At 43.3% G+C, this 1,153,433-nt stretch overlaps 1 protein-coding gene across 3 annotated transcripts; it reads right to left on the bottom strand.

Moving 5' to 3' along the window:
* Window positions 1–196,859: 196,859 nt before the first annotated feature.
* On the bottom strand, window positions 196,860–809,501 carry LOC120924528 (catenin alpha-2-like). Of its 3 annotated transcripts, none has more exons than XM_040335489.1 (7): window positions 809,249–809,501; window positions 580,328–580,434; window positions 422,318–422,513; window positions 362,375–362,541; window positions 280,313–280,432; window positions 275,207–275,473; window positions 196,860–197,114 (listed from the first exon to the last, which is right to left on the bottom strand). In XM_040335489.1, the coding sequence occupies exons 2-7, from the start codon at window positions 580,427–580,429 to the stop codon at window positions 196,866–196,868; spliced, it is 1,101 nt and encodes a 366-aa protein (XP_040191423.1). In that variant the 5' UTR covers window positions 580,430–580,434; window positions 809,249–809,501; the 3' UTR covers window positions 196,860–196,865. The 3 variants fall into 3 exon arrangements, with proteins under 3 accessions (XP_040191423.1, XP_040191424.1, XP_040191425.1); XM_040335490.1 differs by having other exon boundaries at window positions 809,253–809,501; XM_040335491.1 differs by lacking the exon at window positions 809,249–809,501 and adding an exon at window positions 608,508–608,781.
* Window positions 809,502–1,153,433: the final 343,932 nt, after the last annotated feature.

The raw sequence follows: 1,153,433 nt of genomic DNA, 5'->3' as shown, positions 1-1,153,433 counted from the left end.
TATTGAGTGTCCCCCTCAGCAATGAATAAGTGGGAGTGGTTACCCTGTAGTGCATGCTGGGGAGGGGTACTTAAGGGACAGACGCCATTGGTGCGGGGTCCGTCCGTTCACGCCTCGTGGCCTGCCTGGCCGGGGGTGCGTGCTGTGATTCCTAGCTCCTGGACCACTTTTGCCCGGGGCTGTGGCTTCGTCTGGTGGGCCCAGTTGTCTGACTGGGGCCCGTACCACAGAGGTGATCCTGTGCTGTCTGTCCTGCGGGAGGAAGCCATTTTATGAAGGAGACCAGGGGAGGACATATCCTGGTAGGGACCATGCAAGAGGCTGGTACCTTATGAGTAGGCCTGGAAGCTTCATCCATCCATGCACCATACACTGAGAGGCTTGTCAGTGTCGCCTGTTGGGTCTAAAGGTTCTAGTGAGAAAAACTAAAGAGATCCGGGTGCTGAATCCTGTGGCGAGGGTTTCCGGACCAAAATATCTTACAGAGAAAGGAAGGTCTGTGGCAGAGATTGTACTTTATTGCGTGCGTCATCCCGGCCGCTAGGACAGTGAGAGGGACCTATCCGGGTGAGCAATACCCACTCTGGCTAGAGTGGCGACGAGAACTGTTTGCTGGAAACAGGAGTGTTTCCTTACTTTGTGACTGTGCACTAGAACCTACCTACCCTTCCACCCCTTACTCCTCTTTTCTACTAAAGTTCTCCAAAATAAACCCAAAGAGAAATGAGGTACATTGTGTGTAGACATCGAAATTCTTTGGACTCTCCTTTTACCCTGGACAGCGAGAAAAGAGGGAACGTGCCACACAAAATGTAATCAGCAGCTCCTCCGGGGGTAGTGCTACATTAGTATCCAGTGTTATGAAGGGCCATCTCTTAAATCAAACTAACTTGCTTTGGCTCGATTGCTCACAAAACACCTCCAAAAGACCATTTGCACAGTAAGCAGAAGGATCAACATACCAATGGTCAAAGAATTAAAATCAGTATTTTATAAAATAACCAATAAAAAGAAAGTCAACCTATTTCGGTAGTTCAGATGCTCACCCCTTTATCAGGACCTCTGCGTCGTATATTCACAAATATGACTGGATTCAGATGAATAGGAACAAACGTTATATAATACAGCCTGAATTATAGTCACATATAGTTTTGTGCAGTGTGAAGTCCAGCCATATTTGTAATTATACAATACACAAGCCCTGATGAAGGAAGTCGAAATCCCCGAAATGCAATGGATTGCTTGTTGATTATAAATAAAATATTAATTCTTACTCAAATTGTGGGAACACAACAGGGGCTGCAGTAAACAATACACCTGATATTTTATTCTTGTACATGCATTCACAGGCCTATTTATAGTTTACACGATAAATATACTTTATATTAGTTTCATCCACTAGAGCAGAAGCTCACACTATTGATTTATCAATAGAATATTGCTTTGGACTCTTGATGTTGCACCTCTTCTGCTTTCTCTATCGTTAGAAATACAGATCTGACAGGGGTTCTAACTTTCCTCTACTCTACAGAAAATCTAAGTTAAGAAATCCTGTACCTGTCAAAAGGGAAGAGTATTGCCTCTGTTAGACTAATTATAAAAATAAATTTAATGTGCCAGCATCCCGTCCATGCTAACGCTCTCCCTGGGGTCACGCGGTGTTCCTCTCATCTAATGCCAGACTTATTGCCTTAAGACTGGCTAGTTATTCGGATACCTGTTTCCATCGCATTATTTGACTTTACCCGCCTCCATGTGCCCCAGTATACATGAGTGTATTTTAGCTCTTGTGAGCCCGTTCTAAATTATCCCCCTTCATGCGCCACGGGGGAATTACCAGACCCAGTGCTTGATCGCCTTGACCAGCTTAGACCCTCCTGAAGAAGCGGTATAACCGCGAAACCGGTCGAGGTCATTGGCTCCACCTATTAGACACAGATGGTTCTGTTATCTAATTTGATCTGTGGGGTCTGTCCCTAAATGTTTTTATATTGTATTTTGTCTTATGCAAATAAATATTGTTTTTTATATTAATCTGGTTTCCTATCAGTGCCGTGAAAGTCCCAGCCAACAACCTTGCCCCCTCTTTTGACCTATGATTATTGATGCCAATTGGCCACAAGCAGCCTGTGGTACTTTCTCATTTGTGTCTTACTTTCTACAAATCCTGTACCTGGGAATGACCCCAGAATTGTGGGACATATTAAAGATTTTGGGTTGTATAGCAAGGGATGATATTTTGGTTAGTTAGTATAGTTAGTCAGGTTGAAAAAAAAAACATACAATCCTATATACACAATTCTATAACCAAAGATCTAAAGAAATGGATGGTGCTTGAAGTAAAAAAAAAAAAAAGGAACTTTTTTTGTACTTTACATATTTTCTTGCCCTAAAATGTGTTGGCTTCAGAACTTTAACTCCCCCATTACTTATTGACATATTCCAAAAGTTAACAGCTTGATAGCTTGCCACCCACCTACAATACATCTCCTGTGGATAGGCAACACAGCCAGGCTAGGCAACTTACCTGTACGTCGCAGCCTTTCTTCCTGGTCTGGGACAATTGCTGTGATTGGACCCGATACAAGTTTCTCAGGAGATTTCAGCCAATGATATTGGCTGAAACCTGCTCATTGTCTGTGGCCAACACAGAACTTTGTCCACAGATAAAGATGTGGCGGTTTCTTCTCCCTTAAATCAAATCTGACTTCAGGGAGAAAAGGCAGCCAGATCTGTGAGTAAAGACAGCACACATTACACATTGTTAGGCACACAGTTAACCACTTAATTTCCCCTTGATGTTAACCCCTTCCCAGCCAGTGTACAGTATTATCACTGATAACTATGTTAGTGTCAGGCCGCGTACACACAATCGGTCCATCCGATGAGAACGGTCCAAAGGACCGTTGTTATCGGTTAACCGATGAACCTGACTGATGGTCCGTCGCGCCTACACGCCATCGGTTAAAAAACCGATCGTGTCAGAACGCGGTGACGTAAAACACAACGACGTGCTGAAAAAAACGAAGTTCAATGCTTCCAAGCATGCGTCGACTTGATTCTGAGCATGCGCAGGTTTTTAACCGATGCTTTTGCATACTAACGATTGGTTTTGATCGGTTAGGCGTCCATCGGTTCAATTTTAAAGCAAGTTCTCATTTTTTTGACCGAAGGTTAAAGAACCTATGGGGCCTACACACGATCGGTTTGGACTGATGAAAACTGTCCTTCAGACCATTCTCCTCTGGCGATCCTACGCGGCCTCAGTGTGCTTCCCAGTCAGTGTCTGTTAGCACCAGATTTCCTGCCACACTATCACAGTCACACTATAAGTCACTGATCACCGCCATTACAAGCATAGCTTCTATAGCTGCGTAAATTCCACTATATATATACCATAGTTTGTAGACGCTATACCTTTCACACAAACCAATTATTATACACGTATTGGGATTTTTTTTTTTTGTTACTAAAGACGTGTAGCAGAATACATTTTGGCCTAACTTTATGAAGAAATTAGATTTTATTGTAAATGTTTTAGAACAGAAAGTAGAACATATTTATTTTTTTATTTATATAATAAAAAAAAAAAAAAAAAAAACAGTGGTGATCAAACACCACCAATTAATAGTAAGCTCTATTTATGTGAAGAAAAAAAATGATATAAAATGTGTTTGTGTGCAGTGTTGCATGACCGCACAATTGCAAGTTAAAGTAGTGCAGTGCTAAATAGCAAAAAATGCCCGGTCATGAAGGGGGTAAAACCTTCCCGGAGGTCAAGTGGTTAAATCAATTTAATGTTTATTTTCCAGCGAACCTTTTTAGCTTTTGGCACCAGCATTGCTGTGGTGGGGCATGTGGCCTCACTGGTAAAGGTGTTTAGGCACAGCCACTGATTGGCTGGCTCTGTCTGTGAGTCATTCTTTCACAGTGCTTACACAACTTACCATCATGGCAGTGCTTCGGGGGCAACAATTTAACAAAGTCAGCAGGCACTGGTAAGTAGCTGCTTAGAGTATTAGTCTAGCTGATAGGGCAGTTGGGCAGGAGGAACAAAACTATTTATATCTACAAAATACTTTATGTATATTTTACTTTTCAGTATATAGATAAGAAACACAATTAACACTACAACCACAAAAGTTTATCTGGACCCAAAAACAAAAATGTAATACTGTATGTTGCAGCTTTCCAATTTGAATGCACTAGCCTCTCCAAACAATGTTGCTGTGCAAGGGTGTTTCCGTTGCTCCTCCAAAGAGCCACCATAAGACAGGAAGAGTGTTACTGGCAGGATCGCCAGATAAAAAAATACCGGTAAATGGCCAAAAAAATACATAAAATTAAAACAGGAAAGTAATGCACACGATCATTTTAGATCTGATAGCTGCATTACTTTCCTGTTTTAATTTTATGTATTTTTTTGGCCATTTATTTTTATCTGTCGATCCTGCCAGTAACACTCTTCCTGTTTTAGGGTGGCTCTTTGGAGGAGCAACATAGACACCCTTGCACAGCAACATTGTTTGTAGAGGCTAGTGCTTTAGGACAAAGTTGTTTTTTTTTTTTTACTTTTATTTTAACTTTTTTTCCAATAAGCACAAAAGTATTATCCGTACATAAAAACAGTAAAAAACATTACAAAAAATACATATTCTTCCCTCCCCCCTACCCCGTTTCCCATTTGTTTAGGATTATTACATTTTCAAAGTAAACTTTCTAGCAATTCATTGTCTCAAATGTCAATCCTGTGGTTTCTATCCATGCTTTCCATATCTTTTCAAACCTACCATGACCTCCCCTTCTCATGTAGGCCATTTTTTTCAGATTTTTTTTTAACATTATTGGCCCAGATTCAAGAAGCACTTGCGCCCGCGCAACCATAGTTGCGCGGCGCAAGTGCTTACTTGCTCCGGTGTAACGAGTGCTCCTGATTCAGGAACCTCGTTACACCGAATGCAGCCTAGGATGTGACAAACATAAGCCTCCTTATGCCTTCACATCCCAGGCTGCATTCTTGCGTTGGCCGCTAGGGGGCGCGGCCTTTGTGATCGGCGTGTAGTATGCAAATTGCATACTACCACCGATTCACAAAAGTTGCGCGGGCCCTGCGTACGCAAGGTACGGAGTTTCCGTACGCCGCCTTTAGCATAAGGTTGCTCCTGCTAATAGCAGGCGCAGCCAATGCTAAAGTATAGCCGCGCCTCCCGCTCGCGACGTTCAAATTTCACGTCGTTTACGTAAGTGAACCGTGAATGGCGCTGGACGCCATTCACGTTCACTTACAAGCAAATGACGTCCTTGCGACGTCATTTGCCGCAATGCACGTCGGGAAAGTTTCCCCGGCGGGATCATTTACATTAGGCAGCCTTGCGCCCGGCTGCTTAGCATATTGCCCGCGCAATTTACGGAGCAACTGCTCCGTGAATCGCGGGCAAAGCGCAATATTTGCGTGGGCGCAGAGAAAAAAATTTGCTCTTTGCCCACGCAAATATTGCGCGATTCTACTTGAATCTGGGCCATTGTGTTATCTACCATTCTCAGTCAGTCCATTATAGTTGGTGAACTAATATCCATCCATTTCCAAGTGATCACCTTTCTAGCTTGGTATGAGCATCTTGATATTGCTATTCATATGTCCTCAGATCCCACACTCTGCTCTATATATCCCAATACGCACATTATCGAGCCCAGGCATAACTTTGTTCCAAAAACAAAGTTTATCTTCTCCAATACCTTCTCCCAATATCTATATAATTTGGGACACCTCCAGAGCATGTGAATCATGTCTCCAACTGGACCCTGACATCTGGGACAAGATGTATCTTGACGTTCCCCAAATAATTTTTTTTTGGGTGTACAATATCCTCCATGAACAATATAAAACTGTGTGAGCTTCTGGGCTGAGGAGAGGGATAATCGTTCTATCGAGGTCACTATGCCATTCCATTGCATATCTGTTAACTTCCCCACATCTACCTCCAATTTTACGCCACTTGATAGCTGAGCATCTTTTTCCAATACCTTTAAGTGTATATTTTTGATATGCCATCCAAATTAACCATTTTAGGGAGATGGTCTTTACTAAAGTTTTCAAAGTTCCAATACTCCCTCCTTGAACTGTGTTGTCAATGCATGCCTCAACTGTTGGTACTGATAGAAGCTCTTGTTTGATAATCCAAATTCTTCAACAGTATATGGTTGCGATAATCTTAATACCCCTTTCCAATTTCAATTACCAAAATTCTCCAACCTCTCGAGATGGAGCAGCTTTCCATTATCCCAAATGGATGTAAACTCAGTAAATCCTGAGTACTTTATGGATGTGGTTGGTAAGTGTGCAGTTAGTACACACTGTGGTGAAGGACTAATCTAAATAGCACTTAAGGCACATTGACAAAAGGAACACAGTAGTTGGAGTTTTTCAGCAAAGACTATTTTTTCCATGGATTGTGTCGTTTTTTTTGTCATTTTTTGTTATTTGTTTTTCTTTTTTGAATTCTCACGATTATTGGATTGCTATTCACTTATTGCTTATATGCAAATTGCAGATGTGTATTAGCGCCTTACTTTTGACTTTTTTTCCTATTCTTCAAATATAATTTGAATCAACTGATCATTTTTTAACCGATCCAATTTTAAATACAGTTGTATTCAAAATTATTCAACCCCCACTGAAATTGATTGTTTTTCCCGGTTTGACATTGATTTTGATCATTCAGTCATCCTGCTTACAATTAAATCAAAGAGGCACGTGTAGGTCAGACAAATATAACATAGCATTTATAATGAAATAACCACAAATGTCTTTTCTGTGCTCACATCATTATCAGTTTTATTCAACCCCCAATTGACATTCAATCTTAGTACTTAGTACAACATCCTTTTACAGTTATAACAGCTTTTAAACTTGAAGCATAGCTTGACACAAGTGTCTTGCAGCGATCTACGGGTATCTTCGCCCATTCGTCATGGGCAAAAGCCTCCAGTTCAGTCACATTCTTAGGCTTGCGCACTACAACTGCTTTCTTTAAGTCCCACCAGAGGTTCTCAATCGGATTTAAGTCTGGTGACTGCGATGGCCACTCCAAAATGTTCCAGCCTTTAATCTGCAACCATGCTCTAGTGGACTTGGAGGTATGCTTGGGATCATTGTCCTGTTGAAAGGTCCAACGTCTCCCAAGCCTCAGGTTTGTGACGGACTGCATCACATTGTTATCCAATATCTCCTGGTACTGAAGAGAATTCATGGTACCTTGCACACGCTGAAGCTTCCCTGTACCTGCTGAAGCAAAACAGCCCCAAAGCATGATTGACCCCCCGCCATGCTTCACAGTAGGCAAGGTGTTCTTTTCATCATAGGCCTTGTTCTTCCTCCTCCAAACATAGCGTTGATCCATGGGCCCAAACACTTCTAATTTTGTTTCATCAGTCCACAGAACACAATCCCAAAACTTCTGTGGTTTGTCCACATGATTTTTGCATACTGCAGTCGACTCTTCTTATTCTTTGGAGACAGCAAGGGGGTGCGCCTGGGAGTTCTGGCATGGAGGCCTTCATTACGCAGTGTGCGCCGTATTGTCTGAGCAGAAACTTCAGTACCCACATCTGACAAATCTTTTGTCAGTTCCTCAGCAGTCACAAGGGGACTTTTCTCCACTCTGCGCTTCAGGTAGCGCTCAGCAGTCGAAGTCAGCATCTTCTTTCTGCCACGACCAGGTAGCGTTTCAACAGTGCACTTTGCCTTGAATTTGCGAATGATGCTTCCTATGGTGTCTCCTGGTATGTTTAACATCTTTGCAATCTTCTTATAGCCATTGCCCTTCCTGTGAAGAGTAATCACCTCTTCTCTTGTCTTCCCGGACCATTCTCTTGACTTCACCATGTTTGTAACCACACCAGTAAATGTCTAGAACAGGCATATGCAATTAGCGGACCTCCAGCTGTTGTAAAACTACAAGTCCCATCATGCCTCTGCCTCTGGGTGTCATGCTTGTGGCTGTCAGAATCTTGCAATGCCTCATGGGACTTGTAGTTCTGCAACAGCTGGAGGTCAGCTAATTGCATATCCCTGGTCTAGAAGGAGCTGAGTATCACAGTCATTTTAAAGCTGCCTGATTGGTGCTTATTAGGCTTTATTGCTGCTCCCTGACATCCACAGGTGTTTTCAATACCTGATTGAAAACACTTCAATGAACCTCTGTTCTTCAGAGTGGTAGTCTTTAAGGGGTTGAATAATTGTGTAAATGAATAATTCACAAAATAAACATTTACTACTGTATTACAAAACCAATTGATGTAATTTTAGTTGCATATGGTTCTTTAAGAAGTCCTTGTAGGATTTCATTCTGAATACAATTACAAATGTACACTAAATTCCCTAAAACCCTTTACAGCATTGGGGGGTTGAATAATTTTGAACACGACTGTAGTTCCGTCAATTAGGAACTCCTAAAATTCATAAACAAAATGAAATGAAATTAAACAAAATGAATTTTGAAATGAATCAAAATTAGTAACATAACCAATCTATCCAAAACTAAATGAATTTTGCCATTCTGCGCATGTCTAAGCCAAAAGAGTCAGTAGTACAGAAAGTGAACAAACATCCAAAATCTTCAATCGTCATCAAAACAGAAATAGACACTTCATATGGCATTAGGATGACAAACTAAGAGGATTTTTTTTTTTTTTTAATTACGGACAGATTTCGGCTTACTTCCTGTTGAAACTACAGAAAAAAAATATTGGAAATCTCCTCAACAGTAGATTCAGCTATTCCCCTATCCATCCAAAATGTAAAAAAAAAGTTTGCGCTTTAGATATGGATTGACTATATAACTGTGCATGTAGCTATCTACACATAAGATTTTTTAAAAGTTTACTTGTTTTATTTTTACCGGAGTTCTATTTTAAGCACATTTGGCAGCCTAGGCTACCCTACAGCAGCTGTGGATTTCTCTCTGGCATGTTTAAGCCACATCCGCTAACCACCAGGGCCTGAAACTCGTTAATTTTTACTGCTCACTAATAGCAGAGTGATGTCTCAGTAAGGATTAGGCTGGTTGTGACCCTCTAAGGAAAGAAATGACACAAATTATCTAATTGTCCCCCGGTAGGTGGCTCATTTTCGGTGAGCTATAAAGTGTGATGGTCGCCCCGCTCTCAGCTAAGGCTCCTAATGCACTAATAGACTGGTGAGTGCTCTCCAGGGGCTACTTAGACTATATGTGAAATTTGTGTCAAGTCAATCAGTGACCTGTGCAAATTCACTGAGGAAGTATAAAAAGTGAAGGGTTACGTTAACCAGAGCAGATAATTTCTCATCCTGAAAACATCAAACTCCCCCCCCCCCCCTTCACTTCTGTCTCACAAGGTGAAAAGAACAAGTTGGATGAAGAAACTTTGTTCCATTCTGATGAGTAGAATTTATTTACAGTGTTTTGCCAAAAATAGATTTAATGTATAAATCTGCCATACAAGTCATATACAATGTATTGCTGTTGAGAGGAAGCAATAGTTTTCAGTGAGCAGATATTTTGAGTTATACACAAAACATTTATTTTTTATGTGACCTTCACATTTTTTGTGTGGTTGCTATTTTATTTTTTATTATTATTTTTATGATTTTTTAATAGTGCAGAATTTTATACAATAATATTATAAATATTCATTTATGATGTAATAGCATTTGCAGAGCGGACACGGACCTGCCATCCACCCGCTATGCTCATTGTGGCCCGCGACCAGTTACCAAGTCGCTTAACCCCCTTAGCGGTAAACCCGAGCGTGACTCGGGGTGGATTTTTTATGCTAAGAACGGTATCCCCGAGTCACGCTCGGGGTGGATGTGCAGAGTGTGCAGCGGCGCGGCTTACCTTTCGCAGCATCCACAGACAAGTTACTCACCTTGTCCCTGGATACTGCGATGCCTCCCCGCTGTGTGAGCGAGCGGGACCTCCTCGCTCGATTCACAGTGTCCCCGCGTGCCGCCGATCTCCGTTCCCTGCGACGTTACGACGCACGGGGGCGGAGAACGGCGCCAAATTCAAAAAAGTAAACAAACACTATACACACAGTATACTGTAATCTTATAGATTACAGTACTGTATGTAAAAAAAACACACCCCCCCTGTCCCTAGTGGTCTGTCCTGTGTCATGCATGTCATTTTATATAACAAAAACTGTTCTTTCTGCCTGCAAACTGTAGATTGTCCATAGCAACCAAAAGTGTCCCTTTATGTCAAAAATGGTTTTAGATCAGCTAGAAAACAGCGATAATAAATTATAATCACTTGCAGAATTGTGCGATAGCGATTTGTGGGGAAATACGTCATAAAAAAAATAAAAGTAATGACAGCGACAATTCTGCAACTGTCTAAATGTCAGTGATTTTGAGTTGATTACATTATTGAATAATTTTTATTATAATTATATTATTATTTGTTATAATTATTTATAATTATTTATTATATTATCATTTATAATTTTGTTTTTTAAAAAAAAATCATACCCGGGATGCCTACAAGACTCTTGTTTGGTCAGATTTAAGTGAGTTATTCCTAAAAATCACAGACCTACAGTATAAAACGCCAAATTTCCTTGCAAAATAATTGTACCGCTTTTGGTACGTAATTCCAGACAGAATCATACCGCCAGGGAGGTTAAGTGGCACTTGTGCTTCAAAAGGTTGGTCACCCCTGGTTTTATTCCAATATGTAATCTACTACATATTTTTGGTAAAAAAAAAATCACAATAAGTATATATTAAGTGGTTTGCACAAAAGTTATAGCATCTACCAATTAGGGGATAGATTTAAGGACTTGTTTATGGTTTTACTGGTAATGGTTAGCGGGACTGCGACATTGCGGCAGACAAATCTGACACTTTTTGGGGACCAGTGACATTATTACATTGATCAGTGCTATAAAAATTCACTTATCAATGTTTGAATGACACTGGCAGGAAAGGGGTTAACACTAGGATGTTCTAACTGTGTGGGGGCTGGGCTGCCTGGGACAACAAAGAGTTTACTGTTCCTGATCACAAGGAACAGCAGAGCTCAGAGTTGTCCCCGGACAAAACGGGGATCTGCCTTATTTACATAGGCAGATCCCCGTTCTGCCTCTTCTCCCAACAATCACGAGTGGCCGGCGGACATCGAGTCTGCGGGACCCGCGGAATACAGTTTAACATGCACGGACCGATGTACGGATACTTCAGTTTGTGCAGGAGAGCCGACCTGCCGCCGTTCATATACAGTGGCTGGTCGGCAAGTGGTTATTGGCTGTGTGTTGAGTTATTTTGAGGGGACACAAATTTACACTGTTATACAAGCTGTACACTCACTACTTTACATTGTAGCAAAGTGTCATTTCTTCAGTGTTGTCACATGAAAGATATAATAAAATATTTACAAAAATGTGAGGGGTGAACTCACTTTTGTGAGATACTGTGTATAGGAATTTAAGATAGTGACAATATGGGACAGCATGCCGACAAAATCACATGAAAAGCAATTTTTGTGTAAACGTCAGTAATGATTCAACCTGTGTACCCAGTGAAAACGCACTAAAGTTTCCCTCTGAGCATACTGTTTTTAGAACACAATTTATATCACACCTTCCCATGTCTTTCCTTAATATTCAACCTGGGAAGTCACTCATTAAAAAGGAAGTGTGAGGATAAATATCCGCGTAGTTATCGACTGAGCAAGACCGACTCTAGAACATAAAGAACACCTTGCAATCTGGTAAGGATATGTCCCGGTCATAAATATGCATGGCATACCTCTTACTGACAATTCCTTGAAGCCCAGGAGGCACATATATAACACAGAGCTGAGAGCGATTATATGGCACTGAGGATTGGGAATTAGACGCCATACTATAACTCTGGAACCCAATGAAAATTTATATCTGGAATTTGGTGCTCAGATTACTGCAGGCAGTTTCGGGACTCCAGAGAATGTTTAAGTTGGGGAAAAGAAACTAAAATCAACAACAAACATTTATTAGAGGCGTAAAATATAGGTGTACACCATAGAAAGTGAAGGTTAAACTCGTATTACAGCAGGTGAGCCGACTTGTACAAGTTTTGTTTTTCTTTTGTTGGAGAAGTTTTGGGGAAGTTTGTCCAGAAATAGAAGTGAAACAATATGGCCATTTCATTTAAAAACACAATTCAAATTTAATAAAAATAATTTAAACAGGAAAACAAAATGATAACACAAATCGAGAGACAGCTGGGCAATTCATTGGTGGTGAGCTACTCTACGAGAAGCTTTGTCTTTACCCCAACAAAGCCAATGTGCCCCCGTACACACGATCAGGTTTTTGCCCGGCCAAACTCACATCGGAATTCCATCGGAGCAAAAAAGTCTATCTAAATTCCTCTGAAAAAAGTCTGATGGGGCATACACAAGGTCGGAATTTCCGATGGAAAAAGTCCGTCTGACTTTTTCCATCGGAAATTCCGATCGTGTGTACGGGGCATTAGTGAATTCAATGAAGCTTTGTTCATTTTTTAAAGTAGACCTTAACATAATCACTAAAGCCTCATATCATTTTTAACATGTTAATGAAACTTCAAATAGTAGTTTTTAATCTTTTTCATTTTGCAGTTTTCATTATAGAATAGCCAGTGATCCTGTCACAAAGGTTCTTCATGATTTGACAAATCAAGCTAAAATGTATTGGTGGTGAGCTACTCTACGAGACGCTTTGTCTTTACCCCAACAAAGCCAATGTGCCCCCGTACACACGATCAGGCTTTTGCCTGGCCAAACTCACATCGGAATTCCGACGGGATTCCATCAGAGCAAAAAAGTCTCTATCTAAAGTCCTCTGAAAAAAGTCTGATGGGGCATACACAAGGTCGGAATTTCCGATGGAAAAAGTCTGTCTGACTTTTTCCATCGGAAATTCCGATCATGTGTACGGGGCATTAGTGAATCCAATGAAGCTTTGTTCATTTTTTAAAGTAGACCTTAACATAATCACTAAAGCGTCATATAATTTTTTAACATGTTAATGTAATTTCAAATGTACTTTTTAATCTTTTTAACTTTGCAGTTTTCATTATAGAATAGCCAGTGATCCTGTCACAAAGGTTGTTCATGATTTGACAAATCAAGCTAAAATGTATTGGTGGTGAGCTACTTCCCCAATGTTTAGGCAGCTAAAGGACCCGGCCCCTTTTTGCGATTCAGCACTGCATCGCTTTAACTGACAATTGTGCGGTCGTGCGACGTGGCTCCCAAACAAAATTGGCGTCCTTTTTTTCCTACAAATAGCGCTTTCTTTTGGTGGTATTTGATCAACTCTGCACTTTTTATTTTTTGCGCTATAAACAAAGATAGAGCGACAATTTTGAAAAAAATGCAATATTTGTTCTATAATAAATATCCCCCAAAAATATATAAAACATTATTTTTTTCCCTCAGTTTAGGCCGATAAGTATTCTTCTACCTATTTTTGGTAAAACAAATCGCAATAAGCGTCTATCGATTGGTTTGCGCAAAATTTATAGCGTTTACAAAAAAAGGGATAGTTTTATTGCATTTTTATTAATTATTATTTTTTTACTACTAATGTCGGCGATCAGCGATTTTTTTCGTGACTGCGACATTATGGCGGACACTTCGGACAATTTTGACACATTTTTGGGACCATTGTCATTTTCACAGCAAAAAATGCATTTAAAATGCATTGTTTACTGTGAAAATGACAGTTGCAGTTTGGGAGTTAACCACAAGGGGGTGCTGATGGGGTTATGTATGACTTCATTTGTGTTTCTAACTGTAGGGGGTGTGGCTGTAGGTGTGACGTCATCGAATGTGTATCCCTATAAAAGGGATCACACGATCGATGTCAGCGCCACAGTGAAGAACGGGGAAGCTGTGTTTACATACGGCTCTCCCCGTTCTTCAGCTCCGGGGACCGATTGCGGGACTCCAGCGGCGATCGGGTCCGCAAGTCCCGCGGCCACAGGCACGGAGCTTTGGACCGGGTCAAGTGCCCGCACCCGCGGCGCTCGCGACCCCACGGCTGGGCTTAAAGAGCCACGTACAGGTACGTGGATGTGCCCAGCCGTGCCATTCTGTCGACGTATATCGGCGTGAAGGGGTCCTTAAGTGATTAAGTTGGGGAAAAGAAACTAAAATCAACAACAAACATTTATTAGAGGCGTAAAATATATGTGTACACTATAGAAAGTGAAGGTTAAACTTGCATTACTGCAGGTGAGCCGACTTCAACAAGTTTTTTTTGTTCTTTTGTTGGAGACGTTTTGGGGAAGTGTGGCCAGAAATAGAAGTGAAACAATATGGCCATTTCATTTAAAAACATAAATCAAGAGACAGCTGGGCAATTTATTGGTGGCGAGCTACTCTACGAGAAGCTTGGTCTTTACTCAACCAAGCCAATGTTCACTTTTTGGATTAAATGTTAGTGAATCCAATGAAGCTTTGTTCATTTTTTAAAGTAGACCTTAACAATCACTAAAGCCTCATATAATTTTTAACATGTTAATGTAATTTCAAATGTACTTTTTAATCTTTTTAATTTTGCAGTTTTCATTATAGAATAGCCAGTGATCCTGTCACAAAAGTTTTTCTTGATTTGACAAATCAATCTTATATTTATTGGTGGTGAGCTACTCTACGAGAAGCTGGGTCTTTACCCAACAAAGCCAATGTTCACTTTTTGGATTGAATCCAATGAAGCTTTGTTAGTTTTTTAAAGTAGATCTTAACATAATCACTAAAGCGTCATATAAAACTTTAACATGTTTAACATGTCTTTTTAATCTTTTTAACTTTGCAGTTTTCATTATAGAATAGGCAGTGATCCAGCCGCAAAGGTTCTTCTTGATTTGACAAATCAACCTTAAATTGGAAGTAAGTTTCTTGGTCGACTTTTACCTATAGGTAAGCCTATAATAAGGTGCATGCGCTTTGAAGGAACGGCAATCCTGTACTGTTCCTTCAGAGTCCTGTGCCGTGAACAGCGGGTCCATGCATGTCATTGCGGCTCGTCCGAACAAAGGGCTGGAGTCAGCCAACGCAGAAGGAAGACTAGGTGAAGATGGAAGTCCTGTCAACGGCGACAGCTCGCTGCTGGAGGGCTTCGTTTTTAGGTAAGATTAGATTCATACTAATACATTATATCTTTGCCTTGCACTTTTAAAAAAATAAACAAAAAAAGGAGGGAGAAGGATGGTGAACTCACTCACCACTTGGCAGTCAGCACCTCTCATCCAGATGTATCTGTCAGCACCTCTCATCCAGATGTATGAGGCCCCCACTTTCCTTTTATGAGGCACAGAGAGGTAGGGGCGGGAGGGAGAGGAGCCCCCCCCACCCATCTGTGTATGGGTGGGGGCAAATTGTTAGTGCTAGCTTTGGGCAGTGTGAAATAGTGTAACAGACACTGTCGGCTATACAACTGCAGCTAGCAACCCTGCTGGAAAGCCAAAGTCCAGTCTGAATAATGTGTCCGGGTTTCAGGCAGTTTGAAACCTGAACACATGATTTCAAACCCGAACTGTCCGGGTGAATACCGCACAGGTGGCAACCCTAGTACAGTCCTGAGGAAGTAAATCAGTGAAACACATTGACGCACAGGGACTAATTTACCCGTTACTAGGTAACAAATAACTTTGTACAAGGTGTAAATACATGCTTTAAATTGTGTCCATTCATGTGGAAATATATACTTTGTTTTCTATGTACAATAAAGTATAGATTTTCAATACTTTGTTGTGGTCCATCTTTAAAGTCTGATCTAAAAGTGTGTTCTTGTTTTCAAATTAGTGTGTAGGGATGTGGCAATGGAGTGATTTCATTACTTCCTGTATGTGTACACTTAATCTGGGCCAATGTAAAAATTGCCATAACTAAGCTAGAGGTCACATTGGCCCGGATTCACAAAGCACTTGCGCCAACGTATCTCGAGATACGCCGCGTAAGTGCAAATATACGCCGTCGTATCTGTGTGTCGTGCCCACAAAACTAGATACTCCTGAAAATAGGCTTCATCCGACCGAAGTAACTTGCCTACGCCGGGGTAGAGTATTTACGCTGGTATTTACGCTGGATGTATTTGGCGCTCCCATTGATTTTCTATTCAAATATGGAAATGAGGGAGATACGCCGATTCACGAACGTACGTGCGCCCGGCGCATGCTATAAGCGGTTTGCGTAAGTCGTACGTCCGGCGTAAAGTTATTCCCCATAAAGGAGGTGTAACTCAGCAGCAGACATGCAAAGGTCTGCACCAGGGAACTCAAGCCGTCGTATTTTACGTCGTTTACGTTAAACGTGAATATGGCTGGGCGTAGGTTACGTTCACGCCGTAGGCAGTGATCCGTCGTATCTTAGGCAGTTGTTCCGACGTGATTGTGAGCATGTGCACTGAGATGCGCCCACGGGACGGTGCATGCGCAGTTGGCAATACGCATTTGTCTGGCGCTCGGCCCATCATTTGCATGGGGTCACGCCTCATTAGCATGGCTCACACCCACTTACGCCTGAGAAACCCAGCGCAGATTTGGGAGGAAGTGCTTTGTGAATCCAGTACTTGCCTCTCTGCGCTGCGTCGGCGTAGCGTAAAGGAGATACGCTACGGCAGCATAAATATGCGCCAGTGGGGTAGATTCAGGTAGCAATTACGCCTGCATATCCATAGATACGCAGCGTAATTGCTAAGTAGCGCCGGCGTATCGACTTTCTGTATTCAGAAAGCTTGATACGCAGACTGTAGCCTAAGATACCACTGGCATAAGGCTCTTATGCCGTCGTATCTTAGGCTGCATTCTGACGCTGGCCGCTAGGTGGCGTTCCCGTAGTTGTCAGCGTAGAGTATGCAAATTGCATACTCACGCCGATTCACAAACGTACACGCGCCCAACGGTCGTGTTTTACGTCATTTGCGTTTGTCGCAAGGCTGCTCCTGCTATTAGGAGGCGCAGCCAATGGTAAGTATAGACGTCGTTTCCGCGTCGTGATTTTCGAAATTTACGTCGTTTGCGTAAGTGGATCGTGAATGGCGCTGGACGCCATTTACGTTAACGTTGAAGCAAATGACGTCCTTGCGACGTCATTTACCGCGATGCACGTCGGGAAATGTTCCCGATGGAGCATGCGCCTAATTTAAATGATCCACGCCCCCTACGGGATCATTTAAATTACGCGCGCTTACGCCGGCCCCTTTTACGAAACGCCACCGGAAATTACGGAGCAAATGCTTCGTGAATGAAGCGTTGCTCAAGTAATTTACGGAGGCGTAGCGTAAAAACGGCACGCTGCGCCGCCGTAGCAGTGCGCGCCCCTACCTGAATCTACCACAGGGTCTGTAAATCCGGGCCTATGTGTTTGTGTAAAGCTTTTTTTTTTTATTATTTAAAATACAGATTTCATAAACATTTGTATAAAGTACCTCTAAGCAACCGGGATAAAGACAATTCTAGAGAGAGCACTGCAAGCTCTATAGCAGATAGTCGGATATAGTTTCCATCAAGCAAATGGCATTTTCCATTGTGTTGCTTTGATTCACATTGGTTGAGGCAATGCAGGCGTACTTAGCTAGTTCTCCCTTAACACACTTTGATAAATAAAAGCAGCTGTGTTTACTTGCAGGAGTGATGTGCGCCATGAAATGAAATACAGCGCATGGTGGAGGGCCGATGGAGATGTGTGTACCACATATCATTTTTTAATAGACATTGGGAACACTAGGACATGTGTGATTTATAAGACCTTGTTTGATCAATGTGTCACCCTCCTATTGCTGGCTGTATATCTTATACTATTATCATCGTTCTCTGTACTAAAGGTAAATGTAACTTTTCACAAACAAAAGCTTTGCCTTTAAACCCAGTTTATAATCCACATAAACTACAAAATGAGTTTATGATAAGATTATGTCAATTTGTAACACTCCTATTTTCTCTCAAATTGGAGTCACAGGTCAGGCTACCTTTGCCACAGTAAACCCTGTTCCAAATAATTATGCCAATGATATTTTTCTCATTTACCTAAATAATTGATGTAAACAACAGTAAGCATAATTCTCATGTTATCAACTAATAGGTAGATTCAGGTAGGGGCGCGCAAATCTAGGTCGGCGTAGCCTAGCGTGTATACACTACGCCGCCTTAAGAAAGAGAGGCAAGTACATGATTCACAAAGTACTTGCCTCCTTACTTAGGGCGGCGTAGTGTAAATGCGGCGGGCGTAAGGGCGCCTAATTCAAATGGGTTGGGGGGGCGTGTTTAATGGTAATGAGGCTTGACCTCACGTTTTTGACGTTTTTTCGTCACTGCGCATGCGCCGGGCGACTACATTTCCCAGTGTGCATTGCGGTTACGTACGCCGCACGGGCCTATTGATTTCGACGTGGACGTAAACGACGTAAATCCCGATTCGCGGACGACTTACGCAAACGACGTTAAAAATTCGAACCTCGCGGCGGGAACGGCGGCCATACTTTAACATTTTTATTCCACCTAATAGGTGGAATAACTTTAGGCCTCCTAAGGCCTTACGGAAACGGCGTAAATCGACTGCGGCGGCCGGGCGTACGTTCGTGAATCGGTGTACAAACTCATTTACATATTCTACGCCGACCGCAATGGAAGCGCCATCTAGCGGCCATCCAAAAAATTACAATCTAAGATAGGATGGCGCAAGCCGTCCTATCTTAGATATGCTTAAGCGTATCTCTGTTTGAGCATACGCTTAAACATACGTCGGCGTAGATTCTGAGTTAGGCCGGCTTATCTACTGATAAGTCGGCCTAACTCTTACTGAATCTACCTATAATAGTAACATTTTATTGAACAAACTCCTAATGATAACTGTTCCAAATTATTATGCACAGTAAGGCAGCGTACACACGATTGGTTAAACCGATAAGAACGGTCTGATGGACCGTTTTCATTGGTCCAAACCGATCGTGTGTGGGCGCCATCGGTTATTTATCCATCGGTTAAAAAAAAGCCAACTTGTTTTAAATTTAACCGATGGATTCCTAACCGATAGTTAAAAACCGATCGTTAGTAGGCACAACCATCGGTTAAAAATCCATGCATGCTCAGAATCAAGTCGACGCATGCTTGGAAGCATCGAACTTAGTTTTTTTCAGCACGTCATTGTGTTTTACGTCACCGTGTTCTGACACGATCGTTTTTTTAACCGATGGTGTGTAGGCACGACTGACCATCAGTCAGCTTCATCGGTTAACCGATGAAAGCGGTCCATCAGACCGTTCTCATCGGATGGACCGATCGTGTGTACAGGGCTTTAGTTTCAAAACACTTTATAGGTTGTAAAGAACCGAAAATTGTCATTTGTTGTGTTTGCAGCATATTTACTGGAATCAAAAACTATTCCAATCCAACTTTGAACAACATTATAACTTTTTAAACATTTTTACAGATCACGTTACATTTTAAAGCGGGGGTTCCGCGGGTTTACGTTTTTTTTTTTAAAGGCTTCTTGTGAAGGTAATCGCTCATCTGTCCCAGTCTTGTAGCCCGCTGCATTGAAAATCGCGAGGAAAGAATATTTTATAAAATTCTAAGATGGACGTTTCCATCTTTACTGTGGGCACTGTGAAGCCCAGCTCCTTGTTCTTCCGGGATGCGGCGAATGCTGACGTCCCAGCATTCACCGCTCTATACCGCGCATGTGCAGTGTTGACCGCAAGCGTCGCCATCAACACTGCACTGTTGCCATCACAACGGCCGGCGTATGTCACGCCCCATTGTGAACACATATACCTTCTCTATCAGCTCACGCTCAGAACGTGAAATGAGCAGCTGATAGACATGACCCGCCTGACTAGTCACGTGACCCGCGAGATATCGCAGGATTTCAACAGCGCATCTCCTGGGATTCTCAGGACTCACTCCCAGGAGACATAGTGCTGATCGGGGCATTTTGGAAACCACGCCCACTCCCGCAGGGAAAAGTGAGTGACAGCTCACAAAAGGCCCTCGTTCTAAGGTAAGGAGGTTGATTAAAAAAAACAAAAAACGGATACATATCGAACAATGGCTGCTGGTTTTAAACAGCAAAACTTGTAATTTAGGGTGAACCTCCGCTTTAACATAGAACCCCTTATTTAATAGCAGCTTTACAAGTCTTGCATACATTGAACTTGTGAGTTTTTGGACAGTTTCTGCTTGAATTTGTCAGAATAGCCTCCCAGAGCTGCTGTTTGGATGTGAACTGCCTGCCACCCTTATAGATCTTTTGCTTGAGGATTCTCCAAAGGTTATCAATAGGATTGAGGTCAGGGGAGGATGGAGGCCACACCATGACTTTCTCCTTTTATTCCCATAGTAGCCATTGATGCAAAGGTATTTTTTGCAGCATGAGATGGTGCATTGTCATGCATGAAGATGATTTTATTACAGAAAGCATAGTTCTTCCTTCTGTACCAAGGAAGTGGTCAGTCAGGACCTCCATATACTTTGCAGAGGTCATCTTTACACCTTCGGGGACCCTAAAGGGGCCGACCAGCTCTCTTTCCATGATTCCGGCCCAAAACATGACTCCACCACCACCTTGTTGATGTTGCACCCTTGTTGGAACAGGGTGGCCGTCCACCAACCATCCACTACTCCATCCATCTGGACCATAAAGGGTTGCACAGCACTCATCAGTATACAGGACTGTTAGAAAATGCAGCTGTTTTTGCTTGTGAGCATTGGTTAGTGGTGGCCGAATGGACACTGAAATAGAATTAGCATAATAATTTGGAACAGGGGGCCAGATTCACAGAACAGATAGGATGGCGTATCTCCTGATACACCGTCGTATCTGTTGTTCTATCTATGCGGCCGATTCATAGAATCAGTTCCGCATAGATAGCCCTAAGATCCGACAGGTGTAATTGACTTACACCATCGGATCTAAGGATGCAGTACCTCGGCCGCCGCTGGGTGGAGTTTGCGTCGTATTCCAGCGTTGGGTATGCAAATTAGCAGTTACGGCGATCCACAAAGGTTTTTCCCGTCATTACGTCGGCGCAAGTCTTAGTTTCCCGTCGCAAAATTAGGGGTACTTTAACATGGTGTAAAACTACTCCACCATGTTAAAGTATGCCCGTCGTTCCCGGGTCGCTTTTGAACATTTTTTTTCCCAGCGTAAGTACGTTACGCACGTCGCAATTCACAAACACATTGCGCCGCCGTAATTTGGTGCAAAGCACATCGGGAAAATTGCGAACGGAGCATGCGCAGTACGTCCGGTGCGGGAGCGAGCCTAATTTAAATGGTACCCGACCCATTTGAATTGGGTGGGCTTGCGCCGGACGTGTTTACGATACACCGACGCAAGTTTACAGGCAAGTGCTTTGTGGATCGGGCACTAACACTGAAAACTTGCGGCGGTGTAACGTAAATGGGTTACGTTACACGGCCGCAATTATATGTGAATCTGGCCCAGGGTGTATATACACACAGTATACAAGGGCTGCACTAAAAGTTTATTACCATACATAGGTCATAGTAACTTTTCATCTTCTTCTTCATTGCAGGTAGATAATGGATTCCAAGCAGGAACATCTTGACATCATTAAGTTCTTGACAAGTGCAGGTTGTTCGGCATCCACAGAAAGCTACAGAATGTTCATAGAGATGACGGCATTGGCAAGAGCCATGTGCACAGATGGATGAGGAAGTTTAAATGTTGTCATCTTAGTAAACTTTCTATAGCCTTCCGTGGATGTTGGACCAACTTTACCCCTCCTTCATCAAGAACTCAATGACAGCATGTTGCTTCTGCTTGGAATCCATTATTTACCTGCAATGAAAAAGTAGAAGAGTTACTATAGAGAAAGAGTTACTCTACCAGCATGTTAAAATTGAAAGGCCTATATCAGTATTAGTTAATAAAAAGGTTATGCCCACTTTTACATTACTTTTGGTGCAACCCTTGTATGTGTGTATGAATATATATATTCTGTATATATATATATATACGTAATTTTAAAAAAATTGGCGCAAAGGTTCCTCTTAATATTCATACCAGATCTGAAGAGCCTGATATGGAATTTGGGGGGGGACCCATGCTGTTTTTTTTTTCAATTAATTTTATCTGTATTGCCGGGACCGGACAATTCATTATAACCGCGAGTAGTTTTAAATGACTTTTTCCTTTAGAAAATTTAGAAATTTAATTTTGTGCAGAGACTGTTATAAACACGGGAAACATGCACTACTTTACAGGCATACTATAGACACCCCCCCAAGTATGAAATTTAAAGGAATATTTCACTTTTATTGTTTCACTTTAAGCATTATTAAAACCACTGCTCCCGAAAAAAAACGTAGTTTTTAAAACTTTTTTTTTGCATTGATGCATGTCCCCTGGGGCCGGACCCAGGTCCCCAAACACTTTTTATGGCAATAACTTGCATATTAACTTTTAAAATTAGTACTTTTGATTTTTCATGTTCGTTTCCCATAGACTTTAACGGTGTTCGCGTGTTTAAACCCATTTTTTGCCTGTTCGCATATTCTGCTGCAAACCCAACCGGGGGCTGTTCGGCTCATCCCTAGTCAGCATGCAAATGTATACATTTTAAAGAAATGATATGCAGTAGCTGAACCTAATGTGCAATATGTTTATTCATGTGTCATCTGCTTATATGTAAGTGACAGATCCTCCCAAATAAATACATTACACGTTTAGCTCTTTTAACCAAAATACAGCACATATTATCCTTGACTTGGCTAGACATTCTTGGCATTATGTTTTGCCATGTTTAGTATCTTATCCCTGTACACCGTGCATATCAGTTTTCTTCACAGCAGCAAATTAACAGAACGCTAATTATTTCTTAAAGTGTTATTGCGACAAGAAAAGTACATTTTCTGTGAAAAGACATCATTTGTGAAAATGTAAACAGGAAGAGGAAAAAAAATAGCTGAATATTTTTTTGTTTGCTTTTCTCCTATCCATCATTGTAAATATGCAGCATTTTATTTGCTAAGTATATAAAAGGAGACCCGCAGACAAAATTAAATACAAGCATTCTATTTAGATCACATGCACAGTGATAAAGAACAGTTTAAGCTTTGCCCCATGTTCTGATTTGTAGCCGGTTTGGGTAAAAGTTCTAAAAATGTAAAGCTCTGTGCTGGTAGAGCTCAGTAACAGTCACATCTCTCAGTTCATGGACCCCCGCATAGAGGTGTATTACATAGGAGTAGGGATGAGCTTTGTATGTTCGATCGTTCGTCGAATTACGAAAGTTTTGGGCCGTTCGCGCCAAATTCGAGTTGCATTTCACGGCCCATAATTCACTGCGGCATCGCAGTGCATTGCTGGCTGATGATTGGCCAAGCATGCACTATGACCCGCATGCTTGGCCAATCACAGCTTGCAAAAAACGGAGAGCCATAATTGGCCAAAGCCAGGGTGGCTTAGGCCAATTATGGCTCAGGGGGTTTAGTACACGCCCCACACTATAAAAGGCTGCCTGCAGGTCGGCCTTGTGTAGTTTGTTGCGGTGGTTAAAAGAGAGAAGACAGAGAGAGAGAGAGAGAGTGTAATTTTTAGTAGGTAGAGCAGGCAGGCAGGCTAGTCAGTTAAAGTTACAGTGTGTAGAGGATATATATGCATCCCAGGTGTTGTATATATATTTATACACTGTATAGTTTAGCTATACCTGCACTTCCTAATTTACTGGCAGGCAGGTGATTGTGTTAGCTGCAGTATTCTCACGTGGTGTACTGCCTGTGTCCTCTGCAGTGCGCACCTAAAGCTACGTGGTGTGTACTGCCTGTATCCTCTGCAGTGTGAACCTAAAGCTATGTGGTGTGTACTGCATGTGTCCTCTGCAGTGTGCACCTAAAGCTACGTGGTGTGTACTGCCTGTGTCCTCTGCAGTGTGTACCTAAAGCTACGTGGTGTGTACTGCCTGTGTCCTCTGCTTATCCCTACATAAGAGGAGAGGGTGTGCCTGACAAGGTCTGTTACATTATAGAGTGCACAGGGTTTAACTCCGGTACCTATTGGTCTGCATAAACCCTCTGCATAATTGCTGTAACAGGAAAGTGGAGGTAAGACTAGAAAAATAAAGGTTGTTTGTACAAAGACAATCTGACCGCTTATCTCTGGGACTATAACTAGGCTTTCATTTTTTTAAACTTTGTGGGTTTTAACTTAAAACAACAAAGGCTTCTTGGTAATTATATATTTTTAAATGGAGAGCCTATGTCCCACCCATGAGACATTTCAAGCCTTTGCTAAACAAATGCAACAGTCACAACTGTGTTCAATGTGCAACAGTGAAGCTGATGGATCACCACCTGCAGGATCACAGCTATCACTATATGCAGTGCAGACTACTACAGTGATTTTCAGCATCCCCATTGGCCCTCCAGATATTAATACTTACATCGAGCCAAGCTGGCCCAATGTACGTATCCAAAACATATACAACAATTTCTGGAGATCTACATATAGGGACACTTCTTGTAAGGGGGGCAGGCTCAAGTGATATTGGTGGCTATAAACCATGCATGAAACTGGGACCCCCAAAAACAGTCACAGCAGGTTTGTCCTGCACTATTTTTCTGCAAGGCAGGAAACAAACAGTTCTGATGCAGGAGGGCTTTGTACACTAATGGCATACAATGAAAAAAACATCTGCTTGCCTGAACCACTAACTAAACTCAGGTTGATTTCTGACTAACAGGGTGCTCTTGTATCTTTTTAGTGTTCTGTCAGCAGTCAGTCTTTCCACCTAGCAGCAGGTTCCCACAACAGAGTGAGCAAGGAAGAGCCCAGAGCATTAGTCAGCTCACATATGTAAAGACTGAAACTAATAATGGGGCTGGGCTATGAGAAAAGATGTGGACCCAAGAACTGGAGGCTTTATCCAAACCAAACCTCTACAAAGCCTTAAGGACCCAGAACAGAACTTATTAGGATTCAGATAAAACAAAAAGTTGGTTTTCTTTACAGCAGGCAAACCCTGGAGCCACTCATCATGTGTAGGTGAGACACCTAGGTGACGTATACATCAATACTTCCCACCAGTGCTTCACAATATACATTGATTGTATATACATTATGAAATGAGTTCCAAACTGTAAAACAAAATCAGTTGACTTACCTTAAAGAGATCAGGTAGTTTTTAAACAAAAATAAATTAAAAAAAAGGAGAGAAAAGAGAAAAAATATATATATATTAGCCTTAATTTAATATGCAATAATATGAAACAATATATTATTAAGTAACAACTCAAGACAGCTATCAAAACAGTTATATATACAATATATATATATATATATATATATATATATATATATATATATATATATATATATATATATATATATATATACACACACACTGACAGCATTGCAGACATATTGTAAGTATATACAGATATACAATACATTTTGGGAATCATATAGACATCATCAGGCCACCAGTAAGAGCGTTTGCAGTGACCACAGAAATGAAAGAGAGGGCAAAAAGTGGTAGTGGATGACTCTTGCAGGCTCCACCTATCCTCTGCTGAGTTTACTTAAAATTTACAGAAAGCGGAGCTTGTTTATATTCTGTAGCAGAATAGATTGCTATCTGCCCTCCACTATACACTGCTAGATTATTCCACACCGTAGCTTGCACTTTGTAGCCCATTCATAAAATGCAGGCTGTGGTGTGGAGCCTGAATATCTTGTGGACTCCTCTGTTCTTAACACAGACGTGAGCCGCATGACTGGGCTCTCCTCCCAAAGCAAGCAGAGCATAATGCATATTTTTTAAGGACAACACTTTTTATTGTAAATGTGTGGTGCTCTTAAAAATAAAAACCACACAAGGCTAGCTATCACCATGTATTCCCATTTCAGAAGGTCAAACCCAAAGTGCTCTGGATACTAATGAGAAACCGATGGTCCAGCTACAAAACGCAATGTCTTAATTCTGACAAACCTGGTATCCCTGGATTTCAACATCCTTTCCTAGAGATTTTGACCACAGACTTGTGAAAGCACATTCTATACAACCTCATTATTGACAACTCGTGTACCTCCCAGCCAACGTCCCCCCAAACCCTTCTTGGGCCCTACCCCCTTCTTCTGTTCCTTTGTTCCCCCATTCTCTAGCTGTCTCTTTTTCCCTTATTCGACTCTTAAAACTGCAAACACCACACACATCGATAAATAATAGAATACAGGAGGCGCTGATAGTAAGCCTAAAAGATCCAACCAATACAGGTTAAAAATGTGTGTGAAGACCCTTTCACACTACTGCGACTTCAAAGTTGCGTGGTTTTACCGCGATTTCGCAGCCGCGATTCACAACCGCGATTTTGCAGCGATTTCAGGGAATACCTGTGTAAGTGGCATCAAAATCGGACCAAAGTAGTGCAGGGACTACTTTGAAATCGGAACAACTTGAAGTCGTACTAATATGATTGGTTGTCCTCGGAAATCATGGGAAACGACTTGTCATGCTATTCTGACATCACAAATCGTGGGACAAGTCGTACAAGTGTGAAAAGGGCCTTAAATCAACTGAAATTACAACCCTTAACCGAATGTATAAATATATATAAAATTACATGAATAGTAAATAGTTAATAAATAAATAATTATTCAAAATAATAGCAATTCATATACGATACGTATCATGTAGTATAGATAAATGAACATGTGCCAAAAACGAAACATTTAGTGACAAGAATAAATAATCAATTATTAATAAAATTTAAACGTACAATTAACAATGCAACACATATTAGCAATTAGACGTGCATGTAGTGACACCACACCAATAAGTACTAACAATGTTGTGCAAAAAAAGTCCATAAATTATCCAAGCTACCTAAAAGTCCAAGAGCCGATTTCATTTTTAAGATTCACTCCACACCATATAATGACACCCAGTGAGCCATGAAAATACTAAACACTCACCAGACCACCATTGACCGCTTTGTTAAAAATTGTCAATAATCACTTGATATCATTCCTCACATAGTGTGAGGCCATAGCACAGCAGATGTGCAAAGGCAGAGGCCACTGCGCATGCATGGGCACAATTACAAAAATACCCTTCCTGGCAGGCATGTCCACGTGATCGTGCCCATTAGCATTGGCGCCCAAATGCCATGTATAAGGATGGCGGATGCACTAGGGTCTTGCTGTCTGATCTGCAGCTTTCCCCTGTATCCTGTACCTACCTTTGATCTCATTGTGACCTGGCTTCCTGACTACTCTGGATTCTCTACACTCCCCGACTTGATTCTCCTTTATCTGCTGGATTCTCTGTTGCCAAGCCTCTGCCTGAACCTTGACCATTCTTTGCCTGATGTCTCTGATGTACCTAATCTTCCGTGTATAAACTGGTTTGTCTGACTCTGCGGCAGTCTCCTCCACTTGCTACAGCCTCTATGTACTTGCCTCCGCAGTACCCTGGCACCTGCAACCTACTTGCACCTACAGCACCCCTGCATCCTCAACATGCCTGCATCCACAGCTCCACTACTGCTTCCCGCTGCTTCACCTGCTACAGAGAACATCGCAGGCACTCCTACATCACCATACTCTCTCAACCACTGTTGCAATCTCAGTGGTCCATGAACTGGGGCTGTACAAGAGGCCTTCATCTGCTCGTCGGGCTCTACTTGAAGGTATGTGACACATAGCCAGGAACACCCAACATAGGCTGGTGGAATGCCTCTCCTCCAATTCATTACTCATATATAGCAAAGTAAGCACAAAGATGGAAAGATAATCATAGTGCAGTGGTTTATTTCATATATAGGGATTAAATCAATAAAACAAGAGATTGGCCTAATACATAAAAAGGTGCCTGATCGGCACAAATATTGCACACAATTGTATACTTTGAACTGAACTTGAACTGCTGCTCCACCGTAACCAGGAGCCAGTGCATTCCAATTACCGAAAGACATGTGGCTAGAAGTTGCTTGGTGGAAGGTCCTTCCCTACGTGTTTCGGCACATTGACATTTTCAGGAAGACATCATTGTGATTAAACACAGAGGCAGACCTTCCACCATGGCCCAGAAGGTCTGTCCCCATGCATTTGATTACGATGATGTCTTCAGGAAGACATTGTCGTGATGAAACAGAGAGGCAAACCTTCCGCCATGCAACTTCCAACTACATGACTTCAGGTAATTGGAACGCACACCGGCTCCTTATATACTGCATGGAATAAATCTACTGTACTGTGAGTAGCTTTCTCTCTTGTGTTTACTTTGCTATATGTGAGTAATCAATTGGAGGAGAAGTGTTCCACCAGTCTATGTTGGGTGTTCCTGGCTGTAAGGAATGATATCAAAAGCCCTTATTGACCACTTTAAACAACGTGGTCTGGTGAGTGTTTAGCATCTTCACAACTCACTGGGTGTCACTATATGGTGTGGAGCAAAGCTTCAACCTGAAGGTGGCTCATGTACTTTTAGGTGGCTTGTATAATTTATGGACTTTATTTTGCACAACATTTTTTAGTACTTATTGGTGTGGTTTCACTACATGCACGTCTAATTGCGAATAGTAATATATTGGTTGTAAGGGCATACCATTACTTTACATATGAATTCTTAAATCTCCACCAGTTTCAAGTTTTGATGTAAGTGTTTAGGTGTACATCAAGAGATGGAGTGTTCACCTTGTAAAACAGTGGACGTCAAAGTTATTGTTTCCATTGTTTGTGAATGTATAATGGTTCTGTAGGTATTTATATAGTTACAACTAAAAAGAAATGTAAAAAAAATGGTATGTAAATATTCTGTATCCTTCTATCCAGCCAGGGAAGCTCTTGACTCTCTTTCACATTTTCCACCCCCCCCCCCCTTTGCCTAGTCACACAGTCAATGAACTCAAGACTTTTAGCTGGCAATATATCAGTAGAATTTTGTTTAAATGTTTTTAATGAAATTCAGAAAAATTATTTGTTAGACCATTTTATAGTACCATTATGGACTCAAATTTTTTTGTATGTAAACCCTGAACATTTTTGTGTGATTGCCAATGGTTTGAATCCTACGTTCGAATTTGTGATTCAAATGGGCATTACAATAAGTATAATTTTTCCTAAATGAAAACTACATTCAATATTAGAATTTTGTTTAATTGTGTTACATTTGATCCATCCTTTTCCGATTTTCCTCATCACTGTGGTCAAAAACGATAGTCAATTAGACACCATAATCAGAAAATCTGAAAATCAAAACGAACATTCCATAACCAAACATTTTTAAAGGCTTAAACTGTCTTGGTTTATTATCAGACCAGAACCCTTAAAAAGGCAAAGGAGAGAAAAGGTCTGGGGATTTAAACAGACTTGTTAAAAAATAGAGGCAGTTGCATGAAAGCTGTCCAGGACGCCACATGAGTTTTGATTAAAACAACGGAGTAAAAAAAAAGGAAACATATTATCCAGATGGCTTTTTAACAGAAATAATACATTTGGAGATTGACATTTTAAAATATCATGTATGCTAAATGATATTACATAAATCTTTGAAACTGATGAGGGAAAATATGAGAAAATAAATACTTTATACAAAGGCTCTCAAAATCTCCATACATTATGTATAGGATGAACAGAGATGATCTGAGGAGGATGTTTTGCAAAGTGGCAAACATATTAACAAAAGGGGTTGAAGGGGCGACCTTGCAGTGAGCACTGGTAATTTGGAAAACAAATGACTTAGGGGAGAGGTGGTCTTAATAATATATAGGTATAAATATATCCCAAGTCAAAGATAAAGAAGATTTTCATGTAAAGGACTATACAATCAACAAGGCGCATCAGATAAAAATTGGCACAGTTATGCCCCGTACATGCGATCGGTTCGTCTGATGAAAACGGACCGATGGATTTTTTCATCAGATATCCGATGAAGCTGACTTTCATCAGTCTTGCATACACACCATTGGTTAAAAATCCGATCGTGTCCAACAAGGTGACGTAAAACACAACGACGTGCTGAGAAAAAGGAAGTTCAATGCTTCCGAGCATGAATCGACTTGATTCTGAGCATGCGTGGATTTTTGACCGATGGATTTCCCCACAGACAATCGTTTATTGCCCTGAAGAAGCCCTTCCTGTCGTAATGCATTGGAAATCGTTGGATGCAAAATTTCCATCAACATTTTATGTGCCAAGTTGAGACAACCATAGATTTGGTGCCATATTTCTAGTGTTGAAAATTAGTAGTGGTGTTTCAATTATTATCACAAATTAGGAAGTTTATGTCCTGTGTGGAACGATGTTCTAATATGTATCTTGTTTTTAGGTAAAGGGGATGGTACATCCCCTATTTGTTTTAAGATTTATATTGAATAAAAATTACTTATTTTTAAGTTGTTTGTGATGTTTTTCTGAAAGACCACTCGCCTTTAAAATCCACTTTTTTGAATATCACATGTTTCCAGGACATGTTAAGAGTTGTCAGTCAATGCCATACCATATAATATATATTGTCGCATATGAGTCATATCCAATATAATAAAATAACCAAACATGAACTGTATGGAGTTCTTACAAGTATAAATATTCAAAGTTGTAATAATATAAAAATCAGTCTACGTAACAATTGATAGTTTAATTGTAGGTCTGGTCGGCAGAGTCAGCCCCTAATTTTTGGCAATGTCTTGAATATTCAAGATACACAGGATCTTCCTATCATAATTCCTGCAGTTTGGGGAGTTGACAATTAGCTTTACGTGTTCTAGCTCCTCTTACATTCTTTACAATATAAAATAAAAATAACTCCATCAGGGAAAGTAGGCACATTTATATATTTTATTATTATTATTTTTAATGCAAATTTCAATTTTAAAGTACAAAAAAGGAGCCACTTGGGCATACCCTGGCTCAGCGCACAACAAAACAAGAACTAAAGGAAAACAATAAAAACAAAAATTAGTACGCTCTGACCCCCCCCCCCATGCCTATTGGATTACAGGATCTACACCAAACAACCCTTAGGCCGCGTAGAAACGGTCAGTCAAAACCGATGAAAATGGACTGAAGGACTTTTCATCGGTCCAAACCGATCGTGTGTGGGCCCCATCAGTCAGTTAACCTTCGGTCCAAAAATTTAGAACTTGCTTTAAAATTGAACCGATGGACGCCTAACCGATAGGTCAAAACCGATGGTTAGTATGCAAAAGCATCGGTTAAAAATCCACGCATGCTCAGAATCAAGTCAACGCATGCTTGGAAGCATTGAACTTCATTTTTTTCAGCACGTCGTGGTGTTTTACGTCACCGCGTTCTGACACGATTGGTTTTTAACCTTTGGTGTGTAGACACATCAGACCATCAGTCAGCTTCATCGGTTAACCGATGACAAAGGTCCTTCAGACCGTTCTCATTGGATGAACTGATCGTGTGTACGCGGCCTTAGTGTCAGGCTCAGTGATGAGAAGCACACTCTCCCAGAATCTAGGTACCCACACAGACAATCAGCTACCTGGTGGGGCAGGAAAACAAGGTTCTACTAACCGAGCAGGAATTAATTGCATAGCGTGATACTCACTAGTCATCTAGAGAGTCTGGGTTTGTGGATGGAGATTCCATCTAGATATTCCACATTTTATGGAACTTCCTAGCACAACCCCTGCATAGATAAGTGGTCTAGTTAACTACCGGTAATCGTTTATGAAAATGAATGGTTAGTACAACAGGGGATTTCCAACGAAGCACAATGGCCTTATGTGCATAGTAAAGTAGTAGTCCCAGAAGGGTTCTTACCACTCGGAGGTGAGCCAGCAGGTCTACAAGACCCAACAGACACACCTCCACCATCAGTGGAATTTGAATGGTTCATGCTGTTAAAATATTTGTGGTGACCTCAGTCCAGAAAGTTTTTATCTGTAGACCGGTCCAGAAAATGTGGATGGAATCAGCTGAGGGTGCTGCACACCGCCAACAGGAATCTGGAATAGCTGGGTAGATTTTATGTAATCGTACGGGTGTAAAATACACTCTATGTAGAATCTTGAATTGAACCAGTCTGTCCCTTTCAGAGATCAGTTGCAAGAAGGAGCACACCCACATATCTTCCCAATCTTCTGTATCCATTGTGGGAAAGCCCTAAACCCATCTTGCTTTGAGAGTCTCAAGTCCCATATGCACATTGGGTAACAGTTCTTTGTATATATTGTACAAAATGCTTGTATATATTGGACAAAAGTCTTGTTCATAGATACGTCTCTGAGTAGATCTTCCAGAGTCTAGGTATTGGCCACAGAAGGTGTGGAGACCTGAGAACTTAACAAAGAGTTATGAGCAAAAGAGTCCCCAAGAAGCAAGAGGTTGATTGTTTGCTCTGCATTATCTACCAAAAACTGAAACTCTGGATGGACTATTCCTTTAATGACAACTCAGAACAGTACTGATCCAAAGAATTTTCCTGACTACCTTTGTGACAACTTTTTATTATTTTGCCTTCTTCTGACAAAAATGTACTTTTTTTTTTTACTAATTAACTGTGTACAGTATATAACATAGGGAACATAGGGTTGCCATTCTTCAAAAATATCCCCAAGTATAACTGTCATGTCCGTTGTTTGGTAATGATGGTTGTTCTGGTTTTTGCTCTGGCAGAAGCTGTGGCTCATTTCTCTGCAATGTTTGGGAAGGTTCTGAAATATGTTTTCGTCATTTTCCTCTGTCACGATGATATATCCCCTCTCAGACAGTCTACCATGCCTCTCTCCTACTCTGCAGTGCGGTCACGTCAGCTAAAGAAAAAAAAATGATATAGGGCCGAATAAACACATAGGAGCCACGCAAAAGATGTTTTAGAACATTACACGGAGAAGTGTTTGTGCATAAGCTATTTCGGCAAGTAAAACAATTCAATAAAAAACACAGCGCCCATTACACTTCCCATTTCAATTTTAAGAACCATGGAGTGCATTGATCCTTGCATCGTTGACGAGCTACAGCTTTTAATTCAAAGGCCCAAAAGAATTCATTCAGACAGTAAGAAAATCTGCATGCCAAAATGAGCATAAAAAAAAATACGCTTTTTATTTTACGGTCGGTGTGCTAAAAAGGCTGCGGTAATGCTGGAGAAAAAAATGTCCTTTTCTAGTCAGAGAAGTCTGCATTCAGGCCAAATTTTATGAAATGGAATTTTGCAGTTTAAAATGATTCTCTGTTCTTGTTATTGTCTGCATCGCAGCTCTATTGGAGAAAACCAATTTGATTCCCAGACTTGGCCTGATCATTTACTGAAAGGGTAATAGAACTATGGAACAGCAAATCAAGGGAGTCACATAAGTAAAGGTAACCCCAACTTGATTTTTTTTTGGCTAGGTTGCCACTGTTATCCGAGGCAGCAAAATATTCAACGTCATACATATACTTTAATATATGTACCGCGCTGCTCTACACTAACAGAAATACACTGAATTATCAAAAATTTTATAAACTTAAAACATATAAGTGAAAGTCCACACAAGTCAAAGAAATGTAATAATGCATAGTGATGAATCCTCCACACACTTAGGAGGAAAGGGTGTTATGAATCACTCACCAGACTAGATCACTGCCACCAGAAAGAAACACCTAAAGGCTTACCGAAAACTGATGAATCTCCGATTAAAGAGAAGTCATAAAGTGCTTTACAGACATATCCACTGTTCATCCAGGTTTTGCACTCTGATCCACCAAGTTGATAAAATGGGGGAGATCCATCGCCAGTATTCAATCATGTGTACATGCACATGTTTAAATAGAGAGGAGACTGTGCACCCCATATAGTGTAAAACTGTATATTTTTTTATTGTTAAAAGCAATCAATATGCACTTGCATGAAAGAAGTAAAAACCACACATCCAGTAATACAGTCTAGACTAATTGGAACCCACTACCGGGAGTGTGACGACATTACGGAACGTAGCTCTGTCCCAATCCGTTTCGTCACATATGATGTCTTACGAGGCCTTACATACGTATTATTTACCTATATTGTTCCAATAAAGTAAACCTGTCCACCTGGCCAATTCAAAATAAGTTCATGGACAAAAAATAGATAAGCAGAGCTTACGTTCCATAAAAAACACATGTCAACATTTCCAGAAGATTTATAGCACATTCACACCATATGCGTTGGGTTGCACTGGGCACAGTCCCAATGCATGAATAAGACAATTAGCCTTCAGCGCTATGCAATAAAAAATGTAACATGTAGCTTTTTTTGTGTATTGCGACGAAGTACATTGCATCAAAACACTCCAGTGGAAATAGATTAAAGATTTATGGAATTTCTCTCTGAGACATTTCAATAAAGTTGAAGGAATTTATGAGGCATTGACAATGCCCCCATAATAGAGCACCCCCAGGGTTCTCAGTAAAGCACAACCACAGGTGTGAATGAACTGTAAAAAAATATAGACACAGTTACATGCAAATCCTGACTTTACATTAAAAAGCCAAAAATTACACTCCCTACTTCTCACTCCTGAGACTCTCTTTTGGTCAAAAAAAAGTTATTTATTATATTAGGGGACTAATAGAGACGATGTAAAGCCTGATTCTTGAAGGATGTGTTAGGACCGCCATATAACTTAGTGTTTGTGAACCCTTACTTTTTAAAACAACCCATTGAGTATATACACACAGTATATATATATATATATATATATATATATATATATATATATATATATATATATATATATATATATATATATATATATATATATCTACAGCATATATTTTTTTTTTTGCTGTTCTATATTTAAAAGAGACCCCACCACAGTTGGGTTTATTGAAGAATTTGAATATTCACTATATAATGATTATAACTAGTAGGTTTACTTATAAAAGTATTGTTTTTGCTTCCTTATTTAGCTTTATGTATTTTCTTGAGACTAACTTGGAAGCTTAGGCAGGTGGTATCCTATGAACTGCCTGACCTAGCTCACACAGGGGATGATTTACTAAAGGCAAATAGGCTGTTCACTTTGCAGGGGAATAGTCTTCTTAGCTTCATGAAAGTTGTGGAAATTTACTTTGCGAAGAGTACTTAAAGCGGTGCTCCACCCAAAAGGGGAAGCTCCATTTGTTTGCTTCCTCCCCTCCTCTGCTGCCACCTTTGGGGGGGTGCGGGTACCACAGCAAGGTCCCCTGAAAGTTCAGCCCCCTTGCTATTTCCCCTGATGTCGGGCCATTCACAAAGTGCAGCATACTTTGGTCATACACAGTAGGGAACTGGCTGTGAAGCCACAAAACTTTACTGCCGGTTTCCCTTACAAGGAAGGGCGGCGGCAGCACCCAAGAGCTGATTGAAAAAATCAACCGGGGTGTCAACATTGTGGGATCACTGGACAGGTAAGTGTCCTAATATTGAAAGTCAGCAGCTACAGTATTTGTAGCTGCTGGCTTTTAATTTTTTGGTGGAGGGCTGGAGCTTCTCTTTAAAGTGTTACTAAACCGCTCCGAAATATGCCACCTTCTCCATATATCTTTTTTCTTTTTTTTTTATAAGTGATCACATGACCTCTGTTCTCAGCTACATAATGGGCTTTGAGTGGGGGAGGACACTGCAGGGGGTTCTGTTCAGCAGGTGGATGAGTAACAGCAATACACTGATCTCCCCAGTGATTAGCTGTGCAGAGGGGCGTGTCAGCAGCAGTCTGACTACTGGAATACAGGCAGGCTATGCTCTGAAGTAGAATGCAGATGCAGTTTAAGAGACAATATGTTCCGTTTCATTGGATATTTTTATGACTGCCATCTCTGCTTCTGCATGTTGCTTTATTGTATGCACCAGCTAAATTCCCAGGCTTGTAATTATATTTACTACTAGAAGTATATATGCTAATCTAAGTATATAGAAACCTAGTCACAAAAATGTGAAATCCCAGTCCATCAACACAGGCCCTTAGAAAGTCATTCAGGTCTTTACTGCTGTCTTGTCCCCATTTGGGAGCTTCCCCTCACTTCCTGCAAGGGCATCTCCAATTGCCTATTAGCATTTATAGTATATGTAGTTCTCACAAGGTGGTATCATTCTTCATATCTGGTGGAGTTACTTATGGTTTATAGTATTTGGGCTATAGAGTCATCCAGAGGTTGCTAGGGATCCCTTGAACATTAAGCTACCTCTGCCTCTCCGAGATAATCTCAGACCACTGAGATAATCCTTTTAGCTGTCGAAAAGAAAATGATTTTACCCAATGACCACAAATGAAAGGGGCCTTCTTCCCAATGAACACAAATGTGAAGAACTTTCTTGTTATTGACCACAAACATAAGGGACATTCTTCCCAATGACCATAGGTGTAGGAGGTCTTCTTAACGATGTCTACAAATGTAAGGGACATTCTTCCTAATCACCATAGGTATAAGAGGCCATGTTGAGACTGTTGAGAAAGGCTGGGCTACTACATATTAATCAAAAACAGTAAGCAAAAATCCCTTTAAAGCCCTACTTCATGATAATATTATTATTTGTACTTCATGATTTAATCCCTGGGATCAAAACAAAAAAAATCCCAACAGAGAATAGTAACTTAAAATTTTTTTGGGCAGCCAAACAAATGATCACTAAGGAGAAGAGGCCCCATGGGAATATATCTGATTTAGTGAAGTGTTGGGTCTAAGGCTTCATGCTGAGAGTCAATAATGACAATCTAACTAGTATCATCAATGATTCTCAGCATGAATTCTGTAATGTGCGCACACCCTGGCTAAAAGACGCACAGGGCTTAGCTGTGATAGTGGGCTTTGTTAGTGTAATTACCCTCTAAAATCATTTATAATTAGTAGATGGCTTAACTTGAGGTCCCATTTTGTCCCTCAAGTCTCCTTATCCCTTACTTTCCAATTTCCAAACCCTTTACTTTTCCTTCTTTTCTCAAATCTGCTTAACTTTGAGTTCCTGGGCTTTTTTTTCTTCCTTCAATACAAGGTTTACCAAAAATTCTATCAATTTTTTAGCCCACACCATAATACTCAACACATTTATCTGCAATTTTAGTGACTCATTTCTATTTAAAAGAAAATATTTTACTCATAGTATTGCATTCTTACTCACAAAAGTCTGACTCTGAGTTGGATGTATAGCTTTAATTATCTATGAATATACAGTATATGAAGTATATAATTGTTAACTGATGCATGCCAATGTTGATAAACATACAGATATGCAAGCCAGGCCTTCTGATACTGATTAAAGTATTAAAAAGTGAAGACTAGCAGAGCAACAAACATTGCCAGTAGGAGATATTAGCCATGTTCTTTGTATATACCTTTGTACATCATATTACAAAGGTTCTCTTTATCTGTAAACTTCAGTCATTTTTACTTTTTTTTAGAGATATATATTTTCAAGATGTATGTGAACTATGAGGTCTGCAGGAGGCATATGCAGACTGGATAGACAGCGCAATGGGCAACTCGCTGAGCATTCATGGAAATAGTGCTGGTCTATTTCACATCAGGCTTTCTACGTGCTAGAGTCAACAAGGAGGGTGTTCAAGAATCAGCAGCAGGTGTGTCCAGGATTTCAAGCAGATTTCAAGCAGAATAACCTGCAGGTGTGTTCTGGGATAAGCAACACGTGTGTTCTACGATCATCGGTAGATGTGTTCCAGCACCATCAACAGGTATCAGCATAACCAGGTGTGGCTAATGATCACCAGTGGATGTGTCCCAGCATCATTAGTGGCTGTGTCCCAGGATAACAAGGTGTGCTCCAGGGTCACCACCCAAGTGTTTCCTGATTATCAACAGGTGTCTCTCCCAGGAAAACCAAGTGTGTTCCAGGATCACCAGTAGATGTGTTCTAGGGATATCAGCAGGTGTGTCTGAGGATAACTGGTAGGTATGCTCCAGGATTACCAGCTGAGGTATACCAGGTTCATCAGGTGTGTCCCAGGATAACCAGGTCTGTTCCAGAAGCACCTGTAGATGTGTTCCTTGATCTTCAGTAGGTGTGTCCCAGAATAACCAGGTGTGTTCCAGGATCACCAGTAGATGTGTTCCAGGATTATTAACAGGTGTGTACCCAGGAAAACCAAGTGTGTTCCTTGACTATCAGTAGAGGTGTACCAGGATCATCAGCAGGTGTGTCCTAGGATAACAAGGTATGTTTCAGAAGCACCAATAAATGTGTTCCTGGATCATCAGCAGGTGTGTCCCAGAATAACCAGGTGTGTTCCAGGATCCCCAGTAGATATGTTCCAGTATTATTAACAGCTGTGTCCTAGTAAAACCAACTGTGTTCCAGGATCACCAGCAGATGTGTTCCAGAATTACCAGCAGAGGTGTACCAGGATTATCAGCAGGTGTATCCCAGGAAAAACAGGTATGTTACTAGAAGCACCACTAAATGTGTTCTTGGATCATCAGCAGGTGTGTCCCAGGATCACCAGTATATGAGTTTTAGGATTATCAGAAGGTGTGTCTGAGCATAATTGGCATGTATGTTCCAGAATCACTAGCAGTTGTGTTCTATGATTATCAGCAGTTGTATGCCAGGATAGCCAACAAGTGTGTCCTATAATAATATAAACAAGGCCAAGGCTAAATCTAAGGAAAGATCCAAGCTTACTCATCGACCAGCATGGGCTGGTCTGTGAGTAAGCTTGGATCTTTCCTTGGATTTATCCTTAGCCTTGCTTATATCATATGTTGCCTTCCAATGCTACTTGCTGCAATGGCCAGTTATAGGTGGGGTATGGGTGGGGTAGTGGACAACTTTTTTGTGTCCTATAATAACAAGCACATGTGTTCTAAGATAACCAGCAGATATGTTTCAGGATCTCCAGCAGTTGTGCCCCAGCATCACCCCCAGGTGTGTTCCAGGAATATCAGATTACAAACAAGAATAAATGGGATGGTCTGGTACAGTACAACTAAGCCTGGAGTTTGCTTAACTGCTTGATTAACTGAGCAAGGATCTCAACATTTATTTTTCTATTTTAACTGAATTTTTCACCTTTAATGTTACAATAAAATCTGCAGAATATTGCAGAGCACATCAGATTCTACGTTTTAAATCTACCCGTTTATTAGAAGCAAGTCAGGGGGGAAAATACTATTCATGGAATTTAACAACTGTCTCAGATACAGAAAATCATACAAATTGACTTTTATCCCTGCAGGGAAAATCCATAAGCCATTATGAGAAAACAAAGCAAGTTTTTCTGCTCCCACATTTTTTCTCTTTATTTGTCATTTTCTAGCCGATAAAAAAGGAGAACACTTTTCAAAGGTCATTCACCCAGTAAGTGCAAAATACAAGAGGCCATCCCCTAAAAACATGTCTGCCCTTTAAATACTCCTTTCATTTCAAAATTTAACCATGGCAACCTTTTGGTATCCCATTTCTTGTGTGTGTTTAATAACCAATCCTAGGTTTATTTCATTTTTCAAGCAATGTTCTGTCATTACAACTCCGAACGGTGTAATGAAATTTTATTAAGTTTCAGTATAACAATAAGAAAAAAAAATAAACACCATGAAAATCAATATAATGTTTGAAATCTTGTGGCCTTTAATGTTGCAAAGTTTTCCGGCAAAATCTAATATTATTACTATTCTGTTTTCAAAATTAAGCAGCAACAGTTATGTGCCTACAAAAATAAAAGTTGTTGAGCAAGTGTCAGGTGTAGAGGGCAGCAAGTAAAGAACCTTCAACTTTTTGTTGTTTTAATGTATATAATAAAAGGTCACCGGGACAGGAAGTGAGGGGAAATCTCCCTGCTGGGGATCCAGATACCAATAAATCCAGAAAGACATCCCAATCCTTCTTAACTTACCACATATACTCGAGTATAAGCCGACCCGAATATAACCCGAGGCACCTAATTTTAACACAAAAAAATGGCAAAATGTATTGACTCGAGTATAAGCCTAGGGTGTCCATCTGCATGCCTCAATTTGCCTTACTGTGCCCATGTGCATGCCTCACTGTGTCCATGCCTCACTGTGTCCATGCCTCACTGTGTCCATGCCTCACTGTGTCCATGACTAGACTTGCGTTTAACATGGGAGTATATAGAAGGGGTGCCCGAATTTGAAAAATTGGTGCTCCCCGGCCGTAGGTCTCCCGGACAACAAACTCTGCACACTCGTAGAGGAAGAGTGGGGCTATATGTGTGCCAAGTACTGGGTCCCCAAATTCCGGGAGATCAGGCACAAAAAGGTGACTCGGGTATAAGCCGAGGGGGACATTTTCAGCACCAAAAAATGTGTTGAAAAACTTGGCTTATACTCAAGTATATACGGTAGTTTAAAATAAAAAAATAGCACTCTGGATGTATTTACAGGTTAATGGAACCTCTTAAAAAAACTCAACAATTCTAAGCAAGCAATTAAAATTTTTTTTAAGGGTAGACAATATCTTTATTCAAAACCAACTGATACAATGTACAGAAGGGCCAAGGTTATTGACAGATGAATGTCTTCATTTTTATAGGGAAATGTTGGCCCACTTCCTTGGACCTCTGAGACTTACAGTTGGCCATTGAAGGTGCTCAAAACATTACCACTTGCCAACCAGCCATTATACTGTGGCAGGTTGGCATGGCTGCATGAATCGCCAAAGGTGTACGTTGGCCACTTTAAGAGCTCTAGGGGACATGCACATGACCGGCTGCCGCTATGTCCACCGGCGGCCCGCGATCGCTTTCAGAGAGCCAGAACGGAGATTTGTTAATATATACTGTACAGACAGATCCCTGTTCTGTCAGGGAAGTAGAGAGAGATCTGCTGTTCTTAGTAATCAAGAACAATGATCTCTCTCTATTCCCTGTCAGTACACTCCCCCCACAGTTAGAAACACCTCCTTAGCTAACACTTAACTCCTTGATTGCCCCCTAGTGTTAACCCCTTCCCTGCCAGTGATATTTAGACAGTGATCAGTTGCTATTTTTTGCCCAGTTTTCATATGCGGGAGCTACTTGCGTACACGTTCGCTTCTGCACACAAGCTCGGTGGGACGGGGCTCATTAAAAATGTAATTTGAAAAAAAGAATTCCCTTTAAGAGCTATGGGTGGAAGCAATGTTTTGATGTCGCTTCTACCCTGCAATGATATGGAGCCGGGTGGGGGCCATCTTCCCCTCAGTCCGATCGCCTCTGCCACTGCCGGTGGCTCCGGTAAGTGGCGGGCGGCAATGGAGAGCGGTGGGAGGTGGGCCCTCTCCCGCCACCAACAAAAGTGATCTTGCGTACACGTTCGCTTCTGCACACAAGCTCGGTTGGACGGGGCTCATTAAAAATGTAATTTGAAAAAAAGAATTCCCTTTAAGAGCTATGGGTGGAAGCAATGTTTTGATGTCGCTTCTACCCTGCAATGATATGGAGCCGGGTGGGGGCCATCTTCCCCTCAGTCCGATCGCCTCTGCCACTGCCGGTGGCTCCGGTAAGTGGCGGGCGGCAATGGAGAGCGGTGGGAGGTGGGCCCTCTCCCGCCACCAACAAAAGTGATCTTGCGGTGAATCCACTGCTGAGACTACTTTTACCTTAAAGCGGACCACTCGCTAAAGAAGTGGATACCAGGGTTATGGCAATTAACTGCTGCCATAACAGAATTCCACTTCGTAGAACGACGGCGGGCAATACGTAAGTGGTTAATGCATTTAGATAAATAATGCTCTTCTACCATTCTATGCCCCCCCCTGTCCCCAAACACTAGGGGCCAGATCCACAGAGCAAGTACGCCGGCGTATCTACTGATACGCTGGCGTACTTTCAAATTTCCCGCGTCGTATTTCCCGCGTCGTATCTTTAGTTTGAATCCTCAAACCAAGATACAACGGCTTTTGTGTAAGAACCGACAGGTGTACGTCTTCGTACGCCTTCGGATCTTAGATGCAATACTTTGGCGCCCGCTGGGTGGAGTTTGCGTCGTTTTCGCGCCGGGTATGCAAATTAGCGATTTACGACGATCCACAAACGTACGACGATCCACAAACATACGATTTACGACGATCCACAAACGTACGCGCGGCCGTCGCATTTTCTAACGTCGTCTGTAGTCGGATTTTTCCGGCATATAGTTAAAGCTGGTATTTTGCGGCGTATAGATAGACTTGCCATGTTAAGTATTTTTTTTTGCGCAAGTCATCCGTGAATAGGGATGGACATAACTCACGTTTAAGTTAAAAAAATGACGTCATTGCGACGTCATTTCGCGCAAAGCACGGCGGGAAATTTCTGGACGACGCATGCGCAGTTCATTTGGCGCGGAGACGCGCTTCATTTAAATGAAACCCGCCCCCTGAACTCCGATTTGAATTCCGCCGCCAGAAATACACTTAACTTATTGCGCAAAATCATTGAGGATTTGAAATTCCGCCAGGTAAGGTACGGCGGCGTAGCGTATATCTGATACGCTGCGCGGATCCAATTCTCTCTGGATCTGGCCCTTAAAGTGTAAGTAAACCCCCCTATCATTTTCAGCCAAGGAAGTTACCATCTTTGCCTCTGTTTAATCTACAACAGCCATGATGCTGCACATGTGATCGGTTATGACACCAACCATTGGATGGTTTGACAGTTTGGCTGAAAGCACAACCAATGGGAGTGTTACATTTTCGGCACGTGCCGGAAATGAAATTTTTATATGGATGGGTTTACTTCCGTTACCAAGGTCCCTTGCCGCTTGATGCTTACTGGATGATTTACGCCATTCCCTAAACTAGAGGAAGGAAATGAGGGCAGCAGAGTGATAGTCTCCTACCGTCATCATTCCCATTGCTGGGAGCAGGGATTAGGAGCACAGCTTGTAGGCGTTGTGTGAATAAATAGACACACACTGCTCGGTTCAGGAATCGTTGGAACAGACAGGCATGGAGGTATTTTTAGCAGAAGACACTTGCAAGCAAGTTTGGGGGGTTAAAGGTCTGTGGTTTGGAGACCAGCTGGTGGAAAGGGAAAGGGACAATTGTAAATAAGAACAAGTCATATAATGTAAATGTGGACCTACTCTTCTAAAAAAAAACAACACACACAATAAGTGTTTAATATCATTTTTACCCTTACATTAACCCTCCCAATACCTTTAGTTATAACCAAAACTTTGACTATCTCTATAACCCTAACACTAACCCCCTCTGCAGCTTCCAGGCTTACATTAACCCTCCTGGCGGTGTTCCCGAGTCTGACTAGGGGTTAGATTTCTGTGCTGCGATCGGTAACCCCGAGTCAGACTCGGGCTTGCCTCGCTAGATCCACAGGCTTGGTTTACTTACCTTGTCCCTGGATCCAGCGATGCCACCGCACTGTGTGAGCGAGCGGGACCTCGCTCGATTCACACAGCGTCCTCCTGTGCCGCCGATCTCTGTTCCCTGTGACGTTACGATGCACGGGAGTGGAGAACGGCGCCAAATTCAAAAACGTAAAAACAAACACAATACATACAGTATACTGTAATCTTATAGATTACAGTACTGTATGTAAAAAATACACACCCCCCTTGTCCCTAGTGGTCTGCCCAGTGTCCTACATGTTCTTTTATATAATAAAAACCTTTCTTTCTGCCTGCAAACTGTAGATTGTCCATAGCAACCAAAAGTGTCCCTTTATGTCAAAAATGGTTTTAGAACAGCTAGAAAACAGCGATAATAAATTATAATCACTTGCAGAATTGTGCAATAGCGATTTGTGGGGAAATTCGTCATAAAAAAATAAAAGTAATGACAGGGACAATTCTGCAACTGAGCAAATTTCAGTGATTTTGAGTTGATTACATTATTGAATAATTTTTATTATATTATTATTTGTTATAATTATTTATAATTATTTATTATATTATAATTTATAATTTTGTTTTTACAAAAATGTCATACCCGGGATCCCTACAATACTCTTGTTTGGTCAGATTTAAGTGAGTTATTCCTAAAAATTACAGGCCTACAGTATAAAACACCAAATTTCCTTGCAAATAATGGTACCGCTTTCAAGCACCTTTTTTCTGAAAGAATCATACCGCCAGGGAGGTTAACCTTCTCTAATGTAAACTTACCTCTCCTGCAGTAGGAACCTCTCTGACCAATTAAGCTTAATTATATGAAGGCCAAATATATTGTTCGAAAAGCTGGCATATCTTTGCAAAAGGCAAACCCTACATCAAAGTGCCTTTGACACTTCTAGCATGGTGACTGTGGAATATGAGATAGGATGAAGAGTGGCTAAGAAGCTACCTTGCTGATTGAAGGACCTATGGTAATTTTCTTCTAGGGGACTATCATGGAAGATCTCCTTGTGCTTGCATGTTTTTTCCATGGGTTTTATTTTATTTCAACAATCCGAAAACAATCTGGTAGGTTAATACGATCTATTGTGTGTGTATAAGTGTGGTAGATAGAGACACTCCTACATACACAAAAGATCCTATTAACCGATCTAAGCTCCTTCTGCAAGTTCAATGCTCTCCATGAAGCTTTGTGGTAAAAAATGTCACAAATAAAAATGAAAAAAAAAAAAAAATCCTCCATTCTTCCTATTCTTATAAGATGTTTGCTTCTGCTCGAAGGTGTGCATAAAAAGATAACATTTATAAATGACATATACATTTCTTTCTCTAATATGACTCCAACAATAGAGTCTAAATTGAACTATTTGCTTGTTTCAATGACATCTAACTGTTATTGATCAGTGGAGGTCACATACAGAATGGTAATAACTACAGATTCTTCTTGGAATCCACAGGAACGGTTGTTGCTAGCCAGAGTGATAAATATTTGTCTGTAAAAGGCTTTGTAGATGACAGAAAGATTGTTTTCTAAGATCTGGAATACCAGAAAATAAAAATAAATATATAATAATAATAATAATATATATATATATATATATATATATATATATATATATATATCTATATATATACAGGTAAGGTGCATCAAACAAGGCCTATTGTGCACTTCCGGCGCCAGAGAACAATGTATCAACTATTCCCAAGTTTTAAAAGAAACCGGTGTATGTTGGTCAGAAAATATAATAAAAAGGAAATATCAGTGGATAAAAGTGATATTAATCCCGAATAGCTGCTATTTAAAATAAATGGATAAAACCCATTTAAAAGTATAAAACAAAGTATCAAATGTATAAAAAACTATGGTTCAAATGATAAAACAGCGCTTGCTAGTGTTAAAAAACAGCCCCATATAGAGCTTAGTAAGAAAAATAAATGGTGATGTGTTAGATGATCAAAAAAAGGTGTTAGTGCACCCTACACCAATTAGAGATTCACCAAAAATGTGGGTTACTCCCCCTCCCAGGGTGCAGGCTTACCACAAACAGGAAAATAATGCATGTTGCTGTTTTCCTTCTAAGTCACACCATCCACAATTTTTCCAAATAAATGTAAGGGTTAATCTCAGTGAGGGTACAAAAAAAACACAAAAATAGTGTAATATGCCTTTAACTGGTAACCCCCACAGTAGTTAGGAAAATAAACTCCCACTAATGATGCCCGTACAGGAAAACACTTGTAAATGAACTTCTAAGAAAAAAGACTGGGTTCACCGCTGTCACCGCCGTCCTTTGTGCACCAGGGGCCGCATGAGTGCTTGTAGTGCTGGTAAGACAATAAGATCCAGCTGGTTAGCTGTGGAACGCCCTCTGTCAAAGTCGGAAGTGACGAAACGCGCCAAGGCGTGGCTACATTGGCGCAACAAGGAAGTGATACTGCGTTCCACAGCTAACCAGCCGGATCTTATTGTCTTACCAGCACTACAAGCACTCGTGCGGCCCCTGGTGCACAAAGGACGGCGGTGACAGCGGTGAACCCAGTCTTTTTTCTTAGAAGTTCATTTACAAGTGTTTTCCTGTACGGGCATCATTTCTTTTCCTAACTACTGTGGGGGTTACCAGTTAAAGGCATATTACACTATTTTTGTGTTTTCTTTGTTTTCATGTACCCTCACTGAGATTAACCCTTACATTTATTTGGAAAAATTGTGGATGGTGTGACTTAGAAGGAAAACAGCAACACACATTTTTTTCCTGTTTGTGGTAAGCCTGCACCCCGGGAGGGGGAGTAACCCACATTTTTGGTGAATCTCTAATTGGTGTAGGGTGCACTAACACCTTTTTTTGATCATCTAACACATCACCATTTATTTTTCTTACTAAGCTCTATATGGGGCTGTTTTTTAACACTAGCAAGCGCTGTTTTATCATTTGAACCATTGTTTCTTATACATTTGATACTTTGTTTTATATCTATATATACGGTTGTGCTCAGGAGTTTACATTAATATTTTCTTGGCCATTTTCCAAAGAATATGAATGATAACACAAAAAACATTTCTTACCCTTATGGTTAGTGTTTGGCTGAAGCCATGTATTATCAATCAATGGTGTTTACTTTTTTTAAATCATAATAGCAACAGAAACTACCCAAATGACCCTGATCAAAAGTTTACATACCCTGATGATTTTGGCCTGATAACATGCACACAAGTTGGCACAAAGGGGTTTGAATGGCTATTAAATGTAACCATCCTCACCTGTGATCTGTTTGCTTGTAATTAGTTTGTGTATAAAAAGTCAATGAGTTTCTGGACTCCTGACAGACCCTTGAATCTTTAATCCAATGCTGCACTGACGTTTCTGGATTCTGAGTCATGGGGAGAATTGTCAAAGGATCTGTGGGAAAAGGTAGTTGAACTCTATAAAACAGGAAAGAGATATAAAAAGATATCCAAGGAATTCTAATCAAGAAGAGGAAAATGAGGGGTTCTGTTAAAAACAAACCACGGTCAGGTAGACCAACTAAAAAAGAACCTTTAGGTGAAATACAGAACTCTCTGAAAACATGTGGTGTGGCTATTTCAAGATGCACAATAAGGAGGCATAAGGAATAAGATGGGCTGCATGGTTGAGTTGCCAGAAGAAAGCCATTACTACCATTATTACCCAAATGGCACAAAGTATCCTACTTACAATACACCAAACAGCACAGAGACAAGCCTCAAATCTTCTGGAACAAAGTCATTTGAAGTCATGAGACCAAAATTTAGCTTTTTGGCTACTTTGAAACACGGAGGTGGATCACTGATGTTTGGGGGATGTGTGAGCTACAAGGGCACATGAAATTTGGTCAAAATTGATGGCAAGAAAGCCAGGAAGCTGCGCATGGGATGTACTTGGACATTCCAACATGGCAATGATCCAAAACAAGGCCAAGTCAACCTGTCATTGGCTACAGCAGAATAAAGTGAAGGTTCTGGAGTGGCCATCTCAGTCTCCTAACCTCAATATCATTGAGCCACTTTGGGGAGATATCAAACATGCAGTTTATGGAAGACAGCTCAAGAATTTACAGGAATTGGAGGCTTTTTGCCAAGACGAATGGGCAGCTTTACCATCTGAGAAGTGATTATGATTTAAAAAGAGTAAACACAATTTATTGCTAATAAATGGCTTCAGCCAAACACTAACCATGAGTGAAAGAAAGGTTTTTGTGTTATCATTCATATGCCGCAGATTTTTATATATATATATATATATATATATATATATATATATATATATATATATTGTGACAGGAAGTCAGGTAAATCTGTGGGTGTTGTTATTAGGCGTCGGCTGCAAACATAGCCAGAAATGGTCTAAGGGCGTTGGAAGACTTCAGCTGTTCAGAATGAGGCAATTAAGGCCTCTATAAGTAGTCCAGAGGATTACCACTGATTAGCTGCATACTGAGGCTTTCTGAGTTAAAGAGAGCAGTACTGAAAGTCTTCTGAGGAGGTGAGGAGAGGATTGATTTTTATGTGTGATAAAAATCAAAAGACTATTGTTTTTCTGCTGTATGACCAGCACTGTCTACCCAGCAGTAGGCTGTGCTAGACTCCATAGATAGGTTCCTGTGTGGAAGGTAGATGCCCAAAGTTCAACCGTCTTCGACTGCCTGTCTGTATAAATTCAGTGTGTGGTGAACCCATCCAAAGGGTCACACACCCCGCTACCGAGCTAACCCCTTACAATATATATATATATATATATATATATATATATATATATATATATATATACATATATATATATATATTAGTGCTGTCAAGCGATTAAAATTTCTAATCGCGATTAATCGCATTAATGTCATAGTTAACTCACGATTAATCGCGCGATTAAGGAGGTTCACCCTTTAAAACATTTTTTTGTTTGTTTTCTTATTTTTTTTTTATAATATTAAATTGTGTTTTTTTATTTTTTTACATTTTGATCACTTTTATTGCTGTCACAAGGAATGTAAACATCCCTTGTGACAGCAATAGGTGGTGACAGGTACTCTTTATCCACTTGCCGTCACCGCACCGTCATTATACGTCCACAAGGTGGCTCTCCTAGGCGAGACCACGTAAATGGACGTCCTACCTCTTAGCCGCCACTAGGGGCGCACGCGCGCGCCCCCCGCTCGCCCCCGACTCCCGTGCGTGTGCCCGGCGGGCGCGATCGCCGCCGGGCACACGCGATCGCTCGGTACAGAGCGGGGAACGGGAGCTGTGTGTGTAAACACACAGCTCTCGTTCCTGTCAGCCGGGGAAATGCTGATTTTCTGTTCATACAATGTATGAACAGAAAATCAGTGTTTCCCCTAGTGAGGCCACCCCCCCCCCCACAGTAAGAACACACCCAGGCATACTTAACCCCTTCCCCGCCCCCTAGTGTTAACCCCTTCACTGCCAGTGGCATTTTTATAGTAATCTAATGCATTTTTATAGCACTGATCGCTATAAAAATGCCAATGGTCCCAAAAATGTGTCAAAAATGTCCGAAGTGTCCGCCATAATGTCGCAATACCGAAAAAAAAATCGCTGATCGCCGCCATTACTAGTAAAAAAAATATTAATAAAAATGCCATAAAAATACCCCCTATTTTGTAAACGCTATAACTTTTGCGCAAACCAATCAATAAACGCTTATTGCGATTTTTTTTACGAAAAATATGTAGAAGAATACGTATCGGCCTAAACTGAGGAAAAAAAATGTTTTTTTATATATTTTTGGGGGATATTTATTACAGCAAAAAGTAAAAAATATTCATTTTTTTCAAAATTGTCGCTCTATTTTTGTTTATAGCGCAAAAAATAAAAAACGCAGAGGTGATCAAATACCACCAAAAGAAAGCTCTATTTGTGGGAAAAAAAGGACGCCAATTTTGTTTGGGAGCCACGTCGCACGACCGCGCAATTGTCTGTTAAAGCGACGCAGTCCCGAATCGCAAAAAGTACTCTGGTCTTTGGGCAGCAATATGGTCCGGGGGGTAAGTGGTTAAGGACGGATCGGGGGTCTAAAAGACCTCCGAGCCCTCCTTTGCACTTCAAAGTATTCAGATCGCCGAAAACGGCGATTCTGAATACTGTGTACTTTTTTAAATCCGGCGCCATTGGCAGCCGAGAAACCCGGAAGTGACGTCATGACGCCGCTTCCGTGGTTTCAATGCGGAGACTGAATCAAAGCCGTTTACGGCTTAGTGTCAGTCTCCGCCTGAACACAGAACGCGGCGGATGGAGGATCGGGTCTCCCGGTGGGACGGGAGGCCCGGTCAGATCGGCGAAAGGCGGCGGGAGGGAGGGATGTCCCCTCCCGCTCCTCCGGCATAACAACCGAGCGGCTTTTAGCCGCATCGGTTGTTATGTTTGGATAGCCGATCGCCCGCTCTAAACAACGGTACCGGGATGATGCCTGCAGCTGCAGGCATCATCCCGGTATAACCCCCGAACGCCGCCTCGTTAATCGCGCGATAAAATTTTTTACGCCGTTAACATGGGTTTGTGTTAACGCCGTTAATAACGCGTTTAACTGACAGCACTAATTTATATATATATATATATATATATATATATATATATATATATATATATATATATATATATATATATACACAGTATATATACACAGTAGAGACCCCATCATGGTTTGAAGAATTTGATTATTCACTATACAATGCTTGTAAATGGTAGGTTTACAGATAAAAGTATTTTATTTGCTTCCTTTGCTTCCTAGCTGTTAATGAGTATTGAAGCTGAAGCAAGTGTAAATGAGTCCATACAGTTTCAATAGTGCTAAAGGCATCACGTGTGCGTAGCTCTTCTAAAGTTCAAGGCCCCGCCTTCAATTGCAGGAAATTTTACCGCTATTTCTGCCACTGAGAAGGTGTTTGAAGGGTCATTACTCCCACCCGTGAGGGAGAACCAAGTTCGTCGTAGGACTTCTCACATAATGCTGTACGTTAGCACGCTCAGGGAAACCTATGGGCATCAGGGGTTAAATTCCTGAAAGCCAGCCAAGCACGAAAGTGTGTCTTTCTGCAGCAGACAGGAAATAAAAAATGAAAGAATTATTATAAATATATTTTTTAATCATTGTCTGCCAGAAGGTGTTCGTGTCGGTGCTGACCTTTGCAGTGTGCTGCAAGATTCCTCTGGAATAGGAGATTAGAACAAGCGGCTGAGACTTCCTGCCGTTCTGCTCTTTACATTCTGAATAAGGCTCCCTTCTTGTAGGAGCAGCTAGTCCAAAATTTCTCCTTTTGTAAAACTTGAATGTGCAGAATGCTCATTTTATTTACCACTGAAGTTTCATTTCAAAGCTCAAGCGAAGCATGTTAAAGAGCTTTTCTACTTTCAGGAAACAAATTGGGAAAACCTCTACACTTGCCCCTCTGGTGCTCATCAGCAGGGTGTCAACCTCTACAGTCCCCTTCCGCTGAGCAGTTCTGAGTCTAATGGCTCTTAGCAACGCTGATCTGCTTCACAAGGGCCTCGCAGACCAACTTCAGAAAGCGGCAGAAGCCGCGGTCTTGCCTCGAAAAACCCATAGGATTTTGCGGATAGCTGAAGAACTGTAAAGCGTAAAATAAATGATACCTTTGGAACAGAGCGGCTGCATGGCCAAATATCTGATTGGTGGAGGTCCCAAGCGACATAGGGGTTGATTTACTGAAGGCAAATAGACTGTGCACTTCGCAAAGTGCAGTTACTTAAAAGTTTGGTAAATGAGGCAAACCTTCAGTTTAATAAGCTCTGGAGCAACTGCACTTTGCAAAGTGCACAGTCTATTTGCCGCTACAAAATCCACCCCATAATGTCACCAATTGGCTGTGAACCAGGGGTGGCCCATCCATTATGGGCGCACAGGTGACGCCTCCCCTATGCACGTCTTGCCGCCCTCCCTATCCATGTGCCCTGCCCCTTTCAGGACTTCAGGCACATGAATTCCTATGGCGGGCTGTTTTTTGAAGCACCTGAGAAGCTCTAATAGGCTTCAAAATAGGGTGGGTTTGGGACACAGGGGATTGCATCTGGACCCCACCCTGGTGCCCACTCAGTTGTGAGCCTCCAGTTGTGATCCTCCTCCCGGCCAATCTGGAGCCCACCCAGTTGTGATCCCGGCCAATCTGGATGTGGGTCTGATACCTGTCACCCCATTGGCTGAAAGGACAGGCGATCCTATTGGAAGCCAATGAGAAGAAGGGAGGAGCCACACAGAAGACACAGGAGCCATCCATAGAAGCCCGCCACTGCCGTAGCTTGCAACCGCGAAGCCCGCCTCTGCCATCGTAGCCCGCCGTTGTCACCAGAGCTGCAGCCCATTGAAGCCTGACACTGCCTGCCGGAGCCAGCAGCCTGTCCGCCGGGTCCTAAATGGTTAAGTGTGTGTGGGTGTGGGGGTGCTGACTGAGATGCCATAGACTAAATTGTGGACTAAAATGTAAAGGTTTATCACTGCAGGTAACAGGGTGCTTTGCCGGGGGCTGCAGCTTACAACTGTATTTAAATGTGTGCAACAAAATCCGTGTTTTTAACACATTCTGTTAGACAGGTCAATGAGTTGGTCTCAGGCTGGTCGGCAAGTTGAGCTTGAAAAATCTTTGGTTTTATTTGACATATGTTTGCCCTTCCAGTGCTCCTTGTTATAGGTGGGGGCAGGAACCATTATTTGTATTGTTGATTCATATATAAGTCAGGCAACGCACAGACACATTTGCTGCCATAGTGCAAAGTGCTGGGTGTCCAGTGTGCTCCTGCACCTTTATGAAGGGTTGTGCTCCCTCCAGTCACCTGCCCTCCATGTAGGGTTGCCACTTTTTCTTCAAGCCAAACCCAAACACTTTAGCGGCACAGTTTGTTGTTTTTTTTTGTATATACTATAGGATTGTTACAGACCTGGGACACCTTTGGCCACTCCAAAGAGAATAGTAATGCGGCGTACATGGTGCCCCTCCCACCCTCCTGCCAAGCCCTGTTCTGAGCTACATTCCAGTCTGAATAATGTGTCCGGGTGAATCCCGAACAGGTGGCAACCTTACCTCCATGTATCCATAAGAATGCATGTGCTCCCACTGTGGAGACTCTGAAAAGTTAGAGGTAGGGACTGCAGGTAACAGGGTGCCTTGCCGGGAGCCTGCAGCTTATGCATGTATTTTCAAATAAGTGCAGCTAAACCCCTGTTTTTAACACATATTGTTAGGCCTCTTGCCCACTGCAGCTTGAAAAAGCTCAGTACAGTTTATTTTTTTTACTGAGCTAAAATACAGCCCATTAATTGTAATGTGCCTATGCACACAGGCGTGTAAACAAGTGCCGTGTATTCTACAATAAAAAAGAAAAATCTGCATTTTGGTCAGTAAATTACTCCTACATGCGTGAAAATGCTCGCTAATGGCCATTATTTGCAGAAAAAGAATGTGAGAACACGTTTGCGTGAAAATATGCACAATTGCACGAAAATACGTGAACGCAAATGCGCGATAAATACGAGCAAATACATAAAAAGATGCTCAAACAGGAGTAATGTGTGCAAGAGGCCTTAGACAGGTCAATTCGGTTGGTCACAGGCTGGTCGGTAGGTTGAGCTTGGAAAATGTTTGGTCTTATTTGACAGGTTTATCACATTCTACTCTGAGAATTCTCTTTTTAGAGTGAAAGTAGTTTTTATTTAATTGCTTAAAAGCAAAAATACAGTTATTTTTGTACTTGCTATGGAGGCAGACACAAAAAAGAAGGAGCCAAGATCACTGGCAGGGGAGCCCAGAAGAGGAGGTTTGGGGCTGCTCTGTGCAATACCATTGTACAGAGCAGGTGAGTATAACATGTTTATTATTAAATGTTTTATTTATTTTTTATTGTATTTACAAAGCTTTAATTTATGTATTTAGTTTATGTATTTAGTTTATGTATTCTTTTTTTTTTTTTTTTTAACGTGAAGTATAAGAATTTTTTAGAGTGATTAGTGATTATGATCATAACAAAAAAAAAAGCAAGACCCAGACTTCAAATAAAGAATTAGAGAAATTAGCTTACAATATGCCATAAACAAGCAAGAACATTTTTTTTCTCTAATCCCGGGGGAATGGAGCACTGCATGTAAAAAACTGCATTTGCCACCCCAGGTTCAATAAATTAAAATAAAAAATAAAAAAAAATGAAAAAATTACGATCCTACCAGTACATATATAGAGTAGTCTGAGTGAGCTTTGTCACTGTAGGACAAGAAGTGTGGTACTGGAAGGATCAGCAGATAAAAATAAAGGCCCAGATTCACAAAGCACTTACGCCGACGTATAACAAGTTACGCCGACGTAAGTGCAAATGTGCGCCGTCGTATCTGTGCGCCCGACCCACAAACAGATATGCGCCTAAAACCAGGCTACACCCCGCCGACGTAGCTTGCCTATGCCGGCGTAGGGTGGGCGCACATTTAGGCTGGGTGCATGTTGCCGCTCCCATTGATTAGCCATTCAAACATGCAAATGAGGAAAATACGGTGATTCACGAACCTGTGTGCGCCAGACGCAGGCTACGCGTGAGTTGTACGTTTGGCGTAAAGTTATTCCCCATAAAGGAGGTGCAACCCAGCAGCAGACATGCAAAGGTCTGCACCAGGGAACACAAGCCGGCGTATTTTACGTTGGACGTGTGTCTGGCTGGGCGTACGTTACGTTCACGCCGTACGCAGTGATCCGGCGTAGTTTAGGCAGTTGTTCCGATGTGGTTGTGAGCATGCGCAGGGGGATGCGTCCACGTCACGGCACATGCGCAGTTCGTGATACGTATCTGTCTGGCGCTCGGCCCATCATTTGCATGGGGTCACGCCTCATTTGCATGGGTCATGCCCACTTCCACCTACGCTGGCCAGCGCCCTCGAAACCTACGCCACGCTGATGCAGCGTTAGGAGCAATAGCTTGCTGAATGCATTGCTTGCCTCTGCGCTGTGTTGGCATGGCGTACATTGGTTACTCTACGGCGGCGTAATGTGCGCCTGCTCTCTGTGAATCTGGGCCAAAACCTTTAAAAACAAAACAAATGCCTCCAACAGAGTAACTGCAAAATATGATTTTTTGTCTGTGTCCCCAACAATGAGATTCCTTGAATTTCCTGTCCTTATCCCAAAAATGCTTTAACCCTTCCCTGCTCTATCCAAGATTAGGACTGTCGACTCCTTTTTCCTCTGGGTACCCCCTTAGCAAGTCTTGTGCTATGGGGGAACCTGTTTGTGTACACTAGAAAGAGAAAACCGCCGCTCCAGATGAATACACCTCAGTGGTAAATGGATGTGTCAAAACCCGGTGGGTGCAGGCAATGCACAGAGCATAAATGGAAGAAGAGGAATTATGGACAGCTCCACTCCAATGAAAAGTAAAAAAGTTGTGCCTTTTATTCTAGTAAAAAAACACTACACAAGCAAAAAAGCAGCAAACAGTGGGGTAATAGAGCTGACGCGTTTCACATTGATGAACAATGCTTAGTCATAGCTGTGTACACTCAAGATCCAGGCTGTGTGCATCCACAAACACACACAGTGCTGATAAGCTCTGCCTACGCTCCCTTCTAATAGGAAATTGACAGCAGCTGGAGCCTATGGAGCCTCAGTGTCTCCTATGAGACCAGCAAGAGGGAAGAGCGGTGCTGCCATTGGGACAGGTCTCTGATAAGTGTTTAGGGATAAAGGCAGGCTGCGGGGGGGGGGGGGGGGGGGGGGGCAAGTAGTGGGGTGCTTTATACCCTGAGGAAAGGAATGCATTTAAAAAATAATAATTCTTTAGGACCCATATTGAGGAAAGAAAAGGAGGGAGGAAAATTGCCCTTTAAATGAAGAAAGCAGCATTCCAGCTCGATGTCTAAGAATAAAAGCAGAGAAGATGTTTGAACAGACCTTGGTGTGTGTGCCAGCGCTTAAGTAATACAGACACAAGCATGATTGATAACCGCTAGGAAAACATTACTCAAAATGTGCTAATCAGGTTTAACTCAGGAAAGATAGAATACTGTCACAAATTGAATCTATCAGCTAAAATAATGAATCCTTGTCCTTGTGCATCTGCACAAGCTAAATGAAAACCTGAATATGGGGAATGAGACAGAACATCCCAGATACAAATGAGTGCTTCCATTTTCTATTATCTTCTCCGTTAATAATAATAATAAATAATAATACTAATATATTGTATTTAATAATAATAATACAAATTATCATACTTGTGTGTATGCTTATTAATATTATTATTATTATTATTATTTGTACAGTATTATGTTTATTAATAGTAATATTATTATAATTATTAATAGTATTATTAAATACAGTATAGTAATGTTTTATTTGTATTATTATTACATTATCTGTATTTGAAGTATAATAATAAGCATAATAATAATACATTGAATAAATATTATAAAATATGAAAACCTGAATATGGGGAATGAGACTTAGCATCACAGATACAAATGAGTGCTTCCATTTTCTATTATCTTCTACGTTAATAATAATAATAATAATAATAATAATAATAATAATAATACTATGCTGTATCTAATAATAATAATAATAATAATAATAATAATAATGATCATAATAACAATTGTGTGTGTGCTTATTATTATTATTACTAATATTTGTTAAAGTACAGCATTATAACGCAAATTACTGTTCATTGTCTACTGGAGAGTTATGTCTGGAAGTCTGGCAGCAGGGTGAATATGTGTGGATGATAGTAACTAGTAGCAACCATCAGCTACATAATAATCATGATAATAATAATAATAATTTGAATACAAATAATAAAATATGAAAACCTGAATATGGGGAATGAGACAGAACATCTCAGATACAAATGAGTGCTTCCATTTTCCATTATATTCCTCACAAATTAGACACGGGCAGAAGGCCCTCAAAGTGGTCTTGAAAAAAAAAAAAATTATGTAAAATTATAAAAATGTATCTATATTCTTTTTTCCATATATGTATGTATGCATGTATTTTGTATTAATATTTTTATTGTTTTAATTGATGGAACCCACCAGGAGTGAGGACTGCCTCAGGTAGCCTACGCCTGCTATAGTGGTGGATTGGATGCTGTTGAGCTCTATGGAACAGCCCACCAAATTGCAGCTGGTAAATTGGTAGAGCCTTGTGGTCTCGAGCTCCCTCATCACTTGCTCCCATATTTGCCTCCAGGACTTCTCCCGAGCCTCTCCCAACTTCTGGAATACCCTACCCCAATCTGTCAGACTATCTCAAAATCTATCTACTTTTAGGCGATCCCTGAAAACTTTTCTCTTTGGAGAAGCCTGCCCTGCCTCCACCTAACAACTCTTCTTTTATATTCTCAATCACCCCATGCCCCACAGTTATTACCCCTTCGTATCACCTGACCATTCCTCTTAGGCCCCGGACACACGAGGAGACATGTCCGATGAAAACAGTCCGCGGACCGTTTTCATCAGACATGTCTCCTGGGAGCTTTTGGTCTGATGTGTGTACACACCATCAGACCAAAACCCCCCGGACAGAGAACGCGGTGACGTAGAAGACACCGACGTTCTCAAACACGGAAGTGCAATGCTTCCACGCATGCGTCGAATCAATTCGACGCATGCGCGGGATTTCGGGACGCTGGTTACACGTCATAACCAGAGGACATGTCCGATTAGGTGTACTAACCATCGGACATGTCCGACGGACATGTTTCCAGCAGACAAGTTTCTTAGCTTGCTAAGAAACTTTTGTCCGCTGGAAACCTGTCTGCTAGGCCGTACACACGGTTGGACATGTCCGCGGAAACTGGTCCGCTGACCAGTTTCAGCGAACATGTTCGACCGTGTGTACGCCGCCTTAGATTGTAAGCTCTAACGAACAGAGCCCTCTGATTCCTCCTGTATTGAATTGTATTGTAATTGTACCGTCTGCCCTCATGTTGTAAAGTGTTGCGCAAACTGTAGGCGTAATATAAATCCTGTATAATAATAAATATGAATTTATGCCATATTTTAAATATTAATAACAATTATATTTAATATTATTATAGCACACCCCCTTAAGGGCCACAAATGAACTGGGATCCTCCATCTTGTACAGCCAGGCACACCGAATCTTCACAGGCACTTCAGAGTCAGAGAACAGTCTGACTGTTTTTGTTACTTATTGAGCTTTAATAACTTGGATAGGGATGGGAGGTTATGAGATGCCCATTTGGCTTAAACATCAAACTTCAGGGACAACTCTTCCTATATACAGTCTCTGTATACAGCTCATCTTCTTCCTCCAGCACTCACTTGCTTGCAGAACCCAGCTGGATCACTGTGAAGATCTGATAGTCACTCAGTCAGATTAGATTCATTGACCTATGACAGGCAGAAACCTGAGTGTCCTTGGTTGTATAGCAAGAATTTACCGTGTCCAGTTTGCACCACTCCTGTGGCTACCAATCCCAGCACCACCTCTTCAGGCACTGCCAACCCACCTGGCTGCAGCTCCTCTTTCACTAGCCCTCCAGGCTAACTTCTCCACCTTAGTCCTCCAGACTGACACCACCAGCCCACCCGGATGACTCTCAGGGGATCTCTTAGTAGGGCTGACCTGGTCCTGCTGTCCTCACTCTTTACCCCCGTGCCTCCAGAAGGGCTTCCTTTGTGTGTTTTGGCAGGATCCTTCCAGCACCCAAGCCCTGGCCCAAGGTCACCCCCCCTCCCCCAGACTTTCACCCAACTTCCCATCTGGCATGACCCATGCCTATTTATGAGGTGTTCATTAATAAACTATTTTCTAATAAACCATTAATAAACAATTATCTACTCTATTTATGAGGTGTCCTGCTACCTTCCAGCCTTTTACTGGGGATTGACTGAAGCCCTCAGAAATATTTCAAGCAGCTCCTCCTAACTTTGACCCACTATGTCTAGAACATTCTCCAAATGTCCCAGAAAACAGGGAGAGGCACCAGAGAGGATGCTAGAATGAGTCATCGAGCCCTGAGTCACTGAACCCTGACCCAAATTCACAGCTCAGACATGGCCAAATAAATTTGCCTACACTAACATATCTACACTAAATCTACACCAAGACCCCTTTCATACTGGGGTGTTTTTCAGGCGCGTTAGCGTTAAAAAAGCACATGTAAAGTGCCTGAAAGAAGCAGCATCTGCAATCCCAATGTGAAAGCCTGAGTACTTTCACACTGAGGCACTGCGCTGACAGGGCGTCAAAAAATGTGAAAGGGCTCTGAAAGCACTCAGGCTTTCACATTGGGATTGCAGATGAGGCTTTACAGGCTTTTTTAAATGCCGATGCATCTGAAAAACGCCCCAGTGTGAAAGTGGGTCTAACAAACCTGCACTAACATCTAGCACACACTAGAGGGTGCTACATTATTATATACCAGGGGGGTCAAACTCAATTTCATCGTGGGCCGCATCAGCATTATGATTGTCCTCAAAAGGGCCGGTTGTATCTGTAAGATTAGATGTCAAGAGCCACCCCACCATCAGAAGTTGAGTCCCCCACTCTCCCTTACATCACAGAGCATCCCCTTTTCCTTATGCTGCTGCTGGGAAGAAGCTGGATGCATTGTTTGAAGGCAGAATGTAATGCCTCGTACACACGATCATTTTTTGGCATGAAAAAAAACCAACGTTTTTAAAAACGTAATTTAAAATGATCGTGTGTGGGCTTCACATTGTTTTTCGGCTTCTGAAAAACAACAAAAAAAATTCGAACATGCTGCATTTTTTAAAGTCGTTTTAAAAAATTTCCTTTTTCGGGTTGTAAAAAATTATCGTGTGGGCAAAAACTATGTTTTAAACCCGCGCATGCCCAGAAGCAAGTTATGAGACGGGAGCGCTCGTTCAGGTAAAAATACCGTTCATGGATGGAGTAAGCACATTCATCACGCTGTAACAGACAAAAAGGCACAAATCGTACTAACAAGTAACCAGCTAAAAGCAGCCCAAAGGTGAATAGAACTTCCCCTTTAGAGTGCCGTCGTACGTGTTGTACGTCACCACGCTTTGTTTATCATTTTTCAAAAACGATGGTGTGTGGGCAACATCGTTTTTAATGATGAAGTTGGAAAAACTTCGTTTTTTGGACATGCTGAAAAACAACGTTTTTTTTCATGCCGAAAAAAGATTGTGTGTACGCGGCATAAGGGTCTAGAATAGGACCATAGGGGGGCTGGAGCTCTCCTGCAGCTGCAGGAGAGGTGTGAGGGCCACATGAAATGGCCTGGGGGCCGGATTCGGCCGCAGGCCTTGTGTTTGACACCTGTGTTATATACAATATGGTAATAATAATCATAACAACAATAATTTAAAAAAATATATATATATATGAAAACCTGAACATGGTGAATGAACAAAACATCACAGATACAAATGAGTGATTCCTCACAAATTAGATAGGCCTCAGATCACGAGCAGAAGGCCCTCTAAGTGGTCTCCAAAAAAATAAGTTGTCATTTTCTTTTTTTTATGTTAAATTATGAAAATGTATCTCTTTTTTTTTTATTTATTTATGTATGTATGCATGTATTTATGTTTGTATTGATCTTTTTTTTTTTTTTAATTGCTGGAACCCACCAGAAGTGAGGGCTACCTCAGGTAGCCTACGCCTGCTATACTGATGGGTTGGATGCCGTGGAGCTCTAGGGCAATATGGGACAGCCAACCAAATTGCAGCTGGTAAATTTGAGCATTGATTACATGATAATCTGGGAGAATTCTGATTTTACCCCAATGAAAACAGCATCACTAAACAGTGGAGTTCTGAAAGGGTTAACAGTAGAATTTCCCTTTAGGTCATCAGAAGGTGAAAAAGCTTTTTAACAATCCGTGTCAAGATAAAAAAAAAGACACCTTTACCAAAGTGCAACTCTCAGCCATGCCGGCGCAGCACTAACCAAACACCTGTACGCGTCAGGTAAATGTTAATGTATTCTGTCAAAAAGCAGATTACCGTCCCCGGCTAAATTACTCAATGTCATTATTTGCACCAGCCATCTGCAAGCCGAATCCCCTCGTGTTCAAAAATTCCAAACGCCTGCTACACTATTTTTGTTTTACGTTCCTGCATAAATCTGTTAAGCTCAATATGTTACAGCAAATTCCCAAAAGCAAAGGCAATCTGCCGGCCTATAAAACACTGGTTACTGAAAATCGAAGGTTTTAATATGGTAACAATTCACCACGTCAGCGAGCAATCTTTGGCGGCATGAAGGTCGAGCCGGGGAGGACGCTCGAGTAACGCCTTAAAGTGAGGCGCGAGGCTCGTAAGCAGGCTCTGGCCTTGAACCTCCTCGTGTAGCCGGCGACTAATGGAAAACCTGAACAGTTGGGCTGATTGGATTTTAAGTGATTCAAATTTGTAAATCAAAGAAGCAGACTCCCTTAAGATTTAGTCTATTTAGACCATAATTGTTTGGAACTGCAAATTACATTTACAGTACATTGGAGATCCCTAGAGATGCTGTTTGTCAAAGGGAAAAAAAAATGGAGTTCAGACTGTGGAACATACAAATCTACCTTAAGGGGGCTCTTCATAAAAGCATCTGATGACATTTGGCATTCAGTGTTAAAAAGTCATGAAAAAGAGGCAAATCATTTTTTTTTAAATAAATAAATATATAACAAAAAAACTAGCATAAAAAAAAAGCACCTGTGGATAATATGTAGATCCAAAGTCAAAACTTTTTATTTTTAAATAAAAAAAAAACATTGGAGAGTATGTATATTCTAAGCTAAAATGTTTTAATTTGGAATAAAAAATAAAATAAAAATAGCATTGGATAATATGTAGATCCTAAATCAAAACTTTTTAATTTTGAAAAAAAAAAAAAAAAAAAACATTGGATAGTATCTACACTATATTACCAAAAGTATTTGGACGCCTACAACATAAACTTTAACCACTTAAGCCCCGGACCTTTAGGCAGCTAAATGCCCAGGCCAGGTTTTGCGATTCGGCACTGCGTCGATTTAACAGACAATTGCACGGTCGTGCGACGTGGCTCCAAAACAAAATTGGCGTACTTTTTTCCCCACAAATGGAGCTTTGTTTTGGTTGGTATTTGATCACCTCTGCGGTTTTTATTTTTTGCGCTATAAACAAAAATAGAGCAACAATTTTGAAAAAAATGCAATATTTTTTACTTTTTGCTGTAATAAATATCCCCCAAAAACATATATATAATTTTTTTTTCCTCAGTTTATGCCGATACGTACTCTTCTATCTATTTTTGGTTAAAAAAATCGCAATAAGCGTTTATCGATTGGTTTGCGCAAAATTTATAGCGTTTACAAAATAGGGGATATTTTTATTGCATTTTTATTAATTATTTTTTTTTTACTACTAATGGCGGCGATCAGCGTTTTTTTTTGTGACTGCGACATTATGGCGGACACTTCGGACAATTTTTACATATTTTTGGGACCATTGTCATTTTCACAGCAAAAAATGCATTTAAATTGCATTCTTTATTGTGAAAATGACAGTTGCAGTTTGGGAGTTAACCACAGGTGGCGCTGTAGGAGTTAGTGTTCACCTAGTGTGTGTTTACAACAGTAGAGGGGTGTGGCTGTAGGTCTGATGTCATCGATTGTGTCTCCCCCATAAAGGGGATGACACGATCGATGCGCCGCCACAGTGAAGCACGGGGAAGCCGTGTTTACATACGGCTCTCCCCGTACTTCAGCTCCGGGGAGCGATCGCGATGGAGCGGCTATAAACGAATAGCCGCGCCGTCGTCCCGGATCGCTCCCCGAGGGAATCCGCCCTCCGCACGCAGCGGAGGGGGTCCCGATCGGACCCCCGACCCGCGCAAAGGCAAGGACGTATATATACGCCCATCTGCCTGTCCGTGCCATTTTGCGGACGTAAATAGTCGTGCGGCGGGCGTTAAGTGGTTAATGGCATCCGAGTCTTAGTCCATAGGGTTCAATATTGAATTGGCCCGCCCTTTGCAGCTATAACAGCTTCAGATCTTCTGGGAAGGATGTCCACAAGGTTTAGGAGTGTGTCTATGGGAATGTTTGATCATTCTTCCAGAAGCACATTTCTGAGGTCAGGCACTGATTTTGGACAAGAAGGCCTGGCTCACACTTTCTGTTCTAATTCATCCCAAAGGTGTTCTATCAGGTTGAGGTTGGAACGTTCCTCCACCCCAAACTCGCTTATCCATGTTTTTATGGACCGTGCTTTGTGCACCGGTCCAAACCAATTGGTGGAGGGGGGATTATGGTGTAGGGTTGTTTTTCAGGGGTTTGGTTTGGCTCCTTAATTCCTGTGAAGGGAACTCTAAAAGCTTCCGCTTTTCAGAACCCTCCCCTCTCTGGTGTCACATTTGGCATCTTTCAGGGGGGAAGGGGGTGAAGATACCTGTCTAAGACAGGTATTTTCACCCACTTCCGGGAACAACTAGTGCAGCAGACATGCCCCTACCCGCAACCTCCCGCTGTCTCCTGGGAAATACACTGTCACCAGGAGAAAGTGGAGACCAGTCATGGCGCGGCGCGCTACTCGAGCATGCGCAGTAGGGAACCGTGCAGTGAAGCTGCAATGCTTCACTTCCCGATTCCCTAACCGAGGATGGCGGCGGGTGCAGCCGAGGGACGAGCGATTGCTCGTCCTCGGCTAACGACATTGCGGGTGCGCTGGACAGGTAAGTGTCCATTTTTTAAAAGTCAGTAGCTGCAGTATTTGTAGCTGCTGGCTTTTAAAAAAAAAAAAAAATGGCAGAACCTCCACTGCGTCAGCATACCAAGACATTTTGGACAATTTCATGGTTTCAAACTTGAGGTTACAGTTTGGGAATGGCTCCTTCCTATTCCAACATGACAAAGCAAGGTCCATAAACATATGGATGAGTGAGTTTGGGGTGGAGGAACATGACTGGCCTGCACAGAGTCCTGACCTCAAACCGATAGAACACCTTGGGATGAATTAGAGTGGAGACTGCCAGCCAGGCTTTCTCGCCCAGCATCAATTCCTGACCTCACAAATGTGTTTCTGCAAGAATGGTCAAACATTCCCATAGACACACTCCTAAACCTTGTAGACAGTCTTCCAAGAAGAGTTGAAGCTGTTATATCTTCAAAGGGTGGGCCAACTCAATACTGAACCCTACGGACTAAGAATGGGATGCCATTAAAAGTTCATGTTGAAAGCTCAGTGATGTGTGAACTTGGTGCTCTATTGACTGTGGTACAGTCATTTAAAGTCATGCCTGTCTGAGCTGTCAGAAAACAGGATGCATAGAGCGAAAATTACACACTGCAGAGCCAATAAAAAAGAGCTCTAAGAGCTGATTGGAGGGAAGGGGCACATGAGCTTCCTACATCACCTTTTTTTTGTTGTCTTGGTCAGGGCCGGATTAACAATGGGGCTGATGGAGCTGCAGCTCCAGGCCCCTTTCTCAAGATAGGCCCATTTGCCCAAAAAAAAAAAAAAAAAAAAAAATTTTTTTTTTTTTTTTTTTTAAGATTTTTTTTTTCTAAGATCGAATTTGGGGGGTTGTAGCTCGATGACCAGAGGTCACAGAAACCCCACATTTGGGGGTAGGCATTGGAAGAGCTACCCCACAACTGGTTAAAATATGGGACGGCTATCATTTATGGTTCCGGAGATACGGGCCTGCTTGCACAGCCTGTCAGAAGCTACATTCAGAGCGGCCAATATAAATACAAGCTGACACACTGCAGCAGACTGATAGGATCACAGTGCTTATAATAATTATTTGTATATTACTCATGGTAATTAACCCCTTGCCACCCAGGCCAATTCTGACACTTCTCTACTACATTTAAAAATCATCATTTGTTTTTTGCTTGAAAATTACTCTATGGTGGTCTTTGCACTTTTTATGTTGCACGGTGTAGAGCTGCGCGATTCTGGCTAAAATGAGAATTGCAATTTTTTTGCTTAGAAGATAGATCACGATTCTCTCACGATTGTTGCGGCGTAACATCATCTTTCTCATTAAAAAAAAAAAAAATGGGCTAACTTCACTGTTTTGTTTTTATGGTTTTTATTATTCATTGAAATGGGCAAAAGCAGTGTGAAATAAAATATTGCAGCAATTGCCATTGTATTCCCTAGAGTCTCTGCTAAAATATATATAATGTTTGGCAGTTCCAAGTAATTTTCTAGCAAATAATATTGCTTTCTAACTTAAGAAACAAGTGTTGGACTTTAAGTGGTTACATTTAGTTACAATGTTAGTTAGTTACAATGTTTCATTTTGTTTACAAACTTCGCAGACTGCCCAGATTTGTTCTTTACACACAGAAGTGTATCCCTTTGATCCAAGAAGGAAGTGTTAGTTACAATGTTTCCTTTTAAACACTTGGCAGACTGCCCAGATATTTTCTTTTGACAGCTGAAAGTCTCTCCACTTGTTATATGAAATAATCGGCAAACTCTGCATTGGAGATCGTCAGGGGGGTTGAATCGAGATCACATTTTTTTTTAACGATTAATTGTGCAGCTCTAGCACGGTATTTGCGCAGCAATTTTTCAAACATGTTTTTTTGGAAAAAAATGTTTCATTCATTAAAAAAACACTAGTTAGTTAAGTTAGCACAATTTTTTTGGTATCCTAAGCGATGCTTTACATTTTTTTAGGTTACATGTGTAGAGTTACAGAGAAGGTCTAGTACTAGAATTATTGTTCTCGCTCTAACGATCGTGGCATATGTAACCTGTGTGTATCTGGCTCTGATACTACCAGTGCCTACCCAGCCACTGACTAGTATCTCTCCCCAGCCTGTCCCCATACACCCTCTCACCTGCTGACCTGTGAATGGAGGAATAACCCCTTTTTTTTTCTTGTGTTCTGCCAGTGAGTACAATGATCAGTGTTGCTAACTTTAGCTGGCAGCACTGATTGTTTTAAGAAAAAAAAAACAGGCTGGTTGTACTCAAGTTGATTAATAGATTGACTTGTGTAAAACCAGCTATCCCATACATAGATTGACTATGGCTAGTCTCTGCATAATTGGCGTAATTTCAATCCATGCATGACCCGCTTAACCACTACTCAGTCCCTAAATATCCTTCCACTCCTGTACATAGTGCTCACTGTCATACTCTCCACACTCCTCTCCTGTACATAGTGCCTACTGTCATACCCTCCACACTCCTCTCCTATACATAGCGCCCACTGTCATACCCTTCACACTCCTCTCCTGTACATAGTGCCTGCTGTCATACACTTCTCTCCTGTACTTAGTGCCCACTGTCGCACCCTCCACACTCCTCTTCTGTACATACTGCTCACTGTCATACCCTCCACACTCCTTACCTATACATACTGCTCACTGTCATACCCTCCACACTCCTCTCCTATACATAGAGCCCACTATCATACCGTCTACATTCCTCTCCTGTACATATTGCCCACTGTCATACCCTCCACACTCCTCTCCTGTACATACTGCCCCATCATACCCTCCACACTTCTCTCTGGTACGTACTACCCTCTGTCATACCCCCACATTCTTCGTGTACATACAGCCCATTGTCATACCCTTCACACTCCTCTCCTGTACATAGTGCCTTTTTCCGTACCCTTTGTACTCCTCTCCTGTACATAGTGCCGACTGTTAGACCCTCCACATTCCTCTCCCTCACCTGCACATACTTCCCACTTATATACCGTCCATACTCCTTCCCTATGTCGCTTACCCACAAAAACAGTTCTTTAAAATTATACTGAATATCCTCAATGTTACCAGCTCTAGAATGGACACACTTTTGTTAGTTCAACTAAAGGAAATCTCAGGGCTCATATTTGTTCTGCCCCATTATTAGTACTCATTTAATTTTGTGATTACTACTATGATGTATAGAGGAACATCGGGGATCTCAGCTACTCTAAATATAGCACTTATATAAAAAAGTGGCCCTGAAAATATTTTTTAAATGTTGGCAACTGTGCACTTAGGCACTGCCGAAGGGCCACCGTCCACCGGGTCAGTAGGGGGCCCCATGAGAGGCTCCTGGGATCCTGTGATAATAAAGCGGTAGTAAACTTTCCTGACATTACTACTTTTTAGAGGCCCTGGGGTAGGTTATGCCACAACGTACAAGTATGCACAGCATATTAGCACATTAGGGTACACTTACATTTTCAGACTGAGCCCTCCAGTGCTGCGATGAATCAGGCGGGGCCTGGGCACTTCCATCTTCACCCGGTCTTCCTTCTGGGTTCTGTGCCTTTGGTCACTTGCCTTGGCTGGGCTGCGTTCATGTCATTCCCACACATTTATTTATTATTTATTACACCCCATTCACACCTCCGCGACAAAACGCCCGACGTCGGCCGCTCGTGCCGCTGGAGGGGAGAATTCCCATTGCTGTCTATGAGATGGTTCACATCTCATAGACGCCGTACACCTGCGGCATGAAAAAAAGTCCCGGACCCTTTTTTTCAGGCGGCATTGGCGTTCGGCCATACAAAGCAATAGGAAGGATTTGTAAAAAAAAAGTTACACTATTCGCGGCAAAATACGCCGCGTACGCCTAAAAGGCCCCACCAAAATCCTCAGCACCAGGCCCATGATGTTCTTAATCTGGCCCTGGTCTTGGTGTTAGGAAAACTTGTAAAAATGATGATAGCAGAGGGCTAAAGCAGCAGACAGAAATCACACTTAGTACCCGTAATTGAGACAAGTACACACTCCAGAAGAATATGCTTTGTTCATATTTCATGTCTGAGGTTTACAACCACTTTAAAATGTGTAGTCATGCATTGAAATTTGTGTGTTTTGATGTATAAAAACTAGGGTTGTCCCGATACCGATACTAGTATCGGTATCGGGACCGATACCAAGCATTTGCCCGATGCTCCCGATGCTTCACCCGATACTTGTACTGGAGAAGTTACAAGCACTGATCACTGCTGACTGTCCCGTGTCCTCCTCCGTTTTGCTGCAGTCTGTCTCTCTCCCTCCATGTCCCCCGCCGTGTTTCTCTCTCTCTCCGTGTTCCCCCGTGTTTCTCTCTCCCGACGTGTATCCCGACGCGTATCCCGACGCGTATCCCAACGTGCATCCCGGCGTGTTTCTCTCCCCTTCCGTGCTCCTCCTCCACCCTCTGGAATTGTCAGGATGGAGAGCGGGGTAGGAGCCGGTAAATCAGGCTCCTTACTGCTCCGAATGGACAGAGTCAGTTATCACTGACTCTGTCCATTCACATAACTGAAACATCGTAATCTGTGTTTACAATGTTTCAGTTTATGAATGAAGAGAAGACACTGTCTTCTCTCCTTTCATTTTCAGCGCAGCTGATGCTGCTGAGAAAGGGACTGGGAAACATGTGTCCCTAGTCCCTTTCCCTGTATGTTAAGACCCCTGATATCTCACCAAAGCCCCCCAAGAGGGCTGAAAAAATAAATAAAAAAAATAAAGAATAAAAAAACAAAAGAATACAAAAAATTATTGTAGAAAAAAAAAAAACACTGACACGGTCCACCCTCCCCCCACCTTAAAAAAAAAGAAAGCATTATAAATAAAATAAAAAAGTTGTAAAAAATTTTAAAAAAATTGTTAAAGATAAAAAAAAATCGGCGAGTACTTGAAAAAAAGTATCGGTACTTGAACTCGGTCTTAAAAAAGTGGTATCGGGACAATCCTAAAAAAAAAAAGACAGGTGTGATAGACCCTTCCTGTGGTGTCTCCAGAAGGGAAATCTCCTCCAAAAAAATGGGGTTTTATCCAATCTCTTCTCTAACCAAAACAAAAAAAAAATTGGTTTTAAATACACTTTAAAGGGGAATTAATAGTGGGCATTCATTTGGAGTTATTATAATTGACTTATTAATTGAGTTATCTTAAAGCGGAGTTCCACCCTTAAAACAAACTTTTATTAACAGCTTGCCTTTAATGTAAAAAAAAAAAAAAATCTTAAAAAACTTTTTTTTACTCACTTGTATATGGCTGTTAATAGGCAAATTTCGTAATCAGTGGTTCAACTTCCTGTCCTAAGACACCATTGCCTCCTGGGAAATGATGACACTCATTTCCCAGGAGTCTTTGGGCATTACTGTGCCTAAAAATCACCCAGCATGCACCTCTCTAGGGAAATCCAGGAAGACACAGGAACTGGGCTTCTCATGCCCACAGCTAACATGGAAAAGGCAACATGATCGCTGAGCAGATATCAGGTAAGCGTTTATGTACCGATCATGTTTTTTTGATAATTGTAAAAGAATATTGAATGTAATGTATTGTGGATTGCAAAAAACAAACAAAAAAAAAACTATGCCCGGAATCCCGCTTTAATTGACTGTCTAATGTGAGGATGGCATTTTTTTTTTTTTTTACTATTCCAAAATTCCATAAACATATTTCATTCAAGAAATAATACTTTTAATTGAAGTGGTCACCCATGTGGCAGAATGAGCCTCCGTGCTGAATGACTGCAGAAATAAGATCACACATGGCCCAGTGCACAGAGAATCTAACATTTTCCCTCCCGATATATCTCAGTCCATTCAGTATAGACCTGGAAGATTTCCTCTTGTCCCCTTTAAAGAAAGTTTATAAATGAAACAAGTTTTGGAACTAATTTTGTTTTTTGACGTCACCACGTATGCCGTCCATCCACAGAACATTTGGAGGGCTTTAGATTATTATGTAATTTTGCTTTTTGCACGATTCAAGTTCCCTTTTCATCGCCGCAAGAGCTGACTCACAATACATTATTTACCACTTCTGTACTAAAGGCTTTAAGTTGCTTTTGGCAAAATTAATCACGGATGAAATGCCCTAAAATGTTTCAACACAGCATTTTACCTCTTTTTTTTTTACCTTTTTTTTTTTTGCTTTGTTTTCTCTTTTTTTAATTTAAATTGAATTATACATTGAGGTCATGTCTTATTAATGAGTCAGTAGTTCAAAGAAAATTGTTAAAAGTTCCCTGAATGTTGGCTGTTGCCGCCACATGAATATAATTGTCTGGGGGGTTATTTACTTGTTTAATAACGTTTTTATTAGATTTTCCAAAACCGTTTTCCATACTTACACAATAAGTAATGCATTTCTTACAGTATAAAATACTGTAATTAAACATAGACGGAGGAATTAACTAAGCTTCCTGTTGGGAGCTGGTGTGTGCCACATTAACAGAGCAAATAGATGTGTTCAGGTCTGTCTGTGCCATCCATGCCAGTTTCTATTTCAGTGTGAAGCTTAAAGGGGTTGTAAAGGTAAATCCTATGCATTAAGGTGAAAAAACATCCGATGGTATCGCCCCCCCCCCCCCCCCCCGAACAACCGTTTTACTTACCTGACCCCTCGAAAGTCCCGCGCGCGTCCATGTGATGGTCTTCGGTTCCCAGCCTGGCTGTTGATTGGCTAGGCTGGATGGATTGATAGCAGCACAGCCATTGGCTGGCGCTGCTGTCAATCACAGCGGATGACGCGGCCTGCCGGGGGGCGGGGCCGAGTGATACAGCCGGCGGCTATGCCCGTAGCTGTATCACGGGAGCGCGCTCGCAAAAGCTTTGCACCATGCGAGCTCGCTCACATGAAGGTAGAAAGCTTTTGGGAGGAGGAGCCGAGACAGCCGCCGAGGGACCCCAGAAGACAGGGTTCGGGGACACTGTGCAAAACGAGCTGCAAAGTGGAGGTAAGTATAACATGTTTGTTATATGAAAAAAAAAAAAAAAAATCTGCCTTTAGTGACCCTTTAATTAACTACTTGAAGACCAGGCCTTTTCTGGCACTTTTTGTTTACAAACTTAAATCAGTAAGTTTTGCTAGAAATTCACTCAAAACCCCCTAACATTTTGGGCCAGATTCAGAAAGCTTTTACGCCGGCGTATCTATTGATACGCCGCGTAAGTTAAAAGATGCGCCATATTCTGGAACCTAGATACGCCTGAAATCTGGCTTCAGCCGACCGACGTAAGTTGCCGTACGCCGTCGTATCTTGGGTGCATATTTACGCTGGCCGCAAGGGGCGCTTCCGTAGATTTACACGTTGAATATGTAAATAAGCTAGATACGCCGAATCACGAACGTACATGCGCCCGCTACACCATTTAGGTAAGGCTTACGTCCGGCGTAACGTTACCCCTGCTATATGAGGTGCAGGTAATGCAAAGTACAAGCGTATCTTTTTACGTCGTTTACATGGGGTCACGATTCATTTCCATACAACAAGCCCCCTACCAGCCTACTTTGAATTAGGCGGGCTTACGCTGGCCCATATACGCTACGCCGCCGTAACTTAGGGAGCAAGTGCTTTGTGAATACAGTACTTGCCCCACTAAGTTACGTCGGCGTAGCGCATATGAGATGTGCTACGCCCGACTATAGATACGCCGCGGTACGTGAATCTGGCCCTTTATCTATAGATCTATATATCTATATTTCGCAGGAAAAAAAATGTTTTTGAATAATATGACAGAAGATGTTACACCAAATAAATGTTATGTTTTAAAATTGCGTACAGTCGTAGAATGTTGACAAACTACGGTACTTAAAAATTTACATAGGCGATGCTTTAAATTACTTTAAAGGTTAGCTGTTTAGACTTACAGAGAAGGTGTAGCACTAGAATTAGTGCTCTCATGGCCATACCTCACAAGTTTGATGTGATCACCGTTTACATATGCACGTGCGACTTACATATGCGTTCGCTTCTGTACGCAAGCAAGGAGGGATTGGGGTGCTTTTAAGAAAAAAAGAATCTTATTTTTGTAATAATTTTTTCTTACACTGTTCCTTTATTTTTTTCATATTTATTCCTAAATAAATATCCCTTGTAATAGAAATAAGGATGACAGCTCCTCTTTATGTAGAGATCTGGGGTCAAAAAGACCCAATTTTTTTTTCTTTAGCTTTAAAAGCGAAAGATAAAAAAAAATGTTTTTTATATTTTGCTTAAAAAAAATGTTTACTTCCACCCTGGACCTGGAAGTGACATCATGATGTCACTCTGGTCTTCCAAGGCCATAGAGGCTATCAAAGACACCTCAAATCCAGTCTTTTATTGCCTCTGTGACCAGCCGGTTGCACAGTCGGATCGTTTTTCAGGTGTGTCAGCAGAAACGATAAGCCTGAGAAACACCAGCGAGTGGCGGGAGGGGGACATTACAGTACCTCCAGCCACTTCAAAAAATGTTCCGGCTCATGAGCCATTTAGAATGCTTTCAAGAGAAATCCAGTCACCAGCTAAAAAAGATGATTCCGGGGTTATGGCTAATGTTTTCAGCCATAAACCTGGGAAACCACTCGCAAACGGCAAAGTTGTGATTGGCAAGTGGTTAACAGAGAATGCAGCTGTTTTTCATATAGAAATGTGCCACAGATCACAGTTCGGTCAGAACTGGTGTACTGCCGGTGTTCTATCGGATAATGTCCTCTATCGAGACGTGCCCGGGACGAGTTCCGCAACACTAGCCATCATTTAAAAATCTGACCAAAACATGTACAAATCTGACCCTCACTGACATGAACACACCTCGTCGGCATGAGGCACAATATAAACACAAAAATGTCTTCCATCGGCTATTGTGCGCAGGCGCTGTCTCGCCGTCACAACAGTTGATGGTAAAATCAGATGTTATGCTGTTCCGTCTCGCGCATGTGCAGCTCGTCCCGGGCACTTCTCGATAGCGGGCACTATCCGATAGAACACTGGCTCGTATCTTGTTTTGAGGATTCAAAACAACGATACGACGCAGGAAATTTGAAAGTACGCCGGCGTATCAGTAGATATGCCGGAGTACTCTCTCTGTGGATCTGCCCCATAGTCTTTTTTTGAAACGTATTTATTTGTGGGGGAAAAAAATCATAAAAATGTCGTTTGGGTACAGTGTTGCATGACCGCGTAATTGTCATTCAAATTGCGACAGCGCTAAAAACTAAAAATTGGCCTGGGCAGGAAGGGGGTGAAAATGCCCTGTATTGAAGTGGTTAAGGTGGTTTCTCCTGAGTGAACTGGAGTTCTAATTGGATTGTTCGGGCATACCGATAAATGCAACCTTTAGTGCCTACTAATCTCTATGTGAATTATTATATTTAAGTAAATCAGAACAAGTATATAAAATTATTATTATTATCTAAACATATTTAAGGTGAATATTGGAGGTGCAGACATTCTCTTAGCTCTTTCAAACACACATGTGGTTTCTTTTAAAGTTCAACTATACATCGCTATAATGTTTAGTGTGTATTGTGCAGGTTACGAGTTGATTATTAATGTTCTCAGTAATTACCAGACTACTTCTTATTACGATCTCCTGGGGACAAGAGATGAACAATGTACTCTCTCTACAGCTCTCATTGGAAGAGGGATGAATACACTTCATTCTGCATTTAGATACATTTAAATAGCCAACGGGGGGTGAACTACAGCACAACAAAACTTGTTTTAGATTAAATGAATAAAACATTAAAACACATATACATAGAATGTAACAGGAGCTACTGACTTATTTATATATGACTTTACAATACAGTACATACTAGCATATTAGGTGACTAACTCAAATATAACAATGTATTCTATTTTGAAAAGCGAGACTTTTTGATTTTTGTTCTTAGTATAAACCGAATATTATGTGTGTATATATATATAAATATCTTTACGCTTCAAATTGTTAGAAAACAGCTAATGTATCAAGATATGCAAAAGGATAAGTTTCTGTTGCCATAGCAATCTGTTTTCTCTATTAACATTTTTTTTTTTTCATTGATAGCTCACTCTCACCCAATCGATTTATTACGAGATCACCTAATAATTACAGGGCGCTAGAAGACAACCCTAACCAGGACTTGCCAAGAGGTTGTTTTCGGACAGGTTGGTAAGGTCTGCAATCTTGCCCCTCTCAACCAGGGTTCCATAGAATCCTTAGGATTCCTCCAGAGGCTACCAGGGGTTCCTTGAGCGATGAGCAATTTCTCCCTCTCAGAAAAGTAACCAATGTCATCAATAATCTTTTTAGCTATCTGTAAAGGTCGATTCTTTCTACTGACCACAAATGTAAGGAGCATTCTTCATCACTGACCATCATTTTAATGAATGTACCGTGATATATATATATATATATATATATATAGTAATTATTAACAGAGGATTCTTGAAACAAGGGGAAGCTATTTCAAGGATTCCTCTATTGTTTTACCCTCTGATAAATCATCTGGTAATAGGAGAGGGCTGATGGGAGAAGAAGGGTAAGCACTATCTTACATGGTTACATTGTTAGTCTGGTTAAAAGTGCAGCAAGTTAAAAACACCTTCATATAACAGCGGTACAGTGGCGGCTGGTGCTCCAAATTTTTTTGGGGGGCGCAAACGAAAAGGAAAAAAATTGCAGCCTCACTGTGCCCAACAAATGTAGCCACTGTGCCATCAATTGTCACCACTGTGCCATGCCATCAAACGCAGCCACTGTGCCATCAATTGTCACCACTGTGCCATGCCATCAAATGCAGTCACTGTGTCATGCCATCAAACGCAGCCACTGTGCCATCAAACGCAGTCACTGTGCCATCAATTCGCACCACTGTGCTGTGCCATCAATTCGCACCACTGTGCCATGCCATCAAATGCAGCCACTGTGCCATGCCATCAAAAGCAGCCACTGAGCCAGTAAACGCAGCCACTGTGCCATGCCATCAAACGCAGCCACTGTGCCATGCTATCAAACGCAGCCACTGTGCCATGCCATCAAACGCAGCCACTGTGCCATGCCATCAAACGCAGCCACTGTGCCATCGATTAGCACCACTGTACCATGCCATCAAACACAGCCACTGTGCCATGCCATCAAACGCAGCCACTGTGCCATCAATTATCACTACTGTGCCATGCCATCAAACGCAGCCACGGTGCCATGCCATCAAACACAGCCACTGTGCCATCGATTGTCGCCACTGTGCCAATTGTCACCACTGTGCCCATTGATGTCACTGTGCCCTTTAATTGTCGCCACTGTGCCAAATTGTCGCCACTGTGCCCATTAATGCCGCTGTGCCAATTGTCCCCACTGTGCCAAATTGTCGCCACTGTGCCCTTTCATGCTGCTGTGCCAATTGTCCCCATTGTCGCCACTGTGCCCATTGATGTCACTCTGCCCTTCGTTGCCGCTGTGCCCTGTAAAATGTCCCTCCCCCCCTCCCCGCCCAGCACTTACCTTTACTGGAGTCAGCCATCCACGTCCCTCGATGTCTTCTCCCGCCCTCGATGACGCTTCAGCCAATCAGGTTACCAATAGCCAGAACCGGTGAACCTGATTGGCTGAGACGCCTGTCAGTCTTATCCAAGGAACGCACCACCGGTACGTCCCGAGGATAAGCATTCAGAAGCCGACTACAGCCTGAGGGCTGTACTCGGAAAGCCGCTGGCTCTGATAGGCACTTCCGTACAGCCAACCATTTGACGTTATTCAGGTGGCCGGCGCTCTAGGTCCGGCCATCTGAATTAGACCAGCGGCAGCGGCGACAAGAACATAGATTCATGCAATGCAATGAATCTATGTTATTAGTCAGTGGAAGTGCGGAGCCAGAGGGGGCGACGCTCCAGCGACCTCTATGGACGAACCGCCACTGCAGCAGTAATAAAAACATACACGAACAAAAGGAAAGACATGCTCATCAAATATACAATGAAGCCTCTGCTTTCCTGTTCTGTTGGATCCGCCTAGGGCAAGGGAGTGGCCGACAGCGGTGCCACACAAAACCAGGAACGCTGACTGGGATTTTAAACAGTTTTTAACTTGCTGCACTTAGTTGGCACTTCCCCTTCTTGCCTAGTATTTATTTTCATGACAGAGTTGGCTTACTCTTGGGATACCAGCCAATAATAGCTGAGTGCTGGGAATTGTATGGACTATATATATCTGTGTTTACCATTTTAAATAAGAGACATAAGAGCATACCTCCCAACTTTTTGAGATGGGAATGAGGGACACCTATCAGCAAACGTATGCAAGCATAGGACACACCCCTGGTCACGCCCTCTTAAAGGAGAGTTGTACAAAAAAAGATTGGTTAAACCCCCAAGTGCTTTTTTTTTACCACTACTATTCCTTTATATTGGCTTTTGGAATTTACAAATGCAGCCATTTAGAAATCGGATAAAAGGTTTAGTGCTGGAAAACAATTTTTGATAGATAAAGGGTGCATTTTATATACATCTATATAAATCAGACCAAAATGAGGGACAAAGGGACATTGCTCCAAATCAGGGACAGCCCCTCGAAATCAGGGACAGTTGGGAGCTATGCATAAGAGGTATATCTGTGTTTACCAATCTAAATAAGAGACACCTAGTGCTCTCTGATAGCAAACATTTAGGATTAAGATTAGCAGAGAGCACTAGATGTCTCTTATTTATTCCTATTTCTCGGGATACTGGTGATCATCTGTGATATAATTACTCTGATGGTAATTCCGTGTATCAATTCCTTGGGCATCTCCATAAGATCCACGCCAAGAAGACCACTGTGACCACGCTCCTGGATATTTACCCTTTATGGGTCTGACCCTTTGTTAACTCAGTGGTCTTGGCATTGGGGTGAGTGGCATAGAGTGTCTAAGGTGGAGGTTTTACATGTCTTACATGGACTCCATTGTTTACAAGGCACATTGTCACTTTATTTGGAATTCTGTGTGCTTTCCTATATGATTTTGTTCCTCAAACTCTAATTAGCACTGCACTATTTTTATGTTCTACTGATCTGGGGTGTTGTATATTTTTACCTAGAGTGTTTAGCTGCTGTTTATATGTGCTTGTGATTTTTTCGCTGGTATATTTTATTACCAAGGTACATTGTGCTCCCTGAGAAAGTTGAAAACTCCTCATTTTAGCTGAAGGCCACCTTTAACTGTTGTCAATTTTCCGCTTTGACATTGTGACAAAAATTGCTCGATTCCCTGTGCTACACAGGCTAAATTTCACATGCTTCATGAACCCCAATTAAAAAGTGTTTATATTTTGGCTCGCATGCAGCCCAACGGTTTAATTTTGCTGAGCCACTGTAAATCCGGGCCAGATGAAGTATGTCGAGGATGGCTTTGCCGTCTGATTGCTTAATGTCTCTGTGGGTCGTTCACCCTAATGAAGAACTCCTGCTGGAGCGCCACAACGCCGCGCGTCACTTAAGTGCTCTCAGATCTGTCCACTCAATTAAAAAGCTCTGGGATTAGCACAAGGGGCTGATAAAAATAGCATCAGGCAGTATTAAACACAAATAATTATTCTAATCAGTCCATCAAAAACGAAAGGGGCCCGTCTGCCGTCGCTAAGTAGCTGTCTAATCACAGAGGTATCAGCGGATCTGGTTACATAATTGAAAAAGGTGTACATGCTAAACAGGGCCACCTGAAGTGTGTACAAACCTGTCAGTTATGTACGGAGCTCCGGCATAAACTGCCATGGCAACGGGCTGGGAGAATTAGCGGAAATTATTTCAGATATTTACATGACAAAAAAAATGCTGACCGCGGGTGCATGTATTTCATAATCGTAATAGTGAAAGCACAGAAGGACACCTGTGATTGCTTTGTACAGGAAAAGTGCTTTAGAAGATATAAGCAGAGAAATAAAATAGAAAAAGAAGAAAGAGGTCTTCATATCACTAGCTGCACTAGAGAATGGAATGTATTAATGGATGGAAATACTTAAAGGTGAACTCCAAACACAAAAATGTTCAGCTGCATGTTTTTCAATAGCCCTTATGAATATCAACTCATCTTTGTGTCTTTAAAAGAATAGCTATAGCCATGCAAAAGTAGCAGTGACATCATCACTGTGCTGTACATAGCCTGAGTAGAGAGCAGAGGTGTGGGAGTGGCCCATCAGGCCCCACCCATTACAAGCTGCCTGCAGGAAACTACAGGAGAGGGCAGAGATAAGTCACCCTGCACAAGGAGAGAGAGCAGCAGTGACTGGTCTTTATTACAGGAAGTTCCGGCAGAGAGACAAAGTAAATAAGTAATTTAAAGTGGATCTTCCCCCTTAATATGATGTTGACTCCTCTCCACTAGGGTTGAGCGAACCCGAACTGTAAAGTTGGGGTTCGTACCGGACTTTTGGATTTTTGGTACCCGAACCCGGACAATTTACTGTAAGTTCGGGTTCGGCAATGTAATGGCGCACTGCAGGGCAGCCAATCACCATTTGTTTTACTCGTGTGACCTAGAAGCCATCACAGCCATGCCTACTAATGGCATGGCTGTGATTGGCCAGTGCAGCTTGTGACCCAGCATGTGACCCAGCCTCTATATAAGCTAGAGGCCCATAGAACAGCACGTCACTCTGCTTTAGATAGGGTAGGGAAGGGCTGCTGCTGCTCTGAGGAAGAGATTTAGATAGGAGTCAGACTGTCCTGCTTCAGAAATCCAATTACTCAGCAATCTACATAGCACAGCAAGTCACTCTGCATTAGATACTTTAGGGAAGGGTTCCTGGTTTTGCTTGTAGGGAGAGAAATATATAGGAGTCAGTCCTGCTTCAGAAATCTAATTACACCAGCACTGCATATGTTACTGTGAGATACTATGCATTAGATACTTTAGGGAAAGGTTCTTGCTTTTGCTTGTAGGGAGAGAAATATATAGGAGTCAGTCCTGCTTCAGAAATCAAATTACACCAGCACTGCATATGTTACTGTGAGATATTCTGCTTTATATACTTTTCTTCTATTGTGCTATTCAAAAAAACATCCATTTAGGACAAAACAAAAAAAAATTGCAGTCTTTCCACCATATCTGTACGTGTGAGATACACCCTTTAGATACTTTTCTTCTATTGTGCTATTCAAAAAACATCCATTTAGGGAAAACATTTTTTTTTTGCAGAGTTTCCTCCAGTGTTTGCAGTTTTTCCTCCATATCTGTACGTGTGAGATAAACACTTTATCTAGTGTTCTTCTATTGTTCTATTCAAAAAACACCCATTTTGGGCAAAAAAAAATATATTTTGAAGTGTTTCCTCCAGTGTTTGCAGTTTTTTCTCCATATCTGTACGTGTGAGATAAACACTTTAGCTAGTGTTCTTCTATTGTTCTATTCAAAAAACATATGTTGCAGTGTTTCCTCCAGTGTTTCCTCCATATTTTTATGTAATTTATGTTATTTTAAGTTATTTCCCTATCCACATTTGTTTGCAGAGTGCTTGCCATGCTCTTACCAACATGTTGCTGCCATTTGCAGCCCTCTAGCCCTTTCCATTGTTTTTTTTAGAAAAATTTTAGTACTGAAAAGTTCGGGTCCCCATTGACTTCAATGGGGTTCGGGGTCAAGTTCGGGTCCCGAACCCAGACTTTTTTCCTGAAGTTCGGCCGAACCCAAACATCCAGGTGTCCACTCAACTCTACTCTCCACCCCTCCTTCCATCTGCTGTGCAAACTGGGCATTTTTAACTTTATTTATATTTTGTTTAATGATAAAACCTCTGGCTCATCTCCCTGACCCTACACCCCCAACCCCAAGTACTTGACTAGGCAAACAACGTGCACTTTGGCAGTTTCCTTCTGGGATATTTACATCACGTATCTCAGGAGGCATAGTCCTTCATTGAGATAGGAGGGGGGTGCGGGCCTAGTGGCACATCATCGGGTGAGCGGCTAGCTGAACCGATGTTGTCATGCAAGAAGGTGGCAGCTCAGAACCAAACGAGAAGCAGAAGACAAGTGGATCAGAGCAGGACAACCCTGGATCCATTAGGTTAGTGAGTACCTTAAAGTGGAGTTCCGCTCAAAATGGGAAGCCCTTCTTGTTTTAGTTTTTCCATGTAAGAGTCCACCTTTTTAGCATTTAATAAAGATATTATCTTAACGGTACTGCACTATTGGAGGACTCTTCTTCCCCCTCTCTTTCTTTTATCCATATGCCCCTCCATTTGGAACGTTTGAATAACAGAAACACCTGGTGACCTACGGGTGAGGTGGGAGATCACGGCCATATTCACATCCATCATCGGAGAAGAAATGGGAGAGAAATGGGAGAGAGCAACATTTGAGGCTGATACATATGATGTTATCTATATATGCACATCACTACTAGAATAGAGGTGAGAATTCTGAGAGACTAGTCGGAGGATTCTATATTTATTTATCATTATTATTATTTTATTTCCTTGATCCTTCAACCCCATTGGAATATCTCCAAGGGAACCATCTCTGGGACACCCACCTATCCGGATAGCCATCCATCACATAGGACTGACACTGTTTTGATTTATTACTAGTGGACTTTCTTCTGTCATCCATTCCTATTGATGTTTTGATGCACGAGCATATATTCACGGTAACTTATTGCTCACCTGTATATTTCTTTTGATGGTCACTTATTGTGCACTATTTTCATTAGGGTGGTTTTATAGTGCTGTTTTCTTTAGTGCAAGATCACCTTTATCGTTATTCTTCTTGTTTGCTTCCTCCCCCCCTTCGCTGCCATATTTGGCACCTTTCAGGGGGGAGAGCTGGTACCTGTTTTTGTCAAATACCCGTCCCCACGTATGGGGGACCTTGCCGTGGCGAGGTCCCCCAGAAGTTTGGCCCCCTCTTCCTTCCACCACCATCAGACCATTCAGAAAGCACAGCGCACTTCGGGTATGCCCAGTAGGTACTGTGAAGCCGCACTGCCAGTTTCCCTTATAAGGAATGGCAGCGGTAGCACCCGAGAGCCGATTAAAAATATAGATGGGTTGACGAAATCGTGGGGGGGTGTAAAGGGAAGTGTCCTGATATTAAAAAAATGAAAATCTTCATTAAGGATTGCTGCACAGATCTGGAAGAAATACACAACAATATTCAAGTGAAAATATGGAAATTTGTCTCTGCGAGGGCCCAGAGGGCTGCACAAAAAGTGCAGAAGGGCTGCATGTAGCCCTTGGGACACAGGTTGGGCAGCAGGGTTTTAGGGGCGTTTGAGAGTGTTTGGTCCAAAATCATACAGACTTGTACTGAGGTACAAAAGCAGAACACAAGATGATCTTAAACTGACTTTAAATGATCTCAAGGGCCCCTAGTCCCTACATTGAGTTGGTCTTTATAAGTCACCGACTCAACAGCATTAAAGTAAGTGAGTGAGTGAGTGAGTGAGTGAGTGAGTGAGTGAGTGACTTGTATAGCGCAGCAATTGCGAACTTAATCGCCTCAAGGCGCTTGGAATCCAGCGTCGTACCGGTCTTTCAGAAGAGGTGGGTCTTTAGTTTTTTCCTAAATGCCAGATGGTTTTCCTCTAAGTGGATGGTGATGGGTAGAGCATTCCAGAGCCGTGGTCCTTGGACTGAGAATCTTCGTTCTCCCTTGGATTTGTAGCGGGATTTAGGAATTTGAAGAAGGTTTTGGTTGGTTGACCGGAGCACGCGCTTGGTGTAATCAAATACATTTTAATCCAGTTTCAAAGTAATCCAGACAAAACATAGATGTCCTTCATTGTTTGCATTGCCACATTCTAAAGGAAGGTGAAGACACATCAACGGCCCGAAAGTCCTCTCCACCATTATGTGCATTTTTCTCCTTCAGGCTCATAAAGTGTATGGCCAAGCACGAGCACTACCGATAGGGTAGTGCTAGGAAACAATGCACCTGAGATATAATAGAAAGGAATGTACAGCGTGTTCCCTCTGAATGTCAGACAGGGTGGTATTATTTTCTGAATTTCAGGAATGCTTTCAGAAAGTGTGCAAAAGGAAATAAAACAAAACAAAAAAAAAAACAATTCTATTGTTAGCAACACCTATTAGATTTCTGGAGAATCTGAAACACAGAGAAATGAAAGACAGGAACACATGAAAATGATTCAGAAAACAACTGCTAGGGGTAATAAAGGGGATGTCCACTATACAGCTTTCCATGGAGGGGGAGAACATCCTATAAATAAAAGCTCACCTCTGTGCTCCCATAGCATAGACTATAGGGGGCTCCATGGAGCTCCATTCATCCATTGTCATGCAGCTATTTTTTTCCACTGCACTATACTGGCTGTACACGGGTAGATTTTCAAATAAAGTTTGTACTAAAGTTCTCAGTACATTTGATGATTTAACAAATTTTGTACTTTTTGGCTCGGATTCACAAAACACTTACGCCGAGATATGCCGCGTAAGTGTAAATATGCGCCGTCGTATCTATGCGCCGGACTCTGAAACCAAGATACGCCTGAAAATAGGCTTCATCCGACCGACGTAACTTTCCTATGCCGGCGTATCGCGGGCGCATATTTACGCTGGCCGCAAGTGGAGCTCCCATTGATTTCCTATTCACATATGCTAATGAGGGAGATACATCGATTCACGAACGTAAATGCGCCCGGCGGAAAATAAACGCGGTTTACGTAGGTCGTACGCCCGGCGTAAAGTTATTCCCCACATATGAGGCGCAAGTCATGCAAACGTATGGTCCAGGGAACACAGGCGTCGTATTTTACGTTGTTTACTTAGTACGTGAATAGGGCTGGGCGTAGGTTACGTTCACGTCGTAGGCAGGGATTCGTCGTATCTTAGGGAGTAGTTTTGACGTGATTCTGAGCATGCGCACTGGGATACGTCCAAGGGACGGCGCATGTGCCGTTCGTTTTAAGTACTTCTATGGCAATTGGCCCATCATTTGCATGGGGTCACGCCTCATTAGCATAGCTCACGCCCACTTCCACCTACGACGGCTTACGCAGAGGAAACCCAGCATATCTTTAACAGCGAGTGGAAGTGAGTGCTTTGTGAATCCAGTGCTTGCCTCTGTGCGCTACGCCGGTGTAACGTAAAGAGGGACGGCGCATGTGCCGTCCAAGGGACGGCGCATGTGCCGTTCGTTTTAAGTACTTCTATGACGATTGGCCCATCATTTGCATGGGGCCACGCCTCATTAGCATAGCTCACGCCCACGTCCACCTACGACGGCGTACGCAGAGGAAACCCAGCGTATCTTTAACAGCGAGTGGGAGTAAGTGCTTTGTGAATTCAGTGCTTGCCTCTGTGCGTTACGCCGGCGTACCGTAAAAGAGATACGCTACACCGGCATAAATATGCGCCAATGTATGAGAATCCGGGCCTTTATTTTTAAAATTCGATTTTGGAATAAATGTAATTTCCAAAACAATACCCACATACAGCACATTGTTATAATTTAATTTCACGCTAAAAGTAATGTTGATTTGACCTCACTAAGGATCAGAAAATCGAAAGAACGTTCCTAAAATGAGAATTTGTTAACAAAATTCTACTATGGCCAGCTTAGGTAGCTGATGTGTGATGAAAAACAAAGCTAGTAGGAAATTACAGAATGAGCATAGGAATGACCGCATCTGCTGCTGCTCCTTCATTATCCAATTAGGAAGCTTGAGAGTATGACCAAGAGATACTGTTCTGCTGTATCTGCAGTGGAGGTCTTGTTATAATGTCTCCCAAGGATAACTGTAACCCAAGAGAGGCTACAGAGAATTATATACAGTACTCTTTGGTAGATCAATACCCATATATATATATATATATTTCAGCTGTGTACCTGAAGCTTCACAACGGGTCTGCGTCAATGCGTTTTGGACTTGCTTCAATTACATCCATTCCAGATGTTTTAGGGATCATTCAGAATTAATTGACAGACTCATTTGACCTTCAGTTAACCTCCCCTGAAAACCAAGCGTGACTCGGGGTGGTTTTTCCATGTTAGGATCGGTATCCCCGAGTCATGTGCAGAGCGTGCAGCAGGGCAGCTTACCTTTCGCAGCATCCACAGACAAGTTACTTACCTTGTCCCTGGATCCTGCGATGCATCCCCGCTGTGTGAGCGAGCGGGACCTCGCTCGATTCACAGTGTCCCCGTGTGCCGCCGATCTCCGTTCCCTGCGACGTTATGACGCACGGGGGTGGAGAACGGCGCCAAATTCAAAAAAGTAAACAAACACATTACATACAGTATACTGTAATCTTATAGATTACAGTACTGTATGTAAAAAATACACACCCCCCTTGTCCCTAGTGGTCTGCCCAGTGCCCTACATGTTCTTTTATACAATAAAAACTGTTCTTTCTGCCTGGAAACTGTAGATTGTCCATAGCAACCAAAAGTGTCCCTTTATGTCAAAAATGGTTTTTAGAGTAGCTTGAAAACAGCGATAATAAATTATAATCACTTGGAGAATTGTGTGATAGCGATTTGTGGGGAAATTCGTCATAAAAAAATAAAAGTAATGACAGCGACAATTCTGCAACTGAGCACATTTCAGTGATTTTGAGTTGATTACATTATTGAATATTTTTTATTATAATTATATTATTATTTGTTATAATTATTTATTATATTATAATTTATAATTTTGTTTTTAAAAAAATGTCATACCCGGGATGCCTACTAGACTCTTGTTTGGTCAGATTTAAGTGAGTTATTCCTAAGAATTACAGGCCTACAGTATAAAACGCCAAATTTCCTTGCAAATAATGGTACCGCTTTCAGCACCTTTTTTCTGAAATAATTGTACCACCAGGGAGGTTAATGGCTGTGTGTTGAGTTATTTTGAGAAGCAAATTTACACTTTTATACAAGCTGTACACTCACTACATTCCATTGTAGCAAAGTGTAATGTCTTCAGTGTTGTCACATGAAAAGATATAATAAAGTATTTACAAAAATGTGAGGAGTGTACTCACTTTTGTGAGATACTGTGTGTATAATATATATATTTTTTTTTAGTTTCTAGAGAAAAGAAATATGAAAAAAAATATATAGGCTCTTTTTTTTCTTTTGAGGCATCATGTCCTGTGATTTTGTCTCTTCTATTCCCAGTGGAAATATGAACATGTCACTGCTCTTCCTCTATCCCACGGGCATATTACGGTGTTTCCTCTGTCCGCCCAACACCTGTGCTACAGTATAAGAAGCCATGTGTAACCCCCACCGACAAATCTGCTGATACAACAGAGATCTCACCGGTAAATGGAGTATTATGGCTTTGAGTTCCAAGGACCTTCCTAGGAGTAATTAAATGTAAAACCCATCACCACCTGAATACTAGTAAACTGGTGGCAGAGATCACCTGTCAGCTACAACGTCTTCCAGAGAATGTAGATGTGCTCAGTTCTCACTGATATGTTGTTTTCCCAGCTCTGCTGACTGCTCTGAGACTCGCTTCCCCGGTGAATTGATAAGCTAGTGGGAGAACAGTGACTGTCAGTGACATTGTGGTCTCACAACAAGCAGTATGCACAAAAGCGCTCCTAGTCCCACCAATGTAGATAAATGTTGTTAGCCCAGGGCACAGTCCCTGCAAAACGTGGTGACAAAAGGGTTAAAGTGGAGGTTCACCCAGAAATAAAAAATTTTAACCTAAGATTCCTGCTCATTTTGTCTAGGGGAATCGGGTGTTTTTTTTAAATCAAAGCTGTACTTACCGTTTTAGAGAGCGATCTTCTCCGCCGCTTCCGGGTATGGGCTGCGGGACTTGATTGACAGGCTTCTGACAGGCTTCCGACGGTCGCATCCATCGCTGTCGGTATACTGTCAATCATAATAGGAACGCCCAGTCCCGAAGACCCATACCCAGAAGCGGCGGAGAAGATCGCTCTCTAAAATGGTAAGTACTGCTTCGATTTTAAAACAACTAGCCGATTCCCCTAGACAAAATGAGCCTCAATTTAAGGGTAAAAAAAAATTATGGGTGAACTCCCGCTTTAATGAAGCTGAACTTCACCTCTGCGTTTTTTTTTTGAGCTATAAACAAAAAAAGAGCGACAATTTGAAAAAAAAGGCTATATTTTTTACTTTTTGCTATAATAATTATCCCCAAAAATATATATACCAAAAATGTTCTCAGTTTAGGCCGATATATATTATTTTACATATTTTTGGTAAAATCACAATAAGCGTATATTGGTTTGTGCAAAAGTTATAGCGTCTACAAAATAGGGGATATTTTTATTATATATTTTTTTTTTATTAGTAATGGCGGCGATCAGCGATTTTTATTGTGACTGATTTTATTGGACACTTTTGACACTATTATGGGACCATTGTCATCTATACAGCGATCAGTGCTATAAAAATGCACTGAATACTGTGTAAATGACACTGGCAAGGAAGGTGTTAACCACCAGGGGGCAATCAAGGGGTTAAGTGTGTCCTAGGGAGTGATTCTAACTGTGGGGGGATATGTAGCATGACACTGATCACTGCTCCCGATGACAGGGAGCAGTCGATCTCTGTCATGTTGCTAGGCAGAACAGGGAAATGCCTTGTTTACATAGGAATCCCCCCATTCTGCCGCTCCGTGAAACGATCGCGGGCACCTGGCGGACATGGAGTCTGCGAGACCCATGGTCACACTCACCGAACACGCGGCTGGTGTGCCATTTTTAAGGGGACGTACAGGTTCGTCCCTTTGCGCAGGCGTGCGATTCTGCCAACGTAAATAGTCGTGCGGCGGTCGGCAAGTTGGTTAAGGTGTACCTAAAGGCAAAACCTTTTTTTTGTTTTGGATAGAGTGGAGATGGATTAGAACAGTAGTCTCCAAACTGCGGCCGAGGGCCAGAGTTGGCCCTTTGCTAGCTTCTATTTGGCCCTTGGGGCACTATTTTTTCCCACTGATATGAGGCACTATTCCTCCCACTGACACCAACAATGGGGCACCATTCCTTCCACTGACACTAACAGTGGGGCACATTTCTTCCACGGATACCAATGATGGGATACTATTTCGCCTACTAATAAGGGCACTACTCCTCCTCCTATTAACCACCAACCCTGAGGCCGTATTTATTCTCACTGATGTCTGGCCCGAGACATTTTCTACCCCCGCTGGCCACAATCTGGCCCTCCTAAAGTCTGAAGAACAATAAACTGGCCCATTGTTTGAAAAGTTTGAAGACCCCTGGATTAGAACATCTGTCAGGTATTTATTGCTGTATATAACCCCATTATGGAGATTCACCCTCTCTATTTGCCATGTTTACCTTTATCACTGTGCCTAAAAGCGAAAGAAAACCCCATATCTCATACCATGGTAGGAATTAAGGATTTTTTTTTTTTTTACAATGGGCCCACTAGTTCTAATGACCATCCATTACTCTAAAAAAAAATGCCTTTCCATTTTTTACTTTACTTAAAGCGGGAGTTCACCTGAAATTTTTTTTTTAACCTTAGATTGATGCTCATTTTGTCAAGGGGAATCGGGTAGTTTTTTTTAAATCGAAGCCGTACTTACCGTTTTAGAGAGCGATCTTCTCCGCCGCTTCCGGGTATGGTCTTCGGGACTGGGCGTTCCTATTTGATTGACAGTCTTCCGACGGTCGCATACATTGCGTCACGAGTAGCCGAAAGAAGCCGAACGTCGGTGCGGCTCTATACGGCTCCTGCGCACCGACGTTCGGCTACTTTCGGAAAATCGTGACGCGATGTATGCGACTGTCGGAAGACTGTCAATCAAATAGGAAAGCCCAGTCCCGCAGCCCATACCCGGAAGCGGCGGAGAAGATCGCTCTCTAAAACGATAAGTACTGCTTAGATTTAAAAAAAAAACTAGACAAAATGAGCATCAATCTAATGTTAAAAATTAACTTTTCGAGTGAACCTCCACTTAACTGCAGCCAAGAAAAAATTGTTGGGCTAGATTAAGGTAGGGGCGCGCATTGTTACGGCGACGCAGCGTATCGTATTTACGCTACGCCGCCGTAAGTTAGAGAGGCAAGTGCTGTATTCACAAAGCACTTGCCTCCTAAGTTACGGCGGCGTGGCGTAAATGGGGCCGGCGTAAGCGCGCGTAATTCAAATGAGGATGAGGGGGCGTGTTTTATGTTAATTCTTGGTGACCCGACGTGATTGACGTTTTTCCCGAACGGCACATGCGCCGTCTGTGGAATTTCCCAGTGTGCATTGCTCCAAAGTACGCCGCAAGGACGTCATTGGTTTCGACGTGAACGTAAATTACGTCCAGCCCTATTCGCGAACGACTTACGCAAACAGCGTAACAAATTCAAAATTCGACGCGGCAACGACGTCCATACTTAACATTGCGTACGCCTCCTAATAGCAGGAGCAACCTTACGCCAAAAAAAGCCTAACGTAAACGACGTAAAAAATTGCGCCGGGCGTACGCAAATTTGTGAATCGGCGTATCTAGGTCATTTGCATATTCTACGCCGGAAGCGCCACCTAGCGGCCAGCGTAAATATGCACCCTAAGATACGACGGTGTAAGAGACGAATGTCGGCGTATCTTACTTTCTGAATACAGAAAAAAAGATACGCCGGCGCAGCTTTGAATTTACGCGGCGTATCTATAGATACGCCGACGTAAATCATTGCTGAATCTAGCCCGTTGTCTTTTCCTACAATTTCTTTACATTTCATTGCTGGATCATTTCCGGTTATGGACTGTGGTTTGTTTGAAAGTTTTATATTAAATATAATAATGTCACCCAAAATAATCATTCTCTCCTTAGAATGTCACCTTCTTTTTCTTTTAACATTTTACTATTGATTAGTATGTGGGGCTCATGTGTATGATGCTATGTCTATACAGACTCGCCTTTATGTATAAATACATACACACATAATAATGAACATCTCAATGTTTCCATGACCCCAATTTTCCAGGGTGAAAATAAATCAAGTCAAAATCAATGCTGCTTGTTTAATGTCAGGCCTATAAATTACACCCAATAATTGCAATTCCTAATGATTTAACATATTAATAAATCTCTCTCTCTACATTTTGTTTTCCTTGTGTTTTTTTTTTTTCACCAGTCAAAAAGGGGTAAACTGTTAAGGGAATTCAAACAGAAATTTGCAGAAAATTAGATTTATTGACAACATGGCTGAACAAAACTAAATGACCTCAGTCATTCCATTACCTCATCATTTCAGTATTAAAGTAATTGTATTGTGTTCTTGTATATATTTTCTTGATTGATTATATTCGGAGAGCAGCATGAAGCCTCGTACACACGACCGAGTTTCTTGGCAAAAACCAGCAAGAAACTTGCTGGGATTTTTTTTTTTGCAGAGGAAACCGGTCGTGTGTACATTTTTCGACGAGGAAACTGTCGAGGATCCCGTCGAGCCAAAAAGAGAGCATGTCTTTTTCCTCGACGGGAATGAAGAAACTTGCCTTGTCGAGTTCCTCGACAGCCTAACAAGGAACTCGACGAGGAAAACGATGTGTTTCGCCCGTCGAGTTCCTCGGTCGTGTGTACGAGGCTTTAGGCTTTTTAAAGTGGAGGTTCACCCTAAAAACATGTATTTAACATTCCATTCAGCATAATTCCAAGATTTACACTATGCCGTTTTTTTTTTTGCTGTACATACAGTCTTATTGTTATTTTCCACCCGGCTTCCGGCTTCTCACTCCCGCGGGAGTAGGCGTTCCTATGCAGAGGCTAGATGATTGACGGCTTATATTTGGTCAGTTTCTATCCTGTCCGCCTTTAGGCGATCCTTGAATACTAATTTGTTCAGGAAAGCCTACATCATCTCCACCGAAAAACTATACTTGAGTCACCATCAGAACATCCCCTGCAGCTATCACCTTTTGTACTGCATCCCCTCCCTTTAGATTGTAAGCTCCATTAACAGGGCCCTACTATTTCTTCTGTATTCAACTGTGCTGTAATTGTACTGTCTCCATCAGTGGCGTAGCGTGGGTTGTCAGCGCCCGGGGCAAGGTAAGTAATTTGCGCCCCCCTAATCCGCTGACTTTTCGCACGCCCCGAGTCCATTCCCTTCCTACAATAGTACTGACCTGCCTGATTCCTATACTGACCACTACACTAACCTCTACACTGACCACTACACTATACACTGACCTATCTTATTCCTATACTGACCCTTACACTAACCCACCTGATCAACCACTACACTACACACTGACCTACCTGATTCCTATACTGACCACTACACACTGACTACTACACTACCCACTAACCTACCTTATTCCTATACTAACCACTACACAATACACTACCCACAGACTGCTACACAATACACACTGACCGCTACACAAACTACCCACTGACCACTACACAATACACACAGTGACTGCTACACAATACACACACAGTGACCACTACACAATACACACAGTGACCACTACACAATACACACAGTGACCGCTACACAATACACACACACTGACCGCTACACAAACTACCCACTGACGGCTACACAATACACAGACTGACCTACTACACAATACACTACTCACAGACCACTACACAATACACACTGATACTACAGCATTGGTGCATTTTACTATAGAGGCATTGGTGGACTACAAGGTACATAATTTTACTATAGGAGGCTTTGGTGGACTACAAAGCCCAGCATTTTACTATAGGAGGCATTAGTGGACTACAAGGCCCAGCATTTTACTTTAGGAGGCATTGGTGGACTACAAGGCCCAGCATTATACAATAGGAGGCATTGGTGGCCTACAAGGCCCAGCATTTTACTATAGGAGGCATTGGTGTACTACAAGGCCTTGTAGGCCACCAATGCCTCCTAAAGTAAAATGATGGGCCTTGTAGTCCACCAAAGCCATCCTAAAGTAAAATGCTGGGCACATAGACTTTCTGGCTGCTCCCTCCCTAGTCTCCCCAGACCAATACCTACTCCCCCCGGGCCAGCAGCAAAAATCACGAGGGAGACGAGTCTCTCACCTGTTTTTTTTTCTTCCTACTCTGCACCGCCGGTCACACTGCACGCCCGGGCCGCCCCGACGGAAACATGTTCACCCATGATGATCCATTCCGTGGAGGCTGAGGAGGAGGCGGAGAAGGCGGCGGAGACAGCGTACACAGCTCGCATCGTAGACCAGCCCCGCTTCCCGCGATTGAGAATAGACCAGGCCAGCCCCGCCCGCCGCACGTGATCTCTTGACCCAATCACGGGGTGCCAGGGTCTGGCCTGAGACTAAACATGACAGCCGGAGCACGGCGTCGGTCGGACGGAACTTAATACGGAACTTTCGGATGGGAATACATACTGGCGCGGGATTTTGCCCCCCCTCAGCTCAGTACCCGGGGCAGACGCACCGGCTGCCACCCCGGTAGTTACGCCACTGGTCCCCATTTATATTATAAAGTGCTGCTAAAACTGTTGGTGCTATATACACAATGAATAATAATAATAATAATTTCACAAGGTGAGCACACTTTGGACTTTGTTTCTTATAACTCCTTCTGAACATCTCTTGCTGAATCATTTGAACCATGGGACAGTATTGAAGAGATGATGCTCCACCACTTTGCCTGCAGTGACTTGAATGGAGCTTCTCCTAGCCACATAGTAGATCTCCCACACCGATAGAGGGGTGGTTTCATGCATTTGGATTTCAGGAAAGCATGTGCCAAGGTGCCAATGTAGGAGAGCAATTGAGAGACAGGGGCAGAGAATTGTCTTGTCACCTTATAAAAAGAAGTGCCTAAACAAAGATCTTAATGCCAGAACCACCAGGTACTATTTTAATGAAACCTGCAGATTTAAAAACGTGAAAAATTTACTTTTGAAATGACTATATCATATTAAAGCTTATGTAAGATTTTAGGGATTGGGTTTACACTTCTTTAGAAGAATTTAATGCAGGAGAGTTAAAAAACGATTAGATGACTGCAACTCTACATTGCATTCCTGCCTGATATAATATTTACATTATATGCTACGGCAGAGCGGCCTCACGAAGCGCCTAGATTCTGAGGCTCATATTTAACATAAGTGCTCCAAAGGCATTAGGAAGGATGTTGGGAAAGGGTGGACAAGCTATGTCCTCGGTTTTGCTTGGCGCTGATAGAGCTGTCCCTTAGCAAGGCCACGAGCTGACTTCAGAGCATAAAGAAAAGTAATTTGCCTAAGGATCTAAATCACGCTAATGGAGCCAGACTTGTGTGGGGTTAGCCATCTGGCTTAGTGGCTCATTAGTAAAGAAATGACCCCTATGCATAAAACACAGCTGGGTCATTCCAAGCTAATGAGCCTTCACGTTTTATTGTCTGCTACATCTACAAATGGCTGCCTGCTGAAGACCCTCCATTTGTATAGACTTAACGCTGAAATTTAATAAGCATGGCAAATCCGCAGTAACGGGAGAATGGGCAGCTATCATGCAGGTCACAGCATAGATCAAAATTATCACCCCCAATGTTACAACCTCAATAAAACAGAGTGTGTTTATATTCTAAAGATATGAACCTGGCCTTTTTAGTTTTGTTTTTAACATATAAATCCAGCCAAAAGTGTGGGGATGAGTTACAAGCTCTCTGTATTTTTTTGTTTGTTTTTTCCATCTATACACCTGCTGGGGAAATGCAGACTCTGTATATGTCCTGATGACCATTGTTACTGGTCAAGAATGTAGGGGGAACCCAACATTCTCACGAGAACAGGAGCAGAGGGAATATGTGGACACCTGCTCTGGTGACAACCGTTAACATTGGGATTGTGCCACATTTTGGAGTGCATTCCGAATAATTCCTTTTGTGTATTTGGGGACAGGAAGTGTAGGGGAATCTCTTAAATTGGGACACAGAACTATACACCTGACAGGTTCTAACCTTTGCTTTTGCACTTTAAATCTACTCAGGGGACATAGTGGACCTGCAGAGTGGATTTAATGTGACATTTATCTTTTACATCTGGCCACCCCAATACAAATCCATTTGGTTGCCAGTATCTTCAACTTCTGGTTGACCTAAAGGGTGATGGCTCATGGATGATTTTAGCAATGCTTCTGACTCTATTTACACACAACAGTTAATTTGTATAAAGAGGTTACAGGCCTTCTTTACAAATATATGTGTCAGATGAGTGTTGAGGATGGGTTTTCTAGCGGGTCAGGAATCCATCTTGGCTGATTATTAGCACAAGTGGCTCTGTAGTCTGGTGTGTTGCAGCTTTGAACAGAGTGTATAGAAGTGACTAAGGGTGGTTGTCTTTTGCATAGGGAGCACTGGCTCAGTATGGGAGAGGGAGTTGGCTCCTGGGTGTAAAATAGGCCAGGTCTGGTGCCATTCTGAAGTTAGAGAGTTCAGAGAGTAGCAGGTAAGCTTTCACATGGAAGTAGGTGATATTTACTTTCACTGTTTTCCCAGTCCCCTCGATGATATGGAGGGAACTCTGGTGGCCTGCCTGTTTTTCACTTAGTTGCCCATCATTATCGATATCCAAACCTGCTGCAAATCAGAATTTCCTCCACAACGAGGTAATGGGTGTTCCATTCTGCACATGTGTGGGTAACCTTGGAGAGAAAGGTTGTACAGCATGAAATCACGTACATAAGTTGTACCAAAATTACTGAACATGGCCGCAGTTCATTGATTGCTCCTATATTTGAGAATCTTAAATTGAACCCATGGTATCATCACATGTAGGAAAATGAACATTGGACGATAACGCTATAACTTCCAGGTGCCCATGTGCAAGCTACATTTATCTCAAGAGTGCCCCAAAAAAACCATGGCAATCTGTGAATATGCCTCATAAACTCAGCACTTGTCGAGCCCAGTATTGGGCAGTCGGAGGGTCTTGTTGGCCATTTTGGGACAGGGCAGCAAAAGAAGGGAGGAGCAGGGGTCAGGGGTTAGGTCGGATTTAGAGAAACGGGTGGGGGACACAGCAAACATGTGGAAAAATGTGCTCTGGTGAGATGAGACCAACATTTAACTTTTTGGCCTAAAAGCAAAATGCTATGTGTGGCGGAAAACGAACACTGTACATCATCTTGAACACATTATCCCCTCCATGAAACATGCTGGTGGCAGCATCATGTTGTGGGGATGTTTTTCTTCAGCAGGGACAGGGAAGCTGGTCAGAGTTGATGGGAAGATGGATGGAGCCAAATACAGGGCAATCTTAGAAGAAAGAGAGTCTGCAAAAGACTTGAGACTGGGGCAGAGGTTCATCTTCCAGCAGGACAACGGCCCTAAACATAGAATCAGAGATACAATGGAATGGTTTAGATCAAAGCATATTCATGTGTTTGAATGGCCCAGCCAAAGTCCAGACCTAAATATAGAAAAGAATCTGTGGCAAGACTTTAAAATTGCTCTCTCCATCCAATCTGACAGAGCGTGTGCTATTTTTCAACTGTAATTGCAGTGAAAGTATTGACTCAGGGGGGTTGAATACAAATGCACGCCACACTTTTCACACATTTATTTGTAAAACATGTTGAAAATCATATATCATTTTCTTTCTACTTCACAATTATGGGCCACTTTGTGTTTGTCTATCACATAAAATCCTAATAAAACACATTTACCTTTTTGGTTGTACCATGGCAAAATGTGAAAAAATGTCAAGGGGTATGAATCTTTTTCCAAGGCACTGTATGTATGTTACAGCGGTTGCAGGAGCCAAAGGCCGCTTACACGCGATCGGTTTGGACCGATGAAAATGGACTGAAGGACAGTTTTCATCGGTCCAAACCGATCGTGTGTGGGCCCCATCGGTCAGTTAACCTTTGGTCAAAAAAATGAGAACTTGCTTTAAAATTTAACCGATGGACGCCTAACCGTTAGTATGCAAAAGCATTGGTTAAAAACCCGCGCATGCTCAGAATCAAGTCGACGCATGCTTGGAAGCATTGAACTTAATTTTTTTCAGCATGTCGTTGTGTTATACGTCACCGCGTTCTGACACGATCGGTTATTTAACCTATGGTGTGTAGGCACATCAGACCATCAGTCAGCTTCATCGGATGGACTGATCGTGTGTACGCGGCCTTAGAGATAATGTGGAGATCAGTGAAAACACTGACTTGGGGTCTATGAAGGGTTTATCTATAAGTATGTACCAGACAACCATTTGTACAAGCTAAACATCTGAAAATTCAAGCTACACAGCAGATGAACTGTAATAATTAAGCATAATGTTCTTGAACATACCATTTGTTTTCACTAAGCATATTCATTATCATCCATGAAGCTTCTTGTGATGTATACAGTACTTGTTTCACATTTAATTCCTGACACACCCTCTGCAAAGGGCAGGCATTAGTATAGGTCATTGATGTCCAAATTTAGGATGGTCATATATGAGCAAATATCTCCACAATGGATGGGAAGGTATCCTCTTGACCTTGATAAGACATATGAGCACTAGAACCATCATGCTCCTCATCCAAAAGTAAAAGTGGGCCATGCATTGTACCTTGATCCTCTTCCCTGGTCCATAGTAGAGGTATAGATGTAACTGACTTTCAAAGAGATTGGTAGGTCACAAAGTGTGAAAACATAACATATATAAATATAACTCATATATGGGAAATGTCCAAACGAATGAACCAATCGGTGTAATGAACACATAGGGCCAGATTCACGTATATGGGCGTATTTTTGTGCAGGCGTAGCGTATCCTATTTACGCTATGCCTCCGCAACTTAGACAGGCAAGTGCTGTATTCACAAAGCACTTGCTCCGTAAGTTGCGGCGGCGTAGCGTAAATTGGCCAGCGTAAGCCAGCGTAATTCAAATGTGGAAGAGGTGGGTGTGTTTTATTAAAATTAGCCGTGACCCCATGCAAATGAAGCGCCGACCGTACGGCACATGCGCGCGCATGCTCAGTATCACGTCAAATTTAGTCCCTAAGATACGCCGGCTCAATACCTGTGATGTGAACGTAACCCTACGCACATCCCCATTCACGTACGACTTACGTAAACGACGTAAAAAGATACGCTTGTTCCGACGTCCATACTTTGCATTGGCTGCGCCTCATATAGCAGGGGTAACTTTACGTCGGACGTAAGCCTAACGTAAACGGCGTAGCGGGTGCAAGTACATTCGTGAATCGGCGTATCTACCTAATTGACATATTCAACGCGTAAATCTACAGAAGCGCCCCTTGCGGCCAGCGTAAATATGCACCCAAGATACGACGGCGTAGGAGACTTACGCCGCTCGTATCTTGGCCAAATGTATGCGTAACTGATTCTAAGAATCAGTCGCATAGATACGATGGCTCACATTCGGACTTATGACGGCGTACGTGGAGATACGCCGTTGTAAGTCCTTTGTGAATCTGGCCCATAAAGTCCAGTATAAAATAGTTGTTGCTCAGAAGTGAAGCACTGTGATATAGTGAACACGTAGAAACATCAAGGTGTTGTATCTTCAATCAAAATAATGGGGCATGTACTCTTACCAGAGATGACAACGAGTCAATCGAGCAGAGAGAGCCAAGATGGGCAGTCTTCCATGATCATGAGAACCCAGGCGTTTCCAGATGCTTCCAGGGGTCTTGTAGTTGACCGTAAGGTTAAGAAACCAAGTTGAAACCAGATTGAAGTGCCAAAAAAAACTCTCATCAAGGAAGATGTAAAGAGAAAAAAAGAAGGGCTCCACATGGTATAGATCAAAATGATATGTTTTATGGAATAAAAACCGATTGGCATTCGTAGTAATAAAAATTTGTGATCACAAAGGTAAAAAGGAGCAATGTGGAAAGCAATAAGCCAAGTCCAACGTGTTTCATCTAAGTAGACTTCAACAGGGGCGTATGTATGACATGAGAGTTTTTTTGGCCCTTCCATCCCGCTGTTTCAACGTGGTTTCTTAACCTTACGGTCACCTACAAGACCCCTGGAAGCTGCTCCTGGAAACGCCTGGGTTCCCATGAGCATTGTGGAAGACTGCTCATCTTGGCTCTCTCTTCTCGATTGACTCATTGTCATTGACATTCGAGTCCACCATCTCTGGTAAGAGTGCATATGCCATTATTTTGATTGAAGATACAACACCTTGATGCTTCTATGTGTTCACTATATGACTGTGCTTCACTTCTGAGCAACAACTATTTTATACTATGTGTTCATTACACGGATTGGTTCATTCATTTGGACATTTCCCATAATCTTCCATATACGAGTTATATTTATATATGTTATGTTTTCACACTTTGTGACCTACCTTTCATGCGTTTAGCAACATTTGATTATTTGAATATTGCTTACTCAACTTTTTAGCGCTACATTTTCCATTTACCTTGTTCACCAATCTTTGTCAGATTTGTATGTAGCAGCTTTCCACGTTTCACCATTGGGTTAGCGCAGTATTTACTTTTTACACTTTCAGAGATTAACCGACAAATTAAAAAAATCTCCCAGTGTAATAGTAAGTGCCTCCAATTGCCTGAGATACTCATTAATACCCTCTAGTGCCTCGTACACACAACGTTTTTTCCCGTGACAGCTTTTGGCTGGGAAAACTGGACGTGTGTATGTTCCATTGCAGTTTTCCCGACAAGAAAACTGCAAAAAAAAAAAAAAAAAGAACTTGCGTCGGGAAAACAGGTCATGTGTATGCTTTCCCGAGGGGAAAAAACGTGCATGCTCAGAATCAAGTATGAGACGGGAGCGCTCGTTCTGGTAAGACTAGCGCTCGGAATGGAGATGGCACATTCGTCACGCTGTAACAGATTAAAAAGCGCAAAGACTGAAAAGCGCAAATCGTCTCTCACCAAACTTTTACTAACACGAAGATCAGCAAAAGCTGCCCAAAGGGTGGTGCCATTTGAATGGAACTTCCCCTTTATAGTCCCGTTGTACGTGTTGTACGTCACCGCGTTTTAGACGTGCAGTATTTGGCCTGAATGTGTGTATGCAAGGCAGGCTTGAGAGGAGTCCCGTTGGGAAAAACTTAGTTTTCTTTCATGCCGAGAAAAATGATTGTGTGTATGAGGCATAAGACATCACAAATGCAAACTAAATCGGTTTATGATAAGCTTTGGCATTGAAGTATTTGGGGTTGGTGCAAAAGGAGGCCTTGAGGCTACTAAATGTAAAGATGGGTCATCCACAAACATAAGCAGAAACCTAGGGACCGACCAGTGGAGTTCCAAAGAGTCCAGCTACACTCTTCATACGCTTTGGTAAAGTAGCAATTGCCTGTTACTTCAAAACAGAGTATCAATGCACTTTTAGGTACAGTGTCTGATGGGGCCAGTACGGAATGCAAATGGGCCAGCTTGTGTATGCTTATACAAGTATAAGGTGAGATTGAAAAGTGTGTGTAGGAAAGGAGGCGACAATGATGTTACATTTTTCGTGGTCTTTGAAATTGAGCCATCAGGACCCTTATGCCTGTACACACGATCGGTTTGTCTGATGAAAAAACGGACCGATGGACCATTTTCATTGGACGAACTGATCGTGTGTGGGCCCCATCAGTTTTTTTCCCATCAGTGAAAAAAAATAGAACCTGTTTTAAAATGTTCGTATGGTTAAAAAAACGATAGAAGAAAAAAATCCATCGGTCAAAAATTCACGCATGCTCAGAATCAAGTCGACGCATGCTCAGAAGCATCGAACTTCATTTTTCTCTGCACGTCGTCGTGTTTTACGTCACCGTGTTGGACACGATAGGATTTTTAACCGATGGTGTGTAGGAACGACTGATGAAAGTCAGCTTCATCGGATATCTGATGAAAAAATCCATCGGTTCGTTTTCATCAGACGAACCGATCGTGTGTACAGGGCATAAGAATACTTTGAAGAGAGAAAACGGTACAAGGAGCATTAAATGCTTGCTTTTCAGATATTGGAATGCATTTATGGTCATGTACTTGTGGCAGGTTTACATTAAATGCAAAAAAACAATTCACGTATGACTTGACAGCCTCGGACAGTCCACCCTCCCCCCACATTTAAGTTTAATCCCTCTTTAGTTGGAGACATGTATCTTTCACAGGCAATGACTAAGCTACAGTAGCTTCTGCATTTTATAACCATATTTAAATTTCAATCATTTCAGCTTGTCCATTCCTAAGTCTACCAGAAGACGAAATGAGGCAGTTTGGAGGACAGTCACGTCTGCAGTAAAAATTAAAATTCCCTCTATAAAAACTGGTGTTTTCTTTTTCCCTGTAAATGCTTTAGAAGCCCGAGATACCAAAATAGTAACAATGGTTTTTGCCTCTTGCGCAGTTTAAGCTTTACGAAGGCCAGTTAAACTCTATTTTATGTGTCTTCCCTAACATCATCTTAGAATCCAGTTAACACTATATAGTGGCCATGATGGTCAGATTATACTGCTGCTGGTAATGTGATTACTGTGAATACAGCTGTTCATTGGAACGATCACTGTCAATCTATTGTGATCTTTGCATTTCATTTTCAGCCCGCAACAGGCTGCAGAAAGTCTTAACGGCAGCAACATTGGACGACCGGGCTTTCATTATATTGATACGTCTCCGGTTAATTCCACCTTATCTCCTTACCCAGCTAAGCCTTAAAACCCAATTAAAATCTAATTAATCTGATTTCTGGATCCTGAAAACTATTTGGCAAAGGCTTCAATAAGCTTGTTGTAACTACATTACCGAGCATTGCGCCTTGAGGTATTCAAGATAATGTTTAAAAATTCAATCAGAGGCAATTTGAAACATTCTCGTCCTCTTTTGGGTCATCCAATTTCTCAGGAATAAATGCCCTATTATGGAGACACGTGTGTTCCATCCACTGTGAGGAAACTCATAAAGAGCCTCGATTCCAATCTGACTTTTTGTCTGGTTTCATTGTCATCAAGAGATGGATTTTGGCTATGCGTTTATCTTTGGAAGGATAAAAAGAAAATGAGCCTGACAATTAAGGAAAAGAAAGTGTTTTATGGTCTGGAGCGGAACAATATCGGTTTCAGCAAAACAATGATCAATGTTTGAACAGCCTCGTAACTTTTAATCTGTGCCGGCAATCTACTAATGCTGGAACTTGCGAAAAGTTGAAAAGCCAAGTCACACTCAATTAATTTAAATAAAGAAGCGATGCCTCTGTCCTCCACCATTTTCAACCATTTCCTTACTAAAGCATCAATGCGTATTGGCCTAACAAAAATCCAATAGTTGATACCATTGCAACGTTAAGAAGGGTGAGGATTACAAAATATGTTTAGTTATTAGTACTATCCACTTCAGCCCTGGACCAATTGGCTGCCAAATGACTGGGCCACTTTTTGCGATTCGCACTGCGTCGGTTTAACAATTGCACAGTCGTGCGACGTGGCTTCCAAACAAAATTGACGTCCTTTTTTCCCACAAATAGAGCTCTCTTTCGGTGGTATTTGATCACCTCTGCGTTTTTGTTTTTTTTGCGCTATAAACAAAAATAGAGCGACCATTTTGAAAAAAAACAATATTTTTAACTTTTTGCTATAATAAATATCCCCCAAAAATATATAATTTTTTTTCCTCAGTTCAGGCCGATACGTATTCTTCTACATATTTTTGGTAAAAAAAAATTACAATAAGCATTAATGGATTGGTTCGCGCAAAAGTTATAGGGGCGCAGCGTATGTGAGATACGCTACGCCGCTGTAACTTACTATGCTATTCTTTGAATCCTGAAATAATTTGCGCCGTAAGTTACGGCGGCGTAGTGTATCTCTCGCGGCGTAAGGGCACGGAATTCAAATGCGGCGAGTAGGGGGCGTGTTTCATTTAAATGAAGCGCGTCCCCGCGCCGAACGAACTGCGCATGCCCCGCCCGTCAAAACTCCAAAGGGGGGAATTGCTCCAAATGACGTCGCAAGGACGTCATTGTTTTCGACGTGAACGTAAATGGTGTCCAGCCCCATTCACGGACGACTTACGCAAACAACGCCATCAGAACAAAATCTCCCAGCGGACATTTCCGATGAAAACGGTCCACGGACCGTTTTCATCGGACATGTTCTATCGTGTGTACAGGGCCTTACATAAGCTCACTGAAGTGACCAGCCTCAGCACATTAATGAACAAATCCTCTTATATAAGCTGTACCTATTTACCTGCGGCATTCTCTTCTCCACAGCCATTCAAAGTGCCCAGTTTACACAGTATTTCTGAGCTTCCAGGAGGCAGGGGGTGAGAATCTGATGTCACACTCTGCACAGCGCACACCTGTGATTGATTGAAATTGATCCCACACACACACATGGAAACAGTTACAGCTGAGGCTGTCAATCACCTGCTGCATGCTAGAGGAGGTGGTGCCAGTATCCAAGGATATCCCGGTATTGGGATAAACAGTCAGAAGTGACTCTTGCAGATAGAGGAATAAGAGAGCAGACAGAATTCATAATAAGTACTATGCCGAGGCACACACTAAACAACTTAGTACACACTATAAAAGGAGGGGGCGTGCAGCGCGGCGATCCGAGGTGCGGTGTGTCAGTCTGACACACCGCATCTCCGATCGTGGTAAAGAAGCCTCTGACTGAGGCATCTTACCACGTGATCATCTGTGACCAATCACAGCTGATCATTGCGTGAACCATGAAGTGTCGGTAAATGTCTTTTTTCTCGGTTTGCGCTCACAGGGAGAGCCGATCGGTGGCTCTCCCGGTCAAAGGGGGGATTTGCGCTATAATCAGCACATCGATTATCAGTGCAGCCCCCAACAGAAGTGCCCATAAGCTGCCAATCACTGGCCATCAGCTGCCAGCTTGTGCCCCAAAAAGAATGCCTGTCAGGCCCATCAAAGCGCCAATCAGTGCCCATAAATGTGCCAATCAGTGCCCATAAAAGTGCCAATCAGTTCCCCATCATTAATGCTGGTCAGTGCCCTTCAGATACCACTCAGTAATGCCTGTCAGTAGCTCCTCATCATTGCTGCCTATCCAGTGCCATCTATCAGTGCCCATCGGTGCCACCTATCAGTGCCCTCCAATTTTTTTTTTTATTTAGCTCTTTTTTAATTTGTTTAGCAAAAAAATAAAAACCCCAGTGGTGATTACATATGACCAAAAGAAAGCTCTATCTGTAGGAAGAAAATGATAAAAATGTAGTTTGGGTACAGTGTTGCATGACCACGCAATCGTCATTCAAAGTGCAACAGCGCTGAAAATGGTCCTGGGCAGGAAGGGGTGAAAATGCCCGGAATTTAAGTGGTTAAAGGATCCATAGAAAGGGATTTTATTTGTATGAAAAAGCATTTTTCATTCAGTCTGTGTGCATGTAGTGTAATGTAAACTCGCTGTGGCCCATGAATCCTTCTTATGGAAAATTCAGCGGAAAGGACTTAGTAGTGTGTTAGAAAGAAGTAGCCATGCAAGGGGTGCATCGTGATGAAATCTCCACTCTACAGAGAGATATCCCCCCCATACTTAACACCCCATGTCCTCAGGTACACTCAGCACTTCCCTTATTCAACTCTGCTATTATTGCTCAATTTATTTTATAACGCCCACCTAACCACCTGTCCCCTGGAATCTATTCCCTCTCCAATACTGTGTGCGGAACAGAACGCCCCCAGGTAGCCTTATTACAATGCATTTTGCAGAAATTTACAGAGCTGCAGATTGAAAATGAAAGGTAATTTTTAATAACATTCATTTACAATATGACTTGTGTCACAATTGTATATGCTATTTTTTTCATTTGTTTTTTTTTCTCCTATGAAAGTAGAGTTACCCTTTAACCACCTAAGCCCCGGACCTTTAGGCAGCTAAATGCCCAGGCCAGGTTTTGCGATTCGGCACTGCGTCGCTTTAACAGACAATTGCGCGGTCCCAAACAAAATTGGCGTCCTTTTTTCCCCACAAATTTCTTTTGGTGGTATTTGATCACCTCTGCGGTTTTTTTTTTGCGCTATAAACAAAAATAGAGCGACAATTTTGTAAAAAATTCAATATTTTGTACTTTTTGCTGTAATAAATATCCCCCAAAAACATATATAAAAAACATTTTTTTCCTCAGTTTAGGCCGATACGTATTCTTCTACCTATTTTTGTTAAAAAAAAAAATCGCACTAAGTGTTTATCAATTGGTTTGCGCAAAATTTATAGCGTTTACAAAATAGGGGATAGTTTTATTGCATTTTTATTTATTATTTTTTTTTACTACTAATGGCGGCGATCAGCGATTTTTTTCGTGACTGCGACATTATGGCGGACACTTCGGACAATTTTGACACATTTTTGGGACCATTGTCATTTTCACAGCAAAAAATGCATTTAAATTGCATTGTTTATTGTGACAGTTGCAGTTTGGGAGTTAACCACTTTACCCACTCCGGCTGGAGTGGCGACGAGACAAGTGTGATCATTGGAGGCAGGACTGCTTCTTCTATCCATAGCCTGAATCTGCAAAGTTTATTCTTTTCACCAACCTATTCTATCTACCTCGAGTTGACTGTTGGTCGTGTTGGACCAGAAATAAAAGCATTGAAAACGTCAACCAACTGTCTGGACATTCTGTCACTGCTCTCACCACCATCATCACCCCTAGACACATCACAGAGGTAACATAATTTTGCCGTCCCAAATCTAACCAGCGGCTCCTCCGGGGGTAGCGCTACATATACATGCAGGAGGCATGTATATCCTTATAGATCAGCACTATGGCAGTAGTTTAGAAAGGATGAGAGTGGCTTTACATCCACTTTAACTAAACAGATCTAAAACCTTTTACAAAATTAAAACATAAGTGATCAAAAACAATTTGTAATTTCTATTGACTTAGCATGTACCATGACTGTTGATTGGCCATGCTGATTACGCAGAGAAGCAGACATTTTACAAAATGAAAAATTCTTTAGTGTCGCAGTCTGCTCTATAGTAAGTCATTATCCCTTCTACGCAGCCATCATTTCTCTAACTTTTATTTAAACTAATCTTTTGCCCAACCAATCAGAACTGAAAAATATCTGTAACAAGGGAGATAAAATTACAATGAACGGTGTGTAGAGTTCATTGTGGGATTGGTGTACCTAAGGACATACTGCCCCAGGAAAAGTTTTGGCCCCTCAGTTGGCGGAAAAAAGAAATCACAGTCATCAAGCAAGACTTGGCAGAGGGGCTGAACACTTGTAGTGAATTTCCGTGGTGTTCCCGGTGGAAGGCAGATGTGTGCCGCGGGCAGGTTTCAGTGCTGGCACAAGCCATGCACAGAACAGACCAGATCCTATGGTTCATAATTAATAACAACAAATCTAAAAGCAATAAGAGAGTCCATTACTGCCATCACTTTTGTTTCAGAGATTTGTAGACTTTTTTGAAAAATAGGAAGTTAACATTCGAAGTATGAGAACACGGTTCATTCACCTAGCATTGGATCATATGAATAAAAAAAAAAAAAAAATGCCATTAAATCAAAAGAAGCAATAGAAATGATTTTAATGCATTGGCTTCAAAACACAGAAGCAAATCTATGAAATACGCACATCCTTTTTGGGTCAGTAATTTACTGAGCAGAAATCTTTCTTCTTGAGCCCAGTCCTCTGAGAACCTCAAACCTGGCAGATGGGGTTGATTTTTGCCAACGGATGTCCATGAATATCACCCAATCTGTTGGCTGATCTGCCAGTCCTGGTCTGGCTTTTTTTCTTTCCATTATCTATCCATTTATTATCTATTTATTTTTTCAAGAGAAATTAAAGTTCAACTCCAGGAAAATAATGTAATGAACAAGAAATCAAGAAATCTCACTATAAGAAGGAATATTTGTATTACTGTACTGGGTTCAAAACATACCTTCATATTTTAGATCATGTGACATCACCACAGGGCCTGATTAAAATCTGTTTATTAGGCCATATGTGGGGCAAAAAATCACTCAAACCAACCCAGTCCCAGAGCTGCTCCGGCCACTCCCTCTGACATGTTTTGCCCTGTCTCAGTGAGGTTGGCCACAGAGTGACAAAAACAGGGTATGCGAGGCGAAACATGTCTGGGGTGCATGTGGCCAGAGCAATGCTGGCTAAGGTCATACATGGCCATATCCACATCTGAAGCACCAGGGAAGTTTTGAGTGGCGTCTTACCCCACATATGTCCACCCTTCTGAATTGGTGCCTGATGCCTGCTTCCACTTTCTGAATACTGGTAGGAATGCCTGTAATTCTTCAGGTTTGAATGGCGCTCCAGGTCTACAAACGTGATGTGGCCACTTTTGGGAGGAGGAAGGTGGTGTCTTACATGCACTTCTAGTGATGTAGGCAGGCATGCCCTGCCACACTAAAGTTTCCAAGAGCCCTCATGCTCTTGGCAAAGCCAAATTATCCTCAAGGTGACCTAGATAGGATCATAGGGCCCATGGGTGGCTAAGGAGCCCGGCTATAAGCTTCCTTCTCATGTAGTAAATCAGGGGGATAGCAAAAATGGTTAAAGCTGATCATCTGCTTGTCACTTCATAAAAAGACGATTTATAGACAGTTGGGGCTTGATTTACTAAAAGTGGAGAGTGCAAAATATGGTGCCTGGTAGCCAATTAGCTTCTAACTTCAGCTTGTTCAATTAGGCTTTGACAAAAAAAAATGGAAGCTGATTGGTTTATTTGCAGAGCGTCACCAGATTTTGCACTCTCCAGTTTTAGAAAAATCAACCTCTTGGTGTCCAATGATGAGAGACCATTTACTTATACATAATGAGGAAGCCCCTCTGTGCCTATTGTAATCCTAATCAATGTCAGCAGAAGAAATGGGGAACCAAAGCTGCAACCTTGCCTATGGCTCCCTTCTTATTTAATGTGTCCCTGGCTCTTGGCAGTTGATAGATATCATGTAGGCAAGACTGACAGCAGCTGACTAGTTGTGATAAGGGGGGACAGAAGGGGATCTTGACTCAGGAGTGTAAGTTCTATCATTATAAACTATCCTAGCAGTAGAGACCGGTGCTGCTAGAATGCAGGTGTAATTTAGGTGTAGTGCACACTGGGCAGCCTGAGGAAATTATGGGAAATCTCTCCAATAGAAGCAAAGACAAAAATATATTTTATGTAGCACAGGGAATAGTTAAAACTTCTGATAAATGTTTTTATTGCGGCTTGTTCCTTCCTGTCCAAGTGACACCCCCCTTCCTCCATTTTTGTATGGGCATCACAGGGAGGAAGTGAGATAAAATCTGAACAGGGTCAAAAACGTAAATAGAACCTTGATAGGAACAATAATTCTTCAGATAATGATGTCAAAGAGATTTAACAAAAAGTTTTCAATGATATGTTTAACAGACAAAATAGCAGCAAATGACAGTTCATTGTGGTATTTACACTCTATTCTCTGTAAAGGGAAGGAGGGAGGGGTGGGTTGAAGGGTGGATGGATGGGCAGATGGCTAGGTAGATAGGTAGATAGATAGATAGATAGATAGATAGATAGATAGATAGATAGATAGATAGATAGATAGATAGATAGATAGATAGATAGATAGATAGACATATAGATAGATAGATAGATAGATAGATAGATAGATAGATAGATAGATAGATAGATAGATAGATAGATAGATAGATACTATGGAATGGATACATAGATGGGTAGGAGGATGGATGGATGGGTAGGTAGATGCATAGATGAATGGATGGGTGGATTTCAGGATAGATGGATGGATGGTTGGATATGTGGATGGATGAATGAATGGGTATGCAGTGGTTGGATGGATAGGTGGGTGGATAAATGGGTAGGAAGATAGGTGGATGGATGGGTAGATAGATGCATAGATGGATGGGTAGATTGCAGGATGGATAGATAGATAGATGGGTGGATGAATGGCTAATTGGGTGGATGGATGGATAGGTGGCTGGATGGATAGGTAGATGCATAGCTGGATGGATGGTTGGCTTGAAGGATAGATAGATGGATGGGTGGGTATTTGGGTGGCTGGATGGGTATGTAAACGGATGGATGTGTAGGTAGGTGGATGGATGGGTAGGTAGATGCATGGATGAATAAATCGCAGAATGGGTAGGAAGTTGGGTTGGTGGGTGAGTAGGTAGGTGTATGGATGGGTGGGTAATTGGGTGGGTGGATGGGTAGGTAGGTGGATGGGTGGGTAGGTAGATGCATGGATGAATATATTGCAGGATGGGTAGGTAGGTGGATGGATGGGTTGGTAGGTGCATGGATGAATAAATTGCAGGATGGGTAGGTGGGTAGGTGGATGGATGGGTTGGTAGGTGCACGGACGGATGGATGGATGGATAGATGAGTGGGTGGATGGAAGCAAGAGTTTCCCTTTAAAAGAATGGATGTCTTACTCCTGCATTATACATCATTGTGGCCACAGTATAATAACATTAATAATAATATAATTTAACACTGGGGTACTCGCAGCGTTTTGCTATCTTCTGTAGCATTAATAATCATTTGTACCTGAAGACAATTAATGGCACTTTCTTCATCATAACAGACTTTGCTGTGTGCTATCCTCATCTCCCCACACACGCAGCATGGCCCTCTGGGAAGCTGGAGTCCAGAGCGGTAATTAAACGCAGCAAACTGTGATTTATTGACTACTCAAGACAAAAAGCGCAGTTTACCCCGCCAGATCCATGACATGGGAGGATCGAGCTACCGCAGTCTCTCCTAGACCTTTCTATGGGGAAAAGTGTAAACCCATCATTGTTTTATTTATGAAGTGACGTGACCTTTAAAGTGCATTTCCACATTTTTTAAGCTAAATTAGGAGAACACCTACTTTCTATTTGTTGCATGCTATCATTCACATAGCATAGCTTAAAAATATTTAAACAATTGCTGCTTACCTTTTTACTTAGCTCTCCCCTTCTATGTAATGTTAAATTGGCCTTTCACTCAAAAAAAAAAAAAAAATCAGCATTCTAATCCTCCCTTCTCCATTAAAAACCTTTCTTTAATATGTTTTTATTTATTTCCTTTCTCTCTCTCTCTTTTTTTTTTTTTTTGCTGCTGGACCCACTACTGCCTCCATGCTCCCAATGAGTGGGCACTATATGTTGAAATTATAGTTGCCTGGGCAGTAGTTGGCCCAGAGAGATTTGTTCAAATTCATGGCTCTGTTCCAGTTTAGCTGGTTGCATGATTTTCCTTCTGACGGTGGGTGTCCCTGTCACCGCTGGTTAGGGTTGGAAAGGCAACAGGCTGGATGCATTGGGTATCTCTTTCCTAGAAGCAGCCCACAGGGCGTGGTTAACCCACTGTGCATTCCTGGAGAAGGTACTTAAAGCGGGAGTTCACCCGAAAAAAAAAATTAACATTAGATTCATGCTCATTTTGTCAAGGGGAATCAGGTAGTTTTTTTAAAAATGAAGCAGTACTTACCGTTTTAGAGAGCGATCTTCTCCGCAGCTTCCGGGTATGGTCTTCGGGACTGGGCGTTCCCATTTGATTGACAGTCTTCCGACAGGCTTCCGACGGTCGCATACATCGCGTCACAAGTAGCCGAAAGAAGCCGAACGTCGGTGCCTGCGCACCGACGTTCGGCTACTTTCGGAAAATATTGACGCGATAGATGCGACCATCGGAAGCCTGTCGGAAGACTGTCAATCAAATAGGAACGCCCAGTCCCGCAGCCCATACCCGGAAGCGGCGGAGAACATCGCTCTCTAAAACGGTAAGTACTGCTTCGTTTTTAAAAAAACTACCCGATTCCCCTTGACAAAATGAGCATGAATCTAATGTTAAAAATTAAAATTTCCGGGTGAACCTCCACTTTAAGGGGCCTACACCATTTTGTGGGGTTCGTCTTCCGATCCCACCCTGAGGGGTTCGTCTTCCGATCCCACCCTCAGGGTCCTCCTGGCCTCAGGGATGTGTTGGGAGCTACCGCCTTGGGCCACGTTGGCCTGAGGCCTCGCAACTGAGATGTAGGCCCAGGAGTTACTGGGGCCTACTGATCCAGGGATGATCCTGTGTCGCCTTACCTTCTGGAAGGGACCGAGCAAATGAGGACTCAATTGGAGGATATATCCGGATCTCAAAGTTTACCTCACAGTGCTGCCGGAATGGCTGAAAGATCCTGGCATTAAGAGCTGAGTTCTACCTTCACCTAGTCTGTGGCAGAGACTATCGAACAAGTTCTACAATTCACCTAGTCTGTGGCAGAGACTATCCTTTGATCGAGCTTCGCACCAGCTGCTAGACCAGTGAGAGTGGGTCTATCCAGTGGTCGCTGAGTCCACTATGGAAACGGTTGTTCCTCTGGACCTAAAAGAATATAGGTGGTTTGCAAGTCAGATGCATGAATCTCCCCCTAAACCTCCATCCCTCTTTTCTGAAGTTGTCTTTAATAAAAACCCTCTCTGCAGAGAGAGAAAAAAAGACTTGGTGTTTGGTGCAGACATTTCTTCCTTTTAACCGCTTCTTCAAGGAGAACCCCAGAGACGAGTGCACAGAACAGTAAGGTAACGGCAGGCCCAAATCTAAACCAGCAGCTCCTTTGGGGGTAGTGCTACAGATGCATACTTGCATGAATCCGACCATATTTGTTTATCTAGCGTTCCCGCCTGTCACTGCATAGACCGGGCTGTCAGTGACAGAGTCACACTACTGCAGTGGCTCACAGCCAGTTCTACAGCTGTTCTCCCTCTCCTTGGCTGCTAGTGAGAAGGGGAGGAGAAAGGGAAAACAAGGCTGTGCTGCAGGCACTGTGGAGAAAGAGAACACAAGGCTGTAATGCAGGCACTGTATGCTGGAAAAGAGCCTGCCCACTGACCCAGGGCATCAGAGGACATTGACCAGTTGCTGTGCTGCCTGGGAGAAAGAAGACTACTAGGAACCACCTGGGGCTATGAGAAATGTAGTCTCCAGAGACAGTTTATTTTATTAAACCATGGACTGGATTGACTACAATCTCAAGAGAACAAGGAGCTGAGAGAAAGAAAGAGGGAGAGAGATCCTGGACTCCAGGCAGTTGTGTGGATGACAGTGGGAAGTGAACAATAAAGTGGGCTGCTGTGTCAGAGAGCTATTTGCTGGAGGGTTCACCAACATGTTGGAAGTACAGAGAGACTCTGCTGCTGACATCACCAATTTGGTAGGAGTTTGTGATCGCTGAAATGGTCAGTTGTCCAACCAGCCTGGAATGGAACTGCTCATTGGCAGACACTGGGGTGTGGCATCGGAAATCAGTCAGCCCATCTACTCTGCACTATAGTCCCTCCCTAGTAGTGTAAAATAGTCTCTTCTGGCTTGAAGCATGGACAGGACATGTGGCTGAGACCAGTGGTGGCTCGTGTATTAGGGGCGTAAGAACACCACCCCCCCCATCCATTTGTCTGCCCCTCTAATCTACAGGGCGCTGGCACGTGGATTTTAATGGGGGGTTTGAACCATGTGATTAGAGCCAGAGGCTATAATAGGCTTCAAAAAAGGGTGGGCTCGGGGCGTAGATTCTCTATTGTCACACTGATTCTCCTCTAATTGGCCAATCAGAAAGCGGGTCTTGAGACCGGTTTCCCGATCAGCCAAAAGGAGAAGCGATCCAATTGGCCTAGAGGGAGGAGGAGGGAGGAGACACAGAAGAAGCCTGACCCGCCAGCTGCCACTGCTCCTGGACACAGGCAGGGAACCTCACATCCATGGTCCTGCCATTTGGGTCCTTCTTGGAGATCCCGGGGACAGCGGTGAGTCTGAGTCGTGTTACATTACTCCATGAGTTGAAGCCCAACCCACCAGCCACCATTGCTTCCAGCACTCCCTGACTCATATATTGGCGATTGGAGTGTCACCCTTTAAGGTAAGGAGGTGTCGCGTCAGTGACCCTTTCTGCCACATTCTCCCTGTTCTTTGTTATTGTGTAATTCCTCCTTTTGTTTCATTTTTGAGACTGTTTTCTTGGATTTGCCCAAAGACTATTCTTAGTTGTTAATTCTGAACAATATATTAACATTGAAAGAGCTGATCATATTGACCTCCGAGGACAGGCTGCCTGGTCACCTGGGCTGCCCTAAGTGCATGCTGTGTTAATTAACATGTTAATTATATAGTTGTCTGCTAAGGGCTGGGACGGTGATAATAATGGGGGATTTTAACTACCCAGAAATTGACTGGATTAATGGCACTTCTGGGACAGTTAAAGGACAAAAATTTAAAAACCTATTGCAGGACAATTTTATGGTGCAGTTTATTGAGGCCCCAACTAGGAATGATGCTCTGTTGGACCTGATAATCTCAAACCATGCAGAGCTTATTAATAATGTTCAGATAAAGGAACACCTGGGTAGCAGTGATCATAACATGATTTCATTTAATGTTAACTATAAGCAGGAAATACATACAGGAAATATTAAAACACTAAATTTTAAGAGAGCAAATTTTCCAAGGATGAGGGCTGCTCTCCAGGACTTGGACTGGGAGGGACTATTGACACAGATGAACACAGAACAGAAATGGGAATTTTTCAAAAAGACTGTGTGGAACCTCACTGCAAAGTATGTTCCCATGGGCAATAAGTTTAAAAGGCTAAAAATAAAACCTATGTGGCTCACGGGCAAAGTTAAAAAAGCTATAAACAATAAGAAAGTAGCTTTTAAAAAATATAAAAATTAAGGAACACTAGTGTTGTTTAAATGTTACAAAGAATATAACAGGATATGTAAAAAGGAAATCAAGGATGCAAAAATTCAAAATGAACGACAGATTGCAAAACATAGTAGGACAAACCCCAAAAAATTCTTTAAATATATTAATAGTAAAAAGGTGAAGTCTGAGCATGTAGGCCCCTTACAAAATAATCTAGAGTGGGTGACTGGGGACAAAGAGAAGGCAAATTTATTAAATGCTTTCTTCAGCTCTGTGTATACAATGGAGCATGGGGGAGCTCATGTCCAAAATGGGGGTGGGAGTGACACAGCCCCAAATCCACAATGGCTCAAAAGTGATATGGTCCAGAAATATTTAGACAGAATAAAGGTGGATAAAGCACCTGGACCAGATGGCATCCACCCACGGATCCTAGGTGAGTTGAGCTCTGTCATTTCAAAGCCACTGTATCTAATATTTAGGGACTCATTAATGACAGGAATAGTACCACTGGATTGGCGTAGAGCCAACGTGGTGCCTATATTTAAAAAGGGAACAAAGTCTTAACCAAGTAACTATAGACCTGTTAGTCTAACTTCTATAGTTGGGAAGATACTGGAACGTTTAATAAAAGACCACATGGATGAGTTCTTGCTGGAAAAAAAACTATTTAAGCAGCAGACAACATGGATTCATGAAAGACAGAAGTTGTCAGACAAACCTGATTTCCTTTTATGAAGAGGTAAGTAAAACCCTGGACAGAGGCGTGGCTGTGGACGTGATATATTTGGATTTTGCAAAAGCGTTCGATACAGTTCCGCACACACGGCTCATGTGTAAGGTAAGGTCTACAGGATTGGATATATCAGTTTGTAAATGGATAGAAAATTGGCTGAAAGCCAGAATTCAGAGAGTCGTGGTTAATGATTCTTACTCTGAATGGTCCAATGTTATCAGTGGTGTACCCCAAGGTTCAGTGCTGGGACCCTTACTTTTCAATATATTTATAAATGATATTGGGTCTGGGATCAAAAGTAACATTTCTGTCTTTGCAGATGACACCAAGCTATGCAGTGGAATAACGTCCTTGCAGGATGTCTCCAATTTACAAGCCGACCTCAATGCTCTGTCTAATTGGGCGACTGAGTGGCAGATGAGGTTTAATGTTGATAAATGTAAAGTTATGCACTTGGGGGCTAAGAATATGCATGCATCATACATACTAGGGGGAGTACAACTGGGGGGATCTGTAGTGGAGAAGGATCTGGGGGTTTTAGTTGATCATAAGCTCAATAATGGCATGCAATGCCAAGCTGCGGTTTCCAAAGCGAGCAAAGTCCTTTCTTGTATTAAGAGAGGTATGGACTCCAGAGACAGAGATATAATTTTGCCCCTGTACAAATCATTAGTAAGACCTCATCTGGAATATGCAGTTCAGTTTTGGGCACCAGTTCTCAAAAAGGATATCGGAGAACTGGAGAAAGTGCAGAGAAGAGCAACCAAACTGATAAGAGGCATGGAGGAGCTCAGCTATGAGGAAAGATTAGAAGAACTAAATCTATTCACTCTTGAGAAGAGGAGAATTAGGGGGGATATGATCAACATGTACAAATATATAAGAGGTCCATACAGTGTACTTGGTGTTGAGTTATTCACTTTACGGTCAACACTGAGGACAAGGGGGCACTCTTTACGTCTAGAGGAAAAGAGATTTCACCTCCAAATACGGAAAGGTTTTTTCACAGTAAGAGCTGTGAAAATGTGGAACAGACTCCCTCCAGAGGTGGTTCTGGCCAGCTCAGTAGATTGCTTTAAGAAAGGCCTGGATTCTACCCTAAATGTACATAAAATAACTGAGTACTAAGATTTGTAGGTAAAGTTGATCCAGGGTAAATCCGATTGCCTCTCGGGGGATCAGGAAGGAATTTTTTCCCCTGCTGTAGCAAATTGGATCATGCTCTGCTGGGGTTTTTTGCCTTCCTCTGGATCAACTGTGGGTATGGAGTTGGGTGTATGGGATTGTATTGTGTTTTTTATTTTGTTTGTTTATTTTTTTGTGGTTGAACTGGATGGACTTGTGTCTTTTTTCAACCTGACTAACTATGTAACTATGTAAGGTGTTGCTAGAGGGGAGTATAAATGAGTCAGCCCTACCTTGTTATCTAACCTATTGTGTTAAAAGTGTATAAAAAGTATGTATTCTGCCCAATAAACCATTCAAGATGCTACAAGCTATTTCCAGCTAGACTTGTATTCAATGCAGCTATAATAATATATCTCTCTGATGGTCATACTGGAGGAAGCAGTATTACTGACGGAAGCACTCAGCAGAGTGTGGGATAGGATCTGTCACAGAAGGCCTTCCCGTTCATCCATCTCCCATAGGGGGTGTTGCTAGTGTTCCAAACCTTCATGTCCATCTCCCGCTGTGGGGGTTGGGGCAGTGTGGCATCCCACCCAAATTTATGGAGCGTCAGCCGCCACTGGCTGGGACTCTCTCTCCTCTTCCTCCTGTTAGCGTGTCAAGGTCAGGAAGTACATGTATAATATATTTACAAACTCAGAAAGCAGAGTGCTGCAGATCCTTACATAAGCATTCAAACAATATCGTAAAAATCGGTCCGATGCTGCATCTGTCTCCCGATCTAACACTACCGATCCTTCGGTTCTCACAGCTCCATGAGCAGAGAGCTGGTGATTGTCAGTCATGGCTCTGTGTCCAACCTCCTCCCCCTGCACTCAGTGGTCTATGGAGGGGGTGGGAGCGGACGTTTCAGCCGGGTGCCGGGCCCGGACTTCGGCCCGATGTCTGCTGAAAACAGGTCAAAGGAGTGCAGAACAAACTGCACTCCTGTGATCCCCAGCAGAAGTACAGCACAAACATGCCTTGACTGTACTTCCTCTTTAAAGATGCTTTTCCACCATTCAAGACACCGGCTCGCAAACCTAAGCTAAGAATACAAGGTTGGAAATCACATTCTGAAGCTTTATGTGTACTACAGAAAAGAAGGAATAAGTGTCATTGACTGTGTGCCCAATTCACATGAAATCTCGGTGTGGAATGTCTGACAGCAGCTCTTGTGCTTCCACTTCTCTGCCTTGCATTGCAGATAAAATCACAGTGTACCAATTGACTCTCCCGGTAAATAGGCGGTATGCAACTGCAATGTATATCGCAGCTTAGCAATGCTTACATAAAAAGCCAGAGAGGACAGGCTAACAAAGCAAGAAGAGGGAACGACTGATCCGCCATGTCAATCTCTCAAGAGTGAGATTTCCTAGATGAGGCCGATAAATGGCATTTGCATGGAAATGTACTTGTCCTTTTTTTTTAAATGGAGAAGAAAGATATTGGCAGAGATTTATGAAAAAGAGCAGCAAGGTTTAGCATTTCTGGAGATTTGTTTGTGTGAATTACAGATAAGGTGTTCATCGTTGGCTAAATCTTTGGGGCGAGTGTTTCACAAGCTAAACAGGGGGAGTGGGGGTGTATATATTATTGTCAAAGTCTTACCTCCAAGAGGACCTATGTACAGGGCAGGCTCATACAGACATGGGAAAAAGAGGCACATTTTAGTATGAAAAGATTTTCCCTTACGACACTCCTTGTTATAACTTCTACATACATATACACAGAGCATCCATAACATTATGGCCACCCACCATACCTCCTCAAGGCACGAGACCTCTAAAGGTATGTAATGGTATCTGGTACCAAGCTATCAGTAGCAGATCCTAAGTTCTATAAGTTGTGAAGTGGGCCCTTCATGGACTGAACTTTTTTTTGCCAGCACTTCCCAAAGATGCTCAATAGGATTGAGATATGAAGAATTTGGAGGTCAACAACTCAAACTCATTGTTGAATTCATTAGACCATGCCACCTTCTTCCATTGCTCCGTGGTCCAGCTCTGATCCTCATATGCTTATTGTGGGCACTTTTGGCTGTGGACATGGGTCAGTATGGGCATCTTGACCGGTTTGTGACTATGCAGCCCCATACGCAATAAACTGCGATGCAGTGTGTTCTCTGATACCTTTCTGTGGGAACCAGCATCAACTTTTCAGCAATTTGAGCTACAGTAGCTCTTCTGTTAGACCTCAAAATATAAAGGAAAACGCGCTGACCAAAAATATAATACAATATGAACAGTGAAAAACAGTGAAAAAAGCTGCTTGCAAACAACAGTCAGATACACTGTAAAAAATACCAAAACATACAAAAAATTGCAGCGCCTAGTAAAACAAGTAAAGTTAATAAATTGATAAATTAGTACTGTGTCAAAAAATAAATGTCCAATAAAAACTTCATATAATCCAGTGCTCAGGAGGTATCAATAAACCAAAATCCATCATGTGATCCACCACCCAGTGTGAGTTGGATTCTTACCGGATTTGGAAGACTCTATTACGGAGTCAAATGCGCTCAGCAACATATATCAGCAGGAGTTCAGAGACCCAAATCCTTTCTGGAACGTGAATTATCTAATGCTTCCAATAGCCCTCAGTAAATGCATGACGGTGGATTTACATTGAGGATATAAACAAAGGAAAGCAACCACATAGTGTAAATCTGGGAAAAATCACCCTTTAATGTTTCATAAAGGGATAAAGGGTACTCAAATTTTGGTAAAATAAATTAAGCATAGAAAAAATCCAAGCATGGAAACAAACAAATCTGTACACACAGAAAACAACATAGCAACAACATGTATGAAGACTCCTGCTGTCCTAGAAACGCTCCGCCTTCTAGGACAGCCGCCGGCTGAATGCCTCCTCCGTACTTTGACAGTTCTTATAAAAGTAAGGGCAGGTCCACCCGGTAACGTCACCTGCATGGGGTCTGATATGGACTGGGTGGGGTGACCCCACGTCTGTTTAAAAAAAATGTTTTGCATTGATACATTTCCTCTAGGGCAGTACCCGGATCCCCATACCCCTGTTATGGCCAATTACTTGCATAAGAGCCTTCAAAATGGGGACTTTTGATTTTTCCTGTTCGGTACCCATAGACTTCAATGGGTTAGAACTTTTCCCCTGTACGGGAGTTCTGCTACAAACCAAACAGGGGGTTGTTCGGCCCATCTCTAATGAACAGATAGTGCCCCTTGTTCTAATGGCTGCCCCCCCCAATACCACTGTATACATCCTGTGACTGGACACACTTCCTCTGAGGTCAGGTCATCCTGGACACACCCCCAGCCTGTGTGTGACTGGACAGTGAAAGGAGAAGTAGCACAGCAATTAGTTCATCTCTCTGTCACTGTGCTCTCCCCTGTTATCAGCACATGAACTGAATGGTTCATTGTATTGTTTCTTCCTTTCACACTCCAACCCTGCTGTAAACATATTGAAAATTGCCGATACCAGTTCATCCTGGTAGAGATTTACATAAAAAAAAATGCTCTACGTTATACTGTATATTGCACCAATTTTTTTTTCTTCTGCGTGGGTACTTACATACTCCTGACACTCACTGATAGACAAAAAAAATTATATTCAGCCCGAGATAACCCCTTTTAGGAAACACTTCATCGTTCACCTGCTGCTCCAGCACATCGCTCAGTTTTTCTTGGTTTCAGCTCCACGTTAAATAGCTATAATCAGAGCTCTGTGGGTTGCGGAACACCAGCCATACCGGAAACTTTCAGGGCCATTGACTCTTCATTGAGGTTGTCAGAAAGCTCTTTAATAAGAGCAACGTGGTAAATACCATCTGAATTAATTGCAGCCACAAAATATTTATTGTGCATTTTTATGGTCTTCATCTAGTGAACCTGTTTGAAAAGCTTTGCATTACAGCCCAGGCACATCTGTCTGTAGACTCCAGCCATTCCCCCATCTGTCTCTTCTCTGCCGTCACATTTCTTTAAAGGGCACCTGTATTATAGGAGGCGTAAAAGTCTTTTGAAATGGGCTTAGTGGGGAATACACTGTGCTATGTAGTTTGTGTATTTTGTCATGGTAAATGTGAGCCTCTTGTTTATTTTTTATTTTTTGGTGGAGAATGCGGGCATCGATTCCGCTACTTCTTGCAGCTCTCTTGTTCATTTTAAAAATGTAGGGCTCCTTCCCACTACAAGTTGGGGGGAGGGGTGGTAAAACCCTACTGTTAAGCTATGGTTGTACTAACTCCTCCCCCACACAGAGGCAGCAGCTGGTCATGGCAGGGACTATGATGCCTATCACTTTGAATGGTCGATACCGCCAGACGATTGCAACAAATTCATGTTACAGTACATATATAGTAACCACAGCAGAAGTGACAAGCCACCCAGTGGCCCACATTCACCCCCTGTAGGTGGAACGGCAGAATCACGTTTATATACATCTGATCCGGCCGGGGCTGCTGATAGAAATCGCGGGGCTCCGAACAGACTACCTGATAGACACCTAACCCCAAAGAACATATTAAAGCTATATTTCGCTAAAAATACCAAAGAAAAACAATAAGTAAAAATGAAGATGATATAAAAAAAAGAATACAGGCTGTCCTACCAATCCTACAGCTCCTCTCAAATTAATACTTAATACTGGAGTTCACCCGAAAAAAAAAATTTAACATTAGATTCATGCTCATTTTGTCTAGGGGAATCGGCTATTTTTTTTAAAAACGAAGCAGTACTTACCGTTTTAGAGAGCGATCTTCTCCGCCGCTTCCGGGTATCGTCTTCGGGACTGGGCGTTCCTATTTGATTGACAGTCTTCCGAAAGGCTTCCGACGGTCGCATCTATAGCGTCACGAGTAGCCGAAAGAAGCCGAACGTCGGTGCGGCTCTATACGGCGCCTGTGCACCGACGTTCGGCTACTTTCGGAAAATCGTGACGCGATAGATGCGACCGTAGGAAGCCTGTCGGAAGACTGTCAATCAAATAGGAACGCCCAGTCCCGCAGCCCATACCTGGAAGCGGCGGAGAAGATCGCTCTCTAAAACGGTAAGTACTGTTTTGTTTTAAAAAACAAACTAGCCGATTCCCCTTGACAAAATGAGCATCAATCTAAGGTTAAAAATTTACATTTCCGGGTGAACCTCCACTTTAAAAAGGAGCGACCCGGAACAAACTCAGAGCCAGTAAAGTCAAGACTCCAGATCTGTATAGTGGGACAATGACCCTGAAAGTCTTAAAGCCAGAGGAACAGCATAGCACCCAGGAAGGTAGGACTTCCATATTTCCCTACGGATTTAGGCTACATGCCAATGAACCTAAAGTTTTCCTATCTGAGAAAACTTGCTGTAATCCCCATGTGCTGTCTCTCCCGTACTGTGCAATGTAAGCTTTTCCCAGCACAGAGCCCGGCCAGCACAGCCCCCGCAGCATCTGTATTCCAGATACAAGTCATTGATAAATATCCTCGCTATCTACCACTCTGCTGCTTCCATAATGAAAACGAATCTCTTCCCCGGCTACTCAGACACCCACCGGCTGCTCAGCATAACCAAGAAGGATAAGAACGACATTGTGCGAATTTGCGATACTCAAGCGGGCACGGGCAACACCGAACCAAATCTCTGAAACAGACTTATGCTAGGCGTACACATCTATTTTTTACTTTTTTTCCCCCCATTCTCTTAAGGAGTACCTTCTTCTGATCACCATACTGTCTGGCCTCGTACACACGACCGAGTTCCTTGGCAAAAACCAGCAAGAAACTTGCTGGGAGATATTTTTTTGCCGAGGAAATCGGTCGTGTGTATACTTTCGTCGAGGAAACTGTCGAGAAACTTGACGAGCCAAAAAGAGAGCAAGTTCTCCATTTCCTTAACGGGAATGGAGAAAATTGGCTTGTTGAGTTTCTCAACGGCTTCACAAGGAACTCGACGAGCAAAACGATGTGTTTCGCCCGTCTAATTTCTCGGTCGTGTGTACGAGGCCTATGTGCTTTTCATATTCAATAGCATTTTATAGAAAAAAAATAATGATGAATTAATGGAGTAAATACAGAAAAACGTTCCGTCTATGAGACATAGCTCAAAAAAATTATGGGCCAGATTCACAGTGGACTTATGACGGCGTATCTCCACGTACGCCGTCATCAGTCCGAATGTAAGCCGTCGTATCTATGCGCCTGATTCTTAGAATCAGTTACGCATTGATTTGGCCAAGATACGAGCGGCGTAAGTCTCCTACGCCGTTGTATCTTGGGTGCGTTATAACGCTGTCCGCAAGGGGCGCTTCCGTAGATTTACACATCGAATTATGTAAATTAGGAAGATATGCTGATTCACGAACGTACTTGCGCCCGCTACACCATTTACGTTATGCTTACGTCCGGGGTAAAGTTACCCCTGCTATATGAGGCGCAGCCAATGCAAAGTATGGACGTCAGCAAGCGTATCTTTTTACGTTGTTTACGTAAGTTGTACGTGAATGGGGCTGTGCGTAGGTTACGTTCACGTCACAGGCATTGGGCCTGGCGTATCTTATGCAGTAAATTCAACGTGATACTGAGCATGCGTGCGCATGCACCGTTCATTAGTCGCGTCATTTACGTGGGGTCACGATTCATTTACATACAACATGCCCCCTACCAGCCTGTTTTGAATTAGGCGGGCTTACGCCGGCCAATTTACGCTACGCCGCCGCAACTTACGGAGCAAGTGCTTTGTGAATACTGCACTTGCCTGTCCAAGTTGCGGAGGCGTAGCGTAAATAGGATATTTATTATAGAAAAAAGTAAAAAATATTGCATTTTTCTCAAAACTGTCGCTCTATTTTTGTTTATAGCGCAAAAAATAAAAACCGCAGAGGTGATCAAATACCACCAAAAGAAAGCTCCATTTGTGGGAAAAAAAGGACTTCAATTTTGTTTGGGAGCCACGTCGCACGACCGCGCAATTGTCTGTTAAAGCGACGCAGTGCCGAATCGCAAAACCTGGCCTGGGCCTTTAGCTGCATTTTGGTCCGGGGCTTAAGTGGTTAACAAAAGACAGAGTTCAAAATCCATCTCTGACACGCCCTAAATGCATGCTTTATTATTATTGCCTATGTCCTTTTACAATTTGCAACATCCATATACAGTAGCTCCTTCCCTGCTCCAAGCATCAGCACCTGCTATGTACAGACTCTGCATCCTCCTCATTCCTCAGCTCCTGCAACTTGTTGTCAAGTCATTTATGCAGTGATAAGAAAAAAGAATGTTACAATTACAACCCAATTTGGCTCAGGTGACTTATTAAATATTCTGTAACAAATAAAAATAAAACCTTCCCATTTTGTGTCTTATTATAGAAATAGCCCAATTTTATGGCAGCTGCATCCTCGTTCAGAATGCAGATGCTGAATCTTGAGGTATACAAGGCTGCCCTCTGCTGGGTGTTTTTTAAAGTTCTTTTTTTTTCCCCTCTAAATCACAGCCAAACAAATTTTATAGAATCCGCTACTGGAGATGACAAATCTGATTTGAGCGCAGATAGATGTCAGTGTCACGTTATTGAAATGTATTTGAAGAAAAATAAAGTTAGTATTTCTCACTGTGAAATGTCGCCACATGTAGAGTGTATATGCATATATATTTAATAAACAGTCTTTTTCAATATTTTTTTCGGTGACAAATCTATTTTGAAGTATTTCTAGATGAAACAACCGAATACAACCGTGTAGTCATAAAATAAACTCTGCAAGGATTATTTTTTGTAAGTGTATTAGGAAACATGTCAACCACTTTTTGTTTTTATTTATTATTTCTTACAGTAAATTATTTTAACCACTTTGCTATTTTTTTTTTTTAATTGACGCTCTTTTATTGTTTATAGCGCAAAAAATAAGAACCGCAAGTGATCAAATACCACCAAAATAAAGCTCTATTTGTGGGAAAAAAAGGACATACCGTATTTATCGGCGTATACCGTGCACTTTTTTGCCCTGAAATTCAGGGCAAAATCGTGGGTGCGCGATATACGCCGATACCCGCTTTCCCGCGCCGAGTTTGAACTACTGCGCCGGCATATACCGAGCGCAGTACACTTGTGTATAGTCGGGCAGGCTCGGCTCCTCTCGCAGTCACATCCTGTACGCAGGACGTACAGGACGCACAGGACGTGACCGCAAGAGGAGCCGAGCCTGCCCGACTATACAAGAGTGTACTGCGCTCGGTATATGCCGGCGCAGTAGTTCAAACTCAGCGCGGGAAGTGGGGATCAAGCGGGGAGGACACCGCAGATGGACGCCAAACCCGAGGAGGACGGCACCACCGAAGCCGCAGGAGGACGCCGGACCCGACGAGGCCGCCGATGGACACCGCGCAAGACACCAAAACTGTAGGTACTAAAATCTTTTTTTTTTACAGGAATGCGGGTCCACATTAGAGGTGCGCGCTATTCGCCAGAGTGCGCAATACCCCGATAAATATGGTACATATAGTTTGGATACAGCGCCCCATGACTGTGCAATTGTCAGTTAAAGCGACGCAGTGCCGCATCGCAAAAAAATGGCATGGCCATTAAGGGGACAAATCCTTCTGGTCCTTAAATAGGTTAAAGTAGTTCTGAAGGTAGAAGTTTTTTTTTTAAAGCATTCTATGCATTACGATAAAAAACCTTCTGTGTGCAGCAGCCCTCCTCAGCCCCCCCTTATACTTACATGAGCCCCATCTCCATCCAGCGATGTTGCACAAGTGCCTCAGCTGTCTGGGACTCTCTCTCCTTATGACGTCACCACCCCGACATGCCCCGAGTGGTGACATCATACGGGGGCGGGGTCACCAGATGACATCACCCGGTGACCCCGCCCCATGCCTATATAAGTCGTTGTGCACCATGCACACGGCATTAAAGCGGGAGAGAGCATCGAGTCAACATCGGAAGAAGAGCAGAGGGGCAACGCAGAAGACCAGGCAAGAGCTAGCAAAAGAGCGGCCAAAAGAGCAGAGGAACCTGGCAGAAGACATCGGACAGCGGGAGAAGAACCGGAGAGTGCGGAAAAGAGGCTGGAGAAGGGAGAAGGCGGAAGAGACCCCCGGAGCTGCCTAATAAATTACTTTAAAAACCTGTGTAGTGTTTGCTCTTCCCCACCCCCTTTCCTGACCTGCCGGGCTGCGTGCTCGGATAAGGGTCTGGTATGGATTTTAAGGGGAACCCCTCATGCCAAAAAAACGGTGTGGGGGGTTTCCCTTAAAATTCATACCAGACCGAAGGGCCTGGTATGCTTTTCTTGGAGGGGGAACCTATGCTGTTTCGAAAAATTGGCGTGGAGTTCCCCTTAATTATTCAGGGATAAAAGTCAGATCCCTGGTCATTGAAGTTGGACTTCAAGTCGCAGGGCAAAGTCGGATCCAAAGTCGTATGTCAAAATCGCGGCTGCAAAATCGCGCGACTTTGGAATCGCACAAGTGTGAAAGAGAGGCCTTAGGGAGTAAAGCAGAGCTCCAGTAAAAACATACCATACATATATAGATAGACCATTTTCCCATTTTCTAACATATTTGCAAATTTTGAACTTGTGAAAGCATAAGTCTATTTGACATAAAAAATAAAATAAAAAAAACACCAATAACACCTAATAAAAATGTCCATAAATAAGAGGTATTTAGTGATTCTAAAGCTTTTCTGTGCCATTTAAGTCACATTCCCTGCCAGCTAAACAAGAAACCTTTATTAAATGCTTTTCACTTCACCGGAAACCTTATATTCTCTCTGTCTGTTCTTGACAGGTAAGTTATTGGTCAGATAAAAAGACTTGGAGCTCATTTGCTACCTTGATTGACAAGTTCTGCACTGACTTAAATCTTCCAATGGAACTTCTCATCCTGAGAAACATATCATTTCATAGCAGTGTTCCTCAAACTTTTTTTCAGTCATGGCACCTTTTAAAAGTACTCAACATCTCAAGATAAACAGATAAATTTCTCACCGCTCCAGGTGAGCCTCGTAAGTAGTCAAGGGTTGTTGAACCACCAAGGTGCTGGCAATGCTGATAGCAGCAAATGAAAGGATGAAAACTGGACAGCCGCACTCCAAAATCACTTAAAATAAGTAGTCTTTTATTTTTCAACTGTACTTACAGTCACTGCAACCCACAAAACACAGTATGGCCGACGCGTTTCACACTTAGTTAGTGCTTAGTCATGGCTAAGCACTAACTGTAAGTGCGAAACGCGTCGGCCATACTGTGTTTTGTGGGTTGCAGTGACTGTATGTACAGTTGAAAAATAAAAGACTACTTATTTTAAGTGATTTTGGAGTGCGGCTGTCCAGTTTTCATCCTTTCATTTGCTAACATCTCAAGATACCTTAGTCTAAAATGGAACAATCATACATGAAACGTATCGATGGGAAACCTGAGCCTGGGATGATGCACATAACTGTAACGCTGAAATTAACTTCATATTAAACTCCTTCAAATCTGAGGTCCCCTCATCACATCAGAGTCCCCCTTCATATCATTGGCCCTCCAATCACATCAAACGTTTCCCCATAACATCAGAAGTCCTCCCATCACATCATAGGTCCCCTCATTACATCAGAAATCCTGTCATAAAAGCATGGGATGATGCACATAACTGTCTCACTGCAATTAACTTCAGAACCCCCCCTCCCTTCCTTCACATCAGAGGTCCCCTCACCACATCATAGGTCCCCTCGCACATCAGAGGTCCCCTCATAACATCAGCATTCCTCTTCATATCAGAGGTCTTCCCATCACATCAGAAGTTCCTCCATAACATCAGAGGCCCCTCCATAACATCAGAGTCCCACCTTCACCTTAAGCCTCGTACACATGACCGAGGAACTCGACGGGTGAAACACATCGTTTTGCTCGTCGAGTTCCTCGTTAGGCTGTCGAGGATCTCGGCGAGCCAATTTTCTCCATTCCCAGTCGAGGAAAAAGAGAACATGCTCTCTTTTTGGCTCGATGAGATCCTCGACAGTTACCTCGTCGAAAAGTGTACACAGGACCGGTTTCCTCTGCAAAAAAAAAAAAAACATCAAGTTTCTTGCTGGTTTTTGCAGAGAAACTCTGTCGTGTGTACGAGGCCTCAGAGGTTCTCCCATCACATCAGAAGTTCCCCCATAACATCAGAGATCCACTCATCAATTTAGAGTCCCCCCTTCACATCACATCCTCCCATGACTTTAGAATTTCTCTGATAACATTAGAGGTCCTTCCATCATATTATAGGTTCCCCTATGCCATTAGAGGTCCTCCCATCACATCAGAAGTTCCCCCATAACATTAGAGCTCCCCTCAACCCATCAGAGTTCTTCCTTCACATCTCAAGTCCTCCCATCACATCAGAAGTTTCCCCATAACATTAGAGCTCCCCTCAACCCATCAGAGTTCTTCCTTCACATCTCAGGTCCTCCCATCACATCAGAAGTTCCCCCATAACATTAGAGCTCCCCTCAACCCATCAGAGTTCTTCCTTCACATTTCAAGTCCTCCCATCACATCAGAAGTCCTCCCATAACATCAGTGGTACTCCCATCACATTAGAGTACCTTCTTTGCAGAGGTCCTTCCATCACATCTGAGCCCCCCTTCTTATCAGTCACCCGCCCATCACAACAGAAGTTACCCCATAACTTCAGAGGTCCTCCCGTCACATCAGAATTTCCCCCATAACATCAGAGGTTCTTCTATCATATCACAAGTTACCCCATAACATCAGAAGTCCCCTGATCACATTTGAGTACTTCCTTCACATCACAGGTCCTCCTGTCACATCAGAAGTTCCCCCATAACACTAGAGGTCCCCTAATCACATCAGAGTCCTTCATTTACATCAGAGGTCCTCCATACATATCAGAGGTTCCCCTCATTACATCATAATCCCCCTCCCTACTTTATATCAGAGGTCCCCTTAAACACATCTGAAGCCCTCCTTCACAAAAGAGGTTCCCTGTCACACCAGAGTCCCTCTTTAACATCAGAGTCACCCCTTCACATCAGAGGTATGCCATCAACTCAAAGGTCCCTCTAAAAAATGTTCACATCAGTGTTTCCCTTTTACATCAGAAACACCCCATCACATCAGAGGTTCCCTATCACTTCAGAGTCCCCTCTTCATTTCAGAGGACCCCCATCATATCAGTGGTCACCCAATCACAGAGTCCCCCTTTAACATTAGAGGCCCCCATAATATTAGACCCCCCATCTGAAGCCCCCTATACATTACAGCCCCCTAACCCTGTGCTGGGTTCTGTTCTTGGGGCACTCTGGGGCAACACAGATGGCACTCTGATTAAGAAATAATGGATACGGATGATGTATCAAAAGTGGGTAGGAATCCAGAATACGGATGACTAAACATGCTTATGTGCAGCAGATTGTTCAGACAAACTTCAAGAAATGATTAAAATTCAGGGCATATCTTTCATACCCTATGCCTGTTGACCCTCAAGTCAACTGCATTTCTCGGACTTACTCCAATGCCCACAAAATGTCATTGATTACCGTTAACTGGCACTTCCTCAATATGTCATTTTCTCCGGCTTTATTGTATATTATAAATTTACCGCTACAACTATTGGGCTGTTCATTAGATGCTCCTTCCACAGCAAACAGGCCGAGGGTGAGCAGGTTATGAACCATTCTGCTCAATGTACCTTTACTGTGCAGTACTATTATGTGGTACAGTAACTCCCCAAGGCCGTTAATCCCGCTAACAGCTGCATGTGCTGGGTGGTTGAGCTACTACTCTAAAGTAAACTTGTGAGAAGAGACCTATGGGAGCTGCCACAGCTGAATTGTATTTAACCTCTTCAGCCCCGGACCATTTGGCTGGCCAAAGACCAGAGCACTTTTTGCGATTCGGGACTGCGTCGTTTTAAGTGACAATTGCGTGGTCGTGCGACGTGGCTCCCAAACAAAATTTACATCCTTTTTTTCCCACAAATAGAGCTTTCTTTTGGTGGTATTTGATCACCTCTGCAGTTTTTTTTTTTTGCGCTATAAACAAAAATAGAGCAACAATTTTGAAAAAAAAAAGCAATATTTTTTTTACTTTTTGCTATAATAAATATCCCCCAAAAATATATACAGTTTAGGCCAATACGTATTCTTCTACATATTTTTGATAAAAAAAAAATATCACAATAAGCTTTTATTAATTGGTTTGCGCAAAAGTTATAGTGTCTACGAAATTGGGTAGTTGTATGGCATGTTTATTATTTATTTTTTTCTACTTGTTATGGCAGCGATCTACGATTTTTATCGCGAAATTATGGATTATTAGCTGCAAAGATTCTTAGCAAAACAGGTCCTCCAGCTCAGCCACAGCTGGGACCTTGATGAAAACATGTAGAATTTCAGCTGGGGCTGCCTAAGAGATTGAAACTCCTTCTCCTCGACAAGATCCAGGCTGCTTAGGACCCCAAACTATTTATGCACTCCACAGCCATCTACTGGGCACGCTCTCCCAGGGATCAGGTGAGACATCATAAATATTTAAACTCCAGATTTCCTTCCTCTCAACCCACTATATTCTGGAATTCCTCAGAGGACAAGGGGAAGCAATCAAACCTGCTGCCTGCAGAGCCCAAAGCAAACACACACTGCTCCACTGATTATAGTGGAACCAAAAAAAAAACTAAATGTACCTAGCAACCAATCTAGGGGGGTGATACATCAAAGAGAGTGAAATTGGGATTGGAGGGATTGGTATGTGTATGGCAGGAATTGGTCTGTCGAATCCAAATGAAAACATGAACAAAAAACACCTGGCGCATATAGCACGGTAAAACCCCTCATGGAATTTTTGGAACTGCAGACCAAAATGTTGGTAAAAAATATATATTTTTTGTTATAAACAGCATGATAAAATAGTACAAATCAACAATGAACATCATATAGTATTGATGCAATTGTGAATATAAGATCATGATACATAATACCCAAAATAACGCTTTCTGTATGTCTGGCACATACTGCTCATGGATACTGGTGGGCTAGCTGTGGTACATACTGGGGTAGACACCTTACATGTTTCAGACTAGTTATAGTCCTTCTTCAGAGGTTTTATGTCAAATGGGTAGTATTAGTTCTACAATATATATATATCACATTAGTAATATGATAACATAAAAATGCATATAGAGCAAAGAAAAATATATTAATATATATATATATATATATATATATATATATATATATATATATATATATATATATATATATATATATATATATATAATGGCATAAACAAATCATATGTAATACTTACATATTTATAAAAAAAAAAAAAAAAAAAACAGATATTGCATTTAACGGATGAGTACGTTATAACTTGTTTCCCAGAGAGGGCAGGGCAGACATGCACCAGATGGAACCACGAGGACCACAAGGAAATTAGCCCAATACAGAATGCGTTATTTTGGGTATTATGTATCATGATCTCATATTCACAATTGCATTAATACTATATGAAGTTCATTGTTGATTTGTCATTTTTTCTCATGTTTTTATAATAAAATATATTTTTCTGACCAACATTTTGGTCTGACTGTCAAAAAATCTATGAGCGGTTTTACTATGCTTTATACACAAGGGGCCAGATTCAGAAAGATCAGCGGATCTTTCTGCTGGCGTAACATATCTCATTTACGCTACGCCGCCGCAAGTTTTTCAGGCAAGTGCTTTATTTACAAAGCACTTGCCTGTAAAGTTGCGGCGGCGTAGCGTAAATCACCCGGCGGAATTCAAATTTGGCGGATAGGGGGTGTGTATCATTTAAATGATGCGCATCCCCGCGCCGAACGAACTGCGCATGATCACTTACACCTGTCGGATCTTAGGGATATCTATGCGTAACCTGATTCTATGAATCAGGCGCATAGATACGATGGCCGGACTCAGAGATACGACGGCGTATCAGGAGATACGCCGTCGTATCTCTTTTCTGAATCCGGCCCACTGTGTTTTTTGTTCATCAAGGAGAGTGTACATGTGTAGTGAGTTTTACTTACCCCCACTTTCCTTATCACTGTAGAATTTGATCTGGGGCTGCCTAGAGGGGTAGCATCCCTTCAGGCTGGGAACTTCTCCTCCTGGCTGCCTAGGTCCCTAAATTATTTATGCACTCCACAGCCATCTACTGGGCTTTCTCCCCCATTTAACTGCTGATTTGCTTCTTCTCAACCTACTATATTCTGGAATCCCCCAGAAGACAGGGGGAAGCAATCAAACCTGCTGCCTGCAGAGCCCAGAACAGCTCAAAGCAATCACAACCTGATCCATTGATTACAGTAAAGCCAAAAATAACTAAATGTAGCTACCTTTTCTAGCAACCTATCTAGGGGGGTGCTACATCAAGGAGAGCGTTCAATTAGATTGTATATATGTGGTAAGTTTTACCCCCCCCCTACTTTCCTTATCACTGATTTCTTTATATATTTGTTGCAAGAATAGCTCCATACATTAGCAAAGTGTAGCAAATAAGAACTACTTAAATTTGTCGAACGCTTTGGTATTAACAATAAAAATGTTGCAGGGTTTTCATGATCTTGGCGCAAGGTGTCCAACTACAGAAATGTGTTGCAAATGCCTTATTGAATTGCGCTGTTTAATATCTTTATTTCTGAAACCGATGCCATTTCCCTTCTCCAGCAAAACAGACTATAAATGTAACAAAGTCCCCATCACACCTGCGTGCTTTAATGCGGTAAATGAGACAGATCGTTATCCGTTTACAAGGAAACGAGACAGATGCGTAGCTTTGATGTGCCGGTTTGGATCACAAAACATTATCTGTTACAAATGCAATTTAATTGCTGTTTCTGTGTTTACAAGTTAATTGCAGGTTAAAAAAAAAAAAGCCTAAAAATTGTACAATGCATACACAATATACAGTAAAAGCAGCATAAGCAGTATATATATATATATATATATATATATATATATATATATATATATATATATATATATATATATATATATATATATATATATATATATATCACATCTACCCCTGTCAACACACCGGAGAACGGTCCTGGAGCCGCAAAAACCCAGCAATACTTATCATCATAAAGACAGGAGGAAGGAAGAAAACTAAAAGCTTAATTACGATAATCTATGTAAATATATTTCTGGAAAAGCTCATTTGCATGCCATTTTGCTTAACAATTATTATGGTTATTACTTTTTTTTTTTTTTTTTGCTTTTCATTTATAACATTGTTAATACAACACAATTAGGTTCTAACAGGACAAACCTATTAGAAGTTTTCTAAAACTAAGATGCCTTTCACACTGAGGCTGTTTTTAGGCGTTTTAGCGCTATAAATAGCGCCTGTAAAGCACCTGAAAACTGCATCCCATGCCGCCCGAATGTAAAAGCCCAAGTGCTTTCATACTGGGACGGTGCGCTGGTGGGATGTTAGAAAAAGTCCTGCAAGCAGCATGCTTGGGGTGGTTTGGGATCGCTGTATACAGCACTCCCAAAACGCCCTTGCCTATTGCAATGAATGGGCAGCGCTTACGAAGTGCCTGAAAAGCGCTTCCGAAGTGCTGCAACACTGTGGGGGTTATTTACGAAAAGGCAAATCCACTTTGCACTACAAGTGCACTTGAAAGTACACTTGGAAGTGCAGTCACTGAAAAATCTGAGGGGACGATCTGAAATCAGGGCAAGCTCTGCTGATTTTATCATCCAACTAGCTGAATACCCGGCGTTGCCTGGTCTTCCTATCTTAACCTTTTGGGGAGGAAAATCATAGTAATATAAATATACCCATCTTTTATATAAGGGTGTAGGTAAGGGTTAATTTAACTGTCATATATTTTTATTTGGCATATAAGTAATATGTGTACCAGGTATTATTGAAATATCTCCAGGCGTACAGAAGTTATGTGGGAACATACATTTCCCATTGATTTGCATGGGACTTTAAACAAAAACCCCCGACCCTCACAAATGGGGGTAGTTAAGGGATAAATTAACTATCCTATAGTTTAAGTGGACATATAAGTAACATGTGACCAAGTGTTATCGAAATATCTACAGCCGTTTGGAAGTTATGAAGTAACATGTATTTCCCATAGAGTTGAATGGGACTTTAAAGAAAAACCCCGACCATGGCAAATGGGGGTGGGTAAGGGTTAAACCACCTATCCTATGTTTGTTGCTGACATATAAGTAACATGTGTGCCAAGTTTCATGTTAATATGTTTAGCCGTTTGGACGTGATGCTGGAACATACATACACACACACACACGTTGAGTTTTATATATATATATAGATTATATACAAGCAAAAAAGCTGTTTTTTATATTTCTTGCATGTCCCCCTCGGATCTACAGCGACTGCACCTCCAAGTGCACTTCCAAATGCACATGCAGTGCACTTGTAGTGCAAAGTGGATTTGTGTAGGGCAAGTGCATTTGCCTTTAGTAAATAAACGCCTGTGTTTTTAACCCCTTCTTTGGGGTTAAAAGCGTCCAGCTAGTGGCCGAAAGCTCTTCTTAACCGATTCAGCCCCCAAAGGTTTTACCTCTTCCTGACCAGAGCACTTTTTAAAATTTTTACTGTGTCGCTTTAACTGACAATTGTGCGGTCATGCGACGCTGTACCCAAACAAAATTTGTGTACTTTTTTACCCACAAATAGATGTTTCTTTTGGTGGTATTTTATAACCTCTGCAGTTTTTATTTTTTGCGCTATGAACAAAAAAAAGAGCGACAATTTTGAAAAAAAAAAACAATATTTTTAACTTTTTGCTATAATGAATATCCCCAAAAGTTTTTTTTTTTAAATCAAATTTTATCTCAGTTTAGGCCAATATATATTCTTTTACATATTTTTGGTAAAAAAATAAAATTGCAATAAGCGTATATTGATTGGTTTGCGCAAAAGTTATAGTGTCTGCAAACTATGGGAAAGATTTTTGGCATTTTTTTTTTTTTACTAGTAATGGCGGTGATCTGTTATTTTTAGCGGTACTGCGACAATGCGACTGACAGATTGGAGACTTTTGACACTTTTTTTGGGACCATTGGCATTTATGCAGCGATCAGTGCTAAAAAAAATGCACTGAATACTGTGTAAATGTCACTGGCAGGGAAGGGGTTAACACTAGGGGGCGATCAAGGGGTTACATATGTGTTCCCTCACTGTGTTCTAACTGTGTGGGGATGTGAGTGACTAGGAGAGAAGCCCTATCGTTTTTTCCAATTCTTCGTAGGAAGAAACGATAGGGCTCCTCTCTTCTGACAGCTCATGGATTTATGTATTTACACACACAAATCCCCATGCTGGCGCTCGTGCACGCGATCGTGTGTGGCCGGCGACGATCGTGCCCGCTGGACACGCACATTAGGTTTCCCGCCGTGCAGTGGGCGCGTGCTTACGACGGCGTAATCGGGCCCTCTGGTGGCCGAAAAAAGGGTAGGATGTACCCTCACGGGATATCGCCCACCAGTGCCATTGTGCCGCAGTATATCTGCGTGACACTGTCGGCAACTGGTTAAACACTGGTAAAGCACCGCTAAAAACGAGCAGGGGTTTACCGCTAACGCACAGGTGGCCCCAGTGTGAAAGGGGTCATAAGCCCTGTACACACGATCGGTTCGTCTGATGAAAATGGACTGATAGACCGTTTTTATCGGACAAACCGATCGTGTGTGGGTCCCATCGGTTTTTTATCCATCGGTGAAAAAAAATAGAACCGGTTTTAAATTTTTCTTATGGTTAAAAAAACGATAGAAAAAACGATCGTCTGTGGGGAAATTCATCGGTCAAAAATCCACGCATGCTCAGAATCAAGTTGACACATGCTCGAAAGCATTGAACTTAATTTTTCTCAGCACGTCGTAGTGTTTTACGTCACCGCGTTGGACACGGTCGGATTTTTAACTGATGGTGTGTAGGCAAGACTGATGAAAGTCAGCTTCATCGGATATCCGATGAAAAAATCCATCGGATTAGATTCCATCAGATATCCGATCGCGTGTACAGGGCTTAAGAAGAATTTACAAAAGCTGTGTTTGCAAAGGTTGGTCGTATTTAAATCTGAAGATGGCGCAATCAGAAAACATTGCAATCAGCAACACACTGGGGTTGATTTACTAAAACTGGAGAGTGTAAAATCTCTGGTGAAGCTCTGCATGGTAGCCAATCAGCTTCTAACTAAAGCTTGTTCAAATAAGCTTTGAAAAAAAAAAAAACTTAGAAGCTGATTGGTTTCTATGCAGAACTGCACCAGATTTTGCACTCTCCACTTTTAGTAAATCAACCCCATTATATGGCCTCAGAGGTGTCCTTGAGCCATGGCCAGACGTCCACAAAAACCATAAGCACTGAGGGTAATCATGAAAACTATAATTGTACTTGAGATAACAAAAATGGAGGCCCACGAGAAATGAAAAGGCTTCAAAACTTTGAAAAACACCGGAGGAGATGAAACTAAAAACAAGTGCTTGAATCTGACTGCAGCTGGCATTTGTGAATACCCAGAGATTTATTGTGCTTAATTATCGAGGATGAACTGTGCATGGAACATAACCAAAATGTTACAGAAGGAATTTTTACTATTGAGTCGATTTATTAAAATAAAAAGGTTGCTTTGCAAATGTATCTGCATTGGTGCAAAAGTCAAAAAATAATTCACACAATAGTCACTAGTTTATACTTTGCATGAAAAATCCCTTAAAACGAATGAGTGATGCTGGTTGATCTGCACAGAACAGATATGTGTGCAGTTTTGTGCCTCACAAAAGGGCCCAGTGTGGCTCCGAAACATTGCTGTATGTTTATCATGTGACCACGAAAATAAAGCTTTGGACCCTTTCGAGAAATCCTTGGTGTTCTGATGGCATTTCTTCACTTTGATCACCCATGGTTTCTAGCCTATGGTCATTACATGTCAGGGTTGGGCTCAGCCCTTCCTTCTCTGAGCTGGCCGCTCAGCTGTCAGCTAATTGCCAGCTCCTATCTCTCCACGGTGACTCACCTGTTGTTGATCCTGTTCGTCAGTCCTGCCTACTTAAGCCTCCAGTTCACTTGCTCTCTGCCTTTGCCTTGGTCAACATCACAGAGACTTTCTCTTGCATTCCTGTTGAAGACTTTGCTTGTCTAACATCCCTTCTGGCTCCTGATCCCCCTTGCTGTTCTACTACGTTCATCTCTGGCTCCCTGACCTTTGGCTTGTCTGAGTATCCGATCCAGTTCCTAAACTCTGGCTATGTTTTGACTATGCTTATCTTTTATTATTATTATTAAAGGGGTTGTAAAGGTAAAAAAAAAAAAAATCCTAAATAGCTTCCTTTACCTTAGTGCTCCTTCACTTACCTCATCCTTTGATTTTGCTTTTAAATGTCCTTATTTCTTCTGAGAAATCCCCAATTCCTGTTCTTCTGTCTGTTACTCCACACAGTAATGCAAGGCTTTCTCCATGGTGTGGAGAAAGCCTCTTGAGGGGGGAGGGGGCGAGCAGGAGTGTCAGGACACTCTCTACTTTGCAGATAGAGAAAGGAGCTTTGTGTTAGTGGGCATCCTGACACTCCTGCTCGCCCCCTCCCCCCTCAAGAGGCTTTCTCCACACCAGGAAGAAAGCCTTGCATTACTGTGTGGAGTTACAGACAGAAGAACAGGAAGTGAGGATTTCTCAGAAGAAATAAGGACATTTAAAAGCAAAATCGAAGGATGAGGTAAGTGAAGGAGGACTGCACTAAGGTAAAGGAAGATATTTAGGGAAAACATTTTTTACCTTTACAACCCCTTTAAACAAGTGGGATTTAACTGTACTTCTGTCTCGTAGCTACGAGTAAGCATCACATGATGTGAAACATGTCAGCCACCTTTTTCCTTTTGTTCACTTCATTTTGACTGCATCGCTTTGGTTGTTTTTTTGGATTTTATTTGTATAATAAAGACATCGTATTAAAGAGGTGCGGCAGTCCAGGACTTTTTCTATCCAATGCACCTGTGCATAGCCAGCACCCTTTTGGTTTAGTGGGACGAAAGCAAAGCCAAGGGATTAGCAGTTTTTAGAGCGGTATAATTTCTTACTATTCCTTTATATTGGCTTTTGGAATTTACAAATGAAGCAATATAGAAATCAGATATAAGGTGAGGGGCTGAGAAATACTTTTTGATAGATACAAAGTGCATTTTATATACAGAGCAGACCAAAATGAAGGACAAATGAGGAGAAAAGATGGACAGAGGGACATTGCTCCAAATCAGGGACAGTCCCTTGAAATCAGGGACAGTTGGGAGCCATGACTACAAACAGCCAGTTTCTTAAACGCGTGGGATATATTGCGCTTGGACTTTTTTTTTTCTTTATTCTGAAACTGATACCAAATTATCTTTACTACAAAACTAATAATGTAACAAAATTCCTATCACACCTGTGTACTTTAATCTGACAAATGAGACAGATCGTTATCTGTTTAGGAAGAAACAAGACAGTTGCATCGCTTTGATGTGTCGGTTCAGATCACCAAACATTATCTGTTACTAATGCAATTTAATTGCTGTTTCTGTGTTCACTAGTTATTTGCAGGTTAAAAAAAAAAAAAAAAGGTCTGAAATTGTACAATGCATAAACAATATACAGTAAAAGCAGCATAAGCAGTATATAAATCACATCTACCCCTGTCAACACACCGGAGAACATTCATGGAACTGCAAAAATCCAGCAATACTTATCATCGTAAAGACAGGAGGAAGGAGAAAAATGAAAGCTTAATTACGATAATCTATGTAAATATATTTCTGGAAAAGCTCATTTGCATGCCATTTTGCTTGACAATTATTATGGTTATTAAGATTTTTTTCCCCTCTCATTTACAAAATTGCTAATACAACGAAACTAGGTTCTAACAGGACAAACTTATCAGAAGTTTTCTCAAACTCTGGCAAATTGACAAAATGTTTGTTTGCAAAAGTTGATCAAGTGCCATGTTTAAAGCAGAATTACGTCCAAAAAAAGACCACAATCAAAATGAACACTCCATTAAGCCCTGGTTCACACTGGGTACGATTTGGAACGATTTGAGATGCGATTTGACATGTCAAATCGCATCTCAAATCGGCGGCAATTGTCGGCAATGGCACTGTCCTAATCAGTGCGACGCCGCATCTGCGATTTCAAAAAGCATTTTGCCGCGATTTTGAATTCGCAGAAGTGTGAACCTAGGCTCAAGGATACTAGCTTTTGCTGCTTTATCTAACTTAAAGCGGAGTTATTGATTCTAACATTATTACTAATTAAATACATTAATGATTATACAACATTATGTTTTTTTTTAAATATAAATTACTTACTCAATATATTCTCCCACCTGTTGTGGCCGTTGCCATCATAATTGTGGGCATGTGAAGCCCAATTGATATCTCTTGCAATCAATGAAAAAAAAAGTTTTAAAAACGGCAGTTTTTTTCGGGAGCAGTGAATTTAATAATGCCAAAAGTGAAACAATAAAAGTGAAATATTCCTTTAAATTTCGTACCTGGGGGGGGGGGTGTAAAGTTAGCATGTGAAATAGCGCATGTTTCCCGTACTTAGAACTGTCTCTGCACAAAGTGTAATTTCTAAAAGAAAAAAACACATTTAAAACTGACTTGCGGCTATAATGAATTGTCGACTCTGGCAATTCAGAGCGAATTCATTCATAAAAAAAATAATAATAGCGTGGGGGTCCCCCCAAATTCAATTACCAGGCCCTTCAGGTCTGGAATGGATGTTAAGGGGAACCCCGCTGTCAATTTTAAAAAAAAAGACGTGGGGTTCCCCCCAAATATCCATTCCAAACCCTTCAGGTCTGGTGTGGATTTTAAGGGGAACTCCACCCCAAATTTAAAAAAAAATGGTGTGGAGTTCCCCCAAAAATCCACATCAGACCCCTTATCCGAGCACGTTAACCTGGCCGGCCGCAGAAAAGAGGGGGGACAGAGTGCGGCCCCCCCCCTCTCCCGAACCGTACCAGGCCACATGCCCTCAACATGGGGAGGATGTCCCCATGTTGATGCTGACAAGGGCTTCATCCCCACAACCCTTGCCCGGTGGTTGTGGGGGGTCTGCGGGCAGGGGGCTTATCAGAATCTGGAAGACCCCTTTAACAAAGGGGACACCCAGATCCTGCCCCCCCCCTATGTGAATTGGTAATGGGGTACATTGTACCCAGGGCCGGCCTTTGGGGTGTGCGAGCTGTGCGGCCGCACAGGGCGCCATGGGCAACAGGGGCGCCGTGCGGCCATCACAGCTTGCAGAATGTGAGTTGCAGTCAGTTACTCACATGATCATCAAAGGGGTTCGACTCCTATGAGTCACAGCAGCAGGTCTCCCTGCACGCTGCCAGGTCCCCCTGCCCTGGGACTGGGTGAAGTGCAACGCATCGGTTGCGGCACCTGAAAAGAATGGCTGCTGCCGGCCCCGACAGGCACACTCCGCATGCGCTGCCGCTGCACGGGAAAGCCAGATAACGCTTGGCTATTCTCGGGCAGACGGCGCATGCGCAGTGGCGTCTAAGCGCCGGGCGGTGCCATTTTTAAATGCAAAGCCGCACCGTCCACCGAAAGGTAAGTCAGTTTAGGTGACCAGGGGGCAAGGGGTGAAGATGGGGGGCGCCACAGGATTAGCTCGCACAGGGCGCCTGAACACCTAAGGCCGGCCCTGATTGTACCTCTACCATTTCACGATGGAATTGTAAATAGTCCAAAAAAAACACACACCGTAGAAAAAAGTCCTTTATTAATAAAAGAAAAAAAATCCAGCGGTGTTAATCCACTCGGACCCTGCTTCCTGCTCCAACATTGTGTGTATCCAGCAACGGGTGATCTCCTCTCCGGTCCAGCGATGAGAAGATCTTCCGGGATCCACAGCGCAGCATCGCCAGCCTCCTCTCTCCGCCGGACACAGCCCAGCGAAATGACGCAGCTGGAGCTTTGACATTTCTTATATAGGGGAGGCAGGGCCACCTGTCACGTGACCCCGCACCCTCTGATGCACCCTCTGCTACGTCACTGGGGAAGCCCAGTTTTCCCCCTTGCGTCAGAGGGGGCGGGGTCACATGATGGGTGGCCCCGCCTCCCCATATAAGAAATGTAAAAGCTCCAGCCGCGTCATTCCGCTGGGCTGTGTCCGGTGGAGAGAGGCAGCCTCCGATGCTGTGCTCTGGAGCTCTGTATGCCAGAAGCTCTTCTCATCGCTGGACCGGAGAGGAGATCACCCGTCGCTGGATACAGACATCGTTGGAGCAGGAAGCCGGACCAAGTGGATTACCATCGCTGGATTTTTTTTTATTAATAAAGGACTTTTTTCTACGGTGTGTGTGTTTTCCAACTATTTACACTTCCTTTGTGAAATGGTAGGGGTATAATGTACCCCATTACCAATTCACATAGGGGGGGCAGGATCTGGGGGTCCCCTTTGTTAAAGGGGTCTTCCAGATTCTGATAAGCCCCCCGCCCGCAGACCCCCACAACCACCGGGCAAGGGTTGTGGGGATGAGGCACTTTTCCCCATCAACATGGGGACATCCTCCCCATGTTGAGGGCATGTGGCCTGGTACGGTTCAGGAGAGGGGGGAGCCGCACTCTGTCCCCCCTCTTTTCTGCGGCCGGCCAGGTTAACGTGCTCGGAAAAGGGGTCTGGTGTGGATTTTTGGGGGAACTCCGCCATTTTTTTTAAAATTTGGGGTGGAGTTCCCCTTAAAATCCACACCAGACCTGAAGGGTCTGGAATGGATATTTGGGGGGAACCCCAGGTCATTTTTTTTTAATTGACGGCCGGGTTCCCCTTAATATCCATTCCAGACCCAAAGGGCCTAGTAATTGAATTTGGGGGGACCCCCACGCAATTTTTTTTTATGAATGAATTCGCTCTGAATTGCCAGAGCCGACAATTCATTATAGCCGCAAGTCAGTTTTAAATGTCTTTTTTTCTTTCAGAAATGACACTTTGTGCAGAGACAGTTCTAAGCACGGGAAACATGCGCTATTTCACATGTTAACTTTACACCCCCCCCCCCTGGTACGAAATTTAAAGGAATATTTCACTTTTATTGTTTCACTTTTAGCATTATTAAATTCACTGCTCCCGAAAAAACAGACGTTTTTAAAACTTTTTTTTGCATTGATGCATGTCCCCTGGGACAGGACCCAGGTCCCCAAACACTTTTTAGGACAATAACTTGCATATTAGCCTTTAAAATTAACACTTTAGATTTCTCCCATAGAATTTAACAGGGTGTGCCGCGGCTTTTCGAATTTGCCGCGAACGCCCCAAATTGTTCGTTGTTAGGCGAACAGGCAATGTTCGAGTCGAACATGAGTTTGACTCGAACTCGAAGCTCATCCCTACCAGGGAGTTACCCTGGGTGGGCTGGTCTCCTTCCCCTCTACAACCCCCAGGGAGATTAACATGTGGACCCATGGGTGTTTTTGTCTGGCTGATCTACTCACCTGGGATACTTGAGAAACTTTAATATATATATATATATATATATATATATATATATATATATATATATATATATATATATATATATATATACTATATTGTCAAAAGTATTGGGACACCTGCCTTTACATGCACATAAACTTTATTGGCATCCCAGTCTTAGTCCGTAGGGTTCAATATTGAGTTGGCCCACCCTTTGCAGCTATAACACTTTCAACTCTTCTGGGAAGACTGTCCACAAGGTTTAGGAGTGTGTCTATGGGAATGTTTAACTATTCTTCCAGAAGCGCATTTGTGAGGTCAGGCACTGAAGTGGATGAGAAGGCCTGGCTCTCAGTCTCCACTTCAATTCATCCTAAAGATGTTCTATTGGGTTGAGGTGCAGGCCAGTCAAGATCCTCCACCCCAATTTTGCTCATCCACGTATTTATGGACCTTGCTTTGTGCACTGGTCCAAATCATTTGCTGGAAGGGGGGTATGGTGTGGGGTTGTTTTCTAGGGATTGGGCTTGGTACCTTAGTTCCAATAAAGGGAACTCTTAAAGGTGTCAGCATACCAAGACATTTTGGACAAGTTCATGCTCCCAACTATGTGGGAACAGTTTGGGGATGGCCCCTTCCTGTTCCAACATGACTGCGCACCAGTGCACAAAGCAAGGTCCATAAAGACATGGATGAGCATGTTTTGGGGTGGAGGAACTTGACTGGCCTGACCTCAACCCGATAGAAGACCTTTTGGATGAATCAGAGCTGAGACTTCTTTTTTTTTTTTTTTTTTTTTTTTTTTTTTTTTTTTTTTTTTTTTTTTTTTTTTTTTTCCGCCTCAGAGAACTTTCAGGATATTCAATCAATTTGCGTTCATTTCGCAGTCTCCTTAGTTCGCATCATGGTTGGAAAATTTATTTATCTATTCATTTCATTTTCTTCCCCTTTTTTTTTTTTTTTTTTTTTTTTTTTAATATATATCAGTTAATATACAAAAGAAGAGGGAGGAAAAAAAAATACTTAAATACAAAGATAGGTACATTAGTTTCCCCAAGCCAAACAAACCCTCATCCCACCCTCATGTCACCCCCCGCCCTTCTCCCCACCTACCCACCCTCCCCTACCTCCGGAAGTCAGTCTCCTATTGAATCACTCTTTGCCCGATAATCTTCCTACTCTATGTCAAATCATCTGATCATCCTGTCAATATACCTTGGTGTAAGTTTAAAGTTGGCCCAGTCCTGCCATTTTCGTTTAAATCCGCCTTCTCCTTCCTCTCCCAAAAACCTGAGCTGTTCAGCATAATATATGTCATTGATTCTGCAAAACCAACTCTTCTCTGTCGGGCTCATAGGGTCCTTCCATTGTTTGGGAATCAGACTCTTTGCTGCATCTAGTACGTGAGGAAGTAAAGTTCTCATGTACTGTTTAGTTGACATTTCTGTCCCATGGAACAAGCAGACCCATGGATCAGGAGGTATTTTAATTCCGGTTATCTCCTCAATTACCAATAATATATTATTCCAGTATGTTTTGATTTTTGGGCAGGTCCACCATATATGTGACATAGTTCCCACTTCAAGACAGCCCCTCCAGCAATTTTTGGAGGTGTCGTCTTGATAACGGTGTGCTATGGCCGGGGTTATATACCATCGTGCTAAACACTTGAAATTCATTTCGATCAGTGCACAATTAAATGAGGTCGTATGGGTCCTTTCTAATATTTTCCTGACCTCTATCTCGGTTTTACCCGTTCCCAATTCCTCTTCCCATTTATTAATATAATGAGGGAGGCCGGGGTCTTTTAATCGCATCAATATTTTATAAATTGCGGAAATCGCGCCCCTTCCCCCTGGGGCGGAACACAGGCGCTCCAAAGGAAGCAAGTGTCTATCTGATCTCAGGGGGGAGGGGAGGGAATCCACGAAATGCGTCAACTGCTGGTATCGCCACCTGTTCAACTCAAACAAATCTTTTTTTTTACTTAGTTCCTGGTAGGTAAGAATTTTGCCATCTTTTAATATATCTTTTAATTGTGCATGTGGTTTTTTAATCCAATTACCAAACAGGTCCATTTTCCCTGGTATAAAAAAAAGTGTGTCATATAGAGGGATTAGTGGGGAATTATAGCCCCATCGATGTTTTTTATGTGCCCTATCCCATATAAACGTGGATGCCAATGTGATTTGGTGCATGTGCGGATTTATTTGTCTAAAATGTGGCGGTATCCAAATCTCTTTTCCTAACCGTGACTTATTTGAACAACTTTCTATTCTCACCCACCTTTTCTCTTTGTTATCTCTGACCCAATCGATCACCCGTGCCATGTGTATAGCCCTATAATATGTGTAAATATCCGGTACCCCCAGACCACCATGTTCCTTATCTCTAGTTAACACCTCCATACTTATGCGCACCTTTTTGTTTCGCCATATGAACCTATTTAGTAACTGTTTTAGTATTTTAAAATAGACACCCGGTAATGCAATTGGTAACATTTGCATTATATATAGTATCTTAGGGAGTGTAAACATTTTAAAACAGTTTATTCTCCCTAGTAGGGATCTTTGTCTCAGTGCAATTCTCTTTAGGTCTTTTTTAATATCATTTAATAATGGTATATAATTCTGCAGGTAAATTAAGTCAGGGGATGAAGTAATATTGACTCCCAAATATTTTATCTCGGTATCTTTCCAGGTAAATGGGAACTCTTGCTTATATCTCCGTATATCCTGTGCGTTCACGCTAATATTAAGGATTTCTGATTTTAGAGGATTGATTTTAAAGTTGGATACATCTCCATACAATTTGAGGGTTTTTAATAGATTCGGGAGTGTTATAGTTGGATTCGTTATATATAATAAAATATCGTCGGCGAACGCTGCGAGTTTATGTTCCCCATCATTTGTTTGAATCCCCCTGATGTCGGGGTTATTTCTAATCCCGGCCAGCAATGGTTCCAAAGATAAAATGAATAAAAGAGGGGACAGGGGGCACCCCTGTCTAGTCCCATTGAACATTTCGAATGACCCTGACAATGTCCCGTTCACCTTAACTCTTGCCGTTGGGTGTTTATACAAAGCGCTTATCCACCCCATCATTTTTGGACCGATCCCGATAAATTCCAATGTGTTCAATAGAAATCCCCAGTCTACCCTGTCGAAAGCCTTTTCGGCATCTATAGACAGGAGTAGACCTGGGGATTTACTATCTTTTATTATCTGTGTCAACAGAAGTGTTCTGATGCTGTTGTCCCTACCTTCCCTCCCGGGGACAAAACCTACTTGGTCAGTATGTACTAAATCTTTCATGATTATTTTCATTCTCCCTGCTAGGATTTTGGCGAACAATTTTACATCTGCATTTAATAGCGAGATGGGTCTAAAACTAGAACATAAGGAGGGATCTTTACCTATCTTAGGGATTACTGTAATGGCAGCTTCCAAAGCCTCTTGACGGATATCCCAATTTAAACCAATACCATTTATATAGGAGCACATCCTGGGGACAAGAATGTCACTGAACTTTTGATAGTATGCAGTTGTTAGCCCATCGGGGCCTGGGCTTTTCCCCTTTGGTAACTCCTTTAAATTATTACGAATTTCCATTTCCGTTATAGGTTCTTCTAGAAAACTAATTTTGTCCTCTGGTATTTTATTTAAACATGTGTTACTTAAGAATTTTTTTATATTAACACTTCTCCTTTTTGTTTTTTCTGAAGTATCCCCTTGCGATATCGAGTACAACTTCCCATAGTATTCTTGAAATTCTCTTGCTATTTCTGATGTTGTGTATACCTTACTCCCTTTGCCTGTTTGAATATTTTCTATATAATTACTCTTAAATTTGTTTTGAAACCTTTTTGCTAGGTATTTACCGGACAAGTCCCCCAATTGATATTTCTCTTTCTTACGTCTGAAGGATGCCGCTCTATTATCATATTCAATGAGATCTCTTAATTCCTCTCTTTTTAAGATAATGGTACGATCTGCTTCCTGCTCGCCTGTTAGTTTATGGATCTGTTCAAGATCCAAGATAGTTTTATATAGCTCATCATATTTTTTTTTAGTTTCTTTTTTTTTCGCTGATCCTATTGCGATCAGTATGCCCCTAATATAGGCCTTGTGAGCCTCCCAAACTATTGATTCCGACATATGTTCGGAACAGTTTGTCTTAAAATACCATTCCAATTCCTGTTTTATCCTTACTACAACCTCTTCGTCCTGTATTAAATCCTCATTAAGTCTCCATTTGGTATTACTTTTAGGGGTTCCCTCGTTTTTTAAGTTGATTGAAACTGGCGCATGATCCGACAGGGTCGTTATCCCAATTCCCGAACTTGTCACTACATCCAGTGAGCTATGATCCACTAAAAAAAAATCAATCCTAGAGTACGTCCCGTGCACAGCGGAGTAGAATGAATAATCTCGTATTTTCGGATGCTGAATTCTCCAAACGTCTATCAATTGGAGTTGATGTAATTTTTTTTTAAGTAATTTTCTTTGTACATCTCCAGTCCGCTGTGCACGGGACGTAGAATCGAGGTCCGGATCTAGGCAGAGATTCATGTCACCCGCCACAACTACCTTGCCTATCCTAAAGTCCATAAACATATCAATGACCCCCCTTAGAAATCTCATGGAGTTCTTATTTGGGCAGTAAATGTTTGCAATAGAATAGTCCACTTCGTTTATTTTTCCTCTAAGTAGGAGATACCGCCCCTCGGGATCCACTTTTCTCTCTGCCAGGACGAATCTAACTTCCTTAGCAAACCCTATGGCAACCCCCTTTGCTAATTTAGTCGGTGAGTCTCCATAAAACCATAGTGGATATTCCGGAGAACTTATTTTAAGGTTTGACTCCTGCGAGATATGTGTCTCTTGTATGAGTACTATGTCTGCTTTAAGATGTTTGATTTCTCTTAAAATATTACCCCTTTTTAACGTGGAATTTAATCCCCTTACATTATATGAGAGTATTTTTAAGGTTCCCATAGTTCTATCAGTTGAGTCATGTCACTCGTCATCTTACATGGATAGGATTTCCAATAGGCATCAGAGCAAAGCCACAACAGGCAGCTTATTTCTAATACTGCAGACCGGAGATACTCCCCCCCAAACCCTCTCCCGCACCCCCCCACCTCCCCCCATATACTCTGTGCTAAGACCCCGATATTCACCCTAACCCTCCCCCCCTCCCTCCCTTCCCCCACCAATAGGGGCATTACGGCCTAAAATAGGCACCTGGATCCGTGGCCAACCTGCACCACCCGGCCCACGGTTCTCGCCCCGGAGGTTGAGCTCTGTAAGTGCGACCACATCCGGAACTGCCCCCACCCCCCCCCCAGCCGGGGGTTGTGGGTGGGTGAGTAGCCCCAGGACCCCCGAAGCCCCCAGGCCCACACCAGCCAGTCCCCCCCCATCCCCCCCTAACCCCCCCCCCCCCGCATCTCCCCCCCTATTCATCCTATGTGGATTTTTTCCTGATTATCTTCCTCTTTTGTTTCCTGGGATGAGGTTCCATGTCTGATGACCTGGTATTGGTGATGTCTTCTCTTGTGGTTCATTCCATCCAGGTATCTCTATCAATGGAATGTCTAGTCTCTTACAAAACTTAGTCATCTCTTCAGGGAACCTTAAGGTCGCGGACCTGCCCTCCTTCTTCCCGATTAAACACGCTGGGTAACCCCAGGAATATTGGATACCATGTGCTTTTAAATGTTCGAGTAATGGTTTTAATAATCTCCTTCTAGAGAGGGTCTCGGTGGCAAGGTCCGGAAAAATCTGTAATTCAGTCTCATTGAATGTAACCGGCCTGATAGTTTTAAGACGCTGCCATATCTGTTCTTTATCTTGGAAATTGTGAAATCTTGCGATCACGTCTCTGGGAATTCCGGCTGCCAATTCAGTCGGTTTTCTGATCCGATGAAATCTTTCAAATTTGATTTTTTCCGTTTCCGTTTTACACAGGATGGGGCCGAAAAGTTGAGCTGAGCTGAGACTTCAAGCCAGGCCTTCTTGTCAAACGTCATTGCCTAACCTCACAAATGTGCTTCTGAAACAATGGTCACGCATTCCCATATACACACTCCTAAACCTTGTGGACAGTTTTCCCAGAAGAGTTGAAGCTGTTATAGCTGGGCCACCTCAATATTGAACTCTACGAACTAAGACTGGGCTGCCATTAAAGTTCATGTGAGTTTAAAGGCAGCCGCCCCAATACTTTTGACAATATAGTGTATATATACATTTTATATATATAAAAAATATATATATATATATATATATATACACACATACATTATACTGTATATAGCAGAGTTTACTACCGCTTAAATATCCCTCAGCACTGATACAAGCAAGTTGGCTCTTGGGAAAGGTGTCAGCCTGGTGGAGTGGACGTTCCTAGGCACGCTGTATGTGCATGAGTTTCCATAATTGATTGAAAAAATGAAATCCAATGAAGAGAATGGGCAGTGAGGAACAGTAAAGCTGTTGAGGAAAGCACTAAATGATGCTGGATGCCCTCCAATCAGAAAATGAAAATTTCTGTGGCTTCTAATGCACACTGTGAAAACCTAAACAATTTCAGTACAGGAGAGGAGCCTGTACAACTGTGCAAGACCAAAGGGAAGCCTAGAGCTAGGCCTCGTACACACGACCGAGGAACTCGTCGTAAATGAAACATCGTTTTCCTCGATGAGTTCCTTGTCAGGCTTGTGGAGAAACTTGACAAGCTTTCTTTGCGTACACACTGGCAAGACCAAATCTCCTCGTTCTCAAACCCGGTGACGTACAACACATACAACGGCAGGGGAAGTTAGATTCCACTGGCACAACCCTTGGGGCTGCTTTTGCTAATCTCATGTTACTGCATGTTTAGTAAAAGTTTGGTAAGAGACGATTTGCACTTTTCAGACTGTTACATTGTGACGAATGTGCTATCTCCATTACAAACGCTACTTTTACGGAAGGTGCGCTCCCGTCTCATACTTTATTCTGAGCATGCGCGGGTTTCTTAGCATACACACGATCGTGTTTCTCGTCAAAAACCAGCCCGACGAGGAACACGACGAGTTCCTCGACAGTTTCCTTGGTGAAAAACATACACATGACCGGTTTCCTCTGCAAAAAAGCTCTGCCACCAAGTTTCTTGATGGATTCTGTCGAGGAAAACAGTCGTGTGTACGAGGCCTCAGAGCTTTAAAATGAGATACACTTTAATATACAATACAACTCAATAATGGCAGCATTCAGTAGGCCTGTCTAGTATTATAGGTTCATTTTTCACCTCTCCTGCTTTTACTCAGGTATTATAAAGAGAAGATCTCATGCATGTAGGATGGCTGGAACTGCATTGTGAGAAATACAAGCAGTAAGTGTTGGAGAAGGTATGCATGCATTCATGACCTGATCACAGCGTTAGAACAATATTACAGTGTGCCCCATTCCTGTCCAGCAGAAAACATTACATTTCTTCTACTTTGATGTCATCAACATGTCAGAATAATGGAATTTATTATTCCCGGAATGCTTACCCGGTAAGTTTCTTGATGCCGTACTGCAGGAGTAAATTGGAGAAAAACGTATATAGAAGAGAAGGAAGATCAGCAGTCAAGTGATTCATGCTGAAACCTCTGTGCAACCAAAAGCTATACAGGTGCAGAGCCTAATTATCATAAGTTATCTGCTTAAAGCTGGTCATATATTAGCAGATTTTTGAAAAAAACATAGTCTAAAACTATGGCCTATGAACATTTGATTAGAAGTGAAACTAGCATATAACAATAACCCAAAAATAGTCAACCAAAAATAGTCTAAAACAGGGTTTCGTAAGCAGGGTTCCGTGGAACCCTGAGGTTCCTCTAGAGTAGGGGTCTCAAACCGACGACCCTCCAGCTGTTGTGAAACTACAAGTCCCATCATGCCTCTGCCTGTGGGAGTCATTCTTGTAACAGTCAGCCTTGCAATGCCTCATGGGACTTGTAGTTTTGCAACAGCTGGAGGGCCGCCAGTTTGAGACCCTTGCTCTAGAGCAGTGGTCTCCAAACTGCGGCCCTTTGCTTGCCTTTATCCGGCCCTTGGGGCTCTATACCTCCCACTGATACGAGACACTATTCTGCCATCTGACACTGACAATAGAGCACCATTTCTCCCACTGACACAACTAATAGAGCACTATTACTCCCTATGATACCAGCAATGGAGTACTATTCCTCCCCCTAATACCAGATGTTCACTAACAATGATGCCAGGAAAATTTCTACTCTCGCTGGCCAAAGTCCGGCCCTCCAAGAGTCTGAAGGACAAAAAAACGGCCCTTTGTTTAGGATGTTTGGAGACCCCTGCTCTAGAGGTTTCTATGAACTATGAGCAATTTCTGCCTCCATTGGTCTTTTTAGCCATCTGTAAGGGGGAATTATTCCCAATAACTACAAGGATAAGAAGGACTCTTCCCACTGACCTGGGCCATCTTTAATATTGATTGGACCCTGGGCAAACAATTTCTTGGGTCCCCCATTCTGAGGCATACAAAAAAAAATAGCGGGTAGACTCAAAATCTCAAAATCAGTTTACTGCAGCAGATCATGCAGTAATTGCAATCAGTTGCCAGAGGTCGCAGCTAATCAATACCACTCACAGACTGGTTGCTAGAGGTTACAGCATATCATTATTGCTCACTGATTGGTTGCTAGAAATTACAGCATGTCACTATTGTTTACTGATTGGTTGCTACAGGTTACTGCACATCATGCAATGGAACAATCCCAAATAATTGAGCAAGTAAAGCAGCACATACTACAGGAGACAGTCAGAGACTGCAGACATGCTACAGAAGATGGTTAGAGACTGCATGGGGTGGGGTTAAAGCATCAGTGGAACTCCTGGCCCACCCCTCTCTGCTGGCAGGGTAATACAGAGGTCCAGGGGCGGGACTCAGCGCCTACTATGGCCGCTCCCTCCTGAGTACACAGGCTGCATGGAGCAGGGTTAGAGCATCAGTGGAGCTCCTGGCCCTGCCTCTCTTTTCTGACAGGGGAATACAGAGGACCGGTGGTGGGGCTCTCAGCTTCTACTATGGCCGCTCCCTACCAAGTACACAGACTGTGTCAAAGCATCAGTGGTGCTCATGGCCCCGCCCCCTTTCTTCTGGCTAATACAGCTCTGCTTCCTGTGCCCCTAGTGCGCTCTGCAGTGTCATCATCAGGGCCAAAATCTGTGGACAGCGCAGGACAAACAGGGAAGCTGCTTTGGGCCCTCCAACAAAGACAAGGCCCGGGGATTTTCCCCCCCTTTGTCCCATGTTAAAGATGGCGCTGCCACTGAGCATCACACTAATGCAGGGCCCTACATGGTGCGTGGTTTCAGGAAATAAATTTGCACAATTGCCCCTTCAACACAGGCAATGTTGACAAGAAAATCAGCAATAGTCTTCTTCCGGTGGGGGTGCCGGGGGCGGGCGGGGGAAGCTATCCCCGCTGGGAGAGTGATTATCTCAAGAGACCCGGTATGCTGGTTGTACCAAAGATGATCGATCAATCAACTTCATACATTCAGCCTGCACATTATTGGGTTTGAATCTCGGCCGGTTCCTGCTGAGATTCAAACTGTGCATGACCAGCCTAATGTATCATGGAGTTGTAGATATAATAATTTTTAGCAGGGTTAACCTGAAAAAAGTTATTTCAAGGCTTCCTCTGTGTTGAAGAGGTTGAAATAGCCTAATATTTGACCAAAACAGGAACTAGCATAAAACAATAGCCCAAAAACATTCAACTAAGAATGGTCTAAGGAAGGCCTTAGATTATGTGATTTTCTTTCCTGCAACCATGGGTAAAGGTTATTCACACGATAATTTGCATGAAAATTGTTAGTACGTTCATTGGCTTGATGAATGTTGTTCAAAAGTAATTCAAAATGTTTGTTTGCTTTTAACATTAGATTTGGAACAAATGGACTTTACTAAATGAATACCACACTGTAAGATATTTGCTTGAGAATTTTTTTCCATCATGCTTCTTCCAATTTTTTAACCCTGGGGATTGAAAACTAAAGTCAATTTGATCCCACTGATGAGTACACTGCGGTCAAAACCGTACGCTGGAAATTAGAAAAAGCATGTGGTTAAAGTGAAAAACACACGACCGGGAAACTCGTCGTAAAATAAACATTGTTTTCCTCAACGAGGTTCTTGTCAGGCTTGTCGAGAATCTTGTCAAGTTTTCCTTGCATACACTCTGTCAAGACAAAATCTCGTCATTCTCAAACGCGGTGACGTACAACACGTACGACGACACTATAAAGGGGAAGTTCCATTCCACTGGCGCCACCCTTGGGGCTGCTTTTACTAATCTCATGTTACTGCGTGTTAAGTTAAAGTTTGATGAGAGACGATTCGCGCTTTTCAGTCTGTTACAGCGTGACGAATGTGCTATCTCCATTACAAACCCTACTTTTACCGAAGGTGCGCTCCCGTCTCATACTTTATTCTGAGCATGCGCGGGTTTCTAAGCATACACACAAACGTGTTTCTCGTCGTAAACCAGCCCGACGAGAAAAACTTGTTCTCTTTTTTTCTCGTTGAGATCCACGACAGTTTTCTCGACGAAAAACACACACACGACCGTTTTCCTTGGCAAAAAAAGCTCTGCCACCAAGCTTCTTGATGGATTTTGTCGAGGAACACGGTCGTGTGTACAAGGCCTTAGAACAGCTGTAGGCAACAGGGTGTAAAAAGTGAAGGGATCCTGGTTGTCATCAGATCTCCCCCATTGTCAGGTTGAAATGACTATGGCCTTGTACACACGACCATTTCTCGGCAAAAAACAGCAAGAAAACTGCTTCTTACCGAGATTCCCGTTCGTGTGTATGAGGCATTCAGATTTCTCGTCTGGAAATCAGGCAAGAATCTCGACAAAAAAAAAAGAGAACCTGCTCTCTTTTTTCTCGTTGAGATTCTCGTTGGCTTGTTTACAGACGAGAAACCCGAGAGTGTGTATACTTACCTGTTGCCGTGGAAACCCGCGCATGCTCGAAATGACTTAGACTCATGCGCGGTAGCTTCCACAGCATAGGTAGGGTGAAGCAAGATAGCGGAGACGGCATCGAGTGTGACAAGCGCATGCTCGTCATACGCGATGACGTCACCACGTTCTTTCCTTTCAAGAGAACCGCAGTGTGAAATGAAAGTCAGTACTCTCCAGGGGCAAGAGTTTCTTGCCAAAAATCTCGTCAGGGAAAACTATGGGTTTTTCCTGACGAGATTCTCAAGACGTGTGTACGAGGCCTTAGAGTATAGGATTGTTGACCTATGGGGCCAGAAAGGAAGAGGTTTTTATTGATAGTTTATGATAGACAATGTCTTTAATGGGAGCACAGACCAAAACAAAAACACATCCGAGTGTATTAATAAAAAAATAAAAAAATAAAATGCTATACGAATGTGCATAGCATCTGCATTACTGTCGCGAATAATCACAGTAATGTGTCAAATCTGTTTATCTGCTAAGATTGGCAGCTTCATCTAGAGGCCATAATTTGGGATATTTTTGATTGAGGTATTTCAGTGGTTACTTAACCACTTCAGACCCGGAAGAATTGACCCCCTTTCTGACCAGAGCACTTTCTGCAAAACGGTGCTGCGTTGCTTTAACTGACAATTGCGCGGTCGTGCGACGTTGCACCCAAACAAAATCGACGTCCTTTTTTTTCTTTTGGTGGTATTTGATCACCTCTGCTGTTTTTATTTTTTTTGCACTATAAATAAAAAATGAGCGACAATTTTTGCTATTATAAATACAATTTGTTTTACTTTTTTTTATTCAGTTTAGGCCGATATGTGTTCTTATATATTTTTGGCAAGAAAAAAATCGCAATAAGCATATTTTGATTGGTTTGTGCAAAAGTTATAGCGTCTACAAAATAAGGGAGAGTTTTATGGCATTTTTATTATTATTTTTTTTTTTACTAGTAATGGCAGAAATCAGCGATTTTTATCGTGACTGCGATATTGTGGCGGACACATCGGACACTTTGACACATTTTGGGGCCATTGTCATTTATACAGCGATCAGTGCTATAAAAATGCACTGATTACTGTGTAAATGACACTGGCAGGGAAGGGGTTAAACACTAGGGGGCGAGGAAGGGGTTAAGTGTGTCCTAGGGAGTGATTCTAACGGTGTGGGGGCTGGGCTACAAGTGACATGACAGTGATGCTCCTGATGACAGGGAGCAGTAGATCACTGTCTTGTCAATAGGCAGAACAGGGAAATGCCTTGTTTACATAGGCATCTCTCCATTCTGCCTCTCCGCGACACGATCGCGGGACACCGTCGGACATCAAATCCGCGGGTCCCGTGGGCACAGCCATGGAGCTTGCGCCACTAGGCGGCAGTCTCAACGCAACGTACAGATACGTTGCTTTGCCTGCCCGTGCCATTCTGCCAATGTAAATGTACGCTAGGGAGTCAGCAAGTGGTTAAAGCTGAACTCTAGGAAGATATAGAAGACACAAAATAACACAGCTCTGTAATCATTAATACATCATTACATTTGTTTTGTTTTTATATAATTGCAAGCAATGTAAGTATCTAAATTCAACCTGGTATTCACCTTTTGCAGCCCCTCTTCAGCAGAGCTCAGACTGAGAAAGGAAGAATGGGTATAAATAATCTGTCAGTTAATGTGCTGACAAGAAGCATGTTACTAGGAGGAGAGAGTAGAGTGACAGAAGGCTGAGCTCATCACTGCACTGCTTCTCCTTTCACAGTTCAGTCATAACTTGGGGGTGCGTCCGGGATGACCTGTGCTCAGAGGAAGTGGGTTGAATGATGCTGGCCATTAGAATCAGGACATCCAGTGACAGAAAAAGAGTACTGCAGGGAAAATCTTTGGGTTGAAACTGAATATTGACGCAAATGCTGGTTTTGTCATGTTATCTCTTAGGCCTCGTACACACGGCAAAAACCAGCAAGAAGCTTGTTGTTTGTTTTTTTTTGCCGAGGAAACCGGTCGTGTGTACACTTTTCAACGAGGAAACCGCCGATGATCTCGTCGGGCCAAAAATAAAGCATGTCTTCTTTTTCCCCGACGGCAATGGGAAAAGTTGGCTCGGCGAGATCCTCGGCGGCTTCACAAGGAACTTGACGAGCAAAACGATGTGTTTTGCCCGGCGAGTTTCTCGGCCGTGTGTACGAGGCCTAAAAGCGGAGGTCCCACTTAAAAAAAATATTAAAAGCCAGCAGCTACAAATACAGCAGCTGCTGACTTTTAATATATGGACACCTACCTGTCCATGGTGCCCGCGATGTCGGCAGCCAAAGCCGAGCGAAGCTCTCGGCTGCCCCCGCCGCCATCCTCGGTGAGGGAATTAGGAAATGAAGCATTGCGGCTTCACTTTCCGCTTCCCTACTGCGCATGTGCGAGCCACACTGTGCGTCTTCACTGGTCCCGCTGTGTTCTGGGACCTGTGTGTTTCCCAGAAGACAGCGGGGGTACAGAGTAGGCGCCGAAAGTGGCGTAGATCACCGAAGTGGGAACAAATACCTGTATTAGACAGGTATCTGCTCCCCCCTCCCCCTGAAAGGTGCCAAACGTGACACCGGAGGGGGGGAGGGTTCCAAAAAGTGAAACTTCCATTTTTGGGTGGAACTCCACTTTAATGGGCTATTCATTTTAATCTTCATATTTTTGATTGAAATTATGCTTTAAATAGTATCCTGTAAAACATTGACTCAAGGGTTCTCCATCTTGTGACGGAAGGGTTAATCGGTCATTAATGGAACTGCATGATGTCATAAGACATAACTAATTAGCAGCCTATTTTTCAGCTTGCTTCTGAACAAATTGCAGACATAAATCACACATAAAAGAACATAAAGTAAAAAGTAGCCACATATAAGACGAAGTGCCTAATGGCTGTGAGTGCTTTGCGTAATGCTTAGCCTGTAAGCACCACAAGCATAAATTGCCGTCAAGGCTTCAAGTGCAGCCCATGTGGAGCTACATTACTGGCCTCTAATAAATATTTGTATAACCTTCTCTTGCACTTTCGGGTTCACGTTGCATTAATGCCTCTATGATACCCCTTTTCATGGCACACCTTTAGATGACCTTGTGTACGCTCTTTTGATGCCTCCTTTACGTTCCACGCTCTCGTTCCTCAAGAGGTAGCGTGTGTTCACTTACTCGTACTCTTGTCTGAACAGACAGAAGACTAGGATGAAGTTTTTAGAGTACCACTAAACTAAGAAAGCCTCCGATGGCCTCATGAATACCATTTTATGTGAATGTAAAACTTTCAAGAGCTTTTAGAGGATCTATCATTGAGGGCTTTGTTGGTGTTAAAAGAAAATGTAAAGCTTTCTTAAAGAGAGCCACAAGAAGAATAAATCTGTAAATCCAGAGATAAGGCTACCTGTCTGGCTGCTTTCTGTTTTTGGTTACAGCTTTTGAAATAACATTACTTACCCACTGTCACTTATTACAGCTGCATTTACCCATTTGCTGACCTCTTCACGCACTTATACGTTGGCAGAATTGCTTGGCTGGGCAAGCAACGTATCTGTAGCTGTACACACCATCAGACCAAATTTCCTGCGGACAGGATACGGGGTGACGTGGCCGCGCCATGGCCGCGACGATGACGCGGCGACGTGCGCGACCCTGGAAGGTCAATGCTTCCACGCATGTGTCGAATCACTTCCACGCATGCGAGGGCTTTCGGCCGAGCGGACATGTCCGGTGAGTCATACAGACGACCGAACATGTCCGACGGACAGGCTTCCAGCGGACATGTTTCTTAGCATGCTAAGAAACATTTGTCCGCTGGAAACCTGTTCGCTCGGCCGGGAATCCGGTCCGGTCGGCCGTACAGACGACCGAACATGTCCGCAGAAACTGGTCCACGGACCAGTTTCAGCAAACATGTTCGGGCGTGTGTACGAGGCCTTAAAGGGCTTGTAAAGGTTCGTTTTTTATTTTCTAAATAGTTTACTTTAAGCTAGTGCATTGTTGGTTCACTTACCTTTTCCTTCAATTTCCCTTCTAAATGTTTTTTTTCTTTGTTTTCTTTGTCTGAATTTCTTACTTCCTGTTCCTCCTCAGTAAGGTGTTCAGTAAGCTGCTCTAAATGACTTTCCACCGCTCAGATGATGGTGGAAAGCTTACTGAGGAGAAACAGGAAGTGAGAAATTCAAAGAAAAACAACATTTAGAAGGGAAATCGAAGGAAAAGGTAAGTAAACCAACAATGCACTAGCTTAACCTCCCTGGTGGTATGATTATTTCAGAAAAAAGGTGCTGAAAGCGGTACCATTATTTGCAAGGAAATTTGGCGTTTTATATTGTAGGCCTGTAATTCTTAGGAATAACTCACTTAGATCTGACCAAACAAGAGACTAATAGGTATCCCGGGTATGACATTTTTTTAAAAACAAAATTATAAATTATAATATAATAAATAATTATAAATAATTATAACAAATAATAATGTAATTATAATAAAAATTATTCAATAATGTAATCAACTCAAAATCACTGAAATTTGCTCAGTTGCAGAATTGTCGCTGTCATTACTTTTATTTTTTATGACGGATTTCCCCACAAATCGCTATCGCACAATTCTGCAAGTGATTATAATTTATTATCGCTGTTTTCTAGCTGCTCTAAAACCATTTTTGACATAAAGGGACACTTTTGGTTGCTATGGACAATCTACAGTTTGCAGGCAAAAAGAACAGTTTTTATTATATAAAAGTACATGTAGGACACTGGACAGACCACTAGGGACAAGGGGGGTGTGTATTTTTTATAAGATTACAGTATACTGTATGTATAGTGTTTGTTTACCTTTTTGAATTTAGCACAGATCTCTGCCCCCGTGCGTCGTAACGTCGCAGGGAACGGAGATCGACGGCACACGGGGATACTGTGTGAATCGAGCGAGGTCCCGCTCGCTCACACAGTGCGGTGGCATCGCTGGATCCAGGAACAAGGTAAGCCAGCACGCGCTGCAGGCTCTGCATAGCTACCCCGAGCGTGACTCGGGGATACCGATTTCAGCACAAAAAATCCACCCCGAGTCACGCTCGGGAATACCGCCAGGAGGGTTAAAGGAAACAATTTAGAAAATAAAAGACGAACCTTTACAACCCCTTTAACCAACAAGCATCTCCCTGTTCTGCCTAGTGACGCTGTCACTGATCTGCTGCTCCCTTTCATCGGGAGCAGCGATCAGTCATGTGTCACTCATAGTCACGCCCCCTAACAGTTAGAATCACTGCCTAGGACACACTTAACCCCTTCCTCGCCCCCTATTGGTTGACCCCTTCCCTGCCAGTGTAATTTACACAGTAATCAGTGCATTTTTATAGCACTGATCACTGGTATAAATGACAATGTTCCCAAAATAGCGTCAAAAGTGTCTGATGTGTCTGCCATAATGTCGCAGTCACGATAAAAATCGCAGATCGCCACCATTACTAGTAAAATAAATAAATAATAAAAATGCCATAAAACTATCCCCAATTTTGTAGACGCTATAACTTTTGCGCAAACCAATCAATATAGGCTTATTGTGATTTTTTTTACCAAAAATATGTAGAAGAACACCTATCCTAAACTGAGAAAGAAATTATTTTTTTATATATTTTTGGGGATATTTATTAGCAAAAAGTAAAAAATATTGCTTTTTTTCAATTGTCGCTCTTTTTTTGTTTATATCGCAAAAAAAATCTAACCACAGAGGTGATTAAATACCACCAAAAGAAAGCTCTTTTTGTGGGAAAAAAAGGACGTCAATTTTGTTTGGGTACCACGTCGCACGACCGCGCAATTGCCTTTTAAAGCAACGCAGTGCCGAATCGCAAAAAGTGCTCTGGTCAGCAAGGGGGTAAATTCTTCTCGGGCTGAAGTGGTTAAAGTCGTGCATCAAATATGACTTAGCTGCTGATGGCACGGTACATGTGTTCCACATCAATAAAGTATAAAAAAAATTGTGCTGCACTAATAAAATATGTGTCAAACATTAATATATACCGTACCAGTGATAACACTAAACAATCACAAAAAAAGTGAATATTATAAACCAAACCATCAAAGTAAAAACAAGATGTGCATAACATGATAATTATAATCAAATATAAGTAAATGCATAGATATTATGCAACTCTTTGGACTTTAATTAGTGTGCCCTCACTTTAAGCCCCCATTCACACCTAGGCGTTTTTACGCCTGTAGTGCTACGCCGCTGCCGCCAGAGGGATGAAAACACATGTCCCTCTATGGAGATGGTTCACATCTCCACGCTGAACGCCGGACGCCTGGCGCCTGAAAAAAGGTCCCGGACCTTTTTTTCAGGCGGCTTTCGGCGTTCGGCTAGGAAATGGGAACCATCTCCATAGAGGGGGTCAATCTGGGGCACATCTAGGCGGACAATAACGGCGTTTTGTCGCCGCAAATCGCGGTACAAAATGCCGCTATTTGTACCGCGATTTGCGGCAACAAAACGCCGCAAATTTGTCTGCCTAGGTGTGAATGGAGCCTTACAAAGGAGCTGAATTCCTGGAATTTACAGCTTTAAATCTGTGTGTGTTTTTATTTAAAAGACACACACACACACATATATATATATATATATATATATATATATATATATATTACACATATACACATACATACATACATACATACATACATATATATATATATATATATATATATATATATATATATATATATATATATATATATATATATATATATATACACACACATAGGCATTTATATACTGTATATTTAAAAAAAAAAAATTATATATATATATATATATATATATATATATCTATATATATATATATATATATATATATATATATATATATATATATATATATATATATATATATATGTAAACATATCTAATTTAAAAAAATCTAATTTCTAAAATATACAGTATATAGATGCTTCTTTCTATAAAAAAATATATATATATATATATATATATATATATATATATATATATATATAGATAGATAGATAGATAGATAGATAGATAGATAGATAGATAGATAGATAGATAGATAGATAGATAGATAGATATTTTTTATATTTTTTTTTATATAAAATATAAGTGTAATTCATCATTTTATATAATCTTTAAAAAAATAACAATTTCCCCAAAGAATGCTAGCATCCTTTCAAAATGCATGCACATGAACAAAAGAAGGGGAGCTGCAACAATGCTTCACAGCAACGAAAACATTTAAAGTCACAGCTCAATGTAGCATAGTAACTTCCATCAGTGATGTGAATTGCTCTAGATGGATTCTGTGCAGTGCTGCGGAATATGATACAAATATCTATAATCAATTTAGAAATCTCTTCTTTCTTTTCTAAAAAAAAAAAAAAGCAGATATTACTAAAAAGGTCATCAGATAACTTGTTAATGAAAAATAAATTCAATAAACTCTCTTATATTTATCCATCCGTCTTTGCGCTTGTGTGTTCGAAATTAACATAAAATACTGCAAATAAAACCGTTTTTACCGATAACATTTCAGATTTTTTTTTTTTTTTTTATTCAGCAAACGATCTTCCTGCCCTTTAGTAATTTAACTAGTTGTTAAAGCGACATGTAATTTTACGATGTTACTGGTTTATACTGTGAAATAAACGGTGCATAGGCTGGTCATAAATACAGTCAACATTATAAAATTCCAATTTTGCTAGCAATAAACCGCCTAACATAACCTCTTTGAAATCCCATCTGACTTATGAAAATGTAAAGCAGATTCTGCTTTTATTACTATTCACTCTCTCGAACCCTTTCCTTATTTTCCAATTTTACAGAGGTGTAATAAACTGGTGACAGATAGCCAGTCTATAAAAAGACGGAAGATAAAAGAGAGAATATATGCAGCTAATTAAAGGAAAACTATAGTGTATTTTCAGTGAATAAATGATTTGAGTTATGGTTGTCACCTTTACCTGAAAAGTACGTTTTGGTGCAACTTTCGTGTTTTACATACTTCCCAACTTTGGTAATATTCTAGCTACAAATGTGTTAATGCGCCCTCTAGTGGTCATCTGTGTATTAGGGAAATTGATGATGTCTATACTTAAAGTGGAGGTTCACCCTATAAAAAAATTCTACCAGCACCGTGGTGCATATAACATGTCACTGACCTTTATTTTTTTTTCCCGTAGATATCGTTTACCCGTGTAATTCACCGCGGCTTCCGGGTAGGGAATCCCGCGGGAGTGGGCGTTCCTATTGACATGCCAATCAATTGGCATGCTAAACGACAGCGCACACAGCGCGTCACGACTTCCCGAAAGAAGCTCGGGTCGGCTTGGCTCTATTCGGCGCCGGTGCGCAGGCGCCGAATAAAGCCGAGCCGACCCGAGCTTCCTTCAGGAAGTCGTGACGCGCTGTGTGCGCCGTCGTTTAGCATGCCAATTGATTGGCATGTCAATAGGAACGCCCACTCCCGCAGGATTCCCTATGCGGGGAATTTCACGGGTAAACGATATCTACGGAAAATAAATAAATAAAGGTCAGTGACATTTTATATGCAGCACGGTGCTGGATATACTGTTAGAAATTTTTTATAGGGTGAACCTCCACTTTAAAGCAGAGTTACACCCAAAAGTGGAATTTCCGCTTAATCCACTCCTCGCCCCCTTACATGCCACATTTGGTATGTAATTTTCTTGGTGGGGGGGGGGGGTGGAGGCTTCAGGAGGAGTGGGACATCCTGTCCCACTTCCTCCTTCCACCCTGGGACTACTAAGGCGATACGTCATATCGCCTTTTAGTGGCCCCTCCCTGTAGGCGATCGCCTGTCCAATCAGGGAGCGCTGCGCCGTTCGCGCGCATGCGCAGTGGGTGCCCGGCAAGAAGCCGAAAGCTGTCACGGCCGGGTTCCCACAGTTGCAGTGGAGGCACCGGCGGTGAAGGGGGGGACCGGAACCAAGCTCCCAGCGGCACGTCCCTGGACCATGGAACAGGTAAGTGTAATTTTATTAAACATAAAAAAAGCCTGGAACACCCCTTTAACCACTTCAGCCCCAGGAGATTTGCCCCCTTAATGACCATGCCATTTTTTGCGATTCGGCACTGCGTCGTTTTAAAGGACAATTGCGCAGGCATGCGACTTTGAACAAAAACTAAATTGAGTTCCTTTCCCCACAGATAGAGCTTTTTTTTGGTGGCAATTGATTAATTGATGACCTCTGTGATTTTAATTTTTTGCACTATAAACAAAAAAATTAGCGACAATTAAATAAATAAAAAAAACGATTTTTTACATTTTGCTATAAAAAATATCCCCAATTTAAAAATATAATAATCATTTCTTCCTCAGTTTAGGCCAAAATGTATACTACATATTTTTGGGTAAACAAGTCAATAAGGGTATATTGATTGGTTTGCACAAAAGATATAGCATCTACAAAATAGGGGTTATATTTATGGCATTTTTATTATTGTTATTTTTTTCACTAGTAATGGTGGTGATCTGCGATTTTTATTGGGACTGCAACATTATGGGGGACATATCGGACACTTCTGACACTTTTTTGGGACCATTGACAGTGCTATAAAAATGCACCAATTACTGTATAAATGACACTGGCAGGGAAGGGGTTAACACTGGGGGAGATAAAAGGGTTAACTGCGTGTCCTAGGGAGTGATTCTAACTGTATGGGGATGGGACTACCTGGGTGAGGAGACTGATCGTTGTTCATATTTAGTATGAAAAACAGATCGCTCTCCTCTCCCCTGACAGCACGGAGATGTGTCTGTTTACATTGACAGATCTCCGTTCTGTCTCTGTGTGAAGCGATTGCGTGTGCCTGGTGGTCATTGCGACCGCCGGGTAGGATTTTCCTCTGTCTGTTGAATTGGGCCATAGCAGGGATTAATGAGATTGGGTGTCAGCAGATATTCATCCGCTGACACCCGCTATCCCATAGGGATACATGTATGTCTGTATTTCATCCGAAAACGGATGGATGAAATACGGACATACGGTCTGCAGGTGTGAAAGGGGCCTAAGAGGGAGGCTACGTTCGTTTTCCATGGCCCCACTGTATTTAGGAACATAGCCACCTTTCTTGCTCCTGCGATGGACTATGGGTTGTGGGATTTGTAGTGTGCATAGAGCAGAGTACATGACCGCATCCAATGTGCATTGCTCGCTCTAAACAAATGGAAGTGAGGGGGGAAAGTATACTGTACATATACCGTGATCTGGTATATAAAAATAAGTATCTCCACCCCTTACACTAGAGGCCAACAATACATTTCAAGTGTCCAAGGGATTTTTCTATGAGGTACGTCACAAAAACAAAGTGAATGATAAATAAAATAAAAAATATTTATGAATATAAACAATAAACCGTATTGTCTTGAATTACAGTATTTTAAATTACTAGTTTTGAAATGTTCAAAAATATTTGTATCGTAATTTCACACTGTAACCGTTGAATATCAAAATCACCAACTCAACGCATTTCGTCAATGTTTATTCACTTCCTCGGGAGTAGATGACAGTGACAGGGAAACAAAATACTAGGTTTAAATATCATAACAATATCGTACAAATATCCTTTAAAAAGGTAAATAAATATGTCAATCCCATAACTGGCCATAGCCCATACACAAATCAGCTTATTAAATCATTAAAAATGTAAGGCAATTCCAGATGGTAATAGTCAGAGGTTTTCTGTCCAAGGAGCTGTATAAGTAAAGTCTACATGTTCTTTTGGTGGATCTGGTTTTGTTTTGTTTTTCCCAGGGGGGCGGGGGGTTGTGTGTTTTCGAGGGTCTTGGTCCACCTGTACCACTTCCTGCATTTGTGGGCAATTTGTTTTCTGCATCAGCGCCATTTGTGCACCTGATGTGTGACATCAGCATGTGCTTGTGATGTCATAATGCTGGGTTAGGGGAAAGGGATAGGGGGACAAACAAGGGAAAGGGATAGGGGGAAAGGAAAGGCAAAGGATAGGGGAAAGTAAAGGCAAAGGGGTAGGGGAAAGGAAAGGCATAGGGATAGGGGAAAGGACAAGGAATGGGATAGGGGAAATGAAAGGGATAGGGGAAAGAAAAGGGAAAGGGGTAGGGGGAAGTAAAGGAAAAGGGATAGGGGGAAGGAAAGGGAAAGAGGTAGGGGGAAGGAAAGGGAAAGAGGTAGGGGAAGGAAAGGCAAAGGGATAGGGGGAGGGAAAGGGGAAAAGAAAGGCAAAGAGATAGGGGAAAGGAAAAAGGATAGGGGAAAGGAAAAGGGATAGGGGAAAGGAAAGGCAAAGGGATAGCGGAAAGGAAAAGAGAGGGGATAGGGGAAAGGAAAGGCAAAGGGTTGGGGGGAAGGCAAAGGGATAGGGAAATGAAAGGGAAAGGAAAGGCAAAGGGATAGGGGAAAGGAAAGGGATAGGGGAAAGGAAAGGGATAGGGGAAAATAAAGAGATGAGGAAAAGGAAAGGAAAAGGGAAAAGAAAGGGATAGGGGGAAAGGAAAGGAAAAGGGATAGGGAAGGGAAATAGAGAGGGCAAAAAAAAAGAGATAGGGGAAAGGAAAGGCAAAGGGATAGGGGAAAATAAAGAGGTATGAAAAAGGAAAGGAAAAGGGATAATGGGAAAGAAAGGGATAGGGGAAAGGAAAGGAAAAGGGATAGGGAAGGGAAAGAGGTAGGGCAAAAAAAAAGGGACAGGGGAAAGGAAAGGGATAGGAGAAAGGAAAAGGGATGGCAAAAGGAAATAAAAAGGGATATGGGAAAGGAAAAGAAAGGCAAAGGGATAGGGCAAGGACATGGAAATGTATAGAGGAAAGGGATGGGAAAAGGAAATAAAAAAGGATAGGAGGAAGGAAAGGAAATGGAAAGTGAAATGGATAGGGGAAAGGAAAGGGATAGGGGAAAGGAAGAAAAAGTTAATAGAAAGAGGACAACAAGGGAGAATGGAAATATGAAAGAAAGGGAAGAGGCAATAGGAGGAAGGAAAGAACGGAGGAATAAAAGAAAAAAAATGTAAGGGGGATAAAAGAAAAGAAAGAAATGGAAATAGGAAAGTAAAAAGGGAGAAAAAAACAGGATAGATGGGACAATTGATACTTAAAGGGTAACTCCACTTTCGTAGGGGACAAAAAATATAAAATAAAGAAAAAAATAATAGTTCATATGATTGCGACACTAATCATTTTGTAATTAAATGTTATTAAAAATCACCTTTCCTTTTAATCTGCAGCCAATGAAATTTTCGGAGAATACATTGCAATATGGCTACCTGGAGTTGTTCTGTACACAGAGGCAAAGAGAAGCACACAGGGATTTCTTCAGAACAACAAAAGGTAAGAATCTGCAAGTAAAGTTGTGATAAACCTTGCAAGAGGGGAATGTTTTTTTTCTCAACAAAAGTGGAGTTACGCTTTAACATTTTGGCACCTTATTTTGTGGTGTAGATATTCTATCACCAGACGTGGATAACACAGTTTTTTATTTTCAGACCCTTGAATAGCTGGAGACAGTGCTCTTTCCCTTAATAATACCATCATAGACTTCTTTTGTCTACATTCTGCATCTCATTGACCTCAGGACACAACATTCTGTATTTAAAATACATATACCAGGAACTCATGAATCAAACCTGACATGTGTTGGACGCTCAGGGAGAAAACTCAACATCCCCTTTCAGACATCTGCTTAAGAAGCCAGCAGGTACCTCTGTCTGTAACACCATATAACAGTGTCACAAGAAATATGGGTCTGGTGACAATGTTATTACAAAATTCTTCAGAATGATTCTGTTCTAAGTAACAAGCACAACTGTTATAGAAAAGTATTTTATAAGCCCAGCATTATATAAAATCATCATCAGCATATCTGAGGCCTCGTACACACGACCGAGTTTCTCGGCAAAAACCAGCAAGAAAATTGCTGGGATTTTTTTTCTTGCTAAGGAAACCGGTCGTGTGTACATTTTTCGACGAGGAAACTGTCGAGGATCCCGTCGAGCCAAAAAGAGAGCATGTCTTCTTTTTCCTCGACGGGAATGGAGAAACTTGCCTTGTCGAGTTCCTTGACAGCCTAACAAGAAACTCGACGAGGAAAACGATGTGTTTCGCCCGTCGAGTTCCTCGGTCGTGTGTACGACATTCGTAAGCTTTTTCTAGTATCAGGTTTTAACTACTTGTGCATATATGTATATTTTCTGTATATCGGCACAGTGATTGCACTATCCCTACGTGCATTGCGGTATATGACGTCGCAAGGACGTCATTTGCTTCAAAGTGAACGTGAATGGCGTCCAGCGCCATTCACGATTCACTTACGCAAACGACGTAAATATCAAATTTTGCGACGCGGGAACGACGGGTATACTTTAGCATTGGCTGCCCCTGCTATAGAAGGGGCAGCCTTACGCAAAAAACCGACGTATGCAAACGACGTAAACTGCGTACGCAGGGCTCGCGTAGGGTAGTGAATCGGCGTTAGTATGCAATTTGCATACTATACGCTGATCACTACCGGAACGCCACCTAGCGGCCTGCGTAAGAATGCAGCCTAAGATATGAGGGCATAAGAGCCTTATGCCACGCATATCTTAGGCTGCAGTCGGCGTAACGAGCTCTCTGAATCAGGAGAAGTCGTTATGCCAGGGCAAGTAAGCAATTGCGCTGCGTAACTATGGTTACGCAGGCGCAATTGCTACCTGAATCTACCCCAGTATTTTGTACTTTTTGCTTTAATAAATATCCCCTTTTCTTTTTTTAAAGAAAGCGCATTTTTTCCTCAGTTTAGGCTAATACATATTCTTCTACATATTTTTGGTAATAAAAATCGCAATAAGTGTATATTGATTGGTTTGCGCGAAGGTTATAGCGTCTACAAACTATGGGAAATACTTTTTATTATTTGTTTTTTTACTAGTAATAACGGCTATCAGCTATTTTTATCGGAACTGCGACATTATGGCGGACAGATCGGACACTTTTGACACATTTTTGGGACCATTGTCATTTATACAGCGATCAGTGCTAGAAAAATGCACTGATTACTGTGTAAATGTCACTGGCAGGGAAGGGGTTAACACTAAGGGGGCGATCCAGGAGTTAACTGTGTTCCCTCAGTTTGTGTTCTAACTGTAGTGGGATGGTACTGACTAGAGAAATAGACAGATCGTTATTCCTAGCTAGTAGGAACACACGATCTGTCTCTCCTCACAGAACAGAGATTTGTGTGTTTACACACACACGTCCCTGTTCTGACTCTCGTGCCCGCAATCGCATGTGGCCGGCGGTCATCATGACCGCCGGCCACGTGCAGCGGGCGTGCTTCGCGCGCCTGCTATCCCCACTTAAAGAGCCGGCGTACAGCTTCGACAGCTCGAGGAAACGTGCTGACCTGCTGCATGGTGGACCTGCCGCATGACGGTGGATGGTCGAAAAATGGTTAATGCATTTCCTGCATTAAAGTAAAAAATGTCCAAGTAGCCGATCCCCAACTCCCCAAATACTTTCCTGAGTCTTCAGTCGATCCAGGGCTATACCCATCTGTAGAAGCTCTCTCCCCTCTCCCCGCTGTCACGGACTTGGCGGAGGGAGCCATTGGCTGCTGTCAATAAAATCCTGTGAGCAGAAAGCAGGGGGTGGGGTCGAGCCATGCTGTGTGTGTCTATGGATCCACAAAGCCTAGCTCAAGAGCGAGACCGCACATCTGCCCCCAAAGCAAGTGTTTATTAGAGTGGGAGAAACAGAAGAGTAGGAGCGGAGAGTGCCAGAGGAGGCCCCCAGAAGAGGAGGTTTGGGGTCGCACTATTGCACAGAGCAGGTAAGTATAACATGTTTATTAAAAAAAATTATCCTTTACAACCACTTTAACTTAGCATACGTTTTGAAGAACCAACAGTGGTCATGTGTACACACCTGTATCTGGCGTAAAGAACATCCCCAGGTTCCCATATTGCATCAAATTTGACTAATTAAAGTGGAGTTCCACCCATAAATATAACATTACATCAGTAGTTTTAAAAAAATGTCATTAGTCCTTTACGAAAAAATAAATTGTTTTTAGATGCCTTCAAAGTGTTGTTGCTAGGCAGAATAGTTAATCTTCCCACTTCCTGCACCTAGGTGCTTAATGCTTCCTAACCTACACCGCACAGACTCCTGGGAATGTAGTGGGTGTAACTTTCCAGGAGTCTGTGCACTCCCCAGTCTCAAAGAATCATGTGACTTGGACAGCACAGGTGCTGAAACCTGATCTGACACTGCTTGTGCAGCACTGAGCATATTCGAGATCTGCAAGGCTGAAATCCAGGAAGTCACAGTCTGGCTTCATGATGCCCACACTTAAGATGGCCCCAGTCAATTTCTATTTTATAAAGTGTCTAAATGCTGTAACAACCTAACAAAACGGACCTTAGTTTACAGGCCAACTTATCTAGAATACATTAAGCTTGTGTATTACAGGGGTATTTATATTTAAAAAGTGAAATTGTGGCCGGAACTCCGCTTTAAATTACAACTCCTTGAAAAGGACATGCAACATGGCTTGGCTATGTTTTTCCACACAAGTGGAGTTACTCTCCACTTTATCGCAGATTGTAGTCTCTGGAACTTTATGGAACATGCCAATCACAGCGTGCAACAGACATTACAAGTTCAATGGAGGCGACACAGGTGCCATTGTTTGTGCACAACATTTTGCTTACCCCTGCCATTGGGTTTTAGCCAGCCTAACTCCCACAAATTGTACATCTTGATCCCCAGATCATAGGGCCTTGAAATTCAGCCTTGCTGGTAACACACCTCGCCTTTTGCAAGGCTCACCATACCACCGCTATATCTGGTTTCCATCTCCCCCATGCATCTGGCTGGGTCAAGCAAGTCATAGAGAATGTACCTGAGCAAACTAATGGAGTCCAAAGCAACCCGCCCACCCTCTGAAGATGAAGTCCTCTCTGCACCTGTAATCTCTGCCTGACAATTTCAATTACTTTCTGCTTTTTCCTTTAAAGCTTGGGGAGAGCTTGGTGCCAGCCAGAAAGATGTCCTAGCAATATTGTTCACCAGACACAGGCTTGTCGAGCGCTGTCTTAATAATCCCTGTGATGATAAACTGTCAGTCACCGCAAGAAACGGAAAAAAGGAAGATATTTAGAAATTGCTTTCTCTGCATCTCTTTGTAACAGCATGAGAGATGAATAGTAACATGACTGTTTATATATTTTCTACTTGTTTAAAACATTTTGGATGAGCAAACCTGAACAGTCTCATCCTCTAGCTGCTATGCCTGTCTTCACATTTTAAAGTGAACCTGTGCTTTGCCGATGTAGAACAAAATAACAGGTTCATTCAGCTGCCCTCACCAAAGCTTTATATACCCGCCTTCCTCTCTTTCTTCTGCCACATTTGGCCATCAGAAGTATAAAGAGAATGCCCTGTGTTAAGCTGGCCATACATGGGTCAAATTTATCTAGAATCAGCCAATATTCGGTCTGTGGTTGGCCCTATTGGCACCACCTAGCTTGACAGAAGTCTGGAATTCTGACAGTTGCAGGTGTTGGCTGTCAGAATACAATAGACCAAAGGGCAGATACGACTATCCACACTGTCGATGAGGGAATTGAAAGGCAGTAGCTGAACATAAGAAATCATAACATGTACTGTATAGCCAGCTTAAAGTGGAACTTAAAGTGGAGGTTCACCCGGAAATAGCATTTTTTACCCTTAGATTCCTGCTCATTTTGTCTAGGGGAATCGGCTAGTTGTTTTAAAATCGAAGCAGTACTTACCGTTGTAGAGAGCGATCTTCTCCGCCGCTTCCGGGTATGGGCTGCGGGACTGGGCATTCCTATTTTGATTGACAGTCTTCCGACAGGCTTCCGACGGTCGCATCCATCGCGTCACGATTTTCCGAAAGTAGCCGAACGTCGGTGCGCAGGCGCCGTATAGAGCCGACGTTCGGCTTCTTTCGGCTACTCGTGACGCGATGGATGAGACCGTCGGAAGCCTGTCGGAAGACTGTCAATCAAGAAGGAACGCCCACTCCCGAAGGCCCATACCCAGAAGCGGCGGTGAAGATCGCACTCTACAACGGTAAGTACTGCTCGGATTTTAAAACAACTAGCCAATTCCCCTAGACAAAATGAGCATCAATCTAAGGGTACATTTTTTTTTATGGGTGAACTCCCGAATTAACCTAAACCCCAGATGCCGCCAGAACGCAACGATTTCTAAGGCTCGGGCCCCTCTCTCAGGTACCCCTGTCACAGGGCCACCTCTCTGTTCTGCTTTATTTCCTCCTAGATGACATTTACAGATAGCCAAATGTGGAGCCCACTTTTGACAAGTTCCCACTTTTGACAGGTAGCCACTCCACCCTTCTGCTGGAATCGCCTAGGTGATTCCACTGGAAGTTCTCCCCCACATTCACGCAGTGCAGCAAGGCTCACACATGTGCACTGGGAAGCCAGATGTGAAGCCGCAAGGCGTCCAGGGACCTGAAGATTGTCAAAGAACCAGCCCGGGGGAGGACAGTGCTGGATCCCTGGACAGGTAAGTTTCCTTTTATGCTGACTTAATTTTTGAAACTTGGATGAAGAATCTCTGAGTTCTAAGTTATGGCTTTATTACAAGGACTCTTTCCCTGCCTCCCTTGTGATAGCATTGGGTGGCTGTGCATTCAATGATCAAACACCAGAACTGTTATGTGTAGCTAGGTGTTTCCTAAGGCCGGTCATAAACAGTGCAAACTTATTTCCTGCAACCATGGGTTGTTGTTAGCGATAATCTTAAAATAATCCAGCAGGCTGGTTGTACCCATCGATAGATCAACCTGGTACAATCAGCCTACCCATTAATAGTTTGGATTGTCAAGTTTCTGCCAAGATTCGAACAGTGTATTGCCAGGCCAAGTCTAGTTATGAGGTCTGACCGACACCACTCCTCTTCCCCTGCAGCAAACCTGGCAACAGCTAGGAAGGAGACGGATCCATTATAACAGCAGCTTGTCTCAGCTCAGAGCTTTCCCAGCCAAGCTGTTGCAGGAGGAATGCAGAGAGTCAGGAGGCTGACATCCCCCCCCCACCACCCATCTTCCTCTGCATTCCTCTTGTCTGGGGAAGGTTCTCTAAGACAAGCTGCCATTATGATGCATTTGTCTCCTTACTAGCTGTTGTCAGATAGAGAGAGGGAGCAGTTTGAACCTCACAACTAGACTTATGCCGTGTACACACGATCGGTTCGTCTGATGAAAACGGTACTTCGGCGGACACTTTTGACACATTTTTGGGACCATTGGCATTTTTATAGCGATCAGTGCTATAAAAATGCATCGATTACTATAAAAATGCCACTGGGAGTGAACGGGTTAACACTAGGGGGCAGGGAAGGGGATAAGTATGTTCCCTGGGTGTTTTCTAACTGTAGGGGGGGTGGACTCACTAGGGGAAATGACTGATCGCTGTTCATACATTGTATGAACAGACGGTCAGGCATTTCTCCAGTGACAGGACCGGGAGCTGTGTGTTTACACACACAGCTCCCGGTTCTCGCTCTGTAACGAGCAATCGCGGGTGCCTGGCGGTGATCGCGACCGCCGGGCACGCGTGCGGGAGTCAGGAGCGAGGGGGCGCGTGCACGTGACTCTGGCGGCGCAAACGCACCCCTAGTGGTCGCGTCGAGAGCCGACGTAGAGCTACGGCTCTCGCGCAGGAGAGCCGACCTGCCGCCGTAGAACTGCGGCGGCTGGTCGGCATCTAGTTAATCATACCACCCTAAACCTCCTAAACTCTGCAAGGAAAGCGATTTTTTGTCACTGTCTGTATCTCTGTTGGAGAGATTTTCCTGCTCTTCCTGTCTGACGGAAGGACGTAAGAAAACATTTCTTAAATGAGGACACAGTTGTTAACCCTTTTACACTCTACCCAAGGCCTGGTGTAAAGCCTGGTACACACTGAGATTTTTCCTGGTTGAACAAAAAAATAACTAATAGCTCCGGTTTGAGCCACTCTACTAACGATACGTTGTTTGAGCTGTTGTGTACTGTTGTGTCGCCCCCCGCCGGAACACTCAGATGAGTGCTCTGAGCCATTGCATAGTTCCAAACTGTCCCTGACTTGGAGGGACTGTCCCTGATTTGGAGCAATGTCCATCTGTCCATCATTCCCCCTAATTTGTCCCTCATTTTATTCTGATCTATATAGTTGTATATAAAATTCACATTTTATCCTTCAAAAGGTGTTTCCCAGTTCATCTCATTTCTATATTGCTGTATTTGTACATTTTAAAAGGCAATATAAAGGAATAGTAGTGGTAAAAAAAAGCCCTTGTGGATTTAATTAACCTTTCTTTTGGTTAATTCTCCTTTAAGGGTGTGTGTGGCAGGGGGTGTGTCCTATGCCTACATACATTTGCCAATAGGTGTCCCTCAATCCTATCTCAAAATGTTGGGATGTATGCCAGTGGCTGAGAGCGCTGCTGTGCGGGAGTCGGTCGGCTACTGGTTTTCCAGCATGCTCATCCGACAGAAGTCGACCGGCTGGCAAACACACACACACCCAAATGTCGAAAGTTTTTTATTGAACAGGCAGAGGTCGTCCGGCATTTGTGCTGTGTCTACGGGGTTTTAGCCTTTATTTCTAAATTATGGCCATGACATGGTTTTAATTTGGTTGGAGGTGTTCCCCTTCCATGCCATACTTCTGAATTCATCCTTTAATTTTTATTTTATTTTTCTTATTATTTTAAAAGTTTTTTTTATTTTAAAGTATAACATACATATACAGACTGGACATTGGTATAACAGGAGAGGTATTAGGTCTTACAAAACAGGATAAAATCCAGGGGAATTAACAATTACTTGGAGAACTGAGACAAGGAGCCTTTCGAAGACTTAATGCCGCGTACACACAATCGTTTTCGGCATGAAAAAAACGACATTTTAATTTTTTTGAATTTAAAACGATCGTGTGTGGGTTTCCCATTTTTCGGGTTCTGAAAAATAACAAAAAAAAAGTTGGAACATGTTGCGTTTTTTAACGCAGAGGCGATTCAGTTCGCATGTATTGCGCTTTACAAGTCTCTCTCTCTCTCTCTCTAAACAATGTTGTTTTTCGGGTTGTAAAAAATGATCGTGTGTGGGCTAAAACGACGTTAAAAACCTGCGCATGCTCAGAAGCAAGTTATGAGATGGGAGCGCTTGTTCTGGTAAAACTACCATTCATAATGGAGTAAGCACATTCATCACGCTGTAACAGACAGAAAAGCACGAATCGTCTTTTACTAACACAAAATCAGCTAAAGCAGCCCAAAGGGTGGCGTCATCCGAATGGAACTTCCCCTTTAGGCCCCATACACACGATAGAATCCATCCGCTGAAAAATCCCAGCGAATGGGTTTCAGCGGATAGATCCTATGGTGTGTACACTCCAGCAGATCTGTTTCTGCGGATATTTATCCCCTGGGATGAATTCCAGCAGATCAAATATTTGCTGACATGCTAAACAAATCTATCTGCTGGAATCCATCCCAACGGATGGATCCGCTGGTCTGTATAGACTCACCGGATCCATCCGTCCGAAGGGATCCCCCGCATGCGTCGTAATGATTCGACGCATGCATGGAATTCCTTATATGACGGCGTCGCGCACGTCGCCGCGTCATAATCGCGGCGACGGCGCGACACGTCATCGCCAGAGGATTTCGGAGCGGATTTCAATGCGATGGTGAGTACACTCCATCGCATGGAAATCCGCTGAAATCCTCGAGAGGATTTATCCGCGGAAACGGTCCGCTGGACCGTATTCGCGAATAAATCCTCTCGTGTGTATGGGGCCTAACAGTGCCGTCGTATGTGTTGTACGTCACCGCGCTTTGCTAGAGTATTTTTTTAAAACGGTCATGTGTGGGCAATGTTGTTTTAATGATGAATTTGGAAAAAACAACGTTTTTTTCTAGATGCTGAAAACGTAGTAGTTAACATGCCAAAAAACGATCGTGTGTACGCGGCATTAGACAATCAATTGAAGAGCCCTAGAGCTGTCATCCTTGCCCATAGCATTAACCATATACGTCTTACATGGAATGTTGAGCGACAGGAGACCAAAGGTTACAACCTGGTCTGGCGGAGGGACCACTTTAGCACCCGGAACCCCGAAGGAGATCTAGCTGTGCCCGCCCTAACAGATCTCTCTAACCCAGCAATCTCATCCCAGAAATACAAAGCCATGGACTAGCCAAAAAGCCAGCATAGTGTATGTTAATTATATGTAAATAATTAATAGGTGATAGCGCTGAATCTATGACAATACTTGGTCTGGCACAGTAGATAATACAAGCATGTACCTTCTTGGCTTTTACTACAAATTGGAATCATTTATATTTTATAGGAAGAAAGGGTCTGTGTCACCTTTCCATCAGGTCCCAGAAAGCAACAAACTAGAAGAAACTTTTTTGTATTTCTGTATACAATGGAAGGGTGAGGCCTCGTTTTCAAAATTGCTAACCTTTATTATTATTATTATGCTCATTATTGTTATATTTCATCTTACAAAAAAAATAAAAATACATTTCATTGTTATTCATCAATCTAGCAGTGAAAGCCTGTTACTCGAAATTCAATGATGCAAATTCAAGGTTGTAAAAGAACAACGTTCCAAAAGCCGTGGGGAGACAGTCATTCACTGAACAATATGCTCACAAAAGTGCATTCAGAAATAACAAAAAGCAGGTAAAAAAAGCAAAACGCCAACGTACGCATCTCCTGGCAGGTACCTATTTATTTTTTTATTTTACTTTTTTTGTGGGTTTACAGAGCGTGCTATGTAGAGATTACAGTTTCCTGTAGCACAAAAGCAACCCATACAGTTTAGGGCAGTGATGGCGAACCCGTGGCACGCGTGCCACAACTGGCACGCCAAGTCCTCTCTGTGGGCATGCCAGGAGAAAAGCACACACTGACTGGCCATCCATCCATAGAAACTGATTCGGCCACACCGCACCCCCCATCAAACTATATATCCCACAGGTCTCTAGGACAAGCGGTGATGTGTCTTAGGTGGGCATGAATGATAAGACACGACTCCCACAAGTCTCTGGGGCCAGCGGTAAAGTGTCTGGAGTGGGCGTGACAGAGGGAACACGGCTGGAATCAGGGGTGACGTGCGGGCGGGAATGAGCTGTCGGATTGGGAGACACAGAGACTGGAGACAGGTGAGATGACATTATGTGTAGATCAGTTCTGTTCATGGAGTCCTGCTTCTTAGAGGCAGAGGCTCAAGCTGCTACTGTACATCCTGCTGACTGGAGCCATGCAATACCTGTACCAACTGCTGGTAGGTACCTTCCCCTTCAACTCCTTCCTGTCTGGTTTCACCTCCTTCATCCTGACCCTGTGTCTAGGATTCAGATTAACCCCCAAAATAAAAGATTTCCTGGGAATCTCTCCAGAATGATGCTTTGCAGATTTTCTCTTTGCCAATGCACTTGATTGTCAAACTTTGTTGGATGAAATTATCGTTTTTCTTCATTGAAAAAAAAATATATATACATTTTAAACAGCAGTCCTGGGAATTGTGCCCCGTCATTATTGGTATCATTGGGAGACCTTGTACCCCATCATTGGTGTCATTGGGCCTCATTATTGGTATCATTGGGAAACTGTGTTCCCCATCATTGGTGTCATTGGGCCTCGTGATTTGTATCATTGGGAAACTTTGTGCCCCATCATTGCTGTTATTTGGCCTCATTATTAGTGTCATTGGGAAACATTTTACCCCCCTTATTGATGTAATTGTGCCTCATTATAGGTGTCATTTGGAAACCTTGTGCCCCATCATTGCTGTTATTTGGCCTCATTATTAGCGTCATTGGGAAACATTTTGCCCCCCTTATTGGTGTCATTGTGCCTCATTATTGGTGTCATTGGGAAACATTGTGCCTCATTATTGGTGTCATTGCATGTGTCAGATAGGTCAGTGTAATGGTCAGGTAAGTGAGTGCATGTGTCAGGTAGGTGAGTACATGTGTCAGGTAGGCCAGTGTAATGGTCAGGTAGGTGAGTGCTTGTGTCAGGTAGGTCAGTGTATGTTGCACAGTGCATTCTGAGTACAATGCATTCCTGAACCCTGCATTCTGAGCGAATCTGGCAGAATCGTAAGTTTTTGACCTCTTAGGGCTCATTCAGAGATGGATGATCAGTCCCATCCTTTGTACAGAGCCGCTGGTAGGTTTAATTCTGTGTTGGCACTTTGAAAGAAATAAGTTGGTTTTGCGTCGCGGTTTGGGCACTCGGCTCAAAAAGGTTCGCCATCACTGGTTTAGGGTCTTAAAGGCCCTGTGTTGTCCCATAGCAAACAATAAGTTCGTCTTTCAGTTTTCTAACATGCATTGGTTGTTGTGGGTAACATCTGCTTTCCTATCTTTCAGGTTTTTTTTTTTTAACCACTGCAGCCCAGGAAAATCTCACCACCTTAATAAACAGGCCATTTTTTGCGGTCCTGCGCCGCTGTACCCAAATAAATTTTCCCACAAATAGAACTTTATTTTTATTGTATTTGATCATCTCTGCGGTAATTATTTTTTGCCCTATAAACAAAAAAAGACCAACCATTTTGAAAAAAAAGTCTTCATTAGTTTAGGCCAATATGAATTCTTCGACATATCTTTGGTAAAAAAAAAATCTCAATAAGCGAATATTGATTGGTTTGTGCAAAATTTATAGCGCCTACACAATAGGGGATAGCGTTATGACATTTTTATTAGTATTTTTTTTTTTTTACTAGTAATGGCAGTGATCAGTGATTTTTAATGGGACTGCGACATTGTGGTGGACAGATCTGACACTTTTGACACTTTTTTGGGACCAGTGACATTTATACAAAGATTAGTGCTAAAAATAGCCACGGATTACTGTATAAATGTCACTGTCAGTGAATGGGCTAACACTAGGGGGCGATCCAGGGGTTAAGTGTTCCCTAGGGAGGTGCTTCTAACTGTGGGGGGAGGGGACTGACAGGGGAGGCGAGAGATTCCTGTTTCTGATCACTAGGAACAGCAGACCTCTCTCTCTCTACTCCCCTGTCAGAATGAGGATCCGCTTGTTTACATTGACAGAACCCCGTCCTGGCTCTCTGTGGTGCTATCGCGGGTGGCCGCTAGAAGAGGGAAGGTCTGGACAGACACACTCCAATAAAAACGCCTTTATTGTGCAAAATAACATAAGTGCAAACCACAGCAGGATACAGGATAAAAACGGACGCGTTTCACACTCTCAACAGTGCTTAGTCATAACATTGTGGCCGCCAGCCAAACGCATCGGCTCCGGCGATACGCGTACCTGCTATAGCCTTGAAAGGGACGGCTGTATCAGTACAGCGATTTGCCCAGACGAGACATTCTGCTGCAGTATAACTGCAGCAGGCTGGTCGGCGAGTAGTTAAAAACAATTTTTTATTGCGCTAAAGCTTTGAAGTGCTGGATGAAGCAAAAAAAACATACAATATAGATTTGTTGTTTGTTTCTTGTTTTCTGTTTCTTGTTTCTTGTTTTTTTCAGCCCTAGCCGCATCGTATGCTCATATAGAATCTTTTTGTGACGGTTGTTGGAACCTGGTATTGACCCCATCCTTGCTCTTGGGAGCTGATGCGCCCTACTCTGTGGTGGTTCGTTGGTAAGCGTTCTTGTTTGCCCCCCCCCTTTGGAATATTCCCCCGCCTCCAGTTACACATGTATTCTACCTATATATTTTATATATTGTTCCTCATATGTTGCACATGGCTAATTCTATGTATTCTGTTTTATTTAGCTGTAAAAATTTTTGCTTGGATTTTCCTTACCCCTGAAGAAGCGAAAATCACGAAACATGTTGGGAATATGCGATCTCCACATGCTGTAAATCATGGGCCGGATTCAAAGAGATTTGCGCATTTATTACGGAGGCGCAGGGCAACGATTTTGCCCTGCGCCCCCGCAATTTTTTTGTGCTGCCCTCGATTCACGGAGCATAAGCTCCGTAAATTGCCTGGGCGCGCCGGCAAAATGCCCGGCGCAAGAGCACGCAATTTAAATGATCCCGTAGGGGGCGGGAATCATTTAAATTAGGCGCGTTCCCGCGCCGAGCGTAGAGCGCATGCTCCGTCGGGAAAGTTTCCCGACGTGCATTGCGGCAAATGACGTCGCAAGGACGTCATTTGCTTCAAAGTGAACGTGAATGGCGTCCAGCGCCATTCACGATTCACTTCCGCAAACTACGTAAAATACAAATTTCGCGACGCGGGAACGATGGGTATACGTAACATGGGCTGCCCCTGCTAATAGCAGGGGCAGCCTTGCGCGAAAACCGCCGTACGTAAACAACGTAAATTGCGTATGCAGGGCTCGCGCAACGTTGTGAATCGGTGTTAGTATGCAATTTGCATACTATACACTGAGCACAACGGGAACGCCACCTAGCGGCCATAGCTAGAATGCAGCCTAAGATATGCGGGCATAAGAGCCTTATGCCGCGCAGATCTTAGGCTGCAGTCGGGGCCGGCGCAACCACCAGGCGGACCAAGCGGCCGCTTGGGGCGGGCAGGTCCGCAGCCTGGGATGGGGCGGAAAGATGATTTTTTTTTTTATTGTCCAGACTCCGGCAGACTCGCAAGCGGCGGGCGCGCTGCACACAGCCGCAGAGTCCGGTCCGCGGCGGCGGCGATCTATAGTGGTGGTAGGCACGGCTCAGGCTGCCTGCGTCCAATAGCAGGCTCCACCGCTGCGGCGCCGTCCTCCTAGCCTTTCCCCTAAAGAAGGCGACGGCAGCCCCAGAGCATGGCGGGAGTTGTAGTTCTCCAACAGAGCACAGGCACACAGACTTCACTTGGCCCTCTGGTGCCTGTGCTCTGCAGTGACTACAACTCCCAGATTGCACTGCAGGGCACTCAGAGAGAGGGAGAACGTCACATGTTGCTTCTCTCGGTTCACGATTGTCCCGCCTCCTGCTCTCCGCTCTGTGAAAGGTAGGAGTGGAGAGGGAAGGGAGGAAAATATATGGAAATGTGATGGATGGGGTGTGGGGGGCAGTGCTGTGTGTGTGGGGGGGGATGTGCTATATGTGGGGGGGCAGTGCTGTGTGTGTGTGTGGGGGGGCTGTGTGTGTGTGTGGGGGGGCAGTGCTGTGTGTGTGTGTGGGGGGGCAGTGCTGTGGGGAGACAGTGCTGTGTGTGTGAGGGCAGTGCTGTGTGGGGGGGGGGGCAGTGCTGTGTGTGGGGGTGGGGGGGTAACGCTGTGGGGGGGGGAGTGCTGTGTGTGTGGGGGGGGGGGGAGTGATGTGTGTGTGTGGGGGGTAGCGCTGTGGGGGACAGTGCTGTGTGTGTGTGGGGGACAGTGCTGTGTGTGTGTGGGGGGGGGGGCAGTGCTGTGGGGGGACAGTGCTGTGTGTGTGTGGGGGCAGTGCTGTGTGTGTGGGGGGCAGTGCTGTGTGTGTGGGGGGCAGTGCTGTGTGTGTGTGTGGGGGACAGTGCTGTGTGTGTGTGGGGGGCAGTGCTGTGGGGGGACAGTGCTGTGTGTGTGGGGGGCAGTGCTGTGTGTGTGGGGGGGACAGTGCTGTGTGTGTGGGGGGCAGTGCTGTGGGGGGACAGTGCTGTGTGTGTGGGGGGCAGTGCTGTGTGTGTGTGGGGGACAGTGCTGTGTGTGTGTGGGGGACAGTGCTGTGTGTGTGTGGGGGACAGTGCTGTGTGTGTGGGGGGCAGTGCTGTGTGTGTGTGGGGGACAGTGCTGTGTGTGTGGGGGGCAGTGCTGTGTGTGTGTGGGGGACAGTGCTGTGTGTGTGTGGGGGACAGTGCTGTGTGTGTGTGGGGGACAGTGCTGTGTGTGTGTGGGGGACAGTGCTGTGGGGGGACAGTGCTGTGTGTGTGTGGGGGACAGTGCTGTGTGGGGACAGTGCTGTGTGTGGGGGTGGGGGGTTAGCGCTGTGGGGGGGGCAGTGCTGTGTGTGTGTGGGGGGGTAGTGCTGTGTGTGGGGGGGTAGCGCTGTGGGGGACAGTGCTGTGTGTGTGTGTGGAGGACAGTGCTGTGTGTGTGTGTGTGGGGGGCAGTGCTGTGTGTGTGTGGGGGGCAGTGCTGTGTGTGGGGGGACAGTGCTGTGTGTGGGGGGCAGTGCTGTGTGTGGGGGGCAGTGCTGTGTGTGGGGGGCAGTGCTGTGTGTGGGGGGCAGTGCTGTGTGTGTGTGTGTGGGGGGGGGGGGTAGTGCTGTGTGGGGGGGGGGGATGTGTGATGGGGAAATACTGTGTGGGGGGGGTATGTGATGGGGGGCAATAATGTGAAGGGGGGTGCATTACTGTGTGGGGGGATATGTGAAGGGGGGCATTACTGTGTGGGGGGGATGTGTGAAGGGGGGGGCATTACTGTGTGGGGGGATATGTGAAGGGGGGTAATACTGTGTGGGGGGATATGTGAAGGGGGGTAATTATTGAAAGAAATATTTTTGCAAGGGAGGTGGGTGGCCGTTGGGGGGGGGGGGGCGCCAAAATGGAGCTTCGCTTGTGTAGGCAGAAATCCTTGCACCGGCCCTGAGTCGGCGTAACGAGGTTCCTGAATCAGGAGCACTCGTTACGCCGGGGCAAGTAAGCAATTGCGCTGTGTAACCTATGGTTACACAGGCGCAATTGCTTCTTGAATCCACCCCCATGTGTTCTAATGACCACCACTAATTATAAAATTGATTGAATTTTATTTGTATCTATATTTATTAAAAATATTTTGTATTTTCATAAGAATATTGTCTTTCTCATCATTACCGCCATACCCCGTGCACCGCAAAATATCCCCTTTTCCTTTACCGTTTTGAATCTAATACTATATAGACGGTCCAGATAATATTTTATTTTATAACACGTAGTGCTAAGTTACGTCTCCCACTTGTACACAGCCACAGTAGAAATGATTAACATAACACGGCCCTGAAATACTTACTAAACAATATGAACAGTATGTATGATCTGAGTGGTTAATGCATTTTGAAAAAAGAAAAAAACAGCAACACTAGGTCAGCACTGGGAAACCAGAACAAACAAACACAACAGGAACATTCTGTGTGGGAGAAAATATACCTTTTATTTTTTTGTCCAGGGAGAATACAAAGACGTGAAGCTCTGAACACTTACTACACAGGAAATCATGATAATCACATATTCGCTGTTACAGCCCCTTTATGTGACCTCTGACCTCCGATTCTCAAACTGAAAAGTCAAACCCTTATGCCCCGTACACACGATCTGAATTTCTGTCGGGATAAACTCTGACGGATTTTTCCTGACAGAATTCCGTTCAAGCTGTCTTGCATACACACTGTCACACCAAATTCCGATCAAGAACTTAGTGACGTACAACACTAGGATGAGCCAAGAAAAATGAAGTTCAATGCTTCCGAGCATGCGTCAAATTGATTCTGAGCATGCGTGTTTTTTTTCTCCGTCGGAGTTCCATACAGACGAAAGGAATTTCCGATAGAATTTTTTTCCGTCGTAAAAATCACAGGTAATGTTCATCAGTGACAGTGTCACTAGGCAGAATAGGGAAATGCCTTGTTTACAAAGGCATTCCCCTGTTCTGCTCTTGCCGACCGCAATCGCGGGACTCCCGGGAACATCGAGTTCTCAGGACCCACGGCCAATCTGCCTGCCCTGTCTACGTAAATAGGCGTGCGGTGGTCGGCAAGTGGTTAAAGTGTGACAGCACTGAAAGCTGAAAATTGGCCTAGGCAGGAAGGTGGTAAAAGTGTCCGCTGGGCAAGTAGTTGAAATCAGGTAATTAAACTGCCACGTCAAAATGGGTCCATATTAAATTGTATTCCAAACCTAAATTCGATACAAGGTCCAATGCATTTTAGAGAGGAAGACATTGCCCCTTCATCAGAATGTGAGTCCTCAGATTCTGAATCCAAGTCTTTATAAGCCCTGATGAAGGCTGTAATGTCTGGGCCCCGAAACACATTGGCTCTGTTATCCAAATTATGTTGTAGAATAAACCTCAGATATTGTGGGATTTTGTAGGCAGTCAAAGGTTATGATATTGATTTTATAAAATTGTATTTTTATTTATTGTATCAAATTACATTAAAAAAATCCCACATGGGAAATATAAAATAGTGCAGCAATATAGTATCCATTTTAAACAGATCTCTGTTGAACATAAAGTGGAAGTCCCCATCTATTTGCTATTCCTTTAATAAGTAGATATACAGAGAAATATAGTATAAACAACGCATGTACTGTTATAGACAAATCTTCTTCAGGGAATAATACCACTTCTGAAAAAACAGTTACAATTACCGTATTCTCCGGCGTATAAGACGACTTTCTAACCCCTTAAAATCTTCTTGAAAGTCGGGGGTCGTCTTATACATCGGTAACCTAACCTTACCTTATCCTAAAGACATGCAGAATCGCGGCCGTATGTTTTTTCAAAAGCCGCGCCTCCTACGTCTTCTGTTCCGTAATAGGCGGAACACTCAGCTTCCCAGGAGGCACTGTGTTCAGTTGCGCCTATCACGGAGGCCCTCTCGTCCTGTGTTTAGTGTCCGCCTATCACAGAGGCCCTCTCGTCCTCGGACGAGAGGGCCTCCGTGATAGGCGAACACTGAACACAGTGCCTCCTGGGAAGCTGACTGTTCCGCCTATCATGGAACAGAAGATGTAGGAGGCGCGGCTTTTGAAAAAACGTACAGTACGGCCGCGATTCTGCATGTGGATAAGGTAAGGGCACAGCGAGGGGGGACACGGAGCGGAGCGCGGACGGGGAGAACAGCACAATGGAGGGGTAATGTAATGGGGCACAGTCTGGCATGTAATGGGGCACAGTCTGGCATGTAATGGGGCACAGTCTGGCATGTAATGGGGCACAGTTTTGGCATGTAGTGGCACAGTCTGGCATGTAATGGGGCACAGTCTGGCATGTAATGGGGTACAGTCTGGCATGTAATGCAGCATAGTCTGGCATGTAATGGGGCACAGTTTTGGCATGTAGTGGCACAGTCTGGCATGTAATGGTGGCACGGTGAGGCGAGGCATGACTAGTAGGAAGGGGGTAGTCTTATACGGTGAGTATATCCCAAAACCAACATTTTGGCTGGAAAAATAGGGGGTCGTCTTATACGCCGGCAAATACGGTAACAAACAATTAGTACATAACCATGTATGGAAATGCATATACAGTCCATTCCATAAAAAATGGAGCATCATTCATGTACACTTGTAGAGACTTATTTAGCAGGAGCACTCCTCTAGATGGGCAAGAAAAAACACACATCGATATATTAAGAGCTTCCACCACAATAAACACATCCATTGGCTGCAGGTTTGGGACTTCCCAGAAAAAATGGAAAGATTTCACTGTGGGACAAGGGGAACAAGAAAAAAAAAATTGGGGCAAATCCAAAGAAAGATAATTAGTATCCCCTTGTCCCACAGTGCAATCTTTCCATCTTTTTCTGGGAAGGCCCAAACCTGCAGCCAATGGATGTGTTTATTGTGGTGGAAGCTCTTAATATATCGATGTGTGTTTTTTCTTTCCCATCTAGAGGAGTGCTCCTGCTAAATAAGTCTCTACGTTGTAAGTGTACATGAATGATGCTCCATTTTTTATATGGACTGTATACGCATTTCCATACATGGTTATGTACTAATTGTTACAGTTTTTTCAGAAGTGGTATTATTCCCTGAAGAAGATTTGACTTCTACTATATTCTGGACATGTGCACACTGAAATATTTTGTTTTCAGAATTTCGTTTTCATCCGAAAAATAAATGTATTTAGTTGCTCCCGAAATTTATTTTTTATTTTTTTTTGTTTTGTTAAAAAATGCATTCATCTGAATTAAAGGGCCACTAAAGATTTTTTTTTTTTTAGCTAAATGGCTTCCTTTACCTTACTGCAGTCCTGGCTTCATGTCCTCATTGTTCGTTTTTGCTCTGATGTTGCTGTAATCCTTCTCTGTTCTGAACAGCCTGTTTCCTGATGAAAAATGTCATGGGAGCTTTCTCTCTGTGGCACTAATCAAGGAGGTGTGATTACTCAGTTTCGTTTTACAAACCATCACTGCCCTGTATTGGCTCTTTGTCTCTATTCATCACAGAAGCATGAAACTAGATGCAAAAACGAAACTGAAACTCTAGGTACAGTATATGATTGATTTGTATCTATTTTTAATCATTTTTAAAAGGAATCAGTTAACTATTGTGGGGCAGATCCACAAAAGGATTACACCGGCTTATCTATTGATACGCCGGCGTAATTTTAAAATTCCTGCGTCGTATCTTTGTTTTGTATCTACAAAACAAGATACGACGGCATCTGGGATCGATCCGACAGGCATACGTCTTAGTACGCCGTCGGATCTTAGATGCAATATTTTGGCGGCCTCTAGGTGGCGTTTCCATCGATTTCCACGTTGAGTATGTAAATTAGCTATTTACGGCGATCCACAAACGTAAGTCCGGCGCATTTTTTACGTCGTTTTCGTTTGGCTTTTTCCGGCATATAGTTAAAAGCTGCTGTTATGCGGCGTACTCAATGTTAAGTATGGCGGTCGTTCCTGCGTACAATTTTGAAATTTTTAAGTTGTTTGCGAATAGGGATTTGCGTAGCATGACGTCACCGTCGGAAGCATTGGCTTTTTCCGGGTTAATTTCGAGCATGCGCACTGGGATACCCCCACGGACGGCGCATGCGCAGTTAAAAAAAAACGTTGTTTACGTCGGGTTACGACGTATTAACATAAAACACGCCCCCATTACATCCATTTGAATTCCGCGCCCTTACGCTTCCAAAGATACACTACGCCGCCGTAACTTACAGCGTGAATTCTTTGTGGATTCGAAAAAAAAAAGTTGCGGCGGCGTAGTGTATCTTAGATACGCTGTGCCCAGCGTATTAATGCGCCCAGGTACGTGGATCTACCCCTGTGTCTCTATAGCCTGTAAACAATCATTTCAGCAAAAAAAATTCAATTAAAAACTCCTTTCATGTCAAATCTGTCATTAAAGGCTTATGGTGTTTGTTAAATGTTCTAAGAAAATTTGACGAAGCAGCTAAACTGTACGACGCCACTATCGTACATTTCCGGTCGAATGCTCCACCCACAAGCTAGAGTAGAATTCTAATGTAGTAATAATTGTATTTATTAATTATTATTAATAGTCAACCAACATTAGAATTCTTCTATAGCCTATAGGTGGAGCATTTGACCATAAATGTCCGCTCGCGGCGATCATATGTTTTTAGCTGCTTTGTCGAATCTTCATGTCTCTATAATATCGAATCTTTCCTCTCTATGTCAAATAATCTTGGGCTAATAGAGTAAAGGTTAGGCACATTCAACCGCAGGTTCGATAGACACAGATCGCTATTGTCACCGTCATGTCGAATCTTCTTTCTATATCGAACTGTTGTCGCAACAAAATGAAAATAAAGCATTTTTTATGTCAGGTCTTTCGGATTTCGGATTCTGCGCGTTTGTTATCGTTTGTTAAAACAAACGCGAAGATCCCAGATAATTTTCATTGATTACCTACAAAAACCCATAATATCTGACGTTTATTCTACATACTATTTAAGGGATGGAGGCACTATACATGTGTGGCTATGTGAATCATTTAATTCTATCCAAATTATGTTTGGAATAAAAATTTATTTCAGACTCATCCAATTCAGTGTGGCGCTTCAATTCCCTGATTCAAATAGTTTAGTGGTAATAGGAGAAGCTGTGACCCAAAAAGCACAAATATGTGAACCGCTCAGGCTTCAAGAAGTGTACAAGTCTTCGATTACCACTGCTATGAGTCCTGGCTTGGGAGAGAGCTCGTCTCAACAGAAAGTCTCTCTGTAGCCGCGGCTAAACAATCCCATCAATTGGTGAAGTGTGACAACCTCAGCTTGGGCTTCAACCAGGTGATGCCCCAACATTTTTTGCTCTGCCCCTTGGAGCTTAACCGTGGAGATCCCCATGATTAAGCTCCAAGGGGGCGGAGCAAAACACGTTTGGGCCATGGCCTGGTTGGAGCCCAGGCTGAGGTTGCCATACTTCACTGATTGATGGGATTCTTTAAGTGTGGCTACAGGAAGACTTTATGTTACAATAGGAGAAGCTGGGACACAAAAAAGGTGGATAAGAGCACCCAAAATTCCCAGGTGGACCGCAACAGGATCAAGAATTACAACTAGTTCTTTCTGTTGAAGTATCCAAGGCATATAAAAGCTAGGGACTGACAAACAATGCTGTATCCTGGCCTAGGCCAACAGTCCCCGCCGGCTTGCACTACACTGTTAGGCAAATTTGTTTAGCGCCCCCATAAATCGGCCGCACTGCTTCCAGTATGTGGGCGGTTGGCATTCTGCAACTGTGGGGGGGGGGGTTTGGGGCGTCGCTTCTAATTTTTTACCATCCCTGCCCCATTGCAGAGATTTCCCTTCACTTCCTGTCCCATAGCCAAACAGTAAGTGAGAGGAAATCTATGCAAATTAAGGGAATCCATTGCCCCCCCGCCCCAGGCCATCAGAACTAGTGTCCCCACTTGAAAATTTCAGGGAGGGTCTTAAACTGCAAGGGGTGTGGCCTTGACCGGAAGGGGTGGGTCATATTTAAATTAGGGGTGCACGAGTTTAGTCAGGCCTAGAAAAGCACAAAACCTAAATACACCCTTGCTGACAAACTCCACTAAGCTCAACCAACGAGTAAAATATCACTTTTAGGCATACTGAAACTTTAAACCCTAATTTGACCAATGCCATCTAGCAGAATACCTAAAGAAATTTCACTTTTATCTATAGACATTTAGTAGCAAGCAATGTTAATTTTAGCATGTTTTCCCTGAAAATCAGTGCCCATAAATCTTTTTTTTATAAACCTTTCAAAGAATATTCCATAAATTACATATAGTACATCCCTCCTACTGGGTTCTTTAATAAATAATAGTTTCACTGAAGGCACAACGCATTTGATGGCCCCAGAGTAGTTAAAGGTACCGTAGACTCAGGGGGCCGTTAAATATGCATACCGTGGGGTGTTTTATGTGTTTTGATCTCTGCAGCATCCTTCCACTGATTGTCTTCCAAAGCTCCTGGGGCTATTTAAAAGAAAATTGATATATTTCATAAATGAAAAAAAAAAAGAAAAGAAGAATCTTCTGTAAAAATGAAATAAATTATAGCCGCGTACTGTGGATTCTTAATTTTCCTCAATTTTCTCCAAGGTGCTTCGGCTGAGTGTGCAAAATTGAGATATTACATAGAGATTATGTTTGCTGTTATGCGTTGGAGGTGACATACGAGGCGTTTTACTGACAAATATGAAGGTCAGGAGGTTCCGGCGCTCTGCATTGCCTAGGCAGCAGAATACAGGCACGGAAAATTCTCAGCAAGGATCAGAAAGCAATACGGAAAATTAACTTCATCACAAAAACTCTACCTGTGGATGCACTTCTCCATCGTCTCTGCACAAATTGCGGCACTACTTGAAATTTACCTCTTGATGGTTTTTGTGTCTGTTGGGACTCATAAATGCGTTGAAAATGATTTTCATTCCATAGTTCTGCATCAAGCTGCGTAAAAACACTGAAACACCCTACTATTAACAGAGACAGCCAACAGACTGCAATATGCAATGACTTTTCCTGCTTAAGATTTGCTTTAAGATGTAAAGCATATCTAAAAAAATAGATACCACCGTTATGGTTGACAGGACCGCCCACTGAAGAGATGGATATCTCGGTTGTGGCAGCAGCTGCTGCCGTTACCGAGATATCCATCTTTAAAGTGCCGACGTATAACGACGGTGGGCGGTCGGTAACTAGTTAAACAATGTCGTTTTTCGGGTTGTAAAAAATGATCGTGTGTGGGCTAAAACGACGTTAAAAACCTGCGCATGCTCAGAAGCAAGTTATGAGACGGGAGCGCTCGTTCTGGTAAAACTACCGTTCATAATGGAGTAAGCACATTCATCACGCTGTAACAGACAGAAAAGAGCAAATCGTCTTTTACTAACACGGAATCAGCTAAAAGCAGCCCCAAGGGTGGCGTCATCCGCATGGAACTTCTCCTTTATAGTGCCGTCGTACGCGTTGTACGTCACCGCGCTTTGCTAGAGCATTTTTTAAAAACTATGGTGTGTGGGCAACGTCGTTTTAATGATGAAGTTGGAAAAAATTTGTTTTTTCTACATGCCGAAAAACGTCAATTTTTTTTTGCCAAAAAATGATCGTGTGTACGCGGCATTAGGCTTCTCAAAAAATAGCAGTGTCTGCATTTTTCTTTACAAATTCAAACATTTATTGTATAAACTGAAAATTTTGAATATTTAGCTTTCCTGTGAATTACTGAACTAATATTTAGTTGTATAACCGCTGTTTTTGAGAACTGCTTCACATCTGTGTTGCATGGAGTCTACCAACTTCTGGAACCTGTGAACAGGTATTCCAGCCCAGGACGATTCAGGGGCAGATCCAGAGTCTAGTCTCGGGAGGGGCACTGCCAGAACATTTTGCTGGCAAATTGTTGGGACAGTGGCTGGTGTTGGCGCTTTATTCATCACGGCACCATGGTTGATATGGGGTCAAGATGATTAAAGCGCATTATTTCTATTATTACATTATAATATAAAATTAAATGGTTCAACTCACCATAATACGGAATCTGTGGGAGCCCCGAGTGTGTCACTTCCTACTGTCGCCTGCCACCAGATGTGGTTTGTCACTTGCCAATGGCTGTGTCCCAGAGTGGTGGCGGGAGCGGTGAGAGATGCCAGAAAGCTGCTACCCATCAGAATATGCACCCAAAGTGATGTTGCATTGGGGCCATCTTGGTACACCCGCACTTGTCCACAGTAAGCCTAGAGTTAGAAGTCAGCAATTGGACATCTTTATACACCCACCCGGTGAGTCTTGCTTTTCACAGTTATTTTTAACAGTAAACTCAGTTTACATAGTGAAATATAAGTTGGGTTTAATTTTAAAAATAATTGTGAAAAGCAAGACTCCGGGTGGGTGTATAAAGATGTCCGCTTGCCGACTTCTAACTCTAACTAGGCTTACTGTGGACGAGTGCGGGTGCACCAAGATGGCCGCGACGCAACGTCACTTTAGTTGCATATTCAGATGGGGACCGGCTTCCTGACTCAGAACACCTGCTCATTCAGTCACACACTAGCCCGCCGGCATGATTGCTCATGATTGCCCCAGCCTGCCCATTCGCTTGGTCACCCACCGGCTCACCCGCTTGCTATTGCTACTCGCCCCTGGGACGATTGCACTACATTTCATAATTCCTCCGCATTACTTGGTTTTACCTCAGAAACTGCATTTTTGATGTCATCACACATGTTTTCTGAACAAATATTTAGCTGTATAACCTCTGTCTCTAGGAACTGCTTCAAATCTTTGTTGCATTGAGTCAACCAACTTCTGGAACCTGTGAACAGGTATTTCAGCCCAGGATGATTGCACTACATTCCACAATTCCTCTGCATTTCTTGGTTTTACCTCGGGAACTGTATTTTTGATGTCAGCTAAGTTTTCTATTGGACCAAGGTCTGGGGATTGGGTTAGCCACTTAACGTCGTTAATCATGTTGCTCTAGAACCAAGATGCTGCTTGCTTACTGGTGTGTTTGGGGTCGTTGTCTTGTTGAAACAACCATTTCAAGCGCATTTCATCTTCGGCATAAGGCAACATGACCTCTTCAAGTATTTGGATGTATTCAAACTGATCGATGTTCCCCGGTATGTGATAAATAGTGGTAGTCATGACTGTTGGGTCTGTTGATTTTCTATTACTCCACTACACCTACTAGAAAATTATTTGCTATGTAAATATATAATTTATACCCATGGGTGTATACCCATGGGTCTATAACATTAGGGTGTGCACCCCAAAGCTCAAACATACACTACCGATCACACACAGTGTTCATTCACAAAGGGAAGAGACAGGTAAATTACACATTTACTGCCCCTTCCCCCACTCATCCTAATACCTCCCCTCAGCAACAGTTGGTAGAAGAGAAGGGAAGTCGGCAGCGCTATGGGGGGGGGGGGAGGCAGGGCAGTAGGGGGAATCTGTGCTGCACAGGGTTATTAGGGTGTGCCTGGGCACACGCCTATGTACAAGGCTTTTTTTCAGGGGGAACTTGGGGGAACTCAGTTCCACCACCTTTGGCTCAGACCCTTTGGTGCCTGCTCACCACAATCACTTGTAAACACAGAAGTCTGGTTTCTGTGTTTACAAGTGACAGCTCTGCACTCTGTGTGTAACCCCCCTGAACTCTGCACTCTGTATGTAATGCAATCCTGGTATTTAATGCCCCTTTAAGACCCTTCTACTGTTTGTGAAATCTGAACGGGGTCGTGGTTGAGTTCCTGCACCTATTTTCTGAGAAAAAAAGCTCTGCCTATGTATATACTGTAGGGGGTTAGCTCGGTAGCGGGGTGTGTGACCCCTTGGATGGGTTCACCACACACTGAATTTATACAGACAGGCAGTTGAAGACGGTTGAAAACAAAGATTTTGGTTTATTCTTCCATATTGCTGGAAACAAGTGCAAGCATCCAAACAGCATAAACAAAATCAAACATAAAATAAACCCTGGCCACTTGGGGCGTCTACCTTCACCACACAGGAACCTATCTAGGGAGTCTGGCTCAGCCTAGTGCTGGGTAGACAGTGCTGGTCATACAGCAGAAAAACAATAGTATTTTGATTTTTATCACACAGAAAAATCAATTTCCTCCTCACCTCCTCAGAAGACTTTCAGTACTGCTCTCTTTCACTCAGAAAGTCTCAGCATGCAGCAAATTAGTGGTAATCCTCTGGACTACTTATAGAGGCCTTAATTGCCTCATTCTGAACAGCTGAAGTCTTCCAACGCCCTTAGACCTTCTCTGGCTACGTTTGCAGCCGACGCCTAATAACAATTGGTGTATTGTCTAAACAAGGCAGAAATGTATGTCCCGTCTGTGACAACACCCACAGATTTACCCGACTTCCTGTCACAATACCAAAAACTGATCTGTTTAGTGATGTTGGACTGCTATTATTTTAAACACAACTGTAAGTCTGACACAGTTTTTTGCAGGATGAAGAATATGTATACAGAAAACTGTAATAGGGATTTGTCATTTGCCAAGGTTTCTATCTGTTATTTAAAAAGTTTAGTGTTTATAAGACACAATAGAGTACAAACACAAACTGCAACAAGTGACATCTACAATGGAAGCACAAACAGATACAAATAATGGCAGCAAAGCATGATGGGAAATTCCCAAGGCAATTAGTAATTATGTTGTAGTAGACATGTTTACATTCTGGAATCCTCAATGTTTCAATCCTGCAACATTCATTTCCAGATGAATTGAAAAAGAAACAATTATATTTTCCAGTATAAAATACTTACATGCATGATGGCAAGGCCTTTGCGTTCTCTGCCAGAGCAATGGCATTGGGCACATACAATGACTGCATACTGTGGAATTATCATTACGATTTTCTCATACAGGAAGTTTAAACACTATTGGTGACTAAAATGTCAGCACTTTAAAGTGGAAGTACACCCAATTCATGAAATTTGAGCTGGGCACATATACCTGCAGTGTTTTGTTATCTCTCTTCAAAGAGCTAAGTCCCCTACCTCTCTCCTGACCCGTTCCTCTGTTATCAGCCTGATAACTCCTGACAAATTCTGGGACACATCAGATCAAAGCAGCCTGAAATTTCTGTCAGGGGAGGTTGCTATAAATAGATCAGCAGGGAGCTGGCCCTATTACAAAACACCTCTGAGAGTCTCTGCCTATGATGAGAGGGGGTGTGTGCCTTTCCTCCAATCAGCAATGTTAGCTATCTTGGCTATAAGACTCGGTTAACCAGGAAGAGAAAATTTTCTAACACAATCTGAACTTTCTAAACAGTATATAAATGTGAAGACAGCAGATATACATGTAAAACCTATGTAGGGAGATTTGTTTCATCTCAGTGTATCATCTGAGGCTGTTCACTTCCCTGGGTGTATGGAGGGTTTACATCCACTTTAAGCCTGAAATGTGGTGTCAGAAAAATTACTAAGTGTCTGTCACTTCCATTTTATAATTGCATTATGTTCCCCAGGGGACAAGGGATATGAAGTATTGTGTCCCATCTTCCTATGCGCTACAGAAAGTTGTGAGAGGTTGGATAGGGCACCCCCTCCTCCCTCCATGGACATCTGACAACGCAGGTTGCAAGGAGATGGCTGCCTCGAGTACTTTTCTCCATCTCCAATCACTTGCCTGAAACATTTTGGTCCCCCTTCCCTTGCATTCCTCGTGACAAGCCCCTCTTTCCCTGCATTGCCTCAGGCGAATGCCAGGAGACGGAGAAAAGTGCCGTCTGTCAAAGCAACTATCTCCTTGCTATCGGCATTGTCGCATGGCATGCAGCAAATTAGTGGTAATCCTCTGGACTACTTAAAGAGGCCTTAATTGCCTCATTATGAACAGCTGAAGTTTTCCAACGCCCTTAGACCTTGCCTGGCTATTTTTGCAGCCGACGCCTAACAATTGGTGCATTGTCTAAACAAGGCAGAAATGTATGTCCCGTCTGTGACAACACCCACAGATTTACCGGACTTCCTGTCTCACTATCCATTCATCCGGTATCTATCCATCTTTAAATCTATCTATCTGTCTGTCTGTCTATCTGTCTATCTATCTATCTATCTATCTATCTATCTATCTATCTATCTATCTGTCTGTCTGTCTGTCTGTCTATCTATCTATCTATCTATCTATCTATCCATTCAGTATCCATCTATCTATCTACAGATATTTTGTTCTGGAAACTATTAGGTTAACCTCTATAATGAAGAATTTATGAAATAAGTACAGATGACATTTCCAGAGGTAGGATTAAGTGTTTAATTCAACAGCCCCCCACACACAGGCTAAAAATTCACAGAAAATCAAAACGCAACAGATGCATCGGAGATAATAATTGGCACATATTTCCATCAGAGGCTTATTAATATTAGTGTTCATCCTGGGTGCAGATCAAGCTTGTTATAGAGGATCGGGATGTATTTACAGCTTTCTCTCTCATTTTCAGTCGGGGTGTAAAGTTAATGAAACAATAATTTAAAGAGGATTTCTACCCCAAACTATCCCTGTCTGCAGGGCTGGATGTCCATTGTTGAAACCTAGAACACACAACCTTTATGCCGCGTACACACGGTTGGAATTCCAACAACAAATGTTCGATGTGAGCTTTTGGTCGGATATTCCGACCGTGTGTAGGCTCTATGAGATATTTGCTGTCGGAATTTTCGACAACAAATGTTTGAGAGCTGGTTCTCAATTTTTCCGACAACAAAAGTTCTTGTCGGAAATTCCGATCTTCTGTATGCAATTGTGACGCACAAAAATCTTACGCATCCTCGGAATCAATTCGATGCAAGCTCGGAATCATTGAACTTTATTTTTCTCGGCTTGTCGTAGTGTTGTACGTCACCGCGTTCTTGACGTTTGGAAATTCCGACAACATTTGTGTGACCGTGTGTATGCAACACAAGTTTGAGCCAACATTCCATTTTTGTTGTCGGAATGTCCGATCGTCTGTACGTGGCATTAGTGTTCAAGGCAGCACACCTCTGCTAGGATTACCAAAGTTTTAAAAATACAGTTGAACCTTGGATTACGAGCATAATTTGTTCCAGGAGAATGCTCGTAATCCAAAGTACTCGCATATCAAAGCGAGTTTTCCCATTAAAGTCAATGGAAACGAAAATAATTTGTTCCGCATTAACTTCAATGGGATGCAATACCTAATGCGGCCAGAGGTGGGGGGCGGCAGAGAGAAAATGACCAAAAAGGCCCGAGGACACTTCGGCTCTTTTCCTGCGCCCCCGTAACTCAGGCTAAATGAGGTACTGCAGGCCAATGTTCGGCTTTTCTCGGCTCCTGCACCCCCGTTCCTCAGGCCAAATGAGGTACTGCAGGCCAATGTTCGGCTTTTCTCGGCTCCTGCACCCCCGTTCCTCAGGCCAAATGAGGTACTGCAGGCCTATTTAGCTTGAATTCTGCTCGTCTTGCGAGTCAACATTCGCAAACCGAGTCAGAATTTAAAAAAAAGTTGCCCGCAAATCAAAACGCTCTCAAACCAAGTTACTCTTAAACTGAGGTTACACTGTAGTTATTTTTTTATTGTTTTACTGTTCTTAAATTGACTTTGAATAGTGTACCAATTTGATAAAAATCTTATATTAGATGACGACTGATGATGGCATAAAAACTTGGTTGAGAACTACATGGGAAAACAGTAATTACAACGATACAATGGAGAACTCCTGTATCTCCATTAGGGATCTATCCTCTCGTTGTCCTGATGACCTCAATCACTAGAACATTAAAACAAATTGAGTTTCAACCAGAACAGGAATGGAGTGAAAATCTTTTGATGTGGTTATTTATTCAGATGACTGTCTACAAGGTGCTTTCCCTCCCTTGGTAAAGGCCTCTTCCCATTCCTCTTGTGCCGACATGACAACATCATCAATAGAACTCTCCTAAATGGGAAATTCAGTTGGTGTTGGCACAAGTTTAAGCATTTATAAAATAGTAATCTGCATTTGCAACAACATAGTATTCCTCTCCCTATGCACTTCTGAACAACAATACACATATAATGGCAACACAAAGAGGAGCAATAATGCAGGGCTTACACACAGGAGTTTGCTTGAGGCATCCATCCTTAAAGGGGTTTGTAAAGGTTCATGTTTTTTCACCTTAAAGGGGTTGTAAAGATTCTTTTTTTTTTCTTTTCTTTTTAAATAACAAACATGTTCAGTGGCGGCTGGTGAAGTTTTATGATGGGGGGGCGCAATACCCCGCCCTTCCACATTTGGTCCCTCCCACTTCTCATAAGCCACACCCCTTATAGAATCCACCACTCCGTCCCCTGTATTCCACTCAATGTCAGGAGTATACAGCTCAGTGTCACAGCACAGAGTATATAGCCCCAGCATCACAAATCATGGTATATAGCGCAGCCTTACAGATCGGTGCAAACAAACTAAAATATGACACTGTTAGTAATGAAGTACTCGAAATGGGCAGGAGATTACCAGAGACTGCGGACATACTGCACAGGATTACCAGAGACTGCGGACATACTGCACAGGATTACCAGAGACTGCGGACATACTGCACAGGATTACCAGAGACTGCGGACATACTGCACAGGATTACCAGAGACTGCGGACATACTGCACAGGATTACCAGAGACTGCGGACATACTGCACAGGATTACCAGAGACTGCGGACATACTGCACAGGATTACCAGAGACTGCGGACATACTGCACATGATTACCAGAGACTGCGGACATACTGCACAAGATTACCAGAGACTGCGGACATACTGCACAAGAGTACCAGAGACTGCGGACATACTGCAGAAGATTACCAGAGACTGCGGACATACTGCGGACATACTGCAGGAGATTACCAGAGACTGCGGACATACTGCAGGAGATTACCAGAGACTGCGGACATACTGCAAAAGATTACCAGAGACTGCGGACATACAGCAGGAGATTACCAGAGACTGCGGACATACTGCAGGAGATTACCAGAGACTGCGGACATACTGCAGGAGATTACCAGAGACTGCGGACATACTGCACAGGATTACCAGAGACTGCGGACATACTGCACAAGATTACCAGAGACTGCAGACATACTGCAGGAGATTACCAGAGACTGCGGACATACTGCAGGAGATTACCAGAGACTGCGAACATACTGCAAAAGATTACCAGAGACTGCGGACATACTACACAAGATTACCAGAGACTGCGGACATACTACACAAGATTACCAGAGACTGCGGACATACTGCACAAGATTACCAGAGACTGCGGACATACTGCAGGAGATTACCAGAGACTGCGGACATACTGCACAAGATTACCAGAGACTGCAGGAATTACTTGTCCTGCGACTTGGGACTTAAATGTTGCATGACAAGTCGTACCCCATGATTTCCAATGAGAACCGTTCATATCTGTGCGACTTCAAAGTAGTCCCTGCATTACTTTGGTCCCACTTTGATGCAACTTGAGGTCCATAGACCTCCAGAATACACAGGCATTGCTTTAAGTCACATCAGAATTGCAGTAGAATTGTGCAACTTTCAGACTGCATTAGCCTGAAAGTCGCAAGATTCTGCCACAATTTTTTGTGCGATTTTGCAGCGACTTGAAGCAATGCCTATGTATTCTGGAGGTCTATGGACCTCAAGTCACATCAAAGTGGGACAAAAGTAATGCAGGAACTACTTCAAAGTTGCACAGATATGAACAGTTCTCATTGGAAATCATCGGGTCCAACTTATCCTGCAACTTTCCAGTCCCAAGTCGCAGGACAATTTGCAAGCGGGGGGTGGGGTGGTGTTGACGGCCGATATTTTCCCTGCACATTAAGTATAAAAAAAGTTTTTTTTTTAATAACTGGGGGGGGTGGTCTGGTGGGGTAGTGTTACCGCCCGCTATTTGTGCTGTAATGAATTTTTACATAGAAAAGAAATGTTGTTAATAAATGGGTAAATGAATTATAAAAAAAAGATTTTTTTAATAACCGTTATTGGAAAAATCTTTTTTTTATAATTCATTTACCCATTTATTAACAACATTTATTTTCTATGTAAAAATTCATTACAGCACAAGTAACACTACAGCGGGCGGTAACACTACCCCACCAGACCACCCCCCCCTCCCCCCCAGTTATTAAAAAAAAAACTTTTTTTATACTTAATGCTAAATTGAATCAAATATAAAAAATAAACTGTTAATAAGCTTAATATATTTAACTAATATTAAATAAAAAAAAACATTGATTGGGGGGGGGGGTTGTTGTCTGGCATTGTATATAAAAAAGAAATTGGATTAAGCAGGGGGGGTGGAGGGTGGATGCCAGCCGCCGAATATTAGATAAAAAAAATGACGAATATTAAATGCAATAAAAAGCCTTTGAATAAGCGGGGGGGGGGGGGGGCCGCCGAATAATCAATTGAAAAAAAACTTTGAATAAGCGGGGGGGGGGAAGGGGGGGCCGGCCGCCGAATACGAACATACTTTGTGGAAATCGCGGGAGGGGTTGGATGCAGCTGTGAAGCGGCCGCCGAAGTAGAGACAGGCAAGCTTACCTCGTCCACGGTCGGGCGCACTGAGCTCGAGCTGCCCCGACGTCACTTCCTGTTTTTCAAGTGACGTCGGAACGAGCACAGAGACGGGCGGGTGCACACAGACAGTGTATGCACCCGCCCGGCCATAACTATACACTCCATCGCGCCGGAAGCAAATGGCGCGATGGAGAGCGCCACAAAGGCATATTTTTTGTGCCAATGTAGCGCCGCGTCTGCAATCCCGTGATTGCACAGACGTGGCGCTACTCCTACAGGACTGTTCCCGGCGTCCGGCGCGCGGACATAGAGCCCATAAGGCCCTTTTTTGGGAAAAAAAAATTCTTAAAGGGACAGATTTAAAAAAAAAATATTTTTTTTTTTTTTTTTTTTTACTGACTGTGGGATGGGGGGCGGCGCCCGGGCGCCCCTATGGACGGGCCGCCACTGAACATGTTATACTTATCTCCACTGTGCAGCTCATTTTGGCCCCGATCCTGGTCTTCTGGAGTCCCTCAGCGGCTGTCTCAGCTCCTCCCTGCAAGAGCTAACCCCCTTCATGGGAAGTGCTCTCCAATGTGGGTTAGCTTGTGGGCGTGCTCCCGTGATCTATAGTATCACCCGGCCCCCGCCCCTGGCGCGCCGCATCATTTGATGTGATTGACAGCAGCGCGAGCCAAAGGCTGCTCTGCTATCAATCTATCCAATCTAGCCAATCAACAGCCAGACTCCGCGGAGAAGAGGAAGCTGAAGGATGTGCACAGAAGGTGAACAGGCTCAGGTAAGTAAAACGGGGGGCCGTCATTGCCAGGTATTTTTTCAACTTAAAGCGGGAGTTCACCCGAAAATTTTTTTTAACATTATATTGAGGCTAATTTTAGCAAGCAGAATAGGGTGTTCTTTTTAAAATGAATGCAGTACTTACCGTTTTAGAGATCGATGTTCTCCCGCCGCTTCCGGTTATGAGCTTCGGGACTGGGCATTCCTATTTGATTGACAGCCTTCCGACGGTTGCATACAGCGCGTCACGAGTTGCTGAAAGAAGCCTAATGTCGGTGCGACTCTATATGGCGCCTGCGCACCGACGTTCGGCTACTTTCGGGAACTCGTGACACGCTGTATGCGACCGTCGGAAGGCTGTCAATCAAATAGGAACGCCCAGTCCCGCAGCCCATACCCGGAAGCGGCGGGAGAACATCGATCTCTAAAACGGTAAGTACTACATTAATTTAAAAAAAAACACTGATTCTGCTTAGTAAAATTAGCCTCAATCTAATGTTAAAAATTGATATTTTGGGTGAACCTCCACTTTAATGCATAGAATGCATTAAGGTGGAAAAACACTAAACATTACAACTCCTTTAATGCATCCTATGCATTAAGGTGAAAAAACATCTTACAATTTGCGGCCCCCTCGTTTTATGTACTTGAGCCCCGAAAGTCCCGCATTGCGAATGCGCTCTTCCTCTGCCCGGTCTTCTCGGCTCTTCATTGGATAGATTAATAGCAGCACAGCCATTGGCTCACGCTGCTGTTAATCAAATCCAATGACGCGTGCGCCGTGGGAAGGGGCTGAGTCCTGCAATTGGCGGCTATGGACGGCGAATACAGGACTCGGGAGCGCGCCCGCAAGGTAACCCTCTTGGGAGAGCGCTTCCCAGAGGGGGTTATCTGAGGCGGGGAGGAGCCGAGACAGCCGCCGGTGGATCCTAGAAAAGGCTGTTCAGAGCCACTCTGTGCAAAACAAACTGCACAGTGGAGGTAAGTATAACATGTTTGTTATTTAAAAACAAAATATGTGAACCTTTACAACCACTTTAAGCATCTGCATTTTTCTGAGATATTCCCCCAGGATGCTTTTATAGGCCCAGCCACCTTGTGGTCTTTTTTCACACTATCCAGAGCACTAGGTGTTTGACTGGTGACCTTCCCTACACCACAGACGCCTACTCCAAAGTGTCTGTCTGAAGCTTGACCTCATCTGGAACCTGACCTTAACTTTGTACCTGAACTTTCCCTAACAGAAGAGTTCCTTTCCATATCTCTCACTCCTCACATTGCAGGCACACTCTTTGTGACCCAGAAGTAAATGTTATATACAGTATATCCCCTCTGTATCCAAAATGGCAAACAAATTCTCAAAAGAACTCTGTGTCCAATTAGCCACAGGCTGTCCCAAGATGACCTCAGGAGTCCATAGCAGAGGACATATTAGTCTAATGCCAGGCTCCCCCTGGTAAAAGCAGTAACAGTGATCATACCACTTTGTTTACTACAGCTAACCAGCTGACTGATTCACCAAGGGATCACCAATTCAGTTCAATTCAGTTCCTGTCCTGCTGCCCAACAGAGCAGAGACACCACTCCTTGGGTTCTGTGGCAGCAGCAGTTGATCACTTGCCTACATGTGTGATATGATGTCTCCTTCCACCTTTCTGCCTTTCTTAGGGTCTGCAGAGAAGAGAAAGGAGTTGTGTCGATGGTAAAATGAAGCTTGCTTCCAAGTGCATCAGGGCCGAATCTAGGGAATTGCTGGGGTGGGCTTTGCTCCCCATATTTCAGTGGTGCCCCCCCCCCCCCCCAAGGATCAGGGACATTGGTATTAGTTAGAAGGTATAAAAAGAGGGGCGGCGTGCAGCCTCGGTGGTGCAAAGTTGGCACCACACCAATGACTTCAGTTCTTTCCTAAAACTTTAAAAGGGTTGTAAAGCTTTGTGTTTTTTCACCTTAATGCATCCTTTGCATTAAGGTGAAAAAACACCTTGCACTCTCGGGCCCCCCAGCCACTCCGTTTTATTTACCTGAACCATGAAACTCTGTGGGCGCGATCCAGCGATGGTTTCCCCCAGCTTGAGGCGGCTCTTCATTGGATGATTGATAGCAGTGCAGCCATTGGCTCCCACTGCTGTCAATCAAATCAATGGCGCGGCGCGCCGGGGGGCGGGGCCGAGTGATACAGTCGGCGGCTATGGCCGCCGACTGTATCACACAGGAGCGCACCCTCAAGCTAACCCCCTTGGGAGAGCGCTTCCCAGAGGGTGGTTAGCTCTTGCGGGGAGGAGCTGAGACAGCTGCCGAGGGACCCCAGAAGACAAGGATCGGGGCCTCTCTGAGCAAAATGAACTGCACAGTGGAGGCAACTATGACATGTTTGTTAATTAGAAATAAAAAAAAAAACCTTTACAACCCCTTTAATGATTGCGGGCAAATCACACTGCAGCCCTGCTTGGTACCACCCCAGCTAATTATTTTCACCCTTGTGTAGGGGTTGATTTACTAAAGGCAAATAACCTGTACATCTTGATAGGGAGATCACCCTTAGCTTACTGGACTTGGCAAAAAACTCACTTTGCAAAGAATACCTTAATCACAAGAAAGACAGTTTGCCCCGGATTGGATGATGGACGCCAGCAGAACTTTTCTCCATTCACTAAGCTAGGGGAAAATCCCTGCAAAGTGAAAATTCTCTTGCAAAGTGAGCAACCTCCTTGCCTTTAAGAAACCAATCCCTTAAGCTCTATGAAAAAAATCCTCTACAAGGCTAGAATGTGTCAAAGTGAGGTGGTACCATGTGGGGCTGCAGTGTGCTTTGTTTGGAATCAATAAAGTTTTTACAAATAACACATTTTATTGGACTCTGGTTCCTTCTGCAAACCGCTACTTCACCACTGTGTCCTGTCCTGACGTAGCAGTTGGCAGGAGGAACCACAGAGTGTGGCGGTGATAGGTTATTGGACAGACCAAGAAATCTAGAATAGCCAAGATATTCATAGCTCTGTAAGTAAGTGAAGATTTGTTTTGTCACCCACCGCCAGTAAGGTAAGTACAGAACATCTTCTTTTACAGAGTTCTTGTTGTCTAAATGTTTTTATTATATTGAACGACTGGGTTCATTTAGGTAATTCTTGATGAACTGAATTGATTTCTTAGCTTTTCCATCACACAACCATCTACATAAGCTGTATTTTATTGATGCGACCACAATTTGAGTCACCCTGCGCCATCCAATGTACTAAAAAGACAAAGCTGACTTACATTGTTCATGTACTCGCTCAAGAGGTCTTGAAGAGCTTGACGCACGGCGTTGCACTCGGCCACGATTCTCTCCCTCCTGTCGTCCCGCGTGCACGAGGAGTCTGCCATCAGAGCCGCCCCACTGATGATACTCTCCAGCCGCTCTTCTAGAGACGGGCGGAAGCGGGCCTCACTGAAGGTCATTGGGTCAAGAATGATCTTGTTCTGTAGGGCCAAGAAAGCAGAAAATCATTAAAATCAGACTTTACAAGAAAACTACTTTGCAGCAAATTACATTTCTACATGCACTCCAGCTTTGACTGTGTGGCATTTCTCAGAGGACAACAGTGGCATACATTTGCATAATTGTCACATGCATGGCCACTTGAAGTCTGTATTAGAAGCTCATTGACACGATGACAACGCAGGAGCATGTTTGATACAAAGTTGTCATCCTGTATCAGGAAGTGCCCAATACAGTGGAACCTTGGATTACTAGCATAACATGTTCCAGGAGAATGCTCGGAATCCAAGGCACTTGCATATCAAAGCAAGTTTCCCCAAAGGAATCAATGGAAACTAAAATTTGTTCTGCATTAACTTCTATGGCATGCAATACCGCATTTGGCCAGAGGTGGGGGGGGAGCCAGAGAGCCTTGGAAATCGGCTGAACTCGGAAACCCTTGGAAAGGCTCGGGAACTGAGTATTTCCGAATGGCTCAGATCGGCTCCAATCAGCTCTGCTCTGCTCAAACACCCCCGCGCACCTCTGGCCAAATGCGGTACTGCACACTGCTGTGGCTTGAATCCTGCTTGTTTTGTGAGACAACACTCGCAAACCGAATCAGGATTTAAAAAAAAAATGCTTGTTTTGCTTAACGCTCATTAACAGTGTTACTCACAATCCAAGGTTTCACTGTACCTTCATTTCAGGATCATCAGCTATTATATTTTTTTTTTTTTAAAGTGTATTTTGTGCGTGTACTCGAGAGAGGAGCCGGACTGCAGGAGTTGGGAGTAGGCAGGCCTCCCCTAGAGGCAATCTGCCACCTTTCTCCATGCCCCGGGTGTCAATGGCGGGTATGAGGGGGTCCTCCCACACAGCCGGCCCTACCTGCTCCGCTTTGAAGCCCAACGGGGCAGAGGGACTCCCTACAAGGGAGTGAGAGGATCTAGCCCGCTCAACCAGCCCTGTTAGTTCTTCGCCTCTCTTTTTAGAGACCGCGTGGTCAAAGTGCGTGCATGTTAACTCAATTTCGAGTGTAAGTGTGGTGGTTTTGTGGGAGGGGGTGGGCATACTAAGCGCAGGCTTACCTCGCATAGCACACCCACCGGGAGCCAGGCTGAGACCACCAAACTCAATTCACATGTAGCCGAGACCGGGATCCGAACCTCTGGCTGCAGAGGTGAATGGCTTATCAGCGCAGTGCCAATCGCGTTGAGCCACCGCAGCTCCATTATTATTTTTTTAATGGGGGAAAAAAAAAGCTGAATTAAAAGTATTAAAAAGTACTTTTGAAATCACATAAACCACTTCGGCTCCGGAAGGTTTTACCCCCTTCCTGACCAGGCCATTGTTTGCGATATGGCACTGTGTTGTTTAACTGACAATTGCGCGGTCGTGCAACGCTTTACCCAAATAAAATGGATGTCCTTTTTTTCCCACAAATAGATCCTTCTTTTGGTGGTATTTGATCACCTCTGTGGTTTTTATTTTTTGGGCTATAAACAAAAAATGTTCTTTTCTTTTCTGCTATAAAACATATCCAATAAAAAAATGTAAAGAAAACTAATTTCTTCATCAATTTAGGCCAATATGTATTCTGCTACATATTTTTGGTAAAACAAATCCCAATAAGCATTTTAATATTTTTTATGTTTTTTACTAGTAATGGTGGCGATCAGCGATATTTAGCGGTGCTGCGACATTGCGGCGGACAAATGTGACACTTTTTGGGGATCAGTGACACCAATACAGTGATCAGTGATAAAAAAATATGTTGTCACTGTATAAATAACATTGGCAGGGAAGAGGTTAACATCAGAGGCGATCAAAGGGTTAAGTGTGTTTCTAGATCTAGGGAGTGCTTTTTAACTGTGGGGGGGGGGGGGGGGCTGTGACTGGGGGAAAACAGAGATCAGTGTTTCTGCTTATCTTACTGTTCTGCCTCTCCTATTGTTGATCCCCAAAATGCCTAAAAATTGCCCAAAAATTTGCGAAAAGCCAGCAGGTGGATCAAGCTTGCCTTTTTTTGTTACACAAAGCCATACATTTTTATCATACAGCATTAAAACTTTGGAGGATGTCGGGTGCAGTTGTGGCTGGTGCTCAAATTTTTTGGGGGGGCGCAAACAAATGAAATAAAAAAAACAATTGCAGCCACTGTGCCCATTAAATGCAGCCACTGTGCCCATCAAATGCAGCCACTGTGCCATCAATTGTCACCACTGTGCCATGCCATCAAACGCAGCCCCTGTGCCATGCCATCAAACGCAGCCCCTGTGCCATCAACTGTCACCACTGTGCCATGCCATCAAACGCAGCCACTGTGCCCATCAATTGTCGCCACTGTGCCAATTGTCGCCACTGTGCCCTTTGTCGCCACTGTGCCCTTTAATTGTCGCCACTATGCCAATTGTCGCCACTGTGCCAATTGTCGCCACTGTGCCAATTGTCGCCCTTTGTCGCCACTGTGCCAATTGTCGCCACTGTGCCCTGTAAAATACTGGTTACCTTTCTGGGGTTGGCCACCCTCCTTAGATTGGTCCCTCGATGTCTTCTCCCGCCCTCGATGACACTTCAGCCAATCAGGTTACCGGTAACCAGAACCGGTGAACCTGATTGGCTGAGATGCCTGTCAGTCTTATCCAAGGAACGAACCCCCGTGCGTCCCTTGGATAAGTATTTGGAAGCCGATAACAGCCTGAGGGCTGTACACGGAAAGCCTATCAGACCCGCTGGCTCTGATAGGCACCTCCACAGCCAACCAGCTGCCGTTATTCAGATGGCAGGTGCTCACCAGGGGGCCGGCCATCTGAATAGTCTGCGGCAGCGGAAATACATAGATTCATGCAGTGCATGAATCTATGTATTTTATCAGTGGCAGTGCGAAAGCGAGAGGGGGCGGCGCTCCGGCGCCCTCTATGGAAGCATCGCCACTGGTCGGGTGTCTGCATGGCACCCTTGTTTGCCCCTCCCTGCCCTTCTCCATCAGTACTTGGGCCATGTTACCTGTGTGAAAAGAGAAAGGCTGAAATACTGTTCAGTATTAGTGTGCGAAGGTATATTTGGAGTAAAGGGGTTGTAAAGGTAAAAAAAAAAAATCCTAAACAGCTTCCTTTACCTTAGTGCAGTCCTCCTTCACTTACCTCATCATTCAATTTTGCTTTTAAATGTCCTTATTTCTTCTGAGAATCCTCACCTGTTCTTCTGTCTGTAACTCCACGCAGTAATGCAAGGCTTTCTCCCTGGTGTGGGGTGTCATGCTCGCCCCCTCCCTTGGACTACAGGAGAGTCAGGACGCTCTCTACGTTGCAGATAGAGAAAGGAGCTTTGTAATAGTGGGCGTCCTGACTCTCCTGTAGTCCAAGGGAGGGGGCGAGCATGACACTCCACACCAGGGAGAAAGCCTCGCATTACTGTGTGGAGTTACAGACAGAAGAACAGGAAGTGAGGATTTCTAAGAAGAAATAAGGACATTTAAAAGCAAAATGGAAGGATGAGGTAAGTGAAGGAGGACTGCACTAAGGTAAAGGAAGCTATTTAGGAAAAAAATTGTACCTTTACAACCCCTTTAAGTCTACATTCCCTCTAATATTGGGTGTCCTATGTGTGTGGATGCTGCTGCGGTATGTAAAACTATTAGTTACATTTTTTTACATTTTACTATGGATGGGGACAGGGCCGATCTTAGGGTCACAGGCGCCTGGGTGCAGAAATATTTCTAGCGCCCCCACATGGGCGTTGTCATTTTACTAACTTCTCCCCATTACAAATGTTTCTATGGCAATGACTCAACCACAGAGATGCTCCCCCCACAAAGTCTTCATTAACCTGGGATCCTTACATGATCTCCTAACAATAAACAAAATACAGGAAGAGAAGCAAAGTACTTTATTGGGACTTGGAGGGGGGCCTCTGTGATGGACACAGAGAGGGCTTCTGTTAGAGGGTCTGTTAGATGTTCGGCGCCCCCACCTCTGCAGGCGCCTGGGTGCAATGCACCCTGTGCACCCTGCCTAGGATCGGCCCTGGATGGGGACTGAAAAAGTTTGAGAAACACTGATCTAGATACAGTAATTATTAGCATGGGTTCTCTGAGCCCAAAAAGGTTATCCCAAGGGTTTTTCCATGTTAAAAATGCTAAGAAAAAATGGCTACAAACAACTTTCACCCGAGAATCTAATATTTTATAATTGGTTTCAATGGGAAAAAAGTGTGAATCCTAGGTGAAAGTTTGGTGAATCTTGTGTGAACTCTTGCAGGATTTTGATTGAACTTACAGTGATCTTCTCTATCACCCTTAAGGGATGTTGTAGATGAATAAGAGCCATAGCCTTCTCCCCCCTTCCCCCCAACACACTAGAAGAATGAAATGGATTCGATTTGATAATTATCTGACTTTTATACCCTCGGTTTTCACTTCTAACATCTTAAAATAATCAGTTCAAAGCCTCATCCACCAATTACTGAAAATGAAAGCAAATTGCCTGCGCATCAAAACTCTCTACAAAATCCGTCTTATTTTTTACTGATTGAACGGGCAATATAAAATTGTCAGAAAAGGCTTGTTTTATGTTTGGCAAGAAATCACTTAACAGATGGTTTGCTGAATGAGGTTCTCCAGTCTGAAAGAGAACGACAAGGTGACCCCTACGCCTGTTAACGTGTATCAATTACACTTTTAGTGACTTTTATGGCGCTTTTACAGTTCTCTTAACGCTGGAACAGCCTGTGTTTTGTCACAAAAAAGCAGGATTTGACCTACGTCAATCACCAATGTAGCATCAACTCAAGTTTCCATGTACACGTTACGTAAAAATTTTTTGTTTTTTCTTTCGTTCTTCAAGAGTTTTACTTTTTTTGGGATCAAATGCGATTGGCTTGAAAACTGAACCTGTCAGTATTTTTTATTATTTAACCACTTAAGCCCCAGACCAATATGCAGCCTAAAGACCCAAGGTGTTTTTACAGTTCGGGACTGCGTCGCTTTAACAGACAATTGCGCGGTCGTGCGACGTGGCTCCCAAACAAAATTGGCGTCCTTTTTTTCCCCACAAATAGAGCTTTCTTTTGGTGGTATTTGATCACATCTGCGGTTTTTAGTTTTTGCGCTATAAACAAAAATAGAGCGACAATTTTGAAAAAAAATCAATATTTTTTACTTTTTGCTATAATAAATATCCCCCAAAAATATATATAAAAACATTTTTTTCCCTCAGTTTAGGCCGATACGTATTCTTCGATCTATTTTTAGTAAAAAAAATCGCAATAAGCGTTTATCGATTGGTTTGCGCAAAATGTATAGCGTTTACAAAATAGGGGATAGTTTTATTGCATTTTTATAAAAAAAATTTTTTTTACTACTAATGGCGGCGATCAGCGATTTTTTTCGTGACTGCGACATTATGGCGGACACTTCGGACAATTTTGACACATTTTTGGGACCATTGTCATTTTCACAGCAAAAAATGCATTTAAATTGCATTCTTTATTGTGAAAATGACAGTTGCAGTTTGGGAGTTAACCACAGGTGGCGCTGTAGGAGTTAGGGTGCACCTAATGTGTGTTTACAACTGTAGGGGGGTGTGGCTGTAGGACTGACGTCATTGATTGCGTCTCCCCTATAAAGGGGATGACACGATCGATGCGCCGCCATAGTGAAGCACGGGGAAGCCGTGTTTACATACGACTCTCCCCGTTCTTCAGCTCCGGGGAGCGATCGCGACGGAGCGGCTATAAACAAATAGCCGCGCCGTGGTCCCGGATCGCTCCCCGAGCGAACCCGACCGCCGCATGTAGCGAGGGGGGTCCCGATCGGACCCCTCACCCGCTAATAGGCAAGGACGTACATTAACGCCCATGTGCCTGTCCGTGCCATATTGTGGACGTACATTTACATGCGGAGGTCGGGAAGTGGTTAACCACTTGCCACCCGCCAATGACAGATTGATGTCGGCAAAGTGGTTTCAATATCCTGAGTGGACCTCATTTGACGTCCTCAGGATATTGAGCCGCTGAGTGCCCCCGGGGGTGCGCATCGCGGCGATCGTTGTTGCAGGGTGTCAGTCTGACACCCCGCAACACCGAACTACGTAAAGAGTCTCTCACCGAGACTTGTTACCAAGTGATCAGCCGTGTCCAATCACGGCTGATCACGATGTAAACAGGAAAAGCCGGTAATCATATAGTACAACACATACATTAGTGCCACCTATCAGTGCCCATCTGTGCCACCTATCAGTGCCCATCCATGCCGCCTATCCGTGCTCATCCGTGTCGCCTATCCGTGCCCATCCGTGCCACCTATCCGTGCCCATCCATGCCGCCTATCCGTGCCACCTATCCGTGCCCATCTGTGCCGCCTATCCGTGTCCATCCGTGCCGCCCATCAGTGCCGCATATTAGTACCCATCAATGCCACCACATCAGTGCCACCTCATCGGTGCCCATCAGTGCCACCTTATCAGTGCCCTTCAGTGAGGGAGAAAACATACTTATTTACAATGTTTTTTTTTGACAGAAACAAAAAAAAAAACATTTATTTTTCAAAATTTTCAGTAATTTTTAAAAAAAATTTGCAGAATATAAAAATCCCAGAGGTGATCAAATACCACCAAAAGAAAGCTCTATTTGTGGGTACAAAATGATAAAATTGTAGTTTGGGTACAGTGTAGCACGACCGCGCAATTGTCATTCAAACTGCAACAGCGCTGAAAGCTAAAAATTGATCTGGGCGGGAGGGTGTACAGTATAAGTGCTCTGTATGGAAGTGGTTAAAAAAGAACTAAGAACTAACAAGATGCCTGCTATTGCCTTTATAATGAAAATTCATTCTGTGTGCATTTCTCGGAACCTGTATCACTTTCTTCCTAGTGGCTTTGCTTCCTTTATATCTGTCCAACAAAACAGCCCTTATTGGTCACCAAAGCTCTCTCATTGGAAAGTGGGTAGAACCCAAACTATTACAGCTGGCTCCAACCTTATGGGTTTACATTATGATGTGCTTTTGGTTGCATGGTTATGAAATGACAACTCAAAAAAAAGCATGTCATATGACTTTTATGGGTTCTTTGAGGTATATCGATGATTTAAAAAATGACAAATTTTTTTTCTCTAAAATGCACATCAAGGCAAACTAATCAGACAACGTCTTATTTTTTTATTTAATTATGTAAACCAATCTATCACCTTTTTGATTAATTATTTCTGTGTGTTTTTCTATGATTTATAGTTCATTGTACCATCCACAGTGGTCTGTTTTGGTGTACTTTGAGAGAACTTTATTCTCTCACTTTTTTGCAAAAAAAAAAGTGAACTAACCCCATTTAAATCAATGGCTGACCTCTTATGTGTGAACGGGCCCTAAAATAAGTAATACATTTGCTTTTAAATGGTTTAAAGGGGTTGTAAAGGTACATTTTTATTTTCCAAAATAGCTTCCTTTACCTTAGTGCAGTCCTCCTTCACTTACCTCATCCTTCCATTTTGATTTTAAATGTCCTTTTTTCTTCTGAGAAATCCTCACTTCCTGTTTTTCTGTCTGTAACTCCACACAGTAATGCAAGGCTTTCTCCCTGGTGTGGAGTGTCATGCTCAAGCCCTCCCTTGGACTACCGGCGAGTCAGGACACTCTCTACGTTGCAGATAGAGAAATGAGGTGTGTGTTAGTGGGCATCCTGACTCTCCTGTAGTCCAAGGGAGGGGGCGAGCACGGCACTCTACACCAGGGAGAAAGCCTCGCATTACTGTGTGCAGTTACAGACAGAAGAACAGGAAGTGAGGATTTCTCAGAAGAAATAAGGACATTTAAAAGCAAAATGGAAGGATAAGGTAAGTGAAGGAGTACTGCACTAAGGTAAAGGAAGCTATTTAGGAAAACAATTGTACCTTTACAACCCCTTAAAGTATTTCATGTCTGTCATTGTCTCAAAGAGAGCTGTAAAAGCCTTTCTTGAACTGAATTTTAAAGTATATTTTGACCCATCATTAAAATCTCAAATAGACTTTAAAATTTTCATTTTATTTTAAAGGTAATTTTCAATATTTTGAAATCTGCAGCTTTTATTAGAGTAATATACAGTGATCTTTTCCTTTTTTAGGCACTTCCTGTTGTGAGGTGACAACGTTATGCCTGAGCCTCCAGATTGTGCTACTGTGTTGTCACCCGGTCTTCAATGGACACTTCAAGTAACTATTTCAACCCACATAACACCAGCATGGTTCACTGTTGTCATAATCACAAAACTTGCCCTAAAAAATGCCATACAGCCAACACAGAGTTCACGTAGACAGGAAGCAACAAATGATGAAAATTGTCTTTATTAAAACCATGTCAAATGTTTATAATATGCAGTGCTTTAGCAAACTAAATGTCTCTCTCTTGAAGTCCTAAAGCAAAATAGAAATCTGAAAAAAGGCATCTGAACTTTCTTTGACATGTAAATGTTTATGTGAAAGCGTAGTAAAGGGAGAAAAACCATACAGACATAGGAGAGTATAGTAATCCACTTATATTAAAAGATTTCCAAAGCACATACATGTTGACCAGGAGTCATTTTATTTTCTGGGTCCCACAAATGGAAGGAAAATGTCCATCATACATACCCTGCCAGCGACTCTGAGATCGTTCGGGAGTGGCAGTATGAAGCACCATCTCTACCGAAAAGATCTTCCATTATTACCCAACTTACTGTAGATACCACTCCATGAAACTTAAGCTTTTCTGTACTCTGGTTCCAGGTCAGGTCCCTAGGACCATCCCCATCAGGACCATGTAATAGTAGCCCAACCGCCCAGGGGGGTGCATCCTTTCATCTGGACCACACCATCAACAGGACTTTCTGTCTCCTGGCTATCTAACGAAACAGTCCAAGTCCATAATCCCAATAAAGGGTCCCATTCAGGGGGAATATAGATTGTAGATCCTCCACCTGTAACATCCTCTAGTCTGTAGCTCTTTAACCCAATCTAGCCACCTTTCACCTGTATTTATAGCTCCCTGAAAACTCAAATTCAAGAGGAAGAGCACCACAGCAACATAATAGTAACAATTTAACTCCCTTTGTCTATGTGTGTGGCATCTGTGATATGAAAACTGCTCATGGTCAGCAAAGGTCAGCATAGATATTGGCAATTAAACATCAGAAACTGTTTAGCTTCAACACCTTCGAGGGAGGTCATTCTTTAAAGAAGCGGAAGGGACCCACCTACAGAATGGAGTAATGAGGATTAGGGATTCCGGCTCCCCACCCAGCCACTGCGCTTAGAAAAAGTGGCAGAACACTTACTGAACATAGAAAGGGTCCTAAAGCTGCTTCCAAAGTAGCTTTTTTGGACCATTAACCACTTAAGCCCCGGACCTTTAGGCAGCTAAATGCCCAGGCCAGGTTTTGCGATTCGGCACTGCGTTGATTTCACAGACAATTGCGCGGTCGTGCGACCTGGCTCCCAAACAAAATTGACGTCCTTTTTTTCCCACAAATAGAGCTTTCTTTTGGTGGTATTTGATCACCTCTGCGTTTTTTATTTTTTGCGCTATAAACAAAAATAGAGCGACAATTTTGAAAAAAAAAAATCTCTAAATAGGTTCCTTTAAGTATTGTTGGTTCACTTACCTTTTCCTTCTATTTCCCTTCAAAATTTTATTTTTTCTTTGTCTGAATTTCTCATTTCCTGTTCCTCCTCAGTAAGCTTGAACACAGCGTCTCCTCGCAGGGATGTAGTCCCAAGGGAGGGGACGAGCACGCTGACTAACCCCCAGCCAGAACGGCTCAGATGATGGGGCCAAGCTTACTGAGGAGGAACAGGAAGTGAGAATTTCAGACAAAGAAAAAAAACATTTAAAAGGGAAATCAAAGGAAACGGTAAGTGAACCAACAATGTACTAGCTTAAAGGGTCACCAAAGGAAAATCATTTTTTGCCTAAAATGAATGTCTGCAAGGTAGACAGACAGAATAGTGTAATGATTCTGTTAAAAAACGAGTAAATACATATAAATTCCTTCATCTATATCACTTCCGGCATTCTAGTTTCTGTTCTCATTCACTTCCTGGTTTGCATCGCTCGTTCATGTAAGAACTACATTTCCCAGTATGCATTGCAGCACGCCCAGTAATTCACACCTCCTTGAAGTCTCTAACACGTAGAGAGCGTCCTGCCGCACAGATGTAGTTCCCATTGAGGGGGTGAGCACGTCACTGACCACCGCAGTAAAGCCTCCCATCACGGTGGTGAGTAACAATCAGACAAGCAGGATGTGAACAGAACAGAGAAGAAATAGAGCAGCTTCTGAGCAAAAACGAACAATGAGGAAGTGAAAAGAGGAATGTCTGCAGGTAAAGGATGCTTATTATGAAAAAAAAATTCCTTTACAACCCCTTTAATGGAACCTATTTAGAAAATAAAAAAATTAACCTTTACAACCTCTTTAACAGCTGCTCCATCTTAGGTCTGGCAGTCAGTGTGAGAAACCATCAGCTGCAGTGAAGAGGCACTACTACATGTACAACATAAAAAAAGGCCTATCCTTTGCATCAGGACCTGGGGCACTCAGGAAGAGATAACGTTTTGCCGGTGAGAAATTAAAGACTCTGTAAAAGGTTTGGTCTTCCCTAGGGTTCTCACCCACAGAGGATGAGGGGTTCCAGGATGCATCTATCATTGAGAGATAATGTTGATCTTTTTATGGGATTGGAAAGCCCTGGTCTGGGTCATGGAGCCTTACGGCTTTGTAGAGTCTGGGGTAGGATGAAGCCTCCAATCTTAGGTTCACATTTTATGACCAACCAGCTTACAATGACTGTGCATCTATGCACAATCCCTTTTAGTTTGAGAGTGACTGTGGCTCAAGGCGTCACATTTCCCAGGCATCTGTGTGGTTGCAAGGGAGCAGTCAGAGGTGCATGTGTGCACATGAAAATGTTAGTATTGTCTGGAAAAACAGACACAAACCTAAGCCTATGGACCAGAACAGCGGCAATGCAAAAGCAAGTCATGAGGCTGAGTTTATGTTTCGATGAATGCTGCAAACTCCTGCTTGAGAAACCCATGCGTTTTGGAAAGCTTTCTTTTCTTTCTGCCCAACACTATATATATATACACATATACACACACACACAGTACAGACCAAAAGTTTGGACACACCTTCTCATTCAAAGAGTTTTCTTTATTTTCATGACTATGAAAATTGTAGATTCACACTGAAGGCATCAACACTATGAATTAACACATGTGGAATTATACATAACAAAAAAGTGTGAAACAACTGAAAATATATTTCATATTCTAGGTTCTTCAAAGTAGCCACCTTTTGCAGCAGACACATCTCTAGAACTGGTAAGAGGAGACTGTGTGAATCAGGCCTTCATGGTAGAATATCTGCTAGGAAACCACTGCTAAAGAAAGGCAACAAGCAGAAGAGACTTGTTTGGGCTAAAGAACACAAGGAATGGACATTAGACCAGTGGAAATCTGTGCTTTGGTCTGATGAGTCCAAACTTGAGATCTTTGGTTCCAACCCCCGTGTCTTTGTGCGACGCAGAAAAGGTGAACTGATGGACTCTACATGCCTGGTTCCCACCGTGAAGCATGGAGGAGGAGGTGTGATGGTGTGGGGGTGCTTTGCTGGTGACACTGTTGGGGATTTATTCAAAATTGAAGGCATACTGAACCAGCATAGCTACCACAGCATCTTGCAGCGGCATGCTATTCCATCCGGTTTGCGTTTAGTTGGACCATCATTTATTTTTCAACAGGACAATGACCCCAAACACACCTCCAGGCTGTGTAAGGGCTATTTGACCAAGAAGGAATGTGATGGGGTGCTGCGCCAGGTGACTACCTCTTGAAGCTCATCAAGAGAATGCCAAGAGTGTGCCAAGCAGTAATCAAAGCAAAAGGTGGCTACTTTGAAGAACCTAGAATATGAAATATATTTTCAGTTGTTTCACACTTTTTTGTTATGTATAATTCTCCACATGTGTTAATTCATAGTTTTGATGCCTTCAGTGTAAATCTCCAATTTTCATAGTCATGAAAATAAAGAAAACTCTTTGAATGAGAAGGTGTGTCCAAACTGTTGGTCTGTACTGTATATATAGCATTTATATTTATATATACTATATTGTCAAAAGTATTGGGGCGACTGCCTTTACATCCACATGAGCTTTAATGTCATCCCAGTCTTGGTCCGTAGGGTTCAATATTTAGTTGGCCCCTTGCTTTGCAGCTATAACAGCTTTATCTCTTCTGGGAAGGCTGTCCACCATGTTTAGGAGTGTGTCTATGGGAATGTTTGACCATTCTTCCAGAAGTGCATTTGTGAGGTCAGGCACTGATGTGGATGAGAAGGCCTGGCTCGCAGTCTCCATTCTAATTCTTCCCAAAGGTGTTCTATCAGGTTGAGGTCAGAACTGTCAAGTCCCTCCACCCCATGACCGTCAGAAAATTTAAAGATGATTGTAGAAAGATTGCACAGCTAGATTATAATGTATGTGGCAAGACAAGCTTAATTTCCAACCACAAGGCCTGAAGTACACAAATAATTATTTTAATTTTATCCATTGATAAACAAGACAGCAGCCAGTCTCATTGCATATTTATGATTTAATTTTCTCTTTTTGCCCCCAATGCTTCTCGAATGTCATGTCAAGGTAGACAACCCCTTTAAGATATAAGGAAATGATTAACAACTCCACCATTCCAGGTTCATCCTTACTAATGATCTAGCCTTCCTTGATGCACATAGCCCATATACATTAAATAATAAATCACCTTCAGAGAAGTAGATGAGGTCTGGAGAGGTTTTATCACACTGCTAAATAAACTCAGGCTTATAAAAACCTGGCTCCATTCAATGACATGGGGCTCAAGAAGATAAATCTCTAGAAGGTGCAAATTATTCTTTTACTACCCCCTCTGGAGATCTGCAGAACATTGCCCTACCTATTATAGTTACAATGTGAATGTTGCTGAACACCACAATTAAAGGAAATCCATACTCCTTATAAAATGTATATTATGTATGCATGTGAATCAATCCATAGTCTTTGGAAAGTTTATATTAAATACGGTACATGTGAATTATTTCAGTCTTTTTAAAATGTAAATTAAAGATGCAGGTGAAATAATCCATAGTGCTTATTAAGTTTATATTAGAGATACATATAAATGAATCCATAGTCTTTATAAAGTTTATATTAGATATCCATGAGAATGAATCTGAGGTCTTTATAAACTTGTAATTATTATTACTATACAGGATTTATATAGCGCCAACAGTTTGCACATCGCTTTACAAAGTTATATAATATTTACATATGAATTATTTAGTAATCTATATAATGTTTATATTAGATATACATTTAAATGAATGCATAGTCTTTATATCATTTATATGAAATATACATGTGAATTATTCTAGACTCTTTTTATATATATATATATATATATATATATATATATATATATATATATATATATATATATATATATATATATATATATATATATATATACACACACATACATGTGAATTAATCCTAATCTTTATAAGGTTTATAATAGATATACAGGTGGATTAATTCATAGACTGTATAACGTTTATATTAGATATACATATGAATTAATCCATTGTCTTTATAACTTTTTATTAGATATACATGTGAAAAAATCCAAATTTTTTTCCCATTATATATTAGATATGAATGTGGGTTAATCCAGTCTTTAAAAAGTTTATCTTAGATATACTTTACATGTGATTTATTCAGTAATACAGTATATATATTATATATATATATATATATATATATATATATATATATATATATATATATATATATATATATATATATATATATATATATATATATAAAGTTTATATTAGATATACATTTTAATTACGGTAATCCATAGCCTTTATAAAGTGGATATTAGATATACATGTGAATTAATCAGAGGTCTTTATAATGTTCATAGAAGATATACTGTACATGCAAATTAATCAGTAGTTTTTATAAAGTTTATATTATCTATCCATGTGAATTAATCTGAGGTCTTTATAAAGTTTATATAATATATACATGTGAATTATTTTGTAATCTATATAAAGTTTATGTTAGATATACGTTTAAATTAATACAGAGTCTTTATATAATTTACGGTATATGAAATGTACATGTAAATTATTCTAGAGCTTTTTTAAAGTTTTTATAATATATGCACGCAGGGCTTTTTTTCTCAGACAATAGGTACAGGGGCCCAGATTCACAAAGGAGATACGACGGAGTATCTCAGATACTCCGTCGTATCTCTCAGAGTATCTATGCGGCTGATTCATAGAATCAGTTACGTATAGATATCCCTAAGATCCGACAGGTGTAATTGTTTTACACTGTCGGATCTTAGGATGCAGTACCGCGGCCGCCGCTGGGGGGAGTTCGCATCGTAAACCAGCGTCGGGTATGCAAATTAGGAGTTACGGCGATCCACGACGGATTTTCGTGTTCGCTACGTCGCCGCTAGTCTAGTTTCCCGTCGCAAAGTTAGTCGTCGTTTTGGGTGCCTTAACTTTAGACAGCAAACGTATTGCTGTCTAAAGTATGGCCGTCGTTCCCGCGTCGAAATTTAAAATTTCACGTCGTTTGCGTAACACGTCCGGGAATACGGAAGTACGCTACGCACGTCGCCGATCGCAAAAATGACGTTAGTTCGCGCAAAGCACAGCGGGAATTTCGAAACGGAGCATGCGCAGTAGGTCCGGCGCGGGAGCGCGCCTAATTTAAATTGTACCCGCCCATTCGATTTGGACCGCCTTGCGCCGGACGTATTTACGATACACCGCCGCAAGTTTCCAGGTAAGTGCTTTGTGGATCGGGCACTAAAACTGAAAACTTGCGGCGGTGTAACGTAAACGGCTTACGTTACACGGGCGCAATTTTACCTTAATCTGGCCCAGGAACTCCCCTTTTCCGAGTCACTTGTTTTCTCCGCCCCTACCCACCTCCGAGCAACGTCCCTTGGTTACATCCCCTACCCACCTCCCAGTACCGCCCTTTTAGACAATACAGAACCAAGTATCATTTTGTTGTGCTAAGTAATTTGTACGGAATTTGGTTTCCTCTTCAGCCAGCAACAATAGGACCCCCTAACAATGTACCACCCACAACAAAATCCCCCCCCCAGCAACAATAGACTCCCGGCAGCATCAACAGATCTGCGCACAGCCAGCATTAATAGACTCTCTGGCAGCCATCAACAATAGACTCCTTCCCCAACAGTAGATCTCCTTCAGCAACAATAGACCCCCCTGCAAAAATAGATCCCCTCCAGCTAGAATAGATCCGCCAGCAGTAGCATCAATACCCTGCAGCACACCCCAGTACCCCTTGACATTACATACAGTCATTTCAGGAGGTGCTGGAACTGCGTTCCCCTGCGTTCCCGCTGAAGAAAAGCCCTGTATACACGTGAAATAATCCTTAATCTTTATAAGGTTTATATTAGGCCAATTAATCCATTGTCTTTATAACTTTTTTATTTGATATACATACTGTATGAATAAATCCACTTTTTTTTTTATTGTATATTAGATATGTACGTGAGGTAATCTGTAGTCTTTAACCACTTCAATACTGGGCTTTAATACCCACCTCCATACCGGGCCTATTCTGGCACTTCTCTCCTACATGTACAAATCATATTTTTTTTGCTAGAAAATTACTCAGAACCCCCAAACATTATATATGTTTTTTTTTAGCAGACACCCTAGGGAATAAAATGGCCCAGGTGACGTTCATGGGAACAAAACGCGTCGGGACAGAACATTGACCCCACTGCTGGACTTATTTTAAGCGCTTGTTTTATTTCACCTAAATGTGAGTGTAAACCTTTTTTAAATAAATACTGCAAAGTAATATTTACGGAGTTACGCTATGTGCACCCTTGTTTCTTTCTCTTTACTCTGCAAATTTTGAAACCCCTGGATGTCATATCATCACTACTTGGAAGTGTCCATTAGTACCATTCAATTGGTTTCTATGAAATAGCTTCATATCAAGTATTACCCATAAGAATGCCCTAGGAGGTCTATAGATCCATCCAGCAATGGAGTTCGTTTGGATCCTTGATATTATATTAAGCCTGAGTGACCTGATAAGTATACACTTATTTGGGTCTGATCCCTCTGGTAAGCCTCTCAAAATCACTATTTGGTGGTGGATTTTCTATCAATCGCTTTTTTACTACACAAGTCACAATTAACCGATCACTTTGGATTGTGGATCGTGTGTGTTCTCTTCTGAGCGCAAGCTACCGGGGACAGGGGCGTTTTAATTTTTTTATTATTATTTATTTATTTTTTATTTTACTTTTTTATTTATTTTTTACACTTTTTTGAATTTTTTTTTTTGATCACTTTTAATCCTATCAGGCCCCGTACACACGTCCGAGGAACTCGACGTGCCAAACACATCGAGTTCCTCGTCGAGTTCAGTGTGGAAGCCGCCGAGGATCTCGGCGGGCCGACTTTCCTCATTGAACAACGAGGAAATAGAGAACATGTTCTCTTTTCGGCCCGACGAGGAACGTCGGCTTCCTCGCTGAAAAGTGTACACACGACCGAGTTTCTCGGCAGAATTCAGCTCCGACCGAGTTTCTGGCTGAATTCTGCCAAGAAACTCGTCGTGTGTACGGGGCCTCACAAGGAATGTAAACATCCCTTGTAATAGGAATAGTATGTGACAGGTACTCTTTAAGGAGAGATAAGGTCAATAAGACCCCGCATCTCTCCTCCAGGCTGGAACGCATAAGATCGTGAAAAAAAATTCACAGATCTCATTCTTACTAGCCGCAATTGCGGTTTGTTTACTTACGGGTATCCGGGCGTGACATCATCACATCGCGCTCAGGCCTCGGACGGTCATAGAGATGACTGGTGACCATCTGATCACCAGTCATCTCTATACTTCCCATCCGGCGCACGACGATCATCTCTCCGGGCCCCCGATGGCACGGGTGAGCCCGCAGAAGCACCGGATGGCGGCAGGAGGGATGTCCCCTCCCGCCGCCTATAAGAATGGTCAAGCGGCGGAACTGCCACTATGATCGTTCTTATGGTGCGCAGGATCACTGCCAGAACAAAATGATATCTGAATGATGCCTCTAGGTGCAGGCATCATTAAGATATCACCGCACAAAGTACAGGATGTCATATGACGTCCACCCAGGATAAGAGATCCCCTTTGTGGACGTCATATGACGGTGTGCGGTATTGAAGTGGTTAAAACATTTATTTTAGATTTACTGTAAATTATTCAGTAATCTATATAAAGTTTATATTAGATATACATTTAAATGAATCCATAGTCTTTATAAAGTTTATATAATATACATATGTGAAATAATCCATCAAGTTTCTAAGTTTTATATTAGAGATATAGGTAGATTAATTTACAGACTTTATAAAGTTTATATTAGATATACATTTGAATAAATCCATCATCTTGTTAACTTTAAAATTAGATATAATGCACATGTGAATAAATCCACAGTTATTTATTTTTTTATTATATATTCGATATGCATGTAGGTTAATCTGTAGTTTTTATAAAGTTTATTTAAGATATATACAGGACTTTTTTTCAGCTAGAACTTGGTGGAACTTGGTTCCACCACCTCTGGCACAGGCCCTCTGCTCTCAGCTCACCACTATCACTTGTAAACACAGAAGTCCGGCTTCTGTGTTTACAATTGACAGCTTGTCTCCCAATGGCTCCCAGAGATCTGATCCCCTGAGTGGCTCCCACTGAGTGCAGGATAAGGAAAAGGGTGATTCGGATGCCCAGGGTTGACACTGGATGATCTCCCTGCAAATGAGAGAGGCAGTGCCACCTATGTTGTGAGGTAGGTACTAGAGCTGGCTAGGTTCTTCAGCTTATTACAGCAACACCAGTAAGTCATGTGGAAGATGGTGGAAATTCTAAGGAGGGAGGAAGAAGATGGGGGACAATTGAAGAGGGGTTGCATGCAGAGGTAAGAGCTGAAGAGGGGTGAAAGTGAGAGGGGAATAGGGAATGCAGAGGTAAGCAGCTATGGAAGAAGGCTGAACTCTTCACTCTGTATGCAGCGCACCCCGGAACTCTGTACATAGCGCAACCCTGAACTCTGTTCTATGTATACAGCGTACCGCTAAATTCTGCACTATTTATACAGCACATCCCTGAACTCTGCACTATGTACATATCGCACCCCTGAACTCTGCACTATGTATACAGCGCACCCCTGAACTCTGCTCCCATCCAAACTCTGCATTCTGCACATAATGCACTCCTGGTATTTAATGACCCTTTAAGAACCTCCCGCTGTTAGTAAAATTTGACCACATCCACAATTTCATGTGGGTTGGAGGATTAGTGTGTGTGTGTGTGTGTAGAGGTGGGTGGAGGGCTTTAGGGGGTCGTGGTTGAGTACTGCACCTATATTCTGGGGGGGGGAAATGGATGTGGATCTAAGGAAGACTCTGCTGGGCTCTCCTGGATGTAAATGGAGTCTCTGCTGGCCACTCCTGGATGTAAGGGGATACTCTGAAGTAGGGTTGTCCCGATACCACTTTTTTAGGACCGAGTACAAGTACCGATACTTTTTTTCAAGTAGTCGCCGATACCGAATACCGATACTTTTTTTAAATGTGTCCCCAAATGCAGCCATGTCCCCCACATATGCAGCCATGTCCCCCACATATGCAGCCATGTCCCTCTAGCCATGTCCCTCACATATGCAGCCATGTCCCTCTAGCAATGTCCCTCACATATGCAGCCATGTCCCTCTAGCCATGTCCCTCACATATGCAGCAATGTCCCTCTAGCCATGTCCCTCACATATGCAGCAATGTCCCTCTAGCCATGTCCCTCACATATGCAGCAATGTCCCTCTAGCCATGTCCCTCACATATGCAGCCATGTCCCTCTAGCCATGTCCCTCACATATGCAGCCATGTCCCTCACATATGCAGCAATGTCCCTCACATATGCAGCAATGTCCCTCTAGCCATGTCCCTCGATGCGGAGGCGCGATGCGGAGGCGCGATGCGGCGGCAGCGGCGGGGGGGGGAAAGGGGGGGGAAGTATTCTATTTAGGTATCGGGGGTATTTGCGCGAGTATGAGTACTCCCGCAAATACTCGGTATCGGTCCCGATACCGATACTGGTATCGGTATCTGGACAACCCTACTCTGAAGGGTACTCCTGGATATAAGGGGCCAGATCCACGTAGATCGGCGTAATTTTAGGCAGGTGTACCGTATCGTAGTTACGCTACGCCGCCGCTACTTTGAGAGGCAAGTGCTGTATTCTCAAAGCACTTGCGTCTAAAGTTACGGCGGCGTAGCGTAAATGTGTCGGCGTAAGGGCGCGCAATTCAAATGGATAAGATGTGGGCGTGTTTTATGTTACTTCTACTTGACCCCACGTAAATGACGTTTTTTTTTAAAGGCGCATTCGCCGTCCGTGGGGGTATCCCAGTGCGCATGCTCGAAATCAAGTCGCAAATAGTCAATGCTTTAGACGTGAACGTAATTTAAGCAAAGCCCTATTCGCGAACGTTTTACGCAAACAACGTAAACGACGGAAAATTCGACACTGGCCCGACGTCCATACTTAACATTGCGTACGCCTCATAGACCCAGGGGTAACGTTACGCCGAAAAAAGCCTTACGGAAACGACGTAAAAAAATGCGCCGGGCGGACGTACGTTTGAGGATTAGCATATCTAGCTAATTTGCATACTCTACGCGGAAATCAACGGAAGCGCCACCTAGCGGCCAGCGTACATATACACCTTAAATCTGACGGCGTACTAAGACGTACGTCAGTCGGATCTAGCCCCCATTCAGGCGTATCTTGTTTTGTGGATACAAAACAAAGATACGCCGGAGCATCCTAGAAGTTACGCGGCGTATCAATAGATACGCCGACGTAACTTCTTTGTGGATCTGGCCCAAGGAGGGATTCAGTGATTTACATTATACAAATAATTGTAAAATATATGATTTAGCCCTCATACTAAAAAGTTTGGAGACCCCCTATTGTGCACAGCCTCTTCATCTAATAACTCCCCATTCAATCCTGTAGAAAGACTGTCCACTGTTTTTGTCAAACAATAGACATGTTTTCCATAGCAGTTGTTGGAAAGTGTTCTATGAATGAAAGAGCAGAGACTGGCCAGGAGACTTTCAATGAAGAGGGTGTGCATTTACCAGTGGACTGCACAGAGAAGTTTTTGGAGGTTAGACAGGTAAGTATAAGGCCCCAATCACAGGGTTGCGTCTGTTCCGTTAAAGCAGGGAAACTGTAGACTGACATCCTGCTGAGTCAGATCTAAACAGACATCTGTGTCTGTTCTGTTTTTTTATTACATCTTGTGATAGAGAAAAACCAGACCCATGTAGTCTCTATGGGTAGATGGATGTAACCGCGCAGCCACATATATCCACCCACATCCGGTCTTCAAAAGTGGACCTAAATGCAAAATTATTGCATTAAGTCCAACAAACCTGAAAGGACCTTGATATAAATGGATGCACATCTGCTTACCTCCTGTCACCCATAAGGATACATTGCAGTCTATTTTTGACCCCTCTAATCATGGATCAAAACCAAACTGAAGGAGTTCTTGTGTGAAAGGGGTGTAATGCCCTGTACACACGATCGGTCCATCCGATGAAAACGGTCTGATGGATTTTTCCATCGGTTAACCGATGAAGCTGACTGATGGTCAGTCATGCCTACACACCATCAGTTAAAAAACGATCGTGTCAGAACGTGGTGAGGTAAAACACAACGACATGCTAAAAAAATGAAGTTCAATGCTTCCAAGCATGCGTCGACTTGATTCTGAGCATGCGTGGATTTTTAACCGATGGATGTGCCTACAAACGATCAATTTTTTTTCTATCGGTTAGGTATCCATCAGTTAAATTTACAACAAGATTGAATTTTTTTAACCGATGGATAAATAACCGATGGGGCCCACACATCATCGGTTTGGTCTGATGAAAACGGTCCATCAGACCATTCTCATCGGTTTGACTGATCGTGTGTATGCGGCATAAGACTGTGGGAGAGATGGGCAATTAAAGTCCAAGGGTTAGAAATGTTGACAGTTTCTGTATGGGCACTGGATCACACCCCCCCCATTTTCTGTATGGGCATTACAAGGACAGGAAGTGGACATTCTCCCCTCTCTTTTCTCCAAGTCTATCCAAAACTTTGCTTTAAAAAACATCTGCAACTAGACTTTAATTCTCAGTTTTGATGGCGTGTTCAAGAATTGCAGGTTGTTGCAAAATCCCAGCTATGACTGGTTCTCTTTACCACATTAATTCACACATAGTTGAATTTTGAAAATCTCTATTAAAAATGTCAGCAACAAATGCAGAAAAAAATGTGCGTTCTCCAGCCCGCGAGCCTACAGTGGCAATTAGCCAATATGTGCTTGTTTCAGAGAGTTTTCAAGATGGAAATGTCACTAATCTGATTACAAGACATCAGTTTCAATATAAGCCCGGCTTATTCCAAGACTTGAAAAAATGGCCACTTGTATTTCCTGAGGTTGGAGAGAGGCAATTTTCCTACGAAGTCATGCCGGTTTAATTTACAATTCATGATAATTCAAGCAAATATTGGAGTTCACAAATTAGAGGCGCTGTCAGCCTGTTTAAGGGATGATTTATGGGTTTTGGAAAGTTAAAACTGAATTAGATAGTCACGCTTCAATAATTCAGGAGGATTAAGTCACCTTTTTTTTCCCTCTTTAGATTCTTGGGGAGGCTTGCTCAATTATATGCTAATGGTAGCCTATTTCAGAGTTAATGTTACAATGTAGCTGGGTTTCCACTTCAGAGATTTGTCTTTGGTTTTTAAAAAGGTGAATATTATGCCCATTCCCAAAGCAGGATATAAAGATAAAGCCCTCTGAGATATGCTGATTTCTATACCTGGGAACATTTTCAAATCAGTGGACCTGGGAACGGCGATGGGACAAAAGGCAAGGTCAGTAGTGACACATGCTGCAGCCTTGCCAAACCAAAATGTAAAGCACTGAAATTGTGCAAAATGTTTTTTTTTTTATTAGCAGTGCATACACTGTATACTGTTTCCCAGTAAAATATGGGGCTAACAGAGGCAAAAAATGCCCCTGCGTCAATGGTGTCACTGGAAGGAAAAAATGCCCCTGCATCGATGGGATCACTGGAAGGAAAAAATGCCTCTGCATCAATGGCATCACTGGAAGGAAAACATGCCCCTGTATTGATGGCATTACTGGAAGGAAAAAATGCCACGGTATTAATGGCATTACTGGAAGGAAAAAATGCCCCTGTATTGATGGCATTACTGGAAGGAAAAAATGCCCCTACATCGATGGGATCACTGGGAGGAAAAAATGCCCCTGCATCGATGGGTTCACTGGAAGGAAAAAATGGCCCTTCATTTATATCACTGGAAGGAAAAAATGCCCCTCTATCGATGGGATCACTGGAAGGAAAAAATACCCCTGCATCGATGGGATCACTGGGAGGAAAAAATGGCCCTACATCGATGGGATCACTGGGAGGAAAAAATGCCCCTACATCGATGGGATCACTGGGAGGAAAAAATGCCCCTACATCGATGGGATCACTGGGAGGAAAAAATACCCCTGCATCGATGGGATCACTGGGAGGAAAAAAATGCCACTGCATCGATGGGATCACTGGGAGGAAAAAATGCCCCTGCATCGATGGGATCACTGATAGGAAAAAATGCCCCTGCATCGATCGAATCACTGGAAGGAAAAAATGCCCCTGTATCGATGGGATCACTGGAAGGAAAAAATGCCCCTGCATCGATGGGATCACTGGAAGGAAAAAATGCCCCTGCATCGATGGGATCACTGGAAGGAAAAAATGCCCCTGCATCGATGGGATCACTGGAAGGAAAATATGCCCCTGTATTGATGGGATCACTGGGAGGAAAAAATGCCCCTGCATCGATGGGATCACTGGAAGGAAAAAATACCCCTGCATCGATGGGATCACTGGAAGGAAAAAATGCCCCTGCATCGATGGGATCACTGAAAGGAAAAAATGCCCCTGTATTGATGGGGTCACTGGAAGGAAAAAATGCCCCTGCATCGATGGGATCACTGGAAGGAAAAAATGCCCCTGTATTGATGGGATCACTGGGAGGAAAAAATGCCCCTGCATCGATGGGATCAATGGGAGGAAAAAATGTCCCTGCATCAATGGGATCACTGGAAGGGATAAATACTGCTGCATCAGTGGTGTCAACAGAAGAAAAAATAGCCACTGCATTAGTGTTCATGAGGAAAAAACGATTCTGCTGCAACGGTGTCAGCCTCTGCATCAGAGGAGGTGCGGAGAGGAACTGGGAGGTTGAGTGGCTCGGAGGAGTGCAGTGAACTAAGAGAGCCTGGGTGACTCTAGGGGAGGGAGGGAAGAGGGGCTGTGAGAGAAAAGGGGCGGCTATGAGGCGTGTTGGGGCCTTGAGGGAGAAAGGGGAGCTCTTGGTTTGATTTGCTTCCTCAGCCCTTTGCATACTCAGGCCCAGATTCTCAAAGGAGATACGACGGCGTATCTCCAGATACTCCGTCGTATCTCTGAGTCTGAGTGGTCGTATCTTGGCGCCTGATTCAAAGAATCAGATACGCCAAAATGTCACTAAGATACGACCAGCGTAAGTCTCTTACGCCGTTGTATCTTAACTGCATATTTACGCTGGCCGCTAGGTGGCGAATCCGTTGTTTGCAGCATCTAATATGCAAATGAGCAAGATACGCCGATTCACGAACGTACGCCCGGCCGACGCAGTACAGATACGCCGTTTACGTATGGACGTCGTTCCCGCGTCAAATTTTGAAAATGTTACGTCATTTGGGTAAGTCGTTCACGAATAGGGCTGGGCGTCATTTAACGCAAATGCCATACGTTACGCCGCCGCAAATGTCTGTGAATCTGGCCCATAGTGTTTGTCTATTGTTGTGGCTTAGATGAGGATCAGATCACATTTATAGCAAATTAGTTTCCCCTGGGAGGTTGTTTGGTCCCTCGGGCAGCTCTGTGGGTGAGCACCTCAAACTTCAGGCCGGAACTCTTGACTCTTTGTGGGGTGAAAGAAATTGAGCACCAGTCACTTTAGAAACGTTAAAAGGTAACCCCCCTTTTGTGGGAAAAAAGATTAGCAAATAATAAATAAAAAATGAATATACCGTATACAATTGCAACCGTCATATTTTAATTGAATCTTATTTAAAATTATCTTTCCTTTTCATTCTGCAGTGCAGGGCCTCGACGTTTGGCGCTGCACGGGGGCACCTTGGCCCTGTGTAGTATGCCTTGCTGCCGGTGCATGCGCGGCAGCCTATGACCTTGCGGGATGACGTCACGTCCAGCCGGAATGACGGACTTCCCGCGGCACACAAGAGTGTTTCTATGAAGGACGGTCCCCCTCGTTCCTCTCCTCTTCCCCCTTGGTGGCTTCACACAGTGGCTGGTAAGGTAATCTTTAACCTTGGACACCCTGTGGCCATGTTTAGGAGCATAAAAGATATCGCCTGATCTATTTACTAACCAGGGTCTCTGGTTTCTTTTTAGAAAACGGCCCCGTTTTGGAAAAAAAATCCTTTTTCTTTGGACGTATTTATAGGCAGTCCTAGTCCTTTGTGGCGATTTACGTGGAGCCCTGTTAGGTTACTGAGAGAGTTGAATACATTGGAGGGGTCCCCCCTTTTCTACTCTTTTTCTGCTTACCAGCAGTTTGTGTTACGGTTTATCCTTCCACTGCCATATACAACAGTGAGCCTTATATGCATATAGCATACATTTCTTATTTTCCTGGGGCTGGACACCCTCTTGACTCCATTGTGGTTATCAAACAACGTTTGCTTTCTAGGAATCATATTATGTATATCCCCTTTCTTTTTAGAATATCCAATTAATGCCCAGCTGGCTGACTGGCTGAGTTAACTATTGTTCTATGTAACGGTTTTATGTATAAACTTGTGTGATTAATTGACATCTTTTGATGTTGTTTCTGTCTATGTTTATGTATGCTTTTTATTAGACTTTCATGCTCCTGATGAAGCGTTTTCACGCGAAACATGTTGAGTAAAGCAAGAACCATTATCTCACATATTGGACCCAGTTCTAAGGACACAAATCCTACATGTATTTTTTGATGTTTATGTATTCTCATGTTATGAGCGTACTTCCATTACTATAAGTTTTTGGAAGTGTTATTGAAATACCCACTGGGGATCTATGCTGATGCAATACTGTATTATAAGTTTGTATACTTTTTTATATGTATTTCCTACAAATAAATATTTATAGATTTTTATATTGATTACTTGTACTGCCAAAAGTCAATTTTTTCTAGTCTAAATTAGTTTCCATTTTCATGATGTCACAATGTTTACATTCCTTGTACCAGGAATAAAAGTGATAAAAAAAAAATTGTTAAAGATAAAAATTTAAAAATAAAAAAAATTAAATAAACAATACAATTAAAATTAAAGTGTCCCCATCCCTGTGAGCTTGCATGCAGAAGCGAACGCATACGCAAGTCGCGCCCGCATATGTAAACAACGTCCAAACCACACATGTGAGGTATCACTGCGAACGTTAGAGCGAGAGAAACAATTCTAGCACTAGACCTCCTCTGTAAGTCTAAACAGGTAACCTGTAAAAAAAAAATTCAACCGTTGCCTATGGAGATTTTTAAATACGAAAAATTACGGCGCAAATATCATGTGACATAAAAAATTGCAATGACTGCAAATGTATTCCCTAGAGTCTCTGCAAAAAAATGTAATGAAATGTTTGGTGGTTTCTGAATAATTTTCAAGCAAAAAAAAAAGACTTTCACATGTAGGAGAGAAGTGTCTGATTTTGCGTGGTATGGAAGTTGTTAAGTACAATAAACTCAAGGAGAAAGGGTTTAGGGTACAAGATACCCAAAAACCAACAAGAAATATACTCTAGTAGCCGGATTCTCGTAGTGCGGCGCCTTTTTTGGCCGGCGTAGCGTATCTCATATGCGCTATGCCGACGTAACATAGAGAGGCAAGACCAGTATTCACAAAGCACTTGCTCTGTAAGTTTCGGTGGCGTAGCGTAAATTGGCCGGCGTAAGCCCGCCTAATTCAAAGTAGCAAGGAAGTGGGCATGATGTATTAAATGAAGCGTGACCCCATGTAAATGAAGGGCCGAACGAACGGCGCATTTGCGCGCATGCTCAGAATCACGTTGCATATACTCCCTAAGATACAACGGCTCAATGCCTATGACGTGAACGTAACCTACGCCCAGCCCCATTCACGTACGACTTGCGTAAACGCCGTAAAATACGACGGCTGTTCCGATGTCCATACCCAACATGACTTACACCTGCTATTGTGTGGAATAACTTTACGCAGGACGTATGCCTTACGTATGCCTTTATTTAAATGGCGTAGAATACTGCGACAGGCGTAAGTACGTTCGTGAATCGGCGTATATTGCTCATTCACATATTTGACACGTAAATCAATGGAAGCGCCCCTTGCGGCCAGCGTAAATATGCACCCAAGATACGACGGCGTAGGAGACTTACGTCGGTCGGATGAGGCCAAAATTCAGGCGTATCTTCTATTAAGAATTAGGCGCAGAGATACGACGGCGCATCCGTGCACTTACGCGGCGTATCAGAAGATACGTTGGCGTAAGTGTCTGTGAATCTGGGCCTAGGTGTCTGTTCTAGCGACAATCAATACAGAAATGAGAGCCTTTAAGCCGGACATGTATGAAATAGAGGACTGCTACTACCAGCCATATGGTAGCATTTCCATCCTTCAGTAGACTGTATGGAGACAATGCTGGAAGCATGGACCTATGGCCTGCCTAATGGGGGGGGCATAGGCATTTTTTCTTCAGCTGTTACTTATTCTTTTAATAGTATGTAATATGTTGCAGAAAACCCTCAGGACTCAGAAGCTGCTATGTAGAGGATGATGTAATAAAGTCCTTTCTCAACCCCACCAACTGTTTTTATCACATTATATATTCCACCTCTCATCTCAAATATGCTTCTGTTTTCATCTCTTAGATTAGCTTGGCTCGATCTGGGGGAAATTGAAAATAAAACTTTTCCTATAATAAATAATTTCTGCAAACTTTCTGCTTTAACCACTTCAGCCCCGGAAGAATTGGCTGCCCAATGACCGGGCCATTTTTTGCAATTCGGCACCGACGCTGCACCCAAACAAAATTGACGTCCTTTTTTCCTCATAAATAGAGCTTTATTTTAGTGCTATTTGATCACCTCTGCGATTTTTATTTGTTGCGCTATAAACAAAAAAAAAAGCAATATTTTTTATATTTTGCTATAATAAACATACCCCAAAAATATATAAAAAACACAAATTTTTTTCTCAGTTTAGGCTGAGTTTAGGCTGATAAAAAATATTCTTGCGTAAACCAATCGTATATTGATTGGTTTACGCAAAAGTTATAGCATCTACAAAATAGGGGATAGTTTTATGGCATTTTTATTATGATTTTTATTGTGACGCATCAGACACTTTTGATGCTATTTTGGGACCATTGTCATTTATACAGCGATAAGTGCTATAAAAATGCACTGATTACTGTGTAAATGACACTGGCAGGGAAGGGGTTAACCACTAGGGGGTGAGGAAGGGGTTAAGTGTGTCCTAGGGAGTGAGTACAACTGTGAGGGGGCTATGCTACAAGTGACATGACAGTGATCACTGCTCCTGATGAGAGGGAGCAGTAGATCACTGTCCAATCACTAGGCAGAATAGGGAAATGTCTTGTTTACACAGGCCTCTCTCAGTTCTGCGCGCCATAACACGATCGCGGGACACATCTAGGGGGCAGATTCAAAGCAACGTACCTGTACGTTGCTCTGCCTGCCATTGCCATTCTGCCGACGCATATCTATGTTACGCAGTCTGCAAGTGGTTAACAGTTAAGGGCCAATGCACACTTTAGCACTGTGATGCATTAACAAACATAGTATGCATTAATATAGAGGATTATTTAGCGGCAACAGTTTGCGTATGGCTTTAGAAAATAAAGGGAGACAATACTGTTACAATGCAATTCAATACAATGGGGATCAGATGGCATACAATCTAAAAAATGCATGTTAACTGTGTTAAAGTGGTGTTACAAAACACACACTGCTTAATTTACATTGACTATTCATTTTACGTACAGTGGAACCTTGGATTACGAATATAATCTGTTCCAGGAGAATGCTTGTAATCCAAAGCACTCGCATATCAAAGCGAGTTTCCCCATAGGAGTCAATGGAAACAAAGATAATTTGTTCTACATTGACTTCTATGGCATGCAATATCGCATGTGGCCAGAGGTAGGGGAGGGGGCGCCGGAGAGCCTAGGAAACTCAGGGACAGCTCGGCAGATCTCTTAAACTCGGGAACGGAGTATTTGAGTGTTTTTGAGTGATTCCGTGTGATTCTGAGTATTTACGAATGGCTTGGAACGGCTCCGAACCATTCCAAGTGTCACCGGTGCCCCCACACCTCTGGCCAAATGTGGTACGGCACACCCCATTAGCTTGAATTCTGCCTGTTTCGCGAGAAAACACTCGCAAACCGAGTCACAATAATAAAAAAAGTTGCTTGCTATTCAAAACGCTCATTAACCATGTTACTCGTAAACCAAGGTTCCACTGTATATGGGTCATGGCACTACATTCATTTTAACCCCTTTACAACCACACTACAGTCAAATGGCGGCTACGGCGTGGCTGCAATTTTCCAGCAGGCTGTCATATGAAATCCTCCTGTGCTTGCGTTTTCTTTCGCGACCCCTGCGGCGCACATTGACAGTGATCTGTGATCGATGTGTCCTTCAGACGCAGCTGATTACAGATCGGGGTAAAGAGACAAATACACCAGCTCTTTACCACGTGATCAGCTGGGATCACAATGTAAACAGGATTTGGCAGTTATCGGGAGGGAGGGGGAGGAGGGGGCAGGAGGGGAGGCTGCCCCAGGCACAGTAATTTCATATGGGTAGGGGTACCAGATGTCCCTAGTTCTAATCACTGGCGTTCCATTAGCTGACTAAGCAGACTAAGAGCACAGACTTTAGGGACATTGCGGCGGCGCAACGTAACCCGTTTACGTTACACCGCCGCAAGTTTTCAGTGTAAGTGCCTGATCCACAAAGCACTTACCTCCAAACTTGCGGCGGTGTATCGTAAACACGTCCGGCGCAAGCCCGCCCAATTCAAATGGGGCGTGTACTATTTAAATTATATATATATATATACTCGCCAGCACACCAGGAATCATAACGTCCAAAGATTTAATGCATATCTATTATGTCAAAAAGAGCAACGTTTCGAGGCCACACAGGACCTCTTCGTCAGGCAAAAAGATACAAATACAATAAAGCAAACAAATATATAAGAAGCTGTCACCAATGAAAATCTTTGAAAAATAAAACCCACCCACCCCAAACACCTCCTCCCTCTACCCACCCATCCAATCAGGAGTCTACATTAGGTATGTTATGCAAGCACCTATTAGTGATCAGTTAATCACAAACAGGCATGAGCAAAGAGTCACATGGGGTACATACCCCCAGCTGTGTTCACGGTCAAAACAGTGATCGCATAGCTGCTCAGTTGTACATTGCCAGAAAAAATGTATAAATCCCCTACCTGCAAAAGGAGCTATCCATGTACCCCTCCGCTGTGTCATCGATCATAATCCCGATCGCACAGCTGATACCACGTGTGCTGTCCTGTGGTATCCCTCAGCCAGTGTCAGTCTGCAAAATTGTGGTCAGCGTCGTTGTGCGGCCGCCGTCGCCATAGAAACAATGATGTCGGCGCGTCATACGTCTGCTCAGCCAATCAGCTTCGACCAATGTGACAGTGAGGCTTGGAAAGCAAGCCTACGTCACATGTTACAAGGGGCCAACGAAAGCGCAGTTTAACAGTTCAGGTCTATGTGACAGCGAGGCTTGAAAAGCAAGTCCCTGTCGCATGGTAGCAGGGGTCAAGGAGAGCGCAGCCTGACAATTCAGGCTAATGTGACAGCGCGACTTGTAAAACAAGCCGCTGTGATATGGTTCAATGGGAGGTACTAGAGAGGAAGCGTGCTATATTCACCCAGGATAAGATAATAAGTGAAGAAAAGAAGAAACTTTTTAAAAAAGTAAAATGACTAATAATAAGCACCAATACAGAACCAAACACCTACATAGATAGACAAAAAAAGAAGAAAAAAAGGAGAAAAAAAGGAGAAAAAGAATAAAGAAAAAAAGAAAAAAAGTAAAATTAAACAATAATAAACAACTAGAAAAAATGTAAGAAATAAAGAATATAAATAAAACTAAAAATAAAAATAGATGTAAATTAACATAAATAAACATAAATAGAAAAAAATAAAAATAAATATAAATAAATATAAATAAAAATAAAAATAAATATAAAAAATGAAAATAAATATAAAAAAATAAATAAATAAATAAAAAATAATAAAAATAAAAATAAAAATAAATAAAAATAAAAATAAAAATAAAAATAAATAAATGCAAATAAAAATAAAAATAAAAATAGAAAAATAAAGATAAATAAAAATAAATATAAAACAAAAATAAAACAAAAATAAAAATAAAAATAAATAAAACAAAACAAGGCAGAAATCAAAAAACAAAACAAAGTGAAATTACTGAAACAGAAGAAAAGAAAAAGCAAAAGAAAATACCAAAAAAACAAAAAGGTAAGAAAGCACCAGGGTGAACAGACTATTAAAAAAGTGTAAGATATGACATGTAGACACAATACAGAGGGCTAACGGTCCGGGTGAGAACACCAACAGACAAATGGTCACTCAAAAACGAGCCATATCGATGTACATCCTATATCAAACCTGCCTAAAGGTCTAAGTTGATAGGGTCATCGTCCATACATAGTCAAATGTAAAAATGTCTACAATGTCAACCATGAAAAAAGAAAACAAAATACAGTTAAAAGAAGCCCACGGGGGCTTGAAAAAAACCGATGGTATAAAAAATACCATATGGGATGTCATTTCTAATATACAATGGCAAGATAAGATCAGAGAATAACTTTAAATAAATACGATGGCGCAAGAATAATATGCGATTGAAGAAGAACACTAGATAGATAAGCCCAATCAAAGGCCATAAGGCATTGCATAGGGGAGCTTAATGGAAGTCACAGCGATCAATCAGCGATCATCTATAAAGCACGTCAGTGACAAATTCGCGTTCAACCCACCAGGTTGCACTGTCCCTAATGTGTGTATCCAATAGGCCTCGCGGCAAAGTAGTGCTCGATTCCGATCACCACCCCTATAGGGTGCTTTAACGTGTTCAATAACCATACCCCGGAGTTCGTGGATCTGGTGTTTGACTGTCACGAAATGTAAAGCCACAGGTTTGTTGAAGTCTACCTGTTCCCCCTTGGCGGTCTTAGTTAGGGCTACCCTAATGTCGCTCCTATGTTTTGGGAAACGCTTCTTAAATGGGCCTATAGTCTTTCCAACATATACCAATGTACAGGGACATTTTAGAATATAGACACAGAAGTCGGTGTTGCAGTTTAAATATTCGCGTATAGGATAGCGACCTCCCATATGTGGATGTGAAAAATATTCACCACAAATAAGGGAGTTGCATATATTACAGTTATAGCATCTAAAACATCCGGTTTTGAGGGATATCTTAGTTGCCGTCTTCGCGTACTTGTGTCGTGGGTCAGCCTGTACTAGATGGTCTCGTAGCGTTTTTCCGCGTTTGTACGCCATCATTGGTTTGGTCTTGATTGTAGGACTCAAAGATCTATCTGACTGCAATATTTTCAAATTGCGTTCCGTGGCGCATTTGATTGTGCCTGACTCTTGGTTGTACGTGTGAACTAGCATAGGGCACGAACTAGCCCTAGAACTTTTGCTACTACCAGTTAATGCCTTATCTAGAGCTTGATCCAGAATTGGTCTGGGATAACCACGTTCGAGAAATTTCTGGTACATGATATCAAGTTCTTTCTTTTTATCTTGCTCATCTGAGCAGATCCGTAAGACCCGTACAAACTGTGAGATCGGCAAATTGTGGCGTAAATGCGTTGGATGTGCACTCTGAAAGTGTAGCAGAGTGTTTCTATCGGTGGGCTTAGTATATAGGGATGTGGTCATACTACCACCAGTGATGGTGATAAGTACATCGAGGAATGGAATACATTCACCCGAAATCTCTGGGTTGAACACGATCCCTGGGAAAATGCTGTTAATATACTCCACAAATTTCACAAAGTCCGTCTCACTCCCCGTCCATATAAAAAAGATGTCGTCTATATATCTCATCCATTTTTTTACATATTGATGAAACAAAGGAGATGGATAGATATACACCTCTTCCAGATAGCCTACAAACAGGTTAGCAAAAGAGGGAGCTGCGGAGCTCCCCATAGCTGTCCCTCTAATCTGTGTATACATCGTTCCCTCAAATCTGAAATGATTGTTCACCAAAATAAATTCAAGACATTCAATAACAAAAGCCCTTGGTAACTCAAGGGAACCTCGTTTAGACAAGAAATGATCAACAGCCTGAAGACCAGCCTCATTGGGTATGCAGGTGTATAGTGAGGAAATGTCCATTGTGGCAAGCTTCCAACCGTCATCACATGTGGAGGAGGGACCAAGTTTGTCAAGGAAATCACCCGTATCACGGATGTATGCTGGTAAATCCTTGACTACCGGTTGTAGATAATAGTCTACAACCTGGGCCAATGGCTGGGTGACAGAACCAGTGCCGGAAACTATAGGCCGAAATTTAAGGGGCGTAATGCCCTTATGGATCTTAGGCAGTCCATATATAACAGGTGTACGAGGAAATTCGTTGTACAAAAAATCAGCAACCTCGTCTGTCAACCAGCCATTGGTCCGACCGATACCGATCAGTCTCGCCAAACCATTCTTGGTACTCAATAGGGGATCACTCCCCAATAATAAATAACTAGACGTGTCAGCCAACATGGAAAGCATTCCCTCCCTGTAATCACTATAGTCCATGATAACCACCCCCCCGCCTTTATCGGCGGGCTTAATTATGATGTTTCTGTCATTCTTGAGGGATTTCAATGCTGAAAAGTCCATAGGTCCCAAATTGGTCTGTGCGTTTTTAGAGGCTTTATGAACGACATCATGTTTGATCGTTCTGATGTAGCTTTCGATCGAATGAAATTGTCCTGGAGGAATAAACTTACTTTTTAGTCTAAATGGAGACGGTACTTTAGATAATGACATAGGTTGATTGTGAAAGAATTGTTTAATTTTCAAGGTACGTTCAAACTTGAACATCTCTACTTCAAAGTCAAATAGATTTAATCTGTTAGCGGGGCAAAATGACAGACCCTTGGACAACAATTTGGATTCACCCTCAGTGATTGGTCTTGAAGAGAGGTTAATCACCGGGCACGCCCGGTTCCCCGTCTCGTGTTCATGCGAGGTAAGGGGGGGACCGGATTTCTTGACGCCCCTCCTGGATCTGCGTTTCCGCCGGCAACCGGAAAAAGGTTTCCGTTACTGGCGTTTCCCGTGTGTTTGTTGCCTGCAGTGGTTCCGGCCTCACTGTCGCTCGATGGATTCTCGGTGGGTCGGTCACTCTCAGATGTTGGTGGTTGGCCAAATTTGCGTGTGCCACCACCACGTGTGCGGAGTCGCCTCCTAGCACGAGTGACACCTGATATCCAAGGGTAAACCCGTCCCTCCTGATAGTCTTGATTAACCAATCTCAACTTGTCACGTTTAGCCTGTTTCTGTTTGTCAGAATATGCTAAAATTTCATTGTCAATGGTCTGCAGTGCATTTGTTTGTGTGTCATCATCAAGAGTAGTAATTTCAAACGATGATAATTCCCTGTTGACTTGGCACAGTTGCACCTTTACTTCCTCTATCACAATCAACATGTAATTAAGTGAGTTCTGCGTGGAATTTTTGAGATTACTATTTAAATTAGGCGCGCTCCCGTGCCAGACGTTCTGCGCATGCTCCGTTCGCAATTTTCCCGACGTGCTTTGCGCGAAATTACGGCGGCGTGACGTGTTTGTGAATCGCGACGTGAGTAACGTACTTACGCCGAAAAAAAAAATCTAAATCGACGCGGGAACGACGGCCATACTTTAACATGGTGGAGTAATTTTACACCATGTTAATAGCACACTTAACTTTGCGATGGGAAAAAAAGACTTGCGCCGACGTAACGAACGCGAAAACCTTCGTGGATCGCCGTAACTGCTAATTTGCATACCCGACGCTGGAAAACGACGCGAACTCCACCCAGCGGCGGCCGAGGTACTGCATCCTAAGATCCGACGGTGTAAGTCAATTACACCTGTTGGATCTTAGGGCTATCTATGCGGAACTGATTCTATGAATCAGCCGCATAGATAGGACAAGAGATACGACGGCGTATCAGGAGATACGCCGTCGTATCTATTCTGTAAATCTGGCCCGCTACTCTTAGTCAGCACATGGCTCCATGTAGGAGGAGGGAGCAGAGAGGAGCGGTGGGCTGGTTATACACTCCCCTTCCAGCTTCAGTGAACTAGCAGAAGTTGCGTTCACAAGTGTGATTGAATGCCCACATTTTCTTGCAGCTTACTGCTTCTTATTTATACCCCTTGAAATTTTTCAAATTTTGTCATGTTACAACCAAAAACGTAAATGTATTTTATTGGGATTTTACGTGACAGACCAACACAAAGTGGCTCATAATTCTGTGTAATTTTATCTCAGTATAAATATGGCTGTTCTGTGAAGCCCTCATAGGTTAAGAAGTCATGTTTGCACTTTGCGAGAAGCCATGTGGGGGACACAGTAAACATGTAGAAGAAGGGGCTCTGGTCAGATTGAACTTTTTGGCCTAAAAGCAAATTGCTATGTGTGTTGGAAAACAAACACTGCACATCACCCTGAGCACACCATCCCCACTGTGAAACATGGTGGTGGCAGCATCATGTTGTGGGGATGCTTTTCTTCAGCAGGGACAGGAAAGCTGGTCAGAGTTGATGGGAAGATGGATGAAGCCAAATACAAAGGCAATCTTAGAAGAAAACCTGTTAGAGTCTGCAAAAGACTTGAGACTGGGGGCAGATGTTCACCTTCTAGCAGGACAACAACCCTAAACATACAGCCAGGGCTACAATGGAATGGTTTAAATCAAAGCATATTCACGTGTTAGAATGGCTCAGTCAAAGCCCAGACCTAAAGCCAATTGAGAATCTGTGGCAAGACTTCAAAAATGCTGTTTACAGACGCTCTCCATCCAACCTGACAGAGCTTGTAAAGAAGAATGGGCAAAAATGTCACTCTCTAGTTGTGCAAAGTTGATAGAGATATAACCAAAAAGACTTGCAGCTGTAATTGCAAAGTATGGTGGTTCTACAAAGTATTGACTCCGGGGGGCTGAATACAAATGCACGCCACACTTTTCACATATTTATTTGTAAAAGATGTTAAAATCCATTCATCATTTTCCTTCCACTTCACAATCATGTGCCACGTTGTGTTGGTCTATCACATAAAATCCCAATAAAATATGTTAATGTTTTTGGTTGTAACATGAAAAAATGTGGAAAATCTCAAGGGGTATGAAAACTTTTTCAAGGCACTGTACATTGGTCCAGCTTGTGCCATACCTGTGGGATTTTTTGTGGAAGCTGAAAATCACTGTAGTGGGCACCACAACTCCAGTGATCTCCAGTAGCTTCCAGGTCCCTTGCCTGTCCTCAGCCAGGTGTTGGCCTGGCCAGTGCAGACACCATGTTTCCATGCACCTGCTGAGTCCTGGTAGCACGACGGTCTCCTTTGGAGGGTTGAGACCTGAACCATAGTCAGCCCCTATAAAAAAAAAAAAGAACTGTTCACACCTGGACAATCAGGGTTCCGGTTGACCTTAAAAAAATGCTTAACCCAGGGTTGGAAGCTTCACCCTGTCTAATACTCTGCAAAGCTTCTGAACTTTCCAGGACTCTAACCAGGACAGTACCCTGACTTAAGAAAAACGCAAACCAGATTTCTCTGCAAAACTGCACACTGATTGGACTTCGCTCAGCCCTATCACAGTCTTTAAATCAATGGAACTGATGTAATAAATCTAGAGAATGCTAGAGGGAACACACAAGTAGATACCGAGCTCAGCAGCAGACTAATTGTCTGAATTCGAAACTGCACATGCGCAGTTCCTGGGTCGCCAACAAGGAAATGTTAAAGTGTTTTACTGCCAGCCTGGCAGCTTTGCTAGTTGCGGACGGCCCACCATACACAATTTCTGCCCTTTCTGAAAGCCAAAGCCCACAATGAAACTGGAAAAATTAGGTGATAGGTGAGTGCCTGGACTTTTGGCTAGATTCCTTTTACCAGCAGCAAAAATCCCAGATTCTAGTTTTGAGCTCTGAAGGAGGATGTAAGCGGGCCCTCTGGTGAATGTAAGGGGGTATTCTGCAATTATTCTCTTAGTACCTCCAGGGTGCCCCTTTACATCCTCTTCCAAAGTGCCCCCCAAGTACTACGGTACTAAGGGGGCAATCTGGAGGCACTAGGGAGGGCACTCTGAGGGATGTAAGAAACACTGTGGAGGTACCATGGGGGTACTAGGGGGGCACTCTGGAGAATGTAAGGGGGCACTCTGGAGGCCTGAAGGAGGCACTCTGGAGCAGGATAGAAGGCTGGATTCACATTAATGCATTTTTTGTGCTCTTTTGCATTTTGTAGATTTGCACTACAGTCCATTTAACATGGTTTCCTATGAAGCATGTTCTGTAGTTCAAATCTGTAAAATGCAAAAAGCACTATAAATGCATAGGTGTGAATCCAGCCTAAGGGTACACTCTGAAGGTGCTATTTTAGTACCTCTAGATTTTCCCCTTTTATTCTCCAGTGTGCCCCCTTACATCCTCCAGAATGCCCCCCAGTAATAGTAAGGTGTCAGTGGCGAACCTACCAGGGTCCCAAAAGTTGCACTTGCGACCGGGCCCTGGTGTTCCCCCACCATTGGGGGCCCCGAGACAGCAGGAAGAGTACCGCTGTCGGACCATAACAAAGGGCCCCTCAACAGAAGTGATCAGTGGGAGGAGATCAGCTACCCAGGTCAGTGGGAAGATCCCCGGGACTGATGAAAAGGGCTCCGAGAACAGTGGGAAAGGCCCCAGGATCAGTGGCAAAGGCCCTGGGTCTGATGGAAAGAGCATCTGGGATGGGGTCAGGGGAACCCTTTATAATTTATTGCACCAGGGCCCTGAAGCTTCTAGTAATGCCTCTGACCCAGACCCTGTTGGATTGGCCAAATTTCAATCAGTGTATGGCCAGCTTAAACTGGAAGGTAAAACCTAACTAAACTTAAATCTACTTCCACACCCATTTTAAACCTAATCTATTGACTCTGTAAAAGGAAAGCTGTCTATACTTACCGAATCTGAAGTTGCTCCAGTCTGCTCACATGACTGGCTTTCAGCACCAGCACCAGCAACCAACAACGGATGCCCCAAAATAAGCCTATGGGTGATGTCATCACCAAGGCTCTGCAGCCATTGTCGGCAATCTCTCCTCTACACCGAAGACGGTCCTAGGACCCGATCATGTGACCAGACCAAAAAAACGTCAGAATAGGTAAATAGACATTTTTCCTATTATAGGGTAGATAGAATACATTTAAAATAGGGGCGGGAGTAGAGTTAATCTTAGTTAGGTTTTGACTTGCCTTCCACTTTAAGACTCCATGGCCACCAGAGTCAAAATCTCGAAGGGGTGATCTCACTACTCGATTTCTGGAAAGCTCTGAGAAGCCAGTGGGTAATCCATTCTGTCTTCTATTCATAACTAAGATATGAGTACTGGGAGGACAGACCCTTTAAGCCTGCTTGGCTAAATCATCATCACCAAGGTTATATAAGGAAATCTACCTGTGGGGAACAATAGTCTCTTTCAGTCTCTCGTACTGTAATACTGAAATCTGCAATTGACGCTTCTGTCATCAAGCATTTGGGCAGACTGAGACTAGCTTCCGTCGGAGATGACAGCCAAGGGCCTGTAATCCAGTTTGCAAGTTAACAGGTTCCTCAGGTCTGATAGAATGGTGCCCCAGGTCATGTTATGGAGACGGGAACATGAAACATTGAGATTAGCGACACTCTCCCTCCTGACCTAATGCAAACACTCTGAGCGCTTCACACTGACTTACATGTTGTAAAAGGTCAGATTGCATTTATTGAAAGGTTCCATTAGAAAGCAGGTAACCTTTCCAAAGCTAATATTATCTTACACAGAGGTTAGATGAAGTTTATCTGGTCTTGTATCTTATAAACAGAGTTTGGCAGCAGAAAATCAGAGCCTCGCCACTGCAGTCAGTTATGTAGTCTTTTTATTTACCGTCATTCTCATGCTAACATAGCAAGTGGCAAGTCCTTTTTTAAAGGGGTGTTCCAGCCTTTAAGTTTATTAAAAGTCAGCAGCTACAAAAAGTGTAGCTGCTGGCTTTTAATAAACAGACACTTACCTGCTCCATGGTTCCTGCGACGTGCCGGCCGGGGCTCCGCTCCTCGCTCCCCCTCGCCGGCCGGCTGTCTTTATTCCTAGTGTGGGCACCCGGCAGTGACAGCTTTCGGCTTCACGGCCAGGCACCCACTGTGCATGCGCGAGCGGCACTGTGCATGCGCGAGCGGCACGGCACCGTCCGATTGGACAGGCGCTCGCCTACAGGGAGGGGCTGCAAGTAGGCGATTAAGCTATTCACCTTACCAGCCCCTCGGTGGAAGGAGGAAGTGGGACAGGAAGTCCCACTCCTCCTGACCCCCCCACTGCCCCCCCCGAAAAAAATTACATGCCAAATGTGGCATGTAAGGGGGGAAGGAGTGGATTAAGTGGAAGTTCCATTTTTAGGTGGAACTCCGCTTTGAGACATTTACCGGGGGGGGGGGGGTTATAATATTATAAATCTATACAATCCAATCTTCATAATACTGCAGCCTTTATTGACAGGGATTACTTGTTTGATTATTTACTTGTATTCTTTCAAATGTCAGGCTGAAAGCATATGCGATACCCATAGTAGTACCATACTGCCTTATAGCAAAGATCCTGTCAGGATTTCATGAAAAAATAAAGTTCTGCACACTGGAAGGATCATTGGTATTCACATTTATTAGTAAGGTTATCCACAAGCTTGACATTGACTAGCAGGGATTGGGCAGGAAGGGCGGCTGCCCTGGGCACTGCGGTTTCATGTGAGGTGAGAGGGCGCTGTAAATAGATTGGGGGGGGAAGCGCATTCATGTTGGGAGGGAGAATTTGGAGTGTGGCATGGGGCAAGAATTTGGGGGGTGGTGGGTGGTGCTAGGAGTGCATGTTTAGAGGGATTTGTATTGGAGGGGAGGATGGGGGAAGAAGTGTTTGAAGAGGAGATATGGTAGGGAATTGTAACTGGAGGAGTTTTTTTTTTGGGGTGGGGGATTTGTGCTACTAGGGATAATTGGGGGGGTATTTGTGCCAGGAGGGAAAGAAGGAAGGTAAAGGATTTGTGCTTGAAAGGGTGATTTTTCTCTTTGGGGGGGGGGGGTGTGCTGGGGGATTTGGGTGATGGGGGTTAATGATTTGTGCTGGGCAGAGGGGTATTTTCAGCAGGGTGGCAGATTTGTACTGGGAGGAGGGGGATTTATACTTAGGGGTAAGCCTGCTCAATTTTTTTTTTTTTAGGGGGGGGGATTTTTGTTGACACATAATGCTCATATATCATGGGGGGGGGCACAGTTTGGCATGTTTGCCTTAGGCTCTTGTCCCAGTACTGTTGACTATCCCTCTACAACTAAGCCCTATGGGTGAAACACATTAGTAGGGCAGCCCTAAAGGAGGGCTGTCAATGTCAAGCTTGTGGTTATCCTTCCCAGTGAATGTGGATAGTGATCCTTCCAGTGAGTGGTGGCTTTCTTCATAGCACTTGGGGGGTTATTTACTAAAGGCAAATCCACTTTGCACTGCAAGTGCAAACTACAAGTGCAAAGTGCACTTGGAAGTATCCCATGCCCTAACCACGCTCTTGTTTAAAGTTCTTCAAGCAATAAATCTCAAAAATACATCCCATATACCTGGGGTGCCCAAACTTTCGAAGTGCGAGGACCACTTAAGCGACTTGGTAACAAGTTGCGGGCCACAATAAATGGAGCGGGTAAATGGCAGGTCCATGTCTGCTCTGCAGAGTGGCCAAGGACACAGCCTACTATACTCCTTTTTTTTATTGGATTGGATTGGATTGGATTGGAGGTAGGACACAAGTCGGTTTACATCTGCCACTCCTTAGATGGAGGGTCCAATTGGGTCGGACTGACCATGTAAAAGGGGCCCAAGGCTGCTTTCACACTGATGCGCTGCGGTTTACCAGCACAGTGTACATTTGTCTTTCCTGCACTTTGCAATAGACTTCTGTTATATTCTGCAGGCTTGGTGCATTTTCAGAAAGCTCACCAAACTTGTAGGTAATAACAGAAGTGTATGGCTCAGTGCAGGTAACGTGCAGGCACACTGCTCTGCATCTGCGGGTCAGTTTGAAAGCAGCCCAGTAACCACTGCAGAACAGATATGCCCATATATACACTGTGAATTTAGTAATAAACTGACCTTTAATAACAGTATTCTATTCTAAACCATCCCAGAGCAGGAGGTCGCGGGCCACATCAGAGGGCTCTGTGGGCCACAAGTGGCCCCCGGGCCACTGGTTGGGCACCCCTGCCATAGATTAACCTCTCTCAACAAGGGTTTTTTGGAAACACAGGGTTACCCCAGAAATCGCTAGGAGTTCCTTGAGCAATGAGCTACTTCTCCCTCTCGGATGAGTAACTACTGACAACAATGATCTTTTTAACTAATCACACCAATATACTGTGAGCTGTAGCTATAGTAATTATTACCAGGGGTTCCCTGAACCCAGAAAGTTATTTCAAGGTTTCCTCAGTGTTAAAAAGGCTGAGAAAGTCTGCCCTAGACTGAGTTGTTGGAGCCAGTGTGCATGGACTGGTGCCTGTGGGGATGGACCTGGGTACTCTTTGGGATGAACCAGTTAATACCAGTGGCTCTGCCAGGCTAGCACTACATACATTTTAGAGCTTCTCCCTTTTAAGGCAGGCATGGGCAACTTGAATTTCGGACATTCAGCCCATGAGAGAGTGGGAAGAAAGGACTTGATTCTACAATTCATGTTAATATCATGGATGGAAGATGGCATCTTCATTGCGTTCAGGCAACCATGGCTCCCGGTAGGATGCAATCAGTGTTCAGCTGATAATTTTTCACCCAATCACCCGGCTCAATCGATGCAAGGCCCCCAAGAATAAAACTGTGTTTGGACCAAATTAGCAGTAATCAGGTGGGTGGAGCAAATGCTTGACACGGGGTCATGTTAATTGTCAAGCTTTTTCCATACATAATTATCTGGCCAACACAGAGTTCAGCCCACCCACTCTGCCTTCCAACCCGACTTTAGATTTTTTTTTGGATAGATCTTCCTATCCAATGCTCTGTTAACCTTCCACTAGTATATCTTCCAAGTATAAATTACATTTTCCACAGAAGAGGAAACAGTGTGGAAAGTTGATGATTTTGCGAATTTCGGCATGTAGTAAACTGATTCCATTACCTGCCTTCTCGTCAACCGGTTGCGTCCCAAACAACACGGAACAGACGTCTCATCAAATCTGTGAGAGAGGCGATAAAAACCGATACTCCGAACCGAGTCAACATCCTGCTGCTTGTATTTCTCTGTGACGTCTAATAAACCACACACATAAAAACCGCAACCGTACGTTTAATTTTTTACGAGATGACATAACCGCCAAGATGTTTGCTCGCTAAACAAAACGCAAAGCTAAGTAGAGCTGTCTCCACCTACCGTGATAAAAATCCAGGCAATTAGTGGAAAATCAATTAGGGCGCAGCTAGATGAGACTTTACCAATTATTTTTTAATCAAGGAGATGAGAGAAAGTTTCATAAAAGCCGGGGAAAAATAATGGCACATAGTTTTATCGCGCCATCATTAATGATCTTACAAACTGTGGTGCGTTATGTAAATTATGCATGAAAATAGTTCTCATTTAACCAATCTGCTGAGGGTACCCGCTGGATTTTTATGGGTCTTCCATTTAAATTTTACATTAAAACACATGCATATTAGTATTGCAAGAAAATTGACATTCGGCAAAACTGATAATATACAGTACATATACTGTATTACAGGAAATATTTGATTGAAGTAGTAAATCACTCCATATAACAATTACATTTTTTCTTCTGCAGTCCATATGTACTCCACTATCAAATGAAAACATGCATTCATTCACAATCCTATCAATGATAATCAAAATTAAATAGTAATAATAATAACAATAATTCTATCAATCACAATCAATAATAATAAAATCAATAATATAAATAATAATAATACAAATCTAATTTATATTCAATAATAATGGCAATCAATGATAATCATAATCAATGATAATTAATGACAATCCTAATGGCGCTTTGTAGTAATGGTGGCCATACGCGCTTTAATAAATGATCAATAATATTAATAATAATCCTATCAAAGGCAATCAATGATAATCCATCAATAATAATCAATAATAAAATATTATTAGTATTATTATTAATAATCATCATCATCATCATCATCATCATCATCATCATCATCATCATCATCATCATCATCATATTTAAGACAATGAATCAATTATCTTATTAATGATAAATAATAATAATAATAATAATAATAATAATAATAATAATAATAATAATAATAATAATAATCCTATCAATAACCGTCAGTGATAATTCATTAATAATAATCAATCAATGATAAAAAAATAATAATAATTAATAATAATAATAATAATAATCTTATGAATGACAATCAATGATAATACTATCAATGATAATCATTGATAAGCCTATCAATGATAATCCATTATTTAAATAATAATAATAATAATAATAATAATAATAATATCAATAATAATAATATCAATAATAATAATATTAATAATAATAATAATAATAATAATAATAATAATCATCATCATCATCAGCATCCTATCAATGACAATCAATGATAATCATATCAATGATAAATAATAATAATAATAATAATAATAATAATAATAATAATAATAGTAGTAATCCTACCAATGATAACCAATGGTATAAATAGTAAAAATAATAATAATAGTAATAACCAATATTCATATTCAATAATAATGGCAATCAATGATAATCATAATCAATGACAATTCTAATGACGCTTTGAAGTAATGGTAGCTAACGCTCTTTAATAATTGATCAAAAATAATAATAATGTTAATCAATGATAAATAATAATAATAATAATAATAATAATAATAATAATAATATTATTATTATTATTAATAATAATAATTCTATGAATGACCATAAATGATAGTCCATCAATAATAATCAATGATGAATAATAGAACAAATCCTATGAATGAGAATCAATGATTAATAATATTAATAATAATAATAATAATAATAATAATAATAATAATAATAATAGTAATGATAATAATATTCAATAATGATGACAATCAATGACAATCACATTGGCGCTTTGAAGCAATGGCGGCCATATGCATTTATATAAATTATCAATTTATGCTCCAATCAATCTCTTCTGATAAAAAATAATCAACCTATAATTGACAACCGATTCGATTGATAATGTCACATACCGGAAAGTAAATTTTGATTCATAAACAATCTTAACTTATGATCCCAAATCACAGATCACATTTCCACCTTCTAATGTCATAAGCTGATTAAAATATGATACAAAGTATCTCCGCGCCATTCCACTCTGACCAATGGATTCGGTTTGATTGAATCTGAACTTAAGTCTAAGGGTCCTTTCACACGGAGCGGACCGTTTTTGTGTCCGCTCCGTGTGTCCGCAAAAGCTCAGCGGGGATCCTCCGTAATCCCCACTGAGCTGTCGGCGTATAGGGCAGTCCCCGCACACAGTGCAGAGACCGCCCTGTCTCTCTTCCGCTCTCCCCTATGGGGAATTGGATGAAGACGGACCGTCTGTCCGTCTTCATCCGATCCGTTCCGCCGGACGGAAGAAAAATAGGGTTTTCTTCCGTCCGAAAAAACGGATCCTGACGGACGTGGATGGTTGCGGACGTTAGCGGATGCTCCATCCGCTAACGGACGCGATCCCATAGGGATGCATTACAAGTCCGTAAACGGACTTGTAATAAAAGGACGAACGGTCCGTCAATGTGAAAGGGGCCTAAATTGTTTAGAAAGGAATTTCTGACTATTTGATTGGATACGGATTTGATTGTTTTGGTTTAATCGCACATTGTTCAGATAACATAAAAAGATGTGTGTGGTCACTATAACACTGAACTCCAACCCTTCAGCCCCATCTCCAGACAAAACTTTTTTTTTTCACTTTTGGAAAGGGTGGTGAAGGGGTAAGATTTTGGTTGATTTTGAATGCCATCTGTGATCCTATTAGGGTGATATGTGTCTTCCCTTTATGTGCCTGTGACACCAGGATAATAGGAACTGGGGTCACCAAAATAGGATGCCATAGGCAGTAATAAAAGCATGAGAGAGCCTCAGATCTTTCCCAACTCCACTTATTTTTTATTTTTTGGTCTCCTTTGATGTATCTAGGACAGAAAGTGGCATAAACACCCAAAAAACATGCCATAGGTTCTTAACCACCTTGTCAGGTTTTTATTGCTGTCTGTGCCCCCATTTGGGAAATTCACAGTTTTTATTGTCCTGTTTGCCATCATCTTTGAAAAGTAAAAGTAAAAGGAAACTCCAAACTTTGGATTGTCACCAGTAGAGGGATAAAGGGCAAATCTTCCACTGAGGAGACTAGTTCTGGTGACAAGCAGGGATTTTCATACTTTGGCATTCAGGGGCATCAGCGTTTTGGCAGAAAAAAGTGTATTAACCCTAGACGTTTTTAGTGCTTAAGCTTTACATCATTTCAATGGCCAGAATAAATTAGCCAATTAATGCCCAATCGCTTAACATGCCTAAATGCAGTACACTCGTTTACAAGCGTCAATCATTTTTTTCTGCCAAAATGCTACTGCCAGGGGGAAAGGCGCCTAGGAGAGAGAGAGAGCAAAATGCCCAGTGTGCACAAGGGTATTTGACTTTAAATACCGGGTTATGGCAGCAGTTATCTAGCCATAGTAAATATTTGTTTTTGTTAAAGCAAAAGTAAAAAAAAAAAAAAACTTTTGCTTTTAAAAAGGTAAATGAGAGATTTGGGGTCTTTTTGACCCCTGGTCTTTCAATAAAGAGAACCTGTCATACTAATTTCTAGTGCAAATACGTTTACATTTCTTGTAATAGGAATAACGGTGTTTAACCACTTAAGCCCCGGACCATTATGCAGGTAAAGGACCAAGCCCCTTTTTGCGATTCGACACTGCGTCTCTTTAACTGACAATTGTGCGACGTGGCTCCCAAACAAAATTGGCGTACTTTTTTTCCCACAAATAGAGCTTTCTTTTGGTGATATTTGATCACCTCTGCGGTTTTTATTTTTTGTGCTATAAACAAAAATAGAGGGACAATTTTGAAAAAAATTCTATATTTTTTTACTTTTTCCTATAATAAATATCCCCCAAAAATATATAAAAACAACATTTTTTTTTCCTCAGTTTAGGCCGATATGTATTATTCTACATACTTTTGGTAAAAAAATCCCAATAAGCGTTTATTGATTGGCTTGCGCAAAAGTTATAGGGCCAGATTCACAGCAGTACTATCTACTGATACCAACGGCGGATCCAGGGGGGGGGGCAACAGGGCAATTGCCTCCCCCGAGACAATCATGTCACATTGGCTTTTTGTTTTATCTTTTTTTTTTAAAACTGCTTTGTGGTGCCTGCAGCTGCCGCTGCCAAGTCTCTCACTCTCTCTCTCTCATCACCAGGGCCGGACTGGCCCAGCCCGGTAGGCTGCCTGTCCTGAGGCTGCTTTGAGCTGTAGCTGACTGCAGCGCTCCCCCTCTCTCCTGCGTGTATGACACCGGGCATCTCTCGCTGTGTGTGAGAGCTGGGTCTGTGTTCGGCTGTGCTGCCTGTGCTAGACCTGCTCATGTGATAGTAGATGGAGATGGAACACTGATTGAATCAGTGTTTTGTCTATCACACAAGCATGTCTAGGGGGGGACCTTGCTAGAGCACACTGCCCTGCTGAACACAGACCTATAGCTCCTGTTTGTTCCATGACACATGTCGGGAGAGGAGATACTGTACCTGCTGTGTGTGATCGAGGCAATGCCATGGTGAGTGCCATGCACAGTGGGGCTTCATTCATATACAAAAGTGGGGCTGCATTCATATACAAAGTGGGGCTGCATTCATATACAAAGTGGGGCTGCATTCATATACAAAGTGGGGCTGCATTCATATACAAAGTGGGGCTGCAATTATATACAAAGTGGGGCTGCATTCATATACAAAAGTGGGACTGCGTTCATATACAAAAGTGGGACTGCATTCATATACAAAAGTCGGGCTGTATTTATATATACAGTGGGGCTGCATTCATATACAAAAGTGGGACTGCATTTATATACAAAAGTGGCACTGCATTTATATACAAAAGTGGGACTGCATTTATATACAAAAGTGGGACTGCATTTATATACAAAAGTGGGACTGCATTTATATACAAAAGTGGGACTGAATTTATATACAAAAGTGGGACTGCATTTATATACAAAAGTGGGACTGCATTTATATACAAAAGTGGGGCTGCATTAATATACAAAAGTGGGGCTGCATTAATATACAAGAGTGGGGCTGCGTTCATATATACAGTGGGGCTGCGTTCATATATACAGTGGGGCTGCATTCATATGTACAGTGAGGCTGCAATGATGGGCACTGATGAGGCTGCATTGATCTCTTGTACCATGTCTTCAGTCTCTGACCATCTCTTGTACCATGTCTCCAGTCTCTGACCATCCCTTGTACCATGACCATCCCTTGTACCGCATCTGCAGTCTCTGACCATCCCTTGTACCATGTCTGCAGTCTCTGACCATCTCTTGTACCATGTCTGCAGTCTCTGACCATCCCTTGTACCATGTCTGCAGTCTCTGACCATCCCTTGCACCATGTCTGCAGTCTCTGACCATCTCTTGTACCATGTCTGCAGTCTCTGACCATCTCTTGTACCATGTCTGCAGTCTCTGACCATCTCTTGTACCATGTCTGCAGTCTCTGACCATCTCTTGTACCATGTCTGCAGTCTCTGACCATCTCTTGTACCATGTCTGCAGTCTCTGACCATCTCTTGTACCATGTCTACAGTCTCTGACCATATCTTGTACCATGTCTGCAGTCACTGACCATCCCTTGTACCACGTCTGCAGTCTCTGACCATCTCCTGTATCATGTCTTCAGTCTCTGACCATCTCTTGTACCATGTCTGCAGTCTCTGACCATCTCTTGTACCACGTCTGCAGTCTCTGACCATCTCTTGTACCACGTCTGCAGTCTCTGACCATCTCTTGTACCATGTCTGCAGTCCCTGACAATCGTCTACAAACTATGGGATAGATTTATGGCATTTATATTTAAATATTTCTTACTAGTAATGGCGGCGATCATTGATTTTTTAGCTGTACTGCAACATTGCAGCGGACACACCGGACACCTAATTGAATTCTGTAAGCAACACCTTATTTTCTGGCAGTGCCCCTCCCGAGACTAGACTCTGGATCCGCCCTTGACTGATACGCCGGCGTATTTTCAAATTTGCCGCGTCGTATCTTGATTTGGAATCCTCAAACCAAGATACGACGGCTTTTGGCATAGATCCGACAGGCGTACGGCTTCGTACGCCTTCGGATTGTAGGTGTAATTTTCCGGCTGCCGCTGGGTGGAGTTCGCGTCATTTTCCAGCGTCGGGTATGCAAATTAGCTGTTTACGGCGATCCACGAAGGTACGTGCGGCCGTCGCATTCTCTTACGTCGTCGCTAGTCGATTTTTCCCATCGCAATCTTAAGCCTGCTATTTCATGGCTTAGATTTAGACCAGCCATGTTAAAGTATGTCAGACAAAAAATCAATTTTAGAAATTGAGTCAGTGGCTGGTACTACAAGGGTTATAACAACAGTCATACAGTCTCAATATACACAAGCTTAGTTTAGAAAGCACAGTTGAAGATACAATCTTGAATAGTATAACCCAGGTAGTGATCCGGAGGTTTAATGGAGGACTTGCTCTACATGTTACGCGCTTCGCGCTTCCTCAGGAGCAGAAAGATATTGCATATATAGGCCGTGTAGGGGGTAAGCAAGCGACAAACGTGTATTATCCCCACAGTGGCTGGATATACAGTAGTACTGGTCCAGCCTATTGTAGGGGTAGTGTCATAAACACGAAATTATAAAAGTAATGGTGTTGGGGCAGTCAATTGCTGGTAAGCAATGTAATTCAGATCCAGGGGTATACATGCGCGGTGGTTCGGTGCTAAGTAGGGTAAACTAGGCACAGAAATGGCAGATAGATAAATCCGCCACAGCAGTCTGTAGATCCTCAAGCACAAAGGCAGAGAAAATTGTAAGCAGAGCTGACAAAACAAAGTCCTAGAAATCCAGAAGCGCAGGAATCCGCAGCATGTCCCCAAAGGAAAGGAGTGACGCCAATACTCTACAGACTGCTGTGGCGGATTTATCTATCTGCCATTTCTGTGCCTAGTTTACCCTACTTAGCACCGAACCACCGCGCATGTATACCCCTGGATCTGAATTACATTGCTTACCAGCAATTGACTGCCCCAACACCATTACTTTTATAATTTCGTGTTTATGACACTACCCCTACAATAGGCTGGACCAGTACTACTGTATATCCAGCCACTGTGGGGATAATACACGTTTGTCGCTTGCTTACCCCCTACGCGGCCTATATATGCAATATCTTTCTGCTCCTGAGGAAGCGCGAAGCGCGTAACATGTAGAGCAAGTCCTCCATTAAACCTCCGGATCACTACCTGGGTTATACTATTCAAGATTGTATCTTCAACTGTGCTTTCTAAACTAAGCTTGTGTATATTGAGACTGTATGACTGTTGTTATAACCCTTGTAGTACCAGCCACTGACTCAATTTCTAAAATTGATTTTTTGTCTGATTGATTTTATGATATTCCATATTAATAAATATTTTAGTTTTTTCAATACCAATTGTACTGTGTGCCCTTAAAGCCCAATTCAATAGTTCTCGCTCAAATTCCTGTAATATCGGGGCAGTGGCACATCTCCAATAGGTGCATTCACAGTGTCACCCTGTGACTTATGCACATTAAAATAGGCCCTCCTTTTTTCATGTTAAAGTATGGCTGTCATTCCCGCGTCGAATTTCAATTATTTTTTTTTTGCGTAAGACGTCCGTGAATACGAAAGTACGTTACGCACGTCGCCGTTCAAAAAACACGTCGGGGCGCCGTAATTTTGCGCAAAGCACGGCAGGAAATTTCCTAACGGAGCATGCGCAGAACGTTCGACGCAGGAACGCGCCTAATTTAAATGGTACACGCCCCATTTGAATTAAGTGAAGCAAGTTTACAGGCAAGTGCTTTGTGAATCAAGCACTTACGCCGAAAACTTGCAGCGGCGTAAAAAAAATTAAGGGGATACGTTACGCCGCCGTAATTTTTCCTGAATCTGGCCCATAGCGTTTGCAAAATAGGGGATAGTTTTAAGGCATTTTTATTAATATATATTTTTTTTTTTTTACTAGTAATGGCGGCGATCAGCATTTTTTGTGTGACTGCAACATTATGGCGGACACATCGGACACTTGATACTTTTTTGGGACCATTGTAACTTTTCACAGCGAAAAGTGCTATAAAAATGCACTGAATTACTGTGAAAATTACAATGGCAGTGAAGGGGTTAACCACTAGGGGGCGCTAAAGGGTTAAGTGTGCCCGAAGGGAGTGATTCTTACTGTAGGGGGGCGTGGCTGTATGTGTGACGTCACTGATAGTCGTTCCCTACGACAGGGAACAGACAATCAGTGACAAGCCACAGAGAAGAACGGGGAAGGTGAGTTTACACTCGCATCTACCCGTTCTTCAGCTCCTGTGACCGATCGCGGGACACCGGCGTGAACTGTCCGGCTGCTGTTTTGTTTTCTATGTCTCTTGTATAACTAATAAAAAATAAAAAAAATGACCGCCTACAGACTATATACGTCGACAGAATGGCACGGCTGGGCATAGGCACATACAGGTACGTCGCCTTTAAGAGCCCAGCCATGGGTCGCGGGCACGCGCACGTGACCAGGTCTGAAGCTCCGTGACCGCGCTCGCGGGACCCGTGGACCGGATCGCTGTCGGTGTCCCGCGATTTGGTCACAGGAGCTGAAGAACGGGGAGAGGTGAGTGTAAACACACCTTCCCCGTTCTTCACTGTGGCAGTGACACTGATCGTCTGTTCCCTGATATAGGGAACGACGATCAGTGACGTCACGCCTACAGCCACACCCCCCTACAGTAAGAATCACTCCCTTAGGGCACACATAACCTCTTAGCGCCACCTAGTGGTTAACCACTTGACTGCCATTGTAATTTTCACAGTAACAGTGCATTTTTACAGCATTTTTCGATGTGAAAATGACAATGGTTCCAAAAATGTGTCAAAAGTGTCCGATGTGTCCGCCATAATGTCGCAATCATGAACAAAATCGCCTTTTTGTCGGCATTACTAGTAAAAAAAAAATTATTAATAAAAATGCCATAAAACTATCCCCTATTTTGTAAACGCTATAACTTTTGTGCAAACCAATCAATAAACGCTTATTGCGATTTTTTTACCAAAAATATGTAGAAGAATACGTATCGGCCTAAACTGAAGGAAAAAAAATTTTTTTATATATTTTTGGGGGATATTTATTATAGCAAAAAGTAAAAAATTGTTTTTTTTTTCAAAATTGTCGCTCTATTTTTGTTTATAGCGCAAAAAATAAAAACCGCAGAGGTGATCAAATACCACCAAATAAAGCTCTATTTGTGGGAAAAAAAGGACGCCAATTTTGTTTGGGAGCAACGTCTCACGACCGCGCAATTGTCAGTTAAAACGACGCAGTGCCGAATCGCAAAAACTGGCTAGGTCCTTTACCTGCATAATGGTCCGGGTCTTAAGTGGTTAAAGTGTATTTAAAAAAAAATGTGGTTGAAACACTGCTGCGCAAATACTGTGTGACATAAATAATTGCAACAATTGTTATTTTATTCTCTAGGGTCTCTGCTAAAAATATATATAATGTTTGGGGGTTCTAAGTAATTTTATAGCAAAAAATACAGGTTTAAACTCCTTAAAGGGGAGTTCCACCTACAATTTCACTTTTTAAATATAAATACCCCTGTAATACACAAGCTTAATGTAGTCTAGTAAAGTTAGTCTGTAAACTAAGGTCCGTTTTGTTAGGTTGTTAGAGCATTTAGTTTATAATCTAGAAATAGACCGTGGCCATCTTAAGTGTGGGCATCATGAAGCCAGACTGTATGACTTCCTGGATTTCAGCCTTGCAGATCTTGCACATGCTCAGTGCTGCACAAGCAATGTAATAGGTTTCAGTCAGGTTTCCATAGCAACGGGAGTGTCAGAGGAAGTTGCCGCCCCTTCTCTATGCAAATAGGCTATGTGCAAGGACTACTGGGATACATGATACCTATCCCAGAAACCCTTGCGAATAGCCTTGTGACTTAATAGCCTAGGCTAATAAGGAGGAGGAAGTAATGAAAGACTACAAAATAAAGGTATTTACAAGCAACAAAATAAATAAAAATTGTCCATTCTGAACACTATGAGATTAGGGCATGCAGCACAGACAAACATAAACAAATGGGTGGAACTCCACTTTAAAGCGGAGGTTCACCCTAAAAACATGTATTTAACATTCCATTCAGCATAATTACAACATTTACACTATGCCGTTTTTTTGTAGGCGTTCCTATGCAGAGGCTAGATGATTGACGCCTTGTGAAAAACTTCCCCCCAGCGCATAAGGCGCGTCACCAGTTTTCCGAAAGTAGCCGGCTCTATACGGCGCCTGCGCAGTCAGCTCTACACGGCAGGCGGCGTATAGAGCCAACTAGCAGTTCGGCTACTTTCGGAAAACTGGTGACGCGTCTTATGTTCCGGGGGGAAGTTTTTCACAAAGCGTCAATCATCTAGCCTCTGCATAGGAACGCCTACTCCTGCAGGAGTGAGAACCCAGAAGCCGGGTGGAAAATAACAATAAGACGGTATGTACAGCAAAAAAAACAAAAAACGGCATAGTGTAAATGTTGGAATTATGCTGAATGGAATGTTAAATACATGTTTTTAGGGTGAACCTCCGCTTTAACAAAAGTTCCAGAAAAGGTCTGGTAATAGAGTATTGCCTGTCGCTGTCCGTGGTGCTGAATATCAGCCGTGTGTAACTGAAGCCAAGTTACATAGTTAGTGAGGTTGAAAAAAGACACAAGTCTATCTAGTTCAACCAAAAAATAAATAAATACAGTAAAACCTTGGATTGCGAGCATAATTCGTTCCAGTAACATACTTGTAATCCAAAGCACTTGTATATCAAATCATTTTTTTACAGAGTATAAAAGAGAAGAGAGGCACCTCTAAGGCCGCGTACACACGACCGGTCCATCTGATGAGAATGGTCCGGACCGTTTCCATCGGTTCACCGCTGAAGCAGACCGATGGTCTGATGTGCGTACACACCATCAGTTCAAAAACCGATCGGGTCAGAACGCGGTGACGTAAAACACGCGACGTGCTGAAAAAAACGAAGTTCAATGCTTCCAAGCATGCGTCGACTTGATTCTGAGCATGCGCAAGTTTTGAACCGATGCTTTTGTGTACTAACCATCGGTTTGGACCGATGGTCAGCCGTCCATCGGTTCGATTTTAAAGCAAGTTCTCCAATTTTTGTCCGAAAGACAACAGACCGATGGGCCGTACACATGGTCGGTTTGGACCGATGAAACTGGACTTCAGGCCGTTTTCATCGGTTTGGACCGACCGTGTGTACGCGGCCTAAATGTAGCAATAAGTTGCTAAATGTTGTAACTTCATTAAATGTAACCATATTGCTACACTTAGAGGATCCTCTATTCTTTTTTATACTCAGTTGTGACATGACGCTACTCTTTTATCAAGACATCGCTTGTATATCAAGGCAAAATGTATTAAAACATTTTGCTTGTCTTGCACTCTCAAACCAAGTTACTCTCAAACCAAGGTTTTACTGTACAATCCCATATACACAATCCTTCACCCACAGTTGATCCAGAGGAAGGTGAAACCCCCCAGCAGAGCATGATCCAAATTGCTACAGCAGGGGAAAAAATTCCTTCCTGATCCCCCGAGAGGCAATCAGACTTTCCCCGGATCAACTTTACCTATAAATGTTAGTACTCAGTTGTATTATGTACATTTAGGAAAGAATGAGTGTATCAACCTTCCATCATTCCCGCAGCTTCCATCCAGGAAGAGGAAGTCAACGGGCCAACTGTATCTGTCACCAATTGTGCCCAAAGGTGGTCACACACCTATCCATAGGATCATTTCATTAATGCAGCTAAAATGATTGAATGGAAGAAAAATCATAAAATAACAGACTCGGCATTCAAGTGATTCAGTAAAATTTCAACTGCATTATAGGCAAGTGGCCAATAGAATTCTATCAATCGTTTTTGATGGATCGAATGAACATCCGCATAGGTGTCAGACAATCACTCATAATACAGATCAATTAAATGACCATTTTCAATGTATTGTTTCTGATTTAATTTATTCACCGATACGGTGTATGATTCAATATTTTGATTGATGATTAATCACGTATTTGAGATTGTTCATATCAAGATTGATTACAAACTCAAAAATGTATGGCCATCTTTACAGAAAAAAAAGGTGTCGGCCTGCGTCTAAACTGCGGCTCCTCTGAAAAGTAATCCCCTTTGGAACCGCTTTACAGGCAGTGAGGAGGTGATGTGATGTCTCCTCACCACCTATTTTAACCTCATAATTGCTGCATAAATGCGTATTTTGGGGCATTTGCGGAATTTGTTAATTTGCTTCAATGGGTCATGTTCAGTGGGCTTACTGCTTGCTGAGCATAGCAAGTTGGATCATTTAAAAAAAGAGGGAAGGCACACCGACCTAGTGCATTATCATAAAAGATTTTTATTTTAATAAAAACAAGTAATTTATACTCACAAACAAGAGTTTAGATACAGCTTAATCAATTGATCAGACCAGTCGTCTTGGTCCCTGCCAGCAAGATATGATGATACCAATGATTCAATGGTACCCTTTAGCGATGGAACGTTTAACGTTTCTGGGGCGCACACCTTTCCTCAGAGCCAGAGGTCTGTTATGGCTCTCTCCAAAAAGCCCTCCAGTATATATGTGTGTATAAACATGCACCTGTGCATAATTAGCAAAACTCACCCCCAAATCAGTCCCTAAAGGGGAAGCTTGAATCTGCCTCCCTGGAGTGTATTGGCAAATCCTCAGCTGTGAAGACAACAGCTGCCGCACTCACCTCGAATGTACACGGCGTCTCCTGCAGCGTCCCCTACTCCTGGACCGCATGCTGTCTCAACCCGGAAGTGCGAGCGGTAGGCATGTGCATTTTGTTTCGTTCCGAATCGAAATTCGGACAAATTTTCCATTATTCGGACATTCGGATGCATACGAATAACCGAATTGTAATATTAACGAATTAACCGAATCCGAACGAACGTTTTCAAATCGAAACCCGCATACGAAATTCGATCGAAATCGAAAACAAATTCTATTCGACTCGAATTCGAAAACAAATTCTATTCAAATCGAATTCGAAAACAATTCGATTCGAAAACAAATTTGAATGAAAATTGAAAGCACATTTGAATCAAAATCTAAAAAATATTAATTAATTTCTAAAAAAGAATACAATAAAATAGAATATAAAATAATAAAACAATAGAATGAAAATCAAAGAATAGTAAAGAACAGAATGGAATTTAATAGAATGTAATCAAATACAATAGAATATGACCTGGCTTCTTCTATCCATCTTCTATCTATCTATGTTCCATTTTCTGAAATTCGAAATTCATATAGAATGAACTCAAATTCGAATAGAAAAATATTAGATAGAGTAGAATAAAATATATATATATATATATATATATATATATATATATATATATATTATTATTCTACTCTTCTAATATTTTTCTATTCGAATTTGAGTTCATTCTATATGAATTTCGAATTTCAGAAAATGGAAGATAGATAGAAGATAGAAGAATTGTTTTCGAATTCGAATCGAATAGAATTTGTTTTCGAATCCGGTCTAAATATTATCTAATCCGGTCGAAATATTTTCGAATTCGACCGGATTTACGAACGAATTACGAAAACAAATTTAACTTAAGAAAATTAATTAAATAACGAATTAAAACGAAACAAAACAAATTTTTCCCTTTTGCACATGCCTAGCGAGCGGCTCCTGCGTTCCACTCGTAGCACTTCCAGTTTGGCCGGAACATCATTTCCGCCCATACGCGCTCGCCCTGTACAGGCGGTGCAAACTAGAGCTGCGTGACCAGGAGAAAAAGGGGGAGGGGAATGCGATCAAGATCAAGTAGAACCTAATTCGCAGACCCTCGGTGCATAGCTACACACACAAATAGAAAATACAAGATACAAATAGAAAATAAAAGTATATAATAAATATAATACATTGATAAAATATTGAATAGCCCTTTCTAGAATATATATAAAAGGAATTAATGCAAATTTTAAGTGCAAAACCCAGCACTCAAAATTCTAGATTTTTTAAAAATTACCAACATTTATATTCGAAGAAATTGGTATGATGATTCATAGTACTAATACCAGGTGCATCAACAGATGCACTCATATACATCTAACATCTCAACAGAGGGACCAATCAACTATAATTCATTGATGGAACCGGAGAGAGAGGGAGCGCCCATATTCTCACGTAGGGTTAAATAGATATACCTCTCTTCAAACAAGGACTTAGAATAATAAATGGATAAAATCGCTAAAAACACTGGAATTTGGTTAAAAAAAAAGGGGGGGGTACCTAAGTGCAGCTGTTGATGCAACCTTTATACTTCCAGGCAACACTACATGCTCCTCCATCAACCCACTATACACACAGCTCAGGCCAACCTAAAGACATAACAGGTCTCTGGAGAGGCCATATCACACCAATATTCTGCCAAAAGAACAACCCAGTATATTAAAATGTTACAAACATACTCCCACTAAAAAAGATAATTTGCAGTGCATGATAAAAGAAATACATAAATAAAAATCGCCCCACTAATATCAATCCCCTAATGTACTACATACTAAACCAACTTAATGGTACTACCCATTCCTATCTGATACGTGCCTCAGGCTCAATAATCTAAGGTTCTTACTGTCCCCACTGGGAAGTGCAATTATATCCCGCAACGGGTCACGCTATATTGTGTAACTCAATCTTCTCGTTGAGACCCTGTGGAGCCATAGTTCCCAAGGTGAAGATCCAGAAAGCTTCTCTTTTGTAGAGAATCTGATATTTTTTGCCATTATTCTATGCCAAACACTTCGAGGCCCTCCAAGCTATTGTCGTGGGCCTCTTTGAAGTGTCTGGCTACTGAACCCTTATCTTTCTCTGTTGAAATGCTACTTCGATGTTCATTCATTCTGGTCCTCATAGGTCGAGAAGTTCGGCCAACATACATAAGGCCACACGGACAGAGTAGGCCATAGATGACATGTGTGATCCCACAGTTGATAAACTGCTTGATCTTATGGCTTCTTCCATCTACTCCGGTTACCGCTTTTTTCCTGTGACACGTGTGTATACAATTCCTGCAATTGCTCACTCCACATTTGTAGCTCCCCTTCTGGTCAAAGATGGTAGTCCAGGCATTATCCAATCCTTTGTTCTTGTTCTTCTTTACTCTACTTGGGGCAATAATGCTCCTCAGATCTTTAGGTCTTCTGAAGACTAGATTTGGATGAGGCGGAAGGCAAGTCTTTAGGAATGGATCCGATTCCAGTATTTTTCAATTCCTATTAAAGATTTTCTGCATTGTGGAGACTTTATTGTTATATCTAGTACAGAATCTCACTACCGGTGCTTCTTCATTGACATACTTTATAATTTTGTCGCTCTTTGTGACGTCTTCTTCATAAAGCTGTAGGTACTTCTGGAAAGCCTCTTCTATAGGTGCTTCATCGTACCCTTTTTCCCTAAATTTCTTCCTTAGGGTCGCACTTTGTTCTACATAGTCCCCTTTGAGAGTACAAGTCCGCCTAAGCCTACAGAATTGCCCAAATGGAACGTTTTTGATCCATCTAGGGTGGTGATGGCTACGGGCATGCAAGTAAGGCCCCGTACACACCATAGAATCCATCCGCAGATAAATCCCAGCAAATGGGTTTCAGAGGATAGATCCTATGGTGTGTACACGCCAGCGGATCTGTTTCCGCGGATATATCTCCCCTGGGATGGATTCCAGCAGATCGAATATTCGCTGACATGCAGAACATATCCATCTGCTGGAGTCCATCCCAACGGATGGAGCCGCTGGTCTGTATAGACTCACCGGATCCATCCGTCCGAAGGGATCCCCCGCATGCGTCGTAATGATTCGACGCATGCGTGGAATTCCTTATATGACAGCGTCGTGCACGTCGCCGCGTCATAATCGCGGCGACGGCGCGACACGTCATCGCCAGAGGATTTCGGCGCGGATTTCAATGCGATGGTGTGTACAGGCCATCGCATAGAAATCCGCGGAAATCCTCGAGAGGATTTATCCGCGGAAACGGTCCGCTGGACCGTATTCGCGGATAAATTCTATCGTGTGTATGGGGCCTAAGAGTTTCCAGCACTATGTTTGAAGTGAGTTCTTGAGTAGATTCCACCATTATCCTCAACTTTTAGTTCCAAATCCAGGAACACTAGTGTCTTACTATCGACCACATGCGTGAAGGAAATGCCAAATGGGTTACTTGCACAATGGTCCAGAAATCCTTTCAGTTCATCATCTGTACCATTCCAGATGACAAGAATGTCATCGATATAGCGTGAGTAGAGGACTAGATTTCTTGCAAAAGGGTTATTTGTCCAGATGCATTTGAGCTCCCAATAGCCCATAAATAGGTTTGCATAGCAGGGGGCAAATCTAGCCCCCATCGCCGTGCCCCTCACTTGCCTATAAAAACAGTCCATGAATGAAAAATAGTTTTGAGTTAGAGTAAACTCTATACATTCATGTATAAACTGTGCTTGTTGTGGGCTATATAGATGTGCCTCTGCTAGGTAATACTCTATAGCTCTTAGTCCAAATTCATGCTGGATAGACGTATACAGTGACGCTACATGAAGCGATAACCATCTGTATCCGCTCTCCCATTTATATGCTGTTAGTAGACATGTGCACAGAAAATTTTTTCGTGTTTTTTTTGTTCTGTTTCGTATCGTTCCGTAGGTTTGTTTCCGTTCCTTTTTCGTAAGATGCCCGTTTTCCTGTTCGTTCCCGTTCGTTTTTCGTACGACGAGATTTTTTCGTATTCCGATCGTTTCGTATTTTCGTTACCGTTTTATTTTCGTACATGCGGGATGGTTCGTTATTCTGTTTAAAGCGGGGGTTCACCCTATCGACAGGAAAAAAAAAAAAATTTTTTCTTTTACCTTTAAATCAGGCACTGTAGCGCGAGCTACAGTATGCCTGTCCCGAATTTTTTCCCCCCATACTCACCTTGTAGTCGTCCATCGAAGATACCGGGGAATGGGCGTGCCTCTGGAGACGGAGCATGATTGACGGCCGGCTCTGGCGCGTCACGCTTCTCCGGAAATAGCCGAAATAGGCTTGGTCTTCACGACGCGTGCGCATAGCCTGTGCGCACGCGCCGTGAAGAGCCGAGACCTACTCCGGCTGTCTTCGGGGAGAGTGACGTGCCAGGGCCGGCCGTCAATCATCCTCCCTCTCCATAGGCACGCCCATTCCCCGCGGGAGCCGGAATCTACGATGGACGACTACGAGGTGAGTACGGGGTTAAAAAAATCGGGACAGGCATACTGTAGCTCGCGCTACAATGCCTGTCTCGATGGAAACATCATGTGGGTCAGGGTGAACTACCGCTTTAATTCATGTTCATTACTTGTTAGACAATAATTTTCGTGAATTTTCGTCAATGATTTGCATTCTGTATTTTGAATTCCTTTTTCTGTTCGTATTTTCAATCGTATGCTCATATGACATCTATGACAATTTGTTATAGATGTCATATGAACATGCGACTGACAATACGAATAGAAAAAGGATTTTCGTCATTTTGTACTTTCGTAAATATATCGCGGGATTCGCGGCACTTTCAACACGCGGCTCATCCATATTAACTATTGTTAAGCCCCATACACTTGGTCAGACTTTTTTAACAACAAACATAAAAACGATCGTTTTCCGTTCGTTCTCAGAAAATTTGTTCGTTTTTAAACTCCATCAGAAAACCATTTTTGGGTTCAAAAGTCTGGCCAACTGATCTCCCTTCAGATGAAAATCCACAGAAAAGTTTATTTGGCTTTACTGTACTACTCAGCACAAAAGAGAAGCTGCTTTACTAACTACACTGACTGCCCATTCAAAAAAACGAAAATGACATCTATAATAAAAGATTTCTATTCTGTATTTTGGGTCCTTTTTCTTTTGGTGTTTTCGGTCGTGTGTTCGTGTGACATCTGTGGCAAAAGATTTGCATTCTGTTGAATCCAAAATACAAACAGAAAAAAGGAATTCAAAATACAGGGTGCGGGTCTTTTGTTGTGGATGTCATATGAGCATACGACTGAGGGTGCGAACAGAGAAGGGATTCAAACAAGATACAGAGTGCAAATCTTTTGTTGTGGATGTCGTGTGAACATACAGCTGAGGATACGAGCAGAGAGGGGATTCAAACAGGATACAGAATGCAAATCTTTTGTTGTGGATGTCGTGTGAACATACGGCTGAGGATACGAACAGAGAGGGGATTCAAACAGGATACAGAATGCAAATCCTTTGTTGTGGATGTCGTGTGAACATACGGCTGAGGATACGAACAGAGAGGGGATTCAAACAGGATACAGAATGCAAATCATTTGTTATAGATGTAATTTTTGTTCTTTTGCCGTTTTCGTTTTGTCGTATTTTCGTCAGATCGTTCGTTCGTTCGTATTTGCGGTTGTTCGTTATGCAGCTCATTCGTAATCCTGTCGTTTTCGTATTTTGGTGCTTTATTTTTTTCGTATGTACACATTATTCTGCGGGTACGAAAATGAACATTTTCGTACGAAAATAACATTCGTACGAACGGGAATGCACATATCTAGCTGTTAGTATCTCCAAGGCGTGACCTGAGTCTTAACTATACAATGGTAAGTTTATGACTAGACTTTGCAGGAAATGATCGCTATAGCTCCCAAGGTTTCTGGTCAGACTATCCATTCCTGCAATGATGGGTCTTCCTGGTGGTCTTTCCATGTCTTTATGCACCTTGAGGATATGGTAGAAGTGGGGAACCACTGGGTGTTTTGAATACAGAAATTGATGTTCATTTTTGGTCAAAATCTTATTTGATAGTGCCCTATCCAACAATTTTTCAGCATTATAGGTCACCGTTGGGTCCCAAAAAAGCCTCTCATAGGTGTTGATGTCTCCAATTAGCCTAAAAGCTTCCTTCAGATGGTGCACTCTGTCTTGTACGACTAGACCTCCTCCTTTGTCAGCTTTCCTAATTATGATTTCTGAGTTTTTCTTCAAACTGTTCAAGGGGGCCTCCAGGCCTACCTCATGACCCTTATTGTACTTCTGATTTTTGTTCCCATAAATTTTCCTAAATTCCTCCATCACTATGTCATAGAAGGTGGGTATGCAGTTGCCTTTATTCCAAAATGGGTAGAAGCTAGACTTTGGTCTAAAATTTGTGTCCCTTCTTCATATGCCAATGCAATCGCTTCATCTGCAAGATCTCACCTCCATCCCCATATAATTCCTCTAGAATATCTAGCATATTATTATCCAGAGGCTCCTCCCCAGATGCTGAGGTAATTATTCCTTGGTCGTCCCTAGCTGCCCCATTGATTTCTTTCAACCTGAAGTGACATTTAATTGTCAGATTGCGCAAAAACTTGTTTAAATCGATAAATAGTTCAAACAGGTTGGGGGGACTCTCTGGGGCATAATTAAGGCCTCTTCTGAGCAGCTCAAGTTCTTTGTCTGTGAAAGTACATTTAGACAAATTGAAGATTTTGATAGTAGTGTCCTCCTACTTCTTCTGCTCCCTTCTTGGATTTCTTACCCCCCCCTCTGGCCTCTTCTCGTGGGTTTCCCAGTCTCCGAGTGCTTGGAGGGGAGGGGACCGATCTGGCTATTGTTTTTTTCTGCGCTGCGGGTTTTGTCCATCCCGCAGCTCCCTCCCCAAAAAAAGAATTATCGTCTTTTGATTTTCCAACCCTATTATAAGTAGTAGGTACAGGACGAGTAGGGGCTTCTTGTGGCTCTATCTCATTGGTGATGTCCTCCTGTGCTGGGGGGTCATCTATTCTCTGCTCTTCAGCTACCCTATTTTGCATACCACTCTTATTTATCTCTACTGACACACTCCTATGCGACTGAGGGGGAGGGAAATCTTCCTGTACACTTGATCCGCAGGTTCCATTATACACCAGACCATCTATATTCTTATTATAGTTTCTATCATTATTTTTATTTTTATACTTGAATTTAGACTTATTTTTATTCCAATATGCCTTCATATTCCCATGGGTCATGTTCAGTGGGCTTACTGCTTGCTGAGCATGGCATGTTGGATCATTTTTGCCATTCGCACATCATGCAGCATCATGACCATGTGAATGCCCCTGTTCGCTGGCATTGCAGCTTAAGTGGGGGGGGGCAGCTGGGGGGCACAAACAACCATGCATTTTTAATACCCCTCCAGCCACAAGTCCAAACAATCCCTTATGCCCTGTACACACGATCGGTTCGTCTGATGAAAACGGTCCGATGGAGCGTTTTCATCGGACGAACCAACCGTGTGTGGGCCCCATAGTTTTTTTTCCCATCCGTGAAAAAACTTAGAACCTGTTTTAAAATTATCTGATGGTTAAAAAAACGATAGACAAAAAATATCGTCTGTGTGGAAGTCAATCGGTCAAAAATCCACGCATGCTTAGAATCAAGTCGACGCATGCTCGGAAGCATTGAACTTCATTTTTCTCTGCACATCGTAGTGTTTTACGTCACCGCGTTGGACACTATCGGATTTTTAACTGATCGTATGTAGACAAGACTGATGAAAGTCAGCTTCATCGGACATCTGATGAGAAAATCCATCGGTCCGTTTTTATCGGATGAACCGATCGTGTGTACAGGGCATTAGCCTTTAGCAATTTTTAAATCTTGCAATGCAGACACCTCTTACAGTGATGACTGTCTGCAAAGGAATGTGTGGAGATCCGCTCTTGCTTCTACATGGCAAGGGGAGGGAAGTGTCCCTAATGAGACACAAACAGCAAATTAAATAAATATATATATATAGATATATATATATATATATATATATATATATATATATATATATATATATATATATATATATATATAGACATACACACACACACACACACACAGTATCTCACCAATAGGGTTTAGGTCTGGAGACATGCTTGGCCAGTCCGTCACCTTTACCCTCAGCTTCTTTAGCAAGGCAGTGGCCATCTTTGAGGTGTATTTGGGGCCGTAATCATGTTGGAATACTGCCCTGCAGCCCATGCTCTGAAGGGAGGGGATCATGCTCTGCTTCAGTGTGTCACAGTACATGTTGCCATTCATAGTTCCCTCAATGAACTGTAGATCCCCAGTGCCGGCAGCACTTATGACCATGACACTCCCACCACCATGCTTGACTGTAGGCAAGACACACTTGTCTTTGTACTCCTCACCACTCCCACACACTTTTGACACCATCTGAACCAAATAAGTTTATTTTGGTCTCATCAGACCACAGGTCATGGTTCCAGTAATCCATGTTCTTAGTCTGCTTGTCTTCAGCAAACCGTTTGCGAGCTTGCTTGTGCATCATCTTTAGAAGAGGCTTCCTTCTGGGAGGACAGCCATGCATACCAATTTGATGCAGTGTGTAGCGTATGATCTGAGCACTGACAGGCTGACCCCCCACCCCTTCAACCTCTGCAGCAATGCTGGCAGCACTCATACGTCTATTTCCCAAAGACAACCTCTGGATATGACGCTGAGCACGCGCACTCAATTTCTTTGGTCCACCATGGCGAGGCCTGTTCTGAGTGGAACCTGTCCTGTTAAACCTCTGTATGGTCTTGGCCACCGTGCTGCAGCTTAGTTTCAGGGTCTTGGCAATCTTTGTATAGCCTAGGCCATCTTCATGTAGATTAACAATTCTTTTTTTCAGATGCTCAGAGAGTTCTTTGCCATTAGGTGCCATGTTGAACTTTTAGTGACCAGTATGAGAGAGTGAGAGCGATAACACCAAATTTAACACACCTGCTCCCCATTCACACTTGAGACCTTGTAACACTAATAAGTCACATGACACCAGGGAGGGAAAATAGCTAATTGGGCCCAATTTGGACATTTTCACGTAGGGGTGTACTCACAGCGGTTTAGACATTAATGGCTGTGTGTTAAGTTATTTTGAGGGGACAGCAAATTTACACCGTTATACAAGCTGTACATTTACTACTTTACATTGTAGCAAAGTGTCATTTCTTCAGTGTTGTCACATGAAAAGATAGAATAAAATATTTACAAAAATGTGAGGGGTGTACTCACTTTTGTGAGATACTGTATATACTCTTGTAAGTAAAGGGAAGTGTAGGCTTACAGTTTAGCCTAACTGTAGTACTACAAACCTGCCAGAAGATGGCACTGACACACATCTTTTATATAATGCTTGAACTAAACAGGGAAAGGATGTTGAAGGGAGATAGAGAGAGAACGTTTTGTGCAAACTGAGAACGATAAGCAGTTGTAGGATGGATTGTCACAAAAAGATGCTCAGAAATACATCAGCCTTTTCTATGGACTGTCAGCCTATGTCTCCAAGTGTGCATGCTTTATTGGTAAACATAATTAGCAGCTCTTTCTCATAACGCAACACATCTGGTTCAGGTATAATGGAATTTTCAAGAATAAAGGCTTCATATTGCAATAAATATTCCCCAAGAAGCGATGTCTTGTAGTAGAATATTAAATAAATACATATATATATGTACCCAAACTAAGGGCCAGATTCACATACCGGCGGCGCAGCGTAACGTAACCCGTTTACGTTACACCGCCGCAAGTTTTAAGTTTTAGTGCCCGATCCACAAAGCACTTACCTGGAAAATTGTGGCAGTGTATCGTAAACACGTCCGGCGCAAGGCGGCCCAATTCAAATGGGGCGGGTACCATTTAAATTAGGCGCGCTCCCGCGCCGGACTTACTGCGCATGCTCCGGTCGCAAATTTTCCCGACGTGCTATGCGCTAAATTACGACGCGCCGACGTTTTGAGAATCGCGACGTGCTCAACGTACTTACGCCGGGAAAACAAAAAAATTAAAAAAAAATTCAAAAGCGACGCGGGAAAGACGGGCATACTTTAACATGGTGGAGCACTTTTACACCATATTAAAGGTGCCCTATCTTTGCAACGGGAATCTAAAACTTGCGACGACGTAATAAAGGAAAAAACCTTTGTGGATCGCCGTAACTCCTAATTTGCATACCCGACGCTGGTTTACGACGCAAACTCCCCCCAGCGGCGGCCGCGGTATTGCATCCTAAGATCCGACAGTGTAAACCAATTACACCTGTCAGATCTAAGGGCTATCTATGCGTAACTGATTCTATGAATCAGCCGCATAGATACTCTGAGAGATACGACGGCGTATCTCTTTTGTGAATCTGGCCCTAAATTTTTATCATTTTTTTCACACAAATAGAGCTTCAATAGCGCCCAGAGGCGATTCAGTTCGCATGAGTTGCGCTATACAAGTCATTCATTCATTTCTTTTGGTGGTATTTGATCACCTCTGGGATTTTTTTTTTCTGCAAAAAAAATAAAAAAATTACTGAAAATTTTGAAAAAAATATGTTTTTTTTGTTTCAGTTATAAAACATTGTAAATAAGTAAGTTTTCTCCTTCACGGATGGGCACTGAGGGTACTGCACTGACAGGAACTGATAAGGTGGCACTGATGGGCACCAATGAGGTGGCACTAATGTGGTGGCATTGATGGGCACTGATGAAGAGCACTAATATGCGGCACTGATAGGTGGCATGGATGGGCACTGATAGGCGGCACGGATGGGCACAGATAGGCAACACGGATGGGCACAGATAGGCGACATGGATGGGCACAGATAGGTGGCATGGATGGGCATGGATAGGAGGCATGGATGTGGAAAGGATAGGTGGTATTGATGGGCACGGATAGGTGGCATGGATGGGCACTGATAGGCGGCATGGATGGGCACTAATAGGCGGCATGGATGGGCGCCGATAGGTGGCACGGATGGGCATAGATGGGCACTGATAGGTGGCACTAACGTACTAATGGATGCCAATCAGTGCCAAACAATAATGCCTGCCAATCAGTGATGCCCATTGTGGGCACTGATTGGCATAAATTGTGGGCACTGATTGGCATCCATTATTTGTGATTGTCTAGGGTGGCATACCTGTGGTGGCATCCCTGGTGGTCTAGTGGCATCCCTGGTGGTCCAGTGTGGGCATCCTCGGGGGGGCTGTGCTGATAATCGATCAGCACAAACCCCCCCTGTCAGAGGAGCAGCCGATTGGCTCTCCTCTACACGCGTTTGACAGATTACCGGCTTTTCCTGTTTACATCCGTCGGAGACTCTTTACCTAGATCGGTGTTGCGGGGTGTCAGACTGACACCCTGCAACAACGATGGCCGCGATGCCCGCCCCCGGGGGCGCGCATCGGCTCAATATCCTGAGGACGTCATATGACGTCCACTCAGGGTATTGAAACAGAACTTTGGAAATTGGGAGAGAGGGTTAGGGCCAGGACACCCTTAGGTAGTTGCAAGATTAATTGGCAGACTCCTAGACTTCAACAGGACAGCCATGCAGGGAAAGGCATCCAACAAGATACCACATCTGCATGTGCAGGAATACTGTCGCCTATGGCAACAGTCTTTAACAGTTCCTAACAGAAAGTGTAACAGTTCCTTCACTTACACTGCAATCACTCTTTGTAGTTCTTCAGCCCACTGAGCTCCAAGTCTCTCACTAGACTAGATGATTCACTGCCACTGAATCCCTGGAGCTCCTCCAAACTTCACAGGGGTTTCTTCCTCAAGCGTCACCCCCTCTTCTCTGCTGGGTCCCTAGCTTGGCTCTCCAGATATTTCTCAAGCGTCACCCCCTCTTCTCTGCTGGGTCCCTAGCTTGGCTCTCCAGATACTTCTCAAGCGTCACCCCCTCTTCACTGCTGGGTCCCTAGCTTGGCTCTCCAGATACTTCTCAAGCGTCACCCCCTCTTCTCTGCTGGGTCCCTAGCTTGGCTCTCCAGATACTTCTCAAGCGTCACCCCCTCTTCACTGCTGGGTCCCTAGCTTGGCTCTCCAGATACTTCTCAAGTGTCACCCCCTCTTCATTGCTGGGTCCCTAGCTTGGCTCTCCAGATACTTCTCAAGCGTCACCCCCTCTTCTCTGCTGGGTCCCTAGCTTGGCTCTCCAGATACTTCTCAAGCGTCACCCCCTCTTCTCTGCTGGGTCTCTAGCTTGGCTCTCCAGATACTTCTCAAGCGTCACCCCCTCTTCTCTGCTGGGTCCCTAGCTTGGCTCTCCAGATACTTCTCAAGCGTCACCCCCTCTTCTCTGCTGGGTCCCTAGCTTGGCTCTCCAGATACTTCTCAAGCGTCACCCCCTCTTCTCTGCTGGGTCCCTAGCTTGGCTCTCCAGATACTTCTCAAGCGTCACCCCCTCTTCTCTGCTGGGTCCCTAGCTTGGCTCTCCAGATACTTCTCAAGCGTCACCCCCTCTTCTCTGCTGGGTCCCTAGCTTGGCTCTCCAGATACTTCTCAAGCGTCACCCCCTCTTCTCTGCTGGGTCCCTAGCTTGGCTCTCCAGATACTTCTCAAGCGTCACCCCCTCTTCTCTGCTGGGTCCCTAGCTTGGCTCTCCAGATACTTCTCAAGCGTCACCCCCTCTTCTCTGCTGGGTCCCTAGCTTGGCTCTCCAGATACTTCTCAAGCGTCACCCCCTCTTCTCTGCTGGGTCCCTAGCAGGGGCGGACTGACCATTGAGTCACTCGGGCACTGCCCGAGGGCCCCATGCCACTAGGGGGCCCCATCCGGGTTGCCAGGCTCAGTAAAACCAGGGACAGTATGTAAAAATCTGTGTTTTTTTTAGATCTGTCCCCGATATGTCCGAAAATGACATGCTTTTAATTTGAATATCCCAAGATTTTAGCTGCCCGCCTCTGCACTACCTCCTGGCGTGGTGGCCATCTGTAAGCCAGAGGGGCCCCATACTCTTCTATTGCCCGGGGGCCCCATGAGTTGTCAGTCCGCCCCTGGTCCCTAGCTTGGCTCTCCAGATACTTCTCAAGCGTCACCCCCTCTTCTCTGCTGGGTCCCTAGCTTGGCTCTCCAGATACTTCTCAAGCGTCACCCCCTCTTCTCTGCTGGGTCCCTAGCTTGGCTCTCCAGATACCTCTCAAGCGTCACCCCCTCTTCTCTGCTGGGTCCCTAGCTTGGCTCTCCAGATACTTCTCAAGCGTCACCCCCTCTTCTCTGCTGGGTCCCTAGCTTGGCTCTCCAGATACTTCTCAAGCTTCGCCCCAATGGCCTGCTCGGTCCCTGGCTTGACACATAAGGCTGCTCTGCAAGCATCACCTTTGCTGGCCGGGTCTCTGGCTTGACACCTGCTGAAGTTTCAAGATTCTTCACTGTGCCCGGTTGGTGAGAATACTGCTCTGGTACTTGCTTCAGTTACTCACTGTACTCCCTGGTAATAAGGTGGATGGACCCTTAGTGGAGACAGCTTCCCTTCTACCTCCGACCACGACAGATTCTCTGACCGGCAGAACTGTCACTTCTGGTTAGACTGCAAGCCGCAATCCCAACCCTGCACTGCTCTCTTGCTTTTGGATAGGCCCAATCTCCAGCCTAGCAGCCCAGGCATACAACACACATCCACCTAGACTAGGGTGACCAGACATCCCCGGTTTCCGGGGACAGTCCCCGGAGTGAGGACACTGTCCCCGAACCAAATCTGTCCCTGGTTTTGTCCCCGGATTGTATTTGAACAGGGGCTGGGGCAATTTCACAGACAGTCAATGCAGAATTAAAACACAAATTCTGAGTTACACCCCCCCGCTTCGCCGCTCCTACTAGCTTAGGGGGTGTATTTCTTTCCATTATCTGTGCCCCCTTATGATGATCATGTGCTGGTCGGAGTGGAGGGAATATTTCTTCAGGTTCGGGGGAATGCCCATTCAGCTCCGCTCGCATGTTCTTCTGCCTTGGCTCAAGTCCCGGCCAGCCAGCCGCCTGCCTGCTCATCTCCTTGCCTTCCCTGGTGGAGTGATCTTCCTCCGCTCCCCACCCAGTAGTAGCCGGGGGGCCCGGAATGTAAGACTTGACAGGCTGTGAGGCGGGCGGCGGAGGGGCGACAGGCAGAGAGCCGCTGATTGCCACCATTACTAGTAAAAAAAAAATATGTCCCCGGATTTAATTAAAAAAATGTGGTCACCTTAACCTAGACAGCCGTCCACACACAGAACACAGATCACCTTACTCCACCCAAATATATCGGTTCTCCCAGCAGGCCTAGAGATTCAAGAAAACCCCTGCCCATTGGCTGAGATACCCCATATGCCCATAATCCTACCTTGTATTGCACTTCTTGGCCCAGATTCTCAAAGGACTTACGACGGCGTATCGCCATGTACGCCGTCCTAAGTCCGAATGCGAGCCGTTGTATCTATGCGCCTGATTCTTAGAATCAGTTGCACATAAATTCGGCTTAGATATGAGCAGCGTAAGTGTCTTACGCCGTCGTATCTTAGTTGCATATTTGCGCTGGCCTCTAGGTGGCGCTTCCGTAGATTTCCGCATCGAATATGCAAATTAGCTAGATACGCCGATTCACGAACGTACGTGCGCCCGGCGTATCAAGATACGTTGTTTACGTAAGACATACGCCGTCGTAAAGTTACCCCTCATAAAGCAGGGGTAAGTCATGTTAGGTATGGACGTCGGAAACGGACGAACAGCATCGTATTTTACTTCGTTTGCGTAAATCGTCCGTGAATAGGGCTGAACGTAAGTTACGTTCACGTCGAAAGCATTGACTATTTGCGGCGTAATTTTGAGCATGCGCACTGGGATACGTTCACGGACGGCGCATGCGCGTTCGTTAAAAGCGTCAATCACATCGGGTCACAATTCATTACCATAAAACACGCCCACACCAGCCTACTTTGAATTACGCAGGCTTATGCTGGCACAGTTACACTACGCCGCCGTAACTTTGGGCGCAAGTTCATTGTGAATACGGGACCTGCCTCACTAAGTTACGGTGGCGTAGTGTATCTGAGATACGCTTCGCCCGCCTATAGATAGGCGCGTCTATGAGAATCTTGGCACTTGTATCCAGTACCACCAAGTACCCGGCCACCTAGTGGTAGAAGAGAAAAGTGCAGAAGGCCAAACTTTGGGAGAAATTAATTGATCTCCTATCAATTAGCCAAGGCAACTGTACCTGGCAGGTACATTTTTTGAGGAGCAACAGAGCCTAAACTCCAGGGTGTTGCATCTATCTATCTATCTATCTATCTATCTATCTATCTATCTATCTACTTTATTTATTTGTTCTACTACAATATATATAATGCAAAACATCAGGATGGAACGACCTTATGACTATATTTGTATATATATTTTTCTTCTGTTTTTCAATACATTTGAGTGCAGTAATCCCAGACTTTTTTCTTATATGTGGCCTGTGGGAGGGACTGATTGCATGCACCTTGAAGACAGATGAGTGCTCTTTTCCTCATCTGGATATATACAGTATATCACAAAAGTAAGTACACCCCTCACATTTTTGTACATATTTTCTTCTATCTTTTCATGTGACAACACTGAAGAAATTATACTTTGCTACAATGTAAAGTAGTGAGTGTACAGCTTGTATAACAATGTAAATTTGCTGTCCCCTCAAAATAACTCAACACACAGCCATTAATGTCTAAACCGCTGGCAACAAAAGTGAGTACACCCCTAAGTGAAAATGTCCAAATTTGGCCCAAAGTGTCAATATTTTGTGTGGCCACCATTATTTTCCAGCACTGTCTTAACCCTCTTGGGCATGTAGTTCACCAAAGCTTCACAGGTTGCCACTGGAGTCATCTTCCACTCCTCCATGATGACATCACGGAAATAGTGGATATCAGAGACCTTGCGCTCCTCCACCTTCTGTTTGAGGATGTCCCACAGATGCTTAATAGGGTTTAGGTCTGGAGACATGCTTGGCCAGTCTATCACCTTTACCCTCAGCTTCTTTAGCAAGGCAGTGGTCGTCTTGGAGGTGTGTTTGGGGTCGTTATGTTGGAATACTGCCCTGCAGCCCAGTCTCCGAAGGGAGGGGATCATGCTCTGCTTCAGTATGTCACAGTACATGTTGGCATTCATGGTTCCCTCAATGAACTGTAGCTCCCCAGTGCCGACAGCACTCATGCAGCCCCAGACCATGACACTCCCACCACCATGCTTGACTGTAGGCAAGACACACTTGTCTTTGTACTCCTCACCTGGTTGCCACCACACACACTTGACACCATCTGAACCAAATAAGTTTATTTTGGTCTCATCAGACCACAGGACATGGTTCCAGTAATCCATGTCCTTAGTCTGCTTGTCTTCAGCAAACTGTTTGCGGGCTTTCTTGTGCATCATCTTTAGAAGAGGCTTCCTTCTGGGACGACAGCCATGCAGACCAAGTTGATGCAGTGTGTAGCGTATGGTCTGAGCACTGACAGGATGACCCCCCACCCCTTCAATCCCTGCAGCAATCCTGGCAGCACTCATACGTTTATTTCCCAAAGACAACCTCTGGATATGATGCTGAGCATGTGCACTCAACTTTTTTGGTCCACCATGGCGAGGCCTGTTCTGAGTGGAACCCGTCCTGTTAAATCGCTTTATGGTCTTGGCCATCGTGCTGCAGCTCAGTTTTAGGGTCTTGGCAATTTTCTTATAGCCTAGGCCATCTTTATGTAGAGTAACAATTTTTTTTTTTCAGATCCTCAGAGAGTTCTTTTCCCTGTTGAACTTCCAGTGACCAGTATGAGAGAGTGAGAGCGAAAACACCAAATTTAACACACCTGCTCCCCATTCACACCTGAGATCTTGTAACACTAACAAGTCACATGACACCAGGAAGGGAAAATGGCTAATTGGGACCAATTTGGACATTTTCACTTAGGGGTGTACTCACTTTTGTTGCCAGCAGTTTAGACATTAATGGCTGTGTGTTGCGTTATTTTGAGGGGACGTCACATTTACACTGTTATACAAGCTGTACACTCACTACTTTACATTGTAGCAAAGTGTCATTTCTTCAGAGTCGTCACATGAAAAGATAAAAATTGTTTCTTTTTTACAAAAATGTGAGGGGTGTACTCACTTTTGTGAGATACTGTGTGTGTATATATTATATATATATATATAATTAAATACTTCAAAACTTCAATAAGTCTATGTTGTAGGTGTTTTATTAGAATTTCTGTAGACAAGTAAGTATATCACTTTCTTTATATATATTTATTTATGTTTTATATATATATATATATATATATATATATATATATATATATATATATATATATATATATATATATATATATATATATATATAAACATAAATAAATATATATAAAGAAAGCGATACACTTACTTGTCTACAGAAATTCTAATAAAACACCTACAACATAGACTTATTGAAGTTTTGATGAGCTGAGAACACAGTGTTGTAATACTCCAGTTGTACACAAGGTGGCACCATTAGACAAAAGATAACACCATATCATGTCTCAGTACTACATTGATCAGAGCTTAGTAGTTCCTACTGCTATTGCATGAAAATGCTTAGTGGGGTTAGAAATGTTCAACATAGCAATCAGTTATAGTATTGAAGTAGACACCGATACAAATTTTAAAGCTGATTTTCCTATGACTCATTGTATGACTTATAGTGATTGTAAAGCCTTTTTTTTTTCTAATAATAAGGTTATACTTACCTGTTGGTTGTACTGGTTTTGCACAGAGCATCTCCGATCCTCCTCTTTTGGGATCCCCCACCAGCGTTCTTGACTCCTCCTTTTCTCTGATTACCTCCATAGCAAACTGCTCTCTATGGGGGGCACTCATACAGGCTCGATTAAGCACCTCGCTGTGTGCATCCATAGACACACACAGAGTGGCATGACTCTGCCCCTGCTCCCTTCCTACAGGCTTTGATTGGCAGCAGTGGGATTGCTACTGAATCTCCTGTGAGAAGAGAGAGAGAGAGAGAGAGAGAGAGAGAGAGAGAGCGGAGAAGACCCGTTCTCTGAATGGTGCCTACTACAGGGATCCCACAGGTATGGCACATACATACAGTACTTACATTGATCCAAGCTGGACCAATGATACTATGATAGGTAAAAAATTGCCATACCTAAACTTCAGATTTAAAAAAAAAACAAAGACATCCAAATCGGAGGACAGGTGTACCTTCTTCTATCTTCATCATTGGAGCACTATACTGCATTCTCTGGAATATTGAAGCTTAATATAAAAAAAGAATTAAACGCACACAGATGAACACTTATCCCTTAATACTTTGCAAAAACTTAATGAATCTGGGGAATAGTGTTTACTGGAGCAAATTTATGAATCTAGAAATTAAAGGCTGATAAGAATCCTAATGTACCTCCAGTGATGTACGCTGCAAATGTGTTATGCAGAACCTCTGAAGACTACTTAGACCTTAAATGAGGATACCGGCTAAATGAGGTCATCCCTCTCCTTTTCTACATGAACAGAACACACAACACTGGCAGTTCTCCTTCTGCTTGATCTCTACGCTGCATGGATGCCACACATAACTCTTGCCAAGTCTCCTGGCTGCGCGGTCGAGCCACATTTTTATTACCACCCCCCCGACCACTTCCCCTTTAACTGCAGAGGCAGCAGCCTGGGGGTTTTCCACATATCTGCAGCAAGAATTATTGCTCCTGTTGCTTTCAGCCGCTCTGCCAGTGCCCCCCGCAGCCATGTGCAATGCATGGCATTATGTTGCTGGGGATGCCCAAAATCTGACTCCTAGGGAAAATCAGTGAGCAGAGGTGTTGCTAGGGGGGTGCGGGGGGTGCGGTCCGCACCGGGTGACACCCGCTAGAGGGGTGACACCATCCTGTTTTTTTTGGGGGTTTTTTTGCTGACATGCCCAGCCTGCCCTGTGCAATCCCAGCCTGCCCTGTACCACCCCAGCCTGATCTGTGCCACCCCAGCCTGTTTCGTGCCACCCCAGCCTGACCTGTACCACCCCAGCTTGCCCTGTATCACCAAGCCTGCCCTGTACCACCCCAGCCTGCCCTGTACCACCCCAAACAGCCCTATACCACCCAGCCTGCCCTGTACCCCCCCAAACAGCCCTGTACCACCCCAACCTGCCCTGTACCACCCCAGCCTGCCCTGTGCCACCACAGCCTGACCTGTACCACCCCAGCCTGCCCTGTACCACCCCAAACTTTCCCGTGCCACCCCAACTTGCCCTGTGCCACCCTAACTTGCCCTGTACCACCCTAATCTGCCCTATTCCACCATAACTTGCCCTATACCACCCCAACCTGTCCAATGCCACCCTAACTTGCCCTGTACCACCCCAACCTTTCTCATGCCGTCCCAACTTGCCCTAGGCCACCCTTACTTGCACTATACCACCCCAACCTGCCCTGTACCACCCTAACTTGCCCTATACCACCCCAACCTGCCCTATGCAACACTAACTTGCCCTATACCACCCCACACTACCCTATATCACCCCAACATGCCATATACCACCTTAACATGTCCTATACCACCCCACTACAACAACCTGCCACTATACAACTCTATTCTACCCTAACCTGCCACTATACTGCCCTATACTATCATTTACAGGGGCTGGTTTGGGGTGCGCCCTGTGCCCTGCCTGCTTGGTGCTGGGCAGCCTAGACAGAGGGGGGGTGACACCATGTTTTACAGCACCGAGTGACACCAACCCTAGTGATGCCACTGTCAGTGAGCCAATCAGACAAGCAGGAAATTACATTTCTGGGGGCTGTTCTGTATACTATCTGCATACAGAACACCTCCAGGTAGCCATATTGCATTTTACAAAACAAAATACAGTGCTGGAGATTAAAAGTGAAAGGACATTTTTAATGACTTCACCTACTTGCCACTTTCACCCCCTTCCTGCCCAAGTCAATTTTTTAGCTTTCAGTGTGGTCGCACTTTGAATGACAATTGTGCGTTCATGCAACACTGTACACATATGACATTTTTATCATTTCTTTGAGGCAGGTAGAGATTTATTTTGGTGGTATTTAATCAACAATGATTTTAATTTTTGTTTTTGTTAAACAAATAAAAAAAGACCAAAAAGTAAAAAAATATCAGTTTGCACTGATGGACAGTGATGAGGAGGCACCGATATGCGGCACTGATGGACATTGATAGGTGGCACTAATGAGGAGGCACTGATGAGGAGGCACTAATAGGCAGCACTGATGGGCACTTATAGGCACCACTGATTGACACTGATGGGACTGCACTGATGATCAGTGCCCTGATTATTTGTGTAAATTTCCGCTGTCACACTTGCCAGTTACTGATTCTCTCCTCTCCGGTTAGCGCCTAAAGAAATGAATGGCGATAACTGGCAAGTTTTTTTTACATGTGATCAGCTGTGTTTGTTAAAGGGACGGTGTGATTGGGCCTTAGCCATGATATGTTATTAGCTGAAGGACACCGCAATCACAGAGTGCGTGAGATGCATGCCCCAGAGGGCACATGGAGGACGTGGTTCGGGGAGGACGTCCATGGGTGCCCTCCCAGAACTTGAGAGCCGCACTGTAGCCATCTTTCAGCTATAGCATGTGTCTGAAGTGAGTAATAACATTCAATTCCATTATTACTTGTGTAGCAATTGTATATACTAGATTTTTTTTATTTTTTTTTGCTATTTTTTTTTTTTATTATTCACAATAGTGGACTTACCATTTAAGGACACTAGAGGGCAGGAGTATTTTTTTTAGATATATACTGTATATGTATATTTTAATGTAGTGGTGCCAGAACGGCTCTTGGAGTACAGTGGTAATTTTGGCAGCAAATTTTGTTTTAGTCTTTTGACTAAAATGCCATTTTAGTTTTAGTCCCATTTTAGTTTTCTGCAATTGTTTTAGTTGTATTTAGTCGACTAAATCTCCAGTACGTATTTAGTCGACTAAAATCGAATGGGTTAAGTTACATTAAGTTACATTGTAATACATTATTTAAGCATTTCTCTACAATTTCCAAACTCCTTATTTACTCCTGGAGTGAAAAAACGAATAATACATTGTTATTTATGGCATTAAAGCAGAGTTCCAACCGAAAGTGGAACTTCCGCTTGTATGCTTTCTCTCCCCCCCCCCCCCCGTGACACATTTGGCACCTTTCGGGGGGGGGGGGGAGATCAGTTTATGACAGATCCCCTTCCCCACTTCCGTGGCCCAATCTCCTGGAAGTTCGCCCCCCCTCCTCCTTCCTCCACTGCCGGGCCAGTTAGAAAGTGCCTTTCGGCTTCACTGCCTGGTTCCCTTACCAGGAATGGTGGTGTCAGCACCCGGGAGTCGATCCAAAGATCGGCTGGGGTGCCAACATAGCGGGATCCCTGGACAGGTAAGTGCCCTAATATTAAAAGTCAGCAGCTGCAGTATTTGCAACGACGCAGGCGCACTGAGGGTGCGTTTTTGTGAATGCCATTATTGGGGTTAATGCCGTATTCCCGCGCATGCACAGGGATTAGGGTGACCACATTTCCAAACTTCTATTCAGGGGCACCCTCCCTTCCCAAAAATCAGCTTGTGCTGTAACGAATCACAGCACAGTGATTGGACACAAGAGGCGGGATTTATGATTTCTCCAATCACAAGCATGGGGTGGGATTGTGCTTCTCCAGCCATTTCTGGCCAGGACAAGTACTGTCAGTGAGTAAAGCAGTGATCTGGTGGCCTTTTTTGGGGGCATCAGATTGGCCCGGGGGTGGCTGTGTCAGTTTCATTCCGGGACACTGTATTGTCCTGGAATGAATGTGCCCGGGACAGACCTGCAAAATGCGGGACTGTACCGGGCAATCCGGGACACGTGGTCACCCTAACGGGGATCTGTCGGACCCGCGCAAGTGCGCGGGAGTGACGTCATCCCGCTCTGGCCAATCACAGCGCCTGAGCGACGATAACAGGAAGAAGATGCAAGGGGACATGGCGGCGGCGGTGGAGGGGAACGAGGAGGACTTTCGGGAGCTTTGATTTCAAGTAAGTGCCACATAATGAGCTAGTATGCTATGCATACTAGCTCATTATGCCTTTCTCTTGCAGGTTCCCCCCCCCCCCCGTTTTTCGGGGGGTTGTTTACTGCCTCTTTAACTACACAGCCCCACCATCATAATGGAACATCCCCCTTCAGGCTGCAGATAACAGCCATTGATGGTCTAAACTTCCACAGAAAACCTTGTATCTACAAATGCTGGACTCCATCCAGAGAAAGCCGGCGGAGCTCCGTGGAAAGCAGTTCCCGAGGGTAAACATCCCTCCTTTACATTTTCATTTTGTTTTTGTTCCTTAACGAAAAAGGAATTGATTTTTCATCATAGTTTTTGTCAGTGGATGAAAATATGGTGTAAAAAAAAGGTTTTAGTTGACCAAATTAGCACTGTTGGTGCACTGAGACTGTTGCCTTCACGCGGACCTGGGCAGTGATCAGTTTGACTCCTCAGGGGGCTTGTTGTACTTTTTTTTTTAAATGACTCCTGGTACAACAATACAGGTAAACATACCGACATGACATCTGAGCGGTGTTGTCAGTAACGGCGTTAAATAAAACGCTGTTACCCAACGATGCCCCTTTTGAGGGTAACGAGTAATTTACCCGATTACTCTTCCCCTCACGGTAACGCCGTTCCCATTATTTGGGTGGGGTTACCGCAATTACATCTACCTGTGTCAGCTGTTGGCCATCCATTATTAAAAAAGCACGCCTCCTCCTCTGACTGTTCCGTGATAGGCGGAACACGAATTTTCCCAGCAGAGCCTCTGTTTAGTGTTCAGCCTATCACGGATGTCTTCTCATCCTCAGCCTCGGCCTCGGGCGAGAGGACATCCTTGATAGGCGGAACACTGAACAGAGGCTCTGCTAGTAAAATTACTGTTCCGCCTATCACGGATCAGCCTGAGGAGGAGGCTTTTGAATAATAAATGGCCGCCGTCTGACATCTCTGCAAACAGGAGAAAGTAGGGAGATCATCGAGGCATGTTACAGATGGCACAGTGAGGCATGTTACAGATGGCACAGTGAGGCATGTTACAGATGGCACAGTGAGGCATGTTACAGATGGCACAGTGAGGCATGTTGAAGAATATTGAAAAAAAGGTCAGTTTCTTTGCTGAGTAACTATTTACTTTTTCAATGTAGTAACTGAGTCACTAACGCAATTACTTTTTCGGAGAAGTAATTTGTAACTGTAACTAATTACTTTTTTAAAGTAAGATGAGCAACACTGCATCTGAGATACTCACATCAAACTCATTGAGGGCAGCGGCCAGCTCCCCAATGCCTGTGTGGCCCTGCTTCTCATCAGTGGGCGAGGTGGCCTGGGCAGCGTTGGAGATCCCTGCAATAGCCTCCTGCACTTGTTTGAATACATAGTCCCGGTTGGCCCTGGTGGCTGCCACATCCGCGTGGCGGAGGAAAGCTTGTGAGGCTGTGTACAGCATGGTGGCGTTCTTCTTCAGAGCTCCTCGAGCAGCTGCCATCTCATCCCTACAATGGGGGTCTTTGAGTTCCTGCAAGAGAAGAACAAGGAGGATGTTTTACTGTAAAGGAACGTCAGAATGAAGGAATGAACTAGATCTGCTATTTATTACATTTACATTTTTGGTTTTGGGTTTATCACCAATAAAGTGTGGTGCTGTATTACGTACCAAGGGCCAGATTCAGATACAATTAAGTTGCTCCACGGCAGCAGATTTACAGCGTAAGTGCCTGATTCTCAGAACTCTTACCTGTAAACTTGCGGCGGTTTAACGTAAATGTGCTCGGCGCAAGCCCGCCCAATTCAAATGGGGCGGGCACCATTTAAATTAGGCGCGTTCCCGCGCCAAATGTTATGCACATGCTCCGTTAGGAAACTTCCCGACGTGCATTGCGCGAAATCACCGCGCCACGACGTTTTTTTTTTAAATGCGACGTGCGTTACGGCGTTTCGTATTCCCGGACGTCTTATGCAAAAAAAAAAATGTCAAAATTCGACGCGGGAACGACGGCCATACTTTAACATGGCTGATCTAAAGATAAGCCATGTTAAAGCAGGTGTAACTTTGCGACGGGTAAAAATGACTAGCGACGACGTACAGGATTGCGACGAACACGCGGGTCTTCGTGGATCGCCGTAATTAGTTATCTGCATATTCTACGCCAAACGCAATGGCCTCGCCACCTAGCAGCCGGCCTAGAATTGCATCCTTAAGATCCGACAGTGTAATTCAATTACACCTGTCAGATCTTAGGGCTAGCTATGCGTAACTGATTCTATGAATCAGTCGCATAGTTAGGACGGCCGTAACACAGAGATACGACGGCGTATCAGGAGATACGCCGTCGTATCTCTTCTGTGAATCTGGCCCCAAGTTACCAGCATAGGTGACCGAATCCAGAAAACCTTCACCTGCTACCTGCATGCTCTGAGCTGCATATGCACTTCTATAGGACCAGCGCTGAGCCAGTGAAATTGAGTTGTAATTTTATATAAAATTAAAGCTGTAATAAATCCAAGACCAAAGATGTAATATATTGCCTCTTACCAATCATTAGATTTGTTTTATTTTTTGTTTTTTTCCTCTCTGTAGCCTGGTGATCTGGCCAGTAACACATCTCATGTATTAGTGCGACACAACTCTGGATTGTGAGTGATAGACTAACACAAAGTGGCACATCATTGTGAAGTGGAAGGAAAATGATAAATGGTTTTCAAAACTTTTTACAAATAAATATGTGAAAAGTGTGGTGTGCATTTGTATTCAGCCCCCCCTTACTCTGATACCCCTAACTAAAATCTAGTGGAACTAATTGCCTTCAGAAGTCACCTAATTAGTAAATAGAGTACACCTGTGTGTAATTTTATCTCAGTATAAATACAACTGTTCTGTGAAGCCCTCAGAGGTTTGTTAGGGAACCTTAGTGAACAAACAGCATCATGAAGGCCAAAGAACACAACAGACAGGTCCGGGATAAAGATGTGGAGACGTTTTAAGCAGGGTTAGGTTATAAAAAATATCCCAAGCTATACTTCCCTCTCGAAAGCTTGCCTTAAGATTATTACTAGGTGGTATTTGACCCCGTCGAGACTCTCAAGGATTTTTCCTTTAGCGTCTCCTCTTTGTTTTCGGGGTTGTCAAATGGAAGGCACGATGTTACATGTCTGGTGGGACGGCCCAAGAATTAGAGATATCTGGAATAAGATTTTTCATATGATCTTTACGTTTTTCGGCATTTAGAAAAAAACCTATGTTTTTCCAGCTTCATCATTAAAACGACGTTGCCCACACACCATCATTTAAAAAAAATGCTCTAGCAAAGCGCGGTGCCGTACAACGGCACTATAAAGGGGAAGTTCCATGCGGATGGCGCCACCCTTGGGGCTGCTTTAGCTGATTCCGTGTTAGTAAAAGACGATTCGCGCTTTTCTGTCTGTTACAGCGTGATGAATGTGCTTACTCCATTATGAACGGTAGTTTTACCAGAACGAGCGCTCCCGTCTCATAAGTTTCTTCTGAGCATGCGCGGGCTTTTAGCGTCGTTTTAGCCCACACACGATCATTTTTTACAACACGTAAAACGACATTGTTTAAAACGTCGTTAAAAAATGTACCATGTTCAACAAAAAAAAATTGTCGTTTTTCAGAACCTGAAAAATGATGTGAAGCCCACACACGTTCATTTTAAATGACATTTTTTTAAAACAACGTTTTTTTCATGCCGAAAAATGATCGTGTGTACGCGGCATCAGGGTTCTGAAGTCTCCTTCTATAGCTCTGCTAAATTTCCGATTTCCTAAGATTTCAAAATCGCAAGCCCGCGTAATTCAAAGGGGCGTTTGCCATTTAAATTAGGCGCGCTCCCGCGCCAGACCTACTGCGCATGCTCCGTTTTGAATCTCCCGCCGTGCTTTGCGCGAAGTGACGTAATTTTTTCGAACGGCGACGTGCGTAGCGTACTTTCGTATTCCCGGACGTCTTACGCAAGAACAAAAACATTTTTACATTTCAATGCGGGAACGACGGCCATACTTTACACAGCACATACGTGTGCTGTGTAAAGTTAGGGCACCTAAAACGACGACTAACTTTGCGACGGGAAACTAATCTAGCAGCGACGTAGCTAACGCGAAAAACCGTCGTGGATCGCCGTAACTACTAATTTGCATACCCGACGCTGGTTTACGATGCAAACTCCCCCCAGCGGCGGCCGAGGTACTGCATCCTAAGATCCGACAGTGTAATTCAATTACACCTGTCGGATCTTAGGGCAAACTATGCGTAACTGATTCTATGAATCAGTCACATAGTTAGGAAGACCCTAAAACAGAGATACGACGACGTATAAGGAGATATCTCTTTTGTGAATCTGGGCCTTATATTTTACATTCTTTTGGGAGTCAAGCTTACTATAGCGAAATCCTGGAAGCTTCCTAGGGTTTCTCGTCGAGCTGCCAAACACAACATTTCTTGGATTATGTCACAAGAAAAATTGGTGAGCTTCTTATTAGATACGTTCCAACAGTTTGAGGAGACTTGGGAGCCCTGGGCCACATATGTAGGCAACAGTTAACCTCGGGAGAAGATGTAATTTCTTAAACCGCTATGGGCGTTCCGGCGGAGGATCTCTTTTCTCTTGTCTCTCTTTCTTTATCTTCTTTTTCTGGTCTGTTGTTCTTTTTCTCTTGTTTTGAAGGATCATCCTTCACTTTTCTGTTGATGATTGACTAAGGATAATTTTTTGTATCTGTTGAGGGGTTTCTGCGAATCCAGGGCAGTCGTTGGTCGAGTCGACACATGTTAGTTCGGTCCTCTGGTCGCTCACACAGTCAGATCCCTTTAGGTGTGTGAGTGATATAGAGGCCTGATTGTGTGATTCCTTTTATGGTGATTCTTCTTTTTATGTATGTTTTGTCTTGTATGCAAATACCATTCACCATGATAGTTGTTCTGCTTTTGTCTGTATGATTTATGCTCTGATTGTACTGGATTTGAGATTTGCAATCCTGTCTCTCTCTTGTCTTTGCTGATTGTTTTTATCTTTTCAAAATAAAAATATTTTGAAAGTAAAAAATATCCCAAGCTTTGAACATCTCACTGAGCTCTGTTCAATCCATCATCCAAAATGGAAAGAGTATGGCACAACTGCAAACCTACCAAGACATGGCCGTCCTCCTAAACAGACAGGCCGGGCAAGAAGAGCATTTATCAGAGAAGCAGCCAAGAGGCCCATGGTAACTCTGGAGGAGCTGCAGAGATCTACAGCTCAGGTGGGAGAATCTGTCCACAGAACAACTATTAGTCGTGCTCTCCACAAATCTGCCCTTTATGGAAGAGTGGCAAGAAGAAAGCCATTGTCGAAAGAAAGAAATAAGAAGTCCTGTTTGCAGTTTGTGAGAAGCCGTGTGGGGGAAACAGAAAACATGTGGAAGAAGGTGCTCTGGTCAGATGAGACCAAAATTTTATTTTTTGGTCTAAAAGCAAAACGCTATGTATGGCGGAAAACTAACACTGCACATCACCCCGAATGGTGGTGGCATCATCATATTGTGGTGATTCGATTCTTCAGCAGGGATAGCTAAGCTGGTCAGAGTTGATGGGAAGATGGATTGAGCCAAATACAGGGCAATCTTAGAAGAAAACCTGTTAGAGTCTGCAAAAGACTTGAGACTGGGGCAGAGGTTCACCTTCCAGCAAGACAACGACCCTACACATACAGCCAGAGCTACAATGGAATGGTTTAGATCAAAGCATATCCATGTGTTATAATGGCCCAGTCAAAGTCCAGACCTAAATCCAATTGAGAATCTGTGGCAAGACTTCAAAATTGCTGTTCACCGAGGCTCTCCATCCAATCTGACTGAGCTTGAGATATTTTGCAAAGAAGAATGGGCAAAAATGTCCCTCTCTAGATGTGCAAAGCTGGTAGAGACATCCCAAAAAGACTTGCAGCTGTAATTGCAGTGAAAGGTGTTTCTACAAAGTATTGCCTCAGGGGGGCTGAATACAAATGCCCCCCACACTTTTCACATATTTATTTGTAAAAAAAATTGAAAACCATTTATCATGTTCCTTCCACTTCACATCTATGTGCCACTTTGTGTTGGTCGATCACATAAAATGCCAATAAAATACATTTACATTTTGGTTGTAACATGACAAAATGTGGAAAATTTTAGGCGGTATGAATACTTTTTCCAGGCACTGTACATTATATACTTCATACTATCCACTCTGAACACTGTGATGTACATTATATACTCTATACTGCTCCACTATGACCCATGATGAATAAAATATTCTTCCATAAGCCAAATCATGACTGGTTTTGTTCAAACCTAGCAGTGTTACAGATATTTGGCAGTTTACCTGTTGCCTCCTTGCAGCCACATAGTTGAGTTTGACCATTTCTTTGCCAAACTCTTTGAAGCGGTGAGCCAAATCTTGTTCATTGGTGGCACATTTCACAGCTTCAAGAGCTTCCTCCACCTAGGAGAAAAAAAATGATATGCAATGTTATTAGATGGCTCACCAAAGAAAAATCACTTTGATGAAACATATTATGACAAGTGACTTACTTCAATTACAGCGAAGAAACATTTTCATTTTGTCACCTTTTAGATTTGTAATGTAATAATGTATAGATGTTACCAGCTATAACGTGGGAAATTTGTGATCTGCATTGTCATGGGATGTCCCATGTAAGCCTAGTTCAGAGCCTTTGCCCGTATTCCCCCATCAGAGGTGTAACTAGAACTTTCAGGGCCCGGTGGAGGAAACCATGAAGAGCCCCCTTGACCGCAGGGTTTCTACCCATCGGCAGGGCCGGACTGGCCTACCGGGATACCGGGAAAATTCCCGGTAGGCCGCTTGCTTTTCTGCCTGTCAATCAAATACAATCAGCGGCGGCCGTAGCTGCGGCCGCCATCGCCGCCGCCGCGGCCGCCGCTCTTTTCAATTGTGCACGGGTGTCGGCTGCACTGAGTTCCCTGGGGCTGCTTTTGACTAGCTCCAGACTGTCACTGCCGTAGTTAAAAGCAGCCGCAGGCCGGCGGGTTGCGGCCGCCATGCTCCTCGCCGCACTTCCCTTCTGACCTAGCCAATCATTGAGCAGCGCCAGGATCACTGATCATGTGTCTAAGGGGAGGAGCCGAGCAGGAGAAACAAACGTCGGGACGTCACATGTTCCATCTTCCCGCGCGGCGCCAGGACAGCCCACGATGTCTCTGCAGGGTCACGAGTGAGGGGACAGGGAGAGAGCCGCAGAGGAGAAGTGTCGACTTGGAGGCTGGAGCACAAGGTATTTTTCTAATATTAGAGGGGACGGACAGGATAGGACAATTGTGGGGGGGGGGGGGGGGGTTATACAATGTACAGGGAGGGGCGATTCTGTATGAAAAGTTCTCCATCACCTGATCCCAGTACTCCCCTCCCTCATCCCAGTGTCCCCCTGTACTCCCCTCCTTCATCCCAGTGTCCCCCTGTACTCCCCTCCCTCATCCCAGTGTCCCCCCCTGTACTCCCCTCCCTCATCCCAGTGTCCCCCCTGTGCTCCCATCCCGGTGTCCCCCCCGTACTCCCCTCCCTCATCCCAGTGTCCCCCCTGTGCTCCCATCCCAGTGTTCCCCCCGTACTCCCCTCCCCTATCCCAGTGTCCCCACGTACTCCCCTCCCCTATCCCATTGTCTCCCCTGTGCTCCCATCCCAGTGACCCCCCGTACTACCCTCCCCTATCCCAGTGTCCCCCCCCGTACTCCCCTCCCTCATCCCAGTGTCCCCCCCGTACTCCCCTCCCTCATCCCAGTGTCCCCCCCGTACTCCCCTCCCCCATCCCAGTGTCCCCCCTGTGCTCCCACTCCAGTGTCCCCCCTGTGCTCCCATCCCAGTGTTCCCCCCGTACTCCCCTATCCCAGTGTCCCCCCTGTACTCCCCTCACCCATCCCAGTGTCCCCCCTGTGCTCCCATCCCAGTGTTCCCCCCCGCACTCCCCTCCCTCATCCCAGTGTCCCCCCCGTACTCCCCTCCCCCATCCCAGTGTCCCCCCTGTGCTCCCACCCCAGTGTCCCCCCTGTGCTCCCATCCCAGTGTTCCCCCCGTACTCCCCTCCTCTATCCCAGTGTCCCCCCTGTACTCCCCTCACCCATCCCAGTGTCCCCCCTGTGCTCCCATCCCAGTGTTCCCCCCCCCGCACTCCCCTCCCCTATCCCAGTGTCCCCCCCGTACTCCCCTCCCCCATCCCAGTGTCCCCCCTGTGCTCCCCTATCCCAGTGTCCCCCCCGTACTCCCCTCCCCTATCCCAGTGTCCCCCCCATACTCCCCTCCCCTATCCCAGTGTCCCCCCTGTGCTCCCATCCCAGTGTTCCCCCCGTACTCCCCTCCCCTATCCCAGTGTCCCCCCGTACTCCCCTCCCTCATCCCAGTGTCCCCCCTGTGCTCCCATCCCAGTGTTCCCCCCGTACTCCCCTATCCCAGTGTCCCCCCCTGTACTCCTCTCCCCTATCCCAGTGTCCCCCCGTACTCCCCTCCCTCATCCCAGTGTCCCCCCCGTACTCCCCTCCCCCATCCCAGTGTCCCCCCTGTGCTCCCATCCCAGTGTTCCCCCCCCGTACTCCCCTCCCCTCCCCTATCCCAGTGTCCCCCCCGTACTCCCCTCCCCCATCCCAGTGTCCCCCTGTGCTCCCATCCCAGTGTCCCATATCTGCACCCCCCTTCTCTCTCTCTCACCTACCTTTGCTGCCCTTGCAGTAAAATTGAAATCTGTATAATAATCTCAGAGAGGACGGGGGGAGGGGCATGTGACTTAGGCTACTTTCACACTGGGGCGTCGCGCCGTCGGCAGTAAAGTGTCGCTATTTTAGCAGCGCTTTACTGTCGTTTTTGCGGCGCTATTAAGCCGCTAGCAGGGCGCCTCAAGACTTTTTTGAGTGTCCTGCCAGCACAATGCTAGCGGTCCAAAAGGATAAAAAAAAACGCCCGCAAAGCGCCGCTGCAGCAGCGCTTTGCTGGCGGTTCAGCGCCGCTGCCCATTGATTTCAATGGGCAGGGGCGCTTTAGAAGCAGTGTATACACCGTTCCTACAGGGCCTCAAAGATGCTTTCGCATTGGAGTGAGAAGAGAGGCTATTTCAGGGCATTTTAAAGGCGCTATTTTGTAGCGCCTGCGAAGTACCTCAGTGTGAAAGTAGTCTAAGACCCCTTTCACACTGAGGCGCTTTGCAGGCGCTATAACGCAAAAAATAGCGTCTGCAGAGTGCCCTGAAAGAGTGGTTCCATTCACTCCAGTGTGAAAGCCCAAGTGCTTTCACACTGGAGTGGTGCGCTGCCAGGACATTAAAAAATTTCCTGCAAGCAGCATCTTTGAGGCGCAGTAGGAGCGGCTCCTAAAGCGCCCCTGCCCATTGAAATCAAAGCGGCGCTTTGCGGCCATTAAAAGCACCCCGCTAGCGGCTGAATAGTGCCGCTAAAAATAGCGGCGCTTTACTGCCGATGCCCCCACCGCCCCAGTGTGACAGAGGCCTTAAAGTCATCATCATGTGCGATTGTGTGTGATGTGCTAAGCAGACAGAGCCGCTGGTGATCCTACTCCCTCTCTCCCCCTGTACAGTGTCAGAGACACTGGCGCAGCATTGGCAGAGGACTGTATCCCTGCACTGCTGCGTGTCCCTGACCATCACAGTGCCACTGCCAGTGAGTGTGACCTGTATGTGTACCACTGTGTGCTTTCACTGTCTGATGTTCCATTCCACTCTGCCTTTCTGCCCAGTGCTGTGCCCATGATACACCGCACGATTCCTCTGCATTTATGGGTGCTGATATTGCCGCATTTATGGGTGCTGATATTGCCGCATTTATGGGTGCTGATATTGCCGCATTTATGGGTGCTGATATTGCCGCATTTATGGGTGCTGATATTGCCGCATTTATGGGTGCTGATATTACTGCATTTATGGGTGCTGATATTGCCGCATTTATGGGTGCTGATATTGCCGCATTTATGGGTGCTGATATTACTGCATTTATGGGTGCTGATATTGCCACAATTATGGGTGCTGATATTACTGCATTTATGGGTGCTGATATTGCCGCATTTATGGGTGCTGATATTGCCGCATTTATGGGTGCTGATATTGCCGCATTTATGGGTGCTGATATTGCCGCATTTATGGGTGCTGATATTGCCGCATTTATGGGTGCTGATATTGCCGCATTTATGGGTGCTGATATTGCCGCATTTATGGGTGCTGATATTGCCGCATTTATGGGTGCTGATATTACTGCATTTATGGGTGCTGATATTGCCGCATTTATGGGTGCTGATATTACTGCATTTATGGGTGCTGATATTGCCGCATTTATGGGTGCTGATATTACTGCATTTATGGGTGCTGATATTACTGCATTTATGGGTGCTGATATTACTGCATTTATGGGTGCTGATATTACTGCATTTATGGGTGCTGATATTACTGCATTTATGGGTGCTGATATTACTGCATTTATGGGTGCTGATATTGCCACAATTATGGGTGCTGATATTGCCGCATTTATGGGTGCTGATATTGCCGCAATTATGGGTGCTGATATTGCCGCATTTATGGGTGCTGGTAAGGCCATATTTATGGGTGATAAGGCCGCAATTATGGCAGCCCGGCCCCTCTCTGGCTCTCTCATGGATTTCTCTCTTTTTTTTGGGCTGGTATATTAATGCTGTGGGGCTGGTATGAAATTATTTCCAGGGCTGGTTTTCATTCCCAGTCCGGCCCTGCCCATCGGTCTCAGGGACCTTCCCCCACAATCTACATCTGAGCCTTCTGGGTCTCCAAGCTCCGTATCATTTAACATCCGACATCGAATGGTTTACCATTGTCCCTCTTCACATCTTGGCATTCAATCTAAACTCCTGAAGATTGAAAAGGTACTGTACACAAGCCCAAAACTGTAATTTTTTAAGTAATCTCATAATAAAACTCTGGTTAAAAGCATGCAATCTTTCCCCAAAGAAGCCCCCTGTATGGCAGTTCACAAGTAAAAACATGAAAAAATTGTCCACATATGCTATGGTCAGAGGTGTAACTAGAACCTTCAGGGCCAAGTGGAGAAAACCATGAAGGGCCTCCTTGACCGCAGGGTATCTACCCATCGGTCTCAGGGGCCTTCCCCCACAATCCCCCTCGAATGGCAGTTCACAAGTAAAAACATAAAAAATATCTACATACAGTATGCTATGGTCAGAGGTGTATCTAGAACCTTCAGGGCCCCAGTGGAAGAAACCAGGAAGGGCCTCCCTGACAGCCAGGACTCTATTCATTGGTCCCGGGGCCCTTTCCATCAGTCTCGGGGCTCTTCCCCCCGCAATCTTGCCCCAAAGAAGCCCCCGTATGGCAGTTTACGAGTAAAAACCTGAAAAATGGTCCACATATCATCATAGGTGTAACTAGAACCTTCAGGGCCCCAGTGAAGGAAGTCATAAAGGGCCCCCCTAACCGCCGGGGCTCTTTCCATTGATCTTGGGGCTCTTACCCCGCAATGTTGCCCCAAGGAAACCCCTGTATGGCAGTTTAGAAGTAAAAACATTAAAAATCATCTACATATGCAATGGTCAGAGGTGTAACTAGAACCTTCAGGGTCCTGGTGGAAAGAAATGATGAAGGCCCCCCCCCCCCCCACAGGCTCTATCTATCAGTCCTGGGGCTCTTTCCATCTGTCCCTTCTCCCTTTACTTCCATTGCGAGGGCCTGTTATAAGACCCGGTTCACACTGCTGTGACTGTATGGAAGCCAATCAGCTTCTAACTTCTGCCTGTATTGTGTCCAATGTGAGATGTCCATCTTGATCTCAATATAACGGTGTAAGGCATTTTTGTGGTCGGACATGTCCCTGGATGGATTGGACTCCTCAAGCCGTATTTTGTATAGTGCGATCTATGGTGATATTATTGGCGCCTGTAGTGAAGAGGTTATGTTGATCCGGGGAGTTCCCTTTAAATTGCTGGTTGACATGCCTTGCTGCCTGACCCTTTGACAAAGTTGTAAGGACGAAACACGTTAGCTGGGGCTGTACAGCAACCAGAAGTGACATCAGATGCCAACCTGGAAATGACACAATCGGGGGCCAGGTGAGATGCTATATTTACCGGTCATACTGCATGATCGATTCTGATGCTCTGTTTTTTTTTGGTTGGTTGATGGGCCCGATTTTTTTTATATTATTTGGCGGTGCGATAAGGGAGTTTGATTGGTGAAATTTTTTTTTGTTGCTACCTGTAGGGGAATTTTGTTTCTTTTAGGTGCCTGTAAGCTATTATTAATGTATGGTGGTACCAATAGCATTGTAAAAAATCAAAAAAGTTATGAGGAACTTAGATTTTGTTTTCAGCACAGGGTTAATTTTACATTTTTGGTATTTTTAAACACACAAATGTAAGAATAGCCATAACTAAACTTTAACCACTTGCCGACCGCTGTCAGTAGATATACATTAGCAGAATGGCTCCTTTGGCTCCTGTGGGCAAAGCAACATACAGGTATGTTGCGTTGAAAATCGCTCAATGTCTGCCGGTGTCCCGCCATCGTGACACGGAACAGCAGAACGGGGGGGGGGATGCCTATGTAAACAAGGCATTTCCCTGTTCTGCCTTGTGACAGGACAGTGATCTACTGCTCCCTGTTATAGGGAGCAGTGATCACTGTGATGTCACTGGTAGCCCAGCCCCCACACAGTTAGAATCACTCCTTAGGACACACTTAACCCCTTCCTCGCCCCCTAGTGCTTAACCCCTTCCTTGCCAGTAATCAGTGCATTTTTATAGCACTGATCGCTGTATAAATGACAATGGTCCCAAAATAGCATCAAAAGTGTCCGATGTGTCCGCCATAATGTCGCAGTCACAATAAAAATCGCAGATCGCCGTCATTATTATAAAAATAAAATATTAATAAAAATGCCATAAAACTAACCCCTATTTTGTAGACGCTATAACTTTTTCGCAAACCAATCAATATATACTTATTGTGATTTGTTTTACCAAAAATATGTAGAAGAATACGTATCGGCCTAAACTGAGAAAAAAACATTTGTTTTTTTATATATTTTTGGGGGATATTTATTATAGCAAAAAGTAAAAAATATAGCTTTTTTCCAAAATTGTCACTTTTTTTTGTTTATAGCCCAAAAAATAAAAACCGCAGAGGTGATCAAATACCACCAAAAGAAAGCTGTATTTGTGGGGAAAAAAGGACGTCAATTTTGTTTGGGCACCACGTCACAGGACCGCGCAATTGTCAGTTAAAGCGACGCAGTGCTGAATCGCAAAAAAAGAGATTTTTAATACAGCTTACCTGTAAAATCTTTTTCTTGGAGTACATCACGGGACACAGAGCGGCATTCATTACTATATGGGTTATATGGAGTACCTTCAGGTGTAGACACTGGCAATCTCAAACAGGAAATGCCCCTCCCTATATAACCCCCTCCCATAGGAGGAGTACCTCAGTTTTGTAGCAAGCAGTATGCCTCCCAAAATGGTCCTCAAAAAAGAGGGGTGGGAGCTCTGTGTCCCGTGATGTACTCCAAGAAAAAGATTTTACAGGTAAGCTGTATTAAAAATCTCTTTTTCTTTATCGTACATCACGGGACACAGAGCGGCATTCATTACTATATGGGATGTCCCAAAGCAATGCTTACAATGAGGGGAGGGAGAACATCTCCAAGACAAAAGGATTTAATTTAGAGATATACTCAAATCATAATAAATCCAACTTAGTTGAGAAAAATAAAATTTTTAAATTTAACTCGAACAAGAGGAGCCCCCGGAATCCGAGGGTCTCAAACTGCAGCCTGCAGCACTGCCTGCCCGAAGGCAGTATCAGTATTCCTTCTTACGTCCAACTTGTAGAATTTTGTAAACGTGTGGACAGAAGACCAGGTTGCCGCCTTGCAAACTTGAGCCATAGAGATCTGGTGGTGTGCTGCCCAGGAGGCGCCCATGGCTCTAGTAGAATGAGCCTTTAATGATACTGGAGGAGGCAACCCTTTCAAGCCGTAGGCCTGAGTGATTAATTGCTTAATCCACCTAGAAATGGTGGACTTTGCAGCTGCCTGCCCCTTCTTGGGCCCATCCGGTAGAATGAACAGCACATCTGTCTTCCAGATCTTCTTTGTAGCTTTAAGATAGGCCTTCATGGCCCTGACAATATCCAAGGTATGCAGCAACCCTTCCTTTCTGGAAGTAGGTTTAGGGAAGAAGGATGGTAATACCAAATCCTGGTTCAAATGAAAACTGGATATGACCTTCGGAAGGAAGGAAGGATGAGGGCGGAGAACGACCCTGTCCTTATGAAAAACAAGATATGGTTCCTTACAGGATAAGGCTGCCAGCTCCGAAACTCTTCTTGCGGAAACTATGGCAACCAAAAATACTAACTTCCTTGTCAGTAGAACCAAAGGAATATCAGCCAACGGCTCAAACGGTTGTTTCTGTAAACTTGACAGAACAAGATTTAAATCCCACGGACAAAGCGGGGATTTAACTGGAGGTCTAATACGTAAGACCCCTTGAAGGAAGGTCTTAACCAGCGAGTGGGTGGCCAGCGGCCGCTGAAACCACACTGACAGAGCAGAAATCTGTCCTTTGATTGTGCTTAATGCCAATCCTTTATCCACTCCTAGCTGGAGAAAACTTAATACTCTATCGATGGTAAATTTGCGAGAAAGCCATCGCTTGGACTCACACCAGCCTACATAGGCCTTCCAGACCCTGTAATAAATCACCCTAGAGACCGGTTTCCTGGCTCTGATTAGGGTAGAGATTACTTTCTGAGACAGACCTCTACCCCTGAGAATCAGGGATTCAGCTTCCAGGCCGTCAATTTTAGATGCCGTAAGGCAGGGTGGAGGATCGGACCTTGCGATAGCAGGTCTGGCCGTAGAGGAAGAGTCCAAGGGTCTCCCACTACCATCCTTAAGATTAGTGAGTACCATGCCCTTCTGGGCCATGCTGGAGCTACCAGGATGACTGGTATGTGCTCCACCCGGATCCTGCGCAGCAGGCGGGGTAGTAACTGGAGCGGGGGAAACGCATAAAGAAGTTTGAACTGATGCCAAGGGCAAACCAACGCATCGGTTCCGCAGGCCATCAGATCCCTTGAGCGGGGCATGAACCTGTCTAGTTTCTTGTTGAGTCTCGATGCCATGATATCCACGTCCGGCACTCCCCATCTTTGGCAGAGTGCTTGAAAGACTAGTGGATGCAGAGACCATTCCCCCGGCCATAGAGTCTGGCGGCTTAAGAAGTCCGCCTGAAAGTTGTCCACTCCTGGAATGAATATTGCCGATATGCAGGGCACATGAGCCTCTGCCCATAGAAGAATCAAGCTCACCTCTCTCTGAGCGGCTTGACTCCTGGTTCCCCCTTGGTGATTTATGTATGCCACGGCCGTGGCATTGTCTGATTGAATTCTCACCGGGAACCCCTGCAATTTTGACGTCCAAGCCCTGAGGGCTAGTCGAGCAGCTCTGAGCTCCAAGATGTTGATGGGCAACTGCTTCTCTGGCTTTGCCCAAGTACCTTGGCGAGTGCAACCATCCAAAATTGCTCCCCAGCCCGTCAGGCTGGCGTCTGTGGTCACTATCTTCCAAGCCACTGGGCTGAAAGACCTCCCCTTCAGTAGATTCTGAGGGTCTAACCACCAACACAGACTTTGTCGGACTCTTGATGAGAGCGGCAACGGGATATCCAAGGCCTGTGGCCTTCTGCTCCATGCTGACAGGATGGCTGCCTGTAGGATGCGAGTGTGGCTCTGGGCGTATGGTACCGCCTCGAATGTGGCCACCATCTTGCCTAGTAACCTCATACATAGGCGAATAGTCGGTTCTTTCTTGCTTAGAACCAGTAGGATTAATTCCTTGATGGCTTTTACCTTCCTTAGAGGTAGGAACACTCCTTGTTGTTCTGTGTCTAATCTCATGCCGAGATATTCCAACTGCTTTGTGGGCTGGAAAGCTGACTTTTCTCGATTTAGGACCCAGCCGAACCTCTCGAGGTATTGGACCGTGAGGGCCACTGCTCGCTCCAAGCCGGGAGACGAGTGATCTATGACTAGGAGGTCGTCCAGGTATGCTAGGATCGTGACCCCTTGGATCCTTAGTTTGGCTAGGATTGGGGCTAGGACCTTCGTGAACACCCGGGGGGCCGTAGCCAACCCGAAGGGAAGCGCCACGAATTGGAAGTGACGCGAAGCCACCATGAAGCGTAGATATCTTTGATGTGGCTGATAAATTGGAACATGAAGGTAGGCATCCTTTATGTCTATGGACGCCATGAAGTCGTCCTTCTGGAGTGTGGCAGCTGCTGACCGCACGGATTCCATCCGAAATGAGCGGATCTTTAGATATGCATTTACCATCTTTAGGTCCAAAATTGGCCTGACATCTCCATTGGATTTTGGGATGATGAATAGGTTGGAGTAGAAACCCAGCCCCTGTTCCAGGACTGGTACCTCTACTATTACTTCCTGGGAAAGTAGATGATCTAATGCCGATCTTAATGCGGCTCCCTTTTCCGGATCGTTTGGAATCCTCGACTTCTGGAAATGAGGAGGAGGAAACCTTAGGAAATCTAATTTGTAGCCTGTGGCCACGGAAGACCGTACCCACTCGTCGGGAATGCTGGCTTCCCAAATCTCTGAAAAGAGTCGCAGCCTTCCCCCCACCTTCGTGGGTGGGGGCGCCCCTTCATAAGGTTGGCTTGGGGGCTGGTTTTGCTGGTTTGCGAAACCACTGCCTTTTGCCTCTAACAGCCTGTCCTTGTGATCTGCTGTTGAAGCCGAAGTTTGCTTTTGCAGGAGGCCGTCGATACTGCTTGGCATTAGAGGGCCCCTGCCCAGGGGAATACTGTCGTTTAAACGCAGGTCCCTGAACCTTCTTCTTAGTTGGCAAGAGAGTACTCTTGCCGTTTGAAATGGTCTGAATGTATTTATCTAGGTCTTCTCCGAAGAGTCGTCCTCCATGGAAGGGGAACCCTACCAGGAGCTTCTTGCATGGGGGCTCAGCCTCCCAGCTTTTTAACCATAAGAGTCTTCTCATATGGATAAGGGATAACGATAAACGTGACGCTTGCTGGATAGAATCCTTGATTGCGTCTACCGTAAAACATATGGCCTTAGGGACATCCGAAAATTTTTCTGCCTGCTGGGCCGGAATAAGTTTAAGCATCTGCTTAAATTGATCCGATAATGCTTGAGCGACCCCAATCGCAGCCACAGCTGGCTGTACTACTGCCCCTGCAGTAGTGAAGGAGTTCTTAAGTAGTGCTTCCAAGCGCTTATCAACTGGATCCTTGAACACCTGTATGTTTTCTACAGGGCATGTTAACGATCTGTTAACACATGAGATGGCTGCGTCCACTGCAGGAGTAGCCCATCTTTTGGAAAATTTTTCTTCCATAGGATATAGGACAGAGAACCTTTTAGGTGGTAAGAAGATCTTATCTGGCTTGTTCCAATCTTGGAACAAAATTCCCTCTAATAGAGGATGGATCGGAAACACAGCATTGCTTTGAGGCGCCCTCAGTGAGCCCAAAGCTGAAACCGTCGATACCTGGAGATCTGGTACTGGCAAGTTGAATGCCCTATGGACCAAGTCCGACAATCCTTGAATCCACCAGCTCTCCCTCAGGGAGACTGCCCCAGACTCCTCTGTATCCGGGTCTTCGATCCCTGAACCTACTTGGTCCTTGTCCAAGAGGTCGTCCAATTCCCCTGAGGAAAGGACCTCCTCTTCTGAGGGTCCGCGCTCGGGCGACGGAGATCTATTCCGCTTACTGCCCTCTTTTAAAGAGGTGAGTAATACCTCCTCCGTGACCATCTTAGGGTTGGACTGACCCGCGTCAGCTCCAGCCCCAGATCCCGATGGCCCCAAGGCTCCCTGTAGGGAAAACAGCGGCATACCATGGTACAATACCGAGGTACACCTGCTACCTATTGGTATTTGGAACTATAAAAGTTAATTGTCCAAACACCTGTTTGGGGGATAAAAAAAAATGCTTCCTCTCCCCTAGATGACTTTTTTTTTTTTTTTTTTTTTTTTTTTTCGTTTTTGTTTCAAATCCAGGAAAGAAAAAACATTCTGTCCCCCTGAGTAGTATTGCAAAGAAAAACTATGAGATGGAAAAGAAACAGCCTATTTCTAGGCTTGAAAAAACAGTCCTCTGAAGACTGCAATATCCTTTCTGGCCACTGTGTGTCCTCGGCGCCCCGTGCTGCCGCTCTGGTCTTTCTCCTCAGTTCCAAAGTATTGAATGGAACAAACAATCAAGGAAGGGCCGCCCCTTCCTTTAAGCCACTGACCCGCCCTTCCCCCCCAGCCATCTCAAACAGGAAATGCCCCTCCCGACAGGGGGAGGGGGGGGGGGATTTTGGGAGGAAGGGACCTCTCTGTTCCAGCAAACTGCAGCCTGCAGCTTGGAACCATGAGGAGGTCAGCGTTTTGCCTGCTTGCAGGCTCTGAGGAGGAAGACTGAATGGAGCATCGCCTGGAGGCCTGCAGGTAAGCAAAGCTCTCTGACACACACATATATTTTTATATAACACAGGCCCCACTCAATGCTTTTCCAACACTACAAGGGAGGTCACATCTTATGGGGAATAATACATAGAGAGCCATCCTATCTTTATGATATGTGACTAGTTTGCCAGATGCAGTGCATAACTTTAGGCATGTCCCCTGTGACCCCCCAGAAAAAAACCTGCTAAGAACCAAGTTCCGCAAGTTTTCCCCTCACTTACCTGCTCCATGCCGCAGGACTTTGCCAAGCAAGAGGCCCAATCTTCCCCCATCTCCGTGGGGATGTCTAGACCTTCAGGCCCTGGGTTCCTATGAAGGATCCACTGTCCTGGGCCCATATAGCACCCTGGCAACAGAAAACTTTAGGTACGCAAAGGTTTCTAAGTTCTGGGCCCAGGGTCCAGCTCTCTAAAAAGAAAAGCATTATGGGCTATACCCCAAGGGTTTGGGGTCCGGTTACTGACCACTTTAGCGCTGAGGCTTTTTTGGACAGAACCGGTAGCTCACCTAATCCCAAGGATGCGGAGGCAAGCTAAACCATGACTAACACCTAAGACACTGGCGTAAAAACTGAGGTACTCCTCCTATGGGAGGGGGTTATATAGGGAGGGGCATTTCCTGTTTGAGATTGCCAGTGTCTACACCTGAAGGTACTCCATATAACCCATATAGTAATGAATGCCGCTCTGTGTCCCGTGATGTACGATAAAGAAAGTGCTCTGGTCAGGAAGGGGGTAAATTCTTCCGGGGCTGAAGTGGTTAAAGTAAGTACTACTACACTATCAGGCCCATTCTCTGCCTTGTTGTTTTTAGATACTGATGGGATCTCACAGATCATTTGTTAGGCCCCATTCACACCTCCGCGACAAAACGCCCGACGCCGGACGCTCGTGCCGCGGAGGTGTGAATGCAGCCTTAGTGAGAGCTTCAGGTTGGTTGTGATCCCCTTTGGATTGTTCCTTGTATTTTCCTTGTATTCTGATTGACTACCCAAGGTTTGAATGTGCATTTTCTCTCTGGATAAGTTTTATTTTCTGGATTTATAATAGGTCCAAAGGAGAATTTTCAATATTAACTGTCACCTATATATCATAGGCACCACATCCCTTAATTAGTAGAAAAATATAAAGAGATTAAAATGGGACTTTTCAGGTGCATAAACGACACAAAAAATATCAAAAATAAATGTTATTTATACATAATTGAATAAATAGATAGAATATAAAATCCATCATGCAGTACAATGTGGTTTCAGATTTGCATACAGACAAATTTCTTTACATGTTTCACCATTCGATTTGGCTTCCTCAGGAGTTTTTTTGTCAAGCACTACTGTAGATATAGATGGAAGCGTCTAAAAATACAATTTAACAGTAACTAAAGACAAACATGCCTCAAAATTTTTATATAAAACGTACGGTCGGCGTTTTGAGGAGAGGTTTTTCTTATCAAACAAGTAGAAATGACATGACAGATTATTGCTGTCTTTATGGCTCTGGATGTCCCCCTAATTTGGACACATTAATATTCCACCTGCACTCATGTAACAGGCGCCGTCGGGTCGTATTGCGTTCCATGCTGGAGCGCATGCGGCGACCGTGCGATGAAGTCATCGCCCGGCGCCGCGTGCGTTCCAGCCTGGAACACGGAAGTGCACTACGGATCAGCGCTGTTTCTCGATACACCTGCCTCACTCCTATAAAGAGAACAGCGAGCATATTGCACATTGTTCTATTATTGTCGGCCATCTTGGCTACCAAGCTACAGATACCATCTGTCCCTAAAGCTGAAGAGCATGCCATGCTGGATCCCTGCTACATTAATGCTAATCACCTAACTGGATCCATGCTGCCATCCGGACTGGCATTACTGGGGACACCCTAAACATATCTTCCTTCTTGAATCCCTACACTACGGAATCCCATTGCTGCTAAACTACAACAAGACTCATCCTCTGCAAACGGATAAGTAGCCATTGTTTAACTTAGTAGTGCCTTTAGAATCATCTACTACATATATTGCTTCTAATCAGTTGCTGTATTGAACTCTGGCTTACTAAGTACTAACATTGTCTGTTGTGTTCTCGGCTACTTGCTGGGGAGTATCTTAAAAGGGACATACACTCTCAAATTACCTGAGCTATATTTGCCTCTTTTACACAACTACCAGTTGCCTACACCTTGCTTAAATACTACGCGCTTGACATAAGTTGTTACTTGTTTATGGGCCCATGCCCTAAGATACTGAACATGTTCGCCTTAACTTTTCTATGCTAGGGTTTGAAGGCATTTCATACCTGCTCCCTTAGTGACCTAATGCATTCTTTATGTTAAAGTGACATGATGTAGAGAACCCCAAAACTCCTGTTCCCTGATTGGAGTGACGCCTGGCGTCCGATACTGATAATCACTTGCATACACAAGTGCATTGATATCTTCATGTGCATTGTAATCTTTTAACGCTAGGGGTTGGACGCATGTTGTAATACGTCCGCCCTTAGAAGCTCAGCGCATTCATATATGTGAGAGAGATGATGTAGTGAGCCCCCAAACTCCTGTTCTCTTATTGGAGTGATGCCTGGGGCCTAGTACTGAAATCTCACATAGAGACGTGGATTGAAATCCCTGCTAGCCGCAGTTTTGGTTCACTCGCGTTCACCGTAGTTTGTGACAACTCATCAAAGTGGACACATTGGCCCGGATTCACAAAGCACTTGCGCCAACGTATCTCGAGATACGCCACGTAAGTGTAACTAGGCGCCGTCGTATCTGTGCGCCGTGTCCACAATCTGAGATACGCCAGAAAATAGGCTTCCTACGACCGACGTAACTTGCCTACGCCGTCGTATCGTGGGCGCATATTTACGCTGGGCGCATTTTCCGCTCCCATTGATTTTCTATGCACATATGCAAATGAGGGCGATACGCCGATTCACCAACGTAGTTGCGCCCGGCGCATAATATACGTGGTTTGCGTAAGTAGTACGTCCGGCATAAAGTTATTCCCCATATAGGAGGCGCAACTCATGCAAAGGTATGGACCAGGGAACACAAGCCGTCGTATCTTTTGTCGTTTACGTTGTACGTGAATATGACTAGGCGTAGGTTACATTCACGTCGTAGGCAGTGATTCGACGTATCTTAGGCAGTTGTTTCAACGTGATTCTGAGCATGCGCACTGGGATGCGGTCACGGGACGGCGCATGTGCCGTTCATTTTAAGTACTCCTATGGCGCTTGGCCCATCATTTGCATGGGGTCACGCCTCATTAGCATGGCTCACGCCCACTTCCACCTACGCTGGCTTACGCCGAGGAAACCCAGCGTATCTTTAACAGTGAGTGGGAGCGAGTGCTTTGTGAATCCAGTGCTTGCCTCTGTGCACTGTGCCAGGGTAGCGTAAAAGAGATACGCTACGGCGGCATAAATATGCGCCGATGTATGTGAATCCGGGCCATTATATGGAAATTTTAAGGAAATTTTGAGGCATTTTTGTCTTTAGTTACTGCCCATGAATTTGAAGTATCTGGGGCCAGACGGTCCTCTGCCCGTTGCCAGCATCCCCAGAATGTGCATTTTCTGCACTTGTTAAAAGTATCCTCCCCTCTATGGTACACCATGTGACTCTATATTTGAGGTGTTCCTCCTGATACGGCCTTTAAATTGTATTTTTAGGCGCTTCCATCTATATCTACAGTAGTGCTTGACAACAAAATTCCTGAGGAAGCCCAATCGAATGGCGAAACATGTAAAGAAATTTGTCTGTATGCATATCTGAAACCACATTGTACTGCATGATGGATTTGAAATTCTATCTATTTATTCAATTATATACAAATAACATTTATTTTTGATATTTTTTGTGTCGTTTATGCACCTGAAAAGTCCCATTTCAATGTTGTTATATTTTTCTTATAATAGGTTCCGTCTATCCCAAACAGACAAAAGTTTGGGCTGGAGTTCCCGTTTAGTAGTTTCAGACTTTATCATCAGTATTTTTAGACACTCTTTGATTGTACTCTGACTTTTTATCTTGCACTACAAACATTTGCACTCAATGACCTGAAGTTCACGTTCTGTTCCTCACTTCACAAGAACGCCTAAATATCTGCATCACACACAAAACTGAATGTGTGATTTCCCCCTGTGAAGCGCCCAGCTCGTTTCTGTAATGTCTGTTTTTTTATCTGACAGATTTCATTTCTGTATCCTTAACTTGACTGAACGCTCTCTTCTGGGTCCATCCAGGCTTCTCTTTGTCGGAGGAAAAGACCAGTTTGTGTAGTTATTTTATATTGTTAAAACAAAGCATACTGGTGTTCAAGAGGACCTTTCACCATGGGGTGATCATGATGCTGGACAAGGTAGAGTAGGCACTGATCCTGGCAACATGCTAATATTCTGATTGGCTGCTCTGAGGTTCAACTGCTAATCACCATCATCTGTGACCAATCAACAAGGTCAAAGGTTTCTAAATAAAGGGCCAGTTTACAGTCTTCCAGACTTTAGGGGGGCAGCCTGTGGTCATCGGGAGTAGAAAATGTCCCAGCATCAGTTGGAGTAAACAATGTCTCATCTTTAGTTTCAGAGAAAGGAATGTGCCCCATCATTTGTGTCATTAAAGGGGTTATAAAGGTTTGTGTTTTTTCACCTTAATGCCTCCTATGCATTAGGGTGAAAAAACAGCTGGCAATCACGGGCCCCCAACCCCCCCCCCCCCCCCCCCCAGTTTCACTTACATGAGCCCGTTGACCTGCATGGCTCATACCCGGCATCCTATTCTCCACTGAGTCTCGGCGTTGATTGGATAGATTGATAGCAGCGCAGCCATTGACTCCCGCTGTCAATCGAATCCAATGACGCGGCCGCCAGGGGGCGGGGCCGAGTCATACACTCGGCGGCTATGGACACCAAGTGTATAACACGAAAGCGCGCCCGCAAGGTAACCCCCTCGGGAGAGAGCTCCCCAGAGGGGGTAAGCTATTGCGGGGAGGAGCCACGAGAGCCGCAGAGGGACCCCAGAACAGGAAGATCGGGCCACTCTATGCAAAACAAACTGCACAGTGGAGGTAAGTATGAGACGTTTGTTATTTAAAAAAAATATATTAACCTTTACAACCACTTTAAGTGGACTTGTACCATTTCATTAATGTCATTGGGCCCCATCATTGGTATCATCAGTAGGAATTGTGCCCCATTGTTGGAGTCATTGGTAGGAATTGTGCCACATCTTTTGTGTCATTGAGAGGGATTTTGCCCCATTGTTGGTATCATTGGGATGAATAGTGCCCCATAATTGGTGTCATTAGGAGGAATTGTCCCCTATCATTGATGCAATTGCGCACCATTGTTGGTATCATTTGAAGGAACTGTGCCTCGTTGTTGGCGTCATTTGGCAGTCATTGTGTCCCATCATTGTTGTCATTGGGAGGAATTGTGCCCCATCATTGGTGTCATTGGGAGGAATTGTGCCCCATCATTGGTGTCATTGGGAGGAATTGTGCCCCTTAGTTAGTGTCATTTGGAGAAATTGTGCCTTTTCATTGGTGTCAGTGAAGGAAATAGTGCCACAAGGCCCAGATAAAAGAAAGCAAGTTTGGAGACCACTGGTCATGATGAAAGCACCACTGTATTTTTTGAGTGTTACCATTGGTTGAAATCTTTGCCTGGTCATCTTCCATAAGAGTTAGGCTTCACAACCAAGCTAAACTGTACCTGCATCTGCTCTCCGTGGGCTTGTTCCAAAGTTTAAAAGTGACAATTTCTTTGTGTTGAGGAGGGAGCTTAGAGCCAGATAAGCAGAGAGCTTGTCTATTCACAGCACAGCTCTGAAAGTTTTTTCCTTCTTCTGACTATGAGGAGGGGGAGGTGTCTTTCCTCCAATCAGTTCACACACAGTGTAAGCCCAGACTCCCCTCCCACAGCTGAAATTTCTAACACAACGTTTACTTTCTAAAGAATATATGAAGCTGAAGACATTATTCATGTAAAACTGTTCACTTCACTGGGAATATGTGAGGGTTTACATCCAGTTTAAAGCCCAACTATGTCTAGGGGTGAATTGAAGAGGCTCCATCACTTACCTTATAGCCTGCCCCCTCCTCTTCTGCCAAAAGCTCTAGTCTGTGGGCAGAGCCTTGGCATAATTACATACAATATGGGAACATTAACCCTGTATATAGCATGTTGTGGAGGCTGCAGTGTGACAAGAAACCATCATAGCTTACAGAAAAGGGTGCAGGAGACCGGTACCAGTGCTGGAGTTAGGAGTAAGGTAAGTATTTCCTGCCTTTCTCTTCATCCTTATACGCAATGAGCATTTAACCCTTGCAACGCGAGGTTGGCTCAAGGACACTGCAAGGGTCAGTTGTTTATTTTTCCTGGAGTTGAGCATTAATTTTTTTCATTTATGAGGACTAGATTTTTTTCGAGCTTTATGCCATTTGCCTGTCACATAAGGTAACCCTGTAGATGTTACTTAAAATACAGTGGAACCTCGGATTGCTAGTGACAAGGGTTAACAAGTGTTTCGCAATACAAGCACTGTTTTTTTTTAATCTTGACTCAGTTTGCAAGTGTTGTCTCGCAAAACGAGCATGATTCAAGCCAAAGCGGTGTGCACTGCTGCATTTGGCCTGAGGTGGGGGGGTGCCGGAGCCGAGCAGAGCCGATTGGAGCTGTTGGAAAACCTTGAAAATACTCTGTTCCCAAGCCTTTGCATGGTCTTCTGAGTTCAGCCGAGATGTCCTTGGGCTTTTCTGAGTGTTTCCAAGGTTCTCCGGTGCCCACCTCTGGCCACATGCAGTATTGCATGCCATTGAAGTCAATGCGGAACAAATCATTTTGGTTTCCATTGACTTCTATGGGGAAACTTGCTTTGATATGCAAGTGCTTTGGATTACGAGCATTCTCCTGGAACGGATTATTCTCGTAATCCAAGGTTCCACTGTATATCTAAAGCCAAAACTTTTTTTTTTTTTAGCTTTAGTAAAGGTCTAAAACACCTAGCATATTATTAGAATCTAAACGATTATTAGAAATTAGAGGAAATCTCTCGAAAAGAGTGAAATCCTCTTTTAGACAATTGACATTGGAATAGGAGGTCTAGGTGGTCCGCAGTAAAAAAAAAAAATACAAATTATATATACACACGCACACATATATATATATATATATATATATATATATATATATATATATATTGTGACAGGAAGTCAGGTAAATCTGTGGGTGTTGTCACAAACGGGACATACATTTATGCCTTGCTTAGACAATACACTAATCATTATTAGGAGTCGGCTGGAAAATGTAGCCAGAAAGGCTAAGGGCCGTTAAAAGACTCCAGCTGTTCAGAATGAGGCAATTAAGACCTCTATAAGAAGTCCAAAGGATTACCACTAATTGGCTGCATCACTCCTAAGGCTGTGTGAGTAGGAGAGCAGTGCCAGAAGGTCTTCTGTGGAGGTGAGGAGAGGATTGATTTTTTCTGTGTGAAACAAAATCAAAAGACTATTGTTTTGTGCTGTATGACCAGCACTGTCTACCCAGCAGTAGGCCGTGTTAGACTTCATAGATAGGTTCCTGTGTGGAAGGTAGACGCCCAGAGTGGCTAGGAGTTATTTTATGTTTGATTTTGTTTATGCTGTTTGGATGCTTGCAATTGTTTTCCAGCAAGATGGAAAAATAAACCAAAAACGTTGTTTTCAACCGTCTTCGACTGCCAGCCTGTATAAATTCAGTGTGTGGTAAACCCATCAAAGGGGTCACACACCCCGCTACCAAGCTAACCCCTCACAATATATATATATACATTTTTTACTGCAGACCACCTAGACCTCCGATAAACATAAGATACAGTGTAGTATTCCCCATGCAGGACTGTGGCACGTGCGCAAGTTTTTAAATCTGCCATAAATCCTACAGATCATAATGTAGTGGGAATGGAGCAATGAAGATACAAAAATTGTCCGGGTGTGCTAACATAAGACAGACTGCTTCTTTTAGTACAAAGACACTAAAAGTATTAGTTATGTTTAATGTGTTCAGTATTTCGTTTTATATATATATATATATATATATATATATTATTTTTTTTTTATTACATTTTCAGAGAACATAAAATAGCAGACCAACAACATAGAGAGACGGTCCACTCAGCGTCACTGTTCACATATCAATATTGAATCAACAGGATTAATATATTTTTTTAATATCCTATCTTTTTTCCTTTAGACTCTCCCAGAAACTTTTTGCTGTGTATTATTTTTTTCGTTTCTTGCATTTCCACTGGATATGTATGCAAAATTATTTAGTTTTGTTATATAATATTCACCCACTAGATGGCAGAAGTGTCCTCCTCACTAGCATCCTCTTGTACTAGTAGACCTGCTAGCTGTATTGGCGGAGATCTGAGATCACCACTAGGCCACTTTGTGTGTAATTAGCAGTGACAGCATCTCACATACCTCTCCCTCCTCTCCCTGTTGTGCCAACTACCAGTAATCTTTAATTTAAGAAAACAAATATAATATGCAAAATAAAGAATGCATAATGACATTTTACATTTTAAAAAAAATGAGGTAACGAGCGTTCATTATGGAGATGAGAGTACAGCCTATGAAAGTCGCTTGAAGGACATAAATGGGAGCTGAAGAGAGGGGAGAACTGAAATTTTATGTTTGCTGGTTTTCAATTTTTAAAAGTATTAGGGCTCATCCTATGCACGGGAAAAACACAGGCGTGAGGGTGCCTTGTGTAGAGTCAGTATGGTGTGTTGTTACAATGTTTACTTTTTTATTTTCTGTTTAAACTTTTTTGAAGTGCCACACAATCACAAATAATTAAATTCTGCACTGCAACACACAAAATGTAGACATGATGCCCACACACAAAATGTAGACATGATGCCCACACACAAAATGTAAACATGATGCCCACACACACAATGTAGGCATGATGCCCACACACAAAATGTAGACATGATGCCCACACACAAAATGTAAACATGATGCCCACACACACAATGTAGGCATGATGCCCACACACAAAATGTAGGCATGATGCCCACACACAAAATGTAGACATGTTGCCCACACACAAAATGTAAACATGATGCCCACACACACAATGTAGGCATGATGCCCACACACAAAATGTAGACATGATGCCCACACACAAAATGTAGACATGTTGCCCACACACAAAATGTAGACATGATGCCCAAACACAAAATGTAGACATGATGCCCACACACAAAATGTAAACATGATGCCCACACACACAATGTAGGCATGATGCCCACACACAAAATGTAGACATGATGCCCACACACAAAATGTAGACATGTTGCCCACACACAAAATGTAGACATGATGCCCAAACACAAAATGTAGACATGTTGGGCCAGATTCTCAAATAGATACGACGGCGTATCTCCTGATACACCGTCGTATCTCTGAGTTAGGCCGGTCGTATCTATGCGACTGATTCATAGAATCAGTTACGCATAGATATGCCTAAGATCCGACAGGTGTAACTGTGTTACACCGTCAGGTCTTAACTGCAATTTTTTTTTTTTTAACCATAAGTTTTTTATTATCGAAAAGCATAGAGCAATGTGTGACATACAGTACAGAAGGTGGTATGCAAACTTATGTAACACATGTTGTCTTAACTGCAATTTAAAAATGGCCGCTGGGGGCGTACTCGCTGATTTACGGCGACGATATGTAAATCAGCGAGATACGCCAATTCACGAACGTACGCGGGCCCGACGCAGTCACTTTACATTGTTTACGTAAGCGTTTTCCCGGCGCATTGTTACCCCTGCTTCTATGAGGCGCAGCCAATGTTAAGTATGGCCGTCGTTCCCGCGTAAATTTTTTTTTTTTACGTCATTTGCGTACGTCGATTCACAAACCCGCTCGTCGCAAGTTCCGCTCACGCCGAAACCAATGACGTCCTAGCGACGTCATTGGGAGCAATGCACGCCGGGAAAATTCGCCGACGGCGCATGCGCAGTTAAATCGGCGCGGGGACGCGCCTGATTTAAATGTTACACTCCCCCTAGCCGCGGAATTTGAATTCCGCCGGGGGATTTAAGATACGCCGCTGCAAGTTTGGAGGTAAGTGTTTAGTGAATTACCCACTTGCCACTAAAACTTGCGGCAGCGGATCTTAAATCAGATAGATTACGCAGATCTAAAGATCCGCTGATCTATCTGAATCTGGCCCGTTGCCCACATTCAAAATGTAGACATGTTGCCCACATTCAAAATGTAGACATGTTCCCCACACACAAAATGTAGACATGTTGCCCACACACAAAATGTAGACATGTTGCTCACACACAAAATGTAGACATGATGCCCACACACAAAATGTAGACATGATGCCCACACACAAAATGTAGACATGTTGCCCACACAAAAAATGTAGACATGATGCCCACACACAAAATGTAGACATGTTGCCCACACACACACACACAATGTAGACATGATGCCCACACACACACACAATGTAGACATGATGCCCACACAAAATGTAGACATGTTGCCCACACACACACACAATGTAGACATGATGCCCACACACACACAATGTAGACATGATGCCCACACACACAATGTAGACATGTTCCCCACACACAAAATTAAGACATGTTGCCCACACAAAAAATGTTATCAGGAAAAAAGTTCAGTCCCGCTTCCAATACATGTAATTTGTCTAGGTGAATAACGTGTACTGTGCCCGCTGTGTGCCTCCTGGGATATATACATCACATATCACAGGAATCCTTAGTGTCTCATTCATAGAGGTTGAGTGGGGAGGGCATTATTGGGAGGCCTACCGGGCGAACCAGGAAGAGCCGGAGGGATTCTCGATGATGTCATACACAATAATGATGACGCGGGACCTGAGAGGCGGCTGCTAAGAGGAGGATCTTCGCAGGACAACACTGGATATGCTGCGTAGGTGAGTATTCAAACTGTGGGGAACCCGCCACAAGGTAAGCAGGGTAAAAAAAAAAAAAAAAGAGGGAATGGGAAGCTGAAGATGTGCTTTAAGACCACTGAGGCCCCATTCAGCCCCAGTAGCGTTTTTGAGTTGTCCGACGTTTTTGAACTTTGTCGTTTTTTATTTTAGCCAATAGGAAAAATGATCATCTCTTTTATCATTTGTTGCTATGTTTGTAGATTTTATTTATCTTCTACCTGGGTTAATAATCTTTTTTACAGAACAGATTAAAGCGACAAAACGCCAGTAGAAACGCTTGTTGCCGCGCTAGACGCTTGAATCAAGCGTTTCCATTCGTTTCTATGGGAATACAAATGTTCAAAAACATCCAAATCTGCCCAATTTGAGCAACAAAAAAAGGGCCCGGAACTTGTTTGAGCTTCAGGCGTTCAGCTTCAGGCGTTTTGGAGTGGACATGTGAACCATTTCCATTAAGAATAATGGATTTTTTCCCCTCTAGCGTTTTATAGCTTCAGGCTACAAAACGCTCAGGTGTGAATGGGCCCTGAGAGTCAACAAGACCCGTGCTGTGTCTCTGCTAACTGTTAAAAGAACAGGCAACCTCTATACACAGGGGCAACCAAGCCAAATGGTATAAGCCTTGCTATAGTGCACTGGGCTTCATTCACTTATATTTATTCACAGAATATGATGATCTCTGTGTGTCATTAAAGTGGATCTATAGGCTAGACATTGTTTACTGTAATGCATTTCCTGCATTAAGGTAAAAAATGTCCAAGTAGTTGTATTGCCCCTATAAACACTTACCTGAGACCTCTCTCGATGCAGCACTCAGCCTGTCTGCAGCAGTGCTCTTCCCTTTTCCTCTTCTCAGAGGACACAGAGGCAGTAGTGGAAGCAATTGGCTTCTACTGCTGTCAATCAAAAATGTGAGAAAGGGAGGTGGGGCAGAGCCATGATGTGTTTGTCTGTGGACACACACAGCCCGGCTCAGGAGTGTGTTCACACGAGTGCCCCTCACAGCAGCCAGCTTGCTATGGGGGCACTCACAGGAGAATGAGCACAAAGAGTGCGGTAAGGACAGGTCTATGCAATATCATTGCACAGAGCAGTAAAATATAACATCTTTTCAGCCAGCATCTCTCTTCTCTGCTCCTCCACGCTCACTGGAGCGCTGAGCTGTGGAGGAGCGGGAAAAGGCAGTATTAGCGTCTCAGCGGCTCACTGAGACTGCCATCAATCAATGCAGCTGGCGGATCCAGACTTGGGAAGTCTGAATAACGTGCTGCCTCAACTGACTCGACCGCACTCTGCTGAAAATTTGTCACAGGAGTGCAAAATGAATTGCACACCTGTGACCCAGAGGAGAAGCCCAGCCTAAAAAGCTTAGGCAGGACTTCTCATTTAATTAGGGAGAGGCCGTCAATAGACATCCTCCTGTGCATGAGCTGCCTGCACGCCCACTGAAGGGGCCCACGAAGCGTGCTCTGTGATCACTGAGTCATAGAGTCAATGAGACTCGGCTGATCACAGATTGGAGTAAGGGGCCGATCTTGGCTCCTTACCATGGGATCAGCTGTCAGCCAATGACAGCTTATCATGTGATGTAAACAATAGATCAGTGACCGGCTTTTTTTCTGCTCGCATTGAAAGCATGGGCAGAAGAAAAAAGTCGATCATCAGCTTGCGTCAGAGGGACAACGGTCCCGAAGAGGTGAGACATCACCCAAATATTTGTGCCCACCAGTGCCTCCTGCCAGTGCCCACCAGTGCCACAAGCCAGTGTATAGCAATGCCGCCAATTAGTGCCCACCAGAGCCACCTACCAATGCCCCCCTGTGCCACCTACCAATGCCCATCAGTGCTGCCAATCAGTTCCCATTAGTGCTGCATATCAGTTTCACCTAGTAGTGATCATCAGTGCCACCAATCAGTGCCACCTATCAATGCCCTTCCATGCCATACATGCCAGAGGTGGGGGGGCGCGGAGAGCCTTGGAAATACTCGGGGACAGCTCGGCTGAACTCAGAAAGGCTTGGGAACGGAGTATTTCCGAACGACTAAATGCTCATAATGCGAAACGCCCATTAACCGCGTTACTCGCAATCCGAGGTTTCACTGTACTATTTCTCTGTGTGTCTGTTTTTATCTCACTGAAAAAAAAAATAAGAGGACTGCTCAGAGCTGGATTAACTCTTCATGGCAAGAATGGGCACAGATGATATGATATCCTATACTGTACAAGGTGCAAGCCTTAATAAGAAAAAAAAATCGGGTTTGCATCCACTTTAATTGAAGTTTATGCAGTGTATTACGGTGCTGGTGTGAAAGAGCGTTTTGTAGCAGTTCAGTATTTCAGTTTCTTCGGAGCCCCTCCCCGTCAGGTTCAGTTAGCAAGGTATACATTAGAATTTGGTGAAATAAATAAAAATTCCTTTCTTGATACAGAAGTTTTGCTGGCATCAGAGTAGAAAGTAATAAATCACAGGCGGGCGAACATTACAACTGTCATCGCTGTAATAAAGCCGCTGTGTCTCTAGGATGGAGGGCATATGTACAACCAAGAAAAATAATACAGAGGTAACAAGGCTTGATTATCCCTTGTGGAAAGCCTCGGCTGCCCTCCGCAATCCCTCCGTCATAAAAGATTCATTCTCAGCTGCCGGAGACACGTGAATGCGCTCTGAAAGCTGCCTGGCAATACTTCATGTTTGGAAGTGCCTTGGAAATTAATATGATGCATTCTAAAATATCAATAAATATTAACGAGAGGCCAAACACTTGCCATAATGGGAATCCGAGGGAGGCGAGACCGCGGCCATGTTAATCATTCATCGCCGGTGTTTAAGTAATGACAGGTGTGCCGAATACTTACCCAATTCACTTGTTATTATAATTTTATCACCGCAGGGCTGATTTATAGAAAGAGAGAAAAAAAAAAACATCTATATTGCATGTGGCCACCAATCAGTCTCTTTTATTTACTAATCTGCACTTGAAAAATGTCAGCTTCCATTTGGTTGGCTGGAGGACAGCAAACTGTTGTTACTAATTACCCAGTGACAAATGTTGTTAATGCATCCCAGTCAGACAACATGCTGTATGTGGCAGGGCATCACTTTCTATATGGTTAAAGACAAACGTTTACAGATATAGAAGGAACTCCGCTCCCTCCGGTGGCCAATTATTGGATAGCCACCTTCTATTTGGGTTTTACATTGGTGCCGCAAGGAATGTTGGGAAACAAAGTACTGGGAGAGAAAGACTCCATTGCCCTGGTTAATTGAAAGGCTACAATACCCAGAGAGCAACTGTGCAATCCCACAATGCTTTGCACCCCACACAGCCTGCTGGGGGAAGGAATTTAAGGGGGAGGACGTCTTTGGCGCGCTCTCTGGACCGCCTCTTCAACCAAGGAGGACGCCTGTGTGAGGCGCCCCTCCGGAAGCCTAGGCCAGAGTCTCGAGGCCTATCCACGCCTGTGCGGATCGCCCATTGAGATGCAGAGAGGATGCCTGAGGGAGTGTACGGATGGTGTCCCAGCGCAACAGTGACCTATGTGAGGACTGGTGACTGTCATTGCCGGAAGGATTATGGATCGGAGTTCGCAGACGGAGTAACCCGGAAAGACAAGGCCTAGTCTGGCTGGGTCAGACGGGCACTTGCCCAAGCATACTGACTGTATTGCAGGAGGCTGGATCATTTAGACTTGCCATTGTGATTTGAGTACCCGAACAACATTCATCAATTAATTGGTTCCCTTTCTCGGATTACAAATCAACCATTGTGCACCACCGCATGCAACTAAAATACGCGTAACAGTTAAAATGATCGTATTGACGTTTTGTCAGAACATTTGGGGTTAAAAGAATATACATACAGTATAGGCTTGTATTTTTCCTATTTTTTCTATTCATACAGTAGGTGTTTGTGATATTGTGCTTTTAGCACGACAGCGTCGCGCTGATACTCGGCGACATGGTGCCGAGATCTCGCCGACACCTCGCACTCACTGGAATAGTGACAGCACATCCCAGCAAGCGCGTCATAGAAGCGACGGGAGATCCGACTTGGATTCCCGCCAATTCTACACGTGTGCGGCGTTTGTTATGAATCCTGAGGGGGAAGTCCCCGCCGGATTTTAAATAAAAATCCGGCATGGGTCCCCCCTCAGGAGCATACCGGGCCCTTAGGTCTGTTATGGGTTGTAAGGAGAGCCCCCCTACGCCGAAAAAACGGCGTAGGGGGTCCCCCTACAAGCCATACCAGACCCGTATCCAAAGCACGCTACCCGGCCAGCCAGGAAGGGAGTGGGGACGAGCGAGCGCCCCCCCCCTCCTGAGCCGTACCAGGCTGCATGCCCTCAACATGGGGGGGTTGGGTGCTCTGGGGCAGGGGGGCACACTGGCGGCCCCCCCACCTCAGAGCACCCTGTCCCCATGTTGATGAGGACAGGGCCCCTTCCCGACAACCCTGGCCGTTGGTTGTCGGGGTATGCGGGCGGGAGGCTTATCGGAATCTGGGAGCCCCCTTTAATAAGGGGGCCCCCAGATACCGGCCCCCCACCCTAAGTGAATGAGTATGGGGTACATCGTACCCCTACCCATTCACCTGCAAGAAAAGTGGTAAAAACACAAATAAACCACACAGTGTATTAAAATATTTTATTAGTCTGCTCCGGAGGCCGCCCCCTGTCTTCTTTATTAGCTCTTTTACCAGGGGGGGCTTCTTCTTTGACGTCTTCGGGTGGGTGGGGGCCGCCGTCTGGTTCTCTTCCACCGCCGGGGGGGGGTGGCTTTTAAAAAAGCCCCCACCCCCCCGGCGGGTTTCCTCCGGCGTCTTCGGCGGGGCTCTTCTTCTTCCGCTATCCCGACGGGTCTTCTCCGCTATCCGGGGGGTCTCCTTCTATATTCGCCGCTCTCCGCTGTTGACTCGTCGCACCCCGGTTCTTCGTCTCGCAGTCCGGTCCCTTCTTCCGTGCTGTACGTCTTCTCCTTCCGTGCTGTAATGAGTTCTTCTTCCGTGCTGTGACGTCATGTTCTTCACTTCTCTTCTTCTCCCGATGTTGACACGCTGGTCCTTCTCGCTGAAATGACGGGTGCGCGGCTTGCATCGGACCTATATAGGCCTCACAGTCCCATCATGCTCTGTACCTACCCATGTGATACCTACCCACATGGGTAGGTATCACATGGGTAGGTACAGAGCATGATGGGACTGTGAGGCCTATATAGGTCCGATGCACCCGCGCACCCGTCATTGCAGAGAGGAAAGGCGACGTGTCAACATCGGGAGAAGGAGAGACGTGAAGAACATGACGTCACAGCGCGGAAGAAGAACTCATCACAGCACGGAAGGAGAAGAAGACGTACAGCACGGAAGAAGGGACCGGACTGCGAGACGAAGAACCGGGGTGCGACGAGTCAACAACGGAGAGCGGCGAAGACAGAAGGAGAACCCCGGAGAGTTGAGAAGACCCCCCCGGATAGCGGAGAAGACCCGTCGGGATAGCGGAAGAAGAAGAGCCCCGCCGAAGACGCCGGAGGAAACCCGCCGGGGGGGTGGGGGCTTTTTTAAAAGCCACCCCCGGCGGTGGAAGAGAACCAGACGGCGGCCCCCACCCACCCGAAGACGTCAAAGAAGAAGCCCCCCCTGGTAAAAGAGCTTATAAAGAAGACAGGGGGCGGCCTCCGGAGCAGACTAATAAAATATTTTAATACACTGTGTGGTTTATTTGTGTTTTTACCACTTTTCTTGCAGGTGAATGGGTAGGGGTACGATGTACCCCATACTCATTCACTTAGGGTGGGGGGCCGGTATCTGGGGGCCCCCTTATTAAAGGGGGCTCCCAGATTCCGATAAGCCTCCCGCCCGCATACCCCGACAACCAACGGCCAGGGTTGTCGGGAAGGGGCCCTGTCCTCATCAACATGGGGACAGGGTGCTCTGAGGTGGGGGGGCCGCCAGTGCGCCCCCCTGCCCCAGAGCACCCAACCCCCCCATGTTGAGGGCATGCAGCCTGGTACGGCTCAGGAGGGGGGGGGCGCTCGCTCGTCCCCACTCCCTTCCTGGCTGGCCGGGTAGCGTGCTTTGGATACGGGTCTGGTATGGATTGTAGGGGGACCCCCTACGCCGTTTTTTTCGGCGTAGGGGGGGCTCTCCTTACAACCCATAACAGACCTAAGGGCCCGGTATGCTCCTGAGGGGGAACCCATGCCGGATTTTTATTTAAAATCCGGCGGGGACTTCCCCCTCAGGATTCATAACAAACGCCGCACACGTGTAGAATTGGCGGGAATCCAAGTCAGATCTCCCGTCGCTTCTATGACGGCTCTGTCTCCATCGCGGCAAGCCAGCTCGGCGCTGGCTCCCGCGATGGGGCTCGTAGGTGCTCAATCTCGCCGAGAAAGAGAGCGAGATTGACACAAAATCGGGTTCACCTACTGTATATATTATGAACAATACTAAAGCAATTTTGGGTCTTATTTTCTCTCTAAGAGGTTAAAATCAAATCAAAGATCTCTACAGCGGTTTTCTGCCTTACAAGAAGGCATTGTTTTTCTGTATCTTTATCCCAGACCATAAATTTGAAGGTTTGACATCTGTAGATAAGGGTCTGATTAGTACAGGCTGTAACAAGCTGTGTAGGGTGGTCTTTATATAATGAGACCAAAGGGGCTTATTCACAATTCCAGTGGAATCATATATATCTTAATTGTTTCTTTCTAATATCTTAACAATATATGTGTATTAGTAATTCATAGATCAACCTGTTTAACCACTTAAGACCTGGACCAAAATGCAGCTAAAGGACCCGGACAGTTTTTGCGATTCGGGACTGCGTCCTTTTAACTGACAATTGCGCGGTCCTGCGACGTGGCTCCCAAACAAAATTGGCGTCCTTTTTTCCCACAAATAGAGCTTTATTTTGGTGGTATTTGATCACCTCTGCAGTTTTTATTTTTTGCGCTATAAACAAAAATATTACTTTTTGCTATAATAAATATTCCCCAAAAATATATAAAAAACATTTTTTTTCCTCAGTTTAGGCCGATACGTATTCTTCTACATATTTTTGGTAAAAAAATCGCAAACAGCATTTATCGTTTGGTTTGCGCAAAATTTTACAAAATAGGGCATAGTTTTATTGCATTTTTATTAAAAAAAATGTTTTTACTACTAATAGCAGCGATCAGCAATTTTTTTCGTGACTGTGACATTATGGCGGACACTTCGGACAATTTTGTTTCTATTTGTTTTTATTTCAAAAAAAATTTAAAAACATACACAATTCACATTAAATTACATTTATGTTAAACTTATACAAAAAGATTCATCTTTAAATGCACTCAACATAACTTAAATATACATGACAACATTAAAGACAACATTCTCGATTTGGGTCTATCTTACACCTTTTTATCTTTCTCCCTCTCCTTTATCCTCCCTCTTCTCTTATGCTTTCCCTCCATCTTCCTCCAAAAAAAAAAAGGGGGGGGGAGGGAGGAGGAATTAAATACTACGTGTATCTTTATCCTCTTCTCCCTTTCGTGATACCTATCAAAATATCTTTATGTGTTCTATTTTATATTTATCCCCAGTGACTAAATCCATTTATTTTTATTTTTCCTTCCTTTCCCTTCCTCTTAAGGGGGAAAAGTTAATTCAAATTTCTCTCCTTCAAATCCACTCGTGCAAAAAAAAAAAAAAAAAAAAAAGGGGGGGGGGAATTAAATACTACGTGTATCTTCATCCTCTTCTCCCTTTCGTGGTACCTATCAAAATATCTTTATGTGTTTTATTTTATATTTATCCTCAGTGACTAAGTCCATTTATTTTTATTTTTCCTTCCTTTCCCTTCCTCTTAAGGGGGAAAATTTAATTAACATTTCTCCCCTTCAAATCCACTCGTGCAAAAAAAAAAAAAAAGAACCCAAAAAAGGGGGGGGAGAGGAATTAAATACTTCATGTATCTCTATCCTCTTCTCCCTTTCGTGATACCTATCAAAATTATTTGTGTTTAACTTTATATTTATTCCCAGTGACTAAATCCATTTATTTTCATTTCCTCTTCCTTTCCTCTTAAGGGGGGACATTTAACTAACATTTCTCCCCTTCAAATCCACTCGTGCAAAAAAAAAAAAAAAAAAAAAAAAGGGGGGGGGGGGGGTAAGGGAGGGAGGGAAAGACAAAAGGGAAAAAAAAAGAATAAAAAAACCCTTTAGGGAGTGACCTCCCTCTCTCTCCAGAGGTACTAAACCCACAAGCATACCTACATCCTATCTTCCCTGCTCATAAGATCTTGATAGAGCTGGGATTGCTTATAGTCCACCCAGCCTCTCCAGATCCCTGCTTCTCTCTGGTTTATTTCCCAGTGCTGATCTTCCTCCATATTTCTAATTTTTTCCACTTCCTTTAACCATTCTTGTATTGACGGGGCCTGTTTTTCCTTCCACTTTTTCGGAATCAATAATTTTGTTATATTTAGTAAAATAGGCACAATTGATGTTTTATATTTTTTCCTGGGTATGGATGTTACATGGAACAAACACTGCCAGGGCTCCAAAATAATCTCTACTTTACTAATCTCTTTTATTATTTCTAGTATTTGTTTCCAGTATTGTTGGATTTTAGGGCACTGCCACCAGATATGGACAATTTTGACACATTTTTGGGACCATTGTCATTTTCATAGCAAAAAATGCATTGTTTACTGTGAAAATGACAATTGCAGTTTGGGAGTTAACCACAGGGGGGACTGATGGGGTTATGTGTGACCTCATGTGTGTTTACAACTGTAGGGGGGTGTGGCTGTAGGTGTGACGTCATCGATTGTGTATCCCTATAAAAGGGATCACACGATCAATGACGCCGCCACAGTGAAGAACGGGGAAGCCGTGTTTACACACGGCTCTCCCCGTTCTTCAGCTCCGGGGACCGATCGCAGGACTCCAGTGGCGATCGGGTCCGCGGGTCCCGCGGTCCCGGTCGCGGAGCTTCGGACCAAGTCACGGGGCGCCCACGACCCACGGCTGGGTACTAGCACAGGACGTACCTATACGTGCATGTGTCCAGCCGTGCCATTCTGCCGACATAAATGTGCAGGAGGCGGTCCTCAAGTGGTTAATACATATATATTATTATCCTTACAAATGTGAGATCCTAAGTGTCAGAGGAGAATCTGTATTTGAGAAGTAAAGGGTTTTGCTTTGAAAAGTACTTCTAAGGATTTTACTTCCCTAGGAATTCAACAAACGATCTAAGCTAATTATATGTAAACATTCCCATTCCACAAATTTACTAGAAATGCCAGGATGTCTGACAATTGTTTGACATATAAAACAATTTATGGTGCTATACCAACACTCAAGTCAAAGGGGATCATAAATTATTATTGACCCTGGATGACCCATCATTAGGAATTATTCCTTATACACCACCGCCCCTACAGGTTAAAAGTGGCCACATCCTTGGTTGCTATGGCAGCCTACCTAACATAGCATCATATGACATCGTCAGTGATATAGTAAAGTGAGATACACACCCACTTCTTGGGTGTGTTAAAAAGGTGTTGCAGAGAGTACAAGGGGATCTTGATCTTTGGAGGAATCTTTGAGAGATCTTTGGTGAAACTCGGAGGGTCGCTGATGGGAGAGCTCTCACTCTATCTCTGAAGGCTATCTCTCCATCTTTGGAAGGAGAGATTGCACGCAAAGATGTAGGGACTTGGCTTCTCAAACAGAAAGAACTCTTAAATACTGGTAATGTATAATTTTGATTATTACCATTTAGGTAATTGGATGTTTTTACATACACATAACTAAAATCATTTAAATATATTTGGCAAAATAATTTGGGAGGTATATTGTTTTTAACTGCAGTATGAAACAATTATATTCCAAATATCAGGAGACATACACAAATTATGTTTGTCTTTAAACAGCTAAATGCCAACAGTTGTACAATGGTTTTAGGGTGATGTCTGTAAAAAATAAATTCTCTCTAAATTTAAATTAAGCTTGTCTGCATTGCAGAGCTTGTGTACAAAATGTTCTTTGATCTGTACACATATAAGTAGTAAGAAAGAGATCTGTTTGTGTTGAGAAGAGAAAACACAGTGTCAAGGTAAACACAAGCCATTTACTAGAGTCCGTGGAAATCACAGGAAGGTTATTTTACAAGTTACCAGGTTTTAAATATACCAGGATGATTTAAATAAGAGCTGTGAATTTACCTCGTCATATAATGTAAATATTATCTGAACATTTAACCATCATGAATCTCTGATTGTAGAAGTATATCAATTATTTGTTTTATCACAAATTGTACCTGATTTTAATTGTGCACTATATCTTTAGTTAATATATATCATTTAAATATTAATTTGTGTTATTTGTCCTTAAAATAGCACGGATAAAATAATTTTGGATATTGTAGGAAATTGTAATTCTCCCAAAGCACAGATTTACATATTCCCATAAATACAATTATATTATATTTTAGTGAAAACATTCTGACAGTATATGTAGGCACTATGCCGAGATACGTCAATGGTTCTGACAGTTTGGTCTGATCAACCAAACTACCCCGGTGGGGTACCTGGTTTAAAGACTGTCTATTGGGCAAAGCGAGTTGTTGATACCCATATATACTCTTTTAGACAAGTATTTGATTATATTATATTGTACAGCAATGTTATCAGTGGGAGCTAGGTGAGGCCTGGCTAAGAGGTGCTTCAGTGTGAATATCTTACTGAAGGAATCCCTTGGCTGTGCACTTACACAGGTCGGCATAATTATTATAATTCAACCTGCATTTATTTGTTACTATTTGTTTTGATTCTTGCAGGGCCCTGTAAGTAGTCTATTACCTGTTTACATTGGTTATTTACTTTTATGTTTACCCAGAAAGAAAAAGGGAGAACTAGAACTCCTAACTGGACTTTTAAGGCACTTGTGAACAAATTGTGTATGTTTACCCAAGTAAAGTCCCCTTTGGTTAAGTGTGGTCTATCTGTCATCCTGTGGGTCCAGTGCAACACAAGGTAACAATCGATTTGCATATCTATTGTGGTGTGAAAGAATATTGTGTTCCTCAGCAGTTGGGGTCTACAATTCGTACATATAACCAGTTGTGCCAAGGGAGGGTTCGAGCCAGTTTCAGGGGTTGATAGCCAGATCGTAGGCCAAAAACCAACCAGCAGCTCCTTCGGGGGTAGTGCTACATGTACATTATTAAAAAGGCTTAAAGAAAAACCCTATTAAAGCTTTATACTCCTAAAAGTATTTTATTTTATTTTAATATACTTAAATTAGAGCTGCAGAATTCTGGATAAAATGAGAATCATGTTTTTTTTTGCTTAGAATAAAGATCACAACTCTCACGATTCACGGCGTAACATCATCTTTCACATTATACCAACAAATTGGGCTAACTTTACTGTTTGCAACAACCAGCATTTTATTCTCTAGGGTCTCTGCAGGGTCCAAAGGACACAGAGGTCACAGAGAATGCCTGATGCGCGCATGTGTAAGGATGTCCTCCCAGAACAGAGAGCTGCGCTGTAGCTGTCAATCAGCTATAGCGTGGGCAGAAAGAGGCTAACGTACCTACCGCTTCAACATGTTTTTTAATGTGTTTTTGATGCATCGATGATGCTTTGAAGCTTTAATGAAGCTTGGCAAATGTATTTTGTATGTTTCTATTTATTTGAAAAGGGGCCCAGTAGAACCCCAACTCAGTAGTACCCATGTTCAGCAGATCCCCAGCACATTAGAACCCTCATTCAGCAGATCCACTGCTCAGTAGTGCCTCCAGATCTGGTCATGGCCCACTCAGTTGTACCCCCGGCTTTTATGATACCCAGCTCAATAGTAACCCCCAGCTCTGCTGATCCCCTACTCAGTAGTAACCTCCAGCTCTGCTGATCCCCTACTCAGTAGTAACCCCCAGCTCTGCTAATCCCCTACTCAGTAGTAACCCCCAGCTCTGCTGATCCCCTACTCAGTAGTAACCCCCAGCTCTGCTGTCCCTCTGCTTTTCTGAACCCTTTCTCTCTCCGGTCTCCACTCATCTCCTGATATATAGATAACATCTTGCAGATCATGTGTGCCATCTGCTAGTTGCTCTGCTCCAGTCTGGACCCCGATCACCTTCCTGCTACTTCAAGCTGCACACCAGATGTGACATCTGCACCAGACACTTCCAGAATACATACACATGAACCTGAAGTGACTGCTGATGACACCTTTTCGGTTCAGTTGTTTCCCAGTGCATCCTGGGAGATCTCATACCGTAAATACCTCCAAAACAAGCCAACGTTAAATAAATACACTCTAAAGCCACAGGAGTTGTAAGTGAGCATTGTCATAGACTTCTATGGAGGCTTTGGAGGCGATTTGAAGCACCAATAAAGTGACACAAGGTATCATTTTTTGAAGCAAAGCAAACACAACAGTGTGAAAAGGACTGTAAGGTAACCATTTTATTTAGTGATGGGTGCTTTGACTGACATTCAGAGCGCTTTAACAAAAGCCTGTACAATGTGCATTAGAAGCTGCAGTAAGTCCAACAGAACCTACCTCATTTCTGTGCTGGAGGACACCCAGAATCATCCAACTCTTTCCTGGCCCGCCCCCTTTCTTTCATTGGATTTCATTTCTTTCAATCATGGAGACTTAGCATCACATGCACATGTTACCTAGGGTAGCTTGCATACAAATGAAGCCTGCTGCCTAGGAATGCCCATTCCTCCAGACTGACACCCACCCATTGAAAGGTATATTGGTGCATTCATGGCATGTAAATGGAGCCATCACATGCAGAATGGTTGAAATATTTTTTTATAGCAATTCCTCCTCCACTCTGCATATCTACGAATGTTATACAATGGTGCAATGTTTTCAGTCTTTTGGCCATTAGTATTCCAGGTAATAATAACATAACGAAGAGGCGGGCAAAGACGCAACACTTTCAAGGATGTTATGTAAAGCCGCAAATAATAAACTTTATACCAACCCTACACATGCAGAACAAAATGTTTCCAGAAACAAATGCAGATAGTTCCTCCTCCTCCTGTATCTCTAAAGGAATTCTTCAAAGCAAACTACAAGGACTCAGGATGCACAACATATAAGAAGATATTTATATCAAACGCAGATCCCACTGTAGAAAGTTATATTTTGTTATACTTTCATGTAGTTAATTTTAAATGAAGCATTAAATTGGTCTCTCTGTGGGACAGGAGCCATACTGTGCTTCATTTAGTTTTGCAAAATGCATTTATTTGCCCAAATTTAGGGGGAGACATGTTAAAAAATAAACTGCTTTACAAATATACTCTTTATTACCAAACGTATTGGGACACCTGTCTTTAAACACACATCTTGGTATGCTGACGTCTTAGGCCTTGTACACACGATCAGTCCAAACTGATGAAAACGGACTGATGGTCTAATGTGCCTACACACCATCGGTTCAAAAACCGATCGAGTCCAATGCGGTGGCGTAAAACACAACGACGTGCTGAAAAAAACGAAGTTCAATGCTTCCAAGCATGCGTCGACTTGATTCTGAGCATGCACAGGTTTTGAACCGATGCTTTTGCGTACTAACCATCGTTTTTGACCGATTGGTCATCAGTCCATCAGTCTAAGTTCTAAAACTTTGGACTGAAGGACAAAAGTCTGATGGGCCATACACACGGTAGGTTTGGACTGATGAAACTGAACCTCAGTCCGTTTTCATCAGTTTGGACTGATCGTGTGTACAAGGCCTTAAGAGTTCCCTTCACTGGAACTAAGGAGCCAACCCCTGAAAAACAACCCCACACCATAATCCCCCCTCCACCTAATGATTTGTACCAGTGCATAAAGTAACATCAATAAAGATCCATGGATGAGCGAGTTTGGGGTGGTGGAACTTGGTGAAGACTAGGGTAAGCAGTCTTTTTGTACAATAATTCTGTATGTTGTATTTTTAACCCCTTCGCGCAGATCGAACACAAATATGCAGCCTCACTGGACTGGGCTTTTTTAATATTTGTGTATCTTCCATTGTTCTGGGAGCACGCGGCATGGTGCACTCCAAGCACAGAGTCCAGGGTGTCATGGAGATCCCCGAGCCCTGTACTAACGACCTGGTCACCTGAGCGCTGTGATTGGCTATCACAGTGATCATTAACTGTGAGCCCCCCCCCTCCTGTGTTTGTTCTTTGTGAATGGAGGAAAGAGATTCATTGTAGCGCTCTCTCTCCTTGCAGAGTAAAAAATAAATACATTAATATTAATAATAAAAAATAATAATAAAATAAGTATTTTTCTGACAGGATTTATTTATTTATTTTAATTAGTATTAGTGTCAGTGTGTGTGCACTCTATTGTTTCTGGGCTGTACTACTGGTACAAACATTAAGTAGTAAACACATACAGTGCCTTGAAAAAGTATTCATACCTCTTGACATTTTGCATATTTTGTCATGTTACAACCAAAAACATAAATGTATTTTATTGGGATTTTATGTGATAGACCAACAAAGTGGCACTTAATTGTGAAGTGGAAGGAAATGATAAATGGTTTTCATTTTTTTTTTTTACAAATAAATATCTAAAGTGCGACGTATTCATCTTCCTTTACTCCGATACCCCTAACTAAAATCTAGTGCAAACAATTGCCTTCAGAAGTCAACTTCCAGCAGGACAGCGACCCTAAACATACAGCCAGAGCTACAATGGAATGGTTTAGATCACAGCATATTTATGTGTTAAAATGGCCCAAAGTCCAGACCTAAATCCAATTGAGAATCTGTGGCAAGACTTGAAAATTGCTGTTCACAGACACTCTCCATCCAATCTGACAGAGCTTGAGCTATTTTGCAAAGAAGAATGGCAAAAATATCACTCTAGATGTGCAAAGCTGTCCTTCCACTTCACAATTATGTGCCACTTTGTGTTGGTCTATCACATACAATCCCAATAAACTACGTATACGTTTTTGGTTGTAACGTGACAAAATTTGGAAAATTTCAAGGGGAGTGAATACTTTTTCAAGGCTCTGTATGTGGTATCGCTACAATTGTCAGGAGCAGAAGAATTGAATTGGGTTGTTCTTTGGTGGTAGGTTATGGTAGTAGCAAGAAATTTACAGCTACATTTAATACAGGGCTCGACAAATCCCGGTCGCCAGGGCGACTAGAAATAGGGTCCTGGCGACTTGGCTTGGAAGGGGGGCAAAAAAAAAAAAAGCTGGCGCCATCTGGTGGTGAGCCGTTGGTATTACAAGCTATTACCACCAGATGTGGAAGCTGGCGCCATCTGGTGGCGGCCATTGGTATTACAAGTTAGGCATTACAAGTTAAACAGCAATTCTAATGTAATTTTTCACTATTTTCACTGCCATCTTCTTCCCTCTAATTAGAACCCCCAAACATTATATATATTTTTTATCCTAACACCCTAGAGAATAAAATGGCGATCGTTGCAATACTTTGTCACGGCGTATTTGCGCAGCGGTCTTACAAGCGCACTTTTTTGGGAAAAAATTACACTTTTTTTAATTAAAAAATAAGACAACAGTAAAGTTATCCCCATTTGTTTTAATATTATGAAAGATAATGTTACGCCGAGTAAATTTATACCCAACATGTCACACTGCAAAATTGTGTCCGCTCGTGGAATGCCGACAAACTTTTACCCTTTAAAATCTTCATAGGCGACGTTTAAAAAAATCTACAGGTTGCATGTTTTGAGTTACAGAGGAGGTCTAGGGCTAGAATTATTGCTCTCGCTCTACCAATCACAGCGATACCTCACATGTGTGGTTTGAATACCGTTTACATATGCGGGCGCTGCTCACGTATGTGTTCGCTTCTGCGCGCAAGCTCGTCAGGACGGGGTGCGTTTTTTGGCTCCTAACTTTTTTAGCTGGCTCCTAGATTCCAAGCAAATTTGTCAAACCCTGATTTAATATATATATATATTTACTATTTTGGGACAGTTTTCTTTTGATAATAAAAAAATATAAATCAGGAGATATTCATTATCATTTGCCACCAAATTAAAGCCTAATTTATCCTGAAAAAAAAAAAGTGGGGTGTAATCCACCTGGATGCACAAAGTAGATAAAATATGTACGGTTTTACTAATATATGTCAAAGTTGCAAAATTGTGCTTAGGCATTAAGATTTGTATTTACCCTTAGGTGCGAAAGGGGTTAATGAAGGTAGCATTTGGCCCTGATTGTTTCCAGACCTTTTCTTGTTTTCTTTTCTGTGCTTGGGCTTTTGTCAAAGAGAGTGTGTGGAAACTACATAACACATTATTTACTTTTACCCTGTTTTCTTATCTTTATTAAGTTGCTTGTCCCTCTATCACAGAGTACCACTACTCCACTGACCTAGCACTTACATCAATACATATTGAGTTGTTAGACATCTGAGTCTAGAGATCCGTGGGGGATACAACTCCCTCATGTGTCCTGCAGAAGCCCCCCAAGGGAATTATCCCTCCTAAAGTATAGGTCCTGTTGATCCCCCCCATAACACCATTACTATCACGCCAGCCAGCTTGTTGCTTAGCAACAGTGGACACCACCTTCCACTCATTCCCAGTAGAGCTGCACTGGGCTACAGCAATGTTGCTGAAACATACCGGGGTAATTATGCACTACATTTCTGTATCTATTTGTCTTATCCAGAGTAGGGATGAGCTTTATGTTCGAGTCGAACATGAGTTTGACTCGAACATTGGCTGTTCGCCCGTTCGGCGAACAGCGAACAATTTGGGGTGTTTGCGGCAAGCCGTGGAACACCCATTAAAAGTCACTGGGAGAAATCTAAAGTGTTAATTTTAAAGGTTAATATGCAAGTTATTGTCATAAAAAGTCTTTTTGGACCTGGGTCCTGCCCCAGGGGAGATGTATCAATGCAAAAAACGTTTTAAAAACTGACGTTTTTCCGGGACCGGCGATTTTAATAACTTTTTTTTTTTTTTAAGTTGCGGGGTTCCCCTTAATATCCATACCAGACATGGAGGGCCTGATATGGAATTTGGGGGGGACCCCCACGCTTTTTTTTTTTGGTTCAGGGTTTCCCTTACTATTCATACCAGACCCAAAGGGCCTGGTAATAGACTGGGGGGAACCCCTGAAATTTTTTTCAATTACTTTTCTCTGTATTCCCGGGACCGACAATTCATTCTAGCTGTGAGTAGTTTTACATAACTTTTTTTGCTTTAGAAATTACATTTTGTGCAGGGACAGTTCTAAACACGGGAAACAAACGTTACTTTACAGACCTACTATAGACACCCCCCAGGTACAAAATTTAAAGGAATATTTCACTTTTATTGTTTCACTTTAAGCATTATTAAAATCACTGCTCCTGAAAAAAAAGACAGTTTTTAAAACTTTTTTTTTGCATTGATACATCTCCTCTGGGGCAGGACCCAGGTCCCCAAACACTTTTTATGACAATAAATTGCATAATAACCTTTAAAATTAACACTTTTGATTTTTCATGTTCGTGTCCCATAGACTTTAATGGTGTTTTCGTGTTCAAACTTCACCAAAAAAACTACATGTAAGGGGCGGTTGTAAATAAAAACAAGCTGTGCAGCTTTGAATAAAGTTGGATATTAATGCCCTTGCAATAGGTGTAGGCCATCTACATACCTCCTGAAGCCTGGATGAAACAACACCCTTGTTTTGCTGGTTGCTAGGATGTTGCTAAGACACATCTAGATGTTACTGCTCACCCCCAACATCATAGGAGTGAGCGCCAAAACCCCCGCAGATGCACAGTTCACAATATTCTCCATTACAGCATCATTGTGCTCAGAGGTATTGTGACGGAAGAGACAGAGTACATGCAAGGGGGGTTGAATCTGAGAAGGAGTTCACTCCTGTGATGCTAAGGATGAACATTATTGGCTGGAAGTGTCTTAGCAATGTCCTAGCAACAAGGCAGGATGGAGGAGGGTATCTCTGGGAATTTTTTAGCCAGGCTTCAGAAGGTATCCTTCACCTATAGCAATTACATTGTTCAATGTTAGTCAAAACGACACAATTTGTTTTTATCTCAACCACCCCTTACCTGCAGAGGCAGTTTTTTTGGGAAAGGTGAGCTAACCAGTGGCTGTGCATGGGCGCCGCCCTCTCTCTCCTGGAACCGCTTTATCACCATAGATAGATTCATGCATTGCATGGTCACCCGCTGACACCCCTTATTCAGGTGTCCGGACCCTTTCCGGGCGCCGGGGACCTGAATTACAGCTGCGGGGTGTTTTTTGGAAGCAGCTGATTAGAGGCTCTAATAGGCGTCCAAAGAGGTAAACAGCGGGCGCCATGCTGGGCGCTCGCTGATCACTCAGCCTTGTGAAAATTACAGCAAAGCGAAGGAATTTGCTTTGCTAACACTGAACCGCCTCTCAGCCAATCAGATTAATGGGTTTGTTACCTTTCACCTGACTGGCGCTGTGATTGGACACCTGATAGAGAGGATGGAAGAAGAAATTGAGGAGTGTGCAGGACACCGCCGCTGACCGGCTGCGAGACCGATAAGTGCCGGGGGATGCACACTGGCAGCATTTGATGGTGCACAGTAGCGGCAATTGATGGGCAGGGTACACTAGCAGCAATTGATGGGCACACTGGCAGCAATTGATGGGCACAGTAGCCACAATTGATGGGCACGCTGGCAGCAATTTATGGGCACGCTGGCAGCAATTGATGGGCACGCTGGCGGCCATTGATGGGCACGCTGGCAGCAATTGATGGTGCACAGTAGCGGCAATTGATGGGCAGGGTACACTAGCAGCAATTGATGGGCACAGTGTCAGCAATTGATGGGCACACTGGCAGAAATTGATGGGCACATTAGCCACAATTGATGGGCACGCTGGCAGCAATTGATGGGCACACTGGCAGCATTTGATGGGCACAGTGGCTGCGTTTGATAGGCACAGTGGCTGCGTTTGATAGGCACTGTGGCTGCGCTTGATGGGCACCGTGGCGGAAATTGATGGGCACAGCAGCTGGGTTTGACGGGCACAGTGGCAGCAATTGATGTGCACAGCTGCTGCATTTGATGGGCACAGGGGCTGGGCTTGATGGGCAAAGTGGCTGCACTTGATAGGCACAGTGGGTTAGTTTGATGGCACAGTGGTGGCAATTGATGGGCACAGCAGCTGCATTTGATGGGCACAGTGGCTGTGCTTGATGGGCACAGTGGGTTAGTTTGATGGCACAGTGGCGGGAATTAATGGGCACAGTAGCTGCGATTGATGGGCACAGTGGCTGCAATTGATATTTTTTTTCTGTTTGCACCCCCCCAAAAATTTTGAACACCAGCCGCCACTAGGGCTAACCCTTTAAAGTGTGAGTCAGCTTCTGACTATCAATGCCAGGGCATTTAACGACATGACAAGAAATTGTTTGCCTCGGTTTTCCTTTGGTTTCATAATTCTCCATACTGACCCTTGTGGATAGGTAAGGGTTACACTAAGTGCCTCTTATACACAATGATTCTTAGAAGTCATTTGTTCCCAGCTGTGAAATGCCATGCGGTTATGGGAACTCCATATGCAGATGAGTAAATTACACATTCATGGGCACTTCATTAAGGTGCAAGCTTGTGCATCATCTGGAAAATTACAGCCATCTCCCCAAGGTGGATGATTTAGGAGAAGAGCGATGGAAGAAGAGAACACTCAACAAATTATCTCTCTGCCTGTTTGCTTGCCTGGTAATGGTTTGCAGGTCCTAGATCTTTACGTCTTCTCTCCAACTCGTACGTGTCTCAGAACGCCAACGCTCAGAAGTTTACTGCAAATATTGTTCTGTAAGCCCAACTGAGTTGTTGATTTTGCAACTGCCAAGCTCTAATGTATTTTTAAAAGAGCAGTTTGTTTTCTCTTAAACTGGCAGTAAAAACTATAAGAGACACATCACCAGGGATTCAATACAAGTCCACCAATGGACGGCAGTCGGGTTAGCAATTTAGCAATGGGTTGCTTGAGTCATCATTAAACTTGGATTCCATACAAATTAGGGTTAGGGTTAAAGGGGTTGTAAAGGTTAGTTTTTTATTTTCTAAATAGGTTCCTTTAAAGCGGATGTGCCACTAAAAAAATATATTAAAAGCCAGCAGCTACAAATACTGCAGCTGCTGACTTTTAATATTAGGACACTTACCTGTCCTGGAGTCCAGCGCCGTCCGCAGCAGATGACGAGCGATTGCTCGTCACCCTGCTGCTTCCCCCTCCATCCATGGTGAGGGAACCAGGAAGTGAAGCGCTCCGGCTTCACTGCCCGGTTCCCTACGGCGCATGCGCGAGTCGCGCTGCGCCTGCCGATTGGCTCCCGCTGTGTGCTGGGAGCCGAGTGTTCCCAGCATACAACGGGGGACGGACGGGAAGTAAGGAAAAAACCCGTCTTTTGCCCGTATCGTGTGGCCGGAAGTGGGTGCAGATACCTGTCTGTAGACAGGTATCTGCACCCCCCTCCCCCCTGAAAGGTGTCAAATGTGACACCGGAGGGGGGGAGGGTGCCGATCAGCGCGACTTCACTTTAGAGTGAAGATCCGCTTTAAGCTAGTGCATTGTTGGTTCACTTACCTTTTCCTTCCATTTCCCTTCTAAATGTTTTTCTTTCTTTGTCTGAATTTCTGACTTCCTGATTCTCCTCAGTAAACTTGCCACCATCATCCGAGCGGTGGTTAGTAAGCCAGAACAGCTTACTGAACAGCTTACTGAGGAGGAACAGGAAGTGAGAAATTTAGACAAAGAAAAAAAACATTTAGAAGGGAAATGGAAGGAAAAGGTAAGTAATAATGTACTACTGTAGCTTAAAGGAAGCTAGAAAATAAAAAACAAACCTTTACAACCCCTTTAATTCACAACACTTAGGTTTGCAAAAATCACTGTTTAGTAATGGCTGGATTAATTCATTAGTACATTTGGATTTGATACAAGTTAGGGTTAAAGTTAATTCACAAATCCTTGGCAGTCGGAATTGAATAATCAGTTAACATCACAACTAAAACACTCCGCATGGGAGTTAGTTTGTATGCAACATGCTTTTTACTTTTATTATTTTTTATTATTCTTATCTGTGTTGTAGTAAGTAAACTTTCACCTCTTATGTCTGGTGCACATGTTGAGTTTCCTTTCGCTCAACCCAGCGGGCTCAATGAAAAATAAAATGGGGGAGCTTGCTGTACTAACTATGCAATGTTAGTACATTGATCTCCCCACTGTGCGATCGTGTTCTGACTGACCTCACAGCAGAACACACCATTTAGCACCTCCAGTCATTAACAAGTGCTGTTCGGATGCTGATTGGCTGCTGGTTTTCCAGCACGCTTGTTCAACAGCCGCTGCTCGTGAGATTGGCTTCTGTTGGGATGTGGTGGGTGTGTAGGCTGATGCTGTGGAATTTCTCCACTGCAGGTGGCACTCTTCTACAGCTGGAGAGGAAGTTGAGAGGAACACAGTTCCTCTATGGTTTCCTGGGTCAGTGAGGAAGCACTCAATCGGATGCTTCCACCCCATGTGACTCTAGTAGCCATATTGGGTCTGACAAAGCATATTTAAGACCCTGGCTCCCAGGCTTGGCGCGCTTTTTGTGAGTGGGTAGGGTAGGGAAAGTTACCCTGTCTGTGAGGGACAGTACTAGTGGTAGAGAAAGGTCTCATGTCTTCTGGACACCTTCCCAATTGGGCACTAGATGGCCAGGCCGCCTTCTGTCTTCTCTCAACAGATGCTGCAGGTCGACTGGAATCTGCTCCTTTCATGTTTCTGAAAACTATGAGAGCACCCAGCTGGTTAGCCTTCACCCCGGGTCTGTTGCTGCATTGGTGCAATACAGGTTTTCTATTGCACCTGTCTGTGTGAATTATTGACTCCGCACCACGCTGCACCCCCACCTACAGTTGGATCACCAGAGGGTGGGAGAGAGCACACAGTGGGTATTACCAGCACAGAGGTTTTGCCATCTCTAGTCTAGAGCTGTCCCAACAGCAGCTTGTTGGTGGATCATGGCAGATGTCACTAGTAGGGGTGCCTAAGAGCAGTTTGAAGGCAGGGATGTGGTGGGTTGATCACCAGAAGGAGGGAGAGAGCACATGTGGGTAATACCAACACAGGTGGAAAGAGGACAGTCCAATGTATTTAGTAAGAGGCATGGCAAGTTTTTTGAAGGTGTAATTTTTTCCCACAATTCTTGGAAAAACTAAGAAATTAATTGTATTTATTTTTTACACAAAATTGTCATATTAACAGGTTATTTCTCACACACTGCATAGGCATACGTGCAATGACACCCTAAAACACATTTTGCTACGCGTCCTGAGTATGACGATACCACATGTGTGAGACTTTTTCACAGCCTGGCCACATACAGAGGCCCAACATTCAAGTAGCACCTCCAGGCATTCTAGGAGCATAAATTACACATCTAATATCCTGACCATCTATCAATCACAGCTTTGAAGGTCCAGGAGCACCAGGACAATGGACACGCCCACAGAAGTCACCCAGCTGGTTAGCCTCCTCCCCAGGTTTGTTGTGAACTGTTGCCGCATTACTTCAATACAGGTTTTCTATTGCACCTTTCTGTGTGAATTATTGCCTTCGCACCACGCTGCACCTCCACCTACAGTTGGATCACCAGAGGGCGGGAGAGAGCACATGGTGGGTATTAACTGCACAGAGGTTTTGCCATGTCTAGTCTAGAGCTGTCCCAAGAGCAGCTTGGAGGTTGTGTTGGTGGATCATGGCAGATGTCACCAGTGGGGGTGCCTAAGAGCAGTTTGAAGGCAGGGATGTGGTGGGTTGATCACCAGAAGGAGAAATATAGCATATCGTGGGTATCACCAACACAGGTGGTGTGGCCATCACTAGTGTAGAGGTGTCCCAAGAGCAGCTTGGAGACAAGGGTCTGGTGAGTGGTCAACAAGAGATAGGAAAATAGCCCAGGGTAGGTGTCACCAATGTGAAGGTGTCCTAGAACAACTTGGAGGCAGGGTGGCAACAAGAGAGCACATGATGGGTGGGGGCCCAAGAGCAGCTTGAAGACAAGAATGTGCTGGATGGATCACAAGGGGGAGGGAGAAAGCAGTGTGTGGGTGTCATCAGTATGAAAATGTGGCCAACACCAGTGTTGAGGTGTCCAAGAAAACTCCTAAAAGTGTCATACAGTGGAACCTTGGATTACAAGCATAATCCATTCCAGGAGAATGCTTGTAATCCAAAGTACTTGCATATCAAAGCAAGTTTCCCCATAGAAGTCAATGGAAACTAAAATAATTAGTTCCGCATTGACTTCATTGGCATGCAATACCTCATGTGACCAGAGGTGGGGGGACACCGGAGAGCCTCGGATACACCCGGAAAGAACCAAGGACAGCTCGGCTAAACTCCGAAAACCTCGGAAAGGCTTGGGAACAAATTATTTCCAAAGTTTTCCAAGCATTTCTGAACGGCTCTGCTCGGCTCTGGCTCCCCACCACCTCAGGTCAAACATGGTACTGCACAGCGATTTGGCTTGAATCCTGGTCGTTTTGCAAAACAACACTCCCAAACCGAGTCATAATTTTTAAAAATATAGTACTCGCATTGCAAAACGCTTGTTAACCGCGTTACTCGCAATCCGAGGTTCCACTGCAATGGGTTCACCACAAGAATCTGTACATTATTTTTACAAATATTTTGAAAGGTAATCCAATTCCTGTATCAGCATTACAGCTATATATAAGCTCCTTGGTTGAAGCAGCCCTTTGAACCCCCTCGAAAATAAGATATTGACAGACTGAATACATCTAAATAACATTTACTTATTTTTCTTCAATAAAGAGCAGTTTATATTTAACTCAGGTCAAAAGATTGACTTCTCTCCCTTGTATATATTTATTTAAACGCTGCAATATCAATACACAGCAGTGGTTGATTAGATCCAGTTCACTGGGAACAGTACGAATAATTACAAGCTGCTTGTGTCTTACTGGTCTGATTGCATTACTAAATACAGAGTGTGAGGGAAAACCCTAGGCCCCGCTGCCAATGTCTTTTTGGCTGGGTTAATGAAACCAAATCTGCCTTTAAATGGCCCTATTAGCAGCTATTCCCGAATCAGATACTGTAAATTGTGGCTCCCTAATAAACCCTCAAAATGAACTTGACTTGACAGCTAATGACTTTTCTGTACTTGTCAGTATGAGGATGGTAAATGTTTTGGCGTCAAAGGGAAAATGTACTTTGCTGAGGATATTTTAAGCGTGTTAAAGGGGAGCTGTGATAGCTTTTAGTGACTTCACTTTTTTTATTATTATTATTATTATTAACCACTTCAATACCAGCCACTTTTACCCCTTTCCCGTCCAGGCCAATTTTCAGCTTTCAGTGTTCTCACACTTTGAATGACAATTACTCTGTCATGCTACAATGTACCCAGTGTATATAAGCGAAAAAAGACAAAACATTTTGTAAAAAAACAAATAAAAAAAAACGTATTTTTTGTTTCTATCATACAATTTTGCAAATAAGTAATTTTTGTTGGGCCAAAATTTACACTAACTCAAATTAGTGTATATTATTTAGTCTGTGGGAAGGTTATAGAGTCTACAAGGTATGGTATAAACTACTAATCATTGAAATTGATGTACTGACGGCCTGTCTAATTTCTTGAGGCCCTGAAATGTCAGAACAGTACACATACCTCCAAATTACCCCTTTTCGGAAAGTAGACAGTCCAAGATATTTAGTAAGAGGCATGGCAAGTTTTTTGAAGTTTAAATTTTTTTCCCACAATTCTTGGAAAAATTAAGAAATGTATTTTATTTATTTTTTACACAAAATTGTCATATTAAACAGGTTATTTCTCACACACTGCATAGGAATACTTGCAATGACACCCTAAAACACATTTTGCTACTTGTCCTGAGTATGACGATACCACATGTGTGAGACTTTTTCACAGCCTGGCCACATACAGAGGCCCAACATTCAAGTAGCACCTCCAGGCATTCTAGGAGCATAACTTACACATCTAATATCCTGACTATCTATCAATTTACACACAAGTGTCATATTAACAGGTTGTTCCTCACATACTGCATAGGCATACTTGCAATGACACCCCAAAACACATTTTTCTACTCGTCCTGAGTATGATACCACATGTTTGAGACTTTTTCACAGCCTGGCCACATACAGAGGCCCAACATTCAATTAGCACCTCTAGGGATTCTAGGAGCATAAATGACATATCTAATTTCCTGAAAATCTATCGATCACACCTTTGAAGGTCCAGGAGCATCAGGACAATGGAAATGCCTACATAATCACAACATAACACAGGCACTCAGGTACTGTAATAGGTTGAAAATAGGTACTTGGTTACACTGATGGGCCGCAGATAGGTACTCCAGTATTCTGATGGACTGCAAATAGGTACTTAGGTACTCCGATGGGCTATAGACAGGTACTTGGGTACTCCGGTGTGCTGCAGATAGGTGCTTGGTTTCTCTAACAGGCTGCAGCTAGGTACTTGGGTACTCTGGGCTGGAGACGGGTACTTGGGTACTCTAATGGGCTGGAGATAGGTACTCAGGTACTCTGATGGGCTGGAGACAGATACTCGGGTACTCTGATTGGCTTACAGACAGGTAATCTGATGGACTTACAGACAGGTCCTCTTTATTTTGGGGGCAATTGAGGCACAGTACTGTACACTATAACACAATAACTCACTGTTTCCAGATCTCCTTCCTACACTGGATTAACAGCGTTTTACAGCTGTTCGTTGACATTTGTGAGCCGGTCACATGGTAAAGAGACAATTTTATTGGCTCTTTACCCTAAAAATTATTTTTTTTATATATTTATTGTAAGATTTTATACTATGTGAAACCTTTTTGTATATCTGGGGATGGCTTTACGGAAGCTTCATTTGGAAGGTCTTCAACGATGGCCCTGAAGAGATCCCATTGAAAGGCCCTGGCTGAGTGTGTAGCCACAAGCGTTAATTGAGCTGGTAAGCGAGCATTTTGTCTGGATTCAAGTAGGGGTTTTCAGGACAAGATCTCACTCTTGTTGATGGATGGTGGCTATATTGCATATGTATTGACAAGAGCTCATTTTCACTTTATCACTTTTTGGACTTTATAATTTTAACTTTTTTGGACTTTATTATTTTTTCATTTGTGGGTGCAATACAGTACTTATATAGCGTGTGTAGCGGTTGGTTGCTACTAGTTACAAACATCCACCAAATCACCCTGCTGCCAGACCTCCATATATCCCTTCTGAGACAATGAGCAGTTATTTGCGCTGCTTTGTTGCGTCTATTGCGGAATACAACTTGGTTGGGGTAAAGGGAGATATGAGCTGCCCATAGAACTTATTGAATTTCCATCACATGTATGGAGCATTGATTAGTAGAATTAGCCCTGAAAATGATGCACTTCTAACATTCACTGTCTCTTCCCCTGCATTTCTCCACTGCGGACTATTGCTCCTCCTCCTCTGCACTGGCTCCTGCAGAGTATGACTACCTTAAACTCCTCTTCTCCTGTACAAATCCTTTACTGCAAAACTGTTAGATTCCGGTTTCTTTACTTCCAGTAAGACAAAATGGGATCACTCTGAATAACCCCAGTTTGCTGGCTGTAATTGGGCACTGTAATAAAGTCTATTGAATGGTGTTTCTTGAGCAAATCTCTAAGCCAGAGGCATACAATACCTCTCCCCGGCGGCTCAGTGATTTTACTAGCTACACAGTCTCTTGGATATTACCTGAGTGCTTTACTAGGCCAGAGATACACGGTACCTCTCCCCGACAGCTTAGCAAGTTAGCAGCACATGGCAATAAATGGACTACTCCTCCCAGCCAGTCCAATCTGCAATTCCAGCATTCCCCGGCCGCAGCAATCTGCACTACTCTCCACAATCTTCCTCTTGCTCCAGTTCTCCACTGTAGTAGACTAGACACACTGACCTTCTCATGTCCCAAGTCCATGGTAGCAAACTTTATCCGGATACACATCCTAACAGCTCCTCCAACCCTCCGCGATTGGCTTGTCCCCCACGTGGGGACGCCCTGCAGCAGCTGCCTAAAACTCCATTCTCCTTTTTGAAGCCCGACAGAATCCCTTTAGCATTGGTTGACCAGACATCCCCAGTTTCAGGGGACAATCCCCTGATTGAGGACACTGTCCCCGGACCAAGTCTGTCCCTGGTTTTGTCCCCAGATTGGATTAAATAGGGGGCAGGGGCAATTTCAAAGACAGTCAGTGCAGAATTAAAATAAAAAAAATTGAATTACACACCCCCACTCCGCCGTGCCTACTAGCATAGGGGTGTTGTATTTTCACATTATCTGTGCCCCTTTTTGATGATCAGGAGGAGCGGAGAGAATATTTCTTCAGTTTCGGGCGCATGCCCATTCAGCTTCGCTCGCATGTTCTTCTGCCTTGGCTCAAATCCTGGCCAGCCACCAGCTGATCTCCTTGCCTTTCCTGGCGGAGTGATCTTCCTCCGCTCCCCATCCAGTAGTAGCCGGGGCCCGAAGAATAAGACCTGAGAGGCTGTGAGGCGGGCGGTAACGGGCAGAGAGTCGCTGATTGTTGCCATTACTAGTAAAGAAAAAATATGTCCCCGGATTTCATTTTAAAAATCTGGTCACCTTACCTTAGCAGCTGCTGAACTCAGCTTATATGTGAGGCCTGCCCAATGCCAATACCAAATGGGGATTGGTCAGAGCTCCTCACATGAGCTGCCTGCCACTCAAACCCCAGGTCCAACCTTCCTGAAAGCAGGGGAGGGGCCTTAGAGTCAAAGCACAGGTGATCACACCCATTACTGTACTAAACACTCCCAGCCCCAGATCAAAACAAACAGGCCTAGCCTAAAGCACAGGCCTGCCTAAATTTGCCTGCACTGATAGTTTAAACATAGAAAAATCCTATTCTAGCACCTACCTAAAAGGTAGAGTGCTACACACGACTCTGTAGATGTTCTGATTATTATAGTACTGTATTTATATCTCACATGAGAGTCGATGCTTAAAGCGGGGGTTCACCCTTAGAGGGCACTTTTTCCCCTTAGATTCCTGCTCGTTTTCTCTAGGGGAATCGGCTATTTGTTTTAAAATATGTGCAGTACTTACCCGTTTACGAGATGCATCCTCTCCGTCGCTTCCGGGTATGGGCTGCGGGAATGGGCGTTCCTTCTTGATTGACAGTCTTCCGAGAGGCTTCCGACGGTCGCATCCATCGCGTCACGATTTTCCGAAAGAAGCCGAACGTCGGTGCGCAGGCGCAGTATAGAGCCGCACCGACGTTCGGCTTCTTTCGGCTACGAGTGACGCGATGGATGCGACCGTCGGAAGCCTCTCGGAGACTGTCAATCAAGAAGGAACGCCTGCTCCCGAAGACCCATACCCGGAAGCGACGGAAGAAGATGCATCTCGAAAACGGGTAAGTACTGCTCATATTTTAATACAAATAGCCGATTCCCCTAGACCGAACGAGCAGGAAGCTAAGGGGAGAAAAAAAAAAATTAATAAATGGGTGAACTCCCGCTTTAAGTAATGTGTCTATATTTGGTATTTAAATAAGTATGTTTTTTTTCCTCTTTCTTATCAACATATAAGCTTGAATTGCCTTTTAGGCAATGTGTAATTTCATGTTTTGTCATTAAAAAGGCCAGCTTTAAATTAGTATCAATCCAGCACAGTTTACCCTCGCAAAAAAATAAAACACTTCAATGATCTTTCCAGAATGTATCTAATCTTTTTACAAGCTCAAAATGTCACAGGACTGCCGTAATAAATGGCAAAACACAACATGTTAAGCACACGGCTCTGCCACATTTGCATCCTATTTATGCCCTATGAAACCTCCAGAGAACGAGCGTGAACATTTCTGAATGAATCGGAAGGACCAAGACATTATTTCACCAGGCCTGACATTTTTACATCTCTAAGAATGCAAATCCCTGATATTTGATGGGGAAACAGATGCGCCGTCTAAATGGCAATCCAATTATCTATGACTGCATTGCACATTTTCCGACTGGTTCCACAGCTGAGGATTGCTCAATGGGGTTGCGCATTACATAAACAAAGTGATTTTTCGAAGCAGGAGTTTGCTTATTGCGGTCATGGTTTGCTGGTCTAGGTCAAACATTTACTTTGTATAGACCGAAGCCTAATTTATGGCGCTGGGCTTAATCGATAGGACATTTCAATTACTACATCTGCATGGCCGAGGTCAAGTGTCGACACAGCGGCCTCGGAAAGGCCATGGACAAATGTTAATGCCTCAGCAGAGCTTCAGCAAGTTAATGATCACGTAGAAAACGGCATACAAAAGCCAAGTTCTACAGCATGGCAACTATGTAGAAGATCAGTTTTACAGTTTTAGGGAATTATGGGAGATGTCTGGCATGTTGAAGCCTCACTCTTGCCAATTTTGTTTTAAGGAAGAACAGAACATTTTCTGTTAGATTTTATTTCTGTATGTAACCCAATTGGGGAGATTTACTCTTACTTACTGTTCTTCTGACACCAGAACAAGGAATGTGGATAGAGGTTGTAGGCAGGTGCAATCTATTTTCTCATGTGCAGGTGGCGCTCAACCACAGTGGTAGTGCAAAAGAAGAGGAAGTCAGAAGGCACATGGTTCCTCTATGGTTTCCTGAGTCACTGGGGCAGAAATATATTGGATGTTGACAGCCCATGTGACTCTGGCAGCCATCTTGGGTAGGCATAGTCTATTTAAGACCCTGGCTTGCGTTTAGCATGTGGTTAGTGTAGGGACAGGTCATGGGTCTGGCAGGGAGAGATTCCAGATGAGTAGGGAAAGCAATGGGACCTGACCCTCTTCCTAAAGAGCCTAATCTCTTGGGTTTGGACTAGCCGGACAGCATTCTGCCCCTTAAGACAGATGTCAGTTTGGCCGAGACCTGCTCTACTACACACTGCTGTCATCTGCGAGTGTTCCCGGTTGGGCTTCCTTTCACCGGGCTTGTTGCAAACTGCTTTTTTTTAACTGTATTACAAGTTCTTTCAATTGCATCTGTATCTGGACGGCTTTAAAGGCTTTCCTTGGCTTTTCCTCCCAGCCAATCCAGTCGCTTCTCCTCCCAGCCAATCCGATCTCGGGACCTGCTTCCTGTCCTGATTGGCCGGGAGGAAAGGCAGGAAAACAATAGCGAATGTCAATTCGCTATTATCACAAGTGGGTGGGCTCAGAGCTCAGGATCTCTGGCTCTAATTGTGCTTTGCAAAAAAAAATTGCAAAAAAAACCGTAGAACTCTACACATCCAGCACCCTGCATGGAGATTAGGAGCCGATCACATATAGATTAGGGGGCCCCTAATGGACGGGCCGCCGCTCAATCTGATACAACATATTTCATCTCTTAGAGCGCAGAAGGATCATATGAGTTCACAAATAGGTTCATTATTCAGACCAGCACAAGCTGAAGGTCCATTTTTTTAATGCTGAACAGGCAAAAAAATACTTACACTAGAGTGGATCTACACGAGAAAGAATTTATCATTTTGTTCAGCCAGTCTTCACTTTTCTCTACTGCATTTAAACTGGAAATACAGTACATTGCCGCAATAAACAAATCAAATAATAAGCGTCTGTATATGCAGACGAGTGAAAAATAACACACCCACACATTCTATGTAAAGATCTATGTACTTTTCTGTCTTTTACAGCATTCTGTATTCGAGTTTGTGGTCAGGTTTTCATTGCGCTTGCAAGGTAGGTGGGCACATGACATCACAGTTCCTGCCTGGAATAAATACCCATTACCAATAACAGATCCCCTTTGCAAAGCCCTTAGGGCCCTTTCAGACGTGCGGACCATATGTCTGCATTCTCATCCATCCGTTGCGGATGAAAACGGGACATACATTGGTCCTTATGTGATTGCGGGTGTCAGCGGATGACCATCCGCTGATACCCGTAATCGTCCGCCTCCGCAAAGATGCGATTTTTCGGACAGAAGAAAATCCTATTTTTCTTCCGTCTGCCGGATCGGATGAACACGGACATACGGTCCGTGTTCATCTGATCCCCCATAGGGGAGAGTGGAGGAAAGACAGGGCAGTCCCTGCACACTGGGTCACTGGCAGTCAAGGGGTTAACCAGGAGGGGGCACTTTAGGGGTTAAGTGTGCCCTAAGCGAGTGTTCTTACTGTGGGGGGGGGGGCGTGGCTGTGCGTGTGATGTCACTGATCGTCGTTCCCTAACACAGGGAACAGGCGATCAGTGACAGCCACACTAGGAAGAATGGGGAAGGTTTACTTACACTTACCTTTCCCTGTTCTTCCTCTCTGTGACCCAATCGCGGGACACCAGCGGGGCTCTTAAAGGTGACGTACAGGTACGTGCCTGTGCCCAGCCGTGCCCTTCTGCTGACGTATATCGGCGTGAAGGGGTCCTTAACTGGTTAAAGCTTGTATTACACAATTACATTGGTGCACCTTGGACCAATGTAATTATGCATGCATGTCCCTGTGTGGGCTGGAAATCACTGTAGTAGTCGCTTCTACAATTATTTTATATAAGCCCCCGTTCACACCGGTGCGACTTGTCATGCAATTTGACAGTTCTTTTGTCAGCAATGGAAACGTTCAATTCGGTGCAACTCCAACTTTGTGGTGCTGCACCGATTTGAAAAAACGGTTCCTGCACTATTTTTTGTGATTACAGGTGCGACTTGCATAGACATCTGTGCATGAAATTGAACCAACCTGCGGCTTTGGCATTGTGCTACTTCAAGTGAAGTAGCAAGATCTCGAAGTTGCAATCAGTGTGAACCAGGGCTTATAGTCAGAAAAGTTATTTGTATTCCATGTTAAAGGATACTGAGTTAATGCACAGCAACAGTGTTTGGACCAGATTGTGTTTTTTAAAGTGATATTAAATCTGCAGTAGTCACCTATATAGGTGTTGTTTTTAATTGCCTATTGAATTTACAAGAAGTGATTCTGGACACTTTTTTGAGGCTTAGAAATTCCCTTCAATAAAAAAAATTTGGGAGCAGAAAATCCAACATAACTATCTTTATAGCCAGCAGGTTCAATACCATGGCCTTGATTACCATGTACAACACCTTTCACAGCATTGCAATTATCTCCATAATCGGAAGGTGTATCCACCAGTGACAAAAGCTTTAGGCTCCATCACATTTCATCTATTTTTGGCCTGACAGTATTCATGGTTTGTTAGCTGCATTTGTAGATGTGACACTCAAGCTTTTGGTTTGGTCAGGAGTTTCGGTGATCCAGTACCTCAAGGCTAAGGTCAATGGCAAGTTACTATGCCATTCCTAGTGCACAGCAGTGGTCTGCAAGACTAAGGCCTCGTACACACGACCGAGGAACTCGTTGAAAAAGACACACCATTTTCCTCGACGAGTTCCTTGTTAGGCTTGTCGAGAAACTTGACAAGCTTGCTTTGCGTACACACTGTCAAGACCAAATCTCCTCCTTCTCAAACGCGATGACGTACAACACATACAACGGCAGGGGAAGTTCAATTCCACTGGCACAACCCTTGGGGCTGCTTTTGCTAATCTCATGTTACTGCGTGTTAAGTAAAAGTTTGGTAAGAGACAATTTGCACTTTTCAGTCTGTTACCGAGTGACAAATGTGTTATCTCCATTACAAATGCTACTTTTACCGAAGGTGCACTGCCGTCTCATACTTTATTCTGAGCATGCACGGGTTTCTTAGCATACACACGAACGCGTTTCTCGTCGAAAACCAGTCCGACGAGAAACACGACGAGGAAATTGAGACTTGTTCTCTTTCCTCGCTGAAAAACATACACACGACCGGTTTCCTCAGCAAAAAAGCTCTGCCACCAAGTTTCATGATGGATTCTGTCGAGGAGTTATCTTAAACTCAATGGGTCGAATACAGAACTTCTCCTGTTTCACGCCAAACGAAAGAATCAACCGGCAACAACCTGGACACCTCCACCCATTCTGGGCAAAATCATCACCCCTAGCACCAAAGTCAAAAGTCTCAGAGTCATCTTTGACACCTACATGACAATTGATGCACAAATAGGGTCAGTAGTCAGCGGATCCCACGATCTGCTGCGCCTACTACGCAGACTTATACCATTTATTCCCAAAGAGGACATAGCAGTCGTGGTGGGAACAATTGTTAACTCCAGACTTGATTATGCAAATGCCCTCTATCTCGGACTCCCAAAGTACCAAATCACTCGCCTACAGGTCGTGCAGAATACTGCCGCGCGACTGGTGACTGGGAAAAAACCTTGGGAATCAATCTCACCCTCACAAAGAAGCCTTCACTGGCTGCCAGTGAAAGACAGAATCACTTTCAAAGCACTCTGTCTGACGCATAAATGTATTTTGGGAAATGCCCCCAAATATCTATGCGAAAAACTAAAGGCTTACAACCCCAATCGCGTTCTGCGATCCTCCAACCAAAACCTACTCCAAATCCCCAAAACCAGATACAAGTCCAAAGGAGAAAGAAGATTTGCTGTCCAAGGCCCTCGACTTTGGAACACTTTACCAACCTCCATTCGGTTGGAGGAGAACCACTTGGCCTTTAGGAGAAAGATCAAAACCCACCTCTTCTGAGGTCAAGGAGAAATGGTCAAACAAACGCCAAGAGGCAATTCAGTTCGCATGTGCAGCGCTATATAAGTTTTTCACTCACTCACTTAAAACGGTCGTAACTACACTATATTGTCAAAAGTATTGGGACACCTGCCTTTACACACACATGAACTTTAATGGCATCCTAGTTTTAGTCTGTAGGGTTAAGTGAGTTGGCCCACCCATTGCAGCTATAACAACTTCAACTCTTCTGGGAAGGCTGTCCACAAGGTTTAGGAGTGTGTCTATGGGAATGTTTGACCATTCTTCCAGAAACGCGTTTGTGAGGTCAGGCACAGATGTTGGATGAGAAGGCCTGGCTCGCAGTCTCCTTCATCCTAAAGGTTTTCTGTCGGGTTGAAGTCATGTTCCTCCACCCCAAACTCGCTCATCCATGTCTTTAGGGGACCTTGCTTTGTGCACTGATGTGCAGTCATGTTTGAACAGGAAGGTGCCATCCCCAAACTGTTCCCACAAGGTTGGGAGCACAGTTACCGGTGGGGACCAGAAAGCTCCCTATAAATACTTGTGATCAGAAGCTTTCTGATCATGTGACCGGTGTGACAGCCAATCAAAGCGGTCATATAACCCGAATTTCCGTGTCAGGAAAGGTTTCACCCATTGGTGGTGCTGTCGGTTCTGTGGATCGCAGCACTGGTGTCCCCCAGTGGTGTCTCTTAACAGCCGGGAGCTGTCATGAAAGGTTTCACCTGCTGGTGGCACTGTTAGATTCTTAGGACGCAGTACCAATGTCCACTGTGTTTCCTGGCAGTATGGAGCAGACATTACCTCATGCGATCAGGCATCACCTGAGGCTAATTGCAGGAGTGTGTATAAATACCCAGCAAGCATTCACACACTTTGCCTTCGTATATTCCTTGCGCCCTGACCTGTTTACCTGAACCTGATCTTGTTTTCCTGTATACCTGTGATCCTGAGCCTGTTACCCTGTATCCCTTCCCTATTGCCTGACCCTGTCCACCTTCTCTGTCCTGCCCGACTCCTTGCCCCCATCTGCTGATCTCCTGTGTATGACCCTGGCCTGGCTTTGTTTATTCCGGTTTATCCCTTCTATTGTTCTTGATTGTTTGTCTGTTGCTGTTTTTGGGGCACTGTCTTGTTGTGGGTTTATTGTATACAGTTTGTTATTGGTGGTGTGTTTATTTATAATCACTTCCTTAATAAATTATTATTCACTTTACATGCTTTTGGTTCCCTCTTTGCAGTTCACACAGTTCTGGTCACACCTGTTCATGACAGCCCGCCTCTGCATCTAGAAGCTTCTAAAAGGCCAGGAAGCAGTGGGGGGGGGGGGGGGGGTTAAGATGGTTTTGAGCTTTAATGTAAACCTGTCTTTTCTTTGGTTTTCTTTTTTTCCCCCACAGGTTTACTTTAATTCTGGCCCAACCCACATTTGCATTACTTTCGGTACAACTCTGGTATGTATAGAATATTATGTGTGGCCCCCTGGAGATGTCTAAATGGAGGTTCCTTATACTTGGAAAGTTGGCCACCACTTTGGCCACCAAATCTTGGACCAATGGCGCTCACACATTCCCTAAATTTCAGACAGATTTTGTGAAAGTGCCTCATACATTCTAAGGGCCCTTTCACACAGGCTTTCTGAACAGGTCCGCCTGTAATTTTTTTCAGGAGGACCTGATTCGGCCTTGCAAGACTCTCCTCTATGGATGTGGTGGATGTCAGAGGGCACATGAAAACAGACAGGTGGTCCATTTCTACCCGATTTTCCCATAGAGGAGAGCGGGACTGTGCCCGTGTCTGCTCAGCACAGTGAGTGGACATGGACCTGTCATCTGCCTGCTCAGCGGGGATCAGTGAAGCGGGAAAGTGATGGCACAGTGGAGGCAAGTGATGGCACAGTGGGGGAAAGTGATGGCACAGTGGGGGAAAGTGATGGCACAGTGGGGGAAAGTGATGGCACAGTGGGGGAAAGTGATGGCACAGTGGGGGAAAGTGATGGCACAGTGGGGGAAAGTGATGGCACAGTGGAGGCAAGTGATGGCACAGTGGAGGCAAGTGATGGCACAGTGGAGGCAAGTGATGGCACAGTGGAGGCAAGTGATGGCACAGTGGGGGAAAGTGATGGCACAGTGGGGGAAAGTGATGGCACAGTGGGGGCAAGTGATGGCACAGTGGGGGCAAGTGATGGCACAGTGGGGGCAAGTGATGGCACAGTGGGGGCAAGTGATGGCACAGTGGAGGCAAGTGATGGCACAGTGGAGGCATGTGATGTAATGTAATGGCACAGTGAGGCATGTAATGGCACAGTGAGATTTGAAAAAAGCCTGTTTCTGTCAGCGGTTGTTCCTGTCAGTGGTTGTTCTGGCTACCCCTCAGCTTCCAAAAAGACTAGTAGGAAGGGGGTTGTCTTATATGGCGAGTATATCCCAAAACCAACATTTTTCCTGGAAAAATAGGGGGTCGTCTTATACACCCATATCCACTAGGCCATACAGACGACTGGATTTGTCCGCTGGAACTGATCCGCGGATCAATCCCAGCAGATAGATCCGGTCGTGTGTACGGGGCCTTATACGCCGGCAAATACGGTATTGATATTTTATTTTGAATTTGGCGCAAGGCATTGCACCACAATGTAGTAGTGGAACAGTTTAGAACAACCTGAATTTGGCACACGAATTTGGCATACGCTGTCAGAACCAAAACTGTTGCAGATCTTTTTTGAATTAGATGCAACACATTAAAAAGAGCAAATAACATCACAAAAGTGGCACTTTATTGAACCCCCCCCATTATATTTCTGGCCATACTTCCAATATTTCTGATCCATAACTCCCAACTAGACATGCGCATGACAAAAAAAAAATGGTTCTGTTTAGTTTAGTTTAGATTTATTAATCCAGTTATCTAGTTTCTTTACATTTGGTTGATTGGTTCAATTCGTATTCGGGATTCATATTTGGAATTTGATTTCTTTTTCAAGTTTTCTTTGAATTTCCAGATTTTTTTTTTTATTCGAAGCATTCGAATTGATAAAAAAAAGGAAAAAAAACATTAGATTTTCTTTTTTTTTTTAGATTCAAATGTGGTGAAGTGAACAAACAAAATTGTAAATCGACCCAGATCGCCCTGTGGTTCATGCTCAAGTCGTGTCGGAGTCGCCTCTGAAAGTCGCGCTGGAAGTCTTGTCGCCCTAGTGTGAACCGACTCTCACAGTTCAGTGCCATGAGAAAATACAACAGCCATCAAAATATACATAGAGCTGGAGGGAAGAGGGGAGGGGGATGTGAATTGAGCACTTTTTACAGAAGCTGTGTATGTCTGCAAGCAGTGCACAAGATATGTAAATAACCTGTCACTCAAGCAAGGACTTTATCTGGAAGTCTGTTTTATTTCTCTGAACAATAAAAAGAGGATTGCTCAGACCTGGATTAACTCTGTGTGGCAAGACTGGGCACAGATGATAGGAAATCTTAGGCCTCGTACACACGACCAAACATGTCTGCTGAAACTGGTCTGCGGACCAGTTTCCGCGGACATGTCCGACCATGTGTAGGGCCTACCGGACCGGATTCCTGGGCTAGCGGACAGGTTTCCAGCGGACAAAAGTTTCTTAGCATGCTAAGAAACTTGTCCGCTGGAACCATGTCCGTCGGACATGTCCGATGGTCAGTATGAATCATCGAACATGTCCGCTGGTTATGACGTATAGCCAGCAGCCCGAAATCCCACGCATGCGTCGAATTGATTCGACTCTTGCGTGGAAGCATTGAACTTCCGCGTCAGAGAACGTCGGTGTCGTATACGTCACCGCGTTCTCTGTCCGCTGGGATTTTGGTCTGATGGTGTGTACACACATCAGACCAAAACCTCCCAGCAGACATGTCTGATGAAAACGGTCCGCGGACCGTTTTCATCGGACATGTCTGGCCGTGTGTACAAGGCCTCATTCTCTACATTGTGACATAAAAAAATAAATAAAAAATGGAATCTAATCCAATGAATTTTTTCGTCGGATATCCGATGAAGCTGACTTTCATCAGTCTTGCCTACACACCATCAGAATAATTCCAACCATGCCAAAACGCGGTGACATAAAACACTACGACGAGCCAAAAAAAAAAATCAGATTTTTCTATTGTTTTTTTAGCCATAGGAAAAATGTAAAACGTGTTCTATTTTTTAACTCGGATGGAAAAAAAACGATAGGGCCCACACACGATCGGTTTGTCTGATGAAAACAATCCATTGGTCTGTTTTCATCGGAAAAAACGATCGTGTGTACACGGCTCAATGCACATGGGGTCATTAAAGCGGGGGTTCACCCCAAAAAAAAATGTTAACATTACATTCAGCCGAGTTGTCAGAATGACAATCGGCTGTTTTTTTATTTCTTTTCCGTACATACTGTATTTTCACCGCCGCTTCCGGGTATGTAATCTGCGAGACTGGGCGTTCCTATTTGATTGACATCTTTCCGACCGTCGCATACAGAGCGTCACGAGTTGCCGAAAGAAGCCAGACTGCGAGTCGGCTCTATACGGCGCCTGCGCACCGACGTTTGGGTTTGGTTTGGTTTGGGTGAACCCCCGCTTTAAGGTGTGTCTGGGCACATCCAACACAACCTGTGCGCAAGCCTATGCTAACAACGCTTTCCCATGCTGAGGAAATTATGCTTTTTACAGTCTTATCCAGATGTCAGAATCTCAAGACATAGGATACTATGGAAACACAAATCACTTACTGTTTTGTTTTTTTTTTTTCTAATAATTGAAATGCCCAAAGCAACCAAATTCCATTGTGTTTCTGCAATAACTAAGAAAATGAAAACTAAACAAGAAAGGAATTCTGACAAGTTGCTGTGGGCAACAGCAACATTTTTCTGCAAACCGATAATAACTTACAGTGTGGATTTTGACATAAACAACACAAACATGACTAGAAATTAAAAAGCAACCCCGGGAAAAATATTTGCTGCAAATTCATCTTACTGAGCCTTATGCAAACCCGTATAACTTTTGTAAAATTATCTCTATGGCCACGATATCACAAATTCAAAGCCTAGCCAGGGAGTCCATAGTGGCTAATAGATCCCCAATAACCACTTCAGCCCCGGAAGAATTTACCCCTTTCCTGACCAGAGCATTTTTTGCGATTCGGCACTGCGTCGCTTTAGCTGACAATTGCATGGTTGTGCGACGTTGTACTGTACAAAATTTATGTCCTTTTTTTCCCACAAATATAGCTTTCTTTTGGTGGTATTTGATCACCTCTTTTTATTTTTTTGCGCTGTAAACAAAAAAGGAGTGACAATTTTGAAAAAAAAAGCAATATTTTTTAACTTTTTGCTATAATAAATAACCCCAAGAAATATATAAAACAAAAATGTTTTCCTCAGTTTAGGCCGATATGTATTCTTCTACATATTCTTGGTAAAAAATTGCAATACCGGTAAGTGTATATTGGTTTGCGCAAAAGTTATAGCGTCTACAAAATAGTATACAAAAAATATCAGAGAAAATCCTAAGATGATTCCGATCCTAGCACTCTATGGTGTGAATAATTGAAGCAAAAAAGCAGCTATAAGAAGGTAAACAAAAGATGAAATAAAAGATGTCTCATTGAAAGAGCAATAAAACATTTACAGCGCTAGACAAATCAGTGATTCATCAGAACTAATGTGTTCTTAATCTGCAATGGTAGATGTTCATAAAAAACAGTCCAAGCACCAATAATAAATCCCCTCTCAAGCAATCATCAAATATCCAAGTGAAAGAAATCAGCAACTGCAGAATTAAATTTTCCGGCTCAAATAACTTCACTTCATTGATATAGGTGCTGGGCAATGGATTTAACTGAACCCAGGTGGAAGTAGACTTGCGTGCCCCTCAGAGCCGGTTCACACTGGGGCGGCACGACTTTGGGGGCGACTCGGCAAGTCGTCCTGAAGACGACTTCAGAGGCGACTTGCAAAATTACTTCTGTATAGAAGTCAATGCAAGTCGCCCCGAGTTGCCCCCAAAGTCGTACAAGAACCTTTTTCTAAGTCGGAACGACTTGCCTCGCTCCTATTAGAATGCTTCTATTGAATAGAATGGGACGCGACTTGTCAGGCGGCTGAGTCGCCTGACGAGTCAATGTAAGGTAATCTACTCACCAGACAGCAACTACATACAGCCTTGAAAGGATCCTCTCAGCAAAAGGTCACCATCAGCTCTCCTCCAGGTGTATAGTAATTCCAATCAGTGGGTGCATGCACCTTTTGTGCTTGTTTCTTATCCCCTGATGAAGTCACGTGATCTGTGACGCAACGCATAGGGACGATTCAAGCACCGGAGGTGACGCGGACGAGTTTGGCGCTCGTATTTTGTTATGCTCTGACACTTTATTGTAAATGTGAGTACAACCTTTTAACCAATAAATACGGAATACATTTTAAGAATTACTACACTATATTGGCATTCCTCTTTCATCCTCTCCTTGCTATTTGGATATATTCGTCTGGAGAACATATATCCCACAGATAGGTGTACTGTATTACACGCCCAGGCAACATACCCCCAGGTTTTGAAACAGCACCAGGTCGGACCGAGATTGTGCCTATTTACAGCAGTGAGGTAAGGGGCCATCCACTCACTATTATTAGGAGAAGGCTCACAGTGTGGACACCTTTACAGGAATCTGTCACCCAGCACTTTATATTTTTATTGTGTTTTTTTATTGTGCATGTTTTCATTGTGTATATGTTCAATTTTATTTCTCATAGATATTTCTTAATCATTGTGCACTGTACATTTATTGGATTGTCATGTATGCGTACACGTTTGTTGCACTTTTAAAGACCTGTTTTACGTTTGGCATTTGCACTTTAGCACTGTCACAGTACTTGCTGGAAGGATTCTCACCTTCACAGGTAGAGCAAATCAGGTTTTTCTTTGGATTCGTTGTACATATATCTTTTTCATATTTTCTTAGTAATTCACACACCAAAATATGTAACCAATTCCCATTTCTTAATGGGGGTTTCTGCACTTTTGCACTTAATTTTTTTGTTTTCTTAGTTTCATCAGCTCAGCACTATTTATATACACATTATTTTATTTTAGGTACGGTACACCTTTTTAAGTGTTTTGCAGCAGTTGTCACATACCTTTTTCAACATACCTATGGTAGCGCGGGAATACTCCATATAACCATATAAAAATGCAATGCTTACTGTGTAAATGACACTGGCAGGGAAGGGGTTAACCACTAGGGGGTGAGGAAGGGGTTAAGTGTGTCCTAGGAAGTGATTCTAACTGTGTGGGGGCTGGACTACCAGTGACACGACATAAATCACTGCTCCCGATGACATGGAGCAGTATATCCATGTCATGTCACTAGGCAGAACAGGAAATGCCGCGTTTACACTGGCATCTCCCCATTCTGCCTCTCCTGACCACAGTCGCTGGCCGCTGGCGAACATCAAGTTTGCATAACCTGTGGGCACATTCCCAAAGCGTGCGGCGGGCGCCCACTAGGCGGCAAATTTAAAGGGACGTACAGGTACGCCCATTTGCCTGCCTGTGCCATTCTGCTGACGTATTGCCCCCATATTTTATGGTTCTATCCCCTCATATTTAATGGTTCCTTTCCCATTTCTGCTGGTTCCTCTTCTCACCTTCCCCCGACCCCCGTCCCTTTATCTTCCCCTGGTTTTCTGGTCCTTTTTCCCTGCTCTGATTCTTTTTTCAGGTTTCACAATAAAGTGAGATTTTTCATATACCGGTCATATTATTCCAAAATTCTATTTGCCATGGAATATTATTCTAAAATTCTAAACCATCTTTAGAGTAGACATGTTCACTCCTGAAAAATGTGTTAGTTTTCCTTTACGTTTGATTATTTTTTTTTTTCGGGTCATGCTTCATGATCACAATTTGTAAATTAGAAAATTCAAAAATAAGAAAGAAAATCCAAAAATGTGAAAGAATAACTAACTAACTATAATAATAACAACTAAGAGGGGATCCCGAAAGTACTTTCCCATGGCGGACACTGAGGACAGCCGCAAGCACACGTATCTAAAAGTAGACATGTGCAATTCATTTAGTTCCAAAGTTGTTTTTTAACGAATTTTGACAAAATTCATTTAGATGCGCCATTCGTTATTTAGGATAATCGTTAACTTCGGATGAATTTGTTACGTTCACTAACAGCCCAATTTGAAAGGAAATCCCAATACCTATAATTTAATAGTTAGTAAGAGTTAAGTTATTATTGGTTCGTTGTTATTTAAGATTTTCGAATTTTCAGGTTTTTGAATTCCGAATTTTGTATTTTCGATTTTACCACAGGGGCACTGGACAGAGAGGAAGCAGCTTCCCATGGGGGCACTGGACAGAGAGGAAGCAGCTTCCCATGGGGGCACGGGACAGAGAGGAAGCAGCTTCCCATGGGGGCACGGGACAGAGAGGAAGCAGCTTCCCATGGGGGCACTGGGCAGAGAGGAAGCAGCTTCCCATGGGGGCACTGGGCAGAGAGGAAGCAGCTTCCCATGGGGGCACTGGATAGAGAGGAAGCAGCTTCCCATGGGGGCACTGGACAGAGAGGAAGCAGCTTCCCATGGGCGCACTGGACAGAGAGGAAGCAGCTTCCCATGGGGGCACTGGACAGAGAGGAAGCAGCTTCCCATGGGGGCACGGGACAGAGAGGAAGCAGCTTCCCATGGGGGCACGGGACAGAGAGGAAGCAGCTTCCCATGGGGGCACTGGATAGAGAGGAAGCAGCTTCCCATGGGGGTACGGGGCAGAGAGGAAGCAGCTTCCCATGGGGGCACTGGATAGAGAGGAAGCAGCTTCCCATGGGGGCACTGGATAGAGAGGAAGCAGCTTCCCATGGGGGCACTGGATAGAGAGGAAGCAGCTTCCCATGGAGGTACGGGACAGAGAGGAAGCAGCTTCCCATGGGGGCACTGGATAGAGAGGAAGCAGCTTCCCATGGGGGCACTGGATAGAGAGGAAGCAGCTTCCCATGGGGGTACGGGACAGAGAGGAAGCAGCTTCCCATGGGGGCACTGGACAGAAAGGAAGCAGCTTCCCATGGGGGCACTGGATGGAGAGGAAGCAGCTTCCCATGGGGGCACTGGACAGAAAGGAAGCAGCTTCCCATGGGGGCACTGGACAGAGAGGAAGCAGCTTCCGCATTATTACCGGGGACCACTGTGAGTAGCTGAAGCAAGTAACAGAGTCAGGGCCTGAAGCGCCAACTGGGGACCCAAGAAGAGGAGGTTCAGGGCTGTTCTGTGCCATTCCATAGCACAGAGCAGGTAAGTATGGTCATGATCGTTATTAAAAAAAAAAAAAAACTTTATAATCACTTTAGGGGCTCAGGAGCGAGCAAGCAGAAGTGCCCTCATGGGAAGCAGCTTCCCATGGGGGCACTGGACCGAAAGGAAGCAGCTTCTAATGGAGGCACTGGACAGAGAGGAAGCTGCTTCCCATGGAGGCACTGGACAGAGAGGAAGCAGCTTTCCATGGGGGAAATGGACAGAGAGGAAGCAGCTTCCCATTCCCATGGGGGCACTGGACAGAGAGAAAGCAGCTTCCCATTCCCATGGGGGCACTGGGCAGAGAGGAAGCAACTTTCTATGGGGGCACTGGACAGAGAGGAAGTAGCTTCCCATGGGGGCACTGGACAGAGAGGAAGCAGCTTCCCATGGGGGCACTGGACAGAGAGGAAGCATCTTCCCATGGGGGCACTGGACAGACAGGAAGCAGCTTCCATGGGGGCACTGGACAGAGAGGAAGCAGCTTCCCATGGGGTCACTGGACAGAAAGGAGGGGCCTGAAGCCTTTATAATCACTTTAGGTATGGTGATTTGTAGGTGATCTTTTAACTTGGCTTTGGTTAAGGCTCAAACCCCCCCCCCCCCAAAAAAAAACAGCACCAAGGCCGCTGTACTATTTTCAAGAGACATTAATTTTCTAGGGAGGTTTGGCGTCTTCTCGCTTTTAGTTAGTGAAGTCAGTGCAGTATATCAGGTGTCATAAGGCTATGTAAACTGTGAGATAACCACAGCCGTGCAGGGATAATGAGAAGTGGGATGAGTATTGACTGGTGGCATTGTGACATAGAACACAGCGAAATCTAATTGATTCTCCGGGAAATCTTTACCGTTGACCTGAGGAAGTTAATTCATCTCTCCTCGCTTGAGGAAACACCTGCGGCCTTCAGGCAAGGTCTAGGCAGAAAGCAGCAATGCCAGGATTATCAAACATAAGGAAATCTTAGACTAATTTACTTTTCACATACCACGCTTTCCTCTGATGTTCCTAAGGCCATGTAATATTCAGCGTATTAGTGCAAGACAGCATATGTGATCAATTCTCCTTTATTTTTATTTAAAGTGGTTCCAAAGGCTTAAAGTTTTTTACCTTCATGTATTAATCATGAAGGTAAAGAACCTCCTGTGTGCAGCACCCCTCTCCAGCCCCCCTAATATTTACCTGAGCCCCATCTGGATCCAGCAATGTGCACGAGAGCCTCTGCTCTGTGGGGACTTCACTCCCCATTGGCTGGGGTAGCTGTAAATCACAGCCAGTGAGCCAATAAGGAGATGAAGGGGTGGGGCTGAGCCACAGCTCTATGTGTGAATGGACACTCAGAGCCATAGCTCAAGAGTGAGCCTGCTTGGGTGCCGACAGAGCAAGCTGCTTGTTTTGGGGGCACTTGGCAGGAGGGAGTGGCCAGAAGCACCGGTGGGGGACCCCAGAATAGGAGGATTGGTGCAAAATCACTGCACAGAGCAGGTAAGTATAACACAATAGTTTGTTAAAAAAAAAAAAAACACACAAGACTTTAATATAACTTTAACCCCTTCAATACCGGGCTTTTATACCCACCTCCATACCGGGCCTATTCTGGCACTTCTCTCCTACATGTACAAATCATCATTCTTTTGCTAGAAAATTACTAAGAACCCCCAAACATTATATATGTTTTTTTAGCAGAATAAAATGACGGTCATTGCAACTTGTTATCTTGCATGGTATTTGCGCAATAGTTTTTCAAACGCCTTTTTTTGGAAAAAAAATGGTTTCATGAATTAAAAAATAACAAAACAGTAAAGTTAGCCCAATTTTTTGGAAAATATGAAAGACGATGTTACGCAGAGTAAATAGATACCTAACTTGCCACGCTTTAAAATTGCGCACACTCATGGAATGGCGCCAAACTTCATTACTTAAAAATCTCCATAGGCGACACTTTGAAAAATGTTAAAGGTTAACAGTTTAGAGTTACAGAGGAGGTCTAGTGCTAGAATTGTTGCACACGCTCTAACGGACGCGGCGATACCTCACATATGTGGGTTGAACGGCGATTACATACGTGGGTGGGACTTACCTGTGCGTTCGCTTCTGAGCGCAAGCTACTGGGGACAGGGGCGTTATAATTTTTTTTTTTTTTTTTTACACTTAAAAAAAAAAAAAAAAATGTTGATCACTTTAATTCCTATTACAAGGAATGTAAACATCCTTTGTAATAAGAATGGTGTGTGACAGGTCCTCTTTATGGAGAGAGGCGGGCTCAATAAGACCCCACATCTCTCCTCCAGGCTGGAAAGCATGCGATCGGGCAAAAAAATTCACCGATCTCATGTTTACTAGCCGCAACTGTGGCTTTGTTTACTTTCTGGTACGTCTGATGGTCATAGAGATGACTGGTCACCAGTCATCTCTATGCTTCCCACCCGGCGCTGGACGATTCTGTCTCCGGGCCCCTGATGGCACGGGAGAGTCCAGAGAAGATGTCCCCTCCCGCCGCCTCTAAAAACGATCAAGCGGCGAGCCGCTATGATCATTCTTAGGGTGCGCATAATCGCCGCCCGCAGGCAATGATATCTGAATGATGCCTCTAGCTGCACCAGACATTCAGATATCCCCTCACAAAGCCCAGGACGTCATATGACGTCCACCTGGGATGGGAGGTCCCCTCTGTGGACATCATATGACTATGGGCCGGTACAGAAGTGGTTAAAGTACACATTTTACAGGGAATGAATACAACGTTTTTATATATAGATTTTATCTACATTATAAGCAGAGGCTGAAAGCACATATTTTAATTTCCTAACCAATCGGAGCTCTAGGTTTGTTTTCACATGTTTCCATGGTTATCCTTTTCTACCTTGCTGAAAACATTTTGTTTACAGAGATAAATAGTTGAAGCATTACCAGTCAAATAACATAAACAGCTAATTCAAGTGGTTGGAAACGATCACTTTGTAGCGATTGTAGTGTAACAGCCCATTCAGTTTAAAATATAAGTGAAAGGCAAAAAATGTGTGTATAGATATAAAAAAAAAAATATTATAAATGCCTTTTTTCACCTTTTTTATAAGTGATCACATTCCCTCTGTTTCAGCTACATGGAGCTGGGGGAGGAGAAGCAACAGTACACCGAGCTTCCCAGTGAATGGCTGTGCAGGGAAGGCATGTCCGGACAAGCTGCTGGATGAGAAAGCCTGGCTCACAGTCTCTGCTGTAATGCATCCCAATGGTGTTCTTCCAGGTTGAGGTCAGAACTCTGTGCAGGCCAGTCAAGTTCCTCCACCCCAAACACTCTCATCCATGTCTTTATGGACCTTACTTTGTGCACTGGTGTGCAGTCATGTTGGTCCAGGAAGGGGCCAACCCAAAACTGTTCCCACAAAGTTGGGAGCATGAAATTGTCCAAAATGTCTTGGTATGCTGACACCTTAAAAAGGGGGGTTCCAACCACAATTAGCATTTTTTAAATGTATGTCCTTTCATCCTGCGTTTTTATAATATAAATCCGGTCACTTACTATTTTACAATCCGCCGCCGCTCCGCATAGTTATTAAAAAAAGATAGTTTATAAAACTATGTCCACACCGTTGTCATTTTGCTTGTGGGCATTGTGAAGCCCACAAGCACTTACTTCCTGGAAGTCTTGGATGGGGAGTGATAATTGGGTAGTGCACTGCATCCTGGGAAATGATGACACACATTTCCCAAGAGCATTAAAGGGAGATGATGTCAGAATCCTAGGTGATTCCAAATGCAGATTTCGTGGGACTGCATAGCAACAGGCATTTCCAGATGAGTAAAAAAAATAAAAAATAAAAATGTTTTTGTTATTTTTTAGGTCTAATGAGCACAATAATGAGAAAAAAAAATTGGGGAATGGAAACTCCACTTATGAGTTCCCTTCACTGGAATTAAGGGGCCAAGCCCAACCCATGAAAAACAACCCCACACCATAATCCCCCCTCCACCAAATGATTTGGACCAGTGCACAAAGCAAGGTCCAGAAAGATTTGGATGAGTGAGTTTGGGGAAGAGGAACTCGACTGGTCTGCACAGAGTCCTGACCTCAACCCGATAGAACACCTTTGGGATGAATTAGAGCTGAGACTGTGAGCCAGGCTTTCATGTCCAACATCAGTGCCTGACCTCACAAATGTGCTTCTGGAAGAATGGTCAAACATTCCCATAGACACACTTCTAAACCTTGTGTACAGCCTTCCCAGAAGAGTTGAAGCTGTTATAGCTGCAAAGGGTGGGCCAACTCAATATTGAACCCTACGGACTGAGACTGGGATGCCATTAAAGTTCATGTGCGTGTAAAGGCAGGTGTCCCAAAACTTTTGGTAATATAGTATATATATGTACCACTGACTTTAATGGATTAAACATCTACCCTAAATTTTTTGGTAAAAAAAAAAAAGTTTGTTAAAAGCTCAGAATATCAGGCTTAATAAATTGCTCACTACACAACAATAAAAGTGGATATCAGTATTGTGTCCAGAAGCCTCCCAGCCGACGATTACTCATTTTTAAAAACATAATTACTATTGACTGTTCAGTCGAGCAACAATTAAACTGGATAATATGATGCATGGCGAACCATCCAGGGAATTGATTAGGGCATTTCATGTCTTGAATATTGAGAAGTTGAGAAAATCTGCAATGAAATGTGCTTTAAAGGAGAGTTTGAATCAGGATGAAAATGACCAAAAACGACCAAAAACCATACATCATGTCAGGCTCGTCGCTCTTAGGCAATAGTTTTCTTTTTGTGTTCTGTTATTATAAAAGACACTTCAATGCATATTTTATTCTCCTTCATCGTGTGGTATTTTGGAAGCACTTTTGTAGTGTTATAGCGAATTTAAGAATGTGGTAGTGCGGTCTCCCTGAAAATCCGCTTGTTCCTCCATTAAATTTAAAGAGCTGTGTTAAAGTGGTTGTAAACCCACTTTTTTCACTTTTACCTACAGGTAAGCCTATAATAAGGCTTACCTGTAGGTATAAAGAATATCTCCTAAGCCTGTACGGTTTAGGAGATATTCCCCTCGCAATGCGCCGCTGATTGCAGCGGCTCATGCGCAGGGGGGATCCTCGGCTGAAGGGCCGGCCCGCCGACCCATGCCGGAAAGGAAATCTCCCATGCGCATGCGCGGGAGTGACATCATCGCCGCTCCAGCCAATCACAGCGCTGGAGCGACGATACCCGAAAGACACGCGAGGCTCGGCTCGGCGTGGACCAGTTAAAGTTACCTACCTCGTTCCGAGGTAAGTATTTCATAATGAGCTAATATGCGGTGCATACTAGCTCATTATGGCTTTTTCCTTGCAGGTGTAAAAAAAAAAAAAAATTATATGCGGGTTTACAACCCCTTTAAACTCCCTGGCGGTATGATTCTGTCTGGAATTACGTACCAAAAGCGGTACAATTATTTTGCAAGGAAATTTGGCATTTTATACTGTAGGCCTGTAATTTTTAGGAATAACTCACTTAAATCTGACCAAACAAGAGTCTAGTAGGCATCCCGGGTATGATTTTTTTTTTAAAAACAAAATTATAAATTACAATATAATAAATAATTCTAACAAATAATAATATAATTATAATAAAAATTATTCAATAATGTAATCAACTGAAAATGACTGAAATTTGCTCAGTTGCAGAATTGTCGCTGTCAATACTTTTATTTTTTTATGACGAATTTCCCCACAAATCGCTATCGCACAATTCTGCAAGTGATTATAATTTATTATCGCTGTTTTCTAGCTGCTCTAAAACCATTTTTGACATAAAGGGACACTTTTGGACAATCTACAGTTTGCAGGCAGAAATAACAGTTTTTATTATATAAAAGAACATGTACTTATAATATAATAAATAATTATAAATAATTATAACAAGTAATAATATAATTATAATAACAATTATTCAATAATGTAATCAACTCAAAATCACTGAAATTTGCTCAGTTGCAGAATTGTCGCTGTCATTACTTTTATTTTTTTATGACGTATTTCCCCACAAATCGCAATCGCACAATTCTGCAAGTGATTATAATTTATTATCGCTGTTTTCTAGCTGCTCTAAAACCATTTTTTACATAAAGGGACACTTTTGGTTGCTATGGACAATCTCCAGTTTGCAGGCAGAAAGAACAGTTTTTATTATATAAAAGAACATGTAGGACACTGGGCAGACCACTAGGGACAAAGGGGGTGTGTATTATTTACATACAGTACTGTAATCTATAAGATTACAGTATACTGTGTGTATTGTGTTTGTTTACTTTTTTGAATTTAGCGCTGTTCTACGCCTCCGTGCGTCGTAACGTCGCAGGGAACGGAGATCGGCGGCACACGGGGAGACTGTGAATCGAGCGAGGACCCGCACGCTCACACAGCGGGGATGCATCGCTGGATCCAGGGACAAGGTAAGTAACTTGCCTGTGGATCCAGCGAGAAGGTAAGCCACTGCACGCCGCTGCACACTCTGCACATCCACCCCGAGCGTGACTCGGGGATACCGATAACAGCATAAAAAATCCACCCGAGTCACGCTCGGGTTTACCGCCAGGGAGGTTAACTACTTGAGGACCCCTTCATGCCGATATACGTCGGGAAAAGGGCACAAGCACGTACAGGTACGCCGCCTTTAAGAGCCCAGTCGCGGGTCGCGAGCGCGCCGGCATGCTAGCGACCTAGTCCTGAGATCCGTGACCGCATCCGCGGGACCCAATCATTGCCGGTGTCCCGCGATTGGGTCACAGGAGCTGAAGAACGGGGAGAGGTGTGTGTAAACAAACCTTTCCCCGTTCTTCTCTGTGGCAGTGTCACTGATCCTCTGTTCCCTGTCATAGGGAATGACCATCAGTGACGTTACACGTCCAGCCACACCCCCCTACAGTAAGAAACACACAATAGGACACACTTAACCCCTTAGAGTCCCCTAGTGGTTAACCCCTTCACTGCCATTGTCATTTTCACAGTAATCAGTGCATTTTTATAGCATTTTTCACTGTGAAAATGACAATGGTCCCAAAAATGTGTCAAAAGTGTCCGATGTGTCCGCCATAATGTCGCAGTCATGAAAGAAAATCACTGATCGCCGCCATTAGTAGTAAAAAGAAAATTATTAATAAAAATACCATAAAACTATCCCCTATTTTGTAAATGCTATAACTTTTGCGCAAACCAATCAATAAAAGCTTATTGTGATTTTTTTTTTTACCAAACATATGTGGAAGAATACGAATCGGCCTAAACTGAGGAAAAAAAAAAGTTTTTTTTATATATATTTTTGGGGGATATTTATTATAGCAAAAAGTAAAAAATATTGATATTTTTTTTTTAATTGTCGCTCTATTTTTGTTTATAGCGCAAAAAAACAAAAACCGCAGAGATGATCAAATACCACCAAAAGAAAGCTCTATTTGTGTGAAAAAAAGGATGTCAATTTTGATTGGGGGCCACGTCGCATGACCGTGTAATTGTCAGTTAAAGCGACGCAGTGCCGAATCGCAAAAAGGGGCCAGGTCCTTTACCTGCATAATGGTCCGGGTTATAAGTGGTTAACCACTTCACCCCTGAAAGAATTTTCCCCCTTCCTGACCAGGCAATTTTTTTGCGATACGGCACTGCGTCGCTTTAACTAACCATTGTGCGGCGTTATACCTAAACAATGTCCTTTTTTTTCCCACAAATAGAGATTTCTTTCAGTGGTATTCGATCACCTCTGCGGTTTTTATTTTTTGCGCTATCAACAAAAAAAGAGCGACAATTTTGAAAAAATAAAATCAATTTTTTTACTCTCTGCTGTAAAACATTTCCCCCCAAAAAGTTTTTTAAAAAAATGTATTCATCGGTTTAGGCTACTATGTATTCTGCTACATATTTTTGGTAAAAAAAAGAAAAAAGAGTATATTGATTGGTTTGCGCAAAATAGGGAATCAATTTATGGCATTTGTATTATTTATTACTTTACTAGTAATGGCAGCGATCAGATTTTTAGCGGGACTGCGACACTGCGGCAGACAAATCTGACACCTTTGCAAGAAGCTGAAGTTAGAAGCTGATTGGATACCATGCACAGCTGCGCCAGCTTTTGCACTCTCCAGTTTTAGTAAATGAACCCCATAGTTTCCATGTACACATAGGCTTTTAGGATCCTTTAGGGGCTGCTGTGGTTACTAACTATTAAATTACTAATGATTAAATTATAGGTATTGGAATTTCGAATTGGAATAACAAATGCCACATCCAAACAAATGGAGCGTAACAATTTTATAATAAATAATAGTAATAATAATGTTTTATTATTGTTATGTTTCATTCATTTAGATGCGACTTTGGATATTTTGGATAATTTGTAACTTCGGATAAATCCGTATTCGTTACATTCACTAACAGCCAAATTTGAAAGGAAATTCCAATACCTCTCATTTAATAGTTATTAACTAGTTAGTTATTATTTTAGAATTTTGAGGATTTTCGTTCCTATTTTCGGATTTTTGTTCTTTCGAAATTTCGACTTTCCGAATCTCTAAATTTTCTAATCTTTGGATTTTTGAATTTTTCAGATTTCCGAATTTCTGGATTTCTAATTTCCAAATTTAAAATGTTTAAAGTGAATTTCATAACGATTGAATCAAAAAACAAAAAAACGAACAAACGAAAACTAAAACAAAAGTATTTTTTGTTAGTGCACATGTCTAGGCAGGAGTAGTTTTACATTTTTGATAGCTCCCCTCTTTCCCCTAAGCATTTGGTTAGGGGAGGTTTAACATCCCTTAACCTCCCACTCTTGAATGCAGGATAAGAACGTTTGACAGCTGACCGCAAAACACAGCATAATCGCTGTAAAATCATGGCGCAATTTTGCCATTATTTTGCCAAGTTTTGCATTTTTCCGCAGCTGGTGGTCATAATAGGCTATGTGTACATGAAGCCTAACTATATATGTTAAAGGGGAGTCTAACTTCCCTTTTTTATTCTATCCGAAACTAAGAAAAAAAAAAAGCTTAATCTTGAAATATACTCTAAAGCCCCGTCAGACTGACTTTTTCCATAGGAAATTCCGACCCTGTGTATGTCCCATCGGAGAAATTCCATTCCATTCCATTGTTCTATTTTACTCCGATGGAATTCTGATGTGCTTTTGGCCGGGCAAAAGCCCAATCATGTGTACAAGGCATAAGTAGTTACTGTAGTTGAGAAAATCTGTCTGTATATGTGCTTTATTTATTTGTATTTTTTATTTATTACTATTTGTTTATGAAGCGCACATATACCACCAGTGCGCTTTATCATCACTTGTTGAAATTCAGTTACTATTGTTTTCTGGATCTTCGTTATTTGCTACTGTTGCAGTGCTATAAATATGCGTGACCCCTGTTCTGCACAGAGACTGCAATAAAATCACAAGGGCCACACACAAACAGCCCTATTATTATTTTTGAGTGTATAACACTTGAACACTTGGGTCCAGATTCTCAAAAGAGATACAACGGCGCATCTTCAGATACGCCGTTGTATCTCTGCGTAGCGCCGTCGTATCTATGCGACTGATTCTTAGAATCAGTTACGCATAGATATGCATTAGATCCGACAGGCGCAAGTCTCTTACGCCGTTGGATCTTAACTGCAATTTTTTTTTTGCCCGCTAGGTGGCGCTTCCGTCGATTTCCCAGTCGAGTATGCAAATTAGCTAGATACACGAATTCCCGAACGTATGCGCGGCCAACGCAGTAAAGTTACGACGTTTACGTTAGGCTTTTCCCGGCGTAAAGTTGCCCCTGGGTCTATGAGGCGCAGCCAATGTTAAGTATGGCCGTCGTTGACGGGTCGAAAATTAAAAAATTTACGTTGTTTGCGTAAGTCGTCCGTGAATGGGACTGGACGTCATTTACGTTCACGTTGAAACCAATGACGTCCTTGCGACATCATTTGGAGCAATGCACACTGGGATATTTTAGGGACGGCGCATGCGCAGTTCGTTCAGCACGGGGACGCGCTTCATTTAAATGAAACACGCCCCCTACCCGCGGAATTTGAATTCCACCGTGGGATTTACGCTACGCCGCCGCAACTTTACAGGCAAGTGCTTTGTGAATAAAGCACTTGCCTGAAAAACTTGCTGCGGCGTAACGTAAATGAGATACGTTACGCCCGCACAGAGATACGCCGATCTCTTTGAATCTGCCCCTAAGGCACTAATGGGTAACTTTTAACTCCTGGCGGACCTGAAAAAGTGGGAAAACATGTATGGTCTTGGTGAAGGGAATTGATTTTTGTTATGAGGGATGAGTAGATAGTATAGAAGAAAATAATGGAGATCTAATAGAAATATAAGGAAATCTATAGTAATCACATGCGGAGCAATGAGAGACAGAAGACATTAAAGTGGTATTGAAGTCAAAGGATTAAGCAAGCTTTAACCCCTTGTCTACCAAGGCAATTTTGTAAGAATCAGCATTGTGTTGCTATAAAATTACTTAGAACCCCCAAACATAATATATTTTCTGGTAAAAAAATAAAGTGGATGCCATTCACTTAAGTATGTTCTGAAGGTGTATTCGGCATAATAAACCAGCAAAATGAGCGTTAGGCCTCGTACACACGACCGAGGAACTCGACGGGCGAAACACATCGTTTTCCTCGTCGAGTTCCTCGTTAGGCTTTTCGAGGAACTCGACAAGCTTGCTTTGCGTACACACACTGTCAAGACAAAATCTCCTCGTTCTCAAACGCGGTGACATACAACACATACAATGGCAGGGGAAGTTCGATTCCACTGGCTAAACTCTTGGGGCTGCTTTTGCTAATCTTTTTTTTTTTTTTAAATTATGTTTATTGAATTTTTCAAAATATTAGTGTACAAGTATTTTCAATAAAGCATTACACATCAAACTTTTGCGTTGAGAAACGCCGACTTCTTGTCTTACATAAGTTTAAATGAACAGACATATTATAAACTTTAATAAGTATATATATTTAAAGCAGAACTTAAGTAAATGGGGAGGGGAAATGATAACTGAAATGTTTACTGTTTACTGTTTACTGAAATGAGTAAATAATATTACGTATCAATAGGCATATTCTATAATTTCATTTTGTTGTGTGTTGACTAAAAACGTCCAGAAAAAAGGTCAATCTTATCCCGAACAATCCATCAGGACTCCAGTAAGGCATGACATTCAGCGGAATTCACAAAGTGTGTCCAACAGGACCATTTATCAAGATATGTTCTTGAAGAGTCTCTAGATTGATATATTAATTCTTCCATTTTGGAAATATGGTTTACCTTACGTATCCATTCCGGAATGGTAGGTGGGAGATTTTGTTTCCACTTTGCTGGGATGCAAAGCCTCGCCGCGTTGATGAGGTGTATTATAATGGTGTCTTTGTAAACGGAGTGAGAGAGGCTAGACAAGTGTAGTAAGTATTGTCCCGCCGTGAAATCGGGAGAGTAAGTAGTTATTTGTACTATCAATTTATGTACTCCCGTCCAAAATTCAGCCAATACATTGCATTCCCACCAAATGTGTATCAAACTTTCCGGCGAGACCATACATCGCCAGCAAAGGGGCGATGTGTCTGGGTTAAATTTGTGAATGACCAACGGGGTCTTGTACAATCTTGAACTTTTGCTAATCTTATGTGTTTGCGTGTTAAGTAAAAGTTTGGTAAGAGACAATTTGCACTTTTCAGTCTGTTACAACGTGAAAAATGTGTTATCTCCATTACAAATGCTACTTTTACTCCCGTCTCATACTTTATTCTGAGCAAGCGCGGGTTTCTTAGCATACACACGCTTGAGTTTCTCGTCGGAAACCGGCCCGACCAGGAACTCGACGAGCCAATTTGAGACTCCCGTCGAGGAAATAGAGAACTTGCTCTCTTTTTGGCTCGTCGAGTTTCTCAACAGTTTCCTCGACGAAAAGGTACACACGACCGGCTTCCTTAAAGCGGGGGTTCACCCTATAAACCCCCAAAAAAATTTTTTTTTCTTCTACCATAAAATCAGGCATTGTAGCGCGAGCTACAGTATGCCTGTCCCGATTTTTTTATCCCCGTACTCACCGTGTACTCGTACATCAAAGATACCAACTCCCCTCGGGGAATGGGCGTGCCTATGGAGACGGAGGATGATTGACGGCCGGCTCTGGCGCGTCACGCTTCTCCGGAAATAGCCGAAATAGGCTTGGCTCTTCACGGCGCCTGCGCATAGCCTGTGCGCAGGCGCCGTGAAGAGCCGAGACCTACTCCGGCTGTCTTCGGGGAGAGTGACTTGCCAGGGCCGGCCGTCAATCATCCTCCCTCTCCATAGGCACGGCCATTCCCCGCGGGAGCCGAAATCTATAATGTACGAGTACACAGTGAGTACGGGGGTAAAAAAATCGGGACAGGCATACTGTAGCTCGCGCTACAATGCCTGTCTCGATGGTAAAATCGTGTCACTGAGGGTGAACCACCGCTTTAACAAAAAAATATCTCCCAGCAAGTTTCTTGCTGGTTTTTGCCGAGAAACTCGGTCGTGTGTACGAGGCCTTAGAGCACATGATACCAAAAAACAGCAACATGACTGCTCCAGGCTTCTCTTCTAGTAAAGTGGGCAGTTGGCCCTTTAAGAGCAGACAAACAGAATCCAGATACTATGCAATCCATCACAAGTACCTTGGATGAACAGTGAGAGAACTTTTTGCGATGTCCACCTGTAGAAGTTTCTAACCCAGAAGAGATGAGCTCAGGTGTGTTGGGATCCTATTCTAAACCCACCTGAACAATCCCTGTACTGGGCCAATAATGAGCGACCAAGGCATTTCCTGGCCCAAAGCTTCACGCATACAAAAACAATCGAGTTGCCAGCATTCTTTTTACTCCCCTGATGATGCCTATGGAGGCCTCAGAGGAAACTACTGTAGGTTTCCCTTTTCTACTCCACCCTCTCTGCACGACAGCCACCGAACAGCGCCACCCTTGCAAGGAGGCCAAACTACACCTGCTTACAAGCACCAATAAGAGCTCAGGCTAGCTGCTAACACTTAAAGGGTCACTAAAGGAAACAAATGTTTTTGCTGAAATTACTGTTTACAGGGTATAGAGACATAATAGTTAACTGATTCCTTTTAAAAATGATTAAAAATAGATAAAAACCAATCATATAATGTACCTACAGTTTAGTTTTGTTTTTACTGTTGTTTCCTGGTTCTCTGATGTACAGAGCCAGAGAGCCAATAGAGGGCAGTGAAGGTTTTTGCAAAACGAAACTGGATTGGTGCTGAGGGGTTTTAGACACACCTCCTTGATTAGTCACCACAGTGAGAAATCTCCCAGTACTGTGGTGATCAGGAAACAGACAACCGGGAAGTGTCCAGAACAGAGAGGAATTACAGCAACATCAAAGCAAAAACGAACAATGAGGACATGAAACCAGGACTGCAGTAAGGTAAAGGAAGCTATTTAGCTAAAAAAAAAATCCTTTAGTGACCCTTTAATTCATACTAGGGACACACCAGCTGATGGCCGGGTCCCTACATGTTTTAAAGCTATATTCCATGAATTGTTAAAACAAATGTATGATATCTTTAATGGGAACTGTGAGTCATGGCAGAAATAGCTGGCAAACTCTCTGACTTATAGAAGAAAAGTACACATTGGGGTTATTTACGAAAGGCAAATCCACTTTGGGCTACAAGTGCAAACTACACTTGAAATTGCACTGCACTTTGCCTTTCGTAAATAACCCCCATTGTGTAACTGAAGCTAGCAATGATGCAGAGCAATTAGATGATGCGCTTGCAAAGCTCAAAAACACCAATAGAAAACTCCAAGAGACAGCCTGAAAAATATTCCCCTCTCTATAAAGTGTCAACATGGAAGAATCATTGCAGGAGCTAAATAGCTTTACCATCCTTGAGCAGTAGAGACATATTACATTTCTAGAAGGAAAGTCACGGAGAGAAAGAAGAATAGCAAAATTGCATGAAACTCCCGCTATTCCGCCTCCTCCAAATGTTTTAAGGGATAATCTAAACCTGCGCGATCCTTCTCCCAGAGATCAAACCCGAGGAGCCATCTAATCACCGTCCGAGCAGAAGCAACAGAGACATGAGCTCATTGCATCAAGAAGAAAGCAGCCCTTTAAAGTGGAACTGCAGGTTCTAAACTATGTGATCGTAAATAGAATAGTTAAAGCAGATGTGAGCTGTAACGGAATGGCTTTTAGTTTGCTAAACCACTGTGTATAACAAATGATCACCGTTTTTTTAATATAATACTTGTTTTCACATTCTTAATAGCACCCCTCCCCCCCATTACTGAGAACCACATAAGACTATGTAGTGTCCCTGCGGCTGCAATTTTGGAAAAAGGTGCAGGGATCTTCTCTCTGCATTTTCTGTAGGAGCAGCAGCCCATTCAATTGAATGGGCTGCTGGTCCTGTGCAAACGCAGCCACCCTGAAACTGACATAGTATGAACAGAGTCTTAAAGGGGTTGTAAAGGTTTAATTTTTTTTAAATAACATACATATCATACTTACCTCCAGTGTGTAGTTCTCTTTGCACAGAGTGGCTAAAATCCTCGATTTCTAGGGTCCCTCGATAGCTGCCTCGGCTCCTCCCCGCAATAGCTAACCCCCTCGGGAAACTCTCCCCCGAGGGGGGTTGCCTTGCAGGCGCTCTCCCATCTCATACACTCTGCGTCAATAGACACTGTGTATGTCTCGTCCCGCCCCCTGGCAGCCGCATCATTGGATTTAATTGACATCAGCGGGAGCCAATTGCTGCGCTGCTATCAATCTATTCAATCAACGCTGAGAAGCAGTGGAGAAGAGGATGCTGGGGATGAGCCGAACAGGTGAAAGGTCATTGCCAGATGTTTTTTGACCTTAATGCATAGGATGCATTAAGGTGAAAAAAACACGAACCTTTACAACCCCTTTAAGATCGAATGTTATGCTGGCCATACACTATACCGTATGCCATCGTAGTGCCATCATGTAATGCCCGAAAAATCATTCAGTGGACGTAAATCAATGCATTTTTTGTTCGTTTTTTACATATACAGTAAAACCTTGGTTTGAGAGTAACTTGGTTTGAGAGTGTTTTGCAAGACAAGCAAAATGTTGTAATACATTTTGTCTTGATATAAGAGTAGAGTCATGTCACAACTGAGTATGAAAAAAAGTAATATGGTTACATTTAATGAAGGTACAACATTTAGCAACTTATTGCTACACTTAGGCCGCGTACACACGGTCGTTCCAAACCGATGAGAATGGACCGAAGTTCAGTTTCATCGGTCCAAACCGACTGTGTGTATGGCCCATCGGTCTGTTGTCCTTCGGTCCAAAATTTTAAAACATGCTTTAAAATCGAACCGATGGACCGCTGACCGATCGGTCCAAACCGATGGTTAGTACAGAAAAGCATCGGTTCAAAACCTGCACATGCTCAGAATCAAGTCGACGCATGCTTGGAAGCATTGAACTTCGGTTTTTTCAGCACGTTGTGTGTTTTACGTCACCGCGCTCTGACCCGATCGGATTTTGGATCGATGGTGTGTACGCACATCAGACCATCAGGCCACTTCAGCGGTGAACCGATGGAAATGGCCCGTTGGACCATTCTCATCAGTTTGGATCGACCGTGTGTACGAGGCCTTAGAGGCGCCTCTCTTCTCTTTTATACCCTGTAAAAAAAATGCTTTGATATACAAGTGCTTTGGATTACAAGCACTTTTTTATGGAATGGATTATTCTCGCAAACCAAGGTTTTACTGTACCTAGTGCAGACAGTTCAGACAGGAAACACATTAACCTTTCAATTTATTGTTCATTCGGAAGAAAATTTCCAAACTTGTCCTTTATTTTTTCGGCTCAAACAGGTGCCAAAAAAAATTGTCTGGCGTTATACTTTAAATAAAACTCACAACACATCATACTTACAATTTTCAAATGGGTAAGAAGCCTCATAACATCAGCCATGTCTGCTAGTATGAGTAGCCGGGTGACAGCGGACAGCAGTGCCCGGGCGGCCCGTACCATGGTACCGCGCTTAACCGAGGAGCAAGGATCATCTGCGAATTCTGATGAGGTGATCCGCATTGTCTCTCCTGTAATAAAGGAAAAATGTTTTGTCATTTCAATGGAAAATGTCCTTATATCACCTAACAAGAGCCCGGTAAACATTCACAATGACTGACAGCTCTGAATCATGGGTAATCTGGAGATTTGCTATTTGTCGGATTCAGGGTTTCTATAAAATGACCTGCTAATTAATACCCGTAATTATGCACTCCAAAAATCTCAAAGCCAAGCTGAATGTTATCAGAACAAAAGACGATAAGGGTTTTTTTTTTTTTAAAGTGATTTGAATTTTTGATGTATTAAAATGACTTTCTACCTCCAGCTCTCATTATTTTAGAGCAGTCTTAAAGTGAACCTGTGCCCAGGCCCATTATAGTAATTATCTATGCAGATCAGGGAGGTTTGAGGCCATATGCATCTTTGTAGTCGTTTCTGCGCTATGCCTACAATATATATACACACGTGTAAATATATGAAATTCTATGGGATTTATACAAACACAATCAATTATTGTTTATTTTCTAGGTATTTATGGTCTATAATACTACCAATTACTATATATATATATATATATATATATATATATATATATATATATATATATATATATATATATATATATATATATATATATATATATATATACACATACAGTATATATATATATATATATATATATATATATATATATATATATATATATATATATATATATATATATATATATATATATATATATATATATATATTATGTAATTATGATTTTGATGTAATTATTGTTCAATTGTACCTAATAAAATATTCATATTTACATTCTTATTGATGGTTGTTCTTCCCTAGACTGTGCTTCATATAAAGTGACAATTTTTCCCTTACCATCCCTTTTCCCTTTATATATCAAGTAATTATCTAATCTTAGTAAGCAGCGGATGTGAGTAAAAATAAGCTATCACTGTAGTTATAGGTAATGTGGGGCAATTTGTCTTAAAAAATCACAACAAAAATACTTCAGTTGCTCATATTTTTCTTTCAGCAGCTCAACTCCCCCACCACTTTCTTCACAATTGTGACTCGGCTGACCCCGCTCTCCCTTCACACCGTGATGCCAGTGACTCCGTCCTTCAGCTCCCCCTGTTCCCTACTCCAAACATGACTAAATAGCTCAGATTTCCCCCACCCAGCAGTGTCTAAAAGTGACCCTCTCTCCCAGCAGTGTTTAAGCAGCTCAGCTCTCCCCGACCCTCCCTCATTACAGTGGTTTTAGGAGAAGTATTAGCTTTTAAAAAGAATAAATATACATAATTCTATGTTGCAGCATCTGTGTGACTGTGTAAGACTAAAAACTGAGTGATCGCATGACCTCTGATTGCTCAGTTCTCTGCTCTGCTCCTCTCCTCTAGCACTCACTGAAGCACTGAGTAGAGGAGGGGGTGGGCATGGCTGGCTCTGACTCTCAACCACAAACTGAAAGACAGAGTCAGCTGTCAATTAGGCAGTGAGGTGGATATACACTGACACTGTATAAATGACACTGGCAGAGAAGAGGTTAACATCAGGGGCGATCAAAGGGTTAAGTGTGTTCCCTGTTTGTGCTTTCTTACTGTGGGGGGGGGGGCTCTCACTGCATGGACACGGATTAGCAGGAACACAGGATCACAGTGTCCATGCCTGACAGAACGGCCGCTGTACTACCTCTGTGGAGAGCGATTGCGGCTGGCTGCCCCCCCCCCCCTCTGTGTCCAATCAGCTTGCGCCTTCACCCCCAATGGCTATTGCACAAAATCACGTTCAGGTACATAATTTTGTGCAATAGAGTCGACCTGTCGCAGTATATATGACGTAGGCAGGGCCGCCATCAGGGGGGTACAGGCAGTACACATGTAAGGGGCCCAGATGGCAACACCCCCCTTTTTGTATTTATTTTCTTATATAAAAAAAAAAAAAATTATATATTTTTATTTATATTTATAACCCCCCCCCCCCTTTTTTTTATAAATGTTTTTTTTGTTTATATTTTTTTATTAGTTTTTTTTAATTAAAGGCCTAGAGGTCCCCAGGCCCCCAGATGGCAACCACCCTTTTTTTATGTATTTTTTATAAATGTTTATTTTGTTATTTTTTTTTATTTACATATTTTTCTTTTCTTTTTTATTAAAGAGCCCAGAGGTTTCTTTTTTCTTTTTATTAAAGGGCCCAGAGGTTCCCAGGGCCCCGGATGGCTACCCCTTTTTTTATAATTTGTTTTATATATATATTTTTCTTTATTTCTTCTATTTTTGTAAAGGCCCCCCACCCCCGCTTCTCAATTTGCCGCAGCAGCACTGCCCCCCCTGGTTCTCTGCTCCAGGGGGCCCATGCCTGAAGCTGTGTAAGGTAAGGTGACCAGATTTTTAAAATGAAAACCGGGACATATTTTTTCTTTACTAGTAATGGCAACAATCAGCGACTTTCTGCCCGTTGCCGCCCGCCTCACAGCCTCTCAAGTCTTACTCTCCAGCCCCGGCTACTACTAGATGGGGAGCGGAGGAAGATCACTCTGCCAGGGAAGGCAAGGAGATAGGCAGGTGGCTGGCCAGGATTTGAGCCAAGGCAGAAGAACATGGGAGTGGAGCTTAATGGGCATACACCCGAAACACCCGCTCCGACCAGCACATGATTGATCATCAGAAAGGGGCACAGATAATGAGAAAAATACAACCCCCCTATGCTAGTAGGCACGGCAGTGCGGGGGGGTGTAATTCTATTTTTTTTTATTTAAATTCTGCACTGATTGTCTTTGAAATTGCCCCTGCCCCCTATTAAATCCAATCTGGGGACAAAACCAGGGACAGACTTGGTCCGGGGACAGTGTCCTTAATCAGGGGGACTGTCCCTGAAACTGGGGATGTCTGGTCACCCTAGTGTAAGGGGCCCCAAAATTCCTGATGGCGGCCCTGGAGGTAGGCAAGTGGTTGTCACTAGTGTCCTAAATTGCTAGAATGCTGTCACAAATGGAGGCCAATAGACTGCCTAGCACCCTTGGTTGCTGAGACACAGGCAGCTCCTTTTTTCTAGTGTCCTAAGTTCCTAGAAAGCAGGTGACCATTGCTGTTTATTGTCCTTAGTTGCTAGGTCACAGGCAGTTGTATCCTAGGCTGCTAGGAAGCAAGTGACCCCTGCCATTTAGTGTCCTTGGTTTCTAGAATGCAGTCATCAGTGAAGGCCAATAGGCTGCCTAGTGCCCTTGATTGCTGGAACTTAGAAAGCTACTGTCACCTAACATTCTAAGTTGATAGGAAGCATGAGATGCTTTCCATCTAGTATCCTTGATTTCTAGAATGCAGTTACCAGTGGTGGCCAATAGGCTACATTAACATTGTAATTTTGTTCACATGTAAACGTTACACAAACTTTTAATGCCTGTGAGAATGAGCCCCTATTCACGTTCTGTATTCCTTTAGTAAATCAGCCCTGAAGACTGTATTAAATCAATGCACATAGCCTATTGTTACCAAACTCTTTATATATGTTGTACTGGTGAATGCTTCTGTGCTTTAACAGCATCTAATTTGTGATCAAACTGATAAGAGACATGGAGGAGCTCAGCTATGAGGAAAGATTAGAGGAACTGAATTTATTCACTCTTGAGAAGAGGAGAATTAGGGGGGATATGATCAACATGTACAAATATATAAGGGGTCCATATAGTGAACTTGGTGTTGAGTTATTCACTTTACGGTCAACACTGAGGACAAGGAGGCACTCTTTACGTCTAGAGGAAAAGAGATTTCGCCTCCAAATACGGAAAGGTTTCTTCACAGTAAGAGCTGTGAAAATGTGGAACAGACTCCCTCCAGAGGTGGTTCTGGCCAGCTCAGTAGATTGCTTTAAGAAAGGCCTGGATACTTTCCTAAATGTACATAAAATAACTGAGTACTAAGTTTTGTAGGTACAGTTGATCCAGGGTAAATCCGATTGCCTCTTGGGGGATCAGGAGGGAATTTTTTCCCCTGCTGTAGCAAATTGGATCATGCTCTGCTGGGGTTTTTTGCCTTCCTCTGGATCAACTGTGGGTATACAGTTGGGTGTATGGGATTGTACTGTTTTTTTTATTTTGTTTATTTTTTGTGGTTGAACTGGATGAACTTGTGTCTTTGTTCAACCTGACTAACTATGTAACTATGTAATCACATTTTTAAGAAGCATTCATAGGTTGGAATCACGGTTAAAAAAAAAACAAAAAAAAAAAAAAAACAATATTTAAGTTATTACAAGTAGAGAGCTGCAGGATGATATGCGGAAACAGCTCTTTTAGAAAAAAATAAAGAAATACATTTCTGGACCATATAATTTTATCTTCAGTTCTATGAAAAGAGAACAACATGCGGTGATACATTTGGAAGTAATGATTGACAGGTTTGCTGAATAATGCTGAATAATGATATCACTGGGACCCAACGCAGTCCACTTTTAAAAATCATTTTATCTTGTTTTGCTGGTGTGTCATTGAAAATGTCATCCAATGCATACCAGATTTTTATGTTACTTTTAAACGCTGTACAATTATTACAAAAATCATTGAAAGAGGCAGAATCGCCACTGCTTTTTTATTTCTTAATTGACCTAAAAAAAGTCTGCTAGTTTGAACAGAATGCAGTAATACATAATGAAAATGTGGGCATACCATTTATATTAACTTACAAAGGTTGTTTAAATTTAACATGTTGGTATAGTAACTCTTCCCCTATAGTAACTCTTTTTTCTTTTTCATTGTAGTAAAATAAACAATGGATTCCAAGCAGAAGCAACAAGCTGTCATTGAGTTTTTGACAAAGGATTGGTGTAGGCTGTTCAACATCTACAGAAGGGGCTATAGAATGTTTATGTAGATGACACCAGTGGCGGCTGGTGCTCAAAATTTTTTGGGGGGCGCAAACGAAAATAAACAAAAAAGAAAAAAAACAATTGCAGCCACTGTGCCCATCAAATGCAGCCACTGTGTCCATCAAATGCAGCCACTGGGCCCATCAAATGCAGCCACTGGGCCATCACTTGTCACCACTGTGCCATGCCATCAAACGCAGTCACTGTGCCATGCCATCAAACACAGCCACTGTGCCATCAATTGTCACCACTGTGCCATGCCATCAAACGCAGCCACTGTGCCCATCAATTGTCTCCACTGTGCCATGCCATCAAACGCAGCCACTGTGCCATCAATTGTCACCACTGTGCCATGCCATCAAACGCTGCCACTGTGCCATGCCATCAAACGCAGTCACTGTGCCCATCAATTGTCGCCACTGTGCCAATTGTCACCACTGTGCCACTGTGCCCTTTGTCGCCACTGTGCCAATTGATGCCACTGTACCCTTTAATTGTCGCTACTGTGCCCATTGTCGCCACTGTGCCAATTTATGCCACTGTCACTGTGCCAATTGATGCCACTGCCACTGTGCCCATTGTCGCCACTGTGCCCATTGTCGCCACTGTCACTGTGCCAATTGTCGCCGCTGTCACTGTGCCAATTGTCGCCGCTGTGCCCTATAAAATGCCCCTCCCGGCACTTACCTTTGTGGGGTCGGCCATCCTCCTTCCACGTCCCTCGATGTCTTCTCCTGCCCACGATGACGCTTCAGCCAATCAGGTTACCGGTAAACCAGAACCGGTGAACCTGATTGGCTGAGACGCCTGTCAGTCTTATCCAAGGAACGCACCCCGCGTACGTCCCTTAGCTAAGTATCTGGAAGCCGAATACAGCCTGAGGGCTATACTCGGAAAGCCTATCAGAGCCGCTTGGTTTTGATAGGCACTTCCACACAGCCAACCAGCTGCCGTAATTCAGATTGCCGGCGCTCACCATCCGGCCGGCCATCTGAATAGTCGGCGGCAGTGGCAACAATACATAGATTCATGCAATGCATGAATCTATGTATTGTAATCAATGGCAGTGCGAGAGCCAGAGGGGCTGGTGCTCCGGCGCCCTTTATGGACGCACCGCCACCGGATGACACCATTGACAAGAGTCACCAATAACAAAACATTCCTCTTGTCAATGGTGTCATCTCCATACACATTCTGTAGCCTTCTATGGATGTCCTTTGTCAGAACTCAATGATGGCATGTTGCTTCTGCTTGGAATCCATTATTTACCTACAATGAAAAATGTAAAATATCTAAAGAAAACATTCCTTTTACAGGTTTCGGATTGTTACTATTGCTTGAGTGCAGATATTTCAAACAGGTTCATCTCAGGAAACGCTGTGATACATCGCAGGAACATATGTAGGAGAGAGTTTCATTCTCAGCACAGGTGATTCTTGTGGCTGTAACATTACCGCTCTGGGGTTTTCTACTCGATCAATTCACGTTTATGCAGGAAAAGTTCACCTGACATTTAGGGCTATCCGCCTGAATGAATAGCGAGGCCTCGGAGAAAACAGCAACTTCCATGAGGAAAGACGAAGGCTTACTGATACCCGCTCCCAGATGTGTATGCAGAACTGTGCTTTATAAATACATTTTGTAATTTAGCAAAAGATCTGAACAAGAAGGATCTGATGAATGCATTACGCAGGATGAAAAAAAACTTCTGCATAGAAATCAATGAGCTTTTAACCCCAGCTTGTTCAATTAAGCTTTGGTAATAAAACCTGGAAGCTCATTGGTTTCTGTGCAGAAGTGAGCCTGATTTTGCACCTTCCAGCTTTAGTAAATAAACCCCATTGTGTACTGTAAAGTGGGGTATACCTGTACTGTGTAAATGACACTGGCAGGGAAGGGGTTAAACACTAGGGGGCGATCACGGGGTTAAGTGTATCCAAGGGAGTGATTTTAACTGTGGGGGGGGGGGGGCTACCACGGACATGACAGCGATCACTGCTCCCGATGACAGGGAGCAGTAGGGGTGCAACGGATCACAGTTGATCCGTGATCTGAATGGGTCACCCCTATCGGATCAGAACATACTGATCCGCAGATTGCCGCGGCTCCAGAGCTAGGCCGAAGCCGCGGCCATAACGCTAGGAAAGGCCTAGCTCTGGAGCCGCAGGAATAACATTAGGAAAGGCCGCAGCTTCGGCCTAGCTCCGGAGCCGCGGCCATCTTGGTACACCCGGCGGCGGCCCTCCTCTGTTTACACCCACAGAGGAGGAGCCTGCACTCGTGGGACACACGCTGAGAGTGTCTGTACTACCTGAGGGGGGGTGTCTTGCCCGAAGGGGGGTGTCATGCCCGAGGGGGGGGAGAGTGTCTGTCGGTACTACCTGGAGGGGGGTCTTTGTACTGAGAGGAGGGGGGGTGTCTGCACCGAGGGGGTACTATAGTTGGTGGGGGGGGTGAGGTGAACAGTGGGGGGGAGATGTGGATATTCCAGTGGGGGGGGGAGATGTGGATATTACAGTGACTCCTGATCCGAGGAACGATCCGAACCATGAGTTTTTTGATCCGTTGCACCCCTAGGGAGCAGTAGATCCCTGTCATGTCACTAGGCAGAACAGGGAAATGCCTTATTTACATAGGCATCTCATCATTCTGCCTCTCCTCACCGCAATCAGAGTTTGCGAGACCCACATGCACACTCCCGAAGGCACTATTGAACTGTACTGTAATTGTGCTGTCCCACCTCTACATTGTAAAGCGCTGCACATACCGTTGGCGGTCTATAAACCGTGTATTATAATAATAATAATAATATAGCCTTTACAACCACTTTGACTAGTGTGTATCAGAGTTTATATAGTGGTAACAAGATTGTAAACTATTCTAGTGGGGACCCCAGCTGTCATTAACAGACAGGATTGAGAGCCAGCCAGGGCTGGTGCAAGGATTTTTGACACCCTAGTCAAAACCTCATTTAACCGCTCCACCCCTGACTCGACCCCCTTTGTACTGCCCATGTATACCCCACATTTTTAATAAAGTTCCCATCAAATGCAGCCTCACCAGTGCCCATCAATGCAGCCTCAACAGCACCCGTCAGATGCAGCCTCACCAGCGCCCATCAAATGCAGCCTCACCAGCACCCATCAAATGCAGCCTCACCAGCACCCATCAAATGCAGCCTCACCAGTGCCCATCAAATGCAGCCTCACCAGTGCCCATCAAATGCAGCCTCACCAGTGCCCATCAAATGCAGCCTCACCAGCACCCGTCAAATGCAGCCTCATCAGCGCCCATCAAACGCAGCCTACTCGTGCCCATTAATGAATGTTTGCTTGCTTCCATTCATTCAGGAGTTGGGACACAGACACAGTCCTCCACCGCCACTGCGCCTCTGACACTATGTGCGAACGGAGCGGTGGCTGCCTGCTAATGCTGAGACTTAGTTGCTTGTTGAAGAGAGAAGGAACACCAGTGGCTGGGCGCCCCTAGGCAGCAGTGCGCCCTAGGTGGCTGCCTAGTTTGCCTAGTGGTAGCACCGGCCCTGGAGCCAGCAGCCGCACAGAGTAGTGAGTATAGTCTCTCATCATGGAGAATATATTTTAATGTGTCCTCTGACCTGGGCATCATATCTGGAAATATTAAAATACACATCGCAGATTTGAAGTGGTTGAAATAACGCATTTTGCTTAGTGAATAGTAAACCTCTTGTTAATTCGTATTGTGACCTATAACTTTATAGCTTCTAGACACAATTTATTGCTTTCCTATGTTCACCACAGAGTAAACAGTTTTACTGTACATCCCACTGATTATTTTGGCTTTTTACACCCGTTTCCTTAAAATTTTATACCAGCATAGAAATAAAATATATAAATAAAACAAGCCTAGGCACCATTAAGTCCTTATTTTGAGTTCTCATTCAGTAATGCTGCAAGCTTCAGCTTTCATTCCTTCTAGAGGCTCGGTGGGAACAACGAGTTACCGAAGTGGAGATTTATACTTCTCCAGCAACACTATTCATTTCTGTCTTCTTATTACTAAAATGAGTAATAATGTACCGCTGTTCCCAGCCTAGCAGAAAATGCATTCTTTATTTTGTTTGTTTCTGTAAACAAAAAGCAAAAAAAAATCTTTATTCATGGAATGTGTATGTAAACAGGAAGGCAGAGATGTAGAAAGTGGAAAATAAAATGTACGGTGTGCTTGATCATTTTTTAATATGCTGTAAAATATTGTCTGTGAAGCTTTGTTTCCAAGACACAATAAATAATGAAAATAAAATGTATGAAATGTGATATTAAAAGAGAATGCAAAATAAAAATACAAAATTCTGTAAAAAGTATGAAGAAAAGTTCAATACTCTGTATACATGGATATTATGGAAGAACTGCCAAGATTTTCTTTTTTGTCTGGGGAATTTTGCCAAAACTCAGGTTTATTGAAGATTTCAAAGTTAAATGTCAAAGTAAATGTTTTTCTTTTCAGGTAGGATACCCATATGTCATATTGGAAAAGGATGGGTAATTGGCCAAACGATCAAAGAGAGAGAGAGCGACTGTAACTTGTGGTTTCTAAAACAGGTGCAAATTTAGATTCTATAATGCAAAACAGGATCAGAATTTCAAAGAGTGTAGCAGGGAACTGGCTATCTTACCTGCAGTATCAAAAGACACTCTGTAACATTGTCGCAATGAGACTGTTTTCCTCTAGTGCCAGCTAAGACTCTGTGTCATCACATCCTGTCAGCAGAGTGATTACCATCAGGTAGCAAAGCATAAAGGGAATTGTAGTTCAAGGACTCAAGTTTCACATTCAGATTTAACTGTATGGAACTACAAAAGACCAGCACGCTCTGAGGGCAGGAAAGTAAAGACTCCATTTTGATTTCCTGAGGAGAATTCAGACAGCACGAGGCAAAGGAAAAGATCAGACCTGAGGGAGAGAGGATGTCTCCCAGGCGATTCAATTGCATGATTTAGGCTTCCGTCGCCAGTCGGGACAACCAGCCTCAGAGAGTGGGATCCCAGGTGCACATCCAGGCACATCTGCACTGACGGTGAAGCGTTCCAGTGTGAGGTGACCAGCCAGGTCGCCAGGAGAGCCTTCTGTTCCAGGACGTTCGTTTGGACCTTGAACACAGGGCTGGGTGAGGGGGCTTTTCCCCATTTGCAGGAAACAGAGACACTACACCACCAACAAAGTTAAATGGACACTGTATACACTTGTAGTACCACAGGGCTAAAGGATAAGGCCATACATTTCCAGGGACACTGTATGCAGACACCATTGTCCTTTCACCTTGCTGAGAAAGATCCAGCTTTCTTCACTTAATAATCCGGGCAAGTTGTGTTGTTTGGCCCTGCTATTCAGGAGTTAAGTGCACTGACAAAAGTGGCTAGCTGAAGACATTACTTTGTATCTGTTCTTCAAAAGGACTGAAGCTACTAGTGCCATAGGGACAGTTTATCTAGGAAGTTGAGTCATTATATCTTGATTTAAATAAAGTGTTTAAAGTTGTGGTGTTAGGGGACAGAAGAGAGAGGCTTGACACAAAGAGGGTCATTCCTCTGCTCTTCTCCTACCTGGACTCATAGAGCCAATCTGAGTAAAAGGTAACCAATCTGATACGGATTGCCATATTGTGATTAATTTGCCATGTAAATGTGGCTCTGCTTTTGGGGTTATTCTTTGGTTTTAGATCCCCTGAAAGTAGCCTGAATATAGTATTGAGCTATATTTCTCATAACCTCAGTTATTGCTCTCCCAATGCATTCCTTGAAATTATATTGTTACTGATTGTTACTTTTCCACAGAAACATTGCAGTAAAGACAACTTCTGTGTTTTATCATAACGTGTGTGTTACTCATTGGTTGTTGCACTTACAGTATTGCCAGGTGTGCCAGAGGGGGCTGAGACGTTTACTGGGGTTGAGAGGCAGCGTAGCGGACTGAACAAACTTAAAGTGGAGGTTCACCCAAAAAAATAAATTTTTAACATTAGATTGAGGCTAATTTTACTAAGCAGAATCGGGTGTTTTTTTTAAAATCAATGCAGTACTTACCGTTTTAGAGATCGATGTTCTCCCGCCGCTTCCGGGTGTGGGCTGCGGGACTGGGCGTTCCTATTTGATTGACAGCCTTCCGACGGTCGCTTACAGCGCATCACGAGTTCCCGAAAGTAGCCGAACGTCGGTGCGCAGGTGCCGTATAGAGCCGCACCGACGTTCGGCTTCTTTCGGCAACTGGTGACACGCTGTATGCGACCGTCGGAAGCCTGTCAAATAGGAACGCCCAGTCCCGAAGATCATACCCGGAAGCCACGGAGAACATCGATCTCTAAAACGGTAAGTACTGCATTGATTTAAAAAAAAAAAACACCCTCAAACAGCCTCAATCTAATGTTAAAAAAAAAAAAAATTGGGTGAACTCCCGCTTTAAGTGGCTCCCCCAGGGGTAGTGCTACAATTGTAAAATACTACAAAGCATATTATGAAAGTTGCACAAACATGGACTCTTCACAGCAAGGACTCTGTGGCTCAAGCAGTGTAACATGTGGCTGCATAGCATAGTCTCTGTAGGACTTTACCACAACACAAAATGTAGCTGAGAATCACATAAGTAAACAGTTCAGAACACAGCTACTTTTCACAGCGCTTATCCTCAGAAACAGCATCCCCCCACCGTGAAATCCAGGGTAGATCTGGTAACACAGACAAACTTTTAGAAGGATGTCAAACATTACCAAAGAAAGTTCCCAGCTAAACTTGCTATTTAACAGAATGCATTAAAGACAGAGGTTTAGTTCTTACACATTTGCAAATACATTCAAGTGAATCCACTTCACGGCACCCCAATATTATCTGCAGTCCTAGCTTTACATTTTGAGAGCCTCCGCAATGGAAGAACATTTAGAAGTCATCCCAGGCACACAGGACATGGAGCCACCACACTGGACTGGAGTAGTCTGGATCAGAGCTCTCCACAGTACCTAAGCTGGCCCAAACAAACTATTTCCTTCACTAACATGTGTGACCACTGGGTGTGCTATATAATTTGTATGCAGTTGAGGCTACATACAGTATACAAAGAAAAGTGTAGCGCAAAATAAATGTGTAAGAGATATCCTGGAATGGATATCACAATTAGTGTTATAAGAATAATGATTGACACCACATGTGACCACCGTAGTGCAAAATGTTGGATAAACAAACTAAAGTGCCACAGTCACTGAAGAAATTGACAGAAGGTCCACCAGATGTCTCAAGGCTTACCGGAGATTGAGCCCAGATGAGCGTATACCCACTAGGTCAATCTGGCTTGTTAGAGGTCATGAAGCCACAAAAGGGATATCTTGGTGTACCCTCAGATATATAGGTCCTGAAGCCCAGCATAAAATTCAGCTCAAAAAGTACAGAAGGTTCAGTGAAGAAGCTCCAATTCATAAACAGAATATCATATCAAGGTATCCATTCGGTGCATATTAAAAGAGGAAGGAGAAAGAAGAAGGGGCGCACATAGCGTAATTCTGCAAATCATTCAATATTTAATAAAAGAAAGGAATACACTCACATTTGCAGTGATGTAAGAAGCGCTCATAAAAAATCATAAAAAAAGTGGAATCAGTGGTCCTCCCGACGCGTTTCGTTCTAGGGAAAAACATCATCTGGGGTCACCATGAATTGGAGCTTCTTCGCTGAACCTTCTGTACTTTTTGAGCTGAATTTTATGCTGGGCTTCAGGACCTATATATCTGAGGGTACACCAAGATATCCCTTTTGTGGCTTCATGACCTCTAACAAGCCAGATTGACCTAGTGGGTATACGCTCATCTGGGTTCAATCTCTCCGGTAAGCCTTGAGACATCTGGTGGTGGACCTTCTATCAATTTCTTCAGTCACTGTTTTTAGTTTATTGGACTTTTATATTTTGTTGACACTTTAGTTTGTTTATCCAACATTTTGCACTACAGTGGTCACATGTGGTGTCAATCATTATTCTTATAACACTAATTATGATATCCATTCCAGGATATCTCTTACACATTTATTTAGCGCTACACTTTTCTTTGTATATTATTTTATTTGCAATTTTCTTGATCAATTTTGCTGTGTCAGCTGCTGTCTTTTTTCACTATTTAGACAGCGCGGTATTTTTTCCATATTTTTGTTTACATACAGTATACAGCACAGTGTTCTGGGTGTAAGACAAGACCTTTCTGTCTTACACGCGGAACAAAATAGCATAGGTCTGAGGGGCACTCAGCCATTGATAAGCAGCTTTGTATTTTATTAATGGATACAAAGCTCCCTCCGATTGGCTGAGTAAGAGATTGTGACATCATCAGGCCACCTCTCTGACTCAGTCAAGTCAGTCCTGATTGGCCCAGCACTGTCTATTGACCCTGTGTAAGCTCCAACTAAAGCAAATATGAGCTCCCTTTCTTCATTCCCAGTGACTAAACAGATCAGGGGCTCTACTCCTGGAGTGGGGCTGTAAAGCCAACCTGTTTCTTTGTCCTTCATTGAGAAAGCACAGTTTTTCTTTAGAGCATGATTTTAGGGGTTAATTTAGGTTTTGGGTTTAATCTTTCATACCCAAAGCATTACCGGCCCCAAACCGACATAATGACAAAAATATGACTACCCAATGGCTATTACTCCAGCCTTGCTGTGAACTAAAGTACCGTATTTATCGGCATATACTGCGCACTTTTTTCCGCCATATACCGAGCGCAGTACACTCAAGTACACTCGGCCAGGCTTGGCTCCGCTCGCGGTCACGCCCTGTGCCGCCTCCTAGCCTTTATGCGAGAGGAGCCGAGCGTGGCCGAGCGTGCCCGAGTGTACTGCGCTCGGTATATGTCGGCGGCGGCGTTCAAACACAGAGCGGGAAGCAGGGATCGGCTCAACAACAGCACGGGAGAAGCGGGGAAGACACCACCGAGGCCGCAGATGGACGCCGGACCGGACAAGGCCGCTGATGGATGCCGGGCAAGACACCGACGAGGGGCATTCAAACTAAGTATTTTCTTTTTTTCCCGAAATTTCCCTTCCAGGTTGGGGGTGCGCGCTATATGCCGGGGCGCGTTATATGAAGATAAATATGGTACTTGGTTCAATTTTCAACAAGGACACTACCTGCATAGAGATTCCATGTTCACCCTTGCCTGCTTGGTTCCTCCACCCAACAAATTGGCTCCTGTCGTATGTGTATGTGTATGCATGTGAGATAAAAACTTTAGATTGTAAGCTCCTCGGGGGCAGGAACTGATGTAAATGTACAATACATAAAGCATTGTGCAAATTGTTGGTGCTCTATAAACACCCGTAATAAAAAAATTCAATAAGGAGACAAAGGTGTAACATGTTAGATATACATTCTGACAGAGATGCATGTAGCTGATGAATACCTTTTAAAAATAAAACTTGAACATGTATCTTTTTATTTATTCAGCTTATTAAAATCCGATGCTGCAGGTACGAAGGGCAATGGAGCAATTTAATGATGCTCTTTAGGATAGCAGCTCCCGTAGGGACGATGGTGTTGCGGTCTTTGAATTGTTACCGGCACGGGCAATGGCCCCGCTTTTGCTTACCTTTGAAAAGTCTTGGCGTTAAGCTCATAAAATACAGAGCACGCTCTCCCAAAGCACATTTTTATGTCTAACATGACGATGAATGATTTATGAGTATTTTGACTTTTTTGTTCAGTTTGATGGCACTTCATTGAAAGCCCTACAGCTAGTTAAATCCACTCTGGTATTTTATCCTATAAAAGACCTACAAAGGCAGTAACGGAAGACAGAGGCTGCACATCACAGTGTTGCCGGGATCTAAATGCAATAGGTCCCTTTACAGGACATCGCGTTAAAAGTATTGCAAATTTTAAAAAATATAATACCTGCTCCAAAGAGATCTTTCTGATTAAAGTGAGACTCAAGGCAAGAAATCAAATGACTGTGAATGGCTAATCCCGACTCCCTCTAAAGGAAATACTACAATGCTACAATACAAAAAAAAAAAACATTCAATTTAATTTAACTACTTGATGGCCGGGTCATAGTAAACACATGTCATTACCTTGATGTTAAAGGGGTTGTAAACCCTTTTGTTTTTTCACCTTAATGCATCCAGAGATTCCATAAGCCCCAGTGATGATCACAACGTTGTCTGCTGCTATGTTTATATGCTAGTAGGTTTATCATAAGTATAATTTTGCTTTACTATATCAATTACTTCTCATACATTAGGTGATAAGTTGGATTTCCATCTCCTAGTTATAAGGCAGCTAGAAACAAGTGGGTAACAATTTTTTTACACACAGGGGGGAAATGTTCAATACCTAGATTGAGGATCACCAGAGCCAGGAAGGGTGGGGTGAGGATTCCAGTTATTTCAGATATTGTTCGAAACAATTTATTTTAAAAACTGGATAAGTTTGTAACGGTCAGGGGTTAACGCCGTTTACGATATTCCATTCCACCAACCCACGACAGCTTATCGACACTCCACAATCCGGCAAACACGATCCATATGGATTTCCCCCAGAAACAAGACACACACAGCTCTGTTCTCTGGTTCAAAACGGATAGATAGTTTAATGGTAAACTCAGGCTCTTATACAGTTAGCAACCAAATATGAACAATGACTCAACTTCACCCACAATATTATACAATGCTTCCCAATGAGCCTCCAATACACATCTTGGGTAGACTTTCTGGCACCAGGTCTGACCTTTTAGACTGTGCTAGCTCACAACACATTTATCATCAATAGAACTTCACACAATACAATGTCAATTAGCATACACAATGAAAGGTCTTAGAAGCCAGACTAAGGTTAATTTACATGACAGTAGCAGACTTATTTACCACCTTAACAGTCTGTGTTCCCACATGAATGAATCACTCTATTGACCGGTTGGGTTTGGAATCAACAACCTGTAATATTTCAAGATATCCTGCAATACATTGTGAATTATCATTACTGTCCCATCTCATGTAATCCAAGATATCATGTCCCTAGTGGACATAGGATGACCCTAGATCCAAGAGTCATTGGTGAAGCTGAAACAGGAGTACCCCACACCCTTCAAGAGCCTCTGGGTCCCACGGGCCATTCCGTTACAGTGTTTACAGGCCCAAAAGATATGCATGAGGTGTCCCACCTCTCCGCATCCCCTCCAGCATAGTGGGGATTGGGAAGCAAGGTACCTGGAAATCCTATAGGGAGTAAGATACCACCTAAGGGTGATCTTTTGGGATAGTTCCCAGTGGTTGACACACTTGGAAGCCTGGAATATGGACTTGAAGGCAGATTGCCATTGGTTAGTGGTGAAGTTTTTCCCAAATTCCACTCCCATTTGTAGCTGCTGACTTTTAAACATATTTTTTTTTTTGGGCTGGACCTTCCCTTTAAAGAGACCCAGTCATCAGACCATTTATTTCAACAGTAATCTTGCCCTAAATTATATGTGCATTTAAAGTATTGCATGCATGCTATTTACCTAAAGTACCTACATTAACCTACTATTTACCTACATTTACCTACAGTAAAAAACCTGTGACTAGCATGACTGGGAATTCCCGCCCATGCAAGTAAATGTGCCAGGTGAAAATCAGCACCCCCTGCTTCCTTAGCAACCGTTGACAGCAGGAAGCTGTCACAATCATTCTTATCATATCCCCTAAATGTTCAGAGTTCAGACAAATGCTCTGCTCATCCCTAGATGGCCTCAAACATGTCTGCCTTTGTTCATCTCCATTACATGGTGGACTGGTGGATCTAGTAATTTACACAATAAGATACATGTAAGGTTCTATCTTTTAAGCTTACAGGTAGTGAGAAGGACACAACATTTCAAGATCAACAGGTATTCGCTGTACTTGCTAAAAAAGGTGCCTAGTCTAAGAAGTAAAAACGAATGCAGCCACCACATCTGAGGACTGGTTAGTTGAAACATAATATCTTTGTTTTTGGCTCTAGATACGATTTAAGTTGGGTCTAAGAACATTCCATTTAATGCAAGTGCTTCATAAAAATGATAATTATAGTCATAAGGGGGAACATAACAATTGTTACTTATTTTTCTCACAAAGACACCCTTACCTATTAAATCAGGAAAATAGCTCACTGAAACCTATTTTGCAAAGCATGCACAATGTTTATTACCCAATGTCCTCTTTGCATTATATGCACTATCCTTATAGTTATTAGTTCTGTATTCTCTGTAAGGTTTCTTCTAACATTATGCTGTTCCATTAAGGTGTCTAATCCCTATAATTGATAAGTAGGTAGGATATAACATGTTATTAGCACTTAAATGGAATCTACAGTTACATTCTCATTTCATCTCCAATTTGCCCAGCTAATACCCACAGAACACAATAATATTAACTTACGAGCCTTGCTGTCACAAAAGGTTACACTTAACAATCCGTACAGCCTCACTTTGCTATCTTAATCAAATTCTGAGCAGACCGGAGGCTGAAACGAGAATGAATCCTTTTAAACAGTGCTGCAGATAATTTGGAGAGACGTCCTTTTCCACCGTACAAAGACAACGTGACCTTGTCAGTCTAAAACTTGAGGCCTCTAAGATTGTCAATTATGATTTGGTAAGTAGAAAAGTGCTTAAAGAGCAACTTTACCTAAAATAAACCTTTGTTTTGGTCAGAGTGGGGCAGGGTTTGATTTTTGTCTTCTATTCTCTCTACCCAAACTCTAGTTTCCATCCACCCAACTCCACATTTTCTCCTCCCTCACGTCTTACACTTAAGATGTGTTCTTCCCATACTTATTTTGCTGTCCAGGACCTCACCAGGGAGATCTCCTATCATCCATGGCATCAGTAATGCCAACCGTCAGTAGTTTTACTGGCAGCCAGTAAAAAATGGTCACTTTTCTCCTGCCAGTAAATGCCAGTAAGAGGAAAAGGTTGCCAGTAAAAAATATGGCTTTGACACTCGGCTCGGAACTGCGCATGAGCAGTTTGGGTCCAGAGACGGCTGAGACCGTCCGAGTGCCTACTACAGTGTGTTCAGTCAGTGTTTGGGACTGGTGGAGGTGGTGCCTGAGAGTTTCATGTGAAGCCATGGTGCAAGGAAGCCAAGTGGAGCGGCCGGAGCTTCATGTGTGGGTCTGAGGGACGGGAGCAAAGCAAGCCAGGAGCAGGACTGTCAGTGCTGTTTGGAGTGGAGGGACCACCTGGTGTGGAGAGAGACTATCACTGTGACTCAGGAGGGGACATGTCGTGTCGGTAAGGTGTCATCTTTATCATCTGTGCTGCTGCACTCTGCTGTCAGGGTCACTGTGAGAGTCAATTTCATGTGTGTGCTGCCCATTCCAATTTCTTGCCCTCCTGAGTCCAGTCCCTGAGCTACTTACTATATTTATGATAAAATAATAAATATGTTTATTTGCATATTGTATTTAAATTGTAGCCTAAATTCTTACATTTGTACTTAAAACTGTAATTTTGTAACTTTTGGAAATGCCAGTAAAAACGTGGCTGTGCCAGTAAATTTGGGGTGTCGTGTCAGTAAATTTCAATCTGGTAGGTTGGCAACATTGCATGGCATGATTATGTTGGTGAAGTCAAGCTTTTATGTTAAGCTACTGTTGGCCCTGTCCTAAGTGAGTTTTTTTTTTTTACATATTCTAATGGAGAATCTACTGGAGGAAAGTGCTATGAGCTAAAGCTCCTACAAAAACATGAAAAAATATTTTGGGTGACTGTCTAATCTAAAAGCCGGTTCACACTGGGGCGACTCGTCAGGCGACTCAGCCGCCTGACAAGTCCGTGTCCCATTCTATTCAATAGAACCATTCTAATAGGAGTGACGCAAGTCGCTCCAATTTAGAAAAAGGTTCTTGTACGACTTTGGGGGCGACTCGGGGCGACTTGCATTGACTTCTATACAGAAGTAATTTTGCAAGTAGCCTCTGAAGTCGTCTTCAGGACGCCTTGCCGAGTCGCCCCCAAAGTCGTGTTGCCCCAGTGTGAACCGGCTCTAAGGAATTCTGGGGTCCACTTTTAATTTTTACACAGCAAATAACGTCTGTAAATACCAGTCTATTTTTTCTTTTTAAAAGGGGATCCCCAATTTCTTACCGGTTATTCCCTCATCCTATACTGTCCTCTTACACCTCTAATTCCCTCTCAATTTACAGTTCCAATTTTCATACTCCTTTCCTTAACTTACAACTTCTTTCTTTTACAGTCCCATCTTACAATTCCCATTCTTTCCTCTTACATTCCATTCCTACACTTCTGATTCAATCATCTGATTTCTCCCATCCTGCAGCTCAGATTCCCTTCCTTCTTTTCTGTTTTTCAATTTATATTTATTAGTTTTTAAAAAAAAATTACATTTATACAAAATTTTTAAATATGCATTTACTTAATCTCCTGTATATTAATGAAGGACCTTAATTATTATCTATTAACTTCCTTGTTCTTGTCCTTTTCCTTAAAAAATTCTACGATCTCACTCACATACTTCTACCATCTTCCAATCCCATTCACCCTGCCATTCTACATCCAAACAAAACTATACTGCAAAAAAAAAAAAGTGGGGGAACCTTCCCTTCCTTCTCTTCCGTACTCCCAAGTAGTGTTGCTCACGAATATTCGTATTGCGAATATTCGGCTCGAATATGGCATATTCGAGTATTCGCGATATATTTCGAATTTCGCAATGAATATTCGCAATTCCGAATATTCGCATTTTTTCAATTTTATTTTTAAAACAGATCACATCCTATCGACGTCTAAAAGCATTGCTGGTATGATTAGAGACCCTGGGCCGAGTAGCTAAGCTGAGGCGATCCTTTTATGTTGGCGAATATAAAAAAAAAAAAATTGCGAATTTTCACTAATGCGAATGCGAAAATGATTGCGAATTTTCGATAACTGTGGTAGGAGAACTCTGATTGTCTCTGATGCAAAAGGGGGGGCTTTGTGTATGTTTCTGTTATGAATATTTGTATGTTTGATATTATTTTTTTTTGTAAGAAGGAAAAAATTGCGCATACCTTAAAAAAAGGGGAGAATACAGCAGCAACTCAAAAATGTTATACAACATAAATTAATACAAGACAGAAAATGGAGTCGCTCTACAAGAATAAAAAATATGTCTAGTGACAAGACATGTGGGCAAATTATAAAATAAGCAAGCGCAAATAACTTGTGAAATACACAGTGAAACAAATATATAAAGAAATATAGTCCCAATAATAGAAAAACAATCTTTCATAAAAATGTCTTTGATATGTGAAGTGAAAAAAGTCTAAAGCATGCAGCATGAACGTGTTCAATCTTCAAGGTGTTTGATTGACAAACGGCTGTGACAGATGGATAGAGTAAAGAATCACCACCAATGCAAAACACTTTTTATTTTCTATTGTAAAATATCAAGAATATTCTGAGCCAATCAGAGTGCTCCTTCCGCATTTGCCGAATATTCGCAATTATTTTGTATTGTAAAATATCAAGAATATTCTGAGCCAATCAGAGTGCTCCTTCCGCATTTGCCGAATATTCGCAATTATTTTGTATTGTAAAATATCACGAATATTCTGAGCCAATCAGAGTGCTCCTACCGCAGTTATCGAAAATTCGCAATTATTTTCGCATTCGCAATAGCGAAAATTCGCAATCATTTCATTTCGATAAAATATCACGAATATTCGAATTTAGCGAATATATCTCGAATATTCGACTATATATTCGAGATATATCGCGAAATCGAATATGGCGTATTCTGCTCAACACTACTCCCAAGCTACACTTCTCCCTTCTGTTCTACTCACCGCCCTGCTACATTTCCAATTATCTACAGCCTCACTCCAGTTTTACCCTTCCAATTCCTTCTTCTCACACTACATTCCTACACTTTGGATTCGGATTATATAGTGAGAACTGGTATAGGGAAGAAATCAAGAAACGCAAATGGTGAAGGTCAGGGTAGGGAAGTAGAGGCAACATGAAGGGGGGGGTGTGACAGTGAGATGACTCGGGGCACAGGATCAAGTAAATGATCTACTGACAACTAAGGCTAGAAGAATATGAAGATGGCAAGGCATAAGCAAGCCATGGTTCCCATATTTTGAGAAATGTAGGTTGTTGAGGATGTTAAACAGTTTTTCATTAACCAGCATCACAATCATACAGTCTTTGATTTCTCGAAAGGGGCCAAAAGCTTCTTCCAGGCTTTGACAATCTGTTGCTATAAGAAAGGCCTGAAATTGTGTGATGATTGAGGGTTATGAGGGCCATTCCCATATCCTTAGGGGATATTATATGAAACAGGGTTTGAAGGAAGCCAAATGTTCTTGAACAAAATGTGGTTAGATTTGGACAGGATCACCAGATGTGAAGTACATCACCACATTGACCGCATCCCCTAAAACACCTGTCACTGTAGCTCAGGAGGTCATAAGCTATTCAAGCTGGTACTTCAGATGCCTCCTTCCCATACATTTTTATTGGTCTTTATTGCAGTGTGGGAGCCCAGCAGAGAGATATTCTCTTATCTGTGGTGTGATTGGGAAGAAGGCATCTAATCATTAGTGTTGAGCAGAATACGCCATATTCGATTTCGCGATATATTACGAATATATAGCCGAATATTCGAGAAATATTCGCTAAATTAGAATATTCATGATATTTTATCGAAATGAAATGTTTGCGAAATTTCGCTATTGCGAATGCGAAAATATATGCGAAATTTCGACAACTGCGGTAGGAGCACTCTGATTGGCTCAGAATATTCGTGATATTTTATCGAAATTTCGCAAAATGCGAATGCGATATTTATTGCGGAATTTCGACAACTGCGGTAGGAGCCCTCTGATTGGCTCAGAATATTCGTGATATTTTATCTAAATTTCGCAAAATGCAAATGCGATATTTATTGCGGAATTTCGACAACTACGGTAGGAGCACTCTGGCTCAGAATATTCGTAATATTTTATCGAAATTTCGCAAAATGTGAATGCGATATTTATTGCGGAATTTGATTGATCTGATTTCCTGTCAAGCTATGGACATCTATTCAATTAGAGTGAATGGCGGCCATGGCATGCATGTGTACATATAGGCCAGAACATTTCTGAAGATTATGGCCAGAGTCTGTGCAGTGGTCAAATAGGCTGTATGGTGAGGATCAGCAATCAGCAATCAAGATACTAAAGTGGGTTGGGGGGTTCTAGAAAAGGATAAGAGTATTAAGTTAAAAATGAATCCCAGTCCACATCAGAATGACAAGTGTCTCCTTTAAAGAAAAAAAAATCTAGTAGTATAGTTACATAGTCAGGTTGAAAAAAAAACACACAAGTCCATCCAGTTCAACCATAAAAAAAAAAAAAAGTAAAATAAAAAATATCGTACAATCCCATATACCCAATTCTATACCCACAGTTGATCTAGAAGACAAAAAAAAAAAAAACAGCAGAGCATGATCCAATTTGCTACAGCAGGGGAAAAAATTCCTTCCTGATATGAAAGTATAGTAGTTAGATATAAAAGCTGGGGTATTTTCTTGACACTCATTATGACTGACAAAGTAGTTTGGGAAAGCTAAAGAACATCTTCACGACAACAGAAGAGGTGAAGTTGAATGTGACTAACTACTGTAAAGTAAATTTGTAAGTTCTGTATATAATTGTATTCTAATTTGTATGTATTGCACACCGCACTCACTGTGCACACGGCACTAATAATGTTTTCATTACATGTTTACTTTCTTTTGAGTCCTGATTAGAATTAGCCTGCCTATGTTATGCCCCTTGCTACCATAAAAGTACAATTGTAATATTAATGTGATACCTACATAATCATGTGTATACAAACCTTCAATTGCATCAAAATAGAACAGTTATTTTGGAAAGATGCTGAGTGCTTATTTTGTGTCTGTTCGCTGCTGCTGCAGTAGTTGTTATTAATTCGGAACCACAAATCAATATGAGGATAGGAGTTGCCTATCTATAAAATATCCAGAACACTACTACTAGATATACCATGACCAATATAAGTGATAATCTTCACAGGTATTGTTGCCCTTTGCCAGATCCTCTTGAAACTCTACCTTTTTTCATTAACTTTGCTTAAAACAATTACTTCCATGTTAAAAATATGAATTTATTCCACATTAAACTTGCACAGTGCCCATTGATGCCAATGAGAAGGCACTACACTCTGGAAGTATCCCTGTCCCCACCAGCAAGCTGAACATAGCCAAGGCAGGCTACATGTAGCAGCAAGGGATAATTATGTAGTGGCGCCTCATACAAATACTCTGCGGACAGACACAATTGCTGCAGCTAAATGAGCTTTCATGATATTGTCGACTCTAATGATATCCTGCCTTGGTTTGTGAGGTAAATGCCACAAGGGCAGTAGTCTGTTTCAATCACTACCCATTTATAAAGCTCTTTGGCTGCTGCAATGTTGCTTCCTTACCGGTGTAAAACAAAGTGACACGCGGAAGATTTAAAGGTGCAACTTCGAGCAGAATAACTCAGCCGGCCAGCTGTTGGGCCTAATCCCATTTCCTCACGTCTCCTCGGCTGTTGCCAAGCATCATCGTGGTGAGGAGCCTACGTGATATGTTTTCAACGGTTTTGTTCTCAGCGAGGAACAAATGTCTCAAATTGTAAATAGAGCGTTCCCAGGGCCACCTCGCGCAAACCTAAATTGCATCACAGAAGCTTTTATGTAGACCAAATAGCATTTGGCCTTTCTATAAGAGAGGAACCGTAATAGTTTTTTGGACAATTTTGATTATTTTTTATAATCTTTTATAATCTATTTTGTATAAGTTTATGATCTGTGTTTTTACTATGTATAATAATATATAATATTAATAATTATATATATATATATATATATATATATATATATATATATAGTGTATCTCACAAAAGTGAGTACATACCTCCCATTTGTGTAAATATTTCATTCTATCTTTTCATGTGACAACACTGAAGAAATGACACTTTGCTACAATGTAAAGTAGTGAGTGTATAGCTTGTATAACAGTGTAAATTTGCTGTCCCCTCAAAATAACTCACACAGCCATTAATGTCTAAACCGCTGGCAACAAAGCCATTTTCCCTCCCAGTGTCATTTGACTCATTAGTGTTACAAGGTCTCAGGTGTGACTGGGGAGCAGGTGTGTTAAATTTGGTGTTATCGCTCTCATACTGGTCACTGAAAGTTCAACATGGCACCTCATGGCAAAGAACTCTCTGAGGATCTAAAAAATAGAATTGTTGCTCCAAATAAAGATGGCCTAGGCTATAAGAAGATTGCCAAGACCCTGAAACTGAGCTGCAGCACGGTGGCCAAGACCATACAGCGGTTTAACAGGACAGGTTCTACTTAGAACAGTCCTCGCCATGGTCGACCAAAGAAGTTAAGCGCACATGCTCAGCGTCATATCCAGAGGTTGTCTTTGGGAAATAGACGTATGAGTGCTGCAAACATAACTGCAGAGGTTGAAGGGGTGGGGGGTCAGCCTGTCAGTGCTCAGACCATATGCTGCACACTGCATCAAATTGGTATACATGGCTGTGGTCCCAGAAGGAAGCCTCTTATAAAGATGATGCACAAGAAAGACTGCAAGACAAGCAGACTAAGGACATGGATTATTGGAACCATGTTCTGTCGTCTAATGATACCAAGATAAACTTATTTGGCTCAGATGGTGTCAAGCTTGTGTGGTGGCAACCAGATGAGGAGTACAAAGACAAGTGTGTCTTGCCTACAGTCAAGCATGGTGGAGGGAGTGTCATGGTCTGGGGCTGCATGAGTGCTGCTGGCACTGGGGAGCTACAGTTCATTGAGGGAACCATGAATACCAACATGTACTGTGACATATTGAAGCAGAGACTGATCCCCTCTTTTTGGAGACTGGGCCACAGGGCAGTATTCCAACATGATAACAACCCCAAACAGACCTCTGAGACAACCACTGCCTTGCTAAAGAAGCTGAGGGTAAATGTGATGGACTGGCCAAGCATGTCTCCAGACCTAAACCTTTTTGAGCATCTGTGGGACATCCTCAAACCGGAAGGTGGATGAGCGCAAGGTCTCTAACATCCACTAGCTCCATAATGTCATCATGGAGGAGTGGAAGAGGACTCCAGTGGCAACCTGTGAAGTTCTGGTGAATTCCATGCCCAAGAGGGTTAAGGAAGTGCTGGAAAATAATAGTGGCCACACAAACTATTGACACTTTGGGCCCAATTTGGACATTTTCACTTAGGGGTGTACTCACTTTTGTTGCTGGCAGCTTAGACACTAATGGCTGTGTGTTGAGTTATTATGAGGGGACAGCAAATTCCACTGTTATACAAGCTGTACACTCACTACTTTACATTGTAGCAAAGTGTAATTTCTTCAGTGTTGTCACATGAACAGATATAGTAAAATATGAAAAAAATGTGAGGGGTGTACTATATAATATATATATATATTTAAATAACATTTAAGGCATGATTTAAAATATTTTGCTCCAGTACAGCGACTGAAGTTCTAAATCTAGACTAGCATTTTCAGAAGAGATCACCAATGTGGCCTCTATTTTTTTTTTCGTTTTGTTTAAGGTTTTATATTTGTTCTTTTAATTATAAAGTGTATAGCGTACATAGCACAATTACAACCACAACAACAATTCCCAGTAACTGCTATAAGACAAGGACATACTTACATTCACTTTCACATTCAATCCATCTACTGTTTCAATCAAAAGAGAAAGGTTGCAATAGGTAGATCGAGCCCTTTTATGAGCAAAGAAGGGCATTTTTCAGAACATAGATCTTTGGTATGTATCAAGAAAAAATCATTCAGTATTCCCAAAAGATACACTTTTGGTGTTTTCGGTGGAATGTGGTGGAGTTGGCCTTTTAGAGCAGTGTATATTTGTCCATGTGAGAACAAGTTCCAACCAAGTACTGTTTGACCACTGCCTAAAATTAGATGTTATTGGGGGATTGGTGGTAGCTTCCTTGTTTCGTAGGGATGAATGGACAGTTTCTCTAAACTTGATTTTGTGGCAAAATCCCAACCCTTAACTTAGGGTTTATCTTTACCTTAATCGGTTAAACAAGACATTAACCTCCTTAGCGGTATTCCCGAGTCTGACTCGGGATTGCATTGCAGGATACAGGGGGAAGTTACTTACCTTGTCCCTGGATCCTGCAATGTGTTCCCGCTGTGTGTGCGGGCTCCTCCGCTGTGTCTCCTCGCTCGATTCACAGTGCCGAGCTCCATTCCCTGCGACGTTACGATGCACGGGGACGGAGTTCGGCGCCAAATTCAGAAATTGAAACACACAATACACATACAGTATTCTGTAATCTTACAGATTACAGTACTGTATCAAATAATTACACACCCCCTTTGTCCCTAGTGGTCTGCCCAGTGTTCTGCATGCAGTTTTATATAATAAAAACTGTTCTTTCTGCCTGGAAACTTGAGATTGTCTATAGCAACCAAAAAGTGTCCCTTTACATCAAAAGTGCGTTTGGACCAGCTAGAAAACAACGATAATAAATTAGAATCACTCGCAGAATTGAGCGATAGCGATTTGTGGGGAAATTCGTCAAACAATAAAAATAATGACAGCTACAATTATGCAACTGAGAACATTTCTGTATTTTTGATTTGATTACATTATTGAATCATTTTTATTATAATTACATTATTATTTGTTGTAATTATTTATAGTTATTTATTATATTATAATTTATGTTTTTGCGTTTCAAACTTTATCATACCCGGGATGTCTACTAGACTCTTGTTTAGACAAATTTAAGTGAGTTATTCCTAAGAATTGCAGGGAACTTAAAGCGGGGGGTTCACCCAAAAAAAAAATTCGAACATTAGATTGAGCCGAGTTGTGAGAATGACATTATGCTGTTTTTTTTTATTTCCTTGCCGTACATACCGTTTTATCTATATTTTCACCGCGGCTTCCGGGTATGTAATCTGCGGGACTGGGCGTTCCTATTCACATGTTAATTGATTGACATGCTTCCCACCGGCGCATACAGCGTGTCACGAGTTACCGAAAGAAGCCGGACTGCGAGTCGGCTCTATACGGCGCCTGCACACCGACATTCGGCTTCTTTCAGCAACTCGTGACGCGCTGAATGCGCCGGTGGGAAGCATGTCAATCAATTAACATGTGAATAGGAACGCCCAGTTCCGCAGATTACATACCCGGAAGCCGCGGTGAAAATATGGATAAAACGGTATGTACGGCAAGGAAATAAAAAAAACAGCATAATGTCATTCTCACAACTCGGCTCAATGTAATGTTAGAATTTTTTTTTTGGGTGAACCCCCGCTTTAATTACCATTAAAAAATAGCCTGGACATGAAGGGGGTTAAACCTTCCGGAGGTCAAGTGGTTAAAGATCACTGTTCTGGACCAACAGACTTCATAATTGTGACAATTGTGGACCACATCTACATAATGTGTATGAGCATGGCTTCTTCGGGAGTGCATGTGACAGAATGACAACACAGGAACACCCCATAGCAGACATTGACTGAACTAAGGCCACGTACACACGGTCGGACAAAACCGATGAGAATGGACCGAGGTTTAGTTTCATCGGTCCAAACCGACCGTGTGTATAGCCCATCGGTCTGTTTTCCTTCGGTCCAAAATTTTAAAACATGCTTCAAAATCGAACCGATGGACCGCTGCCCGTCGGACCATTCTCATCGGTTTGGAACGACCGTATGTACGCGGCCTAAGAGCTTTATGGGAGGACCACCAGGTATTATTTTAATTAAATTTACAGATTTCAGAAGGATAAAAACACAGTTTCGAAAAATAATAACATTGAAATCGATATGAGATTTTAGTGATTGGGTTTGGACGGACTAAGGACATTATTGCTACAGAGACAAAGCATTATATAGTGTTGTATAGTATTGAGAGCCAGCCAGCCTACGCATGGTTCTTCCAAATGTCGCTAAGATGAAACTCTGGCAAGGTTAGCACAGGAAAGTGCCTCATATTTCCTGGTAATTTGTGTCTCACTGTGGTTCATTGCTGTGACTTCGACGTTTCTTCATCCCGGCATCAGAGAAGCAAAAAAGGTTTGCCTATTATGTGAACAAATCGTCTCAATAAAAGACCTCGGCCTGCAGCCGACTGGCGGAGGACTTCCATCTTTCACACTTTGTGATGGTTTTTTTTCGTATAACGTGCTATCTTTGTTTGTCATAATAAATCTGTCGGTTTAAATGTCACATTTATTTTACATCAATTGAGCATGGAACATTGCGTACTTTGAAAAGCTGCGTCCCAGAGGCCTGCAAATTTAGGTGCACATTACAGAAAATGCTCTCATTTGTTCCTTCATCGAGAATTACAGCAATATATTATAGAAGTGACAATGTGTGTGTGTTAAGTGGAGGGAGGAGAAAAAATGAAGCAAAACTGATGAAACCTTTATCTGCTTAGGCTTTCGGAAATTACCTTCTGTAAAGCTGAATTCTAGGTTCCCTTAGAAAAGCACAGCTTACAGGCATCAGGCAGAAAAATGTGGAGAACCTGTTTTAAAAAAAGGGCTATTGCAAAAAATATTGTACAGATGTACCTCTCCGGTGGGCCCTGATTGTTGTTGTCTTGTTAACCCCCCTGGCGGTATTCCCGAGTCTGACTCAGGGTGAGATTTTCATACCAAAAGCGGTAACCCCGAGTCAGACAAAGTTACTTACCTTGTCCCTGGATCCAGCGATGCCACCGCGCTGTGTGAGCGAGCGGGACCTCGTTCAATTCACACAGTGTCCTCCTGTGCCACCGATCTCCGTTCCCCGAGACGTACGGGAGCGGAGAAGGGCGCCAAATTAAAAAACGCATTGCATACAGTATACTGTAATCTTATAGATTACAGTACGGTATGTAAAAAATACACACCCCCTTGTCCCTAGTGGTCTGCCCAGTGCCCTACATGTTATTTTATATAATAAAAACTGTTCTTTCTGCCTGCAAACTGTATATTGTCCATAGCAACTACAGTATAAAACGCCAAATTTCCTTGCAAATAATGGTACCGCTTTCAGCACCTTTTTTCTGAAAGAATCATACTGCCAGGGAGGTTAATGAGCTATGGCCTTGGGGAGAATCTTGACATCCATTTACTACAGGACACGGTGTGTGTCTATGAAGATAACATAGAGCCCATATTAAATCTTGAGAGGTTGCAGTTGGCGCTGAAGCTGACCCATGTGAAGTTTCCAGTTGAGGCCTGATGTTACACTAGGGTTGCCACCTTTTCTTTAAGCCAAACCCAAAAACTTTAGATGCTCATAGCAATTATTTTATTTTTTTTGAGGGGAAACGCTGTGGGCTCTGGTACAAAGGCGAAACCTGATATATGTGGGGTTTCTGCTCATCAAAACTCCCACTTGCATCAGAGTTCCCAGCATTTTTCCTTAAATTAGGGTTCCCATACCCCCGCCCCCCATTACACCAGAGTCCACAGGGCATCCCTTACATCTGACTCCCTCTTACCTTAGTGTATGCACTCACTCACCTGCACGGTTTAGGAGATATCCCCTGTATCAGCATGTGCCGACGTCATCGGCACATGCGCACTGAAGCAATGGCACATTCGTGCTAGTGTACCGCGGGAGTGACGTCATTGCGGCGCCGGCCAATCACAGCGCCAGAGCCTGCGATAGCCAGAAGAAACTCCGGGAGTGATGTCGCCAGCCGGAGCTGTGTACTTGGACCGCTGCGGGGGCTTCGATCTAAGGTGAGTATTTCATAATGAGTTAGTATACTATGCATACTAGCTCATTATGCCTTTGTCTTGCAGGTTTTTGTTTTTGTAGGTTTAAAACCACTTTAAACACAGTCAATTGTCTTAGCAGTCCTCCTTCCCATCTAGGAGTAGATTAAATATCTTCAGAAATTCTTGCCCAGCCCAACCCAACCAGCACCCTGAGAATAATAGCAGGTAAAAAACCTAGGAGTCATAATCGATGACACCCTCTCGTTTGTTCCCCACTTCAGAAACATCCTGCGGAATGCCAATTACCATCTAAGGCTCCTCAGAAAAGTAAAACATCTATTCACCCAAAATAACAGATCACTACTTGCCCAGGCTTTTATCCATTCCCGGTTAGACGGGGCAAACGTATTCCTATTGGGTGCCCCGCAGAAATGGGCCCATAAGCTTCAGGTGGTTCAGAACCACACTGCTCGCTTTGTACTCGGTCTAGCGAGAAGAGACCATATTAGCCTGGCCAGGAGATCACTTCATTGGCTCCCTATCGAGCAGAGAGTGATCTTTAAAACTCTCTGTATCTTCTTCCGTGCATACTGGGGACAGGGTCCCAAGTACTTACACAGCTTGGCGGTGCACTATGAACCCTCGCGCCCATTAAGATCCAAGACCCAACATTTAGCCACAGTCATTCCATCTAAACTTTCTTCCATGGGAGGCAAACGACTCCAGAGTAGGGGTGCCATGCTGTGGAATGCCCTCTCCTTGGAACTTAAGATGACATCTAACCTGCTCCTCTTCAGAAAAAAACTAAAGACGGAACTGTTCATCCAGGCCTATGGTTAAATTTATATTCTTTTCCCTCTTACAGTCCGCCCCCTCATTGAAGGGGCCACTTGCCTCTCCAATAACTATGGTGTCCTCTACCCCTCCTCTAGTATCCCCACTGTTCCTTTTTTCTTTTATATTTTTTCTCATACACTTCACGGCTCATTCCTCTTGCTCCCCTAAGGGCTGGATACCCTTTCCTTTTACCGCCCTCTCTTCTCTTTTCTCTCTCTTCTTCACCACGGATTGATTCAAAGTTACATCTCACCAGCGGCGCTTAGACGCTCACTTCACAGTGGGCATTTGGCGCCTAATTAAGCTCAAAAATCAATCAATCAATCAATAATCCTGTATCTCGATAGTATTCCCAAGACTGAAAAACTGGCAAGACTGCCAAGGTCTGTAGCTCTGCATAAAAGCCAATATTTATCCACCCAAGGACCAGGTCTTTTCTGGTCATTTTTTGCTAGAAAATTACTTAGAACCCCCAAACTTTATATATATATATATATATATATATATATATATATATATATATATATATATATATATATATATATACACACACTTTTTTTTAAGCAGAGACCCCAGAGAATAAAATAGCGACTGTTGCAATTTTTGCTCAGTGTTTTTTCAAACTAGATTATAGAGGTGATCTGATCTCTTTTCACCTCTATGGAAAGGTATCCCTAGCTCTCAATATACCACATGATTCTGATGAACTACACAGGGGCATTATGGAAGAGAAAAAGGTCTTCCCCAAAATCTGGAAATGCAGTTATCTAAATGTTCAAACTGTACATATTAAGTTCTTGAAATCTATCCTAAAGTCTCTTCTCCAAATTGTTGCCACAATGTTGGAAATGCACAGATGTCTAAATGTCCAGACTGTACATATTAAGTTACTTCAAGTTAGAGTTCTTGAATTCTCTCTTGAAGTTCCTGAAGTCTTTCCTCCAGTAAACCTGGTCCTCATTCCCATCTAGAAGTAGATACATTTCCTTCAGAGATGCTTGTCCAGCCCGGCCCAGCTTTGTACAAAGGGGTGTTCTGGAAGAGAAATGGCCTTCCCCAAATTGATGCCTCAAGGTTGGAAATGCACAGTTGACTAAATGCAGAGACTTTACATATTACATTCTTGAAGTCTCTCCTGATGTTCCTGAAGTCTCTCCTCTGGTAAACCTGATCCTCCTTCCCATCCAGGAGTAGATTAATTACCTTTATGCCCCGTACACACCATCACTTTATGTGATGAAAAAAAACGAAATTTTCTGTGAAGTAAAAAACGACGTTTTTGAAACTTCAATTTTCAAAGACGATTTTGCCTACACACCATAGTTTTTCTCACAATGTTCTAGCAAAGCGAGGTTACGTTCACCACTCTTTTCCATTGAAGCTCGCTTCATAACTAGCTTTTGGGCATGCGCGGGTTTAAAAACGTTGTTTTAAACGACGTTTTTTGCTACACACAGTCAATTTCTGTGAAGTAAAAAACGACGTTTTGAGCATGCTTCAAATTTTTTTTTCCCCCACACACGGTCATTTAAATTGACGTTTTTAAAAATGTCGTTTTTTTTTCATCACATACAGTGATGGTGTGTACGCGGCATTAGAGATTCTTGTCAAGCCCAGCCCAGCTTTTTACACGTCTGGAAGAGAAAAGGGCCTTCCCCAAATTTTTGCCACAAGATTGGAGATGCACAGTTGTCTAAATATCTTTGCTCTAGCATTACCAATACCCTTCACTGGAAACAAACTGAAAAAGGAGTGTTTACATACATGAAAAGAACATAAGAACATGTTCCATAATATCTTTAGAAATATTAAAGGCCAAGTCCACCTTTTTCAAAAATAAATAAATACTGGCCTAGATTCAGGTAGATTTGCGCCCTCTTACGGAGGCGCAGCGTACTGTTTTTACGCTACGCCTCCGTAAATTACGTGAGCTACGCTTCATTTACAAAGCAGTAGCTCCGTAATTTGCACGGGCGCTCCGTAAAAATGGCCGGCGTAAGCGCGCATAATTTAAATGATCCCGTAGGGGGCATGGATCATTTAAATTAGGAGCGTTCCCGCGCCGAACGTAGTGCGCATGCTCCGTCGGGAAATTTCCCGACGGGCATTGCGGTAAATGACGTCGCAAGGACGTCATTTGCTTCAACGTGAACGTAAATGGCGTCCAGCGCCATTCACGATTCACTTACGCAAACGTCGTAATTTTTAAAAATCGCAACGCGGGAACGATGGGTATACTTAGCATTGGCTGCCCCTGCTAATAGCATGGGCAGCCTTACGCAAAAACCGACTAACGCAAACGACGTAAAATGCGTACGCAGGGCGCGCGTACGGTTGTGAATCGGTGTGAGTATGCAATTTGCATACTCTACGCTGACCACTACGGGAACGCCACCTAGCGGCCATCGTAAGAATGCAGCCTGCGATACGACGGCATAAGAGCCTTATGCCAGTCATATCTTAGGCTGCAGTCTGCGTATTCTGAATACAGAAAAGTCGATACGCCGGCGCAACTAAGCAATTGCGCTGCGTATCTATGGATACGCAGAAGCAATTGCTTACTGAATCCACCCCACTGTACATAAATAAATGCGCATACAGTATATTTGCACATATATGAGCTTGCAATGCATTGCAACTGTGATTAATGGATTGCGGGTGCAATGCCAGGCTCCTGCAAACTGTTCCTCCCAGCTGTTTGCACTGAGGTACAGAGTGTCAATGGACTATGAGTGTGGTGATCATTGCACTTGTGTTCCATTAAGAACTACAACAAGTCCATCTGCATCAGTGGAAGATGGTACTTGTGTTTTTGTATTATTATTATTATTGTTATTATTGGGGCAGCACTGTGGCTAATTGGTTAGCACTTCCACCTAGCAGTACTAGAATTGCCGGTTCCAATCCCAACCACAACACCACCTGCCTGAAGTTTGCATCTTCTCCCTGTGCCTGCATGGGTTTCCTCCACCACTCCAAAGACATGGTGGAAGGTTAATTGGATCCTGTCTAAATTGGCCCCTAGTATGTGTATGATTGTGAGTTAGGGACCGTAGATTGTAAGCTCCTTGAGGGCAGGGACTGATGTGAATGTATAATATACTGCAGGGTTCCAGGTCGCAATGGCAACTGGAAATTGTGTCCTGGCGCCTGGGCTACACCGCAGCAGCGATCTGGATTCCTCAACCATCCAACATCATCTTCTTAGTTTTACAGCTGGGATTGAGGTTGCAGGCTTGATCGGTCACGCTCATCAGTACCACCTCATTAATGCCCATTAGTGCAGCCTCATCAGCACACATTAGTGAAGGAGAAAAATTACTTATTTTCAAAATCTTATAACAAACAAAAAAAAAGTTTTTGTTTTTTTACAATTTCGTTCTTTGCACAATCACGTACCTGTATGTGTCTCTTTAAGCCCAGCCGTGAGGTCCGTGAGCGCGCCCGTGGGACCTGTGGACCTGATCGCCGCCGGTGTCCCGCGATCAGTCACCGGAGCTGAAGAACGGGGAGAGGTGTGTGTAAACACACCTTCCCTGTTATTCGTTGTGGCAGTGTCATTGATCATCTGTTCCCTGATATAGGGAAAGACGATCAATGATGTCACACGTCCAGCCCCGCCCCCTACAGCTAGAAACACATATGAGGTCACACTTAACCCCTACAGCGCCCCCTAGAGGTTAACTCCTAAACTGCCATTGTAATTTTCACAGTAATCAGTGCATTTGTATAGCATTTTTCGCTGTGAAAATGACAATGGTCCCAAAAATGTGTCAAAATTGTCAGATGTGTCCGCCACAATGTCGCAGTCCTGAAAAAAAACGCTGATCGCCGCCATTAGTAGTAAAAAATACAATTATTAATAAAAATACAATAAAACTATCCCCTATTTTGTAAACGCTATAAATCAATAAACACTTATTGTGTTTTTTTTTTACGAAAAACAGGTAGAAGAATATGTATCGGCCTAAACTGAGGGAAAAAAAAAACTATTTTAGATATTTTTGGGGGATATTTATTATAGCAAATAGTAAAAAATATTGCATTTTTTTCAAAATTGTCGCTCTATTTTTGTTTATAGCGCAAAAAATAAAAACCGCAGAGGTGATCAAATACCACCAAAAGAAAGCTCTATTTGTGGGGAAAAAAGGACGCCAATTTTGTTTGGGAGCTACGTCACTTGACCGCGCAATTGTCTGTTAAAGCGACGCAGTGCCGAATCGCAAAAAAGGGCAAGGTCCTTAACCTGCATATTGGTCTGGGTCTTAAGTGGTTAAACCCTTATAGCCCCTTTAAAAGTGGAGTTAACCTTTTAATAGCTCTACTTTCACTTGTTTTTTATTTACATTAACTTTCCCGTCCTTTTCTGTCCCCCTACTCACATTTTCTGCATCCTATATGTTGCTTCTTTTGTCAGTCATGGTGACAACAAATACATTATAGCAGACAGTAATTTCCTGATACCCAGGCCTGCTGATCACTTCAAACTTCACACTGGATATGGAATGTGCAGCAGCATGCATCACCTTGTAGAACAGTCCAGACTGCGTAATCTGTGGGCTGATTCAGGAATAAGAAGCTGGCTCAAAATGATATTGATACATACTGTAGATGGCACAGGTATTCAGAGTTGCAGCTTGGAGAAATTACTTACTTCCTAAAAAGTTAGCTTATTTGCTAAAAATGTGCAATTTAATTTAGATGTATATCCCTTTATGCTATCAGAATTTAATTATAAGGATTCAGTTCCACTTTAATTAAATCCAATTTTCCAATTTTCAGACAACGAAAAGATCCCACAGCTAATGGCCCTTAATTACTAGAATGAAAAAATGTCATACTAAATAGCTGGCCAACGGCAAAGTGTTCATGTCCTCCAACAAAAGCCGTTTTGGAACTTTTATGAATAATTGGTTATTATGGGTTATCTGATATGTAACCGTGACATCTTAGTTGTTTCCAAATACATGAAAATTCAACTGATGTAAATACATTCCAGAAGACATAGGAGGGGAGAAGTGCAGAAAACAGGGCCTGGGATGTATTTTATTGGCTATTAATGAAAGCTCCAATAAAGTGTATGTAAAGGTAGAACTGTTTTTCTTTTTACAGTGCATCAAAAGTCCACAACACTTACTTCTGCTTCAATGGTCAGATGCCCACAAGGTCGCTCTAATCAAGCCCAACATCTTCTTCCCAGTTTCTAATGGGCACCAGTCTTTGGGTGCATTAATTGGCTGACGTGGGAAGATGTCACTCCAGCGCATGTGCAGGGGCTCAGTCAATCTTAAGCCTCATAAACACGAACAGATTTTCTGCGGACAAAGCGTAGGACTTTTGTCTGAAGGGCGTTGGCCGTGAACTTGTATTGCATACAAACGGCAAATAATTGTCGGCCAACAAACACAAAACTGTGTTTTTTTCAGCTCTTTAGCGCCACCTTTTGGGCAACTTCTGCTAATGTTGTGTTTATGGTGAATTCAAAAGGGGTGGGGAATTGGGAAGAGGGGATACGCAAGTTAAACTACTAATCTATAGGTCATCGGTAATACTGCCTATAATTGATCATGTACCCTTGTTGGGTTTTGTTGCTGTAACCAGTATGTATATCAAGAAAACATAGGATCATAGGATTCCATTTTTCAAGAGGTTTTGCACAAACTGCACTTTTTACATGTAATTTTTGGAATAAAATTATTTTGTATTAATTCCGATTAGATCATTACTTGTTGCTATAGGTAACTGCTTTCAATTAGCCTCCTCTTAGGCTATCCCCTTTGCCTTCCCCTTTTGTTTTCTTGTGTTTATGGTGAACATAAATGATTAGATCATTACTTGTTGCTATAGGTAACTGCTTTCAATTAGCCTCCTCTTAGGCTATCCCCTTTGCCTTCCCCTTTTGTTTTCTTGTGTTTATGGTGAGCATTGCTTCTGAGCATGCGTGTTTGTACTTTGGAGTTTTGTCCGCAGGACTTGTGTACACATAAGGAAAAAACAAAAACTGCGCTAATAACCCTCCCAATAGGCACACTATAGGCAGCAGCTGGCGTGCGATACACAGATAACAATAAAATAACAAAAAAGCCGCGCCACACAATTTAAACCATTAAGAATAGCAAACTCTGAGAGTATGATATATAAAGAAGTCCATAAAAAGTACATGAATCGCTAAATAAAAGTATGTGAGGGACTGCCCTTAGGTGACAAACATAAATTCATGTGGGTTAGTTTACTGTAGAAAAAGTCCTACGGTCCACACCACCAAGTGACAAATAAACAATATAGGTGAACCATCCACCGGAATGATAAGCCGCTTACCAGAAGGCAAGCAATTCGGGCAATTGGCTAAAGCCCAGCCACGGCCTTTTATCTCCTCAGGGATCCCGGATGAGACAAGTTACCTCAGGTACATGATTATAGCCAACTCCAAATGGTTCAGTTGAAATGAAAAAGAGAGGCGCACATAGCGTGACTTCGTTTAACAAACAATTTATTTAAAAAATTAGAGATATACTCACAAGCGAACGATTTAAAAACAGCATGTAAAAGTTACAAACAAATGTCGGCCGGCATATAAGGAGCCCTCCTCCTCAGCGTGGTGACGTCACTGCGTAGCCTCACAGATGCGTTTCGTCATTCACAGGACGTTATCAATTTATCAAATAAAAAAAAAAAATTCACCTCTAAAACCATGGGTTTCGTTTGCACACATTTGCAAATACATGCGTGAGCTACAGAGTCGCTCCGAGGAATTATCTGCAGTCCTAACTCTTGTAAATGTATTAGCGCCTCCATAGTTAAAGCACGTGTATTCTAATGGCTAGATAAAGGGCAGGGGAGCCTAGAGGTAGCCCATCACTTCCTTTAAAGTGGAGTTCCACCCATAAATATAACATTACATCAGTAGTTTTAAAAAAATGTCATTAGTCCTTTAAGAAAAAGAAAAATGTTTTAGATGCCTTCAAAGTGTTGTTGCTAGGCAGAATAGTTAATCTTCCCACTTCATGCACCTAGGTGCTTAAGCTTCCTAACCTACACCGCACAGACTCCTGGGAATGTAGTGGGTGTAACTTTCCAGGAGTCTGTGCACTCCCCAGTCTCGAAGAATCATGTGACTTGGACAATACAGGTGCTGAAACCTGATCTGAAACCTATTACACTGCTTGTGCAGCACTGAGCATGTGCGAGATCTGCAAGGCTGAAATCCAGGGAGTCATACAGTCTGGCTTCATGATGCCCACACACTTAAGATGGCCCCAGTCAATTTCTATTTTATAAAGTGTCTAAATGCTGTAACAACCTAACAAAACGGACCTTAGTTTACAGACTAACTTTACTAGAATACATTAAGCTTGTGTATTACAGGGGTATTTATATTTAAAAAGTGAAATTGTGGCCGGAACTCCGCTTTAAGGAACAGGGGCACACTGGAAACCTATTGCCGCGTACATACGATCGGATTTCTGATGGAATAAAATCTGATGGAATTTTTTCGTCGGAATTTCGATGAAGCTGACTTTCATCAGTCTTGCCTATCAGACTAAATTCCAACTGTACGGCGAGCCGAAAAAAAATGAAGTTCAATGCTTCCGAGCAAGCGTCGACTTGATTCTGAGCATGTGTGGATTTTTCTCCAACGGAGTTCCACACAGACAATCGGAATTTGCTATCGATTTTTTTTTTTCCCCATCAGAAAAATTTAAAACATGTTCTATTTTTTTACACCGATGGAAACAAGTCTGATGGGGCCCACACACGTTCGACTTTTTTCAACGGAAAAAAATTATCGTGTGTACGCGGCATCACACATAGCACAATTGCAGCAAAAGCATCCAGTGTGTCCTCTCACCAATATTATATAAGTAACAAACTACTGGTCACTGCCCCCACCTATAACTGGCCTTCACAGCAGGAAGCACATGCAAGGGCAAGGCATGCAAAACAAAACCAAAGGAAAATCCTAGCTCAACTCACCAGCCAGTCTGCAACCAGACTATTGCAGAAGAGACAAAGAAGAAGGGACAAGATGCGCCAATCTAAGTGCAATAAGCCCAAATTTAATGAAGGATACAAATAAAATAAGTATACATGTGCAATGCCTACTCACAAACAGAGGTAGATAGTAGGCACAGAACCGGAATGGAGAGATGCAGATGATCGGTGATCAGATGCGTGCCTGGAGTCATTCGGTGATCTCAACTAGCGGGTGTCCAAATCGCGGGCAGCAGCAGGCTGATGATATTCGATGTCCGGGGATAGGAACACCAGAAAGGCCACGGAGATTCGGCGTGCGCTTCACCGTGGAGCGCAGCGTCCCGCCGTCGCACCGGAAGTGACGTGGGAGTCCAGGCCAGCCAATGGGATTACGCGTTTCACAACGTCAGCTGTTTCTTCAGATCCAGATTAGATGGATCTGAAGAAACAGCTGACGCTGTGAAACGCGTAATCCCATTGGCTGGCCTGGACTCCCACGTCACTTCCGGTGCGACAGCATGTTCGAATTTTTTTTTGTCGTTTTTCAGAAGCCGAAAAACAATGTGAAGCCCACATACGATGATTTTAAATGACGTTTTTAAAAACGACTTTTTTTTCATGCCGAAAAACGACCGCGTGTAGGTGGCATCAGAGGGGGATTTCCATTACTGTAGTAGGTTTTCTCTTACTTCCTGTTTTGTCTCTGGAATACAAACCGGAAAATCACCTAGACGGTTCATCAACAGCAAACAAATAACTTTAAGCAATTTACTGCTCTGTCCGTGACTAAAATTTTTTTGGCTAAACATACACTTGAAGGAAAAAATGCTCAGAAAGCCACTTTGCTTACAACAAGCAAACTTATATTTCCACAAGCAATTTATTTACAAGCACGCAAAAGGATGCATTATATCTTTTAGGTCCAGAAACTGCAAACTATAAAATGAATGGAATTTTTTTTTTTATTTTTTTTTTTTTTAAATAGAACCTTTAATAACCACCTTCACATCTATTATTGTTGATAAATTGAAAGCAGTGTTTCATAGACATGAAATTCCAGAAGGGTTTGTGTCAAGCAATGGCTTTCAGGTTGCTTCAAAAGCATTTGGAAGGTTTACTAAGAACTATGGGCCAGATTCAGGTACATCTGCGGCCGCCTAACGTATCGCATTTACGTTATGCAGCCGCAAGTTTTACGGGCAAGTGCTTGATTCACAAAGCACTTGCCTGTAAAGTTGTGGCGGCATAGCGTAAATCCCCCTGGCGCAAGCCCGCCTAATTCAAATGATCCGGGTAGGGGGCGTGGATCATTTAAATTAGGCGAACGTACTGTGCATGCGCCGTCCCTAAAATTTCCCGACGTGCATTGCGGTAAATGACGTCGCAAGGACGTCATTGGTTTCGACGTGAACGTAAATGGCGTCCAGCGCCATTCACGGACGACTTACGCAAACGACGTAAAATTTTCAAATTGCGACGCGAGAACGACGGCCATACTTAACATTGGATACGCCACCTAGGGGGCAGCTTTATCTATACGCCGCATATCTCTTACGGAAACGGCGTACATTTACTGCGACGGGCAATCGTACGTTCGTGAATCGGCGTAACGACTCATTTGCATATTCTACGCCGACCGCAATGGAAGCGCCACCTAGCGGTCAGCGTAAATATTGCAGCCTAAGATACGACGGCGCAGGCCGTCGTATCTTAGCCATGTTTAAGTGTATCTCAGTTTGAGAATACACTTAAACATACGATGGGCTTAGATTCAAAGTTACGTCTGCGTATCTGCTGATACGCCGGCGTAATTCTTTGAGAATCTGGCCCTCTGATTTTCAGCATACAACTTCCGCATCTAACTATTCACACTCGAACCGAAGGCTTTCAAAGGCCATCCATATGCTGCCAGGCTAAAAGGCAAAAATACACCTACTAATGACAAGCTCTTATGCCGTGTACACACGATCATTTTTCAGGTTGTAAAAAATAACGCTTTTTAAAAATGTCATTTAAAACGATCGTGTGTGGGCTTCAGAGCATTTTTCGTGTTCTGAAAAACTGGGAAAGAAAATTTCGAACATGCTCTATTTTTTCACGACGTTTTAAACGTTGTCGTTTTATGGGTTGTAAAAAATGGTCGTGTGTAGGCTTTAACAACGTGAAAAACCTGCGCATGCTCAGAAGCAAGTTATGAGACGGGAGAGCTCGTTCTGGTAAAACTACCGTTCGTAATGGAGCAAGCACATTCATCACGCTGTAACAGACAGAAAAGCGCGAATCTTTTTTTACTAACACAAAATCAGCTAAAGCAGCCCCAAGGGTGGCGTCATCCGCATTGGAACTTCCCCTTTATAGTGCCGTTGTACGTGTTGTACATCACCACGCTTTGCTAGAGCATTTTTTTTGTTCACGATCATGTGTAGGCAAGACCGTTTTAATGATGAAGTTGAAAAAAACGTTGTTTTTTCTAGAGCCTGAAAAACATAGTTTTTTACAACCCGAAAAATTACCGCGTGTACGCGGGCATCACATTCAGCTGCTCCTAAGCTGGTGATTGTTCTCCACCCCACCTTGTTGTCCATGACAAGCTGGTAGCCAAGGGTTAATCCTGCCCTAATAAAAAATAATATTGGAGGATTAAAGTTGACCTGTGCTATGTCCATGCATAGAAAAGTGACATGGCCACTTTAATGCCCCGTTCCCAACAGCATACTGTATACTCATAATTTCTATCATTCCCTTTATCCTTCATTATGGTCTCCATTTTTTTCAGTACAAGGGCCACACTTTATATTTAAACATTTTTAACATTTTTACAATCCCCATTAGAGCCCCCTTACATCAGGAGTGTCCATCCGATTCCCCCTTTAAATCAAGGTCCCTATTAGTGTCCCCCTTAGATTAGGATTCCCATAAGAGTTTACCTTACATCATGGCCCCTATCAGAGTCCATGTCATGATCAGGGGTCAGGCTCAAAGACCAGTTGCTACAGCAGAAGTGGTACTATCACCGACCAGCAGGATAGGTACACATGCAGTCATCATGGCAGATGGCACAGGCTCACCTGAGGTGTGGAGTCTAAGTACTAAACAGTGTTCACCAGAGCTTCTGAAGTTGGAGATGGATTTTGCTGCATGTTAATACGAGGTCGCCTTCCACAGGATTGGCCTACAAGGAGGTGAGCAAGCAAGGGTCCAGAAGTAGATATACCAGGTAGGGATCAAACAGAAGCGTAGTTAGTAAACAAACCAAAGGTCAGTAAAGAGTAGTTGTAGGTTGGGATCAGGCAGAAGCATAGTTGAGGAACAAGCTAAGGGTCAGCAACGAGTGGTAGCAAAGATAGGGATGGCAGCAGGGAAGACAGAGCGAGATATTGGCTGGAGAGAGCATAATAATCTGGCAAACAGGAAATGCATAGACATGGCATAATGTGGAAGTTCATAAGTTCATAGGAGGAGCAAAGAGTTCAAGGTCCAGCATAAGTGAAGGCACCACGCAGGGTTGTCTAGTAGACATGTGCATTTGTTTTTGTCCGAATGCATTTTCGTCCGAATTTCGGGTATTTTCGTTATAGTTTTAACAAACGAAAACGAATAGGCAGAATCCGAAAGATCTGACATAAAAAATGCTTTATTTTCGTTTTCGTTGCTACAACAGTTCGATATAGATAGGAGATTCGACATTACACTGACAATAGCGATCTGTGTATATCAAAGATTCGACGAAGCAGCGAAAAGAATACAAACGTTGAATCTGTAATTGAAGGCTTATGGTGTCTGTCAAAAGTTCTAAGAAGATTCGACAAGCAGCTAAACTGTACAACGCAGCAATCGTACATTTCCGGTCAAATGCTCGGCCCATAGGCTATAGAATAATTTGAATGTTGGTTGACTAGTAATAATTTATAAATATAATTATTACTAGTGTCATACAACATTAGAATCCTTCTATAGCTTGTAGGTGGAACATTCGACCAGAAATGTACGATTGCGGCGTTGTACAGTTTAGCTGCTCCATTGAATCTTCTTAGAACTTTCGACAGACACCATAAGCCTTCAATTACAGATTCAGCCTTAATTAATTTTGATTTTCGAACAAATGCATGTTTTAACAAAACAAAATAAATAAAAACAAATTTCCGGAGTAACTAAATAAATTCCGAAAATAAATATTTCAGTGTGCACATGTCTATTGTCCAGTGGATCAGACAGGGTGCTGTCCAGCATCTCAGTTACCTCAGCGAGATAAGTCAATGCCAGACACAGCAGAGGTCCCAGGTTCAAGTCTAGGCCCTGACAGTCCCCCTTTAGATGGGTAGGGATGTTTTTGAAGAAAGGACCATATACAGCCTCTGCTGACCTTGGGCCAGATTCACATAGAATTGCAGCCGTGTAACGTAACCCGTTTACGTTACACTCCCGCAAGTTTTCAGAGTAAGTGCCCGATCCACAAAGCACTTACCTGTAAACTTGTGGCGGTGTATCGTAAACACGTCCGGGCACCATTTAAATTAGGCGCGCTCCTGTGCCGGACGTACTGCGCATGCTCCGTCTTGAAATTCCCGCCGTGCTTTGCGCGCAGTGACGTAATTTTTTCGAACGACGACGTGCGTAGCGTTCATTCGTATTCCCGGACGTCTTACGCCAAAACAAAAAAAAATTTAAATTCGACCCGGGAACGATGGCCATACTTTAACATGGCTCGACTAAAGTTAAGCCATGTTAAAGCAGGTGTAAAATTGTGACGGGAAAAAATTACTAGCGACGACGTAACAACGGGAAAAAACTTTGTGGATCGCCGTAACTGCTAATTTGCATACCCGACGCTGGAATACAACGCGAACTCCCCCCAGCGGCGGCCGAAGTATTGCATCCTAAGATCCGACAGTGTAAGTCAATTACACCTGTCGGATCTTAGGGCTATCTACGCGGAAATGATTCTATGAATCAGCCGCATAGATATGACAGGAGATACGACGGTGTATCAGGAGATACGCCGTCGTATCTCCTCTGTGAATCTGGCCCCTTATTCCTTAACCTCTGTACATTGAGGATACACCACTGTGGGCCAGATGTAGTTTGGCGACCCCTCAAGTAGCTCAAGTAAAATCTTACACAGTGGACTGTGTAAGATTTACTTGGTACTTGGTCAAAACCCGGAGTTAGGCTTTAACAGAGCAAAAAAAGGGATACATAGGAAAAAAACTGGTTGTTGGTGGGGTGGGATCGGAGCGAACTCTCTGCGAGCCGAGCCCACCCTATATTGAAGTCTATTAGAGCCTCTGGCTCTAATAGTCGCTTCAAAAAAACAGCCCCCCCACATTCAAATCCATGCACCGGTGTCCTGAAAGGGGCCGGACGCATGGATGGGGGGCAGCATTGGACGGGGGGCGGCCCTGGTTGCTGGGAAAGATTTACTATTGTGGGAGAGATCTATTGTTGCTGGCTGAAGAAGTCTATTGATGCTGGCTGTAGGGAGATCTGTTGTTGCTGCTGGAATTCTTGTTGCGGAATGTCCATTGTTGTTAGGGGATCTACTGTTGCTGCCGGGAGAAGGGGGGTTGTTATTGACTGCAGGGGATCTGTTTTATTGCTTTTCTTGTTATCATTACCAAATTCCATAATAGAACCCCACAAAATGATACTTGGTTCTGTATTCTCTAAGAGGGCAGTAATGGGAGGTCGGTAGGTGGTGGGACCAAGGCATGGTGCTTGGAGGGGGGTAGGGGCAGAGACAAGGGGTGATTCAGAAAAGGGGGGAGTTCCTGAACATATTCTCTAAGAAAAAAAGGCTGGCTATTGTTTTGCCTGGACAACAAACTAAATCATTGAGGTTGTTCTCCATGTACAGTACAGAGTTTATATTGAGTTTTTAGTTTTGCCTGTAGGGTATCATTAAATAAAGCTGGTAGTGATCTAAGGTCAATATTTGTTTACACTTAATGCTGGCTACCATAACATGAACATAAAAAAATAATAAAAAAAATACAGTTTTCACTAAGCCGAGTCCTGCTCACTTGAGATATTGCACACGAGAAGAAGAAGAAGAGATAAACCACACAGCTTTTCCCTAACACAATGATTATTTTCCATTTTCTCGTTTTAGAGGGCGATCAAACAGCTTGCAGATCTTATTATGCTCTCAGGGTTTTATTGCGGACGATGTGTTTTGCAGATACATGTGTAAACATTTCATTGATAATAATGCAGCATAAACCTGTCTCACCCAAGTTCCGCCAATGTTTGTGACCTTGTTTTGTCGGGACGTACAATGCATGCAATCCCACTTATATATTACACTCCACGCTCTGCTATAAGTCTGGCATAAACAGAACTGAGCGAGGTTGACCGTTTTAAAACCGACAGGCGGTATAACAGCTGAACTGTAGCAGGGTAATATTTTCTAATTGGTATCATTTAATACATTAAATCACAATGATCAAGACATTTACAATCCATATTAATGTTGACCTCTAGAAAAGTACAGAACTTCCTAGCCAGTAATACATGCAAAAAAACGAAATATGATACAGGTCAAACTGTCATGTTTGGACGATGGGAAAATAAACAGTTAGACGTAAAACTTAGAAATATATATCATTCTGTTAGGCATGAGCAATAATATACTCTAGAATATTTAATCATTTCCCTTTGGGATTAATAAATATATCCCCAAAGAAGCTGCTAGAATACTCTATGGCCCGGATTCACAAAACACTTGCGCCAACGTATCTCCAGATACGCCGCGTAAGTGCAAATATGCGCCGTCGTATCTGTGCGCCGGACCCACATACTAAGATACGCCTAAAAACAGGCTTCACCCCACCGACGTAACTTGCCTATGCCGGCGTATCATGGGCGCATATTTATGCTGCACGCATTTGGCGCTCCCATTGATTTTCTATTCAAATATGCAAATGAGGGAGATACGGCGATTCACGAACGTACGTGCGCCCGACGCAAGTGCACGTAAGTTATACGTACGTCGTAAAGTTATGCCCCATAAAGGAGGTGTAACTCAGCAGCATCCATGCAAAGGGCTGCACCAGGGAAAACAAGCCGGCGTATTTTACGTAGTTTACGTTGGACGTGAATATGGCTGAGCGTAGGTTACGTTCACGCCGTAGGCAGTGATCCGACGTATCTTAGGGAGTAGTTCTGACGTGATTCTGAGCATGCGCACTGGGATGCGTCCACGGGACGGCGCATGCGCCGTTCGTTATACGCATCTGTCTGGCGCTTGGCCCATTATTTGCATGGGGTCACGCCTCATTTGCATGGCTCACGCCCACTTCCACTTACGCCGGCTTATGCCTAGGAATTCCAGCGCAGTTTTGGGAGCACTGGCTTTGTGAATTCAGTGCTTGCCTCTCTGCGCTGCGTCGGCGTAGCGTACAGGAGATACGCTATGGCGGCATAAATGTGCGCCGCTGTCTGTAAATCCGGGCCTATTTCTTCAACTCTTCAGCCAGGCACATCATATTTTCCACAGCCAGGCACACACTTAAGCCCCATACACACTATTAGATTTTCTGCAGATGTTTGTCTTCAGATTTACCAAATCCATATAATATGAGGTCAAACCTTGAGGCCTCGTACACACGACCGAGAAACTCGACGGGCGAAACACATAGTTTTCCTCGTCGAGTTCCTTGTTAGGCTTTTCGAGGAACTCGACAAGCTTGCTTTGAGTACACACTGTCAAGACAAAATCTCCTCGTTGTCCTACAACACATACAATGGCAGGGGAAGTTCGATTCCACTGGCTAAACTCTTGGGGCTGCTTTTGATAATTTCATGTGTTTGCGTGTTAAATAAAAGTTTGGTAAGAGACGATTTGCACTTTTCAGTCTGTTACAGCTTTAAAAATGTGTTATCTCCATTACAAATGCTACTTTTACTCCCGTCTCATACTTTAATCTGAGTAAGCGCAGGTTTCTTAGCATACAGACGTTCAAGTTTCTCGTCGAAAACCAGCCCGTCGGGGATTTAGACGAGCCAAAGCAGACTCCCGTCGAGAAAATAGAGAACTTGCTCTCTTTTTGGCTCGACAAGGTTCTCGATCGGGTTTCCTCGACGAAAATGTACACAAGACCCGTTTCCTAGGCAAAAAAATATCTCAGCAAGGTTCTTGCTGGTTTTTGCCGAGAAACTCGGTCGTGTGTACGAGGCCTGTGAGTTTAAATTTGTATGCAATTAGGCAGGCCCTTGCACTACATGGTTTTGGAAAATGTGAAGACAAAAATCTGCAGAAAATCTAAAAGTGTGCATTGGGGTTTAGGCTAGTTTCTTGAATAATCAGTCTAGGGGTTTTGGTTGTTCTTTGTTTTTGTTTTATTGAGAATTTAGATAGGGAAGGGAATGTAGTGGTATATTCCAGATTCAACTAATTACAGGGAGGACAACTTCCTCAAGTTTGACTGTGGAATTCCTACTTGACAGAACATGCACTCTTGAGCAGGACCTCTACGAGAAGGATAGACTATTGCTCTTCAGGACACTAGCCAGTGTTCCCTTTCTGCTGCACCCAGTAGCTGACTTTCCTAGCACAGAGAATAACAGAATAAAAAGAACTGCCTCACATAAAACATCTGTTTAGACGAAACGTACGTCAGGCAAGGCAAAGACATTGTGGGGCCCATAGAGGGTGTAGGACGAGTGTCTTTTTCCAATGCCTGTTGAAACTTTGCTGTTGTAAGTAGACTTTTATTAAACGAATTTGCTTTTACTGAATGCTTTTTCTCTTCTCATTGACATACTGTGTGACCAAGTCTGAGGTTCCTTAAAGATTCATTTATACGGTGACATTGGCATCCATTAAGCGGCTGAAAAGTTGAGGCACCTTATACCTAGTGAGTAAGGGGTGAATACTCACTGATGTGCATACAGACCTTGATAGGTCTAATGATCTGGTAAGAGGATACATTTGCCCTGTTTTTTCCTATGGGGAGTACTGGGTGTTGCACCTATTAAGAAACGGAGGAGACTTTTTAATCTTCACTGAATGGACTTTTTTTGATTTTGGACACATAATTTTTACCCTTTTTTTTTTTTTACTTATTTAATTTAACACATATTAATTTGTGATTAACCACTTCAGCCCCGGACCATATTGCTGGTCAAAGACCAGAGCACTTTTTGCGATTCTGCACTGCGTCGCTTTAACTGACAATTGCCCGGTCGTGCGGCGTGGCTCCCAAACAAAATTTACGTCCTTTTTTCCCCACAAATAGAGCTTTCTTTTGGTGGTATTTGATCACCTCTGCGGTTTTTAGTTTTTGCGCTATAAACGAAAATAAAGCGACAATTTTGAAAAAAAAATAATATTTTTTACTTTTTGCTATAATAAATATCCCCCAAATATATATATATAAAAAAAAAAAATTCATCAGTTTAGGCCGATACGTATTCTTCTACATATTTTTCGTAAAAAAAAAATCGCAATAAGCGTTTATTGATTGGTTTGCGCAAAAGTTATAGCTTTTACAAAATAGGGGGTAGTTTTATGGCCTTTTTATAAAAACATTTTTTACTAGTAATGGCGGCGATCAGCGATTTTTTTGGGGTACTGAGACATTATGGCGGACACTTCGGACACTTTTGACACATTTTTGGGACCATTGGCATTTTTATAGCGATCAGTGCTATAAAAATGCATTGGATTACTATAAAAATGCCACTGGCAGGGAAGGGGTTAACACTAGGGGGCGGGGAAGGGGTTAAATATGTTCCCTGGGTGTGTTCTAACTGTGGGGAGGTGGACATACTAGGGGAAATGACTGATAGCTGTTCATACATTGTATGAACAGACGGTCAGGCATTTTTCCCCTGACAGGACCGGGAGCTGTGTGTTTACACACACAGCTCCCGGTCCTCGCTCTGTAGCGAGCGATCGCGGGTGCCCGGCGGTGATCGGGCATGTGCGCGGGAGGCAGGTGCGAGCAGGGGGCGCGCGAAACCGCCTCCGGCAGTGCGCGTGCCCCTATTGACTGCTCGGCGACATGACGTATAGCGACGTGATCGCGCCCAGCAGAGCCGACCTGCCACTGTATAACTGCGGCGGCTGGTTGGCAAGCAGTTAATGCACTATTGAACAGTGGATATATATATTTGGTTACATTGCTGTGTACAATATTGTGAGTCATTGTGTCGGGCTCCGGGCACCTGAATTACAGCAGCGTTTTTTTTTAGAAGCGCCTCATTAGAGCCGTGGGCTCTAATAAGCATCCTGATTAGAGCCGTAGGCTTCCAAAATGGTAAAAGGCGGGCCCAATGCTGTGTGTTCGCTGTTTACTCAGCGTTGTGTTAGGAAAGCGAATAAATCACTTTCCTAACACTGCACTGCATCAATTGCAGCCACTGGGTGGCTGCAATTGATGTTTTTTTTTTTCAGTTCGTTTGCGCCCCCCAAAAAAAATTGAGCACCAGCCGCCACTGCATGCAGTCTAAAGAAACATTTTACTTTAAAGCTAGATTATAGTTTCTTTTGTATCTTCGATTAAGTTCAGCGTTAAACCCTCTAAAGGGCATTAAGGAAAAGTAAGTACATGTTTAATAATGCAGAGGCATTTAGCAAGTAAATTTACTTTTGTTAAATTGATGTGGCCAGCTACTGAAAAAGGAAGCTCATGCCATACAAAATTCAGGACTGTGATATTCTACAGATAGTGATGCTTTTTGGGTTGGAAAACATATTTTCTCTTCTACAAGCTGCAAACTATTGTAATTTGAGGGGGCTTCCCAAGCAATGCAAAGTAGGCATGTGCTTTTAAAGGGGTAGGGATTTCTCTTACATTTTTTACTCCAACCAAAGTTTCCGAATGACTGAACTCTATTCACATTTCTGTGTTGATCATGCATTGCTGAATTAAAATGTTGAATACAACAATGAGGCTCTGCCATGGCAAGAATGTGGCATTTCTGCCTTCACCCTGATGGCATCAGGGTGCACAACGTGGCCCCAGTAATAAGGATACTAGGACATTCTTATACTTTTAAAAGTCTTGTGTGATAGTAAAGGCTTTCTTTTAATAACAAACATGACCTACTCACCTGCTCTGTTGCAGTGGTTTTGCACAGAGCAGTCCTGATCCTCCTTCTCAGTCCCCTTGCTGGTGCGCTTAGCCCCTCCCTCCTGCCAAAAGCCCCCACACTAAGCAGCTTGCAATAGGAGCACACAAGCAGGCTGGTTCCCAAGCCGCTGTACTGCGTTGTCCATTCACACACAGAGCCGTGGCTTGGCCCTGCCCCCTCTCTCTCCTCATTGGCTCACTAGCCATGACTGACAGCCAATGGCTCCTGCTGCTGGCCCAGCCAATGAGGAGAAAGAGACCCCAGAAAGCCAATGCTCTTCTGCACATCGCTGGTTTGAAATAGGGTTTAGGTAAGTATTTGGGAAGCTGGGGGGACTGCTGCACAGAGAAGGTTTTTTACTTTCATGCAAAGGAAGGCATGAAGGTAAAAAACCTTGAGCCTTTAGAACCACTTTAACTTAAAGAGTTAATGAATAAATAAAAAAGACTCCTATATCAGACCTTCTATATCAGCATCTAACAGACTGCCAGAGGTTTTCTTTATTAACATCAGTCATTGTTTAGCAGAAATCAGTACTGTGCCCTAGTCAACTGCATATGATTTTCAAGGTCTACCTGTTTAGTTGCTTGTGGTCTAATCCATGGGTCTGCAAACTTTCTAAACAAAGGGCCAATTGAGAGCAGAAAATACCCCAGCATCAGTGGGAGTCTGTGGTGTAGCATGGGGGGTGCCGTGGCCCCGGGCGCATTATTTAGGGGGGCACAATTTCGAGCAAGTGTGTGTCACGGTGTCAAAACCTCCTAAATTTAATATCCTGTGTCCCCAGCCACCCGGCGCTCTGGCCGTCAGGTTTCAATGTCCGGTGCCCTGTGATTGGGGGTATAGGGGTCATGTGTGGCCTGAGGCTGGCCTGTCTGCAATCGCGGTTGCTCCTGAAGTCCCACCTTTGCACATGACCCCTATACGCCCAATCACAGTGCGCCGGACACTGAACAAACATGGCGGCCTCCTCCTATCCTCCGGACCGATGTCATGCAGGTGAGGAGGAACACGAACACAGACTGGGGAGAGAGGCAGAGAGAGAGAAGGAGGCAGAGAGAGAGACAGACAGAGGCAGAGAAAGAGAGAGACGGAGGCAGGCAGAGGCAGAGAGAGACGGAGGCAGAGAGAGAGAGAGAGGGAGACGGAGGCAGGCAGAGAGAGAGAGACAGAGGCAGCGAGAGAGAGGCAGAGAGAGACAGAGGCAGAGAGAGAGACAGGGCAGAGAGAGAGAGAGACAGGGGCTGAGAGAGAGAGAGAGAGAGAGAGAGAGAGATACTGTAGGCAGAACAGTATAGTGGTCAGTGTAGTATACAGTATAGTGGTCAGTGTAGTGTAATGGACAGTATAGTGGTCAGTGTATTTCTCAGTGTAGTGGACAGTATAGTGGTTAGTGTAGTGTAGTGGACAGTATAGTGGTCAGTGTAGTTCTCAGTGTAGTGTAGTGTACAGTATAGTGGTCAGTGTAGTGTGTAATGGTCAGTGTTGAAATCAAGTAGGTTAGTGTAGTAGTCAGTATAGGAATCAGGTAGGTCAGTACTATTGTATTTGAAGGGACTCTGGGAGTGCTAAAAGTCTGCAGGTTAGGGGGCGCAAATTACTTGCCTTGCCCCGGGTGCTGGCGTAAGTTAAGGAAGACAAGTGGAGTTCATAGGCTGTGGGGTGGACAGAGGGACCTGGCAACACCTCCCCACATGACCTCACATGCATCCTTGTTGCCCACCTAGCGTGGACCATTTGTTGCTAGAGGAGGCACTACACTGCCAAAGCCACACAAAAAGAGAAGCATGATCGCCACCATCTTGACAACGAGTGAAACAATGAGAGCAGAACACAGCCACAACCATATTGTTGATTGGCCCGGCCTGAATCCAAGGATTCCACTTAAGTAGGTAGGACAGGGACAGTCAAAGAGGCAGATGTGGCCTGGGGCTGTAAAATGACAATGTCTATAGAAATTCTCAGCCTTTAAAAAAACAATAGTAAGGTAAAGAGTATCTAAACACAAAAGTACTGGCTTTGAATTGAGTGTGAAAGTGTTGGAACCTTTGTCAGGTCTTATTTGTGGTCTGTATTTTCGCTAGCAAAATGGAGTCCCTATTCGACCTAATGATCAATTGGTCAAGTGAGGAACAAAAATCCCAAATTTTGAGTTGTCACGAGAATGGAGAGAAAATAGTTCCAATTAGGACACTAATAACATAAATAATCATTCCCCCACTATAGTAAAAAAAAAAATCTTGGGGTTTTACTTTGAATAATAATTAATTTGGCTTATATTTGAGAATTGTTCTCCTTGTGTGAATCAATTCACCCAATTTAACCTCATAGTTTGCACATTCACTCATCTCTATAGATCAGGGGTCTCCAAACTGTGGCCCTTTGCTTGCTTTTATCCGACCCTTGGGGCACTAATCCTCCCACACTATTTTGCCATCGAACACCAACAATGGAGCACCATTTTTCCCACTGACACTAATAGGGCACTATTCCTCCTTATGATAGCAACGATGGGGCACTATTCCTCTAACCTAATACCAAATGTTTACTTCTATTGATGCCAGAAAAAATTCCACTCCCGCTGGCCAAGATCTGGCCCTCCTGAAGTCTGAAGGACAGTAAACCGGCCCTTTTTTTAGAAAGTTTGGAGACCCCTGCTATAGATGATCTCTTTCCATCAAGTAGAAGTTGATAAAAATCACCCAGGTGATTAGTGTTGATCACAGTTAAAGAGAACCTGTCACTTTGCACACCCACTGAGAAATGCTCTTTATACCCATTGTCTGCCCCATTTGTCTGTCAGATCCATCAGCATAAATCCTTTAGGCCGCGTACACACGGTCGGTCCAAACCGCTGAAAACGGACTGAAGTTCAGTTTCATCGGTCCAAACCGACCGTGTGTATGGCCCATCGGTCTGTTGTCCTTCGGTCCAAAAAAGAGAACTTGCTTTAAAATCGAACCGAAGAACGCTTGACCGATAGGTCAAAACCGATGGTTAGTACACAAAAGCATCGGTTCAAAACCCGCACATGCTCAGAATCAAGTCGACGCATGCTTGGAAGCATTGAACTTCGTTTTTTTCAGCACATCGTGTGTTTTACGTCACCACGTTCTGACCTGATCGGTTTTGGAAACGATGGTGTGTACACACATCAGACCATCAGTCTGCTTCAGCGGTGAACCAATGAAAACGGTCCGTCGGACCATTCTCATCGGATGGATCGACCGTGTGTACGCGGCCTTATAGACTGCTGTCAGCAAAAGATGGTCTTAAAGACCTGCTTCCCTCCCCCCACATCCCAATGTTTGGGAATTATGATTGGGTGCTTAGGCTGAGCACTGCATTCTGGGATTAAAAAGAAAAATGTCACACATTCTCCCATACCGTATTCGGGAGCACCGGGTCTATTCAAGAGCTCTGACAGATAAATGGAGCAATGGGGGAGAAGGGGAAAGGTTTTAGAAGGTAGGGGCATCAGCTTTCAAGAGGACCTTTCCCTTTGTCTTGAATGAGCAAATTGACAGATCTTATTTAACATCTTCTCCAGGCCAGCATGTATCAGTGGGATTATTTAAAATCCTCAGAACCCTGCAGCTTTTCTACAATAGTTTATTTAAGACCCAGTCTAGCATGTCTGTAGTCTACAGTATATAAGAGCTTTTTAAAAGAAATGCTTGGTTTAATATACAGCAAGGAACCAGATAACTGATAAAAAAAAGACTCCATGAGAGAAGATGAAAGCACACCACAGCTGCTAGTGTGTGTAGAATAGCATTTTCTGCCCCGTTCATTGTCCACTGTACATTCCTCACTTTGCCAGATAGGAGGCGGCGAGGGCGATAACACTCAGACAATTCTTCAGAAAGACAGTTCCTCTCGCCATGTACTCTCAGTCATGCTCTTTTATGCCCTAGAACAGTAACTACTGCTTTGTATTGATTTACAGGGGCTATGAGACAGAAAACGAAGAGCTCTGCGAGAAGGATTTTCAGAATAAATATTTACCAAGCTCTTATTATTTTTACTTCCTGCTCTGTTGGCAAACCCTGTTCTGTTCCTGTTCTGGGGAAACCAAGAATATTGATTAAAAAACAAAAGAAGTGTTCGTAAGAATGGATTTGAGTAAACTATAGGCAAAGTTTAAGGTAACATAGATAGTAATTATATTTAACAAATCACTTGTATCTTTACATTATAGATTACCAAATATTTTTGAGTTCAACAACAGTGACATATAATTCTTCAATGTAATGCTAAAACGCGCCTTTTAATGTGGACCTGTACTCGTATAGTCATATATAGTAAACCGGGCTGAAGAAAAATATTCAAGTACATTATTTGTCCAAAGCATTGCTATAAAGTTGTCCCACCCTTTGGTTGTGGCTATTGCAACCCTCACTCTTCTGAAAATGTTTTCTCCAAGGTTTTGGAGGGTGTCTATGGGAAATTACACTCATTAAGGCCCCTTTCACACATGTACGACTTGTCCCACAATTTGGGACTGCAAAGTAGCATGACAAGTCGTTCCCCATGATTTCCAATGACAACCATTCATATTAGTACGACTTCAAGTCGTTCTGACTTCAAAGTAGTCCCTGCACTACTTTGGTCTGATTTTGAGGTCAATTACACAGGCATTCCTTGAAATTGTGGCCGCAAAATTGCGGTAAAACTGCGCAACTTTGAAGTCACACAAGTGTGAAAGGGGCCTAAGACTGGGTTCACACTTGTACGACACGACTGTCATCCTACTTTGCCCTGCTACATCTGTCCTAAATTGGTCCTACTTCCATCCGACTTGAATGAACAAGATAACATTTTGCTCCGACTTTGAGATAGTAGGACTTGTCTTTTGACCAATCAAAACAATCCCAATGTGACATAAATTATTTTTACTGCTGCTGTAATTACCATGTTGGATGTTACTACCGTGTTTCCCCGAAAGTAAGACCGGGTTTTATATTAATTTTGTCCACAAAAAACACACTAGGGCTTACTTTCGGAGTAGGGCTTATTTATTTACAGAATGTACAAATTTTACAAATATTCTGTGTCCCCCTGTCACCCCCCCCCCCCAACTGTCAGGTCAGGAGTCATTACGGTATTTTAAGAAAGACATCTTGGCACTGTATCCGGTGCAGTACCATAGAAAATACCTTTTACCGTAGGGTGTACCGGTATTCACCTGCTCTTTCGTTATCCAGGAGGAGAGAGTGAGAGAGAAGAGCTCCGTGCGCTGAGGAGGAACGGGCTGAAGACGTCAGGCGGGAGGAGAGAAGGAGAGAGAAGAGCCGAGGTCACCTGTCATCAGCTCGCTCCGTGCAGTAAGAAGGGATGGGCTGAAGATGTCAGGGGGGAGGAGAGGAGGAACGAGAAGAGCCGGCCCGCTGCTTACAGTAAAGAGGGACGGGGTGCAGATGAGGTGAGAAGAGGGCGGATCAGCAGTGGCTTTAAACATACGGGACCATATTTTTTAACACAGTAATAAACGGAAACACTGCAGCAATGTATAGGTTTGAAAAAATAGATTTTTAATGAACTTTGACTAGGGCTTACTTTCAGGGTAGGGCTTATATTGCAGCCCGCTCTGATAATCATGCTAGGGCTTTCTTTCGGGGTAGGGCTTTCTTTCGGGGAAACACGGTAGTTGGATGGTTAGAACAAGGATCCTACTTTGATCCGACTTCAATGATATTTAATGGGCTGAAGTAGGACCAAAGTCTGATCAAAGTAGTACAGGGAGCATTTTCAAAGTCGGACCGACTTGTGTTGGACCAGTTAAGACGGCTCTCATAGGGAATCATTGATTTGCACACGTCAATGCAACATGAGCTCCCAATGTCGGAGCGTTTCTCGTACCAGTGTGAACCCAGTCTAAGCCAAAAGATAATTTGCGGGGTCTAGTACGGGTGTTTGGATGAGAAGACTTGGCTTGCAATCATTGTATCAATTTATTCTAAACGTGCTCAGGAGGGTTGCGTTCAGGGCTCTCTACAGGCCACATGAGCTCCTCTACAACAAACCATGTCTTTATGGAACTGACTTTATGTACAGGAGCACAGGACATACATCGCACAGGCAAGCTCTTCTCTCTTCCTTCCACCTTCCCACCATCTTTCATTGTATTGTTCTAGTCCTAATTAAAATGTCATAATTACCATCCATCCCAGAGACAGCCTCTATTTTTAAAAATGTAGTCCAAGGATTTGTTTTCACATGGTAGTTTCAGATCTTTTATTATTTTCATCCTCTAAGGATTTTCATAAGAATAGCTCTAAGAATAGTTAATATTCTAAGAATAGTTATAATTAATAGAACTTTGGTTAGAATACGTCGCTTCGCCCTTTGGCCACTAGGGGTGCGCGCGCCTGCTGCCTCGTTGCCGGAGCCAATGCGGGTGCCTGGCGGACGGGATGACCGCCGGACACCCGCAATCGCTTGTGACAGAGAGAGAAATGGGATCTGTGTGTATAAACACACAAATCCTGGTTCTTTCTGGGGAGAGGAGACTGATCGTGTGTTCATACAATTTATAAACACCGATCTCTCTCTTCCCCTAGTTAGTCCCATCCCCCCTACAGTTGGAACACAGTGAGGGAACACAGTTAACGCAGTTAACTCCTTGAGCGCCCCCTAGTGTTAACCCCTTCCCTGCCAGTGATATTTATACAGTAATCAGTGCATTTTTATAGCACTGATCACTGTATAATTGTCACTGGTACCAAAAATGTATCAAAAGTGTCCGATGTGTCCGCCGCAATATCATAGTCCCAATAAAAATTGCAGATCACCGCCATTACTAGAAATAAAACAATAATAGTAGTAAAAGTGAGATAAATCTAAACACGATCGGTCAAACCGATGAGAACGGTCTGATGGACCGTTTTCATCGGACAGAAGCGATCGAGTGTAGGCCCCATCGGTTATTTATCCATAGGTTAAAAAAAAAGCAATCTTGTTTTAAATTTAACCGATGGATACCTAACCGAGAGAAAAAAAAAACTATCGTTTGTAGGCACATCCATCGGTTTAAATTCCACGCATGCTCAGAATCAAGTCGACGCATGCTTGGAAGCATTGAACTTAATTTTTTTCAGCACGTCGCTGTGTTTTACGTCACCGCGTTCTGACACGATCGTCTTTTCAACCGATGGTGTGTAGGCACGACTGACCATCAGTCAGCTTCATCGGTTAACCGATGAAAACGGTTCATCAGACCGTTATCATCGGATGGGCCGATCGTGTGTACAGGGCATATAACTTTTGCGCAAACCAATCAATATAAGCTTATTGCGATTTTTTACCAAAAATATATAGAAAAATACATATTAGCTTAAACTGAGCAAAAATTTGCTTTTTTTTTATATTGGGGATATTTATTATGGCAAAAAGTACAAAATATTGTGTTTTTTTTTTTAAATTGACGCTCTACTTTTGTTTATAGCACGAAAAACTAAAAATCGCAGAAGTGATCAAATACCACCAAAAGAAAACTCTATTTGTGGGAAAATAAGGACGTCAATTTTGTTTGGGTACAGTATCGCACGACACAATTGTCAGTTAAAGCGACGCAGTGTCGTATCGCTAAAAAATGGCCTGGTCATTGAGCAGCCAAATCTTCCGGGGGTGAAGTGATTAAAAACAAAGTGACAGGTCCTCTTTAAGTAAAAGAAAACATTTTAAAAACAGAATAAAAGCACACTTTTTTTTGTAAGAAATAAAGAAAAAAAAGACAATTTCTTTGCCACATCTTTGTTCTGCCTACTAGAAAGACGGATTTACTTCTCTGCATATAGATGAAGGAAAAAAATCATATTACATTATACATATTATTCTGAAAGGCTTGAATGGTGCACACCAATAATGAGCTACTGTATACCTGTGACTGATATCAAAGTAAAGAACATTCCCTTTACTGGATGGATGGAGTGAGTAGAGGCAGAGCTATAGCCTGGAGTCTTCTGATGTCTCTCCCCGCTAAATATTGTTTTTCTTAAGGATTTGCACTTCAATCATAGCCTGATACATGGATTTACATGACTATATTTGTGTATTTTCAGTACCAAGCTCTCACAGGTCTTGGGGAAAAAAATGAAATTTTGGTTGAAGAGGATCTTCCCATGTTGAAATATTTTCACAAAAAAGGCTGATGTAAGTTATAGAAGGCTTCCGCATACTTAATTTTTTTTAATGTTTTGCCTCTCGCTAAAAACATTGGCGTAGCACAAGAGGAAGAAACAGAACTGTGGTCAGATAATAACTATTCACAAAATGAGTAAAAATTATGAAAGGCTTTGTGTATGTTTTGAGAGATTAGATTAAAATAACTATTGTCTATAGATTTGAAATACTAAGCTAGTAGGCAGGTAGAGGTTACTGCTGTCCCAGCGGGAAGTTAGTGGTTAACTGCAACTCCCAGGCTTTTCTTGGTGGGTTTTTCTTGGGGCCGACCCACCAGCCCTGTGTGCTATAAAAGGGGGCCTGAATCAGGGGGATTTCCACACACAGAGAAATGCTCTTCATGATGCATTTGCCAGAGTCTGGATAGCCTGTGTCCTGCCGAAGATGGAGCTAAGCTTTAGACATGGACTTAACTAGTATTGGACTTTTGCTTGAACAGGTATGCTGGGGCGGCTACAAGCCTGATGTTAGGGACTAGAGCACAGGGCTCAAGTCCTGCGGGAATGCATGGGAACGGAGTTCCTGCACTTTTTTCACAGCAGGAACTCAGTTCCCTTTGTAGGACTAGAGCAGCCGAGAGCAGCTGAGCCGCCCGAGCCAATCCTTCACTAAGCAGCAATGCCCAGCTCGAGTCACTGTCAGGGGCAGGCAAACCTTAGTAATCCTTTAAGCTACTGGCCGCCTCCTGTATATGGATTCATCAGGTAGTGTGCGGGTATTCCGTCACTTCCTCGATGCAGCAATGTCTCCTGGGAGCTTTTGTCATTGTTCCCAGGAGACATTGCGGAGGTCTGCCGCAAGTTATCACGGGATTTAGAAAGAACTTGCTTCGCGCGGCAGACCTCCACAATGTCTCCTGGGAACAATGACAATATAATATATTCTCCATATAGAGGAGGTGGCCAGTAACATAAAGGATTACTAAGGTACAGTGGATTGAAAAAAACAAAAACGTGGTTTAGTAATTATGCATATGAGTGTATCATTTTTTTTTTTTTTTTTGGTGGGGGAGTGGATCTTGGGTGGGAGTTCCCACACTTTTTTCCCCAGGACTTGACCCCTGGACTAGAGATGTTAGGAAATGTCTGCACTTTATCTTGGACTGTCATTTGTCATTATCATCTTGTTAATTTATTCTTCAAGTAAAATGTTTGAAACTTTGCCTTTGTCTGGTCTGAAGTTACTAAAGGGGTGTAATGCAAGTAACCAGCACACATAGTCTACCGCTCCGGTCACTAAACACATTGGGGTATAAAGACAGTGGTACATAAGTTAATTTAGTGTGAAGATACAAGTAGTTATCAAGGGTAAGGAAGGTTCTTTAGCAGCCTGTCGTTAAGCGTGTAAATGTTGTAGGTGAGATTGCCTCTTGCAGCGAGGGAGATGTTGTCCTCACTCCTTTGGAAGTGATTCATCTGCCATGGTGCCTAGCGTAGCCCAAAGGAACTGATTCCGGGGTAGGCCTTTCAAGTGACCCTTGCTTGGTGCCAAATGAGGAAGGAAACATGGAGGATGTGGGAACCACCCTATCACCTTGACCCACCCCTGCTCACAAGGCTATTATTAGTACAATCCTAAGCAAGAAGGAAAAGGGGAGACATGATTGAAACCTTTATAAATATCAAGAGAGTGAATAGGGTTCATGTGGGCAGTGTATTCAATATGTAGCCAAGATACACCTTGAAATTGATTTGCATCTCATTTGGCATAACGCATTCAATTCATTAGAAAATAAATTTTTATGAGGCTGGTTCACATATCTGCGGTGGATTCGCAATGTGCAGTGCCCAAAAAACATGTGCGTTTTCAAGCCAATGCGTTGCAGCTCAGGTGCGAATTCAGGCCCATTGTCTTCTAGGGGAATGCATCTGATTTGCATATGTTCTGAACAGGCATTCTTTCCTTCTCTTCACTACACCTCCCCCTTCTCCCTCTAATTCGTACCTACAATGCAGAGGAATGCGCTGAAAAGCGGCTTCTTCTCTTTGCACAGAGAACGGAGCTGGAATTCGGCGCACAAGTGTGAATCCAGCCTCAAAGTAAAAATGGAGCCCAAGTCCATATTGTCCATTGTAGGACATCCCTCCACATAACGCACACTCATACCTTGTTTCCGGACATCTTCCACAGCGGAGATTAGCTCCTCTTTTAGATCCTGACTCTCTTTAGCGATCTGTTCCCCCTTTTCCAGAAAGTTCTGGGTGGCTTGCTCCACCGATGCTGCAAGCACATGGGCCTTTTTAGATCGACCTTTCTTTTTACCGGAGGGGCCCTTGCTACTGGTGTTTACCAGGGTTGTTACCTGTAAGAATCAAGAGAAAACATTTAGAAGATAAATATACAATAGTAGCTGGATCAAGCCTGTATATGATTTAAAGCTTTCATTGCAACTGTCCCAATTTTGGAAGGACTTTTAGGATTAGTAGGCCACATGACTGTCTAATGCCGTGTACACACGATAATTTTTCGGCATGAAAAAAAAACGATGTTTTCGGCATGAAAAAAAACGATGTTTTTTGGCATGTAGAAAAAACAAAGTTTTTCCAAGTTCATCATTAAAACGACGTTGCCCACACACCATCGTTTAAAAAAAATGCTCCAGCAAAGCACGGTGACGTACAACACGTACGACGGCACTCTAAAGGGGAAGTTCCATGCGGATGACGCCACCCTTGGGGCTGCTTTAGCTGATTCCGTGTTAGTAAAAGACGATTCGCGCTTTTCTGTCTGTTACAGCGTGATGAATGTGCTTACTCCATTACGAATGGTGGTTTTACCAGAACGAGCGCTCCCGTCTCATAACTTGCTTCTGAGCATGCGGGGGGTTTTTAACGTCGTTTTAGCCCACACACGATCATTTTTTACAACGCGAAAAACGACATTGTTTAAAACGTTGTTAAAAAATGCAGCATGTTCAAAAAAAAATGTTGTCGTTTTTCAGAACCCGAAAAATTCTGTGAAGCCCACACAAGATCATTTTAAATTACATTTTTTAAAAAACATGTTTTTTTCATGCCGAAAAATGATCGTGTGTACGCGGCATAAGGCTTGAAAAGTGCATTAGGACCTTATTGGTTACAAAATCTGTTAACCTAACACACTTTATAAAGCAAAACATACACAACCACAAGAGAAATTTGAACTATTAGCAAAAGACAGAAAAAAAAAAACCCCGCACATTCCATTGGTACTGTGTTTTCTTGGTGGATCATGATGAAAGATAAATTCTTTACTTGAAGAGAACAAAAACACATCTGTAGCCCTTGAGCAATGGTTCTCTTTTCTCGGATTCCAGATTGTTGCAAGGATTTTAATCTTCAATTACAGAAATAGATTTCTTTCACAGGCCCAAGCCAAGTTTGTTCAGTAACCCATATTTTACCTGAATCTAGCCGAACAGAGTATAGTTGTTGTAATGCTTTCCTTCGCCACCAACTGTCGTCCATGCACTGTGTGCTGCAACAACACACCTGCAATCCTCTAAAGCTGGCCACTGGGCTGAACTAAGAATGGATGCACAAATCTCCCTCTGCCAGCTATTATATATTTTGACAGCCGGCAGCCTCTTTAAGTTGGCCATACACAAGTTGAATTCCGGGCAGTTCCTGCTGAGGCTACCCAGCTCGACAAACTTCAGGAAATTTAAAGCGTTGGGTGGAAAATGGTTGGCTCAACGCTGTATTATGGCCTAGGCCAATAAGGGCAGCACTTTGCAGGGGGCAGCACGGAAAGAGTCCCTGCCGACTTGCGCTACACTGTTAGTGTAACGCAAGCTGCTTCTAATTTTGACTGTCCTATCATCCTGGACCACAAACCTTCCCCACTTAAACAGAAAGGGGTGTGGCCTTGACAGGAAGGATGGGTCATATTTACATTATGTGGTGCTCGAGTTTAGTCAGGCTTAGGGCAGCACAAAACTGAAATACACTACTGGGTTGGCTGAACAGTGACTGCAGGCAATAAGCTGCAGGCACTGTTCAGGTTGTCAGAATACCCAAAAACCTGCAGCTGATTGGTTTCAGTCATCTATTGATACGCCGTCGTAATTTTTAAATTGCAGCGTCGTATCTTTGTTTTGTATCTACAAAACAAGATACGATGGCATCTCGGAGGGATCCGATAGGCGTATGTCTTAGTACGCCGTCGGATCTTAAGGTGCAATATTTTGGCGGCCGCTAGGCGGCGTCCCCGTAGAATTCTGCGTCAAGTATGCAAATTAGCTATTTACGGCGATCCACGAACGTACGTCCGGCCGGCGCATTTTTTTACGTCGTTTTCGTTCGGCTTTTTCCGGCGTATAGTTAAAGCTGCAATATGGTGGCGTACTCAATGTTAAGTATGGCCGTTGTTCCTGCGTCCAATTTTGAATTTTTTATGTCGTTTGCGTAAGTCGTTCACGAATAGGGATTTGCGTAGAATGACGTTACCGCCGTGAGCATTGGCTTGTTCCGGGTTAATTTCGAGCATGCGCACTGAGATACCCCCATGGACGGCGCATGCGCAGTGCAAAAAAAACGTTGTTTACGTCGGGTCACGACGTATTAACATAAAACACGCCCCCCCCATTACATCCATTTGAATTCTGCGCCCTTACGCCGCCAAAGATACACTACGCCGCCGTAACTTATGGCGCAAATTCTTTGTGGATTTGAAAAAAAAAAATAAGTTGCGGCGGAGTAGATACGCTGCGCCCGGCAGATTCTTACGTGCAGGTACGTGGATCTGCCCCTTTTTCATATACTGCAGGGATACATGAAATTATTAAAATAAATTGCATATCCACCAAGTCAACCCACCGCGTTTCAACTTTTATAAAGTCTTCATCAGGGGAAAGAATATGGAAGCAATCCTACATACATAAAAAAAGCAAAAGAAAATGCATAATGAAATTTATATCAAATTTTGCCTGATTGTATATGATTTTACTATTTTCATATGACATTCAAAGAAACTATAATGCATTTACAAAGACATGACTGGATGCCCCAGTGACTTATGATTCTTATAGACATTTGTTAATAATTATAAGATTCTTAATCTTAATTATTAACAGATGTCTATACTGTAAGAATCTATAAATCATAATACCTTTCAAAACATTTTATGTATCAGCTAAAGTGTCCCTATGCTTTTATTCAATTCAGTGAATGTGAGCCTACTATGTTGCCTTCTGCTTGATAGCCATTGATCTTTTGTGGGTCTTGAGGCCTGGGTTGGGCTGAGATCCACGTGGTCTGCACCACTGAGCCATTACCTGTCCGTCTGGACATCCAGTCACGTTCATATCTTTGCAAGTGCATTATACTTGCTTTGAATGTCATATGCACATAGTAAAATCATGTACAATCTGGTAAAATTTCGTATAAATTTAATTATGCATTTTATTTTGCTTTTTGGGATTGCTTCCACTTCCTTATCCCCTGGTGAAGACTTTATATAAGTTGAAACGCGTTGGGTTGACTTGGTGGATATGCAATTTATTTTAATAATTTCATGTATCCCTGCAGTATATTTATATTGTGGGAATGGTATAAGATCAGGAAATGAAGTGTCTAGACCAGCCGATTTTAAACCTGTTCAATAAAACATTTTTTACTTTTTATTTCCTTTAGTTTTATATGTATATATACCGAGATATAAACAAGGAATTATTTTAAAGTGCTTTCACTGCGTGTTCAAGATATCTAAAATTATTAACTTACGTCATTTGGAAACAGACACTCTTTAAAACTGTAGAGCTCCTTTAAAGCAGGAAATAATTGTCTTTTGAGAGTTGCTACACATAACTTTTTTCCACCTTCACACTTCATACAAGTGTCAATAAGTATGCATTAATATTCTTTTTTTTCTTTTTACTTTCACAGTCCTAATGGATCACCAAACCGCAGGAAACAGCCAACGACCTGGATAAAGGCGCTGCTGACATTTAACTGTACCGCCTTTTGCTTCCAGGTTTAATGCCAACCTTACACTTGAATGCGCGTCCTTATTGCCTCACTGATTATACTAATAGCATCCCACCCTCCAGCTATAATCCTGCATTGCAAAACAAAAGGAGACTTCAAAGTAGCACTTTTGCAATCATACAGTTGTCAGTGCAAATAAATGGTCATTCCAAGCTGTATGGAAATTAATGTTAGGAAGGTGGAGCACGGGAACGCAATAATTCTCAGAGGATTCTAAAGTGGCAAGAGTGTGAATTAGTTTCGAGATGGGGAACATACACCAATTCAATTTATTTCTCTGCGGCGTATGTAAATGAAGCCCGTCTAGTGTCCTACACACGTCCTGAAAGAAAGCCAGTACCGGATTGGAAAAGCGCCATTTCTAATAGAAGACTTAGCACAATATTTTAAATAGGACTAGGAGGTTAGAAGGAGGAACAAACAAGAAGATATAATTAAAGTAGAACTACTTGAGAAGGAACGTCGTCTTATTATCTAGGTTTAATGAAAAATGATACTGGTGTTTCTGAAGTATAAAGCATACAGAGGGTTGTATTATTAACAGTGTGTTCAGCTCTGTGAAACTGGAAATGTCAGTGCGGACAGCGTAATGAGATTTTAAGGATGTACGGAATCCCTGGTGAGTGTGAGAGAGCATATTTGGTAAGAGTAGAAGAAACCCTTTTGTAGGAGCTGGAAAATCCACAAAATTCCTTCTTTTTCTGGGCTGTATTGTATCAGCAGTGAACATTAGCAGAGTTTCTTGGTAACTCTTTACCAAGTCTACATTTCCTGCCATCATGTACAATATCTGATCTATATACCAAAAAACTGGATCATTACACCTACTCATATTTCCAAAGTATGTGGACACTCCAAATATTTGATTTCAGGTGAAGGGTACAGTTAATGCTACAAAAACACCAGACATTTAGGGCCAGATTAACATAGAATTGGGCTATGCTGCGGCGGCGTAACGTATCCCATTTACGTTACACCACCGCAAGTTTTCAGCGTAAGTGCTTGATTCACAAAGCACTTGCCTGTAAACTTGCGGCGGTGTAATGTAAATCCGCACGGCGCAAGCCCGCCTAATTCAAATGGGGCGGGGACCATTTAAATTAGGCGCGTTCCCGCGCCGAACATACTGCGCATGCTCCGTCCCTAAAATGACCCGATGTGCATTGCGCTAAATGACGTCGCAAGGACATCATTGGTTTCAACGTTAACGTAAATGGCGTCCAGCGCCATTCACGGAAGACTTACGCAAACGACGTGAAATTTCAAATTTCGACGCGGGAACGACGGCCATACTTAACATTGGCTAGACCACCTAGAGGGCAGGTTTAGTTTTATGCCGCGTATCTCTATGGAAACTACGTAAATTTAAAGCGACGGGCAAAACGTACGTTCGTGAATCGGCGTAACTAGTCATTTGCATATTCTACGCCGACCGCAATGGAATCGCCACCTAGCGGCCAGCCTAGAATTGCAGCCTAAGATCCGACGGTGTAAGTCAATTACACCTGTCGGATCTTTGGGAGATCTATGCGTAACCTGATTCTATGAATCAGGCGCATAGTTACGACGGACGGATCTCAGAGATACGACGTCGTATCTCTTTTGTGAATCTGGCCCTTAATGCCCAACTCTGGGCACATTTTTTCCCCCATTGCAGTGGGACTGTGCCCACACTGCATGGGTTAACCGTTCATTTTTGTCTAGGGAAGGGGGTCTCTAAATTTTTCTATTTCAATATTTTTTAATAATTTAAAAAATAACAACAAGAGAAAGCACCTAGTCCACCCCACGCAGCGGCAAGGACTGGCAACATGGGTATAGACACAGTATCAACAAAAAAGGGAGGAACATCTTCCATAGCCAATGATGATAAACATAAATACCGAACAAGAAAAAGTCCAGGGAAGGAAAGATTGCCTTAGCTGTTGGTGCAAACAAGGACTTGTAAAATACCATACAACCGTCCTGGACACGTATGAAAATCAGAAGAGGGTACAGGGTCTTGACAAGAAAGGAAGAACGAAAGAAAAGAGGCAAGAAAGGAGACAAGGTGAGGTTAGAGTGGGAGGGGAGGACACAGGGGCTTGGGATCATCAGAGGTGCCACTGCCAGTCAAAGCTGGCACACACAGGTCGAGGAAGAGCAGGGAAGGCATACGATAACCGGGGTTCCCAAATATCAAAGAACTTTGCGTGAGAGTCATTAAGAATAGAGGACAATTGTTCATTGAGCATCATAGCCATCAAACGGTCTCTCACTCAATGAAAGGGGACTGTAGGTTTCTTCCAGGCCTGGACAATCGTACTCTTAGCTGAAATAAACAGATAGGATGCCAATTTTTGGCTGACGAGGAAGTAGGGCCAGGATGGGGCAGGGCAATAAGGCAAATGTAGCATCCTTTTGGATGTTTAGGTGAAAGTAGGCCGAACACTCAAGACCAAAAGCCTACTAGGCTCCCCTGCGCGAGAGCACGTAGCTATACGTCGGCTCTCGCACAGGCCACTAGGGGCCTGCTCGCCCTTGACTCCCGTGCGTGTGCCCGGCGGGTGGGATCGCCGTCAGATCTAAACTGCATTTTTTTTTGACAGATTGGTGGCCCTTTCTGTCGAATTCCGCATCGAGTATGCAAATTAGCTATATACGCGAATTCCCGAACGTACGCGCGGCCGACGCAGTAAAGTTACAACTATTACGTTAGACTTTTCCCGGCGTAATGTTGCCCCTGCTATATGGTGGCATAAGTGCAGCGCAACAATGTTAAGTATGGCCGTCGTTCCCGCGTCGAAATTTGAAAAAGTTACGTCGTTTGCGTAAGTCGTCCGTGAATGGGGCTGGACGTCATTTACGTTCACGTCGAAACCAATGACGTCCTTGCGGCGTACTTTGGAGCAATGCACTCTGGGAAATTCCACGGACGACGCATATGCCGTTTCAAAAAAGCGTCTATTTACGTCGGGTCACAGTAGTTTTGCATAAAACACGCCCCCCTGATCCAAATTTGAATTAGGCGGGCTTACGCCGGCCAAATTACGCTACGTCACCGCAACTTACGGAGCAAGTGCTTTGAGAATACAGAACTTGCCCGTGTAAGTTGCGGAGGCGTAACGTAAATCGGATACGTTACGCCGCCGCAAGGATACGCCGTTCTACAAGAATCTGGCCCATAGTGTACAACCCATGCTCGGATAAAAGTGCAACTCCAGACATTTTTTGTTGCTTTGATACATGCTTTTGCTACATCAGGAAAGAGTTCAAATATATTTACATTTTTATTTCTTTAAACCCATTGACAAGCCTTTCCTTTCTATCCCTGTGATATCAGAACAAGAAATTGGAGGAACAGTCATCAGCGGGACAGGAGGACACAGACAGCATCAAAAAACATTGCCTGAAGCTCCAACCATCCCCAATCTATTAAAAATGTGTTTTTGTTTTTGTCTTTGTCTGTCCTGACATGAATTGAGAGAACAATTTCCAAAAAGGTACACAAGAATGACAACCTGACAGAGGTGATGTGTATAATGTCGTAATTAAAGTGGTATTATTCTTAGAAGCAAGTTTTCAATGTTTAGATTTTTTTTCTTTTCTGGTACGAATATTTTTTATTCAAGTTCTAAGAGAATAACAATGAAGCATCCAATCTGCCCACGCGGGGGCTTGGAATGACAACACAAAACAAAAGAGAGCTTCACGTATTGTCAAACAAAAAGGAAACGTCTTTCTTTTTTTCTTATTTTTTCATCTGGTGATCCAGCTAGTAAGTCTGTTGTTTTTTTTTTTTTAAGAATAAGCTTTCTTGCAGTTACAGAAATGAGACAAACCATTTACCACTAGTGGGGGTGCTAACAATGATCAGTTTTTATGTTTTCATGTAAAAGCTTTATCCCAAAAAGAAAAACAATGTTTGCTGTAACTGCTTATATTGTCTAAGGTGAAGTTGTACTTCAGTTTGTTAGTGTATTTAAATCTGCTAGTATATCTAATACTCCCCTCACCCCAGACTGACAATGCTGCTGTCCGAGTGTGCCCCCTGTGCTCATTCATCAAGAGTGGGGGCACTCGAATACAGGTGGTGTGTTACTAGCCAGATCACCAGGTGAAAACAGAGGGGAAAAGCATAAAAAAAAAGAAAATAAATGAAGCCACCACATCTAATAAATGATAAACTGCAATATATTACATTGTTGGGTTAAAGTGGTTCTAAAGGCGAAAGTTTTTTACCTTCATGTACTGTATTCTATTCTATGCATGAAGGTAAACCCCCCCCCCACCCCCCCCCCTTATACCTACTTGAGCCCCATCACGATCCAGCGATCTGCACCAGAGCCTCAGCTTTCAAAGGGCTTTCCCTCCTCATTGGCTGAGACAGCAGTGGGAGTGAGCCAGTGAACCAATGAGAAGAGAGAGGGTGGGGCTAAACCACAGCTCTTTGTGTGAATAGATTAGCAGAGAAGCCTGCTTGGGTGCCCCCATAGCAAACTGCTTGCTGTAGGGGCACTTGGCAAGTGGGAGGGGCAAGAAGCACAGACGGGGGACCTGAGAAGAGGGGGATCCGGGTTGCTCTGTGTAAAACCAGATAAGTATAACATGTTTTTTTTTTTTTTAAACAAGCCTTTAATATCACTTTAAATACCACTATAAAGGTATACTTATATTATTTCTAGATTCTATGCTGTAAGCTGCTGCATTTGTATCTACAATGCAGCACCCATCCTGAAGAAGACACTATCATAGAAATGCGTTGATATTGTACGCTGTGCATATGCAACTATTGCCTATATTTATTTTATGTGGATTTCATGTACTATTATTTTAACCTGCAATAATAATAAATACTGTTTTTAAACATACTTGTATGTAGTATTGTCCATCATTTACTTTAGTTGGTATTTTGTGCACTTAATGTCCCATATTTTGTTCCGTATATTGTCATGATAGCATTTTTTTAGTTTTGATTTTTGGATGGCACCCCATGGACAGTCTATCTGTGGCCTATGACTCCCACCACATTCATTGTGATAGAGGTTGTAACTCCTCACTGATACTCAATACAAAAATTTGGCTTGTGTCATTTATTGAACTGTTCAAACAGCTATAATATTTTTTTCGATTTGTTGTATTTAATATATGATACTGAGACACATTTTTCCCTTTGGCTGGCTCTTACAAACTGGTCTTTTATAGAAATACTGTGGGGGTTGATTTACTAATGGGGAAACAGACTGTGCACTTTTTCAAGTAAAGTTGCTCCAGAGCTTAGTATATAAGGGGAAGCAAAAATTGAATACTGTAAGTAAGTGATTTTGTGCAGTGATATATTATCACGGCCAATAGCATATGTGACAAAAGTAATGTAAATAAAGTATAGTCCCAAAGAATTTCTAATCCAAGTGGTTCTTGATATTAGAGCTATTTCCAATAACTATTCTTTTCACCCGATTCAGTATGTGCTCACAGAACTCTCACCTTAACTACTTAACCCCCGGACCATATTGCTGGTCAAAGACCAGAGCACTTTTTGCGATTCAACACTGTGTCGCTTTAACTGACAATTGCATGGTCGTGCGACGTGGCTCCCAAACAAAATTGGCGTCCTTTTTTTCCACACAAATAGAGCTTTCTTTTGGTGGTATTTGATCACCTCTGCTGTTTTTAGTTTTTGCGCTATAAACAAAAATGGAGCGACAATTTTGAAAAAAATTAATATTTTTTACTTTTTGCTATAATAAATATCCCCCAAAAATATATATAAAAAAAATGTTTTTCCTCGGTTTAGGCCGATACGTATTCTTCTACATATTTTTTGTAAAAAAAAAAATCGCAATAAGCGTTTATTGATTGGTTTGCGCAAAAGTTATAGCGTTTACAAAATAAGGGGTATTTTTATGGCATTTTTATTAATATTTTTTTTTTTTACTAGTAATGGCGGCGATCAGCGATTTTTTTCCGGTACTGCGACATTATGGCGGACACTTCAGACACTTTTGACACATTTATGGAACCATTGCCATTTTTATAGCGATCAGTGCTATAAAAATGCACTGGATTACTAAAAAATTGCCCCTGGCAGTGAAGGGGTTAACACTAGGGGGCGGGGAAGGGGTTAAGTATGTTCCCTGGGTGTGTTCTAACTGTAGGGGGGTGGCCTCACTAGGGGAAATGACTGATCGCTGTTCATACATTGTATGAACAGAAGATCAGCATTACTCCCCCTGACAGGACCGGGAGCTGTGTGTTTACACACACAGCTCCCGGTCCCCACTCTGTAACGAGCGATCGCGTGTGCCCAACGGCGATCCCGCCCGGCGGGCACACGCACGGGAGTCAAGGGCGAGCAGGCCCCTAGTGGCCTGTGCGAGAGCCGACGTATAGCTACGTGCTCTCGCGCAGGGGAGCCGACGTGCCACCGTAAAACGACGGCGGCTGGTCGGCAACCAGTTAAAAACTTAAATAGCCAGCATCAAATGATATATAAGATCACCAAGTTTGAATATCTTTCTGTTTTCTAATGAACACGTCTGAATATCCAGCTTTATCAAAGAAAGTTTCTGCAGCAAACCTGTAGACATTTTAATAAGTGCTGTGCTCAGAGAAACTAAAAAAAAAAAAAAATGCACTGTGCACTGAAAAATAATAGAAAAAAATAAATCCACTTAAATATAAGTCCAAATGAAAGTGTATAAGTCCACCATCCAATAATATGTGGGAAGATGAAAGAAAACATCATCTTTGATGAAGCATGTAAGGCAGAGCAGACGTTTTTTTACGTCATTATGCACTCGGAGTACAGAAGTGGCCTGTTTGATTCCTGGGACTGGCTTAACTTATTATAGGCATTAAGGTTCATTTACTAAAGGCAATTATACTGTGAACTAGAAGTGCACCTGCAGTGCACTCCACTGTATACAGGAAAACCATAGAAACAATAAATTCACTTAAATATAAGTCCAAATGAAAGTGTATAAGTCCACCATCCAATAATATGCAGAAATATGACAGAAGACGTCATCTTTGATGAAACATGTAGGGCGGAGCAGAAGTTTGTGGCGTCATCATGCACTCAGAGTACAGAAGTGGCCCATTCGATTCCCAAGACTGGCTTAACTTATTATAGATATTGAGGTTCATTTACTAAAGGCAAATAAGTTGTGAAATCGAAGTGCACTTTAAGTGCACTGCACTCCACTGTGTACAGAAAAATCATAGAAACAATAAATACACTTTAATATAAAACCAAATGAAAGTGTATAAGTCCATCATCTAATATGAGAAAAGATGATGGAAGACTTTGATGAAACACGTAGAGCAGATGTTCATGATGTCATCATGCAAAGAAGGGGCTTGTTCGATTCCTGGTACTGGCTTTACTTATTATAGGCATTGAGTTTCATTTACTAAAAGCTAATATACTGTGAACTAGAAGTGCACTGCACTCCACTGTGTACAGAAAAAAACATAGAAACAATAAATCCACTTAAATATAAGTTCAAATGAAAGTAAATAAGTCCACCATTCAATAATATGTGGAAAGATGACAGAAGACATCATCTATGACGAAACATGTAGGGCAGAGCAGACGTTTGTGACATCATTATGCACTAAGAGTACAAAAGTGGCATGTTCGATTTCTGGGACAGGCTTTACTTATTGTAGGCATTGAGCTTTATTTACTAAAGGCAAATATACTGTGAACTATAAGTGCACTGTACTCCACTGTGTACAGAAAAATCATAGCAACAATAAATCCACTTAAACATAAGTTCAAATGAAAGTAAATACGTCCAACTAGAAGTGCACTTTAAGTGCACTGCACTCCACTGTGTACAGAAAAATCATAGAAACAATATACTTCAATAAAAAAAAAAGAATGAAAGTGTATAAGTCCATAATATGAGAAAAGATGACGGAATACGTCATCTTTGACGAAACATGTAGGGCAGAGCAGACGTTCGTGATATCATCATGCACACAGAGTACAGAAGTGGCTTGTTCCATTCCTGGGACTGGCTTTACTTATTTTCGGCATTGAGGTTTATTTACTAAAGGCAAATATACTATGCACTAGATGTGCACTGCAAATGTAGTTGCTCTAGATCTGAGGGGAAGCTCTGAAATGAGAGGAAGCTCTGCTGATTTCTATTATTAAATCATGTTCAAGCTAAAATTTAGATTGTTTATTTTACTTGCATGTTCCCTAGAATATCAGCAACTGCATGAACTAGAGCAACTGTACTTGCACTGCACTTGAAGTACACTTGTGGGTGCACTTGCAGTACACAGACTATGTATGTACCTTTAGTAAATCACCCTTTTGCATATATTTACCTTTGTGAGTATTCTGGCACTTTTTAATAAAATGTATTTCAATGGTTTTACGCTATGTGGTACACTTGGCTTTTCCTTTTATGAATACCTAAGTGATTCAGAGGGTGACCTTACCACAGACGATCGATTACATTCAAACTCATATTACCTTCTCTTATACAGAGGGTCAAAGTGCTCTGGTAGGCGTGTTTTTCTAGGCATGCGGTGGAGGAACGCTGTAGTGTGATGTGCATAAATGAGAAGAACTGCACTTCTTTTCTGCTGAGGAGGCACATATTGCACATTATTTCACATATTATTGGATGGTGGACTTATACGCTTTCAATTGGACTTATATTTGAGTGAATTTATTGTTTCTATGATTTTCCTGTACACAGTGGATTTTAGTTTATTATTTTTTTTATTCATTTCTGTTGGAGTGCTAGCAGCTGAGATTGTAGTGTACCTGGTAGCGCGATTGCACCGCTGTTATTTATACCTTTAGACATGCATGCTGTCTGCCTAGGTGATGACTTGGGTTGGATAAGCAGGGATCACGCACATCCATAGGGAGTTGGATAGCCCTGAAACTCTGAATCTCCAATAGAGCAGGATGACATCAGTACAATTGCACACGGTTTAGCTACATACATGAATAAAATAAAAACGCGACTTTTAGTCTATTTACTCTACTGGCTTTCCAGGAATTCCTTTTACAAATGAGCGTCACTTTGTTGATGTTGAGGAAATGTAACTGTTCAAAAATGCCTTTACAGCAACAAGGTCAGCATAGACAATAGACCATAACGAGTGACTCTGGAGTACTTAGAATGAATACAGCAGCTTGAATGGACTAAACAGCACTGAGGCTGAGGCCTCGTACACACGACCGAGAAACTCGATGGGCGAAACACATCGTTTTTCTCGTCGAGTTCCTTGTGAAGCCGTCGAGAAACTCGACAAGCCAATTTTCTCCATTCCCGTCAAGGAAATAGAGAACTTGCTCTCTTTTTGGCTCGTCGAGTTTCTCGACAGTTTCCTCGACGAAAATGTACACACGACCGGTTTGCTCGGCAAAAAAATATCTCCCAGCAAGTTTCTTGCTGGTTTTTGCCTAGAAACTCGGTCGTGTGTACGAGGCTTTACAAAGGCTATGTACTGTACTTAGGATTGGAATTCATCATATATGAAACAGTAATGCACATCCAAATGGATCGCCAGGAAAAATGTGAAACCTAACGGTAGATTGTAATTTTACCCTCATTATTAAGTAGTGCAGAAGAAAAGTGTTTAGATAAATGATACATATATAAAATATAAAATATGAAAAAAAAGAAAAAAACGCCACTTTGCAAAAAAAAAAAAAAAAGAATGCAGCTGCCGCCGGGACACCGAGAAGTACTTTTTCACTTCTTCTGTCATTGCAGGTTGAGGGGGGTTGTCGCTGTGCAAGCATTTTGTTTTGCTATAAACCGGGACGAGGGCGCGGCTATTTGTTTCTAGCCGCCCCCTTGCGATCGCTCCCCGGAGCTGAAGAACGCGGAGAGCCGTATGTAAACACAGCTTCCTCGTGCTTCACTGTGGCAGCTGCATTGATCGAGTGATCCCTTTTATAGGGAGACTCGATCGATGACGTCAGACCTACAGCCACACCCCCCTACAGTTGTAAACACACACTAGGTGAAGCCTAACTCCTTTAGCGCCCCCTGTGGTTAACTCCCAAACTGCAACTGTAATTTTCACAATAAAGAATGCAATTTAACCACTTCCAGACCGCTGTACGACTATATACGGCCTAACTTTAAAGATACATATCTCGGTAACGGCAGCAGCTGCTGCCACAACCGAGGTATCTATCTTTACTGTCAGCGGTTCTGGTAACGATAACGGCGGTCTCCGCGGCGGATTCACTTCATTTTAGTCTAAATATAAGATCTGAGGTCTTTTTGACCCCAGATCTCATATTTAAGAGGACCTGTCATGCTTTTTTCTATTACAAGGGATGTTTAAATTCCTTGTAATAGGAATAAAAGTGATCATTTTTTTTTTTTTTCCAGTGTAAAAAATAATAAAATAAATAAAAATAAATAAGAAAAAAAAAAAAAATTTTAAAGCGCCCCGTCCCGACGAGCTTGTGCGCAGAAGCGAACGCATACGTGAGTAGCGCCCGCATATGAAAACGGTGTTCAAACGACACAAGTGAGGTATCACCGCGATCGTTAGAGCGAGAGCAATAATTATAGCCCTAGACCTACTCTGTAACTCGAAAAATTCAACCTATAGAATTTTTTAAACGTCGCCTATCAAGATTTTTAAGGGTAAAAGTTTGACGCCATGCCACGAGCGGGCGCAATTTGTAAGCGTGACATGTTGGGTACCATTTTACTCGGCGTAACATTATCTTTCACAATATATAAAAAATTGGGCCAAATTTATTGCTGTCTTATTTTTTTATTCAAAAAAGTGATTTTTTTCCAAAAAAAGTGCGCTTGTAGGACCGCTGCGCAAATATGGTGTGACAAAAAGTATTGCAATGATCGCCATTTTATTCTCTAGGGTATTAGAAAAAAAATATATAATGTTTGTGGGTTTTAAGTAATTTTCTAGCAAAAAAAACTGTTTTAGTCTTGTAAACACCAAATCTGAAAAACACCCAAAGTAGAGAAGTGGTTAAATGCATTTTTTGCTGTGAAAATTACAATGGTCCCAAAAATGTGTCGAAATTGTCCGAAGTGTCCGCCATAATGTCGCAGTCACGATATCCGCTATTTTGTAAACGCTATAAATTTTGCGCAAACCAATCGATAAACGCTTATTGCGATTTTTTTTACCAAAAATATGTAGAAGAATACGTATCGGCCTAAACTGAGGAAAAAAAAATTGTATATATGTTTTTGGGGGATATTTATTATAGCAAAAAGTAAAAAATATTGAATTTTTTTAAAAATTGTCGCTCTATTTTTGTTTATAGCGCAAAAAATAAAAACCGCAGAGGTAATCAAATACCACCAAAAGAAAGCTCTATTTGTGGGGAAAAAAGGATGCCAATTTTGTTTGGGAGCCACGTCGCACGACCGTGCAATTGTCTGTTAAAGCGACACAGTGCCGAATCGCAAAAACTGGCTTGGGCATTTAGCTGCCTAAAGGTCCGGGGCTTAACCGGCTGGACAGCGCTGCAAATTTCATCACTAAAGTTAATTAACCCTTTAACTTTATATTTTCAAAGAATTCCACTTTAAAACAGACCTGTCGTCTTCCTAAATTGTTGCATATAATGCACAAGGTCCTATGCAAGGTTACAAAGTTACACATGTTAAAATCCCCTTCCAAGCATTAGTAATTGTTATTTAAATCATGCCTTTAATCGTGATTTTTTCGTGGTATTGCACAAGGTTTTGCACCTTCTTGCTTTGCTTCTATTTTAGTACTGGTTTTCTACGAACTGAATCAGGCAGCAAGGCTGATGTAGAGTGCAGCATGGTGGTTAACCATTTGTATTGACAAGATCATAGATGAGCCTGCTTTGATTCCACAACTGGATACACATTTCTGAGGACGTTTCCTACCAGTAGCACTGACAAGATTTGGAGAATTTGAAGAGATTTGGGTGGGAAGAGGTCATCACTCCTGTGTCCAGGTTTTGCTGGAGACCTGCAGGCTGTGAGTATACAGGTAGGCACACTCATAAGCAAGAACCTGACCTGTCTGGAGATAGGTGTGCGCTCTCATTTAGAGACAGGTGTACTCCCATTAGGAGAGTTGCTGTGCTCAAGAGACAGCACTTCATGTTGGTGAGATTCCATTTCCATTGGGCTAAGGTATCCAAGGAGGATAATCGAGTCTAAAAAACAGGGAACGCCAGAACGACTAGGCGAGTTCAGGGGACTGCAGGAAACTGGAAGTCCCAGGTGAAAGCAGAGAGCCCAGGGTGTCAGGAGATCCCCTATTGAGGGGCCAGGGAGTGGGCCTGTGCAGAAGGGTGCTGTAAGTACATCCTGAGTGAGCCAGGAATATCCAGAGAGTCAAGAGAGCTGGATAAAATGAGGGACCAGTAAAAACAGCTTGTTTTGATGGTGAAAACCTCTGCATTGGCAACTATTTGGTTTACCTATAACCTTTGTGTTTTTAATAAAAGTGGGCTGACAAGCCCTGAAACCAGAGGCGTAACTAGAACCTTCAGGGCCCGGGTGCAAGAAACCACAAAGGGCCCCCCCTGACCATGAGTGGGGGCACACCCATGGTGGCAGAATGCCAGAGCTTGGTCGCAAGTGCAACCTTTGGGACCCTAGTAATACCGACACTGGTGTCAGTATTTTTTTTTATTTTATTTGTTGGGTGAGATATCATATGTGGATATTCCCCAGTACACCAAGGATCGTCAATTTCGTCCAAACGTTTTTTTATTCAAGAAAGCTCACATCACAAAACAATGTAGTGAAACTTTTCAGAGCCACGCAGGACCCCTGACAAAGGGGTCCTACATGGCTCTGAAACGTTGTACTACATTGTTTTGTGATGTGAGCTTTTTGGAATAAAAAAACGTTTGGACGAAATTGACGATCCTTGGTGTACTGGCCAATATCTACAGGTTCCAGTATCCAGCTAGCGGTCGCTACAGCATCCAGTACCTTAAGCGTGCATTCCAGGAGTGTGCGCAATGGGAAATTTGGACTGTGGGTGTGATATCAGGGGTCTAAACAGACCTCTGATGTTTCATCTTTAAAACAGAGAAATGAGATTGAGGACACAGCCCACAATCTCCATTTCTGCAGCCACAGCTGCACAGAATGAATGGACAGAAATAGCTCCATACAGAGCTTCCTGTTCATTCACAAACTGAAGCATAGTAAACATAGTTTACCATGTCTCAGTTATAAATGAACTGGGTCAGTGATCCCTATTTATTAAGGCAAGGGAGGAGCCGGTAAATTGCACATTTACTGGTCCCTTCCCCACGCTCCATGCAGAAAACATCCCCCCGCAGCAGCCAGGAAGGAGAGGAGAGGGGGGAACCCAGGAACACTGTGGGGGAGGGGGGGGCCCAACGAGTACACAGGAGATTGGGGCAGTAGGTGGAGGATAGCACGGGGGAGGGGCTGCATATAGAGGAACCATTACCCTTCATTTTCCTTCTGCAGCCTTTCAGCTGCTGCAGAAGGAAAATTTAGGGATAGGTTCCTCTATATGCAGCCCCTCCTATCCAGGTGTACAGGGGGCCGCATTGAAACCCTGGAGCATGCAATTGTGACCCTGGCAACTCCTGTACATACGCCCCTGCTGGTGGGATGGGATGAGTGGCAGTGCTGGGGGGAATGGGATCAGTGGCAGTGCTGGGGGGAATGGGATGAGTGGCAGTGCTGGGGGGAATGGGATGAGTGGCAGTGCTGGGGGGAATGGGATGAGTGGCAGTGCTGGGGGGAATGGGATGAGTGGCAGTGCTGGGGGGAATGGGATGAGTGGCAGTGCTGGGGGGAATGGGATGAGTGGCAGTGCTGGGGGGAATGGGATCAGTGGCAGTGCTGGGGGGAATGGAATGAGTGGCAGTGCTGTGGAGGGAGGAATGAGTGGCAGTGCTGTGGAGGGAGGAATGAGTGGCAGTGCTGTGGAGGGAGGAATGAGTGGCAGTGGTGGAGAGGGGGGGGAATGAGTGGCAGTGGTGGGTGGGTGGGATGAGTGTGATTGCTTGGGGGAATGGGATAAGTGTCAGTGGTGGGGGAAGGTAGGGATGAGTATCAGTGCTGGGTGGGAGGGATGAGTGGCAGTGCTGGGGGGAATGGGATGAGTGGCAGTGCTGGGGGGGAATGGGATGAGTAGAAGTGCTGGGGGGAGGAGGAATGAGTGTCAGTGGTGAAGATAGGGAGGAATGAGTGACAGTGGTGGAGATAGGGAGGAATGAGTGACAGTGGTGGGGGGATGAATGAGTGGTGGGTGGGATTGCTGGGGGGGGGGTGAGTGGCAGCGCTAGGGAGAATGAGATGAGTGTCAGTGGTGGAGGGAGGGAGGAATGAGTGGCAGTGGTGGGTGGGTGGCATGAGTGGCAGTGCTGTGGAGGGAGGAATGAGTGGCAGAGGGGGGGGAATGAGTGGCAGTGGTGGGTGGGTGGCATGAGTGGCAGTGCTGTGGAGGGAGGAATGAGTGGCAGTGGTGGAGGGGGGGGGATGAGTGGCAGTGGTTGGTGGGTGGCATGAGTGGCAGTGCTGTGGAGGGAGGAATGAGTGGCAGTGGTGGAGGGGGGGAATGAGTGGCAGTGGTGGGTCACGGGTGGGTGGCATGAGTGGCAGTGCTGTGGAGGGAGGAATGAGTGGCAATGGAGGGGGGGTGAGTGGCAGTGGTGGGTGGGTGGGTGGCATGAGTGGCAGTGCTGTGGAGGGAGAAATGAGTGGTGGAGGGGGGGGGGATGAGTGGCAGTGGTGGGTGGGTGGCATGAGTGTGATTACTTGGGGGAATAGGATAAGTGAGTGTCAGTGGTGGGGGGAGGTAGGGATGAGTATCAGTGCTGGGTGGGAGGGATGAGTGGCAGTGGTGGGGTGGGATGGAATCAGCAGTGGTGGTGGGGACTGTTACTGACTGGGTACATTGGCAGCGCTGGGTGCCAGGATCAGAGACTTACTTGCTGGCAGTTTCCACTTGGTTTTCCCCTGCATTGCTCCGTGTCTCTAGTCTTTACACAGTGCCCGCGACCTCCTGCAGCTCCTCCCCCACCTTCTTTCAATTGGTGTCAGCAGTGTCCGCCCCGCCTCCCTACATTCTCTGTCTCTGGATAGGCAGGGGCGGGGGCGGGGCGGTCCACAGTCTCAGCGCTGCCTTCTCTCTCCCCTCAGCTGACGAAAGCCCCCCTCCCCACGTCGGAACGAACCGACAACACACACAGTGACAGGACAGTTAGGTGGGCCCCCCTAAATTGGAGGAACTACAGGGCCCAGTCGCACCTGCGACTGCTGCGACTACGATAATTCCGCCACTGCCTGAAACATAGTTCAGACTGACATGGACTAACTGGAAAAGCTACTATCAGAGCTTAATCCCCACAAATATCTCAATGGGCTACTTACTTGTATGTAACTTTTTTATTTTTTTGTTTGTTTTTTAAGTTTCTGAAGCATTCAACGGTGACGTAAATACTAGACATGTGCACACTGAAATATTTTGTTTCGGAATTTATTTTTCGTCTAAAAAATACATTTATTTAGTTACTCCCGAAATTAGTTTTTATTTATTTAGTTTCGTTAAAAAATGCATTCGTCTGAAAATCCAAATTTATTAAGGTTGAATCGGTCATTGAAGGCTTATGATGTCCGTCGAATGTTCTAAGAAGATTCGACGAAGCAACTAAATTGTACGACGCTGCAATCGTACATTTCCGGTCGATTGTTCCGTCCATGCATGAGCTGTAGTAAATTCTAATGTTGTATGACTAGTAATAATTATATTTATTAATTATTATTACTAGTCAACCAACACTAGAATTCTTCTATAGCCAATGAGCGGAGTATTTGTCCATAAATGTCCACTTGCGGCGATCGTATGTTTTTAGCTGCTTCGTCGAATCTTCATGTCTCTATAATGTTGAATCTTTTCTCTCTATGTCGAATAATCTTGGACTCAGGCCTCGTACACACGACCGGTTTCCTCGGCAGAATCCATCAAGAAACTTGGTGGGAGATTTTTTTTTTGCAGAGGAAACCGGTCGTGTGTACATTTTTCAGCGAGGAAACTGTCGAGGAACTCGACGAGCCAAAAAGAGCATGTTCTCTTTTTCCTTGACGGGAATGGAGAAAATTGGCTCATCGAGTTCCTCGACAAGCCTGACAAGAACTCGACAAGGAAAACAATGTGTTTCGCCCGCCGAGTTCCTCGGTCGTGTGTACGAGGCCTAACAGAGTTGGGTTAGGCACATTCAACCGCAGGTTCGATACACAGATCACTATTGTCACGTCATGTCGAATCTTCTATCTATATCGAACTGTTGTCACAACAAAACGAAAATATTTTTTTTTTTATGTCAAATCTTTTGAATTCTGCACATTCGTTATCGTTTGTTAAAATGAACACGAAAATCCCCAAAATTCGGATGAAAATGCATTCGGGCGAAAACGAATGCACAAGTCTAGTAAATACCGGTACTTTATGTAGGAAACCAATTGACTAAAGAATCATCTCTTTTGCCCAAACCTACACTTTAATCCACCTCCACATTCTTATCATTCTCTCAAAGTACACTTCGCTACTTCTCAAAGTTTCCTCTACAAGGTCTTCACTAGCCCATGTTTATAGTACTTCTCCTATAACAGTGGCACTTATGGTGGCATCTCAAGGATTTCCTCAAGATCAATGCAGTCTACAGCTGAGGAGAAAACTGTATGGAAACTCGAACAGCTTTATATTCTGATCTGCAATCAAATCAATTGGCTGATCATGACAACAGACCATTTAAACTACTTGCAGGTATCTTAGGGAATGATACACAAAAATCTATAGTAGAGAATATTTTAAGGGACAGAAGCGTCTGACTTCTCTTGGAGTGAAGACGTGTCTTTCTGACCTCCCTGAGATTTCTTCTTCTGTGACCTTTTTCTGTGTTTTTAACCAGTGAAAGGAGAAAAATGATGGAAAATATGATTCCTAAAAGCTGTGACACTAATAACACCATGAATGTTGCAGCGATGAAAAAAAATAAAAAAGAGATTATAAGGATATGTAGCTTGGGCAGTTACATGATACTTTGTAGGATAAACATCTTTATTTGCAGACTGAAAATTTGATGGGAGAGAAGAGAATAGTTGCAATATACATTCACCGGCCACTTTATTAGGTACACCTGTTCAATTGCTTGGTAACACAAACTACTAATCAGCCAATCACATGGCAGCAACTCAATGCATTTAGGCATCTACACATGGTGAAGACGACTTGCTGATGATCAAACTGAGCATCAGAATGGCAAAGAATTGGGATTTAAGTGACTTGAAACGTGGCATGGTTGTTGGTGCCAGACAGGCTGGTCTGAGTATTTTAAAAAAACATCTCTAGGGAGAATGGTCAGAAAAAGAGATAATATTCAGTAAGGGGCAGTTGTGTGGATGAAAATGATAAACACATGATTAAAACGGTGCTCCCTAAATAAAAAAAGGGCTGTAAAAGTAGAAGTTTTTTTTTTTTTATCCTAATGCATTCTATAAAAATCCTTCAGCGTGTAGCAGCCGCCCTCAGCCCCCCTAATATTTATCTGAGCCCCATCTCTGTCCAGCGATGTCCACGAATCCCTCGGCCGCCCGGGATTCTCCCTCCTGATCAGCTGAGACACAGCATTGGCACCATTGGCTCCCATGTCAATAAAAGTCAGTTAGCCAATCAGGGAAAAGAGGGGGCAGGGCCAAATGGCAGCTATGTGTCTGAATGGACACACGGAGCTGCAGCTCTGCTCGGGTGCCCCCATAGCAAGGTATTTAATGTGCAAACCAAGTGAAACTCAAAATAATTCCAGAGTGGCAGCCAACATTAAAGATGTGTCCCCACAAATAGATAAATAAGTAAATAATAAATGTGGCGCTAACATAATATATACAGAAAAACTGCGTAGTGCAAAATCTTCAAATAGCAAAAAACTATAAAACATTGCTACTACTCACTTTTTTCTGTATTTATTATGTACTGCATTAGCGCCACATTTATTATTTACTAAGGTATGCAGAATATCATCTCTGAATGCACAACACATCTGGCTTTGTATTAGTGTGAGGTAAACCTGTACTGTTATTATTCCTACGTTAGGATCAATATTATCTTAAAGTGGAGGTTCACCCAAAAACTAAATTTTTAACATTAGATTGATGCTCATTTTGTGAAGGGGAATCAGGTGGGTTTTTTTTAAATCGAAGCAGTACTTACCGTTTTAGAGAGCGATCTTCTCCGCCGCTTCCGGGTATGGGCTGCGGGACTGGGCGTTCCTATTTGATTGACAGGCTTCCGAGGGTCGCATACAGCGCGTCACGATTTTCCGAAAGTAGCCGAACGTCGGTGCGCAGGCGCCGTATAGAGCCGCACCGACGTTCGGCTTCTTTCGGCTACTCGTGACGCGATGTATGCGACCGTTGGAAGCCTGTCAATCAAATAGGAACGCCCAGTCCCGCAGCCCATACCCGGAAGCGGCGGAGAAGATCTCTCTCTAAAACGGTAAGTACTGCTTCGATTTTAAAAAAAACACCCGATTCCCCTTTTAAAAATTGTTTTCCTGGTGAACTCCTGCTTTAATTTATTAGCAGGTGAATGTGGCCCTCCATGCATTTACATACATTGAGTCCGGCAGTTAGAGGGATAAGACAAACAATTTAACACTGACAGAGGTGTTTACAATGGTCAGCATTTTTTTTTTCATAAAACCTTTACCAACAAGGGAGAAAAAAAACTTGCTGTAACTGCTTAAAAAGTGTTAACTGGAGTTCAGTTTCAATGTGTTATTCAAGACCATCTAAATCTGCTAGTCCACCTAACACCACCCTCTCCCCAGATTGACAATGCCAGTGGAGTGGAGACACCCTACTGTAGGACAGAAATTGTGTTAGGCCACGTACACGGTTCACCGCTGAAGCAGACTGATGGTCCGTCGCACCTACACACCATCAGTTCAAAAAACGATCGTGTCAGAACGCGGTGACGTAAAACACACGACGTGCTGAAAAAAAAAGAAGTTCAATGCTTCCAAGCATGCGTCGACTTGATTCTGAGCATGCGCGAGTTTTGAACCGATGCTTTTGTGTACTAACCATCGTTTTAACATAGTTACATAGTTACATAGTCAGGTTGAAAAAAGACACAAGTCCATCCAGTTCAACCACAAAAAATAAACAAACAAAATAAAAAACACAGTACAATCCCATACACCCAACTCCATACCCACAGTTGATCCAGAGGAAGGCAAAAAACCCCAGCAGAGCATGCTCCAATTTGCTACAGCAGGGGAAAAAATTCCTTCCTGATCCCCCGAGAGGCAATCGGATTTACCCTGGATCAACTTTACCTACAAATCTTAGTACTCAGTTATTTTATGTACATTTAGGAAAGTATCCAGGCCTTTCTTAAAGCAATCTACTGAGCTGGCCAGAACCACCTCTGGAGGGAGTCTGTTCCACATTTTCACAGCTCTTACTGTGAAAAAACCTTTCCGTATTTGGAGGTGAAATCTCTTTTCCTCTAGACGTAAAGAGTGTCCCCTTGTCCTCAGTGATGACCGTAAAGTGAATAACTCAACACCAAGTCCACTGTATGGACCTCTTATATATTTGTACATGTTGATCATATCCCCCCTAATTCTCCTCTTCTCAAGAGTGAATAATTTCAGTTCCTCTAATCTTTCCTCATAGCTGAGCTCCTCCATGCCTCTTATCAGTTTGGTTGCCCTTCTCTGCACTTTCTCTGACCGATGGTCAGCCGTCCATCGGTTCGATTTTAAAGCAAGTTCTAAAACTTTGGTCTGAAGGGCAAAAGTCTGATGGGCCGTACACACGGTCGGTTTGGACCAATGAAACTGGACTTCGGTCGGTTTTCATCTGTTTGGACCAGTCGTGTGTACGCGGCCTTACTGGTCAGATCACCAGGTGAAAGAAAAAAGAAAACAAATGTAGCCACCACATCTAGGCGTTGGTGAGTGGCAAATAGTAAGAATTATACAAATGTGCAAATCAGTGTCCAAACAAAAGAGAACATCCAAGAAAAAAAGTGTGAATAATATAAATAAATAAAAAATAAAATTAAAATGACTTATCAGAAATAAAACAATTTAAATCAAAATCAACATTTAACCCATCAGGGGTGAGAACCTTACACACGACATTTTTCGGGTTGTAAAAAATTACAGAAACTATCGTGTAGTAGGCTCCAGAGCATTTTTCACGACGTAAAAAATGGCCATTAAAAATTTAGAACATGCTCTAATTTTTCACGTCGTTTTTAAGGTAGTAAAAAATGGTCGTGTGTGGGCTTTAACAACGTGAAAAAAACGCGCATGCTCAGAAGCAAGTTATGAGACGGGGGCGCTCGTTCTGGTAAAACTAGCGTTCATAATGGAGTAAGCACATTCATCACGCTGTAACAGACTGAAAAGCACAAATCGTCTTTTACTAACACAAAATCAGCAAAAGCAGCCCCAAGGGTGGCGTCATCCGAATGGAACTTCCCCTTTATAGTGCCGTTGTACGTGTTGTACGTCACTGCGCTTTGCTAGAGCATTTTTTTTTTCATGATCGTGTGTAGGCAAGGCCGGTTTAGCTATAATCGGGTTGAAAAAAACTTTGTTTTTTCTAGACCATTAAAAATTGTAATTTTTACATCCCGAAAAACGGTCGTGTGTACGCGGCATAATCCCTACTATCCAATAAGATTCTCGCTGACTGATTTATTTTAATAAACGCTCGAGAGCACTTAGATCTTTTCTTCTATTTTTGCATACCTTGCATACCTTGCTGAGTTAAAGGGAGACTGCTCATTCTTTGGAGTCCTAAGCAGCATTTAGGGGACCTGTTTCTGAGGCATCTGATCCATGTTATTATCTGCTTGCATTCCTGGTGATTCAGGGGTCCATGCTGGAAGGTGAGAGTACCCAGATAGACCTAAGGTGGAGGGGATTGTCACAATCTGTGAATTCTTCAGCACCAGTGGAATATTTTTATGGACTTTCATCTGACACCATTTTTTTTTAAATTTATATTAGGCCTCGTACACACGACCGTTTTCCTCAACAGAATCCATCAAGAAACTTGGTGGTAGAGCTTTTTTGCAGAGGAAAACGGTCGTGTGTATGTTTTTCATCGAGGAAACTGTCGAGCAACTCGACGAGGAAAAAAGAGAACAAGAGTCTCAATTTCCTCATCGTGTTCCTCGTCGGGCTGGTTTTCGACGAGAAACGTGAGCGTGTGTATGCCAAGAAACCCACGCATGCTCAGAATAAAGTATGAGACGGGAGCGCACCTTCGGTAATAGTAGCGTTTGTAATGGAGATGACACATTTTTCACGCTGTAACAGACTGAAAAGGGCAAATCGTCTCTTACCAAACTTTTACTTAACACGCAGTAACATGAGATTAGCAAAAGCAGCCCCAAGGGTTGTGCCAGTGGAATCGAACTTCCCCTGCCATTGTATGTGTTGTACGTCACCGCGTTTGAGAACGAGGAGATTTTGTCTTGACCGTGTGTGTGCAAAGCAAGCTTGTCAAGTTTCTCGACAAGCCTAACAAGGAACTCGTCGAGGAAACCGATGTGTCTTTTCCGACGAGTTCCTCGGTCGTGTGTACGAGGCCTCATTCACACTTTTTCCTTGGGAATCAATCTCACCTTCACTGAGAACCCTTCATTGGTTACCAGTAAAAGACAGAATCACTTTTAAAGCACTCTGTCTAACGCATAGATGTATCTATGGGAATGCTCCCCATTATCTATGCGAAAAAATAAAAGCTCATAATCCCAATCGCGTTCTGCGATCCACCAATCAAAATCTCCTCCAGATACCCAAAGCCAGATACAAGTCCAAAGGAGAAAGGAGATTTGCGGTCCAAGGGCCTAGACTATGGAACGCTTTACCAACCAGCATTCGGTTGGAGGAGAACCACTTGACGTTCATGAGAAAGATCAAGACTCATCTCTTTTGATACCAAAGGAGACAAGAACAACAAGCGCCCAGAGGCGATTAAGTTTGCATGTGCTGCGCTATATAAGTTTTCATTCATTCATTCATTCATTCATTTGTTTGGACACCGATTTGCACATTTGTCTAATTTTTATTTATATATATTTTGGTTAATATTGCGCTGCACTTCTTCTGGTTTATTATTTGTCATTTGAATTTTGTGTTAATTCTGTAGTGTTCAGCTTGCATACAGGGGTTTAGTTATCAATTTTTTGCACTGATTGCACCTTTTCGTTTTATCTCGTTGGTGAGTGGCAATATATAACATTTTTGGTTTTGGTTTTATTAACACTTTAACTAAACTAGTATACACCTCAATGTCAATCAGCAAAGGTTATTATACAATGGGGCTTTTTATTTGCAATCTTTTACATTTGCTACGTTGTAAATCAGTGGGGTTGTCATAGTTTCATAATGTGTTGGGTAATACAAACAGATGGAAGTGCACTATTTCTGGAGCTCTTTTGTAAGCTAAACTCTGCAAAACTCTACGATGTGGCCTGACTATTGAACTGGCACATTAGAAAAAGCAATAGGAGGCAAAGCTTTCATTTTAATGCCACGGTGCTGTTGCTACAAGCACTTGGAATAGGAAATGTATTTAACAAATGCAGTGACCTTTAAATGTGTCTTTGGACGAACAGAACATAAACCTCAAAAAGATTTGGAACAATAAGATCCCCTCTGTATCGGATTTTGGTAATCCTTCATGTCATGTTGTAAATAAAAAAGTTTTACCCAGCTATAAATGTTTTAGTATTCCCATAGCGTTGTCCTTGATCTAATATAGAAATTAGCTCCACCTGCTTCCCACCTCTGCCTAAGAAATTTTTCTTTTATTTTTTTTCTTTTAAAGAAATTTCCATTTTGCTACAGGATTCTTTAAACATTAAATGACTTCTCTTTGTCTATTTATGTATGAATATCTCTTTCTCTGGGCAGAGGAGACTACGGACCTGTGGTTTGAAGACTAATGATGCCTATCATTTTAAGGCAGTTTGCAACATTCGTACATATCCACATTTTCTTTTAAGCGCTTTATTCAAATTTTGCAGTAGGTACACATAAAAAAAACAATTGTAGCACTACCCCTGGAGGAGCTGCTGGTTTGTTTTGGGTGGCACATTTACTTTGTGGAATTCCTGGGGTGAATGGTGCGTATAGCAGTAGTAAAGGAATGTCCGCAACAGGTGTCTTTTGCTGTGCTCTTTATTACGCAGCCGGGTAAAAACAATGAACCAGTGATGAAAGGATAGAGTTTGAAAGAAGAAGCAGAACAGCAGATTCAGGTGTAGTATTTGGAACAGTCCTGCTCCCATACGTAACACTTTCCGTACCACTCCTGCCTGAGTGGGCTTAGCATACCCGGACAGGCCTCTCTCACTGACCTGGCAGCCGGAGTATCACTCGAACCTTTTTAGGATAAAGTCTCTGCCACAGACCCTCCTGAAATGAACTTGGACTTGAGGAAAAGTCTCTGCCACAGACCCTCCTGAAATGGACATCAGGGAGACACCTCTGCCACAGGCCCTCTCTGATTGCAGATACGGAGATAATCCTCCTTGGTAGAATTACGCCTGGATCTCCTTCTTAATGTTGCCCAGGTACCGACTGACAGGTGATCTCATCCTTCAGTGTCCGGCTACCTTGATCCCTGGTGGTTTGTCTAAATCCTTTTGGATCATCAGCCTCTCATTGGTGCTCCTAAGGTGGACACCCCAACGAACAGCTATACCGCTTGGGATCCTGAAAAGTGGGAACCCAGTTGATCACTGGGTCCCCGTCGCTGCTCAAATGTTCCTGGACCAACATGGTCCCGGAACCAGGAACACCGCATGGCATGCACGCCTCGGCCAGGTAGGCCATATAGCTGTGATGTGGTCACCCTAACGGTGGGTGCCACACTCGAAAAGAAGACCCAGACTCAATGGCGTCTGTTCCATAAGTACCCTCTCCAAGCATGCCCAGCGAGGACACTCCCTCCTGATTGGCTGCTGGTAAAGGACACCCAAGCCTTAACTCCACTGCTGCCACCTGTCATCCTGGGGTGGGGTAACATACATAGTGCAGAGGTTGGTGGGTAAAATACATAGTGCAGTGGTCTGGGGTATTTAACGTGCAGCCAGGGTTCTGGGGTGGGTAAAATATATAGTGCAGGGGTCTGGGGTGGGCAACTCACACAGTACAGGGGTCCAGAGTGGGTAACCTTGAAGCTAGTAGGAGATAACTGTAGTAACAGTGTCTACTGCAGTGATTTACAGCTTCTAGAGGAACCCCACAGGTATGGCACATACACTATTACCAAAAGTATTGGGACATCTGCCTTTACACGAAACATGAACTTTGATGGCATACCGTCCTTAGTCAGTAGAGTTTAATATTGAGTTGGCCCACCCTTTGCAGCTATAACAGCTTCAACTCTTCTGGGAAGGCTGTCCACAAGGTTTAGGAGTGCGTCTATGGGAATACGTAACCATTCTTCCAGAAGTGCATTTGTGAGGTCAAGCACTGATGTGGACTAGAAAGCCTGGCTCGCAGTTTCCCTTCTAATTCATCCCAAAGGTGTTCTATCAGGTTGAGGTCAGGACTCTGTGCAGGCCAGTCAAGTTCCTCCACCCCAAACTCGCTAATCCATGTCTTTATGGACCTTGCTTTGTGCACTGGTGTGCAGTCATGTTGGAACAGCAGGGGGTCATCCCCAAACTGTTCCCACAAAGTTGGGAGCATGAAATCCTCCAAAATGTCTTGGTATGCTGACGCCTTAAGAGTTCCCTCCTCCAAAATTCTGATCATATGTAGACAATTCTGATACACAAAATTCCTATTCCTAAATTGCTATGAATCAAGTACGAGACAGAAGCGTATGGTCTGATAAAACTAGCGTTCGTAATGGAGATAGCCCATTTGTCACGCTGTTACGGACTCAAAAGCATGAGGCTGAAAAGCGTGAATCATCTTTCACCAAACTTCTACTAACACAACTGGTATTGAACTTCCCTCTAATAGTGCCGTTGTACGTCTTGTACGTGACCGCGTTCTTGGCGTTCGGAATTTCCGACAACATTTGTGCGACCGTGTGTATTCAAAAGAAGTTTGAGCCAAAAAAATGCACGGTTTTGTTGTCGGAATGACCGATTGTATGCGGCATAAGACTGAGGCCCCATACACACGGGAGAATTTATCCGCGAATACGGTCCAGCGGACCGTTTCCACGGATAAATCCTCTCAAAGATATCCGCTGATTTCGATGGGATGGAGTGTACACACTATCCCATTGAAATCCGCGCGGAAATCCTCTGGCGATGACGTGTCGCGCCGTCGCCGCGATTATGACGCGGCGACGGGCGCGACGCTGTCATATAAGGAATTCCACGCATGCGTCAAATCATTACGACGCGTGCGGGGAATCCCTTTGGACGGATGGATCCGGTAAGTCTGTACAGACGAGCGGATCCATCCGTTGGAATGGATTCCAGCAGATGGATTCGTTGTGCAGCACAACAAATATTCGATCTGCTGGAATCCATCCCAGAGGAGATTTCTCCGCGGAAAGAGATCCGCTGGCGTGTACACACCATAGAATCTATCCGCAGAAACCCATTTGCTGGGATTTATCTGCGGATGGATTCTATCGTGTGTATGGGGCCTAAGATGCCATTAAAGTTCAGGTGCGAAAAAAAGGCAGGCGTCCCAATACTTTTGGGAATATAGTGTATAATAGTTATACTGGGTTCACACTGATGCGAATTGGATGTGGGTTTTACCACATCTAATTCGCATGACAGGAGAGTCTGACCGGTTCTCAATGGAGCTGGTTTACACAGCTCCGGAGGCGGCCGCAGTCCGTACTGGAAAAGGGTTCTGTCCGTCTTTGGTTCAGTGTCAGGTGCAAATTCAGGCAGAAATTCGGACCCGATTTGCACCTGAATCGGTGTGCAGGGACGCATGAGCCCTGTGCTGTGAGCCACAGTAAGTGTGAACCCAGCCTAAAGTTCATGTGCGTGTAAAGGCAGGTGTCCCAATACTTTTGGTAAGATAGTGTACATACTTACAGTACATAAGTCCAAGCTGTAACAATTTAACATTGTATATATTGCATAGCTGGAATTTAGCTTTGAGTAAAACCAGTACAGAGTTTCTCGCCTACTTTGTTTTGGGTGGAGTTTGGCCTTAAGCAGTCTATAATGTTTATGCAGAGACAACGTAGACGAATCGTCAGTCACTTAGGGCCAGATTCTCATAGACTGGCTTAAAAATGCGGCGGCGACGGCGTAACGTATCTCATTTACGTTACACCGCCGCAAGTTTTACAGGCAAGTGCTTGATTCACAAAGCACTTGCCTGTAAAGTTGCGGCGGCGTAGCGTAAATCCCCCGGCGCAAGCCCGCCTAATTCAAATGATCCGGGTAGAGGGCGTGGATCATTTAAATTAGGCGGGTTCCCACGCCGAACGTACTGCGCATGCGCCATCCCTACAATTTCCCGACGTGCATTGCGCTAAATGACGTTGCAAGGATGTCATTGGTTTCGACGTGAACGTAAATGGCGTCCAGCCCTATTCACGGACGACTTACGCAAACAACGTAAATTTTTAAATTTCGACGCGGGAACGACGGCCATACTTAACATTGGCTGCGCCTCATATAGCAGGGGCAACTTTACGCGTCGCAAATCTTACGTTAACGTCGTAACTTCACTGCGTCGGTCGGGCGTACGTTCGGGAATTCGCGTATTTTGCTAATTTGCATACTCGATTGGGAAAACTTCGTCGGCAAAACCTAGCGGCGAAAAAAAAATTGCATTTAAGATCCGACAGCGTAAGAGCCTTACGCCTGTCGGATCTAATGGTTATCTATGCGTAACTGATTCTATGAATCAGGCGCATAGATACGACAAGCGGACTCAGAGATACAACGGCGTATCAGGCGATATGCCGGCGTATCAGGCGATACGCCGGCGTATCTCTTTTGAGAATCTGGCCCTTAAAGCGGGGGTTCACCCGAAAAAAAAATTCCGGGTATGGTCTGCTGGACTGGGCGTTCCTATTTGATTGACAGCCTTCCGACCGTCGCTTACAGCGTGTCACGAGTTGCCGAAAGAAGCCGAACGTCGGTGCGGCTCTATACGGCGCCTGCGCACCGACGTTCGGCTACTTTCGGCATCTCGTGACGCGCTGTATGCGCCGGTCGGAAGGCTGTCAATCAAATAGGAACGCCCAGTCCCGCAGACCATACCCGGAAGCGGCGAAGAACATCTATCTCTAAAACGGTAAGTACTGCATTGGTTTAAAAAAAAAACACCCGATTGTGCTTCCCACAATTAGCCTCAATCTAATGTTAAAAATGTGTTTTTCGGGTGAACCCCCGCTTTAATCGCGTTGGTGTATTAGAAGTGCACACACACACACACCTTCTTTTTCTATGGTTTGTAGGCTGCTTTCACAGCTTGGGATCTTTAATTTTACACATCAACAATTTTTACCTCCAATATGACTAACGTGTTTACACACACTGTGTAAGTAATAGTTATTGACGACAACGCTCGGTGATCAATACAATCCAGCTCACACCGTGTGCAATATGCCAGTTCAATACCCAGCAATTGAGAAGAACATGATGATTATTATGATGATTACTGAACACACAGTGACTAATATGGATATCAACACTGCAGCAATTAAAGGTCCACAGACTAAGCAAACAAGCACAGCTTCTCCGTGTTCTCACCAGCCCTGATAGATCCCGCTCCGAGGTCCTCTGCTGAACTCATCTCAACCGCGGGTGCATGCCACCTCTGGGATTCATCCTCCTCCCCAAACAAACCTGTATGGTACAAGTGCGAAGCCGCACACTAATAGCCCAACTAGCTTGAAAACCACTTTATCGATCGGGCAGAAATGAGGGCACTCCACCCATGCCTCCACTGATGTGTTTCACCCCCTACCAAGGTTTAATCATAGAGCTTACAATTAGGCCTCATTAGGAGGTGAAGCACATCAGTGGTGTGTGTAAGTGAAGTGTCCTCATTTTTTTCGATCAATAAAGTTGTTTTAAGGTTATTCAGAGGAGCGGTGTGTGGCTTCACATTTCTGCAGTATTTGCCCTTGGATAGCACAGCAAAAAGGGTGGGGAGGTTGCAGGGTATATACTCAGAAATAACGACCAGCCAACCGTATATAGTGCAAGGGCTTGAAAAAATGGATACAGATTGAATGGATAGAATAGGTAGGTCCTCAAATTACATGGTTTTGGTAATACCTAATTTAAGAAACCAATATATATACTTTAGTTCAATACATATACCGTAGGTTAAGTGATTTACCTACAAAGATTCAGTTTTACAGCTATGTGTCACCTGCTTGCCTATTGGTCACTGAGGGCAGCCTCACACCATTGCATTGTGTGACCAATAATACAGCTTACATTGACTATGAGTTCCAGTGCCCCCCCAGTATATATCCACCCTCCCTCCAATCATCTTCTATCAAAAGTCCTCTTACAGTACGTCCCAACTTGCCCCCAAGTACATACCAGCCCCTCAACCCCACCTTCTAGCTCAAGTCCTCTCCCATCCCAGAGCACCCCCAACACGTACTTGACCCCACCTCCACCCCAACTTCTGGCACAAGTCCTCTCCCATCCCAGAGCACCCCCCAGCACATACTCGACCCCGCCCCATCTTCCAGCACAAGTCCTCTTCCATCCCAGAGCACCCCCAACACGTACTCAACCCCACTCCCACCCCACCTTCTAGCACAAGTCCTCTCCCATCCCAGAGCACCGCCCAGCACATACTCGACCTCGCCCCACCTTCCAGCACAATCCTCTCCCTTTCCAGAGCACCCCCAACACGCAAACAACCCCACTCCCACCCCACCTTCTAACACAAGTCCTCTCCCATCCCAGAGCACCCCCCAGCACATACTCGACCCCACCCCACCTTCTAGCACAAGTCCTATCCCATCCCAGAGCACCCCCCAGCACATACTCGACCCCGCCCCACCTTCCAGCACAAGTCTTCTCCCATCCCAGAGCACCCCCAACATGTAATCAACCCCACTCCCACCCCACCTTCTAGCACAAGTCCTCTCCCATCCCAGAGAACCCCCCAGCACATACTCGACCGCACCCCACCTTCTAGCACAAGTCTTCTCCCATCCCAGAGCACCCCCCAGCACATACTCGACCCCGCCCCACCTTCCAGCACAAGTCCTCTCCCTTTCCAGAGCACCCCCAACACGTAATCAACCCCACTCCCACCCCACCTTCTAGCACAAGTCCTCTCCCATCCCAGAGCACCCCCCAGCACATACTCGACCGCACCCCACCTTCTAGCACAAGCCCTATCCCATCCCAGAGCACCCCCCAGCACATACTCGACCCCACCCCACCTTCCAGCACAAGTCCTCTCCCATCCCAGAGCACCCCCAACATGTACTCAACCCCACTCCCACTCCACCTTCTAGCACAAGTCCTCTCCCATCCCAGAGCACCCCCAACACATACTCCAAGGGGTAAAGAGGTAAAGCATTAAAGCATTAAAGCAGGTGGGGAAAAAGCAACACACTTTTACCTACAGGTAAGCTTATATTAAGGCTTACCTCTAGGTGCTAGAAATATCTCCTAAACAGTAGAGGCTTGCGCCATAGACAAAGGCGCTGGCGCACTTTAGAAATGGTGATCGTGCCGTTTCTAAAGAAGGTCATACCGTGACTGGCAGCTCCCGCGTGCATGCCAATCACAGAGCCGGAGTCGCGATACCCAGAAGTAACTCCGAGATGACATGTCGGCGGCAGGTGCTGTGTCGGGCACTGCAGCAGGGGCTTCAATTCCAGGTGAGTATTACATAATGAGCTACTATGCTATGCATACTGTCTTGCAGGTGTTAGTTTTTTTATGGGTTTACAACCACTTTAACCCCTTGTTTGCTGCACTGTACAAGGTTGCAACACAACGCTGTCTGTTTTAACCCCTTGTTTGCTGTACTGTACAAGGTTATAGGACACTTGCAGAGCAGCCTTATTCACTTGAATTGGTCATGCTTGGCAGGTGCTACACCCACCAACCATGACAGAGCATATATATCCTTCTGTGGCTGCGACATGTGTACACCCCTGGCTCCTGGTGCGGTGGGGTGGTAAAAGTATGTCTTAACTATGGGGTTTTACCACCCCCCCTGCAAACTGCAAATATAACATTTACTGTTCTGAGCCCCCTATGAGGCTGCTTTCACACTAATGTGCTGCAGTTTAACCACACCGCAGGTGCAGCGCAGTACATTTGTGACTTTACTTGGTTAGCTGCGCTTTGCCATAAACTTCTGTAGAGACCTGCTCCTGTTGGGCTGGCGTTGCTTTAAATTTAGAAGGGAGTCTGAGTGTTAGTTGACTCATATAATTTTGGCCTCTGTTCCAGCCAGGGCTGTGCTGGTGGTGACCGGCGTTGTTCGCCTGGGGGTGTTGTTACCACCCCAGGCCAAGGGTGGCAGCAGCTAAGTCAGGGTGATATTGGGTGTCTCCCTTCGGCAGTCAATCAGTGGGGGTTGATCGTCGCACTGTGCATGCTGAGGAGGGGGACAGACGTAGCTGGACCAAGGCCGTCGTCGCCAGTCATTGGTCTGTTGTCCCACCACCTCGTGGTCCTCCTGGCCAGGGGTGCGTGTTCCTGCAATCCTGGCTCCGGGATCACGTTGGTCCAGGGTTGTGATCTGTCTAAGTAGGCCCAGTAGTCAGACTGGGTCTGCGCTTTCAAGGTGATCCTGTGCTGTCCGTCCTGGAGGGAGGAAGCCGCTTGACGAAGGACCTATCTTGGAGAGGACCATGCAAGAGGCTTGTATCTCGGGAGAGGCCTGGAAACTTCATCGAAGGATGCACCGTATACTGAGAAGCCTGATGGTGATCGCCTGTCAGATTTGAGTTCTACAGAAGTTAAAGGGTCACTAAAGGAAATATTTTTTTTAGCTAAATAGCTTCCTTTACCTTACTGCAGTCCTGGTTTCATGTCCTCATTGCTCGTTTTTGCTCTGATGTTGCTGTGAGGCAACATCATTTAGCAGTATCAGGCCCCGTACACACGACCGAGAATTCAGCCAGAAACTCGATCGGAGCCGTATTCTGCCGAGAAACCCGGTCGTGTGTACACTTTTGGCCGAGGAAGCCAACGAGGAACTCGTCGAGCCAAATAGAGAACATGTTCTCTATTTCCTCGTTAGTCAATGGGGAAACTTGGCTAGCCGAGATCCTCGGCGGCTTCACAAGGAACTCGATGAGCAAAACGATGTGTTTTGCCTGTCGAGTTCCTCAGACTTGTGTACGGGGCCTGATACTACTTTGTTCTGGACACTTCCTGATTGTCTGGCTCCTTATGAAAAAAGTCATGGGAGACTTTAGTTTCGTTTTCCTAGCCATGACTCTCTGTGGCACTGTCCAGCACAGAGGCATAAAATAACATGCAAAGACTAAACTAGTTTCAGTTTCGTTTTTGCATCTAGGAGGCACATTATATGATTGATTTTTATCTATTTTTAATCGTTTTTAAAAGGAATCAGTTATCTATTATGTCTCTATACCCTGTAAACAGTCATTTCAGCAAAAAAATTTTTTTCCTTTAGTGATCCTTTAATCTGGAAAGATCCGGGTGCTGAATCCTGTGTTAGGGGATTCTGGATCGAAAGTGTCTCCATTTGAAGGAAGGTCTAGGCCGGTGATAGGGACCGATCTGAGTGCGCAAAACCCACTCTGGCTAGAATGGCAACGAGAACTGTGTTGCTGGAAGCAGGAGTGTTTCCTGATTGAAATTATGCACCTGAACCTACTGTATATACCTATTTACCCTTCCACCTCTTCAACCACTTCTTCTTTCTTACCAAGTTCTGCAAATAAATCTTATAAAAAGAAGTGTAAAGTGTGGACATTGAACTTTCTCAACTCTCATCTATTACCCTGGACGGCGAGAAGATAGAGGTAACATGCCGCCCAAAAATATCCAGCAGCTCCTTCGGGGGTAGTGCTACACTTGCAGGTGTGGTGCACTTTCTGAAAGCACACCAAAGCCCCTGCATTCAGAAAGTGCACCAAACCCACAGAATGTAATAGAAGTCTATGGCTAAGTGCAGGAAAGCTGCAGGTACACTGCACTGCACGCACGGTGTGGGTAAACCGTCGCACATCAGTGTGAAAGTAGGCCTATACTATGATGTCCGGTGTATTGCTGCACACTCTTTTTTCCTGCTGCTGGCACGCACCACTCTGGAGACCGCTAGCTGGTATAAGAGGTGGAGTGCAGCTGGTATCACTAGGCAGCCCTGTACTACAATAGTTGCATTGCCTGTTATACTTTGGCTTATACTTGTTATACAGTATACACCTTTACTATTTTTTCTGCATTGCCAATTTATCTTGCATTCACACAGTTCATTTCAAGTTGCCCATGTGAACAGCTTTAGGCCTCGTATACACGACCGAGTTTCTCGGCAAAAACCAGCAAGTAACTTGCTGGGAGATATTTTTTGCCGAGGAAACCGGTCGTGTGTACATTTTTGTTGAGGAAACTGTCGAGAAACTCGACAAGCCAAAAAGAGAGCATGTTCTCTATTTCCTTGACGGGAATGGAGAAACTTGCCTTGTCGAGTTTCTCGACAGCCTAACAAGGAACTCGACGAGGAAAACGATGTGTTTCGCCCGTCGAGTTCCTCGGTCGTGTGTACGAGGCTTTACAGGTCTTTTGGGGTAGGTAAAAAAAATTCACAGATGTATTTCAGCTACTGTTCCATTATACAATTTTGCTAAACATTGCTTAAACCCTGTAATTTGATAAAAAAAAAAAAAGTACAGTTTTTCTTTATTGTAGAAAACAGGTACATTGTCAGCGCACAAGAGGAAATATGATTATATTGTTTAACCAAATGTCTGGTGGATAATTATGTTCCTTGTCTCCGTACGTTTGCTCATACAAAAGGCATTTAACACTTGTCTGTGACCTTGTTGTCTTTACAAGCTAACCCGAGTCTCTGTGAACCGCCTTTGTCTAATAGCGCTCTACCCAGTTCCGTTGTCGTGGTTTTATTTAAAATGTTTTCTCCTGTTCAGCACCAGATGGCTTTTGTTTTTGGGTTGCTAAAAGTAGGTGTAATTTTATATGAAAAAAAAAAGAAGAACGAACGCCTTAATGAAATACAAAACCTGACAATGCATTTCCTCAAACATCTGCTTGGCTCTCCAAATCCGACATTACTAGTCAAATTAATTCCCCTGTAAAACCAATTAGTGAGAGTAGAATGGTTTGAAATACTGCTAAATGATATTACATTAATTTATCCCAAAGAACTATGCAGTGTTTAGAATGTGGTATTCTCAGAAAATCGAGCGTTCTAAGCTCCTGCCCATGTAAAGCAATACGTTCAATCATGCCTGGCGCTACAGGGTCAGATTTACGAAGGCCCGGCCGTATGATTTCCAATTCTGTGCGTCTAGGAAATTGTAGATTTGTTTCAGATACTGTATATATGTATATGTGACGGTGATCAGTTTATTTTATTTAAAGCATTGTTTCTATGTATAATTAGTATAGTAAACATATACCATATGCACATGTAAGCAGCCATATTTACCCATGACCTATGCAGGTTTGATGCACTGAGATGGCACTTAACCACTTTAACCCCCGGGAGGATTTGCCCCCTTAAAGGAGAAGTCCAGCCTGAGCTTTTTAGGCTGGGCTTCTCCTAAGGGTCACAGGCGTGCAATTCGTTTTGCACTCCTTTGACCCGTTTTTAGCGGAGAGCGGTCTGAAGTCCGCTCTCCGCTGATGTCACTGCCATCAGTCAGGGCAGTGCGTCATCACGACTTCCAAGTCGGGATCTGCCAGCTGCTCTGAGACGCTGAGACAGCCTCTCCCCGCCCCTCCACGGCTCAATGCTCCAATGATAGTGGAGAAGCAGGGAGGAAAGAGGCTGACTGACAGTCAGCCTTCTTCCTCTCTGGGATCTGTAAGAACCGAGCCATCAGCGATGTTCGGTGGCTCAGTTCTCAGTGAAGAGACGGCGGGGAACAGATGGAGCATCGGTCTGATGCTCCATCCACCGAGGTAAGTATGAATATAAAATAAAAATGTAACCCATACTTCTCTTTTAATGACCAGCCTTTTTTGTGATAAGCCACTGCATTGCTTTAACTGACAATTGCGCGGTCATGCGACAGTGTACACAAACAAAATTTACGTCCTTTTTTTCACACAAATTGAGCTTTCTTTTGCCGATATGTGATCACCTCTGCGGGGTTTTTTTTGCGCAATAAACAAAACAATTTCGAAAATGTACTTTCTGCTATAATATATATGCATGAATAAAAATGTATTCATCAGTTTATACCAATATATATTCTTCTAGATATTAGTCTTTTAGATATCAGTCCTCTCCCTGCAGATATCAGTCCTCCCCCTTACAGCTATCAGTCCTCTCCCTCCAGCTATCAGTCCTCTCCCTGCAGATATCAGTCCTCTCCCTGCAGATATCAGTCCTCTCCCTGCAGATATCAGTCCTCTCCCTGCAGATATCAGTCCTCTCCCTGCAGATATCAGTCCTCTCCCTGCAGATATCAGTCCTCTCCCTGCAGATATCAGTCCTCTCCCTGCAGATATCAGTCCTCTCCCTGCAGATATCAGTCCTCTCCCTGCAGATATCAGTCCTCTCCCTGCAGATATCAGTCCTCTCCCTGCAGATATCAGTCCTCTCCCTGCAGATATCAGTCCTCTCCCTGCAGATATCAGTCCTCTCCCCCCAGATATCAGTCCTCTCCCCCCAGATATCAGTCCTCTCCCCCCAGATATCAGTCCTCTCCCCCCCATATATCAGTCCTCTCCCCCCCATATATCAGTCCTCTCCCCCCCATATATCAGTCCTCTCCTCCAGATATCAGTCCTCTCCTCCAGATATCAGTCCTCTCCTCCAGATATCAGTCCTCTCCTCCAGATATCAGTCCTCTCCTCTAGATATCAGTCCTCTCCCCCAGATATTAGTCCTCTCCTCCAGATATTAGTCCTCTCCTCCAGATATTAGTCCTCTCCCCCAGATATTAGTCCTCTCCTCCAGATATCAGTCCTCTCCTCCAGCCATCAGTCCTCTCCTCCAGCCATCAGTCCTCTCCTCTAGCCATCAGTCCTCTCCTCTAGCCATCAGTCCTCTCCTCCAGATATCAGTCCTCTCCTCCAGATATCAGTCCTCTCCTCTAGATATCAGTCCTCTCCTCTAGATATCAGTCCTCTCCTCTAGATATCAGTTTTTATTGTTTTTACCTCATCTGGAACAAGGTACGTGATCTTGTAAAGGAAAACCACTTAGCCGCTGTATAACATTTTTATGCAGTCGGCAAGTTTCTAAAAAAAAACAAAACAAAAGAACAAAAAGCAAAAATGACAACAAAATGTTTTTAATAATCATTTTAAGTCTATAATGCCTTATTTTTCCAGTTTATCCCAGCACACATTGGTAATGTAACCATTATGAGCACACAGTGCTAGTTTCAGCACAAGATATCCTATTGTTAAAAAAAGAACACCGGAAAAAAGATTTCCCATAAATTCACATTGCTTATGCACCAAAACGACTTAAATTTTCAGTATTTTCATGATTCCAATCGCAAGGAAAAACAGCAGAACTGGAGATTGCTCACTTATCTGCACATCAAAAGCAGGTCCCGACATTTCATTTCTCAGTTAATTGCATACCGTGGTACAGAGACATTATTACCTGGTGCTATAGGGTTAGAAATGGAAAAGATGGCTTACAGATCTAGAAGTAAGAGTAAGAAAATAAATCTGGTATGATGCTAAATATCCCAATCAAATCAATTAATGACCCCCTTGTGTTGAGGGCATTTTGTTTTAATTCAGCACTTTACCTTGGTGAGTCCAGGTCATGTTCATTTTGTTTGACTCTTAAAACACCTAAGTATATATTATATACGTCATAATAAGCCTGGCCTGATCTGGATATGTTTCCTAATTGCCACAGCTCCACTTACTGCCGTTTCAAAAAAGCATTCTCCTAACTTAGCGTCCTGAAATGTTATTTAAAAAAATTACAGACCGCTTTCCAGCGTGGGTGTCTACAAGTACATGCAAGAGCTATGGATAAAGAAGCAGTCAGATGTGATGCGATTTCTCCTGCGTATCCGATGCTGGCAATATCGCCAACTGTCTTCTCTCCATCATGCACCACGTCCTACTCGCCCAGACAAAGCTCATAGACTAGGCTACAAGGCCAAGCAAGGTGTCATCTACCGTATCAGAGCACAGTGATTGGACACAAGAAGCAGGATTTGTGATTTCTCCAATCACAAGCAGGGGGCGGGGATTGTGCTCCTCCAGGTGTTCCTGGCCAGGACAAGTACTGTCAGTGAGTAAAGTGGTGATGTGGCGGCCTTTTTTGGGGGCATCAGATTGGCCCGGGGGGGGGGGGTGGCTGTGTCAGTTTCATTCCGGGACACTGTATTGTGCTGGAATGAAGGTGCCCGGGACAGACCTGCAAAATGCGGGACTGTCCCGGGAAATTTGTCTATTTTTGCTGCTTAGCTTCTTGAATTAGTGCGCTTCATCACTGTTTCACATATCACATATTATTGCATTTTTTTTTCTTTTCATAAATGTTTATTTTTGCTGCAATTAGTGCACTTTATCATTGGTGTTCACACGCCAGCACTAACAAACCAACCAATACTGCAGATAAACTTAGCGAACACAGGCGGCTGCAGAACAACATGGAGATGCTCACTGAACTTTTGGAGAGAGTTTGCTGCACTGAAAGTAAAGGAGCTAAATAATTTTGCACGCCCAATTTTTCAGTTTTTTTTTGTTAAAGTTTGAAATATCCAATAAATTTTGTTCCACTTCATGATTGTGTCCCACTTGATGTTGATTCTTCAAAAAAAAAAATAGTTTTATATCTTTATGTTTGAAGCCTGAAATGTGGCAAAAGGTTGCAAAGTTCAAGGGGGTCGAATACTTTCGCAAGGTACTGTACACACCCCCCTTGTCCCTAGCGGTCTGCCCAGTGCCCTACATGTACTTTGTATAATAAAAACTGTTCTTTCTGCCTGCAAACTGTAGATTGTCCATAGAAACCAAAAAAAGTGTCCCTTTATGTCAAAAGTGGTTTTAGAGCAGCTAGAAAACAGCGATAATAAATTAGAATCACTTGCGGAATTGAGCGATAGCGATATGTGGGGAAATTCGTCATCAAACAATAAAAGTAATAAAAGTAATGACAGCGACAATTCTGCAACTGAGCTAATGTCAGTGTTTTTGATTTGATTACATTATTGAATAATTTTTATTATAATTATATTATTTGTTATAATTATAGTTATTTATTATATTATAATTTATGATTTTGTTTTTCAAACTTTATCATACCCGAGATGTCTACTAGACTCTTGTTTGGACAGATTTAAGTGAGTTATTCCTAAGAATTGCAGGCCTGCAATGTAAAACGCCAAATTTTCTTGCAAATAATGGTACCGCTTTCAGCACCTAAAATCTGAGAGAATCATACCGCCAGGGAGGTTAATTAACAGTCAGGACACATGTCAATTGAATAGGATTTTAGCACTGGAATCCATGACAGCAGTCCTGTAGTGCTGAGTTTAATAACAATATCACACTGCGATCACTCAATCCAGAACCTAACCGGAAGACTCCTCGTTATTATTCATACTTACAGCCATGTTCAATAAAAGGAAGCAAACTTAATTTGTAAGATAGCAATTTATGAGCATGGCATTGGAAAAGGGCTGGAAGAGATTGTACTGAATACTAACTATGCCCCGCAAATACCCTGCCTATGAGGAGATAGATTTGTTAAGTGCTACCGGAGAGCTAGTCACCAGTCTTCTGATTTGCTGTCAGTAAATCCACATAATAGTGTTGTGAGACTGGTTATCCTCACGTAAGAGAAAAAAAATGCAAAAAATAATTGGGGTTAATTTAATAAAGTCAAATACACTGTGCACTGTGCAAGAGCAGTTGCTCTTGTGCTTAGTAAATGAGCAGAAGCTTATGGAGATATCCCAGCAATAATAGCCCTCTTCTCCAGGCTAAAGTTTTTCTTCCTCCTCTCCTTGTCTTTAGTTACAGCAGCCGCCATCGCTTTGCAAAAGTACTTTCCCTAAGGGGGAAAAAAACAGGATGTACTTTTGCGCCAGACGGGCGCATGTCTGGGCGTATTTATAGGCTTGGCGTAAGCCGGTTGGCCGGCGATTCCCAGGAAGTTGGGCCAGCGTAGTTGTGAGCATGCGCACATGGGAGCGATCATACGTCCACTTCACTGCGCATGCTCCGTTCAGGATACGCCGGGCGCATATCACTACTCCACGTTCGGACCATCATTTGCATAAGGTCACACCCACTTACACTTACGCCGACTAAATTAAGTTACGCCGGCGCCACGTTAGGAGCAAGTGCATTGTGAATACTGTACTTGCCTCTCTGAGTTACGTCGGCGTAGCGCAAATGAGATGCGCTACGCCGGTGTAAAGATGCGCCAATCTACCTGAATCTAGCCCATTGTTGTTGGGAAACAAAATGTGCCTGTTCAAAAGATTTACTTCTAACTATACAGGAAGAAATTAGTTAGACAGATTAGGACTGACATGCGGTGGCCTTGAAGCTTTGAAGAACAATGTCTGGGCCGATGATGGTTTCATAGATGCTTGTGCTGGTGTGGAATACTGCAGCCAACAAGTTTCAATAGTCAGCAGACTGTAGGACAAGCTGAGCTGTCCACAGAGCCTAGAATAGTTGGTATTCTTCCATTCTTGATATCCATGAAATTTTTCTTTTTGCCAATTACTTGCTACGTTCCTAAATCCGTTCCTTTATTTCAAGCTGTCTACAAGTTTTGCTTATATTGGAAAGTTGTGCTCAACATTTCTTTTTCTTTGTGCCAGTCCTGACAGCAAACATGTCTACAACTAATATGTGACTGTGCCCTGGGAATCGAATTCTAACTTACTCATCACCAAGCCGGGGCCGGCATATGACTCATTTGTCAGGTACGAGAAAGGTAACGTATAGAAATATAGCAAGATGCTTAACTATTACTGGCAGACATAGCGGGCACAGACACAGGAACAATTACTCCCTATGTGATGAATTTCCTCTTTAGCTGGTGAAAGTCTCTTGTCAAAACATTGCACAGTGCTTCTTTCCAGCCTGCCGAGCGGCTTTTGTTCTATTCTCCCGTGCCCTTTTGGCAGACTCTAATTCAGGAGTTAGAATAAGAAGCACAGTTTGTGCTCTGGTTGCATTATCCAGTCAAGAGATATTATAATGAAATAATAAGAGGAGGTTCCTTGCTGAAGTGTGTTATAACCTTAAAGCAGAACTGATTATGGTCTAGGTCAGGGGTCTCCAAAATGTGGCCCGAGGGCAATATGTGGCCCTTTGCTAGCCTTTTCTGGCCTTTGGGGCACTATGCTTCGAAATAATACGAGGCACTATTCCTCCCAACGCCACAAACACTGGGGTACTATTTCTTCCACTGATATCCGTGATGGGGCACTACTCCTCCGCCTACTGATCACTTACATTGAGAAAACTGTCCCTTTGTTGGAAAGTTTGGAGACCCCCTGATCTAGGTCATTGTTATGGAATGCATCCAAAGCTTATACTGCAAGATTCTGAGTAAACTTGTAACTGAGGAGTGTTATAAGGCATGGGATACTCCAATAAATACAGGTGTTAAAGAAAAGGACAATAACTCCACTGTCCTGAAAAAAGCATTCCTTCTCAGATAGCCATCAAGTGTGCTGCAAGTTTGAAAATGACTTGCAAAGCTATTGCTTGACTTGCCAGGATTCAAGAGTTTGTTGCACAATTGAAGCAAGTCCGCATTGCATGACTACAGATCAACTTTATTTGCAAACATTCTGCAAGTCTGCTGCAAGTTCTGGATCAGTTATTTTGTGTAAGGCCCCTTTCACATTGACGGACCGTTCGTCCGTTTATTACAAGTCCGTTTACGGACTTGTAATGCATCCCTATGGGATCGCGTCCATTAGCGGATGGAGCATCCGCTAATGTCCGCAACCATCCACGTCCGTCAGGATCCGGTTTTTCTTCCGTCCGGCGGAACGGATCGGATGAAGACGGACAGACGGTCCGTCTTCATCCGATTCCCCATAGGGGAGAGCGGAGGAAAGACAGGGCGGTCTCTGCACAGTGTGCTGGGACCGCCCTGTCCGCCGACAGCTCAGCGGGGATTACGGAGGATCCCCGCTGAGCCGACGGACACACACGGAGCGGACACAAAAACGGTCCACTCCGTGTGAAAGAGGCCTAATAGTCATCCTACCACAGGGGGCACTGTGGCTGAATTTTCCTGCTGTAGATTTGCAGAGCTTTTGCTCTAGAATTACCACTGCAACTTTGCTCTGGCTAAAGACTTGCCAAGCAAATTTGCATAGAACTTGGAAAAGTGTCAACTAGAACTTGTGCTTCAAGTGCTCTGCAAGTGTACAACTTGGCAGTGAAAGTGTGTGGGCCCAATCAGTTTTTTTCCCATTGGTGAAAAAAAATAGAACCAGTTTTCAAATTTTCATATGGTTAAAAAAACGATAAAAAAAAAAGATCGTCTGTGGGGAATCGGTCAAAAATCCACGCATGCTCAGAATCAAGTCGACGCATGCTCAGAAGCATTGAACTTCATTTTTCTCAGCACGTCGTTGTGTTTTACGTCACCACGTTAGACACGATTGGATTTTTGACCGATAGTGTGTAGGCAAGACTGATGAAAGTCAGCTTCGTCGGATATCTGATGAAAAAATCCATCGGTTCTTTTTCATCAGACGAACCGATCGTGTGAACAGGGCATAAGAGATCACTAATGTCCTCAGCTTAGGGAGAAACAAATGCATATTTATACAAATCAAGCTGGGTTGAATACCACCAGCTAGCAGATTTTTTTTCCTATTACTTAGCAACCTAAGAGAGTGGTACATCACTAATAAACCTTTATTTTAAAAGAACACCAGGTTTTATTAGAAGGAAAATGTAATAAATACATGAACTGGACCCTTGCACAAGTGTGGTGAGTCGACATTCATGTGCATCAATTGTGTCATTGGGAAGAAAAAGTAATCACAGGAAAGAGTGAGGGAATTAAAGTGAAGGGTTTATGAGGAGAGGAAGTAGAGGGAGAACAAAAAAGTAAAGGGAAGAAAAGCGAAGAAGAGAAGAAAGGCAAAACAAGGCAAGGAAGGAGAAAGGGAAAGGGAAAGGGAAAAGCAAAAGGAAAAGGAAAAGAAAGATACGGGAAGGGAAACTAGAAGGAAAGGGTAAAAGATAAACAGGGGAGCCTCATAGATTAGCAGCTTTGTGTAGTTTTATTGCAATGTAAACTCTCTTATGGCTAGTTCGCTTGTAAGGGGAGGCGATAAAACCAGGCAAATGAGCTGTGGTTTTACCACCACCCACATGAACGCTAAAAATACAGCTGCTCACAGTTGCACACAAAACTTAAACAGCGTGTTGCTTTAGGCCAAACATGACTAATAGAGGTCTATGGGGACAGACTATAACCACATGACAAGTATAAGGTTAAATCAGGCTGTGAGTAAGTGACACATAGCCTCCTCACGCCTATCAAACACCCCTGGAAAGCCTTCGGAGCATAATTGATCTTTAGAGGAGCAGCAATGCCTGCTGCACTTATAAACGCGCCCTTACCTTGTATTGCATTCTGCTTTGATCAACACGACTGGGAAGTATAGGGTGATTAGATATGCGGAATAATATAGCAGCCTTACAGACAGTTAACTCACTATTTAGCTGTGCTCAAATCAACAATTGCTGATTAGTCATCAAGTCTTTGTTAGCTACTGTGCACTTTCATTTATGCTTTTTTGGTTACCATGTTTGGCCTGTATTTGTTGATTCTATTTCATGTGACATTTGGCCTGTCCCTGTTTCTGAAAATGCCTGTCAACTTTGAACCATGAGTCCATGTACTCTGATGCTAACCCCTGGTCAGCTACAATAAGCACAAGTGTGCCTGTGGGCTGCAACCTTGTACACATTCCAGTAAAATCCATTACCCCTTGCAGGGTGCTTGGATGGTGTGTACTTAAAGGAAAATATAGCCAAAGCTATTTTGGTTATACTTTTCCTATGGATCACCGGAGTGCAGGTCGTTCAGCACTCTTGTAATCAATCTTTAGCCAAGAGCAGGCTGAGGCCCACTGTTGTTTGACATCACAGACTCGGTGTAGGCTATGAAATGTTCAGAACCACATGCTCATGATCCACCCAGATGCCTGGACCAGCAGCTTACCCAGCCTCTCAGCGATCTGCCGAGAGCCTGAGCCAGCTCCTTCCTCCCCTCCACAGCTTAACACTCCAATGAGCACTGGAGGGGCAGAGCAGAGAGCTGGGGACTGACATTGCAGAGCCAGAAAGTGGCAGATGCAGCGTTGGATCAATGCTTTCTCCACCCAGGTAAGTAAAAAATGTTTTTTTTTTCACTTCTCTTTTAAACTTAGACTCTGTTTTTTTGACCTCATGTCCTCATCAATGTGCTCATATAGCATGATCCATTGTTTTTCATGAGGGGAATGGAGAAGAAGAGGTAAGGGAAAAGGAAACAAATGGTAAGGGAGAAGAGAAGGAAAGGATGGAGGAAAGCAAGGATAAGGGAGAAGAGAAGGGAAGGCTGGGGAAGAGAGTAAAAGGTAGAGGAAAGAAAGAAAGAAAGAAAGAAAGAAAGAAAGAAAGAAAGAAAGAAAGAAAGAAAGAAGGGGGAAGAGATGTAAGGAGTAGAGAAAAGCAGCACCCCCCCCCCCCCAAGAGGACAGTTGGGACATCAAAGCCCCATTTACCCCATCTAGGAAACAGGCAGGATTTTTCCTTCTCCTGTGGTGTGGATCACAGCAGCTTCCACTATGCATCCCCCTCCTCCTCCTCCTAGGTGTCCAATAGGATCGTCTGACCTTTCAGCCAATTGGGAAATGGGTATCAGACCCACACTTCCTGATTGGCGGAGAGGCGATTCAGTGTTAGAAAAGTGCCACAAGTCCAGCAGCGGGGGGTTCTTCAAAAAAACACCCCCGCCGCTGTAAATTATGCACCTGGCGTCCTGAAAGGGGTCAGACGCCTTAATAGGGGATGGCCACGGTGCCTGTGGATAGATTCATACTATGCACGAATCTATCTTTCATATAGGGGGTGGCGTGGATAGAGGGGGTGGCGCCCATGCGCCCTTAATGGATGGGACGCCCCTGGAGAAAAGAGAGATAAAAATGTAAGAGAAATAAAATTGTAGAGGAAAGAGATAGGAATAGAGAAGAGACATGGAAAAGGTGGATGAAAGAAGAAAAGGGTGAAGAGAATGAAAGAGTGAGGTAAAGAGAAAGGAACTGATAAATGAAGGAAGGGGTAGAGCAAAGAGGAGCAAAGGGTAAGGGATAGAAAGGGAAAAGAGAGAGGGAAGAGAGAAAACGGGAGAAAAGAAAACAGATAGAGAATAAAGAGGAGAAGAAGAACAGAAAAAAAGGGTAGATGAAAGACAAAAGGAGGAAGAAGAGAATCAAAGAAAATGTATTGAAGAAGAAGAAGACTAGGGCAGGAAAGAGGAGAAAATAGGAGCAATTGAGTGGGAAGTGAGGCAAAGAGAAGATAGACAAAGAGAAGAGAAGGGGTAGAATGACAGAATTTAGTTGCTCATCAAACTACAACTGTACCAAATTACAAATGGCAGACATCCCATATGGCTACATCAATTGGTTATATTCAGTGGAGACCATAGTGTCAGTGAATTATTTTTCTGGACACCCTCTAAATGCCAACTGTTTGTGAATCTGATCCATTTTTACTTTATTTGGCCACTGTACATATTAGCATTTAGGGGTTAAGAACACGATTCTCTGAATTTAGGTTTGTAATGCGGCTGCAGTAATTCATTTTGTAAAAGTTTCACACAGTTGGCAGAAAGGAAGAAAAAGACGAACTATAAATCTCCCTTGACAACACGGAACTAAGATTGCCAATTATTCCCCAACATAAGCACAGAAAGATTCAAACAGAACATTTTGTAAAGTCAAGACATTATGAAACAGATCGCAGCATGAGAGCCGCTCGTCTATGATGCGAGGAAGAGTCAACATTAAAAATATGTAAAGTGGCTGTATGATAAACGGCAGTAGTAAGAGCATATGTGCAGTGATATACTGCACATCCGAGGCATTTTCTTGAGTCATTTTATTATTAAAAGGTTTTACCACCTTTAGTGTTTAGTTTAGAGAGGTTGTGTGCAACAGTAAGGTTATAAGATGAGCAAGGGGAGGCACTGTTTGATTATTTTATTGTTCAGTTTTAGTTCTTAAATTAATGGAAAAACGATCTAAAAGCCAATGTTGCCAATTTGCAACTAGCAAGCCCTCCAAGAGTTCCAACTGGGTTGCATATAATCCCAATATGGCTTTGCCCTCACTTGAAGCAAGTATTAAATGTTGCGCTATTGTGTTTGTTAAAAAAAAAAAATACCAACATACCAAACAGTCCGTGCAAATAGAAAAATGTATTGGTTATCTTCACAATCTTCTCCCTCTCCTCTGCAGTCACCAGTCTCCCAACACCACAGTGAAGACAAGATGGGGCCTTACCACCCCCTTATTCAGAGAGGTCAGTAAATGCTCAAATTTTTCAACCGCAATGGCAACTCTCCTGTCACGAATGTCACGTCTACCCTAACACAGGTGGTCAGACACTATAGCTAGCTACTGTGCGCTTCCCCTATAGCAGCCCCTCTCCCTTAAGACAAGCAGGCCTACCGGTACTTGGTTGCCCCCCAGGACTTATACACAATGCTATAGAGTCTAGCTACCATGCCAGGGCAGATGAGAACTGAGGAAAGAAAATAGGTACTTGCAGTTTACCAGATAGCATGGTTCAAAGACAGTTCAGGTAAAGGCAGGTTGCGTTAAGGGGATAATCCAGTATCCGTTCCAGGTAAAAAGGCAGGTTCAGAGGATAGTCCAGTCCAATACGGGCCATACACAGGAGATCCAACAGCAAGCAATGCAGGCAGACTAACAGGAGGCTTGATCTAGAACAATGTAGGTAAGTCTGTCTCTATCACAAGCGAGGGATAGAGTGTTCGGTTTGCTTATATCAGGTGACTGACCAGATCAATCAGTTAACAGGTGAACACAGACAGGGAGGAAAAGCAACAGCCACACCCGGGTGCTGGAATGAGGAACAGGGGCACTAAGTGATCATGACATCTCCATGCACATCCAGATGCTGTTAACCAGCACTATTTCTCAGATGTATGGCAGAAGTAAAGCAGGCAGATATAATCATGCAAGGATATAAAGATAAACACTTCTTATAGTTTAATATCATGAAACACCATTTATTAGGCAAGAACCACACTTAAAGGGGAGTTCCAGCCATTTGTATGTTTATTAAAAGTCAGCAGCAACAAAAAGTGTAGCTGCTGGCTTTTAATAAACAGGCACTTACCTGCTCCAGCGCTCCAGCGACGCGCCGGCCGGGGCTCCGCTCCTCTCCCCCCCTCCCCGGCCGGCGTCTTCATCTTCAGTGTGGGCACCCGGCCGTGACAGCTTTCGGCTTCACGGCCGGGCACCCACTGCGCATGCGCGAGCGGCACGGCACTGCGCATGCGCGAGCGGCGCGGCCCGGCGCCCTGTAATTGGCCAGGAGATCGCCTAGGACCTGTGACGTGTCCTAGGCGATCGCCTACAGCAGCCACTTCCTGAAGGCGACTAAGCTTAGTCGCCTACAGGAAGGAGGAAGTGGGACAGAGAAGTGAAGAACATGACGTCACAGCGCGGAAGAAGAACTCACAGCACGGAAGAAGGGACCGGACTGCGAGACGAAGAACCGGGGTGCGACGAGTCAACAGTGGAGAGCGGCGAACATAGAAGGAGACCCCCCGGATAGCGGAGAAGACCCGTCGGGATAGCGGAAGAAGAAGAGCCCCGCCGAAGACGCCGGAGGAAACCCGCCGGGGGGGGTGGGGGCTTTTTTAAAAGCCACCCCCCCCCGGCGGTGGAAGAGAACCAGACGGCGGCCCCCACCCACCCGAAGACGTAAAAGAAGAAGCTCCCCCTGGTAAAAGAGCTAATAAAGAAGACAGGGGGCGGCCACCGGAGCAGACTAATAAAATATTTTAATACACTGTGTGGTTTATTTGTGTTTTTACCACTTTTCTTGCAGGTGAATGGGTAGGGGTACGATGTACCCCATACTCATTCACTTAGGGTGGGGGGCCGGTATCTGGGGGCCCCCTTATTAAAGGGGGCTCCCAGATTCCGATAAGCCTCCCGCCCGCATACCCCGACAACCAACGGCCAGGGTTGTCGGGAAGGGGCCCTGTCCTCATCAACATGGGGACAGGGTGCTCTGAGGTGGGGGGGCCGCAGTGCGCCCCCCTGCCCCAGAGCACCCAACCCCCCCATGTTGAGGGCATGCAGCCTGGTACGGCTCAGGAGGGGGGGGGGGCGCTCGCTCGTCCCCACTCCCTTCCTGGCTGGCCGGGTAGCGTGCTTTGGATACGGGTCTGGTATGGATTGTAGGGGGACCCCTACGCCGTTTTTTTCGGCGTAGGGGGGGCTCTCCTTACAACCCATAACAGACCTAAGGGCCCGGTATGCTCCTGAGGGGGGGACCCATGCCGGATTTTTATATAAAATCCGGCGGGGACTTCCCCCTCAGGATTCATAACAAACGCCGCACACGTGTAGAATTGGCGGGAATCCAAGTCGGATCTCCCGTCGCTTCTATGACGCGCTTGCTGGGATGTGCTGTCACTATTCCAGTGAGTGCGAGATGTCGGCGAGATCTCGGCACCATGTCGCCGAGTATCAGCGCGACGCTGTCGTGCTAAAAGCACAATATCACAAACACCTACTGTAGGTAAATTGGATCTTGTCCAAATTGGTCCAGTATATATATATGTATATCTGTGTGTCCCAAGCGTGTCGAGATCCTACGGGGGGAAAATTACCGCACCAGCCAAGCAGACACTGGCTGGAAAAAGCGCCTAGAGGCGATTCAGTTCGCATGTGTAGCGCTATACAAGTCATTCATTCATTCATTCAATAGTCCTACAGAATAGGAAACCGATAAAAAAAGGCAAATCAAGGCTTTCCATATAACCGGTAAATCTGCACCATAGGACTAGCAAGACATAGCTAGGGACAGTGTTTATTCTAGCCTAGGTAAAGCAAGTAATCTAAACTTGGCATATAAAGAGCACATACAACACACAAAAAAATTATAGTGGAGAAGGACAATCTAGCTTCAGAGGATAACTCAAGTTCAAGTATAGTAATAACGTGTCCTTTTCTCATACAGCACAAAGGGTCAGTAAATTCCCCTGTAAAAGGAGGAACCAGTTAAAAAGAAAGGGTGTGTTGGGCAATAACGGGCAAGGAGGAAAGAAGAATTGAGGGAGAGTAGGGAAAGGGGAAGAGTGGTAGGACAGAAAACCAGGGGGTTGCCCCAAGAAGCCCTACGCCTACTCTTAAAGATAATTGTGGTGACACCTAGTGGCCATACTGGGGAACTACACCGGCACATCCCACCCCACAGTTCCAAGCCTTCCTCACTCCATTTGAAAACAACTAAAGGCTTATTTTTTAAATTTCATACTGAAGTCCTGTTTTAATTTTCTTTAGGCCTGTGTGAATTTAGAGCTGCAAAGGCCTGCTTAACAAAAGAAAAGGACTAGCAAAGGGACGTCTTTGGTTTCTGCAATTTTCATGTCAGATGACACACATTCAGCATTAATCCAGCTCAAAACCGAGAAACATGATTGATTCGTTCTGAATGATTTAAGGGCGTCCCTTGGAACATGCTCAAATTGTCTGCCTGTGTGCCGTGTATAGTAGATTGATTAGACGGCTACATAACAGACTTCTGACAAAAGTGATTACTAATCACATACAGCTGCTCAATTTATGTTGCCTTGGTGAAATTACAAGTTCTGTGAATGCCAACCCTGGTATTTAAGATAAAAAAACGCTGTTTTATCTTTAGCATTTTAAAATGTAACTGTGTGACATTATACAGTAATCCCCTCTGGTTGCAGGAACAAAGTTATACAAGAGCATAAGTACAGTATTAGCAGAGCATTACTCATTGATGTTAAATGGAACCCAGTGCTCCCTGGTAATGATCAGATGGCAAATAATAAAAGGAGTTCTTCAAGAAAAACTATTTTTTTTTTAAACTAGAATGAAAATACATTTGGATGACCTCTATTTTGCATAAGCATTGTGCATCATTAACAATTGCCATGGCCTTTTTTTTTATAAAAAGTATTATTTTTTTACCTTTTAGGCTGCTGATTTCTACTGATCCCTATGGCTGGGATTGACAGCTGTGTGCAGATAGCTGTGGCTGTTGTGCTCATACTGTGCAATGACAGGCTGTCAGCGGTCACAGCTATTCATGACTGTTCACACATCCACTGATTACCCGTGGGGATCGTGGCTGGATGCATACAAAATGTGCCGCAGCTATCTAGACATCGCTCTCATTACTAGCCACTTGCTGCCCAAGGCAATTTTAACATTTCTCACATACATGTTAAATTCTGCATTTTTTTGGGGCTCAAAATTAATGAGCACTCCCCAAACATTATACATTTTTTTCAAGCAGAGGCCCTAGAGAATAAAACTGCGGTTGTTTAATTTTTTTATGTCACACAATGTTTGCATGGCGCAAATTTTCAGGAAAAAATACACTTAAATGCATTTAGTGCACACAAACACAATATAATACCCATTTTTTTTGTTAAAATCTAAAAGATGTTGGGCCAAGTAAACAGATACCAAGCATGTCAAGATTTAAAAATTTGCATGCTCGTGAAATAGCGACAAATTATGGTACCTAAAAATCTCCATAGGCGACACTTTAACCACTTAAGACCCGGACTTAGGCCCCGTACACGCGACCGGATCTGTCCACTGGGATTTATCCGCGGATCAGTTCCAGCGGACAGATCCGGTCGTGTGTAGGCCCGAGCGGACATTTCCCAGCGGATAAAAATCCAGCCGACGGATTTCCAGCGGATACAAATTTGTTAGCATGCTAAGAAATCTATCCGCTGGAATACAGTCCCTCGGACTTATCCGGTCGTCTGTACAGACTCACCGGATAAGTACGTGGGTAGGTATCACATGGGTAGGTACAGAGCATGATGGGACTGTGAGGCCTATATAGGTCCGATGCAAGGCGCGCATCCGTCATTTCAGCGAGAAGAGCCGGCGTGTCAACATCGGGAGAAGGAGAGAAGTGAAGAACATGACGTCACAGCACGGAAGAAGAACTCACAGCACGGAAGGAGAAGAAGACGTACAGCACGGAAGAAGACACTGGACAGCGAGACGAAGAACCGGGGTGCGCCGAGTCAACAGCGGAGAGCGGCGAACATAGGAGGAGACCCCCGGAGAGTTGAGAAGACCCCCCGGATAGCGGAGAAGACCCGTCGGGATAGCGGAAGAAGAAGCCCCCCCGCCGAAGACGCCGAAGGAAACCCGCCGGGGGGTGGGGGCTTTTTTAAAAGCGACCCCCCCCCGGCGGTGGAAGAGAACCAGACGGTGGCCCCCACCCACCCGAAGACGTCAAAGAAGAAGCTTCCCCTGGTAAAAGAGCTAATAAAGAAGACAGGGGAGGCCTCCGGAGCAGACTAATAAAATATTTTAATACCCTGTGTGGTTTATTTGTGTTTTTACCATTTTTCTTGCAGGTGAATGGGTAGGGGTACGATGTACCCCATACTCATTCACTTAGGGTGGGGGGCCGGTATCTGGGGGCCCCCTTATTAAAGGGGGCTCCCAGATTCCGATAAGCCTCCCGCCCGCATACCCCGACAACCAACGGCCAGGGTTGTCGGGAAGGGGCCCTGTCCTCATCAACATGGGGACAGGGTGCTCTGAGGTGGGGGGCCGCAGTGCGCCCCCCTGCCCCAGAGCACCCAACCCCCCCCCCATGTTGAGGGCATGCAGCCTGGTACGGCTCAGGGGGGGGGCGCTCGCTCGTCCCCACTCCCTTCCTGGCTGGCCGGGTAGCGTGCTTTGGATACGGGTCTGGTATGGATTGTAGGGGGACCCCCTACGGCGTAGGGGGGCTCTCCTTACAACCCATAACAGACCTAAGGGCCCGGTATGCTCCTGAGGGGGGAACCCATGCCGGATTTTTAGTTAAAATCCGGCGGGGACTTCCCCCTCAGGATTCATAACAAACGCCGCACACGTGTAGAATTGGCGGGAATCCAAGTCGGATCTCCCGTCGCTTCTATGACGTGCTTGCTGGGATGTGCTGTCACTATTCCAGTGAGTGCGAGATCTCGGCACCATGTTGCCGAGAATCAGCGCGATGCTGTCGTGCTATAAACACAATATCACAAACACCTACTGTAGAATGAAATTGAATTCTGATGTAAAAAAAAATCGAATGTGGTAGTTTTTTCTAATTTAGTAGATTTTTTTTCAAATGCGGTAGTTTTTTCTAATTCGATAGATTTTTTTCAAATGCGGTAGATTTTTTTCAAATGCAGTAGATTTTTTCTAATCAAATAAAATTTTTCAAATTTGATAGACTTTTTAGGAATTCGGTCAAAATGTTTTCAAATTCTAATATGAAACTAATCTTTTATAATCCTTTCTCTTTAAATTCGATTTCTTTCAATAAGAAAATGGAATAGAAAAGAAAAACACGAGAATAGAATAAAATATAATATATATTATAATTGATTCTATTCTGTTCTATTGTTTTTCTAGTTTATTAATTTTTCTATTATTTTCTATTCTAGTTCAATCTTTTCTATTCCAATTCGATTTCATTCTATATAAAATTTGAATTTTGGAAAATGGTTATATGTAAAAAAAAAATCGAATGTGGTAGATTTTTCTAATTTAGTAGATTTTTTTTAAATGCGGTAGATTTTTTTTCTAATCTAATTACATTTTTCAAATTTGATCGACTTTTTAGGAATTCGGTCAATTTTTTTTCAAATTCTAATATGAAACTAATCTTTTATAATCTTTTCTCTTCAAATTCGATTTCATTCAATAAGAAATTCGAATTTCGTATAAAATGAATTCAAATTCGAATAAAAAAGATTAGAATGGAATAGAAAAGAAAAACAAGAGAATAGAATAAAATATAATATATATTATAATTGATTCTATCCTATTGTTTTTCTAGTTGATTAACTTTTCTATTATTTTCTATTCTATTCTAATCTTTTCTATTCCTATTCGATTTCATTCTATATGGAATTCGAATTTTGGAAAATGGTTATATGTAAAAAAAAAATCGAATGTGGTAGTTTTTTCTAATTTAGTAGATTTTTTTTAAATGCGGTAGAATTTTTTCGAATGCAGTAGATTTTTTCTAATCTAATTACATTTTTCAAATTTGATCGACTTTCTAGGAATTCGGTCAAATTTTTTTCAAATTCTAATATGAAACTAATCTTTTATAATTTCTATTCAAATTCGATTTCATTCAATAAGAAATTCGAATTTCATATAAAATGAATTTGAATAGAAAATATTAAAATGGAATAGAAAAGAAAAACAAGAGAATAGAATAAAATATAATATATATTATAATTGATTCTATTCTTTTCTATCGTTTTTTCAATTCTTTTATATTTTAGTTTCCATAAATTTTAATTATTTTCCAATCTATTCTAGAATTCAAATTTATACTATTCGAATTTCGGAAGACTGTCATGCTCTATTTTATTACATTCTATTAACTTCTATTGTATTCTTTTTGATTCTATTGCTTAATTGTTTTATATTCTATTTTATTGTAGTTTTTAGAAAATCGATTTCTATTTTTTCAAATTAGAATTTTTTTTTTAAATTCGATTCAAATTCGATTCGAATTCGAATTTTGTTCGCGTTTTTTCGAATTTGTTTAAATTTGTTAATCTTGTTATTCGTAAATTTGGATGCATACGAATTTCTGAATAATGAAAAATGTGTCCGAATTCAAATTCGTAACGAAATAAAATGCACATGTCTACTAGCAACCCCTGACAGTGACAGTGGGTGAAGCCTGATGGGGAAGCAGGGACACTAGTTCCCCATCAGACGACCCTAAACATACAGCCAGAAGAGCTATAATGGAATTGTTTAGATCAAAGCATATTTATGTGTTAGAATGGCCCAGTCAAAGTCCATATCTAAATCTAATTGAGAATCTGGGCAAGACATGAAAATTGCTGTTCACAGACAATCTCCATCCAATCTGACAGAGCTTGAGCTATTTTGTAAAGAAGAATGGGCAAAATATCACCCTCTAGATATGCAAAGCTGTTAGAGACATCCCCAAAAAAAGACTTGCAGCTGTAATTGCAGCGTAGGGTGGTTCTACAAAGTAATGGCTCAGGGGGCTGAATACATATTTATTTGTAAAACATTTTTGAAAATCATTTAGAATTTTCCTTCCACTTGACAATTATGTGCCACTTTGTGTTGGTCTGTCACATAAGATCCCCAAAAAACACATTTTACGTTTTTGGTTGTAACATGACAAAATGTGGACAATTTCAAGGGGTATGAATAATTTTTCAAGTTACTCTACACTGCATGCCCCAAATTCATGTACCTGCCACTCACACCAACTTTTGTCGCGGTATGCTTGCCATCAAAACTCAGGTTAAACCAGGTGTTGGAGGCATCAAATCACTTGATTACTGCCTATCAGTAGCCTCCGATGTGAAGTATGATCTGAACGCAGGTCATGCTTCAGAGAAAAGGTAGATTTAGACCAGTGGTCTCCAGACTGTGGCCCTTTGCTTTCCTTTAACTGGCACTTGGGACACTATTCCTCCAACTGACATTGATTATTGGGCACTATTCCTACTATTGACACCATTGATGGGGCACCCCCCCCCACTAAAACCAATCATAGGGCATTTTCAACCCCCACTACCCACAGTCTGCCCCCCTAAATACTGAAAGACAGTAAACTTTGATTTAGACCATGGGTCATCAAACTACGGCCCTCCAGTTGTTCAGGAACTACAATTCCCATCATGCCTAGTCATGTCTGTGAATGTCAGTGTGTTACAATGCCTCATGGGATGTGTAGTTCTACAACAGCTGGAGGGCCGTAGTTTGAGGATCCCTGATTTAGACGCACATCTAAATCCACTCTCTAAATCAGGGGTGGCCAACCAGTGGCCCGGGGCCACATGTGGCCCACAGAGCCCTCTGATGTGGCCCGCGACCTCCTGCTCTGGAATGGCAGATTGGTAAGCCCAGATCGCAGATTGCTGACCCGCCATACCACAGCATCAGTGTTGTGAATGAAGCTAGTGGTAGAGAAAGAAACCGACTGTGGAGCAGAGCCCCATAAGCTGATGCTTCTTCTACAGGGCCGGCTTTTGCCACAGGCAGGATCTATGGAAAAGTTCAGCCTACCCGCAGGATAGACACAGGTGCACTACACTGCATCCGAAGTGTTGGTAAAACTCAGCACATCAGTGTGAAAGCAGTCTTAGGCCCTTTTCACACGATCAGCCTAACCAAACATAACCCTCAATTCACCTTTACAGAGCGACAGATGTAAACGAACGTTTGTCCGTTTACACCCGCCTACCTCCAATCCGATCTGCTAAAGAAAATAAAACAGAAGGGAATTCATCCCCTTCCATTTGGGTGGATCGGAGGGCCTATAGAGTAGCCGTGACTTGTCATCCGCCCGCTACGCTATTGTGGCCCACGACTGGTTACCAAGTTTCTTAAGTGGCCCTCGCTCTTCAAAAGGTTGAGCACCCCTGCTCTAAATGGTACATTTATTTGTCAGATTTTTTTTACCAAACGTCTTTTGTGCTCAGAAGCACTTTCTTCAGATACTTTAGAGCATAGCTTACATCCCTTTACATTTTAGTCACATGACCAGCTAAAAAGGCAGATGAACACTTATAAACCTGAAATGAATACATCACAGATGTGAAGCAACCTCAGATGTCTATGCTCACAAACAGCAGAGCTACTTTGGTCTGGCATGGCATTAATTCCACTCCTAGGACCTATATAATGCTGGCAATTTGCTGGAGGCGAATAACTGTTCAATAATTCAGGCCTCTGGAAGACACTGCAAGAAACGTGCGTGAAATAATGGCTTGGAAACATAATTACGCTATTTCCAGTTTCACAAAAGACATTGGCACACTGTAACATAGTCTAAACCTGTTTTTTATTTTTGATATTTAAAGCCCCTTTAGCACAGGGCAGGCTCCACTAGAAGTCTGCTTCGCTTGCTCGGGGGGGGGGGGGTTATGGGATCTGCTCACTCATCCCCACTAGGCAGGCAGGTAACTGGACTGTGTCCGCTACGCTTATGCTGAGCAGACACAGACACAACCCACTCTCTTCTATGGGTGATCAGATGTAAATGGACCACCTGTCCATTTACACTGGACTGACCGATCTGATCCGCTAGATGGAAGGGGAACGGTTCCCCATCTGTCTGTTTTTAGGAGCTTGAATTGTGTGTCAGTGGGTGTAAACGATTACGAACACATGTTCGTTTACCCCCACTGCTCCATGAAGGAGAATAGAGGGTCTGAACAGGTCTGGCAGGTGGACCCGATCAGTCCGCTTATATGAAAGGGGCCTAATGCTCTCAGGATGTTGGTGTTGATGATGAATACCAACGTGCCCCCCTAAATTGTCCTTATCTTATTGTAACTGGCAACTGATGAAAGCAGCCCATGGAACCAGTTGGTGCAGGGAACACAAAAGAGGATTCATTTTTTTTTTAGGTTACAGCCCCCCTCCTTCCCCCAAAGTAGGATTATTCTAATGATACATATGGGATTGTATCTTCAGGTGACAGCAGCTCAGTGTATTTAGGTGTGCATTTAGGCGTGCATTTATTTTTTAGACCTGGTCGGGTCTATCTATAAGCCTGGTGGTTGATTGTGCCTGCCTGCCTGCCTCTGGAAAAAGCTTCCAAAAATAGATCAAGAGGGTTACCCTCTGGCCTATAAAAATTTATGTGACCTCAGCCAATCACTAGGAGTGAGGACCCAGAAGGTGTGGCTGGGGAAAAGATAAATGTTTGGGAGAGTCTGATCAGAGCTTTGAAAGAGCTTTAAAAGACAAATTAACTCTAGAAGATGTGCACAAAAAAAAGTCAGGCAGAGGGCATAGGACTTGTCACCAGTATTTTATGTTATCTTCCTGCAGCTGAACTTTTCCCATTACTTACCTACCTTGCTTTGTTCTGCACTGTCTCTTTGTGAAGGTGTCGGGCAAAGGACTGGTCATGATTTTGGCATATTTATTTTGGACTTTTGATTGACACTATGGCCCGGATTCACAGACATCGCGCATATTTATGCCGCCGTAGTGTATCTTTTTTACGCTACACCGACGCACCGCAGAGAGGCAAGCACCGAATTCACAAAGCACTTGCTCCCAAATCTGCGCTGGGTTTCTAAGGCGCAAGTCGTCGTAAGTGGAAGTGGGCGTGAGCCATGCAAATGAGGCGTGACCCCATGCAAATGATGGGCCGAGCCCAAGACAGATACGAATAACGAACAGCACATGCGCCTTCCTGTGGCCGCATCCCAGTGCGCATGCTCAGAATCACGTCGGAACTACTCCCTAGGATACGCCGGATCACTGCCTAAGGCGTGAACGTAACCTACGCCTAGTCATATTCACGTACAACGTAAACAATGTAAAATACAACGGCTTGTGTTCCCTGGTTCATACCTTTGCATGGGTTGCGTCTCATATATGGGGAATAACTTTACGCCGGACGTAAGACTTACGCAAACAGCGTATATAATGCGCCGGGCGCACGTACGTTTGTGATTCGACGTATCTCCCTCATTTCCATATTTGAATAGGAAATCAACGGGAGCGCCAGATGCGTCCAGCGTAAAAATGCGCCCACGATACGCCGGCGTAGGCAAGTTACGTCGGTCGGGTGAAGCCTACTTTTAGGCGTATCTCAGTTTGTGGGCACGGCGCATAGATACGACGGCGCATATTTGCACTTAAGCGGCGTATCTCGAGATACGTCGGCTTAAGTGCTTTGTGAATCCGGGCCTATTTGTTTTTTTTATTGAGCTTTAATTGTTGCACAATGACTATATTTGAATATGTATGTCTATGATTAATTTAGTCACTTATTTTTATTTATTTTTATACAGGTAGTTTGCAATTAGTCACCAGTATTGCATGTTCTTTTAGGTAAATTGTCTTCTTCTAATATACCTGCTTATACAGGATATTAAAAAATAGCAAACACCTGTGAAAGTGGCATTTTATAAGGCGTGACTTATGTCAGAGCCTCCAGCAAAGAGAACAGTGAGCCACACAGTAGTGGCATCACCAACGTTCACTCCAAATCGCCTGAGACTAAAAGTCAGAGGCAGCAGTGCCTTAGATCTCACACTGCAGATATATACCGTATTTATCGGCGTATACCGCGCACTTTTTTGCCCTGAAAATCAGGGCCAAATTGTGGGTGCGCGGTATACGCCGATACCCGCTTTCCCACGCCGAGTTTGAATACTGCGCCGACATATACCGAGCGCAGTACACTCGGGTATAGTCGAGCAGTCTCGGCTCCTTCCGCGCTCACGTCCTGGACGTACAGGACGTCAGCGCGAGAGTTGCCGAGCCTGCCCGACAATACACGAGTGTACTGCGCTCTGTATATGTCGGCGCAGTATTCAAACTCGGCATGGGAAACGAGCGGGGAGGATGCCGCAGAAGGACGCCGGACCCGACGAAGAGAACACCCGAAGCCGCAGACGGACGCCGGACCCGACGAGGCTGCCGATGGACGCCGCACAAGACATCAAAAAATGGTGTACAAAAAAACTTTTTCCACAGGAATCCGCTGCAACTTTAGGGGTGCGCGCTATACACGGGAGGGCGCTATACCCCAATAAATACGGTAGCTATGAGGCTGTAATCGCTGAGATGCCAGGAAATTCTCTGCTAATTGCCTTCCAGACAGAACATGCATCTTCAGGGTGCTACTTAGGCACAACTAACATTTAAAATGCTCTTTATAACATAGCAAATCTTCACTTTTTGAGTTTGGTTCCACTTTAAAGTGAACCGGTCAGCAACTTTTTTAACTTTTACAAATTAAAAGTTCTGCTTGAGAGCAAAATTAGTAAGAAGGATTCAGTATAATGAACTGCGGCAGCACAGCCTTCTTCAAAAACCAACCGTGCCGTATCTGTCAATACAACAGCTGGCCTTTCTCCTTCCATGTGTTTCTATGGTCTATCAATATTTAACTGGCATATCACCAGAGCACCCAGGAGAATAATTCTCTTACAAAAATATATTATTTTTGGCCTTCGAGGCATATGAGAAATAATTGCGTAGTTGCCCATACTGTCAGATGCATTCTACTGCAGAATAGGAGCCTATATATGTTTTCACTGTAGAATTTATTACAGATCATAAATGTCCCCTGCACCTAAAACCAAAAACAACATTAAATAATAATAGTGATGATGGTCCCTAAATGGTGAAAAAAAGCATGGGAAAAATAAAAAAACTGTATTATAAAAAGCAGTGGTTAATAAATGTCATAGACTTGAATAAACAAGTGAATGTTTAGTTAATTTCTAAAGTAACCAAGTAACCCCGTATAAACTTTTGGAGTCACTTACCCCAAACAAGTATACACTTGTAGAAAAGTCAGAAGACCTTCCCTACTTGTTTGAGCTGCAGTCCCCCACAGCCCCACACAGCTATCTAAGTAGCCAAATAGTATCATTTAAAATAATTGTTCAATGGAAGTTTGTTGATGCCAACAGGGCCCCTCAATGCTCAAATTTTGATCAAAATTTGAGCTGTATCTGGTTAGCTTTAATTGCAGGTTCTTTTGGTGAACCTCATGTCTGAAGGCATTACAATGCAAATGCATAGGCAGGGGTGTATTTAGGTTTTGTGCTGCCCAAGGCCTGACTAAACTCGTGCACCCCCTAATTTAAATATGACCCACCCCTTCCTGTCAAGGCCACACCCCTTGCTGTTTAAGACCCACCCTGAAATTTTCAAGTGGGGACACTAGTTCTGATGGCCTGGGGGCGGGGGGGAGGCAATGGATTCCCTTAATTTGCATAGATTTCCTTTCACTTCCTGTTTGACTATGGGACAGGAAGTGAAGGGAAATCTCTGCAATGGGACAGGGATGGTAAAAAATTAGAAGCGACGCCCCCCCCCCCCCACAGTTGCAGAATGCCAACCGCCCACATACTGGAAGCAGTGCGGCCGATTTATGGGGGCGCTAAACTGATTTGCCCAACAGTGTAGCGCAAGCCGGCGGGGACACTGTCCGTGCTGCCCCCCTGCAAAGTGCTGCCCTAGGCCTGGGCCTTGTTGGCCTAGGCCAGGATACAGCATTGTGCATAGGTTCTTTTATGTGGTATAAGGCAGCATTTGTCAACCTATTCTCAGTTGTGGCAATTCTATCAGTTATCAAAATCTTAAGGCACCCCAGAATAAATGTAAAAACTAAATAGTTACTTATCAATGAAAATCCTGAGCCTCGGATAATGCACACAAACGCCTTGATGAAATTAACTTCACATCAGAAGCCCCCTTCACATCAGAGGTTCCCCCATCACATCAGAGACCCCTGCATCACATCAGATGTCCTCTTATCACACCATTTCCCCACCCTTTACATCACCGTCCCCCCTTCGTGTCAGAGACCCCCCCATCACATCAGAGTCCACGCTATACAGTACATCAGAGGCCACCTATACATGAGCCCCCCTGTCACATAAGTCCTTCAATGACCACAGAGTCTCCACATAACACAGCACCCAAATCAGCTTCCTACACCAACGAGTCCCACAATCACACAGTTCCCTCTTCACATTAGAGCCCTCCCTTTTGGCTCCTGCAGCATCGCAGAGGGCGGAAGGTGAAGACAGACTGTAGGAGGTGTATTTTGTTGTCTCCTGAATGCTGGGGGAAGTCCTGTCCACCACCTGCCTTGGATCAGAGTCATGTTCTGCCACGGTGGAGCCATCTACCATCACCAAAGCGATGAATGATGTCATGGGGTTGATTTACTAAAACTGGAGAGTGCAAAATCTGGTGCAGCTCTGATTCAGGTTTGATTTATTTTCTGTTAAAGCTTAATTGAACAAGCTGAAGTTAGAAGCTGATTGGCTACAATGCAAAGCTGCACCCGATTTTGCACTCTCTAGTTTTAGTAAATCAACACCCATGCATCTTGGCCCCTGCATCCTCCTTGGCTGTTATGGTGCTGGCAGTCAGCCCGCCATCACTGTGAGAACTCATGACGCTGATCCAGGGGAAACTGGGTCCCTTGCTTGTGGCGTCAGGGAACCCAGACTGCACCTTGGTTGAGAAACACTGGTGTAAGGTACATTGAGGATCTTATGACACATGCACATAGGGGGTCATTCAATAAACAGGGCCATGAACAGTGCAAAGCACAGTAGGCAATAGCAATTATTCATAACTCAGTGAAATAGGTGGTACTACATTTTCCACTTAGTACTTTGCTTCCTGTACTGCTCCATAGAATGACATGGGGCATTACTAGACCCAAGCACCTGGGATCTTCTGCTCAGTGTCCTTGGACAGCATAACCTGCCAGTTATTTAAACGTACCCATTTCACCCATGGCTCTTCCGGGACTGTTTGCAAGCCCTGGTAATGTCCTATTTCAGTGAAGAAAAGCTCTTACAGCCTGGTCCTTGGCTTTGACATTTAGGCCCCGTACACACGACCGAGTTTCTCGCAGAATTCAGCCAGAAACTCGATGGGAGCCATATTCCAAGGAAATTGGTCGTGTGTACACTTTTGGCCGAGGAAACCGACGAGGAACTCATCGAGCCAAATAGAGAACATGTTCTCTATTTCCTCGTTAGTCAATGGGGAAACTTGGCTCGCCAAGATCCTCGGCGGCTTCACAAGGAACTTGTCGAGTTTCTCGGACGTGTGTACGGGGCCTTAGAATTAGATACAAAGCTGAGAGCTTCTTCACACTTTGTGCCAGGAACTGCTCTATGGATGAGGTCTAGTAGGGGACAGGATGTTGATGCTTTTTTTTTTTTATAGGAAAGTCACTTAATCTGCAGTTCCTTTACCTGCGGAGAATATTTAAAACCAGCAGGTGGAATGTGGTGACATCAGAGCTTTAACCCCTTTTAACAACAACAAGTGTTGGCAAGGAATCCTGGAGCATTCCAGGCTACTCTGATACTGAAAACGCTTATTATCCATCCATGCCTGCTTACAAATGCAAGCTGGCAGCTAGTTCACTGTCCGACCTAATGACACCTCATTGCCTCCCGATGCAGAAAGGAGATTAGACAATGAACCAGGTCTTGTGCATTCACTCCATAATTAGGCCATGCTGTGACTCAACAAGAAGGTTTAATTCATGCCACATGGGCCGTTCGGCTTTCCTCAGTCTTAAAATATAGGCTCTGGATAAAAACACAGGATGGATTTTTGTGTAAAAACAATGAACAGGAATAAACACTCATAATGGGTCAAAGTAGGAAATATTCTTTCTTGTGGCAAAAAAAGATAATAACAAAAGGCTAGAACAGGGATGCCATTTTACCAATGGATAGACATCAAGCCACAGGGTTCCTAGGACACAACCCTACTATGATGTGCTGTATATTACCTGCTGAAAAAGTCTGTACTCTATTAACTATGCTGTAAGTTACTCTATACTACTACATGCTGTAAGGTGTGCAGTATTTACATACTCCTGATGATTGGGCTTTGTAAGCTATGCTGTAAGTTACATATTATGGGCTAGATTCACAGAGAGATAAGACGGTGTATCTCCTGATACGCTGTCGTATCTCTGACTTAGGCTGGTCGTATCTATGCGCCTGATTCATAGAATCAGTTACGCATAGATATGCCCAAGATAAGACAGGTGTAACTGTGTTACACCGTCGGATCTTACCTGCAATTTAAAAATGTCCCGGGGGGCGTTCTCACTGATTTACGCTGAGAAATATGTAAATCAGCGAGATACGCCAATTCACGAACGTACGCGAACCCGACGCAGTGTTGTTACGACGTTTCCTTAGCGGTTTTCCCGGCGTATACTTACCCCTGCTTCTATGAGGCGCAGCCAATATTAAGTATAGCCGTCGTTCCCGCGTCGATTTTTGTTTTTTTTACGTCGTTTGCGTACGCAGATTCAGAAACCCGCGCGCCGCAAGTTACGCCCACGCCGAAACCACTGACGTCCTAGCGGCGTCAGTGGGAGCAATGCACGCCGGGAAATTTCGCGGACGGCGCATGCTCATTTAAATCGGCGCGGGGACGCGCCTGATTTAAATAGTACACTCCCCTAGCCGCGGAATTGGAATTCCGCCGGGGGTTTTACGATCCGCCGCCGCAAGTTTGGAGGTAAGTGGTTTGTGAATTACCCACTTGCCTCTCAAACTTGCGGCAGCGGATCTTAAATCACATAGATCACGCGGATCTAAAGATCCGCTGATCTATGTGAATCTAGCCCTATGACTGCAGAACTATGTAGACTGTGCTATATGTTAGCAGTAATTACTGCACTCTGTTTGCCATGTTGCACATCACATACCTCTTATGCCTTTGCTTTGTAAAATGTGCTGCACAGTACATACTCCTAACCACTGCACTTTATATGCTTTAGGGTATACTACATATTCCCGACCACTTCACTCTGTTAAGTGCACTGTATATTATATACTCCTGACTATGGCAGATGATCTGCTTTGGTGTAAATTACATACTCCTGACCACTGTACTTGATATGCTTTCATGTACATTACACACTCCTGACCACTGAACTTTATATAATTTGATGTATATTACATACTTCTGACTACTAAGCTTGTTATGCTTTAAATGTACATTAAACACTCCTGAACTGTATGTGCTTTGATGTACATTACATACTCCTGAACTGTACCAACAGTTCAGGATGTACATTACATACTCCTGACCATTGAACTTTATATGCTTTGATGTACATTACATTCTCATGACCACGGAACTATATATGATTTGATATATGTTGTACAGTACATTACATAACCCTGACCTTTATATGCTTTAATGTATATTACATACTCCTGACCCCAGAACTTTATATACTTTGGGGTACACTACATATTCCTGACCACTGAACTTTATATGCTTTTATGTACATTACATACTCATGACCACTGAACTATATACGATTTGATACACGTTACATACTCCTGACTATGGCACTTTATATGATTTGACATGCATTAAATAATCCTTGCCGACTCTAAAACACTTGTTTCTATGCGCACTTAATGGGAAATACAATATATTGTGCGTTATTCTCGTAGTTCATTGGATAATATCTAGAGATAAATACTATGGGTTATCGGTTGTATAGTCAGTAAATATATTTGCTTCCCTAGAGAACTGTTTTCCTCCTCAGTAGATAATATCTCACACAACATACATTTGCAGGAACTTTATGTTACAAACAGCGGTTTTTGTTCTATTAGATATATATCGGAATAGTGGAGTGCTCTGATAATCAATGACCTTCCCCTTCTTACTGTATCTTGGTAAAGTTATTCAGGAGAACAAGTTACATAAAGAGAGTTTCTCAGTATTTCAACATCATTGATCAAACTTGAGATACTATACATTGGGGCATTTTCTTGGTATGGCCCTCCCAAGATAAATTCAAGAGCGGAAATGGAAACAGTTATTGTCCCTTTTCCTCCTTCCATTTTGGCTACATTTTGAATAAACCTGAAGAACACAGCAACTGCAAACGAAATTCTGTAAAACTGTTTATAACAATCCTGGGCCAGATTCACGTATCTGGCCGTATCTTTGTGCGGGCGTAGCGTATCCTATTTATGCTACGCCTCCGCAACTTGGACAGGCAAGTGCAGTATTCACAAAGCACTTTCTCCATAAGTTGCGGCGGCGTAGCGTAAATTGGCCGGGGGAAAGCCCGCCTAATTCAAAATAGGCTGGTAGGGGGCGTGTTGTATGTAAATGAATCGGGACCCCACGTAAATGACGTGGCTAACGAACAGCGCATGCGTTGAATTTACTCCATAAGATACGCCAGGCCCAATGCCTGTGACGTGAACGTAACCTACGCACAGCCCCATTCACGTACGACTTATGTAAACAACGTAAAAAGATACGCTTGCCGACGTCCATACTTTGCATTGGCTGCGCCTCATATAGCAGGGGTAACTTTACGCTGGATGTAAGCCTAACGTAAACGGCGTAGCGGGCGGAAGTACGTTTGTGAATCAGCGTATCTACCCAATTTACATATTCGACGCGTAAATCTACGGAAGCGCCCCTTGCGGCCAGCGTAAATATGCCCCCAAGATACGACGGCGTAGGAGACTTACGCCGCTCGTATCTTGGCCAAATTTATGCGTAACTGATTCTAAGAATCAGGCACATAGATACGACGGCTCACATTCGGACTTACGACGGCGTACGTGGAGATACGCCGTCGAAAGTCCACTGTGAATCTGGCCCCAGGTCTTTAGAGCAGAACTAAACTAAATCTCAGCAACACAAACTGAAAACAAAAAGTCATCTTTAATATTCAAAGCTCTGATTACTGTCCTAATTCCCATCGCACACGCTCCTGGAATGAACTCTCACAGCTACCGGGTGCTGCAGCAACCATCAGCTGGATACGGGAGCATGCATGACACTAATTATTTGTCAGCACACCACAGATCTTCAAATAAGTCCAAAGGGTTCTTTTAGTGAAGATCACATTACAAAAGAGTAGGGCCCCTTTGTCAGGCATGTGAGTAATATTCAAAGTCAGCCATCCATCCCTCAGTCTCTATGCTTTATTGCGTTAACCCCCCCCAGCACCATGGCCATCTAGAGTAATGGTAGATGATTGGCAGATGAATTGTATAGCATTTACTTTGTGGAATTAATCTGCCTGGCATCATTTTGACCTAGACCTGGAGACAAGGAGCAACTAAAGAAATGTAAAACAAAAAAAAAGTAACGTAACGTATCGTATTGTTCGCTCCATAAGACACACTTCCCCCATCCAAAAATGGGGAGAAATGCCTGTGCATCTTATGGAGCGAATACTGAACAGCCCCCCCCCCCACCTCCCGCCTGTTGTTGCCGCCGTGTCACAATACAGGGTGGCCGTCTCCCGCGAGCGCTGGGTGATCTCCTGTCACTCAAAGAAGACAGAAAACAGAGCAGCCCCAGTGGCCAAATGGAGTACTGCCACTCAGGCTGCTCTGTCTTCTGAGTGATAGGTGGACAGGCGACTGTGATGACATCCTCGCCAGTCACCAGGCACAGAACAGGCTGCATTTAATGAACACAGAACAGGCTGCATTTAATGGACACAGGTAAGGCTGCAAGTCAGGCTGCATTTAATGGGCACAAGTCAGGCTGCATTTAATGGGCACAAGTCAGGCTGCATTTAATGGGCACAAGTCAGGCTGCATTTTATGGGCACAAGTCAGGCTGCATTTTATGGGCACAAGTCAGGCTGCATTTACTGGGCACAAGTCAGGCTGCATTTAATGGGCACAAGTCAGGCTTAATTTTATGGGACTGGTGAGGCTGCATTTATTTGGCACAGGTCAGGCTGCATTTCATGGGCACTGGAAAATATTTTGGTACACCATTTAGTTTCAGAATATATTTTTTTCTTGTTTTCCTCCTCTAAAACCTAGGTGCGTCTTATGGTCAGGTGCGTCTTATGGAGCGAAAAATATTGGTACCTTCTTATGTATTTACCAATGCTATTAGCACAAGGATTCAAAATAGTCAATGTTGATTGAGAAAGTTTTGTTCTGCTTTAAGATACATGCATACTGGAAGCAAAATGCATGTGTGCAAAAGGGGGACTTAAAGGGGTTGTAAAGGTACAATTTTTTTTTCTAAATAGCTTCCCTTACCTTAGTGCAGTCCTCCTTCACTTACCTCATCCTTCCATTTTGCTTTTAAATGTCCTTATTTCTTCTGAGAAATCCTCACTTCCTGTTCTTCTGTCTGTAACTCCTCACAGTAATGCAAGGCTTTCTCCCTGGTGTGGAGTGTCGTGCTCGCCCCCTCCCTTGGACTACAGGAGTGTCAGGACGCCCTCTAACACACAGCTCCTTTCTCTATCTGCAACGTAGAGAGCGTCCTGACTCTCCTGTAGAGAGTCTCCTTTAAAGCAGAACTTCACCCTTGACCAGCCCACAGCCTCCTGGAATACACATTGCAGATTCCAGGAGGTTACAGGACCAGTGTCCCTATAGTCCAAGATCTCATGCATGTGCAGTAGGGGTACCAGGCAGGGGCGGACTGACAACTCATGGGGCCCCCGGGCAATAGAAGATTATGGGGCCCCTGGTCTTAAAGATGGCCACCATGCCAGGAGGCAGTGCAGAGGCGGGGCAGCTAAAATATCGGGATTTTCACATCAAAAGCATGTCGGTTTCGGACATATCGGGGACAGATCTAAAAAAACATAGATTTTTACATATTGTCAGTGGTTTTACTGAGCCTGGCAACCCTGATGGGGCCCCCTAGTGGCTAGGGGCCCTCGGGCAGTGCCCGGGTGACTCAATGGTCAGTCCGCCCCTGCAGCCAGGCTGTGTGTAATCAGGAATTGACAGCCAGCTCCCAAATGGAAGATGTTGGTGCAGAAGATAAGAAAGCCCTGCCAAGAATTGGGTGCAGATTAGACGGTGCTGGACTTCATGGGCTAGTCTGTGTGTATTTCTTAAAAGTTCACAGCAGTACTTGTAGCTGCTGACATTTAATTCTCCCATAGAAGTTCCTCATTTAATTGGTAAAAAATAAGAAACAAATGCAATCACAGCACACCTGTTTAGGCAGGGGTCACTTGATTGCCAGGAATTCTGGGCCGGATTCACAAAAGGGATACGCCGTCGTATCTCTGTTTCTATCTATGCGACTGATTGATAGAATCAGTTACGCATAGATATCCCTAAGATCCGACAGGTGTAAGTTTTACACTGTCGGATCTTAGGATGCAGTACCGCGGCCGCCGCTGGGGGGAGTTCACGTCGTAAAGCAGCGTCGGGTATGCAAATTACCAGTTACGGCGATCCACGAAACTTTTTCCCGTCGTTACGTCGCCGCAAGTGTTAGTTTGCCGTCGCAAAGATAGGGCACCTTTTACAACGTGTAAACGTACTACACCATGTAAAAGTGTACCCGTCTTTCCCGCGTCGCTTTTGAATTTTTTTGAATTTTTTTTTTTTCCCGACGCAAGTCTTTTTTTCACGTCGCGATTCACAAAACGTCGGCGCGTCGTAATTTCGCACAAAGCACGTCGGGAAATTTGCGTCGGGAGCATGCGTAGTACGTCCGGCGCGGGAGCGCGCCTAATTTAAATGGTACCCGCCCCAATTGAATTGGCCTGCCTTGCGCCGGACGGATTTAGGATACACCGCCGCAAATTTCCAGGTAAGTGCTTTGTGGATCGGGCACTTAGACAGAAAATTTGCGGCGGTGTAACCTAAATCGGTTACGTTACGCTGCGCCCGGGCTACGTGAATCTGGCCCTCTGTGTCTATGGACGCAGGCAGCATAGCTCAGGGGTGAAACCACAGGTGGACACCCCCCAGGAAGCAGCTTCTTATGGGGGGTTCATTGAGAAGAGGAGGAGCCAGGAACTCTGGGGGGACCCCAGAAAAGGAGGTTCAGGGCTGCTCTCTGCAAAATCATTGCATAGAGCAGGTATAAGTTGTTTATTTTTATTTAATACAAAAACAAATTTGACTTTAATTACACTTTAAACTATGCATTATGTATGCTTATTATATTGTGCGACATTTCATAGTGCTTGAAAAAAATAATCGTTAGAAAATTTGCATGTGCTTTTAAGCCATAATTAAAAGTGGTAATGTATACCGCATGCAAGTTTATCATTCTTTTTTAATAATGAACCGCTACTTACTTTTAATTGTTAAAACAAGCGACAGACCTTAATAATATATACCTAGAGGTGAGCAGCCTGTGCTTTAAGCTGCACAACGCTCTGGAAGCCCGCCAACCCAGGCTGCTCAATATGCAAGAAGCGACAACCTGCCTGCCTAAGAGCTCACACACAAGTATGGGCCGCTCTGCTATATGCTGCTATTCAAGTTTGCAGCCAGTTTAAGCATTGGAAAATAACTACAGTTTGTTTTAGATGAGTACTGAATGTGAAATAAACAATAAGCGAGTGGTATTTTTTATCCAGTACGCATTCTGATACCAGCTAGTATACTCTTAGGCATCAGCGTGGGGTGCTTTAACCACTTCAACCCCAGAAGAATTGACTGCCCATTTTTTGCGATTTGGCACTGCGTCACTTTAACTGGTTGCCGACCAGCCGCCGTCGTTTTACGGTGGCAGGTCGGCTCCCCTGCGCGAGAGCGCGTAATATAACTTTGGCTCTCGCGCAGGCCACTAGGGGCGCGTGCGCGCCGCACGCTCGCCCCCGACTCCCGTGTGCGTACCCGGCGGGTGCGATCGCCGCCGGGCACACGCGATCGCTCGTTACAGAGCGAGAACCGGGAGCTGTGTGTGTTAACACACAGCTCCCGGTCCCGTCAGGGAGAGAAATGCTGATCTTCTGTTCATACAATGTATGAACAGCGATCAGTCATTTCCCCTAGTGAGGCCACCCCCCCTACAGTTAGAACACACCCAGGGAACATACTTAACCCCTTACACGCCTCCTAGTGTTAACCCCTTCACTGCCAGTGGCATTTTTATAGTAATCCAATGCATTTTTATAGCACTGATCGCTATAAAAATGACAATGGTCCCAAAAATGTGTCAAAAGTGTCCGAAGTGTCCACCATAATGTCGCTGTACCGAAGAAAAATCGCTGATCGCCACCATGAAGTAAAAAAAAAATATTATTAAAAATGCCATAAAAATACCCACAATATCGCAGTCATGATACAAATCACAGATCGCTGCCATTACTAGTAAAAAAAAAATAATAACATTTTTATAAATCTATCCCCTATTTTGTAGACGCTATAACTTTTGCGCAAACCAATCAATTAACGCTTATTGCGATTTTTTTGTACGAAAAATAAGTAGAAGAACACATATCGGCCTAAACTGAGGAAAAAACTTTTTTTATATATATTTTTGGGGGATATTTATCATAGCAAAAAGTAAAAAATATTCATTTTTTTCTAAATTGTCACTCTATTTTTGTTTATAGCGCAAAAACTAAAAACCGCAGAGGTGATCAAATACCACCAAAAGAAAGCTCTATTTGTGGGGAAAAAATGACGCCAATTTTGTTTGGGAGCCAGTCAGTTGTCAGTTAAATTGTCAGTTAAAGCGATGCAGTGCCGAATCGCAAAAAGTGCTCTGGTCTTTGACAAGCAATATGGCGCGGGGGTTAAGTGGTTAACTGACAATTGTGCGATCGTGCAACATTGCACCTAAACAAAATTGACGTCCTTTTTTTTCCCACAAATAGAGCTTTCTTTTGGTGGTATTTGATCACCTCTGCGGGGTTTTTTTTTTTTGCGCTATAAACAAAAAAAAGAGCGACAATTTTGAAAGAAAAAGCAATGTTTTTTTACTTTTTGCTAGAATAAATATCCCCCCCAAAAAATGTTTTCCTCAGTTTAGGCCGATATGTATTCTCCTACATATTTCTGGTAAAAAAAAAAAAAAAAATCACAATAAGCGTGTATTAATTGGTTTGTGCAAAAAAATTATAGCATGATTCTAACTGTGAGGGGGTTGGGCTACAAGTGACACTGCCCTGTCACTAGGCAGAACAGGGAAATGCCTTGTTTACATAGACATCTCCCCATTCTGCCGCTCCGTGACATGATCGTGGGACACTGGCGGACATTGAGTCCACAGGTCCCGTGGGCACGGTCACATGCCCGCGGCAGATTCAGAGCAACTTATGTGTACGTTGATTTTCCTGCCCATGCCATACTGCTGACTTATATCTACATTAGGCAGTCGGCAAGTGGTTAAGGAGGGCATACCCCCACAAATTGGCAGGTAATAGCATATCAATTGCAATTTGTATTTGTTTTATTTAAAAAAATTCTTCTAAAATAGAACACACACAGCAATGCTGTGGTATATCTAGAAACTGCCAAGTGGTGCAATTTAAAAGAGAAGTATGTTTTTTTTTTAGATACATACTTACCTCGGTGGGTGGAGCATCAGACCGATGTTCCATCTGTCCCCCAGCGTCTCTGCACTAAGAACCGAGCCACCGAACACCGCCGATGGCTCGGTTCTCACAGATCCCAGGGAGGAAAGCTGCTGACTGTCAGTCAGCGTCTTTCCTCTCTGCTTCTCCACGCTCATTGGATAGCTGAGCAGTGGAGGGGTGGGGAGAGGCGGTCTCAACGGCTCGCTGAGACTGCCATCAATCAGGGCAGCTGGCGGATCCCGAGTCGTGATGACGCGCTGCCCAGACTGATGGCAGTGTCGTCAGCGGAGAGCGGAATTGAGACCGCTGAAAACGGGGTTCATCGGTGTTCCTCAGTACAAGGAACACACCATCAGTCTCCTCTCACCTGACAAGATGTGGATTCGTGGATCCACAGTCCTGCTTCATTACTGGGCAATCGCAGGTGCCTGGCGGACATCGCACGCCCCCTAGTGGCCGGTAAGCCGAGGACGTCATATGACGCCCGCCCAGAAAGAGAGCTGCACTGTCCGGCTGTCATATGATGACCGGCGGTAGGCAAGCAGTTAAGGAAAAGAAACCCTCTGCTCTCAGTCTCAGAGTATTTATACAGACGCCCAGTCACCATCTGGGCACCTCTCCCTAGGGATTGGCCAGGGATGTATGAATATTCAGCTGCTGATTATATTCTTCCTGCCCACTAATGTTCAGAACAATTCTGAGGGAAGCAGTCAATCCAGCAACCATTGAAACACAGAACAGACTAGAATAATTAAACATAACCACACTGATTACAGTAATTCAGAACTAAACTTGTCTAATCCCAGCACCTATCTAGGAGAGTGCTAGCCGCAAGCTCCGTGACTCCGACCATGGGACCCGCGTACTCGAGGAAGAATGGGAAATGCTGATGTAAACAAGCATTTCCCCATTCTTCTTAGTGACAGGACACTGATCACAGCTCCCTGTAATCAGGAGCGGTGATCAGTGTCATGTCACACACAGCCCATCCCCACACAGTTAGAATCGCTCCCTAGGACACACTTAACCCCTTCAGCGCCCCCTACTGGTTAACCCTTCCCTGCAAGTGTAATTTTTACAGTAATCAGTGCGTTTTTATAGCACTGATCGTTGTATCAATGACAATGGTCCCAAAATGGCGTCAAAAGTGTCTGATATGTGTGCCATAATGTTGCAGTCATGATAAAAATTGCTGATCGGCACCATTACTAGTGAAAAAAAATAAAATAAAAATAAAAATGGCATAAAACTATCCCCTATTTTGTAGACGCTATAACTTTTGTTCAAACCATCAATAAACGATTAATGCGAAAAAAAAATACCAAAAATATGTAGAAGAATATGTATCAGCCTAAACTGATGACATTATATATATATATATATATATATATATATATATATATATATATATAATATTGTTTTTTTGGGGGGGGAATATTATAGAAAAAAGTTAAAAATATTGCTTTTTTTTTTTTTTTTATTGATCAAATACCACCAAAAGAAAGCTCTATTTGTGGGGAAAAAAGCACTTCAATTTTGTTTGGGAGCCAAGTCGCACGACCGCGCAATTGTCAGTTAAAGCTATGCAGTGCCGAATCGCAAAAAGGGGCCTGGTCTTTGGCCAGCCAAATGGTCTGGGGCGTAAGTGGTTAATGTATTTAATTATATGTATATATATATATATATATATATATATATATATATATATATATATATATATATATATATATATATAAAAATAAACAATAAATATTTAGATCATTTTGAAATGAAACAAATATAAATTACAGCAAGGAAAATTTTTAAATTGTGGTCATTGTAAAAGTGAGCCCTTATATTGAAGGTCAGTGGAAAATTGTCCACTAGTATTGATAGACAGTATAGTGGAGGATTAATATGATACTGCTCATTGCCCAACCCCTATCAACTTTATGTGAAGGAAGGTTGCCTTAATTTATGAAGCTTTTTTATTTTATTTTTAAAAGCATTATTAGTAATGAGCGTGAATAAATAAGAGCACAGAACTACAAGATATTTTTTCAGTCTATACAAGTCTGACCAGAAAGGCGCCTGTTGTGGTTAGCATGATTCGCTTGCCATTGTTGCGCAGCGAACAAACAGCTAGAGCTGTCAGCTTTTACAGAACACGCTTCATCAGAGGAGTGAGGCTGGGATTCAATAATAACTTCACACAATCATTACCAAGTCCCAGAACTCGAAGAGTCATTACTGAATCCGAGAACTTCTTCTGATTGTGGTTTGGAAGACTTTATTGATGCTGGATATAAATATTCCCGACAAATCTGCCCCACAAAAATATAATAGAAAACAATTGCAAACAAATGGGCAGCTATTCTATTTTAATATACGGTACTAATTTTGTAGTATTAATATAATAATAATAATAATAATAATAATAATAATAATAATAATAAAAAAAAGCATAATATGACAATAAAAAAGTAAAATTATTTTAAAAATCAATAAAATGCAATAATATAATTTTAAAAATCAATAAAATGCAATAATATAACTTTAAAAAAAATATATATTATAATATAATATAACAGTTATAAAAAAATTAAAATTAAATTACTATAACAATAAAATATAATAATATAACAATATACCTTTTTATTACTATATTATATGGTACCATCAAAGTCAAAACATAGCCTCTCCCTTTCTCTATTTACCTTTTTATTACTGAATAAGAATAATATATAAATTTAACCACTCGACCTCCAAAAGATTTAACACGCCCCCCCTTCCCCTTCCTGACCAGGCCATTTTTTAGGATACGACACTGCGTTACTTTAACTGACAATTGTGCAGTCGTGCAACACTGTGCCCAAATAAAATTAAAGGCCTTTTTTCCCCACAAATAGAGCTTTCTTTTGGTGGTATTTGATCATCTCTGCATTTTTTTTTCACTATAAACAAAAATAAATAAAAAAAACTCACAAATTTGAAAAAAAATTATATATTTTTTACTTTTTGCAATAAAAAATATCCAATAGAAAAAAAAAAAAAAGTCAAGTTCTTCATAAATTTTTGCTACATATCTTTGGTAAACAGAATCCCCATAAGCATACATTGATCAGTGTGCACAATAAAATTCTAACAATTTTGAAAAAATATATTTTTGGTAAAAAAAACTCAATAAAATTATATTGATTGGTTTGCGCAAAAAAAAGACCAACAATTTAAAAAAAGAAAACAATGGGGCAGATCTACGTAGATCGGCGCTTCTCTCCGCCGGGCGTAGCGTATCTAAGATACAAAACAAAGATACGACGCGGCAAATTTAAAATTACGCGGCGTATAAATAGATACGCCGGCGTAATTCTTTTGTGGATCTGTCCCAATATTTTTTACATTCTGCTATAAAACATATTCAATAAAAATATAAAAAAAAAAAAATCGAATTTCTTCATCAGTTTAGGCCAATATGTATTCTGCTACATATTTTTTACTAATAATGGCGGCGATCAGCGACTTTTAGCGGGACTGTGATATTGCGGCGGACATTGACACTTTTTTGGGAACCAGTGACACCAATACATGGATCAGTGCTAAAAAAATATGCACTGTCATGCACTGCACTGAAATCACTGAAGTAGACACCAATACTCCAATGATCTCCACTTGATTCCAGGTATGGTAAATACAGTACATGGGTTACATTGCTTCAAGTTGGTCCAATGTAACTGTTTAAAATATCCATATTTGGAATTCTTATTCAAGGCATGCATGCCATGAATGATAACTTTCACATTTGCTTGTACTTCCAACCCAACTGTCCAGTCATCAAATGGCTGATGTCATAACGGTATATGCAACACCATGGCAACTTAAGATCAAACAGAGACTAAGATGTTGGCTTCCTTGGCTGTAAAGGATAGGAGGGTGATGTCTATGATTATCCGGACTTTACAGGTACCCAAACGAAACAACACTATCTCCTGCGCTCGGGGGCTTGGTCTATGGGTAGGTGGCAGGGCTGGACTGGGACAAAAATTTGGCCCTAGACTTCATCCAGACTGGCCCACTTTGACGGCTCTCTCATGCCGGCCCGAACAACTCCCGCACCCCCTCCCCCCCGGCCACTAGCCGTTCTACTTTATTAGAGTAGAATTGCTGGTACTGGAACTCTTATAGGCAGTACCAGTGGGGAAGCTAGACATTATTTCACCCGGGGCAAAAAATCTGTTTGGTGCCCCCCTTATGGGACAAGATTAGGCAGAAGTGAGAAACTCCCAGGCCATAGATGTTGAGTCAGCTGTCTGTCCCCTCCCCCATGCTCCTCTGTCATCCCCCTTGCTCCTCCCCCTGCTTCTTTGTCCCCCCAGGTGAGCGCTGCAGGGAGGAAGAGGAGGTGAGCACTGCGGGAAGGGAGAGACAGAGGGGCAGAGGGGGGGGGTGGCGGTCCGCTGTCACTGAAGCCGGCTCACTAAGCCATCGGCCCACCGGGAAACTCCCTGTAGTCCCAATGGCCAGTCCATCCCTGGTAGGTGGTGTAGTCAACCCTTCGGATAAAATCTGGCATGTTAAAGGTCTTGCTGCCCTCCTTAGAACAATGGGGATCCTTAGAACTGAAACATATATGCACCCTTCTTTTCTTTCTATATGACCCAAAAGAAACATACACTATTAAACCAAAAGTATTGGGACACCTGCCTTTAGATGCACATGGACTTTAATGGCATCCCAGTCTTAGTCCATAGGATTCAATATTGAGTTCACCCACCCTTTGCAGCTATAACAGCTTCAACTCTTCTGGGAAGGCTGCCCACTAGATTTAGGAGTGTGTCTATGAGAATGTTTGACCATTCCTCCAGAAGCGCATTTGTAAAGTCAGGCACTGATGTGAACAAGAAGGCCTGGATTCGCAGTCTTCACTCTAATGAAAAGGCAGGCATCCCAAAACTTTTTGTTATATAGTGTACATCACTACAGAGCTGTCAGTTAACCACTTGCCGACCACCTCACGAACATATACGTCGGTAAAATGGCTTGTGTGGGCAAAGCAAGGTACCTGTACGTTGCTTTGAATATCCCGCTGTACAGGCTTGCATGCGCTCGCCGTAAGCTCTGTGACCATGCCCGCAGGACCCGTGTATTCAATGTCCGCCTGTGTCCCGCGATCGTGTCACAGAGCTGCAGAACGGGGAGATGCTTTTGTAAACAAGGCATTTTCCTGTTCTGCCTAGTGACAGGACAGTAATCTACTGCTCCCTGTGATTGGGAGCAGTGATCTGTCGTGTCACTCGTAGCCCACCACCCCCACAGTTACAATCACTCCCTAGGACTCGCTTATCCCCTTCCTTGCCCCCTAGTGGTTAACCCATTCCCTGCCAGTGTCATTTACACAGTAATCAGTGCATTTTTATAGCACTGATCGCTGTATAAATAACAATGGTCCCAAAATAGCGTCAAAAGTGTCCGATGTGTCCACCATAATGTTGCAGTCATGATAAAAAAATTGCAGATCGCCGCCATTATTAGTGAAAAATAATTAATAGGAAAAAAATGCCATAAAACTATCCCGTATTTTGTAGACGCTATGGCCCAGATTCTCAAAGGGCTTACGACAGCGCAGCGCCATGTACGCCGGCGTAAGTCCTAATCTGGGCCGTCATATCTATGCGACTGATTCTTAGAATCAGTTACGCATAGATATCCATTAGATCCGACAGGCGTAAGTCTCTTACGCCGTCGGATCTTAAATGCAATTTTTTTTTTGTCCGCTAAGTGGTGCGTCCGTCTTTTTCCCCGTCGAGTATGCAAATTAGCTAGATACGCGAATTCCCGGCCAACGCAGTAAAGTTATGTTTACGTTAGGCTTGTCCCGGTGTAAAGTTGCCCCTGGGTATATGAGGCGCAACCAATGTTAAGTATGGCCGTCGTTCCCGCGTCGAAATTTGAAAAGTTACGTTGTTTGCGTAAGTCGTCCGTGAATGGGGCTGGACGCCATTTACGTTCACGTCGAAACCAATGACGTCCTTGCGACGTCATTTGGAGCAATGCACCCTGGGACATTTTACGGACGGCGCAGTTCGTTCGGCGCGGGAACGCGCTTCATTTAAATGCTACACGCCCCCTACCCGCCGAATTTGAATTCCGCCAGGTGATTTACGTTACGTCGCCGCAACTTTACACGCAAGTGCTTTGTGAATAAAGCACTTGCCTGAAAAACTTGCGGCGGTGTAACGTAAATCAGATACGTTACGCCCGCCCAGTTTTACGCCGATCTACGAGAATCTGGGCCTATAACTTTTGCGGAAACCAATCAATATATTCTTATTGCGTTTTTATTACCAAAAATATGTAGAAGAATACCTACTGTATGAGCCTAAACTGAGGATATTTATTATAGCAAAAAGTACAAAATATAGCTTTTTTTCAAAATTGACGCTCTTTTTCTGTATATAGCGCAAAAAATAAAAACCGCAGAGGTGATCAATTACCACCAAAAGAAAGCTCTATTTGTGGGAAAAAAAGGACGTCAATTTTGTTTGGGTACAACATCGCACGACCGCGCAATTGTCAGTTAAAGTGACACAGTGCCGAATCGCAAAAGGTGCTCTGGTCAGGAAGGGGGTAAATTCTTTTGGGACTTAAGTGGTTAAAAGATTATCAGTATTAATTTTTTTTTTTTTCGTAAATAGAATTGATGATCTTTTAGCTGACCTCTTTGTAGTTTCTTTGTGGTACCTTTTATTGTAGGTTTTTATATTGCTCTTGTACCTTTTTTACAGCTGCATACATTGTTAATATTGTTCTTTTCCCTAGACGTCCTCCTTTGATTCTTTCGATAAAAGCTGGATTCTCCTGGCCCGGATTTTGGAATTTTGCAGCACTGAACATTCTATTGACCTCTGAGTGGCAGGAAAATGAGTTTCCGCAGTTTATGGCATCACATTAAGCGCAGACAATGATTATACGCTGCAAGCATACACCACCCACCAACTTATTATGGCATCATAATTCCCCTGCCCTAATATTTGTTCCACTATAAATATCTTCCCCTAACTGCTTGCCTCTGGCGCTGTGAGATGTGATTGTTCGGCAGGTGAATGTACAGTTCCTTCTCGCGCTCTCCCTCCGGCTGCACTGCTAAATATTCATGAACATTACTTATTTTAATTTGTGGGCTGATCAAACATGCATATGTTTTATTAATTGCAATCAGTAGGCCAGGTGTTTTTGTTTGCTTGATCAAAACACCATTCACTGAATACACAGCCTAGCTTGTTTCAAAGGAAAATATTACCAAAAATAAAAATTAAATATAGACTGTAATATAGACACGCTCTCATATGTACATGTTATATTAAATCTGATTTATACAAAAAAATGTGACAACCTGTTGGCACAGTCTAATGTTTTTAAAGCGGAGGTTCACCCAAATAAAAAAATGTTAACATGACATTCAGCCAAGTTGTCAGAATTACAATCGGCTGTTTTTTTTTTTTTCAGTGCCGTACATACCGTATTTTCACCGCCGCTTCCGGGTATGTAATCTGCGGCACTGGGCGTTCCTAATTGTTTGACATCCTTCCAACCGGCGCATACAGCGCGTCACGAGTTGCCAAAAGAAGCCGAACGTCGGTGCGCAGGCGCCGTATAGAGCCGACTCGCAGTCCGACTTCTTTCGGCAACTCGTGATGCGCTGCATGCGCCGGTCGGAAGGATGTCAATCAATTAGGAACGCCCAGTCCTGCAGAAGACATACCCGGAAGCGGCGGTGAAAATACGGTATGTGCGGCACTGAAATAAAAAATAAAAAAAACAGCCGATTGTCATTCTGACAACTCGGCTGAATGTAATGTTAGAATTTTTTTTGTTGGGTTAACCCCCGCTTTAAATTAATCAGTAAGGGCTCTTTCACACGGAGCGGACCGTTTCTGGGTCCGTTCCGTGTGTCTCCGTCGGCTCAGCGGGGATCCCCGCTCAGCTGTCGGCGGATAGGGCGGTCCCCGCACACAGTTCAGGGACCGCCCTGTCTCAGCTCCGCTCTGCCCTATGGGGAACCGGATGCAGACGGACCGTCTGTCCGTCTGCATCAGTTCCGTTCCGCCGGACGGAAGAAAAATAGGGTTTTCTTCCGTCCGAAAACCGGATCCCGACGGATGCGGACGCTAGCGGATGCTCCATCCGCTAACGGACGCGATCCCATAGGGATGTATTACAAGTCCGTTAACGGACTTGTAAAAACGGACAGGCGGAGCGGACGTCTGAAAGGGGCCTAAGGAGCATATTGATTCTGCTGATTTATAAGCTCTCCTCAATTAACAACTTCAGCTCCAGAAGGTTTTACTCCCTTCATGACCAGGTCACTTTTTTATTTTTAGCACTGCGCCACTTCAACTAGTAATTGCGCCGTCATGCATCGCTGTACCCGAACATTTTCTTTACAAAAATAGAGCTTTCTTTTGGTGGTATTTGATCACCACTGTTTTTTTAATTATTATTATATAAATGAAAAAAGACCAAAAACTGTGAAAAAAAATAACAATATTTTAATTTCTGCTATAAAAAAATATTCAATAGAAACATTTAAAAAATATATATATTTTAAATTTTTTTTATAAATGGGCAAATATATATTCTGCTACATGCCTTTGGTAAATAAAATCCCAATAAGTGTATATTTATTGGTTTGGATGAAAGTTACAGCGTCTACAAACTATGGTATGTATACTGGAATTGTTTTACATTTTTTATACTACCTATTGTAACGGAATGGCCCGTGACACCCAGAGACTATTGAAGGATGTGGGGTACTCCTGTGCCAGCGTCACTAATGACTCTTAGGTCTAGGGTCATCCTATGCCCCTTTTGGGCATAGGATGGCTGAGAAATGATAATTCATGTTTTGCAGGATATCTTGGAATATTACAGTTTGGTTAATGCTGTCCATAACAGGTCAATAGGATGTCTCCTTCAATGTTTAACCTAGGCTGTTGAGATGCTAAGTCTGTAAAGGTCAGATTCCATTGTGTGATGCCAATACTGTTTTGTGTGTGGAATGTACTTGTCAACTGTAGTAATTAGGTCATGTTAATTATGTCAGACCGGTGCCAAAACGTCTGACATAGGAATGTGTATTATGCAGGTGAATCACTTATTGGCAGGGTCAGAACGTCTGAGGGATAATTAACTCCTCTGAATGTCATTATCTAAAATAATGTGAATGAAGCCCCATTGGGTGATGTGTGGGTGGAGTGTTTCTTTGTTCCTTTGATTACTTTGAATGAATGAATGACTTGTATAGCGCTACACATGCAAACTGAATCACCTCTAGGTGCTTTTTCCAGCCAGTGTCTGCTTGGCTGGTGCGGTCATTTTACCCCGTAGGATCTCGACACGCTTGGGACATACAGTCATACACACAGATATACATATATACTGGGCCAATTTGGACAAGATCCAATTTACCTACCAGCATGTCTTTGGAGTGTGGGAGGAAACCGGAGTACCCGGAGGAAACCCACGCAGGCACAGGGAGAACATGCAAACTCCAGGCAGATAGTGTCGTGGTCGGGATTTGAACCAGCGACCCTTTTGCTGCTAGGCGAAAGTGCTACTCACTACACCACTGTGCTGTAAAATGTTTGTACTGTATATAAGAAAGCTAAGGTACCATTAAAAGTGTTAATTCATTTTGGAACCAGTAACAGAGCTCTGTCTCGTTATTTCTGGGGAAAATCCAATGGGCCCTGTCTGCTGGATTGTGGAGTGTCGGATAAGCTGTCGTGGTTGATGGAATGGAAATCGTTAACGCTGGTGACCGTTACACCTATGTTAGTGACTTATAATGGGACTGTGATGAGCAATCTGACACTAATTGATGCTGGCTGGGAACTGGCTAACTGACATCACCAGTGACACTAATGCAGTGATCAGTGATAATATTACACACTGTCACTGTACTAATGACAATGGCTGGGAAGGGGTTAAAATCTTGTGTTATCAAGGGGTTAAATATGTGCCTAGCAAGTGTTATATTATGTAATGTGTGCTGTTTTTTTCTAAAGATTTATTTGTTTCTTCTTCCTGCTTTGCAGGGAAAAGAAACAGAGATTGTTCCCACTATACAGAGCCCTGTATTGATTGTTAATACAGGGCTCTGGGCTGTATTTGGACAGCATGTCATGGATTACTTGCTGGGATCTGCTGACAAACTCCCACTGTATACAGTACAATCACAGCAGGTGTCGGCAGGGTAAGGCAGGCATGCCCGTGCCCAAAACCTGGAACCAAGCAGTGATGTACCAGTAGTTAACTTCCAACCTTTGGACACTTCTCTAATCTCCTATTTCCAAAACTCTAGCTCTTGTTTGTGGAGCAACCCCTAGAACCCTTTCAGTCTGGCCTTAACCATGTCTCGGTTTCCCTTGGGGATCATCCTCATGGCCCCCTCACCCCCTTTTTTGCTATCATAGTTTTTAGTTATATTTTTGTATTATTTTGAGGTTGATATTTTACTTTCTAAGGCCTCTTTATGAGTCCTAGAAACCTGCCACTACCAGGTTTAGATGTTCAGATTGTTTTGGTATCTGCCTTTCCATTCTCTTTTAGAGAATTCTCTATGTGACCAAAGTCTGTGCCATCTACCTGTTTTACTGTATACCTTAACCGCTTGCCGACTGCCGCACGAACATTTACATTGGCAGAATGGCACGGCTGCGCAAAGGGACGTATGTCTCTTTGAATTTGCCGCCGCGCGGGCGCCCCTGCCGCTAGCTCCGTGACCATGGGACCTGCGGACTCAATGTCCACCGATGTCCCGCGATTGTGTCACGAAGCTGCAGAACAGGGAGATGCCATTGCAAACAAGGCATTTCCCTGTTCTGCCCTGTGACAGGACACTGATCTACTGCTCCCTGTCTTTGGGGCAGTGATCAATGTTGTGTCACTGGTAGCCCAGCCTCCACGCAGTTAGAATCACTCCCCAGGACACACTTAACCCCTTCCTCGCCCCCTAGTGGTTAACCCCTTCCCTGCCAGTGTCATTTACACAGTAATCAGTGCATTTTTATAGCACTGTTCGCTGTATAAATGACAACAGTCACAAAATAGCGCCAAAAGAGTCTGATGTGTCCGCCATAATGTTGCCGACATGATAAAAATCGCAGATTGCCGCCATTTCTAATAAAAAAAATATATTAATAAAAATGCCATAAAACTATCCCCTATTTTGTAGACATAACTTAAGCGCAAACCAATCAATATACGCTTATTTCATTTTTTTTACCAAAACTATGCAGAATACGTATCAGCCTAAACTGAGGGAAATTTTTTTATATATTTTTTTTTTGGGGATATTTATTATAGCAAAGAGTAAAAAATATTGCTTTTTGTTCAAAATTTTCACTCTTTTTTGTGCATGATAGCCAATCAGCTTCTAAATTCAGCTTGTTCGATGAAGCTTTGACAAATGGGCACAAATTCCCAGACACAATCCAAAATCCCTTGGAACGCTTTTCCAAAGGAGTAGAGGCTGTTATAGCTACCGAGCCCTGACCTCAACCTGAACTGAATACCTTTGGTATGAATTGGAATGTTAAGTGCAACCAGGTTTTCTGGTCCAATATCAGTACTTGACTTCACACATTTATTTATTTTTTATTGAATGGGTACAAATTCCCACAGACACAATCCAAAATCTTGTGAAATACCTTCCCAAGGGAGTGAAAGCTTTTATAGTCACAAATCCCTGACCTCAACTTTACTGAACAGTGAACACCTTTGAGATGAAGTCGAATTCTCATTTAATGTTAGTACCTGATATCACTGGAGCCACAAAGGGATGGAGGTCAACTCCATATTAATGCTTGTGGTTTAGAAATAGGGGGCCAAATCCACAGCCCCGCAGCGCAACGTAACTTAAGTGATTTAAGTTACACTGCCGCAAATTTCCTAAGTTAGGTATCGATCCACAACACACTTACCTGGAAATTTGCGGCGGTGTAACTCAAATCCGTCCGGCGCAAGGCGTGCCGAATCTAATGGGGCGAGTCCCATTTAAATTAGGCGCGCTCCCGCGCCAGACGTACTGCGCATGCTCCGTCGGGTAACTTACCCGACGTGCATTGCGCTAACTGACGTCGCTCCGACGTCATTTGCTTAGACGGTAACGTAAATGGCGTCCAGCGCCATTCACGGACGTCTTACGCAAACGACGTAGAGTTTGAATTTTCGACGCGGGAACGACGGCCATACTTAATAGGGCTTAGTCAAATAGGACTCAGCCCTATTTTTACACAGCGTAACTCGACGTAAACGACGTAGCATTAGAGCGACGGGCCCGTCGGAGCGTTCGTGGATCGCCGTAAGTGTTCATTTGCATATTCTAGGCTGGCCGCAATGGCCTCGCCACCTAGCGGCCGGCCTAGAATTGCATCCTTAAGATCCGACAGTGTAATTCAATTACACATGTCGGATCTTCTGTCTATCTCTTGGAAACGGATTCTGTGGATCAGTTCCAAAGATATAAACAGGGATACGACGGCGTATCAGTAGATACGACGGCGTATCAGTAGATACGACGGCGTATCAGTAGATACGCCGGCGTATCCCTTTTGTGGATTACCCCCAGGATGTCCAACAAGCCTAAATAGGTATTGTGACAGACTCACCCAGGACAGAGGCTTTTGGAGGGGACTGAATGCTAGCCTCTTGCCTTGCGATCATGGGCCCTGACATTTGAGGGAACAGTGCTCTTTGTGAGCTGTATGCCTGGGGACCCTGTATATGCCATATTAGAGTGACTGATTCATACTGTTGGGACATACAGTGTAAGGAGATGCTAATGTCATCACCTCCAGCCATTTGTCTGTTCTCTGTGCTAATTGACCCTGCTATTGTGTGAAGGTGTCCTGTGTTTACATTTATGATAATGTGTATTGTATAGCAGGTGAGCGAGGAGACGTGACGTCTACCCTGAAAGGTCATATCTATGAGTCACCTAGTCTGGATAAATGATTAGTTAATTAGATCATGTTAATTTATGTTCTGGTTACCTCCTCTTTAACTGTATATAAGATTGTATTCTTGGTTCTAATAAACACTCCATGTTCAGCAGACAAACAAGTCTTGTCTCGTTGTGTGCTTGTGAGAAGCTGGAATATCTGATATCTATATCCAGACCGATAGGAAGTGGTATATGATGGAAGCACTCAAGCGGAGTGTGGGACATTCCGTTACAGGTATGATGGCCAGGAGTCCACAAACATATGGTGATATAGTATATCTTAGAGTTTGTAAGATACTAAATCAGTATACTGAAATAGTATCTTGTGGATGTTCGATTTAAATGTCAATGTTATCCTTCAAAAGCCAGACAAATTCAGGCTCCCCAGTGCACAGGTTCAGGATGGATATATATAAATGTCACAAAGAAATCATTATACTGGAACAAAAGAAAAGTCAGAATTCTGGAATATTAACTCAGAGCTCTGAGAATTCTTAAGTAATCCATGTTCTCTAGCAATGGAAAGAAATGCTGACATTACCATTTTGTAATACCAGCTTAAATGCTTTCTGAATAATTGACCTAAAACAAAATAGCAGATTGGACTTTTACTTGGTTCAAGCTTTTTGTCACTAAGGCCTCATGCACACTTAAACTCAAAAAAGCTGCTTTTACAGGCGCTTGAGGTTTTTTTTTTTCCGTCTCTGCCTCTAAACTCCCCTCCATGTTAACATACACTATAGGTGTTTACAGGAGTTTATAGGCAGGGGCATTTAGAGGGAGAAAAAAACCCCCATCAAAGTAGAAGAGGAGCTTTAATCACTTAATAAGTTTACAGGTTAAAAACATTTTTTCTTGCTAGAAAATTACTTAGAACCCCCAAACATTATAGTATATATTTTTTCTAACACCCTAGAGAATAAAATGGTGGTCTTTGCAATAAGACAACAGTAAAGTTAGCCCATTTTTTTTTATATTGTGAAAGATGATGTTACGCCAAGTAAATTGATACCCAACATGTCACGCTTCAAATTTGCACCCGCTCATGGAATGGCAAACTTTTACTTTTAAAAATCTCCATAGGCGATACCTCACATGTGTGGTTTGAACATCGTTTTCATATGCGGGTGCTGCTCACATATGCGTTTGCTTCTGCGCGCAAGCTTGTCGGGACGGGGTGCGTTTTTTTTTTTTAAATGGGTCACTATTATTCCTATTACAAGGAATGTAAACATCCCTTGTAATATAAATAAGGATGACAGGTCCTCTTAAATATAAGATCTGGGGTCAAAAAGACCTCAGATCCCATATTTGGACTAAAATGCAATAAAAAAAATAATTATGTCATTCTAAAAAAAAAAAAATGGCCCTTTAAGAGCCGTTGGTGGAAGTGACGTCTCCCACCGCCAATAAAAGTGATCTTCGGGAAAACCGGTCGTGTGTACGAGGCATAAGGAGAATCAAAAAGAATTACACAACTGTGACCTGTGATGTCTATTGTAGTCGTTCTAAAGCAATTATGTACCAGATCAGTCACACTTAACTACTGTTGGGTTCAAAGCTATTGGGGCGAAGGCAGATTTTTCTTTTGATTTACGGCCTTTTAGGTGAAAGCAAATGAAAGGCTGCGATGTTTGAGCTACCAACCCACTCACATGCAAAAATAATGCGATCACTAGAGAGGAACCCTTGAAATAACCTTCAAGGCTCAGGGAACCCCTGCTAATAATCACTTCATCTACAGCTTACGGTACATTATTGTGACGCTCACTGGGAAGAATGCCCCTTACATCTGTGGTCATTGTAAGGGGCATTCTTAGAGGTCTTAGAGATAGCTAAAACGATCATTGTGAGGGGTGTATATATACTCCCATTAGTGTCGTACAACCACACCCACAGATGAAGTCAATCTTAAGACGAAACGCGTCTGGGTTGGTTGGTACGACTGTCCATCAGAGTGATGTCATCACGTCGATCGTCACCCCCGTGTGTCTACTCAGCGCAGCGGGAGAAACGAATGTTAACTGAGCGGTGGATGCCGCCCTGGATGCTCGTTTTTGTGATCTGACCGTACGATGAGTATTGTCATCTGTATTGCCTGACTTACTCGTTTAAAGTGTAAGTGCACATTTTATTATACATTATTTTTTTTATTAAAACCAAACGGAATTATGCTATGGGCGGCTGTCTGTCTCTTTTCTCATACATGAGTGGATATCTAATGAGGATTGGATTGGACCTAACCCCTGCTGTGATTCAAAGCTTTTGATACAACGCTTATTATCCAGCGTTGTCTGGTAAGAGTTTCACTTGCTCATTGCACGAGTGGTGGTGGTGTTTTAAGGATCTCACTGGACTGTCTCTATTGGAGATTTGTCTTTAAGTCTTCTCACGGAACATCTAGTTTGGGACTATTCTTTCTACCACAGTCTTTTCAAATGATCTTTGGACTATCACAAAAGCATTTTAATTCCACAAAGAAGCGCTGCTGTACATATATATATTGTCTATATGTTGTTTTGTATTTTATGGCTATCTGTTTATATGACAGAAATTAAGTAGCAGCTTTAACTTTTATTAGTTTGATTGTAAGGGAGGTGTATTGTAGATCTGCATATCACCTCCCACATTGTTTGGTTATATCTGTTATTTATCTGCTTCCACAAGCGCTGAGAGCTTAGGGAAGGGCTGCTAGTGTTGATTTACATATTTTGATATATTTTTCTTGGCAGCTATGGAAGCGGTTAGATTTTTGGTGAATAGGCAAATAGACGTTAAAACGTTATTTAATGCACAGTTTGACTCAGTGGTGCAGGATGACCACAAGGCTAATCTCAATGCTCTTGGTAATGCATTGGAGAAACAGATAAGAACTTGGTGGGACATCTGCACCATGGAACAATATGTGAAAGATCACATTATGGTTAGAAGTCTCAGATGGGAGGTCACTCCTCAGGATGGCCTGGACGATACCGAGTCCATGGGAGAATGGCTTGAATTTTTTAACGGGGTGGGTTTTAAATTACAAGATCTGGTTTTAAAACGTAAACGTAAAAAGATGGTTATTTTGGAGAAATTGATTAATGATTTAAATACTAAATTATAGCCCATTAAGGGCACTCCAATATGGACCGATTTTAATAGTAATATTAATAAAAAGTTAGAAAAGGTGGACAAAGACACCCAAAAGAAAAAAGTGAAAAAATATCATCGTGATGTAGGGGATTTTAAAAGTGGGATAGTGTACCTATGGCAAAGTAAAATCGCTGTGACTAAGGACACTATCACCAACACTAATACTAATACTGTGAATGCATCTCAAAGTACTATTGGACAAGAGTACGCAGAGACACCTGGAACTCCAATTAATACTCGGAATTTTACCCCCCGACCTCAGAATGATAGGGGAAGAGGAGGGAGAGGCCGAGGTGGACAGAATCACCCTAATCTAAGAGGAGGGCAAAATAATAGGGGTAATATACCCTATAGTAATTATCAATACCCTGTGGTTACTAATAACAGATTCGGACCCCTTGCTTATAATGACGAGTATATACATACCGAGCCCCCACGACAACCTTTTTTAGGTCGGGGCAAAAGAGGACCCAGGGGACACAGGGGCAATCATGCATACAGAGGGAGACCTCCTGGGAATGTATACCCACCCCAGAACAATCAGGGCTGGTGGAGACCCCAACAGGACCCATATCACTACCCCTACCCTCCGGAGCTTCCCATAAGGGAAGAAGGGGGTGTAGGGCAGGAAGGCGGGTCCAATATAAACAAAAAAAAAAAAAAGAAGGATGGAGGATCCGGAATATACAACCTTAGCTCTGCTCAGCTTACTCATAAAGAACTAAATATATTGAATCTAGGTCTAAAATGTGCCCCAAAAAAATCTCTCAATAAATTTGATGTATATATGGATATCCATAAATATATACGGAAATTAAATATTAAAAAATATTTTTTGAACAGTGGTCCGAGTAGGAATCACCCACCCATTACTAACACTATAGTGGGTTGAAAAATAGGTCTTTGTTCAATCCACCAAACGCCGCTAACCAGCATTTGGATGTCTTTAAGAATCTAGTGCTGAAGGATTTGGATAAAGTGGAGATTAAAAAGAACATTAATCCTAGACATATTCAAGAAGGCATCGAGTCATTACAAGAAAGGAATAATGTAATCATACGTCCAGCAGACAAAGGGGGAGGGGTTGTTATAATGGATAAATCCTACTATGACACCCAACTCACCGATATGCTGTCAGATGAGATGACCTATGTCAAATTAAAAAGCAACCCCACTAATGCTTACCATGCTGATTTACAGAAACTTGTAGACATGGGAAAGAAAAGGAGAGTTCTTACTAACAAAGAACATAAATATCTGTCACCTAGTTTTTGTAGGGTGCCGACCATATATACATTACCCAAAGTACATAAAGACTCTGTAAGACCACCAACCCATCCCATAGTTAACTCTATAGGTTCAGTAACTGCAAGCTTAGGCCAATATTTGGACACCTTTCTTCAGGCTAGTGTTCAAGGAACTAAGGCCTATTTAAAGGATACTAAGAGTTTTTTACAACTTATCAACGATATTGACTTGACAGGAAAAACAGACATATATCTGGTAACAGCAGACGTTTCGTCGCTTTATACAATCATCCAACATAATGACGCACTGCTAGCCCTTAATTGGGCGTTATGTCAGCGTGATGACCTGCCACATGAACAGAAAGTCTTCCTGGGACAGGCTTTGAATTTCTGTTTATCCCATAATTATTTCTGGTATAATCAGGGGTTTTTACTCCCAGAAAAGGGGAGTAGCGATGGGAGCAAGATTTGCTCCTAGTATCGCTAATTTATTTATGGGAGAATGGGAGGACAAATCGGTGTTTGTGAATAAGAAAGATGGACTCCTATTTTATAGGAGATTCATTGATGACCTATTCTTTATTTGGGAAGGGAGTGAACTGTCATTGTTGGGTTTTTTGGATGAACTTAACAGTAATGACAATAATATTAGATTGGCATATGAATTCAGTAATGAGCATATCCATTTCCTGGATGTGGATGTCAGATTACAAGGTACATCTCTGACGACTACTATTTATTTCAAACCGACGGACAGGAATAGTTACCTGCCATTAATTAGTGGACACCATCCGGATTGGTTAAGAAATATACCTAACGGCCAGCTAATGAGGGTCAAACGAAATTGTACTACGAACGAGGATTTTGTAATCCACTCCAAAACTGTAAAAGAGAGATTCATGCAAAAGGGATACAAAGAGGAGAATTTGGATAAAATAGTAAATGAACTGGTTGAGACCCCAAGAGAAACGTGTCTTGTAAATAGAGACCGACCTGCAGACTCCAAACAAGAATGGAGCTTTTTATCCAATTTTCATACTCAATACAAAGACATTGAAATAATATTTAAACGACATTGGCATGTCCTATGCTTGGATAAAGTATTACAACAGGCACTACCGACAATGCCTAAATTCATTTATCGGAAATCGCCAAATTTTGGGGATAATGTTGTACAAAAGGTGTTAGATCCACCAAAAAGGAAGAGCATGTGCTGGCAGCTCACAGGGTTCTACTCTTGCAGGAAGTGCAGTTCCTGTACAATAGTGAATAATCATATTAGAGGTCTGTCAGAATTTATCTCCACTGGAAATGATAAAGCTTGTAAGATTACAGAATTTATAACATGTAATACCACGCATGTTGTATATGTTCTTCAATGTCCATGTAACCTCATGTACATGGACTAAGAGGAAAATGAAGATTCGCATTGCAGAACATATACACAACATAGAAATAGGATATAAAGACCATAGTGTCTCCCTACATTTTAAAAAATATTACAACCAGGACCCCTCATGTCTGAAGTTTTGGGGAGTTGATTGTATCCACCCGAACTGGAGAGGTTCTAATTTAATTAGGGAAATATCCAAGAGAGAAACACGATGGATACACTTTATGGACACTGACTCCTAAGGGTATGAATGTGGAGTTGGATGTGAACTGTTTTATCAGTGATCAGTAATAAGGGTAAGATATCAACCATTTTGGTGTAGTCTTTGTCTAACTTGTTAATTTTTAAATTTTAATCTTTATAGAAAAATGTGTATTTTTATATATATATTTTTATTTAATTTCTTATCGAATTTTAATATAAGTTCATTTCATGAATAATTTTATGAATACCCCCGTTTTTTTAATTTTGACCATTTCTACTATGGAGTCTTTAAGAACAGTGATGCTATTGGTAATATTAGATGCTATCTGCATTACATATGTATGAGTATATATATACAAATAAGTTTACCATTAAGGAGCATATTATTACTGTGAATGAAATCTCAAACTGTCTGTGCATTATAAAATATACATTTTAAGGTGTATTCTCGCCTTTACCCAGTAGGGGCAGAGCACTCTTCACTCACATTGCCACCTGCATAACATGCTGAATAAATATGAGCAATCAGGGCGGGCGCCATATAAAATCCGCATTGGCCCATGCTAATTAGAAGGGAGGTGAGGGGTGTATATATACTCCCATTAGTGTCGTACAACCACACCCACAGATGAAGTCAATCTTATGACGAAACGCGTCTGGGTTGGTTGGTACGACTGTCCATCAGAGTGACGTCATCACGTCGATCGTCACCCCCGTGTGTCTACTCAGCGCAGCGGGAGAAACGAATGTGAACTGAGCGATGGATGCCGCCCTGGATGCTCGTTTTTGTGATCTGACCGTACGATGAGTGTTGTCATCTGTATTGCCTGACTTACTCGTTTAAAGTGTAAGTGCACATTTTATTATACATTATTTTTTTTATTAAAACCAAACGGAATTATGCTATGGGCGGCTGTCTGTCTCTTTTCTCATACATGAGTGGATGTCTAATGAGGATTGGATTGGACCTAACCCCTGCTGTGATTCAAAGCTTTTGATACAACGCTTATTATCCAGCGTTGTCTGGTAAGAGTTTCACTTGCTCATTGCACGAGTGGTGGTGTTTTAAGGATCTCACTGGACTGTCTCTATTGGAGATTTGTCTTTAAGTCTTCTCACGGAACATCTAGTTTGGGACTATTCTTTCTACCACAGTCTTTTCAAATGATCTTTGGACTATCACAAAAGCATTTTAATTCCACAAAGAAGCGCTGCTGTACATATATATATTGTCTATATGTTGTTTTGTATTTAATGTTAAGTATTGCCGTCGTTCCCGCGTCGAAACTTTAAATTTCACGTTGTTTGCGTAAGTCGTCCGTGAATGGCGCTGGACGCCATTTACGTTAACGTCGAAACCAATGACGTCCTTGCGACTTCATTTAGCGCAATGCACGTCGGGTAATTTGACGGACGGAGCATGCGCAGTACGTTCGGCGCGGGAACGCGCCTAATTTAAATGGTGCCCGCCCCATTTGAATTAGGCGGGCTTGCGCCGAGTGGATTTACGTTACACCGCCGCAAGTTTACAGGTAAGAGCTTTGTGAATCAGGCACTTACGCTGTAAACCTGCGGTGGTGTAACTTAAATGGGATATGTTACGCCGCCGCAGCGTAACGTAATTGCACCTGAATCTGGCCCATAGTCCATACAAATCGGAATAAAATGCACAGTAGCTGACACGTTTCACACCACTCTTAGTGGTGCTTAATCATACCCTAAAAACAAGTGAAAAACAATGATATATATATACAAATATATAAAAATAATGCTTAATTTGTTGAACATGTTGATGCCCACACAATCATGTGATGATTCGGGTCCACTCAATGGTAATGGGAACAGCTGAGACCAAAGTCTCCACATACACAGTCGAAACCCTTTGTTGGTAATAAAACCAGATGAGACCAAAACTGCACGATTGGATTTGACTTTTCGTAAGTGAATACCAATTAGTGAGGAAATACCTCACATATAAAATCATAAAAAAAAAATGAAAAGTAAAAACATGTAATAGACAAAATATATTTATAAACAATTATAAGTGTTTCCAATTTTGATTTTGGATTTTATTAAAAACTACAACTGGTAAAGCAGAACCCCTGTGATTTAGCTGTTAGACCGCACATTGTCTGGATATATAAGAATAAATAATGTAAAAAAAAAAAAATACCAATATCCAGAACAAAAATCAACCAGTACAGTTGCCAACAAATCACTTGAAGATACGATGTTATAAATGGAAACCCCACGTAAAATTCGAAGGTATCCCAAAATATAAATATATGTACCAGCACCTCTCGACTATTCTCTTAGAGAAAGATAATTATGATAATAATAATACTAGCATGATTAGCTACACAACCAATACATTAGTTAAGACATACTAAGCATGACTTTATACATTCCCTATGCGATTCCACAATGTTGTATGGATGGTCGTGAACGTACTGGACGGTCCGACCAACGTACCAAATTTTATATGATTTGCAAGTTATGATATACACCAGATACCTGGTGTTGCAGTTAATGAATGACAACATTTTAGATGATTTATAGGTTGCGGTGGCCTGGATGGTGTCCTCCTTTGAGATATGGGGACAACATGAACATCTGTTTGAACCACACCAAAACATACCTTGAGGCTCCGTTCACACTGGATGCCGATGCGGCTCCCAGGAGGGGTCCTGCGAGTCCCTTTTCACAGTTTCAGGTCCGATTTCAGCCCGAATTTTGGGCTGAATTGGGACCTAAAACGGACCTAAAGACACACAGGGTTCCAGTGCAAATTCGCACCGGAGCAGCATTGGAGATATGTGAACCGGCTCCATAGAGAGCCATTCACATTCTCATGCTTTTGAGAATTGGAGATGGAGATCCTGCATCCAATTCGCAATAGTGTGAACCCAGCCTTAAACTGTAGCCAGTGAGAACATGATTTACTACTGTTATAAAGACTGGGAGATAATGTACCGCCAAAAGTAGGGGCTCTACTAGATACAGCCATGACCCCTTTTGACAGAATCTGAGCATAAGTTGGATCGTTAGACAAAACTGGTAAGTATTTTAGAATGATGTTCCTGATTTTATTAAACTCCATGCTAAATGGAGTTGAAAAAAAAATGGAGCTTGAATATGTGGGGAGGATTTATTGCATCCGTTTTTATTTTTAAGCTTATTTCTCTTATTTTTAACATTCTAACGTGGAATATTATCTGCAATCCCCATGGCTCTATGTAGAACTGATTTGGGGTAACCTCTGTCCCTTATAATGTCAGAACATGTTTAAAGCCTCCCATCGATAATCAACCTCCTCACTGCAAATGCGTTTCAATCTCAAAAACTGTCCTACTGGGATACCGCTAAATGTGTGTTTAAGATGGCTTGAATCCGCTCGTAGGAACATATTGCCTGCCATTGGTTTCCTAAAGAGGCTAGAGACTACCCTGTTTCCCTCTCCCCTCAGACGTACATCAAGAAAATCAATGGATTTAGAATTACAACAACCCGTAAACCTCAGATTTAAACTATTATCATTCATGAAGGACAACCAGTGATCCAGACAGTCAGAGACAGTAAAGAGTGGATTGTCTATATAGCAACAAGAAAATAGGATATCTGAACGACAGGGACTGTCAGGTCCAAAGATAAGGGACCTCTCCCACCATCCCATATAGAGATTGGCAAGGGAGGGGGGAGAATTAGGCTCTCATAGGAGGCTCTGTATTTTTGTAAATAGCAGTCCCTGTCGAACATAAAATAGTTTTAAGAAAATGCTCTAAAGTCAACATGATGAATTCCTGATGGATAAGGGAATATCCACTGTACCTGGATAGAAAAAAAGAAACTCTTTTAACTTTGCCAATAGTTTAGTATCCCTAAGGTAGCCAGGAAAGTCAACCACCAGAGGCTGTAACTGGTGGTCAACCCATTGGCCTAAACATTCATTCAGGGAGCCAATGTTGTGTCAGATTCCGCTCCCCATCACAGATTTCCCTGGAAGTGACGTTTCCTCGCCGCCATCTAGCTACACCCCACACCATTGCACAGTAATGATAGAGTGTGAAGGGGGCAAGCGGACATCTTGTTACACCCACCGGAGTTTTAGATTTTACAGTTATTTTCAACACAAAACGGAGCTTATATGCTTAAATACAGTGTTTGTCAATCCGACGGACTGTTGACATGTTAAATGTGAAAGTCAGAGGTGTTGTGTAACAATAGCAACCATGTAAGGTCAGCAGATTTGCTGCTGCTTTAAAAATGTAACATGTAAACAGTCCGTCAGATTTTCAAACACTGGGCCAGATCCAGAGAGAGAGTACGCCGGAGCATCTACTGATACGCCGGCGTACTTTCAAATTTCCCGCGTCGTATCTTTAGTTTGAATCCTCAAACCAAGATACGACGGCATCTGGGTTTGATCCGACAGGCTTCGTACGCCTTCGGATCGAAGATGCAATACTTCGGCGTCCGCTGGGTGGATTTCACGTTGTTTTCCGCCTCGGGTATGCTAATTAGCCATTTCCGAAGATCCACGAAGGTACGCGCGGCCGTCACATTCTCTTACGTCGTCTCTAGTCGGCTTTTCCCGGCGTATAGTTAAAGCTGCTATTTTGCGGCGTATAGATAGACTTGCCATGTTAAGTATGGTCTTCGTTCCCGCGTCGAAATTTGATTTTTTTTTTTTTTGCGCAAGTCGTCCGTGAATAGGGATGAACGTAATTCACGTCTAAGTTAAAAAAATGACATCGTTGCGATGTCATTTCGCGCAATGCACGGCGGGAAATTTTGAAACGGAGCATGCGCAGTTCATTCGGCGCGGGGACGCGCTTCATTTAAATGAATCACGCCCCCTACCCGTCGATTTTAATTACGCGCCGAGAGATACACTACGCAGCCGTAACTTACAGTGCAAATTCTTTGTGGATTCAAAGAATTCAAAAGTAAGTTACAGCGGCGTAGCGTATCTCTGATACGCTGCGCCTATCTAAATGTATGTGAATCTGGCCCACTGTATTTAAGCATATAAGCTCCATTTTGTGTTGAAAATAACTGTGAAATCTAAAACTTCAGTGGGTGTAACAAGATGTCCACTTGACCTAACTTGATTCTATCATTACTTTGCAATGGTGTGGGGTGTAGCAAGATGGCGGCGACGGAATGTCACTTCCGGAGCAATCTGATGGGGAGCCGAATGTGTCAAGACACCAATGCCAGTGACAATTGGCCTCCCTGTTAGATGATATTAATTTTTAAATCTTTGATTGCATGTGTATGCTTTCTTTATATATACGTTCATAAAAATACTTGTATTGCTTTAACCTCCCTGGCAGTATGATTCTTTCAGAAAAAGGGTGCTGAAAGCGGTACCATTATTTGCAAGGAAATTTGGCGTTTTATACTGTAGGCCTGTAATTCTTAGGAATAACTCACTTAAATCTGACCAAACAACAGTATTGTAGGGATCCCGGGTATGACATTTTTTTAAAAACAAAATTATAAATTATAATATAATAAATAATTATAAATAATTATAACAAATAATAATATAATTATAATAAAAATGATTCAATAATGTAATCAACTCAAAATCACTGAAATTTGCTCAGTTGCAGAATTGTCGCTGTCATTATTTTTATTTTTTTATGACGAATTTCCCAACAAATCGCTATCGCACAATTCTGCAAGTGATTATAATTTATTATCGCTGTTTTCTAGCTGCTCTAAAACCATTTTTGACATAAAGGGACACTTTTGGTTGCTATGGACAATCTACAGTTTGCAGGGAGAAAGAAAGGTTTTTATTATATAAAAGTACATGTAGGACACTAGGCAGAACACTAGGGACAAGGGGTGTGTGTATTTTTTACATACAGTACTGTAATCTATAAGATTACAGTATACTGTATGTAATGTGTTTGTTTACGTTTTTGAATTTGGCGCCGTTCTCCGCTCCCGTGCGTCGTAATGTCGCAGGGAACGGAGATCGGCGGCACAGGAGGACGCTGTGTGAATTGAACGAGGTCCCGCTCGCTCACACAGCACGGTGGCATCGCTGGATCCAGGGACAAGGTAAGTAAACACAGTCTGTGGATCCAGCGAGGCAAGCCAGAGTCTGACTCGGGGTTACCGATCGCAGCACAGAAATCGAACCCCGAGTCAGACTCGGGAACACCGCCAGGAGGGTTAATTTAAAAAGGTCAGTTTCGCTGCATTTACATGCCGTGTTTAGCCGTGTTTGCAAGCATTTACGCACATTTACAAGCTGTTACAGGCATATGCCTCTGAACATCCATCCTGAACGCATTTTTTTGCTTTCCAAAAAATGCTTCTAAACTCAACTGCCTAGAAACGACTATAAGCGACCCTGTGTACATGTACTGATAAGATAACAGAGGAGAGATCAGGGGCAGCTGAACAAATACCCAACTGCTCCTAAATATCCGTTTACCAGCAGCAGTGTACATGAAGCCTTCACTTATAATTGTTTATGAATATATTTTGTTCATTACATGTTTTTACTTTCCATTTTTGTTTTTAGGAAAAGTTAAAGCCAATCGTGCAGGTTTTGGTCTCATTTGGTTTTATTACCAACAAAGGGTTCCGACTGTGTATGTGGAGACTTTGGTCTCAGCTGTTCCCATAACCCTACGCAAGTATGATTGTGAAAAAAATAAATCCCATACTTCTCTTTTAATAAAGTAGTATATGCAATACATAACTAAACAATTCTCGATTAAAAACGTAATTCTTCAGTGGTAATAAACTCCCACATCTCCTGTTGTAACCAATGTGCTCATCAACACGTGTCACCTCACTGCTCACAGAACTCTCCCCTTCATGTATAAATTTATACACCAAATAGTAATTATAAGATGATATCCAGGTCTCTATTACACTCAGGACCCTCCAGATGTCATCATAGGTATCTCTACTATAGTGGGATACTGGTCCTTTTAAGGCTCCGAATGCTTTATGCACTCGCCAACATGTCGCATGGTGTAATATTTCAAAACTCAATTATTTATTTAGTTCAAATTGCGCTTACAATAAAACAATCTTTAAAATCACCACAGAATATCTCAGGAGAACCAGGAAGAACACCCTTTTACGTCACTACCGATCCACGACTGCCTCCGAGGTGCCCTACGCGTTACGTCATGCCCACATGATTTCTACAGGGGAGACCTTCACCTTTACATTTTTATCATATCTTTGAACTGCCTGGGTTTCTGGCTGGTTAAAGGGTTATTACACCTTTCTGTTTCAATCATCTTTATTAATTGTTTTGAAAAGAAAAAAGAGAAAAAATCATTTGGCAGAGCAGCGAGCAATCCTTGCGTGCTCAGTGCATGTAACAAAAGTGTCACACAAGTATGAGGGGGAGAAGAAACGGAAGAAGACTGTAAGAATCAGGATAAGTCTTCCCTGGATCCCCATGGAGACACATAATCTTGTATGGAAAGGAAGGACAACGACTAGCTATTAACTGCATATAAAGTGCTAAGACACCATGAACTCCAAGAGGCAGCCATCTAACTGACCATCTAGCAAATTATATTTATGCAAAACATAAAGACCATGAGATCAAAACATCACTAAATCATAACCACTGTAAATTGGTCTAGGTGTTGATAGAGCCTCTGTCCTGTCTTGTATGATTTCTAAGCCACTTCACACCATAACTGTCCCATATGGGGGACCTCATTCCCACAAATATGTGCAGGAGAATCTAGGTAGGAAAGAAAACCAGAAGACTGTAGGAGTATGATGCCAAGATTGTCAAGAAACAAAAGAACGAGAGGATAGTTAGAGAAAGGAAAAGAAGAATGGATGAATCTATCCGGGGATCCTCCGTCGGACATCCGTGGAGTCAACTCCGTACATCAGGGACCTGTAAATAAGTAAGCTAGGGAGACCATATTTTATCGAAAAAAGGTTGTTTGTCTCGCAGGACACGCACAATTTTTTTATTCAGCATGATCCACGTGAGTTTACATTTCATTAAAGGGGTTGTAAAGGTTTGTTTTTTTATTTTCTAAATAAGTTCCTTTAAGCAAGTGCATTGTTGGTTCACTTATTTATTCCTTGGATTGCCCTTCTAAATGTTTTTTTCTTTGTTTTCTTAGTCTGAATTTCTCACTTCCTGTTCCTCCTCAGTTAAGCTGTTCAGTAAGCTGTTCTGGCTGACTATCCACCGCTCGGATGATGGTGGAAAGCTTACTCAGGAGAAATAGGAAGTGAGAAATTCAGACAAAGAAAACAATTATTTAGAAGGGAAATCGAAGGAAAAGGTAAATGAACCAACACTGTACTAGCATAAAGGAACCTATTTAGAAAATACAAACCTTTACAACCGCTTTAATGCTAACAGGGCTTTTCCACGTGGTTGCAATAGTGATTTTAGCCGCTAGGAACATAAAGTATATTAAGGTCTGGGTATGTTGTGGAACATTTTCAACTGGCTTATTCAGTAGGGCAATGGTGGCATCTTTGGTGATATTACCCATTGTGACTGAGAATATAAATGAGTGAACACTCATCCAAAAGCGACAAACCTTGGAGCACGTCCACGGGTTAGTTCACCTTTAGCAAAAAACTGCCTATGCAGGTAAGGGGTGACTATAGATAAAAATAAACTGTGTGGCTCTGAATAAGGGCTCTTTCACACGGGTGGCCCGTTCAGGTCCGCCTGCCAGTTTTTTTAGGCGTACCTGAACGGGCGCTCTGTGATCCTCTATGGAGCAGCGGATGTCAGCGGTGACATGCCCGCTGACATCCGACCCGCTCCGATCCGCCAAAGTGTGACGGAGGAAAAACCTACTTTTCCATCCATCTGGCGGATCGGATCGGGTGAACACGGACAGACAGAACACGGACAGTGTGCGGGGACCGCCCTGTCATCCGCCGGCTCAGCGGGGATCAACGGAGCGATCCCCGCTGAGCAAGTGGAGGTTCGCGGTGTGAAAGGGGCCTAAAGTTGTATAATACCCTTGCTACAGGTGTAGGCCATTTAAATGCCTCCCAACGGCTCACTAACAAACCCTCTGCTCAGAACTACTGCATCAAGGGAGAGAAAGCATGTGAGGGGGTTTGAATTGGAGAAAGAGTTAACTCCTGTGATGGTGGAGATGAGCAGTAATGACTAGGCCTCACTTACCCCTGGTTCTTAGCAATGCCCTAGAAGTATTCAAGTCAGGCTTCATGAGGTATGTAAATGGTCTATGCCTAAAGCAAGGAAATTATTCAACTTTGGTCAAAGCTGCATAGTTTGGCCCAGATTCTCAAAGAAGCGCCTATCTTTAGGCGGGCGTAGCGTATCTCAGATACACTACGCCGCCGTAACTTAGAGCGGCAGGTCCCGTATTCAGAAAGGACTTGCGCTGTAAGTTACGGCGGCGTAGTGTAAATGGGCTGGCGTAAGCCCGCCTAATTCAAACTAGGCTGGTAGGGGGCGTGTTGTATGTAAATGATTGGTGATCCCACTTAAATGATGCGCTTTATGAACGGCGCATGCGTGCGTATGCTCAGTATCACGTCTAATTTTCAAAGTAAATTATGCCCGCTCAATGCTTAGTCGACGTGAACGTAACATACGCCCAGCCCCATTCACAGACGACTTACGCAAACGACGTAAAATACGACGCTGTTCGTACGTTTCCGACGTCCATACCTAACATGACTTATAAGGGGTAACTTTAAGCCGGTCCGACGCCTTACGTAAACGACGTATTTTGATACGCCGGGCGCACGTACGTTCGTGAATCGGCGTATCTAGCTCATATGCGATGCGGAAATATACGGAAGCGCCCCTAGCGGCCAGCGTAAATATGCACCCCAAGATACGACGGTGTAAGAGACTTACGGCGCTCGTATGTAGGCAACAGTGAGGCGTATCTGATTCTATGAATCAGGCACAGAAATGCGACGCCTCACACTTAGAGTTACGACGGCGTATCTGGATATACGCCGTCGTAACTCCTTTGTGAATCCGGGCCATAGTTTTTATCTAGAGACATCCCTTATCTGCATAGGCAGGTTTTTTTTTTGCAAAGGTGAACTAACCCTTTAAAGTCGGAATTATGGAACAGACTCAAAATTCTACAACTCTGAAGTATTATCTCCGAGCTCTAAAATGCTATCTGAGAACTTTGACTTCTCAAAGTTCTTTTTTTATTTTCTTTATTGAAGCTTGTCTAAATGTTGTGCAGTAAAAAATCATCCTACATAGATATATATATATATATATATATATATATATATATATATATATATTGTAGGTTTATCTTGACTAGGGTTCTCTCCTGGCTCTTCATGATAACCCTGTGATATGTAACCAATTAGGTAGATTATTTAGAACTTTGCATTAAATTCAAACGCTTCGCTGACAGAAGAAGTCCTCACCAAGGCCTCACTTCTAATGTGCTGCATGATAAAACATTTAGTTGGTGAACATTTTTAATAGGAAGCCAGCCTGCATCTCACGTCTTGCTGTTAAGTGCTGCTTGAAGTCCATTACCTTTGCCTGACAAGCGAGATCGCACAGTTTGACACGTTGCGTACTGTCATGGTGTCAGACTGAAATCCCAATTATATCCTGCCCTACTTACTGTGCCGTGTTCCCCCACACAGGAGCCTTTCAGAAATATATACATGATGTTCCTGTCCTTCTGCCAGTCGGGGGAAAATACAAACAAATGTTTAAACTGTTCAGGTTGTTACAAAAACATCTACCACTAAGCAAAATTGAAGAAAGTAATAATATGAATAGATATGATTAGTTGTCTTTAACCACTTCAATACCAGACACTTACACCCCCTTCCTGCCCAAACCAATTCTTAGCTTTCATGCTACACTGTACCCAAACACATTTTTTATCATTTTGTTCTCACAAATAGAGCTTTCTTTTGGTGGCATTTGATCACTGCTGGGGTTTTTATTTTTTGCGCAACAAATAAAAAAAAAGACCGAAAATTTAGAAAAAAAATCAGTTTGTTTGTATTTACATTTTATAAATAAGTATGTTTTCTCCTTCAATGAGGCACCAATGAGGCTGCACTGATGGCACTCATAGGTGGCACTGATGGGCACTCATAGGCAGCACTGATGGGCACTGACAGGCGGCACTGATGGGCACTGACAGGCTGCACTGATGGATACTTATGGGTGGCACTGATAGGTGGCACGGATGGGAACTGATATGTGGGCACTGATGGGTGACACTGATGTACACTGATGGATGACACTGATTGATACTGATAGGTGGCCCTGCTGGGCCTCACTGATCTGGTAGGCATTCATAATGGGCACTGACCGCCACCATTTGTGGGCACTGATTGGCATATATTGGACACACTGTGGCTTTCCTGGTGGCCATGGGGGACACACCTGGTCAGCCACGTGTTGGGGGCTTCCCTGAGGTCCTGGTGGCATCCCTGGTTGTCCTGGGTGGGCATCCAGGACCTTGTCAGGAGAGCTGCCGATTGGCTCTGCTCTACTCACGTCTGTCAGACGCGAGTGAGAAAAAGCAGATGAACTGTTCTTCCTGTTTACATCTTTATCAGCTGTGATTGTACACGGCTGATCACGTGGTAAAGAGCCTCTGTCAGATCGGTGTATTGGTGTGTCAGACTGACACGCCGCACCACCGATCGCCGCGATGCGTACTCCCAAGGGACATGCTCCAGCAGTTATCCTCCTGGACGTCATATGACACCCAGTCAGGATAACAAAACCACCGCCCAGCTGCCATTCTGCTATAGGCCAGGCGGCAAGTGGTTAAAGTACAGTATATGTACACCCTCATTTTGTTAAACAACTTATTACGTTTAAAATAGAAATGAAAGGCAAATCATGTACCGTATTTATCGGCGTATAACACGCTCCCTAACTTTTAAGAGGGAAGTTTCAGGAATTTGTTTTTCCACAGCCCCCTGCGTATAACACGCAGGCACAGTTTACCCTCTATTTTCAGGGTAAAAAAGTGAGTGTTATACGCCAATAAATACAGTATATACAGCAAGTAAAATAAGTATTGAATACATCACAATATTTCTAGTAAAATATATTTCTAAAGATGTTATGAACATTACATTTTCACCACATGTCGGTTACAACCCATGCAATCCATACATACAAAGACACTAAAACAAATAAGTTCAGAAATTAAGTTATGTGTAATAAAATGGAATTACACAGTGAAAAAGTATTAAACACGATAACTAAAATGTATTTAATACTTTGTAAAAAAGTATCTATTGGTAATGACAGCTTCAAGACACCTCATGTATGGAGAAACTAGTCACACGCGTTGCTCAGGTGTGATTTTGGCCCATTCTTCCACACAGTCTTCAAATCTTCAAGGATCCATGGGCCTTTTCTATGAACTCTGATCTTTCGTTCTTTCCATCGATTTTCTGTCTGGGCCATTCCAGCAGCTTTATATTCTTTCTTTGAATCCAATTGAGAGTTTCCTTGGCTTTGTGTTTGGGATCATTGTATTCCTCAAATGTCCCCCTTCATTTCATCTTCATCATCCTGGTAGATGGCAGCAGATTTTTCTCATGAATGTCCTGGTACATGTTTCCATTTATCCTTCCTTTAATGACATGATGTTTACCAGTACCATATACTAAAAAATAGCCCCACACCATGATGTTCCCACCTCCAAACTGTTGCTGTTGGGGTGTTTTTGGGGTGATGTGCCATTTGACCTCCAAACATGGTGTGTATTTTGACATCCGACAAGTTAAATTTTGGTCTCATCTGACCAGACTATATTCTCTCAGTATTTCCCAGGCTTGTATAAATGTTGTGCAGCAAACTTTAAACGAGCGTCAACATGCTTTTTCTTCAGCAATGCAGCCTTGCGTGGTGAGCGTGCATACAGGCCATGGCGGTTGAGTGCATTACTTATTGTTTTCCAGGTCTTTTTGAAGCTCTCCACAAGTCGCCCTTGGACAACTCTTCTGATAATTATTTTCACTCCTTTGTCAGAAATCTTGGATTATGGTGAAATTATGTTCTTTCTACTTCAGGATTATGGCCACATCAGTGCTCACTGGAACATTCAGAAGTTTAGAAATCCTTCTGTAAACAATGCCATCAGTATGTTTTGCAACAATAAAGTTGCCAGGGTCTTAAGAAAGCTCTTTGCTTTTACCCATAATGCAATGTTTCGTGTGTGACACCTTGGTAATGAGATGCCTTTTTACAGGCCATCAGTTGAAAATGAACCAGCTGGTAATAATTTGCATTGACAAGGGGCAGGATTGCTTTCTATTTACTGATAGATTTCAGCTGGTATCTTGGCTTTCAATGCCTTGTTGCACCTCTCTTTCATCATGTGTTCAATAATTGTTCCCTGTGTCATTCCGTTTTATTACACATAACTTAATTTCTGAACTTATTTGTTTTGTTTCTTTGCATGTATGAATTGCATGGGTTGTTACCAACATGTGGTGAGAATTTCATGTCATTAACATCTTTAGAAATATATTTACCTAGAAACATGGTGGTGTGTATAATACTTATTTTACCTGCTGTATATCATTATAAAAATAACATTTTCCCTTTTTTTATAAGTGATCACCCTCTGTCCTCAGCCACATAAAGAGCTCCAAGAGCTGGAGGAGGAGAAATAGCAGCATACTGGTCTTTTCAGTAAATGCCTGTGCATGGGGGACGTGTAAGGCCCCATACACACGACCGAGTTTCTCGGCAGAATTCAGCCAGAAACTCGATCGGAGCTGAATTCTGCCGAGAAACCCAGGCCGTGTGTACACTTTTGGCCAAGGAAGCCGACGAGGATCTCGGCGAGGAAATAGAGAACATGTTCTCTATGTCCTCGTTGTTCAATGGGAAATTTCGGCTCGCCGAGATCCTCGGCGGCTTCACAAGGAACTCGACGAGCAAAACGATGTGTTTTGCCCGTCGAGTTCCTCGGACGTGTGTACGGGGCCTAAGTCTGATTATTGGAGGAGGGCAGGCTGAGTTGCCAGCACAGCCAAAAAATTGACCACGCTGTGATCAATTGATAGGCATTCAGGCAGCTTTAAAAACCTAACCACCCATTTTCAATGTCTGTGTGAAAGAGCCCTAAGTGTTGTCCAGCAAGGGATAAAGAGGGTCATGGTTGGGTTCCTAAATGATGCACAACACAGGAACTAGCCAAAATATAAAACTATTTGGTCAAATGGCTTTTGGGTAAACTTTAAAATGACATTTGAAAATGAGTTCTGACCGTACGCGATATTTTCCCGATCAAGAGAATTATGGGTCTATAATGGAAATGAAGTGTGGCGCAGTATTACGTCTTACAATTAAACGAAAGCCGTAATGCAACACTAAAAATCATGTTACCATCTTGCAGACTTGAATGATTAAAGCCTGCTCAATCCATCTGAATTTTCCGTGACATTTCCTGATAAATGCATATAGCTTTTTAGTTAACATTTTCAAAGAATAAGGCACTGCTAAATTCATTGTCAGTGAAATTAAGTCGGCCTTCTTAAATCCTTCATCGTTAATAAGCACTCCATCAATTAGTCACAAGCTGATTGGTATAGAGTTTTAGCCGCTACATTTTGGTGATTAATTGGTGAAGTAAGTATGCCGGAGAATATTTGATCATTTTAACACGCTGGGCCCCAATTGAATTAATGCGCCTCTTGGAATGGAAGGCTGAAGATGAGCTGGAGCTTTCCCAGCGGCTGGAATTATCAAGTGTGTTCCAATCAGCCGCCTCCCATCTTTGGCCGCTACTCATAAAAAGTGCAATAAAGAGGTACCTTAAGGCTCCATGCACACTAGATGCTTAAAAACTGCTAAAAAATATACTGGATAAAAAACACTATTATTTAGAGTTTATCAGCATTTTTGCAGTGGTTAGGAGCACTTTCAACAGTGTTTAGTTGCAGTAGCGTTTGTGTGAAAGAGCGAGCAGCTTACAGTGTCCTTAAAACCAGGCTTAACTGGTTGTTAAGGAGCAGGCTGGCAAAACGGCTGCCATGTCCTTAACAACAGATGACTCATCAGCCGTCAGCAGGCTTCCACACTGACAGGTGAATGTAAACAAAATGATTGCCGGTGTTCTGTCGAGAAGTATCAAATAGTGTCCGGTTGGAACAGTGCATGCGCCACATGGAGCCAAGTTGACGATCTGTTGAGGCGCGTTGCCGAGGCACGTACATGTAGAAGAGGGGGCAGCTAGATACATGAATGGGGGCAGATATTTAAATGATGGGCTGTGCTGGGGGCGGAATTTTTATCAACGGGCAAACAAATCTGGAAAATAAATCATTATCTAAAATAGAAAAAGCTGCCCTTCAAATGACTAAACACGGGCTGCTAGAGTCCAGAAAGAATAGTGGAAAGATTTCCTTTGCAGCTTTGTTTGGCCATCGATAAAAATTCCGGCCCCAGCACTGCCAATCATTTAAATATCCGCCCCCTTCATGTAAATATCCGCCCCTCAGCTACATGAACGTGCCCTTGGCAACGCAAGACAACAGTTGATCGTAAACTCAGCTGTTCTGGGGCTCCATACTGCTCTTAGGTCTGGAATAGATTTTGTGGGGAACCCCCAGTGTTGCCAACCTACCAGATTGAAATTTACTGGCACGACACCCAAAATTTACTGGCGCAGCCACGTTTTTACTGGCATTTCACACAAGTTACTAAATTACATTTTTTGGTGCAATTTCAGTATTTAGGCTACAAACAAGTACGCTAGGCAAATAGCAATGTGATTTAAGGTAGATATTAGGTAAAATAAACATTTTGTCATTTTCGATATAATAAGGACACATTATTTATTCACATCACCCCCTGCCTCCATCCCCCTCTGCCACCAACACCCCCTGCCTTCACCCCCCTATGCGGTGCCACAATCTCCCCCTGCCTCCAATCTCCCCCTGCCTCCATTGTCCCCCAGCCTCCATTGTCCCCCAGCCTCCATTGTCCCCCAGCCTCCATTGTCCCCTGCCTCCATCCCCCTCTGCAGTGCCACCAACCACCCCTGTCTTCATCCCCCACCCTCTGCGGTGCCACCATCACCCCCTGCCTCCAATCTCCCCCTGCCTCCATTGCCCCCTGCTCCCATCCCCCTCTGCGGTGCCACAGCAGCCACCATCACCCCCTGCCTCCAATCACCCCCTGCCATCTCCATGCGCAGTTCCAAGCCGAACCGATCTCGGCTTTTTTTACTGGCACATTCCCACAACCACAAACATTTACGAACGGGGGGAAAAAGTGACCATTTTTACGAACTGTCCGTAAAAATACGGACGGTTGGCAACACTGGGAACCCCACGCCAAAATTTAGAAAGAAATGGCGTGGGGATCCCCCCTAAATCCCTACCAGACCTTTATCTGAGCATGCAGCCCGGCAGGCAAGGAAAGGGGGGGGGCGAGCAAGTGCCCCCCCAAACCATACCAGGCCACAACATCAGTCCACCTCCCTCCCACAAAGCACATTATCCTCATGTTGACGAAGACAAAGGCCTCTTCCCCACAACCCTGGCCCAATGGCTGTGAGGATGCGGGGTGGGAGGGGTGATGTATCGGAATCTGGAAGTCTGCTTTAACAAGGAAGCCCCTAGAGCTTGCCCCCCCCCCCCCGTGAATGACTATGGGGTACATTCTGAGTCATCTGTTAAGGACACAGCAGTTATACAGTGGTTGTTAACTATGCCAGCGACTTGCTGGCTAAGAAAAAAACGCTGGTAAATCGCTCCTAAAAACTTCCAAAAACGCAGAAGAAAGCTTTCGTTTCTGGTCCTAGAAGCTGAAGCTTGAAAAACACTTCTAGCCTATGAGGCCTCATGTACACCTGCTGCTGGTAAACGGGTGTTTAGGAGCAGTTGGACATTTTTTTCAACTGCTCCTGAACTTTCCTCTATGTTATCTTATCTGCCCATGTACACTGTTTCGTTTATTGCCGTTTCTAGGCAGTTAAGTTTAGAGGCTTTTTCTTGGACCCAAAAAAAATCATTCAGAAGCTGTGTTTAGAGGCAGATGAAGCGCCAAAACGTGGGTAAACGCTGCTAAACGTGGCTATGTGCGTTTAGCAGCGTTTAGTTTATAGACGTTTTTCATTTAAAAAAATAAATTAAAAAAAATATATATATATATATATATATATATATATATATATATTTCCAAATGCTTCTAGACACAAACGCGGCTAAATGCGGCTAAACGCAGCATGTACACGCAACAAAACGGCCGTTTTAAACGTGGGTTCCTATCTGTCAAATTAAATCTTTCAGGAGCAGTTGTTAAAAACCTCCTGTGTACATGGAGCCTAATAGTGTGTATGAACACATAGGATAACGCTATTTGTTTCTAGGGTCAGAAGAATAATACTCATAGGAGCTTAAATATAAGATAGTGTGTATGGTGCATGCATGCACTCCTTCAGTACAACTGCCTCCTGGGATTTGTGACATGGACATCTCAAGAAGCAGAAGAGGGGATACCTGCATCACCTTTGCCTAGATGAGGTATCGGAAAGTGGAAGGCCGCACGACAACCAATACGGGTATTTAACGTTCTCCTAAAATGCTAAAACTATTTACTAGTTTTAACAAAAAATAAAGATATTTTAATGGGTGAAGTTCCGCTTTAACACACCACATCTACATTTAGAGCACAATCTACTGCACTTTACCCAGCTTTCTTTAAGATTTTCCTTTTGGGTTATGGAGATCAGGAGTGGGGAGATGTTCTGTAGTCCAGCTGGAAAAAACTCAGAGGCTCACAATACGGCTTGGGATTCCAGTACAGCAGTAGTTCTGCCAACTCGCTACAAAGTTGGGAGCTCAATGGATTTCTGGCAGGATCAACAGGTATTTTTCTCTACTTGCTTTTTTTTTTCAGGATTTTAAAGCGGTAGTAAACCGATGTGTTATTTTCCCCACTAGAACCTACAAGGTAAAGTCAAAATGTTCTAGTATGCATTGTATACTAGCACATTATGTGAAACTTACCTTAGAATAAAGCCATTCCAGCGGTGAACTGCCACCACTCACAAGGCTTCCAACTTCACCTGTCTTCCTTCCGGGTTCACTGACTCCGGCTGTGTGAGTGGGCGGAGCCGTGATGACATCACTCCTGTGCATGCACGCAGGAGCTGCTGTATACGCTACAGGTCTCTGAAGGAACGGCCAGGGTATTCCTGATGTAACCGGCAGCATATACAGTAAATATCTCCTAAACGCTGCATGTTTAGGAGATATTTACAATACCTATAGGTAAGCCTTATTATAAGCTTACCTATAGGTACAAATTATGCATTGTAGTTTACTCCCACTTTAAAGACACATATGTCTAGTGAGCTACATCTACAGCATAGTATAATTTTGAGGGACCATGGCTGTGAGTTTGGTATTGTTTTTTTTAGCTGACTCAAAGCTGTTATCTATGCTGCCCCTGATGACATCACGAATGACGGAACACAATGGGCGGAGCCAGTACACACACCACTGGGCATACACGACATCATGGTTTTTGGTAAATGGACCATCCATGTAATGCAAATTGTTTATATAAAACCTACACATTGTAAGTGCATTTACCTCATTAAGTATTGTCTACCCTACTGGTTTACACTATGGAGAGCATTTCTCTTTTCTCCCATGACACCATTCCTACACTGAGCTTTATTGCGCATTGACCTGTGGGATACATAGAGGTGCAACTGTCTGGCAAGGTGCTTGAAAGAAGTTGAGGTCCTGTGGAGCATAAAACAAGTGTTGTTTGACCACCATTGGGGGGTCACCTGATTCTGGTTAGCTCCCACATTTTTATTCACTGAGGTGCTTTGCTGTGCTATTGCTGAGAAGCTTTCAGGCTGTTGGGATTCACATCTGTTTCCTCTTGTCACATACATAGAAGATTGCTCATCCTATTTTCTGGCTCTTCATTGGGACTTTTGGTTTATTACCTCTATGCACGTATATGTTTTTATTTTCACAATTTTTTGTACTACAGTATGAATATGTTTATGATTTAAATAAAACACTTATAGCGCTGCATTGTTGCTTTCTATCTAAAAAAATATACTAAATGATCTTTACTAAAGGCAAATAGATTGTGCATTCTGCAAGTGCAGTGCAGTTGCGTCAAAGCTTAGTAAATGAGGTGAATCTTCACTTTGCAAAGAATACCCAATCACATGCAAGTTAAAGCGGTGGTTCCCCCTTAAAAACAACTTTTTTTTATTCCACTGCCCCCCCACATTACAATCGAATTAAGGCTCTTATTTTTTTTTTGCTGCTGTACATACCTTGATACAGCATCTTCACCCGTGCATCCGGGTTGCGAGTCCCGCGGGAGTGGGCGTTCCTCACATGCTGTTGATTGACGTTTTGCCCAAAAACGAGCTCTCCCCCCGTCGCGTAAGCCGAGTCACGATTGGCGAAAGGAGCCGAACGGCGATGCGCATGCGCAGTATAGCGCCGACTCGCCGTTCGGCTCCTTTCGCCAACCGTGACGCGGCTTACGCGACAGTGGAGAGCTCGTTTTTGGGCAAAACGTCAATCAACAGCATGTGAGGAACGCCCACTCCCGCGGGACTCGCAACCCGGATGCACGGGTGAAGATGCTGTATCAAGGTATGTACAGCAGCAAAAAAATAATAAGAGCCTTAATTCGATTGTAATGTGGGGGGGCAGTGGAATAAAAAAAAGTTGTTTTTAAGGGGGAACCACCGCTTTAATGAAAAAAAAAAAAAGGCATTGGTGCATGCTCATGATTGGTGCTTCTGCTCATTTACTAAGCTCTGGAGCAACTGCACTTGCAAAGTGCACAGTCTATTTGTCTTTAGTAAACCAACCCCTCTGTGAACTGAGGGGTTGATTTACTAAAGGCAAATAGACTATGCACTTTGTAAAGTGCAGTTTTCTCCAGAGCTTCATAAATGAGCAGAAGCTTTGCTGACTTCCACTATCCGATCATGTGCAAGCAAAAATGCTGCTTTTTTTTATTTTCCTTGCATGTGGTTGGGTATTCCTTGCAAAGTGAAACTTTACCTCATTTACTAAGCTCTGGAGAAATTTGCCTTTAGTAAATCAACCCCTTAGTACCTTTAGCAATCCAACACCTTTAACTGGTAACATAGGGGTTGATTTACTAATAATGGAGAGAGAGTGCAAAAATTTGGCGCACCTCAGGTAGCCAATTAGCTTCTAACTTCAGCTTGTTTAATTAAAGCGGAGTTCCACCCAAAAATGGAACTTCCGCTTTTTGGAATCCTCCCGGTGTCACATTTGGCATCTTTCAGGGGGGAGGAGACAGCAGATACCTGTGTAATCCAGGTTTTTTCTCCCACTTCCTGGTATAGATCACCGCGGTGACCTATGCCTAGTCTGGTGCCTACTCCCCCCCCCTCTCCGCTGTCTTCTGGGAGACACACAGGTCCCAGAAGACAGCAGGGACCAGTGGGATCGCTCAGCGCGACTCACAGGGAACCAGGAAGTGAAGCCGCAAGACTTTACGTCCTGATTCCCTTACCAAAGATGGTGGCGGCAGCACCCTAGAGCCAAGGGACAGAACAGCTTTGGGGGGGGGGACATCGCGGGTTCCCTGGACAGGTAAGTGTCCATATATTAAAAGTCAGCAGCTGCGGTATTTGTAGCTGCGGACTCTTATTTATTTTTCGGCAGAACTCCGCTTTAAGCTTCAACTAAAAGGGCTGGAAACTGGTTTCTTTGCAGTGCTGCACCAGATTTTGCACTCTTGAGGTTTAGTAAATCGGTTGATTGTTAGATTCCTATGACATTCAAAGGCAACCCACTCTGTGCATAAGATAAGGGGAGTCAGCAGAATATCTCAGGTCTTCCGTGTGCATTTGGCAGCCATTCAAGGAACGTCCAGATCCTTCATTGTTATCAGGATCAATCTGTCTATGGCCAGCTTTGCTGTTTCCATCAACACACACAGAGCTGATTTGAATGGCTAATCAGTTTTCAGAGCTCCAATCTTCAGAGGATGTTAAAGCAATTTGAATTCTACATATTTCGCAATTGTAAAACATCAGGGGCCGCATGCGGGCAATAAATATGGAAAAAGGCATTTAAAATCTACTCAGAGCCCGAGATCAGTCTCATTGTGCATGAAACAGGTGGAAATGGCTGCTCTTAATTAGTTTAGTGAGCGCAGCGGGACAGCAGGCAACGCTCAGTGTGGCGGCTATTAAAACTTTTGTCATTAGATTGGATTGCAGGCTCCGGTGCCAGTTTTCACTGATTTGCAGGCTTTTTCCTTGGGCATTCTTTGTTTATGATCAGAAAACAATGTGGATAAAAAAAAGGCAGAAAAGAACTTAGAGAAGGCAAATTGCTTGTAATGTTATTGCCGCTATGTTTGTTTTGCTGCAATTAGCTATAGCGAGTTGTTGATTTTGGAAAATAAAAACTAAGGGCAAGGTCAGATGGATGCTTTTTTTAGCGGTGTACCTGACAGCCCAGTTTATTATTATTCATATCTTTTAGGGTCTTTACTGGTGAGATTGGTACGCTTAGACTGGACCTGTTAAAGGGGGGCACAACCCTTTGGGCCCTCCTTCATGGGTCAATGCTAAATGCCCAGGCCAGGTTTTGCGATTCGGCACTGCCTCGCTTTAACCTCCCTGGCGGTATGTTTCTGTCTGGAATTACGTACCAAAAGTGGTACAATTATTTTGCAAGGAAATTTGGCGTTTTATACTGTAGGCCTGCAATTCTTAGGAATAACTCATTTAAATCTGACCAAACAAGAGTCTAGTAGGCATCCCGGGTATGATTCTTTTTTTAAAAACAAAATTATAAATTATAATATAATAAATAATTATAACAAATAATAATATAATTATAATAAAAATTATTCAATAATGTAATCAACTCAAAATCTGAAATTTGCTCAGTTGCAGAATTGTCGCTGTCATTACTTTTATTTTTTTATGACGAATTTCCCCACAAATCGCTATCGCACAATTCTGCAAGTGATTATAATTTATTATCGCTGTTTTCTAGCTGCTCTAAAACCATTTTTGACATAAAGGGACACTTTTGGTTGCTATGGACAATCTCCAGTTTGCAGGCAGAAAGAACAGTTTTTATTATATAAAAGTACATGTAGGGCACTGGGCAGACCACTAGGGACAAGGGGGGTGTGTATTTTTTACATACAGTACTGTAATCTATAAGATTACAGTATACTGTATGTAATGGGTTTGTTTACTTTTTTGAATTTGGCGTCATTCTCCGCCCCCGTGCGTTGTAACGTTGCAGGGAACGGAGATCGGCGGCACACGGGGACACTGTGAATCGAGCGAGGAGGTCCCGCTCGCTCACACAGCGGGGTGGCATCGCTGGATCCAGGGACAAGGTAAATAATTCCCTGTCTGTGGATGCTTCGAAAGGTAAGCCGCGCCGCTACACGCTCTGCACATCCACCCCAAGCGTGACTCGGGGATATTGCCCCAGCACATTGCATCGCACCCCCACCAAATCGCATCTCCCCAGCAAATCGTATTGCCTCCCGCCACATCGCATTGCCCCCGCCAAATCGCATCTCCTCCATCGCAGCGCCACCCCGCCAAATTACATCGTATTTCCCCGCCAAATCACATCACCCCCAGCACATGGATGCATTTGACGGGCACAGTGAGGCAGCATTTGACGGGCACAGTGAAGCAGCATTTGACGTGCACAGTGAGGCAGCATTTGACGGACACAGTGAGGCAGCATTTGACGGACACAGTGAGGCAGCATTTGATGGGCACAGTTCGGCAGCATTTGACGGGCACAGTGACTGCGTTTGATTGGCACAGCGAAGCGTTTGGCTCATTGGCTGCGTTTGATGGCACAGTGGCCGCATTTGACAGGCACAGTGGATGTGCTTGATGGCACAGTGGTTGCATGTGACAGGCACAGTGGATGTGTTTGATGGCAGAACAATTTGTAATAGGACTTGCTATTGCACGGGGCCCGCCCCCTCGTCATGCTCCACTCTATCTCCCCCTCCCAGCAACTCTCCGCCTCTGCCCGCCCCCTCGAGATTCATAAATAGAATGCGAGGTGTGTTAGTGGGGTGGGCGGGGCTGTTGTGATGTTTACCATCTCTCCGTCCCCGCCCCGTCCACCCCCGCCTGCTCGAGACAATAATCTTTAATACTGTGGCCAGCTAACACGCATGCGTGATAGAACAGCGATCCTACGGTACCTGTATTGAATCCTGGGATTGATCTCCCAGGAGACATAGCAGAGGGGGGGGGGATGACATGCTCAGCCTCGGGCCGCGGCTGGAACCATCATAAAGAACACTATAACACAGTGAGTTTTTCACACAAAAAAACATGCCAAATGTGTTTAAGGGGAAATAGAAGCAGGGGATGCAGAGGAGTTGAAAAAGAGGGCGGAGCTCCACTTTAAGTGAAAAACCAGATAAATGAGTAAGTACCGGGCATTACAAGCCCAAAAAATTATCTTCTCCCTGCCAGTCTTTGTCTTGGTGGCAGAATTTTTTCAGCTTTGCAGCAGCCTCCATGACCTTGCGAGGAGGGGACATGTCTCTGACAGCAAGGGCAATGCTGGCAGTAGTTGTTGAGTGAATATGATCCCAGGATATGTCTCAGGATAAACGGAAAGTTATGGCACCGACGGAGCTCTGGTGATCTGCGTCTTACTCTATGCGGCTTCAGGCCACGCATCCCAGCCTGCAAGGGGTTTAAGTAGGCAGGTACTCTTGTCTGGTTTGGCAGGAAATTATAGCAAATCCAGGTCACTTACATACCGATTCATTTTCCTTGAAGTAGCTTACTGTCCAACATCCTTACTTCAGTCATACACATGAACGTAGATAACAGGATCTTTTTTTGGGAAGAAGCCAAGTAAGTAATTTGCCAGTCTCACTGTAGATAAAAAATGTGTCCTTGGCATGAATCAAACTTAGGAAGCCAACGCTGTAAAGCAAGAGTGCTAATCACAGCCACCATATAACAAAATACCTTTGTGACTCGTAATATAGACCTATTATTCATCAGGGAATCCTTAATGATGATAGGTCTATCAGAAACCATTACTCATAGTTTCTTCTGTTAAGTCATATAAAAATCTGCATATATAACTCTAAGTGGAATCCTTCGTTGCTTGATTCCTGTGCTCTCTGAGCTCTAACTCTTAATTAACGGGACAATTTGACATTTTTAAATTCAACTGCAACATTTAAAGAACTGTCATCCTTTTAGGTTTCCTTGAAAACTGTACTTAAAATAAAATTGAAATAAAAGAATTACACACTTTACTTCAATTACTATTATCCCTGAGATTTTCCATGAAAGGAATTTAATTTTTTTTTTATTTTATAGGGACACTCCATAAAAAAAAAAAAAAAAAAAAAAAAGATTGACTCGCAGTTTTGGAAATACTTTGTCAACCTACCTATTTCTGTTATATGGATATTGAGACAGATTATGCCAGGGCACTTACCTAAAACTTTTTTATATTAATGATAGATCAGAGGGTATCTCCTAAATATACAGTACCGTATTTTCCAGCGTATAAGACGACTTTCTGGATGCAAAAAAATGCATCCAAAGTCGGGGGTCGTCTTATACGCCGGGGACGGTCTCCGTGCTGCGAGCGTCCATGATTTAAAAGACGCTCCTTCTCCTCAGAGTGTTCTGTGATAGGCAGAACACAAATCTTCCCAGCAGCGCCTCTGTTCTGTGTTCCTCCTATCACAGATGCCTTCTCATCCTCGGACGAGATGAGAAGACGTCCGTGATAGGCGGAACACAGAACAGAGGCGCTGCTGGGAAAATTTGTGTTCCGCCTAACACGGGACAGTCTGAGGAGAAGGCGCATCGTTTAAATCATTGATGCTCGCAACACGGAGACTGTCACCGCCTGCTATTCATAAAAAAAGTGAGTGTTTGCAGTGATTACACAGTGGGGGCAAGTTCAGGCACAGAGAGGGGCAAGTTCAGGCACAGAGAGGGGGCAAGTTCAGGCACAGAGAGGGGGCAAGTGATGGCACAGAGAGGGGCAAGTGATGGCACAGAGAGGGGCAAGTGATGGCACAGAGAGGGGCAAGTGATGTAATGGCACAGTGAGGAATGTAATGTAATGGCACAGTGAGATTTGAAAAAGCCTGTTTCTGTCAGCGGTTCTGGCTACCACTCAGCTTCCAGAAAGACTAGTAAGAAGGGGGTAGTCTTATACAGTGAGTATATCCCAAAACCAACATTTTTCCTGGAAAATTAGGGGGTCGTCTTATACGCCGGAAAATACAGTACATGTTCACCTATACATTATGTAGAGATGAAAGTTATTGCATGTAATGCGCACCACAAACACAACACATTGCAGATTTCTGGTGATATTAAACCCCTATTTTTATTTTTTATAGAGGAGGTCCACACTTAAATTGTATGGCGTTTCTTCTTTAAATTGCCTCCTATGTTCTCCTCTGGCTGGTCCCCAAGCTGCTGCCCCTACCTGTTTGTGGGTGCCTCCATGGCTTGCCATCTGCTAAGGAGACACACAAAAATGCATGCTCACAGTGTGTGCATCCATAGACACACACAGCAAGCAATGCCTCTGCTCCTTCCTTCTCCCTTCGCCCAACAATTTGAAGCTCCGCTTGTTTGCTTCCTTTCCTGACATTTTTGCCACCTTTTGGGGGAGGGGGGGGGGGGCGGGGACCTGTTTTTGACAGATACCCATCCCTGCTTCCAGGAGACCTCGCTGCAGCAAGATCGCCCAGAAGTTCTGCCCTCTTCTCCTAACACCACTGCTGGGCCATTCAAAAAGCGCAGTAGGATACCGGCTGTAAAGACGCAGTATTTGTAACTGCTGACTTTTAATTTCTCAAGGGGTGGGTTGGAGTTTCACTTTTTTTTTTGACAGTAAAAATTTTTTTATTTTGAAGACAGACAACAAAGACACACACAAATCAACAACAGTACAAGCCACAAGGGCAGCAGAATGATTACACAAATCATAGGAAATCAGCATATACATAGCATATCTATGGTGGGATAGTAGGCCGGCCACACAACTCACAGGACAGACTTCATGAATAAAACAAATGCCAGGCTCGGGGCACCAACCGCAGGAGGGAGGTAGAAAAGCAGGGGAGACTACAAGGACAAGGGCGGGGGAGGGGGGGAGGGGGAGGGAGGGGAAGGAGAAGGAGGGGGGGAAGGAGAGGGGGGGGGGAGCAGCGACCCGCGGGACACCTCAGTCAGGGGCCATCACAGGGGGGCTATCAACAGATTAGTTAGGTGAGTCAATCCACTTCGACCAGATTTTTTCAAATTTGGCTGGACAGTTCCTGCTCTCATACGTCAACCTATAGAGTGGGAGAACTCTATTAATCGTAGCCAGCCAGGAGGACACTGTGGGGAGCTCAGTGCCCCGCCAGCGCAGCAGGATCTCCCTCCTGGCATAGAACAAAGCAAAGGTGATACCCAGTTTGGTGTACCTGTCACCCTCAACCTCGCCCAGGTAACTAAGGAGGAACACTTTCGGATCCATTACGAGCTCCACCCCACAACGGTCCGAGAGGACCTCCGCCACCTCCCCCCAGTACGAAGCTAGCTTGGGGCAGGACCATACCGGAGTTTCACTTTAATGCAGAGAATGCATGCTTTTAATACCACTTTAAAAACTAAAAATGCCTTGCTTTAATCAGTTTCAGTAAAGGGCATTGCATTCCTCTAGTCCAGGCAGGGATGGACTGGCCATTGGGACTACAGGGAGTTTCCCGGTGGGCCGATGGCTCAGTGGGCCAGCTTCAGTGACCGCGGCCTGGGAGCTTCTCACTTCTGCCTAATCTTGTCCCATAAGGGGGGGCACCAAACTGATTCTTTGCCCCGTGAGAAAATAATGTCTAGCTTCCCCACTGGTACTGCCTATAAGTGGACCAGTACCAGCCGTTCTACTCTAATAAAGTAAAACGGCTAGTGGCTAGTAAAAGGGGGAGAGGGGGCTTGGGTGGCCGGGGGGGGGGTGCGGGAGTGGTCTGGCCGCTGTGGGAGAGACCTGTCAAAGTGGGCCAGTCTGGATGAAGTCCAGGGCCAAATTTTCTAAACAAAGGGCCAGTTTACTATCCTTCAGACTTTTGATGGATGGGACTACGGCCAGTGGGATTGGAAAATGTCTTGGCATCAGTGGAAGTGAACAATGCCCCACCATTGCGACCTCAGAAAGCATGTAGCACCACTCGAAGCCCAAGGCACTTAATGCTGTACCAAAGCAATTCCACAGATTCAGAAATTCCAATAAGAAAAGTGTTTTGCCCAATCCACTGGGGGCTTAGTCATAGAGGTCCCATCATTGGTGTCAATGAGAAGAATAGTTCCCCATTATTGCTGTCAGTGGGAGGAATAGTGCCCCATCATCAGTGTCCATGAGAGAAATAGTACCCCATTATTGGTGTCAGTGTTAGGAACAGTGCCCCATCATTGGTGTCAGTGGGAGGAATAGTGTCCCAAGGGCGAGTTAAGGACAAGCAAGGGACTGCATTTGGTTTGGAGACCCCTGCATCACCCTCTTGAGTAGCTCACAAAATCTGAAACTTTCAGAGGAAAAACACAACGACATTTCAGAGGATGACTGTAATTTCATCTCAAGTTCAAACTTCCAAGTCAAATATATAGATGGGTCAAACACCCCTTAGTTTGGTTCACACCAGTGCTCCCAAACATAGCAAAAGTTCGGACCCAAACTCCAAACCCCATTGAAGTCAATGGAACCCAAACTTGAAAAATAGAAAGCCCCCCATTTTGAAGGCTTATATACAAGTTATTGTCCATAAAGGGGTATAAGGGCCTGCCCTGGTGGCCATGTATCAATGCAAAACAAAACTTAAAAAAAAATTTGTTTAAAAGGAGCAGTAATTAATGATGCTTAAAGTAAAACAATAAAATAAAATAAAATAAATCCTTCAAATATAGTGCCTGGGGAGTCCCCTGAGTCCCCTGAGGCCGCGTACACACGGTCGGACAAATCCGGTTCACCTCTGAAGTGGCCTGATGGTCTGATGTGTGTACACACCATCATTCCAAAAACCGATCGGGTCAAAATGCGGTGACGTCAAACACACGACATGCTGAATAAAACGAAGTTCAATGCTTCCAAGCATGCGTCGACTTGATTCTGAGCATGCGCGGGTTTTGAACTGATGCTTTCTGTACTAACCATCGGTTTGGACCAATCAAGCAGCGGTCCATCGGTTGATTTTGAAGCATACTTTAACATTTTTGACCGAAGGACAACAGACCGATGGGCTATACACACGGTTGGTTTGGACCGATGAAACTGAACCTCGGTCCATTCTCATCGGATTTGTCCGACCGTGTGTACGCGGCCTGAGTCTGCCTATAAAGCACCATGTATAGAACCTACTGCAGCATAACTGATATTTCTAAAGAAGAGAAATTAAATTAAAATTTCCAGCAATACAATACCATTACTGCCAATGGAAAATAAATGGCGTGTCCCCCACCCCACCCTCCAATCCATACCAGGCCCTTCACTTCAAATTTGAATGTTTGGTGAACACTAGTCAAATACAGGAGTTAGAAACCATAAATTCTGGTAAATTCTGGAAATTAATTGAGAATGATTAACATGGGAACAAGGATAATTTTTTTTATTTTTTGAAATTATGATTACCTGCACACTTTTGATAACACAAAAATATATAAAACCGCTTGCGTTAACAATATATATATATATATATATATATATATATATATATATATATATATACACACACACACACACACACACAAACTCTGCACTGTTTACATGACAATTGCAACTTAAATATAAATATAATATATATATACCGGTACATATATACACACACACAGTACAGACCAAAAGTTTGGACACACCTTCTCATTCAAAGAGTTTTCTTTATTTTCATGACTATGAAAATTGTAGATTCACACTGAAGGCATCAAAACTATGAATGAACACATGTGGAATTATATATAACAAAAAAGTGTGAAACAACTGAAAATATATTTCATATTCTAGGTTCTTCCACCTTTTGCAGCAGACACATCTCTAGAACTGGTAAGAGGAGACTGTGTGAATCAGGCCTTCATGGTAGAATATCTGCTAGGAAACCACTGCTAAAGAAAGGCAACAAGCAGAAGAGACTTGTTTGGGATAAAGAACACAAGGAATGGACATTAGACCAGTGGAAATCTGTGCTTTGGTCTGATGAGTCCAAACTTGAGATCTTTGGTTCCCATCCCTGTGTCTTTGTGCGACGCAGAAAAGGTGAACGGATGGACTCTACATGCCTGGTTCCCACCGTGAAGCATGGAGGGGGAGGTGTGATGGTGTGGGGGTGCTTTGCTGGTGACACTGTTGGGGATTTAATCAAAATTGAAGGCATACTGAACCAGCATGGCTACCACATCATCTTGCAGCGGCATGCTATTCCATCCGGTTTGCGTTTAGTTGGACCATCATTTATTTTTCAACAGGACAATGACCCCAAACACACCTCCAGGCTGTGTAAGGGCTATTTGACCAAGAAGGAGAGTGATGGGGTGCTGCGCCAGGTGACTACCTCTTGAAGCTCATCAAGAGAATGCCAAGAGTGTGCCAAGCAGTAATCAAAGCAAAGGTGGCTACTTTGAAGAACCTACAATATGAAATATTTTTTATTTATTTTTATATTTAGTTTTACTGCCTTCAGTGTGAATCTACAATTTTCATAGTCATGAAAATAAAGAAAACTCTTTGAATGAGAAGGTGTGTCCAAACTTTTGGTCTGTACTGTGTATATATATATATATATATATATATATATATATATATATATTATGCCAATTATTATATTAGGGAGCCTAGTATACTCCAGTGCATTTAAGGCTGGGACTTGTAAATCACAGGATAGACTTGGCCCTTCACAGAAGCTGGGATGGTTAGTTAGGGATGATGTAAGCAACCACCATGTTGGTTGATTTTAACAGCAAGGTTAAATTAGGCAGACCATGGCAAAATCTTATTTAGCTCATTTAGCATTTTTATTGCCAATATAATGAGTGTGCTTGGCTCATTACAATACTGATTTTTTTTAAAACTAAGATGCAGCAGTCCTTTAAGATGTAATTAAATGAAATTTAAACAAAAGGTCTTAAAACTTTTTCACTGAATGTTGCATGTTTTAAATAATTCTAGGTTTATTATGCACGTATAATTTTTTTTTTTCTCACATTGTTTTTTTTTTTTTTTTTACTCATGTTTAATAGCTTGTATAATTTAAATGCAAATTTGAGCAATGCTAGCATAATGCTTCTCCTTGCTCTGCATGCTTTCACAGCAGGGGTCTAGAAGATACATCACAATGTGAATCTTCTGCCAACTACAATGTTTCAAGGCAAAAAATAATCTGACTTATCAGTATTGTCTGCGTTTTTATTTTTTTAAGGTTGTGACATTTTAGTTAAGTTATTTAAAAGAACATATTGCCAACAAATAATTTATGTATTTCATATATTTACTTTTGCCGACATATTCCACAGCTCTCCATGGAGGACGTAAAAACATTCACATTAGTCCCTGCCCTAGATGGTGTTTACCATTAATTATTTTCCCATAGTCATACATGCATACAGCAAGTAGGTTTTATGATTCTTCACAAGGCAAACGATGTGGGTGTCAGGGGCCCTGTGAGTGTCTGAACACTAAGGCTGCATTCACACCTGAGCATTTTGTCGCCTGAAGCGCGACGCTCAAAAACGCTAGAGGGGAAGAAATACATTATTCCCTATGGAGATGGTTCACATCTCCACGCCAATACGCCTGACGCCGAACGACTGAATCTCAAACAAGTTCCGGACCCTTTTTTGTTGCGCGTATCAGGCAGTTTGGTCGTTTTTGAGCGTTTCCATTTCCCATAGAAAGTAATGAAAATGCTTGATTCAAGCGACTAGCGCGACAACGAGCGTTTGCTACAGGCGTTTCGTCGCTTTAATCAATATAACTTTTCACCCAGGCAGAAGATTAAAAAAATCTACCAACATAGCAACACGTGATGAAAAGATGGCTAACATAAAAAACGTTGAAGTACAAAAACGTCGGATGACGCTGTATGCAAACGCGCAAATAAGCATGAATATGCGCGAAAAAACGACCGAACCTCAGGTGTGAATGCAGCCTTAGTTCTCATACAGCCAAGGCTGGGCTGAAGGAATGGGAGGAACTAGTTTGTAGCTCATTGGTGGTTAAGTGGTCCTTCTCAAACCTGGAGAATAGCAGTGCAGTGACATATTACTCTTCACTTTTTACAGACTTTGAAAAGCTGAAGAGATGACAAAAGTCACCATCTCTTGTCAATAACTTGCTCTGACAGGGTCGAAGAGGTTACGTCAAAGAAAAAAAGAAAAAATTGTGAGGATCCATCCAGGCAATTTTCCTCTACTTTTATTTTTTAGGGTAAGCAATGCCGCTTTGATAGGATCTGCTGATGCAGTTACTCTAGATAAAGGCTGCAGTGCTGGATCTGAAATCTAGGTGTAGTACCCTTCTAGATAGGTGCTAAGTTAGGTAAGTTTAGTTATTAGCTCTACTGTAATCAGTTGAACTGCTTATGATTATTTTGGGCTGTTCTGTGTCTCATTGGTTGTAGGATTGACTGTTTCCCCCCTTACCTTCTGGAGGGTTCTGGAAAGTAGTGGGTTGGGAGAGTCATATCAGCAGCTGAATATTCATGCAGTCCCAGCCAATCCCTGGGGAAGGGTGCCCAGATGGTTTCTAGGAGGGACCATAAATAGTTGTAGGCTTGGAACAGAGGGTGTGAGGAGGCAGAGATCCCAACCTGTGTTTTTTACTGCTTATCGAGGTCCCAGCTAGGCAAGCTGGGATGTATATTCTGCTGAACTTTCATGAAGCTAATTTAGGGGCTCCTTTCTTTTTGGGGATCTGTTTTGGAGAAGTTACAGGAGAGGTGTTTGGTAGATATTGGAAGAAGGTATGCAATTATCCAAGTACATTAGTGAGTACAGACTGATGTGTGAGATCCCATTGACGGAGCGCTGCTACTGTCCCTCTTGCATCAGAGTCAGCCTATACTTAAAGTGATACTATAGGTTCAGTTTTTATTTATTTTTAATAACAAACATTTCATACTTACCTCCACTGTGCAGTTCGTTTCGCACTGAGAGGCCCTGATCGTCCTTCTGGGGTCCCACGTCAGCTCTCACGGCTCTGGGTAGCTCTCTCTCTCGAGGGGGTTACCTTGCGGGCATGCTCCCGTGTCTCTTACCAACGGCGGCCATAGCCGCCGAGTGTATGACTCGGTCCTGCCCCCAGCGGTCGCGTCATTAGATTTGATTGACAGCAGTGGGAGCCAATGGCTGCGCTGCTATCAATCTATCCAATGAAGAGCCGAGAAGCCATGGGGAGAGCGATGGGGGATCGCACTCGCTAAAATTCGGGGCTCAGGTAAGTAAAACGGGGGGGGGGGCTTGGGGGGGAAGGAAACAGCAAGGTGTTTTTTCACCACTTTAAAGTGGACATTGTTCATGTCCCTGTATAGCTCAGACCATCATTTGCTGCTGCAAGGACTGTGCTTAGAATTTCTAAGAGGAAAATAGGTGTCCTCAAGTTACTACTTAACGTTGCTAGATGGTTACTCTGCACCCATCCAAGTTTAAGTAGTTTCAATAAAGCAAGAAAAAGAATGTGGCCCGGATTCACATACATCGGCGCATATTTATGCCGCCGTAACGTATCTCCTTTACGCTACGCTGACGTAGCGCAGAGAGGCAAGCACTGGATTCACAAAGCCAGTGCTGCCAAATCTGCGATGGGTTTCTTAGGCGTAAATCGTCGTAAGTGGAAGTGGGCGTGAGCCATGCAAATGAGGCGTGACCCCATGCAGATGATGGGCTGAGTCTCAGACAGATAGGTATAATGAACGGCGCATGCGCCGTCCCGTGGATGCAACCCAGTGCGCATGCTCAGAATCACGTCGGAACTAGTCCCTAAGATATGCCGGATCACTGCCTACGGCATGAACGTAACCTACGCCTAGTCATATTCACGTCCAACGTAAACTATGTAAAATACGTCGGCTTGTGTTCCCTGGTGCAGCCATTTGCATGGATGCTTCTGACTTACACCTTCTTTATGGGGCATAACTTTACGCCGGACGTAGGACTTTACGCGCACTGCGTCGGACGGACGGACGTACGTTCGTAAATCGGCTTATCTCCCTCATTTGCATATGTGAATAGAAAATCAACGGGTGCGCCAAATACGACCAGTGTAAATAATATGCGCCTACGATACGCCAGCGTAGGAAAGTTACATCGGTCGGATGAAGCCTATTTTCAGGCGCATCTTGGTTTCATACGACGGCACATATTTACACTTACGCGGCGTATCTCGAGATACGTTGGCGTAAATGCTTTGTGAATCCAGGCCTGTGTGTCTGGTGGCTAGAGCACCTACTGGAAAAAGAACCTTGGGACCGGATCACATTGAATAAATTAATCAATAAATTAATGATTTATTATTGAATACAGAGAAGCATTATTTTGTATATTTTTCATCTTCACGGAGTTCAGCTTTAAGCATGTTTTAAAGACGGTGAAAATGTTATTTTCTTATATACAGTAGCTGCATTATGGAAAAAGGGTACGTGGTAGGCAGGGTGGCTTCAGAGGGGGGTGGTCAAAGCTGTTAACCTGCCTAAGGCCTTGTTTGGCCTTAATCCAGCTATGACCTGGGAATCAGAGCTTGGGAGAATTATACATGTGCAGAAAATTCCCCAGAAACTGTGTCCACAACTGCAATGCCAATGTGATGAACACTAGGCAACTCTACTGCCTAACAATAAGCTTTTTTAGTATAATGTTGCATAGAAATTCAAGCTGAGTCAGAGGCAGAGCTACGGCAGTGCAGACAGGGCTGCTGTTAGAAATCATGGGGCCCCGTACAGACTACCTGACGGGGCCCCCTTTAATCCCGCCCTCAACCCCACCCCAGGCCCCTCCCCCCACCTCTGCAGATTTCTCACCGTTTACATATGCACACACAATCATTATGGCTTATCAGTACAGGGGGACAGAGACGGTTTAATTTTTTTTTTTTCAATTTTTTTTTATTAACAAAAAATGTTTTCACTGTGTCTTTCATTTTTTTTTTTGTATCTCTTTTATTGCTATCAGAAGTAATGAACAACATCTCTAGTTATAGCATGGGGCAGTGACAGGTCCCCTTTATGGAGAGATCTGGCGTCTATTAGACCCCATATCTATCCTCTGGCCTCCAAAGCATCTGATCAAACCCAGATCGGTTTGATCAGTTGCTTGTTCAAGTCGGTAATTGCTCCTGGTTTCTGACAGCACACAGTGGGAGGAACCACATCAGTTCTACTCACTGTGTCCCAGGAACTTGATGCTGCTGCTCACAGGACCCGATTGCATTGGAGAGCCCAGCAAAGGTGGTGGCGTGATGGTGGTGGAACCCCCTTCCACTGACTATAAAAGTAATCTAAGGGGCTTTTTAACCACTAAGATTACTTTTTACTTTGTGCAGAATCGCTGGGGCTAAAAAATTATATCTTGATCATCGCTGTAGCGATGATCAAGATATCACCCTTACAATCCAGCAATGTACCAGTACATCGCTGGACAGGAAGTGGTTAAAGGGGGGTGGTTGGGGGGCACATGTTTACTGCCCCCCCCAAATGCAAGTGTAAAGCAACATCTTCACCAGCATTATGAAAATCACACAGGCAGCACAGTCAGCATGTGTTCTGTCATGGATCTGTCAGTGTCAAATGGCTTTTGGGTTCTGACTTTGGCTGTACTGTGGGTTACAAACTTCAACCCAGTACAGCCATAACAAAGTAAGCACCCAACAGCAATATGACACTGTGACAGATCCATTACAGAGCACATGCTGACTATGCTGCCTGTGTATCATAATTCTAAATAAACATACTGTAACATGCCATGCTGTGTGTAAGCCATACACAGTGAGGAGTCTATCCTCTGTGCTCCACTCACTGTGTGCTCTGCAGCCATGGTGCCCAGGTTCTTCCTCCCTTGTCAGCCTCATCTCAGTCTCGGCACTCTGCACTCTGCACATGAGGAGTTGAGGACAGGAGGCGGAGTGCAGCATCGTATCACTCCACCAGGGAAGGCAGTGAGCAGCAGTGGCCGGGACTAATTAAAAAGCAGAGTAATGTGCTGTACAGTGTTATGTACATCCGCCCGAAAAACAAGAAATAGTCCCACCACTGCGCTCACATCCTGGGCCCCTCTGGTGACCTGATGGGGCCCAAGAATATGTAATTACAGCCCCTTCCCTTAGCAAGTAGTAGCGGGGGAAGGAGGTGAAGTTTAGAAAGCTGTATTCTTTTTAAGACAGGAATTAACTGTAAAGTTGTCCGGGCCCCCCTGTGGAGCTGCTGGGGTCCGGGCCCAGTACAACAGGGCTGCCTGTACTGCCCTATCAGCGGCCCTGAGTGCAGATAATAAAGTGTATGTCCTGTAAAAACGTTTTTTTTAAGTTTTGGATAGAGTGGAGAAAGATAAGAATCCCTTCCAAGTTTTTACTGCTTCTCAGAGCTGGGGAGTAGGAGATCAATTGAGGGCAAATCTCCCTTTGGAACATATAATTTAAAGTAAATCTCTCGGGACAATTCAAAGCGAACATATGATGAAAAAATACATAAGCTTAAATGGGTTGTTAACCCTCCTGTTTTCTCACCTTAATGCATCCTATGCCCCCCAGCCCCCCCCCCCCCCAATTTTACTCACCTGAGCCCTGGAATGTTCCACACCGAGGACAGGCAGTATCTCTGCCCGGGGTTCTCGGCTCCTCATTGGATAGATTGATAGCAGCGCAGCCATTGGATCCCTCTGCTGTCAATCAAACCCAATGACCCGGCCGCCGGGGCAGAGTCCTGCATTCGGCAGCTTTGAACACTGAATGATGGACTTGGGAGAGTGCTTCGCCTAGGGGGTTTTCTGACCCCCAGAGGAGGTGGATCAGGGGCCACACTCTGCAAAACTGCACAGTAGAGGCAAGTATGACATATTTGGAAATGTAACCTTTAGTATCACTTTAAAAGCCCATTCCTCACACTATTCATACTCGCCTTCCATTTCCACTTCCCTGCCAATCTGCACATATTTTTTTATGTTTTATGCAGGCGTGAAGAATGCTTTCAAAAATGTATATTTTAACTGTTTTTATTGTTGTCAATTTACAAAATGCAAAGTGAGCGAACAGAAGAAACATCTAGATCAAATATTTGCTGTGACTATCCTTTGGCTTCAAACCAGCATCAATTCTTCCTGGTACACTTGGACACAGTTTTTGAAGGAACTTAGCAGGTAGGTTGTTCCAAAGATATTGGATAACTAACCGCAGATCTTCTGTGGATATAATCTGCCTTAAATCCTTCTGCCTCTTCATGTAATCCGAGATAGACTCCATGATGTTAAGATCAGGGCTCTGTGGGGGGTCAAACCATCACTTCCAGGACTCCTTGTTCTTTATACTGGAGATAGTTCTTAATGACTTTGGCTGTAAGTTTGGGGTTGTTGTCCTGCTGCAGAATAAATGTGGTCACCAATCACATGACTCCCTGACGGTATGGCATGATGGATATGTACCTACCCCAAACATACAGCCAAAGTAGTTAAAAACTATCTTCAGTGTAAAGAAGAACAAAGAGGCTTGGAAGTGATGGTTTGGCCCCCAAGGAACCCTGATCTCAACATCAAGTCTGTCTGAAGAAATAGAAGGATTTGAGGCAGCTTACAGTACATCCACAGAAGATCTATGGTTAGTTCTCCAAGATGTTTGAAACAACCTACCTGCCAAGTTCTTCCAACAACTGTGTGCAAGTGTACCTAAAATAACTGATGCTGGTTTGAAGCCAAAGGGTGGTCACACCAAATATTGATTGTATTCAGATTTTTCTCCTGTTCACTCACTTTGCATTGTGCAAATTAATAATAAACAATTAAAATATATATATTTTTTAAGAATTCTTCACACTTGCAGAAAACATTTGCACAACACTGTACATACAACTGCCATTAGAGTGCAAACAGCTCTAGACTATAAAGGAGCAGGACTTTTTTCAGCGGGAACGTGGGGGGAACACAGTTCTGCCACCTCCAGCGCTAACTTTATGCAATGGCAAGGGGTGCTGGGTGTGCTGCAGGGTCTATTGATGCCGACTGCTGGAGGGGATTTATTTCTGCAGGGAGGTTTATTGTTGCTGGGGAGGTCTATTGTTTGTGGTGGCGGACCTTTTGTTGCTGGGGCTGGGTCTTATATTGCTGGAGGATTAGTTTTTACTGGAAAGATCTACTTTTGAGGGAGGGGTGTATTGTTTTTGGATTCCAGAGAGTCTATTGATGCTAGCTGTGAGGAGATATTTGGTTGCTGCCAGGAGTCCATTGTTTCTGGGGGGGCGGGGGTTGCAGATGGTTCACTGTTCTTGGGGGGGGGGATCTACTGTTACTCGCTGCAGGGGATGTATTTTACTGCTTTTATTGTTATTACTAAATTCGTTAGTAAGCACCACAAAATGATATCTGGTTCTGTATTCTCTAAAGGGGCAGTACTGGGAGATGGGTAGGGGATGATACAAAGGAATGGTGCTCGGAGGTGGGTAGGGAATTGAACCAAGGGATGGTGCTTGGAGGTGGGTAGGGGGTGGAACCAAGGGATGGTGCTCGGCGGTGGGTAGGGGGTGGAACCAAGGGATGGTGCTCAGAGGTGGGTAGAGGGTTGGACCAAGTAATGGTGCTTGGAGGTGGGTAGGGGGTGGAACCAAGGGATGGTGCTCCAAGGTGGGTAGGGGGTGGAGAAAAAGGGTGACTCGGAATATAATTGTTGCAATTATTCTCTTAGACAAAAATCCCCAACAAATTCCAAACAAATTATTTAGCACCACAAAATAATACTTGGTTATATATTTTCTAAAAGGTCGACTTGGGCGGTGATATGGGGGGGGGGAGTTCCTGCGCCTATTCTCTGAGAAATAAGCTCTGTAAAGAAGTAAATAAATTAATACCAGAAGAAAAACCTCCACACAGCTCTACCTAGTAAATAACTGACGATTTGATGGTCCTCGACTAATAATAATTAGACATGTGCATTCGTTTTCGTCCGAATGCATTTTCGTCCGAATTTCTGGTATTTTAGTTATCGTTTTAACAAACGATAACGAAAGCACAGAAGACGAAAACCGAAAGATCCGACATAAACAAATGCTTTTTTTCGTTTTAGTTACGGTCGAATGTGCCTAACCTTAACTCTATTAGTCCAATATTATTCTACATAAAGAGAAACGATACGACAGAGAGAAAAGATTCGACATTATAGAGACATGAAGAAGAGTCATCATAGAGAGAAAAGATTCGACATAGAGAGACATGAAGATTCGACATAGAGAAAAAAGATTCGACATAGAGAGACATGAAGAGTCAAAACATTTTATTTTTTTTCTTAAAGATTGTCGAATCTTCTTTTTTTTATTTTCTCTTCTTAGAATATTCGACAGACACCATAAGCCTTCAATGACAGATTCGACCTTAATTGTGCCTAACCTTAACTCGATTAGTCCAATATTATTCTACATAAAGAGAAAAGATTTGACATAGAGAGACATGAAGATTCGACAGAGAGACATGAAGATTCGGCATAGAGAGACATGAAGATTCGGCATAGAGACACATGAAGATTCGACATAGAGAGACATGAAGATTCGACATAGAGAGACATGAAGATTCGACATAGAGAGACATGAAGATTCGACATAGAGAGACATGAAGATTCGACATAGAGAGACATGAAGATTCGACATAGAGAGACATGAAGATTCGACAGAGACATGAAGAGTCGACTTTTTTTTTTTAAAGATTCTTTCACATTTTTTTATTTATGTTTTTCAATGACAGATTCGACCTTAATTTGGATTTTCGGACGAATGCATTTTTTTTTACGAAAAACAAAATAAATAAAAACGAATTTCGGGAGTAACTAAATACATTTATTTTGCGGAAGAAAACAAAATTACGAAACAAAATATTTCAGTGTGCAGATGTCTAATAATAATTAATGGCAGCAGTTAAGCCACTACAGCGGCGCTGCACAAACTGTTAGCACGTCATTTCCTTTATATCTCTTTATAGGCTCATAAATCATGCCTGATTTGTCTCCCATATTTAATATGAGATTATGTACCTTTTGATAAGTGACGCTTTGAAGTCTCTAAGTTTTCCACTGATGTTTTGTGCAGTGAGGACATAGCAAATGTGATTTCAAACCAGATTATTTTACATACACAACCATGATAATTAACAGAGTCTGCAAGACTGATAATCAGGAAGCACTGATGAGCTAAGTATCAAAGAGAAATAGTTGCTTTAATTAAAAGGCAGCCGTCAAACGAATGTGTGAAAAGTTAAAGTGTTATTTCAAGTTTCTCTTCCTTAGCTTCTCCAGTCTGACCATATATGAGTAAGCAACCTTATGTTCTCTCTGGCAGCCCTACATTCCTTTTCAGATAAGATGTCTCGTGGGACACTTGCATCAGGCGAAGTTCAAAAACTTTCTGTTCTTTATACTCTTAGCTCTTCTATAGACCTCTCCATTTGCCTCCCCCCATTCTGATGGCTCAACAGTAGTTCTGTTTCAGATGACATTTGTTACTAGGACAGGCAAGGGAACAAGATGTCTCATGGGAAATGCCCTGTACAGACAGTCTCTAGCTGGGCAACTAATAGGTTTGTGAAAGCCATCATTCAAAAAAATTGAATTTTACGGAAAAACAGAGCGACTCAAGAAGAAGCAGTGAGGTATATTTGGTAAATTATTCATATTCTGTAATTCTAAGGACCCTATATATAATCCAGGAACAATCGCCTTTCTAGGAGGAGGGGACAGAGGGTTAGCAAGACATTAGGCTGCATTCACATCTAGGCGGACGAAATCGCGGCATTTTGTCGCCGCAAATCGCGGTAAAAATAGCGGCATTTTGTACCGCGATTTGCGGCGACAAAACGCCGGTATTGTCCACCTAGATGTGCCCCAAGATGACCCCCTCTATGGAGATGATTCCAATCTCCTAGCCGAACGCTCGAAGACGCCTGAAAAAAAGGTCCGGGACCTTTTTTCACGCGGCAGGCGACAGGCGTCCGGCGTTCGGCGTGGAGATGTGAACTATCTCCATAGAGGGACATCTGTTTTCAGCCCTCTGGCGGCAGCGGCGTAGCGCTACAGGCGTAAAAACGCCTAGGTGTGAATGGGGGCTTTGAATCATAGGGGGAATAGAGGGATGGGAGGGGCAGAGATCACTGCTCTATCTGCACCCCACCCTCCCTCTATCTGTATCTGAGCCAATAAATGAAAAACGTAAACCAATAGTGGTGCCCTGTGGGGGTAGGGACAAATAACAATAAGCTGCCCCTTAAAAAGTAAACAAATCACCAAAATTGTGGATATGTAATTAAAGGATGAGGCGCTATAAATGTTCAGTGAAAACCACGAATGGCTGTGGAAAAAATATACACAATTATAACATCCAACATAAAAATGTGACACAGATTAAATATATTGCATAGGTAGCAAGCTAAATGTCCCTATGTGATAAATACCAACACCAAAATGGAGTGCTCTGAGATAAAACTTCTAGTTCTTCCACCATGAGTGCTCAATGGGAAGGTGACCACTCACCAGAGATGTTTCATCTCTTTTTACAGGATGGTCAAAAAGCGCTTTTGGAATACCAGATTGATTCCCCTGACATCACAATTGCACTCCACTGGCAGCTCAAGATGGGACTAGGATGCGAAAAATGAATGTTGAACTGCCTGGCCTGGCACTAGGTGTAATCAGAGTGTGCAAGTCGGCTAGTCCCTTGAGGATGGCGTAAGTTCGGCTTCTCTCTCCAGAGGGCAAAGACTAGTGTGGTGTGTCAGATTAGGACCCGGAAGTGGCGGATCCTCCGCTCTGACACATGTTTCACCAGGAAGAGCCAACGAGGATCAAGAGATCCGAGAGAGCTTTGGCATTTCTGGATCAAGATAATTCTCAGGTATGTATTTAGGAGGGGCTGTGGGGGTTTCTGCATGCAGAAGGTTTTTTATTTTACACAAAATGCAGTTAAAAAAAACTTCTGCCTTTGCAACCACTTTAAAGAACATCTAAAGGCTTCTGCATGATAGTCTAAACAACTCCCATAACCAGTTACTATGATATACACAAGACTTGTAAATAATCAAAACGCTTACTTTTGCCTTCCCTAACTGAGCAAAAATCCCCAAATCCTCCTTTATTCAGGTCTCTCCCCCCTCCCATCCCCAGACACTGTAGCACACAGTGGGAGGGTTTCAGCTGAATAGGCAGTGCTGTCATTTCAGAAAGCAGTGGGCAGGACTAGGTGTGACCAGGTGCTGATTTCCAAACTATAGACTTGTCAATCATCAGTGACAATGGTGGCCATGCTCACTGCAAAATCTTCTCACTTAAAGTGGAGGTTCACCCAAAAACTAAATTTTTAACAATAGATTGAGGCTCATTTTGTGAAGGCGAATCGGGTGTTTTTTTTTAAATCGAAGCAGTACTTACCGTTTTAGAGATAGATCTTCTCCGCTGCTTCCGGGTATGGGCTGAGGGACTGGGCGTTCCTATTTGATTGACAGGCTTCCGACGGTCGCATACAGCGCGTCACGTTTTTTCCGAAAGTAGCCGAACGTCGGTGCGCAGGCGCCGTATAGAGCCGCACCAACGTTCAGCTTCTTTCGGCTACTCGTGACGCGATGTATGCGACCATCGGAAGCCTGTCAATCAAATAGGAACGCCCAGTCCCGAAGACCATACCCGGAATCGGCGGAGAAGATCTCTCTCTAAAACTGTAAGTACTGCTTCGATTAAAAAAAAAAAAACACCTGATTCCCCTTCACAAAATGAGCCTCAATCCAATGTTAAAAATTGTTTTTCGGGTGAACTCCCGCTTTAAAGTTTAACTTCACTCAAAAGGGGAAGTTACACTCTTCCTCCTCCTCCCTCCTCCGCCATATTTAGATAATTTTTTTTCTTTTTGGGGGTTGAAGCGAGTACCTAATTTTGGCAGGTACCCACTCCCACTTCCATTCGGATCCCCTAGGCTCCCCCCCCCTTCCCATTTGCTAGGTTCTGGTACACATTACAGGTCCCAGGAGGCTGTGGGACCATTCATAGGATACAGTGAGGCTCACGCATGCATAGTAGGAAATCTCTAGTGAACCCGCAAGAAGTGACAGCTGGCTTCCCAAAGACGCTGACCTGAAGACCGTTCAAGAACCAGCCCGGGTGAGGATGGCACTGGAAAGGTGAGTGTCTGTTTATTAAAAGTCAGTAGCTACAGATTTTGTAGCTGCTGACTTTTAATTTTTGGACACCTGGCTGAAGCTCCTTTTTAAGTACAAGCATAGCCTACATAAGGGTGTCAATGCTGTTCTAAATGAAGAGCAGTGCAGCATTGTTACCAACAGGAAGCTATCTTAGATGAGCTTCACTGACAGGATCAACAAGTATTCATGAGACTTTGCGGGGAGAAGAGAAAGTTTTAAGTGCAGATGCACCTTTAATGCTGGAGAACATATATTTAATTTTCTTAATGGTAGGCCATAGTTTACTTTAGGACAAGCAAACAACTTCATAAGGCGAATGGATCTAAATGGAACCTGGAACTAAACAGCGTCATGTAAGCTCAAGGTTGCAATCTGTTTTTTGCACATCACTGTACATCATCTAAACCCACAACAGTAAAATCAGTCTGCTAGAGATTTTTTTTTTTTATGTGAGGGTGCATGTGATCAGCACAGGGCTAATCAGCACTGTCCAAACAGAGGGTCCGGAGTCGTGCAGCCTCAAAGGGCAGTCAGAGGAGAATAAAACCTCCTCCTACAAGTTTTACCCAGTGGTTGGCCCGGCACCGACAGAAGTCACGAGACTGCTATATACTGCTGATGAGAAAAGGTATTTAGCAGTTTATACTGTATTTACTCACATAATTGTGTCAGGGAACCTGTAGCTCCAGCGGCCGATTCACGCTACGGCGCGTGCCCATGCGCGCCTCTGCGTTCCAGCGTGGTTCCAATCTACGGCGCGTGCATGGACGCATCCACACGCGCGCCCATCAATCAAGGCTCAGCCCGGCCCATTTAAACCAGCCCCAAACCTATGGTGGGTTGCTGGTTTGTTGTCAGCTTATCCTGTTGAAGTACTTTGAAAACATGAAACCTTGACCTATTTGACCCGGATTGGACCTAACTACTCTACGCCTTCTCCTGCACTTGACCCTTGGCTCCGCTGCTGTCTATACCCCTTTGACCTCTGGCTTGTATCTTGGACTTTCTACCTTCTATAATCCCTGACCATTTGGCTTGCATCCCGGATCTACTTGAACTGGCTCTCAGCTTCCTGAACTTTGTTTGCACCTGAATCACTGTCTACACCTGCCACGGCCTTGCTTGTGTCTACGAACCAAGTCTTCAGTGATCTACCATCAAACCATTACCCACTGCTGGTAACCGGTGCCTCTTTGTGCCCTTCCTCGCTGTCTCCACCTCCAGGGAGTGAAGTGCACAGTCGCAAAGGTAGCCGCCCTTGGCATCTCGGCCTCGGTGAGTAATTCTCTTGACAGCTCTGACAAATTGCATTTTCATGTTCTGTGTACTGTAGGAGACCAGATATAGTGAATACATGGTCCTGGGTTTAGTTTTAGGCACAAATAGACATAGGACCAGGGCAAGAATCCTCAGTCCTGTGCAAATTTAGAATATATGTAAACTATCACTTTGTAAAACAACCCATTCACTTTAGAATAGAAACAAAAGGCAAACCAAAACATTATTAATATTAAATACTCTTTGTTTTCATTTTTTATGTGATCATAATCTCTGTTCTCAGCTGCATAAGAGCTAGGGGAGGAGAAACACTAGTGCACTGGTCTTCCCATGAATCACTGTGCAGGTAGAGGCGCATCAAAACAAGGCTTAGTTCAAAGCACAGTTATAGAATTGACCATGCTGTGCTCTCATGCCTAGTGTGTTCAGTTTTTATTAGGAAAGCAGAGGGACTGGCAGGAACACAAAGGAAGCAATACAAAGAGAAAAATATACTTTTTTTGTATACGGGTACATGGTACAGCAGCCACATATCAGGAATATAAAATGTTGGGTTTACATATTCGTTAAAATTTTGATTAAAGCTTATACAAGGCCAAGTTATTTCCCTCCTTGGGGCGAAATGAAAAAAAAAAATGAAAGGCTAGGTTTTTATAAGGTTCTGATGAGGGTGCCAGTGTAGTAAACGTGTTGCTTGGCCTTGCATGGGCAAAGAACAGGTTCAGCTTAACAAATTTAAAAAAATACTGTATTTATCGGCGTATACCGTGCACTATTTTGCCCTGAAAATCAGGGCAAAATCGTGGGTGTGCGATATACGCCGATACCCGCTTTCCCGCGCCGAGTTTGAATACTGCGCTGACATATACCGAGCGCAGTATACTCGTGTATAGTCGGGCAGTCTCGGCTACACTCGCGCTCACGTCCTGTACGTCCAGGACGTCAGCGCGAGCATTGCCGACTATACGCGAGCGTACTGCGCTCGGTATATGCCAGCGCAGTATTCAAACTCGGCGCGGGATAGCGGGAAACGAGCGAGGAGGACGCCGCAGAAGGACGCCGGACCCGACGAAGAGGACACCCGAAGCCGCAGACGGATGCCTGACCCGACGAGGCCGCCGATGGACGCCGTGCAAGACACCAAACTAAGTACAAAAATCTTTTTTCCAAAGGAATTTCTGGGCAACTTTAGGGGTGCGCGCTATACCCCAATAAATACGGTAGTTGCCTGTCTATGAAATGTTGACACTTGTCTGCCATTTTGCCACTCTGGACACTTATTACCCTCCAGGCATGCAACAGAAAAAAGTTCTGACACCAGACACAAGTAGGCAACACACATTTTTTGGAGGGAGGTCAGCACATAAAGTCATTTTCCTGGTTAGGAAAGAGTTACCATCCTTACATAGGGTCTGGCTGAGGATGTATCAAACTCTTTTTGTAATTTAAAAGTTTTTGGCTCACAAAAAAAAAACAAAAAAAAAAAAAACTTGTTTTGCTTTAAAAACGACTGTCACTTTGGCATAAGGAAAACACTGAACAAGCAAATTAATGTCTTCTTTTAAAAGCTTAAAAAGCCAGCAGCAATTAAATGGAATAAATTACTCCAGCTTCGTCACATCACCAAGCTGACACAAAGACAACTTTCAAGATGGTACAATTATTTGTCTTATTTTATAGTGAAAGATGCATTAGCCCCAGATGACCTTGTGATTCTTAAAAGACTTTGGATGTGATGTAAATGCATGTCTCAGGAAAACACTTCATCGGTCACGAAAAAGACAGTCCTTGCAGAGACCCCTTTTTTTCTGGTTCCTGTGTGATAGATTAAGAAAAAAACATGGAGTGAAGATCGAAGGGTTGGCTTAAAGGATTGTTTCCCTTTCAGTCAAAAGTTAGAGAATCAACTCCTAATAAAAAATGATCCTTCAGGTTCCAAAAAAATAAAGCAAGCATATTATAACAAGGGGGAGTCACCAGAGCAATACATACAATAAACCTCCAATAAAAATCCTACTTCTGACTACAACTACTGTAGGTTATAAAACAAAAAACCTCAATACAACATCCCAGAACAGGTTTGGATAATCATATAAAAACAATACTTTATTAATCATTAGTTCTTAAAATCAAAAACCTAACAGACACAATGTACCCCTTTAGGATGTCAAATATATACATACATTGGGGTAGATTCAGGTAGCTATTATGGCGGCGTATCTCCAGATACGCCGCCGTAATTTCAAGTCGGCGTATCGTTACGCTGATTCTCAAAGGCAGATACGCTCAAAAAATAGGCTTCCTCCGCCGACGTAACTTGAATGCGGTGGCTTATAATTGTGTGCAATATTACGTTGGCCACTAAGGGCGCTTCCGTTGTTTTCGGCGTAGAGTATGCAAATTACCTAGTTACGTCGATTCACAAACGTATGTGCGCCCGGCGGTAGTTTTTTACGTTGTTTGCGTAAGGCGTTTTCGGCGTAACGTTGCTCCTGCTATTAGGTGGCGCAGCCAATGTTAAGTATGGACGTCGTTCCCGCTTCGAAATTTGAATTTTTTACGTTGTTTGCGTAAGTCATTCGCGAATAGGGCTGGACGTAATTTACGTTCACGTCGAAACGAATACGTCGTTGCGGCGTACTTGGGAGCAATGCACACTGGGATATGTACACGGACGTCATCACACATTAGCATAAAATACGTCCCCCCTTCCACATTTGAATTACGCGGGCTTACGCCGGCCCCATTTACGCTACGCCACCGCAATTTATGGAGCAAGTGCTTTGTGAATACTGCACTTGCTCCTGTAAGTTGCGGCGGCGTAGTGTAAATACGATACGCTGCGCCGCCGTAACATCAAGCGCAGCTACCTGAATCTAGCCCATTATTTATATGTGAGTCCAAAACAAAGAGCGCTAGGATCCATAAATGTCCAATCAATGTGTTTCATAAGGTATACAGCATACCGTGTTTCCCCGAAAATAAGCCTGGGTCTTATATTAATTATGCCAACAAAAGACACAGTGGGGCTTATTTTCGGGGTAGGTCTTACCATGTAATGTGCTGTCTTCTCTCCCCCTCCCTGCCTGTCAGAAATCCCCAGTGTGAACCGAGTTAAAATGCTTGTAAAATCCTACAATCCACTCTATTACAGTATTATATAATGTACAATGTGCGTGTTCCTGTAATATAATTGTGCCAAATACCTTTGTTATAGCGCCATTCTGCGCTTCTGTGACCCGCCGGAGCTCTCTTCCCTGCAATTATATTACAGAAACACACACATTGTACATTATATATTACTGTAATAGAGTGGATTTTAGGATTTTACAAGCATTTTTAACTAGGGCTTATCTTGGGTTAGGTCTTATATTGCAGCTCTCCTGGAAAATAATGCTAGGTCTTATTTTCAGGGTAGGTCTTACTTTTGGGGAAACAGGGTATGAAATGGACTAGCATATAACAGCAGCTGCCATACATTCAAGTCCATCAAAAGTAAGCAAATGGCAACGGGGAGAAGCAGTCAGAACTGCAGCATTCAGAACCCAGAGCAGCCCAAAGCAATCAATTTGGTTCTGCTGGTTACAGGAGGGACAAAAACTAAATTTGCCTCAACAAAATAAAACCTAGCATCCTAGCAGGAGAGTGCTAAACTATATATAAAAAAAAAAACAGGTTTCTCATCAGCAGGTTGCTAGCTATACTCCTCTAGGGATTGTTGACGATTCCCCTTAACCACTTCCCGACCTCCTCATGTACATTTACGTCGGCAGAATGGCACGGACAGGCACAATCACGTACCTGTACGTCCTCTGCTAGACGTGGGTGGGGGGTCCGATCGGGACCCCCCCCCCCGGTACATGCGGAGGTCGGGTCCGCTCGGGGAGCGATCCGGGACGACGGCGCGGCTATTTGTTTATAGCCGCTCCGTCGCGACTGCTCCCCGGAGCTGAAGAACGGGGAGAGCCGTATGTAAACACGGCTTCCCCGTGCTTCACTGTGTCGGCGCATCGATCGCGTCATCCCCTTTATAGGGGAGACACTATCAATGACGTCATTCCTACAGCCACACACCCCTACACTAGTAAACACAAACACAGTGATCCCTAACTCCTACAGCGCCCCCTGTGTTTAACTCCCAAACTGCAACTGTCATTTTCACAATAAACAATGCAATTTAAATGCATTTTTTGCTGTGAAAATTGTCTCAAAAATGTGTCAAAATTGTCCGAAGTGTCCGCCATAATGTCGCAGTCACGAAAAAAATCGCTGATCGCCGCCATTAGTAGTAAAAAAAAAAATGCAAAAAAAATATCCCCTATTGTGTAAACGCTATAAATTTTGTGCAAACCAACCGATAAACGATTATTGCGATTTTTTTTAACAAAAATAGGTAGAAGAATACGTATCGGCCTAAACTGAGGAAATTTTTTTTTTTATATATATGTTTTTGGGGGATATTTATTACAGCAAAAAGTAAAAAATATTGCATTTTTTTCAAAATTGTCGCTCTATTTTTGTTTATAGCGCAAAAAATAAAAACCGCAGAGGTGATCAAATACCACTAAAAGAAAGCTCTATTTGTGGGGAAAAAAAGACGCCAATTTTGTTTGGGAGCCACGTCGCACGACCGCGCAATTGTCTGTTAAAGCGACGCAGTCCCGAACTGTAAAAACCCCTTGGGTCTTTAGGCAGCATTTTGGTCCGGGGCTTAAGTGGTTAATAAAGCTTTCCCTATCTTTACTGGTAGATACCATCTTCTCTTTTTCCTCTGCTGTCTCTACATAGACATCTAAAGTATGCCCTCTGCTCCTTCCGAGACCAGTCAATATATGTGACTAATTCATTACTGTAATCTTGAGGCCAGGGAACACAGCAATCTCCATCATAATTGATTATTGAATAGTGCACTTCTATTATTTTATTCATAATCTGACCTAGAGAGTGAAGATGGGTGGTGGTGTTGGTGGGTGCACTATTGGTTGTTGCTAAATGAGCACATTTCAGCACTGTATAGATGTTGATTTCCCATCCTGTGGTGCTATATAGCTGCTGGCACTAACTGTAAAAAAAAAAAAAAAATGACATGCTGGTTGTACCCAAGTTGATATTGATCGATCAATCAACTTGGGTACAATCAGCCTGCCCATATATGAATCAAAATTCATCTGGTCCCTGCTGAACCGGCCCAGTTTTGATCCATGTATGGCCGACTTAAAAAAATAACAGGTTTCCCACAAGTCTGCTGCTGTCTATACTGCTGCAGGGAATGTAAATGCTTCTTTTGAACAATGCTTTCCCTATCTTTACTCATAGATAGCATCTTCCCCCATCCCTCTGCTGTCACAGCATAGATATCTAAAGCTTGCCTTCTGCGCCTTCCGAGACTAGTCACTAGATATGATTATTTCATTACTATAATCTTTAGGGCTTAGGGAACATAGAAGCATGCAATTCAGGAGATTATACCACACAGGGAACTCCATTCATAATTATTGAATTGTGTGCCTCTATTTTATTCACATTCTTACCTTTAGGAGTGAAAATGGTGGAGGTGGAGAGACACTATTATTTGTTAATACACTTGCATATTAAGGCACTGTATAGATCAGGGGTCTCAAACTGGTGACCCTCCAGCTGTTGCAAAACTACAAGTCCCATCATGCCTCTGCCTGTGGGAGTCATGCTTGTAACTGTCAGCTTTGCAATCAGGGCCGGATTTGCTCTCCCTGCTGCCCCAAGGCCAGGTACCCGCAATGCACCCCCCTCCCCGCCAACCGAAAACCCCCCCCCCCTAAATCGACGGAGAATGGCAACCGGATGGCAGGGGCGGCACAGTTAGTTCTAATAGTTTTTCTTTTGTAGCTTGTCGTTTACTTTTTTTATTTCTGTATAATTTTCTTATTATTTTTAATATTGTGTTTCTTATTCTTTACTTTTTAATTACTTTATTTTAATAATTTAATTATTTCTTATTTTTTTATAAAAAAAATTTCACTTGGCAATACAGTTATCACACAAGAGAAAGCAATTCCCTGTGTGATAGCAATTGCAGGTGACAGGTTCTCTTTATTGACCCTGTCACCTCCAAAACAGGAGTCCTAGCACTGTGCCAGAACTCCTGTCACAGCTCACCCCTCCCATTGTGTACATCGGTGGCAGGGACAGTCACAGGAGACAGACTCGGCAGCCTGGGGAAGGACGGAGTCCCGAAGACAGAGCCAGTAGAGAGAGGTATGTGGGGGGGCAGCAGCACACATCACCACAATCACTTAAGGAGCGAGCGGATTCCAGAAAGCAACTTGCCACCCTTAACTGGCCATCGGGGGACTCCATGCTGCTGCCGCCCCGAGGCGCCCTGCCGCCCCAAGGCCTGGCCTCGGTGGCCTTGTGGGAAATCCGGGCCTGCTTGCAATACCTCATGGGACTTCTAGTTTTGCAACAGCTGGAGGGCCACTGGTTTGAGACCCCCTGGTATAGATGATGATTCCACATCATGTGCTCGTGTGAACACGCTAGTGTGATACAGGCAGTGTGCGAGGTTATCCCATATTTTACATCACATCATTTTTTTTATTAGTTTTTTTCTGATTTACAACAAAAACACATTACAACATAAAACATTTCCAACAAATACCCAATTTTAACAAATATAATACGCTCACCAGATATTTGAATCATCAGTCAAAACTAGGGATGAGCCGAACCCCCCCCCCCCCCCCCCCCGTTCAGTTCGCACCAGAACCTTCGAACAGACCGAACGTTCGCGCCAACATTTAGAACCCCATTGACGTCTATGGGACTCGAACGTTCGAATTCAAAAGTGCTCATTTTAAAGCCTAATATGCAAGTTATTGTCGTAAAACGTCTTTGAGAACCCGGGTCTTTCCCCAGGGAACATGCATCAATGGAAAAAAAGTTTTAAAAACGGTCCTTTTTTTAGGACTCCTGAAAAAACAACAGTTTTTAAAACTTTTTTTCCATTGATACATGTTCCTTCGGGCAAAACCCGGGTTCTCAAAGACGTTTTCACAGGCATACTATAGACACCCAGCAGGTACAATATTTAAAGGAATTTTTCATTTATTTATTTTTTTAATTTAAGCATCATTAAAATCACTGCTCCTGCATCAGTTCCTTTAAATATTGTACCTGCTGGGTGTCTATAGTATGCCTGTGATAATGTCTTTAAATAGCACAATCACCTGCCTGTCAGTAAATTAGGAAGAAGTGATCTAGCGAAACTATACAGTGTATAAATATATGTACAACACCTGGGATGTATATATCCTCTACACACTAACATTAACTGACTAGCCTGCCTGCCTGCTCTATCTACCTGCAAAAAATGACACTCTCTCTGTCTCTCTCTGTTCTCTGTTAACTGCCGCAACACACTACACAAGGCCGCCCTGCAGACGGCCTTTTATAGTGTGGGGCGTGTACTAAACCCGCTGAGCCATAATTGGCCAAAGCCACCATATATGCATCTTCGGCTTTCGGGGGTGACTGGGCCTCCCGTCCCACCGGGGGGACCCGATCCATGATCCGGCACTTCCGACGCCTAGTGACAGACTGGAACGAAGCCACGAAGCCTGAATGTAAACAGGTTTACTCGGCTGCGAATGGCACCAGATTTAAAAAAATATACAGTATTCAAAATCGCAGTTTTCAGCGATCTGAATACTTTGAAGTGTAAAGGAGGGATTTGGGGTCTTTTAGACCCCCGATTCTCCATAAAGAGTACCTGTCACCACCTATTTTTTTTTAAACACAATTTAATAATGTAAAAATAAATAAAATAAATAAGAAAAAAATGTAATTTTAAGCGCCCTCATCCCCGCGAGCTCGCGCAGCAAAGAAAACGCATACGGAAGTCGCGCCAGCATATGTAAATGGTGTTTAAATCACACATGTGAAGTATTGCCACGAGCGTCAGAGTGAGAGCAATAATTCTAGCACTAGATCTCCTCTGTAACTCTAACCTGGTAACTGTAAAAAATAAAATAAAGTGTCTCCTATGGAGATTTTTAGGTACTGTAGTTTTTCGTCATTCCACGAGTGCATGCAATTATAAAGCGTGACATGTTTGGTATCTATTTACTCGGCTTAACATCTTTCACATTATACAAACAAATTGGGCTAACTTTACTTTATTTATGAAAGTTGTGTTTAAAACACCGCTGCACAAATACAGACATAAGATATTGCAACAATTGCCATTTTATTCTCTAGATTCTCTGCTAAAAATATATATATATATATAGATAGTCATGCTTTAAAATTGCGCTTGATTGTGGAATGTTGCCAAACTATGGTACTTACTGTAAAAATCTCCGTAGATGTCACTTTCAATTTCTACAAGTTGCGAGTTTAGAGTTACAGAGGGGGTTTAGTGCTATAATTATTGCTCTTGCTTTGATGTTTGCGGTGATACCTCACATGTGTGGTTTGAACACTGTTTACATATGTGGGCATGTATGCGTTCACCACTGCATGCAAGTACAAGGGGGGGGGGGGATTGCTGTCCTTTTCTTTTTTATTATTTTTATTATTATATATTGTATTCCAGTTTTTATTTTTATACTGTCACTTTACTTTTTTATCACTTGCGATAGCAATACAGCATGACAGGTCCTCTTTATGGAGAGATCTGGTGTGTATAAGACCCAAAATCTCTCCTCTACCTTTAAAAGCAAAAGATAATTTTTTGTTAATAATCTCTTGCTTTAAACAAAAACAAGCCTTGTTTATATGCTGAAGGAACCGGAAGCAAAGTCATTACATCGCTTTGGTTTTCCAAGGCCATAGAGAGTCCATCTTGCCTTCACTCATCTCTATTGCAACCCACCGTCACTGCCAGGTGGGTCCCGGGCTTCACCGATTGTCAGGTAAGCCCGGGAACCACCAGGAAGCGGAGGGAGGGGGGTGACAAAAAGATAAAAGTGGCAAATTTGCCACTTTTATCTTGTACAGAATTGCCGACTGAAAACAACAATACCGGAGTTATGGCAAATTGCTGCAGCCATAACCCCAGTATTCCACTTTCTGACCAGGACGTCATTTGTCTATGGCCCGGTCAGCAAGTAACTTGCCACCTATGACCTAAGAACAGGTTTATATAGAGCCTTGTAATACACAAAGTTTTGATTAAATTAGAACTATAAGCAAAACTTTTTTTTTCCATGTTGGATAAGTAAGGCCTCATACACACGATAGGTTAAACAGAGGACAACGGTCTGATGGACCGTTTTCATCGGTCAAAACCGATCGTGTGTGGGCCCCATAGGTTATTTAACCATCGGTTAAAAAAAAGCCAACTTGCTTTAAATTTAACCGATGGATTCCTAACCGATAGGTCAAAACCGATCGTTAGTAGGCACAACCATTGGTTAAAAATCCATGCATGCTCAGAATCAAGTCGACACATTCTTGGAAGCATTGAACTTCGTTTTTTTTAGTTGTGTTTTACGTCACCGCGTTCTGACGCGATCGTTTTTTTAACCGATGGTGTGTAGGTACGACGGACCATCAGTCAGCTTCATCGGTTAACCCATGAGAACGGTCCATCGGTCCGTTCTCATCGGATGGACTGATCGTGTGTACGCGGCATTAGGGAGGATAATAATCCCTGTGAGATGTTTTCATTTTTCAACATCTTTGTCCCATTGCAGAGATTTCCCTTCACTCCCTGTCCCATAGCCAAACAGGAAGCGAGAGGAAACTCCTGAAAATTAAAGAAATCTTTTGGGGACTCCCAGGTCACTAGAACTCTTGTAAGATTTCCCCTCTATTACTTTTCTGGGGACAACCAACAATTTGTGATTTTCTTTTACTTCCCCTTTAATGGTAAACAGAACAAATAGAAATGGTGAATCTCCTTAACGGGAACACAGACAAGCGTTCTAATCTTTCTCCACTCTATCCAAAACTAAAAAAAGTTTTGACTTTAGTTATATTTTACATTTGGGAAGCGTAAATATGTCGGTCAGGTTTGTATAGCTGTACTGTAACCCAGTTGGCATGATTTCACCTGAACTTTTGTCCCTGTAAGCAGGACATGAAATGAGTAGCAGCTGTCACTGGAGGAGATTGACAATAATCTAAACCTACCAAAGATTGTAATTTATAAGTCTTCCCTATTCTATAAAAAAGAAAGAGGTTTTCTGCAGTCTGTATTCCCACTGGGGTATCACACTCAACACGCATTAGAGTGTTACTAACTTGTCATTTTTATTTTACATTAAAATGACAAACATGTTATACTTACCTGCTCTGTGCAGTGGTTTAGCAGTAAGCAGCCCAGATCCTCCTCTTCTCAGGTCCCACGCCAGCGTTCCTGGCTCCTCTCTCCTGCCGGGTGCCCCCACAGCAAGCAGCTTGGCAATTGCCAAATGGCTTGACCAATGGCTTTAGTTGCAGTCAAAAGCCAATCAGTAGTGCAAGACCCCAGATAGCCAAGGTTCTCATGGACATCGCTGGATCGAGAGGAGGCTCAGGTAAGAATTGGGGCAGCACAACCAACACTACCCTCCTCCCCCCAGGGGAAACACAGGCAGCAGCGATCGGGGAGTTGGTGCTGCGGGGTGATCGTCGCTGCTTGTGTCTCCCGCCGCAGCGGCGATCACCCCACAGCACCCCCATTTCCCCACGCCCTACCTAGTAGAGGCATGGAGGAGACAAAGAGGCAAGGAGAAGGAAGGGCCGCCCCACTCCATGGAGGACACAGACATTCTCCTTCTGGCCAATTGGAACCCAGAAGTGTGTCCTGAGACACAATTGGCCAGGGAGTCATAAGAGGGGTGATCGGTTTCAATTAGTGTTTGCGAGCCTGGACTCCCCATATGTGATCCTTGAATCTATTAGGGTGGCTAGACCTGGCCCTCAAGTGCCGGGAATGTTTAAAATATAGTACGTTTTAAACTTTGGCCATCTATAATTAAATGGTTGGTTTGCTCTTGGAATGATCTGGTCTCTACTCTTCATGACTGGAGACAAATTCATCCAATCGACCAACTCTAAAGCCCTGTACACACGATCGGTTTGTCCGATAAAAACAGACCAATGGACGAACCGATCGTGTGTGGGCCCCATTGTTTTTTTTTCCATTGGTGAAAAAAAATAGAACCCGTTTGAAATTTTTCCTATGGATAAAAAAAACTATAGAAAAAAACGATTGTCTGTGTGGAAGTCCATCGGTCAAAAATCCATGCATGCTCAGAATCAAGTTGACGCATGCTCAGAAGCATTGAACTTGATTTTTCTTAACATGTCGTAGTGTTTTACATCACCGCGTTGGACACGGTCGGATTTTTGACTGATGGTGTGTAGGCAAGACTGATGAAAGTCAGCTTCATCGGATATCCAATGAAAAAATCCATCGGATTAGATTCCATCAGATATCCGATCGTGTGTACAGGGCTTAAGGTCTCCTGCATATAATCAGAGTCCCTAAAGACCTTCTAACAGGCAACACTAGTCAACATAAAAGAGAGTAGAAAAAGAAAAAGTATATGCACCGCCTACATTTGCTAATAACGTCTACACACAGGACTTATGTATCATATCAACTGTATAATCAAGATAGAAAAAGAGGCCAGCATCCTTTTATCTGAGCTTTGCTTCTAGTTTAGAAGTGGTTAATTACTGCACGGTCATTAAAAAGATAATTGTGTTTTCCACTGCTAGAAATCAGCCATGTGTATAGCATTTCCTCAATATCTGCTCACCCAAACCATTCTTCCCTGTCAATATAGATTATTGTGTTAAACTGCACCGCCTGTGATGGATCCAAGATAACAAGCTAATGGAATGGTGTCTCACACCACTAATACATACCTTGCGTATATATAAATAACATTGACCTTTACATGGTATCTCCTTCATTTTCAGGCAACCTACTTCAGATCTATGTCTGGGTAATTTTTCCTATCAAAGGCACCTTATTTAGTGGGATCGGGGCATGTTTGAGGTTATTTGGCCTTTAAAAGGAAAAAAACGCTAAGTATACAGTACATTAATATGTATTCAACCCTTGCTCTCCTCTGTAGCCCAATATATCTATGTCACCACTGCAATACCTATCAGACAATGTCCAGAGGCATTCTCCAGCTTTGGTCCATGAGCTCAACTGCAAAGTAGAGAGGCATTTGTATGCAGGAAGTGTTTCTTCTGTAGGTAAGTTGTAATACCTGGATAGGAGGCACAGCAAGCACATGCTGTTAGGTAAGTACTGCAGCAGTAATTAAAACACAATAACCACTTGAGTACTATCCTTTATATACCCTGTCATTACCAGGCTCTTTTATCAGAGCTGTGATAGTTTGACTGACAACTCAGTCACGCAACATTGTACTCAAATAAATTTGACATACTTTTTGTTGGACAGATAGAACTTTCATTTGGTATTTTTTTTATTTTTCACTAAAGGAAGAAAAGCTGAAAATGTTGAAAAAAAAATGCTTGATATTTTGACAGCCTACCACATTTCTTAAGACCATAAAATGCCAGGAGACTACAAACATCCCGAAAAATCACAGGTATACTCCTGGTCAACAACAATCAATTAGTATGCAAAATAAACACTTAGCCAAACAATATCTTATAAAGCATAAATTATCAAAAATGTATATACATAGGAATACTAAATCAACCAAAATCCCTAACCTCAATGCTACACGATAGACAAAAAATAAGACAGTGTCTTCACCAGCACAGCAACCTGCCCTGTCATAAACCCATGCCTGCTTGTCTCTCCCTTTTTCCAACATCAGAGCTCGGGTTTTCCCCTTTATGCCTGTGGGCACCGTGGATAGTGTGGTGCTGGCACTGCTGCTGCCTATGGCAGAGTGTCTGGTGCAGAAGATCAGAGGCAGTGGTAGAAAGGGAGGGTTTGTTTACAATTTGTGTTTTCATTTGTGACTGTCATGACGGGTTCACCGTGATCACATGGCACAGAGCCACACTGATTGGCTCTGTACATTTTGCCTGTGATTTCTGTATTCCCATTGGAATTGGTGGAGCTTCGATGAGCCTTTGGTGGGTCTTCGATGAGGCTTTGGTGAGGCTTTGGTGAGGCTTTGTAAGGCTTCGGTGGGGCTTCAAGCGAGCTTGGCCATAGACATCTATGGGGGCTTTGAAGATGCTTTAAAGCACAACTAAAGCGACATGACGTATAATTTTTGAAGGTGTAAACAGGTGTGAGAGAAGTCCGGCCAACAGACGTGCACTTGCGCTCAAGCATGGGCACACCAGTGTGTGCACAAAGAAGGACTTGTATTGGCGCATGCGCGCACATATGGGCGCCAAGTAACCTTATTTAAACTAAACACTGATGCATGAACATTGCTGAGAGGTCTTTCAGATAGTGTCTGTTTACCCATTCTGATCCAAGTTTCCTGTGTCTTGACTCGGCTTCACCTGAACCTACTCTTTGATCTCCGCCTGCCTACCTGATCGTGGCTTGTGTCTGACTATGCTTCTGCCTGATGTTCCTGCACCTTGCTGCCCGACTGTGTAACGAACCCTGCCTGTGTCCCGTCTCTGCCTCTGGTCTCGGTACCTGCTCTGTCCGACTGTTGATGACCTCCTGGCTTACGTCCCGGCTACGCCTCCATCTGCTTACCCAGCGTTACAGAGCTCCCGTTCTCAGAGTCTGCTCAGCGCTCTCCAGCCACATGGTTCCTGCCAAGACTCAGACAGCGCCATCCATTACATTGGCCCTCGTGCCACTCTGTGTCCGTCACTCCCTGTCATCACTACCAGGGGTGTCAGACAGGAGGTGCAAGAGAAGCCCCCTCTCCAGATTGATCTCCACCAGGTACGTGACAACAGGACTGTAAGCTTACCATTTTATTTAGTGACAGAGACTTTGACTGGCATTCAGAGAGCTTTAACAAAGCATGTCTGTAGACTTGTTTTGAATCAAGTCTAAACGAGCCATTAATGTGTGTTGAAGCCAAAGCAAGTGTAAATGAGCCCAAAGAGTGACATTATGACCACCACAAGGGGCCTTCTTCCCACTGGCCACCAATGTAAGGGGCATTTTTCCCCTTGATCCCCAATAAATTGATTTTAGAATGTGTTCTCCGAGACCTGAAAATAATTTCATGGGTTGAGAAAGGCTTCTCCAAAGTAATCAAATTGTTGTTTTGAAAGACAGTATAAAGGAAAAGTAGTTGCGGAAAAATGTTAATAATTAAGGATGTTTTTGTATACATTTATCCTGGTCCACATAATTTGGGACTGTCCTTAGCCTACACACTTGTTGCTATAATTAGTCCTCCTTTCCTATCTCAGAAAGTTGGGAGACATGAGACATGCAATAACATTGTGAAAAGCGCAATCTCATAACCAACCATATTTGACTTACTTCTAGTGATATAACTTAAAGGAGTTGTAAAGGAAAAACTTTTTTGCTCAAATGACTGTTTACAGGGTATAGAGACATAATAGTTAACTGATTCCTTTTAAAAACGATTAAAAATAGATAAAAATCAATCATATAATGTACCTGTAGTTTCAGTTTCGTGTTTGCATGTTATCCTGCCTCTGTGCTGTATAGAGCCATAGAGAAGTGATGGTTTGGAAAACGAAACTAGAAGCTCCCAGTACTGTGGTCCTCAGGAAACAGACAACCAGGAAGTGTCCAGAACAGAACAGAATTACAGCAACATCAGAGCAAAAACGAACAATGAGGACATGAAACCAGGACTGCAGTAAGGTAAAGGAAGCCATTTAGCTAAAAAAAAATCCTTTAGTGACCCTTTAAGAGATAGTTGTTCCTTGGCACCTATAATTTATCTCCTATTCCTATTGGAATTGCATACAAAGATATGCATATGGTACAGATGGCATGTGCATATGCCTATTTATATAGCTCAGTATTGTATTTTTTTTTCTGTAACTGTATTAGCAAAAGTATTTCAATATTCTCCAAATCAGTTTCTGTGCACTTATTGTAAGAATACAAGCAAATGGAGCTAATCACTACAAAATACGATTTTCTCAAAATATAGTTTTTGCTTGAGTTTTCATTTAAACAGCACAAAGCCCTTCTTCAGACACCTGGTGGGTTCTTTGACAGGGAAGTGCACCCTGGGCCTTACAAATCTATTTAAGAGCAAAAGGCTTACATGGCTGGGCTGTACAAAGCTGAAAAAACTGAGCAGCTTCAAGCTTTGTTGGCTTCGGAGCTTCTCCATGGTGCTGTTAGAACAGATGATTGGCAGGGTTTGTGAGCAGGGAGGCAGCTGATCAGCGAGGGGGCACACAGGCAGGTTTTCCTCTTTCAGTCTGACGATAGAAAAGCTCTTTAAGCCCTATATGGTTTGACACACAGAGAGGGTGCCCAGCATTTATCATATTGGCAAAATACAAGCTATAAAAGATGGGAAGCAGATGTTACCATAAAAGCAGCCAACACAGATAAATAGCAATTCATTCGGAAACAGATGAATCCGATCACAATTCATAGAAACCTCAGTGATATTCATCTCTGCAGTTACAAGCAGAATATTTCACAATTAGGCTGCTTAAGCCAATGCACTTCCCACTTAACTAGATTGTATCGAAACAATTGAAAGTGAGGCCTAAAATTTGCTTTGCCTGATGATTTTCTGATAAACACATATGGTACAGGCAAATGATAATTCTGAAATGTATTCGACATAGCTCTTAGCTGATCTGGAGGGATTGTCTTTTTTTTCAAACCCTCAGTCACTTGTCAAAATCGTATTGTTCTTTTTGGTCTGATAAGTAGACCTCCATAAGATACAGTAATGTGCTACAGTATTTATTTAAAAACATAGAATACAGATCTAAACCTTTTATCCAACCTCGGAAGCACCCATGCTCAACTGCGGATCCATGGAACCCTAGGGTCCTCCACATTATTAGGGGCTCCTTGAATTGTGGCTAATTGACGTCCCCTTTGATGGTGCCTGCATAGGTCTAGGCCCAATATCATATGACAGAGTCTGACAGCAATGATCATTTTAACTGTCTCTAAGGGCTAATTTACACTTGCTTCAAAACATGGCTTTGGACACGCTTTGTTAAACCTCTCTGAATGCCAGTAAAAGCTCCTGTCACTAAATAAAATGGTTAGTTTACAGTCCTGTTTACACCTTTCTTTTGCTTGGTGCTTTGATGAGGCTTCGGTGAGTCTTCAGTGGGACTTCGGTGAAGCTTTGGTGGAGCTTCGATGGGGCTTTGATGAGCCTTTGGTGGGTCTTCGATGAGGCTTTGGTATGGCTTTGTGAGGCTTTGGTATGGCTTTGTGAGGCTTCGATGGGGCTTCAAGCGAGTTTGGCCATAGACTTCTATGGGGGCTTTGAAGATGCTTTGAAGAACAACTAAAGCGACATGGCGTATAATTTGTGAAGGTGTAAACAGGTGTAAGAGAACTCCGGCCAACAGATGTGCACCTGCGCTCAAACATGGGCACACCAGTGTGTGCACAAAGGAGGACTTGTATTGGCGCATGTGCGCACGCGCACATATGGGCACCAAGTAACCTTATTTAAACTGAACACTGACACATGAACATTGCTGAGAGGTCTTTCAGATAGTGTCTGTTTACCCATTCTGATCCAAGTTTCCAGTGTCTTGACCCGGCTTCACCTGAACCTACTCTTTGATCTCCGCCTGCCTACCGGCTTGTGTCTGACTCTGCTTCTGCCTGATGTTCCTGCACCTTGCTGCCCGACTGTGTACCGAACCCTGCCTGTGTCCCGTCTCTGCCTCTGCCACTCATCTCGGTACCTGCTCTGTCCGACTGTTGATGACCTCCTGGCTTACATCCCGGCTACTTCTTCATCTGCAAACCCAGCGTTACAGAGCTCCCGTTCTCAGAGTCTGCTCAGCGCTCTCCAGCCACCTGGTTGCTGCCAAGGCTCAGCCAGCGCCATTCATTACATCGGCCCTTGTGCCACTCTGTGTCCATCACTCCCTGTCATCACTACCAGGGGTGTCAGACAGGAGGTGCAAGAAAAGCCCCCTCTCCAGCTTGATCTCCACCAGGTACGTGACAACAGGACTGTAAGCTTACCATTTTATTTAGTGACAGAGGCTTTGACTGGCGTTCAGAGAGCTTTAACAAAGCATGTCCCTAGCCTTGTTTTGAAGCAAATGTAAACTAGCCATTAATGTGTGTTGAAGCTGAAGCAAGTGTAAATGAGCCCAAAGAGTGACATTATGACCACAAGGGGCCTTCTTCCCACTGGCCACCAATGTAAGGGGCATTTTTCTCCTTGATCCCCAATAAATTGATTTTAGAATGTGTTCTCCGAGACCTGAAAATAATTTCATGGGTTGAGAAAGGCTTCTCCAAAGTAATCAAATTGTTGTTTTGAAAGACAGTTTAAAGGAAAAGTAGTTGCAGAAAAATGTTAATTAAGGATGTTTTTGTATACATTTATCCTGGTCCACATAATTTGGGACTGTCCTTAGCCTACACACCTGTTGCTATGTGTCCTTCTTTCCTATCTCAGAAAGTTGGGAGACATGAGACATGCAATAACATTGTGCAAAGTGCAATATCATAACCAACCATATTTGACTTAATTCTAGTCATATAACTTAAGAGATGGTTGTTCCTTGTCAGCTATAATTTATCTCTTCCATTATTATTCCTAATTATGCTAAAACATACAGCAGTGTTTCTCAACTCCAGTCCATAAGGAGCCCCAACAGGTCATGTTTTCAGGATTTCCCTCAGATGTTACATCTGTGGTAATTACTAAGGCATTGAAACTGATCAAATCCCTTGTGCAAACTAATGGAAAGCCTGAAAACATTACCTTTTGGGTCATCTTGAGGACTGGAGTTGAGAAACACTGACATAGAGAATGTATTGATCTGTTCTCCAAATGTTATACAGTTAATAAATGGATTTTATCAGTTTGTCATAGAAACTTTTTTTTAAATAGAAGATATGTTTTACATAAAGTGGGTAGCAATTGCTGACCTTTATAATTTTTTATTATGAAGACAGTTTGGAATTATTTCTGTAAATCCTGGCATGTACTAAGAGAGTTCCACCCATTATGTATCTAAAAAGGTTAGGATTTGGAAGAGTTTGGTGGCGCAATGATGTTTCAAAGTGCCTTGTGACAAGACTTGTAGTGTTGCCAGGTTAACATGAAAACAGTATGAGGGCACGTAGGATTAGAGTAGGCCTTACATTTAGCATAACAAAATAAAAGAATTCATCATCAGAAGCACATTATCTTCCTCTCATATTCTCCTTCATATAATTCTGGTCATTACTAATGCAAAGATACACTTTAAACATTTATTAAATTAGGAACCAAGAGGTAAGTTATCTTACATCAGCACAGAATACAATTACCTCCTCTGAGTGTTAGTAACAGGAACACTTTACAGATAAATGCAATTTTGTTTTAAATTTTAAATTATTCAATTAATATCAGGATCAGTATTATGACCATTGTTATCATTTGAGTTGAGTAGGATGTCAGGGGCAGCCAACAGTCCTTTGCAGATTTCCCTTTTGGGGACTCAAGCTTTGCTTGGCAAATTTAGTATGTTCAGTAGGTCAGAGGCGTTGCTAGGGGGTGCGGGGGTGCGGCCCGCACCGGGTGACACCCACTAGAGGGGTGACACCATCCCGATTTTAAAAAAAAACATTTTTTTTTTAGCTGACATGTGGGGGGGGCACCCCCCCCCCGCGACTGCAGCGATGAGCGCCGCGGAATCGGAGCGCCAAGCGCCGCGGTACAAGAGGAGGGGGGGTTGCGGGGTGACATCCATCCCCTCCTCTCACAGCCACGGGCTGTTAGCGGTGCTCGCCAGTCGGCACACAGGCACACACTTCTCTGTTTGTGTGTACAGAGGGGGAGGGGCCGAGGGGACCTTCTGTCCATGTGCCGTGGCGCTGCCTGCGATGATCTGAGGTACTGAATGGGAAGGGGGGGTGTTTGCACCTGGGGGGGATTTCACTGAAGGGGGGGGTATTTGCACTGAGGGGGGGTTGTACTAAGGGGGTGTTTGCACTGAGGGGATTTTCACTAAGGGGGGTTTGCACTGGGGGGGTTGTACTAAGGGGGGGGTTTGCACTGGGGGGTTGCACCGAGGGGGTTTGCACTGAGAGGGGGATTTGCACTGAGGGGGGGTTGCACAAAGGGGGGGGTGTCTGCACTGAGGGGGTGTCTGCACTGAAGGGGGCCTGTGTAACATGCAGGGGTCCAGAGGTGCAGGTGGCTGTGTAATGTAAAAGGGGTGCAGTGATGCAGGGTACTGTGCAATGTAAAGTGGTCCAGAGGTGCAGTTGTGGAGAGGGGTACACAGTAGTAACAAAAAGATATTGAAGGATGCAGAGGTATGCAGGGGGCACAGTGGGGTGTTTTTACATTTTAACGTGGGTGGGGGGCCAGATATTGGATCCGCCCCGGGTGCCAAACGCTCTAGGTACGCCCCTGGCCTATAGGCTCCTGAGATGTGAATTCCGGTTCTGGAGAAAGAGAGGTGGGGGGAGGGGACAAAGAAAAATAGAGAGAAAGAAGAAGGGATAGAACGAACAAGAAAGATGGATAGGGAGAGAGAGAAAAGGGGAAGAAAGGAGAACAGAGAGCAAACAGTAGGGTAAAAACTATTTGAAAAATGTTATATTTGACACCATATTTTACCGCACCAGGTGACACCAACCCTAGTGACGCCACTGCAGCAGGTAAGCTGGCAGATATGGTCCTGGTGCTTTTGTCAGCTTGGGTGAGCATTAAAGTACACTAAAGGCAATTTATTTTTTAGTTTTGGATAAAGTGCAGAGGGATTTGAACACTCATTTTTTATTGATGTCTGTGTCCCCGTTAAGGAGATTCACCCTTTCTATTTGTCCTGTTTACCATTATCTTTGAAGGTGAAGTTATAAGAAAACACAAATCCTCCCATGGGAAAACCAGTTCTGGTGACCAGGGGGTCCTCAAGTAAATCCCTTGATTTGCAGGGATTTCCTCATGTCCTGTTTGGCTATGGGACATAAAGAAAGGTAAATCTCAGCAATAACACAGATGGCAAAAAAAATCTGGCAGGGGTATAACCCTTCCTTGCTCTATCCAAAATGAGGTTAACCGCCTCAACTGTCTTTTAGTTGAGGGAACAGATGGATTTATTTAACTCACTTCTTATTTTTAAATTCAATAACAGATAGCAACCTGACAGAATTCACGTGGTTGAAGTCAGACCAGTAGAAGATAGACAGTGGTTGGTTGCAACTGTGCTGAAAAATAAATAGCATTTAAGAGCAAAAATTCCTTATTGAAAAAAGTTGGATTGTAACAAAGACTTTACAAACAACCAAACAAAGAGTGAAGAAACACTCTTATGACGTTCCTAAAAAACACATTTTAAAGGACCAGAGACTCTAATTCAAGACTTTCTTGATAACTAAACATAGTTTGTCGTAACATAGGCTCTAATCCAAGACTTTCTGATAACCAAAATTTGCAGGAACAGAAACTCCAATCCATGACTTTCCTGATAACAAAACTTAGTCTGAAGGAACAAAGGGCCAGATTCACGTAGGTGAGCGGCGGCGTAATGTATCGTAGATACGTTACACCGCCGCAAGTTTTCATCGCAAGTGCCTGATTCACAGAGCACTTGCGATGAAAACTACGCCGGCGGCCTCCGGCGCAAGGCGGGCCAATTCAAATGGGCATGTGCCATTTAAATTAAGCGCGCTCCCGCGCCGGACCTACTGCGCATGCTCAGTTGCGCAATTCCCATCGTGCTTTGCGCGCCGTGACGTCATTTTTTTGAACGGCGACGTGCGTAGCGTAATTCCGTATTCCCGGACGGCTTACGCAAACGACGTTCATTTTTAAATTTCAACGCGGGAACGACGGCCATACTTTAGACAGCAATACGTTTGCTGACTAAAGTTAGGGCACCCAAAACGACGACTAACTTTGCGACGGGAAGCTAGACTAGCGGCGACGTAGCGAATGCGCAAATCCGTCGTGGATCGCCGTAACTCCTAATTTGCATACCCGACGCTGGAATACGACGCAAACTCCCCCCAGCGGCGGCCGCGGTACTGCATCCTAAGATCCGACAGTGTAAAACAATTACACCTGTCGGATCTTATGGATATCTATGCGTAACTGATTCTATGAATTAGTCGCATAGATAGAAACAGAGATACGACGGTATCGACGGTATCCCTTTTGTGAATCTGGCCCATAGACTTTAATCCAATTCTGAAGGAACAGAGATTTGAATCCAAGTCTTTCTTGATTACTACTAAACATACTTTGAAGTAACAGAATCTCTAATCCTAGACTTACATACCTAATAATCAAAACATAGTTTGAAGCAATAGACACTCTAATCCATGATTTTCCTGGTAGCCAAACTTAGTCTGAAGGAACAGAGACTTGAATCCAAGTCTTTCTTGATAACAAAATACAGTTTGAAGGAACAGAGACTCTAATCTAAGATTTCCTGACAACCCAACTTAGTTAAAAGGCATGGAAAATTTAATGCAAGACTTTCCTAATAACCAAACTTCTAACAATGATGGGGACTAAACCGATCAGCCTGGTAAGAAAACGGAATTTCTGCTCCAGTGGTTAAGACCTATCTCAGTTCTACATATTGACTACAAACTTACTGACTTAATTTTCCACCTCATCCATCAAGATCAGCACAGCTTTATACTCAGGAGTGAAAATCCCATCACTACCAGACAGGTGATCAATATCATTTACACTCACAAATATCAAAATTACGGGTCTTGCTGTTATGATCTGACATACCTAAAGCGTTTGATATAGTGCACTGGGAACATAGAGAACGATTACTACTTAAGCTGGGCTTCAGAGATAAGAGTCTGTCGGCTGGAAAACCCAATTTCTGCCCTGATATCTGATCAATACATCCTCCAACAATAACAGAATTATCCAAAGAAATCCATTTATCAAGTCACAAAAGTCACAATGTGGAAGCCAATCTTCTGCCATATTTTTTAATGATTTTTAGATCCTTGTGTGGAAAAAAATATTTTCTCATGAATGTCAGACACACCAGGAAGTAAGCATCATAAGGATCACTAGTACTTATATTTTGCTGCTCTTTTATTCCCCCTTTGGCAAACTTATTTTTACTGGTATCCAGTTGAGGGATGTCAGGCAGAATGGAAAGTGAGACCGACATCCTAATTGTCATCAAAGACAGCATTTAAAACTTGACAGAGGTTCTAATGTTTCCTCAATCCAAAAAAACAAACAAAAACATTGCCTGACTTGGGCTTTAACCAAACATTGTCAGTCAACCAAACATTGACTTTTCCTTGTCTTACCTGGGTCACCAGGGGTTCCAGAAGCCCCTCCACAGTGAGAGTTCGGATTTCCAAATTTTTAGGGTCCCATTTAAGAATGATTGGTGATGTTGCTGATGTCATTTTTTCTGAAAACATAAAAAATAAAATTTGTAAAAATCCATACGATGCATACTAAGCACAATAAACATCTAGTAAATGAGCTAGAGCTCAATTACATAATATCAAAAAAATTGGCTTTATACAGAACATTGGTTTGTACCCCACTGGATGTTTAGAGACCAGAAGGTAGTTCCAGGGAACAGAGGAGTAGATTTAGCCATAAGCAGCAATATATATGTTTATAGATACTACAGAAAAAATATAAACTTGCTGAAAATCTATTAGAGATACATAGTTACTACCGCTGCTTACTAGACATGTGCACATTGAAATATTTCGTTTCGGAATTTAGTTTTTGCCAAAAAATACAATTTATTTAGTTACTCCCTAAATTTGTTTTTATTTATTTTGTTTTGTTAAAAAATGCATTCGTCCGAAAATCCCAATTAATTAAGGTCGAATCTGTCAATTGAAGGCTTATGGTGTCTGTGGAAAGTTCTAAGAAGATTCGACGAAGAAGCTAAGCTGTACAACGTACATTTCCGGTCGAATACTCTGCCCACAAGCTATAGTAGAATTATAATGCTGTATGACTAGTAATAATTATATCTATTAATTATTATTACTAGTCAACCAACATTAGAATTCTTCTATAGTCTATGGGCGGAACATTTGACCATAAATGTCCACTCGTGGCGATCGTATGTTTTTAGCTACTTTGTCGAATCTTCATGTCTCTATAATGTTGAATCTTTTCTCTCTATGTTGAATAATCTCGGACTAATAGAGTTAGGTTAGGCACATTCAACTGCAGGTTTGATAGACATAGATTGTTATTGTCAAATCTTCCACCTATATCGAACTGTTGTGGCAATGGAACGGAAATAAAGCTTTTTTTTATGTCGGATATTTTGGATTCTGCACATTCGTTATTTTTTGTTAAATTATACCCTTTAATTATACCATTTTGGAAGGAAGTGGGAAACTGGATTAAACAATTGACATCAGTTGACCTTGGTATGGACCCTCTGGGATATCTCCTGCATTAAAATGTGATACCCCTCCATAAATATAAAAAGTCATTGGTAGCACACATGCTGAATGCTGCCCAGGCATGTATTCCAGACCAGTGGAAAACTACTACTATGCCTCCAGTGAAACAGTGGTTTTCTAGAATAGATGAAATTACGACAATGGAAAACATGACAGCTTTTTTTTATGATAGAGAGGAGGAATGTAGGGAAACCTGGCGGCCATGGATGACTTTTACTTGTACACCTCAGTATGTTGATTGCCTTTCTGTTTAGTTACCAACTATTAAGATTTATGTGGGTATGGAGGGAAGGGGTGGCCAGGAGGGAGGGTGAGGGGGTCTGAGGCTGAGAAATGCTCTTAGGATAGTGCTCCTTCTCTTTTTTCTTTCCTTTCTTTTTGTATGATGTTTTTTTTTTTTTTACTTCTATTTTTTTGTTTTGATTTTCTTTTTTCCTCTCCAGTGGCCCCCAGGGGAAGGGGTCTGGGGTGAGGTCTTTTTTTTTTTTTTTTTAAAGTAGAAAAGGGAAGGTTTAAATAAGGAAGAGTAGCGATATGGAAGGAATGTATTCCAGGTTAATAATCAATAGTAATATGTATTAGTAGGCATATTTTATGGATTTAAATGTCTAATTTTATAAATTTAATTTGAAATGCCGTTAGCATATACTGTATTTATCGGCGTATAACGCGCGCCGGTGTATAACGCGCACCCCAATTTTAAGAGGGAATTTTCTGGGAAAAAAATATTTTTTAGTCCAAATAGTAAATGTACAGCAAGCAACTCAGAGAGCAGGTCCTATGTTCAAGGAGATACACAGTACCTTAGGGCTTCTAGCTGTCAGCACTTGATGGTGGAAGGGAGGGAGCTGGAACTCTCAGGCGCAGGCAGCGCTGAGTGGGACTGTAGTGCAGCTTGGGGTTTCTATACATAATGTTTAGCAGTCTGTGGTGAAGGGGAGGAAACCCCTAAACGTGGGCAGCGCTGGCCGAGACTGTCGCACATACCTATGGCATACCTCGGAGGGGAACGATCGCCCGCTGGAAATCACTGAGCAGTCATCTCCACTCGGATGTCACGTCACACACGCACAGTCCCGCCTCCGCCATCGGCATTGGACCATCTCCTGTGACAGACAGAACACTGGTCCAATGCTGGTGGCGGAGGCGGGACTGTGCGTGTGTGACGTGACAGCCAAGTGAGATGACGGCTCTGATTTCCGGCGCTCGTCCCACTCCTTTCCCTCCGAGGTATGCTATCGGCGTATAGCGCACACCCATGATTTTCCCCCTATTTTCAGGGGAAAAAAGTGTGCGGTATACGCTGATAAATACAGTATATATATTTTTTATTTTTTTCTTCTGATGGCTAGATTTGTTCTCTACTTTAATATAGGCTGATTCCTTTTCTTGCTATTGTATTATATTGTTTATATGTTTTGTTATAACTGAAAAATATTGAAGAATTATATTTAAAAAAAAAAAAACAAATGCAAAAATCCTTGAAATTTGGACGAAAATGCATTCAGACGAAATATACTATATACTTCCTTCTGAAAATACCAGCTGGATAGCAGTATTAGGCTTTAGTGCTTATTCTGTCACTAACCCCGAACATGCACGAAAATCAGGATAGTCAGTAAAAAGTCAAAATGGTCTGAAGGACATCCAGCATCATATAAAAATGTAAATGGTCCACAAAGCTGATCCATATATTTGTGTTCTCTCAACTACTGCAATGGTCTACTCGCTGGTGTACCTAAAGCCACTAATATTCCACTACAATACTGTATGTACAAAATTCTACACCCAGGATCCTAACTAGGTCTTGTACAAGTGATTATATTACCCCTATCCAGGAGTCATTGTACTGGTTACCCGTTTCGTATAGACTTTAAGATCTCCTTGCTGGCTCTTCATAGCTTGCCACTCAACTATCTGTCTGATTTGATATAAAATTAACTCACTCCCCCCCCCCCTCCTCATAATCTCCGCTCCTCAAATTCTTATCCCCCCTATTCACCTACACTCAAATGGAGACAGAACATTCTGTTGCTATGCCCCAAAACTCTGCAATTCACTTCCAAAGAACATCAGACAGTATTCTCTAAACTCCTTCAAATCAAATCTATAAAACATTTTTCTTTGGACAAGCTTTCATGTAATTGTCCTTTTTTTTATCCTGTGTATTTCTTGTGTTTTTGTTTTCTTTGTAATGCGCTTTGAGAAACTACCTTTTAACAATTTTTATTGACAAAGATGCAAAAAAAAAAGACAAGACAGTTTGGTACAATAATCAATATGCTCAACATGAGCATACTACATACAAAATTCAGTACACAAATACAGAACATATACATATATAAAGTCCAGAGTACTCATGGAAAGAGATAGTGGCAAAATACTCAGTACCCAAGTACATAGTAATTCTATATAAAGTATACAGGTACAGTCACACCTTAACATATAGGTTAAGTATATAATACTGTATGAACACTTCATATAGTAGTAGTGGTGAGAGTACACGGACACCAAGATTCCCACACCTTTTTATATTTGTTAGGTCAACCTCTGTGTTCTGGTTCACCATCTGAATCCATCGATGGGTAGATGGAGGAGCAGATTGATTCCATTTAAGCACAATAACCTTACGGTACATAAACAGTGTTTCCCTCAGCAATACTCTAGCATATTTTGGCCATTGTTCCTCTAATATACTCAGCAAACATATCTGTGGAGTACATGGCACTGAAATAGAAAGGATTTGGGAACATATGGCAATCACTCTTTTCCAATAGCCAACTATAACAGGGTACAATCATATTACATGAATAAAATCTGCACTTTGATATTGTAGGTGTATCTAGTGCACCCGGACGTTGGTATACAATACATAGCACACAGTCTTACTGGGTTAAATATGACTGATACAACATACAGTTGTGCTCATAAGTTTATATACCCTGGCAGAATTTATGATTTCTTGGACCTTTTTCAGAGAGTATGAATGATAACACAAAAACTTTTCCTTCACTCATGGTTCTTGTTTGGCTGAAGCCATTTATTATCAATAAAGTGTGTTTTTAAATCATAATGACAGCAGAAACTACCCAAATTACCCTGATCAAGAGTTTGCATACCCCAGTTCTTAATACTGTGTATCGCCCCCTTTAACATCAATGACAGCTTGAAGTATTTTGTGGTATTTGTGGATGAGGCTCTTTATCTTCTCAGATGGTAAAGCTGTCCATTCCTCTTGGAAAAAAGCCTCCAGTTACAGTGTCATCTTAAGAGCATTATAGGCCCCCGGGCAATACAGTGCACTGGGGCCTTGTCTACACAATCACGCACGAGAATTTACTGACAAAAATCATAAAATTTACTGGCAGAACCACATTTTTTACTGCCACTGCAAAAAAATTACCTAAAATTACAGTTTTCAGTGCCGAACAATGCAAATGTCAGTATTTAAACTATAAACAAATAGCTAGTGCTTTTAGCAATGTGTTTAAGTTAAACAAAAGTAAAACAAAAAAAAATGCCTTCATTGACATGAAGGCCAGGTTACTATAACCCAGCCAGCACAGAGTTTCCTCTTACATCAGATTCTGCAGGATTCCCCCTTACAGTGAAAGGGAACTCTTATGTAAAGGGAAACGCTGCAGATCATGATCTAAGGGGGGAACTCTGATGTGGAGGGGGGCTCTGGTGACCAGAGACCACCTTATATCTTAGTCCACTGCTTTCTCTTTCCCACTTACATCAGGGTCCGCAGACTGAGTTCCCCCTTGCATTGTAAGGGGGAATCCTGCAGACTCTGATGTAAAGGGGTGACCAGAGACCACCTTCCGTAGAGTAAATACACTAAGGTAAGGGGGGTCACTAATATAGGAGGGGGAACCTTTATATCAGTGCCCCCTTACATTTTTGGATTCACTCCCCCCTTACATCAGCAACCCTTCTCTGTGATTTCCGCAAAATGGGCATGGGCAGTTCTAACCCGTCACTCTCCACAATTTTTTACTGGGGTTGCTGGGCAGCCGTTGGGGCCCCCCAGGCAAGCGGGGCCCCCGGGCAACTGCCCAGCGTGCCCAATGGAAAAGATGGCCCTGTCCAGTTACTGTTAATTCTTGGGCGGTCTTGCATGAACTGCATGTTTGAGATCTCCCCAGAGTGTCAATGATATTGAGGTCAGGAGACTGAGATGGCCACTCCTTCTGTAGCCAATGACAGGTCGACTTGACCTTGTGTTTTGGATCATTGTCATGTTGGAATGTCCAAGTACGCCCCCCTCACACCCCCTTGTGTCAACTTGTGTGTATGTTATCAGGCCAAAATCACAGGGTATGTTAACTTTTGATCAGGGTCATTTGGGTAGTTTCTGCTCTCATTATGAGTTAAGAGTAAACACAGTTGATTAATAATAAAAAGCTTCAGCCAAACAGTAACCATTAGTGAAAGAAAAGTTTTTGTTTTATTATTCATATTCTCTGAAAAATGGGAGAATATGAGAAATCATAAATTCTGCCAGGGTAAACTTATGAGCACAACTGTATATATAATTGAATAAGTTCGAAAACGTTTGTTATTAATAGCCGATGAGACAGTTAAATGAGAGGAGCATGCCTCCCCCCAATCTTCATCTGGCAGTTCAGGTATAAGTGTTTGCCACTTAGCACAAACGGCCAAGGGAGTTCTATTGATTAAGGTAACTAAAAGATGAGAGAAGACAATAGAGATCAAACCCTTAGGACCACAATAGACCTATCAATGGGTAATCTGAAAACATAGTACCAGTAACACCAAATTGGATTTTAAAACATGGCGAAGCTGGAGATACCTATAAAATGCTGTCCGAGGGAGTGCATGCTTTCTTTGTAGTTCAGTAAAGGAGGCCAGCACGTTTCCAGCATAAACGCAATATAATTTGACAAGACCCCTATCTTTCCAGAAAGAGTGATCTGTGAACTTTAACATATGAGAGAACATGGGGTTATGCCACAGAGGCAGATCTTGATTAATATCATCAAACCCATCCAGATGTTTAACCTTCTTCCAAACTGTTTGGGCCAAAGTCAATATCGGTAATCAAACCCTTCCCAATACATTCAGGGGAGCCTCCAAAGCCATTAGCAAGTGTTTTAGGTGCAGCACAGCAGCCAGATGCGACTCCACTATTTGAGTGACGGGCACCAACCAATAAATCAAATGGAGCAATTGCCCTGCTAGGCAGTACTAATGCAAATTAGGGAGTGCCATACCAGCTTCAGCCTTGGGCAGCTGCAGAACAGAAAGTTTTAGTTTTCATCTATTGTTCGTCCATTTAAAAGAAGTGAACATTGTATCTAGAGTTTTGAAAAATGACTTAGGCACACCATCTGTACATGAGAGGTTACATATAAGCATTTGGAGAGAAGAATCATCTTTATCAGATTGATTCTGCCTGCCAACGACAAAGGGAGTTTAGCCCAAACGTTAAGTTTAGGTCTAATCACTTGAAATAGAGGGTCCAAGTTAACCTTTAAAACATCTGTTGTTAACTTAGTCAAAATATTTAGCCGTGTCCAATGACGCCAGCACACTAGACTCATGTAAGTCTTCTCTAAGTTGTACAATCATCTGCGTCCTGACCCTAGGCACTAACAATCCTCCATGCTGCTGAGGTTGTCGTCATTCTCTCTCCTTGACTGAGAGTGTACGGAGCGGCTGGGTCAAGGGAGAGGGAGGAAGCACTGAAAATGGCCACCAGAGTACAAGCCCCACCCACAGCCTGACAACAAAAGGGCTATGACTGTTAGCAGGAGGGGCTGGAGGAGGCTTGCCCATGAATGCTTGGAACTGCAGGGATTTGTGGGGAGTTTAGCCCCAAACAGGCAGCCCTGATCAGAAAGGACTGTGTGGGACTAAGAGACCTAGGAGAATTGCATGTTTAAGGGGAAAAGCCTGGTTTACAGGGGGAAGTCTCAGATGAAAATAGTCAAAGGAAGGAGTTGTGCTATCCAAATAATCTGGTGCTGCAGAGAGATACTAGTCCCCTTGTGTTGCTGCAGGGAGTGTGAACTGCTGTGGCTAGAGGGACTGCTGTGTGTGCACAATGTGGGAAATGTGCCCTAGAGTGGAGGGACCCATGAGGCTGCGGGAGGAGGCTCGTGTCCCATGATTTGTGAGAGAATGTGTCCCTGTTTCCTGGCCTGCGTAAGGTCCTGCTGATGCTGTGGCGTACAAAGGCAATTTGCTGTGGGACTGCAAGGCTCAGCGTGCTAGGAGAGAAGCCATCTAGATTTGGGACCTCTATTGTTACATCTGGTGTCACTGTTGCTATGTTCAAGACTTCTGCCAACACCCCCAAAGACCATAAGAAACCACACGCCCCTTGTATCCAGCGGCTGCCTTGCAGTTTCCCCAGGAGGGTGAGGAATTGTTGAGATATACTCCAGAGTGGTGAGAGGCCTTTATCCACAATTTTAGTTACATTCCTGTTTAAAAAATGCAATATTACCCCTTTTCCGAGATCCCCAGGGATTTGTACTTTGCCCCCTTTCTTGTTGGAATTACAAAACACTGTTTAGAGCACTCCAACCTAGACTTTGGGCCCTAACGCGGGCAAACAGCAGGTTTGAGTAGAGTATTAGTAGGGACTGTTTATAGCCCCTTCGTGTATTTCCCAAAGCTAGGGTAACCCCTTATGTCAGCGTCAGAGTTCTAAACTTTGAACCAGGTTGATGGATACCCATTATTCTGTTAGTATCTCATTTGTCAACTGGGTTATTGGTGTATCTGTTTTTTTATACTATTTTGCCACCCCCAGCAGAGTAATGGTGTTCTACTCTGCTGGGGGTGTTGCTCAAATAAGCAACTATTCTTTCAGCCTTGGTGTACCAAAAGGTGTGGTCCTGCCTAGAGGGTCACTAATAACATGAAAAGTGGAACCCAAATATCAGTGGCTTTTTCAGGGTTAAACACTACAGAAGGGAACCAGGGAAGGCAACATATTGAATGCCCCTTGACCATCCCCACACTAAGGAAAGGGAGCCTTGACTGCTGAAAGCTTGGCAACCCAGTGGGGTGTCAACCTAATCAGGAAGTCGGAGTGGCTCTGCTGGAATTGCCTACAATAGCACAAGGTGATGGAGTGGAGCCAGAACTCTAGAAAAAGCTATGCAGAGGCACGTCTCACTACTTCCGAAGAGTTTGACGTCACAAGAGTTGCCAACCCACCTGCCCGTTGTGTTTTTGGTGGTGGAGACAGGCTTCTTAGACTAGACGGTTTGTTAGGATATGCTCACAATGTAACCGTGACTGGCATGGTTATTGGATTTTGAAAGTTGTTATACCGATATGTTCAATAAAGCTGTGGCCTTGCCCTACTTCCAACTTTAAATGGTCTATGTGTATTTATTTTGGGGGGGGGCAAGGTTTGTTATGGTTTAAATAAGTGGAAGTTAAGTTAAGCATAAGATTCTCAGCAGTCAAAGCAGATTACGCTTCAGCTTTTACGCTGAGTAAATACTGTATGTATCTGCTATTAAGGCATCCTAAGGGCAAAGAGACTGCAAGCAACAAAAAAAATATCAAAACATATGATAATGTGCATTTTAATGCCAATTTTTCTTTTTCTTTAATTGGAATCATGAATTTTCCTTTTTTTTTATTAGGCATAACCTTTTAATTGCTACACAGCAAACTTTCAGACCTGCACAGTCAAGTTGAAAAAAATAATTTGCTGACTCCGTTTGAAGCTCGGTAGGCTATGTGTAGGGCTGTAGCCCAACAAAGGGACGGAAATGCTGTCTCATGTCACTTGATGCACCATTGTGATCATCTGGGGCCGCTCTGTTTCCTCGTATACAAAACTGCAGAATTTTAAATGGTAAGAATGAGGTGACTGATTGTTTTGACCTAGCGAGAGTTAGGAAGCTCTCCTGAGAAGGCAAGGGCTTGATGCGAAGCATTTAGCTGTCTGGGTGAGGTCAGCGTGTTACTTTATAACAAAGGCAAGTTGACACCGCCTGATGTGAGCTCTTCAGCGCAGGAGAATTGCATAAAACACAAACAGGCATTATAGAAGCTTCTGCAAACTCAACTCTTCTTCTCCTGCTCAGACACAAACTGTTATAAAATTAAACCCTGTCTTTGTCAGGGAGCAAAACTCCTGTGTTATATGCCTCAGGCGTAAGCTGTCATTTCGTATCTCCTGGGTCTTGTACTAGTTGCAGGGCAGTGAAGGCGCCATTATCTGGCTTATTCCTAAAAGAGAACACCAACTTAAAAAGGTAGCTCTAGTTTGAGTAGGGGACCGTCTGTCAAGTTTTTATTGCTGTCGGTGCCTCCACTTGGGAGAGTTACCCCTCTACACTGTGATTATTGGTAACTGGAAAGAAACCCTGGGAATCAATCACCCCGTCCCTGAGGACCCTCCATTGGCTAGCCGTGAAGGATCGAGTTACATTTTAGACCCCTTGCCTCACTCACAAATGTACACAAGGAAAAGCCCTGCAATACCTCTGTGAAAAAATAAAGCACTACACCCAAAGTCGCCCCCTCCGGTCAACTAACCACAACCTCCTCCACATTCCCAAGACCCGCTACAAATGAAAAGGTGAACGAAGATTCGCAGTCCAAGGACCCAGTTATGGAACGATTTATCCGTGGACATCCGCTTGGAAGAAAACCATCTGGCCTTCAGGAAGAAGCTTAAGACCCATCTCTTCTGATGACACAGACGGACACTGGCTGCAAAAGCGCCTTGAGGTGATTTAGTTTGCGTTTGTAGCGCTATACAAGTTACGCATTCATTCATTGACAGTGAGACACAGTTGAATGCAAAATTTGGAGTTGTCCCCAGCACAAGAGTAAGGCCTCGTACACACGACCGTTTTCCTCTACAGAATCCATCAAGAAACTTGGTGGGAGAGCTTTTTTGCAGAGGAAAACGGCCGTGTGTATGTTTTTCATCGAGAAAACTGTCGTGAAACTCGACGAGAAAAAAAGAGAACAAGTTCTCTTTTTCCTCAAAGGGAGTCTCAATTTCCTCGTCGTGTTATTTATTCATTTTTTTTATTTTTTTTATTTATTCAATTTTCATTTTTATGATCATTATTTTTATTTTTATACTTTTTTTATTTTTTTCATATACTAGCTGAATACCCGGCGTTGCCCGGTCTTCCTATCTTAACCTTTTGGGGAGGAAAATCATAGTAATATAAATATACCCATCTTTTATATAAGGGTGTAGGTAAGGGTTAATTTAACTCATATATATTTTTATTTGGCATATAAGTAATATGTGTACCAGGTATTATTGAAATATCTCCAGGCATACAGAAGTTATGTGGGAACATACATTTCCCATTGATTTGCATGGGACTTTAAACAAAAACCCTGACCCTCACAAATGGGGGTAGTTAAGGGATAAATTAACTATCCTATAGTTTAAGTGGACATATAAGTAACATGTGACCAAGTGTTATCGAAATATCTACAGCCGTTTGGAAGTTATGAAGTAACATGTATTTCCCATAGAGTTGAATGGGACTTTAAAGGAAAACCCCGACCATGGCAAATGGGGGTGGGTAAGGGTTAAACCACCTATCCTATGTTTGTTGCTGACATATAAGTAACATGTGTGCCAAGTTTCATGTCAATATCTTTAGCCGTTTGGACGTGATGCTGGAACATGTATTTCCCATAGAGTTGAATGGGACTTTAAAGAAAAACCCTGACCATGGCAAATTGGGTTGGGTAAGGGTTAAACCACCTATCCTATGTTTGTTGCTGACATATAAGTAACATGTGTGCCAAGTTTCATGTTAATATCTTTAGCCGTTTGGAAGTGATGCTGGAACATACATACATACATACATACACTGAGTTATATATATATATAGATTAAGCACATGTGCACTTTATACCAAAAGGGTAAATTTATTACCCACATTATCACTATTGCACTTTGTATTCACGTATTAAGGTAGCGCCACTCCTACCTCTATACCTCACTCAATTCATTATCTCACTTAGGTGAAATAAATCAAGTAGGGGCAGCTGCTTAATTAACCCCAAAAAATCACTCATAGGCAATATTTGTTTCCCTTGCGCGGATTCGTTCACACCATTTCATGGTTCAGGATGATAGAAAGGCAACCACTCGTTACAGCCAAGGTATGCAGAATACCATCTGTGAATGCACAACACATTGAACCTTGAAGCAAATGGGCTACAGCAGCAGAAACATTAGGCTACAATTCGCACAGGCTCAATTGGACAATTGAGGATTGGAAAAACGTTGCCTGCTCTGAGGAGTCTCAATTTCAGTCCTGCTTTGTATCAACAATTGGTTGGTGGTGGTGGTGTAATAGTGTGGTGGATATTTTTTTTGGCACACTTTTGGTTCCTTAATACCAACGGAGCATCATTTAAACGCCATGGTCTACCTGAGTATTGTTGCCGAGCATGTCTATCCCTTTATAACGGCAGTGTACCCATCTTCTGATGGCTCCTTCAACTAGTCAGGGAATTGACTGAAGTAGCCACATTTTCTAACATAGCCCCCTCTCTCTTTGCATATCATAGCCCTCACCTCTTCTGAGAGTGTCTAATTACTGTATGTGCCGACTCAGCTCTTTCACGCCTCCTCTCACTTCCCTACATAATCTTTGATGTGGTTTTCGAGGAAGAAGCAAAGGGGAACATTATAGAATGTCTTGAGTGACAGCTTTAAGACTGCTGGGGCTGCTTACATTACAATCAATATGGCAGAACCCATCAGCAGTATCAGGCCATTTACTGCATGATGTATATGCACGAAAGACAGGTAAATAATATGAAGAAAATACCCGAAATGCACATATAATATTACGGGAAGATTGTTGTTAAAATAATTGATCTGGTGACAGGGTCTGTTTACTGAGTCATTGATAGACTACTTTAATAGACTATTAAATAAATGAAGATAAAGAAACGCCACTATTCTGGCCTGTCTACTCTATGTATGTAACCTATAGAAAATTTTCCACCGTGTCCTACATTAGGGTTAAAGTGGATGTAAACCCCCCCCCCAAAAAAAAAAAAAATTCTATGTCACAATGTAGAGTATAAGATTTCCTATCATCTGTGCCCAGTCTTGCCACACAGAGTTAATCCAGCTCTGAGCAATCATCTTTTATTGTTCAGTGAAATACAACAGACTTCCAGATAAAAACCAAAGTCCTTGCTTCTGAAAAAAAGTGCACAATTCACATACCCTCCCCTGTGTTTTGATTAAATGTTTTCAAAATATGGGGTGAGTCACAGTTCAGTTCCATGAGAAAATGCAACAGCCATCAGAATATACATAGAGCTGGAGGGAAGAGGGGAGGGGGATGTGAATTGAGCACTTTTTACAGAAGCTGTGTATGTCTACAAGCAGTGCACGAGATATGTAAATAACCTGTCACTCAAGCAAGGACTTTGGTTTTTATCTGGAAGTCTGTTTTATTTCCCTGAACAATAAAGAGAGGATTGCTCAGAGCTGGATTAACTCTGTGTGGCAAGACTGGGCACAGATGATAGGAAATATTATTCTCTACATTGTGACATAAAAAAAAATGAGAATGTCTATTTATGGTGGGATTGGAAAACATCAATATGTCTGTAGATCTGTTCCAACTGCAGCTGGCTGGGTGTTCTTGGGTAGGGAGTTTATTTGCCAAGCTATTTATTTATTTTGGCCTGTTGATGTCAAATCCCAGTGTTTTCTGGCACCTAGGGGGCACAGGTTTAACATCCATCCCACTGGCTGGCCCCCTAGAACATTAGCTGGCCTCAGGTACATCACCAATCCCATCTTGAAATATCCCCCAAACCATCCACTCTTTCCAGGACTTCCCACTCTTTAGCTTCCTCATCACTTCCTTCCATGTATACCTCCAGGAGCAGGGCACACATTGGTGGAGTGTTGTTGTGTGGAGGTCCATGGCAAGAAGGGCACAAAATGATGGAGGGTCATCATGTGAATGTCCATGGCAAAGAGCCCGGCACAAAATGGTGGAGGGTTGTGGTGTGGAGGTCCATGACAAGGAGCAGGGCACAATATTGTGGAGGGTTTTAAAAATATTTGAGTATAGCCTCAGATCAAATTATTTAAATCATATAACGTACCATCATCCAGGGTTTAATAGAAAGAGGGGCACCGGAGGATAGAGTGGTTGTGGCTGCTAGTACCGCAGACCAAAATTAAACTATTACCCAGAAAAAGATTTTGTATATACTGTATGGACTTTCTCGGTACTGATGACACATGTAGATACAGTAAAATTTCATTTATTGTACATAAAAAAATATACATTTAAAAACAGAACTTGTGAAAATCAACCTCACACTAGTTACAGCAGTGGAACATAAACGGAAATCCGTATGGTATCTAATGTTGTGAGGTGAAGTCAAAAGGAGACCTCTACCGGTTTCACGGAAGGCCGCTTCTTCAGGAGGTAATTTGTACAACAAATAACATAATACATGACTAGCAGAAAACATATACCAAAACAGCATGAATAGACTGTGAGAGGTCAGGTATGCAACATGACATAGATCTGCTTACCACCAAGGGTCAAGGACCACCATAGAGTACGATTCATGCGCATTCCATGGTGGTCAATGTCAATCAATTGGGAACGCCCAATTCTCCATCAGCTCATCCCCCTCAGTTATTACCTTTTTGTTTCACTTTACCCTCCCTCCTAGATTGTAAGCTCTAACGAGCAGGGCCCTCTGAGTTCTCCTGTATTGAATTGTATTGTAAACGTATTGTGTGCACATTAAAAAAGTGCTGTGCAAAATGTTGGCCCCATATAAATTATGTATAAATATTATTATTAATAATAATAATAATAATGCTTTATTGTTTTGTTTTTTTGCATTCCTCCGGACCAACTATGAGTTTGAGATAGTTGAGAAAGAGGATTGTTTCCGAACAAAGTTATACACCTGAACCTACTATCTATTACCCTTTCCACCTTCAACTATTACTTTTATTATTTTACCCCGTTGGGTAATAAAGCACAGAAAGAGACACCTAAAGTGTGGACATTGCACTTCTTCTCAACTCTCATCGTATACCCTAGACGGCGAATGAACAGAGGTACCATGCCACCCAAAACAAACCAGCAGCTCCTTCGGGGGTAGTGCTACAATAGTTACATGGGAAATAGGACTTATATTCACTTTAACATTACTCTGTAAAGCACAGAGATATTTTGGGACTCAAGAATACAATAGCTTTTACAGCCATTCCTCACAATATAAGTAGATATTGTCTTTGTAGAGATGAGCCCTTTCTAGTTGTATTCTATGGCTAGGTTATAGACAGGGTTAGTTCACTATTGAGAGCTTTTTATGTTCCTGGCCCTTCTGACAAGTGCACCACTAATGTACATTTCAGCGGGTGCCTTGCAATCTGTGCTTATATTTGCTTCAGCATTTCCAGAACAATACACTCATGGGTACTTCCAGCGGCGCTCAGTAGGTGAATGAGTGTTGTGCTCTGTAATACGAGAGCTGCTGTGCCATTTCAGGCCTGATTGCCAGAAATTGGTGCTCTTCAGTCATACATGAACATTTGCAATTAACATCGATGGAAGGTGCACAGTCTACTGCATAGTGCCTCTAATTTACTCCCTTGTTAGTTTTTCAAAAAGGCAGATCACACAGCACAAAATGACTGGCAAAAGGCAAATGAAGATGAATTAAAGGAAACCTCTATGGGAAGAAATGTGGACTTGCACAACCTCCCTAACAGTATCAGCTGTCTGACGATCATGCTGATCCGCTAACTTCAATACTTTCCAAACCATTGACTCAAAACAAGTTTGTAAGAGGGGCTTTGTGGTTGGCTGAATTTGGTGCCAAAACACAAGGGCTTACCCCTGCTACAGCCCTGATAGAACACTGGCAAACCCTGTGCCATCTTGTGCCCTGTTCCTTGCCATAGACCTCCACACAACAACCCTCCATCATCTTGTTCCCTGCACCTTGCCATACCCCATAGACCTCCACACGACAACCCTTGTGCCTTGCTCCTTGCCATAGATCAACTGGGCATTCCTAATTGATTGACATGCTTCCGACCGGCGCATACAGCGGGTCACGAGTTGCTGAAAGAAGCCGAACGTCGGTGCGCAGGCGCCGTATAGAGCCGACTCGCAGTCCGGCTTCTTTCGGCAACTCGTGACGCGCTGTATGCGCCGGTCGGAAGCATGTCAATCAATTAGGAATGCCCAGTCCCACAGATTCCATACCCGCGGTGAACATATATATATAAAATGGTATGTACGGCAAGGAGATTAAAAAAAACAGCCGATTGTCATTCTAACAACTCGGCTGAATGTAATGTTAAACATTTTTTTTTGGGTGAACCCCGGCTTGTGAATAACTCAACACCAAGTTCACTAAATGGACCCCTTATATATTTGTACATGTTGATCATATCCCCCCTTAATCCCCTCTTCTCAAAATAATAAATTCAGCTCTAATCTCTCCTCATAGCTGAGCTCCTCCATGCCTCTTATCAGTTTGGTTGCACTTCTCTGAACTTTCAGGTCTTTATATTATATATGTCTGACATCATTGAATAAAGAATAGACATTTATATCTAACATATATTATATACTGTATATTTATTTCTCTTCTTTTTTTGTTCTAGGACATATTTCTGTAAAGGCTTTAATAAATCTGTTTCTAGAGTGAAATACACAATCTAAATTCCCCAACCTTTTGGTATTGGGGGGAAAAAAAAACACAGCTTAGCAAATTATACTTAGGGACTGTTCGAACTGAAATGCATGTGTTCACTTCTATGGGTGCATTGTGCGTTTTTGACAGCCCATTCATTTAAATGGTCTGTGAAACATGCAGGAACATACAAAAATAAAACAGTTGTGACTTAAAAATGCGTCACAGCAAACCACATGGTACTGTGGTACTATGCGGTTTGGTGACCACAAAGTACACACATTTCCTAGATGAGTTTGGGGTTCCATTAACAAGTACTGGCACCTGTGTGCATCTAAAAAGGGTATCATGTTCCCATGCAGTGAGGTAATTGTGTGTTTCCCGCACTGTAATTGGTGTGAACGAGCCCTGAAAGTCTAATTTCTTGGAACTTAAACAAAAAAATTAAATGGGCCCCAAGTCATGAACAAAAGAAAAGGTAGTACAAGATGGGTATACACTAACTAGTAGGATTTCATTCAACATTTTTTTAGTTGCAAGAATGTTCATTAATTTTTCTAATCATTAGTAGGGTCAAATCAACATTAGTTTTTGACCACAGTGACAAGAAAACTTGAAGGATTGGGAAGGAAAATGTTTTTCGAATGTACGAATTCTTATGCCCCGTACACGATCGGAAATTCTGACAGTAAAAGTCCGATGTGAGCTTTTGAACGAAAATTCCGACAGTGTGTATGCTCCATCGGACTTCTGCTGTCGGAATTTCCGCCAACAAAAGATTGAGAGCTGGTTCTCAAATTTTCAAAAATCCGATTGTCTGTAGCAATTCCGACCAGTGTTGCTCATCTTACTTTAAAAAAGTAATTAGTTACAGTTACAAATTACTTCTACGAAAAAGTAATTGCGTTAGTGACTCAGTTACTACATTGAAAAAGTAATTAGTTACTCAGCAAAGTAACTGAATTTTTTTTTAATATTCTACAATGCTTTGTTGAGAAGCAGATGACGGGCGCTTGCCAGGGAGCAGTGAGTTAATACTCCAAGACAAAAGAATGCCAGATCCTTGAGAAGAAAACCGGAAACAAATGGTGATCTTGTGTATAGCCCAGCCTAGGTGCATCCGTCCCACCATGTATGTGCAGCTAATAGGACTTAAAACCCTTATCCATCCGCTACATATTACATCCAAATTATAAACTGGATTAAAATGTATGTTTATAATATACATTCCCTTGACGTTTACAGAGTCTGTAATTTAAAATCTTATATTAGGCTTTATAAGAATTTTCTATAGTTTATTGTTTATTATTTTATTTATCTTATATAAGCTTTATTGGATGCAAGGGATCTGGAATGGGGATGTCAGATTTGTCTTTGTTGTCTGATGAAGAGATGAAATCACTGACCAAAAATAACCTGCTGATCATTGGTCTGTATAGGTGTCCTGCACTTACCATGTTGACCACTAGATGTCGCTGTGTACACTGTGTTGTATAGGGAACGTTTGTTCTGTGGAACATTTTGTTCCGGCCATGTGTTCCCCGGATCATTGATCAGGTTGCGCACACAGTGTGTGTGATCGATGCGAGTTGTTCCCCGGTGATAGGTCAGTGTGAGGCGGATGGGGCTCATTGTATCCAGGGCTCCTTGCGATTGGGAGTTTTCAGACCGCTGTGACAGGCCATCACAGCGGTCACATGATTCTAAAGCGGAGTTCCACCCATATTCATATTCACAGCGCCGGCAGAAGCAATTACTCTGCTGCCATCTAGTGGCGGTAGATGTAATTGCAGTAACGCCGCCCAAGTAATGGTAACTGCGTTACTTTGAGGGGAAGAGTAATCAGGTAGATTACTCGTTACCCTCAAAAGGGGCTGCATTAGGTAACTGCGTTTATTGTAACTCCGTTACTTACAACACTGATTCCGACGCGCAAAATTCCGATGCATGCTCGGAAGAATTGTACTTAATTTTCTCTGCTCGTCGGAGTGTTGTACGTGACCGCGTTCTTGACAGACGAAAGTTCAGAGAACTTTTGTGTGACCGTGTGAATGAAAACCAAGCTTGAGCGGAATTCTATCGGAAAAAACATCCAAGGTTTTTCCGACGGAAAATCTGATCGTGTTTACGCGGCATAAGTGTATTTGGTGTTCGTTCATTCCAAATCAAACATTAAAAGCTAAATTTACTTTTGGAGGACATTCGAATGTTCTAAGAATTTTCCTATGAATTTTCATATGAATGTTTGTTTAAAATTGTAGTAGTGTATACCTAGTTTTAGACTGCAATACCCACTTTTTAACCCAAGCTGTTTCATGCAATACTTATTTCTTGCCGCAAGATGTTGCCTAGTGTCATTCAATCTGGAATCTGAAAATACTATGAATGTGGGATTTGATGGTTCCACCTCTGCTGGAGTGTTACCACAGGCTTTAAATATGATACTTTAAACTAAAAGTTTTACTTTTTGTTGTCCCTATCTTCCTACCGCACAGCATGCATTCATTCCTGCCCTAAAATGACATAAAAAGTTATAATTTTATATAAAAATAATGTAATTCACAACAAGTGCATTTTGTCATTTTTTTCTTATGCAAATCAGAAATTGAACGGGAACCTAGCAACTAATGTGTAGCTATCATTGTTATCAGCAGAATCATTATTTATTTCTTCTTTCCTCGTCCCCAAATAGACTCTTCCATTCTTGGAACAATTTCATTATTCATCAGGATGCATCCCGTGTCTCAAAACCAGTTTATAGAAACATTTAATAAGGCATTAACCTAAACACAGTTGTTTGTCTATAAAGGCACAATTCAGCGATATTCCTTCAGCGGCTTCATGGAGACAATAACATTTTTATTTATATACAAGAAATGTATCCGAACGAAGAGGGAAAAGTTCACCGAGAATACTGAGACGTTATGAAACTCAATGTTGAACGTTGACTCACAAATAATGTATGAACAAACAAAGCCGGTGTTAATATTCTCTTCTGCCGTCATAAAAATATCTAAAAGCCACAAGTAGAAGTTCAACAGCAGTTGGAAACATTTTCTCTCCCAATCCTACTTTCTTAACCGTATGCAAAAATAATATATCATCCTCAATCTATGTATGGAAGGTACAGAAGGAAAGGAATGTGATAAAGTATCTAAACTCAGAAACTAAGAAAAACGAAAAAAATATATTATATAGCGGCTTTCCAGTCTTGAGTGGTGGTTACAATACATTTATTTTTTCAAGCTTACTTTCCTTTATTTTCACCTGGTAATTCTGTAAACAACACACATCCTATACTAGGTGGACAATGCTCACTGACAACTAGAGAAACCTCCCCATTTCATCTCCACAAACTGCAACCAGCCACCTGTCACCCGTTACACCTGTCCCAGTGTCACCAGTGCTGCCAGTAACACTGTACCTTATTACTAGCTACACCAGCCAGTGTCCCTGATCCCACTGATGCCAGAAGGCTATATGCCATACCAGTGTCCTGATTAACACAATGTCAGCATCCTGATCCAACACCATACCAGCGCCCTGATCAGCGCCATGCCTGCATCCCGATCAACGCCATACCAGCGTCCACCATACCAGCATCCTGATGACCACCTTACCAGCATCTTGATCACCGACATACCAGCGTCCTGATCACTACCATGCCAGCATTCTGATCAACACCGTACCAGTGTCCTGGTCACCGCCATGCCAGAAGCTTCTTGATCAATGTCATACCAGCATCCTGATCACCACCTTAACAGCATCTTGATAATGACATACCAGCGTACTGATCAACACCATGCCAACGTCCTGATCAATGCCATACTAGCGTCTTAACACCATATCAGCATCTTTTCCAACACCATAATAGAGTCCTGATGAACACTATACCAGCATCCTGATCACCACCCCATACCAGCATCCTGATCACTGCAATACCAGTGTCCTGATCAACACTAAACCAGCGTCCTGATCAACACCCCATACCAGTATTCTGATCACTACCCTATACCAGCATCCTGTTCACTGCCATACCAGCATGCTGATCACTGCCATACTAGTGTCCTAATCGCTGCCATACCAGCATCCTGATGCCCTCCCTATACCAGCATCCTGATTACTGCCATACCATTGTCCTGATCACCACCACACTAATGTCCTGATCACTACCATACTAGTGTCGGTGTCAACACAGCCAGTGTTGCCAATTGTTTCCATTGTCCTGGTGCTCCAGGACCACACAAATGTGGCAGGTAGTCAGGAAATTAGATGCATAATTTATTTATTTAGAAAGCCTTAAAGTGATACTAAAGGTCTATTTTTTTAAAAAATAATGTCATACTTAGCTCTGCTGTGCAGCTCGTTTTGCACAGAGTGGCCCTGAACCATGTCTTCTGGGATCCCTCAGCGTCTCTCGGCTCCTCCCTGCATCAGATATCCCCCTCTGGGGAGAGCTTTCCCAAGGGGGTTACCTTGCGGGCGTGCTCCCGAGTCCAAAATTTGAGTCCATAGACACGAATGCCGAACTCGGCCCCGCCCCTCTGCATCCGCGTCATTGGATTTGATTGACAGCAGTGCGAGTCAATGGCTATGCTGCTATCAATCTATGCAATGAAGAGCCGAGAAGAAGACTGGGCCGAGATCCATCACGTTCTCGATGCAGGACTTTCGAGGGCTCAGGTAAGTTAACCGAGGGGGCCGGATATTATCGCATGTTTTCTTCACCTTAATGCATAGGGTGCATTAAGGTGAAAAAACAGGAAGGTTTACAACCCCTTTAAGGTGCTTCTTGGATTTTGGGTCTCTATGTGTGGCTTAAATGTGAAAAAGTCTCACACATGTGGAATCCATATATTCCAGAGGAGTAGCAGAATGTATTTTCGGGTGTAATGCCCATTCCGTGTTTTTAAAATCTCTTAAAAATTGACAGCTTTGTGTAAAAAAAAACAAAAAAATAATAATTTCTTTCCACAATTCAAAAGACTCCTTATACCTCATAGAAAATACCTTGGAATGTTTTCTTTTTAACATGTGGATGTTTTGTGTGTGTTTCCACTATCCTGGTGCTCCAGTAATTCAAAAAATGTCATAGATGATCAGGAAATTAGATGTGAATTTATGCAGCTAGAACCCCTTAATGTGCTCCTTGGATGTTGGGGCCAGGCTGTGAAAAAGTCTCAGGCCCCGTACACATGACCGAGTTTTTTCGGCAGAATTCAGCCAGAAACTCAATCGGAGCTGGATTCTGCCGAGAAACTCGGTCGTGTGTACACTTCTCACCGAGGAAGCCGACGAGGAACTCGTCGGGCCAAATAGAGAACATGTTCTCTATTTCCTCGTTCAATGAGGAAAGTTGGCCCGCCGAGATCCTCGGTGGCTTCAACACAGAACTCGACGAGGAACTCGATGTGTTTGGCACATCGAGTTCCTCGGACGTGTGTACGGGGCCTCACAGATGTGGTATCGCCATACTCAAGAAAAATAGCAGAATTTGTTTTGAGGTGTAATCTTATGCCTGAGCCCTTTCATTTAGGGCCTCAAGAATTGAGATAGGCAGGCAGAATATAAGGATTGATCAATTTTTAAATATATATACACAACATAGTTTGCAGACTGTGGGGCAGATCCACAGAGCGAGTACGCCGGCGTATCTACCGATACGCCAGCGTACTTTCAAATTACCTGCGTCGTATCTCTGTTTTGAATCCTCAAAACAAGATACGACGGCATCTGGGTTAGATCCGACAGGCGTACGTCTTCATACGCCTTCAGATCTAAGATGCAATTCTTTGGCGTCCGCTGGGTGGCGTTCACGTCGTTTTCCACGTCGAGTATGCAAATTAGCTATTTCCGACGATCCATGAACGTACGAGCGGCCGTCGCATTTTTTTATGGCGTCTCTAGTCGGCTTTTTCCGGCGTATAGTTAAAGCTGGTATTTCGTCGCATATAGTTAAACCTGCTATGTTAAGTATGGCTGTCGTTCCCGCGTTTAATTTGAATTTTTTTTTTCGTTTGCGTAAGTCGTCCGTGAATCAGGATGGACGTAATTCACGTCTATGTTAAAAAAAATGACGTCCTTGCGACATCATTTAGCGCAATGCACGGCGGGAAATTTAGAAACGGAGCATGCGCAGTTCGTTCGGCGCGGGGACGTGCTTCATTTAAATGAAACACGCCCCCTACTCGTCGATTTGAATTACGCGCTGTTACGCCGCCAGAGATAGACTACGCCGCCGTAACTTACGGCGCAAAATCTTTATGGATTCGAACCAAAGCCGGGTAAGTTACGGTGGCGTAGCGTATCTCTGTGGATCTGCCCCTATAACTTTTTCACAGAATAAATAATTTACACCTATATATTTTTTCCATCAAAGAAATGCAACAGAATACATTTTGGCCTACATTTATGAAGAAAGATTATTTATTAGAAATATATTTTATAGCTGAAACTAAGAAAGTGTTTTGTTTTTTTAAATCAGTCTCTTTTTCATTTATATCAGATGTAGCAAAAAAAAAAAAAAAAGAAGAACAAAAAACCCAGTGGTGATTACATACTACCAAAAGAAAGTTCCATCTGTCTCAAAGAAAAATATATAACATTCGTTAGGGTAGAGTCCAGTTTGGCTGAGTAATTGTCAAAGTGTGACAGCAATACATCTGAAAAATGGTCAGGACTGGAAGGGAATTTAACAGTCTGGACTTGAAGTGGTTAAAGGAGATTTTTTTTTGCCTGTTTCCTTTCACTAACGGTCATATGGTAGTCACCCGCTACAAGGGATTACTTTAAATAACAATTGATGAGTAGGGATGAGCTTTGAGTTCGAGTCGAACTCATGTTCGACTCGAACATTGCCTGTTTGCCGAACAGCGAACTATTTGGGGTGTTCGCGGCAAATTCGAAAAGCCGCAGAACACCCTGGAAAAGTCTATGGGAGAAATCTAAAGTGCTAATTTTAATGGCTTGTATGCAAGTTGTCATAAAAAATGTTTGGGGACCTGGGTCCTGCCCCAGGGGACATGTATCAATGCAAAAAAAGTTTAAAAAAAACTGCAGTTTTTTTCGGGAGCAGTGATTTTAATAATGCTTAAAGTGAAACAATAAAAGTGAAATATTCCTTAAAATGTTGTGCCTAGGGGGGGGGGGGGTGTGTAAAGTATGCCTGTAAAGCAGCGCTTGTTTCCCGTGCTTAGAAATGTCCCTGCGCAAAGTGTCATTTCTGAAGGATAAAAAGTCATTTAAAATCACTGCTCCCGAAAAAACTGCCGTTTTTAAATCTTTTTTTTGCATTGCTACATGTCCCCAGGGGCAGGACCCAGGTCCCCAAACACTTTTTTAGGAAAATAACTTGCATATTAGCCTTTAAAATTAGCACTTTAGATTTCAAACGTTCGAGTCCCATAGACTTTAATGGGGTTCTAAAGTTCACACAAACTTTTGCTCTGTTCGCAGGTTCTGGTGCGAACCAAACGAGGGGGTGTTCGGCTCATCCCTATTGATGAGACAATGAAACGCCTACCTGTCTTTTGCATATCTTCTGTTCTGATAATTCCATGAAACTTCCATGAAACTTTGACACATTTATTCAGAAGTCTTATTTCATCTTCTTTTAAATAAAGCAACTTAAGAAAAATTATGTAATTTACGTGAAGCTGCATTCATGCCTATCCATACCCGAACACAACTAAAAAACAGACAAGGTGACTTACTTCCCCCGTCCGGAAATTGCTGTTGCATGAAGACTTACAAATAGGTCTCATCCAAAATGTTCATCCTCCTCCGCCGTATCACGAAGCAGAAAACCTTCCCGACTTTTTTCATTACTGCATTGGCCATTAAAGTTCACGTTTTGCAGTCTTAATTACACATTGCGGGCACAATTGAGCACGGGTCACTGACTTCTAACTGGTTAAATTGTTCAATCTCATAACATCCTGCCTTCCCACTTCTTAAAACAAAGAGGAAATTTAATGATTATCATTTTCTGGATGATACCGAGTTGTTATGATATGCTGCTAGAGGATAGCGGGAGGAAATTAATATGGGCATTTAAATTACGCCAGCTATGTGTATATAATATGGTAAAAAAAAAAGAAAAGTGTTGCCTGCTTAAAGGGACATGACATTGAAAACTGAGAATTGGTGATCAGAACACACTGCAAACCAGAATTCAGTTCTGATAATATGTTTTAATTGCTGGTAAATTGGTGTCCTAGGAACACAATCTTATGAGCTTTGTGAACATGCAGAATCTGTATTCCCTACCCTGACACTTGTAGTGTTAAATCTCAACTGAACTTTCAATAATAACTCCAGGTATGGATATTTTATACATTGTTACTAGGGATGAGCCTAATGTTCGAGTCGACCGGAAGTTCGAATTGAACATCGGGTGTTCGCCGAATAGCGAACAATTTAGGGTGTGTGCGGCAAATTCAAAAGCCGCGGAACACCCTTTAAAAGTCTATGGGAGAAATCAAAAGTGATAATTGTAATGGCTTATATGCAAGTTATTGTCATAAAAAGTGTTTGGGGACCCGGGTCCTTCCCCAGGGGACATGTATCAATGCAAAAAAATATCAATGCATAACATTTCCAAGATGCAACCATAATTTGTCATGAATATCAACAAATGACATCATACAGGTCATGTACATGAAGTCAATAATGCATGTATAAAAAACTAAGAGGAGAGGTGTCTCTTCTGTCACCATAGTCCTGCTTAAAGTGGTAGTAAACTCTGTACTACCACTTTAACCTACAGGTAAGCCTATAATATAATAAACACTTTTTAGGACAATAAATTGCATATTACCTTTTAAAATGAGCACTTTAGATTTCTCCCATAGACTTTAACAGGGTGTTCCGCGGCTTTTCGAATTTGCCGCAAACACCCCTAATTGTTCGTTGTTCGCCGAACAGGCAATGTTCGAGTCGAACAGGAGTTCCACTCAAACTCGAAGCTCATCCCTAGTATGGATACAGTAGGTACGGTTCTATGAATTAGGCCTAGACGGTCCCTTTGTGTGGGGGTATGTATAGGTATGCCTGTGAGAATGAGGTCGTAAATCACAGTTACATAACAAGGTTGCAAAGGTCCAGTTAGTTTGATTGTCAGTTAGTAGGAATTGCCAGAATACAAAAATAAAGATGTCAAGGAGCTATTTGATATATGTAAGTTTCCAAGGCAACATGAGCAAACTAACAAAAGTAAAAAAAAAAGGTCAAAAATAGTCGGTATAATAATAAGTACCTTGTAGGAGGTGGGAAGGGGGCCATTTTAAGTATAATTGTATAAAAATAAAGTTATCCTGTAGACTTATAGCCAGATTCAGGTAGAGTTACGCCGGCATATCAGTAGATACGCGGTCGTAACTCAGAATCTGCGCCATCGTATATTTAAGCGTATTCTCAAATTGAGATAAGCTTAAATGTTGCTAAGATACGACCGCCTGCGCCACCGTATCTTAACTGTCTATTTACGCTGGCCGCTAGGGGCGTGTACGCTGATTTACGCCTAGAATGCAGCCAATGTTAAGTATGGACGTCGAACCCGCGTCAAATTTTTTAATTTTTACGTCGTTTGCGTAAGTCGTCCATGAATGGGGCTGTTCGTAATTTACGTTCACGTCAAAACCAATGAGTCTTTGCGGCGTAATTTAGAGCATGCGCACTGGGTTACGTCCACGGACGGCGAATGCGCCGTACGTTCAAAACGTCAATTACGTGGGGTCATGCCTTATTGACATAAAACACGCCCACCTCTTCCCAATGTGAATTAGGCGCGCTTACGCCGGCACATTTACGCTACGCCGCCGTAACTTAGGACGCAAGTGCTTTGTGAATACACCACTTGCCTCTAACTTATGGCGGCGTATCGTAAATACGATACGCCGGCTCAAACATACGCCGCCCTACGTGAATCTAGGTATTAGACTTTTATTTTTTTTACTATTCTTCTCCTATGAGGCATGAAATCCACTTCTCTGCCCAGTGACATCATTATAGGGGCAAAAAAACAGGCATTTAGCATTTTTAGAAGGAAAGGTCAGTAGTCTCTTTACTTCTCTCAGTACAGGCGGTCCCCTAATTTCAAACATTTGACTTACAAACGACTCCTACTTACAAACAGAGGTAGACAACAGGAAGTGAGAGGAAATCTACTCCTAGAAAGGGAAATTCACACCTGTTAGGCCCCGTACACACGAGAGGATCGATCCGCTGAAATTGATCCGCGGAACTGTTTCAGCGGATAGATCCGCTGGTGTGTACGATCCAGCGGATATTTATCCACGGATATATTTCAGGCCGACCGATTTCCAGCGGATAAAAATTTCTTAGCATGCCAAGAAATCTATCCGCTGGAATCGGCTCCAGCGGATCGATCCGCTGGTCTGTACAGACTCACCGGATCGATCCGTCCGAATCCATCCCTCGCATGCGTCGTAATGATTAGACGCATGCGTAGATATCCTTATATGACAGCGTCGCGCACGTCGCCGCGTCATCATCGCAGCGACAACGCGACACGTCACCGCGGACGGAATTCCGCTGGGATTTTGATCTCCTGGTTAGTACAACCATGAGATCAAAATCCGCCAGAGGATTTATCCGCGGATACGGTCCGGAGGACCGTTTCCGCGGATAAATCCTCTCGCGTGTACCCGGCATAAGAGTTATTATGGGGAAAAAGGTGTCTCCTCTCCACTGATGCTTTATCACCAATACGATCGGAATTTCCTACTTGTTTGTCAAATTTTAATGCAACTGTACTGTCTCCCTCCATTTTGCAAAGTGCTGCGCATCTGGGTGGGTTCAGCGTGATGCAGCATCTGTAACACACATTCGGTCTAGATGCAAATGAAAAACTTGCATTGAAGTCAAAGTACAACAGTTCACAACAAGCCAGGTAGAAGAAGGCCCAACTGGGAAACACCCACAGATGACAACAGCATGTAACGGAGCAGGTCTCAGCCAATCTGTCTTAAGGGGTGAATGTGGCCTGACTGGTCCAAGCCGAAGTGGGGAGGTATCCAGAAGAGTGCTATGCTTTCCCTCCTTGTCTGTAAACTTTCCCTACTGCTAATAATGACCCTGACAGACGGATGACCTGTCCCTACACTACCCACATGCTAGAATGTGCACCATACCCAAGAGCTAGAGTCTGAAATAGACTCTGCTACACCTAAGATGGCTGCCAGAGTCACATGGGTGGCCAGCATCCACCTGGATGGCTGCCCAAGTGACCAAGGAAACCAAAGAGGAACCTTATTCTTCTTGACTTCCTCTTCCTCTGTTGAGCACCACCTGCAATGGAGAAAGTGGACTGCGCCTGCACACAAACTGTTGATGCTATACAAAGCCTTTATAATAATATCTCACACATATATTAGGGTCAATTTAGGCCAGAGCCAAATAACCTACTAGCAAGTCTTTGGTGTGTGGGAGTACCAGAAATGAACCCATGCAAACACAAGGAGGTACAGGTAGTACCTGGCAGCAATTCGAAATAAGGACCTTAGTATTAGGAGGCAGGAGCACCAACAACTAAGCTACCATGCTGCTGTTGCCTTATTAATGATATATAGTTATTGTTTACCTTTATTGTGTCCTCCCAATGAAGCAGTTTACCTTTAGATTGGTTACTAACAACACAACACTCTTAGCCAGTTAAGTGTTCTGTGAACACCCTCTACCCATGGGCATCCGCTCCATAGGGCAAGGTGGGGCAATTGACCCCCCCTGGAAAATCGAGAAGGTGTTGAAGAGTCTAGCGGCCGCGGGCTGTCTGAGTGGTCTCGGCCCGGATTTAACACAGGCACAGCGAGCAGAGTGAAGCTGCCTCCCCTCCGGTGTTTATGTGTACACAGGGGGAGGGAACCTGCTGTGCATGTGCCGCGCTAATGGCTGATCTGAGGTACTCAATGGGATGGGGGAGGGGGGTCCGTCTGTGCGGAATGGGGGGGGTTTGTGCTGAAGGAGGGGTCCATCTGTGCTGAATGGAGGGGTCTGTGAAGAATGGGGGGGTCTGTGCTTAAGGGGGTTCCATCTGTGCTGAATGTAGGGGTCTGTGCTAAAGGAGGGTCTGTAAATTCTCTAGGCTATATTTATATGGGCATGAAATGAAGCTGAATTATCTCAAGAGCTATTTCACACTGCCAGCTGACCGCGTTATCGGTAAAGCGCCACTAAAAAGCGGCGCTTTACCATCATTTTGGCTGTGCTATTCGGCCCCTAGCTGGGCGCTTTTAACCCCCGTTAGGGTTTTAAGAAAGGGTTAAATGCGACTGTGTATCACCGCTGCTGAAGCGCCCCCCTCTGAAAAAATTTCAGCGGATGCCCATGCCTCTACCTCTACCTCCCGCCTGATTTAAGTTCAGTTCAATGAAAGGCCACAGTTTAGCTTTGACTTGGAGGAAGCAGCGCCAGATACCAGCGGGGCTGTAAGCACATCTTCTCTCAGCTTGGAAAAGTTCTCACAAACATCGGACTGACCATGAGAGGGGAAAGCAGAGCTTTTAACTCGGCTGAAGCAGAATTGATTCATCCGTGGTTTGCTGATGAGCTGCTCTGCGAGCAATATGAAGTAATCCTTCGAACACAGAGACTTGCTGAGCCAACAGCAGCACATACCATAGAAAATCTGCTGACCTCAATACGTCCAGAAGCGAGCTGTGGTGGATACAAATGGAAGAGATTTTGCTGGATCATAATAGCAATGAACCCAGATGTATTTACAGCTTCAAACAGACTTGGATTAGGTAGTTTAAAGGTACAGTATGCTTAAAATGTTATGTCATTTTAGAATCTCCAGCAACTGTAAAGAAAAAAACAAAAAAAACTGTAAAGCCGTGTACACAGGATCGGTTTGTCCGATGAAAAAAGACAGATGGACTGTTTTCATGGGACAAACTGATCGTGTGTGATCCCCATCGGTCTTTTTTCCATCGGTGTAAAAAAATAGAACATTTTCTACATTTTTTCTATGGATAAAAAAACAATAGGAAATTCCAATCGTCTGTGTGGAACTCCATCAGAGAAATATCCACGCATGCTCAGAATCAAGTCGACGCATGCTTGGAAGCATTGAACTTCATTTTTTTCGGCTCGTCGCAGTGTTTTACGTCACCGCGTTTTGGCACGGTCGGAATTTAGTCTGATAGTGTGTATGCAAGACTGATGAAAGTCAGCTTCATCGGAAATCCGACGAAAAAATACATCGGATTTGATTCCATCAGAAATCCGATCATGTGTACGCGGCTTTACCGTTCCGGGTTGGTTTACGCTTGCTCACAACTCAAAGCCAGGCACAAGCCCTGGTCGGCACTGGAGGAACACTTTAACCACATGAGTACCAGCCTGTATGTACTTTTTCATTACCAGGTCATTTTTATTTTTTTAGAGCTTTGATTGTTTGACTGATAATTACTCATTCATGCAACAAACTGTACCCATATTACATTTATATTATTTTTTGAGACAGGTCTTGCTTACTTTTGGTGGAGCAGTATTTAATTAATTTATATATATATATATATATATATATATATATATATATATATATATATATATATATATATATATATATATATATATATATATATATATATATATATATATATGGCTTTTTTTCAGGGGGAACTTGGGGGAACTCAGTTCCACCACCTCTGGCTCAGACCCTTTGGTGACTGCTCACCACAATCACTTGTAAACACAGAAGTCTGGTTTCTGTGTTTACAAGTGACAGCTCTGCACTCTGTGTGTAACCCCCTGAACTCTGCACTCTGTATGTAATGCAATCCTGGTATTTAATGCCCCTTTAAGACCCTTCTACTGTTTGTGAAATCTGAACGGGGTCGTGGTTGAGTTCCTGCACCTATTTTCTGAGAAAAAAAGCTCTGTATATATATATATATATATATATATATATATATATATACATACATACACACACACACACACATACACACACACAGTGGCCTATGGAATGGAGTGGGAGAAACACGAGTCACAGGGGTGAGAATTTTCATAGAACTGTTGGATAGCAATTTAAACAAACTTAGGTTTACATTTAGTTTTTCATCTAATTCCAAGGTTGTACATTCACAATCATGTTTACAAAAGTGTCAACATAAACCCTTTTTACATCTGGGTCCCAAAAGTTAAGTTGTAGTAACAATAATTATAACCAAAATTATATTTTATATAATGAAAAAATGATTAATGCTTGTGCACATATTTACTCTAAATCTCCAATACTAACTTATTTAAAGCCCAACTCCAACCATCAAATTTTTTCCCCTAGTAATTGGACCATGTCCGCACAGTAAAGGTTAAATGCTAATTTATGTCCAGGGGAACAATAAAAGAAGATTTACTTACCTGATCCCCTACTGCTAGACCTGTTCCTGCAGTTTCTTCTCCACAATGCTCTACCAGTCTAGAGACCTAAGGACAGTCCTGAGCATGGGGGAGCACCATCTACCCAGAGGAGCAGAGGATCGGGTAGGTAAAAGTGTTTCTCTTCTCCCCTAGGCAAAGCTTTTGTGGACTTTTCGTCCGAATTTCATGGATTTTAGCATTCATTTTAACAAATGCGCGAAATCCGAAAGATCCGACAGAGGGGGTTCTAATATTGTCAGTCATAGCCTGCCAGCCGTAGCTCAGCTACATAACACATGTATCTGCCTTAGCTCCCTTTGCCGGAACACCGCTCCAGGAAACAACTACTACTTTGCTGCTAAGACTTCCTACAACAACTGCAATGCTGGGAATTACCTTCATGCCTTGAACATCTTGTACCATGGACATTCCATCTCCTGCTTGAAGATACAGTATCTACAAACGGATAAGTAGTCATTCCTTCACTTGTAGTTCTATAGGAAGAGCTAATGCTAATGTTTCATCTATTACAATTGCAGTATTACAAATACCGTGTGGATATTACTATATCCTCTGGGAGATACTATTGTTCTAAAGTTTAATGCAAAGGAGTTCATTAAAGGGACAGCTACCTCTAAATTACTACAGCAATATTTAGTTCACGTATGTTACTATATATTCCTGAGCTATATTGCCTCTTACTTGTAACCATTGCTACATCTATAATAACAGCTCATGTCTGCAACTATAATTACCTGAGCTATACTACCTCTCATAAGCAATAGTATTATATCTACAAAATTACCTCAAGTATGTTACTATAATTACCTGAGCTACATCGCCTCTCATTCGCAAGTACTACTACTCAACTAAAGTACCTGTTATATGCAAGAAACAGTTGTCACTACAACTTCTAATTACTACAAGCCCAACATAAGTACAAATCCTCATAGGCCTTGTCCTAATTGTCTGAACATGTTCGCTCTAACTTTTCTATGCTAGGGGTTGATGCTATTCCATAGCATCTCCCCTAGTGGCCTTAATACATCTCTACATGCTAAGGTGATATGATGTAGAGAACCCCCAAACTCCTGTTACGAGGAGAGATGCCTGGGGTCCCTTACTGATAATCACATGCATGTAGTGGTGTATTGGGATATTGACCTTGAACTATACATTTTAAGCTTTGGTCGCATGTTGTAATGCTTCCAAGCTTAGTAGCTCAACGTTTTTCTTTATGTGACACAGAGATGATGTATAGATCCCCCAAACTCAGAGGAATGACGCCTAGGGCCCAATACTGAGTTGTCGCATAGAGAATCGCATTGAAATCCTTGCTATCCGCAGTTGTGGTTCACTCTGTGAACCACAACTGCAGATAGCCATGGCATGTTGCGCCAACATGCCATGGCACCATTTTATGAGATTGACCGGTCCGGTTTACAAAAACTGTTTTAATATTACATGACATAACCAGCACCTAATACATGACCAAACAATAGTATGTGTCTCCATAATAATAGTCTATTCCTATATACAGGAAGACATAGTGTCTTCAGTCCCTGCCATCTGCCTTCATAGCACTTGTCTCCTGCTAGTAAAAGTTCTATTTTAATCAATGTTCTCCAATAGCTGCGTAGAGATTTTCAATAAGCAGCCTATGTTTTTGGCTGGAGTTTTACGGTGTAAATTGGATTTCAGTCAATACACTAGAAATCTGGAATCACCAAGAAGGAACAGGAAATTTACTGTGTGCATACATTATATGACATCCGGGTTAAAGGGTCAGTTCACTTTTTTTTTTATCTGCCTATGCAGGTAAGGGACGCTTAAAGAAAGAAAAAAAGAAAACTGTGCAGCTTTGACAACAGTTGAATAATGTCCTTGCTATAGGTATAGGCTATGTACATACCTCCCAAATCTTACCAGGAAAACTCCCAGAGGTGGCATTATCCACCAGATGGATGGCGACTTCAAAGCAGAACTGCAAAGAATTCAATATCACCAGCGTGCCATGTTCAAAAATGCAAAATGGCCTTTCTTTCACCACCCATATATCAAGGCCACTGAGGACCTCTTCCTCAGGCAGTAGGGAGAAAGAGGTCCATCACTACTGTCTGGGGAAGAGGTCCTCAGTGGCCTTGAAACTTTGCTTTTTGTGGGTAATGAATAAATGCCCTGTTTGTTTTTTTGAATATGGTATGCTGATCATGCACTGATTGCATGAGACTTTGTCAGCAAATCAGGGATAGCTTGCATCAGCATGGAGAACATTAGCAATCTACAGCAAAAACCCAGATAGTTTATTTATGACCACAAGTACACTTGGCCAGAAAATATCCACTATAGTTTTAGAAGAGCATACAGACAAACAGATGTTCCCCAATTGGACCAGAAACTCCCCTAAGGAGCCGCAAAAACTGGGATTCCCCACCTAGCAGTCAAGCATACCGAAGTTTCACAAGCACCCCATAGTCAGAGAACAGGACTAAGGACTTATGCCGCATACACACGATTGGGCTTTTGCCTGACCAAATCACATCGGAATTCCGACGGAATTCCATCAGAAAAAAATAGAACATGTTCTATATCTAAACTCCGATGGAATTCATCCGAATTTCTGATGAAAAAACTCTGATGGGGCTACACACGATTGGAAAATATACGAAGGAATAGGACAAAATGAGCATGGATTGGCAAGACATTTATTTTAGTTTTTGGATAGAGCAATTGAGGATCAGAAGCTATGTCTCTGTTATTTTGACCTGACTTCCATTTGAACAAATTTGGCACAACTGGATGTTCACCCCCTATGTACCAGACCATATTTTACATATCAGCAAAATGCCAATTGGTTTGCCTACAAAAGTTATTACTACAGTATGATACCACAGACATGCATACACTGCTTTATGAGTCAAACAAGGAATTTAGTATTTTGTCATTGCATTATTTTGAATTTATATGTAATTTAAAGGGAAAGAATTAATAAATGAATACTCATAAAATGGGCTGTCAACACACCATTCAGATACAACCCATACTTCCACAATTTTTTTTAATGCAAAGCACCACAACCCAAAGAAAGATCACATCTGCGCACTGTGCTGCACCATAATGAATGTGCGATGCTTTGTGCTGCATTGGGAGTGGAGGTCTCAAGGAACAACAAGGCCCTTGTTCCTTGTTTGCATCATGTCAATTGTTTGACTGTTCTTCACCATGACCAAAGAGACCGCAACTTAATTAAAATAATTGTAATTTGTAGCACAGCTAATTAATTGTCACAGAGATTATAACACTAATGTGTGCCTAATTGTTTTGTATAGGGGAATGTTTTTTTTTTTTACAATGCTGATCTCTATAGAATGCCAATAGACTAGTGTTTCTTTCTAAAAATAAAAACTGCCCTATGTTTTTTTTTTTTTTACCTTATACTGGCCCCTGCCAAATCGTCCAGCTGCAGAGTGGTAATACAGAAAAGTGTTTGGGGGGAGGGACTCAGGAAAACATGCTCCTCCCACTTTGAAACATAGAGGAGGGGTGTTCTGGTGACTCTGCTCACAATAGTAATAGACATTCCCCAGTTAAAAGGGAAACTAAAAACTGGATTAGTTCACCTTTACCGAAAAACTGTCTATGCAACTTTGACCAAAGTTAATGTATAACTAAAGGCAAAACTTTTATTTTTATGGATAGAGTGGAGAGGGATTGGAGCACTTGTCAGTTTTTTATTGCTGTGTCGCAGAAGATTTACCCTCTCTATATGTCCTGTTTACAATTATCATTGAAAGTGAAATTAAAAGAAAATACCAAATTCTGGGTTGTCCCCAGAAAAGTAATAGATGGGAAATCTTCTAAGGGAGGCACTGGTTCTGATGAACTGGGGCCCCACAAGAAATTCCCTTAGTTTGCAGGGATTTTCTCTCACTTCCTGTTTGGCTATGGGACAGGAAGTGAAGGGAAATCCCCACAATGGAACACAGATGGTGAAAATAAATCTGACAGACGTAATAATCCTTCCTTACTCTATCTAAAAATGAAAAAAAAAAAAGTTTGCCTATAGTTCTACTTTAACCACTGCCCGCCCAGCCTATAGCAGATTGAAGGCGGGGAAGTGGTTCTGTTATCCTGACTGGGCATCAAACTAGCCTAATAAAGTGAGTCGGACCGCAAGGCCACCATAAGCCAAACACTTAGTGGTGTTCAATGCAAAATAATCCCCCTTTGGGAAAACATTATCACCAAATTCCAATGAAGAATGAAGATGAAAGACTTCCACCAAACTTCAGGGTGCACAGAAAAGGGCAAACCGACACCCAGTGCCGTCGATCTGCTTACCACATAGATATGAAAACAGGCATGTAATCATATGATGCAGAGGCTCAATGGTGGATGGCAACACTTCAAAACTTGGTATACAGAGTTAAGCTTGATCCAAAATCACCAGTACCAGAACATCAGAACTCATATAGATGAATGGATGTATGGTGCAGTCATCAACAAGGAATTAACCAATAGGAAGAGGAAAGCAATAATAGTGAAGCCCGTAAGGTAAAATGCATCTTATGATATCTGTAACGGAACGTCCCACACTCCGCTTGAGTGATTCTGTCATATACCGCTTCCTATCAGTCTGGATATAGATATCAGATATTCCAGCTGCTCACAAGCACACGAGACGAGACTTGTTTGTCTGCTGAATATGGAGTCTTTATTAGAACCAAGAATACAACCTTATATACAGTTAAAGAGGAGGTAACCAGAACATAAATTAACATGAGCTAATTAACTAATCATTTACCCAGACTAGGTGACTCAGATATGACCTTTCATGGTAGACGTCACGTCAGCATACAGCTCACAAAGAGCACCGTTCCCCCAAATGCCAGGGCCCATGATCGCAAGGCAAGAGGCTAGCATTCAGTCCCCTTCAAAAGCCTCTGTCCCGGGTGAGTCTGTCAAAATATTCATTTAGGATGAAACATGTCAGGCTGGCTGATGCAAGCACGCTGAGAGCCGCAGAGTTTTTTTTGAGTCATGATGTCCTTTTATACCTGTAAGTAGATTACCAATAAATCTTGTGTTTTTACTGTACTTACCTGTAAACCAAGTTTTGAAGTGTTGCCATCCACCATTGAGCCTCTGCACCATATGATTACATGCCTCTTTTCATATCCATCTGCTAAGCAGATCGACTGCACTGGGTGTCGGTGTGCTCTCTTCCGTGCACCCTGAAGTTTGGTGGAAGTCTTTTATCTTAACTACTTGCCGACCAGCTGCCGCAGTTATACGGCGGCAGGTCGGCTCCCCTGCGCGAGAGCACGTAGCTCTATGTCACCTTGTGAAGCGGCCACTAGGGGTGCGTGCGCCCTGCTGGAGGCACGTGCGCGCGCCCCCTGCTCGTCCCTGATCCCGATGCGCGTGCCCGGCGGGTGCGATCACCACGGGGCACCTGTGATCGCTCGTTACAGAGCGAAGACTGGGAGCTGTGTGTGTATTTCTCCCCCTGACGGTCCTGTCAGGGGGAGAAATGCCTGACCGTCTGTTCATACAATGTAGCGATCAGTCATTTCTCCTAGTGAATCCACCGCCCCCTACAGTTAGAACACACCCAGGGAACATACTTAACCCTTCCCCGCCCCCTAGTGTTAACCCCTTCCATGCCAGTGGCATTTTTATAGTAATCCAATGCATTTTTATAGCACTGATCGCTATAAAAATGCCAATGGTCCCAAAAATGTGTCAAAAGTGTCCGAAGTGTCCGCCATAATGTCGCAGTACCGAAAAAAAAATCGCTGATCGCCGCCATTACTAGTAAAAATAAATAAATAAAAATGCCATAAAACTCCCCCCTATTTTGGAAAACGCTATAACTTTTGCGCAAACCAATCAATAAACTTTTTACGAAAAATATGTAGAAGAATACTTAGAAGAATACGTATCGGCCTAAACTGAGGAAAACAGTTTTTTTATATATATTTTTATATATTGGGGGATATTTATTATAGCAAAAAGTAAAAAATATATATATTTTTTTCAAAATTGTCGCTCTATTTTTGTTTATAGCGCAAATACTAAAAACCGCAGAGGTGATCAAATACCACCAACAGAAAGTTCTATTTGTGGGGAAAAAAGGACGCCAATTTTGTTTGGGAGCCACGTCGCACGACCGTGCAATTGTCAGTTAAAGCAACACAGTGCTGAATCGCAAAAAGTGCTCTGGTCTTTGACCAGCAATATGGTCCGGGGGTTAAGTGGTTAACTCTTCATTGTAATTTGTTGTTATTTGGACTGCCACATACACACCATTTTCATTATTAGCGCTGCACTTTGGACTATTATATTTTGTGTTTGAATTATCTACAAACTGCTAACTGCTTTCTATTCAATTTTAATTTCTATAATTATTGTTAGCGCAGATATTTGTTCACCCTGCTTTAAAAACATTGTCACCTCCTGAACCTCCGGCAAATCATCTCCGAATAGCATTTGCATACTATCACTGATGTCCACGATGACGTAAAACGTTGGCAGCCAAAAACACAAAGAATGGATGCAAATGTGGAAAGAGAGGGAACCCTGGTTCACTCAGATTAAAGATTGAGTTTACCAAATGATGGCAGAAAAATTAAACATGAACAGGAAAACGTGGTACAGTGGTCAACCAACATTGTTACTTGGAGTGGAGGCTCTAAAAAGATTATGGAAATCTGTTCAGAGGAAAAGATTGGAACTTTGGCTTGACAAGCGGATTCTCCATCACGACAAATGCTCCTGCACATGATGGCCCAGATCCACGTACCTGAGCGCATTTTTCCGTCCGGCGTAGCGTATCTGATACACTACGCAGCCGTAACTTTCATCGTATTTTCTGTATCCTGAAAGAATTTGCACCGTAAGTTATGGCGGCGTAGTGTAACTGTCGGCGTAAGGGCGCACAATTCAAATGGATGAAATGGGGGCGTGTTTTATGTTAATACGTCTTGACCCGACGTAAATGACTTTTTTAACGGCGCATGCGCTGTCCTTGGGGGTATCCCAGTGCGCGTGCTCCAAATTAACCCGCAACAAGCCAATGCTTTCGGCTTGAACGTAATTCTACGCAAAGTCCTATTCGCGAACGACTTACGCAAACAACGTACATTTTTCAAAATTCGACGCGGGAACTTTACGCCGGAAAAAGCCTTATGGAAACGACGTAAAAAAATGCGCCGGCCGGACATACGTTTGTGGATTGGCGTATCTAGCTAATTTGCATACTCAACGCGGAAATCGACGGAAGATGAACGCCAGTCGGATCTAGCCCAGCTTCAGGCGTATCTTGTTTTGTGGATACAAAACAATGATACGCCGGAGCAACCTAGAAGTTACGCGACGTATCAATAGATACGCCGTCGTAACTTCTTCGTGGATCTGGCCCGATGCATTTAGTGTGAATTCCTGGCTCAGAAATCCATTCCAAAACTTGACCAACCACGTTATTTCCCTGACTCAGCACCCTGTGACTTTTGGTTGTTTCAAAAATTAATAAAAACATCTTAAAAGGATACAGATGACATTCTGGACATCAAGACAATGCACAGCGTTCCGGAAAAAACTAATTCCAGGAATGTTTCTGGCAGTGGCACATCGTCTGGAAAAGTGCGACATTTCACAAGAGGACTACTTTTTACCTTGTATTTTCTGCTATGTTTTCCCCAACATGAACCACACTTTACCGTTCCTCCGCGACAGCCTGCATTAAGAGCGTGTTCCGCAGCAGAGAATGTAAAATATAAAACCTATCTAATTAAACGCGGTGACATTAATTGCACATGAAAGGAACGAGATGGAGGGAGACAAGAAATGTACTTATTAGCACAAACATTATTAGAAATGGAAGCAAATCAAATTATTCAGCTACGCGAGGACGTGCCACTAGCCAGGGAAAAAACAATATTCAGCGCGGCTAAATTATTAATACGGCGGAAAGCGTCAGCACTGAGTTATTGAAAGACACATGCCATCTCGTGATACTAGTGGTAGAAACAGCGCAACACAAATTTCACGATGAAATAAATAATGGCTTATTTAATAAAAAGAAATGAACGCCCTTATTGCCTTGGTTATATTTGCTTACTTTGATTGCAAAGTCTCTCTTTTTACTAGGGATGGCCCGTAATTTTTATTTGTTTTATTTTCAAAGGAAAACTACTGTATAAGTGGCCAATTTACATTTGCGTGGCGCATTAGCACACGTTATGTCACACAATAACGTGTTGCATTAGGGCAGCTCATTGAAATCAATGGGCTTCCCATGCACCAAAACATCCCAAAAACCAGACACAATTGTTTTTCCACAATGCAATGTAAGGCACTATGGTGCATTGTAGCTTGTGTGTTATCTCAGTGCAATGTTTAACCACTTCAGACCCAGACCATTTGGCTGCCCAAAGACCAGAGCACTTTTTGCGATTCGGCACTGCGTCACTTTAACTGTTAATTGCGAGGTCGTGCGATGTGGCTTCCAAACAAAATTGACATCCTTTTTTCCCACAAATGGAGCTTTCTTTTGGTGGTATTTGATCACCTTTGTGTTTTTTTGCGCTATAAACAAAAGTGTCAATTTTGAAAAAAAAACAATATTTTTTACTTTTTGCTATAATAAATATATAAAAAATAATAATTTTTCCTCGGTTTAGGCCGATACGTATTCTTCTACATATTTTTGTTAAAATAAAAACGCAATAAGCTAATATTTTAGTATACGCGTATAAGTTATAGCGTCTACAAAATAGTTTTATGGACTTTTTATTAATAATTTGATTATTACCAGTAACGGTGGCGATCAGCAATTTTTGTCGTAACTGCGACATAATGGCGGACACATCGGACACTTTTGGAGCTATTTTGGGAACATTCACATTTATACACCGCACATTTACTGTGTAAATGACACTGACAGTGAAGGGGTTAACCTGTAGGGGGCGCTGAAGGGGTTAACTGTGTCCTAGGGACGTGTTTTAACTGTGTGGGGGTGGGGCTACGGGTGACACAACAGTGATCACAGCTCCCGATCACAGGGAGTGTCATGCCACTAGGCAGAACGGGGAAATGCTTGCTTACATTAGCGTTCCCTGTTCTTCCTCTCCGTGAGACGATCGTGGGACTCCTGGAGGACATCGAGTCCATGGGACCCGCGGTCACACTCACACAGCTCACAGTGGGTGCGCGCGCCAACAATGCCGCATCTTAAAGGCAACATACAGTTACGGCGATATGCCCAGCCGTGACATTCTGCCAACGTATATCGTCGTGCAGCGGTCGGCAAGGGGTTAAATGAAAAAATGGTCGGCAAGGGGTTCAATGTTAAAGGAAGAAAAAAAGCAATGTGTCAAAGCATGTAACATCTGTAGCTGTGCATTGCGGTGACAAGTGCATTCCCTTAACGGTTTTGGGTCAAATCTATTTTTTTGTTAATGCAGAATTTTACAGATATAAATGTAGCTCTTTCTGCTTAGCCACATGAGATGCCGAACAGCTGCCTGTTTGTTTACTTGGATAATTTTGCCTTGTGCCTTGTTTCTGGTAAACCTTGAATGCTTTGCTCCTCCCTCGAACTTCCTTTTTAAAGAGAAGGTCCAGCCCCCCCACGAAAAATTAAAAGTCAGCAGCTACAAATACTGTAGCTGCTGACTTTTAATATATGGACACTTACCTGTCCAGGGAGCCCACTATATCGGCATCCCAGCTGATCTTTGCATTGGCTGATGGGTGCAGCCGCCGCTATTCTTGGTAAGGGAACCCGGCAGTGAAGCCTTCCCACTTCACAGCCAGTTCCCTACTGCGCATGTGTGAAGAGTGCTGCGCTTACTAATTTTTCCGGTGGCGGAGGAAAGAGGAGGGGGCCAAACCTGTGGGGAACAGTACATGCGAAAAACATGTACATGTTCCCCCCCCTCCCCCCTTCGAAAGGCACCAAATGTGTCACCCGAGGTGGGAGGAGACAGATAAGCGGAAGTTCCACTTTTGAGTGGAACTCTGCTTTAAGCCATGCCTTTGCACGGTTTGCCAGATTCTTGTGCCCTTCTCCAGTCAATAGCTTACTGATTTGCATACCTGTACCTGCTTATCTCTACTACCACTTGTTACCAACCTTTGGCTTGTTCCTCAAGTACGCTTCTGCTTGATCCCAACCTCCAACCACTTGTTTCTGACCTTCGATTGTTTACTGACTATGCATCTGCTTGATCCCTATCTGCTATATTGGCTACTGGATCATAGCTTGCTCACCTCCTAGAGGAGAAATCCTGAGGACAGAAACCTGGCACTAACACGTAGCAAAACCCATTGCCACCATCTGGAGCTCTGGTGAATGCTGGAAGGTGCTTATCCCCCGGAACTTCAGGTGAGCCCACCTCATTTACAAGGGTAATCTACTTGTACGGTATACGTATCCAGCTGGTCGGTGGGAGTCTCTCTACTGTTATAGCTACTGGTCTCCAAGCCTGACCTATGATCGTGACATGTGGTCTCCTTGCAGAAGTCCAACATCCCCCCTAAAAATCATACAAATAACTCTCCAATTAACAAATCTCTGGATTCTACTGGTTCCACAGCTCAAGCTCTTTATCGGCAGGGGATGTATCAGACCTCTGCAGAGAAATACCACTCCACACAGAAATGAAGGATCTTTCCCTACAGCCTGCTGGCAGGACACAGACTTTTCTACTCAGGTTGTGGCTGGTTTATAAAGTTCAGTCAGACTTTAATGATTACAACCTCTTGAGTCTCAGCACAATTTATAAAGTGCTAGTATTAAGAGCTTTCAACCACTTGCCACCAGCTAACAGTACATTTACTGCTACTAGGCGGCACAGCCAGTACTTCCTGGTTTATTGACGCACATGCGCGTACTCCCTGATAGCCTGTGCTGTGATTGGACACAGCACAAATGTGTCAGCAGGTTAAAGCCAATGATTTTTGCCTATTTAACTGCTAATCAGCTGATTCATGGTCAAGCCTAAACAGATAACCTGTAGGGGCTTTTAAAGCATTGCCCATGGACAGTTGTGGGTACCAAACTGCGGCCATTTCACTGGCATATGCAATTTTAAAGGGTAACTCCAATTTTGTGGGAATAAAAATGTTGAAAAAAAAATATATATAGCATATACAATTTCTACACAAATCATGTTGTAATTGAATGTTATTAATAATGTAAATAATTAAAGTATAACTAAAAGCAAAACTTTGTTTTGGATAGAGTGGAAAAGGATTAGAAAGCTTGTCAGTTTTTATTACCGTCTGTGCCCCCATACCCTCTCGATTTGTCCTGTTTACTATTATCATTAAGAGGGAAAGTAGAAAAAAAATCACTAATTTTGAGTTGTCCCCAGAAAAGTAATAGAAGGGAAATCTTCCAATGGGGACACTAGTTCTGGTGGCCTGGAGGTTCCTTTAATTTGTAGGGATTTCCTCTCACTTCCATTTTTGGCTATGGGACAGGAAGTGGAAGGGAATCTCCACAATGGAACACATATGTCGAAAAAAAAAATCTGACAGGGGTTATAATCCTCCCTTACTCTGTCCAAAATAAAAACAAAAACAAGTGTTGCCTGTAGTTCTACTTTAATAATTACCTTTCCTTCTCATTCTGCAGCTGTCATTTTCTGTAAAATGCAATATGACAACCTGCAGGTGTTCTGTACACAGATGGTGTGCGGAACTCCCCCCCAGAAATGTAATTTCCTGTTTGTGTGATTGGCTCACTGATTTTCAAGTTACAAGTCAGATTTAAAGCACCCCTTGCAACAAAAATGCTATTTTTGGTGAGATACTCACATCTAAAAGGGATGTAGACCCTGCCACTTTTCTTATTATAACCTTGCAAGTGCAGCAGCTGATAATTATGAAATTACTACAATTCACATTCATGGACACAGACAAACTATTTCTTCAGAATAGCAAAAGGTAGTAATCTGCAACAAAGTTTGGTAAAGTCGAACTGAAGCCCAAAAATGTGAGCTGGCAGGCTTTTATTGCAGAAGAGACATGCCTGCTCACCATCTCCTCCAGCATTGTAAATTGAGCTGCACATGTGCAGCTCAGCTAACAGTGCTGGGCATTCTCCAAGTGTGCATGCACAGTAGTGACATCATCCCCCACCAGCCAATGAAGAGGCCCGAAGACTGGCATTTAGAAGAAGATGTTGGTGCGAGCGCACAGCCATTGGACAGGTAAGTATGGGGACATTAGTTCTGTTTTAAAATCCCTGCAATGTACATTGCTAACCCAGAAGGGAATGTTTTTTTCTCAACAGTGGAGTTATCCTATAAGTAGGGATGCACCGATACCATTTTTTTACAACTAGTACCGATACTGTTTTTTTTAGTACTCGCTGTTACCAATTACCGATACCTACCGCAACTGTTTTGTTTACACTTCAGCTGTCAGCAATGGTACAAAGCATTAAAAAGTGGTTTAAAAATTAAATATATTAAAAAAAAAATTAAATGTTGCGCTTTTATAAATGTGAAACATGTAAAAGGAAAATAATAATTACATGGAGAAGTAGAATAAGGAGTTTATTAAGGCTGGTTATAGTAAATTAAGGGTTATTAAGGGGTTAAACAGAGGAACATTTAACCACTTAACCCCCGGACCATATTGCTGGTCAAAGACCAGAGCACTTTTTGCGATTTGGCACTGCGTCGCTTTAACTGACAATTGCGCGGTCGTGCGACGTGGCTCCCAAACAAAATTGGCGTCCTTTTTTCCCCACAAATAGAGCTTTCTTTTGGGTGGTATTTGATCACCTGTGCGTTTTTTTTGTTTTTGCACTATAAACAAAAATAGAGCGACCATTTTGAAAAAAAATTATATTTTTTACTTTTTGCTATAATAAATATCCCCCAAAAATATATAAAAAAATAGTTTTTTCCTCAGTTTAGGCCGATACGTATTCTTCTACATATTTTTCATAAAAAAAAAAAAATCGCAATAAGCGTTTATTGGTTGGTTTATAGCGTTTACAAAATAGGGGGTATTTTTATGGCATTTTTATTATTATTATTTTTTTTACTAGTAATGGCGGTGATCAGCGTTTTTTTTTTTCGGTACTGCAACATTATGGCGGACACTTTTGACACATTTTTGGGACCATTGGCATCTTTATAGCGATCAGTGCTATAAAAATGCATTGGATTACTATAAAAATGCCACTGGCAGTGAAGGGGTTAACACTAGGGGGCGGGGAAGGGGTTAAGTATGTTCCCTGGGTGTATCTTAGATGATCTGTAGATGAATAAACAGAAAGATACAAAAAGAAACAATGTTTCTTTTTTATCTTTCTGTTTCAGCGGCTGATCAATGTTGTTGTTAAACATTGGTAGGACGCTTTTATTTTTACAGCTCCATTTGCCAGGATTTAATTTACACTTCAGCTGTCAACAGAGGAACCTCACTGACAGTTGAATGAGTCATTGGTTGTTAAAGACGTGGTGGCCCCGCTCCTTATCAGCTAATAATTTCTGTCTTTTTTTACATTTCAGCTGTCAATAGGGAAATCCCGATGACAGCTGAAAGAACCGAGCCTGAAAGTATCGGTTTTAGGTATTGGAGCATTTGCATGAGTATCTGTGCAACCCTACTTTTATGGCTTGGCATGTTGGGTATTTATTTCTTTGGCACAACCTTATCTTTTGTCTTGCACCAAATAATTGGGTAATATATTACATCTGTATGCACCAAAATTAACATTGGTGTATTTTTACCAAAAATATTGGTTTGTTAAACCATTACTCGCCAAGGCCTCTGCTTTCAGGACATATCTAATTTTTTTTTTTTTTTTTTTTTTTTACTATTCTTCAGGCATAAAATGTGCATTTTGACATGTGTGCAAAAAAAAATAAAGAAAAAATATCTCCGGAACTGAAGTCATGAACACATGACTTTATTGAAACGCATTTTTTTTTTAATATTTCAACTTGGCCGTTTCCTATACGGAGCACTCCATCCCGGTCTATTTACTATGGTACATTAATCGGGTCATTTCTTTTACTCAGAGCTGTTTGCAGCAGACAAACTGCCCCGTCGTCAGCCATTGCTCTTTGCAGGAAATAATCGACATTTAAGCGTGCCTTTCACATTCTGTGAACTACTGAAAGCCGAGCCTTAAGGTTGAATCCCTGGCTAACTTTTCGAGAGGCTGCAATGGGGCATTACGAGTTATTTAGCTGGAAAAGGTCAGTTCATTTATATTTTAGTAGTGGGAGAAGAGCCTGGGGAATAAACGGCCAGTCACAGCACCACCACTCCAAAATGTCTCCTAATACCGGCAACGCGGAAAATCACTAGAGCCGTCCCTCTGAGACGCCAGCCTCTGACAGCTTCATAAACAAAAAGAAGTGTATTTAGGATGGAGTAACAAGTCCAAGCTTTATATCCTGTCAGGGCGAGTCCCCGCTCCCTTTTGGTGATTTATCTACTTGATGTTTCATAGACGGTAGTTTCATTATTACTGCAATACAGAAAAAAGTTGGAGGAAAAAAAGTTGGACTTAAAGCTGAACACCGGCCTTCCCTTCCATCTTGTGCAGTTGTACAGGAACTGACAATTATTACTCCGATATCACAGCACAGCTTCTCACAGTGTGCATTAGAAGAGGCTTCATCTATCCACTTCTGCCCAACCTGACTGTCCCTGGACCACCCCTTTTGTTCATTAGCTCATGGAGGCTCAGCATCACCGGTGGGCATTACCTAGGGTGGTCTGCATGCAAATACAGCAACGCACATGTCTCCAGACTGACACCCACCCATCAAGGCATTTTGACATTTGCATAACTTCTCCCAAGAGCCAGGACATTGTTTATGTCAAGGCTGAGGATGCTTGAGAGGAGTACTTAAGCAGGGTGCTATGATGTTTTCAAGAAGCTATCTACAGTTCCCTGCTGCCCCCTCCCACCAGCCATGATCTGCCTATATTGCACGTAGAAGCAAAGAGACCCAGTGGTGCCATCATTGGTTCTAAAATAATTTATAATGAAAACTGAAAGGTTTGACTAAAAAAAAAATAATATTATAATGTTGATTAGGGAGGGACATAGTAAAGCCGACTAAACTTCAGCTTTAATAACACCATGCAATGAAGAGCAACTAAAATACTACATTGTGATAAAAATGGCATAGACTGCAGAGACAGAGACATTGCCTTGCTTCAGTCACCTTGAATATGTAGTTTGTAGGCAGATGCAGTCTACTTTCTCCACAACACGTGGCACTCTCCCACAGCAGCACTTTTGTTGGAGGAGGAAGTCAAGAGGAACAGGGCTCCTCTATGATTTATTTGGGTCATTGGCAAAACTATCGGATACCTTCTCCACAACAGGTGACGCTCTCCCGCAGTGGCATTGTGGTTGGAGGAGGAATTGAGGAGAAACAGGGCTCCTCTATGGTTTCCTCTGGGCAATGGGGAGACTATCCTATAGGATATTTTCTCGACAACAGGTGACGCTCTTCCGCAGTGTCACTGTGGTTGGAGGAGAAAGTTAGGAAGAACAGGGCTCATCTATGGTTTCCTTGGGTCACCGGGGAAAATATCCTATTGAATACCTTCTCGATAACAAGTGACGCTCTCCCGCAGTGGCACTGTGGTTGAAGGATTAAGTTAAAAGGAACAGGGCTCTTCTATGGTTCCCTTGGGGCACCAGGGAGACTATCCTATTGGATACTTTCTCCACAACAGGTGGCGAGCTCCTGCAGTGGCACTGTGGCTAAAGGAGGAAGTCAAGAGGAACAGGGCTCCTCTATGGTTTCCTTGTGTCACTGGGGAAACTATCCTATTAGAGAGCACCACCTGTGGTGGAGAAAGCATTCATTAGCGGCACTGTGGTTGGTGGAGGAAGTCAAGAGGAACAGAGCTTCTCTGTGGTTTCCTTGGGTCACTGCGGAAGCTATCCTATTGGATGCTGCCAGCCCATGTGACTAGCAGCCATCTTGGATCAGGCTGAGCTTATTTAAGGCCCTGGCTCCCAGGTTTGGCATACTTTTATGCGAGAGGGTAGCATAGGTAGAGGTACATCACCTGGGAGGGACAGCAAGGTTCTTGAAGAGGAGGGAAAGCATAGGGTGATTCCTCTGGACATCTTCCCGATTGAGCATGAGACAGCCAGGCCACATTCTGCTCTCTTTACAGATAGTCAGTCCATCAGAGCATCATTTCATCTTCAATGCTGCAAACCATAAGTGTACCCGGCTGGGCAGATCCCTAGAGTTCTTTTTGTGATGGGTTAATGCATTCTTTAAAGTTTTTTATTGCATGCTTCTGTGTGAATTATTGTCATTGCACCATGCTGCACACCATCTACAAGTTTAGTTGCTATACAAAAAGCAACTTACTGTATAGTAATACCTACAATCATAAAACTGAAAATGCGTAATAAAAATATTTGACACAGTGCCAAAAATTGGACAACCAGTCCCAATCCTTACAAAGTCCAGCTAATGCTTAAATAGTTAATTCCACGTGGTGTCTTGCCCTGATTAATAAGAATTCAATAAGACAGTGCTCCACCACCATATAGATTATACCTCACAGGATGACCCATATAATATACAGGTTTTATGTGCTTTATTACATCAATATGGGCTCTCCTCCACAGGCATATGCTTATTGTCCCCAAGTGTACTGGTACCTTTAACAGGTGAGGGTCTTTTCACAGCAGGTAGGGATACTCACAGAGGAGGAAAGGATTGCCAACAGTGTATTTTTTTATATTTATAATTGCTGTACATGATAAAACAACACTCACATATCATTAAAGAGTCTCAGACTCCAACAAAGGATATAAAACTGCAGTTTATCACTAACTTCCGGTTTCAGTTCCGGACCGGAAGTGATGTCACCTGGCTCCGCCTGACGTGTTGCGTCACTTCTCATGTGACTTCTTTACGAAAAACAGATATTTGATTTGAGATTTATGCTTGCTGCAACTCTAAACTGATAACCCGTAAACGCTGTTAAGGCATCATTTATGGAGGATTTTGGTTACCATAGTTGTTTTTGCAAATTCACAGACACCAAAATGTAAAAGTTTGACATGTTGACCGTCTATTTACTTGACCCAACCCCATCTTTTATAATTTAACCACAAAATTGGATATACAGTAATATTGTGCGTTTTTGCACTAAAGTTCATTTTAATGTACTTTCAGAGAATATAGAATTGTTTGGGGGTCTAAAAGAGTTTTTAGAAAAATACACAGGTTTTATATGTGTGCGAAAAATGAACACATTGCCCCAGTAGACAAGGATAATGATACAAAAAAGGTACAGATATCTTTAAATTGTAGTAGCCATTATAAAACGTAACATGACATTCAATGAACAGTTACCGTACTGATTATTTGTGGTGGTTGAGGCATAGAAATAAAGCAGCTCTTATAAGTCACATCTGAAAGTTGTGTAACCTTTTATATGATCAAGAATCCCAGTATTTTGCTGTAGGGTATTTGTCATCATCATTGTAGAGCCATGGTATAGATTAATATCCAGCAGGGCAAAATGACTATAACAAAGCACAGGTGGAGGCCTGCATACAACCATACCATGATGAATAGTAGGCAACAGGCCACTCATAGACAGGAGGATAGGAAGAAGAAAGGGAAAAGAGAAAACAAGGAGCTTAGAGAATAAAGGAGGCATAAGATGGGTAGGGGATTTATCCAGACTTTACCCACGGTAATTACACCCACAAGAGGGCTAGATTAGATTTTGAGTGGACATGGAAGCATAGAATAGAGACGTCAGGGAAAAAAAAAAAAGTGGTCCATCAGGTCTGTCACAATTTTTTTATTTTTTATTTTTATAAATTTTTTAAAAGAAATCGAATAAGACAGCGCTTTAAAATATGATCTATGAACTAAACCACCAAAATAAATATATATAAAAAAATGTATTTGCAAATGTATTAATGTATCTCCAAATGCAATCACAATGTGCAACATAAAAATTTGCAAAATCGGCAAGAAATAAAGTCCAGTATGAAATAAAGAGCATAAAAGAAAGTCTGTAGCTCTTCAATAAGTATCCACCACATTCCGCTCTGTGAAGTACAGCCAAAGCTCGTTTGTTCGTTCTGTGCTTCTGTGACCAGACATGTGCAAATTGTTTTGTTCCGAATCCCTTTTTTTAACAAATTTTAACAAATTTGTTAATCCAAAAATATCTCAATTAACGAAAAATCGGAAATTAGAAAATTAGAACTAATAACTCAACTATTACTAACTATTAAATTATAGGTATTGGAATTTCCTGTTCGTGAATGTATCGAATATGAATTTATCCGAAATGATGCATCTAATTGAATGGAACAAATTAATAATAATAAATAACAATAATAAAAACGTTTATTATTTATTATTAATTTGTTCTGTTCCATTCGTTTAGATGTGGCATTCGTTATTTCGGATAATTCATAACTTCGGACAAATTCGTATTCGTTACGTTCACCAGACAGATTTGAAAGGAAATTCCAATACCTATTTTTTAGTAGCTAGTTAGTTATTCTTTTGAATTTTCGACTTTACAATTTTTAAAATTTACGAATTTACGCATTGCGATTCTAACAAATGACCTGAAAAATGAAAAAAACAAATAGACCAAAAAAACCTAAATGAAACGAAAACAAAAACAAACTAATTTTTTGGCAGTGCACATGTCTATCTGTGGCCCGTTTTCAGCAGACAGCAGGCTAAAGCCTGCTGTCGGCTGACATGGGAGAGCTGGTCCAGGCTTGGGCAAGATCGTGACAAAAGAGTTGAGATCCGACGACATGCCTGGACCGGCACCCCGCGCAGCCTCTCAGCGAGCATCTGAGGGCCTAAGCTGGCCACCCGCTCCACAGCCCAGCTCCCCAGTGAGAGAGCACGCAAGGGGGGGGGTGGTAAGGGCAGATCAGAGAGCTTCTGAATGTGATGGGTGCAGTTGTGGTTTTTCAGTCATCTGACACATTGTAGGTGACATTTCTTCATGACAGCAATTGCAAAAAATCTGCAGACATGCGCAAATTAGGAGTCATGTTTTTTTGCCCAGGTGAAAATAGAATTAAAGTGAACTCATCAGCCACTTGTAAAAGACCTCACTAAGAGCAAACCCGATAAGGGGGTTTATTATGCAGAGAAAACACTACTGTGCTCCTCTGATTCTAGTTTTACGTTGATACCAAGCTCAAGTTGAGGTCTTAGTCCCACCAGAACACAGGCTGCCAGTTAAATGAGATTGCCTCAGTGGCCAATAAAGTTTCTCTTGCTGGATGGAGTGGGGGAGTGGAGTAAGGGGGTGGGTAGGGCATAGAGAGGTGCAATTGTAGCTAGCAAAAGTCATTGCAGTCATCTTGTAGTATCTGTTGTTCAAAAGTATTTTTACTTAAAAAATAAAAAAGGCAATACTGTGTCAGGTCACCTGTGGCCAGGTGACAGATGCACCCCGTTGGAGTCAGGAGTGCACTGCAAGGTAGTGAACCCTATGGCAGACTGCTGCGGATGGAACACAGAGTGGATATGGAAGGCAGGTCCACTGGAGAACAAACAGGGATCCCACAGGAAGCTTGAGCCCAAGATTCCCCAGGGCGCAGGGTCTAAGATTCAGCAGGTATGCACCAGAGCCTCTAGTGGTGAGGATGGCCTTAGCTGCAACTGAATCCAGGTTGCTGCCCCAAAATTCCCCAGCTCATGCTCCGTAGGGCATAGAGGAGAGAGCGGAAGCAGCCACTCAGGATACAAGAGATTAGTGAGGGGTAAGCCAATGTCAAGGCGACAAGCAAAGATAAAACAAAGGACAGGCCAAGGGTCAGGGTCACAAGCAAACAGGAAAAGTCGGGGACAAGCCAAGATCTGTACACAAAGATAAACATAGCACACGGCAAGCAGGAACACAATGCTTAATAAACAATGTTGATCAGCAAGGCAGACCTGCAGTGCACTGGTTAATATAGAGTTCCTGATATGGCCTGGGGTGGAGCCATACAGGGAGGAGAGATGATAAAAGCAGCCAGGTGAGAGTGTCTGGCCTTTAAGGTAAACACATGGAAAGGAAAGTGAGCTGCCAGACATTACTGCGTATCCATGACAAACTGCCTCTAAGTCAGTGTTTCTCAATTCCAGTCCTCAGGCCCCCCCAACAGGTCAGGTTTTCAGGATTTCCCTCAGATGAAAAGGCTGTGGTGATTACTAAGGCAGTGAAACTGATCAAATCACCTGTGCAAAATAATGGAAATCCTGAAAACCTGACCTGTTGGGGGGGCCTGAGGACTGGAATTGAGAAACACTGCTCTAAGTACATCCAAGGCTTGCAGGATCACAGGAGCGCAGTTACCTAGAATACCATCAAAAGAAAGCTCTATTTGTGGGGGAAAAAAAGGACACACATTTTGTTTGGGTACAGCATTGCACGACAGCGCAATTGTCAATTAAAATGACGCAGTGCCGTATAAAAAATGGCCTGGTCATTGAGGGGGCAAATCCTTCCAGGGCTGAAGTGGTTAAATAGAGTTTTGTTCAGTTTGCTCAGATACAGTTAATTACACTATAGGAGCTCCTGAAATGACCATAAAAAATACCCTCCAAACAAAAAAACAGTATAAAAGAGACTTATGTTTGGGGACTTGCAGTACCCTCAGCAAGGTCTAAACCTCTCTGTAAATAGCAAACGGCAGAACTCAATGTTCTGGGTGCCAGGCTGGGTTAGCATTGCGGCTTTCTCACTCTGCTGAAGTTTGACAATAATTGAAGAGTATAAAAAGATTTGGTGCGGCTGTTTTTCTCTAATACCCTCTAAGATGTTCGCGTTACAGGCTCAAACACATTGCACTATTTATACCATGACCAAATTAAAACGTTTTAATGAAATGAATTATTCAATTAATAATCACAGCAGTGAGCCCGCCGTCACTCCACTAGCAGGAAGGCTGTTATTCTATCATATGAACTTGCTGATTAATGAGATTCCGCCACATTAACCACTTATGGACTGAGCCTCTTTCTGAGATTTGGTGTTTACAAGTTATAAACAGTTTTTTTTTTTCGCTAGAAAATTACTTGGAACCCCCTAACATTAATTATACAATTTTTTTCGAACACCCTAGAGAATGAAATGGTGGTTGTTGCAATACTTTTTGTCACACCGTATTTGCACAGCGGTCTTACAAGCACACTTTTTTTGAAAAAAAAAAAAACACTTTTTAGAATTACAAAATAAGACAACAGCAAAGTTAGCCCAATTTTTAAAAACTAATTTGAAAGATAATGTTACGCCGAGTAAATTGATACCCAACATGTCACGCTTCAAAGTTTCACCCGCTCGTGGAATGGCGACAAACTTTTACCCTTAAAAATCTCCATAGGCGACGTTTAAAAAATTCTACAGGTTGCATGTTTTGAGTTACAGAGGAGGTCTAGAATTATTGCTCTCGCTCAAGGCGATACCTCACAAGTTTGAACACCGTTTTCATATGCAGGTGCTACTCATGTATGCGTTCGCTTCTGCATGCGAGCTTGACGGGATGGGGCACATTCAAATTTATTTATTTTACCTTTTATTTTTAATTTATACACTGTTCTTTTAATTAAAAAGAAAATCACTTTTATTCCTAATGCAAGGGATGTAAACATCACTTGTAATAGAAAAAAGCATGACAGGACCACTTAAATATGAGATCTGGTGTCAAAAAGACCTCAGATCTCATATTTACACTAAATATGGAGACGGGTGGGGGCCATCTTCCCCTCTCTCGTCTCCATACCACACAGGGGACAGAACACAATCGCCTCCACTGACAGCTCCGGTAAGTGGCGGAGGACACTGCCGATAGAAGTGATCTCGTGGCGAATACGCCGCAAAGACCACTTTTATCTTGTAGCGGACCACCTGCTGAAGAAGAGGATTCTGGGGTTATGGTAGCTATCATAACAACGGTCTTTTTCTTCAAAATAGCGACATAAAACGACGGCAGGCGTCTGGAAGTGGTTAAAGGGGTTGTAAAGGTTCATTTTCCAAATAGGTTCCTTTAAGCTAGTGCATTGTTGGTTCACTAACCTTTTCCTTCGATTTTCCTTCTAAATGTTTTTTGTCTTTGTTTTCTTTGTCTGAATTTCTCACTTCCTGTTCCTCCTCCGTAAGCTGTTCAGTAAGCTGTTCTGACTGACTTACCCCCAGCCAGAACGTCTCGGATGATGGTGGCAAGTTTACTGAGGAGAAACAGGGGGCCAAATCCTCGAAAGGGATACGCAGGCGGAACTGCTGTTCAGCCTGCGTATCCCTGTGCCTATCTTTGGAACTGATCCTCAGAAGCAGTTTTCCAAAGATAGGCAGAAGATCCGACATCTGTAAGAGACTTACACTGTCAGATCTTAGGATGCAGTACCGCATCCGCCGCTGGGGGCATTTCGAGTCGAAATGCCGCTTTGCGTATGCAAATGAGGACTTACGGAGATCCACAAAGCTTTTCAGCTTTGTGTTTTCTGCGTAAGTTTACGTTTGCATACGTAAAATTAGTTCTGCTTTTACAAAGTGTAAACTAGTTACACCATGTAAAAACAGACCTTTTTTTCGATCGCCGCGATTTTTTTTAAATTTTGATTTTTTTTTTTCGGCGCGTAACTTTTTTTTTACCCGACGCAACTTTATTGTCCCGTCGCAATCCACAAAGCCCGGCGTAACGTAATTTCGCGCGCTGCCCGTCGGGAAAATGACATCACGAGCATGCGCAGTACGGCCGGCGTGGGAGCGCGCCTCATTTAAATTGTCATCGCCCCCTGCAGAAGAGGACCGCCTTGCGCCGGAGACATTTAAGTTACACGGCCTGAAATTTCTAGGTAAGTGCTTTGTGGATCGGGCACTTAGGTAGAAATTTTAAGGCAGTGTAACTTAAATGGGAAAAGATAAGTTAGGCAGGATTTTTGAGGATTTGGCCCAGGAAGTGAGAAATTCAGACAAAGAAAAAAAAACATTTAGAAGGGAAATCGAAGGAAAAGGTAAGTGAACTAACAATGCACTAGCTTAAAGGAACCTATTTAGAAAATAAAAAACGAACCTTTACAACCCCTTTAAATATAGTGTGTCTGCACCCACTTCCAGACCAGGACTTTTCTGCCACATTTTGTTTACATGTCACAAGCAGTATTTTTTGCTCAACAAATATGTATAACACTCAAACATGATATTTTTTAAAAGCAGAGGCCATGGAGAATAAATTGGTGGGTTTTGAAATTTTTTATGTGACATGGTATTCGTGCAGCAGTTTTTCAAACACAATTTGTTGGGCAAAAATACACTTTTTTTATTTTTAATGCAAAGAAACATAGGGCCAGATCCACAGCCAGCCGCCGTAACTTAAATATTCCCATTTAAGTTACACTGCCGGAAATTTTTTACCTAAGTGCCCGATCCACAAAGCACTTACCTAGAAATTTTCGGCTGTGTAACTTAAATCCGGCCAGCGCAAGGCGTTCCTATTCAAATGGGGCAAGTCCCATTTAAATTAGGCGCGCTCCTGCGCCGGCCGTACTGTGCATGCTTACGACGTCATTTTCCCGATGTGCTTTGCGCGGTTTTACGTTGCGCCGGGTTTTGAGAATCGCGACGGGCGTAAAAAAAAATAAGAGTTGCGGCGGGAAAAAAAAATCGTGAAAAAAAAAAAAAGACGGCGACGCGGGATAGAAGGGTCTACTTTTACAAGGCCTAAACAGTTTAGGCCTTGTAAAAGCAGCCCTAATTTTACGATTGCAAACTAATACTTACGGAGTAAAAACGAAGCGTAAAAGCTTTGTGGATCTCCGTAAGTGCTAATTTGCATACCCGACGCGGCATTTTGACTCGAAATGCTCCCAGCGGCGGCTGCGGTACTGCAGCCTAAGATCCGACAGTGTAAGTCCCTTACACATGTCGGATCTTCTGTCTATCTATGTGAAACTGATTCTGTGGATCAGTTCCAAAGATAGAAACAGGGATACGACGGCGTATCAGTAGATACGCCGTCGTATCCCTTTTGTGGATCTGGCCCATAATACATAACCCAATTTTTTTTGTAAAAGATATTGTTACGCTGAGTAAATAGATTCCAAAGCATGTCACTCTCTAAACTTGAGCACGCTCATGCAACGGTGACAAACATCATACATTTTACTAACCATAGCCAATGCTTTAAAAGCCTTTTTAGATTAATGCCCTGTACACACGATCGGTTCATCCGATGAAAACGGACCGATAGATTTTTTCATCAGATATCCGATGAAGCCGACTTTCATCAGTCTTGCCTACACACCATCAGTTGAAAAACCGATCGTGTCAGAACGCGGTGACGTAAAACACTACGACGTGCTGAGAAAAATGAAGTTCAATGCTTCCGAGCATGCATCGACTTGATTCTGAGCATGCGTGGATTTTTAACCGATGGACTTGCCCACAGACGATAATTTTTTTTCTATCGTTTTTTTAACCATCAGATAATTTTAAAACGGGTTCTAATTTTTTTCACAGATGGGGAAAAAAAAACAATGGGGCCCACACACGATCGGTTTGTCCGATGAAAACGGTCCATCGGTCCATTTTCATCAGACGAACCGATCGTGTGTACACGGCATTACACAGGAGATCTTGTGCTAGAATTGCTGCCCATGATCTGACGTCCGCATTGATACCTCACGTGTGCGGGACAATCCCTGTTTGCATGCGTGCAGGACCTACGCATGTGTTCACCTTTGTGCGCAGGCACTTTATTATTTTTGTATTTTATTTTTTACGCTGTTGCTTTCTTTTTTTTTTTATAATTTTTTTGCTGTCCAATCATAGCCAGTCGCATGTAAACACGGAGATGCCGGTAATTGGCGCTCCTCACCTCACACTGACATTGTGTGAGGAGAGCCGATCAGCGGCATCTCCTCACAGGGGGACATCTAGGTATGGAATCAGGACACTGATTATCAGTGTCTTGATTACAATTAAGTGCCACCAGTGCCAGCAATGAGTGCCCACCACTGCCAGCAATCGTTGCCCACCAGTGCCCACAAGTGCCAGCAATCAGTGGCCATTAGTGATGCCAGTCAGTGCTGGCTATCAGTGCTGACCATCAATGCCCATCACTGCTGCCCATCGGTGTTGCCTATCTGTGCCGCCTATCTATGCCCACCAGTGCCACCTCTGTGCCCATAAGTGCCACCCTTTCAGTGCTCATCAGTGCCCCCTCATCAGTGCCCATCAGTGAAGGAGAAAAATTACTTATTTACAAAATAAAAACTTTATTTATTTATTTTTTATTTATTTAGTCTTTTATTTTTAGGAAAAAATAAAAAACCCAGAAGTGATTAAATACCAAAAAAATAAAGCTCTAATTGTGTCAAGAAAATTATAAAACATTTCACATGGTTACAATGTAGCATGACCGCGCAATCGTCATTCAAAATGTGACAGCGCTGAAATCTGAAAAATGGCCTGGGCAGGAAGAGGGTGTAAGTGCTGAACCATGTGGATATGAATGCCAGGTATTTTCAATGTGAGTGTCCATGGCAGGTATTTTCAGTCTTGCCCTCTGTAGGCACATCACAAGAGTAATAGAAGCAAACACAAAGCAATATGACTAGAAGCCCTATAGAAGTCCTATTCAGCAGCACATGAGTATTCAGAATGAACGCATCATTGGATTACATGGAAAGCAGATTAAAAAGTAACGCTGCCTTTATGTACAGTAAATTGCTAGTGATAAATTGAATCCATAGGCATAGTTGTTCTTTTTTGTCAACATTTATTAGGCAATCTTGGTACCCTAGTTTCTCCCTTTTAGATATTTTTTTTTTCAATTGGAAATCCCTGTTAAGCTCTTTAAATACCGATGATGTTCTGCTCTGTAGTCGGTAAACAATATGCCCGCACCTCTCTAAGCCCTCTTTCCTTCCTCAACCGAGGCAAGGTTCACAGTCTGAGCTGAGCATTGGCAGTTTAAAGTTAATAAAGCAATGTACTGGGAGATGAGGGTTTTTATTCAAGAGAAGGCGAATTCAAGCGAATTGGATGTACCTGGATTCACCTGTTTTACAGCTTTTTTCAAAAAGCTCAGAATAAAAGGTTGGTTAATAAAAAAACAGAAAAAGAAAAAAATATATATATATTAAAAAGGACTGGAAATAATAAAAAAATTATTGGTGAATTTTTTTTTATAAGCAACTATCTACAAGGTAAAGTATGGGATATGTAAAAAGGGGGCAATGTATTCATTTTGTAGGGGCTGCTTAGAGATGTGGCCCACCTGTCACCCTGCTCGGGCCAGCATTCCCTTCCCAAACACTCCAAGACAATGAACAGTCCATCAGCTTTGTTTTTGTATTTTATTGAGGGATGTGGTAGGGGAAATATGGAATGCCCAGTAGAAATAATAGCAATTCGCTTGGGACAACTATGTACAGTCCGGTAGGTTCACTCCATTTCTCCTCCTGCACATCACTTCCTCTCTAATCTCCAGGCACAGCTACCACAACGGGGTTAGGTCTGACTCTGACTCAGCCAGGCCTTAGCAACAGCCTTTTACAGGCAGGGACCACGAACCCCAGATATAAAGTTGCTGTGGTACTAGCTGTCCTATCGTTGGTTACTAAGCACAGTAACCCATCTTCAGGCCCTGCCAGCCCTCCTGTCTGCAACTGCCCTTCTCCACTGCCCTTGACAACATGGTCATTTCCACTGGCTCTGCACCCATTCCAGACTGCATGCTCCCAGTCCTCTCAAGTGAGCCGTCCCAGTCCTCCTTACTGTGCTCGTCACTCACCAGCCCTCCTGGCTGCAACCAATTGTTCCTCTCCTGATATCTTTCCCGGCAATGCCCTCTCCTGCTGTCCTCTCTTCTCCTCCTGTGCCTCCTGTCCAAGACGCCTTCATGGTTTCTTGATGGGCCCAAGGTCACCCCCCCCCAGACTGGGAAGCTCCCTCAAAGGCCCAGACAGCCTAGCATTCCATCTTCAAGCTCTGAACAACTCCAACTCCTCCTCATCTGGGCTGACCCTGGGTACTTAAAGAGGCCTACCCCCTGCCAATCCAAGTTGGGGATTGGTCAGGGATCTTCAGAGTATCTCCACCTCTCCATCTCCACCTCTCTTTACAGTATTTTCCAGAAAGCTCTAAAAAGAAAAGGGAGGTCTTAGTGATGCTGCCCGTGAGTCACCAGCTGCTATCCTCAGCCAACACCAGCCCAGACCTTAATTTGCCTACCCTAAAACATAAAAATCCTACTCTAGCACCTACTTATCTAGAGGGTGCTACACTTAGAACCCCCAAACATTATATATATTTTTTAAAGCAGAGGCCCTGGAGAATAAATTGTTGGGTTTTGCAATTTTTTATGTCACATGGTATGGAAAATATAAAAGATGATTTTACGGCAAGTAAATATATATGAAACAGGTCATGCTTTAAATTTATGCACGCCCGTGCAACGGCGACAAACATCTTAAATTTTACTATCCATAGGCAGTGTTTTAAAAGGCTTTACAGGTTACCACATTAGAATTACAGCCAACGGTCTTATGTTCTCAGAGATACCTTTAAATGTGTAGGGCGGTCATTGTTTGCATGTGTGCGGGACTGATGCACGTGTGTGCCTTTGCGTGCAAGCACAGGGGCCACTTTAAAGTGTTATTAAACCCAGGAGCCTGCATTCACTATATTTGGTCTCCCACAGTACAAAGAACATGGAAATGCAATTTTTTTTGTAAATATAAACTGTTAAATACCTTTTCTCATTAGCAGTATATAGCAGTCTCGTGACTTCTATCAGTGTCTGGTTAAATCTTGTAGGGGTAGTTTTCATTCTCCCCTGATTGTCCAATGAGGCTGCTGGACCCCTGACCCTCTGTCTGGACAGTGCTGATTTGGCCCTGTGCTGATCACACGCACTCTCCAAAAAAAAAAAAAAAACCTCTAGAAAAAACCCCCCACTAAACTGAGCATGTGCAGAGTGCCCCCAAGACTCTGTTCTATCAGGAGATGGTTTAGGGACTGTGGAAGAAGGGGTGAATCAAAGAAGACAGAATCAAACAGCCTTTTTGAACAATGCAGAGGATTAACCCCTTAGGCTCCACAGTGAGTATAACAAGCATGCTTTACTGCATATACAGACTGATTTTACTGTTGTGGGTTTAGTAACAGTTTCTTTTTATTTATTTTTAATTATTAGTTTTATTTAAAAAAAAATTACTCTGCTGATTTCATTTTTTATATCACTTTTATTGGTATCACAAGGAATGTAAACATCCTTGTAACAATAGGCATGTGACAGGTACTCTTTATTGAGAGATCTGGGGTCTATAAGACCCCAATTTCCTCCTTTGCCCTTATAAGCATTCAAAACACCAAGATCAATGTTTTCAAATGCTTCTGACTTTTTAATAATGGTACTGTTGACATCGGGGTAAACCGAAAGTGATGTCAGGTCACCGCTTCCAGGTTACCATAGCGGAGAGCCGATCAAAGCCAATTTGGGCTTTGTTCAGCTTTCTGACCAGCCAGCACATCTGGCGGCATCTGGTCTCCCGGTGGGATGGGAGAGCCTGAGCAAAGTGTGAAAGGCAGCGGAAGGGGGGGAGGGGGCAACGTCCCCTCACCCTGCTTGTAAAAGAAATCCAGTGGCTAGTTAGCTGCTATGATTGCTTTTACAAGAGAGCTGAACTCTAGCTGAAAAATGGTATCAGCATGATGTCGGTATAGCCCCCGAAGTCCAGCGGCTTACAGGTACGTCGCTAGTCCTAAAGTGGTTACTCTTACCAATGTAAGAGGCATGTTTTCCATTGTCCCTCAATGAATTGGTTTTACAAAGGTTCCCTCAGACCTCAAAGGTCCCATTGGGGTAAGAAGGTTGAGAAAGGCTGTTATAGAGCAAGTCCAATTGAATTGACTTCCACTGAGTAAGGCTTTTAATACATTGACATTTATTAAACATTTATATCAAATCAATGTCATTTATATATTTATCTAAAACATAAATAGATACATTGGGCCAGAGTCATGTAGCACTTACGCCGGCGTATCTCGAGATGCGCGGCGTAAGTCTAAATGTGCACCGTCGTATCTCTGCGCCGTACCCACAGAACCAGATACGCCTCAAAATAGACTTCTTCCTACCGGCGTAACTTTTCTACGCCGGAGCGGCGTTGGCGCATATTTACACTGGACGGATCTGGCGCGGCCAATGTTTTTTTGGTTTTAAATATGCAAATGAGGGAGATACGCCGATTCAGAAAAGTACGTTTGGCCGGCGCAGGCTACTCCCGGTGCGTGTAACTGGAAATTCCGGCGCAAAGTTACCCCTCAGGGGTAACTTTGCACCACACTTGCACAGGTCAGCTGGAGAGCAGCTGCAGCAGCACTGTTACAGACGACCTGAGCAACCACACTTGCTGGACAACACATCTGTGTGCCAACATGCCAGGGGCAGCCTTGGTCATAGCACTACTGCGTCGATGGGCAAGTAGGAGGGCACGGGAGAGGATCTCCAGCAGCCATAATTCCCCCAAAAAACAAGTGCAAAAGACCTAGCAGGAACCAAAAATGCTTGGGTACTTTTGCACTTGTAGGGCGCATGCCTGGGTGTATTTATGGACTGGGCAGAGGCAGTGGGCCAGCGTATCTTAGGGGTCACGCCGGGGCGCAGTTCTGAGCATGTGCAGATAGGGGCAGTCAGCCCGTCGATGTCACTGAGCATGTGCGGTAAAAGTTGCGCCCAACGTATCTCCCTGCGCCACCGTTGGAGCTTCATTAGCATAGGGTGACGCCCACTTACAGTTACGCCGCCTTACGCCTTCTAAAATACGCCCCGCTGGTGCATCTGGGTGAGATTTTTTTTGTGAATCATGTACAGGCCTCTCCACGCTGGTCCGGTGCAGCGGAAAAAAGATGCACTACGCCGGCATAAAGATCCTCCATTGTATGTGAATCTAGCCCCCTCTCTTTAATGTCTAATTTGAACATTGCTAACACGACCTGCGACACGCAGTACATCTGCTGAGTTTTCAGGGCTCGGCTTATATTTCCAATATCTTTTTCCTCCCTGAAAAGGAACACAGCGATCGTTTTCTCACTCTAACTCAAATTGCTGGAAGGAAATTTACTGAGAAGGAGATTGCGGTGCTTCCTGTTACTAAGTACTGCCTTTGGATATCATATTTATGATACTTCAAATGCCAGCATTTATCAAAGGTGACACAGACCAGGGGAAAATACTTTATTCCAGTGAGCAGTTACACAACCAGCTCAGTCTCTGTATGAGGGACATAGTGATATTACATTCATAATGTAATATCTTTAATTACCTCCTCACAAGAAAAGTATGCCTTGTGGGCAACTAATAACAGTTACATCATTTGCAGAGTCATTTTTTTTAAATATTTTTAAAATAATTTTATAACACGTAAAGTTGTGTTTAAATGGAAACCAGGGAAATAAAAAAAAAATCATATTTATACCATGTATACATAATTATTCAATTAAGTTAAAAAGGTACAAAAAAATACTAGTCCAGCAAGCTGAGTCAATAGAAACAATGAATAAATATGTAGCACCCTCGTAGTTTAGAGTAGGCTGCAAGCAAAATTTAGTTTAGCTCCTCTGTAAACAGTGGAGCAATGGTTGATTGGTCAGGGCTGCTGAGTGTGTCATGGGTTGCTGTTCTGCTACTCTCCCTGTCTTCTAGAAGCTTCTGGAATCAGAGTAGGAGGAGAGCGGAACAGGCAGTCTGAATATTTATGGGACACCAACCAATTAGTGGCGGCCGTCCATAGAGGGCTCAGGGGCTCCGCACGCTAATCCATATGCCCGGCCTCTAATCTACATTTTAGAAGTACGTGATTGGAGCCTGAGGCTCTAATTGGCTTAAAAAATTATGGGCTCAGGGCGCAGAGCACTGCAGTCTGAGCCCAACCAGTTTTGTGACAATACTCAAATGAATAATCACTATTGTCTTCCTGATTCTCCTCTCAGCCAATCAGGAAGTGGATCTTAAGACCGGTCACTTGATTGGCTGAGAGGAGAAGTGATTCTATTGGCCACAAGGAGGGAGGAGACTCAGGGGAAGCTGTCAAAGCCGAGGAGGAAGAGACGCAGGGTGAAGCCAGAGGAAGCACTGCCTGCAACCTAGATGGCGTTAGTGCTGGGCTGGTGACCGACCGACTGGGGCTGTGACTCGACTATAAATATACCACCAGCCACCACTGCTACCAATCCTTGGGTAGGTGTGCCCAGAAGGTGGAGCCTATAAGTAGTCTGAGACCTGACAGTAAAGGACAGTGTTCCTGGGTCCAGTGCTTCAGGAGGGGACCCCTGTGCAGTGGCTCTGCCCTGGGGGCAGAAAATTTAGAGGAACCAGAGTAAAGATATTGATGTCCCAGCTAATCTTAGCTGGGGGGGGCTACTGAAGAACCTTTGTCCAAAAAGTGAGCTTAGTCAAGAGAAGGCTTCCTGAAGAGTGCCAGGAGGAAGTTGGTAGGAAGATGTCCAGTCACATACATCTATGCTGAAGCGTTTTAAGCGATCTAAGAATATGGTAAGTGAATTGACCTAGTGGTCTTCACCAAAAACTTAAGTAGCAGTTTAGAGCACCGCTGACCTTGTAACCTCTTACAAGCAATGGCTTGATAGTAGACTTGAATTGTTATGGTAGAGCCTTCCCCTAACAACCAGTACATTTCAGGATGGTAATTTCCGATAAGGGTTGGGAAAGCACATCACACATGTAAGTTAAAGAACTGAGTAACCCACTATTCGCTTTAAATCAAAAGGTTTTAAATAGTATATATCCAGGATAACATTTTGTTTCTGAAAACAAGTTGTCTCAATATAAAACTGCAATTTATTTAATTTTTTACTTGTTTCTACCTTTTGCTGATTTGTAGCTGCTTTCAGCTAGTTCCTGTCTACATGCACGTGTTCCAGCCATGGCTGCATGTCATTGCTCAGGGCATGCATCCTGATGGTGACAATGGTAGATCATGACCACCAGAAAATGCGAAAGGGTGACTGAGTAATGTCATCTTAAAATCAAAAATGCTAAAACGAGTTACAAATTCTAAATTATTTTCAAAATTACTTTTTAAATTACAATAAGATGTTGAAGATTGTTTTAGATAGTAATTGGGTAAAGAAGTAAAGGAAGTTTATAACCCCTGTGCTGTCAGAGGAGAAGAGCCGTATTGTTTGTTCCTTCTAAGTAGGAAAAACGATATGTCTCCTCTCCTAGCCAATCCTATCCCCATACAGTTAGAACACAGTTAGAGGGAGCAGTAACCCCTTGATCGCCCCCTAGTGTTAACCCCTTCCCTGCCAGTGACATTTACACAGTAATTAATGCATTTTGTCCCATGACGACTCAGTAAATGAATGCATGAATGGCGAGGTATTGGACCTCCTGTCATATCTGGAATCTAATGCCTCGTTTCCACTGAGCGGAACGGTTCGGGTCGGTACAGTTTGGAACGGTTAGAATGGACCGGTCTATTCTGGTAAGCGTTTCCAAGTCAGACCGTCAGGGGCCATACAGGGTTTAGAAAAAATGCCTAGGGTGTTCACCAATCAGTGGAATGTATTGTAGCTCCGCCCTAAATGAACCGTTCCATTTTCTATGGCCCCACATCTGAAGCAGGACCCAGAATGTTGCGGTTCGGTTTTATGGCACACTTTCATAATGGAAACACCCAAAATAGCGTACCGTACCGTACCAATCCGCTCAGTGGAAACGAGGCATAAAGGTCCATCTGTGGTCACCATATCAGGTCTGATTGTAGAAAGAATCCATTGCCCCAATTGGCAATTTATAGACAATACACTATTATTCTTTCTGATGTGCTATAAGCATATATGTTATACTGTAACACCCTTTGACAACTGGATTTTAGCTAATGCCCAAACTAATGTCTAAGGTCAGCTTTAGTGGAGTCCAACTAGAGGCAACAAGAATCCAACCTGCTTATTTTAGAACCATGTATGGAAATAAACAACATTTCTCACATCCCCTTTTTTAGGATGAGATGTAAAATTTGAATGCACGCCAGTTTCATCTCCTTTTCTGTACAATGGGCCTTTTTCTGTGCTCTCTAGAGTATACAGATTGGCCACATGCACGTGTCTGCAAACAATAAATTCCTAAATCACCAATTTTCTGGCAGAGAGGCAAATCTTACTTTGTATAAGCTTTTTCTTTTATTTTTATTCACAGTTTTCATTTAATATGCAGAAGCTAATTTGCATTGTCCGCTTTGATTCTTGCAATTCAATTTTCTCGGTAAACATAAAATGCGAAAATTGGCTTGGATTGTGTAAATCGACACTTGCGTATTCGGTAAAGTATGTAAATCCCTGCTCACCTGTGCAAAGTTATATTTGCTGATCTGCTAGCAAATTGTCATGAATCAATTCACTCATTACTACTTAAGACCATTAAAAGCGTTGTGACAGTCTGAAAATATTATTTTAAAGCCTGTACCGGAGTGCTTATTTACTTACCATGTTCAGATACAGGCATAGTCACCTCGATTCCTTTTCACACAACTTTCAGGGTTCCTGGACATGCCATGGGAAGATACTTTTCTCTGCTTCTCTCAAGCATCTGCTCAGAGAGGGCACATCTGATGATGCAGAGGTAGCTGGGCAAGTATTCTAAAGACAGATGAAAGGCCCTTCACTATCAGAACCATCGTGCAGCCAGAGCCTAATACTATGCAGCTTCTCCAGACAACTCAGCAATTCTTAAGCGCACAAAATTAGTAAGGGTACATGGTGTGAAGAAGTAAGAGATAAGTGGATCTAGCTTGGCAGTTCTAGGTCGAAGTGTTATGAGTAAGCACATCTTTATTGCGTGAAACATATCTACCTAGACCACTACTGGTGTCCTTTGGTGTCACTTTGGATATCCCAATAAACAATATTTGGAACGCACATGAAGTGCAGCAGTTTGTTACTTGGATGCTTTATCACAGAGGTGAACAGGGGCTAGCACTCATGTGTATGTTTTGTTGGGCTCATTGTTTACACTTGCAGTGGTGAGTTCTCTTCATTCTGTCTGGGTCGAAGTGGGCAGAGTTAAAGGATGCAAGCTGCATGCTCCCACTAATTCTTGGATCAGTGCATTGCTAAGTGCAGTTGGGGAAGGCTCTCCCTTCTATTTCCTCCCATTCCCGAGACCACCTCCAATTGGCATTCTATGCACTGTAACTCCTCCAACTACCAATTAAACTGGGAAGGGGGTTATAGGGAGTTGGGGTGCACAATAAGGGGGTTGAGGGACTGGGGGTGTACAATGAGGGGATGTATGAAGAGTATGAAGTTGAGGAGCACAATTAGAAGATGAAGAGTGTGGGCTTGTACAATGAGGGGGTTAGGGCATAGAGTGTGTGTGTGTGTGTGTGTGTGTGTGTGTGTGTGTGTGTGTGTGTGTGTGTGTATGTGGAGGGGCTTACTTAGGAGGGTGCATATAGTGGATGAAAAATCCAAGCGCACAAAGAAAATCAGGTCAGGTACAGATTTTCCTACTATACAGTATATACTGTTATGGGGACTCATGGAGTGCTAATGGTTTATGAGTAAGGGGGTGTTGTGCTTACTTTGCGCAACCCATGTTACTCCCTCTTTGCATGTCATAGGTACAGGTTTGTCCATAATGTGTTCAGCTGCGCCTGCCACTTGAGGCTGCAGTTAATAAGAGGATCTGCATTTTCTGGCACTGCATTCACACTCTAAATGGGATGGCTGCAATGCCGACAATACTTTGATCAAGTGTGCCCATAATGCCTGCTTATGGCTATTTCTCACCAGTCCCTACAAATTATTCCAAATAACAAAATGTATTTATAAATCCTATAAAACCAAGTAACAGTATCCAGTCAGACATGAAGGGCAAAGGTGTTTAATGGGCACAAATCAATAGCTGGCACTGGCTCTTATTGCAGCACCTTTGACTGAGCCCGGTTTTGCATCCAGATGACTGTCTCTTAGCATATATACATATATATACACTGGATGCTGCTTAAGAGCCCAGTGTGTATGCACCAATAGCATTGCATGACATAATCAAGAGTCTTGTGGAAGGGGACCCAATGTACGATCTTGCACACAGGTCCTCTCATAGTCATCTCCTCTTCTGGGAATGTCTAATTACTCTTTTTTTGATGGCCCAACTCCTACACCCCTCTGTTTACCTCCCTACACAACCTCTTTATGTTAGTGGAAAGAGAAGGAGGTGGCCTTTTTTCAACTTTTTTGCCCCAGAAAAACCATTGAAAGAATTTTCAGGTCTCCAGGAACTCCACTAATACCAATTCATTGGCAGTCAGTGAGAAAACATGCCCCATACATTGGTGGCCAATAGTAAAAATGCCCCACTTATAATCAGCTAAAAAAGGTAAATGGTGACATGTAGCTGGCTCAGCCAAGTGGTGTTGGACCTGGAACTAGGCAGGCACCTTAAGATGAAAAGTAAATCGGCTACAGCCCAAGGAACCTCTAGTAACCTGTAAGAGTGGCTTAGGCTCACTGCCCGCAGGGTAAGGCAACTCACACTTAGACCTTGTACACACGAGAGGATTTATCCGCGGAAACGGTCCTCCGGACCGTTTCCACGGATAAATCCTCTGGCGGATTTTGATCTGATGGTTGTGCTAACCATCAGATCAAAATCCGCACGGAATTCCCTCCGCGGTGACGTGTCGCGCCGTCGCCGCAATGATGACGCGGCGACGTGCGCGACGCTGAAATATAAGGACTTCCACGCATGCGTCGAATCATTACGACGCATGCGATTGAGGGAATCGGACGGATTGATCCGGTGAGTCTGTACAGACCACCGGATCAATCCGCTGGACTGGATTCCAGCGGATAGATTTCTTAGCATGCTAAGAAATTTTTATCCGCTGGAAATCCATCGGCCCGAAAAATATCCGCGGATAAATATCCGCTGGGTCGTACACACCAGCGGATCTATCCGCTGAAATCGATCCGCGGATAAATTCCAGCGGATAGATCCTCTCGTGTGTACGGGGCCTAAGACTGTTTGATGCAGTGAAGTGTATTAACAGAGAGAGAACAGTGAACTCTCAAGACACGGCCACATTGTACTGGAACACTTACAATAAACCAGGTAGACAGTACAATGCAGACTGGAGACAACTGACAGCATCCGACAGGGGAGGCAGCTGGAAGGCAGACTGGGAACCTGGCCCAACACAGGAAGACTACTGATGAAGCACAGCAACAGGACCTGCTCTGTGCCTCCTCCACATGGCCCTTTGCTACTCTGACTGTCCCTAACCCCTCTGTACCTGTCCTACCCACTATGCTGAATGCATGCTAAACCAAAGGGCTTTTTATAAAGCCTCATACACACCATTGGACTTCGAACATGGATTTTGCTCTGAAGGACGTTGTCTGTGAACTTGGTATGCCTACATACGGCAGGACTTTTTCGGCCAACAAACACGAACGTAGTGATGTAATAGAAGCACTACATGGTTTTTCTGTGCTTTACTGCCACCCTTTGGGCAATTTCTGCTATTGTTGTCTGATCTTTAGCATTTAGCACAAGTGTTTGTACTTTGGACTTTAGTCCAATAAACTTGTGTACACACGATCGCATTAGCCAACGTAGGACATTTGTTGCCAGAAAGTTTGTTCACACGTCGAACATTTGTCCGATGATAAAGCAAAAAAGTTTGTCCGATGGAGCGTACCCGCGGTCGAATTGTCTGCAAAAACAGGTTCGTCTGAGATTTGTTGTCAAAAAGTCAGATCGTGTGTACGGGCCTTAAGCCTAACTTTAAAGATGACCACCTGGTCAACCAGGACAGTAGTGTGCAATCAGACAGCTGCTTCTCTAAAGAGACCTACAAAGGCCTCGGGGGGACCTGGTTACCCCTTGTTCTCCACCCTTTAAGCACAGTGGCCACCAAATAGTACCACCCTTGCAGGGAGGCTGCACTGCACTTACCAACAAACCTTTGAAGGAACCCTAGGTATCCATGGAACCCTGGTTGAGAATGGCTGCTACAGAGTATCACATAAATGCCAGCTCTAAATCTGCTAGGGCTCCAGGCATCAGATCCAAGATGGCGGCACCTCAGGGCTTTGGGTGTCTGCACAAGGATACAATATGCTGAATGCACATATAATCTTATAGGAAGATTATTGATTAAATTAATGGCCTGGCAATAGGGTATCTTTAAAGTAAATGGGGGAGAAGGAAAGTCTGTAATGCAATTGCACAATTATAACAACTGAAGACTGACTTGAAGATTCCTGCAGAAGCCCAGCCATGATTTAAGCTGGTCACTAAAAAACATAAAAGACCTTAGTGTCTTGATATTTATAGGGCATTTACGATGGCTAAGGAAGTGCTGCCGATTTTTGTGCCTTTTAAGGTCCTGTCCTCACCATTCCTGACAACTCCTCCATACTTACTCTTTTGACATTTCTTTCAGAGTTTTGATTTTTTTTCCCTCACTTGTATCTCAGAGCTGCACAGAGGAAGCCTTCAGCATAGTCTGGAGGCAGCTGGACAGCAGATCATGAAAAACGGCTGTGTGTGTGTGTGTGCAGCACAGAGATTTCCTTAAAGTGCTGCAATAATGTTCCGCTAAGTGTAGCGTGTTATCTTTGTATAAAAAAAGTGTCTCGGTGGAAAATATCTAATCACTCTCTCTGCCGAGAAACTTCACAGAGCTTGCAGCAATACACAAATGGTGAGCCTTTCATGGGTGACAAATGAGACTGTCTAGAAGCTGCAGTTTCCATGCTGTCAAATATGTGATTCGATAGTAGTTAAAAAAAGGTTTCATGTCATTGTTATACCAGGACAAGTGACAAAAATTAACAGAGGAAGTAAAAAAAGTGTCGACTAGAATTCAGCTAAATGTTAGCTCCCATTTCTGAATCTGCACACACAAAAAAAGGAGGGTAGGGGCAGAGAATGAGGTAGGAGAATGGCACAGAGGAGAAGGGTAAGAAAAGGAGGAGAGACGAGGAATTGAGATAGGAGAAAAATTAAGTGAAGAGAGATGGGAGGGGAGGAGAGGAGAGGAGAGGAGAGGAAAGAGATGACATTCAGGTAGAGGTGTGAGGGGAGAAGAGAAGGGAAATTAAATGAATGGAGATGGGAGAAGAGGGTAGGAGAAAAGAGAAGACGAAGGGAGATAGGAGGGGAGGAGAGACATGAGATGAAGGAAGATGGGAGGGTAGGAGAGACATGAGATGAAGGAAGATGGGAGGGGAGGAGAGGAAAGGAAATTAAATGAATGGAGATGGGAGAAGAGGGAAGGAGAGGAGAAGAAGGGAGATAGGAGGGGAGGGGAGGGGAAACATGAGATGAAGGGAGATGGGAGAGGGGGGAAAGAATCAAAATTAAATGATGGGAGAAGGGAGAGGAGAAGAAGGGAGATAGGAGGGGAGGAGTGAAATGAGATGATGGGAGGGGAGCAGAGGAGAGAATTTAAATGAAGATAGAGGAGAGGAGGGGACAGGAGATAGGAGAGGAAGAGAGGGGAAGAGAGAAATACGATGAAGGGAGATAGGAGGAGAGGAAGGGAAGGGAAGGAAAAGGAAAGGAAAAGAAAAGAGACCGGAGGGGAGGAGAGAAATTAAGTAAAATGGGAGGAGAGGAGGAGAGGAGGAGAGAAGAGAGGAGAGGAAAGAAATGAAGATATGAAGGGAGGATAAAAATTAAGAAAGACAAGAGGGGAGGAGAGGAGAAAATGGAATGCAGGGAGATGAGAGGGGAGGAGAGAAAATAAATTAAATGAGGGGAGAGGATAGAAATTAGATGAAGGGAGATGGGAAGGGAGGGGAGGAGAGGAGAGAATTGAAATGGAGAGAGGAGAGGAAATGAGTTAGGAGGGGAGCAGAGGGGGAGAGAGAAGTAGCATTAAAGGAGGAGGAGAGGAGAGGAAGGGAGACGTGGGGGGGGGGGGTTTATTACATAAGGAGAGGAGAGTAAATAGGAGGGGAGAAGAGGAAAGGAGAAAAATTAGAGGAGTGGAGAGGCGTGAAATGAGCAGTGGCAACCTGTCCCTCTAATACATACCTCCGGCCCCTAATCTACACGCCAGACGCATTGATTCCACTGTGGGGTTTTTTTATGCACATGATTAGAGCCCAAGGCTCTGATTGGCTTTAAAAAAGGGTGGGCTCAAGGTGCAGAACACTGTGTAACAATATCAAATTAATATTCGCTATTATCTTCCCGATTCGCCTCCTGGCCAATCAGGAAGCGGTCCTGAGATTTGATTGGCCAGGGAGTCTTAGGACCCACTTCCTGTTTGGCTGGGAGGAGAAGTAAGGGCCCCGGGAGCTTGGAAGAGTAAGGAAGTAGCTCAGCTAGCGGTTCTCTCCAGTTGGGACTCAGCTCCCTCTTCCAGGAACGGCTCACCTGCAGCCACATCCAGCTCCAGGCCTCTGATCCCCGTCCGTCTCCCACTGGGGGGGGGGGGGGGAATTCGCCATCTTTTCATGCGTCTCCCACTGGGGGGGTGGCATTGCTTTGCCACCCCCCCAAAGTATTAAGTACCAGCCGCCACCACTGGAAATTAGATAAAGGGGGAGAGGAAAATGAAGATAAAGAGAAAGGGGAAGAGAAAGAAGGTGAGAGGAGAAGAAATAAGGACTTATATTGCCCCTACTGCCATAATGGGCAGGGGAAAAGTTTGAGGAGGGGAGAGGAAGGGAGAGGGAAGATAACAAGATAGCAAGATAACAAGAAATGAGGGCTTCTACAGCCCCTACTCGGATAATGGGTAAGGAATGTGAGATTGGGAGTAAGGAGGCAAGGAGAGAGTAGATGAAGGAACAGCAGAGTGGAATGGAAAGGGGGCAAGGGGAAGAGAGGGCTTCCGCTGATAAAAAAGAAAAGGTGGTGAGGAGGGGGGACTGGGAGGAGGAGAATGGTGGGGGGGACAGGAGAGAAGAGCCAACGGGATAGCAGAGAAAAGCTATACATCCCTTACCCAGGTAATCTATAACGCCATTGGTAAGAGAGGAGAAATGGGGAAGGAGTATGAGGGAAAGTAAAGCAGGGAGACAGGGGAAAGAAAGAGGGGAACATGAGAGGGGAGAAGAAAAGAGCAAGAGATGAGGGGAATGGGTGGCTTAGGAAGCATAGTAATAGGAGAAGAGAAGTATAGGGCAGCAATAAAGAGATGAAGGTGAATATTTACAGAAAGTGGGGGAATCGAAGAGACAGATAAGGGATAATAAAAGAAGGAGAGTTGGGGCTCATTTACACTAGCTTCGGCTTCAACATACATTAACAGCTAGTTTACACTTGCTTCAAAACAAGGCTTCGGACACGCTTTGTTAAAGCTCTTTGAACGCCAATCAAAGCTCCTGCCACTACATAAAATGGTTAGCTTACAGTCCTGTTTACACTTTGCTTTTGCTTTGCTTCAAAAATGATACCCCATGTAGCTTTAGTGGTGCTTCAAAGCGTCTTCAAAGCCTCTGTAGAAGTCTATGGCAAAGCTTGCTTGAAGCCCCACTGACCCCCACCAAAGCCTCACGAAGCCTCATCAAAGCCTCACGAAGCCTCATCAAAGCCTCACGAAGCCTCATCAAAGCCTCACAAAGCCTCATCAAAGCCTCACGAAGCCTCATCAAAGCCTCACGAAGCCTCATCAAAGCCTCACGAAGTTCCACCAAAGTCTCATCAAAGCCTCACAAAGCCTCACCGAAGCCCCACCAAAGCTCCACTGAAGCCTCATCGAAGCACCAAACAAAAGCAAGGTGTAAACAGGACTGTAAGCAAACCATTTTATTTAGCGACATTGGCTTTGGCTGGCGTTCAGAGAGCTTTAACACAGCAGGTCCAAAGCCATGTTTTGAAGCAAGTGTAAACTAGCCCTTATAGAGAGAAAAAAAGGGGAATAGAATAATTGAAAGGAATGAGGTCAGAGAGAATCGGAGAGGAAAAAACTCACTAAGGGAAATAATTAAAAAGAAAGCGGGAAGAAAGGAGTGTAGGGGTGGACAAGCACAGAAAGAGAGACAGCTGTAGCAACCTGAAATATCACAAGAAGAATCTCAAGTACCGTCGTCTACCAAGACAAGTGAAAGCCTTCCCTTTGCTCTCTGCTGGGATTGACGTGCTGGCCTGCTATCAGGTATCACTTTGTAGATAAAATATTTCAGGAATGCTGACAGGATGACAGGTAGCAGAAGATTTTATGGACATTTGGGGAGTTACTGATGGAATATGAAAATAGATAAAATGGCATTTCAGACCCATCGAGGCAGAATTAAATGATAAATCTGTTATAGCTTCTTACAGCCGAACCATCATCATTTATTAATCATTTATTAATGCATATGTTTGAAACCTTCATAAAGAACCTTGCTGGAATATCATTGGTTGATGGACCATACCCAAGTTTCTGCAAACACGGTAATTAAAACACCAATTATCCAAGTACGCACATTTCTGTGCTAATAGAACGAGCTTAAAGGACAAGTACAGTTTAAGGGCCCCTGCACACATGCTGTGTGATAAAGTGGTTTTAAATCCTTTACAACCACTTTATGCTACAGGTAAGCCTATATTAAGGCTTACCTGTAGCTACCCAGGATATCTCCCAAACCTGCACAGTTTAGGAGATATCTCTTGTCCGCTGCATGTGCCGATGTCATCGGCACATGCGCACTAAAGCAAACTGAAGCAGTGGCACCTATGTGCTGTTGCTTCAGTCTGTGCGCCGCATGCACGGAAGTGACGTCATCGCGGCTCCAGCCAATCATAACACCGGAGCTACCTTTGTATTGCAGGGTTTTTTTGTTTTGTTAGATTGGGTTTACAACCACTCACACACTATGGCACACAATACAACCAGGGGTCAAGTCCTGGGGAAAAAAGTGTGGGAACTCTTACCAAAGATCCACTCCCCCACCGGAAAAAATAAATGATACGCTCATATGCATAATTACTAAACCGCATGTTTTTTTTTTTTTTCGATCCACTGTACCTTAGTAATCCTTTATGTTACTTCCCGCTTCCTGTATATGGATTCATCGGGTAGTGTGCGGGTATTCCTTCACTTCCTCGATTGTTCCCAGGAGACATTGCGGAGGTCTTTCTAAATCCCGCGATAACTCGCGGCAGACCTCCGCAATGTCTCCTGGGAACAATGACAAAAGCTCTCAGGAGACATTGTGGCATCGAGGAAGTAACAAGGTTCGCCTGCCCCTGACAGTGACTCAAGCTGGGCATCGCCGCTTAGTGAAGGATTGGCTCGGGCGGCTCGGCTGCTCTAGTCCTGCAAAGGGAACTGCGTTCCTGCTGTGAAAAAAGTGCAGGGACGCCGTTCCCACGCGTTCCCGCAGGACTTGAGCCCTGAATACAACTCATGAAAACATGTACATGGCCCATTTTTTTAAAATCAGAACGCACTGTAATACGCAATGTGATGTGATGAAGTAAATTATGTGTTGATATGTACTGTACAATGGGTTGAGATGCCATTCACAATGCATGGCAGCGCAACACACTGCATGTAGAGTAGGCGCCTTGCCATGCATTGTCATAGCGCATGCTAAAGTGTGCATCTGGTCATAAGAATGAATGAGCCTTAAAGCACAACTTAAAGGGTCACTAAAGGAAAACATTTTTTTTTTATCTAAATAGCTTCCTTTACCTTACTGCAGTCCTGGTTTAATGTCCTCATTGTTCGTTTTTGCTCTGATGTTGCTCTAATCCTTCTCTGTTCTGAACACTTCCTGGTTGTCTGTTTCCTGATGAAAAAAGTCATGGGAGCTTTCTCTCTGTGGTCACTAATCAAGGAGGTGTGATTACTGTGTGTCTAAAACCCCTCAGCACCAATCAGTTTAGTTTTCCAAACCATCACTGCCCTGTATTGGCTCTGTGCAGCAGAGAAGCAGGAAACTAAACAAACTGTAGGTACATTATATGATTGATTTTTATCTATTTTTAATCATTTTTTAAAGGAATCAGTTAACTATTATGTCTCTATACCCTGTAAACAGTCATTTCAGCAAAAAAATGTTTTTCTTTTACAACTCCTTTAAGCTATAAAACTAAAATGGGCAAACAGGCAGATGTTAAACAATTTTTTACGATACAGCACTACAGTACGTGTCTAACTGACAATTGCGCGGTCGTGCAACTCTGTGCCCAAATAAAATGGATGTCCTTTTTCCCCCACAAATAGAGCTTTCTTCTGGTGGTATTTGATCACCTCTGCATTTTTTATTTTTTGCGCTATAAACAAAAAAAAGACATGAAATGTTTAAAAATATATTTTTTTTACTCTCTGCTATAAAACATATTCAATAACAAAAATGTAAAAATCAAATGTATTCATAAATTTAGGCCAATATGTATTCTGCTACATATTTTTGGTAAAAACAAATCCCAATAAGTGTATATTGATTGGTTTGCGCAAAAGTTATAGCGTCCAAAAACGATGGGATATATTTAGGGACTTTCTTTTTTTTTGTTTTTTACTAGTCGTGGCAGTAATCAGCGATTTTTAGTACATTTTTGGTTTTAGGTTTAATACCGCTTTAAACTTTTACAGAAAAATAGATTTGCATATCATTTTAAGATTCAGAATGCTTTTTAATCCCAAAGGGTTCTAAACGCCGGGAGGCGGAGGCGAGCATTCGGGTTATGTGACCACTGTGATCGGAAAGCTCCCAAAACGCTAGTATGCAACCGGACCTTTCTGGTAACCGCTGGCCACTGTGGCGAGAGTGTGCTCTCAGCACGGTGAGGGGTTTACACAGGGCCCCAAACATGCGCCCACTCGGCATGAAGACGCACACACTAAGAGGCCGCATATGTGCATTCAGACTAGTGTGAAAAGGTTAATCACCCCCATCAAATAATTCTATGCAGCTATTACCTTTTGTAAACCCCCCCCCCCCCCCCCCGTTTAGAATGTAAGCTTCTACGAGCCGGGCCCTCCTGTACCTTCTGTATTGAACTGTACTGTAATTGTGCCGTCCTCCCTCTACATTGTAAAGCGATGTGTAAACTGTTGGCAGTATATAAATCGTGTATTATAATAATAATAAAATGTATAATAAATCACTGCATTGAATACATGATACCAGTTGAACAAAAAATGCAAATATTGCACCACTGCCCCTAAATGTTACTCTAAAAATTCTTACACATAAATTAAACTAATACTAACATATTATAAATGCATCTTTAAAATTTGGATCATAAGTCCAGATTAAAACCCCCCCACATCCAACACTCTGTTAGAGTTGAGCCAAGCTCAACTTTTGACAGGTAAAACCATCACCTACTGTAGTAATAGTAATAGTTAGCACCCATAGGTGTGTGCAGCCTATTGTATTAGGGTGTGCACCCTAAAGCTCCAACACAGAGCAACAGAGGCAGTGGCTAGGGGTGTACATATGTCACGGCCCGAATGCTATGCTTCACAGCCATGGCAAAAATTTGAGATTGCAAAGCACATGTAAACGAGTCCTTTATTTTTTTTTAACATTTAACAAAAAATAAATAAAAATAAATTATTTTTTTAGATTTTTTGTTGGTTTTTTATTAATTCTTGCAGTTTTTTTTTTAGATTTTTATTTTATTTTTATTTATTTTGCATTATTTTTTTTTTTTTTTATTTGTGTGTTAGATTTAAATTTATCTTTAAAAAAAATACTTTTGTACATATTTTTGTTAGATTTTTTTTTTATTAATATTTTTTTACGTTTAAAAAAAAAAATAATGTCCAGCAGTTTACAACCGCTTTAAGACAAATAGAAAGGGGCTGAGGACAGGATAGAGGTGTAGATGCTAGAACTGATCCCCCTGCAGCTCAGCCAGAGGGATGGAGAGGTGGAGAAGCCGGCACATGGGGGGAGTAGGGTGAGCCCAGGCATACCCGCCACACTCTCTGCGTATGCCTATGTTAGCACCTCATTTGATTGTCTTCTGTGTCTCATCAGATTTCCCTTTATTTTTTGTCCTGTAAACACAAAAATCCTTACATTCCCATAGACACACTCCTAAACCTCCCATTAGAGTTGAAACTGTTATAGCTGCAAAGGGTCGGCCAACTCAATATTGAAGACTGGGATGCCATTAAAATTCATGTGCGTGTAAAGGCTGGTGTCCCAATATATATATACACATATACACACACACAAACAGTAGCTCACAAAAGTGTAAATATTTTATTCTATCTTTCATGCGACAACATTGAAGAAATGACACTTTTACAATTTTACACTTACACTTTTACAATTTAAAGTAGTGAGTGTACAGCTTGTATAACAGTGTGGGGGGGTCAGCCTGACAGTGCTCAGACCATACGCCGCACACTGCATTAAATTGGTCTGCATGGCTGTCATCCCAGAAGGAAGCCTCTTCTAAAGATGATGCACAAGAAAGCCTGCAAACAGTTTGCTGAAGACAAGCAGACTAAGGACATGGATACATGGTCGAATTTAAAAATAATTTTCTTTTTAAAACCTGAAAATTTGTGCATTTTGTGATCCGATGGTGCCACCATTGATTTGGAAATTCGACCAACCAAGCCTTCAGTTTCACCTCATATTCCTACAGAAAATAATTTTCGTGTCTGGGAATCTTCTTTTCTTTCTGGGAATTTTCTTTTCTTGCACATGGGCATTTCTTTTTCAATTACATTTCTCGCATGATTCTCCCATCATTGATTAGAAAATCATTAGTTTTTTAAAAAATGTAAAACATTTCCGATTATTAAATTTCAATGGCCGCACGAAAATCGTCTGTTGCTGCAGCAACGAACGGAAATTCTTAGATGCCTTACTGGAACCATGTCCTGTGGTCTGATGAGACCAAGATAAGCTTATTTGGTTCAGATGGTGTCAAGTGTGTGTGGCGGCAACTAGGTGAGGAGTACAAAGACAAGTGTGTCTTGCCTACAGTCAAGCATGGTGATGGGAGTGTCATGGTCTGGGGCTGTATGAGTGCTGCCGACACTGGGGAGCTAAAGGTCATTGAGGGAACCATGAATGCCAACATTTACTGTGACATACTGAAGCAGAGCATGATCCCCTCCCTTCGGAGACTGGGCCTCAGGGCAGTATTCCCAGTGGCCCACAAAGACGACCACTGCCTTGCTGAGGGTAAAGGTGATGGACTGGCCAAGCATGTCTCCAGACCTAAACCCTATTGAGCATCTGTGGGACATCCTCAAACGGAAGGTGGAGGAGCGAAAGGTCTCTAACATCCACCAGCTCTGTGATGTCTTCATGGAGGAGTGGAAGAGTGGAAGAGGACTCCAGTGGCAACCTGTGAAGCTCTGGGGAACTCCTTGCCCAAGAGGTTTAAGGAAGTGCTGGAAAATAATGGTGGCCACACAAAATATTTACACTTTGGGCCCAATCTGGACATTTTCACTTAGAGGTGTACTCACTTTTGTTGCCAGCGGTTTAGACATTAATGGCTGTGTGTTGAGTTATTCACTTTTGTGAGATACAGTATATATATATATATATATATATACACACATACACACATACATACACACACACACAGTATGGCCCGGATTCACAAAGCACTTACGCCGACGTATCTCGAGATACGCCGCGTAAGTGTAACTATGCGCCGTCGTATCTGTGCCCACAAAACTAGATACGTCCGAAAATAGGCTTCCTACGACCGACGTAACTTGCCTACGCCGTCGTATCGTGGGCGCATATTTACGCCGGGCGCATTTGCCGCTCCCATAGATTTTATATGCAGATTCAAATGAGGGAGATACGCCGATCTACAAACGTAGCTGCGCCTGGCGCATCATATACGCGGTTTGCGTAAGTCGTACGTCCGGCGTAAAGTTCTTCCCCATATAGGAGGTGCAACTCATGCAAAGGTATGGACCAGGGAACACAAGCCGTCGTATCTTTTGTCATTTACGTTGTACGTAAATATGACTAGGCGTAGGTTACATTCACGTCGTAGGCAGTGAATCGACGTATCTTAGGCAGTTGTTCCGATGTGATTCTGAGCATGCGCACTGGGATGCGGACACGGGACGGCACATTCGTTTTAAGTACTTCTATGATGCTTGGCCCATCATTTGCATGGGGTCACGCCTCATTAGCATGGCTCACGCCCACTTCCACTGGCTTACGCCGAGGAAACCCAGCGTATCTTTAACAGCGAGTGGGAGCAAATGCTTTGTCAATCCAGTGCTTGCCTCTGTGCACTGCGCCGGCGTAGCGTAAAAGAGATACGCTACGGCGGCATAAATATGCGCCGATGTATGCAAATCCGGGCCTATATATATTTATAGACACTATGCACATGCTGTATTCACAGTCTAAAAAACAAAGCCATATGACCAAAGCCACAACACTAAGGAAACTCTCTGGGGATTTTTTTTTTTATGAAGAACATATAAATGAGAAACAGTCTGTCGGCTCCATGCCTCTGGTATAAACAATATTCAGAGAAGTGACAAATGAGACATATATTCATTGTAAGTGCTCATTCACCAGTGTACAGGCGTCATAACTCAGGCTGGCTTTAGCTTCTGTGAGATATGCTCTTTGTGTTGATGTGTGAGGGAGTGATAGAGTGCGTTTCTCTTGTTAGGAGCAGGCGGTTTTCCGCGAAGCGCACAATGCAGTGTACTATCTTTGTTCTGCTTCTCATTCTACATAAACAGTGCAGATCAGGATGAAAATGGTAAGCCCACACTAAACAAACCACTGTGTGTCCTATTTATTTATCAGACTGGATGAGTTCCAATGGTTTATGTTTTTCTTATGTAAACAGGGACAGTGTTGGGGGATTTATATCCAAACCAAATAGTGGCCCATATCACGTCTGCTACATGTGGCCCACCCTTGGCTGCCAACAATCCAACTTCCAGTAGGAAAAGCCCACAATTTGGAAATGTAGCCTGGCAAAACAGCTTCCACAGGTTGTCCTAAACGATCCAGGAGGTGGCCCTTAGGTAGTCCTCATTGGCACCATAATATCATTAAACCATCAAACCCCCAAACACTCTGCCTGTCACAATAAGGAAAGTCATTAATCCACTTTGTGTTCCCCTTTAGCCTCTCATGCCTGGTGAGGTTTTTGTCATCTGTTCTGTGTTCAGGGCTGGTGCAAGGATTTTTGACACCCTAGACGAAACCTCATTTTGCTGCCCCACCTGACTCCACCCCTATTTTCCCTGCCCATGTAAACCCCACCTTTTTAATGAAGCGCCCATCAAATGCAGCCTCACCAGTGCCCATCAATGCAGCCTCACCAGCACCCATCAAATGCAGCCTCACCAGCACCCATCAAATGCAGCCCGACCAGCGCCCATCAAAGGCAGCCTCACCAGCGCCCATCAAAGGCAGCCTCACCAGCGCCTATCAATGCAGCATCACCAGCACCCATCAAATGCAGCCTTGAGCAGGGCCCATCAAATGCAACCTACCAGCGCCCATCAAATGTAGCCTACCAGTGCCCATCATTCATGAGTCAGGACACAGTCCTCCACCGCCACTGAGCCTCTGACACTATGTGCGAACGGAGTGGTGGCTATCTGCTGATGCTGAGACTTAGTTTCTTGCTGCAGAGAGAAGAGAGCAGGAACATCAGTGGCCAGGCACCCTGGGCAGCAGGGCACCCTAGACGGCTGCCTAGTTTGCCTAGTGGTAGCCCCGGTCCTGTCTGTTTATGGCTATTTAAAGTGGAGGTTCACCCGGAAATCAAATTTTTTAACCTTAGATTCCTGCTAATTTTGTCTAGGGGAATCGGCTAGTATTTTTTAAATCGAAGCTGTACTTACCGTTTTAGAGATGCATCTTCTCCGCCGCTTCCGGGTATGGGCGTTCCTATTTTGATTGACAGTCTTCCGACAGGCTTCCGATGGTCGCATCCATCGCGTCACGATTTTCCAAAAGTAGCCGAACGTCGGTGCGCAGGCGCAGTATACAGCCGCACCGACGTTCGGCTTCTTTCGGCTACTCGTGACGCGATGGATGCGACCGTCGGAAGACTGTCAATCAAAATAGGAACGCCCAGTCCCGAAGACCATACCCGGAAGCGGCGGAGAAGATCACTCTAAAACGGTAAGTACAGCTTCGATTTTAAAACAACTAGCCGATTCTCCTAGACAAAATGAGCATCAATCTAAGGGTAAAAAAAAATTATGGGTGGACTCCCGCTTTAACTTATTGCTGCCCATGTAACGCATGTGTGCAGTGGCAAAGAGAGTGGTTTCTGTGCTGAAAGTGTGTTCACTGCATGCTCCCAGCACAGAGACAGAGCTGTCAAAGACAGCTGCCAGTGTCTAGTAATGATTGGGAGCTGGCAGAACCATCTCCCAGTCATGTGACCTCTGTGGTAGACAATTACAGTGGTCATGTGATCACGCAGACAGTCCTGCTCCCCAGGAGTAAAAGCCCAGGTGGGAAGGGGGGAGGAGCTTTACCCTCTCTATCCAAGGATGGCGCTGACTGTTACATAGTTGGTTGGGTTGAAAAAAAAGTTAATCTAGTTCAACCAATAATCCACCTAGTTCAAAGTTATGAACAGAGAGGAAACCCTGGAAATGTGTTTGGAAGATTAACAGCTTTGGATACGTGTTTCGTCGTAAAGAATGTCTTTCGTGGCAATCAATTAAGAAAATTCATAAATTAAAAAATTCGGAAGTTAGAAAATTCGAAAATTTGGAAATTTGAAAATGTGAAAGTATGAAAATAAGAAAGAAAAGCCAAATTTTTTAAAGAACGAAAAGCCGAAAATTTTAAGAACTAAACTAATAACTAATTATTAAAATGTAGGTATTGGAAATTCCTTTCAAATTTGGCTGTTAGTCAACATAACGAATATGAATTTATCCGAAGTTACAAATGATCTAAAATAACGAATGTCGCATCTAAATTAATGGAACAGAATGAATATTAATAACAATACAACTTTTTATTATTATTATTATTATTAATATTGTTATTTATTATTATTAATTTATAACATTCCATTCGTTTACATATGGCATTCGTTATTTAGGATAATTCGTACCTTCAGATAAATTCGTATTCGTTATGTTATCTGACAGCCAAATTTGAAAGGAAATTCCAATATCTATAATTTAATAGTTAGTTAGTTATTTCAAATTTTGGGGTTTTTCGATTTTTTTTCTGGTATTTTTTTTTTCTGATTTACAAATTTTCAAATATTCAAATTTCTATTCGGAAATATTCAATATTCGTTAACGGGTTTTCGTTATTTCAGATATTTCCGAATTAACCATTTTTTTGAAATTCATTAAAAAACTATTTGGAGCGAAACAATTTGCACATGTCTACTGACAATCTTGGACCCTGCACCCTGCTTCAAGCCATATAAAAACTGGTTGACATTGTCTTTCCTGCTGTCCCTTATCTTGGTTCACCTATCCAGTGTGACTGATTTTTGCCTACAATTCCATTAATTTTGTTTTCTGTATTTTTGCTCATCAAGATCCTTTGGCTCAGGAGTCTCCAAAAACCCTAGATAAGGCCCACAACCCCCGTTACCCATTACAGCTTCGATCTTCAAGCTCCCCTTTGCCTTATTATCCTATGTGTCTATGCACACTACAACAATTACAATTTTAAGATCAACGTTTAGAGGCCGAAAAAAAAAAAAACTTCTGGTTTGCGTTTTTGATTGGAGCTTTCTGGCAGATAAAAACTTAAAAACTCTCCTAAACTCATCTAAACTTTGTACAAAAACTGCTCTATATGAGTGTTTTTTTTTAACATACGTTTTTTTAAGCCCAGTGTGCATGGAACCCAACTCTTCATCATTCCCTAAGACAAGGGAAGTCAAAATAGAATACACTTGCCGACCACCGCATGCACTTTTACGTCGGCAGAATGGGCGTACATGTACGTCCCTTTAAATTTGTCACCATGTGCCGTGAGCTCCGTGAGCGTGCACGCGGGACCCTGACTCGATGTCCGCCAGTGTCCCGTGATCGTGTCATGGAGCTGCAGAACGGAGGGTGCCTGTGTAAACAAGGCATCTCCCTGTTCTGCCTTGTGACAGGACACTGATCTTCTGCTCCCTGTCATCAGGAGCAGTGATCAGTGTTGTGTCACTGGTAGCCCAGCCACCACACAGTTAGAATCACTCCCTAGGACACACTTGACCCCTTCCTCACCCCCTAGTGTTTAACCCCTTCCTTGCCAGTGTCATTTACGCAGTAATCAGTGCATTTTTATAGCACCGAAAATAGCACCAAAAGTGTATGTTGTGTCCGCCATAATGTCGCAGTCACAATAAAAAAAATCGCAGATCACCGACATAACTAGTAAAAAAAAAATATTACCGTATTTATCGGCGTATATCGCGCACTTTTTCCCCCTTAAAATAAGGGTGAAATCGTGGGTGCGCGATATACGCAGATAGCTGCTTCCCGCACTCAGTTTGAATTCCTGCGCTGACATATACCGAGTGCAGTACACTCGGGTACATTCAGCAAGGCTCGGCTTCGCTCATGCTCACTCATAAACGTCACAGAGCGTGAGCGCGAGCAAAGCCGAGCCTTGCCGAATGTACCCGAGTGTACTGCACTCGGTATATGTCGGCGGAGGCGTTCGAACTGAGCGCAGGAAGCGGGGACTCGACTTAAGGGGCGCGCTGGAGAAGCCGGGAGGACACCACCGAGGCCGCAGACGAATGCCGGACCGGACGATGGATGCTGGGAAGACACCAAAACTAAGTAATAAAATCATAACATTTTTTTTTACAGGAATTTCAGGGGCAACTTTAGGGGTGCGCGGTATACACGGGAGCGCGCTATACCGCGATAAATACGGTAATAAAAATGCCATTAAACTATCCCCTATTTTGTAGACGCTATAACTTTTGTGCAAACCAATCAACGCTTATTGCAATTTTTTTTTTACCAAAAATATGTAGAAGAATACGTATCGGCCTAAACTGAGAAAAAAAATATTTTTATATATGTTTTTGGGGGATATTTTTTTATAGTAAAAAATAGCTTTTTTTTTCAAAACTGTCGCTCGATTTTTGTTCATAGCGCAAAAAATAAAAACTGCAGAGGTGATCAAATACCACCAAAAGAAAGCTCTATTTGTGGGGGGAAAAAAAAGACGTAAATTTTGTTTGGGAGCCACGTAGCACGCAAAAAGTGCTCTGGTCATATGGCAGATAAATCCTCCGGGGCTGAAGTGGTTAAGCCTGATACACATGATTGGATTTTCGTAGGACTTTTGTCCGAAAGACGTTGGCCGGGAATTTGTCTTGCATACAAACTGCACACAATTGTTGGCCAACAAAAACAGGACTACGTGTTTTTCTGCTATTTAGCGCCACCCTTTGGGCAACTTCTGCTAATGTTGTGTTATGGTTAGCATTTCTAACAACACACACATTTCCAACAACACACATTTGTTGTCGGAAAATTATAAAGCATGCTATCCAACATTTGTTGGCGGAAAGTCCGACAACAATTGTCCGATGGAGCATACAAACGGTTGAATGTTTTTTTTTTTTTGGCTGAATTTCTCACTTCCTGTTTCTCCTCAATAAGCTTTCCACCATCATCCGAGCGGTGGAAAGTCAGTCAAAACAGCTTACTGAGGAGGATCAGGTAGTGAGAAATTCAGACAAAGAAAACAAAGGAAAAGTGAAGTGAACCAACAATGCACTAGCTTAAAGGAACCTATTTAGAAAATAAAAAACAAACCTTTACAACCCCTTTAAGTATGGCAGACATCACACTTGGAGAAGGTCTGATGGGATTAACGGCAAAGAAGGCCAAACTTTGGAAGGCATGTGCAATTTTTTAGGATTCAGCTTAACCGCTTAAAGACCGCCTCCTGCACATATACGTCGGCAGAATGGCACGGCTGGGCACAAGCATGTACCTGTACGTCCTCTTTAAGTGCCCAGCCATGTGTCGCGGGCACGCGCCCGCGACCCCGGTCCGAAGCTCCGAGACCGTGACCGCGGGACCCAATCGCTGCTGGAGTCCCGCGATCGGTCCCCGGAGCTCAAGAATGGGGAGAGCTGTATGTAAACACAGCTTCCCCGTTCTTCACTGTGGCGCCGTCATCGATCGTGTGATCAAAATGACTACACACACACAGCCACATCCCCCTACAGTTAGAAACACAAATGAGGTCACACTTAACCCCTTCAGTGCCCCCTTGTGGTTAACTCCCAAACTGCAATTGTCATTTTCACAGTAAACAATGCATTTTTAATGCATTTTTTGCTGTGAAAATGATAATGGTCCCAAAAACGTGTCAAAAATTGTCCGGCATAATGTCAAAGTCACAAAAAATAAAAATCGCTGATCGCCGTCATTAGTAGTAACAAAAAAATAATAATAAAAATGCAATAAAACTATCCCCTATTTTGTAAACGCTATAAATTTTGCGCAAACCAATCGATAAACGCTTATTGCAATTTTTTTTATCAAAAATAGGTAGAAGAATACGTATCGGCCTAAACTGAGGAAAAAAATATTTTTTATATATTTTTGGGGGATATTTATTATAGCAAAAAGGAAAAAAACATTGCATTTTTTTCAAAATTGTCGCTCTATTTCTGTTTATAGGCAAAAAATAATTTTATTTAATTTTCTCAACAGCTCGAGCTTCAGATGAGATTGGAGGGATAATATATTTTCTTTACTTTTTCAATAAGTTGGTTTATTGGTAACTTCTTTCAGGGATTTCCCTGCAATATATATCCCTCCACACTATCTGATATCCGGATGGCCTTTATGTTTATATGTTTTGTATATATTTTTTCTTTATTGTTAGTATGTGGAGGCTGCCTTGCTGGTCTCAATATACCCTATAGTTGGTGAACCGCACCGCAGCCAATCTTTTAATAATATTGTCCCTTATCCAACCAAGTTCTTCCAATATATGTACTATTAATATTTAAAATTTAAAAAAAAATTCTACTTTTGAATAATTATTTAGTCAGGTGTATTTCCTTATAGTCCTTCTTTTCGGTTTGACCCTCTTGTTCAAACAATTTTTTCCATATATGCAGTTATAGGACTGGAAACCTGACCTATTTACATATTTAAACTACAAGCCTCATATCCTTATATCTACTATAAAAAATAAAAACCGCAGAGGTGATCAAATACCACCAAAAGAAAGCTCTATTTGTGGGGAAAAAAGGACGCCAATTTTGTTTGGGAGTCACGTCGCACGACTGCGCAATTGTCAGTTAAAGCGACGCAGTGCAGAATCGCAAAAACTGGCCGGGTCCTTTAGCTGTCTAAAGGTCCGGGTCTTAAGTGGTTAACTACTAGCCGACCAGCCACCGTCATTATACGGCGGCAGGTCCGCTCTCCTAGGCGAGAGCCCGTAGCTATACGTCCTCTCTTTTAGCCGCCACACACAGAGGGAACATACTTAACCCCTTCCCCGCCCCCTAGTGTTAACCCCTTCCCTGCCAGTGGCATTTTTATAGTAATCCAATGCATTTTTATAGCACTGATCGCTATAAAAATGCCAATGGCCCCAAAAATGTGTCAAAAGTGTCTGAAGTGTCCGCCATGATGTCGCAGTACCGAAAAAAAATCGCTGATCGCCGCCATTACTAGTAAAAAAAATATATTAAGAAAAATTACATAAAAATACCCCCTATTTTGTAAACGCTATAACTTTTGCGCAAACCAATCAATAAACGCTTATTGCGATTTTTTTTACGAAAAATAGGTAGAAGAATACGTATCGGCCTAAACTGAGGAAAAAAAAAAAATTTATATATATTTTTGGGGGATATTTATTACAGCAAAAAGTAAAAAATATATTTTTTTTTCAAAATTGTCGCTCTATTTTTGTTTATAGCGCAAAAAATAAAAACCGCAGAGGTGATCAAATACCACCAAAAGAAAGCTCTATTTGTGGGAAAAAAGGACGCCAATTTTGTTTGGGAGCCACGTCGCACGACCGCGCAATTGTCAGTTAAAGCGACGCAGTCCAGAATCACAAAAAGTACTCTGGTCTTTGGGCAGCAATATGGTCCGGGGGTTAAGTGGTTAAACAACATGCCAGGACATACTACGGAAAGGCATATGAGCTTTACAAAGATGTGGATGAAGGCTTGCATAACGTGTGTGTGTAGAAAACAACCATGACTAATGGATGTTAAGCATGGGAGCTGTAGTGACTTCATTGCATGTATAATATGAGTCAAAAGGGAAACCCAGTCTATTAATTGCCAATCTGAGGATATTTTAAGGCTGGTTAGTGCCAAATTTAGAATATTATCTTTTTACCGGGAGATTGTAATCTATCACGGATGCTGTACTAATGGAAGTGCGATGAGCCCTAAAACGCAATTAACCCCTGCTGAGCTCGGACATTTTAACTCAGGCCCTTGCTGTGCTGTAGTCATGTAGAGCCGATATCATCTGTTCACAAATTGGCCACATACTTGCCCATGTGTGATTGGGTTCTAATAATTATGTTGATCCTTGGGATTAGGAGGACAATGAAAGTCTCAGCTGCTTACCAATTGGTACCGTTGACCTAGGTTCAACAATGAGGGCTCTATAATGATCACTTATCGGAGAGGGCTGCTTTGAAAAACAGACTGCATATCACCCCTGAAATGCTGAATCTTGTTTCTACGGGTGACTTTTCATTAACCACTTCAGCCCCGGAAGAATTAACCCCCTTCCTGACCAGAGCATTTTTTGAGATTCGGCACTGCGTCATTTTAACTGACAATTGTGCGGTCGTGCAACGTTGTACCCAAACAAAATTGGCATAATTTTTTTTCCACAAATAGAGATTTATTTTGGTGGTATTTGATCACCTCTACGTTTTTAATTTTTTGCGCTATAAGCAAAAGAACAGCGACCATTTTGAAAAATACACAATTTCCCGGATTCACATACATTTCGCATATTTATGCCGGCGTAGCGTATCCAATATACGCTACGCTGACGTAGCGCAGAGAGGCAAGCATCAAATTCAAATAGCACTTGCCTCCCAAACTGCGCTGGGTTCCCTCAGCGTAAGCCGTCGTAGGTGGAAGTGGGCGTGAGCCATGCTAATGAGGTGTGACCCCATGCAAAAGATGAGCCGAGTGCCATAGAAGTACTTAAAAGGAACGGCGCATGCGCCGTCCCGTGGACGTATCCCAGTGCGCATGCTTAGAATCATGTCGGAACTACTCCCTAAAATACGACGGATCACTGCCTACGACGTGAACGTAACCTACGCCCAGCCCTATTCACGTACTACGTAAACAACGTAAAATACGACGGCTGTGTTCCCTGGTCCATACATTAGCATGAGTTGCGCCTCATATGTGGAATAACTTTACGCCGGACGTACGACTTACGCATATATTATGCCTTGGGTGCAAGTACGTTCGTGAATCGACGAATCTCCCTCTTTTCCATATTTAAATAGGAAATCAATGGGAGCACCACTTGCGGCCAGCGTAAATATGCGCCCACGATACGCCGGCGTAGGAAAGTTACGTCGGTCGGATGAAGCCTATTTTCAAGCGTATCTTGGTTTCAGAGTCCGGCGCATAGATACGACTGCGCATATTTACACTTACGCGGCGTATCTCGAGATACGTCAGCGTAAGTGCTTTGTGGATCCAGGCCAATATCTTTTATTTTTTGCTATAATAAATATCATAATTTTATTTATTTTTTTTCAAAAAAAAAATATTTCTTTCCTCATGTATTCTTCTACATATTTTTAAAAAAAAAAATCGCAATAAGCGTATTTTGATTGGTTTGCGCAAAAGTAATAGAGTCTACAAAAAAGAAGATAGAATTATGGCATTTTTTTATTTATTTTTTTACTAGTAATGGCGGCGATCTGAGATTTTTATCGGGGCTGCGATATTATGGCGGACGCATTGGACACCTTTGACACATTTTTGGGACCATTGACAATTTTACAGCGAACAGTGCTATAAAAATGTACTGATTACTGTAAAAATATCACTAGCAGGAAAGGGGTTAACACTAGGGGGCGATCAAGGGGTTAATTGTGTTCCCTATAAGTGTTCTAACTGAAGGGGGGGTGGGACTGACTAGGGGAAATGACAGATCGCTGTTCATACTTTGCATGAACACACGATCAGTCATTTCTCCCCTGAATTTTTTTTTTAACACACACAGCTCCTGATTCTCGGTTCTCGCTCTGTCACGAGCGATCGCGGGTGCCTGGCGGGCATTCGTGCCCACTGGGCACTCGCATCGGCTCCTGGTGCAAGCAGCGGGCGCGCTTGCGTACATTCAGTGGCGCTCATACGCCCCTAGTGGTCACAGGGTGAAGCAACATAACATAACGTTGTTTCGCCCAGCCTAACCATGCAAGTGGTTAAAGTCTGATTAGGAAACATTTGGGTATTCTGGTGATATATGATCTATTAATACTAGGGATTGGGCCCATCCAAAAAAAGGAGACCAGAGAAAACGGGCACAAAAAACTTTTATGCATATGGAAATAAAAAATTAAACTGGGACACAGCTGTCTTTGATCGTTTAGTTTTTAATATATGTTTGAAAATTATTCTGTAAAGATGAGGTTTGTGACAATCTTCAAATACAGCTTAATAATCAAAGTGGTGATAGATTTTTAGAAGCGGAAACAAATGGAGAGTTTGGGACTCCTCTGTGGAACCAAAGTGGAACCAAACTCTCTCGATCAACATTAACTATTTTTTTAATCCTTATGCTTCCAGCCTTCATAAAAACATAGGAAGGTATATTATAGTTACTTGTTTTAAAAAAAATTTTTTTCAATTTATTCAGTTGCTTCCTGTTTTTGGCCCAGGCCAAAATTATGTCATACATCCCAGGAGCCTTCATGGGCATATTTTTTCTGTTCCTCTGGAGGAGGGGTGGATGGGCTAACTTGGTTAGCACACCCCCATATCTCAAGCCTAATATAAGGGAAGATGGACTCCAGGAAGTAAATGTTACATTAATTATCTGCCCTTACAAAGATGGTCATGGCTATAAATGCATGGGGGGGGGGGGAAGCATGGAGACATGGGTGGATGGACGAGTTTACTTGATTAAAAATGTATTATGCAGTCAAGTTCCACACTTGGAAATCACACACTTCCCCATCACAGAGCCCCTCAGTCATATAGGTCTTCCCATCACAGAGCACTACAATCACACAGCCCACCCCCATCATATCAGAGGGGCCCATATAAATAAAATTCCCCCATCACATCAGAGTCACCCCTTTACTTCAGAGGACCCCTATACATATACGTCCATCGCAACTGAATCCCCCATCATGACAGAACCCCCTCAAATCACACCCTTTCCCATCACAGAGCTCCCCAGTCACATATGCCTCCTCATCACAGAGCTCCCCAGTCACATAGGCTTCCTCACCACAGAGCTCCCCAGTCACATAGGCCTCCCTATCACAGAGCTCCCCAGTCACATAGGCCTCCTCATCACAGAGCTCCCCAGTCACATAGGCCTCATCACAGAGCTCCCCAGTCACATAGGCCTCCTCATCACAGAGCTCCCCAGTCACATAGGCCTCCTCATCACAGAGCTCCCCAGTCACATAGGCCTTCTCATCACAGAGCTCCCCAATCACAAAAGCCTCCTCATCACAGAGCTCCCCAGTCACAAAAGCCTCCTCATCACAGAGCTCCCCATTGACATAGGCCTCCTCATCACAGAGCTCCCCAGTCACATAGGCCGGCTCATCACAGAACACCCCAGTGACATAGGCTTCCTCATCATAGAGCCCCCCAATGACATAGGCTTCCTCATCACAGATCTCCCAGGTCACATAGGCCTCCTCATCACAGAGCACCCCGGTGACATAGGCCTCCTCATCACAGAGCATGCCAGTGACATAGGCCTCCTCATCACAGAGCTCCCCAATCACACAGGCCTGCTCATCACAGAGCTCCCCAATCACATAGGCCTCCTCATTGCAGAGCTCCCCAGTCGCATAGGCCTCCTCATCACAGAGCTCCCCAGTCACATAGGCCTCCTCATCACAGAGATCCCCAGTCACATAGGCCTCCTCATCACAGAGCTCCCCAGTCACATAGGCCTCCTTATCACAGAGCTCCCCAGTCACATAGGCCATCTCATTACAGAGCACCCCAATCATACAGCCTCCCTATCACATCAGAGGGACCCCTATAAACTAAAATTCCCTCATCACATAAGAGTCATCCCTATAAATCAGAGGCCCCTATACATGAGTTTCCCATCACACTTGAATCCCCCATCATGACAGAACCCCCCCAGACCACACGGTTCCCCATCACAGGGTCCCCAATCACACAGTTCCCAATCACAGTGCCTCACCCAATCCCACCGTCCTCTCTTCACGCTATATTTGACTCTAACAGTGCGGCAGAGGTTGAGAGGTGGAAGAGGTCTGCAGGAGGCTAAATGCTGGGAGCGGCCCTACATGCCATGTGCCCTGGATCAGAGCCATGGATTGCCATGGTGCCATTGGCCATCACCATAGCAACAAACGACGCTGCGCCTCCTGGCCCTAGAGCGCCATTAATTGTTATGGTGCTAGCAGCTGGCTGGCCCACACCATGGCAACGCATGACGCTGATCTAGTGCAATTTGGTTGAGAAACACTTAATTTTACATATCTGATTGAGGTAGGATAAATCCTTATTGATAAAGACTTTAATTTTTGTGTATTTTTTTGCAAACTGGGTTGTTCCACATTTTAAACAAATAATGACGCTTCTCTCTCTTTCTTTGCAGACATAGTCGGATCTGACACAGGAATAAACTGCACTTGGCTCTGGCTCGTAAATGGGTTGAATTAGACTACTAAATGCATGTTTCACTGCAGACCCCATCAGTATGGAGATCGTTATATCAATATATCAATCAAGGCTCAGCACCCAGATGAAAGGAAGGAGAAATAATGAATTGTGTAGAGATGAGTTAAACGTTTCTATTACCATTTTTTCCTGGCGTTCCATCTTGCACTCGCAGCACAGAGTGAACTACATATGTAATTGTTCTTTTTTATTTGTGCATTTTTTTTATTATGAGGAGGAGAATGGCGCTCTAATGAGTTCTGGAGCTGTTATGTCTTCTTGCGCTGAATTACTGCGTACAAAATCAAAGCCGTAGTCTCAGCCTGTCAGAACAGGAGTCTGGCTAAAAGTTGATTATTAGCCGTTGTGAGAAATTAGCAATTTATACAATGAGGTTGCACAATGAGTGTTCTTCAATTATGGAGTCCTGTTGGAGAACTCTAGCAAGCCTATTAGTGCTTTAGAAAAGAAACACAAGCAAAAATGAAAAAAGGGCCTATTTATAATCATTTGTAGAGTCAGACAACTTTAATACTTTTTAATTGCTTTGATGGCCAGCAAAGCTGAAAAAATTAAGAACTGGATTGTTAAACAAAATGGTCGACTAGTATCATGCCGCGTACACATGATCATTTTTCGGCATGAAAAAAAAACTTTGTTTTTCAGCATGTCCAAGAAACAACGTTTTTCCAACTTCATCATTAAAAACGACGTTGCCCACACACCATCGTTTAAAAAAAAATGATGAACAAAGTGCGGTGACGTACAACACGTACGACGGAACTCTAAAGGGGAAGTTCTATTCGCCTTTGGGCTGCTTTAGCTGATTCCGTGTAAGTAAAAGACGATTCACACTTTTCTGTCTGTTACAGCGTTATGAATGTGCTAACTCCATTATGAACGGTAGTTTTACCAGAACGAGCGCTCCCGTCTCATAACTTGCTTCTGAGCATGCGCGGGTTTAAAACGTCGTTTTAGCCCACACACAATCATTTTTTACAACACGAAAAACGACATTTTTAAAAACGACGTTAAAAAATGCAGCATGTTCGAATTTTTTTTTGGCGTTTTTCAGAAGCCGAAACAAGATGTGTAGCCCACACGATCATTTTAAATGACGTTTTTAAAAACGTCGTTTTTTTTTCATCCCGAAAAATGATCGTGTGTACGCGGCATTAGAGACAAAAATGGCGAAGAAAAAATAACAACAGTTTACAAAGCAAAAGAAAATTTTGAAATATAAAAAAAAGCCAGTGTGTACTATGAAAATAGGAGCAAAGCCGCGCCATAAACAAACTATATTAATGGTGATTGCCAGAAGTGTATATGTGTCAAGTCCATATATAGGGAATAACGAACACGGGACACCCTTAAATCAAAACCAGTCCATATGGTGAGGTTGATAACCAGCTGTTAACACAGGTCTCAAAGTAGGAGATTTCATCAAACAAATTCCCAGGCAAAATTCACACCACCAAAGTGACTGGATACATAAATTTAGTGAACCCTTCACCGGTAATGAGAGGATGCTTACCAGAGGGCAAGCACAAATGAGCAGATGGCTATAGTCCAGCCGCGGCCTTTGGTATTCACAGGATTACTCAGGGACAGATATCAGGAACCACTCATATGGTATCACCATCCGATACATCCAGTGAGAGAGTAAAGAAGAAATGCACCATAGCGTAACTCCGTATCAATGGGCGTTTAATAAATTGTAGATATACTTACAAACATAGAAGTAAAAACAATGTTTAAAAATCGAACATAGCCGGCCGGCATACAAGGAGCCGCCCTCCTCTGCGTGGTGACATCACTGCGCATCCTCCCAGACGCGTTTCGTCATCAACAGGACGTTATCAATGTTGTGATGTACAGTAACTGTCTTTAAAAATTAGCATATCAATACAATTCCAACTCAGCCCATGAACTTTCTTGGTAGACATACAGGCTGGGATAAAATCACATGCTCCAAATTTGCAAACAAATTATGGACAGTTTGTAAGAAATTTGAGCTCTTGAAACTGCATACCCTTTGTGGACCAGAGGAATTTCTGAATTTTATCTGGGGCCCATTTGGTTCAGTAATAACTTTGCTAGCAATTTATATGAGTGTTTTTTATTTAAAACAAAAAAATATTATAGAGAGTGTTTTACTAGCATTTATTTTTGCAGAGCAGGTTTTATAATAAGAAAGCCCAGCACTACATGTTCAGTTACTGATTGCTGCCAGTTTAAATCCACTTTACTAATAAGAAAGCCCAGCACTACATGTTTAGTTACTGATTGCTGCCAGTTATAAATCCACTCTACTGATAGGAAAGCCCAGCACTACATGCTCAGTTACAAATCCACTCTACTGATCAGAAAGTCCAGCACTACATCCTCAGTTACTGATTGCTGCCAGTTAAAAATCCATTCTACTGATAGGAAAGCCCAGCACTACATGCTCAGTTACTGATTGCTGCCAGTTAAAAATCCATTCAACTGATAAGAAAGCACAGCACTACATGCTCAGTTACTGATTGCTGCCAGCTAGAAATCCACTCTACTGATAAGAAAGCCCAGCACTACAGTACATGCTAAGTTACCGATTGCTGACAGTTAAAAATCCACTCTACTGATAAGAAAGACCAGCACTACATTGCTCAGTTACTGCTTGCTGCCAGTTAAAAATCCACTCTATTGATCAGAAAGACCAGCACTACATTCTCAGTTACTGATTGCTGCCAGTTAAAAATCCACACTACTGATGAGAAAGCCCAACACTACATGCTCAGTTACTGATTGCTGCCAGGTAAAAATCCACTCTACTGATAAGAAAGCCCAGCACTACATCCTCAGTTACAGATACCAGTTAAAAACCCACACTACTGATGAGAAAGCCCAGGTGAGGAGAGGAGGAGGAATTTGTAGTCCAAATCAGGCCTAGAGTGACAATGTTGTTGCTCAATAGAGATAGTACAGTGTGTAAGCTTTGTCACCCTAGGGCAGGAAGTGTATTACTGGCAGGATCACCAGGTGAAAATAAAGAAGTCTAATGCAGTCACCACATCTAGAGGCTGGTAAGATGCAATATATACATTTTTTTGTGTTTAGATATACTTTATGCTCTGTCCCACTGATGTTTTTTTTTCTGTGTCATATTGGCCTATCAAGCTGCTATTGTTCTGTTGTATGGGCTTTGGGCCACGACAACTTCTTTGCTATGTGAATTGTTTTTTTTTTCCTTTGTACTCCCCTCCTGTTTAGTGCTAGTTATCTTATTCCTAGCTAGACCATCCCTGCTTCTTCCATATTCCTTGAGTCAGCGTCAGTACTATACAGAGACAGGGCTCAGTAAAGTCATTGTCTTCTTACACTTTAACCACTTAAAGACCGCCTCACTTCGGCAGAATGGCAAGGCTACGCAAAGTGACGTATATTTACCTTACCTTGAAATTTGCGCCGATCGGGCACGCACGCGCCCCTGCTGTAAGCTCCTTGACCGTTCCCGTGGGACCCACGGACTCGATGTCTGCCGGTGTCCCGCGATCGGGTCACAGAGCTGCAGAATGGGGAGAGACCAGTGTAAACAAGCCATTTCCCTGTACTGCCTAGTGACACTGATCGTCTGCTTACTCTCATCGAAAGCAGCGATCAGTGATGTGTCACTCGTAGCCACACCCCCCTAACAGTTAGAATCACTCCCTAGGGCACACATAATCCCTTCAGCGCCCCCTACAGGTTAACCCCTTAACTGCCAGTCACATTAATACAGTAATCAGTGTATTTTTATAGCACTGATCCCTGTATAAATGTGAATGGTCCCAAAACAGCGTCAAAAGTGTCCGATGTGTCCGCTATAATGTTGCAGTCATGATAAATCTGGCTCCTTACTGCTCCAAATGGACAGAGTCAGTGATCACTGACTGTCCATTCACATAACTGAAACATTGTAAACTGTGATTACAATGTTTCAGTTTATGAATGAAGAGAAGACTGTCTGAGAAAGGCTGCTGAGAAAGGGACTGGGGAATCTGTGTCCCTAGTCCCTTTCTCTGTCTCAAAGGGGAGATGTCAGAGGTCTGTTAAGACCCCTGATATCTCACCAAAGCCCCCCAACAGGGCTGAAAAAAAAATGAATAAAAAGAATAAAAAAAAAAAAAAAACAACAAATTGTTAAAGATAAAAAAAAAACATACTGACACATGTGCCGCTGTCACATGAGATTAAAAAAAAGTATCGGTATTCGGTATCGGCGAGTACTTGAAAAAAAAGTATCGGTACTTGTACTCGGTCTTAAAAAAGTGGTATCAGGACAACCCTAGTGCAAACCAATCAAAAAAAAGCTTATTGACATTTTTTTTACCAAAAATATGTAGAGGAATACGTATCGGCCTAAACTGAGGGGGAAAAAAAACTTGTTTTTATATATTTTTGGGGGATATTTATTATAGCAAAAAGTTAAAAATATTGCTTTTTTTCAAAATTGTCGCTCTATTTTTGTTTATAGCGCAAAAAGTAAAAACCACACGACCGCTCAATTGTCAGTTAAAGCGACGCAGTGCCGAATCGCAAAAGTGGCCCAGTCATTTGGCAGCCAAATGGTCTGGGGCTGAGGTGGTTAAAGGACTGAAAAAAAAACATCCTTTGTGCTGCATCTATCTAAAGTAAAACTGTATTGTAATTACCTCCTGTGTCTCACTGAAGAGTTAAGCTGCCTGTGGATGGTGCCAAGTCAGCAGGTGACCATACTGTGTGGACAGACTTTGTGTAAGAAATTATATAAATGCATAAATCGGCTTTTGAAACAGAATATTTGAACTATTTTAAAACTTTATTGTAGAAGGTTTTTTACAGCTATATTGTTTTTATTTGTCGTCTATGCTTCTGTGACCTGAAAAACCCTGAACAGTAATGGTTAGATGTTACAAATTGACCATTTTTGCACATCACAACAACCACTAAAACCTATTACTCTGGGGACAGGTTATTGTGCAGCTATACCGAACCCTCCGCAGTTACACATATTAAATTTCTCACTTGCAGTCACAGCATGGAAATTTATGGCACTAAAGCACAACATACATAGTAATATAATCTAGGAGTGCAGGTCTTCTCTTACATGCCGGCACTATATATTTAGAGCTGAACTCCAGGCAAATAGATACAGTACACAAATAAAACACACTATATTACCAAAAGTATTAGGACGCCTGCCTTTACACACACACACAAACTTTAACCACTTAAGACCCGGACCTTTAGGTAGCTAAAGGACCCGGCCAGTTTTTGCGATTCGGCACTGCGTTGCTTTATCTGACAATTGCACTGTTGTGCGACGCAGCTCCCAAACAAAATTGGCGTCCTTTTTTTCCCACAAATAGAGCTTTCTTTTGGTGGTATTTGATCACCTCTGCGGTTTTTATTTTTTGCGCTATAAACAAAAATAGAGCGTCAATTTTGAAAAAAATTCTATATTTTTTACTTTTTTCTATAATAAATATCCCCCAAAAATATATAAAACATTATTTTGTTTCCTCAGTTTAGGCCAATACGTATTCTTCTACCTATTTTTGGTAAAAAAAAAAAATCGCAATAAGCGTTTATCGATTGGTTTGCGCAAAATTTATAGCGTTTACAAAAAAGGGGATAGTTTTATTGCATTTTTTTTTTTTTACTACTAATGGCGGCGATCAGCGATTTTTTTCGTGACTGCGACATTATGGCGGACACTTTGGACAATTTTGACACATTTTTGGGACCATTGTCATTTTCACAGCAAAAAATGCATTAAAAATGCATTGTTTACTGCGAAAATTACAATTGCAGTTTGGGAGTTAAACCACAAGGGGCGCTGAAGGGGTTGTGTGTGACCTCATTTGTGTTTCTAACTGTAGGGGGGTGTGGCTGTAGGTGTGACGTCATCGATTGTGTTACCCTATAAAAGGGAACGCACGATCGATGACAGCGCTTCAGTGAAGAACAGGGAAGCTGTGTTTGTACACAGCTCTCCCCGTTCTTCAGCTCCGGGGACTGATCGCAGGACTCCAGCGGCGATCGGGTCCGCGAGTCCCGCGGCCACAGAGCTTCGGACCGGGTCGCGTGCACGCGTGCGACCCCGCGGCTGGGCTTAAAGAGCCACGTACATGTACGTGGATGTGCCCAGCCGTGCCATTCTGCCGACGTATATCGGCGTGAAGGGGTCCTTAAGTGGTTAATCATCCCAGTCTAATGCCGCGTACACGCGATCGGACATTCCGACATCAAAACCGTATTTTTTTTTTCCCCGACGGATGTTGGCTCAAACTTGTCTTGCATACACACGGTCACACAAATGTTGTCTATAATTGCGAACGTCAAGAACGCGGTGACGTACAACACTACGTCGAGCCGAGAAAAAATGAAGTTCAATGATTCCGAGCATGCGTCAAATTGATTCCGAGCATGCGTAGGATTTTTGTGCGTTGCATTGTGTATACAAGGTCGGACTTTCAGACAAGAACTTTTGTTGTCGGAAAATTTGAGAACCAGCTCTCAAACATTTGTCGTCGGAATGTCCGACAGCAAATGTCCAATGGAGCATACACAACGGTCGGATTTTCCAACAAGCTCACATCGAACATTTGTTGTTGGAATGTCCGATCGCGTGTACGCGGCATTAGTCTGTAGGGTTCAATATTGAGTTGGCCCACCCTTTGAAGCAGTAACAGCTTCCACTCTTCTGGGAAGGCTGTCCACAAGGTTTAGGAGTGTGTCTATGGGAATGTTTGACCATTCTTCCAGAAACACATTTATGAGGTCAGGCACTGATGTGGAGGAGAAGGCCTGGCTCTAATTCATCCCAAAGGTGTCCTATCAAGTGGAGGTCAGGACTCTGTACAGGTCAGTCAAGTCCATCCACCCTAAAGTCGCTCATCCATGTCTTTATGGACCTTGCTTTGTGCACTGATGCCCAGTCATGTTGGAACAGGAAGGAGCCATTCCCAAACTATTCCCACTAAGTTGGGAGAATGAAATTAACCAAAATCTCTTGGTATTCTGACACCTTAAGAGTTCCCTTCACTAGAACTAGGGGGCTAAGCCAAACCCCTGGAAAACAAGCCCACACCATAATCCACCAAATGATTTGGGCCAGTGCACAAAGCAAGGTTCATAAAGACATGAAAGAGCGAGTTTGGGGTGGAGGAACTTGACTGGCCTGCCCAGAGTTCTGACCTCAATCCGATATAACACCTTTGGGATGAAGTGAAGAGTATCCTTTTGGGATAAAGGCCCCAAGATAGTGGGAAGGGGCCACTGCAGTACCATAAGGTTCAGTTCACGCTGCTACAACCCCAAAGTTGTGCGACTTGCTTGTAATTTCCTTGTGACTTCCTTGCAACTTGTTTTACTTGCGATTTTCTTGCACCTTCCTTGAGATTTACATTACAGTCTATGGCACTCAAATCACACCAAAGTCATAGAAAAGTAGTGCAGAAATTATAATTTTTTGTCGCGGAGACTTGAGTCTCATTTAGTAAGATGGCACCCATTTAAAAGAATGTGTTTTGACTTGTCATGCAACTTTGTGTGTCACGAGTCATATGATAAGTCAGAGCAGTGTGAACTGGGGCTTATAAAAGGACCAGCAACAGGAGTAAAGGGCCCCAGGATCAGTGGGAAAGGCCCCGGTAGGGTAGGGATTCACTCGGACAGTCTGGGTTTTCAATCATGTGCCCGGACACATTATTTAGACCAGACTGTGGCTCTCGAAGATAGCTGGAGAAAGGATCGGGTCTGCAGGGGGCGATAGAGAGCCAGCACAGCTCAGTCTCAGCGTGGCACTGCAGGGAAGTGAAGACAGTCTATCTGGAAATTGGATACTGGAAAGAGGAACTGTCTTCTTTGTGGTTTGTGATCTGTGAGTACAGGGGAAAGTGGGGGCAAACCTGATGTACTGGGGCACACCTGATGTAACACTGGACTGTGATGTATGGAGGGACTCTGGTGAAGGCATCTGATGTAAGGGGGACTCTGATGGAGACACCTGATGTAAGGATTCACACTGATGGGGCACCTAATGTAAGGAGGCACACTGATGGGGCACCTAATGTAAGGAGGCACACTGATGGGGCACCTAATGTAAGGAGGCACACTGATGGGACACCGTCCTGATGTAAGGGGGACTCTGATGGAGACACCGGATGTAAGGATTCACACTGATGGGGGCACCTGATGTAAGAGTCACACTGATGGGGCACGTCCTGATGTAAGGGGGACTCTGATGGAGACACCTGATGTAAGAGGGACACTGATGGGGCACCTGATGTAAGTAGGCACACTGATGGGGCACCGTCCTGATGTAAGGGGGACTCTGATGGAGACACCTGATGTAAGGATTCACACTGATGGGGGCACCTGATGTAAGAGGGACACTGATGGGGGCACCTGATGTAAGGAGGCACACTGATGGGGCACCGTCCTGATGTAAGGGGGACTCTGATGGGAGCAATTGATGTAAGGAGGCACATAAAAGGGGACACCTGATGTATGGAGGCATGCTGGTCGGGACATCTGATGTAAGGGGGACTCTGATGGGGACACCTGATGTAAAGAGGTATGCTGATGGGAACTTCAAAATTGTCACTATTCTTTTGTTTATAGCGCAAAAAAAAAAAAAAAAACGCAGAGGTGATCAAAAACCACCAAAAGAAAACTATTTGTGGGGAAAAAAGGCTGCAGATTTTGTTTGGGGATAACATCGAACGACCGCGCAATTGTCAGTTAAATCGACGCAGTGCCGAATTGTAATAAGTGCTCTGGTCAGAAGGGGGTAAAATCTTCCAGGGCTGAAGCGGTTAAGAACGTATTTATGGATTCAGAGCTGCAGTGCGGTGTAGTTTTTTTTTTTTTTTGGCAGTAACAATAGTTCAGTGATTTTTCTACAGCAAAAATAAATGACGACAGTTTCACAATTTCCTAAAACTATTCTCACTTTGCCATAGTTCCGCAAAATTAAATGCCATTTTTCGCATGGCCCACCCGCCAGTAAATAGATCACCCACTGGGTATTAAAAGGGAATGTCTGCCGTTAAACATTTATTTTCTCTTCTTCTGTATTACTCTGAACTTATTTGTTTAAGAGCTATTGGTGCTCTTTTTTTTAAATCAGATAAATATTAAAAATTGCATAGGAAATATTCAAACTGTACAGATCCAGCCAGCTTCATTCATAATGATTTAAATACCATTGTCACAAAGTAGGGAAATGATTTCTTCTTGCTTTTAAGTTTTAATGTTTGAATAAGTAAAGTTTTTATTCATCAGGAACAGAAAAGAAGAGAGAGAGAGAGAGAGAGTGGGAGGGAGACACCCTGGCTATCTTGGTACATGAAATGTGACAGAATATATTGTAAGGGGAAATGTGTGAAGACGTGCTATTTAAATCCCATCTCCGGGATTTTCCACTTCTCAGTTACAGACATGGGGCCAGATTCACGTATAGCGGCGTATCTTTTGGCCGGCGTAGCGCATCCCATTTGCGCTACGCGGACGCAACATAGTGAGGCAAGGCTAGTATTCACAAAGCACTTGGGGGCAGATTTACGCAGAAGAGCGGCGGCGTAACGTATCGTAGATACGTTACACCGCCGCAATTTTTCATCGCAAGTGCCTGATTCACCAAGCACTTGCGATGAAAACCTACGCCGGCGGCCTCCGGCACAAGGCGAGCCAATTCAAATGGGCGTGTGCCATTTAAATTAGGCGCGCTCCCGCGCCGGACCTACCGCGCATGCTCCGTTTCCGAACTCCCGCCGTGCTTTGCGCGAAGTGACGTAATTTTTTTGAACGGCGACGCACGTAGCGTAATTCCGTATTCCCAGACGGCTTACGCAAACGACGTTATTTTTTAAATTTCGACGCGGGAACGACGGCCATACTTTATACAGCAATACGATTGCTGTGTAAAGTTAAGGCACCAAAAAAAACGTCTAACTTTGCGACGGGAAACTAGACTAGCGGCGACGTAGCGAACGCGAAAAACCGTTGTGGATCGCCGTAACTCCTAATTTGCATACCCGACGCTGGTTTACGACGCAAACTCCCCCCAGCGGCGGCCGCGGTATTGCATCTTAAGATCCGACAGTGTAAAACAATTACACCTGTCGGATCTTATGGATATCTATGCGTAACTGATTCTATGAATCAGTCGCATAGATAGAACAACAGATACGACGGCGTATAAGGAGATACGCCGTCGTATCTGCTCTGTGAATCTGGCCCTTGCTCCCTAAGTTACATCGGCGTAGCGAAAATGGGCCGGCGTAAGCCTGTTTAATTCAAATTAGGCAGGTAGTGGGCGTGCTACATGTAAAGTAACCGTGACCCCATGTAAATGAATGGCCGTTGGTACGGCGCATGCTCAGAATCACGTCGCAAATACTCCCTACGATACGACGGCTCAATGCGTACGACGTGAACCTAACTTACGCAACAGCCCCATTCACGTCCGACTTACGTAAACAACGTAAAATCTGACGGCAGTTCCGACGTCCATACCTTGCATGGGCTGCGCCACCTAGAGAGGTGTTTTATCTTTACGCCGGCGTATGTCTTACGTAAACGGTGTAGCTTACTGCGACGGGCGTACATACGTGAATCGGTGTATATTGCTCATTTAACGCGTAAATCAACGTAAACGCCCCTAGCGGCCAGCGTAAATATGCAGCCAAGATACGACGGCGTAGGAGACTTACGTCGGTCATATCTTGGCAACAGTGAGGCGTATCTCATTTTAAGAATGCGTGCAAAGATACAACGGCGCTCATTCGGACTTACGACGGCGTATCTACTGATATCTACAGATTTAAATACAATAGGTGACTTTACATATAAAATGTGATTGCCTCATGAAATATATTAAAGGGGTCGCCTCAAGTCGTCCCAAGTCGCGCTGTAGAGAAAAACAATGTAAGTGAATGGGAGCGGTGTTAATACACACTACTCGAGTCGCTCCAACTTCAGAAAAGGTTCCTGTACTACTTCAATCCGACTTGTAGGCGATTTGTACCCATTGATTTCAATGGAAGTCGCCTCCAAGTCTGATCCAAGTCTGATCACTGTCTTAACTGAAGCGACTTTCCAGGAAGATAACATACATTTCTCAGGCAAACCTCTTCCTCCCCCTCCCTCCCCTAGAGCTGATTGTTGTTTGATTGGCCACTGGAAAGTCTCCTGTCCTGGAGACGACTTCAAGTCGTGTTGTAAATCGCCCCAGATCGCCCTGTGGTTCATGCTCAAGTCGTGTCGAAGTCACCTCTGAAAGTCGCGCTGGAAGTCGTGTCGCCCTAGTGTGAACCGACTCTTAGTGTGCGTCCTGACTCTCCTGTAGTCCAAGGGATGGGCGAGCATGACACTCCACACCAGGGAAAAAGTCTCACATTACTGTGTGTAGTTACAGACAGAGGAACAGGAAGTGAGGATTTCTAAGAAGAAATAAGGACATTAAAAAGCAAAATGGAAGGATGAGGTAAGTGAAGGAGGACTGCACTAAGGTAAAGGAAGCTATTTAGGAAAACAAATTGTACCTTTACAACTCCTTTAATGGTTTAAATTGTTAAATGTAGTGGGAGCGTTACTTTAAAAAAAATATATATTTTTAAAATATTTATAAATAACAAACATGTTATACTTACCTGCTCTGTGCAATGGTTTTGCATAGAGCGGCCCCAATCCTCCTCTTCGAGTTTCCCACTGGCACTCCTCCTCTTGCCCAAGTGCCCACATGCTTCGGAGGCACTTGTGCTTGCTCGCTCCCGAGCCCTGCTCAATGTGTCAATAAGACACACATAACAGAGCTTTGCCCTGCCCACTGCTACCTCCTTGGGCCCCTTACACACGACCGAACATGTCTGCTGAAACTGGTCCGCGGGCCAGTTTCAGCAGACATGTTCGGTCGTGTGTAGGCCCGAGGGGACAGGATTCCAGCGTACATTTGCCCGCCGGGCCTTTTTCCAGCGGGCAAATATTTCTGGACATGTTTTAAAACATGCCCGCTGGAATCCTGGCCGTCGGACATGTTCGGTCGTCTGTACAGACCTACCGTACATGTCCGAGCGGCCGCCATCCCTCGCATGCGTCGAATGACTTCGTCGCATGCGTGGAAGCATTGAACTGGCAGGGCCGCGCACGTCGCCGCGTCATCGTCGCGGCGACGGCGTGGCCACACCCCGCGTATTGTTTACGCGCGGATTTCTGTATGATGGTGAGTACAGCCATCATACAGAAATCCCCGGGCAGACATGTACGGTGAAAACGGTCCGGCGGACCGGTTTCATCGTACATGTTTGCTCGTCTGTACGAGGCCTTACTGGTTGTGATTGACAGTTGTGGGATCCAATGGCTTCCTCTGTTGTCTCTCAACCAATGAGGAGGTATATAAGGCTCAAGTAAGTATTGGGGGCTGCGGGAGAAGCTGAATATGGAATTTTTTTTTACGTTCATGGATAGAATGCATGAAGGTAAAAAAAAAAAATCAGCCTTTGGAACAACTTTATTTATCTCAACTGTACATTTGGTGCATTTAATGCTACACAATGTAAAAATAGATAAATAGATACATTTTAAAAATTGGTGCAAAATAACGCCAGAAAAGTGGCACAGCAGCTTTATTGAATTCCCTCCATTGTTTCTAACAGCCAGACAGACACAGATTGCCCATGGAGAATGTTATGTTTCTAATAGTCATATGAATTTCACATAGACCCTGTCAAAAAAAACACGCATTAAAGGTACTTATACTTGGGCAAATGCGACTATTGTGATTAGGACTGTCCATTCTTTGTAGATAGTTATTCTTTTAATGGAATGAATAGAAAGGAAACAGAAAAGTGAAAACCGAGCCTGAGATAATTTCCTCATTGTGTCTGTATCACTTATCTGTAGGCCGATGATGGGGGAAAATGACAGCATTACTGAAGCTGAAGAGCCACAAAATATATACTTTGCACTCTCTCTTTGTATCCTTTACAAAACCCTGCTCAAACTTAAGCAACCATTTACCTGCATTGAAATACTGTATAATGAATAAAAGTAACACAATAATTTAATAATAAACACACTACTGGGCCCATGAGTGGTTAGGGGTTAAACGTTGAAAGCAAGATGAAGGGGAAAGCCCAAGAAGAGTTTTGTGCTCAGGGCAGAACAAGGGGTGGGCAGGAGGGACGGCTTCCCTGGGCGTAATGGCTTATTGCAAGGATGGGGGTGCCCTGGCCCTAACCCGAAGGGAAGTGGAAGCGCAGTTTGGCATCTTTGCCCTGGGTGACCTTGTTCCAGCATTGGATGTACTGCATGGAAACAAGGTGGTACCCTGCAAGAGGGCAGCATCTCGGCCAGGCGATTAGCTAATATTTAGGGAAACATGCTAGCATTAAAAATGACCATTTAATATTAGGACTGTACAGTTATCACCATGCATTAAGGTGGAATGCATTAAAATTATATAAAAATACCCAGCAGGAACAAGTTCTACTCTGACATGTTTCTCAATAGGCACAGTGCTTTCTCAAAGCTGTTCCTAGTGCGAAACATGTCAGAATAGAACATGTTCCTGCTGGCTATATTAAAAAAAAAAGAAGATTATTTTGCACCTTAGGCCGCGTACACACGATTGGTCAAAACCAATGAAAACGTACTGAAGGACCGTTTCATCGGTCCAAACCAATCGTGTGTGGGCCCCATCGGTCAGTTATCCTTCACCGCGTTCTGACACATCGGTTCATTAACCGATGGTGTGTAGGCACATCAGACCATCAGTCAGCTTCAGCTTCATCGGTTAACCGATGACAACGGTCCTTCGGACCGTTCTCATCGGATGAACTGATCGTGTGTACGCGCCCTTAGTGTAAAGCATTCCTATTGCTGGTACACATAGGCGTGCGCACAGGGTGTGCCAGGTATGCCCAGGCACACCCTAATCACCCTGTGCTGCACAGAAAGGGACTCGGGAATCTCAAAAGTGAGATATCAGGGTCTGTTTAGGCCCCTGATATCTCACTAAAGCCGTCCAATGGTACTCCTAAAAAACTAACAGTAAATAATAAAAAATTGCAATTAAATAAAAAAAGTAATAAAAAAGTAATTAAAAAAAAAAAACTACTGGCAACATTGTCCATTGCTTTACTATATATATATATATGCATGTGTGTTTTAGATTTGGGGTGCACACCTGAAGGTAATATGCTGGTACAATTAATTATTCAGTGGATCCAAGTCAAGCCAGCATCTGAGTTGCAATTATGGAATTTGGATCCTAATCTTCCATGAAATGTAGCACCCTCTTACATAGATTGCTTTTGATTTATTTGAGCTGTTCTGTATCTCACAGGCTGTGGGTTTGATTGCTCCCCCCTGCCTTCTAGAGGCTTCAAGTGGGCTGGAAGAGTCAAATAGGAGAGTTTAATATTTATTGTGCTGCAGCCAATTCCAGGAGAGGTGTGCCCAGTAGGTGGCTGGAGGGGAACATAAATAGTTTGGGGTCTGGAGCAACCAGGTATTATCCTGCTGGAGAAGTTCCTAGTTTCAGTGGCTATGCCCCTCTAAGGCTGTTTTGGTGGAGTTTGCTGATGTTTAAGGTCCCAGCTGTGGCAGAGCTGGGGGACTTATTCCTAATCATTGTTGGAGCTAACTAAGGAGCCTCATCTAAGGATATGGTGGAAGCTAGGAACTGATCAGTTGTCCTGAAGCATAGTGATGTCTTGAGGAAACTGGGGAAGTTCAGCGGTGCAGGAAATACATAGGGCTCCATTTACAGAACCAGATCAGGTGTGGTATGTAGGTGTCTGGACACATTTTCCTTAAATATTGCATTTGATCCTCACTATACCGTTTTGGGGCATTTACCACAAAAAGCTAAAAACTGTCAGTAAATACCGCATGAAAAGGGGGTTAACCTCAATTCACAAAAGGATGCATATGGTAATTAAGTAGTGGTCCAGGTAAATTAACCACTTCAATACTGGGCACTTTCACTCCCTTCCTTCCCAGGCCAATTTTCAGCTTTCAGAGCTCTCTCATTTTCAATGACAATTACATGGTCATGCAACGCTGTACCCAAATGAAATTGTTATCATTTTGTTCACACTAATAGAGCTTTCTTTTGGTGGTATTTATCCAGGACTACGTTTTTTTGCAATATAAGCAAAAAAAAAGAGTGGACATTTTGAAATAAAACAATATTTTCTACTTTCTATTTTAAAAGAAATCAAATCAAATTTTGTCATGAATTTAAGCCAAAGTGTATTCTGCTACATGTCGTTGGTAAAAAAAAATCCTGTTAAGTGTATAATTGGTTTGTGTGATCACAAACATATGTATGCAGATGATCATGCACAGGTGTGCGCAGATGATCACGGACATATGTATGCAGATAATCATTGGGAAATTTGATTTTACTGTGACATATGTGGGGGACAGGTGTTTTTACTGTGTGGGGACATGTGTGTAGGGACAGTGTTTTGGTGACATGTGTGTGTTTACGCTGTTTGGGGACACTGGGCCGGTGATCAGTATGTAAAAAGCTGTAAAACACAGCTCATACTCACTGATCACCGGCCGGCTGCAGTGATCAACTCTCCTTTCCTCACTGACAACTTCCATGTGAGGAGAGGCGAGCCGATCGCCTAGCAAAGGGCTCTCTATTTACATCACATAATGGCTGTTATTGGACACAGCCGTCATGTGATCAGGAGGGCCAATCACAGAGCCCTCCTGTCGATCGGAGATGCGCCGTATCCAGGTGACACAAGCGCATTGGGATTGCACCGTTGCGCGGGCATGCGCTTGCATAATCCCCATCTTTCTGAGGGATGTTTCTGAACGTCCAATTAGAAGGAGGAAGCACCAACCCGGCCGTTAATGTGCAGTGGCTGGGTGGGAGGTAGAAATATAATCGCCAATTTTGAGTAGTCTCTTCTCTGCCTTTTCCAGTTCTCTAAACATTAATTCATAGAAACCTAAATATGGAAATATTTGGGGTTGATTTACTTAAAGTATAACTAAAGGAATTTTTTTTGGTAGTTTTGAGTTGAGGTGGATTAGAACACACTGGAATCACCCCTTGGACTGCTTGACTCCTACCAAAACGGGTTTACCTGCATGCGACCGGCCGGTGCTGCAGGTTTAAGGCTGTTTAATCTACTGCAAATTGTGAGTTTTTAACCCATATGAATTTGTATTCAATACATTTTAAAACGTTTTTACACTATCGAGTGTGATTACTATCTTTGGAGCCACTGACAAGAAGACGATCCATACCAGGCTGTCCACTTTCCATTTGAGCCCAGCGGTTTGCTATACACTACAGGCGTTGTGTGGTCCCCTGTAATTAAAGCGGTTGTAAACCGCATAAACTTTTTTTTTTTCCAACCAAACCTGCAATGCAAAAGGCATAATAGGCTAGTATGCACCGCATACTAGCCTATTATGAAATACTTACCTCGGAACGAGGTGTGTACCACTTACCTGGTCCACGCCGAGCAGGATGTCATCTTGCTCCGGCGTGTCTTCCGGGTATCGCCGCTCCAGCGCTGTGATTGGCTGGAGCGGCGATGACGTCACTCCCGCGCGTGCGCGCGGGAGATTTAAAATCGGCAGGGTCCGGCGATGCCGGTCCTTCAGCCGTGGAGTCCCCCCTGCGCATGCGCCGCCCGCATTGCGGGGGTAATATCTCCTAAACCGTGCAGGTTTAGGAGATATTCTCCTTACCTACAGGTAAGCCTTATTATAGGCTTACCTGTAGGTAAAAGTCCAAATAGTGGGTTTACAACCACTTTAAGGGACCAATTTGTTCTGGTAAGCAGATTTGTATGCTTTTTGGTGGAGGGCACTATTGGAATATCACCTATCAACACATGTCACAATGTTTTGTCTAAGTTCACAATAAGTAGGATCCTTTCATTCGGATCGATGAGGATTTGGCTTTTCCCCTTCCTTTGCTTTGAGGACTTCAGAATGTTTGGACACTTTTTCTTTATTTTTTGTTTTTTGTCATCTTTATGCTAGCCCTCTCCGTCAGGAGAATCATGGGCCTTTGCCACTTATGAGGACACATATATTCACAGTTTGTGTATCAGTGCATTAGTGTTTTCTATATATTTATTTTGGTTATTAAGTTAATAGCGCGTTTTTTTTTTTCTTTTTTCCCGGATTAGAACACCTATCAGTTTTTTTTTATTTCAATATTTCTTTATGGCAATTTTCACGAAAATGGACATGGTGTACATTTGTTGCAACAGGTCAGATGTTTTTCCGACTGGAGCAAAGTATACAAGGGATAAGATAATTCAGGTCCAGTACCTGATAACTAGTCTTGAAAAAACATAAAATAAGAATAAACAAGCTTTAGGTGCTAACAATATTAGTTCCAGATTGGGAGGGAGGGATAGGGGAGGGAGAGATATGGAAACCGTTATGAAGGGAAATGAGAGCACCAGCATCGTACTCAGAGGTATTACATGTAGAATCAGAGAGAAAACATATTGGACCTATGGTTCACCTGACAGGTTTTTATTGTCGTCTGTGCCCCCATTAGGGAGATTTACCCTCTCTATATTTGTCCTGTTTACCATTATCATTAAAAGTAAAAGTAAAAGTAATTACCAAATTTTGGGTTGTCCTCAGAAAGGTAATAGAGGGGAAGTTATCCAATGGGGACACAGAAGGAAAAAATAAAACAGGGGTTATAACCCTCCCTTACGCTATCCAAAATGAAAACAACAAGGTGTGCCTATAGTTCTACTCTGCAAGAGCTTAGTATATAATGTAAAGCTTCACTTTACAGAATACCCAATCAAATGCAAGGACATTTTTAAAGAAAGAGCATTTTTACTTGCACAAAAAATAAATACAGGATATTTAGATGAAATACAGAATGCAGTATTTTAGTAGCATTTTTTTTGTGACTTTCGCAAAACAAATTGTGAAAAACGCTATGATTTCTATGATACATGCTAAAACTGAAGCTATACTGCTAGATAAAGTTTCTAAATTTTAATCCTTATGGAGACCTTATGGATCAAACACTATTTACCCCTTGGTTTGGACTGTTCACTAATTTCTCCCTGAGAGATTATAATATCCACCCCGCTACTATGATTACCTTCACCTGATTCTCTAACCATTGGCCCCCCTGGACATTTCTTTCTCTCCCCTCTGTGCCCTATCCCCTCTACTAGGTTTATTCTTGTTAAGTATCTGATATACCAACTGTAAAAGAAGATGCTTTGAATGCTTGGGATTTTTGACCTTCGCTCCAGATAAAGCCAAGCCAAGAGAAGGAACTTGGCCCTGGTTTAGCCTAATTTATTCCCCCAGCTATTCCACAACACTTTATAGGTTCATTCAATTCTATTCTCTTCATAGATGACATAATTATATTATATTATTTCAATCAACTTCATTTCTCAATTACTTGTTGTCAAATAGCTGCCATGAAGCTATGATGTTGACACTTCATGTTACATAATCTTATCCTACAATCCGCTAGGTTATCTATTTTCATTTACATTTAAAAGAGTTACTTTCCTGAATGATTACGCCTTTTTCTACTATACTATTGTACATGTTCTGTTAATGGAATATCTATTTCTATTATATTATTGTATATGCTCTGTTAATGGAATTTTGTTGATAATTAAAAAATTCAATAAAATATTTGAAACAGAAAAACGCTATGAGCTATTTTACCACAAATCCTAAAGAGGAAAATACTGCACCGTGAATGGAGACCAGAATCAAGAAATGGACGCTAAAGATCAAGAACCAGAGCAGACAGTTCAATTAGTCAAACAGTTGGAACAAAGTAAACCAACAATTACAAGGCTTGCAAGAAATAAATATCAATGGACAGGACTGGGCAGGCACATGACCACAGGTGAGGTGTTTTGCAGTCTCAGAATGTGATTCATGTACAGCATCTCCTTTATAGACTGGGCATACCCAGCTTTCACCCGGGACAAAGCCATCATTATGCCTGGGCAAGGACTACAACATGAACTAGGACAAAAAGTTGACAGAGAAACAAAGATAAGGACTAGGCATAGAACTCTGTCAACAAGGAAAAGTCAACAGAAGGCAGATAAGCAGGACTGATTGACAATATTGGAACCACAGGAGACTGGGGAGCAGACAAAAGACAGAAAGCATTTCCTACTATGAGTACTTGAAATGAGCAAGACTAGAGTACAGGGTTAGAGGGCTAAAACAAAACATGAACAATAAAATGGATAATGCAAGCCAAGAGAGGGACACAGTCTAAAGGCACCTCCAATGCAATACTCCCAACATACACGTTCCTGCACAAACAGCTGTATTTTAAATTGGGTGCTGAAATGACCAACGGCTGGAACCGACTGCAATCATGAGAAGGAAGTGTTATCAGCACACCAGGATCTTCAAAACCAGGTCCAAAACTTTAATCACATAGTTAAAAAATGAAAAGCGACATTTCGGAGTCACGCAGGGCCCCTTCATCAGGCATGTGACATTTTTTGATACTATGTGATTAAAGTTTTGGACCCAGTTTTGGAGATCCTAGTGTGCTGGTGACACTTCCTTCTCATGATTACAGTCTAAAGGAAGGCACATACTATAAAAAAATAAAATACATGATCATATAATCATCCAGACCATTACAAAAATGTGCAAGTGTAAAGCTGTAATTTTCAGATGAAAAGAATGTAAGATCTTAAAATGTGTCTAATGTATGCATAGCCCACTAAACTTTCATTTGCAAATAAAAAAAATGTCTTCATTATGTATCCAACAGATGGCAAGTGCTAGGTCTCTACTTAAAACAAAGAACGGAATTAAACATGAACCTTATTACATTTGTATCATGCAGTATAGCCTACACACCATCAAAGCACACTTTGAAATACAATCGCTGTGACCTTCCGTCTTGGAAGCGTACATGAAAAGTGAAGATGAACAAATGCTTATGAAGCTTGATGTTCACTATCTCAGAGAAAGAAGCCTAAGCAACACCCAACGACACATCCATCACATTCATTTATGCCAAAATACGCAAAATCTCTATGTTAAATGGTCAATTAACTCCATTGTAAAGCGTAAATGATGCAACTAATTTCACTGTAAACTCAAAAAAACGATCAGTTGGAAGTTGGCGTGGACTGGAACTGAGATCACGGCTGAGTTCAAATATGTGGATTCTGCAGACTATCTCAGGTTGAAAGCTTTTTCCAGTTGTGATTTCCATCTGCATACCCTTACAGGAGATTATCACTGTATTGCTTCCTGTCCCTCCCACAGACATAGGGCCAGATCATTCACAAGCCACCCTAAGTAATGGCAATGTATGTACAGGGAGCCCACCTTCAATGTTCATTTTCCTGCAGTAAATCAATGTGATTGGTCAAAGCCGTGCACCTGCCTATCACCTTACAAAAAGAGGGGGTGCGGCTGTTGACATCATGTTGAGGAGCCATGCCAAAAGACAATCCAAGTGGAGCGGCATAGTCAACCCTATCAGTTGGGTGGTTGAACCTATCCCCTACCCACTCGGCCTCAGTGCTGCTACCTTGACCCCCAAGAGTCTGGCCAGACACTGTGTAGGCAAAGGGTTCTCAAGAGATATAGTTCTGGGGCCTGCCTTTTTCAGTATGAACTGAGCTGCCAACAGCTGTTACTGTAAACCTGGTGATGCCACAGTGCATAATAAAAGCCATTCCTTAAAACACTAAAAGGGCCAATATAATAATAATAGTAATACTGAGATGTAATCTAGTGGAGGAGAAGGAAGTTTTATACCAATTTAGATGAATATATCCATTAACAGAGAGATGTTGCTTTGAGCGCCAAAGCTTGCCTGCCTAAAGCCTCCAGTGAAGGAAATTCATCCATAAGTGCTGCAGCTTCAATAGAGAAAACCATTGAAAGTAAACCTATAAATACAATGTAAGAGTCTTTGCTAAATTAGCAAGATTGTAACTAGCCTAGGTTATAATTTCAAGTCTTAAATGCTGAGTGCGACAGACGAGAAATGGAGCTGAAATCACAAGTTTCCGGTTCATAAGATCTTTTACTGGACTAGGTGACATGGAAAACGCTGATTAAACTCATCATTACAAGACATAGGCTCATTTAGAAGTGGAAAAATTACCTTGTAGTAGAAAGATATGGAATGAAATAGATCATTGAAAAAAAAAATCTTGCATTACTATAATTATGTTTACAAAAAAAAATGAACTCTAAAAACGTATTGGGCGAGCTTTCTTTTAAAAATTGACTTAGCCTGGGAGACATGTTTTCATGCTGAGTGCACACAAGTTATGTTTAACACTTGCAGGTATTTATTAACTTACAAAGAGATGACAGCAATTTCCCTGGGAATGCTTTTATCTTTCTTTCACTAGACCGATGGAGTCATGTTTTTCAGACATTATTTAGGATCAACATCTACATTTCTAGGACCAAAAAACTGGCCCAGGGATGACAGGATCATGCCAGTCGCAAAGATATGTACCGGTATATGTATTACCATAGCCAGATTTAGACGTTGGGGGGCCCGGAGCACTTAAAGTTTGGGGGCTGCTCAACATAGAGATTAAATTATATGACAAACAAAAAAGTGAACTTAAATGAATAATAAACTACATTTGTTCTAAAAAGAAATATAAGTTAGGTTCCGAGTTGGGTTTTTGCCAAGATACTTAAGGAAGGAAGGTCCTCTACTGTTTGCCAATTTTGTCCGACACTCTGCTATGTCATTCTAGCCAAATTCTGATCCAGGGCCATGCCTGTCTCGAATTTGATCTGATAATTTTGGGTAAAACGTGTTCACAACATTTTGAGATTGCAGAGGGTCAGATTCGCCCCTTGGCCCAATCAGGGTGGGTCAATTGGGGGGGGGGGGAATTGTGAGCTTCTCTCTCATGTTTCTCACTGCGATAAATCAATGCTGGTCATAAACTTCACTCCCACATAATGGGGTCAGGTCTGTTGCCTGGCACTTTCCAAATTTTTTTGAACGTCCCCCTTGTACCACTCACTTGTCTATTGTAGACAAGGCAATACATTCCATATCCCAGCCATGTTAAAACAAACATTTGGAATAGTAAAATAATATAAGAAGTTGAAAAGTAAAACATCTGCCGGAAGCCCTCACCCATTTCTTTGACTCAGGCTTTAGAGCCGGTTCACACTGGGGCGGCACGACTTCGGGGGCGACTCGTCAAGGCGTCCCTGAAGACGACTTCAGAGGCAACTTGCGAAATGACTTCTGTATAGAAGTCAATGCAAGTCGCCCCGAGTCGCCCCCAAAGTCGTACAAGAACCCTTTTCTAAGTCGGAGCGACTTGCATCGCTCCTATTAGAACGGTTCCATTGAATAGAATGGGACGCGACTTGTAAGGCGGCTGAGTCGCCTGACGAGTCGCCCCAGTGTGAACCGGCTCTTACTGTTCCTTATTCTGACACCTACACACACTTTGTTACTTTTTTATTAATAACACAAATTTTATAATTATTACACTTTTTTATAAAGGGAAGTCTGGGGTTTGGTAGGGAGGCCCGGGGCAACACTTCAGTAATTGTTTTTTAGGTATATGTCTATGTTTGGGATGGAGGGAGTCTTTTTCCCCCCATTTCTTTTAGCTTTCTATGTCTTTCCTCATTGTTTACCCAAATCCTATACAAGAGACACGACAGGAAGTCAAATTAAATCAATTCTCTATGAGGAGAAATCCTTACCAGAATAGATAGATGTCCCTTGTGGAAGATTCTCCCCCACCTCCTGTTTTGATGACAGTAGTAACATTTTGGATTTCTCACAATTTTTTAACCATAGTCATCAGGACAGTTAGAGGGGTGAATCTACCCAGTGAGGACTGGAGTTCTTGTGGAGCTCTTGTGTAAGAGGTGCTAGATCTCCTGTGATCTTTCAGTTATTTAAGCTGACAAGTTTTAGTTAGGCTGCTCTCAAATAGTACACCGACCTTCAATGGGGGATCATAGAAGAAGTAAAAAAACATAAGAAAAGCCATGAGTGTCATTGTTCCTAGACTCCAGGAAGGTTTTTAACTCCATTCCATGTTTTAGTTAATTTGAACAAAATGTAATTAAAAATTCCTTCTGGACTCTATAAACACTAGTGTAACACTTTAACGGCTTTTCTTACATTTTTGGACTTCTTCTAGGACAGTAGTTGGGGAGTTTCTGTGCAATATGAGGGCAATTCAGTCAGTCAGCTTAAATATTTGAACAGGTCAATTGCAATATTGGGTTTTAAAATAGAAGATCTAGTGCCTCTTATCCAAATACTCTGATTTTGGCAATTACAACTTGACTTCTAACTTGAGCACATGAGCTTTAATGGCATCCCAGTCTCAGTCCGTAGGGTTCAATATTAAGTTGGCTCACCCTTTGTAGCTATAACAGCTTCAACTCTTCTGGGAAGGCTGTCCACAAGGTTTAGGAGCGTGTCTATAGAAAACATTCCATTTGACCATTCTTCCAGAACCACATTTATCAGGTCAGGCACTGGTGTGGATGAGAAGGCCTGGCTCGCAGTCTTCACTCTAATTCATCCCAAAGGTGTTCTATCGGGTTGAGGTTAAGTTCCTCCACCCCAAACTCACTCATCCATGTCTTTATGGACCTTGCTTCACCATAGACACACTCCTAAACCTTGTGGACAGTCGTCCCAGAAGAGTTAAAGCTGTTATAGCTGCAAAGGGTGGGCCAACTTAATATTGAACCCTACAGACTAAGACTGGGATGCCATTAAAGTTCATATGCATGTAAAGGCAGGCATTCCAATACTTTTGGCAAAATAGTGTACATAGAGCTGTGGCTCAGCCCTGCCCCCTGCTTTCACCTCATTGGCTCACTGGCTGTGATGATACTTCTGTGTCTCAGCTAATGAGTAAGGAGATACCCGGGGCAGCAGAGGCTCCCATGCACATTGCTGAATCGAGAGGGGGTCCAGGTGAGTATAAGTGGGGCTGTGGGGGGGGGGGGGGGAGCAGCACACGGAAGGTTATAATATAATAGTGGATCTTATGAACGCATAGAGTGGGGCTTGGGAGTGAGCACGCACCACTGGCCCCAAAGCCAGTGGCTTGCTATCGGGTCACTGGTCAAGGGGGAGAAGCCAGAAGCACTAATGGGTGGCCCAAAAACAAAAGGGATCAAGGCAAACCCACTACACAAAGCAGGTAAGTATAACATGTTTTTTTTTAAAATGAACCTTTCGAATCACTTTAAGATCTTGAAACCTGATTCATGATTTTTTTTTTTATCTAATCTTCACTGTTGCTGTAAACTGCCATGCAAAGCTAATGCCAGGTGCCCTTTAACAGAATAAAATGATATTTGAAGAAAAAGACACCCAGGTTTCATTTTATCTTCAACATTTATTCAAAATATGTCCTTTGCTCTAAAGGAAACTGCCTCGACTCGAAAATGTTAACAAAAAGCATTTAAAAATATTTATCTTTCAGAAAAAAATGGGCATTTAGCACACCGCACACCTAATAAATACCCAGACTTCAGGCTTTATGGAAATATTACTGTTATGAGTACATGAATTAAATAGAAGTTCTGCTCTTGTAATGTTTGTTTTTGCAGAATTTAACACTAGAGAGATTGAAAGCAGTCGAAACTGGTAGTTATTCTTTTGTTGCTCAGGCAGCTTATTGCTGAATTTCAATGACTATTCTCCTGCTTAAAGCTAAACTCTCTGCAGATATAAAATAAACAAATGAATGCAGCTCTGTAATTACTAAAACATCATAAAACATTTTTTTTTCAGCAGTGTAAATATCTAAATATAACCTGGTATCAGCTTTTTGCAATACCCTATATAGAGCAGCTCCGACTGGGAGAAGGAGAAGCAGCACAAGAAGCCAAACAGTTGTGCTGCAGTGAACATATTAACTACTTCAGCCCTGGAGGATTTGGCTGACCAATGACCGGCCATTTTTTGCGATATGGCACTGCGTCACTTTAACTGACAATTGCGCGGTTGTGCGATGTTGCACCCAAACAAAAGAGCTTTCTTTTGGTGGCGTTTGATCACCTCTGCGATATATATTTTTTGCACTGTAAATAAAAAAAAGTGTAAATTTTGAAAAAAAAGCAATATTTTTTTACTTTTTGCTATAATAAATACAAATATATATAAAAAAAAATCTTTCTCAGTTTAGGCCGATATGTATTCTTCCACATATTTTTGGTAAGAAAAATCACAAAAAGCGTATATATTGATTGGTTTGCGCAAAAGTTATAGCGTATACAAAATAGGGGATAGATTTATGCCATGTTTTTTATAATTTTTTTTATTAGTAATGGCGGTGATCTACAATTTTTATCATGACTGTGACATTATGTGGACACAGCGGACACTTTTGACACTATTGTGGGACCATTGTCATTCATACAGTGATCAGTGCTATAAAAATGCACTGATTCTTGTGTAAATGACACTGGCAGGGAAGGGATTAAACACTAGGGGGCAATCAAGGGGTTAAGTGTGTCCTAGGGAGTGATTCTAACTGTGGGGGGGATAGGCTACAAGTGACACGACATTGATCACTGCTCCCGATCACAGGGAGCAGTAGATCTCTCTTCTGTCACTAGGCAGAACAGGGAAATGTCTTGTTTACATAAGCATCTCCCCATTCTGCCACTCTGAGACGATCGCAGGCACCCGCTAGACATCGAGTTCGCGGGACCCGCAGGCACGCTCACCGAGCACGCGGCAGGGGAAAATTCAACGGGGCGTCCCTTTGCGCAGCCGTGCCATTCTGCCAAGGTAAATGTACATACGGCGGTCGACAAGCGGTTAAAAGAGTGCAGCACAACAACAAAAAGAGAAAATGCTCTAAGTGTCGTAAATTATAATATATATTATATTATAAAATATTAAAAAAATATCAGATAAACCAGTTAGTCATATAATATATTACAAATTATTAGATATACCAGTCAATCATATAATATATTACCCAACGTAATACATAATCACACCAATTGCCCCAACAGGGTACTATAAAATAGATTCTACAAATCCAATTTATAAACACTGGGCCAGATTCACAAAAGGCATACGACGGCGAATCTGCTGATACACCGTCGTATCCCTGTTTCTATCTATGCGGCTGATTCATAGAATCAGTTACGCATAGATATCCCTAAGATCCGACAGGTGTAATTGTTTTACACTGTCGGATCTTAGGATGCAGTACCGCGGCCGCCGCTGGGGGGAGTTTGCATCGTAAACCAGCGTCGGTTATGCAAATTAGCAGTTACGGCGATCCACGAAACTTTTTACCGTCGTTACGTCGCCGCAAGTGTTAGTTTGCCGTCGCAAAGATAAGGCACCTTTTACAAAGTGTAAAATTACTACACCATGTAAAAGTATACCCGTCTTTCCCGCGTCGCTTTTGAATTTTTTTTTTATTTTTTTTTTCCCGGCGCAAGTCTTTTTTTCACGTCGCGATTCACAAAACGTCGGCGTGTCGTAATTTCGCGCAAAGCACGTCGGGAAATTTGCGTTGGGAGCATGCACAGTACGTCCGGCGCGGGAGCGCGCCTAATTTAAATGGTACCCGCCCCATTTGAATTGGCCCGCCTTGCGCCGGACGAATTTAGGATACACCGCCGCAAATTTCCAGGTAAGTGCTTTGTGGATCGGGCACTTAGACAGAAAATTTGCGGCAGTGTAACCTAAATCCGTTACGTTACGCTTCGCCCGGGCTACGTGAATCTGGCCCAATATGTGCAGTCCTTCAATTAAATGCATATTTATAAAGTGTACAATCTTCCGTTTGTGCCTGTTTTTATTTCGTAAAATCACCACTTGTGCTCCACCACCTGTCACACAATCTGCTCACCTCGAGGAATTGACCTATGGTATCAGTAGGTCATCATGTGCTTTGTCTCCAACTGGGGTTATTGCTCATGTCCTATGGATCTCTTCAGATTACAACTAGGACCACCTCCTCCTTTAAATACTGGGCTCCAGATACAGGCTAATATTTAACCAAACATAATTTTTTCTCTCAAAAGCAATGAAAGACAATCATTGTACAGTGAATTAAAACAACACTTTTATTAAAAAGTGGATAAAAAACTCTCACAAATAAAGTACACTGTAATCCAGTGCACGGTGGTATGTTCACATTAAGACATACACATCACTCTCTTAATTGTATGCCATCAGTATCACCTCTGTGCAAAACCACCACTTCCGGGTTTTGCACTCATTAACTCTGCCCCAACGCGTTTCATCGTATATCACATGACGTCCTCAAGGGGAAAATCCTTTTCCCTTGAGGAAGCCATGTGATCGGTGATGAAACGCATTGGAACAGAGTTAATGATGTCATCAGCATTCCAGTATTTGGGGAGCTACCACAACATACAATGTCCAAACTGTAATCAGCAAAATACTTGGAGTCCCCCCCATTTGCAAAAGAAAGGAGTGCTCTGACTTCATTGGCTGCTTGCTTGTTTAGAAATAAAGTGCTGAAATCAACCTGATCCCGACCCCACGAAAAAAATCAACCATACAATACATAAATGCTGGAATCATTCTGATCCCGACCCCGCAAAAAAAAACTTGACCATTCCACAACCCGTCTGGTTCATGGAACAAATGTCTTAAGCTAGATTGAGCCCTGGTGCCAAAGAGGTTGGAGACCGCTGCCCTAGAGGCTTACCAATTAAGCATCAAGTTAGGTTCTGAGGCAGGGCAGAGAACAAACTGAAAGGAAGAGAGTGATTAATAGATGGATAACCTCATCAGGGTGACACTGTCCTTTCAATGTCCTATCAATTGCCATGTTTTGAGTTAAGTGGAGGTCCAGACCTGCTGTGTAGAATGGGTCCCTAGATTACAAAACTATAACTGCACAAAATTACTTACTATTTGGCCAGAAAAACCAAAACCAATATACTGTGTGTATTTCAACAGAGACTTGCCTTCAGCTCGCCTTCTCTATCTATCCATTAGCCAGATTCACGTACAGCGGCTTAAAGTTATGCGGGCGTAGCGTATGTAATTTACGTTACACCACCGCAAGTTATAGAGGCAAGTGCTGTATTCACAAAGCACTTGCGTCCTAAGTTACGGCGGCGTAGTGTAAATGTGCCGGCGTAAGCGCGCCTAATTCAAATTGTGAAGAGGTGGGCGTGTTTTATGTAAATAAAGCATGACCCCACGTAAATGACGTTTTGAACGAACGGCGCATGCGCCGTCCTTGGACGTATCCCAGTGCGCATGCTCCAAATTACGCCGCAAAGACTCATTGGTTTTGACGTGAACGTAAATTACGCCCAGCCCCATTCACGGACGACTTACGCAAACGACGTAAAAATTGAAAAATCTGACGCGGTTCCGACGTCCATACTCAACATTGGCTGGGCCATCTTTTTGGTGGTTTATCTTTACGCCTAAAAACGCCTTACGTAAACGGCGTATCTTTACTGCGACGGCCGTGCGTACGTTCGTGAATAGGCGTATCTCGCTGATTTACATATTCTAGGCGTAAATCAGCGTACACGCCCTTAGCGGCCAGCGTAAATAGACAGCTAAGATACGACAGCATAGGAAGACTTACGCCGCTCGTAGCTTAGAAACATTTAAGCATATCTCAGTTTGAGAATACGCTTAAATATACGACGGCGCAGATTCGGAGTTACGACAGCGTTTCTACTGATACGCCGTCGTATCTCTACCTGAATCTATCTATCTATCTATCTATCTATCTATCTATCTATCTATCTATGTTCTGGAGAATAAGGGATGCACAAGGGATCGCTACTAGTGTTGAGCAGAATATGCCATATTCGATTTCGCGATATATCTCGAATATATATTCGAATATTCGAGATATATTCGCTAAATTCGAATATTCGTGATATTTTATCGAAAGTAAATGATTGCGATTTTTCGCTATTGCGAATGCGAAAATAATTGCGATTTTTTGATAACTGCGGTAGGAGCGCTCTGATTGGCTCAGAATATTCGTGATATTTTATCGAAATATCGCAACATGCGAATGCGATATTTATTGCGCAATTTCGAGAAATGCTGGAGGAGCGCTCTGATTGGCTCAGAATATTCGTAATATTTTATCGAAATATCGCAACATGCGAATGCGATATTTATTGCGCAATTTCGACAAATGCTGGAGGAGCGCTCTGATTGGCTCAGAATATTCGTGATATTTTATCGAAATATCGCAACATGCGAATGCGATATTTATTGCGCAATTTCGACAAATGCTGTAGGAGCACTCTGATTGGCTCAGAATATTCGTGATATTTTACAATACAAAATAATTGCGAATATTCGGCAAATGCGGAAGGAGCACTCTGATTGGCTCAGAATATTCTTGATATTTTACAATACAAAATAATTGCGAATATTCGGCAAATGCAGAAGGAGCACTCTGATTGGCTCAGAATATTCTTGATATTTTACAATACTAAATAATTGCGAATATTCGGCAAATGCGGAAGGAGCACTCTGATTGGCTCAGAATATTCTTGATATTTTACAATACAAAATAAAAAGTGTTTTGCATTGGTGGTGATTCTTTACTCTATCCATCTGTCACAGCCGTTTGTCAATCAAACACCTTGAAGATTGAACACGTTCATGCTGCATGCTTTGGACTTTTTTTCACTTCACATATCAAAGACATTTTTATGAAAGATTATTTTTCTATTATTGGGACTATATTTCTTTATATATTTGTTTCACTGTGTATTTCACAAGTTATTTGCGCTTGCTTATTTTATAATTTGCCCACATGTCTTGTCACTAGACATATTTTTTATTCTTGTAGAGCGACTCCATTTTCTGTCTTGTATTAATTTATGTTGTATAACATTTTTGAGTTGCTGCTGTATTCTCCCCTTTTTTAAGGTATGCGCAATTTTTTCCTTCTTACAAAAAATAATAATATCAAACATACAAATATTCATAACATACACATACACAAAGCCCCCCCCTTTTGCATCAGAGACAATCAGAGTTCTCCTAACACAGTTATCGAAAATTCGCAATCATTTTCGCATTCGCAATAGCGAAAAATCGCAATTTTTTTTTTCAATTTGGCAACATAAAAGGATCGCCTCAGCTTAGCTACTCGGCCCAGGGTCTCTAATCATACCAGCAATGCTTTTAGACGTCGATAGGATGTGATCTGTTTTAAAAATCAAATTGAAAAAATGCGAATATTCGGAATTGCGAATATTCACCGCGAAATTCGAAATATAGCGCGATTTCTCGAATATGCTATATTCGAGTCGAATATTCGCAATGCGAATATTCGTGAGCAACACTAATCGCTACCACAGTCTATATTTCTTTAGTAAATCAACCCTAGGTCTACTTAGGTTCTTTTCTCTCTGCTCTGGACACTTGCAGATTAATTTAAAGGGACAACTGAATTAAACACTTCTAAGAGCTTAATGTATGGACTTCTACTTAGCCTATGATGGCAGTTAAGAACTGATGCTCTTTTAAAATACATTTAAAAGATCAATTGCCTGTCTTGCAGGATAATTCTGCTGTAAAAGTGGGATTAAATATAGATGACTCACACAAGTCTACGAAACAGAAGGCAAACATTGTGTTTGTTGAGATCAGCAGGGGCCGAGTTCTTGCAGCGCTCTTACATATGAAAACATTTATTTAAACTTGGTGCTAAGGCATGTCACAGTGATGAATACGCCATGAAGAATTACCTTTTTCATCTATTCTGAAAACGCAGTGTTTGCTGAATCAGATGGGTCACCATGATCAATCTGGGAAACTGAGGAACGCTGTGATGTATCAAAAAGTGTGTGTTTGCACAGCACGGATCACTCCTAGACCGGGACATATCTCACCAAAATAAATATTAAAAGAGACGACAGCCCATCATCCTTGCGCTGCCAGAGCAGCGGGATCCGCTAAAATGTTATCCCTGATTTGACTAAAGAGTCTATGCATAGTGAACAATGGAGTGATCCGCATCTGATAACATAGATATGTTCCGACATGTTACCACCTACCAGCTATGCCAAGAAATTCAACATAGGAACTCCCGAAGACTCCAGAAACAGCAACGTGACTACCGTACGTTACTGCTGGTCTGTTGGTAATTAGGTTGGTTATGTCAGCATGAGTGCTTACAGTCATATACAGTAGAGAGCTGGAGCAGAAACCCAATTATGTGGAGGTGGAGAGAGTATGGTCTTTGCCCTCCAACAATTCTCTCTTGCCACTGAGGAGTAGCCTGAGCTGGTGATGGAGTGCCTGGAGTATATTGCCCATGTGTTGACACTGTTGCCCATTTGCTTCCCAGGGACCATATCACCCCTATCACAAATATATACTGCTTTTGTTGCCCATATATTGCCATCTGTCATGGCTTAGCCTGTACTTTCCTGCGTGTATTCTTACCTCAGCAGTGTTTTTTTTAGACCCCTGATTCTTTTCACAATTGTTGTTGGGCTTCTGTGCTCACCTATGGGCCTGTTCTGAGGGTTTTTATTACTTTCTCTTCCATCACTTCCTGGCCTGTCTCCTAGTTTTCTTTCCTATATAAGACATGCTCAGTACATTCTGTGCTGCCTGAGCAACTTCCTAGTTCTCTGAGCTCCTGTTTGCCTAGTCTTTTGTGTATTCAGTGCCTGACTTCCCATATGCCTACCCTGGCCTTGTCTTCTGTTTGTGTTTGTCTGCTGCCTGCCCTGGTCTCAGCTTGTTTCCTGGATTCTCTTGTGTCTCCTGCCATCTTTACTCTGCATATGTGAGTGGTCTCTATTGTCAGATGGGCATACCTGGGGGGCTGGTTCCAGCTTCCTGTACGTCTATCCCCATCATCAGGGGCCCTGATGAAAAAGACGGCTGAGGCTAAAGCCTCGTACACACAATCAGTCCATCCGATGAGAACGGTCCGAAGGACGATGAACCTGACTGATGGTCCATCGCGCCTACACACCATCGGTTAATTAACCGATCGTGTCAGAACGCGGTGACGTAAAACACAACGACGTGCTGAAAAAACGAAGTTCAATGCTTCCAAGCATGGTTCGACTTGATTCTGAGCATGCATGGATTATTAACTGATGCTTTTGCATACGAACAATCGGTTTTGACCTATCGGTTAGGCGTCCATCGGTTAAATTTTAAAGCAAGTTCTCATTTTTTTGACTGAAGGTTAAATAACCTATGGGGCCTACACACGATCGGTTTGGACTGATGAAAACGGTCCTTCAGACCGTTCTCCTCTGGCGATCCTATCGTGTGTATGAGGCCTTAGGCGTCACACCCTGGGGAACACTGGGTTGCCGTTGTACAAGGGATCACTACCACAGAAACTTGACACCATAATTGCCAATTCCAAGAAAAAAGATAGTCGACAGCTCCAGAATCCAAAGAAATATACATTTTTTGCTACATATAGGTGGGTAAACTTACACTTTTCAACACTAAAGCCCCATACACACTATCAGTTTTCCTGCAGGTTTTTGTCTTCGGGTTTACCAAAACCATGTAGTGCAAGGGCCTGCCTGATTACATACGAATTGAAACGCTTAAGCCCTGTACACACAATCGGTTTGTCTGATGAAAACAGACCGATGGACCATTTTCATCGGATAAACCGATCATGTGTGAGCCCCATCGGTTTGTTTTCCATCGGTGAAAAAAAAATAGAACATGTTTTAAAATTTTCCTATAGATAAAAAACCGATAGCAAAAAACGATCGTCTGTGTGGAAGTCCATCGGTCAAAAATCCATGCATGCTCAGAATCAAGTCGACGCATGCATTGAAGCATTGAACTTCATTTTTCTCAGCATGTCGTAGTGTTTTAAGTCACCGCGTTAGACACAGTCGGATTTTTGACTGATGGTGTGTAGGCAAGACCGATGAAACTCAGCTTTATCGGATATCCGACGAAAAAATCCATCGGATTAGATTCCATCAGATATCCAATCGTGTGTACAGGGCTTCAAGGTTTTACCTCATATTAGATGGTATTGGTAAACCTAAAGACAAAAACCTACAGGAAAACTAGTCAGTTGCCAGTTTGTTAAGCATTTAAAGTCAAGATTGCTGGTGTGATGTCCACATTTTTTGCTAGCCTATTGCCATAATTGCCCATTTAATGCCCACATATTATCACAAGTACCAACACATATTACAAAGCACAGTTAGGAAAGCAAGGACGAAAGGTCTTCGGAATAGTATTATTGTGTCCAATAATTCAAAGACCAGAATTTTCCAAGCTATGTTACTTTCTGTCACTCTCTATGGATGTGAATGTTAGGCAATGAAGAAGCAAAACACGGAAAGTATTGATGTCTTTGAACTTTGGTTCTAAGAATTTTAATAATACTGTACTGTGGAGAGCAAGGGAAACCAACAAACTTTTCCTTCAGCAAATCAACCCCAACTATTCACTAGAAGGTCAATGACTAGACTGAAGATGTCTCATTATTGCCATACTATGAGAAGAATCAATTCAATGGAAAAGAAAGGGAGGAAAAAAGAAGAGGATGGCTGGCGATAAAGAGGATGGATGCAGTCATAGAAATTATGAGCATGATATTGGAGGACTTAGGATCCAAATACCATTCTGGAGAAACACTAGGAGGGACCATATGTAAAGACATTGTAATCTTCTGGGATGTTGTGCCACTCTGAGATGTTAAATGACAGCTAAACACGCAGCTCACACCTGAAGCCTCGTACACACGACCGAGGAACTCGACGGGCGAAACACAACGTTTTGCTCGTCGAGTTCCTTGTGAAGCCGTCGAGAAACTCGACAAGCCAATTTTCTCCATTCCCGTCAAGGAAATAGAGAACATGCTCTCTTTTTGGCTCGTCGAGTTTCTCGACAGTTTCCTCATGAAAATGTACACATGACCGGTTTTCTCGGCAAAAAAATATCTCCCAGCAAGTTTCTTGCTGTTTTTTGCTGAGAAACTTGGTCGTGTGTACGAGGCCTGAAGCCTCGTACACACAACCGAGAAACTCGACGGGCGAAACACATCGTTTTGCTCGTCGAGTTCCTTGTTAGGCTGTCGAGGATCTCGGCGAGCCAAATTTCCCCATTCCCGTTGAGGAAAAAGAAGACATGCTCTCTTTTTGGCTCGACGAGATCCTCGACAGTTTCCTCGTCGAAAAGTGTACACACACGACCGGTTTCCTCGGAAAAAAAAAAAAAAAACAGCAAGTTTCTTGCTGGTTTTTGCAGAGAAACTCGGTCGTGTGTACGAGGCCTGAGTCTTCCATTACATAACTTTGTGGTAGGGTTGTCCCGATACCACTTTTTTAAGACCGAATACAAGTAAAGTTACTTTTTTTCCCAAGTACTCGCCGCTACCGATTACCGATACTTTTTTTTCATCACATTCGGCTATCTCATCTTGCATCTCATCTTGCTACGGAAGTGACGTTTCGCCGAGAAATTTCGCACTGTGCATGCGTGATGCCTTCCAAACGATTTGCGACAATACAGAGCAGTGAAAGCGTCAGATAATGTCACGGAAGTGGCGTTACAGACAATACAAACACTGGGCTATGCGTTCTGATGCCGCGTACACATGATAATTCTTCGGCATGAAAAAAAAAAAACGTTGTTTTTCAGCATGTCCAAAAAATTACGTTTTTCCAACTTCATCATTAAAACCGACGTTGCATACACAACATCGTTTTAAAAAAATTATCTAGCAAAGCGCGGTGACGTGCAACACGTACGACGGCACTATGAAGTTATATTCGCCTTTGGGCTGCTTTAGCTGATTCCGTGTTAGTAAAAGACTATTCGTTTGTTACAGCGTGATGAATGTGCTTACTCCATTATGAACGGTAGTTTTACCTGAACAAGCCCTCCCGTCTCATAACTTGCTTCTGAGCATGCGCGGGTTTAAAACTTCGTTTTTGCCCACACACGATCATTTTTTACAACCCGAAAAACGACATGTTTTAAAACAACGTTAAAAAATGCAACATGTTCGAATTTTTTATTTGTCGTTTTTCAGAAGCTGAAAAATGATGTGTAGCCCACACACGATCATTTTAAATGACGTTTTTAAAAACGTTTTTTTTTCATGCCAAAAAATGATCGTGTGTACGCGGCAAAAGACTAATACTTCCCTTGTTTACTAATGTCTCCAAAACTGCCAGCTGTCCCTGTACAACCCAAAGCAACCTGTGAAGTTCTGCATTGCTGGTACTTGTAGTGCCTATCCAGAGCAACCTGTGGTGATAGATCCTGCTATGCTGCCGACTTGTAGCGCCTCTAAAGATGCCAGCTGTCCTGGGGTGGAATTAAAGTTGAACTTCACTGTATCTGAAACACACGCTATTTAATTCATTTTTTTATATTCAAAGAAATAAACTTTTTTTTTAGGCAGTTATAGTAAAACTTTTTCTTTTCCTTTTGGGATAAAGATTTTACAAAAAGGAATAAGAGCTTACCATTGAAGCACTCTTCAGTGCTAAATGGTTTGTCTCAACCCTCTAAAATAAACTTTTATCCTAAAGCTTGGTCTCTCAAAGGAAGTTGAAAAAAAATATATAAATAACATACTTATTGGAAGGAGATCTCGTGAAAATAAAGCCCTGTGCACGCTAGATGCAGCGCAAATTCACAGCAAATGCGCACCGCATCTAAATCGCAAACCTGTTCATGCAAACTGAGGCTGGGTTCACACTACGGTTTTCCCGTCCGTCAGCCGCATACGATTTCAGTATTGAAAACGTACGGGCCCGGACGGGAAAACGTATAGATAGAGAATGCATTGCAAATCGTATGCACTCAGATGCATCCGGGTGCGTACGATTTGCTGGCAAAACGTTTTTTAAACGTCCGCAAAGCCGTGTTCAACCACGGTTTTGCGGTCGTTTTTAAAACAGTATGGCAAACGCATACGTTTTCCTTTAACATTAATGTTAATGGGAAACGCACATGTGTGCGGTTCCATACGTTCCCGTCCGTTTCAGCCGCATACGGTTTTCCATATAAATCGTATGCGGCTGACGGACGGGAAAACCGTAGTGTGAACCCAGCCTGATTGCAGAGTATATGTTAAGTTAACCATACCCCGCAATCAGTTTGAAAAATGCAGAGTGATTTGCAGAATCGGATCGCATGGGTGTTCACAACTATCTGATTCTGGTGCAGACAAAGAAAAAAGGGTCCTGTACGAGTTTTGTCCGAATGCTATGCAAATTCCGCCATACAGTTTGTATGGCTAAATTTGCATCGCACAGCAATGCGGTGTGAATCACATGCGATGTTTGGCATCACACTAGTATAAACCCAGCCTAAAGGTAAAAAGAAAAGGCTAAAAATAAGAAAAAACACTGCAGCCATCATATTTAGGAATTGTTAAGCTGTAATATATCCCATTTTTATGCTGCGGTTTAATACTGTTTAAAGCGGAGTTCCAACCACAATTAGCATTTTTTAAATGTATGTCCTTTCATCCTGCGTTTTTATAATATAAATCCGGTCACTTACTATTTTACAATCCGCCGCCGATCCGCATAGATATTCAAAAAAGATAGTTTATAAAACTATATCTACACCGTTGTCATTTTGCTTGTGGGCATTGTGAAGCCTACAGGCACTATGGGCGAGATTCACATACAGGCGGCGCAGCGTAATGTAACCCGTTTACGTTACACCGCCGCAAGTTTTCCGATTTAGTGCCCGATCCACAAAGCACTTACCTGGAAATTTGCGGCGGTGTATCGTAAACACGTCCGGTGCAAGGCGGCCCAATTCAAATGGGGCGGGTACCTTTTAAATTAGGCGCGCTCCCGCGCCGGACGTACTGCGCATGCTCCCGTCGCAAATTTCCCGACGTGCTTTGCGCGAAATTACGACGCGCCGACATTTTGTGAATCGCGACGTCAACAAAGCACTTACGCCGGGAAAAAGAAAAAATTAAAAAAAAAAATCAAAAGCGACGCGGGAAAGACGGGCATACTTTAAAATGGTGGAGTACTTTTACACCATGTTAAAGGTGCCCCATCTTTGCGACGGAAATCTAACACTTGCGACGACGTAACGACGGGAAAAATCTTCGTGGATCGCCGTAACTCCTAATTTGCATACCCAACGCTGGTTTACGACGCAAACTCCCCCCAGCGGCGGCCGCGGTATTGCATCCTAAGGATCCGACAGTGTAAGTCCATTACACCTGTCGGATCTTCTGGCTATCTATGCGTAACTGATTCTATGAATCAGTCGCATAGATACTCAGAGATACGACGGAGTATCTGAGATACTCCTTTGTATCTCCGTTGTGAATCTGGCCCTTACTTCCAGGAAGTCTTGGATGGGGAGTGATAATTGGACAGCGCACTGCATCCTGGGAAATGATGACACACATTTCCCAGGAGCATTAGAGGGAGATGATGTCAGAAGCCTAGGTGGTTAGAAAAGGCAGATTTCGTGGGACCGCATAGCAACAGGCATTTCCAGATGAGTAAAAAAAATAAAAAATTTTTTTCTTTTTTAGTCGTAAGCTACAGTTTAAAGCAATTTTTTTTTTTTGATGGAACTTTCCACTTTAAGCTCTGAATTTGTGAGATTATTAAAACCTGCCTTATATAAAAATGTTGTTATTATAGTCTGTCACTGTTTCACAGCAGCTTGGTATGTATTTACACTCAACTCAGTTTTATCTCTTAATTTTTACAGAGAACGTTGAGATTACAATGCGTTTGTGTGCACTAAATACTTTAAAATCTCTCTCTTTCTCTCTTTACACATATATATATACATTATATATATATATATATATATATATATATATATATATATATATATATATATATATATATATATATATATATATATAAAAATATGTGTGTATATCATTTTTTTTAAGATTTGGCAAATAGTTGATCGTCATAAAAAACTGCAGTTACCATCTTTTTATTCTATGGGTCGTCTGCTTTCAAATAAAATATACAAACTTTTGGGGTGTTAAATGCATTTTGATGTAAAAAAAAAAAAGTGTATTTTAGTATATGTGTGAAAAAAAGGGTTAAAGAAAGCTTCAGCTCTATGTAGGGGACGTTTATTTTATATAATGGCAGTGGCGCTTGTCTCTTTAGTCAAGCTGCTAGCAGATATCAGCAGACTTTCTGCAAATTACAACACTGCTTGAAATTTGTTGAAAGGCGGCTAGCAGCTCTGTCTCCTAAAGTGTCAGCAATACCAAAAATGTTCTTGTTGTTACTTTGTGCAAAGTTACTTTCCCCTGCTTTGTGTGCTCTACATTTCTTTCTAAAATCTGTCCTTAGATATTAAATACCAGTTCACCCTGGTTAGTTTCTATCTCTTCCTCTTTGAGAATGGCAACAACGTTTTTCCAACTTCCTCATTAAAACGATGTTGCCCACACACCATCGTTATGAAAAATGCTCTAGCAAAGCGCGGTGACGTACAACACGTACGACGGCACTATAAAGGGGAAGTTCCATGCGGATGACGCCACTCTTGGGGCTGCTTTAGCTGATTCCGTGTTAGTAAAATACGATTCGCGCTTTTCTGTCTGTTACAGCGTGATGAATGTGCTTACTCCATTATGAATGGTAGTTTTACCAGAACGATCGCTCCCATCTCATAACTTGCTTCTGAGCATGCAAAGGTTTTTAACGTCGTTTTAGCCCACACACGATAATTTTTTACAACCCAAAAAAACGACATAGTTTAAAACCACGTTAAAAAATGCAGCATGCTCGAAAAAAAAAAAAAAATCGTTTTTCAGAACATGAACAATGTGCAGCCCACACACGATCATTTTAAATGAAGTTTTTTAAAAACAATGTTTTTTTCATGCTGAAAAATGATCGTGTGTACACGGCATAAGGTATTTTATAGAGCCAGCTCCATGCACCAAAATATCCAGAAAATCAGTCGAACTGAGAGAGCTGCTCAACCATTTACTGAAAGCTTTGTATTTTTATCAATGACGTCTCGATTTCTACCTCAGCCAATCAGAGAAAGCCTTGTATTTATTTAGACCCCTTTCACACTGGGGCGTTTTTTCAGGCGCTTAACCGCTAAAAATAGCGCCTGTAAAATGCATGTAAAGCGCCTGAAAGAAGCCTCATCTGCAATCCCAATGTGAAAGCCCGAGTGCTTTCACACTGAGGCGCTGCGCTGGCAGGGTGTCAAAAAAAGTCCTGCAAGCAGCTTTTTTGCAGAGCTTTAGGAGCATTGAATACACTGCTCCTAAAGCGCCCCTTCCCGATAAAATCAAGGGGAAGCACCTGCAAAGTGCCTTGGCTGCAGCGCTTTATGGGCGCTTTTAACCCTTTATTCGGACACTAGCGGGGGTTAAAAGTCCCCCGCTTTTTGGGCGCTGGCATTGTGAAAGGGCTCTTATAGAATACAAAGTTTCCTATGAATGGTTGAACAGCAGCTTTCAGTCTGACTTGATCTTGTTCTGAGATGGGAAATCCACATCCCACTATTGGAAACACAGCACTGAATACTGTATGCAGATAATACAGTTTATACAGGGCTGACAGCAGGCACATCTGTTATTAACCACTTCCCGAGCGCCGCATGTAGATATACGTCGGCAGAATGGCACGTACAGGCACATTGGCATACCTGTACGTCCCTGCCTAGACGTGGGTCGGGGGTCCCTCGGGGAGCGATCCGGGACGACGGCGCGGCTATTCGTTTCTAGCCGCCCCCTCGCGATCGCTCCCCGGAGCTGAAGAACGGGGAGAGCCGTATGTAAACACGGCTTCCCCGTGCTTCACTGTGGCGGCTGCATGGATCGTGTCATCCCTTTTATAGGGGAGACTCGATCGATGATGTCAGTCCTACAGCCACACCCCCCTACAGTTGTAAACACACACTAGGTGAACCCTAACTCCTACAGCGCCCCCTGTGGTTAACTCCCAAACTGCAACTGTCATTTTCACAATAAACAATGCAATGTAAATGCATTTTTTGCTGTGAAAATGACAATGGTCCCAAAAATGTGTAAAAATTGTCCGAAGTGTCCGCCATAATGTCGCAGTCACGAAAAAAATCGCTGATCGCCACCATTAGTAGTAAAACAAAAAAAATAATAAAACTATCCCCTATTTTGTAAACGCTATAAATTTTGCCCAAACAAATCGATAAACGCTTATTGCGATTTTTTTATCAAAAATAGGTAGAAGAATACGTATCGGCCTAAACTGAGGAAAAAATTATTTTTTATATAGGTTATTGGGGGATATTTATTATAGCAAAAAGTAAAAAATATTGCATTTTTTTCAAAATTGTCTCTCTATTTTTGTTTATAGCGCAAAAAATAAAAACTGCAGAGGTGATCAAATACCACCAAAAGAAAGCTCTATTTGTGGGAAAAAAAGGACGCCAACTTTGTTTGGGAGCCACGTCGCACGACCGCGCAAATTGTCTGTTAAAGCGACGCAGTGCCGAATTGTAAAAACCCCTTGGGTCATTTAGCAGCATATTGGTCCAGTCCTTAAGTGGTTAAAGGACAAAGCTCATTTGGACGACCTTGGTCCAAATAAACAAATTTAAACTAAATATAGAAAGTGCAGCTCTAAGTCATGAATTACAAAATGCATATATCAAAACAATCAATACAGATCAAAACACATGCAAGATGCACGATAAATGTCCATGCAATATAGTGCAAAAAAGTCCATTGAAATATCAAATGAATATCCCACAAGTGGATGTTAATGGATGAAAAACTTGATAATAATGAATGTCCAAACCAAACCCCCAGCGAATCACCTCACCTGTGCTCCCCCCAATGGGTATAGGCTCACCTCTAGTAATGCGACTCCCCCAGCTAAGCAGGGTCAAACAGCACGCTCTTTAACGTTTCATAAATCCCCAAAACATAAAAACTAGACCAAATGTAAAGAAGCACAATATTAATGGACAAATGACCATAATAAACCACTGTTGTTTCTACAGCCATCGTAATTATATAGCGATTGCCTTCTTAGTTCATTGTTTATTTCTCCTAATGTACGGAGACGCTGTCACAACGCTATAAATATTTGCTAATAAAAGACACTGCGCACGTTTTCTTCTTCATTTTTTTTCACGCGTAATCTCCTGCTGGAAGGAAAGTCTGTCAGCACATGCCAAGCCAGACAGAGAGGGGAAAGAGAGGATTTTCGGAAAAAAGTGCATATAATATCTATATTATGACAGAAACAGCAAATATTTATAGCGTTGTGACAGCGTCTCCGTACATTAGGAGAAATAAACAATGAACTAAGAAGGCAATCGCTATATAATTACGATGGCTGTAGAAACAGTGGTTTATTATGGTCATTTGTACATTAATATTGTGCTTCTTTACATTTGGTCTAGTTGTATGTTTTGGGGAGTTTATGAAACTTTAAAGAGCGGCTTTGGTTTACAAGATCAGCTTAACCACTTCCCGACTATATACGGCCGCAGGGTGGTTCTACTTCTCTGGGCCGCCGTGTTTTTACGGCCGCGTCCCCCGCGCGCGCGCAGCTAGGAACTTCTGTGCTGGCCGTGTCCCTTGGACACAGCCAATCACAGATCGCCGTGAACGGCCAATCGGAGTGGCCGTTTGCTAGGCAATCTGTGCGGCCAATGAGAGATGATCTCATATGTTTACATATGAGATCATTTCTCAGTGCCGGCTCTCACAGACAGCGGTGCTGTCAGGGAGAGAGGAGACTGATCTGTGTCTCTTGTACATAGAGACACAGATCGGTCACCTCCCCCAGTCAACCCCTCCCCCCACAGTTAGAACACTATATAGGGTACACATTTAACCCCTTCCTCACCCCCTAGTGTTAACCCCTTCCCTGCCAGTCACATTTATACAGTAATTAAAAATGTGAATGGTGCCAAAAATGTGTCAAAAGTGTCCGATGTGTCCGCCATAATGTCGCAGTAAAAATCGCAGATCGCCGCCATTACTAGTAAAAAAAAAAAAATAATAATTATGTCCCTTATTTTGTAGGCGCAATACCTTTTGCGCAAACCAGTCGCTTATTGAGATTTTTTTTTTTTTTTTACTAAAAATATGTAGAATACGTATCGGCCTAGACGGAGAATAAAAACGTTTTTTTTTTTTTTAAATTGAGCTATTATAGCAACAAGTAAAAAATATTTTTTTTTCAAGATTGTCGCTATATTTTTGTTTATAGCGCAAAAACTAAAAACCGCAGAGGTGATCAAATACCACCAAAAGAAAGCTCTATTTGTGGGAAAAAAAGGACGTCAATTTTGTTTGGGAGCCACATCGCACGACAGCGCAATTGTCAGTTAAAGTGACGCAGTGCCGAATCGCAAAAAAGTCCTCTGGGCAGGAAGGGGGTTTAAGTGCCCAGTGGTTAAAGTGTTACTAAACCCAGGACCTGCATTCACTATATCTGATCTCCCACAGTACACAGAACATGGAAATGCAATTATTTTAGTAAATATAAACTGCTAAATACCTTTTCTCATCAGCAGTCTTGTGACTTCTATCAGTGTCTGATTAAAGCTTGTAGGAGGAATTTTCATTCTCCCATGAGGATGCAGGACCCCTGACACTGTCTGGACAGTACTGATTGGCCCTGTGCTGATCACAATAACCCTCCCAAGAAAAATTCAAAAACTCTCTAGCAATACACACCAAACTGAGCATGTGCAGCTTGTCTCCTAGCCTCTGTCTTATCAGGAGATAGATTGGGGAAGTGGAAGAAGGGGAGGATCAGAGGAGACAGGGTCAAACAGCTTTTTTTACACAGTGAGTATAACAAGCATGCTCTACTGCATATACAGACTGATTTTACTGTTGTGGGTTTAGTAACACTTTAACCACTTCAATATCCTGCCCAGGACAATTTTCAGCTTTCAGCGCTGTCGCATTTTGAATGACAATTGCGCGATCGTGCAACACTGCACCCAAACTAAATTTTTATAATTTTTTCCCCCACAAATAGAGCTCTCTTTTGGTGCTATTTGATCACCTCTGGGGTTTTTATTTTTTGCTAAGCAAACTAAAAAAGACTGAAATTTTGGGGGGAAAAAAACGTTTTTCTTTGTTTCTGTCATAAAATGTAGTTTTCCCCTTCACTGACGGGCACTGATGAGGTGGCACTGATGAGTTCACACTCATAAGTTGGCACTGTTGACACTGATGAGGCACTGATATGTGTAATTGATGGACACTGATAGGTGGCACTGATGGGCACCAATAGGCGGCACTGATATGCAGCACTGATTGGCGCTGATACTGTAGGCAGCACTGATATGCAGCACTTATGTGCGCATCAGTGCACCAATAGGCAGCACTGATATGCAGAACTGATTGGCACTGATAGGCGGCACTGATGGGCACTGATAGGCGGTACTGGCAGGTGGCACTGATGAGCAGCACTGATGAGGTACTAATGAGGTTCTGACAGGTGTTACTGTAGGGCACTGATTGGCAATGTGATGGGCACTGACTGGCACTTTATTGGGCACTGACAGGCAATCCTGAGGGAGCACTGACTAGCAGATGATGGGTACCTTTTGGGTAACTGTGGTGGCACATCTGATGGGGCTGTGCTGATAATAAATGTGCTGATTATCAGCACAGACCCCCATGCTGACAGGGAGAGCCGCCGTCAATCTGCTATAGGCCGGGTGGGAAGTGGTTAAAGGCCAATTCCACCTAAAAACAATGGGGCAGATCCACAGAGCGAGTACGCCGGCGTATCTACTGATACGCCGGCGTACTTTCAAATTACCTGCGTTGTATCTTTGGTTTGAATCCTCAAAACAAGATACGACGGCATCTGGGTTAGAGCCGACAGGTGTACGTCCTCGTACGCCTTCGGATCTAAGATGCAATACTTCGGCGTCCGCTGGGTGGCGTTCACGTCAGTTTTCCGCGTCGGGTATGCAAATTAGCTATTTCCGACGATCCACGAATGTACGAGCGGCCGGCGCATTTTTTTACGGCGTCTTTAGTCGGCTTTTTCCGGCGTATAGTTAAAGCTGGTATTTGGTTGCGTATAGTTAGACCTGCCATGTTAAGTATGGCCGTCGTTCTCGCGTTTATTTTTTTTGCGCAAGCCGTCCGTGAATCAGGATGGACGTAATTCACGTCTAAGTTAAAAAAAATTATGTCCTAGCGACGTCATTTAGCGCAATGCACAGCGGGAAATTTAGGGACGGCTCATGCGCAGTTCATTCGGCGCGGGGACACGCTTCATTTAAATGAAACACGCCCCCTAATCGCCGATTTGAATACCGCCGCCAGAGATAGACTACGCCGCCGTAACTTACGGCGCAAAATCTTTAAGGATTCGAAGATAACCCAAGTAAGTTACGGCGGCGTAGCGTATCTCTGATCAATGCGCCGGGGCAGATCTTTGTGGATCTGCCCCAATATTTCAGGTCTGAGTAGTAGTTGGTGATTTACATGGTTACATAGTTAGTCAGGTTGAAAAAAGACACAACTCCATCCGTCCAGTTCAACCATTAGAAAAAAAAAATTACAAAGAAAACCTCCATATACACAATTCTATACCCACAGCAGGAAGGCAAGAAAAAGGAAACCTTATAAAGCATGATCCAATTTGCTGCAGCTGGAGCCCACAGGAGACAATTGGATATTTTCCAATGCTGGTATTTTTAGCTATCAATGTTACTATCCAGCTACATTTTGTGCTGGTGGCCATTACTATTTCTTGAGGAAGCCTATTGCACATTTTAACAGCTCTTACTATGAAGAAGCCTTTTTGTATGTAGAGGTTAAATCTCTCTTCCTCCCTCTTGTCCTTTGCAATTACCTTAACCACTTCCATACAGGGCATTTTCACCCCCTTCCTGACCAGACCAATTATTAGTTTTTAGCGCTGTCGCACTTTTAATGACAATTGCGCGGTCGTGTGACGTGGCTCCCAAACAAAATTGACGCCCTTTTTTTTTACCACAAATAGAGCTTTCTTTTGGTGGTATTTGATCACCTCTGTGGTTTTTATTTTTTGCGCTATAAATAAAAGAAGAGCGACAATTTTGAATAAAACACAATATGTTTTACTTTTTGATTTAATAAATATCATAATTTTTTTTTAAATAAATGTTTTTTCATCAGTTTAGGCCGATAAGTATTCTACATATTTTTGGTAAAAAAAAAAAAAAAAACGCAATAACCGTATTTGATCGCAAAAGTTTTAGCATCTACAAAATAGGGAATAGAATTATGGCATTTTTTATTTTTTTACCAAAAATATGTAAAATACATATCGGCCTTAACTGAGAAAAAAAATAGTTGTTTTTTTTAAAAAAAATTGGATATTTATTATAGCAAAAAGTAAACAATATTGTGTTTTTTTCAAAATTGTCGCTCTTTTTTTTGTTTATAGAGAAAAAATAAAAACCGCAGAGGTGATCAAATACCACCAAAAGAAAGCTCTATTTGTGGGAAAAAAAGGACATCAATTTTGTTTGGGAGGCATGTCGCACGACCGCGCCATTTTAATTTAAAGCGACGCAGTGCTGAAAGCTGAAATTTCGCCTGGGTAGGAAGGGGTATATGTGCCCAGTAAGCAAGTGGTTAATAATGTGGCCTCAAACCGTTATAGTTTCCATTTAACCCACCGTTATTAGATTCTGGCATTTTTCTTATATTGGTGAATTTGTAAGGGCTTCTGTATGAGATTCAGCAGCCAAAGGTATGCATGCTTTAGAGGCCATATCGGGAGGAAGCCAATCAGGCTATCTGTATGTTTATTGACTGATTCAATGAGAACACTGCAGGCAAATAGTGTGGGATTAAAACTTAAAGTGGAGTTCCACCCATAAATATAACATTACATCAGTAGTTTTAAAAAAATGTCATTAGTCCTTTAAGATTTTTTTTTTTTTTTTTTTTTTAGATGCCTTCAAAGTGTTGTTGCTAGGCAGAATAGTTAATATTCCCTCTTCCTGCACCTAGGTGCTTAAGCTTCCTAACCTACACCGCACAGACTCCTGGGAATGTAGTGGGTGTAACTTTCCAGGAGTCTGTGCACTCCCCAGTCTCGAAGAATCATGTGACTTGGACAGTACAGGTGCTGAAACCTGATCTGAAAACTATTACACTGCTTGTGCAGCACTGAGCATGTGTGAGATCTGCAAGGCTGAAATCCAGGAAGTCATACAGTCTGGCTTCATGATGCCCACACTTAAGATGGCCCCAGTCAATTTCTATTTTATAAAGTGTCTAAATGCTGTAACAACCTAACAAAACCGACCTTAGTTTACAGACTAACTTTACTAGAATACATTAAGCTTGTGTATTACAGGGGTATTTATATTTAAAAAGTGAAATTGTGGCCGGAACTCCGCTTTAAAACGCAGTATTGCTTAACCCTGGTACTTACCATACAGTCCTGTATTTTAGGATATAATATCCAACAGTTTTTAATATATTTTTAATATATTATTATTATCATTATTATAAATATATAAATACAGTTTTCAGACAACTGCCATCATTTTATTTTGTACCTTGATTGTATCTAAGTGATACGGTTTTCCGTGTTGGTGATGTTGAAAGATAATTCTTGGAGCGGACTATGCTTGCTTATTACCAGGTTTAATGGATTTCAAAGGATGGAAACTTCAGGAAGCTAACCTGCCATTAGTGATATGCGAAGTACATGAAAGCAAAGATTTACCGTCCCTTAGTATACTGTGCTGCATTATTATTTATGAGATCTACTGCTTACATACCATATATGTGTGAAAAGGTAGGGCTGAGCAAACCGGTCTATAGGGACCAACACATACATCATGTGAAATGGTTCCTAATAGCATTTACAGCTACTGTATGTAAAAACCTCCACATACAGGCATAAATCAAGATATTTAACACTTGCGCATTTCACTTTTTTTTTACAAGTAGAAAATATTTATTGAAAAAAGGTCAGATACAAGCAATTCAGCACACTGTTATACAATAAAACAACAAAGGAGATACAAGAATAGACCATCTAAACCACAGGTGTCAAACACAAGGCCCGTGGGCCGAATGCAGTCCGCCAGGCCATTTCATGTGGCCCTCGCACCTAGGGTTTTTATTTTTAGCCAGAACCCTGCACACTGTCATGGATATGCAGTAATGTTTGTCTGTCAGCTTACCTCCTCCATGTGCTCACCTTAGAGGCCAGCCACTCTCACCTGGCTGCTTAAATAATCTCTCCTCTAGCAAGGCTCCACCCCAGGCCATATCAGGAACTCTCTATTAACCAGTGCACTGCAGGTCTGCCTTGCTGATCAACATTGTTTGTTAACCACTTAAGACCCGGACCTTTAGGCAGCTAAAGGACCCGGGCAGTTTTTGCGATTCGGCACTGCGTCGCTTTAACTGACAATTGCGCGGTCGTGCGACGTGGCTCCCAAACAAAATTGGCGTCCTTTTTTTCCCCACAAATAGAGCTTTCTTTTGGTGGTATTTGATCACCTCTGCGGTTTTTATTTTTTGCGCTATAAACAAAAATAGAGCGACAATTTTGAAAAAAATTCAATATTTTTTACTTTTTGCTATAATAAATATCCCCCAAAAATATATTAAAAAAAAAAAAAATGTCCTCAGTTTAGGCCGATACGTATTCTTCTACATATGTTTTAGTTTAAAAAAATCGTAATAAGCGTTTGATTGGTTTGCGCAAAAGTTATAGCGTCTACAAAATAGGGGATAGTTTATGACATCTTTATTAATATTTTTTTTTTACTAGTAATGGCGGTGATCTGCCATTTTTATCGGTACTGCGACATAATGGCGGACTCTTTAACACTTTTGACACATTTTTGGGACCATTGGCATTTTTATAGCGATCAGTGCTATAAAAATGCATTGATTACTGTAAAAATGTCACTGGCAAGGAAGGGGTTAACACTAGGGGGCGAAGAAGGGGTTAATTATGTTCCCTGGGTGTGTTCTAACTGAAGGGGGGTGGACTGACTAGGGGAAAGCGACAGATCGCTGTTAATACAGCGAGGGCACCAGGGGCGAGCAGGGGGCTCGCGCGCCCCTAGTGGCTGAAATGCAAAATCACGTTATATTACGTGATTTTGCACAGCCGAGCCGACCTGCCGCCATAAAACTGCCTCAGCTGGTCGGCAAGTGGTTAAGATCGTCCCACTGGTACTGCAATTTGTGGTTGAGTTCCTGCACCAATTCTGAGAAATGAAAAGCCCTGGATAAATGTACTCTTATGCCTGTACACACGATTGGAATTTCCAAAAGGATTTTTTCCATCGGAAAAAAATAAAAAATGTTCTATTTCTAAACTCCAACGGAAAAAAAGTCTGATTAGGGCCCACACACGGTATGAATATCCGATGAAAAAATTCTGTCTGACTTTTTTCATTGGAAATTCCGATCGTGTGTACAACCAGCCCTTTGAAGGCAACCATAATACTGATACGGCCCTCGTCGAAATTGAGTTTGACAACCATGATCTAAACCATTGTGCGTAATCTACTTGGAGAGGTTTCTATCCACAAAGGTTCAACATCAGGGCTCAAGTCCTATGGGAACGCGTGGGAACGGAGTTCCTGCACTTTTTTCACAGCAGGAACTCCGTTCCCTTTGCAGGACTAGAGCAGCCGAGAGCAGCCGAGCCGCCCGAGCCAATCCTTCACTAAGCGGCTATGCCCAGCTCGAGTCACTGTCAGGGGCAGGCGAACCTTAGTAATCCTTTATGTTACTGGCCGCTTCCTGTATATGGATTCATCGGGTAGTGTGCGGGTATTCCGTCACTTCCTCAATGCCGCAATGTCTCCTGGGAGCTTTTGTCATTGTTCCCAGGAGACATTGCGAAGGTCTGCCGCGGGATTTAGAAAGAACTTGCTTACAGTGGTACAGTGGATCGAAAAAAAGAAAAAAATGCGGTTTAGTAATTATGCATATGAGCATATCATTTTTTTTTTGGTGGGGGAGTGGATCTTGAGTGGGAGTTCCCAAATTTTTTTCCCCAGGACTTGACCCCTGTTCAACATGTATTTAGAAAAAGATGATGAGCTATCAAAAACATATATATATATATGTATATATATATATATATTTGAGGCCTATAACACAAATACAGAAGAGGCAGTATGCACGGGAGATTATAAAGTAATATTTGGACATTCACAAGGCTACATGAAGATAGAGAAGGAGGTGGTAGGGGGATAGGAGATGGAAGGAACGGGACACCCAGTACAAAAGAGGTCATGGGTGGAAAGGGGAAAAGTTAGTCACAGAAGAGTAGTGTCCTGATATTTACTAACTGAAGCACCATTGGGTAGTATATTTTCCCAGTTCATGTTAGCCTGAACCCCAGGAATCTATTCAGGTGGATCATATCTTATCAAACTTCTTGGGACAGTTCCTACTCACATAGGTTAAAGTGGATGTAAAGCCACTCTCATCCTTTCTAAACTACTGCCATAGTGCTGATCTATAAGGATATAAATGCCTCCTGCATGTATCCTTACCTGTCAAATGTCTACCCTCTACCTGTTATATGAACTGAACTGCAGATTCTGTGGGTGGATCTGTTGTCTGGAGCTCTGTGGGTGGAGTCGTGATGTCAGTAGACTACCCGCCCACCTCTACACTCCCCTTGTCAACATGCATTTTGTCCTGTGTATTACTTACACTGAATTCTGCTATGATCCCTAACATCCAGTCAAAATCCAGAAAAATAACCACATGACTTCAGAAAAGGAGTGGGGGTTTGAATTAAAAAATAATGCCTGTCTCCAGGCTAGTGCATGAGATATGTAAATAACCTGTCACTCACACCAAGGGGGCGTAACGGACTAAGGTTTTTCTTTGTTAGTCCGTTTTATCTCACTGAACAATAAGAGAGGATTGCTCAGAGCTGGATTAACTCTTTGTGGCAAGACTGGGCACAGATGATAGGATTTTTTTTACTCTACATTGTGACAGCAAAAAAATTTTTTTTTTGGGGGTTTACATCCACTTTAACTTATACATTGGTAAAGTTTAATCAATAGCAGCACACCATGAAGCCAAAGTAGGAGATGACTTCCCCTCATAAAGAATCCCTGTGTGGGCATAAAAAGTAAAAAATAAAGATAAACAGTTTAACATAACAACCTAAATCCATCCTGTCCAAGACACCCAACACACCCAACAAAAGTATTTTGGGGTCTAAGCTGAAGGTTGAATCGAACAGCCTAATAAGGTCAGCCACCACCGCCATCCAGAAAGGTCTAATGGAGGGGCATGTCCATACTATATGTAGAAAGGAGGACTGTATTCAAATGTTAGCATTAGGTTGCATAAGCAAAAGCAACCTACATGCATTGTGTGTTGCGTTCATGTCCATTGCATTTGGGCATTCATTTTGAATGGGCAGCCAACACACCGCAACACACCCCAATTCAGATATAACCTGTCTTTATTTACCTAGTTCCCCACAATGCATGGAATGTGTAGATGATTTGCCTACTACTTTATTTATTTTTAAAATTGTTATTTTTTACATTTTGACAATTACAAATACAGTTGCAATAAAAAGTATGTGAACCCTTTTGGAATGATATGGATTTCTGCACAAATTGGTCATTAAATGTGATCTGATCTTCAACTAAGTCACAACAATAGACAATCACAGTCTGCTTAAACTAATAACACATAAAGAATTAAATGTTACCATGTTTTTATTGAACACACCATGTAAAAAAATTATGTGGACCCCTAGAATAATGACATCTCCGAGAGCTAATTGGAGTGAGGTGTCAGATAACTGGAGTCCAATCAATGAGATGAGATTGGAGGTGTTGGTTACAGCTGCCCTGCCCTATAAAAAACACACACCAGTTCTGGGTTTGCTTTTCATAAGAAGTATTGCCTGATGTGAATGATGCGTCGCACAAAAGAGCTCCCAGAAGACCTATGATTAAGAATTGTTGACTTGCATAAAGCTGGAAAGAGTTATAAAAGTATTTCCAAAAGCCTTGCGTTCATCAGTCCATGGTAAGACAAATTGTCTATAAATGGACAAAGTTCAGCACTGCTGCTACTCTCCCTAAGAGTGGCCATCCTGTAAAGATGACTGCAAGAGCACAGCGCAGACTGCTCAATGAGGTGAAGAAAAATCCTAGAGTGTCAGCTAAAGACTTACAAAAGTCTCAGGCATATGCTAACATCCCTGTTAGCGAATCTACGATATGTAAAACACTAAACAAGAATGGATTTCATGGGAGGATACCACAGAGGAAGCCACTGCTGTCCAAGAAAAAACATTGCAGCACGTTTACAGTTTGCACAACAGCACCTGGATGTTCCACAGCAGTACTGGCAAAATATTCTGTGGACGGATAAAACCAAAGTTGAGTTGTTTGGAAGAAACACACAACACTGAGTGTGGAGAAAAAGAGGCACAGCACACCAACATCAAAACCTCATCCCAACTGTGAAGTATGGTGGTGGGGACATCATGGTTTGGGGCTGCTTTGCTGCATCAGGGCCTGAACGGATTGCTATCATCAAAGGAAAAATGAATTTTCCAAGTTTATCAAGACATTTTGCAGGAGAACTTAAGGCCGTCTGTCCACCAGCTGAAGCTCAACAGAAGATGGGTGTTGCAACAAGACAACGACCCAAAGCATAGAAGTAAATCAACAACAGAATGGCTTAAACAGAAGAAAATACACCTTCTGGAGTGGCCCAGTCAGAGTCCTGACCTCCACCCGATTGAGATGCTGTGGCATGACCTCCAGAAAGCGATTCACACCAGACATCCCAAGAATATTGCTGAACTGAAACAGTTCTGTAAAGAGGAATGGTCAAGAATTACTCCTGACCGTTGTGCACGTCTTAACCTGCAACTACAGGAAACGTTTGGTTGAAGTTATTGCTGCCAAAGGAGGTTCAACCAGTTATTAAAGCCAAGGGTTCATATACTTTTTCCACATGCACTGTGAATGTTTACATGGTGTGTTCAATAAAAACATGGTAACATTTAATTCTTTGTGTGTTATTAGTTTAAGCAGACTGTGATTGTCTATTGTCATGACTTAGATGAAGATCAGATCACATGTTATGACCAATTTGTGCAGAGATCCATATCATTACAAAAGGGTTCACATACTTTTTATTGCAAGTGTGTATAAACCCACAGTGGCTGAAAAGGTGGCAATGTTTTACCATAGGACTTCTAGACAGTAAACATATCATCCACATTACCAACCATTCATTGTCTGCCACTCCTCTCTGCCAATCCCTCCACTGGCTTCCCATTGCCCAAAGAATACAAATTCAAAACACTAATGCCGCGTATGCACGATCAGAATTTCCAACAAGAAAAGTTTGATGTGAACTTCTGGTCGGAAATTCCGACTGTGTGTAGGCCCCATCAGACTTTTTCTGTTGGGATTTCCGACAGCAAAAATTTGAGAGCTGGTTCTCAAATTTACTGAAAGGTTCTTGTCGGAAATTCCGATCATCTGAATGCAATTCGACGCGCAAAAAAAACAGGCATGCTCGGAATTAATTTTGAAAAATCCACAGTTTTCTTGTCGGAATTTCCGAACGTGTGTACGCGGCATTACAATAACATACAAAGACATTCACAATTCTGCCATGAGCTACATTACAAATCTTGTCTCCAAATATCACCCAAACCGTCCTCTCTGCTACTTCCAAGACCTTCTGCTCTCTAGCTCCCTTGTCTCCTCCTCCCATGCTCGTCTCCAGGACTTCTCCAGAGCCTCTCCTATCCTCTGGAACGCACTACCCTAATCTGTCCGGTTATCTCCTACTCTGTCCACTTTTAGGTGATCCCTGAAAACTCATCTCTACAGGGAGGCCTATCCTACCTCCAGCTAACAACCAAATCTTCTACTCTCCTCATCAGTTCATCCCTCACAGTCCCTACCTTTTTGTTTCACCAGCCCTTCCCTTTTAGATAGTAAGCTCGCAGTAGCAGGACGTCCCTAACCCTCTTGTTTTGAATTGTACTGATGGTGTAGTTTCTCCCTGCATTGTAAAGTGCTGTGCAAACTGTTGGTGCTATGTAAATCCTGTATGATAATAATAATATCAAGGAGGCAGTACATATTTTGAGGTTGCCTTCTATTTTAGTGCATTGGGGTATCATTTACTGTGTTGTGTGTTTTGCCTTGAGTTGTGTCAGCACACAATAAAATAAATATGTATGAATAAACCCAAACGACCTGCTCTTCCATCACTAGGTAGCCTAATTAGGGCTTGTGTTGACACGCTTTTGGCTACAAATGCAACATTCTTTTGACATCCGGTGGAGACACTTCATCATCATCATCATTCAGAATTCATTAAGGGGTGTATTTAAAGTGGTTGTAAACCTCTGAGGTGAAAAATGAACAAAGCATATTCTTTTATAGTGTAAGTAGTGTATACTTTCCCCAACCCAAAGCACATAGTGTCACTTCTGTCTGCTCTGTCATTCTTATGCTATCTGCATTAGTCACTTCTGACATCTATGCTGACACCAAGCAATCCCGGGAGATGCCCCCCTCCAGCACACAGCAGGTGATTGACAACCTCGGCTGTGCATGTTTTTTCTATTAGACTGTGTAGAGGAGAGTATGTTCACTCCTTATACTTAGGTCTCAATTTACACTCAGCTCTCTGACCCTCTGGCCTTATAGGGAGAGAACCAGCTCTGGTGCAAACAAAAGCCCCATTGACACAGACCCTTAAATCCTAAATGTTGTTTTTCTTTTTTTTAATCGGCACGTTACAGTCAATCAGTCAGAACTCACATTTGTAGTACCCAAGCAGACCAAGAATTCTAGAGCACCTTGTGGTATGCCAATTTTCTACATCGGTGTAAGCTCTGGAATTACAGATATAGAAGGAAGGCGGAGCGGACGTGAAATTAACCTTTTTGCACTGAATTTGGGAATTGCATGACGAATCTGAAATTATGCAAAGTCTCTCACTGAGCTTGGTCCTGTTCTGATCATCTCTCTATTAATTCTTGTAATGAGAAGTGTGCACCTAATAACTAATAAGGAGGCTCAGAAGCTGAAAAGGGAAGATGAACGTTTACAGGAAGAGCTGAGAATATCATATAGTTTCAACTGTCTACAACTCTGAATCTACACATCACCCCAACATGTCGTTTTTCCAGAAGGTTATGACTGCTTATGAATTGTTCATCATAGGATCTGTTAAAATTTTCTAAGTGCTGGACAGATTTACACCTCTGATTAACCTAGAACATCCAATGTTCAACCAAGAAGCTCCTTCCCCCTAGGCACCCACAAAAATGATGCCTCGCTTTAATCGATCGTAGGAGTCTAATCATGTGCGTCAAAAAAAAAAAAAAAAACATTGGAAACCATGCGTCTGGCGCCCTGCATGTAGATTAGGGGGTTAGACACATGGATAAGGGCGGAGCCCATGCACCCTCAATGGACAGGCAAGGGAGAAAGTTGTAAATAAAAAATAAGTGTGTAAAAAAAAAGCTAAACTCAAGGCTTGGTCTTGGTCAGTACCAGGGTTAGTGTTGCGGTCAAGGAAAGGATCAAAGGTCAAGGTTGAACATTGGGGTCAAAGGTCAAGATCAGTATATTTTTGGGCAGGATTAAAAAAAAAAAAAAAAAGCATTTTTTTGAATTAGCATTAGTGTCAGTTAGGGTCTGTGAGGCAGATCCACAAAGAGAGTACGCCGGCGTATATACTGATACGCCGGCGTACTTTCAAATTTCCTGCGTCGTTTCTTTGTTTTGAATCCTCAAAACAAGATACGACGGCATCTGGGTTAGATCCGATAGGCGTATGTCTTTGTACGCCTTCGGATCTAAGATGCAATTCTTCGGCGTCCGCTGGGTGGCGTTCCCGTCGTTTTCCGCGTCGAGTATGCAAATTAGCTATTTCCAACGATCCATGAACGTACGAGCGGCCGTCGCATTTTTTTACGTCGTCTCTAGTCGGCTTTTTTCGGCTTATAGTTAAAGCTGCTATTTGGTGGCGTACTCAATGTTAAGTATGGCCGTCGTTCCCGTGTATAATTTTAAAAATTTAATTTTGTTTGCGTAAGTCGTTCGTGAATCGGGCAGGACGTAATTTACGTCCACGTCACAAAAAATGACGTCCTTGCGACGTCATTTAGCGCAATGCACGGCGGGAAATTTAGGAACGGAGCATGCGCAGTTCGTTCGGCGCGGGGACGCGCTTCATTTAAATGAAACACGCCCCCTACTCGCCGATTTGAATTACGCGCCGTTACGCCGCGAGAGATAGGCTACGCCGCCGTAACCTACGGCACAAATTCGTTGAGGATTCGAACCTAACAAAAGTAAGTTACGGCGGCGTAGCGTATCTCAGATACGCTGCGCCGGGGCAGATCTTTGTGAATCTGCCCCTGTGTATTTTAGGTTGGCTAAAGCAAAATGAGCACTATTGTTCCTAGGCCCTACTAAGGGTACAAACAACAACTAACATACACATATGTGGTATCCCTGCAATTGGCAGATGCAGGGCAATTTATTTTAGGCTATTACTTGGTGGTAAGCTATGGTAATAGAATGAAATATACAGCTAATTTAATTTTTTTTTTATATATTTTTTACAATTTTAAGCTAGTTTTCCAATGATGTATAAAAACACTCAGAAGATATCCACTACCATTTCAGGCCAAAATACAGCTCAATTTGTCCTCAATAAACCAAGATATAATCCTCCTGGATACACAAAGTGGTTGCAGTGATATGTTTAGTTTTACTAATACGTGTCAATATTGCAAAATTGTGTTCAAGCATTAAGATTTGTTTTAACCTCTGTCACTAAGGGGTTAAAGAAGACAGTACAGCATTAAAATAATAATGAGAATAATAATAATATTAATAATAATAATAATAAAGTTGACATTGAGCATTTTCACCCAACTGTAATTAAAAAAGCTAAATAGAGTATTTAGTAAAACTGCACAAATAAAAAGCTTTATATGTCTTAAAAAAAAACACAGTCATTTATTGTAAAAATAAAAAGCAGCATACCGACGCCGCTAAATTTAGTCTTGTGGCATCCATTACCTCTCGTCATGGGGGAGTTTATTAAAGAATCAAAAAAGAAAATAGAGAAAATAACAGGATCTGATCTGTGACACAAACAAGCCTTCTCTCGGCTCAGATGATAGATCTAGATGAAGAAAGCTCTATGTTCTTCCATGGAACACTCATGTGTACATAATTGTTAGACTCTACACAGGGTTGAATGATTTCCATTACATTCCATGCATCATTCACCATGGGATAAACAGAGTACGAGTAAAACACACCATGATATGAACTAGTAATACACAGGAAAAAATAGACACTTACGCCAGTGAGGTTTACTGTCCCCGGTCTGTTTTCCAGAGCATACGTATTATACACACTGAGAGCACTTGAGTGGCAAGGAACAAGGTTAGGAGGGGCAGTTGGTTTTTCAGATATTGACATAGGACTGAATGGATTGGGTAGGGTTACTGTTGGCTTTCGGTAAAGTGAATATGTGATTCCTGGGCTTATTTTAAATTCTGGGTGTGGATATTTTTTATGTATCTATACAGTACATGGACTAAATATGTAAGTATCAATATAGCATACCTGGCTGATCCCCTTGGAAGTTGTAAATTTACACTACTTTCTGAGTTCCGTGCCAAGTGGTTACCCACTCAGTGCAAATGCCATTGAAAGATCGGTTTGTATTTTTTCAATGAATGCAAAAGGTGGACCAAGCTGGATCAATGTGCCAATGGATCAAACTGGACCAATGTGCTGATGGACCAAGCTGGACTAAGGTGGACCAATGTACCTATAAACCAAGCTGGGCCAATGTATCAATGAGCCAAGCTGAAACAATGGGCCAAGCTGGACCAAGGTCCCAAGGTAGACCAATGTACCAATGAACCAAGCTGAACTAATGTACCAATAGAGCAAGCTAGACCAATGTACCAATAGACCAAGTTATATCAATGTACCAATAGACTAAGCTAGACAAATGTACCGATAGACCAAGCTGGAAAATGTACCAATAAACCAAGCTGGACTAATGGACCAATGGACCAATGAACCAAGCTGAACCAATGGACCAATGTACCAATGGACCAAGCCGGGCCAATGTACCAATGGACCAATAAACCAAACTGGACCAATGTATCAATGGACCAATAAACCAAGCTGAACCAATGGACCAATGTACCAATGAACCAAGCTGGACCAATGTACCAATGGACCAATAAACCAAACTGGACCAATGTATCAACGGATCAATAAACCAAGCTGAACCAATGGACCAATGTACCAATGAACCAAGCTGGACCAATGTACCAATGGGCCAATGAACAAAGCTGGACCAATGAACCAAGCTGAACTAGTGTACCAATGGACCAAGCTTGACCACTTGACCAATAGATAAAGCTGGACCAACGTACCAATAAACTAAGCTGGACCAATGTACCAATGGACTAAGATGGACCAAGTTCCCAATGGACCAATATAACATTGAACCAAGCTGATGAAATGCATATATAGAAAGAGATTTTTATTTCTGTCCATCCAGTCCTGAGATTTACACAAGTCTACCAGACAACATACAGTAGCTCTGTCTGGCACCCTGATTTTTGCTTTACTGCAGTTAAGTAACACTTAAAGGTCTTGTCTCTCCATCAGCATTCTTCCTCCAACAATCTGTGCCCTGCTGCAAATGAGGCCCAGATTCTCAAAGGACTTACGACGGCGCAGCGCCATGTACGTCGTCGTAAGTCCTAATCTGACCCGTTGTATCTATGTGACTGATTCTTAGAATCAGTTACGCATAGATATCCATTAGATCCGACAGGCGTAAGTCTCTTACGCCGTCGGATCTAAACTGCATTTTTTTTTGACCGCTAGGTGGCGCTTCCGTCGAATTCCGCGTTGAGTATGCAAATTAGCTAGATACGCGAATTCCTGAACGTACGCGCGGCCGACGCAGTAAAGTTACGACGTTTACGTTAGGCTTTTCCCGGCGTAATGTTGCCCCTGCTATATGGTGGCATAAGTGCGGCGCAACAATGTTAAGTATGGCCGTCGTTCCCGCGTCGAAATTTGAAAAAGTTACGTCGTTTGCGTAAGTCGTCCGTGAATGGGGCTGGACGTCATTTACGTTCACGTCAAAACCAATGACGTCCTTGCGGCGTACTTTGGAGCAATGCACCCTGGGAAATTCCATGGATGGCGGGTCACAGTAGTTTTGCATAAAACACGCCCCCCTGATCCAAATCGCCGGCCGATTTACGCTACGCCGCCGCAATTTACGGAGCAAGTGCTTTGAGAATACAGCACTTGCCCGTCTAAGTTGCGGAGGCATAACGTAAATCGGATACGTTACGCCGCCGCAAGAATAGGCTGTTCTACGAGAATCTGGCCCTGAGATTTCAAGAGGCCGATACCAAGTCAAATTCAGGTACTTGTGTTTATAACAATACAATTACACACTGCTTGTTTTTATAACAATACATTTACACACTGCTTGTGTTTATAACAATACAATTACACACTGCTTGTGTTTATAACAATACATTTACACACTGCTTGTGTTTATAACAATACATTCACACAAAGGTTTATAAATAAATACAGAGCTGCATTAATTTGTGTTTTTTTTATATCTTATTCAATTTCAGTATTAATGTGGGGAGTTGAGTTAAAGTGGGCTTAGCATCTGATATTTTTTCATTTGATAAGAGCATGCATGCTAAGTGCAACATTTCCAGGTAGCTACTCCTCAAGATCACAGTACTCCCCCTGACAATGCCTTCATCTGCATTATCTTTCCAGAAGAATGGATTCATTCATTTGATTTTTAAAGTGTGAATATAGGCGATATAAAAACCCTCATCCAATCCATGTATTCATTGAAACAAATGTTGCCCTGCAAAAGAGACCCAATAGCCGTAACTTAGACTGAATTTGAGCAAACTGAGTTGATCGGCCATGGTGAAAGATTACTGACCGTTCCGTGTCGATCTGCAGCACTGATATAGTTTTCTCATGAAGATGATCATATTTCAATTGACCAGATTATGGGATTATATGGTGGAAAAAGAGATGTGATTGATAGCTTGCATTTGTAAGTTATAATCAGCGTTGGTGCAAGAATTTTTGACACCCTAGGCGAAACCTCATTTTGCTGACCCCCTGGCTCCACCCCTGACTGCATCCCCTTTGCCCTATCCATGTATCCCCATGTAGCGCCCATCAAATGCAGCCTCACCAGTGCCCATCAAATTCAGCCTCACCAGCGCCCATCAAATGCAGCCTCACCAGTGCCCATCAAATTCAGCCTCACCAGTGCCCATCAAATGGAGCCTCACCAGTGTCCATCAAATGCAGCCTCACCAGCGTCCATCAAATGCAGCCCACCAGTGCCCATCAAATGGAGCCTCACCAGCATCCATCAAATGCAGCCCACCAGTGCCCATCAGCCCCCTCAGCCGAATTTGAATTAGCCGCGCTTACGCCCGCCCGATTTACGCTACGCCGCCGTAACTTAGCAGGCAAGTACTTTGTGAATCATGTACTTGCCTCGCTAACTTACGGTGGCGTAGTGTAAACACGATACACTATGCCGCTGCAAAGTTAGGGCGGTCTTTGTGAATCTAGCTATAAGACTGGGATGCCTTTAACATTCATGTGCAAGTGTCCCAATACGTTTGGTCATATTGTGTATATTAAGTCCCACTCTGAATCCGGAGACATTGATCATTACACCGCTGGACATAGCAAGACCATCAATCTGCTGCATTCCGTTACCTAACATTCTTCCCAGTGGCGTTCCGTGATTCCTCCCAGATATGCTCATGTCACTGCACATCAGAACTTGGAAGGATTGCCTTTCACTGACCTGGCTGGGGATGGATGTATAATATTACAGCCTGTAATTAAATGTAAATGTGAAGCTTCCTTGTTATGTGCCAGTATTATAATAAGCCGGGCTTGTCCCTGAGGATTTGTTATAGTACAGTGCACATTGCAGAGCTGGGGGAAGGCCCAACACAAAATGCATCAATTCATAGACTTGTCTCTGTACGTAGCACCAGGATTATACCGTACCTTCACTAATAGCTCTCATCAACTGGCACCAGGCCTGAACCTTTCATCAAAGAAAGTAACAGGCTTGAATATTAATGAGAAATGTTGGCGTATTTTTAGTGAGCTGTTACTGTAATTTGTTTATCTATAAGTTATATTAGACATAATGTTAGGCCTTATTCAAACTTTGTGTAATGTGAACGTGCGTTTCCGCTCGTGTTTTTTCATTGACAGTTTTTGTGCGTTTCTGTGCACTGGGCTACTGTTAGAAACAGGGCCGAACTCCGAATTAAAACCAGCCCTGGAAATTATTTCATTCCAGCCCCATAGCATTATTATACCAGCCCAAGAGCATAAGGAGGTGGTCATAGGCTGTTCGGACATGGTACAGGAGATGTCATAGGCTGTGTGGACATAGTATAGGAGGTGGCCATAGGCTGTGTGGACATGGTACAGGAGATGTCATAGGCTGTGTGGACATAGTATAGGAGGTGGTCATAGGCTGTGCGGACATGGTACAGGAGGTGGTCATAGGCTGTGCGGACATAGTACAGGAGGTGGTCATAGGCTGCGTGGACATGGTACAGGAGGTGGTCATAGGCTGTGTGGACATGGTACAGGAGGTGGTCATAGGCTGCGTGGACATGGTACAGGAGGTGGTCATAGGCTGCGTGGACATGGTACAGGAGATGTCATTGGCTGAGCGGACATGGTACAGGAGGTGGTCATAGGCTGTGAGGACATGGTACAGGAGATGTCATAGGCTATGTGGACATAGTATAGGAGGTGGCCATAGGCTGTGCGGACATGGTACAGGAGGTGGTCATAGGCTGTGTGGACATAGTATAGGAGGTGGCCATAGGCTGTGTGGACATAGTATAGGAGGTGGTCATAGGCTGTGTGGACATAGTATAGGAGGTGGCCATAGGCTGTGTGGACATAGTATAGGAGGTGGTCATAGGCTGTGCGGACATGGTACAAGAGATGTCATAGGCTGAGCGGACATGGTACAGGAGGTGGTCATAGGCTGTGCGGACATGGTATAGGAGGTGGTCATAGGCTGAGCGGACATGGTATAGGAGGTGGTCATAGGCTGTGCGGACATGGTATAGGAGGTGGTCATAGGCTGAGCGGACATGGTACAGGAGATGTCATAGGCTGTGCGGACATGGTATAGGAGGTGGTCATAGGCTGAGCGGACATGGTACAGGAGATGTCATAGGCTGTGCGGACATGGTACAGGAGATGTCAGAAGCTGTGTGGACTTGGTATAGGAGGTGGTCATAGGCTGTGCAGACATGGTATAGGAGGTGCTCGTAGGCTGTTTGGACATGGTATAGAAGGTGGCCATAGGCTGTGTGGACATAGTATAGGAGGTGGTCATAGGCTGTGCGGACATGGTACAGGAGATGTCATAGGCTGTTTGGACATGGTATAGGAGGTGGTCATAGGCTGTGCAGACATGGTATAGGAGGTGGTCATAGGCTGTGCAGATATGGTATAGGAGGTGGTCATAGGCTGTTTGGACATGATATAGAAGGTGGCCATAGGCTGTGTGGACATAGTATAGGAGGTGGTCATAGTCTGTGTGGACATGGTACAGGAGGTGGCCATAGGCTGTGCAGATATGGTATAGGAGGTGGTCATAGGCTGTGCAGACATGGTATAGGAGAGCAACAGAAGGTGGTCATAGACTGTGCAGATATGGTACAGAAGAGTAACAGGACGTGGTCAGAGACTGCAGAGGGACCAGGTCTTATCCAGCAGTGATGCGGAGAGGCGTGCGCTACCACTGAGACCTAGAAAAATCTTGTCTTTATTCCTATCACACTTTACCTTCCTGGAAACAAGGCTCTTCAGTTATGGGTGCTGCAGTGATTACCAGTTGGATACTGGAAACACCACTCCAATGTACATATTTGCCAGCACACTAGGAATCTTTAGTTGTCATCCAAAGGTTTTTATTGCAGATAGATCACATCACAAAGACAAGTGCAAGGTTTCGGAGCCACGCAGGACCCCTTCGTCAGGCATGTGATGATCTGATCACATGCCTGATGAAGGGGTCATACATGGCTCCGGAACACTGCTCTTGACTTTGTGATGTGATCTATCTGCAATAAAAACCTTTGGCCAGCTGACGATTCCTAGTGTGCTGGCGAATATGTACATTACATTTAAAAATGGCACCGCGCGGCGTCATTACGTCACTTAACATGCGCCTGCTTGCCCGAAAATGGGCAAGTATGTATGGGCTTTCCTGAGCCCAGCATGCGCAGTTGACATGTCGGCCCGTAGCCATGTTTTTTAAGGGCGCTGCTGTCCATAACAGCATTTATGGGGCAGCCATAAAATAGGCTGAAATTTACAGGCTGTCCATAAATTAACAGGTGGTTTGCAACACTGGTCTGATGGCCGGGCAGCCTACCTGGAAATGTCCCTATATCCCGGTAGGCCAGTCTGGCCCTGGTTAGAAAACACAGGGGCCCCATTCAGCTTACCTGACATGCCTCCCCTCCCCCGGAAAAGATCAAATTATATTTTTGCCAAAATGCAACAGCTGCAATGCTATGCTTTGCAGCAATGACACAAATAATACCCTTGTTGAACAAGAAGATCCATTCAAGTGAATAGCGCTGCTCTGAAATTGCCGTGTGCAAACAGAAAAGTGTGTTTTAGTGTGGGTTTCTTTGAGACAAAGAAATGGAACTGAGGACAGAGTTCACCCAATCCCCTTTTCTCTGCAGCCTTAGCTCTGAGATCCCTTCATTGGTTGCCAGTAAAAGACAGAATCACTTTCAAGGCACTCTGTCTAATACATAAGGGCTCTTTCACACAGAGCGGACCGTTTCTGGGTCCGCTCCGTGTGTCTCCGTCGGCTCAGCGGGGATCCCCGCTGAGCTGTCGGCGGATAGGGCGGTCCCCGCACACAGTGCAGGGGCCGCCCTGTCTCAGCTCCGCTCTGCCCTATGGGGAACCGGATGCAGACGGACCGTCTGTCCGTCTGCATCAGTTCCGTTCCGCCGGACGGAAGAAAAATAGGGTTTTCTTCCGTCCGAAAACCGGATCCCGAAGGACGCGGATGCTAGCGGATGCTCCATCCGCTAACGGACGCGATCCCATAGGGATGTATTACAAGTTCGTTAACGGACTTGTAATAACGGACAGGCGGAGCGGACGTCTGAAAGGGGCCTTAGTGTATTCAAGGCAACGCCCCCCAATATCTATGTGAAAAAATAAAAGCCCATAACCCCAATCGCATTCTGCGATCCACCAATCAAAACCTACTCCAGATACCCAAAGCCAGATACAAGTCCAAAGGAGATCGAAGATTTGCAGTCCAGGGACCTCGCCTGTGGAATGCACTACCAACCTCCATCCGACTGGAGTCGGACCACTTGGCCTTCAGGAGAAAGCCCATCTCTTCTGAGATCAAGGAGTTCCTTACCCATGAAATGGATACAGCGCCCAGAGGCGATTCAATTCGCATGTGTTGCGCTTTACAAGTCTCTCACTCACTCACTCACTCAGCTGCACTGGACAGTGAATAGATGGGAAGTGCTTTATTCTTAGCGGCTGCCTGTTCATTCACGAACTGAAGCATCGTAAAAACAGTGTACTATGTTTCGGTTGTGAATGGACACAGGCGCAATTGGTAATGATCACTCACTGTGTTCATTGACATATTTACTGGCCCCTTCTCCTGCTCTCCTTTCCGAAAAAATCCTTGTGTGCTCAAAGCAGCTTGCAGCAGGAGAGGAGGATAGCTGCGGGGGAGGGGGTACACAAAGGTGCCCGGACATTGGGTGGAAGGGGCAGATACTGGAACCGATCCCCATGCAGCACAGTCGAAGGAAGAAAACCTGCAGCACTGCAGGATCCACAAGAGTCACAAGGCAGTACAGCCGGCCCTCCTGATCAGCAGATGCCCCCCCCCCATTTGAACTGATAGGACCTGGGCCTACTGCCTTGTCAGCGGCCCTGTCTGCACCTTGCACATAGGGCAGCCCATTCATTTGAATGGCCTGCCCTATGTGCAGCAAATCTGCCAAAGAAGCTCCGGAGCCTTTTTGGACATGGAGCATCAAGCATGTTTTGAGTATGTGCTTTGGCGTGCTTGTACCACGTTTGTCCCATTACAAAATGCATGTCTGCTAACCGAGTTTGAGGTGCCATTAACAATTAATGGCAGCATTTATGACATGTGCTTGGTCAGCGAGCTCTGGTTCAAATTTCTCGCATCATTGAAATAATATGTTTTTTCCGATAAGATCTTCAACTTTTATGGACTGCGTCCAAGATTTATGTCTTAGGTCATTAACATAAACCCAATTCTGCTTGATCAGGCAGCCTTAAAAATGGTTTGCTTTTTCCTTTCCTTGCTTGATTTTTGTTTTTGAGACTGTATTTTGCTTGTTTTATTCATTTTCTCTTGCTGTAAAAAAAAAAGAAAAATGAATGGCACGGCACGCGCGATGCACATTTGCAGTGGGTTTCTTGTGCACTTTGTCATGCATTTCAGAACTGGCAAGTGTAAATGCAGCCGGGAATTTTCAACTTTTCCTTATATACACATCAAGGCTTAGGCGCATGGCTGTGACAAATGCAGCATTTTAATCATTTAACTTTCTTTTTTTTTTTTTAACCACCTCAATACCGGGCACTTTCACCCCCTTCCTGCCCAGGCAAATTTTCAGCTTACAGCGCTCTCACACTTTGAATGACAATTGTGTGGTCATGTACCCAAATAAAAAAAATAATAATTTTCTTTTCACAAATAGAGCTTTCTTTTGGTGGTATTTATTCACTGCTGTTTTTTTTTTTTTTTTTGCTAAAAAGCAAACCAAATTTTGAAAAAAATAAAGTTTTTCTATGTTTCTGACAGAAATTTTTGTAAATAACACATTTTTATCCTTCACTGATTGCGCTGATGAGGCTGCACTGATGGGTACTGATGAGGCTGCCCTGATGGGCACTGATGAGCACTGCTGAGGCTGCACTGATGGGCACTGCGGAGGTGGCACTGATGGGCACTGCTGAGGCGACACTAATGAGGAGGCACTAATATGCAGCACTAATAGGTGGCACTGATATGCAGCACTGTTGATCCTGATAGGCAGCACTGATAGGTGGCACTGATGGGCAGCGATAGATGGAATGGATAGGCGGCACTGATGGGCAGCACTGATGGGCGCTGAAAGCAGCACTGATTGGCCTTACTGGTGGGCAATGATAGGTGGCACAGATAGGCAGCACTTATGGGCACTGAAAGCAGCACTGATTGGCACAGATTGGCCTTTCTGGTGGTCACAGACTGGTGTCACTGATGGGTACAGGTTGGCATCACAGAGTGACATCACTGATTGGCACTGTTGGGGCTGCACTGCAATGCATTCTGCATTGAAATCTGCATTAAAATCTGTTAGGGGTCTACTTGGTCAACAACAAAGTTTAAGTAGTAGATGTAACGTGTCAAGTAACATCCACATGAATGGCAGGACCCACGGTTTCCCAACAGAACATTGCCCAAAGCATCACACTGCCACCGCCATATTGCCCTCATCCCATATTACATCCTGGTGCCATCTCTTTCCCAGGTAAGTGATGCACAGACACCCGGCCATCTACATGATATAAAAGAAAGCGTGATTAATCAGACCAGGCCACCTTCTTACATTGCTCCATAGCCCAGTCATGATGCCAATTGTAGGCTGTCATGGACATTGGAATGCAGAAGTGTTCCTCCTTGAAATCTGTTACACAGTTTGGGGTCTTCTTTCCTGTCTTAAGGCTCCAGACGGCTCCATTGTTCTGTGTCTGGCTATTGTGTACATTGATTGCCCCCTGGGGCTTCTGTCTCATTACACATAACAGTCCTTCTAATCAAACTATCAGACCAATCCCTGCTGACTCATTTTCAAGTCCTCATTTGCATGGCTAAGGAGGACCTGAAGGAGGACTACATGTACTTTACAATTGACCAATAGGAAAGCGGTTGTTGGGGGTGGGATGTTCCAAATTCTGTATAAAAGTGTGTTGTGTACTTCCAATAAAGGTCTTCCTGTTTGAACTTACATACAGCCTGACTGGTGTTTGTTCTAATGGATCCCGAACGGCACATAGCTGTAGTTCGGATCCCGGAGCCTTGGATGACCGAACCACCAGACGTTGCGATCTGCAAGCTGACTCACTAGTAGCAGAGTGTCGGGAGAGCGGAAGCGAGCGAGCAAGGGTCTCGTTACATAGGCTCTTTTGGTGGACATCAGTCAGGTCAGCATGGACACCCTGACCGGTCTGCGGCTACACAGCCCCATACACAACAAACTGCAATGCCCATTTTTCTGCTTTTAACATCAACTTTAGGGACAACATGTTTACTTTCTGCCTAGTATGTCCCACCAAATTTCAAATGCCATTGTAAGGAGATAATGAATGTTATTCGCTTAACCTGGTCATAATTTACTTATAATAATCTAATTTTCCACTTTGTTAAAAAAAAAAAGAAAAAAAAGAAACATTTTATGTTCCATCTCCATTGTAGAGATGCCCCCAATCGCATGGAGAGGAATGAAGGAAAACATGGGTCCGACAATAAAAACCCGACAGAATTACCAACCCTTCTCCATTGTATTTAAAGCAGAAAATGATAAAGAAACTTCTTGGCTTCAGTTCCATTTTCCTGCAATTCTAATACACCTGAAGAGGCAATCAATAGATCTTTTACATTGGTGACTGAGGCTTAATGACTCTTTACAACTCAGATACTGAATATTAAATTAAACTTCCCTAAGCAAATGATTTCCACTCTTTGTCAGGCAGGTCAGTCTGCGATGATAATTTAACAGAAAATGGGTATCTATCTTATGAGCATTTCCATATAAAGCACGCCTTCCGGGTTACTAGAGGAACTGCCGAGTAATAACCGTTAGATGCTGAAATACAATTTGAAAATAGTGGCTTTGTAAATGGATGTAGGAATGGGAAGGAAAACACATTATTATTTGGAATCGCATCTTTGAGTTTATTTGCTTGATGAGTTTTCCATTGAAATAAATGGAAACACATCTCATTGCATAAGTTCAGACGTGGATAAATGTGCTCCATGACGTACGACGACGACGCTTAACGACGATACATGCATCCATGTGTGTTAATATGTGTCTTGACATTCAATACAAAGTACGTTGCAGCACACATTGAAAGCATGCAACAACACTTTAATGAGCAGTTACTGTACATCATGTTGATTTATTTTCATTGATTTTAATGGAAATGCATGGGGGGAGGGGGGATTAATAGGTGTAAAATCATCAATTGCAATATGGAGGAACAAAATTTGGGAAAGATGGTCTCAGGGGTCTCCAAACTGTGGCCCGGGATCCAGAGGCGGCCCTTAGCTTGCTTTTTGTTGTCCCTTGGGGCACTATTATACCCACTGACATCAATGAAGGGGCACAATTCCTCCCAATGACACCAACGATGGGGAAAAATGTCTCCCAATGATACCAGCGATGGGGAAAAATGTCTCCCAATGATACCAGCGATGGGGAGGGAAAAATGTCTCCCAATGATACCAGCGATGGGGAAAAATGTCTCCCAATGATACCAGTCATGGGGCAACATTTCTCCCAAAACACCAACGATGGAGCAACATTTCTCCAAAAAACACCAACGATAGGGCAACATTTCTCCCAAAACACCAACGATAGGGCAACATTTCTCCCAAAACACCAACGATAGGGCAACATTTCTCCCAAAACACCAACGATGGGGCAACATTTCTCCCAAAACACCAACGATGGGGCAACATTTCTCCAAAAAACACCAACGATGGGGCAACATTTCTCCCAAAACACCAACAATGGGGCAAAACTTCTTCCAATGACACCAAAGAACAAAGTACAATTCCTCTCACTGATAGGACATTGTTTTCTCCCACTGACATCAGGACCTTTTCTACTCACTGATGGGACATTGTTTTCTCCCACTGACATCAGGACCTTTTCTATTCACTGATGGGACATTGTTTTCTCCCACTGACATCAGGACCTTTTCTACTTACTGATGGGACATTGTTTTCTCCCACTGACATCAGGACCTTTTCTACTTACTGATGGGACATTGTTTTCTCCTACTGACATCAAGCCATTTCTACTCACTGATGGGACATTGTTTTCTCCCACTGTCATCAGGCCATTTCTACTCACTGATGGGACGTAAAGGGGAGTAAACTGGCACCCAGTCATTGTGTATGCCTGTGAACTTAGCAGTTGTGGTACTTAGAATGCCACAGTCTAGTATGAATAATGTGTCTGGGTTTCAGGCGGTCTGAAACCTGGACACATGATTCAAAACTCAGACTGACTGAGTGAATCTCAGATGGGTGGCAAGAACCCCAAGGTGTTGGGCTGTAGATAAGTATGGAGGTGCTTGGTGGGGGAAAGGGGGGGGGGGAGTAATGTGCAGTGCGGGAAAAACACATTTCTCTTTCAAATTCAAAAATATATATGCTTTCCTGCAGTGCACCTTTAACTTTGTTATTGACTTCAGAGATAAAGGGTCAGATTCACAGCAGAGATACGACAGCGTCGGGTATGCAAATTAGTAGTTACGGCGATCCACAATGGTTTTTCGCGTTCGCTACGTCGCTGCTAGTCTAGTTTCCCGTCGCAAAGTTAGTAGTCATTTTTGGTGCCCTAACTTTACACAGCACACGTATGTGCTGTATAAAGTATGGCCGTCATTCCCGCGTCGAAATGTAAAATGATTTCCTTCTTGCGTAAGATGTCCGGGAATACGGAAGTACGCTACGCACGTCGCCGTTCAAAAAAATGATGTCACTTTGCGCAAAGCACGGCGGGAATTTCAAAACGGAGCATGCGCAGTAGGTCCGGCGTGGGAGCGCGCCTAATTTAAATGACACACGCCCCTTTGAATTACGCGGGCTTACGCCGGAGGCCGCCAGCGTAAGTTTTCTCGCAAGTGCTTTGTGAATCAGGCACTTGCGATGAAAACTTGCGGCGGTGTAACGTATCTACAATACGTTACGCCGCCGCGATTCTACGTGAATCTAGGCCTATGTTCGTAAATCAGGGCAACGACGTATAAAAGGTAAATATTTCTGACACTGTGCACAAGACCCAGAGGGATTGCCTGGTGGAGGCCGACAGACTTATTAAGCTTTTGCCAAAATGTGTGATTAAAATCCTCAGCTTTGATTTGGGAAATGTAAATGATGTTGTAATGCTGCCTACTCGGAGTGCAGTGAACAGAATTAAGAAGTAAGAAATTATGCGTTTGCAGATTAGCATGGTTAAGGAAAGCCTGTCTGGTTTACCTTCGTAGCGAGGAGGTGACATTGCCTATGTCTTATTAATAGGAATTAGAGCAGATCTTGCCTAAATTACCCCCCCTGGGAATTCCACCAAGGAATCTGTGTACCGCCATGGATAATAGCAAACAGAAGGTGACAGGCAGCTTTACAGCAGCCCTCCATCACCAGCCCAGGAGGAGAAATTATTTAGTATTAGACTGTAACGGCCTACGGGGATGATTTATGAGAAAAAGAAGGAAAGGAGAACTGAGGCATTGCCCCGAGTGCCCTGTTAGGTGTTGGCTTTCATTTTTTAATTTGTAATTAGAAACCGACATCTCCAATTTGATTGACTGCCGCGGTTGACATTACAATCAGCAAATATAGGCAGATCTGCGCAGGTGACAGTTTGGCGGAGAATGCACTGAAATCTGGATTGCATTTTGTAGTGAAATAATAAAAAGGTTACATAGTAGGTGAGATTGAAAAAAGACACAAGTCCAACCTATGTGTGTGATTATATGTCAGTATTACATTGTATATCCCTGTATGTTGTGGTCGTTCAGGTGCTTATCTAATAGTTTTTTGAAATTATCGATGCGCCCCGCTGAGACCACTGCTTGTGGAAGAGAATTCCACGTCCTTACCGCTCTTACAGTAAATAACCCTCTATGCAGTCTAAGGTTAAACCGCTTCTCTTCTAATTGTAGTGAATGGCCACATGTCTATTTAAATTCCCTGTCGTGGAAACGTTTTAGCCCTATTGTGGGGAAACCAGTACGATAATCATATCCCCTCTGAAGCGTCTCTTCTCCGGAGAGAACAAGTTCAATGCTCGCAACCTTTCTTCATAACTAAGAAAGGACGTGCCCCAGGGATTTTATGGGCCAGAATTTGATACCAGAAAAAGAAGTAGGAAATGTATATAAAAAATATTACAAGTTTATTACAAAGAGCATATAATTAAGGATGAGCCAACCCCCCCGCAGTTCGGGTTGCACTAGAACTTGCAAACAGGCAAAACATTTTTTGAACATGCGAACACTGTTAAAGTCTATGGGACACGAACATGAAAAATAAAAAGTGCTAATTTTAAAGGCTTATATGCAAGGTATTGCCATAAAAAGTGTTTGGGGACCCGAGTCCTGCCCCAGGGGACATGTATCAATGCAAAAAAGCAAAAAACAGTTTTACAAACAACCGTTTTTTCGGAAGCAGTGATTTTAATAAGGCTTAACTAGTTGCCGACCAGCCGCCGTCATTCTACGGCAGCAGGTTGGCTCTCCTGGGCGAGAGCCCGTAGCTATACGTCGGCTCTTTTAGTGGCCACTAGGGGCGTGTGCCCGCCCCTGGAGGCGCGCGCGCCCCCCACTCGTCCGTGACTCCCGTGCGGGTGCCCGGCGGGCGCAATCGCCGCCGGGCACCCGCGATTGCTCGTTACAGAGCGGGTAAACACACATCTCCCGGTCCTGTCAGGGGGGGAAACGCTGATCCTCTGTTCATACAATGTATGAACAGAAGATCAGTGTTTCCCCTAGTGAGGCCACCCCCCCCCCCCCCCACAGTAAGAACACACCCAGGAACATACTTAACCCCTTCCCCGCCCCCTAGTGTTAACCCCTTCACTGCCATTGGCATTTTTATAGTAATCCAATGCATTTTTATAGCACTGATCGCTATAAAAATGCCAATGGTCCCAAAAATGTGTCAAAAGTGTCCGAAGTGTCCGCCATAATGTCGCAGTACCGAAAAAAAAATCGCTGATCGCCGCCATTACTAGTAAAAAAATATATTAATAAAAATGACATAAAAATACCCCCTATTTTGTAAACGCTATAACTTTTGCGCAAACCAATCAATAAACGCTTATTGCGATATTTTTTTACGAAAAATATGTAGAAGAATACGTATTGTCCTAAACTGAGGAAAAAAATAGTTTTTTTATATATTTTTGGGGGATGTTTATTACAGCAAAAAGTAAAAAATATTATTTTTTTTCAAAATTGTCGCTCTATTTTTGTTTATAGCGCAAAAAAAAATAATCGCAGAGGTGATCAAATACCACCAAAAGAAAGCTCTGTTTGTGGGAAAAAAAAGGACACCAATTTTGTTTGGGAGCTACGTCGCATGACCGCGCAATTGTCAGTTAAAGCAACGCAGTCCCAAATCGCAAAAAGTGCTCTGGTCTTTGGGCAGCAATATGGTCCGGGGGTTAAGTGGTTAAAGTGAAACCATAAAAGTGAAATATTCCTTTAAATTTTGTACCTGGGGGGTGTCTATAGTATGCTTGTAAAGTGGCGCATGTTTCCTGTGTTTAGAACAGTCCCGCTGCAAAATGTATGAATACAGATGATGTCCTAGCGGACGAAACGCGTCGGTAGTACTCCATTGTTGCCACATTTTATACAAAGCGCTTGAATATCATCACAAGTGTTCGCTTTTGATATGTAATATAGAGTTACGCTATGTGGCAATTTTTTTGTCATCTCTGGCATAGCATCCTGAAGTCCATAGGATCGCCCAAATTACATTGTGGTTCCACCACGCAAGCCGTTTTCACTTATTGAACATAGGTTCTCTAGGGTCCATACGAATGTAAGCCTTTTACCTGTGGGGTGGTTCCCTTCACTTCATCACTTCTTCACTTGCACAGATCTGCATGGTTTGAGGTCGTCACCATATTTTGAACTTTGTCAACACCGAAGTTTGATTACTCCAAGGACAGATAGTCTTTGCATTTTTGCACCTGTTTTGAATTTCCTGCATATAGACTTTCATAGTGTGCTTATGGGGACATTTCTATTTACATTGTTCATTATCAATATTTGAGCACTTTATTTATCAAGTTTTTACGTATTCATTTGTCACGTATTTATTTATTTATTTATTCATTTATATATTTTGATTAGTGCTACACTTTGTTGGTTTCCACATTACCAGGCCCTTTGGGTCTGGTATGAATATTAAGGGGAATCCTGCGCCAAAAAATTAATAAAAAAATTGCGTATGGGGTCCCCCCAAAAATCCATACCAGACCCTTATCCGAGCGTGCAACCTGGCAGGCCAAAAGAAAAGAGCCCCCTAGTGGTAACCCCTTTCATGCCAGTGACGTTTAAACAGTAATCAGTGCATTTTTATAGTACTGATCACTATATAATTGTCATTGGTCCGAAAAAAGTGTCAAAAGTGTCCGATGTGTCCGCCACAGTGTCGCAGTCCCGCTAAAAATCACTGATCACCGCCATTACTAGTAAAACAAAAAATTGCCATAAATCTATTCCCTATTTTGTAGATGCTTTAACTTTTGCACAAACCAATCAATATACGCTTATTGCGATTTGTTTTACCAAAAATATGTAGAAGAATACATATTGGCCTAAACTGAGAAAAAAAAATGGGATGTTTATTATATATAAAAAAAAAAAAAAATATTGTTATTTTTTTTTCAAAATGGTCCTTTTTTGTTTATAGTGCAAAGAATAAAAACCGCAGAGGTGATCAAATACCACCAAAAGAAAGCTCTATTTGTGGAAAAAGGACATACATTTTGCTTGGATACAGCGTCGCACAAGCATTGTCAGTTAAAGCGACGCAGTGCCTTATTTCGCAAAAAATGGCCTGGTCATTAAGAGGGCAAATCTTCCAGTCTTTAAGTGATTAAAGTAATGCAGTTGGTCATGAAGTTGGTCATGTAAATCTTCTGGAAGTCAAGTGTATGGGCATCTTTATGGATTTCAATTGTAACTGAGAAAGTGGTCAGTATATTGTACAGTAATACATCGGCGTGAGAGTAACGTGGTTAACCAGCGTTTCACAATACAAGCTATTATTTTTTTTTAAATCCTGACTCGGTTTGCAAGCATTGGCCCAGATTCTCGTAGATGGGCGTAAAACAGCGGCGGTGTAACGTATGTCATTTACGTTACGCCGCCACAAGTTTTACAGGCAAGTGCTGTATTCACAAAGAACTTGCCTGTAAAGTTGCAGCAGCGTAAATCCTCCGGCGCAAGCCCGCGTAATTCAAATGAGCCGGGTAGGGGGCGTAGAGCATTTAAATTTGGCGCGTTCCCGCGCCGAACATACTGCGCATGTGCCGCCCCTAAAATTTCCCGAGTGCATTGCGCTAAATGACGTCGCAAGGACGTCATTGGTTTCGACGAGAACGTAAATGGCGTCCAGCCCTATTCACCGACGACTTACACAAACGACGTAAATTTTTAAATTTCGACACGGGAACGACGGCCATACTTAACATTGGTTGCCCCTCATATAGCAGGGGCAACTTTACGCATCGCAAATCTTACGTAAACATCGTAACTTCACTGCGTCGACCGCGCGTACGTTCGGGAATTCGCGTATTTTGCTAATTTGCATACTCGACAAAAAAAAAGTTGCATTTAAGATCCGACAGCGTAAGAGCCTTACGCCTGTCGGATCTAATGCTTATCTATGTGACTGATTCTAAGAATCAGTCACATAGATACGACGGCCCAGATTAGGATTTACGACGGCGTACATTGCGTTGCGCCGTCGTAATCCCTCAGAGAATCTGGGCCATTGTCTCACAAAACGAGCAGGATTCAGGCCTCTGCAGTGTGCAGTTCTGCATATGGCCAGAAGTGACATTCGGAGCTGCTTGAAAACACTCGTGAACCAAGTGTTTCGAACCTCTGAGTTTTTCCGAGTGCATCCGAGCAGCTCAGATCGTTTTCCCGAGTTTTTACAAGTGTCTCCACCCCCACCTCTGGCCACATGCGGTACTGCATACAATAGAAGTCACTTTGGAACACATTTTTTGAGTTTCCGTTGACTTCTATAGGAAACTTGCTTTGATATATGAGTGCTTTGGATTACAAGCATTCTTCTGGAACTAATTATGCTCGTAATCCAAGGTACCACTATATAAGAGAATGTTAAATAGGACTTTCTTTTGTCATTTTATATGTACATGAGACAGACAGGGTTTCTCATTACATATAAGCTTGGCTTCCTTGCTGTGTATTGCTGAAAACAAAACAAAAATATGGGCAGACTCGATGGACTGCTCGGTCTTTTTCTTCCGTCACTTTCTATGTTTTCTAAGATCGTCATCCAGACTTTTTCTAAATAAGCCCCACAGGCAGCCTGCAGTCTCTAATGACGTGAAATACCCACAGGGCTCCTGGCAGACAGAGACCATGTGACCTTTGCCTAGGCTTTAGGTCATATGATAAATCTTAAAGGCAGTCATATATTTTTTTTTTTTATTCAAAGCAGGAAAAAGTTTCCTTTAATCATTTCATGTGACTCAATGGCATGTGCCCTAGCGATTAAAATCAAATGAGAATTTTAATGATCGATGCACGGTGACACAGAACACCTTGTTTTATCTGATTAATCCAGGTTTTTGGGTTGCTAGGCAACTGTTTCAGTTTGGAAGGCTAATTTTGCGGCGTGTGCCTCCAGATGCGGCACGTACTGCGAATCCTCGTCTCTCTCCCCTGTGTCATGATCACACCTTGGTGATGGTATTGTTAATCATTCTGTAATATGGAGTGCAGCATTGGGTACTTTATTAACTCCTTTTCCGAATCGCATGTGCTTTTTTTTGCTTTTTGTAACATCCTCTAAAGATGTAAGTCATAAGCTCAGTCAAATAGTTTGGTTAGTTTAACCACTTAAGCCCCGGACCAATATGCTGCTAAATGCCCAAAGGCGTTTTTACAATTCGGCACTGCGTCGCTTTAACAGACAATTGCGCGGTCGTGCGACGTGGCTCCCAAACAAAATTGGCGTCCTTTTTTCCCCACAAATAGAGCTTTCTTTTGGTGGTATTTGATCACCTCTGCAGTTTTTATTTTTTGTGCTATAAACAAAAATAGAGCGACAATTTTGAAAAAAATGCAATATTTTTTACTTTTTGCTATAATAAATATCCCCCAAAAACATATATAACATTTTGTTTTCCCTCAGTTTAGGCCGATACGTATTCTTCTATCTATTTTTGGTAAAAAAAACGCAAAAAGCGTTTATCGGTTGGTTTGCGCAAAATTTATAGCATTTACAAAATAGGGGATAGTTTTATTTTTTATTTTATTTTTTACTACTAATGGCGGCGATCAGCGATTTTTTTCGTGACTGCGACATTATGGCGGACACTTCGGACAATTTTGACACATTATTGGGACCGTTGTCATTTTCACAGCAAAAAATGCATTTAAATTGCATTGTTTATTGTAAAAATGACAGTTGCAGTTTGGGAGTTAACCACAGGGGGCGCTGTAGGAGTTAGGGTTCACCTAGCGTGTGTTTACAACTGTAGGGGGGTGTGGCTGTAGGACTGACGTCATCGATCGAGTCTCCCTATAAAAGGGATCACTCGATCGATGCAGCCGCCACAGTGAAGCACGGGGAAGCCATGTTTACATACGGCTCTCCCCGTTCTTTAGCTCTGGGGAGCGATCGCGAGGGGGCGGCTAGAAACGAATAGCCGCGCCTTCGTCCCGGATCGCTCCCCGCGGGTTTCCGACCGCCGCATGTAGCGGGGGGGGGTCCCGATCGGACCCCCGACCCGCGAAAAGGCGGGGACGTACATGTACGCCCATATGCCTGTACATGCCATTCTGTGGACGTATATGTACATGCGGCGGTCGTTAAGCGGTTAATACTTTTATCTCTGATGCTAATTTGAGCGACCATTATATTATTATTCTTATTATTCTTATCATTACAATGTATGATAGGCATTTATAGAGCTCTCTACAAACTGTAGATTCATATCAGTCCCCGCCCCCAAGGAGCTTACACAGTGGAAGCCCCCGCTATACTTACCTCAGCCCTGTGTTTCCCACGACGGGAACGCGTACATGAGCTCCAGCAGGTCTCTTGGGTCCTGACAGAATAGATTGATACCAGCGCAGCCATTGGCTTCCGCTGCTGTCAATCAAATCCAATGACGCAGGCTCCAGGGGGCAGGGCCGAGTCCTGCTTTCTGTGTCAAAAGTCGCAGAAGCAGGACACGGGAGTGCGCCCGCATGGGTGTCTCGAAGGAGAACACCTCTCCGATGGGGCAATCGAGAGGAGGAGGAGCCAGGAGCGCCGCTGAGGGAGCCCAGAAGACAGGGATCAGGGCTACTCTGTGCAAAACCAACTGCACAGCGGAGGCAAGTATGACGTTTTTTTCCCTGGACCTTTACAGCCCCTTTAACTCAAAAAAGTATCTTCTATTGCCCTCAGCTTCCTCCAAATATTTTTTTTTTTTTTTTGCTGCAATGGTCTGACTTTCTGTTAGAGGGCAGCAGCACAGTGGCTGAGTGGTCAGCACTTCTGCCTAGCAGCACTGGGGTCATTGGTTCAAATCCCAGCCATGACACTACCTGCCTGGAGTTTGTATGTTCTCCCTGTACCTGGCTGGGTTTCCTCCCACACTCCAAAGACATGCTGGTAGGTTAATTGGCTCCTGTCTAAATTGGCCCTAGTATGTGTATATATGAATGTGAGTTAGGGACTAGAGTTGAGCGAACCCGAATTGTATAATTGGAAAAAGTTTGGGTCCCGGTTCGGAGTTTGGGAAAAAAAAATGAGCGGAGGTCCCCGCAAATTCAATAACCAGACCATTTAGGTCTGGTATGGGTATTAAGGGGAACCTAAAGGGTCTGGTTATTGAATTTGCGGGGACCTCCGCACATTTTGTTTTTAAAAGTCCGTGTCCCATTGACTACAATGGGGTTTGGAGTTCGGGTTCGGACCCGAACCCAAACATCCAGGTGTCCGCTCAACTCTATTAGGGACGTTAGATTGTAAGCTCTTTTAGGGCAGGAACTGATGTGAATATACAGGAGGGGTGGCTGCCATGGTATCAGCTGGTGGAGGGATTTGTGCTTGTAGTGGGGGATTTGAAGTGTGGGGGGGCAAACAAACCTGACCCCCTCACAACCCCCAACCCCCCCCCCCCCGTCTCCTGATTGATCGCCGCTTTCCTCGTCACCCACCAGGCTGTCCGCCAGCCCTGCACTTACCCCATTCAGGTCGTGGCTTCAGTGGCTTCCCCCCTGTAGCGCTTCTCCTCAGGACCCGCTTCCTGATTGGCCGGGAGAAGAAGCAGGAAGACATTAGCGAATATTAATTCACTAATGTCACACAAGTGGGTGGGCTTGGGACGCACTACTCTTTTCCCCTCATCTCATATTTAAGAGGTTCGGTCATGCTTTTTTTCTATTACAAAGAAAAAAAGTAATACATTCCTTGTAATAGGTTTAAAAGTGACACCATTTTTTTTAAAAAGAATAGTGTAAAAAATAAAATTAATTTACAAAGCGCACCGTCCCGATGAGTTTGCGTGCAGAAGTGAACGTATATGTGAGCAGCGCCGCATATGAAAACGATGTTCAAACCACACATGTGAGGTGTTGCCACGATCGGTAGCACAAGAGGAATAATTCTAGCTCTAGACCTCCTCTATAACTCAAAACATGCAACCTGTAAAAAAAAATGTAGATTTTTAAGAATAAAAGTTTGTCGCCATTCCACGAGCGTGTGCAATTTTTAAGCATGAAATGTTGGGTATCAATTTACTTGGCGTAACATTATCTTTCACAATTAAAAAAAAATTGGGCTAACTTTACTATTGTCTTGTTTTTTAATTCCAAAAAGTGTATTTTTTTTTTTTAAACCACGCTTGTAAAGCAGCTGCGCAAATACGGTGTGACATAAAGTATTGCGACAACCGCCATTTTATTCTTTAGCATGTTATAAAAAAAATGTATAATGTTTGGGGGTTCTACGCAATTTTCTAGCAAAATAAAATGTTTTTAACTTGTAAACACCAAGGGCCAGATCCACATAGAAATAGATCTGCGCAGCGTATCAATGATATGCTACGCCGCCGTACCTTACCTGGCGTAATTTCGAATCCTTAAAGAAGTTACGGCGGCGTAGTGTATCTCTGGCGGTGGAATTCAAATCGGCGATTAGGGGGCGTGTTTCATTTAAATGAAGCGTGTATCCCCGCGCCGAATGAACTGCGCATGCTCCGTTTCTAAATTTCCCGCCGTGCATTGCTCTAAATGACGTCGCAAAAAAAAAAAATTCAAATTTCGATGCAGGAACGACGGCCATACTTAACATGACAAATCTAACTATACGACGCAAAATACCAGCTTTAACTATACGCCGGAAAAAGCCGACTAGAGACGCCGGAAAAAAATGCGCCGGCCGCTCGTACGTTCGTGGATCGTCGGAAATAGCTAATTTGCATACCCGACGCGGAAAACGACGTGAATGCCACCCAGCGGACGCCAAAGTATTACATCTTAGATCCCGAAGGCGTACGAGGACGTACACCTGTCAGATCTTACCCAGACGCCGTCGTATCTTGGTTTGAGGATTCAAACTAAAGATACGACGCGGGTAATTTGAAAGTACGCCGGCGTATCAGTAGATACGCTGGCGTACTCTGTCTGTGGATCTGCCCCCAAATCTCAGAAAGAGGCTCGGGGGCTTAAGTGGTTAAGCCAATTAGAGCCTATGGGGCAGATCCACAAAAGTATTACGCTGGCGTATCTCTTGATACGCCGCGTAATTTCAAATTTTGCGCGTCGTATCTTTGTTTTGTATCTTCAAAACAAGATACGACGGCATCTCGGCTACATCAGACAGGCGTACGTCTTAGTACGCCGTCGGATCTAAGCTGCAATTGAGTATGCAAATTAGCTAGTTACGGCGATCCACGAACGTACGTCCGGCCGGCGCATTTTTTATGTCGTTTGCGTTTGGCTTTTTCCGGCGTATAGTTCAAGCTACTGTTATGAGGCGTACTCAATGTTAAGTATGGCCGTCCTTCCCGCGTAGAAATTTGAAATTTTTACGTCGTTTGCGTAAGTCGTTCGCGATTAGGGATTTGCGTAGAATGACGTCACCGTCGGAAGCATTGGCTTGTTCCGGGTTAATTTCGAGCATGCGCACTGGGATACCCCCACGGACCACGCAGTTAAAAAAAAACTTTGTTTACGTCGGGTCACAACGTATTTACATAAAACACGCCCCCATCACAGAGATTTGAATGGCGCGCCATTACGCAGCCAAAGATACACTACGCCGCTATAACTTACGGCGCAAATTCTTTGAGGATTAAAATTAAAAAAAAGTTACGGCGGCGTAGTGTATCTTAGATACGCTGCGCCTGTCGTATTATTGCGCGCAGGTACGTGGATCTGCCCCACAGGCTCTAATCATGTGCTTAAAAAAATATATATATATAAAATCCATGCCTCCGGCTCCCGGCATAGAGATTAGGGGCCAGGTGCATGGATTAGGGGGGCAGCGCCCCTGCGCCCCATAATGAGCGCCTGCCACTGCCCTGCTCTCTCCTCCTGCAAAGCACTGTGTAAAGCAGTAGAGCACTGACCATTCTGTAGGTAGTTCATTGTATATACAGTATAAGCACATTTCATGTTCTTTATTGGATACATACAGTAAATAGATAAAATAGCATTTTCTATGAGTCTAAAGTTAAGCTTTTATCTTGTGACATCTGACAGCACATTTATCTGCTTGTGGACTCTTTACAACAGTATTAGGTTTATATGAAATATTGCCCCAAGATACTGTTCCAGCTATAAAAGCTTCAACGTGTTACAGAATATTAGAAATACACCAAATTATATTATTTTAGAAAGATATTACAGGAAATCGACTGAAAAGCAGCTTTGTGAGATATATAGGAAATTAGGTGCAAGTTATACATTCTCTACGGATAACCTGTGTAGCGCTCCTGATATAATGAGCGCATTTCCAGACGCCACGCTGGATGCAGAGATATGATGAAGAGATGTCATTTGTTATATTAGGAATGTATACAGTAATGTCCTCTCTCTCATCACTCAGCCTAATAAAGCAATCGGCAACTTTAAAAAATTGTTCATGAAAACATGTGCCAAAAGTATTGGGACACCTGCCTTTACACGCACATAAACTTTATTGGCACCCCAGGCATTAGTCCGTAGGGTTCAATATTAATTTGGCCCACCCTTTGCAGCTATAACAGCTTGAACTCTTCTGGGAAGGCTGTCCACAAGGTTTAGGAGTGTGTCTATGGGAATGTTTGACCATTCTTCCAGAAGCGCATTTGTGAGGTTCTGAAAGAATGGTCAAACATTTCCATAGACACACTCCTAAACCTTGTAGACAGCCTTCCCAGAAGAGTTGAAGCTGTTAGACATGTGCACAACAAAAACTTTCGTTTTTTTTTTTGTTTCGTTTCGTCTAGTTACATAGATTCGTAAAGATTCGTAATTTCGTAAGATGCAAGTTTTCCTATTCGGACCCATTCGTATTTTCGGAACAGTTTTATTTTCGTTTATACTGAATGATTCGTAATTCTGTCTAATTTATTTTCGTTGATTGGAAATTCGTAATTTTGTTAGATAATACATTTTGTTTAATGGATTCGTAATTTTGTACTTTCGTAAATACAAAGCAAAACGCGGCTAATCCATATTAAGATAGACTTTCTCTTAAGCCCGTACACACAGTCGGACTTTTTGCCAACAAACTTCAAAATGAGCGTTTTCAAAAAAATCCGACCGTGTGTACGCTCCATCGGACAAACTTTTTCGGTTTCAAAAGTCCGGACAACTCCCTTCAGACAAAAATCCACGGAAAAGTTTGTTTGAAGTCCGATCGTGTGTGCGAGGCTTTAGGCTCCATTCACACCTAGGCAGACAAATTCGCGGTACAAATAGCGGCGTTTTGTACCGCGATTTGCGGCGACAAAACGCCGGTATTGTCCGCCTAGATGTGCCCCAGATTGACCACCTCTATGGAGATGGTTCCCATCTCCTAGCCGAACGCCGAAAGCCGCCTGAAAAAAAAGGTCCGGGACCTTTTTTCAGGCGGCAGGCGTCCGGCGTTCAGCGTGGAGATGTGAACCATCTCCATAGAGGGACATGTGTTTTCATCCCTCTGGCGGCAGCGGCGTAGCACTACAGGCGTAAAAACACCTAGATGTGAATGGGGGCTTACACTGTACAATATGACTCAGCACAAAAGAGATAAGCTGATTGGCTAAGATATTAAGTAAGATACATCACTCACTAACTACACTGCCCAGTGCCCATTCAAAAAGAACGATACAAGTACACAAATTTACGAACAGACAAAGAAACGCATTTACAAAACACACAAATGAAAATACGAACATACGAATGAAAATACGAACAGACAAAGGATTTAAAATACGGAATGCAAATTGTTCGTTATAGATGTAATTTTCGTTCTTTTGCTGTTTCGGTGTTTCGTATTCTAGTAAGATTGTCCAATCGTACGTTCGTATTTTCGCCTGTTCGTTATTTTGCTTATTCGTAATTCCGTAATTTTCGTATTTTGGTTCTTTCAGCTTTTCGGATGTTCGAATTGATCCGAATGTACGAATACTAACAAATTCGTACGAATATCCATCTGTTACGAACGGGAATGCACATGTCTAGAAGCTGTTATAGCTGCAAAGGGTGGGCCAACTCAATATTAAACCCTACGGACTAAGACTGGGGTTCCATTAACCACTTCCCGACCGCCGCATGTATATGTACGTCCACAAAATGGAACGTACAGGCAAATGGGCGTACAGGTACGTCCTTGCCTTTCCGCGGGTCGGGGGTCCAATCGGGACCCCCCCCCGCTACATGCGGCGGTCGGATTCCCGCGGGTAGCGATCCGGGACGACGGCGCGACTATTCGTTTATAGCCGCTCCGTCGCGATCGCTCCCCGGAGCTGAAGAACGGGGAGAGCCATATGTAAACACGGCTTCCCCGTGCTTCACTGTGGCGGCTGCATCGATCGAGTGATCCCTTTTATAGGGAGACTCGATCTATGACGTCAGTCCTACAGCCACACCCCCCTACAGTTGTAAACACACACTAGGTGAACCCTAACTCCTACAGCGCCCCCTGTGGTTAACTCCCAAACTGCAACTGTAATTTTCACAATAAACAATGCAATTTAAATGCATTTTTTGCTGTGAAAATGACAACGGTCCCAAAAATGTGTCAAAATTGTCCGAAGTGTCCGCCATAATGTCGCAGTCACGAAAAAAATCGCTGATCGCCGCCATTAGTAGTAAAAAAAAAATAATAATAAAACTATCCCCTATTTTGTAAACGCTATAAATTTTGCGCAAACCAATCAATAAACGCTTATTGCGATTTTTTTTTACCAAAAAATAGGTAGAAGAATATGTATCGGCCTAAACTGAGGAAAAAAAAAAAATGTTTATATATGTTTTTGGGGGATATTTATTATAGCAAAAAGTAAAAAATATTGAATTTTTTTCAAAATTGACGCTCTATTTTTGTTTATAGCGCAAAAAATAAAAACCGCAGAGGTGATCAAATACCACCAAAAGAAAGCTCTATTTGTGGGGAAAAAAGGACGCCAATTTTGTTTGCGAGCCACGTCGCACAACCGCGCAATTGTCTGTTAAAGCGACGCAGTGCCGAATTGTAAAAACGCCTTTGGGCATTTAGCAGCATATTGGTCCGGGGCTTAAGTGGTTAAAGCTTATGTGCGTGTAAAGGCAGGTGTCCCAATACTTTTGGCCACATAATGTGTGTTTAAAAATGTAAATCATTTATTTGAACTATTATTTAATATATATGCTCTCTACATGCTGTTGAATCCATGAGTGATCCCAGGTGGGGCTGCTTTCCCATTGGTTATATTGTGAACTGTCTTTGCATTATTTCAATACAAGTTCTTTATATCGCACCTGGACTGTGTGTTATTGCTGCCACATCACACCGCACCCCACCTATAAGTCTTTAGTAACCCTGCCTGTTATGTGAATGTCTATTACACTGTTATCTGTACTGTAATGTGTTAGTGAGTCAGCAGGCTGCCCAGCGGATTAGGTAAGGGTTAAGGCTGCTAAGGGTTAAGGCTGGGTGTTCATGGCTCTGTCCCCCTGTGGTGAACTATAAATACAAGGGGAGGAAGCCTATCTGGGCTGTCCTTGCATGAGAAGATCAGAGAGGGGAACTGCTGCATGATGTGATTTCTGCTTAGGGGGTCTCCCCTCCTTGAAAGGGCACCCAGTCGGGGTGCTGAAGAGAGTGATAGACTTATGGACTTTAAACTACTCTTTGGTATGAGTTGGGCAGCCTGGATAGGAACAAGAGATAGAGTGAGTGAGGAAGAATTAACTGTGAGAGACTGTGCTATATAAATTCTGTGTCAGCACGAAGTTTAACTGCTTTAATACCGGGTACTTTCACCTCCTTCCTGCCCAGGCCAATTTTCAGCTTTCAGCGCTGTCAAATGCCGCGTACACACGATTGGAATTTCTGACAACAAAACCGTGGATTTTTTTCCGACGGATTGTTAGCTCAAACTTGTCTTGCATACACACGGCACACAAATGTTACTCGGAAATTCCGGTCGCCAAGAACGTGGTGACGTACAACACTGCAACGAGCCGATAAAAATTAAGTTCAATGATTCCGAGCATGCGTTGGATTTTTGGGCGTCGGAATTGGATACACTCGATCGGACATTCCGACAAGAACTTTTGTTGTCGGAAATTCCAATCATGTGTACGCGGCATAAGAATGACAATTGTGTAGTCATGCAATGACTGTATCCAAATGCTATTTTTATATTTTTTTCCCCACACAGGAAAAATGGTGGTATTTAATCACTCCTGGGTTTAAAAAAAATTGTTAAAAAACAAAAAAAGCCCCAAAATTTGGAAGAAAAAAATAGTTTTTCTTAGTTTGTCAATTATTTTTGTAAATAAGCAATTTTTCTCCTTCACTAATATGCGCTGATGAGGCTGCACTCATGGGCACTGTAGGCTGCACTGAAGGGCACTGTAGAGGCGACACTGGTGGGCACTGATGAGGCGGCACTGATGGACACGGATGAGATGGCACTGCAGGGCACTGACGAGGAGGCACGAATATGCCGTACTGATTGCAACTGATCGGCAGCACTGATGGACACAGATCAGACGGCACTGAAGGGCACTGGTCAGGAGGCACTAATACACAGAACTGATTGCAACTGATAGGCGGCACTAAAGGGGACTGATTTGCAGCACTTATTGGCAAAGATAGGTGGCACTGATGGGTGGCACCAGGGCCGGACTTACCATTGGGCTTGACTGGGCTCAAGCCCATGGGCCCCGCCCAATAGGGGGCCCCTTACATTTATTTATTTTCAATAATATGCCAGTCATTTAAAGTGGTTGTAATGTAAACCCTCGGACACAACATTGTCTTAAAAAATAGCCCATAACACAGGCAGATGATCATTTGCATGACGTCACCGCGCTTGCGCACATTAGCCCCTCTGAACCGGCATTTAAAGCTTGCCGGAATGCAGTCTGTGAGAACTTCCCCTCTGTCCGGCACAGAGGAGAAGTCTTGCAGTGTTTAGCTTCTTCCACTCTTCCTGATACTCCCCCCTGTGACTAAAGAAGACGTCGCAAAAGGGGTGTGAAAGAAAACAGCAGCCGCAGACACAGCAACGAATAGTTACGGCGCAACGGCGCATGCGTGAGATTACCGACAGGAACACAGTAAGGGCGGAAGCGACATCATAATTTAAATCACATAACAGCAGTATGAATGGTGCTTGAGATACCCGGAAATACAGAGAACAAAAACATCCTAAAAATGGTATTTGCAGGCCTCGTTTTTGGCGGGATATATATATGTATGTATTGCATTGCGATGAGCTGTTATTACTTAATAATTTAAAAACTGCAAAAATCGGCCGGGGTTTACTTCAGAATCGTGATCTCTATTTTTATTCTCAGTTTATCCAGAATTGTGTAGCTCTAATACATAGCTTGTGTATGTATCATTTTGTTCTATTTAACCACTTCCATACAGGGCACTTATACACCTTTAGCTTTCAGCGCTGTTGCACTTTAAATTACAATTGCGCGGTCATGCTACACTGCACCCAAACTACATTTTTATAATTTTGTACCCACAAATAGAGCTTTCTTCTGGTGGTATTTGATCACCTCTGGGATTTTTATTTTCTGCAAAAAAAAATAAAAAAATTACCGAAAATTTAGAAAAAAAAAACATTTTTTTGTTTCCGTTATAAAACATTGTAAATAAGTAAGTTTTCTCCTTCACTAATGGGCACTGATGGTACTGCACTGACTGGCACTGATAAGGTGGCACTGATGGGCACCGATGAGGTGGCACTGATGTAGTGGCATTGATGATGGGCACCAATATGCGGCACTGATGGGCGGCACGGATGGGCACTGATGGGCGGCACGGATAGGTGGCACAGATGGGCACAGATAGGCGGCACGGATGGGCAGGGATAGGCGGCACGGATGGGCAGGGATGGGCGGCACGGATGGGCAGGGATAGGCCTCAGGGATAGGCGACACGTATGGGCACTGATAGGTGGCATGGATGGGCACTGATAGGCGGCATGGATGGGCACTGATAGTAGGGTTGCCACCTCATCCCTTTAAAACAGAACACATATTAATTACACATGTTCTGTGGCTGATTAATGTGGTAATTAAACTCACTTGTTGCCTTATCTGCATTCAGTTAGCCCCAGAACCTGTGTAATTAATATGTGTTCTGTTTTAAAGGGATGAGGTGGCAACCCTAACTGATAGGCGGCATGGATGGGCATAGATGGGCACTAACTAATGTGTTGTACTAATGGATGCCAATCAGTGCCAAACAATGCCTGCCAATCAGTGATGACCATTGTGGGCACTGATTGGCATCCATTGTGGCACTGATTGGCATCCATTATGTGTCATCCCTGGTGGTCTAGGGTGGCATACCTTTGATTTAAATCCCTGGTGATCTAGTGGAATCCCTGATGGTCCAGTGGGCATCCCTGGTGGTCCAGTGGGCATCCTCAGGGGGGGCTGTGCTGATAATCGATCAGCACAAACACCCCCTGTCAGAGGAGCAGCAGATCGGCTCTCCTCTACTCGCGTCTGACAGACGCGAGTGAGGAAAAGCCGATTACCGGCTTTTGCTGTTTACATCGTGATCAGCCGTGATTGGACACGGCTGATCACGTGGTAAAGTGTCTCCGTTGCGGGCGGTATTACCGCGGTATTACCGCGATTTCCCATTGATTTCAATGGGAAGGCGCGGTATAGGAGCGGTGAACACACCGCTCCTATACCGCGGTAAAGATGCGGCTAGCAGGACTTTTGGAGCGCTCCTTCGGGCTTTCACATTGAACACTACAGGGCAGGTTTTTTCATGCGGTATAGCAGCGCTATTTTTAGCGCTGTACCGCATGAAAAGCACCTCAATGTGAAAGGGGCCTTAGTCAAGTGTACTGACCGCTGTAAAGTTGATGAGACACAAAGGGGTTACTAAAGGCAACTAGAATCCCGGCGAAGAAAAAAAAAGAGCTGGTTCTCTTTTTATTCTGGCAGTTTTCCTGTCGGGAAAACTGCGATGGAGCATACACACAGCCGGTTTTCCCGGCCAAAAGCTCTCATGGCAGTTTTCCCGACTGAAAAAACAATCGTGTGTACGAGGCTTAAAGGCAGACTTAAAGGCAATACTTTTGACAATATAGTGTATATAGATGCCCACTAAATATTGTTATCCGTCAGGCGAATGATATACAATTTCAGCATGTGCTTATCTCCAGGCCTTGACATATCACAGAATATATTCATTTTCTGGATTTTTCTTGTAATCCGCAGAGTTTACTCTTGTTCCCAGAACAGTGAATCTTCCTCCAGACTTTTCCATGCTCTTCTCCCACCAGTCATATATCAGACAGTGTGCTCTTCCCAAGGATAGCTGATTATTCAGCGGACTCAGTCATGTGTTTAATGGATCTGATGTCAATGGCTGACATCCTGACCTTCAGCTGATCTGTCACCTCACGTAGCTTTTGTCAAATCCCCCTTTTCACCGGCTGACAAGAACAATGTTTATGGAAAAGCAGTAATTTCTAATGGCTCTGCCAGCAAAATAAAATGAAATTCTGTTCTCTACCAAATGCAAATTGCAAGAGAGAAAGTCAAACGCTCTTCCTCCCTAAGGACATCAATAGCATCAACACATGCTTTCAAGATACCAGTCTGATTTATCACCAGGCATCAACAGCAAAGATGTAACTGAGGAAAATGACAGTGAATACAAGCACAATTCTTCCCCGAAATAAAGTTCTCCTATAAAGGTAGTTGATGTTTCTTAACCACTTAAGGACCGGACCAATATGCAGCTAAATGACCCAAGGGTTTTTTACAATTCGGCACTGCGTCGCTTTAACAGACAATTGCGCGGTCGTGCGACGTGGCTCCCAAACAAAATTGGCGTCCTTTTTTCCCCACAAATAGAGCTTTCTTTTGGTGGTATTTGATCACCTCTGCGGTTTTTATTTTTTGCGCTATAAACAAAAATAGAGCGACAATTTTGAAAAAAAATGCAATATTTTTTACTTTTTGCTATAATAAATATCCCCCAAAAACATATCTAAAATTCTTTTTTTTCTTCAGTTTAGGCCGATACGTATTCGTTTACCTATTTTTGGTAAAAAAAAATCGCAATAAGCGTTTATCGATTGGTTTGTGCAAAATTTATAGCGTTTACAAAATAGGGGATAGTTTTATTGCATTTTTATTTTTTTTATTTTTTTTTACTACTAATGGTTGGCGATCAGCGATTTTTTTCGTGACTGCGACATTATGGCGGACACTTCGGACAATTTTTACACATTTTTGGGACCACTGTCATTTTCACAGCAAAAAATGCATTTAAATTGCATTTTTTATAATGAAAATGACAGTTGCAGTTTGGGAGTTAACCACAGGGGGCGCTGAATGAGTTATGTTTCACCTAGTGTGTGTTTACAACTGTAGGGGGGTGTGGCTGTAGGACTGACGTCATCGATCGAGTCTCCCTTATATAAGGGATCACTCGATCGATACGCCGCCACAGTGAAGCACGGGGAAGCCGTGTTTACATACGGCTCTCCCCGTTCTTCAGCTCCGGGGAGCGATCGCGACGGAGCGGCTATAAACGAATAGCCGCGCCGTCGTCCCGGATCGCTCCCCGAGGGGATCCGACCGCCGCATGTAGCGGGGGGGGGGGGGTCCCGATCGGACCCCCGACCCATGTCTAGGCAGGCACGTACATGTACGTTGATGTGCCTGTCCGTTAGGGTTGCCACCTCATCCCTTTAAAACAGAACACATATTAATTACACAGGTTCTGTGGCTGATTAAGGAGGTAATTAAACTCACTTGGTGCCTTATCTGCATTAAATTAGCCTCAGAACCTGTGTAATTAATATGTGTTCTGTTTTAAAGGGATGAGGTGGCAACCCTACTGTCCGTGCCATTCTGCCGACGTATATCTACATGAGGCGGTCGGGAAGTGGTTAAAGCATTATTCCACCCATGAATATTTTTTTTCCCTCAATGAAAAAATATCTGACACCTACTATAAATTAAATCTGAATAAACAATGTATCCGGATATCAGAACCTGCACTTTTCCTAGTTTGTGGTGGGCTAGGCCTTGTACTTAAAGGGATGGTTCACCTTTACCACAAAACTGCCTATGCAGATAAGGGGCATCCGTAGATAAAAACAAACTGTGCAGCTCTGACTAAAGTTGAATAATATCTTTTCTATAGGTGTAGGCCATTTACATACCTTATGAAGCCTGACTGGAATACTCCCAGGACGTTGCTAAGTGAGGCCTAGTCATTACTGCTCACCTCCACCATCGCAGGAGTGAGCCCTCAAATGCTGAGCTCAGAGCTACTGCATCAGGGGAGAGAAAGAGTATGTGAGAGGGGATTGAATGAGAGAAAGAGCTCACTCCTGCGATGGTGGAGGTGAGCAGTAATGACTAGGCCTCACTTGGCAACGTCCTGGAAGTACTTAGCAACGTCCTGAGAGTATTCCAGTCAGGTTTCATAAGGTGTGTACATGGCCTACACCTATAGCAAGGGTATTATTCATCTTTACTCAGAGCTGCACCGTTTGTTTTCATCTACAAACATCCCTTACCTGAATAGGCAATTTTTTTGTAAACGTGAACTAAGTGGTTAAAGTGTTACTAAACCCACAACAGTAAAATCAGTCTGTATATGCAGTAAATCATGCTTGTTATACTAACAGTGGAACCTAAAGGGTTAATCCTCTTCATTGTGTAAAAAAGGCTGTTTAATCGTGTCTCCTCTGATCGTCCCCTTCTTTTACTGTCCCCAATCCATCTCCTGATAGTACAGAGCTTTGGGGGGTACTCTGCACATGCTCAGTTTGGTGTGTATTGCTCCTGGGGGAGGGTGCATGTGATCAGCAGCACAGGGCCAATCAGCACTATTCAGACAGAGGGTCAGCGGTCCTGCAGCCTCATAGGACAGTAAGATAGGGTGACCAGACATCCCCAGTTTCAGGGGACAGTCCCCTGATTGAGGACACTGTCCCCGGACCAAGTCTGTCCCTGGTTTTGTCCCCAGATTGGATTTAATAGGGGGAAGGGGCAATTTCAATGAAAGTCAGTGCAGAATTAAAATAAAAAAATTAGAATTACACACCCCCGCTCCGCCGTGCCTACTAGCATAGGGGGGTTGTATTTTCCCCATTATCTGTGCCCCTTTCTGATCATCATGTGCAGGGGGAATATTTCTTCAGCTTCGCTCGCATGTTCTTCTGCCTTGGCTCAAGTCCTGGCCAGCCACCTGCCTATCTCATTGCCTTCCCTGGCAGAGTGATCTTCCTCCGCTTCCCATCCAGTAATAGTCAGGGCCGGAAGAGTAAGGGCCCTTTCACACTGGGGCATTTTTCAAGCGCTTTAGCGTTAAAAAAAGCGCCTGTAAAACGCCTGAAAGAAGCTGCATCTGCAATCCCAATGTGAAAGCTCGAGTGCTTTCACACTAAAGCGCCTGAAAAACACCCCAGTGTGAAAGTGGTCTTAGCGTTAAAAAAAAGCGCCTGAAAGAAGCTGCATCTGCAATCCCAATGTGAAAGCCTGAGTGCTTTCACATTGAGGCGCTGAGCTGGCAGGGCGTCAAAAAAAGTCCTGCATGCAGCTTCTTTGCAGCGCTTTAGGAGCGGTTAATACACCGCTCCTAAAGCCCCCTTCCCATTGAGGAAGCTTTTTTTAACGCCAAAGCGCCTGAAAAGCGCCTCAGTGTGAAAGGGGTCTTAGCAGCGCTTTACCAGCGTTTTTCGGGCGCTGGCAGTGTGAAAGGCCTCTGAAAGCACTTGGGCTTTCACATTGGGATTGCAGATGAGGCTTCTTTCAGGCGCTTTACAGGCTTTTTTTAAACGCCAAAGCGCCTAAAAAACGCCCGAAAAACGCCCCAGTGTGAAAGGGGTCTAAGACTTGAGAGGCTGTGAGGCGGGCGGCGACGGGCAGAGAGTCGCTGATTGTTGCCATTACTAGTAAAGAAAAAATATGTCCCCGGATTTCATTTTAAAAATCTGGTCACCTTACAGTAAGAGGAGAAAGAAAACTCCTCCTACTAGCTTTAACCTCCTGGGCGGTGTTCCCGAGTCTGACTCGGGGTGAGATTTTTGGGCTAGGATCGGTAACCCCGAGTCAGACTCGGGCTCGCCTCGCTGGATGTACAGGGAGTTTTACTTACCTTGTCCCTGGATCCAGCGATGCCACCGCGCTGTGTGAGCGAGCGGGACCTCGCTCGATTCACACAGTGCCTCCGTGTGACGCCGATCTCCGTTCCCTGCGACGTTACGACGCACGGGGACGGAGAACGGCGCCAAATTCAAAAAAGTAAACAAACACTATACATACAGTATACTGTAATCTTATAGATTACAGTACTGTATGTAAAAAAAACACACCCCCCTTGTCCCTAGTGGTCTGTCCTGTGTCATGCATGTCATTTTATATAATAAAAACGTTTCTTTCTCCTTGCAAACTGTAGATTGTCCATAGCAACCAAAAGTGTCCCTTTATGTCAAAAATAGTTTTAGATCAGCTAAAAAACAGCGATAATAAATTATAATCACTTGCAGAATTGTGCGATAGCGATTTGTGGGGAAATTCGTCATAAAAAAAAAAAAATAATGACAGCAACAATTCTGCAACTGAGCAAATTTCAGTGATTTTGATTTGATTACATTATTGAATAATTTTTATTATAATTATATTATTATTTGTTATAATTATTTATAATTATTTATTATATTATAATTTATAATTTTGTTTTTAAAAAAATGTCATACCCGGGATGCCTATTAGAATCTTGTTTGGTCAGATTTAAGTGAGTTATTTCTAAAAATGACAGACCTACAATATAAAACGCCAAATTTCCTTGCAAATAATGGTACCGCTTTCAGCATGTTTTTTCTGACAGAATCATACCGCCAGGGAGGTTAAACAGTACCATACCGGGACTATTCTGGCACTCCTCTCCTACGTGAACAAATCCATAATTTTTTTGCTAGAAAATTACTCAGAACCCTGAAACATTATATAATTATATATATATATATATATATATATATATATATATATATATATATATATATATATATTGTTAACAGAGACCCTAGGTAATAAAATGGCGGTCGTTGCATGAAATAAAAAATAGCATAACAGTAAAAGTCAGCCCAATTTTTTTGAAGTGTGTTATGTACTGAGTGAAGGGTTCAGGGGTGTGCTGTGTACAGTGTGTAGGGTTGAGGAGTGCGCTACATACAGAGTGCAGGGGTGTGTGCGGGGTTCAGCTCTCTTTCACAGGCTGTCCACATCTCATATTTACCTCATGAAATCTCCTGGTGGGCAGGGTTCGGCCCAGAGCCCAGATATGTAAACGGCGGTCAAATCACACATGTGAGGTATCGCCGCAATCGTTAGAGCGAGAACAAAAATTCTAGCTCAGGACCTGTGTGCGCAATTTAACCACTTAAGCCGCGGACCAATATGCTGCTAAATGCCCAAAGGCGTTTTTACAATTCGGCACTGCGTCGTTTTAACAGACAATTGCGCGCTCGTGCGACGTGGCTCCCAAACAAAATTGGCGTCCTTTTTTCCCCACAAATAGAGCTTTCTTTTGGTGGTATTTGATCACCTCTGCGGTTTTTATTTTTTGCGCTATAAACAAAAATAGAGCGACAATTTTGAAAAAAATGCAATATTTTTTACTTTTTGCTGTAATAAATATCCCACAAAAACATATATAAAAACATTTTTTTCCTCAGTTTAGGCCGATACGTATTCTTCTACCTATTTTTGGTAAAAAAAATCGCAATAAGCGTTTATCGATTGGTTTGCGCAAAATTTATAGCGTTTACAAAATAGGGGATAGTTTTATTAATTATTTTTTTTTTACTACTAATGGCGGCGATCAGCGATGACACAATAGGTATCTATTTACTCAGCGTAACATCATCTTTCACATTGTACAAAAAATATGGGTTATATATTTTGTTTTTTATTCTTCCAAAAATATTGCGTTTGCAGAACAGCTGCGCAAATACCGTATAAAAAATTGCAACGATCGCAATTTTACTTCATAGGGTCCCGGCTAAAAAAAAATAAAAAAATGCACAATGTTTGGGGGTCATAAGTAATTTTCTAGTAACAAATACTGATTTGAACTTGTAAACAAAAACTGGCAGAAAAAGCCTGGCAGGCGAGTGGTTAAAATGTTACCACACCCACCGATCAATACGGTGGAGGGGGGGTGTATATAGTCTGATGCCTCGTACACACGATCAGTTTTCCCGACAAGAAAAGTGTGATGTGAGCTTTTTGTCAGGAATTCTGACCGTGTACGCTCCATCACACTTTTTGTCAGAATTCCTGCTAAGAAAACATTGAGAGCAGGTTCTCTATTTTCGTGACAGGAAAAATTCCTATCGGGAATCACGGTCGTCTGTATGCAATTACGACACGAAAAAAAAACATGCATGCTCATAATCAAGCAGAATAGCCGAACTGCCTATTGAACTCCATTGATCTCGGCTCTTCGTACGTGTTGTACATCACCGCTTTCTTGACGGTCGGAATTTCAGCCAAGATTTGAGTGACGGTAGGACTTTTTGACAACAAACTTCAAAATGAGCAAGTTTTCAAAAAAATCCTACCGTGTGTACACTCCATCGGGCAATTTTTTTCGGTTTTCATCGGACAAAAGTTTACTCCGCAAACAGACAAACTTTTCGGCAACAAAAGTCCTACGGTGCAAAGTCCTATCGTGTGTACAGAAATCCATCGGACTTTAGTCCGAAGTACAAATACGCATGCCCAGAACCAATGTTAAAATCAACCAACAATAGCAGAAGTTGACCAAAGGGTGGCGGTAAAGAGCAGAAAAGAGCAGAAAAACCATGTGATGTTGGGAAAGTTTGTGGAAAAGTCCTGCTGTGTGTATGCTATGGGTGTGCCCGGCCAACTCCTTTCGGACAACAATCTACAGAAAAGTTTGTTTGAAGTCCTACCATGGGTATGAGGCTTTAGACAATTTTAAGCCGTTTTCCTGCTGAAAAAAAAAACACGGTTTTCCTGTCGGAAAAACTGATCGTGTGTACAGGGCATTACAGATACAACCGGTGATCTGCCAATATGGTTCCGGCTATCCAGATGGTTCCTGTAAGGACTGCGCAGGCGCAATCCTTGCCAACGGAAATCTCCGAACCTCGGCCGGCATCCAGGGCGACGTGGAATTTGAGGAAAGTGGCCAGTCGGGGCTCATGTCCTCGCTTCGTTCGGATGGCTCTTCCTCACTCACCCCCCTCGGATCGCCACACTGGACCACCAGGGAATTAAAAAAAAAAATAGTAAAAAAAAATATAAATAAAAAAAAGACAGTAAAAAAAAAAAGATGACAATCAGTGCCCACAAATGGGCACTGATTGGCAACATGGATCCATCAGTGCCACCCCTCAGTGTCCATCAGTGCCACCCCACAGTGTCCATCAGTGCCACCCCACAGTGCCAATCCATGCCCAGTGCCCACCTATCAGTGCCCATCTGTGCCACCCATAAGTACCCATCAGTGCCACCCATAAGTACCCATCAGTGCCACCCATATGTGCCGCCCATGAGTGCCCAGTGCCGCCTATGAGTGCCATTCAGTGCCGCCCATCAGTGCCCATCAGTGCCGCCCATCAGTGCCGCCTATGAGTGCCCATCAGTGCCGCATACCAGCGCCCATCAGTGCCGCATACAAGCGCCGCCTATCAGTGCCACCTCATCGGTGCCCATCAGTACTACCTTATCGGTGCCACCTCATCAGTGCCCATCAGTGCTGCCATATCAGTGCCCGTAATTGAAAGAGAAAACTTACTTATTTACAAAAAAATTAACAGAAAAAAATAAAAACTTTATTTTTTTTCAAAATTTTCAGTCTTTTTTTAGTTGTTGCGCAAAAAAAAAATCGCAGAGGTGATCAAATACCACCAAAAGAAAGCTCTATTTGTGGGGAAAAAAGGACGCCAATTTTGTTTGGGTACAGTGTAGCATGACCGCGCAATTGTCATTCAAAATGCGACAGTGCTGAAAGCTGAAAATTGGCTTGGGCGGGAAGGTGCGTAAGTGCCCTGTATGGAAGTGGTTAAACCATAAGTAATTTGAGTTTTTGACTAATTCCTGTTTGCACGCTATTATGAGTGGAGATCGTTACTCTGCACCGATACTAGCCAACAAAATGGCGGCCTCCATGGCAGCGACAACTTTGTGTTCGTTAGCCCCTGTGCTGTCAAAATAGCTAAATCCTCCTGTACCGGACTGTATTCGGTTGCCGGTGTTGTGTCCAAACAGAAATTCGTAAAAAAAAATACACAATTACTGATGTTTTAAAGAAACCGGAAGTGACGTGGTTGGAGTTTCTGATGGCTTAAAGTATTTGACAGAACACCAGCAAAGAAATTGAGTTTGACCCGCCCTGGTCTACAGGTTGCCTGTGGAAAGCTACAGGACGGGGCGGAGACAAGACCAGTCTCCCTGCACAAGGAGAGAGAGCAGCAGTGACTGGTCTTTATTACAGGAAGCTCCTGCACAGAGGCAACGTTTCACACTGGATTATTGCACAGATTTGGAAGAAATATACAAAGCACACCAAGATTTAAGGAAAAATGCACATAACGGATGTGTTTAGACAATATTTTCTTATCCTAAAGTTCAGCTTCAAGCACAGATGGTATCTTGCTGGATCACATGTAGCATTTGTCTGTGTTACATTAATGGATTTCCAGAAGCATCAGTTATTAACACATGAAAAGGCAGCAGCTGTTACGTGTAGTGTGATTCACAGGCAGCTGACATACATGAGATCATGCAGATGAAGCCTTCCTTTTTTGGCAATTTAGGAAATGAGCATGTATTGTCTCAGGGGATCCTGCCTGGGCTAATATGACATATAATTATTACAGCAGCTTGGGTAGAAATGATTATAATTGCAATATTCTGGCCTTTTCAAAAAGAAGAACAAAGCAATGAGGAGCCTGGAGTATATTGTAGTGGGTACTTGTGAGGAAAATATCTTGTGTCGCTTAACTGCTTCCCGCCTGCCGCACAAACTTATACGTCGACAGAATGGCATGGCTGGGCAAATGGGCGTATATATATGTCCCCTTTCATTTGCAGCCGTGTGGTCGGCGCGCTGGCGACCCTGTCACAAGCTCCATGACCGTGCCTGCGGGACCTGCGGACTCGATGTCCGCCGGTGTCCCGCGATCGGGTCACAGAGCTGAAGAACGGGGAGATGTCTGTAAACACAACATCTCCCCGTTCTTCCTAGTGACATATCACCAATTAGTGACGTGTCACTCGTAGCCACGCCCCCTAACAGTTAGAAGCACTCCCTAGGACACACTTAACCCCTTCAGCACCCCCTACAGGTTAACCCCTTCACTGCCAGTGTAATTTTTACAGTAATCAGTGCATTTTTATAGCACTGATCGCTATAAAAATGACAATGGTCCCAAAAATGTGTCAAAAGTGTCCGTTGTGTCCGCCATAATTTCTCAGTCATGCCGCCATTACTAGTAAAAAAAAAAATGATTAATAAAAATTCCATAAAACTATCCCCTATTTTGTAGACGCTATAACTTTTGCGCAAACAAATCAATATAGGCTTATGGGCATTTTTTTACCAAAAATATGTAGAAGAATACAAATCCGCCTGAACTGAGGAAAAAAAAATTTTTTTTTTATATATATATTTTTGGGGAATATATATATTATAGCAAAAAGTAAAAAATATTGTATTTTTTTTTTTAAATTGTCCCTCTATTTTTGTTTATAGCGCAAAAAATAAAAACTGCAGAGGTGATCAAATACCATCAAAAGAAAGCTCTATTTGTGGGGAAAAAATGGTTGTCAATTTTGTTTGGGAGACACGTAAGAATCGCAAAAAGTGGCCTGGTCTATGGCCAGCCAAATGGTCCCAGGGCTTAAGTGGTTAAAGTATGCTAAAGGTATAGGCAGTATGTATATGTGATCAGATGAAGGTCTGTGGAAGTTCTCATTCTTCCAGGTCATTGTATATCTAGTAGTAGTTGGTCACATTCAACTGGACTTGTTCTCTAATGTTGAAGACATTTTGTAGCTTATACAAAGCATTTCTTAGCAGATGAAACATGCTTGTTCCTAAGTAAAAAGTAGAAAGATAGGTTTCCCTTTAACCACTTGCCACCTGCCAAATAGTGATTATATGGCTTTAGGGCAGCTCTCTGCTTCTGGGAAGCCGTCCCTGAAAGTCCTTATCAGGAACGCTTTGTGACCGCTGTGTGCCTTGGACACAGCGCATCACAGATCTGGGTAAGGGGTCAATCACAGTGGCCCTTTACCAAGTGGTTGCTGTGCCCAATCACAAGCAATCACGGATGAAAACACAGATTCCACCCAAAAGTGGAACTTCCGCCTAATCCACTCCACGCCCCCTTACATGCCACATTTGGCATGTAATTTTTTTGGGGGAGGGGAGTGGGGGCTTCAGGAGGAGTGGGACAACCTGTCCCACTTCCTCCTTCCGCCGAGGGGCTGCTAAGGCGATACGTCATATCGCCTTTTGGCAGCCCCTCCCTGTAGGCGATCGTCTGGGACACGTGCCTGTCCAATCAGATGGCGCAGCGCCACTCGCGCATGCGCAGTGGGTGCCCGGCCGTGAAGCCGAAAGCCGTCACGGCCGGGTACCCACACTTAGCACACTTAGAATGAAGACGCGCCGGCCGGGGCTCCGCTCATCTCCCCCCCTCTCCGGCTGGCGTGTCGCTGGAACATGGAACAGGTGAGTGTATGTTTATTAAAAACCAGCAGCTACACTTTTTGTAGCTGCTGACTTTTAATAAACATTAAAAATGGCTAGAACACCCCAACAGCTCTACTTCCCTCACACACGGTCTCTGAGTGACAGATCTGTGCTGGAGCAGTGAGTTTTGACAGTTTACAGTGCTTTTACAGTGTTATACAGTACTACACAGTACCACACATTAGTGCCTTTATTATCAGTACAACCTCATCAGTGCCCATCAGTGCCACCTCATCAGTGCCCATCAGTGCAGCTTATTAGTGTTCATCAGTACAACTTATCAGTGCCACCCCAGACTGGTGGAATCCATTCAACAGGACAACTTCACTCTATTTATCAGCCTCCCTTCCTGGGCCACTCCACTCTGGCTGGCCCCTTAAATATTCAGCTACCTATTTGACTCTCTCCTCCCCATTTTCCAGAAGCTTCTATAAAGCAAGGGGGAAATAATCAAATTAGCAACCTGTGAACAGCCCAAATAAATCTATAAACACTCCAATGACTATAGAGAAGCCAAAAATAACTAAATTTACCTAACAATCTCAGTAGCCTATTTAGGAGGGTGCTACATTTGTGTATTTAATGATTGTGTATTGTTACTTTTTTTGTTTTTTTGTTTACCAGAACAGGTCAGGGATAGCTGAAAGGGGCCAAGAGTCATTTATAGTCCAATGTACTCATTTGTGTATAAACAGACGCCATCTTTGCCATTTCTACAGTATAAACTATAAGAACATTTTATTTAAAAAAAAAGTCAAATCCAAGTACAAAACAATGAAGCATTTGTGCTATTCTTAGCACAAGCTGACTGACATGCTCAAGACAATCTCGCTTCCCTGTTGATTGCAACTCCATTAGCAAGTGGGCTTCACATCTGGACTACTACATGATTCTCCATTCTGGTTTAATGACATCCACCAACACATTTCATCTAATTCCAGACTTTTTCAAGTGCTTTAAACGAATGTATGCCACCACAATGTGTATATACCTGATCAATTAATGTATGTTCAGAGATTTCTTACTATCCTAGCATCCTGAGCAGTGGCGTCGCTAGGGGGTGGCTATTGGGGCTACAGCCCCGAATCTGCCGAGAAGCCAAACATAACACAATTTACCTAACAATCTCAATATTCTATCTAGGAGGGTGCTACATTTGTGTATTTAATCATTGTGTATTGCTGTTTTTGTTTTGTTTACCAGAACAGGTCAGGGATAGTTGAAAGGGGCCAAGAGTCATTTATAGTCCAATGTGCTCTTAAAATATATCCTCACCAAAATGACAAAATACAACTATAAAACCAACCTGAATTTACCTGAATTTCAAGGAAGATAAAACTTTCAATTTTGCGCGTTCCTATTCAGAATATTATGTAGGAAAAATATAAATCGCGCTACCTCAGCCACCCTTCTTGCCGGACACAAGCATATGCAAGTGGGTGATCTATGGTGATATAAATATAAAGCTGGCTGCTATGTCAGGAACGACCTATATTGGCCACTAGGGTGCATCATGCAGCCACCTCAGAATCCCACACCAGTGATGGTGATTTACAAGTGAAAACCAAAAACAAACAAAAAACACTTAAATCAAAAAGACATTAGCTAGATATAAACTTTGGCTATGAATGAGTTAATAGTCCAAAATATTAACAGCAGAAAGTCCATTAGATAGCAGGTAGTGTGTCAAACACCCGTGCATCTGTGCCACATTACAGATTGGTTGTAAATGTGTCCAAAGGAAAATGTGATATCTCCTCCACCAAACTTAAAAATTGGCCTCTTACCGAATTCCTTCCTTATTACAGGGGATCAAAAACAGCATGTAATAGGTCCCAATCTCGCAGTTTCGGATATACAGTCCTGTTGGATCTCGTTCTTCAGGAAATTTCAGCAGTATCAATGCCCACCATGTAAAAACAGTGACAGCTCCACATAGTGCATTAAATGTGTAAAAATGTATTTAAAAAAAGTTTAAATTGCACTTACAATTATGAAGTTTAAAATTTGCCTTGAATCTAATGTGCCGGCCGGTACACAAAACTCTCAGGCACCCGTCCACTGGGGGAACGCCAGGAGCTCCTTGGGTGACGACATCGCGCAGCTCGCCCTACGTCCGTTTCGTCATAAACTTACTTCTTCCAGGAGGGAACATTAAGTGCTTCTCCCTCCCACCTCTACTAACAGAAAGTCTTTTTTTTTTCAATCCAGGGGTGTTTCCCACATATAAAGCTAGATAAACCATATATAAAAGACAACTACTCTTTTTAAGCTGCCCAAGGAAAAAAACTTGAGGGACCTCAGTTACAGTGAGTGACGCTGCATCCCACAGCATGTGGTAAGTTTATCTTTTCAATTATCAAGAGCTTTGAGCAGATGTGATAAACTAGAAAATCGCTTTACCTCCTCGTTTAACCTACCCGCTGTGTCTCCAGCAAAATAAATCAACATATAAACAGAAAATCACATGAAAGTTTCAAAAAGGTCAGTAGATGAAACACAGCAGTCATCAGGGTCTTTAGAGCCGTCAGACCACAAAACTAATATACCGTACAAGGTGTACCAAAGGAAGACAGATAGCGCAAAGCCAGCGGATTACAAGTAAACAATAAACTTTTTATAAAGCATAATTGTGTGATCAAACCCAGCTCACGGATAAGAGGCTTCTGCTTAACCCCGTTCCCAACTGAACAGAGCGGAATGATTTGTTCCCAATAAATAAACCCTTTATATAAAGCAAGTCTAAACTACCTGGACACATTAAAGTGTGCCTGTCATTATCAAGGAGGCAACGCAATAAAGGATGTTTTTTTTTTGTTGGCTACTTTCATAGCAGGTGCTGCTGTAAATTTAGAGGAGGTCAGAGAATTAGTTGCCTCTGACCATGTTTATTGGCTAAATTTAAGGCCTCTGTTCCAGCTCTGGCTGTGCTGTGCGCCCATGCTTACTGTCTAGGGTACTTTCAGGCACCCCCAGACAGCAGGTGGCAGCAGTGGAGTCAGGGTCGTGTGGATGATTCTCCTCGGCAACCAATCAGGAGGGTTGATCGCCTCGCTGTGCATGCTGGGGAGAGGTATTTAGGGCGTATTTAGGCCTACTTGCTCATTGAAGGACACTGTTTCTGAGAGGCTGGATGATGGTCGCCTATCAGTTCCTGACATAACTAAGCTGTTTGAAGGAGATCCGGTGCTGAATCCAATTGAGAAGGATTTTGGACCGAAACTATGTCCACCTTTAGAAGGGTCTGTGGCAGAGACGTCACCCTAAAGTTTCCAAGTGACACCCTGGCTGCTAGGCTGGTCAGAGAGACCTATCCAGATGCACTATACCCACTCTGGCTAGAGTGGCAAAGAAAATTTGGGTAATAAAAGCACAGAAAAGACATTGACTTTATTAAAGCTCTCATCCAGTACCCTAGACGGCGGGAAGATAGAGGTAACGTGCCACCCAAATCAAACCAGCAGCTCCTTCGGGGGTAGTGCTACATATACACAAGTGAAGCTGAAATGTGTTTGCAATGCACTTGCAGTGGATTTCAATTGTGCTTGCAATTTTGAGGCTTTTTTTCCCCTAACCCTAAAAGTGATTATAAACTTCAGACATAAAATATGAACAAAGCATATCTCTCTATAATGCTACTATAGTGTACTTGTCTTAATTAGAAACACTAAGGGCTCTTTCAAACGGTCCGCTCCGTGTGTCTCCATCGGCTCAGCGGGGATCCCCGCTGAGCTGTCGGCGGATAGGGCGGTCTCCGCACACAGTGCAGAGACTGCCCTGTCTCAGCTCCGCTCTGCCCTATGGGGAAGCGGATGCAGACGGACCGTCTGTCCGTCTGCATCCGTTCCGTTCCGCCGCACGGAAGAAAAATAGGGTTTTCTTCCGTCCGAAAACCGGATCCCGACGGACCCGGACGTTAGCGGATGCTCCATCCGCTAACGGACGCGATCCCATAGGGATGTATTACAAGTCCGTTAACGGACTTGTAATAATGGACAGGTGGAGCAGACGTCTGAAAGGGGCCTAATGCCGCGTACACACGCTTGGAATTTCCAACAACAAATGTATAATGGGAGCTTGTTATTGGAAATTCCGACCGTGTGTAGGCTCCATCAGACATTAGCTGTTGGAATTTCCGGCAACAAAAATTTGAGAACTGGTTCAAAATTTCCGACAACAAAATCCGTTCTCGTAAATTCCGATCGCGTGTAGACAATTCGGAAGCACAAAATTCCACACATGCTCTGAATCAAGTACGAGACGGAAGCGCTAGGTCTGGTAAAACTAGCTTTTGTAATGGAGATCGTACATTCGTCACGCTGTAACGGACTGAAAAGCGCGAATTGTCTCTCACCGCGTTCTTGGCGATCAGAATTTCCGACAACATTTGTGCGACCATGTATATGCAAGACAAGTTTGAGCCAAAAATTTGTCTGAAAAAAATCCATTGTTTTTATATAGATATATCTATATATACCAGTATATATATGTATGTATATATATATATATATATATATATATATATATATATATATATATATATATATATATATATATATATATATGTAGCGCCCCCTTACTTTTCAGTACGGGCGCTACGCTACAGTTAATGGGGAATGGGAGGATTAGTTTACTCCCATTCATAGTTTATGGAAATTTAGGCTGTTGCCAATTTCAGAATTTGTCCGGTAGGTCAGTCTGCGCTCCGGGGGGTGCGTTATCACCCCCGGGCGGTAGCTGGCGCTAGAGGGGTTCTGACAGACCCACCTTCTCCCAGCAGCGGAGGAGTTCTTCCCTCGTTGGGCATGCTGGGAGGGGATATATCTGGGCAACCGCCTTTGGGCCGTTCTGAGTTGCAGGTGCGGTATCCACCTTCAGGGTGCGCGCATCCATGGGCCCCGCCACCATGGCCTGCTCTAATGAGGTCATGCACCATGCGGAGCCTCATCCCAACCTAGCGAGGGGACCCAGCGACTGGCTGGGTCCCAAACCTTCTGCTGAGAGGATCCTAAGCCGGGAGCTGTGCGATGGGGATTGGCTCGGGAGAACCTAGAGTGAGAGGTTGTCCAGGAGGCCTAGACGAACCATCGGGGATCCAGTCACCACACTGCATGACAGGTATGCTCAAGCTGTCAGTGGGTGACACTATCTGAACTGACTGGGAGGATTCGCTCAATCTAATTTCACAAATCTCAAATTGTCAAGCCTGTGGCAGAGGCCTGTTCCTCCCAGTGAATCCTTAAGTGGCGCTCCGGCTGCCAGGCCTGTGATAGACGCCTGTCCGGGGGCACTTTACCCACCCTGATTGTGGTGGTGACGAATTGGGTTACATGATAGCTGAGAGCAGGCTTGCTCTCTTTCATATCCAAGGCCTGATACTACAGTTTCTCTACGCTCATCAACTTTCCTCTATTGTGTGTCATGTTGATGTTGGCCATGTTGGGCCTTGGAATAAAGCATTGAAAACTCAATTGACGTCCGGACACTTGCTCTTTATTCACACTCACAGCTATCACCCCTAGACCAAGTCAGAAGGTAACGTAAATAGGCCGATCCCAAACTACACAGCGGCTCCTTCGGGGGTGAGCGCTACATATATATATATATATATATATATATATATATATATATATACACATATATTCACATCAATGCATACAGTGTATATTTATTTTAGTGCTTAAGGAATATTTTCTTATATTCTGATTCAGCGGCTTAGACAATTAGGGGTGATACTATTGTGTGCGGTTACACAGACAGTTTTTCAGTGCCTCCCTCTGCATTTTCTGGAGCAATGGTTGGTGAGAACCCATTACATCCAGTGACATAATTTTCTCCTTGTGCAGTTTAACTTGGTCCCTTCCTCATTATAAGAGAATACTTGCACGCTGTGCATTTGCACAGCAGCTGGAAGCTACACAGCAGGAGCATGCACATTGGGATGTTTTAATGTGTTAGTGTTGTTAGCTTGGTAGGTAGGTTATATATATATATATATATATATATATATATATATATATATATATATATATATATATAATATAATATACACATTCGTATACACTATATTATCAAAAGTATCGGGACACCTGCGTTTACATGCACATGAACTTTAATGGCATCCCAGTCTTAGCCCATACGGTTCACACGATCGGATTTTCCGTTGGAAAAACTTGGATGGTTTTTCCGATGGAATTCTGCTCAAGCTTGGCTTGCATACACACGGTCACACAAAAGTTCTCTGAACTTTCGACCATCAAGAACGCAGTGATGTACAACACTACGACGAGCCGAGAAAATAAAGTTCAATGCTTCCAAATTGTTTCTGAGCATGCGTCGGAATTTTGTGCGTCGGAATTGCTACAGACGAACAGAATTTCCGAGAGCAATTTTCTCCTTTGAAAAATTTGAGAACCAGCTCTCAATCTTTCGTTGGCGGAAATTCCGACAGCAAAAGTCCGATGGAGCATACACACGGTCAGAATTTCCGACCAAAAGCTCACATCGGACTTTTGTTGTCGGAATTTCCGATCATGTGTACGGGGCATTAGGGTTGGAGAGTGTATATACTGTACAGCAATACATAAAATACAATTTTGGCCAGATGTTTACGGGATTAACTGTAGAAGACACTCAACATAAGGTCTCAGCTTATGCTGATGACTTACTATTTTCCCTCACTAACCCAGTGGTGTCATTACCCAATATTCTACGCAAATTCGAAACTTATGGACAACTATCCAATCTTAAAATTTATTTTGATAAATTGGAAGCTATGGGAGTTGAAATCCCTCCCTTCCTTCTTCAGACTTTAAGGCCAAAATTTAAGTTCAGATATATGGATTAATCTTTGAAGTATTTAGGAACCAGTATTCCTGGCAGACTATCCCACATATTTGAACTTAATTTGTCCAAAACTCATACTTTACTAGAGACATGGCATCAGGGCTTACACTCGTGGTTCTGTAGGTGCAATCTTCTTAAAATGTGCATATCACTGAAATATCCTGTTCATCAAATTTATTTGAGCATGCAAGCCCCCTCGCCTCCCCCACTGCCAACTTTCATTGCCTAAACAATACAGAGGCCTAGCCGTCTCAGATGTCTTGAAATGCTACCAGGTAACTCATTTAGGTAGGCTCATTGATTGGTGTCGTCATTGTGATATCAAGCTTTAGGCGCAAATCGAGCAAGCTCAGACTGATATACCACTAAAGAGTGCCCCGTGGTGCTATAAAGCCCTCCCGCGTGCCTTAGATACATCCTTTGATAGGACCCACGATCCGTATAAACTCATGTTTCTTTAAACAGGGTCCCTTGTCTACATGAGACTCCCATCTATTCCCCATACTAGGCAACACACACTTTTTACCCGGCTTAAAGGACCAGGCTTTTTGGTCCTTGTGTCAATCCGGTCGCTACCAAGCATCCCATTTCTTGACGGTTGACCGTTGGCCTTCCATTGACTCTTTGATGGAGAACTCAGGCCCTTATCCCATAACCTTCTGGAAAGACCTTCAATTACACCATTACCTGCACTCTCTACCTAACCCTCAAGCCCTGTACACACGATCGGTCCATCCGATGAAAACGGTCTGATGGACCGTTTTCATCGGTTAACCGATGAAGCTGGCTGATGGTCAGTCGTGCCTACACACCATTGGTTAAAAAACGATCGTCTAGGTATTCATCGGTTAAATTTAAAACAAGATTACTTTTTTTTAACCTATGGATAAAAAACCGATGGGGCCCAAACACGATCTGTTTGGTCCGATGAAAACGGTCCATCAGACCGTTCTCATCTGTTTGACCGATCGTGTGTACGTGGCATCAGGGGTATGTTCATCTTTTGACTACTTTAAGGAATACTGCTCGGACGAAGGCACCCTACCGCAAGTTCTTTCTAAAGCCTACAACCTTTTAATCACTCCTACTGGTAACAACTGCCCTACCTGAGGAAGTGGAAAGCAGACCTAAAGCACACTTTTGGAACAGCAACAAAACATAATTAGATTTGCCCTAAAATTATCCATTTGTAAAAAGATTCAGGAAAACAACTATAACATTTTGACGAGATGGTACCGTACTCCCTATCTGCTTCATAAATTCTTCCCTAATGTCACTGACCGCTGTTGGAGCTGCCAGGAGGGTAATGCCCTGTACACACGATCGGTTCGTCTGATGAAAACGCACCGATGGATTTTTTCATCAGATATCCGATGAAGCTGACTTTCATCAGTCTTGCCTACACACCACCGCTTAAAAATATGATCGTGTCCAACGCGGTGACGTAAAACACAACGACGTGCTGAGAAAAATTAAGTTCAATGCTTCCGAGCATCCGTCGACTTGATTCTGAGCATGCATGGATTTTTGACCGATGGATTTCCCCACAGACGATCGTTTTTTTCTATCGGTTTTCTAACCATAATAAAAATTTAAAACAGGTTCTATTTTTTTTCACCGATGGGAAAAAAACTGATGGGGCCCACACCCGATCGGTTCGTCCGATGAAAACGGTCTATCGGTCCGTTTTCATCAGACGAACCGACCGTGTGTACAGGGCATAAGGGAACATTGCTCCATATCTTTTGGTCTTGCCCTAAACTTAACTAATACTGGAAAGAGGTCCGGAGGATCCTCCGGTAGTTTACTGATTACGAGATCCCTGACAATCCAGCTTTTTTCTTATTACATGTCTCAGCCATCCCGGCAAAAATGTATTAAAAATCAATAATATGTAATTTACTGAATTCTGCCAAATCCTGTATTCCTTTGAATTGGAAGAACCCGCAACCACCAACCATCGGTTGTGGGCTCCATAAAGTGGAAAACAAATCAATAAACTAGAAGATCTAATTCTTACAGCACAAAATAAACATGAAAAGTACTCTAAGGCCGCGTACACACAATCGGTCAAAACCGATGAAAACGGACTGAAGGACCGTTTTCATCGGTCCAAACCGATCGTGTGTGGGCCCCATCGGTCAGTTATCCTTCGGTCAAAAAAATTAGAACTTGCTTTAAAATTTAACCGATGGACGCCTAACCGATAGGTCAAAATCGATCGTTAGTATGCAAAAGCATCGGTTAAAAACCCGCGCATGCTCAGAATCAAATCGACGTATGCTTGGAAGCATTGAACTTCATTTTTTTCAGCACGTCGTTGTGTTTTACGTCACCGCGTTCTGACATGATCGTTTTTTTAACCGATGGTGTGTAGGCGCGACAGACCATCAGTCAGGTTCATCAGTTAACCGATGACAACGGTCCTTTCGGACCGTTCTCATCGGATGGACTGATCGGTCCAATCTTAAGACAGCGTAGCCTAGCGTGTTTACACTTCGCCACCTTAAGTAAGAGAGGCAAGTACATGATTCTCAAAGCACTTACCTCCTTACTTAGGGCGGCATAGTGTAATCGCGGCGGGCGTAAGGGCGCCTAATTCAAATTGGTTTGAGGGGGGCGTGTTGTATGGTAATGAGGCTTGACCTCACGTTTTTTGATGTTTTTTGCTACTGCACATGCGCCGGGCGCCTACATTTCCCAGTGCGCATTGCGGCTTAGTACGCCGTATGGGCCTATTGATTTCGACGTGGACGTAAACGACGTAACTCCCGATTCGCGGTGGCCGGGCGTACGTTCGTGAATCGGCGTACAAGCTCATTTACATAATCTACGCCAGCCGCAATGGAAGCGCCACCTAGCGGCCATCCGAAAAATTGCAATCTAAGATAGGACAGCGCAAGCCGGCCTATCTTAGATATGTTTAAGCGTATCTCTGTTTGAGCATACGCTTAAACATACGGCGGCGTAGATTCTGAGTTAGGTCGGCTTATCTACTGATACACTTTACACTACGAAGCGCCACCATGGCACTTTACATTTCTTGTATTCCCCCCTTTTTTTGTTCCTTTTCCTTTTCCTACCTTCTATTGGCTTCTCTTATTCTTTCTCTAATTACCTGCTCTTCTATAAAATATTTAACGAAAAACAAAACAGGAATGGACGGCCCCATATATTGGTTTTAAGTGATCTATTCCTTAAAGTAAATGTGGACGAGATGCATCCACATTTAAATTGTCTTTATTATTTTTTTCATGTCGTTTTTTGTGGTTTTACCATTGGTCTATTATTGTTGGACATGATGTATGCTTTACAATTGGACGCACTGTTGTCTGTATAATATGGTTGTGATATCCTGGATCTACCTTTTTCCTGATTTAAATAAAATATATAAAAAAAAAATACAATTTAGGGTTCACATAAAGTACTCTTCTAATCTTCACAGGGATTGACCTTTCCCCTCCCTCTCTGAAAAAAAGAAGGTTGAAGTCAGCTTTAACGTAATAACAAAACCATAATTTCAGTGTAGTAGTCTTTATGGTAAACTTTAAAACTTTTCCCTGTAAATTAAAAGAAAACGTAATCGTTAATGTCACAGAAAAATGTTTAACCACTTCCTTACTGGGCACTTAAACCCCCTTCCTGCCCAGAGGACTTTTTGCGATTCGGCACTGCATCGCTTTAACTGACAATTGCACGGTCGTGCGACGTGGCTCCCAAACAGAATTGACGTCCTTTTTTTCCCACAAATAGAGCTTTCTTTTGGTGGTATTTGATCACCTCTGCAGTTTTTATTTTTTGCGCTATAAACAAAAATAGAGCGACAATTTTTTAAAAAAATAAAAAAATTTGGGCCAGATTCACCAAAGAGATACGACGGCGTATCTCCTGATACGCCGTCGTATCTCTGTTTCTATCTATGCGACTGATTCATAGAATCAGTTACGCATAGATATCCATAAGATCCGACAGGTGTAATTGTTTTACACTGTCGGATCTTGGGATGCAGTACCGCGGCCGCCGCTGGGGGCATTTTGCGTCGTAAACCAGCGTCTGGTATGCAAATTAGGAGTTATAGCGATTCCCGGCGGATTTTCGCGTTCGCTAGTCTAGTTTCCCGTCGCAAAGTTAGTCGTTGTTTGACCTGCCCTAACTTTACTTAGCAATTTTATTGCTGTTTAAAGTATGGCCGTCGTTCCCGCGTCGAAATTTAAAATTTAACGTCATTTGCGTAACATGTCCGGGAATACGGAAGTACGCTACGCGCGTCGCCGTTCGAAAAAATGACGTCACGGCGCGCAAAGCACGACGGGAATTGCGAAACTGAGCATGCGCAGTAGGTCCGACGCGGGAGCGCGCCTAATTTAAATGGCACACGCCCATTTGAATTGGCCCGCCTTGCACCGGAGGCTGCCAGCCTAGTTTTTATTGCAAGTGCTTTGTGAATCAGGCACTTGCGATGAAAACTTGCGGCGGTGTAACGTATCTACGATACGTTACGCTGCCGCTCACCTACGTGAATCTGGCCCATAGTACTTGTTGCTATAATAAATAGCTAAATTTTTTTTTTTTTAAATGTTTATCCTCAGACTAGGCCGATACACATTCTACATATTTTTATTTAAAAAAATAAATCGCAATAAGCGACTGGTTTGCGCAAAAGTTATAGCGCCTACAAAATAAGGGACAGAATTACTATTTTTTATTATTTTTTTTTACTAGTAATGGCGGCGATCTGTGGTTTTTATTGCGACTGCGACTTTATGGCGGACACCTCGGACACTTTTGACACATTTTTGGCACCATTCACATTTATACTGCAATCAGTGCTATAAATATGCACTAATTACTGTATAAATGTGACTGGCAGGAAGGGGTTAACACTAGGGGGCGAGGAAGGGGTTAAATGTGTACCCTATATAGTGTTCTAACTGTGGGGGAAGGGGGGTGACTGGGGGAGGTGACCGATCTGTGTCCCTATGTACAAGAGACACAGATCGGTCTCTTTTCTCCCTGACAGGACGCTGTCAGTGTGTGAGCCGGCAATGAGAGATGATCTCATATGTTTACATATGAGATCATCTCTCATTGGCCGCACAGATCGCCCAGCAAACGGCCACTCCGATTGGCCGTTCATGGCGATCTGTGATTGGCTGTGTCCAAGGGACACGCCCAGCACAGAAGTTCCCCGCTGCGCACTCGGGAGCGCATGCGGGGAACGAGCAAAGGGGCGGCCCGTAAAAAGACGGCCCCCTCAGAGAAGTAGAACCACCCTGCGGCCTTATATAGTCGTACGGCCGTCGGGAAGTGGTTAAAGAGGAGTTTTTGGGGTATTTTTGGAACTCAACCATTAATCCTACTAATTTGTGAATATCTAGGCAATACAGACGATACAAACCTGCCTGGCTGCGTGGCTGGAGGCACAAGGCACAATGTAGGGCAGTAATTAAACGGAGCGCTAAGATGTTATATTTATATCAATGAGATGAATGTAAAGGCTGCTGTAGCTACATAGGCTGAAGGAGTTGACAATGCTATTGTAACGTCAGTCCTGCAAATGGGCTATTGTCACCATTGTGTCACAGTGAATAGAGTTCACGATAGCGTGAATAAAGGCAAGGAACCAGCACGTGGAAACCTTTGTCTGCCAAACTAAGACATCTTGATTCTAAAGCAGCCAGATTCAGCTTTAACTTTAAAGGCATAAAAGTAAATTTTTTGCAGGATTGCTATAAAGCCAGTCTGTTGTTTGAATAAAAAGTTTAACGTGAGTCGTGGACCCCTAAGGAGCCAGGCACACCGAATTTCCATAGGCACTCCAGAGTGAGAGAACAATTTGTGACTTTTTTTTAGGGTAATAACTTGGATAGGGAAGGGAGAATATGGGATGCCCACTTGACTTCAGAACAAACTCTTCCTATATACAGTCTCTATATACAGCTCCTATATTTCCTGATGCACTGTGAATATCTGACAATCACTAAGTCAGATTAAAGCAATGGCCCTTTACAGGCGGGAACCCAAGGCCCTTTGTTTGTGTAGCAGTGTCCAGCTTGCATTACTTCTGTAGCTACTGATCCCAGCACCACTTCTTCAGGCACTGCCAACCCACCTGGCTGGCTGCAACTTCCCCTTGCACTAGCCCACCTGGCTAACTTCTCCCCACAGTCCTCCAGACTGACAATCACCAGCCCATCCGGCTGACTCTCAGGAGATCTCCCAGACGTGCTGACCTGCTCCTGCTGTCCTCTCTCCTTGCTCCTGTGCCTCCAGGAAAGGTTTCCTGCATGTGTTATGGCAGGATCCTTCCAGCACCTTCCAGCACCCGAGCCCAAGGTCACCTCCCAGACTAGGGGTGGAGCCCTTAAGGGCCACCGACAGCTTCCTCATTACTCCATCTCCATATTTCACCCAACTGCCCCTGCTGGCATGGCTTATGTCTATTTATGAGGTGGCCTGCCCCTTTCCAGCCCCTTTTTTGCTGGGGATTGGTCAAGGCATTCATAAATATGCATGGTAGCCCCTCCTTTCTACCAACTTCCAGACCAGAGGGAAGTGCTAGAGTAGGGTTGCCACCTGTCCAGGATTCACCCAGACAGTTCGGGTTTGGGATCTTGTATCCGGGTTTCAGTCTGCCTGAAACCCGGACACATTATTTAGACTGGGCTGTGGCTCCCCAAGTAACTGAGGTAGTCACACAAAAATCTGTTGCTGTTCGGGAGATGTGGGCCACTGTCTGGGGGCAGGTTTGGCATCACTGAGGGGGAGCCACGATGTCAGCAAGAGCAGTTTGGCCACACCCACTGTTTGCCGCAGTGCGCTGCATTACCACTCTCCTTGAGGCACCCAAAGGTGCCCCAGGTCTTTTATAATCCTATTGTGTATACGACGAAAAATAACGTGCTCTGTGCCGCTAAAGTGTTCGGGTTTGGCTTGAAGAAAAGGTGGCAACCCTATGCTAGAGAGAGCTGCCAGATGAGTAATCCAGCCCCGGAGTCACTAAATCCTGACCAAGATTCACAGCCCAGGATTGGCCCTAAGCCAAGCCAAAATTTTCCGACACTAAGGCCCCATACACACGATAGAATCCATCCGCTGAAAAATCCCAGCGAATGGGTTTCAGCGGATAGATACTATGGTTTGTACACTCCAGCGGATCTGTTTCCGCGGATATTTCTCCCCTGGGATGGATTCCAGCAGATCGAATATTTGCTGACATGCCAAACAAATCCATCTGCTGGAATCCATCCCAACGGATGGATCCGCTGGTCTGTATAGACTCACCGGATCCATCCGTCCGAAGGGATCCCCCGCATGCGTCGTAATGAATCGACGCATGCGTGGAATTCCTTATATGACAGCGTCGCGCACGTCGCCGCGTCATAATCGCGGCGACGGCGCGACACGTCATCGCCAGAGGATTTCGGCGCGGATTTCAATGCGATGGTGAGTACACTCCATCGCAGAGAAATCTGCTGAAATCCTCGAGAGGATTTATCCGCGGAAACGTTCCGCTGGAACGTATTCGCGAATAAATCCTCTCGTGTGTATGGGGCCTAACAGCTAACCTATGCTAACTCCAATATATAGAAGAAAAGAAGGAGCTCCCCACACACCAATAACATCATTTATAACTAAAGACTTCCTTGTGATCTTCCCTTTAAAGGGGTTGTGAAGGTTCGTTTTTTATTTTCTAAATAGGTTCCTTTAAGCTAGTGCATTGTAGGTTCACTTACCTTTTCCTTCGATTTCCCTTCTAAATGTTTTTTTTCTTTGTTCTTCTTTTGTCTGAATTTCTCACTTCCTGTTCCTCCTCAGTAGGCTGTTCTGGCTGACTAACCCCCAACCAGAACTGCTCGGATGACGGGGGCAAGCTTACTGAGGAGAAACAGGAAGTAACAAATTCAGCCACAAACAAAAAAAAAAATTTAGAAGGAAAAACCGAAGGAAAAGGTAAGTGAACCAACAATGCACTAGCTTAACCGCTGCATGTATATATACGTCCACAGAATGGCACGTACAGGAAGATGGGCGTATATATACGTCCCCGACTTTCCGCGGGTCGGGGGTCCGATAAGGACCCCCCCCGGGACATGCGGTGGTCGGAAATCGTCGGGGAGCGATCCGGGATGATGGCGCGGCTATTCGTTTCCCCTCGCGACCGCTCCCTGGAGCTGAAGAACGGGGAGAGCCGTATGTAAACATGGCTTCCCCGTGCTTCACTGTGGCGGCTGCATCGATCGTGTCATCCCTTTTAAAGGGAGACACAATCGATGATGTCAGACCTACAGCCACACCCCCCTACAGTTGTAAACATAACTCCTTCAGCGCCCCCTGTGGTTAACTCCCAAACTGCAACTGTCATTTTCACAATAAACAATGCAATTTAAATGCATTTTTTGCTGTGAAAATGACAATGGTCCCAAAAATGTGTCAAATTTGTCCGAAGTGTCCGCCATAATGTCGCAGTCACGAAAAAAATCGCTGATCGCCGCCATTAGTAGTAAAAAAATAATAAATAAAAATGCAATAAAACTATCCCCTGTTTTGTAAACGGTATAAATTTTGCGCAAACCAATCGATAAACGCTTATTGTGTTTTTTTTTTACCAAAAATAGGTAGAAGAATACGTATCGTCCTAAACTGAGAAAAAAAAAATGTTATATATGTTTTTGGGGGATATTTATTATAGCAAAAAGTAAAAAATATTGAATTTTTTTCAAAATTGTCACTCTATTTTTGTTTATAACTCAAAAAATAAAAACCACAGAGGTGATCAAATACCACCAAAAGAAAGCTCTATTTGTGGGAAAAAAAGGACGTCAATTTTATTTGCGAGCCACTTCGCACGACCGCGCAATTGTCTGTTAAAGCGACGCAGTGCCGAATCGCAAAACCTGGCCTGGGCATTTAGCTGCCTAAAGGCTTAAGTGGTTAAAGGAACCTATTTAGAAAATAAAAAACAAACCTGTACAACCCCTTTAATGCATTTTACTCAAAAGGGCTACTCATAGAGAAACATGATAGACAGTGAAACGCATTAGAGAAGAAGTACCATTGGCAGGGTCTGTAGTAGTGATTGCTGGATTCAATAAACCAGAAACCTGAGTGATGTTATTGGTATGCCGAGAACTCTTTACTTTGTTGAAAAGACTTTTATTCTGACATTTAATAAAGTGAAAAAAAATCACTTTAACCACTTGGGATTCGCGCTATGGACGAAAGACGTCCACAGCGCGGCTCTCAAGTGCCGGGTGGACGTCCCTGGACGTCCTGTTGATGTCATTCCCCGTGCGCGCCGCTGGGGGCGCGCAGCGGGGAAACAACGTGCCCGGCGCATCGCTTGGGAGCCGATGCGTGTGCCTGGCGGCCGTGATGTCCGCCAGACACCCGCGATCGTCGTTGACAGCAGGGACGTGGAGCTCTGTGTGTAAACACAGAGCTCCACGTCCTGTCAGGGAGAGAGGAGACCGATGCCGTGTCCCTTTACATAGAGACACAGCATCGGTCACCTCCCCCAGTCAGTCCCCTCCCCCCACACAGTAAGAACACACCCAGGGAATACATTTAACCCCTTCCTCACCCCCTAGTGTTAACCCCTTCACTGCCAGTCACATTTATACAGTAATTAGTGCATTTTTATAGCACTGTATAAATGTGAATGGTCCCAAAATTGTGTCAAAAGTGTCCGATACGTCCGCCGCAATATCGCAGGCCTGACAAAAATATCGCAAATCGCCGCCATTACTAGTAAAAAATAAATAAAAAATCTATCCCCTATTTTGTAGGCGCTATAACTTTTGTGCAAACCAATTAATATACGCTTATTGCGATTTTTTTTTAACAAAAATATGTAGAAGAATACAAAAAAATTGGGATATTATTATAACAAAAAGTAAAAAAATATTGTGTTTTGTTTCCCAAATTTTCAGTTTTTTTATGTTTATAGCGCAAAAAATAAAAATGGCAGAGATGATCAAATACCACCAAAAGAAAGCTCTATTTGTGGGGAAAAAAATGATAAAAATATAATTTGGGTACAGTGTTGTATGACCGCGCAATTGTCATTCAAAATGCGTCAGCGCTGAAAGCTGAAAATTGGTCTGGGCACGAAGGGGGTTTAAGTGGCCAGTAATGAAGTGGTTAAGAACAAAAGGCCAGATTCACAGCTGAGATACGATGGAGTATCTCAGATACTCCGTCGTATCTCTCAGGCCCCGTACACACGGCCGAGGAACTCGACGTGCCAAACACATCGAGTTCCTCGGCGAGTTCAGCCCTGAAGCCGCCGAGGAGCTCGGCGGGCCGAGTTCTCCCATAGAACAACGAGAAAATAGAGAACATGTTCTCTATTTTCTCGACGGGTTCCTCGGCGGCTCCATCGGGCCGAAAGTGTACACACGACAGAGTTTCTCGGCAGAATCCGGCTGTGACCGAGTTTCTCGCTGAATTGTGCCGAGAAACTCTGTCGTGTGTACGGGGCCTCAGAGTATCTATGCGACTGATTCATAGAATCAGTTACGCATAGTTAGCCCTAAGATCCGATAGGTGTAATTGTTTTACACTGTCGGATCTTAGGATGCAGTACCACGGCCGCCGCTGGGGGGAGTTTGCGTCATAAACCAGTGTCGGGTATGCAAATTAGGAGTTACGGCGATTCACGACGGATTTTCGCGTTCGCTACGTCGCCGCTAGTCTAGTTTCCCGTCGCAATTTTAGTCGTCGTTTGACCTGCCTTAACTTTACACAGCAATCGTATTGCTGTATAAAGTATGGCCGTCGTTCCCGCGTCGAAATGTAAAAATGAACGTCGTTTGCGTAAGCCGTCCGGGAATACGGAATTACGCTACGCGCGTCGCCGTTTGAGAAAATGACGTCACGGCGCGCAAAGCACGACGGGAATTGCGAAACTGAGTATGCGCAGTAGGTCCGGCGTGGGAGCGCGCCTAATTTAAATGGCACACGCCCATTTGAATTGGCCCGCCTTGCGCCGGAGGCCGGCGGCGTAGGTTTTCATCGCAAGTGCTTGGTGAATCAGGCACTTGCGATGAAAACTTGCGGCGGTGTAACGTATCTACGATATGTTACGCCGCCGCTCACCTACGTGAATCTGGCCCAAACTGCTCTAATAATAAGGTTGAAAGCCCATATTTGTGTAAAATGATTTTGTATGCTGTGGCATTAACAGTACACTTCACTGGAAACACCTGAACTCACAAACTTGGAGGGGCCTTTTTGCCTCTATAATATATTTACTTTAGCTGAACTAAAAAAATACGTCCATGATTTTATGTTTAATGGAATATACAAGTGAGATAAATTCAGCTTCCACACACTTGCCTGGGGTTGAAATTTGCTTTTTACCTGCAGTTTCAGAAGCTTCTTATCTCTCAACGTTGTCTTTTAAAATAACAATTTGGCAAGTAAGATACATTTTGGGCACAGCAGGATATATTTTCTGTAATGCTCCTTTTTTTTTTTTTGTTCAAAAGATTGTATGCAAACTCCAATATATCAGAGGCTGACCTTAAAATGTGCTGACCCTGAGTCATCTGGTCAGTGATGGATCCCACTTGCCTATGTTGGCAAGCTTTGCTACATGAAGCTAAATTAGCAACTTTGCAGATTTTGGCGGCATCACTGCCATTTGTTTCCTATGATCTAGTATTTGTAAAATATTCAAAGGGAGGACGGCAGTCTTATAGAGCAAACGACAGTGGGCCAGATTCACGTAGAATCGCCCTACGCTGCGGCGGCGTAACGTATTACATTTACGTTACACCGCCGCAAGTTTTCAGCGTAAGTGCCTGATTCACAAAGCACTTGCCTGTAAACTTGCGGCGGCGTATCGTAAATCCGCCCGTTGCAAGCCCGCCTAATTCAAATGGGGCGGGGACCATTTAAATTAGGCGCGTTCCCGCGCCGAACGTACTGCACATGCTCCGTCCCTAAAATTTCCCGACGTGCATTGCGCTAAATGACGTCGGAAGGACGTCATTGGTTTCGACGTTAACGTAAATGGCGTCCAGCGCCATTCACGGATGACTTACGCAAACGACGTGAAATTTCAAATTTTCGACGCGGGAACGACGGCCATACTTAACATTGGCTAGACCACCTAGAGAACAGCTTTAGTTTTACGCGGCGTATCTCTACGGAAACGACGTAAATTTACAGCGACGGGCAAAGCGGACGTTCGTGAATCGGCGTAACTAGTCATTTGCATATTCTACGCCGACCGCAATGGAATCGCCACCTAGCGGCCGGCCTGGAATTGCAGCCTAAGATCCGACGGTGTAAGTCACTTACACCTGTCCGATCTTAGGGTTATCTATGCGTAACCTGATTCTATGAATCAGGCGCATAGATACGACAATCGTATCTCAGAGATACGACGGCGTATCAGGAGATACGCCGTCCTATCTCTTTTGTGAATCTGGCCCTCTGTTCATGATTTTCAACTAGGGAGTAGAAATTAGGCTGCATTCACACCTAGGCGTTTTGTCGCCTGAAGCGCGACGCTAGAATACGCTGGAGGGGAAAAATAATATTGTTCTCTATGGAGATGGTTCACATCTCCACACCGAACGCCGAAACGCTGAACGCCTGAAGCTGAAACAAGTCCCGGACCCTTTTTTGTCGCGCGTATCGGGCGGCTTCGGCGTTTCCCATAGCCGACAATGACCACTACAAAAACATGGTTAAAAACTACGCATTTTGTCGCGGCAAATCGCGGTACAAAACGCCACAATTTGCCGCCACAAATCGCAGTACAAATCGCCTACGCCTAGGTGTGAATGCAGCCTTAGGATTTGGAATGACTGTTCTCATGGGTAGATGTTATACAAAACAAAAGTGACTTGGAGGCATCACACTGTCGGTAGGAGAAGTTGCTTGTGCACCAAGAATGAAATCCACGTCAATATGGAAGGACTGGGAGCTGCATAGCTTTTAATAATGCAGGTAGCTGGTAACCATATATAATACTACATCACAAAGTCTCAAAGCAGCACAGGTATGTAAATATATTTTGCTTTAATTCCCCTTCTTTTTTTAACCACTTGCTTACTGGGCACTTTAACCCCCCCTCCTGCCCAGACCAATTTTCAGCTTTCAGCGCTGATGCACTTTGAATGACAATTGCGCGGTCATACAACACTGTACCCAAATGACATTTTTATCTTTTTTTTTTTTACACAAAAAGAGCTTTCTTTTGGTGGTATTTGATCACCTTTTTTTATAAAAAAAATTAAAAGACCCAAATTTTTATTTATTTTTTATATTTTTTTACATTTTGTTATACAATTTTGCAAACAGGTATTTTTTCTCCTTCGTTGATGTACGCTGATGAGGCTGCACTGATGCGCACCGTTAGGCTTCTCTGATGGCCACTGATGGGCTGCACTGATGGGAACAGATGGGCTGCATTAATAGGCACTGATAAGGCAACACGGGTGGGCACTAATAGGCAGGAATGGTGGGCACTGATAGGCAGCACTGGTGGGCATTGAGAGGTGGTACTGATGGGTGTCACTGAAGGGAATTGATAGGTGGCACTGGTGGGCACTGAAATGTGGCACTAATAGGTGAGTGAGTGAGTGAGAAACTTGTAAAACACTACATATGCAAACTGAATTGCCTCAAGGCACTGATAGCTGGCAGTGATGGGCACTGATTGGTGGCAGTGATGGGCACTGATTGGTGGAAGTGATGGGCACTGATGGGTGGCAGTGATGGGCACTGATGGGTGGAAAGAATGGGCACTGATCGGCACTGGTAGGTTACATTGATAGGCAGCACTGCTAGGTAGCACTGAGGCACTGAATGGCACCACTGGTGGGCATTGATAGGTGGCACATGTGGGCATTGATAGGTGGCACTCGTGGGCATTAATAGGTGGCATTGGTGGGCACTGGTAGGTGTAACTGGCAGGCGGTAATGGTGGGCACAGATGAGACAGAATTGCCTCTTCCTTGTCAGGACTGATGTCCCTTGCACATAAGCTGGTGAACGGCTTTTATTTTCTCCTCACGCTGTGAGCGTGAGGAGAAAAAAAGAATTTTACAGAGCTTTTGTTTACATCACGTGATCAGCTGTCATTGGTTAATCATGTGGTAAGGGGCCGGGATTGGCCCCTTACTCGGATCTGTAATCACTCAAGTCTCAGTGACTCAGTGATCACAGCATGCGCCGCGCACGCCCTGCAGGGGCGTGCGGGGAGCATGCAAAGGGGAGGATGTTTATTGACGGCCTCCCGGCAAAGCAGATCCGCGCTGTGGCTGTCATTTGGCTATAGCGTGGATCTCAAGTGGGTAAAATAGGGATTCTGTGGATGCTGGTCAGGAAAGGGTGTGCTACAACTGACGTTCAAGGCTCTGTGGATGCACAGAAGAAGCATATGCTTGGACTGAAGGCAGGCAGACAGGGATTTCATTTAACAACTTGAAGACCAGTACTTTTTCTTGAACTTTTTGTTTAATCAGTATTTTTATGATATAAAATAACTTGGAACCCCCAAACATTCTATATATTTGTTTAAAGCAGAGGTCCTAGAGAATAAAATGGTGGGTGTTGCAAATGTGTATGTCACATGGTATTTGTGTGTGACATAAAATACTTTCCCTATTTAAAAATGGTGCTGTTTACATCCAGGAAAATCAGAAGTGATGAACGCTCAACGCTTTCCGGTTTTCTACACCACAGAGATCAGAGCCATTCCGGTGGAACAGGAGAGCCAGAGAAAACCGGGGAAGGCAGCAGGAGGACATCCCCTCCCACTGCTTGCAAAAGCAATCCAGCGTCTAATTAGCAGCTAGGATTGCTTGCTATTACATGAAAGTTGACCATTGACTTTTGCATAAAGAAGGTATACAGTAGGTCCTGTAGCAGCTGGTCCACATGAAATAAAGGGCCAGATTCACAGCAGAAATACACCAGCGTATCTACTGATACGCCGGCGTATTTTCAAATTTGCCGCGTCGTATCTTGATTTGGAATCCTCAAACCAAGATACGACGGCTTTTGGCATAGATCCGACAGGTGTACGGCTTCGTACGCCTTCGGATCGTAGGTGTAATTTTCCGGCGGCCGCTGGGTGGAGTTTGCGTCGTTTTCCAGCGTCGGGTATGCAAATTAGCTGTTTACGGCGATCCATGAAGGTACGCGCGTTCGTCGCATTCTCTTACGTCGTCGCTAGTCGGCTTTTCCCGTCGCAAACTTAAGCCTGCTATTTCATGGCTTAGATTTAGACCAGCCATGTTAAAGTCCGGGAATACGAAAGTACGTTACGCACGTCGCCATTCAAAAACACGGCGGGGCGCCGTAATTTCGCGCAAAGCACGGCAGGAAATTTCCAAACAGAGCATGGGCAGAACGTTCGGACGGCTTTACGCTACGCGGCCGCAAGTTTACAGGCAAGTGCTTTGTGAATCAAGCACTTACGCCGAAAACTTGCGGCGGCATAACGTAAATGGGATACGTTACGCCGCCGTAAATCTACATGAATCTGGCCCAAAGACTTTATATCCCTGCATGGCTCATTAATTAATTTTGAGGACCTGAGGGACTCATAACACTACAGGCAGGGCCGCCATCAGTGGGGTACAGGCAGTACACCTGTAAGGGGCCTGGGTGGCAACCCCCTTTAAAAAAAATATATATATATTTCTTTTTATTAAAGGGCCCCTTTTTTTATACATATTTTTCTTTATTTCTTCTTTTTTTTGTAAAGGCCCCCCCCACTTCTCAATTCGCGGCAGCCCCCCCCCCCCCCACCGCTTCTCAATTATTTCAGGCGGCAGCACCCCCCCCCCCCCCCCACCGGTTCTCTGCTCTAGGAGTGCCCAATGCCTGAAGCTGTGTAAGGGGCCCCATAATTCCTGATGGCGGCCCTGACTACAGGTATGTATATTTACAATAAAAATGGCAGTTGTTGTTACAATACACAATGCATTAGCGTGAAGGATTGCTTGCTATTACAAGAAAGTTGACCGTTGACTCTTGCACAAAGAAGGTATAGGTCCTGTAGCTGCTGGTCCACTTGATTCTGTTGTGCCCGGTAGACGCAAAAACTCTTTATCCCTGCATGGCTCATTAAAGGCTTGTTGAAGACCTGAGGGACTCATAACATTGCAGTCATGTATATGCATTATTCTATGTCCTATCAATTCCAGCACAAGTGTCCCCTTGACGACAATTCATGAAAAATGATGCCAGGAAAAATGACCGTTTCAAGTTTGCAGAGCACTTCATGTTTCAGAACAATTTTATATAAATTAGTGCTTTTGGTGTGTGATTTCAGGATCAGCAAGTACATGGGCTAAAATCAGGTTAGCAGAAATGATAAATAGATGGTACATTCTGCTTACATGGAATACCAAATTGATTTTCATTTTTCTTTCTTTTATTTTTTTTTTCTGGTACATCGCAATATGAATTTAAGGGAAATGTTTTCACTTTGCACAGTCAAGGGAAAAATGACAGGTTCTCTTGATAGGGCACCTCTTCACCCACTGATATTTACCTTCACTGCTCTTCTCTGATGCTTCGGAGTAGGAGGGAACATGTATGTGGTCTTCCATTCTTCCGCTAAGAATGTAGGGATCAGACCTGAGCAGTTACCGTATATACTCGAGTATAAGCCAACCCGTACATAAGCCGAGGCACCTACAGTCATTTTACCACAAAAAAAATGGGAAAACGTATTGACTCGAGTATAAGTCTACGGTGAGAAATGCAGCAGCTACTGTAAGTGGAAAAGAGGGTCAATAATGCCCATCTGTAGTCTCACTGTGCCCATTTGCAGCCTCACTGTGCCCATCTGCAGCCTCAACTGTGCCCATTTGTAGGCTCACTGTGCCCATTTTCAGGATCACTGTGCCCATTTGCAGCCGCACTGTGCCCATTTGCAGCCGCACTGTGCCCATTTGCAGCCTCACTGTGCCCATCTGCAGCCTCACTGTGCCCATCTGCAGCCTCACTTTGCCCATTTGCAGCCTCACTGTGCCCATTTGCAGCCGCACTGTGCCCATTTGCAGCCTCACTGTGCCCATCTGCAGCCTCACTGTGCCCATCTGCAGCCTCACTGTTCCCATCTGCAGCCTCACTTTGCCCATTTGCAGCCTCACTGTGCAGATTTTCAGCCTCATGTACCTTTGATCTCCCACTATGTCATGCAAGTGCAGTCGGCGGCCGTCCTCGGCACAAACCGAACAATATACGCTTATTGTGATTTTTTTTTTACCAGAAATATGTAGCGGAAAACATACTTGCCCTAAGAAATTTGATCTTTAACCACTTAAGCCCCGGACCAATATGCAGCCTAAAGACCCAAGGTGTTTTTACAGTTCGGGACTGCGTCGCTTTAACAGACAATTGCGCGGTCGTGCGACGTGGCTCCCAAACAAAATTGGCGTCCTTTTTTCCCCACAAATAGAGCTTTCTTTTGGTGGTATTTGATCACATCTGCGGTTTTTAGTTTTTGCGCTATAAACAAAAATAGAGCGACAATTTTGAAAAAAAAGCAATATTTTTTACTTTTTGCTGTAATAAATATCCCCCAAAAACATATATAAAAACATTTTTTTTCCTCAGTTTAGGCCGATACGTATTCTTCTACCTATTTTTAGTAAAAAAAATCGCAATAAGCGTTTATCGATTGGTTTGCGCAAAATTTATAGTGTTTACAAAATAGGGGATAGTTTTATTGCATTTTTATTTTTTATTTTTTTTTTACTACTAATGGCGGCGATCAGCAATTTTTTTCGTGACTGCGACATTATGGCGGACACTTCGGACAATTTTGACACATTTTTGGGACCATTGTCATTTTCACAGCAAAAAATGCATTTAAATTGCATTCTTTATTGTGAAAATGACAGTTGCAGTTTGGGAGTTAACCACAGGTGGCGCTGTAGGAGTTAGGGTGCACCTAGTATGTGTTTACAACTGTTTGGGGGTGTGGCTGTAGGAATGACGTCATCGATCGTGTCTTCCCTATAAAGGGAATGACGCGATCGATGCGCCGCCATAGTGAAGGACGGGGAAGCCGTGTTTACACACGGCTCTCCTCGTTCTTCAGCTCCGGGGAGCGATCGCGACGGAGCGGCTATAAACAAATAGCCGCGCCGTGGTCCCGGATCGCTCCCCGAGCGGACCCGACCTCCGCATGTAGCGGGGGGGGTCCCGATCGGACCCCCCACCCGCTAATAGGCGAGGACGTACCTATACGCCCATGTGCCTGTACGTGCCATATTGTGGACGTACATGTACATGGGGTGGTCCTTAAGTGGTTAAAAAAATGTAATTGGATATGTTTTATAGCAGAAAGTAAAAATGTAGTTTTTTTTCAAAACAGTTTTAGTTTATAGCGCAAAAAAAACCCAGAGCAGGCAATGAGGAAGCGATACAATGCCTCTTCACTGCTTGTCAAGCACCTCTAAAAAGCGATCTGAGCGTCAGTCACTTTTCAGAGGCATGATAGCCCCTGTGCACATGTGAACCTAAAAAAATGATATTATACTCATAGCTGTAGCGGCAACCATGAGCTTGTTTTAACCACTTGAAGTATCAGTACAAGCCATTTAATAATGGCATATAGACAGCAACAGCCAATCCATATGGCCCCTAATTTACATGCATGGTGCCAAATGCATGGATTCCAATGATTTTTTCTTTCTTTAGAATCACGTGATTAGAGCCAGAGGCTCTAATTGGCTTCAAAAAAGGTGGGCTTGGGGCGCAAAGTACTGTGTCCTGAGTCCACCCAGTTGTGTGACAATAGCGAATTAATATTTGCTATTGTCTTCCTGATTCTCCTCCCGGCCAATCCCGGTGACTTGTCCTCTATGTTCCCCTCCGAACCTCGCCCGGCATCCAGGCTCATTCTTTAACATCCCCGTGGATTGGAGGATGTTAAAAAGAGCGAGTGGAGCGAGCCGTCCGATTGGAGCGAGCCGTCCGAGCGAAGCGAGGACGTGAGGCCAACTGGCCACTTACCTCGAAATCCACGTCGCCCTGGATGCCGGCCGAGGTTCGGAGATTTCCGTCAGCAAGTTTGCGCCTGCGCAGACTTCCAAGGAACTTCCCCATTAGCTGGAACCGTCTCAGCACATCAGATTGCGCATGCGCTGGAACTTCCAAGATAGCTGGAACCAGCACGGCAGATCACTGGCTCAGGAAGCGGGTCCTGAGACCCAATTGGCTGAGAGGAGAAGTGATCCTATTGGCCAACGAGGAGGAAGGAGACGCAGGGGAAGCCGCACCACCATGAAGCCGCACTGCCGTGAAGCTGAGGAAGTAGGTGATGCTGGGTGAAGCCTCCACCCGTGCGGGGAACGATCAATCGACCGACCACCGGGGGTGCCTTCGGATGGGTTACCCGCCCCCCCCCCCCCACCAGCCACCACTGTGAATAGATGCCATGTCTCATTATGGATCACGGAGGTAATTGCAAAATATGTCGTAGATTCTAGTTTCATTTTTTTTTACATTATGGCGGTTTGCCACTCCACAATGGGCAAAGGAACATAAACAAGAACATGAACAGAATCTTTTGCAGATCAAAGTGGTTTTCTTTCTACTTTTTCGAAGCCAGCGGGCTCATAGAGTGGAATCTAGCAAGTATGACACAAGGAAACTCGGAAAACGTAATTCTTCGGCATCTCTTTCAAAGTCAGCTGTACATTGTACAAAGGCATAAAGGAATAAATATACAATCTGACTCAGCAGCGAACAGGAAAAAAAATCTAATTTCTATACTGTACAATAAACTCCTGGCATCTCTATGACAGTGACATGAGGATAAAATCACCGCAAAACGCAGCATACATTCCGAACGCATGTGACAAGAAATGATCAGAAAACATCCTCATGATCAAAGAGTACCTGTCTTGTAGTTTTACCAGAAACAATATGTATGCTGTAAAGGGTAGAATAGACAGGCACTCACCTGATTTCATTTAAGGCTGAAATATAATTATCCTCACAAAGGAAGTAAATGTATGGGGATCTACACAAAGTAAGTTTACAGATGTAGCCCTCTCCTAGGTAGGTTGCTAGGATGATAGGTCAATTCAGTTCTTTTTGGCTCCTCTGTAATCATTGGAGCAGCTATTTATTTCTCTGGGCTGCTCTAGATCTCACAGGCTGCAGGTTTGATTACTTATCCCTGTATTCTGTAGGTTTCCAGAACATAGAGGGCTGGTGTCAGGATGCTAATCAGAAGAAGGACTCCATGTGATTAAATAAAGACCTGGCATAATTGCCAATACTAGACATGGTCGCTCTTTTTTGCAAAAGAATGCATGTAGGCACAACGCATGCCCTTGGTGAGAACTGGCTTCTAACTAGGGTGACCACATTTCCAAACTGCCATTCAGGGACACACCCCCTCTCTCACCTTCCGCAAAAAAAGATGAGGGGGGGGGGGGTAATGTAGTCTCGGGTTGATGGGGAATTTGGCGGCGGGTTATTTGTCAGGTGAATGTGCCACTTGCCACCAGATGCAGTGCTGCTTGCCTCCCATAGCCTGCCACCAGATGCAGTGCTGCTGTTACTCCCTCTGCATGAGCCACGTGCATAGAAGCAAAGGAGTGGCGTCACTGAAGAGGCTGCATTCACACCTGAGCGTCGGTCGTATGGTCGTTTTTTCGGGCGTTTTTTCCCGGCGTTTTGTAGCGCGTATTCATGCTTATTTGCGCGCTTGCACACAGCGTCGTCCGACATTTTTGTACTTCGACGTTTTTTATTTTAGCCAATAGGAAAAATTATCATCTTTTCATCACTTGTTGCTATGTTGGCAGATTTTTTTAATCTTCTGCCTGGGTGAAAAGTTCTATTGATTAAAGCGACGAAACGCCCGTAGCAAATGCTCGTTGTTGCGCAAGTCGCTTGAATCGAGCGTTTCCATTACTTTCTATGGGAAATGGAAACGCTCAAATACGCCCAAACCGCCCGATACGTGCGACAAAAAAGGGTCCGGAACTTATTTGAGCTTCAGTCGTTCGGCGTCAGGCGTATTGGCGTGCAGATGTGAACCATCTCCATAGGGTATAATGTATTTTTTCCCCTCTAGCGTATTTGAGCGTCGCGCTTCAGGCGACAAAACGCTCAGGTGTGAATGCAGCCTGAAGATCACACCAGTCCCTGCAGCTTGCCGCTGTGCCCCGGAGAGGGAGGAGGTGCCGAGGTGGGTGGGGACAGCAGTGCTGCACTCGGCGCAGGCCTCGCTCCCGGCCTCGCTCCCGGCCTCGCTCCCGGCCTCACTGTCTGAGAGTAAATTGTCACTGGTTGCAAGTTGCCAGGCAGCGCTGGCCCTAGCAGCCAACCAGTTCCGGAAATGTAGTTATTAGTTAGGAGGGGGTGGCTGTGTCCTCTATTTCATTCCGGGACATTGTATTATCCCGGAATGAAGGTGCCAGGGACAGACATGTCAATTGCGGGACAGTCCCGGTCAATCCGGGACACATGGGCACCCTACTTCTAACTGCCTTCATAAGGATGGAAGATATGCTCATGAATTGCTGGTTGATCCTCTGCTCCCTATACTCCTCGTTCTTCAAGTGTAAATTCACCAGAGAGCAATTCCAGGAAAAAAATTAAGCTGCTGAATGGTTAATCTTATACAGGGAACATGGCAACTGTGATTAAGTTAGAAAGTTCACTGTGTTTACGTTAATCTGAGTTCCCTGTAATCTGATTTCACAGAGCTCCTTGGAGAATCCTAAGCCACGTTATGTCTGCTTTCCCCGTCGGATGGATCACAGGTCCGATTCTGACTTCCTAGGAAGATGTAAATGTGATTGGGGGTTGGGGTGCTGGTTGGGGTGCTTGCCTAGGTTTTCTTTACATAAGAGACAATAGAATGCACTACAATGGGTGTGTTTGGGATCCACTCTCCTGCTTTACAAATAGGTATAAAAAAGGGATTTTTTTTTTGCCCCCATTGGAGAATTTTTTCACCATTGCAATAAGGGGGGTATCGAAGGGCCCCATTATACAGACTCCTAAAAAATAAAATCAACACACTGTACCACCATGTCACCAACCACACAAGAGATGTGGTGGGTGCTTGGCCAATGGTGGTACCATAAAATATCCATCATTAGAAAAAGGCAGCACACCATGTGCAACATTTTTGAAGTCCCATGAAGTTTGGTAAACAAAAAAGGTCCCCTTTTATATACAGAGCAAGAGATTTTTATATCTTCACTCTGATAATGGGGGCCTTCGAATTATCATGAAACTTGGGTAAAAACATTGCATTTTCATATGGTGCGCTGGCCTTCTCTAGTGATAACAATAAAACAAAAGCTCTAACCTTCCACACTATAACCAAATCAAAATAACAGGTTTTGTCTGGAGTTGAGCTTAAAATGTATATATATACAGTATATATCCTATTCCATCGCATCACATACAGTAGTATAATAAACCCATCTTCAGCAACTACCAATCCGTTTTGGGTGCATGGGCGTCCGCAGGTAGGGGCAAGGGGGGAAAGTGCCCCCCTGGAATCAGGGATCGGATAGGGGGTTTCCCACTCGATCCTTACCCTAGCACCGGCCCTGCAGGGCCGGTGACAGCTGGTGTGAAGAGCGGTACAGCGAAGACCTCAAGGGGTGGGCAGGATGACGTCACCCTGTTTACATCATGCAAGCGGCCCAGGAGACGGAGGCCACGGGCAAGGAGAGCAGCAAGACGCCAGGAACAGCAGCAGGCACAGCGTCCCTGGTGCCTGCCAGAGCCTGGAACCCCTGAACTCCTTAAACCTCCTCACCGCTCCCAGGCATGGAGGACAGACTGACTGGGGTTCACAGAACAAAGACGGGCAGGAAATGCAAGTAGCCAGGGACCATTCCACGTCACATCATAGATCCGATGGAAGGAACAGAACACCATCTGTCCTCACCCAGAATGAAAATGGGTCTTGCCAGCTGCTGGCCATCATGGACATTAGGGAAGAGCCGAACACCCCCCTGTTCGGTTCGCACCAGAGCTTGCGAACACACCAAACGTTCGTGTGAACTTTAGAACCCAATTAAAGTCTATGGGACTCGAACGTTTGAAATCTAAAGTGCTAATTTAAAAGGCTAATATGCAAGTTATTGTCCTAAAAAGTGTTTGGGGACCTGGGTCCTGTCCCAGGGGACATGTATCAATGCAAAAAAAAGTTTTAAAAACGGCCGTTTTTTCGGGAGCAGTGAATTTAATAATGCTAAAAGTGAAACAATAAAAGTGAAATATTCCTTTAAATTTCGTACATAGGGGGGGTGTAAAGTTAGCATGTGAAATAGCGCATGTTTCCCGTACTTAGAACTGTCTCTGCACAAAGTGTCATTTCTGAAAGGAAAAAAGACATTTAAAACTGACTTGCGGCTATAATGAATTGTCGGCTCTGGCAATTCAGAGCAAATTCATTCATTAAAAAAAAATAATAATAGCGTGGGGGTCCCCCCAAATTCAATTACCAGGCCCTTCAGGTCTGGAATGGATATTAAGGGGAACCCCGCCGTCAATTAAAAAAAAATGACGTGGGGTTCCCCCCAAATATCCATTCCAGACCCTTCAGGTCTGGTGTGGATTTTAAGGGGAACTCCACCCCAAATTTAAAAAAAAATGGTGTGAAGTTCCCCCAAAAATCCACACCAGACCCTTTTCCGAGCACGTTAAGCTGGCCGGCCGCAGAAAAGAGGGGGGGACAGAGTGCGGCCCCCCTCTCTCCTGAACCGTACCAGGCCACATGCCCTCAACATGGGGAGGATGTCGTCATGTTGATGGGGACAAGGGCCTCATCCCCACAACCCTTGCCCGGTGGTTGTGGGGTTCTGCGGGTGGGGGGCTTATCAGAATCTGGAAGACCCCTTTAACAAAGGGGACCCCCAGATCCTGGCCCCCCCTGTGTGAATTGGTAATGGGGTAAATTGTACCCCTACCATTTCACGAAGGAAGTGTAAATAGTTGGAAAAAACACACACACATGCCTCTGCAGAGGATCCGTACAGGCATAGGTACCGTGTGTCATCTAATAATCAATCGCCTGTTCCAATGACTCATGGAATATGGCAAAATCAGACTTTATTTGGTTGTTTAACCCCTTCTGCCTAATAGCAAAGCACATATAGTCACACAGACACACAGTATGTGTGTGTGTGTGTGTGTGTGTGTGTGTGTGTGTATATATATATATATATATATATATAAAAAAATATATATATACACACACACACACACTATATTGCCAAAAGTATTGGGACGCCTGCCTTTACACACACATGAACTTTAATGGCATCCCAGTCTTAGTCCGTAGGGTTCAATAGTGAGTTGGCCCCCCCTTTGCAGCTATAACAGCTTCAACTCTTCTGGGAAGGCTGTCCACAAGGTTTAGGAGTGTGTCTATGGGAATGTTTTACCATTCTTCCAGAAGTGCATTTGTGAGGTCAGGCACCAACGTGGACGAGAAGGCCTGGCGCGCAGTCTACGCTCAATTTCATCCCAAAGGTGTTCTATCAGGTTGAGATCAGGTTGCAGACCAGTCAAGTTCCTCCACCCCAAACTCTTTCATTCATGCTTTGTGCACTGGTACAGTGGAGGGGGGATTATGGTGGAGGGGGGATTATGGTGGAGGGGGGATTATGGTGTGGGGTTGTTTTTGGTGGAGGGGGGATTATGGTGGAGGGGGGATTATGGTGTGGGGTTGTTTTTCAGGGGTTGAGCTTGGCCCCTTAGCTCCAGTGAAGAGAACCCTTATGCCGCGTACACACGACCGTTTTTCATGACGTGAAAAATTTCATTTTTTTAAATGGTCATTAAAAAACTATTGTGTGCGGGCTCCAGAGCATTTTTCTGGACGTTAAAAATGGGCATTACAAATGTAGAACATGCTCTAATTTTTCGCGTAGTTTTTTACGTTGTTGTTTTTCACGTCGTGAAAAACGGTCGTGTGTGGGCTTTAACGATGTGAAAAAAATGCGCATGCTCAGAAGCAAGTTATGAGACGGGAGCGCTCGTTCTGGTAAAACTAGCGTTCGTAATGGAGCTAGCACATTCATCACGCTGTAACAGACTGAAAAGCACGAAGACTGAAGCGTGCTAATCGTCTCTCACCAAACTTTTACTAACACAATATCAGCAAAAGCAGCCCAAAGGGTGGCACCATCTGAATGGAACTTCCTCTTTATAGTGCCGTCGTACGTGTTGTACGTCACCGCGCTTTGCTCGAGCATTTTTTTTTCGCAATCGTGTGTATGCAAGGCAGGCTTGACAAGAATCATGTCGTTTTTTCTAGGACATTAAAAATGGTCGTGTGTACGCGGCTTTAAGATGTTTGCATACCAAGACATTTTGGACAATTTCATGTTCCCAACTTTGTGGGAACAGTTTAGGGATGGCCCCTTCCTGTTCCAACAGTGCACAAAGCAAGGTCCATAAAGACATGGATGAGCGAGTTTGGGGTGAAGGAACTTGATTGGACTGCACAGGGTCCTGACCTGAACCCGATAGAACACCTTTGGGATGATTAACCACTTAAGACCCGGACCATTATACAGGTAAAGGACCTGGCCAGTTTTTGCTATTCGCTACTGCGTCGCTTTAACTGACAATTGCACGGTCGTGCAACGTGCCTCCCAAACAAAATTGGCATCCCTTTTTTTCCCATAAATAGAGCTTTCTTTTGGTGGTATTTGGTCACCTCTGTGGTTTTTATTTTTTGCGCTATAAACAAAAATAGAGCGACAATTTTGAAAACAATTCAATATTTTTTACTTTTTGCCATAATAAATATCCCCCAAAATATATATATATATATATACAACTTTTTTCCCTCAGTTTAGGCTGATACATATTCTTCTATATATTTTTGGTAAAAAAAAAATCGCAATAAGCTTTTATTGATTGGTTTGCACAAAAGTTATAGCGTTTACAAAATAGGGGATAGTTTTATGGCATTTTTATTTAAAAAAATGTTTTACTAGTAATGGCGGCGATCAGCGTTTTTTTTTTTTTCGTGACTGTGACATTATGGCGGACACATCGGACACTTTTGACACATATGAAACATTCCCATAGACACACTCCTAAACCTTGTGAACAACCTTCCCAGAAGAGTTGAAGCTGTTATAGCTGCAAAGGGTGGGCCAACCCAATATTAAACCCTACGGACTAAGACTGGGATGCCATTAAAGTTCATGTGCATGTAAAGGCAAGTGTCCCAATTAATACTTTTGGCAATATAGTGTATTTAAAAATATAAAAATTACATATTAAAAATATTATATATTAATATAATGCATGTGATATCTATAAATACACTGCCATGAAAAACATACATTCCAGTCCACATACAATATGTATATGTGTGTATGTATGAATGTACAGTATGTGTGTAGGTTTTATGCCCGTGCCTTTATGCACCTACGGCTCATCACAATAGCTAAATTGATCGTAATAGAGCAATGAATTGTAATTGTGTTTGCATTTTGTTTCCCCTGCCCACCCATCCTCCTTTATCAACAAGCTGTTGGCACTTTAAAAGAAAAACCTTTCAGTTTCCATGACATACCTTATTTTAGTCACAAACACAATTTCTCCTGCACGTGGAAGTGTGTCCGCTCAAGAAAACTAGGCTATATCTCTCCATTGGTTTGGTTTAATATGGATAAGTCTCATCTTGCTGCCCTCATAAGACTGGGAAAGTCTGGCTCTGAGGAAGAGGCTAGTCCTCGAAACGTGTTAGCCTATTGGATCTTCAACTTCTGCCACATGTTTTGAGATACTGTTGTACTATATGACAAGCTTTGATGCAAATGCTAATTTGTGAGTATAATACTTACCACTTTTTATAATAATACAACTATAGTTTTAAGATAATGTACTAGGTTGGAGGGGGGGGGGGGGGTTAACTTGTTTTTGACATTTATGTACTTTCCTATGCAGTACAGGACAACTATTATGCCACGTACACACAATCGGTTCATCCAATGAAAACGGACCGATGGATTTTTTCATCAGATATCAGATGAAGCTGACTTTCATTAGTCTTGCCTACACACCATCAGTTAAAAATCCGATCCTGTCCAACGTGGTGATGTAAAACACAACGACGTGCTGAGAAAAATGAAGTTCAATGCTTCCGAGCATGCGTCGACTTGATTCTGAGCATGCATGGATTTTTGACCAATGGATTTCCCCACAGACAATCGTTTTTTTCTATCGGTTTTTTAACCATCAGAAAATTTTAAAACAGGTTCTATTTTTTTTCACCGATGGGAAAAAAACTATAGGGCCCCCACACGGTCGGTTCGTCCGATGAAAACGGTCCATCGAACCGTTTTCATCAGACGAACCAATTGTGTGTACAGGGCATTAGTCAGGCCCCGTACACACGTCCGAGGAACTCAACGTGCCAAACACATCGAGTTCCTCGTCGAGTTCTGTGTTGAAGCCGCCGAGGATCTAGGCGGGCCAACTTTCCTCATTGAACAACGAGGAAATAGAGAACATGTTCTCTATTTGGCCCGACGAGTTCCTCGTCGGCTTCCTCGGTGAAAAGTGTACACACAACCGAGTTTCTTGGCAGAATCCAGCTCCGATCGAGTTTCTGGCTGAATTCTGCCGAGAAACTCGGTCGTGTGTACGGGGCCTCACACACTCTACAAATCTGGCCTTCATGGAAGAGTGGCAAGAAGAAAGCCATTGTTGGAGAAAGACATTATAAGTCCCCTTTGCAGGTTAGGAGAAGCCATGTGGGGGACACAGCTAACATGTGGAAGAAGGTGCTCTGGATAGATAAGAACAAGTTTAACTTTTTGACCTAGACGCAAAACTCTATGTGTGGCTGAAAACTAACACTGCACATCACAGTGGTGTAGTGAGTAGCACTTTCGCCAAGCAGCAAAAGGGTCACTGGTTGGAATCCCGACCACGACACCATCTGCCTGTGCCTGCGTGGGTTTCCTCTGGGTAATCCGGTTTCCTCCCACACTCCAAAAGACATGCTGGTAGGTAAATTGGATCTTGTCCAAATTGGCCCAGTATATATATATGTATATCTGTGTGTATGACTGTGTGTCCCAAGCGTGTCGAGATCCTACGGGGTAAAATGACTGCACCAGCCAAGCAGACACTGGCTGGAAAAAGCACATAGAGTCGATTCAGTTTGCATATGTAGTGCTATACAAGTCATTCATTCATCACCCTGAACACACCATCCCCACCGTGAAACATGGTGGTGGCAGCATTATGTTGTGGGGATGCTTTTCTTCAGCAGGGACTGGGTGGCTGGTCAGAGTTGATGAGAAGATGAATGGAGCCAAATTACAGGGCAATATTAAAAGAAAACCTGTTAGCCTGAAAAAGACTTGAGACTGGGGTGGAGGTTCACCTTCCAGAAGCAAAATAACCCTAAACATACAGCCAGAGCTACAATGGAATGGTTTAGATCAAAGCATATTTATGTGTTAGAATGGCCCAGTCAAAGTCCAGACCTAAATCCAATTGAGAATCTGTGGCAAGACTTGAAAATTGCTGTTCACAGACGCTCTCCATCCAATCTGACAGAGCTTGAGATATTTTGCAAAGGAGAATGGGCAACAATGTCACTGGATGTAAAAAGCTGGTAGAGACATCCCCAAAAAGACTTGCAGATGTAAATGCAGAGAAAGGCGGTTCTACAAAGTATTGACTGAATATAAATGCATGCCACATTTTTCACATATTTATTTGTAAACAAAAAAAATTAAAACCATTTATAATTTTCCTTCCACTTCACAATTATGTGCCACCTTGTGTTGGTCTATCACATAAAATCCCAATAAAATACACTTATGTTTTTGGTTGTAACATGACAAAATGTTGAATATTTTCAAGGGGTACAAATACTTTTTCAAGGCACTGTATCCGCCTTGCTGCAGCTTCCAAAGCATGCTGTAAGAAGCTCACAAACTGTACAGCTTTGGACTGAAGGTAAGGCTGGAGTACCCCAGGGTAGTAATATTTGTTAATTAAATACACAGTCTCAGCTTCACCCTTAGTAAGCTGTCATATGACTCTGCTTCACTGCTCCTTAATCTTAGTTCAAGTCCAAAAGCATTCATTATTAGCCATTAATAACACACTTATACAAATGCTAGCTACCTGGCTGCCATGATAATCCACTTCCTAAGTCACTGACGTAAAGTATTACTAAACCCACAACAGTAAAATCAGTCTGTATATACAGTAAAGCACGCTTGTTATACTCACTGAGGAACCTAAGGGGTTAATCCTCTGCATTGTGTAAAAAGGCTGTTTGATCTAGTCTTCTCTGATCCTCCCCTTCTTCCACTGTCTCCAATCTGACAATACCAGAGCCTCGGGCACACTCTGCTCATGCTCAGTTTAATGTGTATTGCTGTTGTTTTTTTTTTTGCAAGGGTGCATGTTATCAGCACAGGGCCAATCAGCACTGTCCAGTCAGAGGGTCAGGGGGTCATGCAGCCTCATAGCACAGTCAGAGTAGAATTAAAACTCCTCCTACAAGCTTTAACCAGACACTGATAGAAGTCATAAAACTGCTATATACTGCTGATGAGAAAATGTATTTAGCAGTTTATATTTACTAAAATAATTGCATTTCCATGTTCTGTGTAATGTGGGAGGTCAGATATAGTGAATGCAGGCTCCTGGGTTTAGTAACACTTTAGAAACATGTTCTGGGTCAGTGACAGAGGATATTGAAGCCAGAAAATCAGCATGTCAGCTAGCATGCCCACATACTGTGGGGCAGATCCACATACATACGCTGCGCCCGGCGCAGATGTCAAATACGCTACGCCGCTGTAACTTACTTTGAATTGGTTTGAATCCTCAACGAATTTGCGCCGTAAGTTACGGCGGCGTAGTTTATCTCTTGCGGCGGAATTCAAATTGGGCGGGTAGGGGGCGTGTTTCATTTAAATGAAGCGCGTCCCCTCGCCGAACGAACTGCGCATGCGCTGTCCGTAAAAACTCCCAGGGTGCCTTGCTCCAAATGACGTCGCAAGGACGTCATTGTTTTCAACGTGAACGTAAATGGCGTCCAGCCCCATTCACGGATGACATACGCAAACGACGTAAAATTTTCAAAATTAGACGCGGGAAAGATGGCCATACTTAACATTGAGTACGCCACCATACAGCAGCTTTGACTATACGCCGGAAAAACCCGAACGGAAACGACGTAAAAAAACGCGACGGCCGGTCGTACGTTCGCGGATCGTCGGAAATAGCTAATTTGCATACTCGATGCGGATTACGACAGGAACGCCACCTAGCGGAAGCCAAAAAATTGCATCTAAGATCCGACGGCGTACGAAGACGTACGCCTGTCGGATCTAACACAGATGCAGTCGTATCTTGTTTTGTGGATACCAAAACAAAGATACGAAGCGCCAAATTTGAAATTACGCGGCGTATCAAGAGATACGCTGGCGTAATTTCTTTGAGGATCTGCCCCTGTTTGTCCACATGACAGGTTTGCTTTAAACAGGGTTGCCCATCGCTTCTCATAACAATGACCACTAGAGGGAGGAATTTAAAGCCTAGATGTGAAATATAGTAATACAATCACGAAACAACAAGAAAAAACAACAAAAACGTGAAAAATCACACAGCAAACTACTTCTAGATAAATTTTTCAATTTTATCTCCAGAAAACCAATACTCTAAACATGTGCCGTAGTTCCCCTTTAAGTGGCCAATTCTGATTGGTCACTATCAGCTATTGCACTTTGCAATTCATGATTGATCAGGACCTAAAGAACAGAATAAGCAGTGCGGATCCCTGGTACCAGACCGCTGTGTGTTCCCTGGTATAAAGAACCTGTAACCGATTCACTTCAGCAGCTTCTCCATCAGCACAGACATAATTGGATATGATGGGTTAATATCTCGCTGGGGAGCCTAGTAATGATTTTTATTAATCAACAAGAAACAGCCTTCAATCACCCTGAAACGTTTCCCATGGGCAAAGCAAGTGTAGATAATTCCTCATCTCCTGAGCTCCACCACTATCCATGAATACCTACATTCTCACAATTATTTTTAGTATAGAAAGACACAAGTGACAGTTTGTAAGGTTAAAGGTCAATGAGCAAAAAAGGCAATTAATGGACAATGATCTATCTTGTCAGCTCCGAACCGAAAGAGGTGCAATCTAATTGGCTGAGGTGGATTACTGCGCTCATGTACAAATATATACATTCAACACCACATGAATGCACATATACTTGGCTTCCTCTAATTGAGTAAAGCTGATTGGCTGCTCCTAATAAAGCAACCTTGATTGGACAGTTGTTAAAGGGTCAGTAACCCCAAAAGTTAAACTTAGCTTACAGAAAATTGCAAATATTAACCTGTTAAATCATATATACATTATACTACATATATTTTTATGTATAATTATATATTATTTTTTATTTTATATCTATATATCTCTATCTATCTATCTATCTATCTATCTATCTATCTATCTATCTATCTATCTATCTATCTATATATATATATATATATATATATATATATATATATATATATATATATAGATATAGATCTATATATATCTATATCTATCTATATATATAATATCTATATATATATATCTATATATATATATATATAGATATATATATAGATATAGATCTATAGATATATCTATCTATCTATCTATCTATCTATCTATCTATCTATCTATCTATCTATCTATCTATCTATCTATATATATATATATATATATATATATATATATATACACATAAAACAAAAAAGGCCAATCTACAACACCTTGTAGATTTATCAGGAGATGTTTGTTATACCTGTTATACCTGAAGAAGGATCCTGACAGATCAGAGACTGTTGTAATCTTATGAGATTGTAGGTGTTGCTGATTGGACTTTTTTGTTTGTTTTTTATATATTTGAGTTTGGGTGATCTCTGTTGTCTGCTTTGCACCTGAAAGATCAGTTTTTTTTCTGGGTGTTTGCTGCCCTGATCAGCATATATATAGATATAGATCTATCGATCTATCTATCTATCTATCTATCTATCTATCTATCTATCTATCTATCTATCCATCTATCCATCTATCTAGAAGATAATTGAGTCATTAAGTGAAAGGTTCCACATTTCCACAAATGCTAGCCATCTAGTAATCCCACTAAAGTACATTTTACAAACTCTGTAAATCCCAAGGCATCCTACACATAAATCTTCAGAAACACGCTATGTTAAAAGTTTTTTCAAATTAAATATTTGTCCACAAATTGGTATTGCCAAAAAAATTAAAAAATCATACCAAATATGGCCCATTTTGTATCAGACTTTTAATACACCTATTTTTTTGCCAATATTGTTCTATAATGTTGTGTTGGGTATGTCATTAGTTTTTACTGAATGATCCTCCATATGAAATTCTGCACCTGTAAGAAATTAACTTTTAAAGTATGTTTGTAGGCAGCCTTACTCAGCCTAAAATCGCCGATAACCCAGCTTTCCAAAAAGGGGAAACAGAACCTCAAGTATCTAAAGTCTGATAGGAGCTTTTTAACAGTCTGACTGTGAAGGTCATAAGTAGGTACTCTCTATAAAGTTCAGTTGATTATCTAACTGTCAACTCAACGCCCACCAAAAAGTAAACTCAACGTCTACCAAATAGGTCAACCCAACGTCCACCAAATAGGTCAACTCAAAATTCACCAAATAGGTCAACTTAACATCCGCCAAATAAGTCAATTCAATGTCTACCAAATAAGTCAACTCAACAACCACCAAATAAGTCAACTCAACAACCACCAAATAAGTCAACTCAATGTCCACCAAATAAGTCAACGCAACATCCAACAAATAAGTCAACTCAATGTCCACCAAATAAGTCAACTCAATGTTCATCAAATAAGTCAACTCAACATCCAAGAAAATAAGTCAACTCAATGTCCACCAATTAAGTCAACGCAACATCCAACAAATAAGTCAACTGAATGTCCACCAAATAAGTCAACTCAACATCCACCAAATAAGTCAACTCAATGTCCACCAAATAAGTCAACGCAACATCCAACAAATAAGTCAACTCAATGTCCAACAAATAAGTCAACTCAACATCCAAGAAAATAAGTCAACTCAATGTCCACCAAATAAGTCAACGCAACATCCAACAAATAAGTCAACTCAATGTCCACCAAATAAGTCAACTCAACATCCACCAAATAAGTCAACTCAATGTCCACCAAATAAGTCAACTCAATGTCCACCAAATAAGTCAACTCAATGTCCACCAAATAAGTCAACTCAATGTCCACCAAATAAGTATACTCATAGTCCACCAATTAAGTCTAGTGTCCCCGGTACTCAAAAAAGTCTTAAATTACCAAATAAAAAACTTGCCTTAATGAATTTGTATGCAGCACCTATTAACCAAAAAAAAAAATTCATCAAAAGAAGCTCCAACCCTTTTCCAAGGAAGTCCAAAAGGCAGGTGGTTCCGATAGTACTTTCCATAAAGACAACTTGTGCTTTACTGGTAACTGGGTGTATTGGTCCTTTAAGGCACACAGAAAAGTGATAGAAGTGCTAAGGAGGCAATAAAGAATGATGAATTGGCCAGGAAGTGGGGCTTTTGAATTTAAAACGATGTAGATTAGATGAAAATGCACAGCGCAATGGGATTAACACCTAATTGCCCAAAAGATAAAAAAAAAAAGATGATGGTGATTTTAAATCCCACCTGTCATTTTTAACTCTGTAACTTAGAACATCAAGATCACATCCATTTCAGCAGCGTGCAAGGAGCACTGGGCATGGGATGGACAGAAGAAGGATGCTACTAGAAAGAAAGTTGGAGGTTGCACAAGGCAAAGAGTCCCCCTGCCACCATCGAAAAGCCTTTTGTCTTTTTTTCTTTTTTTTCTTGACTGTCTGCCTCTAGAGCATCTCCAAGGCGTCCGCCCAAATGAAATAATAAGCGGGTGGTTTGAATCTACATGGAGGCCTAATTTAAACATGCAAAAAAATAAGCGATGACCAGCTGGTCTTTATGAATCTGGTACCCAGGAAAAGGAGGGGGGAGGAGGAAGAGGAGCAAAGGGACCTGCAGATGTCGACTATAGTATTCCATGCACAAAGAAACAAGAGAGGATAAAAGGGATGCTTTTTTTTTTTCTTGGATCATCAACGGAGTCAGCGGACCCCCTTCTCATCACACCAGCATGCCTGACTGCAATGAAATCACATCAGTAGGCTAAAGGACCATTGTTGATAACTGTGCTCATGGAGACTGGCTTAGGATGCTGGGGAAGAAATTAAACACACAAAAATAATTCTGCTTCTCTTCCCAAAAAAAGAGAGTAATTATCAGCAGACCCCCTTGGCACATTGATTGCATTTGCATTGCTTCCTGATCCCCAGTGCAGAAGAGGATGAGCACATTGTAGAAGGGAAGGCACTTACCTACCGGCTGATGATGCTGCTCGCACTTGTCTCCTCCTTAGATGGATGTTGTAGAAAATAGCAAAAAATCCCAGAGTATGTCTCGCAGATCAGAATGGATCTTGCAAATAGAGCAATGTGTGGATGTGCAGCCTTGTGCTATTGCAGGCTTTGCTCTTGTATTGTCTTGCTGTGTGTTGGGTAGCAGGGCTCTCCTCTCTGTGTGCCAGTGACAGCTTCAGCAGCTGCTTAGCTCCAATGTGTTGTATGTGAGGCTTTGGTCTCTAGGAGCTAGAGCATCAGCTGAGCTCACATCCACCACTCCCCTTGGCTCAATAGGATTTTTTTTTTTTAAATCAGCTTTATTGAAAAGCAGACATAAACACTGAACTGAATACAATGTTGCAAATTAAAAAGCTGTTACAATTATTTTGTGTCGATGAGACAGAATTATTTTCTATAATGATTCCTTATGTTAAAGCTTATGCCGCGTACACACGATCATTTTTCGGCATGAAAAAAACGTTGTTTTTCAAAAACGTAATTTTAAATGATCGTGTGTGGGCTACACATCATTTTTCAGGTCCTGAAAAAGGACAAAAAAAAATTTGAACATGCTGCATTTTTTTTTTTTTTCAATCAAGTTTAAGTTTATTTTGAAAATGTATACGGTACAGAAGAATTTACACAAGAATATCATCACATTGCATTACAGGAAGATATATTTAAGTATTATATTTTCCCTAACAATACTATGGTCCCAATCAAGGAAACACTCTATAGTCAGAAATAAATAAAATAGAAAGAGAAAAAAAAAAGACCAAGCTTCGACAATCCGAACTAATGGATATTAGGTAATTACCCGTATTTTCCTATATGCAATGTACCCCTAAGTGTTATTCAAGTTCATCGTAAACATTAATACGTGTTAACCCATAACCTGTGTTATTCAATTCCAGAAATGGAATTTATTCCCAAGCAACCATCCTACGACCCCTATAACTTAGTAAGTCCGAATTGTTTCAAGGGAAGCAGAGCTTCACCCCCTTCTATTTTACCTTCCTGTTTTTAAAGCATTCACACTTGGTGAACTAGAAGGGGTAAAATGTTAAAATAAAGATTGAGAAGACTAAGAGAATTTTTAGAAAACTGTTAGTTCCGGATCAATGTATGAAGATTGTGATACCCTAAAATATTATCAAACAATCAAATTAATAAAACAACTGAGGAATTGACTCCATCTCCACATGCTGCATTTTTTAACGTCGTTTTAAACAATGTCGTTTTTCTGGTTGTAAAAAATGATCGTGTGTGGGCTAAAACGATGTAAAAAACCTGCGCATGCTCAGAAGCAAGTTATGAGACGGGAGCGCTCGTTCTGGTAAAACTACCGTTCATAATGGAGTAAGCACATTCATCACGCTGTAACAGACAAAAAAGCGCGAATCGTCTTTTTCTAACACGGAATCAGCTAAAGCAGCCCAAAGGCGAATGGAACTTCCCCTTTATAGTGCTGTTGTACGTGTTGTCCGTCACCGCGCTTTGATACATAATTTTTTAAAAACTATGGTGTGTAGGCAACGTCGTTTTAATGACGAAGTTGGGAAAATGCGTTTTTTGGACATGCTGAAAAACAACGTTTTTTTTCATGCTGAAAAATGATCGTGTGTACGCGGCATAAGATTAGATTTTTAGGGATTGGATTTAAATACACTTTAAATACTATTTTGCTTGCAACTTGTTACACTGTTGCACTTAAATGTAACAATGAAAATATATTACTTTATAGGAACTGGATACAATCATGTTTTAGAGAGAAATTCCTTTTTATTAAATTTTTAATCAACAGGAACGGCAAAAAAAAAAAAGATAATGATGCTTCTATCATGAATGTTAAAATATTATCTTTATTTATACTGTTAACAGTGTTGCACTTAAATGTAACAATAGAAACAACATTACTTTATGTGAACTGGATACAGTGTTATAGATTATGGGGTAGATTCAGATAGAATGGTCTATCTGTCCGCCCGGCGTAACGTATCTCAGATACGTTACGCCGCCGTAATTTAGGGCGCAAGTTCAATATTCAGAAACAACTTGCACCCTTAGTTACGGCGGCGTAACGTATCTGTGTCGGCGTAAGCCCGCCTAATTCAAATGTGGATGATGTGGGCGTGTTTTATGTATATTAACTGTGACCCCGCGCCGTTCGTGAAAAAATCCCAGTGCCCATGCTCGAAATTCCGCCGCAAATCGTCATTGCTTTCGACGTGAACGTAAATTACATCCAGGCCTATTCGCGAACGACTTACGCAAACGACGTAAAATTTTCAAAACTCGATGCGGGAACGACGGCCATACTTAACATAGGATACCCCTCATATAGCAGGAGTAACTATATGCCGAAAAAAGCCTAACGTAAACAACGTAAAAAAATGCGCCGGCCGGACGTACGTTTCTGAATCGGCGTATCTTGCTCATTTGCATATTCCTCGTGTAAATCTATGGAAGCGCCACCTAGCGGCCAGCGTAAATATGCAGCCTAAGATACGACAGTGTAAAACACTTACGCCGGTCGGATCTTAGGGAAATCTATTCGTAACTGATTCTATGAATCAGGCGCATAGATACGACCGGCTGGACTCAGAGATACGACAGCATATCTGGAGATACACTGTCGTATCTTCTCTCTGAATCTACCCCTATTTTTTTTTTTGCATATTTATTTATTTACTTTTTACAAAAATAAGATGAGAGTGTAACAATTCTTTTATGTTATTAGGATGTTTCTATGATGAGTGTTAAAATGTTATCTTAATTTAAACTGGGTACACTGTTGAAATTACATATTAATGAATTTTGCAAGAAAAATCCAACTTTAGATATAAAAAAAATAAAGTACACATAAGCATATATTATTTATAAAATAAAATAGAAAAAGTGCAGCGCAAAACTCAAATATATAAATGATACTGGTATACTCAAACACCAATACCATAAGTGTGAATATGAATATGCAGAAAAAATGAAAAAAAAAAAAAAAAAATATTAAAAATTAAATACAATTCAAACAAACAGTCCAAAAGTCCATAAGTGTCAGAAGATGAGTGAATTAAACGAAAATAAATCTCCACCACGTGACAATCCACCAAAATTTTGAAGTGATCCCTCCACCGTTGTAGATGGCTACTCTCACCTTCATATATGGACCACTGAGTTAACAGATGGTCAATAAAGCAAATCAAATAGGCAGGTCATGACCAGGAACCAGGCTGATGTATTAGATCCTCATAAGACAACCAAACCGCAAAGGACAGGTGCATGTAAAGAGATAATCACAGACTAAGTGCTTACTGTTGCAATGTGTGGATTTATTCTTTAAAAGAAGCAAAAGTCAGGCTACTCACATTTGGCCAGACAAAAAACCGCATGAAGTAACAATCTTTAGGAATGAACAGCAGATGAGCGACGTGATGTTTCAGGCTCCTAAACCACCATAACAAAACTATATTAACCACTTAAGACCCAGACCAATATGTAGGTTAAGGACCTTGCCCCTTTTTGCGATTCGGCACTGCGTCGCTTTAACTGACAATTGTGCGGTCGAGTGACGTAGCTCCAAAACAAAGATGACGTCCTTTTTTTCCCAGAAATAGAGCTTTCGTTTGGTGGTATTTGATCACCTCTGCGTTTTTTTTTTTGCACTATAAACAAAAATAGAGCGTCCACAATGCAGTTTCTTAAAGAGGGCGCATATATACGTCCTTTTGCCATGCTGCAGACGTATATCTGCGTGTGGCGGTCAACAAGCAGTTAAAATCAGTAATTTTTGCTAGAAAATTACTTAGAACCCCCAAACATTATATATATATATATGTATCAGAGAATCTGGAGAATAAAATGGCGATTGTTGCAATATTTTATGTCACACGGTATTTGTGCAGCGGTCTTTTAAATGCAACTTTTTGGGGGAAAATATACTTGAATTAAAAAAAAAAAGTAAACAGTAAAGTTAGCCCATTTTTTTTTTAATAATGTGAAAGATGATGTTACGGCAAGTAGATACCAAACATGTCATGCTTTAAAATTGCGCACATTCATGGAATGGCGACAAACTACAGTACCTAAAAATCTCCATGGGCGACGTTTTAAAAAAGTAAACGGTTACCAGGTTAGAGTTACAGAGGAGGTCTAGTGCTAGAATTATTGCTCTCGCTCTGATGATCGTGGCAATACCTCACTTGTGTGACTTCAACACTGGGCTAGATTTAGCATTGATTTAAATTCAAAGCTGCGCCGGCGTATCTTTTTTCTGTATTCAAATGACCTAGATACGCCGATTCACAAACGTACGTGCGCCCGGCGTAATTTTTTTATGTCGTTTGCGTAAGACTTTTCTGGCGTAACGTTGCTCCTGCTTCTATGAGGCGTACGCAATGTTAAGTATGGACGTCGTTCCCGCGTCGAATTTTGAATTTTTTACGTCGTTTGCGTAAGTCGTTCGTGAATAGGGCTGGACGTAATTTACGTTCACGTTGAAATCAATACATCCTTGCGGCGTACTTTGGAGCAATGCACACTGGGATATCTACACTGACGGCGCATGCGCCGTTCGTAAAAAATGTCAATCACGTCGGGTCACCACTCATTTACATAAAACACGCCCCCCTCATACTCATTTGAATTAGGCGCGCTTACGCCGGCCCCATTTACGCTACGGCGCTGTAACTTAGGAGGCAAGTGCTTTGTGAATACAGCACTTGCCTCTCTGATTTACGGCGGCGTAGCGTAAATGCGATACGCTACGCCGCCGTACCAATGTGCCCAGCTACCTGAATCTAGCCCACTGTTTACATATGCGGGCGCGACTTACGTATGCATTTTCTTTGCTGCACAAGCTTGTGGGGACGGGGGCCCTTTTTACCTTTTTTTTTATTATTCATTTTATTATTTATTTATTTTTTGACATTGTGTTTAAAGAAATAAAATGTATGATCACTTTTATTGCTGTCACAAGGGAAAGGCAGAGACAGGTACTCTTTATGGAGGGATTGGGGGTCTAAAAGACCCCCAATTCCTCCTTTGCACTTCAAAGTATTCAGATCGCTAAAAGCGGCCATTCTAAATACTGGCCCGGATTCAGGTAGATTTGCCCCTTATTTACAGAGGCAAAGGGCAGCGTTTTTTCCCTGCGCCCCCGCAAATTTACTGCGCTACCTGCGATTCACGGAGCAGTAGCTCCGTAAATTGCGTGTGCGCTGTGTAAACTTGCCCTGCGTAAGGGCGCCTAATGTAAATGATCCCGTAGGGGGCGGGAATCATTTAAATTAGGCGCGCTCCCGCGCCGAGTGTAGAGCGCATGCTCCGTCGGGAAACTTTCCCGACGTGCATTGCCGGAAATGACGTCGCAAGGACGTCATTTGCTTCAAAGTGAACGTGAATGGCGTCCAGCGCCATTCATGAATCACTTACGCAAATTATGTAAAATTCGAACGTCGCGACGCGGGAACGACGGGTATACTTTAGCATTGGCTGCCCCTGCTATTAGAAGGGGCAGCCTTACGCTAAACACGCCGTACGGAAACAACGTAAATTGCATACGCAGGGCTCGCGCAACATTGTGAATCGGTGTTAGTATGCAATTTGCATACTATACGCTGACCACAATGGGAACGCCCCCTAGCGGTCATCGCAAGAATGCAGCCTAGATATGCGTGGCATAAGAGCCTTATGCCACGCAGATTTTAGGCTGCAGTCGGCGTTACGATGTTCCTGAATCAGGAGCATTCGTAACGCCGGGGCAAGTAAGCTATGGTTACACAGGCTCAATTGCTACTTGAATCTGAGCCACTGTATTTTTTTTTTTTTAAAACTGGCGCCATTGGCAGCCGAATAAACTGGAAGTGACGTTGCTTCCGTGTTTACATACAGGAGACTGGAACAAAGCCATTTCTGGATTTGTGCCAGTCTGTGTCTAGACGCTGGAAGAGGCGGATCGGGTCTCCCGGTGGGATGGGAGGCCCGGTAAGAGCGGCGGAAAGCGGTGGGAGTAACAACCAATCGGCTTTTAGCTGCATCGGTTGTTATCCCTGGAAAGCCGACCGCCTAAAAACCGGGATGATGCCTGCAGCTGCGGGAATCATCCCGGTATTATCCCCTAAAGCCAGGCCAGCATATATGCATATGCTCGGCGCGAAGGGGTTTAAACATGTAATTATATTCCAGCAAAACTTCAAAAATAAATATATAAAACACATTATAGAGGTTAGTGTAACCTGACGGTGCTGGCTGAATCTACTTCTACAAGAAATTTCCTCCGTAATTGACTTTCTCACTAATGAACTAATCGATATACTTTAACTATGGAGTTGGTTTACTTTCTTAATGACACAGGTAATCATAGACTGCCTATGCGTGGTTTGCTTGAACCACCAAAATGAGTTTAAACCTGATACAATGTATAAAAACTTTTGCAGATTATTTCAGTTAAAATGTTGCTTCCCAAGATGAATTTTAATAGAATAATAAAATAAGAAGCAGGAACAAAGAAGTCATTTAATGTTATCGTTCACAATTAGGATCGATTTTAACTTCTGAACAAAATAACTGCAGTGCCTTGAAAACGTATTCATACCCCTTGAAATTTCCCACATTTTGTCATGTTACAACCAAAATCCTAAATGTATTTTATTGGGATTTTATGTGATAGACCAACACAAAGTATCACATAATTGTGAAGTGTAAGGAAAATTATAAATGGTTTTAAAAATTTGTTACAAATATGGATGGAGATCGTCTTTGACCAGCAATTTTCAAGTCTTGCCACAGATTCTCTATTGGATTTAGGTCTGGACTTTGACTGGGCCATTCTAACAAATGAATATGCTTTGATCTAAACCATTCCATTGTACAGTGCCTTGCAAAAGTCATCACCCCCCTTGGCATTCTTCGTGTTTTGTTGCCTCACAACCTGGAATTAACATGGATTGTTTGAGGATTTGCATTATTTAATTTACAGAACATGCCCACAACTTTGAAGTTATTTTTTTTTATTGTCAAGCAAACAACAAATAGGACAAAATAACAGAAAAAGTCAATGTGCATAAATATTCACCCCCTAAAGTCATTACTTTGTAGAGCCACCTTTTGCGGCTATCACAGCTCCAAGTTGCTTTGGATAAGTCTCTATGAGCTTGTGAGGCCCCGTACACACGTCCGAGAAACTCGACGGGCAAAACACATCGTTTTGCTCGTCGAGTTCCTTGTGAAGCCGCCGAGAATCTCGGCGAGCCAAGTTTCCTCATTGACTAACGAGGAAATAGAGAACATGTTCTCAATTTGGCTCGACGAGTCCCTCGTCGGTTTCCTCGGCCAAAAGTGTACACACGACCGGGTTTCTCGGCAGAATACGGCTCCGATCGAGTTTCTGGCTGAATTCTGCAGAGAAACTCGGTCGTGTGTACGGGGCCTCACATCTTACTACTGGGATTTTTTCCCTTTCCTCCTTGCAAAACTGATCCAGCTCCTTCAAGTTGGATGGTTTGCGTTTGTGAACAGCAATCTTTAAAGTGGATGTTCACCCTATAAAAAATTTCTAACACTACATCCAGCACCGTGCTGCATATAAAATGACACTGACCTTTATTTTTTTTTTGCCGTAGATATCGTTTACCCGTGGAATTCACCGCGGCTTCCGGGTAGGGAATCCCGCGGGAGTGGGCGTTCCTATTGTCATGCCAATTGATTGACATGCTAAACGACGGCGCACACAGCGCGTCACGACTTCCCGAAGGAAGCTCGGGTCGGCTCGGCTCTATTCGGCGCCGGTGCGCCGGGCGTACGTACGGGCGTACGTACGTTTGTGAATTGGCGGATCTACCTAATTAGCATATTCCTTGCGTAAATCGATGGAAGCGCCACCGAGCGGCCAGCGTAAATATGCAGCCTAAGATACGACGGTGTAAGACACTTACGCCAGTCGGATCTTAGGGAAATCTATGCGTAACTGATTCTCTGAATCAGGCGCAGAGATACGACCGACCGCACTCAGAGATACAACGGCGTATCAGGAGATACGCCATCGTATCTCTTTTCTGAATCCGGCGCTGTGGGTTTAATATTATTAAAAAAATTGAGTTTTGTTATATGTATTGGGGACAGGGCGCAGGGAGAGTGGAGAAAAGCTGTAGGGGGAAGAAGGGATAAACCCGGAGATCAGTTCCACTCACGTAAAACCATCACTGGTCACTAGAGTTTTCTGCAGAACACGGTGCTGTCCACAGCTCAGTGCTGAATGCAGACCGCCTACTGCAACTAACGTGTTATATTATTACACGGGATCTTACGGGATAATACTAATGCACACAAGATGTCATCCTTTCATTAATATAAAATAAATAAATTAGATTTGGTTTTATATTGACCAAGCAATCAAAAAGCCAACGCTTTGTCTGTTCTAGCACGGTGACTCAGTAAGCAGTACAAGAAGGATAAGAATGACAGCCAGCAGTAGATTAATTGTACTAGGCACCCCCTGCTGTTTTAGTTTATGGGCCCCCTGCCAGTTTAATGGGATCATACGTAAGGTCAGTGTACACAGCCAATTGTGTTTTACTTCTGATGGGTTTGTGAAGGATTTTTGAATTACTTAAAACTTATTATTTCAATTTTGAATTGTATGCAACAGTATGCAGCAGCTTACATATGCAATGGTGGCAGACAATATGGAAGCAATGCTTCCAGGTACAGCGAGTGGGCATATGTACTGTGCATGATCATCTGATGATCCTAAAGTAAACCCATACTGAGAGCAATAAAGGCCTATCATTGCTAATCTTTATTTAAAAATATGCTTAAAAACTTTCAAAGCTGAAACGTACACACTTAATTATACTTACTAATTGTAGCATCCTGGGGTTTAGTCGGGGAGCTCCTCACCAAATTCCTTGTCAGGAGTAGCAACTGTAGTCAATTACTAGGGATCCATTGACTTCTCCCTAGGTTTGGTCTGGCTGTACTTTCCTCTTCTACCACCAGGTGGCCGGGCACTTGGAGGTATTAGGTTGAGAAGGACAACTCAAGGTCAGGTTATGCGTATGTGGGGTATCTCAGCCAATGGGTAGGGATTTTATTGAATCCATGGGCCTGCTGGGAGAGCCTATATATTCAGGTGAGGTCAGGTGATCCAGGTTCTTGTGTGAGGCATCTGGCTGCCAGGCTGTGTGAGGGCCTATCCAAAAGTAAGAGGGCAGCAGGGCCGATCCTAGGCAGGGTGCGCAGGGTGCTCCGCACCCAGGCGCCGCAGAGGAGAGGGCGCTGAAGCTCCAGAGTGCTCCCCTCCCTCCTTCTCGTCTGTGTCCAGAGGCGGAGCGCATGTAGCGGGTGCTGTGGTTCCCCATCCCGCTTTCTCTCTCCGCTGGCAACTGACAAGAGCGCATACTAATTTTCTTTATTGTTAAAAGACCATGGGAGGATTCCAGGGTAATGAAGACTTCTTAGGGGAGCATCTCTGTGTTTGAGTCGTAGCCATAGACCATTTGCAAAGGGGAGGAGTTAGTAAGATGACCATGCCCATGTGGGGACGCCAGAAATATTTCTGCACCCAGGCATCTGTGACCCCAGGATCGGCCCTGGAGGGCAGCACAGTGTTGAGACTGCAGCTTGCCGGTCAGCAGGGGGGAAGCTTGAAGGTATCGAAAGGGGCCAAGCTAGGGACCCAGCAGGGAAGCGTGGGTGACACTTGAGGGAGATACCATGGCAAAAGCCTTGAGGAGCTCACGGGATTCAGAGTCAGTGAATCAGAGGGTCTATTAAGAGACCAGGAGTTCAAGGGGTTGAAGAAGGAGAAGTTGTAGTACAGCTGAGAGAACTGTTATGTTGAGTTGGGAACTGTTTACGTACTGTTACCATAGGAGACAGCAATTCTGCACGTGCAGAAGTGGCACCTTGCTGGGGCCTTAACCTGTATGGCTGTTCTCCTATTGAAGTCTCTGAGTCTTCCATTTGAAATTGCAACTACTTAAGGGTGTCCTGGCCCTAACCCTCTTTCTCATACAAAATATAAAAAGGACTGTCAAAGAAATAAAAGCTCTTTACATCCAAGAAGTGTCTGGCGCTCAATAACTTTTGCACCCATGCCTTACAACCCTCTACTTATTCAAGAATGTCAGTTATCTTTGGCCTTGAAGGTTCCCATTAGACTGAAAGAGGTCAGAGATTCTGCTACATTATTATATATGGCCCCACTGGAGTCTAGGACCCTGAGCAGCCACCCAGTCTGACCATATTTTAATCTGCCACTAGGGACAACCATTGGGTATTCACCATTAAAACTGAGTCATCAGCAGCTGGTATGTCTAATGCCACTTTTGACATAATGTACCTCCTTGGATCCAGTCTGCCTGGACAGTATGGCCTCCTGCTGACTTGGCACCATCCACGTGCAACTTAACTCTTCAATAAGATACAGAAGTTGAATCCAACACAATTTTACTTCAGATAACTACAGTACAGAGGATATTTTTCCAGTCTGAAGTGTACGAAAACATTGACTTTCTGAAGCCCTGTGTCTGCAAAGTACTATCACTGACCGAGGGAACATGGAAGAAATGGGAAGGGTCTAGCTATGACTTAAATAACTATCACTAAACCCTTCCTAATTAATCAAAGAATAAAAGTATATGGTTAAAGAGTGATCAAAGTAGAGAATTAGGCTCATATTTGGAGAGGTTGCTAGATGCAACCTAGATCTTGCCTGTGGGGAATATACTGTATCTCTCTACATGCAGACCTTGATGACCTTGATTAACCCTCAGTAGAGAGATTTAGTGAATGTGTTCGGTGGGAGTGGTGAAGATTCTTCAAGACAAAAAATCCACATTATGGGATGTAGGTATGTTTGTATTTTGTAATTTTGTGCACAGTTTGTAGTTTTTATTTGTTATCCAAGCAAAGCATGTTAAAACACCACCAATAGGTTTTGTGACTCTAGGGATGGGTCCTAAATGGGAAGTGTGTGTCTCCTTTGTTTGGGTTGGGGTCCCTTTAAGGAGATGACAAGAAGTTTAGAGTACTCATGGATTTTCACCCATGGAGGATGAAGGGTTCAGGGGTGATCCAGTAAAAAGAGAAACCTGATTTGCAGTTTTTCCAGGATTATTAAGTCCTGAAATGGGTCCCGGAATTTGGAGGATCAGAAAGATCTAGGGTGGCAAAAAGCCTCCAATCCTGACTATGGGTATCTTGATCTTGAAATGGTAACGCCCCTGCGAGAGAGGGCTGAAAGGATCAAGAAGCAGACCTGTGGTGACTTTTCCTTTGGACCCCTGAAGCAGGTGGGAACTTTAAACCCTGGTAAAGGACAGGTTCATGCTGGCAGTGAGCCAACATTTTGCTTCATTCCAGAGATTGATGGACTGTTTTGTTTTCCATGCTGACAAGCTGTTTTTGTTTGCCTTTTTTATTAAAAAAAAAGTCTGTTTACTTTTACATGCATGACTGGCTAGTGACCCGAAACCCTCAAGCATGGTTACTTTACCAGGATGTTGTAATGCAATTCAAGTAGCAGCTTTGTATTCAGATGCCAGCAGAGCTTTTGTAGAACTCAGACAGGGAAGTAGTGAAGCTAGAGTATTAGCATGACAACCATGCAGCTAGAAGCATCAGTTATTGTAGAAACAGTGGCCCCTGTACTTCCCCTGTGAAGGATTTCTGGAATAAAACTCATGGGGCTAGATTCAAATAGGTTAGCGGATCTTTAGATCCGCGTAACCTATCTGATTTACGATCCGCCGGCGCAAGTTTTTGAGGCAAGTGCTTTATTCAGAAATCCCCCGGCGGAATTCAAATTCCGCGGCTAGGGGGTGTGTAACATTTAAATCAGGCGCGACCCCGCGCCGAACGAACTGCACATGCGCCGTCCGCTAAATTTCCCAGCGTGCATTGCTCCAAATGACGTCGCTAGGACGTCATTGGTTTCGACGTGAACGTAAATTACGTCCATCCGTATTCGCGAACGACTTACGGAAACGACGTAAAAAATTCAAAATTTGACCAGGGAACGACGGCCATACTTAACATAGGATACGCCGCATATAGCAGGGGTAACTATACGGCGGAAAAAGCCGAACGCAAACAAATCCTCATTTACATATTCGTTGCGTAAAAAAATGAAATGCCACCTAGCAGCCAGCCTGGAATTGCAGCCTAAGATCCGACGATGTAAGTCACTTACACCTGTCGGATCTTAGGGAGATCTATGCAGAACCTGATTCTATGAATCAGGCGCATAGATACGACGGACGGAACTCAGAGATACGCCGTCGTATCTCTATCTGAATCTGGCCCACGGTCTCTTTGCAGTCCAAGGCACAACCATAGTGTAAGAGTCCCCCTTTAGTTTAGACATTACATGTAGCCAGGGCCGCCATCAGGAATTATCGGGCCCCTTACACAGCTTCAGGCATGGGCCCCCTGAAGCAGGGAACCGGGGGGGGGGGGGGTGCTGCCACCTGAAATTGAGAAGCGGGGGGGGCTGCTGCGAATTGAGAAGCAGGGGGGGTGGCCCTTTGCAAAAAAAAAAGGAAGAAGTAAAGAAAAATATATATAAAAAAGGGGGGTAGCCATCCGGGGCCCCGGGGACCTCTGGGCCCTTTAATAAAAAGAAAAAAAGAAATATAAATAAAAAAAGGACAACCCCCCTTTTTAAAAAAAGAGCCCTGGGGACATCTGGGCCCTTTAATTTAAAAAAAAAACATATAAAAATGTCGGTATATATATATATATATATATATATATATATATATATATATATAAATAAATTACAAAAAAAGGGGGTTGCCATCCGGGACCTCTGGGCCCTTTAATAAAAGTAAAATTAAAAATAAAAATAAACATTTATATAAAAAAAAAGGACGGTTGCCATCCAGGGCCCTGGGGACCTCTGGGCCCTTTAATAAAAAAAAATATATAAAAATATATAAACAAAAATAAAAAAAAATAAACATTTATAAAAAAAAAGGGGGGGATTTGCCACATGGGGCCCTGGGGACCTCTGAGCCCTTTAATAAAAATATATATAAAAAATATTTTTTTTTATATAAAAAAGGGGGGTTGTCATCCTGGGGATCTCTGGGCCCCTGGGGACCTCCGGACCCCTAAAAAAAATGGCCCTTTAATAAAAAATAAAATAAAAATACATAAAAAAATATATATTTTTTTAATAAAAAAAAATAAAAAAAGGGGGGGGTTGCAGTCCGGGTCCATGGGGGCCACCGAGCCTTTGGGGACCTTCCGGACCGCTAAAAAAATAAAATAAAAAATTGGCCCTTTAATAAAAAATAAAATAAAAAAATATATATATTTTTTTTGTTAAAGGGGGTTGCCATCCGGGCCCCTGGGGACCTCCGGGCCCCTTACAGGTGTACTGCCTGTACCCTCCTGATGGCGGCCCTGCATGTAGCCTACCATTCCTGACAACTTTTTCTACAACTCCACATTTAAATAAAAGTTAAATTAAGCTGAATAGCTCAGTACACATGAGCCTTTGGCTTGGCTCCATGTTGCCATGCTTGAACCATGTCCCTTGCTGGCTCAGTGCTCTGCATTGCTCCGTATGTTTGCTCACATATGGAAATTAGGTGGAACGCTGAAATATCAGAAGATTGTTTTGGTGGAAATAAAGCCACATGCTACTTTCCTCTTTTAGTTAATCTCCCCTTTGAGTCTGTTTTTTTTATTTTTTTCAGCTGGATGTCTTTCCTCTTCAGCAGCTGACAAATGGATCCTTTTTCTGAATGCAAGCCAGTTGGGTTAGCAGGGCTGCGCTATACAATACAATTAAAGGACATTTCTTCTGAGAAACATAATTAGTGCCATTGTTGTTTTTCTACAAGTGATGTGAGGTAAGCTATCTGCTTCTCCTTTTGTGTGTCTCTAAGATGTCATTTGTCTGAATGCTAAGAACTGCAGAAAAAGCCAAAGCTGAGATAGGTGAAAATGTGTCACAATAATTCATGTCTTTTAGAACATCCCCATTTCATCATGCCTCTCGATCTCTCTGGCACCAGTTGGTTGTATTTGTCCACTTGGCCAAAGATTTCCAGTCTTTTCCTGCCTGTTAGACCATGACCATATGTGTTATATAGCCAGGTGCTTTGCTAAGGATGGAGAGTGAGAGAAACACTGGATGCAGCTGCTCTTTGAAGCTGCTGCCCTATGGAGAGGAAGCTGATGGGCAAGAAGAGTTCAATAGACTGAGTCCGGAGTAGAGAGAGAGACTTTACTGTAATCGAGAGCTTTTGACTAGATATGTGCATTCCCGTTCGTACGAATGTTATTTTCGTACGAAAATGTTCATTTTCGTACCCGCAGAATAATGTGTACATACGAAAAAATTAAAGCACCAAAATACGAAAACGACGGGATTACGAATGAGCCGCATAACGAACAACCGCAAATACGAATGAACAATCCAACGAAAATACGACAAAACGAAAACGGCAAAAGAACGAAAATGACATCTATAACAAAAGACTTGCATTCTGTATTTTGTTTGAATCCTTGTTCTGTTCGTATTTTGATTTTCAGTCGTATGTTCATATGACATCTAACAAAAGATTTTCATTCTGTATTTTGTTTGAATCCTTTTTCTGTTTGTATGTTCATATGACATCTTATAACAAAAGATTTGTATTCTGTATTCTGAATTCCTTTTTTCTGTTCGTAATTTGGTTTCAAAATACAGAATGCAAATCTTTTGTTATAAGATGTAATTTTCTTTTTTTTTGAATGGACAGTGAGTGTAGTTAGTTAGTGAAGCAGCTTCTCTTTTGTGCTGAGTACAGTAGTACAGTAGAGCCAAATAAACTTTTCTGTGGATTTTCGTCTGAAGGGAGAGATCAGTTGGCTAGACTTTTGAACCTGGAACCCAAAAATGGTTTTCTGATGGAGTTTAAAAACAAACGAACGTTCGGTAAAACTATCGTTTTTATGTTTGTTGTTAAAAAAGTCTGACCAAGTGTATGGGGCTTAACAATAGTTAATATGGATGAGCCGCGTATTAAAAGTGCCGCGAATCCCGCGATATATTTACGAAAGTACAAAATGTCGAAAATTCACGAAAATTATTGTCTAACAAGTAACGAACATGAATTAAACAGAATAACAAACCATCCCGCATGTACGAAAATAAAACGGTAACCAAAATACGAAACGATCGGAATACGAAAAAATCGTGTCGTACGAAAAACGAACGGGAACGAACAAGAAAAAGGGCGTCTTACGAAAAACGAACGGGAACGAACCTACGGAACGATACGAAACGAAATGTCGACTTTTGACCTGCTTTTCCCAGAGGGAGATTGCCAGGAGAAGGGGAAAGAACTGCATTTTCTCCTGTAGAGGACATAGCTGCCCATTACCATGAGGGATCCTGGAGAGCGCACATCGCTGTTCAGTGTGCACCACCACTGCTGCATAACGATGGCCTAAGCGGGATCCAGAGTGCTGAGTCCAGCTATGCCAACAGCCAGAGTCACCCAGGTGCAGAGAGTGGACTAATCACTGTGTGTGACTGTGTGTGACTGGATGGAGAGCTGCAGTATTGCTGGGACTAGTGAGCTACTGTTTTTGGAATTTACTATATGCTGATAGAGAGACTGAGCCATTTAGGGACTGATCATACAGCCATCTAGTAGCCTTATTGCTGCCTGCAGGCTTGACTGAGACTATTCTCATGTGCACCAGTGGTATAAATGGGTCCCAACATTAGCCAGCTGAAGACTAAGGACAAAAGACTGCCTCTTTAAAGCTGTTACACAGAGACATTTACCTATTGCTTATTTTATGAGGCACCTCTTAGGGAATAATGCATATCCTAGGCATTCTCCTAGAGTGCACTCTAGATTAGTTATAGTATTATTTTACACATTGCAGTTAATGCTTATAAGCATTGGGGTAGATTCAGAGAGCAATTGCGTCTGCGTAACCATAGTTATGCAGCGCAGTTGCTTACTTGCCCCGGCGTATCGAATGCTCCTGATTCAGGAACCTCGATACGCCAACTGCAGCCTAAGATATGACTGGCATAAGGCTCCTTATGCCGTCATATCTTAGGCTGCATTCTTACGCAGGCCGCTAGGTGGCGTTCCCGTTGTGGTCAGCGTAGAGTATGCAAATTGCATACTAACGCCGATTTACAACCGTACGCGCGCCCTGCGTACGCAGTTTACATCATTTGCGTACGTCGGGTTTTGCGTAAGGCTGCCCCTGCTATTAGCAGGCGCAGCCAATGCTAAGTATACCCGTCGTTCCCGCGTCACGAAATTTGAAAATTACGTTGTTTGCATAAGTGAATCGTGAATGGCGCTGGACGCCATTCACGTTCACTTTGAAGCAAATGACGTCCTTGCGACGTCATTTACCGCAATGCACGTCGGGAAAGTTTCCCGACGGAGCATGCGCACTACGTTCGGCGCGGGAACGCGCCTATTTTAAATGATCCACGCCCCCTACGGGATCATTTAAATTGCGCGCTCTTACGCCGGGCATTTTTCAGCAGCGCCCACGCAATTTACGGTGCTACTGCTCCGTGAATCAAGCGTAGCGCAGGAAATTTACGGAGGCGCAGCGGCAAAACGGTGCGCTGCGCCTCCGTAATAAATGGGCAAATGTACCTGAATCTACCCCATTGTTTATTGCTGACTTTGCTGATTTATGTGTTGATTCCAGTCCAGTGGTGTGGTACAGAACTCTAGTCTAAGTTACTAGGACATAGTTATTATATTGTTTAACCCTTTCATGCCTATGCCTATGTATGACATTTGGTGTTTACAAGTTAAAATCCATATTTTTGGCTAGAAAATTACTTAGAACCCCCAAACATTATATATATATTTTTAGCAGAGAATCTAGAGAATAAAATGGCCATTGTTGCAATATTTTATGTCATACGGTATTTGTGCGGCGGTGTTTTAAACACAACTTTTTGGGAAAAATTTACTTTCATGAATTTTAAAAAAATGAAAAAGTAAAATTAGCCCAATTTTTTTACATAATGTGAAAGATGATGTTATGCCGAGTAAATAGATACCAAGCATGACACGCTTTATAATTGCACGCACTCGTGGAATGGCGACAAACTACGGTAACTAAAAATCTCCATAGGCGACGCTTTAAACTTTTTTTACGGTTACCAGGTTAGAGTTACAGAGTAGGCCTAGTGCTATAATTATTGCTCTCGCTCTTACGATCGCGGCGATACCTCACATGTGTTATTTGAACACCGTTTTCATATGCGGGCGCGACTTCCGTATGCGCTTTCTTTGCTGCGCAAGCTCGCGGGGAGGGGGGCGCTTTAAAAATTTTTTTTTTTGTTTTCTTATTTATTTATTTATTTTTTCTAATATTACATTTTTTTTTTTTTTTTTTTTACATTTTGATCACTTTTATTGCTGTCACAAGGAATGTAAACATCCCTTGTGACAGCAATAGGTCGTGACAGGTACTCTTTATGGAGGGATCGGGGTCTAAAAGACCTCCGAGCCCTCCTTTGCACTTCAAAGTATTCAGATCGCCGAAAACGGCGATTCTGAATACTGTGTACTTTTTTAAATCCGGCGCCATTGGCAGCCGAGAAACCCGGAAGTGACGTCATGACGCCGCTTCCGTGGTTTCAATGCGCACACTGAATCAAAGCCGTTTACGGCTTTGTTTCAGAGCGCGCCGAGACGCTGGAGGCGCCGGATCGTGGATCGGGTCTCCCGGTGGGACGGGAGGCCCGGTCAGAGCGGCGAGAGGCGGCGGGAGGGGGGGGATGTCCCCTCCCGCTCCTCCGGCATAACAACCGAGCGGCTTTTAGCCGCATCGGTTGTTATGTTTGGAAAGCCGATCGCCCGCTCTAAACAACGGTACCGGGATGATGCCTGCGGCTGCAGGCATCATCCCGGTACAACCCCTGAAAGCCGAGGACGCATATATGCGTACGCTCGGCGTGAAAGGGTTAAAAGCTTGTATCTGAACCTACCTTCTGTGTACTCATTTATGCTCAAACCATTTACTCTAAGGCCCCGTACACACGACCAAACATGTATGCTGAAACTGGTCCGCGGGCCTGTTTCAGCATACATGTTCGGTCGTGTGTAGGCGCGAGCGGGCCGAATTCCAGCAAACATTTGCCCGCCGGGCCTTTTCCCAGCGGGCAAATATTCCTGGACGTGTTTTAAAACCGTCCGCTGGAATCCTGCCCGCTCGGACATGTACGGTCGTCAGTACAGACCTACCGTACATGTCCGAGCGCCCGCCGTCCCTCGCATGCGTCGAATGACTTCGACGCATGCGTGGAAGCCTTTAAATGGCAGGCCCGCCCACGTCGCCACGTCATCGCCGCGTCATCGTCGCGGCGACGACGCGGTCACGCCCCGCGTAGTGTTTACGCGCGGACTTCTGTACGATGGTTAGTACAACCATCGTACAGAAGCCCTCTGGCAGGCATGTACGGTGAAAACGGTCCGACGGACCGGTTTCACCGTACATGTTTGCTCGTGAGTACCCGGCCTAACCCGTACCAATACATTGCGTTCATTTAGCACTTAACGGTCTTGTGTCTATTTTCTGGTCCTTTCGTTTATAAGTTCATTCAGAAACCGTTAATTTAATCAGGTGTGTCAGAGGGGCTAAGGGTGTTTTTGGAGTTGAGGCAAAAATAGATCCCCTCCAGCTAGAATAGATCCTCCAACAGCCAGCATCAATAGGGAAGGTGTGCACAGTTCTACACCCTTACCCTGGGCGAGCCTGTTGCACATTGGTTCAAGGTAGAGTGGGAACTTGCCCATTCCCTCTCGCCCCTATACATTTCTATTGGCCCACTAGCAAATATCAATGTGCAGTGTCAGAGCTTTGTGAACTTTATATATAAATTCAAAAATATAAAATACCGTTACTTTAGCTATCTGAAATACATTCTTTTTTTTTATATTTTTTATTCTACCCTATATTATATTCCAACAATCCTTCACAAGCCAGAGATCAAGACAAGCGATAAGATCTACACGGGGAGTCTAATCTTTTGCATTACATCTTATTGCCGGTCTAACATATTTTTAGAGCCGGAGGAACAAGAATTTAGGAAACTTTCAGGACCGATAATGAATAGTTGTGTCATCCTCTTGGCTAAAAAGCGTGGCCGGGTTCTCTGAGAAAATTACGAACCTGACTTACAAACATTATGCCTCCCAGCACCCATTAAATATTGATACTCAGGTTTTGCTTAGGCTGACCCTTTACTGTTGGAATGAGCATATTGAACAAGAACGTCAAGATGTATTTCATGATTATTAAACAGACGAGCAAGATCATTACAAGAGATGGAGCGTTCTGTGGACAGAGCTTTAAAATCCTAGACGGTCCCTGTAAATCGAGGACAGATGGCGACTATGTAAATGCACGGTATGATATATACGGCTGGAAGTCGGATAGTAAAAACACAGGCAAGTACTTGGAACGCTGCAGTAATTGGAGAGAGAGAGAGGTGAATCTCAGCAGTCAGGCAAGGTTGGCTTCCTGGACTCTAATAGAGAGGAGCAAATTAGTGCTGCAAGAACGGAAGCCTACATACAAATATGTCATCCATACCGGCATGTTTATAGGAAGACTGCAGGGCAACTGTGATGGAAACAGTATGGATGGGAAAAATGTCACATGGTTCCAGAGAGGAGTAAAAAAGTGTTGGATAGATTGAACGGTAGATTTTGTTTTAAAGTAGTTATAAAGCCTAAATAATCTTTACCTTAAAGGATCACTAAAGGATTTTTTTTTTTTAGCTAAATAGCTTCCTTTACCTTACTGCAGTACTGGTTTCATGTCCTCATTGCTCATTTTTGCTTTGAAGTTGCTGTAATTCTGCTGTGATCTCCACACTTCCTGGTTGTCTGGCTCCTTATAACCACAGTACTGGGAGCTTTTCACGGTGGTCTAAGCTGTCATTACTGTGTGTCTAAAACTCCTCAGAACCAATCAGATTCATTTTAAAAACAAAACACTGCCCTGGATTTGTTTGTTTTTGTTCTGTGGTTCTCTTTACTTCACATAAACATGAAACCAGTTTAAAACCGAAAGTGAAACTGCAGGCACATTATATGATTGAATTTAATCTATTTTTAATCATTTTTAAAAGGAATCAGTTAACTTTTATGTCTCTATACCCTGTAAACAGTCATTTCAGCAAAAAAAAATGTTTCCTTTAGTGACCCTTTAATGCATTCCTTGCATTAACCACTTCAGCCAGCACCAAGCATCTTTTTTACACTTGTTGTTTATAGGTTAACCACTTAGGCCCCGTACAGACGAGCGGACAGTCCGCTGAAAACGGTCCGCCGGACCGTTTTCAGCGGACATGTCCGCTCGGAGATTTCTGTTTGATGGTTGTACACACCATCAAACAGAAATCCGCCCGGACAGGATAGGCGGTGACGTGCCGCGCCGTCGCCGCGACGATGACGCGGCGACGTGCGCGGCCCTGGAAGGTCAATGCTTCCTCGCATGCGTTGAATCACTTCGACGCATGCGAGGGCTTTCGGCCGAGCGGACATGTCCGGTGAGTCTGTACAGATGACCGAACATGTCCGACGGACAGGCTTCCAGCGGACATGTTTCTTAGCATGCTAAGAAACATTTGTCCGCTGGAAACCTGTCCGATCCGCCGGACAATTGTCCGGTCGGCCGTACACACGACCGAACATGTCTGCTGAAACTGGTCCGCGGACCAGTTTCAGCGGACATGTTCGGTCGTGTGTACAGGGCCTTACAGTAAGCCTCGGACCATTTTCTTGCTAATGGACCAATCCCCTTTTTGCGATTTGGCACTGCGTCGCTTTAACTGACAATTGCGCGGTCGTGCGAAGGGGATTCCAAACAAAATTTACGTCCTTTTTTCCCCCACAAATAGAGCTTTCTTTTGGTGGTATTTGATCACCTCTATGGTTTTTATTTTTTGCGCTATAAACAAAAATAGAGCGACAATTTTGAAAATAATGCAATATTTTTTACTTTTTGCTATAATAAATATCCCCCAAAAATATATCAATGTTTTTTTTCCTCAGTTTAGGCCGATATGTATTCTTGTACATATTTTTGGAAAAAAAATCACAATAAGCGTTTATTGATTGGTTTGCGCAAAAGTTATAGCGTCTACAAAATAGGGGATAGTTTTATGGCATTTTTATTATTATTATTATTTTTCACTAGTAATGGCGGCGATCATCGATTTGCGACATTATGGCGGACACATCGGACACTTTTGACAATATTTTGGGACTGGCAGTGAAAGGGTTAACCTGTAGGGGGGCTGAAGGGGTTAAGTGTGCCCTAAGGGAGTTATTCTTACTGTGTGGGGGCATGGCTTGGCGTGTGATGTCACAGATCGTCGTTCCCTATGACAGGGAACAGACAATCAGTGACAGTCTGACTAGGAAGCACGGGGAGAGGTTTGTTTACAATTTTTTTTTTTTGTAAATAATTTTTTTATTATTTCATTTCAAACAATTACATCTAGCCACCCAACGTGGACAGCAACCGGCCAAAAGGGTGCCGGCATATACAACAAGAAAAAAAACACACAATAGTAACAACAGAAAAGTCATGCTTGCCCAGACAGGTACGGAAACTTGCCGGTCAAACCTAATGTAAGTGTACAGTCCCACCGCTCCCCATACCACTCCACCGGATACCGTATTTAGAAATTACCTTCCCAGGACCCCCCCAACAGAGAAATAGTTTAATAAATTGGAGAGTTTTTAGACCTTGAGGCCCCGTACACACGACTGAGTTTCTCGGCAGAATTCAGCCGGAAACTCGATCGGAGCCGTATTCTGCCAAGAAACCCGGCCGTGTGTACACTTTTGGCCGAGGAAACCGATGAGGATCTCGTCGGGCCAAATAGAGAACATGTTCTCTATTTCCTCGTTAGTCAATGAGGAAACTTGGCTCGCCGAGATCCTCGGCGGCTTCACAAGGAACTCGACGTGTTTTGCCCGTCGAGTTTCTAGGGCCCCCCTATTCAAGTACAAGGTTTGTTTACACTTACCTATCCCCGTTCTTCAGCTCTGTAACCTATCGTGGGATACTGGCGGCGATCGGCTGTGCATATTAAAGGGGACGTACTTGTATGCCAATATGCGCAGCCGTGCCATTCTGCCGACGTACATCGGCGTGCGGCAGTCAGACAGCGGTTAAAATCATTTTATTTTTGCTAGAAAATTACTTAATACCCCCAAATATTATATATTTTTTTCTAACACACTAGAGAATAAAATGTCGGTCGTGGCAATACTTTCTGTCACACCATATTTGCGCAGCAGTCTTTCAAGCTCACTTTTTTGGAAAAAAAAATGTTTTTGAATTAAATAAGTTATCCCAATTTTATTTTATATTAACCACTAGAGGGCCGCGCTATAGACTAAAGACATCCACAGCGTGGCTCTCAAGTGCCGGGTGGACATCCCTGGACATCCTGCTATTTACATTCCCTGTGCGCGCCACTGGGGGCGCGCAGCGGGGAAACACTGTGCCCGGTGCATCGTTGGGAAGCCGATGCGTGTGCTTTGCGGCCGCGATGTCTGCCAGGTACCCGCGATCGGCGGTCACAGCAGGGACGTGGAGCTCTGTGTGTAAACACAGAGCTCCACGTCCTGTCAGGGAGAGAGGAGACCAATGCCGTGTCCCTTGGGACACAGCATCGGTTACCTACCCCAGTCATTCCCCCTCCACACACAGTTAGAACACACCCAGGGAATACATTTAACCCCTTCCTCACCCCCTAGTGTTAACCCCTTCACTGCCAGTCACATTTATACAGTAATTAGTGCATTTTTATAGCACTGATCGCTGTGTAAATGTGAATGGTCCCAAAATTGTGTCAAAAGTGTCCGATATGTCCGCCGCAATATCGCAGGCCTGACAAAAAAATTGCAGATCGCCACCATTACCAGTAAAAAAATAATAAATCTATCCCCTGGTTTGTAGGCGATATAACTTTTGCGCAAACCAATCAATATACGCTTATTGTGATTTTTTTAACAAAAATATGTAGAAGAATACGTATCGGCCTATATATTATTAGAACAAAAAGTAAAAAATATTGTGTTTTTTTTTTTAATTTTATGTTTTTTTTTGTTTATAGCGCAAAAAATAAAAATCACAGAGATGATCAAATACCACCAAAAGAAAGCTCTATTTGTGGGAAAAAAATGATAAAAATATCATTTGGGTACAGTGTCGTGTGCCCACGCAATTGTCATTCAAAATGTGTCAGCGCTGAAAGCTGAAAATTGGTCTGGGCACGAAGGGGGTTTAAGTGCCCAGTAATGAAGTGGTTAAGAAAGATGATGTTATGCAGAGTAAATTGATACCCAACATGTCATGCTTATAAAAATGGCACCCACTCGTGGAATAGCTACAAACTTTTAGTCTTAAATATCTCCATAGGCGATGTTTAAAAATGTCTACAGGTTACCAGAGGTAACAAGCTCGTCAGGACGGGCGCTTTCATAAAAAATATTTTTTCTTATTTATTTTACTTTTTTTAAAAATATTTGACACTGTTCTTTTAAAAAAAAAAAAAGAATTTAGGTCAAATTTATCCCTATTACAAGGAATGTATACATCCCTTGTAATAGAAAAAAGCATGACAGGACCTCTTAAATATGAGATTTGGGGTCAAAAAGACCTTACATCTAATTTTTGCACTAAAATGCAATAAAAAAAAAAGCCACTTTAAAAAATAAATAAAAGATGTTTCCTTTAAGAGCTATGGGCGGAGGTGACGTTTGGCATTGCTTGCCCTCCCATGCCATGGAACCGAGCGGGGGTCATCTTTAACTCAGTTGGCAGCCAGGCATCCATGGGAGAGGATGCTACTGGTGGAGACGACCGGAGCACGTCAGGAGGAGGGTGGGCACCTCGTTCCCGAAAATTCTGGGGTTATGGCAGCTAGCCAGGTAAAGGAAATATCTCCTAAACCTGAATTATCTCCTAGGCGTCAGCATACCAAGACATTTTGGAGAATTTCATGCTCCCAATTTTGTAGGAACAGTTTGGGGATGGCCCCTTCCTGTTCCAAAATGACTGCGCACCAGTGCACAAAGCAAGGTCCATAAAGACATGGATGAGTGGAGGACTGTTGACTGTTCTGCACAGAGTCCTGACCTTAACCTGATAGAACACCTGTGGGATGTATTAGAGTGGAGACTGCGAGCCAGGCCTTCTCATCCAACATCAGTGGCTGATCTCACAAATGCGCTTCTGGAAGAATGGTCAAACATTCCCATAGACACACTCCTAAACCTTGTGGACGGCCTTCCCAGAAGAGTTGAAGCTGTTATTGCTGCAAAGGGTGGGCCAACTGAATGTTGAACCCTACGGACTAAGACTGGGATCCCGTTAAAGTTCATGTGAGTGTAAAGGCAGGCGTCCCAATACTTTTGACAATATAATATATATATATATATATATATATATATATATATATATATATATATATATATATATATATACACACATATACACACTGTATATATACTGGATATATATTTTTCTAGTTTAAAAGCTGATCCTTTATCCTTTATATATATATATATATATAAATATATATACTTTATGTAGCAATTGCATTCAATTACATATTTTCTTTTCTAGTTTTATACAATGACCAGTGAAAAAAAAAAACATGAGCATAAAACACATTGAACTGAAATGACATCAAACTGCTGTCAAATGTTGTTTTGAGTTATAACTATAATGGGTCTTTTTTTAAGTGTTTTATTTGTTTCAGAGTTTTCTGATAATTTTTTTTCCCCTCTGGCTCTTCCTATGAGTCATGAAATCGAAATCATAATAATAGCATAAGGTAAACTGCTCTTGACTACCCACAATCCTTTTACCTTATAAAAATGGGGTGTAATAGGTACAGATTTGCATATTTATTGAGTACCGCATTTATCGGCGTATACTGCGCACTTTTTTGCCCTGAAAATCAGGGCAAAATCGTGGGTGCGCGGTATACGCCGATACCCGTTTTTTCCACGCCGAGTTTTGAATACTGCATATACCGAGCGCAGTACACTCGGGTATAGTCGGGCAGTCTCGGCTCCTTCCGCGCTCACGTCCTGGACGTACAGGACGTCAGCGCGAGAGTTGCCGAGCATTGCCGACAATACACGAGTGTACTGCGCTCTGTATATGTCGGCGCAGTATTCAAACTCGGCGCGGGAAACAAGCGGGGAGGACGCGAGGACGCCGCAAGGACGCCGCAGAAGGACGCCGGACCCGCCGAAGAGGACACCCGACCCGCCGAAGAGGACACCCGACCCGCCGAAGACGGACCCGCCGAAGAGGACACCCGAAGCCGCAGAAGGACGCCGGACCCGACGAGGCCGCCGATGGACGCCGCGCAAGACACCAAAACTGTAAGTACAAAAAAAACTTTTTTTCCACAGGATTCGGGGGAACTTCGGGGTGCGCGGTATACGTGGGAGCGCGTTATACCGCGACAAATACGGTATTTAAAGCGGAGGTTCCGACAATTTTTATTTTTTTAAAAGCCAGCAGCTACAAATACTGCAGCTGCTTACTTTTAAAAAGTGGACACCTACCTGTCCAGCGCGCCAGCGATGACGTCAGCCGAGGACTAGCAATCGCTCTTCCTTTGGCTGCACCCGCCGCCATCCTCGGTTAGGGAATCGGTAAGTGAAGCGTTGCAGCTTCACTGCCCGGTTCCCTACTGCGTATGCGTGAGTAGCACGCTGTGCCGTCACTGGTCCCTGCTCTCTCCTGGGAACAGTGTGTTTCCCAGAAGACAGCGGGGGCTGCGGGTAGAGGCGTGTCGGCCGCAGTCCCGTATTCGCAGAAGTGGGTGCAAATACCTATCTTAGACAGGTATCTGCACCCCCCTCCCCCTGAAAGGTGCCAAATGTGACACCGGAGGGGGGGAGGGTTTCGAAAAGCGGAAGATCCATTTTTGGGTGGAGCTCCGCTTTAAGGGCACATGAAAGGATTTCTGAATATCCCCAGAGAGTGTTACGAAAACTCTGTCTGGATACCAGAAAGTGCTGTTTGATATAAAGAAAAAGGCTCTACAAACATACCTCCCAACTTTTTGAGATGGGAACGAGGGACACCTACTAGCAAAAGACTTTAACTTTTGCGCAAACCATTCAATATACGCTTTATGCGATTTTTATTACCAAAAATATGTAGAAGAATACATATCGGCCTAAACTGAGTATAAAATTTGCTTTTTTTTAAAAAAAAAATAATAATTGGGGCTATTTATTATAGAAAAAAAGTACAACTTTTTTTTCCCAAAAATTGACGCTCTTTTTTTGTTTATAGCGCAAAAAATAAAAATCCCAAAGATGATCAAATGCCGCCAAAAGAAAGCTCAATCTTTAGGAAAAAAAAGAACGTAAATTTTGTTTGGGTACAACATTGCCCGACCGCACAATTGTTAGTTAAAGTGGCGCAGTGCCGAATCGCAAATAAAATGCTCTGGTCATTGAGCAGCCAAATCTTCTAGGGCTGAAGTGGTTAAATAAAAACCTCAGTAATCAACATGGGGACAGATGCTTTGGGGTGGAGGGCGCAGAGCTAAATGGACGGATTGAGCGAATCCTCCCAGTAGATTAAGCAAAAGTCACCGGATGACAACAAACTGTACCTGTCAGCATTCCAGTCACCAGATCCCTGATGGTTCGCTCAAGCCCTGTTGGACAACCTGCCTCTGGGTTCTCCTCAAGCCGACCCCCCATCGAACGGCACCCAGCCTTATTTATTTATTATTTATTAAAATTCTTAAAAGTACAAAAAAGTACAAAACGCAGTCAGTTACCCGTAGGCCTCGATGCGCCGAGAACAACAATACAGCAACAACCAAAAAAACACACACAGGCAGCGGAACAGATCAAATTTAAAATAGTAGCAGATCAAAGAACTATAAAAACCTATGTAATTCCATAGGCTAGACTGAAAAGCTCAGTTTTTAAAAGCTTCCTGAACTTAAAAAGATCATTCTCAAGCCTTAATTTTAGAGGCAGGGAGTTCCAAAACTGTGCTCCCTGGACCGCACTCGTCCTCCCTCCGCATTTTTTCTTACGAAATTTAGGAATCACCAAAGTTTCCAAATTAGCCGACCTTAAGGTACGGTTGGGCACATACTTGGTGAATTTTTGCTGCAGGTACACTGGCCCCTTGCCATGGGTAGCCCTGTGCACCATGCATCCAGTCTTAAACAGAACCCGTTCCTTCACGGGTAGCCAATGCAGGGCTCTCAGCGATGGCGTGATGTGGTCACGACGACCAACACCCGTGAGTAGCCTCGCAGCGGCATTCTGAATAAGCTGTAATTTGTGCATGATGTTATTAGGTAAACCCAGGTACAAAGCATTACAATAATCTAATCGACTTCCAATAATGGCATTGACCATGGAGATCTTATGCGATTCTTCAATGAAGCGAAAAGTCGACCTCAGGAGTTTCAAGTGGAAGTGACAAGAACTCACCACCTGGTTTACCTGTGGTCGTAGCGTCAATCTCTCGTCCAAGATGATTCCCAAATCCCTGACCTGGGTGACTGGCACTGGGACCGATGAAAACGAGTCCGGCCAGGTAGGGAAACCGCCCGACCATGGCTGATTGCATAAAACCATGCACTCAGTCTTGGAGCCATTGAGCATAAGATAATTGGCCCCCATCCAGGCTTGAATTTCCTCCAGGCAGGTGGCCAGAGTTATCTGTGCCCCCCCATCCCTGGGCAGAGGAATGTAGAACTGGGTGTCGTCAGCGTAGACATGAAAAGATAGGTTGTGGCGGCGGATGATATATAGCAGAGGCCTCAGATAGATGTTGAACAGGAGCGGCGATAACGCCGACCCTTGAGGGACTCCACAGAACAGGGGACTATCAGAAGAGCAGTGCAGTCCCAGCCTTACTCTCTGAACCCTGTCCAGCAGAAATGAGGTCATCCATGCCAATGCTATACCATCAATGCCTGCCACAGTCCCTAATCGATCAAGCAGTCTAGAATGATCGATGGTATCGAATGCTGCCGACAGATCCAGCAATACCAAGGCCGAAGCCTCATTTCTGTCCAGGGCCCAGAGTAGATCATCCTGGACTTTGGTCAAGGCGGTTTCAGGACCTCTTCCTGGTCGGAATCCAGATTGAAAATCATCGAGAATGGAATTGGACTCGAGATGGGGCTGAATTTGCCACACTGCGGCTCGTTCCATGATTTTTGCCAGAAATGGTAGAGTTGAAATGGGACGATTATTGCTCAACACGGAGCGTGCCAGGTTAGCTTTCTTCAGCAGGGGAATAATCACCGCCCGCTTCAGAATACCCGGCACTGTTCCAGTGGAGAAGGAAGTATTTACAATGTCGGCAATAAAGGGGGCCAATGTCTCTGCGGCGTCCTTCACTAGTTGCGCAATGCAAGGATCAAATGATGAGGACGAGGCTCTAAGAGACTTGAGGATATTCAGAATATCTAAAGTAGAGACATCCACAAAACTAGAGAATCTTGTACCTTCATAGATGGGACAATATTCCTCAATATCTACTACTTTGATATTGTTCCTAATAATTTCTATCTTTTCATTAAAATAATTTGATAAAATATTACAAAACTCTGGTGAAGCTTCTTCTTCCGGCTGTCTACATGCTGGATTAGCTAGATTTTTCGCAACTCTAAAGAGTTCAGCTGCTGCATTTTTAGCATTAGCAATTTTTTCAGAGAAAAACTGCTTTTTGGCAGTTTGTATCCCTAGTTTATAGTTCCTCAGGGCTGCGGTATATACCTCCTTGGAGGCGGGCGCCGGATTTTTTCTCCACGCTTTCTCCGCTGCTCTGCACTTCCATTTTAAACTTCTGGTCACCTGGGTAAACCAGAGGGGATTATTATTTGCTTGCCTAATGCAATGATTTCTCTTTAGGGGGGCTAAGTAGTCGAGCGCTTTTGTAATAGCCGTATTGAAAAAATTAATTTTCTCAGCTGCGACTTTAGTGGACTCAAACGATGCCTTATCAATATTCAACAGGAAGTGGTTACTAAAAGCCTTAACAGATATTTTAGTGAGATTTCTCGAAAATTTTGGAATACTGTTCCTATTAGCCTTGGATCTTCTTAGTAAACCGGGGGACCCAGTAAGTCACTGGGGCCCTTCTCAGCAACATGTAGAATGCGACCCCGGCCTGGAAGGCCATCGCCGGGGTCCGTTGGATCCTGGAACCCGCGAAGAACCAATAAAGATGGCGTCTGCCACATATATACCCTTCCCCAGCATGCCCCGCGAGGGAAAACTCCTCTAATTGGCTGCTGGAGAAAAGTGGCTCTGCCAGAACCCCTCTAGCGCCACCTGTCGCCCAGAGGTGGGAACAGCACCCCTGGAGCGCAGACTGACCTACAGGACAGTTCAGGAATGACAGCAGCCTAAATTTAGCAAAATGTGAATGGGAGCAAAATAACTCTCCCATTCCCCACTAACTTTAGCGTAGTGCCCATACTGAAAGTAAGGGGGCGCTTCATATTGCTGGGCAATTTCCGGCATTCTATATCTTTACATTCATCTGTGAGTGGGGAAGCCCGCTGACATATGATGACTTATGGTTGTTAAGGACCCGGGCGGCCGGCTTCCCGGCCCACTGCTTAACAACCATCTATTTCTTCACACAGAATTCTAATCGGTCGATCGTTTTTCAACCAATCCGACTTTTAATCGTTCTGAAAAGTTGGAATTCATTAGAAAATTTATAAATTAAACAAATGTTAATGAAAACTAAACACAATTTAACGAGAGAAAAAAATGAAACTAAACCAAATCCGAAACCAAACTAAACAAATTCCATAACGAAATAAAATTAGTAAAATAACAAATCTATCCGAAGCTAAACTAAACAAATTTTTCCATACTGCACATGTCTACAATCACACATGCAGGAAATTACCATATTTATCGGGGTATTGCGCGCTCCGGCGTATAGCGCGCACCCCTAAAGTGGACCCGCATTCCTGTAAAAAAAACATTTTAGTACTTACAGTTTTGGTGTCTTGCACAGCGTCCATCGGCGGCCTCGTCGGGTCCGGCGTCCGTCTGCGGCTTCTGTGGTGTCCTCCTCGTCGGTTCCGGCTTCCTTCTGCGGTGTCCTCCCCGCTCGATCCCCGCTTCCCGCGCTGAGTTTGAACCACTGCGCCGGCATATACCGAGCGCAGTACACTCGGGTATAGTCGGGCAGGCTTGGCTCCTCTCGTGGTCACGTCCTGTGCGTCCTGTACGTCCAGGATGTGACCGCGAGAGGAGCCTGCCCGACTATACCCGAGTGTACTGCGCTTGGTATATGCTGGCGCAGTGGTTCAAACTCAGCGCGGGTATCGGTGTATATTGCGCACCCACAATTTTGCCCTGATTTGCAAAAAAGTGCACGGTATACGCCGATAAATACGGTATGTTTCTGGAGGTCATACTGTATACATTCAGAACAACTCCAGGTTGCCATATTGCATTTATATTATTTTATTTTTTTATTTGCTATTTTTTCCCCATGAAAAATGTATTCTTTAATATTTTTTTATATTAACCAAACTTTTATAGATTAACAAACTGGTGCAATGTCTGCTGTATGCTGCCCCTTGTGTACCTGTCTGTCCTCCCCTGTTGTGAGCAATGAGCATCGTCTGTTAAGTAAATGTAAACCCAATCATTAAATCTCTATAAGCTTTACCATGTTAATGTAAGTAATTTCCAATCTCGTTAAATCTGCAGCTTGCATTAACATAATACCCGGTGAAGGGATCCTTCCTTGTTCAGGCTACAAGGGGTAAGAAAATGTGTCTGGACTCAGTTTGCTGGAATTTTTCAAACCTTGTGTGAGGTTTTAATATTCTGAACATAAATCTGTTTTAAACCCAAAAGCAAACATTTATTATTTTGCAGCTTACCAATTTTTATGCCTTGTACACGACCAGTTTTCACGACGAGAAAACTGCCATTTTTTATATTGGTCGAGAAAACCGGTCGTGTGTATGCTCTCCTAGCAGTTTTCTCGACGAAAAAAACTGCCCCGCAAAATAATTGAAACTGGCTCTCTTTTTTCTCGTTGTGTATCCCGTCAGTCTTTTTCTCGTCGCGAAAAACAGTCCTGTGTACGCTTTTCCCAGGGGGATGCTCAGAATCAAGTATGAGACGGGAGCGCGTGTTCTGTTAAAACTAGCGTTCGTAATGGAGAACATTCGTCACGCTGTAACAGACTGAAAAGCACGGAGACTGAAAAGCACGAATCGTCTCTCACCAAACTTTTACGAACACAAAATCAACAAAAGCAGCCCAAAGGGTGGCACCATTTGAAAGGAACTTCCCCTTTATAGTGCCGTCGTACGTGTTGTACGTCACCGCGCTTTGGTCGGACGTTTTTTTTGCATGAACGTGTGTATGCAAGGCAGGCTGGAGAGGAATCACGTTGTGAAAAACGTTGTAAGGGTTGAGAAAAAACATTTACTATTGGCACGAGTGCTTACAATCCTCAGCTTTTATGTATCCATACCTACATGACAATGGATGCACAAATAGGGTCAGTAGTCAGCGGATCGCACCATCTGCTGCGCCTACTACGCAGACTTATTCCATTTATTCCTAAAGAAGACTAAAAACTTACAACCCCAATCGCGTTCTGCGATCCTCCAACCAAAATCTACTCCAAATCCCCAAAACCAGATACAAGTCCAAAGGAGTTCGAGTCCGATATCCCTCTCTCCCTCTCTTATTATTTCACTACTCTCCCATTGTTCTTTCTCTTAGTCTTTTCTCTCTATGAGTTCCTTTTCTATGTGTGTAGCCTTGTGGTGACATGGTTTAAGATAATGTTATTATTCTCAATTTGCTCTAATTGGACCTATAGCTGTAGTATTCAGCGAATGCTGGGAGAACCCGCACAGACGCAAGATAACTGAAATACATCACAGGTGATATAATTTGCTGCTCAGTGATTCCAGTATTCTAGTCTGCCTTTCCCCAAGGTAATACATAAAACCTGGCCTGTTAGTGGGCCCCGAGGACACGGTTGATGACCACTGGTCTATAGGACTCGAACTTGAAAAATCCAAGGTCCCCTTTTGAAGGCTTATATGCAAGTTATTGGCTATAAAAATGGTATAGGGGTCTGCTACTGCCCTGGGGGACATATTTTTTTTAAAAAAACATAATTTTTACAGATGCAGTGACTTTAATGATGCTTAAAGTGCAATAATAAAAATCAAAAATTCCTTTAAATATGGTGCCCGGGGGGTCCCCTTAGTCTGCCTGTAAAGTGGCACATATGTACCTTGTATAGAAACTTCTGCAGCAAAGTTCACATTTCTAAAGAATTTTTGTTTTCTGAAATTACATTTTAATTGGCAGCAATACAATCCAAATCCAATCCGGCAATAGAATTAAAAAAAAAAAAATGAAATTCATACCAGGGCCTCTTCCTGATAACCCTGGGTGGTGGTTGTGGGGGTCTGCGGGCAGGGGACTTATCAAAATCTGGTATGTGTTTTTATTTCTTTTTAACACTTTATTGGTCAATGGGTACCCCATACTCATTCACATGGGGGCCCGCTTGTTAAAGGGAGCTACCAGATTCCAATAAGCCCCCCACCCGCAGACCCCCCAGAACCACAGTCCAGGGTTGTGGGGAAGAGGCCCTTGTCTCCATCAACATGTGGACAAGGTGCTTTGTTTTGGGGTGCAGGGGTGGAGCCCCCGTGTCCCAAAGAAGTCCCCACTCCCAGTACCCACTCCCGCCATGTTGAGGGCATGTGGACTGGTATGGTTCAGGAGGGGGAACGCTCGCTCGTCCCCCCTTTCCTGGTCTGCCAGAACAACCAGATATTTAGAAACTTTACCAGATAGCAAATTTGAGTGTTTGGCCCGATGTTCGGGCCAAACTTTTTCTTGGCCCGAACCCAACTCTACTCTAGACATCCAAACGATAGGAAAGGGAGGTGGAGCACTGCAGGCACTGCCCTACTCAAGGAGAAACACAGTAATAGACAGGAAATCTTCATTCAAAATGTATCTGGAGAACATCTCTGCCAATACTATCCTGTCTTGAGGACCTTAATTCTGGGAGTTATCATGGGATTCTAGAGGGGGCCCCTCTGGAGGTCACAGATACCCACTGGTACTTCTGTTCCCTCGGCTCTGATTTTGAGATGTCCCTTCGCACAAAATTATTTGTTTGCTCCATTACCCTGCTTTAAGCCTAGTAGACACGGGCCGAATTTCAGCTGGTATAGGCGAGTTCGATAGCAACCGGCCGACATTCAGCCCGTGTGTACGACAGCGGGTCAGACAGAATGGTTGGCTTCTGTCGAGTGCTGATGACTGAAAAAGATCTGACAGGCAGCTCCCAATCAGCTGACCGGAGTGTTCTGGCGGGGGGGGGGGGGGGGTACACAATAGGTGAACACAATAGCTCAGCAGGGGAGATCACTGTCCTAACATCAGATTGTTAGTACAGCGGCCCCTCACACACAGGTAATGTGTACGAGGCTTTACCCAACAGTTTTTACCACTTTGTAATGACTGCAGTATATCTTAATTTCATGTTAATTATTAATGATATATCCTTCATATAATTCCAAGAATGCCTTTTGTTTATTTGTTTCCATAGACTAAATATGCTCCTAATACCTATCTTGGAGTGGATTTAATTAAAATTTTTAGAATTATTACAGGAGACTGTACAGAATTGGATTTTTGGATTAAATATTTATTGTTTTTGAACTGAAATAGCAGAACTGGCTTTAAACCGCGCACACAAGATAATCCCCAGACTTTGTTACAATGTTCCCTCACCAAAAATGTATTTAAGGAGATTTGTGGAACGACGACTGACTGGCTGAGCTATGAAATAAATTTACTTATTTCCTTTATTTTAATAATCCTTACATATTACACAAAGGTTTGCAGTGTACATGATTCACATTAGTTCCTTTACTGCAGGGGTTCCCAACCTGGGGTGCGAGATGGAATTTCAGGGGGCGCAACAAAGAGTAGCTGATTTCCCTTAGTGACCAGTCATGAGTCCTCTGCCAGTGTGCCTTGCGCAGTGGTAGAAGGTGGTTGAGTTGCAAATATAGTAATCCTGTTGGTTATTTAATCACAAGGAAAGAGTTATTACAATATTAATGATCTGCAATTTAATGCTCATGCTCATATTGAATGGGACTCTCTGGCGGATTTGGATCTGATGGCTGTACACACCATCAGATCGAAATCTGCACGGAATACATCCGCTGTGACGTGTCGCGCCGTCGCCGTGCGCGGCGCTGGAAGGCAACTACTTCCACGCATGCGTCGAATCATTACGACGCATGCGAGGGATGAGAGCGGACGGATTGATCCAGTGAGTCTGTACAGACGACCGGATCAATCCGCTGGACACGATTCAAGCGGATAGATTTCTTAGCATGCTAAGAAATTTCTATCCGCTTGAAATCGATCGGCTGGACGAATCTCCGCGGAAAAATATCCGCTAGGCCGCACAGACGACCGGATTTGTCCGCTGGAACTGATCCGCGGATCAATCCCAGCGGATAGATCCGGTCATCTGTACGAGGCCTCAACTGCTTGTCGACCGGCTTGTGCACTTATACGTCGGCAGAATGGCACAGCTGCGATCGTGTCATGGAACGGCAGAATGGGGGTTATGCCTGTGTAAACAAGGCATTTCCCTGTTCTGCCTTGTGACAGGACACTGATCTTCTGCTCCCTGTCATCAGGAGCAGTGATCTCTGTCATGTCACTGGTAGCCCATCCCCCCACAGTTAGAATCACTCCCTAGGACACACTTAACCCCCTTCTCACCCCCTAGTGGTTAACCCCTTCCCTGTGAGGCCCCGTACACATGACCGAATTTCTCGGCAGAATTCAGCCAGAAACTCTATCGGAGCCGTATTCTGCCGAGAAACCCGGCGTGTGTACACTTTTGGCCGAGGAAACCGACGAGGAACTCGTCGAGCCAAATAGAGAACATGTTCTCTATTTCCTCGTTAGTCAATGAGGAAACTTGGCTCGCCGAGATCCTCGGCGGCTTCACAAGGAACTCGACGAGCAAAACGATGTGTTTTGCCCGTCGAGTTTCTCGGACGTGTGTACGGGGCCTCAGTGTAATTTACACAGTAATCAGTGCATTTTTATAGCACTGATAGCTGTATAAATGACATAAATGGTCGCAAAATAGCGTCAAAGGTCTTTAATGTGTTCGCCATGTCGCAGTCAAAATAAAAATCGCAGATCACCACCATTACTAGTAAAAAAAAAATATTCATAAACATGCCATAAAACTATCCCCTATTTTGTAGACGCTATAACTTTTGGGCAAACCAATCAATATACTCTTATTGCGAATTTTTTACCAAAAATATGTAGAAAAATACATATCAGTCTAAACTATGGAATTTTTTTTTTTTTTTTACATATTTTTGGGGGATATTTTTTATAGCAAAAAGTAAAAAATATTGTTTTGGTTTTTTAAATTGTCGCTCTTTTTTTGTTTATAGCGCAAAAAATTAAAACCGCAGAGGTGATCAAATACCACCAAAAGAAAGCTCTATTTGTGGGGAAAAAAGGACATCAATTTTGTTTGGGTACAACGTCGCACAACCGCGCAAATGGCAGTTAAAGCAACGCAGTGCCGAATCGTAAAAAATGGCCTGGTCATTAGCAGCCAATTCTTCTGAGGCTGAAGTGGTTAAAGACCCCCCACCAATGACCAATTAGCAGCATCAAAACACCAAAGTATATAAAAACATGCAATTTTATTTTAAAACCATAAAAAATCCAAAATTAAAATGCTCATCCAACAGATATTATTAATTTAATTATTCCCACCCACTTTTTTTTTGTTTTGTAGGTGTAGCTATAAGTAAATAACTGATGATCAGAGAATTGCTTTTAAAACCATTATAACACAACATCAAATTTGATGGATATTTTGCTATTGGAGCCATATTGAGCTATTAAAATGCAATTTGAAAGCCCTTGGAGGAAGTTTGGTGTTCGGCACTGGATATGTTCCCGAGACTTTCTTGGAGAAGCACTCTGTGTCCTTATTCAGTTTGGGCAAAAAAAAAAAAGTTGTACACTTGCAGAACACTTGAAGCACAAGTTCTAGTTGACACTTTTTCAAGTTGTAGCAAATTTTGATGGCAAGTCTCTAGCAAAAGCAAAGTTGCAGTGGTGAGTCTACAGCAAGAGCTCTGCAAGTCTACAGCATAAAAATTCAGCCACAGTGCCCCCTGTGGTGGGATGACTATTACACAACATAACTGAACCAGAACTTGCAGAATGTTTGCAAAGAAAGTTGATCTGGAGTCATACAATACGGACTTGCTGCAATTGTGCATCACACTTGTGAAGCCCGGTAAGTCTAGAAATTGCTTAGCAAGTCATTTTTAAACTTGCAGCTCAAATGCTTGCTATATGGGCAGGGGCACTGCTAGGTCTGCAAAAGATCTGAGACTAGAGCCCATAGCAGCAGTAACCAACCTTTGTTCAGACGCGGGTGGGGTGTTGGCGCTTCAATCATCATGGCACCATGGTGATTGAAGCGCATTGTTTCTATTGTTACATTGTAATATATAATGAAGTGGTTGAACTCACCATAATGCAGAATCAGTGGAAGCCCTGGGCGTGTCACTTGCCACATTTTCTGCCTCCAGATGCAACTTGTTACTTGCCACCTCACCTGCCACCTAATGTGGATTGTCACTTGCCACGTCACGTGCCACCATTTGCAGATTGGCACTTGCCACGTCACCTGCCACCTGATGCAGGTTGTCACTTGCCACATCACCTGACACAATTTTCAGATTGTCACTTGCCACATAACCTGCTACCATTTGCAGATTGTCACTTGTCACATCACCTGCCACCATTTGCAGATTGTCACTTGCCACGTCACCTGCCACCATTTGCAGATTGTCACTTGCCATGTCACCTGCCACCTGATGTGGATTGACACTTGCCATGTCATCTGCCACAAATTGAAATTTGTCACTTGCCACGTCACCTGCCACAATTTGCAGATTGTCACTTGCCACGTCACCTGCCACCTGATGTGGATTGTTACTTGCCATGTCATCTGCCACAATTTGAAATTTGGCACTTGCCACGTCAGCTGCCACCATTTGCAGATTGTTACTTGCCACGTCACCTGTCACCAGATGTAGGTTGTCACTTGCCACGTCGCCTGGCACCAGATATGAATTGTCACTTGCCATGCCAGCCAGTGCCACCAAATCTGCATTGTTACTGCATTGGTGGCAGGCTGGCAGCACTGGTCCATTTATTGAGGGCAGGAGAGCGGTGATGTGGGGCAGGCAGTGAGAGATGATGCCATCTCTCTGCTTACCGCCGCACCTCGCTCCCACATTGAAGAAGTCCGGCTGTGAGGGCGGAAGATCAGTGATTTGGAGCAGGTGGAGAGAGGTGATTTCATCTCTGCTCTTCCTCCCGCTCGCTTCTCTCATCCGCCTCTCTAATGCAGCCCGCCTGCCGCAACCACGACCCGCTGGTTAGGCAGGAACCCTGCGGCAAGAGACTCTGGGCCCCAGATTTGGGGTTATAGCCCCTATAACCACCCCCTAGCGAAGCCACTGTATCTGGGTACTACCAAATATAGGAATCACCTGAATTCAGAGGCAGACCTGTGAATTGCCATCAGCAAGAAAGTTCCATGATTTGACAAAATCATGAAAGAGAAGAAGAAACAAAGAAGTCATGGAATTTTATGTTCACAATTAGGATCGATTTTACCTTTTATCATTTTTATTTCTGAATAAAATAACAAATTGCTCATGTTATATTCATATAGGCTCCATGCACAGTGGGCTTAAAAAAAACTTCATTTTTTTGGCAAAAAAAAATGCTCATATAGAGCTCTTTTGTGTAGATGTTTAGGAGCGTTTAGCATTTTTTTTTTTTTTTTTAAGCCAGTGCGCATAAACCCAAAGGATATGAGATAAAAGTTTATTTTTAGTTTTTTATTAAATTTGTTTATCTGCTGTATTGTATGTGCTTCAATTTGTGGTTCAAAAATTAGAAATTAGATTTCTTGATCCTCAAGTGGCAATTTCTTTTTTTTTTGCAGGGCGTAAGAACATAAATCAAACATTTCCTAAGGGAGCGTGCGCCATAGAAAATCACAGATTTTTTGGTAGAGCTTTCAAGAGGTCCACCTATGAGTGATAATTTAGTTATAGGAGGAGCATAGTGAGCCCAAGCTGTGTTGCCAACCTGCCAAATTAAAATTTACTGGCACGACACCCGAAATTTACTGGCGCAACCACCTTTTTACTGGCATTTCACAAAAGTTTTGATATAATAAGGGCAAAAATTGTTGTCACATCACCCCCTGCCTCCATCCCTCTCTGCCACCAACACCCCCTGCCTTCACCTCCCTCTGCAGTGCCTCCAATCTCCCCCTGCCTCCAATCTCCCCTTGCCTCCAATCTCCCCTTGCCTCCAATCTCCCCCTACCTACAATCTCCCCCTGCCTCCATTGCCCTCTGCGGTGCCACCGCAGCCACCATCAGCCTCCAATCTCCATGCGCAGTTCCAAGCCGAACCAATCTTGGTATTTTTTATTAGCACATTACCGCAACCACGGACATTTACAAACGGGGGAAAAAAGTGCCCGTTTTTACAAACTGTCAGTAAAAATAAGGACGGTTGGCAACACTGAGCCCAGGTCAGTTCTTGACTTCCGACAGCAAACTCTCCCTGTCACACTTCCTTACACTGTTCAGGCCACTATGGATTTTGAGTGTTTCCCTCGACCTTTGTGTTTTCCAGCTCCTCCTGTTAAATTTTCCAAAGTATAATGCAGAGCTTAACCTAAAAATGATAAAATGTTGACCATGCACCCTCTAGCACCTTATGTATTATCCATAGGCATACACAGGGGTTGTGCCAGGTGTACCACCCTAATCATTAGGTGTGGTGATGATTCCTCCTACTCAACCCCCCCTTTGTTGTTCCCCCCTGCCCCTCAGTGTTGCTGGTTTCCCTCCCCTCCCCATGACTGCTGCAAAGGGATGTTTCAGGATGGAGGGGGGGGCTAGTAAATATGTAATTTACCAGCCCCCTCTTTTTCTAAATGAACACAGTTAACACACTCACTCACTGTGTCTATTCATAAATTAAGCATAATAAGTTGTTTACTATGCTTCCGTTTGTGAATAAACAAACAGCCACCCAGCACAGAGCACTTCTCATTCATTCAACAAATTATAAAAAAAAAAGATTTGCGCTAGGTGTGTGATAAAATTGACAAATGAAAACCAAAAGAACCGTGAAGGATATCCTGCAGCTGAGCACTATAATCCTGATATGGGGCAAAAAAAGTATGGATATAAATAGGAGTGCAACGCTGGATAATATACTATGTGAAATACATAAATTCTAATTTTATCAAATATGTGCAGATACAGTAAATGACCATAAACACAACAATAATGTAAACATGTGCTAAAATAAGTTTTTTTTTTTTATTTCAGTGTTTTTTTTATTGTTGTTTGCATATCAAAGAAGTACAAAAAGTATTACATCATCGTGTGTGTTATAAACAATACACAAGCATACATTTTTTCCCCCTAGTTTCCCCTTGTCTTTTCCTACCCTCGTTCTTTATACCGTTGTGAATAAGTGAGAAAACCCTTGTTTCTAAACTATCATATCTCGCCCCCCCCCTCCCCCACTTCTCAAACCCTCACCCGCCCTCCCACCCTCCCATCACACCATAAGCCAGTTTTAAAAATTAATGTACTACGTTAAGTACATCTTTCCCATAAGGAAATACCCGATAACAGGTTAAGATATTTATTAAATTTGGATGGCGATTTCTATATAGAACATCCGATTTCGTCTAGCCAGGGTTTCCACATCCTCACAAATTTACTATGATTCCCCTGTCGGGTAAGTGTCACTCTCTCACTCCAAATCATTGTATTAATAATTTCAACCCAAGACTTGACGGTAGGTGGTGTCTTGGCCTGCCACCTCAACGCAATTAACTTCCTTGCCTGGAAGAGGCATCTCAGTACCACTTCAAGGGAGCTGGCTGGCACTCTATTCTCCTCTGTGCTGCCTAACAAGCATGTCTTAGACTCAGCTTCTAGCTTAGTTTTAAAAGTTTTATTTATTATGGTAACCACCTCCTTCCAGTATCTGAATAACTTTGGGCATTTCCACATCATGTGGATAAGATTGCCTGTCGCTCTGCACCTTGGGCATTCATCAGTGCTTCTCCAACCGAGATTAAACATTCTCCTGGGGGTATAGTATACTCTATGCAGGAGAAACAAGTGTGATACTTTCTGAGATGGGGAGATCGAAACCAATACCCCCCTCTTCAAGATCGCACTCCACTGTTCCGTGGTCATTTGACCTAAGTCTTTCTCCCATCCTGTCCTGCTCTTAATAGGGCCTGCCCTACTTATTGTTTTGGCTCCCAATCTAGAGTACAACTCAGATATCAGGCCTTTGGTTGTTTTTGGGGAAGTTATTTTCAGGAGGGTGGGGGCCGAGGACCATACGATGGGTTGTGACCCAAATTGAGCTTGAATAGCATGTCGTATCTGTAGGTATCTATAAAATGTTTTATTTGTTATATTAAATTCCTGTCGCAAATCTGCGAAGGATTTCATCTGTTCTCCATTGTACAGTTGGTTTAAACGGCTTATCCCTTGTCTCTCCCATTCTTTACATCTCTCGATGTCTTTTAATTCTCTCAAGTTTTGGTTACACCAGAGAGGGGCAAATATTGTTATTCCCTTGTAGCCCATCAATGCTTTTGTTGTTTGCCACACTTTAAGACTAAGTTTTATAGTTGGACATCTATGGACGAACGAACCAGCTTCAAGTGCCTCCACTATTGTCCTATGTGGTGCTCCTGTTAGCATCAATCTACCGGAGTGTTCGCCTCCCTCCAGTCCGCAATTCGCAAGTTGTTGTAGCTGTGAGGCTATAAAGTATGTTTTCGGGTGAGGTACTGCCATTCCCCCCTCTATAGCTGGTAACTGCATGGTCTGGAGACAAATCCTAGCTTGTCCCTTCTTCCAAATTAACTCTCTGAAAAGGGATTCTATCTTTTTGAACTATTTTTGAGCTATCCAGACTGGGGAGTTATGGAGGATATAGAGCAACTGGGGCAGCCATATCATCTTTATCAGATTACATCGTCCCGCTATGGATAGTGGTAGTCTACACCAGGCATCTCTTTTATGTTCCCATTTAGACAAGAGAGGAATTAAGTTATTCTGGACAAAGCTATTAATGTCCCTTGTAATCCATATCCCAAGATATTTCATCATAGCTACAACTTTTAGCTGAGGGATTCCATGGGGTATCTGGGCATCGAGGGAGTCAATTGGCAGCTGGGCATCGAGGGAGTCAATTGGCAGTAGTGCTGACTTTTCCCAATTAATGACCAGCCCGGAGCATAACCCAAACTCACCCACTACTTTGATCACATTTTTTAACGAGGTTTCAACATCTCCCAGAAAGAAGAGGACATCGTCCGCAAACAGTGCGATCTTATCCTCTATAATCTGTCTATGGAACCCTTGTATATTTTTAGTTTTCCTAATTTTAATAGACAGTGGCTCCATCGCCAAGGCGAACAGTAAGGGAGAAAGAGGACAGCCCTGTCACGTTCCTCTCTCTAGTTGAAAAATTTCTGAAAATTCGTTGTTGATTTTAGTTTTTTCTCTTGGCTGGTTGTATAACAACTTCACCCAACTCGTAAACCTAGGACCAAACCCGAATTTCTCTAAAACCCTCCATAAGTAGTCCCATTCCAGACTGTCAAAAGCCTTGGCAGCATCCAGGGCTAAGATGGCTCTGGAGCCCTCTCCTTCTGTAGGAATTTGCATATTCAGGAACACTCTCCTGATATTGGCACTGGTTGACCTATTGGGAATAAAGCCAGATTGGTCAGGATGTATAAGCGCTTGGATATACCGGTTAAGGCGTGTGGCTAGTACTTTGGCCAAGATCTTAACGTCAGTGCATAGGAGAGAGATAGGACGATACGATGAAGCCTCTCTTGGATCCTTCCCCTCCTTATGCAAAACAATGATGGTAGCTTCTGTCATAGAGGTGGGGAGTATTCCCTGAGTCAATGCCCAATTTAGTGTCTTTAGGAGTTCTGGTAGAAGGATATCCCCATATCTTTTATAAATCTCTATTGGCATCCCATCTGGACCTGGTGATTTTTGAGTTGACATCCCCGCTACTGCATGTTTTAATTCTCTTAGAGTAATTGGCGTCTCCATGTTAATGTTTTCTTCCTCTGATAGGGTCGGGATGGTTAGTCCCTGGAAAAATGTTTCCAGTCCTTCAGTCCCCTCCCTTCTCTTGGAGCTATAAAGGGATACAAAGAATTCTCTAAAGGTATTTAATATCACGGTTTTATCAAAGGAGGTTTCACCGTTTGATAGATTTACTGCTGTGACAGAGGAGGGAGGGGTATTGGTTCTAATTAGCAGAGATAATAAACGCCCCACTCGCTCTCCCTCTCCAAACTGATTCTGTTTCTGGAAAATTCGTTTTCCCTCTGTTCTTTTTAATATAGTCATTTTGTATATTTGTTGTTTTTCTAGCCACTCTTTTAAACTATGAGAGGTTGGGGTTTCGATATATCTCTTCTCTGCCTGTAGCAGCTGATTCCTTGTCTCACTCTCTCCCTCTCTGTTCTTCCTCTTAATTCCTGCTATCTTTTGAATTAGGAGGCCTCGGAGATAGGCTTTTAGGGAGTCCCATACCACCCCCACTGATGCAGTTCCCTCATTTATCTGAATAAATTCTTTAAGAGCCGACATCACCATACTGTGATCGCTCATTAGTTCGAGCCAATGAGGGCTAATTTTCCATTCTTTTGGGTACCATTTACCCCTAGTTTTTATTGTCAGCTCAATCGGAGAGTGGTCAGATACTCCTCGTGGGCCATGTTCTATATTTATTACTAGTGATGCTGCCTCCTCGTTACCCAGCGCCATATCTATTCTGGATAAAGTGTGGTGGGTCTTCGAAAAACAGGAATATTGGCGTTCCTGCGGATAACGCATACGCCAAATATCACATAGTCCTACTTCATCCAGAAATAGCGCTAGTCGGTTCTCTCCTTTTGTTTTGGGTCTATTTCCTGGTGGGAACCTATCCTGGGTCCTATCTAACACTTCATTAAAGTCGCCTATAATAACTATCGGTGTTCCTGGTTTGTCCAATGTAAACTCAATCAATTTATGCAAAACTTCAAATTTGAATGGGGGGGGAATATAAACGCTGGCTATCACAAATGGTTTATTTTCAATTAGGCAAAATAAAAAAACAAACCTTCCCTGATCGTCTACCCTGCTCTCTCTACAGGAGAATACCAGTCCCTTCCCCACCAGTATGCTTACTCCCCTAGAATAGGATGAGTGATACGAGTGGTAAATGGCCTGGAATTTTGAACCGCTCATCTGTGTAGCTGTACTTGCAGTTAAGTGTGTCTCCTGCAGACAGAGCAGACCAGCACCTCCTCCCCCCAACATATCCAAAATAGTTGCTCTCTTGGTTGGGTCCCTCATTCCCCGCACGTTAAGGGATTTTATACAGAACGTCTTATCTACCATGTGTTATTATTAAATTTGATAAAGTTTTGGAAGAAAATAAGGGCGTAATTACCCATTTCACCATATCTTAAAACGAAAAAATAATAAAAACAATCTAGTAGGGAAATTGCAATTGTGAGTAGTGTCAGCAAGCAATTAATAGTAGTGTGAAACCCAACCATATCACCCCTCCCCCCCCTGCTCTCTCCCTAATGCATCCCTCCCTCTTTTCCCACCTCCCCACACCACCCCCCTCCCTCCCTTGGCCCTCCTGGGACACCCCTAGGAGCTCTTCCTGTGACCTCCACACCCCACACCATTGTTGGGACCTCCCAACTACCATACTTCCCTATACACACCACAACCATACTATCCTCCCATCCCCCCCCCACCCCACCCCCCCTCTAACATTATTACGGTGCTTCCTACTTTCTCCCCATCTCATTTTGTGAAGTTTAAGTGTTGATAATTTGTGTTAAGAAAGTAATTCCCTTTGTTCTATGCATGTTTAAAAGTGCATTAAATAGCCAAAAAAAAAAAAAAAAAAGGGGAAAAAAGATAAGAAAAAATAAATAAATAAAAAAAAATAGAAAAAAAAAATTTAATTGAGGGGGGGGGGGGGGGGGAGAAAGAATTTCTTAAAAAAAAGTCCAAATTCCCTTCTTTCTCTCTTTCTTCCTCCACTTCACCTCCTCTCTGTGGATCATAGATCTTTCTTATTGTCCTCAAGCCACTTCGCAGTGCTTGCCGGTGAATCAAAAAAAAAGGTTCCACCCAGTGCAGAGACTCGCAGGCGGGCTGGATAAAGCAAGGCATAAGTAAGACCGTGTTTTTGAAGAGTTCGCTTAATTGAAATAAATTCAGCTCTACGCCTCTGCAAATCGGGAGAGAAATCCTGATAAAGCGAGATTTTAGCCCCGTTATATAAAATCTCCCCTTTTTCTCTAGCCTTCCGTAGTATAGTGACTTTGTCGTTATAATTAAATATTTTGACTAGGAGTGGTCTAGGGCGCTAATTTGGTAAACGTGGTTTAAAGGGAACCCGATGGGCACGTTCAATGCCAAAGAAGGATGAAAAAGATGTGTCACCAAAAGTTTCTCTAAACCAGTCCTCGAGAAAGGCAATGGGGTTAGCTCCCTCGCTCCGCTCCGGCATACCAATAATTCTAACATTATTTCTACGGCTTCTATTTTCCAGGTCGTCAATCTTCACCCCCTGTGTGTCCATTTGTTTCTTTAACCCTGCAATTTCCTGTTTAAGCGGGAGTATATCATCCTCAACTGTACTTAGTCTTTCCTCTAGTATAGATGTTCTTTCCATGGTTTTAGTCAACTTGTCACCCATTAGACATAGGTCATCTCTGATACCTTTCAATTGGGTCTCTAGGCCTGTTATTGAATCCCTGCAGGAGTTAATGGCCTGCAGGAGATCTCTCAAGGTGGGTTCCCCCTCGCTTCCTGTTGTGCCCCCTTCCATAATTTTTTGGGGTAAACTGGCTGATTTTACTGCTGTATTCCTTGCTGCGTTTTCAGTGTAATCTTTTCCTCCCCCAACCCCTTTGGTATTTGCAATTTTTGTAAGGGGTGTAACTGTTGATTTGTTTGTCGTCGCGCCCCTACTTCTCCGGTCAGAGGGTGCTCCTGCTTGCGCAATCTGCAATTGGGCCGCCTTAGATGGTGATAAAGAGGTTCGAGCAGCTGTTGCAGATATTGCTGAGAGGGCTAATGCGCTTGCCTGGCTTTTTGCAGACCGTGTAGTTGGGGCTCCCGCCTGACCTTTGGACATATTAGGAGAGACAAAATACGTACGGGAAGCGACTTGCCTCCCCCACTACGGGGCTACAGCTGTATTAATAAATCAAATAAATCAATGGAAAAAAAAAAAAAAAAAACAGGAGAAGAAAAAAAAAAAAAAAGGAAAAGGGGCAGGGGAGGGGGGAGTCTCGGTTCCGATTTACTAATGATAATCCGGGGGGAGATAATAAAGATATTATTCACCAAGTCGTGGGAGCGAGCACAACTTTCCTTTCCCCCTATCCTTTTCCACATGAGTTGGAGCGAGCGTTATTAATACGCCTCTGTTGTATACTGCAACATTGCAGTGGTGATCACTCAAGGTCGTTAAAAAATAGGAGCCGTATCATTTAAGCCAATTTTAGGATCAAAGTCAATGAATACAGTAACTAATATCTAGAGAGGTAGTGTGTCGCCTGGGTCTCTTTGTTTCTTCTCTGGAACTTGTTATATGATCAATTTATGTGGTTTATATTATACAGTTTAGTATACATTTATTTATGCTGGGTTACTCACTGTCTTGTCCCAGGCTCACCTTCATTGTGTCAGTTAAACAATTGTAGGTGTCATCCTCGTAAATTTGCTGCAGCGCTCTTTTGCTCCTCTGATCTCTTGAGCAGTATTTTTCACTGTTATACAAGTCTTCTTCCTATATCGAGATCAGAGATGCAATACAGGGTCCATGAGGTAAACTCACCGAGCCAGCCCCTGAGCTCAAGCGCGATCTCCAGGGTTTCAGTAGGAGATGCAGTGCGGGGACTTTAAGGAAAAACTCGCTGAGCCAGCTGAGCCAGCTCCTTCACTCAAGTGTGAACTCCGGGGCTTCAGTGAAAGATTCGGGGACACGATCAGTCAGTGCCGGCTCCCCGGCTTGAGTGTACAGTGATTCGCCGGGTCGGTCACGTGTTCCCAGCAGCTGACCGCAGTCCTCCAATCAGAAGCTCTCACCTCGGGTCTGCAAGCGGAGTTCCACGGACCTCCAGGGGAAGCTCTCCAGTCTGCGAGGGTTCAAGGAAACACACGGGGGAGGCTCGGGGACATCCTGACATCCCCGTCCAGCGCGCCCCTCCGTCACAGGTACGCTTACTTCATCAGCTACAGCGTTTAGGCAGGTTAAGACAATCGAAGCAAACGAGTAGCGCAGGCAGTCAGGCAGTCAGGTGGTTGAATGACATGTTCCGATGCTTGGGGGTAGGGGGGGTAGAGGAATCTTCTCACATCTCACCGCACCTCACATCCACACCTCACACTGCACACCTCTCTCCGTCCACCTGCATCCGGTCACGCCCCAAGGTTACCTTGGGGCGTGATAAGTCTACATATGATTACTGCATTAGCGGTAAATCGTGCATGTAAACACAAAAAGAAAAAACATCAAATAATTTCCAGTGTGGAAACATGGGTATAAACTTTCCCCACTTGTGCTGCCCATCACCTTTTAGTAAGATTGGAGGCTTACCAGAAAGCCTGCGACTGCCCTTATTCAGGGGGTCAGACAAGGCTTAGTAGAGTGACAGGATCGCCAATGTGATGTTTAGAAACTCCCTTCACAGGTGACCAGCTGGCATCTATGAATGCACCCTCAAAAGCACACTCCCTGGAGACGGTCTGTGCACATCAATGGACGTTCCCTTTCACAGGTAAGATTACCTTTACATAGGTTATCCCCCTTCAGTCCATTATAAGTTTAAGGTGGATCTTAAACAGGAAGGGGTGTGTCATATTTAAATTAGGGGGTGCACAAGTTTAGTCAAGCCTAGGGCAGCACAAAACCTAAATTGCGTTTGAGGAAGTGGTGTGACATCTAGACTGATATGTCTGTTATTGAGATGTGAGGAGACTGACAAAGTGAGCTGAGGGGTAGAGAGATAGATTTGGGTGTCATCAGAATAACAAATAAAAAAATAAGTTATACTTACCTGCTCTGTGCAAGGATATTGTGTGGCCCTTTACCTCCTTCTTTGGTGTCCCTCATCAGTACTTCCTATGGGGACACACGTGTGGGCTTGCTTCAAAGCAGCGCTGTGTGCATCCATAGACACACACCGCGCTGCTCGGCCCTGCCTCCTCCATTCCCTTCTTACAGGATTTGACTGACAGCAGCAGGAGCCAATGACTCCTGTTGCTCTCAGCCAAGCCTGTTAGAGAGGGGAGAGAGAAGACAAGAACTGCAGATGGGCACATTCCATTCATTAGGGTAAGAAAATGGCTCAGTATTGGTATCGCCCCCCCCCCAATTCTTACTTGAGTGCTTACTGAATCATGCCCATCTGTACTGGCTCTCTTCTCTCTCCCTGCATTCACAGGACACAATGGCAGCAGTGGGAGCCATTCGCTGCTTCTGCTGTCAATCAAATTATGTAAGGGGGGAATGAGAGACGGGGCTGTGTTGCACTGTGTGTGTCAGCCTGGCTTGGGAGCACATGCACCCCTATAGGAAGTGGCTTTCTATTGTACTGCACAGAGAAGAGGAAGAGCCTAGAGTGCAGGGGATCCAGAAAAGGAGGCTTGGGGCTGCTTTGTGCAATACAATTGCACAGAGTAGGTAAGTATAAACTTATTTATTATTTTAATTAAAACAAAATACAGACTTTACAGCGAGTTTAAAGTGGAGGTTCCCAGTGAAGTGAAGCCTTAAAGTGTGGCAAACAACAAAAGCTTTGATGGGCTACAAGGGAATAACAATATTTGCCCCCCTCTGGTGCAACCAAAACCTAAGAGAATTAAAAGACATTGAGAGATGTAAAGAATGGGAGAGACAAGGGATAAGCCGTTTAAACCAACTTTACAATGGAGAACAGATGAAATCCTTCGCAGATTTGCGACAGGAATTTAATATAACAAATAAAACATTCTACAGATACCTACAGATACGACATGCTATCCAAGCTCAGTTTGGGTTACAACCCATTGTATGGTCCTCGGCCCCCACCCTCCTGAAAATAACCTCTCCAAAAACAACCAAAGGCCTGATATCCGAGCTGTACTCTAGATTAGGAGCCAAAACAATAAGTAAGGCAGGCCCCATTAAGAGCAGGACAGGATGGGAGAAAGACTTAGGTCAAATGACCACGGAACAGTGGAGTGCGATCTTGAGGAGGGGGGTATTGGTCTCGATCTCCCCATCCCAGAAAGTATCACACTTGTTCCTCTTGCATAGAGTATACTATACCCCCAGGAGAATGTTCAATCTCGGGTGGAGAAGTACTGACGAATGCCCAAGGTGCAGAGCGACAGGCAATCTTATCCACATGATGTGGAAATGCCCAAAGTTATTCAGATACTGGGAGGAGGTGGTTACCATAATAAATAAAACTTTAAAAATTAAGTTAGAAGCTGAGTCTAAGACATGCTTGTTAGGCAGCATAGAGGAGAATAGAGTGCCAGCCAGCTCCCTTGAAGTGGTACTGAGATGCCTCTTCCAGGCAAGGAAGTTAATTGCGCTAAGATGGCAGGCCCAGATGCCACCCACTGTCAAATCTTGGGTTGAAACTATTAATACAATGATTTGGAGTGAGAGAGTGACACTTACTCGACAGGGGAATTATAGTAAGTTTGTGAGGATGTGGAAACCCTGGCTAGACGAAACAGGATGTTCTATATAAAAATCGCCATTCAAATTCAATAAATATTTTAACTCGCTATCGGGCATTCCTTTATGGGGAAGACGTACTTAACGAAGTACATTAACTTCAAAAACCTGCACAGGGTGTGATGGGTTTTGAGGGTTTGCGGGGTGGGAGAGGGGAGGAGAGGCGAGGTATGACAGTTCAGAAACAAGTGTTTCTTCACTTATTCACAATGTCACAAAGAACGAGGGTAGGAAAAGATAAGGGGAAAACAGGGAAAAACGTATGGTTGTGTATTGTTTATAATATGTATGATGATGTAACACTTTTTTGTACTCTTTTTATACGCAAACAATAAAAAAAACATAAAAAAAAAAAGGGGAGGTTCCCCCTAAAAAAAATTTCTAACAATACATTCAGAAGACTGATTACAATGCGGGTATGCTGTTTTTTTTTTTTTTCCGTACATACCTCGTTATCGCCGTTTCATCCCTCGGCTTCCGGGTATGATTCTTGCTGGACCTAGTTGATTGACGTTCCTCCGACCGGCGCATACTGCGCGTCACGACTTTCCGACAGAAGCCGAACGTCATTGCGCAGGCGCCGTATAGAGTCGGCTCTATACGGCGCCTGCGCAGCGACGTTCGGCTTCTTTCGGAAAGTTGTGACGTCAAGTATGCGTCGGTCGGAGGAATGTCAATCAACTAGGAACGCCCAGCCCCACAAGAATCATACCCGGAAGCCGAGGGATGAAACGGCGATATCGAGGTATGTACGAAAAAAACAGCATACCCGCATTGTAATCAGTCTTCTGAATGTATTGTTAGAATTTTTTTTTAGGGGGAACCTCCACTTTAAAGTCAGGTTGACGCAAAGAAAAAGCTATTTTGTTTGGTTCAGAAGATGAGATCATTGGCATATTAACAGCCCTCTTCAAAAACTGAGATCAAATTGTTAATGGAAAACTATAATGAATTGGGGTTGATTCTATTTAATTTAAACTATATATGCATTTAAACTGATTATTTAATAAATGCCAAAAGGTTCTCAGAGCAGTATGGGCTTTCCAAAGAGACAACAAAGCAGTCAAACATGTTGCCTCTGAATGAAACCTCTGAGTGTTTGGAGAGAAACTGAGAAGAGTGGAATCACAGTTCTGGTCTATTCACTTGTGTCTGTAAGTTTTAGACTGAGCTACTGAACTCTGTACACAATAGGCTTTGTGCAACATGGGGTAAGGAGAAATCGGGAAATGTGAGAAAGGGATCTAAATGTAATTTTTTATATTTAGCGCACTATATACTGTACATGCATTCTATTTAATACATCAAATACACAAACTCCGCCATTATAAATTACAGTCCTGTTTTTACTGTAGATCTTTCTTTACTGTGAGTACTCATGCTATTTTTCTATTAATCTGACTCAGTGTACTAAGAACAATAATAAAGCACGACGTGTTAATTGCTAATGTTTCCCCAGTCTCACCCGATACAACCTGAAGAGAAAATGTAGACTGTGTTCTGTTTGTGCTCATAAAAAATATATGTCAGTACAGAAAAGTATTTGATCTAAAGTAAAGCAATTAAAAGCAAATCTGCACAACTTATGTCACAAACAGTACATCAAATAAAGCTTTATATATTTAATGATGGGAATAGTACCATTGGATTGGCGTAGAGCCACTGTAGTGCCCATATTTAAAAAGGGATCAAAATCTTTACCAAGTAACTATAGACCTGTTCGTTTAACTTCTATAGTTGGGAAGATACTGGAGAGTTTAATAAAAGACCACATGGATGAGTTCTTGCTGGAAAAAAATATTTTTAGCAACAGACAGCATGGATTCATGAAATTCAGAACTTGTCAAACAAACCTTATTTCTTTGTATGAGGAGGTAAGTAAAACCTTGGACAGGGGGGTGGCTGTGGACAGTTCCTCGCACACGGCTCATGTGTAAAGTAAAGTCTACAGGCCTGGAAAAATGTGTTTGTAAATGGATAGAAAACTGGCTAAGAGACAGAATTCAGAGAGTAGTGGTTAATGATTTGTACTCTGAATGGCCTAAGGTTATCAGTAACTATGTGGCAAATGAGGTTTAATGTTGATAAATGTAAAGTTATGCACTTGGGGGCTAAAAATATGCATGCATCATACATACTAGTGGGAGTACAACTGGGGGAATCATTGGTGGAGAAAGATCTGGGTGTTCTGGTAGATCATAAGTTTAATAATAGCATGCAATACCAAGCTGCGATTTACAAATCCTTTCTTGGGTATGGACTCCAGAGAGAGAGATATAATTTTGCCCCTGTACAACTCATAAGTAAGACTTCATCTTGAATATGCAGTTCAGTTTTGGGCTCCAGTTCTCAAAAAGGATATCGGGGAACTGGAGAAAGTGCAGAGAAGGGCAACCAAACTGATAAGAGGCATGGAGGAGCTCAACTATGAGGAAAGAATGTATTATCTCTTGAGAAAAGGAGAATAAGGGGTGATATGATCAACATCTATACTGTAAATACATAAGGGGTCCATATAGTGAACTTGGTGTTGAGTTATGCCCTGTACACATGATCGGTTCATCCGATGAAAACGGTCTGATGGATTTTTTCATCAGATATCCGATGAAGCTGACTTTCATCAGTCTTGCCTACACACCATCAGTTAAAAAAACGATCGTGTCCAACGCGGTGACGTAAAACACAACGATGTGCTGAGAAAAATGAAGTTCAATGCTTCCGAGCATGCGTCGACTTGATTCTGAGCATGCGTTGATTTTTAACCGATGGATTTCCCCACAGACGATCGTTTTTTTCTATCGGTTTTTTAACCATCAGATAATTTTAAAACAGGTTCTATGTTTTTTCACAGATGGGAAAAAAACTGATGGGGCCCACACACGATCGGTTCGTCTGATGAAAACGGTCCATCAGACCATTTTCATCAGACGAACCGATCGTGTGTACGCGGCATTATTCATTTTAAGGTCATCACAGAGGACAAGGGGGCACTCTTTACATTTGGATGAAAAGAGATTACATCTCCAAATACGGAAAGGTTTCTTCACAGTAAGAGCTGTGAAAAATGTGGAATAAACTCCCTTCAATAGTGGTTCTGTCCAGCTCAGTAGATTGTTTTAAAAAGGGTTTGGATTATTTCCTAAATGAACAGAATATAACTGGATACTAATTTTTTTTCAGATAAAGTTGATGCAGGGAATATCCGATTGCCTCTCGGGGGATCAGGAAGGATTTTTTTCCCCTGCTGGAGCAAATTTTTGCCTTCCTCTGGATCAACTGTGGGTATAGACTTGTGTATGTGGGATTAAATTGTTTCCCCTTTTATAGGTTGAACTAGATAGACTTGTGTCTTTTTTTCAACCTGACTAACTACTGTATGTATTTAGTAAACTAGAAAAAACAGTGCGCTTATCTGATGCAATTATAAACAGCTGAAAACTCAAAATGTTTATACAAACAAAAACAGCATAGAAAAAAAGATGGAGTTGCGCTAAACAAATTATGATAGATATGCCTTGCCAGGTCATATAATGGTAAAAACTAAAAAAAGGTCCAGTAGTGAAAAGGAATATTCTTCTCAAAGAGAATATATATAATTAGTGGTGAAAATAAAGTTCTGTGAATGATTAAATTCGAAAAGAACTGTCCCAAAAGTAAAGAAGGATCTGGATCACAGCTCCCTGGTATTGCTGACCCTTACCAGATTAAACGATCCTAATGGATCAAGCCAAGCGAGTAGCCAAACACCTGGGCTGCACAGGGGATCTAAATCTTGAAACGATCTTCCCAACAGTCCGCCAGCGGAGAGTCCAGAAAAAACAAATAAACTAAAATAGTGTGATACTGTATGGTACACATGCATAGATCATCCCCCAGTGACTGGTAAACGAACAGTGTGACATATAAAGACCACCACCAAAGTACACACTGGTCCTTACCAGAGCCCTGGATATAAAGATCAGATACAGCATGGGGGGTATAAGCAGCAAATGGAGAAATCTTCTCACAGAGCGATCCTCGGACAGGCAATCAGGCGATCAAACAATTATGGAGAAGAGAACTCACAATAGTGTGATAACGTTTAAAACATTTATTGAATAAAAGGTAGCACACTTACAGCATGAACGATATAAAACAGCATTAAAAGTTCCGGCCGGTAACAGAACGGGTTGTCCTCACTAGCGGTGACGTCAGTACGCCTCCTCCCGACGTTTCGTCTAATCAGACTTGATCACGGTCTGATTAGACGAAACGTCGGATTGACTTTGAGGCCATGTACACACGATCAGTCCAAACCGATGAAAACGGACTGAAGTTCAGTTTCATCGGTACAAAACGACCGTGTGTATGCCCCATCGGTCTGTAGTCCTTCAGTCCAGAAATAGAGAACTTGCTTTAAAATTGGACCGATGGACGCCTGATCGATAGGTCAAAACCGATGGTTAGTACGCAAAAGCATCGGTTCCAAACCCGGGCATGCTCAGAATCAAGTCGACGCATGCTTGGAAGCATTGAACTTCATTTTTTTCAGCACGTCGTTGTGTTTTACGTCACCGCGTTGGACTCAATCGGTTTTTGAACTGATGGTGTGTAGGCACATCAGACCTTCAGTCAGCTTAATCGGTGAACTGATGAAACTGAACTTCAGTCCGTTTTCATCGGTTTGGACTGATCGTGTGTACAGGGCCTAAGAGTCAGAGAGGCGTGGGCTGATGATGTTACTCTGCCAATCCAAGCAGACTTTGTATTCATTAATAAAATACATCACATGCCGTGATTGGCTCCAGCTCCAGCAAGAAGGAAGAAGAATATGGCTACAGAAGGAAGAAATATAAAGCGTTGGAAGCCTCGGAAGGGGGGTCATCTTATATAGTGAGTATAGGCAAAAAATCTTAGAAAAATGTAAAATTAGGGGGTTGTCTTATACGCCCGGTCGCCTTATACACCGACAAATACGGTACTAATCTTGAAAAGCATAAAATATGGTGTATTTTTATTTTTTCTGCAGTTATAGCTTACAGTATTCCTAGGAACCAATGCATTTTGTTCATTTTACTAAAAGCAGTAAGCATCGCCGCTTGTCTGAAAAACCCCTGTAAGTAGAACCTAATCACTAAAATCTCATATAATCATTAACATTAGAAAACCAGTTTTGGGTGCAGTGGATAAAGCGAATTTCGAAAATTTATGGTTCTGGCTTTTTTGCTAAACCGAAGACTCTATAAGTATACTGCCCACCCTTTCAACTGAGGTCAGCAGGCTTAGCACTGTCAATAACAGGGGCTTTGTAATACGTTATCCCATCACTATAAAAGTGTGGGTTTCCAGCAGACGATAATCAGTGTGTGTTGGAGTAGGTTAGAGAGACCTGCGAGAAGCTGAATCAAGAGAAAAGGGATCCGCTGCTCCAGGTGTATGCAATACCTCTTATTGGAACCAGGGCCACAGAAGTCAGAGTCCTCCTTTGTGCACGATTTGTGGTGAAGGACCCCAGGATAAAGGATGCCATTGATTCTGGGTGGGCTTCTTTAGGCCCCATTCATACCTGAACATTTCGGGAACACACACAGAAATGCACAGGAATATGTGTGACAAATTGCACTTGTGGTCGCATTAAAGCGGTAGTAAACCACAGTTAAAGAGGAAAAAAATAAAAATCTCCTGCAATGTCATAATGTGCTAGTATACATCGCATACTAGCACATTTGAGAGACTTACCTTAAAACAAAGCCCTCCAGCTTTGTGCTGTCACTGCTGAGACGGCTTTCATCCTCACCCGTTCTTCCTAATGGGTTCTACATAAGTGGCCGGGGGCGTTCGTCCGTTTTTTCATACGTCCGTTTACGGACTGCAATGCTTTCCAATGGGATAGCGTACGTTAGCGGATGAGCATCCGCAAACGTCCGTTAACATCCGTCTCCGTTAAGCTCCGTTTTTTTGAACGGAAGAAAACCCTATTTTTCTTACGTCAAAAAAACGTAACGGACAAAAAACGGATGTTAGCGGACGATCCGTTTAACATACGATCCGCTAACATCCATTTTTTATCAAAATATGTAATAAAAATAAAGTTCTAACAAAAAAAAAAAAAAACGGATGAAAAAAACGGATGGAAAAATGGATGAAAAACGGATGACAACTGATGAAAATGGATGTAAAACGGATGAAAAAAAACGGATCAACTGATGATAAAAAACTGGTCTAAAAAACAGTCCGCACGTGTGAAAGGACCCTTAGGGCTTTTTCACACGGAGCAGACCATTTCTGGGTCCGCTCCGTGTGTCCGCCAAAGGGGATCCCCGCTGAGCTGTCGACGGATAGGACGGTCCCCGCACACAGTGCAGGGACCGCCCTGTCTCTGCTCCGCTCTCCCCTATGGGGGATCGGATGCAGACGGACCGTCTGTCCGTCTGCATCCGTTCCATTCCGCCGAACGGAAGAAAAATAGGGTTTCTTCCGTTCGGAAAAGCGGATCCCGACGGACGCGGACGCTAGCGGATGCTCCATCCGCTAACGGACGCGATCCCATAGGGATTCATTACAAGTCCGTTAACGGACTTGTAATGAACGGATGAACGGTCCGCTCGTGTGAAAGGACCCTTACGGTACTGGCTCTGGAGGTCCGGCATGGTATGCAACTTCACCGGCTGCATGTACTTTTGAATATCTCCTAAAAAGTTTAGGAGATATTCACAGTACCTATAGGTATGCCTTGTTACATGTTTACCTGTGGGCAAAATGTGTTATAAATGTGCCAAAATACCAAAGCTCTATGCCTGAAATGATTCGGAGGCTTCTTTGGCGCATTTGTTGCTCATAGGGCATTTGAGTGAATGAGCTGCCTTATGAGCGATGTATAGAAAAGTAGGAAAAACATGCAAAAACATGTGCCCAAAAACGTGCTTTGCCGCTATGATAGGTATCAATGGGGCACACATGGCGTACACATGATTGAAACCTGAGGGGAAAAGCCGAGAACGGTCTAGGCAGCTTTTTCCCCCTACACAGGGCCGGTTTTCCTGGCAGGAAAACTGCCATGAGAGCTTTGCCTGGGAAACCCAGCCATGTGTATGCTCCACCGCAGTGTTTCCCATAAGAAAACTGCCGGGGAAAAAGACTGCCGGGAATCGCGGCAGGAGAAAAGAAAACATGTTCTCATTTTTCCCGCCGGGATTCCCAGCAGCTTTCCTGTTAGGAAAACTGCCATGGAGCATAAGCACGGCCAGTTTTCCCGGCCAAAAGCGGTCATGGCAGTTTTCACGATGGGAAAACCGGTCGTGTGCACGAGGCATTAAAGTTTGCACATGTGAGAGGGTGACAGTGAGAACAATTAGGCACTTTGGCCCAGATTCAGGTACATTTACGTTGCTCCCCCGCTGCGTAACGTATCTGATTTACATTACACCGCCGCAGGTTTACAGCGTAAGTGCCTGATTCACAAAGCTCTTACCTGTAAACTTGCGGCGGTGTAACGTAAATCCGCTCGGCGCAAGCCCGCCTAATTCAAATGGGGCGGGCACCATTTAAATTAGGCGCGTTCCCGTGCCGAACGTTCTGCGCATGCTCCGTGGTAAAATTTTCCGACGTGCTTTGCGCGAAATTACGGCGCCCCAACGTTTTTTTTTAACTGCGACGTGCGTTACGGCTTTCCGTATTCCCGGACGTCTTACGCAAAAAAAAAATTAATTTCGACGCGGGAACGACGGCCATACTTTAACATGGCTGTTCTAAAGATAAGCCATGTTAAAGCAGGTGTAACTTTGCGACAGGAAAAACCGACTAGCGACGACGTATCAGATTGCGACGAACGCGCGGATCTTCGTGGATCGCCGTAACTAGTCATTTGCATATTCTACGCCGACCGCAATGGAATCGCCAGCTAGCGGCCGGCCTAGAATTGCATCCTAAGATCCGACGGTGTAAGTCAATTACACCTGTCGGATCTTAGGGCTATCTATGCGTAACTGATTCTATGAATCAGCCGCATAGTTAGGACGGGCGGATCAGGAGATATGCCGTCGTATCAGGAGATACGCCGTCGTATCTCTTCTGTGAATCTGGCCCTTTGTGTTAGGTTGTCACCTTCTAGCAGGTAATGTTTGAGCGAGGACCTTCATGGCAGGATTACACGGTGCTCTTTCAATGAAAGCTGTCGACTTAAAAAAATGAAAATCGCTTTTGAAATTACATTAGCGTTAAAGATTTAAGTGATTGGGTTTAAACCGACTTTTAACATTCCACAAATGCCATTAGGAGCAATTGCACACTCCACAACACAAATATACTAAAGCATCAGAACCTTAAGCGAATAAAGTCAATAACGTTGTGCTCAGTCACACTTTAAAAATGAAATGGTATTTATTGAGAAACCTAAGAAGAAAAAGTGGCGTACTGTAGCTATATGTTCTCGTTCTACTGCATTACCCTCCGCAGTTCAGTAACATCCATTACCTATGGTAATCATAACAAAGCATCGATTTCCTGACCGATGTAAATGAAAATAAAAACTAAGGGTAGGGCTCCAGCACCATTAGTCACTATACTATTATATTATTATTTTATCATTACATGATAAAGTGTTGAAGGAATCAATATCTTCCTCTAGAGGATCAAGCTTTATACCAGCCGTATATTTAAATAACTTCAGATCTATACAAAGCATAGACCTTATATAGCCCTTGGGTGCTCAATTTTTAATGAATATGGGTTTGACAAGCTGTTATGTGAAGATAAAACTCAAAGGGTCCTACTGACAAATAAAACCATTATAGAATAATACACACCCTGACAAGTACACTTTGGCGAAATTACAAATTGAGTGGTAATAACTGCATTATTTTTATCTTAGAGGGAGCTCTACCAATCTAAGCATAGGGGGCTAGATTCACGTACGGCGGCGTATCTTTCTGCCGGCGTAGCGCATCCCATTTGCACTACGCCGACGTAAGATAGTGAGGCAAGTACTGTATTCACAAAGCACTTGCCTCCTAAGTTACGTCGGCGTAGCGTAAATGGGCCGGCATAAGCGCGCCTAATTCAAATGAGGAACAGGGGGGCGTGTTTTATGTTAATGAATCGTGACCCGACGTGATTGACGTTTTGAACGAACGGTGCATGCGCCGTCCGTGGACATATCCCAGTGTGCATTGCTCCAAAGTATGCCACAAGGACTTATTGGTTTCGACGTGAACGTAAATTACGTCCAGCCCCATTCACAGACGACTTACGCAAACAACGTAAAATTTTCAAAATTCGACGCGGGAACGACGTCCATACTTAACATAGGATACGCCTCATATAGCAGGGGTAACTTTACGCCGGAAAAAGCCTAACGTAAACAACGTAAAAAAATGCACCTGGCGGACGTACGTTTCTAAATCGGCTTATCTACCTAATTTGCATATTCCTCGCGTAAATCGGCGGAAGCGACACCTAGCGGCCAGCGTAAATATGCAACTAAGATACGACGGCATAAGAGACTTACGCCAGTCAGATCTTAGCAAAATTCTGGCGCATCTTGTTTTCTGAATACAGAAAAAAGATACGCCGGAGCATCCTAGAAGTTACGCGGCGTATCAATCGATACGCCAGCGTAACTTCTTTCTGAATCTACCCCAGGATGTTCTTTCTTTTTTGCTTTTTGCTATTTTCATTTACATAACTTAGGCTCCATAATGACCTATGCAGAAAAATAAAGATCATTTGCCAGCTTGTGTGTTGATATTTATATCCAGCACCATCTGGATATATAAGAAGGGCTTCTGAAAAATGGCATTTCATTTTAGAAAAATACCCAGATCTATTCATAGCGTGTTTTTAGGAACAAGGTTATTGAGCTGTAGACTAGAACTGGTTCAGAGGGGGATTTTACTTTCAAACAGAGCATTTCGCAAAACATGAATTGCATTACACCGTAGGAAAATTTTATTGGATTGTAAAGGAAGCAATGCCATACAAATACACTCCATTATGAGTTTCTGTTGTACTTTGTATTTGTTTAGCAGAGTGTCATGGTCTGGGATCAGGCTCAGAGAAAAAGAAGAGAAAAAAAAAACTGCGCTAATGAAAAACAAAAAAAACTGTGAATCAAACGGGTATAAAGGTGGATGTTGGTGAAGCAAAATGTGAAGCTGCGACTTACTGTGTAACATTAAACAGTGGTATCAGTCTCCTGATACGCCGTCGTATCTCTGAGTCCGGCCGTCGTATCTATGCGCCTGATTCATAGAATCAGGTTACGCATAGATATCCCTAAGATCCGACAGGTGTAAGTGACTTACACCGTCGGATCTTAGGCTGCAATCTCACGCTGGCCGCTAGGTGGCGCTTCCGTTTGTTTACACAAGGAATATGCAAATGAGGAGTTACGCCGATTCAGAAACAAACGACCGCCCGGCGCTTTTTTTTTACGCCGTTTGCGTTCGACTTTTTTCGGCGTATAGTTACCCCTGCTATATGAGGGGTAGCTAATGTTAAGTATGGCTGTCGTTCCCGCGCCGAGTTTTAAATTTTACATTGTTTGCGTAAGTCGTTCGCGAATATGGCTGGACGTAATTTACGTTTACGTCGAAAGCAATGACGTCCTTGCGACGTCATTTAGGGCAATGCACACTGGGAGATTTTACGGACGGCGCATGCGCCGTTCAAGTAAAACGTAAAAAACGCGGGGTCAAGGGAAATTTAAATAAAACACGCCCCCTACATCCCCATTTGAATTACGCGGCCTTTATTACTAGTTTCGCGAGAAATCGCTTCATCAAGGGGCACTGATCAGGCTCAGAGACCAGTAGCTATAGCAGTAGAGAGGTTTCCACCAACCAGCTGGATAACAACACAAGCAGACCATCCAGGCAGATGATGCAGGCTCACCCAAGGCGTGGGGCCTAAGCACAAGCCTGTATTCACTAGAGCTCCTGATGGCGTAAATGGGCTTTTCTGTGTGCTAGTACCAGGTCATGGTCTTCAGAAACACCCCGCTAGGAGGTGAGAATGCTGGGGCCTAGTAGCAGATGCAGCAGGTAAGGATCAAGCAGAAGCACAGTCAAGGAACAAGCCAAGGTTGGTAACAAATAGTTGCAGGTTGGGATCAAGCAAAAGTGTAGTCGAGAAACAAGCCAGGGTTGGTAACAAATGGTTGCAGGTTGGGATCAAGCAGAAGCATAGTCAAGAAACAAGCCAAGACCAGTAACAAATGGTTGCAGGTTGGGATCAAACGGAAGTGTAGCCAAGGAACAAGCCAGGATCAGTACCCAGTGGTAGTGAAAATACAGACAGCAGCAAGAGGGAAATAAGCAAGATATTGGCTGACAAAGAGCACAATAATCTGTCAAGCAGGAAGTGCAAAGGCATGACTAGAACAGGAAGTTCATGGGAGGAGCAAGATGTTCAAAGTTCACCAAAGACAAGATTGAAAGTACATTTATGCAAAGATTCAGAGATTCAGGGAATGAGCTGTCCAGCATCTCAGGTGGCTCAGCACGAAGATCTATCGTCAGACGGACCAGAGGTCCATGAAGCTGCAATAATTGGTGGGATGGTTTAATGTTAGTGATATTTGTGTTTTAGCAGGAAGTGTTCGAATTTCGGTCCATGTACAACAAACATAAAAGACGTCACAAGCTCGGGCAAGATTGCAACCATATGGTTGGGATCCGTCCACATACCTGGACCAACCCCCGGCTCTAAGACGCCTGCTGAGAGCCTGAGCTGGCCGCTTCCACCCCCTCCACAGCCCAGCACTCCAATGAGCACACAGGGAAGGCAGAACAGAGAGCCGGTCACTGACAGGGAGCCCTGAGACCGAGCGATCGGCGGCGTTTGATCTAGGGTTACCATCTGTCCGAGATTCACCCGGACAGTCCAGGTTTTGAATCGTGTGTCCAGGTTTCCAACTACCAGAAACCCTGACTCAAAATTCAGAATGGGCTGTGGCTCCCCAAGAAATGGAGTACCACCAGGTGTGTACGTGCGTCCCATACATGGAGAGGAGAGTGGCCTTGATCTGCTCCTCCTACTCCCACCCTTACCCCTCTGTCTGCCCACCAAGTTTGAAGCTCAGCAACTGGCAGATATATCATGGAGGAAAGGTGTTGATGCCTGAGCCTCCATCCTTGGATGAGTGACCTCACCATCCAATGTCTGCAACTGAAGTCTCCCCCTCTTCTCTCTCCTGTCTCCAAGCGAGTGAGTACACTAAGGTAAGGGGGACTCAGATGTAAGGGGTGCCCTGTGGACTCTAATGTAAGGGGGGGCTTTGGAAACCCTAATTTAAGGGGGAATGTTGGGAACTCTGAAGTAAGTGGGGCATTTGGTGAGCAGAAACCCCCTTACATCAAAGTTCCCCTTTACACCAAAGTCAAAAATAAAATTTTGCAGTGCGTGGCTTAAGGGTTTGGCTTGAAGAAAATGTGGCAACCCTAGTTTGATCGCTCGGTTCTCAGTGTTAAAGCCAGTGGGGGGGGATGACAGATGCAGCATTGGACTGATGTTAGTATAATTCAGAAAAAACATCTGCATACTTCTCTTTTATTTCCATTTGTGTATATTGTTGCATGACTGAGCGATTTCCAGTCAAAGTAGCTCAGTACTGAATAGCAAAAAATGGCCTGGTCATGAAGGGGGTAAAACCTCCCACAGGTCAATTGGTTAAAAAATAAATAAACAAACAGAAAAACAATGAAAAGGCAGTCTAGTTTATAGTTTCCATCTGCTGACGTTATACCTCTTTTCCTCCAGATGTAAAGCAGGCCTCTTGTCATTTGCAATGACTTTCAACTCAACAGCTTATGTATTTAGTTTAGCTGTTTGCCTGTTCAGACTAACTGTGAATGCTCTCAAGGTTTGTGTCATCTCTATCACAGATGCTGCAAACTTAAAGCGGTGGTTCACCCTTAAAAACAACATTTTTTTATTCCACTGCCCCCCCACATTCCATCACGATTAATGCTCTTAAAGGAACACTAAAGGTTCGTTTTTTATTAGATCAATTGATTGCTGTAAGCTAGAGCATTTATATATCACTTACCTCGTTTTTCCTTTTGACCTCCAAAATGCAGTAATCCAGGTTTGAAAATGCCATTTCCTGTCACTCCTCTTCTTGCTTTCCACCAGCATCTGAGCCGTTTTGCATGGTGGAAAGCAGAATGTGCTCACCCCCTCCCTATGACTATAGCCCTGTGTGAAGATGCTCTCTTATCCCTCACAGGCATGGAGGCTAAGCCTAATGGGAACTGTAGTTCCCATTAGGCCGTGATGTGGCAAGAATGAATGCGCACTGCAAACCAGGAAGTCAGTGAGAATAACGATTCAGGAGTGCTGGAGGTGGATATAACAGCTCGATTTCAACAGGTATCAAACTAGTTATAATGCAAAACATTACTTTTTACTTTATCAGCTACTGTCAGACTTTAATTTAAGAGGAAAATATTTTTGTCTTTACAACCCCTTTAATATTTTTTTCCTGCTGTACATACCTTAGTACAGCATCTTCACCCGTGCATCCGGGTTGCGAGTCCCGCGGGAGTGGGCGTTCCTCACAGGCTGTTGATTGACGTTTTCCCCAAAAACGAGCTCTCCCCCCGTCGCGTAACCCGCGTCACGATTGGCGAAAGGAGCCGAACGGCGATGCGCATGCGCAGTATAGCGCCGACTCGCCGTTCGGCTCCTTTCGCCAACCGTGACGCGGCTTACGCGACGGGGGGAGAGCTCGTTTTTGGGGAAAACGTCAATCAACAGCCTGTGAGGAACGCCCACTCCCGCGGGACTCGCAACCCGGATGCACGGGTGAAGATGCTGTACTAAGGTATGTACAGCAGGAAAAAAATATTAAGAGCATTAATCGTGATGGAATGTGGGGGGGCAGTGGAATAAAAAAATGTTATTTTTAAGGGGGAACCACCGCTTTAATGAAAATTAACTGAGATGTTCCTGCCTAAAACATGTCCAATAGCTTTATTGCCAGGCTCAGTTAAAACACAGAATATACAGTTGTGCTCATAAGTTTACATACCCTGGCAGAATTTATGATTTCTTGGCCATTTTTCAGAGAATATGAATGATAACAAAAACTTTTCACTCATGGTTAGTGTTTGGCTGAAGCCATTTATTATCAATCAACTGTGTTTACTTTTTGTTTAAATCAGAATGGCCACATAAACTACCCAAATGACCCCGATCAAAAGTTTACATACCCTGGTGATTTTGGCCTGATAATATGCACACAAGTTGACACACAGGAGTTTGAATTGCTATTAAAGGTAACCATCCTCACCTGTGATCTGTTTCCTTGTAATTAGTGTGTATGTATAAAAGGTCAATGAGTTTATGGACTCCTGACATACCCTTGCATCCTTCATCCAGTGCTGCACTGATGTTTCTGGATTCTGAGTCATGGGGAAAGCAAAATAATTGTCAAAGGATCAGTAAGAAAAGGTAGTTACAGTGGCGGCCCGTGCATTGTGGTCGCACGGGCATCGCCCCCCCCCCCCCATCACTGCTGCTGTCCTCCCTATCGATGCGCCTGGCCCCTTTCAGGATGAATGGACTCCTATGGCGGGGTGAGAGGGGATTTTTTTTTAAGCACCTGATTAGAGGCAGAGGCTTCAAAATAGGGTGGGCTCGGGGGCACAGAGAATGCGCCCTGATCTCACCCAATTGTGTGACCATAGCAAATACATTTTCGCTATTTTCACACTACAGTGCCTCCCCACCAATCAGGAGGCAGGTTTCGTGAGATCTTTTTCCTGATTGGCCAAAGCGCCGGGCGGTCCTATTGGATGCCTATCGCTTAGGAAGAGGAGACATGCAGAGGGGACACGCGTTGGAGGAATGGACACATGGACAAGTCCGCCGCCACTCTTGAGGAGACACAGGAGGAGAGGACACCACAGCCCGGTAAGTGAAGACCCAGACCTCCAGGGGGGTTACCTTCAGAGTACCGCGAGTAACACAAGCCCCATGGCGGGATGAAGGTTGTGTTCAGAGTACTGCGAGCCACGTGGGGGGGGGGGGTGGCTGCCTTCAGAGTACTGCAAGCCCTGCGGTGGGGGGCTGAAGCTGGTTGCCTTTAGAGTACCCCAAGCCCCACGGGGGTTGCTGCCAGTGCCACAAGCCTCCGGCTGCCCCTGTCCAATCAAGTCCTTCATGCTGTTACCAGATGAGCCCCGGACAGGGTCAGGGAGCATTTCTATCCAGACAGGTGAGATTGATTGTAAGCTGCCTGGATGGGGTGACATGAGCATGGTGACAGGTGACAGGAGCAATCTTACTGGCACACCACTCATCGCTATATACTCTGTCCTGTGATGCTGAGCTATATACCCTGATTTGCGAAGGCTAAGTTATATACCCTGATCTGTGTTGCTGAGCTATTTACTCTGCCCTGTAATGCTGCATGGGGATATATACTTTGTCCTGTGATGCTGGGGATATATACTTTGTCCTGTGATGCTGGGGATATATACTTTGTCCTGTGATGCTGAGCTGTATACTCCTGACACTATGGAGGACACTATGGAGGACAGCAAGTGGAATACCGGAGGACGTTGTGGGTGGATTCTTTAAGGGGCGGGGTTATGAAAAGTGGGATGGGTCAAAAAGGAAGGGCAGGATCTGGCGCCCCCATCCTAAAACTTCACCAGCCGCCACTGTAGTTGAACTGTATGAAACAACAGACTTAACCACTTCCATACCAGGTACTTACGCAGCTTCCCGCCCAAGCCAATTTTCAGCTTTCAGCACTGTCGCACTTTGAATGGCAATTGCGCGGTCATACAACACTGTACCCAAACAAAATTGGCGTCCTTTTTTCCCCACAAATAGAGCTTTCTTTTGGTGGTATTTGATCACCTCTGCGATTTTTTTTTTTTGCGCAACAACTAAAAAAAGGCTGAAAATTTGGAAAAAAAATTACGTTTTTATTTTTTTCTGTTAATTTTTTTGTAAATAAGTTTTCTCTTTCAATTACGGGCACTGATATGGCGAAACTAATGGGCACCGATGAGATGGCACTGATGGACATCGATGAGGTAGTACTGACGGGCACAGATGAGGTGGCACTGATTGGCGGCGCTGGTATGCGACACTGATGGGCACACATAGGCGGCACTGATGGGCACACATAGGCGGCACTGATGGGCACACGTAGGCGGCACTGATGGGCACACGTAGGCGGCACTGATGGGCACACATAGGCGGCACTGATGGGCACTCATGGGCGGCACTGGGCACTCATAGGCGGCACAGATGGGCACTCATGGGCGGCACAGATGGGCACTTATGGGTGGCACAGATGGGCACTTATGGGTGGCACAGATGGGCACTGCTAGGTGCGCACTGGGCATGGATGGGCACTGTGGGGTGGCACTGATGGACACTGGGGTGGTGCTGATGGACACTGGGGTGGCGCTGATGGACACTGGGGTGGCGCTGATGGACACTGGGGTGGCAGCACTGATTGTTGCCAGTCAGTGCCCATTTGTGGGCACTGACTGGCATCTTTTTTCTTTATGGTTTTTTTTTTTTTTTTTTTAGACTTTTTTTTTTTTTTTTTGGCTTTTTTTTTTGCCCACCCTGGTGCTCCAGGGTGGGCATCCCTGGTGGTCCAGTGTGGCGATCCGAGGGGGGGCTGCGCTGATAAACAATCAGCGCTAACCCCCCCTGTCAGGAGAGCCGCAGATCGGCTATCCTCTACTCGCGTCTGTCAGACGCGAGTGAGGAAGAGCCATCGGCGGCTCTTCCTGTTTACATCGTGATCAGCCGTGGTTGGACACGGCTGATCACGTGGTAAAGAGTCTCCGCCGGAGGCTCTTTACCGAGATCGGAGATGCAGGGTGTCAGACTGACACCCCGCATCACCGATCGCCGCGATGCGCGCCCCCACGGGCGCGCGCGGCATGAAATCCTGCAGGACGTTCTAGAACGTCCTGTCAGGATTTCATAACCACTTCCCGGACGTAAATCGGCCATAGGCCGGGCGGGAAGTGGTTAAGCAGGCCATACACGGTCGAATTTCGAACAAATTTTCTTTTCAAATCAGAAAGTTGTTTTTTTTGTGATCCGATGATGATGATGATGTGATCCATTGATTTTCGAAATTCGGCCGACCAAACCTTCATGTTGCCAGGAATATTCGTTTCTCTCCGGGAATATTCTTTTCTCTCTTGCGCATTTTTTTTCTATTACATTTCTCGTACGATTCTCCCATCATTGATCAGACAATCGTTTGTTTTTCAAAAAATTTCCAACATGTCGGATTCCTCAAATTTGTTTGCTGCACGAAAATCGGCTGTTGCTGCAGCCCACTAACGGTGCGAAAATTCGTACGAAAATTCTTTGATACGATTTTCGAAAAAAAATGATTTCGAAATTCGAACCGTGTATGGCCGCTTTTACTGGCTGGATCACCAGATGAAAATGCAACGTAAAAAAAAAAGAGAGCCTAAAAAAAGAAAATGAATGCAAGCATCACATCTAAGAATTGGTAAGCTGCAATGCAATAAATGTTTACTTTTGGGATTTATTATTGCTTTAATGATACAATTAGACACTTGGTAACAATTTTAATCACTTCCCGCCCAAGGACGTCATATGACGTCCTGGACTTTCAGTGGGGGTTTTCTGAATGATGCCTGCAGCCACAGGCATCATTCAGATATCCATCTCTTCAGCCGACGAATCCCTGCACCATAAGAACAATCATAGCGGCAGTTCCGCTGCTTGATCGTTCTTATAGGCGGCGGAAGGGGACGTCCCCCCTCCCGCCGCCATCCGGTGCTTCTCCGGGCTCTCCTTTGCCATCAGAGACCCGGAGAAGCAATCCGCCGGCGTCCGATCGAAACCATAGAGTAGACTGGTGACCAGATGGTCACCAGTCATCTCTATGATCGTCGGAGGCCCGGGCGTGATGTTATGACGTCACGCCTGGGTCCTGGAATGTAAACACAGCCGCAATCGCGGCTGAAAGCATTAGATCTGTGAATTTTTTTTTACGATCTAATGCTTTCCAGCCTGGAGGAGAGATGTGGGGTCTTAGTGACCCCGCATCTCTCCATAAAGAGTACCTGTCACAAACCATTCCTATTACAAGGGATGTTTACATTCCTTGTAATAGGAATAAAAGTGATCAAAAAAAAAATGTCAAAAAAAGTTTAAAAATAAAATAAATTTAGTAAAATAAAGAATAAAATAATTTAAAAAAAAATGTAAACGCCCCTATCGTTAAGAAGCGAACACGCGCGTAAGTCCCGCCCACACATGTAAACGCCGTTCAAACCACACATGTAAGGTATCGCCGCATGCGTTAGAGCGCCAGCAACAATTCTAGCACTAGACCTTTTCTGTAACTCTAAATTTGTAACTTGTAAAAAAAAAATAAGCAACGCCAATGGAGATTTTTAAGTACTGACGTTTGGCGCTATTCCATGAGTGTGCGCAATTTTAAAGCGTGACATGTTAGGTATCTATTTACTCGGCGTAACTTCATCTTTCACATTATACAAAAAAATTGCGCTAACTTTACTGTTTTGTTATTTTTTAATTCATGAAACCGTTTTTTTCCTTAAAAAAGGCGTTTGAAAAATTATTGCACAAATACCGTGCAAGATAAAAAGTTGCAATGACCGGCATTTTATTCCCTAGGGTGTCTGGTAAAAAAAACATATATAGTGTTTGGGGGTTTTGAGTAATTTTCTAACAAAAAAATTATGATTTTTGCATGTAGGAGAGAAGTGCCAAAATAGGCCCAGTATGGAAGTGGTTAAATATCCAAACAACGTAACGCTTCCAGTTTGTGGATAGAAGTGCTACATTGTTTATTAAACATTATACATCTGATTTAAAAATAAAAAGCATGTTAACACCAAATCTGCAATACTCGTCCTCAAATCCGACTCCCAGGTAATGAGATAAAAACGTGCTAAACACCTTCTTTTTTGTTTAAATGAATGGCTGACACTTTGCGTCTTCCACTAGAGAGCAATCAAGCGTAATCGCCCGAGCTGACAATTATTTTTATGAAATGAGACTTTAAATCAGTATTGTGAGCTGCAGTCACAGCAGTCAGCCTCTGCGAAGGTTTCCATGTAAAAGGCCAGGATTTAATAACGAAATCGCATTCTAATACATCTCGCCCGCGTCCTTGCTGATGTCATGTGCTTGACATTTCTCACTTTCATGTTTGTGTATAAGTGTGCTTACAGCCCTACGGCGTGTTACTCATAGGGCAGCCCATTTACTTGAATATGTTTATTGCATCAATGAAACTTGGGGTCCAAATTTTGGCTCCGAGCTAGACGCGTTTTACTCTCACATTTTGCGCAACATTTCAATGTGTTTAGGAGTTCCATTCAGCATGAATGGCGGATGAATGGCACCCAAATGTCCAACGTGCATGTGCTGAAATTTTAAATTGTGGGCAGAATCGCGCCGATTGTGCCCGCGATTCCAAACTGCCCAAGTGTAAATGGGGCCTTATGGCTTTTGGTAGATGCTGGAACATATCGGGCACTTTTACCCCCTTCCTGCCCAGTCCAATTTTCAGCACTGTCAAATTTTGAATGACAGTTGCGCGGTCATGCAATACTGTACTCAAATTCAATTTTTATCATTTTTTTCCCACAAATAGAGCTTTTTTTTGTGGTATTTAATCACCGCTGTTTCTTTTTATTTTGTTGCTAATAAAACAAAAAAAATAAAATGGAAATTTAAAAAAAAAAAGTTTTTCTTAATTTCTGTCCGAAAATGTTGTAAATAAGTAATTTTTCTCCTTCACTGATGTGCGCTCATGAGGCTGCACTGATGGGCACTGATAGGCTGCACTGATGGGCACTGATAGGCTGCACTGATAAGAAGGCCCTGAGGAGGCACTAATGGGCTGCACTGATAAGCTGCACCGATGGGCACTGATGAGACAGCACTGAAGAGGAGGCACTAATATACATTCCATGCATTAAGGTAAAAAACATTCTGCATGAAGCTCGCCGCCCCCCCCCCTTTAAATCTACCTGAGCCCACTCTCAATCCAGAGCCTGCGGGTTGTCAGCTAAAGACTATCATTTAGTTGCAATAGAAGTGCCACAATTAACCCCTTGGCGCCAGCCACACGCAAATATGCGGCCTCCCAACCCCCAGTCCTTGGAGTAGAGGGGCCGCATATTTTCGTGAATTGCTGTCCATACAGCTGTGCCGTGGACACGCGCAGTGCACACTCCTGACACAGCGCCTAACTGAAAGCTCCCTATCGCTGCTTGGGATTGGGAGTTTTCGGATCGCGGGACCGCCGTGACAGCCAATTATGGAGGTCACATGCTCTTTGGCCCTGCTCCACCTCCCGGCATCATAATCCTCTTAAAGAGCCAGGCGGTGCCAGCGTGAAGAGGTAACTACTTACGGACCGCTTTCTGCAGTTGTACGTCGGCTGTTGGAATAGGAATACTGTTGTTATGGCAGCAGATAGCAGCACAGTGGTGTAGTGGTTATCAGGTTCACCTAGCAGCAATAGGGTCGCTGGTTCGAGTCCCAACCACTACACCATCTGCTTGGAGCTTGAATGTTCTCCCTGTTTCTGCGTGGGTTTCCTCCGGGTACTCCGGTTTCCTCCCTGGCCAAATTGGCCCAGTATGTATCTATGTGTGTACGACTGTGTGTCCCAAGCGTGTCAAGATCCTACGGGGTAAATGACCGCACCATCCAGAAAGACACTGGCTGCAAAAAAGTGCCTAGAGGCGATTCAGTTCGCTTGTGTAGCGCTATACAAGTCATTCACTCACTCACTCTTCAGTGGGCGGTCCGCTTTCAGATAAAAGTGGTCTCAGCAGTGGATTCTCCACAAGATATCTTTTATCGGCATGGGAGAGCCCTCCCGCCACGCTCCAGTCATCTCCGCCACTTACCGGAGCCGTAAGCCCTCACACGCCATAGCATTGGATGGCGGAAGCAAAGTCCAATGTTTTTTCCACCCAATGCTCTTAAAGGGGATTTTCTTTTTAAATGACATTTCAATTTTATTTTTTATTTTTTGCATCTTTGTGCATATACCCCAGATCTTATTTTTAAGACGTCCAGTCATGATTTTTTGGGATGTTTACATTCCTCGTAATCTGATCAAATGTGACCCAAACATTTTTATTTTGAATTTTAGTAGTGTAAAAAAAGAGTAAAATTAATAAAAAATATCTAATAGTTTAGTTTAGTCGAGCTCGTGCACATAAGCGAACGCATACGTAAGTCATGCCCACATATAAAAACGGTGTTCAAACTACACACGTGAGTTATCACCCCAATCATTAGAGTGAGAGCAATAATTATATTACTAGACCTTCTCTGTAACTCTAAACATGTGAGCTGTAAAAAAAAAAAATGTAAACATGGCCTATGGAGATTTTTAAGGGTAAAAGTTTGTCGCCATTTCAATTTTGAAGCGTGACATGGTGAGTATCAATTTTCTCAGCGTAACCTTATCTTTCACGATATAAAAGATTTGGGCTAACTTTACTGTTGTATTATTTTGTAAGTCAAAAAACTAAAAATTGTATCAAATACTTACCGTAATTTTCTTTTCCTGATGCCAAACCATGGCAGCATACCGGTGATAGAGCTCCGCCTCTTGACCACTCCCTCATGACCAGTGAATAGCATAAATTAAAGGCCTAGTTAGGCCCCACCCCATTCTTTGTAATTAGCTACATACTGAAACGTACAAGGGTGGTACCGTATGCTGCCATGCTTTGGCGGAAAGGAAAATTATGGTAAGTATTTGATACAATTTTCTATTTTCCTGACGCCACCATGGCAGCATACTAGTGATTAGGGTTGTCCCGATACCACTTTTTTAGAACTGAGTACAAGTACCGATACTTTTTTTTATGTACTCGCCGATACTTTTTTTTAAATGTGTCCCCAAATGCAGCCATGTTCCCCACATATGCAGCCATGTCCCCAAACATATGCAGCCATGTCCCCAAACATATGCAGCCATGTCCCCAACATATGCAGCCATGTCCCCAACATATGCAGCCATGTCCCCCACATATGCAGCCATGTCCCCAAACATATACAGCCATGTCCCCAACATATGCAGCCATGTCCCCAACATATGCAGCCATGTCCCCAAACATATTGCAGCCATGTCCCCCACATATGCAGCCATGTCCCCCACATATGCAGCCATGTCCCCCACATATGCAGCCATGTCCCCAACATATGCAGCCATGTCCCCAAACATATCCAGCCATGTCCCCAAACATATCCAGCCATGTCCCCAAACATATCCAGCCATGTCCCCAAACATATCCAGCCATGTCCCCAAACATATGCAGCCATGTCCCCAAACATATGCAGCCATGTCCCCAACATATCCAGCCATGTCCCCAAACATATCCAGCCATGTCCCCCATATACGCAGCCATGTCCCCAAGCATATTTCAGCCATGTCCCCCACATATCCAGCCATGTCCCCCCATATGCAGCCATGTCCCCCCACACGCAGCCATGTCGCCCACATATCCAGCCATGTCCCCCCACATATGCAGCCATGTCCCCCCACATATGCAGTCATGTCCCCCATATACGCAGCCATGTCCCCCCATATGCAGCCATGTCCCCCCACATCCAGCCATGTCCCCCCCCATATCCAGCCATGTCCCCCCCATATCCAGCCATGTCCCCCGTACCTACTGTAAATGATCCCGCCGCTGCCGCGTTAATCACCATGCGGGGAACATTACAGTCAGCTTTCGTTTGAATAGCTGTATTCCCCACCGCGCTGTGTATAGAGACACTCCCCCTTGCTTGCGATTGGACAGATCCGTCCAAGGGGGAGTGTCTATGCGCGGCGGGGAAAACAGGTATTCAAACGAAAGCTGACTGTAATGTTCCCCGCGCCACGGTGATTAACGCGGCAGCGGCGGCGGCAGCGGCGGCGGCTTTGCGACACACGACGGCGGCGGCTGGCGGGGGGGTGAAGTATTCTATTTTGGCATCTATTTTGGCATCGGGGGTACGAGTACTCCCGCTAATACTCGGTATCGGGACAACCCTTCTAGTGATAAATAACTAGCTGACAGGGTGGGATCTACTTGTCAAACCAATCTTCTAATTAGGATGAGACAGAGGACTGGATAGTCCTTCCTACAGAGTCCCCTGATGACAAGGCTCCCGGGTCTATTCTGTCAAGTTTGAGTGGGAATGTTGGGATGACCACGATACCCCTCTACAGATGGACACCATAGATTCTCTTGAATGTGCTGCCTATGAGGCTTCAACCGCTCTGGTAGATTTCCTCGCTGCCGCTGATGGAGGCTCGCAACCCCTAGTCCTATTTGCACAACCAAGCCTGCTAGGATCCAGGCAGTAACCTCTTTCCCTTCATGATTCCCAGCTGGAATAACAAAAGGTTTATTAGATAGATGACCTAAGGGGACAATTGTGGACAGATACTACTTTAAAGAGGAAGTAAGCCCTGATGGGTGTTACTTCCTCTTTGTTTCCCTGTAAAGTTAAAGCATAATGGGCTACTATGCATCGCATAGCCTATTATGTAACACTTACCTGCAGGAGAAGTCTGCGATGTCCCCGTCTTCCTCGGCCATTCTTCACCCCTATACCTTCCGGAGCCGCGAACTCCGGCACTGTGACTGGCCGGAGTCGCGTGATGTCACTCCTGCGCATGCGCGCGGGAGCCAACCTTTAACGCCATGACCTGAGATAGAAAGGTCACAGCGTGCCCTTTCTAACTCCGACGCATGTGCAGGAGAAACCCCCCACACGGTGATTTGCAAATATCTTATAAACTGTGGAGGTCTAGGAGATATTTCAAGCACCTACAGGTAAGCCTTAATCTAGGCTTTCCTGTAGGCTAAAGTGGTTGTAAAGGGTTTACAACAACTTTAAAGTTCTGAAAATGAACAGTTCGCGTGAACTTTCCTGTGTGATGTTCTGGAAAGTTAGGCAATGTCCAGCTGTCTGTTAAATAGCAGGCTGTTTCTACGTTTGATGCAAGATGATCTACAAGACCCAATTCCACTCTTTCTGGAAAGAATATATATATATATTTTTACTTCGAAGCTCCAAGAGCTTGAATCTCCAACAGCCTTCTGCTGATACGGCCTTGTAGATGATGGCCTGAACTGAACACTGCTCTGTTGGAACGAACGGTTGAACTGATATGAGAACCAGCAACTCCAATAGATCTCTTTTCCTTGGTGACCGACTCCTCAGGACTCAAAAGTTGTGCAAACTGAAAGATTCTGGGCCCATTTAAATGTGTAAATTTCACTGGTGCGTTGAGGTATGAGGAAAAAAAAAAGAATTGGGTGGAGCCTAACTAGGCCTTTAATTTTTGCTATTCACTGGTCCTGAGGGAGTGGTCAAGAAGCAGAGCTCTATCACTAGTATGCTGCCATGTTGGCGTCAGGAAAAGTGTATTTTCCCACAAAAAAGTGCGCTTGTAAGACCGCTGCGCAAATACAGTGTGACATAAAGTATTACAACGGCCGCCTTTTTTTTTTATAGGGTGTTAGAAGAAAAAATATATATAATTTTTTGGGGTTCTACGTCATTTTCAAGCAAAAAAAAAAGATTTTAACTTGTAAACACAGAGTCTGAAAAATAGGCCCTGTTCATAAGTGGTTAAATGAAAATGACAGCTATATGTTCAGGCATGTAGACAACAGTGTTGCCAACCGCCAGTATTTTTACTGGCATCAGTAAAAAATGGCCACTTTTCTCCTGCTAGTAAATGCCAGTAAGAGGAAAGGTTGTCAGTAAAAAATATGGCTGTGACACCTGGCTCGGAACTGTACATAGGCAGCTCGGGTCCTGAGCCGGCTGAGACCATCCAGGTGCCTGCTACAGTGTGTTTGGGCGGTGCCGGTGGGGGAACGAGTCTGGTGGAGGCGGTGTCCGAGCGTGTTGTGTGATGTCATAGTGCAATGGAGTCGAGTGGAGCAGCCAGAGCCTGGTGTGCGGGTCTGCAGGATGGAAGTAAGCCAAGCCAGGGGCGGGAGTCGGGACTGTCAGTGCTGTTTGGACTGGAGGGGACTGAAGGGACCACCTGGCATGGTGAGAGAATGTCACTGTGACTCAGGAGAGGATGTGTCATGTCGGTGAGGAGTCATCATCATCTGTGCTGCTGCACACTGCTGTCAGTATCACTGTGAGAGTCAATTTCATGAGTGCATCGCCCATTCTAATTTCTTGTCCTCCTGAGTCCTGTCCCTTAGCTACTTACTTACTATATCGAAAAAAAAAATTTATATATATATATATATATATGCTTTTTGCCTTAATATCTACCTTAAATCGCATTGCTACTTGCATCATGTACTTATTTGTAGCATAAATAATGTGCACTTAAAGCTGTAATTTTGTAACTTTTGGTACTGCCAGTAAAAACTTAGCTGTGCCAGTAAATTTTGGGTGTTGTGTCAGTAAATTTCAATCTGGTAGGTTGGCAACACTGGTAGACGAACTGGCCAAAAAATGGCCAAACTCATGGTCGACCTGAACCCGAAGTTCATCCCTATTAGCCAAGACAAATAGGGCTAGATTCAGAGAGAGTTACACCGGCGTATCAGTAACTCTGAATCTACGCCGTCGTAAATTTAAGCGTATTCTGGAAACCAGATACGTTTAAATTAGGCTAAGATAAGTCTTAGACCCCATACACACGAGAGGATTTATCCGCGAATACGGTCCAGCGGACCGTTTCCGCGGATAAATCCTCTCGAGGATTTCAGCGGATTTCTATGCGATGGAGTGTACACACCATCGCATTGAAATCCGCGCCGAAATCCTCTGGCGATGACGTGTCGCGCCGTCGCCGCGATTATGACGCGGCGACGCGCGCGACGCTGTCATATAAGGAATTCCACGCATGCGTCAAATCATTACGACGCATGCGGGGATCCCTTCGGACGGATGGATCCGGTGAGTCTATACAGACCAGCGGATCCATCCGTTGGGATGGATTCCAGCAGATAGATTTGTTTAGCATGTCAGCGAATATTCGATCTGCTGGAATCCATCCCAGGGGAGAAATATCCGCGGAAACAGATCCGCTGGAGTGTACACACCATAGGATCTATCCGCTTAAACCCATTCGCTGGGATTTTTCAGCGGATGGATTCTATCGTGTGTATGGGGCCTTAGGGTGCATATTTACGCTGGCCACTAGGTGGCGCTTCCGCTGATTTCCGCGTAGAATATGCAAATGAGCTAGATACGCCAATTCAGAAATGTACGTGCGCCCGGCGGATTTTTTTACGTAGTTTGCGTAAGGCTTTTTCCGGCGTAAAGTTATGCCTGCTATATGAGGCATAGCCAATGTTAAGTATGGACGTCGGGGCAGCGTTGAATATTACGTTGTTTATGTTGTTTGCGCAAGTCGTTCGCGAATAGGGATTAGCGTAAATTACCTTCACGTCGAAAGCATTGACTATTTGCGACGTGATTACAAGCATGCGCACTGGGATACGTTCACGGACGGCGCATGCGCCGTTCGTTAGAGACGTCATTTACGTGGGGTCATGTTTTATTTACATAAAACACGCCCACCTCTCCACAATTTGAATTAGGCGCGCTTACGCCGGCAGATTTACGCTACGCGGCCGTAACTTAGGGCGCAGGTTCTTTGTGAATACAGAACCTGCCTCACTACGTTACGGCGGCGTAGCGTATCTGAGATACGCTACGCCGGCACAAAGTTACCGCGGGCTATCTGAATCTAGCCCATAGTATTTTTAGGAGAAGCCCAGCAATGGCAGTCTTCACATTTCCATCACGGCAGGCGTATTTTAAGCAAACGCTGTGTTTAAAAAAGGGTCCACTTTAATTTAGGATGGACATGAAATCTGAACAGTAAAATACCAACAGCCATAAGTTCACCCCACAAAAGTCTTGTGTATGTGGAAAGCAATATTTTTATTTTATTCAGAGCTCCTTCCATATACATTTACTTTATTGCTGCTCTCGGTAAAAGGGACAGGCTATACTGTGCATGACAATCTGGCTTCTCTGCTCTTTATTGGCTTTATATGCACAGCTACATAAATAACATTACTGAGGAAGATAGGAAAGTTAGAGAAAAAACTTTTTGTAAGTAAAATTAAGTATGCTTGGGCAGCCTGTGCTAACACAGAAAGCTTTTTCATCCTTTTTCCTCTAAAATAAGACATTGGAGCCAATCTAAGTGCATCAAGATATCTGAATTTTTCATGACACCTGGGATTTAGCGCTGAAAACATGTCATGATCAGGGTTCCCGAGAGTTTCCCCCGAAAAAGAGCCCACACATTAAAATAGATTGGCTTACATTTCACTATTTACAATTATGCTGGGACACATGCTAAAGTGCACAATGACATAGAAAAAGTCAGGATACTTCTAGAAATAAAATATATTCTAACTTCTTAGTGCTAAAAGTAAACAGTAAATGCAAATGGTATCATTATAGTTGTTTTCAGATTTTTTTTTTTTTTTCTAGTAAGATGTAAAACTTTTTTGGCCTTAAGTGGAGAAGTGGCGCTCCAGCTAGCTCTGTCTATGTTAAGAGTAGCGAAGGTTTAGAGCCTCTGTTGTATTTTATGGTTGTGTGTTTGTAGGCAGGCGCAGTCTACTTTCTCCACAGTAGGTGGCACTCATCCGCAGCACACGTACAATTGGAAAGGATGTCAAAAGGAACATGTCTCCTCTATGACTTCCTGGGTTGCTGGGGAAGCAATCCGGTTGGATGCTGCCACCCCATGTGACTCTAGCAGCCATCTTGGGTCAGGCAGAGACTTTCTAAGGCCCTGGCTACCAGTCTTAGCATGTTTTGCGAGTGGCTAGAGTAGACACAGGTATCCTGTGTGGTACAGACAGAACTGGTGGCACTCTAAGGTTTCTAAAGAGGAGGGAAAGTGTAGGGCTTGCAACTTCTTTGGACATCTTTGTGCTTGGGCAAGAGACAGCCAGGACATATTCTGCCCCTCCTAACAGGTGCTCTCAGTTCGGCTGAATCTTGCTTTCTACACACTGTTGGACTCATGAGTGCAGAGGCGGCTCTAGGCTTTGTGAGGCATTAGGCAAAACTTAGACATAAAGGGCCAGATTCACATAGGTTAGCGGATCTTTAGATCCGCGTAACCTATGTGATTTAAGATCCGCCGCCGCAAGTTTTTTAAGGCAAGTGGGTAATTCTCAAAACACTTACCTCAAAACTTGCGGCGTCGGATCGTAAATCCCCCGGCGGAATTCAAATTCCGCAGCTAGGGGGAGTGTACTATTCAAATCAGGCACGTCCCCGCGCCGATCGAATAGCGCATGCTAGGACGTCATTGGTTTCGGCGTGAGCGTAACTTGCGTCCAGCACGTTTGTGAATCGCGGGAACGACGGCCATACTTAACATTGGCTGCGCCTCATAGAAGCAGGGGTAACTATACGCCGGGAAAACCCTTATGTAAACGGCGTAAAGTGACTGCGTCGGGCCCGCGTACGTTCGTGAATTGGCGTATCTCGCTGATTTACATATTCTCAGCATAAATCATCGAGAACGCCCCCAGCGGACATTTTTAAATTGCAGTTAAGACCTGTCGGATCTTAGGCATATCTATGCGTAACTGATTCTATGAATCAGTCGCATAGATACGACCGGCCTAACTCAGAGATACGATGGTGTACCAGGAGATACACCATCGTATCTCTTTGAGAATCTGGCCAGAGGCCCCACTCACGCCCATAATGGGAAAAAGTATAAAGATTTTAGTGCAGAGTCCTTGCATGAGGAGATTGGTCCCACACATCCGCGGGCAGTCATTCTTCCCGATGCTAGGCTCTCCCCTTCCTCTGTCAGGCAGATAAGGCGACGGCGAGGCCCCTGTGAGCGCGAGGCATTAGACGACCGCCTAATTTGCCTAATTAAAGAGCCGCCTCTGTATGAGTGTTTCTGGTTTGGCTGTCTTCCCACCAGGTATATTGTGAACTGTCTTTGCATTATTTCAATACAAGTTATTTCATCGCACTTGGACTGTGTTTTATTGCCACCGCACTGGTTTAATACAAAACAAAGATGGGTTGGGCTTTAGGAGCGTAAATTGAGATTTTCCTAGCTTGTGACGGAAAATATTAGTTATATGAAGACAGGAGGCGAGTATCTTGCATTTATCTTTCTTTATTAAATGCTCATAGCAGAAAATGTATTCTTTATATTTTATGTAATTTGTTAACTTTTTCACCTAAAATGGTGGATAAAAGAAACTACAATTCCCAGCAGTCCCGGCAAGTCTAAGCCACACCTCCCGGTGGTATGTATATAAGGGACTGCTCTGATGTACTTCTTCCTCTTTCTTGAACGAATGGCATAACAGGATACCTCCAGAAACTTCACACCGGAGTCACCAGCCCGTCTATCCTTCTTGTCGTGGTGTCGGAACAAGGTAGTAAATGAACAGCAACCGCGCTGTCAACGACTCCAAACGGAGAAACGGAACAAAACTTCGCCCCAACGGGGGCTCAGGATTCCACTGCTTAAGCGTTAACGATAACTTGATATGGAGATTCAATAACCTGAAAATAGAATAGACAAATATCCGTGATAGGGTGGGTCGGGAGGGAAGATACTCGCCTCCTGTCTTCATATAACTAATATTTTCCGTCACAAGCTAGGAAAATCTCAATTTATATATCAGACAGGAGGCTCATATCTTGCAAGTTCAAAGCTATAATTACATATATATATAATCTGTCAGATCATAACAATACAATATACATGCAATATTCAAAACACCCACTGGATGAGTAGTGGAACAGTTAGAGATTATACCATATCTTAAGAGTTAATGACAGATAATGAGACATGATTCTCTGGTCTAAAGTAAAATTGCCGAAAAGTCGATTCTGACGACCAGTCGGCTGCCGCCAAGAGGTCTGAAAGAGAACCCCCTGACGTAACCACCTTAGTGGCCATAGCCCCCCTGGTCGAGTGTGCGCCGAAGATGGATACATCTATACCCGACATCGCCATCACCAATCTCACCCATCTAGCCAAAGTGGCTGAAGATACCGGATGGTGTGGATGTACGTATGAGACTAACAATTGAGGGAAGTTAGGAGAACGAAGATTTGATGTGCGCAACTCATATGCTTGGAGGCAACGGACCACGCATAACCGTGGATGCGATAGAAATATTGGATAGAAAAACCGAATGTAATCTCGTTTTGGTTCTGCGAACCACTGAAAACCTAACTCCTTCTGGTGAGAATTGTCGCCTAGAAATATCTAGGGCTCTCACGTCCGAGATTCTTTTTATGGAAATTAGACAAAGTAGCGTAGTCAGTTTAAGGGATAGCATCTTTAAGGAAAGTCGATCGTTGTCTTCCCACGAGGAAAAAAGTTGGAGGACCCTGGATACATCCCAGGTGGACTGGTAGCGTGGACGGGGTGGACGTGTATACTTAATGCCACGTAGTAAGCGACATACCAAAGGGTGTCGGCCGATAGGTAAACAGTCTACTGGAGAATGATAAGCTGAGATAGCAGACCTATAAACGTTAAGGGAACTGTATGATTTTCCCGATTCGTAAGATTCTGCTAGGTAGTTTACCACCGAAGCGATAGAAGCCTGAGTGGGATCAATCTGTTGTCTATCACACCAACGAATCCATAGTCCCCAGGCAGATCAATATGCCGATCTAGTCCCTGGGGCCCAGACCAGGGCGAGGAGGTCTCTAGCTGATTGCGAAAGGTCTGTACCCGATCCTGACATCCCGAAACCAACCATGCCAGGAGAATCAGTTTGCCTCCCAGAAGTAATGGGTGTAGACCCTTGGTCGGATTTGTCAACAGATGTGTTGAGTGGGGAAGGAGTCTGGGATAATCGATCGACATTCCCAGAATCAGAGGGAACCACGGTTGTGTCGGCCACCAAGGAGTGATTAGAACAATCGTCGCCCTCTGAGAGGCTATGTGAAGGAGAAGCCTGGTGATCAGCGTGAATGGTGGAAACGCATAATGTATTCCCTCGGGCCACCTCTGGAGAAATGCGTCCACTGCCATTGCTTCCGGATCCGGTCTCCAGCTGTAGAAGTGGGGTAACTGTCGGTTGAGTCTGGAGGCGAACAGGTCCGTGTGAAACGGACCCCAGAGATCTTGTAGGACCCGAAAAACTGATCTGTCCAATCTCCAGTCGCTGGAATCTGTCAGATATCGCGAGTTCCAGTCTGCCACACAATTGGACGTCCCTGGAATGTATTCCGCCACCGGGATAATGTCGCGAGATAGGCAAAATCTCCAGAATTCGGCTGCGACGTCCGCAAGCAGTTTGGATTTCGCGCCCCCTAGGCGATTGATATATTGCACCGCCGCTACATTGTCCATGCGTAAAAGAACGCAACAGTTGGAGCTCTGAGAGAGAAAACTCCTGACAGCGAAGAGAGCCGCCAGTAACTCCAACGCATTGATGTGGAAAGCGGATTCGTCTACTGACCAAGTCCCTCCTGTGGTGTGAATGCCACAACGAGCTCCCCAGCCCTGTCGACTCGCATCTGATTCTAAGATGACGTCCGGTCGAGAGCTGAAGATTGTCTTGCCATTCCACTCGACTGCATGTCGCAGCCACCACCGCAGTTCTTCTTCCGATTCCGAGCAAAGGTTGACCTTGTCCGAATAACGGAGGCCTTGCCGTAAATGGAGGGTCTTGAGCCGTTGTAAGGCCCGATAATGTAATGGGGCTGGGAAAATTGCCTGAATGGAGGCCGATAGAAGCCCGACTACGCGTGAGAGGACTCTCAAGGATACCTGCCCTTTGCGTAAAACCGTTCTGATTTCTTTCCTGATCAAGGCCAATTTGGATTTGGGTAATCGTAAGACAGCCTGTCTGGTGTCCACAGAAAACCCCAAAAACTCCATTTCTTGGGCTGGATATAGAACCGACTTTGAGTGGTTGATCAGGAACCCTAGATCCTGCAAGAGTGACACTGTCCATCGTTTGTGTAGCTCGGCCTGTGTTTTGGAACGGGCCATAATTAGAAGGTCGTCCAGATAGATTATCAAGCGGACTCCTCTGCATCGTAGTGCTGCCACCACTGGTTTCATAATTTTGGTGAAGCACCATGGGGCTGACGATAGGCCGAAGGGTAGGCAAGTGAACTGCCACATGCGATCTCTCCACATAAATCTTAGGAAATTTTGAGATGATTGATGCATAGGGACCGTTAGGTATGCATCTTTGAGGTCTATCTTGACCAGCCAATCTCCCGGGACGAGGAGATCTCTCAAAAAATGTATTCCTTCCATTTTGAAGTGACGATACGTCACAAATTGGTTTAGTTCTTTCAGATTGATCACCGGTCGATACCCTCCGTCTTTCTTCCTTACTAAGAAGAGGTTGCTCACGAACCCGGGAGATAAAGGGTCTACTTCTACCACCGCCTGTTTTGAAACTAGTTCCTGCAGTTCCTCGTCTATGAGGTGTATGTTCTGAGTTGTAAGATGTATGGGTCGGGGTTGGATAGGCCTGATCGGTTGAGATATAAAGTCTATTTGATAGCCCGCTACTGCGGCCAGTATCCACGCGTCTGCTGTAATCGTGTACCAGACGTGGGAAAAATGTCTCAGCCTGCCCCCTACAGGTATATGCGTGTGGTAATTCGTAGATGCACTTACCGGTGTATGGACGGGATCTGGGGAAACCTCTGCCACCGCGTCCTCTCCAAGGGCGTCCTCTAGGAGGGAAGAATGGAGCTGGTTGTGCCACCGGTACGGGATACTGCTGTTGTACTGGTGCGTAAGCTCGAGCGGGTGCCCTAGGGTAGGCCCTGTAGTAATTGTTTCGGCCGGCAGATCGGCCTCTTCCTCTGCCGGCCTTGTTAAAAACCTTAGGGCCATATCCGGATTTCTTTAGAGAAGTCTGAGCCTTGTCTAGACTATTAAAGAGGCCCACAAAACGGTTGATGTTTTTCATCAAATCGTCTCCGAATAGGAGACCTTCTGCTGATGGGCCAGGTTCTGCTTCCGCTAAGTGCGAGAGTTGCGGATCAAGCTTCATCAAAATGGACCTGCGGCGTTCAACCGCGCAGGACGTGTTGGCTGAGCCCAACAGACAGATGGCCCGTTGTGCCCATCCTCTCAATTGGCCTAAATCCACTGCACCTTCAGTGGCGGCTGCCTGCTCCGATAAATTAAGTATTTTTGTTAAGGGGCCTAACATGTCTAAAATGCGATCCTGGATCGTTTTGAAAGAGCGTTCTATGCCCTTCTTAGCATACTTGCCCGATTTTGTCAGGTATTTTAGCAATACCGGGTCAATTTCCGGAGTAGCTGTCACCTTTTTAGGAATGACAGGTCTGGGGCACTCCGCTCTCAGTTTATTTCTGTTTGTTCTATCTAAGGACCTCCTAGTCCAGTGTTCCACGTAATGGGACACTTGCGGAAGGGGTGCCCAGTCCCCGGATCTGGGGTGAGAGATATTGTCCGGGTTAAAAAATGGCTCCCCAAGGGAGTCCAGGAGTATTTCGGATGGTATATCCGCATTGGCTTCCATCTCAGTAGCCAGTTGCCCAGCCTCCTCCTGTTCATAATCAGAGTCATCAGCTGCTGACGACAGTGATACTTCGGAAGTCTCCTCATCCGAATCCTCATTAAATGAGTCCGGTTTGGCTCGATGGGTAAGTTTAAATTTCTTTTGGGGATACTCCTTGGATCTCAAGGGTCGCTCATTGTGAGGGAGGCTGGGTCGGCAGGCCGTGGAGGGTCCTGCCTCATGCAGTGATTGTACTTCCCCTGCCGGGGAGTCGATGCAAGTATTTAAGTGCTTGCGTTTGCAAGGTGCTTTGCCTTGTTTAACCACCTCTGTCTGGGTACTGGGGGGGTTAACATTATGTGCCAATGCAGCCTGGATGGAGCTATTGATGAGCTCTCGTATCTGGGTCGCAGTAAATAACTGCGGATTCTCAGAGTCAGCCCCTGGACCTGATTGATCCTTCATTACTCCAGATCTTTCTGCCATATTAATGATATTAAAAATGCAGTACCGAAAAACCTAATGATAGTACCTAAAAACGGACCACTCTGCTATGAGTGCTCCGTTCACATCCACTATCTTTTGGTAAAAATATAAAACTGCTCGTCAGAGATCTAAGGGGTTTTCACTCCTATGAATGCTCCGATATGCTAATAAGGTATTAGTAAACTTATCTGCCGGTGAACTGCCGCCGTGACCTGTCAGAAGCACCGCTCTCCGCACACTGGAGGCTAGTGCCAAGGCGCGCAGTCCAGCTCAAAAAATGCAGTCTCGTGAGACTGCAGCGAGCCGCGATTGGTTGACAGAGTCCCTCAGTCCCGCCCCTAGGAGTGCCGGGCGGGAGAGAGGGAAAACGAGAGCGCGCGTGAAGGAGCGCGTCCTGTGAAGGAGACGCTGCTAACGAGGCGGCCAGCAAGATGGCGTCGAAGTCTCGCGAGACTACGGAGGTCCGTGAAAATACCGTCTGAGGTAAATTCACTGCCGTCGGAAGGCGCCAGCAAGGGACCCAGATTGTCTGCACCGGACGAGTGCTGACCGGAGGGTTGCGACCCAAGAGGGTCGTACAGGGTGCTAAACCCTCTATCCCAAGCGATGCAGCGCCAAAAAACCCCGCGAATCGGTACCAAACTGGCGGGAGGGAGGGATGGAGGAGGGGGGATATCCCCCGACCCCAAAACCAACTCAGATATAATTAAACAATATCAATCCAATAAATAAATAAATTATCCCACAATGCAATAAATGATCAATGAATAACTGATCAAACTACTTAGAGGGAGAGTGGGGGGGGGGGGGGGTCCTAGACCCAATACCAAATGCCAACAATGTTAATATTAGTAATATTAATCAGTAAAAACAATCAAATAAATATCAAATGAAATAATTGATTGGCTGTCTCTACTTATCTTTTTCTCGCCATGAGCAGAAAGAAAGAGGAAGAAGTACATCAGAGCAGTCCCTTATATACATACCACCGGGAGGTGTGGCTTAGACTTGCCGGGACTGCTGGGAATTGTAGTTTCTTTTATCCACCATTTTAGGTGAAAAAGTTAACAAATTACATAAAATATAAAGAATAAATTTTCTGCTATGAGCATTTAATAAAGAAAGATAAATGCAAGATATGAGCCTCCTGTCTGATATATAAATAAAAATTATGGGGTGTGACATAATGAAAGGCGAGGTGCTCAAAGGGACGGTTTGTTTCACCTTGCATGCTTTTATATGTGGGAAGATGAAATTTGTTCCACGGTTCTGGGTTATCTTGGCAATGTGGAATCCAAGCCGGGTTATGCTTCTCACTTTTGACCATCAGCAGATGGGATAAGGAAGGAAGGGCTGGAGCAACCTTTTTAAATAAAACTGACTACAAGTCAAACTTTTAAGAAAGACATGTGGTTTGGATTGCCTTTTTATCAGGGAAGCTAATCCTCATTTGTTCTAACCCCCAAATATGGTGGAGAATGCGGGCAACTTCCTGAGTAAGAGGAAAGATGGAGGATGTGATAAGAGCCTTGTTGTACATAGCTCCTAACTGTCCCTGATTTCGAGGGACTGTCCCTGATTTGGAGCAATGTCCCTCTTTCCCTCATTCTCCTAATTTATCCCTCATTTTGGTCTGATCTATATAGATTAAAGGTGCACCGAAATGGAAATTTCAGAACCGAAACAGAACCGAAATAAAAAAAATGTCAGGCCGAAACCGAAACCGAAAATTACTTTTCTTTTTTTTTTAAATAATTGTATGTTAAAACAGTACAGTCGGATTGCAAAAATGTATGGAGCATCCTTTCACTGTCCCCCAATTGCTGCCTCTTGTTTCTCTTTTTTTTTTACTTAATCACTTTTTTTTTGTAGCTTGACGTTTTACTTTTTTTTTTTTGTATAATTTTCTTATTTTTAATATTATTTTTCTTATTCTTTACTTTTTAATTACTTATTTTATTAATTTAAATAGTATTTCTTATTTTTATTACACTTAACTCTATTGCTATCACACAGGAGAAAACAATTCCCTGTGTGATAGCAATTGGAGGTGACAGGTTGTTTTTATTGACCCTGTCAGCTCCAAAAACATGCAGTGCATTGGTGGCAGGGACAGGAGCCAGACTCGGCAGCCGGGGGGAGGAGGGGGGGGGGCAGAGTCCCGAAGATAGAGCCAGCCGAGGGAGGTATGTGGGGGGAGAGGGGAGGACGGATGGCTGCACAGTGCACACATGTTCTGCTAGAAAGGAAAGCAACTCACCGCCCGTATGCTGAAACTGTCTCCGCTCTGCTCGCACACAGCCCCGCCTCCTCCTAACCCCACGCTGTGATAGACAGAACACATCTCAGCATTAGACCCGCATTCTGTCTATCACAGCGTGGTTAGGAGCAGGCGGAGCTGTGTGCAAGCAGAGCGGAGACAATTTCAGTAGTAAGCAGTACTTACCGTTTTAGAGATAGATCTTCTCTGCCGCTTCCGGGTATGGGCTGCGGGACTGGGCGTTCCTATTTGATTGACAGGCTTCCGACGGTCGCATACATCGCGTCACGATTTTCCGAAAGTAGCCGAACGTCGGTGCGCAGGCGCCGTATAGAGCCGCACCGACGTTCGGCTTCTTTCGGCTACTCGTGACGCGATGTATGCGACCGTCGGAAGCCTGTCGGAAGCCTGTCAAACAAATAGGAACGCCCAGTCCCGAAGACCATACACGGAAGCGGCGGAGAAGATCTATCTTTAAAACGGTAAGTACTGCTTCGATTTAAAAAAAAAAACACCCGATTACCCTTGACAAAATGAGCCTCAATCTAATGTTAAAAATAGCTTTTCGGGTGAACTCCTGCTTTAAGTAGTTTCGGCATTTCCCAAAAAAGCTATTTTCGCCCGATATGTATCGGCCGCCGATATATCTGTGCATCCCTTATATAGATGTATATAAAATGCACTTTTTATCTATCAAAAAGTGTTTTCCAGCCCTAAACCTTTCATCTGATTTCTAAATTGCTGCATTTGTAAATTCCAAAAGCCAATAGAAAAGAATATTAGTGATTAAAAAAAAAACACTTTTGCGTTTAACCAATCTTGTTTTTTTGTACAATTCTCCTTTAAGGGGGCGTGGCAAGGGGTGTGTTCTATGCCTGCATACTTTTGCTGACAGGTGTCCCCCATTCCCATCTCAAAAAGTTGGGAGGTATGTTGTTGCAGGCTACTGCAACCCAGCAGGAAACCAACCACCAAAGAGACTCAGTGACAGATGGTGGAGATTTAGCAGAAGGTGAATGCAGCACAGTTTGAGGAGGCATAGCAAGTAAACTGAGAGCTCCTCTTTTGCGGCCTTTTGAGTGCCAGCGGGCCATTTTTTTAAGGTCCCGTGAAAAGCTTGTTGGCCCCCGATGCAAAAGTTGACCTGGCCCCTGGGCTGTTCTAACCCTGTGCTCCTCTCCATCTCATTGGCTCACAGTTTGTCCCCAGCCAATGAGAACGGAGGGGTGTGGACGGTGGAAGGCAAAGTGGAAGCCCAGCACTGGAGCGTGGCTGCAGTGCCCTTCTGCAGATCGGAGCTGGACTTTGTGGAGGATATGATAATATGACAGGGAGGCTGCAGGTGCCCCCTGGAGCTAGTGGTGGGGTTGCGATTGTGACCCCTGCACCCCCTTATGCTACGCCCATGGAGAGAGTACACCATTATATTCTTTAACCGCTTAACGACCGCAGCATGTACATATACGTCCACAGAATGGCATGTACAGGCATATGGGCGTACATGTACGTCCCCGCCTTTCCGCGGGTCGTGGGTCTGATCGGGACCCCCCCCCCCCCCCCCCGGGAACATGCGGCGGTCGGTAACCCGCGGGGAGCGATCCGGGACGAGGACGCGGCTATTCGTTTCTAGCCGCCCCCTCGCGATCGCTCCCCGGAGCTTAAGAACGGGGAGAGCCGTATGTAAACACGGCTTCCCCGTGCTTCACTGTGGCGGCTGCATCGATCGAGTGATCCCTTTTATAGGGAGACTCGATCGATGACGTCAGACCTACAGCCACACCCCCCTACAGTTGTAAACACACACTAGGTGAACCCTAACTCCTTCAGCGCCCCTTGTGGTTAACTCCCAAACTGCAACTGTCATTTTCACAATAAACAATGCAATTTAAATGCATTTTTTTGCTGTGAAAATTACAATGGTCCCAAAAATGTGTCAAAATTGTCCGAAGAGTCTGCCATAATGTCGCAGTCACGAAAAAAAAATCGCTGTTTGCCGCCACTAGTAGTAAAAAAAAAATGTAATAAAACTATCCCCTATTTTGTAAACGCTATAAATTTTGCGCAAACCAACCGATAAACGCTTATTGCGATTTTTTTTACCAAAAATATGTAGAAGAATACGTATCGGCCTAAACTGAGGAAAAAAAATGTTTTTTTTTATATATTTTTGGGGGATATTTATTATAGAAAAAAGTAAAAAATATTGAATTTTTTTCAAAACTGTCGCTCTATTTTTGTTTATAACGCAAAAAATAAAAACCGCAGAGGTGATCAAATACCACCAAAAGTAGGCATGTGCAAAAGGGAAATTTTTTTTTCGTTTCGTTTCGTTTTAATTCGTTATTTAATTAATTTAGTTAAGTTAGGTTCGTTACATGTGTTAAATTCGTTTTCGGAACTCGTTCGTTTTCGACCGAATTTCGAAAAATCCGGTCGAATTCGAAAATATTTCGACCGTTTTCTGAATTTGTTCGTTTTCGACCGAATTTCGAAAAATCTGGTCGAATTCGAAAATATTTCGACCGTTTTCTGAATTTGTTCGTTTTCGACCGAATTTCGAAAAATCCGGTCGAATTCGAAAGTATTTCGACTGGATTCGACAACAAAGTCTCTTTTCGAATATAATTTCGAAATTCGATCGGAATTCGAAAAAAAAAAAAAATCGAATTCCAAATCGAAAACCCGCGGACGAAATTCGATCGGAATTCGAAAAAAAAAAAAAAAAATTCGAATTCCGATCGAATTTCGTCAACGGGTTTTCGATAATAACTCAGAATATGCGCTCACTGAAAACACACTATACTCTTTCTTTAAGTGCTCGCTATAAATGATTTGCAGGTCGAAGAAAAATAACGGTGATCCATGTATGCCTTTCCTCGTCCTGCCGACGCATTCATTCTAGATTCTGTATTTGAGTGGTAAAAGTTTTTTTTTCGGTAAATTCATTAATATTGCAATTCGTGAATTCGTATGCATCCGAATGTCAGAATAATGAAAAATTCGTCCGAATTTCGATTCGGAACGAAACGAAATGCACATGCCTAACCAAAAGAAAGCTCTATTTGTGGGGAAAAAAGGACGCCAATTTTGTTTGGGAGCCACGTCGCACGACTACGCAATTGTCTGTTAAAGCGACGCAGTGCCGAATCGCAAAACCTGGCCTGGGCATTTAGCTGCATATTGGTCCGGGGCTTAAGTGGTTAACTGGCTGTGCTGTGTAGCAGGGCTGTGTAAATCTTAGGATTAGATAAATAAAAAGAATCATCCATTGGTAAGTAAAAAGCTCCATTGTGTGTATTTCTTTTATATATTTATTGGTTCTCCTGAAGTTCAGTTTTGAGGAAAGTGCTGCAATAATAACTCAGAATATGCGCTCACTGAAAACACACTATACTCTTTCTTTAAGTGCTCGCTATAAATGATTTGCAGGTCAAAGAAAAATAACGGTGATCCATGTATGCCTTTCCTCGTCCTGCCGACACATTCATTCTAGATTCTGTATTTGAGTGGTAAAAGTTTTCCGGTAAATTTCTTCTTATTTTTATACGAACCTTCTCTATACATGAGCTGCATATCAACACTTGTCCGGGCTGTAATAGTAGAGCACTCATGTTCACCGCAGTGACATTGTGCAGCGTTTCCCCTCATCCCTATCACCCCGCCATACCTTCTGAATATTATTACTGTAACCTTGTCAAAGCAACACTTTTCCGGTGTATTGGTGAACGTGGATCCTTTACAAAGTACACCTCTGACCTTCCTGTAAAAGCCTCGTAGCGGCTGCTGCTTCCACAAGGTTACATTAGAAGGTAGCATTATAGAACTGTATGATCAGACACAAAGTCATCCGAATCAAGCATTGCCGTAATAACACATTTGCGCTACAGTTTAAAGTGCGCCTAAACCCCTGACACCGATTTACACCTTAAATTAACCACTTCCATACCGGGCACTTATACACCTTCCCGCCCAGACCAATTTTTAGCTTTCAGCGCTGTTGCACTTTGAATGACAATTGCGCGGCCATGCAACACTGTACCCAAACACAATTTTTATCATTTTGTACCCACAAATAGAGCTTTCTTTTGGTGGTATTTGATCACCTCTGGGATTTTTTTTTCTGCTAAAAATAAATAAAAAAGACTGAAAATTTAGAAAAAAAACGTTTTTATTGTTTCTGTTATACAACATTGTAAATAAGTACATTTTCTCCTTCACTGATGGGCACTGATGGTACTGCACTGACGGGCACTGATAAGGCGGCACTGATGGGCACCGATGAGGTGGCACTGATGTGGTGGCATTGATGGGCACTAATATGCGGCACTGATGGGCGGCACGGATTGGGCACTGATGGGTGGCACGGATAGGCGGCATGGATGGGCTTGGATAGGCGGCACGGATGGGCACGGATAGGTGGCACAGATGAGCACGGATAGGCGGCACGGATGGGCACGGATAGGCGGCACGGATGGGCATGGATAGGCGGCACGAATGGGCACTGATAGGCAGCGTGGATGGGCACTGATAGGTGCCACTGATGGGCATAGATGGGCACTATCGTATGTGTTGTACTAATGGATGCCAATCAGTGCCAAACAATGCCTGCCAATCAGTGATGCCCATTGTGGGCACTGATTGGCATCCATTGCGGCACTGATTGGCATCCATTGCGGCACTGATTGGCATCCATTTTGTGTGTCCTTCTCATCCCTGGTGGTCTAGGGTGGCATACTTTTTTTTTTTTTTTTGCATCCCTGGTGGTCCAGTGGGCATCCCTGGTGGTCCAGTGGGCATCCCTGGTGGTCCAGTGGGCATCCTCGGGGGGGTTGTGCTGATAATCGATCAGCACAAACCCCCCCTGTCACAGGAGCAGCCGATCGTCTCTCCTCTACTCGCGTCTGACCGACGCGAGTGAGGAAAAGCCAATTACCGGCTTTTCCTGTTTACATCGTGATCAGCCGTGATTGGACACGGCTGATCACGTGGTAAAGAGTCACCGTGAGAGACTCTTTACCTTGATCGGTGTTGCGGGGTGTCAGACTGACATCCTGCAACAACGATCGCCGCGATGCACGCCCCCGGGGGCGCGCAGCGGCTCAGAATCCTGAGGGCGTCATATGACGTCCACTCAGGATTCTACAACCACTTTGCCAACGTCAATATGTCATTGGCGGGCGGCAAGTGGTTAAACCTGTCATAAGAGAAATGTTCACTTACTGGCCACTTTATTAGGTACACCCGTTCAATTGCTTGGTAACACAAATTGCTAATCAGCCAATCACATGGCAGCAGCTCAATTCATTTAGGCACCTAGACGTGGTGAAGACGACTTGCTGAAGTTCAAATTTAGCATCAGAATGGGGAAGAAAGGGGATTTACGTGACTTTAAAGTGGAAAGGTTGTTGGCGCCAGATGGGCTGGCCTGAGTATTTCAAAAACTGCTGATCTACTGGGATTTTCACACACAACCATCTCTCGGGTTTACAAAGAATGGTCCGAAAAAGAGAAAATATCCAGTGAGTGGCAGTTGTGTGGAGGAAAATGCCTTGTTGATGTCAGAGGTCAGAGGTGAATGGGCAGACTGATTTGAGATGACAGAAAGGCAACAGTGAATCAAATAACCAAGGTATGCAGAACATCATCTCTGATCTTTGAAGCAGATGGGCTACAGCAGCAGAAGACCACACCAGGTGCCACTCCTGTCAGCTAAGAACAGGAAACTGAGGCTACACTTCACACAGGCTCACAAAAAGTGGACAATAGAAGATTAGAAAACCGTTGCCTGGTTGGTGAGTCTTGATTTCAGCTGCGACATTCAGATGGTCGGGTCAGAATTTGGTGCAAACAACATGAAAGCATGGATCCATCCTCCCTTGTATCAATGGTTCAGGCTGGTGGTGGTGTAATGGTGGGGGGGATATTTTCTTGGCACATTTTGGGCCCTTTAGTACCAAATGGGTATTGTTTAAACGCCACGGCCTACCTGAGTATTGTTGCTGACCATGTCAATCCCTTTATGACTACAGTGTACCCATCTTCCAGCAGGATAATGCCCCATGTCCCAAAGCTCCAATCATCTCACCACTGGACAATGAGATCTCTGTACACCAATGGTCTTCACAGTCACTAGATCTCATCCAATAGAGAACCTTTGGGATGTGGTGGAGCGGGAGATTTGCATCATGTATGTGCAGCCGACAAATCTGCAGCAACTGTGTGATGTTATAATGTCACTATGGACCAAAATCTCCGAGGAATGTTTCCAACACCTTGTTGAATCCATATCACGAAGAATGAAGGCAGTTCTAAAGGCAAAAGGGGTCCAACCCGGTACTAGCAAGGTGTGCCTAACAGTGGCGGTTCGTCCATAGAGGGCGCTGGAGCGCCGCCCCCTCTGGCTCTCGCCCGCCACTGAGTCTAATAACATACATTCATGCATTGCATGAATGTATGTTATTGTTCCCAGCTGCCGCTGGTCTATTCAGATGGCCAGAAATTTAGCGCCGACCACCTGAATAACGGCAGCTGGTTGGCTGTGCGGAAGTGCCTATCAGAGCCAGCGGCTCCCAGATGTCTTATCCTTGGAACGCACGGGGGGTGCGTTCCTTGGATAAGACTGCCGGCTGTCTCAGCCAATCAGGTTCCCCGATTCTGGTTATCGGTAACCTGATTGGCCTTTAGCGTCACCAAGACGGGAGAAGACAAGACATCGAGGGACGTGGAAGGAGTAAGGTAAGTGCATTTTACAGGGCACAGCGGCAACAATGGGCACAGAGGCGACGAAGGGCACAGTGGCATCAATGGGCACAGTGGTGACAAAGGGCACAGTGGCATCAATGGGCACAGTGGCAACAAAGGGCACAGTGGCATCAATGGGCACAGTGGTGACAATGGGCACAATGGCAACAATTAAAGGGAACAGTGACATGCACAGTGGCAACAATGGGCACAGTGGCGACAATTAAAGGGCACAGTGGTGACAATTGGCACAGTGGCGACAATTGAGGGGCCGAGTGGCTGCGTTTGATGGCATGGCACAGTGGTGACAATTGATGGCACAGTGACTTTGTTTGATGGCATGGCACAGTGGCTGCGTTTGATGGCATGGCACAGTGACTGCGTTTGATGGCATGGCACAGTGACTGCGTTTGATGGCATGGCACAGTGGTGCGAATTGATGGCATAGTGACTGCATTTGATGGCATGGCACAGTGGTGACAATTGATGGCACAGTGACTGCGTTTGATGGCATGGCACAGTGGTGACAATTGATGGCACAGTGGCTGCATCTTTTTTTCTTTTTTTTTCGTTTGCGCCCCCCCAAAAAATTTTGAGCACCAGCCGCCACTGGTGCCTATTAAAGTGGCCAGTGAGTGTATGATTTGTTTCTGAAAGTGAAGCCGTCATCATTATCTTACTTTTACACTTTGGTGAACCATTGACTCGAAACTGACAAATGTGCAATAGGTGTCCAGTCCTGATCTGCGTTTGTTTTTCTCAGGTCAGCGATGTGCTAGTATGTAAAGAGAGTAAAACTGGTGTGATATGCGTGGGGGTTTCACGCAAGTGTAGTGCTTACTAATGAGTTCCAGTCCAGCCAGGAAAATCTGTTTAATGCCCGGTACACATGACCGGTTTTCCTGACATGCCAAAACCTGTTTTTCCTGACGCGATTCCTCTCAAGCCTGCCTTGCATACACGCGGTGACGTACAACACGTACGACGGGACTATAAAGGGGACGTTCCATTCAAACGGCGCCACCCTTTGGGCTGCTTTTGCTGATCCTCGTGTTAGTAGAAGTTTGGTGAGAGACGATTCGCGCTTTTCAGCCTTGTGCAATTCGGTCCGTTACAGCGTGACGATTGTGCTATCTCCATTACGAACGCTAGTTTTACCAGACCAAGCGCTCCCGTCTCATACTTGATTCTGATTATTTAACCACTTGCTTACTGGGCACTTAAACACCCCTCCTGCCCAGAGCAATTTTCAGCTTTCAGCGCTGTCACACTTTGAATGACAATTACTCAGTCATGCAACACTGTACCCAAATGATTTTTTTGTCCTTTTTTTCCCACAAATAGAGCTTTCTTTTGATGGTATTTGATCACCTCTGGGGTTTTTATTTTTTGCGCTATTAATGAAAAAAGACCGAAAATTTGGAAAAAAAATGATTTTTTCTTAGTTTCTGTGATAACATTTTGCAAATTATTAATATTTCTTCATAAATTTTGGCCACAATTTATACTGCTACATGTCTTTGATAAAAATAACCCAAAATTTTTGGAAATTATTTGGTCTGTGTGAAAGTTTTAGAGTCTACAAGCTATAGTGCAAATCATAAAAAATTGTCACATCTGATCACACCTGATGTACTGAAGGCCTATCTCATTTCTTGGGACCCTAACAAGCCAGGAAAGTACAAATGCCCCCAAAATAACCCCTTTTTGGAAAGTAGACATTCCAAGGTATTTATTAAGAGGCATGGTGAGTTATTTGAAGTTGTGTTTTTTTCCCACAATACTTTGCAAAATTAAGATTTTTATTTTTCATTTAAAAAATTTCTCAAAATTGTCATTGTAATAGCTTATTTCTCTCACATGGCATGTGCATACCACAAATGACACCCCAAAATACATTCTGCTACTCCTCCTGAGTAAAACGATACCCCATGTGTGAGACTTTTTCACTGCCTGGCCACATACGGAGGCCCAACATGCAGGAAGCGCCATCAGGGGTTTTAGGAGCATAAATTGCACATCTAACTAGTTGACTACCTATTACACTTTTGAAGGCCCTGAAACACCAGGACAATGGAATTACCCACAAAGTGACCCCATTTTGGTAAGCTAATACCCCAACGTATAATCTATGAGGCATAATGAGTCTTTTGAACGGTTTATTTTTTTCCAGCAGTTTTTGGAAAATGTGGAAAAAAAATGAAAACGCATTTTTTTTACACAAAGTTGTCCATTGATAAGATATTTCCAACACATAGCATGTACATACCACAAATGACACCCCAAAATACATTCTGCTACTCCTCCTGAGTAAAACGATACCCCATGTGTGAGACTTTTTCACTGCCTGGCCACATACGGAGGCCCAACATGCAGGAAGCGCCATCGGGGGTTTTAGGAGCATAAATTGCACATCTAACTAGTTGACTACCTATTACACTTTTGAAGGCCCTGGAACACCAGGACAATGGAATTACCCACAAAGTGACCCCATTTTGGAAAGCTAATACCCCAACGTATAATCTATGAGGCATAATGAGTCTTTTGAACGGTTTATTTTTTTCCAGCAGTTTTTGGAAAATGTGGAAAAAAAATGAAAACGCATTTTTTTTTACACAAAGTTGTCCATTGATAAGATATTTCCAACACATAGCATGTACATATCAAAAATTACACCCCAAAATACATTCTGCTACTCCTCCTGAGTAAAATGATACCCCATGTGTGAGACTTTTTTACTGCCTGGCCACATACAGAGGCCCAACATGCAGGAAGCGCCATCAGGGGTTTTAGGAGCATAAATTGCACATCTAACTAGTTGACTACCTATTACACTTTTGAAGGCCCTGGAACACCAGGACAATGGAATTACCAACACACTGACCCCATTTTGGAAAGCTAACACCCCAACGTATAATCTATGAGGCATAATGAGTCTTTTGAATGGTTCATTTTTTTCCAGAAGTTTTTGGAACATGTGGAAGAAAAATGAAAACTCATTTTTTTTACACAAAGTTGTATGTTTCTAAGATATTTCCAACACATAGCATTTAAATAGAAAAAATACATTCTGCTACTCCTCCTGAGTACAACAATACCACATGTGTGAGACTTCTACATAGCCTGACCACATACAGAGATCCAACATGCAAGGAACACCGTCAGGTGTTCCAGAGACACATAGTATGCACATACCAAGAATTACACCTCAAAATACATTATGCTGAGCAAAGCGTAAACAAAAGATTACCTGTGGTAATAGTAGCGCAGTTCTACAGCAGGATAGCACTGGTCCAGGCAGCAGGCAGGGACTTGGTCAGCAACGTCCAGGCAGGGATACTGTCCCGTCAGGGTTAGTGCAGGTGGTCAGGTCATGCAACAGGCAGAGGCATGATGGCATAGGTCCTACAGGCAGCAGGCAGAAGTAGGGCCTCGTTCAGGACAGAATGGGGACAGGGGTAGAGGCTTCTCCCACCCAAATCTCTTTGAAGCCTCCGGGCAACCAGACCCTAATCTAGGATGAGAAAACGAAAAAGTTTTCTTCATCCAGAAAAACTTTTCTGGCGCCCCTCACATATGTGAGACCCCTGTGTTCCCACTAGTCCAGTAGCAGGGTACAAGATCAGTCCATGAGGCAGGCAAAAACATGGTCAAACAGTCCGAGGTCAGTTCCAGATCAGGCAGAGGCAGTACAGAATCGTTAGGCAGAATCGTGGTCAAAAAACAAGCCGGGGTCAGTTCCATATCGGGCAGAGGTATTACAAAATCATTGGGCAGAATCGTGGTCAAAAAACAAGTTACAGAGCAGGCGGTGGCATAAGGGGTGTGAAGGTGTGTGAAGGCAGGAACGGAGGATTAATAATTTAGTTTGGTGTGGTAACGACGAAAACATTCAGTTATACAGAGGCCTGGTTTGGAAGGACAATCAGCACAATGGTAAGCTGTGTCTCGTCTGACTCCTTGACTGGTGCATACCTTGCATCGTTTTTGACGTCGTCGGCCTGTTTCTGTGGGAGGGACTTTATCGGGAAAATGACGCTCGGCGAGATGACTTAAAACATCAGATCGGATGGTTTGGGGTGCATCGTTGTGGAAAATAAGGGCAGTGATAAGGTCCTCTTGGTAACCAAGGAAGCGTTTGGGGTTTTGGGTGGAGTTGCGGTATATTACAAAAGAATTGTATATGGCCAATTGAAAAAAATAAATGGCAACTTTTTACGTTCTTCTTGTGGCAAGATAGGGCTCAAGCATCTGGTCATTGAAGTCGACCCCCCCCCATAAACAAATTATAGTCCTGGATGCAAGTGGGCTTTCGGATGGTGGTGCCACGCCTTCTGCGGGTTTCAACAATGGTGTCATTGTGGATAGTAGATAGCATATAGACATCCCTTCTGTCCTTCCACTTCACCGCCAAAACCGCATTGTTACGCAGACTTGCTGATTCTCCTCTTTTCAACTTTTTGTTCACCAGGCTTTGAGGAAAGCCTTTCCTGTTGTTTCTGACGGTGCCACATGCTGGCGTCTGCTTCCGGTGCAGGTTGTGGAACAGGGGAAGAGAGGTGTAGAAATTATCTACGTATAGATGGTATCCTTTGTCTAATAGGGGGTTGATTAGTTCCCAAACAATTTTGCCACTTGATCCCAAGTAGTCTGGGCAATTAGGGGGATTGATCTGGGTGTCCTTGCCTTCGTATACTCTGTAGGCATACAGGTATCCTGTGACTCGGTCACACAATTTGTAGACCTTCACACCATAGCGGGCTCTTTTGCTGGGGATGAATTGTTTTATTTGGAGTCTGCCACTAAATTTGATAAGGGACTCATCCACACAGATGTGTTGGTCCGGGGTGTACAATTGGGGGAATTTCTCTGAAAAATAATTGAGTAAGGGCCGGATTTTGAAAAGCCTGTCATGTTCTGGGTGATTTCGGGGATGGCACTGGGTATTGTCGTTAAAATGCAGGAATCTCATGATGGTGAAGTATCGGGCTCTGGGCATTATGGTGGAGAAGATGGGCATGTGGTAGATCGGGTTTTTGGACCAAAAGGCACGTGAAGCGTTTTTTGGGTTGAGTCCCATACAAAATGTGAGGCCTAAAATTTTTTTGAACTCGTCCAACGTAAGGTCTCTCCACTGGAAGGGACGGGCATAGTAGGACGTGGGATTGTTTTCAATAAATTGCTGTGCAAATAGGTTGCACTGGGCCACAATTTCGGATAGCATGTCCTCTGTAAACATGAGGTTAAAATAATCGATTGGGGTAAAATTCTCCGTGTTCACTTGGATTCCTGGCTGGGCCGTGAAAGGGGGAATGTTGGCTTCTCCTGAAGTAGCAGGAAGCCACAAGGGGTTCTGAAGGGCATAGGGAAGGCTGGCATGGGTCCTGGAAGTTTGTTGCCGAGGCACTGCGGTGCTGGCAGATGGCACGGCGGTGCTGGCAGATGGCACTGCGGTGCTGGCAGATGGCACTGCGGTGCTGGCAGATGGCACTGCGGTGCTGGCAGATGGCACTGCGGTGCTGGTGGATGGCACTGCCTCCTCACGCCTTCGTTTAGCCGGCCGGCTATCTTCCTCCTCTGAGTCACTCAGTGTTGCGCTACTGATGGCTGGCTCATAAGCGACGTCAAACTCCGAATCAGAGTTGGAAAGGGACTCTAAAAGAGAGAGCTCCACGTTGCTCTCGTCGGGGGCAGAAATTATTTGGAAAGCCTCCTGAAGGGAATAGGACCTTTTGGACATTTTGCTGGTGTGTGCTAAACCTTCACTGATGGGCACTGATTGGCAGCACAGGTGGGCACTGATTGACAGCACAGGTGGGCACTGATTGGCAGCACAGGTGGGCACTGATTGGCGGCTCAGGCGGGTACTGATTGGCGGCACAGGTGGGCACTGATTGGCGGCACAGGCAGGCACTGATTGGCGGCTCAGGCGGGTACCGATTGGCGGCTCAGGCGGGTACCGATTGGCGGCACAGGCGGGCACTGATTGGCGGCACAGATGGGCACTGATTGGCGGCACAGGCGGGCACTGATTGGCGGCACAGGTGGGCACTGATTGGCGGCACAGGCAGGCACTGATTGGCGGCACAGGCAGGTACTGATTGGCGGCACAGGCGGGCACTGATTGGCGGCACAGGTGGGCACTGATTGGCAGCACAGGTGGGCACTGATTGGCGGCACAGGTGGGCACTGATTGGCGGCACAGGCGGGCACTGATTGGCGGCACAGGCAGGCACTGATTGGCGGCACAGGCGGGCACTGATTGGCGGCACAGGCGGGCACTGATTGGCACACAGGCGGGCACTGATTGGCAGCACAGGTGGGAACTGATTGGCGGCACTGGGATGGCACTGGGATGGATTGCACTGGGAATGGATTGCGCTGGGATGGATGGCACTGGGATGGATGGCACTGGGATGGATGGCACTGGGATGGATGGCACTGGTGGATGGCACTGGGATGGATGGCACTGGTGGATGGCACTGGGATGGATGGCAGGCACTTTGTAAAACTGTAACTCTGTAACGATTTTCACTCACTTCTCTCTCCTCACACGCTGTCTCTGTGTGAGGAGGGAGAGGCGGCAATGAGAGATGATCTCATATGTTTACATTTACGATCTCCTCTCATTGGCCGCCCAGATCGCATCGCAAACGGCCACTCTGATTGGCCGTTTGCGGCGATCTCTAATTGGCTGTGTCCAAGGGACACGGCCAAAACAAAATTTCCCCGCTGCGCGCTCTGGAGCGCGCGCGGGGACCGCCCAAAGGGGCGGCCGTCAATTGACGGCGCTCTGGCTTTTGGGATCCGCGCTGTAGCCGTCAATAGACGGCGCGCGGATCCCAAGTGGTTAAAAAAAAAAAAAAGCACACACACAAGCAGTTTTCGCGAAGAGAAAAAGACTGATGGGAAAAAATAGAGCAGGTTCGAATTTTTTGGCGGGCAGTTTTCTCGTCTGGAAAACTGCTATGGAGCATACACACGACCGGATTTCCCGACCAATCTAAAAAATAGCAGAAAAACGGTCGTGTGTACGAGGCATAAGGGCTGGTTATGTCACTTTTATTTAACATACGACGGCGCTCATTCGGACTTACGACGGCGTATCTGGAGATACGCCGTCGGAAGTCTTTGTGAATCTGGGCCTAAAAGTTTTGGGAGAAAAAAAAAGTTTTTTTCTTAGTTTCTGTTATAAAATCTTGCAAATAAATAACCTTTGTTCATAACCTAAACAGGAAGAAAACCCTTGTTTTTTTAAAAAATAAATACCTTGCAAGATAAAGTCATAATGAGCTAGTATGCACAGCATACTAGCTCATTATGATAGACTTACCTGAGAACGAAGCCCCCAAAGTTCTCCTCCATGCCCTCCGCCCTCCGAGAGCCCGTAGCTCTACGTCGGCTCTCTCGCAGGCAACTAGGGGCCCCCCCGCTCGCCCCCGACTCCTGTGCGCATGCCCGGTGTGCGCGATTGCCGCCGGGCACACGCGATTGCTCGTTACAGAGCGGGGACTGGGAGCTGTGTGTGTAAACACACAGCTCCCGGTCCTGTCAGGGGGGGAAATGCGAATCCCCTGTTCATACAATGTATGAACAGAAGATCAGTGATTTCCCCTAGTGAGGCCACCCCTCCCTACAGTAAGAACACACCCAGGCATACTTAACCCCTTCCCCGCCCCCTAGTGTTAACCCCTTCACTGCCAGTGGCATTTTTATAGTAATCCAATGCATTTTTATAGCACTGATCGCCATAAAAATGCCAATGGTCCCAAAAATTTGTCAAAAGTGTCCGAAGTGTCCGCCATAATGTCGCAGTACCGAAAAAAATCGCTGATCGACGCCATTACTAGTAAAAAAAAATATTAATAAAAATGCCATAAAAATACCCCCTATTTTGTAAACGCTATAACTTTTGCGCAAACCAATCAATAAACGCTTATTGCAATTTTTTTTTACGAAAAATATGTAGAAGAATACGTATCGGCCTAAACTGAGGAAAAAAATATTTTTTTTAATATATTTTTGGGGATATTTATTATAGCAAAAAGTAAAAAATATTCATTTTTTTCAAAATTGTCGCTCTATTTTTGTTTATAGCGCAAAAACTAAAAACTGCAGAGGTGATCAAATACCACCAAAAGAAAGCTCTATTTGTGGGGAAAAAATGACGCCAATTTTGTTTGGGAGCCACTTCGCACGACCGCGCAATTGTCAGTTTTTTTTTTTTTTTTTTTTTAAGTGTATTTTTTTGGTGCGTGTACTCCAGAGAGGAGCCGGACTGCAGGAGTTGGGAGTAGGCAGGCCTCCCCCAGAGGCAATCTGCCACCTTTCTCCATGCCCCGGGTGGCAATGGTGGGTGTGTGAGGGGGTCCTCCCACATAGCCCGCCCTACCTGCTCTGCTTTGAAGCCCAACGGGGCAGAGGGACTCCCTATAAGGGAGTGAGAGGATTTGCCCGCTCAACCAGCCCCGTTAGTCCTTCGCCTCTCTTTTTTAGAGACCGCATGGTCAAAGTGCGTGCATGTTAACCCAATTTCGAGTGCGTGTAAGTGTGGTGGTTTTTGTAGGAGGGGGTGGGCGTACTAAGCGCAGGCTTACCTCGCATAGCACACCCACCGGGAGCCGGGCTGAGACCACCAAACTCAATTCACATGTAGCCGAGACCGGCATCCGAACCCCTAGCTGCAGAGGTGAATGGCTTGTCAGCGCAGTGCCAATCACGTTGAGCCACCGCAGCGCCCTCTCGCAATTGTCAGTTAAAGCGTTGCAGTGCCGAATCGCAAAAGTACTCTGGTCTTTGACCAGCAATATGGTCCGGGGGTTAAGTGGTTAAGGAGATATTTCTTGCACCTACAGGTAAGCCTTAATCTAGGCTTACCTGTAAGTGCAAGGTGAAAGGGGGGGGGGGGGTTTACAACCACTTTAAGGTCAAAATGTATTCTGCTACATTTCTTTGGTAAAAATAACTCAAATCAGTGTACAGTGGATATAAAAGTCTACATGCTCCTGCAGGGGCGGACTGACAACTCATGGGGCCCCCGTGCAATAGGAGATTATGGGGCCCTCGGGCAATAGATTATGGGGCCACACAGTATACACACACAGTTTACACACACAGTATCAGGGGTAGACTGACAACTCATGGGGCCCCCGGGCAATAGAAGATTATGGGGCCCCCGGGCTTACAGATGGCCACCACGCCAGGAGGCATTGCATAGGCAGGGCAGCTAAAATCTCAGGATTTTCACATCAAAATCATGTCGGTTTTGGACATATCAGGGACAGATGTAAAAAAAAAACACAGATTTTTACATAATGTCCCTGGTTTTGCTGAGGCTGGCAAACATGATGGGGCCCTCTAGTGGCAGGGGGCCCTTTACTAGTTATGGTGGTCTATCGTGACTTAGACGTTGTGGCGAAAAGATCAGACACTTTTGACACTATTTGGGACCATTAGCATTTATACAGTGATCAGAGCTATAAAAATGCACTGATTACTGTGTAAATGTCACTGGTAGGAAAGGGGTTAAACACTAGGGGCGATCGAGGTGTTAAGTGTGTCCTAGGGAGTGATTCTAAATGTGGGGGGATGGAACATTGACATGACAGAGATCACTGCTCCCGATGACAGGAGTACGTGGAATGCCCTCTACACAGCAAATTTAAGGGGACGTACAGGTACTGTATACCCATTTTCCCACTGCTGCCATTGTGCCGACTTATATTGACATGCAGCGGTCAGCAAGTGGTTAAAATAATACCCTGCAATCCTGCCATGAAGGTCTTCGTTTGGGTACTTCAAAGGTCGTGTGTAGGCTCCAGGGCATTTTTCTCGCAGAGAAAAATGGGCATTAAAAATTTAGAACCTGCTCTATTTTTTCTCGACGTTTTTCACTTCATCGTTTTTCTCGTCGTGAAAAACGGTCTTGTGTAGACTTTAACGATGGGGAAAAAACCGTGTAGAGCTGACTGCGCAGGCGCCGTATAGAGCTGACTCGCAGTCCGGCTACTTTCGGAAACTCCGTGACTCTCGTGACGTGCCTACGCAATAGGGGGGCGCGGGGGGGGGGGGGAACTTATTCTCAATCATCTGGGTGAAGTCCCAGGTGACATTGCGCCTCTGCATAGAAACGCCTACTCCCGCGGGTGGAAAATAGCCATAATAAGGTACCGTATTTATCGGCGTATACCGCACACTTTTTTGCAAAATTGTGGGTGCGCGGTATACGCCGATACCCGCTTTCCCGCGCCGAGTTTTGAATACTGCGCCGACATATACAGAGCGCAGTACACTCGTGTATTGTATGGGCAGTCTCGGGTCCTCTCGCGCTGACGTCCTGGACGTACAGGACGTCAGTGCGAGAGTAGCCGAGCCTGCCCGACAATACACGAGTGTACTGCGCTCTGTATATGTCGGCGCAGTATTCAAAACTCGGCGCGGGAAACGAGCGGGGAGGACGCGAGGACGCTGCAGAAGGACGCCGGACTGGACGAAGAGGACACCCGAAGCCGATGGACGCCGCGCAAGACACCAAAACTGTAAGTACAAAAAATCTTTTTTTCACAGGAATTCAGGGCAACTTAAGGGGTGCGCGCTATACGCGGGAGCGCGCTATACCCCAATAAATACGGTATGTAGAGCCAACAAAAAAAAAAAAGGGCATACTGTACATTTTGGAAGTATAAAGAATATGATCGTATATACATGTTATTTGGGTGAACCTCCGCTTTAAGGTGAGTGATAGAGTTCAAGCTGTTTTTTTTTTATCCTGCCTGGGGTGGTATATAGAAAGAAAATACTAAAGTTGGGTTTTAACCACTTCCAATCTAGGACAATTAAATTATACTGTTAACAACCTAAGGCCCAAGGACAGTAAGTGGTTAGGGATAGGTTATTCCTCAATATTATTAAACCCAGTAATATTAAAATGGTTCCCCCCCCCCCCACACAGCTTATAAATCTTCTTTTTACATTAAAATGCTGCCACCATCTACCTTTTTTGCTGATCTGTATACCATGGTCACATGATAAACTGCACAGTTTGTCCAGTGTTGAGAGTTCAGGTAGGAGGAGATTTCCACTACAGCCTGTATACATACCCACATGTGTGATGTCAATATCATGTGACCTGAACAGTTCAACTGAAACAGGAAATGTTCTCTCCAGCAATAGAGACTAAACTGAGCATGTGCAGGACGTCTACCTTCACTGTATTATATGATCTTGCCAAGATAGACAGTGCAAGAGGGGGAGGATTAACCACTTAACTTTACTGCATATACAGACTGATTTTACTGTTGTGGGTTTAATAACACTTTAACGGCTTCAACCCCAGAAGATTTTATCCCCTTCCTGACCAGAGCACTTATTACAATTTGGCACGGCGTCGTGTGTCGTGCGACGCTGTACTTAAACAAAATTTGCGTCCTTTTTTTCCCCCACAAATAGAGCTTTCTTTTGGTGGTATTTGATCACCTCTGCGGTTTTTATTTTTGTGCTATAAACAAAAATAGGGCGACAATTTTTAAAAAAACACAATATTTTTTACTATTTGCTATAATAAATATCAAATTTTTTTTCCCCAAAAACATTTTTTTTCCTCAGTTTAGGCCGATACGTATTCTTCTACATATTTTTGGTAGAAAAAAATCACAATAAGAGTATATTGATTGTTTTGCGCAAAAGTTATAGGGGCAGATCCACAAAAGAATTACGCCGGTGTATCTATTGATAGCGTCGTATTTCCAGCGTCGTATCTTTGTTTTGTATCTACAAAACAAGATACGACTGCATCTCGGGTCGATCCGACAGGCGTACGTCTTAGTATGCCGTCGGATTTTAGGTGCATTTTTTCCGCCGGCCACTAGGTGGCGTTTCCGTCGAATTCCGCTCGAGTATGCAAATTAGCTAGTTACGGCGATCCATGAACGTACGTCCGGCCGGCGCATTTTTTTACGTCGTTTGCGTTCGGCTTTTTCCGGCGTATAGTTACCCCTGCTATTATTAGGCGTACTCAATGTTAAGTATGGCCGTCGTTCCCGCGTAGAATTTTGAATTTTTTACGTAGTTTGCGTAAGTCGTTCGCGAATAGGAATTTGCGTAGAATGACGTCAGCGTCGTAAGCATTGGCTGGTTTGGTTTAATTTCGAGCATGCGCACTGGGATACCCCCACGGACGGCGCATGCGCCGTTAACAAAAAAATGTTGTTTACGTCGGGTCACGACGTATTTACATAAAACACGCCCCCATTACATCTATTTGAATTCCGCGCCCTTACGCCGCCAAAGATACACTACGCCGCCATAACTTACGGCGCAAATTCTTTGAGGATTCGGGAAAAAATAAGTTACGGCGACGTAGTGTATCTAAGATACGCTGCGCCCGGCGGAAAGATGCGCGGAGGTACGTGAATCTGCCCCATAGTGTCTACCGAATAGGGGATAGATATATGGCATTTTTATTATTATTATTATTTTTTTACTAGTAATGGCGGCGATCGGGGACTGTGATATTATGGCGGACACTTTTGACACATTTTTTGGGACCATTGGCATTTATACAGCGGTAGTGGTATAAAAATGCACTGATTACTGTAAAAATGTCACTGGCAGGAAAGGGGTTAACGGGGGGGGCGCGATCAAGGAGTTAATTGTGTTCCCTCTGCATGTTCTAACTGAAGGGGGATAGGACATACTAGGGGAAATGACAGACCGCTGTTCATATCGCTGATCGCTGTACACACACAGATCCCGGTTCTCGCTGTGTCACGAGCAATTGCGGATGCCCGGCGATCAATGCACTTGCATCGGCTCCGTTAGCAAGCAGCTGGCTCGTGCCCGTCCCTCTGGCGGCGTGCCCGTGCCCCTGGTGGCCACAGAATGAAGCGACGTAACATAACATCGTTTCGCCCAGCCGAGCCATGCTGCCGCAGTAAAACTGCAAGTGGTCGGCAAGTGGTTAAGATTAGTCAAACTTGACAAATTCCTTTTTTAATGATTTTCCAAAGCCGGCGTATAAACCATTTCATAACTTTATTTTTCATTTACTGATTATTTTTTTTTTTTTATCTCACACTTAAAAAGCTGATCTGTCCGGACAATGTCTTCAGATCTTCCAGAAGCTGCATATGGCCACAAGTGGCTGCAGGCTATAAATATTGATGCTGTCTTGTTGACTGTTCTTCAAGAGAGCTGCCCTTGTGTTTGCTGTAATATTTTTTTACAGATTGCTCCTTGGGAAAAGAATAGAAATAGAAAAAGTGGAATGTTAGCTGCTCCTTTCTGCTTTGATTTCTCTGAGGTTTATAAGACGGCTCACACAAAACAAACATTCCCGAAGCTCTGACAGATTAATAACAATATGTATATTACAACTTTCACCAACCCCACAAAATGCAGAGCATGGCTGCTAACACATTAGAATCATGTCACATGTATACCGTATATTCCAATGTTTTTGCATTTATTTTTAAAATAATAAAACTGCATATTTCCCTTTTCTCGCCAAGCATACGCACATATGCTTCCTCGGCTTTCGGGGGTTATCCTGGGATGATGCCCGCAGCTGCAGGCAATACCCCGGTATTTTTTAGAGCCAGCGATTGGCTTTCCAGGGATAACAACCGGTGCGGCTAAAAGCATTGTCATTTTCACAGCAAAAAATGCATTAAAAATGCATTGTTTACTATGAAAATGACAATTGCAGTTTGGGAGTTAACCACAAGGGGGCGCTGAAGGGGTTGTGTGTGACCTCATTTGTGTTTCTAACTGTAGGGGGATGTGGCTGTAGGTGTGACATCATTGCGTTTCCCTATAAAAGGGAACATACGATTGATGACAGCGCCACAGTTTGTAAACACAGCTTCCCCGTTCTTCAGGGACCGATCGCTGCGATCCAGCTGCGATCCAGCGGCAATCGGGTCCGCGAGTCCTGCGGCCGCTGTCACGGAGCTTCGGACTGGGTTGCGCCCGACCCCACGGCTTGGCTTAAAGGGCCACGTACATGTACGTGGATGTGCCCAGCCGTGCCATTCAGCCGACGTATATCGGCGTGAAGGGGTCCTTAAGTGGTTAATAGGAACACGTCTAAAGGGACATAGGCCCAGCAGATTTCCTAATTAGTGCTCTGCAGCTGCACACCTGACAGACAATTATGAAACCACTCCCATTAGACCCACTTAAGCTGAGGCACAGACAAATACACAGGGATTTCTTCAGAATAACAAAAGGTAGGAATCTTCAACAAACGTTGTTATAATCTTTGCAATGTACATAGATCACCCCGAGGGGAATGTTTTTTTCTCAACAAAAGTGGAGTTACACTTTAACAAAATGTCACCAACATTTTTCTAATAGATTATCTCCTGTATCATCTGCTCCACCTAGTGGCCAAAATGCGGTATAGTTTTATCATTCAGGTATTTTATTATTATTATAATAAAGGATTTATATAGCGCCAACAGTTTCCGCAGCACTCTTTATTATAAAGGGAGACAGTACAATTACAATTAAAGTGTTACTAAACACACAACAGTAAAATCAGTCTGTATATGCAGTAAAGCATGCTTGTTATACACACTGTGGAAACTGAGGCCGGGTACACACGAGAGGATTTATCCGCGGAAACGGTCTGGGGGACTGTTTCCACGGATAAATCCTCTGGCGGATTTTGATCTCATGGTTGTACTAACCATGAGATCAAAATCCCTGCGGAATTCCGTCCGCGGTGACGTGTCGCGCCGTCGCCGCGATGATGACGCGGCGACGTGCGCGACGCTGTCATATAAGGAATTCCACGCATGCGTCGAATCATTACGACGCATGCGGGGGATGGATTCGGACGGATTGATCCGGTGAGTCTGTACAGACCAGCGGATCAATCCGTTGGAATGGATTCCAGCGGATCGATTTCTTAGCATGTCAAGAAATTTTGATCCGCTGGAAATCCATCCCTGGGGGAAAAATCCGCGGAAACAGATCCGCTGGATCGTACACACCAGGGGATCTATCCGCTGGAGCCAGTCCGTGGATCAATTCCAGCGGACCGATCCTCTCGTGTGTATGGGGCCTGAGGGGTTAATCCTCTGCATTGTGTAAAAAGGTTATTTAATGTCTGTCTTCTATGATCCTTCCCTTCTTCCACAGTCCCCAATACATCTTCTGATAGAACAGAACCTTTGATGTCACTCTGCACATGCTCAGTTTGGTGTGTATTGCTAGAGAGTTTTTTTCTCTTGGGATGGTGTATGTGATCAGCACAGGGCCAATCAGCACTGTCCAGAAAGCCTCGTAGGACAATCAGGGGACAATGAAAACTCCTGCTACAAGATTTACCAGACACTGATAGAAGTCACAAGACTGCTATATACTGCTGATGAGAATTTACTAAAATAATTGCATTTCCATGTTCTGTGTACTGTGTGAGACCAGCTATAGTGAATGCAGGCTCCTGGGTTTAGTAACACTTTAAATGAAATAAAATACAAAAGGGTTAAAAGGGTCCTGTTCATAAGAGCTTACAATCTAATAGGGTGGGGCAAGTGGTACACAAAGGTAATAACTGCACAGGAATGAGCTGATGGAAGAGTTCAGTTGTTAGTCGGAGGCAGGCAAAGCTTCCCTGAAGAGGTTCGTTTTCGGGGATCACCTAAAAGTGGCCAGAGTAGGAAATAGCTGGACAGGTTTTCAGTATAGAAGTTCCGAAAACAAACATGGGGGGGCGGGGGGGTTTACAAGGGAGCTAAAGAAAAGGAGGTCTTGAGAGGAGTGGAGAGGACGGGTTGAGTGATTTTTGGAGACAAGTTTGGTGATGTAGCTTGGGGCAGAGTTGAATGGCTTTGTATGTTGTTGTTACTTTTTTTTATTTCATTTGCTGGGCAATCAGAAGCCAGTGGAGAGATTGGCAGAGAGAGGTGGCAGACACTGAGTGGTTGTCAGTGGCGGTTGGTGCTCAAAATATTTGGTGAGTGCAAACGAATTGAAAAATTCTGAAAAATACTGAAACAAAAACATCAATTGCAGCCTCACTGTGCCCATCATATGCAGCCAACTGTGCCCATCATACGAAGACTCTGTGACCATCAAATGCAGCCACTGTGCCCATCATATGTAGCCACCTGTGCCCATAATATGCAGCCAACTGTGCCCAACATATGCAGCCAACTGTGCTCATCATATGCAGCCAACTGTACCCATCATATGTAGACTCTGTGTCCATCATATGCAGCCAACTGTGCCCATCATATGCAGCCAACTGTGCCCATCATATGCAGACTCTGTGTCCATCATATGCAGCCAACTGTGACCATCATATGCAGTCCTCTGTGCCCATCATATGCAGACTCTGTGTCCATCATTTGCAGACTCCTGTGCCCATCATATGCAGACTCCTGTGCCAATCATATGCAGACTCTGTGCCCATCATTTGCAGACGCCTGTGCCAATCATATGCAGACTCTGTGCCCATCATATGCAGACTCCTGTGCCCATCATATGCAGACTCCTGTGCCCATCATATGCAGCCCTCTGTGCCCATCACATGCAGACTCTGTGCCCATCATTTGCAGACTCTGTGCCCATTATATGCAGCCAACTGTGCCCATAATATTCAGCATCTGTGCTCATCAAATGCAGCCAACTGTGCTGCATCAATTGCAGTCTTTGTGCCCATAATATGCAGCCACTGTGCCCCCTGCCCACCATCTGGTCAGACGATAGCACGGCCATGGATGCTTTGTGTCCTCCGACTCCTCTGTACATGTCTTCTTTCTGTTCTGCACAGCGGCCAATGGGATCGCCTCTGCCTTCGGCCAATCATGTGCCCAGTATTACATCCGGGCCTCCTGAGTGGCTGGGAGGCGTTTCTGTGTTAGCAAAATATGAATTTGCTTTTCTAACACACCTGGGTGCATGGCACTGCGTAATGGTTTGCGCTCGGAGGTCACCTTTTTGATGCCTATTAGAGCCTATGGCTCTAATCAGGTGCTTCAAAAAAACTCCCCCGCCACTGTAATTCAGACTCCTGCCACCCAAAAAAAGGGTCCGGGCGCCTGAATAGGGGATGTCTACAGTGGCCTTGGATAGATTCATGCAATGCATGAATCTATCCATAGTGCACAGAGGGGGTGGCTGGATAGACACACCGCCACTGGTGGTTGGTAAGGTAGATGAGTCTGGCAGCAGCATTCATGATAGACTTGATGGTTTCATTTGTTTAAAAGGGGCAAATTGTAGAGATGTTGTGTAGATAAAGTCTAGAAGCTTTTGACAGCGAATGGATTTGGAGCCAGAAGGACAGAACTGGTATTTTAGAAAACTATACCGCACTTTGGTCACTAGATGGAGCTGACAATACAGGCATTATTCTCTCAGAAAAACTGTGGCCCGGATTCAGATAGATTTGTCTATCTATCTGCGGCGTAACGTATCTCAGATACGTTACGCCGCTGTAACTTTGGGCGCAAGTTCCGTATGCAGAAAGAACTTGCGCCCTTAGTTACGGCGGCGTAACTTATGTGTGGCGGCGTAAGCCCGCCTAATTCAAATGGGGATGTTGTGGGCGTGTTTTATCAAAATTTAAGATGACCCCGCGTATTTTACGTTTTTTGGGAACGGCGCATGCGCCGTCCGTGAAATATCCCAGTGTGCATTGCTCCAAAGTACGCCGCAAGGACGTATTGGATTCGACGTGAACGTAAATGACGTCCAGCCCTATTCGCGAACGACTTATGCAAACAACGTAAAAATTTCAAAACTCGCCGCGGGAACGACGTCCATACTTAACATTAGCTACCCCTCATATAGCAGGGGTAACTATACGCCGAAAAAAGCCTAATATAAAAAAATGCGCCGGCGGGACGTACGTTTCTGAATCGGCGTAAATACCTAATTAACATGTAACTATACGGAAGCGCCACCTAGCGGCCAGCGTAAATATGCAGCCTAAGATACGACGGTGTAAGACACTTACGCCGGTCGGATCTTAGGGATATCTATGCGTAACTGATTCTCTGAATCATGCGCATAGATACAACGGCCCGCACTCAGAGATACAACGGCGTATCAGGAGATACGCCGTCGTATCTCGTATCTGAATCCGGCCCTGTGACTTTTTGTTTGGCTACACATTTCTCCATGGAAAATAAATACTAATAGAAACAGGATAGATTAGTGAGAGATTTATGTCTGTATCATTAGCCCCATTTAGTGGCCAAAATACAGCATAGTTTGCTCATTGAGGTATTTCAGAAAATTATACAGCATTTCAGTCACTAGATGGAGCTGACAATTATGGAAGATCCTTGGGCCCATCATAAAAAAAATTGTACAGAATTCTGAGTTTGAAAATATTTTTTTTACAGAAATCATAAAAGTTTTTTTTCTGAGTCTGAAAGTCAGAATTCTGAGTTTGAAATTTTAATTTTTTTACAAAATTCTGCATTTGAAAATCAGAATTCTGAGATTAAAATACAAAGTCAGAGTTTGAAAAAAAAATTTCAATCTCAGAAAGTTTTTTTTTTTTTTTTAACTCTTTCAAACTCAGTGTTCTATAAAAAATAGAACTTGTATGATGTCTATAAAAAAAACATTTTTTTTCAAACTCAAAATTCTGTAAATAAATAATTTCTGAAGGCCCCACGGTGACATTTCGTTTAGCCTCCACTAATGCCTATGACATATGTAAAATGAATTCATTTGTAGGTAGACCAGTTAATGTTTTGTAAAACCATGTTTGTTGGGGTAAAAGTGGTCAGATCTCTCTAATGGAACCCCAGAAAACAATACGCATATATTAATAATATTTAATAAAGTTCCATCTGGAAGACTTAAAGCCCATATAAATCAATGTATGACTTATGAGAAGATGGCAGACACACTAGATCAGGGGTCTCCAAACTGCGGCCCGAGGGCCAGATGTGGACCGGGGGGAGCAGCAGTGACGAGCGATCGCTCGTGCTCTGCTGCGATCAGCGCTGGACTCCAGGACAGGTAAGTGTCCTAATATTAAAAGTCAGCAGCTGCAGTATTTGTAGCTGCTGGCTTTTAATATTTTGTTCCCATGGCACATCCGCTTTAATTAAGGTTGAATCTGTCATTGAAGGCTTATGGTGTCTGTCAAATTTTCTAAGAAGATTCGACGGAGCAGCTACTGTAAACTGTACGATGCCTCAATTGTACATTTCCGGTCGAATGTTCCGCCTACAAGCTATAGTAGAATTCTAATGGTGTATGACACTAGTAATAATTATATTTATAAATTATTAGTACTAGTCAACCAACATTCAAATTCTTCTATAGGCTATGGGCCGAGTATTTGACCGGAAATGTACGATTGCGGCGTTGTGCAGTTTAGCTGCTTGTCGAATCTTCTTAGAACTTGCGACAGACACCATAAGCCTTCAATGACAGATTCGACATTTGTATGTTTTTCTCTGCTTCGTCGAATCTTCATCGCTCATGTCAAATGGTCTACCCCAACACTGTTTTTATAATGTCGAATCTTTTCTCTCTATGTCGAATCTTTCCTCTCTATGTAGAATAATCTTGGACTAATAGAGTGAGGTTAGGCACATTCGACCACAGGTTCGATAGACACAGATTGCTATTGTCAGTGTCATGTCGAATCTCCTATCTATATCGAACTGTTGTAGCAACGAAAATAAAGCATTTTTTTATGTCGGATCTTTCGGATTTCTGATTCTGCACATTCGTTTTCGTTTGTTAAAACGATAACGAACATACCCCAAATTCTAACGAAAATGCATTCGGATGAAAAAGAAGGCACATGTCTAATTGCCATTAGGATTTGATCTCTTTGGGGGAAGCGCTCTCTTTTTCTATATGTCAGAAGATCGTAAAATGAACCATCACCATCATGAATCTATTCAATCATCACTTTTTACTCCTTTGATTGTATTTTAAAGTGGAACTTCACCCAAAAGGGGAAGTTCCACTTCTCTGCCTCTTCCCTCCCTCCTCTTTAAGTTTGGGCACTTTATTTTCATTTGGGGGGTGTGGTTACCCGGTTTTGACAGGTACCCACTCCCACTTCTGGTTGGGTTTATGTGACCATCTTCACCTTCCCCACCTTTTCCTGCAGCCTTTACCTTAGTGCAGTCCTCCTTCACTTACCTCATCCTTCGATTTTGCTTTTAAATGTCCTTATTTCTTCTGAGAAATCCTCACTTCCTATTCTTCTGTCTGTAACTACACACTGTAATGCAAGGCTTTCTGCCTGGTGTGGAGAAAGCCTCTTGAGGGGGGAGGGGGCGAGCAGGAGTGTCAGGACACTCTCTACTTTGCAGATAGAGAAAGGAGCTGTGTGTTAGTGGGCGTCCTGACACTCCTGTTCGCCCCCTCAAGAGGCTTTCTTCACACCAGGGAGAAAGCCTTGCATTACTGTGTGGAGTTACAGACAGAAAAACAGGTGAGGATTTCTCAGAAGAAATAAGGACATTTCAAAGCAAAATGGAAGGATGAGGTAAGTGAGGGAGGACTGCACTAAGGTAAAGGAAGCTATTTATGGGGAAAAAATTACCTTTACAACCCCTTTAAATTCTATTCAAGCTTTTCATATATTTACACATCTTTGATTTACACACCCTCATGATTTTGAACAGCTGGCTCAACTTGGCTTACAGTAGGATTGTATAATAGCGCCTCTATACAAAACTAAAAAAGAAAAAAGAGGGACAGTTGTGTGTTACGTTTATGCCATGCATGGTTTAAAGTGTACATCTCCCCAAAAGTGTCTGCTGGATTTGTAGAATATGTATTTCTTATTGCCTCAAGACATCTGTAATAACTATAGGCCAGAAGTAACTCATTCTCCTCACAGCATTTCCTCTCTCTGTTCCTCCAGGAACACAAAGATCATTAATGGAGCATATTTAATGGAAAACCACTAGACGACAATTTATACAGCCATAGTTTATTCCTCACACATCTGGGAATGAGTAATCTACCTATGCATGTTTCTCTAATTTACAATAGCTGCTGCCACCCGAAATAGTTTAATCAATGTGGCAGTTATTAATGAGCTAAGGAGCTATAATAAAAACCCGAAACGCAATGCTCCCAGCAATACAGACAACAATAAATAAAAAAAACTTCTTTAAGGAGCTACTCAGACATAATTAATGAGCTATAGATTTTCAGCTTAATTTCTCTTTCTGTGTTTTTGATTTTAGCAGTGAAGAATGGCAGGGCTAATATTTCCTTATGTCAGCTTTAGCATTGCATTGCAGAAATAATAAGAACAAAGTTTGCTCAAACTTTTCCCATTGCCTACAACCCTGGTGTCCAGCCTGGGGCCATTTGGTTCTTGCCATGGTGCCATGGGGCCCTTAGTCTCCAGCAATCAGCTGTTGATTTTGTAAATGGTCTGTAATGTCAGTGAACTCCAGCATTCTCATGTAACATGTAAGCCCTGTACACATGCTCGGTTTTCTCGGCGGTAAAAAGTCCGCTGAGAAAACCGAGGGGAAAGCCGAGAACCCGGCAGGAAAACTGCCATGGAGCTTTGGCCGGGAATACCGGCCCTGTGTATGCTCCGTCGGCACTGCCTCGCAGTGTTTCCGATAGGTAACTAGTAGACATGTGCACACTGAAATATTTTGTTTCGTAATTTCGTTTTCGTCCGAAAAATACATTTATTTAGTTACTCCCGAAATTAGTTTTTATATATTTTGTTTTTCGTTAAAAAATGCATTCGTCCGAAAATCCAAATTTAGGTAGAATCTGTCTATGTCGAATCTTCATGTCTCTCTATGTCGAATCTTTTCTCTCTATGTCGACTCTTCTTCATGTCTCTATAATGTAGAATCTTTTCTCTTTATGTAGAATAATATTGGACTAATAGAGTTAAGGTTAGGCACAATTAAGATCGAATCTGTCATTGAAGGCTTATGGTGTCTGTCGAATGTTCTAAGGCCCCGTACAGACGAGTGGACAGTTTTCATCGGACATTTCCTCTCGGAGATTTCGGTCTGATGGCTTGTACACACCATCAAACTGAAATCCCCGCGGACAAACAGCACGGTGACGTGGCGGTGACGTTGACGCCGCCACGTCACCAAACCAGGAAGTAAAATACTTCCACGCATGCGTCGATTCCATTCGACGCATGTGGGAGATATCTGTCCGCTGGTTAGGTGTACTAACCAGCGGACATGTCCGCCGGACAGCTTTCCAGCAGACATGTTTCTTAGCATGCTAAGAAACATTTGTCTGCTGGAAACCTGTCTGCTCGGACGGGAGTCTGGTCCGCTCGCCCCTACACACAACCGAACACGACCGAACACGACCGCGGACATGTTCGGTTGTGTGTACGAGGCCTAAGAAGGAAAAAAAAAAAGAAAAGAAGATTTGACAGAATCTTTAAAAAAAAAAAAAAATCGACTCTTCATGTCTCTCTATGTCGAATCTTCATGTCTCTCTATGTCGAATCTTTTTTCTCTATGTCGACTCTTCCTCATGTCTCTATAATGTCGAATCTTTTCTCTCTATGTCGAATCTTTTCTCTTTATGTAGAATAATATTGGACTAATAGAGTTAATGTTAGGCATATTTGACCGCAACGAAAACGAAAATAAAGCATTTTTTATGTCGGATCTTTCCGTTTTCGTTTTCTGTGCTTTCGTTATCGTTTGTTAAAACGATAACGAAAATACCTGAAATTCAGACGAAAATGCATTCGGACGAAAACAAATGCACATGTCTAGTAACCAGTAGATCTGGCGAAAAAAAAAAAACGCTGGGAATCCAGACGCGGGAAAATAGAGAGCAGGTTCTCTATTTTCCCGAAGAGATTCTCGGCTGTTTTCCTGACGGGAAAACTGCGAGGAAGCATACACACGTCCGGTTTTCCCGGCCAAAAGCTCTCCTGGCAGTTTTCCTGCCGGGAAAACCGGTCGCGTGTACGAGGCTGTACTCTGTCACTGGCTACTACAGTATGTCTTATTTTTTAACCACACCTATAATATATCCACATTTTAAGATTGTTTTCTCACGTAATATATCAAAAATGGAATCTGAAGCACCTTTCTGCTAAAAAGGTCCAGCTGCAACTTTATTCCTATTAAAATCAGGGAGACAATCCAAAAGGACCAACGTATTTTGGGAGTACAAGAACACCTCCTTCATTGGGGTTAGAAAAAAAACATAAGGACACTTCCATATCAACCTGATATTGATACAATATCACCTTCTAGTGGTCATATTAAAAACCAATCAGCCCAAAGAATCGGAAATATCAATATTAACCACTTTACCCCCTTCCTGCCCGGGCCATTTTTCAGTTTTCAGCGCTGTCGCATTTTAAATGACAATTGCGCGGTCATGCAACACTGTAGCCAAATTAATGTTTAATCTTTTTCTTCACACAAATATAGCTTTCTTTTGGTGGCATTTAATCACTGCTGAGTTTTTTATTTTTTACAAAGAGGAAAGTGACTCCTTCTCCTTCACTAATGTGCACTGATGAGGCTTCACTGATAGGCTGCAGTGATGGGCACTGATGAGACAGCACTTGTGAGAAGGCACTAATATGCCACACTGATGGGTACTGATTAGGTGGCATTGATGAGGAGGCCTAATTTGACACACTGATGGGCACTGATAGGTTGCACTGTTATGCAGCACGGATGAGCACTGATAGATGACACTGATGGGCACTGATAGGTTGCACTGGTGGGCTCTGATAGGTGGCACTTGGTGGGCACTGAGAGGTGGCCCTGGTGGGCACTGATAGGCCACATGGATAGGCAGCACTGATAAGCACTGATGGGTGGTGCTGATGGGCACTGATGGGCAGCATGGATGGGGGGCTTTGATGGACAGGACTGATGAGCAGGCACTGATAGGCTGCACTTATTGGTGACACTGATGGGCACTGATTGGTGTCACTGATGGGCACTGATTGGTGTCACTGATGGGCACTGATTGGTGGCACGAATAGGCACTGCTGGGGCTTTCCTGTAATCAGGGCACTGATAATCACATAGGACTGCAGATAGCAGCGGGTGACGTCATACGTAGCTACCTCCCCCATACGCATTACGTTCTGGACGGAACTTCCTCACCCCGCTGGGGGAGGTAGCTACGTATGACGTCACCCGCTGCTATCTGCAGTCCTATGTTAATACTACATGCTGTTTGTTTTCGGCTGCTATGTGAGTAGCCTGTGCTATTTTTAATAAACGCTTGTTTTAGTTTAAATGGAGAGCACTTAGATTCTTTCTTCTGTTTTTGCATACCTGTATTGCCTGCTGAACTTAAGAGAGATTGCTTTTTTCTTGAAGTCCTAAGCAACATTTGGAGGACTTTCCTTGAGTTATTTGATCTTCGGTTTATCTGCTTGCATGAATCCCTGGTGACCATGCTGGAAGGTGAGAGTACCCAGATAGACCTAAGGTGGAGGGATTGTCACAACCTGTGAATTCTTCAGCACTGGTGGATCGTTATTATGGACTTTTCACCTGACATATGCATTATATTTTTATATATATCACAATTTTTTCTTTGGATATTTTTTTCTGATTGGATATTGATTTGCACATTTTTATTAGAATTTATTAGTTTGGTTAATATTGCGCTGCACTTTCTCTGTTTACGATTTGTCACTAGAATTTTGTGTATATATTTTTTGCTTTTTATTCCCAGGTTAAAGAGCCATGTCATCGGCTCTTTACGGAGCCATAATCGCTGCGCTGCGGGCAAGCGAGTGTGGCCGTTCTGGGGCGCTGTCATTTGACTTCCTCCCAGAATGAGAGCCGGACCACTCCTTCGTCATTTGACGGTGGGCGGGCAGCAAGTGGTTAATACAAATGTGAGAACATGAATGTTTTTTTTTTTACCCAATTGATGCACTGAAATTGTATGATTTGTTATTCATGTTTTCTCATTTGTCTGAGGTTTTTGTATTTTAATATTTGCACTTCTTTTGGCTATTTGGTTTTAAATTTGAACCTAAGGAGGGGATACTGTATTGATATTGGATTGATACGGAGATGGACTTATGTTTTCTTCTAGCCATGAAGAAGGGAGTGTTCTTGGACCTCAAATGTTTTTTGGATTGTCCTCCAGACTTTTATTAGAATAAAGTTGTATCTGGACCTCTTAGTAGTGGTATGGCGCTTTCCCCTTTTGTTACATTACACTACAAGCCAAAGAGACTGTGAAGATCCTCCGGGGTGTAGAAGCTGCCTGCCTGGGAACCAGATCATTTACATCAACATCAATACTTTAAGCTAGCAATACCAGTGGGATAACCCTATTGGTCAACACAATTTTTCAACTATTTCAGCTTTCCTCAAGTAAACCTGCAATCATTGGCTGTCTACTTTAGTTTTACATTTTATGAATACTATGGGGCCACCTATACTTCATAAAGTAAACAAAATATAGCAGACCTATAGCAACCTGTTTGTTGGAAGAATAGGTCCTCTTCTGGACCCAGATCCCTCTGTCCCTTTTCCCTTCATGCCCAACTTTAGCTGAAATAGTGTATTTTCTTTTTAAATAAAGCAGAACATTTTTAGAACTTCTGTTGGGTCTGTGTACCTACTGGGGAGGTGTCCCCTTACTTCCTGCCTGCACAGGAAGTGATGGAAAATGTATTTAATGCGCACACAGACAAAGGTAAGAAGAAAGAAGAAGGGGTAGGAAGGGTAACAGAAAGGCAGTTAGGTAGAAGAGGGTAGTAGGGTGGGGGGTATCTTTCCACTTCCACCATATTGCTCTCTGAGCCTTCCTATACTAAAAATAATTACTTTGTGGTTTATTTTATGAGCCCCACAGGGACAGTAAGTGGGGGAATTATCTCCCATGGGGTCACAGAACCAACGGAAACCACCCATCCATGTCAATGGGAAAGCCTGGCGTGTCCCCTTGCATCAGAGGGGGCGGGGTCACGTGACGGGTGGCCCCACCCTCAGCTGCATAAGAGTTGTCAGGCTGGCGCCGCAATCATTCCCGGGGTGTCTCCGGTGGAGTCAGCATCATGTGCGTGTTCCTCGCTGGACATCATCGCTGGAGCGTTGATATCACCCATCATTGGATACCAAGAATGGATTCCATCGCTGGAATGGAGATCGAGACATCGCTGAAATCTTTTTTTTCTTATTAATTTTTTTATTTTTAATAAAGGACTTATAAAGCTGTGTCTGTGTGTTTTTTAACAATTTCGCTATTTTTTTTAAATGATAGGGGTACAATGTACCCCTTATCAATTCACATAGGGGGAAGGGGCGGGATCTGGGGGTCCCCTTTGTTAAAGGGGCTTCCAGATTCTCGATAAGCCCCCTGTCCACAGACCCCCACAACCACCTGGCAAGGGTTGTGGGGATGAGGCCCTTGTCCCCATCAACATGGGGACAAGGTGCTTTGGGGCATCCTCCCCATATGCTTTGGGGCACCCTCCCCAGGGACAAAACGTCATTTAAAACTATTCCTGCTATTAATGAATTGTCGGGTCCCAGGAATACAGATAAAAGTCTTTTAAAAAAATGGCAGGGGTTCCCCTTAATATTCATACCAGACCCAAAGGGCTTGGTAATGGACTGGGGGGGACCCCTATCATTTTTTTTTAATTACTTTTCTCTGTATTACCAGGATCAGACATTTCACGAATAGCCGCTAGTAGTTTTAAATTACTTGTTTTCCTTCAGAAATGACACTTTGTGCAGGGACAATTCTAAACACGGGAAACCTGCGCTACTTTACATGCATACTTTAGACACCCCCCAGGTATGAAATTTAAAGGAATATTTCACTTTTATTGTTTCACTTTAAGCATTAATAAAATCACTGCTCCCGAAAAAAAATCAGTTTTTAAACTTTTTTTGCATTGATACATGTCCCCTGGGGCAGTACCCGGGTCCCCAAACACTTTTTAGGACAATAACTTGAAAATTAACCTTTAAAGGTTGACTGTAATGCTCTTTCACAGTTATGTCTTTATCTTGTCTTTTGTTATAGGGTAATTACACTTATTGAGCGTTATGCCCGGTACACGCGACCGGTTTTCCTGACATGCCAAAACCCAACGTTTTCCCCGACGTGATTCCTCTCAAGCCTGCCTTGCATACACACGTTCAGTCAAAAGAAACACTTGACCAAATCGCGGTGACGTCAAACACTATAAAGGGGACGTTCCATTTAAATGGCGCCACCCTTTGGGCTGCTTCTGCTGATCTTCGTGTTAGTAAAAGTTTGGTGAGAGGCGATTCACGATTTTCAGCATTGTGCTTTTCAGTCCGTTACAGCATGATGAATGTGCTATCTCCATTACGAACGCTAGTTTTACCAGAACGAGTGCTCCCGTCTCATACTTGAATCTGCGCAATGCATGTTTTTTCCCCTTGGAAAAGCATACACACAAGTGGTTTTCGCAACGAGAAAAAGACTGACAGGAAACACGACGGGAAAAAATAGAGCAGGTTCAAAATTTTTTGCAGGCAGTTTTCTCGTCGGGAAAACTGCTCTGGAGCATACACACGCTCGGTTTTCCCAACCAATCTAAAAAATGGCAGTTTTCTCATCTGGAAAACCGGTTGTGTGTACGAGGCATTTCACCCTTGGTAAGCTGTTGCTCTCTTTAGTAGGGCCAACCTGTAAGGTGTAGTTCTCTTCAAGTGTAATTCTTTTGGTTTGTATGTATCTTGATTATGACAATCTGGCTCCTGACCATATTTGAGGGTGCATCCATCTTTTGACAATTGCTTGATAATGTTTGTATCATTGAATTTTGTTAAAATTCTTGAATAAAAATCTATTGAAAGAGAAAATGGAAGTTTTTATTGAAGATGATTACATGGATGCCAATACTACTATTTATAATCTGGTGCGCTGGCCTTCTTATATTGAAAAAAAAAATATTGTAGCTCTTTAACCATCAATATGTAATTTAAATGTATCTGTATCACATGGAGAGGGAGAAGTGGCACAAGTAGCCAGTCAGGGGTATTGTAGTAAAAGGAGCATGCTGATATAGGGGCAGAGCACAGGGACAGAGGAATGGGCTCAGTATCCTGCTATTCAGGGCCGATCTGAGACAGTGCTATTTCTCCTGCAAGGCAGGTGTCAGGGCAGGTGAAGGACTCTAGGACCCAGCATCTCCACCAGCACTTCACATGGGCCTATATAAGGAAGCCTGTCAGTGGTTGACGTTGCTGATTGATCTTCAGCTTGTTACCTGTGTTCCTTGCTCCTGTAAACCCTAGTTTCTGACCTGGCATGTTCCCGTCTCCTGCTTGTCTCCAGTCCCTGATCCCAGCTCGTCTAAAGGATACCCTCTGCCAGCTTCTCATGTTTGATCTCGGCTTCCACCTGACTTCATCTGCTCTGCTTCCCACTGTTTCTGACCCCGGGTTGTGTTGACTACCCTACTGTCTCAGTGATTCTACAGACCTGTCACTGCTTATAGGTGCCACCTATGGAAAAAAGGGAAAAAAGTCTGCTACTTATAAATCAATAATGGATAGAATGAATGTGGAAAAATTCAATATTGTGAAAATATGAATAAAGTGGAAAAACATATATAATAATATTGTCCCATGCAGGATTCCAGCCGGGCTGTGCAATCATATGTGAATAAATCCTATCTGGAAAGCATCTATTCTTAGGAGCTTTGGCTCATCCCAGGGCTCTTGCTGCTACAGATGAATCAGCTGGCAAACAACTTCAATCCCACACAGGAAAAAGATGGCAGCTTACCAGATGGATGGCGTTTCGTCCAAACGGGCTTCTACGGGGAAAGGAGACTGCGCCTCCGTTCCCCGTAAAAGCCTGTTTGGATGAAACGCTGCGTCGGGTAGAGCCTAGCATCGCTGACGTCACCACGCGCACCAGCTGATCGGTCTGAACCGAAGCTGGGAAGGATTTACACACGCTGCTTTTGATTTGATTCAGAGGACTTACCATATGCAGTGTGGATGTATTTTAAGTGATTGTCAGTACATCAATCTACTGAATAAATATTTTTAAAAGTAACCTCTGCATTATGAAGTCCTCCCTTCCATCTTAATTGTTTTATACCGTCTGAGCACACGTATTTCATTCCGCTGGGCTGTGTCCGGCGGAGAGAGGAGGCCGGCGATGCTGCGCTCTGTTAAAGGGGTCTTCCAGATTCTGATAAGCCCCCCGCCCGCAGACCCCCACAACCACCAGGCAAGGGTTTTGGGGATGAGGCCCTTGTCCCCATCAACATGGGGACATCCTCCCCATGTTGAGGGCATGTGGCTTGGTACGGTTCAGGAGAGGGGGGGCCGCACTCTGTCCCCCCTCTTTTCTGCGGCCGGCCAGGTTAACGTGCTGAAGGGTCTGGAATGGATATTTGGGGGGAACCCCACGTCATTTGTTTTTTAAATTGACACTAGGGGTTCCCCTTAATATCCATTCCAGACCTGAAGGGCCTGGCAATTGAATTTGGGGGGACCCCCATGACAATTCATTATAGCCGCAAGTCAGTTTTAAATGTCTTTTTTTCTTTCAGAAATGACACTTTGTGCAGAGACAGTTCTAAGTACAGGAAACATGCGCTATTTCACATGCTAACTTTACACCCCCCCTAGGTATGACATTTAAAGGAACATTTCACTTTTATTGTTTAACTTTTAGCATTATTAAATTCACTGCTACCAAAAAAACGGCCCTTTTTAAAACTTTTTTTTGCATTGATACATGTCCCCTGGGACAGGACCCGGGTCCCCAAACACTTTTTAGTACAATAACTTGCATATTAGCCTTTAAAATGAGCACGTTGGAGTCCCATAGACTTTAATAGGGTTCTAAAGTTCACACGAACATTTGGTGTGTTCGCAGGTTCTGGTGCGAACCGAACAGGGGGGTGTTCGGCTCATCCCTACTGTTGACGCAGTAGTGCTATGACCACGGCTGCCCCTGGCCTTTTGGAATACGGATGTGTTGTCCTGCAAGTGTGGTTGCTCTGCTCGTCCATAACGGTGCTGCTGCAGCTGCTCTCCAGCTGACCTGTGCATGTCTGTTGCCGGGTTGCACCTCATTTATGGGGAATAACTTTACGCCGGACGTACAACATACGCGCATCTCGCGTAGCATGTGCCGGACGCACGCACGTTCGTGAATCGCCGTATTTCCCTCATTTGCATTTTTGAATGGCTAATCAATGGGAGCAGCACCATGCGTCCAGCCCATATGTGCGCCCACCCTATGCCGGAATGCGCAAGCTACGTCGGCGGGGTGTAGCCTATTTTTAGGCGCGTGTTGGTTCGTGGGTCTGCCGCACACATACGCCGGCGCACATTTGCATTTACGTCGGCGTAACGTGCTATAGGCCAGCGTAAGTGCTTGGTGAATCTGGGCCCTTGTGTATATAATTGTGTCAATGTGTGGGGATCACCACCCTACCATACTGTATGTCCGCTTTTTCAAACGGATGATAAAGAGACATACATTGATCCCTATGAGATAGCGGGTGTCGCGCTGACACCCAATCTCACCCAGGTCCGCAATGCTCCGATTCTGCAGATGGAGAAAAATGCTATTTTTCCATCCGTCTGCAGATCGGATTGGGTGAACACGAACAGACAGCCGTGTTCATCCAAACCCCCCATAGGGGAGAGCGAAGATCTGACAGGGCGGTCCATGCACAGTGTGTGGGGAACGCTCTGTCATCCGCCGGCTCAGCAGGGATCTCTCCTTTGATCCCCGCTGAGCCGGATCTCTCTGTTGATCCCCGCTGAGCAAGCGGAGGTTCACGGAGAAGATCATCACGGATCCGTCCTGTGTGAAAGGGCCCTTAGTCTTTCTATTGGGACACTGTGAACTTGCTCAGAAATGCATGCAGTCATTCATGAGACCTTTCCCTAAGAACCATCTAAAAAGGTAAGAATTATTTTGTTTTACATTTTTAAGTACGCTGTGTGAATGGGAATTTTCTCAAATTTGGATGCAAAAGTTGAAATTGTAGGGTGATTTTATTCCAATTTATGCTTTGACTTTCAACAAAAATGTAGTATTCGTTTGTGTATTTTTTCCTGAAAGTTTTTGCTTGATAAACCACTGCACAAATACTATGTGACATAAAAAATGGTGTCACTCTTGGGGAGGTTCCTCTCTTCTCTGCCCTGGTAATCTGAGGTTGTATCTGTAGAACCCTTCTCTGTAGGATGCTAGGATGATAGGTAAAATTAGTTAACTTTGGGTCCTCTGCAATCTTTGGAGCAGCCGTTGATTTCTGTGGGCTGCTCTGGATCTCACTGGCTACAGGTTTTATTGACCCCCCCCCCATGCCTTCTGGAGGCTACTTAACCACTTCCCGCTCGGCCTATAGCAGATTGCAGATTGATGTCCGGCAGGATAACATGCCGGCGCGCGCCTACAGTGGCGAGTGGGGCGGCGATCGCAAGTGCGGCGCGTCAGTCTGACACGCTGCATCTCTGATCGTGGTAAGAAGCCTTTTCTTACCACGATGAGGCTTCTTACCACATTATTAGCTGTGACCAATTACAGCTGATCATCGCGTAAATGGCATTCCTTGGTTCGCGCTGACAGGGAGAGCTGATTGGCGGCTCTCCCTGTCAGAGGGGGGGGGGGGTCTGTGCTGATAATCAGCACATTGATTATCAGCACAGCCCCATCACATGTGCCATTACAGCTGCCAAAAAGTTGCCCATCAGCTGCCAGTCCCCCTCAGGATCACCTGTCAGTGCCCAATAAAATGGCAATGAGTGGCAATTTGTGCCCACCACAGTGCCAGTCAGTGCCCATCACATTGCTAATCGGTGCCCTACAGTAACACCTGTCAGAACCTCATCAGTACCTCATCATCAGTGCTGCCCAACAGTGCCACCTATCAGTGCCAATCAGTGCTGCATGTCAGTGGCCATCACAGCCGCCTGTCAGTGCCCATCACAGCCACCTGTCAGTGCCCATCAGTGCCGCCTGTTGTGTTGTGTTGCAACAAATCCCTGGGGAGGTGTGCCCAGTAGGTGCCGGGGGGCATAAATAGTCTGGGGTCTGGAGTTGTGCTATTTTGAAGAATCAGTGCCAACAGTGGCTCTTTCTGAGGCGTCTCTTACAGGGTCTCAGTTCTGGCCATTCCTATTAACAAAGACTGTTCAGAGAAGCCTACAGTAGCTTAGTCAAGAATGTCCTCTGGTTATTACTTACAGTAGCATGCCTTGAGTATCACATACCGCCTTCACCATTCTACCATCTCAAGTTTTGCAAGCAATAAACTACAAAAATATAACCCCTAAACGGCTTATTGGAGTCAGAAGTGAATGGACTGCTGGGTGATTGGTGGCCTCTGCACTGTTTGGGGAAGAACCAGGTAAAATCAGTGGCACCTATGTGGGTAACGCTACATATCTCTTCCAGATATATTTTGGTTGAAGTTAGCTTTATCTCACCCAACCTGAAATAAATCATCAATTTTCCAGTCTGTTGCCTTACTACATCTTCTCAACCAGGGGCGGACTGACCATTGAGTCACTTGGGCACTGCCCGAGGGCCCCATTCCACTAGGGGGCCCCATCAGGGCTGCCAGGCTCAGTAAAACCAGAGACAATATGTAAAAATCTATGTTTTTTTTACATCTGTCCCTGATATGTCCGAAACCGACATGCTTTATATGTGAAAATCCCGAGATTTTAGCTGCCCTGCCTCTGCACTGCATCCTGGCATGGTGGCCATCTGTAAGCCCAGGGGCCCCATAATCTTCTATTGCCCGGGGGCCCCATGAGTTGTCAGTCCGCCCCAGTTCTCAACTATTAGTGTACTTGTAGATTTAAAGCTGTAAACTCAAGCAAGAGCTGTCAGAGGATCTATAATAGGCCAAGTAAACATCACCTTCTGTGAACAATGATTAGTGCGGATGTAGCCTGTACTATTACACTCTATTGAGAAATTCTTTGTTCCTAGAATGAAAAGAGTGAATAGACCTCCTCCCCCACACAGATCCACGGGCACACAGCTCTTTATAGCCTACTGAAGAAGTTGTTACTAATGTCGCTGTAAACTTGAATGTGACTCTGTCTGTAGACTAGAGAAAAATTTACAGGGGGGATTTGTTGGTCTTCTTAGGCCTCGTACACACGATAGGTTAACCAGAGGACAACGGTCTGATGGACCGTTTTCATCGGTCAAAACCGCTTGTGTGTGGGCCCCATAGGTTATTTAACCATAGGTTAAAAAAAAGCCAATTTGCTTTAAACTTAACCGATGGATTCCTAACCGATGGGAAAAAACTGATCGTTAGTAGGCCCAACCATCGGTTAAAAATCCACGCATGCTCAGAATCAAGTCGACGCATGCTTGGAAGCATTGAACTTCTTTTTTTCAGCACGTTGTTGTGTTTTACGTCACCGCGTTCTGACACAATCGGTTTTTTAACCGATGGTTTGTCGGCGCGATGGACCATCAGTCAGCTTCATCGGTTAACCGACGACAACGGTCCATCAGACCGTTCTCATCGGATGGACCGATCGTGTGTACGAGGCTTTAGAATGCAGTCCAATTAAAAAGCAAACATTACATTCTGAATGAAGTGATGTAAACCTGAATATACACTAAAGCCTGGCACACACGGGTATTTTCTTCCTCTGTTCAAGCCAACGGGCCAAACAAAAACAAACTGAGGTGCTTGCTGTCTTAAAGCGGAGGTTGACCCTAAAAACATTTATATACCATTACATTCAGCATACTTCCGACATGTACAGTATGCTGTTTTTTTCCCCGCTGTACATACCGTATTATTGTTCTTTTCCACCCGGCTTCTGGGTTCTCACTCCCGCGAGAGTAGACGTTCCTATGCAGCGGCGCAATGTGTCCTGGGACTTAGTCCACATGATTGACGTGGCGGATAAGGAGCGTCACAAGTTCCGAAAATAGCCGAACTGAGAGTCGGCTCTATACGGCGCCTGCGCAGTCAGCTCTACACCACTCCTAGTCTGTGCGCAGGCGCCGTATAGAGCCGACTCCCAGTTCGGCTATTTTCGGAAACTTGTGACGCGCCTTATCCACCACGTCAATCATGTGGGTTAAGTCCCAGGTGACATTGCGCCGCTGCATAGGAACGCCTACTCCCGCAGGAGTGAGAACCAGGAAGCCGGGTGGAAAAGAACAATAATACGGTATGTACAGCGAAAAAACAAAACAGCATACTGTACATGTCGGAAGTATGCTGAATGTAATGGTATATACATGTTTTTAGGGTAAACCTCCACTTTAACTATGCAATGGTAGTGTAGTGATCTCCACACTGAGCTATTGTGTTCTTACAGGGGGACTGCCCCACCCCCCACCACCAGTAGTGTATTTAGATTTTGTGCTGCCCTAGGCCTGACTAAACTCGTGAACCCCCTAATTTAAATATGACCCACCTTTTCTGTCAAGACCACACCCTTCTGTTTAAGACCCACCCTTAAAATTTTAAGTGGGGACACTAGTTCTTAGGGCCTGGGGGGAATTGGATTCCCTTAATTTGCATAGATTTCCTCTCACTTCCTGTTTGGCTATGGGGCAGGAAGTGAAGGGAAATCTCTGCAATGGGACAGGGATGGTAAAAAATAAACTGACAGGGGCTATAACTCTCCCTTACTCTATCCAAAATAGAAAAAAAAAGTGCTGCCTATAGTTCTACTTTAAGCACAAATTTCTGATAATTTTATGGAGAGGACTAAGAAGATATAACCATGCCAATGGTGCAGCAGAAAACATATAGCACAGTGAGGAAGGTTTGTGGTCCAGGCTGATAGGACAGTCAAAATTAGAAGCAGCTTGCGTTACACTAATGCCGCATACACACGATCGTTCGTCTGATGAAAACGGTTTGATGGACCGTTTTCATCAGACGAACCGATCGTGTGTGGACCCCATCGGTTTTTTATCCATCGGTGAAAAAACTAGGAACTTGTTTTAAAATTATCTGATGGTTAAAAAAACGATAGAAAAAAAACGATCGTCTGTGGGCACGTCCATCGGTTAAAAATCCACGCATGCTCAGAATCAAGTCGACGCATGCTCGGAAGCATTGAACTTCATTTTTCTCAGCATGTCGTTGTGTTTTACGTCACCGCGTTCTGATACGATCGTTTTTTTAACTGATGGTGTGTAGGCAAGACTGATGAAAGTCAGCTTCATCAGGTATCTGATGAAAAAATCCATCAGACCGTTTTCATCGGATGAACCGATCGTGTGTACAGGGCATTACAGTGTAGCGCAAGCCAGCAGGGACTCTTTCCGTGCTGCCCCCCTGCAAAGTGCTGCCCTAGGCCTGGGCCTTGTTGACCTATACCAGGATACAGCGTTGCCCACCACGCCACAACACGCCGGCCATTGGCTGCAAGCGCTGATCGGATGCCGGTCGGCTGCTGGTTTGTGCATAAAACACTATTGGCATACCTAAATGTGTGTAATTGCATCGAAATGCGTCAAGTTTCTACAAGCGTTTAAACGCATTTGGCGCAGATGCCATAAGATTTTAAGATGGGGGTTATAATACAAAATTAAATTTATACTCCTTTCACAATGAGCAAAAAAGGTTTTAACCACTTAACCGGTTGCCGACCGCCGCATGTACATGTACGTCCACAGAATGGCACGTACAGGCATATGGGCGTACATGTACGTCCCCGCCTTTCCGCGGGTCGGGGATCTGATCGGGACCCCCCCTGGTACATGCGGTGGTCGGAAAACCGCGGGGAGCAATCCGGGACGAGGGCACGGCTTTTCGTTTATAGCCGCCCCCTCGCGATCGCTCCCCGGAGCTGAAGAACGGGAGAGCCGTATGTAAACACGGCTTCCTCGTGCTTCACTGTGGCGGCGCATCGATCGTGTCATCCCCTTTATAGGGAGACACAATCGATGACGTCAGACCTACAGCCACACCCCTCTACAGTTGTAAACACACACTAGGTGAAGCCTAACACCTTCAGCGCCCCCTTGTGGTTAACTCCCAAACTGCAACTGTCATTTTCACAATAAAGAATGCATTTTAAATGCATTTTTTGCTGTGAAAATGACAATGGCCCCAAAAATGTGTCAACATTGTCCGAAGTGTCCGCCATAATGTCGCAGTCACGAAAAAAATCGATGACCATCCCCTATTTTGTAAACGCTATAAATTTTCCGCAAACCAATCGATGAACGCTTATTGCAATTTTTTTTTTTACCAAAAATATGTAGAACAATACGTATCGGCCTAAATTGAGGAAATTATTTTTTTAATATATGTTTTTGGGGGATATTTATTATAGCAAAAAGTAAAAAATATAGAATTTTTTTCAAAATTGTCGCTCTATTTTTGTTTATAGCGCAAAAAATAAAAACCGCAGAGGTGATCAGATACCACCAAAAGAAAGCTCTATTTGTGGGGAAAAAAAGACGCCAATTTAGTTTGGGAGCCACGTCGCATGACCGCGCAATTGTCTGTTAAAGCAACGCAGTGCCGAATCGCAAAACCTGGCCTGGGCATTTAGCTGCCTAAAGGTCCGGGGCTTAACCGGTTAAGGACTGAGCCTCTTTTTTTTTTACAGATGTGTTGTTTACAAGTTAAAAACATTTTTTTGTGCTAGAAAATTACTTGGAACCCCCAAACATTATACATTTTTTTCTAACACCCTAGAGAATAATACTTTTTGTCACACCGCATTTGCGCAGCGGTCTTTTTTGGAAAAAATACACTTTTTTTAATTAAAAAATTAGACAACAGTAAAGTTAGCCCAATTTTTTTTTTATATTGTGAAAGATAATGATACGCCGAGTAAATTGATACCCAACATGTCACGCTTCAAAATTGCGCCGCTCGTGGAATGGCGACAAACTTTTACCCTTAAAAATCTCCATAGGCAACGTTTAAAAAATTCTACAGGTTGCATGTTTTGCATTACGGAGGCGGTCTAGGGCTAGAATTATTGCTCTCGCTCTAACGATCGCAGCGATATCTCACATGTGTGGTTTGAACACCGTTTTCATATGCGGACGCTGCTCACGTATGTGTTTGCTTCAGTCTCATCGGAACTCTTCTCCATACCCAGCCATGACAAGGGCCCGATCGCCTCTGCCACTATCAACGGTTCTGCTAAACGGTGGAGGGGGGCCCTCTCCCACTGCCAATAACAGAGATCTTGCGGTGAATCCACTGCAGAGACCACAATTATCGTAGACCAGACCGCCGGCTGAAGAGATGGATACCTGGGTTATGGCAACTAGCTGCTTCCATAACAGAGATATCCCTCTTCAAAGTGTCGACGTGCGGCAGTCTGGTTAAATTTATCTTAAAAACTGAAGGAATACCCAGGAATTAGAACTCATTGGAGATTACATCAATAAACAGATGGGCTACAGAAGTATGCAAGATTATGGGAATGGAGGAACTAGCTTGTAGTCTGCTGACAAATACTTGTATTTCTAAATTATTTAATATATTTATTCATGGATCATTTTTATAAGCTTGGATGACTTTAACCACTCACTAACTGTGCTATAGCTGAATGACACTACAGCATGGCAAGCCATATGACATCCTCCCGTGATCATGCCCACTGCAGCATGGGTGGCATGCTCTGTGAACACAGCGGCACTTTACCACGTGATCAGCTGTGTCCAATCACAGCTGATCTGGATGTAAACAGAAGCCAGTTCCTTTCCTCACGCTGACAGCGCAAGGAGTGGAGAAGACAGGAGAGCCGATAACTGGCTGTAAAAGTGATATGCATCCCAACTGTCCCTGATTTGGAGGGACTGTCCCTGATTTGGAGCAATGTCCCTCTGTCCCTCATTCCCCCTCATTTGTCCCTCATTTTGGTCTGATCTATATAGTTGTATATAAAATACACTTTTATACAGGGCTTTTTTTTTGCAGAAATGTGGGGGGACGCAGTTCCGGCACCTCCTGCTCTGAATGTATGTAATGGCAAGGGGTAATGGGGTGTACTGGAGGTTCTATTAATGGCATGCTGGGGGATCTATTGTTGCTGGGGAGGTATATTGTTGCTGGGGAGGTCAGTTGTTGCTGGTAGAGGGTCTATTGTTGTTGGAGCGCTCTTATGCTACTGGGAGACAATCGTTGCTCGGAGACATTAACTGAGGGGTCTATTGTTGTTAGCTGGTCAGAGTCTATTGTTGCTGGCTACAGGTGATCTTTTTTTCATATACAAATTAATTAGTACCACAACTTGATACTTGGTTCTGAATCCATTACTGAGAGGTGGGTAGGGGGTGGAACCAAGGAATGGTGCTCAAAGGTTGGTAGGGAGTGGAACCAAGGCATGGTTCTCATAGGTGGATAGGGAGTGGAACCAAGGAATGGTGCTCAGTGGTGCGTAAGGAGTGGAACTAAGGAATGTAAGGAATGGTGCTCATAGGTGGGTAGGGAGTGGAACCAAAGAATAGTGCTCGGAGGTTGGTAGGGAGTGGAACCAAGGAATAGTGCTCGGAGGTTGGTAGGGAGTGCAACCAAAGAATGGTGCTCGTAGGTGGGTGGGGAGTGGAACCAAAGAATAGTGCTGGGAGGTAGGTAGGGGGTGAAACCAACGAATGGTGCTCAGAGGTAAGTAGAGGGTTGGAACCAAGGTAATTACAAATTACAGAGATTTTAATGCACTGATGTGATCTAGCCATCCCTGGCCAACTTCTCAAAGCATGAACGACGCCCAGACTGAAAAGCTAGGGGTCCACTCCATCCGGTGAGTGGGGACACAGGAGGAAGTGTGGCGCACCTTGAGTTTTGGAGCACGACTGCACTTTAATATTGGAGCACATCATATATTAAAATGTTTGGACTTTTATGAATTGTTTATGAAGCATTGCATTTAACGTTTGCCTTTTATTTAATTATACTCATTTGCGAGCGCTGTAATTGTTTCTATTAATTTTTCAAGTGTTAGCACTTTGTGTACAGCAGCTGCAATTTCACTTGTTACACCTGAATTATTTTATTATATTTTATCTGTACTTTCAGCGTGTGTTATATATTTAGATATATTTTTGTTCACCATGTGAAGAATTACACCCTTATAGATAGCTAAAAAGATCAGTAGTGTCAGTGGGAACTTATCTGAGAGGCAGAAATTGCCCATTGCTGAAGGAACCCCTAGTAACCTCTGGAGAAACCTAATGGTCCCATGGATCTCTGGCTGAGAAACCCCTTTTTTAGAGCCTGATAGAGACTATTCTATGAAGCCAGGGACGGACTTAGGGTGTTGGGGGCCCCTGGGCTTCAGTCACTTTAGGGCCCTACTCATGTTGACCCGCCTCCCAGGATCCTCCCACTCATGTTGACCCTGCCTCCCAGGATCCTCCCACTCATGTTGACCCACCTCCCTGGGTTCGGACATTATGGCTCTCCCACTTCTAAAGATCCACGCACTAACTGTTAAAAGGCCTCCTTTATTGAAAGATTTTCTTTTTCTTATCACTAGTAACTCTTCTCCGCGCTCTGTATGTCTCCAGGGCAGTGTAGGCGCTGCACACCATTAAGTATCGATGGCGTTCGTAAACAGGAAGACAGAGGCCGGAAGTGCGTTCCAAGGTGGAACGCAAACACCGCAGACCGGAAGTGACGTTGTGGCCAATGACATCCGCTGTTTCATCCGATCTAGCTGACCATTCACAAGGTCAGATATATATACACACATGCTTAAGGGAAGTGTCCGGATGTGCGAAAACAACCATATACACCAGGGGTCAAGTCCAAGGAAAAAAAATGTGGGAACTCCCCCACCAAAAATAAATAAATGATACGCTCATATGCATAATTACTAAACCGCATGTTTTTTTTTTTTTCGATCCACTCTACCTTAGTAATCCTTTATGTTACTGGCTGCTTCCTGTATTTGGATTCATCGGGTAGCAAGTTCTTTCTAAATCCCGCGATAACTCGCGGCAGACCTCTGCAATCAGAGGCGTATCTAGTGAAAATAGCGCCTATGGCAAGCACTGAAACTGCGCCCCTGTTGAAACATTTTAAACCCATCTTTCAGATAACCTTAACAAAAAAAAACAGCTAACAAAACTAGTGATATTTATCATCCCTTGTGATACCTTGGGTGACATATCCTCTTTATGGAGAAATCTGGGGTTTATTAGACACCTGATCCCTCCTCTGTCCTCCAAGGCCAGGTAAATGCAGAACCAATACTGGAAGTGATAAAATCTTCATCACTTAAGGCCTCAGTTTTCACAGATGATGTTCCTCCTTTGTGCGTTGCCAATCCGACCAGATGGAATGGGAGAGCCTGGGAGAACAGGAGAAGGCTGTGGCTGAACGCAGCAGGAATAGCGCTGCCATTGTCCATTAGCAAAGTTGCTGAAAAGGAGATCCTGCCTATGCTCGGGAGGAGGGAAGAAGAGACCCTCAGACCCTGATAAGTACCTTGCTGCCCAGCCACTCAACAGCGCCCCCTTCATATGGCGCCCATGGCACTTGCCATGGCTGCCATACCCTAGATACGCCACTGTCTGCAATGTCTCCTGGGAACAATGACAAAAGCTTCCAGGAGACATTGCGGCATCGAGGAAGTGACGGAATACCCGCACACTACCACATGAATCCATATACAGGAAGCGGCCAGTAACAAAGGATTACTAAGGTTCTCCTGCCCCTGACAGTGACTCGAGCTGGGCATCGCCACTTAGTGAAGGATTGGCTCGGCTGCTCTCAGCTGCTCTAGTCCTGCAAAGGGAACTGAGTTCCTGCTGTGAAAAAAGTGCAGGAACTCCGTTCCCGCAGGACTTGAGCCCTGATATACACAGTAAACAATGTAATAATTAAAAATGAACCAGGAGATTAATAAAAGCAATAACAATTTATAAAATGATAATTACCGTATTTATCGGCGTATAACACGCACAGGCGTATAACACGCACCCTAACTTTAAGAGGGCAGTATCAGGAAAAAAAACTTGCCACAGCCCCCTGCGTATAACACGCAGGCACAGTTTACCCTCTATTTTCAGGGTAAAAAAGTGAGTGTTATATGGCAATAAATACAGTAAATTGTAACGAATATGAAGATATTTAAAACGTAAACAGGCGGGGCACGCGGGGCTCCCTATTGGATGGGCCCATGGGCTTGAGCCCAGTCAAGCCCCATGGTAAGTCTGGCCCTGTATGCAGCAGCATGTTGCCCTGATAGATCCACAGAATCATTACCTGACGAGCCTATGCTCTTTGCCACCCTGAACCCACTTTGCATCAATGCTTCTAACTGTGGCCTTGTTTGGTAAGCTGCATCTTACAATTGTTCTCTTTCTGATTATTCAGCCAATTACCTATTTGGTTAAGTACAGGATATGACAGCCAGCCAGTTTAATTTATCCCAAAGGAGACCCTCTGTGCTTCCTTTTGTGTCTTTTGGCACAACATTGGGTCACAATGGCCCGGGATCCAGATGCAGCAGTGGGAATGTGAAGGCTGTTGCAGGTATGATACTGGGCAGCAGCAATTTTTCAGTGGTGGGATCTCTTTAAGCTGAGGACAGAAGAGATAAAAGATATTCTTTCACTGTTTATGCCACCTACAGATCTGTAGTCTTCCACAGACCTCTAATAAGTCACTGGGGAGTGAATTTCAGGGCTATAGAAGCTCTAAACCTGTAATTCTGCAGAGAGGCGGCTGAGTGAAACAGAGCAGATTGGCACTTGAACACACAACAAATAGACTGTGTGATACAGTCAGCATCTTGTTTTAGCTCTACCAAGTTAAAACCTAACAAATAAAGAACAAAAACAAATATACAATGTATATCTCCCTTCTAGATTGTAAGCTCTAACGAGCGGGCCCTCTGATCCCTCCTGTATTGATTTGTATTGTGACTGTACTGTCTTCCCTGATGTAAAGCGCTGCGCAAACTGTTGGCGCTATATAAATCCTGTATAATAATAATAATAATAATAATAATATAGTGTGTGTATATATTTTTATATACATGCTATATGCTGACATTAGCACGTCAATAACCTGTTAGCCGAGGACAGAATCACACAGGGCAAGCAGGGAGAATTAGACTGAGACATATAGGCAAATGCATCACAATGCCCCCCCTTTTTCTCCCTGCTACGGCAAACCCGGTTGGACCTTCCCTGGTCCAGTAGGGTTGACGGGTTTAGAGCTTTTAGTCCGAGGTTAACTCCGTTTGGCGTGACTGACCTCCCTTGGCAACTGCTTCAGACTCAGGTATGCCACCGGGTCGTCAGATCACACGCCGGTCAGTCCCCAAGTCTTTGTGCGATCTGCAAAGTCACCAGAAGTCAGTGTGAAGACGGCGAATGGGTCTGTGCGCCGCCATCTAGGTGTCCCGCTATGGGAGGGGCAGGTTATGGCTCTGAAGTGACAATCACAGGAGATTCATAAAAAGAAAAAGTTATATTTGTTGAAATGCTGTAGCACCGGTGCTCAGAGTTCGGGGGGGGGGGGAAATCAGGGCCCCATAGGGTCAGCCATCCTCTGCTCCCTCCGCAGCCGCCAGTTCTCCTCTTTGAGCTTCTCCAGCTCCATCTCCAGTTCATGGAGCCTGGGGGGGTCAGCCTGCTGTGACCTCAGGTGGTTGTTCTCCTCCTCCATGCGGCTTATGCACTCCTCCAGCTCCATGTACTCACGGATCAGCTCCTGCTTGCTCATGTCCTGCAGGCTCTCCACGTGGTCCTTCATCATCAGGAACTGGGTGGTGGTGTAAGGGGCCACCGGTGGGCCCTTGGCGAACATCTCGGCCCGCATCTGGGACGCCCGCTGCGACTCCCTCTCCTCCAGTCGCTTCTTCTCCTCCCAGGTCAGCTTGTTATACGGCTTCCAGGACCTCTTCTTCTTGGGGGGTAGCCGGCAGTGCCTCTTTCTGCCGCGCTCCCTCCAGGGCCCCTCCGGCTCATGGCTGTCGCCCATGACCAGCTGACAATGGTGTTCCCTGTTGTCCGTAATACCAGATTGTACCGTGAGGACTTCGTAAATGGTGTCCAATGGTTCTTCCGGACCCAGCTCCTGGAGATCCCAAGCCGAGTCTACACAATGGGCTGCTGCTGGTGGGCGGTACCCAGGTTGAGACCAATTTGACCTGGTGTTGTCGTTCATGGGGCAATTCTGCTTGAAGTGACCCAGCTGTTTGCACCGGAAGCAGCGTTGTTCGTTGTCCTCCTGGCGTGGATAGTGAGGGCTAGATGTCATCGGTCTGTTAGGCGGTTGGTATCTAGTGGCTGGTGGGTGTGAGGGCACCGTTGGTCGTGGAGGTTGTACCCGTGGTGTGACCTGGTTTGTCTTGCGAGTATCCGCATATTCATCTGCCAACTTCGCGGCCTCTGGTAGAGTCATGGGCCTGCGATCTCTCACCCAATCTTTGACATCCGTCTGGATGTGATTGTAAAATTGCTCCAGGAGCATTAGTTGCAAAATGTCCTCTGCGGTGGTGGCCTGGCTGCTGTTAACCCAGTTAGAGGCCGACAGGGACAACTGGCATGCCCATTCCGCGTAAGAGTCTTTCGTGGTTTTGCGTGAGTCCCTGAACTTCTGTCGGTGGGACTCTGGGGTTACTGCATAACGAGCCAGGAGCGCTTCTTTAACCCGGGCGTAGCTATGGATATCCTGATCTGGCACGGTCCGGAAAGCATCAGAAGCTTTGCCTGACAGTTTGCCTGACAATATTGCAACCCACTCTCCTCTAGCTATTCGGTGCAGGTTACATTGTCGCTCAAAATCTGCCAGGTAGTTATCAATCTCACAGTCCTTTTCATCAAAAGCTTTAAAAGCGCTAAACGGGATCTTCCTTGTGTCTGCTGTGCTGTACTCACTGTTTGGAGAATGTGCGGCTGCTTGTTGGACTGCTGCCAGTTTTAACTGTAGCTCTGCGTCTCTTATTTGTTTATCCTTCTGTAGTTCTGCGTCTCTTATTTGTTTAGCCTCCTTCGCTAACAGGTCCATCACTTTCAGCACCACATCCGTCCTTGGGTTCGGGCCGAACCATGCTAGCTTCTCTCTCATTAGCTTGTTGGCTGGTGATTCCTCCTCCTGAATCACTGGTGTCTCCATCTCTTGTACTGCTGGTGTTGCTGCAATCCCGTCCTCCTGGTCTATCTCCATTGATTCTGCAATGATGACCCACTTGGTTTTGTTGCTAGCAATCCTTCCACGAACTTCCAGTAGTTCTTCCAGTGTCTGCTTGGAATCCGGGTGTGAAGGGGAATAGAAGGGAAAATCCCACCGCTGCCAACCAATTGTGACTGTATCGGTATGATATCCCCGTCAAAGATTCCCTTCTTCCATAAGAACATCACCCAATATTCCACTAGGAGGAATATTCCTGAGATCGCCCATTAAGCCACACATTAGTCCAGGCTTACTGCTAGAACAAGACAGACTTTAATGTTATATCACACAGCTTATATGTCATTTCCAATATGAACATTTTCACTTAGGGGTGTACTCACTTTTGTTGCCAGTGGTTTAGACATTAATGGCTGTGTGTTGAGTTATTTTGGGGGGAGAGCAAATTTACACTGTTAAACAAGCTGTACACTCACTACTTTACATTGTAGCAAAGTGTCATTTCTTCAGTGTTGTCACATGAAATCATAGAATAAAATATTTACAAAAATGTGAGGGGTGTACTTACTTTTGTGAGATACTATATACTCACCCGGCCACTTTATTAGGTACACCTGTTTAATTGTTTGGTAACACAAATTTCTAATCAGCCAATCACATGACAGCATGAAACTGAGCTTCAGAATGGGGAAGAAAGGGGATTTAAATGACTTTGAACGTGGAAAGGTTGTTGGTGCCAGACGGGCTGGTCAGAGTATTTAAAAAACTGTTGACCTACTGGGATTTTCATGCACAACCATCTCTCGGGTTTACAGAGAATGGTCCAAAAAAGAGAAAATATCCAGTGAGCAGAAGATGTGTGGAGGAAAATGCCTTGTTGATGTCAGAGGTCAGAGGGGAATGGGCAGAACAGGAAACTGAGGCTACAGTTCACACAGAATCACAAAAATTGGACAATAGAAGATTATAACATTTTTGTCTGGTCTGATAAGTCTCTATTTCAGCTGCGACATTGAGATGGTCGGTTCAGAATTTGGCATAAACAACATGAAAGCATGGATCCACCCTGCCTTGTATCAATGATTCAGGCTGCTGGTGGTGTAATGGTGTGGGGGATATTTTCTTGGCACACTTTGGGCCCCTTAGTACCAACTGAGCATTATTTAAATACCACCAGTGGCAGCCCTTCCATAGGGGGTGCCGCCCCCCCTCCTGTAGTCAAAAAAAAAACGGGCCCTTTAAGATATTAATGTCGTTCTGCAGCGCCGCCCCCTCTGGCTCTCGCAAATAGGCATGTGCAAAAGGGAAAAATTTGTTTTGTTTCGTTTTAATTCGTTATTTAATTAATTTTGTTAAGTTAGATTCGTTACATGTGTTAAATTCGTTTTCGGAATTTGTTCGTTTTCGACCGAATTCGAAAAGCCTGGTCGAATTCGAAAATATTTCGACCGGATTCGATAATATTTCGACAGGATTCGATAATATTTCAACAGAATTCAATAATATTTCATCCGCTATCGTTAATATTTCAACCAAATACGATGATATTTCAACCGGATTGGAAATTATTTCAACCGGATTGGAAATTATTTCAACCGAATTTGAAATTATTTCAACCGAATTTGGTAATGTTTCAACCATCAGGCATCAACTATTTTTCCTGTTAAATAATTGAATTATACAGTCTGACAATTTAAAAATGACTTTCAATAATAATTGTACTTAATTTATCATATTTGAGTCAGACTTCAGGTCTAGGTCCAGGAGTCGGACCAGGATGCACCTGTGCCAGCCATTTTGTGTGAGGGAGAGGAGAGAGACTCAGCTATATATATATATATATATATATATATATATATATATATATATATATATATATATATATATATATATATATATATAATTACATTTATATATATAACCATCTTCTGAAATTCGAAATTCATATAGAATGAACTCAAATTCGAATAGAAAAATATTAGAATAGAGTAGAATAAAATATATATATATATATGTATATATATATATATATATATATATATATATATATATATATATATATATATATATACATATATATATATATATATATATATATATATATATATATATATATATATATATATATATTATTCTACTCTTCTAATATTTTTCTATTCGAATTTGAGTTCATTCTATATGAATTTCGAATTTCAGAAAATAGAAGATAGATAGAAGAAGCCAGGTCATATTCTATTGTATTTGATTACATTCTATTAAATTCCATTTCGTTCTTTACTATTCTTTGATTTTCATTCTATTGTTTTATTATTTTATATTCTATTTTATTCTTTTTTTAGAAATCGATTTATATTTTTTAGATTTTGATTCAAATTTGCTTTCAATTTTCATTCAAATTCGATTCGAATCAAATTGTTTTCGAATTCGATTCGAATAGAATTTGTTTTCGAATTAGATTCGAATTTTGTCCGCGGGTTTTCGATTCGAAAACATTCGTTCGGATTCGGTTGAATTCGTTAATATTACAATTTGGGAATTTGTATGCATCCGAATGTCTGAATAATTAAATATTCATCCGAATTTCGATTTGGAACGAAACAAAGTGCACATGCCTACTCGCAAATAACATACATTCATGCATTGCATGTATGTATGTTATTGTGGCCAGCTGCCGCTGGTCTATTCAGATAGCCAGACATAGGGCGCCAGATACCTGAATAATGGCAGCTGGTTGGCTGTGCGGAAATGCCTATCAAAGACAGCGGCTCTGATAGGCTTTCCGAGTACAGCCCCTCGGCTCCCAGATGTCTAACCCTCAGAACGTACGGGGGTTGCGTCCCTTGGATAAGACTGACGGCCGTCTCAGCCGATCAGGTTCACTGATTCTGGTTATCGGTAACCTGATTGGCTGAAGCGTCATCGAGTTGGAACTGAAGTGCTAAAGCCAGGCGACTAGTATTTTCAAGAGAAGGCCAAATAATCACAAACTCCATATTTTACTTTGAACGTGTTTCCTTTAAACTGAAGCAGCAGCAGCTCATCTCCTGGTTCCCAAGAGCTGCCTCTAGCGGTGGTCAGGAACTGCAGCAGGATGTAATAAGGAATAAGACGTAATACGCTGATCTCTTTTTTTCTGCATCTCTCGCCTGCAGAGATAATGACAGCCAGGAGATTTGCATTGAAAATACAACTATTGTTCAAGTATGCTCCACTGTTTAAAATGACTAGAGAAGCACAAAGAGACATATCCAGTATGATGATTAAAAGAAATCTGTCTCTAAAATTCAATATTAAAAAAAAATACCCCAAAGAAAACATGCAACACTCACCTTTTCTCTGAGTCCAATCATTGATCCCTGGTGTAGTCATGAGAAAGAGCCCACTAAGGATTCTGCTGCCAGAAACCGACACTTCTGGGAGTGTCAGATTCCTGATTCCCTGCTGCACACAATGGTTTGATGCTTTTAGACCTTACATTTATTTCACATTTTATTTTTTAAAAATGTTTTTTTTTTCCCCTGACAAACACATTTACACATGTAGTGGTGCCCCTGTAGGAGCCATTGAGTGTTGCGGTCCACCTGTCACCTTACCCAGCCTGGCATTCGGTCCTTAGTCACTCCGAGGCCTGGTACACACGATAGGATTGATTCGCGGATACGGTCCTCCGGACCGTATCCGCGGATAAATCCTCTGGCGGATTTGGATCCGTTGGCATGTACTCACCATCGGATCCAAATCTGCGCGGAATTCAACCGCGGTGACGTGTCGCGCCGTCGCCGCGATGATGACGCGGCGACGTGCGCGACGCTGTCATATAAGGAAATCCACGCATGCGTCGAATCATTACGACGCATGCGAGGGACGGGTTCGGACGGATCGATCCGGTGAGTCTGTACAGACCACCGGATCGATCCGCTGGAGCCGATTCCAGCGGATAGATTTGTTAGCATGCTAACAAATTTTTATCTGCTGAAAATCGGAACGTACACACCAGGGGATCTATCCGCTGAAACCGATCCGCTGAGATTTTTCAGCGGATGGATCCTCTTGTGTGTACGGGGCCCAAGGCAATGAACAGTACATGTGCTTGTTTTTGTTTATATTATTGAAGGAATTTAACTTGGATGGGGTAAAGAAAATATGAGATGCCTAGTGAATTATGGAACAATTGGTGGATTGTATATCAATCATTTAGTGGAATGTATATCAATCAGTTGGGACAACTATGTACACTGCTCTGTGCAAGTTACTACTTCAGTCTCCTCCAGCACTTTCCTTGCTTGCAGACTATTCCTCTTCCTTTATCCTGCACAACTCTTTATCCTCAGGACCAGCAAGCACATGTAAGGTTAGGCCTGATACTAACTCAGCCAGGCCTCAACAATTGCCCTTTGCAGGCAGGGACCGCAGGCCCCTATAGTGTAGCAGAAATAGAAATTCTTTAGCTGTCCTACTGATGGACTACTGCTCCCAGTCAGTCCTCTTCAGGCCCTGCCAGCCCTGATGGCTGCAGTTGCCCGACTCCACTGCCCATGACATTGCAGTCCTCACTACTGGCTCTGCACCCATCTCTTAATGTTTCCTCCCAGTCCCCTCCTGGCTGCAACCGGTGGGTCACTCCTGAAGACTTGCCCGGTAGTAGTAGCTCCTGCTGTCCACTCTTGCTCCTCCTGTGTCTCCTGTCTGTAACCTTTGTGCTTTCCTGAAGGGCTCCATCCTGCACCCAAGCCCCAGGCCCAAGGTCACCCCTCCCCAGATTTTCAGTTTAGTGCACAGAAAGTTACAAGGACACAACATTTCTGGCTGGGTTAGCAAGTTGTTTGTTCCTAAATGGCAGATTCTCACGCCAAGCTCTGGAAACTGTCTCTCTATTCCATCCAATATCCAAAATAGGATCCCATACACATGGATAAATGGACACCGGGATGCACTTTATTGGTGCTCCTGTGCCTTTAAGATACTCTGCATATAACTCAATCGCATAAAAAGAGGTAAAGAGGACCTTCTTATTGTGTAGTATATTAAATGTAATAAGTAAAAGGATTAAAAATTTACTTGCATCCAATAAAATTGCTCAGGCAAAAGTGAAAATGCAGATTTGCATTCCACCTGTGCCCCAAACACCGCAAGTGACATGTCCCAGAAGTCCCGCCCAACACGTTTCGTCAGCAAAGTCAGAGGTTATAGAGGTTGTTTAAAGTGCTGCATATGCTTACACATCTGACTACTGCGGTCCATCCACTAAATGTGATTGACTGTGTATTGTCAATTGACTCCGGAATGTATGTCGATGTGATGTGACTGTTATATAATTCCCTGAATTCCATCTGTAAATTGCAGCAAATTCTACTCATGTGTGTGGACATTCCTTCCTTGGTATATAATGGTCAATGGCTGGGAATGTCGTATGGAGGGCTCGAGTGGGCATGATATTTTCAGTTTAGTGCACCGAAAGTTACAAAGACACTGAATTTCTGGCTGGATTAGCAAGTTTTTTTTTTCTGTACTTGCCTGGAAAAAAAGAAAAATAATGCAGCCACTACATCTAAGGACAGGTACACTGCAATGCATTCAGTTTTATGTACATGAGTTTACATCCACTTTAGACATTTCGTAGTTATCGTCACACAGTTTCAACCTTACTGACATGGCCGATCCGCCCTATAGGCTCACTATGCAAGCCACTTAGGGCCCCGCAAAGCTGCGAAGGGCCCCCCAAATTACTAGAGACCCCACCTGGTAAGAAGTAATTTTCACCCCCTCACCCCGCTTCTCAACTTGCTGGCTGCATGGGAGAAGAGGCAAGTAGTCAGCACCCCCTGCTTATCAATTTAATGTAAGATTTCATTTCCGACAGCAGAACACCCCCTCCCCCCGCTTCTCAACTTTCTTTAATGTGACATGTCACTGTCGTCAGCGCCCCCCAGATTCTCATTTTTAATGTGCCATGTAATTTTGCTTAGGGCCCCAGGGAGGTCAGGATCGGCACTGCTTACTGATATGATTAAAACTAGCTGTCGATTGAAATGGCGGTGCTTCAATTTCCAAACCAATTTCGATTGCTTGCTCGGGAGAAATGGTTGAAGTTATGAGTGTCCCAGTTTTGTGGGATTGTTTTTTTTATGACTGAAGTTGATAGAAAACTTCCAAAGGTGCCACATGTATGGCCAATATCAAACACCACCATTGGACATTAGACCAGGCTTACTGCTGTATGCAAACATAAAAAAAACGAACTGGCAGGCACTATATATATCACACTTTGCCTTCAGGATGAGCGAAAGCGCTGACGTTAATAAATATCCTCTTCCTCCATCAGGTTGTAGCCCATCTCTTAACTGCATGTGCCTTCATTACTGTCCATAAACCTCCTTCTCCTCTTCCATTCTTCTGCCTGCCTCATAAACCTTCAGGGCTTGGAGGTCATTTGCCGCAGCCTTTGTTAAAAATGAGGCATCAGCATTTTATTGTCTCCTCAATGTTTTTTCCTAGTTATTTCCTAACCCTTCTCCTCTTCGCCGCCTGTAAATGGCAGCACTCTGCTTGAAACCGTACCGTTATTTTAATTTAGTAGCCTTTTGGTTAAGGCGCTCGTCTGTGAAATGGAAGACCCTTGGCTGAAATCAGTTCCAATTATTTGTGACCTTCAGTGCATCACCTTATTGTGTCCATCGCCGCGTAATAAAAACAATATTTTAAAGTCTTCATTGGAGAAATGAAAGATTTCAATATTTAAAGGATTTTGTTCTGATGGTATACAGCAGGGGTGCCCAACCCTTTGAAGAGTAGGGGCCATCTAAATCGGAGGTCCACCCAAAAGTGAACCTCCGCTTTTCTGAACCCTCCCCCCCTCCGGTGTCACATTTGACACCTTTCAGGGGGAGAGGGTGCAAATACCTGTATAAAACAGGTATTTGCACCACTTCCGGGTATTGACTCCCGCGGGTGTCCGGCCCCTCCGCATCACCCCCTCGTTGTGTTCTGGGAAACACTCGGCTCCCAGAACACAACGGGAACCAGTGGAACTGCACAGCGCGACTCGCGCATGCGCAGTAGGGAACCGGACAGTGAAGCCGCATCGCTTCACTTCCCGATTCCCTTACAGACGGATGCGCTGGACAGGTAAGTGTTCATTTTTGAAAGTCAGCAGCTGCTGTATTTGTAGCTGCTGGCTTTTAAAAAAAATTGCAGGTGAACCCTCGCTTTAAGCGACTTGGTAACCGGTCACGGGCCACAATGAGCTGAGTGGGTGGACGGCAGCCCATTCTACTCTATAGAACCCACTCAAGTCTTTGGTTTAGCGCAGGGGTCTCCAAACAGCGATCCGAGGGCAAGGTGTGGCCCTTTGCTTGCCTTTATATAGCCCTTGGGAAACTTTTCCTCCCACTGACACCAACAATGGGGCACTATATCTTCCACCGATACCAATGATGGGATACTATGCCTCCTACTAATATGGGGAATACTCCTCCTCCTATTGGCCACCAACCTTGAGGCCATATTTATTCTCACTGATTCTGAGCCTGAGACATTTTCTGCCCCTGCTGGCCACAATCAGGCCCTTTTAAAGTCTGAAGGACAATATAGTGGCCCTTTGTTTGAAAAGTTTGGAGACCCCTGGTTTAGCGGATCCGATTGGAGGTAGGCATTTGTAAACAGACACAAGTCCATTTACATCTGCCACTCCTTGGAGGTGAATGGAGGGTCCGATTGGGTCAGACTGATTTTGTGAAAGGTGCCTAAGGCTGCTTTCACACACATGCGCTGTTTACCCGCACTGTGGTTCACCTGTGGCCTTCCTGCAGGTTAGCTGCACTTTGCCATAGACTTCTATTATATCCTGTAGGTGTAGTGCACTTTCAGAAAGCTCACCAAACTTTCAGGTAACAGAAGTCTATGGCTCAGTGCAGGTAACCTGCAGGTTCACTGCTCCGCACCTGCGCATCAGTTTGAAAGCAACCCGGTAACTACTGCAGAACACATATGCCCACATATACACTGTGATTTTAATAATACACGTACCTTTAATAACAGTACAGGCATACCCCGCTTTAAGTACACTCACTTTACATACACTCGCGAGTAAGGACATACTTACGTATGTATGTTAAGTGCCTTACAAGTACTGTACAGACATTTTGAAGCCACAGAAGAAGGAGCTGAAACTCCGAGATCATACCCCACCCTGTTCCAGTGTGCCCCTGACACCCCCACTACAGCCCCTGGGACCTCAACTACAGCTCTTGACACCCCCACTACAGCCCCTGACCCCCTAGAAGTGAAAAAGGGTATGGTTTCACTTTAAGTACATTTTCGTTTTACATACATGCTCTGGTCCCATTGTGTACTTAAAAGTGGGGTATGCCTGTATTCTATTCTATTCCATCCCTGAGCAGGAGGTCGTGGACCACATCAGAGGGCTCTGCGGACCACATGTGGCCCCCAGGCCACTGGTTGGGTACCCCTGGTATAGAGCATTAGTACTGCCGGGAGCTATGAATGCATTGGTTACAGTTCTTCTATGCACTATTCTGTAATTTGCCGGGTTGAGTGCAAACTGGATTGGTGTAGGGTTGTTTATATTAAAGAGGCAGAAAGAGCAGTGACCCTGAGGACACCAAGAGACCACATACAAGGAACAGAACTTGTGTTATGAGGCTGTAAAGTAGATCACATTTCATGACAAGGGAACTAAGTACAACTGAATATGTCATGACTGAATAAGAATAGTATGTCTTAAAGTGTATCTAAATCCAAAACATTTATTTTATTGTGGATGGCATAAAAAAAGTGTTTAACCACTTTCCGACCAGCAGCAGGTCGGCTCGTTCCCGCAAATCGCCATAGGTGTACGTCGGCTCCTTTATGAGTCATGGCAGGAAGGAACTGCACGGCGGGGGACCTGATGGGCGTGACTAGCGGCCGCAGTGGCTGCCGCCACCCGCGATCGTGGAAAAGAGAGCCAGAATGTCGATCTGTAAATGTAAACAGACAGATCCCCGTTCTGACAGGGGAGGAAAGAGAGATCTGCTGTTCCTAGTGATCAGGAACAGCGATCTCTCTCCATCTCCAGTCAGTTCCACCCCCCCCCACAGTTAGAAACACCTTCCAAAATTGTCACTATTTTTTGTTTATAGCGCAAAAAATAAAAACCGCAGAGGTAATCAAATACCACCAAAAGAAAGCTCTATTTGTGGGAAAAAAAGGACATAAATTTTGTTTAGGCACAGCTTTGCACGACCGCGCAATTGTCAGTTAAATGACACAGTGCCGTATAGCAAAAAAATGGCCTGGTCATTAAGGGGGCAAATCTTCGGGTCTGTAAGTGGTTAAACCATTGTTACCAGGATGGAAAGTGAGTGGAGATCCAAATTATTTAGTTGTGAAGGAAACAAACATTTTACAATGGGAACACTTGTTTTGAAGACAATAATGAAGGAAAGGGCTCCATTCAACCGCGGTATCTTAGGCTGGCCATACATGGTCAAATTTTGAAAGAATTTTCTCTTGAAAATTAGACATTTTGTGCGTTTTGTGATCCGATGGTGCCACCATTGAATTTGTCCAACCAAACCTTCAATTTCACCTCCTTTTGCTACAGACATTTTTTCTTGTGGCTGGGAATCTTCTTTTCTTTCCAGGAATTTTCTTTTCTTGCACATTTCTTTTTGATTACATTTCTCACATGATTTTCCCATCATTGATTAGAAAATCATTTGTTTTTCAAAAAGTTTCCAACATGTCCGATTAAATCAGATGTTGCTGCAACCCACTATCTTAGACAGTGCTTTAAGTGGGCCAAAAGAGGTGCCGGTACTCTATTAGGCGCCGGTGCTCCCCCCCCCAATACTGAACATGAAAATACCCTTGGCTGCGTGTGATGGGCACAGTGGCTGCATTTGATGGGCACAGTGGCTGCATTAGATGGGCACAGTGGCGACAATTGATGGTGGCACAGTGGCTGCGTGTGGTGGCACAGTGGCTGCGTGTGATGGCACAGTGGCTGCGTGTGATGGGCACAGTGTCTGCGTGTGATGGGCACAGTGGCTGCGTGTGATGGCACAGTGGTGACAATTGATGGCACAGTGGCAGTGTGAGTTGGCACAGTGGCTGCATGTGATGGCACAGTGGCGACAATTGATGGCACTGTGGCTGCGTGTGTTCGCACAGTGGCTGCATGTGATGGCACAGTGGCTGCGTTTGGTGGCACAGTGGCTGCGTGTGATGGGCAGAGTGGCGACAATTGATGGCACAGTGGCTGCGTTTGATGGGCACAGTGGCTGCGTTTGGTGGCACAGTGAGGCTGCAATTAATGGGTGTTTTTTTTAGTTAGAGAAGGCAAGCTCAAAATAACTCAAAAATATTTTTTTCTGCCATTTTTTTTATTAAAAAACTGATGGTCACCTCAGTCCAACCCCCCCTCCCTCCAATACAGTCAATTATTTTCTTACTTTCTTCTGTTGCAGTCCTGAGTCCAGGATCCAGACAGTAGCAGCACTAGGAACTGTAGACGCAGGCTGAGCTGAGGCTCCTCGTGACTTGGGCTTCTTTCCTTGCCGCCGACACAGCTCCCTGCGCGAGTCCTCCTCTCACCTCGCCTCCGGCGTGACGTCACGCGGCGCACGCCGGGGAATGAACCAACTCTCCTCCATGGGGGGGGGGGGGTCGAGGAAACGCACAGGACAGGAGTGACAGGACAGAGGAAAGGGAGCCAGGAGCGCACTCGGCAGCAGTGAGTCGGCTCCGGCGGGGCGGCATACAGTTTCTATTGTGACTGCGCTGCCTGTCTGACACACATTACCGGCCCGCAACTCGACAAGCCCACCGGCTGCGTTCCGGTACTGTAAACCCACGTACTGGGCGCACGGAGAGGTGCTGGTACTCTCCAGGGCCATTTTTGGAAGTGGCGGTACTGAGTACCGCCGCGTTCCCGCCCAGTTAAAGCACTGATCTTAGATAAGATTCTTGAAAGAAAATTATTTCAAAATTCGACCCATGTATGGCCTTACTGCATTCAGATATGTGGTAAGAAACCACATAGTGTTTACAATCACAGCGGAAGCGGGGTTCCAGCAGCGCACGCCCCAGAGCTGAAGGAAAAAAATCACATACAATGTGTACCAAGAAAATATCCCCGGAGAATGCATATGACGGGACCTGAAACAGGAAATGCAATTACTTGATTAAGAGAATCTGTGATTGAATTTTGATCTTCAAGTATATATTGACTCTGTGATTGTATTCCCATATGGTCTTGACAAACCACATACTTCGTGCAAAACGCGTCAACCTCCTCATCCCCTGCCTGTGTGCTTGGATGTTTTTATCACATTTTTTATATCAATAAAGCCGATATTGCACCGTGTGGGTGTGCAGCCATTTGTTTTTTTTGTTTCTACTTCATCACTGCTACCAGTGGCAAGGCGTGCACCTCATCGTTTGTATCATGCTCTGTGGATTATGGTCTGTGTGATTCACCTGTGAGCAGTGGTATCTCACTAAGAAAATATCCCCCACATTATTACACCACCACCAGCCTGAACCGCTGATACAAGGCAGGATGGATCCATGGTTTCATGTTGTTTATCCCAAATGCTGACCCTACAATCTGAATGTCGCGGCTGAAATCAGACTAGACAAAGTTTTTCCAATCTTTTATTGTGCCATTTTGGTGACCCTGTGTGAATTGTAGTCTCAGTGTCCTGTTCTTAGCTGACAGGAGTGGCACCCGGTGTATGTGATTTTGCACTTAAAGGTGTTGTAAACCTACGTATTTCTTCATCTTAATGCATCCTATGCATTAAGGTGAAAAAACACCTTGCAGTGTCCGGCCCCCCAGCTCACCCTGTTTTACTTACCTGAGCTCTGACTTTCTGTGGGTGCATTTTTGCGTCCTTCTCTCCACGGAGTCCCGGCTTTGATTGGATACATTGATAGCAGTGCAGCCATTGGCTTCCGCTGCTGTCAATCAAATCCAATGATGCGGATGCCAGGGGGCGGGGCTAAGTCATACACTCGTCTATGGACACCAAGTGTATGACTCAGGAGTGCGCCTGCAAGGTAACCCCCTCGGGAGAGAGCTTGCCAAGAGGGGGTTATCTATTGCAGGAAGGAGCCCCGAGAGCCGCCGTGAAACCACAGAACAGGTGGATCTGGGCCACTCTGTGCAAAACAAACTGCACAGTGAAGGTAAGTATGACATGTTTGTTATTTTAAAAAAAACACAAACTTTTAGTATCACTTTATGGGCCCTTTCACACAGGGTGGATCAGTAATGATCCGCCCCGTGAACCTCCGCTTGCTCAGCGGGGATCGCTCCGTGGGGCCTCCCTTAAAGCGGGGTTCCAACCACAATTAGCATTTTTTAAACGTATGTCCTTTCATCATGCGTTTTTATAATATAAATCCGGTCACTTACTATTTTACAATCCGCCGCCGCTCCGCATAGTTATTCAAAAAAGATAATTTATAAAACTATGTCCACACCGTTGTCATTTTGCTTGTGGGCATTGTGAAGCCCACAAGCACTTACTTCCTGGAAGTCTTGGATGGGGAGTGATAATTGGGTAGCGCACTGCATCCTGGGAAATTATGACACACATTTCCCAGGAGCATTAGAGGGAGATGATGTCAGGATCCTAGGTGATTCCAAAGGCAGATTTAGTGGGACCGCATAGCAACAGGCATTTTCAGATGAGTAAAAAAAAAAATTGTGTTCTTTTTTTTTCTTTTTTAGGTCTAATGCGCACAATAATGAAAAAAAAATTTGGGATGGAAACTCCACTTTAAGTAGTTAAACAGGAACATAGACGAGGGTTAAAAAAATAAAGAAGCTGCATACCCAGTAAATAATTTCATCCGCTGCTGAAAGTGCTCGTGATTAATGTACTTTAAAAGTTAGCAAGGATCTATAAACTTTCCACTGATGCTATATTATAGGATGCAGTTAAGGCAGTAATTGTGCTTTAGGGGTCACCCAGAAGCCAACAGCCCCGTCAGTGAACTTCTTGATGATGGTTATAATTATCTAGAAGCTCAGTAGATACAAATGATACAAGGATCTAATTATAGTGAGTTGTGTGGAGGCAGGAAGGAACTTTGTTTTTTCCTTGTGTGAACTTTTATTTTTATGATGATATAAGAGGGGCTGGTTTTCTTTTGACTACTTACAGTATCTGTAACTACAAGGCCATAAAACTGTTCTCATTGAGAGATCTGTCTGGTAGTCATTAGAATTCATGATTTTTTATTTATTTTGAAATAAACAGCTAAACAGCTAAAAGAACATGAAAAGGTAACCCCTATGTATACTGGGCCAGATTCACAAAGAGATACGACGGCGGATCTCCTGATCCGCCGTCGTATCTCTGAGATCCGACGGTCGGATCTATGCGACTGATTCATAAGAATCAGTTCCGCATAGATCTCCCTTAGATCCGACTGGTGTAAGTGACTTTCACCGTCGAATCTTAGGCTGCAATCTCCCGCCGGCCGCTAGGTGTCGCCTCGGTCTTTTACGCGTCGTATATGCAAATGAGGATAACCGCCGATTCAGAAACGAACGCCCGACCGTCGCTTTTTTTTTACGTCGTTTGCATTCGTCTTTTTCCGGCGGATAGTTACCCCTGCTATATGAGGGGTAGCTAATGTTAAATATGGCCGTCGTTCCCGCACCAAGTTTCAAATTTTTACGTCGTTTGCGTAAGTCGGTCTGGAATACGGATGGCCGCAATTGACGTTGCCGCCGAAAACAATGACGTCCTAGCGAGGTCATTTGGAGCATGCGCACTGGGTAATTTCACCGGTGGCGCATGCGCAGTTAAATCAGCGCGGGAATGCGCCTGATTTAAATTGTACACTCCCCCTAGCCGCGGAATTTGAATTCCGCCGGGGGAGTTACGATCCGACGGTGCAATTTTCGAGCTAAGTGCTTTGTGAATACTGCACTAGCCTCGCTAAATTGCACCGGCGGATCGTAAATCACATAGATTACGCGGATCTAAAGATCCGCTAATCTATGTGAATCTAGCCCACTGTCTTTTATTTTACCACTAGTACCCATAACTTTTTATCCATATTGTAGCCCCTTATTATTGCTACTAAAAAAAGTCTGACACCAAAGGTTGGGATAAACCTGGCAATTTACGTCCCCTTTATTAAACAAAATAATAACAGTATAAACCAAAACAAGCATTAACTTTTTGGTTGTCGATCCTTGGAGGCACTACGTATCGAACTCTTTACTTTATATCAGCTTAAACATTTTATGGTCCCTGTTGCTTTGCATCCGACTCTAGGACGAACCACCTTCAGCAGATAACCATAAACTCACAGTTAACCACGTAACTGGCATTCACCGGGGACTCATGCCTCAGATGTGTCCCAAACATTCAATTCTATAATTTTACTTCCAAATGCCTCCAAAGACCCAACCGCCACAGCGCAAAGTGTGAAGCCTCACACCTTTGTGCCCCGCCAACAACGAACTGCTCGCTCATCGGGAACTACACCTATCGGTGACACCACTAAATTCTCCAAAGGGGGAAGCAGAAAGGGGCCTCCCATGCGGCCCAAGGACACTTCCTTAGCAAGCTTCTCAGAAACCACTTCAGAGTGTTCCTTAGCAGATCTCAGGTTCTCCACTACAGGCGGAACCTGCATAAGGGAACATGGAATAACAAAACACTCCGTGAAACCCTCCGTCGGTAACCTAGCTGCCTGCCGGTCCGGATACTTATTTAGAAACGGGGCCACCCTGTCCGCCCTCACTGGCGTCCGGCCTCTTACCTGCAGTATCGCTGGTATGAGATTTTCCGGCCTTAAAACAGCGGGAAAAGGGGTGAGCTCCTCCGCAGTGAGAGCATTCATGCCAGCACTGACCCCGCTTTTTTGTGGCTGGCTGTCCAGGGGTGTTTGGACCCCCCCCCCCCCCCCTGAAAAAACACTGTAGACACTCGCATAGAGGACGTAAGTTTCATCCACAATCTGATTTCCTTATTTTCCCACCGCAGGGAAGAGCGTATTGCTTTGTGCTGACGGAATTGTTTGTCATATCGCAGCCAAGTCACACCACCATACACCCCCTGGGCCTCACCAATGGAGTCCAGATAACAAAACAACGGCGAGCAATTCTCCAGAGCTTTTTCTCTAAAGACACTAGCCAAAATGGAGAATGCTTGCAAGCAATTACTGAACGTTCTCGGAATCAACCGATATCGCCGCTTCTTCTCGTCTTCCTTTTTTGATTCCTCTGGCTTAACCCATTCTAGGTTAAACTTTTCCAGGGGGAGCAGCTTCAAAATCTCCACAAACTCCCCTTTCCAGTTCTTTTCCCTGACTTCAGCTTTGAGATGAGCCCCTAAGGGGCCTTCAAAGCAGACGTACGCTTCGCACTTGGCCGAACCGGCCATCCTCACCAGCTAAGTATTCTTATTAACCTCCTTTGTGGGCACCGCAGGGGGAGGGGTGCTCGACTCCTGAACCACGAATCCCTCGGTGACACCACCTCTCCTAACCCCTGCCCCAGTTGTCACTGACCCTATGCCTGACGACCACGGGATGTGTGCATGAGACCCCACTCCCCGATGCTGAAAGGACACATTCCCCCGGGACCCTCCCACTTCTAGACCCCCCCACTTCTAGAGTCACAGGGATAGGAAAAGACTGCAAGGAAGCATCAACATTATGCATGGACTTACCGGGCCGACCTCCTTGGGGCGATCACCTCCTCCTCGTTAGACAGCTCACCTTCCGAGCGGGATGACTCCTGAAGACCGCCTGGAGATTGCACTGGCGAGGAATTGTCGGCCGCAGGGACTGCTGGTCACGGCCACAGCGGCGTGCGACCTCTTTACCCCCTGGTGGTGGGAGGGGCCTTACTTCTCCTCCCTTTCACAGTGGCCCTTGGATCCCGGCTGGATCCGGGTGCGTGGGGGACACCGACCGCCCTCTGGGATGGGCCCGGTCCTGTGTGACTCCTCCCCCGCTGAGCTGCCATCTCTGGTGGGACATCCACCAGGGATGGTACTCCCCTTGGTCTGTGCACAGATGGAAGCCGGGGGTGGGAATGTGCTGCGCCGCCATTCCGTCTGGCCTCGCCCCTGCCGAGGTGACCTCCCGACACCATCCCCGGCTCCTGCTGATGGCAGCGAAGCCAGCGGTGTCTGAGGGTGATAGCCTGAACCCCTGCGCCACACTGTTCCCGAGGGGACCCGGGTGGGATGTATCGCTCCGGCGGGCATGCCCACCAAGCATGCTGTGTCTGCGATCCGCCTGGAACCGCAGTGGACATCCCCTGCATGGCTGCGAGCTGGCTCATAGGTGCATAGTCTCTGCCATTACCCTGAATTGCTCCACCATCCTGCCAGCTTTAGCCATCGATCAAAGGAGAGCAGTGGCAGACACGTCAGCACACTAGCTTTTCCTATGCTTGTGTGCTGACCGGAAGTCTGTACCTCTGACTGCTGTCTGTCTCCCCCTCCCACTGGTCTGACCAATAACCTATGAGCTCAGGTTAACTTCAGGAAATAATTAACCCCCACTAGCCCAGCCTACCAGGTCCCATTTCATGTAGCCCTGCGCTTATTTCTTCTTTTCTTTTTGCTACAGGCTTTTCTGTTTAAATATATTTATGTGAACTGTTTTACCTGCTAAAATATATATATTTTTCAGTCCATTACTGCCTCACAGCACAGCCAGTTTGATGACCTGACCAGGGGTGCCCGGGCGCCGCCCCCTCTCTCCAGGCCACCCCTATATGCAATTGATAGATTCATGCATTGCATAGCATTCGTGCATAGCATGAATCTATCCATGGCCGCCACATGCGTCTGGCTCCTTTCAGTGTTTCTCCCACCCAGTGTTTTTTTGCGTGGGAGAGTGCGCCTGGAGCCTGATGCTTCTCCCGGCCAATCAGGAAGCGGGTCTGACACCCATCACCCAATTGGCTGAAAGGACAGTCGATCCTTATGGATGCCTAGGAGGAGGGGAGGAGATAAACAGTGAAAGCGAAAACGAGAATAGCTGCTGGCCGATGCTGATCTTTTTGGTGGTTTATCTTTACGCCTGAAAACACCTTACGTAAACGGCGTATCTTACATGCGACAGGCGAGCGTACGTTCGTGAATAGGCATATCGTGCTGATTTACATATTCTCGGCGTAAATCAGCGTACACACCCCTAGCGGGCCAGCGTAAATAGACAGCTAAGATACGACAGCGTAGGAGACTTACACCGGTCGTATCTTAGCAACATTTAAGCGTATCTCAGTTTGAGCATACGCTTAAATATACGACGGCGCAGATTCGGAGTTACGACGGCGTATCTACTGATACGCCGTCGTAACTGTACCTGAATCTAGCTAAAAGTATCTGTACTCGTGCAAATGCTTCGATACCTGAAATCGATACTTTCAGCTGTCAGCGAGATTCCCCCACTGACAGCTGAAATGTAAAAAAAAGGAAGCCAATAATCGGTTGTTAACCACTACCCGACGGCCGTACGACTTTATACGGCCGCGGGGTGGTTGTCAATCTCTAACAGGCCGTAAAAAGATGGACTGCACGCGCATCCAGCGGGCCGGGCGCGCGCGTCCGATGGCGGCGCGCGTGTTTGCCGCATCGCTGAGATGCCGATGCAAGTGCCTGGCGGACGTGATGTCCGCCAGGGACTCGCGATCGGCGGCTACAGGGACAAGACGTGGAGCTCTGTGTGTAAACACAGAGCTCCACGTCCTGTCAGGGGAGAGAGGAGACCGATCTGTGTCCCTTGTACATAGGGACACAGATCGGTCACCTCCCCCAGTCACCCCCCCCTCCACCTACAGTTAGAACACAATTTAGGGTACACATTTAACCCCTTCCTCACCCCCTAGTGTTAACCCCTTCAATGCCAGTCACATTTATACAGTAATTAGTGCATATTTATAGCACTGATCGCTGTATAAATGTGAATGGCGCCAAAAATGTGTCAAAAGTGTCCGATGTGTCCGCCATAACGTCGCCATAACGTCGCAGTCACGAAAAAAATGCTGATCGCCGCCATAAGTAGTAAAAAAAAAAAAAAAAAAAAAATAATAATAATTCTGTCCCCTATTTTGTAAGTGCAATAACTTTTGCGCAAACCAGACGCTTCTTGCGTTTTTTTTTTTTTTTTTAAATATGTAGAAGAATACGTATCGCCTAGACTGAGAAAAAAAAATGTTTTTTAAAAAAAATTGGGCTATTTATTATAGCAACAAGTAAAAAATATTGTTTTTTTTTCAAAATTGTCGCTCTATTTTTGTTTATAGCGCAAAAAAAAAAAAAAACGCAGAGGCGATCAAATACCACCAAAAGAAAGCTCTATTTGTGGGGAAAAAAGGACGTCAATTTTGTTTGGGAGCCACGTCGCACGACCGCGCAATTGTCAGTTAAAGTGACGCAGTGCCACAAGCTGAAATTTCACCTGGTCAGGAAGGGGTATATGTGCCCAGTAAGGAAGTGGTTAAGAAGCGAAGCCGCTGCATCCTTAAAGAGGAGCTGCAGTCTGTTCACATAATTTGTAATAAAAACATGTTTGCCATCCTGAAGCTTCCCTTCAACCACTTTGCATACTATCTTATATATACTGTGATTCTGAACCTGCCAAATATGCTGCAGAAATCTCCCTCCACTTAGTCTGACTGCAACCATTTTAACTGTGGGAAGCTGAAGCTGCTGTCTGTTTACTTTCTAGATTTACACAGACACACAGAGGCACACCTCCAACCCTGCGGCTCTCATTGGCCCTCTTATGACTCACCCCCCCTCTCTTCCTAGCAAACTCTCACGAGAGTGAGTGAGAGAGCTGTGCGTGATGTCATAAGCCTAGGCCTTTTACCAGACAAGAAACAGGAAGTGGGCTGTATAAGGTATTTACTAGCAGGGAAAAAAAAAAAGTTTTACTATCAAAAGTTAAAACAACAAGAGCAGAATATTTAATAGATGGAAACATTAAAAAATTACTGAAGGTCCGCTTTAAAGCGGAGGTTCACCCAAATAAAATTTTTCTCAGAACAACTTCTTTAGACTTCTAACATGTACAGTCCGCAAATTTATTTTATTTTTTACGCTGTACATACCTTATAATCAAATCTTTTCATTCTGGTTTCCGGGTACTTCTCGCCGCGGGAGTAGGCGTTTCCAAGCTGAGGAGGCATGTCATCTGGGAGGTCGCCCAGATGATTGACGTCTTTTCAGCAAAAGCTCCCGCCGGTGGATAAGGACCCGCCCCCCGTATTGCGTAGGCGCGTCCGAGTCACGGCGTTTCCGAAAGAAGCCGAACATGCAGATCTGCTAGTCGGCTCTATACGGCGCCTGTCTGCATGGTATAGACAGAGGGCCCAAAGCTGTGGGCTGAGCATAAGCTGAGAGAAGGTACAGTGATTTGTACAGGAACTTTGGTACATGGCCAAGAGGGCTGAAGTGTAAAGCCTAAGCGGCTGTATTTCTGAAGAGAGCCAGGTGGCTCTGCTTTTTTGATTGATTACTTTATTGCTATAGCAACTTGAAACCCCTGCGTGGGAATTCTGGATGGACGTTTTTTCTTTCTCTTAATAAAAGTGGGTCAACAAGCCCTTAAAAAGCACAACTGGCGTGGACTCTGCTCACTGGTATGCTCTACACAGACGCTAAATAACCCCCAACATTACAATATATACATATATATATATATATCAGTGGTGGTTCATCTATAGAGGGCGCTGGAGCGCCGCCCCCCTCTGGCTCCTCTGGCTCCCCCCTCTGCATTGCACAAATCTATGTTATTATCTCCGCTGCCGCTGTTCTATTCAGATGGTCAGCGCTCATGTCCGCCCATCTGAATAACGGCAGCTGGTTGGCTGTACGGAAGTGCCTATCAGAGCCAACGGCTCTGATAGGCTTTTCCGAGTACAGCCCTCGGGTCCCGGAAGCTTATACAAGGAACGCACTAGGGATACGCTCCTTTTATAAGACTGACAGGCTTCTCAGCTAATCAGGTTGGCCGTATCTAGCTACCGGTAACCTGATTGGCTGAGACGCCTGTCAGTCATCGAGGGCGGTAGAAGACATCGAGGGACGTGGATGGCTGACTCCAGTAAAGGTAAGTGCCGGGCTGGGGGGGGGGAGGGGCACTTTACAGGGCACAGTCAGTGACATCAATGGGCACAGTGGCGACAATAGGCACAGTGGGGACAATTAAAGGGCACAGCGGCGACAATTAAAGGGCACAACAGTGACAATTAAAGGGCACAGCGGTGACAATTAAAGGGCTGTTGCCATATGGTTTTTGGGTAATCTAGATTAAATAGAGATATGTGGGTATATATATATATATGTATATGGCTGTGTCGGTGTATGAATATAAAGATATATATATTCTAATTATGAATATATTTCTCTAAGTAGAGGCTGAAGATATCTCAGTCAGAGTACAGAGTATATGGTTCATTTAGCATGCTAATTCATGGCATTTAGCATATAGCAAGGTTCATTGTTTGGTAACAGACATTGTGGAGCCAATGAATTAAACCACCTTATGTGAGGGACCCCATGCTGGGATGTTCAATCAAGATAGCCACATCCTGTTTAAGCTTGGGAAAAATTCACGTTACTCTGCTGTCGGATAGAGTCACCAAAATTTGCATGAAAGGGGGCTGACTTATTTAGTCGGGCCTCCAATCATGATCCTAGCTAGGCCAACCAATGGGACGTCAGCTTAGAAAGATATACTCCACAGCACAGTTGGATGGAGTGCACTTTATGGAACCACCACTTGTTGGAAGGATGTCTTGATGGAGACTTGACCTAAAAGGATGGGTCTCAGTACAAGGGGTAACTATGGTATAGGCATGTGATAATTACTTGTAGCAACTGCCCATGTTTGTAATCTAAGGTTTTAGAGGAATATACTCTAGATTCCTTCATGTAAATGTATGTATTTTAACCTACGGTCTTGTTTTTAGACTATGGATAGGTTCTGTGTGTTAGACTAGACTTTGTATAAGCTCTAATAAATGTGTTATGTTGAAACTTCCACTCTGACGATTGAACTCTCTTATTTTTAACCATATATCATATATGCGAGATATTAATTCTTAAATATACAATTACTAAAAGCAACAGTGGCGACCACAGAATATGTACAGACTGGAAGTATTTAATATAATAGCACAATATTATGGGTATTAGAGATTAAAGCTTAGTAGGAGGAATTCAAGTTGAGTCAACTTATCCAATCCTATCTAGGGAACATATAAGTAAATATTTTGTTTTTTTTAGTGGGTATTAGGAGAAAATATACACCACAAGTTTTTTTTTACTAAGGGATTCAAGCTGAGTCAGCTTACCCACAAGTTATTTTTAAGGTTAGTAGGAGTTCAAACTGAGTCAGTTTATCCTATCCTAGCTAGGGAAAATATATGTTAATATTTTCTAAGGTTATTTGATTTTTTTTTTTGTGTTTCATTAATATCCCAAAATCATAATGTATCTTGGATGTACCATTAATTGGGGAGGAGATACCGGGATAGAAACAGCTTTGACACACTGAAAGAGTGGGTCATTGGGTTTGTGGAAAAAAATAAATGATTATTATTTTTTGCAATTTATACAATTTTGTTTAAGACACAGAAACGTGCTGGTTGTCTGTTGTCTGTAGAAAGACACTGAAATAGTGGTCTAGACGTTTGTTGTTCAAAGAATCCAACAAGTTTTTGTTTTATTTAAATCGTATGTCCACTAAAATTTAAATTTGGAGGACATTGGAAATCTACAAAAGATTTTTTTTTTTAACTTAGGTGTTATTGCTAACGGTGTAAAGTTACAAGTAGTAATATTCTCATTGTTGTTAGTTAAAGTACAAGACTGTGGAAGGCTTGCAACTGAAACTAATTTCTGCAAAAGATTATTAGGATAAAATAAGGTGCATTTAGCATACTGTATTTTATACCTTGAATTCTTTTTTTTTTTAAGGATAAACCCTACCAAGTACTAATAATTTAATAATCTAAGTTGGTGGGAGATTTGTTTTTGGTTTTTTTTTTAAACTGAATTGGGTGTAGCAAATATTGGGGTAAACATAGCTGTGTTTACATTCCCATTGTGCACCTAAAGCAAACCTATTGTTCCGTGGGTGTGGATCTTAGCCCTTTTGTTTTGGGTGTAGACTTCATTCTGTGAAGATAGTAGTGTTATGTTAAAACTGGTATCTGCACTCTGGGGCAAATTCTAAGTTCTAGACTTTGATAGTCGGCTCTGTGGTGTATTATTGTATCACCACTGAACTTTAATCATGGAGAAATTGATGGCCAGGATGGCTAAAGTTAAAAATAGCGCAGAGATAATAAGGACAATGGAGGAATCCAAAAGCCCATGGCACCATGCACAAGAGTATGTAAATATAAAACTTACAGAGAGAAAATACAGCAAACGTGAGGGTAAGACCGCACTAATTTTTGCTGCATTTTGGTTAGCCAACAATTATAGGTCATTATTATTGCAGACCATTTCTCTCAAGCAAGATCTAGAAATTGCCAAAAGTAAAATCAGTACTCCAAGAGTTTCTATGCCAAATACGAATTCTAGCCACCAGCAGCCAACAATACAGGGGCTGAATGCTGAAGACAGTAAATGTGAACAATTATCTGCATCTTCCAGCACAGTGCAGACGGTACAATCTACACATACCATAGATTGTAATGCGACAAGTTTCAGTATTTCTAGTTGCAACAGGAAAGTAACTCTGTCTGGAGTAGATGATAATGCCAACAGCTCATTGAAAGATGGGAGCTCTTTTGAAAGAACCTCCATTTCTCATACAGCAAAAGGTGTTAATCAGGTTGTAGCCATTGAATGTTCTCAGCCTAAAACCACACCAGTTGTTAAGAGACACGTTAATACTTTACAAAAGATAAAATGCTTCTCGTGTGGTTTATTCGGACACATTTCCCAGTTTTGTTTAGCTTCTGGTGAAAAGATATTAAAACCAAATCAGTATACAACAAAGAGGCGTGACATAGAAGTGTACTCACCTCGCTGGGGTGAAAAGCCTAAGAAATATGAAAATACAAATTCATATATCCCTTCCTCAAATATTAAGGCCCAAAATGAGGCTTTACAGTATGAGATTAGGCAAATGAAACAGGAAAGGGATGAGTTTGTGAAAGAATTCCAGTTCTTTAAAAGAAACATTATTGACTTGAATTTGAAAAATGGATGGAGTAAATTTAGAAGGGTTCTAGATGTCTAGGACATTTAGTTTCACTAGATCAAAGTTTACCAAGGTACATGTAAGAATGTTGTATTGTTGGCTTTAAATAAGAAAAAAGTGGGATAAGTAATAATTGTTTTGCTGCAAGTTTTTTTTTTTCAGGGTGAATCACAGAAAGCTGTACATATGCGCAACAAAAGGTCAAGTATAGGGTTTTGTTTTTCTCTTATTCGGTCCCTTTGTATTCTCCCAATGGCCAGAAACACCTAGCAATTCATTTGCAAATTACCAAAGCTAGGGGATTCAAGCTAAACAAAGGTGTGTTTGTGTGTGTCATGGAATGAAAGGGTATGAATGGTCCATGTGTAAACAAGACTTTTTCTGTTAGTTTGATTTGATTTTTTTTTCTCTCTGTTTTATGGAATTCATAATTGTTTTCTCTCTCTCTTCCCCAATCCCTTGTTTGTAATGAGCTCAATACTGGTACCAGTTTAAATGTATACTTTTTTTTTTTAAAAACGAATAAAAACCCTGTGCACAGGTACAAGATAAGTTTATTTTGTTTTTCTCTCTCCTTTCCTGGGGTTAGAGTGAAGTGTCATTCACTCTGACACTTGGAAACTACATAAAACATTATGCTGCACCTTGTGGCATATTATGGATCCAGTAGGTCCTATATTTCTCTGTTTTTTTTTTTCCTCCCAAAATTGACGCATGTGCTGGTAATATGCGTAAAGGGGGTAGGTCAGCAGGAGGTCTTCTTAGACGGTAAGTACTTACAAATCCCACCATGTTTTTCCTATAATTTTTGTTTGTTAAAATACAGATATAGGAGGGAGTCAGTTACAGGGGTCACTGTACTTACGATGGATAGACTCATTACCTCCGCTGGCAAGCATATACTGTCAGTTAGCCCATAAACCTCCTCAGAAGAGGTACAGTAAGATGTTATTAATGGTTTGGACTTTTGTATTTTAGGAAAAAATACACACATGGACAGAGGATCGAAACAAGACTGATCAAAATACTGTGAAACACAGAGGACCTTAAAACATCGTTTTTTTTTTTAATGTTTGTTTTAAGGACAATCCTTGAATAGAATCAATTAGAGTCAGGCCCAACTAAATTCTAAAATATATTTAAATTTTTTTAGTGGTCTGTTTCATTAAACAGGGCCGGGTCTCGTTCTCTCTCTGATACCACTTCCTGTGACCTGTTGGGCTGGAAAATTGATTTTCACTGAGAATCAATTAATATGGTAATCACTACAGAGAGGACATTGCCTTTTGTATAACAGCAAAGCAATTTTTATTTTTTTTAGTGTTTACTTGTTTTTATTTTTATTTTTTTTAATTATTTTGTTTTTTTGGTTTAACAAAATACATATTCAATGCTCTTTAACAATACAAAGGTTGGGGCAGCATTGAATCTGAATTTGTTTTTTTTTACTTTTTTTATATATACCTTTTTAGGTTTACTTTTATTTCCTCCTTTTTCTTCTAAGGAAAACTATTTTTCTTCATTTCCTATATCACTTTATTTTTGGTGATTCTGGAGGTTGCTATGGTGAAATAAAAAAAAAAAAAAGAGGGGAGTAGGGGTAACATTATATGGACAACATTTAGAACAGTTAAAACAAAACAAAAATGTTGATATAGAATATTAAAGCTTCCCTATATCATTTTGGGGATGGGACAAAGTTCCAACAGTTTTTCTTCTCTTTTGACACGGGATAAATGTTTTATATAAATTTGTGACATTGTAGCTATTACCAACTATGACAATAGTCAGCAACAGTCATATGACTAGTTTACGTGTATAGGTGACATTGTATCCTCTCTACAGTTCTAATATTGGGCAGTCATCATAGGTGGTCATGGATAATTTTTTTTTATGTTGGTCAGTTTTCTTTTTGTGCCATAAATAAGTTTAAAAAAAAAATCAATGCTTAAAGATCATATAGATATACTGGGACTGGTGAGACTCATAGTGATTGGCAAATAACATAGTATAGTACAATTGTACTTAAGTAATTTAGTCTAATTATTCCTGAAGCCACAAGTAACTGGTAACATCACACCTATCCGCATTCTGAAATCAAGTTATTTTGTCTGCTTACATGACACTGCCTAAATCTGCACGGAGACCTCTTAAAGTGATGACCTCTTCCCTAGTCTGCTAAAGGCAGGACTCATACAGCAGCTACACATGGTAGCCAAGGACGGAGCTATATGCACAAAAGTGGGGCACCCCCCAGGCTTCAACCCACCAGGGTTCGGATAACTGAACACAGCGTCAGTAAAAGGAGTTTGTGGTGAGTTGCGATGGCAACAAGATCCGCCTGGAAACTGGAAGGGTCACACACACACACAGGGGCAATCCGCAGAAGGCGGGGCAGAGTTACTTGCAGGCATATGACAATGGAGGAAGAAAGATGGGGGATGGCAATCAGACTACCTGGCTGACGGGCTGAAGGTTAAATTGTTACACATGACAATGGTAAAGGGCCTCATATTAGGTCACAGTATATCTATAACAATTTTAATCAAAGGTCCTTAATACTCAGAATGACAAGATAAGCATTCATTGGAAGGCATATGTTGTAAAAGTACTCGTGTTTTTCCGTCTCTAACTTTGCCCACACTAATAAAGTACAAGCACAGAAAGCCAATAAAGGTGGTCCAAAGGCCATTACTGTATGATGTATCCAATTGGAATCGCCAAGGAAGGCTGTCCCAGAAGCAAGGCAAACAGGACCCGATTGACATTATGGACTTTCGCACTATTATTATTGGACGGTTGAGAACAAGGATCCTCCAGTTTTCTTCCCCCCTTAATTTTTTTTGTATGTTTGGTATCTTATGGTTTTTATTATGGACTTATTACATCCAGAACAAGTGATGACTACCAGTACTGGGATCCAGAAATATGAACTGTAGAGACGGAAAGTTTAAAAAGTTTTTTCACAGAGGTGTATATCATTTCAGAGGGCAAGGCCAAAAAGTTTTAAATGAAAGATTACACATAAAACCATTATTGTAGGTGTGGCCGAGTCTCATATTCTCAACTGGCCACAAGGGGCCATCTGTTGCCATATGGTTTTTGGGTAATCTAGATTAAATAGAGATATGTGGGTATATATATATATATGTATATGGCTGTGTCGGTGTATGAATATAAAGATATATATATTCTAATTATGAATATATTTCTCTAAGTAGAGGCTGAAGATATCTCAGTCAGAGTACAGAGTATATGGTTCATTTAGCATGCTAATTCATGGCATTTAGCATATAGCAAGGTTCATTGTTTGGTAACAGACATTGTGGAGCCAATGAATTAAACCACCTTATGTGAGGGACCCCATGCTGGGATGTTCAATCAAGATAGCCACATCCTGTTTAAGCTTGGGAAAAATTCACGTTACTCTGCTGTCGGATAGAGTCACCAAAATTTGCATGAAAGGGGGCTGACTTATTTAGTCGGGCCTCCAATCATGATCCTAGCTAGGCCAACCAATGGGACGTCAGCTTAGAAAGATATACTCCACAGCACAGTTGGATGGAGTGCACTTTATGGAACCACCACTTGTTGGAAGGATGTCTTGATGGAGACTTGACCTAAAAGGATGGGTCTCAGTACAAGGGGTAACTATGGTATAGGCATGTGATAATTACTTGTAGCAACTGCCCATGTTTGTAATCTAAGGTTTTAGAGGAATATACTCTAGATTCCTTCATGTAAATGTATGTATTTTAACCTACGGTCTTGTTTTTAGACTATGGATAGGTTCTGTGTGTTAGACTAGACTTTGTATAAGCTCTAATAAATGTGTTATGTTGAAACTTCCACTCTGACGATTGAACTCTCTTATTTTTAACCATATATCATATATGCGAGATATTAATTCTTAAATATACAATTACTAAAAGCAACAGGCACAGTGGCTGTGTTTGATGGCATGGCACAGTGGCTGTGTTTGATGGCATGGCACAGTGGTGACAATTGATGGCACAGTGGCTGCGTTTGATGGCATGGCACAGTGGTGACAATTGATGGCACAGTGGGTGCGTTTGATGGCATGGCACAGTGGTGAGAATTGATGGCACAGTGGCTGCGTTTGATGGCATGGCACAGTGGCTGCGTTTGATGGCACAGTGGCTGCGTTTGATGGCATGGCACAGTGGTGACAATTAATGGCACAGTGGCTGCGTTTGATGGCATGGTGCAGTGGTGACAATTAATGGCACAGTGGCTGCGTTTAATGGCATGGCACAGTGGCTGCATTTGATGGGCACAGTGAGGCTGCAATTTTTTTTTTTTTTTCGTTTGTGCCCCCCCAAAAAATTTGGAGCACCAGCCGCCACTGATATATATATATGTGTGTGTGTGTATTTGCTGTATGTGTCTTTACATACATACGCCTCTAGATCTTAGTATGTAGGCTGAATATTTATAAGCAACTTAGGCTTATAATTACTTTTGGTGAATGTTCAGATACAAAGGCTGATGTTGGAATATAGATGAGAGACCAAGGAACATGGATGTCTCCTACAACAAGTATGCCCAGTGGCGAAGCTAGACCTTCTTTCACCCAGGGCAAAGAATCAGTTCGCCCCCCACCCCACAACGGGACAAGATTGGGCAGGAAAGTGATAAACTCCCAGGCTATACAGTGGGGTTTGAAAGTTTGGGCACCCCAGGTAAAAAATTTGTATTCATGTGCATAACGAAGCCAAGGAAAGATGGAAAAATTTCCAAAAGGCATCAAATTACAGATTAAACATTCTTATAATATGTCAAAAAAAGTTAGATTTTATTTCCATCATTTACACTTTCAAAATTACAGGAAACAAAAAAATGACGTCTGCAAAAGTTTGGGCACCCTGCAGAGTTAATATCTTGTACTGCCCCCTTTGGCAAGTATCACAGCTTGTAAACACTTTTTGTAGCCAGCCAAGAGTCTTTCAATTCTTGTTTGAGGTATCTTTGCCCATTCTTCCTTACAAAAGTCTTCCAGTTCTTTGAGATTTCTGGGCTGTCTGTCACGCACTGCTCTTTTAAGGTCTATCCATAGATTTTCAATTATGTTGAGGTCAGGAGATTGTAAAGGCCATGGCAAAACCTTCAGTTTACTCCTCTTGTTGTAATCCTCCGTGGATTTTGAGGTGTGTTTAGGATCATTATCCATTTGTAGAAGCCATCCTCTCTTTAACTTCAGCTTTTCACAGATGGCATCAAGTTACCATCCAAAATTTGCTGAAATTTCATTGAATCCATTTTTCCTTCTACTCGTGAAATGTTCCCTGTGCCACTGGCTGCAATACAACCCCAAAGCACGATTGACCCACCCCCATGCTTAACAGTTGGACAGAGGTTCTTTTCATTCAATTCGGTGCCCTTTCTTCTCCAAACGTATCTTTGCTCATTCCGGCCAAAAAGTTCTATTTTAACCTCATCGGTCCACAGAACTTGTTTCCAAAATGCATCAGGCTTGTCAATATGTTAATTTGCTCCTCTGGTCCCCCATGTACGCATTTGGTCCCCCACATCCTCCTCTGTTCCCCCCTTCTGCTCTGGCCCCCTCGGCTCGTCTGCCCCCCTTCTCTGGTCCCCCTGCAGTGCTCACCTCCTCTAGCTGTGCAGTGCCTATTAGTGCTGCCTATCAGTAGCCATCAGTGACTATCAGTGGCCACCCGTGTCACCTATTAGTGCTCATCAGTGCTGCATATCAGTTCCCATCAGTGTCGCCTATCAGTGCTCATCACTGCTGCATATACCGTATTTATCGGGGTATAGCGCGCTCCCGCGTATAGCGCGCACCCCTAAAGTTGCCCTCATTCCTGTGGAAAAAAATTGTTTTTTGTACTTACAGTTTTGCTGTCTTGTGCGGCGTCCATCGGCGAATCCGGCGTCCGTCTGCGGCTTCGGGTGTCCTCTTCGTCGGGTCCGGTGTCCTCGCGTCCTCCCCGCTCGTTTCCCGCGCCGAGTTTTGAATACTGCGCCAGCATATACCGAGCGCAGTACACTCGGGCAGGCTCGGCAACTGTCGCGCTCACGTCCTGTACGTCCAGGACGTGAGCACGGAAGAAGCCGAGACTGGCCGACTATACCCGAGTGTACTGCGCTCGGTATATGTCGGCGCAGTATTCAAAACTCGGCGCGGGAAAGCGGGTATCGGCGTATATCGCACACCCACGATTTTGCCCTGATTTTCAGGGCAAAAAAGTGCGCGATATACGCCGATAAATACGGTAAGTGCCTCCTCATCAGTGCAGCCTATCAGTGCTCATCAGTGAAGAAGAAAAATTACTTTTTTCCAAACTTCTATAACAGAAACTAAGAAACTTTATTTTCCAAACTTTTTTTTTTTTTTTTAGATGTGTGATGCACTTCAGGACATGTAAACGTGTTTGGAAGCATTTAGACATGTTTAGGCCATGTCAAGCGATAGGGCATTAATTAATTTTATTGGCCAGAATATTTTTGTCTGGTCATTGAAATAAATTAACACTCAAGCGCTAGATGTGCCTAAATGCTCCTAAATGCATTTACACATGGAAAACATTTTTTTCTGACAACTTGCTGCTCCTCCTGGACGCGCTGGCAGTGTTTTTTTTATTTTTTATTCTGGCTCTAAACACCTCTAAACAGCTACATGGGCACATATATAGCTCAGGGAAAACACCGCTCTGATAAGTGCGGCTGCCAGGAGGATATAAAATGGCACACCCAGTCCGGGTGCTCTGGCTTAGGACAGCCTTTCAACAGCCCAGACAGAAACAAACAAAATCAAAGCATAATTGAGCCGACACTTCTGGAGAAAAAGGCCCAGATTCACAACCGAGATACGACGGTGTATCTCCAGATACGACGTCGTATCTCTGCGTTGTGCCATCGTATCTATGTGCCTGATTCTTAGAATCAGTTACGCATAGATATCTGTTAGATCCGACAGGCGTAAGTCTCTTACGCCGTTGGATCGTAACTGCATTTTTACGCTGGCCGCTAGGGGCGTGTAAGCTGATATACGCATCGAAATATGTAAATCAGCTAGATAGGCGAATTCCTGAACGTACGTCCGTCCGACGCAGTAAAGTTACGCCGTTTACGTTAGGCTTTTCCCGGCGTATAGTTACCCCTGCTATATGGTGGCGTAAGTGCGGCTTAACAATGTTAAGTATGGCCGTCGTTCCCGCGACGAAATTTGAAAATTTTGCGTTGTTTGCATAACTCGTCCGTGAATGGGGCTGGACGTAATTTAAGTTCACGTCAAAACCAATACGTCCTTGCGGCGTATTAGGAGCAATGCACACTGGAAGGTTTCCACGGATGGCGCATCACGTCGGGTCACAGCACATTTACATAAAACACGCCCCCCTGTTCCAAATTTGAATTAGGCGGGCTTACGCCGGCCGATTTACGCTACGGAGCAAGTGCTTTGAGAATACAGCACTTGCCCGTCTAAGTTGCGGAGGCGTAACGTAAATCGGATACAGTACGTTACGCCGCCGCAAAAATACGCAGTTCTACGAGAATCTGGCCCAAAGTCTTGATAATGTTTATTCCAATATGACCATGTACAAAATGGTGAGGGCTACTGTGTTTCGACTGCACTTTGATAAGCATTTAGAGGCAGAAAAAAACCCGCCTGACACCTCTAAAAGCAGAATTTTTAACGCTCAGCGTGCATGAGACCTAAAGTATAGCAAAACCAACACATTTTTTTCCTAGTTCCAGATTGGAGAGGGATTAGAACATGTCAAGTTTTTATTGCCAATAGAAGAGTAAAGCTTGCCATAGATGAATCGAAATTTGGTCAGTTTAGTAGGAACCAGACAGATTTCAATCCATCTATGGACTTTCCTGTCAGAGAGAAGTCAAGCTAATGAGACAATTGGTACATTTTCTATCAATCTGCGCCTATAGCTAATTGGCTGCAGCTTTGATCAGTTTCTGACAGTGAAGGAGGTCTGCTACAATAGTGCTACAATAGTGTAGCGGATAGAAAATTTCTTCATCTACCTCACTTGTATGAATGGGGGAACCCATTGTTTTTTTTCGATCAGATCACTGGCCTGTGGGGAGCTGCAGCGCGGTGCGTCGGCAGTGAACATATAGGCCCAGATTCTCAAAGGGCTTACGGCGGCGCAACGCCATGTACGCCGTCGTAAGTCCTAATCTGGGCCGTCGTATCTACGGGACTGATTCTTAGAATCAGTTACGCATAGATATCCATTAGATCCGACAGGCGTAAGGCTCTTACGCTGTCGGATCTTAAGTGCAATTTTTTTTTGTCCGCTAGGTGTCGCTTCCGTCGTTTTCCCCGTCGAGTATGCAAATTAGCTAGATACGCAAATTCCCGAACGTACGCGCGGCCGACGCAGTGAAGTTACAACGTTTACGTTAGGTTTTTCCGCCGCAAAGTTGCCCCTGCTATATGAGGGGCAACCAATGTTAAGTATGGCCGTCGTTCCCGCGTCAAAATTTATAAATTTACGTTGTTTGCGTAAGTCGTCCGTGAATGGGGCTGGACGCTATTTACGTTCACGTCGAAACCAATGACGTCCTTGCGACGTCATTTGGAGCAATGCACCCTGGGATATTTTTTGGACGGCGCATGTGCAGTACGTTCGGCGCGGGAACACGCTTAATTTAAATACTACACGCCCCCTATCTGCCTAATTTGAATTAGGCGGGCTTGCGCCGGGTGATTTAAGCTACGCCGCCGCAACTTTACACGCAAGTGCTTTGTGAATAAAGTACTTGCCTGTAAAACTTGCGGTGGCGTAACATAAATGAGATAAGTTACGCCCGCCGACATTTACGCCATTCTACTAGAATCTGGGCCATAGATTCCAGCTGCAGAAACAGAACTGTATTGATGTTAAAGTTTAACAGAGCACCACTACCTGGCGGGAAGTAAATCCAACCGTGAACTCACAGAATGTTACAGGGAATAGTATAACAATAAGTCTCAGGGTGCACCTTCAGCGTCAGTCTCGAGGGTTCGAGGGATGGAATGCAGCCTTAACAAATCTGTTCCCAAACGGGGAGGCTTTTGAGAATGATGATGCGTCCCTGCTCTTTCCCTACTCACCTGGAACCTTTCCCTTCTGCTTATACTGTGCCTCACAGGCGAGTGACCTGTCCCTATACTGCCCACACGCAAAATGCGCACCAAGCCTGGGAGTCAGGGTCTTAAATATACTCTGCCTGACCAAAGATGGCCACCAGAGTCAAATGGGGGGCAGAATCCAGTTGGACAGTTCCTCTAGTGACCCAGGAAACCATAAAGGAACCATTTTCCTCTTGACTTCCTATCCAACTGCGGTGGGGAAAGTAGACTGCACCTGCCTACAGGCTGATCGAAAAAAAAAAAAGAAAAACATGTATGGCCAGCTTAAACCAGCACTCAAGTTTAACAGTTAGTTGAGTTCTGGCTCTCTTCTATTGCCATGCACTTTCAATACAGGAAACCAAAGGGTGTGGTTCTGGATAGATTTGTTACAAGGTTTTTATTGCTGTCTGTGTCCCTGTGTCCCGGCAACCATTATCACTGAAAGTGTTTTTTAGGTTGTCACCATATCAGGAATATAGAGGAAATTCTCCTATGTGTACACTAGTTCGGGAGACCCTGGTGACAACCAGGGATTCCCTCAATTTCAAGGGATTTCTTCTTACTTCCCGTTGTGGCTATGGGACAGGAAGTGAAGGAAAATCTTCCCAATGGGACAAAGGTGGAAAAAAAACTTGACGGGTTATAATCCTCCCTTGGCTAATCCAAAATGAAAAAAAAAATGTTTTGCCTTTGGTTCTAATTTAAAGCTTTAGAAGAAAAATCTGTCAGTTTATTGTCACTTTCCGCTTTTTTACACCCATTATACCTTAAGACCTTAATTCATATACTGTAATTATACGTGTCTTTAGAAATATGCTTCCAGTATTTCTCCATTCCTTGTCTGCAGTTTATTATAATTACATGACTCCCTGTTCAATTATCCATCCGAGATTTTACCACACTAAACGCGCAGTTTGTGTAAGCCTGTTGTTATACGTAATGGGGCAGAAAGCACTATCAGAGAATATAAAAATATAATAATCCATCTCATTCTATGTCGATAATATAGCGTCTGTAAACGGCTTTTATGGCTGGATATACCTATCAAAGTCAATATGTGTCGGCTGCTACCAAAGGAGCCTCGTCGCAGACGAAGATGAAATGCCTGTATCCACAAACGGCAATTCAATTATTATTTTAATCCTTCTAAACTTTGATCAGTGTGCTAAGTAAATGTTTTTCTTATCATAAACAGAAATGGAACTGAAGGGGAAGCCGGAGCTCGAAGGAGCCTCAGGAAGAAGATAAATCCAATGAATCTAAGCTCCCTGCAGTAAGAATTGAATTTATATATTGCATTTTTGGAGAGGAGAAACTGGGCATACCTCTATTTTATTTCAAACTTAAATTGGGCTAAGAGCGGGGTGCCAACCACAATTAGCATTTTTTAAATGTATGCCCTTTCATCCTGCGTTTTTATAATATAAATCCGATCACTTACTATTTTACAATCCGCCGCCGCTCCGCATAGTTATTCAAAAAATATAGGGCTGGATTCACAAAGAGTTAAGCCGGCGTATCAGTGGATACGCCGACGTAACTCAGCATCTAAGCCCGTCGTAAATTTAAGTGTATGCTCAAACTGAGATACACTTAAACCTAGCTAAGATACGACGGCCTGCGCCGTCGTATTTTAGGGTGCAATTTTTTCGCTGGGCGCTAGGTGGCGCTTACGTTGATTTCGGCGTAGAATATGTAAATGACTAGATACGCCGATTCACGAACGTACGCTTGCCCGTCGCAGTAAAGATACGCCGTTTCCGTAAGAGATACACCGCGTAAAGATAAAGCTGCCCTCTAGGTGGCGTAGCCAATGATAAGTATGGCCGTCGTTCCCGCGCCGAAATTTGAAAATTTTACGTCGTTTGCGTAAGTCATCCGTGAATGTGGCTGGACGTAATTTACGTTCACGTCGAAACCAATACGTCCTTGCGGCGTACTTTGGAGCAATGCACACGGACGGCGCATGCTCCGTTTGGAAAAAACGTCAATCACGTTGGGTCACCAATCATTAACATAAAACACGCCCCCCTCATCCTCATTTGAATTAGGCACGCTTGCGCCGGCTTCATTTACGCTACGCCGCCGTAAGTTAGGAGGCAAGTGCTTTGTGAATACAGCACTTGCCTCTCTAACTTACGGCGTAGCGTAAATACGATACGCTACGCCGCCGTAAAAATGTGCGGATCTATGTGAATCCAGCCCATAGTTTATAAAACTATGTCCACACCGTTGTCATTTTGCTTGTGGGCATTGTGAAGCCCAAAAGCACTTACTTCCTGGAAGTCTTGGATGGGGAGTGATAATTGGGTAGCGCACTGCATCCTGGGAAATGATGACACACATTTCCCAGGAGCATTAGAGGGAGATGATGTCAGGATCCTAGGTGATTCCAAAGGCAGATTGTGTGGGACTGCATAGCAACAGGCATTTCCAGATGAGTAAAAAAACTTTTTTTTTTTTTTTTTTTAGGTCTAATGACCACAATAATGAAAAACATTTTTTGGGATGGAAACTCCACTAAGTAAATGTGCATGCTTGGGTCCACATGTACCGTATTCAGGGCAAAGTTAAAAGTCCTTTCCTTCTATTCACCATTATCCTGTTTAGTAGCCATGACTCTGAGTAGCACCATGTTGAAGGTTACAAAAGGCTACATTGGAGCTTACACTGGGTTAAAGGAGAAGTACAGCCAAAGTTCGTTCTGCACTCCTGTTATCTGTTTTCAGAAGACAGCGGGCTGAAGCTTGATGTGCCCACATGCCTGGACCAGCACACGGCTCAGCCTCTCGGGGAGAAGGGGAGCAGAAAGCAGTGTTTGACAGTCACTAACTCTCTGCTTAAAGAGCCCTAAGAAGCGATCAGTTTCAGGGGTTTTTGAGCCAACGGAGGACACATGCAGTCTCAGACCGATTCTGCATACACCTAGGTAAGTATGCTTGAAACTTCTCTTTTAACCGCTCAAATTTTTTTGGGGGGGTGCAAACAAACTGAAAAATACTGAGAAAAAAAACATTTGCAGCCACTGTGCCATCCAATGCAGCCACTGTGCCTATTAATTGCAGCCACTGTGCCCATCAATTGCAGCCACTGTGCCCATCAATTGCAGCCACTGTGTCCATCACATGCCCCCACTGTGTCCATCAAATGCCCCCACTGTGCCCATCGAATGCTGCCACTGTGCTCATAGGTGGCGGCGGTGAGCGGTGTCCTCCATGTGTCTCCTCCCGTCCTCTCCTCCCATCAGACGTCCAATCACAGAGCGCCTGTTGTTTCAGCCAATCAGGGGACATAGGCGGTTCAGTGTTAGGAAAAATTCATTTGCTTTTATAACACACCTGGGAGGACTGCAAGCTTCAAGCATGGCGCATGCAGGTCACCTTTTTTTAAGCCTATTAGAGCCTATGACTCTAATCAGGTGCTTTAAAAACACCCCTGCTGCTGTAATTCAGGCACCCGACGCCCAAAAAGGGGCCGGGCGCCTGAATAGGGGGTGGCAGCGTCAGCCATGGATAGATGCATGCAATGCATGAATCTATTCATTAGTCATATAGTGGTGGCATGGAGAGAGGGGACAGCGCCCCTAATGAACGGTCTGCCACTGCAACACCGTTTGCAACAATATGATCTATTGGTTATAGAGGGGGTGACTGGAGAAGAAGGGTGGTGCCCGTGCACCCTTATGGACGCACAGCCACTGGCAGCAGGTCAGCTCTCCTGCGCAAACCGGCGTAGGTCTACGTTGTTGTTTGTACAGAAGATAGCGGATGTCTTCAGGTCCCGTGGACTCGATGTCTGACAGCGATCTCTGTCATGTTCCTGGTAGCCCATCCCCCCTACAGTTAGAACATGCTAAGGGAACATACTTAACCCCTTGATCGCCCCCATGTGTTAACCCCTTCCCTGCCAGTGTCATTTATACATTGGTCAGTGCATTTTTCTAGCACTGATCAATGTAATAATGTCAATACTCCCCAAAAAGTATCATTTGGCGTCAGATTTGTCCGCCACAATGTCGCAGTCCCGCAAAAATGTTCAAGCTAGAATCCAAACACACCAGAGCTCATTACCACTGCTGACACACTTTCAGAACAAAAAGGAATTATTTCATGTTTAACCTCTTCAAATTTCATACCTGTATACCCTTCCTGAACCAGGGCACATTTTACAAATCCAACGTTCATGTTTATTCAGCCCTGTTTTTGTTGATGCTTAAAGTGCTTCTTCAGTCTAAAAAATAAATAAATAAGTCAGTAGCTACAAATACTAGGAGAACTTCAGGTGGAATTGCTGCAGCGATCCGACCGGATGTGCACAGGTACCTGTAAAAACCAGGAACCCCCCAAGAAAGTGCCAGAAATAGAAGGGTGGGAGGAGGATATAAAATAGAACTTTCCTTTCAGGGTAAAGTTAAACTTGAACACTAGTCTCTCTTTTGGCAATATTGTAAATCATTTTACTGTAAACAAAAAGTATACATTTTGTTATATTTGTCCAATTTAAAAATTAGACTAAAACGATGTTTCAGGTACAAAGCATGTCAAATTTATTTGCAAATGACAAAGGCATTTTTTTTTTATTTTACACATTTTTTTATTAATGGTAAAAAAATAGACACGTGCACTGCCGAAAAATTTGTTTGTGTTCGTTCCATTCATTTTTTTTTTGTTTTTTCGGGTCATTTGTTATGATTGAAGTTCAAAAATGTGTAAAGTAAAAAATTTGTAAATTCAGTAATTCATGAATTTGAAAATTCAAAAATCCGAAAATTCTAAAGAATGAATATTTGAAATAATAACTAACTAACTAATAATAACTAACAATTAAATTATAGGTATTGGAATTTCCGTTCAAATTTGGCTGTTAGTCAACGTAACAAATATGAATTTTTTCAAAGTTACAAATTATCCAAAATCACGAATGCTGCATCTAAACAGATGGAACAGCATGAATTATTATTAATAATAATAATAATAATAATAATAATAATAATAATAATAATAACATGTTTGTATTATTATTATTTATCATTATTAATTTTTTGCATTCCATTTGTTTAGATACGGCATTCGTTATTGAGAAAATTTGGATACATTTGTATTCATTCCGTTCACTAACAGACAAATTTGTAAGGAAATTCCAATACCTATAATTTAATAGTTTGCAATAGTTAAATAAATTATTAGTTATTATTTCAGATTTTCGTTCTTTTAAATTTTCGTCCTCTTTTTTTGAATTTTTAGATTTTCGAATTTCTGAATTTCCGAGATTTCAGATTTTCCGATTTTCAAATTTAGACTTTCCTAATTTTCGAATATGCAAATTTACGAATTTTATTTTATTTGAATTTTCTAAATTTATGAATTTTCAAATATTTGAATCTACGAATATTTGGAAAAAAATTCTAAACGTATTTTCGTTAATTCGGATATTTCCGAATCAACAAATTTGACAAAATGTATTAAACTAATTTGGAACGGAACAAATTGAATGTCTACAAAAAATAGAAATACAATATATCTGCAAAAATAATAACTGAATAACTGATACAGTATATTTCTGACAGGTAACCGCTCCACTTCTGGCCGGATCGCCTAGGCCATCCAAGCAGAAGTTTACTGGCAACAAAAGTAGCTATTTCAGTTGGCACAAGGTACCATTTGAAAGTACTGGACTGTTTGTAATTAGTTTCCATAGTCTAAATGTTTTAGGAACAACATTTTGTTCCAGATCTGATTCCAATCTTCAATGTCGATAGCTACTCATAGGTTTTTTGACTATTGATGGTAATTGTGTGTTTAGGAGGTACATGAATAACAGTTAGATAAAGTCTAGAGGTCATTGGTCTATCAAGCATTTGCTTTTAAGAGGGCGAAAGTCTATACTGAGTCTGGGCTTTTTATAGTTTGTGAGATATAATTTGTGAGATACGGATCTGTAAAAACAATACATGATCTAGTTATTTGTTAGCTTGGATTTTTTTCTGAGGGGATGTGAAATATTTTAATCCATCTGTTGTGTAGACCTTACATAATAGTGTAATGTCTAATTGCAACTCTTGTGTGAAGTTATTAGGTTTCTCAAAACCTGTAATAAAGGAAATATTGCTTAAAGATTATTATAGGGTTAAATGTCTGGATGCCACTGTTCTGGATTATTTAGAGTTGTCCAAGATCTTTAGGAAGTATGTAAGCGCGTAGCACTGCCCGACATGTTTCGTCACCCATGACGTCTTCTTTGTTTCCTAATATTTCCTAATATAATATTTCCTAATATGAGTGTCATCATTTCCCAGGAGACTGTGCTTTTTTCTGCCGAAAACCAGTTCTACTGCGCATGCGCAAGATCTGTTATCTGTGTTGTCATAATAACGGGGCGGGACATTCCTCCGTCGCCGCCTGTTGTCATGACAAAGAAACAAACTAACGGTGCTACGAGCGCCGTTCTACTGCGCATGCTTGAGATCGTGAGGTGCATGCTGGTTACCCAACTTTCACCTGGGCTTCAAATGACCACACCCAACATGGATACAGCCAGATCTGGAGAGGAAGAAACTAAGGCAAGATTACTTTCGGGGCTGGGAAGATAGTGCTATGTTTTGGAGAATATGTTATCTGACAATTATGATCGTGCAAAAAAAAAAAAAATTGACCGGAGCTTTGCTTTAATACAAACCATTTACTACTAACAGTGGTGCTTAAAATGGTCATATTTTATTTATTTCTATAAAATAAAAAAAATTAAAAACCTTTACCCTGTAAGACAATTGCATGATCGCTGAACGGGCTTCTGTCTTCCCCCGGTCTACCTTCCAGGCTCACAGACGGTGGCTGTGTGCTGGACCTTCAGAGTGCATGCTCCGGGGATTTCACCAGCTGCATCCAGTGTGAATATCGCCTAAATATTGCCCGTGTAGCCAGCCTTCGGCCTCGCACTGTGTGGGGGACGTTACTTTCATTTAATTTTAATTTAACTTAGTCAAATTTAATTGTATTTTATTTGAAATTATATATTCCACTGTGGATTTGAGCACACCGTCTCCTCTCCTTTACCCCACTCTCTTCTCTACCCTGCCCTTTCCCCCCCCCGCCTACCCCCCACCTTCTCCTTCTCTGGCTTTACTTTTTCTCCTTCCTCTTTGTCTTCTCTTCCTTTTTCCGGGCCTACTCTCTCTGGCCTTACCTTTTATTCATATGCACTCTGCTAGTTTTATGTGTCAGTTGTAGAATTTCAAAAAGGGATGGACAGCCACACTCCAGGGAAACTTCAAAAGTTGTCTTTATTGGTAAAAATGGACATGAGCCATGACTAAGCACTGAAATAGTATGAAACGCGTCGGCTTTCCCTTCCTTTGGCTGTTTTTTTGTGATGCATGTCCCTTTTTACCAATAAAGACAACTTTTGAAGTTTCCCTGGAGTGCGGCTGTCCATCCCTTTTTGAAATTCTACATTTGCCTCGTGCATTGCCAGCACCTTGGTTTCCTGAGAAGTTCCTAATTGCTTACAAGACCCACCTGGAGCGGTGACTCCCTTTCTCTAGTTTTATGTGTCAGTTGTGATTTTTGGCTGTTGTACAAACCTTTTGATGTCCTGATTAGTGTTGCTGACGATTATTCGTATTGCGAATATTCGGCTCGAATACGGCATATTCGAGTATTCGCGATATATTTCGAATTTCGCGGTGAATATTCGCAATTCCGAATATTCACATTTTTTCAATTTTATTTTTAAAACAGATCACATCCTATCGACGTCTAAAAGCATTGCTGGTATGATTAGAGACCCTGGGCCGAGTAGCTAAGCTGAGGAGATCCTTTTATGTTGCCGAATTGAAAAAAAAAAATGTGAATTTTCGCTAATGCGAATGCGAAAATGATTGCGAATTTTCGATAACTGTGGTAGGAGAACTCTGATTGTCTCTGATGCAAAAGGGGGGGGCTTTGTGTATGTTTCTGTTATGAATATTTGTATGTTTGATATTATTTTTTTTTGTAAGAAGGAAAAAATTGCGCATACCTTAAAAAAAGGGGAGAATACAGCAGCAACTCAAAAATGTTATACAACATAAATTAATACAAGACAGAAAATGGAGTCGCTCTACAAGAATAAAAAATATGTCTAGTGACAAGACATGTGGGCAAATTATAAAATAAGCAAGCGCAAATAACTTGTGAAATACACAGTGAAACAAATATATAAAGAAATATAGTCCCAATAATAGAAAAATAATCTTTCATAAAAATGTCTTTGATATGTGAAGTGAAAAAAAGTCCAAAGCATGCAGCATGAACGTGTTCAATCTTCAAGGTGTTTGATTGATAAACGGCTGTGACAGATGGATAGAGTAAAGAATCACCACCAATGCAAAACACTTTTTATTTTCTATTGTAAAATATCAAGAATATTCTGAGCCAATCAGAGTGCTCCTTCCGCATTTGCCGAATATTCGCAATTATTTTGTATTGTAAAATATCACGAATATTCTGAGCCAATCAGAGTGCTCCTACAGCATTTGTCGAAATTGCGCAGTAAATATCGCATTCGCATTTTGCGAAATTTCGAAAAAATATCAAGAATATTCTGAGCCAATCAGAGTGCTCCTACCGCAGTTATCGAAAATTCGCAATTATTTTTGCATTTGCAATAGCGAAAATTCGCAATCATTTCATTTTGATAAAATATCACGAATATTCGAATTTAGCGAATATATCTTGAATATTCGACTATATATTCGAGATATATCGCGAAATCGAATATGTCGTATTCTGCTCAACACTAGTCCTGATGCCATCTGCTCTCCCACCTTAGTTTTCGTCCTTTTACCTCCCTGGGAGTAGCATTATCTTATAGTGGCGTCCTGGCCGGGGGTAGTCACTATTTGTTGCAGGTTGGCACTGTATATTTATATTTGTACTACTACTATACCAATGAGGTAATCGTTTTTCTTTTACTTTCTGTTCAAACTTGTCTGAAAAAATACAATAAAAACGTATTGAACCTAAATAGTGCCCGTGTAGGAGATATTCATTTTACCTACATTTTACCTACAGGTAAACCTTGTTATAGGTTTACCTGTAGGTAAAACTCACAAAGCAGACTTTGCTACAATTTTAAAACTGTTAAACCAGTGTTAATTTATTAGTAACAGTATGTCGATCTGAATCTGCTAGTACATATAATATTACTGTTAACTTTCCCCAGATTAGGAGTTTGGGTCTTTTTTTGATTCCAAATAAATATATTCACTGTACAGTAGTATTCTTAGTATATGTGTAAGGAGCTTGAATACTGTAAATAAATATACGAATTGTGGGTACAAAAAGAACCATTTTGACAGCTGCAATGTTTCTGAAGAAGGACAATACTCCAGGCTAGTAATAAGTCTTTTAGCTTTTCTCAGGAGTATATGATATCTAGTTGTGAGGGAATCATACAAGTTTCAGTATGTATACTCCTAGGTAGCAACGTTTAATGTTTTCTCAGTGGAAATCAAAGGATTGCTTTAAGAGTATTTTTTTGAAAGTAAAATATCTGGATTTTGAGCTACTCGCTTCCAAGTCTGAGATTTTACCAAGAATTTTCAGACGATTGAGTAAATTGTACATCTAACTGTAATGCCTCGTTTCCACTGAGCGGATCGGTTCGGGTCGGTACAAGATTAAACGTTTAGAATGGTCCGGTCTATTTTGGTGAGCGTTTCCACTGCAAGTCGGACCGCCAGGGGCAATACAGGTTTTAGAAAAAATGCCTCTTGTGATGTCACACTAGTGCGACGAGAAACGTGATGCAGCGTCACTCAGCGTCAGCCAAACAACAACAACAATGGAGGTCATTCAGCAGCTCGTCTTTTCTCTACTTGCCTTTTGGTTCTTTGTACTCAAAATAGATGCCGCACTGTATGAGAGAAGGTTGTGAGCGGCAATGAGAAACACAGCAGAAAAGAAAACTTCTAGCTTGGATGTTTAGCCGGGAGGAGAAGTACACATTTGTGCGGCTAAGACAAAGACGGCAGCGCTATAGGGTAAGCACAACTGACCGACTTACCTGAAACACACTGACCCACTTACCTGACATACACACACACTGACCCATCAACCTGACATACACACACACACTGACTGACACTTAAGTTATATATGTTGAATGATGTTTTATTTTTTGTGATATGTTACCATTTGTTTTTGTTTTTTTAGATGCTTCTCCTTTTGGCAAAGCAGCGCCACCGACCAGTCATTTGGGCTTCCCCCCGTGCCAATGAGTGGTGGCATGTGACCGTCCCAGGATTCACACACACACAGTGGGTGCAGAATTTAAGAATGTCAGAGGAAACCTTCTTATACCTTTGTGCCAAGCTACGTCCAGCGATGGAAAAGCAAAACACCAACTTCAGAGACTCTCAGAAAGGTTATCCATTCTTTCCAGCTTCTTTTCTTCTGCTGCCCGCATATCCTCCATGACTGTGCGCAGATCCATCTGCAACCATCTCCTTTCACCTGTAATATACAAAAGACCAAAATATTGTTTTTGGTAACATCTGTCAAACCACTACTGTAAGCCCCTTTCTCATCTGCCCCTCTAGACTGTACCACACTGATTGACTGCCCCACCTCTGTTCCCCCTACTCATCTGCTCCACCAATACACAGCACTGCTCTTCTGCCCCACTGCTGAACCCCCCTTCTTATCTCTTCCACCACTGTACCCCTGCACATCTGCCCCACTGCTGAACCCCCCTTCTCATCTCTTCTATCACTGTACCCCCTGCACATCTGCCCCACTGCTGAACCCCCCTTCTCATCTCTTCCACCACTGTACCCCCTGCACATCTGCCCCACTGCTGAACCCCCCTTCTCATCTCTTCCACCACTGTACCCCCTGCACATCTGCCCACTGCTGAATCCCCCTTCTCATCTCTTCCATCACTGTACCCCCTGCACATCTGCCCCACTGCTGAACCCCCCTTCTCATCTCTTCCACCACTGTACCCCCTGCACATCTGCCCCACTGCTGAACCCCCCTTCTCATATCTTCCACCACTGTACCCCCTGCACATCTGCCCCACTGCTGAACCCCCCCTCTCATCTCTTCCACCACTGTACCCCCTGCACATCTGCCCCACTGCTGATTTCCTTTAAGAAAATGCACAATTAAAAATGTTTCTTTTATCATCATGTCTTACCATTGTGCCGGGGTGCATTGGGCGTACTCTGTGGTTGGCTACTCTGTGGTTGGCTTGAAGGTCCATCATCTGAAAAGTTTGACGCATCATTGGAGAGTCCTTCAACTGTTTCTGAAAATAAACATATGGTTATATATTTTTTTTAAATGGTTAGCAGAGTGATATACTATGCCAAGTAAAAAAAAAAAAAACACTTACCAAAGGGGTCTACCGTGGATTCGAGAATTACAGTTGCAGAGTCCAGACCTCCCTCCATGCCTTGGTTTGCCGGCCGATGACCGTAAATGGCGTCCATGGCATCGTACCACCTCCAAGCAGTTGGACAGTTTCCAGTACGGCTGTTGGCGTCCTTAATTTTTTTATATTGTACTTTAAGCTTTTTAAGCTTTGCCCTACACTGACCCGACGTCCGTTCAAATCCCTCGGCTGCCATCCGCTGTATCTTTATACACCTTTTCATTTCTCACTGTTCCATCAAGCTCACTCTGAATAACGCTATCACCAATTATTGCTAGGAAAGTAGATAGTTCCTCAGATAACCAGACCCTGCTGTTGTTTGCCGGCATCCTTCTCCTTTATATGGACTGAAAGGCGACGTGGTGTTTGTTTGGCGCTTTGCTTTGACGTCAGCATTGATGTTTTCTGTCCACCAATCAGTGGAATGTACCGTGTGACGCCAGTAGCTCCGCCTTAACCGTACCGTTCCATTTTCTATGGCTCTACATCTGAAGCAGGACCCTGAATGGTGCAGTATGGTTCGGTTTTATGGCACGCTTTCATAATGGAAACACCGAAAATAGCGTACCGTACCGAACCTATCCGCTCAGTGGAAATGAGGCAATAAGATTAGTTAAAGCTGAACTAAACTGTTTCTGAGCACGCTAAATACCCTTTCTCATCAGCGGTATATAGCAGTCTTCTATAAGTGTCTGGTTAAAGTTGATAGGAGGGGTTTTCATTCTGCACTGACTGTTCTATCAGGATGCAGGACCCCTGACCTCCTGCCTGGACAGTGCTGATTGGCCCTGTGCTGATCACATGCACCCTCCCAAGAAAAAAAACACAACTCTCTAGCAATACACACCAAACTGAGCATATGCATCCTGTCCCCTGGCTCTGTATTATCAGGAAATATATTGGGGACAGTGGAAGAATGGGAGAATCAGAGGAGACAGGATCAAACAGCATTTTTACACAATACAGAGGATTGACCCCTTAGGTTCCACAGTGAGTATAACAAGCATGCTTTACTGCATATACAGACTTTACTGTTGTGAGTTTAGTAACACTTTAAGGAGTAAAAATACTTAACTTTTTATTTGCACACCACTTGGTAAAGTACATAGTATTTTTACATTTAATCAGCCTCAAACCCCCTCAACAGAAGACAAGGTCGTCACCCCCCTGGGAGATGGAGATGAATGCAGGGAACCAGGAACATCCTTGCCTCCTTATCGGATGGACGGATGGCCTCCTTATCTTAGGAGGCAAATGTCCTGCCTAGGATGACTCCGATTTCCATTTCTCCTCCCTCCCCTGTCCAAGCCGAGGACTGCTGGGTGGCTGAGCCGGATGCTTGATGGTGAGCCATCCTTGGAGTCCGCCTGTGGGGGGTTGGTCGGTTTTCCCCTGCTTCTACCCCTGACTGTGCGTCTCCTCTGGCCGTGCGTCTCCTTCCTCCTCCCCCTTGGCCAATAAGATCGTTTCTATTTTTGGCAAATCAGGAAATGGGTCTCATAACCTGCTTCCCGATTGGCTAAGAGGAGAATGAGTGTGAGAATAGCAAATATTAATTCGCTATTCTCACACAACTGGGTGGACTAGGAGCGCAGTGCTCTGCGCCCCAAGTCCATCCTTTTTTGAAGCCTATTAGAGCCTGTGGCTCTATACACGTGCTTCAAAAATAAACACCCCCTCCCATTGGAATCCATGTATCCAGCACCATGTATGAAAATTAGGGGGCTGAACGCATGGAAAGGGGGGGCGGCACCTGTGCGCCCCTAATGGATGGGTCGCCACTACATTTATCTAGCCTTTTACTTTGACTTCTACCACTGAACTACTTAGTGGTACCTCTTTGGGAAACAGTTCAAAGGAGGACACATCTATTAAATTCGTTATCAAGGGCTAGGCAGTGTATTTGAAAAAATAAATAAAAAATTGCCAGAATTAAGCAAAGAATATTTTGGATCTTCAAGACTTTTACTCACTTTTTCCGGAAAGGAACAGTGGGAAGACGAGATATTTTGATAACCAGGTTGTTTGCATCTCAGGAAATAATCAAACATTAAATGGTTCAGACATAACTGAGGGGAAAATAAACCTGTTATAGCTTTTATTTACTGGCAAAGGATCAATCTTGATAATAGCCTTTCCCACGCAGTGCGTACGCTCATTATTTTACAAAAATAGATCAACCAATTCAAAATATTACTATTAATATATTTCATTTTTTAATAGCTGTGATGTATCCTACCATGTGGCTAAGAATGACACGTTATTAAAAAGTTCCTTAATAAACTTGCTTTTAGGATGATTGACGCTCCTTCAAAGAAAAATGTGGTTTATATAAGTATTTTTGGCGTAGAATTGAATTCAGGTACCGTATTTGCCGGCGTATAAGACGACTGAGCGTATAAGACGACCCCCTAATTTTCCAGCCAAAATGTTGTTTTTGGGATATACTCACTGTATAAGACTACCCCCTTCCTACTAGTCATGCCTCGCCTCACGGTGCCACCATTACATGCCAGACTGTGCCACTACATGCCAGACTGTGCCCCATTACATGCCAGACTGTTCCCCATTACATGCCAGACTGTGCCCCATTACATGCCAGACTGTGTCCCATTACATGCCAGACTGTGTCCCATTACATTCCAGACTGTGCCCCATTACATGCCAGACTGTGCCCCATTACATTACATTACCCCTCCATTGTGCTGTTCTCCCCGTCCGCGCTCCGCTCCGTGTCCCCCCCTCCCTGTGCCCTTACCTTATCCATGCAGACATGCAGAATCGTGGCCGTACTGTACGTTTTTTCAAAAGCCGCGCCTCCTATGTCTTCTGTTCCGTGATAGGCGGCTTCCCAGGAGGCACTGTGTTCAGTGTTTGCCTATCACGGAGGCCCTCTCGTCCGAAGTGGGAAGCTGAGTGTTTCGCCTATCACGGAACAGAAGACGTAGGAGGCGGGCCTTTTGAAAAAACATACGGCCGCGATTCTGCATGTCTGTAGGATAAGGTAAGGTTAGGTTACCGGCGTATAAGATGACCCCCGACTTTCAAGAAGATTTTAAGGGGTTAGAAAGTCATCTTATACCCCGGAAAATACGGTATTTACTACACAGATATATGTTTATTATAATTGGATGTACATTTTGGTGTACAACAATCGAGAATTAAGGGCTCATTAACTTTTTTAAGAAAATTACAGTGTGTCTGTAATGATAGTTGAATTTGTTTTAATAACCTTTTTTTTTTATGTGGATTTCCATTTTGTACTTATAAGTGATGAACCGTTTGAATGATGCTGATAATGATGATAATAATAATAGCTGTAATGATAGTATTAATGTTCTCGAAAGGATAACTGTAGTTTCATTAAAAAAAATAAAACGTTTACTGTGGTTGTCAGCCGATATACTAGCAAGTTATAAATATAAATGTTTTCTTCAAAAGAGAAAAAATAATGTGCAACTCAGTAGCGATGCATCCATAAAGGGCGCAGGAGCGCCGCCCCCTCTCTCCTGTCCCCCCTCTATCACCATAGATAGATTCATGCCATGCTCTGGGATGGTGGCTCAGCCTGCAGGTTTGGTGCGCTTTCTGAAAACGCACCAAAACTCCTGAATGTAGGAGCTTTGGCACCCGCAAGATGTAATACAAGTATATGGCAGAGCGCAGCTAACCCGTAGGAAACCCACATGTGGGTAAACAGCAGTGCATCCATTTTAAATCAGCCTTATAGGGGACTTAGGACAATAAAGGCTCATTTACATTTGTGGTTAGGAAGGTGACCAGATCTTTAAATGAAATCCGGGGACATATTTTTTTTTATTAGTAATGGAGGCAATTGCCTGTCATACTCTCTGGGTTACTACTGGGTGGGGAGCGGAGGAAGATCACTTCGCCAGGGAAGGCAAGGAGATAGGCAGGCGGCTGGCCGGGACTTGAGCCAAGGCAGAAGAACATGTGAGTGGAGCTGAATGGGCATGCACCCGAAACTGAAGAAATATTCCCTCCACTCCGACCAGCACATGATCATCAGAAAGGGGCACAGATAATGAAAAAAATACAGCCCCCCCCCCCCAAGCTAATAGGAGAGGCAGATTTTTTTTTATTCTACACAGACTGTCTTTGAAATTGCCCACGCCCCTGTTCAAATCCATCCGGGGACAAAACCGGGACAGACTTGGTCCGGGGACTGTCCCTGGGAATCTGTCAACAAAAAATTATGCCCACTTTTGCATTACTTTCAGTACATCCCTCATACTTTAATTTTGCTTCCTTATCCACTTCTGGACCAGTGATGCTCCCGTACGTCGCTGGACCTTGGGTGGTTTTACCATGATGATGACTGCAGCTGCAGGCATCGCCCTGGTACTGTTTTTTTTAGAGCTAGCAGTCAGCCCAACTGGCCGCTGGATTGCTTTTACAAACAGCAGGAGGGGATGTCCACCTTCTTTGGCTTGCTTGAGCTCTCCCGTCCCACTGGGAGACCCGAGCAACCAGCCGTATCCACTGGCTGGTCGGGAAGCTGAACAAAACCGAGATCGGCTTTGATTGGCTCTTTGCTATGATAACCAAGAAGCGATGACCTGACATCACTTCAGGTTTACCTGAATATCAATGGCGTTTTTTTAAAAAAAATATTCGAAAACACAGATCCTGGTGTTTTGAATGCTTTTAAAGGCAGAGGAGGGATTTGGGGTCTTATAAAACCCAAATCTCTCCATAAAGAGGACCAGTCACAAGGATGTTTACATTCCTTGTGACAGCAATAAAAGTGATACATTTTTTTTTAAGTAACAATGTAAAAAAAAAAAGGATTATTAAAAAAAAAATGTTAGTGCCCCGTTACTCGGTTTTTCCTTCCAGTGATACCACCGAAACTGGAACAATTTTTCCTTTCAGTGACGACTGATGCAGGGTAAATTTTCCTTCCAGGGACACCACTGACGCACAGAATTTTTTTTTCCTATTCCTTTTACACCACTGATGCAGGGACAATATAACCTTTTAGTGACACCACCAACACTGTGAATTTTATTTGCTTTGCCACTGGTAGCCGCATATATGTGTGCCAATTTTAAGATCTTCAGTTTACTGTGATATACTACAACTATTGGAACTCTTAAGTGCATGCCACACACATTAAATAAATTACGTTGCACTGTTAGACCTATCCCCTCCTCCACCCAGGAGGGCGAGTGGTGCAGTTTGCCATCTTTGCTCTCGGCCACTCCCTGTAGCTGATACTGAATTGCAGTGGAGAAAAAATTAGTGTCTTCCCCTGCCATACAAGGCCGTGCTGTGTGGCAGAGCTGTGTATATATCAGACCTGCATAGGTGTGCGCAGCCTTTTCTATTAGGGTGTGCACCCTAAAGCACAAACACACACGCCTTTCTCTGCAGCCTTAGCTGCACTGGACAGTGAATGAATGGGAAGTGATCTGTGGCTTCCCATTTATTTACAAACTGAAGCATATTAAACACAGTTTTCTATCCTTCAGTTCAGTTATGAATGGACACAGAGAGCAAGTGTATTCACTGTGTTTATTTCAAAAAGGAAGGGGCTGGCAAATTACATATTTACTAGCCCTTTCCAGGGGGGCCAACATGGGGCAAAACACGAGAAGTAGGGGGAATGGGCACCGCACATAATGATTAGGGTGTGCCTAGGCACACCTGGCACACCCCCTGCGCACGCCTATGCAGACCTGGGTAGACAGAAGTGCAAATCCCTTGGCAGGTAAGGCCCCCTTTAATGTATATCCGATTTTTGTCTGGAGTCCAGCTTTAAGTAACTAAATCACATTTATTTAGTCTGTCTCAGTGGATAAAGCCTATGAAAGTCCCAGGGAATGATAGCAAAAGCAATCAGATTTTATGTTTTACAACAAGCTGACCTGCAGGAGACGGCAACTATTTTCTTAATAAGGACTTTGAAATCACTCATTATTGCCATACAGGAGCAACATATCATCCCATAGATTACAATGAGAACTACAGGAGGCCAAATCAGATACATTTAAGCTCTAAGAAGAGAGAATTAAGCAGTTTGATCCCTCCGCATATAGAGCCGAAACCAGAAGGTATTTCTAATTTTATGGCGCTCGGGGAAAGAGATTAAAATAACTGGTTCATGAAGGAACGATGGGTGATATACTACAGCAATATATCCTTTATAGTGGTGATATAAACCCAGGAAGAGGGACATAAATTACAGAAAGTAAACCTCTAGCTCGTATGAAATGATTCCGTCCTATAGAGTTTATTTTCGTTCCTGTTATTGTATTGATTTGTTATAAGGCATAAAGTACTTTGAAATATGATTTTATTCAATTAAATTATTTTGGCTGTCTGTAATATTTTGTATGAGGCTTTTAGTGGCGATTTGAGATTTCTTACGTCCCTTAGGAAGAACTTCAGTTGTGTGAATCCCTCCACCTTAAAGTAAAGCAAAAGTCCTACTGTGGAGATTTCACGTCACCAGGCTGAATCTCCCTAATGGGGGTCATGGACAGCAATGAAAATGTGGCAGAAGTGTTAACACTCCCTACTCTATCCACAACTTTTTAAAGCCAATCTCTGGGGGGAAAAAAGTTTTCAAATACGGTTAGGTTGTGTCCTCACTGCACAGGTTAACTGCTCATTTTTCTCTAAAGCCTCGTACACACGGTCGGACATCCGACAAACTTTCCTTTGGATTTTTGTCCGAATCGATTTGTCCGGTCACACCCATAGCATACACACGCTCAGACTTTTCTGAAAACTTTTCTAAAACTTTCCCAACATCACATGTTTTTTCTGCTCTTTACCGCCACCCTTTGGTTAACTTCTGCTATTATTGGTTGATTTTAACATTGGTTCTGAGCATGCGTATATACACTTTGTACAAAAGTCCGATGGCTTGCTGTACACATGGTTGGACTAGGCACCATCGGACTTTTGTTGTCGTAAAGTTTGTCCGTTTGCAGACCAAACTTTTTGTCCGATGAAACCCAAAAAAGTTGGTCCGATGGAGCGTACATACGATCGGACAAATTTGAAAACTTGTTGATTTTGAAGTTTGTTGGCCGAAAGTCCGACCGTGTGTACGGGCCTTTAGAGAGAGGAGAAAGGAGTTCAAATCGTACTTAATCTCCTGATCCCCCCAGCACAAGATCCATGTGGCACCCCTGTGCTTCAGCAGGCTTGAGTTGTGGACTGTTCCTGACATCAACCCCAGAGCAGGTTCCATAGACAGAGAACAAACCACGGCTGGACCATTGGGGGAATGCCATTTGATGATGGTATAGTATAAGCTTTCTCCTCCCTAGACAAAACAAGCAGTTAACCCATGCAGTGCTGGCACAGCCCGAATGCACAGTGAAACCTTTTTTTTGCCTGAAGTTCACTTTAATTTACCAAAAGTCCTAAAGTGCAGGAAGTACCTCTGATCATTTTCATGTGTCTTTGTGGACCCTTTAGAACCTAGAACCAGGTGCTAATCGAGCCTTGACTTTTGGTCAAGTTGAAACATAACATTGCCCATGCTGGCATCTCAGTGTCAAATACCAGAACCTTACCTGTCCACTCAACTGTCAATTTTTAAAAGTAGAAGTCAAGTAAACATATAACGATAGATTAATTATGGAAGAAAATATGTTCTGTTGAGTCTACCCCTTTTTTTTATGTATTAATTTATTTATGTATTTACTTTTTTGTCTGAGCATAGACATAAGTTTGTCCCTAGCATGTTTAAAGCGGAGTTCCATCCACAAGGAGAAGCTTCACTTGTCTGCCTCCTGCCCCCTCCACTGCCACATTTGGCACCTTTTGGGAGGTGGGGACAGGTATTCATGGCCATGAATAAGCACTAAGTCAGTGCGAAACGTCGGTTATCCTCCTGTTTCTGTTGCTGTGATCTGGTATGTTTTGCTGTTCGTTTAAATAAAGACAACCTGTTTGGTTTGGACTGCAGCCATCCATCCTTCATTTTACGCCCATGCTTGCCTAGTGCACTGCCAGCACCCTTGGAATCCTACACCTGTGTATGACCCTATAGCAGACCCACCTTGAGCGGTGATTTTCCTTCTTCTGTTGGTTACCTTTAGTTAAGATGGCAGTGCCCGCACCCAAAAGCCGACTGAAGAATCAGGTGAGGACACCACTGGATGCCTGGACAGGTAAGTCTGCTAATATTAAAAGTCAGCAGCCACATTATTTGTAGCTGCTGCCTTTTAAAAGTTCTTTGGGGGGTGACCTGAAGCTGTCCTTTAAGTTCACTTACTGTTGACTGACTCACTACCTCTGCCGAAAGTTTGTTCTAATCGTCAACTACTTGTTTTAGTAAAATAATACTTATAAGGTTAGTTTTGAACTTTTCTTTTGCTAATTTGAAATAATCATCCCGTATTCCTTATATGAGCATCATATGGATAATTCTGCCATCCTGAACCTTAATTACACTCTTCAAGTATTTTAGGCCCTGTTCACGTCTTTGCACCTTACCATAAGTAATATACAAATAATTTTTATATATTGTTTGTAAGGTTATTTACTATATTTTCAAAATATTTTTTTATGTTCATAGCAGGTGAAGCTCTGCCTCACCTGCCCCTTTTGACTGCACGCCCCTGCTATAGGGTAATTAGGACCTCCATCCTCCTGTTGAGAATTCCTTTAGTGATGTACTGCAGAGTGTAGCCTAATTCCAGAACTAGCTTGCTACCTTTAATAATTAGAAAATCTATTGCTGTATGCCTTTCTTTTTTTTTTACAATACATTTTTATTGAGTTTTCAACTATAGCAGATAAGAAGAACAATATACAAGGTATATGTAGGAAAGAAAAATGAAGACATAAAGAAACTATCTAATAGTCACATATAGTTGTCACACCTAGAGTAGTAAGAAATTCCAGTTCAACAGTTATATAGTATATATTAAAGAAACAACAATTATTTTAATACATATACCACTAAGTTAGCAGAACTGAGTATCAAGTGTACCAGTCCACCCATGCCTTTCAGTTTTTATCAAAGGAGGAGCAAGAGGCTGTATGGCTTTCTGATGTAGTTTCACTTTGTCACCAGGACATGACTATCCTTGACTCTATGTCTACACTTTACCAACTGCCATTCCCTTGTTCCATGATGAGGGCCAATTTTTTTGATTATTGAGTTCTCAATCAACCACAGGAAGCCGCCATTTACCGTTTCAACAATATTCTGATTTTCAAATAATCACAATGGTCACCATGAGCCTTGTGCTACAGTGAGCCAAACCCTTCCTTCCTTCCTCTTTTTGCCGTTACTTATACTACGCTCTCCCAAGAGCGATTTATGAACAATCTCCTCTCATGCCTCGTACACACGGTCAGGCTTTCTTTCTTGGAAAGTCCGAATGTGTGTAGCCAGGGCCGGACTTACCATTGGGCTTGACTGGGCTCAAGCCCATGGCCCCGTCCAATAGGGAGCCCCGCGTGCCCCGCCTGTTTACGTTTTAAATATCTTCATATTTGTTACAATTTAATTATCATTTTATACATTTTTATTGCTCTTATTAATCTCCTGGTTCGTTTTTAATTATTACATTGTTTACTGTGTATATGGTTGTTTCTGCACATCCGGACACTTCCCTTAAGCATGTGTGTATATATATCTGACCTTGTGAATGGTCAGCTAGATCGGATGAAACAGCGAATGTCATTGGCCACAACGTCACTTCCGGTCTGCGGTGTTTGCGTTCCACCTTGGAACGCACTTCCGGCCTCTGTCTTCCGTTTCACGAACGCCATCGATACTTAACAGCGTGCAGCGCCTACACTGCCCTGGAGACATACAGAGCACGGAGAAGAGTTACCAGTGATAAGAAAAATAAAATCTTTCAATAAAGGAGGCCTTTTAACAGTTGGTGCGTGGATCTTTAGAAGTGGGAGAGCCATAATGTCCGGACCCAGGGAGGTGGGTCAACATGAGTGGGAGGATCCTGGGAGGTGGGTCAACATGAGTGAGAGGATCCTGGGACGCGGGTCAACATGAGTAGGGCCGGAAAATGTGACTCAAGCCCAGGGGCCCCCACCACCCTAAGTCCGGCCCTGTGTGTAGCCTACATCTGACTTTTTTGGTCGGAAGTCCTACAGACCTTAGATAGAAAACCTGTTCTCTATCTTTCCGTCGGACTTCCGACGGACTCACAGCAGACTTTTGCATGGTCAAAAGTCTGACCGTGTGTACGAGGCATAACACTGCTGTACTTACTGGTTACTAACATTGCTGTTAAACCTATTACATTATACCAGTTTTGCAATACTGCATTATTCAGGACTTTCATTTTGTTAGAACTGTATGTGAACTGTTTGTCCTCTCCAGATCTCTTTTACAACCTGTGAACCAAACAGGCAGCCAAATGGTTGACTTAAAGAAGAACTATAGTTGTTGTAGTTTTAATAAACAGGTGCTCACCAACCCAGGAGTCCAGCACTGTCTTGACCCAGGCTGGTTCTTTGCCAGTCTTCAGATCTCTGGTGCCGTCATCTTGGCTGTGGGAGCCAGCTGTGATTTCCTGTTTTAAAGTCGGCTCCCCACTATGGATGCAAAATTGAGCTGTGCTGTCAGTGAAAAGGCATTTTTGGTCAACTGCAACCCGAGTTTTGATCATTTGATTATAACCTATAACTCAAATCGATGATTTTTATAATTCATGCAATCTTGTTTTTAATCATAAACTGATGGAAGGTGTGCAAAAATGCCATAAAATGGCAGGTTTATGGCCACCATAGTCGTTGACAAGCGGCAGCTCCAGTAATTTGCTTTGTTCTGTCAACTAAAGCCTAACTCAATTATTCGCAGTCAGAGACAATAAGCTCAAGCCATGTCACTGCAGCATAATCTTTACTGTTTTAATCAAGACAAGCTCTTCTCTGATTTGTGCTGGCTCAGGATAATTGCTGCCTCAATCTAGTTAGCGGAAAGATATTTGGCAGAGGCTTGTGCCAAGTTGACATGAATCCTCATTGTCGATTGGAATTTGTTAACCACAAGATCTTTTACACTCAACGAGGCCTCTGAACCTGTTCAATGTTGGAATGTGCTGGGATATGCTGTACATACTACAAATTTCTGGAATGGACTTTACAGAATAAGAAATAATACACCTTTGTGAGAGGCAAGGAATGCTGTATGTAAAAGGCCAAATCGATAAAACAGATTTAAAAGACAAGGCCAAAAGGAAATTTAAGCTACTATGCTACTATATTGACAATGCTCTTTTCTAGTGGTAAGAAAATTGCCAGAACTTCTTCTTTGAAATATATATGATGTAAAGTAAACCTCAGTCAGAGGGGCATATTTTTAAGGTCAGTGGGTCTGATATTTATAGAGTATTCATTGTATGTGAATCTTCTAGGTCCTTGTGTTTTATACGACAATGAATGACTAACCACCAGTGAATGGTAAAAGTCACATTCCCTTCTTTATGAATATGCCTTAATGCAGTGGTCTAGAAACTGTAGTCCGGAGTCAGGACGTAGCCTTCTGCTTGCCTTTATCTAGCCCTTTGGACACAATTCCTCCCACAGATACAAGGCACTATTGCGCATACTGACACCAATAGTGGGGTATAGTTTATCCTTCTGACACCAACAATGGGGTCCTATTTATACCACTGGCACCAACGATGAAGCACCATTCATTCCACTGACACCAACAGTGGGGCAAAATTCATCCTGCTGACACCAATGATCAAGTCCTATTTATACCACTGGCACCAATGATAGGGCACTATTCCTCCCACAAATACAATGATGGGGTACTATTCCATCCACTAATACCAATGACTTGGCACAATTCTATCCACTAATACCAATGATGTGGCACTATTCCTCCCACTAATACCAATGATGTGGCACTAATACCAATGACGTGGTACTATTCTACCCACTAATACCAATTATGTGGCACTAATGCATCCACTAATACCAATGACGTGGCACTATTCCTTTCCTACTGACCAAGGACGCTATGTAATATTGTTACTCCCACTGCTCACCAAGCTGGAGAAATTGTTTGCTCCCATTATCGCCAAAACATTTCCTTCTCTTACTGGACACAGACCTGCCCCCTTAAATTCTGAAGGACGGTAAACCGGCCCTTTGTTTAGAAAGTTTGGGGACCCCTGCCTTAAACAAACAAAATGTATTTCATATACAGAGTATGCTCTCATCTGTAGCCTCGGAACTACAGCCAGTCATTTTAGCATAACATTTTGAGAAGGTACAATGATTTCAAGTAGTGCTCACTTACATAATCTTTATTTCGAATATCCCATATTTTATTTATTTTGTATCTGCATCCCTAATATGAAGTGTGTCAAGATTTTCCCTGAACTCTTCAATTCGAACAGCATTATTTTGCATTTATTTTGATTTCTGGAACTTAGAAACACATCCTGGTGGGCTATGGGCCAAACAACCTCTCCCAGCCCATCAGAATAAGATGTTCTAAAGCTATAATGGACTCAAATATAGGGCGTTGTTGGGATCCATGTACATGATCTTTGACCTAAACCCAATTTCTTAAAATAGAACAAAACCTATATTTTCAAGCCAAAAACAATGAAAAATATAGATGTTACATACTTGTATTATATTATATACAGGCATGGCTGAAATTTTTGGCACCCCAGAAATTTTTCCCGAAAATCAAGTATTTCTCACAAAAAAGTATTGTAGTAACACATGTTTTGCTATACACATGTTTATTCCCTTTGTGTGTATTGAAACAAAACAAAAAAAGGGAGGAAAAAAAGCAAATTGGACATAATGTCACACAAAACTCCAAAAATGGTCTGGTCAAAATTCTTGGCACCCTTAACTTAATATTTGGTTGCACACCCTTTGGGAAAACATAACTGAAATCAGTCACTTCATATAACCATCAATAATCTTCTTACACCAATTTTGGACCACTCTTCCTTTACAAACTGCTCCAGGTCTCTCTTATTGGAATTTGAAAAGGTGTTTGGTGCATGCAAAGTGGATTTATATCTTCTATGGATATTGAGGAATATATTAAATGGATGTTTGTGTATCAGAAATTCATCTTGAATATCTTCAAACTGATTCTTTGTATATCACTTTTGATTTGTTATGCTGTTTAGACATCAAAATGATAAAAGAAGACTTTAATGCAGCAAGTTTTACTTAGAGAGAAACATGAAGAATGACGGCAGAAATGAATATTGGAATTGTACAGCTAGATAGAGAACAGTTTTTAGCCTGCTGGGAGCTGCAATCGATTCCTGCAAGTCTGAGAGCACTAGGGTGGTCTAAGTACAGCAATTTAGGATGTCAGACGGTAATATGTCTCAAACCGGCTGCCTCACACACCGAAAAAGCACAACCTTATTTTTTTTTGGAGAGGAAGCAATCTGTTTATTTTCAGTGTGCGTACATTGCATGTAATTAATGTAACATTTACCAATTTTATTTTATTTTTTATACCAAACTCTCGCAGGTTTTATTGCTTTAATTGGTGGATTTTCCATACATAATCTAAAGTAGAACTGTGAAGGTTATGGTGAGAAGGAAAAAAAAAAACTAAACCAGTGTGGTGTTCGCATGTCTCATTCCATCATATATCCCAAGAATACGGCGATTATTCATTTTCAGGGTGTTGGATGGCATTGTGCAAATCATCCCGTTACCCCCTGAAGGCCAAATGAATAACCGGAACTGCTGGTGTATAGTACAGACACAGCCTAATATAGTTTTCTTATCATAACCTTCACAGGTACATTACTATCTTGGGACAAAAAAAGTGCAGCGTTTTACAAATTATAGTGCTCAGAAAACACCTTGTGCAATCTATGTCAAGCACTATGTATAACAGTGCTAATGTGTACCATAAATAAACTCATCAGGGTCGAAGCTAGGACGTACGATGCACAAGACACATGACAGAGCAATCCGCACACATGGTCAAGCGTATCGGACGTGTGTGACAGGAGCTCCATACAGTCAGTCAGTCTGAGCACAGTGGGGGAGTAGGCGCTTCTTGAGTCTGCTCTCACCCAGGGACCAGATACATTAGTCAGTCAGGCAGGCAGGCAGGCAGGTTCCATCAGCTCCCTGCTGCGACACCTACTGTACAATCACCCACTGCTACAGCAGCCAGGACCAGCGATTCTCTTCCTCCCCCTGGGCCTCCCCTCTGTACTCCGCAGACATCTCCTCCCGGGAGCCTAAGCAAGGTAAGCCCCTGTTTCTCAGAGCTATCCACCCCCCCGGACACCGCTGGCGGCCATCCTTCTAAGGACAAGCCGCGGCAGCGGCCTAATCTCTGCGGAGCAATGGACACCTGCAATTGAGGCATCACCCGCCACCTCCCCGCCTCTGTCCCCCAACCGCCCGTAATCTCTACCTTGGCCCCCGCGCCCCCCGCCACCTCCTGGAAAGATTTGTGGCAGGCGCTTCTAGGAAAGACCACGGCTTCACTCGCAGCCTAGTGGCACGCCGCATCTACTGCCAGCAATCCCTCCCTAAACTGCTCTGAAAACTACCCCCGGTACCCTAGGAGGATCCCCATCCTCTCAGATACCTCCTGAGTCCATACTATCCCGCTAGTGGTTCGTGGCGCCTGCATCCACAGCCAGGACAATCTGCGGCTTCAGCGATTACCCAGCCTAAACCTCCCCTTCACAAAACAACTAAAAACCCCCAGGGGGGCACCATTTTTTAGGGGGGGCCATCTTGGTACACCTCTGTTGTTGGGGTACCCCCACCTCTCACCCCCGACCCAATCCATTACCCAATAACTACCAGTTGGGTACCCCCCTGCCACTTTCTCCCTTCAAGGTCACCACCACTACTCCTTTCAGTATTTGATCCAGGGCCACATCTGATCGCCCCTAGGGGGTCAGGAAGGATTTTTTCCCCTGCATAGCATTGACAGGGGTTTTTCGCCTTCCTCTGGATCAACCAGGGAGGTAGGATTCAGCGAATCGTCCCTCCCGTAATTTACTGAAACACCCCCCCCCTTATCGGCATCTGCCCCCCAGTGCGTCAGCAACTATGACTAAACTGAGTTACTCGGCAGCAACCAAAGTCTTAAGGAGTGAACGACTGTTTAGAATTGATCAACGATCGACAGTCAAACACTACACCTGCTTATCCAAACCAAAGCGCATATCATGCGCTCTGGTCAATACAAGATCGGCAGTAAGACACCAAGCAGAAATTCATGATCTCATCCTACAATGCGATTTAGACTGCCTCTTTTTTACAGAAAGCTGGCTCACAGCTGACTGTGACACCATTCTAGGTGAACTGGTGCCAGAGAACTATCGCATAATAACAGAAAACAGAGTGGGGCAAAGAGGAGGAGGACTGGTAGTGATCCACAAGAGTTATCTATCGATCACTAAACCAGTCCTTTAAAACACACTTCCTTTCATGGAAACCCTCTCCCTACAGATTCAAACAAACCCCCAGGAGACCGTCCATATTCTACTCTGCTATAGACCACCGGGTCCAAAATCGCAGCTTCTCACATCGTTGACAGAATTCGTTTCCACTTATACAATAAACAGCAAACATCTTGCTGCTTGGGGATCTCAACCTTTGGGCCAACTCCTCACAGGATCCCGTGGCCGTCGCCTGCATTGACCACTTGGAAGGACTAGGTCTGCAGCAACTAGTTTGTGGGCCCACACATGCTTCTGATCACACGCTCGATCTTATTTTCAGACAAGATCTGGAAGTAAAAATTCTGGAAAATGAGCCGTTACCATGGACAGACCACCACGTAATCAAATTCCTGATTACCAAAAATGCCCATTTGACAAAAACACCAAAACCAGTGACAACACACTGGACCAGATCTCAGAAGAAGCTCCATTCGGAACTCTTCAAAACAACATTAGGGAACAAGTAAAAACAATCCATTCACATCAATCAGCCACTGAAACCCTGGGTGCCATTAACACAGCTCTACTATAGTCAGCCGACTTAGTAGCACCCAAATGAAAAACCTGCATCCGGAAAAACAACTCCAGCTGGTTTAACAACCAGCTGGCGTTGTTTAAGCAAGAACGCAGAAGAGCGGAAGCAGCTTGGAAAAGAAGCACTACAGACGAAAACCACACCATCTACAAGGAAATAACAAAAAAATACCACAAAGAAATTTTCAAGGCCAAAAAAAAAATCATTTTTCCAAGATCATCACCAATGCCCTAAACCGTCCCCGCGAACTCTTCAATCTTGTCACCCAGACCATGAATCCAGTCTGTCTAGAAGCTCCAAATTCAGATACCCAATAATTTTTCAATGAATTATCGGATCATTTCTCTAACAAAATCGAAAGGATCCATGAAAGCATTCAGCAAAACAGCACCCCCCCCCCAATCCCCCCCTCAGTCACCCGCACAATTCCCACAGGAATCAGCCCCAATCAACAATGTTTACTCTAAAACCCATCTCCATCGAGGCCACAAAAATATCATCAGCGCCCTGCGAAATAGCACAGCGCCAAATGATATTATCCCCACCAAACTGCTTAAGGAATGTGCCGATATTCTGGCACCACCTATCAAGAAGCTGATTAACCAGTCATTCAGGGAAGGCACAGTGCCCACCCTGTTGAAACAAGGTATAATCAAACCCATCCTAAAGAAACCCACCCTTGACCCCAAGGACCCTGAACCTCGTCGTCCCATAAAAGGCCTGAACATCTTCTCCAAGGTAATGGAGAAAGCGGTGGTACAACAGCTGCAACAGCATTTAGACACCCATAATTTGCTCGATCCTTTTCAATCGGGTTTCCGTCCAGGGCACGGGACGGAAACAGCATTGCTCAAAATATGGGAATATGCTCTCAAGGCTGCAGACGAAGGAGAATCTTGTCTTCTAGTACTGTTGGACCTCAGCGCAGCTTTTGACACGGTAGACCACAAACTATTGCTGACTCGGCTAGCTGAAGTAGCCAAAGTCGCGGAATGTTACTTATCCTGGTTCTCCTCCTTTTTGGAAAACCGATCACAAGTAGTGAAACTGGGACCGTTCACTTCCCTCAAGGATCCCCTCTGTCCCCGGTGCTGTTTAATATCTATCTTCGCCCCCTTTTTTAAATCATCAGCAGCCAAAAGCTGCTCTACCACTCTTATGCGGATGACACATAATTGTACTTTCGCATCTGCAACAAAAAGGATCATCATCTCGGTCTAGAGAAATGCCTCTCTTTGATAGAGAACTGGATGACTAAGAGTTATGTTAAACTCAACAGGTCGAAAACAGAACTTCTCCTGATTCACGCCAATCGAAAGAATCAACCGGCAACAACCTGGACACCTCCGCCCATTCTGGGCAAAATCATCACCCCTAGCACCAAGTCTCGGTGTCATCTTTGATACCTACATGACAATGGATGCACAAATAGGGTCAGTAGTCAGCGGATCCCACCATCTGCTGCGCCTACTACGCAGACTTATTCCATTTATTCCCAAAGAGGACATAGCAGTCGTGGTGGGAACAATTGTTAACTCCAGACTTGATTATGCAAATGCCCTTTATCTCAGACTCAGATATCGCCTGCAGGTCGTTCAGAATACTGCCGCGCGACTGGTGACTGGGAAAAAACCTTGGGAATCAATCTCACCCTCACTGAGAAATCTTCACTGGCTGTCAGTGAAAGACAGAATCACTTTCAAAGCACTCTGCCTGACACATAAATGTATTTTGGGAAATGCCCCCAAATATCTATGCGAAAAACTAAAGGCTTACAACCCCAATCGCGTTCTGCGATCCTCCAACCAAAACCTTCTCCAAATCCCCAAAACCAGATACAAGTCCAAAGGAGAAGGAAGATTTGCTGTCCTAGGCCCTCGACTTTGGAACACTTTACCAACCTCCATTCGGTTGGAGGAGAACCACTTGACCTTTAGGAGAAAGATCAAGACCCATCTCTTCTGAGGTCTAAGGAGAAATGGTCAAACAAGCGCCCAGAGGCGATTCAGTTCGCATTTGCAGCGCTATATAAGTTTTTTACTCACTCACCCACTCACTCACTCACAAGCATGCATTGCCCGATCGCGGCCATTTTGGAATCTGGTGACCAAAGTTGGTTTCTGTTTAGTGCCATGCACATGCTTGATTGCTGCCCATGTTTGTAAGTGCAATATATTTACAATAAATACTTTAAATGTTGATACAGAACTTCACTATGGTCGGCTTCTCCGTTCCATCATTATGTGTATGATGAAGAAGATTGACAGGCTGGTCTGGAAACCGTATTGTTTGTTTAGCAATGGCCCCGACCCCTAGAGACCTAATACTTAGTATGAACACACAATAACACACAGATCCTGGTTCTATCAGGGTAGAGGAGCTCTACCCTGATAGAACCAGGATCTGTGTGTTATTGCTCTGTCACGAGCGATCGTGGGTGCCCGTCGGGCACTCGCATTGGCTCCGGCGAGTGCCGGGACACTATACTATTAGGGACACTAGTATAGTTCTGATTGTGATCAAGATACTTATCCGTACAGACACTATTCTAGTAATGATGGTGATTAGTGACTTATATTGTGACTGTGACGGTGTGGCAGACAATCTGGTGCTAACTGACACTGCCTGGGAGGGACACTGACGTCATTAGTGAAATTATTAGTGATCAATGATAATACTGTGAACTGACACTGTACTAATGGCGCTGGCTGGGTGACGGGGGTGATCAGGATAGCAATCAATGTGCCAAGTCAAGTGTATGTGTGCTGCTTGTACTCACTGATCTGACTGGCATTCTCTCCTTGTTTTCAGTTCTGAACAGCAGGGAGAAATTCAGTCGAAGCATGTATTTACAAACACACAGATCTGTTTGTGATCTGAACTGCTGTGATTTTTTTTCATTCTTCGGGTCATTTGTTATGATCGTAATTTGTAAATTCGAGAATTCGTAAATTCGAGAATTCGTAAATTCGTAGATTCATAAATTCGTAAATCCAAAAATTAAAAAATGCGTAAATTAAAAAATTTTAAAAACCGAAAACAAGAAAGAAAATTTGAAAATTCAAAAGAATAACTAACTAGCTAGTAATAACTATTAAATTATAGGTATTGGAATCTCCTTTCAAATTTGGCTATTAGTGAATGTAATGAATACTAATTTATCCAAAGTTGCGAATTATCCGAAATAACGAATGCCACATCTAAACAAATGGAACAGAATTTATTAAAAATAAATAATAATAATAATAATAATAATAATAATAATAATAATAAAATATTATTGTTATTTATTTCTATTAATTTGTTACATTCCATTTGTTTGTTTTTTTAAACTTTTTTTTATTAGTTTTTCACAAGTACAAGTACAGGTACAGTGGTCCAAAAAGTAATGGCACAGTAGTTGGAACAATACAGGCATATCATGGCACACAGAAATGCAACCAATTCCCTTCCCTCCACTGTACTTCCCTCCCACAAACAAATTGCCCCGTTCCCTCAACGGAGGAATCGGAGAACCCGTTACTTCCGGGTAACCCAGTCGGCCCGAACCTGGCCGCGAGTAACAGTTACCTTTTTTAGGTCAACCATAACCCATACACACTCCCACACACACACCCACAAACACGCTCTCACACCCTCAATCATCCATCCGACCCAACCCCCAGCCCCCCCCACACCCAGACCATCCGCCCCCGTCTTCCCAACAATCATACATTCCATTTGTTTAGTTATTTCAAATAATTTGTAACTTCGGATTAATTTGTATTTGTTATGTTCACTAACAGTCAAATTTGAAAGGAAATTCCAATACCTATAATTTAATATATAAGTTATTATTAGTTAGTTATTATTCTGGGTTTTCGAAGTTTGTCTTTCCAAATTTTCGAATTTACAAATTCACGAATTTTCAAATATTCAAATTTACGATTTTTCGGAAAATTGTGTTAAATGGGTTTAATTTGTCAAAATGAGTTAAAAAACAAATTTGGAACAAAACAAATTGCACATGTCCAATGCACATGCGTGTCTCTAAGCCACAAAGTAGACAGCGATGTACAGGTACATCACAGGCCCTGGCTGTGCCGCTCCCACTAGCAGTAAATTAAATTAAAGTATTTTTAGCAGGTGGGTAAAGTGTTAGGTGCAAAACATATTTATAATGCAGTAAATGTAACTTTTACCAAACATTCACAGGTGGTAAATTAGTCACTGCCATTAAAAACATATATATATATAAAAAAATTAAAAATTAAGTTGCGCTACTTTTTGGTAGTCCGAAGTGATGTCTTAGATATGTGACATAAATAAGTCCATATATAACATGTGAAAAGAAAAGCTCTTTGCAATTACAAACAATGCAATTAATGCAAATATATCTGATTGACCCTTGTCAAATATAAAACCATATCAATAGTCCATATATTGTGAGTGATAAATTGATATATTTATCCACAGTGACACACGAACAAAAGACCCCATAAGAAGTGAGAAGGTAAGATAAGATAGTGCCTTCACCTATGCACGCACTGCCGCTTACCAGCTGTAAATGATCCCCTATTATGGAAGATCAAATGCGCTTATGGCTTATTACCCAGCCCCAGGTCTCTATGCTGTGCACCAAAATTCTTAACGTCTTCGCCAGTGGATGTCCTCATTTACATATGTGTTCAGTAGATCCCCCATGTAAAAATAAAGGAATCAAGTAGAGTAAAGTCGGCATTAGAATAAACCGAGCCAGACGGCTCTCGATAGCAGCCCGTCACTCCGGGACCTGCGTACATGTGGTGACGTCAGTTCTCCCTATGCGTTTTGTCACACCTGGCGTCGTTCTGGGGTGTTTTGTTTGCGTGTCACTATGGATGAATATATTGATTTACCACTCGCAATGTATGGACTTATGGTATTGTTTTATATTTGACAAGGGTCAATCGGCTATATTTGCACTAATTGCATCGTTTGTAATTGCAAAGAGCTTTTCTTTTCACATGTTATCTTTTCACATGTTATATATATATGAACTTACTTATGTCACATATCTAAGGTATCACTTCAGACTACCAAAAATTTGCGCAACTTAATTTTGAATTTGGTATGGTATTGTGTGTGTCTCACATGAAGTTGCAGCCCAGTTTGATTTATTTTCATAAGATTTAAATTATTCATTGTTTCACAGATAGCGCAGTATTTTAATTGTGTTTTATATATGTTTATAAAGTCAGGGAACCCAACCAACAGAAAAACATATTTAATATATTAGTATTAGTTCACATTGGTAGTCTACTGTAAAAGAGTGTGTTTACCTGGAACTTTTTTTTTAACCCAGCTGTCATTTTGAGCTAGGTTTTAATTACCGTATTTGCCGGCGTATAAGACGACCCCCTAATTTTCCAGGAAAATTTTTGGTTTTGGGATATACTCGCCATATAAGACTACCCCCTTCCTACTATTTCTGGAAGCTGAGAGGTAGCCAGAACCGCTGACAGAAACAGGCTTTTTTCAAATATCACTGTGCCATTACATTACATGCCTCACTGTGCCATTACATTACATGCTCCCACTGTGCCATCACTTGCCCCCACTGTGCCATCACTTGCCCCCACTGTGCCATCACTTGCCCCCACTGTGCCATCACTTTCCCCCCACTGTGCCATCACTTTCCCCCACTGTGCCAACAGTGCCATCACTCACATTTTGCTGATTTGACTTCCAGGCCGGTGACAGTCTCCGTCTGCTGCGAGCGTCCATGATTTGAAAGCCGCACCTTCTCCTCAGACTGTCCTGTGATAGGCGGAACACAAATTTTTCCAGCAGCGCCTCTGTTCTGTGTTCCGCCTATCACGGACATCCTCTCGTCCGAGGATGAGAAGGCATCTGTGATAGGTGGAACACAGAACAGAGGCGCTGCTGGGAAGATTTGTGTTCCGCCTATCACAGGACACGCTGAGGAGAAGGAGCGTCTTTTAAATCATGGACGCTCGCAGCAGACGTAGACTGTCACTGCCATATAAGACGACCCCCGACTTTGGATGCATTTTTTCAACTTATACGCCAGAAAATACGGTAATAGACTGGAGTAGGGTTGAGAAGAAATTCCCATGTGTTTAGTATATATTTGAAAGTGCAGTTTTCACAGAACATTTCATGGGCCTTGTAGAGGGTGGGACACAAATAAAAACAACCTGACTATCCTGCAAAATGTAAGACTGTGCCACTCATGCTTAGCCATAAATGGCAGACAACAGCTTGACTACATAAATAAGGCCTACATATTCTACAGGGTCCATAATTCTTCTTTTTACTCAAATTGCAAAGTTGGAAGTAAAATATTAATACACTGTAAAACTATATTGACTTTATCACTGAACTTCTTCCAAAGTGTTTGTCCATTACTTTTGGCCTAAACCGTATGCTCCGAACATATCCAGTTATTTATTTTATTACAGCCTATCCTACATAAAAGTGTTTCAAAAGGAAAATTGGTAGGTGGATTATAACTTTGTCCCTGCCTTGACACTAGTGGTACACTTGATCCTTGACATAATCCATCTTTCCTATATATTGGCTATATTTATAATCAGATTATCCAGTGTTGTAGGAGCCATCACCATAAAACACTCTTTGAAGATCAAGTGATACACTAGAAATTGCTCTGGTCTATATTTTTTTTTCTAAGCTGTCCTTATAAATTTGTTGAAGATATTATATTTGAAATTGCATTCACTGTGCTAGGTACATCACTAAAATATAACAGCCAAGGCTGTCATCTTAACGAAGGCATCAAAACATGTTTGTCATTTACTGTTGAAACATTTATCTGTGAAGGCTGTTCGGGACACAGAAAATTGCTGCTGTTTAAAAATTTGAGTCATCCCGGTTATGTTTAGCAAAATGATGTTTATAAAGGGAAGATTGGCATTCTACCATCATATTTGTAGAAGCTGTAGTTACATTTATAATGAAAACTAAGGTGGGTTGGGTACATTTTAATTTCCCTTTTTATGCTTGCAAGGTTTTAAAATGAATGTTTTAAATGTTATTTTTACAATGTTTTGAAAATCTTAATCTATAAATATAATGTATTACAGTATATAACCGTGACACAATATTTGCAGACCATAAGAGAACAGCAGAAGCTGTTTGCTTTCAAGCTCTCTTTGTAACTGAAACTCCATAAGGCCCAAATATAAAGACCCATTCAATGGCTGTTTCTGTATATGTAAATAGGACAAATGGATATAAACTCTTTGCTAATTGCCTAAAAAAATGTGCTGAAGACTGTTCAATCAAGGATAGAGTTGCAAGGTCACAGTAACTATAGACATGTTTTCCACAAACTGAAGAGTGTATTTAAGGAGAAGAACCTCATAACAACTGTGACACATGGTGGTGAAAATGTTATGGTTGGGGCTGCTTCTGGACCTGGAGAGCTTGCAGTCATTGGAATAGATTTACTAAGGCAAATGAATTGTTAGCTTTGCAAGGGAATTTCCCAAGAGCTTAGTACATGAGGTAAATTATGTTTTTTATTTACTTATGTGATTGGGTATTCTTAGCAAAGTGAAATTTCACCACATTCATTACTCACTTCAGCCCTGGAAGGATTTACCCCTTAACCCTCCTGGCGGTATTCCCGATTGTGGCTCTGGGTTAAATTTCAGTACCATTAGCGGTAACCCTGAGCCCCAATCGGGATTGCATTGCAGAATCAAGTAAATCAGTCCTATTGAATCAACTATACAGTCTGCATAATATCAAACTGTGCTGGATGACAATGTAAGGCCATCTGTCAACACTTTTTATGGAAAAGTAGTCAAAACTTTCACTTTCAGGAGACTGGTGGGCAGCTATACAAAATGCCTTCTTGAAATCTTTTCTTTTTTTTTTTTTTCACAATTGAAATATTTTCTGTTACGGTGGGGGAACAACCAGCGTTTGATGCTACAAGTGTACTTACTTTTTCCACAGTACAACACTACATCGTAAGAATGTTTTCAAAAATATATATTGGAATTGTTTATTTTTATCAATTTACAGAATGCAAAGTGAGTGAACAGAAGTAAAATCTAAATTAAATTAATATTCAATCAATTCTTCTAGGTATGCACATAGTTTGTGAAGGAACTTGGTAGGTAGGTTGTCCCAACCATTTTGGAGAACTAAGCACAGATCTTCTGTGGATGTAGGCTGCCTCAGATTCTTCTGTCTATTCATGTAATCCCAGACAAACTCTGTGATGCTGAAATCAGGGCTCTGTGGGGCCAAACCATTATTTCCAGGACTCCTTGTTCTTCTTTATGCTGAAAATAGTTCTTTATGACATTGGGGTCAATGACATGCCTCCCTGATGGCATGGCCTGGCATGATAGATAAGTATCAGCAAATGGTGGTAGGGGGTGCTAGTGATATAAACACAATTGTAACAGTAATTAACATATGTTGAAAAAAACAACAATCAACTTTGTAGACATTATTAGAGTCCAATGTGCTCAATAATATTGTGAATAAGGTAGGATAATAAAACAGTCCTTTAAAAAGTCCATAAATTCTTCAGTGATAAATTTGCAAAAACGTAACACCATTAACATTGGCAGTAATCTCTGCAGAATGCACCCTATGTGCTTGGTAAAGATTTCCTACTCACCAGAAACATATGACCTATTTAGTTAAAAAAGGTCAAACAAGCTTAGTAGGTGGTATCATTAAACTTGCTTGGATGTCAAAGGACATGTGTTAGGAGACTTACTGTAGAGTATATAACCTCCTCTCCACCATGGTAAACTATTAAAAATAAGAGAAGGAAGGAACCATAGCATAAAATTGTTTATTAAAAACCCTAAAATCAAATAACAGGATATCTGCTTACATTCGTGAGTGCCCTCTCCCCGCATGAAGAATAGCCCGCATAAGTCACTCGGCAGGAATCATAAACCACTCGGCTTGAGCTTGTGGGTCGGCGTGCGTTCCACTGCTGCACGGAGATTAAACTCGGAAGTTTGGGACCTGGAAGTGACGTGACCGGAATCCGCCTCAACCTGCCTGAACTTCTCAGCATTGAGGACAACACTGATTGGGCAATGTTGAGGACCGATGCAGTGGTCAGCCAAGGAAACTTAATGCAGCAGATAAAATACACATCATGCTTACTTCCCTTCAACATCAGAAGATGTCCAGCAGTGACATCAGCACAGAACTGGCAGAAAGTAGTGGGACCCAGGTACATCCACTTGCTGTCCATAGAAGTTTTGCCAGAAGTGGTCTTAATGAAAGAATTGCAGCCAAAGAGCCATAACTCTGATGTGGCAACAAGGCTAAGCAACTATGAAATGATGAGTCAACGTTTTAAATGTTTGGCTGTATCAGGGGCAGATTGTTCGGTCAAGGGCTGTAGAATAATGAGTGTCTGCAGGCAACAGTGAAGCATGGTGAAGGTTCCTTGCAAGTTTGGGTCTGCATTTCCGCAAATGAAGTTGGAGATTTGGTCAGGATCAATGGTGTCCTCAATGCTGAGAAATACAGGCAGATACTTTTCCATAATACCATGCCATCATGAAGGTGTGTGATTGGCCCCAAATTTATTCTGCTGTAGGACAACGACTTCAAACATACAGCCAATGTTAAGAACTATCTTCAGAGTAAAGAAGAACAAGGAGCCCTGGAAGTGATGGTTTTGTCCCCACAGAGCCCTGATCTCAACGTCATCGAGTCTGTCTGGGATTATATGAAAAGACAGAAATATTTGAGGCAGCCTACATCCACAAAAGATCTGTGGTTAGTTTTCCCAGATATTTGGAACAACCTACCTACTGAGTTCCTTCAAAACCTGTGTGCAAGTGTACCTAGAAGAATTGATCGTAGTTTGAAGTCTAAGGCCCCGTACACACGGTCGGTTTGGTCCGATGAGAATGAACCGAAGTTCATTTTCATCGGACCAAACCGACCGTGTGTATAGGCTATCGGTCTGTTTTCCTTCGGTTCAAAATTTTAAAACATGCTTCAAAACCGAACCGATGAACCGCTGCCCCATCGGACCAAACCAATGGTTAGTACAGAAAAGCATTGGTTCAGAATCAAGTCGACGCATGCTTGGAAGCATTGAACTTTGTTTTTTTTCAGCACGTCGTGTGTTTTACGTCACAGCGTTTTGACCCCGATCGGATTTTGAACTGATGGTGTGTACACACATCAGACCATCAGGCCACTTCAGCGGTGAACCGATAAAAACGGTCCGTCGGACCATTCTCATCGGTTTTGTCCGACCGTGTGTACGGGGCCTAAGGGTGGTCACACCAAATATTGATTTGGATTTAGTTTCTCTGATTGAAAAAAAAGGATAAAATTATGCACATTAGACTAGGCTGGCTGTATATCTGCTGTGCACCTCTACTATCTGTACCTAATGGGTCAGTGCTGCCTGCAATATTTAGAACTGTTATAGTATATATATTTATAAAAATGTGCAGTGCAAGCTGTTTGACATTGATGGCCTCCCACTGGGGGGTTTGTCTTCAGTGCAGGTTTCCCCTTTAAACGTCTTCGTCCATCTGTGCATTTTGCTGGTGTCAATTATATAATCTCTGTAAACATTCTGTAGCCTTCTGCGGACAGTTTGCATTGACAAGAGGTCAATGACAGCACATTGCTTCTGCTTTGATACATTATTTATCTGCAATAAAAAAGGGAGAAGGAGAGTTACTTTTGGCTGCATTTGACAATGTTGATCATGGCATTCTTTTAAACCTACTTACTCCACTTCACCATTGGACTCAATGACACAGCCCTCAGTTGGTTCAAATCGTTCCATACAAACCGAACAGAATACATTTGCCTCAGCCATTTTACATTAAATTCACATACAGTTAATTGCGGTGTTACCCAGGGCTCAGTTCTTGGCCCTATCCTCTTCAAACCTTTACCTTACCCCTCTTGGTCAAATTATCAGCCGTCACAAAATTTCATTCCACTGTTATGCGGATGACATATGTAAATGCAACAGCTGAAACTCCCCCTTCACAGACATTCTTATCAGTACTCACCACCTGTCTGGAGGAGATGAAGGTATGGATACAGCATAACTTTCTTCCATTAAACAGTTCTAAAACAGAAGTTATTTTGATTGGCACTCCTTTCCAGACCAAATCATCATCCATAACCAGCATTACTTTTTCTGGTTCTAATATTCCTCTTTCATCAACAGTTACAAATCTTGGTGTAAAAATGGGCTCCCGCCTTAATTTTGAAGCCCATATAAATCATTTATGCAAGACCTCTTTCTATTATCTTCGTAACATTTCTAAACTCTGTCCTATTCTTTCCCTCTCAGATGCTGAAAAGTTGGTTCATGCCTTTGTCTCTTCCAGACTAGACTATTGTAACGCACTTCTCATTGGGATTCCTGGAAAGAGTCTGCAGAGGCTTCAGTACATCCAAAACTCTGCAGCAAGGATCCTCATGAGAGTGCGGAAACATGAGCACATTACCCCCATTCTTCACTCACTCCACTGGCTTCCGGTTTCCATCAAAATTGAGTATAAGGTTTCCCTCCTCACACATCAATGTATCCATGGACATACCCCCCCTTACCTTAAAGAACCTAACTTACAAAGCACAAAACCTTTCCTCCGTTCTACTGACTCAAACCTTCTGCACATACCCAGAACTAGACTAAAGACAATGGGAGACAGGGCCTTTTGTGCAGCTGCCCCGCGTCTGTGGAATGTCCTACCTGACACCCTGAGGGCTCCTTAATCAACTGTTTAAAAAAAAGTTTTAAAGTGGATGTAAACCCTCCATACACCCAGTGAAGTGAACAGCCTCAGATGATACACAGAGATGAACCAAATATCCCTATATTTTTTTTATATGTACAGGGGCGGACTGACAACTCATGGGGCCCCCGGGCAATAGAAGATTATGGGGCCCCTCTGGCTTACAGATGGCCACCACGCCAGGAGGCAGTGCAGAGGCAGGGCAGCTAAAATCTTGGGATATTCACATTAAAAGCATGTCAGTTTCGGACATATCAGGGACAGATCTAAAAAAAACACAGATTTTTACATACTGTCCCTGGTTTTACTGAGCCTGGCAACCCTGATGGGGCCCCCTAGTGGCATGGGGCCCTCGGGCAGTGCCCGAGTGACTCAATGGTCAGTCCGCCCCTGTATATGTATACCTGCTGTGTTCACATTTATATACTGTTTAGAAAGTTGAGATTGTGTTAGGAGATTTTCTCTTCCTGGTTAACACAGAGTGTGATGTCTGGGCATACAGCCAATATAGCTAACATTGCTGATTGGAGGAAAGGCACACACCCACTCTCATCATAGGCAGAGACTCTCAGAGCTGTTTTGTAATAGGAGCTGCTCTCTGCTACTCTATTTTAGCAACCTCTTTTGACAAACGATTCAGGATGCTTTTGTCTAAAAAGTAAAAAAATATGTCAGGAGTTCTCAGGCTGATAACAGAGGAACAGTTCAGAAGAGAGCTATACGACTCAGCTCATTGAGAATAGATAACAAAATACTGCAGATATATGTGCCCAGCTCAAATGTCATGAATCTGGTTTACATCCACTTTAAAGACATTTCTTTTTTGCAAAGCTTTTTGCCTTTTTTAGATGTTTTATGGTATAAATAGCCTATTTTTCTTTTTTATTGTTTTTAACCTGTAGCACTTTTAGATCTCTTTTGATGTAAAGGACACTATAAATAAAAATGTAGTTTCATTATTCTTACTATTGAGCAGGGATGTCCAAACTTTCTAAAAAAAAAAAAAGGACCAGTTTGCTATCCTTCATACTGTACTTTAGAGGGGCCAGAATGTGTCCAGTGGGTGTAGAAAATGTCCTGGCTTTGGTATGCCCCATCATTGAAAGGAATAATGCTCCACTGTTGGTGCCAGTGGGAGAAATAGTGCCCCATTGTTGGTGTCAGTGGTTGGAATAGTACCCCAAGTGCTGGATATAGGTTTGCAAAGGGCAGCAGTTTGAAGACCACTGCTACAGAGGAAGAGTTAGGCCTCGTACACACGACTGAGAAACTCGACAGAATCCATCAAGAAACTTGGTGGGAGAGCTTTTTTGCAGAGGAAACCGGTCATGTGTACGTTTTTCATCGAGGAAACTGTCGAGGAACTCGACATGCAAAATAGAGAGCAAGTTCTCTTTTTCCTCGACGGGAGTCTCAATTTGCTCGTCGTGTTCCTCGTCGGGCTGGTTTTCGACGAGAAACACGTTGGTGTGTATGCTCAGAAACCCACGCACCTTCGGTAAAAGTAGTGTTTGTAATGGAAATAGCACATTTGTCACGCTGTAACAGACTGAAAAGTGCAAATGTCTCTTACCAAACTTTTACCTAACACGCAGTAACATGAGATTAGCAAAAGCAGCCCCAAGGGTTGTGCCAGTGGAATCGAACCTTCCCCTGCCGTCGTATGTGTTAAAGTCACAGCGTTTTGAGAACAAGGAGATTTGGTCTTGACTGTGTGTACGCAAAGACAGCTTGTCAAGTTTCTCGACAAGCCTAACAAGGAACTCGTCGAGGAAAACTATGTGTCTCGCCCGACGAGTTCCTCGGTCGTGTGTATGAGGTCATACTCTACCAACATGTACAATTTGAATAACCTATGTAAGTTATTTAAAATAAGTTAGCCCCATTTTGCATCCCTTTCTGTACAGCCCTTATAAAACTTCTCAAAGTATAAGTAATGTGGAGCTTTCCATAAATTAAATTCTGAAGTCATCTAAGAGAAACGTAAAACTCCACTATAAAGTAAGCCAGTTTGAATTTTTATATAATGTTTGCACAGGTTCAAAGAAGGCTGTTGAGGAATTCTTAATGCCATTTGGGAATATTGTTTATTTCAAGTATTATTTTTTCCCTCTCGTAAACATCTGATATTTCTTTCGCTTTCATCATTTTTGTTGTTGCTTGAAGGCCCCCTTGTATTCATCTGACTTCTCTAATTCGATTTGTATTTTTAATGATTGATTGCCTTTCTGATACTGCAAGTTTTATTCCGGGGCTGGAGAACCGTCAAACTCTTCTCCCATGGAATGTATAATTCCACTTTCTAACTCTATTCCACTCACATCCAAAATCTATTAATTCTTCCTCTCTTCTTATCACATTTTCTACCAGCTAAATTACAACTGTGAAAGAGAAGAAATGGAAATGAGCCTTTATTTCTGTTTTTCAATAAGCTAGCAAAAAATTGGGAGGTAAATAAAACCAGACTTCAATTATTTTTTTGGCCAGAAAACGAATCAGGATACTTTCCTGCAGTTGCAAAGATCGACCCGATACTTGTAGCTCAATCATGCATTTTGTTTTATATTAATGCCTATTTAATTCCCTCTGTAAAGAGCAGGGTAATCTTATTAATATCTAATTTTCTTTTATGTCTGCGGATAGGATAGAAAGAAACAAATGTGATTAAATCAGTGTATGATTCAGCTTCTGTAACGTCTAGAAAACAAAGCAAAGTTAGGATTTAGAAAGTAGAACACACGTAAAGTGGAGCTAAACTCTTGCAATCAGAATTAATTATTTGTAATTCTTATGCTGCTAGCCGTAGTAAATCGATAGGAAGGCATATTATATTTACTTGTTTTAACCCCTTAAGGTTTACCACACTCAGTTATACTGCAGCAGGGCGGCGTTCCTGCACGAAATCACGTACCTGCGCGTGATTTCGTGCACAGGGCCTGGGGCGCCCGCAAGCGTCGCCCGCGACCCGCTCCCACTGTGATTGGACACACCGGGAGCCAATCGGCGGGTCCGGTCGACGCAATGTCCACTGGAACCCCCCCGATCGTTATCTGGAGAGGCAGAACGGTGGTCTGCTATATAAACAAGGCAGACCTCCGTTCTGTGAGAGGGGAGGATGGAGGAGATCTTGTGTTCCTGCTAAGCAGAAACATGGATCTCTGTTTTCCTTCAGTCAAAGCACCCCCCACACCACTGTTAGAAAGCACCCCCTAGGAGCACATACATTGATCACCCTGGATGTTAACCCCTTCCCTGCCAGTATCATTAGTACAGTGACAGAAAAATAAGTATTTCACCATGTCAGATCAGTGAGTTTTCGTCACATGCCGATGTAGTATGAAAGAAAAAGAATCTTCTCGGTTGGGACTTTATAGGCAACACTTTACACATCAGTAAATAGACAAAATATTTATTATGAATGTATAAAATCACTTGAGCATTCAAAACTGAAATGATCATTAAAAAGACATATCACAAACAAATACATACGCAAAAACAAGACACAGAGAACATGACAAATTACATAATTAGTATGACATGATATAGAAAATACTCTGGTATTATAGTAATATCTCTGGTACCCAACGCATTTCTGGTTCAAGCACCTGCGTCAGGGGTATTGGCAAGAGTATATGCAGTCATAAATTTGTCTTACACATAGAATGTTTCTAGTGTGCAACCTTAAGAGATAAATCCTGTGTATTTCTGGTTAGATATGTGCAAAAGGAAACAATTTGTTTTGTTTCGTTTTAATTCGTTATTTAATTAATTTTGTTAAGTTAGATTCCTTAAATTTGTTAAATTTGTTTTCGGAATTCGATCGTTTTCGACCGAATTCGAAAAAACCCGGTCGAATTCGAAAACATTTCTACCGGATTAGATAATATTTCTACCGGATTCGAATTCAATCATATTTTGATCGGATTTGAAAATATTTCAACAGAATTCAATAATATTTCATCCGCTATTGTTAATATTTCAACCAAATTCGATGATATTTCAACCGGATTGGAAATTATTTCAACCGAATTTGAAACTATTTCAACCGGATTGGAAATTATTTCAACCGGATTTGAAATTATTTCAACCGAATATGAAATTATTTCAACCGAATTTGAAATTATTTAAACCGGATTTGAAATTATTTCCACCGGATTGGAAATTATTTCAACCGAATTTGAAATTATTTCAACTGAATCTGAAATTATTTCAACCGGATTTGAAATTATTTCCACCGAATTGGAAATTATTTCAACCGAATTTGATTGTATGCATTTGTATTTGTATTATTGTATTTGATTAATTCTATTAAATTCTATTCTGTTCTTTACTACTCTTTTATTTTCATTCTATTGTTTTATTATTTTATATTCTATTTTATTGTATTCTTTTTTAGAAATCGATTTATATATTTTAGATTTTGATTAAAATTTGCTTTAAATTTTCATTCGAATTTGTTTTTGATTCGAATTGTTTTTGAATTCGATTCGAATAGAATTTGTTTTCGAATTCGATTCGAATTTGTTTCGAATTCGATTCGAATTTGTTTCGAATTCGAATTTCGTTCGCGTTTTTTGAATTAGTTTAAATTCGTTAATTTTGTAATTCGGAAATTCGTATGCATCCGAATTTCCGAATAATGAAAAATTTGTCCGAATTCGAATTTGTAACGAAACGAAACGCACATGTCTATTTCTGGTTCTCCATTCCTCTGATATGAGCAGAGTCCCTTCTGACAAGTTTTACGACTAGGGATGAGCTTCGTGTTCGAGTCAAACTCATGCTCGACTCGAACGAACGTTATTGGCCGTTCACGCCAAATTTGAGTGGCGTGTCACGGCCCATAATTCACTGCGGCATCGCAGTGCATTGCTGGTTGATGATTGGCCAAGCATGCACTATGACCCGCATGCTTGGCCAATCATAGCTTGCAAAAAACGGAGAGCCATAATTGCCCAAGCCTGGGTGGCTTTGGCCAATTATGGCTCAGGGGGGGTTTAGTACATGCCCCACACTATATAAGGCCACCTGGAAGTCGGCCTTGTGTAGTGTGTTGCAGTGGTTACAGAGAGAGACAGAGAGAGAGAGTGTCATTTTTTGGAGTTTGATAGAGCAGGCAGGCAGGCTAGTCAGTTAGGCCGCGTACACACGGTCGGACAAAACCGATGAGAATGGACCGAGGTTCAGTTTCATCGGTCCAAACCGAAGGTGTGTATAGCCCATCGGTCTATTTTCCTTCGGTCCAAAATTTTAAAACATGCTTTAAAATCGACCCGATGGACCGCTGCCCGATTGGTCCAAACCGATGGTTAGTACAGAAAGCATCGGTTCAAAACCCGCGCATGCTCAGAATCAAGTCGACGCATGCTTGGAAGCCTTGAACTTCTTTTTTTTCAGCACGTTGTGTGTTTGACGTCACCACGTTCTGACCCGATCGGTTTTTGGAACGATGGTGTGTACACACATCAGACCTTCAGGCCACTTCAGCGGTGAACCGATGGAAATGGCCCGTCGGACCATTCTCATCGGTTTGGAACGACCATGTGTATGCGGCCTTAAGCCCTGTACACATGGTAGGACTTTTGGCCAACCAACTTCAAAATCTGCAACTTTTCAAATTTGTCCGACCGTGTGTACGCTCCATCAGACCAACTTTTTCTGGTTTCATCCAACAAAAAGTTGGGTCTGCGAACGGACCAACTTTTCGGCAACAAAAGTCCGATGGTGCTTTGTGTGACCGTGTGTACAGCAATCCAACCAACTTTTGGACAAAGTGCAAATACGAATGCTCAAAACCAATGTTAAAAGCAAAAAACAATAGCAGAAGTTAACCAAAGGGTGGCGGTAAAGAGCAGAAAAGAGCAAAAAAAAACACATGATGTTAGGAAACTTTTAGAAAAGTTTGCAGAAAAGTCTGACTGTGTGTATGCTCTGGGTGTGGCCGGACAAATCAATTAGGACAAAAATCCAAGGGAAATTTTGTTGGATGTCCTACCGTGTGTATGAGCCTTAAGAGTTACTGTGTGTAGAGGATATATATGCATCCCAGGTGTTATATATATGTATACACTGTATTGAGTTTAGCTAGATTTGCTCTTCCTAGTATACTGACAGGCAGGAAGATGATTGTGCTAGCTGCAGTATTTTCACTTGGTGTACTGTCTGTATCCTCTGCACAGTGTGCACCTAAAGCTACCTCAATAGATGGTGTTCTCATATTAATTCCTACAGGCAGGGATCTGCTCATATTAATACCACAGGCAGGGGATCTGCACGTATTTTCACGTGGTGTACTGTGTCCTCTGCACAGTGTGCACCTAAAGCTACATCAATAGATTTGCTGGTGTTCTCATATTAATACCACAGGCAGGGATCAGCAAGTATTGTCAGTATTTGTGCAGCTACATCTCCCTGCAGGCCATTAGTATGTCTGGAAGGACAACAAGGAGAGGCAGAGAGTCACGAGCCGATAAAAGAGGGCAAGCAGGCTTGGCGTCTAGAGGCAACAGTGTTGGTCATGTACACGGTGCATCCTCATCAGCACGTGGCCGTGGGACGCGCTCGTCCTTTTTTTTCTGCAGAGTATATACGACAAGCCCCTACTTTCAAACATCCAACTTACAAATGACTCCTACTTGCAAACGGAAGGAGACAACAGGAAGTGAAAGAAAATCTACCCCTGGGAAGGGAAATTCTCTTCTGTAAAAGGTGTCTCCTGTCCACTGATGCTTTATCACCAATCCTTGTTTTACTAAAAAAACACATTTTCAAAAAAAAACAATTGTCATTGGGACAGAAAGTGAGGTGCAATCTTCTGAACAGATGCACACAGACAGCAAAACAAATGCTGTCTGTGTGCATTTTTGTTTTCCGAAAAGCTTAAAAAAAATATTTTTTGGCTGGAGCTACACTTTAAAAAAGTACCAGTTCAAAATTACAAACAGATTCTACTTAACAACAAACCTGCAGTCCCTGTCTTGTTTGCACCGCCTGTATACTGCTGTTCAAAGTATATAGGGCCAAAGGGGCTGGTAATGACCTGGGGGAGGGGGGCGGGGAAACCCATGCTATTTTTCTCAATGATTTTCATCCATATTGCAGGGACCAGACATTACATTAAACCCGCAAGCAGTTTTAAATGACTTTTTTCCTATAGTAATGTCATTTTGTGCAGGGACAGTTCTAAACACGTGCCACTTCACAGGCATACTATAGACACCCAGCAGGTAAGATATTTAAAGAAGTGTTTCAGTTGTTTTTTTCACTTTAAGCATCATTAAAATCACTGCTCCCGAAAAAACGTCTGTTTAAAAAAAAAAAAATGCATTGATACATGTCCCCTGGGGCAAGACCCGGGTCCCCAGACCAGTTTTAGGACAATAACTTGCATATTAGCCTTTAAAATTAGCACTTTTTATTTTGCACATTCGAGTCCCATAGACTTCAATGGGGTTCTAAAGTTCGCGCAAACGTTCGGTCCGTTCGAAGGTTCTGATGCGAACCGAACCGGGGTGTGTTCGGCTCATCCCTATTTACGAAAAACGAGATTACAGCATCTGAAAATTTGTGTTGGGGAGGTGGCTTAGAGGGAAATTAGCAGAGAGCTTGCCTATTCACAGTACAGCTCTCTATGTTCCTTCCTTCCTCTGCCTATGGGGAGTGGCGGTGTGTGCCTTTCCTCCAATCAGCTCTCACACGGTGTATAGGGGAAAGAATTATAACACAATCTGCCCTTTCTAAAGAGTGTAGAAAGGGAAAGACAGCTGATATACATATACAACTTATGTAGGGAGATTTGTTTCATTCCTGTGTATCATCTGAGGCTGTTCACTTCACTGGGTATAGGAGACGGTTTATATCCACTATCAAATTTGGCTATAATCAATATAAAAAATGGTAAACAAAGAAAAAAATAATTTCTTCATCAGTTTGGGCCAATATGTATTCTTCTACATATTTTTGGTAAAAAAAAAAAAAAAATCTCAATAAGCGTAAATTGATTGGTCTGTGTAAAAGTTATAGCGCCTACAAAATAGTGGGTAGATTTATGCCATTTTTTTTTACTAGTAATGGTGGCAATCTGAGATTTTTAGCAGGACTGCGACATTGCGGCGCAAATATCGGACACTTTTGACACTTTTTAGGGACCATGGACACTTAATACAGCGATCAGTGCTATAAAAATACACTGATTACTGTATAAATGTCACTGGCAGGGAAGGGGTTAACACTAGGGGGACGTTCAAGGGGTTGAATGTGTTCCCTGGGAGGTGTTTCTAACTGTGGGGGGGATGGGACTGACTGGAGGAGGATGGAGATCGCTGTTCCTAATCACTAGGAACAGCAGATCTCTCTCTACTCAACTGTCAAAATGGGAATCTGTTGGTTTACATTGACAGATCCCTGTTCTGGCCCTCTGTGGAGGGATAGCGGGTGACCGCCGGCCACGCGTATTGGCTCCGGCGATGTGCGTGCCCCCTATCGCTCTTAAAGCGGTTTATGTAGACCTACGGCGATTCATGCAGGGGAGCCAACCTGCCACTGTATAATGACGGCGGCTGGTCCTTAAGCGGTTAAGCTATACATTTGGTGTGCATTGGGTATACTACAACACCATAGCTGTAAAACAATAGACAGAAGTAGTAAAGCATAACTTTGACCCCCCCTACCCACCTTCAGGTTGTAACTGGTATACATTTATTTATCTACATATTTCAATACAGTATTTCTGAATAAAATGAACTTTTAACAAACTCTTTTTTTTTCCTTTCTGAATGAGATCTATACAGAAATTAAATGCATTCTCAAGGTGAAATGGATAAAATGTATGGTATGAATCCTTGAACAGAGACTTTTGTTGCCTGACGATAGACACAATATTTCACCTGATGCTTCAAGAAAGGAAATGCGCTAACAGAAGGACATATCTACGTCTTCAGCCTACTACATGTGAATGGTTAATGCAGATGGTACAGTGCACCTGATCTGTGCAGAAGAACACAATTATCTTAGTTTTACTGAATAATTTGATGCTATAAGTATAGGTCTTTAATTTTTGAATTACAACCTGCAATTAGCATTAATGTAAAAGCAGGTTGTAGACAGAAATACGCGCATCTTAGAATAATTCATGAAAACACATACACAGCGCTCATCCCTGTTTGAACTAAATGCTGCCATGCCTCTCATAATCGGCTCATAAAATGGGGCTCATTCACATTTATGAATTCGATAAAAAGTGGTAAAAATTAGCAAGTTACTGCATATTACTGTAACGCAGTGTAACATGTGCATTGTGTAGCAGAGCCTTGCATGGCCCTTCATGTTAAATGACACCCCAATGTACTGTTACAAAAGTAAACAGCCCACCCACACTGTGGCACACCATAATGTACATGCCCTGCGCTGTTTTAAAAAGAGGGTAAGGTATGATTTTTCCATCTGTTGTCATGAGCCTAAAACCCATTTGCCCAATGCTTGTTGTTATGACTCAAGTCCAGAAATATGTGATTAGGTGTTCTGTCTCAAGGATATATAGCTAAACCTCCTTGCCCAAAAACTTCAGATACCATATTTCTTTGATCTCAGTTTTATTAGAACACGCCAGGTGAAACTACAAAATAATAGAAATAGACCTCAATAAGTACAATATTGCATACATTACAGCATACATTACAGAAACAACGATCTTCAATATAGGATGAGATAGTAAAAACTTAGGGCCAGATTCACATAGAAATGCGTTACGCTGCGGCGGCGTAACATATCCCATTTACGCTACACCGCCGCAAGTGTACAGCGTAAGTGCTTGATTCACAAAGCACTTACCTGTAAACTTGCGGCGGCGTAGCGTAAATCCGCCCGGCGCAAGCCCGCCTAATTCAATTGGGGCGGGCACCATTTAAATTAGGCGCGTTCCCGCGCCGAACGTACTGCGCATGTTCCGTCCGTAAAATTACTCGACGTGCATTGCGCTAAATGACGTCGCAAGGACGTCATTGGTTTCGACGTTAACGTAAATGGCGTCCAGCGCCATTCACGGATGACCTACGCAAACGTCGTGAAATTTAAAATTTCGACGCGGGAACGACGGCCATACTTAACATTGGCTAGGCCACCTAGAGGGCACCCTTAGTTTTACGCCGCGTATCTCTACGGTAACGACGTAAATTTAGAGCGACGGGCAAAACGGACGTTCGTGAATCGGCATAACTAGTCATTTGCATATTCTATGCCGACCGCAATGGAATCATCACCTATCGGCCAGCCTAGAATTGCAGCCTAAGATCCGACGGTGTAAGTCGGATCTTAGGGCTATCTATGCGTAACCTGATTCTATGAATCAGGCGCATAGATACGACAATCGTATCTCAGAGATACGACGGCGTATCAGGAGATATGCCGTCGTATCTCTTTTGTGAATCTAGCCCTTACTTTTTAAGTTCTCTAAGGGGTGATGGCGATAGATTGAGAAATACATGTCTTGCTTCTGCAGTATCTTCTGAAAGAATGGTTGCTGGTTCACTTCTTGTGAAGACTCTACCCAGAATTCCCTGCTTACTAACAACTTCCTTAACCACTTAAGACCCGGACCTTTAGGCAGCTAAAGGACCCCGGCCAGGTTTTGCGATTCGGCACTGCGTCGCTTTAACAGACAATTGCGCGGTCGTGCGACGTGGCTCCCAAACAAAATTGGCGTCCTTTTTTTCCCACAAATAGAGCTTTCTCTTGGTGGTATTTGACCACCTCTGCGGTTTTTATTTTATGCGCTATAAACAAAAATAGAGCGACAATTTTGAAAAAAAAAATGCTATATTTTTTACTTTTTTTCTATAATAAATATCCCCCAAAAATATATATAAAAAAAAAATGTTTTCCTCAGTTTAGGCCGATACGTATTCTTCTACCTATTTTTGGTAAAAAAAATCGCAATAAGCGTTTATCGATTGGTTTGCGCAAAATTTATAGCGTTTACAAAATAGGGGATAGTTTTATTGCATTTTTATAAAAAAAAATGTTTTTACTACTAATGGCGGCGATCAGCGATTTTTTTTGGTGACTGCGACATTATGGTGGACACTTCGGGCAATTTTGACACATTTTTGGGACCATTGTCATTTTCACAGCAAAAAATGCATTTAAAATGCATTGTTTACTGTGAAAATTACAATTGCAGTTTGGGAGTTAACCACAAGGGGGCGCTGATGGGGTTATGTGTGACCTCATATGTGTTTACAACTGTAGGGGGGTGTGGCTGTAGGTGTGACGTCATCGATTGTGTATCCCTATAAAAGGGATCACACGATCGATGCCGCTGCCACAGTGAAGAACGGGGAAGCTGTGTTTACATACAGCTCTCCCCGTTCTTCAGCTACGGGGACCTATCGCGTGACTCCAGCGGTGCTCGGGTCCGCGGGTCCCGCGGTCCCGGAGCTTCGGCCCGGGTCGCGGGCGATCGCCATGGGTACGCGTCCACGACCCACGGCTGGGTACTAAAACAGGACATACCTGTACGTGCATGTGCCCAGCCGTGCCATTCTGCCAACGTAAATGTGCAGGAGGCGGTCCTTAAGTGGTTAACTACACATACAGTAATCAAATAAACAGAACACTGTGCAGCAATACCAAAAAAGAACACTAGATGGAGCCTGCAGTCCACATATGATTGACTTATGTAAATTAGAAAATCTTGCATGTTGTTTTAAACAACACAGATACAGGTAACCAGAATAGAAATCTGGTGGACAGAACAATAGGACCTCTAGCAAACCATGAGAAGGACTTACTTGATGTGTTTATCCATCCAGTGGTAAGTCAAACATTACTTGTGTGTCTTTCTTCTGGCATATGGTTCGAAGGTCACAATTAGAGTTGAGCGAACACCTGGATGTTCGGGTTCGGCCGAATTTTGGGAAAAAGTCCGGGTTCGAGACCCGAACTTGACCCGATCTTGACCCCGAACCCAAACCCCATTGAAGTCAATGTGGACCCGGACTTTTGACTACTAAAATGTCTCTAAAAAAAACAATGGAAAGGGCTAGAGGGCTGTAAATGGCAGCAAAATGTTGGTAAGAGCATGACAAGTACAAATAAATTTGAATAGGGAAATAACTAAAAATAACATAAAAAATAATAATCTTGACCTAAGAGGACGAAGTTAGGGTTAGGGTTAGGGTTAGGGTTTATCTCACACGTACAGATATGGAGGAAACACTGCAAAAACTGGAGGAAACACTGCAAAATATATATTTTTTGCCCTAAATGGGTGTTTTTTGAATAGAACAATAGAAAAACAGGAGCTAAAGTGTTTATCTCACACCTACAGATATGGAGGAAACACTGAGAAACACTGGAGGAAACACTGCAAAATATATATGTTTGCCCTAAATGGGTGTTTTTTGAATAGAACAATAGAAGAACACAAGCTAAAGTGTTTATCTCACACATACAGATATGAAGAAAACACTGCAAACAATGGAGTAAACACTGTAACATATACATTTTTGCCCTAAATGGGTGTTTTTTGAATAGAACAATAGAAGAACAGTAGCTAAAGTGTTTATCTCACACCTACGGATATGGAGGAAACACTGAGAAACACTGGAGGAAACACTGCAAAATATATATTTTTTGCCCTAAATGGGTGTTTTTTGAATAGAACAATAGAAGAACACTAGCTAAAGTGTTTATCTCACACGTACAGATATGGAGGAAACACTGCAAACACTGGAGGAAACACTGCAAAATATATAGTTTTGCCCTAAATGGGTGTTTTTTGAATAGAACAATAGAAGAACACCAGCTAAAGTGTTTATCTCACACCTACAGATATGGAGGAAACACTGCAAACACTGGAAGAAACACTGCAATATTTTTTTTCCCTAAATGGATGTTTTTTGTATAGCACAATAGAAGAAAAGTATATAAAGGGTGTATCTCACAGGAACATATGCAGTGCTGGTGTAATATGATTTGTGAAACAGAACTGACTCCTATATATTTATATTTCACTCCCTATAAGAACAATCTGGAACCTTTCCCTAAAGTATCTAATGCATGGCATCTCACAGGAACATATGCAGTGCTGGTGCAATATGCAGAGTATCTCACAGGAACATATGCAGTGCTGCTGCAATATGCAGAGTATCTCACAGGAACATATGCAGTGCTGCTGCATTTTGATTTGTGAAGCAGGACTGACTCCTATATATTTCTCTCCCTATAAGAAAAATCGAGGCGTGGCCTGGCGAGCAGCGTGGATGGACGCTTAGTAAAGGAGCTCCGGTCCTAGTGTTGGAACAGGCACTGCAAATACCGTCTTTTACGCGGAATATGAGCACACGCATCAAGAGGGGGACCCCTAACAGGCAACTAAGGTCAATGGGCACCCCAAAAGGGAAAACCAACCCAGCTAGCCTGAACAAATACCGCTTCAGTAACAACCACCTGAAAGCCAAGATGGCGCTGGATCGTGATCCGGAGAGACGTGAGGACATGGAGGATGACGAGGTCTCTCTACCTGCCTCAGAAGACTCTAACAGAGACAGCGCACCTCCCGATTGTCCTCTAAACTATGCCACCATGATGGAGATTGCAGCAGATATAAAGAACTCGTTCTCCGTCGCCATAACGGATATCAAAACTGAACTACTTAGGCTATCAGAACAAATGGCGGTCACTGAGCGTGCAGGCAAGAGACGAGATCGCGCCCTCACGAGATTGGATGACATCGCTGAAATCCATTCACAGCAACTGATAGATGCCAACCGCCAAATCGAGGATTTGGACAACAGAGGCCGCAGACACAATATCAGGGTAAGGGGAGTACCGGAGTCGATAACCCCAGAGCAAATCAGGCCCGCACTAGCATCCATCTTTAATGGCCTACTAGACAGACCTGAAGCCTCGCCTATAGACTTCGACAGAGCGCACAGAGCACTGCGACCAAGAGCGCCAGATAATACCCCCCCGAGGGATATAATTTGCTGTCTACCGAATTACCCGTTAAAGGAAGAAATCTTGCAAAAGGCCAGAACAAGTGACGACATCACATACAATGAAGCTGACATCCAACTTTTCCAGGATCTATCGCCGATCACGCTCAAAAACAGAAGAGCCCTGAAACCTCTACTAGAAATCCTGAAGTCCAAAGGGATCAGCTATAGATGGAAATTTCCATTCGCCCTACAAGCCGCATTCAACGGTAAACAACATCTACTCAGGATCCCAGACGAGCTGCGACAATTCTGCGAGAGCCTCCAAATAGCTCCGGTGGAACTCCCGGAGTGGTACGCAGAATTCTTGATTCCTCCAGCCTTCATACATCAGCCACTCCAACACGACCCATCACCGACTAAATCTCCCTATCAAGCCGGCAAATACAAAAGAAGCTCCTACAGAGGGAACCAAGCCTCACCCGCAGCCAAACCTCCCAGACCTAGGGAACACAGATAAGATGCCGTCTCCCCGATATGGCACACACTGAAAAACACCTGCAAAGCGGTAAATATATTCATTCTTTTTCTCATCTTACTCCCAATATCCATTTTCTAATCACCTCTTCCATGCGGAACTCTCCTTATTCCCCCGCAAACCTCTTGTTAACAAATGGCCGTACGTTTCTCCAAAGCGCCCTACCACCGCCACCGAACTGTGTTTCTCCCTTATTTGTGAATCAAACATGTTAGCCATCGGAACACCCCACATAGACTTGATGGTCCTCCCTGCGGTCACTACCTGATGAACTCTGCCCCGCATTGAGTCTCAGTTCAGTCTCACTATTGGAGGTGTCCCACATGGAAATCCCTCACACCTAAAGGACTGTAACAGCAACTTTTCTTGACGAGAACTTGCCCGCAGCGACCACAGCATGTAAACGAACAACCCTGGCTCAACGGCAGAGACAAATACTCCGACCGCTTACCCCTTTACAGCCAACTTCCAGTACATTGGTAAACTAACTCCATCAACCCCTCCTCCCTTTGCTTTTCTTTTAAATTTCCCTCTCTTTTTTTATTCTATTTTATTATTTTTAATCCACCAAATTTATTATAAATGTCTATCGTGTTTATGGTATATAAATGCTTAATAACAAGCCTTGTTATGTACGGGTAACGGGAGTAGGGGAACACCCTTAGGTCCTAGCTACGCGATCTTTGGCTATAGTTCAGGGGGGATGGGGACCTTCTGCCCAGTATGCCTGCTCATTAGCCACGGGAGGGAAGAGATAATATAGGTGTATTTAATACGATCCGTAGAGACAGCTTCCATACTGATCCTACGTCTCTGCGCGGTTACGTGACCAGACGTAGGACGCGAGACCCACACTTATCTCACTTATCAAGACTCAACATGCATATCCCATGACCTACACACATGTGGGACCCCTAACCACAGTAGAGGACCAAATAGCACTACATACTATGTAAAAATAAAAACCCGTCTTCCTTCCGTGGTCCATGCATAACTGATACACTTATGACCCACCAGTCACCAAACACATGGGAATATGTACCATAGTATACATATAATTGGCATTACTGGACCCTTCCCAGTCCTACTTTCTAACAATCTCTACAACAACGTAAACACTAACATTGTCTGGTAAATGGAGGTTGTAATACGCTCGTTACATATGGGGCACTATGGGCTCACGGATGGGAACCATTACACGACCCCCTTCTTTTTCTTTTTCAACACCATTTATTTTATTTTACGTTCAACTTTCACTTTGACACCATTATATCGCCCCTCCTACAAGGAGACCACTGGGGAGTAACGCAAACGCAAACTGATATACCCCTAGGAGGAGGACAAACAAAATGCACCTATCACCACTAACTTGTTGTTGACACAGGAGACTATAGTTCGCCTCATACGGCCAGGGTCTATACAGCTAAGCCTTTATTAGGGGAAGGCATTAAGGATTAACGTATGCACACTGGGTGTTGGATTTACTCGACGCATTTTCACCTTAGGACTGTAATAACGAGATACATGAAGACCACAGGGAATCACAAGCTGGACTTACTTACACGAAGGGGAATCTTAAACACAAGCTATGATACGGTTATAATTAATAACATACTCGCTAGAAAGAACTACCAATAGAAGCTCTTATAGGACCTTAACGGGTTGTTAGATATACCCCTACATCCAATATTGGGTATATGATGAGAATTACCGTGACCACAAGACATCATTTCTAAAGAGACTTTATGTTATTGTTTATGCTATGACATTACTGTTTATGTTCATTGTCAAGTTTTCAAGCTCTCAAATGAATGTCTCTAAACCCCACACTGATGTCATAGGACCAGGCAAGTTTATTAATATTAGCACCATCACCATAACCTACCATGTTAGGTACCGCTTAATGTTACTCAAGCGTGACGGACGTCACGATGCTCAGTGTGTGCCACACAAACCAAACTATGCTCATAAAAGACGGTTATGTTATATGTTAAATATTCTTAAGTTTCCACAATCCTGTTCCAACCCCGGACCATACTGATATTGACCTATAATCGCAATAGTGCATGTCAGTACATTCCTAATTACCTTTTCTCAATCGGCAACAACCTTCTCCATCCACGAGAAACCTCCCACGCAACCACCAGAGTCAACTATTGACATCCTTGTTCTCTGTCAACAAGGGTGTCTACAGGCCCTATCCTTCGGGATTATAAAAGGGCCAAGACTCACGTGAAGCGTCTGTCTCCTATCCATACAGACATCTCCAATTCTTCCCTCTCCTCACCACATACTTACCTCTCCCTTGCCACACATCAACTACATTGTCCTCCCCTCTCTCTCTCCAGTCCTACCCTCCCCCCCTTTTTTGCCTTCCTCCTACCCCCCCCTTCCTACACCCATTCCCCCCTCTAAACATCATCCACCCCAAATATGGCCTATTCATTCCTAGGCAAATCTCCCACACTAATTTCACACAACATCAACGGGCTTAACATCCCCGAAAAACGCTCCAAATTTCTAAAAGAAATCAGGAAAACCAAACCTTTACTAATATACCTTCAAGAAACCCACTTCAAGGGTCAAAACATTCCCAGGATAACAGATAACCTCTACTCGGTAGCATACCACGCAACCAATCTTAATGCTAAGACAAAAGGAGTTTCAATACTGATTAACAAGAACGCCCCTCTCATTATCAAACAAACCTTGATAGACCAAGATGGAAGATATCTCTTCCTGAAAGGCACATGGGAGGGCACACCTGTTACACTAGCTAACGTGTACTTTCCAAACAAAAACCACACAGCCTTTTGCAGGACGATCATCACACAGTTGAAAAACTTTGCGGAAGGCTGTATAATCCTAGGGGGTGACTTCAATGTCCCACTCTGCCCCTTACAAGACACCTCCACAGGCCATACCCACGTTACCTACAGAATCTTAAAAAAACTTAAAGCCCAACTACAATCACTATCCCTAGTAGATTCTTGGAGAACACTACACCCTACAGAAAAAGACTTCTCTTACTACTCAGCCCCTCACAAAAGGTATTCGAGGCTGGACTTAATATTTATCACACAACGAGATCTGCCCAAATTAACCAGGGCAGAAATAGGCATCATCTCCCTCTCAGATCACGCCCCAGTAGCACTCTCAGTCAATTTCGGGTTACCCAGAAACACCAATTTTAACTGGAGACTGAATGCGGCTCTGCTGACAGATCAAACGATACAGGACCACATTCACTCCTCCATAAAAACCTACTTTGAAACGAACATAGACTCAGACACAAACCCGCTAAACAACTGGGAAGCACATAAGACAGTTATCAGGGGAGATCTTATCAAATGGGGGGCAATACGGAAAAAAGAAAGGGACAAAGAAGTCACCTCACTTTCCAACAAAATAGCACAATTAGAACAGCAACATAAAAAAAACTTATCATCCCAGGTAGAAGAGGAACTTGTTGACAAAAGAAAAGCCCTGACCCAACTACTTAATCTGCAGACACAAAAAGCACTCCTATTTAAGAAAAACATTTTTTATGAACACGGCGACAAAAGCGGCAAGTACCTTTCTAGAGCATTAAAAGAAACAGCGGCCTCGAACTGCGTGCAAGCCATTAGAAATAAACAAGGGAATCTCGAACACGATCCAGAGCGTATAGCAACACTTTTCCACGACTTTTACTCCAAGCTATACAACCTCCCTCCACAACACAAACCCGCCAACACCACGACCACCAGAGAAGTAACCATTAAAGAATTCCTGAGAGAAAGTAAACTACCATCCATACGGGAGGAAGACATAGGACCTTTAGAGGCCCCGATAACTTCAGCAGAAATACAAGAAGCCGTTAAATCATTAAAAGAGAGCAAAAGCCCAGGCCCTGACGGATTCACGTCGCAATATTACAAAACTTATATACAATTATTATCAACCCCCCTAATCAAAGCACTAAACTATCTAGCCAAAAACAACCACGATTCGGCATCCTTACTCACAGCACATATCGCCATAATACCAAAACCAGACAAAGATCACACAGAATGCGCAAACTATAGACCAATCTCGTTACTGAACGTAGATATTAAGCTCCTAGCGAAGATACTAGCAAACAGACTGAAGCCACTCCTTTCCCAAGTAATCGGACCAGAGCAAGTGGGATTCATGCCGGGCCGAGAAGCGAGAGACAACATCGCCAAAGCCCTGAGCATGATTCACTATGCCAGGCAGTCAAAGATCAGAGGCCTTCTCCTGTCAACCGACGCGGAGAAGGCCTTTGATAGAGTCTCTTGGGACTATATATTAGCCACATGCGCACATATAGGTCTGGGAAATAGTATGCTCAGTTGGATTGGTGCTCTCTACAAAAACCCAAGGGCCCTAATAAAAGTCAATAACACTTTCTCCGATCCCATTGACATCAGAAACGGCACACGCCAGGGATGCCCCCTATCCCCACTATTATTCATCCTTTCATTAGAACCCCTAATTAGAATGATAAATTCCTCCCCTGACATCAGGGGGTTTGAAGTAGGGGATAGAGAATACAAGGTTGCCGCATACGCGGATGACTTGTTGTTCTTTGTCTCCAAGCCGCACATATCCATGCCCAACATCCTAAAAATATTCAACATATTCGGATACGTATCCAATTTCAAAATCAACAATAGCAAATCTGAAGCACTCAACTTGACCCTTGACAGCATAGAATATGACTTACTAAAATCCAACCATAGCTTTAAATGGGAACAAAAGAATCTCAAATACCTGGGAATAAGACTGACCCCCACGACTAACGAATTATACTCTGCCAACTTCTCTCCACTTCTACAATCCATCACAAAAGACCTACAGAGATGGTCCCCTAAACTCTTCAGCTGGTTTGGCAGAGCTTCCATTCTAAAGATGACGATTTTGCCAAGGCTATTGTATTACTTTAACGCCCTACCCATTAAACTACCAACATCCTTCTTTACAAAGCTACGTAGTGCCCAATTGAAATTTCTCTGGGCAGGCAAGAAACCAAGACTTAGCTTTGCCCAACTCACACAACCCAAACAAAATGGAGGAATTGGCCTCCCAGATTTCAAGAAATACTATATGGCTGCACATATAACCAGACTTATAGACTGGCATTGCCACCAATCAACCAAAGATTGGGTACAATTAGAAACACCTCAACACGCCAAAACAATCGCCTACCACCCCTGGACCAACAACTCCAAATCTAAAAACAGATCATCACACCCGCTAATAGATGCAACATTATCGGTATGGCACAACATTGCCTCAACACACAACTTGGCTTCGATACCAGGCCCCCTAACCCCAATAACTGACAATCCAGATTTCCCACCAGGCCAAAATATACACTTCCCAAAATCAATACTACCCACAGGGAAACTTTTAGCTTTACATTGTCTTTCTGACAATAAAATGAAAACCCTTGAAACTCTGAAAACAGAATTAGGCAGATCATTTCCGGGATTCTGGTTTTATCTTCAAACCCAGAGTTTTTTGATAAACAGCAAACACAAATTGGCATATAAAAAGAATCTCACCCAACTAGAGCAAATATGTCTGTCAGGCACCCAGATCCTAAAAACAACCTCAATGGCCTATTCCTGGCTCCTTCAAATAAATGACCAGTTACCAAACAAACATAAAGACCAATGGGAAAAAGAACTTGATATCACACTAAGTGACGAACAATGGAGAAGAGCCAATATTTTCGCACACAAGTGCTCATTAAGCACAAGATACCAAGAATGCTCCTATAAAGTTCTTACCCAGTGGTACGTCACTCCCTCAAAAATCAAAAAATGGTTTCCATCGACCTCAGACAAATGTTGGCGCTGCAAAAACGAGACCGGCACATTTCTACACATCTGGTGGTCATGCCCCCCAATAGCCAGTTTCTGGGCCCAAGTCATTAGATTGATCAAATTAATCACAGATACAAGTATCCACTTAGATGCTGCTGCATGCCTCATTCATGCCAATCACCTCCCGATCAGTTCCTACAAAAAATCCCTGACTAGACACCTGCTAACGGCAGCAAAAACATTAATACCCCTACACTGGAAATCCACTAAATGTCCATCAATAAAAAACTGGCTAGATAGAGTACATTATATGCACAAAATGGACGAGCTAACCGCCATGAAAAGAGAAAACACTAACAACTACCACAAAACCTGGCAACCATGGGTGATATTCATGTATACCACTGATTACCAACTACTGAAAACCTGAATCCAAAGAATGTTATTCCGATACCAACCCTATCCTAGGTACTTTCACCTGTATTTGATTATATGAAAATAATGTTTTGTCTCTATAACAAACCAACCTATCCCCCAAATTACAACATGCAATCGAGCTGTATACTCAACTTACCTCCCTTTATATCACCTTCCCCCCCCCCACCACAACAATCCCGCCCCCAAAACTTCATCCCCCCCCCCCCCCCCCCCCCTACCTGCCCTATACCCCTCCCCCCCCCCTCCCCTACCATCGTCTGCAACTTCCCGAACCTCATAAGCCCGAATAATGTTTTGCTCCACAAATGTCCATGACCCTTTAATCACTACAATTATTGTTTTGTTTTGTTTAATTCTTCCTGTCCCTCATTAATGCAGAATGTAATTTGCAATCTGTAATTTGTGATTTGTAATCCAAATCTATAATGTAACCTATGGACCCCATGTTCAATACTTTGTACGATGTACCACGTTTATGCAACATTTTCATTAATAAACGATTATTGTGAAAAAAAAAAAAAAAAAAAGAAAAATCAGGAACCTTTCCCTAAAGTATCTAATGCAGAGTATCTCACAGGAACATATGCAGCGCTGGTGTAATATGATTTCTGTAGCAGGACAGTCTGACTCCTATCTAATTCTTTCCCTCAGATCAGATCAGCAGCAGCCTTTCCCTACCCTATCTAAAGCAGAGTGACGAGCTGAGCTATGTCCCTCTAGCTTATATAGAGTCTGGGTCATATGCTGGGTCACATTCTGCACTGGCCAATCACAGCCATGCCATTATTAGGCATGACTGTGATGGCTTCTTAGTCACAGGAGTAAAACAAATGGTGATTGGCTGCCCTGCAGCCCGCCACTACATTGCCGAACACCGGACCCTAACCCGAACTTACTGCAAATTGTCCGGGTTCGGGTCCGGGTACAAAAAAAAACAAAGTCTGTACCCTAGTCACAATATGTTCCACAATGTCCATTTTTCAATCACAACTGACCTTGTAATGCTTCCGATCCACAAAAGTATTCACACTCCAAAACCACAATGCCACCAGTTGGTATTCACTGAGCATGATAGATGCATCCAAGCTGGTAAAATGAGCCCACAGTGCAGTCGCCTGCACCATGGTTAGAAAATAAGAGTATGGCATGAGCATCATGCCAGGCATCAAAAAATTGTGCCAGTTGTAAAGCTCATCTGCACATGTTTACAGTCGACATTGTGCACATGTACATATATTTGATTACATGCATCACAGCGTGCATGGAAACCTACGGGCATGTCCACCACAGATGGAGCCTAAATATTATCTTTGTCTGCCTATGTTTGCTGCTCATCTCTGTTACCTTGGCCTTGGCTTCTGACCTGCACATTGTCAAACTCTGCTTGTTCATGACTGATTCTGAATCTTGATTCTGCTCAACTGTTACCAAGCCCGGCTTGATTGCTCACACAGATACTACTGGCCAGTAACTCTGCTGATCCAGCCATTTGTTAACCTACACAGCAATTCACATGGAAATCTCTATTTATGAGTCCATTCAAGGTTCTTATTTTAATTGAAGCCCTGATGATGAGGTTATTATGAGGTTGGCTGCTTTTGAGTATATACCAGTAAATTAATTTGGACTCATTTGGTCTGGTACGTCTTCCCATAGTGAATGAATGTTTTTCTGTCATACAGGTTAATGACAGCATCCCAATGGGGACAGAAAATGTTAAAGATTCCAAAACAGGACCGTATTCAGGTGAGCAGAGAGCAGCAGTCTGGAACATAGCGTGACTCATGCACTATTATTTGAGAACTAAGTCCACAAGATTTGTTTGACTTACTGTTAGGGGGTCAAACTAGGGTTGACACATCATCCCTTTAATCCAGGACACATATGAATTACACAGGTTCCGGGGTTGAGTTTAATTACCACCTTAACCACTTAAGACCCGGACCAAAATGCAGCTAAAGGACCTTGCCCCTTTTTGCGATTCGGCACTGCGTCGCTTTAACTGACAATTGCGCGGTCGTGCGACGTGGCTCCCAAACAAAATTGGCGTCCTTTTTTTCCCCACAAATAGAGCTTTCTTTTGGTGGTATTTGATCACCTCTGCGGTTTTTATTTTTTGCGCTATAAAAAAAATAGAGCAATTTTGCTATAATAAATATCCCCCAAAAATATATAAAAAAATATGTTTTTACTCAGTTTAGGCCGATACGTATTCTTCTACCTATTTTTGGTTAAAAAAATTGCAATAAGCATTTATCGGTTGGTTTGCGCAAAATTTATAGCGTTTACAATGTCGGCGATCAGCGATTTTTTTCGTGACTGCGACATTATGGCGGACACTTCGGACAATTTTGACACATTTTTGGGACCATTGTCATTTTCACAGCAAAAAATGCATTTAAAATGCATTGTTTATTGTGAAAATGACAGTTGCAGTTTGGGAGTTAACCACAAGGGGGCGCTGATGGGGTTATGTATTCCCTGAAGTGTGTTTACAACTGTAGGGGGGTGTGGCTGTAGGTGTGACGTCATCGATTGTGTCCCCCTATAAAAGGGATGACACGATCGATGCAGCCGCTACAGTGAAGAACGGGGAAGCCGTGTTTACATATGGCTCTCCCCATTCTTCAGCTCCGGGGACCGATTGCGGGACTCCAGCGGCAATCGGGTCTCGCTGTCACGGAACTTCGGACCAGGTCGCATGAGCGCGCCCGCGATCCACGGCTGGGTACTAGTACAGGACGTACCTGTACGTACATGTGCCCAGCCGTGCCATTCTGCCGACGTATTTGTGCAGGAGGCGGTCCTTAAGTGGTTAATCAGCCACAGAACCTGTGTAATTAATATGGGTCTTGGATTAAAGGGATGATGTGGCAACCCCAGGTCAAACACATCCGGTGAGTAGGTTTCCTGATGGTTTGATGAAAACTTTTATGAGCTGATTATAGTACATTCCATATTCTAAACAGCAGTTTAATCTCCAGGACATTTTTATCTGCCCATGCCTCCTATACATACAGTATGTACAGTATGCAACTCATTTTATCTATTGTTCTGCAGCATAATTTTAAACATATCATAGAAATGCTTAACCACTTGCCGACTGCCTCACGTAGATATACATCAGCAGAATGGCACGGGCAGGCAACGTACAGGTACTTTGCTTTGAATCTGCCGCCTAGCCGGCGTGCGTGCCGCCGGGGCTCATTGACCGTGCCCGTGGGACCCTTGGACTCGATGTCCGCCGGTGTCCCGTGATCGGGTCACGGAGAGGCAGAACAGGGGGATGCCTGTGTAAACAAGGCATTTCCTGTTCTGCCTAGTGACAGGACACTGATTTCCTGCTCCCTGTAATCGGGAGAAGGGATCAGTGTTGTGTCACTGGTAGCCCAGCCCCCACAGAGTTAGAATCACTCCCTAGGACACACTTAACCCCTTCCTCACCCCCTAGTGGCTAACCCTTTCACTGCCAGTGTCATTTACACAGTAATCAGTGCATTTTTATAGCACTGATCGCAGTATAAATGACAATGGTCCCAAAATGGCATCCAAAGTGTCCAATATGTCTGCCGCATGATATAAATCGCTGATCGGCACCATTACTAGTAAAAAAACAATTATAATAAAAATGGCATAAAACTATCCCCTATTTTGTAGATGCTATAACTTTTGCGCAAACCTAAAATAAACGCTTATTGCAATTTTTTTTTTACCAAAAATATGTAGAAGAATACATATGGGCCTAAACTGAGGAAAACATTTTTTTTTTATATATTTTTGGGGGATATTTATTATAGCAAAAAGTAAAAAATATTTTCAAATTTGTCGCTTTTTTTGTGATCATATACCACCAAAAGAAGGCTCTATTTGTGGGAAAAAAGTATGATAATTTTATTTGGGTAACACGTCGCAAGACCACTCAATTGTCATTTTAAATGACGCAGTGCCGAATCGCCAAACAAAATCGCCTAGTCATTCAGCAATCAAAGTGGTTAAAGGCAGTAAAGGGTTAAAGTCTCATACTTTTTTGGACCTTGCTGCATGAGGTCATCTACTCTCTTTAAATCTTTCCGTGAGATTTACAACAGAACATATCCATATACTTCTCAATAAAAGCATTCATTTCATTGGGAGATGCCAGCTATTGATTTGCTGATAGGCATGTGTTTTTCATATTATTCAAATGCTTTTAATCTTTTTTATATAACTGCATACAAGCGTTTTTAGCTTTTCTGGCTTCCTCTGTGTAGTGTTAAGAAAACTTAACATTATTTAAATTATAGATTTCCAGTCACATTCACAGACACCCATCTAAAAGTTTACTGCTGATTCCCCTCATATTTCCTGGGTTGGGAGCCATTTGCCTGTCCTGTCAGCACTAGAGTTGAGCGGACACCTGGATGTTCGGGTTCGGGTCCGAACCCGAACTTTAAAAAAAAAGTTCGGGTTCGGGAACCCGAACCCGAACTCCGAACCCCATTGTAGTCAATGGGACACGGACTTTTAGAAAAAAAAATGCGCGGAGGTCCCCGCAAATTCAATAACCAGACCCTTTAGGTCTGGTATGGATATTAAGGGGAACCCCGCCGTCAATTTAAAAAAAAAATGACGTGGGGTTCCCCCTAAATATCCATAACCAGACCCTTCAGGTCTGGTGTGGATTTTAAGGGGAACTCCACCCCAAATTTAAAAAAAAAATGGCGTGGAGTTCCCCCTAAAATCCACACCAGACCCCTTATCCAAGCACGATGACCTGGCCGGCCGCAGAAAAGAGGGGGGGACAGAGTGCGCCCCCCCCCTCTCCTGAACATGCCCTCAACATTGGGAGGGTGCTTTGGGGTGCCTGGTGACGTGGCAAGTGGACAATCCACAACCATTTTTCAGAAAAATATTGTTGCTAGTGGACTGCTTCTTCTAGCAGTACCTTTTATACACTGCATACTATAAAATTAAAGATTTGGAATGGGATGCCCAACAAGCTCATACCGGTGTGATGGGCAGGTGTCCATAATAATTTGCCATATAGCATTACCTCTAAGGCCCCATGCACACAAGACGCTGGTAAACGCGTGTTCAGAGGCATTTGGACAGCTTTTTCAACTGCCCCTGAACACATTCAATGTTATCCTATGTGTCCATGCACACAGTTAAGTTTTTCTGCATTTTTCGGCAGTTGCGTTTATGCTCGTTTTTTCAGAAGCAAAAAAATGGGTTCAGACGCAAAAGTTTTCGCGTTTCAGACGCAAAACGCCGATAAACGCGGCAAAACGTGGTACCGGCGTTTTGCCGTGATTTCATTTATAGGCGTTTTTAAAGGTGACCTATTTTATTACATTAGAAATCTCAAAAATGATGGCAAATGATGAAAAACCATTAAAAAACATAAAAAAATGTAGTTGCTTGCATTGCATTGTGAACAATCCACAACTTGTGGCAGGTGACGTGGCCAGGTGACGTGGCCAGTGGACAATCCACAACTTGTGGCAGGTGACATGGCCAGGTGACGTGGCAAGTGGACAATCCACAACTTGTGGTAGGTGACATGGCCAGGTGATGTGGCAGGTGACGTGGCCAGATCATGTGGCAAGTGAACAATCCACAACTTGTGGCAGGTGATGTGGCCAGGTGACATGGCCAGGTGACATGACCTGGTAAAGTGGCAAGTGGACAATCCACAACTTGTGGCAGGTGACGTGGCAAGTAACGTGGCCAGGTGACGTGGCAGGTGATGTGGCCAGGTGACATGGCAGGTGACGTGGCCAGGTGACATGGCAAGTGGACAATCCACAACTTGTGGCAGGTAATGTGGCCAGGTGATTTGGCAGGTGACGTGGCCAGTGGACAATCCACAACTTGTGGCAGATGGCGTGGCAGATGACGTGGCAAGTGGACAATTCACAGCTTGTGGCAGGTGATGTGGCAAGTGACACGCTAAATACAAGTACACTGCTGCTCTCTCAGCTGCTACTCACAAAATGGCTGAAATGGTTAAATAATACTGTTTTTTTTTTTTTTCGTGGGAAAGCGGGCATATTAAACGCCGGTTTTTGCGTTTGAAAACGTGTGTTTAGATGAGTTTGCATCTGCGTCTCGTGTGCATGGGGCCTAAGTGAATCAACACTGATCACTCAAGCTTCTGAAGTGAAAAATTAACAAAGTATATCCTTCCATAGTCTATGCTTGTCTTAATCTAAATAACCTAGTGTAATTTCTAGCTTTTCTCTGGTGGTACCTCTGCTATCCACTAGTTCTTTTCTGAGGATCAATTATCGTGATTGACAGCCTTTACTGCGCATACTTCCCTCTGAAATTGGGGGGGGGGGGGGGGTGTCCTCTCAATGCAAGTTTTTGTATGGATAAGCAGTATGTGGCTTTACTACTTTTGTATGTATCAAATGATATTCCATGTCTGTTCTAACCTATGAGTCTCTAACTTCCTAACCTCTTCTTGTGCTTTGTTCAGGCCCAATTTAGAATATAAAAGTCCCAACTGGAAACATTTATATTAAAAATAGACTGAGGCCACATGTCAGGCCACAGGGCTTCTGTAGTGTGCCATTCTGCTACTATATGGCAAATGTTTGACCTGACCATCACATCAATATGAGCTTATTGGACATCCCATTCCAAAATCATGGGCATCAATATGGAGTTGGCTCACCTTTTGTGGCTATAACAGCCTCCACTCTTCTAGGGAGTCTTTCTACAAGATTTTGGGGTGTGTATGGGATTGTGTGCCCAGTGAGCCAAAAGAGGATCTGGTTTGCTACTAGTGTTGGACAAGAAGACCTGGCTTAGAGTCAGAGACCCAATTCATCACACAGGTTTTCAGTAGGGTTGAGGTCCCTGTGTAGGCCAATCAAATTCCTCCACACTAAACTAATCTTTAGTGCCAACCATACTAGCCGTATGGACCTAGCTTTCTTCACAAGGGCACATGGATTTCAGAACAGAAAAAGACCTTCACCAAACTGTTGCCATGAGGTTGGACATGTATAGTTGTGTCAAATATCATTGTAGCATTAACGGTGCCCTTCACTGAAACACCCAAACTCAATGATTTGGAGGGGTATCCCATTTTGGCTATGTAATGTACAACACAGGAACGTAGAACAGAAAGAGGGTTTTCACGATGTCAGATTGAACAGTGTAGTAGCCACATCCCTGGGATTAAGGATGAGCTTCGTATTCGAGTCAAACTCATGTTCGTCTCGAACATCGTATGTTTGATCGTTCGTTGAAATAAGAACAAAACAGGTCATTCGCGCCAAATTCGAGTTACGTTTCACAGACCATAATTCACTGCGGCATTGCTGGCTGATGATTGGCCAAGCATGCACTATGACCCGCATGCTTGGCCAATCACAGCTTGCCTGCAGGTCGACCTTGTGTAGTATGTTACGTTGGTTAAGAGAGGACAGAGAGAGTGTCATTTTTTGCAGGTAGATAGAGCAGGCAGGCTAGTCAGTTAATGTTACAGTGTGTAGAGGATATATATACATCCCAGGTGTTGTACATATATTTATACACTGTGGCCCAGATTCTCAAAGGAGATACGACGGAGTATCTCTAGATACGGCGTCGTATCTCTGAGTCTGAGCCATCGTATCTATGCGCCTGATTCTTAGAATCAGTTACGCATAGATTTCTATTAGATCTGACCGGCGTAAGTCTCTTACGCCGTCGGATCTTAACTGCATATTTACGCTGGCCGCTAGGGGCGTTTACGCTGATTTACGCCTAGAAATATGTAAATCAGCTAGATACGCAAACTCACGAATGTACGCCCAGCCGACGCAGTACAGATACGCCATTTACGTTAGGCTTTTCCCGGCGTAAAGTTACCCCTGCTATATGAGGCATACATGCGGCGTACCAATGTTAAGTATGGACGTCGTTCCTGTGTCGAATTTTGAAAATTTTACGTCGTTTGCATAAGTCGTTTCGCGAATAGGGCTGGGCGTCATTTACGTTCACGTCGAAAGTATTGGCTTCTTGCGGATTAATTTGGAGCATGCGCAGTGGGATACTTTTACCGACGGCGCATGCGCCGTTCGAAAAAAGTGTAATTTTCGTGGGGTCACATAAAATTTAAATAACACACGCCCACATCTACCACATTTGAATTAGGCGGGCTTACGCCGGCCTATTTACGCTACGCCGCCGCAACTTTCTTTTGAGAATACGGCACTTGCCTGTAAAAGTTGCGGAGGTGTAACGTAAATAGGATACGTTACGCCCACACAAAGATGCGCGCTTCTACGTGAATCCGGGCCTGTATAGTTTAGCTAGATCAGTTCTTCCTAATTTACTGGCAAGCAAGTGATTGTGCTATTTAGGCCTCATTTCCACTGGCGTTTTTACAGCCACGTTTCTGAGCGTTTTTTACAGCTTAAAAACGCCTGTCCATGTTATTCTATGGCTTCATTCCCACATAGGCGTTTTTGAGCTGCTAGTGGCATAGACGTTTTTGAGCTGTAAAAAAAACGCGGGACCAGGGCGTTCTGAAGCTCCAGAGTAGAGCTGTAAAAACGCCAGACGTTAAAAAACGCTCAAAAACGCTCAAAGACGCTCAAAAACGCGCAAAAACGCTCAAAAACGCGACCGCGGCATTTTTAAAGCTGCAGCTCCCAAAAAAAAAAATTTTTTTTTTTTTTTTTTTTTTTTACAAAATAAACATGGACAGGCGTTTTTAAGCTGTAAAAAAGCCTAACAACAGTGGCTGTAAAAACGCCAGTGGAAATGAAGCCTTAAAGACGTTATCACAGGCATACTATAGACACCCAGCAGGTACAATATTTAAAGGAATTTTTCATTTTTTTTTTTTTTTTTTATTTAAGCATCATTAAAATCACTGCTCCTGAAAAAGCAACCGTTTTAAAAAAAAAAAAAAATTCCATTGATACATGTTCCCTGGGGCAAGACCCGGGTTCTCAAAGACGTTTTACGACAATAACTTGCATATTAGGCTTTAAAATGAGCACTTTTGAATTAGAACGTTCGAGTCCCATAGAGGTCAATGGGGTTCTAAATGTTCGAACGCGGGGGTGTTAGGCTCATCCCTACCTGGGATATGTAGAACAAAAAGGAAAAATCCCCCTTTAATAGGACTTTAAAGGCCACAAACACTGGTGTGTGTAGAAAAATTATTTATTGTTACATAAAGTAGATTCCAGAACAAAATGATCAATGTTAAAAAACGTCAAGCGTCTAACAAAGGGTACATATGACAAAAACAACAAAAAACAAAATATAATTAATATACAATGACACTATTACTCTCCAGTAGATAGTAATCCCTGGTACCCAACACATTTCCAGTTTGACACCTTCTTCAGGGATATAGGATAGGGATAAGTAGGGTCATAAATTGTTTTTACTCAACTAGAGTGATTCCATGTAGAGAGTAGATGAGGATGGGGGTACAGATGAATGCCAGCCCGATATCAATCTGGGCTTAGGGTAATAAGTTCCCAGATCTGTTTTAAGCAGATTTTTTTGTGCTGTCAGGATGGGAGCTAGCCGGAGCCTTCAGTGAAGCTTCAAAATCAGTGGGTAGCACCAAGCAGTCCTTGGGCCTGATTTACTAAGCTATGTGCGCTGCGCTGGTTCATGCATTAATTAGTACTCCGGGTGGAGGCTTAATCAGGCGCATGAACCAGCGTAGAAGCCGGCGCATTGAAACTAATATGTAAAGCCGCGCCGAACTCCCTATAGAAGTCTATGGGAGAAATCAAAAGTGTTCATTTTAAAGGCTAATCTGCAAGTTTTGTCCTAAAAAGTGTTTGGGGACCTCAGTCCTGCCCCAGGGAACATGTATCAATGCTTTTTTTATTTTTTAAAACGGCCGTTTTTTCGGGAGCAGTGAAATTAATAATTCTTAAAGTGAAACAATAAAAGTGAAATATTCCTTTAAATTTCGTACCTAGGGGGGGTGTAATGTCAGCATGTGAAATAGCGCATTTTTCCCGCACTTAGAACTCCCCCTGCACAAAGTGACATTCTGAAGGAAAAAAGTCATTTAAAAATTCACACGCGGCTATAATGAATTGTCGGCTCTGACAATTCTAAAGGGATTCATTCATAAAACAAACAAAAAAATGTGTAGGGGTTCCCCCAAATTAAATTACCAGGCCCTTCAGGTCTGGAATGGATATTAAGGGGAACCCCGCCGTAAAAACCAAAAAAAAAAAAGACGTGCGGTTCCCGGCAAATATCCATTCCAGACCCTTCAGGTCTGGTGTGGATTTTAAGGGGAACTCCACCCCAAATTGAAAAAAAAAATGGCGTGGAGTCCCCCTAAAAATCCACACCAGACCCTTATCCGAGCACGTTGACCTGGCCGGCCGCAGAAAAGAGGGGGGGACAGAGTGCGGCCCCCCCCCTCTCCTGAACCGCACCAGGCCACATGCCCTCAACATGGGGAGGATGTCCCCATGTTGATGGGGACAAGGGTCTCATCCCCACAACCCTTGCCCGGTGGTTGTGGGGGTATGCGGGCGGGAGGTTTATCAGAATCTGGAAGACCCCTTTAACAAAGGGGACCCCCAGATCCTGACCCCCCCCCTGTGTGAAATGGTAATGGGGTACATTGTACCTCTACCATTTCACCCCAAAAAAAATGTCAAAGTGATAAAAATGACAGTAGCCGGTTTTTGACAAATCTTTTAATAAAGTCTTCTTTTCTTCTTTCCTTCGGGGTTCTTCCGCTGCTTCTTTCTTCTCGTCCACATCTTGCCCGACGTCTTCTTCTATCTTCTCCGTCCGTCCTTCCGCCTTCTGGTCCCGCATCTTGCCCGTTGTCTTCTCCGTCCGCCTCCTCGTCCGCATCTTGGGTCTTCTGCGGTCTTCTTCTCGGTCCGCCGCCTTCTCGTCCCCTGCGTTTGAATTGTAATTGGCCGCCGTTTTCCCGCTCCTGGGACCCGCCCCCCTCTGACGCCACAAGTAAACTCCTTAGAAGGTCATGTGCGTCAGAGGGGGGCGGGGTCACATGAGTGTGACACGGCGGGAACTTCTTCTCCGGGCGGCGCGATTGAAATTGAATTCCCCCGCTGTGTGACGCTCTGCGACCCCGCCCCCCTCTGACGCACATGACCTTCTAAGGAGTTTACTTGTGGCGTCAGAGGGGGGCGGGTCCCAGGAGCGGGAAAACGGCGGCCAATTACAATTCAAACGCAGGGGACGAGAAGGTGGCGGACTGAGAAGAAGACCGCAGAAGACCCAAGATGCGGACGAGGAGGCGGACGGAGAAGACAACGGGCAAGATGCGGGACCAGAAGGCGGAAGGACGGACGGAGAAGATAGAAGAAGACGTCGGGCAAGATGTGGACGAGAAGATAGAAGCAGCGGAAGAACCCCGAAGGAAAGAAGAAAAGAAGACTTTATTAAAAGATTTGTCAAAAACCGGCTACTGTCATTTTTATCACTTTGACATTTTTTTTGGGGTGAAATGGTAGAGGTACAATGTACCCCATTACCATTTCACACAGGGGGGGGGTCAGGATCTGGGGGTCCCCTTTGTTAAAGGGGTCTTCCAGATTCTGATAAACCTCCCGCCCGCATACCCCCACAACCACCGGGCAAGGGTTGTGGGGATGAGACCCTTGTCCCCATCAACATGGGGACATCCTCCCCATGTTGAGGGCATGTGGCCTGGTGCGGTTCAGGAGAGGGGGGGGGCCGCACTCTGTCCCCCCCTCTTTTCTGCGGCCGGCCAGGTCAACGTGCTCGGATAAGGGTCTGGTGTGGATTTTTAGGGGGACTCCACGCCATTTTTTTTTCAATTTGGGGTGGAGTTCCCCTTAAAATCCACACCAGACCTGAAGGGTCTGGAATGGATATTTGCCGGGAACCGCACGTCTTTTTTTTTTGGGGTTTTTACGGCGGGGTTCCCCTTAATATCCATTCCAGACCTGAAGGGCCTGGTAATTTAATTTGGAGGGACCCCCTTTTTTTTTTTTTTTTTTTAATGAGCAATGACTCTATTCTTTATAGCCATGAGTACTTTAACCACTTGCCCACCGGGTTAATTCTGGCACTTCTCTCCTTCATGTGAAAATCACAATTTTTTGGCTAGAAAATTAATCAGAACCCCCAAACATTATATATTTTTTTTTAGCAGACATCCTAGGGAATAAAATGGCAGTCATTGCAATACTTTTTGTCACACCGTATTTGCGCAGCGGTCTTACAAGCGCACTTTTTTTGGATAAAAATCACTTTTTTGAATTAAAAAATAAGACAACAATACATTTTGCCCAATTTTTTTCTATATTGTGAAAGATAATGTTACGCCGAGTAAAATGATACCCAACATGTCACGCTTAAAAATTGCGCCCGCTCGTGGCATGGCGTCAAACTTTTACCCTTTAAAAAACTCGATAGGCGACGTTTAAAAAATTCTACAGGTTGCATTTTTTGAGTTGCAGAGTAGGTCTAGGGCTAGAATTATTGCTCTCACTCTAACGATCGCGGCGATACCTCACTTGTGTGGTTTGAATACTGTTTTCATATGCGGGCGCTACTCGCGTATGCGTTTGCTTCTGTGCGCGAGCTCGTCGCGACGGGGCGCTTTAAAAATTTTTTTGGGGGTTTTCTTATTTATTTTTATTTAGTTTTATAATGTTTTACACTGAAATAAAAAAATAAAAAAAAAAATGATCAGTTTTCTTCCTATTACAAGGAATGTAAACATCCCTTGTAATAGGACTAGTGTGTGACAGGTCCTCTTTATGGAGAGAGGCGGGGTCAATAAGGCTGGAAAGCATGGTATTGAAAAAAAAAAAAAAAGATCTCATGCTTTCAGCTGCAATCATGTTCGTTCACCACAGTGGTGTAGTGTATAGCACTTTGACCTAGCAGCAAAAGAGTCGTTGGTTCGAATCCCGCCCGTGACAGCATCTGCATGGAGTTTGCATGTTCTCCCTGTGCCTGCGTGGGTTTCCTCCCACAATATAAAAACACGCTGTAAATCGGTTCCGGTCTAAATAAGCCCTAATATGCAGTAGTATATTAAGGTTTGGTTCTGCCCTAGGCCTGACTACATATCTGCACCTCCTAATAGAAAAATGACCCACCCCTTCCTGTCAAGGTCACACCCTGTTTTTGTATAACCCCGCCCAGTAATTTTCAGGGGACCCACACACTAGTTCTGGGGGGGCACTGGATTCCCTTAACCACTTCCATACCAGGCACTTACGCACCTTCCCGCCCAAGCCAATTTTCAGCTTTCAACACTGTCGCACTTTGAATGGCAATTGCGCGGTCATACAACACTGTACCCAAACAAAATTGGCGTCCTTTTTTCCCCACAAATAGAGCTTTCTTTTGTTGTTATTTGATCACCTCTGCGTTTTTTTTTTGCGCAACAACTAAAAAAAGACTGCAAATTTTGAAACAAAAAAACCTTTTTCTTTTTTTAGGTTAATTTTTTTGTAAATAAGTTTTTCTCTTTCAATTACGGGCACTGATATGGCGGCACTGATGGGCCCCGATGAGATGGCACTGATGGACATCGATGAGGTAGTACTGACGGCACAGATGAGGTGGCATTGATTGGCGGCGCTGCTATGCGGCACTGATGGGCACTCATAGGCGGCACTGATGGGCACTCATGGGCGGCACAGATGGGCGGCACTTATGGGTGGCACTGATGGATACTTATGGGCGGCACTTATGGGTGGCACTGATGGATACGTATGGGTGGCACAGGTGGGCACTGATAGGTGGGCACTGTGCATGGATGGGCACTGTGGGGTGGCACTGATTTTCCCAGTCAGTGCCCATTTGTGGGCACTGATTGGCATCTTTTTTCTTATTTTTTAATGCTTTTTGTTTTTTTGTTCTATATTTTTTTTGTTTTTGCACACCCTGGTGGTCCAGGGTGGGCATCCCTGGTGGTCCAGTGTGGTGATCCGAGGGGGGGCTGCGCTGATAAACAATCAGCGCGAACGCCCCCTGTCAGGAGAGCCGCCGATCGGCTCTCCTATACTCGCGTCTGTAAGACGCGAGTGAGGAAGAGCCATCGATGGCTCTTCCTGTTTACATCGTGATCAGCCGTGATTGGACACGGCTGATCACGTGGTAAAGAGTCTCCGTCTCCGTGAGAGACTCTTTACCGAGATCGGAGATGCAGGGTGTCAGACTGACACCCCGCATCACCGATCGCTGCGCTGCGTGCCCCCACAGGCGCGTGCGGCATGAAATCCTGCAGGACGTCCTGTCAGGATTGTGTAACCACTTCCCGGACGTAAATCGGCCATAGGCTGGGCGGGAAGTGGTTAATTTGCATAGTTTTTCTCTCACTTCCTGTTTGGCTATGGGGCAGGAAGTGAAGGCAAATCTCCCCAATTGGACACAGATAATACAAAATAAACTGACAGGGCCTATAACCCTCCCTCACTCTATCCAAAATGAAAGAAAATAAAACTTGTTGATTATAGTTCTTGTCAGGGGCGGACTGACCATTGAGTCACTCGGGCACTGCCCGAGGGCCCCATGCCACTAGGGGGCCCCATCCGGGTTGCCAGGCTCAGTAAAACCAGGGACAGTATGTAAAAATCTGTGTTTTTATTAGATCTGTCCCCGATATGTCCGAAAATGACATGCTTTTAATGTGAATATCCCAAGATTTTAGCTGCCCGCCTCTGCACTACCTCCTGGCGTGGTGGCCATCTGTAAGCCAGAGGGGCCCCATAATCTTCTATTGCCCAGGGGCCCCATGAGTTGTCAGTCCGCCCCTGGTTCTAGTTTAAGCACAAATTTCATAGAGTTTTATTGAGAGCCCTAAGAAAATATAACCATGCCAATAGGCCAGGATAGAGCGTTGCTAATATGTAGGAATGTGTGTGTTAGAGCACCCCACCCAATGTTAACTAAAAAATTATTAATTTGCAAATAAGTATTATCTGCTCATTTTTTTGGGGATGTCTGCACCCCTGATAGTGACAACATTTGTGAGGTGTCTTCACCCTTTCTAATTCATTCACTTCCTGTCACATAGCCAAACAGGAAGTGAGGGTAAAACCTTACTAATATATTTTCTTGTGGACACAGAGATCAATCTAAATAGTTTCCCATTATGTAAATTGCACTCTAGCATTTTGCTGTGTACACCCCAAATTATTAGGGATCTTGGACTTTGGGGTCCATTTACTAAAGGCAAATCCACTCCTACAAGTGCAAAGCAAGGAAGAAAACAAAACAACTTTGCTTCTACAGGATTGGATGTTAAAACCATCAGTGCTTCCTCTCAGATTTTCAGCAACTATGCTTGTACTGCAGAGTGGCTTTGCCTTTACTAAACCCCAAACTAAATAATCATTTGGGGCAGGGATCCTCAAACTACGGCCCTCCAGCTGTTGTAGAACTACACATCCCATGAGGCCTTGTAATGCACTGACATTCACAGACATGACTAGGCATGATGGGAATTGTAGTTCCTGAACAACTGGAGGGCCGTAGTTTGAAGACCCATGATTTGGGGTGTACACAGCAGTGCTGGAGTGCAATTTGCTTAATGGGGACACTAGTTAGATTGACCGGTGTCCCCAAGAAATGACACTGGTAGGGTTTTAACCTCACTTCCTGTTCAGCTGTGTGACAGGAAGTGAAGCCAATTTTAAGAAAAGGGACACAAAGCTCAACACAAAAATAAAAAAACACAAAGCAGGGGTTCTAACACTCACTTGGCTTCCCTCAAACACCCACAATTTGAATAGGATTGCCTTGCGCTAGATTTAAGCACAGTGCTGTAAATCAGCACGTCAAGCCTGTCCACCAATAGCAAACCCCCCCCCCCACAGGCCATGTTTGCAGGTTTTCCTTCATCTTGCACATGTGCTTTAAAATAGTCTGGACAGCAATTCTTGATAAGAGAAATCCCCAAAACATGTCCTGTCGGGGGTACTTGAGGGCTGAGGACCACTGCAGAATAAATAAAATACTTACCAGTTTTTGTCTTTAAAGTCAGGGAGAATAAACATGGCAAACATTTCATGATTACACACCAGGAAAGAAGCTTAGACAAAAATCACACATAATTTGTTAGGCCCAAACCTAGTTCAGCTGCAGCTGTCAACATATGTAGCATGAAAAAGTAACAAAAGACAAACTTAACAATTTTAAAGTAATTTTTATTGGTCAACAAAACAAGGAAAGCAAAAAAGACAAACAAACAAAAATACATTTCAAAATTCTAATTAACCATAGCTTTACACATTTTTCATAAAATAAGGCCACATAGACAAATACATCAAAGTGAACATTATTTAAAAATAAACCAAAACCATTGGCAAAATAAAACAAAACCCATGCAACAAACCACATTTGTGTTTAGCAACAGCATTTCTGCCAGCCTGCCCCTTCTGAGGGCAGCTGAGGACTGATCGATCCAAGCTTTTTATAACAGTGCTAGTAATGAAGCAATTGAAATCACATGAACAAATTGCAGTCTCTAGTTTGGGTGAGCTTGTAATTGGGCACACCTGCAATTAACCCAAACCACGCTCTATGAGCATCCAATGAGTGTTTTTCACCTTTTAAAAAGAAAGGATATTTTTTTTCTAAGTGTTTGAGCATGCTCAGTTCATCACACATGTAGGAACCAAGCTGCAATGGAATGAGAGCTTTTTTTTTTTGTTTCCCCTGATCTGATGCTTTCCAGCCTGAAGGGGAGGTGTTAAAGACAGAAGTAAACACGCACATTTAATAATCTATTTGTGTGAAAAAAAAGGTTGCCAATTTTGTTTGGGAGCCACGTCACACGACTGCGCAATTGTCAGTTAAAGCGACGCCGCGCCGAATCACAAAAACTTGCCCGGTCATTGACCAGAAATATGGTCCGGGCTCAAGTGGTTAAAAATTAACAAAACACAAAAGTGAGCCCAATTTTTGGGGATAATGTGAAAGATGATGTTACACTGAGTAAATAGATACCTTACATGTCACGCTTTACTATTGGAAACACTCCTGCAATGGGGCCAAAATGAATTCCGTGAATATCCCCATAGGCGACCTTTTATTTTTTTTTCCAGGTTACCAGTTTATAGTTACAAAGAAAGTCTAGTGGTAAAAGTATTGCTCTCGCTCTAACGCACGCGTCAATACCTCACATGTGTGGTTTGAACGATGTTTATATATGTGGGCGGGACTTGCGTAAGTCCCGCCCACATATGTAAAAAAAATTTTTACTTTTTGCTATAATAAATATCCCCAAAAATATATATTCAAAAAACTAAAAAACCCCTCAGTTTAGGCCGATACGTATTCTACATCTTTTTGGTTCCAAAAAATCGCAAATAGCGTTTAGTGTTTGGTTTTTGCAAAAGGTATAGCGTCTACAAATTTTTTTTTTTTGTTGTTTTAACTAGTTATTGGGGCGATCAGCGATTTTTATCGGTACTGCGACATTATGGCGGACACATCGAACACTTTTTTGGAACCATTGGCATTTTTCTAGCGATCAGTGCTGTAAAAAATGCATTGCTTACTCAAAAAATGCCACTGGCAGGGAAGGGGTTAACACTAGGTGCGAGGGAGGGGTTAAATATGTTCCCTGGGTGTGTTCTAACTGTAGGGGGGGGGGATGGGACTGACATGTGTAAATGACAGATCGCTGTTCATGAAGGGGAACTCCAGACCCCCCCAAAAAAAATAAGGTGGGTTCCCTCCAGGTGCATACCAGGCTCTTAGGCTTGGTCTGGAACATAAGGGGTTAAACCGGGGCCCAAAAAAATAGCGTGGGCCCCCCCCCCAAGATCCAAACCAAGCCCTTATCCCAGGCACGCAGTCTGGTCAGACAGGAATGGGGGTGGGGACGAGCGAGCGCCCCCCTCCCTCCTGAGCCATACCAGACCACATGCCCTCAACATGGGGGAGTGTGTGCTGTGGGGGAGGGGGGCACTGCCCCCCCACCCCAAAGCACTCTTGCCCCCATGTCGATAGGGACAAGAGCCTCTTCCCGACAACCCTGGCCGTTGGTTGTCGGGGTATGCGGGCGGAGAGCTTATCAGAATCTGAGAGACCCCTTTAATAAAGGGGTCCCCAGATTCCGGCCCCCCACCCTATGTGAATGAGTATGGGGTACATCGTACCTCTACCCATTCACATGGGGGAAATGTAAAGTACAAAAAACACACCACACAGAATAAAATATTTTATTAATCTGCTCCGGAGCCCCCCCTTTCTTCTTTAGCTCTCTTAGAAGGGGGGGTTTCTTCTCTCCCGATCTTCCGCCGGGACCCTGGGCTTCGGTGATTTCTGCCGGGGGAGGGCGCCATCCCTCGGTCCTCTCCGGAGCCTTCCGCCGGATGCCCCCACCCCATTTAAGCTCTTTTTCATTAGGGAGGGGCATCCGGACTTCGGGGTCTTCTGCCGGGGGATGGCGCCTATCCCCCGGTCTTTCCGGTGCCTTCCGCCAGGGTTCCGGTCTTCCCTCTTCTGTCTTCTCTGCTCCCTCTTCTGCCTGGCTCCCCCGCGGAGCCAGGGCTTTCTTCCGTCTTCTTTCTTCTCTCTTCCTTCTTCTGCCTGTCTCCTCCGGGAGCCCAGGGCTTGTCTCCGCTGTCTTCTTCCTTCTCTTCCATTCGATGTTGACACGACGAGGTTCCGCGCTGACATGCCGTGTCAGCGGCGGGCATGGACTTATATAGGGTAATGCCACCATGTGACCTCAACCCATGTGACATCACATTCCCTGGGCATGATGGGAATGTGATGTCACATGGGTTGAGGTCACATGGTGGCATTGCCCTATATAAGTCCATGCCCACTGCTCAGACGGCATTCCAGCGCCGGACCTCGTCGTGTCAACATCCAATGGAAGAGAAGGGAGAAGACAGCGGAGACAAGCCCTGTGCTCCGCGGAGGAGACAGGCAGAAGAAGGAAGGGAGAATAAAGAAGACGGAAGAAAGCCCTGGCTCCACGGGGGAGCCAGGCAGAAGAGGGAGCAGAGAAGACAGAAGAGAAAAGACCGGGGAGTTGGCGCACCCCCGGCAGAAGACCAGGAAGACCGGAACCCTGGCGGAAGGCACCGGAAAGACCGGGGGATAGGCGCCATCCCCCGGCAGAAGACCCCGAAGTCCGGATGCCCCTCCCTAATGAAAAAGAGCTTAAATGGGGTGGGGGCATCCGGCGGAAGGCTCCGGAGAGGACCGAGGGATGGCGCCCTCCCCCGGCAGAAATCACCGAAGCCCAGGGTCCCGGCGGAAGATCGGGAGAGAAGAAACCCCCCCTTCTAAGAGAGCTAAAGAAGAAAGGGGGGGCTCCGGAGCAGATTAATAAAATATTTTATTCTGTGTGGTGTTTTTTTTTTACTTTACATTTCCCCCATGTGAATGGGTAGAGGTACGATGTACCCCATACTCATTCACATAGGGTGGGGGGCCGGCATCTGGGGGCCCCCTTATTAAAGGGAGCTCACAGATTCCGATTAGCCCCGCCCGCATACCCCGACAACCAATGGCAAGGGTTGTCGGGAAGAGGCTCTTGTCCCTATCGACATGGGGGCAAGAGTGCTTTGGGGTGGGGGGGCAGTGCCCCCCTCCCCCACAGCACACACTCCCCCATGTTGAGGGCATGCGGTCTGGTACGGCTCAGGAGGGGGGGGGGCCGCTCGCTCGTCCCCTCCCCCATTCCTGTCCGGGCCAGACTGCATGCTTGGGATGAGGGCTTGGTTTGGATCTGGGGGGGACCCCCGTGCCGAATCGGCGCGGGTTTAACCCCCTCACGTTCCGGACCAAGCCTAAGAGCCTAATGTAGCCCTGAAGGGGGACCCGCGCCGATTTCAAGTTTGAAATTTGGCGCCGAGTTCCCCTTCAGGGCTGAAAACAGCTCGGAGATTCCCGTGCGCCGCGTCACGCAGCGCATTCACGGGTACGCCGCTTGGTATTTACCAAGATTTTCACGGCGTACTGACAGGGCGCACGGGAATCCCTGACTTTTCTCTCTGCGCATGCCCAGTATGCAAATGAACCTCCCGAGGTTCAGGCGCACTGTGCAAGCGTACGGGGATCTGTTTTCAAAAAACACTTTCCCTTTCAATTCGGCCCGCCAAACACTTCAAAACACATGTCACTTCACTTCCCCTGCATCCCCCCACCTCCCCCCTTAATAAACTCCCGCCCAAACCCCCGCAATTTATAGTTTAATGTGCCGTGCGCCAGGTCTGTACTGGTGCACAATGCACCCTCTCCTGGGCGCACGGAGCACATTAGTAACTAGGGAAATACACTGCACTAGCAGCGTATTTCTTTAGTAAATGGCCAAACGGCTGCTACTCCTGCTTTTACTCCATGAGTCATGGAGTAAAGGCTTGGTAAATCAGGCCCCTTGTCTTCATGCGTTAGCCAGGTATGTATGAACGTATCTATATACGTAGCATCTCCCCTCTCTGCAATGCCTCATTGCCTCAGGCATTGCAAAGAGGGGAGACGCTACATATTTTGGAGCTTCGCTGAAGCTTCACTAGCTCCCGTCCCGACGTTTAACATTGATCATTGTGTTTGATCTGGAATCTCCTTAATGTAACAATATATTATTTTTCTACACACATCAGTGTTTGTGACCTTTAAAGTCCTAGTGAAAGTTTTTTTTTCCTTTTTGTTCAACACAGGAACATACGAGAGGTCTTCAAAAAGTTTAGTTAACTACTAGCCGACCAGCCGCCGTAGTATTCTACGGCGGCAGGTCGGCTCTCCTGGGCGAGAGCCCGTCATATTACGTCGGCTCTTCGAGCGGCCACTAGGGGCGCGTGCGCGCGCCCCTCGCTCGCCCCCGACTCCCGTGCGTGTGAACAGAGGATCAGTGTTTCCCCTAGTGAGGCCACCCCCCCTACAGTTAGAACACACCCAGGCACATACTTAACCCCTTCCCCGCCCCCTAGTGTTAACCCCTTCACTGCCAGTGGCATTTTTATAGTAATCCAATGCATTTTTATAGCACTGATCGCTATAAAAATGCCAATGGTCCCAAAAATGTGTCAAAAGTGTCCGAAGTGTCCGCAATAATGTCGCACCGAAAAAAAATCGCTGATCGCCGCCATTACTAGTAAAAAAAATATATTAATAAAAATGCCATAAAAATACCCCCTATTTTGTAAACGCTATAACTTTTGCGCAAACCAATCAATAAACGCTTATTGCGATTTTTTTTTTATGAAAAATATGTAGAAGAATACGTATCGGCCTAAACTGAGGATTTTTTTTTTTTTATATATTTTTGGGGGATATTTATTACAGCAAAAAGTAAAAAATATTATTTTTTTTCTAAATTGTCACTCTATTTTTGTTCATAGCGAAAAAAATAAAAACCGCAGAGGTGATCAAATACCACCAAAAGAAAGCTCTATTTGTGGGAAAAAGGGACGCCAATTTTGTTCGGGAGCCACGTCGCACGACCGCGCAATTGTCAGTTAAAGTGGCGCAGTCCCGAATCGCAAAATATGCTCTGGTCTTTGGGCAGTAATATGGTCCGGGGGTTAAGTGGTTAAAGTGTGTCAAGTGTGTCAACTTTTTAAAGAACTCTCATATAAAACAATGCACAAACTAAGAGGCCAGCTAAAGACCTCCAACATACAGTATGTACTATGCAATGAACTATCTTCCTTATACAGTGGGGGAAATAATTATTTGATCCCATGCTCATTTTGTGAGTTTGCCCACTTACAAAGAAAGGAAGGGTCTATAATTTATATCATAATTGTATTTTAAATTAAAGAGACAGAATATCAACCAAAAATCCATACAAAAACAGTTCAGTGAGTAAAATAAGTATTTGATCCCCAAGTCAAACATGACCTAGTACTTGGCAAAGAAACCCTTGTTGGCAAGCACAGAGCTAAGACGTCTTTACAGATCTTCCCTAAATCCTTATGGTTTCTTGGCTGTCGATTGGAAACTCATAGTTCCTGCTCCCTCTATACATTTTTTAAAGGATTAAGGTCTGGAGACTGGCAAGGCCACTCTGTGACCTTAAAGTGCCTCTTCTTGAGCCACTCCTTTGTTGCCTTGGTGGTATGTTTTGGGTCATTGTCATGCTGGAAGACCCATCCATGACCCATCTTCAGTATTCTGGCTGAGGGAAGAAGGTTCTCATCCAAGATTTTGGCCCATCCATTGGCTCCTCAATGTGGCAAAGTTGGCCTGTAACTATAGCAGAGAAACAGCCCCAAAGCATACTGTTTCCACCTCAGTGCTTTACTATAGGGATGGTGTTCTTAGGGTTCATGGTCAGTTTTTTTCTTCCTCCGAACACAGTGGGTCGGGTTAACGCCAAGGAGCTAAATTTTGGTCTCCACTGGCCACAGCACTTTCTCCCAATCCTTCTCTGAATCATTTAGATGTTCACTGGCAAACATCAGATGGGCCTGTACATGTGCCTTCTTCAGGAGGGGGACCTTGCAGGGGCTGCAGGATTTTAACCCATGGCAACATATTCTGTTACAAAGGGTTTGTTGGGTGACTGTGATCCCAACTGCCTTTAGGTCATTCACAAGATCCTCCCGTGTAGTTCTTGGCTGATCCCCCACTTTTCTCATGATCATCCTTACCCCATGAGGCAAAATCTTGCATTGAGCTCCAGACCGAAGGCAACTGACGGTTATTTCGTATTTCTTCCATTTGCGAGTAATCGCTCCAACAGTTGTCTCTTTCTTGCCAAGCTTCCTGCTGATACGCCGCAAGATCACTTTTATCGGAGCCGTCGGTAGTGATGGAGGCGATCCGGTCCTCTCACTTGCTGTATATGGAGTCGAGTGAAGGGAAGATGACCCCCACCCGTCTCAATATCACTGCAGGGCGGAAGCAACATCAAAACATCACTTCCGCCCATACGTCTTAAAGGGACTTTTTTGTTGTAATTTTTTCCAATGACAATTTTTTCTTTTTTGTATTGCATTTAAGTCCAAAAATTAGATCTTAGGTCTTTTTGACCCCAGATCTCATATTTAAGAGCAATATATTATTTTGAGCAATAATTCTATCTCTAGACCTCCTCTGTAACTTAAAACATGCAACCTGTAGAATTTTTTAAACGTCGCCTATGGAGATTTTTAAGGGTAAAAGTTTGACGCCATTCCACAAGCGAGCGCAATTTTGAAGAGTGACATGTTGAGTATCTTATTTTTTTATTAAAAATAGTGAATTTTTTCCAAAAAAAGTCCGCTTGTAAGATCGCTGCGCAAATACGGTGTGACAAAAAGTATTGCAATGACCGCCATTTTATTCTCTAGGGTGTTAGAAAAAATGTATAATGTTTGGGGGTTCTAAGTAATTTTCTAGCAAAAAAAAATGTTTTTAACTTGTAAACACTGAGGGCCAGATTCTCGTCCAGCGGTGTATCTTTACGGTGGCGTAACATATCCGATTTACGTTACGCCTCCGCAACTTAGACGGGCAAGTGCTGTATTCTCAAAGCACTTGCTCCGTAAGTTGCGGCGGCGTAGCGTAAATCGGCCGGCGTAGGCCCGCCTAATTCAAATGTGGGACAGGGGGGCGTGTTTTATTTTAATCTTCTGTGACCCGACGTGATTGACGTTTTTCACGAACGGCGCATGCGCCGTCTGTGGAAATCTCCCAGTGTGCATTGCTCCTAATACGCCGCAAGGACGTATTGGTTTTGACGTGGACGTAAATTACGTCCAGCTCCATTCACGGACTAGTTACGCAAACAACGCAACATTTTCACATTTAGTCGCGGGAACGACAGCCATACTTAACATTGGTACGTCGCACTTACGCCACCATATAGCAGGGGTAACTATACGCCGGAAAAAGCCTATTGTAAACGGCGTAAATGTACTGCGTCGGTCGGGCGTACGTTCATGAATTTGCGTAGCTTGCTGATTTACATATTTTGACGCGTAAATCAGCATACACGCCCCTAGCGGTCAGCGTAAAAATGCAGTTACGATCCGACGGCGTAAGAGACTTACGCCTGTTGGATCTAAGGGAAATCAATGCGTAACTGATTCTAAGAATCAGGCGCATAGATACAACGGCGCGACTCAGAGATACGACGGCGTATCTGGAGATACGCCGTCGTATCTCCACTGAGAATCTGGCCCCGAGTCTGAAAAACAGGCTTGGTCCTTAAGTGGTTAATACAATCCTTGGCAATCTGAAAATGTCAACCAAAATAATTATTATTATTAAGAACAGTTGATTAATGGGAGGTCATGACTCACTCATTATATATGAATAAAATATAAATAACTACTAATATTAATAGACCAGGTAGTGTCTAATTGCCTTTTCCCGCTTGGAGTCATTGGACCACAGTTGTGGATTTGGGGTTCTTATGATGTAAGTTGATTTTTTCCACCTGAATAACTACTTGCCACTTACTAGTTTGATACAACCAGGGGCGGACTGACCATTGAGGCTCTCGGGCACTGCCCAAGGGCCCCATGCCACTAGGGGGCCCCATCAGGGTTGCCAGGCTCAATAAAACCAGGGACAATATGTAAAAATCTGTGTTTTCTTTACACCTGTCCCTGATTTGTCCGAAACCGACATGCTTTTGATGTGAAAATCCTGAGATTTTAGCTGCCCTGCCTCTGCACTGCCTCCTGGCGTGGTGGCCATCTGTAAGCCCGGGGGCCCCATAATCTTCTATTACCCGGGGGCCCCATGAGTTGTCAGTCCGCCCCTGGATACAACATACCTGTGGCCGCCCATAATGAATACATCTGCAAACATCTGCATTCTGCTGTCAATTATTGTGCACAACAGTTATTAAGCTGCTTAAGTTGTACATTTTGAACGTGTCAAAACTACTTAACGCAGCAGGAAGGAGATGTGACAGAAGATGCGATAGCTTTAACAGAGCTGTCAATGTCATCTCTTGAAAATGTGAACCTCAGTTCAGGAAATAACATTTATTTGTTTTAGTTTTATTTTAGCATTAGAGCCCCTGTAATCCTAAAATACATGTTGCTTTTTGAGGCAAATGAAATGCTAGGCAACAGGGAAAACAAGCAATCAGTGACCTGCTAGTGATACCGGGAACACATTGTAACAGTGAGGGAGATTTACGAAACTGGAACACTCAGAATCTGGTGTAGCTGTGCATGGTAGTTAATCTGCTTTTAAAGGGGTTGTAAAGGTACCGTATTTATCGGCGTATATCGCGCACTTTTTTGCCCTGAAAAAGGGCAAAATCGTGGGTGCGCGATATACGCCGATACCCGCTTCCCGCGCCGAGTTTTGAATACTGCGCCGACATATACCGAGCGCAGTACACTCGGGTATAGTCGGCCAGTCTCGGCTTCTTCCGCGGTCACGTCCTGGACGTACAGGACGTGAGCGCGACAGTTGCTGAGCCTGCCCGAGTGTACTGCGCTCGGTATATGCTGGCGCAGTATTCAAAACTCGGCGCGGGAAACGAGCGGGGAGGACGCGAGGATGCCACAGAAGGACGCCGCACCCGCCGAAGAGGACACCGGACCCGCCGAAGAGGACACCGGACCCGCCGCAGAAGGACACCGAAGCCGCAGAAGGACACCCGAAGCCGCAGAAGGACGCCGGACCCGACGAGGCCGCCGATGGATGCCGCGCAAGACACCAAAACTGTAAGTACAAAAATAACTGTTTTTCCACATGATTGGGGGTCACTTTAGGGGTGCGCGGTATACGCGGGAGCGCATTATAACGCGATAAATACGGTAAATGTTTTTTCACCTTAATGCATCCTATGCATACATACATTTCCTAGTAGGTGTCCCTCATTCCCATCTCAAAATGTTGGGAGGTATGCTTACCTGCTCTGTGCAATAGTTTTGCACAGAGCAGCACGTTCCTCTTCACCTGGGGTCCCAATGCCTGCGCTCCAAGTCCCTCTTCTTCATCGGGTGCCTTTTCCCCTGGGGGAACCCATGAACCCCCCCCCCCTGCTCCTGTGTCACAGGAGAATTAGGAAGACAATAGCGAATATTAAATTATTGTCACACAAGTGGGTGAACTTGGGGTTGCAGTGCTCTGTGCAGAGCCCACCCTTTTTTTAAGCCAATTAGGCTCTAATCGTGCTTAAAAATTAAATAAAAAATCCATGCGCCTGGTGCCCTGCATGTAAATTAGGCACCAGGCACATGGATTAGGGAGGCGGCACCCCTAATGGGCGGGGCTCCACTGCACTGCACTCATGCACATTGCTTGGATTAAATCGGCTCAGGTAAGAAAAAGGGAGTTTGCATTAAGGGGAAAAACCTTAAGGCTTTAGAACCACTTTAAGGCAGAACTCTTTGCACTGGAAATGTTTGTGTGTTTTGTGGATTTCGAATTTTTAGCTTGAGCTAATGTACTCTCTACTTTTTATTACAAGCCAAATAGGGATAGCATATAAAAGGTGAAAAAGAGCCTAGGGCTTCATCTGCTATATATTTATCACATACACACATATACAGTATATATATTTTACTTCCATTTTAGTGCATTCCACTATATCTGATCAATTTCACATGCCTGACTCGAAACCATCAAAAACTGTAAACGGTAGAAAGTATTTCACCTGACTGAATGCTTCACACGTGGAGGAACGCCTGAGGGACCCAGGTGTTGGCAAATAAAGCTGTTAGGATTATGAATGTGATTACAGTGAGCAGAGAGGAGAGCAGATTGCACCTTGCAATACGTTCCAGGTTGCATTAACAGATGTGAAAGATCGCTATTGTGGGAAGAGAAATCCAAGTTATTTTGTTCAGTTTGTTCCCAACATCCATCTTGTCCTTAACTCCCTATAATATATTATATATATATATATATATATATATATATATATATATATATATATATATATATATATATATATATATATATACAGTATATATATATTAAATAAATAATAGTTCCCACATTATGCCTCTTGGAAACTTCCAATGCGTAGTAGATAATTGTTGCTCTTTGTACCGGTTTGTCTCAGTAACTAGTTTTTTCAATAACCTCATCGGTCAGAAATAATTGTAAGTATGCCAATTGGTTGTCATGTTCAACATCTACTTTGATACCAGATGCTCCAGTAAATGGAAATCTTGGGGGGTGCTTCCTGATCCATACCACAGTCAATAGAGCACCGAGTTTGGCAGTCACAGAATCGTCGTTGTTGTCACTTTCAGGGTCTGATGACGAATTTCCCCACAAAACACTATCTCTCAATTCTGCAACTGATTCTAATTCACTATCGCTGTTTTCTAGCTGGTCTAAAACCGCTTCTGACCTAAAGGGATGCTTTTTGGGTGCCATGGACGTTCTCAGGTTTCCAGGTATGGTAATGGTAAAAGTGCATGCAGGGCACTGGACGAAGCACTAGGGACAAAACTGAGGTGAAATGGTTTGATACAGTAATGTAATCCCAACAGATTACAATGCATTGTGTGTATGTCATGTTTTGAACTTTTTTTAATTTCCAACCCGGTTCTGCCCCCTTGGTTACGGCGCTCGCAGGTAAGGGAACCTGGAAGATGGATGCCAACATTGGCTGGAGGGCACAGTGGGAGGACATCAGTGGATAATAGGAACAAGGTAATTAACACTACAGGGATACTACAGTATAACCCCAAGCATGCTTGGGGATACCGCTTTTTGTACTTAAAATTAACCCCAAGCCACACTCAGGATTTCCACCAGGGAGGTTAATCTGGTGCTTTCCCAAGCCAGTAATGGCTTGTTTACACCCGGCAAAACTGGAAGTGACAAAATACTTGTCGTTTACGGTTTCTTCAACCATAGAGATGATCAGGGTGGTTCCGGTTCTCAATCATCTCTATGGTCAGCTGGTGGCATTCCATGCTTCAGTCCCATGATCCCCATTGGTTTTAGAGAGCCCTGGGAGGCAGCAGGGAGGGAGGGACCCCATTCTGCTGCCTGTAAAAACAATCCAGCGGCTAATTAACCACTAAGATCAATTTTACAAAAAAGTCCATCGCTGGCTGAAAGCAAAGATAACAGGATGATGCCTGTAGCTGCAGGCAATATCCCGATTATAAGCACTTAAACCCTCGTGACGTACCAGTCTGTCGCTTGGGCTGAATTGGCTAAGAGTAGCATTTAGAGGCATAATTAAAATGCCCCAAAGCTTGAGAGGAGCTTTTGAACGTTTTTTTTACGTGTTAATGCACATAAACATAAATTTAATAATTCAATACATGAATATTCCAGCCAATAAAATTAGTTAACACTTAAACACTTCTAAATAGCGTACGCATGTAAGCATGACAAAAATGCGATGAAAAACAAGGGATTAGAGTTAAGGCGTATGCACATAATTTTATTCTACTGACTAGAATTCATTTTTTTACATTTTTAGCAACTAGGCTGAAATTACTAGCATGCGTTCACATGCGTAAATAATGCATAAATAATGCCAATACACTTCTGCCTGAGCACACATTTGAGCCATACGCTGTTCTAAAATACAAATAAAATAAAATATAAAGTCTAAACACTGCTCTGAAATATGTCTGTAAATGGCACAATGTGCATATTCCTTAAAGTGGTTGTAAACAAAGGATATCCCTCTATAGTGTGTACTTGTCTCAATTAAGAGCACCAAGTGTAATTTCTGTCTGCTACTTCATTCCTCTGCTATCAGCATGAGTCACTTCTGACAAGTTATCCTGACACCAAGACCAAGGTGACAGGGGAGGGAGCTCCAGTGATTGACATCCCATGATTGACATGCTCAGCTACCTGTATGTTCCTGTAAGCTGTGTGAAGGGGCGTGGCCCTTTACTACAATCAGCTCTCAGAGCTCTCCTGACTGAGATCTGCAGTGTGTAATTTCAGCTCCTTGCCTTCTGTTTTCTGACAGCTCAGATAAGCTTTAAAAATACTTGCTTGCAGATTTAAAGAGGAAAATACTGCAGATATAATTTATGTAGGTGGATTTGTTTAATCTCTGTGTATGACCTGAGACCAGTCACTCTATTGAGTATGTGTAATGCTGCGTACACATTTTTCGGGTTCTAAAAAATTGCGTTTTTTTTTATGTCATTAAAAACGATCGTGTGTGGGCTTCAGAGCATTTTTCGGGTTCTAAAAAATGGGCAAAAAAAAAAATCCGAACATGCTCTATTTTTTAATAACGTTTTTAACGTTGTCGTTTTTCAGGTTGTAAAAAATGGTCGTGTGTGGGCTTTAACGACGTGAAAAATCCATGCATGCTCAGAAGCAAGTTATGAGACGGGAGCGCTTGTTCTGGTAAAACTACCGTTCATAATGGAGTAAGCACATTCATCACGCTGTAACAGGCAGAAAATCGTGAAACGTCTTTTACTAACACAAAATCAGCTAAAGCACCCCAAAGGGTGGCGTCATCCGAATGGAACTTCCCCTTTATAGTGCCGTCGTACGTGTTGTACTTCACCGCGCATTGCTAGAGCATTTTTTTTTCACGATCTTGTGTAGGCAAGGCCGTTTTAATGATCAAGTTGAAAAAAACGTTGTTTCTTCTAGAGCCTAAAAAACTTCATTTTTTAGAACCCGAAAAATGATTCTGTGTACGCGGTATAAGGGTTTACAACCACTTTAACCTTAAAGCAGCATTTTTTTGCACCCGCATGCATTTAGCATAAGAGTGGGAAGGTGACCAAGCTGTATTGCTTAATAGTAAATAAAGAAAAGGCCGGTCTCCAATAATGTTTTATGCAATGTGACAGAAATAATTCCATCACAAAACTGTCTGACTGAGCCAAAGTTACATTTTTTTTTTCTTTTTTTCTTTTTGTTTTCAGAATTCAACTTTCTTCATTTCTTTACTTAATTTTGTATTTTGACTTGTATTTTTCATTACAAAAAGATCACCTTTCAATGTTACACTGCAACTTGTTAGAATTTAAAATTAAATTTGATAGCATTTATCTGGGAAATAAGAAACACCTAATAATCTATTGTGTCAAAGAGAACAACAGATACTCAACAAACTGACGTGTTCTTAAAGCTTTAATGAGCTGTATGTCTATCTGTGGAATGTCAGGAGTTTATGAGTTCTCTTTATTTCCTTTTCCATTAATTGGCTTTGCCGATCATTTTACACGTTCACACATTTTGTTGGAAAAAAGTGCAGTGATCTTTTTTTTTAATACTTGGAAGTTATTATTATACTCGCTCACAGTGTTAACTGTACCATTGTTATGCCGCTGTTATTTTAACAGATAACCTATTTGCAAAGTGTTCCAAAAATACACTTACACTGTTGAAAAAAAAAATAATCCCCTCTGGGTGATCTATGTACATTTCATAAATTTTATCAAACTTTGTTGCAGATAAGGGCTTACCTTTATTTATTTTTTAAATTATAGACTTTTTGCATTTCACCCCTCAACAGGAATAAAAAAGTAACATTACATACATGCAATCATCATTCTTTACAGGGAAATTCCTATCTTTTGTTACTCTAAATGAATAGCTCTTTGTCTGTGTCCACGTGCAAGTGAATGTGAAAGGGAGTGATTTTATAATTATCAATCAGCTGCTGCACTTGCAGGGTTCTAACGTGGAAAGTGTCAGGGTCTGCATCCCTTTAAAGAAAGAAAGTTTACCGCTCAGAGGTCCCAGAGAACTGCAAAGTGGAGTCCAAACACTTGGGTGCAGGCACTGCAATAGTATGCAAAAATGTATAAGAAAGAACCGGGACGGCCACACTCCAAAAAAAAAAAATGTTCCTTTTAATTAAAACTGGTCACAACATGGATATGTCACAGCAAAAAAATCAGGAAAAAGGGCTAACGCGTTTCACACTCTCATACAGTGCTTATTCATAGCTTCTGCATCCCTTTAGACGTGATTTCCCTTTGGGAGTATCTCACAAAAAATGTAAATTTTTGTTGCAGGTGATGCCCAAAATCTGACTTGTATCTTAGTGCAGACTTCTGGGAAAATCAGTTCTAAAAACATTTATCTTGGTCTCATCACTCCAGAGTAGAGTCCCAGTATCCGTCTTCTTTTTTTCAGCATGGGCCCTGCCCCTGGCAAATTCTTTGGGCATGGGATTTATGAGAGGCTTCCTTTGGAGGACAACACCCATGCATGCCATTCCTCTGCAGTGTATGCCGTCAGGGCTGCCTTTAATATCGATTGGACTCTGGGCAAGAAATTTCTTCCCATGCAATTTTGCTCTCCATAGACTTAAAATCAGTTTACTGTATCAGATCAGGCAGTGATTGCAATTGGTTGCCAGAGGTTACAGCATATCATAACCACTTACTGACTGGTTGCTAGAGGTTACAGCACACATTACGGATCACTAATTGGTTGCTAGAGGTTACAGCACATCATCTCTTCACTGCAAAGGGGCATGATATACATATGAATGCCGCCGGCCTCAGCTATTTACATATGAATCCCACCACTATTTACATATGAGTGCTCCCATTATTTATATATGAATGACGGTTATTTACATGTAAACACAGGGTTTGCAGGTGAGTCATCTGTACCCAACAATAGGGCAGAGCTGGGCAGCATTAGTATCAGCACTTCACACTGAGATATCAGGACACAGCACAGGACTAAAACTTCAAGGGACAAGGGAATTTAAACTGGGAAAGTTGGCAAGTATGAGGCAGCTGCTTTGGGCCCCACAACAATGACAGGGCCTTTTGCCCTGCCTTAAAGCAATCTACTGAGCTGGCCAGAACCACCTCTGAAGGGAGTCTGTTCCACATTTTCACAGCTCTTACTGTGAAGAAACCTTTCCGTATTTGGAGATGAAATCTTTTTTCCTCTAGACGTAAAGAGTGCCCCCTTGTCCTCAATGATGACTGTAAAGTGAATAACTCAACACCAAGTTCACTATATGGACCCCTTATATATTTGTACATGTCGATTATATCCCCCATTATTCTCCTCTTCTCAAGAGTGAATAAATTCAGTTCCTCTAATCTTTCCTCATAGCTGAGCTCCTCCATTCCTCTTATCAGTTTGGTTGCCTTTCTCTGCACTTTCTCCAGTTCCCGTTTGAGAACTGGTGCCCAAAACTGAACTGCATATTCCAGATGAGGTCTTACTAATGATTTATACAGGGGCAAAATTATCTCTCTCTCTCTCTCTCTCTCTGGAGTCCATACCTCTTTCTCACTTTGGAAACCGCAGCTTGGCATTGCATGCCATTATTGAGCTTATGATCTACCAAAACCCCCAGATCCTTCTCCACTATGGATCTCACCAGTTGTACTCCCCCTAATATGTATGATGCATGCTAATTCTTAGCCCCCAAGTGCATAACTTTACATTTATCAGCATTAAACCTCATTTACCGCATAGTCTCCCAATTAGACAGAGCATTGAGGTCGGCTCAATGACAGAAATGTTACTTTTGATCTCAGACCCAATATCATCTATAAAGATATTAAAACGTAAGGGTCCCAGCACTGAACCTTGGGGTACACCACTTATAACCTTAGACCATTCAGAGTTAAGCCCCATACACACTATAGGACTTTTTGACAACAAATTTCAAAATGAGCAAGTTTTAAAAAAAATCCTACCGTGTGTACGCTCCTTTGGACACATTTTTTCATTTTTCATCGGACAAAAGTTCACTCTGCAAACGGACACATTTTTTGCCAACAAAAGTCCGATGGTGCAAAGTCCTATCGTGTGTACAGAAATCCATCAGACTTTTGTCAGAAGTACAAACATGCATGCCCAGAACCAATGTTAAAATTAACCAACAATATCAGAAATTGACCAAAGGGTGGCAGTAAAGAACAGAAAAGAGCAGAAAAAACATGTGATGTTGGGAAAGTTTTGAGAAAGTTTGCAGAAAAGTCCTGCCGTGTGTATGCTATGGGTGTGCCCGGCCAACTCCTTTCAAACAAAAATCCACGTAAAAGTTTGTTTGAAGTCTGATCGTGTGTATGAGGCTTAAGAGTCATTAACCACTACTCTCTGAATTCTGTCTTTTAGTCAGTTTTCTATCCATTTACAAACTGATATTACCAATCCTGTACTGATTTGTGGGTTGATCCAGGACTGATTTGTGGGCTGTTCATCTAATCCCATTTGAAATTCACAAAACTAAAATTAGCAGCAAATCCCTTAAAAGTCCATAGGGGGGGGGGGGGGCAATCTTGGTACTAAACTGTTGCCATTTTCAAGGCTAATAGGCAAACTATTGTCAATAAAAGGGCATGGTGCTGGGCACTGGCATGGAGGACATTTAACAAAGCAAACATTGGAACCACTTGCCGACTGGCCTATCGTAAAAATATGTAATTTTACTGTATAATGCAGAATATTGTGTGACATTTCTATTAGGGTTGTCCAGATACCGATACCAGTATCGGTATCGGGACCGATACCGAGTATTTGCGCTAGTACTCGTACTCGCGCAAATACTCCCGATACCAAAATAGAATACTTTTTTTTTTTTTTTTTTGTGACATCGAACACAAATTGGATGGCACCATTGGATGGCACTGATAGGTGGCACTGGCATTGATTGAATGGCACTCATAAATGGATGGCACTGATAGGTGGCACTGGCATTGATTGGGTGGCACTGATGAGATGCACTAATAAGCTGCCTCCCTGCACTGATGCACTAATGGGCACTGATCTGCACTGATAGGTGGCACTGGCTAGCTTCACTTTTGGGCACTGGCACCGATGAGCTGCACTGACAGTGATCACTCCTTCAATGATATGTAGTTTTCCAGTACCGTATGCTAAAAAAACAGCCCCACACCATGATGTACCAGTTCTTCATAATTCTAAAGAAAATATCTTTGGTCTGTATTGTGGTTTGAAAACGGTCACATGACATTAAAAAAAAGTATCGGTATTCGGTATCGGCGACTACTTGAAAAAAAGTATCGGTACTTGTACTCGGTCCTAAAAAAGTGGTATCGGGACAACCCTAATTTCTATAGTGGCTGTGCATTGTGATAAGCCACACACTTTGAAACACAACACATGATTTATCCTACTGCAAACATAGTCCATGGAGTCTGCATCAGCCCTGAACCCAATGAAGTCAGTCTATGAGTTCTGCTTTCAGTCGGGACTGGCCGCTGTTGTTTAAATTTTTTTTTAAAGTGGTGCTAAAGCAGCTGCCACCATTGCAGGCATTTGAGTTTTAAAGGCACAGTGGCTAAGTGGTTGGCACCTTTAACGGCACTAGAGTCTTTGGTTAAAATTCCAGCGCTATCTGCATTGCGTTTGCATGTTCTCTCTGTGCCTGCGTGGGTTTCCTCTAGGTATTCCAGTTTCCTGATGTGAGGGTGTGTATATCGTACATTATTTTGGTAGATGCAATGTAGATGATCGCCCTCCTCTGATTCTGAGGTGAGTACTCCTTCCCAAATATATGGGTTATTGAGCAAGGTTCCCAGGACTATTTATTTGTTGTTGACTGATGTGAGTGTACATCATATATGAGGTGTGTCTAAAAAATTTGGTGAATCCACGGCAACATGGGCAAGGTGCGCACACGTGCACATGGCTATCCAGAGACACGTTGAGAAGCCCCACCTAGCGTGGATTACACATGATCATCAAGGTAAACCTGCTGCGGGGAGTTGAGCATAGTCAGTGTGAGAGGTAGGGTCACACTGAGCAACAAGTGAACATCAAGTTCTGCTACAAAAAAGAGCAACAGAGATACAAGAAATGTTGGTGCAAGTGTACGGGATGGAAGTCATGAGCAGAAAATGTGTTTATGACTGGTTCAAATGTTTTCACAAAGGGAAAGGAAAGAAAACGACTGAGGATGAGACACATTTGAGCCGGCTGTTGACAAGCAGAACTCCATACATGATCGAGTGAGTGTGACAAATGCTGGAACGAGATCGGCAACTGACTCTACGATTGATGGCAGAGGAATTGGCCATTAGCAAGGACACCATTGTCTGCACACATTTGAGTAAGCAGAAACAGAAAGCAAAACGGATAGAAACCTCTGGAAATTTCATTACAGTGGGGTAGATTCAGCAAGCAATTACGCCTGCGTATCCATAGATACGCAGCGTAATTGCTAAGTAGCGCCGGCGTATCTACTTTCTGTATTCAGAAAGCTAGATACGCCGACTGTAGCCTAAGATACAACTGGCATAAGTCTCTTATGCCGTCGTATCTTAGGGTGCATTCTGACGCTGGCCGCTAGGTGGCGCACCCGTAGTTATCAACGTAGAGTATGCAAATTGCATACTAACGCCGATTCACAAACGTACGCACGGCCGGCGCTCGTTTTTTACGTCGTTTGCGTACGTCGTTTTCGCCGTAAGGCTGCTCCTGCTATTAGGAGGCACAGCCAATGGTAAGTATGGACGTCGTTCCCGCGTCGCGATTTTCAAAATTTGCGTTGTTTGTGTAACTCGTTCGTGAATGGCGCTGGACGCCATTTACGTTCACGTCGAAGCCAATGACGTCCTTGCGACGTCATTTACCGCAATGCACGTCGGGAAATTTTCCCGACGGAGCATGCGCAGTACGTTCCCTACAGGTCATCAGTTTAGAATGATCCACACATTCTTTATTTAAACTACCCAGCATACACAGAGTAGTAAATCACATTCGATATATGCATGAAGTAATCCCAGGGAGGTCCTGAGTTAACTGCAAATACAACATCCGTTATAATAAGCATGAAGTGCATGGGTGACCTTTCTGGAACACCCAGCAATAACAAAATTTACAGAGCTTAAAATGGTATAGGAAGGGTCTCCTCTCTTGGATCAAGTAGTAACCCCCCTATGAATGCACGGGATGGAGAATTTTTTACGGTGAACCAAGTGAAAGAAACAGTTAAGAACTAGAGAAATGTAGGAGTGAGAAAGAGAACAGTAGGGGAAGGGAGAGGGGGGAGGAAAGAAAAAAAAACAAGTGAGGGGGAGAAAGAGGAGGAGTAAGACTGGTGTAGCTGCCGGCAGAGGGTTGAAGGACCACGAGAACATGACATTAGTATGCCATGTCTTAGTTCTTTCAGGCTGCAAAGATAAGGTGACCAGATTTTTTAATGAAATCCGGGGAAGTATTTTTCTTTTACTAGTAATGGCGGCAATTAGTGACTCTCTGCCCATCACCGCCGCTACCCGCGGCGGTGTCAAGTCTCACTCTCCGGGCCCCGACTACTACTGGGTGAGGAGCGGAGGAAGATCACTCCACCAGGGAAGGCAAGGAGATAAGCAGACAAGCGGCTGGTTGGGACTTGAGCCAAGGCAGGAGAATATGTGTGTGGAGCTGAATGGGCATGCGCCCGAAACGGAAGAAATATTCCCTCCGCTCCGACCAGCACATGATGAAAGAAAAGGGGCGCAGATAATGGAAAAAATACACCCCTCTAAGCAAGTAGGAGCGGCAGAGCGGGGGTGTGTAATTCAGAATTTTTTTAAATTCTGCACTGACTATCTTTGAAAACTGCCCCAAATCCAATCCGGGGACAAAACCCAGGACAGACTTGATCCGGGGACAGTATCCTCAATCCTGGGACTGTCCCCTGAAACCAGGGATGTCTGGTCACCCTAAGCAAAGAGTGCCTTTCCTTCTTCCAAGAATGTGAATATGTTCCAATGGACCCAGGTTCTGGAATAAGTCTCATGCCTGTTTTGGGCAGAAAGTAACAGGTTTTTCCATCTTGTTCCCCTCTTCAATTTTTGAGTGAGACAGAGGGAGGTTGTGAGTCTCTCCAACGCAGCGCAATACACGATCTGGCGGCATTAAAGAGATGGCATAAAACCAGGGGAGGGCTGGCAGCCTTAGGCCTGGGGGGCAAGTCCAGTCAAGTGGCCCATAGAGTGTGGAAAAGTGATGGATCGAGGAAAACAGTCTAAGATTTTTCATGATCACAAGAGTCCGCACAGAGGCCCCCCTTACATCAGAGTCCGCACAGAGGCCCCCTTACCTCAGAGTCCGCACAGAGGCCCCACTTACCTCAGAGTCAGCACAGAGGCCCCCCTTACATCAGAGTCCGCACATAGGCCCCCCTTACATCAGAGTCTGCACAGAGGCCCCCCTTACATCAGAGTCCGCACAGAGGCTCCCCTTGCATCAGAGTCCGCACAGACCCCATATACATCAGAGTCCGCACAGACCCCATATACATCAGATCTGATGTAAGGGGTGTTCTGGGAAACTTGATTTATGGGTGCATGCTGTGGACTATTGTGTAAAGAGGGTCTGTGCTCACCAAAGCATGCCCCCCCTCCCCTTTAACAAAGTCCACAGAGCACCCCTTTTTATACACTGGGAGGCAGGAGAGACTAAAGAGAGTGAGCTTACCAGGATGGAGGTGCAGGCAGGCTGTCTGATGCTTTCTTGGGTTCAAACTTCCTGTCCAGTGCCCACACATGCCCGGGGAGTGTGGGCAGGGCCGACTCAGAAGGAGGAGGAGCAGATGAGCTCTATCTCTCCTCGTGTCTGTGCAGAGAGAGAAGGGGATGTCCGCGCTGGTGTGCGCTGAGGCTAAGCTATGTGTGAGACGAGACATAGCTCAGCTTTGCAGCCATCTACCTTGGAGCTGACACAGGCACGGCTGCACAGTGGGAGGTGAGCAGCGGCTGTGACCTGTGTTAACAGAGCTCCAGCAGGCATATTCCTGCTCTGCAAAAACAGCATTTGGTAGTGGTGGCCGGTGGCTGTGCATAGTGTCACCAGCCCGGGGGGAGATTTCCACCCTGCCCCCCCTGCCAGCCCTCCCCTGCATAAGAATGATTTGTTGCACATTTTCTCAGGAATATTTAAGACATGTAGAAGAAAGGAGCGCAGTATCTTCTGGGAGGGTGTAATCAGTGAAATTTTGAGAAATACGATGTACCCCCTTCCAGAAATGTTCCAATTTTGGACAGAATTATTGCTTTCACTCTGGCATACATGGTGATATGTGACAGCAGAATAAGTTAATTTTCTCGGCTCAGAATATTGAAAATCCCAATAGAACAACTATGTGTTCAGACAGGCTGGATGCCTTGTTTCTGCTAAGTAAAAGCAGATATGTTATGACCAGACGGCGGGAAAAGCAAATAGAATTCTAGGATGCATCACTAGAGGGATCACCATAAGGAGGAAGAAGATCCTGATTTCCCTATATAGATCTTTAGTGAGACCTCATTTAGAATACATTGTCAAGTTCTGGAGACCTCACTTACACAAAGATATTGATAAGATAGAACGAGTTTAGAGATGGGTAACAAAAATGGTGAAAGGTTTGGGGGAGAAAACATCTTCAGGAACATGGGGCAAGATTCATAAAGAACTGCGGCGACGTAACGTATCGTCTTTACGTTACACCGCCGCAAGTTTTCAGCACAAGTGCCCGATTCACCAAGCACTTGCGTGTAAACTTACGGCGGTGTAACATAAAGGCGTCTGGCGCAAGCCCGCCTAATTCAAATTGGGCGTGTACCATTTAAATTAGGCGCGTTCCCACATCGAACGTTCTGCGCATGCTCCGTGTGAAAATTTCCCGACGTGCATTGCGCGAAATGACGTCGCCCGACGTAATGTTTTGAAAGGCGACGTGCGTAACGTACTTTCGTATTTCCGGACGTCTTACGCAAAAAATAATAATTAGAAATTCGACGCGGGAACGACGGCCATACTTTAACATGGCTCGTCTAAAGTTAAGCCATGAAAAAGCAGGCCTAACTTTGCGACGGGAAAAACCGACTAGCGACAACGTAACGAACGCGCGTACCTTCGTGGATCGCCGTAAAGCTAATTTGCATACCCGACGCTGGAAAACGACGCAAACTCCACCCAGCGGCGGCCGAAGTATTGCATCCTAAGATCCGAAGCCGTACGCCTGTCGGATCTTAGCCAAAAGCCGTCGTATCTTTTTTGTGAATTACAAATAAAGATACGACGCGGCAAATTTGAAAATACGCCGGAGTATCAGTAGATACTCCGGCGTATTTCCTCTGTGAATCTGGCCCTTGATATGTACTGTCTGGTTTAAAGAAGGGAAAGGGGAGACATGATTGAAAACCTTTAAATACATCAATAGGGTGAATAATGTTCAGGAAGGCATTTTTTTTTTCAATATGAAACCAAAATCAGGAACATGGGGATACGACCTCAGACTAACTGGAGGAAAGTTCAAAACTATTATTTTAGTTATCATTATTATTTAGTTATTTCACTGGAAGAGTAGTTGATGCTTGGAATAAACTACCAGCAGAGAAAGTGAGACAGTCAACAGTAAATGACTTCAAACATGCTTGGGACAAACATAGATCTATATAAGGAGTGTTTATAATGTGCGCCCTTCCTTCAGATAAACACTACTCAGCGCACAGGAAATAGCAATAAAGATGTTGGTGACCAGGGAAAAATAGACACAATACAAGCAGCCGCTTATAAAAGATGCAACAATATAGGAAAACAGTAAACGTGAATGAATGTAAAAGACTAAAGAGTCCAAACAGTTCGATGTGTACTGTAGCAGCGCTGAATAATCAAAACGTGACTTCTGATTAAATACTATGGAACCATAGGTGTTCAATAATGGTGCAGATGAACATCAGCTGTGCAAAGTGTCTTCAATATCATGTGCTCCTTATCACCAAGTGAGTTGAATTTTCACCACGTGGGGGGATACTATCCCCTAATGGGGATGCACTCACCAAACCGAGGATAAAAAACAGCATGGGATACACAATCAGCCTTGGTCATTGGTCTTGCACACTCCACCACTCTGCTGGTTTAGATCTTGCCCGTGTACATATAAAGGAATAAACTCTGATAGTATAGTACTGTTTTCAAAAAAGTTTATTTAAGCAAATAAGCCCCCCCTTATAAAATGTGCGTACCACAATGAAAGATAAAACGTGCATGTAAAGTACTGTGCCTGTCTCCTTTGGATGGATAAGAAAATGGCGCTCCGGCTCTGTTTCCCAGTTCCTGATCTCTGGAGGGTACAGTGTTTGGATCGTCCGATGCTGGCCACGCTCTGACGCGTTTCGTCATTGGCTGACTTCGTCTGAGGGCGTGGCTAACAGCACTCGGCGACCCATTATATAGCCAGAGGTATCACATTCGTTGATCGCCGTCATGGCGTCATTCTCGCGCATGCGCGATGGTGCGTATGAGGCATCAGCCCATAGTAGGGCGGAAGTGGGAAGGCGGTGCTCTAGCAGGCATCAGATGCTGCTAAGGGTTGAATAGAGCCCTCTGGCTCAGCGTACTGGCATAGTTCCCGCGCATGCTCTATGGCACACGTGAGACAACTGCCAGGTCTTGGGCGGAAGTGAGACTTAATCTCCAACCGCGCAGCTGCATCCACGATCGCTGTCCATAACAAAGAAGGACAGCCAATCAGTGATGTTGGGCGTCAGAGGTGCGCGCGCATCTCCAGACGGAGAACTGCAGGCCCGCCCACCCCTGTCTGATTGGACCAAATGGTCCATCGAGCCTCCAGCTGTCAGTACCTATATGTAAATGAACTACGATACCCCGCAGAGAGCATAGCCAGTGCAGGGTATCGAGAGCTTCCATAATGATGGCATGGATGAAAACAACTGCGTTCTATGCTTAGATGGATATGGAAATACAAGTAAATTAAATATCTCTGGGACTGGTACAGACCAGTCTAATTTAAGCATAAAACAATGTTAAAAATAGTTATATGGTAATAAGAACGGCAAAATGGCTAAAATAGACCTAAAACACTAAAACACTAAAACCAACAATCTGTGTATAGTGTATACATCCAGCATATAAAACCATTCTTAAAATAGATAATAAATGTATAAAAAGAGGTATCTTAAAAACATAGTACCATCTAAAACCACATACTAAGAACATAAATAATGAGAAATAAAACCACATAATGGGAAAACCTTAATGTGGAAAGTATTGGCATATACATTGAATGAACTTAATACCAATACAATAAAGAATGGGCGACTTTTTGGAGACCAAAAACTCCAAATCATATGAATATGAACCCTGTTCTGTGTAAAATGTATGTGGTTATGCATCGCTTATAAAGCAGTTAATGTCCAATTCGATGTTCATGCCTTTTGGGGCAAGAGATTCGGTCAAGAAAATCCATCTTGTTTCACTCTTTGATAGTTCTCTGACTCTGTGGCCTCCTCTCCAATTTTGCACTATGTGTTGAATTCCCCAAAATTGTAGCCCAGATGGATCCTGGTTATGCTTTAATTTGAAGTGGAGTGATACGTTGTGATCTTCATAACCTGACTTGATGTTATTGATGTGTTCCATCACACGTATTCTCATTTTTCTTTTTGTTCTTCCGATATAAATTAAATTGCATGGGCATTTTAATGCATATACAACATGGTCAGTGTTACAGGTGATGAACTGATCAATGTCAAATTCTGTGTTGTTAACCGGGCATGTGAACTTTTCAATGCCTCTCATAATATGTGTAACTTCTCGGCATGGTTTGCATTTCCTGCATGCAAAGAAGCCATTTTGACTCCAAAAAGTCTTGGGTTTAGCGGGCGGATCAAATACCTTCTTAACAATGCGATCCCCATGGTTCGAGGCCTTTTTGTAGATAAATTCCGGCTTAGGTGGGAGTGAGGGTTCCAATTTTTTGTCCATCAGTAATATGTGCCAGTGTTTATTAAAAATGTCTTCCACTTCTTTATACTGGGCATGGAACTGGGATAAAAAGCCCCACTCTTTTGTGTTGGTGGCAGGATCACCGTCGGATTTTTTATTATTCTGTAAACATGTTTCCCTGGGTATCTGTTTTATTTCTTCCACCAATCTTCTCATTTTATCCGGATGGTAGCCTCTGGCTTCAAATCTGTCGGTTAAAATTTTAGATTGTGCGATAAAATTATCTGTCTCAGTGCAGTTTCGTTTCACCCTCATAATCTGCCCTTTGGGTATGTTTCTAATCCACAGTGGGTGATGTCCACTGGTGGTGGGGAGGTAACTGTTCCTGTCGGTGGGTTTAAAAAATACCCTTGTGGCTAATCCTTGTTCATGTCGGTATACAGTTACGTCTAAAAAGTTGATTTCAGAACTACTGTGTTCAGAGGTTAGCTTAATGTTTTTATTGTTATCGTTTAAAATGCTTAAAAAATCATTAAGAGAGTCAGTGGAACCCGCCCAAATAAAAAACAAATCGTCAATGTATCGTTTATAAAAAATTAGTTCACTCCGTCTGTCTTTAAAAATCACCTTATCTTCCCATTCGGACATGAACAAATTTGCTATGCTCGGTGCAAATTTCGCGCCCATGGCAACTCCTCTTTTTTGGGAATAATATTTGCTGTCGTACCAGAAGAAATTATGGGATAGACAGAAATCCAGAGCATTACCAATAAAAACCTTTTGATTGTGTGGCAGATCGTCTCTTTGGCATAGAGCCCAGTTAAGGGCCAACAGTGCGTCATCATGTTGTATGATGGAGTAAAGAGACGATACATCTGCAGTTACAAGTAGTACAGGTAAGTCTGCTTCTAGTGTGATTTCTTGGAGGCTTAGCAAGAGATCCTTAGTATCCTTCAAATAAGATTTCGTTGTTCTTACACTCTTTTGCAAAAAGGTGTCCAGATATTGTCCCATTCTGGAAGATACGGAGTCAATGCTGTTAACAATTGGCCTTGCAGGAGGGTTTAGGGGGTCTTTGTGTATTTTTGGAAGAGTATAAATGGTTGGGACTTTGTTACTAGCTGGTGTCAGGTAGTTTTTTTCCTTCACTGTTAGTACCCCTAATTTGAAGCCTCTTTTGACAAGTACCTGTAGCTGTTGTCTGTAAGCATGAGACGGATCCTGTTCCAATAGGCTATATGTGGACTTGTCTGCCAACATATCAGAGATTTGACCATGGTAAAAGGCTTTACTCAGGATCACTACTCCCCCTCCTTTATCCGCCGGTCTTATAATGATGTCTTTCCGTTTTTCTAACATATCAATTCCTTCTTGTATGTGTTTTACATTGACGTTCTTTTTGGGTTTCAAGTGGTCTAGGTCTCTTAGTACCAAACTCTTGAACACCTCCACCTGATGGTTTGGGTTATTCAGGGGATTAAATAGTGACTTGTTTTTTAGTCCACTATTGACTACGGTCTCTGAACTCGTTATATTGTTGCCCATACGTGGCGTGCATCCAATAAAATATTTTTTCATATTCAGTTTACGAATATATTTATGGATGTCTATGTATACATTGAATTTATTGACCGGTTTCTTCATGCCACATTTTAGGCCTAAATATTTTGAATTTAGGCCTAAAATGTGGCATGAAGAAACCGGTCAATAAATTCAATGTATATATAGACATCCATAAATATATTCGTAAATTGAATATGAAAAAATATTTTATTGGATGCACGCCACGTATGGGCAACAATATAACGAGTTCAGAGACCGTAGTCAATAGTGGACTAAAAAACAAGTCACTATTTAATCCCCTGAATAACCCAAACCATCAGGTGGAGGTGTTCAAGAGTTTGGTACTAAGAGACCTAGACCACTTGAAACCCAAAAAGAACGTCAATGTAAAACACATACAAGAAGGAATTGATATGTTAGAAAAACGGAAAGACATCATTATAAGACCGGCGGATAAAGGAGGGGGAGTAGTGATCCTGAGTAAAGCCTTTTACCATGGTCAAATCTCTGATATGTTGGCAGACAAGTCCACATATAGCCTATTGGAACAGGATCCGTCTCATGCTTACAGACAACAGCTACAGGTACTTGTCAAAAGAGGCTTCAAATTAGGGGTACTAACAGTGAAGGAAAAAAACTACCTGACACCAGCTAGTAACAAAGTCCCAACCATTTATACTCTTCCAAAAATACACAAAGACCCCCTAAACCCTCCTGCAAGGCCAATTGTTAACAGCATTGACTCCGTATCTTCCAGAATGGGACAATATCTGGACACCTTTTTGCAAAAGAGTGTAAGAACAACGAAATCTTATTTGAAGGATACTAAGGATCTCTTGCTAAGCCTCCAAGAAATCACACTAGAAGCAGACTTACCTGTACTACTTGTAACTGCAGATGTATCGTCTCTTTACTCCATCATACAACATGATGACGCACTGTTGGCCCTTAACTGGGCTCTATGCCAAAGAGACGATCTGCCACACAATCAAAAGGTTTTTATTGGTAATGCTCTGGATTTCTGTCTATCCCATAATTTCTTCTGGTACGACAGCAAATATTATTCCCAAAAAAGAGGAGTTGCCATGGGCGCGAAATTTGCACCGAGCATAGCAAATTTGTTCATGTCCGAATGGGAAGATAAGGTGATTTTTAAAGACAGACGGAGTGAACTAATTTTTTATAAACGATACATTGACGATTTGTTTTTTATTTGGGCGGGTTCCACTGACTCTCTTAATGATTTTTTAAGCATTTTAAACGATAACAATAAAAACATTAAGCTAACCTCTGAACACAGTAGTTCTGAAATCAACTTTTTAGACGTAACTGTATACCGACATGAACAAGGATTAGCCACAAGGGTATTTTTTAAACCCACCGACAGGAACAGTTACCTCCCCACCACCAGTGGACATCACCCACTGTGGATTAGAAACATACCCAAAGGGCAGATTATGAGGGTGAAACGAAACTGCACTGAGACAGATAATTTTATCGCACAATCTAAAATTTTAACCGACAGATTTGAAGCCAGAGGCTACCATCCGGATAAAATGAGAAGATTGGTGGAAGAAATAAAACAGATACCCAGGGAAACATGTTTACAGAATAATAAAAAATCCGACGGTGATCCTGCCACCAACACAAAAGAGTGGGGCTTTTTATCCCAGTTCCATGCCCAGTATAAAGAAGTGGAAGACATTTTTAATAAACACTGGCACATATTACTGATGGACAAAAAATTGGGACCCTCACTCCCACCTAAGCCGGAATTTATCTACAAAAAGGCCTCGAACCATGGGGATCGGATTGTTAAGAAGGTATTGGATCCGCCCGCTAAACCCAAGACTTTTTGGAGTCAAAATGGCTTCTTTGCATGCAGGAAATGCAAACCATGCCGAGAAGTTACACATATTATGAGAGGCATTGAAAAGTTCACATGCCCGGTTAACAACACAGAATTTGACATTGATCAGTTCATCACCTGTAACACTGACCATGTTGTATATGCATTAAAATGCCCATGCAATTTAATTTATATCGGAAGAACAAAAAGAAAAATGAGAATACGTGTGATGGAACACATCAATAACATCAAGTCAGGTTATGAAGATCACAACGTATCACTCCACTTCAAATTAAAGCATAACCAGGATCCATCTGGGCTACAATTTTGGGGAATTCAACACATAGTGCAAAATTGGAGAGGAGGCCACAGAGTCAGAGAACTATCAAAGAGTGAAACAAGATGGATTTTCTTGACCGAATCTCTTGCCCCAAAAGGCATGAACATCGAATTGGACATTAACTGCTTTATAAGCGATGCATAACCACATACATTTTACACAGAACAGGGTTCGTATTCATATGATTTGGAGTTTTTGGTCTCCAAAAAGTCGCCCATTCTTTATTGTATTGGTATTAAGTTCATTCAATGTATATGCCAATACTTTCCACATTAAGGTTTTCCCATTATGTGGTTTTATTTCTCATTATTTATGTTCTTAGTATGTGGTTTTAGATGGTACTATGTTTTTAAGATACCTCTTTTTATACATTTATTATCTATTTTAAGAATGGTTTTATATGCTGGATGTATACACTATACACAGATTGTTGGTTTTAGTGTTTTAGTGTTTTAGGTCTATTTTAGCCATTTTGCCGTTCTTATTACCATATAACTATTTTTAACATTGTTTTATGCTTAAATTAGACTGGTCTGTACCAGTCCCAGAGATATTTAATTTACTTGTATTTCCATATCCATCTAAGCATAGAACGCAGTTGTTTTCATCCATGCCATCATTATGGAAGCTCTCGATACCCTGCACTGGCTATGCTCTCTGCGGGGTATCGTAGTTCATTTACATATAGGTACTGACAGCTGGAGGCTCGATGGACCATTTGGTCCAATCAGACAGGGGTGGGCGGGCCTGCAGTTCTCCGTCTGGAGATGCGCGCGCACCTCTGACGCCCAACATCACTGATTGGCTGTCCTTCTTTGTTATGGACAGCGATCGTGGATGCAGCTGCGCGGTTGGAGATTAAGTCTCACTTCCGCCCAAGACCTGGCAGTTGTCTCACGTGTGCCATAGAGCATGCGCGGGAACTATGCCAGTACGCTGAGCCAGAGGGCCCTACTATGGGCTGATGCCTCATACGCACCATCGCGCATGCGCGAGAATGACGCCATGACGGCGATCAACGAATGTGATACCTCTGGCTATATAATGGGTCGCCGAGTGCTGTTAGCCACGCCCTCAGACGAAGTCAGCCAATGACGAAACGCGTCAGGGCGTGGCCAGCATCGGACGATCCAAACACTGTACCCTCCAGAGATCAGGAACTGGGAAACAGAGCCGGAGCGCCATTTTCTTATCCATCCAAAGGAGACAGGCACAGTACTTTACATGCACGTTTTATCTTTCATTGTGGTACGCACATTTTATAAGGGGGGGCTTATTTGCTTAAATAAACTTTTTTGAAAACAGTACTATACTATCAGAGTTTATTCCTTTATATGTACACTGGCAAGATCTAAACCAGCAGAGTGGTGGAGTGTGCAAAACATAGATCTATATTCAGGCAATAAAATTAACCACTCAGCCACGGAAGAATTTCCACCCTTCCTGACCGGGCCATTTTTTTCCGATACGGCGCTGCTTCGCTTTAAGTGACAATTGCACAGTCGTGCAACGCTTTACCCAAACAAAATTGACTGCCATTTTCCCCCACAAATAGAGATTGCTTTTGGTGGTATTTGATCACCTCTGCATTTATTTATTTTTGCGCTATAAATAAAAAAAGACGGACAATTTTGAAAAAAAGCTATATTTTTTACTTTTTTGCAATAATAAATATCCCTCAAAAATATATAAAAAAACATTTTTTTTCCTTAGTTTAGGCCGATATGTATTCTGCCACATATTTTGGTAAAAAAAAAAAAATCGCAATAAGCCTGTATTGATTGTTTTGCGCAAAAGTTATAGCATCTACAAAATAGGGGATAGATTTATGGCATTTTTATTATTTTTTTTACTAGTAATGGCTGCGATTTGCGATTTTTTTATCAGCACTGCAACATTGCGGCGGACACATCGGACACTTCTGACACTATTTTGGGACCATTGACATTTATACAGCGATCAGTGCTATAAAAATGCACTGATTACTGTATAAACATCATTGGCAGGGGTTAACTGCAACTGTCATTTTCACAATAAACAATGCAATTTAACCACTAGCTGACGGCCGTACGACTTTGTACGGTCGAAGCGCGGCTCTCAATCTCTAACAGGCCGTCTTTTTACGGCCGCCCCTTTGCTCGTTCCCCGCGCGCGCTCCCGAGCGCGCAGCGGGGAACTGCTGTGCTGGCCCTGTCCCTCGGACACAGCCAAACACAGATCGCGGTAAATAGCCAATCGCAGCGGCTATTTACAGCGCGATCTGTGCGGCCAATGAGAAATGATCTCATATGTAAACATATGAGATCATCTCTCATTCCCGGCTCTCCCCTCCTCACACAGACACCGCGTGTGAGGAGGGGAGAGAAATCAAAGTAAGCAACGAAAAAAAAAAAAAAAAAAAAAACGACTAACCAGTGCCACCACCTGTGCCCCCCACAGTACTACAGTGCTCCACACAGTGCCCCCCACAGTACTACAGTGCCCCACACAGTACCCCCCAGTACTACAGTGCCCCCCACAGTGCCCACCACAGTGCCTACCACAGTGCCCCCCACAGTACCACAGTGCCCCCCAGTACCACAGTGTGCTCCCCAATACCACCATGTGCAGGGGAGGGCTGGCAGCCTTAGGCCTGGGGGGTAAGTCCAGTCAAGTGGCCCATAGAGCATGGACAAGTGATTGATCGAGGAAAACAGTCTAAGATTTTTTCATGATCACAAGAGGCCCCCCTTGCATCAGAGTCCGCACAGAGGCCCCCCTTGCATCAGAGTCCGCACAGAGGCCCCCCTTGCATCAGAGTCCTTGTGTCTGTGCATTGAGAGAAGGGGATGTCAGTGCTGGTGTGCGCTGAGGCTGAGTTATGTGTGAGACGAGACATAGCTCAGCTCTGCAGCCATCTACCTCGGAGCTTCACAGGCAAGGCTGCACAGTGGGAGGTGAGCAGCGGCCGTGACCTGTGTTAACAGAGCTCCAGCAGGCATATTCCTGCTCTGCAAAAACAGCATTTGGTAGTGGCGGCCGGTGGCTGTGCATAGTGTCACCAGCCCGGGGGGAGATTTCCACCCTGCCCCCCTGCCAGCCCTCCCCTGACCGTGTGCCCCCCAGTACCACTGTGTGCCCACCAGTCCCACCTGTGCCCACCAGTACCACCGTGCCCACCAGTACCACTGTGCCCACCTGTGCCACCATGCCTACCTGTGCCACCATGCCCACCTGTGCCACCGTGCCCACATGTGCCCACCTGTGCCACCAGTACCACCTGTGCCCAGTGCCCATCTGCCACCTCAGTGCACATCTGCAATCAGTGCCCACCTGTGCCACCTCATCAGTGCTCACCTGTGCCACCTCATCAGTGCCCACCTGTGCCACAGTCAATCAGTGCACATCAGTACCCATCTCATCAGTACCCATCTCAGTGCCATCTGTGCCACCTCATTAGTGCCATCTGTGCCGCCTCATTAGTGCCATCTGTGTCGCCTCATCAGTGCCCACCTGTGTCCACCAGGACACAGGCCTCATCGGTGCACATCAGTACCCATCTCATCAGTACCCATCTCAGTGCCATCTGTGCTGCCTCAGTGCCATCTGTGCTGCCTCAGTGCCATCTGTGCCACCTCATCAGTGCCATCTGTGCCACCTCATCAGTGCCATCTGTGGGCATTCCTGGCTTGTTAGGGTCTCAAGAAATGAGATAGGCCTTCAGTACATCAGGTGTGATCATTTTTATGATTTGCACTATAGCTTGTAGACTCTAAAACTTTCACACAGACCAAATAATTTCCAAAAACTTTGGGTTATTTTTATCAAAGACATGTAGCAGTATAAATTGTGGCCAAAATTTATGAAGAAAAATTAATAATTTGCAAAATTTTATCACAGAAACTAAGAAAAAATTATTTTTTTTCCAAATTTTCGATCTTTTTTCATTAATAGAGCAAAAAATAAAAAACTCAGAGGTGATCAAATACCACCAAAAGAAAGCTCTATTTGTGGGAAAAAAAGTACAAAAAAATCATTTGGGTACAGTGTTGCATGACTGAGTAATTGTCAATCAAAGTGTAAGAGCACCGAAAGCTGAAAATTGGTCTGGTCAGGAGGGTGTTTAAGTGCCCAGTATGGAAGTGGTTAAATGCATTTTTTGCTGTGAAAATGGCAATGGTCCCAAAAATGTGTCAAAGTTGTCCGAAGTGTCCGCCATAATGTCGCAGTCACGAAAAAAATCGCTGATCGCCGCCATTAGTAGTAAAAAAAAATAAAAAAAAAAATGCAATAAAACTATCCCCAATTTTGTAAACGCTATAAATTTTGCGCAAACCAATCGATAAACGCTTATTGCGATTTTTTTTTTACCAAAAAAGGTAGAAGAATACGTATCGGCCTAAACTGAGGAAAAAAATTTTTTTTATATGTTATTGGGGGATATTTATTATAGCAAAAAGTTAAAAAAAATTGAATTTTTTTCAAAATTTTCGCTCTGTTTTTGTTTATAGCGCAAAAAATAAAAACCGCAGAGGTGATCAAATACCACCAAAAGAAAGCTCTATTTGTGGGAAAAAAGGACGTCAATTTTGTTTGGGGGCCACGTTGCACGACCGCGCAATTGTCTCTTAAAGCGACGCAGTGCCGAATCGCAAAACCTGGCCTGGGCATTTAGCTGCCTAAAGGTCCGGGGCTTAAGTGGTTAATGTAAAAAAAACATATTTTTGTTATTTTTAATATAATAAGGGAAAATGATTTAGTCACATCACCCCCTGCCTTCACCCCCCCCCCCTGTGGTGCCACAATCTCCCCCTGCCTTCAATCTCCCCCTGCCACTAACACCCCCTGCCTCCAATCACCCCCTGCCTTCAATCACCCCCTGCCTCCAATCACCCCCTGCCTCCAATCTCCCCCTGCCTCCGAACTCCCCCTGCCACTAACACCCCCTGCCTCCAATCTCCCCCTGCCTTCAATCTCCCCCTGCCACTAACACCCCCTGCCTCCAATCACCCAATGCCTTCAATCACCCCCTGCCTCCAATCTCCCCCTGCCTTCAATCTCCCCCTGCCTCCAATCTCCCCAAGGCCCCCTGCCTCCAATCACCCCCTGCCTCCAATTTCCCCCTGCCTCCAATCTCCCCTGCCTTCAATCTCCCCCTGCCTCCAATCTCCCCTGCCTCCAATCACCTCCTGCCTCCAATCACCCCCTGCCTCCAATCTCCCCCAGACCCCCTGCCTCCAATCACTCCCTGCTTCCAATCTCCCCCAGGCCCCCTGCCTCCAATCACCCCCTACCTCCATCATCCCCTGCCTCCATCCCCCTCTGCGGCGCCACCAACAACCCCTGTCTCCATCCCCCACCCTTTGCGGTGCCACGCCCCCCTCTGCAGTGTCACCAACACCCCCTGCCACCAACACCCCCTGCCTCCAATCACACCCTGCCACTGAAACCCCCTGCCTCCAATCACCCCCGGCCTCCAATCTCTCCCTGCCTCCAATCACCCCTTGCCTCCAATCACCCCCTTCCTCCAATCTCCCTCAGGCCCCCTGCCTCCAATCACCCCCTGCCTCCATCGTCCCCTGCCTCCATCCCCCTCTGCGTTGCCACCAACAACCCCTGTCTCCATCCCCCACCCTCTGCAGTGCCACCATCCCCCTCTGCGGTGTGACCAACACCCCCTGCCACTAACACCCCCTGCCTCCAATCTCCTTCTGCCTCCAATCTCCCCCTGCCTCCATTCCCCTCTGCGGTGCCACTGCAGCCACCATCACCCCCTGCCTCCAATCTCCCCCTCCCTCCATTAACCCCCTGCCTCCATCGTTCCCCTCTGCGGTGCCTCCATCACCCCCTACCTCCATTGAATCCCCCTCTGCCACCATCACCTGATGTCACTGTCGGCTGGGCTGTGAGTCACTCTGTCCGTCCCCGACTCCCCTGGATGCAGCAGGCTCCTCCATTTCGCCACCGCCGTGTGCTGCTAAGCCTCCGAGTCCTGACTCCTGCTCCAGTGCTGTGCTCCACCGACCTCCTGGTTTGTTACAGATTTAAAATTCTGGCACGCGCATGACTGGCGAGATGTCCTAATACATCACTCGCCCCGCGGCACATCCTCTGTGAAATCCGCCCCCCACCGGCTGAATATAGCATATGCTCAGCTCGGCAAGCTCCGGAATAGCGCATGCGCAGTTCCAAGCCAAACCGATCTCGGCTATTTTTGTTGACTAGTAATAATAAGTAATAAATATAATTATTACTAGTCATACAACATTAGAATTCTTGTGGGCGGAGCATTCGACCGGAAATGTACGATTGCGGCATCGTACAGTTTAGCTACTTCGTCTAATCTTCTTAGAACTTTCGACAGACACCAAGGGCCTGATCCTCAAAAGGGATACGCCGTCGTATCCCTGTTTCTATCTATGGAACTGATCCACAGAATCAGTTTCACATAGATAGGCAGAAGATCCGACATGTGTAAGGGACTTACACTGTCGGATCTTAGGATGCAGTACCTCAGCCGCCGTTGGGGGCATTTCTCGTCGAAATGCCGCTTCGGGTATGCAAATTAGCACTTACGGAGATCCACAAAGCTTTTACGCTTCGTTTTTTCTCCGTAAGTATTAGTTTGCCGTCACAATATTAGGGCTGCTTTTACAAGGCCTAAACTGTTTACACCTTGTAAAAGTAGACCCTTCTATCCCGCGTCGCCGTCTTTTTTTTTCAATTTTTTTTTTTCCCGCCGCAACTCGTATTTTTTTTTTTACGCCCGTCGCGATTCTCAAAACCCGGCGCAACGTAAAACCGCGCAAAGCACGTCGGGAAAATGACGTCGTGAGCATGCGCAGTACGTCCGGCGCGGGAGCGCGCCTAATTTAAATGGGACTCGCCCCATTAAATTAGGAACACCTTGCACCGGCCGGATTTAAGTTACACAGCCGAAAATTTCTAGGTAAGTGCTTTGTGGATCGGGCACTTAGGTAGAAATTTTCCGGCGGTGTAACTTAAATCCGAATATTTAAGTTACACCGGCTGGCTGTGGATTAGGCCCCATAAGCCTTCAATTGACAGATTAGACCTTAATTCATTCGGATTTTCGGACGAATGCATTTTTTAACGAAACAAAATAAATAAAAACACATTTCGGGAGTAACTAAATAAATGTATTTTTCGGATGAAAAACGAAAATCCAAAACAAAATATTTCAGTGTGCACATGTCTAATTATCCACTTTATATCCCCCCCCCCCCCCCAGAGGGTCGGCTAAGCTTGTGACCAAAATGTGATGCTCCACACATGACCAGGTCTCTCACACTTACTATGGTTTTGCTCCCCCATCCAAACCTTCTGAGAACAGATGATTAATTATATGAACCTGATAATGGGAATATCTAAATTCCCTCATCCCATGTTCTGCTGCCTAATCCCATCCTAGGGGTCGATCACAATAAATTTGCCCCATCCAGAGAAAAACACTATTACCTATTAGGGCCAAAAAACAATACTGTTCAAATGATTGCTGTCCTTGCCCTCCAGACTTGTTGGGATTCTGTCTAAATGTATGCTTTTGGACAAATTGGCAACAGAAAATAACTTAAAGTGGAGGTTCACCCTAAAACTTAATTTTTAACATTAGATTGAGGCTCATTTTGTCTAGGGGAATCTGGTGTTTTTTTTTTAAATTGAAGCAGTACTTACCGTTTTAGAGAGCGATCTTCTCCGCCGCATCCGGGTATGGGCTGCGGGACTGGGCGTTCCTATTTGATTGACAGGCTTCCGACAGGCTTCTGACGGTCGCATACATCGCGTCACGATTTTCCGAAAGTAGGCGAACGTCGGTGCGCAGGCGCCGTATAGAGCCGCACCGACGTTCGGCTTCTTTCGGCTACTCGTGACGCGATGTATGCGACCGTCGGAAGCCTGTTGGAAGCCTGTCAATCAAATAGGAACGCCCAGTCCCGAAGACCATACCCGGAAGCAGCGGAGAAGATCTCTCTCTAAAACGGTAAGTACTGCTTCGATTTAAAAAAAAACACCCAATTACCCTTGACAAAATGAGCCTCAATCTAATGTTAAAAATTGTTTTTCGGGTGAACTCCCGCTTTAAGTTGAACTAGAAGATGTTTTCACCTGGTCAGGATTCTTAACCACTGAACTAAAGACACCACAACTGCAGGAGGCTATGCTTATTCTCCTGTACACATCATGGAAAATAAAACGTAATATGGTCAAATTACAAGGCACACTTGGCAAACTGCATGTACTTTGGAGTAATTGGGCTATTTTCTATCTAGGGGTGATGGCAGTCTCTGCTTTATAGAATCAGGATCTCTCTTGGATGCCTAAAGTGTTGATATTGCTGAATCTCTTTCTGTATATTATTAGCCAGATTCAGGAAGACGTGCCTATCTTTAGGCGGGCGCAGCACATCTCATATACGCTACGCTGCCGTAAGTTAGAGAGGCAAGTACAGTATTCACAAAGAACTTGCGTCCTAAGTTACGGCGGCGTAGTGTAAATGGGCCGGTGTAAGCGCGTGTAATTTAAAGTAGGCTGTAGTGGGCGTGTTGTATGCTAATGAATTGTGACCTCACGTAAATGACGCGCCTAACGAACGGCGCATGCACCGTCCGTGAACCTATCCCAGTGCGTATGCTCAAAATCACGTCGCAAATAGTCAATGCTTTTGACGTGAACGTAACCTACGCCCAGCCCCATTCTGAATCGACTTACGCAAACGACGTGAAATTTGACGGCTGTCCCAACGTCTATACTTAACATTGGCTGCGCCATCTTTTTGGTGGTTTATCTTTACGCCTGAAAACGCCTTACGTAAACGGCGTATCTTACATGCTTCTCAAACAGAGATACACTTAAACCTATCTAAGATACGACGGCTTGCGCCGTCCTATCTTAGGGTGCAATATTTAGGCTGGCCGCTAGGTGGCGCTCCCATTGCGTTCGGTGTAGAATATGTAAATCACTAGATACGCCTATTCACGAACGTACGTCCGCCCGTCGCAGTGAAGAGATAGGCCGTCTAAAGATAAACATGCCCCCTAGGTGGTGTAGCCAATGTTAAGTATGGCCGTCGTTCCCGCGTCGAAATTTGAAAATGTTACATCGTTTGCGCAAGTCATCCGTAAATAGGCATTTATGATCCTTTTCACTGTGTGTTAACGCTAAGGATCTAGCACTATTTCCTAGCCTGACCACCACCCACTTATAGGTTTACCTGGCGGGTATTTTCATTTACAGGTTGGCGCTACATTTTTTTTCTCTCCCTTTTTAAACATTTATCCACTGGTATGTTGGCTGCCTAACCACTATTTATTATTCACGGATTCACATTTGTTTAGCGCAATATATTTGTTTTTATTTTTACGGTTTCATCCGTGAATAGGGCTGGACGTAATTTACGTCCACGTCGAAACCAATAGGTCCGTGCGGCGTACTTAGCCGCAATGCACACTGGGATATTTACACGGACGGCGCATGCGCCGTTCTTAAAAAACGTCAATCACGTCAGGTCACACTTCATATACATAAAACACGCCCCCCACATCCTCATTTGAATTAGGCGCGCTTACGCCGGCCCCATTTACGCTACGCCGCCGTAACTTTGCAGGCAAGTACTTTGTGAATACAGTACTTGCCTTGCAAATTTACAGCGGCGTAGTGTAAATGCCATACGCTACGCCGCCGCGTAGAAGTCTCTAAGGATAAGTACCATTTCTACTGTATGACTGCTTAACATAATAAAAACCTTTATATATAAAGACAATGAAAAACAATTTAATAGGTAGACCTAAATATGTCTTCATGCTAAATTTTCCTGTTTAATGGTAAAATGCCTCTGTGTAAGCCCAAATGCACTCGGTGTTAGAGCTTCACAGAAAAATGTCATGATAAGACTTTAATAGTTCACTTGGAAGCCTAAAAACGAATAATTGCAACATAGTTTCATTGATAACTATGGATTATATTTCATGGGATGGCATTCGGAATGTATTCACAGTGTCAGAATTTGCTACAGGCTAGTCATAAAAACTGTTATAATGGAGTATAATGGATACACTATGGTGCTGTATCGAGAAGCAGCACAGTCAGCTTACATTAGGACTTGTACTTAATGGAACACTTTATTTTCTTTGCTTTTTATTCTGGATTTAAGTTAATCCCAACTAGGAAAAAATGTATAATTTAAAAGTTGTAAGGTATTATTATAGCATGCTGCTGTGCTGGGAACTTTATCAGAATTCTGGGTAGTTTCAAAGTTTATGGATACCAACAAAAATACACTATATTCCCAAAAGTATTGGGACGCCTGCCTTTACACGTACATTAATTGTAATCGGATCCCAGTCTAATGCATACAGACGGTTGGATATCTCCTGACACTTCTCCTGATGTCTCCTGATGTCTCCTTTGCGCGCAGTGACGTCATTTTTTCGAACGGCGACGCGCGTAGCGTGATTCCGTATTCCTGGACGGCTTACGCAAACTACGTTAATTTTTAAATTTCGACGCGGGAACGACGGCCATACTTTATACAGCAATACGATTGCTGTGTAAAGTTAGGGCAGGTCAAATAACGACTAAAATTGCGACAGGAAACTTGACTACGGACGACGTAGCGAACGCGAAAATACGTCGTGGATCCGCCGTAACTGCTAATTTGCATACCCGACGCTGGAATACGACACAAACTCCACCCAGCGGCGGCCGCGGTATTGCATCTTAAGATCCGACAGTGTAAAACAATTACACCTGTCAGATCTTAGGGCTAGCTATGCGTAACTGATTCTATGAATCAGTCGCATAGTTAGAAACAGAGATACGACGGCATATCAGGAGATACGCCGTCGTATCTCTTTTGTGAATCTGGCCCTAGGTAAGCTTTTGTTCTGATTACTGGCAGATGACTCTTGGGTGTCGGGCAGGCACCAAAAAATGTGAGTGTGATCTTAACAGCTATTTAAAAAAAGGTTCAATAAACCTTTTGCACAATAAATCTCCTCTTTGTTTTGGTCCCTCTATGCATGTGAGCCTGCATTTGGTCTTTTGAGCCTTGCACAGCGAGGCTGTGAAAAGTCTGCTTTGATATTTTTTCTCATAAGCTAAAGGAGATCAATTACATCTGGTGAGTTTGCATCCATTGGGAGAGGGGCTCATCTAAGTATTGTACGTGACCTTGTTCTTGGCGATCCGAATTTCAGACAACATTTGTGTGACCGTGTGTATGCAAGACAAGTTTGAGCCAATATTTCGTCGGAAAAAAATCAATGGTTTTGTTGTCGGAATGTCCGATCGTCTGTATGCGGCATTTTAGTGAGATTTCATGTGATCAAAAGTCAAAAGTCACAAAGGAAGTCAATACTGGAGAATGTGAAAATGTGTGTCAGATTAAACCATGGGCTAGATTCAGATAGGTGAGCGGGTCTTTAGATCTGCGTAACCTATCTCGTTTACGTTACGCCGCCGCAAGTTTTTCAGGCAAGTGCTTTATTCACAAAGCACTTGCCTGTAAACTTGCGGCGGCGTATCGTAAATCCCCCCGCGGAATTCAAATTTGGCGGGTAGGGGGCGTGTATCATTTAAATAAAGCGCGCCCCCGCGCCGACCGAACTGCGCATGCGCCGTCCCAAAAAAATCCCAGAGTGCATTGCTCTAAATGACGTCACAAGGACGTCATTGGTTTCGACGTGAACGTAAATTACGTTCAGCCGTATTCGCGAAAGACTTACGCTCTGTTCGTTTCTGTATCGGCGTAACTCCTCATTTGCATATTCCTCGCGTAATAATACGGAAGCGCCACCTAGCGGCCGGCCTGGAATTGCAGCCTAAGATCCGACGGTGTAAGACACTTACACCTGTCGGATCTTAGGGATATCTATGCGTAACCTGATTCTATGAATCAGGCGCATAGATACGACGGCCGGACTCAGAGATACAACGGCGTATCAGGAGATAAGCCAGCGTATCTCTTTTCTGAATCCGGCCCCATGTTTTTTTTAGGTATACCCACATTTTACCATGCCCACCAATCCGTGTGGCACCATGATACACTTTCTGTAGCGCACACTCATCTGTCTCTACTATGAAAAAGTAGCTAATTGTGTTTGCCCCCCAGGCCAAAAGTTCCCAGTCCTTATAAAGATACCTTCAGTTGTGTGGTGAACCAGCCCAGGGGAAGTTGGCCGGTACGAGAGACCTGCTAAAACTCATTGGGCCAGATTCAGGTAGAAGTGCGGCGGCGTAACGTATCGTAGATACTTTACACCGCCGCAAGTTTTCATCGCAAGTGCCTGATTCACAAAGCACTTGCGATGAAAACTATGCCGGCGGCCTCCGGCGTAAGCCCGCGTAATTTAAATGGATGTGTGCCATTTAAATTAGGCGCGCTCCCGCGCTGGACCTACTGCGCATGCTCCGTTTCTAAATTCCCGCCGTGCTTTGCACGCAGTGACATCATTTTTTCGAACGGCGACGCGCGTAGCGTAATTCCGTATTCCCGGACGGCTTACGCAAACAACGTGAATTTTTAAATTTCGACGCGGGAACGACGGCCATACTTTATACAGCAATACGATTGCTGTGTAAAGTTAAGGCACCAAAAACGATGACTAGCTTTGCGACGGGAAACTAGACTAGCGGCGACGTAGCGAACGCGAAAATCCGTCGTGGATTGCCGTAACTCCTAATTTGCATACCCGACGCTGGTTTACGACGCGAACTCCCCCCAGCGGCGGCCGCGGTACTACATCCTAAGATTCGACAGTGTAAAACAATTACACCTGTCGGATCTTAGGGCTATCTATGCGTAACTGATTCTATGAATCAGTCGCATAGATACTCTGAGAGATACAACGGAGTATCTGAGATACTCCGTCGTATCTCCGCTGTGAATCTGGCCCATTAAACTCAAAGTGATGCAAACCTTTAGGCATGACATGTTTCAGGCATCCGTACGGATAAAATCTCTGCCATCTAAGTCACGTCCTAGTTGGTAAAAATGTAAAATGCTCACATTTAACTATATTTTATTTATCAGGTTATAAGATACAACCCAAAAAAAGTCAGCAAATAATGGTGAGAGCTGCATATCTACATACTGTATATCCTCACTATCTTCTGAAGGCTGGACAAAATTTACAATTGTTCTCATTATTTGGCAGAAATCTCACTGCTTCCCTGCTTGGCATTGGATGAGTTGCCTGTATGTGCTCTTTCATGTACAATTCTTTTTTATTTGCTTATGATTACTCAGCTTGTTCTAAATATTGTAAATATCGGCTTAGCACAAAGTTGTGAGAGTTTACTGCATTGCAGCAATAAAGAGTCCTCGTACTCACCTGGGTGTGCGAAAACTGCAGAACGGGAAACATTCTAAAACAAGAAGGCTTTACTATACTCCAAAGATCTACAGAGGCAATTCAGATAGGTTTATTTTTATTTGATAGAGCATTGGCTTTAAATTAAAGGGAACCTCTGTCCAAATATACTTTAAACACAAATTTAGTAAGCATTTTGCCTGCCAAAACATTTCTTTAAAATGCACATCATTTTTTTCCTTCTAGACCAGTGGTCTCCAAACGGTGGCCTGGTGGACGGATGTGTCCGTTTGCTTTTATATGGCTCTTGGGGCACTTTTCCTCCCACTGACACCAGCAATAGGGCATTGTTCCTGCCTCTGATACCATCAAAAGGGCACTCCCACTGTAACCAATGATGGGGCACTATTCCTTCCTGATACCAAAAATCGGGCAATATTCCTCCCATAAATACCAATGATGGGGCATTATTTACTCTGATTAACGCTAGGGCATTTTCTACTCTACAAAAAGTTAGCATCTGCCCCCACCTATAACTGTCCTTTGCAGCAAGGAGCATTGGAGGGCAACATATGTAATAAAAAGGTCACCCTGCTGCAAAGGCCGGTTATAGGTGGGGGCTAACTTTTTGTACTGCTGATATATTGGTCAGGCAACACTGTTCAGTGTGCCCCTCCAGCCCATCTAACCTATATCTATCCATCAGAATGCATGTGCTTCCATTGTGGAGCCTCTTAAAATAGAGGTAGGGACTACAGGTAACAGGGTGCCTTTGCTGGGGGGCCTGTAGCCTACGCATGTACCGTATTTGCAAATCTGTGCAGACTAAACCCCTGTTTTTGAGTCATACTGTTAGACAGGCCAATTTGGTTGGTCGCAGGCTGGTCCGTAAGTGGAGCTTAGATTTTTCCATGGATTTTTTCTTGGCCTTTTTTTGGCATTTTCTAGTCTCACTGGCCACAGTCCACCCCCTCAAATTCTTAAGGACAGTAAACTGGCCCTTTGTTTAACCTCCCTGGCGGTATTATTATTTCAGATTTTAGGTGCTGAAAGCGGTACCATTATTTTGCATGGAAATTTGGCGTTTTACATTGTAGGCCTGTAAATCTTAGGAATAACTCACCTAAATCTGTGCAAACCAGAGTCTAGTAGGCATCCCGGGTATGATAAAGTTTGGAAACACAAAATCATAAATTATAATATAATAAATAATAACAAATAATAATTTAATAATAATAATACTTTTTATTCAATACATTTTAGTAAATAATATAATCAAAAACACAGATTTTTTTTTGGACAAACAAGGGTGCAAAATTAGTAGTCATATTCAGGGCCGTCTCTAACGCAGGGCAAAAGGGGACAGCTGCCCTGGGCCCTGTCATTGCTGGGGGGCCCAAAGTAGCTGACACTTAAGCCCTACGTTGCCCGCAGTTTTCCCAGAGTAGCGGGTGCAGCCGATATCCCCGTCCCAAGCGGCAGGCACGATAAAATAGGAGAGCGGGACATCTGCAGGCTTCATGTTCCTGAGCCCGCTCGTCCCGCTTCTCCATCTGTCAGAAGCTGCGGACCGGAGTGACAGGAAATGACAGAGTGGCGCTCTGTGTTTCTCCCGCCCCCCCGACAGACCCTTGTAGCACACAGCCGAGTGAAGTGTTGTGGCTGTGTGCTGGGTCTGATAGGTGGAGACTGCTGCACTGCTGTGTCAGGTTAGAAAAAAACAACGTAGAGAGATGGGAAAGTGGATTTACATGTGCACTGGGGGTACAGAGGTAAAAACATGAGGGGGGGGTACAGACGTGAACATGGGGGGGTACAGAGGTGAATGTGGATGGGGGGGATACAGAGGTGAACATGGGGTGGAGATAGAGGTGAATGTGGATGGGGGGTACAGAAGTGGACGGAAGGATACAGAGGTGAACGTGGATGGGGGTACAGAGGTGAATGTGGATGGGGGGATACAGAGGTGAATGTGGATGGGGGGTACAGAAGTGGACGGAAGCATACAGAGGTGAACGTGGATGGGGGTACAGAGGTGAACGGGGATGGGGGTACAGAGGTGGTGGAGGAGAGGGGTACAGAGTTGGGCGAGGGGGTACAAAAGGTGGACATGGGGGGGTACAGAGGTGGATGGAAGGATACAGAAGTAAACGTGGATGGGGGTGTACAGAGGTAGACGGGATACAGAAGTGAATGTGGATGGGGGGTACAGAGGTGGATGAAAGGATACAGAAGTGAACGTGGATGGGGGGGTACAGAGGTAGACGGGATACAGAAGTGAATGTGGATGGGGGGTACAGAGGTGGATGAAAGGATACAGAAGTGAGCTGTGGATGGAGGGGTACAGATGTGGAATACAAAAGGTGAACTGTGGATGGAGGGGGTACCGAGGTGAACTGTGGGTGGAAGGGGGTACAGAGGTGACCAATAGATGGTTACTTTGGGGGGGAGGCTATGCAAGTACTGCCCCTCGTGCTGATTTTTTTCTGTGCCCTGCGTGATACATACACCTCACAGTACACACTCCCAATCCCTGTGTGTCAGCCTGGACTCCCCTATCTCCCCCCCCCCATCATCCTGGACTTCCCTATCTCTCCCCCCCCCATCATCCTGGACACCGCTATTTATATAGCGCTGACATTTTGCGCAGCGCTTTACAACATAAGGGCAGACAGTACAGTTACAATACAATTTATAACTTAAGTTTACAGTATGTGTGTGTTTGTTTTTTTGTTTTTTACACATTTGTTTTTTGGAATGTTGGGGGGGGGGCAAGAAAATGTTTGCCCAGGGCCCAATCAATATTAAAGACGGCCCTGGTCATATTACTTCAGTAAACGTCTCAGGTATGGAAAATCTTAAAGCAAGGTACAGTACAAAGTCCAACGTCACAATCGGGACAATAGAAACAAGTTTCTTTTTGGATTTTCTGTCCAGTGTCATCACGCTTGCAGCAGCAAACCACACACATCCTTGTGGGTGCTGTCTTCTTTTCAGTTGGTGGAATGTGGTCCATAAAGTGATGACCAGTCAGGCGTTCCGGGTTCACAACACCAGCAGCCGGACGTCCAGATCTGTTTACAGCCGTTGGCGGTTGGTGCTTCAGAAATATGAGTTTGGCAACCTTCCACACAAAGTCTGCATGGACCATAGGCCTGTCACTCTTTTTTTTTTTTTTTTCAGAAGAATGAAGGCATTCCACAGGCACTGTTCCAGAAGATGCCTGAAGATTTTTTTATAACATTTATTTTGTTGCTTCCTCAGCTCTGACCACACCTCCCATGGTATTATTGTAATCCAACACGACCTGTGGCTTCATTACATCTTTTCTACCTTTGGCGTGTACCATTACAGTCGAGGTGTTGTGAACTGTACTCATAAGGCACACGTCTTTTTTGTCCCGCCATCTCAGTGCCATCATTTTTCCTTTCTGCCAGGCAACTATTTCTCCTGCCCCAAGCTTTTTATTGGCAACGGTTGGCAGCATGTCACGCCGGTTAGCCCTATTGGTCCCATATGCATCCGTCTTGTTCAGAAGGAGGAACTCTAAAGTCCTGTACACACGATTGGTTTGTCTGATGAAAACAGACCGATGGACTGTTTTCATCAGACAAACCGATCGCGTGTGGGCCCCATCAGTTTGTTTTCCATCAGTGAAAAAAAAAATAGAATTTTTTTTAAATTTGTGCTATGGGTTAAAAACCGATAGAAAAAAACGATCGTCTGTGTGGAGGTCCATTGGTCAAAAATCCACGAATGCTCAGAATCAAGTCGACTCATGCTCGGAAGCATTTAACTTCATTTTTTTCAGCACGTCGTAGTGTTTTACGTCACCGCGTTTTGGCACGGTCGGATTTTTGACTGATGGTGTGTAGGCAAGACTGATGAAAGTCAGCTTCATCGAATATCTGATGAAAAAATCCATCGGACTAGATTCCATCAGATATCCGATCGTGTGTGTACGAGGCTATAGAGTTCTGGGGACGTGTAAAAATTGTCTGTGGTCACACTGTAGCCCTGGTTCAGGAATTGCTCAATCAAAGAAAGAACCAAAGCGGTTGCCATTCCAAAACTGCTGAATCGATTGCTGAATATGGTCCCTTTCCCGGTCTACAGGACAGAATTCCAGATTCACACAGCATGATTGACTTTATGCCAAATCGAGCTTGCTTTGATTCGATAAACTGTATCCAGCTAAGTCTTCCTTTGTAGGCCATAAGACTTTCTTCAATACTTATGTCTCTGTCTGGAACATAGGTCTGCTGGAAATTATTCTGAATTAGTTGGTAAATCTCCCAAATTTTTTTCAGTTTTGGAGCTGGATGAGAACTCCAATCAAAGTCTTCATTATTTGCAAAGTGCAAATATTTCATTATGAGCGAAAATTTGTATTCCGACATAACTGTGCCAAAAAAAGGAGTGGCCAGTAATTTGTTGGTTGTCCAGTACCATTTCTGCAGGTGCTTCCCCACCACTCCCTGCAGAATTATAAGGCCCAGAAACTTCCAGATGTCTTCTCTGGTTACTGGTTCCCACTTTCTGCTCCTTGAAAAGCGCTGATGGGTAGCAGCTTGTTGCTCCTGGTAGCGATTTGTCTCCATAACAATTTTGTAAATAACTTCATCAGTCAAAAAGAGCTTGAGGTATGCCAAGGGGTTGTCATCCTCAACATCCACTTTAATCCCAGGTGCTAATGTAAACAGAAATCTTGGGGGTGCTACGTGCTCCGTACCGCAATCAATCGAGCACCAAGTTCGCACATCGCTGGGCACAGTCGCAGGATCGTTGTTAAAATCGCGTTTTGCGTCTGATGATGAACTTCCCCACGAGTCGCTGTCACTCAACTCCTCTGCAAGCGATTCTGTATCGCTGTCGCTGTTTTCCAGCAGGTCATATAGCGATTTTGAGGTGGAGGCGCGCTTTTTTCATAACAGGGTCGCTGTGCAGTTTACAGACACAAACTACAGTAAAACTGCAGACAAGGGCACTGGAGAAAGCACTGGGGGGGCAATCTAAGGTCACTTTATTTTATTTTATATTGTAATTCAATAGGATTACATTGTATCAGTGTGTTTGTGCTTTATACTTTTTGAATTCACCCCCAGTTCCACCCTCCTGCGTCGCGACGCTCGCAGGGAAGGGAATCAGGGGAACACTGTGCATCGGGTGGAAGATCCGGCCGCCGTACACTGCGGAAATACATTGTGGGATCCCGGGGACAAGGTAAGTAACCTCTTCCAGGACCCAGCGAGGCAATCCCAAGTGTGGCTCGGGGTTACCGATAATGGCACTGAAATCTCACCCCGAGCCACACTTGGGAATACCGCTAGGCAGGTTAAAAAGTTTGTAGGCCCCTGTTCAGGACAATTACATTACACAGTGAGTAACGAAAAAAGGGAAAAAGGGGAAAGCACTCACAATGCCACATCCGTAAAGTTAAGGAGGAAAAAAGGATTAACTCAAAAGAGCAAACAATGGTCAACCCTTATAGGCAAGACAAACAGGAATAGTGAAAAATAATAATTTTATTACAAAAATTACATAGAAACAAAGCAGCACAATATACGAAGATAAAAAAACATTCAAAGAATGTATGTATAATAATATTGCGCTAACCAAATAAAGAAGTGAAAATCAGGCTGCCAACACAACAAAATGGATGCTTTGTGAACGTAGATATATATAACAATGTGGCGCCAATAAGGGGACCCTGTGAGGGTTCTCCTAAAAACCAAAAATAGGTGTTCCACCCCACTATATGATTTGAGATATCATAAATAGGTGGCCAAAAAAATTGTGAAAGGTGAACCAACCATTCAAAAATAAATAAATAAAGATTGCTCATAGGTACTGTCACTGCAGTGATCATGTACCATACCATAAAATAAGTGTTCAAACTTATTAAAAACCAGTGATGGTGAACCAGGGGCTAGCTGTGCCTAAAGAACTGTGCTGGAGGAAGAAGAATAGATAATCTACAGCAAGTGTTGTGCAGGAGGAGAATGTCTAAATTGTCCCAAACCATACAAGAATCTTTTTTTTCCTGGGCATCGCATGAATTCCTTAACCCTATCTAAGTTCTTATACCTCAATAAAATACAAAAACAAAGCTGATGGATTTGTTCATTGTCTTGGAGTGTCTAGAAGTGAATGCCGGGCTTCAATCACTCAGCAGCCCCTACAGGGGTACCGCTACATATGTACAGTACATCCACCTACCTCCAAGTCTGCCCATGTCCTTTTGTGTTTTTCTGGACCTATGACAGACGAGAAGTAGTCTAATGTAAACAGGTGCCCGAGGCCAGAAGTAGGTTTCCTTACTTTGTGGTCAATAGTGATTTGTTGTACCATGCCATCAAAGCCCAGGGTGAAGGGGTCAACCAGTTACTGGTCCCTAGCCTTTTTAATACATGATACTCAACTTGACTCACAATGACACACTGGGAGCACATCTGGGGGCAGAAAAAAACAGAAGCAAGGATAAAATACTGGTTCTACTGGATGGCAGTCACTACTAAAGAAAAATAGTTAGCTATCTGTTCCATTGTTGCCTTAGAGGAACCCCTTAGGGTTCCTCTGCCTATTATTGATGTATCATGAGCATATTGCGATCAATCTTTGGGGCCCTCTGTAAAATCGGTTCACTAGTATATTTTAGAAAACAGGGTATCCAGATGTGGTCCTTTTGAGGAAGACCATATCTTTTGGGAATGCCCTCTCATTGGCCCTTTTTGGACTAAAATTCAGGAGCTCCTATAAAAGTTATTATATATACCCATACCTTTGCCTACTATACATCTTCTTATAGGCCTACCTCTCCTGGGAATATCTAAAATATTGCGGAAACTTATGTCCTTTATCCTTTTGGCCGCAAAGATAGCCATCCCTAGTCATTGGCTTTCCACCTCCCCTCCGACATTCCATTACTTTCTCTCAATAATCGCTGATATACATAGGATGGAACACTTGACTGCTAAGATTGAAGACACATTACCCTTCTTTTATAAAATATGGAAATTATGGGACGATTAGAATTTCCCCTTGAATCTGAAAACCTTCATAACACCTGACCCTCCTGGTACCACCTTCTGATTACGTTGTGTTTTTTTTTTATTCAGAGCTAGATATTTTCTACCTGTTATGTTTGCCATAGGATACGGTGTGTTAACTCTGCTTGAATGATCCATTGTTGGAAAACACTTTTATTTGAATATATCTGTATCCATGTTAAGTTCCACATATGTGTATTCGCACTGCTCTGTACTTTCAAAAGTTGAAATGCCTTCTCTTTTGTATTACATTATATGATGTTCACAAACTGTTATAAATAAACAATACAAAATAAATAAAAAAATGTAACCCAGCGTATCACTTTAATCAAAATGTAGACAAGTCACCAAGTGAGTCAAATTACCACCTCAATCAGCCAGAGAACCTGTGCAATCACTACATGCTGGATGGAGCTGCAACCCCATAGACTGGGAATCCTACAACCAGCGAAGCCTGCGCCAAGTGATGTCGGACAATGACCAACAGTGGCTCAGAGGCTTGGATCTACGAGCGAATTGTATGTTTGTAAAAGGGATGACAAACAAGGAAGAGGGAACCTCCAAATCTACTATGCCTGGCATCTAACCATGAAAGGGATGCGGGATAGGAAACAAAACGAATCGCAGCGTTGCCTATGAAATGAAAAGGTTCGAACCGTACCTGCAACAGCGAGCGAGAACGGGCAATGAAGACCACTAACGGAGAACCTGCAATACAATGAAATCGACCGCATGGACTCACGAACCACAAAGTGAGCTGGGAAGAGCCGGCCTGGTGACGTGATGTATCATGCACCAGAACCAACAAGGGATACAGGTGAGTGTGCTGCTTAAATTACCCCCCCCCCTCGACTCCTCCCATACTGGCCCATACCTCCCATACTGGCCTTCTAATATATATATATATAATTGTATTTTTTTATTTTTTTTTTTCTGTTCTGGCTTATATATTTGTTAGTGATGGTACCTAGCTGGCTAATATCCGATCTGACTATTTCAATACCGCAGTGCATTGCAGATAAAGGTTTCTCTATAAAAAAACAAGTAAAATAAATATACTAAGCTTATTTACACTATTATCTCTTTCTGTGCTGCACAACAATAACATTATGTAAATTTTATTATAAACCGAGTTACACATCAGTACATCTAAACCTTCCATTTCACTCATTATTTTTGCATTGACTTTTTCCAAAGTACAGATACATACATGCTTGTCATTTTAATTTGCTTTTGTTTCCTCTTGATAAACTTATCAAAAGAGACTGATTGGTATGCCAAAGTATAGACAGAGATCCGTCTGTACATGCTGTGCTGTCTCCAGTAAATATAAAGACAAGGTCAGGTCCCAGATTATTTACAACAAAACTGCTAAGTAAGCACAAATTATAACACAAAAACAAGATATTGATCTTTCATAAATAAAGTACGTGCTCACAAACTTTCCCTTAAGGCTCCATTCACACCTAGGCGTTTTGTCGCCTGTAGTGCGACGCTATTGCAGCCTGCAATACACTGGAAGGGTGATTTAACATTGTCGGCTATGGAGATGGTTCACATCTCCACGCCGAACGCCGAAACGCCGTACGCCTGAAGCTCAAAACAAGTCCCGGACCTTTTTTTCAGGCTTTCGGCGTTCGGCATAGCCTACAATGTTGATCACCCCTCCGGCGTATGTATTTGTCGCGGCAAATCGCGGTGACATACGCCGCATTCAGGTGTGAATGCAGCCTAAAGGTGCACGCCTGGCAGATATAGATTAAAAAAATTGTGTATTTTACATTGAAAAAAAAAAATGAAATCAATCTGAACTCTTCTTTGCCTCTTGTAGTCATAAAGGGATGGACATGGTCAGCAACAATACTCAGGTAGGTTGTGCCGTTTAAATGAATCTCAATTGGTACTAAGGGGCCCAACGTGTGCCAAGAAAATATCCCCCACATCATTACACCACCACTAGCCTGAACCATTGATACAAGGCAGGATGGATCCATGCTTTAATGTTGTTAACGCCAAATTCTGACCCTACCATCTGAATGTCGCAGCTGAAATTAAGACTCTTCAGACCAGGCAACATTTTCCCAATCTTCTATTGTCCAATTTTGGTGACCCTATGTGAATTGTAGTCTCAGTTTCCTGTTCTTAACTGACATGCGTGGCACCCGTTGTGGTCTTCTGCTGCTGTAGCCCATTTGCTTCAAGGTTCGATGCGTTCAGAGATGGTATTCTGCATACCTTGGTTGTAACGAGTGGCTACAGGCATACCCCACTTTCAAGTACACAATAGAGTTTATTTACTAAAGCTGGAAAGTGCAAAATCAGACTCACTTCTGCATAGAAACCAATGAGCTTCCAGGTTTTATAACCAAAGCTTAATTGAACAAGCTGGTGTTAGAAGCTCATTGGTTTTTGTGTGGATGTGAGCCTAATTTTGCACTTTCCAGCTTAGTGTACTTAAAAGTGGGGTATGCCTGTATTTTGTTTACTGTTGTCTTTCTATAATCTCCAAACAGTCTGCCCATTCTTCTGACCTCTGACATCAACAAGGCATTTTCGTCCACATAACTCCCGCTCACTGGATATTTTCTCTTTTTCTGACCATTCTCTTTAACCCGAGAGATGGTTGTGCGTGATAATTCCAGTAGATCAGCAGTTTTTGAAATACTCAGACCAGCCCGTCTGGCACCAACAACCATTTCACGTTCAAAGTCACTTAAATCCCCTTTATTCCCCATTTGGATGCTCGGTTTGAACTTCCGCAACTTGTCTTCACCACGTCTAGATGCCTAAATGCATTAAGTTGCTGCCATGTGATTGGCTGATTAGCAATTTGTGTTACCAAGCAATTAAACAGCTGTACCTAAAAAAGTGTCTGAGTGTATATCCGAATAATGTACTACACGCCCCCCCCCCTTTTCATTCTTCATATGCTTAAAATTCAATGTAACCACAATACATGTGCAAAAATGTTTGATGTGCCGATAAAATGATTGTGCAAAAAAAAACAATAATTTAAAACAATACCACACTCACCAATATTCCTTGACCCCTCTAGTATGAGTAAGTGGGTCTAATGCCCCGTACACAGGATCGGAAATTCCGACAGCAAAAGTCCGATGTGAGCTTTTAAACGGAAATTCCAACAATGTGTACGCTCCATTGGACTTTTGCTGTAGGAATTTCCGCCAACAAAAGATTGAGAGCTGGTTCTCAAATTTTCAGACAGAAACAATTCCTATTGGAAAATCCGATCATCTGTAGCAAATCAAAATTCTGATGCATTAAACTTCATTTTCTCGGCTCATTGTAGTGTTGTACATCACCGCATTCTTGACGGACGAAAGTTCAGAGAACTTTTGTGTGACCGTGTGTATGTGTGATGGAATGCACTAAAATTAATATTTTTGTGTTATGTTACTTTTCTCCTGAGCTACTCAAATGTTGCCTTTCTTTCATTATATCGTTTATTTGTTTTATTTCCTTTTATTTCTTGATCGATATAAGATATAATACATATGTATGTGAGTGTATTAGAAAATTATTTTCCTTAGGAGACATTATAGAGTTAACCAACCCTTCAGGAAATGAATAAGTGAAGACAGCTGTTATCGCTCCCTTCTACTGCACTCCTAAACTCCCTCCTTCCGGCCCATCCCATCGACTGAAGACTGAAGTCCCTGTGAAATACAATGGGGATCCCTGTATGACACAAGGACTGTTTGTGCTAATTAAAGAGTTTTGAAACGTGTGCAGTATGCCAAGAACAGACATCACAGGGGCGTGTAATAAGGGACTGAACTATATGAACAGACCTATCAGTATGCTTATGTTTGTGATGTCATGTTGTTAATAAAAGGAGCAGCACAGGCTCCACCCAGTCTCTCTCTGGCTGGATACCGAAAGAAGCAGTCCTGTTTTCTGCAGGCTTTCATGATTTGGGTCAAACGGCAGAATGGGGTTCGCCCTGAGAATTGTGTCAGGGGTCTCATCTTTATCATATGCAAGCCAAGCTTGAGCGCAATTCCGTCGGAAAAAACATCCAAGGTTTGAAAAATCTGATGTGTGTACACGGTAATGCTCTTTAACCACCAATATTATTTCTCCGTGGACTTGTATACAGTTTCCCTTTTAAGACTTCTCTCCAGGTTAAAGATTGCTTCCTCAATATCTTCTCTTGCTCATCACACCAAAGGTAAATATGTAAGAGAATTAAAAAGCAGCCTCCGATACTGTTATATCATTTATTTAATAAAAGAAAGTATTGTACTTACATCAATGCGTAAGAAGATAAACTTTGGCATGTGTCCAATATGCTCCTGCATTCAACGGATCAGACGTAAGGTACAGGAAGTGACGTAATAGAGGCTCCGTCCAACATATTTTGTCACTGTGACGTCATCAGGGCTGCATCAAAAGTTTACAGTACATTATTGTAATGGTTATTATTTACATTAGTGGTCATTGGGAGGATTCCCCTACTTACAGATGGCTAATCATCTGATAGACAGAAGTTGCTTATTACTCAAGGAACCCCTAGCAACAGCTGGAGGAACACTAGGATTCCATGGAACCCTGGTTGAGAAAGGATGCTCTAGCATAAACAAAAACAAAAACAGTCAAAGCATACATACAGTACATCAATTGTTCCTAGTGTTTAGCTTTAAAGTTTAACTTCAGGTAAAATAAAAATTGACTCTTGTGGTGGGCTTCCCATTTTTGTCTAATGGACCATAAAAAGCAGTAATACTTAGCTTATCCCTTGCTTCCTCAATATCCAGTGCTCTTCTCAGTTCTCTAACATTTTTGGATATAAGTGAGCCCTTGGCATTGGTCCTGCATTATACATGATGACCTTAAAGTGACTGCAAACAATGGAGAGATGAAGGAAAGCAGCTTTGGGGAGCAGTTGTGCAGCTGAGAGGTTAGTCTGCAGGAGCAAGGAATATGACAAGTCACTGCTTCTTAAAGGATCACTAAAGGAATCAATTTGTTTAGCTAAATAGCTTCCTTTACCTTACTGCAGTACTGGTTTCATGTCCTCATTATTCGTTTTTGCTTTGAAGTAGCTGTAATTCTGCGGTGATCTCCACACTTCCTGCTTGTCTGGCTCCTTATGAAAAAACTCATGGGAGCTTCTCACTGTGGTCTAAGCTGTGTGTCTAAAACTCCTCAGAACCAATCAGATTCATTTTAAAAACAAAACACTGCCCTGGATTTGTTTGTTTTTGTTCTGTGGGTCTCTTTACTTAACATAAACATGAAACCAGTTTAAAACCGAAAGTGAAACTAGAGGCACATTATATGATAGAATTTAATCTATTTTTAATCATTTTTAAAAGGAATCAGTTAACTTTTATGTCTCTATACCCTGTAAACAGTCATTTCAGCAAAACAATTGTTTTCCTTTAGTGACCCTTTAAGTCTTACCCTAGACAAAAACAAGAATCAAAATCAATGGAGAGTTCCAGGATGGGGCTGCAAGAAAAAGGACCTTATAAAGGTCTACACCAGTAATGTATACTGTATATGATTCAGTTTTTTGTATATAACATCCATATTAGTAATCAAAATGTAAAGGGGGAAGTGGTAGGTGTCATGGAGTGGTCATCACATTCTCCATGTTTCCCTCCTTGTTGGGTGCCAAGTGTGGACCACATATGAGGCCTACCCTGAGATGGGTTCTTCTGGGCTACACTGGGCACTTTGTACAGGGTTACCACACTACACATGGGGTACCTTTACTTGAGCCATGCTGACGACCCGGACAGATGACTAAACAGTAACAAACTCTAGTAAACTCTATTGATGTACTAATTATCACCATGGTTACTTGCATTTTGGAGTAACACGTAGAGCCAATGCCCTCTCCAACTGTGCAGTGTATCACCTCTACCTCACTCCCAGTAATGGTATGGGATCCTGCGGGGCACCTAGCACAGACTCCATGTGTGCACTTCGCTTAACTCTTTCTCTTCTGTACCCATGTACAGGCTGAGGACCTCTGCAGTGCTGATCTGCTCCCATTGCTATGGGAAACAGACCTGCTCACAGAGAGAGTGCCAACAACAATTCCTCCTCCAAGAAGCCATGTCACCTACCACATGTACACACTTAATAACAGGCTGCTAGCTAAACCTTTTTTTTCTCTTGGTAAACACTTGTATCCAGCGGAACTGGAGGGGGTTGTCATGAAAGGAGGTCAGCAGGACATGAGGGGGGCAGCAGGACAGGAGGGGGAAGTGTCATGGAAGGGGGGCAGCGGGACAGGTGGGGGGCAGCGGGAAATGTCCAGCTCTCACCTGTCCAGCAGTGCCAGGAGGGGCAGCTAAGCCTGTGTCCCATCTTCACCAGGATCTCCAGTGGCAGCTGCAAAAAAGGGGGGCTTCTACACCCTGCCCTCTTCCTCCATGAGGCCCTCCCCTGGCACCAATTGGCCTCACCCACTCTGCACAGCCCGACGCACACTGGTACCTGACCGGAGCAGAGCCTGCTTGCACAAAAGAGCAGGAAGTGGTTCCTCCCTCCTGATATCCTCCTCCATAGGGCCCTCTGACCTGGCACCTGACCTCACCCCAGCATGCACAGCGTCTGACAGTGGGCCCCGACCTGCACACACGTGGGATCCACCCACCTCTCCACCCTCCCCTGCATCCTGGCAGCCAGTCCGCTCTGACAGCAGCTGTCTTGTGGTAAAGATAGCCGGGTTGTGACCTATCTGAGCCCCTCGAAAGTGTGGGCCCCTTATATGTGTACCGGCTGTGCCCCCTGATGGTGGCCCTGTTCATGGCTATAATGTGTGCTAGTATCCATTCCTTTCTTTAACTATCTTTGTTTCCTTTAAATGGGTCTTTATGACTGGGAAGGGGGTGGGGGGATCAGCCTGATCACATGACCACTGTGGATGGTTGCCAAAGTGGTAACACCAACAGAAGCTTGCCCTGTCAGCTCAGTCAAAGTTCTGGAATTTGAAGAGTGAGCGCACTCTCAGCACAGCAATCTTGTATATGTGCAGCGTGTGGGTATCAAAGCCTACCCTCATTGCCACCAAACATATGCATTGCGTTGGTGGCAGGAGGTTAAAAGGGTTGTAAGGGTTAAAAATAATAATAATTAAATAACAAACATACTTTGCTTACCTCCACTGTGCAGTTGTTTTGCACAGAGTGGCCATGATCCTTGTCTCCTTGGGTCCCTCTGCGGCTGTCTCGGCTCCTCCCCGCAAGAGCTATCCACCTTCTGTGAAGCACTCTCCCAAGGGGGTTAGCTTGCAGGCACGCTCCCGTGATACAGTGGCCGACATAGCCACCAAGTGTATCACTCGGCCCCGCCCCCGGCACGCTGCGTCATTGATTTGATTGACAGCAGCGGGAGCCAATGGCTGTGCTGCTTTCAATCTCCAATGAAAAACTGCCTCAAGCTGGGGGAAACCATCGCGGGATCGTGCCAACAGAGTTTCGTGGCTCAGGTAAGAAAAAACGGAGGGCTGGGGGGCCCGAGAGTGCAAGGTGTTTAACCTTAATGCATCCTATGCAAAAAAAAACACAAAGCTTTACAACCCCTTTAAGGAACTGGATTGACAGTAGTCTGCTACTGAGACTATTATCCATACCTCCCTGTGATTGGACTTCAGAACTTTGTAACGCTACCTTTCATCCCTGAGACTTCTGTGAGTTTTACTATTTTATAGCACACACACTGTGGCTTTCAGCATTATAACGGAAAGTGTTAAGGAGGTCTGAGATCACTTATACCTTTTAAAACTGCTGATAATGCAGAAACTTACTAAGTATTTTGCTAATGATAATTTAGCCCCTTTCAGAAATGCCTCCTTATGGGATGTGTGTTTGCTAAAGAAGTCAGGGCTCATTAAGGACTCATTAAGACAGAGGCATTATTCAATCCTACAACTTACAAAACAGAGTTCTTCAGTTTTGGCTTGTGAGATGTTTCTGAATCCCTGTTGATGGTTTTGAAAAATGTGTGGAATACATAACTAGCTCCTTTAAAAAGAAACGCGGTTCTCTTGAAAGGCAAGAATGCGGTGACGTCATCGCGTACGACGAGCATGCGCTCGTCACATTCGATGCTGTCGCCGCCATCTTGCTGTACCCTACCTATGCCTAGGATGCTATTTTTGAGCATGCGTGGGTTTCCACGGCGACAGGTAAGTATACAGACGCTCTGGTTTCTCGTCTGGAAACAGGCCGACAAGAATCTCGACGAGAAAATAGAGAGCAGAATTTTCTCGTCAAGATTCTGGGCAGATTTCCAGACGAGAAACCTCAAAGCCTCATACACACACTCGGTTTACTCGGCAAGAAAGCTCTGCCGACAGTTTTCTTGCTGGTTCTTGCCGAGAAAACCGAGCGTGTGTACGAGGCTTGAGAAAAAAAGCCCTGAGTTCAACTATGTATTTAGCTGTCAGCTTTCTTGATGCTTTACTTGGTTTTTTTTTCAGGGTAGGTATGCCTAATGCTTAATTAATTTTCAGCACAGTAAATAATCTTTTAATTTACATTTTGCAGGCGCTGGGACATTGATCTCTGAACTGTGTACACTTTAGAATGGGTCCTCTGGCACCACGGCTCTAAACATAGTGTTTACGGTTCCATTATCTGGTATCTTCACTAATTGCTTTCACTGCTAATTAGTGCGTAGTACACAGATTCTGCCAGCTGCTTTGCTGATAAAAATGATTATTGACCAGCACCGAACCTTCTTCTCTGTACACACAAGTTTGTTTTAACGGTTTGCTGCTGTCAAATGAGTTTGGGTGATGTTTGCATTGGAGTACGACTTGTAAAACATCGCTATTGACCTTCTATTTTTTAAGCAGAACTCCAGGCAAACAGCTAATTGAAATGCATATATAGGAGCTGTTTTGTCTGCCAAGTGATTGTTATAAAGGATGAGCCGAACACCCCCCAGGTTCGGTTCAGAGCAGAACATGCGAACAGACAAACACGCAAACACCGTTAAAGTCTATGGGACACAAACATTTCTAAAGGAAAAAAAGTAATTTAAAACTACTCGCGGCTGTAATGAATTGTCGGGTCTCTCGGCAATACAGATAAAACTCATTGAAAAAAATGGCATGGGTTCCCTCCCAGTCCATTTCCAGGCCCTTTGGGTCTGGTATGAATATTAAGGGGAACCCCGGACCAAAATGTAAAAAAAATATTGCTTGGGGGTCCCCCCAAATTCCATTCCAGGCCCTTCATATCTGGTATGGATTTTAAGGGGAACCCTGCGCCAAAACCCTTGTTTTGCTACATGTCCCCTGGGACAGGACCCAGGTCCCCAAACACTTTCTATGACAATTTCATGCATATAAGCCTTTAAAATTAGCACTTTTGATTTTTCACGTTAATCTCCCATAGACTTTTAAACTGTGTTCCGCGGCTTTCGAATTTGCCGCGAACATCGCATAATGTTCACTATTCGGCGAACAGGCTGACACCCGATGTTCGACTCAAACTTTATGTTTGAGTCGTGCATCGGGCTCATCCCTAATTGTTATTTCAGTCCAGTCAATTTTGAGATTTACATGGCCCAGCCAGACAGGAGGCTGGTGACCTGACTTTAATTTACTGTAGCATCACTCACACCTGCCTATGCACAGGTTTTGATTGGACAATGAAAAAGAAGCAGTGCACTAATGATCTCAGCCCTCTGCTCACTTTGCTCTGTTATCCCTTCTGCAAGTCAGTGCTGAAACAGCTGGTAACTGTGGCAATACTACTGGATACATTTAAAGCTGGCAGCTACACAAGTGGGCGTGTGCTCAGCTGGGTACACCTCTAGGACATATGAGGTGCGTCCTAGGTCCTTAACCACCTCTCAATGGCCAATGTACATAAATGGGCAGGCAGGAGCCACCTTGCCTTGGGAGGACAAACCCATATGTCCGCCGAGAAGCGTGTCTTGAGTGTGCCCCTGGGGCACGCGGCAGCACAATCTGTGTCAGCTGTGTGCACCGGACACAGCGGATCACTGATCATAGTACCGGGCCGCTGTGATGGCCATAATACCATGTAATCCCTGTGATCAATCACAGTGATAACAGTCAGCAGTAATAAACAAGGATGTCCATTGTTTACTACTGTGTGATCTCTGTGATTGGACACAGTGATCACATAGTATAGGTCCAATCACAGTGTCCCTGTACTATTTGATTGTTGTGGCCAATTAGAACAACCATAGTAGTAAACACTGAAATCATAAACGAATGCCAAACAAATAGAGAAATGATTGCTTATACAGTGATTATCATTGTAATAAACAACCGTGGTATTAAAAAAAAATATTCATCACCCACCCAGAGCAGTATAGTCATTGCGCTACTTTGGTCATAGTATGTTGGAAATAAATAGAAAAAAATATATATTAAAAAAGTATATATTTCAATACTCTCCCCAGAGCCAGTGCAGTGTCACTATGGTCATATTGTACTGCTGTGGTGGAGATCATGTACAGTGGGTGGATACTCTGATATCACTGCATGTCAAGGCTGCAAGCCATTGTCTCTGATCACCACCACAGCGGTACAATTTCACCAGACCAGTGCTGCCAATTAGTGTCCTTGATCACCTCCACATCAGTCATATTGTCCGTAATCACTGCCACACCAGTTAGTGTTCCTAATCACCACCATACCAGTTACAGTATCCCTGATCATGGCCACACCGATCTTATTGTCTCTGATCACTACCACAACAGTTCCACGCAGGAATGTAAAACTGGTGGCCCTCCAGCTGTTGTGGAACTACAAGTCCCATCATACCTATGCCTGTAGAATCCATGCTTGCAACTGTCAGACTTGCAATCCTCATGGGACTTGTAGTTTTGCAGCACCTGGAGGGCTGCCAGTTTGACACCTGTGAACAGTGTCCTGATCACTGCCACATCAGTCTTATTGTTCCTTATCACCACCATACCAGGCAGGGGCGGACTGACAACTCATGGGGCCCCCGGGCAATAGAAGATTATGGGGCCCCCGGGCTTACAGATGGCCACCATGCCAGAAGGCAGTGCAGAGGCGGGGCAGCTACAATCTCAGGATTTTCACATCAAAAGCATGTCGGTATCGGACATATCAGGGACACGTGTAAAAAAACACAGATTTTTACATACTGTCCCTGGGTTTTACTGAGCCAGGCAACCCTGATGGGGCCCCCTAGTGGCATGGGGCCCTCGGGCAGTGCCCGAGTGCACAAATGGTCAGTCCGCCCCTGATACCAGGTACAGTATCCCTGATTATTGCCACACTGGTCATATTGTCCCTGATACACACTAGTGCAGTGTTGCCTCTGCCTTCTGCCTGTTCTAACCCTGGCACTCCCAGCCATTACCTGTAGACAACTGTGCTCCTGGGCACAGGAACACGGGAACCCTTTTGTTCTTCCTTTCTTCAGTATCCTGTACTTCCTGGTCAGTGAACATGGCATTCCTCTTTTGTTACAATTGGTTGATTTCTGTGATACAAAACATACAATGTCCTGTATATAATCAGTCCAACCATTTAAAAAGTCTCACACATTTGGTATCATTATACTGAGAAGGAGCAGCAGAACATGTTTTGGGGTATAATTCTACAACTGTAAGTATGCCTAGGCTGCGTGTGAGAAATAGCTTATTAAACCGATGACTTTAAAGTGGAGTTCCACCCAAAAGGGGAACTTCCGCTTAATCCAATCCTCGCCCCCTTACATGCCACATTTGGCATGTCATTTTTTTTGGGGGGGGGAGTGGGGGCTTCAGGAGGAGTGGGACTTCCTGTCCCACTTCCTCCTTCTTCCGAGGGGCTGCTAAGGCGAATAGTCTAATCGCCTTTCTGCAGCCCCTCCCTGTAGGCGATCGCTTGGGACACGTGACAGGTCCCAGGCGATCGCCTGTCCAATTGGATGGCGCAGCGCCGCTCGCGCATGCGCAGTGGGTGCCTGGCCGTGAAGCCGAAAGCTGTCACGGCTGGGTGCCCACACTTGGAATGAAGACGCCGGCCGGAGAGGGGGGGAGAGGAGCAGAGCCCCGGCCGGCGCGTTGTTGGAACGTGGAGCAGGTGAGTGTTTGTTTATTAAAAGCCAGCAGCTACACTTTTTGTAGCTGCTGATTTTTAATAAACATAAAAAATGACTGGAACTCCCCTTTAACTATAATTTTTCATTTTCTTTACACATTTTCCGAAAACAAATTCAAGTAAAAAAAAAAAAAAACACCCTTGTCTTCAAAGGCTCACAATGCCTCCTAAAAAATACCTTGGGCTGCTTACTCTTCCAAATTGTGGTCACTTTGTCTGTATTTTCACTGTCCTGGTTCTCCAGGACCTCCAAAAATGTGATAGTCAGGAAATTACATGCAGAATTTATGCCCCTAGATTCAGGGCTGGTGCAAGGATTTTTGACACCCTAGGCAAAACCTAATTTTGCCGCCTCCCTTGGCTCCACCCCTGACTCCACCCCCTCTGCCAAATGTAGCCTCACTAGTGCCCATTAAATGCAGTCTCACCAGTGCCCATCAAATGCAGCCTCTTTAGCTCCCATCAAATGCTACCTCACCAGTAGCCATCAAATGCAGCCTCTCCAGCACCCATCAAATGCAGCCTCACCAGTCCCCATCAAATGCAGTCTCACCAGCGCCCATTAAATGCAGCCTCACCATCGCCCATTAAATGCAGCCTTACCAGTGCCCATCAAATGAAGCCTCTCCAGCACCCATCAAATGTAGCTTCACCAGTGCCCACCAAATGCAGCCTCACCAGCGCCCATCAAATGCAGTCTCACCAGCGCCCATCAAATGCAGTCTCATCAGTGCTCAGCAAATGCAGCCTGACCAGTGCCCATCAAATGTAGCCTCACCAGTGCCCATCAAATGTAGCCTCAACAGCGCCCATCAAATGCAGCCTACCAGTGCCCACCAATGCAGCCTACCAGTGCCCTTTAATGAATGTTTGCTTGCTTCCATTAATTCAGGAGTTTGGACACAGACACAGTTCTCTGCCGCCGCTGTGCCTCTGACACTATGTGCGAACAGAGTGGTGGCTGCATGCTGATGCTGAGACGTAGGTACTTGCTGCAGAGAGAAGCGAGTAGGAACACCAGTGGGTGGGTGCCCTAGGCAGCAGTGCGCCCTAGGCAGAAGTGCACCCTAGGTAGCTGCCTAGTTTGCCTAGTGGTAGCATCGGCCCTGCCTAGAATGCCTGAAGATGCTCCATGGATTTTGGGCCCCTCTACGTGGCTAGGCTGTAAAAAAGTATCACGCATGTGATATCACCATACTCTGGAGGAGTAGCAGAATGTGTTTTGTATTTCTAAGTATGCCCATGACGTTAGACATATCCTATTGATTTACAACTTTGTGTAAAAAATATATATATTCTTTCCTGCATTTTTCAAAAACTTGTGGCAAAAAATTACAATTTCAAAAGACTCATTATGCCTTTTTAGAAAATACCTTGGAGTGTTTGCTTTCCAAAATGGGGTAATTTTGTGGGTGTTTCCACTATCCTGGTGCTTCATGGCCTCCAAATATGTAAGAGGTAGTGCAGAAATGAGATGTGGAATATATGCCCCCCAAAACACCTTAAGGTGCCTCTTTGGATTTTGGGCCCTTCTCTGCATCTAGACTGTGAAAAGTCTCCCTCATGTGGTATCCACACTACATGTTGTACCCCCACGATATCACACCTCCCAACTTTTTGAGACTGAAATGAGGGACACCTATCAGCAAAAGTATGCAGTCATAGGACACACTCCTTGCCACGCCGCTTAAAGGAGAACTGTACAAAAAAAAGATTGGTTAAACCCACAAGTGCTTTTTTTTGCCACGACTATTCCTTTATTTTGGCTTTTGGAATTTACAAATGCAACAATTTTGACATTGTATGAATGGTTTAGAACTGGGAAACACTTTTTATAGATAAAAAATGCATTTTATATACAACTGTATAGATCAGACCAAAAGGAGGGACAAATGAGGAGGAATGAGGGACATAGTGACATTGCTCCAAATCAGGGACAGTCCCTCCAAATCAGGGACAGTTGGGAGCTATGCAATATCTTTCTTAAAGCAGTGTTCCAGCCAAAAAAATTTAATTAAAAAACACATATTGCAACTCCTGGCTTTTAATAAATGGACACTTACCTGTCCTGGAGTCCAGCGATGTCAGGACCCGCAGCTGATGTTTCTATCAGCTGTCGGGTGCTACCGCCGCCATTGCGGGTAAGGGTACCCGGCAGTGTAGCCTTTCGGCTTCATGCCGGGAACCCTACTGCGCATGTGCGAGGCCTGTACCTCTCTCCTACTGGCCTTGTGGCCGGGGGAGGAGGAGGAAACTGCCCGGACTCCCGGAAGTGGGAAAGCATACCTGACTTTGAAAGGTATCCTGTCCCCCCTCTCCCCCGAAAGGTGCCAATTGTGGCACCGGAGGGGTAGAGGAACCCGTTGAGAGAAAGTTCCACTTTTGAGTGGAACTCTGTTTTAAAAGAATTATAAAAATGTATTTTGGGTTTGGGTATAATGTTGTATGACTGAGTAATTGAAAAGGTGACAAAGCTGAAATCTGAAAATTGGCATGGGCTGGTGAATTGGCATGGGAGGGGGGAAGTGTCTAATAGTGGTTAAAGAGGAACTAAATTCTCTCAGTTATCATTAACTATTTTTAATCCTTATGCTGCTAGCAATAGTAAATAGACAGGAAGTAATATTCACCGGTTTTAAGGTTTCATTTTACATGTCTTATGTTGCTTCCTGGTTTCTGGCCTAGGCCAAAATTATGCCATACATCCCAGGAGTCTTCAATTCTTTCATTTGGAGGAGAAGAGGAATGGCTTTCAGAGCTAAGCACACACTCCTACCTGCATGCCTGAGCTAAGGGCAGATGGATCCCAGGAAGTAAATGCTCTGTGAATCATCTGCCCTTACTTAAAGGGGTTGCAAAGGTAAAAAAAATAATCACTTTAATGCATTATATGCATTAAGGTGAAAAAACATCAGAGGAATAGCCCCCCCCCCCCCAAGCCACTGTTTAATTACCTGATCCTTCAAAAGTCCTGCGTCGTGAACATTCAGGCTTCTCGGTCGGCTTCTCTGGTTGATTGAAGGTAGCACAGCCATTGGCTCGCACTGCTGTCAATCATATCCAATGATGCGGCGCACCGGGGGGCGGGGCTGAGTGATACAGTGAGCGGCTATGGCCGCCGGCTGTATCACAGGAGCGCGCCCGCAACAACTCATCACCATGCAAGCTCACTCGCATGAAGGTGATGAGCTCTTGCAAGGGGGAGCCGAGACAGCCGCCGAGGAACCCCAGAAGACCAGGTTCGGGGCCACTCTGTGCAAAACGAGCTGCACAGTGGAGGTAAATATAACGTGTGTTTTTAAAAAAAATGACCTTTACATATCCTTTAAGATGGCTGTGGGTAGACAGGATAGGTGGTAGTTTTTCAGTGATTTTCCATCATAAAATAAAGCATGGAGACAGGATGGATTGTTGAGTTTGCATTGAATATTAAACATTAAAAAAGGGGCAGATCCACAGAGCGAGTACACCGGCGTACTTTCAAATTACCCGTGTCGTATCGTTGTTTTGAATCCTCAAAACAAGATACGACGGCATCTGGGTTAGATCCGACAGGTGTACGTCTTCGTACGCCTTCGGACCTAAGATGCAATTCTTCGGCGTCCGCTGGGTGGCGTTCACGTCGTTTTCCGCGTCGGGTATGCAAATTAGCTATTTCCGACGATCCACGAACGTACGGGCGGCCGTCGCATTTTTTTACGCCGTCTCTAGTCGGCTTTTTTCGGCGTATAGTTAAAGCTGGTATTTCGTCGCGTATAGTTAGATTTGCTATGTTAAGTATGGTCGTCGTACCCGCGTTTAATTTGAATTTTGTTTTTATGCGTAAGTCGTCCGTGAATCGGGATGGACGTAATTCACGTCTATGTTAAAAAAAATGACGTCCTTGCGGGAAATTTAGGGACGGCGCATGCGCAGTTCATTCAGCGTGAGGACCTCTTCATTTAAATGAAACACGCCCCCCAATCGCCGATTTGAATTCCGCGCCCTTACGCCGCCAGAGATAGACTACGCCGCCGTAACTTACAGCGCAAATTCTTTGGGGATTCAAACCTGTCAAAAGTAAGTTACAGCGGCGTAGCGTATCTCACATACGCTGCGCCCATCTATTTGTATGTGGATCTGCCCCTAAGTTTTCAGTTTGTAGTGCTTGGAAAGAGTTAATTTCTGCTTTAAATGCACTTTTTGTCCCTCACAAACACATTAATTTCTACAACCATGACTGCACACTTGTACACCACTTGATCAGTATCTTTCCTCAGTCACACAGAAAATAACATTTATAATAATAGCGCGTACTGGCGCCATAAACAAGATTTTTTTATCAGTTTATTTCCTGCATAAAATTCGGAATGGCTTGTACATAGCCAGATAAATGTGACATGTGCAAGACGGAGCTGCTTTGATCTGTGAGATATTGATAAGAGTCTAACGCCGTCATATCTCTCCACTCATCAAACATGGAGCCTGCTCAATTGTACGTCCAGATGCGTCTTCGCTGGGAATAGCCACATATCTCCAGTGAGAATTAAATATCATTTCATGTTTCTTTATCCTCAGATAGTGGGTTCTGTTTTTCATTATGCTGTCTAGTCAGAAGTGCTGCAGGAAAATATCATCCTTATTCAATGAATGTCCTCAATGGTGTTAAAGTAATCTGCTAAGGGCTGCTACGGCTTTCCAAGTGCTGATGTATAGACGCAGGCAGTTCCCTGCCTTATGGCTCATTCACACTTACTTCAGCCCCTAAAGAGTGATCCACTTTCAAATCGCTCTTCAGAGAGCATTTGACAGACAGTGAGTAGGGGTTGTATCAAGTCCTCATCACCTGTTTTCACCCCCTAAATGCCGGAATACCAGTTGCAACTGCATGCTTTGCATTGAAAACCATGCCTGTTTGCCCAATTTTAATATTTCGGTTAAGACCCGGACCAATATGCAGGTTAAGGACCTGGCCCCTTTTTGCGATTTGGCACTGCGTCGCTTTAACTGACAATTGCGCGGTCGTGTGACTTGGCTCCCAAACAAAATTGGCGTCTTTTTTTCCCCACAAATAGAGCTTTCTATTGGTGGTATTTGATCACCTCTGCGTTTTTTTTATTTTTTTGCGCTATAAACAAAAATAGTTTTCGCTATAATAAATATGCCCAAAAAAGATAAAAAAACGTTTTTTTTTATCTCAGTTTAGGCCGATACGTATTCTTCTACATATTTTTGGTAAAAAAAATCACAATAAGCTTTTAACGATTGGTTTGCGCAAAATTTATAGCGTTTACAAAATAGGGCGGTGAAAAAAACAACCGTTTTTAAAACTTTTTTTCCATTGATACATGTTCCCTGGGGCAAGACTCGGGTTCTCAAAGACGTTTTATGACAATAACTTGCATATTAGGCTTTAAAATGAGCACTTTTGAATTAGAACGTTCGAGTCCCATAGACGTCAATGGGGTTCTAAATGTTTGCGCGAACGTTCGGTCCGTTCGAAGGTTCTGGTGCAAACCGAACAGGGGGGGGGTATTTGGCTCATTCCTAGTGTTCAGCGTCCTTTGTTTAACCACTTGCCGCCCGCCAATGACAGATTGACGTCGGCAAAGTGGTTGTAGAATCCTGAGTGGACGTCATATGACGTCCTCAGGATTCTGAGCCGCTGCGCGCCCCCCCGGTAATTGGCTTTTCCTCACTCGCGTCTGTCAGATCGGCTGCTCCTGTGACATGGGGGGTTTGTGCTGATTGATTATCAGCACAGCCCCCCCGAGGATGCCCACTGGACCACCAGGGATAAAAAAAAGGTATGCCACCCTAGACCACCAGGGATGAGAAGGACACAAAAAATGGATGCCAATCAGTTCCGCAATGGATGCCAATCAGTGCCCACAATGGGCATCACTGATTGGCAGGCATTGTTTGGCACTGATTGGCATCCATTAGTACAACACATACGATAGTGCCCATCTATGCCCATCCGTGCCACCTATCAGTGCCCATCCATGGCGCCTATCAGTGCCCATCCATGGCGCCTATCAGTGCCCATCCGTGCCGCCTATCCGTGCCCATCTGTGCCACCTATCCGTGCCCATCCGTGCTGCCTATCCGTGCCCAGCCATGCCACCTATCTGTGCCAATCTGTGCCACCTATCTATGCCCATCCGTGTCGTCTATCCAAGCCCATCCATGCCGCCTATCAGTGCCCATCCATGCCGCCCATCAGTGCCGCATATTAGTGCCCATCAATGCCACCACATCAGTGCCACCTCATCTGTGCCCATCAGTGCCGCCTTTTCAGTGCCCGTCAGTGCAGTACCATCAGTGCCCATCAATGAAGGAGAAAACGTACTTATTTACAAAGTTTTATAACAGAAACAAAAAAAAACATTTCTAAATTATTGGTAATTTTTTTATTTTTTTTGCAGAAAATAAATATCCCAGAGGTGATCTAATACCACCAAAAGAAAGCTCTATTTGTGGGTACGAAATGATAAAAATGTCATTTGGGTACAGTGTAGCATGACCGTGCAATTGTCATTCAAAGTGCAACAGCGCTGAAAGCTAAAAATTGGTCTGGGCGGGAAGGTGTATAAGTGCCCTGTATGGAAGTGGTTAACACTAGACACTTCAATTTGAGTGGTGACAAGCTTTTATCGGATGCGGGCACCCGCCATTATGGGAGAGTCACCGGATTTTATCTTGGGGGTTGGAGCAAAGTTCCAGAAGTTTTTGCATTCTATGTGGTTTTATTGAAATTCAATTTATGTCAAATTCAATTTTCATCCAGGGAAGTATTTAAAAAGAACCCATTGGCTCCCACATATTTTAAAAGTTAAATTATTTTAATAAATTAACTAGGGCAGTTACCACAATCTGCTTTAATACTGAGCTGCCAATTGAAAGTTAAATTCAAGTTTGCAGCACAGGTTTTGTATCTGCAAGAAATGATGGAGGTACTGAAAGTGAACCTTTCCCCAAAAACAAAAAACCTCCTGCAGCATAGAACTCCGCATGTTGTTCTCAAATTATCTGACAGCCTTTTCTAAAATTAAAAACAATGTAGATACTTATCTTTTATTGTTAATAAATTAAATCTGCACCAACGAACCGCTACTTTATTGATATGCAGAGACTGTCATTAAATGAATCCAAAACACTTTTAATGTGAAAACATATTAAGAGAAGAATTGATTTTTACGTCACACATTGATTACACACATTGTTTTTTCGTTTATTTATTATTGCTCATTTGTCATACACTTCAGAGATTTATGCAAATTGGGCAGCGCTGTCACATTTTTTATTTTTTCACTTATTCTTTATTGTAGTTCACTTCCTGGTTTCCCAAAACACAGATGTTGTATGCAGGACCTCACAGGTACACCTTGGGGAAGCTATGGGCCAGATTCAGGTACAATTGCGCCTGTGTAACGTAAGCCGTTTACGTTACACCACCGCAAGTTTTCAGTTTTAGTGCCCGATCCACAAAGCACTTACCTGGAAACTTGCGGCGGTGTATCGTAAATACGTCCGGCGCAAGGCGGTCCAAATCGAATGGTCGGATACAATTTAAATTAGGCGCGCTCCCGCGCCGGACCTACTGCGCATGCTCCGTTTCGAAATTCCCGCCGTGCTTTGCGCGAACTGACGTCATTTTTGCGATCGGCGGGGCGCGTAGCGTACTTCCGTATTCCCGGACGTGTTACGCAAACGACGTGAAATTTTAAATTTCGACGCGGGAACGACGGCCATACTTTAGACAGCAATACGTTTGCTGTCTAAAGTTAAGGCACCCAAAACGACGACTAACTTTGCGACGGGAAACTATACTAGCGGCGACGTAGCGAACACGAAAAACCGTCGTGGATCACCGTAACTCCTAATTTGCATACCCAACGCTGGTTTACGACGCAAACTCCCCCCAGCGGCGGCCGCGGTACTGCATCCTAAGATCCGACAGTGTAAAACAATTACACCTGTCGGATCTTAGCGATATCTATGCGTAACTGGTTCTATGAATCAGTCGCATAGATACTCTGAGAGATACGACGGAGTATCTGAGATACTCCGTCGTATCTCCGCTGTGAATCTGGCCCTATGTAACCAGTGTCTTCCGGGGAGATCTCCAGGGCAAGGGAAAAAATTCCATTAAGATCTTGTAAGATTTTATGAAATAATGTGAGATCTCAGGGAAAAGTATTCTTCTTTCCAACAGATGAGAGATCAAGATCAGGCGCAGATGTCATCAGTAGACCAGAGCAGGGTTCCGGGAAGATTAAAACTGCCCACCAAAGACTTATTTTATTACATTTCAAAGCAGCAAGAGGGGAAAGTAGAAGCTTGTTAATACAGTGTGTACAAGTAAACCTACTTTTTTTTTTTACTGCAATTTCTTACAAAATATATCCATTCACTTTCAGTGCCTGACTGCTAGTCTTATAAGATGTGGAGATTGGTGAAGTTAATATTGTGTTGCTCACTGTTCCCATTGATGAAGTGGAAGCTGTGACTTAGGATCAGCTTGACAAGGATCTATCTGCTTCTGCTTTATTTATTCTGTGAATCTGTACCCCAATGTTGTATCCTGACCTAGGGCAACAAGGCCCAGGCCTAGGGCAGCACTTTGCAGGGGGGCAGCGCGCAAAGAGTCCCCGCCGGCTTGCGCTACACTATTAGTGTAGTGCCAGTTTTATGGGGCAGAATGGGCCGAGAGGTCGGATTAGTCTAGCGCCCCCCATAAAGCGTCCGCATTGCTTCCATTATGCTGGCGGCTGGCATTCTGCGCTGCTTCTAATTTAAAATTACCCTGGTCCTGGACCACAAACCTTCCTCTCTGTGCTATATATTTGCTGGTGCACCATTAGCATGGTTATATCTTCTTAGTCCTCTCCATAAAAGTAAGGGAGGGTTATAGCCCCTGTCAGTTTATTTTTTACTATCCCTGTCCCATTGCAGAGATTTCCCTTCACTTCCTGCCCCATAGCCTAACAGGAAGTGAGAGGAAATCTATGCTAATTAAGCAGATCTAATCCCCCCCCCCCCCGCAGGCCCTCAGAACTAGTGTCCCAACTCGGAAATGTCAGGGCAGGTTTTAAACATAAAGGCATGTGGCATTGACAGGAAGGGGTGAGTCATATTTAAATTAGGAGGTCACGAGTTTAGTCAGCCTCACATCCTGACTACAAGTCACAGAATTCCACAGTGTGTGGCCGCACATGACCCTGTTCAGCCAATCACAGGGTGTTTGTGTGGCCTGCCTGCCGCCTACTGTACAGTGTACAAGTCCCAGAATCAGGCCACAGCATGCACGGCCGAATTAATCAAAGAAAAAGCGAGGGCCGTATTGCATATAAGTTGGGACGGCCTGGGGGGAACCCCAACCCAGTCCGTCCCTGCCGCGGGGCGCCCCTGTTGCTTATGGCCCCCTGTTGCTCATGGCTGCACAGCTCGCACACCCCAAAGGCAGACCCGACTCTAAATTACTCCCCTTCTCTCTCACGGAAAAATGAATCTGGAGAGCTAATGCCTCCCTCATTCACTCCCCAACTCACTCAGGGTATATGAAAGACCGCTTAACTGAATTTTTCTCTCTTAATACAGGGTTTGTCGATGACAATTTTTGTTCTGTGGAACGCCCACAAAGCGTTCGTTAGGGGAATTTTAGTCCAACTGGGGGCTAGGGAGAGGAGGAGGAGAACGCAGCACCTGGACACCCTTACATCTGACATAAAAGCATTGGAAAGCCAAAATCAAGCCAATCCCAGCCCTGCAACCAAACACAAACTCGATCTCATTAGACAAGAGCTGAGAGTCCACGTGCTAGACTCCTTTGAAAAGGCTCACACCCATTTTAAAGCCAAACACAACGCCACTGGCAATAAAGCAGGGAAGGGCATGGCCAATAGACTTAAAGGTCACTTCTCCAAGACTAAAATCACCCACCTGTACCATCCATCTTTAAAACAAAAACTAATTGACCCCCTCGGCCATTGCTGATGCCTTTAGCTACTATTACAATACATTATACAACTTAAAAGATGATCCGTCAGTTCTTCAACCCTCTCCCCAAGACATAACGTCATTCCAACAGGAAATCAATCTCCCTAAACTGTCTAAGGATCAATTGGAGACATTAAATGCCCCATTTACCCAACTAGAAATCCTATGCACAAGCTCAGCGCTACCCTCAAATAAATCCCCAGGCCCGGATGGCCTCACTATAGAGTAGTATAAAAAATTTGGTTAAAGTCTATCACCATTCCTAGCTGGGATCCGCAATGAAGCTACCTCGTCCTTCTCTCTCCCCCCTGAAATGTTATCTGCTCTGATTGTTACCCTACCCACATGTGCTCAAAACTTCTGATTCATTTCTCTCCTGAACATAGACACTAAGATCTACGCCAAACTCATAGCCAACTGAATGATAGATCTGATGCCCCTTCTCATACACAAATACCAATCTGGTTTCACTAAGGGGTGACAAACCTTTGACGCAACCCGTAGAATTATCAACATCATTCACAATGCTGAGTCGACTCGAACGCCTTCTTTGCTCCTTTCCCTGGATGCGGAGAAGGCGTTCGATAGAGTCCATTGGGGATATATGAAAACAACCCTCGTTAAATTTGGATTCCAGGACCCATTCTGTCTGCTATAATGGCATTGTATTCTTCCCCCTCATCTCAGGTATATACCTCGGAAAGTGCTCTAAAAAACGTTCCTAATCACCAATGGCACCCGCCAAAGCTGCATGTTGTCGCCACTCATTTTCAACCTGATTATGGAACCTCTAGCAGAGCATATCTGGAGCAACAGCACAATAACAGGCTTTAAAATTGGCCCCTTAGAACATAAAATTAATTTATTTGCGGATGACGTGATAGTAATGCTTACAGATCCCCTCTCCTCCCTGGCTTCGGTACCAGTGTTATTACAAAGATTTGGTAGTATATCTTATTACAAAGCAAATGAACATAAAACCTACATTTTAGACATGGGATTAGATACAACCACTAGCAATTTACTCTGGAATAATTTTCCTTACCCATGGGCAGATTCTGGAATACCCTACTTGGGTATCACACTGACTAAATCTACAAAAGGTCTCTTTACCCACAATTATACTGAAGCAAAACATATGCTGATCCGTGAGACGGTGAAAATCTCCAAACATGAATTTTCATGGGCGGGTCGACTCGCGGCTTTTAAGATGATGGTATTGCCCAGATTACTGAACATCTTCCGTACACTCCCTATACCACCTCCGCAATCTTACCTTAAGTCCTTACAATCCATTTTAGGACACTACATATGGCAAGGCAAAAAACCCAGATGCAGTCAGGCTAAGACTATCAAACATAGATCCGTAGGGGGCATGTGCTACATTGATATTAGAGACTACTATGTAGCCTCTATTCTTTCGCAACTAAAGGATTGGGTGTTAGTAAAACCCACTACACTCTGGGATGATATAGCAAGCAACATGGTTCCAGGTGCAAATCTATCCCAATGGTTGTTCAGTACAACCACTAGAAGCCCGCAACTATTCCTGTATTCCCCTACCATTCAAGCCTCTGTCAAGATTTGGAAAGGAATTCAAACCTCCAAGTGGACGAACCTCCCGACCAAACCCATCCCCATACCTATAGGGTCACTAAAACTGTTGACCCCAGACCTATGCATCCGAAATTGGCTGACTGACCGAGTAACCCACACTCACAAACTAAGCTCCCTGGTGGCCAACACACCATTTCTACATATTCAAACAGCATTCAAAGCACCCACCTCAAACTACTTTAATTACTATAGAATACAACAATGCCGGGTGACAACCGCTAGAGGGGTGACACCATCCCGTTTTTTTTATTTATTTTTTAGCTGACATGCCCATGCCCTGTGCAATCCCAGCCTGCCCTGTACCACCCCAGCCTGCCCTGTACCACCCCAGCCTGCCCTGTATCACCCAGCCTGCCCTGTACCACCCCAGCCTGCCCTGTGCCACCACAGCCTGCCCTGTACCACCCCAGCCTGCCCTGTACCACCCCAAACTTTCCCATGTCACCCCAACTTGCCCTGTGCCACCCTAACTTGCCCTGTACCACCCCAATCTGCCCTATGCCACCATAACTTGCCCTATACCACCCCAACCTTCCCAATGCCACCCTAACTTGCCCTGTACCACCCCAACCTTTCCCATGCCATCCCAACTTGCCCTATGCCACCCTAACTTGCACTATACCACCCCAACCTGCCCTGTACCACCCTAACTTGCCCTATACCACCCCAACCTGCCCTATGCAACCCTAACTTGCCCTATACCACCCCGAACTACCCTATATCACCCCAACATGCCCTATACCACCTTAACCTGTCCTATACCACCCCACTACACCAACCTGCCACTATACCACTCTATACTACCCTAACCTGCCACTATACTGCCCTATACTATCAATTACAGGGGCTGGTTTGGGGTGCGCCCTGTGCCCGTGCGCTGCCTGCTTGGTGCTGGGCAGCCTAGACAGAGGGGGTGACACCATGTTTTACCGCACCGGGTGACAACAACCCTAGTGACGCCACTGTCCTCTGACCAACAGTGGCAAGCAGTAATCAAGTCTATTTACAAGTATACATCCTGTACCTCTTTATAGGAACTTTCACAAGAAATATTAATAAGGTTGTATTTGACACCATCCAGAATAGCCAAATTCCAAACCCACACCTCCCATGACTGTTGGAGGGATTGCAATAACCCGGGCACACTCATTCACATATTTTGGTCTTGCCCAGCCATAAGTAAATTGTGGACCGTGGTGGAATCAGTGTTGCGGGAAGTGTTCTGTTTCCCCGTTTCACTGACACCCCAACTGGCTATCCTTAATCTGACCATTGATGACATACCACCTCCCCTGAGACTGGTGACATTGCACATTCTCTTAGCGACAAGACGTTTGATTGCTAGAAAATGGAGATCAAAAGACGTCCCTACCCTCTCAGACGTAGTAAACTTGGTGCAAAATCATTACTCCTATGAGACCATGCTCTCACGGGGAAAACACACGTGCTCTTCTCTGATGGCCCTCTGGAACCCATGGCAACTTTGGTACAATAGCAGGTGGAACCACTGACATTACCTTTGATGTACTGGATTATTATTGATGCTCTCAGACCCCTCCACTTCACTTTTACTCTCCCACATTGCTCTCACTCACCTTGCCTCTACATCCACCCTTCTTCTTAGTGTAGATGTATTCTGTTAACCACTTCGTTACCGGGCCTATTTTGGCACTTTTCTCCTTTATGTAAAAATCACAATTTTTTTGCTAGAAAATTAATCAGAACCCCCAAACATTATATATTTTTTTTTAGCAGACACCCTAGGGAATAAAATGGTAGTCATTGCAACTTTTTTTCTCGCACAGTATTTGCGCAATGCCTTTTTTTAGGGAAAAAAAACTGTTTCATGAGTTAAAAAATAACAAAACAGTAAAGTTAGCCCAATTTTTTTGTATAATGTGAAAGACGATGTTACGCCGAGTAAATAGATACCTAACATGTCACGCTTTAAAATTGCGCACACTCATGGAATGGCGCCAAACTTCGGTACTTAAAAATCTCCACAGGTTACTATTTTTGAGTTACAGAGGAGGTCTAGTGATAATTTTTTTATTTTTACACTTTTTTTTACATTTTTGTTTTGATCACTTTTATTCCTATTACAAGGAATGTAAACATCCCTTGTAATAAGAATCACTGTGACAGGTCCTCTTTATGGAGAGATGTGGGGTCAATAAGACCCCACATCTGTCCTACAGGCTTACAAGCATGAAATCGGTGAAAAAAAAAATCACCGATTACATGCCGAAAGCCGTGATAACGGCTTTGTTTACTTTCGGGTACCGGGCGTGACGTCATAACGTCGCGCCCGGTCCTCCGACGGTCATAGAGATGACTGTGACCGTCTGGTCACCAGTCATCTCTATGGTTCACCAACGAGCGCTGGCCGATTCGCTCTCCGGGCCCCCGATGGCACGGGAGAGCCCGGAGAAGCGCTGGATGGCGGCGGGAGGGGGGATGTCCCCTCCCGCTGCCTAGAAGAACGATCGAGTGGCGGAACCGCCGCTTTGATCGTTCTTCTGGTGCACAGAATCGCCGGCTGAAGACGGCGATATCTGAATGATGCCTGCAGCTGCAGGCATCATTTAGATATCACCGCATAAAGCCGAGGACGTCCCAGGACTTCCTCTGGGTCTCGAGTGGTTAAGGCAATACTTACCGCTTGAAGTGTCTGTATCTCGGCTATCAGTCCTGAAAAGTGCGCACTTTGTCAATGCGTACCTTTGCAGTCCTTTATTTTATTCTACACTGTTCATAATTCTTCACTTATGTATTGGCATAACATTGTATTTGAAAACTTTAAAAAAAAAAACTATTTGAAAAGGAAAATAAAATAAAATAAACACTAGAACAATACAAAGACCAGAAAGAACTTTTTTGCTTAGACATAAAAGAATTAAAGCCAGCATGGATTAGAGCTGGGAATGGCGGAGGAGGCAGCCAAAGACCCACCGTGAGCACCACAAAGGAACAATTCACTCCTCTCCATTCACAATAAATTTTTGGTTTATTTAAAGCTTTTCAGTTATAAAGTTCTTTCTTTTCACATGAATTAATTTTGGGTTTTGCTGCATAAAAGCATCAATCTACTCCTCTCAACTCCAGCAAAGTCTTTTACCATCTAATGCAAAGTGATAAATGGCCGTCCTGTCTGTGTTTTATGAGTCGTGCTCCCCGGCTGGGTATATAAGCACTGCGGAATAATTGGAAAATAAAGTGATATGAGCCTCAGATTCTTCTCTATTGAAATATAGTATAGTTATAGTCATCGCTGGAAAAACATCACAACACAGAAGTGGAGGGGAGAGAAATTCATATTGCATTTTACCAGGCATCACTTGTGTTGTTTACAAAGAAACTGCAGGGAACAAGCGGAATGAATCAAGGAAATGCCAATTGTTAAGCTGAAAGCAAAAAAACAATAAAGACAGAGTATTCCCTTACTTTTTAAATGCTATGCCAACCAAAATGTTTTTTTTTTTTCATTTTGGATAGAATAGAAGAATTAGAATCAGTGCCAGGGTATATTGTACTGTCTGTGTCCCACTGGGTATATTTGCCCTCTCTATTTGTCCTGGTGCTAGGAACATCTTGCCAGCTGTCAGGCTAATGCATATTGGCATAAACATGCAAATATTTGTGGCCTACCTAACTGCATGTGCATTGTTGTGTGTATACAGTATATGCACACGGCCACTGCCGCCAAGTTGGCTAAAGTGGTTGTAAACCTCAGACATGAAATACAAGCAAAGACATCCTTCTATTGTGTGGACCTGTCTCAATTTGGAGCACTAAGGCTCCATATAGATTATGATATGACTAAGGCTGTTGCCGAAACGCGTCAGCTGTTTTGCTTGTCACTTCATGTAACCAACCATTAAAATCGCTATACGGATTAAAGAGTTGCCGGCTCAATCCTTTTACTTGTCTTCATTCACATTAGCGTGTCTCCAAAGTTGTAAAATTTTCAGCACGACTTTGATGCGGGGAAACCGGCATTCAATCCGCAATAGTGTGAACCCAGCCTAAATCTTTACCTCATTTACTAAGCTCTGGAGCAACTGGACTTGCAGAGTGTAACTACACTTTGCAAAGTGCACATTCTATTTGTCTTTAGTAAATCAACCCCTAAGGCTGGGTTTACACATGTGCAGTGCGAACTGAAGCTCCGTTTTCACAGCTAATTGACAAAGTAGAGAGCATTTCACGTCAGTTTTCGATCAGGATCAGGTCAGGATTTTATCCTGTTCACAACTGATGATGTATGTAGCACCCCCTAGCGTTGCAAGAGTGCTGTAGGATGTTTTTGTGTTAGCGTAGGTACATTTTCAGGCTTGGCTGGCAGCCAAGCCTGTGTGTTTTTTCTGGGTCGTGTGAGTGACTCAGGTAGACTAGATGACTAGGCGGCAGCTTCTCTGGTGACTCCTCCCTTCTTGCTGGAAACTTGGAGAAGGTTTCAGAAGCAGTTAGGAGGAGTCTATCTGGAGCTAGCTGGAGTGTCCTGAGGGCCCTGATCGATCCCCAAAAGGAGGATTGGTGGGGGGCAGGCACTCTCAAATACTCAGGGTCAGCCCAGCAGGAGTTGTGGAGTTCGGGTGTAAGATGGAGATGGATTGTTAGGCTGTCGGAGGCCTTTGAAAGTAGCTCCTTAGACAGGGGGGGGTAGGGTGACCACATGTCCTGGATTGCCCGGGACAGTCCCGCGTTTTGCAGGTCTGTCCCGGGCACCTTCATTCCAGGACAATACAGTGTCCCGGAATGAAACTGACACAGCCACCCCCCGGGCCAATCTGATGCCCACAAAAAAAGGCCACCACATCACCACTTTACTTACTGACAGTACTTGTCCTGGCTGGGAATGCCTGGAGGAGCACAATCCTGCCTCCCCTGCTTGGGATTTGGAGAAATCATAAATCCCGCCTCTTGTGTCCAATCACTGTGCTGTGATTCGTTACACCACAAGCTGATTTTTGGGAAGGGTGTCTCTGAATGGTAGTTTGGAAATGTGGTCACCCTAAGGGGGGGGGGGGTCAGGCCTGGTCTCGGGTGCAGAAGGGACCCCTTCTCATGACATATGCAAGGAGAGGACAGCAGGGGAACATTGCTTGGCAAATCTCCAGGGAGGAGGACAGCCAGGAGGGCTGGTGAGTGTTACAACCAAAAGACTGGGAGGCATGTCTGAAGGGATTTGGTGCAAGCAGTCTGGGATGGATGCAGAGTCAGTCTGGGAGAACTGTGGAAATATAGCAAGGAGGGCTAATGAAGGGGCAGCTGCAGTCAGGTGGGCTGGCAGTGCCCGAAGAGGTGGTACTGGGATCAGTAGCTATAGGAGAGGGCAGCAAAGCACTAAAAACCTCTCTTTTTCTGCTACACTACTAGGGGCCCGCAGTCCCTGCCTGCAAAAGGCATTTTCTCTGGAGTCCGTGTTGGATCAATTTGTCAGTGCTAGTTGGTCCTGGGAGTTGTAATTCTACAAACAAGATTGTGCTGGAGGTGGAAGAGGAGAAGTGTGTATATACTGGATGTATAGAGTTTGCGCCCCTGAAGATTTCCTTGTTGATCAAGTGGGCATCCCATAATAACCCATTCCCCATTCAAGTTAATTTCCCCTAACTAAAGAAAAACAAAGCTGCAAGGACTGAATTGTCTCCATAGTGAGTGGAAAATGTGTGTGCCTGTTTGTGCAGGGTGGGAGATACCCAGTTTCACCAGCGGCTCCTATTAACCACTTCAGCCCCGGAAGGATTTCCCCCCTTTGTGACCAGGCCATTTTTTGTGATACGGCACTGCGTCGCTTTAACTGACAATTGCGCTGTTGTGCGACGTTGTACCCAAAAAAAATGTAAGTCCCTTTTTTCCCACAAATAGAGCTTTCTTTTGGTGGTATTTGATCACATCTGCGGTTTTTATTTTTTCCCCTAAACAAAAAAAGAGCAACTATTTTGAAAAATAAAACAATATTTTTTACTTTTTGCTATAATAAATATCATTAAAAATGTTTTTAAAAAACAAATTTCTTCATTAGTTTAGGCCAATATGTATTCTTCTACATATGTTTGGTAGAAAAGAAACTCGCAATAAGCGTATACTGATTGGTTTGCGCAAAAGTTATAGCATCTACAAAGATTTATGGCATTTTATTTACAAATAATGACAGTGAACTGCGATTTTTAGCTGTACTGCGACATTGCGCAGGACAGATTGGACACTTTTGACCCTATTTTTGGACCAGTGACACTTATACAGCGATCAGTGCTATAAAAATGCACTGATTACCCTGTCAATTTCACTGTCAGGGAAGGGGTTAACACTAGGGGCGATCAAGGGGTTAACTGTGTTCCCTGGGAGGTGTTTCTTACTGTGGGGGGATGGGACTGACTGGGGGAGGAGACATATCGCTGTTCCTACTTACTAGGAACAAACAATCTGTCTCCTCTCCCCTGACAGAACAGGGATTTGTGTGTTTACATACACAGATCCCCTTTCTGGCTCTCATGCCCGCGATTGCGGGTGGCCAGCGGCGATCACACCCGACGGCCGCTCACATCGGGTACCCTGTAGGGTGACCACATGTCCCGGATTGCCCGGTACAGTCCCGCATTTTGCAGGTCTGTCCTGGGCACCTTCATTCCAGGACAATACAGTGTCCCGGAATAAAACTGACACAGCCAGCCCCCGGGCCAATCTGATGCCCCCAAAAAAGGCCGCCACATCAGTGCTTTACTCACTGACAGTACTTGTCCTGGATGTGAATGCCTGGAGAAGCACAGTCCCGCCCCTGCATGTGATTAGAGAAATCATAAATCCCGCCTCTTGTGTCCAATCACTGTGCTGTGATTCGTTACAGCACAAGCTGATTTTTGGGACGGGAGGGTGTCCCTGAATGGTAGTTTGGAAATGTGGTCACCCTAGTACCCTGCCCAGGGCTCAAGTCCTGCGGGAACGCGTGGGAACGGAGTTCCTGCACTTTTTTCACAGCAGGAACGCAGTTCCCTTTGCAGGACTAGAGCAGCTGAGCCGCCCGAGCCAATCCTTCACTAAGCGGCGATGCCCAGCTCGAGTCACTGTCAGGGGCAGGCGAACCTTAGTAATCCTTTATGTTACTGGCCGCTTCCTGTATATGGATTCATTAGGTAGTGTGCGGGTATTCCGTCACTTCCTCGATGCCGCAATGTCTCCTGGGAGCTTTTGTCATTGTTCCCAGGAGACATTGCGGAGGTCTGCCGCGAGATATCGCGGGATTTAGAAAGAACTTGCTTAAAGTTCTTTCTAAATCCCGCGATAACTCGCGGCAGACATCCACAATGTCTCCTGGGAACAATGACAAACATGCGGTTTAGTAGTTATGCATATGAGCGTATCATTTTTTTTTTTTTTTGGTGGGGAAGTGGATCTTGGGTGGGAGTTCCCACACTTTTTTTCCCAGGACTTGACCCCTGACCCTGCCGTGCGACGGGCATGCCTCCGGCAGGTTTTAAATGGGGACAACGTAACCTATATGTTGCTTTGTGGGAAAGTGCCACTTTGCCAACGTATATCGGCGTGATCCAGTCAGCAAGTGGTTAAAATGCATGTCAGTGTATAGGCAGGTGTCCCAATACTTTTGAAAATATAGTGTATACAGTATTTTGCTTCCCGTTGAGTGTTGCTTTCTCAGAGACAGCCTGCCCCTGCAGTGTTGCCCCCTCCTGACTTGCAGTCGTGGAAATTTGCCCAATTTAAAATTACATATTTGTTGAACAAGCTTTTGTTAGCAAGATTGTTTGGCAGCCATGCCATGCATGCATGGAAGACCACCATTAATATTTGTAGGAGGCTTTAGAGAGCCAGAGAACATTGGACTGCTGACAAGTTCTTGTTTTTTATGCACCTGTTAGAAATAATGTTACCTAGCTGCTGTTATTGTTCACTGTCATTTTTTCTTATATAAGTTTCAATGCCAACTAGTGAAATTTGTGTTATTTAGATTATAGGTCGATTTTTCTGAACTAGAAACGCACATGTTTGATTGGGAACAAAAAGCCTTTTTCAATTTCTTATTTGAATAGATTACATTTTTTAACCTGACGGCAATAAAACATACCAAAAACTGTGTTTTTTTTTTTACTTTTATACTTTTTAGACCTCATTCATGCAGCCACATTGAGCTTTCTTTTGGTGGTATTTGATCACCTATACAGTTTTTATTTTTTGCGCTATAAACAAAAAAAATAAGAACATTTTGACATTCTGCTATAAAACATATCCAATAAAAAAAAATTTAAAAGTCGAATTTCTTCATCAATTTAGGCCAGTATGTATTCTGCTACATATTTTTGGTAAAAAAACAATAAGCGTACATTGATTGGTTAGCGCAAAAGTTATGGAATATATATTTTTTTTATACTAGTAATGGATAGACTTATAACGTGACATTGCGACAGACAAATAGGACACTAAGGCCCCGTACACACGAGAGGATCGATCCGCTGAAATTGATCCGCGGATCGGTTTCAGCGGATAGATCCGCTGGTGTGTACGATCCAGCGAATCTGCTCCAGCGGATCGATCCGGTGGTCTGTACAGACTCACCGGATCGATCCGTCCGAACCCATCCCTCGCATGCGTCGTAATGATTCGACGCATGCGTGGAATTCCTTATATGACAGCGTCGCGCACGTCGCCGCGTCATCATCGCAGCGACGGCGCGACACCTCATCGCGATGGGAATTTGGCGCGGATTTCGATCCGATGGTGTGTACACTCCATCGGATCAAATTCCTCAGAGGATTTATCCGCGGAAACGGTCCGGAGGGCCGTATCCGCGGATAAATCCTATCGTGTGTACTAGGCATAAGGCCTCGTACAGACGAGCGGATATCCGATGAAAACGGTCCGCCGGACCGTTTCCATCGGATATGTCCGCTGGCAGGTTTTGATCTGATGGCTGTACTAACCATCAGATCAAAATCCCCGCGGAAAACACCCGCGGTGACGTGGCCGCGCCGTCGCCGCGACGATGACGCGGCGACGTGCGCGACCCTGGAAGGTAAATACTTCCACGCATGCGTCGAATCACTTCGACGCATGCGAGGGATGGGGATCGGGCGGACTTATCCGGTGAGTCTGTACAGACGACCGGATAAGTCCGAAGGACAGGATTCCAGCGGATAGATTTCTTAGCATGCTAAGAAATTTTTATCCGCTGAAAATCCGTCGGCTGGATTTTTATCCGCTGGAAAATGTCCGCTCGGGCCTACACACGACCGGGCCTACACAACTGATCCGCGGATAAATCCCAGCGGACAGATCCGGTCGTGTGTAGGGGGCCTAAGTGACACTTTTGAAACTTTTTTGGGGACCAGTGGCACCAATATAGTGATCGGTGCTAAATAATATACACTGTAAGTGTACTAATGACACTGGCAGGGAAGGGGTTAGCATCAGGGGCGATCAAAGGGTTCAATGTGTACCTAGGGAGTGCTTTCTAACTTTGGGGGTGATGCATTTACTGTAAGAAGACAGAGATCCGTATTCCTGCTTAGCAGAAACACAAGATCTCCATCTTCTCCATCTTGTCACAGAACGGTGATCTGCCTAGGTTACATTGGCGGACCGCCGTTCTGTTTGCCTTGAGAACCATCAGCGGGTTGTCCACTCGCTGATTGTCCAATCACAGTGAGTGCTGGTCACCTGGGGTGCATGTGCGCACCAGTCTTAATTTTGGCAGCAAATTTCAATTTAGTTTTAGTCTTAGGACTAAAAGGGCTTTTTAGTTTTAGTCCAATGTTAGTCTTCCGCAATTGTTTTAGTTTTAGTCATATTTAGTTGACTAAATCTCCATACATTTTAGTCAACTAAAATTATTTTTAGTCTTCTAAGATCAAATGGGTGTAATTAAATTGTAATGTATTAGTTAACACTTCTCTATGATTTCCAAACTCATTATATACTGCTGGAGTGAAAAATGGAATATGGTATTGAGATTTGAACATGCACTACAGACCAGTGTTAATTTTAAAGTCAAATTTCAATTTAGTTTTAGTCTTTTGACTAAAATGACATTTTAAGTTTAGTCATATTGTAGTCATCTCAGTTGTTTTAGTTTTAGTCGTATTTTAGTCGACTAAAATAGTATTCATTTAGTCGGCTAAAATGTTTTAGTCGCACCCCAGACCAGGAAGAGCAAACTCACGTACAGCAATTTTTAAAATTTATTAATAGCCGCAATCAGCGACTTATAGCGGGACTGCGATATTGCGTTGGTCAATAAGACACTAACTGACACTTTGACACTTTTTTTTGGGACCCGTGACAATAATACAGTGACCAGTGCTAAAATATATGCACTTTCACTGTACTAATGACACTGGCTGGGAAGCGGTTAACATCAGGGGCGATCAAAGGGTTAACTGTGTTCCTAGCAAGTTTTTTCTACAGTGTGGGAGGTGTTTTTACTAGGGAAAAGGCATAGATCATAGCTCCTGCTTTGCAGGAACACAGGATAAATACCTTCCCCACTGACAGAACAGCTATCTGCCTTGTTTACATAGACAGACTGCCATTTCTGAAAGATCATTGGCGGGTGCCCCCACTGATCAGTTCCCGCTGTGTGTGATCACAGTGTAAGAAAGCTGCAAGTGTCCCCTACCCGGAAGAGCCGAATCACGTATATATACGTGATCCACCGCAGATGTATCGCCCAGGAAACTGCTATAGGACGGCCCTTTAGTGGTTAAGGTAAGTCTTTCATAATGTGCTAGTATGTGATGTGTACTAGCACATTATGCCTTTGCCTTGCAGGAGGAAACTTTTTTTTTTATGAGTTTATTACCCCTTTAACCACTTCAGCCCGAACCATTTTGCTGGTCAATTACCGGGCCACTTATTGCGATTCGGCACTGCATCAGTTTAACTGACAATTGCACGGCCGTGCGACGTGGCTCCCATACAAAATTGGCGTCCTTTTTTTCCCACAAATAGAGCTTTTTTTTTATGGTATTTGATCACCTCTGCGGTTTTTATTTTTTGCGCTATAAACAAAAATAGAGCAACAATTTTTTTTCTCAGTTTAGGCCGATACGTATTCTTCTACATATTTTTCGTAAAAAAATCGCAATAAGCATTAAGCGTTTAGTGATTGGTTTGCGCAAAAGTTATAGCGTCTACAAAATATGGGATAGTTTTATGGCATTTTTATTAATATTTTTTTTTTACTAGTAATGGCGGCGATCAGTGATTTTTATTGGTACTGCGACCTTATGGCGGACACTTTGGACACTTTTGACACATTTTTGGGACCATTGGCATTTTTACAGCGATCAGTGCTATAAAAATGCATTGATTACTATAAAAATGTCACTCGCAGGGAAGGGGTTAACACTAGGGAGCTAAGAAGGGGTTAATTATGTTCCCTAGGTGTGTTCTAACTGAAGGGGGGTGGGACTGACTAGGGGAAATGACAGATCGCTGTTCATACATTGTATGAACAGACGAACAGTCATTTCTCCCCCTGACATGCCAGGAGCTGTGTGTGGGGGGGGGGGGAGGGTGTTGGGGCGGGGGGGGTAATTGGGGTTGTGGAGTGTGTTAGGGGACTCAGCAGAAGATTTAGTGTCCAGGTTTCTGGATAGGGTTGGGCGGCACTGTGAGACACTGTTGGAGGTGGAGGCCATTATGGGGGGTTGAAGGTTCTACAGCAAGCTGTTGAGCACTATGGGAGGTTGGGTGACATTGTGGGGTGTTGATGAGTGGCACTGTGGAGGCTTAGAGTTCTCAGAGGGCCTGGGGGCTCTGTGAGCCACTCTGGGAGGTTGGGGGGCACTATGGGAGCCGGAAAGCACTGTGGAAGGTTAAGGGATCTGTAGGTGGCTGGAGACCCAGGAGAAGGAAGACAGTAGGCCATGACCCAGTGGTTAGAAACCACTGGTCAAGCAGATACTTTTTGTCTACTTTTCCAGACTCACTAAATCATACTTATATGGCCACTCCTAGTTTTTGACGAGATACCCTACGTGTGCCTTTTTTTCCCCTACACTCCTCACAGTCCAAGTTTCTGGCCTAAGGGGTTGAATGCCATATATGCTGAAAGTTATCAGCTACATTACAACTTAGGCACACCTGTTTCAACCAGTGGTGGCCGGTGGCAAACAGTAGCAACCCCCACCCCCCCCCCAGTCAGCCGGTTGTACCCCATCTATGGTGGGCAGCGCTTCTCCCAGGCTTCACCGGCTGCTTCCCTTGCTTGGCGGCGACTACTTTCCCTCTCCCTGCTCTCTATGGGCATGGCAGCGGCTTCAGTTTTTTCCCTCCTCCTTGGTGGTCATTTGTCTTTTCGGGCAATCGGAAAACAGCTCTCAGACCGGCTTCTGAATGGCTGGATTGAGGATCAGTGTTTCAAAAGCGAATATTCATTTGCTGTTGTAACACCTGGGTGGGCTCCTGGCGAAATTGCTCTGCACCGCGACCCCACCCTATTTTGAAGCTCTAATCAGGGGCTTAAAAAAATACCCCCACCGCTGTAATTCATGCGCCCGGTGTTCTGAATGGGGCCGGACACATGAATATGGGGTGGCGGTGTCCTCCAAAATAGCGGCCATGGATAGAGCATGGGGGTGGCGGCCGTGGATAGCGGGGGCGGTGCTCTGGCCACTGGTTTCAACTACAGTCATATTTAGCAACTGCAGAAAACTTTCCATGGTTTAGGTTTAGTGCTTTATTAGTGCTTTAGGCCTTAATCTGTTCATTATTTTGAGCCACCCCACGTATAACACTAAATACAGATTATTATTTTCTTTAAACAATAATATGGATAAGGCACAAACTAACATTCATATCCTCTGTATATTACAATGTTTCCATAATTTGAATAACACAGTCACTTTAAAAGCCTTTGCCTATTGCAGCCAATGGAGTTAATAATTCATTTCATCTGAATACATGCATGTTAAAAATACTGGGATTTATGGAGCTGTGTTTGATAATGGGTGCAGAAATTACTGAACACAATTGGCCTTTATTTCACTGCAAGAACTATTGTTCTGGTAATTGGGCTTGCTCTTACAGAAGTTTTCAAACTGAAGGCTTCTATTGTTTAAGTCTATTCAAGACTGATGGAAAAGATAATTTGTTTTCTGTTATACCTTCCAGCTGCATGGCGGAAAGCGGGTTACAAATTGAAGTCATGTATATACAGTGTCACTGAGACTCATTGAGACAAGGGAGTCATACCCAGATTTCCTGCTGCATAGCCGAAAACATACTTAGAATTTAAGGGAACATTCATTATTTAACTACTTCACCTCGTGGGTACCTCAGGTATACTTACCCCCTTCATGACCAGAGCACTGTTTACTATACTTTAACTGACACCTGCATGGTCATTCAAATAGAACTTTCTTTTGGTGGTATTTAATCACCACTGGGCTTTTTATTTTCGATTCATGTACAAAAAAATACCAACAGTTTTGAAAAAAAAATATCGTAGTTTCTGTTATAAAATTTAGCAAAAAAAAAATGTCTTCTTAAGTTTAGGCCAAAATGTATTCTGCTACATTTCTTTGGTAAAAAAATAAAATAAAAATAACCCAAAATGGTGAATAATATTGTTAACATTTTTGTGTGAATATATATATACACCCAGGCCCAGATCCACAAAGAAATTACGCCGGCGCATCTATTGATACACCACGTAATTTCTAAGATGCCCCGTCGTATCTTTGTTTTGTATCCACAAAACAAGATACGACTGAATGTGGGCTTGATCCGACTGGCGTACGTCTTAGTACACCGTCGGATCATAGGTGCATATTTACGCTGGCCGCTAGGTGGCGCTTCCGTCGATTTCCACATTGAGTATGCAAATTAGCTAGATACGCCAATCCACAAACGTACGTCCGCCCGGCGCTTTTTTTTACGTCGTTTACGTAAGGCTTTTTTTCGGCGTAACGTTACCTATGAGGCGTACGCAATGTTATGTATGGACGTCGGACCTGCGTAGAATTTTCCGTTGTGTACGTCGTTTGCGAAACACGTTCGCGAATAGGGCTTTGCGTAAATTACGTTCACGTTGTCTAGGCATTGAGCGGGCGTAATTTAATTTGAAAATCCGTCCTGATACTGAGCATACGAAAAAAGCATCATTTACGTGAGGTCAAGCTTGTTTTACATAAAACACGCCCCCTATTCATCATTTGAATTCCGCGCCCTTACGCCGGGAGATTTACGTTACGCCGCCCTAACTTTAGAGGCAAGTGCTTTGTGAATACAGCACTTGCCTCTCAAAGTAGCGGCGGCGTAGCGTAACTACGATACGCTACGCCTGCCTAAAAATATGCCGCCCTACGTGGATCTGGCCCCCAGTATATATATATATATATATATATATGTATATATATGTATTAATTAGAAAATTGATTAATCCTGATGTACTGACATCTAATTTCTTGTAGCCTTGAAATGTCAGGACAGTACAAATACCACCCAAATGGCCCCTTTTGGAAAGTAGACAGTCCAAGGTACAGTAAAACCTTGGTTTGAGAGTAACTTGGTTTGGGAGCGTTTTGCAAGACAAGCTACATTTTATATACATTTTGCATGATATACAAGTAACATCACATCACAACAGAGTATAAAAGAGAAGAGAGGAGCCTCTAAGTGTAGCAATACAGTTACATTAATTAAGGTACAACATTTAGAAACTCACATGGTTGATAAATAAAACAGGCACATCTAAGTATGCAGGTATCTGGGGTAAAGATGTTCACGTAGACCTTCCTCCGCACCGCCATTGACGTCATCCCTTCCACACTGCTCTCCACGAGCGCTTCAAGCTTCGCTTTCAGAACGCTCTACTGCACGGTAGCTCTCCCGGTCACTATCGCAGACAGCTTAACCCCAGATGCCTACATACTTAGATGTGCCTCTTTTAAACATCAACCATGTCAGTTGCTAAATGTTGTACCTTCATTAAATGTAAACATATTGCTACACTTAAAGGCGCCTCTCTTCTCTTTTATACTCTGTAGCTCCTTCTGTATTTTGCTAATCCCCTTGTGGAGGCTTCCATTTGTGGATGGACATTTTATGGTTACACAACCTATCACATTGCTATAGTCTTTTAATATGGACTATAAACTGAAGACTTATGAACAAATGGTTTTGGAACAAATAATTTGAGTTTCTATTATTTCTTATGGGGAAATTCACTTTGGTATACAAGTGCTTTGGATTACAAGCATGCTTCCGGAACGAATTATGCTCGCAATCCAAGGTTTTTACTGTATTTAGTAAGAGGCATGGCAAGTTTTTTACAGTTACAATTTTTCATCCATTTTTTTGGGAAAATTAAGGAATTAAATACATTTTCTTTTTTTCACATTTGTTTTCCTTACATAAATTTACCAGTGCAGTACAGCATCGTAATAGGACTGGTGTGGTGGTTATCAGGGATAATGACTGGTGACAGCATGTAAAAAATAAAAAATAAAAAAAATAAAGGATTTTTATTTAATTATTTTAACTTTATGTAAGATTTTTGTTTACATTTTTTTTTTATTTCAATACTCTCTCTTTTTTGTACTACTCTTGGGGGTGAGCGTGTATTTATTTATTTATTTACACTGTGATTGCTTGTTACAGTGATCTGAACTGTCATGAATGACTTTCATTTGTGACTTATTGTTTACTATTGTGATGCTATGATTGGCTACAGCTATCACATGGTACAGGGCGCTGTGATTGGCATAGGTACCATGTGATCACTGGTGACCAATCAGATATCACATACAGTAGTAAACACTAATCACATGAATCGATTCCATTTATGACTGCTGTTTACTAGGCATCATGTGATCACACAGTGATCACATGGTATCTAAGCTGCTCACAGCGGCCCTGATACTCAGCACCGCAATTTGCTGTGTCTGGTAGACACAGCATTCCAACACACTATTCCCAACGTACACATTACTGTAAAAGTGGCTGTGTCAGGGCACCAATGGCAGGAGAAGGACTCTAGTACCCAGCACCTGTCTGAAAGATGCCTAAGTGATACTAAGGTCTTGCTTTTTTTATAACAAACATGTTATACTTACCTGCTCTGTGCATTGGTTTTGCACAAAGCAGCCTAGATCCTTCTTGGGTCCCTCGCCGACACTCCTGGCCCCTCCTTCCTGCCCAGTGCCCCCACAGCAAGCAGCTTGCTATAGTAGTACCTGAGCCAAGCTGCTGCCCTGTGCATCCATTCCGATATGGAGCCTTGGTTGCCTCTCTCTCCTCATTGGCTCACTGACTTTGATTGACAGCAGCAGGAGCAAAGGGCACCCGCTGTGTGTCTCAGCCAATCAGGAGGGAGAGTATTGGACAGTTAAAGCTTTTGTGCGACATCGCTGGATCGAGATGGGGCTCAGTTAATTATTAGGGGGGCTGAGATGGGCTGCTGCACATTGAAGATTGTTAATCTTAAGGAATATAATCCCTTAAGATAAAAAAAAAAAAAAGCTTCTGCCTTTAGGCCTAACTGTACTAATGACACTGGCAGGGAAGTGGTTAACATCAGGGGCAATCAAAGGGTTAAATGTGTTCCCTATGGGGGGCTTTCTAACTTTTGGGGGGATGCATTTACCGTAAGAAGACAGAGATATGTGTTCCTGCTTAGCAGAAGCACAAGATCTCCATCTTCTCCTGTTACGGAACAGTGATCTGCCTTGTTTACCTAGGCAGACCGCCGTTTTGTCTGCCTTGGGAACAATCGGTGGGTCCCAGCAGACATTGGGTCCACTGGTCTAGCTTTGCTCCCGCTGTCCAATCACAGCAGGAGCTGGTTGCCAGCGGCACACGCCCAAGACCAGGAAGAGCGCAATCACGTACAGGTATGTGATTTCACGCAGAGAGGCCGCTCTGCTGCAGTAAATGTAAGTGGGGTGATCCAGAAGCTGTTAAAGTGGTTCTAAAGGCAGAAGCTTTTTTTTTTTTTTTATCTTAAGGGATTATATCCCTTAAGATTAACAATCTTCAATGTGCAGCAGCCCCTCTCAGCCCCCCTAATAATTAACTGAGCCCCATCTCGATCCAGCGATGTCGCACAAAAGCTTTAACTGTCCAATACTCTCCCTCCTGATTGGCTGAGACACACAGCGGGTGCCCTTTGCTCCTGCTGCTGTCAATCAAGGTCAGTGAGCCAATGAGGAGAGAGAGGCAACCAAGGCTCCATATCGGAATGGATGCACAGGGCAGCAGCTTGGCTCAGGTACTACTATAGCAAGCTGCTTGCTGTGGGGGCACTGGGCAGGAAGGAGGGGCCAGGAGTGTCCGCCGGACCAGTTTCAGCGGACAGATCCAGTCGTGTGTAGGCCCGAGCGGACAATTGTCCGGCGGATCGGACAGTTTCCAGCGGACAAAAATTTCTTAGCCTGCTAACAAATCCGTCCGCTGGAAACCTGTCCGTCGGACGTGTTCGGTCGTCTGTACAGACTCACCGAACACGTCTGACCGACCGCCATCCCTCGCATGAGTCGTACTGATTCGACGCATGCGTGGAAGCTTTGAACTTCCAGGGCCGCCCACGTCGCCGCGTCATCGTCGCCGCGACGGCGCGGCCACGTCCCCGCGTATTGTTTACGCGCAGATTTCTGTCTGATGGTGTGTACAACCATCAGACAGAAATCTCCGGGCGGACATGTCCGCTAAAAACGGTCCGGACCGTTTTCAGCGGACTGTCCGTCCGTGTGTACGAGGCCTTACAATGCATATTTTTTTAGCATTGATTGATGTATTGGTGTCACTGGTCCCCCAAAAGTTTTCAAAAGTGTCACTTAGTGTCTGATTTGTCTGCTGCAATGTCTCAGTAAAAAAAAAAATAATTCCATAAATATATCCAATAGTTTCTAGATGCTATAACTTTTGCGAAAACCAATCAATATGCGCTTATTGTGATTTTGTTTACCAAAAATTTGTAGCAGAATACATATTGGCCCAAACTGATGAAGACATACATTTTTTTTTACATTTTTTTAATTGTATATGTTTTATAGCAGAAAGTAAGAAATATATATATACTAGCTGTCTTCCTATCTTAACCTTTTGGGGAGGAAAATCATAGTAATATAAATATACCCATCTTTTATATAAGGGTGTAGGTAAGGGTTAATTTAACTGTCATATATTTTTATTTGGCATATAAGTAATATGTGTATCAGGTATTATTGAAATATCTCCAGGCGTACAGAAGTTATGTGGGAACATACATTTCCCATTGATTTGCATGGGACTTTAAACAAAAACCCCGACCCTCACAAATGGGGGTAGTTAAGGGATAAATTAACTATCCTATAGTTTAAGTGGACATATAAGTAACATGTGACCAAGTGTTATCGAAATATGTACAGCCGTTTGGAAGTTATGAAGTAACATGTATTTCCCATAGAGTTGAATGGGACTTTAAAGAAAAACCCCGACCATGGCAAATGGGGGTGGGTAAGGGTTAAACCACCTATCCTATGTTTGTTGCTGACGTATAAGTAACATGTGTGCCAAGTTTCATGTTAATATCTTTAGCCGTTTGGACGTGATGCTGGAACATACATACATACATACATACACACACACACACGTTGAGATTTATATATATAGATTTTTCAAAATTGACGGTTTTTTGGTTTATAGCGCAAAAAAATAAAAGCTGCAGGAGGTGAAATACAACCAAAAGAAAGCTATATTTATGGGGAAAAAAAGGACATCAAGTTTATTTGGGTACAGTGTCGCAGGACCGCGCAATAAAGGTATACTCTGCGCGGTCCTGCGACACTGTACCCAAATAAACTTGATGGCCCTTTTTTCAGGTAAAGTAAGGCAGTGCCGTATGTAAAAATGGACTGGTCAGAAAGTGGTTAAGTTGTTTTGGTGAGTTCACAGTGTTTTGACCACTTATTTTGATGTCACCTGTCATTCCCTCTTTTCATTAAAAAACATATATGTATTATCAATGGATATTAATAAAACATTAACAGCGCTAGAGTCACTGAAACTGACTCATGAGTTCAATGGCTCATAACCTATAAATGCTGATAACAAAAAAGCTCTCAAGGGAAGACCTTTAGCTGGAGATATCAGTCCCTTAAAGCATGTAGCTCTATCAAAATAGAATAAAATAAAGGTCCGTATATATCAGAATATCAATTCACATATTATTTCTCTCTGGCGAGAAGCTGAAGATTGTATATTCCAGATACTGTAGGGACATGTATGCTTCACACTACTGTGCTCCCCTTAAGGTGTTGTACTCACCAGACAATGGGTGTAAACAAGCCTTGAATATACTGAATCTCAGTTTTTCTCCTCACAGAAGTGGATAATTGACAGCGTTGATGGAATCCTGTTGTCTACTGCTCTCCTCTCTGTGTATGTGAATAGTATTCCTTGGATCATGCGTGCAGCACAGCGGTCATGCAGGGAAGCAAAAGGAGACTGCATATAGTGTAAAACCCTTTATCTAAACAATAATACCCCTGCTACCCACATATGCTTACACGCTAAAAAGTAAAAAGAAGCTTGTCACTTTAAGTGCTGTATCAGCTCACTCAGGGAAAGGCTTTTTGAAGTCCAAATTTGCTGCTCCGTGAGATCCGGATAGATACTAGCCTCAGTGCAAGAGAACTGTCGTGTAGCCATGCCCTGACGCGTTTCGTAAATGGCTCACGTCTTCAGAGGGCCTCTTTTCATTAGCTTAGAGCAGGGGTCTCAAACTGGCGGCCCTCCAGCTGTTGCGAAACTACAAGTTTCTACATCTCGGTGCCCAAGAGGATCCAGCGTAGTGGTCGGGCCTTCTCCCACCAGGGTGCCGTATTATGGAATAGCCTCCCTGTCAGGCTCCAGGAGGCCCCTACTATCCCGGTCTTCCGCGGGTTACTGAAGACTTGGCTTTTCACGCAAGCCTTTCCTGCATAGCCTCTCTCTTCCACCCTTTCTGCTGCTCTGTGCTGCTTTTGGTTCCTGGGTCCTCTTTTACCAGGAACTCTGCTATGCGCGTCGGGACCCTTCGGGGGAAGACCGCACTATATTAAGATACCTCTCAACTCAACTCAAGTCCCATCATGCCTCTGCCTGTGGGAGTCATACTTGTAACTGTCAGCCTTGCAATGACGTATGGGACTTGTAGTTTCTGCAACAGCTGGAGAGCCACCAGTTTTAGACCCCTAGCTTAGAGGATGTAATGCAAGAGGTAGAATATCTACAGTGAAATGGAGGTAAACGTTGCCCAAAATAGTATTTTTTTATATATATATTTTTTTTAAATCAACTTATATAAAAACTTTTTTTTAATCTTTCAAGTATATGTAAAGACTTTGGGCGCGGTAAACACTATCTGTCAGCTGACAAAGCCTCTGAGATGGTGGATGCGGCAACATGATGACTGTTTGGAGAGGCACAGATTGGAAGGATGACAACACATTAAATTTAGGTAACAATATGTTACTTCGGGTTTTCAGGCATAATGTCAAGAGCCATGAGCATCAGCACCAAATATATTGAAAAGGAAAATGTACTTGTGTACATATTTATAGGGAATAAACATTATGTGCTGGAAGATTGGTGCCAATGTTCCCATCCCAGCAACATTCTGGCTGAAAATAAACATAAGAATGCAGGTGGGAGCAGTGATGCTTTTAGGTGGCTTTGCCAATGCAATAAGAGTTGGCCTATATTGAAACTAAAAAATAAATGGAAAGATGTCAGTGAATAAAATAAAGCTCATTCATCCAGCATGATAATAGAAAGATCCTGATTGATTTTACAGTACTGTACATCAATCAAGGTCATTCCATCATCCAGGCAAGGTGAGAGATTTACAAAATGTCCCTGAAGCAGCAGAGATGGAGAAGGTTTCAAGGTTTTCCAGAAGCCTCGCTTCGGCCCCTTCTGATCACTGCTAATTAAAGGGGCACAGAACAGAAATGATTTGTTGGCTCATGGATAAGAGCTTTTTATTAATGTTCATAAATAATTATACAAAGTTTTACCAGGTTACCTAATTACCTTACTCCCACTTTTAAAGCCAAATTTGCATAACACCTACTTTATATCTGTTACCTGTCCCTATTTGCATAGCATTTTTTTCAGGACTCAGGATATATGTTCCCTGGGGCAAGACCCGGGTTCTCAAAGACGTTTTCACAGGCATACTATAGACACAATATTTAAAGGAATTTAAATTTTTTTTTTCTTTTTAATTTAAGCATCATTAAAATCACTGCTCCTGAATCTTTAGGTGCAAACTACAGAGCACACGGCCAGTACACACCAAGTAGCTTTAGGTGAAAACTACAGAGGACACAGGCATAAACCACGTAAGAATACTGCAGCTAGCACAATCACCTGCCTGCCAGTAAATTAGGAAGAACTGATCTAGCTAAACTATACAGTGTATAAATATATGTACAACACCTGGGATGTATATATATCCTCTACACACTGTAACATTAACTGACTAGCCTGCCTGCCTGCCTGCTCTATCTACCTGCAAAATATGACACTCTCTCTGTTCTCTCTTAACCACCGCAACACACTACACAAGGCCGACCTGCAGGCAGCCTTTTATAGTGTGGGGTGTGTACTAAACCCCCTGAGCCATAATTGGCCAAAGCCACCCTGGCTTTGGCCAATTATGGCTCTCCGTTTTTTGCAAGCTGTGATTGGCCAAGCATGCGGGTCATAGTGCATGCTTGGCCAATCATCAGCCAGTGATGCCGCAGTGAATTATGGTCTGTAAAACGTAACTCGAATTTGGCGCGAACGACCCATTTTGTTCATATTTTGACGAACGATCGAACATACGATGTTCGAGTCAAACATGAGTTCCACTCGAATACGAAGCTCATCCCGAAGTCCTAACAAAGGATTGAACATAGGAGCGTGCACAGGGTGTGCCAGATGTGCCTAATCACCCCGTGCAACGCAGATTCCCCATGCTGCCCAAGCCAAAAGTTTAGACCCCTGACATTTCACCAAAGCCACCCAACGTGGCTCCTAAAATAATTGTAAATAAATAAATAAATAAAACAAATGTATAAACAATAAAAATTACTGACACCTTCTTCTGCCCTACAGACACCATCCACTACTCTACTGACTCACACCAATTTCTGCCCTGCTGGCGCATCCACTGCTCTACTGACACCATCTACTGCCATACTGACACCCTGGCACCACCCATGTTTTAATACATTTTTAAATGTTTGTTTACATTTATAAAAATGTGTGTACTATGTATGTATGTATGTATGTATATATGTAGCACTACCCCCGAAGGAGCTGCTGGTTAGTTTTGGGTGGCATGTTACCTCTATTCCTCCGCCGTCTAGGGTGTACAATGAGAGCTGAGAAGAACTGCAATGTTCACACTTTAGATGTCTATTTCTGTGCTTTATTACCCAACGGGGTAAAATAATAAAAGTAGTAGTAGTAGAAGAGGTAGGAAGAATAGTAAGTAGCAGGTTCAGGCATATAACATTGTTTGGAAACAATCCTGCTTCCAGCGATAAACTTTCGTCGCCACTCTAGCCAGAGTGGGTATTGTGCACCTGGATAGGCCTCTCTCACCAACCTAGCAGCGAGAGCGTCACACGGAACTTTAGCAAAGTCTCTGCCACACACCTTCCAAAAGATGGAGATATTTTCGGTCCAGAATCCTTCTCAACTCAGGATTAGGCACCCGGATCTCTCTTGAATAAACTTTGGTCAATTCAGAACTGACAGGTGACCATCATCCAGCCTTTCAGTAATGGTGCGTCCTTCGATGAAGTCTAAGGCCTCTCCTGAGATACCAGCCTTGTGCTCGGTATTCCCCCAGACAGGTTCTTCATCGGGTGGATTCCTCCCTCAGGACAGACCGCACAGGACCACTCTGCAACTGCAGACGCAGTCTGACCACTGGGACTACAAGGTAGATTACAACCCCGGACCAACGTGGTCCCGGAACCAGGAACACTTGAACACGCACCCCCGGCCATGAGTGCCACAGACTGGGGGTGGTGGGATGATAGAACAGCGATCGACGACCGCGAACCAATGACATCTGTCCCTTAAAGGGTCACTAAAGGATTTTTTTTTTTTTAGCTAAATAGCTTCCTTTACCTTACTGCAGTACTGGTTTCATGTCCTCATTGTTCGTTTTTGCTTTGAAGTTGCTGCAATTCTGCTGTGATCTCCACACTTCCTGGTTGTCTGGCTCCTTATAACCACAGTACTGGGAGCTTTTCACGGTGGTCTAAGCTGTCATTACTGTGTGTCTAAAACTTAACAGAACCAATCAGATTCATTTTAAAAACAAAACACTGCCCTGGATTTGTTTGTTTTTGTTCTGTGGGTCTCTTTACTTCACAGAAACATGAAACCAGTTTAAAACCGAAAGGGAAACTAGAGGCACATTATATGATTGAATTTAATCTATTTTGAATCATTTTTAAAAGGAATCAGATAACTTTTATGTCTCTATACCCTGTAAACAGTCATTTCAGCAAAAAAGTGTTTTTCTTTAGTGACCCTTTAAGTACTCTCCCCAACATGCACAGTGAGGCGATCAACCCTCACTGATTAGCTGCTGAGGAAAAACACCTAACACGCCCTGACTCGACTGCTGCCACCCTTGGGGCACCCCAGGCAGCAGTAGTGGTCACTCACAGTACAGCCATGGCTGGAACAGAGGCCAAAATTTGGCCAAAATAACACTGTCAGAGGTAACTAAATCTCTGACCACCCTCTAAATTTAAAGCAGAACCAGCTATGAAAGTAGTAGGGAGCTCTCTCTCTCTCTCTATATATATATATATATATATATATATATATATATATATATATATACTCTCCATTTCTTTCAGCTGCCTTTGATACGGTTGACCACCCCCTCAAAAAAACGTTACTCCCTTGGTCTTCGTGACTGCTCTCTTCGGTGACTCTCATCCTTCCTATCCCAGAACACCTTCAGTTTCACTTACATTTCTACTTCCTCCTCCTCTTTACCTTCTCTTCTCTTGGACCTCTCTTATTTTACACCTATTGCCTGGGTCAGCTGATTGCCTCACACAGCTTTCAAGATAATTTCTATGCTGACGACACCCAAATCTATCTCTCCACCCCACAACTCACTACATCAGTCTCCTAACACGTCACTAACTTACTAACAGACATATCTGTCTGGATGTCACACCACTTCCTCAAACTCAACTTGTCCAAAAACCAAGCTCATAATATTTCCTCCCCCACGTGCCTCTTCCTCTGACTTCTCTGTCAATAGCAATGGCACAACCATCCACCCATCCCCACATGCAAGGGTGCTAGGTGTTATCCTGGACTCTGAACTCTCCTTTAAACCCCACATTCAATACCTTTCTAAAGCTTGCCGCCTCAACCTCCGCAACATCTCCAAACTACGTCACTTCCTAACCAATGAAACCACAAAGCTCCTGATTCACTCCCTGGTTATCTCTCACCTTGACTACTGCTACTTCCATCTCATTGGCTTACCGTTAAATAGACTAAATAGACTATCTCCCCTTCAGTCTATCATGAATACTTCTGCCAGACTCATCCACCTTACAAACTGCTTAGCGTCTGTTAAGCCTCTCTGCCAATACCTCCATTGGCTGCTACTCATCCAACAAATTACGTTCAAAATCAGTGGCGGCCCGTCCATAGTGGGCGCAGGGGCGCCGCCCCCCCAAAGCTACTCATCAACAAAAAAAAAAAATGAAAAAAAAAATGAAAAAAAAAAAATGATTTTTTTTTTTTTTTATAACATGTCCCTTTAAGTGTGTGTGTGGGGGGGGGGGCGGAGCGCCGGCCACCGAGGTGCTGTGGGAAGCATGATGTCATCGAAATCGTGAGATTGGGCAAGCAAATCTATCGGCTGTCTTTTATACTGCCCACAGAGCGCAAAGCTCCGCGCTCGCACAACCACTCTGTGCTGGATGTGTCCTGTTGGTGGTAGTGATTGGCTGGTCCATAGGACTTAGGGCGGTGCTTTTATCGGACCAGCCAATCACTTCCGGTTTTCTCAGTGACTCATCCTCGCTAGTGTGAACATGAGAGGATTTTTCGGCCGGTGATCGGGACATCTCACTGAGCTGCTAGCAGGTAATTAGGCAGAGAACTCTTGTGTTGTGCTCTCAGAACGTGCAGCAGCAGTGTCATGTATGTAGTGGATCTGGGATGTAGAAGGAGGGGGAGTACAGTGAAGGGCTGAGAAGCTTTTAGCACATTTCCTGGGGACAGTAATCTGGATGGGGCTGTTAGTGTTATTACACATCTCCAGTATGTGTAACACGAGGGCCCCCAGCTCTTCAACCTCCTAGAGTCATGCAGCTCATGCTGTGTGTATAGGTCTGTATTCTCTCATCTCTCTTCTATATCTCTCTCTTTCTATTCGAAATCTATCTATCTATCTATCTATCTATCTATCTATCTCTCTATCTATCTATCTATCTCTCTATCTATCTATCTCTCTATATATCTATCTCTATCTATCTATTATACCTCTATCTATCTATCTATCTATCTATCTATCTATCTATCTATCTATCTATCTATCTATCTATCTATCTATCTATCTATCTCTCTATATATCTATCTATTATATCTCTCTATATATCTATCTATTATATCTCTATCTATCTATTATCTTAATCTATCTATTCTATATCTATCTATCTATCTATCTATCTATCTATCTATCTATCTATCTATCTATCTATCGATTCTATCTATCTATTATATCTCTATCTATCTATCTATCTATCTATCTATCTATCTATCTATCTATCTCTCTATATATCTATCTCTATCTATCTATTATACCTCTATCTATCTATCTATCTATCTATCTATCTATCTATCTATCTATCTATCTATCTATTATATCTCTCTATATATCTATCTATTATATCTCTATCTATCTATTATCTTAATCTATCTATCTATCTATCTATCTATCTATCTATCTATCTATCTATCTATCTATCTATCTATAGCTATCTATCTATCTATTCTATCTATCTATCTCTCTATATATCTATCTATTATATCCCTCTATCTATCTATCTATATCTATCTATCTATCTATCTATCTATCTATCTATCTATCTATCTATCTATCTATCTATCTATCTATCTATCTATTATATCTCTATCTATCTATTATCTATCTATTCTATATCTATATCTCTATCTATTCTATTTATTATATATCTATCTATTCTATTTCTATCTATTTCTATCTATCTATCTATCTATCTATCTATCTATCTATCTATCTATCTATCTAGCTATCTAGCTATCTATTCTATATCTATAGCTAGCTATCTATTCTATATCATCTATTCTATCTATTCTATATCTCTGTCCGTCTGTCTGTAAGCCCAATCACGTGTGAGTGACGTTGGGGGGGGGGGGGGGGTGTTTGTGATTTTGTTTGCGCCCCCCTAAAAAAATGGAGCACCAGCCGCCACTGTTCAAAATACTAAATAAGTTACAAAGCCATCCTTAACGCTGCCCAACGTCACTAACTTTGTTTCAGAATGCCAACCTAATTGTCCTCTTCGTTCCTCCCAAGACCTCCCATTCTCTAGCACCCTCATCACCTCCTCCCATTTTCGCCTCCAGGACTTCTCCCGAGCATCTCCCATCTTCTGGAATACCCTACCTCAAT

This window comes from Rana temporaria, chromosome 1 (assembly GCF_905171775.1).
Source record: "Rana temporaria chromosome 1, aRanTem1.1, whole genome shotgun sequence".
Classification (NCBI taxonomy): domain Eukaryota; kingdom Metazoa; phylum Chordata; class Amphibia; order Anura; family Ranidae; genus Rana; species Rana temporaria.
Note: the sequence above shows the minus strand (reverse complement) of the source record. Positions and strands in the feature narration are given on the sequence as shown.

Coding starts and splice junctions, on each gene's coding strand:
- LOC120924528 (XM_040335489.1), bottom strand. CDS start 580,429: ATGACATCAGCAACATCACCAATCATTCTTAAATGGGACCCTAAAAAT. Junction 362,542..422,317: donor GGAAGATGTCCGGAAACAAG/GTATGAGTGTGC, acceptor CCTTTATTACAG/GAGAGACAATGCGGATCACC. Junction 197,115..275,206: donor CTGCCCTCAATGAGTTTGAT/GTGAGTATCTCA, acceptor TTGGCCCTACAG/AACAAGATCATTCTTGACCC.